Raw genomic sequence first — 1153433 nt, forward strand, 5'->3', positions numbered from 1 at the left:
GTCCAACACTAAAAGTTACACCACACTTTGTTGTACCCTGTTTCATCTATTAGTGGTTGACTTTCCCCCAGCTGTTTGGTCCTAGCTGACAAGACAATTAATGAAACCCAGGCAAGCTGTAATGTGTGACCTGGGAGAGCAAAGATTGCACAGGTGTGTCCAGTCAAATGACTGGATGTGCCTCTTTTTGCAAGTAAAACAGAAACTACTCTCTTCTACCTAAACCTGCAATATGGCTACCTTCAGAAGGGTGGATTTATCCTAAAAAGCTAAACGTTGCTTTTAGAGGGGTTAAGAAGGTATTTTTCTAACTGAAGGGTAAAGTAACATGCTGTTTTCTGAGGAACATGTTTGTTTGTTTTTTGGAAGATAACTTCTAAAGCGTAAGGTAAGTGGCTGGCCCTCATTGTTGCTGCAGTGGCTCAGGATAGCAAGCAGGATGATGCTGCTAACATCAAACATACTTTTTGCAGCTGTATCTTATTTTCCACCATGGGCTGCTGCAGCAACGAGGCTCTCACTCGTTTGGTCTCACTCCAAATGAAATACAGTGGTGCCCCGCAAGACGAATGCCTCGCAAGACGGAAAACTCGCTAGACGAAAGAGTTTTCCGTTTTGGAGGTGCTTCGCAAAACGAATCTCCTATGGGCTTGCTTTGCAAGACGATAATGTCTTGCGAGTTCCTGCTGGTTTTTTCCCCTCCCCCCTTTTTCTAAGCCACTAAGCTGCTTATCAGCTGATCCGATCAGTAGATAAGCCGCTAAAAGCCGCTAATAGAGCTAAGCCGCTTATCAGCTGATCCAATCAGCAGATAAGCCGCTAAAAGCCTCTAAAAGCCTCTAATAGCGCTAATAGCGCTAATCTGCTAATCCTTCAATGGGCTTGCTTCACAAGACGAAAAAAAACCGCTAGACGAAGAGAATCACAGGACGGATTCTTTTCGTCTTGCGAGGCACCAATAATACTAACTGGTGCTAAATCAGCACATGACTCTTAATATATAGCAAGGGTCGTGTTTTTGACTCTGCTTTTTATTACATTAGTAAATTATCAATTAGAAACAGGAGGCTGCAATGGGTAGCAGGCTGTGGTCCCTGGTTGAGGGATGTTTTGTGCCCGAACTCACCATGAACACCTCCCTTGTTCTCTTCGGATGGCAATGGCGGCCACCTGAGAGGTGCGAGAACTGACTTCTGGTGAGTTCCATATGAATTTTTTTCCCTCACAATTGTAAAAAAAACCCCAAAACTTTTATTTTAATTCCAGAAGGCGTTTGGCAGCAGAGTTTAATTTTAATTGGGAATGGCTTGCTTGCCTAGAGAAGTGGACTGTTTATTAATGACCTGAAGCTGTTTTATTGTGCTGGTTTGGGGTTCTTTCTTTTAATTGATAGCTTTTGATCGAGTTTTACTGTGGTTTCATGGCTGTTTTACGTTGTCTGGTAATCTGCCCTGAGGGCTTCGTGGAGCCCTATGGTGAATTTAAGTGTCAAGAACAAATACAGTGTGCCATCAACTGATACAACCAAGAAGTGCTGGATTTATGTATAAACTAAACAAGCTATAGCTTAGGGCCCCACTCAAATTGAAATTAAAAAAACCCTGGATATACATTTCCAAAATATAAGATAAAAAACAAATAAAATAAAACCTACATACAGTTAGAGCTTAATAATTATTTCACTACTAATATACTTCCTCTTAATTGTATTTCACTGTTAATAAACTTAGGGATGCGGGTGGCGCTGTGGTCTAAACCACAGAGCCTAGGGCTTGCTGATTGGAAGGTCAGCAGTTCAAATCCCCGCGATGGGGTGAGCTCCCGTTGTTTGGTCCCAGCTCCTGCCCACCTAAGAGTTCAAAAGCACATCAAGTGCAAGTAGAAAAACAGGTACCACTCCGGTGGGAAGGTAAACGGTGTTTCCGTGCGCTGCTCTGGTTCGTCAGAAGTAGCTTAGTCATGCTAGCCACATGAACAGGAAGCTGTCTGCGGACAAACACCAGCTCCCTTGGCCTATAGAGCGAGATGAATGCGCAACCCCAGAGTTCTCGGTGACTGGACCTAATGGTCAGGGATACCTTTACCTTTATTAATATAAGGTGAAAGCACTCTTTTAAGTGCAAGTAAAGGTACCCCTGCTCGTACGGGCCAGTCGTGTCCAACTCTAGGGTTGCGTGCTCATCTCGCTCTAGAGGCCATGAGCCGGCGCTGTCCGAAGACACTTCCGGGTCACGTGGCCAGCGTGACAAAGCTGCAGCTGGTGAGCCAGCACCAGCGCAGCACACGGAAACGCCGTTTACCTTCCCGCTATAAAGCGGTACCTATTTATCTACTTGCACTTAAGAGTGCTTTCAAACTGCTAGGTGGGCAGGAGCTGGGACCGAACGACGGGAACTGAAATATACTCAGAATCGCAAAGTAATTTCATGCTCTTTATTCAGCTCATAGTGGTGAGGAGGAATGAATGAAAGTCCCCTCAAAGTATCTGCTTTATATACATTATTTACACAATGGGCTGCACATGATTGGCTAATTCCGGAATTCTACTGTAAGCCAATCAGGTTGTGGATTCACTTCTATCTGGAGCATGATTGGGTGGTTCCTGCCAACCAATCATACTGCTGCATTGTTCTAGGACCAATCAGACTGCTGCATTCTGAATCCTATTGTTCTAGGACCAATCAGACTGCTGTATTTTGGATCCTATTGTTCTAGGACCAATCAGACTGCTGCAGTTTGGATCCTATTCAACTCAGTACATAACAGGAGCTCACCCCGCCGCGGGGATTAGAACCGCCGACCATACGATCAGCAAGTCCTAGGCACTGAGGTTTTACCCACAGCGCCACCCGCATCCCATCTTTATTAATATACTTCTTCTTAATTGTATTTCAGTTCAACAATTACTTTGATAAAACACATACAGTGGTGCCTCGCAAGACGAAATTAATTCGTTCCGCGATTTTTTTCGTCTTGCAAAGCACGGTGTCGGGAAAGTTTTGGAAAAGCTTCAAAAATCACCAAAGTCTTTAAAAACCTCAAAAAGGGCTACCACACCGCGTTCTATGAGTTCAAGTCGCAACTGTATTAGCGGTGTTAAGAAAAAGGAAACAAACTTGCAAGACGTTTCCGTCTTGTGAAGCAAGCCCATAGGGAAAATCGCCTTGCGAAGCAGCTCAAAAAACAAAAAACCCTTTCGTCTAGCGAGTTTTTTGTCTTGCGAGGCATTCGTCTTGCGAGGTACCACTGTATTTTGTTATGTGCAAATGGCTTTAGATACCTATTAGGTCCATAAATTACCATATACCGTATCATATATTCCAACACAAAAAACAGCGACAATTTGATGACAAAGGACAGCTGGACATATAAAGGGCCCCATTACCTTCAGTAGCTTAGGGCCTCATCAAACCTAAATCTGGCCCTGCAACCAAGCAATGTTTGTGGATATGTCAACCATCTTTCTCTTCATCTTTTGCTTGTTTTAGGTGCATTCTCAATGCAAAAAAAGCAGGGAGCACCTTTCAGAGTAGCAACCTGCAGCGTGATCCAATCCATGTCTACTCAGAAGTAAGTTCCAATGAGTTCAGTGGGGCTTATTCTTAGGTAAGTGGGCATACGATTGCAGTCTGAATCTGCAATTTCTTGCCTCCCCCCTGCTTTGCTCATGTTTTGGCTCTCTCTTGCATCCTCCGAGCTCTGCATCCCTTCCCCACTAGAGGCGGGGCTTCCCTCCTCCGCAGAGGAAGTGCTGCTTCTCACGATCTTTGGAGGCTCCCTGTAACCCAACTGCCCTTCCACCTCTTGCCTCTGAGCTGATGGCAGTTCCCTGACAGCTGCTTTGCACCATATTTGTGCCCAATACTTTAGCATGGTGGTGGGGAATCTCTAGCGCTCCAGATACCATTGGTCTCCCATCAGCCCCAGCCTGGGTGGCCAGTGGTCAAGGATGAGTGTGAGCAGTGGTCCAGCAACATCTGGGATGGGGGACTGCCTGTTCTCCATCCTTGCTCTCGCTTGTTATCTTGAGAGGTGGTTCTTGCATTCAGGCTCAACCATGAAGTTCACTATGTGACCTTGGGGCCAGTAACTCACCCCTCAGGCTAACCTACCTCACCAGATTGTTGTGGGGATAAAAGAGGGAGCCAAGCACACAGCTCTGAACTCATTGGAGGAAGGGCAGGATGAAATCGTAATAAAACAGCTAATGAATCAAAGCGCCCGTTTGACATCTCTCAGCCAGAAAAGTGTCTTTTGATAAGCATTATTGGCATTGACATTGAGCAATACTAAATTATGTCTGTGCTGGTCCATTCACACATGCAAGTCATTGCTTGATGCTGCAGTCAATAAGCATTTCAGCAGCAGAACAGCAGCCTTCCTGCATTTCCTTTAATATTTTTGGATTGTCATGTCCCACTTAATGTTTGTGCATGCGCCATGTGTGTAAGATTATATCGCTTTTTGCAAGATTGCAACCCTCTACAGTTTCTTGGGAGTAGGGGCGATTGAATAGTGTGTGGCTTGCTTCTGAGTAAAAATGCACAGGATTGCGCCGCGTTCCTTTTTATTTTTCAACTGCACGTCCCACACCTGTAATTGTGACGGATAACTATCATTATCGGATTGCACATTCGCTTGCAGACCTATGTGCTTCCGTTTCTTAGCTGAAGTGTTCACAAGTGACATTGGCTGAATACAAAATGCCCATTTACCATGCAATAACTTAACACACACCCTGGTGGATATGTAAGCATTTGGCATACATAAGCTGCCTGTCTGAAGTGGCCTGCCAAAGAGTGTGGAGATTTTTACTGCTCTCCTGCTCGCAGGGATTCCTGATGAGGAACAGATGTGTAGTAAGGTTTTTCTCACCACTTGGCAGGACTCTTAAATAGGCCTGGTCCACACATCCTGCGGAAATGAGGTGAAGTATGGCCTGCACCACTTCAGGCTGAAAGGTGGTGGTGGGGGTTGGCCCCTCTCCTATTGACACCAGGCAGGTGCCTTGAAGGTACACTTTACAGTGCCTCCTATATCTTTTTTTAATAAAAACACAAGAGATCAGATAAAATGCAAGTAAGAAATGACTAAATGTTGATACATAATGAAATGAAAAAATGTGAATTTACAATTATAGTCATACCTTGGGTTACAGATGGTTCAGGTTGTGTTTTTTTGGGTTGTGGACCGCCGGAACCTGGAAATACTGGAACGGGGTACTTCCGGGTTTCGGCGGGCGCGCATGCGCAGAAGCGCCGAATTGCAACCCGTGCCTGTGCAAACGCGGGTTGCGAACACTGTGGATTGCCAACGTGCATCCCGCATGGATCACATTCACAACCCGAGTGTCCGCTGTATAATGTATATGTAATATTATGTAAACATTTTGTATATGTACAGTGGTACCTTGGGTTACAGATGCTTCAGGTTACAAACTCTGCTAACCTAGAAATAGTACCTCGGGTTAAGAACTTTGCTTCAGGATGAGAACAGAAATCGCGCGGTGGCAGCAGCGGGAGGCCCCATTAGCTAAAATGGAGCTTCAGGGTAAGAACAGTTTCAGGTTAAGAATGGGCCTCCAGAACAAATTAAGTTCTTAACCAGAGGTACCACTGTATTGAGATATCAATAATAATAATAATAATAATAATAATAATAATAATAATAATAATTAATAATACAGTGCCTTCTGTAGAAGCTGTTGTGTGTTTTAATCTGGTTTTAGCTTACTGTCAATTTTGTTTTCTTTTTAATGTTTTAAATATTTGTTTTCAGCTAGGTTTTTAATCCAAGGACTTTATGGTTGCATATTATTTTTGGAAACTGCTCGGAGGTTTTATGATAACCTACAAGTTAAAAATAATACCGCACCCCACCCCCTTGGAAAGCCCATACAAGGCTCTAGACAAGGGGATCTTTTCTAGCCTGAGAGCCACATTCATGGGCAGCCATCTGGGGGCTTCTTGCAAGTGGTAAGTGGGGGCCCCAAGACCAACTGTGGGTGGGACTAGAGCCAAAGATGTACCCTTTTACAGCCACACAAAAGCCAGACCTTTCTATGCACACACACACACACACACCACCCCACACCACCCCCCGTTCATCCTGCAGCCAGGCAAGGAAAAACCACCCCCACAGTTCAGGGATGCATTCTAGCCAAGCAAAAGAGAGAACCAAGTAGGGATGATATTGGGGGGGGGTGAGACCTGGAGGGCCACATCTGGCTGAGGGTCATGTGGTTTCCAGACCCCTTCTTTAGCCCCCCTGTTCCCTACCAAATATCCTAACAGGATTTCATGGGCCTGCCCGGCCACCCTGCAATCTATTGACAAGAACTGCAGCATATGTATCTATTTTTAAAATGTTATGCTTCCCACGAAGCATCATGAAGCGATCTGCAGTACAGAAAACGTATATAAAAACAGTCCAAACAATTGCATGTATTTTTAAAAATGTTTTGTTTTTTTAATGTAAATATAAAGAGTTCAAAACAACTGCACAGGAATAAAGTCTGCTCAGATCCAGGACGGATAACCAACCAGGATAAGTATTTTATACGGTGTCTCAAAAAAAGGAATGTCTTTGCTGGGCGCCAGAAAGGCAATATGTCTAAGCCTGCCTGGCAGGTAATGGGAAGGAGTTCTAACAAGTAGATGCCACCACACTAAAGGCCTTATCCTGCCATCATGTGGAATGGACCACTGGATAGGACGATATCTGGAGGATGTCCTCTCCTGCAGAACACAAGAGATCAGCTAGGTGTGCAAAAGATGAGTTGGGGTGGATTCTTTCATTGGAGGTTTTTAAACAGAGGTTGGATGGCCATCTGTCAGGGCTTGTTTAGCTGTGATTCCTGCATTGCAGAGGATTGGCCTAGAATGAACCTCAAGATCCCTTCCAGTTCTACAATTCTATGATCCTTTAGGTAAATGTATTAGGTATATATAAGCAAAACACGCAAACAATTTTTGGCAGCCTTGGAAAACGAAAGAACCTTGTATTAAAGTGTAGCCTCTATAGGTGTTTAACTTGCTGCAACTGCAAGGCCCTTAATTATTGTATTTGCTAATTCACTTGGTATTTTATACTTCTGTTTTATGATTAGTGTATATTAAACAAAGAATAGGCCATTGATGTTGAACAGACCAATACTGGATGTGTGGGGGACGTGGAAAATTGTGGGGTTGGCACTGCAATATCACTATTTCTCCTCAGTAGGAAGCAAATCTCACTTATTTCAGGGGAGCGACTTCTGAATAAAACATAGCCAAGCCAGTGAATTGTGTTTTGTTCTGTAAAGGCAGCACACTCAGGGCATGAATGAAGTGAGTTGGGTATGAGGAAAGTACTTGAATATGCATATCCCAATATCTTCCTTCAGCCAGCATTAGCCTAGCAGCAACAAGGAGCTTGTCTTGTTTGTTTCCTGCTGTTCTGGGAGATCACGGAAAGCCTGGGCCAAAAGGGTCAGGCATGGAACAACTGGCAATAAGAAGTTTCAGGTAGTGCTCGATATATAAACCAAAACCGGTCTGAAGTCCATATTGTGATATCCGTTTCAAAATTTTCTGGGCTGGCCATATAATGCAAATCATGATGTGTGTGTGCTATGCAAAAATCTGAATGTGGGAAAAACCATGATGCCAGCCAATGCCTCTACACAGTTCCATCCTTATATCAGTATATTGTGACATTTAGCTGGTGATGTGTCACAATGTTGAAAACCAGATACAGTGGTGCCCCGCAAGACGAATGCCTCGCAAGACGGAAAACTCGCTAGATGAAAGAGTTTTCCGTTTTGGAGGTGCTTCGCAAAATGAATTTCCTATGGGCTTGCTTGCTTCGCAAGACGACAATGTCTTGCGAGTTCCTGATGGTTTTTTTTTCCCTTTCCCCCCTTTTTCTAAGCCGCTAAGCCGCTTATCAGCTGATCCGATCAGCAGATAAGCCGCTAAAAGCCGCTAATAGCGCTAATCCTTCAATGGGCTTGCTTCGCAAGACGAAAAAACCGCTAGACGAAGAGAATCACAGAACGGATTCTTTTCGTCTTGCGAGGCACCACTGTATTGCCCAATCCTCATTTCGGGTATGGCAGGAGGAACAACGTCCTTCAGTATTGGGGCAACAGCAATGGAGACAGTCTCCCTTTGGGGAACCTTTTATTTTTTTACAATCAAGCGGTATGAAAATGTAAATAAGATAGCCTTCCAGTAAAGCACATACGTTCTATACCAGCCTACAATGATAACAGACAATCCTTACACTCTAGCTTAGCTGGGCTTCCAGTGCCAAAGACAGGTCTGTGAACAACACAGTTTCTGGCCCTCGAAATGAATCTCTCACAGGGTCTCTCTTCTCTTCTTAGAGGTGCACTCCTCTTAAGAGAAGAGTCTGGATTTGATATCCCGCTTTATCACTACCTGAAGGAGTCTCAAAGCGGCTAACATTCTCCTTTCCCTTCCTCCCCCACAACAAACACTCTGTGAGGTGAGTGGGGCTGAGAGACTTCAGAGAAGTGTGACTGGCCCAAGGTTACCCAGCAGCTGCATGTGGAGGAGCGGAGATGTGAACCCGCTTCACCAGATTACGAGTCTACCGCTCTTAACCACTACACTACGCTGGCTCTCTTAAGAGGGGCAAGGAAGTGCCCTGCAACATTCAGATGTGGGGTCACGATGGCTTCCCTCTCATATCTGACCCTCCGGCAGCTAAGTGAGAAAGGCAGCCTCCATGAGGTCTAGCAACTTGTTTGAAAACAAAAGCAAAAGGGACCCTTAGAATAAGAGAGGGCGGGGCAACCAGAACTCATCCAAGGCTGCCACCTCATGATGCACACTTACCTGGTCGTAAACGCCACGGAACACAGCTGTGCTTACTTGTGAGTAAATATGCACAAGGACACACTGTAAATAGCGCACACTATTGCAGGACGGCCCTAGCCCTACCTCTAGGCCCCTCAACATCACATTTAGGTGGCTGCATTGAGATGAAAACGAGAGCAAAGCTAACGCCTGGAGAGAAAGCTAAGTGGAGATCTTGGGCAAAGATGCAAGCGAGTGATGGAGACTTTTTTCAGGGGCGGCGGCTAGATGGGCGCGCGCGGCGGCGCCTCTCCCCTTTGTCCTCCCGGCCATTGTTCATTCATCTCGCACGACGCGCGTTCACACAAACAGTCTGCGGCGAAGGAGCTGCCAGGCGCAAAGCAGGGCGCAAAGCGAGGGTGGCACAGCCCAAGCAAGCAGGCAGGCAGGCAGGCAGGCAGGCAGGAAGACACCGGCCCACTCCGGCAGGACTTCCTCTCCCCAACCCCGCTTAGCTCACGCCCCTTCCCCGATTTCCCCGCTCTCAGCGCCCCCCCGCGCGCCTTCCCGACGTGCCAGCTGACCCAGCCTCCCTGCTCCTCTATGCGCAAGCGTGGCGAGGCAGGGGCGGACCATCTTCGCCCCATCTCCACGCTCCTCTGGCTCGCTCGCACACTCTCCTTCCTTCCTTCCTCGTCTCCCACCAGCGAACTTTAAGACAGTGTGGCACAATTGGGCAAGCCTCCCCTTCTCCTTTCGTGGCCAGCGGCCGTTGCCTTTCCAGCAGCCATCTCTGCCGGAGAGGAGAGCGAGAGCCAGCGACCCTCTGTGCCAAGGGAGCTCTGCTGCTTCTCCCCTTCCTCCCCCCCCCCACCACCATCATCTTCATCATCCTCAGTACCACCACTATATGACTCCTGCCTGCCCACCTCCTCCCACCCCCCAGAGTTGCGTCCTGTGCACCAGCCCAGTTCGGATTATAAACTAACCAAACCTAACACCTTTCCTTGTCTCCGGAGGCGCCGGTGAATATATCGGCGAACCCAGCGGATGGGGGGTCGCTCCTGACACCCAGATGGCTGGCTGATGGTGAGTCCTTCGGTCTTCCCTCTCCTCTGCAGCTCGGGGTGACGCGTGTCTTGGAAGGGTTCCCGCAAAACCCCTGTCTGAAGCCAGGGGTGGCCACGGGTTTCTGCAAGCTGTGTGTGTGTGGCGGGGGGGGGGGAGAATCAGGAGGGGCATTAAGTTTTTTCTCTTCCCCCCCCCCCCGCGCATCCCTATTTTTTTGCAAATAGCTGCAGAATTGGTGTGTGTGTGTGTGTGTGTGTCCTTCACAAGAGGTGGTTGGGGTGGTTTATTTCTCGTTTGCTTATTTAATTATCTCCGCCGCCGCCGCCCACCTTTGCAGCGGAGCTAAAAATACAATTTCGAAAAAAGGGCAAGCGGATTTAGAGGCTGTAAAAAGACAGCGGCGAGCCTGGCTTTACTCCTTTGTCTTAACTCTGCCTTCTGTGTCTCCCAGAGCGCATCTGCACCCGGAGCAGCCTGTTGGGTCTCCAAATGTGTTTGAACTTGCAGCTTCCTTTGCCTCTCTCTGCTTTTCTCCCTCTCCGTCTCTCTGTCTCTCTCCCCACATCTTAAAAACCTTAATTAGAAGAAGAGTTGGAGAGGCAAACTCTCTTGCCGAGTTCTTTTGATGGTGCCTTAAGGGGGCAATTGGTTAGTTGGTTGGGTTAAAAGAAGAAGAAGAATTCTCTGGAGGCATACTAGCTCAGCAGAAAAAAAAACTTTGAGCTTGGCATAGTTTCAAATTAGAGAGAAAGTGTAATGTGGTGGCATCTTCTTAACCCCTTGGTGTGTGTGGCACAACTGGTTTTTCAGTTTAGATCTGGAGCGTGGGAAGCTGCCACATATATATACTCAGTCCCAGCTCTTGGTTATTGTCAACCCTGAATGGCAATGGTTCGCTAGGGTTACAGGCAGGGAATATGCTTGCTGGGTGACCTTGGGCCAGTTACGGTTTCTCAGCCTGTTGAGCATCTTGGACGAAAGTTAGGGGACAAATGGGATGGCTAAATAAATATCCAGCCCTAGCTGGAGATGGTGGAGATTGCACCAGAGGACCTTCTGCGGGCAAAGTGTCTGCTCTTCCACTGAGCTACAGCCCTTTCTCTGAAAGCAAAGGCCTTAAACGAGTTGTGAAGCAAGGGCCTGACGTGCCTTGTCCTGTACAGAATCCATGCACCTATGATGGCAGGAGGTGGTGGACCTCCAGATGGTGTTGGAACTACAGTTCTCCTCCAACCAGCATAGCCAATGGTCAGAGAATGATGGGAGTTACAGTCAACAATTTCTAGAGGACTGCTGGCTCCCCATACTTGCCACAGTTTTTGCATGCACTCTTTTATCATCCAAGATAATTCAAGGCCTTGCTTCATAACTAGTTTAAGGTCTTTACCTTCAGGAGAAGGGACACAGCTCAGTGGTAAAAGGTAAAGGGACCCCTGACCATTAGGTCCAGTCAGGACCGACTCTGGGGTTGCAGCGCTCATCTCGCTTTATTGGCCAAGGGAGCCGGCGTACAGCTTCAGGGTCATGTGGCCAGCATGACTAAGCCGCTTCTGGAGAACCAGAACAGCACATGGAAACGGCGTTTACCTTCCCGCCAGAGCGGTACCTATTTATCTACTTGCACTTTGACATGCTTTTGAACTGCTAGGTTGGCAGGAGCGGGGACCGAGCAACGGGAGCTCACCCCATCGTGAGGATTCGAACCACTGACCTTCTGATCGGCAAGCCCTAGGCTCTGTGGTTTAACCCACAGCGCCACCTGCGTCCCTTACCAGCTCAGTGGTAGAGGCCAGCTTTTTGGCTTTTGAGTTTGGCTCTTGCACTAGCAAGTGAGTTTTGATTTTGTGCAACAGAGCAGTCCAATGCAGCTGTTGAACTAGTGGAAACCCATTTGCAACAGATTGTGCAACACAGTTACTTTATGCATGTTTGCTTATGCATATATATTTTTTGCACAGCGGGACTTTATAATGCTTGACTTCCTAGAGCCCTCCTTCAAAGTTGGATCAGCTTCTAGTAGTGTAAGAAGACGACTCATCAGACTCATTGCAAGAATTAGCTGGGAGACAAGATGCATCACACACTTATTTGAAGTGCTGGAGAACGTGAGGTAATTGTTCAGTTTCTGTTAATTGGTTCTCGTGAGAAACTTGCAGATTCTAGCTTCACCAATCAACTCCAGCTGGTGTCAATTTACTCTTGGCAGAAAGCCCAGGTCTGCTTGACCTAGAAACTACTCACTCTGATTGGTTAACGAGCAGCACTCAACTCTGTTATCTAGGGATTGCTAGCACAGTTTGATGTGAGGTGTGTTAGGAGTTAGAAGTGCTGTGTATGGTTATGAGAGAGAAAGAGAGAAAGAGGATTTATTTTGCTTTTATTTGTATGCAGAAACTCTGCTGGTTTTATTTTTCCTTTTAATAAATCCTGTAAATAGTTATTCTGAGTCTAGCTGACTAGTCATTACTGCCGCAACTAGCTTCTTCGCTGTGCAGGAAAACTCTGCTACGTTTGGGCTAAAGCCAGTAGGGCTATGCCTGACACTCCAAAGTTCCATGAGGTTATGGGCATTGTGCTGCCAGCCTGAGTTGCGGTGGTGTCAGCATCAACGGCGTTGGTTCCAGTAGTTCCAGAGGTTGTTGTTCCTGGCTGGTTCCTGACCGTGGTGAGCTGGTGACGCAGCGGACACAAGGACAACAGCTGCAGCGTGTGAGTGCTGGGTGCTGTGGTTCCTGTTCTCTCTCTCGGTGGTCGTGAGTAGCTGGTTCCGGGTTCCAGGAACATCACTCTCAAGATGGCCTCACAACCAGTTCAGATGGCTTTTGAGCGTCTGAATGACTCCAATTACTTGCTGTGGTCGGAACGCATGCAGGCAGTGCTGCAGAGGGATCGTCTCTGGCAAGTGGTGAGTAAGTTTCCTACGAAGCCTGATGATGAAGACCTCGATAAAGACCAAAGAGCAAGGGCCACAATTGTCTTGGGGCTGGAAGATTCCCAGTTGCCGTATGTGAGGGGAATCAAGACAGCTAGAGGTGTGTGGCAAGCACTTAAAGAACTCCATGTGCGTGAGACAGCGGTTTCCAAGCTGTTCATTCGCAAGGCATTGTACAAGGCAATGTTACAGCCTGGGGTTACAATGCAGGAACACCTACACAGTTTACAGTTAAAGTTTGTTGCGCTACAGGAAAGAGACTGTGCACTAGACCAGCAGGAGAAGGTGGCTATTATTTTGAGTTCTCTCCCGGAAAGCTGGGATAATTTAGTTTTGTCTCTAGAAGGCATACAGGAGCGTGATTTATCAGTCAGTTACGTTACTGGGCGTTTGATTGAAGAATGGCAGAAGAGGCAAGAAAGGTCGTTGGCTGCAGAGGCTTCTACAGGTGGACGGTTTGGAAGGAGTTCTCATGCCGTGCCAGAGGTGAAGCAAGAGCAGCGTACTGGTGAGGAGTCAGCGTTTGCTGTTAGGCGTTGTTTCCGATGTGGGTCTTCAGCGCATCTAAAACGACAATGTCCGGAGTTGGTCAAGTCTCAGTTGCCGGTGCAGGAGCAGAGACGAGATCAGCAGCAGCAGCAGCGTAAAAAGAAATTCTTCAAACGAAAACAGTCGGCTCAGCTGGTGACCGGCGAGGTCAAGATTGCTGATGAGAAACAAGCGGTCTGGGTGGTCGATTCGGGAGCGTCTCGCCACATCGTGAATTCAGATGAATTGTTTGTTTCCAAGAACTCAGCACAGCGCAGCCAGGTGGCTCTAGCAGACGGAAGTACTTCCGAAGTGATTTCGGGGGGTGCAGTTTTTGTTCCTTGTCTTCGTGAATGCCTGCAAAATGTACTTTGTGTGCCGTCATTAAGGAGCAATCTGATGTCTGTAGATTGTTTGCTAAAAGCTGGGTTTAAAGTGTATTTTGAAGGAGACAGTTGCATTATTAAGAAGGCTGGTGAGATTTTAGGCACTGCTAAGTCAGAGGGAGGCTTGTTTTGGCTTAAAGCAGGATCTCAAGTTGCAGCAGTAGTCAGTAAATCTCAGCCTGATAACAAAGCTATACATGACAACTGTGTGCACTTATTGCATAGGAAAATGGGGCATGCTTGCTGGAAAAGTGTACTAAAAATGTCTGAATTGGCTGATGGGGGTAATTTAAAGAGTTGTAACAAGTACCTTGATTGTAATGTTTGTAAAAAGGTTAAAACCCACAGAGTCTCTTACCCCAGAAGTGACAGAGTTAGTGAGTCACCGCTACAGCTGGTTCACATGGACGTAATTGGTCCATTTGCTGTAAGCAGGGGTGGATCGCGTTTTTCATTAACAATTGTGGATGACGCCACACGTTATTCTTGGGTTTTTCCCATGAAGAATAAGGGTGACGTGTTCACTAAGTTTAAAGGCTGGGTGGCATCTGTGGAAAGATTTCTGTCCATTAAACTCAAAAGGATTCAGACGGACAGAGGTGGCGAATTTATGTCAAATGCCTTTAAAGATTGGTTACAAAAGCGTGGCATTGGGCATAGAAAAACGAACGCTTTTTCCCCAGAGGAGAATGGTGTTGCAGAGCGAAAAAATAGGTCTTTACAAGATATGATGTTTGCCATGCTTGATGATGCTGATTTGCCCATGTCTTATTGGGGGGAGAGCATGCTCACCGCGTGTTATCTCCAAAATAGGCTCTTTCATCAAACAATAGGTACAACCCCGTACTTTAAATTGTTTCAGAAAAAACCTAAAATTGACCATTTGCATGTGTTTGGATCAAAAGCCTGGGTATTAATTCCGAAACAAATGAGAAAGAAGGGAGATCCTAAGACCAAACAGTTAGTGTTTGTGGGTTACCAGGAGCTGGGAAAAGGTTTCCGCTTTGCTGAAGGGACAAATGGCATTGTGATCTCCAGGAATGCCAGTTTTTGTGAACATAGTGGCTGGGAGAGACTACATGCCAATACTGAGGTTTGGTTTGAACCTTCCCAGGAGCTTCATGACTCTGAAGGTAGACATAGAGAATCAGAGTCTGAGGGGGAGGAAAGTTCAGATAAGAGCTCTCAAGGAAGTGGAGTTAGCCAAAGACCAGTTGCTAAGCAACAAAAGAGAGGTCGAAGTTCTGAGGAGGAAAGTGGGTCAGAAGAAAAATTTTCTCCCAGAAGATCTAAAAGACAAAACAAAGGAGTGCCTCCGGTGCGTTTTTCTCCAGATACTGCAAATGTGTTTAGTGTAAGTGCAGAACCCAAGAGTTTTCAGGAGGTGTTAAAGTTACCAAAAGAGGAGGCAGAGCGCTGGAAACAGGCAATGGAGGAAGAGATGTCCTCTCTGAATGAGCACAAGGTTTTTACACCAGTGGCAGCGCCTGAGGGGGCAAAGATTGTAGGCTGCAGGTGGGTGTACAAAAGACTTAGGCCCGGTTAGGACATATCTAGGGTTGGAAGTGTGCTGGGCCCAAGATGGCAGCTGCCTAATTAGTCAGCAGAACAAAGTTAAACAACTACTGACTACATACAGGATGCAGGATTGCAAAGGGGCAGCGGTGCCTATGGATCCAGGTTTCATAAAAACACTTCACATAGATGAGAGTCCTGAATTTGAACATCCTGATGTATATCACTCTGTAATTGGAAGTTTATTGTATATAGCACAGTGGTCCAGACCTGATATTAGCTATGCAGTAGGCATATTAAGTAGATTGGTCTCAAAACCCACACTAAATGCCTGGAAAGGGGTAAAACAAGTTCTGAGGTATCTCAAACAGACAATTGGCTATATGTTACAATTAAATTCTTCAGAGGATGAAATGTTGAGTTGCTACTGTGATAGTGACTGGGGAAATTTGCCAGATAGAAAATCTGTCACAGGACTAGTTATAATGGTCGGTGGAGCTTTAATCAGCTGGCGGTCACGCAAGCAAGACGTTGTAAGTGTGTCATCAACGGAATCAGAGTATGCCGCATTGAGTGAATTGTGCAACGAGGTGATTTATTTCAAGCATTTGTTGGCAGATTTAAATGTAAATTGTGGAGAACCAGTACAAGTTTACATTGATAATCAAGCTTGTATAACATTAAGTAAAACAGAGGGTTTCAAATCGCGTTCAAAACATATCTCTGTAAAATACCAAAATGTACGTTGCTGTGTACAAGACAATGTAATCACCTGTACTTATGTGTCAAGTGAAGAAAATGTAGCAGATGTGTTAACTAAACCATTGGCAAAGATAAAGAACAAGCGAATGTGCAAGGGTTTAGGTTTGCTGGAAAAATAATCTCCTACATAGGTGTATTTGGAGTTAATTGTTCAGCAGAATCTGTGAGGGGGTGTTCAGTTTCTGTTAATTGGTTCTCGTGAGAAACTTGCAGATTCTAGCTTCACCAATCAACTCCAGCTGGTGTCAATTTACTCTTGGCAGAAAGCCCAGGTCTGCTTGACCTAGAAACTACTCACTCTGATTGGTTAACGAGCAGCACTCAACTCTGTTATCTAGGGATTGCTAGCACAGTTTGATGTGAGGTGTGTTAGGAGTTAGAAGTGCTGTGTATGGTTATGAGAGAGAAAGAGAGAAAGAGGATTTATTTTGCTTTTATTTGTATGCAGAAACTCTGCTGGTTTTATTTTTCCTTTTAATAAATCCTGTAAATAGTTATTCTGAGTCTAGCTGACTAGTCATTACTGCCGCAATTAGCTTCTTCGCTGTGCAGGAAAACTCTGCTACGTTTGGGCTAAAGCCAGTAGGGCTATGCCTGACACTCCAAAGTTCCATGAGTAATATGGTTGGGGGCTTTCCCTGCTGCTTCCTTGAACCTTGTAACAGGGAACAGCCGTAGCTTAGTGGAGGAGCACATTCTGTGCATGCAAAAGGGCCCATGTTCTCAGTCCCTGGTGTCTCCAGGTGGGGCTCTGAGACTTGTATTTCAAACCTTGAGATCTGCCAGAAGTCATCATAGAGCTGTCTTCTTCAAACCTAGTGTCTCCTAGGGGTTTCATCTCCCCATTGGTCATGCTGGCTGGGGCTGATGCAGGTGTGGTCCCAAAAAATCTGGAAGGCACCAGGTTTGGGGAGGCGGCTGTAAACAGTACTGAGCTAGAATCTGCTGCCCTCTAGGTGTTGTTGGACTTCCATCAGCCCAGCCGGTATGGTCTAGGTTTAGGATAATGGGAGTTATAGACAGCATCTAGAGCAGTGTTTCCCAACCTTTTTTGGGCAACGGCACACCTGTTTAATGAAAAAAATCTCGCGGCACACCACCATTACAGCCCCGTGACGTCAGCGCGCAGCGTCACGCCGGGAGGGACGCACGAAAGTGAAAGTTTTTAATTTTTTCCCCTCCCCCTTGCCGGGGAACCTCCAAGCTTTGGGGGGGGGGAGGAGGCAGCAGAGCGAGGGACTGAGGGACGGCGGCAGCTGAGGCGGCGGCGGCTGTTGTGGTGGTGGCGGCGATAGCGGGCGGAGGAGGGGGCGGCGGCGGGAGTTGCTGCTGCTGTTGTTGCTGCTGCTGCCCGAACATGCCGGCCTCCTCCTCCTCCGCTGTCTCGCGCTCCTCCCTTTTGCACGCGCTGCCCCGCCGCTCGGCACCACCACCGCGGAGCCGCCCCCGGCTCGACGCGGATCCTCGCCGCCGCCGCCTCTCACCACCCGACTCGCCCGCCTCCCTCCCACGGCACACCAGCCGACGTCTCACGGCACACTAGTGTGCCGCGGAACACCGGTTGGGAAACACTGATCTAGAGCCATGGTTCCTAGCGTGGGGCACACGTCCCATGGGGGGCAATTCGAGAACAAGTTATTAACAGTTAATGGCCTTTTAGGCTTCCTCCATGTGAATGGGAGTTCACTTTTTGAATAATAAGAATTATATGTCCCAAGAGGGGGAGGGCAGCAGGATTTTAGAGATGCTTAGGTGGGGCATGGCCAAAAAAAAAAGGTTGGGATCTAGAGCAATGGTTCCCCATTCCATTGCCCCCAATGAACTACAGTGGTACCTCTGGTTACATACGCTTCAGGTTACATACGCTTCAGGTTACAGACTCCGCTAACCCAGAAATAGTACCTCGGGTTAAGAACTTTGCTTCAGGATGAGAACAGAAATCACACAGTGGTAGCGGGAGGCCCCATTAGCTAAAGTGGTACTTCAGGTATTTTATCCCTATATATTGTATTTTATTGTGTTACTGTTTGAATCCCATAGAAATCAAACTGTAATGCAATAAAATACAATATTAGGGATAAACTAAGCAATTAAAAAGCAATGTGAATATTGGATGTGGATATGCCATGGATCTCCTGAACGAAGCTTGCAGACCGCTGGTTATCCATGGACCACTTTTTGGGACCTCTGGTCTAAAGGGTCGTGGCTTCCTCAGGTTTGAAGTAGAGAGACTGGTGGTCTGACTTGGCAGCTTCTTCTGTTCCTACTGTTTCAAGTGCTTCTTGTTATCTGATCTTGACTGGAAAGCACTTTCATCCTCTTGAGTTTCTCTGCTCTCCTCTCTCCCCCAGTCAGCGCTCCCAACCATCAGGATTCCGCCACACATTCTTCAAACTCTCCAGGGTCACTTCAAGCTACCATGCTTACAACTTTGTCATTTTCATGTTTGCTATACAGTGGTACCTCGGGTTAAGTACTTAATTCGTTCCGGAGGTCCGTTCTTTTTTATTTATTTATAATTTTTATTAATTTACAACACAGGTATACAATTTTATCCAATTTTTAACAAATAAATTCTCTCTTTTTGGACTTCCTTCAGCTTCTCTGACAATCATCCATCTTTACCTCTTGATTACGCATTCCTTCTCTTTAGTATTGCCATTAGTCTTCCCTCCCACTTCTATTATTTTTAATAACAATACTTCTCAAATTTCACAGTTAGCTAAAGTGGTGCTTCAGGTTAAGAACAGTTTCAGATTAAGAAATCCGGAGGTCCGTTCTTAATCTGAAACTGTTCTTAACCTGAAGCACCACTTTAGCTAATGGGGCCTCCTGCTGCTGCTGCTGCGCCGCCAGAGCACGATTTCTGTTCTCATCCTGAAGCAAAGTTCTTTACCTGAAGCACTATTTCTGGGTTAGCGGAGTCTGTAACCTGAAGCGTATGTAACCTGAGGTACCACTGTATTGGGATTTTCTTTTTATCCTTGTGAATTGTGGGAACATTCCTCCACTTTAATTCCGGGGCATATTTGTATGATCTTTGAAAGCTGTTGCTTTTTAAATTTTTTTAAAGCACTAATAAGAGTTTAAATTCTTTTTGTTCAGCAAAGGCAGGCAATCACTACAAAAACAGACTAGGGAAGGGGAGTTCAGGGGAAATTAGGAATCATTCACATGAGTGCTCATATATTTATGAAGTTTGTGGGTTGAAATCTGATAGATCGCACCCAAAAGGGATGCTTTGTTGGGCTTGAATGTACTGATTTCTCCTAGTTCTGCACTAGTTCACACCTGAGGGAATTACTGCTGTCTCCATCCCGTATGTAGAACATTTTGTCCATGTTTCTAAAGAGTGGAGCTTAATTTGCCCCAGAGGGTCTACTGCAAATCTTGTTACTTGAAGTAAAGAGGAGGACAAGGAGTTCTAAGAAACTGTAATTGGTGCACATTTGGGTATCACTGAAAGGCTTGGGGGATACATGCAGGCCTTAATCTGATCTGTAGCTCAGTATTTGAACCTGCCTTCAGGGCCAGTGCTGATCTGTGAAGGGCACCTCTGAGCATGTTATGAGTGCATTTCCCTCACCCATAAAAAAGACCACCACCTTCACATCTGGAATGCAGAAGGCCAAGCAAAGTACAGTAGTACCTCAGGTTCCATACGCTTCAGGTCACAGACGCTTCAGGTTACAGACTCCGCTAACCCAGAAATAGTACCTCGGGTTAAGAACTTTGCTTCAGGATGAGAACAGAAATCGTGCTCCGGTGGCGCGGCAGCAGCGGGAGGCTCCATTAGCTAAAGTGGTGCTTCAGGTGAAGAAAAGTTTCAGGTTAAGTACGGACCTCTGGAACGAATTAAGTACTTAACCAGAGGTCCCACTGTAAAATGCTGTGTTAAATGCATGATTGCAGTGAATGTATCTGTGCTTTAGTAGCACCTAGGGAAAGGGAAGGAGTTGGAACCATGGAATGTTGGAAGAGAGGGTTTAACCTTACATGGAAGTCCTAATGAAAATTTCCCCACCACACTTATTGAAGGTGGTACTTGCCATGGGCAAGAACCTGCTATTGGTTTCTGTTTTTCAGGGTTTTGCTATTAGAGGTTTTATTTAACTCCCCCGCCCTCCCGCCCCCAAAAATCGTTTGTGTATGTGCTAGATTAATCATATGGGGTAGGTAGCCTCACACACACTGGAACTGTTGGTTTAGGAAACGCTAAGGAGCAGATGGGCAGTGTTTTGTTTTCCTTGCACCTTGAGCAGCGTAAAGTCACCCAGATAGCAACAGATAGTTATAGCTCTCTTAAAACCTTTTAATTTGCATTGTAAACTGCTGTTAAGATGAATGAGTATCTTGAGGATCAAGGATGAGAAGTAAGTCTTGTTGCTAATGCTTTGAGAGTCTTAGCTGCACCTGAAATTTCAGACTTACTGGGAAGTTAAACTTTTGAAACCTTTTAATTTGTCTTCTGTCTTGTGGTGATTGTGTGTGTGTGTGTGTGTGTGTGAGAGAGAGAGAGAGAGAGAGAGAGAGAGAGAGAGAGAGAGAGAAAGAGAGAGAGAGAAGTTTGCTCTTCATTTATTCCAAGTAGCCTGAGAAGTGTGTGAATGAATAAGAAATGGGAGGGAATGGTACCTGGGAGGGAATTTTACTGAGGTAAAACCTCAGCGCCTAGGACTTGCCGATTGCATGGTCGGCGGTTCGAATCCCCGCGGCGGGGTGTGCTCCCGTCGTTCGGTCCCAGCGCCTGCCAACCTAGCAGTTCGAAAGCACCCTCGGGTGCAAGTAGATAAATAGGGACCGCTTACCAGCGGGAAGGTAAACGGCGTTTCCGTGTGCTGCGCTGGCTCGCCAGATGCAGCTTGTCACGCTGGCCACGTGACCCAGAAGTGTCTGCGGATAGCGCTGGCTCCCGGCCTCTAGAATGAGATGAGCGCCCAACCCTAGAGTCTGTCAAGAATGGCCCGTACGGGCAGGGGTACCTTTACCTTTACCTTTAGTGGCAGTGCAGATGTTTTGCATAGAGACAGGCCAGGGTTCATTCAATGCCTGATAAAGTGATCTTGCTTGAAACCCTGGAAACCTGCTGCCAGTACAGTGGTACCTCGGGTTAAGAACTTAATTCGTTCTGGAGGTCTTTTCTTAACCTGAAACTGTTCTTAACCTGAGGTACCATTTTAGCTAATAGGGCCTCCCGCTGCCACTGTGCCGCCCGATTTCTGTTCTCATAACCCAAGGTACTATTTCTGGGTTACTGGAGTCTGTAACATGAAGCGTCTGTAACCCGAGGTACCATTGTATTAATAGACGGCACCAGTAGACACTGTCACAACACACAACCTGCTGTGTTCCGGTCCAGTGCTGGATACCACAGAGAAGGCCTTAAGGCTGGAGGTGAAGCAAAGGAAGAGGAGGCTGGGGATTGGGGCCAGGCAAGTCAGAAATTACATGACCTTGGATAACTCAGGGTGAAGCACTTGCACCAATGAAGGTTAGGAGCAAATAGAGGCCTCTCTCACCAGGCTACCTCCTCCAGGCTCCACCCCTTCTTGGAGAAGGTTAGAGCCTTAGAGGTCCAACGCCCCTGACCTGGAGACGGGTTCTCCTCCTCTCTTCTCTAGCCTTCCTCCAGATGCACTTGAACTGGTGAAGTGTGGTTGGAGGCAACTGGTTCCTCAGATTCAGGTGCCTGTGAAGGTCCCAGTATGGCCCTGGTGGTTCCCCTGGGAGCTTCTGTCTGCCATCCTTGGTCATAGTGGTCCCTGATCTCCAGAAGCTGACTCAAAGCCCTGAGTATGATCTGATGCCTTAGCTGGTTCTTCTGTGCAGTGCCATAGCTTTGGTGGGGCTAGCCAGTTTTGTTTTGTTTTGACTCAGGTGAAGCCTTCAGAGGGTTGCCATTAAGGCTCCCAGCCTGTGTGTATGTACACAAATGCATGTTGGGTGTTTGCCAAACTGAGTCTTTGACCTGGGTGAAATAAAGCCCAGTTTCACCCTTTCTCTTTCTGTCTGGATTGCTGCTGATTCAGGAGTCATGATACAACCCTTTCCCGGTGCTCCACTGCAGTCTCCCCCATCCTGGTTCCTTTTGGACTACAACTCCCATCATCTCTGACCATTGGCCATGCTGACTGGGCCTGCTGAGACAATACCGGGCTGGGGAAGGCTGCACTATTTTGTAATCAACAACGTGAAAGTGAAATGAGCTCCTTATTTGCGCTCTGCCTCCATCTCCCTCCCCTTCCTCTGCTGTCTCCCCTGGGTTGAATTGTAGATTGGAAACTCCTTGGGGCAAGGACCTGACATCGTGTACTTTCTAATCTTCCATGCACATTGATAGCTCGCTGTAATAAAAGGATTATCTCTGGAATCAGACCCATTTGTCTAAGGTGCTTGTCATATTGGATTGGATATTGCATAGCCCTATTCAGTCCTTTTCAACTCTTCCAGTTATTGTTGTGCTAGCAGAAAGAAGAAGAGTTTGGATTTGATATCCAGCTTTATCACTACCTGAAGGAGTCTCAAAGCGGCTAGCATTCTCCTTTCCCTTCCTCCCCTACAACAAACAATCTGTGAGGTGAGTGGGGCTGAGAGGCTTCAGAGACGTGTGACTCTGAGGTCCAGCTCCGAGGGCCTTCTGGCGGTTCCCTCACTGCGAGAGGCCAAGTTACAGGGATCCAGGCAGAGGGCCTTCTCGGTAGTGGCGCCCGCCCTGTGGAACGCCCTCCCATCAGATGTCAAAGCGATAAACAACTACCTGACATTCAGAAGACATCTGAAGGCAGCCCTGTTCAGGGAAGTTTTTAATATGTGACATTTTAGTGTATTTTTCATCTTTGTTGGAAGCCGCCCAGAGTGGCTGGGGAAACCCAGCCAGATGGGCGGGGTACAAATAATAAATTATTATTATTATTATTATTATTATTATTATTATTATTATTATTATTATTATTATTGCTAGCTCAAGGTCACCCAGCAGCTGCATGTGGAGGAGCGGAGATGCGAACCCAGTTCCCCAGATTACAAGTCTAACGCTCTTAACCACTACAGCACTGGCCCCTTCCATATCCTGTCATTCCTATAGCACAACATATCTTGGGTGCTGAATGTCTGCAGTGTGCAGCCTACTCAACTTAAGTCCTGAAGTGATTAAGGGCCCCCTCCACTGGCGGAGGAACAGGGGTGCGGGAGGAGCGCACCGCCCCCGGCGCCATGATCCTGGTGGGGTGATATCGCGGCTGCTCCCCCACGCTGGGCGCTATGCCTCCGGAGGCGGCACGCCACGCCCCAGAACGCGTACCACACCCCTGCGGGCGGCGCGCTGCACCACCAGGATGCACAGCCCACCCCTGCAGGCGGCTGTCACGCCCCTGGGACGCGCGCCATCCATGCCCCCGCCTGCTCTCTGCCCCCTCCGCCGGAGCTTGAAGCTCCGCCACTGGCCCCCTCCAGACAACCTTTTTATTATGTGTTCATGACAATCTGTGGTCCTGTTTTGAACCCTGTTCGTGCTTGCAAAGGTTTTGGGGCAGGTGTACTGCTTGTTTCTAACTGGGGCATGTGTCAGACCTTCCAGATGAAGCCCTGTAACTTTCCATCCCAGAACTGTTTCATTGGTGTCCTTCCAGCTGCCAGTAATGTTATAACAGGGATGTCCAACTGGTCGACCGCGATTGACAGGTCAGTCCCCGGCTGATGGTGGCCGATCACGGTTTCCTTTCCTTCTTCTGGGGATGAATAGCTGTTTCCGGCCTTGGCCCCTTCCAGAGTCCTTCACTTGCACATGCTTGCTAAGACGGAAGACAGAGCTTTTGCTGGCGGTTTTTTTGGTGACCGGTTTTCCTCCCTAAAAATAGATCTGCAAATGTGGTGTGTCCCCAAAGTAAAGCTTTGTAATTTTGGGTTCCCCCCTAAGGAAAGCTCAACAACTTTGACTTGCCCCCCTAAAAAAAGTTCAGCAAAATGGGTAGATTACTGCCATTTTTTCCCTGGCAGTAGATCACAGTCTCTTGGGAGTTGGATGCCCCTATGTTGTAACACTGGGGAAGCATCATAGAATTACTGATTGTGTGGTTGGCCCAGTATAAATCCCCCACTAATGTGCTATCATGGTGTCGATGGCATGTTGCAGAATATACCTGCAGAAAAACCAACATCAGTAGCCTAGTGGGGCCCTAAGATTTCTGGGAGGTCAAGTTTCTGAATTCCTGGAAAATCAAGGTTTTAAATTGCACAGGGAACCTACTTGAGTAGACCCAGCTACAGTCATTCAGCCCCCAACACTTAGGGCAGGGTGCAGGAAAAGGGCCAGCTGCACTCCGTATCTGAATCAGGATAATGTGTGGTCCACACATTGATAACCTCAAGGCTGGATTACTGCAGTGCATTTTACGTGGGACTGCCCTTGGGGTATGGTCAGGAAGCTCCAGATGGTGCAGAATGCAGTGCCTAGACGTCTGATGGGGGCAGACAGCTGGCAGCATGCGACACTTCTGCTAAAACATCTACACTGGACAGGTTCAAGGTTTTTGTGTTGATATACAGAGACTGGAATACCTTAAGGACCTCTTGAGCCCTTCATCCCAGTCCAGTCAGTGAAATCATCCAGAGGAGCATTGTTAGTTGACCTCTGTGTTACAGAGGCCTCACTGCCCTCAACCAGAAGCCAGACATTTCGTGTTGCCGGTCCAGTGCTGTGGAACACTCTTTCAGCATCGTCACTTTTGACTCTTGAAGATGTTTTTATGCCAACAGTCCTGTGAACTTGTTTAACATTTCATTGGGAAGCCAGAAACTATAGTTTGTGGTGTGTTGGAGGATGAATGAGCGCTCTCTCTGAACAAGATAGCAGCTCTTGTTCCTGTGTTCACTTCCTTTGCAGCATCCGGTTATGGGTTACTTTTCACCACAGGGTGGAACGCTAGATAGAAGTTTAGCCAGATCACAAAAGTTTATTGAGGACTGGGGAAAATTTGTTGAGTATTGGGGAGGTTTAAGTGATAATGAAATAACGTTTGCGGCATTTAAAGAAGCTCTGTAAAAATTTAAAGAAATATTGTAAGAAAGGAAAACAGGTGTGGACAGGTTTGTCAAAAGGCAATACGAAATGTAGGAAATGTGTAACTAAAAAGTTTAATTCGGATGATTGTCAGAATGGCTGATGGAAGTCCAAAAAAGGAGAAAATTTGTAAAGTGGAAATGTTTATCTATTTTTCTTTTGCTGAAAATTAATAAAAAATATTACAAAATGAAAAAAAAAGTTTAGCCAGATCACAACCACTGTGCTTTTTAGAGCTTCAGGAAGTTCTGTTACCTTCGGAGGTGAGTGTATGTTTAACTTACAGTAAGCTTGGGGCCTGCTCACCTGGTCAGATATCCTAGGATGATGACAACTGATTTTGCTTCATCCTCTGAATTGTTGATATGTTCAGGAATTAATTGGAAGCTGAAGTGGGCTGAATGTTGAAAATACATGGTAAGATTTACTATATTTCCATCCTGCCTTTCCAACAAGGAGTTTTACATTCCCCCCGGCCCATTTTATTTTTACAACAACCTTGTGAGGTAGATTGACTAGTGTTTGGAAAGTTCATTTTAAAAAGGAACTGCTTTTTTCCAGTTTATTCTGTGCAAAAAGTTCCAGTCATACACTTGTAGTATAAAATGAATTCATGAAAATCTCATCCGTGACAATATCCCCCAGCACTCAGAATGTTACAAGCTGCTGTGCTGAAGTGTAGGATCTAAAAATAAATCGGGGGCAACACACAAGTAATAAAATGTCTGACAGATGAATGTCAGCAGGTGCAGCTTTCCCCATAATTGTATTTTCAGACTAAGAAAGGTTTACCCTGTTTAATTTCTGCCTGCCACACAGCTGTTAGAGGCACAAGGCACCACTTGGTTCTTGTACCTGTATTTCCTGCTACAAACTGCTCCTGTGGGAAAAGAACAAATATCCTCATAGGCGAATATACAGTCATACCTCAAGTTACAGCCGCTTCAGGTTGCGTTTTTTTGGGTTACAGACCGCCAAAACCCCAAAGTACCAGAACGGGTTACTTCTGGGTTTCGGTGGTTGTGCATGCGCAGAAGTGCTAAATCGCTCTTTGCGCATGCGCAGAAGTGCCAAATTGCAACCTGCACGTGCGCAGACGCGGGTTGCGAACGTGCATCCCGCACGGATCACGTTCGCGACCCGAGTGTCCACTGTACAGGGAATGCCTCACAGTCCTTCCTGGTCTCCCAAGTCCTAGTTCAACCACTATGTCACACGGGCCACTTCTATGGATCTCTCATTGCATGCAATTGGGCTGAAACTTCAAAAGTGTGTATTGACAACAATATTCTTGGGTGCCTGGGAGAGGAAAGGAGGGAGAGATTTCCAGAAGGCAAATAGGGGAATGTAGGAAGAGCCCTGCCGGATTGGATTAAAGGCCTCAGAAAAGCAACAGTCCCAGTACAAAATCCACATCTTACATCCCTCCGTGGTGAGAACTGTCCGTTTATTTCCACTCTGGTGGTTCATAAAAAACTGACAAGGGAAATGGTTAACCTCATGGCTTTCATGGTTGATGTTCATTCAAGAAAATGAATGCAGGAGGTGGACAGACCAGGGAGCTGCTTCCCTTGAGATGGTGTTAAAGTAGTGGTACAGGAGGAATTTATAGTTCGTTATTACTCTGAGATGTGGGCAGCTCATTACATTAAATAATTTATCTTCAGTCTTGTCCGGGCTCATCTCCCATGCAGGAGGAGTGTTCTTAATAACTGCTTTGAGTTAAGTTCTCCAGTGGCTGTGCTGTATCTTGGAGTCTGGGATGGGCCTGGAATTAGTTTTTAAGTTCATTATTTTATTTCATTTCTTTGCACATTTATCACCCACAATTTCATACAAAATTATCAACGTGGTGTACATCAGACAGTAATAAAATCAGCAAAAAGCATTAATAGAAACATCACTGAAAATCAACAAATATTGATTAGTTAAAAAGAGAAAATTCATATTGCAAATGGCCTGTCCAAAAAAATAGAGGTTTCATAAATTGTCTGAAAGTAGGGGGAAATGGTTCCCGTTGAATTTCTATTAGCAGGAAGTTGCACAGGGAAGGGCCTGCCACATTAGAAGTTCGGTTTCTTGTGGAGGCCAACAGAACCTCAGAGGTGTAGGGATCAGACAATCCTGAAAGTACTTTAGGGCTTTGTGAATTAACACAAGAACCTGCCGAATAGGTATTGCTGGGGGTCAGCAGTGGATCGAGTGAGACAACTGCAAAGAGTGCCTTTGAACATATGAAGAGTGCATTTCTTTGGTCACTGGTCTGCTGTTCACATAATGCTAAGCCATGGTTTATTAAAGCAGGGTTGATTGGATTATCCTAACCATGCCTGTGGTTTGTTTACTTCCAACAAACCGCAATCTGAAACCGTGATTTGTTGCTGGCCTATGAACCTTGGCTTGTTTTAACAATGGCTTGCCATTACAGCTCATCACTACAAAGTTATGAGGCAAGAGCAGCTGGAAAACAAGCCAAATTTTGTAGAAACAGGACATAGCTTGTTTGAGCTGTGGAACAATATTTCAATATTTGTGGTGTGGTAAAACTGTGATTTAGCATTCTGGGTGAACCAGGTCACTGTATAATACATTCACCCAGGTCCCTGGGTACATTTCCCAGGCAGGCTAGAGTCTCTTTCAGGATGTACTGACTCTCTCCCATATCACACCTTGGGGGGAGCTCCCTTTCAGTTCTGCAGGATTTTCCCCAGATAAATCTGGCCATACCATCCCTTTTCAACAGATCCATACTGTATAGTTTGTTCTAAAAACCTGTGAGTGGAAACAAAAGTGGACACTAGCATTGCTGTACAAACACCAAAGATGTCACAAGTGCTAGCAAAGGTGAATTCTGCCGGTGTCCTTGTGCTTCTGATTATGCAAGCAGAGTGAAATCTTTGGATCAGTTGTACTTTTCCCACACATTTATTATTATTAATTAATTAATTAATTAATTAATTAAATTTATATTCTGCCCATCTTGCTGGGTTTCCCCAGCCACTCTGGGCAGCTTACAACATACCGTATTTTTTGCTCTATAAGACTCACTTTTTCCCTCCTAAAAAGTAAGGGGGAAAGTGTGTGCGTCTTATGGAGCGAATGCAGGCTGCACAGCTATCACAGAGGCCAGAACAGCAAGAGGGATTGCTGCTTTCACTGCACAGCGATCCCTTTTGCTGTTCTGGCTTCTGAGATTCAGAATTTTTTTTTCTTGTTTTCCTCCTCCAAGAACTAGGTGCGTCTTGTGGTACAGTGCGTCTTATAGAGCGAAAAATACAGTATATAAAAACACAATAAAGCATCAAGCATTAAAGAACAAAATATCCTATACGAGCAACAGACAAATCAATAAATCAATAGAAACCAATAGCAACAACAATAATAAACAGTTTGCAGTTATAACCAAGTTAAAATAACCGCCAACCCCAGATAAACATTTAACTAACATTAACCTGACAAAAACAAAACAGAGGAACCAAAATTGTAACCGTTTAATTGTAACCGAATGATCTGACTTCTAGCTTTGATGATGTTGTGTCCTGATGGCACATGTCCTGATAAATACTTGGTTCCTATATCTTCCCCCTACTATCATATGTGCCTCCGATGTTATTTCCTTATTCTTTGAGAATATCACAAGTAGCGACAGAACATATCAATGCTGGTTAATGCAGGAAACAACCGTGTACTACAGCAGAGGGGGTTGGCCTTTGGATCCCTTCTCACTTTGATGCATCTATGATCCAGGGAACCTTTGGGATGTTTTGGGAAACCAGCGCTATGTAATCATCTTCCGAGAAGCCTGGCTTGCAATTGGGTCTGACTGTAAGTTCCCCATTGGGGACCTGGACCAAGCCCCCGCAGCAAAAAGAGCAAGATTCTAGCGCAGGGGTCAGCAACCTTTTTCAGCCGTGGGTCGGTCCACCGTCCCTCAGACCATGTGGTGGACAGGACTATATTTTGAAGGGGGAAAAATGAACGAATTCCTATGCCCCACAAATAACCCAGAGATGCATTTTAAATAAAAGGACACATTCTCCTCATGTGAAAACACACTGATTCCCGGACCATCTTTGGGCCGGATTGAGAAGGCAGTTGGGCCGCATCTGGCTCCCGGGCCTTAGGTTGCCTACCCCTGCTCTAGCGTAATCTTCCCCAACCTGATGCCCTCCAGATGTTACCAAACTATGTAGAAGTTGGCATGTTTTAATCTGTTTTTAGCTTAACTGTTGGTCTTAGTTGTATTTTGATTTTTTAAAAAATATCTGTTTTTAACTTGGCATTTGATTGGCCATATGAATGCTTTCTTTCTTTTATTTCTTGTAAACTGTTTAGAGGTTCTGTTTACAACCAAGCAGTGTATAGTACATTCTGTTAAAATAAAATAAAGCTGCCATCTTCCTTGACCATTGACCAGGCCGGTTGGGGTTGATGAGAGTTGGAGTCAAACATGTGGCTGGCACCATGTTGCGAAAGATTGTTCTAGTGAGGGGTGTGTCCAAGATGTTTTCAGCGAGGAGAAGATGTCCCTGGCACAGAGATGAAACGATGGAGGACAGGTACACCAATTTAATGTCTAGAAATGTAGCAAGCCGCTTTATGCAAGGTCAGATCATTGGTCCACACTGACTGACAGCTGCTCACCAGCGTTTTAGCTAGGGAGCACCTCTGGTCTTGATTGAACCTGGACGCCTTCCTCAGGTAAAACATGAGTTTTGCTACTGAGCACCCGTCTTTCCCCAAGAGTCATTTCTATCATTGCCGTTGGCTCTTGCACAAGGCGCAAAAGCAAAGCCAGCCTTATCGTTGTTGCCTTACTCTTCTTCTGAGTCAACAGCAGATAGAAAAAGTGAGATGTGAAACCACATGCTGCATGGTAGAGTCATCTGTTGAAGGTGCCAGCTAGACACACCCTTTCCTGGGTTCCTCCATTCTCTTTCCATTCCTCTTTTTCCTCCTTCTAGCAACGGTTCTCAACCTGTGAGTTCCCAGATGTTGTTGGACTACAACTCCCATCATCCCTGAGCGCTCTGGCCTTGCTAACTAGGGGTGATGGGAGTTGTAGTTCAACAACATCTGGGGACCCACAGGTTGAGAAAGGCTGCTCTAGAGACTTCTTGGGGTTCTGTGGTCACTTGAGCATGCTTAGTCCTCATTGGACCATTTTGAGTTTTCTCTCCCTCCCATAATTGTCTGCATGTTTCTGATAGATCATAATGTCCTTCCTTCTCTCTCTCTTAATTGTTTTTAAATTATTGGTTCCCCGATATAATATCTGTAAGCTGCCTTGAGTCTCTTGTCAGGGGAAAAGGCAGGGTATAAATAAATGTACCGTATTTTTGAGGCGGGAATTGCCCAAACTTGTTTAGCTTCTTTTGGGGGGAGATTGCCCAGAGTTGTTGAGCCCGCAACTGAAAATCGCATGCATCACCTTGACCACCAATCGCCTGCATGCTCACAGCCAAGAGCCCACTTGCCCACTCGACGCAACCACAGCCAATTGCACGCACGCCTCGCCGCAGACGTAAATCACCCACCCAATTGCCACAGCCTATCATCAGCAGGCCTTGCCGCAGCAAACAATCACATGCCCAATCATCGCTGACAATCTCCTGCTGGCTGCTGCCACCAATCGCCTATCCCCGCTCTGCTTTCCATGTAGAAGATGACCTGCAATTTTTGCCTATTATTTCTAAGGAAAAAACATCATCTTATTCACAGAAATATACAGCGTAATTATATGTATTTTTGGTATAAAATGAAAGTTTTTGGCAAGAAAAGATAACTTGCTTGGGGTTTTCCTAAGCCTGTAGATATCTCATTTTTTGTGCATGCATGTTGATGTTTTGGCTACATACAAATGGGCACTTGGGAGACTGAATTTATCATTAATGCATCGGATGTTGAACTAGTTGGATCATACATTCCAGCCAAGCATGGATGCCTCTTATAAAAGGGGAATACAGGAAAAACCTGTTGGGTCTGCAAATAAGCTTTTACTTGCTAATACTCATAAATGTCTGTGTTTGGGGGAAAGGTTGTAATTGCAAGGAGATGTTCAACTAAGTTTTACTCAGAGTAAGCCCATCAAAATCAATGAATCTGACTGTTAGGTCCGTTAGTTTCAGTGGGTATACTCTTGAGTAAAATTTAGTTGAATACAACCCCTGCCCTGGTATCTGAAGATACATAAATTTGTTTAGTTTAGTTTGCATTTTCTGAAGGGAAGGATTTTGTCCATTATCCAATATGACATTCAGCCTAGTGGTGTAACCTCTAGCTCTTGAGCAGCAGCTGCTGCAGATGTTGCATTATTATTATTATTATTATTATTATTATTATTATTATTATTCACCTTCCATGTATGTCCCAAGGCAATGTACAAAATATAATAAAAGAAGATTAGTTTATGAACACCCATGACAGAGACAGGAAAGACTGTTGGAGCAAAAATATCTTCCAAGTGTTTCTGATGTGTGCCATATCTCTACAGGAATGCAGTCCTACAGGTCAGGGGCTTTACAGAACAGGATCATCAATTGCTTAGGGATTTGGTTCCCCACTACCACTACATTACTGCACCATCATAAAGGGCATAGCTGTCATTAAAGCAGGCAAAACCAGACTCAACAATGGGGATAACACATCACTGAGTTCATGTAGGCCTTTAGGTGTCTTCCAAAATACTTTAATGTGCCGACTGCAAAATGAGAGAATGCTGGATAGGCCATTTTGAATGAATAGTTCCACAACGAGGGTGCCACCACTGAAGAAGGCCCTGCTTCCACTTGCCGTGGCACCAAACCAGATCTTTAAATTGTTGCCTAATCAATTTGAAGTGGTGAGGAGGGCCTCAGAGAAGATGCCCTTTCCCTCTCCCCCTCTCCATGAGCTCTGTGTTATCTATGCATTGTGGAGAGGAATGTGCCTCCACACCTTTTATTTTCATTTTCCTCACCTTATTCTTTTGTGCTTCTGTTGGTGTTTTTTTTTTAAAAAAAAACTCTTAACTGGAAACTGATCTGTAGGTGGGATGCCCACAATTCTTTACTGAGGAAACAATGAATAATTCTTCTGTTTTGTTGTTTGCAGTCATCTTCCTAGGCCCCATTTGCACTATACATTAGAGCAGTATCATACCACTTTAAACAGTCATGGCTGCTCCCCCCAAATCATGGGAACTGTAAACTGTAGCTTATTAAGGTCACTGAGAGTTGTTAGGAGACCACCTATTCCCCTCACACAGCGACAGTTCCCAAGAGTTTCCTAGGAAGAGGGATCAATTGTTAAACCAATCTGGGAATTGTAGCTGATGGGAGTTGTAGTCCACAACATATGGAGGGCATCGAGTTGGCTACTTTGGGTGTAGGGAATGTTTGAGAAGTCAGACCTTTGTCTCTGTATGACAAACCATATTAACCGTTCTCCTTTTTAGAAATGATATATCTCTTTGTATCTCCCTGGGGTTCTTTGAGTGCTGGATCAATGTTTTTTCTACTGCTCAAATGTCTGCCCATTTTCATTGAGTTCTGTTTGAAAAATGAACCAACCATAATGTTTAGTTGATTTATATATGGCTTTTCTATAACATCCTTTGTTCAAGGGGCTCAAATCGATGTACGTAGGGTTGTAGAACCTGTGGCCCTCCCGCTGTATTGGACTTCAATTCCCATCAGCCCCAGCCAACATTGCTGATGCTCAGGGATGATGGGAGTTGTGGTCGAACAGCTACTGAAGGGCACCATGATTCCCTGGCATACATGATTCCCTCTATTTTAGCCACACACACAGCCTTGTAAGGTCATTTAGGCAGAGAGATGGTAATTGGTCCAAAGTCACACAATGGATTTTGTAGCTAAATGCAGATTTCTCTAAAGTCAGTTCTATTTAAGAGACTGAGACTGGTACAGTGTAGGTCAAGAGTACAGAGTCCTATATCAGCTCAGGACTGCATTCCCTCAGTGCCCTGAAATAATTTACGTAACTAAAATCAGAGAAATGAGAATTCCAACTCAAATGAATAACCTAATATTGGAACCATGTCATATTATAGCTATGGAGACCACTTCCCTATTGAGGGTTCACATCTAAGGTTATTACTGGACAATATGGATCTAAATTTAGTTAAGAGGATCTGAGATAATGGGCAATCCCAGAGAATTCTTCTCACTTTTGAAACTAAAAAGATTTTGTCCCATCATAGGAATGAAAACTGAATTGATTGAGAAGGGGGTATTTCCTATTGGGCATTTTGAAGACACACCAGTTGGATCTCTGCTGTCGGTCAGAAAAGGAGGTCTGGGTGGGAAAGCATCCTGAAATTCAACCTTAGCAGGTCACAGATCTTATTCATGGGGATGAACCAATCATATCACCTCCCAAAAAGAACACTGATAACCTACAAAAAGTGTAAGTTGGCCACTCAGTTATTTGCAGATGAAAGCAAGTAAGTACCTAAGAATTTAGCTATGGATTTGCCAAATTGGTCAGAGCTAGCAGAAGAAGATTTGATCCAGCAAGTGAACAACAGGATATTATAAGTAGATTAACTAAGCTGCTGGAAAAGCTGGCAGAATAGTCATGCTAAAGTACAGGAAACAGTTGTAAATCAGTCTTGACAAGAAGCTGTCACACCCAAATGTACACGGAAGGGAGGGTTATATTGGTGCATTTAATCTCCTAGATGTAGAACTGCAAATTTGGCCTCCTTTGGAATATTCTGGGCAAAGCATAAACATACCATGTAATTTCAAATGACTGGCTGACCTATCAAATCCTAAACCCTCTAGAATTATGTAGTTCTTCACCACACAATGAATGGCAAATGAAATGGCAAATAGTGGCACAAATTATTCGTTAGGAAAGCTCTCCTTTTTTTGTTCTTAAAATTGTATAGTGTAGGTGAAAGTTAGGGAGCTGTTTTCAGAATCAGGGCATCATTCCTTCATGGACAACCTCTTGAGCAGGCATAGGCAAACTCCGGCCCTCCAGATGTTTGGGACTACAATTCCCATCATCCCTGACCACTGGTCCTGTTAGCTAGGGATGATGGGAACTGTAGTCCCAAACATCTGGAGGGCCGGAGTTTGCCTATGCCTGCTCCTGAGAATGAGTGGGTTTCGCATGGCTTTTGTACAGTAGGCTACAATCCAGGCACAAACATTTTTCCATCTATGCAACGTTATCATAGTTCAAGAATGCACTTCAGCCAGGCCAAAGCACCCGAGGTGGGCAGGGGGGGTTGGAACTGGTGGGCAGAGATGCAGAGATCCAAGGTTGCAGGATGAGGGGTTGAAGATCTGCTGCTGCTACTTCTGCTGCAGTGTCCACAGCATCCTAGAACCGCTCAATCAGCATACAAGGGAACCCTTTAGCCAATGAGAAGAAGTCATTTCGCCCTTTGTGCTGATTGGAGCCAATTAGAGTGAACGGAGGCAAGTTCGCAACTGTGGATTGGCTCCTAGGGTCACTCTGGAGAAGGCACATAAGAAGCACACCGAGTTGGTGTTGGTATTCCATATGCTCCAAACTAAGCCCTTAGGAACACTGCAAACACACGGCGCTTCAGTTTCAAGGGAATGGTGTGCAGGTTCTGTTATGCACAAAAGGGAAATGCAACTTAAGTCACTCTGCAGTAAGATACTGGAGCTCTCCATGTAATTTGTCCATGTGCATGTACAAAAATTACCAGATCTAGCTGAATGGCCACACTTTGAGATCTTCATTGATCATGGCAATGCATTCCTAATTATTATTATTATTGTATAATTAAAAGATTGTTGCATAATCTTAGAAGGGGGCATGGCTGTGAGGGTGTGCGTCTGTGACTGTCATGAAAGGGACCCTGAACTTCTGAATTTGACCACTGCACTAGTGCTGGTGAGTACTGATGGCATTCTGGGGTGGCAAGAGTCTCAAGAGTTAAGATATCAAGCTTTGAAGGCTGTATTCACCCAGTGGATTCTCACCTCTGGTGCAGGTACTTCTGTGCCAAGGCTCAACAACAGCATCATCAGTGCGGGATTTATGTATAAGCTAAACAAGCTATAGCTTAGGGCCTCACTCTCTTGGGGCCCCCCAAAAAAATTAAAGGAAAAAACACACCTGGATGTACATTTCCAAAATATAAGATAAAAACCAAATAAAATAAAACCTACATACAGTTTGAGCCCTAAACGGCCTCGGTCTTGTATACCCGAAGGAGCGTCTCCACCCCCATTGTTCAGCCTGGACACTGAGATCCAGCGCTGAGGGCCTTCTGGCGGTTCCCTCATTGCAAGAAGTGAGGCTACAGGGAACCAGACAGAGGGCCTTCTCGGTAGTGGCGCCCGCCCTGTGGAACGCCCTCCCATCAGATGTCAAAGAGATAAAAAAACTACCTGACATTCAGAAGACATCTTAAGGCAGCCCTGTTCAGGGAAGTTTTTAATATTTAACACTGTACTGGTTTTAACACTTGATTGGGAGCCGCCCAGAGTGGCTGGGGAAACTCAGCCAGATGGGCGGGGTATAAATAAATTGTTGTTGTTGTTGTTGTTGTTGTTGTTGTTGTTGTTGTTGTTGTTGTTGTTGTTGTTATTATGTATTTCTTATTAATATACTTCTTAGTTATATTTCAGTTCAACAATTACTTTGATAAAATACCTATTTTGTTTTGTGAAAATGGCTTTAGCTACCTATTAGGTTCATAAATTACCATATAGCATATATTTAACATAAAAAACACCGACAATTTGTTGTTGACAAAGGACAGCTGGACATATAAAGGGCCACACTACCTTCAGTAGCATAGGGCCGCATCAAACCTAAATGCAGCCCTGAGCATCATACAGATAATTTTAACTCTGGATTTTTCAAGCTGGTCTTTGACCGTAATAAATTTCATGTTTCAACCCTAGATTTCCAAAGGTTCTCAGTTTGCCCCTTTCTCCCTGTGGGCAACTTAGAGGGGCTTTTATTGTATCTTGCTGTGTGTTCTTCATAGCTCATTTTCAGAAAGCAATGACTTGTTTTGCGATTAAGCAACCCCTCTGATAAGAAAATGGTAAACGGTAAACTCTTAACAAAGGCCACCCCCACCCCAACAAAACCAGCATATGTGGTGATGGTAGGAAAATTAAGTTTATTGGCAGGACAGTTTCACCCCCACTCTTTACCTAAATGAATCATCACTTGGTGTTTTGGAACGTCCTCCTGGCTCATTGACTGTATGACAGAAAAGAATGGATGCCTTTTCTGGATTACATAAAGAAATACTATAGTATGATGAACTCGTGAGCAGGATTTGAGCTATGAACAACAAAATTAATTAGATTCTAATATCATGGTTATGATTGAATAGATAGAAGATAGGATGCCGCAGAAGGGAAGAAACAACAACATCTCCATGGAAAATGGGATAGGAAGTTGATGTCTACCCAAATGATGTCTACTCAGAAGTAAGCCCTGCTCACTTCAGTGGGGCTTCCTCCTGGGTTAAGTGGGGTTGAGGATCGCAGCCTTAAAACCGTATTTGTAAACCTATTTCCTTGTAACTGGAAATGTATCTTATTTCGTCTTTACAACATTTTATTTGCTTTTCCTCGCTGTAATGAACTGTGTTAGCCTTGGGAATTACCTGGATAACATTCTTCAGAATGGCAGACTTGACACTGGCAATTGGATTTAAAGAGAGATTCTTTTTAAACTTAAAATATGTATATATATTCATTGGGGAACGAGGTCACTGAGTGGTTCTTTCAACTTCTCATCTTAGTCCTGATTATTTGTAAGGGTGTTTTCAAAAGTCTCGTCCTGACCTGCAGCGCTTCTGGAAGTCTGTTTGGTTTGTCAGCTCATTAATTTTCAGGGCTTTAAAAAAAAACCCCAAACCACCACTCCCATCCTCTGAAGGGAGGGAAAAAGTATTACTGTACTAGTTGTCATGCATAAAAATTGAAACTCACATATGAACACCTTCCATGAGTGTTGTTATGGAACTATCCTTGCAAGTGTTGATAGTGTGGTAACATTCTCATTGTTGTAAGCTGTTTTGAGCGTGATGGTTTTGTGATAAGCTGTTATTGCAAAGGGATCATGGCCATGGTGTTCTGATAAGGAATACAATTGAATGACTTTGCCATTCCTTCAGTCTTCCTTTCCTCTTGGCAGGTTTGACTTCCCCCAAAACATTATTTTCTTCAGTAGCTGACTTTAAATGGAACATTACGCTTCCTGCTGTGTTCCTTAAGCTTTGCACAATGAAAATACGACATTACACGGATGGTCTTTGCAAAGAAGGGTTGCTTTTCCTTCCGTGAAATTCCTGTTGCCGCCCTGGACTCCTTGGGGAGGAAGAAGGCAGGGTTTAAATATAATGAATAAATAAAACAGGGAGTGTTCCAGTGAAATAAGAAAAAGGATGAGGTCAGTGGGATGTGCCCCCCGCTCCACATGCCGTACAACGCTTGGGTCTTGGGCAACCTTGGTTTTCAGAGGACAAATGGGTTCTGAAGTACTGTACTTTTTCAGTGCAGGGGCGAGGAAGACATCTTAACTGGATGTAGGGCAAGTTTTGAAACATCTTTCCATGCCCAATAGCATTTAGTTCTTGTAGGACCCTAACGAAACAGAGCAGTTGTTAAATCAGCAGACCTGGAGGTAAATTTGGAAACGACGGTAGATACAGAGTCCTTTTGGGTTACATTGCCACACGGTAACTAATATGAAGTGGAACAGGTGCGGGGAACTTGGGCCCCCAGATATTGATGAACTGCAACTCCCATCAGTCCCAGAAAGCATGGCCAATGGGCAGTTCTGATGGGACTTGTAGTTCAGTAACATCTGAAGGGCCGGTGGTTCCCTCACACTTGGTGTTGGGAGTGTGAAGCAGATCAATGGTCTGTTTAGCTCAGGCTTCCTCAACCTCGGCCCTCCAGATGTTTTTTTGGCCTACAACTCCCATGATCCCTAGCTAGCAGGACCAGTGGTCAGGGATGATGGGAATTGTAGTCTCAAAACATCTGGAGGACCAAGGTTGAGGAAGCCTGGTTTAGCTTTACACTGATTGGTCTCAACTATCCGGGGTTTTAGATAGGAGCTTTTCTCAGCCTTACTTGAATATGCCAAAGATAGAACATGGGCCTATTTGCATGCAAGGTCTGTGCTCCGCTAGTAGTTGTGTCCTCCGAGGTATTCCTCAACGTGTTGGATCTCTGTGATTCTCACACAAAGGACCTTCATCTTATGTGGAACTTACCCTCTGGGTGGAAAAATATGCTGTGCTTCAAAGAAGCTGTGCAGAACAAAGAGAATAATATCAGCTTCTAAACTATAATTTTTGCCCTCTGGAAGTACACAGAAAAGTTACTAGGAAAGTAGCACATAACAATTAATACTTTTTTGTATCAGTACATTAGCACTGTTAGTTCGTGACTTATTTTCCATAGGAACTTAACTGTGTCCTTAAATCAATGACCCTGATTGTTTTTCAAAGCCAACTTTGGAATTTGGTGACTCTACCAGCTTCTTATAAAAAGCAGCTAAAAATAAGGGAAGAAGGTCCACAGGTAACGTAGTGTACACAAGTGGTTCTCACTGAGAAAACCAGTGATGGCTCGAAAGCTTCCCTGCTTCTAAGTTTTCCTTGCAATGAGCAGGTGAAAGCTGGGTCCTCTCTAGTGCACTGATTCTCATTGTGAATTGAACATCTCTCTTAAAGCATGCCCCAGAATCCCAATCGTTGTACAGACAGCTCAGTAGCTCATTTCAGATGGAATTATCTCAGTCCAATAAACTGGTTTATTAGATCAAGATCAAATGTTGTGTCTGCACACACCTCCTTTCATTAGTGGAAAACTTTTGCAGTTCATTAACTCAGTTTCCTGTTGCATTTGAACCAGGAAACTGTGGTTTGACTTCTTACTATAAACCAGGGTATTAAACCATTTCCCCGATTCAGATGTAATGAGAAACTGGCTTAATAAATAGTCTATGTTTTACATTAAGCATGTGAGAGAAGGGAGGGTGATGGTGGAGTGTGTGGACACAATGCTTGATTTTGGTCCAGTAAACCGTGGTTTATTACGCAGAGTTCATGATGACTGAGCCAGTCTGATGCGGAAAGTGATTTGTGAAAGTGGAAAGCTGGGAAATTAGGGGCACGTCACTCACAGTTGTTTTGTCTTGCATGTAGAAAACAAGCGGGAGCTGAAGCCTTTTCAAAACAGTCACTCATTGCACTCAGATGCAGGTAAATGATAAAGAATTAGATTGTTCGACTGTCTCTCCCATCTTAGATGATGTATGTATCTGCCACCTGGGGCTTGTGAAATGTAATACATTATTGCTTGTACTGTAATGCATTTGCGATACTTAGATGGAAAGTGCTATTGAAGAGCATATTATTGCATTGCCCACGTTCCCAAGAGGCAAAGTTTAGAAATAGAAGTCGAATTTCCTGGCTTATATTGCCTCCTGCTAGGCACTCGTCATTCAAAGAGGCCATGTCCAAGATAGCTTTTAAATGACCCAGCCATCAATAGCAATCTTTTTGCTGCTTGCTAGTTTAACTTGTTTCCATCCTGGAGATGGTTTCAGAATGGGGATGCATTGATTTCCACCTTCCTTGCTTTCAGGCTTGGCGTCTGAGAACTTTTCTTTCTCCTGACACCTGTCCTATTATAATAAGGAGCAGCAGCGGCTTTTTGCTGGGGTAATTGAACAGTTCGAAAAATTACATAGCCTCACACACGACTTTCTTTTCCTTTCTTTGCTGGTGCTTGTGGCAGCAGATGTGCTTGCTTTGGGGCTGTACAAATTGTTGGCAGGAATGGGGAGCCTTTGACCCTCAGGAAGTTGCTGAACTACAACTCCCACCAGCCTTAGGAAGCATGGCCAATGGCTAGGGGTAATGAAAATTGTTGTTCATCAACATCTGGTGGACTAAAGGTTAACAAACTAGCAATTACTTCTTCCCTGAGAAGATTTTGATAATTATTTCAGAGATATATTCACATGTAGCGCTAAGCCAAAGCATGGCTTAGCAAGAACGAACAAGTGTTCGGGGAACCGAGACGGAAAATAGTGTCTGCTTTGCTCCTCCTCTTGTTCTGCTGCTTCTGTGCTTCTGCAGCTATAACTTGCCTTATCAGAGTTATAAGCCACCACAGGCCTGTGGTTTGTTTCCTGCAGAGAACAAACCTTATGCTACAGCTTTTGGGGTTTTTGTCGAGTAGGGATGGGCTAAACTGTCAGTTTCTGTTTGTCTCGTTCCCTTTCTCCCATGTTAATTTCAGTTCCCCACATTTCTACATCAGTTTGCATTAAACAACAACAACCAAAAAAAAAAAACAACCTTCAACAATTCACCAGCATTTTAGTGCAAATTTCTCCAATATTCAGCTGTTCGTATGCAATTTTTGCCTAATGAACACATTTTTTGCAATAATATTCTCTAACATAATGCATTTTTGTATGCAATTTTCACTAATATATATGCATTTTTAGGCATACTTTATACCCATTTTTGTACCTTGCAAAATTTGTGAATTTTGAAGGATGGCTGTGTTTTGGTTTGTGTCTTATTTTGGAAAGTGCACATTATGTATGTTTGCCCTCAGTGTGAACTGAATCCCATCCCTAGTTAGGAGTGAGGGAGGTGAGAGGCAGTGTGGTGCAGCAGTTAGAGGGTTGGAGTTCAAGTCACCACACAAGACCAGAGTTCAAGTCACCACACAGCCATGAAGCTCACCGGGTGACCTTGGGCCCGTCAGTGCCTCTCAGCTTAACCTACCTCACAGGGTTGTTGTGGGGAATTGAGAAAACCATGCATACCACTTTGAGCTCCCTGGAGAAAAAGTGGGATATAAATGCAATAATATTTCAGTCTGCAACCGAAATAAAGTCTGATACTGATACTGAAGTAAGCAAGTGAGTGAGCTTATTTGGCTAAGTGGTCAGAAGGCTAGGCTGCATAAGGGCTATGAAAAGGAGCAACTCCTAGCTGCAGGCTGTCTGGGGTCAGAGAGAGTCCTGGATAGAGGTTTGAGCCTTTCAAGAGAGCCAGTGTGATGTAGTGGTTAAGAGCGGTAGTCTCGTAATCTGGTGAACCAGGTTCGCGTCTCCGCTCCTCCACGTGCAGCTGCTGGGTGACCTTGGGCTAGTCACACTTCTCTGAAGTCTCTCAGCCCCACTCACCTCACAGAGTGTTTGTTGTGGGGGAGGAAGGGAAAGGAGGATGTTAGCCGCTTTGAGACTCCTTAAAGGGAGTGAAAGGCGGGATATCAAATCCAAACTCTTCTCTTCTTCTTCTTCTCCTTCAGTCAGGCCAGGAAGCAGGAGATTCAAGTGTCTTAGCTGGGCTTTCATTCTGAGACCCATTGCTGCAGCTCTCAGGGGTGGGCAGATCTCAAGTGTGCAAAGGATCAATTTTTGTTGACATGGCATACTTGGAGTCTTAAGATCCACCAAAGGGACTCAGTTTAAAACGGTGTGCTTTTGGGGAGAGAAGGGGTGATCATAGCCTAGGAACAGGGTACCTTTTTATTCTCAGTAGCAGAACTGAATTTCACAGTTCTCTCTCACAGAAAAGGCACTCCTGGCTCTCTTGATTCTAGCAGACTAATTTAATGTGGCTGTTGCTGCTTTTAAGCAAGTGTAAGGCAAGAAAAGGGGACGCCGGTGCCGCTGTGGTGTAAACCACTGAGCCTTCGGCTTGCCGATCGGAAGGTTGGCAGTTCAAATCCCCGCGACGGGGTGAGCTCCCATTGTTCAATCCCAGCTCCTGCCAACCTAGCAGTCTGAAAGCATGTCAAAATGCAAGTAGAGAAATAGGTACCACTCCGGCAGGAAGGTAAACGGCATTTCCGTGTGCTGCTCTGGTTTCTCCAGAAGCGGCTTAGTCATGCTGGCCACATGACCCGGAAAAACTGTCTGCAGACAAACGTTGGCTCCCTTAGCCAGTAAAGCGATATGAGCGCCGCAACCCCACAGTCGTTTGCGACTGGACTTAACTGTCCTTTACCTTTAGCTTTAAGTCAAGAAAAACTCCATCTGCCACAAATTCCCCAGAGATCTGGAAGCCAGTCTCGTTTCTGCCTTCCCCTGATATGGCTGTGAAGTAAGGCAATGTGGCTATCGTGGGAGATCCCCTTGGTCATCATCGCAGCTTTCTGTTTCAGAGAAAGAAACTCAGCTTCTCATCCTGACAAACGCTTTTTAGTTCTGTTCAGCTACCCTAAGGAGTGCTAGGCTGTGATCTGTCCAGCTCTAGCACTGAGTCTGACATAATGCTTGAAAGGAAGCGGTCTCTCTCCTCTTGGGAGCTGTTTTGCTCTTTTCCGTATCTGGTGAGACCTGCCAGATCCCTTGATCTGGGTCCAGCTCCAGGCAGGATAGAGGAGTACTCCCTAGCACTTTCAAACATTTGCATCCCTCAAAAGCAGGCAGAGAATGTTAGATACCCAGCTAGCGAGGGATGGCCATTGGCCATGGCAGTGTCATCACTGGGAGTGTGAAGTTTTTGCCGTATTTAACCGCCCAGCAAGCAAGTTTTGCAGGAGGAGGCTCAGCAAAAACTTAGGCATGTGTTTATGCAAAAACCTGAAGTTATGAGCAAAGATTCCAAGTAGCTTGGTTTGTGCAGGTTTCCGCTGGGAGGTATAGCCAGAAAATCTGCTTAGTTTAAGAAGTTGTGTGATGGTTGATTGCATTCCTGGATTTGCCCACCCTCCCAACACACAAACACAAACACACACCCCTTTCTCAGAAATACTGGCTCTAATGAAGGTATAAATTGACATCCTGCTCTTCCAAGAACCACTTCCTCTGGTTTCTTTTCTTTTTTAACGTTACAATATTCTTAAATTCCAGTGGCTGCAAACAAGTTTCTAACACAGTGGTTACAGTTAGTGCCACCTTCTGGCATGAAACCTGAGGTGTATAACTGGCGCAAGAGGCTAAGTGTGTGTGTGTGTGTGTGTTTAAAGACTAGATTGGAGAGGATCAATAGGTAGGAGTGTTGCAGTAGGAGTGTTGCAGCAGTAGATTCCCCCATCGGCATCAACAGTATTTGCAAGCAGTGAGGCTGAAAAGTTCTGTTGCTATTAATGAAGCTCTTTCTAGAGAGTCAGTGGTGTGGTTGTGGCTAGATTTCACCTTGAGATGTTTTTTGTTTCATTCCTTATTTGGGGCATGGTAGGTAGGGAGGAGGCAGTTGCATGTACTTTGGCAGTTTAACTTTCTTCAAGCATGCAAATAATTTTGTGGTTTAGCTGAGGAGGGCTAGGCACTGTCTCAACACCATTCAAACCCTCTTAACTCTGATTTACTTGGACTCTAAGGGAGATCTCTCAACCCTCTGCATGTCTAACTAGTCCCAAAGGAGATGAGAATCTGAGAATGGGAGGGATCCTAAACTATTGTTTCCCAACAATGGAGGGTCAGGGGAGAGGGCTGGCAGATCTGTTTTGTCTTCTCTGTTATCTAGAGACAGAAGGGGAGGACCTCTCCCCTCCATCTTGGGAGGGGGGCATCTTCAGGCCCCACATCTATTCCTTCTTCTTCCACTAACCAGGATTTATTTTGGGCCAGCCAGAAGACAGCTTTAATACCTCATTGTTTAGTGTGACTTTTCTGAAGCATTTGGCTTTGTTAGTAGTTGGGACTTTTGGGGGGAGAATCAATTGATGCAATTGTCTTGGATGATCACCTTAATGACTCACCTGCCACTATGCTTGAATGTGGTAAATGTCAGGTGCAGTGTAGCCAAGTCTCAGCACAACAGCCTTCTAACACATTATTATTTTAAATTTTTTTGGTAAATGAAGTCCTTGTGGAAAATGAGCAAGTTCCTCTTTCCAGCCAGTTCATGCACGTATGGGTCCAAATTGATTTTGCATGAAAATAAAGATGCGTTCAGGGTGGTTCTGAGCCAACAGGGGACTGATAAATGCCCTGAAATTTCCAGGACACATGGGACAATGCTCTCTTTATCTTCTTCTTCCTTGCGACAGCTGGTTTTTATCTTGCGCTTATCTTGCGCTTTTCAGTTTTGTACAAAGGGTGATGAGGGAGGGAAGTAAGCCCAGCACCTTCACCTCTCCAGAGCTGTTAAGCATAGAGTGCTCTGCAGCTGCAGTTTCTCCTCCAAAAAGAAAGCATTGTACGAGATGCTGGGGTGAGTGCTTGGTGGTGTACTGCAGCCGGTGTGGTGTAGTGGTTAGAGTGTCAAAGTAAGACCTGGGAAACCCAGGTTCAGATCATTCCTTCAACTATGAAGCTCTCTCTCTGTCTCTCTCTCTCTCTCTCTATATATATATATGGGGACGGATGATGACAATGAACTGAACACCCCCGCCCCTTTCCTCTACATAGAGGCATAGTTCAGATGCAAACAGTAAAGTTCAGACAAGCCCTGAAGTGGAAAGAGGCTGAAAGTTGCTAATATGAACATGAAGGAAAATGTTAGCAGAACCATATGGTATGGAATATGCCAGGTACAATTTGTCCTGTGGAATCATTGTTGTGTGCTGGATGAATGGCCACCTGCCATGAATGTATTTATTATTATCATTATTATTGCCCTTTAGTTGCAAAACGTTTTTGTGAACTTATCAGAAAGTGCTATTTCTCAAATGGCATGATATCACTTTTGTACATTTAATTTCCAATTTTTAAGTAGGCAATTAAATGTTTCTATAAAACAACTCTTGGCTGTCTCCACTGAATGTACTCAACAATGCCGTTCAGGGTTCTTCCTTTCTTTACAGGTTTCCCCAATATTTTTGTTCCCCAAAACATCTCATCCCAGAACTGGGCAACTTTGAGATAGTCCCACCACATTTGTGTGAAGGGACCTACAAATCCCTTCCAGCGAGCTTCAGCTTGTAAAGGATGCTGAGAGTTGTTAGGAGACACCCCCCCTGTTCCCATCCCAAAGTAGCTTAACAGTCAATCCCTCTTCCCAGGGAACTCTGGGAATTGTTGCTCTGTGAGGGGAACCGAGATCTCCTAAGAACTCCCAACACCATTCAGAAACTATAGTTCCCAAGAATCCTTGAGGGAAGCCATGTTTGTTTAAAGTGGTATGATAACTGCTTTAAATGCATAGTGCAGTTGGGGGCCTAACCTAACTTTCAGGGTTATTGTGAGGCGAAAAGAATTCCTCTGTGAATTAGGCATGGCTGAGATGAGGAAGGGGAACTTGGCACATCATTCTGAGCTCCTTAACGTACCAAATGCACTAAACGCACTAGCGTACCAAATGCACTAAATAAATACAGTTTAAATTAAATGAATATAAAAAATAAATGCCCTGCCCATCCTGCATGGGGAGGGAGAATATGCAAACTCAGATGTTCACAGGCTGCTGCTTTCCCTTAATGGTGAGAGAGATCGTGCTAAATCCATTTGGATACAGTGGTACCTTGGATTAAGTACTTAATTCGTTCCGGAGGTCCGTTCTTAACCTGAAACTGCTCTTAACCTGAGGTACCACTTAAGCTAATGGGGCCTCCCGCTGCCGTCGTGCTGCCGGAGCACGATTTCTGTTCTCATCCTGAAGCAAAGTTCTTAACCCGAGGTACTATTTCTGGGTTACTGGAGTCTGTAACCTGAAGCATATGTAACCTGAAGCGTATGTAACCCGAGGTACCACTGTATTATTTGGCTAGAGAAGCTCAATTGATTTTATTTTGTCCCTTCTTCTTTCCTGCTTCCTGATTAAAATTGACCCCAGTCCTGGAAATATTCAAGGACTTACTGGGAATATCATTCATGCAGAATTGTAGAGTTGGAAGGGACCATAGGGGTCATCTAGTCTAACCCCTGCAGTTCAGCAGTCTTTTGCCCAGTGTGGGACTTGAACCCTTGTCCCTGAGATTAAGAGTCTCATGCGTACTGACTGAGGAAGTACGTTGTCTAGTGCTGGTTTCTCTGCATGCTAATTCCTAAGGATTTGTAAATAGGGAAACAAAAATAAAAGCACATTTTAGAAAAAAAATATTTGGCTCTAAAGCAAAAAGAAACTGTATCTCCTTTGGCCCCACTTGCAATGTTTTGCAATAAGTTTTCCTTTTGCTGGAGTCTTACAAAGCCATGAAAAATTATTGAGAATTGTACTCTGAAATGGTTGTTTTTATTCAGGAAGGAGTTTTTTATTTTTTACATTGTTTTATTTTATTTTTTGGTATTTTTAAAAAAGCATTTCTTCCCTTTCCCCTCTAAAGCTGTCATTTTAACTTGAGCTCATCATATTGGTATTCTGCTCTCTCTATGGGTGAGGCTATTGCACCATAATTATTAACATCTGTAGCTTTCATTTGGACGTTGTTCTTGCACAGCCGCTCCCTTTGAAGGCATCCTCCTTACACTCAAAATATTAAGGTCCACTGGTTTTGTTGTGCGAATTGATCAGATCTCTTTGGGCTGGGCGGGTGGTTCAGATAAACCAGCGTGCTCGTCATGCTTGTTTTGAGGCGTGTGCTTGTGTGAATATTCCTTTTTTTCTCAGCACTTATCCAGACACATCCAAGACAACATTGGCTCTCAGCGGCTGCCTAATACATCATAAAACAATTTGTCCAGTCATGTATACAGACCCTTCAAGTGACCCTATTTTCCAGGGTCAGTCCTGGATTTACAGAAGCCGTCCCAGTTTCTGATTTGATCCCGAAACATCCCCTTTTTCCTTGGGACATCCCTATTTTCATTGGAGAAATGTTGGAAGGGATGGAGTTATGCAGTCCCTGAGCCAAGGAGATAAGTAACTATGCAACCTTTTAGAAGGCATCTGTATAGGGAAGTTTTTAATGTTTAATATTTTATTATGTTTTTCAATATGTTGGAAGCTGCCCAAGGTGACTGGGCCAACCCAGTCAGATGGGCAAGATAATATATACATACATACATGCATAAATGAATGGATGGAATATCACGTCCCTATTTTCATTGGAGAAATGTTGGAGGGTATGTGTATATAACCTGAAATGTCAGTGGTCTTAGCCAGATATCTTTCTTGTGACTTAATTTTTTTTGGGATTGGTTTTTAAACAAATACAGTAACCATTAAAAACTTATCCAGCAGTACAACTAATAGGGTTTGTTTCCTCCATTGCTGATAACCAGCAAAAACTGTAGTCCGTGGTGGCCAGAGCCCATTTAGACCGGTGGAGCAGAACACCGCTGTGAGCCCAAACACTAGGCAGAGCCTGAGTCGTTGATAGGCAGAGCCAAATAATTGTCATTTCTTCTCCCTGCATGGTTCTACAAAGGCAAGACTAAAGAGGAGGAAGCTAACAATTTGTGCCACCTTCTAGACTGGTTGCAAATAAGGCAGGCAGGTGGGGGCAGACTGAGGTGGGTGGGGCAAGACTTCATTTGCCCTAATGACCTAGCCTCCACTGGCTGTAGTCATCAATCACTCTGCTCAACTTTTTTTTTTTGAACGACTTTTGTATTAGTTCACAAAAATGTGTTAGATTAGTAGATTAATATCAAAGACAACATAGTTCCTAACTATCATACATGTAGTTTCTTAATCTGTTAATGAAAACAGAACAAAACGTATCGGTGACAAACATTTCAGATTCTTAGTTGCACCTTGCACCAGGACATGCGTTGTGGAGTACAGTGGACCCTCTAGTTACGTACCGCTCTGGATACATAACTTTTGGGTTATGAACGCAGCAAACCCGGAAGTGTATACTTCCAGGTTTAATTGCATGCGCAGAAGCGCTCAATCACGCTGTGTGCGTGCACAGAAGTGGCGGATCTGCCTACGGACTTTTTGGGCTGCGGACGGACCCCTGGAACGAATTAAATTCGTATCTGGAGGGTCCACTGTATAGCTCTGCTTGTTTCTCCTTGTGTTTGCTGCTGTTCTACTCTGTTGTCCTTGATGGTTCTGCAGTTTTATTTTATTATTTTAATGCAAATTGTTTCTAATCCTGACATTTTTGTAACCTGCCCTGGGAACGTTTGGTGGAAGGGTGGACTGTAAGTGCCGATATAATAAAGTGTAAGTGAAGGTTGACAGAATCTTCCGTGTACTTGGGAATTTATTAGGTGTACTCTATCGTCCTTTTTACTAGCATGCAGAGGTCTGAAGTGGCTTCCCGTAGAGTCTCTCTTGACTGACTGTCTTTCTCCTTCGTCAGCGCTCATGATGTCCTAATCTAACCCCGCTTGCAACAGGATCAGCAAGGAGGAGAATAACCCTCTCTGTGGTGTGTGTGTGTGTGTGTGTGTGTGTGTGTGTGTAAGGCATCAGGGGAAACTGTAAAAACAATGACATCAAGGCTATAGTTTTCCATAGACTCTCAACCCCTAGGCTTATAACGTCATTATAGTAGAGCTTATTGGCCCGCCGGCTAATCCCACACCTTTGAAAAGCAGCAGATAGCATTAAATATAGGCCACGGAATCATGTCAAAGACTTTGCACCAGCCGCATGAGCACACGAGTGCATTTTCTGCAGATTGCGCTTTCTAATCTTACAGGGCAGGCAGAATGGAATGGAGGGAGGGAGGCGCGGAGAGAGAGAAAAATGCCGACCTGCATTCAAAGCTACCTAAGGAAGTTCAACGGCCACTTTGCCAAATGGACTGGAGACTGTGGGAGGAGAATAGCTGCGGCATCTTTTACCGGGGTGGCAGCACAGTAATCGCTGTAGCAGCAAGCGAGGGGCTGGCAGGGTTCAGAAACTGCGGTGACGGATGCTGCGGCAAGGCCCAAGGCGGTTTCCCTTTATTTGAGCAAATAGCCAGAAACCAAAGTTGCCCCATAAATAGATGCTTCTTCCTGAATGGACAGTGCAAGGATGCATCATAGCTTTCCTTCTAGTGCTGAAGCCACAGGTGTGTGTCACCGCAGCAGGCAAAAAACTAATGTTCTGTGGTTATCACTTGGGATGTTTCCGAACAGAGCTGGTGGTGTTAGATTCAGTATGCACATCGGAAAAACTGGCTGGGTGTTTCTGTGGTTTGAGCTTTCCCAGGCTCAACTCTTGAAACATAATAATAATAATAATAATAATAATAATAATAATAATAATAATAATAATTTTGAGCTTTGTTGCCTAGTGGGCATAGCTTGCTTACCAGAGACACTTAGCCCTGATAACTCTTGTTGGAAGTAGCCATGAGGCAAGGTGAGGCGATTACCCCATGGACATAGTGGACGTTTTTTATGTGGAGGGAGGATGAGGGGCAACGACTTTAAAAGGCAGCAGAGCTAGTGTCACACAGACCTAAGTTTAGTGAAGGAATGGGGAACTTCAGACCCTCCAAGCCTTCTGCCTGGCCCTCAGGACTCCCCCCAGACTACTTTCTCCCCAGCCCTTCCTCCATGGCCTCCTTGAGTGCTTCTGCCACACCTAGATGTGTCCTTGAACTTTGATATTGCCTCTTGCTTGGCAGGATGGAGAGACAGATACAGAAGCCTTTGGCTTTTGTGTGACTGGAATATAGCCCAGTTTACAAAAGGTCAAGAGTTACATCTGTTTCTCTTCCTACTTTTGCTTCTGGCCTATGGACACTTTCACTACTAGCATGTGGTCCTCAGAAGATGGCCTGTGAAGGAATGTGATCCTTGAACAAAGAAAGATTCCTCTCCCCTTGCTGAGTGGATTGAGTGAGAGATATGACAGTGCGGTGTAGTGGTAAGAGAGCTTGACTAGGGCCTGAGAGACCAGGGTTCAAATCTCCACTTGGCCATGAAGCTCAGTGGATGAACTTTGGCCAGCCGCTGCCTCTCAGCATAACCTACCTCATAGGGGTTGTTGTTGGGAGAATTGATGAGGGGGAGAACGATATATATGCTACCTTGAGAGCCTTAGAAAAAAAAGGTGGGATATAAATGCAATCAATCAATCAATCAATCAGAAAGAACAAGCCCTGAGGAAAAGCTGCTTAAAGTTTCGATTCATCCATGAACATTACCTGGTGACCTTGAGTTAAGCATCACTTTTACCTCGCAGGCCTGCTTTGTTGTTTTATTAGGAATATTTATAAACCACTAAACAATAAAATATAAATAGAGGTGCAGAGCAGGCACACACACACACATTCTTTTTTCAAAAAAATAAAATCAGATACTGCCCATGAGTAAACTCATCTTTCTGGGAAAACCTCAGATTTTTATTTTTTTTAAAGCTTTCAATAAATTGTGTACAATGCTGGGGCCTGTGTAAGGCCCCATCTACAGCATAAATTTAAAGCAGTGTGATACAGCTTTAAAGAGGCTTTGCTTTCCCCAAAGAATCCTTGGAATTACAATTTGTTAAGGGCGCTGAGCGTTATTGGGAGACCCCTATTCCTCTCATAGAGCTACCATTCCAAGAGTTCCCTGAGCAGTGAGTTCCACAAGGCAGGTGACAGTAGTCTGAGCTGCTGTGGAATAAATCTCCAGTTCATTTTGCACCACAAGGAGATGACTCCAGTGCATGGACAGGTATACAAGGGGTGTGAAGGAAGAGAGTTTGATAATTTTGGGTTTTGATAAGATGGGGTTAATTGCTTTTTCGTATGTGTGAAAATCTAAAGGTCAGTTCGTTGGCACTGCAGTGTCTGAGGAAGGGGGAAAACATTTTAGCTTTGATGCTTTTTTCAGTTTTGCAGAAAGAGCTCGGCAGAAGGAATGCCGGACGGAAGCTGCATGTCCGGGAACCCTGAGAACTCTGACACTAAGATGTCGCTGGGAAGAACTTGAATAAGTTGCAGTCTAGGTAGGAATAGCTGTATGCCATTAACCTTCTTATTTTCTTATCCTTTTGCTCTTTCGTTTTGGGTGTGGGTGCTGCAATTTATTCAGATCTTAAAATTCTTCCCCCCTCACTGCCATGATAATACTTTTCCAGTAAACACTTTACAGTGGTGCCTCGCAAGACGAAAAGAATCCGTTCTGTGATTCTCTTTGTCTAGCGGTTTTTTTCGTCTTGTGAAGCAAGCCCATTGAAGGATTAGCGGATTAGCGCTGTTAGCGCTATTAGAGGCTTTTAGAGGCTTTTAGCAGCTTATCTGCTGATCGGATCAGCTGATAAGCGGCTTAGCGGCTTAGAAAAAGGGGGGGGAAGGGAAAAAAACAGCAGGAACTCGCAAGACATTGTCATCTTGCGAAGCAAGCCCATAGGAGATTCGTTTTGCGAAGTTCCTCCAAAACGGAAAACTCTTTTGTCTAGCGAGTTTTCCGTCTTGCGAGGCATTCGTCTTGCGGGGCACCACTGTAAATTGTTTCAGCGTTATGACCTTTTTGTGTGGTTTACGCACCACACACCTGAAAGCCAACCCTCACAGTGGCTGAAGATTCTTTTTAAGAGAGCCAGAAGGTTTGGGGCTCTTTGGTGGAGGCCGCCAGGGCCAGGTGGAGAGAGTGAGACTTCCAGGTGTCAACGGAAACATCATGGGTGTGAGGTGTGGAAAAGGGCAGTTAGGACTGGGACATTTGGTCATGGGAGGGGGAGGACCAGGCACATCACATCTCATGCTCCTGAAAAGAAAGGTAAACATATGTCAAATGAATAAATAAAACCTAAAGAATTAATTCACTTCTGAAATAAATGCGTTTGGAGAGGCCATGGGGACCCTTCCCAGCCTAGTCAAACGCACAATGCTTCTTCCCTGCAGATACACACATGTGCACACACACACACACACACACACACACACACACAAAATGGTGGGTGTGGATATGTTTGTTTAGCACTGGGGTGGGGCCATAGCTTGGTGTAGGCCACATGCATTCAAACCACCCCAGGTTCAGTAATAGACATTCATGTATCTATTTAGAAAATTAGTTAATCTCTCGGTTCAGCAAGGGCCTCTGGGTGGGTGAGACGGAACTCAAGCAGTATACAATTAGAACATTAAATAAGCCAATCAATTCAATTTCGTGCCTAAAAAACCAGCACAGACAGCATTTTAAACCCAGTAATCTTTTTGCAAAGGCAAAATGTCATTCTAAATGCCTGGGGAAATGAAAAGGTCTCTCTACCTGGTGTTGAAAGGCTCTTAATGTAAGTGCCATTTGAGCCTCGGTGCACCCCATAATCAAGTTGCCTATACTGAAAAGGCCCTCTCTGTAGCACCCGTATGACAAATTGATGGAATGTAAGAGCTATCAGTAGCTACTGGCTGTGATTACTTCCTGTTGTACGCCTCTGAATACCACAAGGTTTCCCAAACACGGGTCTCCTGCTGTTTTTGGATTACAACTCCCATCATCCCTAGCTATCGGGACCAGTGGTCAGGAATGATGGGAGTTGTAGTCCAAAAACAGCTGGAGACCCAAGTTTGGGAAACCCTGGAATACCAGTTTCTGGGAATTCAAATGGGGAGATTGCTGTTGTGCTCATGGCCTGCTTGTGGACTGCCCAGGAACATCTGGCTGGCCACTGGGAAAAGAAGATGCTGGAGTGGATGCCCCTGACCTGATCCAGCAGCATTCTTCTGCTTGTATGTACCTTATCTGTTTAGGTGGGGGACTTGGAGAAGATCCAGATAGGGCTTGGAAAGGCCTCTGCCAGTCATTGTAGACAACGCTGAGCTTGATGGGCCAGTGGGCTGACTTGACTTAAACGGAACTTGCACCTTGGATGTTGACTTTGACTGCCCACAGCCCAAGAAGAGCTGTGCATTAGCAGAGCCCAAGTCCTCTGGTGGCAAGTGACCGTGGAGGGGAGGATATTAAAGGGATATAAATAAACAGATGCAACTCAGAGCTGTCTCTCATGGCCTGGCCAGAAGTGACAAGACAAAGCAGCCCTTTCTGTGGCTTCATCAGACACCCTTCTCTCCTTGCTGTGGAAAACAGTATGTAAATAGACAGTGATTTGTCCAGGCGTAGAAAGGGAATCCCATGAATGGCGAATAAAGGGCCTTATCCAACTAACTTCTACTCAGAACAGACCCATTGAAATTAATGAACCCATCTATTACTTTTAGTAGGTCTGGCATTAGATACATCCCAGTTTCTCTCCTCCAGTGTCATCATCGCTGATTGTGGCTGGTGCAAGGTTAGGGAGCAAATGTTACTTGAGAACACCCTGCAGTTGTTTTTGGACTGCAACTCCTGTCAACTCCAACCAACTTGGCCACACTGAACAGGAACTGATGGGAGTTCCAGTCAGATATAGATTCTTTATTACACAGTCAAAAATCTTAAAAAACCCACCCCTAAAACCAGCAACTGTACAAGTGAAATATCACAACATGCAAAATACCTGAAAGTGGGTTGTAATATATAAATGATATAAAATATCAGGAATATAAAAAGCATGCCTAAAATTAGATAAACAATAGGATACCATAAAATATGAAAGTTAAGAGTGAGTTGGGGGATGAACGGACGGACACAACCAGATTAGAAATTGTAATTAATGTATGAGAACAGGATATGTTTAGTTGGGGGGAGATTTCCTTTTGTGTTTTTGCAGCCCAAAAGACAAATCTAGCAATTGCCTCTGCTAATAATTTAGCAGAAACATAGCAGTGCAAGACAGATCTTTGGTGGGAAGAGGTAATTCAAATCATAGAGCTGGCAGGGACCCTGGGGATCATCTAGTCCAACCCCCTGCAGAGCAGGACTATGCCGCTGTGGGGATCAAACCTGCAACATTGGCATTTTCAGCACCACAGTCTAACCAACTGAGCTATTTGTTCAAATCTGCGAAAAAGTAGGCAAGATACTATTCAGAAGTCCTAGCTGGAAATTTTGAAATTTCCACTCTAAAACAGGGGTGAGGAACTTGATTTGTTTGCCAGGCTGGATCCTTATTTCCCCCACTGTCCCACAGGCAAGGTTTGATGGATGGGTTGTCAGGGCTTGCATAGAAGCCCCAACCATCAGCTGATCATTGATGCCTTGCACTGCTCTCTGCAACCCTGAAGACCGCGCTGTGCATGGAAGCTCTCATGATCAGCTGAAACATCTGGAGGGCATTGAGTTGGGAAAGGCTGCCCAAGATCTTTGGTTAGTGGTCTCCTTGTGCACATTGAATATTGATACATGCAATTAAATGGGCATTTATTACATTCAGAGGTGACAGTTCCTCCTGTGTTCATAAGGGCTTGTTGTGGGTTGGTAAGACTATTTTCCATATCTCATAATAGCTTTGCTGTCCCTGGTTGGACACAGCCACTGCTTGTTTGCCTGTGAAGTGTTAGATAGAATCACATCTGGGCTGCCAGGGAAGAGAAGCTTTTGTCTTTTGGAAGAAAGCCAATGTGGCTGTTGGAGTGCTGGGCGGAGCTTTATTTTTTCCGATGTAAAATTTCTGTTTCATAATCCATTAGTAACAATGAATGGATGCCAATGGTGAAGACAACAACTGGCACACTTGGCAGTTTTCAAAGTTTTTAGCTTTGGTTATGAAATGTAAGTGAAACATGCCAAATTGGATCACTTGCCCAGGAAATTTCCCTGCACAAGTTATTCTAATTTTCTTAGGAATTGTTTTCCAGAAAACCCAGATCACTGGTGCTGGATTTGGGCCTTGGAGGCCAGGGTTCAAGTTACGATTCATGCACAAAGCTTACTGTTTGCCTGTGAGCGGATTACCATTTCTCAGCCTAACCTATTTCACAGGGTGCTGAGGAGGCAAAAAAGGTTTGTGTGTGTGTGTAGGTGTGTAAGGTTGGGTGCTCAACACCTGTCACTCTGAGCTCTTTGGAGGAATATGAGTGGATGAAAACATAAGTGTTATGCTTGTGAAAAGGAAGAACACTAACATCCTTTCCGTGAATCTGTTTCACAAGGCCAATAATAGGCACAACAGGTAAAGGTCCCCTGGACGGTTAAGTCCAGTCAAAGGCGACTATGGGGTTGCAGCGCTCATCTTGTTTTCAGGCCGAGGAAGCCGGTGTTTGTCCACAGACAGCTTTCCGGGTTGTGTGGCCAGCATGACTAAACCACTTCTGGAGCAACGGAACACTGTGACGAAAACCAGAGCGCACGGAAACGCCATACACCTTCCCACCTGTTTATCTACTTGCACTGGTGTGCTTTCAAACTGCTAGGTTGGCAGGAGCTGAGACAGAGAAACAGAAACTCACCCTGTCACAGGGATTCGAACTGCCAACCTTCTGATCGGCAAGACCAAGAACTCTGTGGCTTAGACCACAGTGCCACCCACTCTCATTAATAAGCACAACAAATGGTGTTGAAAATACACTGCCATGCTTTGGTTTTGGTTGTTGACCTTTTGGGCTGTTGAATCTATCCAAGGATCTCCCTCTGGACTCCGCTGTGAGTCTTGCCCTACTGCTCTGTTCCAAAATCTCTTTGCTTTCACTTCCTCACTGAGGAGGCACCCTGGGGCTCTTGCTGCTGTCACGCTTGGCACTAGGTTTTCCCCTCTGCTCTCATCTCAGTGGCATTTAAAGCTGCCTTTGCAATCTTGCTCTCTCTCCTCTGCTTCCCTTCCCCCCCCCCCACTCTTCAGTTAAGCTTTGCAGCCACTGATTGGCTTCCTTGGACATGAAGCTTTTCAGATAAACAGGGCTGCACACCTGCTGTTTAAACCCCAAACAGCTTGCTTGGGTTTAGTGCTATTTTGGGATCTGCAGGGGAGGGAAACACTTCCCCTTGGTGTGCTCCTTTCTTTGCTTTGATCCAAACTAGTTCCATGTTACAAGGCGGACTTGTTTTCGTTTTGTTCTGTAATTTTGGGATGAGCTGCCTAAGGAGTCTGTAAGTGGCAAATTATGAGATCAGCCTGCCAATCATTTCTGATCAAAGAGAGTAAGGTGTGTAGGACGGGCATGAAATAAGGGGACATGCAGATGTGATCAAAGCAGCATATTTTAAACTGGGTAAGTGAGGGTCCATTCATAGGAAAAGAGAGTGCTTCCTAAACAGACCCAAGTTTGTGGTGTAATTCTCAACATAGAGAGAATAGAGAAAGTGTTCAAGCTATCACATTTAAAATGGGCAGATTGGGTGCATAATCCAGCATGATCTGCATCTATAATTTTTCTAGACTTTGGTTCAGTTCTCCACAATTCTGCACCGGTTCAGATCTTTCTTCTTTTAAATTGTCATGAAAATTCACCAGCGAATTTCTCTGGATATACCATTTTTGCAAGATTCCCTCCCCCCATATATTGGATTTTCCTATGCTATTTTCACTACTATATGCACTTCTTAGACACACTTTCCTGTAATATATGGCGTTCTTATACACATTTTTGGTAGCCAAGCTGTGTTTTCTGTTTGCATATTTTTTTTCAGGTAGTGCAGATTAGGGAGCTTTGCATTGAAATGCACACAGAAAAAGCGCTTGAAACTGTGATACAGTACAATATACAGGTATATAAGTAGTACGGTTATTCTTTAATAATAATAATAATAATATTTATACGCTGCCCGTCTGGCTGGGTTTCCCCAGACACTCTGGGCGGCTTCCAGCACATATAAAAATAAAGTCAAACATTATTCTAACAAGTATAAAATTATTAAGAAGTCATTGCACTTTTTACATATGCAGCCAAATAACATTAGAATTTTCCATACACAAACTACATCTAAAAGCCATCATTCCAAGTAGGGCATGGTTTTGTCTTTTCAATGACTCAATATCAGTCTTTTAGCAGAAGTAAGGGCATGAAGAGTTTTTTTATGTTGACCCACTGTTAAACCACATATAGTTGGTATGTGATTTTTGATAATATTATCACCTGGCAATTTTAATCCCCCCCCGCCCCCCGCGTAGGATTTATACATCTTAATACTCCGAAAATTTGTAAGCATCAGACACTGCAGAAACATATGTTTCAAAGAAGCATTTTCCTTATTCCATCTCCTGCAGCTTCTTGTCATAGATAGCCCCTTTCTGTACAAGTGGGTGGTCGGGACGTGGGTGGGGCTGTGGTCTAAACCACTGAGCCTCTTGGGTTTGCTGATTGCAAGGTCGGCAGTTCTAATCCACGCAATGGGGTGAGCTTCCGTTGCTCTGTCCCAGCTCCTGCCAACCTAGCAGTTCGAAAGCATGCTGGTGCGAGTAGATAAATTGGTACCGCTGTGGCGGGAATGTAAATAGTGTTTCCGTGCACTCTGGCACTCATCCTGGTATCCCGTCATGCCAGAAGAGGTTTAGTCATGCTGGCCACATGATCTAGAAAGCTGTCTGTGGACAAATGCTGGTTCCCTTGGCCTGAAGTGAGACGAGTGCCGTACCCCATAGTCAAGTTTGACTGGACTTAATCATCTAGGGGTTCTTTACCTTTACCGTTTACCTTTATGGTCAACGTTGGATACAACCAGTGGCTTGCAAGCAGGCTTAGTGATACAGTGGTACCTTGGGTTAAGAACTTAATTCGTTCTGGAGGTCTGTTCTTAACCTGAAACTGTTCTTAACCTGAAGCACTACTTTAGCTAATGGGGCCTCCTGCTGCTGCCACGCCACCGGAGCACGATTTCTGTTCCCATCCTGAAGCAAAGTTCTTAACCCGAGGTAATATTTCTGGGTTAGCGGAGTCTGTAACCTGAAGCATATGTAACCCGAGGTACCACTGTATATAAAATGCAGTGGTACCTCAGTCTACGAACAGCCCTGTTAACGAACGCTTCAGACAACAAACTCCGCAAAACCGGAAGTAAGTGCTCCGGTTAGCGAACTTTGCCTTGGAAGATGAACGGAAGCCAAACACCGGTGGTGGGAGGCCTCATTAGGGAATGTGCACACCTTGGTTTAAGAATGCTTTGGTTTAAGAACGGACCTCTGGAACGGATTAAGTTCGTAACCCGAGGTACCACTGTATTTCAATGGCGCTTGTGGGTTGCAAGCTCCTTCCTTTATTATTATTATTACTGTCCTGGCAGGGCTCCTGTGCCTTTTAACATCTGACCAGCCTTGGTAAGTTGGGTAGGGGAAATGCAACAGCTGAAGATCCCTTTTTCAGAACTAAAAGTAATAAGCTTCTCAACAGCTGCGGGTTGAAAAGAGAACATTCTCTCTCCCAGATTGCAGACAGTGGAAATCCCTAGCTTTTAGGGACCAGGCATTCTTTCCAGACCAATTGCCCGTTCCGCTCCATCCATCCTGCACAATGGCTGCTTAGAACCATGCTGATTGTATCGCCCTTGCGCATGTCGAGCTCCCAAATGTCCCCGCGCACGTGTGTCACAATGGAGTTAATGTGGCAGTGTGCAAGAAGTGCACTGTGAAATTGACTTCATTATGAGCTCTCAGAGGCATATAATCGGCAGCAGGTGTTTACTCCCATTGTCCCTTACTTCGTATCTGTGAGGTGAAGCAGTGCAGGAACTTGAGGCAAGAAGCAGGGAGGCAGAGAAACAAGCTCCTTTTGCTTAATGCTGTTTGGCGATCCTTTGGGCTTTGGGAAAGGCCGCTGAATAGGCAGGCAGAGAAAAACACAAAAGCAATACAGTGGTACCTCGGGTTAAGCATTTAATTCGTTCTGGAGGTCCGTTCTTAACCTGAAACTGTTCTTAACCTGAAGCACCACTTTAGTTAATGGGGTCTCCTGCTGCTGCCGTGCCGCCGGAGCACGATTTCTATTCTCATCCTGAAGCAAAGTTCTTAACCCGAGTTACTATTTCTGGGTTAGCGGAGTCTGGATCCTGAAGCGTATGTAACCCGAGGTACTACTGTACCTTTGTCTCTTGTGTCCTGTTTTTCTATTCAGATAGGCAGTTGTGAGATACGTCAGACTCTAAAATCACAGGGTAGCAAAACAGCTGTGCAGCTGTGTCTGAACAGAATGGCTCTGATGTCTTGGTAGCTGTGCAAGGAGGGGTTCTGTTTGGGCATCTTTGGGGGGGTGTATTCCACAGTGCAGGGCAGCCTTCCAAGAAGGTTCTTCTCTACTCCCCTGCAAGTTTTGCTTTGCAAAGCTTTCCTGTGTTTGCTTTTGACACACAGTGCAGGGGGAGCAGGGGTGAGATCTGCAAGCGGGTGGGAGGGATTAATATATTTTATAAAACTTGCTTCACAACTCTCGAAGCAGCATGCAAAAATTATAACTCTTAAAAAACATAAACATAAGGCAGCTTATGCTACAGAATTTCGTAAAATGGCACAGTAGTTCGCTGATATTAGCAATTCAAGAAGGCATGAAAAACACACTATGGAGTCGGCACCTGTCTGTTTTTCAAGAGTTAAGAGTATTTATCTCTGTCCATTAATTTTACTCTGCAACTACTCCACCGACCTCCCTCATTTTACAGGTTCATTTTGTATCCAGGTTTCTGCTGGCTGAAGAGAAGGGAAACAGTGGGTGAGAGTGAGAAGGGGAAGGTAGTGTTGTATACTGGTTAGAGTGTTGGACAGACTGGGTAGATCTGGGTATAACCCCCGCCCCCACTTGGCCGTGAAATTAACTGGGGGGCCTTGGGCCAGTCTTTCTTTCTCATCCTAATCTACTTCCTGGGAGGAAGAGGTAGTTGGGGAAGGCCCCTATCCGCTGCTTTTGAGTTTCTTAGAGGAAAGGCTGATGTTACAAGAAATAGGCACTTGCTACCACTTTCCCCTTGCAAATACCCTCTTTTGCCCCAAACTCTGTAGAGATAATTGTTTGCTTAACAACAACAGCCTGCTTAGATGTTTAAGGATCTGTAGAGAATCTGCATTTTCACAGTTCCTGCTAGAAGAGAACAAGAGAGGCATATTCTAAATCCAGCCAAGATGGCCTTTTCCTTTTCTAATGCATTAGCAACCTCACAACCCATAAATATGAATGTGCAGCGGCAGCAGCAAGCCTGCGCCATTGTCGAATGTTATCAGAGTGAACAAGAACTCCCAGAGTGTTTCTAAGGCAGTGGAAAGGACAGCACTGGTTTCTCAAGGGTAGTCAGGGGAGGAAGTGGATTAAAGGGAAAGTAGAGAGAGCTGCCTATCAGCAGCAGGACTAGGGAAGGGAGTTTTTAAAAACAAAAACAAAAAAATCAGGTACTTGGGCAGGGTTGAGTGTGGCAGAAGAAACAGGACACACACGTTTCTGTTGGAAAGTTTGCAGTGATGACAATCCCCATACAAACATTTCGCACAAAGGACTCAGAAATCTTTGGTCATCCTTAAAGATGGAAATCCAGCCATCCATCATCATCATCATCATCACCATCATCATCATCATCATCATCATTATTATTATTATTATTATTATTATTATTATTATTTTCAGAAATCCAGCCATCCTTGATACACATTTGCTTATTTGTTTAAATCTGGTTTGCAAACTGTCCAGCAGATGAGAGGAAGAAAGGGTGCCATTCTAATGCTTGTCTCGGAATAACACTTCACAAAAAGAAGCAGCTGGGCTGCCAGTTGCACCTGTAATTTAGGTAGATATGCTTTCTTTGACTTTGCTGAGCTCAAGAGGAAAGATTCACAAAAAGGTGGGGATTTTGAGGAGGGATTTGATGGAAGTGAATGAGGTACCATAAAATCGGATGGCCTCCCCCAACCTTGGGACTCTAGCTCCCATCATGCCTGACTTTTGACCATAGCGGCTGAGGCTCATGGAACTTGTAGTCCAAAATGTCAACGTTGAGGACGGATGACGACGGAGTTATGAGAAGGCTATTTCAGTTATAAGGGGCAGTAAGAGTGGATGGGCAGAGACATTTAAATGCACCTGGCAAGGGTGATTTAAAACCAGAAAGCTAAACCAGAAGGGTCTCACTCTGTCTCCAAAGAACACTTTGAACTTTGCAGAATGCAGAGCTCATAATTGGATTATCTTGCTAATCCTTTCTGAAGGCTGGAAAACCTGAATATTGTTGCACTTGCGGAGGGGAATGAAGAGAAAAAAATTCAGGTGGCATCCCAGAGCAGGCTGGTTTTTCCTCACAGTGGACTTACTTTAGGGTGTGAAACCAGTTCACCTGCTACACTCCCACCGCTTCCCCAGACAGGTGCAAAGCAACCTTAGCTTCAGAAAAAAATATTTCTTAAGATAAGAGATGATGCTGTTCAGTGTTGCGAAACATAAATTACCTGCTCCTTCCCCATTTTCTTGAAGGTTATCGTGCGCATCTCCTCTCTTGTCTGTTCCATCACAGGTTTTCACTGGCCACTTGTAAATTAGGAAGTTAAGGATACATCATATTTGCCTTGCCCTCTGCTCTCAAGGGCCTCTAGCGTAAAAGTAACTTGATGACGTTTGCCCTAGTGGTGGGAGTTACTAGGTCAGCAATAACCTTTCTATCACCAATGTGGGTGATAATTTGTTTCCAGATGCTGGAAATTATTTGTTTTCTGCAGCTCTAATGGAGGAGGAAGGTCACATCTTTCAGTGGCTCTGCTTGGCACCCCAGACATTTTTGCCAGTCCAGAATGGGTCCTTGAACTCTGGTAACATCCCTCGTTTGTTTGTTTGTTTGGATGGATGGAAGCTAGCGAGTGTGTAAAAATTGGCCAGCTGTAGCGAGGTAAAATTTAAATTTATTGCTCCTCCTACTTTTGCCTCTGGTCTTGACCACCACTGGAATGTGGCCCTTTGAAGGCTGCCCAGAAGGGAATCTGGCCCCAGGCTGGGGGGCGGGTGGGAATCCATAATCCTGCATCCTTCTTGCACATCCTTCTACTAAGGGCATGTGGCCAGACATGACGAGACTGGTAGAGGAAGGACCTGACGCTGCTGGATTTTGGGATTTCATGGAACAAGGAAAGAAAAGTAGTTTGTTTTAAAAAGAGCAATTAAACAACATAGAGTGTTTGTTTACTGAATCTAATTTCAAAGTTTCCAGAGGTTTTAACGGCTAGGAAGAGAGCACTCGATATGCTATTATGAACTTCCTCGGATCCGGCAATTATTTGGATCTGGTGGCTATTCGTGACAGAAATCTGGGCTGTGCAGACCATTGGCCTCTTAAGAAATCAGGTGTTGTTGTTTGTTTGTTTTTTTAAAAAAAATAATGATTTCTGCAACTAGATGTTGTTTTGGAAAACTTGAGTGAAAAATTCAGCAAACATTTTTTCGGTAACGAAATGGGGCTGCTTTTGTTATGATGTTGAATGTTGAAGAGGCAGAGTGTGAAGAAAACCAGATGGCGGAGGGGAAAGGTTTGTATACCTCTCCTTTCTTTTTTAAAAAAGAAAGAAAGTAAAAGGCCTTGAGCTCTGCTTTTGATGGAGAAGCTGTCTGGAATCACTTTAAGCAAATAACAGGGAAAGATGCTTGGGTGGTAACACTGGCTAAATGAATATTCCTGTGTGGTATAGTCATTAGAGTGCTGGAGCTAAGAGATCAGGGTTCAATTGCCCACTCAGCTATGAAGCCCACTGGGTCACCTTGGCTCAGCCACCGTCTCTCAGCCTAATCTACCTCACAAGGTTGTCGTGAGGATAAAATGGAAAGAGGGGAAATTGTTGTTGTTATATAGTGCGTCAGATTTCTTATTATTGCCCACATCAACCCACAGGCATTATAGGTTCTGAAAACTGTTTATGTGGGTTCTTTCTGGAACCCTATCCAACGCTGGGACAAAGTCCTGTCCTGAATGCCCTCTTCATTGCAGAATTCACACGGAAGTAGACCTGAAACTATCAAGGAATATATTCACACAGTATATAATATGTCATGTTAAAATGGTACAGAAGCTGCCAAACGAGGGTGTTTTTATTTAACTGGAACTCACTGGAACTCTTGGCGAAGAGTTCTGGCCCCTCTTTTTCTAGCACTGGGGTGTACCCATTCCATGGCCAAAAGGATACTTGTGCAATTGTGGACTGTGACAATATACTTGCTCTTTCTCTCGCTGCCTGCTCCCTCAGATTCCATTTTTTTAAAAATAATAATATTAATTTTCAATAAACATAACAAACAAACAAAAAATAATATACAACAACGCAACAGCATAACAACAGTATAGAAAAAAAGGGGGGGAGAAGAATAACAGATTTGACATACCTAAACAGAAAAAAAGAATCAATTAATTAATTAAGATCCATTTTCATAAACATTTTAGTTGACTTCCTCTAATCTCCTTCATCTGAATTTCCTCTTAAATTGAATGTAGCAGTTTCCAATATCATTATTTCAAAAAACAATATTACAGTTATATTCCACTTTCTTTACCTTTCTTATTGTGCATTTTCTTAATTATACATATAAATCTAATTTTGTCCTAGGCCTAGTTGGTTCTTTCAAGTGGTTACATATCTTTAATGTTAGAATATTTATTCAAATAGTCTTTAAATTTCTTCCAATCTTCTTGGTAGTCCTCTTCTTTCTGGTCGTGGATTCTCCCAGTGAGGTCCGCCAGCTCCATGTATTCCATCATCTTCATCTGCCATTCTTCTACCGTTGGTAATTCTTGTGTTTTCCATTTACTGGCTAGTAAAATCCTAGCAGCTGTTGTGGTATACAAAAATACTTTCACATCTTTTTTGGGCAGTTCAGTACCAACTATCCCAAGGAGAAAGGACTCTGGTTTCTTAATAAATGTATATTTCATCATTTTTTTAAATTCATTATAAATTTTTCCCCAGAAGTCCTTTACCTTGGGACAGGTCCACTACATATGATAGAAGGTACCTTCTTTTTCTTTACATTTCCAACATACATTGTCACAGTTATGGTACATCTTTGCTAATTTGACAGGGGTTAGGTACCATCTATACATCATTTTCATAATATTTTCCTTTAGCAAACTACATGCGGTAAACTTAACCCCTTTCTTCCAAAGTCTCTCCCAATCCTCCATCATTATGTTGTGTCCCACATCTTGTGCCCGATCACTCATAACTGACTTTACTTGTTCATCTTTCGTGTGCCACTCCAATAGTAAGCTATACATCCTAGACATATTCTTAGCATTAGTATCTAACAACTCCGTTTCCAATTTGGTTTTTTCTGATGCAAAACCTTTTTTTTGGTCAATCTTAAATAGCTCATTAATTTGATAATATTGAAGCCAATTTATTTTATCTTTAACTAAATCAAATGGTTTTAATTTAAATCTCTCAGCATCCTCTATCAGTAAATCAGAGTATCTCAACCACTTATTCTCCATATTTAACTTTTTTTGTGTCTGGGCTGCTCCCTCAGATTCCTGCAGTGAAAATGCCCTCTCCGAAGCAAACTTTATTGCCGGGGTAGCTAACCTTTTGTGTGTGTGCGTCCTGAGGGCAGTGGTAGGTGTGGTCAGTGTTTGTGAAGGCACACACACACACGTATACCCTCAGCACACATGCAACATATACACACACACACAGAGCACATGAACACTCACCCGACAGACAGTCACACAGCCCTCCTTCCCACTCATGCACTTACACGCAGTCACACTTGGAAATGCGCAGGTACGTTTGCGCCCCTCTCCACAGCATTTCCAGCAGGTGGGCAGGGGGCTGGAATCTCTTCCTTTTATTGTACACCGATCATTTAATAAGGGGCGCAAGTGCATTAGGTGCTTCACACCAGTGCTCAAGATTTTGCCAGACACTGCCAGTGTTGAGGTACAAAATAAAACGAAGCATCCGCAGTGTTCTCAATAAGCAGAGGGCTCAAATGGCACCTTGCTTCGGTAGGGTGTCAGCTAACATTTCTGTATTTTTCAAGTGCTCCCTGTCTTTCTTTCTCTCCACCCTCCACCCCCGCACCCCCAGCCTGGTAACCCGCTTCACTGACTCCAGCAGAGCCTCACAGCTCATTTGGCCTCGGTTCTGAACTACAAAGGCATTGGCTGCCTTTCAGTTTTCTATATCTCTGCAGATTCCTCCCTGTTTTGTCTCTAGAGACTATATATCATCTTAATTAAAAGTTGCCTATGCGGATCTGGCAGGGCATGTCAGTCTGAGAGGCAAGCCCTCCCACTTGGCTTTTGGAGACGAACGGAGCAAATGGGAAGCCTTCCTGAGGCGGCAGGACTCCTGTTCACTTTTTAACTCAAGTGGTTGGAACAAATACAAAAGCACACAGTTATCTGTTCGGAGCCAGGAGCCGATGGTAATGGGAAGACGTTGATGCTGCCAGATACACTTTGTCTCCTTTGTAAAGCTGTATGCGGAGATGATTTGGCTTTGTCTTGTATAGATGCCGGGCTGAGGAAATTAATGTTTTTGGACAATGGAGTTGTCACTGTTCGGACCGCTGCCTGTGGAGGTCTTTTGTCAGGGTTCAAGGAATATCGCCTATGCTAGGGATCGCCAACATTTTTAGCCCGTGAACGTTTGGAAATTTGAGTGCATGCCTTTCTAATCGTTTCTGCCCCCCAGGTGAATTCCTTTACGTTTTCTGATATCCATGCAATTTTAAACTATTTCCCTGTGATATGAGGATCGACAGCAGGGCAACAAAAGTGGGTTTTGGAAACCTCTAGGGATGCCCAGAGTCTTCTGCTTTGAGTCTAGACAGACAAACACCCACCATTATGATCCGAAGACATTGCTGCCCTTGCTACACTGAAAGCATTTATTACAAATGCAATAAGTGTGGAATTTGTTTGGGTATCTTTGGGGACATTTGGGTGGCATATACAGTGGCACCTCGGGTTACATACGCTTCAGGTTACAGACTCCACTAACCCAGAAATATTGCTTCAGGTTAAGAACTTTGCTTCAGGATGAGAACAGAAATTGTGCTCCGGCGGTGCAGCAACAGCAGGAGGCCCCATTAGCTAAAGTAGTGCTTCAGGTTAAGAGCAGTTTCAGGTTAAGTATGGACCTCCGGAACGAATTAAGTACCGTATTTTTCGCACCATTGGACGCACCGGACAATAGGACGCACTTTGTTTTAGAGGGGGGAGAACAAGGGAAAAAAAATCTCCCCCTCTCTGCCCAGCGCCCCTTCAGTGAAGCGGCAGGAGGCGCTTCACAGAGAGGGGGAGAATTTTCCCCCTCTTGTTTTCCTGCTCTAAAACAAGGTGTCGTTTAAGGTGCGTTCAGGCAGCTACCTTGGAAGCCTGGAGAGCGAGAGGGGTCGGTGTGCACTGACCCCTCTCGCTCCCCAGGCTTCAGGTTCCTTTCGACCTGCTCTTTGGGGCTGGCGGGGGGAAGCAAAGAGCAGGCCAGGGAGCAGGCCAGGGAGCAGCGGAAAGGCGCAGCGGAGAGGCTCCTGCCATAGCCACGCGTCACCTCTCCAGCCAGGAGAGGGTCGCGGGGGTTGCTTTAGCCCCGCGAGCGCTTTTCCGGCTGGAGAGGTGACGCGCGGCTATGGCAGGAGCCTCTAAAGCTGCGCGTCACCTCTCCAGCCAGGACAGGGTCGCGGGGTGCTTCTTTAGCCCCGCGTGCGCTCTCCCGGCCGGAGAGGTGACGTGGGGCTGTAGAGGCTCCTGCCATAGCCGCGCTTCTCCTCTCCAGCCGGGAGAGGGTCGCGGGGCTACGGCGTCTTCGCTCCATAGGACGCACACACATTTCCCCTTCATTTTTGAAGGGGGAAAAGTGCGTCCTATAGAGCGAAAAATACGGTACTTAATCCGAGGTACCACTGTAAACTGAGGTGGTTGATGGTAATTGTCTTACTAATGTGAGCTGCTATTTTTCTCTTTTCTTTTTCTTCTTAAACTTGCTTGAATGAATGAATGAAAGTCTCCCCTCCCCTCCCCCTGCAAAGACTGACAGAGAGAATGCATTTGCATACACACTTAGGTTTTCCAAGAGTAGCAGGCAGATTCAGCAAAATTAATCTGAGCCAAGAATATTACATAGAGCTGAAAGAGGAAGTGGGAAAGAGCAGCACTCTTTCCACTTCCTCCTTTTGCTCTATGTATTTTTCAAGTGAAAGAAAGGCAACCACCATCTCCGCCTCATGGGAAAGTGGGCTGTGAGGGGGAAGGCTCAAAGGCTTTGTGGACAGCCAGGGGAAGACCTCAAGGATGCCATTGTGCCACAGATGCCACATGGGCAAACCCAGGCCTTGGCTTTTGGTCTTCTTGTAGTTCCCATCTTTCGTCTCAGCCAAATAGGCCTGATTTTCTTCAGATATTGGGACTCCTTGTTGCCTTGAGTGCTTCCACCCAGGACCACAGCATGTTTTGAGAGCAATTAGATAGGGTTGCCATATTCTGAAGAGCGAAAAAGAGGACACATTTGCCAACTTTTAACTATGGATCACTATGAGGACTCTCATTTTACATACCCATGAAAAGGAGGGTGTGTCCTGGAAAAAGAGGACATATGGCAACTCTTAAACTCTTCCTAATACTCAGTCAGACCATTACACTCCATTTAATGCAGTACTGCCTGTGCTGGCTGGCAGTAGCTCTCCAAGATTCCAGAAAGGAATCTTTCCCAGTGCTACTTGCAGGTGCTGAGGATGGAACATGGGACTTTTTGCGTGCAAAGCATGTTCTCTACTTCTGAGCTACGACTCTTTTCCTGGAAGATATGCATGGCTGGGCTTTCCGAGAATGAGCTAGCTGCTTGTTTGGATGAAAACCACCCCATTACTACTCTGAGGTTCTTAGATGGATGGTGGAATACAGCTATGACACAGATTAAATGGGCACATCCTTTCAAGAGTGCTGGGACAGCAAATGCAGTGTAAACTGTAAAGCACTTGGGAAAATGTAATGCTTCTAGAAGGATGCAATAATTTTTTTAGGAAACTCCCCCCATTGCATGTAAATAATGCCGGTTGCTGAATTGAAAGTGTCCCTGGGCTTCACTTGCTATAGCTGGGAGACAGTCGCTGTTCTGCACACAATGTGTGCAATATTCCTCTTGGCATTTGCAAAAGATTTTATCCAAAAGGAATTTCAACAGTTGCTCAGAGGTTAAGCAAAGATGCTATAATGCTGTAGAGTCTGTTATCTTTTAGAACAGGAGAGCAAAGCTTGTTTGTTTTCTCTCGGTTTTAAATTCAAGGGTTTTCAACAGCAGGAATGAGAAACAGTTGGCCCTTCAGATATTGCTGTAATTCTGATTTCCATCATCTCTCACCATTGGCTGGGTCTGATGAGAGTTGGACTCCAACAGCATTCAGAAGGCCACATGTTTCTCCTAGGTCAGGGGTCTGCAACCCGCGGCTCCGGAGCCGCATGTGGCTCTTTTACACCTTTGCCGCGGCTCCGGGGCGGATACTAGCGAGGGGAGGAGGTGATTTGTGCGCCCCGACACTCCCCACTGTGGTGGGCGCTGTACTGGCTGTGACGTCGCATGGGGGCGGTGCGTGCATCAGTCACGCACCGTCCCGATGTCACCTTCCCGCCTGCTGTCAGATTGGAGGGCAGCGGAGCGCATGCAGGTCTACGACTGCGATGAGGAAGATGACATCCCTGTTTTGGATCCCCAGTAGGCCAGCCACGGATAAAGGCATGTTATATTTGTTTTAAATGTCGCAATGATTTTGCGGCTCCCAGGTGTTTTTTTCTTCGGAAGCGGGGCCAAGTGGCTCTTTTTGTCTTAAAGGTTGCAGACCCCTGTCCTAGGTGCTGCAGACAGACTCAGCATATAGGTTCCCCGTCCTTGGCTAATGCTCCCCCTTCCCTTTTACAAAAACAACATTGAAAGCTTGAAGCTCTGCCAAGGACAGCTAGGATGATAATTGTTAATTGAGGATCATTAATCATGGCAACACTTGGGAGGTGATTTATTTACTTAGCTCTGTATTCTGGCCAAACAACTAGAAAACGCACCATTACTGTGCAATTGGACCCTTCCACTTTCACAGGACTCTGGCCTAATATCTTTGAGAGAGCTCCTGCTTGCTATACAGTTATTAAAGTTGCACCTTTTTAAGTGGCCTGTAAAATTGCACCTTTTAAAGTGTACTGTAGCTTCCAGGGCACCTTGGGGAAGCACATGATAGTTACATTAGCTTGAAACTGATTTAAATTCCTGGTACAGCTGCAGCCAAAATAGGATGGGAAATTGCAGGCCCTCTCAGCTTTCCTTTTTGCACAATGCAAACTTTTCCACATCTTTACACTTTTCTGCTGGAGAATCTCTCCTAACGTGTGCCCCTAAAATTTCATTTAGCAGAAATTATGGGGTTTTTGATCTGATCTGAGTTCACTAGGACTGTTTCCTAGGATGGCTACAAGAGTGATCATGAAACTATTTATCTTTGCAAGTTGCTCGCAGGCTATTCCATGTGCAGAAATGTGTTTCTCTAAAAAGGGAAGTTGTTATTGCTCAGTGGCAGAGTACAGAATTTGCATGCACCAATAATAGAAACATAATAAGCACATTTTAAAAGCATAATAACAGACAGAACAACAGCAGCAGCAACAATAACAATGATAACAGCCCCCTCCACCAGGCCATAGATTATTTAATGGCCAAAGGCCTGGAAAGATGAATGCTTTTGCCTGGTGCCTAAAGACATGTAATGATGGTGCTAGGCAGGCCTTTCAGAAAAGAACATTCCATAGTTGGGGAGCCACCACAGAGAAGGCCCATTCTCTTGTGTGTCCCCCCCTCCGGGGACATAGAGAAGGGCTTCAGATGATGAGCACAGGGTCCGGGTCTGTATGGGGGGAGGTGATTCTTAAGGTATTGAGGTCCTGAGCTATATAAGGCTTTATAGGTCAACACCAGCGCTCAGAAACTAATTGGCAGCCAGTGCATAGAGCTCCCATTTTTCTTCAATGTATGATATGGATGTTCTGCTGCTTCTCATGACGTACTGTCTGGCCTTTTCGGGACATAGCTACATTGCAAATATCAAGGCAGTCTCTAAAGAACCCTTCAGATTTATTATTACTATTCACATTAGTAGTAGTAGTATTAAAATCATTCCTATACTGCTTGATTTTTTAAGAAAAAAATCTCAAATGGTTTATAACCAAATTTAAAGAACATGACATAACTACAAAATATCAAAATAAAGCTTTAGAAAAGGTCAAATTCAGAGGAAAATAAAATATTCTCTTAAGCTAGATAGATAGATAGATAGATAGATAGATAGATAGACAGACAGATACAAATTCAAATTCAAAAATACAATGAAACCCCACAAAATGGCATAATTCGCAGCGAAACCAAATGCGGTAGTTGAAATGGAAGTTGCACTCAGCTCCCCACCTCATAACCTCTCCCGTGTAATGGTGATTGTAGGACTGTGGGCCAACGGTGGGGTAGCTGGCACAGCAGTAATTTCCAGTTATGCTTCTTAGCACCTGCACTAAGCTACATTTCCCAGATTTATATTTTTTTTGGGGGGGGAGAGAACTGATGCATCCTCTTTCTGTTTCCTTGGGCACTGGTTCAGCTGGAATGTTAATTTATTGGGTCTCGATTAGGTGTGAAAGAATAAACAGCTGAGCTCTTGGAAGAAGGTTTCTGGCAAGGAAAATGCTGTCTCAGTTTGGTGACTGAGTAGAATTGTGTCAGTGCTTAGCAGATCCATGATTATGATGCTAGACTTCTGCTGTTCATCACCTTTGAGCCATGCCAGGTTGCGCGCTCTCTCTCTCGCTCTCTCTCTCTCTCTCTCTCTCTCTCTCTCTCTCTCTGTGTGTGTGTGTGTGTGTGTGTAGTTTCTGGTTACTGTGAGTAACTGAGGCTGTAATCCTAATCCCACAATTTTGAGTAAGCCCCACTGAATTCAGTAGGGATTATTTCTGAGGAGACGTGGTTGTGATTGTACTGTTAGTTACAGGTCAAGGATGAGACTACTATATAAAATCTAAACTGGTCAAGAAGAGCTGCTCATGTTTTTAGACTGCAGAGAATCTAGCATCAGGTTTCAGATTCTGGGTCTTGGAAAATTGCAGCTTTCACTTCTGTTAAAACTTGTACCCCTTAAGTTTATACGGGTTGATTAGTGTGATTACTTTTATTTACATACACAAATGATAGCTTGCCTTCTGCATACTTGGCTTTTGATAGCACCAGGGAAGATTTCAGATGATTCCCGGCTCTGTGACGTATGCGTATTGAAACATTTCTACCCGGAAAGACTGGTTTTTCTTCAGGGCTTGCCTGGAAAACAAGAAGGGTTTCTTCTTCCTCTTTGCCTCCCCCCCCCCCCACTTGCTTCCTCCAGTTTTGCTCACCATGAGTTGTCAGTTTCAATCTTGCCTTGAGCACTCCTGAAACACATCTTTGGAGCCTGTGGGTTAAAGGGGACGCTCAGAAATGCAGTCAGGTGGGTCTGCCTAACATAAGTGAGTGTTGCACCAGAGTGGCAGCTTTTGGAATGCAACTAGACAAAGCACATATTGTAACAGGTACAGCAGGCATCCGAATCAGCCTTGTAACCACCAGAACCGCGCTGTTCCACCTTGTATTTCCTGGGTGTCTCCTGCCGTCGTTCTGCCTTCACCCCCTTGTTCTTTTGACATTTGAAGCCTGCAGTGGGAAAAAAGGAGAGACATGTCTACCCCTCCAATACTTCCCTCCAGCCCCAGAATGGAAAGCCCAAAAGAAGCTTTATTTAGATGCTGTGTAATGACATTGGGCGGAAGCCTCCTTTAGGAATTCAGTGGCACAGTGCTACAGTCCATTGCAGGCAGTGGTGCTATCAACATTGGGCTTTGGGGCAGGCCCCCGGGGTGCTCCCGCTGGACCACCACTGGCATTAAATGCTGCAGGGCTGGTTTACCACATTGTACTTAGTAAACACAAGTACGTAGGAGCTGCCTTATACTGAATCAGACCATTGGGCTGCAAGGATACTCCTGGCTCAAAAATGGAAACAGCAGGAACTCCCAGCACTGGAAGATTGGCAGGTTAAGATGGTGGAGTATGTAGAGATGGCCAAGTTGGCGGGGAAGATCTGGAATCAGCATGACAAACTGTTTCAAAAGGACTGGAACAAATTTATACTTTATATGAAATAAAATTATAAACATCTGAAAACGTTTGTAGGTTCGAACTGAAATGTTTTGTAATGTAAATGTAAGGAACTGATTTACTGATCAGTACTGAAATATTATAATAAGATAGAAGGTAAACATGTGATTATAGAAATGCGGAGAATCTAGAAAAGTGTGTGGAAGTCAGAAAGAGGGAGGGAAGGAGGTCGAATTATAGAATTATGTAACAAAATGTGATTATGATAAAAGTGGGAAATTTAATAAAAATCATTTTTAAAAAAAGAATCAGACCGTTGGGCCACCTGTCAATGCCTACTAACCATGATAGATGGCTATATTCTACCTCCACTGCCAGAGGTATCAACTGGTAGGAATAGCAGGTGAGCTATGTCCAGCTTACAGGCTTCCCACAGGCCAGCCACTGTAAGAACAAAGTGCTGGACTAGATGAGCCTTTGGCCTAATCCAACAGGTTTGTCTTAGGTTATTATCTCAGAGGCTGGGATAGCTCAGTCCGTAAAGCATGAGGCTCTTAATCTCAGGGTTGTGGGTTTGAGCCCCACATCAGGTAAAAGATTCTGGCATTTCAGGGGGTTGAATTAGATGACCCTTGTGCAGTGCTTTTGTTCTGGGGGGGGGGACGCAGGGGTACACATACCCCTAAACATTTTGTTTGGCCTCATTGAGTTTGGCCTCATTGAGGGGCAGTATTTCAATATGAGTAGGAAAATGAGAGTACCCCTAAACATTTTTTTTTAGAAAAAAAGAGCACTGCCCTTGTCGCTTCCAACTCTACAATGATCTGATTCTATACGGCACACTCTGAAACAGGCAGACGCCGACCATGAACTGCCTGTCAGTGGCTCTCCAGGGACTCAGCTGGAGGTATCTCTCAGCTCTACATGAAGATGCCAGGGATTGTTCTGCATGTGACACAGGTGTTCCACCTCTGAGCAGCAGCTACAGATAATGTAAAATAATATACATTCTCATTTAAATAGCCTCTCTTCCTTAAGCCCATTAAGTCCAGAGTCTTAAAATTACCTAATTGCAGCATTGATTGCAGGGAAACAAATATTAGAAAATTGGGAGTATATATAATTTGCCCTCCACCCAAAGGCTGCAGGGTGGCAATATACACACCCTAGACTAAAATGAAATAATAAAATGAACACACTTTTAGGCCACCTGCCCAAGTTTCCGGCATTTCCTACATTCTAAGGCACCTTGTATTTTCCAGAAGATTGTTCATTCAACTGAGAGCTTAAGTGACGTAAGAAGTGAACTTCTAGTATGCTTTCTTAATTAGCATAATTGTCCTTTGGGCATGACATCTTGCATATTTTGCTACGATTAAGCCTTCTAGCACATTACTAGCATTCTCTACTTAACCATGGACTACATTTTGGGATAGATGAGGATAATTTAATACATCCACAGGGCTTGATGTAATTATCTTAATACTCTTAAGTTTCATTAAAATATTTATTATCCCACCTTTTTTCTTAAAAAAAGAAAACATTTCCTGCTGGCACAATGAAATAAAATAATAATAAATACACATAAATCTGCTTCTCAGATCTGAAACAGCACGTGACATAAGAGTGTAAGGATCAGCATAGAAGGTGAAACATTTACTTAAGAGGTCTGGGAAAATAGAATTGCAGACTTGGAAGGGATCCCAAGGATCGTCTATCTAGTCGAACCCTCTGCAATTCAAGAATCTTAACACATGGTCCCCCTATCCAATTTGAAAGCTTAGCTTTGCTGGTGTGCTAGCAGTTTTACTGCTGCACCACTAGGAATCCTTCACCTGGCACTAACTTCACCAACAATCCTATCAGGGTAGGCCTGTTTTATTGCACTATTAGGATGGTTTGAACGCAGAGGCTGAAAAGAACAGTTGCTTCCCTAAGGTCACCTTGTGAATGTGTAGCAAATGGGATATCACAGTTCATATCCTTAGCAGCCTTTGCTATGCCAACTTCTAGAATCGCCTCTACACCATACACTCTTCTTAGTATAGCAGTGCTTGCCCCCAAAGAGTCCTGGGAACTGTAGTCTGCTAAGGGTGCCGAGACCCTCCACAGAGCTACGATTCCCAGGCCCTCTAAACTACAGTTCCCACAATCCTTTGTGGGGGGAGCCATGACTGTTAAAGAGTACTTGAAGTGTGTGATGGGGGCATGAACTGGAAAATGAAGGTGTTTGCACCAGTGGTATGATACTGTACTGGTCTGTGGGAACAAGGTTTGAGTATGGACAGAGCCTCACAAAACTCCCTGGGTGGAATGGAAAAATCTTGTAGCGCCCCACCTCCATCTGTCTCTGCATCCTTTCTCCAAGTCTTAAGACAGGTCAGGGAGTGGCTTGGAGAGAACACTTAAGTAAGGGCTTGGTCATTTACAGCCAGAGGGGAATTCACCTCTCCTCTTCCAAGTCTCACTCCTGCAAAGTGCAGCACCTGCAATAGGCACCAAAGTGAGTATTTAGCATTTTGCTCGGCAGTCTTTTATCTGGAGGATTAATTGGAAATGTGATTAGTTGGGTGGCCGACGGGGGGGGGGGGCGGGGGGGCGGGCGGGGGGGCAGGGTGGAGTTTATGAGCTGAAAATTCCTCTCGCAAATGGGGTCTGCTCCATTTCTGTCTCCATATTTCGGTGTGTGAGTTTGAAAGTCTTCCTCTCCCCACGTGAAACCTGTGGCCCATGCAAAGATTGTTCTACATCAGGGGTCAGCAACCTAAGGCCCATGGGCCGGAAGCAGCCTGCGGAGGTCGTTTGACTGGCCCCCGAGCCGCCCCCGAACCGAGCTGCCCACTCAGGCGCTGCACTAAACGGGTGCTGCGCGGTGCAGGGACTCACTTCCGCGGTGCCAGAAATTGTGTCTGCGCAGACGCTGAAAATTGCGGGTGTGCACGCACATGTGCAATACAGCCCACAGAAGGATCTCCGTGGGACCGATCTGACCCAGGCAAGATAAATCTTGCTGACCCCTGTTCTACATCAAGGGAGAACCCTTCATTTGGGGGGGGGGGGAATATGCCCATTTCAGTTCCCTGCAGGTTTAGCAAGTGTGATTAGCCATCTCCTTTTGAGATAGGAAAACAACAACAACAACAACAACAATATCTAGATGTGTGATCCTCAAACTACTCTTAGATGCCCTCTCAATTTCTCCTGATTTGCAGACCCTTCCTCTTTTTCCACTTGTTTAACATCTGCAGAGTGGGATATATTGCATTTGGCATCTCAGCAGGGTCATACTTCCCAGCAGCTTTTGTCCATGGTGTAGGGGTAGAGAAGCGCAGGAAGAGTATTAATGCTTCTTGTTTACTCCAGCAGCTGCCTTCCATTGCCCTCCCTGCCCATCCGTTTCCTGCCTACCTGCTTCGATTTCTTCCTCTTTGCTTTTAGTGGCTCCTTGACGAGACCTTGGTGTTCTCATGAGTGAAACCATGGTGTAAACATGCCTAAACAAGATTTCGAGTCCTTGTGTCATTGATGGTGGACGGTAGCTGTTTGTATGAACTGTTCAGTTTCTTCCATCATGCTGTTGACTCGTATTCGGGGAGTAGTTTAGATAGATTGGCTGGATTTCAATTAACCCAGATTGTCAATATGCAGAGCTAATGGGTGCTTCAGCGATGAAACTTCTGTTGATGCAGTACAAATATTAAACCGTAGTGGTGATGTAGAAATACTGGTTACCGGTGTTCAAATGTTGAAAACGTATACAGAAAATTCTACCTAGCGGTGGACGGATCTCCCACCTTCTCCATAGCCGTCTCACAGTCAGGTGTTTGTGTGGCCAGCCCCTCTACATCCTTTGGTATGACCCTATCAAGGCTTACCCTTGTTTCTGTCCACAAACTTTGGAAGCAGTTTGTAGCTTTGCAACTAATGCTTAAGCTCCTTAACATGACACTTATTTATTTTTTGTATATTCAGCACTGACAAGTGAACTATTGGATTCTCTCTCTATGTAAACTGATTTCTAAAAATGTAGTTGTCCAGCTGTCCCTGATGTTTGCAAATCACTTATTGCAGAGGCGTTCAGCGTGACAGTTAATCTCCCGCTGTTTACACAGTCTTTAATGGATGTAGGCGTCTTCTCTGTGAATTTAAGCACATTAGTAAGATTATTATTTTTCTCCCCCCCATAGAAATAGCCATGTGTTTAACCCTGGCTGAAAGCCAGTCTGGGTAATTGCTTTTAGTGCTATATAAGTGGTCCCCTGCTGTGTCAGTGGGGTTTAAGTGAGTGGGTGGGGAAGGGGAGGTTTTCTTTTTCCTCTTTCTTTCTTTCTTAACAAGTTGTGACCTCCTTTTAAAGGTGGTTGCATTTCAGAAGCTAGTTGGAGTATTGTATGTTTCTCAAACATTGAAGCAATAGCATTGTCTCTCTTATTAGGACTCTCTTGCTGGTGCAAAACTTGAGTTATTGCAGTTCAAAAATTCTAACAGCCTACCGGTAATTTAGACTTAGGAAAGCCTTTTTGTTGCTGCTGTTGCTAAACCATTGGAAGATAGAAAGCCTTTCAGAGCTACAAATAAATCATTCACTCCATACCGGTAGATCCTGATCTGCCTCATGTCTTGGTCAGGGTATAATTGGGAAATTTGCCTGGGGTAATGGCCCCTTAGGTGTTCCCGGAAAATCCAGGCCTTCTTTTCTTCTGTTTATCAGCTGCACAATCACCCCCAATGGAAAAGCAGGTCCACTTCCTTTAATTTTATGTGAGAAAACACCTCCACTTAATAAACACAAATGGGCTCTGGGTGTACAACCATATTAAGGTTTTTCTTTTTAAAATCTTATTCAGGTATTAAATATTCAGTGACTCAGAATATATAGGTTTCAAAGAAACAACTCTTGTTATATGGGAGGGGCAGCTAACCTGTAGCCCTCCAGATCATAGTACACTGGTACCTCAGGTTACATGCGCTTCAGGTTACATACGCTTCAGGTTACAGACTCCGCTAACCCAGAAGTAGTACCTCGGGTTAAGAACTTTGCTTCAGGATGAGAACAGAAATCGTGCGGCAGCCCCCATTAGCTAAAGTGGTACCTCAGGTTAAGAACGGTTTCAGGTTAAGAACAGACCTCCGGAACGAATTAAGTACTTAACCCGTGGTACCACTGTATTGTAAAGTTGGGAGGGTCATCTAGTCCAACTCCCTGCAATGCAGGAATCTTTTTGCCCAGCCTGGGGCTCAAACCCATAACCCTGAGATTAAGAGTCTCATGTTCTATGGACTGAGCTATCCCTGGCTGCTGTACATGCTGACTGAGGCTAATGGGAGTTGTGGTTCACTAACACTGGGAGGACAACGACACAGGTTTCTTGTGGAGACTGTAGTGTAAACTTCCTTGTAGTGTCATGAAAAATATTCTCCATCATGCCTTGTTATCCTTGTTTTTCACTCTCAGTTGGCTGTGCCCACCACCCACAACTTCAGTTTCGATTGCAAGTTCCTTGGCAAAGCCTGGGACTCTATTTTTTTAAAAAAAGGTTTTTGTTATGTGGGCTATAACTAAGTTATACCCAGAGTAAATTGGAATTAATAGACTGAACCTGAGTATGACTAGAATTGAAGACAACCCTGTGTACATTGATGGCATTATATTATCAATAATACAACTATAACTTTCCGTAATACTATGGCTTCAGAACTCAACATATGCCAGAAAAATATTCTGAATGCCACCAGACTAATAAGGACTGTGCGGTAGAAAGATCTGCTCCAGAATTTGGTACAGGCCTGGTGCATGTTAGAAACTGCGTTATAAAACAGGATACAGTACTTGTTAAATAGAGACAATTGTTGTGTGTGTGTCAGGGAACTTACATTGGAGCTAGAGGCGGAGGGAAGGCTCTCAAATGATGCTGGAGAAGGGCCCAGCAGGGAGAGAGGCAGCTCCGCAGATGGGGAAGCAAATCAGCGCAACACCAGGGATATAGAGGGGCTGATGGGGGAATCGGCGAGAGGGCTCCAGGACTCTTCACCGGACACCAGCGGGGAGAGCACGGGTCCTCCGCTACCCACGCCCACCCTGCGCAGAAGACTTCCGCACAGAGAGAGTAGGAGGAGACTGGGTGTCAAACAACTTTTATGTTGGAAAAGATTTAAGAAACGCCCACTGACGGATGCTGCTAGCGACTGAGGCAGCCACGAAGTGAAGGGCTGCCCAGACTGAAAGGTTTAGCAAGGCAACAAAGCCTGGAGAGGCGGCAACTTATGCACGAGCAACCCATACACATTACAGTGTGTTGGCAACCTGTTCCTTCAGTCTTAGTCTAACCGCTTTGATGGTTCTTTTTTCAAAAATTCATTTTATAATGTATATGAAGCAGAAAGAAAATGCATAACAACAGGTGGAGATAAAACCATTAAACCGTAAAACAAGTACATTTACATATGGGAAAAGTAACAAAATCCAGGTTATGAAAAAAGGGGGGAAAGTAAGAATAAAAGTTGTCTTCACATCAGGAGTGGATATTAGTGCTATTTGATTGCAAAGTATAGTCCCAGATTTGTCAGGTTTATGTCGATGGGTTTCTTGAAAATGACGGTCCTGCTGTAAAATAATAAAGGAATGCCAAATCTGTATGTTCTAGTCCAGGGGTCAGCAAACTTTTTCAGCAGGGGGCCGGTCCACTGTCCCTCAGACCTTGCGGGGGGGCAGACTATATTTTTGGGGGGAAAGAAAAAAAAGAATGAATTCCTATGCCCCACAAATAACCCAGAGATGCATTTTAAATAAAAGCACACATTCTACTCATGTAAAAACATGCTGATTCCTGGACTGTTCGAGGGCCGGATTTAGAAGGCTATTGGGCTGGATCTGGCCCCCAGGCCTTAGTTTGCCTATCCATGTTCTAGTCCTTCTTGTTGCTGAATCTATTGCAGTCAAAACCAGGGCCACTTTCCAACAAGAACATATTTATATTGATATGACAACCTGGATAGCTCAGTTGGTTAGAGCGCAGTGCTGATAACACCATGGTCACAGGTTTGATCCCCATATGGGACAGCTGCATATTCCTGCAACTCAACAGTTTTATGATTGTGTTAAATAGTTACTACACTGACCGTGCAGCAGGGTCCATAGCTGTACTACTCTCCAGATCAATCCATCCCTCATCCAGTTCAGCAACTTAACTTCTATGGAAAGTGAAAAAGAACCTTTGAAATGTGAGGCAAAGCCATTAAAAGCCTGATCGCTTTTCTCAAAAATCATTAATGCATTTGAAAAGATGCTTTATCTCCGCCTCCCTTTCCCCCCAAAAGGCTAAGGACAAAGGCTGCCTTTTGCATCAGGGGACCGGGCCGCACATCCCAGGGAGGAAATGTGACAAGCGTTCTCTGTTCAGCATTCCGAGACTTCTGCATTTTGCAGCCTGCCCTGAAAGCTCCAGAACTGCTAGTTTGGTCAGGCCTATGTGGGGCAGGGTGATTATGTGCACTGCCTAATGAGGGATGCCAGCTTCCTTTGTGCCTCATCCAAAATGGATGACCTAAATGGAGCCGGGACACAATGGAGGATTCCTTTCGCCTCTCTCCCATCCTTTTCATGGCTGGGCTACCAAGTGAACTGATGGGCAAGAATTGGTTGGTGCCAACTCCCCTTGGTGGCTATACTATGATTAGGACCCTCTCCCCTCTCTCCTTTAACAATTAATAGCAATAATAAACAAAACTGCTCCAGGAAAAAAAAATTCAGGTCATAATACTCTGCAACAAAATATGACTTAACATAAAATCACAATGTTTCTGCTTTAAAAACCCCTCAATACCTGCTTGAAGTTGCTTTTGAGGGAGATAACTTTTCTTGGGGAAAAAACATATAAAGGGTAACCAGTTTTCTCAGAATTTATTTCCATATTCACTTGCAGTTCTTGCTCTTAGGTAATATGTTATTTATGCCATTACAGCCAAACCTCAAAGTTTATTAAGCCACACATTCCAAGCTATGTAACTTCCCAGTTTTGAGCAATTAACATTCTTGCTGCTGTTAATAGACACAATGTAAGTTCTTTATGTTCTTTCCTTAGGATATGCAATTTATAGATCAGCAATATCAACACTGTATCTAAGGGAACTTTACATTTCAATATTTTTGTTACTTTTCTAATAATCCTCTTCCAGTATTTTTGTACATAACTACAGGTACATGTCTACCAAATAGGATAATTTGCTCCGTTCTTCTCTTCAATATGCTCCATTCTTCTCTTTAACAATCTTACATGGCTTCTTTTCATAAGGAACATTAAAAAACAAAACAAAAAAACCCTACAATGAATGGGAGGAACTGCTAGCCCTACTCAGAGTAGACCCATTTAAAGTAATAGGCGTGGCTAACTTAGTTTCATTAATTTCCGTGTGTCTACCATGAGAATAAGTGAGTTGGATAAAACTTGGCATCAATTTCCAGCTGTTCTTAAGGAAGGGTGCTTTAAGATGGTAAATCCTCACCATCAGTTATGAGATCCTTCTGTTTTTTTGTCCTAGTACAGTGGTACCTTGGTTCTCAAACTTAATCTGTTCCATAAGTCGGTTCGATTCCCGAAACCATTCAGAAACCAAGGCATGGCTTCTGATTGGCTGCAGGAGCTTCCTGCACTCAAGTGGAAGCCGCTTCGGACATTTGGCTTCCAAAAAATGTTCAAAAACCAGAACACTTACCGTATTTTGCGCCCCATAAGACGCTCCGGCCCATAGGACGCACCTAGTTTTTTTGGGGGGGGGAAATAAAGAAAAAAAAATTATTTCCCCCCCAGGTGCGGGGCTGGAAGAACCAGGTCGGGGAACAGTGGGAAGGCACGCTCTGCCTCCCCGCTGTCCCCCGAGCTTGTGGGGCTGGCGATGGGCAGATCTGTGCTGATCCCGGGATGGCAGGCAGCTCTGCGCCCCCATCCGGAGCGGGGTGGGACTTAGCGCCCCACTCCGGATGGCGGCGCAGAGCTGCGCTGGTCCCAGGACCGCAGGCAGCTCTGTGCGGCCACCGGGAGTGGGGCGGAGCTTAGCGCCCACTCCGGATGGCAGCGCAGAGCTGCGCTGGTCCCAGAACCGCAGTCAGCTCTGCTCGGCCACCGGGAGCGGGGCGGAGCTTAGCGCCCCGCTCCGGATGGCAGCGCAGAGCTGCGCTGGTCCCAGGACCGTAGTCAGCTCTGCGCGGCCACCGGGAGTGGGGCGGAGCTTCGCCCCCGGCTCCCGGTGGCCGGGCAGAGCTGCGCTGGTCCCAGGACCGCAGTCAGCTCTGCGCGGCCACCGGGAGCGGGACGGAGCTTAGCGCCCCGCTCCGGATGGCTGCGCAGAGCTGCGCTGGTCCCAGGACCGCAGTCAGCTCTGCGCGGCCACCGGGAGCGGGGCGGAGCTTCGCCCCCGGCTCCCGGTGGCCGGGCAGAGCTGCGCTGGTCCCAGGACCGCAGTCAGCTCTGCGCGGCCACCGGGAGCGGGGCAGAGCTTAGCGCCCCGCTCCGGATGGCTGCGCAGAGCTGCTCTGGTCCCAGGACCGCAGTCAGCTCTGCGCGGCCACCGGGAGCGGGGCGGAGCTTCTCCCCCGGCTCCCAGTGGCCGCGCAGAGCTGCACTGATCCCGGGACTGCAGGCAGCTCTGCGCAACCCTGGGAGCCGGTCTCCCGAGGGTTGCGCAGAGCTTCCTGAAACCTGGAGAGCGAGAGGGGTCGGTGCGCACCGACCCCCCTCACTCTCCAGGCTTCAGCGAAAGCCTGCATTCGCCCCATAAGACGCAGGCACATTTCCCCTTCATTTTTGGAGGGGAAAAAGTGCGTCTTATGGGGCGAAAAATACGGTACTTCCGGGGTTGTGGCGTTTGGTAGCCGATTTGTTCGTCAACTAAACCACTGGAGAAACAAGGCTCCACAGTAAACTAGCATCCTTCTAATACTCATTACTTTTGGGAAAGCGTGCCACAATTCCAAAGTATAAGATTGTGTCATTCCCCACTCTCATGGAGAAAGCCAGTGTGGTGTAGTGATTTGAGGGTTGGACTAGAACTAGAGAGATCCAGTGTCAGAGGCGGTTTTCTAGGGTAGCACAACCGATGCGGTCGCACTGGCCACTACCCTGCAAGGGGCGCTGAAACAATGCTGTAGAATGGAGTACAAGCGCTGAATTTTAGTGTCGTGCCATGCGCTGCTGAAATTTGAGAGCTCAAATTCCGCCACTGCCAGTGTCAAATACTGCTTGTCCACAAAGTTCAGTGTGGGGGCTTGAGCTAGTCCCTATCATCTAGTGTGAGGTGCCTGACGGGGGTTGTTGGGATAAAAACTGGGGTGGGGAAAAAGAGAGAGATGCCACCCTAAACTCCTTGAATGAAGAACAGGCTATAAAAGTAACAAATGGTAAAGATTGGTGTAAAACCTTGCTTTGGTAATACAGTGGTGCCTCGCAAGACGAAAAGAATCCGTTCTGTGATTCTCTTCGTCTAGCGGTTTTTTCGTCTTGCGAAGCAAGCCCATTGACGGATTAGCGGATTAGCGCTATTAGCGCTATTAGCGGCTTTCAGCGGCTTATCAGCTTATCGGATCAGCTGATAAGCGGCTTAGCGGCTTACAAAAAGGGGGGGAAAGGGGGGGAAACCGCAGGAACTCACAAGACATTTTCGTCTTGCGAAGCAAGCCCATAGGAGATTCGTTTTGCGAAGCACCTCCAAAACGGAAAACTCTTTCGTCTAGCGAGTTTTCCGTCTTGCGAGGCATTCGTCTTGCGGGGCACCACTGTACAGTCATACCTCGGGTTACGGACACTTCAGGTTGTGTTTTTTCAGGTTGCAGACTGCTGAAACCCGGAAGTACCAGAATGGATTACTTCCAGGTTTCAGTGGTCGCACATGCGCAGAAGCGCTAAACCACGCTTTGCGCATGCGCAGAAGCACAAAATCACAACTCGCGCATGCGCAAACGCGCGTTGTGAATGCTGCAGGTTGCGAATGTGAATCCCGCATGGATCACGTTCGCAACCCAAGCGTCCACTGTAGATGTGCTCCAGGCCAGGGATGGGGAACTTGCCTCCCTCCAGATGTTCTTGGGACTACAACTCGCATTAGGCCTGCCCCATTAGCTTTGCTCCTGCCACAGCCACCTGTTGGCTCTGCCATGCGCCGTAGGTTGGCCAACCACAATCTCAGCAGTCATTAGATCATGCAAGTGCCGAACATTGGCCATGCTCCCAAGAGAAGGGCACATCTGGCAGTCCAGGTGCTGTGCAAGTAGACAAGGATCAAAAGGGTCAGAGGCCGATGGTGTGTTTGCAGGTAGGCTGATGGCCAGAGTCTGGAAAAGATGAGGCAAGGGATTCTGCCTGGCTGTTGAAACAAGATAAATTGGTCAGACTTGGCAGCTGATTTGGATGCAAATGCATGTCTCTATTGGTCCGTGGGCTCAGTCAACACAGGCTAATACTGCAGCGTAGAGGGTATTTTTTGATCCGCGTATCCTAAACTGCCTAGTTTACTGAGCGACCAATGCTAGAAACTAGTTGGCAGAATGCCTGGTTCTAAAACCCCGTCAGGGCTTATTAGTAATGTCTTACATTTGGCGGTGCTGTGGGTTAAACCACAGAGCCTAGGACTTGTCGATCAGAAGGTTGGTGGTTCGAATCCCCGCAATGGGGTGAGCTCCCGTTGTTCGGTCCCTGCTCCTGCCAACCTAGCAGTTTGAAAGCACATCAAAGTGCAAGTAGATAAATAGGTACCGCTCCAGCGGGAAGGTAAACGGCGTTTCCGTGCGCTGCTCTGGTTCGCCAGAAGCGGCTTAGTCATGCTGGCCACACGACCCGGAAGCTGTACGCCGGCTCCCTTGGCCAGTAAAGCGAGATGAACGCTGCAACCCCAGAGTTGGTCACAACTGGACCTAATGGTCAGGGGTCCCCTTACCTTACCCTTACATTTGGTTGCTTCCTGCAAGGACAGATTTATTTAAACCTGTTTGTGACAACATAAGAGCCTGTTGAATCAGACTAATAGCCCATCTAGTCCAGCATGCTTATCTCACGGTGGTCAACCAGATGGCAGTGGAAACTCTTCAAGCATGACCTGAGCACTTTCTGCTCCTGCAATTTCCAGGGGATCCCTGGAATATTATGCTTCATTGGATATCCCTGAGTTCTGGTGTTAATGAGAGAAGGAGAAGAACCTTTCTCTGTCCACAGGTGACAATAATGGAATCATTTCTTGACTATGGTAAAAGGTAATGGTAAAAGACCTCTGGATGGTTAAGTCCAGTTAACCTTGACTATAGGGAGTAAAACTCGACTATAGGGTACAGCGCTCAGCTCACATCAGGCTGAGGGAGCCAGCATTTGTCCACAGACAGCTTTCCAGATCATCTGGCGCAATGGGACACCGTGACGAGTGCCAGAGCGCACGGAAACACTGTTTACCTTCCCGCCAGAGCGGTACCTATTTATCTATTCAGACTGGTATGCTTTCGAACTGCTAGGTTGGCAGGAGCTGGAACAGAGCAACAGCCTGTCGTGCAGATTTGAACTGCCGACTTTCTGATCGGCAACTCCAAGAGGCTCGATGGTTTAGACCACAGTGCCACCCGCTTCCTGCTGTTGCCTGAGTATAAACCGCAGGTAGCTGATGTGGTGCCCCCCAGGTGTCATTGCTGGACTACAGTTCCCATCATCTGACAGTTGGCCATGCTGCCTGGGACTCATGGGAACTGTAGTCCAGCAATTCCTGAGGGCACCATGTGGGCAAGCCCTGCCTAGGACGACAGTAGTGCCCTGTCCCAGCCCCCTTGCACCTGTTTATATTTTACTCCATCCTTGTGAATAATACAGAAGTCACAAGCTTATCACCTGCATCAGACAAGAGAGCCCAGAGGACAAGATTAATGGGTGTACCCAGGGGAGAACAATTGCCTTTATTATCCCAACAAAAAGCCATGGCCATCTGTTTTCAGAGGGAGGAAACAAAACTGCCAAATCACATTTGTGGGAAAATCCTTTCTGGCTTCTGTGTGGGCTAATTCTGGAGCATTATATGAAGATCCCTTCATTAGCATTTGAATCTCAGTTTTAAAAACAAACCAGAGGCAGCCTAAAAAAATCTGAAGTTTACTTGGGCTTTGAATTCCTTGCCTCAGAGATGTGGAATAGAGGTGGTCTGAGCAGAAGCAGGCTAGCTCTGAGGCTTTGGCGCAGCTTCGGACATTGGAAAGGCTTCTGGTGTTTGTTTATTTACCTAATTGGCGGAATTTTGGTAACCTCCAAGCTCTCTCTAATGCCAGGCAGAGAGGGTTAGATGCAGGCATAGTTGTGACAGACAGCTCTAGCTTCCAATCAGGGAATGACATTTATCAACAGCCTTTACTTCTAAGCACAATGTTTTGGGAAGGGGAAGTAGAAAATCTTGTGACTCTTTAGTGCAAATTGAGTAGAAAATAAAATGTATTCATAAGTGTTAAAGCTTCAGAGACTTTTAAATGCATACATTGCCCACACAACATATGGGAAGGACATTAACTGTTTTAGAAGGAAGGAAGGCTCAACATTTAACTGCACCTATTTGTCTGAGTTCTTCGTTCCCTCTGAAAGGGCTGTGATGCCTGTAAATTTCACTGAAATCTTCCACACACACAAAAGTGTAGGTGTTTGTTTTCCCATTGCAGTCAGTGGGGAAGACATTCAGTGCTTTGGAAAAGAAGGCAAAGCAACCCTCTGCTTTGAATCTGAGACCATATGCTATAAAAAGAAACTGGTGCCTGGAAGGAATTAGCATCACTTGTTGCTCCAAGCAATGCTGGATTCTCATGTTTTGAAACCCCCTTCACCTTCCCACAGATTTTAATTTCATGGGAACATTGTCCAATGTTCTCTCTCTCTCTCTCTCTCTCTCTCTCTCTCTCTCTCTCTCTCTCTCCAGTGGTACCTCAAGTTAAGTACTTAATTCGTTCCGGAGGTCTGTTCTTAACCTGAAACTGTTCTTAACCTGAAGCACCACTTTAGCTAATGGGGCCTCCTGCTGCTGCCACGCCGCCGGAGCATGATTTATGTTCTCATCCTGAAGCAAAGTTCTTAACCTGAAGCACTATTTCTGGGTTAGCGGAGTCTGTAACCTGATGCGTATGTAACCCGAGGTACCACTGTATTTTTAAAAATAACGTAATTCTTGAATGAAAATAATATTATTTCCAGGCACATCCTTCATTAAAGTTCAAGGGCTTTAATGATCATGAAGGACTGGTGATTCAGTGGGGGAGCATCTTCAAAAAGTCCTAGGTTCAATTTGCAGCACCCCTCCTCATGATCTGGAAATGTCCCCCATCTGGGTTTCAGAGAGAGCAACAGCCAGTCAGAGTAAACTGTGCTGAGCTAGACAGAACAATGGTCTGACTCAGTATAAGGTAGCTGTCTAGGATGCTGTGCTCCTAGCGTTATTTTGTTCATCGAGATTCGCACAGCTGACTTTGGGCTGCAGGCTGTTAGCTAGAAGACAGTTGTAGTTCCTGGAACAAACATGGCAAAACGGATTGTAAGAGAGGATGGAGGCTTTATATTCCCAGCTTTTACAGGCCTTGGGGTAAAGGAATCCCGCTGCTGTTTCTCACATGGGAGCTGCACAGATTTGCCATACCAGTGAAGAATAATCGTACGAAGTTTACAATCGTGCTGGTAGGCGCAGCATTGCAAGCTCTGGAGAGGATTCACAACCACTTGCTATGCCTTCTCTGTGAAACTTGTTTGATATTCCATCTCATGGCTGCGAAGAAAGAGTTTAAAATGCATGGACAGTCTCTGAAAAGGATTCAGAAACCAGTGTAAGGCAGAGCAGTGCTCTCCTCCCCAGCAACCTGAATACAGAGCTTCTGATCTCTTTGCAATTTGTAATTCTCCTAACATAGCTTCGTTTCCGTGTTGTTTGCTACCCTCCTGTCCCTTTCCATTGGCAATCCAACCTCAGTTCACCTCCCTCCCATTCAACTCTTGTCAACAATACCTTCTTAATTTTTCTTGTAAACTTCCAATCTTTTTGTAGAATAATACATGCAGAAGGGGGAAATAATACAGACAAGTGTACTTCATTTGCATGCTTTGATTCTAAGTGGGGATTGAGGGTACTTTGATCTAGAAGTGGGATTTGATTATTATTTGTCTGTTTGTTTGTTGATTGACTGGCCGTGTGCAAGTTAACTGCAATGCGTTCTGGTCTTTGTTCAGATTGCTTTTCTGAAGGCTGTTGACAAACCTAAAACTATAAAGCAGCATATCTCATGCTGTGCAGCTTGCATAACTAATAAGTAATAAAGGAATGATTGCAATAAACTGTTGCAGTTTTGTTTATGATTTTGAGATTACAGCCAGTGTCAGTGGTCATTTGAATTGCCCTCCCTTGTTCTTCTAAATAACCTCTCCTTCTGGGATTTAGCCACAAAGTCTTGTTGTGACATCCTTAAAGACTTACAGATTTATTGTGGAGGAAGTATGGACTACAGCCAACTTCATCAGATGTTTGTTGTTTATTCTCAGTTGATAGATGCATATGTGTTCATAAGGAAATATGCATATCCTTCCCTAAAACCATCTTGGGTGCTAGATCAGCAGACGATGTCCTCTTGGTTGTTCTATCGCCTTCAGAAACTTGAGGGGGGTGGCTTGGGAGAGGGAATTTTCTGTGGCAGCCCCTAAGTTGTGGAACTCTCTTCCCACAGAGGTGTGTCTGTATAGGGAAGCTTTTTAAAGTTTAGTGTTTTGCTATGTTTTTATATACAAATAATAAATTATTAGTATTAGTATTTGAGATGAAAATTTAGGACCCCCCTATTTTATAATTTTAAGTTGTTTTAAACTGTTTTTAATATTGTGTGATATTGTGTTTCAACATTTATGTTGTGTTTTAATTGTTGCAACCCATCGTGGGACCTTAGGGTGAAGGGCAGGTAACCGCCACCACCATCACCACCACAATATCATTAATAAGTTTGAGTTTGAGTGGTTCACAAAAGCTTACACTGCAATAAAATTCATCTTAAACTGCTACAAGACTGTTGGTTTTGCTGCAGGGGACTAACAAGGCTACCTCTATGGAAATAGGTATATAACAGCAATAACAAATAAATAACAATTAGTAAAACCTCATAACTACATATCATCATCATCATCATCAAAATGTTTATTCGGCTATTAAGCCCATCATAAAGCACAACACACAAAACAAATCAAATAAAACAGTGGTCTCGTACAAGCCACAAGTAATATAACACAATTCACAGCACACAAGGACAAATATTGGCATACACACAAGGACAAATATACATATCCTAGTATTCTGCTCATGAAACTCAAATGTACTGCATGAATTGGTCACATGCAGAGCCTGGTTTGTATTGCTTCCCCCTGTCTCATGTTGTTGTTATTAAGGCATTTATACACGGGTGAATTCATATATAATTTCCAAGCATTTGTAATAATTCCACACGGTCACATTTTGGGGGGAAACTCTTTCTCAAAAATTTTGGAACACTTTCTCTGGTGTGTGTAGATATTCCCCCACAGATCTAACTGGCAATAAGCTTGAGAAGTATGCAGTTCTTGTTGTTTTAAATGAAGGTAGAGTTCAAATGAGAGTTATAAAGAGAGGCAAAATACTCTGGGGAAGGAGGAAAAAACCAACCGCGAACCCACCCCTATCATGGATATCGTAATTTGGTAAGAAGAAACCATCCATTTAAGAAAGAAATCTACCGTATTTTTTGCTCTATAAGACTCACTTTTTCCCTCCTAAAAAGTAAGGGGAAATGTGTGTGCGTCTTATGGAGCAAATGCAGGCTGCGCAGCTATCCCAGAAGCCAGAACAGCAAGAGGGATTGCTGCTTTCGCTGCACAGCGGTCGCTCTTGTTGTTCTGGCTTCTGAGATTCGGAATATTTTTTTTCTTTTTTTCCTCCTCCCAAAACTAGGTGCATCTTATGGTCTGGTGCGTCTTATAGAGCGAAAAATACGGTAATCTTTAAAATGTAGCTTAAAATCTGCTTTCTAACATCTCAAGTAAAAGTACGATTAAGAAAAGGTAAAGAATTTCCAGGTCTCAATTAACACTTGCATTGTCCTTAAAATGCCAGACTGAGCTCAGTCCAGAGCATCTGTCTTGCAAGATTTTCTGCAGCCATTGACATGAATGTTGTGTGTGTCTTGGCTTGCATCCATACATCATGTTGAGCAACTATCTGAACCCATGTGTTGAGCAGTGCACCTGTTCCCCTGCTTGTGGCACGCTGTGTAATTCCATAGGTAGATCTGTGCTGGTGGATGCTCGCAATGGGCGTTGGACTGGATGACAATCTTTTACTGTGTGTAGTCAGTGGTCTGTGCAGCAGTCTTCCCCAACCTGGTGCTCCCTAGATGTTTTGGACAATAACACCCATAATCTCTTTACCATTGGCCAGGCTGGCTATGGCTGATGGGATATGTAGCCCAAGCATCTGGAGGGCACAAGCTTGGGGATGGCCGGCCTAGGAATTTAGACAGGATCCTCATGTTATGGAGTCCTTGTTTTCTTCCCTGTAAGCCTTCTTAACTGTTTCTGACACTGTGATGGCCTGGGATTCCGAGTCTGAGAGCGATCCGGAGGAATCCCAGCCGGCACAGGAGTCCCCGCCTCCAGGGCCGGCTGAACTGGGGCAAGGCCTAGATGCTGAGGAAACTCAAGAGCAGGCACCAGGTGAAGCCATTCTGGCCCCAGAGGTGCTGGAAGACTCAGTGGCCACAGGTGAGCCTCCTCCAGGGCCCAGTAACCCTTCGGCCTCTCCTGATCTGCAGAGGCTTAGGGCAGAGAGGCGAAGGGAACTGGTTGCCCCCAGGAGGAGTGCTCACCTTAAGGCCAGAGTAGGCGGGGCTCCTGGGGGTCGGGACCGCCCCTGACCTTAGAAGAGGATAAAAGCCCACTCATCCCGGCCCCAGGTTGCGGGAGCAACGTCGTTGTTGGCTTCGGACCTTCCTGTGATCCTGATCCCTGCTCGGCTTCCTGTTCCTGACTATCCAGTACTCCTGTTCCCTGCTCGGCCTCCTGTTCCCGACCATCCGGTGTACCTGTTACCTGCTCAGCCTTCTGTTCCAGCGTTCCTGTTCCCCGCCCGTCTCTCTGCATCGGACCTCGCCCCGCTTCGTGTGGACTCTGCTACACTCACGGTACCTTACCCCCGGGACCAGCACAGTTTGCTCCCGCCACACCCGCACTCCCCCTTCGTAGGGGTGCGTTCGGGAAGAGCCAGAGGCCATGGAGGACCAGGCGGCTGCATTGGTGACTTTGGCCCAGGAGAACCAGGCCTTGACCCACACCGTGCAGCAGCTCAGTGACGCGGTCGTGGCACTTCAGCAACGCTTAGAAGCCCTACCGGCTCCTGGGGCCGACGCCCCGGCTCCTGGCAAGTACCCAGTGGCTTTGCCTGAGAAATTTGATGGAGCCCCGGCCAGCTTTCCTATGTTCCTGGCCCAGGCCAAGTTGTATATCCAGGGGCGAGCCCGGAACTTTCCTGACGACCGCACCAAGGTGCACTTTTTGATTAGTTTGTTAAAGGACCAGGCGGCCAAGTGGGCGTTGCCGCTACTCAGGCAAGACTCCCCCTTGCTAGCAGACTATACGGGATTTTGCAATCGTTTGGAGGCCGCATTCGGCAACCCCCAGAAAGGGAGTCAAGCCAACCGGGCGATTCGGCGTTTGAAACAGGGCAAGTCCACGGTGGCCGCATATACCACGGAGTTTCGGCTGTTGGCACAGGACTTGACCTGGAATGATTCGGCACTGCGGGACCAGTATCTCGAAGGGCTTTCGGACGAGGTACTGGACCAGTTGGCCACAATGGAACGCCCCACCACGCTAGACACTCTCATTCAACGGAGTCTACAAATAGACGACCGGTTGGAGGATCGTCGTCAGGCCCGGGGTCGCCGACACTTCCAGTTCACGGCACCAGCTGTTTCCGGCAGCCCCACGGTCACAACTGATTTAACAGAGGAACCTATGCAGCTCGGGGCAGTGCGGCCACACCTTTCCCCCGCAGAGAAGGCGCGGCGTCGGGAGGGAAATCTCTGTCTTTACTGTGGCGGAAGTGGACACTTCGCTCGGTCTTGCCCTGAGAAACGCCAGCCGCAGGGAAACCGCCAACCCCAGTAGCTGATGGCCCTAGCTACCGGGGGTCCCAAACCGCACAGAATGGGGCCGCACCAATTGAATTACAACACCTTATGGTTCCGGTACATCTATACCCTCCAGGAGGGCCATGGATTCTTACCCATGCGCTGGTGGATTCGGGCGCAACCCGCTCTTATATGGACGCTGCTTTTGCTGCCCAGCATCGGGTGCCACTTCGGAACAAGCCAGAACCGGTGCAGGTGGAGGCAATCGACGGACGGCCCCTGCGTTCGGGTGCCGTCACTCAGGAGACCCAGCCCCTGGTCCTGTGCCTCCAGCAGCACCGTGAGATGCAAACTCTGGATATTGCCTCCATGCCCCGGTTCCCCCTGGTGCTTGGGATGGACTGGCTGGAGGCTCACAATGTGCGGATTGACTGGGTCAAACGGACTGTACACTTCCCAGACCCCAGTTCTCCTGCTGAGACTGAGATGCTAGCAGCTGCGCCCACTGAGGAGGTTGCGGCAACGCTCCCCGCTGAATACCGGGACTATCACGACGTGTTTGAGGAACGGGGGGTAGACCAGCTGCCGCCGCATCGGTCCTTTGACTGTGGCATAGACCTCCAGCCCAGAGCGCCTCTACCGGTGAGTCGCTTATACTCGTTAACAGAGCCAGAGCGCGAGGCTTTACAGGACTTCTTGCGCAAGAACCTGGAGCGTGGGTTCATTAGGCCTTCTACCTCGCCCACTGCTGCGCCAGTGCTCTTTGTTAAAAAGAAATGTGGGGAGCTCCGCCTTTGCCATGATTACCGGGCCCTGAACAAAATTACCATCCCGGACCGGTACCCTTTGCCCCTTATTTCGGAGTTACTGGAGCGGGTGCAAGGGGCGCAGGTGTTCACCAAGCTAGACCTCCGGGGTGCCTACAATTTGATTCGGATCCGCGCCGGGGACGAGTGGAAGACCGCATTTGGGACCCGGTACGGACAGTTCGAATACCTGGTTATGCCCTTTGGTTTGTGCAACGCGCCGGCTGTGTTCCAACGGTACATCAACCACGTGTTCCAGGACTTGCTAGACAAGTACGTGGTGGTGTACTTGGATGACATTCTGGTTTACTCCCGTGACCCGGCGTGCCACGAAGGCCATGTCCGGACCGTGCTGCAGCGCTTGCGCGAGCATCGTCTGTACGCAAAGCTCAGCAAGTGCGAGTTTCATCAGTGGTCAGTGGACTTCCTGGGTCACCGACTCTCACCAGGTGGGGTGCAGATGGATCCTGGGAAGGTGGCAGCGGTTCGAGAATGGGCGGCACCTCGGAACCGCAAGGACCTACCTGGGGTTCGCCAACTATTACCGGAGCTTCATTGCGGACTATGCTCACCGCACCACCCCGTTGACCCGACTACTGCGCCCCAAGACGTCGTTTTCCTGGGACAAGGAGGCGGAGGAGGCGTTTCAAGGGTTGAAGGCCTGTTTCCAGAGAGCGCCAATCTTGCAACATCCGGATCCTTCTCGACCCTTTGTGGTAGAGACTGACGCCTCCAGTACGGCTCTCGGTGCCGTCTTGTCTCAGCAGCACGGACCGGAAGCGCCACTTTTACCCTGCGCCTTCTATTCCCGCCAGCTCCTCCCAGCGGAGCGTAACTATACTGTGTGGGAGCGGGAACTACTGGCCATCAAGGTGGCCTTTGAGGTTTGGCGCCATCATCTTGAAGGAGCACGACACCCGGTGGAGGTGAGAACCGACCACCGGAACCTGGAATACATCCAGACCACCCGCAAGCTGAACCAAAGACAGATCCGGTGGGCGTTGTTCTTTTCCCGGTTCCAGTTTCGGATCCGCTACATCCCTAGCTCTCAGAATCAGAAGGCGGATGCCCTGCCCCGGAAACCTGAAGACAACGCAGACATGGTACAGCAAGCAGAACCCACCACGATCCTACCTCCGGCTGCATTCCTGGCCACCCAGGAGGCGCAGCCACTGCAGGTTCGGGTGCGGGAACAGCAGCGGGTCGACGCTTGGGCCCAGGATCGTCTCCGGGAGCTGGCTGAAGGGTCCAGTCCACAATATCCGGGGCTGGTCCTGCATCAGGGCCTGCTGCTGCACCATGGTCGTCTGTACGTCCCGCTAGGGCCTCTACGGCTGGAGGTTCTCCGGATGGCCCATGATGCCCCAGCAGCGGGGCACTTTGGATGGTATCGGACCACCCATTTGGTCAGTCGGGAGTTTTGGTGGCCCCGCCTGAAGGCTGACGTGGCTCGCTACGTTGCTGGTTGTGATGTCTGCCGTCGCGCCAAGGGTCCTACCGGGCGACCCCCCGGCCTACTTCAGCCATTGCCAGTTCCACCGCGCCCTTGGCACACGGTTTCGTTGGACTTTGTAGTGGACTTACCCTCGTCTCGTGGCTGTACCTGCCTTCTAGATTTCTCCGACCATTTCACCAAGATGGTACACTGCGCTCCCTGTCCATCTGTACCCACAGCCAAGGAAACTGCGCAGCTGTACCTTCAGCATGTCTTCCGCCTGCATGGACTACCTGAGCGCGTGGTGTCCGACCGGGGCGTTCAGTTCACATCCCGGTTCTGGCGAGCATTACACCAGACCCTCGGGACAGAGGTCTGCCTCTCGTCAGCCTACCACCCACAGACCGATGGCCAGACGGAACGGGCGAACGCGGTGCTAGAGCAGTACCTCCGGTGTTACTGCAGCTACCAGCAGGATGACTGGGTCGACCACCTGGCATTGGCGGAGTTCGCCTATAACAACGCGGTGAATGCGTCCACCCAGCAGACCCCGTTCCAGGCCAGCTATGGTTATCATCCACGGCTGTTTCCAGAGGTGCTGCCGGCATCCGCGGTCCCGGCAGTGACGGAGTGGCTTCAAGAGCTCCAGTCCCAGCAACAGCTTTTGGTGGAGCAACTGCACCAGGCCAAGGAAGCGTACAAAGCCCAGGCCGACCGCCACCGCCAGGTGGGGCCGGAACTTCGCGTCGGTGACCTGGTTTGGCTCTCCACTCGCCATCTCCACCCTTCTCGACCTTCGCGGAAGCTGGACGCCCGGTTCACCGGCCCGTTCCCTATCGTGAACCAGGTCTCACCTGTGGCATTCCGTCTCCGGTTGCCAGCACACCTGAAGGTTCACCCGGTATTCCACAGGTCCCTTCTGAGTCCAGTGGCCCCACCCGACGAGTTCCACCCGAACCGTCCCCGACCGCAGCCAGTTTTGGTGCAGGGAGAGCCTGAGTACGAGGTGGAACGCATTCTGGACTCCCGATACCGCAGGGGAAGGCTGCAGTATCTCATTGACTGGAAGGGATATGGGCCAGAGGACCGTTCCTGGGAACCAGCGGCCAACGTCCACGCGCCTGCCTGCATCCGAGAGTTTCATGCGGCGTACCCCAGCAAGCCGGGTCCGGACCCTCAAGTGAGGGGGGGCCTGGGAGGGGGGATGGTGTGATGGCCTGGGATTCCGAGTCTGAGAACGATCCGGAGGAATCCCAGCCGGCACAGGAGTCCCCGCCTCCAGGGCCGGCTGAACTGGGGCAAGGCCTAGATGCTGAGGAAACTCAAGAGCAGGCACCAGGTGAAGCCATTCTGGCCCCAGAGGTGCTGGAAGACTCAGTGGCCACAGGTGAGCCTCCTCCAGGGCCCAGTAACCCTTCAGCCTCTCCTGATCTGCAGAGGCTTAGGGCAGAGAGGCGAAGGGAACTGGTTGCCCCCAGGAGGAGTGCTCGCCTTAAGGCCAGAGTAGGCGGGGCTCCTGGGGGTCGGGACCGCCCCTGACCTTAGAAGAGGATAAAAGCCCACTCATCCCGGCCCCAGGTTGCGGGAGCAACGCCGTTGTTGGCTTCGGACCTTCCTGTGATCCTGATCCCTGCTCGGCTTCCTGTTCCTGACTATCCAGTACTCCTGTTCCCTGCTCGGCCTCCTGTTCCCGACCATCCGGTGTACCTGTTACCTGCTCAGCCTTCTGTTCCAGCGTTCCTGTTCCCCGCCCGTCTCTCTGCATCGGACCTCGCCCCGCTTCGTGTGGACTCTGCTACACTCACGGTACCTTACCCCCGGGACCAGCACAGACACTTTCCTCCCTGTATGTGCTCCTGGTTCATAAGGAAACTTGCTATCTTCCTCAAAGGGCAATCTGCCAGCCTTGCCAGCATCTGGCATCTCTCAAAAAGTTGTCAGAAAGTTGCTATAACAACCGTTGCCTGATTGGTGGAAGTATATTGTATTTTGTGTGTTTGTGTATGTGATTTATAACTGGCAATACACCAGTCTTTGCTAAACTGCAGAGTTAATAGTCATGCATTTTTAAAGGTGCTTCCTTGTGATGATGTAATGGTGTTTGGTCCTAATGCACTTGAATTGCCTTTCGACACTCAGAATCAGGAGTAAAAGGAAAGATTTCTCCATTTGTCTGATATTTATGTGAAGTGGCTCCCGTAATCTGTGGTAATGTGTACAAAAACAGAAGGCAATACTTAATGTGTGTTACAATGTCTTAAGAGGCTCTTAACTTAGTTTTCTTCCCCTATGCTGCACTTGAGAAGCAATAGCTTTTAAAAAATGTTTTTAAAAATTCATGCTGGCGTAAGCAATACCTATAAATATGTTGGCTTTCCAGCAAGCCATTCATCTAAATATTCTGGTGTGTTGCAGGGTAAACAACCAGATATTCTAATTTTACTAAAATGCAAATAGTTTGAAATGTGTATGTTGTAGATTAGGTTTGTGTTTATGGGGAAGAAACCACATACTTACTGCTTTAGTTTTATATTAAGTTTTAAAAAATATAAAATCGTAGAATTTTTTTTTTTTTTAGTGTTATTTCTGTTCCCAGACTTTGGTACTAGGGAAGTTGAGCCAAAATTAGAAAAGGCTTTACAAAGAAAACTAAGTGTTTTTCTTTGAATTGCCCATGCTGCTCTGTTTCTGTATTACTCAGAATATATTGTGTTTATTGTGGAACTCAATGGCATGTTGCAGAATATACTTGCAGAACACACACACAACCCATTCCGTAGGAGCCCTTACATAATTCACCCTCCTTTAAGAGCCTCATTTCTGAAAATAAGCGAGGGCTCTGTGCGTCATGTGAATTCTGTTGTCCTTTCCCCCCACCCTGCATAATTCTTGAGATGAAGTTGTCCTCAAAACGGACCTTCTCCTCTGAACTGCAACCCTGTCTGCAGTTTGCTCAAGCAGATGAGAGCTGGAGTCATGTGCCTGCATGGGTTTCGCTATGAATGCACACATTACCTTCATGAAATGCCTCTTGCTCTGTTGAAAGCACCAGCATCCAATTGTATCCTCACTCCAGAGAGAATTTTAGCCTCATTAAAGAATTCTATAATTCATGTTTTTTAAACAACAACAATAAAGCTTCCTTTGTTGCCAGTGACTTTGATCTAACCAATCCTTGCATTTTTAGAGGATTATCTTGGCCACATCCTGGTTCCTTTCTGCTTTAGGGAATAACCTTATGCTCTTGCCTCTTGTTTACTGGACCAGCTGATGTGTTAAGTACCAAATGGTCCCGTCTCTCCCCCACCCCCTTGGCCTTCTGCCTGGCTCAGTGCTGTGGCCTTGTCTTGAACTCATAAGTAGAAATAAAGTTTGCCGTTCTCTCTTTGGGTTTATTTTATCCTTAATTGTAGCAATGAATGTGTCAGCTCCGCAGCTATAGGCATTTTTTTCTTTTTAATGTGACTTACCGTATTTTTTGCACCATAACACTCACTTTTTTCCTCCTAGAAAGTAAGGGGAAATGTCTGTGTGTGTTATGGAGGGAATGCCTATGGGTGGCGGGGGGGGGATCTGCTGCAGTCATGAGCAGAGGATCCATGGTTCCCCTTCCCTCCTCTGTAGCTCGCTTTGAAACAGCAAAGCGGGAGAAGAGCCGCTGCCGGGGATGAGTGGGGAGGAGGGAGAAAAGCAGAGCCTGCTTGCTTTAAAGGAGCAAAGTGGGAGAGGAGAGGAGCCGTCTCCCCTTATACCCCTCTTCTTCATTATTAGCAGCATCCTTCTCCACCCACCCCACGCGTGCTCCTTCTCCCCTTAAACCCCTCTTCTGCATTATTATCAGCATCCTTCTCCACCCACCCCACGCGTGCTCCTTGTCCCTTGAGTGCTTTTCCTTCCCTCCCCACTTAAAACGTGGTTACAAAGTCCGGATCCACATGGATCCTCAGGATTTTTGCATTGGGCTACTCCAAACTCACTGTCAGATCACATGTCTGTGGCCACAACATGAACCACAAAAATCATACATCCACTGTTTCATTTAGAATATTTTTTTTCTTGTTTTCCTCCTCTAAAAACTACGTGCGTGTTATGGTCGGGTGCGTGTTATAGAGCGAAAAATACGGTATGTCATCTTGCTCTTCTGAGGCTCAGGGAAGGTTACGGTATGAAAAGCATACAGTAAAATATTAATTAAAAGTGAAGCAAAGCAAAACACACAAGCTAATCAATGTGATGGATGGTGACTTTCCTGCACTTCTGAGCTCTTGGTTTCTGCATGTGCTTCTTAACTCTCTGACCTTCTGCAAGCCTCTTTACGTCACAGTGGCTTTTTCTGATGTCACAACAGGTCTCTACAAACAGAGAGGTTGTGTCTTCCCTCGGTTTGCCATTGACTTTGCTTTTTTGTTGTGGACAGAGCAGCTTCTCTGCTTAGGACAAGGAGTAATGGGATTTGGAAAAGGTTAGAATTTTCTGAAGTCAGTGGCATAGCATGGGGGCGGACACAGGGCCAGTTGCCCTGGGCGCAAAATTGCTAGGGGGCACAAAAATTCAACAGCTGGCGATGCCTCGGTATAGCTACATGCTTCCATTGCTGGGCTCCATTGAAAGTGGCTTCTCCATGAGAACCAGGAAGTGACCTCTTCAGAAAATGGAACGACTCTTCTTTTCTTATCTCTGCAGCTGCAATCTCCTGGGTGATGTGGACACTATTACACAGTTGAATGTGCATGTGTACTCTATCAATTTCCCTCCCTCTAACTCCCCCTCCACTCGGCCCCAGGCACTGGCAACCCACGCTATGCCACTGCCTGAATTCCTTGAATGCTACGCATGTATTGCTCAGACTTTTGTATGACGTCTTTTGGGATTCTGTAGGAACATAGGACTATAATGTTTGGCAGTTTTTCTATGTTTTTGGTGTTCTTATTTTTATCTGTAAGCCTCCTTGATTCTTTATCAAGGAAAAGAGCAGGATATAAATAAATATATAAGATGACAAAAAGCTGCCTTATACTGAATCAAACCTTTGGTCCATCTAGGTCACAGTTGTCTATGCTGACTAGAAGGAGTTCTCCAGGGTTTGGGGCAGGCAGGAGTCTCTTCCAACTCTGCCTGGAGATGTTGGGCAAGATGCTCTGCAACAGAGTTACGTCCTTTCCCCATTGTAAGTAAGCAAGGTAGATAAGGAAATGTAGACAACTTGCTCGAGAGGAGCTTTGAGACATCTATGGAGCTTGAAAGTTGTATTCACTTAGTAAAAAGTTGTATTCACTGAGTATAAAGTTGTATTCACTGAGAGCCAGTGTGGTGTAGTGGTTAAGAGCGGTAGACTCGTAATCTGGTGAAGCGGGTTCACATCTCCGCTCCTCCACATGCAGCTGCTGGGTGACCTTGGGCCAGTCACACTTCTCTGAAGTCTCTCAGCCCCACTCACCTCACAGAGTGTTTGTTGTGGGGGAGGAAGGGAATGGAGAATGTTAGCCGCTTTGAGACTCCTTCGGGTAGTGATAAAGCGGGATATCAAATCCAAACTACTACTACTACTACTACTACTACTACTACTACTCTTCTTCTTCTTCTTCTTCTTCTTCTTCTTCTTCTTCTTCTTCTTCTTCTTCTTCTTCTTCTTCTTCTTCTTCTATAAGAGCTTTTCCAGATCCTTATCCCATATTTCCAGGCACATCTTGTTTTTGTTTTAAACATATTTTTTATTAAAGATTTCTTAGTTTACAAAAGTATGTGCAATGTCTCTTTTTTCAAGTTACGTTTTCTACAGATCAGTTTCATTTGTTGAGAAATTAGTGTTACATTAGGAAGAAAGGGGGGGAGAGGTGGAGGGGGCCATGGTGAGTTGGGGTGGAGTCCAGGTGACGATGTTTCTATTTTACTTAACGTATGTGTGGGGTTTTGTGTCAGCGTCGCTTGTGTGGGTTCTCTTTACTATTCGCTTGTGTTCCTTTGGTGGTGGGAGAGGTTGGGGCTGGCCTAGGGTGTGGTTGTTCGTTTGTGATTGGCTGTGGTGAACTTTGTTTTCATGTGTGAGTGGGGTGGGTGGATGTTTTTGAATCAGGTTACCCCTATTGATTCGTACGCTGTTGGTGGATTCTTGTCGTCGTCTTGTCGGGCTGTGCATGTGATAAAAGGGAGCCATACCGGGGTGAAGGTGCCTTCTTCCATTTGTCCCCGTGTCAATTTCAGTTTATTGGTTATTTTTTCTAATAAGGCTGTTTCCCATACTGTTTGGTACCATTGGTCCATGCTTACTCCACAACTTGTTAAAAAACGAATGGAAAAAAGAGCATTGCTCTTGATTCGTGAGGGGCTAGAAACTTTAAGAAAATTTGAGATCCACAGTAATACTAACGTTGTGCCCATGACATCACAAGACAAAGTGCTCTGGCAGTGGCCAGACGACCTTTTAGTATTCATACATGGACCTTTTACCTACCTAGTTATAATTTATTTCCTCTGCTGTTTATGCAAGTTGCTCCATAAAGGACAAATGGGTTACTTTGAAGTTTTTGCTTGAGTAACTGCCCAGAAAATTAAAAGGAATTATGTACAACCAACCGCAGTATCATTTCGTGGAGGTAATTTGACAGGAGAAAGTTTCACACTGTTTAATAATAAGTAGCACCTGCACTGGAGTTGGGAGTTTGTATTTAACTGACTGAAAGTAACCACTGACGTATGGGAAGTTATTTCCCAAGATACATAGCTGTAATTATATTCATGCTGGGAGTCCCATTATTTTGCATCAGCCCGTGGTTTTCAGCAGGTGGAATATACCCAAAACTTCTTCCTGGTTTTTGTAGACATCAAAGGATCAGACAAATGCCAGGTCCCAGGACAAAAGTGCTGTATATTACAGTACTCGCTGTCTTTCCATTGGTGCTGAGTGAGTCAGAGCCCTCTAATAAGGTAGTTCTTATTAGATATCTCTGGTAAGAAGGAGCAGATGGATCTTGCTCAGGGCATTTGATCTGGCAAGGGACTATTGCATGAGTGGAACTGCTGGGAAACAGCTTAATTGTTATGGTAAAACGTTTCCAATGTGCTGTACAGTGGTACCTTAGGTTAAGTACTTAATTCGTTCCGGAGGTCCGTTCTTAATATGAAACTGTTCTTAACTTGAAGCACCACTTTAGCTAATGGGGCCTCCCGCTGCTGCCGCGCTGCCACCGCATGATTTCTGTTCTCATCCTGAAGCAAAGTTCTTAACCCAAGGTACTATTTCTAGGTTAGCGGAGTCTGTAACCTGAAGCATATGTAACCCGAGGTACCACTGTATTGTTTTGTCCCTTTGGAAATCTGATAAATTCTTTCTCGGCTTGTGAAGCATGTTGGGATGTGGACATGGAGCAAAATGTGAACTACAGTGGTACCTTAGGTTAAGAACTTAATTCGTTCTGGAGGTCTGTTCTTAACCTGAAACTGTCCTTAACCTGAAGCACCACTTTAGCTAATGGGGCCTCCTGCTGTCGCGCAATTTCTGTTCTCATCCTGAGGTAAAGTTCTTAACCTGAGGTACTATTTCTGGGCTAGCAGAGTCTGTAACCTGAAGCATCTGTAACCTGAAGCGTCTGTAACCCGAGGTACCACTGTATACTGTGCACCATGAACAATGCTCTCAAGTGACATCAATTACAGGGACAGAAGCTATTTTATTCTGAAATAAATTAATATTTTATATCCTGACATTAGTGTGCTTGTGTAGACACATGTTGGATCACGGATACACACGGAGTGAATACAGCAAAAAAACAAAGGGGGGGATCTGATAATTGTGGATTAGTTTAATGCAGCAAACATCAACTCAGATAGACAGAAAGTCTGATGGCTGGAACCCAAATCCCGTGAACCGAGTTAAGTCAAAGAAATAAAGAACTGTGTGTATTGCATGGTGACCGCAGGCACACAATGTGCCTGCATAGTTTTGCACAGATACCCACAAGGTCTCCTCACCCTACTTTTTCTCATATTGAAAGAAGGCTTGACCCATTGGATGCTGGTCCATTCGGGCAAGTGGGATACTTCCCTACCAACCTGTCTGCCTCCATCTGTCTGCCTTCTTACTTACAGCCAGTCCAGGCCATGGCAGCATAAAAGCTGAGGATGGGGACAAGACTAGTTAACCCTGCCTGCTGTTGGCTTGGGCACTGCCTACTGCTTGGGCTCCCTGTGTTCTGCTCCAACAGTCTTGATGGGCACCAGCTACCACTGGCTTGAAAGAAGCACTTGCTGCGGTCAGTTGGGTGTGGGGTGGTGTCCACGACAATTTCTCTGGTTTGTGAATGTGCTGCAGCGCTTAAGATAATGTTTGTAAGTGCATTAACTGATCTAGAAGTTCTAGCCTTTAGTTCTTCCTCCACCACCACCTTGGATGTAATTCTGAAATACTCAATAAAACAGAATGCTGGAGAGCGGTGTGAGTGTACAGAAGGTTGCACTGATCCTAAATGTATCGCGGAAGTGCATTCAAGGGACTGTCAAGTTTGAAGCCACAACGAAAACCATGTGGCTGAGAGCCACAATGACTTCCCCCCACTTTTCACTCCCCACCAGCCCTTGCTGCTGTTTTGCATTCCCCCCCCCATCCTCTTTCAACAAGGATTCACCACTTCTTTCCAGTACTGGGCAGCTATCTGCCTAACTCTTATTTCACCTATCTCACCCATTATAAGACCCACAACTGCTCTTTGTCCCTGCACCTCCTCCTTAAAATGCAATGATGCTTAAGGAGTGCATAGTGCTTTATCATGTTCAAAGGAAGTTACATGCATTTTCTAACTGTAAACCTTACAAAAACCTTTATGAGATAAACCAGTATTCCTAGCCACTCTCCCCTTCATTGCAAGGTGTTGTGCTCTGTGGCGCAGCAAGGCTCAAAGAGGGTGTAGGGCAAGGCGAGATTCACAAGGAAAGGTGAAAGAAGGTTCAGGGGGGATAACAAGGCAAAGTGAAGCAAGGCAGAGTTCACGCTGAATGCAAGGCAGAGATCAGGGTGGCAGGAAGGCAAGGATCAGGCTGTGTTCCAGGGGAGACAGAGCTCTAAAGTTGCCCCAGCAAGCTGAAACTGATCCCTGCAAAGCAGATGTTCTGCCACTAAGCTTATGGCCCTTCCTTAGTTTGAGCTTGAGACTTCCAGATGTGTAGCTCAGTCTCTATGCCACTGCACTGTGCCCTGTGTCAGCTTTAGCTGGGTATAAAGCATATCTTTAAAGCAATTTGCCCCTCAAAGATTCTTGGGAACTGTAGTCCCATTGTGCAACCCAGCCTTTTCCAACCAGGTGCCCGCCAGATGTTTTGAACTGCATCATTCATCACTGATGGATGTTGACCTCCAAAACAGACCAGGAGGCAGCAGGCGGCTGTTGTAACCCATGAATTCAGAAGACTTAGGTTTGCTTTGACTGCACTGGAACTAACTGGAGGTTACAGTTTGGACTCAAGGTTGAGAAAGTCTGTAAACCAAGATATGCTTCCTTTGGTTTGCTTTGACTTGGCCTTGTAATTATATGGAATGTTTTTAAAAAGCCCGTTCCAGGTTCCAGGTCTCACAGCTGCATTCCCTCCCTTTTAACATATCTAAATGAATCAGGCCTGTCCACCTTGGAAAACATGGATTGTAAATGTCAGTGTCAGTCTTATCCTTGCACTGCTTCTCAGAAGATAGAGCTTGGCAGGATGTGTGCCTATGAGCAGATCTTGGTGTTCCAACAGTTTAGCTAATTCTATTGCAGATTGATAGGGGTGTTTATAGGTGGCCATTCATTTTGGACCATAAAGAAGGCTGATCGCCAAAGAATTGATGCTTTTGAATTATGGTGCTGGAGGAGACTCTTGAGAGACCCATGGACTGCAAGAAGATCAAACCTCTCCATTCTGAAGGGAATCAGCCCTGAGTGCTCACTGGAAGGACGGATCGTGAAGCTGTGGCTCCAATACTTTGGCCACCTCATGAGAAGAGAAGACTCCCTGGAAAAGACCCTGATGTTGGGAAAGATGGAGGGCACAAGGAGAAGGGGATGACAGAGGACGAGATGGCTGGACAGTATTTTCGAAGCTACTAACATGAGTTTGACCAAACTGCGGGAGGCAGTGGAAGACAGGAGTGCCTGTCGTGCTCTGGTCCATGGGGTCATGAAGAGTCGGACCACGACTAAACAACAACGACAACATTCATTTTGGATGGCTTCTGGAGTGGGGAAGAAGTGACAACAGTAAATACCTCTGAAAAAAAATTCTTTCCAACACCCTAAGTGCCTTGAGACTTTCTTTTGTCCCCTAAATACATTTGTGCTGCTGTTTGTGCTGACCAATGTAAAACTATGTTGAATGCAAAGCTGAATTACCGTATTTTTCGCTGTATAAGACGCACAAGACGCACCTAGTTTTTGGAGGAGGAAAACAAGAAAAAAAATATTCTGATCTCAGAAGCCAGAACAGCAAGAGAGATCACTGCACAGTGAAAGCAGCAATCCCTCTTGCTGTTCTGGCTTCTGGGATAGCTGCGCAGCCTGCATTCGCTCCATAAGACGCACACACATCTCCCCTTACTTTTTAGGAGGGAAAAAGTGAGTCTTACAGAGCAAAAAATATGGTATCTCCCTATTCCTCAATATTTATATATCTAGAAATATCATCCATGGTTTTGCTCCCTCGGTTGCTTGCAGCTGGTCTGTTGCAGATCTCTGTCCCCAGTGTTGTAAGGCTCACGACATATTCAGAACTTGAGTTAATTCAGGTTCAGAGTTTCAGTTTGCAGTCCGCTGCTCATCTCCCCATAGTTCTTTCCTCATACATTTCTGCCCAAGACCTATACTCTGAGATTTTCCTGTTCCCTCGAAGTCTCTGCCCTGCCACCATGGTCTCTGAAGCTGTCTACCTGTGTGACGCAGCCTCTTTTCCTCCTCAAAACTCAGCTCTTCTGTGGTATAAACCTCCAAGTTTCCATGTCCAGTTGTAACTTGGCCCATAGCTAAACTTAAGCAGGCACAATGGAAACAGCCACAAATTGCTTCTTTGTTCATCCCATTTCTGCCTTCCTCCTCTCCTGGTGAAATTTGGATTGTAAACTCCTTGGGGCATGGACTTTTCCTGTAGTACATACTGATGGCACTACACAAATTCTACCACTGTAGCTACTACCAATAATTGTAGTTAATAATAATAATGATTAGTTCACAAGACCATGGTGCATCTGTATGTGTGTGTGTGTAGATTTGTTAGTGTCTTCTCCAACCCTGGTGCTCACAATCCCTGACCATTAGGCATGCTGGCTGGGGATGATGGGAGTTGTAGCTGAACAACATGTGGAGGACACCAGGTTGAGGAAGGTGGCAGTGGGCAACCGTCCATTGGGTCACATTATTTAAAATGTTATTGAATGTGAGAAGAAAGATAACAGTAGCAACAGACATAAAAAATCCTGATTCCCCCTTCCGTCCACTCTTTTCCATGAGCATTATGACTATAATTTTCTTTCCTTAGCAGCAGTGCTGCGACTTATCACAGTGTTTTCAGGAAGCGTAACTGTAATCTTGTCATTTGCGCAGGCACGTTTTCCTTAATTTTTGTTATCTCTTTTCTTTCAGCTGGGCCTCAAAAGCTTGGTGTGGCCTTTCAGATATTTTCCAGGAAGGGAGGTGCATATTTCAAGAGGTCTTGAACTTCTGGGAAATGAGCCTGGAGGAAAGGGGAAGGGCCTGACGGCCACCACCCCTGGTGTAAAGCATTTCCTGAGGGATACGGCAAAACTGGTAAGTCCGGAAATAAGGATTGCATGTGAGACTGGCACGCTAAAGGTTGTCTCCACTTCTTCAGTGGAGTTTCCTGTTCAGGGGAAGGGGTGGCAGCATAGCTGTCAACGTTTTCCCTTTTTTAAGGGAAATTCCCTTATTCCGAATAGGATTCCTCGCAAGAAAAGGGAAAAGTTGACAGCTATGGGTGGCAGCCATGTCCCAGGAGCACGGCCGGATTTACGTATAAGCTAAATAAGCTATAGCTTAGGGCCCCACTCTTGCCCCACCCCTAAAAAATTAAAGGAAAAAAAGATGTACATTTCCAAAATATAAGATAAAAAACAAAAATAAAACCTACATACAGTAACAGTTTTTTGTGTTCTGTAGGCTCCTGTGATGTAAGCAATGGGCCCCGCCTGCTAGCCTGCTCCCTAAAATATCACTGGTTTGCTCATTTCTATATATAGGGTGCCTACATTCTGCATGTGCAAATGGCTTTAGATACCTATTAGGTCCATAAATTACCATATAGCATTTATTCAACACAAAAAACAGCGAGAATTTGTTGTTGACAAAGGACAGCTGGACATATAAAGGGCCCCATTACCTTCAGTAGCTTAGGAGCTCATCAAATGTAAATCCGGCCCTGGCCAGGACGCTTCCCCTCCTGTGTCCAAACCAGTGGAAGGGAGGTTATTCTGGAGGCAGGAAAATACACTCCTTTCCTTTGCCTTCCTCCTGAAACATCCCTATATAGCACAGCGAATTGAGCTGTCCCCCCCCCCCTTTTAACCTCATGACAACCCCCAAACCCTGTCCTTCTACAGGACACTTACTGCAAGCTGTTAGGGGCTTGAGCAAGACAATTTGCTAACCTGGGCTCCTTTTGAGGAATGGCAGGATATAAATTTAACATACAAAAAAAAGCAGTTCCTTTTATCCTTGTTCCCCCAACTTCACGTCTGCAGGGCTTTGTTACCTTTCTGTTTACGCTTTTTCAGAAGTGTTCACACCTTGGCAAGAGATAAATTAGAAACAGCTTAAGGAGGCCAGTTAGCGTAAAGCTGGTTTGAGAAGCAGCACCTCAAACAGTAGCATTTCATAACAAAGGGCATGATGTATTTGCATTTTTGTTATGTGATCATGGATTAAAAACCCAGTGAGTGTGCAGTACATTGGAGTGTGAGCACAGCCTAATTGTTCTTGCTGCCTTCTGTTATTTTACATTTATTTGCACTCCACACACTATGCAGTTATTCCTCCCTCCTCCATCCCTGCAGCTGAATGGACACACTCTTTTAAGTCTTTGGAAATCTTCTGGCATATATGAGAACTTTAAATCTCTATTATCCTTTTGCCTAGTACATTCTGGAGGGGGAGTAGGAGTCGAACTTGCCAACCACAACTTTAACCTTGGCAAATTCCTTTCTTTTTGCTCATCTTTTTGCTATTGTGTATATGTAAACGTTTAGCCTTGGTCAATGTGGAGTTGTGCCAATTTGTGGTGTTATATGCACAACATAAAAATAAAATAAAAAATTTGGGTGGGGAGGGGGTGTTGAGGAGAAGCAGATGACGGCAACTTTGAAGATGGTTATGAATCTTATTCCCTAGTAAAGCTTTGTTTTGAAATAGAGAGGCTTGGTAAACCTTTAGCTCCATTGAAGGAGCAGGTGTCATAGTAGCTTTGTGGCAGAGTACCTCTTTTACATGCAGAAGGTATGAGGTCCAATCCTGGCAGCCCCAGTTAAGTGGATTAGGTACTGTAGAGGTTCTGAGAAATACCCCTGCCTCTGAGATAGAGATGGGCCTCCACCGGTCAGTATTTGGGCTAAAAGACCAGTTATTTGTGTCATGGACAAAGAAGGAAGGAAGAAACTAAACATTACACATTTATTTATTTTGTCTCTCCTCTCCTCGGCTGCAGCTGCACTCAGCTGCAGGATGTATAGTGTATGCATTTGTGTGTGTGTGATAATTATATTGCCCATGACGTTCTTGAGCAGCTGAACAAACGCAAGAAATTGCCAGCAAAACTGCCTTGCTGGCTCAGCCAGGATTCTGTAATACTGCATATCATAAAGCATGAGACAGATCCCACAACCCCCCCCTTTTTTTGAATTAGCAACACAGCTGGTGCAAACCTCTTGGTAGCAAGGAGGACTTTTCACCTGCAGGACTGTTTATTTTGAATGCATGCAATCCATGTAAAATAGTCATCGCCAGCCTACTCAGACTTTGGGGCCCCTGGATAGTTCAGGAGTTGCTGCCCTATTCCTCCTTCTTTACCGTTTGTTTGTGGCCATGCTGTCAGGGCCTAATGGGAGTTGTTGTCCAAAACATCTGGAAGGCACCAGTCGTGAGTTCCACCCCAACTGGACAAAGGCCAACGATGAAGAATTAAGTTACAGTGGTACCTCTGGTTAAGAACTTAATTCGTTCCGGAGGTCCGTTCTTAACCTGAAACTGTTCTTAACCTGAGGTACCACTTTAGCTAATGGGGCCTCCCGCCGCTGCCAAAATTCTGTTCTCATCCTGAAGCAAAGTTAGGTACTACTTCCAGGTTAGCAGAGTCTGTAACCTGAAGCATTTGTAACCCAAAGCGTTTGTAACCCGAGGTACCACTGTATATCTATTGTACAATTTGTAAAGGATAGATCTGGGCTCACCCAACTTTTTGAGGCTGGGGGCACACTTGGAAATCTGAGACATGCCACACAAAACACCCCTTTCATTGAAGAAAACTGTTGATGTTCATATCCTGCCCACAACAAACAAAGCAGAGACCAAAAGAAGTCGGCACACCTCACCCTGAAAAAACAGGAAAACCCTGTTTGCAAAAAAAACAAAACAAAAAAAGAAGAAAATCCCAACAACCTGATTAAAACTAAATAAATAATGGGAGGGACTGGGGACCTTGGAAAGCACCAAGGGGATATGAGGGCACCATGTTGCAATGTCAAGAAGCTCATAGTTGGATAGGGCTTAAGAGTACTCAAAGTGGAGTTCAGAGCCAGTTCAGTCTGCCAATATCTAGTCAAACACTGAGCAATTTCTTTTGAAATAGGACTCTTTCGTTTGTGGATGTACTTGTTTACTTGATTCCTTCATGCCTGTGGGTCTGTTTGGTTTGGGCCATGCGGGGCTATTGATAAGGGACATTACTTTGTACCTTGGCCAATACCTGTACAGCGCTTCGTTTGCACAAAACTGAGCAACTGGAGGACTAGTGTCATGTTTACAGTAGGTGTGTGCCTGTGAACACTTCACATTGTTGAAAGCCAAATAAATGCAGGGCATTACCTAACTAAACTTGAGGCAGCACAATAAAGAACTGTGCCAAAGTATATTTCAAGTAGGTTTAACATAATTGCTGTATGATTCGGAGCCATGCTGCAGAATGCCCATTAGTTTCCATAGCCTAGAGCAGGGCTCCCCAAACAGTGATCTGCTGGCTGACAGTGATCTGTGAGCTTCGATCAGGTGGTCCTTCGTGCCTTGTGCTTGGAGGCGGGAGATGTCACATCCATCACGCTTAATAGTCATATTGATTTTAATTTCTTTTATATTTTGCTTACATTTCTTGATTCTGTGGAGTACAATATGTAAGAAATAAAAGATGCAATAACAATGCAATTTAAAAAAAAATAACAGTAACAGGAGGTTCTCAGGTAAAGAGAGTCCTTTCATGCAATCGGCAGCATAGCACTGGTTGCTGGTGCCTGGGGCAGGCACACGTGCACTGGGTGGGTGGGGCATCAGCCCAGCCCTTGATGCTGCCAGAGCGACCCCATCCTCTCCTCCACTGGTGCAAAGTGGGGCCATGCTGCTGGGGGAGCCCAGTCAGCTGATGTGGTCTTTGGTGGGTGGAGAGGAGCACCAGGCTGGGATGCGTTGCAGCACCTGCCAGGGGGCTCCTGGTTTGTGCCCCCTCAAAAATTGTGTGCCCGGGGCTACAGCACCCCAGCACACACACCCCACGCTACGCCCCTGTGTGCAGTACTTTTCTGTCCGTGGAATAAGGCCAGCCACTTTATATGTGCTGATTGTGATGAGACATATATGTTTGCTTTTTAGCCCAGGACTGTTTGCTCCAGGACCCAGGACACAGCGCGGCATCCAGCTAAATCATTGTGCGTGCGTGATGGCTTCTGTGAGCACAATGGAACTTCTCCTTCCCTCTCATATCCCTGTCCCCAAATCTGCTCTGGAGGGTTAGGGGGGAAAGCCTAGAGGGCATTTGGGTAGTGCAGGGGTGGGGGAGGGAGAGAGAGAGAGGGAGGGGAAGTTACGTTGTGATTGCAAAAGCATTCAGCACGTGGGATGGTTTAGCCGAAAGCAACCCATAGGCCACATTAACACCATGCATTTATAGCAGTATCATGCTTTCTCCAGAGAATTCTGGGAGCTGTAGTTAGTTAGGGGTGCTGAGAGTTGTTAGTAGACCCCTATTGTCCCTGTAATATTATTACATAGTGGCTTAGCAATCAGTCCCTCTTCACAGGGAACTCTGGTACAGTAATTATAGTTCTGGGAGGAGAATAGGGGCTGCCTAACAATTCTCAGCACCATCATCAAACTACAGCTCCCAGAACTCTTTGGAGAAAGCCATGGCTGTTTAAAGTGACATGATAGCACTTTTTATGTATGTTGTGAATGTGGTCATAGTCTGAAGGTATGCAATTATCTTGCTTCTGAATCAAAGGGCAAATAGGAATTTTGTCACTGTCCGGAAAGGGAACTCCCCTAGATCCTTATGCTGTGAGTAAAATGCCTTGCCTTCCATGGAGGAAAGGTAGGATGAAAATATAATAAGTCATATCTGGTACATTGTTTCTCCTTGTCATCATTTGTAAGGATGCGTAATCCTTAATTCTCAAACCCCTTATGTGGATTCAAGGTAAATAATCTTAACTCCTGTTCTTGTCTGAAGCTGTCTTCTAGCCTAGTACACTAGTTATTTCTCAGTTTTTTGTTTTCTAAACCAGCCATGTAACAAAATAGAACACATTTCACAGTTCAGTGAATTGACATCTGCAACAGGATGCTATTTCCCCCCCTTGTCTTAATTTGTTGTTGTTTTTTTAATTGGTTCCCCCACCCTTCGGTTTGAATTCCATTTTTAATTGGGTTGGTTCATGCAGAGTTTTCTTTTTTGAAAGCAACAACAGCGATATTGCACCATGTTTCCCATTTCTGCTCCTGGCAGATCAGCTTCCATCTCAGAGTCTTTCCTACTTAAAGCATTTGCAGAATTCTGTTGCACCTCTCCTTTGTACCAGCAGCTGGGCAGGTGGCCTGAGGATTTGTCAGTGTTGGCGACTGTGTGCAGAATTTTAAGTTTTGGAAACCAGGCTGCAGGAAGGACCAGGAAGGTCAAAATCTCTGGGTGCACTACCCATGCTGCTACTTCCCAGCCCCCCCCCAAAAAAAAGACGGGGGGAAAGGGGAGAAGAAAAGAGCAAATCAGCTTAATCTGGCTAGCCAGTTATCAGTTAGTTAGACAAAACAGACTGTGCTAAGTAGAGTCTAGGGAGACCTGTATTTTAGATGAAGATGACTCTGGTTTACACATGCTATTATATGCATTAGTGACCTCTACTGGAGAAGGACAGAGCAGAGTGTGCCTTAGCAAGTGTGTTGTGTTTAGCTTAGTGATAGCTTTTGCTAGCACATAGCTGCTGCTGCCTAATTGGACAGATTGAGCACTTCAGTGGTCTGGGCTGGAGGGGGAGGTGGGACTGCCTACAATAGCTGCACAGCGGTTGGAGCAAATGTAAGATTCCTTCTAATCCCAGCACACTCCTATGCAACAAAATTAATGTAACAAGGATATAGGAAGGAAATTCTATAGATGCAAGAAGTACAGGGCTGAACAGCTTGGAGCTTTCTGCACTGTGTTGTGGGATGCCTTAGGTTGTCTCTTAACTGTGACCTTGAATAAGATTGGTCTAGACTAGGGGTAGCCAACATGGTGGCCCCCCCCCCAGATGTTGCTGGACTCCCAACTTTATATGAGCTCCAGTCGGCATGGCCAATACAGTCGTACCTTGGTTTTTGAACAGCTTAGTTCTCAAACGTTTTGGCTCCCAAATGCCGCAAGCCCAGAAGTGATTGTTCCGGTTTGCAAACTATTTTTGGCAGCCAAACATCCGACGGGGCTTCCGCGGCTTCCGATTGGCTGCAGGAGCTTCTTACAGCCAATCAGAAGCCGCGCTTTGGTTTCCGAATGTTTTGGAAGTCAAACAGACTTCCAAAACGGATTCCGTTTGACTTCCAAGTTACGACTGTATTAAGGGAGGATGGCAGTTAATACTCTGACAACATCTGGTTGGGGAAGCCTTTTAGACCATTCTCCTCCTCTTCGTTCCTCATAAGATACACAACAAAAAACTATAATACAGCACATTAGTGAGCAGTTTCAAGCTGTTGTGATGACCCTACATAGAGAACATCATATAAAACTCTTTGAAAGCTATTCATCCCTGCAGTCTCTAACTACTGGGAAATAAATATTTAAGAATAAATATTATGTCACACCATAGCATTGCTAAGTGAACCTCTTGGGTCAGAGATTTTGTTGGATCATAACATTTATGTCTAGACATTTCAGCAATGTGCTACCCTAGACAGCCCATAGTGGGAAAGCGGAGAAACCTCGTGACATCCGTCCAGTCTTCTTCCAACATGTAGTCCACACAAATATAAACTTCAATAGTACTTTGGCACAGAATCACTTGTTAACTCTCGGGAAAACAGATGTATGTGGGGACGCCAACTCATAAAGTGCCGTCCAGAATTGGTAAACATTGTAAAAATATAAAACAGAAAATAAAAGTGGAAATCCTAGTTAAACATTACTTACAGTATGGGTGCAGGGCATGAGATAGGAGATTTTGCTTTGCTGAGCAAGTTGTTCCTATAAAGAAGGAATATATTTAGATATAAACTCCCCTATGTGGATTACGAGGGTTCATACTAGAGAAGGCTTAACGACAAAGCATAATATTTGTTTCTGTTAAGATAAGAGTATGAGTTTCCTTCGGAAACATGATAGTAATACGTTCCTTCACAATGGGGTCACCTCAGCAATTAGGGGTGCTGCATTTTGGGGGTATCTGTACTGCTTTTGATTACAGTGCAGCGGCTGTCAGTCAAGTCATAGCATGATAAATGTGAGATTTGTGGTGTGTTATGTGAGTTATAATAGAATAAAAATTTACCAGATTATCAACCTGTTATTTTAAAAAGCTGGAACAAGGCCTTTTGAAGTTACCGGTAGTTAGGGTTAGCTGTTTTAGGATACAGTGGGTTATATTTATATCTGTGTATGAAACAAAATGTGAACCAATTTTGCTTGGATATGCTGCATCAGAAAAATTTGTCATAAGCAGTTTTTATCAAGAAGCACTACACAAGTTTTGAGTTTTATTGTACTGTGTGTGGATAAATACAGGTATATAGGCTTTTGGGCTGGGGAGACGAATCGGTGTTTATTTTTATATGCCTTTGAGGCTTATCTGATTCTCTGTAGTTTATTGCAGAGTGTGTTGAATATTGCTTACAAGTTGAGCGTTTAAACCGTATATATTGTGAAAATTATGGTTTGAGACTGAAGTATTTGTTCATGACAGCTTATTAGGTGTTATACACTTCCTAGAGTGTGTAATTTTGTATGCTTTTACAACTCCCCCCCCCCCTTGATAAAGAGTTTCGTGAAATTGTGTTGGGACCACATCTACTTGCACAGTTATTTTTGTTTTGTCTTTGACTGTGTACCCATGCTTATACCCTGTAACTTGTAAGGCAAGTGTTTGCATTTTGAGACCCAGCATGGCATACCATCCAAACACTGATGAAAATAGGGCTGTCCTATTCCATAATTAACTATTTATACCCTGCCCATCTGACTGGGTTTCCCCAGACGCTCTTGGCAGCTTCCAACATATATAAAACACATAATAAAGCATTAAACATTGAAAAACTTCCCTGAACAGAGCTTCATTCAGATGGTTTAGTGGTTGGATAACTCCATACCCTTCAACATTTCTCCGATGAAAATAGGGACATCCTACCATACCCTCCAGCATTTTTTTTGAGGGAAGTAGGGATGTCCTAAGGAAAAGCGGGATATTCCAGGATCAAATCAGAAACTGGGACAACTTCTGTAAATCCGGGACTGTCCCTGGAAAATAGGGACACTTGGAGGAGCTGGTGTGGTGTTCTGCTGGGATGAGGAACCTGTGGCCTTCCAGATGTTGAAGGACTCCAGCTCCAGCTTCCATCAGCTTCAGAGTAGCATGGCCAATAGTCAGGGATAATGGCCCTTGGATTCCTGGAATGCCACAGGTTCCCCATCCCTGGTATAGTGGGTAGGGTATATGCCTGGGAGGGGGACCCCTGTCTGAAACCCAAGAGAGTGACTGCTGGTTAGTGCTGACAACAATGAGTTAGATGGTCTGACTTTATATAAGGCAGCTTCCTATGTTCTTTTGATCCCTCCTTTCCGCTTCTCTTTGATCAAGGTGGCCCAACTTTTCATACCAAGTGGGCCGCAAGAGTACTTCAACACAGAACCCGTGGGCCACAAACTGAATTAAAATTCCATATCGTAGATTAAAGTGTTTGCAATATATTTAAGATGATTTAAAATACACAGGTAATATATACCCTCAAAGACACAATTAATTATTAAACAAAGGTATGCACTTTCGATAACAATGCACTACACAATAAATACATTTTAAAGGCTTTAATATGTTTTTTCCTTGAATGTTGAAGACGGCCGCAAAAAAAAGGGCCGCAGGTTGGATTACCCTGTCTTCGATATATTTATTCTATTATTTCTACAGCCAGGGTGGAGAACCTCTGGCCTTCCAGATGTTGTTGTTCCAGATGGTCCTTGACCGTTTGGGCTGTGGCTGATGGGACTTGGAGGATGGCAGCTTCCTCATCCCCTGCTCTGCAATCTTGCAGGCATTAGCTGGGCTTCACTTCAAGAGGATCACTGTGTTTCTGTTTGCTAGCTAAAAGGACAACTATAGTGGTTACAGGTGAGAAGGCATTGCAGGCAGACAGGTGGGCAGACTCTGCGCCCAGCATAGAAATGCCACAGAATTCTGCAGGAGGGATAGTCCCATTTTGATTCTTCTTTTGCAGCCCTCAGCAGGCTAGTATTTCTTTTTCGCAGGCTACATAGGTTTTGTGGGCTTTTTTGTAACCTTAGCAGCTGCCATCGCTTTCCAACTCCATGCTGTTTCACAATCACAAAATCCGCCCATATAGCCAGAGAAGAAAGAAGAAGATGTCGGTGGTATAACCACATTTTCAATAACGTGCAGTCTCTCTCTACTCTCCCTTAATTTTTATTTTTCATTTTTGAATATGTCCACTAAATGTGGAAAATGTTGCCTTTTTATTTTTAACATCTCCAGCAGGCTTTTATTGCTGCAAAAACGCTGTAATTTAACATGAGCAGTGATCATGTACTAGACACAGATTCAAACAGATAGATGGGGTTTAGACAGATTAGAGGGCCAGTTGTTCTTAGGAATTGATAGCTAAGGCTCCCTCTGCTTCTCACCTGTATTGAAATTGTTCCTCAGAGGCAGTTGTACATTTTTGCCTATATCTATCTATCTATCTATCTATCTATCTATCTATCTATCTATCTATCTATCATCTATCTAATTTGTATTTGTTTCAAACATCTGTATTTGTTTCAAACCCTATGCCCAGGTTTCAGTGTTCGAAACCCCCATTGTTCTAGGTCAGGGGTCAGCAAACTTTTTCAGCAAGGGGCTGGTCCACTGTCCCTCAGACCTTGTTGGGGGCCGGACTATATTTTTTTTTTTGGGGGGGGATGAATGAATTCCTATTCCCCACAAATGAACCAGAGATGCCTTTTAAATAAAAGCACACATTCTACTCATATAAAAACACGCTGATTCCCAGACCGTCCGCAGGCCAGATTTAGAGGTGATTGGGCCAGATCCGGCCCCCGGGCCTTAGTTTGCCTACCCATGTTCTAGGTGCATTTTGCGACAGGGAATTTCATTAGTGTGAGCAGCTTCTGAGCTCTGGACACAATACTGTGCTTAAGATTTCAGATTAAAACTGCAGAGTGGAAGGAAAGGCTGCCTCCCCACTTCCAGCTACTCTCTGAAGACTGGAGAAGAGGCCCCCTTAAGAATATTGGAGGGGTGGACAGGGGAAGGACTACCACCCCATGTGAAAAATGAACATAATATTTTAGCTGCAGCACATTCATTTTCAGGTTTGTATTCTTGTTATAAAAAAGCGCCCCTAGACATTTCATTGTTGCACCCATAACCTTGGTTTAAGGTGCCATTTACCGTATTTTTCGCCCCATAAGACGCACCGGCCCATAAGACGCACCTAGATTTTAGGGGGGGAAATAAAGGGAAAAAAATTTATTTCCCCCCCAGGTGCGCTGCGCTAATCCAGAAGCTTGGGGCCAGCTGAGCTCAGCACGCCCCAAGCTTCTGCATGCCGGCAAGCAGTCCGCTGCCGCCCCAAGCCTCGCGCACCCAGCGGGACCTCCTGCCGGGTGCGGGAGGCTTGGGGCGGCAGCGGACTGCTTGCGCGCACCGAGAAGCTTGGGGCGGGCTGAGCTCAGCTGGCCCCAAGCTTCTAGGTGCGCGCAAGCAGTCCGCTGCCGCCCCAAGCCTCGCGCACCCAGCGGGACCTCCTGCCGGGTGCGCAAGGCTTGCAGACACTCGCCCGAAGCAGGGGGAGCCCTCCAGAGGGCTCCCCGTGCTTCGGGCGACAGGCTGCCGCCCCAAGCCTCGCGCACCCGGTCGGACCTCCTGCCGGGCGCGCGAGGCTTGCAGGCATTCGCCCCATAAGACGCACCCCGATTTCCCCTTCATTTTTGGAGGGGAAAAAGTGCGTCTTATGGGGCAAAAAATACGGTAGCTCCTGGCTTTCATATCTCAGTTTTTAACACTGCCAGGTTTTCACAGAGCGTACAAGTAGATAAAAATAAATGTAAAATATCTCCAGTAACTCAATAGACATAGAAACAGCAAGCCCAGATAGAATGAATGTAAAATGAAGGGATATATTCCCTTTGGGCCGTTACACTACCTAAACGCTTTATTTGGGCTGGAGGTCACCAGCCAGTTGCCTCTCGTTGTGACCCGGCATTATAATTCGGTGACTTATTAGGGTGTCAGGATCCACCTGAGCCTCTTTTAAACTGAGTAGGACTTAGCATGCAGTTTGCACAAAGTGAGAGTGCGGCTGGGGCAATGAGCCGTTCTGTGTCCTGCCATTCCACGCTGGAGCCGTCGAGCCCTGCTGTGCTCTTGAGATTGCTTTGGCTGACTGCCTTTGATGCAGCGAACCTTAGCAGAATCCGCCAAAGGCATTTCTGCATGAAGCCGTGTCACTTCTCTCTTCTTTGGAGAGAGCCTGCTTGTTTTCTTTGGTTGCAGCTTGGTGATTCACTGGGCAGTGAGGGAGCTACTTATCACACATCCTTGTTCTCCTGCTCTTAAGCCCGGGGACTTTCAGAATAGTTGACGTTTTTATAAACATCAACTAATAGCAACAGCAGTGTGGCATAGTGTCAGAGCAAAATTGTAAGGAGACCAAAAAGTTGATCAGGCCTGGGTGGAAGAAGGAGGACTTCGCTGGCTGGCCCTGGAACAAAACTGGGAGTGGTACCTAGCAAGGCTCCTTGGGGGAAATGTTCCACAGCTGGCGCACCGCAGCAGAAAAAGGCCCTTTCTCCTGCCACCACCCACTTCAGAAGGTGTTGGGGAGAGACTATAAAACTTCGGCAGGTTCTTGTGGGTAAACTTCAGCAGTAGACATGAGGGACAGCAGGACTCCTCTTTCATGTACAGTATCGGGAAACATTGTTGGTAGCCTTGTTGTTTTTAAATCTATCCACCTTTCTGCTTAAAAGCTTCTGAGGTAACTGACAACTTTAAAAACAAATGAAAACGATATCTCCGCCTTTAAAACAACATTTAAAACCAACAAAACCAGGCATTCCGCCTTGGTCTCCTTTGACAGAATTAAAGCAGCACGACCTTATGGTTTTAGTGTGTTTCTTATGCTTTTTCAGGTATGTTCCCTCTCTGCCATGGCTGCAAGGAGATCGGAAACTTTTCCTACCAATTTCAACTAGCCACAGTTTAGTGTTATGCCTGGATCCTAAACTGTGGTTTATCATAAACTACGGTTAGTTCAGACAAGCCAGGTTTATAACCTATGGCTTGAATCAACTAGTCATAATTAAGGCGGACCGTTGCCTGTGTGAGTTTAGAAATAATGCCGAGCTATGTTTGAAGTTGTGGTAAGGCTTTGCTGTTGTTGTTAAATAAGGTTATTTGAGGGGGGGAACTCTTGGCACTCTCGCTTTAAAATTCTTCAAATTGGCTGGCCCCCTGAAAATCTACAAATACCCCCCCAAAAGAAAATAGATAGAAGACACATGGTCCTGTGGAAGCGGACATGTTCCTTTCCATTCCTTCTCCTACCTCCCTTTTCCATTTTTCTTTTCACCAGTTCACACTTAAGATTTTGTAGTTATTGAACATGCCCCTTCCTCATTGGACTATAAAATAATAATTATTATTTAATCTTTTAAATTATTATTTTGCACCTCAGGTGTGTTTTTCTAAACACTTTTTTAATGGTTCTGCAAACCTTGGAGTTCCCTTTAGCATGTTGATATTCCTCCCCACCCCCTCGGTAGTCCTGTTTTGGCTACAATATTGCCAATATTGCCTTGCAGCATCCCTTTGAAGTACATAGCATTGTTATTGTTTCTCTTTTACAGATGGGGAACCTGAGGCACAGAGAGTCTCATAATCTTGCCCAAAGTTTCCCACTAGCCCAGCTGGAAGGAGAAATCAGGAGTCCTGCAGCTGCTCGACACCACTGCATTGCATAGTGTGCAAGGAGGGGTAAGCAGAGATTGTTGGTAGTTACTGGAATGAATGGACTTCATTCCAATGACAACTGCATTGGCGCCATCTGGATATGCTTTATTAAATGTTGTCTGCCTGCCTGCCTCATCTGGACGATGTGTACTAGGGTGTTGGCAGGAAAACCTCACAGAGAGAAAGGTTTCACCATGGCTCTTTGAGTTGGAATTGGTAGGAATAGACAGGGAGACTCAGTAGGCTACCTAGATATATGTAGACATTGACTGCTTACTTGGTTCATCTAGTAGAAGCTATTTCCACCCCTTCCCTCAGTCAACCATGCAGGCCAAAGTATAACAAAAGCTGTGATTCTCTGATTAAAACCACCATATCCCTTGTTCCAGAGGCCAGGCCAAGTGATGACTGATAGGATTGCAGCTATGTAGAGTTTTAGTGCCTTATCAGGATGTAAACGTTCCTGTTTACAATACAAATAAATCCTTTATGCAGTCTTTGCAGCTAATTGCACAGTGGCCTCAGAGGGAATGGTTGAAGAAGAGGTTGTCATCATAGCTGATACTTTAAAATGTGCTACACAGACAGTGGTTATTGGGGTGCAGTCTACAGGCTATCAAGGGCTACTAGCAAGGATGGCTATTTTCCACGTCCACTGTCAGAGGCAGGATGCCCCAGAATGCTAATGCTTAGAGAGCTGATGCTCTCAGGTACTGCTTTTGGGCTTCTCGTGAGCACCTGTTGAGCCACTGTGTGCTGGTCCCGGGGGGTAGGTTACCGTTATCGTAGTCAAAGATCTGTCCTGAGTCACTAGCCTGGAAACAGTCCACAAGAAGCGAGGCGAGGTCCGAAGCAGGAAGCCGGGCGGGGACAGGCACACTGGAAGGTCAGAAGCAGGAAGCCGGGCGGGGAACAGGAACACTGGAAAGTCAGGTCTGGGTCCGGGTAGGAGCAGGTACTCAACGACAACGTTGCTTCCGCAACCTGGGGCCGGGCTGACTGGCCTTTACCTTCTCTGAGGCCAGGGGCGATCCCGGCCCCCAGGAGACCCGCCTCTCCTGGCCTTAAGGCAAGCACTCCTCCTGGGAGAAACCAGTTCCCTTCGCCTCTCTGCCCTGAGCCTCTGCAGTTCAGGAGAGGCTGAAGGGTTACTGGGCCCAGGGGGAGACTCACCTGTAGGCACTAAGTCCTCAACCACCTCTGGAGCCAGAATGGATTCACCTGGTGCCTGCTGCTGAGGATCCGGCACAGGTGTAGGTGTCTCAGAATCAAGGCCCTGCCCCAGTTCAGCCGGCCCTGGAGGCGGGGACTCCTGTGCAGGCTGGGATTCCTCTGGTTCATCCTCTGAATCGGAATCCCAGGCCATCACACACTGTGAGAACAGGATGCTGGATAAGAGGGGTCGTTGGCCTGATCCAGTGGGTTCTTCTCATGGTCTTACAACAGTTATGGAATCTGGCAACTTGAGCTCTGCTCTGGTAAACTTATGCCGTGTGGCAGAACTTCTCAATCCAGGTCAGAATCTGGCAGGTGCAAATTCCATAAGCATCCCACTTTCCCCCTCTTCTCTCATTTTTTTTTTTGTGGCACGCTGAGACCAGTTCCCACAAGCTTTTCAGCATGGCAGGATATGAGTTATCACAAAACATGGGTTGAATTGCAACTGGCTGTTTGGGCAAGCAGTTACCTATCCTTTTGTCTTTTATCCAGATTTGTGACTTAACCCATGAGAAACTCTTCTACCTGTGGTGAGATTCATGTTCCGTCTCCATTTCTGGAGCCTCTCTGGGAATGTTTTAAACAAAAGAAGAAACAAGAAACACAGATTCCTTTGTGTTTCCTGTCCCTTCTGCCTCCTCCCCACTTGTTTAACCCCATTTCTACCAAGGGGTATTCTCCTTGTGTCCAGTTGCAACCCCCCAAAAGCCATCAAATGCCAAGACTTATTGAAAGGTTTATGTAAATTCAACCTCCGCTTGAATGTGTACTGTGCTAAGGGATGGAGCTTAGTGGTAGAACATTTTTACTTGCATGCAGAAGGTTGTAGGTTCAATCCCTGGCATCCCCCAGTAGGACTGGGAGAAAGACTCTTGCTTGAAGCCCTGGAGAGCTGCTGCCAGTCAGTGTAGGAAATGCTGAACTAGATTGACCAATGGTTCTGACTCAGTATGAGGCAGATTCCTAAAGCAACACTCAGCTGCCCATTTCATTTATTTACTGTATTTTACTGCCTGCCCAATTCATTTGCATTTTTCTTTGTTTATTTCTCCACAGACAAAAAAAAATGGGATTGTAGATTCCCAGCCCATGGAGGTGATGCTGTCTTGGTTTGGGAAGGAGAGGACTGTAAGTAAGTAAAGTTTTAAAGTTGCGTTATATGGTAGCTCGATGGTGATTAGGAAGCATGGAGACGTGTGAAATGGGACAGCAATGTGTTTCTCTCTCCCAATTTTATTTCTCTCTACGATGGGCATGTGGTGTGCTTTGGAAGCAGATCACAGTTCACCTCTGTGTCATATATTTCGCTGTACTGAGGTGATAACCAAGTGTCTCTCCATTGCAAATATAGCCAGGTTTCTTAAAGCCAGTTGGGACCCTGTTTGGAATTAACATGTACTAAGTGGGAACCGCAATAAAAGTGTCCTACATTTATAGGACATGACTCCCCACCCCCTAAAGAATTCTGGGAACTGTAGTTTGTTAAGGGTGCTGGGATTTGTAACTCTGTAAGTGGTGAACAACTTCCCAGGATTCTTTGGGGGAAGCAATGTGTTTTAAGCATGCCCTAGATGTATGGTGCATATACAGCTCCTGTTCAGGATTCCATTCAACTCCATTCTAATCCCCTCCCCAAAAACCAGCCCTCATGGGGTTGTTTTGCCCCCCCCCCTTAAGAGTCTCCCCCCCACCCTGCAAGCCTTGGGGTTTTCACCAAGAGTGCTCATACCTTCCACTTGGTTGGTGGGTGGTGCTGTTTTCACTACTTAAAGAGCACCATTCACAGCTTGAACGTTAGAAACCAGAAGACAATGAATGTTGTGTCCTTCCTTTCTTAATTTGGAGCCAGGTTGATGGCAAAAGAGTCCCTCTCCATGCTTCTTCTCCCTGCTAGAGAAATGTACATATGCAGGCTGCGTACATAGAGGCTTCCCACACTGTGGCAAATATTAGTGGGGATGGGGATTCCCTCCGCGCACTCTTGGAAGTTGCTATTTGCCAAAATTAAAAGAGACCCAGGAGATCAAATCTGACATCTCAGCTGTCTTACAGAGTTTATCCCTTACTGTGCCCATTTTACAGATTGAGGGATTGAGGCTGGAAGAGGAAAGAACAGCTTGCTTAAGGCTACGTAGTGAGTTCATAGCAGAAGTGATTTCTAAACCAGGAACTTCCTAACAGCTTGGTCTCTTCTCTTCTCTTCTCTTCTCTTCTCTTCTCTTCTCTTCTCTATTGTACCAGTTGTTGTCTTTTTAAAGTAGTCAGTGGTTATTCAGGTATCTTCACATCCCTAAGTTTAGCATTCACGTCATTGGATTTTAAAAACAGTAGCATTTTAGACTACTTTTTAAAGTATATGTCTGATACTCCTGTTAAAGATTGGATAGGCACCATCTCAGTTGTTTTTTCCAGCACCTAATAAAGACCTTCCTCTTTCAGCAAGCATTTTAAAGTAGAGATCATTCCCAGTCTGTATTGGCATTGTTTTAAAATGTTTTGATTGTTTTATCACCTGTGTATTTGCCACCCTGGGCTCATTTGGGAGGAAGGGTAGGATATAAATAAATAAAGTATTAGTAGCATGCATTGCAAGAAAAAAATGTTTGTGGAATGTCCTGGGTTTAAATGTAAGAATATTACAACTTTATTCACAACTTACACTTGCAAACAAAGGTTTTGTGCTTAGAAATAGGTAGCCTTGAAGCTCTGACCTCTTGATCCAGACATAGCCATGGTCATGAGGCTGCAAGCTTGTTGCAGACTCAGCAACGATGGTTAGGAAATAGGAAGCTTGCTGCTGGAGTTAGTATTTATGGTGATGCTGCACTATCTACAGCAATATTTAGGATTGTTGGCTTTTAAACCAGTGGTTGAAACCAGAGTTCAAAGCTGCTGGCTTGCACTAACCATGGCTAGTGCCCATTCAGGTAATGCTGCACCATAATTAACCCTAACGAGAGAAGGGAAGGTGGAATTAGCACAGGTAAGAGAATGGAGATCTGTGTGAGCCTGGTTTACGCTCCCAATATCCTAACTCTGCTTGGGAGATTATTAGTGTTTACATCAGTACTAGGGTTGTATTTGGAATCCAATAACAAGAGCTTCCAACATGTGATTGTTATCGCTTCAGAGCCTTTGCCACAGAATTAGCATTCCTGTGTTGTAGCGATGTAGATCCTTGAAACATCCGCCTATTCAATGTTGACTTGGCATATGATACCTTTTGGTTTCTTTATTGCATGGTAATGGGTACATATTGCTGTTGGAACGATGACCCTTATTAACGATCACTTAATGATTATTTTGTTACCACTTAACACCTTTTAGCTAACATGTTGGTAAAAAGTAAACACACTTTTATTCCTTCGTTTGGTGCATGTTTATGGATGCATTGAAAACACGACATTTTGTTAGTTATTGGTATTTTACCCTGCCCGTGACCCATTTTTTTTGTCATGTTGTATTATTTATGTGTGTACGATTTTGTAACAAGAAAATAAAAAACTAACTTTTTAAAAAAATAGTAATGTTATGAGTCTTGAACTAGGTGCTGCTGTATATCCCAAGTATTTTAAGATGCAGTCCAAGAATAAGCATATTTAATTTTCCTTCTGCCGAATAAGTGGCACCAATGTAGCTCGTTTCCTCCCTGTCCTCTCCTAGTGACTCTTTTGATGGCTCTGTGTGAAACATCTGAGCAAAATTGCAGCTGATTTAGGTTTGATGAGACCCTAAGCTACTGAAGGTAATGGGGCCCTTTATATGTCCAGCTGTCCTTTGTCAACAACAAATTGTCGCTTTTTTGTGTTGAATATATGCTATATGCTATTTATGGACCTAATAGGTATCTAAAGCCATTTGCACATAACAGAATAGGAGCCTATACAACACAAAACACTGTTGCTGTATGCAGGTTTTATTTTATTTGTTTTTTATCTTATATTTTGGAAATGTACATCCAGTTTTTTTTTCCTTTAATTTTTTTTGGGGCCCCCAGCAGAGTGGGGCCCTAAGCTATAGCTTGTTTAGCTTATATGTAAATCTGGCACTGGGTGTAGGGCATTATTAGTTGTGGTATTACCTAAACTTACATATATTGCATAGTTTCACAGACTTTTTTATGCTGACAGCCCTGTGCAGTTTTTTTATGCTGCTTTATTGTGTTCTTATACAGTTAAACTTGGGCTACAGATGCTTCAGGTTATGTTTTTTCAAGTTACGGATGTGCCAAAACCCGGAAGTACCAGAACGGATTACTTCCGGGTTTTGGTGGTTGCGCATGTGCAGAAGCGCCGAATCGCAACCAATACGTGTGCAGACGCGGCACTGCAGGTTGCGGACACTGCAGGTTGCGAACGTGCTCCCCACATGGATCACATTCACATCCTGAGCGCCCACTGTTGCAACTGGACTTCTCCGCGACCCACTGAGCGACCCACTGAGTGTTCTCCGTGACCCACTGAGTGCTCACCCACTGAGCGCCCACTGGTGCAACTGGACTTCTCCGCGACCCTTCCCCTCTGCAGGGAGGTGGGACCAATTCGGATGGTCCGCCCCCACCACTTAATGGATCCAAATGGTTTCCAGAGAGTGGTAGGGGATGCTTTATCCCATGTTGATGGCCTTTCAGCTGATTCCCTGGTGGCCCGCTGGAATGCGGAGTTAACCAGGGCTATCGACTGTCTGGCTCCGAAGCGCCCTCTCCGATTGCATGGAGCCCGGACAGCCCCGTGGTTTTCCCCGGAGCTGAGGGCGATGAAACAATCGCTGAGACGGCTAGAGCGTCGGTGGCAGAAAACTCACTCCGAATCTGACCGGACACAGGTTAGAGCTCAACGTCGAGCCTACCAAGTGGCGATAGCGACGGCGAAGAAGACTTTCTTCACCGCCTCTATTGCATCTGCAGAAAATAGTAGCAGGAGATTCTTTCAGGTGGTCCGCAATTTAACGGAACCACCTTTACCACCGGGGCCTTGTAAAGACCCCAAGATCTCCTGCAAAGTTTTTTGCAGATAAAATCACTCATATTCGGAAGGAGCTAGACACCACCGTGGGAGCAGGGCTGGGGCGGGAGAGTGCTGGAGCTCTGTCTGGTCAAGTTGCATGGAATCAATTTCAATCCGTTACCCCCGAGGATGTGGACAGGCTGCTTGGACGCGTGAAACCAACCACCTGTCTCCTTGATCCTTGCCCATCCTGGCTAATAAAAGCAAGCTGGGAAGGGCTGGGCGATGGGCTCTGCGGGGTGGTGAATGCTTCCCTCTGTGAGGGAACATTCCCAGATCTGCTGAAAGAGGCGGTCATTAAACCGCTTCTTAAAAAACCATCTTTAGACCCGGCCAGTATGGCCAGCTATCGCCCAGTCTCAAATCTTCCATTCTTGGGCAAGGTGATTGAGCGTGTGGTTGCTGAACAACTCCAGGCACGCCTGGAGGATGCGGACCATTTGGATCCCTTCCAATCGGGGTTCAGGCCTCATCATGGGACTGAAACTGCCTTGGTCGCACTGGTTGATGATCTCCGGCGAGCTAGGGACAAAGGTGAGAGTTGTTTCCTAGTTCTGCTGGATCTGTCAGCGGCCTTTGATACAATCGACCATAACATCCTTCTGGACCGTCTAGAGGGGTTGGGAGCTGGGGGCACTGTTATACAGTGGTTTCGCTCCTTCCTCCTGGGCCGTGTTCAGAAAGTGGTGGTGGGGGATGAGTGTTCAGACCCTTGGGCCCTCACTTGTGGGGTGCCTCAGGGTTCCGTCCTCTTCCCCATGCTTTTTAACATCTATATGAAGCCGCTGGGAGAGATCATCAGGGGGTTTGGACTGGGTGTCCATCAATATGCAGATGATACCCAGCTCTACCTCTCTTTCAAATCAGAACCAGTGAAGGCGGTGAAGGTCCTGTGTGAGTGCCTGGAGGCGGTTGGAGGATGGATGGCGGCTAATGGATTGAAGTTGAATCCTGACAAGAAAGAAGTACTGTTCTTGGGGGACAGGGGGCGGGTGGGTGTGGAGGACTCCCTGGTCCTGAATGGGGTAACTGTGCCCCTGAAGGACCAGGTGCGTAGCCTGGGAGTCATTTTGGACTCACAGCTGTCCATGGAGGCGCAGGTTAATTCTGTATCCAGGGCAGCTGTCTACCAACTCCACCTGGTATGCCTGAGACCCTGAGACCCACCTGAGACCCTACCTGCCCGTGGACTGTCTCGCCAGAGTGGTGCATGCTCTAGTTATCTCCCGCTTGGACTACTGCAATGCGCTCTACGTAGGGCTACCTTTGAAGGTGACTCGGAAACTACAGCTAATCCAGAATGCAGCAGCTAGATTGGTGACTGGGGGCAGCCGCCGAGACCACATAACACCGGTCTTGAAAGACCTACATTGGCTCCCAGTACGTTTCCGAGCACAATTCAAAGTGCTGGTGTTGACCTTTAAAGCCCTAAACGGCCTCGGCCCAGTATACCTGAAGGAGCGTCTCCACCCCCATCGTTCTGCCCGGACGCTGAGGTCCAGCGCCGAGGGCCTTCTGGCGGTTCCCTCATTGCAAGAAGCAAAGCTACAGGGAACCAGGCAGAGGGCCTTTTCGGTAGTGGCACCCGCCCTGTGGAACGCCCTCCCATCAGATGTCAAAACGATAAACAACTACCTGACATTCAGAAGATATCTTAAGGCAGCCCTGTTCAGGGAAGTTGTTAATGTATGATATTTTAGTGTTTTTTTGGTTTCTATGGAAGCCGCCAAGAGTGGCTGGGGAAACCCAGCCAGATGGGCGGGGTACAAATAATAAATTATTATTACTGTATTTCTGTACTCCACCCTAATATGAGAGGGAAGTAATTAAAAGCTTTTATAGCACTGCTAGATAAGATATTCTGGGTGTATTCAAGCTAAGCCATTTGCATATGTGAACATGCTCTTTTCTCGAGGGCGTTTGAGCCAGAGGACATTGGTATAGGTGTGGCTGTTGAATGCCAGAAGTGCATGTTAAAAAAGGCACTTGTCAGCAAGATAAGTTCTCAAAGCAAAAGTTAGCTTCACCATATGAAAAGGTGTTTACAGTGTGAATCAGAAGAATGGCTTTGCCTTGGCTCTTGAGGAGATTCAATTGCTCTGCATGTGTGCACCTTTCTTGGTAATTTGGTGGCAGAGCTTTTCTTGGTTCACATGCTCTGCAATGTTACACTGCTTGAAAATCCACCCATGAAAATAGACACAGCTGTCATCAAAAGCCGTTAACAGGTATGTGCACACCCATTTTTAATACATTGGACACAGGACAGGAAGTAAAGTGTCTGTCAGCTTAAATAATGCTTCTTGAGAGTGAATAGCAAAGGTTCATGCATGTGATGAGGAACCCTTGTTGGTTGATGTGGCTTTCATTCCCCCTTCTATGTTACCTCCAGGCAAGTGGTGCAAGTAGCAAATAAAGATTAAATTAATTTCAGGAGGGCAGTGGGACTCTAGAATTCTCTTCCTAACTCAAGCTTGCTTGCAAATCTATGAAAATATCTTCTAAATTCAGTCCTTTTTGTTAAAGTTCTTAGATAACAGATGCTGTTTACTTGAAGGTGCTGAAGACAAAGATATTGATTTGGGTTGTTGTTTTTAAAAAAGAAGCTATTATTACAATTTGTAAGTGTCTCAAAAACTCAGTGAATTTACTATTCAAAAAAACAACAAGAGCTGTTGCAAATGATAGAAGAAGCTGCACCTGTAGAATTTCTGCCTAGATGTCCCCCCCCCTCCACTTGTTGAGCTGAATAACCAAGATGTGAGGGTGCATGGAGTCTAATCTGTAAGCAAGCGTAATGTTTAAGACCGTACTAAAGTCTTGGCTGCTTATGTGGCATGGGAGTTTGTTCTTTACTTTACCATTTCCGTATTTACTGAAGCTCAGCTGGAAATTGTCAGCCTTAACCTTCATCTTGAACCCAAGCTGCTGTTGTTTGTTTTTTTAAAACACATATTTAAAATGACACAAATACTTAAATGCCAACACTGCTAATGCATGAGCTTTAACAGGGGTTGGGCACCTCAAGCCAGGAGCCAATTGTGTCATTCCAAACTCTTTTGTCTTGTCCTTGGGACTCTTCCCCAGGCCCCAGCTCTGACTGGCCCTGTTTTGCATCTTGCATAAATGGGTTTTTGTTTCTGTTTTTGCCTGGCTGGAATGTGTCCTTCCGGTCGGACAATGCCTCTTGCTTGCTTGCCTGAATGAATGAAAGGCAGAGAGCACTGTGCGAGTGTAAGCGGAAACTACCCTACTGTACGAAGATATTATTTCCATTCGTTGCTCCACTCATTTTTGCCTCTGCACCACCAGCCTACACTGATGACAAAAGGTTCCTCACCTTTGAGTTAGAAGGAGAAACTATTTTAAAGGCCATCTGATTTGGTGTACAGGGGTGAGAGCTCATGGGTTCCTGTGGCTTGCAGGGAAGGCAGTCTTTTAATGTCACAATTTTTTCCTTAAACCTTTGTGGCTTTTTGCTTATGGCCACCCCTGCTGCCAACAAATCGCAAGGGGCAGGTTTCAGAGCTTTCTTTATTTAACCACACCAGTTAATCAGTTAAAGTTTTCAGCCTTTGGCTTACTACATCCCCAGATCCCTGGTCAGATAAGTGCGTGTATTAGCATATCTTTGTAGCCATTGCAAATGTGGTGTCCAAAAGCAGCCTTTACAGTGCTGCTATGAGTGTGTTGTGTGTGTGCGCACGTGTGTGCGTCCCTCGGCTGTGAAATTTTCCCCAGTTGCTGACTCCCAGTGGAAAGGTTGCAGCTGTAAACAAGGTAACTATGATAAACACAAGGAGGGGGTATACAGCAAGCAGTCAGGCTGCAGGTGTAGCTGGACCGCTGAAAAGATCACCTGCACGCAGATTAGCACAGCTAAGACACCTCAGGTAAGGCAGAAGCCTACTTTTGTGTGAAAGTGACCTTTTGCAGTGTGTGGGAGGTGTCTTGTTAAGGTAGTGATTTGTGCAGAAAACTATGGCAGATACAAGACATTTTAGTAGCTGCTTGGGAATAGGGGAAACTTGTTTGTTTGAGATTACAGTGCTGGTAGTCACAAAGGGTGGCCAGCTTGTGGCGGGAGAACGGTCACTTTTCTTGTGATGAAGGTCTGGAATCCATGGGAGTAAGTTGTAACCCTACCCATTGGCAAGCAGTCAGGCTCTGTAATAAAACTTGGTACAACCTGACAGTTGAGGAGTCAGAGTTACAGAGCATGTGTATATAGGGGGCACTGCGTGTTAAGCAGTGTATCAGAACATGTGGGGTTTTTTGGTCTACTTGACAAAACTTTTCTACTCCTTATCCTCAGCAATTTTGTCTCAACCATGCCTAAATTACCATTGGTTACAGTTTTCAGAGATCAAGTAAAATTGCACATGGGAGGGAGCAATGCAGCCCAAGGACTAGCCTTCTGAAGAGGAAAGTGAATTTACCTGCAAGCTGTTGAGATTCTGTTATAGTTTTGTTGATTAGAAGGATCTCACTTTTGGCACTGATCTGATCTGTCATCTTGACCATACAGGATCTTTGGCTGATCCTTCCTTTCTCAAAAAAGGGGAATATCTATTTATTTAAAATATTTTAGAAGTGCCCTTCATACAAATGGATTCCCTCAGTCCAAGGGGCAATAATAAAACAGCATAACATGCTGTTTAACATGTGTTGCTGGAAAAGTGGTTGCAATCTGCTCAGCAGGAGTCTGCATGTTTGCACTAACACTGTGTGCAAACTGAGTCTGTTCTTATGGGAACATTACTTAAATACTCCCAGCCTTATTGTGGATTACATTTTAGATAAGCATAAAGTGGGGGGGATTAGTACCACTTCACCCAATTCACAGTTAACCTGCAACATGAATAGCTTAAAGAGGCTATGACAGCCAATCACTAGCATGAATTAGATATATTTGTGGAAGGTATATTTATCATTGTTTATAGCCATAATAGCTAGAAATGCAATATCCCTGTGTTCAGAGGGCAATAACCTGCATATTACCAGATTATATTATAATATTACCTTATTAATAGGACCCTGATGCATGTGTCAAAATTTGCTAACATGCTACATATCTGAAGCACATTTTAAACCAGCTCACCTCTTTCATGGATTCACCCATGTAATTATCATCGACTGTAGTTTTGTAGGAGTGCTTAGACACTTCTTGGGAGTCACAGAATAATTACCTACAGTATTTTAGTTTTGTAGAATATTTATACTTTGATTACCATACAAATTTCTTATTTTTCATGGGGCATTACAACATTTAGGGTAGAAACTAGATATGAAGCCATTTACACAATTAGCAATTTGGTTTTTTTGTTTGTTTGTTTTTAAAAGTGAATAGCAAGCACAAAGGTCTGATCCAGATCAGGACCTGGGCTTGCAGGGCAGGTTGCTGGGGAGCTTAACCCCTTTCCCCCAGTTGTAGCCTAGATCAGGCCAGTCACAACTGCGATTTACTTTTTTCTATTTAATTAGCCATTGTCTTTTGTTATATTCTGTTGGAAGCCACCCAGAGTGGCTGAGACAGCCCAGTCAGATGGGTGGGGGACAAGTCATAAATAATAATAATTACTATTATTAAATCACTATTATTATTATTATTGGGAGCTGCAATAGGGAACTGACGGGTTCTGAGGGGGTTCTGAGGAGACTGGACAGAGAACAGAGACGGGGGAGATTGCAGGACAGGGGGGAGAAGGAGCTGTCCAGAGAATATCATGGTGGGGAGGGTATCATCACCATCATTTTATTTGTATGCCGCCTTTCCATAGCTGAAACTATGCTGAAGGCGGCTTACAACACGGCAAGATTTTCATAATTACAAACATAACAGAAGTCAAACAATAAATAAAACACATCAAAAAGTGTACAACCAAATGGAAACAATTTCCACATAAATCATAAGATCCAAAGCAACAAAAATATCAATAACAGCAACATGCTCTCTCTCTCTTTTTAAAAACATTTTTATTAGATAATTTCAACAAAACAACTTATCAATCCAAATAATCAACTACTGTACATTATTTTACCCCTTTTTATCTCCCCCCCCCATCCCTCCCTCTCCTCCCCACAAAGACTTCCCTCAGATCCCCTCTCTGGTTTGTTTGCACATTCCTCTTCTCTGCATGTTAAAAATGGTACATATCATTACCTTGTCTATCGTATATTCTATTCTATTTAAAATTTTGTGGATGTTTATTAGCAACTAGCTCTCTCAACCCCCCCCCCCCGTAAACAATACTCCAGCCCAAGGATCTGTTCAACAGCCTCAGATTTTGTAGCTGGAGTCAGTCACCACTCCACTCTCCCAGGCCAGATGGGAAAAGGCCAGCAAGGCAGGGTGCAGGCCTTCCAGGGCTCACAGCCGACACAGATAAAAATTAAAAACAATACAGATAAAAATTAAAAAAACAATTTAATAGAGGAGCCCTCTCTGCTGAGCCTGTGAAGCCTGTCAGGCCCCAGCCCAAGCCAGGTGGAGAGAGGCAAGGGCAGGGCCCTTCAAGCCCTCAGCAGACAGCCCTCCATCACACAGCTGTGCCCATTCAGTACCCTGCCAGGGTGCATGGCCAAGCCAAAGCTTACACCAGCGTGTATCCCAGGACTATGTCAGGTCTGCCAGACTCTGAATGCTCTCTTGTGTCTAACTTGGCTATTAGATTGCATTTCCTGTTTGCTTGGGGTTAGTCCATATTTTTATTTGTTTGTTTTAATTTCTATACCGCTTTATATTTTTAATAAAAATCTCAAAGCGGTTTACAGCATATTAAAATCAATAAACATTAGCCGGGCTATGTTCCTCCAGCCTCATGAGGAGCCTCTTCAGTGGGGATGGGTGAGTGTGGGCCTGTCCCCCCTAAGCCAGGTGGAAAGGGCCTCCACGCCTCACAAGCATTAATTGTGCCTTTAATTCCATTGTTCTCATATTAAGTATAGTTTCACACACGCAAACACGAATGGCCAGTGGTGTGCATGTGGGGGGTCCATATTGGGACCCTAGTGCTAGGGTAGCGTGGGGCTTTATTTAAATGTCCCTCCCCATACAGTGGCTGAAACAGATTGGACCTTGTTCCCCCCCCCCCCAATGCAGATTGCAGTAATAGGCTCCTCAATATGGATTGGGACCATAGGGTTAAAGTCCCCAACCCCTCTATAGAAGGGGTCTGATATGGACTCATGCTGGCAGCTTGTAGAAACAGCACACTTTGCTCAGTGACCCAGTTAAGTTCACTGCGTAGCTTGAAAGGGACTTTAAATTATATACCTACCTGAGTTGTTCCTCTTGCTTTGCGTCCTCTATTTTCCTGACTGTTAAATGAGTCCTAGGTTTGTTCCCCCACTTCTCTGTGAAGCTGTCCATTAGTCTCTCTCCTCCCCCCCACCTCCTTTCTGGAATCATGGAGGCTGATGGGCCAGGAGGCACTGTGTATTCTTTGGGAGAAGACGTGCTGGCACTCCATCTCACTGTAGTTTGAATTCCTATCCCATGGTTCCCTCCACCCAAAAAAACCCCCCAAGCAGAGCAACAAATAAATGTCACCATGTCTCGTTTTGCCCTCGCTTGCACCCTTAAGGAAGCAAGATGGCAATATAGAAGTAAAGTGTCCGCCACTTCATTAAAAAAAAATGCAAAAATATTAATATTTTTGTTCTTTGAATTTGGCTCGTCTTGACGTTGTAGGAAGGGATGGTGACTTCATCCAAACAAAACCCCAATAGAGGTCTGGTTCTGACATGCAACTTAAATGGTGCTGTTGGTGAAGTCGTGTGTGTGTGTGTGTGTGTGTGTGTTTAATAAACAGATAAATTTTAAAAAGCCTAATTAATCAAACAGGAGCTGCCACCTTGACATTCCGCTGTTATAATTTATAATCCGAAGGATAACATTTGAAAGAATGGAAGAGACAGAAGAAAAGCAAAGTGCTCTTGAGGTAAGAAGTTGCACATTTTTCCAGGAGGTAATTTGTGTTCAAGATAGATGGTTCTGCACAATTTTGCACATGGGTGTGGCTTATATGTGTCATTAAAAACCGGCCCAGATTTCTAACCCAGGAGCTGCACACATGTAATCAAATCCTTACAGACAAGTGTATAGTGACGCTGGGCAGTTTGGTGCAGGAAGTTTGAGGCGTGTGCTTGCTCCCCATAATCAACCATTATACAACATCCTTGTGTTGTCTGTGCTTGACATATTTCTGAGAGCAAACCTTGGAGCCCTACTTTTCCCATTAAATCTATGCCAGTTTCCTGCTAAATGAACATTTCCCTTTGAAACCCATCTTTCAGTGTCATTTAGACAACAGATGAATTAGTACTTGCCAGCAAGAGGCTTGCTCTGTTTATCTTCAGAAGTTTTTTCCTCTTTACAACAGTGTTTCCTAGCACTTAAGTAACATGTCCTTTCTTCTTCTTTCAGTGCATGCAATGAATCAGTCAAACTCACTGGGCTGTAAAAATGAACTGCAGTCATGACTTGATTGATATCTCTCTAGATATTTGTTATTATTATGAAGTGAACATGTTCTCTGGAAGGGTTTCTAGATATAATTTCTGCCACTCCTAGCTACGACTCAGTCTCATGGAAAATGCTATTTGCAAAGCCTATTTGCTTGATTACACAAATCTCTTTGCCCGAAATCATGTGCTGATGTGACCACAGGTTCAAATAAAGGGAATAATGTCCAGTATATTGTAATGTGCACTGTTGAAATTACTGCACAACACTCATCCTGACATCTTGCTACTAGAGTTTTGTATTTTTGGAGTGCCCTTTAACAGCTCTCCCACACTTTGCCAGCATGAACCAGTCAGCTGTTTGTAAACATTTCGGGTAACAAAGTAGGCTGCAGGGACCATGAGATGATGTTCATAGGCACACATTTCTTATACCAGTTTCAGGACCTGCTTGGGATATTTTAAGACGTCACAGGATTTTGCTAACCGGCGCTCAAGCCACATGAAGGGTGTTTGCAACGGTGTGCAATGTTGCGAATTGTCTGACACCTCAGTCACTGTGGACAGAAGTAGAAAGTGGACTGTGCATCTTTATTGTGATTCTGGCTTTTAAAAAACCGGCTGCATATTTTGAATGCTAAGTTCCAGCTTCATGATGTTGAACACCCAGTTTACTAGGTTTCATTGGCCTTGTCCAGACATCATTCTTCTTGTACAATGGGGGGGGGGGGTTATCAGGGGTGTGCCTCATGGCCCCACTGCTGACCCTGCTGCCCTCTACTCATTAGAAGGCCAGATACATGCTGCATGGAAACTCTTTTACCTTGGAGCGCTCCCTGTGTGATTCAGAACCCATATGTTCAAGGTTCTAAACTGGGTGGGGATTCTCCAGAAGTGCTGCATTTTTCCCTGTTGCAGACATTTGCTGTCCAACCAGTGCAGGAAACCTGGGACAGTGCCAGGGACGTGACGGAGGGAACTGACTGAGCCAGCACGTCCCCTTTCTCCCCTCCTACAATTCTAGTTCAACAAGGGGAAAGGACACTTGCCATAGAGCTGAACTCTCCCATCAAAGTCAACTTCTGCAATGCTGTAGCTGAGTTTGCTAACTTGAAGTCATTAAAATACATGCTAAAATGTTTTTTTAAAAAATAATAATAATTGGGCATGTATAAGAATGAGAATATAATGGCAAAGGGCCCTTCGCCATGCATCTCTGATGGTATGGTAAGTGTTTGCTGATGTGCTCTGTAATCTGTATTCTTGCTCATGTGGCTGTGGTAAGCATGACTGTACTAGAACTGTGGGGAGCAGGGCAAGGACAGCCCCATAGGCATATTTAATTTAATAGGCAATCAGATCTGATTTCATAAGGGGGTGGAATTGAATGAGAATCAACACGTTGTAAGATTTTCACTTGCATCCACACACTGCAGTATTTATCCACTCATATGCTGAGTTTTACATTTGGGACACCTCTCTGGGCAGCCCCACAACTGGAAGCAAGGCAGGTGGCAACCAAGGAGAGAGAGCTTTGTTGGTGGTGGCACCAAAGTCTGTGCTTTATCATGTGCCTTGTTGTCTTTGTTGCTGTTTGTTAGGTATAATATTTGTATTTTTAAAGACGCTTTCAAGCTACCCTAAGAGTGCTAAGTTGTTATTGAAGGGTGGGATATAAATATAAGAAATAAATAAGGGTCCTCTTCATTAGCTGATAATACTACACTTGCGGGACTGTAACACTGAAGTATATTCAGAGGGTCAGGGGAAGAATGATGCCTTCCTACTCATTGGCAGGCTCTTGCATCTTGGTGATGGGTAGATAGCTTAAGTTAGGCTAAAAGCTGGTATCACTAAATTGTGGAGCTATCACTCAAGGTATTAGTTACTCCCTGCAAAAAAAACCTTGCTGTGAAGGTAGTGGCATTAATTTGGAGATGTAAGTGCTCAGAAGTTCAAGAAAAGTTTCCCTACTGAGTGAATTTGGCTCGTGTGTATTTCAGATGACACTGCACCCATGCTGAAGGAATGCGTAAGGATGGTGTTTGGGGCTATAGTGCCTAGCTCTGCATGTTCAGAGCACATTGGAAGGAGCTGTTCATGTTTACCTGTAATGCTGTGCGGGATGGGGGGATACGACTCTGATTGAGCCAGGATCTGCCCTCAGGTAGAGAAAATCCATGCACTTATACATAGATATGTGCATAGAGTCTTTTCTAATGCACTTGGAAGCCATGGAGTGTGGGCTGTAACCAGCCAGCATGTTCCCCTCACATAAGTGTTGTGGGGAGGTCACATAACAGCCCCCACAACATTAGTCAGTAATGGATCCCTATTGGGTAATGGATTCCAAATGTGCTGTTAAGAATGAGCTCAGGTTCAGGAGAACAGCTTACTGGTGGAGTAGCCAAACCACATTGGTAAGTATGACGTATTGTTATTTGTCATCACTCAGCGAAATTAAGTTTGCTCATTACTGGGCAGTACAGCCCTATAGATTTTTTTTTTTTAATGAAACAGGATGTCAGGATGACTTACAGTGCTATATATATATATCTGTAACAAATGTCAAGCTTTAAAATAATTTGAGTCATATAATTAATAGACCAAATGCCGTTTGTGTTAGCTGCTGCCCTGGGTAAATCCACAAATGACCTAATGACACATGTTTTATTGCAACATAGTAAAATGTCACAAGGCTTGGAACCTCTCCAAGTGCTGGTGAATAAATCAGAAATGTGAAGTTAGAATGCTCTTCGCAGAGTTCATCATAATTATTTTATCATTGTTACAGGACATAGTTCGATCCCTTAATGGAGCTGGAATTTTTTTTTTTATAGTGTGTCTATTTGCATATGTTGTACATACTCCTCACCCCACCCCGGCACATTTACAAAAACAAATCTTTCCCTAAGAGATCTGCCCAACCCTTTCATCTTTACATAGAAATATTTTTTTGGAAGGCTTCCATTCATTTTAAACCTTGAAATGCCTCCTATATCTGGCTTCATTTGATGTTACTTTTTCAGTCTTGAGGGAGCTGTCTTAGAGACACTGTGGCTTTCAAAAACTTGTGTTGGCTGAGAAAAAACAATCTGTAATCCTACACTTTTTTCGTAGACAGGTGTAGTTACATCAAACCTGTAATGTAATATGGCCAGGAAAGTAACGCACCCTTTGTAGATATCAACCTCCACAAGGTAAGGACCTTGCCAGTCAGGCCTGTGGATCAGCAGAGCTTTTCTTGCTGCCGTTACCTTGTTTCTCAGGCTGGGGTTAATCTTTCAGTTCTGGATGTCAAAGATGGAGGTGGTATTAATGTGTGGCAACTGAGGAAAATGTGAATTCAGTGCTCGGGATCGTTAGGAAAGGAACTGAAAATAAAACTACCAGTAGAATCATAGAACTGTAGAGTTGGAAAGGACCATGAGGGTCATCTAGTCCAACCCTGCAGTGCAGGGATCTTCTGCCCAGTGTGGTTCTCAAACCCATGGCCTTGAGATAAGAGTCTCATGCTTTACCAAGAGAGCTATCCCAGCTGTTACACAAATTTATGGTCTGACCAAAATTGGAATAAAGTGCACGGTTCCTATCAACCTCACCTCAAAAAAGGATATTGTAGAGCTGGAAGAAGTTCCAAAAAAGGCAACCAAAGTGATCAAGCGTGTGGAACAACTCCCCTTTGAGGACAGATGACAACATTTGGGGCTTTTCAATTTAGAGAGGCAACATGATAAAAGTGTATGGAATTATACATGGTATAGGGAAAATGGATAGAGCAAAAAAATGTTCTCACTTGCTCATAACCTGACATCCTGGACATCTAGCGAAGGTGAATGTTGTAAGGTTAAGGACAGGAAAAAGAGTGTAGTGTATTATTCAACTATGGAATTTGTTTCCGCAAGAGACAGTGATGGATGGCCACCAACTTGGATGGCCTTAAAGGAGGATTAGGTAAATTTATGGAGGATAAAGCTAAGTTCTGCCTCTACTGGTTTTGGGTGTGAGGAATTAAAATATGCTATTATTTTTGGGTTTGGGCAACATTTAGCTTGGTAAGCCTACATTTGATGAAGAAGGAAATAAACTTTTTGGAAAACCAGATAATTTTAATTTTACCTTTTGAAAATGTCAGGTAATGCTAAATAATAATAATAATAATAATAATAATAATAATAATAATAATAATAATAATAATAATAATAATAATATAATTGCAAGTACCTGACAGTCATTTTTAATTACTTCTATGAAATTGTACACATATTTTACTCACCAAGCAAAACTAAATGATATTAATATAGCCAAAATATTTTTTGAATTCCCAAGTCATGTTACAACATTTTAAGTGTCCCTCATTTTTGGAATTTGAAAGGTGAAAAATTCAATACGCCTTATTGGGTCATGAAGAAGAAGAAGAAGAAGAAGAAGAGTGAGCTCAATTGGTAGAGTAAGAGACTCAGGGTTGATGGTTTGAGCCCCATGTTGGTCAAAAGATTCTTGCATTGCAGTGGGGTTGGACCCTTGTGGTAACTTTACAGTTCTATGATTTTATGCTTGCTGGGGCTGATGGGACTTGTAGTTCAGCAGCACCTGGAGGGCCAAAGGTTCCCCATAACTGTTTTAAGTATTGAAGGAATGCCTCTGGGCAAGGGGAGCTTCCATTAACTGCCTGAGTCAAAGAAGCCTACAAAGCTGTCCCATCATTGGTCTATCTAGCCCTGTGTATTATCTATTCTGGCTATTAATGCCTTTCTAGGGCTTGAGGTAGCAAGGCACTTTTCCCATCATCTGCTGCTTTTGATTTAAGGCACCAGGGACTGAACCTGAGATCATTTGCGTTCCAGATCTATAGCACATTCCCACAGCTCCCATGTAACTTGAGAGACTGAGCATTCCATCCCAGCAAAATTTATTTACTTAGCAGTAAAACTTCTGAAAGGAAAAGGTAAGCTACCTACATACCTGACACACCCACAGTGCATTAAATTTGCATCACTGTAAAAATTTACTGAGGTGATATAACTATTTCCTTATTGGATTGAATGGTAAACCTGTTAAAGTGGAGGAAAGAACATATATTTGCATATGTCAGAGGGCAAAATATCTGCTTTTATTGTTTAACAATAACTTTTAAATATTGAACCTGGTACAAGACAATAAAAAGAAGTTTATTCAGCCCTCATTGGGTGAGATTGTATGTCTTCCTGATGCACTGTGGAAGAGCTTTCCATGGCTTTCAAAATATGTGCTACAGCAGGGCAAGGATGACAGTGTCCCTTGCACTCCTACTGTTCTGCTAAATATCTTCCCACTTTCTAAAACCACACCTGCAGAATCCTGTGTCTCTGCTGTTCTACTATAGTAATGTCCTGTTAAGGCCAGTGGCTTGAGAATAGACTTTTGAACTGTTGGAGCTAAATGCAGACAAGTTGCCTTGCCCTTTGCCTACAGAGCTAAGTAAATATAATGCAAAACTAGGGTTGAACCTGGATTCGCAGAAGCTGTGTCTTGCAAAATACACTTCCACAAACCAATGTCCCCCCTCCCTTCCTGTTTTGGTCAGGATTTATTCGTTTGTTTCACCTCTAAAATGGAAAGCGACTATTCTCTCATTCAGTAGCCAAGAGCTCATACTGATCTGGCATTGTGACATCCCACTGTCACATGTGAGTCATGATCATGAATCCATAATCCTTGATTGGCTGGATCATTCGCCAACTTGAAGAGCCTGAAAGCATCTGCCAAGAGGGATGGTGAACAGGAGAAAAATATTGAGGGGCCATCTGAATATTTGGGAAGGGTCAGATTCCCTTTTACCTATCCAAATGTTATCAGCCCTACCTCAGAACAAGCAATATAATTTACTTTCATGTGTTCTTAACTAAGTTACTCAATTTTCTATTAAAATTTTACTTGGTCAGTAGAGAGCAGCAAGGCTGAATACTCAATGGATTCAAATAGTAAGCCAACATGGCCAAAAACGGTCTGGGATTGAACCTTTTCTTTTTATGGGGACTTATTTTTATGTGGAATAGCACTGAAAACTGGAACCCACTCCTCAGCTGCAATTGGCTCTACGCTCTCATCCCCATCTGTGTGTATAGGTTTGACTTAGGGTTTGATCTGCACAGGTGGTGGTGTTTGAGGGAGCCTGTTTGAGGGAGGCATAACTTTCTGGCACAAAAATCAGCTTGGAGTGAGTGTAAAACTAGAACACAGGATGGTCTTACTATGACTAGGGTTGCCACTTGTCCTGTATAATACAGGACTGCCCCGTATGTCAATGTAAAATGCTACATCCTACATTGATTTAATACGAGATGCAGTTTGTCCTGAATCTCTGCTTCTCTTTCCCTATCTCTCTCTCTCTGCCAAATGTGTGAAAGTGATCATGTATTAAAGCTCTGGGCAGCAAAGTACAGTGGTACCTCGGGTTACATATGCTTCAGGTTACAGACTCCACTAACCCAGAAATATTACCTCAGGTTAAGAACTTTTCTTCAGGATAAGAACAGAAATCGTGCAGCAACGGCACAGTGGCAGCGGGAGGCCCCGTTAGCTAAAGTGGTGCTTCAGGTTAAGAACAGTTTCAGGTAAAGAACAGACCTCCAGAACAAATTAAGTACTTAACCCGAGGTACCACTGTACAGACAGATTTACAAATTTGTGTGTGTGTGCGCGCGTGTGACAGATTCCAGAGAGGCCGTCCTGTTAGGCTTCAAAAGATTGTGATGGATTGTTTTGAAGTCATTTCAGCACTGCACCCTGCCCTGTATTATGCCAGAACAAAGGTGACAACCCTACATGAGTCAGATTATGGGTACATCTATCACAGCGTTGCCTCCACCAGGGGCAGTGAACTTGTGGCTTTCCGGATACTGCTGCACTACCCATCTCTGACCATTGAACATGCTATGTGGGGCTGATGGGAGTGGCAGTCCAACAACTTCTGGAAATACACAGTTTCACCAACCCTGGTCTGCACTGAAGAGCAGCAACTTTCAAGGGTTTCAGACAGGAGTCTTTTCCAGTGTTACCATAGAGATGCAGGGGATACAAATCTGGGACCTTCTATATGCAATGTATTTATTATACTATTGAGCTTTGGCCCTTACCCATAAAAGGTGTTGGAAAATAGTTGCATTAATCCACCCACAGTGAAGTACAGATAGCACTAAATGCAAAGACTTGTTGATGGAGAAATTAGCAGGGAGTAAGGATAGTGATGCAATTTTACCAGAGGCCCTCTGAATGATTGAAACAGAGAGAGATGGCCAGCCCTGAATTCTAGAAAGGATGTTGTTCTGGAATGTTGGAGAACTATGGAGGCTTGAAGGGAAAAATGTCTAGGCACTGAGAAAAGTCTATCCTTTGGATATAAGATATTCAAGAGCCCATGACTCTACCATGTCACTATTCTTTTTTAATTTCCCTCTTCCAAATTCCCTTATCCTACAAAGTATTTTAACTGGGTGTCTAATTTGTGTTTGATACAGGCATTTCACCGTTTTGCTTTCAGCAGTCAGAATGCACCAGTGTGATTGGGCATCTATCTCTGTCCCTCTATCATCCCATTGATGTTTCTTGCTGTCAGGACACCTACCGTTCCTTCATTTCAGCCTAAAAATTTCCTCTACTCTTATTTCCTCTCCACGGTTCCTGAGTTCACCCTTGTGTACCGCATGGTATTTGTTCTCCAATCATTGAGAGATTAGGGAACTCAAAAAGATTGTCTCGCTCAAACTGGCTTGCCAGTGTCTCTTTGATCAGAGGAATGTAATCAAAGCAAAACATGTAGACTGGTGGACTGGTAAGAAAGGCTCATGCTGATTTTGAGGACAGGCTGTAGTTAAATCATTCAGTGGTTTGGATGAGGGAATATGAAATGAGGCAGAGAGCGAGAAGAGAGACTATTGCACCTAAATAGTTATTCATACCTGTGTTTTCTCTCTCTACACCTACTGTGTCTCAGCCTTGTGCACAGAAAACTTGTGTTGCAGTGGTTTTTGACAGCTGGAGGCTATAACTAATGCTCTGCTCTCCCTTTTATCTATCTTATTTCTAGCAACATATATTCCCCTCTGCTGTTTCTTCAAAACTCTGTTTAAAAATGAAGGCAAGACCCAGCAGTTAACAGTCCTAGATATTGTACAGATTCACAGTAAACACCGACATATACTCTCCCGTTCCCACTTGCAAATGCAGAGATCTTTGATTATCAAAATGTACCCATCAAAGACATGACAAGCTTTTCTTTCACTGTTCCCGTCAGCCGATTTTGTATGCATGTGTTAACCTCTATGCATGTTTTATTGGCCAAGTGAAGTGAGACTTTTGGTTTAATCTGCAGATTTGATATCCTTTTCATATATAAAAAATATTTTTATTGAAAATTTATTGCAACATAAAAATACAATAGAAGTCAAAGTAATCTAAAGAAAATAAATTTTACAAAAACCAAAATAAAGAAAGATCAAGAGATAGAAAGAAAAACAAAGAAGAAAGAGGAGCTTCCAATTCTCTATCCACCCATTATATATATAATAATCATTCAAATTACAGTCATACCTCAGGTTACAGACGCTTTGGGTTGCATGTTTTTGGGTTGCGCACCGCGCCAAACCTGGAAGTACCAGAACGGGTTACTTCTGGGTTTCCACGCATGCGCAGTAGCGCTAAATCGCGCTTTGCACATGCACAGAAGCGCCGGATTGCGACCCGCACGTGCACAGACGCAGCGCTACAGGTTGCAAATGCTGCAGGTTGCGAACGTGCCTCCCGCACGGATCACGTTCGCAACCCGAGCGTCCACTGTATTCAAAGCTTTCACTAGTAAGATACCATCTAGCTGTATCATATCATATATAGATGCTTATCAGTCTGCCAGACATAATTCTTCTCAGGCACCACAAATTAATATTTTTTCACTCAAAAAGTCCAAAAGTAGTTCTTGATTTTTATTTTTTTTTCATTATTTCCATTTACAGTCCAGCTCAATAAATTCTTTCCAAGGATTCCATCAGATCTTAATATTATAATCCTGTCATTTGTTTTGTAGCAATATCTATCTTGAAGACTGAGATTTCAGAATGGTGTACCCAGTCGGAACAGAATTCTGCATATTATGCATATGTATACATTGGGATGTCTGTTACGGGGCAGTGCTACTTAAAAAGAAAAACAACAACAATAAAGCAATTTTTAAAAGAAGAAATGACAATAATCTTCCAGTAAAGTGTTAGCCTTGAAGCTGCTAGTATGCCGCTTCTGTTTGTTTTTCTCATTCTCTGATTTCCTCTGTGCTAATCTGTTAGAAACATTTTTAAAGCCACATTATCAGGTTGTCGGGAGTACTCAGGCAGATAACATACCATATTTTTCGCTCTATAACACGCACCCGACCATAACACGCACGTAGTTTTTAGAGGAGGAAAATCTGTAGGCATGCCACCCGTAGGCATTCCCTCCATAACACGCACAGACATTACCCCTTACTTTTTAGGAGGAAAAAAGTGAGTGTTATGGTGCAAAAAATACGGTAATTGCTCCTGTTCTGGAAAAAGTCTGAGAGCTGTGTTCCCGTGTTCCCTGTCCACTGCATCACCCCGATGGTGTGGGTGTTCAGCATCTCAGAACTGTGATAATGCACTAAATGGCTATTTGGTTGCTTTTTAGGCCCTAACAAGACATGACAAAGGACACGTGGTTGTTGGTGGCCCATGTCACTCATTAATATATGTGTGTATCTCTATATGCATTTATGAATGATGCGATCATTCACCATTTCTCCACCTGCTCTGTGCAATGGACAGTGAATTTGAGCACAGGTAGAGAAATGGTGAAAGCCATTTTGGGTAATGTCTTTTGCTAGACATTACTCGAGAGATGCATACCCTACATGTGATCAGCCGCCGCCATGCATTTCTACAACATACACTTTGATCCTAATTGTCAAAGATTTTTCCAGATTTCTAAACTCTCATTGCCGTGCATAGAACGTGGGTTGCGGTTTGGCTTCTTTTGCTGAGTGCATTTGAAGTCACTCTAATAGTGACTCTAATAGCTAATAGTGAGAAACCTCCAGCCAAGCCGGCTTGCGTGATTTACAAATAAAATTGATTTTATTGCATTGCAGTCCATTGATCATGTGCTTCTGCACTACTGAAGAGATCATGGCAGCAGTTAGCTTTTGCAAGTGTGACTGACAGATCCTCGATCGGCAAAATTCCAAAGTAACCCTAACTAATAATATAGACTTGCCTTGTAGGGTTGCTGTAAACTCAATGCATTTGAATAAGCAGGGGGTCACATAACTGTTAAGGTGTATGAGCATATTTCAAAATTTGAGGAACTCTCATGGCCAATTTCTCTTCCCTTCCAACGTCTTCAAACAACATCCAGGCATCATTTTAATACACACATTTGCCTCTGCCCCAAAGCACAAAATTGCCCTCCCACAAAATTAAAATAACCCACAATCCCCTCCCAGGCATTCCAGCACTCCTTCTCTCCTCAGACCCTTAAGAAGCAACCATGTGACACATTTCTCCTCTTTTTATCTAATTCAGTGCATACATAAATAGATACATGCAGGCACCTTGGCTGAGCACAAGCAAAGCACTAGCTTGGTCTGTCCCGGGTGGAGTTCAGATGCATTCTGGGGATAAGAAAGCAAGATGGCTGAGTTGGATGCAAGCTAGAGCTTGTCTCCTAAAGGTGAAAAAACTAAGCAAAACCACCTCCCTCCAAACTTCCAAAAATTAGAAGGGGCCTTGGGAGGGTACCAGGGGAGACTTTGGGGCACTGGGGAGCATGCAGACAGCCACCATGTTGGCAGCTATAGCACTATTATTATCTGCAGCTAAGGTTCTCCTCTAGTTTCTCCCTACCTTTGGAAGTTAGACTCCTCTGTCAGTGCAAATTGACTTTAGGATGCTGTCCATGGGTATATCAGCTTAGGGCCAGATGAAAGCTGTGTTTACGTAAAAGCAAGCTTTGGGTAGAATTTAACTGCATGTAGTTTTATAATAATGTTGCTAATTCTGCTGATTTCTGTTGGGAGGGGGATTTTAGTTAGACTGATTTATTTTGTGTGTTGGGTTTTTAAAAGAAATCTTTTTTTTAAAAAAAGAAGGCTTGAATTTCAATCAGTAGGAAAGGAAGGTATTTTAAGCAGCTGAATGTTCCTGCAAAAAAAGCTCTAGAAGTGGTGCTCAGGGGGTGATTACCAAGCAGAACCAGTGGCTATAGCGCTCATATCTGTAGTTTGCTGTAGAGCCTTGAATGCTAATCATTGCCTTCCTTCCTTTTATTGTTATTTCAAAGACTCACAGCTCACTTTTTCTATTTTAATTTGAATGTTCCAAAGTGGTGTGGAATAACATGCAGTTAAAACATCCAATTAAAAAAAAACAGTATCCCAAAGCAAACTGTAAAAGCAATGGTGGTAGTAAAAGTTATATAAAATACCAGGTAAAACAATTGAGTTTTACAGCAGGCAACATCAAATAAAAAAGGTCTTGTCCCGGCATCTGAATCATAACAGGGCAATCCCTGGGTGGGCCTTGCTAGGAGTGAAGTTGCATAATTGGAGTGGCACCATTAAAGTCCATCTGAAAGCAGAAGGATTCTTAAAAGGGACTCTGAAGAAGATCTGGGATCTCTGAAGATTCCTAGGAGAGTGAGCAGTCGTTTGGGTTGTGTGGAAAGGAAGAGCACCTCATCATAACTCACCCTTATTACTTGGTCTCTGAGCAGGGTGCATAATTAAAGCTATAATTCATTGCATAAAGTAACACACCTAAAGCAAAATAAAAAAAATTCCTGTGGCACCTTACAGACCAACTACATTTGTTATTGGTATGAGCTTTCGTGTGCATGCACACTTCTTCAGATACCTAAATTACTAGATTACTAAAGCAGTAAGCCGGTTCGTATTGATAGCCCGTAAATTTAACAGCAGTCAAGTACCTGAGCTCATAACCAGTTCTTGACATGCAGCCTGAAACAAATTCGGAGCTGGTGCCAGGTGGGCTCAGAGGGGAGGGTGTTCCATAGCTGGGGTGCCACCATAAAGGAGGCCTTGTCTTGTGTCTCCACATAATGTTTAGCTCCCAAAGAAAGGGTGCGGAGAACTTTCCTTACTTAATATTCGTTCAGGACAATTGTGAGTGTTGGAGAGGAGGAGAGAGAGATTTCTTCAGGTCCCTAGATCCAAAGTATGCTCAAGAACACACACCAATTGCAACACTGCCTTATTGGTACCACTTAAAATATTACCGTGTGTGTTTTCTGCAGAGTATTACACTACCAACTTTCAAGAGGAGTGCAACTTGATGGCAGCCATTTTGCACCCGTCCCCATGGTCAGGCTGGTATTAAGACCCAAGGGTGTGGCATTGTTTCAGAAGTTTATACAGATATGTTCCTTAGAGGTCACCTGGCATCATTTCCCATCCACGCCCTGTACAATTGCCTAAAGAAGCAAGCAGTGCCTTAACAACCCAAGTGGAAGGATTTGTTGATTTATGCCTTAAGTTATATCACACGGGGCATGTTCAAAATCCAGCCTGCCATGGTAAAATTAATCATTTTTCTTTCTTTCTCGCAAGATGGGCTTTTTTTTTTTTTAACTAAAGGATCTGCCAAGGGTAACTAAAAATAACCACTGCACTCCTCCCTAGCTCTGATTCTCAGATCTACCTATTCCCAGCATGCACTTTTCTGGGATACATAAATGAGACTCCCATGTTCCTGTGAATTAAGAAGCATTCGGAAGTTTACTTCAAGAAGGGTCATGGATTTTCAACAGTGCTTCCGTGCAAGAACTTGCTCCCAGGTAATGACAGGGATGGTTTGCTTTTTTTAATGGAGAGGTCAAAACTGAAGGAGTCTTGAGATTGATTTAAAAATAAATAAATACAGAGAACATTTTGCAGGTGCCTGGTGACACACCAAAACCTATGCATTCTATCACTCCTGCATTTGAATACACACTGTACATTGAAACCCCGCCCCCTTGATCCTGGAAACTGTAGTTTGTTAAGGTTGCTGGGAACTGTAGCTCTGTGTTGGGTATATTACAGCTCCTATGATTTTTTGTGCTTTAAATGTATGGTGTGTACACATTCTTTAGCACTTGTGCCTAGATCTAAAAGACTGCTAAAGACAATAGTGATCCTTTCACATTTGTGGTGTTTTTTAAATGGACTTTTTAAGCAAATGGGAGATTTATTATAATGACACCGAGGGTCTTCTGAGTAAGCATGCATAGGATTCCACAGTTTAAACCCGTCCCCCGCGTATCCTTCTCTGTCTTTTGTTAGCCATCTTTTCTTGAAACTCCCAATTAAGATTTATAAGAAGACAGTATCATATAGGTTGCACATTGTCTTGGTATTTATTATTCCAAACCATAAGGAACACAGTCCATTTTCCTGTAAACATTCCCCCCCATATTTATGCATATTCTCTTAATAGTAAATTAATTTTATCATTGTTACAGTGGATCACATTTTCCCAATCCAGTCGATTAAGGATGGTGCATTACTGTTTACCCAGTTCTTTGCCATAATTATTTTTACAGCTGTTAATGAATTGATTACTACCTTCAAATAATTGTTATCTACCTTGAGTCTTTGGGGTACAGTTGGGCAGAAATGCATATCAGTCAGAAGGTGTGAACAGATCTGTATGGGTTTCTGTCTTTCCATGTCAATATATGCATTCAGCATATAGTATTTCTGAAGGAATGCCTATTATTTTATCCAGTCTCTAAGATCTGCTTCTGTTACTATCCTGTGGCTGGAATGACATCTGGCAGTGCCTTCAGGATAGATCTGTTTCCATCATGGGGCTGAGATTGTGGAACATTTTTTCCAGAGAGAGAATCTATCAGACTCTTGTCACTGCTTAGTTTTTAAAAGGTACGGGTGGTATTTTCTTTCTTTCTTTCTTTCTTTCTTTCTTTCTTTCTTTCTTTCTTTCTTTCTTTCTTCCTACAAGATTTCTCATCCCTGTGTTTTTAATAGCAACTTGATTTTTTAAAATTACTTATTGATACCCACTGTGCATTTATTATTATTACTCACAATATTTCGTATGCTGTAGTCGAGATTTTGTTTTAACACAAATAGCGTTGGGAAGTGCTGTACTCACAAAGTACATTGGCGTTGATTGTGGCTTGCTGTGGTTTCACTTCGCTGAAGTCTGGGATCGGTGTATATCAGCTTGGAAGATCAGATCCTGTTTTTAAAAAGTTCAAAGTTATTTTGAGCTTCTGTATCTCTTGCCGCACTGGTCTCTTCACCCAGTTTCTCATTCCACCTGTTGTGAGACAAAAGGCTAAAGTCTGGCAGGAGGGGAGACTGAATAAAAGCACCTTTGTGATGGGCGTTGCAGCAACTATCAATGCTCTGTCTTTGCACTATGCTGCACAAGGCTGTGATCTTTAATGTGCATTTGTTCTTTAGGTTTGCTTGGCGATGTTTCAGGTCATAGCCTTTCTGAATAGCTCTCAGAGTGAGCAGGTAAAATTGTGGGATCTACCACAATTTAGTCTACAGCTCTTGTGCAGGTATTCTTCTCTGAAAAGAAAATTCTGTCTGAAGGTGATCAGCAAAACCAGGTAAAGGCTATGCTCAGCTTCTCTCCTGAGTATGCTAGTTCACAACATGCAGGAATCTGTTTTATTTTACTGTGTTGGGGACTATTAAATAAATGCAGTGCTCCATCTGTTTTGTACAGAAGCGCATCCCAGAATTGTTATAGCTCCTCACTCCCCATTTGCCACAAAGTGTTAACTGCCCATTAATTCTCAGCTTAGTCTCCCACCTAAGTTTTTCTTCTTTTCTCTTCCCATCAGTTATTTGAGTTCAGTTCTTTGACATAAATCTGCAGGCACCTGTAAAACGTCTTCACAAAATCAGAATTGGGGAAGGCTATATTCCTCCTTCAAGGTTAGTGGCAATCCCTTTGTCTTTGGCCTTGAATCAAAACTGCCTTGGCATGTGGGAAACAAAACTTTGTTAATCCTGAATGGAGGAAAGAATCACAAAAGAAAACTGTTTACTCTGAATCAGTTTGCTCAGTTAAATACAGCTTAATTGTTTTCCTCCTGGTGACTTTGTGCTGAGTTTCCCTGTGAATTCTGCCAGATTGGTTCTGGTTTTATCCAAACCAGATGGCATAATGTTTACATAAACTCAATTTCTCTGTCTTTTTCTCCCTGCCACCCCAAAGCCATGTCTATTTTATTTGGGTCCTGCAGCTTAAGCAACCATAAGATTTTCTAGCCCCACCATTATTTATGTCTATTTGAAAATAAATTAATTACTCTCTGTTATTTACATAGTTGTTTTTTTTAAATACAGCCTGAATTCTAGCCAGTCTTAGTCTTACAGTGTTGTAAAGCAAGCCACTATTATAGCTGTTGGACAGTGGCGACTGAGTAATCATGACTTGTCTGAGGCCATATAATGTCTTGCAAACTGATTTTATTATGGTCAAGTGCCATGTACATTTTGTTAAATATTTTTTGTTAAATAACCAAGAAGGACCTTGCATATGGAAAAGAATATGAAACCTATATGTCAAACTGCAGTGAACTTCATGCATGGTTTTTCTCCATTGAAGGTGTATTAAGTAGATAGCAGTTTCCTGTTTCAGAGAAAACCTTCAATCCTGGTTTATTTTCCATTAACCCAGTGAAACGTCGCTTTCCCATTGATATTAATTTTTTACCCATAAGCATTGTTTGGTGCCCAAGTTGTAAGTGGGTCTTTCAGTGGTGTCTTAAATATATCTTACCTTTTTTTCTTTTTTGCTGGATCATACTTCAATATTTTAACTTGTTTGCGATCTTCTTGCATAGGCTGAAACCTCTACCTGTAGCATCACACAAGCTGTTAAAAAGTCAGGCCAAGGAAGTCTTATATTGCTTCTAGGAGACATCTGGGTTTGAGTTTTGATGAATATCCAAATGAAGGGACATAATCTGGCTGGGAAGCAGCCACCTTGAACCTCTCTCATCTTGCGCTTACTGGAATGGGCAGATGGATTTACCATACTGTTATCTACAGTCCCATGTAGTTCCGTAAGCTATTTTATATTTACAGGCTATGGGGCAGACTACACATGTTATTTATGCTCTCCCCCTTTCCTTTTTTAAATCTCATACCACCACATGATTGCTGGACTGGGAGTCAAGTCCCATTTTAAGCTTAATATAGCTTAAGGTTTTTTTACAGGTCTAAAGAAAAACAGTTTCCCTCTAATATTATGAGCTGTGAAGTTCCCTTGTTCAAAACTCTACTCCTCCATTGTCCTCATTTTAATAGGCAAATAAGCCACTAACTTCAAGCCACAGCGTTCCTCTTAAAAATGGGGTATAATCATGTTGACTTGACTTACAAGAATTACTGAGGTCGTGTATGCAAAGTGCTCTTAAGAACGTTAATGTTTGGATTAGCCATTTGCAACCTGGTGCCCTCCAGATGTTTTGGACTACAATTCCTATCATACCTGGCATTTGGCTGGCTGGGATTAATGGGATCTGGAGTCCAGCAACATCTGGATGGCACCAGGTTGGGAAAGACTGGCTTAGATGCTTATTATTATTATTAGGGATGGCTGAATGTGTAATACTGAGTGCCTCTGGTTTTGAATTTCCAGAAAAGTTGGCTGCATTGTATCTTACTCACCTTTCCCTCTGCCCAAGATCCACCCTGGAGTGGTAAATCTTCTTGATTAAAAGTGACAGCTGGCATTCATCCTTTCGGAAGGGGAGGGTGTGGTAGACAAAGTGATTGAGTTCAGGTGTTGAGGGTGGAGTAGTGTTTAGATTGAGACTAGAGCCTGAAAGTTTCAATTTGCTAAAGAAACCCTGATATACTTCGCCGCTGAGGAAGCTAGGCAGGTTTCCCTGTTTCATTGGTGTATAGAGAAAAAGGATACTGGTAGATTGTTTTTCATTCGTTTTTAAAATAAATAGCAAGCAACACAGGTAATCCATCTCATTTGTTTTCATTATGAAAATGAAGGGGGTTCGAATGAATAAATGCTGATTTTTTTAAAAAAATATGATTTGGCTTCTGTTTGATTTATTTTTAAATCATTTCTATTTTAGGGGGGGAGGTTATCAATGCCTCTGGAGACCACAGAAAGCCTGCAGGGCTGTATGCAAAGAGGAAGCACAAAGATATCAACCAATACCAGATGGGCTCTTTAAAATGAGAATCATTTGTTCGATCTATATTTGACAGGTGGCATGATGCCTGGTTTGTGAGGCTGGAGTTCACGTAGAATGCCTGAAACGTCATGCTATTTAGATGCAAGGCGTGGAAATTACGGGTAGCAGAAGATTAGTAGGGAGCTCCTGTTGAAATAAATGGGGGAAAGCAATGAATGCAATTCCTATTCATGGAAAACAAAATGAACGAGACTTTCCCAGTGAACATGCCCCCACTCTTAGGTTTGTATAAATGTAAAACCTGTCTCAGCTGCAGCAGTTTGTGCACGTTTACATCCAGACAGAGGTGCCAAGGTGGTGCCACACATGATGTGGTGTGGCTGTTAAGAAGTGAGGGAAGTGAACTGTTCTATCTATAGCGCCCACTCCCCAAAGCCCAAGTCTCTTCTTTGCCTAATAACAGCAATGTAAAAAACCCAGCACCGCATAATTTAAGCTGCTGTGTTATCATTGCAGTGGTACCTTGGGTTATGTACGCTTCAGGTTACATACGCTTCAGGTTACACACTTCACCAAGCCAGAAATAGTGCTTCAGGTTAAGAACTTCGCTTCAGGATAAGAATAGAAATCAGGCTCCGTCGGCGTGGTGGCAGCAGGAGGCCCCATTAGCTAAAGTGGTGCTTCAGGTTAAGAACAGTTTCAGGTTAAGTACGGACCTCCGGAACGAATGAAGTACTTAACCCGAGGTACCACTGTACTGTTATTTGCTATTCTTGTATCCATGTTCTTCTCTAAGGAATTTGGTGGTGTGTTGGCCTCAAATCTGCAATGAAGGTCAGGTGGAGAGATAGTTACACTTTTCACCAAGTGTGGGCAAAGGCTTGTTTCCAATATGTGTGTCCAATATGTGTGTCCACTTCTTTTATATCTGGGTTGACTCGTGCTTCAGTGGCAAAGAGGTCATCTGATATTTCATCACAGGTACGATAAAGCTTGCCATGGCGAGCGACCTTAAAGTGGGTTGGCTGGTGGTTTGCTGGAGCTTATGCTTGTAACAGGGCTCTCTGGCATCCCAGGTACAAATTAATGAACCACTCGAAAGATGCATGAATCAACCCTGATTTTGCTAACCTGCACGGTGGCTGTTAAACCCAGTGGTAGTTATTCTGTTTCAGGATTCTCTTTGCAGGGGACCCTTGTTAACACACATCAGGGTCATAGCAATTTCACTGTGGTTCAGTTTGTCTGTCATTGCATCACATGTTGCCTTATGTTGCTTTCCACTATTCTGCTTGGTACAGAATATTATCATGAACCAGTTTTCTTCCATTTTCATGGTATGCGGCAGATGTGGGGGGCACACACTTTCAATAGTTGTAGCACAGGTTTCTGCATACCATAGCTGTCAACGTTTCTCCTTTTTTAAGGGGAATTCCCTTATTCCAAATAGGATCCCTCGCAAGAAAGGGAAAAGTTACCGTATTTTTTGCACCATAACACTCACTTTTTTCCTCCTAAAAAGTAAGGGGAAACGTCTGTGCGTGTTATGGAGGGAATGCCTGCGGGTGGCATGCCTACGGATTTTCCTCCTCTAAAAACTACGTGCGTGTTATGGTCGGGTATGTGTTATAGAGCGAAAAATACGGTAACAGCTATGCTTCATACTCACTTCTGATGGTGTGGTAGAAGTGCATAACTAAATATATCTGAGAGGTTTTTGAAAATTAAGAACAGAGGTGGCAGAACAGTACTGGCTACGAGAATGCCGTTGGGCAAACTACGTTGATGAACCCTGAAAGGAGCCGTTTTGGCAGAGGATAACCCACATAGGATTCGCTCCTGATTTAGCAGCAGTCAAAGGAGTGGAAGGTGAGGCAGTGCTGCTTACGCATAAGCCATCAAAGTTGGCAGGCCTTTGTGCTTAAGGAATAATTGAAATGGAAGTGCTTGATGGGACCTGAGAAAAGCTTTGTCAGGTGGTTGATGGATGGGGCTTCTGGGGATCTTACGCAGTGTTTGGATTTGTTATATTTTTGAGGCTTAGGGTAATTCAGACATGCATGAATTAGTACCTTTGGGTTTATACTGGGCATAGATTAATTTTTGTTTGCTTGTTTAGTGCTTTGTATTTTTAAATTTTAACAAGCGAGTGATGCAGTGGAAAAAGGAAGTGTGGTTGCTAGCATATTTACCTGCGTCCACAGCTGCTGCTCATTAAACTGATCAACATCTTTCTGTTTGTTAATATCCATTCGGCGTGTGCAAGCTATTACTGTATGCAGAACTTGTACATTCTTTATAAATGATGCATGCTTGTAGTGTCTGTGCATGAACAATTAGTTTGCTTTTCAGGTCTTTGATCCGTGTTGACTGTTCCTGTGTTTCCAAAACCCTATTGGCTACCATCCTCTAAATCTTGAGCTGCTAAACTCTTTTTTAAAAAAATGTCAGTCCTCCTCCTGATGTTGCTCTGCATGTTTCTCAATTAGCCTGTGGGAATGGAAACTTACCATTTTGCCCTATGATGTACTTTGCTTACCTAGCTGAGTTCAGCTCAGGTTGCCTTATTCCCCTCCCCATGCCTGCTTTCACAAGAGATATTTCACCATTCCTCTTCTCCTCTTCTGATCAACCCCTCACCAGGCTGCATTTCTTTTTCAACTACCATACATTTGATGATGTTTTAAAAATGTTCTAGGGGTTGCCAACACTCTCCACTGTTTCCCATGAAGCCTGTGTGTAAATATCCCCTCAAAAACCCACAATACCCTACTGTTTCCTCTTCCTGCTCAGTACTTGGTTTGTACTGGCTTGTCCTCTCCTAACATTAGAACCATAGAATTTTAGTGCTGGAAGGCAACCAAGGGTCATTTAGTCCAACCCCCTATAAAGCAGGAATCTCAGCTAAAGCATCCATGACATATGGCCATCCAACATTGAACTTGCCCTCTTAAGCATGCCCACTGTCCATTGGATGCCAGGATTAGACACACACCCCCTTTCATTCTGAATAGAGGGTAGTTACAAGAGTGATGGTGGCGGATGTAGATGTCTTTTTTTCTCCATTGATGGGGAGGCATGCCTGCACAATTTTATGTTACAGCGCCTTTTTATGTTGTTTAGGACGTGGCAGCCATTTTGCGTTATGCCGCGTCCTCCATAGCCCACGTGGCCAGCTTTCTGGAAAGCACTGTATGGGTAAACTTGTGAGTGAGGTCAAGGAGCAACCCTGGATAAAGGAGAGCTTTCCTCTGAGAAAATACAGTGGTGCCTCTGGTTAAGAACTTAATTCGTTCTGGAGGTCTGTTCTTAACCTGAAATTGTTCTTAACCTGAAGCACCACTTTAGCTAATGGGGCCTCCCGCTGCTGCTGCGCTGCCAGAGCACGATTTCTGTTCTCATCCTGAAGCAAAGTTCTTAACCCAAGATAATATTTTTGGATTAGCGGAGTCTGTAAACTGAAGCGTATGTAACCTGACGCATATGTAACCTGAGGTACCACTGTAACCTGGTCCAGGGAGGAGGTCCAGCCTGAGTTGTCTGGCTTAATCCAGGGACGTGGAACCTGTGGCTTTTCAGATGTTGTTGGCAATGCAGGCTGATGGAGATGGAGTCCTGAAGCAACTGAAGGACCACACATTCCCCAACATTGGCTTAAGCCTTCAGCGATGCTAGGAGGGAGATGTGAAGTGACTTCCAGTAAAGTGACTGGGCTTTCATTAAAGGACCTTTCCTACGTGTACATCCATCTGCTTGTTTATTAAGATCAATATTCAAGGCTGGAATCCATGTGCCCTTGCCTTCTGAAGTGGTCCTCTGAAGAGAGGACCTTTTTGCTTGTTTTGCCCAATATCTTGGCACCAGATTTGCTGTTTTAGGAACCAAGTTTAAATTATGTATTTTTAAAATGGTTTCAAGATTGGCTTCCAGCTCCACTTGAAGCGATAGTTCCTATTAATAATAACGGTTTTCATTTCCTTCAGTGTGAGGTTTTGCCTTTTTTTTAAGGTGGACTTGTCTCAGCCAAAGATAACAGTATGAGTAGAAGAAAAGTTGTTTTCTGGATCCATGGCTTAAATCCTCAGTGGTGAAGAGCTGTTTTGTATATAAATGTTATCATTTGAAATAATACGCTTCGGTTCATTGAAATATGTCAAAGGAGGCACATACTTCCTCTAAGCTATACGCCCACTTTGGCAAAACCAGAAGCAGAATTGAAACTGAGGTTTTTGGCTCACGTGGGTGACCCAAGTAAGCCAAAATGAAACTCTTAAGCAGGAAGAGACCCAACCACAACAAAACTAATGAGGTCTGATCTCCCCTCTCCCTGTCTCAGCTTCCTTGCTTGATAGAATCCTGTGTACCTAAACTGCTTAAGTATCAAATCCATAGCCTCTAGTTCTGCCTGTAGTACACTTTCATATTGCTGTAGACTGGATCCAACACAACAGTCAGCCATATGGTGTCTCCCAACCCCCTTGAATATTCAGCTATTCACTGTTTTTGAAGTCTTTGTTAAGACATGAATGCCTTAAATAGCAGATAATGGGCATCCAGCTTCTATTGTGTTTTGCTTAGGGCAATATGGCAGTACAGCAAAATGTGATCTTATTTACCAGCAGGCATACGATTGGATCTTGCATGCCTTCTGAACCATGTTATATTCTGTATTTAGATTTTTGTATTTTTAAGCAGATACAGTTCCAAAGTACTTGCCTTCCAAACCCCTCTCACAGGACAAAAAACCCTGCCATTCTCTACTTGCCGTTTCTTTATCGATCTACTTTTGTTGCCAGCTAATTGCACATCCCATGCTTTATATGCTGCCATACTAGGACTTGTAACTTAAATAGAAGAAGGGAGAAGTTGCAGTTGAAGATTGCAGTAGCAGCCATTGGGAAGATCAGTCTTTGGATATGTGTGTGATATAATGCCATGTGTTGTGGTGGTGACAAGAGGAACAGAACCTCTTAGGTTGCTGAAAAAAATATTGTTTTACAGGATCATTGCAATTTCAAGCAAACACTATTATTCAAGGCAAAAATAATAGTTCCTAAGGTTTAGGTGTATCCCAATCCCTGATAACTCCCAAGTTCCCAGGATCATCTTTTTTTGCTAGTTTGACAGTGTTCCCCTTTTTCTTTTTCCACTGCCACTTGATGGTATGTATTTTTGAAATCACAAATACAACATTTCTCTAGTTTTTACAGGCTTGATAGTGGAAGAAGGTGTTAGATTCTGTAATTGAAATGGGCTGAGGAATCTAGAGGTCTTTCCATAATCGTATCCTCCCAATCTTGAATTGGATTATAATTCTCTTAGCCATGTGATCAGCATGACATCTGGGTTCTGCTTCTATCTGTGTGGGAAGGTTTTGAGTCTCTTCCAGACTCCCGTTAACTTCGGTCGTCTATTAGCTCCAATAGCCAATCTGTCCTTAATTAGTCCAGGTTCCAAGAATTGCGCTTCTAACGTAAAGCAGACAAGAGATGGTGATGTGGAATATTCTGAACTTGCAGGATATCAGAATTTCAGCAGATGCTGAGGAAATCAACTGTCAGGCCAGTTTTGCTATGATGGAAGACCAAGATTAGACTGAGCCTTGCTATGTTTCCTTGAGCTTCAGTTATTATGAGGGGAAATAGAAAAACAGAAGGGGAATTACAGAACATTGTGGAAGGAGGTAGGGAACGGGAGCCAAGGAGTAGAGCAATGTAGCCTAGGAGAGATCCCTTGAAGACAGAACACGGAGGACTTAGAGGAAAAACATCTATTGATTTGGTCTCCATTAGCTTGCACAGGGAGCAAGCAAACTCTGCACTGGTGGAATCAGAGAGGGGTCCCATGTTTCCCTATTGGAGCCTTCTGCCTGTTGGCCCATGCTGGCTTTGCATAGTATTCACCCATACTAGCTGACTAATTTTATCCAGTCCATGCTGCTGCTTGGATTGATTTCACTGCACCGTTGAGGCTGTTTTGGTGGATTAAGAGGAAGCCCAAATGGTTGCTGCCCAGGGCATATGGAGAAGCAAGTGGGGTCTCATGGTCAATAACACAACCACTGCACTCTTGCTCTCGCTCTTGCTCTTGCTGTGCCACATGGATTTAGTGATGGAATTTGACCTTTCATCCTCAGGTTCCTTATTTTGTGTGCACACAGCACTATAAACCTCAGGTCCCGCCGGGCACGCAAGGCTTGGGGCGGCAGCCTGTTCTGGGGTCGGGGGAAGTTCAGGCTTCCCCCGCGCTAGCCCCCGTGCCTGGGGGGGGGGATATTTTTTCCCCTTTATTCCCCCCCCCCAAATAAAACTAGGTGCGTCCTATGGGGCGGTGCGTCCTATGGTGCGAAAAATACGGTATGTGCTATCTGCATTTCCTTTTCATGCAGAACATCCCAGGTTCAATCCCCGGTATCTCCAGGTAGTGCTGCGAATATTCCCTGTCTGAAACTCTGGAAAGCCGCTGCCAGCCAGTGTAGACAATACTGACCTAGATGGACCGATGGCCTGACTTTCCCTAGAAACTTAATTTTATGACTTAAAAACTTTTGAACCTTCAGTTTCCTTTATGTCTTTTTTGTTGTTGTATATTATGTCTTTATTCTGTTCTTTTCCATTTTTACTCTGGAATAAGGTGAGTTAGATGCATTATATCTTTCAAGTCCATTGTGTCATCATATGGCATGTTAATATTGCATTCCCCAAATCAAAAGTAGTTCCCTTCACTTTCCCAATACTACCTTGGAGGGGGTAAATGACTCAAGGATTGTGGCTAGCATTTGTACTTGACTTCCAAGAAGTTCTTAATAGATTTGGTGTGAACAGCAGTTTTGGTCTGAACAGCAAAAGTTGCTTCTCTTCACCCCACTCTCAGCAAAGGTTGCAACATAAAGAGGGGCAGAAACTGTGGTGGGAAAATCCGGAACGAATTAAGTACTTAACCTGAGGTACCACTGTAGTTTTTAAAGGTTGATTGATTCACCCTTAAGAGCTTGGAAAAACTAATTCTTAAGTAAATAATGCAACACTCTGTTGAACTGTGATGTAATTCAGAAACACTATGGTTGTTGCCATATATAAATACAGTGGTACTTAATTCGTTCCGGAGGTCCGTAATTAACCTGAAATTGTTATTAACCTCAAGCACCACTTTAGCTAATGGGGCCTCCTGCTGCCACTGCGCCGCCAGAGCACGATTTCTGTTCTCACCCTGAAGCAAAGTTCTTAACCTGAAGCACTATTTCTGGGTTAGCGGAGTCTGTAACCTGAAGCGTATGTAACCTGAGGTACCACTGTAAAGCAAAAACAGGAAAATACCACGTATTATTATCCTTCTCCAACCTGATGCCTTCCAGATGTTTTGAACTACAGCATCCCATCAGTTGTAGCCAGTGTGGTTGGTGGTCAGCAGTGATGGGAGATGTTCAGAACATCTGGAGGGCACCAGGTGGGGAAGAGACTGTCTTTGGTTATAATCCTAGCCCCACTTACTTCTGAGTAGATATAGGTCAGATAGTGCTGTTAGTTTTTCACCCCCTGGCTAATCTCTTTTGATGTCATAGAGGAGCTTTGGGGGAAGAGATGTCATATATTTAGCAACTTCACTGTTACAGAAGAGCTGGGCAGCTTGTGACTGTTAGGAGACCTTGAAGCTGATGCCTTTGAGCCACTGGTTGGATTTAACCACTCCCTTCATTACTTAGATGCCATGGGCGGTTTTGGAGCCTTTTGATCAAAGACCCAGGTGGTACTTGCTGTTTATGTGTTACACACTTTTGAAAAGTTTAGGTAAGTCTATTTAAATGTTAGAATAACAGAACAGGACATAAATCTCATATTTAGAATCTCATATTTTAAGTCCACGAGATTCTTTTACATCTCTACAAATACTCGAAAATCTTTGGTGGCATTTAACATTATAAGATTTATAAAACAAGGTTTTAATCCATCTTTGGAAGGAATATTGCAGTTCACTTTGTTTCTGGAATTTTGGTTGCATTCTGAGAAGGTTATTGAAGTAAATGGGGAAGGATTTTCTTCCTGGGCAACTAGATTCGGAACCCAGCCCACATGCTCACACTTTCATTCTCAGTCATTCTTTACCAGGTTCTGCAAACCAGGCCAAATTAAGTTAATATCTTGGGTGGTGTCAGCTGATTATAGCCCAGAACATTTGGAGGGCACCATGTGGGTAAAGGCTGCTCTGCACTCAGTGGTAGCTGCTTTCCGAGTTCCGAGTTCTGGTGCGTTTCAGGCTGGAAAATGGCCTTGGTGATACCATTATGTTGTTTGTGGCTTCTTTATTTCCCTTTGCTGGAAATGCTGGACTCCCTCCTGTCAACATGTCAGATTGGCTCCATCTTAAGGCAGTTGCCAAAGGGCTAAATCAGGGGGCACCAACCTATGGTCCGGGGGCCAGATAAGGCCCAAGGGACTCGTTTATCTGGCCCACAGCAACCCACTTCCAGGTCGGAGGAGCATCGGAAATAGCTTGTGCGCACACGCACGGGCCTCCTCCAACCCGGAAGTGCGCCGGAAATAGCATGGGCGCGTGCTATCCCGCCCTCCGGCCCACCATGCAATTGTCACTGGAGACACCGGCCCGAGGCAAGGAAAGCTTGGAGACCCCTGGACTAAATCCTCCTTTCTTTCCCCTGATTTTCAATCAATTTTTCCCCAAGGTGGCTTACAACAAATACAAACATTGTAAAGCATTAAGAATAAGAATAAGAACACCCCACCTTTTCCCCTGATGATACTCAAGGCGGCTCACAGATTAGAAAAACAATAGCTAAAAACATCGGAAAAAAGCAATACAGCGGTACCGTGGGTTACATACGCTTCAGGTTACAGACTCTGCTAACCCAGAAATAGTGCTTCAGGTTAAGAACTTTGCTTCAGGATGAGAACAGAAATCGTGCTCCAGCGGTGCAGCAACAGCAGCAGGAGGCCCCATTAGCTAAAGTGGTGCTTCAGGTTAAGAACAGTTTCAGATTAAGTACGGACCTCCGGAACGAATTAAGTACTTAACCTGAGGTACCACTGTAATTAAAAACCAATTGAACATTAATGGAATTAAAAATATATGCATATATAAAAGGTACTTAAAACTACCAAACACCCTTGTTCCTCTGGTTTGAGGTAGAGATCAGTGTCCTTTTAGTCTGTCTTCTGCAGTCTTGGGACAGTTGGAATTAGAGTATGCTTTCTGACAGAGATGAGAGAAGGGATGCTTTCTATAGCTTTCCCTTCTCTTGCTGGTGGATGGGGCAAGACTGGATAAGGTGCCTTATGTGTTTGCTTAGGAGTAACAGAGAGGTTCTATCAATGAATGGAACTAAAAAGAGAAAGAAAGGGCTCTCTGTGACAGGGAAATAAAAACTTTCAGAGTTTATTGCACTCTGTCGACGGATGTTTAGTAACTGTTTAGTATTGGCTAGTGTTCTTTTGTTTGCCCAATGACTTTTGATCCTGTATTTGTCTACCCTATGTCCCTGCTGCCGTTTAAATAGACAAAATTATTATGTTGACGGGAGCTGGCTGGGGGAGCTAGCAAGATGGTGTCTGTAAGTAACCATGAACTGCAGTTTAATACAATGTAGATACCGTAGATTCTGGCATATAAAATGACTTTTTAACCCCAAAAAGGAAGTTAAAAAGTTGGGGGTCGTGTTATACGCAGGGTATGGGTGGCGCGGCACGGAGCCCGCCCACTGTTGCTTCAGAAGCAGTTGGCAGCGGGTGGCGGGCTGCGCTCCGCCCCGGGTGGCTTTCTCCTGGCATGGAGCTGCCCAGCGTATTAGGCGACTGGGCTTATAAGACGAAACCCCAAATTGCAGGGGGGTCATCTAATACGCCCAGTTGCCTAATACGCCAGAATCTTCGGTATTCATCTCCCACCCTCCTCATGTGCAGCTGGTAGGAGGACCTCTGCTCAGTTAGTTTCACCTTTAAATAATCTTGCTTTGCCTTGGTATAAACCATGGGTCCCGATTTAAATAAAATTCTAGTCAGTTTCAGGACTAGTTTTCTTGCACTTGCAAAGTTCATAAGTTAGTTGCATTTCAGGTCTCTCTTTATTATGGTATTGATTTATTACAGCTATTGTTTTTATAAATGCTTACTAAGCATGTGTACACAAGAACCACCTTGTTAAACATACATATGAAATACTTAATGAACTATATTCATTTAGATAAATATGCACACAATGCTGCTTCTTAGCAAGTGGATTAGAAGTTTACCTTCCAGCAAAAATGTTTGCAGGCATTTATCAGTTTGATTGCTTGCCCTGAATCTGAACCGAATGTCAAAGTTTATTTACTTATTTTTGTCTGGTGGAACTGACGGTGGGGTTTAGTAGGGCTCCTGGGTGACTTTCCGCCTAGGCACCAACCAAAGGCAGTCCCTGCTCAACTTCAGCCCATGCCCGGGGATTAGAATAAATTGCATGACTGTGTCTTGGCAGTTTATCTGCCAACTCTGGAATTTGTATGTCTTAGCAAAATAGCTCCCATGGAATTAGACCTTCCATTAGCATCTCATTCCATAGCGCTTTCCAATTGTTCCAAGTACTGGGGCAGTATCATTGTGACAGACTCTGGGATGTATCCAGCTTAGTTCTTTTCAGAGTAGACCCATTGGAATTAATGAACCTAAGTTAGTCAAGTCCATTAACTTCAGTGGGTAGAGTAGAATTAGTAATGGATGCAACCCTCTGTTTCTACTCTATATGCATATTCATCATATGGAGGGAGCTCTCTATGTGGACAACTGTGGGACTGTGTATTGCTATGCCCTTTCTAATGAATGTGCATAGGTTGGAAGCAGAAACCATTATCATTGCACGCACCTAGAATTAGGGATGGGGGAGAAATGCAGTTTTGTTTGCATTTTAATGAGAGACTACCTGATGCACTCTTCTCGAACCAATACGTACATGATCTGAAGCACAGCTGTCCTTTGAAATTTGCAGTTCTCTGAACTTTGCAATGCCTTTCCCCAGCCCATGTTTGCAACAATGCATATATTGGAGGACACTGCGCATAAAATGTACACAAGAGTGAAGGTAATGTTCTAAAGAGCATCAGAGTGGGGGAAATTGTTGTGTTTTTTTTTGGGGGGGGGGAATGTGACTATTTGTCGAAGCTGCATACAAAAACGTGTATATTGAGAGAAAATTGCACTAAGATGCAATTTGCTGTGGACGTGTGGGGAACTGAATATATGAGAAACTGAAATTGACATATTTGGCAATCCCTACTTAGAACAATTGAAAAGAGCAGTGGATCCTGTTGATCTAGTGAGTTCTGAAACTGGGTGAGTTTCCTATTACACTGTACACATTCTTTGTCGAAAAGATGTCAGATGACAGGTAAAGCTTTCTATTGTGTGCAGGTTTCTGAATGTCAAGCAGCTTTTAGAAATATCTAGAGGTTTCGTATAATTTGCGGTGGATGTTAAAAGCTTCTGCCAAACGAGCCCCACTCCAGCCCTCATACCAGACTCTTCAATCCTGTGGAGGTTAAAGTCAGCAAAATAAGCCTTCTAAGTCGGCACTACAGTCGGCACCCTTGTTTTGGTTCTGACTGCACTAATAAACCTGCCCTTCCAAGGGAAAGATACTTGCCTCTGCTCTGCTAGTTGGCTGAAGTAATACTCCTCAATGAGAAAGAATGACCTTCTGGATTTTATTGATGTGTTTATAGCCTGCATCAAAACTGAAGGACTATAAAAAGTCGAGAGAGAGAGAAGTAGTTGCTAAAGGGGTTATTTGAACATGCTGAAAGTCTATTGATTGCCCATGAATCTATTGACAGCTAGCCTCTATGGGAAAATGAATTCAAAGGCTGCTTTCTAGTTAAACAAGAAAAAGAATTGTGATATGTTATTTTTTTAAAGCATTTTATAGTTAATAACAGTTTGATTTATAGCTGTACTTTTAAAGTGACATATTCAGATTATGCTTGTTGGTTATTCACCCCACCTCCTCCACACACTGAAGTGATTTATTTTTGTGTATCTCACTTCATTATATGAATTTATGAGCTTGTATAAGTGCTATTTTGGTGAATGGCTATGGAATCCTTACTTACTTTGCAAAGCTATAAACGTTGATATGCTTATTAGGTACCGAGCTTGTTGTCTTTTCAATGCCGGTCAAAAAACCTTTTCTTTTTTCCAGGCCTTTTAGATTATTGTTTTTAACTTGGATTTGAACTGGTCAGATAATTATTGCTTCTTTGTCATAGGGCACCAATTTTCAAATGAAAAGCTCTGCTGAAACGGAGTCTTGTATTGAAAGAAGCTCACAGGCAACTTAATGTTCCCCTTAAGCACTTGGAAATGAAGAACAAAATTGTGGTTTTTAATTTGCAAAGACAAATGTCTTGTCCCTGCCTTCTTGGAACATTTCTCTTGAGTCTCAATGGTTGATAGCTGCTGCACAGGAACCTCTGCTTTTTCCTGTCTCCATGTTCATGCATTTCAGACGGCGTGTTTATACAAAATGGGATGTGAGTGGACCCCAACAGCACTTTAGATGTATCGTATAGATGTGACTAACTACATTAACATTTCACCAAAACAGACAATATACCACACCATTTATGAATGTATTGTATATCCAGCCATAAATAAAGCACAATTTCTGTCAACCCCAAGGGAACGCAGTAGTTCCATACATTATCATGACTAGGCCACTGGAAATATGTGGGTCCCTAAGGCTTTTCTGTAGGCCTAAAAGGATGCTAATTTTGTGATGTTCAACTGGCAGTGAGTTCCAGAGTTTTGAGGAGTTTTGATGGTGGCAGTGAAATGAAGAGAGCTGAAGAAGGGTGCATGGAGCTTTTTCCTGAGCTGCTATTTCACCCCTCGCAATCACACCCCTCCCAACCTGTTCTTCATTCTCCCCCAGTTTTAAGTCCACTTTTTCCTGCATTAAAAAATCCTAGCATATAATAAATGGCCAGCAGAGAAAGGGTTAAGCGCCCAGTTCTTACTACTTCTCTATTTCCCATGCTTTACCCCCCAAAAAACTTTAACAAGTCTTGTACTGATGGCAGGGGATAACACACAGGTAAGGAAGGAGACTATCTTTGTGGTTTGGAGTGAGCTTTGTTCAAATTTGGGCAGGCTCATTTCGTTTTGGGGAGAGCAAGTAACCTGTCTTGTTAGCAAGCCAAGCCCAGCTAAGCTAAGCATAATGAGCCCACCAGTCACTAACCAAAGCCAGTGTTTTGCTTTAATCAAAAAGACCCGTGGTCTCCTTTGGCATGCATTTGGGTGCAATGTGTGGCTGAGGCTTAAGATGTGCTGGGCATCACTCGAGTCATCATAGGTGTGTTTGAAAGTAAACATTGAATGTGGGCAGGGAAATCTCCTTGTACATTTTCTGAGCCGCATGGCAATGCAGTGTTGAAAACCCTTAGTGGGAGACTGGGCATCCAAGAGGCAAGTTCCACTTTTGCTCAGTCATGTTGGGTGCACCCACTAAGGAAGGAAAGCAGCAAACATAAACCCAGAGGCCCTTTTGAGAGACTGACTTCTTCACTCTGATTGAGATGACCGAGCTGGAGCAATTTGATTCTTTCCAAGTATGTTGAGTGTCACCTTTTATCCCTGCTTCTTTGTCTGCTTTATGAGGGATCCTGTCTGAGGTGTTCAGCGGCTACAAAGCGTACTGAGCTGTCTTGTCTGGTGTTGGATGAGGGCTTGGTGATGTTTCTGGGTATTTGGGGTTGTGTCAAAACAGAATGTTTTTGAATATGAACAGTAATGAATACGTGGATGCCTCTCCTTTAATTGCCCTTGCATGCTTTACATTTGGAAAACGAAACACTGGACTCTTTCTTTTGTAATGTGTTTGCATATCAGTTGCCAGCCAAATCCTTCCAATGAGAAGCCTCCAGCAGATGGGGGCAACAGGTCTCCAATATTTTTTGTCCCTGGCACCTCTGAAGCAAGATGTTGCCAGGGATGAACTCTTGGACTGATGTAGGGGCAGCCAACATGGTACCCTCCAGATACTGTTGAACTCCCATTCCCATCAGCCTCAGCCAGTTTAACCAGTGGCCGGGGATAATGGAGGCTCTGTATCCCAACAGCATCCAGAGGGCACACTATGTGTGTAAATACATGCATTCACATATTAACCTAAGATGAGATATGTAAACTTTATAACTTTATAAAATTGCCGAAATAGTTGCAGAAGAAAGCAAGTTACAAACTGAAATCAGAGCTGGAACAAACAGTGCTTTTAAAAATATAACTTAAATGTAGCTTTCTTAAGTATTTGATTAGGGGTTGGGTTGTTGTTGTTTATTCTGAGTTCAGTCTACATGAATTTAAATGATCTTGCATTAACATCTGTTTTGATTTTCAATGAACATTTATGATTATGCATATTTAGAAAACAAAACACAATTCAGAAACGTTTTCACATATTCAAGATTCATTGAAATCACTCAAGAGCAATCTTTTTTTATATAAAAAAACCTATGTAAACCTGTTATTTTTAATTCTGTGCCAGAGACAAGAAGAGTTTCCCCAACCTTAGAATAAATCATCATCAAACCTTTTATTGGCATCACATACAAACATCCAGAACAAATCAATACAGAATTACCACTTCCCCAGTGGCACAAAACATTTGCTAAAAGAAAGGAGGCATAGAACGAGTGCAGGCAGCTTTCCTCTTCAAGATTTTTACTGTCCCACGCTGTGTACCCTATGCAGCCTTGTGTCTAGAGGGAGGTCAACACAGGGTAGAGACTGTCGCCTGGGCGAGATTTATTCTATGCTGGTTAAACATCTGCCTTACATCAGATAAAGATCATCTCCTCAGTAAATTTTTGTTAGATCCCTTTCTTTCCCCAGGGCTACAACAGTTTAACAAGTAGGTACAGCAACTTGTGCTGTCTGTGGAACATTTGCGATTGATGTCCCTACCATCTGCCAAGGCTATAATAAAAACTAGGTTGTGGGGTATTGACAGTAGCAGCAGAGAAAAAATGTTCCCCTCTTTATTTTCAACTTTCTTGGGCACATGAAACTAACCATAATTACCTTGAATTTCCTCCTTTGGGGAAGGTTCTCAGGCAGGGTGGAAGGAGAAAGAATTTGCCCATGTGAAGACCACCTGGTGGAAACCCTTACACATATGGCTCTCAATTGTAAACCTTAGAATAAAAGACAAAAAGATGAAAACTCAGGAAACAATTGCTGGGATTAAGCTTGCATTTTTTGCCTGGTTTGGGTATGATTTTAACCAGTTTATTAAACTGTGTGTTTTATCATCTGAACCTAGCCCATCAGCTTAACTATGGTTTGTTGTTGTCTTACAAACCCTGGTTTGCTTTATTCATGGTTTGGTATTCTAAATAAAAGCAGCACTCTTATTTAACCATGGCTTGTCCCGTCCCCCCACTCATCCCACAAGACAAGAGAAGTTGAAACTAAACTTTGGAGAAAGAATCATCAGTTGTTTGATTGTTTGTGGGGCAAACCATGGCTTATTAAACAAACCATGGCTTAACATTTTTTGTGAGACAGGCCTTGGTTGGAAAAACAGCCTTTTAGGGGGCAACAACTTGTATAACAATGTATACTCCCTTGAATAAAGTACATTTTATATATTAAAGCCTTTCTCTTGTAAACAGTGCTATTTGAATAGTGAGCTGCTGCTGCTGTCTGTCTCCTTGTTTGTTCATGAAACTTCCCGTGTTGGGAGGGAAAATGCAGTCACAACATCTCACAGTTATTTGAGCTACATTCTGCAACGTGAGATTCTTAACATTCTTATCAGGAGAGTCTATGAAAGCTCTAGATACGGTGTCTGAATGGTGTGGTGGAGTGGATGAGGGCCAATAAACTGCTTAAATCCTGAAAATACAGGGACTTTTTCAGTGGGTGGTTCCCATATGCAGGAAAATGGCAAGTTATCTGTTCTGGATGGGGTTGCTCTCCCTCTGAAGGAACAGGTGTGTAGCTTTGGAGGTACTCCTGGATATATATTTGTCACTAGAGGCCCACAAATATCCTCTGTGGCTCAGAGTACCTTTTACCAGCTTCGTCTGGTTTGCCAGCTACGGCCATTCCTGGGCAGGGATATCCTCACCACTATAGTCCACATGTTGGTAGCTTCAAGGCTGGATAACTGTAATGTGCTCCATGTGGGGCTGTCCTTGGGTCTGGTTTGGAAGCTCCAATGCTCCTATATGGAATGCGACGGCCATGTGATGCCATTGTTAACACAGCTGCGCTGGCTGCCCATCTATTACTGAGCCAGGTTCAAGATCAAAGCCCTTAACAACTTAGGTCTAGGGTAGTTCAGGGATTGCCTGAACCTTAGATCTCAGCTCGATCACTGAGATCATCCGCAGAAGCATCACTGGTTGTTCCCTGAGTTGGCGAGGCTCACTTGATAACAACAAGAAATGGGAGTCTTCATTGTCATTGGTCCAGTATTGTGGAATACAGTGGTACCTCATGTTACGTACCGCCCCCCCTTACGAAAGCTTCGGGTTACGCACTCCACTAACCCAGAAATAGGTCCCCTCGTTGCGAACTTTTCCCACGGGATGCGAGCGGGATGCGAGCAGCAGTGGGAGGCGCCGTTAGCGAAAGTGCGCCTCATGTTATGAGCGGTTTCCGGTTATGAACGGACCTCCGGAACAGATTAGGTTTGTAACCGGAGGTACTACTGTACTCTGGCAGTGGAGACTCAGTGGGCACTTTCTGTTTCAATTCTTAAATGCCTGCTGGAAACTTTTCTATTCCACCAGACCTATGCAGGCAACTAAGACTTTATCTTTCTGCAATGGTTAGTTGAGGTCTGTTTTTAACTTTCATGTGTATGGTTTTATGCATTTTGTGACAAACTGCTTTGATATTTTTAATCATGTAGCTGTGTGTGCATATCTTTATTAATAAATAACTCAAATAAGCATGTCTTCTTTGTTTTCCAGGTGGCTGATAGCAGTTGCAATGAGAGCAAAAGCCACAAGACGATTCTTCATCTGCTGATAAAAATGATCAACAAGTCTCGTAAGTCCAAGTGTTGTGCCATTCCCCTTTCTTATGCTACACATATCTGGAAGCAAGTGTACTTGTGATCTGGACAAGTAAGGGTGGGGTATGTGATAGTGTAGTAGAAAATTATGTTTTAAAAAATGGTGGGTATAAGATTCGCTAAGGACTGTGGCTTGCTAGGAAACAAGAAAACATGTTCCCCGGTCAGATGTGATACAAAGCCAAGAAAGGGTTCCTAGTTTGTTTATCCCACCTGTTTCAGGGGATGAGCAAAGTGGGAACTATCAGTAATCATATCAGTGTGTTGCTCTTTCCAGATAAACCATTCTAAATCTTAGCTTATCATTATATGAGAATGCGGCTGATACAGTGACTTTTGTCTTCTGGGTTTCTGGGGGTTTTCCTGTTGTTATTCTGTCTCTCACAGCTACAGTAAACCTACTAGTAAAATTATGGACTGGTCATTTCTTCGTCAGAGGGCAAATGGGCAAATTTAGCAGGGGATCAAATACTTTCCCCCCTCACTGTAAGTAACAGATGTCACCACCAAGGTTTACAGTCATAAGAAATACCCACCATGCAGGATTGGGAATGTTAAAGAAGAAGAAAAAAGTCAACCTTGACTTTAGCAAAAGTGATTGTGGGCAATGGGCCTTGGAAGCTTCTTTCACAAATGGATGCCCAGAAAATGATTTCTCGGCATTGGATAATGGTGTGGATTCAACTGAAAAGCACCCTGTCTGAGGTCATATGGAAAGGCTTGTTGTAGGTTGAAAGAAGGAGGTGCCTTTAGAAAATGAAGATCCAGGTTCCAAAGAGGGAAAGGATGCATTTGGAGGACAAGGCCAAATGAGCGGTGGCAAGGGGGAAGGGTTCCCCAATGTACTGTTATCCATGGACCCATGAAAACCTATAGCCTCCCTGATGAATCTCAGCAAAGCAAATTATTCCACACACACACCCCCGACACCTGTAACCTAGCCTCTGCCACCGCTTGAGATCCCATCCACACTAAACATGGCTTGCCCCAAAGAATTCTGGGAATTGCAGTTTAAGGGGTGCTGGGAATTGTAGCTCTGTTGATGGTAAATGACAGTTCCTGGGATTCTTTGCGGGGAAATCATCTGCTTTAAATGTATGGTGTGGGTGGGATCAGAAAGGTTTGTAAATGCTTTTAGGTTGTTTATTACAACTTTGTGCTCTTAGGCTTCTATCTTCAAAATCCATTGATTTAGTCTGTATAGGATTGCTGTTTCACTATGCTTTGCCCTTGTACTCTTATTCAGGTCTTCACCTGAAAAACTGTTGAGGGAGAAGCAGGGTTGCACGCACTAACCCCACTCCCAACATCCCCGTTGGTTGCAACCTCAGACCTTTGTGGATTGGGTCAAAGGTCTGATTCTCTTGTTTGTTCAGCTGAATGCACACTGAATTCTCTCTGCAAGGACATTGGGAATGTGGGCTAGAACAGTACACCTGTACCCTTTTCATACATTATTATGCCCACAAGTTCTTCAAATGCCCCAGATACGACCTAAAATATGTCCCGCCTTCCTTTGTAGAAGATGGTGACATCTCCGTACTTGACCATCTTAGCCTTAGGACAGGTGGCTGGGGCTGATGGAAGCTGGAGTACAGCAACACCTGGAGAGCCATAGGTTCCCCTACCCATGATGTACAGGTGTCTGCCTTCTTGTTACATCCCAGGTCCTAAGTTTGCAGGTTGGCTTCGAAAGAGGCCCCAGAGCTGAGCCCTAGTGAATCCAGGCTCAAGTTAAACCTCTCTCTCACTCTGCACTCTGGCATTCCACCATATGTGTTTTAGGTGTTGTGTGGCTACACTTGACTGGCTCAGTGTTAACAGTATTCTGTCTTTTTTTTTTTGTTCAGGATGGAAGATACTTGGAGTATTGGCTATATTTTTGGTGATGGTGTGGTATACAAAATCCTGGGAGGAAAGGTACATGCAGCTGTGAGATGGTTTTCCTTTTTCTTTTAAATGGGGGCACATGGGGTGTTTTGGGTCGTTATCCATGCCGTCTTATTAAGGTCAGATATATTACCTGAATCGGGCCTTAACTGATTAATAGCCGTTGTTCAGAAACTTCGGCTAGTTCACAATGGACCCTCAGGGCTTTTAACTGGGAACAATAGGTGAGAACATCTCTCACTTATTCATATGGGTGACAAGTCCATTCCTAAGCGTTGTTCAACTGCTTTCCTTGCAAGTAGTGGTGAGGAGTCTGTAGACCTCCAGTTACTGCTAGACTTCCAACTCCTGTCATCCCAGTATAGCCAGTGGCCAGGGATAATGGGAGCTGGAATCCAACAGCAAGGCTACAAGTTCCTTGTCCCCGATTTAAAGCCTTGGATGGCTTGGAAGAAGTGTGTGTCAAAGCAGTGCCTTATCTTACATCTACCAAAGAAACCAAGTGGGCTGCCAGAGGAGGGAACCCCCCCCCCTTACCCAGTGTAGAAAAACAGCAGGAACCCAGAGTAAAGATTGAGGTCTCATTCCATCCTTTGCCATTCCCTAGCAGGCTAGTAAAAACTTCCACAGGCTATTTACTTTTGTGGGCGTCTTTAACCTAGCCAAGTTAAACTGACATTTTCATGGCGACTAGTTATTTACAAGTTTCCTGCTTTTGAATTGTTGCTCTTATCTTCTTAAAGTCAAAGACTCTCTGTCGCGCTGTGTGTGTGTGTGTGTGTGTGTGTGTGTGTGTGTGTGTGTAAGCCATCCATATAATATTTATTTTGGCTCTGGCGCAGACATTTTAAAAATAAATAAAGCAAAGTGAGATAAAGGTTCAGTAACTCTGTTTGGCAATGCTGCTCTTTGATTTAGGGACCCTTTCTCCTAATCTCGAATGCATGTGGACGTCATGTAGTATGAATCAGTGGCCAGAAAAGTGCACTCTGCACCTGCTCATAGGCTCGCCCATCTTTTCATAGGTTCCAGGAAGGAGTCCTGGCATTGAAAACACCTCCCATGGGTACAAATGAAGCCAGGAAACTGGGAATTAAACGTTTGCTTGAAGGGGGAAACCAGATTATAGATAGTGGTGTTCTGGACAAATGAACTGAGCATGCTTTCAAATCCATATCTCTGGAGAGAGGAATATTTGTCAAAATGTTTCTTGGACTGTTTTTATCCTGGCAACTCAACCAGAAGCCATTGTGAGCTTTGGGCCAAACCAGGGCTGGGCAGTAGCTGGTTTTCAACATTGCAATATATCACCAGCTAAACATTACGATATACTGATATATCAGAATGTCTGAAATAAGGATGGAACTATGTAGAGGCACTGGCTGGCTTCACAGATTTTCCTGCATTGCAATTTTTGCATAGCGCGAGCAAACGCGCACACCCCATGATTCGCAATATATTGCCAGGTCAAAAATATCATGATATGGATTTCAAACTGGTTTAGGATGATGCATCGATATATCGCCCAGACTGCACATTAAATTAGTCCCACTTTTAAAAAAGCTTGCTTAAACTTGCTCATTTCAAGAGGAGTCCAGATTGGGGCTAGTGCCTGTTTCTCACTCAACCCCCCCCCCTCCTTTCCTATTTCCCACCAGTGGTTTTGATACCACATTTGGGGACAAATAAGAGAAGTTGGTGGTGTTGATGTTTGGTAGTAAAGCAACATGGTGCTTCGATCCATGTAGAAAGCATGCCCCCAGCATGGTTGCTTTTCTTTCGAAATAAAAGTGGCCAGCTTAAAAATATTTTCTTTTAAAGTGTAAGTAATGTGGCATGAGGTTTGGCATTTTGAACCGAATAAACATGGATTCCCGCTTTTCCTTGCCATGTCTTGGGGAGCCACGTAATAAGCTATAGACTGTAAGCAATTAACAAAGACCAACCACAAAAAGTGGTTGTGCAGGTGACAGAGAGCTCTTTTCACCCCTTTCCACCTTGTGGCAGCTGAAAGGTCGTCATCCCTGACCATTGGCAATGCTGCCTGGGGCTGAGTTGGACCCAGAGACGGTAGATCCCCTCTCTCTGGTTTGCAACAGTAAAGAAGATTTAGCAACAAAAGCAAAGGCTATACAAAAACACACTTATCAATAAAACTTACGAGTCCTGCTCACTTCTGCCCTGCTTGCAGCCATTTGAGGAAGGGTGCTTGCCTATGTAAGCACCTCTTCTCTAATGCTTAAAACACTTTTATCTCCCATTACCTTCCAAATGCTTGGAGCATCACTTTTCATGCTCTGTTAGTGCACAGGCTGGTCCACCACGCTTGGAAGTGTAATCCTGGGCTAGGAAGGTGCCTTTTACTTAGGCACACATATAAAGCACATTACCTCCCCCGAGAATCCTGGGAACTGTAGCTTACTCCTCCCAGACTTGCATTTCCTAGGTCCCTTAACAAACTACAGTTCCCAGGGTTTTTCAGGGCAAGTTGTGCTTTCAGTGTATGGTGTGTATGAATATTGAGGCCACCTATCTCAGTAATGTCTGCACATTTGACAGGCTGTGACTCTCCAGGGATTTAGGCAGGGGTCTTTCCCATCCCTCCCTAACTGGAAATGCTAGGGATTGAACCTGCAACTGTCTGTATAAAGCGCATGTTGACTACTGCTGAGCTGCAAACCCTTTCCAATAATGTGGGTCTTAGGAGAAGCTGTCATTTCTGCACAGCCTCGCTGATCCATGCTGAGGACTTGTGCCCCACACATCAGCCAAAATGCTGCTCAGTGTGGCTTACACACAGTCAGTTAAGATGAAACAGTCCTTACAATCTAAAAAATCTAAAAAAGCATGATACACAAGGAGAAAAGGACAGAAAGGGAAGAGGAAAAAAGCAAACTCAGGCATTGGTTCTTAAATAGTAGTCCTTATCTGGCATAGAAACAGTTCACGGGCAAGACATGCCTGATGGACTCAGCCTTTGGCAAATCTGATGGAATGAGCCCTGCTTCTCGTCTGTCCCCTGGAGGCACCCTGATGGAGTGGTGGTTTGTTTCACTTGTGGCTAGCAGGTGATGTCCCAAACCAAACCTCTTTCTTGCAAGTCCCTAGAGCGTGGGTGGACTATGGACCTTCAAATTTCAGCAGTGGCCAAAATTAGGTGCACTTCCTCCTCTTGTCTTCTGTTCTGCTCAGATCACTATGTCATAGTTGCGATGCCCTGCGGCATCCCCTAGGCTCAGCGCCCAGGGCAGCGGAACCGGTCGCAGTGCCCTAAATCTGCCCCTGCCCTAGAGGCTTGGATTGCACAAGCATCCACTCTTAAATTGTGCATCACTGAGACAACTTGGGGGGGTAAGGAAACAACAGCAACAACACTTAACTCCCCCACCCCATTTCCCTTTGTTGTTTGTCTTACAGTTTTTATTTCCCAGTACAAAAGATGACTTGTCCTCTGGGAGAGGTGGAGAAGAAAGCTGCACAGCTCATTGCAAAGTAAGTGACGGGACTAGTTGTATACTGTGTGAATGGGGTCTCTCAGATCTCATCTACCTGTTTCTCCTAAGCTTGGGGGGGAAAGGAGGAATGGGGTGGGATGAGATAGAGTGAGTCTAACAGGAGAGGGAGGCTCTGAATATATAAAACGCCAGATTTGCATGATCTTCTCCTCTGCATTCATTGCAGTTACACACGGGAACATCCACTATTTTTACAGCTAAAGGATTACTTCTGGGTAAAGACCCCTTCACCCTACGAGCTGCCATATGGTACTAAAGGAAGCGGTAAGCAAACCAGCTGTCTCTTTTCTTCTAGCAAGCATCTTCTGTATTTGTCTCTATTCCATGCTTTCCCTCTCATTTTTCTTGTGGAAAGTTCGCTCTGATTTAGTAGCCATCTGTTGGACTATTTTTCTAAGATCATATGTATCGTTCTTCACTCAAAGGTAAGTCAGGTGTTTCCACTCTTTCTCCAAGGAGCTCTGAACATCTTAAGTTTCCAGGTGGTCTCCCATCGAGACAGCATATAGGGCCCATGCCGCATGGCTTCTTTCACCGAAAAAGTACACCCAATAGAATACCTTATCTTTGCAGTGTGCTCAGTTACTGAAGGCGACTTTCACCAGATCATCTAGTTTGGGTTCCTTATCCACACAGCATACTTTCTAGCCCAGGGTGGTGTCCTCCTATTACAGCTCCCATCATCCATAACTATTGGCTATGCAGCCTGGGGCTGATGGGAGTTGTAGTCGAAGAACATCTGGAAGTCACTACTATCACTGCTGTAGCCACATGTTTGTTCGGCCAGTTGTGATTGCTAAGGGCCAATATCAGCAAAGTTGTTGTTTCCTTAGCCTCTTATTCACAGTATAAACTATAAGGAAGTGGCAACTGTGGAGACACACAAGAGCCACAGGCAGTAAAATAGCAGAATTCATAGCTGTAGCCACTGATTCCCTCCTTCCTTATAGTTTATGGATGTTGTTGGGAACCTCATCAACAACATCTGTAAACCACCAGTTTGTTATCAAGGAAAAATATAAAATTAGCACATAGTTAGAAAACAGTAATAAGGAGCTCTCTTTGCGGCGGTCGTGGAGGAAGAGAGGGGAGCATGTCAACCTGAGACTCACCACATCTCAGTCTTGTCACACTAAATTTTGATTTAGCGTGGTGCTAAAACTGAGCCAGAGATAAGGAAAGACATCTGTGATAGGTCCAGCAGAATGTGTTCATCAATCATACACTTTTTAATCTATAGTTCAGCAGATAAATAGGTTGGCTCATGAGAATTTCATCTTGTCAGGTAACCTTGGCATTATTTTGAAACAGTGGACTTCATTCCAAGAGGCAAAAGTATAAATTGGCATGTATCCACTGGGCAGGTGTTCATCCTCCTTTTAATGGCGCTCTCCTAACTGTTCCTATTGGTTGAAAGTTAACTGACTTTAATAATACAAAGGACTGCATTCTACTTCTGTTGAGTGACTGGCTGTACCATTGCATTTGTTAACAATTGGCCGTCAGATTCTTTTTAATGCCTCTCATTTTCCCAAGGAGTTCAGCAAGGTGGAGGTTCCCAAAATAAGCACAGTTCAATGACTTTATGTACAAAGCTGGAACTCTTCCTTCCCCCTCCTTTCCTTGTTCCAGACAGAACCACTATTGTGTGCAAGGTGCAGTCAAAGGGTCTGTTGTTCCAAGATGTGTTGGGTTCTGCTTATGAACTGATAACATCTTGTCTGCATCTATCCGTAGAGGGATCTGACTGTTGTCTTTCCTAATCCGCTAGTACATGACAGCGAGAAAAACACACCGTGAACACGCAACGCGAGTTGAGTTGTGTTGCCTCATGTCATGGCTGAACATTTAAAAAAATTATTGGTAAAGTATAATAGGCTGAGCCCTTTTAAAAAACTTTTAAAATTTCTGCACACCCACAGCAGACATTCAGGAGGAGTTAGAGCACTTCATTCCTTGTTGGTGTGAATTAGGCCTGTGGTGCAGCAACCCAACCAAGAGCAGGACTCAGTCTGTACTCTACGGAACCAATAAGGGCAAGCTGAAATTGAGCATTTACATAGTAGCAGCAGCAGGTGCAGCCTAATTGTTAGCACCACCTGCGCTGCAAGATGCTGCTCTGTTAAAGGGCCCAGCCTTCTCCTCTTATCTCCAACCGCAAAGGAGCAGGGAGCCTCAAATCTTTTGGGGTCTTCTGCAGCTGAGTCCTCCAAGTCAGAGGATGGTAGCACTGCATCCTCAGGCCAGACGGTAGCATTAGTCCAGCAGGTCCACCTAAGAGCACTTTGGGGCCAGCCCTGCATATCCTTCCCCTTCTGCTTCAGAGTCCCCTCCCTCATCACCTGAAGATGAGAAATCCAACTCCAGGGTCGTGACATGAGTCTTGTCAAGACCCTGGTCAACAATGGACTTTGGAATTTTCAAGATACGTCTAGATTTATGTAATTTTAGCAGAGAGCCTGCTGTGGAAACACACTTATTGCACTGTGCATGCTGCTTTCTCTCCCACATTGAGTTTAGCAGGCACCATTTTATTTACTTTCCCCACAGAATTTGTATTTAGGGTTAAAGCTTTCCCAGGGCTAATCTTCGTATTTGTGGCTGTGCTGAGTGGCTTTCCCCCCTTCCTTGCCAGAATAATTTTTCTACATCAAAAAAAATTACTCCTTTTTTAATAGGGTGGGAGACTGTACCTACGGTACTTAAGAATGTAAAAAGAAAATAAAAAAGGATGGTTTGCTTGAAGCATGCTGGGTTTGCCACGGTGATTTAACTTTTAATTCGATGTTCACTCTGTCTGTCAAATGCAGTTAAAAACTTTCCTAGTTTGGGTGTTGTCAATATTCTTTGCAAGAGGGAGGGCTGGGTCACCCCAAGACATTTTGCTGCCTGAGGTGGGTAAGATGAGGTGAGCAAAATACGTAAGCTGCTTCCCTGCAGGTTTTTTTTTTTTTTTGAGAAACTCATTTGGAAACAAATATTTAAAAACAAGGTTGTTGGGTTTTTTAAAACCTTGTCTTTCCACACAGAGCTTTCCAAGGCAGTTAACAAGAATAAAGAACAAATATAAAACAGCAAAAGAATGATTGTAAAGATTACAATATAAACTAAACACTATGCGGCATAAAAAACCAAACAATCAAGCTATAAAGCAGTAAGAAAAGAAAAACCCACAAAAAACACAAACCAATAAAGTTGTAAAAGCAGAAGACAATATAATATATGAGCCCACAAATGCATTCTCCAGGTTGCAAGTGGTGACTGTAGATGGTATTCAACTAAGTTTTATTCAGAGTAGACTGACTAAAACTAATAAATATAACCAAGTTAGGCCAATTCATTTCAGTGGGTCTGCCCTGAGTAAAACTCAGTTGAATACCTCGCTGTATCTTTCCATCTGGTGACAGCTCTCTCCAGTGCTGAGTGGAATACAGAAGAAGGCTTGTCCAGTCCTAATGCCAGTTGGATGCACTTGGATGCTGTGAGAGCTCTGATAAGTCCATGCCCTTCTCCTGTGTCTGGAACACAGGAGAAAAGTGGGACCTTTAAAACCAGAGAGTCCTCTCTTCTGAGTTCCTCTGGAGTTAGCATGGCGTCAGGCAAGAGGCAGGTTATATAGTAATGCTGCCTGCACAATTCTGCTCTCCACTCACCCTAAGTAAGTTGTAAGAATTGCTTTGCTACGTCAGAACAAGATTCCATCTAGTCCATCATTCTGTTTCCAGCACTTTCGTCCTTTGGGCTGATCCATCGGGGCAGCTCTTACGTTCTTAATGTCTGAACCGAGGCAGCATGGACTAAGCCGGTTAACTGCCTACATTTTCCTTTGCAGAGGAAATTCTCTTGCGAGTTCTGGCGATCACAAGTTATGCTCTGCCTGAAAGCTTACAAAGGTAATGCCAGTTCATTCAGAAAACGGGTGGGTTCAGTTCTTTGGGCTCTTCTCTCCCATTTATGGAATTGGTAGCTGCAGAGCGTGGAGTATCTCTTTTCTCCACCATAGTTACTCAGGGCAAGTTCATACATGTGTATTACAGAATGAAAATTTTACAGGAAATATGTGCATCCATGTGTTTTGGAAAGTTGATTGTTGGCTGTATATATCAACACCTCTTAAGATACCGTATCCAGATTTTGCATGATGGGTCCCGAGATTAAGGAGCAGGTCTATGTTGTCTATGTTGGCATACAGTTGGACACTGCTTTGAATCAAGATGGCAGACAGAGCTTTACAAAACTGTTGGTGTTAACCGCTGATTTCAAAACTGCGCCGATATTTTAGTTTCTTAAGAGTTCCCAAGCAATGCTGGGAATAAGAATTTCTCTCTGTCTGTAAAGTCACAAAGAGGTCAATTCAGCGGTAAAAGAATTCAGAGATCCCAGAGTCCTGACCCTGCAATCAGAGTCAATGGTCAGCGGAGGATACTCAGAAACTTGCCATTTTTACGAAGATTTGATGGCATGAGCATGAGTGGAGCTTGTGGTTTGTGTGGGAGGTCCCTCTTTCAGTCCACAGCATCTCCAGTTAAAACAAACAAACAAAAAACTCTTAAGGTGACAGTGCTTTTGAGAGCACCACTGTTTGGAAGGTTTCATTCCCCTTGGAACAATTTTTTCACACTTCAGCCTGTGCTGCAGGTATAGTTTTTAAACTTAAATCCTGCAAAACCTGATTACCAGAGGTGAAACTGGGTGTGAGTCTGCACTGTACAGTCACATCAACACTACTATGCATCTAAAGCAGGGGCCGTCAAAGTTTTTGTGGCTTGGGCCGGTTCACAGTCCCGCAGACACCGCGGTGGGCTGGAGTGTGTGTGCACGCACGTGTGCGCAAATGCATTTCCTGCACTCCTTCTAGCGCAGAGGAGGTGTGCGCAGCTTCCCATTGGCTGCAGAAGCTTCCTGTAGCCAATGGGAAGCTGGCCAGTGTCACGGAAGGCGGTCCCCGCTCTGCTCTGCACTGATTTAGCATGGCACACAGCAGCTGACTGAGTGGGTGGCAGGGGTTCATAGGCCAGTTAAACGACTCCCATGGGCCCCTTGTGGCCCATGGGCCTTAGGTTGCTGACCCCTATATAAAGCACATAGCTTCCCCCAAAGAATCCTGGGAGCAGTAGTTGGTTATGGGTGCTGGCAATTGCAGCTGTGTGAGAGGTAAACTCAGAGTTCTTTGTGGGAAACCATGTTTGTTAAGTGTGCCTTAGATGTATGGTATAGAATGCGACCTAAGAGTGGCAATCCCTCTTTCAAATCTTAACGTGGGGAACCTAGAAAGTTGCTTTAACCCATGTCAGGCTATTAGTCCATCTAGCTCATTTACAGGCAGTGTGACTCTCCAGTATTTCAGAGTGCCAATCTTGATCAAGTCTCTGACGTGTGGTTCCATCCCTTGCTTCGGGACATGAAATCGTGGCACTGAGTCACAGCCAGAAGTCTGACGTCTGCCTGGAAATGAAGTCAGTGCTCTGGAAGTCAGTCTGGGTATTTAAAGTGAAAAGTAAGAAATCCACAGGAGAGTAAAGGAAGTGTTGGTTTTGGCAGAAGTGTGAGAAGCTGAGCTGCCAATCAACCAAAGCTAGGATGAAATAGCTAATGTAGGTGCGTGCAAATTTGTGGCTTAATCTACCAAGCCGCTGGATTAGCATGTGGGTAAACCAGGTAGGTCTGTGCCTTAAATCCCCATTCAAGATAGAAATTAATTGTATTGGCCTAGCACCTGGCTTCCCATCTGCAAAATAGTATTGAAGTTGCATATAATAACTGGATAAAAGCACCATATAAATCTCTGCCAGCAACCATTTGGGAATGTTCACTAATAATTGTGCATGGTGCACTGATGTGCCTATCGTCTATAAAGCCCAGTAGTTTCCCATTCTGTTGCAGAGGATGCCAAATTATGGGTACTTACCACCATTTGTGGTGGGAATGCCCACACATTAACCTCTGGTGTAATATAGTCTGGCAAACAGCCATAATGGAAACATCACAGAAATTGAAGGTGGCAAGGGGAGAGAGAAAAACAAGATGATTTATACACTTGAAGGTATACTTTTATTAAATATACAAGTGAAGCAACACAGAGACAAGAAATGCCTACAACATATATTGTGATATGGTGTAGATAAGTGGGTAATAATACTCTTACTATTCTGTGTTTTTCCAAGTTAATTTACTGACGTTGGTTTACTGTAACCAACTCATTATGATGTACTGTAAAATGACGTGTTGTATTTTACCCTCCTAGTGACCCATTTTTTTTTGTCAGTCGTATCATGTTTTATTATGCTTGTACAATGTAACATAAATTTAAAAAATAACAACAGGACATGCAAAAACATGGCTGTGTTACCAAAAAGCATGTATTAAAGACGCTATAGGAATAATTGAAATGGGTAACTTAACAACACTTAAAACAGGCTTCTTCAAACTCAGCCCTCCTGATGTTTTTGGCCTACAACTCCCATGACCCCTAGCTAGCAGGACCAGTGGTCAGGGATGATGGGAATTGTAGTCCAAAAACAGCTGGAGGGCTGAGTTTGAGGAAGCCTGATTTAGAAGGTATTTGTAGAAATATAGCCTAATTATGACAGCTAATTAAAGGGAGAGTGCTGTTGCATCCATGCCTTGCTTGCAGGCTTCCCATGGGCACCTGGTTGGTTTCTGTGAGAATAAGGTGCTGGGTTAGATGGGCTTTTGGCCCAACCTAGCAAGGCTTCTCTTAAATTCATAAGGGATTATTTAAATCTGGATGTTAATGGAAAAATGCAAACAAATTTAAGCAAATCAGTACTGTAAAAGACTGAGACAGAAGAATATACTTTGTGTATTTTTTGCTCTATAAGATGCACTTTTTCCCTCCTAAAAAGTAAGGGGAAGTGTGCCTGGAGCGAATGCAGGCTGCGCAGCTATCGTTGAAGCCAGAACAGCAAGAGGGATTGCTGCGCAGCGATCCCTCTTGCTGTTCTGGCTTCTGGGATTCAGAATATTTTTTTTCTTGTTTTCCTCCTCCAAAAACTAGGTGCATCTTATGGTCGGGTGCGTCTTAGAGAGCAAAAAATACGGTAGTTTCTTACAAATGGTTAGTATACTCTGCCATTGTGCTCTGGTCCCCCCCCCCTTTAGTGTACAACTAGTCTACCCCTGCAAACCCCACCCTGCTGGCACTTCATATATTGCCTGGTGGAGTGCTTAAAATAGCGTGTGTCCCCGCTTTCCAGTAAGTGGTCATAGCATTTAGGGAAGAGCTGTAGCTTGGAAGAACCTCTGTTTTGCATGTGGACATCCCTGGCATTTCCAGGTAGAGCTAGGACAGACTCCCTCCCCAAAGCCCTGAATAGCTGCTGCCAGTCAGTGTAGACAGTACTGAGCTACGTGGACCAAGGCAGCTTCCTATGTTCTTCTCTGATTAGCCAACCTTCTGAGACGTTTCTTCCCTGTCTAGGAGTATATAATGGAGTCTTCCTTTTCTCTTTCGCAGTTTGAAGTGCCGGAGATGTGCAGTAGTAGGAAATGGACACCGGCTCAGAAACAGCTCTATGGGAGAAGCTATTAACAGATACGATGTTGTGATCAGGTACTTAGATGCATCGGGGTCTGTGATCTTCTATGGCAGTGCAGCCAGTTTCTCTGAACGTAGCACGGTCCTGTTTTGCCACGTGGAACTGAATGGGGCTGTTTGCAACAGCTGCATCCTCCCAGTGGATCCTCCCTCTCTGCAAGTCCTACTTACCTCAACTACTCACATCACCACCTTCCACTTTCCCATCTTGCTACCCCCATCAGCGGCAGCAAATAATGTGAAGGAGGAGATGGGGAAATGCACAGCATGATAACATCAGAGCACTAAGCACACACACACCCTACTGTATTACAGAGCAAGAAGAATATGACTAAGTGATGTTGTTTTTACTGGCAGCCCAGTGCTTTTCCGTAACATATACGTGTTCTTGGGAAGAGACCCATAAATGTCCTCCGGGTTTGGTTGTGCATTATGGTTTCCCTCTGAATTGATGGATCAGCAGATAAAGTAAATGCTGAGTTGCACTCTAGCTGAGACGTGTTCTTGGACTCCAGCTCCCTTCCTACTTGAGCTTTGGCCACTCTCACTGGAGCTGATAGGTGTAGTTGAACAACTTGGTTGGAGGATACTCCTCTTGGCTGCTTCTGCTATAGCTTGTTCCAAGTCAAAGCAGCGGCTAAGCATAAGAGAAGAGGTTAACTGCAGCCACCCTGTAGTATATAACGTGGACATGTGGCAGATACCCATCGGTCAAACTCCTGCACATAGGTTCGTTCTCATAAAACGACGAAATGCCTGCCTATGTTCTGCCAATGGTGCAAACTCCCTTTCCTCCTCTCTGCCCCACTGCAGATTGAACAATGCACCAGTTTATGGTTATGAGAGCGACGTGGGCTCCAAGACCACTATGCGGCTCTTCTACCCGGAGTCAGCACATTTCAACCCCCAAAGAGAAAACAATCCAGACACATTGCTGGTGCTGGTGCCATTCAAACCCATGGATTTCCAGTGGATGGAAACAATATTGCACGACAAGAAAAGGGTAAGTTATTGGGAGATGAAGACTAGTGCAACTCCTGGTCCCCTTCCTCTGATCCAGAAGCCCTTTCTTTTGCCCCCAGGGACACAGGAAGCTGCCTTATATTGAGCCAGGCCATTGGTCCGTCTAGTTCTCAGCATTTTCTGGACTGAGTGGCAGCAGCTCTTTAGGGTTTCATGCAGGAGCTTTTCCTGACCCCAGCTGGGAACACCAGGGATTGAACCTAGGACCTTCTACAAGTGAGGCAGATGCTCTACCACTGAGTTTCATTCCTCCCCCTGAGTATATTCTTCAGAAGCATGGCAACTGATTTTGTTTATCCATGCGACCCTGCAGGCAGTGTATTGGACTCAGCTCTGGAAGACCTGCTTTTGCCATGGTCTTCTATGGTAGACTTGAACAAACACTAAATTCTCAGCTTATAAAAAATGGGAATACAGTGGTACCTCGCAAGACGAACGCCTCGCAAGACGGAAAACCCGCTAGACGAAAGGGTTTTCCGTTTTGGAGGCGCTTCGCAAGACGAATTTCCCTATGGGCTTGCTTCGCAAGACGACAGCCCATAGGGAAATATCCGGGACAGCGGGGAAGCGCAGCACGTCTTCCCCACTGTCCTCGGACTTCCTCCGAAGCCGGGCGGTGGGGCGGGAACGCCTCCTCCCGCCGTCGCCGGGCTTCGGAACGATGCTCCGAAGCCGGGCGGCGGGGCGGGAACACCTGCCCCCGCTGCCCGGCTTCGGAGCATCGTTCCGAAGCTGGGTGGCGGGGAGGGAACACCTTCTGAAGGCGGGCGGGGGGAGAAAGTCTTTGTTCCCCCCTGCCTGCCTTCCCGGGAGAGCGGAGAAACACAGCGCGTTTCTCCGCTGTCCCGGAGGGCTTTTGAAGGCAGGCGGGGGGGAGCAAAGACTTTCGCCCCCCGCCCGCCTTCAGAAGAGGTCCTGGACCTCTTCTGAAGGCGGGCGGGGGGTGAAAGTCTTTGCTCCCCCCTGCCTGCCTGTCCCGGAGGGCTTTTGAAGGCAGGCGGACAGCGGAGTCTTTGTCCCCCCTGCCTGCCTTCCCAGGGGCTTTTAAATCGCCCCGGAGAGCGGAGAAGTCCTCCGCTGTCCCGGGGCGATTTTAAAATGCCGCCCGCCAGCATTTTAAGATCGCCCGGACAGCGGAGAAGTCCTCCGCTGTCCCAGGGTTTTTTAAAATGCTGGGGGTGGGAAGAAAAGCCCTTGTCCCCCCCCCCCCAGCCTTCAGAAGAGGTCCGGGGACAGACTGTCCCCGGACCTGGTCTGAAGGCGGTTTCCCTAGGAACGCATTAATTGATTTTCAATGCATTCCTATGGGAAACCGTGCATCGCAAGATGAAAAACTCGCAAGACGAAGAGACTTGCGGAACGAATTAATTTCGTCTTGCGAGGCACCACTGTAGCAGCCTACCTCCCAGAGGAGTGGTGTGGGTAAACATGAGAACCAAGGCAATTGAAGTAGGTATGGAAGAGCGTGCTGGTCTTGCTCAGAGATACTGTGATCTCCAGGTGGCCTAAAGATACAGAGAGAGTGTCCCATCTGAAGCACAGAGATCAGATCCTGATCTGGGTATATAGGGTATAACACCAGAAAGCCACCAGTGGGAAAAGACTCTGCTTTTGCTTCCCCACTTTTTCCTCCTCCTTGAACCCAGTTCAGCTCTCTTGCTTTGATTCTGCTCTTGAGAGTAAAGAGCCCCGGGCTAACCTTTCTTATTCCTCTTTTCCAGGTTCGGAAGGGCTTTTGGAAACAGCCTCCCTTAATTTGGGATGCGAATCCTGAGCAAGTGCGAATCCTGAACCCGTATTTTATGGAAATAACCGCTGCCAAATTGCTTAAGCTTCCTATGAAGCAGCTGAAGAAGTTAAAACAGGTAAGAGTGGTAAGCATGAGAGAGAGGGAGAGAGAAGGGACAAGTTACAGGAGTTGAGGTTTAGTCCTAAAAGGAGCAAAGCGCTCTTTGTCTTGAAATTCTCAAGATGAGATGGTGCTTGGTCGTCTCCAAGCTGTGATCTCTCCTGTAATGTGGCACTTGGATATTTTGGGACCCAAATACACATGATGTGGGTGGTCTGTGAGTGGATCTCCAGGCGACTGTCTTTAAAGCTTAACATCAGTGGTGAGAGTAGAGTGTAAATGGCTTCGGAACAGTGGTGCCAGGTGTGTGTCTCAGTGTTAACCCTCCCCCGTGTTATATTTCCTTTAATGTATTTTCCCCTGCCCCCAAATCTGTTAGACTGGTGGGACAAGGGGGGTGGGGAAGTGATACAATATGGATGCCTATGTCTCTTTCCCCTGCCCTCTAGCAGGATTTTGATTTTGATTGGGGAAAACAGCACAGGAGGCAAAGTGTTAATTGTGGCTCTTTCCCAGCGCTGGTGTCCTGAGACATTTCACTTCTCAACTTGTATCTGCCACTTATTTTAAGCATTTAAACACACTGTGTGTGGCGCTCTCTCTCTCTCTCTCTGTGTGTGTGTGTGTTCGTGTGTGTGTCTGTCTCTCTCTCTCTGTCTGTCTCTCTCACCTTCCCCTACCTCTCCAATCACAGATCATCTGTATCCCATGCTGCTAGGAACATCCTTTAGTCTGGAAAGTAGCAGATAGGAATGTTGTCCATTCAGGGCAGAAAGCTAATTTTTGAATCAGACGTATGTTCAATTAACTGACATTTCAGGTGCAGATGTATTTATTTTTTTAGTCACAGTTTAAATGTCACTTGGGTGGGGAAAGCACCTCAGCTCAGCCTGCACTGCTTTTCCAAATCAGAGTGAGGTGACTTGTAAGATCTTTCAGCCTAGCTCTCACTGAGGTGGTAAAGTCTCAGGCTGCAGGTGGGGGCTTGCATGATGAAATGCTTCTTTGTGCTAAATTTATTTAAATACATCCCTGCACATAGAAGATGAGTGTGTTAAAGGCTAGGATAAAACCCTTCCCCCCCAGATGTGCTAGTTGTCCCTCAAATGAGCTGTTTTTGTGTGGAGGAGCATTTACTCATGGGAGTCCCAGCCTGTAGTCTGAAGTGGTACAGCCCAGGAAGATGTTTACCACTTCAAAGACACCTGGGCCTTAGTTCATGTCATCTCAGGACACACTGCTTTTTACGTTCAGTGTTGTTTGCTATCCTGTTGGCAACTTCTAGATGTACGTCTGTACGTCTGCCAGTGTTTGCAAAGGTGGGGTGTCTTGTTTTTTACCATTGCCTTGACAACTTTAGAACTACTTTTTTATGTGTGTGGCAGTTATCAGGAAGCATTTCAATGGCTGACTTTTCAAAGCTGATGAGAAACTCTTCTACCAAGGTTTCGAAGCTACACTTTATCTAAGATGCTGTCATCACACCTGTGCAAACACAGACATTGTTTTGGGACACTAAAGCTGAGCGCGCTGATATTATTTGTTTTATTGTTTTAAGAAAGTCTGCAGTCTAGGGATGGGGAAAGCCTCTGGAATGAATAGGAACTTCCCCCTCGATACCAATTACAGGCAAAAGGTGTGTGTGTGTGAAAATGTATAGATTAAGAGCATAAGGAGAGCCTGCTGGATCAGGCCAGTGGCCCATATAGTCCAGTATCCTGTTCTTACAGTGGGCTGAAGAGTTGCCTGTGAGAAACCAGCAAGCAGGATTCACGCATAAGCGCACTCTCCCCTCCTGTGGTTTCTAGCAACTGATATTCAGAAGTATTGCTTCCTCCCTGCTATGGAGGCAGAGCATAGTCACAACAGCCCTGTAAAGCAGGTTAGGGGTCAGAGGCAGGGACCGGCCAAAGGTCACCCAGTAAACTTGGTAGTTGGGAGGGGATTTGAACCTGGGTGTCCCCCCTGATCAGGGTCAAGCCTTCTGGCCCAGCCTTCCTCAATCTGGTGCCCTCCAGATGTTTTGGGCTGTAACTCCAGTCAAAGGCTGCTCCAACCACTAAACCATCCTGGCTTCTCAAGGTAAGCTTTGTGCCAAGAGAAAGTGAACCCAGCATCATGTTCCTCTGTCTTCCCCTAGAAACCAACCACAGGATTAGTGGCTATCACCCTAGCATTGCACTTCTGTGACATAGTTCATATTGCGGGCTTTGGATACCCTGACTCCAAGAAGCAGACCATTCACTACTACGAGCAAGTCACATTGAAGTCGATGACTGTGAGTAACCATTGCCTCTCTTGTCAGATGAATATAATATAAGAAGCTGCTTGTATAGGGAAAGTCCACCGACGTAATAAACTGAGATGTGAACAAGACTTCAGCCACTTTGTACAAGCCAACGAACAAATCAGAAAGTCTGCAGTTAACTGTAGTTTCACATTTTGTCTGGACTGGGAAATTATAGCCTCAGAACAAGCCAGGATGTCAAACCAGGTTTGAACCTAGTTTAATATTCTGGCTTGTAAAACAACAACTATTAACCATTCACAGATGAAAGAAAGAAAGAAACTTGTTCATTAAAAAAACCCAACATTGTGACTAACCAGTTTTCTTAGGGCATTAACCTTTCATGGACTAGCTTCAATCAGATTTATGAGTGGCATGTCCTGTGTATATATACAGATGAGCGTAAATTAGGGGCAGGGAATCTGTGGTCCTCCAGATGTTGTTGGACTCCATCAGCTCCAGCTACTATGGCCAGTAAATGATGGCGATGGGAGTTGTAGTCTGACAGTGCCTGGAGGTCCACAGGTTGCCCATCCCTGGTGCAAAAGAAAAACAGGTTGGAAGTAAATAGCAAGTATGCAAGATGACCCTTCACAGCAGGAGTAGCGAACCCTTTTTCAACCTGAGGCTAAACTAATGATTAGCCACATGCCACAAGCAGGTGTGGTTATTCTGTACTTCTGTGTGAGGGCATGCATGCATGCACACTCACTGCACATCCGGAAACACATACAGCACACAAACCACATGTACAAGGACATAGCATTGGAGTGTGATGTGCATGTGAAATGTTTGCCTTTTACACTTCACAGACAGATTTTATCTCCCCATCTCTGCTGATCACCACGGTGCTGAGATGGAAGAGTTTTTATATTCTGTTTAACAGATTGCTCTTTAAAGAGCAGGCAGAGTGCTTTATCTCCTGATCTCAGTGCTGAGCACCAGGAAGCAAGGGTTGGCAGTCTCCATCCTCTGGGCTTGGCAGACTGGCTCCATCCATCAGGGCATACATTTGAGCTCCAATTCCGAGATGTCACAGGTTGTACTTTTTTTTGCATATCCCTGACGTTTCACTCCAGCCTTTAATTCCTCTCCCCTCCCCCCGCCTCCCTTTACACCTAGGCTGGGAGTATCTTTCTCAGTTACCAGGTTTGCACCGCATGATAAGCCAGCTATGGCTTAGTGAGAAAATGTGGGCTTCCAGGAGATGATTGGACAGCTTGAAAAGAGGTTTAGAGATAAGACTGGGAAAGAGGGAGAGAAGGGAGAGGTGGTGGCATGCCTCTGAATACCAGTTGCAGGGGAACATGTGTGTGGAAGCATTCTTGTGGGCTTCCCTTAGGCATGTGGTTGGTCACTGTGAGAACAGAATGCTAGACTGGATGGGTCCTTCTTGGTCTGATCCCAGCAGCCGGGCTCTTGTTTTCATTCTGCTTGCTCCTCTCCCGAGATGGCAAAACAGCCCTAAGAAGGGAGTGGCAGATGGGTGAAGAGCAGAGATTAAAACCCGCTTTGTGCACGTTTGTGGCAGTGTGGTTTCCATTGCCTCTTAAGGATGTAAGAAGCCAGCTGGATAAAACCAAAGTTCCAGTCTGGTTCAGCCTCTTATTTCCTACCATGGCTAACCAGATGCCTCTGGGACACCCACAGGCAAGGCAGCGGCAGGAGCCCTCTGAGGCTGTCCATATGCCATTCTGAGTCGAGTCTGTAGAATTAGTACCACTATCTTGGTTCTTCCTCTTGACTCTCATGCAAGCATAGCTGCATCCTGCATTGTAGGTCCCGTATTAAGCAGGTGGTTGGACTGGATGAGCTTCTCAGTTGTTTAATTTGTCTTAGAATACAAACTTTCTCCTTCAGGGACTCTTGAAAAGCTGAAAACCAGCGAACTGCATGGTGGGGCTGGGCGAGAACCTGTTTTCAAATATCACGATATCACCAGCTAAGCATCACGATATATCAATATACCACGATATCTGAAATAAAGAAGGAACTAAGCAGAGGCAAACAGGACAGGGTCCTGGCAACTGCTACTACTTAAGGGTCTAAAACTGATAAATAATGATATTATCAATCATTTTACTTGCAGCCGCAGGCAAGCCAAAATACATCCAAATGAGACTTTTGGTTTTGGGCTTGGCTACCAAATGGTGGTATTCAGAACAATCCAAAGTATGGGGATGAGTCATAGTGAATACATATAATCTGGAACTACCAGACTGCCAGCAAGCCTTCTAGGCAGCAGCAGCTTGGTTGTGGCACAAACAGTGGTGGCCTGCAAGGCCCTGTGGCAGTGATAAGAGTGACGGAAGTAGCAGCAGCTGCCTCTGTATAGTTCCATCCTTATTTCAGACATTGTGGTAGATTGCAATGTTTAGCTTGTGAGTTGTGATATTGATAAGCTGGTATTGCCTAGCCCTTACACACATTGTGATTTGGGATGTATTGCTAGCTCAAATATTATGAAACAATTATCACGATGTGAACTTCAAACCAGTTTTGGATGATATATCAATATATTGCCCAGCCCTACTGCATGGCCTAATGTGTTTCTCATTGCCTTCTCTTACAGGGTTCGGAACACAATATCTCACATGAGGCATTAGCAATAAAAAAGATGCTTGAACTGGGTGTCATCAAGAACCTCACCTACTTCTGATGGAAAATGGACTGCCGTTTTGAGGGGTTTTTTCTGAGCCAGCTGCTGGTCCAACACAGCTGCCCATGGCTAGCTGTCCCTTGCCCCCCCCCCCCCAACATTGACTGGTGTGGAGACCCTGCAGCTTCACTTGAAACACTGGGGTGGAAGTGTGTGACCCCTAGACGTATTGGCAGCAAGGGATGGAGATGGTCTGGGAAGTGGTTGGTTGATGGCAGCAGCTGGAAGCAGGGTGGATGCTGCCTTCTACAGAGTCCTCTTTGCACGGACTGTTGCAGGATTTTCCCTGCATCAAGTTGAGACTTTTAGAAACAGAAGTTCCCGAAATCTTCACTCGTGGCAGAGAAGAGCCTTTGGGAGGCCAATGACTGAGTTGCCTGTGGGCCTCAAGGGTGGCACAAGTGACATTCCCATGGGGTGTGTGTGTCAAATTACCACCCCTGTGGCACCTTGAGATCTTAATCACTTTTGCCTTCTGACTCTGGGAAGTGCAGTGGCAGCTGCTGTTTCTGTTGAAACGATGTTAGGTGTCACCGGGCGGAGCAGGGGGGTAATTGAATGAAGGATTATTAGCTGCCTGCCATATTTAATGTTTCTGTTTGAATGAGACAAAAGTGTACTGGTTCAAGTCCTCCGTGCAGTGAAGGAGTTTGGAATACCCAGGAGAAAGCTGTTAGGGATGGTGGGAGTTGATAATGTTGATTTCTCTCTCTCTCATCCAGTTCTTATTTTTTGGAGTCTGTGACATAAGGGGAGGATACCCTACAGTATTTGATAAATGGTTTTTTTACTTAAAAAAAGGTGCCGAGCTGAACATGGGTGTTTCTGGGCACTTCGTTGGAAGTAAATCCTCCTTCTGTGAAGGGTGTGTGTTTGTGTGTGTGTGTGTGTGTGAGAGAGAATGAGAGTATGTCCGTCCAGTATACGAAGTCTGTTCTTAAATATAAGCTGTAGGCTTTTTTCCCCCTCTAGCATTTGGGAGTTACTTCCCATCAGACATAAGACTCCAGTACAAAGGAAATGGCATAACCAAAGCTGAATGTTGAAGGAAAGAAGGAGAGGGGGAGGGGGGAGATAGTTGGGAATTGTGTATCCGTTTTGTAGGGGGGGGGGAGGAAAAAATGTTTTATTATTCCTTGCTCACAAAACCTAAATTCTGCACTACGCCTTTGTCTTTTCTAGTAGCAGGATGAGTGTTCTGGTCATTTAGAACAAAGGCTCTTCTCATGCGCCTAAAAATGGGGCAAATTTTGAAGTAAGCTGCCAGTTTAAGTAGGCAGAGAATTAGGGGGAGTGGTCCAGACATTTCAGAAATGGGCCTCGGGTCAAATGTTCTGGTCTTGCCTGACAAGTGCTTGGAAGAGACTCTCCTCCAAATATTGTTTGGGGCTAGTTGTGCAAAAATCAATACTTTAACCCCCCCTTCTTTTAATTTCAGCTTTGAGATCAAAGTATATCTCTTAAATTTGCTTACTGTTGGTTAAAGGGTCTGAATTGATTGCTGCACAGTTTGGAACCTTGTATTTCATCCATGAGGGGAAGAAGAAGAAGACAAAGGGAGGAAGGTGACAATATAATTTCCCTGTCCACCACCCGCTACACCTTGTGTGCACAACCACCGTGCCTTAGCTGTGATTGCAAGTGCCCAACTTCGAAGGGCCTGCTGGGAATGTAACCTCCTTATGGCTTAGGCCATCACACCTATTGCCAAGAAGGCAACTGACTGAATTGAGTTGCTCATGATATGTCCCTTTGAGAATGCACATAGAGCTTCAACTTGGGAACTGGTTTGTTGCAGAAATCCAGACTGATCCCCGGAAGAAAAAGAGTTCTTAAATGTTGTTATTTCAAAGGAGTTTGAATCCTACAGAGAATGTTGGAAGTATCTTTCCTGGTTAAGCAATTACTGCAGTTCAGTGTTAAATAATTTAATAAATTAAATTTAAAAATACCCTTTGCAAATCATGCATCTTTTGTAGAATAAGCTTGATATTTATTACCAATGAAGTTTTCCTTGCGGTTTAGGACAATCGAGCAATTTCATGCAGTGTGGTGGTGATTTGGGACCATCTCTTAGAGGTGGAAGAGGATTTTTCACCTACAGCTGGTTTCTAGCCCCATAAAGGGTGACAACAATGATGGATTGTTCCATGTCATATCCATACAAAGCAGGAATGAAACTATGGAGCAAAGCACAATTCATTGCATTGTTGGAACTATCAATACAGTCATACTTCGGAATGTTCGACTTCCAAAACATTCGGAAACCAAAGTGTGGCTTCTGATTGACTGCAGGAAGCTCCTGCAGCCAGTCGGAAGCCCTGGAGGACATTCAGGTTCCAAAGAACGTTCGCAAACCAGAACACTAACTTTGGGTTTGCGGCATTCAGCAGCCAAAATGTCTGAGTACCAAGGCATTCACAATCCAAGGTACGGCTGTATTGTTAGGGTTTTTTTTAAATTGTAAGTTGCCTTGAGGGTCCTTTTTGGTCTGATACGGGATACGGCTTATGACTGGATGTCTTAGGATTTGACTCTTGAGGGCTCATAACTTGGAACAGTCTTACGGGCCTATTGGAATTGTCAGCACTGCAGTCTCCCCGGCTATTACATCTTGAAAGTTTTAAGTGCTTTGCTATTTATTTAAGTTATATTCTGCTCTTTCTCCTGAAAGAGCCCGGGGTGGCCAGTTCACACTTTTCTCTGCAATCATGATGTGCACTGATTGGTTTTCATCACAAAAAAGCCATAGGTTCTGAAGGGGAGACACATCTCTATACACTTGTAAAGATGAGTGGATTTATTTCCTAGTTCATGCTGCAAACACAACTTGGCCTTGGGGTTGGTGGCTTCAAGAGCCCTTTCTCGAAACACATCTGACATAAACAACTGGGGGATCAGCTTTGAGGAACTTTTTCAGTTGTGTATACCAAGCTTCCTGCCCAACCAGTCTGTCAGTTTGGAGACCTATGAAATTGGATTGGGTCTGAAATACCATAGCCTCCTCATCCTTTATGTATGTATTTATTTGAAAACATGTATGGACGTCTGATAACAAAAGGTTTCAAAACGGTATACAACATATTAAAAACAACATGAAATAACTAATATTCAGAACTCTCTACCATATAGAACTACAAAAGCAAACAAAGCAGCGTTGCTACTCCTAGAAGGTTTGAAAGCAGCCAACTGTTGACTGGGAAGTGTGTGCCATCATGCTAAATGCTTTTTCTGGCTGCCAAATGAACCTTGGATGTACATGGCACCACCAGATGACCCCCGTGACCAAGTCCTGCATGGTTTAGGGCCTTACAGCCTTTCTCTCTAGTAGGTATAAAGCCAAAAGGAAACAGGACTGGCAGGTTTCTACAGGTAGGTAATTACGAAGCAGAGAATAAACATGGGGTATTCCTCAGCCCTCCAGATGTTGCTGGTCTTCACACACCATCCCTAACGGATGGGAGTCTGAACATCTGGAAGGCACCAAATTGCTGAAGTCTGATTAAAATGTTTTCAGACTAGCCAATTGTCAAGCTCTTAAAATTCAGGGCTTTTGGAAAATTTTGATATTTGGGTGAATTTTCACTACTTTTGACTAATTGAAACAATATCGCCTGTACTAGAGATGCATATTATATATTTCTTTAGAGCAATTTTATCTCACTGTTTAGCCAAAAACACCTTACAGGCAATCAATTAAAACAAGACAGGTTGTGCCCATAGGGTTACACTGTAAAAAACCCAACACTCAATGAGAAAGGGATATGGAAGAAAGAGGGAGGGTAAAAGAATTCAAGCGCCAATCATTAAAAGTTAAACATTCTTATAATGATCAACTGCTAGGGAAAGAACAATGGAGCTGTTTTTTCAGCAGAGCGGATTGAATGGGCTTTGTTCACCATCTGTCCCACAGAGACAACCTGCTGTAATGGCTACTACCAGGTGACAGTTGAAGAAGAGAAGGCCCAGGGATGTTACTTATTGTCTCACATATATCATTCCACCCCATTTAGTCCTGTCACTGTAATGGACTTCTGTAGGAAAGTAAATATTGATGGCCATTTCCACTTGGATGACATAGAAGGCATAGTGTGGAACTAAAAGAAGGGTAGACTTCACGTGCAGGTTGGCACAAGTCTGCAGTTTCCAAAATCCTGCATGTGCAATGGGCCAAAGCTGCTTATGGGGTGTGTCCCCATTATTCATTAGTCTCATTTAAAAAAAAAAAAGGATAATAGCCTGGGCTCACATTCTTGGCAGCATCCTGTGTTCAAACAAAACATTGGGTTTGCTAAGAGTGTTGAATCTAGAGCAGGCATGTCCAAAGTCCGTTTCGGGGGCCTAATCCAGTCTCTGTGGCAGTTTATTCCTGGGGCTGTAGAGTAAAATCCTTAAGAAAGCTCAACAACTTCAGTCCTAAAAAAAAGAGGTTAACAACTTTGGTCGGCCCTCACGGCCCTTCACTTCATCAAATCTGGCCCTCTGAAAAAAGTTTGGACACCACTGCTAAGGATTAAAGCGTTCAAGAGAAGCAGAGAAGGGGTGCTGGATACTGACCCCTCCCATGCCGCTTCCGTTGGGAAAGGGGTGTGGTTTAAGCAGCCTGGTCGCCCCACCCCTTCCCATTGTGCCCTGCCCCTTTCCCTGCAAGGGTTCAGGTGAGTGCAAAACACCTTGGGGTGCAGCAAGCTTTTCGGGGTGCTGGGGGGAGGATGCAATGCCAGTGGGATAGTGGAGGAGGAGATAGGTGGGGGAGGGAGAGAGAACCTCCCCCCCAAAATGAAGGGAGGTGGGTGTGCAGCTGAGGTCCGTCCCCCCATTTAGCGTATTCTGATAAGCAATATGGATACTGTACTATAAACACATGCAGAAATACAAACGTTTCCTAAATTTCAGCTGAGTTTCCTGCATTCCAGGGGGTTGGACAACCTATTTCTTAATAGGTTTAATTGGATTTGGTGCTTTCTCTCTGCATGTCATTCCTTGAACAGCTTCCTGTGCAAAGGTAAGGCTTGCTTTCATTGCTCTGTTCATTTGTACATTTGACTAGTGTTGTGTGGAGAGAAATGCAGCCCCTGGGCTGAAAAATGTCCCCCTCCTGCCCTCCTTGTGTTTGAAATTCTAGAATAAGACACTGCCTCTTTCCCTCAGTTGCTATGTCTGCTTGTGACATCACAGGAGACCATACATAGACAGGGCAGGGGAAACTAGGCCTTGTTAATAAATGATGACTGAGGGAACCCCCCCCCCCCTTGTGACACGTGTGGCATGTGGACTCCATGGCAGCTTCAGAAACCCTGCCTGGCCCTCCCATTTTTAAAGAGTTCCCCCAAAATCTGTTAGTTTTTACAGTGCTACAAGACCACTGCTTTAGATATTTGTGGGCTAAGGCTTTATGCACTAATGTGAGGGTCTAGAAATGAACTGACAACCAGGGCAGCTGGCCATTAATCCAGTTGTCGCCTTTTGGACAAGTTGAAGTGTACGGCTGTAGGTGCTACAAGGCATATGAGGGAGGTACTGAAGGAGGATGGTTGGTGTCTATTTGGGAAAATGGCTTCCTCAGACGTACGCAAACCTGCATATATCTACTCAATCTCTCCACCCCAGGTTGAAATGAAACCAGGTTGAAGCACAACAATGCTTAAGGAGACCACCACTCCTTTACGATGATTATAGGCTGTGTAAAAATGTTGAATTTCAGTTTCTCTAGGATGTGTTTCGGTTGCTCATAAAATGTGTGATTCAACAGAGCTGCAAAGGGTGTCCTTATTGAAGCTAGGCAGATGCAGCAACTATTTTAATTATGTTCGTGATATCGCAACACTATTAAAAGAAACAAAAGAACATTCACATTAGCTCTTTTATAGGACAGTGATGAGGCTACATTCTCTAATTAAAGACCTGGCCGCCTTATGCTAGCTGATAAATAAAGCAGACAGCATAAATGAATGCCAACAACCCCACAGACAATCTAAACTTGTTTCTCAAAGGCCCTTTTTAGCATCCCCCCCCCCACCTCCCGGAGCTACAAGACCAAATAAAGTCTTAGATCTCACCTCAGCACCGATGATCTCAGACACATTCAGACACACAATGCTCCTTTTCTAGTCATTTCCCCTTCCTGTTCCTGCAGTAGAAAGATATTAATAAGTTTGTTATGATTACAGGAAGACTATATGTGCCCACAATCCTCTAAAGCACAATAAGACTGCTAAGAACTGATTAAAGAAAATGTTTTTAATATCTAAACATACATCACAATGCTTTGGATTCTGTGTTTGAAGACTGGTGTGTCCATTACAACGCAAGAGTGAGGAATCTTTCTTCAGCCCAAGGGACACATTCCCTTCTGTGCAATCTTGTGGGGGCCACATGTCAGTGGTGGGAAGGGCCAGAGGCCAAAGTGGGCCTACTTTTTTAAAAAATATACAGTAAGCTGGTTTCTACATTCATACACCCGCCATATCGTCAATCTAGTAAAGCAAGAAGCATGATCAAGTGTTCAAGGCAGGCTCATTCCAGCCCAGCAAAAAACACCCAAAGAGGCTGCGAAGTCGGGACACTGAGGGGGTGAGGCCTGGAGGGATGGGGCGTGGCTTGGGGAGAGTCCCAAGGGCCACATAGAAAGGCCTGGGGAGCCGCATTCTGCTACTGGGCCTGAGGTTCCCCACCCCTGCAAGGTAGCCATGGCAACAGTGGTGGCTGGTGCCCAGTGAGCCAGTGTGGTATAGTGGTTAAGAGCGGTGGACTTGTAATCTGGGGAACCGGGTTCGCGTCTCCGCTCCTCCACATGCAGCTGCTGGGTGACCTTGGGCCAGTCACACTTCTGTGAAGTCTCTCAGCCCCACTCACCTCACAGAGTGTTTGTAGTGGGGGAGGAAGGGAAAGGAGAATGTTAGCCGCTTTGAGACTCATTCGGGTAGTGATAAAGTGGGATATCAAATCCAAACTCCTTCGGGTAGTGATAAAGTGGGATATCAAAGCCAAGAGGAAGTGGAGCCAGAACCAAGGACAGGCAGAGCCAACTTATTTCAGTTCTGCTTCCACACTGTTCTTCTGCCCGGTTGAGTTTATAATGGCACCACTGAGATAGAGGAAGATGACTGCCATGCCCCCGCACCCACCGCCCTTGACTGACTGTAAAAAAGATGACAGGCAGATGGGGGGGGGCAAGCTGGGCCCCATTCATATTAACGGACCACTCTTCCAAGGAGTGGAAAACATGGCTGCCGTATCAGGAGTGAAGTGACCCTTCAGATGGTGGCTGCTGAAGGATGGAGAGACTGGGGAGGAAGAATGGCTGCTCCCTGGACTGGTTGTTAAGTAAGAAGGCATGCAGGTGGGGGTGGGCTAGCTGGGGTGGGCTGAGTTTTTTTGGGGGGCGGTGCCCCATTTGCCCTAACAAAGTAGCCATCAATTGATGTCAATGGCTTCAAGTTGCAAGAAAGGAGATTGTGGAGGAATAAACTGTCTTGACAGTAAGAGCTGTTTGGCAGTGGAACAGTCTCCCACGAGGGGAGGTGGGAGGTGGGTGGACTCTCCTTCCTTGGAGGCTTTTAAGCAAAAGTTGGATAGCTATCTGTCATGGATGCCTTTAACTGAGATGGCTGCATTTGCAGCGGGTTGGACTAGATGACCCTTGGTTCCCTTCAAACTCGAAGATTCTATGATTCCTGCACCCTATGAGCTCTGTGGGCTGTTTTAGCCCTCACTTTGCCTGAGGCTCCAGACACATGAAAAATAACACTCTCATATATATATATATATATATATATATATATATATATATATATAACAACTAAATGTAATTTTATGTCTGTACTTTATTATTAAAAAGACCCCACTCTTTCATGAGTCCTCCATTTAGCATAATCATAAGAAGTCTTTGAGAATGGGTTGACAGTGACTGGACCAAGATCTCCCTCTGGGAGGGGAAAGAGACGGCGGAAGAAGATTGGAAGAAATTTAAAATTTATCTTAAAAAATATTGCAAAATTAATGAATGTTAAAATGTTGTGGTTACATAAAGTAAGGGATTACAGCTATAAAAGATTAAGTAAAAGAAAAGAAAAAGGAAAAAAATTGGATAAAATTAAGGGGAAGGATTTGCTGAAACAATTTGGGAATTGGAACGCAGAAAGGGGAGGTATGGGGAAGTCGATGAAGTAAGTTTAAGAAAAAAGGAGTTGAAATTATACGTGTTTGTTCGTTACTGTACGTATATTTTTGTACTGTCTGTATTGTATGTCTTTAAAAATTTTGTGAAAATTTAATAAATATTTATTTTAAAAAAAACAAGATCTCCCTCTGGGCTGTCATTGAGTTGAGATTTAAACCTGGATTCCCCCACCCCACCCCACCTTTTTATATTCTAACTGCTAAACCTCATTGGCTTGCAAATTTTCCACAAAGTAGTACCAAAAACTACATTGTTTCTACCCAGTGTGCAAAAAATATTTTGGTATTTGTACTTGACATTGCTTTATAAGCAATACGCTTCCATTTACTTTTCATAACATGTTTTATATTTTGTGGGATTTTGGTGTCTTTTGGCGTCAAAATTCTCAATATTATCAGACCTAATAAACTACACTGATGTGTTAATAATGAAAAATTAAATTAAATTAATAAAATAAAATAAAATAAAATAAATAATAATATTTAGGAGCAAGGTTAATTTGCCCTCATTCTGTCCAAGGACAAGCTGCCTGCTTGTCTTACACTTCTCACACAGGTAGAATTGCAGTGGAAAATTTACTCAAATAGTTATGTTGATTTATTTGTTATGAGGGCAAATTTATTAATGCCTCTCTCATGTGAAGGAAATGTCTTCAATTTTAGCAAATCCTGTGCAGCGCCACCCTGTGGCTGGATAGAATATGGAATGATGGCTTCCAAAAGGAAAGTTATCAGGCAACAGCTGTCTTTTCATGCATAAATTGCGGATGACTAATTCAAACTTTTGCTCTCTGAATCCTAATAGAAAGAAATCTCCACAACTCAGTATAACTGATAGAGGTTTCTGGCTTACTTGGCTGTATGTCAAGCCCAAAGTACAAAGTCTGAGGCTCGATCCACACAAGCGAAGTCCAAAGTCCTAAATCCAAATGTCGGGAAACGAGGTTCAAGGCCAACCCAAGTAGCCAAGTCCAGCAGTCAGGAAACAGTCCAGATTCAAACCCAAAGTGCAGTCCAGGCACATCCAGTTCGAGGTCCATCAACATGGGTAGCTGAGCAGACACAGCTTCTCAGCTCTGCTGCCCTTTTATACTTTGCATGCCCCTTGTGGCATCTGGGCTTGATGAGGCAGATGACCCTCACCTGTCTACTCCAGCTGAGCAATCACACACCTCCTTCCAGAGCTAGTGAGCTCCACCTGGCCAGCTAGGGAGCTGGGCTGTGGGCCTTTGCTGCCTCAGCTTCCTGGAGCACCCTTCCTGCTGCTTCCTACACCTCAGAGCCCACCGTGTTCAGGGAGACAGGGCCCCCCGGCTCTGGTGATGGGTCCTGCTGCTCTGGTTCCTGACCTCCACCCCCTCATCATCTTCCGTCACCCCGTGAGTACTTCCTACACTAACCTTTCCTTCCACATCCGCAGCTTGCCCTGATGTGTCCCAATCCTGGCTACAACCCTCGCCGGGATTCTCTTCCCCCAAGTCCTGCCAGTTCATGACACCTTGCTTCAGAACCACACAGTTTTTGTGGTGTTTCCTGCAAGCAGGACAAACAATTGAACGGAATACAATGAATGTATGTTACACCTTTCCCCCTCCCTCTCGTGAGTGGGATGTGAGACTAGGCCCTGCTTTGGACCCTAGAACGTTGAATTTAACCCTGAACCAAACTGCACGCTAGTAGCTCAGGATTTAAGGGATTATATTGTGTTGCAAAGAAGTTTCAAGCAGTTTCAAACAGCTGAGTATAGGCAAACCAAGGCTTTGCTTCATTTACATTGGTGCCAAAGCTCTATAGAGAAAGATACCCAAATCCTTAGAGCAGCTCCATTTTGCTGAGGAAATGTCCATAATTCTCTCAGAGCTGGAGCTGGCTGTGGCTCCCCGTGGAATGCACACCCAATTCAAGAGGGACACTGACAAACTGGAACGTGTCCAGAGGAGGGCAACCAAAATGGTCAAAGGCCTGGAAACGATGCCTTATGAGAAACGGCTAAGGGAGCTGGGCATGTTTAGCCTGGAGAAGAGGAGGTTAAGGGGTGATATGATAGCCATGTTCAAATATATAAAAGGATGTCACATAGAGGAGGGAGAAAGGTTGTTTTCTGCTGCTCCAGAGAAGCGGACACGGAGCAATGGATCCAAACTACAAGAAAGAAGATTCCACCTAAACATTAGGAAGAACTTCCTGACAGTAAGAGCTGTTTGACAGTGGAATTTGCTGCCAAGGAGTGTGGTGGAGTCTCCTACTTTGGAGGTCTTTAAGCAGAGGCTTGACAACCATATGTCAGGAGTGCTCTGATGGTGTTTCCTGCTTGGCAGGGGGTTGGACTCGATGGCCCTTGTGGTCTCTTCCAACTCTATGATTCTATGACAAACCTGGCTTGCTAAGGTGCAGTGTGCCAATGATCCTCACCCAGTTGTAGCTCCCTGGCAAACATGCCTGTCTGTCATATTCATGCTTAGGGCTATACTCAAAATGTGTACGGGGGGCGGGGCAGCGGCAGAATAACTCTAGAAGAGTCTGGACGTAATAAATACATGTAGCACAATATGTTTAGTTTTGTAATTGCGTTACTACTTGGTGAACAATTGGATTGATTTACCTGCACATTTTTTTCTTAATCGCCCCCCCTCCCATGTAAAAAGGGTTATACAGTAGAGTGCAGAGGCACATGTGGCTCTCCATAACTTGTTGGACTTTGACTTCCAACGTTTCCAGGCAGCATGGCCAATTTTACCTGCTATGACACCTATGCCCTGCCTCCATGGTTTGGGGGAAATATACCTCTCAATACCAGTTGGTGGGAATCGCAGGTGGGGAGGCACTTTGTCAGCCATTGTGATAACAGGAAGCTGGACTAGACCTTGGGGTGTGTGTGTGTGTGAGAGAGAGAGAGAGAGAGAGTTTTGCAGTTCTGCCTCAAGAATCTTGTCTTGTGCTGGCTCTGCTCTCTGTCTGATAAACCTTTACAAGAAGGTAACGATCCTGTGCTTGCCTAGTTGCTGTTGAATTCCAGCTCCCACCAGTCTCTGCTAGCATGGCCCAAAGGTCAAGGACAATGAGCGCTGTGATCCACTAACATCATAGCAGTCAACTTTTCCCTTTTCTTGTGAGGAATCCTATTTGGAATAAGGGAATTTCCCTTTAAAAAAGGGAAATGTTGGCAGCTATGACTAACATCTGAAGGAGCACAGGTGCCTCCTCCTGCTTTTGAGCATTGCAATGAGGGCAAAAAGGAATAAACTCATGTCATGCCATCTCTAGCTCTGTTAAAGAACCACAGGAAATGGATATGGAATGCTCAGTGCCAAGACAGCAGAGATGGATCATGGGCATAGCTAGGATTTATGTTGGGGAGGGGCAGGCTTCATGTTGGGGGGGGCAGAACCTCAGTTAATTAAGTTTTTTTAAAAATGATTTACTTGATTTAGCCCTACCCTTGGCTACACCCCTGAGTTGGATCCTTGCTGGAGTTTGAGGGAAATGGGACAACGTGAGGATAAGCAGGGAAAAATAAGGGGTTCCGAGCACAGCTGAGCTGGGCTGGGCTGGGCAGATCCCACTTGAGGTCTCAGAGGTTGATGCCTAGCCACACTTGGTAGATTCCCCACCCCGGCACCCTGGCTGCTTTTGTGACCCGCACCCAAGGTCAGGAGGTAACAGAATTGGAGGCACCCTCCAGGCAACTGGGGGGGGGGGCAGCCTACCATGACTTTTAGGCTGGAAAGAAAGAAAGTCTCCTGTGCGGCTTACATATCTGGGCTGAATGGACATTTCTGCATTTTTGCTTACGGGAAGGGATCGTCTCCTCCCTACTTCCGAGAAAGATGCTGCAGCCTGGCTCCGAACGTGGCTCACGGCATTCCGTTCCTTTGGATTCCTGATGAATTTAAGGTTTAATGAAACAAACAAGCGCTCAAAAGGCTGCTCCCCAAGCAAATTGGTTAATTTGCAGCCAGTTTAATTGCTTAACACTGTTGCTTGTTACATATTAATGAACAGATGGTTGGAGAAGCTCCTGCCGTAGACAGTAAACTAAAGAAATATATATACTGGCAGGCAGCTGGGTCCCTGAACAAATCATTAACTGCTCGCGAGGGGTGATCGGCTGCCAAGTATTTGCATATTAATCAAGCTTCATGAATTATGTGTGAGGTAGAATAGCGAGGGCCCTACACCGTGGTTTCAGCCAGGGGATTTTGGGTGCTGTATGGATAGCAAGGATGTAAGGCAATTAGGAGTTTGCGATTCTTGCACATGACCAGTAGGTGGCAGCAACAGTATGTTTTCAGAAAAAGAGGGTGAGAGGAAGAAAAGTCACCCCTCCCTTTTCCTCCCTCCCTTTTGCAATAAATAATAGAATTAAAATTAAAAATCTCCTGTTCTGTATTGTTGAGTCCAGGCCTAATAATGTTTGGTTAGTGCAAATATACAATGTAAGCACCTGTCAAGTTTCTTTTGCCAAGGAGGGCTTGTCTTGTTTCCATGTTCAGTTTGCAAAACCAGAAGCAGCGCTGGCATGACAAATAATTAAAAATGCAACCTGTTATCCAGGGATTTTGAGTACTGTCGACCTAAATAGCTCACCCAGTGCCTGGTAAGCAACAGGAAAGCTGCTGTAAGATTGATGCACAGCCTGCTGGCTTAGTGAAGTGGAAGCATGAAGCGTTTTACGAGCTGTTTAATTGTCTGCATTGTTAGCTGCCTGTTGGCCATGTGCTGTGGAGGTTAGCTAGCTTCACCTCTGACACTGCAAATGGCCCAGGGTTCACAGAATAATAGAATTGCAGAGTTGGAAGGGACCCCGAGGGTCATCTAGTCCAACCCCCTGCAATGCAAGAATCTCAGCTAAAGCATCCATTAACAGGTGGCCATCCAGTCGCTGCTCCAATGAAGGAGAGTCCCTAGCTTCCCAAAGGAGACCGTTCCACTGTTGAATAGCTCTTACAGTCAGAAAGTTCTTCCAGATGTTTGCAAATAATTTCCTTTCTTGAAACCATTGGTTCAGTCCTACCCTCCACAGCAGGAGAAAACAAGCCTTCTCCATCTTCCATGTGACAGCCCTTTAGATATTTGAAGATGGCTATCGTATCTCCTCTCTCTCTCCTCTTTTCCAGACTAAATGTACCAAACTCCCTCAACCGTTCCTCATAAGGCTTGGTTTCCAGACCCTTAATAACCTTGGTCCCCTTCCTCTGCACACCTTCCAGCCTGTCAATATCCTTTATAGACTGTGGTGCCCAGAACTGGACACAGTACTCCAGGTTTGGTCTGACCAAGGCAGAATAGAGAGGGACTATTACTTCTCTTGATCAAGATACTGTACTTCTATTGGCAGGAACGCGGGTGGTGCTGTGGTCTAAACCACTGAGCCTCTTGGGCTTGCCAATCGGAACGTTGGCAGTTTGAGCTTCCTTTGCACTGTCCCAGCTTCTGCAAACCTAGCAGTTTCGAAAGCATACCAGTGCGAGTAGATACATAGGTACCACTGCAGCGGGAAAGTAAACAGCGTTTCCATGCGCTCTGGCTTCCGTCATGGTGTTCCATTGTGCCAGAAGCGGTTTAGTCATGCTGGCCACATAACCTGGAAAGCTCTCTGTGGACAAACGCCAGCTCCTTCGGCCAGAAGCGAGATGAGTACCACGCCCCATAGTCGCCTTTGACTGGACCTAACCATCCAGGGGTCATTTACTTCTGTTGATGCAGCCTAAAATAGCATTCGCTTTTTATTGTTGCTGCAGAACACATTTTTCATTTTCAGCTTGTGGTCTGCTAAGACGCCTAGATTCTTTTCACATGTACTTATGGCAAGCCAGGTATCCCCCATCTTATATTTGTGCAGCTGGTTATTCCTGCCTAAGTGCGGAACCTTACACTTGTCTTTATTGTGCCCTTGAATTTGATCTAGAATCCTCGTTGTACTTTTCTCATGGCAATGTGCATTAGGTAAGGGCGGGGCTGTAGTTTAATGGTAGAGCACATTTCACATGCCAAACATTTACACTTTTGCACACCTTGCATGCCAAAAGTTGCTTCCAGTGTGGACCAACAGGAATTCACATGGTGCCCTCCAGATGTTGTGAACTGTGGCTCCCATCAGCCCCAGCCAGTGTGGCCAAAGGTCAGGGATGATGTGAGTTACAGTCCACAACATCTGAAGGGCATTCTACGGGCTGCCCCTGCCATAGTCAAAGAGCAGCAAGATGTCTGTTGAGTCCTACACTGCTGGAACGGCTGTGTGGACCAAGTCTGTGGCTGGGGCCAGGCCTGGTGAGTCCCTTTGGGCTCTGTCAGAGTCCTTTCCAAAAGATAATGAAACTGAAATCTGTAGCTCAGCCCCAAAGAGTGGCGAGCAATATGGAACTTCAGGGTAGGCCTGGTACAAATAACAGCAGCCGTGGTCTACTCAACAGGGCTGTCCTTTCTGTTTACTTCCCTTCAGTTTTCGTCTCCCACTGATCCAGCAGTGCTGTCAGGGCAGGACTTTGGGGCAGAAGTCTAGGCCTGACCCTTACTCACAGAAAGAGCAAGCAGGTCTTGAAACACAGCAGATGAGGGCTGGCTTATCGCATTTTGAAGTGAAGTAAATTGCCCTTTATGTCTAACCTACCTCACAGGGTTGGTGTGAGGGTGAAATGAGGATGGGGAACCGCTTTGTGCACCACTCTCTGAGCTGCATGGTGGATGCACCTGCCCTCCGTATGACCAGTAAGTCTAAAGAGTAAAGTTGCATCACTCACTGCCCCACTGCTTTGGCCACACTGGGTCCCCAACATTTAGGGGTTGCTATGCATCAGTACAGCTTTGCCCTGGCAGGCTGTGAGGGTATGCATCTGCTGCAAAAAGCGAACATGCATCTTCTTGGTCCCTAATTTCAAAAAAATAATGAAAGGAAGAAACCCTTTGTTATTTATGCAGGCTGCATTTTTTCTTTCTTTCTTTCTTTTTGCTGAGACACCCACCCTCCCCAAAAGCTCCTCAACTGCTTCCCATGTTATCTGTGTAAGCAGTAAAAGGTGACTGTGTCCTATGTTGAAAAGGCTGTCAGAGGACAGTCCTATTTGAAGGGCTGTCCAGCTCATGTCTGGATTAAAGATAATGAAGGGGCCTCGGATTTGCCCTCAATCAAAATAGCAGGCTGAGAAGACACACAGGTCACCTGTTTAAAGTCTTGTTCCCTTCTATGGTGGGATGTACTACATTTCTATTTCTAAACTTGCGTCTATATGTATAAATTAGCACATGCAAATTTCATGCAAATCTCTGCTGTTTCTGGCAGTCCAAAAGTGGCCTCTAAAGAAAGAGCACAGCATACTGGGCAACAGGGAAGAAAATAGTATTTCATGATACACATGGTGATAATCAGCGAAATGTGATGTGCTAGGTCAGGCCACTGTCCCCATCCCTTCTCTCTATATATGCTGTTCTTCCAGACATTAACAAATATGTTATCCCATGCTCACACCCTGCACCCTTCCATCAAGAGGAAGTCAACCATCAGTCACTCCAGTTTGGATGTTTGTAGACGTCCATGTCTTGGAAGAACTTCCTGACAGTAAGAGCTGTTTGACAGTGGAATTTGCTGCCAAGGAGTGTGGTGGAGTCTCCTACTTTGGAGGTCTTTAAGCAGAGGCTTGACAACCATATGTCAGGAGTGCTCTGATGGTGTTTCCTGCTTGGCAGGGGGTTGGACTCGATGGCCCTTGTGGTCTCTTCCAACTCTATGATTCTATGATTCTATGATTCTATGACGCAGTTTGTGGACCAATCTGTTTTCCAAAGTGATGATAATGATTATTTAGCTTTCCTGTACCAGACAGGGTTCTCATAAAACCAAGACACACTTCCTTGTCTGCTGCACATTATGTGAAAATTGTACACAAATAAATTGTTAAAAGGCTAAAACCCTCAGTGAACAGCTGCTAGGAAAGAGGTCAGTATTATGCATCTGATTCCCCCATAGTCACCCACCTGGGTGAAAGAATGCAGCAGAGAGGCACAGGTGTGACTCTTTTACCCCACCTGGATCCTGCTCTGTGTTTGCTGATGCATTGCCATTGAGGAGAATCCCAGCAGGAAGACCTGCTGTTTGAGTGTTACCCGCTGGCCTGAGAAGGCCAGAACCTCCCAGAAGCCAGGTGGGTATTTTTCTGGGTTTGGGGGGTTGGGAGAGCCCCTACAAGGAGTGCCAGTACATCTTTGCTAGCATTATTAGTAATGTTGGGTTGCTGATTTTTATTTTTGGCTGCTACAGTGTAGCTAGTTAAAGCAGATTTATGGGCCTTGTTTTGCAGGTCTTTGGGTGGCCTTTTCTCATCTCCCGGTTGGTTCTGAGTGAATATTGTCACGCTTACTGCAGTTTCAGTGATAGATATTTGGGGATCATTGTTTTGCTACTATACCCGATGGTCATTTTATAACTGTGTGTGTAAGTCGTCTAGAAACATTTTGTATTAGGCAACAGTTGGTTACCGGGTGGTACTGATAATGCCAAGGTTGCAGGATCAATCCCTGTATGGGACAACTGCAATTGCAAGGGGCTGGACTAGATGATCCTCAGGGTCCCTTCTGACTCTACAATTCCATAAAATTAATTTTATAATAATAATACTTCTGGTACATTTTGATCACCTAGCCCATGGGTAGGCAAACTAAGGCCTGAGGGCTGGATCCGGCCCAATAGCCTTCTAAATCCGGCCCATGGACGGTCTGGGAATCAGCTTTTTTTTCATGAGTAGAATGTGTGCTTCTATTTAAAATGCATCTCTGGGTTATTTGTGGGGCTTAGGAATTCGTTCATTCCCCCTCCCCCTGAAAAATATAGTCTGACCCCGCACAAGGTCTGAGGGACAGTGGACCGGCCCACGGCTGAAAAAGTTTGTGACCCCTGACCTAGCCACTACTTGGCATTGAATGGAGGGCACTTCCAGACTTGCCCTTGTTGGGGTGGGATACAATCACATACTGGTAAATTCAGGTTGTACAGTTATGGTTGGTTGGGAGTCCTTGTGCAGCAAACCAACTTCCCCCAAAGATTGGACTTTTTGCATTGAGGCGAGTGATGGTGAAATGTATAGGAAAGTGTCGGACAACGCTTGCTTTGATGCAATGTCACCTTAACCCCTGTGCAAACAAATCAGAATGAATGTTCAGTGAATAGGGTATCTGGAAGAGCCCTGAGATCGTGGGGCATTCTGTAGGTACCCTTCACCCGAAAAGGTGTATGTGATTTCTCTTTCGCAATGGAGACCTTCTGTCTGACAAGCTTTCAAATGAATTCACTGCAAAGGCACTTGTAACAACTCTTGTATTAATTTTCCAGTTGTGCTATTGGGGGGGAGGGGGTAAGAGAATAGGGCGGGGGGAGGAAATACACAAGCAGCAGTAAGAAAATGCTCTATGTTCACTCGCAGTAGCCCCCACGGGAAGGGCCTTCTCTGTGATTGTCACACGTCACTCAGATTATGAGCTCAGTCCTCTGTCCACCAACAGTTCCTCTGCAGCTGATCCAGACCAGAGCGTTCCTGTTGTGCGTGTCTGTCTGTGTGTCTGTCTGTCTGTCTGTGTGTTCTGCTGAGAATCCACACTTTAAAAGTTTTCAACTCCAGGTTTTGTTTTACTTTTATAGTCCAAAGACACACTGTAATATTATGAACACTCAACACCAAACAAAAAGAAAGTAAAAAAAAAAAGACGACCAGAATTAAGCAGTCAGTGCACACTAAGTTACACTAATGACTGTTCCTCTCCCCCATCTACGGAACTTCCTTAAAAGTAAGCCAAACTCTTTGAGGTTGCTTGAAGACAATTTTTTTGTGTGATTGCAGTTTGCAAATGGGGCTAAGCGGCAGGAAGGGCAGTAGGCTGCCATACTTGACAGCTTTGAAGGTGTGCCATCTCCAAAATGTCCAGTCAGGAAGTGATGTCATGGAGGAAGCGGAGGGGAAAGACACCAGGAGCATTGGTCACCCTCTCTTTGTGAAGTAACCAAGAACAGAGGACTTGACAGGTAGCATGTATGTCTCTCCCCATCAAGTGAAAATGGGAGAGGTAATCTTCAGAGGAATCAGGAAATACAAAATTGCTGGTCAACAGGAAGACCATGTGTTGTCTCAAAACATCCTGCAGCCAGAAGAGCTCATATTTTATGGAATGAAAGAGGGTTCTCCTGTGGTTCTCCTGTGGTGTTGAGTCTAGAACCCCAACCCTTTCCCTGAAAGAGGATGCCGTTGTTACACATATGGAAAAGCAACCAACGAAGCTTATGGGTTTTGTTCCGACCTACAGATAATCAAACGAGTTGCCTGTCTTTGGGCCTTCCGTCGCTCCCATGGCCCCCTAAGCCCAGTCTGCTGCAGGAAGAAAACAGACTTTGTTGTGCTTAAAATTAGTTTGGGTTCAGCTGCCGTAGGTTCTCCCCACCTGCTCAGTAGGGTCAACAGATCCAGGAGGGGAAGATACGTGTCTCTTTGTATGGACTATTTTACCTGCAACACAGACTCCTAGTCCTAGCTCCCGTCGCCTTGTGTGTTGGGCTGCAGTTTCTCCTCTTAAGTGAGGAAGAGGGGAGAAAGTGCCTTGAGGCCTTATAAAGAAAAAGTCACTAGAATGCAAATAAAACCACAAAACAACCTCCACCCACCCAGAACCTGCCGACCTCAGGAGGCTCCTCCACCCCGGCTGGCGGCAGGGCTGGGTTTCAGGCTGGGAGGGGAGCTTGCCTTCTTCCAACGTCCCAGCCTGCTGCTCCTCTTCCTCCTCCTCCTCCTCCTCCCCACCACCGCTTCCATGTCCCAGTCCCATCCTCCTCACACATGGGTCTGCATTCTCCTCTGCAGGGGCCGGGAGGGGTCTGAGTTTTGAGAGGAGGACTGGGAGTGGTGGGAAGAGGAGGCCGAGGCCTTGCTGGCCTTGTCGAACTGTACGTAGCCGTCCTGCTTGCCGCTGCTGCTGACGCTGCTGTCGCACTGCGTGTCCAGGAAGGAGCTGCTGTCGCTCATGGAGCCCCGCTGGAATTCCCGCTCGCACAGCTCGATGGAGCTGCTGCCCATGCCCAAGACGAAGCGCTGGCTGTAGTCATAGAGGCGGTTCTGCCCGCTCAGGGTCGTGTAGATGTTGGTGAAGGACATGCCCGTGGGCACGCGCTGCTTGTTGGCTGGTCTCAGGTCCGGCTGGCAGCCTGAGAGGGAGATGGTGGGAGTGGAGTGGTGGTCCTTGAAGGTGTTCACACTGTAATAACCATTAGTGGGATCCTGGAAGAAATGGGGGGGGGGGAGAGTTATTTCTTGGCTCAGGGTGCGTGTTTTGTGTTTTAGACTTCTTGGTTTATGTTATGTACTGAAGTTCTCACCCTGGGCCAGCAGGGGATACTGTAGATAGTTATGCAAATAAGGGATCGAAAGTGACGTTCAGTGATTGGATAGTTTTAGAAAATTGTTACAGTTACGTTGTACTGGAGCTCTATATAAGCAGGCTGACTGAACCCTTCAGTTCAGTTCTGTTCTGGCCTGTGGATAAACAAGAGCTGTTTGAAGAATCGCTGTGTTGTCTGATATGTTCACCCACAACTTAACAGTTTATACTGTTGGCTGCGCCTTTTTTAAAGAGTACAGTCATACCTTGGAAGTCGAACGGAATCTATTCCGCAAGTCCGTTTGACTTCCAAAACATTCGGAAACCAAAGTGCGGCTTCTGATTGGCTGCAGGAAGCTCCTGCACTCAATCGGGAGCCCCGTCGGACGTTCAGCTTCCAAAAGAACGTTCGAAAATTGGAACACTCACTTCCGGGTTTCGATCATTCGGGAGTCAAGGCATTTGAGATCCAAGGTATGACTATTTTTTTACCCCAGCATTCAGCCAGAGTGGCTTACACACAATAAATTTAAACAAGGCAGTTCCTGGCCTGCGGACTTGCAATCTAAAAAACACAACATACAAGGGGAAAAGGACAGCAAGGGAAGTGGGAGGGGAAGGAAATTCAGGTGCAAATTCTTAAATAGTAGTACAAGTAGGAGCCATTTTAGGAGTGTCCAAATGACATGTGATCACCGACACGCAGGTACTTTTGGACCCGGAAGAGGGAAATGGTCACCGCCTGTATTTCAAATCATGCGGGCAGGGAAGAAAGGACATCAGATATCATTGTGGCATCAGGTGCAAGTGGCCCCACCCAACTGTCACACTTGGCCTGCAGGGATGGTGGTGGCAGATAATTGTTAGGATATAGTTCCATTCCACCTTAAAAGGGAACAGGCATGACTGTTGTGTCACATGCCTGTTTACTTCCAGTACAGTCTGCTGGGAACTTCTGTTTGTATATAGCTTTTGGGTTACTGCTGTTTTGCTGGAGACGAAGGGAAGCAAATATGTTTTCCTTTGTTCTTGAACTATGCTGAATAAAATGCTGTACATTATGCTTACACATTTCTCTGTGAGAAGATTTACACACTCTGCTGATAGAGCGTGCACGGGTCTCTAAACGTATCTGAGGCTCGTGTCGCTGATTGATGCTGTTCCAAGGAAGACTGGCTGCTGGCCGGTGGCTGGAGCCAGTTGGGGGCCTGCCTGATGCCCCTGTCTTCCCGGCAGTATCCCAACAACAATAATCGGTTCCCTGCCTATGTTTTAGTATATCTTATCTACAATGAGTTTTGCATTACATGGTTTTAGCAGATCTACATTGAGTTTGGCACATTGTTCCCCAAGCTGCCGCTGGAGGCATTTGAGCGTTGCAGTAACTACCGATTTGAATACTAAACTGGGGGGGCTGTTGATGTAACCACAGGATGATGCCATCACATGCTGAACTCCTCTGGGCTGCACTCTCACCCATGTTCTCAATATGATTGAGTCTGGCTGTGTGTATTGCCCCAAATTTCACTTTAATTGCTTTGTAAAAGGTGGCAGCGCTGGTGGTTACCAGCCTCTCATGGTATAATGAAGAAACATGGCTACCTGCTGTGATAATTACTTGAGCTTATTGTATTGATGTTGATTCTAGTGGTGCTTCATTGGCTTAAACCAGACTTGACTTGTTTTCCTTACCGCTTGCCAGATACAGGTGACTAAGGAATCCCTGGATCTGTTAACCCCAAGGTAGCATTGTTGCCTGCATGAGTAAAGTAGTAAGTATCCTGTTGCCCAGGAAAGGAGCCCCTGTGGCCTTACAGATGTTGTCTGGACTACAAGTCCCATCAACTCTGGGCACTGTGTCCACACTGATGGGAACTGAAGTCCAGGACCATTTCCAGGGCCACATGTTTCCCACCCCTGCTGTAGTCAATTACCTTCAAATTCTGAAACTCCTTCTCTTCCTCCTTGAGCACTTCCAGCTGCTTGAGGACCGAATCCTGCTGGAACTCGCTCCTGTCCATCTGCAAACAGGAGAGGCAGATTAGCAAATACTGTTGAAGCACCCATCCATGGAATTAATCTGGGTTTGTCTTTCAGCCTGCGGCAGCAGGAACGTTGTCAGATACCTCAATGGCACTGCTGGTTGTGAAATGCCTTCTTCCCTCTCACCCCCATATCCAGCATTTTTGGCAGTTTGGACAGGGAGCAGGGTAGAAAGGAGGATGGAATCATCCAGATGCTGTCAGCAAATCTCTTTCTCCTCCTCCTCTTAGATCTGGGTTGTAGCAGAAGCTCAGTAGCGCAACTCCTCTGCTCAAAACCACCCCTTCCTAATTGAAGTTTTATATGCACATATTTGCAGAGCAGGTATGGTTTGGCTCTGAGCTTTTGCAGGGGGTCACCAATTCTCACCTGCACCAGTTGAGGGGTCTGAAGTCTTTAGCACCCAACTATTCAGAGAGCTTTTGTCTCATTTCCCTCCTCTCCTGCCCCAAATTAAAGACTGCTTTCTATTTTACTTAGACAGACGGATCCACAAGGAAGAACCCATTCTCCCAGCCTCATTAGTTTTTCTGCAAAGGATGCTTCTGATTGGGGGCAAAGTACAAGTTAATTAGAATATGGCTTTAATTACCCTTCTTTCAGGAAGGTGGGATGCACGAGATCTGAATAGTTATCAGCCAATTTCTCTGTTGCCTTTTATCTCCTCTAGATATTGATCTCTTCTCTTCAGCATTCCCATTTTTCTCTTTGCCACTGAAGTCTGGGGCTTCTGGTGGAATTACCGCTGCTGAATGCAGAGGCTAATCACAATTCTAAATCTACAATACAGTCCTGATTGTTGCTTGGCGTCTAGCTTTTCTTTTCCTTTCTTTTCCTTTTTTTTTAAAAAAAGCTTGGCAAATGGTGGCAGAAATCCTTCCCCTGCAGCAGTTTCTCTTGATCTGTCAGAAAGTCTTTGATACAGTTATTTAATGCAATAAATTAAGGCACCTGTTTTTTTGTTTTGCTCGGAGGTGAAAAAAAATATGCTGGTAGCATCAATTGATTCAATAGAATAAATACATGCGTCAAAAGTATTAAATCTGGGGCGGGGGGAGAAAAGAGAACACACCAGCCAAAATGGGCAATGTGGCCTCTCTGTGGGCTGAATTTCCAGTTGCACTGCAGTCCTGGCCTCTCAGTTTAAAAGGATAGGGGTAAGGAAATTTGGAACCTGCATTGTGTGTGCATATGCAGAGAGAGATCTCTAGGCTGCTAATTTTGAGGGTCACGAAAGGGCTGGAAATTGTTAGTTATTTAATTCAACACTATCTTACTGCCAGGGAGTAGGGAGAGGGGCTTGTGGAATTTTCTGCACCAGCTGCGGTTGGCCCTGGATACACTATAACCTGGCCTGGGATTAGGGTTGGATGGATCTGTCAATTTTGGTTCTCTCAGTTTCCCATTTCCCTCCCATTTTAAATTGAGCTCTCCACATTTCAGCAGCAATTTGTGGATTTTTTAAAATAAAATTTGACAGTATTTTGGTGTGAATTTTCTCCAATAAACCTATTTTTGCATGCAATTTGAATCAGTGTACACATTTTTTGTTGCTATTTTCATTAATATGTGCGTTTTGATGCACACTAACCATTGTACAGTAGTACTTTGGTTCTCGAACGTAATCCGTTCCGGAAGTCTGTTCGACTTCTGAAACGTTCGAAAACCAAGGCGCAGCTTCCGATTGGTGCAGGCACCCCGGAAACAATAGCCGACAACTGCATTGGACGTTCAGCTTTCAAAAAATGTTTGAAAACCGGAACACTTACTTCTGGGTTTTCTGCATTTGGGAGCCAAAATGTTCAAGTACCAAGGCGTTCAAAAACCAAGGTATATGCATTTTTATGCACGTTACTTGCTGGGTAACTGCATTGCAAAATGTGGAGATGTGCAGAATTTGAAGGAAGCTGTTTTTTGGGGGGAGGGGATTGTTTTATAAAGTATGAATTTGATAGCTTTGTGTTTAAATGTAAACTTCACTGAATTTATCCCCCATCCCCCATCCCAGCCTGGGTGTGTGTGTATTGGCATTGGCCATTTGATGCTGTCTCAGGCAGTACCCAGGTGAGTACAATCTAAGGGGTTGTATCTGATGCTAGTCCTACTCAGAGTAGAGCCACTGAAGTTAATGAACATTATTAACTTAGGTTCCTTAATTTCAGTGGGACTATTCTGAGTAGAATTTCGTTGGATACTACACTGTGCCTTTAAATAGCTTGTGGTTTCCTTGTTAATCCTGAAAAATGTCATTTTGGTTCCTTTGTAAAAGGGCTGATGATAGTCAATCCCCTGCTGTCTTTGCAGTTCAGATCCCAAAGCAGGGAAGGGGAATGTTTTTGTGTTTTTGAGGGGACCACATTCTGGCAGTGGGCTATCTCTCCTTTCAGCCAGCCTAGTGATGCTCAGGACTGAATCTGAGATCTTCCGCATGCAAAACATGTACTATGTCTATGAGCTGTGGTCCCGTCTTAAAACTTAATTGTGTTGAAGTCAGCAGCTCTGCGTGCTCAGGTTCAAGCTTACAGTAGATCTTGGGCTGATCACTTGAGGAATGAGAAGCAGGGATTTAACCCTTGTGCCACCACCATCCAACACTAGGAGGTGCTGTAGTGTGGGTTAGGAAGTCTACTCAGTGGTGGCTGTTGCTCCATGGAACTGATGGGGTGTAAGGCAGGGAGACCAACAGTAGGTGGAGCCAGAGCCTATGAGAGACAGAACCATCTCCTGATTGGTTGTAAGGAGGCAGGCTGGTGGGGATTGGTTTAGCGTAGATTAAGGTGGCTGGGGCAGTGCCTGATTTGCCTGAATGGATCTGCCTCCATTGAGTCCACTGCTTCAGAGCTCATCCCAGCCTAGGTGGTCTTCGGCAAGGACTTATCTTTGTGGCTCCTGACAGTAGTTTTGAAAGCTTTTCTTCCTTTTGGAAGCTGAAGTGAACAAACATGTATGCAATTTTCACACAAGGCAATGTACTTGGGCACACTCCCCACTCCCTTCACGTTCAGTAAGCTTATCTCTCTGCACATCCATCTCTGGAGCAGTTCTGAGATGTAAATAGTGACATTAATCAGCAGGTGGCAGTATAACCATATCAGCTCAACACACTGTGTGTATGTTAGAGAGCTGGTTAGCTCCAGAAAAGCACAGTTGTTCACAAAGGAAAAGCCACATGAGTTAATTTATAATTCTAGAATTAAGCCATTCATTAGTGTGACCTTTAATAAAGTTTACACTGCGGTTTAGTTCAATATGATCTCACTCCAGCAACTAACAGCTGGAGGCTCATTCCCCTCTCCTTTCCTTTATACTCTCTTCCATTTCCACCTATTCCCCAGACCTGCCCCTTAAATTCGGTGGCTTGATATAGGTATATATATTTTTAAAGCCCCGCTGGGTGCAAAAGAGGGTCTTCCTCTCAGCTGATCTGCCTTAGCAACCTGATACACCTTGAGGGTTTGGGCACGGCAATTAGAAGACTTGATTTTAGTACGGACAGAGGAGACTGGATAAATCAAAGACAATGGAACTGTGATTCCCCCTTCACCTATTAACTATGGAGCACATGGCTTATGGAATAAGTGCTATGTATTATCTTGCATACTAGTAGCAAACCCATTCTCTGAGTGTCAGTACGTGACTCAGCCAAACCAGCACTATCCACAGGCTAAAGGGAGGTATCAACAGGCTCAGAAGATGGGCAGCTGGGAGTGCATCTTGCTGCAGCAAAGGAGCAACCAGGAGCCCACTTTGAGCTCCCAACCGCCCCTTGGAAGCCTTTCCCCACTCACCCCTGATGTGGTTCAGTGTGGTACCTGAATTTCAAGCCTTGTGCAAAGCTCTGTAAGTGTATACAGCCATACCTCGGGTTACAGATGCTTCAGGTTGCGCATTTCGGGATACAGACATGCCAAAACCTGGAAGTACCGGATTGGGTTACTTCCAGGTTTCGGCACTCGTGCATGCACAGAAGTACTAAATTGTGCTTTGCACATGCACAGAAACACCAAATCACAACCTGCACGTGCGCAGACGCGGCACTGTGCTGCGGGATGCGGACACTGCGGGTTGCGAACGTGCCTCCAGCACAGATCACGTTCACAACCCAAGCGTCCACTGTATTCTGAAAAGGATTGCAATGGGAAAGCTCTGAATTCAAGAAGGTGGATGCATGTGTGAATTTGGAGAGCAGGGACAAAAGCTAATGTTGTTAATAATAATAATAGGACTTCTGGATGCACAGAGGAATAAAATGTGTGTGTGCACACGATCAGGTTTAGTTACTATCTACATTAGTGCTCAAATAGTGGGGAAAGCTGGTGTGTGTGTGTATTTCCCTTAACGTTACTGATGAGCCTTACCCTGATTCTCCACAATTTTGGTCAAATTGTCACACACACACACACACACACACACACACACACACACACACCCCTCAGCACTTTGTAGTCTTTAAAAACAACAGAGCACAATATATATTTACTAAGTAAAAACAATAAATTCATAGTGAAAGGATTTGTTGTAAAACAGGGTAAGGGAAGGAACAAAATAAAAATTCGGGGACATGGATACAGTGTAGTATCTTGATGAAACCACAGAAAAGAACAGCAGTAGAGAGTTCTTCTTCCTGTTCTACACAGATGCATTATGGGAGAAATGAGGGAATCCATTCAAGTCTCTGAAACTTAGTCCACTGACAACTAAGCATGTGACTGGTTAAGCTAAGAATGTGACTGACAACTCAGATGCCTTCCAGCCACCTGGCCTGCAGCTTTGGGACGATGGATCATGTTAGAAAGGATCCACTGCAGCCTCAGATCACAGCTGGGTGTGCCATAACAAAGCACACTCTTGGGAAACTTTGCTTTGAGGAACACATGCAGAGTCCAGGGCCATACTGGTGGAGCTCTCACTTGAATCTGTTCACAGCAAGCAAACTCCAGTCTCAATTAGCAAAACCACAATGGCAACAATGCAAAATGGATTCAAAAGGTGACATGACCTGGCAGGATTAGCAAGTATCAGGGAAATGCAGCCAACCTCTTCTTACTCTCTTGCCAAAATACTTGAAATTGGCAGACTTCTTCCTTAGGCACCGAGTTTGTTGCACACAGACCCTGGCTTCTAGAATCATGGGGAGCTGTGTTCTACTGAGTCAGATCACAGATCCAATTGTCTACAATGACCGACAGTGACTTTCTATATTTCAAGCGGAGTTTCTCTTGGTCCACCTGGTGATGCTGGCGATTGGACTTGAGACCACTGGTCAATGTCCCTTCCTGGCTTAAGGGGAATATTGATTTGATCAATGCCCTTTGTTCCCTTGCTTCAGGACCTCCTAGGATCTGTCCTGTCACTCAGGGCCATGACAAGGCTATGAGTGGCCATCCTTGAATCTAAAGTGGAGCATCCATCTCAAGGCCACTGAAATCAGCAGCTTGAGCTGGAGAACTTGAAGTGCAGCAAGCATCAGCCCATTTTAGCTGGCAAAGGCAGAAATCCTGACTCACTGCTATGATCATGCTATTTATACCATGTCTGGCCAATCCAGATGCTCCATACTGCCAGCCAATTGCAGAGGGCAATGTTGGCCACCCCTATAATCCCTCCGTGCCTGAGCGTGCTGTGTGCCTGCAGCCCATAGCACCTCGCTAGGTTTCCTTCCCATCCCAGAGTTCAAGCCCAGAGATCCTGAAACTACACATGTTTATTTAGTAATAGATGTAGGTGCCTTATATCAGGCAATGACATTTGTCCATCGAGACCAAATCTGCTGTAACAGGGGCATGGCAGTTCCATACAGGGAACTCCGTCACCCACCTGATAACTTCAAATGCCTTTTCCTGGTTGTGATTGTGATGTACCTGCAAAATCCTATGAGCTGAATTGCTGCCTGTGCTGCTTTCTCATGAGGAAACTAACTAGGCGGTTTGTGGGCAAGTGGAGCAGGGAAGCAAAACCAGGAAGAGGAATCTTATTGCTACATGTCACACTGCTGACAAAAGCATCGATTTTGCTATTTAGATGTTGGTGAGATTTAATGAAAAGCATAAAATGGAAAGTGCTTGGCTAGATTATCCCCGTGAACAGAATACTCATCAGGAAGCACTCAAAGCACATGTTTGGAAGAAGGGTGTCAAAAAGAATGGGAGAGTTTTGGCCCAGCAGTCAACGTGGAACTGGTCTACTGGCCAGGATGGTAAAAGGGACTAAGAAGTAAAGCCTTTTGTAGCATCAAGGGAAGGGGAAGGTGTTGAGAGTGTTTTGCAGAATGGGATGAGGAACAGGTTAGAGAGATTTATTGACTGATATTTTCTGAAAAGGCCTTCTCTAGTGCTTTAACCTCTAAGCACCTGACAGTAACGCATCTCAATAATAAAAAAAAATTGCCACAGTCATAATAAAACACCTAAAATCAGCATTAAATAGTTTTTAGCTTTGTATAAGTTATCACTGGCGGTTCCCTCGCTGCGAGGGCCTTCTCGGTAGTGGCGCCCGCTCTGTGGAACGCCCTCCCACCAGATGTCAAAGAGAAAAACAACTACCAGACTTTTAGAAGACATCTGAAGGCAGCCCTGTTTAGGGAAGCTTTGAATGTTTGACAGACTACAGTCATACCTCGGGTTGAATACGCTTTGAGTTGAGCGTGTTCGAGTTGCGCTCTGCGGCACCCCGGAAGTAACGGAGCACGTTACTTCCAGGTTTCGCTGCTTGCGCATGCGCAGACACTCAAAATGACACCACGTGCATGCGCAGAAGCGGCGAAAAGCTCTGGAACGGATCCCGTTCATATCTAGAGGTACCACTGTATTGTATTTTAATATTTTGTTGGAAGCCACCCAGAGTGGCTGGGGAAACCCAGCCAGATGGGTGGGGTGTAACTAGCAAATTATTATTTTATTTATTTATTTATTTATTTATTTATTTATTTATTTATTTATTTATTTCTGACAGCCTTCATGGTTCTTCATGTTTCTAAAAGGAGATGATAATAAAGTCTGCATTGGCAAAGTGGAATGCCCTTAATAGAGATGGCCGTGTGTTAATGATCCAGCTGGGAGTCCTGCGTTGAGATTCTTGCATTGCAGGGAGTTGGACTGGGTGGTCCTCAGATTCCCTTCTGACTCTGCAGTTCTATGATTCTATGGAAACATGGCTCTCTTGTTGTGTATGGACCCCAAGGACAACCTTGTCCTGTTAGCTGTCAGGTAAGGGATGTGCCTCCCTCTCTGGGCACCTGCTTCTGTATATAATGCAAACTCTTCTCCTGGACTCATTGGCTCTCCCTTCCTGGCCGCCATATGGCCAAAGATTCCAATATGCTTTTGAGCTTTGGTTACGCTGCTGTCAACACAGATGGCTGGCGATAAAGCTACCCACAGACCTGTTAAAGTTGAGTAGCTGCCATTAACTTATTGCCAGGACCGTTGAATACAAGGGCATGTCCAGATTTTGTGGGGAAGTGGAGGTGGAGGGAAAACAAGACAAATGGCTCCTAATTCCTTCTGGCACCGTCGCTCGCCAGCAAACAATGTCAGACTGGGAAGCGAGTGGTGGCCGAGTTGGGGATTAAGCCAGAGAGCCACTCTGTGGCTCAAACTCAGCAACCAAGTAGGGATTGTTTTGTTTTGAAAACTGCTGCTGCCCCCCCACCCCCATTCCTGGAGCAAACAAGGTCTTTGCTAATCAATTTAGCCAGTGTCCTCGAGTTACACCATGGCACAAGCTGGTGTTGTGAAGCCTGATGATCATACAAACTTCCACCATTGGAAGGCAGCAGTTGGCTGTTTTTAGAGAGGTTGACTGCTGCTGCTGGCTGTTTTGTAGTAACAACAACACTCACTGTGTGCTCCAAGTGCCTTGCCTTGCATTTATTAGCTCAGTAAACATTAAAAATAACTCTGTAAGAGAGGGGATAATCATCCTTACAGACTCTCTCTCTCTCTCTCTCTCTCTCTCTCTCTCTCTCTCTCTCTCTCTCTTTCTCTCTCTCTCTCTCTCTCTCTCTCTCTCTCTCTCACACACACACACACACACACACACACACACACACACACATCTATGCAGGACATATGGGCAGGACACAACCCAAATATGCAGGATGTAACCAAAATGTGCAGCGAGAAAAGTGCACCACAAGCGATACCTGCAATAAAATGTTGTAGCGCCAAGTGCTCCTGTTCCCTCTACCAGCCAGCCTCCACCATACTCTGATAGATGCAAGCTCCCCACTCCCTCTTCCTTGTGTGGGTTGAAATGTTTGAGATGGGGTGGGGAAGGAGCACAATTCATCCATTCATCCTTGCGTGTGAGTACTGGGTGGGAGACAGCAACCTGGGTGTGACTGACAGGTGACAATCTGTATTATTTTATAGAGTTCTGTCAGTGGATGGTATCATTGTTGTCTTGGTGTTTTTGTCATATATTTCAGGTTGAGTAGAAAGATTGATTGGTGATGTAGTGGGAGATAATTGGAACTCCTGGGTGGGATGGTGTGTTTGTGTGTACTGATGAATGCATGTGAGGTGTGGGAGTAGAATGGGTTGAGTGATATGGAACAAGCAGTTCGTACTGTGGTTTTGTGTAACTGTAAGGCAGAATTTGGGTGGGATGTCTTTGCGTTAGTGGGATTGTATAGTGTTGTATAGTGTTGTATAGTGAGGGTCAGGATGTGCCTTGCAAGAGGCGGGGTGAAGAGGGAAAGGATCTCTGACGCTAAAAGATGTTTCAAAATGTGCTTCTATGTTTTCATTTGGGTTTTTAAAAGTTGTTTTATGCATTATGTTGTAGTTTTCTTTTATACTGCATTGTATTTTATTATACAGTAGTTTCTCTGTTGGAGATTATGCATACTGGCTGGAGAATGAACAAAATACAGTCAATATACCGTATTTTTCGCTCTATAACACACACCTGACCATAACACGCACATCGTTTTTAGAGGAGGAAAACAAGGGAAAAAATATTCTGAATGAAACAGTGGACGTATCATTTTTGTGCTTCATGCTGTGGCCACAGACATGTGATCTGATGGTGAATTTGGGGTGACCCAATGCAAAAAGTCTGAGAATCCCTGTGGATCCATGCTTTGTAACCACGTTTTTGCACCATTGCAGCCCCAGGCAACAGTGGGTGCGTGATTTTTTTTTGGGGGGGGCAGGCTGTAGCCATGGACATGCTATGTGCTCTGATGGTGAATTTTGGCTGACCCAATGCAAAGATCCTGAGGATCCATGTGGACCCATACTTTTTAACTACGTTTTTGCACCATTGCAGCCCCAGGCAACAGTGGGTGCGTGATTTTTTTTGGGGGGGACAGGCTGTAGCCATGGACATGCTATGTGCTCTGATGGTGAATTTTGGCTGACCCAATGCAAAGATCCTGAGGATCCATGTGGATCCATGCTTTGTAACCACGTTTTTGCACCATTGCAGCCCCAGGCAACAGTGGGTGCGTGATTTTTTTTTGGGGGGGGGACAGGCTGTAGCCATGGACATGCTATGTGCTCTGATGGTGAATTTTGGCTGACCCAATGCAAAGATCCTGAGGATCCATGTGGATCCATGCTTTGTAACCACGTTTTTGCACCATTGCAGCCCCAGGCAACAGTGGGTGTGTGATTTTTTTTTTTGGGGGGGACAGGCTGTAGCCATGGACATGCTATGTGCTCTGATGGTGAATTTTGGCTGACCCAATGCAAAGATCCTGAGGATCCATGTGGATCCATGCTTTGTAACCACGTTTTTGCACCATTGCAGCCCCAGGCAACAATGGGTGTGTGATTTTGGGGGGGCAGGCTGTAGCCATGGACATGCTGTGTGCTCTGATGGTGAATTTGGGGTGACCCAATGCAAAGATCCTGAGGATCCATGTGGATCCATGCTTTGTAACCACATTTTAAGTGGGGAGGGAAGGAAAAACACAGAAGGCTAAGAATGCAGGAGAGGGCTATAACGTGAGGAAAGGAAGGCAAAAGTTTCCCCCCACCCACCCACCCAAGCCAGCCAGCGTGCGCTCTCTCTCTCTCTCTCTCTCTCTCTCTCTCTCTCCCTCCCTCTCCCTCCCACCAGCATGACAGAAGAAAGCATTTTAACTGCATTAAGAACTATTTAGCAGCGAAACCTAAGCTTTGCCATCCCTTAAGAGGTACAGACACTGTAATCTTCCAGATCGCATGAATTTACAGGCAAAACACTGTTTAAGGATTTCATCCTTTTAAATGGAAGAAAGCATATTTGAATGCTGTGTGTCTCCAAAAACAAAAAGCAGGAAGTCAAATCAGAATTTTAAGCCGAACCTGTAATCTCTCTTCCCTTCACAAACATTGTTCCCTCCGGAGCAGGGAGAGGATAGAAGGAGGGACGCTCCTTTCCTTTCCTCTCTTCTTGCCTGGAGGGGAGGGGCTTTCCCTGCTCTTTGTTCCATTTGAGCAAACACAGTAACGAAACAGAGAGGGTGGGCAGTAAGACCCTGAGGCAGAATGCAGGAAAGCTGCCACTTCCTCTCTCACGGAGCTCCCTTCTCCCTGAAGCGCGGTTTGATTTTTGCCTCATTTTTCGGCTCCAGGGACCACACATTCGCTGCATAACACGCACAGACATTTCCCCTTCCTTTTTAGGAGAAAAAATCTGCGTGTTATAGAGCGAAAAATACGGTAAGCACATTACTTACGTATATTGACCGGGAGATGTGCCCAATTCCTTCTTTACAGAAGGATTCTGGACATATACTTCCTGAAGCCTGGTGAGTGTGCACAGTGGCTGGTTATTATGCACATTAACTACTCAATAAGTGAAATAAGTGATGCTCAGGACTCGGCCACTTTGAAAAAAGCCACTGTTTCTTGTTCCAACAAAACAAAACAAAACAAAACAAAACAAAACAAAACAAAACAAAACAAAACAAAACAAAACTTTATGTGAGTGTGTGTTAACTGGGCACTTGGACTTTCACTGTGGTTTCCAGTACAGCAGCAAAAGTCACACCCTAAACTTGGCAAAAATGCTGGGGTGGCCCATCCTGCAAGCATTTACAACCTGGTCTTGGTTCCACTTCTACATGCGCTACTTTAGCATCCTGTCTGGCAAATTCCCATTACAATCAGGCACATTTAAGTCAAGCGTTTAATGGGCAATTGCAGTTGTTAATGTGCCAGCAGTGCAGCTGAGATGATACCTTTTCATTCTCCACGTTGCATTTTTAGAGTTAGGTAACAAATTGAAAACTTTCTGCAATTTGCATAATCATGCCCTTTGACATTAAAAAAAACCCCAATCATTTACATCAAACACTGACTGAGTGTCCTGATGGTGGTCACTGTATAGTTGTGGCTGGATCTATGATGCTAGTTCTGACCTGCAAGGATGGAAGGCTTCCTATCAGCAAAGTGACATGTAGAGGTAGCCTGTTCAATAAAGAAGCAAGAACAGCTCATTTTTTCATAACAAAGTGAGAGGCTCAAGCATTCTTAAGCTAAAACAGGTGTGGAGCCTCAGGTCCAGAGGCCAGATGTGCCTCTAACTGGCCCTTGGGACTCCCTTCAGGGGGAAACCACACCCTTTCTATCCAGACCACACCTCTCACCAGATTTGCTTCATACTCTCTGAGGTTTTTTGTTTACCTGGAAGGTATCATTGATTTGTGATAATGACTCTTGTTGCCTAGATGGAGGATAGGCTGTGTGTGTGTGTGTGTGTGTGTGTGTGTGTGTGTGTGTGTGCGCGCGCGCATAGGAACTAGCCTACAGTACAAAGGTAAAAGTTGCACTTGTTGCTCATGGTACTACTAGGCTCACATTGATCATAGCTCCCCAAACAAATACCAACCAGCTTTCTATTGCACAGCCTGCTCCATTCTCTGCTGTTGGTTTAAACATGAAATATGTTGTGCACCAGTCACTGATCCTTCTCATCTCCTCTCCCTTCTTTTTCTCTCTCCCCACAAATTTGCAATAACTGTGGGGAAGCTTCTTAGAACACTTCCTACAGCTCCAAATGAGCAGTGTTTTGATCTAGAACACAGTTGATGGCTATCCAGGGTTGCTTTGGGTCATGTGAGATGATAAGGTTTCTGAAAAGATCCAGGCTATTAATGTGATTACTAGCATCTGCTGGGAAGATCCAGCTTTCCCAAAGAGGTAGACTTTCAGTGAGTGACAGCCTGATCCAAAGTAATTTCAGGACCTGGCACCTGAGGCTTGTAAAGGATGGCAAGATATGCAGTGTCAAAGGGAGGGGGTGAAGTTGGAGTCAATCCACTTTAACTGCACAAGATTATGAGGCAGAGAGGCAGAGAATTCATTGACAAAGGCGGAAAGGATGAAATTAATTACAGCTCTAAAATCAATAAAGACTTGATCTCTTTCTCTCTGTTTTTTTTTTTAAAGTTATTGACAATGAAAGTGAAAGAAAAATGGTGGGGTGAAAAGGACATAACACAGACTTGGGGTGTGTGTTGTGTGCAGGCATGGATGGTATTGCATGCGTGTTACGTACATGTACAGTACACACACATGTATGGCACACAGCAGAGTCTTTCAAAACGGGGGGGGGGGGGGAAATGGCAAAGATCAAGCTCTGACTTCCACAGTCAGAAGGAAAGAGAGGAGGTATATGAGAAGAGGAGACAGAAATTATCATCCCATCCTAAAGATGAGAGTAGTTCTGTTGATGTGGAACAGCTCACCCTATTGTAACAGCAGCTTAATGTATTTCATCTGGCTTTAAGGCCCACATGCTTTCAAGCACAGCTTCACAACAATAAGGGCTAGAATAAGGGCTGTTGTTTTTTTTTCATGTACAAAGGCTGAGATTTTCTGGAATCTGCTCCTCAGCAGTCAATGGCGTGGTGCTCACCTGACCTCCCAACATCTGAGCCACTGCTGCTTACCAGGAAGGAGAGGGATGAAGCAGCAGGGAGGTCAGTGCAGTACAAATACAGTGGCAGAGCCAGCTCCTGCCTCTGCCTCTGCCCCACACCAACCTCCCTACTGGCTCCCCACTTCTTCCTAGTAAGCAGCACCAATTCAGCTGCTGGGAGCACTGCTGTCCACTACTGCTGCTCCTGAAGTCACATCCTGCACTTTTACAAATTGCAAAATATGCACACAACCCAGTTACTAGAGGTCTGGTGAGTGTTCGTTTCTGATTTAGCTGGTGTTCTGTCTGCCATACTTCATTTGCAACTTATGCTACACCTAGGGATTTGAGATAAATTTGATTTCGTTTGCACTTAAAAGCAAACCTACCAAATTTGCACTTTCTGAAACAATGTGTGGAAAAACACACTCCCTGGAAAGTGTGTGTGTGTTTGTTTGTTTATGCATTTTAAACTCAGCTTTCCTCTGAGGAGCACAAGGTGGCATGCATGGTTCTTCTCCCTCTTTCCATTTTATTCTTACAATGACCCTGTGCATGGTAGGGTTAGGCTAAGAGACAGTGACTGGTCCATGGTCACCTGGCAAGCTTCAAGGTTAAGTAGGGACTTGAACCCTCATCTCCCAAGTTCAATACTGTAACCACTACACTACACTGGCTGTCTTGGTGTTACTGCATGATGCTTTTGAATTATGGTGCTGGAGGAGACTCTTGAGAGTCCCACGGACTGCAAGAAGATCAAACCTATCCATTCTGAAGGAAATCAACCCTGAGTGCTCACTGGAAGGACAGATCGTGAAGCTGAGACTCCAATACTTTGGCTACCTCATGAGAAGAGAAGACTCCCTGGAAAAGACCCTGATGTTGGGGAGGGCACAAGAAGGGGACGACAGAGGACGAGATGGTTGGACAGTGTTCTCGAAGCTACCAGCATGAGTTTTACCAAACTACAGGAGGCCGTGGAAGACAGGAGTGCCTGGCGTGCTCTGGTCCATGGAGTCACGAAGAGTTGGACACGACTAAATGGCTAAACAACAACAACAACAAACTGCATCACCAGGGTCGTCTTAAGCATATCCGGCACCATGGTGCAAAGATCCTTCCGGTGCCCCCCTCCCATTTCCCAGAGTTGTCGACCTTTTCCCAAGCCTCTGCAGGGATCACTCTCTTCCCGCGGAGGCTTGGGAGGCAAGCTGCATGCCCACCAGCCACATGGTTGATGGAGCACAGCTGGCAGGCGTGCAGGCAAAGGGGAAGCTGCCAGCAAAGCCATTCAGCTCCCCACTTGCTGGGGCACCCCTGAGAGGCTAGCGCCCTGGCACAACAAGACAGTAAGCCCAATAGGAAAGACAGCTCTGTACATCACCCTGGGACTGCTTCTTGCATTTTCAGCCCTCCCTGCAGCTCCAGTTCCTTCTCAGCATGCCACATCTGGAGTTTGCTGAGCTTATGATACCCCTGAATCTGCTTGGCCAGACCACTCAGACTCTGACCTTTGTCTGCAGATCACTGCCACTTTCCCAGCTTACTTGTCCATGGACCCTGGAAACTGGATCTCTTGACCCCAGATTTTGCTGGTCTTGCTGTCACTGACTCCTCCTAATGTAGAGATGAGGAACTGGATCCATCCAGTGAGACCTACTCCACCTCTTGCAGGCCAAGTTTGACAGGTGGGTGGGGACTCCCAACTGTCAATCACCAGATGACACAGTAATGTCACATGGCTTGATTTTGCCCACACAGATTTGGCTGATCATTTGGGCTTGCAAAGCACTGTGCAGGATGCTGTGCGAAGCTCTGATAGCCAGCTGGATCCCCACCCATAGTGGGCAGAACACTGTAAGCTGCTTTACTCCAAGGTTAGATGGCTGTCCATTGATTCCAGTATAGTCTACTCTAACTAGCAGCAGATCTCCATGGTCTCAAAGGTCTTCCCTCCTTCTTATTTGGCACTGGATCATTTGAACTGGCAATACCAGGGATCTTTTGCATGCTCCTAGCATGTCCTTTCCCACGGAGCAATGAACTGCCCCAGGAACCTATAAGTACCTCTTTATACAATTGTAGTGCAATTAAATACTTTAGGTAAAATATATATAAATATAATAAGGGAGGGAGACTGACTTGAACAAATATGACTTGCATTTCAAGCAGGCAGCCTGAGCAGTAAGACTGCATCTAGGTGTGCTAACTATTAATTAGGAAAAGGGTTTGAGAACCGTCGTGCTGATTGCAAAAGCAGTGGAGAGGAATGAGCATGTGATACTGTTTTTTTAAAAAATGAAGAAAAAGGGATCCTGGCAGTGTTTATCCAATAGGACCTCAATAGTGGAAAACATTAAGAGAAGTTTCCTAGGGGACAAAGAAAACATTAGCAACGGGCGACCCATCGTGTTGGGAAGGAGCAAATTACATAGCACAAACCTGATTGCTTTTCTGATGGAATTACAATATTAGCAATTGAAGGGAGGTGCGGTTGCTATATGTAATACCTTTAGATTTTCAGCAAAGTTTTTTGGATGGTGTCTCGCCAAGCCTCCTGTAGGTAATTCAGGCTGGTTTGGAAGCGAGCCCTGTTGCGTGGATTGAGAAACGCGTGAAGGACAAGCAGAAAGGGTAATGGTGTTCTGTAATGCATTGAGTGCCGGGGAGGTGTCATCTAATGGAGCGCTGTGTTGGCTGATGTTCTGTCTGCTCCTATTTAACATCTGCATTATATGATCTCTATGTGAGAGGACTCGGCATGCTAATCATACTCACAGCTGATATTAAATGGCGAGGTGTTGTGAACATCGGAGAGGGCAGAGAGATAATTCAAAGGGACACAGAGAGGTTAGAAATGTGACCAGGAAATACAGGGAGTAATGAGATTTGGCTTGAAGGCAGCCTGCTAAGAATGGAGGCAGAGCATTTGGGTGCGCGATTTCCCTTTCTCTCTCTCTCTTTGGGTGGAAAACAAGTGTGAGAAGCAGTAGCAGCCCATGTGGCAGGGCAGAGACACCCTGCAGAGATCATTGTCACTGCAGCTTACCTGGAGAAGGATCATTATACTGGGCTCTGCTTTGGGCAGCTGCGGAATATCTTGGTCCAGCGTAGCTTTGGGAGGAACCTTCCTAGCCATTTCAAACAAGCCGTGGTGGTTTGCCTGAACAGTTTGTGTCCAGAAAGTGTCTTGCATAGGGGAGTTGCATAGGCAACACCCATGTCTTCAGCTGCTGTAAATTTGCTATGCAAGATCATTTTTGAGATATTGCGAGCTAGTCCTGCCAGCCCGGTGTGGAAGGTGGTGGTGGGAGCTTGCTTGCAACACCTAGAGATGCTAACTATGACAGGCAGCCGATGGGTGCAGATGACAGACCTCCAAGAAAGAAGGATTGGCGTGTGGTTGTTGAGTCAGAGTCGTGATTGGAGTCACCGCCTCCCCACACTGCCATTTCCCCAGAACCCCTGGCTCAGTCTACCCCTGGCTCAGTTGTTCTGCTACCTTTGTGCCATCATTGTACAGCTTGCTCCCTTGCCAGGAATTCATCATAGCTGCTCATTAATGAGGCTGGATTCTTTAACTTGATCTGTCAGCTCATTGACAAATTTTGGAGACTATTATTAGGCTCTTATTGAGGATGCACAGGACGGACGTTTTATTGCTGAAGGCAGCAGCTTGTGCGTGGCGTAGCGAGCAATGAGAAGGAAATGCACAGAGGCTTTTTAATGATCTGGAAGGAAATCTTCATTAGCACTGAGATCCTGCTATCAAGAGGGGTAGTATCCCAAAGAGAGAAAAAGAGAGAACTTCAGGGCATCAAATCTTGCATAGAGCAAGGATGGACTCATCATCCTCTTTAAGAGCAGAGTTCCAGCCAAACTTTTGCAGTGGAAGAATGTCTATTCTTGGGGAGAGTGCCTACTATTTAGGGACGGATGGATCTGTCAATTTTGGTTCTCAGTCTTCTGATCTTAAATTTAGTACTCCACATTACTGCAGATTTTTGTGACTTAAAAAAAATAAAATCCTTCATGAACATGGTTGGTTTTTTTTTGCAAGAAAATTCCCCTAATAGAATGGCTTTTTGTCTGCCATTTTGTATGCCCATCAAATAGAAGGGGAAGAAATGGAGGCAGTGAGAGATTTTACTTTCTTGGGCTTCATGATCACTGCAAATGGTGACAGCAGTCACAAAATTAAAAGACGCCTGCTTCTTGGGAGGAAAACAATGACAAACCTAGACAGCTTCTTAAAAAGCAGAGACATCACCTTGCCAACAAAGGTCCGTATAGTTAAAGCCATGGTTTTCCCAGTAGTGATGTATGGAAGTGAGAGCCGGACCATAAAGAAGGCTGAATAATGAAGAATTGATGCTTTTGAATTATGGTGCTGGAGGAGACTCTTGAGAGTCCCATGGACTGCAAGAAGATCAAACGTATCCATTCTTAAGGAAAGCCCTGAGTGCTCACTGGAAGGACAGATTGTGAAGCTGAGGCTCCAATACTTTGGCCACCTCATGAGAAGAGAAGACTCCCTGGAAAAGACCCTGATGTTGGGAAAGATGGAGGGCACAAGGAGAAGGGGATGACAGAGGATGAGATGGTTGGACAGTGTTCTTGAAGTTACCAGCATGAGTTTGACCAAACTGCGGGAGGCAGTGGAAAACAGGAGGGCCTGGCATGCTCTGGTCCATGGGGTAATGAAGAGTCGGACACGACTAAACAACTAAACAACAACAGCTAAGTCCAGCATCCTGCTCTCACAGTGGCTGACCAAATGCCTACTGGAAACCTGCAAGCTGGACATGAGTGCAACAGCACTCTGCCCACCTGCATTTCCCAGCCTCTCCCATATCACCTGGCTCTGCTTGCCTCACTGCCACCAGCCCAACAGGGCCGTCATGGTGGGCGCTGGGAAAGGGGGTACTGCTCAGTGCTCATGGGGTTTTCCTTTCCTCCCACTCCACGGCCAAGGGGACTGGGGTATACGCCAGGCTGAGAGAGAGGCTCCTCCCGGTCCTTTGGGTGGCTTCTCTCGGGGGGGGGGGCATCCACACTGACTTGGGGTAAGGAAGCGGCAGCAGCTCAGCCTTCGAAGCTGCCTCCAGTTTCTTGCCCTCTCCAGCTCCTGGCTCAGAGCTCAGTGAGATGGGGCTGAAAGTTGGACCGTCTCCAACTTTGAATAACAAAACCAAACCCTGCATACAATTGCGTACTACCAGAAAAAAAGTACTGGGGATAAGCAAACCTGTCCATTTTGCTTTCTATCTGTTTCTCATTCTCCCCATCTCACGTTTATTTTGCCACTTCAGTTTGTGATTTCTTTTAATTGATTAATTAATTTCTCAGGCATCTACTGCTAAAATTAATCTCAGGGCGACTTGCAACATAAGTGTGTGTGTGTAAGTGTAAGTGGTTAAGAGTCCATAGCCCTTCTAAATACCTGAATATCTGAGGGTCATTCAATGGTCTTTATCAGGAAGGCTGAACATGAATAGGGGGAGGCTTGTCTCTTCTCTCCCCTGACTGGAACACAGGTAGTAGCAGGTGTCTACATACCTAGCAATTGTCTAGTTCAGCCCAAAAAACACACCATTGCAATTGGAATGATTTTATGGTTTTTTTAAATCTTGTAACTTGTAACTGCATGCTAGAAAACTATTCACTATTATTATTTTATTTGAATGTTGTCATGAAAATTCACCAGCAATTTAATGTGAATTTTGCCTAACGTGCACCTTTTTAAAAATGCAATTTTAAAAATACAAAAAAGCAATGTCCCCTAATATAGTTTACTTTTGCACATTATTTTCACTAATATTTTCATCTTTGTACACACATTACCTTAGTGCATTTCTCTGCCCAGTACTTGGCTGAAGAACTGCACTGTGAAATTCAGAAAAGTGAGAAACTTGAACGACGGCTGTGGTTTTGGTTTATGTATCATTTCAGGAATTGCGGATTAGAAAAGTTTGCCTCTAAATGCAAACTGAACCGCAGCCCTCCAGCCGTAATGCAACACTAAAATAGCTACTTTGCTTATTTATTTTTTTATCCTGGCCTTTTGCTCCAGGCTGAAACAATCTGGGTGTTTCTATTTACCAACTTCCATTTGGGTGTGGGGAAAACAACAGAGGAAGAAGGAGAAACGAGCATGTTGGTCTCTATCTTACGGGGACCTTTGAACTGAAACAAAACAGCAATTTCAGAAGCAGCACCAGCAGAATAACAAAGCAACGTGACGCCTCCGCCGTTTAGCTTCCTTTCAAACTGATTTCAAGGGCTCCACTCTGTACATGTGTACCATCTAAAATCGATTCTGCCCACCCCACAAAGCATCCCCTCTCAAACCAGGGATTTCATTGATCGTTCACAGAGCACCCTTTCCCAGCCCAAATGAATGAATGTTGACGAAAGGTGGCTGTAAGCCTGCGGTAGTAATGGTTGGAGGTGTGCTTAAAATCAGTCTGCTTGCTTCCTCTCTCCCTCCCATCCTGGTTTTTTTTTTTTTGCATCTGTTCTCTGCTTTTATGGCTGGATGGGTTTATTTTTTTACGGTTCAGTGTTCTTTCCATTTGTTTTGCTTGTATTAGTCATTTATAACGTGACATCGGCAGGCGGAAAGCAAAGCTGCCATTTGGATGCAGAACACAGCAGTCGCAGGGAGCTGGTGAAACAACAGTCTACAGCTCCATGTATTAGCAACAGTAGAGATCGGAGAAATCCTATGGGGCCAATTCTTCAGCCAGCTTTATGAGCATTTCTCCCTAACTCTTGTCAACTCTTGGAAGCTTGCATGTGTAAGTTTCATTTGCAGGCGGTAGCTCAGTGGTATAGCACCTGCCTTGCAGGACAAAGGCCCCCGGTTCATTCACCGGCATCTCAGGTAGGGCTAGGGATGTCTCCTGTCTCAAACAGTGGAGAGCTTCTGCTAGCCAGAGTTGACATAAGAGCCTTCTAGATCAGCCCAATGGCCAGTCTAGTCCAATATCCTCCTCTCACAGTAGCCAACCAAATGCCTGTGGGAAGCCCAAACGCAGGACACGGGCACAACAGCTGTCCCGCCTCTTGTGGTTACCAGCAACTGGTACCGCTGGTTGCAAACGGGATCCGTTCCAGAGGTCCGTTCACAAGCTGAAAAGAATGCATGCGCATGATGTCATTTTGAGCGTCTGTGCATGTGCGAGTGGCGAAACGCGGAAGTAACCCTTTCTGGTACTTCTGGGTTGCGCGGGATGCTACCTGAAAATGCACAACCTGAAGCTAACGTAACATGAGGTATGACTGTATTCAGAAGCAGGCTGACTCCAAAGGTGGAATACAATAATGAACTAGATGCATCAGTGGTCTGACCTCAGTATAAGATGGCTAAGAAGAATTCACAGGAATTTACCCAAACATATCCTGGGATATAGCTGTGCCTGGAACCGGGTGCCTCAACATGGGACTCCCAGCGGTCAGGCCCTGGTGTCTTGCATCACCAGCAGTCTGTTTCCATATCAAGCCTGGAATACTGAGCTCTGTGCTTTGAAGGGGCAGTACCAGACTGCCCGAGTACTCTGTCAGCTGACTTCCAGGACCAATCCTGGTCCACCAGGCCCTATAAAAAGAGAGCAGGGCTGCCCTACCCCAGGCATGGTGAAGAAGCCCACCTCAGGGAGCAGATTTTGAAGCACAGAATTGGGGTGGGGTGGGGAGCAGAATTTGCCAACTTCTTAAATTTATTATATAATTTTTAACACCATGGGATTAACATTTTCAGATTCCTTAGCACCAGGAACCAAACTGTCTTGGGTTATCTCTGAGAGAAAGGAGAGGGTGAGGTCATTGGGACTGCAGGCATCAACTGAATCTCCAAGAGGATTAGACAAACTTGTGGAGGACGAGGTTATCAGTGCATATTTTAGGATAAAATGCATTTAGAAATGCATACATTGAGAGAAAATACATATTTACATTTTGCGGGGGGTGATATTACATATTCATATATTAAAATATGCATTTGGGCCTGGATTAAAAAAATAAAATACAGATCAATGTGCATGGCAATGCAGTAAAACAGATTTATGAAGGGCCAAACAGAAAATGACACATATTGGTAGTCGGGTGATCTGCCCACTCCTAAAAAAAATCACAAATCTGCCAGAAAGGCATTAAGTTGGGGCAAACTTTGCTACTGGCTGGCTACTGTCAATGACTGATAGTCCCAATGGCTTTGATTTGACCCCATTGCTGGAGGCAACATGCATCTGAATACCAGTGGCTGGGAATAGTGAGTGGAGAGAGTGCTGTGCGACTCAGGCTCTGCTTGTTGGAGCAGAGGGCTGCACTAGATGAGCCTTTGGTACTGATCCAACAAGGTTGTTCTTAAGTTCATCAACAATACCACTTTTTCAGCTGTGGTGATTTGACAGTAACGAGGCCAGCGATATATCCCATGAAAGACTCGTCATCTATCTATCTTGTACAGGAGGCCTTTTCAGTCTAGCTAAGCTATTAGTGCCTAATTAGTTGTTAATACTACTACTACTACTACTACTACTACTACTACTACTACTACGTTGTTTAGCTTCCCCTTCTCTGTCCATTTGCAGCCACATCAATTTCCCTATTGAGGGCTTGGATAGGCCTTTCTGTTTATCAGAGACTGAAGGCTGTGGTGCTCTGTAGCAAACCTCTCCTGGCTTCTTGTCTTCATTAGCAAAGTTGCACTCTGGGAGTTTCCAACAGCAACTTTAACAGCTCTGAGCGATGTGTGAGATTTCAGAAGAGCATACTTTGCCTTTGGTGGGCTTTTGCGCATTGAACCGCACTGCGCCCGTGCTCATTACTGTCAAAGGTTAGACAGAGCAACAGATTAAGGAAAGAGAGAATAAATCCTCACCATCAGCTGCTTGATCGTCGGGTGCTCCTCTGTTTCTCTGCCTGAGGCAGACTCCTTGTGAACAATCTCAACGCGGATATCGTTCTTGGCAGAAACCACACCTTTCAGATCTAAACAAAAGAGCAAGAGAGTAAAAGTTATCCCCCCACAAAGCTGCTCCATAACATTACACGGATCCTAGCAGAATAGCAGTAGTGTCTACCTCTGCCCGCATAGGTTCACACATTAAACTTTAACAAAAATATCTTCATTCAGCTAAAATGCAACCTTGACCTTTTGATTAGAAATGCAAACCACCTTGCAGAGAAATGCTGCTGTTTAAACTATTAGCCCGATGTAGGGACCCTATAAAGAAAAAAAAAGCAAGGAAGTACCCAGCCTCTGATTATTTCCAAACATTATCCAGTTCCCTCTATGTTAGTTTATCACAAACAAAAGCCTAACTTCCACCTCATTCACTTGCCAGAGCATGGAGGCTCCCTCAGTTATCCTGGTGCTCTGGCAATGAGATTATTGCTCCTGCTTTGGGGGAAAAAACCCCGTACTGCACTCCTCCAAATTCTCCCTCTAACACATTCCTGCATGGCATGCTTTTCTCTGGAGCTTTGACTTAGTGCAACTTTCATCGTCTAGGAAACCGTTTTCTCACCTGCCATTGTACCCCAGTGTATTGGAGAGAATTCCTGGAGGAATTATAGGGCAGGGTTGGGGAAACTCAGAGTCAGGGGCCAAATGTGGCCCTCCAGGCATCTCTATCTGGTTCTCAGGACTCTCCCTGCACAACACCCCAGCCAGACCCCATGACTCCCATGCCAGCCCTTGCTTTGCCTGGCTGAAATGTGTCATTGAGCTCTGATAATGCCTCTTGCCTGTGTGGGTGGAGAGCAGAGAGGGATTGCACAGAGGTAAAATTTACATGTGTTGCGCCATACATTTTTTATTTTGGCCTGACCCATTCATGGCATGTGGCTCCCAGAACTGGGAGAGAAAAAGTTCCCCATCCCTGTTCTATGGCACAGATGTGATTTATGTAGGGACTCTAGAAAACAGCTCAGTATTGCTCCCCTTGACTGGCTGTGGCTCTCCAGGGTTTCAGACAGGATTTGAATCTCACACCTTCTGCATGCAAAGCATGACTTGCTTAAGTTATTAAACCTCTTGAACGAAGAATACAACCAAGACCACACAGTCTATGAGACCCATAAAGACAGGTGAATCCCCATTCAACAATGTGTGCATTTTTTTTTTAAAAGCCCTTTCCCTACAATATAATGAACATTGCAATAATAAGACAACAATCTTAAACAAGTTTCAATTCCCATGACTCTAATATGTTTTAATTGTTTTCATTATGAATTTTTTAGCTGTTGTAACCTGTTCTGGGACTTGCTGATGAAGGGCAGGTAATAAATACAACAACGACAACAACAACACACTAGCACATTCCAGGATTGCATAGGCATCTGATATCTAGGTAAATTATATGGGGATTTGTTAATCATTAAAATATTTCACTTTGCTACAGTTGTTAGTTTATTTCTTTATGCCTGTTTCCCCCCTTAGGTAATACAAACGTGCTGGGGTGTACGGGGTGTTAGGGGAGGGGAAAACTGTGTTCCTTCTGGGGTAGTTTGTCCACCTTTGGTCCCCAACCTGCGCTCAGCTCCTGTTAGTGGCTCCTTGAAGCTGTCAGCATGTGACAGTGGCCACACCCTGGGAAACAGCTTAGACTGGCCGGCTAACCCAGGTGAAGGTAGCTGATGGGTCTTAAATCCTTGGTGAGATACAGACTTCCCCCACATGTGAAGACAGGCTCTGGTGGACTGAGAAGATAAGGCCAATAGTGGGTCCACTGGTCAATAAGGTGTTTTCTGCATGCGCTGTAGAGGGAAATGGGACGCAGATGAGGCTCGTCAACCTGGGAAGCTAGGAGAAGGAAAACTATGCCTTGTGGGATATCTTTGGGAGAAGAAAAGGCTAAAGAGTGAACCCTACACAAATTTGGAGTTGAGCCCCTCAGATAGCTTCTTGTATGCCTCTTTCTGGCAACTCCTACAGCCAAGTTAGTGACAAACATATTGCTCTGCTTTCCTTTGGACCATATCAGCAAGGCCAAGAGAGGAATCTTGTTTTCTGGGCAGCCCAGTACCCAGGCTTGCGTCCCAGGGGGCAACTTTGTTGTTGCTAACACAGTAACCTGAAGGCACACTTGATTGTCTCTCAAGACAGATGGATGCCGCCAACAACAAGGTTGGGGCTGATCAGAACTGTAGTCCAAACATCTGGAGGCTGCTAGGTTGGAGAAAGCTGTAATAGAACCTTTCCAAAATGAGGAGGTGAGTGGCAGGGGGACAAAAGTTTAAAGGCCCTTTGCTTATTTATTTAAGTAATAAATGGATGCTTTTTATGCCCACCTTTGCAGTTCCTACACATCCTGGTTTGAGCCAGACGGCCAAACTGGAAGTACAGAGTGTCCATATGTGCAACGTGCTCTTTGTTTGCTCAGCCATTGCATCTTAGTGAATCAGAGACATTATCTAATTAGTTAGCTGCCCAGCAAAGTAGGTGTGCTGGGTATTCTCAAGGAGAGCACTGCACAGTCAGCGGCAGATGCTGAGCTGGAAGGGGATGGCCTGCTTTCATGCAGCAGCTGAGAGAAAAGAAGGGCAGTGGGATTTAGCGACTTGCGTTCCAGCCCCAACATCTCCCGCCAGTTTCCCAGGAGGAGAATGGTGCTCTTTGAAGAGACTGTTTTTGAAAAATTAAACCAAAGATACCAAACAGCAGGCCTGAAAGGAAAGAAAATGCTTCTCTCTCTGTGTGCCTAAGATTAAAGGCAGCAGAGGAGGTAAACCTAAACAGCTCCAGGCTTTGAAGAAACACATTGAGAAATGGGTCTGCAATTCATAACTGGCCTTTGTCTTTCTTAGGATCTCCCAAGCTAAGCTGCAGAGCAGGGATGGGGAACCTACAGCCCTCCAGAATATTGTTGGACCAGCTACCACCATCCCTGACTACCAGCCATACTGGCTGGGGCTGATAGGAGCTGGAGCCCAACAACATCTGGATATAAGAAGGCATCCTTTTCTATTTCTTCCTGTATTTGTCTCATGCGGCACTGTTTTCGTTCCCCTGCAGTTCACCTTCTGCCCAAACCCACCTTATTTGTCTTGCTGTCCACTGTGGTGAAATCACGTAACTTACAGACTTGAGAATTGTAGCCATGCAGGAAGAACCAGCTCTCACTTCAGGCAGAGGTTGTGGGTTGTATTAATGGGAGATAGAACTGGACACTGGTCCAAACAGAGGACTCTACCTCACCAACCTCAGTTTGCAATCAGGCAGCTCCTCACTACCTGCCTGCCTTCTTATTCATAGCCAGTCCTGGGGGTAGCACTAGCTGTCAGCTTCCCCCTCCGTAGTCTCAGTTTTGCCCTTGTAGAACTCAGCAGGAAGGAGGATGGGGCAAAAATAGAATGAGTTGGCTCTGCCTCTCATTTGTTCCATCTCTATCTGTCATTGGTTCTTTCTCCATGTACCATGTACCTTTCACCCTACAAGTCTCAGTGGGTACCAGCCACCACTGGAAAGTCTCAGCCATGACTTTCAGTAACTTCTTCTGTTCAAGCCTTGTTGAAATGAATGGGAACTGTGGGGCTGGCACAGGAGAAGGTCTCCATGGGCTGTGCTCCATGCTAATTCGTGGGAGGGGAAGCCATTTGTGTTTGTCCTCTCAGGTAGTGATATATCTTGAGCCATTTCTGAATGCTGCCAGTCTGCTTGCTTAAAGGTGCATGCAAACTGGCATCTTATTAAGCATGTATGGAATTGGGCTGAATTTAGTCATTTATGTTGGTGTCCTTGATTTCCTGTTTGATTGCAAAAAATAATAATCATCCTTAAAAAATGGGGTCAGGGGGAAAGAGAGACCTGAAAAGTCTTCAGCATTTTTCTCATCACATCCTGCAGATTGCAGCTGGGGGACTTAACAACTTGAGCGACTCGGCAAAAGGGGGCACTTTACAACCTAATCTGGAGACACATTGGAATGGGAGTTGTTTTGAAATCCCTATAAATAATGCATGCTTTCAAGTGACAGGCTATGAATCATCTCTTTGGCTGGTTTTTTGAAAGATGGAATACTTTATAGGAGGCACTAACTCAAGTGTTCATGTGTCTGCTGTTCAGTCTATCATCCAAACAAGAGGATGCTTGTGGCTTCCAAGAGGCAGAGAGATAGCAGAGATGTTGAAAGAGAGGGAAGGGTATGGAGCAGGACCCTGGTGCCAACTTGCACTTTCCATCTCATTATTGCTCCAAGGAGGCCCACACTCAAGACCTCCACAATGCTGCTTCCATTCATAAGCACCGAAACAAGCATGTAGGAAGAATTACTTGCAGTGAAAGAGGATTTAACACAGGTGGCAACAGTTGTGCACAGGGCAGCCTGCACAAAAGAATCTTCAGCAGATGGCCATACAGTATGGCTACCATCCCCAAGCTGGTGCACTCCAGATGTTTTGAACTACAACTCCCACCATTCCTGACCATTGGCCATGCTGTTTAGGGCTGATGGGAGTTGGAGTCCAACAGCATCAAGAGGCTGCCAGGTTGGGGAAGATTGATATGTGGTGTTTAGCATTTATAGTGCCTGAGGTTCCAGCACATAATGGCTGCCATGGGCAGCAGAAAAAGGGGTGCCCGTGCTCTGTACCAGTGAGTTTCATCACAATAGAAGCACTGCAGCCAGCCATTTTTGTTTTCATCCCAAAGGTGAAGAAAGGCATGCAAATGCTTGTCCAGGAAGGAAATGCAGAGGGGAAAAATATAGGTCCCTTAGTTGTCACAAGGTAAAAAAAAATATCAAGGTTACTAGTACCTGGAGTGTGTCTGAATTAGCATCCCTTCCTCCAGGGCAAAGGCTCCTTAATTGATAACCTGGTGCCACCAGCCAAATCAATACTTAATTTACTAATTTTCTTATACCTTTTTCTTGATAATGTGTTCTGAGACCACTGTTGGCCTCTCCTCCAGGCATCTACTAGTAATGGGTTTATGAACACATCAAGATGGAATTTTCCAAGCTTCATGATGCAGGGAAAGCATTTATCCCTTCTGGTTTTGTCCCCTTTTTCTTTCTCGTAGTTTATTGCTTCTTCCTGTTCTCTGTCCAAGAGTAGAAATAACGTCCTGAGCGCCAAAAGCCTCAGCATTTAATCACAATGAAAAGCCAATTACGGCCTCATAGAGTCCTCTCTTAGGGACGTTACTCCTTAAATAACTTGTGGCTTGTAATGTCATCCAGGAAACAACAACAGATGTGTATTAAGCCCGTTAAAATATGTCCCCTGAGGAATCTCTCTGCTTACTGTATACATAATTTGCTTGGGATGCCTTTTGCTTCCTCTCATTAAAGCGGGAGTGGGAATCGCCTTCTGTGATACCTGCTCCACCGCCCGTGACCCGTCATTAGCTTAGTCAGGCTTTTCCTGATTCCTAGCCAAGAAATTGGAGGCTGTGAGCAAGCAGATTTCAAGAGTGTTTTTGCTTCAGGATGGAGGAGCCCCCAACCAATGACTGCTGAGTCACCTAGTAGGGGCTTTGGTAAACCTTTATTGAGGTGGTTCCCCATGGTACCTGCTAGTGCATTTGCAGGGTCACCTAGTGGGACCCCTGGGAAATCAATGCACAATGCATTTGACCATAAAGAAGCTAGGCTGTGATTTGGAGCAGTTCCAAAAATAAAAAATAAAAATAAATAATTTCTCTGCTTCCCTTGGGAGACAAATCCACACACTCTCCATAGCAGTTAATTTATTTATTTTTCAAAAGTATATTAAGATTTCTAAAAGAATACACAATCCATAAAAGAGAGAGGAGGAGGGAAATTATATTATTCACTACCACAACACATTGTCCCAAAAGTAGTTAAACTAGAAATAAATGGTTTTCTACATTATAATTGGCTAGGTACTTCATGCAGAAAGCAGATGATCTAAATTTCCATTAGTGCCAAAATAGCTATTTCAGAAAGTTACAAGCTTTGCCTATGTTAACTGAAACGTATCTGATCCCTCTCAGTTTTCCCAGGTCCTAACAAAATTTGCTAATTTAATTAATGGTGGAGTTTCTCCTCATCTATTGATCGGATTGCTGAGGCTTTCCATGACTTCACTAACTTCCATGACTGCACAGTTTTAAAAGGTGTCAAGTCTGGATTCTAAGGCTTGTTTGTCTGTTCAAGCATACCCCAACCTGGAGACAACAGCAAAAAGGTATTATGTATGATGGAAATGGAGATCAAGAGCTCATTGGGGATAGCATTTGACTGCGTTGCTCGGGGGAAAAACAGGTTATTTATTTTTTTTAAAAAACACCTTGGAATCTACAGCAGCAATATACATTATATGAGTTGAGTGCTTGCTCTACGTATCCTTCCAATTTTGAATCAGAAATATTGTGCACCTCTTTGAGAAATGCCACCCCAAGGTGTATTTACAAGTACAGCTCTATGGAAAAACTGTTGCGTTGGAATTGGCCAATAGACAATAGACTGATGTTTTTGTTTACAAGTATATCCAGATTAGTCTACCCATCATTTTTCCTACGCAACATCTCTGGCTGCTTGAAAGCCAGAATTCTTTCATGCAGAACAAAGACTGCTGCACGGGGCGATTTCCAGCCCCAAACGCATCTTGTGTGCTCTTTGTTGAATGACAAATGCTTGTGTAGGTCTTCCCTGGAGATGGGACGGCATCTGCTGGCCAGGCAGGTGTCCCCCAGAAAGCTGCTTCTACAAACTGGACGGACTCTTTCCCTCCCTACTCTCGCCCAGAGAAGGGAACAGATAATGTTTGAGGAGGTTGCCAGGAAGAAGACGTTATGAGTGACAGATGGCCATATGGTGGCAAATGTGCCATGCTGAGCATTGGTATTCTATGTGTTTTCCTCATCTGAGCAGCATATTTTGCAAGCAGTGAGGGATGTAAGACAAAACACTTCTCTGAGGATATCCTCTGTGGGTTATGGAAGCATGGTTGCACACTCCTATTTTAGAGAAAAAGCCATTACACTGCAGAGGGGTGGTGGGTTTCTCACACAACTCAAAAAGTTGTCTCAAAAAACTGCAAAGTTCAAAAGTCTGTTGAGGCCAAGCCTAGAACCTACAGGAGGTTTGAATGGGTGATGTGAGGTATCAGGCAATGACATCAGCTGTGTTTTCCCCTGTGCTAGCCATAAGACGTTTGCCAACAAAGGTTCGTATAGTTAAAGCTATGGTTTTCCCAGTAGTGATGTATGGAAGTGAGAGCTGGACCATAAAGAAGGCTGATTGCCGAAGAATTGATGCTTTTGAATTATGGTGCTGGAGGAGACTCTTGAGAGTCCCATGGACTGCAAGAAGATCAAACCTCTCCATTCTTAAGGAAATCAGCCCTGAGTGCTCACTGGAAGGACACACCGTGAAGCTGAGGCTCCAGTACTTTGTCCACCTCATGAGAAGAGAAGACTCCCTGGAAAAGACCCTGATGTTGGGAAAGATGGAGGGCACAAGGAGAAGGGGACGACAGAGGATGAGATGGTTGGACAGTGTTCTCAAAGCTACCAGCATGAGTTTGACCAAACTGCAGGAGGCAGTGGAAGACAGGAGTGCCTGGCATGCTCTGGTCCATGGGGTCACGAAGAGTCAGACACGACTAAATGGCTAAACAACAACAGCCATAAGAGAGATTGGCTGGGAATGAGGATCACTTCCCAAGGAAGAATCTCTCCACCAATGAGGTTTGGTTCCTCTGAGCCTGGCCTGTGGATCTTTGATGACAAGTCTCTGAAAGCAATAAAGATGACACAACTCTCCTGAGACTGGGATCCGCTTTGCATCATCTCTGCTTTGACACATCCCACTGCTATTACACTAATGAGTTGGCGCTCCAGTCTCAAGTCTTAGTGGTGCTTGCTGGGTTTGTGGCACAAATCCTACTGTGGAGTCAGCTGGCCCATCAATGGATGCAGTTTTCTTCAGCAAAGTGCACACCTTCAATTTTCAGCTACTTTTAAATCGTAAACACATTTACTGGAAATGTGTGGGCTCAGTAAAACTCAGACCTTTTAAATGTAAGCGTGTTCATGTTTGTTTGTGAAATTCTTTCCCAAGGGAAAACCACCTGATTGGTTGAATTGACTCTCTTTGGGAAAGCAGCAAAAACATGGGTTTTGTGTGTGTTTTTGCTACGCTTTGGGGGCTCAGTACTCATTTTTAGGAATTATCTCTTGCTTTTAGGGTGCTCTTGTTTTTATTGGTGGCTTTTACACATCTTTTAGTCAACCTTTTATCCCCCTGCCCCAACATATTCTTAGTTGCTACAGAGAGCTGATGCTAACAATATAGTCTTATAGGAACTGATCTGTTCCTCAACTCTGCAACAAATGTGTGGCCCAGAAAAGAGTTGTCCTCTGCATTTTGCACTTCTCCTAATTTTTTTATTCTCAACTGCCTGGCGCTTTCACAAGGAACACTGCCACATAACTGCAAACCTGGACCAAAACTAACAAAATGAATTTCAATAGGGACAAATGTAAGGTTCCGCACTTAGGCAGGAACAACCAGCAGCACAAGTATAAGATGGAGGACACCTGTGAAAAGGATCTAGGGGTCTGAGTAGATTGCAAGCTTAAATTGAAAATCGTGTTATGCAACAGCAGAAAACAAAACAAAACAAGCAAACAAAAAGCTAATGCTATTCTAGGCTGTATCCACAGAAGTATAAGTGTCCAGATCAAAGGAAATAATAGTACCACTCTATTCTGCCTTGGTCAGACCACACCAGGGATACTGTGTCCCATTCTGGGCACCACAATTTAAGAAGGATATTCATAAGCTGGAACATGTGCAGAGGGTGACCAAGATTATCAAGAGTCTGGAAACCAAGCCATTTGAGGAACAGTTGAGGAAGTTGGGTATGTTTAGCCTGGAAAAGGGGAGACTGAGGGGAGATGTGATAGCCATCTTCAAATATCTAAAGATGGAAGATGGAGCAAGCTTGTTTTCTTCTGCTCCAGAGGGTGGAGCCCAAGCCAATGGATTCAAGTTACAAGAAATGAGATTCTGACTAAACAGGAAGGACTTTGACAGTAAGAGCTGTTCAACAGTGGAACAGACTCCCTTGGGAGGTGATGGGTTCTCCTTCATTTGGGTTTATAAGCAGAGGTTGGATGGATGCTTTAGTTGAGATTCCTGCATTGCAGGGGGTTATACTAGATGATTCTATCATAATGTTCATTCCACAATTGCAAGAAATTGGGATTTTAGGCCACCCCTGCACTATAAATTTAAAGCAGTATTGTATCACTTTAAGCAGTCCCCCAAAGTATCCTATAATTTGTTAAAGTGCTGGGAGTTGTTAGGAGACCCCACAGAGCTCCTTGGGAAGAAGGTTTGATAGTTAAACCAGTCTGAGAATTGAAGCCCTGTGGGGAATAGGGGTAGCCTAACAACTCTCAGAACCCTTACAGTTCCAAGGACTTATTAGGGGCAAGCCATTACTGCTCAAAGTGGAATGATATTACTGTAACTGTCTAGTGCAGATGGGGCACTAGCATGGCAGCACTTAGGCTCTGAAATTCCCTGACTACAGTGGTACCTCTAGTTATGAACTTAATTCGTTCCAGAGGTCCGTTCTTAACCTGAAACTGTTCTTAACTAGAGGCGTGCTTTCACTAATGGGGCCTCTTGCTGCTGCTGCGCCGCCGGCACACATTTCCATTCTCATCATGAGGCAAAGTTCTCAACTCGAGGTAACTCTTCTAGGTTAGTGGAGTTTGTAACCTGAAGCATTTGTAACTTGAGGTACCACTGTATTGATATTAGGCAGGCACCTTTATGGCACAGTTTTCACCACCTACTTATTTTATTTTGTTTTGTTTAAGCATGCTTACTCAGATATGTCAGTATATTACATACATTTGCTTTTAGAAACTGTTGATTATCCTGTATTTTGGCAATTTCATTATTTTTTTTACTGTTTTAACACTTGTTTTGAGTGCATTTTTAATGAACATTTTACACCACTTAGAGATTTCTTTTGATTAAGTGGTATAGATGCCTTGTTAAGTAAAGTAAAATATATATTAGGATAAAATACATTTAGAATTGTGCATTTTATATCTTAAAAGTATGTATTTAAACAAGAATTTTCATGCAAATTGATGTAGAAATTGTTTGGGATGGACTTATGAATGAACACTTGCAAAAGTGATACAGCCTAGAAATACACTGATCCCATGATACACACACACATTTAATGGAGCAGATTCTCCTTTAACAAGGGCTCCTTTGCTGCATGGGAGACCCATGGAACTTGGCACTGCAGTTGTTAATATGTCTAGAGAGAATGAGAAAATATCTGTCAGCAAGGACTAAATCCAACCTGTATTGAATTCCAATGGAAACAGAAATGGGAGTAGAAATTGCCAATTTTTGTTTATTCATGCCATGTCTGTAGCAGAAATCTACTCAGCAAATATAATCAGTATTCACTGTTGTTCTGTTCAGTCTACAAATGATACGTAATTGGCTACACCTCTCTCAAATTCATGTGTTTAATTATTTAAGTAAATTACATAATTTTGCCACAGCAGCTAGCAGGAGGAATAGCGTAATTTTTGGCAGAAGACAAACTGCAGCAGAATGGAGACAGCACTGCATGGGATTAACAAGAGGGCAGAACAGAAAGCAATGCTTTCGTACATCCATGTCAGTTAGCTCAGTTTGTTTTGAGTTCAGCATGCAGATCTGCTGAAGGAGATCAGCATGCAAATCAACACCAACACCACCTCATGCACACTGTTCATGTGAATCAAGACAGAGTAGACCCAAAGGTTTCATTTAGAGCCTTGGGAATGCCACTAGCTTGGCTCCAGCCTCCAAACATCCGGTGCTTTGAAACTTTGGCTTTGCTTCCTAATCCAAGCCTTGGCACCACTGCTGCACGCCTGATCTGTCATCATCACAAATATACCAATGTTAGATGTTGTGTGCCCTGCAAATAATCCAGAGCCATCTGGTTACATCAAATAAGGAGTAGGTAATGAGCCACATGTTCTCCCTCTGTCCCAGGATCAGAGGAATGATACAGTGTGCTCACATCTATCTTAAAAGAAAAGAAAAGAAAGATGAGGGGAATGTGCAGACGAGACTGATTATGTCTGACCGTTGACACCACAACGACGAGTTGGCCCATTTTCTATTGAGCAAGCTTGAATGGTGCCATCATCGCTGAATGATTCCACTGAAATTGAATTGGCCTCTTCTCAGGTCTTAGCCGCGCGCCTGCCCATCAAAAAATACTTACCAAAATGCAAGATTAATGACTGCCAGATATTTAATTTGCTAATACCTGAAAGAGCCGCTTAATGGGGTTTGGGAGAGTCATAAAAGGGGGGGGGAGTGGGGGGAAGCAGACACAATTATTGCTGTTAAGAACAAACTAGTATGCAGGCCCAGCCATTCATTAAGCAAGTCCAGGGAGAGCTTCTGGCTCTTTGATTTCTTTGCAAACAATCCAGAAAGAACCAACTGGTTTTTTTATATATATTGGCACTGCAACACAGGGATTTTGCATAGCGTTTGGCTTATTTGTCTTTCACTATCCCTACAGTTAGAGGCATGGTTGAGGACTGCTTGTTCTCTCTTGCTGTCTCAGAAGCTCAGAACAATCACTCTTCCTTCCCCCGATGGTTTGATCCCTGTTCGCTCAGACAACAATCATTCTTTAACTTCTATCCTTTTTTACTAATGAGCTGCTCCTGTTTACCTCCACAATCCTTTTCTTGCATTTGTGATGTTTATTTTAACATCTGCTTCGTCGACTCGGCAGCAAAGCCAACAGCATTACGGGCTCAGCAAGGGATTCGAGTATAGATTTCATTTTAAATGTATAGCCTTCCTGATCCCTGCAGGCTCAGAACGGGGAGCAATGTTCATAAAACCAAGACGTCTTTTAGTATAAGATAAAAGCAACACGTTAATACCAAGCTAATGTGTATTTCTGCTGTATTCTCCATACATTTGGTCAAATGCAAAAGAAGTCTGATGTCACCTCCAGATGGGGTTGGTGCTGCAACTAGGGAGGAGCGGGCTGCCCAACCCAGGGCAGATATTGGGGTCCCATGAGAAAAGCAGTAAATGGCACTGTCTCCAGGTCTGAGAGCCACATTTTAAGAAGGAGATTGACTTGGCTGATGAGGAGGTCTGGAGAAGCCAAGTCTGTGGAAGAATGGTTGAAAGAGCTGGGTATGTTTGGTTTGGAGAAGAGAAATTTAAGAGGAGGCATGGTCAATGTCTTCAAACATCTGAAGAGTAACAGCAATGCTTGGTGGCTGGTGCAAATATCAATCTTATCTATCTATCTGGCTGTCAAAGAGAAGGCGCAAACTGATCATTTCTCCAGATGGCAAGATTAGCACCAATTGGGTGGAAATTCTAGGAAAGCAGATGACAGCTAAGATAAGAATAAATCTCCAAATGGCAAGAGCTGCTCGATGGTGGAGATGGAAGTATGGATGTCAGAGAATTCAGACAGAAACAGGAGCAGAAACTGCCAATGTCTGCTTATTTGTCCCATGTCCAGAACAGAACTCAATCTAGCAATTCTAATCAGTGTTCACTGTTGTTGTTGTTCTTAGTCTGCAAATGATATGGAATAGTCTCTCTCTCTCTCTCCCACTCCCCTTTTTGCATTGTGGTTCCTTTGCATTGAAATGAATGGAGTGGGATAATGCAATGAAAATATAATTACATAATTTCACTACAGTGGACAGTGAGATGAATAATGCAACTTTTGGTGGAAGACAAACTGCAGCACAATGGAAACAGTGCTGCATGTGGCAAATACAGTACATGGCAGAATGGAAAGTTCCTTCGCAAGTGTATTCTGCAACATGCCATTGACACAATAATAGTGTGTGTGCGGTGGATTTATATTGGACCATGCACACATCATTCTGCTTTACTAGTTGTTCTGTGATTTCCCAATGTTGCTGTTTTATTTTCATCTGGAAGGGCACTCTTGTGCTATAGCACAACAAAAGTGGCACAAATAAACCAACAACCTAAAACATTTGCTGTATGAAAAGTTTCAGGATTTCAGCAGGGAGATACAGGACATGAACTGACTGCAAACAAAGAGTACATTTGCCTCAAAACTGCTGCAGGTGCAAATGGTGCTGAAAATGGGATCATCATAACTGTCCCAGTACCATCATGAGCACAAATAATCATGAATGTACAATGAAAAGGACACCTGGAGAGGCCCTGAAATGCAGTGCTGCAACAGCATGCTGAAGTTTACATGGGATAACTCTACAATGTACTTCCTTCACATTACTTCCCACATTTGTGGCATGGTTTAATGGTGGGTTGAAGAAGTCACAAGGACAACTTAAGCATGTGTACAAAACAAGTTGGATTTAGTCAGCCAATAATATGGTGCATCCACATCATGTTCACCCTGGAGGCGTGTGCAGCAAGAGCTCAGAGCTATTCTACACATTGCACTTAAGAGCACAGCATGTGTAAAATAGCTGACACCTGATGGTCTGCCTTAGCACTGAGTCAGACCACTGGCCTATCTATCAGCAGCAGATCTTCAGGGTTTTAGGCACGGTATTTCCAAGCACAACCTGGAGATGTCAGGAACTGAACCTGGGCCTCTCTGCATGCAACACATGTGCTCTACCATTGGGTTACATTCCCTTCTCTTAATTACAGATAGAGTCATCAACCTAATCTAATGAAAGTTCCCTTCACTATAGACTTGCCAAATGATTTTACCTAGCCAAAGTTGACTCCACCCAAGCTGTCTCCATCATGACTGGAGGGATAAAATGTTTATCATAACCAGGGAATCAAGGCCAGATGGGTCTTTGAGGACATCACAAGAAGAGGCAGCTTTGCATAAACTTACATTACCTCTCCATGTGGTTTTCCTAGGCAGAGAAGAAGGGCTTCCAGACTTCCAGCATGATATGGTCAGAGAGTCAATTGAATAAAAAGAAAGTGACTTACTTCTCTGCGAGCGAGCACAGCAGAAGGCCACAATGGTGGCCATCAACACCAAAAACGCCACACCAGCTCCAACTGCCACGCCTATGATGACTGCCATTGGCACTGACTCTGGAAAAAACAAGAGAGCAAATGAAGTGGAGATGGGCTCCGGATATCATCAACTTTTGTCCTTTCTCATTGTCCCCAATTCACTACCAGAACCCTGGTTGTCTATTATCAGATCCTCCTACAGCCAAACATTAAGGCCACACCTGCACTATACATTTAAAGCAGCACAATACCACTTTAAACAGTCACGACTGCCCCCAAAGAATTACGGAAATTGTAGTTTCTTAGGGTGCTGAGAGATATTAGGAAACCCACTATTCCCCTCACAGAGTTATAGTTCCCAAAATTGATTGGGAAGAGGGATTGAGAAACCACTCTATGAACCGCAGCTCTGTGAGGGGGTTTCCTAACAGCTCTCAGCACCCTTAAGGAACAACAGTTCCCAAGATTATTAGGTGATGAAAGTGGTAGGAAATTGCTTCAAATGTATGGTGCAGATGGGGCCTAAGATTCGTGCCGAACCAACAAAATGCAAGGGTAGCTTGGTGAATGACACATGGTATACTCAAATGAGTTGGTTGGGGACTTGTTTGTTCAGAGGGAAGACAAATGGAGATGTGTGGCTCATGTCACTGACCCCTGGATCTCTCACATTTGGCAAAACAAATGCAAACATTGCTGGTAGAGGCCAGGGTAGGGTGAATGTGGGTGATTTAGTCAGTTTAGTGCAGGTGAATTATTTGAAACATTAAGACTTTTGCAGAGGAGACAGGCCCGATGGGAAATATTATTAATAATAATAAAAAATCCAGGCAGCACACATTCTGGGCATGTGTAAATTTGCTGCACAGGTATGTAATTTTGATACTAAGCAAAGGATGTGGCACACTGGAAACCCCAGTTTTTGTTTCAAAATCATAAGGAAAGAAAGTTTATGGTTCTTACAAAAATCTGTGGCGATATAGTGTGCATGAGCCCAGGAGGTGGCTAGGGTCAAGCACACAGGACTAAACTCTGAGAACACCTTGACCCCCATCCATTCATTTTCTGGATGGACCATGTGTTGGCTTCCTATGGGCTTGGTCTTTGGTGACTAAAACAACATCATTTATACTCATTTAGCATGTCTGGTCACAAATCTGACCTACCAAACTGAAATACATTATGGTGGAAATGTGTAGTTTTCCTTTATGAATGGCTGAAGGCATCAGATGCTCCATACAGATTTAGTCACCATGTAGAGAGTTTATAAGCAGATACCATCAGCACTGGCTGAGAGATGCAAGAACAGCATCCAGTAGGAGCCGCAGTTTTTCAGTTCTTGCCCAAATCCTGTGGAACGCCTTTCCCAAGGAGAAGGCTCATTTGACTCGGGCATTTGGCTCCTCTCAGAGACAAGTAGGAACATATCTTTTTTCTGGTATCAGGCCTTTGAAAACTAGATCCCTGCTTATCGATTGACATTGTGGATTGATCCTGCTGTTGACTGTTAATTAGGTTTCATTGGTTTTGTTGCTCTTAATAGATTGTGCTTAGTTTTTTTTAAAAAATAGTGTATGTTGTGTAATCCCCTTTGTAAGTTAGATAATTGAAAAGCAGTGTAAACAGATAGGAAACAAATCGTCATCGGAATCTATCTTGAAGGAGAGGTGGGTTTGCTTTTTTTAGCACTTTCTCTGGAAGCTGGAGTAGTGCGGCAGAATTATCTAGCACTGAAGCTTTTCCCACTCCAATCAGCAATCAGTCAGTGCACAGTTTTGATGTTATGGCTTGGTTGTTCATTAGCATGTAAGTCAAAACACAATCACCATCCCAAATCAAACCGTTCATTGTGTGGTCCAGTGTGCTTATGGTGACTAGAACATTGGGTGAAAACTGACGAGACCTGGGTTCAAATCCCCATTCAGTCCCAAAGACTGGCCAAGTAGCTAATGAAAGCTTTGGTTTAGGATCCAAATATTTGAAGGTCTGTTTCCTTCTATATGGCCAAGGGTGGTGGATGTGCTTTTCATTCTCCAGCATTCTGCAGCCTCCCTGACTACCCATGCCTCCTGATCTCAAACACTTCATGGGTAGAGCTACTGCATGATGAGTTTTGATTGGGGCATGGGCACCTGGGGAGGCTGCAGTGTGCAGATCACAGGTGAGATGATTTATAGAATGGAGGGAAGGACACTCCCAAACAACAGTTGGCTACCTCAAAAGCAAGGCAAGTACATAAGAAATCCTGCACCCCACTCATAAGAATTTCAATGAAATTTTATCATGCCTTAGGCAAAATTTTGAATGCAATTTCTTATCTCATTAATTGATGGATAATAACTGGGACGGGGGGAAATGCAGGAAGTATTTTTTTGACACAGCACGTATCCCACCACTTTTAGAAGCACAATTGGTTGGAATGCAAGGCAGGGCCTTTTCCACTGTGGCACCCAGGTTGTAGAATTCCCTTCCTAGATATGTCTGGTTGCTTGGCACTCCGTTTTAAGCTTCAGGTGGAGCGGATAAGACCTTAGTGTGGCTTGAAGTTCTGTCTCCCATTTTTATGCTGAATTGTTTCACATGGCTTGTGGTTTTAATGTATGACAGATTTTAGCCATTTTTATTACAATTTGGCAGAACTGGACACTAAATCCACCCCGATGCATACAACAGAACTTGGTTCAGGCTAGAACAGCAGGAGGGATGTGAATTAACATGAAGGGATGCTGCGTTCAAGATGTAGCAGATGAAGGGAATCAGGTAGAATGCTACCATTATCACCTATATACACTGTGCGAGGTGCTGCAAAGAACACAGAAGCAACCTGAACTTCATGCTAACCTACTTTACCGCCAATGTGTTGTTGGCTTAAGTTTCTTCAATCCACCACTTCTCAGTTTGCAAAGCCAACCTGCTTTTTATGGTTTAGGGAAAACATTTTATCAATGAGTTTTATTTATTTTAATCACCATTGCAAGGATGAAGGAGTTTAAGCCCCAGCTATTCTCTTATTGAAATGACATTTTCCACTACAGCACAGTTTTGCTTGACTTTTACAGCAAACGGTGCTCTTTATTCCAATTAGTTTCTGCCTTGAACACTTTGGTGTTGTACCACACAGCCACAGAATGTGCTAACTGCCAAAAGAGGATCTTCATTGGTTTTGGCAGATCCCACTTAAATTAGGGGGGAAGAAATGGAATATTTAAGAAAGGGAGTCTGTGAAATTGCTGTTCTGTTCTGTGCGCATGTGTTTCTTGTTTCCTTTCTCAGTACCTGTTTTCTGTTGTGTACTTAGCTGTTGTTGTTTTTTTCACAAGACTGTCTGGTTCTGATTGACCTGGCAATTTTCTCCACTGGGGTTTTGTGTTTACAGTAAACGGTACCCCTGGCAAGAGCAATCTAGGCTTTATTTCACCCAGGTCAAAGACCCAGTTTGGCACACCCACGTATACACTGAGGCTGGGAGCCTCAGTGGTGCCTCTCTAAAGGCTTTCCGGCTATCTTTTATAAGCCAGGATGGGCAAGGATCAAGGAGACAGGTGGTTGGTTTCACTCGTCCAAGCAGTCTGTCCACATCTTCAGGGGTAACAGATTGGAATTGATCCCACGCAACCTGACTAAACAGGGCTCTAGCACTCTCTCGCCCCGGCCCTGCTCCCACAGTGAAGTCTACCTCTTCATTGCAGGAGATCATGTGGCCTGTACTGGGCCCTGATGGAGCAGGTGGTTCCACTAAATTGCAAACCACCTGAAAGAGTCTCATGCCACTGTTTTCCGCAGATGCAATAGAGGCGGTGAAGAAGGTCTTCTTCACCATCACTATTGCCATTTGGTAGGCTCGACATTGAGCTCTAACCCATGTCCGGTCAGATTCAGAATGAGTTATCCGCCACCGGTGCTCTAGCCGTCTCAGCGATTGTTTCATTGCCCTCAGATCCTTGAAGCCCATTTTCCATCTTGGGCCTTGGAGCGGGCCCATACTCCACCACAGATTATAAGGCTCCAAGGAGGCCTCGGGACATTGCTGCTGCTGCTCTGCCTGTGAGTACTGGGCCTGGGAACCAGGCAGAGGGCCTTCTCAGTAGTGGTACCCGCCCTGTGGAACGCCCTCCCACCAGATGTCAAAGAGAACAACAACTACCAGACTAGACAACATCTGAAGGCAGCCCTGTTTAGGGAAGCTTTTAATGTTTGAGGCATTACTGTATTTTAATATTGTGTTGGAAGCCACCCAGAGTGGCTGGGGAAACCCAGCCAGATGGGCGGGGTATAAATAAATAAATATTATTATTATTATTATTATTATTATTATTATTATTAACCCTGCTAGTGGCACTCCCTACCCCCCATAGCTACAGCACTACCTCTGGTGGCAAACAGTAGCTAGGAGGGGCACATTTTAAGTGGAAAACTGCTGTAGGTATGGAGTAAAGGTTTAAACCCCTTTCTCCGCATGCTGTAGTACTGATCCCAATCAGTACCCTGTAATTGTTGCTTTTACCTCAGGGGAAAAGTTGCCTGAACTAAACACGTTTTTTAAATAATAAAGAGGATGATGCCCTGAAATTTCATGACCGTGTGATGAATCAGCAGGTAGAGGGAAAAATTGTTTCTGCAGTCAGCTCAAATGTGTAGAATTGCTTTCTGTTTGGAAGACTCACAATCCATTATTATGTGGATTGCATATACTGAAAAGGCTGCTGTTGTATATACCAGGGAGGAAGAGAAAAACAACCTCATAGATGCTATGTACCAGATCTGGGGGACTTCTGGGCCGACAGGTGTTGCTAGATTCCAGCGGCCATAATTCCTGACCTTCGGCCGCACCTGCCAGGATTTAGTTGAAGTCCAGTAACGTCCAGAAGGCTACGGGTTCACCAACCCTGACATATACCTATCACAAAAGGGTAAGAATTCTGTCTGCTAACTGTTGTGAGGGGTAGGTCTCAAAACTGTTCACATAGAGGTAGGGGGGCAAATATTGTTAAGGAGGATACAGTGGCAAGACCGCCAACATTTGCAAGTGGTATGTAAGCTGGATGTTTTTGTTGACATAAAGGATGCAAAAGTATAGCACAAGATGATGGCTGTAAAACTCTATCTTTCATTTGAGTTGATAATGGAAAGGGACTGGCAGCTACAGGCAAAGGATAGATCCTCTTAGTTCTTGGGCAAGGATGGGTGAATCTGTCAGTTTTGGTTTCTCTCAATTTCTTATTTTTTCCAATCTTAAATTCAGTTCTCTACATCAGTTTGCATTTTCTTTTAGAACATCTCCGCATGAAAATTCACCAGCATTTTAAGGAGAATCTATGCCAATCTATACATATTACATGCTGTTTTGCCTAATATACACATTTTTTTGCAAAAAAAGCTCCCTAATATAACACATCTCTGCATGCTCTTTTCATGTCTATATGCATTTATATGGGCACTTTAGTATATGCAATTTTTGTATGTATTTCTTGGCTGGGAAACTGCATTGGCAAACCCAGAGACGTGAGACTTTCTGTAGAGGTCTATGTTTTGTTTGGTGAATTGTTTCAGAAATTGCAAATTAGGGAGGTTTGCCTTCAAATGAATCTACATTCTCTCCCATTCCTAACTTTAGGTTACTTTCTCCTGTTGTTTTGGTTAACAAGAGGCCCAACAGTATATAAGGGCTTGCCCTCTCTTGCCCAGCTCGCCATTCCCAGTTACTGGATTTGTAGTTCAAATCCATGCATGGGTTTATCATTACTGTTCATGGGGATAGACAGAATTATCCCAGCTGGAGTCCGAGGGAGACTGGTGGGGGGGAACACTCCCCAACCATTCCTTCACCCTCAGTGCAAACTGAGCCAATTTATTGTGGAATCATTAAGACAGAGTGAATATATGAAGTCCTACAATATCATTGCACACTGTCTTTTTCTCTGGGGGCTTCTTTCCAATCGGATTTTATTATTATTATTATTATTATTGAAAAAACCCCTACTGCTAGTGTCTCTGGGTGTGCTCTTGCTATTTATCCCCTATTGGCAAGGAAGGTATTGCAATGAAAGATTTCATTATCTGGGTCCAAGCTGTATGCTATATGGAGCTTGAAGTTCTGCAATGCCACAGGCCTAATTTTTGAATTTGACAACACTAAATTGAGTTTGAAACCTGCTTTCCCTTGCAATCGAAGCCGACTCCCCTCCTTCCCAATGTAAGAATGTGTGATTAGTTATTGCAGCGGCATGACAGCAGCCATTCCTATTAAAATGCCCCATGCTGTGTTAAGGCTCAACAGGGAGCAGAAGCACAAATAGTACAGCATTTGGCCCTCGCTTGTCCCTGCCTGCCCACACTGCAGCTGGGGGTGCTTGTGAGATGGCGCCTGTACAATCTACATCACACAATTCATGTTTCTGGCAGCAGGCATGGAACTTACCTGCTGTGTCAATTTCCTGTCCCCCGTGCTAAAGCTCTGAACTGACAGTGGTGTGCAGATTTGCTTACATGGAGCCACTACCCAGCCCTTAAGATTATAGAGTGCATGATTTCTTCCTCTCTCTCTCTCTCTCTCTCTCTCTCTCTCTCTCTCTCTCTCTCTCTGTGTGTGTGTGTGTGTGTGTGTGTTGGCTCCTTGGGCTGGATCCAGATGGGCTAGTCACACTTGGAGTAGACCCGTTGAAATTAAAGGGTCTTCAGTGAGTCCTGGGTCTACTCTAACCTGGATCTGAATCCTTTGTTTGCATATATTTGCTGACAAATAAATTTGACAACAGTAACTAAAGATCCTTGCCTTATAGAACCAAACCATTGGTTCATCTATTCCAGTTCCATTTATTGTGATTGTGGTGGAGGCTGGTACATTCAGGCAAACAAGGTATTGCCCCACCAACCTCAGCCTGCCCTCAGCCAGCTCCCACCCACCCGCCTTCGTACAATCAGTCCCGGGCAGAAATGCCTACCCATTTGTTCATCTCAGAGTTGCCCTTGCAGAACTCAGTGGGGAGAGGGGGACAAAATGAGAGTTGATTGGCTCTGGCTCTGCCTACTGTTTGCCTCTCTTCTTCCTGGCCTACCAGTCCCAGTGGGCTGACTGGCAGTAGATTTCTGGTCTCAGGCAGAAATTTCCCACATCTTTGTCAATTGAGATCCTTTAAGCGGAAATGCCAGGGATTGCATCTTTAGCCATTTACTGTCAAGCAAACACCCCACCAAAATTGCATCTAGATCAATACTGCTTAATAATAATGGCAGCAGCAGCAGCAGCAGCAGCAGCAGCAACAACAACAACAACAACAACAACAAGCCAGAGATTTGCTTAAAGAACCTGAGCAATAAAGATTTTGCCTTCCACACATTTATAGCATTGGCCCTCATCTTTTATTTTGGGAACAGATAGATAGACAGGAGTGCACAACAATGGGTGTTCCCAGGTGGACATGGGGCAGTTCAGTGGGTCTCAGAAGATCACTGCAATGAAGTTGCTCATCAACAATACACAGAGATCAGCGGGCTGGTCTATATTATGGAGGGATAAAGTAGGGTGCAAATGACACTGGAGGGGGTGCAGTACTCACCTGGGTGCAAATATTTAATTCAAGGCAAAGCTGAGGGTGAAAGTTCACCATGTTGAAAAGGTATTGGGTTGCATCCAATGGTAGTTCTACTCAGAGTAGACCAACAGTACAGGGATAGCTAGCTAAGGTTCATTTATCTCAGTGGATCTACTCTAAGTAGGACTTGGTTGGATACAACCCTTTGACAAACCCTTTGCAATTCCTTGTCCATTCTAAAGAAGCAAGGAAGGCCTACTGACCAGGGATGAGTTGGCATGGACAACATGCTGCTAGCTCCGAAACATCAGAGGAACACACAGAGAGATCCAGAGGCAAGTGAGAAGATGCTGATGGTGACAGGGTTGAGTCCTAGGTTGACAAATGTGAATGGAAATAAGAGCCATAAAGAAAGATGGTGCATGATAGAGACAATGGTTTGTGACCAATGCTAGGCCTACTCAGAGTAGGCCCACTGAAGTTAATAGACAAAATGAACTTTGGTTCATTCATTTCAGTGGGTCTACTCTGAGCAGAACTTAGCTGGATGCAACCCAAATGTCCAGAGTGTGCTGTGTACAGTGCGGTAGGGTCAGCCAGATGGAGATAATTGCCGCATATACTGAAATTCAGGGAAATGAGAAGCCAAAGCCAAATGAGAAGTTAGCGAAATAAACCATGCAATGGAACTGACTAAAGAACATGGCCACCTTCATTTCCCTCAGGTGTCCAATCAAGGCCTTGTGGGAGGCATTTAGAGACTGGATGGATTTGGAATGGAGTCAGCAATAAACTGCTTCTAAGATTGATGGGCTCCCAAAACCTTTCCCTGGACCACAACAATTGGTGTCTTTTTCTAAGATGACCATTGCTAATTTATTCATTGTGGGATAAGGATAGGCTATACCAGGAATTTGACTTTGCTACCGGTTGCTGAACATTGGATTGAAATCCCGTTCTAGAGTGCAACCGGCAATTTTAGGGCACCAGCATGAAACGGTTTAGGGGTCATGGGCAAATATATGACAGATTGCTACACAGCTGGATTAGCGAAGACATGGGTGTTTTCCAGCTTTAGATCTATGGCTACTTTCTCTTCCTAATGTGTTGCCATTTCCCCCTCCATCAAAGCAGCAAGAGTGTTAATTTTATCACGACCCCGTTTAGAAAAATAGGAGGACCTGAGCTTGGAAGGCACCAAAAAGCCATTTCAATGGAATTTGAAAACCAATATGGTATTTCATTCAAATCATTCTCCCTTCCTAATGAGTCGTTTTACCTCCCACAAGCCTCCTTTTCAGGGGAGGGATAACCTAGATGGATACAGCTTCATTGTTTGGTTGGGGTGGTGGTGGTTATAGAACATAGCTCCGGGGCCAGTCATATAGTCACCTTCACTCATGATTCCATACCTGCTTCCATACCAGCTCCTGATTTCATTTCCGTACCTGTTTGAAAATAAAGCAAGTGTCTACAGCCTTGCCAAATCCCAACTGTGCAGTTATTTCTATTTAAAACTTTTGCCAGTTTCTTCTTTTTAAATCATACGATGTATATGGGAGTTCCTCACCCACCAATTCCAAGGGCAGCTGCTCGGGGGGGGTATTTAGAGTTCTCCATTGCAACGTAGCCACTGGAGGCCAGGCAAGTTTCTAGCCAAGAGAGTTTCAAATATGTGCTTTGGTGGAAATCGCTGTGGGGACTTGGCGGCGTAGTCTGGCACCGAGGATTGTCCCTCTTCAGAGCCCCATGTTAAAAACAAACAAAGGACTCCCTGCACATGGAATGTTAGCATATCAGGGGGAAGTGTTTTTAACTTCTCCCTTCAGTTATGCTTTTTAAACACAGGGGCATATCTAAATATGCACTGCACATCTTGCATTCTGAAAAGGTACAGTCCTGGCTGGTCTGTACCATATGCTTTTATCTGGATGATTGGACTGACTATTAGAGAGGCAGTTGATAAGGTCTCTTGCCTACTCTCTTATTGGTTCAGTCATTAAAAATCAATGTTGATATTGTGTTAATTGTCAGTGATGCGGCACTTGCAGGTTTTCATCCCAGGATTAAATTCCCCCCTTTTCCAGCAGAGCTCCTCTGCAATGGAGAGCCCCACTCTGCTGGCGGGCACTTGGCAGTCACCCTTTTCTTTATGAGGCGCCCGGAACAATGACCCTGAGTCAAACGGTCTTTAATTGTGCTTTTCTGCATTGTGATCGGCCGAGAACCCCGTGTAGAGCTGCTTGGCGGGAGCCACTCCCTCCACAACACAGAAACATCTGCTAACCCAGACACATTTCTGTGCTTAGGCAGGAGGCAGGAAAACAAACCAGGGAGTTGATCTGCCCTGGATAGAACCCAAGGCTAATTTTAAGAAGTTCATTTAGTTCCAATTTAATTTGGATGGCAGCCTTGCCTATAAATCAGAGCTTGATGAGAGCAATCTACCAGTCTGCCCTAGAATTTAATGGAGAAGGATGTAACTGGAGAGCCTCCAGGTGCAGGTACAGCCTTCCCTCTGGGACTCTCCCAGCCTCTACGCCCTTTTGAGGAGGGGAACATAACCAGGGTTCTAGTCAAAGGGACTGTGCTTTGGGGAGATGTTGGTTACTCTCACACTAAATAGGCTTCATTTGCCCCTAGGGACATCAACCAACAGCTAAGTCTGATTGGCTATACAGGGTCGTGATGTCATCACATCCAGTACATGATCCCTGATTGCTTGGGATCACTTGAGAGGGGGATGAAATGCAGGGAGGGAATGGCCACGAAAGCAGCAGCAAAGTGGGAGAAAGTGACTGCAAATAGTAGTGAACATTCATGAAAAAGACAGGATAAGGTATGTCCCAAACAACTATTTTCAAGCCAAAAAGCAAAGCTGAAATACGTTCAGCCCTAAATCATAACCCCAATGCCCTGAAGCCCTTCTATGTGAAATTCTGCCCCTGTTAAGAGGGAGGTCCTCTCGTTTTCAGTGGTTAAAGCTTACTGTTGGGCGACTCAGCTTAACGCTTAATGCTTTAAGCGGGTACTCACTAAAGCAGCTATGCTAAGAGTGACATCCCATCGCTATGACATGCTCATGACAGCACAAAACAATGGGATGCAATGGCAGCAACTTGGAACTTCCCAGTCATTTTACTCTTCATTTGGCTTCTGCTGAACTAGTTCCTCCCACTCTCTTCCATTTTTCTGGCATGACAGCATTAAACCTTGCAGCCGTCCCTTCCCAGACACTGGTTACAGATCTGAGCTTGAACTGTAACTGTGTAATGTGCCAAAGGAAAGATGAATTAACATGGTTTGGGTTTTCTTTTTTCTTTTCATTTTTTGCAACAGGAGACATTAGGCTGGGTGAAATACTTTAAAGGCTTGTTTACTTCCAACCAAAATAACATTTCAGGGCTGGAGGGGGAATGGTTCTTTCCCTTTCTCCCAGTGTTACTGCTGAATTTGGGAGAAAGTATTAAAAAAAGCAGTAATAGACGATGAGAGGTAAAGATAGCCAACTTGTCCACAAATTGCACAAAGTGCAGTGGTTGCTGCACGCCATGCATTTCCTTCCTTCAACTGCTCCCTCATTCAGATATCGCAATCCTGATCCTCCAGATGATTGTTGTTGAGAATGAGAGACTGTAATGAGTGCTCCTTCCTCTCTTTTCTCCAAAACACTTCCTCATTTCCTCAAACCTTAGTTTGCCATGTTGTCCTTACCAGCAAACTGTGGCTTGCATGATCTGTGCAAACTTTGTTTGAATGGGATTGCACAAACCACAGTTTGGCAGGTACAGTTTGAGGAAATGCTCTACCAAGCCAAGTGAGGGAGGCAGGGAGTGCTCAGATCTGCCACTTGTTCCTTGGTTTGGAGGACTGGCAGCAGGATATCTGTAACGCAGTCTTGTGTCTGCATATATAACTAGAAGTGGAAGAGCTCTGCCTAGTTGTGATTGCTTGAGTTGCTGCCAGTCAGAACAAGCTATTGCATGGGGAGCCAACATGGTGCCTTCCAGATGTTATTGGATCCAAACTCCCATAAAGCCTCATATAGCATAGTCAAGGGTGATGGAGGTTGTAGTCCAACAACATCTGGAAGGCACCATGTTATTGACCCCTGACTATCCTCAATTGAAGGTGTACCTACTGCAGACCACAAGTTAGCAGCTTCAAAGCCCAGGTAATTTCTTTTCAATCAAAGAAAGGGTGGCTTGTCTGGAAAAAAACCCCAATGCACATACTCAGGAAGTGATTGTTTCAGTGTTGTGGAGGTGCTAACCACAAACTGCAGGGTTTAGGGACAGGCCAATGCAGCAGGGAATTCGAAATTAAGCTAATCCTGGTTAAGTTTCTAAGACTGGTACCTTTGCTTCAGAAAGGAAGCAGCAGAAATAAACTTGGATTGAGGTTAACACCACTTAGAATTGTGCAACATTTTCAAATGGTGCGAGGTTTCTCATGTTGCTGCTCTTCAACAAAGTGCCTCACTGCTTGACGTGAGCACTCATACCCTCCTTACCATTCTTTGCTGTCTCTTTCTAAGGCCTCTGCCTGATAGATCTCAGCTGCACTGGAGTTGCTTTCATACCTGCTTCCTGTGCCACTCCTGTAATGTCTGAAGGTCAAGATCGCACGAGAGGACCACATCATGTGGTTCCTTGTCCTTACCCAGCTATAAGTCCAAGCCACACTGGTCTTACATCCTATTTGACATTTACACACCTTCCAACCCCTTCTCTCCATTTCAGCAAGCGGCTCTTTCCCTTCCAAACATGAATGCCGTGATAGCAGTTCCCACCTTGTTCTTTCAGGCGTATGATCTCGGTGTCTGAACCAAAACTGTTCCAGGCAGTGCAGTTGTAAATGGTCTGGAAGTCAGCCCGCACGATGTTGCTGATGGTTAATGTGGAGATTACGCCTTCATCCGTGCTGACGGTCTCTACCGTGTAACGCCCTGAGGTACCTGACTCCAGGACATTCTCCTTCCATGACCAGGCCTGCGCATCAAAGCAAGTGGGGATTAGCCACCCTCGGTAATGTTCTCTCATGCTAGAAATTATTTATCAAGTTTTTGCCTTTTACTAACGAATAGGAACATAGAAATCTGATATGCAAAAGTGATTTAGGGGTGGTTTCTGGCATGCTCTGTGAGCAGTTTTTACTTATCCGAATCAGTATGTTCATACGCAAAGGTGAGAGATGAAGACTCTTTCCTGGTTGCCCCACTGAGGGACGTGTGCTAAGTGGTGATCTGGGGAAGGAGCCTTCTCAGTGGTGGCTCCTCAGCTATAGACCTGTCTACTGCCTACCAGGTTATTTTTCTTGTACACACAAACACACACACATTCCAAGGCTGGGGAAAAAAATAGCCCTGAATCTGCAGTGATTTTATTTATTTATTATCTGCTGGATCAGGCCAAAGGCTTATTCAGTCTGGCACTCTGCTCTTGCAGTGGCCATCCAGTTGCCCATGAGAAGGCTGCGAGCAGATCCTGAGTTCAGCAGAACTTGCCTCACTCGTGATTCCCACCAACTGGTATTTGAAGGCATACTGCCTCCAGCAGTGAAGAATATAGCCACCTTGGATAGTAACCATTGGAAAATAACAAAAATTAAAAAAATAATAATTCCCCCCTCCCTAAGATATAGCAGTACATGGTAACATATAAAGCTGAGAGTGAGAACACAGAATACTGGTAGCCTGAAGAGTATTAGAAAATCATTAAAAACACAAATGAGTAATATGAGAATTTAACAAAAACATAATTAGTAACACAGACAGTTATTAGAAATAAATTATTAGAAATTAACCTAAGTTATCTCCCCTCCCTTTTTAAAAAATAGGCAAATCAGAAGAAATCCTTACTGCAGCAAAAAGAAAAGGGAAGCATATGCTTGTAAATATGCATTGCTTTTTATGCTGGTTTTATCTGCTGTTTTATTTATTTGTTTACTTGTTTTCGTACATTTATACTCTGACTTCCACCATGGAACCTAAGGCAGCATACATAGAGTGCTCAGGTGGTCGCGCAGGCAGGCGCTGCCCAGACCCAGACCTGTGTAGCTTCAGCAAGAAGGTGGCCTCCTGTGCCTTTGGATGTTGTTGAACTACAGTTCCCATCAGCCTCACTCAGCATGGCCAATGGTCAAGGAAGATGGAACCTGCAGTCCCACGAGACCTTGGCTACCCTTGTTCTAGAGCGCCATTCATCCTCATGAAGCTGTACAAGCAAAAACCAAAAAAAGCAACATAGACGGTTTGGGTTTCAATTCCCCAAGGTGCCAAACAATCCTCCAAGAAGTGGAAGATGCCTTCCACATTATCCCTTACCTTATAATTTTCTGCTGGATGGAGCTCACAAATGCAGGAAGTCCAGTGTTGGAACCTTCCTGGCTGAAGAGCGACCTTCTGCAACATGGCACCCTCTAGGGGCTGTTGAACACCATCTCCCACCATTCCTGACCATTGGCTTTGCTGGCCGAGGCTGATGGGAATTGCGGTCCAGCACATGCCCTTTGATTTGTGCTTTGATTATGCTGTTTTAATATAATGCAACAAAAGCTGTCCTAAACAATTTTTTTTGAAGGGCGAGATATAAATGAATGATTCATTTCCCTTGGGCTCTGGCTGCTATTTACGATGCTCAGGGAGGTGCCTACTTACAATTCGGTCCGGTGGGGGCGTGCTGCGGATGAAGCATTTGATCTGGCCTTTCTCCCCGTGAAGAGCGTGCTGCGTCTGGGTGCTGGAGATTATAGGTGGTCCTGTGGAAAGGGCAGAAGCAGAGGAAAATGGGGAGTGACATAGTGTTGCATTCCTCCACCCTCCCCTCACATACACAGGATAGAGCTCACAATCCCATACAGACAGGAACATGGGGAGCTGCCTTCTTCTGAGTCAGACCATTGTTCCATTTTGCTCAGTCTTGCCTACACTGACTGGCAGCAGCTCTCCAGGGTTTTGTAGCAGGGGACTCTCCCAGTTCTACCTGGAGATGTCAGAGATTGAACATGGGACATCCTGCTTGCAAAGCAGATGCTCTACCACGGAGACATAGACCATGCAACTGAAAGCAGCACAGAACTCCTTCCTGATGAGAGCTATAGGGCTACCTGTTGTTTAGGCTCTGCTGTTTGTAGTAGTGGGTGAGATTGCAGGGCTGGCCCTTGCTGAGCTAAACTGAGCTGGCTGTCTCTTGCAAATAAATTTGGATTCTACTACAGTGGTACCTCGGGTTACATACGCTTCAGGTTACATACGCTTCAGGTTACAGACTCCGCTAATCCATAAATAGTGCTTCAGGTTAAGAACTTTGCTTCAGGATGAGAACAGAAATCGGGCTCCGGTAGCGCGGCGGCAGCAGGAGGCCCCATTAGCTAAAGTGGTGCTTCAGGTTAAGAACCGTTTCAGGTTAAGAACAGACCTCCGGAACGAATTAAGTACTTAACCTGAGGTACCACTGTACAGGACAACAAATTGATTCTTCTTCTCGTTCTTATTATTTCCCTTGGACAAGTGCCTTTGGGATTTTGCTTGCCGCGGGCTGCACAAGATCCCAGGAAGGGGTCTATAAGGCTGCATACACACCATACATTTAAAGCATAAGGCTTCTCTTAAAAAATAAATAAAAAACCATGGGAATTGTAGTTTGCCGCTCACAGAGCTACAATTCCCAGCACACTTAACAAATGAGAGTTCCATCGATTATTGGGGGAAGTCATGTGCTTTAAATGTATGGTGTGTACGCAGCCTAAGAATCTTCCCCTTCTTCCTTCAAAGCATAACTAAGGCTCAAATTGGCAGGTGATTTGCTGGGAGCCAGAAGAGGGTGCTCCTGCACAATGCAAGTGGGTCTTTCCACCCGAGCTACAGCTCAGGCTAAAAAGACTGCAAAAGATTACCGCTTCCCCAACTCAGTTCTGATCCAGCGTCTTTTGATTTTTGTGTGTGCTATTCGGCTTCTTTGCAGCGGCGGTCTATCTCTGATAAATGCCGTGTGGCTGTGTTAATATCTCTATGACTAATTAATCTCATTAAAGGATCAACACTACTCCTCAGGATATTTCTCCTTCCTCCATTCTTAACATCCAACCACAGAATTTTAGTTTAGCAATCAGTTGCATGTTTTCTGCTCCCAGGGGAGGGGAAAAAAAGATTTTCAGCCCCAGGAATGCAACTTCCACACAAGTTTTCTGATGTAAATTTCTTGAAGTTTCAAATATCACACCCACCCACCTGGCATGTTGCATTTGCAGTTGATGTGGTTTTCAAGTACAGTGGTACCTCGGGTTAAGTACTTAATTCGTTCCAGAGGTCTGTTCTTAACCTGAAACTGTTCTTAACCTGAAGCACCACTTTACTTAATGAGGCCTCCAGCTGCTGCTGCGCCGCCGAAGCACAATTTCTGTTCTCATCCTGAAGCAAAGTTCTTAACCCAAGGTACTATTTCTGGGTTAGCGGAGTTTGTAACCTGAAGCGTATGTAACCCAAGGTACCACTGTGTACTGCCAATCCAGCCCACTCACTGGAAAAGGGCTAGCCTGCCTGGGCATGTTGCAAGAAGGGATGAATGAATCTGTCCCTATTGGTTCTCCCAGTTTCTCCTTCTTCCAATAGTAAATTTGGTTCTTCACATTTGTGAGCAATTTGTGATTGTTATTATTTTTTAATCCCCATAAAATTCTTCAACATTTTAGTGCAAATTTCTTCTTATAAGTACATTTTTGTATACAATCCATTATTTGCTAGCCATTTCTCCTAATACGATGCAATTTTGTATGTCAGTTTCACTGGTATCTTCCCTTGGCATGCTCACTTTCCCCTGCTAACTTTCCCAGGTCTATGAATTTTGTTTGGTTGCAGTGAACTGCACCACAAAATTCGGACCAGTGCAAATTTTGAAGGCCGGCTGGCGATTCAGTTCTATTGTTTTGGAAAGTGGGAATTTGATGAGTTAGGCCTTAAATGTGAACTGAATCAAATTTATCTCTCATCCCAAGCTGCAAGGGACGTTACCTTGGAGACTGGGAAGCTGTTGTTGCAAGAGGAGAAGGAAGGGGTGGGGGTGGGGAGGGGAGTCATCCAAAAGTGGGAAAGAGGTGACAAGGGAAAGAACTAAGACCACCTCACCAACCCCTTTATAAAAGCATGTCCAGGGAAGGAATAGGACTACACTATTCTGCCTTGATCAGACTCCCCTGCCCTGGAGCACTCTGTCCAGTTTAAGGATACTGACAAGCTGGAATGTGTGAGGAGGAAGGTGAGCAAGATGATCAAGAGCAGGCATAGGCAAACTCGGCCCTTCATATGTTTTGGGACTACAATTCCCATCATCCCTGACGATTGGTCTTGTTAGCTATGGATCATGGGAGTTGTAGTCCGAAAACATTTCGAGGGCCGAGTTTGCCTATGCCTGATCTGGCATGGCAACCAAGCCTTATGAGAACAGTGGAGGGAGTTTAGCCTGGAGAAGAGAAGACTGAGGGATTATCCCCACTTCCTCTTGTGCCACTGCTTTCCGCTGGAGAAAACTGCTCTTTAGTGCTCAGTTGGGGCAAACAGCAATTCAAGTTATTTTGACCACCTGGACTCGTGCTTTGTAGGCATGCCACAAGGGGAAGCATGAACAATCCCTGAGAGGTCATACGATAGCCACCTTCAAATATCTGAAAGTCTGTCACAAGCTTAGAATTGCAGAGTTGGGAGGGATCTAGTCCAACCCCCTACAAAGGGGGGATGCTTGTTTTCTGCTGTTCCGGAAGGAAGGACGCAAACCACTATATTCAAATTACAGGAAATGAGATTCTGACTAAACATTAGAATTTTCTGGTAGCAAGAGCTGTTTGACAGTGGAAAGCTGGTGGGTTCTACTGAAGGCTTCTAAACAGAAGCTGCCTGGCTATTTATTCGGGATTCTTTTGTTGATGGATCTCAGCCAAAACTCTCTGCTACTGGCTGCTTAGTCTGTGTAGTTCAGGATGACGACTCAGGAACATAAGTTGCTGAACAGTAACTTGATTTGTATTTGCTTTTATTATATACAGAGTATAGCACAGCTTTTGTACAAGTTACTATATACACAGACTCGATTCAAACTCTACACTCCAACTCCAAACTACTGTGTCATGCTGCTTATAAGGGAAAACTTTTAGCCAATCACCACCTGTTGCTAGGCTTCCCTATCTCCAAGCAGACTTTCTCATGTACCCTTGCTTTACTTGGCATCTTGCCAACTCACTAATTGTCCACTTCATAGCTGCAGTTTCTCACAAACCTCAACATCTTTAGCTGTGAATTCTGCATTTCAGCAGGTTAAACTAGATGACTCTTGGTCTCCCTTCTAACTCTACAATGCTGATTCTATGTCCTTTTGTTCTGGTATAAAAATGACCACGGAGAGAGATTTCTGTGGGGATGGGGGTGGCAACAGCACAAGTTTTGCCCATGTTTTCTCATGCACCTACCACTAGGTTAAAAGGGAGAAAGTTGCAGGATTTTCATCAGGCTGATATTTTTAAAAAATAATGTTCTTGCATTATATAGCCATGATCTCTAGAGCAGTGTTTCCCAACCTTTTTTGGGCAAAGGCACACTTGTTTCATGAAAAAAATCTCGAGGCACACCACCATTACAGCCCCGTGATGTCAGCGCGCAGCGTCACGCCGGGAGGGACATGAATTGCTAGCAAATTACATAATCACCTCCTTGAGGGCTGGCTCATCTTCTCCGAAGGCAGAACCCCATTAATTAACAGCACAGACTCACACCATAGCCAAGACGAGGGGGGAAAACCTCAGTCATGCACAGTCATGCACATGTGGGGGCTAAATGAGGACGAAGACCGGGCAGAGAGCAGGGTTCAAATCACCCCACCTGGCCAGGACAATCCCTGGGTGCTCCCTTGGGCCACTCGCCTGACCCACCTCGCAGGGCTGTTGTTGCGAGGATAACACGGGGAGAACCACGCGCGCCCCCGGGAGCTCCTTGGAGGAGAAAGCGGGCGATGAATGCAATGCACGAAATATATGAGAGGCGACCAGGTTTTGCAGGTGAGGGGCCCCCGCCAGCCTCCGCTTCCAACACCCGGCGCAACGACGCCGAAGTTTCCCCCCGGGCTCGGCTCGGGGAGCAGCGCTGCTCCCCCCGGCTCCCCTTCGCCCTCCCGGCTCTCTCTGCCGCCCACTGGGGACCCCCCTCACCTGCCAAGTCCGGAGTGCCGGTGGAAGTTGCATGCATGCATGCAGGGCGCCGCGTTGCCATTGCATTGCACTGCACTCCATGCAACGCCTGCACGCATGCATTGCCTTGCACGCCCGCCAAGGGGTCTCCCCGCGGTCCGATGCGTCCCCTCCGGCGCAGATGCAGCATTGCAAAAATAAACACACACACCCCGACGCAGCCCTACCTGGGGGGCAGCCTCCGCCGCTCCGCCTCTGAGGGGATCCCCGGGCTCCATCCTGCCGCCCGATCTCCGCGGGGGCGCAGGCAGGCTGCGCGGGGTCTGCGCGGAAGAGCCCCTGCCCGCCCGGCCGCCGCCGCTGCGCTCATTCCATGGCCGGGAGAGGAGCGCTTCAAACAAAACGCCCGGCCCGCCAGGCCACGCTGGGAAACGTAGTTCGCGCATCCCGCGCGGGCGCGGAGCCCAAGGGCGAGGGGACTACAGATCCCGGCAGCCCCCGCGCCGGGGACGGAGGGGGAGAGACCGGGTGCAGGGATGGAGGGACGGGTGGGCGAGCGAGTGAGTGAGTGGCAGCCGCCAAGCCTTGGCCAAGAGCCAGGAAGGGCCTCCCCGGAGGAGGAGGAGGAGGAGGGAGGCGCAGAGTGGGAGGGAGGGAGGGAGGGAACCCCAGGGGTCATCTAGTGACGGCGCCCCAATCGAAAATTTGACTTAAAAAAAAAAATCTTTCGAATTTTTTAATTTTTCCCACGGCACACCAGGCAACATCTCGCGGCACACTAGTGTGCCGCGGAACAGTGGTTGGGAAACACTGCTCTAGAGAGTGTCTGAGAACAGAAAAGGGATTAGGAATCAAAGAAGGATGCGAATCAGACCCTTGACCCCTTGAGAAAGCATTATCCAGATTTTGGGTGGAGGACCATTTTCAACCTGAGAGCCACCTTCCCTTCTGGGCAAATTCCTGGGGACCATGTGCTGTGGGTGGGCGGGGCCAGAGGCAAAAGTGGGTGGAGCAACAAATGTGAATTTCACCTTTATGCAGTAGGCTAGGTTCTGGACACACTCACACTCCCTCCTGTGTCCTCCACCTAGGCAAGCAAGAGGTCTTCTCAGAGTTCAAGGACACATTCCAGCCAGCAGAATGATTTAAGGAGGGCTTGGAGCAGGGCAGGCGAGGGGTGTGGCCTGTGGGATGTTGGGAGGTTTGGAGAGCTGCATTTGACCCCCCTGAGCATCTCCACTCTTAATCTAGGTGAAAAGGTTCTCCAGGGTTTCAGATGGGAGTCCTTATGGCCATTTCTGGAGATGCCAGCTGTGGAACCTGGGATCTTCCTGTGTACAAACTCTGCCACTGAGATGCAGGCCCCTCCCTGTTAAGGGGAGCAAAGAGCAAACAGAGTAAGGAGAACCGGTGCCTTAAGTTTTGGTAGTTGAAAATATGTGGCTTATAGACGCAGTGGGGAAGCTGTGGATCTCCAGATTTTGTTGTACTGCATCCCTTCTATTGCCCCTGACCATTGGCTGCACAGGCTTAGTTCAGCATCACCTGGAGGGCTGCAAGGGCCGCATCCTTGGCTTAAAGGGGTAGGACAAATGAAACAAGTGTCTTCCTACTCCAGTGCAATCTTTGCATGCATACATTCTCCTCTCCCACCAGTGCTTCTGCCATACAAACCCTTCTGCTCTGTTCCTTTGCGGACAGCCAGTGTGGGGCAGAGGTTAGAGTGCTGGACTAGGACGGAGTGTGTGTGTATGTGTGTGTGTCCCAGGTTCAAATCTCTACCTGGCCGTGAAGCTCTCATGAAGCCGGTCACTACCTGCCAGCTTAGCCTACCTCACAGGGTTGTGGTGAGGATAAATAGGTGTTGGAGAACCATGTACACTGCTGAGAGCTCATTGGAAGAAAGGCGGGCTGCAAGCAAATTAAATGAATGAAAAGCAGCATGCTGAGGGGTCCGAGGAAACATAGCTGGCAGTAATTCACCTGAAGGAACTCTGTGGAACAAATGAGATGAGAAAAAAACTACCAGTCAGGCAGCCTGAGTGCAATTATGTGCCCCCAGTAACTCTTGGCGCATGTGTGAATGCACGTGGAGGGAGTATAGGTTGCCTCTGATGGAGAAACTAATTGTTGGAGCATTTGTGCATTGAAACCTCAGCTTCTCTCATCCCAGGAGTGAATCGGCTGGGAGCTATCTCTGAGGGAAGGAAGGGGGAAATCCAGGAAGGAAATCATTTCAGGGGAACAACAAAATAGCTGGAGACATAATTGCTGTCTATTAGCCCCCTTCATTAAAATAGATTTGCATTTGCATGAGTGGCTGTGAGCAAGGAATGGAAAACAATGTGCTACCAACCCAAACTGTGTGTGTGTGTGTGTGTGTGTGTGTGTGTGTGTGCTGTATTTGGGAGGGCAAAGGCGGTTTGCTTGCTGGTATGAGGAATGAAACAAGGGGGGCTGTGCACACCATATCATGTCTCTCTATCCGCCCCCACTTTCTTCAATCTAATGTTCTACACAATTGTTTCATGCTAAACTGAGTGGGAAACAGACCTGGCTGACAGCCTAACATCCCTGCATGCCTAATACACTTGAAGGACTGGTGCAGCAGGGAATTACCAAGGTAAACATTTGTGTTGTGTGCCTCATTCATAATGAGAAGCGTTGGTCACAGAGCAAGAATGGAGTGAAAAGGGAAGCTGGCATGAGTGTGTGTGGCACACTCTCCTTGCTGCTTAAATGTTTAGGTCCTGCCCCTTAATCTTAAATGTCGGGGGGCTGCTGTAGTATATGAAATGAAGTGGGGGAAAGCCTTCTGCATGCAGTTGGAGGTGTTCCCACTCTCTATTTATTATGCCACACAGCTGAGGGCTAAGAGTGCTGGCAGTAGGAAAATGGCTCAATCTGAATCCCTGCTTTCCTTCCAGAATCAGGGTGAGAACCTTCCTTGCTAAACAAAGCTGCAAACCTGAGTTGTATTCCTGACAGTGGTGACTATTGCTCACTGGGACTGCAAGGGCAGAAGGCAGGAGGACCAACAGTAGGTGGCGCCAGAGCTAATGAAAAGAAGAGCCAGCTAATTCTTGCTTTGTCCCTCTCCTCCTCCCTGCTGAATTCTACAAGAGGTGATGCTAAGGCTAAAGAGGAGGAAGCTGGTAGGCCTGGTCCTGTTGTCAGAAAGAAGGTAGACTGGTGAGGTTGGTGGGGAAATGCCCCCTTTGTCCTTCACTGATTCCATCCTGGACTGCACCCTTGTTTCTGATGTCTGTATTTTATGCAGTGATAAAACCTCATGCAATTCACCAGTCCTAAAGAATCAGACCATCTTTGGGATGTGCTGTCAGGGGCTCGATAAGAGTGAAAGAGCAGCACTCTCCATGCCAAGCCACAGCAATTTCAGAGATGTGAGGAGCATTTTCATAATCAAAAGGAAGGGATTCAATTCCACCCACACCCTGCTAACAAAGTAGATTTTAAATAGCACCAAAACAAATGGATTTGGGATGATTATATTGCCCCAGGAGTTCAGCATCTGTGAGGCTTATCACCATGATAACAGAATATGACATAAGAATGATTTCTGAGAAAATGAACAGCCCAGTGAGGTAATAGACATTTTGCAATTCAGGACTGGAGTCTGATTCCTCAGTAGGCAGTGTTGGTTAGCAAAGGATGCCATTCCCCTCACTTGCCAATTCTGTGCTGAGTATTTGGGCAGTGTTGCTATGGATATAAATGGTGGCCATATCGGCTGCAACTGTTTTTCGAGCTGCTGTGTGGATAGTGTCGTAATACAGCTCAGCCACAAGGTGGCACTGTTCTTAGTACGATTTGGGTGGGAACAAAAGTTCCCTGCTCAGTCTTGTTTAAGAGGCAGAGAGAGGAAAAGTTATTGTCTAGCTATTGTGTGTCTTTTAAGTCTTCCATGACAGCTTTGGTGCCAATTTATTTGTGCAGCCCCAGAGGCTCAAACAAAATGAAAGGCAGGTTTCTGGTTTCAGGGACTTTTTCTGGAATCAAAGGGAGGATAGAAAGTTCCAGGGAGAATGGGCATCTGACTGAAAAACATGTTTTCCTATGAAACAACTGCTAGCATCTTGAGGAAGGACATTCCTTTTCTTTAGTTGTTGTCATGCAGAAAAATATATATGCCACATCGGCACAATCTATTTAAAGCACTATGATAGCACTTGAACAGCCATGGCTTCCTTCAAAGAATCCTGGGAACTGTAGTTTGTTAAGCATGCTGAGAGTTAAGAGAATGGGGATGCCGGGATCTCGATGCTTGAGATAAAAGGGGCAGTGCCAGTAAGGGGTTGTGAAGCAAGGTTTACAAATTAACTACTTCCCCATTGCCAACTTTGGTAACACAAGGAGTCTATCATGCATCTGGGGATATGGGCTGAGTAATGAGACTGCAGCAGAAAGAGAATCTCCAAGAACCTGAGACTGAAGCATGGGTGCTCAGCTGGAGTGCTGATAACACCAAGGTTGAAGGTTCAATCCTTGTATGGGACAGCTGCATATTTCTTCATTGCATTGATAATAAAAATAAAAATTATTTATACCCCGCCCTCCCCAGCCAAGACCGGGTTCAGGGCGGCTAACATCCAATATAAAACAATTGATCAAAATACGACTTAAAAAACAAGATTAAAATGCAACATTAAAACATTAAAATGCAGCCTCCTTTCAGTGGAAACTCAAATCAAAAACTTTTTTGGGGATAAAAGCGTCACGTCTTCACCAAGGCCAGCTATCCAGACTGGTCCTACATGGGCCAGAAAAAAGCCAGGGAAGTCCCCAAATAGGAGTTCCATCACAGAAGGAGAAAGGAATAAGGAAAGAGGGGGAGGGAATCAAATTGATTCCAAGCCAAAGGCCATGCAGAACAACTCTGTCTTACAGGCCCTGCGGAAAGAAATCAGATCCTGCAGGGCCCTGGTCTCATGAGACAGAGCGTTCCACCAGGCCAGTGTTGAAAAGGCCCTGGCTCTGGTTGAGGCTAATCTGACTTCCTTAGGGCCCGGGACCTCTAGGGTGTTGCTATTTATGGACCTTACGGTCCTCCGTGGGGCATACTGGGATAGGCGGTCCTTAGGGACCCTTCCAACTCTACAGTTCTATGATTCTCAAGCTTGATGGAAATATGCAGGCTGCTGGACATAGAGGTAGCTCAAAATAAAGCTTAGGGCAGATAAATGAACATTGGTGGCAGGTGGCCATTGGAACTGGCAGGAGCGGAAGGGAGGGATACCAACAGTAGATGCAGCCAGAGTCGGAGCCCGTGATAGGCAGAGCTAACTAACTGCAGTTTTGTCCCTGCCCTCCTCCCTGCTAAATCCTACACTATAAACGAACATCATTTCTGCCTGTTGGAGTCTTCCTCCTGTGCTACCAAAGCAGCCCCCAGCCCCAGGCACTAATCTGGTTTGCTTGGTGGTACAATCACAGTTCCTTTTGTTAACACCATTGTCTGGTTCTTGGGATTAAAAACAGGGAAAGAAGGATTCTGGATAGAGGGACTGCTTGACAAGATTAGCTGCAGCAAATTGGTTTGTGCTGTATCTTCCGTTCCAGGCAATCGGTCATTTATCCTTATTATTACATTGGTGAGGGCCCGGTGCCTGATAACATCGCCTCTGCACAATTGACAGGAATCTAGGTTTCTCTCTCTCTGTCTGTCCCCTCCTCCCCTTATCAGGGCAGGTGGAAGGCAGAAGAGAATCATTTTCTTCTCATATGCCAAGATGTATTTTATTTCCATCCAGGGTGAGGATTCTCCCACAAACAGCCAGATGGGTGATCCGAACTGATGGGGACAATAGCTGCAGATTAAATGCAGAAGGGGAAAACAAACAAACAAAACCCAGGAATTATCTTGGGCATTCTTCAGATGCCCTGTTGATAGAGCCATGGTTTGCTTTCACAAAATATATGTGGAAGTTAGACTACATTCACTCTTCGTTGAACAGTCATTCTAGGTTGTTTGTGGCGAGGATACAGGATGATGGGTATTCATCTAGTTTTGCTTGCACAGGGGGTTATACGCCTTTCCAAAATATATTTGCTCATTTGCCCCCATCCTTTACAGTGCATTTCCCCTTCATGTTCCTAACAAAACAGTGTAGCGAAAAAAATAACTGGAATTTGCTGAACTAGGGCAACAGAGTGCTGCAATCCACTTTTAATTTCTGGTAGCTGCTTCAATTCTTCTCACAAAACACTGGTAGTCTGCAGCTGGCCTAATACCAGGGGGATGTACCCAGTGCTAGCCCTGCTCAGAGGAGATCTACTGAAATTAATTGACATTACTATCTTTGTTCCATTAATTTCAGTGAATCTTCTCTGAGTAAAACTTAGTAGGACACAACCCAAGGGCTTCCCCCTCAAACCAACAGTAGTGGGTGTAGCAATGGATTAGACTCTTCATATTCTTAGTGGGCTACATTCCAACTATGCCAAAGTCAGGTCTAGGGCTGGCTGAGAGACAGGAGGGTGGAGTTCCATTGCACAAGCACAGCTCTTCACATTGATGGAGCAAGCTAGTTAGACACTGCCCATGAAGCTGAAATGTACCATTCCTCACAAGTCCCTCCTCTCATTTCCTCCTTTATCACTTTCCACTACGTAGCAAGCAAAATCAAAATCTGGTGAGAAGATGGGAGGCCACCATTTCCCGTCTTGCTGGCTTTAAACAGTGCTCCAGTAATTGACTCCTTTTACTCGGAAATTCCAGGAGGAGAGAGTGTGTGTGTGCGTGTGCGCGCATAGCAAGGTTCTTTGTTTTCATCAAATGTATTGCTTTGCTTTCTGCAAGCTATTTGAATTGTAATTAAACTGCAGCAGCCAAGAGGGAAAAAGGGGACTGCAAGGGAAGGTGCCCTGAGCAGAAGGCAAGGGAGTGGTTGATTCCCGCCCCCCCCCCCCCAATGGCCCTGCTGGGTTGCCCTTGGCTTCTACATTATCTGCATTTAAAATTAAATGGTGCAAATGCCCAACGAATGAATATTAAATGGGGCTGCTTGAGGGAGAGGGTGCCTTCAAAAAGTAAAACAAAGTAAGCATAGATTCCCCCGCTTTTATTCTTTCATTCTTCGTATACTCCTGGGAAGAGCTTTACTCTTTCTTTCCCACTGTCTGGCTCAAAGTCGGGGAGACCAGACAGAGAACCAAGAGACATGACTCTGCTTTGCAGCACTCCAGAAAGGGGAGCAGGTACTGTGCCTACACCCAACAATGAAGTCAGTTTTAAAGTTGTTTAACATTGTTATGGTGCCTGGCCTAGAAAACCTGGGAAGATGTCATGACTTTGAGAATGGAGTCTCCCCATAGGACCATAATCACCACATCTCGTGGCCAAGAGCATAGAGGATTTGAACTCAGATGTGTAGGCACCAGCCTACTCTACAGAGGGAATATTAATATTCATGGCCCCACCCACTTTTGCCACTGGCCCCACCCACCATGGGCATGTGGCCCTGGGAAGGTTGCCTTCCAAAGCAGTTATGCATACAAATGCATGGTTGGAAGTACCCTTCCTCTACATCTCTACTCCAGCACTTTAAGGCAAAGCTGCACGTTATCTTGAGAAAGGCAGAGATAACAGGGAAAGAACAATGGGTTGGAGAAGTGTGCAATCATAGGTGGGATTCAGCGACAGTAGGGAAGGGCACTTAATCCTAAGAAGAGTCCTGCTGGAATAGAATCCGGCTCTCACAGTGGCCAATCAGATCCTATGGGAAGCCTGTATGAAGGACTTGAATGGAACAACACTCCCCTCACTTGTGCTTCACAGCATACAGCCTCCAACTGTGGAGGTAGAATACTACTGTTTCTTCCCTGCAAATACCCTGGGGCTCCCATTTTTAAACCCATTGAAAAGGGTGTTAGACAAATGCACAGGGATAGATCAGGACCCTCCTTATTGATCCGAAGGGGCACTATTTTAGATGTCTGCAAAACAGTTTGCTTTGGGGATTCATCTTGGGGAGGGGGATGGAAATAAAAGGAAGTGTTTTGCTTCTGAGACAATCACAGCTTTCTTAGGTAAAGGTAAAGGACCCCTGGACAGTTAAGTCCAGGCAAAGGTGACTGGAGTGTGGCGCTTATCTCGCTTCAGGCCGAAGGAGCTGGAATGCTTTTGAACTGCTAGGTTGGCCACTGATTCAAATCCGCTTGACAGTGGTGAGCTCCCGTTGCTCTGTCCCATCTTCTGCCAACCTAGCAGTTCGAAAGCATACCAGTGTGAGTAGATAAATAGGTACCACTGTGGTGGGAAGGTAAATGGCGTTTCTGTGTGCTCTGGTTTCCGTCACGGTGATCCATTGTGCCAGAAGCAGTTTAGTCATGCTGGCCGCATGACCCGAAAGCTGTCTTTGGACAATTGCCGGCTCCCTTGGCCTGAAAGCAATATGAGCACTGCAACCCCATAGTCACTTTTGACTGGACTTAACCAACCAGGGATCTTTTACCTTTACCTTTACCTTTACCTTTCTTAGCTACAGCATCTACCAATGGCTAATGTGGGACAAGGAAGAAATATGAAATCACAAGGTGATAATTCAGGGAAACTAGTTTTTTGGCCCAATACCTGCACTTCTGTAAACTTTTATTGGGAGAGAAGACCGGTGGCTAAAGTTCAAGAAGTGTAAAGATGGATTAAGTTAAGTACCATTGACAGTCAGAGATACTTCCCGTTCTCCTGCACCCACACGTGGAACTACGGCTCGGCACACGTATTTCCCTGCATCCTCTTGGCGCACGTTCTTTAGCGTTAGTGTGTTCTCGTTGCTCAGGACCTGAAAAAGAAGAGAGTCAGTTTGCTCCATGTGTCAGTGGTCAAGTGAGAATGCCACCTATCTCTCAATACACATTCTAGGAGACAGTGAAGTTACCTCCACAGCTATGAAGCTACCTTACTGTACATTGGTCCATCTAGTTCATTTTTCCAAAACCTGGTTACCTCTGGATGTTGTTGGACTCTTAATTCCCACCAGTTCCATGGTCAATTGTCAGGGATGATGTGAGCTGTAGTCCAACATCTGGAGCTTGGACCAGGTTCGGGAAGCCCCATCAGAGTCTACTATGATGACAGCACCTCTTCTGGGTTTCAGACAGTCCTACCTGGAGATGCCCATGATTGAATCTGTGATCTTTTGTATCCATGCATGTGCTTTGCTCAACCATTAAGCTATGGTCCCATCCCAACAGGTAGATCAATAAGTGCTATATTCAATCAAATGGAGTTGAAAGGTTCCTTTCCATTTAGAAGCTCATCTCAACTTTGAAATACACCAAACCACAGCTGCTAATAAATTGATTTTGGCATATGAAGGAGAACAGCAAACACTGGCAATATGTTTCAATGTTTAAACTATAGATTATATTTGGGAAGGCTTTGGGACATTTGGTGGCAAATACAGGTCTGGGAACCCTGGAAAGTGGCTGCAAAGTGGATGGATATATTCATTTGCTGGGGAGAATACAGTATGTGAGCAGGGAGTGCTACATCCATAGCCCACCTGCTGCTTTCCCCTGAAACTCACTCCAATCACCTTCTCACCACTTTACATAAGAAACATGGTTTGGAAACCCAGCTTGGGAAGAAGTAAGTTGCGGGGGGGGGGTGCAGTGGAAGGCTGCGCTCCCTGTGTTCGCTGCAAACTTTATTCCCCATGGCTTCAAGGTTGAGAATGGCATGCTGTGTTCTCACACCTATTGCATTATTGTCTGTCATTTCACCCTGAATTTTGTGAATAGCATCAGGAATGCATCTAAAAGATTCTACAGCAGTGTGGTTTTTCACATTACGTTTCCTGTGAAATATCTGAAACAGGTATTGCTTTGGAGACCACAACCACACCATTCAAATGCAACATGTAAAACAGCCCTGAGTCAGGTAGACTGATGTGGGAGATGGACACTCTGAGATTTGCTTACTCTCTGCAGTCGGCCCTGCCCTGGCAGAGATTTGCTGGCTCCCTGCCTCTTTGACCCCTCTGCAATCCACACTGCCAGGAACATGGCCCTCTTGCCCACATCGGTGCAATCAGCAGCTTTATTAAAGCTTCCTAAGTGCTGAATCAGGGAACTTTAATGCAAACCAGTCAGAAAAATCCAAGCTCCTGTGGTATTTAGAAATATGATGAGTCTAAAACAAATATGGCCTTTAAGAGTCAACTCTTTCTAATTGCCTGCAGAAACAGTTGAGGCTCGATGGCTAATTTTCCACATATACGAGAACTGTCAAGATCTATTGGCAGCTACAGCGGGCAGACATTAACTTTCAGTGTTGGGATTTACATGTCGGGTGATGCTGCCCCTTCACCTTTCTGCACAGGGCAAAGCAGAGGCATCTGTCAACCTTCCCCTGCAGGAGTCTGGATGGCGTCACGACAGGCCTGCTTCCTTTTGCCTTTCCAACATGTGCTTGCTATGTAAACACAAACCCACACGTTAGCTGTTGGCATTGCCGAGTGTCTGATCTTGCAGCCAATTCCTCTGCTCATTCTGGGAATTTACACTGATGCTTAGCAAACCACTTAATGCCCTTAGCAGTACTCAGAGATATTGCAAAGGCTGCTCATATCGGAACTACCGTGTTTGCAAAAGTATTGAAACTGAAAGAGTCTAGTTTTTTTGTTCTTTTTAGAAGTGACAAATCTAGGGCTCTGCAAATGTCCCACTGCACTTTCCAACAAAGCAGGGAGCAGGGATTCAGGAACATCTATGTTGGTGATGGGGAGAAAGTAATTTGACACCTGGCTGTGGAGAGGTTGTTCAGGTAACTCCCAGACCTACCTGAAACCTTTTGCATGCATGCTAAGTATGTGCTCTGTCACTCAGCTATGACCCTTTACAGTTGTAAAGTGATCCAAAGATTTTTTCCTCTCCATTTCACCCTGCTTTCCAAACTTCTTTAAGGGTAAAAGCCACATAAAGAGAACTGCATCACAAAATTCAGAGAACAGCCTTCAGCCGATGAATGGGGAATAAGATTGATGAGTGCAGAGGCTTTTTAAGGGGCCCCTGCCTACTACAGGGAGCAGCTAGACAGCATGAGAAGGAAATTGGGATGCTCTGCCTTGAGAGGAATTGAGCAGGCTCAGGATAAGGAATGGGGAGCAGGGCTATCTTTGGAGAACAGAGCCAGGACTGAAGCATGGACGTATAATTTCCTCAAGTGTGTTCAGGTGAGCTGATTATTCTCTCAGAACAGCATGGTTATTCTGCCTTCCCCTGGCAGAAATGGATCAGCACTAACACCTTTTATCATTTCTGTGTAGGCTGTCATCTGGTCTAGAGCTATGTGGTCCTTGGATTTCACAGTGCAGTCATTTGTCAGCTAGAGGGAGCTAAAGGAACGGCCATGAGGACTGCACAGCTGCCTTTCCAAGGCAAGTCATTTGTAACACCTCCCAACACCCGAAAAGACAGACTTCTAACTTGATTGCTCAAGGCTGAGAAGGAGATGCTGAGCAGGATGTTTCAGAACCCAAAAGAAAGAAACGAGATAAGGGTCATGAAGAGGGGTGGTGGTTCCCTTTACCCAATGAATACTGAAAAGAAAAAAGATAAATGATAAAATTAGAAGAAAACAAATGTCCAGTGCACTTTTTTGCACAGGGAAGGGACATTAGCTCTAACATTGAAAAGGGCATGAATTCTATGCTGTGGAGGTGATCTGAAGGACAGCAACAGTAGAACAGTTCTTCAAAGGCTAAGCAACACTTGGAAGGTTCTGTTCAATCCAAGATGCCTAAGACACGAAGTCTTAGGAGACCCAGCTCACTTGTCAGACCAGCTCAAGTGCTGTCCATGGTGCTAAGCGTAGAGGTGAGTTTTCAAGTCAGTTGCGGAGTGGCCCCAACATCACAGGCCCAAGGCCAGGGAGTCCTTCCTGGCTTGTTAGTTTCAAAAGGGCTCTATCCTTCCTTCTGCAGCAGCAGAACACATGTCAAGTTATTGAAGTACAGCTGGGGTGAGTGACTACTAGTGATATCCATTATATTCTGAAGCTTACTTCCAGGTAAATGTACATAGGAATGCAGCACAATTCCTCCCAAGGGTCCTAGTCAAGAGGAGGGAATGGATGAGAAATGAATGGCTTGGGGGAACTAAAAGAAAGGAACAAAAGTATGTAAAATGAAGGACTCTGTTCACTGTCCGCACCAAACTGTTTTGGTTCTGTTGGAGGCCTGATGCTCTTGTTTCTGTAAAATAAGTCTGATTTTATGGTCCACAGCCCCACAAACCATTTGTAAATCAAACTGCCCATAGCACAGGAGTGCATTTATCTCCACATTCCACTTTGGGATTCCTGCATACCCAGATGAAGGCTGCAGAATGGATATGCCTGAATGAACCATGTATCTGAAGGTAACTCAGGCATTGTAAACAAGGGCTTTAGTTTTTTGTAAAACCTGCAAAGCTGAGTTCAACCTCATGAGTCCCCAATGCCTACTATTTAATATTATCTGTATTGTTTTTATATGTGCTCATATTGTTTACCACTTCTGGCAGACAGATTTGTATGCTTGAGGAGACCCTGAATCATGGGTTCTGAATTCCTGAAACTCCATAGGAACTTCTTCTTGTGCATGCATAGTGTGTTCAAGGTGTTTGTTACACTATATCATGGGGTCAAAATAAACACAAACATAGAAGGTTTCTTGTTACCTGCTCTTTTAAGATCTGTTTGCCCACTCATTAATATTTAGGATGTAGATGGCCTTGTAGTATCATACTTTGAGCTCCCTTGCACCCCAAGAAGTACACGTGACTTCCCTCCATTAAGGTGTAATGTGACTTTCACCTGCTCTAGTTACTCACAGCACTTTCACTGAAACAGATGTACAGGTATAGATAGGATATTAATAAGTGAATGTGAAAATCCAAGTCCTGGGTTTTATCTCTAGCATGACCGGGGTTGGTTTATACTTTCATGCTAGACTCTTGATTTCTCAACACTTACTTCTACTCTACACTTGATGATTAGCCACCAGTTTGCGTGAATTAACTCCTGAAAACCACTGTATAAGGGGATATTGATGAATGCTTTCTCTGCAATATTCAGTGGAGGATGGTTAGTTCAGTGTAATGAGGCACTGCCCCACCAACCTCAACCTGTCTTCTTACTTACAACTAATCAGGGAGTGGCTCCACCTACTGTTGGTCTCTCTGCCTTCCACCATGCTAGTCTCAATGAGCACCAATGACTACTGGTGATACAGCATCTGTGATGGACCATCCACACATGCAAGTTATCACTGCATTCTGAAACTCCTAGGTGATGAATAGGCAGGCACAGTCCTAGGAAACTGGATCCAGGATTGGGTTGATGCCAGGAGGCTATTTGTCCTTAAGCTTTAGCTGTGTGGTGCTCTGTAAGCAAGGACTGTTCACAAAAAGAGCCAAACGTGGAGATGGTTTACAAAGTTCCACCTGTCACAAAGAGGCAAAGCGGTTGCCTTGGCCTTTGGTTAACCCAGATGCTGCTCATAATGGGAATCAATTCAACTTCTATTAGGGTTACTTTGCAAAGATCCCCTTTGAGCAGCGGAAATGTGGAAAGTGCTGTGACTGCCATGGAAACGTACCTTTCATTTTTTTTTATTAGTCCAGTTATATAAATCAGCCTCCTTGACCTCTGCTCGGTCTAAAACTTCCCCTCTTTGCTTTGAAAGTGCTGAGAACATTCACTGCCATCTCTGGACAGCCACCACTGCCTGCTGCCACCAGTGCAGTTTGCAACTAAGGAAGGTCGGCCTTTCCATTAGGCATGGCGAGGCAGGCACCTTGGGCGCCAGATGCTGGAGTGCAGGTTATGGTGGAGAGAGGTGGCAGTACTGTTTCTGCCAAATGGCTCCCTCACCTAGCGTGCTGCCCCTTAATGCAGTGGAGGACACCGCTCCACTGACAGTGTTGAATGCTAGCTCGATTAGCTTCTATATGTGGAATGAATGGAAGGGGCACCATCTTGACCATCTCAGGCAGTCCAGTGTAATTGGACTGTTGCTCTTATCTAGAAGTCCAAAAGTGATCAAACACGTCCATACATTTGCCAGGCCCAGAACTCCAGGCAGTGAGATAATGAGCCTCTTCACCACACAGCGGCAGAATGGAAAGGGCAGGTGATTGCACAGTTCTCAACACTGGGATAAAATCCGGGGTGGTTCATCCCATTTCACTGGGGCAGAATGAGAAAACTGTCGCCTCCCCAGCCGCTAAAGCCTTGTTGACTGGGGTTCTACGGTGGCAGTTTCTGGTGAGATCTCATGAGATTTTGCCAGAAGATGCTGCCATGCGAACCTGGTAGCAGGGTGGGGTCCCTGTGGGGGTGCTTCCCTCCAGGATTCTGTTGTCCAAGGCGGCTGCTCTAGTTTGCCTCCTGGGTGGGGCAGCCCTGGTTGTGAACACTGGGATAGAATCACACATCACATGAAAGCACAAAATGTGGAATTGACTACACAACATAAGTTTCCTCAGAATCCCAGCTCACCTCACAGGGTTGGTCCCCCCCGCCCTTAGGCTACAATAATGATGCTCTGAGTTAACTGCAGGATGCAACAGGCATGCCCAGTTTTGTATATTTCAAGGTGGGCCACAGATCGTTCACATGCTTGATCTACCAGCTCAGCAACAGCTTGTTGTCCCTTCTGAACTGCAAATAACACTGATATTTGATCCTGCTGCTGTGGGAATCGCCAGCAGAAAGCAAGAGCAGCGAGGCTGAGAGCAAAGGATTAATCCAATGAACAAATCCAAGAGTCCACTCCGTGACTTAGACTTTGCTACTACTCAATATTTACTTTCACAGGCTTTCCACAACCACTCAAAGAACCTCACATGGGATGTAGTGATCTCCTGTACTGCTCAGTCTTCTGGCATTGTTATTATTATTATTAGTATTAGTATTGAGTCTTTAATGTGCTACAAAACAGGCCCCCCCCCGACTTCCTGCTGCAGATTATCTCTCTGGAACATTACAACTACAGTGAAGAGCAGCCCATTATCCTTATCCCTGCCTTGTAGATGGGCAGGTGGGGGAAAGGCTGGTGATGAGGCAGGAGATTATCAAAGGCTAACCCAGTCTTAGGGATGAGCTCAGATTTAAATTATGATTCATGTTCATAGTTGCTACACTTTGTGAGACGAGCATGATATCTACAATGCACAGAGCACCCACCTGCCAAAATACTCTAGGCAATAAAGGCAGAAAGAGAATGATGTCATGTGAGTTGAAGCCACCATTTGCGCCTGCAAGAACCAGTATTGAGGAGAGGCTGTGCCTCAGTGGCAGAACACATGTTTTTCATACAGAAGGTCCCAGGTTCAATCCCTGACATTTCCAGGTAGGACTGGAGGAGACGCCTTCCTGAAATCCTGGATAGTCACTGCCAACCAGTGTAGCCAGAGCGGAGCTAGATGGACCAATGGTCTGACTCAGTAGAGCATCCCTTATATTTTCGATATTTACATTTATGATGATTTGCACTCTTGATGCTATTGGGGTGGTCAAACTTGATCTTGCTTTCAATGCTGTTTGCACCTCCAGTAGTTTCAGGGTATTTATATGACTCCATTGTCAGTGCATATCCTGTAACTTCCTGCTGAAATCCTGTAACCTTTCCTACCACAAATATTATGGGGGCTTTTCTGTCCCACTTTTACTGTGCCATAGCCTTTCCAGACAGCAATCCTAGGAAGTGTAGTTTATTAAGGGTGCTGGGAGTTGTTAAAAGGTAAAAGGGACCCCTGACCATTAGGTCCAGTTGTGGCCGACTCTGGGGTTGCAGCGCTCAACTCACTTTATTGGCCGAGGGAGCCGGCGTACAGCTTCCGGGTCATGTGGCCAGCATGACTAAGTCGCTTCTGGTGAACCAGAGCAGTACACGGAAACACCTTTTACCTTCCCGCCAGAGCGGTACCTATTTATCTAATTGCACTTTGACGTGCTTTCGAACTGCTAGGTTGGCAGGGACTGAGCAACAGGAGCTCACCCCGTTGCGGGGATTTGAACCACCAACCTTCTGATCGGCAAGTCCTAGGCTCTGTGGTTTAACCCACAGCGCCAGGAGACCCTATTTCCCTCCCAGAGCTACAATTCCCAGAGTTCCCTGTGAAGAGGGATTGATTATTAAACCACTCAGAATTGTAGCACTGTGAGGGGAATGGGGTCCCTTTACAACTCTCATCTCCCTCAGCAAACTACAGTTCCCAGGATACTTGGGGGGGGGCAAGATTGTTTAAATTTATATGAACCACCCTGAAACCTCTGGATATAGGGTGGTATATAAATAATAATAATAGGTGTGATACTGCTTTAAATGTATAGTGCACGTGTGGTGGCACTAGGGAATTATTGCAAAAAATTAAAATAAAAAATAAAGCAGAATGATGTGTGGACGACCCAATATAAATCCATCATAACATTGTGTCAAGAACATGTTGCAGAATATAATAGCAAAAACAACACAACACAAAACACCAGTCTGGAGGGCACTCGGCACTCAGCCCTCAAACTTCCCCTGAAATGTTGAGCTGTTTTTAAGCATCCTTACCACACCCGAGCCCCGCTTCATCCAGACGATGGTCAGCGACGGGTTTCCGATCCAAGCACAGTTAAACACAGCGTCCGATCCAAGGTCAACAAGAAGGGACTGTGGTTCCGTCATCATGCGTGGCCCAACTATAATAAGAGATATGTCACAGAATAGGTATCTGCAGAATAGGACAGCAGCGGAAAGATTCTTCATAGCAGGTAAGGGAAGGAAAAGGCGATAAGGGACCATGCAATCACCCAATGAATTAGATCTCTCCCTTGTTGTGGCTTTGAATTCTTGACTAGAGGAAGAAATGGAGGCTTGAAGCCTAATCCAGAGACATTTATTCCATCTCTTCCAAAGTAGCTTTGAACATATGAACACACGAACTTCACAAAAACAGAAAATCATTCAGATAGGGTGACTAAGGCGTCACTTTCATAGTTCTGGAACTGTGGGTCCCTAGGAGTTATGAAAGAGTCCCAGGCTGTTGGCCTGAATGGCCATGACAGTCTAGCCTGGAGCAGCCAACCTGCCACATGGGCAGGTGGTACATGCTGGACATGGTCTGTGGTACAAAGGCACTGTCAAGCTACAATTCTGCCTGCCTCTCCAGTGCTGCATTAGTTCTGTGCACCCTGGCTCAACACACTGGGTACTGGGTAGGCATAGCAGACAAAATTGGATCAAAGCAGAGAGCAGGGGCGGAAAACTTCTGGCCTATGGCTCAGCAAGGTCATTTCCCCTGCCCACCTGCCCCACACCTGACAGGATATGCCATGCAGGTGTGGGGAAAGTAGAGATGAGGCTAGATTGGCTTCCTCATGGAGAAGAAGCTTTGCAGTCCCTTGCTCAGCACTGACAAGCATAGGGCTGACCCCAAAGGCCTTGCACTGTGGCTCCCAAGCACCTGGAAACCAGTCAGCTGTTGTGAGCTTGGGATGTGCAGTGCCAAGGACTTTGACAGGTAGGCAGGACAACCTGATGTCAGATGATTGACAGGTAGGTTGTCCCATCCACTTATTGAAGCTAGATTGCAGGGGTGGGGACAGATGAGGATCTGGTGCATTGAGCCAAAAAGAGTCCCCACCCCTGTTGTAGAGGGTTGCATCTGTCCCATTCAGAGCACTTCATGGTGACTTGCTACTGTGCAGGACAAAACTTTTCCACCTTTAGCACAAAAGGCTGATGTGTGCCTGGTTTTCCAGGTGAAGGTTAACTAAAACAACAGCTGGACCATTATTATTTAGGTCCTTTCTCTGGCTTCCTTTTTTACCACGGATGGATCGATTGTCCATCTCATTCCCTTAAGAAACTGCACTGTTATCATCCACAAGGCAACTCCCAAATGACGAAGGATTAGCCCTACCACACAAACTCAGGAGTGTGGTGGAGTCTCCTTCTTTGGAGGTCTTTGGAGGCTTGACAACCATATGTCAGGAGTGCTCTGATTGTGTTTCCTGCTTGGCAGGGGGTTGGACTCGATGGCCCTTGTGGTCTATTCCAACTCTGATTCTATGATCCAGCAGCTGAGCTGTACTTACAATAGACATCGACTGTCCTGCTGATGTTGGTGCTGCCTAAAGCGTTGGTCACCTCGCAAGAGATTGGTTCAAAAAAATAGGTATGGTCAACCATTGTCTCATAAGAGTCCCCCGATGCTTCCTTTATAATGTGTCCCTTTTTGGCCCACCTGCAGAAAGACAACAAGGAGAAGAGCAGGACTGTGTTATAAAGGCATTGCCACGTAAAACAGGTTTCACTGTACAAGGACCATACAGGGAAGGAGATGTCAAAACAAAACCAAGTTAAGGACACAGGGATAAAAGTCCAATTCAGGCCACTCCCCTGATACGCAAGCACAGGTTGTGATGTTGCACTCCGTGTGAAACATCATTGTGCAGAAGCTCCTCCAGAAAATTTCTCCGTGCCACCAAACGCTGTTCATTTCTGGTGGCTTGCGGAGAGATGGATAAAAAGTGCTGGATCAGCCGTCAGTCAGTCAATCACAGATTTGTTTAAACCCATGTCAACACAGAACTGCTGGTTCAGCATGGTGAGTCACTGCGTGCAAATTGCTTGCCCTTTATTTATTTTATTTTATTTAGTACATTCACACCCCACCTTTCATCTTTTTCCAAATGGCAGATTCAGGAATCTATGACAGCCTCCCATCCAGACCTTGACTTGCTTAGCTTTCACAAAGCAGATGCACTATGCACTCGCTGACCATGCCATGGAAATTCAACATGTGAAGCAGCCTTCATGTCCGTGGCATTATGAGTATCCCTCAAAGAGCACCTTTTTTTTTGGTTTGAAATAATATTTATTAAATTTCCAACAAATTAAACACAACACTACAAGAAAGCCAAAAAAGAAAAAAACATACAACACAATATAATACAAAAAACAAACAAACATAATAAAAGAAACAAACAGGACAAAACAAAACAAAACAAAAACCATTTAAAATTTCAATTTCAACATCTTATCTTTCTTTCCCTTATTTCCTCGACCTCCTCACACCTCCCTTTTTGTATTCCACTTCTGTTAATTGTTTCAGCAATTCCTTTCCATCTTCCTCTGTTTTCTATCCTATAATTGTCTTAACACATTCTAACCATATTTTTCCCTTTAAAGCTCAATTAATCTATTTATACTTAATTCCAATTCCTATCCATCTTTGCCTGTTTTCTATCCTATAGTTATCTTAACACATTTTAACCTTATTTTCCTTTAAAACTCTATTAATCTATTTATACTTAATTCCTTATAACATTTCTACTGAAGCCATATAACTTCATTCCAACGTTCTTCTAACATTCATTGATTTTACAATATATTCTATAAATAATCTTTAAACTTTTCCCAGTCTTCTTCCACCGACTCTTCTCCCTGGTCTCGGATCTTGCCAGTCTTTTCGGCCAATTCTATCTAGTCCATCAACTTCATCTGCCATTATCCAACACTTCTGTGCTTCCAGGAGACAACCATTCTCTCAGCCAGCAAAGAGCAGATGATTCACAACAAAGTTTAGGGGTATGGCAGGGCAGGTCCACCTCCTTCTTTAGCATCCATCAATATCTTAAGTTTTACTCGAGGCTTCCTGCCCTGCCAAACAACTCCAAAAACATCCCTCTGCCACCTCCTGATACAATCCATCCCATCCAGAACTTGCACTATTTGAAACAAAAGCAACATCCCCGGCATCACAGCAACCCTCATCCCCACCACAACGACTCGGCCCAACAATAGCAACCTCAGATTTGTCCATATTTCCCAATCCCCCTTCTCTTCAATCCAACGTCCTTCACAGTTACCCTTAAATAAATTCACATTTTTGGCGGTCATACTGGCCCCCAAAAGCCTCTCTTTCTCAACCGATGTTAGTCCAGTCTCCTCCTGAAGCTCTGTCAGGCTTTCCTTTCCCAATTCAGGTAGGGCTCTGGTCCTCAAATTCTTCTGTTTTCCTTTAAGTTCCATCATAACAGATGTCACATCGAATTGCCTTTGAATGGATGGGGCTCTTTCACACTCCAGTTGTATTGTTTTACATTCAGCAGCAAGGGTTTTCTCCCTGACTTCATCTGCAGTTTGCCGTGTCAACGTAAATTCCTGTATCGATCTCTGAATGGTTTCTGTGTTGGTGTTCACCTTTTGTCCCAGATTGTCTATTTTCCTGTGAAGCTGGTCCAACGAATCATTTATTTTCACTAAAGCGACCACTAAAGCCTCTTCTGTCGACATTTCACCTGTTTTTTTCCTTTCCATTTACCATAACACTTGAGAAATTCAAGGTCAATCTCAGAGTCTCACAGTTCTTATCTTGCAGCTGGAAGTCCCCCTAGCCCAGCTCTTATAAAGTAACCAATTTCAGAGATTTCCACTAGAGGGAAACAATGTCCCCTTTAAACACAACTCATACAATCCAAAGTTAATTTCAGATTTCAGTTACTTTTTACTCCTTTTTAGAAGCAGCCGGAGACAATAGAAACAATGTATTTCTCTTCCTTTGCTAGCTGTCAAGGAACGTTCTAAGTGCTGTCAATGAACATTCCAAAACTTCAGTCCTACTGGCAGCCCGTTTCCAGGGTCAGAGCGGCGGTATTTTAACTCCCTTCACTCTCTCCTGCAGGCATACTCAGTCCACAACTCCCCCCCTTCTCCTGCCTCCAAGGGGGGTTTGTGCTCTTTACCGATGGAAATTTAGGCTTTTACAAAAGGCTTTCCAAGACTTCAGCCTACAGCCTCCTTGCCTCAGTCTGTTTACAAGTAGGGAAGGCGGACTTCCTGTTTTGAACCTCCCCGTTTCGATGCCAAATTAAACTTTTAAAATCCGATTCTCCCATCTCAGCTCTACTCACGGGTAATTACTTTGGAGTCAAATTGTCCACAGGAAAAAGTCAATGCTCTCTGGCAACAGCTATGTGGCTTCGCTCCGTGGAAGAAGCAGACGATTCGAAGCACCGCGCCGCTCACCCCACGTCGCTCCGGATCCCCAAAACCGGGTTTCCCCGCGAGTAGGGGAGGTGCAAAAGGTGCCGAATCCCACGTTCACAGGCTTCTCCCGCCTGTGATTTTTACGGGTCTCCACCTTCGCCGCGGCGGTACAGACCCAAATTCCCACGGGGCAAGTTCCTCCCGATCAGAGGAACTCCGCCATTACCGGAGGCACCAACCCAGAAGTCCCCTCAAAGAGCACCTTAAATGGCCCTCTATGAAAAATAATCTAGGGATTGCCTCCTACTCCTCACAATTGTTGAATAACAGTAGCCCCATCCAAGAGGTCCCTCTCATGTTTTCCCATCATGGGGGAGAGTGGGGGGCAGGCATAGGTAAACTTGGCCCTCCAGATGTTTGGGGACTACAACTCCCATGATCCCTAGCTAACAGGACCAGTGGTCAGGGGTGATAGGAATTGTAGTCCCAAAACATATGGAGGGCTGAGTTTGCCTATGCCTGGTGTGGGGGGTGCTTGCTGCTCTTACACCTAGCAACCCAGCCCCACCAGCCTCCATGCACTGGGGCTAAATGCCTGAAGCAGGAAGCCAGCACTGCATGTAGAGGCTCCTCAGGTGACTTAGAGCCCTGATTGGTGCAGGGTTCTAAATGGTGCAGCCAGCCTCTAAAAGACTGGATCATCAGGAATGCAATGGAGGGGACAGAGGTCAGGAAGTGTGTCCTTCCTCTCCTGACACACATGATGGAAAACACCTGAGGGAGAATGTCTGGATAGGGATAGACAGTGCAGGGGTGCCAAGCCTTTTTCAGCCACATTCCCTTAAGGGCAACATTCTGAGGGCCACATAACAGCAGTGGGCAGGACCAGAGGAAAATGGGTAGAGCAACAAATGGTCCCTTTGTATAGTAGGCTACTCCCCCCCCCCGCCATCTGAGAGGGGCATGACCTGGAGAGACCAGGTCAGACAAAGAGAGGCAGACAAAGAAACTTGGAAGGTCGTGTTGGTCCCTGGCCTAGAGTTCACTTCCCCTGGGCTCGTGAACCAGTGTGGTGCACTGGGTCAAAGTGTTGGGCATACAGCAGTCAGACTTGGGCTCCAATCCCTATTCATTCACGAAAGTCACTGAGTATCCTTAGGACACTCATTTCCCTTGCTGCTTAACTCATATTATTGGGTTGCACTGAGAATGAAATGGGATAACCCCATGTGAGCATGGAAACCACCCCACATTGAGAAGCAGCAGCAAACCAAACCAAAAGTGAAAAAGGACTAAGAAACAAAGAAATAAGTTGTTGAAAGAAATTGCAATTGCTTGTGCTGTAGGCCAGGTGATGCATGTAACGTGTAACGATTGCTCTTATATTGTATTTTTTTTAAGGGTTGGCCTACAGATAATGTAAATTAATGAACTGAACTTAATGAAACAGACCTTCTAAAAAAAGTATGTATTGCGTACTCGAGTCCAGTGTAACCCTTGGACATACGTGCTATTCTAAACCACTTGCATTCCGATCACATGTGGTCAACATCACCCAGATTCTTCTGCTGGGGATATTTTACCATGACAAACACCTTTTTCTCAGCCACAGATGGCTGAATCTGCAGACAATGTGGAATTGGAATATATCAGCAGTAGAAGATTTTGCTAAACTATCTCCTGGGGTTGAGACCATCTGTAATGCAGATTCCAACTAAGTCATCCTAGGATGTTCATCCATCTCTGCTAACTGAACAAGTTCTCTTATAATTGACTCTTTCTTGACCTACTTATATAACCTGTTGTTTCTGGCAATGTAGCAGAAAGCCACCAACTGTTATTTGTTATCCAAAAAGTGTGTGAATAGGGAAGGGGGCCGAATTGCAGGGTTTTCACATTTAAAAAGAGCAGTTCCTAAAATAAACTGGGTGAGACGTCAGCTCAGGGGTAGCACATGTGATTTACATACAGAGAGCGAAAGACCCAATCTTCAGCCTTTTGTGATAAAAAGATCTCACTGTGTAAGGCTGTGGGAGATGTGGAATAGAGGAGAAATTCATTTGGTCCACACTGTAAAACAGAGTGACCTGATTTGTTGGTCCCAGGCTTATGCAGGGGCCAGGAAGCAGCTACCCATTGGATTATGCATCTTTCCTGATTTTGCAAAACAACTCCAGTTAAAAATGTGTCCCCAAATGGATATTTTACGGGACAATTGCATTTTGTATAAACTGTGTGATTTGGGGGAAAGTGTGAACAATTTAAATGTGATTTTTTGGGGGTGTGTGTGTTTGCTGTGCATTTTTATAAACAATCCACAAAAGAAAGCATGGAACAGACCTACAATTGTGAAATTGACCCCAGATAGAAATAGGTTGGTTCATCCATTCCTAGGGGAAAAAACCTCTGCTTGGGACATTGGAAGAAAAAGTCATAGATACAACATACACATGCTCACTTCTCTCCATGTGCACAGATGTTTCATTTTCTGGAACCAACTTGCGGACATATGTTATCGCAACAAGAAATTTGTACAAAAGAAGTCAGACAGACACCGTGACAATTGTAACTCTCACCACAAGTCGGCAGGAAAGCACACCCACTGACCTTCCTAGCAGGTATGTGCCTCAGGCTGTAACCGCACCATGCATTTAAACCCGTATCATGCTACTTTAATCAGACAGGGCTTCCCTCAAAGAATCCTGGGAACTGTAGTCTGTTAAAGGTGCTGAGAATGGTTAGGAAACCTTTATTTCCCTCACAGAGCTACAGCTCTTAAGCATTCTTTCTTCCCAGAGAATCAGTCCCTCTTCCTGGAGAACTCTTCGAATGGTAGCTTTGTGAGGAGAATAGGAATCTCCTAACAACTCTCAGCACCCTTAAGAAACTACATTTCCCAGGTTTCTTTGGGGGAAGCCATGACTGTTTCAAGTGATACAATGCTGCTTTAAATGTACAGTGCAGATGGGTCCTCAATGTCAAAGTTAAGACATGGGGTAGCATGTCTCTCTACGTCAGCGATGGGGAAACACTGACCAGGGGCCAAATCAGGACTCCTGTTGGTTCTTAATTTCACCCAGGAGGCCATTTTCCTCCAGCCATGCCCCTTTTCCCCACATCTGTTGTCATATGACAGGCTGCAGAGAGTCTTAGAATGCACTTGTGATTGTTCTACTGCAAGTCAGTGCCTTTTAAATTTGGTGCCAATAGCAAGTCCCACTGGGACGGGTTCAACTCAGGAGCTCCTGAATGGAGCCAACACCAGCCCAAAACTGGGTGTGCATTTGGCACTGAACTAACCCTCATTTCTGCAGCAATCTTTGCACCTGGGGCTTGAATTCAAGAGCCTTCCTCCACAGCTGCAAAGGAAAAATAAAAGCACCAGGAGTGCACTTCATGAATTGGGCCTGGAAAGCAGTGCTATGTGTTCACGCCTTCTTGTTCCTGTGAACTATCTATGTAGCTGCTGCCTTCTGCGCTAGCTGCCATTTCTGGACTGTCTCCAAAGGCAGCCCCATATACAGCACATTACAGTAGTCTAAGCTGGAGGCTACCAGAGAATAGGCAGCTGAAGCCAGGCTATGTTCTGTATGAATCACAAATAAAGGGCCAGAGGCCAGAATAGAGATTCAGCGAGTGAATATGCACATTTATAGCAGAAAGCAGTGCTCGCTTAATCATGATGCTTGCAACAGGGACAAACTGCAGGGTAGAAATGAGCCTAGCCATGCTTACCTGGATCCTGCCCTCAAACATTCTATCAAGGGCTTTTGCTAATATGAGCACCTGGTGCTTAAATGCTCACAACACCCGTACAATGGATTCCAGCAGCTCCTGGTTGCAAACCTGGCTGATACCGACACACACATCCTCTAAATCACTGCTAAGCGTAGAACAAACAGGGGAGAATTCTGCCAGTCATGATGATTATTGGACAGGCTGAGCTTCCAGGCTTATAAAAGCAAGAAGACCCGTAGCCAGCCCCAAAGCGCCTGGGAAAATCCAGTCCAAGGTTTGCCAGTTCATGCACTCAGGTCTGTCAACATCAAAACACACAGTTCAGTTCCCCTGGGCTCCCCCCTCCTCCTTTTTTTAATCAAAGGGAACTTTATCCCTTTAAGGCAGTTGAAATAACATTATACTAGAAAGCCAAGCTGGCATTTGAAACATTGCAATGTGAAAATTGTCTTTTGAGGACAAGCTGTCAACTCAGCACTTAAATTAAACTGCTGTTTACCAAACAATAAGCAAATGTGACCTAATGGGGCACCATCTGGCATCCTGCCACACTGGGGATGTCAGAGATGGATAGATGGAGGAACTGACAGTGTACGAGAGATTAGATTAAGATGATCTGGGGGGCAGGTGGGTGCGGGGCGGAAACCTAAAAAACATGGTGGATCTACAATCAATAATAATAATAATAATAATAATAATAATAATAATAATATGGATGCCACTTTTCTACATAATGTTCCTAAACTAGCTCACAACACAAGAGGAACACCACATTACCAATACATCATTACAACACCAGATTAATGTACGATACATCAATGAATAATTCATTTCGACAATATGGGTGTCGTAAGATTTTAAATTTAGTACAAAGTAAACTATCAGTCATATAAAAATCAACTGCCAATCTAACTTCATAAGTATCTGCTGGCTGAAATTCAATCCACTCATCACTCAGTAACTTTTGTCTTATGGAAGACGACGACATGGTTCAATTAGGCCTGATACTCAAAGCAGCATGCACTAAGAGGCAGCGCTGATGGAGCACTGAAACACACACACACACACACACACACACACAAACAGTATCACTGCTATCTGTGGGTCATAATCAGAAGTGCAAATATCAAGCACAAGGCAGGATAGTGCATCACAAATAGTTTCTTCCTGTTACATAAAGATGTTACCACATGAAGAAAGAGGGGAGAGGCACCTCCTGTCCTGACTCTTTGCCCCTGCAAACCCATCAGTGTAGCTAAGCTTTGAGCAATGGAACTGGAGCACATTAAACCGACTTACTGTTGCTAAAAGCAATGTTTATTTATTAAGGACATTTTAAACCTGACTTCATCAATTGATCTCAGGGCAGGTTTACAAAACCACTTTAAAAATTTAAAACAATAAAAACCATCATCATAACAAAGTAACAGCAGTTAAAAATATAAAATTAAACTTCCAAACACACTGATTAGAGCAGTGGGCTAACATCCCAGAAATGCCCAGGGAAACAGGGAGGTTTTAACCTGGAGTTGAAACACCATACTTTCAGGGGGAGGGCACTCCATAATCAAGGGGCCACCATGGAGAAGTCCCAACTGGTGCTGGAAGGAAATGCACTGTGTTTGAGACTAGTTTCACACTTTATAGGGGTGCCAACTTGAATAAAATATTGTGGGGGCCAAGGTAAGCCCCGCCCCACAGTGTACCCCCCCTTTTGAATGGGAATGCTAATCGCGGCCCCTAGGAGTTGGCTCCTATGACGTTTGATGTATCAACTATGGCATTCTGATGTTATTTGCAGCAAACACAGTAAGGGGAATGATACATGGTTGTTCTTATAACATGTGAGTGGTCCAACAAAGGTACCCGGGCTCAACTTCTGATCGCATTGTTCCAACTGGTTAAAAAAAACCTGTTTTGATTGTCATGTTTCTTTCTTTTCTTTTCTTTCTTTTTTACAACCAACTTGTTTTATTATATATTCTAATTAAGGATATTTCAATGCCCTAATGGTGTTGTTATTGTCCATGTCGGCAGTGTCATTTTTGCCTATTTCCCTCAGAAATAGCCCAACAATTTTGGGGAAGAAGAAGCGCAACAACTTTTCTGGCCGGATTTTCACTTTTTGAACTATGGCAACCCTAGCTTAGAAGCCATTTGGGCATATAAGCGGTATACAAATAAGTAAATAAAAATTGTACAGAGGTAGTTAAGTACATACACACCTGTCATTCCTCTGTTACAAGAGGAGTAACAGTACAAGGCAAGAGTGTAACAGTACTATACATAATTATCACATGAAGTGTGGATTCCCTGTTAGAATCAGGGTGTGGGCAATGGCGGAAGAAGGGGTGTGTGGTGGGTGCGGTTTGTCCCGGGTGTCATCCCTGAGGGGGATGACATCCCCGTCCCGATCCCCCTGGATGCTCACCGTGGGCGGCACCCCCTTGGGATGTTAGCTCCGCCCCAGGGTGCACAGCATGTGCACCTGTCTGGGTGCTGGAGCAGCGAGCTCCGCCTCTGGGTGTGGGGCCAGCTTTAGGGTTTGCCAAGCTTGGCATTTATCTCGGGCACCAAGCTGGGAGGGCCACCAACCTAAGCCTAGTGGCTCAATGTTCGGTGAGTCTACTGAATGAAGTGAGCTGCAGGTGGTGGGGAGAGGAGAGGGGAGGGGAGGAAAAGCCACTTCCACCCTGCAGAGGAGGTGGGATTGTGGGCGTATTGGTATTGTATTGTAGATGGAAGAGGTGAGGAAGCGCCATCACCTGCCCCGCATATTGAAGGGTAGTCCGATAAAGGATTCTGGGGGGCGTGGCCCTGTCCGAAGCCTATGGAGGTGAGGGCCTAAGGCACGCCCCCCAGCGGTGACCCCGGGGGAGTTCCTAGTAGTTGATGTGCATCAGCAGGACTCCCCCTACTGGTGGTTAACCCTTTCCGGACTTCAAGCGGACAGGCTGAAGCCAGATAGTCTGTTAGGACCAATGCCTAAGCCAATACCGGGACTTCCGGGTTAGCGCGATCGGCTAATGGCGGATCCCCTCCGAGCTCCGGAGGGAATCGGCTTTGTGGAAGACAGGTCCTGCCGCGGTGGCGACGCGGGGACCCTCAGAAACCACAGGCGCGGAAGCCTGTGGACTTGGTGACTCGGTGGGCACCATTTGCGCCCTCCCCGACCCACGAAGAAGCCTTTTTAAAGGCTTTGGAGCGGGTGACGGAGAGCGGTGTGGTGCTGTGAGTAGACCGCTTCTTCTACGGAGTGAAGCCGCGAGCCATGGCCGGAGAGCGCTGACTTCTTCCTTTGAACATTTGGACTGCAAAAGTAACAACTCGTGAGTAGTACGGAAATTGGACTTAAAATTTTTTCTTTTATATTCGGCACGACCGGGGGAAGCGTTAAAAGGAAGTCCGCCCCCCGTCTTGTAGGCAACTTAAAGCAAGAATTGGACAACTAAGGTCGAGAGACCACTTTTCTCTTCGCGAGAAAAAAAAAGTTATTAATTCCATGATTTGGCACTATAAGTATTTTGCTGGAGGACAAGAACTGATTTTAAGGAGCTAATGCGCAACACCCCGGGATCCGGGAGCGATCCGCGAGAGAGCCTGTTGAGGAGAGATAAAGAGTTTGACAGCTGTCAAACGAGCTGTCAAAATTAGAAAAATTTGCCTTCTGCTATTTCTGCTGGTTATTTTTGATACATTTGACTTTAAGTCGTTGAAAATAAAGAAAAAATAAAAACAAAGTAACTAGACTGTTGGAGAAAGAATACTAAGTAACCAGAACCCCTCTAGAGGGGGTCCTGAGACATTACAATGGCTGCAGATGGAAAAATACAGGCTGAGCTGGATAGAATGTTCTTTCTCGTGGGAAAATTACAAGAACAGAGTGAAGCTATGGCTACAGATGTTATGACCTTGAGATCTAAAGTAAATGATCTGGTTGATGGTGCCAAGGATTTGATTCAAGAAAATTTTGCAGTTGAACAAGAAGAGATATTTGCAGACTCAGAGGAGTTGGAAGGAGGAGCTGAAATGTTGCAGGTGAAAAAGGGCAGCCAGAGGCCTGTAAAAATGGATTACAAAGATAACAAGACCTGGATGATGAAAATTTGGTTTGAACTTGAGAATGAGGATTGGAGAGATCTCTCTATGGGGAGATCGGAAGACCTATGGATTACAAACTTGATCAAGGTGAAAGTTGGAGCTTTTGGGACATTTGGGTCATTTGGACTTAAAAGGAACACGAAACATGATTTGGGCTCCACTTTTGAATACGGAGGTCTGGTTGGAAGAAAAGTAGACCCCATCAGGACAGAGCTTCTCCGAGATTCGATGTTCACGATAAAGGACTACCAACAAAACCGGCAGAGAGGGACTGAAAGAGATTTGAGGGCCTCGGACGTGAGGGATCCGGGCTGAGAGTTGATAGATTGATGGATATTTTTTGGGGATTGAAACCGGGAAAGGGGGGGGGCGAGAGTTTTGGAACCCAAAGGGTGCATAATTATATGTTGTTTTCTGTTATTTTGGTTTGTAAATAATATAAAAATTGGGAAATTTGTGGAAGGGAAATTGGGTCGACCTTAGAAAAGTATGTAAAGGATGTGTATTTTGGTTTAATTGAGGTTTACAAATCAAATTTGGTTAAATTAAGAAGAATTAAGTAAAATATTAATAAGGTAAAAGTTAGAGATAAGAACTTGCTGAGTTAACTATTGGAGTTGGGATGCAGGAGGGGGAGGTGTGGGGAAGTCAGGGAAAGTGGTTAAGAAATTAGGGATTTGAAATTACATGTGTTTGTCTTTTTGTTTGTATGTCTGTGTTGTGTATTGTCTGTGTTTGTGTAAATTGTGAAAACCCAATAATTTTTTTTTATAAAAAAACAATAAAAAATGCCTAAGCCAATACTGCTCATCACCTGTAACCAATAAAGTTGTGGCCATATTTAGCCCATTAACCTTAAATAATTGTGTCATGTGTCTTTATTTCCACCGGGGGGGGGGGGGGGCTCACCACGCAAGGGAAAGAAGGGAAAGGAAAGAACTAGCAGCAATTCTCAACACACTCCACACACACCCCGCCCCAGTTGTTTGAGTACTAACTCTGAAATAAATTTCCATCAATTAGCTTTTAAAGTACGCTTCCCTTTCAGTCTCTAGTTTGATGTCATTTGTTCCAGATAAAAATCAGCGGAATGCAGCTTCACTTTGAGGTGACATTACGAAGCCCTAAGCACTACAAATGTGAGCGCTATAAATAGGAATAATAATATTAACCTGTGAGCAGAAAGGGGTCAGTTTCAAATGTCGACAGCTTATTTATTCATTTGTTTGTAACTTTCCTTTGTGTTTGCGTCTTTTTTAAAAAGAATGAATGCCTCACCCCGAAACGGAACAGGAGAGCAGGGGTGGCAACGCAGCAAAAGAATGAAAGGAAACTCCGTCGCTGTTGCTGGGAAAGCGGAGTTGAATCTGCTAGCAAGGCAAGGGCTTTCGCAGTCCCGCAGAAGCCATGCAACATGGCAACACTGCAACCCCGTCTAACAGAAGATATGCCGGAGGGACTGATTGCACACCACTCTGCATCCGCCATCCAGGCAAGCAAGAGACTTTGCCAGAGTTCAAGGACACATTCCAGCTAGGCAAGAACTGCTGGGGTGCAAAGCAGGGCTGGTGATGAACATGGCCTGGGGTGAGTTCTGAGGGCCAGCCAGAAAGGCCTGGAGGGCCATGTGTCCCTAGGCTAGCAGGGTAGGAAGGCACATGCCTTGTAGGCAGAGGATTCCTGATCCAATCCCTGGTATCTCTGGTTAGGGCGCTCAAAGGAAACGTGCTGTGAAAGACCTCTGCCTAAGATCATAGAGAAGTGCTGTCAGTCAGATCAGAGCAGGGGTGGGAAATCTGTGGGCCTTCAGAAGTTGGTAGACATTGTTAAGACTCCAGCTCCCATCAGTTCCAGCCAGCCTGGCCACTGATCAAGGGTGAAGGGAGCTGAAGGCCACCAGTTCTCCAGAGTTGGAAGTAGACAATACTGAGCCAGATGGACAAATAGTTTGACCTGGAGGGCCCTGTAGCTTTCTCCATTATGAATAATAATTGAAGGGACAGAGGAATAAAACAGAGACACAACAGAGAAATCTTCATGTTTATTTCAGAAAGCGAGGCTCAATTGGTGGTGCTCAATAGACCAGGGATGGGGACCTCTGGCCCACCAGATGTTGCTGGACTCCAGTAGTCATAAGCCCTATTCAGCAAGACCTAGCCAGGGTTGATGAAATTGTAGCCCAGCAGTATCTGAAGGACAACAATTAGCCACCCCTGCTAGTGAGCCTTCCCCTAACCCAGATCTGCCCTTAACTGAATTCAGTTTAGACTTGTTTTTTTGGCACTTGGATGTAATTATGATCCACTGCTCTGGTCTAATGCTGCCATTCTAACTCTAACTCCAACCATGCCCACTTCTAGATGCATGATGCACCCAATTCCTACAGTCATCTTGCTTTCAGGCCGAGGGAGCCGGCGTTTGTCCACAGACAGCTTTCTGGGTCATATGGCCAGCATGACTAAATCGCTTCTGGTGCAACAGAGCACCGTGACATTTACACAGCATGGGTGGCACTGTGGTCTAGACTACTGAGCCTCTTGGGCTTGCCAATCAGAAGTTCAGCTGTTCGAATTCACACAATGGGTTGAGCTCCCATTGCTCTGACCCAGCTTCTGCCAACCTAGCAGTTCGAAAGCATGCCAGGGCAAGTAGATAAATAGGTACTGCTGTGGCAGGAAAGTAAACAGCGATAACAAAATGGTGCACTGCTGTCCCCTGCTCCTGGACCTGCACAGGCGCCACCCCCCCCCCCCAGTTTGTCAAAAAGGCTAGAGTCTGAGGCCTGTGATCTGTATGCACATATACTTGGCTTGTGCAAATGCCCTCTCTCAACAGTGTTTCTGACCATAAGGAGAGAGACTGTCCAAAAGCATGCAGAAGAACAAGTCTTGCTGAAGCAGAGCCAGAATAGCTTTTGCAAGGGTAAGTCCCTTTCACAGCAACAAGCATATAGATGGAGGTGATGCATATGACATTGCGTACTTAAGACTTTTAAAAAGCCTCTGACAGTGCTGGAGTAAGTAAGCTTAGCAGTTGTGGAACAAGGGAGGCAGAATGGGAATAAATGGAGAATTCTCCCAATGAGCAGATGTAGAAAGTGGAGCGTCCACCCACCAAAGAAAAAACAGAACTTGCACTTTTTAACTTGTTACTTCTTAAGCTGTAGCCCTATCTGATGCTGATGGGAAGCCTGCAAGCAGAACCCGACTGCAATAGCACACCTTGCCCTTGTGATTCCCAGCAACTGACATGCAAAAGTATACTGTCTCTGACGGGCAGAACATAGCCATTATTCAGCACACACAAAGCCCAAGAATGCATGCAGGTTAGCAGTGGTGGTTGGTGCCCATTAGGACTGGTGGGTCGAGAGGCAGGGAGACAGAGCCATTGACAGCAATAGCCACCTAATCCTAGCTTGGTCCCCAACTTCCTCTCTGCTCAGTTCTACCAAGGCAACACTAAAAGAAGCTGGTAGGCAATGGTATCCTCTGGACTGGTTGTGTGCAAAGAGGCAGGGTAACGGGGGCTGATAGAGTAAACTGAAGTTGGTGGGGCAGTTCCCAATTTGTCCCAATGGATCAGCCCTCACTGCAGGTCAGGAGCAGGAACAATGGGGTGTGATCCTGGTTCTCCACCTGCACAGCTTCAGCCTGTGTCTCTGACAATGTGAAAAGGGGTTGCGGAAGACCTGAGCTACCAATGGGGAAGGGAAGCGAGAGCCGCCAGATCCGGACTACTGCCGATCCTGTGGTTAAAAGTCCAAATCCGAAGGGTGGGGGGCTGGGGGGTGGGTTGAACAGCAGGGCTCTGCACTCCAACTGATGACACGAGCTTTTCAAAAGAGATATATTAACGGTACAGATGTGAGCTCAATTTGTATGCATTTATCTCCTTTCTTCACTCATTTATCTTCACGCCTCCAACAGATGCTGACTAGCCATTTCAGCTTCTCCCCCCTGCTGGGTGATTGGGGTGTGCATAGAAGTAAATCAGCTCCCTCTCCGCCTCCCCCCTCCCCCGCTTCTTCCTTTAATAATTAATCCAGTGACTTTGCTTTTATTTTTGGCCTTGCATTCAACAAGCTCATAAAAGAAGCACTTTTTTGTGCTTTGAATGCCGCTCTCCTCGTCCTTGCTGTAAACCGGAGTGTGTACCTAAGTCTGGAATACTACGCATTCCCCACTTCCCTGAGAGGTGAGGCATTGCCAAGGTTCTTTAAACAATGGCAACAGCATCAACAACCCACTCAATTAAAAAGAAATACAGTGGTACCTCGGGTTATGTACTTAATTCATTCCGGAGGTCCGTTCTTTACCTGAAACTGTTCTTAACCTGAAGCACCACTTTAGCTAATGGGGCCTCCCACTGCTGCCGCGCCGCTGGAGCACAATTTCTGTTCTCATCCTGAAGCAAAGTTCTTAACCCGAGGTACTATTTCTGGGTTAGCAGAGTCTGTAACCTGAAGCGTATGTAACCTGAAGCGTCTGTAACCCGAGGTACCACTGTAAACCAGGAAGGGGGGGGGGAGAGAGAAATGTGGCCCTTCCAGGCTTTCTATCTGGCCCTTGGGTCTCTCCCCAGCCACATACATCACCAGCCCTGCTTGGGGTTTATTGCATGGCTGGAATGTGCCCTTGAGCTCTGATAGTAACTCTTGCTCACCTAGACTGAGCATAGAGTGGTGTGTCTGAGTTTGTGTAGAAACTAGCTCACCGTAGAAACATTCTCGTTCTTCTCACTTTTGCCTCTGGCCCTGCTGACCACTGGCATGTGGCTCTTGGAATGTCCCCCAGAAGAAAACATACCCTCAGGCTGAAAATTGTCCCCCTCAGCTCCTATGTTCATAATTCTTCTCTAAAATGGATGTGGGTAGATGCCTAAAATCCAGTGGTCACCCAACTCTCCCTCATTTCGCCGTCTTTACCTCTCAGTTGAGTTTTCCCAGGTTAAAACAGAAAACAAACACCTTCCCCCTGTCCTTCTGTTTGTCTCTTCTAGGGCATTTGCAAAATGCCTCTCCTGCTGCTCTTCACCTTGCCTTAAACCCGCAAATGGGAAGAGTAAATGAGAAGCTCGAATCCATGAAATGAAAAGCCAAAGTTAATTAGTTCCTATCAGCATGATTACAGAATGCTTCGGGGACCGAGCACCTAATTGTGCAGAAAGTCCCATTTTGGGTGATTAAGTTAAAAGCAAGTCTTTTACGGGGCACAATAACTAGCCTCCCCGTGTCTCTTCCCTTCCTGGGCATGGAGCACAATCAGCAAATAGGGCTGCTACCAGTCTGCGTGGGAAAGAACATTGTGGTCATTCCAGCTAGCTTGTGATCCGATTGCAAAGCCCTCACTTTGCAAGAGGTGAAATGTGACAGGGCCTATGGGTGCCAGTGTTATGTGGTGATAAGGAACTGTGCATTTTGATGAAGCACGCTTGGTAATCCACTTTGTCTAGCCTGCTCCAAGATTGACACCAGACACCTAAATGTAAGGACCAGAAATATCCCCTTAGAAACAGCCTTTCTAGAAAAGCTAACCAACAGACTGAAACTGACACGGGGAGTAATAGAAGAGGATGCCGTCACTCCAGTATGGCTCCCCTTCATCACATACACAGCCCAACAAGACAACAACACGAACCCACTGACAGTGTATGATTCAATATGACACACGCACAAACAAATCCCACTGCAGTCAACCAAAGACAATCAACCACACCCTAGGCCACCCCAACATCTCTCATCACCAAGGAAACATAACAAGTGAATAGAAAGAGAACCTACCTAAGTGATACTGACACAAAAAACCCATGTATACACTAAGTAAAAGAACACAGGCTTTACCACGCCACCCCCTCTCTCCCACCTCCCTTTTCTTCCCAACCCTATACTGCATATATCACCAATGTCTCACAACAAATGTAACTGATCTGTAGAAAAGAGATCTGAAGAAAGAGACAATGCATGTGCCCCGCCACGCCCCCAGGTAGCCAACCAACCAGGTGGAGGCTTGGGAGCGGGGTTTAGCCACTCAAATGCAGCCGCAGCAGCACTTCCCTTCCATTCCGCTGCACGACCCCCAGTGACATCAGGGGGAGCTTTCAGTTGTATTTGCATCAACAGGCTCCTCCCACTGGTGGTTAACCCTTGTTAGACTCACCCCTCCCTGAGGGGGTGGAGTCACGCTCTGTTGTTTTATCCAATGCCTAAGCCAATACCTCTCACATGCTGTAATCAATAAAGTTGTGGCCTTTTTTAGCCCATTAACCTAATATACTGTGTCCATGTGTCTTTCCTATCCCCAAGCGGGTGGCGGGTCCTTGAATCACAACAAGTTGAGGGGCATCAAATTGGTTTGGACCACTACAAAAAGCAGATCAAGCCAATTCCTCCTCCATCCCCTGTAGTGATGGATCGGGATCCTGGTTCATTGGCCTGAACCAGCTGGCCTCTTCTAATGTTATTATCGCTTAGTTGGAATGGAGGATGCCTTGCTGAGTGCCAGCTCAAAGGTCACACAGAAGAACAGAAGCCAGACTCCTCTAAAGCCACTCCACACCTTCATTTGAATCTGTGTGGAGAATGTGTTTGGGTGCCTGTCATTTATTTATTTCCTCCATGCTGGATGATCATATGAATTAAAACCCATGGCAGGCTTTGTACCTGAACACAGCGAGATTCAATGAAGACATATCTGAGAATACAGAGCGGCCTTCCCCCTCCCCACCCCCAGCTCCAAAAGGAACACTCTGGAGAGGAAGCAAAGCCTTAAGAAGGCAGCTGCTGTGGGAGCTGCCAGCAGATGTTCTCCTTTATGGACAATGATGAACCAGTAATTAGAGCAAGGAAGAGTTTGCATCCGACAGCCGAGAAGTTAGTTATACTGACAGCTCTGTAAGGGATAATTCAAGGAAGACGCAAATGACTGCAAGGAATGCAGCCATTCCTGTTAACAGCCTTCACAAAGACCACCTGGGAGAATGGGAGTTTCTCATCTACTAGTCAAACCACAAGAGATCAGCACATGCCTTGCAAACAGGCCAAGCTGGAGTCCCATGTAGTTTTCAAGTGTGTATCTAAATATGGGTGAGTCTGAGAACCAGGGTGGACTAACCAAAGAGGAAGCAAAAATGTCAGAAGAGTAGTCAGAGCAGAAATGGTCCCGGTGGGGTTGGAGAGGGACAGAGATGGAGGAAGCAAGAGGAAGGGTTGGACAGGGCTGGAGTCTGTGGTCCAAAGCCTTAAGAGGGGAGAGTGTGGCCCATTCAAGGGAGGAGACAGTAGGGGGGGGGTAATGCAAATGTTTGCAGCAGAAGGTGGAGTTAAGGGTTTTGATTCTAGGAAAAGAACCTCAAGGAAGATCTCCTTGTAGGGGGAGAAAGTGGGCCAGTAGCTCAAAGCTTGATGGGGCAGAGAAATCCTGGAGAGCAAGCAAGGTAAGAAAGGGATCAGGCTGAAGTGACCACCGTACCTGCTCCTATGATGAGTAGTAAAGCTTGCCTTTCTGTGAGTGAAAACAGGGGACTTTATGACGTGGCATTATCTCACACAAGTCTTGAGGGGACAGGATGTTTCCAACATTCTCCTCTTCCAACTTTCTCCACAGAGTTTGGAGTTCCAAATGGTCCGATCTGGTCAGGAAAGTGGAACTAATGCAGTAGAAATCCTCCATTGTTCTTTTTTTAAACTTTTCAAAATAGGGATACTTGAAAATGTGAACACCCTTGTTCATTTCCTTGTGCGTGCCCTACCAACACTCTTGAGCCTTTTGCAATTGCCCAAACTGAGTGCATGCAAAAGCCTGACTCTTTCTGATCAAACTAAAGTGATGTTCATGCACCAACTGGACACAACTCCCCGATCCTCTGTGCTTTTCCTCCCTCGTTGTTTACTGATTGCACACTGCTACAACACCACAGAAAAACAATATCGCTGCACATGTTTCTCTGCAAATTATTTTGTGTGCGATGTTTTACCAACCCACAACTCACCTTTCCTCCAGGGAACAAAAAGTGGGATACACTGTTCTCCCACACAAACATTTTTATTTCCCAAGAACCCAGTGTGGTAGTTAGGCTAAGAAACATCCAGTGAGATTCATGGCTGGATGGAGACTTGAACCTGAGTCTCCCCAACACAACGCTCTACCCACTCTGCTGCAATGACTCTTGAGGAGGGGTGGGAAAAGCTACAAAGAGAAGAAAATGATGTGCAGCAGCTAGAGATAAGAAGTATTGCTCTATGTAATAAAATAAATACATTTGAAACAACAGCAAAATGAAAGGCTGAAGAAACAACCTCTCTCTCTATTTCTTCAAAAAACTGTATTATGCTGAGTCGGACCCTTGGCCCATCCAGTTCAGTGTTGTCCACATGTTTGCAGACAGTGAGTCTTTCCCAAATCTGCCTGTTGGGGATTGAAACTGGGACCTTCTGTATGCAAAGCGGATGTTCTAGCACTGAGCTGTGGTCCTTCCCTTCATGGCTAATGGCACCATAGACCTACCACCCCCACCTAATGCAACCAAAGTCCTCTCCATGATAGCCCTGCCTATAGACACCCCCCCTTTTCTGGCTCCTAAACCTTTATTGTGACATTTCCTCTGTCACATCCCTTGGGAGTCCCTTACTGTTGCTCTTTCTGCTATCCAGCCAGCTTCATTATCTCTCACCTTGGCTTGAGGCCATTACTCTTTGTCCTATGATTTTCAGAGATCATGGGCAATTCCTTACTTTCATTTATATTGTTGCCTTGCAGGTATTTATAGATTGCGATGGTGTTGCCCAGGGCTGTTTCTGGACTATATAAATTTCCCTCTTGCAGCAGTTCTTGAGATGACTTACCCTGTAATCCTAGTGTCATTCCTCCCCTGCCTGCTGCCCCTGCGGCTGTTGCTACTTTCCCCTCTTTCCTCCTTAAACAAAGCAATATTTCAGGTGTGGAAGCTGCACGGCTGTGCTCCACACAGATTGTACAGTTCTCTTAAATGAATCAGAACCCTTATATAAATCAGTTGCAGGGCAAACATTTCCCAATCATTTGTCTCCCCTGTTGCTCCTTTCTGTCTGTTAAAATTACCAAGGGATAGTTCTGTCAGAAGAGCATGAGATTCTTAATCTCAGGGTTGAGGAATTGAGCCCCATGTTGGCTGAAATATCCCTGTACTGTAGGCGGTTGGACTAGATAAGCCATTCTCAACCTGTGGGTCCCCAGATGTTGCTGAACTACAACTCCCATCACCCCTAGCTAGCAAGGCCAGAGCTCAGGGATGATGAGAGTTGCAGTCCAACAACATCTGGAGACCCTCAGAGAACCGCTAGACTAGACTATCCTCGTGGTCTCTTTCCAACTCTACAATTCTATGAATTGGGGAGGGGGAGGCACCCACAAGGTTACGCAGTGCCTTCATATGGAAAGTGGCTTAAAAGCCACATAGCTAGCAAAGAACACTATTTGAGAAGCCTTGCTGGATATCACATTACAATGTAGCATTTTTCTCCTTCAACTTTTTCTTCTTCTTTTTAATGCAGAGTTCAAGCTGAGGATCAGACTTGGAAGGTCAAATGATGTCCTGGACATGCCCATTACTGACTTTCATGCTGATATATCAGCCTTCAAGGCAGAATTTATCTTTTTGTTTCAAAATTTGGGGGGCACTGGAAGGGGAGGGTGAAAAGTTTACCCTTAGCTGCCCCCCACTACTTGTTCAAAGGCAATGAAGGGAAGGGCTGAAGTTCAGTGGCAGAATATATGGTCCCAGATTCAGTTCCTGCTGCCTCCTGGTAGGGCTAAGAGAGACCCCTGCCTGAAGCAACACAGTCAGTAAGTATAGACAATGCTCAGCTAGGTGGACCCATGATAGCTTCCAGTGTTCCTAACTTGTGTACAAAACTCACAACTATAACTCACAACACTATGTCCAAGCAAACTGCAGTTCTTCATTAGCACCACTACCAACAACACATCCAAGCTACTTGAGAGGCCATACCTTAGTGGTAGAGTGTTTGCTCTGCATGCAGAAAATCTCATGTTCAATCCCTGGCCTCTCCAGGTAGGGATGGGAGAGACTCCTGCCTGAAATCCTGGAGTGATGCTGCCAGTCATGTGGACTATACTGAGCTAACCAAAACCCTGATTTGGCATTGTGCAGTTTCCTATGTTCCTATGATGGCTAGAGATCTATGGGGTATAGGTAGGGCGGTATGCAAATACTACTACTACTACTACTACTACTACTACTACTACTACTAGTGATCTAGAGATACCCAGTGACTGGTAGTCTCTTCCACTTTGTTCTGTCCCCCTAGGTATCCTTAAAGCAGCCTTCCCCAACCTGTGCCCTTCCAGATATTGTTGGATTACAACTCTCATCATGGCTGATAGACATAGTAGTCCAAAATATCTGGGATGTACCAGGCTGAGAAAGACTGCCTTAGAGTGATGGTGGATTGCCCTTACTCTGTCATAAAGCCAATCTCCCTCTCTATCATCTATCTATCTATCTATCTATCTATCTATCTATCTATCTATCTATTGATTGCATTTATATTCCACTTTTTCTCCAAGGAGTTCAAGGTGGCATACATGATTCTCATTCCTCATTTATTCCCAACAACAACCCTGAGAGGTAGGTTGGGCTGGGAGGTAAAGACTGGTCCATGATCACCCCATGATTTTCGTAGCCAAGTGGGGGAATTGTTGACCACTTCACTCTCTTTCACAGTTCTCGCCGCAAATCACCAAATGACCATCCCTCACAACTTTACACCCAGAAAATGAGGTAGGGAAACTGGGGAACTGGTATTTAAGCAAGAGATGCAAAATTGCTTCCTGAACGTTTATATAAAATCTTATCTTGCTATTTTGAAGTGAATGAGCATTCTCGAGCAAGCAGAATAACAAGCAGACTAGTTAAACCACAGGCCTTTGCTTGGCCAATTAACTCAAGGAAATTCAGTACTGCAAGGCATAATGACAGATACTGGTTTAGGTGGCTTTCTAAAAGGATGAAACAATTTCATACAAGAAATTGAGTGAGTTTATAGTATTCCACAGAAAACACTATAAAAAGGTTGGAGGCTAGTTCTGTGGCCTTGGGTGTAGCTGCAGGTAGTTGTGATCCTCTAGCTGCACCTGCATGATCCTAGACTGTCAACTGGAATAAGAAGGCATGGACATATTAATTCAGTAAGTAATAATAATAAATAATAACACTGGCTCTGGCACAACTGCCCAGACTCAGAGATCATCATCTGAGGCCCTTCTCAAGGTCTGGGCAGTTGTGCCACACCATGATGGGGAAAGGCAAGGCAGTGAGAGAGATGTGTGGGAATGTTGAGGGTGGAAGGAGATGATATATTGTTTATTAATATCTTTCCTAACTTGTGCTAGCAAGTTTCTTCACTTAGCAGAGTGCATCCCCTTTCTTACGCAGCAGAAAGCTGGTTGCAAACACGTGTGAGTTTCTTAAGACAATAAGCAATTCAATCTGGCTTTTCCAGATTGAGATATGTTCTAATATTCCTGGTAAGACCCCTTTTGAATCCCTCCTAAAAGAATAAAGACACCAAGCCTTATTCATAAGTAACAAAATGTAGTCTTACTCATGATCAGGCAGAGCACAGTGTGATCACTGAAGGCAGGCTTTAGGCTTAAAGTTACAAACATGTACAAACAGGTTTACCCCATATGGGAGATAACCTGGGGGACTGCTGTGGCAGCCAGCAGTCCAGTCCAGGTGATGCAGGAAGCAGGCAGGACGAACAGGAAGGTTGAAAAAAAAAGGAAGAGGTAGCAGCATGACTTGGCCTTTTACCAGGTCTGGAAAGGTCACGCTCACCTAGTAGTCAACTGCAAGAAAGGATGCTCTAGGCCAGGAGGAACAGGAAGTTTTGACTGGCTGGACCAACATCCCCTGCATGACCACTCTAGCAAAACAGGTAATGTTGTACTTGACTGCTCCCAGTGGATTATATCCCACAAGACGGAATGCCAATCTAGTAGGAAGACCGTATGAGGCAGTTGCTCCAAATCCTGCCACCTCTGAGGGAGGTCTGGATGGTGACAATGAGAGAACAGGGCCTTTTCTGCAGTAGTTGCTTATCTATGGAATTTTCTCCCCAGGAAGGCCCTCCATCGTTTCAGCACCCGGCAAAGACCTTTTTGTTTTCCTGGGCATTTTGGGACAGCACCAATGCTGAGAAGTTTTTTTTTATTTTGACCATGTTTTTAATATGTTTGTATATTTTTATTATTGCATTTTATTATTGCTTTGGTACTTTTTGTTGTTTGATAAGGTTCAATAAACTTGGCCTATCTTGTTGTTCATACATCTTGCCGCACCACCTCTCTAATTATCCATCCATTTTTCTTTCTCTCTACATACACAAGATCAGGACAAGAAGCCACATTTCAACTGTTTTAGTTCATAGGGATCTCCTCCTGTGGTGTTAAGGAAGGCCTTGCAGATCAAGGAGCTTTTGTGAAAGTTTCCCTATCAGGAGCTGATCAGCAGGCTGCCTTCCTTAATCAGCTACCCCTCCCTTGCTGTCACACAGTTTGAGGCTTTCTCCCATCTGACATCTGGGAGTTTAGCTTAGCAGAGGAAAAACCCCAAACCATTTCACACCTTTCAGCGCCTGCCTTCTGCGATGGAAATAGGTGTTTTCACAGTCCCCGAGTCTCTCACATTCTCAGGATTGCTTCTTGGGCTCTAATTCATGTGGCCAAAGAGTTGGAGATAAATATATCCTTTCCCTAGTCATAACACCAGAAAAAAATATTCAGCTACTGTCTCTCTGCTCAAACTGTCAGCTAGACAAGTTTCTCAAGGGCTAGAAAGTAACAGAGTGTGGTTGGTTTTCCCCCCTAGAAAGGGTGGTAAAAGGAGCACAGAGAGAAAAGCAGCAAAGAGATAACTCTATCTGCCCTCCCTCCCATCATGGCGAATTCATGAATGATTGCAGAATTCCACTTTTTGCTGTTGCAGGGTATCAGTTTTGTTGGCACAGAAATTAAATCTCTCTCACACACATATGTACACTGCAGAGTGTACATAGCCCTGAATATAAAAGTATAAATCTCAGAATATCTTCTCATTATCCTTTAACTCCTCCCTTTCAATACACATCACTCACAGTGCTATTTTAAATGCACCCTGCCAATAAATACAGATCTCAAATAAATTTTGATGAAAACGGAAACTAGAGTGGAAATCGCCGGTGTTCACTTACACATCCCATGTCTCCAACAAAAATCAGTCTAGTGAATGCAATCAGTATTCACTGCTGTTTCTGTTACTGCTGCTGCTAATGTTTTCAGTCCACAAATGATATCTCTGGGCACCCTGTCCAGGATTGGGTCCTTGGCAAATGTCCAGTCATGTTGAACCTTGGCGTTGATCCTGTGGATATCCCAATCAGTTTTCTATCAGCAATCATCCCAATTTCTTCAGAGTTTTCTTCTTTTCAGGTATGTCATACTGACCATAAAGTCTCTTGCAGTGCTTTTTCTCTCTCTTCATCCAAATTTCTGATGTGTCACCCTCACTCCTTTCTTTTCTGCTGCTTTTCTTGCCCACATTTCTAACCTTTCTCAGTCCCTATATATTAGTTTATTTGTTTTCCTCCTGTTCTCCCAGGGGCATCAGAGAAGCACCTCCCAACTCCATATTTTCTGCTAATCTAATTGGCGTGCATGATGGAGGAAGAAAACACATTTCTACCAGGAAACTGGTTTCTAGTTTCAGGCTTCAAAGGAGATTTTATAAGCAATAGTGTGAAAACGGTGATTAAAAATATGGGGGGGGGGGGGCTTGGCTGAGCCTTTTTAAAGTATTCAACATTTATACATAAAGGTTGAAAAGGATTCTGATAAAAAGCCTTTCCTCCCAAGCAACAGCATTTTTGTGATTTGACGGATTACTTTCCAGAGAGTGCAAGTTGGAAAACAAACAAGAAAAAAATATGGCTTACGGCAGAGTGAGGAAACCTGTGGCCTTCCAGAGGCTGTCAGACTCCAACACCCATCAGCCTGAGCCAGCAAGGTCTAAGACCAAGGATGATGGGAGTTGTAGTTCAGTAAGAGCTGAAGGGCCACAAGTTCTCCACCCTGGCTTATGGAACCCATTGCCACAAAATGTGGCTTATAAAGGGTTAAAGAAATTCAAGGAGATTCCTGGCACATTCATATTATTTGATGTTTCAAACTGCCTTGAATAGCTGAGTGTTCCAGATCAGCCTCTTATAGAGTCAACAGGCCAAGCTCCACCAAAACTGGACTCTTGTTATTCCATCCCCAAGCAAAGTCTGTTATTCGGTCACCCAGGAGAGGGCCTTCTTGGTGGTGGTGTTGTGGCTCTGGAACACTTTCCTCTTCTAGTTCAATGACTGCCTTTTATATGTATAGCTGTGTTTTTAGATTTGCATTGGATGTTCTCAATTGCTTTTAAGTCGCTATGAGAAAAGGCACTACAGTGGTACCTCAGGTTAAGCACTTAATTCATTCCAGAGGTCCGTACTTAACCTGAAACTGTACTTAACCTGAAGCACCACTTTAGCTAATGCGGCCTCCTGCTGCTGCCGCGCTGCCGGAGCAAGATTTCTGTTCTCATCCTGAAGCAAAGTTCTTAACCTGAAGCACTATTTCTGGGTTAGCGGAGTCTGTAACCTGAAGCGTCTGTAACCTGAAGCGTCTGTAACCCGAGGTACCACTGTACTAAATATTGTAAAATTATTATTATTGTCAATAATAATGCCACCGCCACCACCATCATTAAGAACAACAACAACAATTTTAGGCACCATTGGAAGTGACATCTTTGGTAGGGAGGGGTCATGACTGAGGCGAGGTTAGCATTTTTGCAGGAACAGATTGAGTGTGAATCATTTGATGTGAATTGTAAATGGTTCTGGTTTTATTAGAAGCCGCTCCCTTAGGATCACTGTGTGCTGGTGGGTGGGGTATAGTTCAGGCAAATAAATCCCATGAAGATAAATGAGGCAGCTGCCTCCATAAAGTAGTTTTTGGTGTTATGCAACAGTGGCTAATTGTTGCTTATTTATTTGTCAGTTATTATTGCCATATGTTTATTATCAGAAATTGGGAGGGGCACTTGTGGGATTTGCTCAAAATAACCTGACTGCGGGGATGCCAGAAGACAGCAATTTCCATTCCAACCTGCCTTTGTCACAATTAGCCCTGTTTCTGTTCTGCTGCAGTTTGATTTCTGCCAAATACTATGTTATTTCTCTCACCACAAGACAGCATGATCTATGTGATCATTTCCAGAATTTATGTAAGTTGTGAAATGATACAACTATTTCCACACCATACATTTCAGCGTCAATGAAATGCAAGTGGAATTTAAATGGGGGAAAGGTAATCAATTGCATATTGTTTGCAGGCTGAAAAGAATAGCAGCAGCAAATATTGATCAGTATTCACTGGATTTCCATCTTGCACATGGGATGGAATACATGAACACTCACTGGCGGTTTCCACTAGTTTTCCATTAGAATTCTCTGACATCCCGACTTGACTGAAGCACCAAGACTAGGGGAGGCGATGTCAATGGGCCAGCCCTAAAGGTATGTGTTACTGGATGTCCTCTCTGGAAGATGGTTCATTTACAAATGCATAGGTTGAGCAGATAGGAAGCAAGCATTCACACAGACAGGAGTAATTCCAAAAGCAATACCAGACCAACCTCCTAACATTCTCTCAAGCTGCTTCTTAGCCAGGAGCCTATTAGGAACCTTCCCCACAGCAACTCCAAACTCAAATGATTTTCTTCTCTTAGTCTCCTTGCCATGAATGATCGGTCTGCAGCTCGCTTTGTTCTCCTCACCGAAATGCAACTTCTCAGTATGCAAAAAAAGGGGGGGAGGGGGGGAGCTGGTAATGTTGGTGGAGGCGATTCAACACAGCAATACAATTATTTGGCTCCCTTGCAATCTGTATGTTAATTTCTGCAACGTTTATAAATGGAGTTCATGTTAACGTACAATCACCTGGATTTCTTTGCCTCTTTGCCACTTTTATTTGGTGTGAGAGGTTTTCCATTATTATCAGCTCCTATTCTTTTGTCAATCCGCAGATTATATGTTGACAGAGCTGTTCCTGTCCAAAACCTAGCAATTACAAGTTTCCCAGCCAGAAGCAAAAATCATTGGGCATTAAATAAAATGTCAAAACCGTATTTAAAATTTCTTCGTTCTTGATTTCTCTCTCTCCAAACTAGTGGAGGAACACCAGCTGCATTATTTTTGGTACTTTAATGTATGAGATTAAGGGTGGGGGAGAAATTCTGTTTGTGTTTAAGGGTGCGTTTATGAAATTCTCACTTTTCAAAAGAATATAAGAGCTGAAACATAGCCACCCTTCAAAATTCACACTTACCCAAATTTAGTTTTTCAATCAATGTTTACAAAAAGTGAACATATTAAGGATAGTGTGCGTAAAGGCGAATCTGTTATAAATGCATTGTAATGGGGTGAATGGCTAGCAAAAATGTGTACAATACGCAAAACTGAATACAAAAAAAATGTATCTACTAGGAGAAACTCACACTAAAATGCTGAAGAATTTTCAAGAGGGATTTTTTTTACATAGCAAATTGCTGTAGAAATATGAGAAATGCATTTAAGATTAGAAAAATGATAAACTGGGAGTACTGACAACAGCTGTTGACATCCTTCCATTCCTGTTTGAGATATTCCCTGTGTGAGATATTCCAGAAAGGCTGCAGCTTCTCACACAGTCATTGCATAGGCAAGTACTTTTGAAAACACATGCCCTGTTCCCCCCCCCCCCATTCCACCCTGATCAAGTGAACTAAGTTTGGAATGTGAACCAAGATGGAGCAGGAAGTTAGATAACTCCAGACTTCAGCAGGGCTTCCAGGACCACCGCCATCCCACCTCACCACCCGTGCTGCCATGTACTCATTTCTAAAGAGCAGGGAGAGAGGTTTTATCTCCAGTCTCAGGCGGTGGGGCTAGCAGGACAATTTCCACAGCTTGCTGGGAAGGCCCACAAGTTAGCAGCCTTGATTTCCATGTAAAAAGGGGCTGGGGTGGAGGCTAGGGACGTGTGTGTGTGTGTGTGTGTGTGTGTGTGTGTGTGTGTGTGTGTAGGCAAGCAGACATACCTGGCAACAGTCACAAGTAAGGCTGTCCTATGGAAATCATTCTGCAGCTGTGGTGTGGAGAAGCTAACATGTCCATCTCTTGAATATTTATCCTTCCAGTCAGACACACCACATTTTTCAAAGGAAGGTTTTGAATGCAGAATTTGTTTCAAACTCTTTCTCATCCTGGTCAGCTAGCCCTTTCTCTTCCTCCTGGGGTGCATCTCTAAGAACCCCCGGCCTCTTTTGCTCAGAAGCATCTGCATAGATTGCCCTGTCTGTCTGTCTGGCTCTGAACCTCTTTGTTTGAATGAGCAATCTTTAAATTTTTCATCATTATATCTATTATTCAGCACCATAGATTTTCCCCTTTCTCATAGGCAGGTGATATTCTTTTATTTAGGTTGGAGGTTGCAGTCAATGAACCCAGCCGTTTTACATTCCAGATTGGGTTATTGGGAATATATTCCACATGTCCAACTGAACTCTCACTGTTCACCAAGAAGTTTAAGGTTAAATACCTGGTAAGTTGGACCCAGGAGTCATGTTCAAGTAAGAACTTAAAGAGATGTTTTGCTTGATTTAAGAGCAGCTTTGCAGATGAATTTTGCAAACCTACCTGTCTTTCTTCCTCTCTGGCCGCTACAAATTAGGAAAAGTATTGCAATCCTATCATAGCTACGTAATATCTTCCTATATTTCCAGCTATACAAGATTGAACTGCAAGGCTTCGATACTATGCCCACCTGGGAGTAAGCACTGTTGAACACAGCGAAACTTACCTGCAACCCTGCCCTTTACCTGAAAGTCCCAAAGTAGGTTACAGAATATTGTTTTGAATTTGGTGGGGTGGGTAGACAGTATGCTAAGACCCTTCTAATTCCTGGATCCAGCTAGTGTTAAAATCTTAGCAAGGATTCAAATTCCTGGAATAGTCAGGATAGCTTCCTGGTGAGGTGATGGCTTAAGTATGGGCCATTAAGTTAACAAAGGAAGTGGCTCTATGCCAGACAGCAAATGGATGGGCCCTCTTCCCTCAACTTGCTGGTAGTTAGATACACAAAGGCCAGGGGGAGAGTCAAGTTATGTGAGCAGGCTTAAGTAGCTATGTTTGATTTCTGTTGAAATTCAAGGTTGTGGCTATGGGAGAAACAAAACCCTCTCTGGGTGTTAATGCTGTGAACCCTTCCATCTAAGGCTCAGGTTGTATATACAGTGGTACCTCGGGTTAAGTACTTAATTCGTTCCGGAGGTCCGTTCTTAACTTGAAACTGTTCTTAACCTGAAGCACCCCTTTAGCTAATGGGGCCTCCTGCTGCTGCCGCGCTGCTGTCACAAGATTTCTGTTCTCCTCCTGAAGCAAAGTTCTTAACCTGAAGCATTATTTCTGGGTTAGCGGAGTGTGTAACCTGAAGCGTATGTAACCTGAAGCGTATGTAACCAGAGGTACCACTGTATATGTAAATAAACCATATATCATAAAGATAACAGTCTCCACTGTAACTCATTCCAAAGGAAACATGCACCCTAGGGAAGTACCTGGAACCCCTGGAGCTTCTGAAGCCATGAGGGTCCCTTTGGCCTACAGTGAGCAGTTCTTCTTCACACCAGTGCAAATGTCCAAAACCAGAACAGAGGTCTAAAACATATCAAAAACCACCCAATCCACATGGTATCTTGCAAATATCTTAACATTTGTTGGAGTAGGGCAGGCATAGGGAATCATTGACTCTCCAGATGTTGCTGAACTACAGCTCCCATAATCCCTGGCCATTGGCTATGCTTGCTGAGACTGAAGGGAACTGCAGCTCAGCAACCTGAACTACACTTGAAGTAAGGCCTTTTCTGTGGTGGCACTGAACCTATCAGATAACTTCCTTGATGAACTCCATCTACTGAACTTGTCTCCAGGAATTTAAATAATTTAGGACAGGCATGTCCAAAGTCTGTTTTGGGGGCCTAATCCGGCCCACTGGTCAATTTAATCTGGCCCCCGTGGCAGTATATGTCCTGGGGTAAAATCCTAAAAAAAGCTCAGTAACTTCAATCCTAAAAAAAAGCTGAACAACTTTGGTTGGCCTTCATGCACATTCACTTCATCAAATTTGGCCCTCTTTGAAAAAAGTTTGGGCACCCCTGACTTAGGATATGATTCAGCCAAATGAAGCTTAAATATGCTTAATCCACAATCTTTAATCCTTTGATCTGTGGCTTTTTGTCAAGAGTTTAGCTTTAGCTTTAATTCTCTCAGCTTCTGTCAAATTATACTGAATTCTGTTTATTGGGCTGGCGGGGATTTTGCTGCACCCCTTTCTGTACAGTTCTTATCTGGGGCTTTCCCCACCCTGCAGATGTTTTGTTCCAGTGGTGGGAAACGTTTCTGTCAAATCATGTGGTTACACTGACCAAAGTCAATGACATCAGAGAGCAGTGCACATTATTGCTGGCTCACGTTGGAGCCTCTACCTCTGTTTCCCAAAACATCCTTTCTTAAATCTCTAAACTGGCTTCCTGTTTGCTCCTGGATCCAGCATAAGCACCTTCCCCTAACCTTGAAATCATCACATGGCCTTGTGGCTCCTTATTTTTCTGCTCTCCCCACTCCAATTTATTTGATTTCTGTATATTTTACTGTGCAATCCTCTGTATCAGAAAGGAGACTCACTGAGTTCAATGAGTCTTACCCCCAGGTAAGTGTGTATAGGATTGTAGTCAAATTGTCTTATTTTATCTTGTTTCATTTTCTTATCTGTTCACATCCTTGATCGATGTGTTTGGAAAGACAATATATAAATAATAAAGTATCACAGACCCCCTAAAGAGTTGGTGACTCCATGTGGTGCCTGTAAAACTTGTACTGAGCCTAAGTCATTCACAGTGTGCTGCAGTCAAGGGAATCATTGCAAGCAACCAGTCTTTGTTCCCTGGAAAACTCAATCAAATATGCTTTGGGAATGCTTCTCGCTGGACAGTGGCCAATGAAGAGTTTGGATTTGATATCCCGCTTTATCACTACCCGAAGGAGTCTCAAAGCGGCTAACATTCTCCTTTCCCTTTCTCCCCCACAACAAACACTCTGTGAGGTGAGTGAGGCTGAGAGACTTCAAAGAAGTGTGACTAGCCCAAGGTCACCCAGCAGCTGCATGTGGAGGAGTGGGGAAGCGAACCCGGTTCACCAGATTACGAGTCTACCGCTCCTAACCACTACACCACACTGGCTCTCTCACACAATGTAAATTCTATGGCACATCATGAGTTAATAAAACAGGGTTTTCTAATATTCTATCCATGAGGAAGAAATTGCAGGCGGTGTGTGTGGGGGGGGTATCATATAAAGCAATTCCCATCAATTTTGAACAGTGAGCGTAGAATTTTGCTAAACTTTGTTACCTGCCTCCCTACACTCCTCTGACTTAAATATACAACAGGCCTCTGAGTCGCCTCATAATTGGATAATTCTATACAGAGGCAGATTTAGGGCAGTATGACTGATTCCCCCACAGAGGGCACAGAGGCCAAAAAGGTGCCTTCCCGCCTCCTTCCCAAAGCATAGTAAACACTGGGCTTTGGAAAGGAAGCATGGGGGCTCTGACAGGCTCCTAGAGCCTCGTGCCTCCTTCCCAAAGCCCAGTGCCTCCCTTACCCAACTTTGGGAAGGCTGCTTTGGGCTGATTGTGTGTGTCAACTTTTGGCCTTGCACAGGGCACCATATCGGCAAGGTCCACCCTTCTTCTATGCCAAAGCTTTAAAACATGCCCACACACATCCAAAAAACATAGCCTTTGACAGAATCTCCCTGTCCCTGTAGCTGAACCAGATATTCTTTTCTTCTGCGGCCTGAGCCGCTAGAGACTATCTTGCCCCTGACTTTGTAGCAACACGCCCCCCCCCCCCGGCTAGGTACTGATCCCTTGTGCAAATGAGGTCTAATTGGTACGTTCTTTGTAATTACTTCTTCCAGAGGTGCCCACTCCATCAACTGCTCGTTGGCAATTGCATCTATATTATTGATTTTAGTTTCTAGCCATCAATAGCGCAGCACAGATAAATGCAAATACAGTCCAGGGCCATCTTCCTGATTGCTTTGCATCACTTTGGTCGTACCTGGAGTCATTTTACTATTGTCCGTGTCCTTCCTCACAACAAAATGTTGCTTTTTAGCAGTTGATGCTAGTTAGACTAGACAATGATCAATCAATGCACAATTTATGAACCTAGACTCAGGGATAGCTTGTACAATGTGAAATGAACCTGATTCAAAAGTCTGGCTAAGGCGGGGGCAAACAAGGTAGTGCCCTCCAAATGTTGTAAACCACAACTCCTATCTGTTGGAAGTTTCAGTTCAATTCAGCTTGTTGAGAGGGGTTTTCATGGGGTTAAGAAAGGTAGAATAAGGGACCTCCAGATTCCCAGACTAAGCTGTCAGCTAACCTCCCTATCTTTTTGATAATTATCTTAGGTTGCATCCTATTAACAACTTTCTCCTCCTTTTCTTCTTCTTACTACTTCTCTCTCAGACCTCAGAATGTGAGATCACCTTGGATCTATCCTTGGAGAACAAAGGAGCAAGCATGACTGCATTTGTCTTCTTTAGATCAGTTAGTTATGTAAAGGTAAAGGGACCCCTGACCATTAAGTCCAGCCATGACCGACTCTAGGGTTGCGGCGCTCATCTCGCTTTATTGGCCGAGGGAGCCAGTGTATAGCTTCCGGGTCATGTGTCCAGCATGACTAAGCCGCTTCTGGCGAACCAGAGCAGCGCACGGAAATGCTGTTTACCTTCCTGCCGGAGGTAAAGCACTTTGACATGCTTTCAAACAGCTAGGTTGGCAGGAGCAGGGACCAAACAACAGGAGCTTGCCCCGTCGCAGGGATTCAAACCGCTGACCTTCTGATTGGCAAGTCCTAGGCTCTGTGGTTTAACCCACAGCACCACCCGCATCCCTAGTTAGTTATGTACTTCCTATAATAAACTACTTCCTTATTTTCTTACTCTACAAGAATATCTCTCTCTCTCTCTCTCTCTCTCTCTCTCTCTCTCTCTCTCTCTCTCTCTGCGATTGCAGTAGGTAAATGCACACTTTGCATACCAAAGAGCTCCAATGGGTAACTGGGCTCAGTGTCAATACTTTCTACCCTGACCATTGGCCGTCATGCTGTCTTGGGCTGATGGGAGCTGTCATTCACAACATCTGGTGGGAAACACAGTGGCTAGCCCCGTGGAAACAAGACAAGCATCATAAGAAGAGCATTTTTTTTTAAGGTTGACTGTGTTTCAGTTCATGTATTATTCTGGAAACTGTGAGTTAGGTAGGTTCTCTTATAAATGCCAACTGAACTGACTTTCTCCTCCATCCCTACTGTACACAAAGTCACATGGTTCACCACAGTCAATGGAATTAAATGAGGACAAAGGAGACCAAGGACTGTGAGGGCAAAGAGGGGGAAGGTAAATGGCAAAGGGAAGAAGCCATAACAGCCAGGGGAACACCATGGTGGCAAGCAAGTGAAATGTAACCTACGGTAGTTCAGCAGGCAGTTTTCAGCCTTGCTTTCATTTGTATTGAATGTGCTGTTTTCTAGGCAAGTATCAAAATTAGAGACTCACTGAATATTAAGATACTCTGTCATTAAAAAGTATCAAGGATACTCATTGAGTGTCAACAATCAATATTATTTTTATTTTTATTTATTAAATTTGTATATCACCCTTCATTCCTAGAGCTTGGGGTGGTTCACAACATAAAATTAGAAGTGCCTTGTTTTTTTTAATCTTATTTTCAGCAGCAATGAATTATTTCTTTCCAAGCAAGCATCTAAATTAGCAAACAATTATTAGATATTTTTTTTAATCAGCTAGGCTTGCATCTGCTCTTGTTCTAATCTCTATGCTTTCGTGTGATTGTTTTAATGCCTTTGCCTTCAGACGGAGATGAATATATAGTGTTTTTTGTGTGTAAAGAATTAATATATTCTGGGCACACACACATCCCAATGCCCAAATCTAAGCTCAATGTTTGATGAACGTCCCTATAGTCTGAAACAAGGCCTGGCACAATTTCAGGAAACAGTCCGCAACAGGGTCAAAGGGAGACAAAGAATAAGCTAAAGTTCCCAGCACCATTTAGCTCCCAGGATAGTTTGGGGGAAGCCATGCACTTTAAATGTATGATGCGTGTCAGGGAACTGACATCAGAGCGAGAGGCGACGGGGAGGCTCACAGATAATGCTGGCGAAGGACCCAGCAGCAGGGGGAGAAGCAGCTCAGTGGAGGGGGAAGCTAATCAGCGCAACACCAGGGAGAAAGGGGGGCAGATGGGGGAATCGGAGAGAGGGCTCCAGGACTCTTCACTGGATATCAGTGAGGAGAGCCCAGGTCCTCCGCTGCCCACGCCCTCCCTGTGCAGAAGACTCCCGCGCAGTGAGAGGAGGAGGAGACTGGGTGTCAAACAACTTTTATGTTGGAAGAGGTTCAAGAAACGCCCACTGACGGATTCTGCCAGCGACTGAGGCAGCCACGATGAGCAAGGGCTGTGCAGTCAGAAAGGTTTAACAAGGCAAATCAGCCTAGAGAGGCACCAGTTTACGCACGAGTAACTCATAGCCATTACAATGCGGATTTATTATTTTATCTAATTCAGTTATTCATTTTTGCTGATAAAAAGGAACAGGGTATCTGTTCGGCAGGTCTCACGCCCAGTTTGAAAGCATCCTCAAATTCAAAATCTGCCAGTGGAGGTGGAACATACCTATCAGGGCTAGCAGTCATTGATAGCCTTACCCTCCAGTAATTCCCCCAATCCTCTTTTAAAGCCATCCCCCTTGGTGGCCATCACTGCCTCCCATGGGAATGAATTCAATAGTTTAACTATGCACCGCATGAAGGAGTAGTTTCTTCAGTCTGTCCTGAACATTCACCTTAACTGGATGGCCTTGGCTTCTAATGGTATAAGAGAGTGAGAATTTTTCTCTCTGTCTACTCTCTCCATACATGCATAATTTAATACACTTCCATGCATTTTTTTTTTTGGGGGGGGGTGTCTGCAGCTCCTGAATCACTGCTCCACGAGTTTCCTCTTTGCAGACAGGCCCCCAATGCAAGGTCAGTGTAGGGGCAGGGTCGACACAGGATGTGTTGGCGGAGCGTAAGACATCCTGCTTTCTCTCCACATGATGATAATCTTGTGGAGAATGACTGGCTGGTATTTCAGCCTGGTATGCAGTGGACATAATTGTACCCAGAAGCTACGCACTAGGTGGGGTGGAGCTGATCCTTTTCCTACCGGGAGAGAGAGGGGAGGGAAGAGTGAGGAACTGGCAGGACTACCAAATTGGCTTTGCCAGTGCATTTTCATTGCTTCTAAAATCAAAGAGGAGTTTATATCTAGGCTTGAGGGAAACCAAGTCAGCAAATATTAGATGGGTATGAACTTTGATGCAAATATCTGGTTTCAGTGGGACCTGTTTATTGATATTAATGTCAGCTCCCATTCACACAATTTCACGGTCACATTGGCAACAGCAAACAGCACCAGGGACAGCTCTTTTGCAGAGAAGTGACACCAGGTGCAAAGGATCTTGGGAGAAGCAGTAGCTGGGGAGAAAGTTATATGTAGGAAGCAGCACTGACAGCAGCCGGGCAAATATCTTTGTGGCTGAAAATGAACATCACATCACGTTCTATTTCTGTCTTTGCTGGAATGGAATTTTCTGAGAAGTTAAGCTAAGAGCAAAGCAGCAAGGTGGACGACATCTCAGGGCCACCACACATGACCTATTCTCTGCACAGGAATAATGAGGAAGACAAACTGTACAGTGGTCTCCTGACCCATAAATTCATGGCAAAATATAGGCACTTGAACTGACTCCACACCACAATGTGCATGTGGTGGTGGCAGCTGTTTTTAGTCTGCCCTCCATTTTTTTCAAATACCATGCTTTCATTTTTCCACTCCTTTAGGAGTAAAAGAATGGGGGGGGGGAATACATAGCCCTCTAGATATTGTGGGACTCAAAGTCCCAACAGCCCCAGCCAGCATGGCCAATAGTAAGGGATGGTAGGAGTTAAAGTTCAGCTGTATCTGGAGGGCTACAGATTAGCCACTCCTGAACTAGAGAAACATTGACAGCACAGCTATCTACAGTATTCAAGGCTGCTTAATGCAAATTACTTAGCCCCTGCCAATTCAATGCATGTGGTTATGAGGCCAGGGTATGGTCTCATTCCTGACCAAATTATAGTCAATCTCTCACGGAGAAAAGAGATCCACAATGTAATCTCTACACAATGCTTCTTTGCATGCCCTTGGTGGTGAATTTTTTTTTGTGTCCATGTACAATTTCTAAACTATGCACTCTAAACACATTTTGGCATATTTCTCAAGCCAAGGCTGAGTTACAAAATTTGGAGCAGTGTGAAATCTTATGGATAATTATGTTCTAACCCACACATTAGTTTGGGAGGTGCAGGTCAAGTCAATTTGCATTGGAGTTCACAGAAATTGAATTCCTCAAGTATCTTAACAACAACAACAACAACAACATGTTTGGCCACTTTCCGTAGAAAGACCCTGGGAGAGACCCAATGTTAGTAATACTTAGATTAGACCTACTGAAATCAATAGATTTCACTGCGTCTGCTCTGAGTATGACTTGCTTGGATTATCACTCACTGCCAATTAAAAAGTCCTGACTTGTTAGGCCTGGTCTAGACAATTGGCAAAGTTGATCCTGGACCAAACCACTTCATGCTGTAAGGGAGATTTGTGCATTTCTTTGAATATTCTTCCATGGGATAAAAATGCTTACAAACATACAGATGGAGAAGCCCAGGTTTTAAGACCAGGCTAATTTTCTATGAGAAGAGAGGGGTGCACATGGAAGAAAAAAATCAGTTATGTAGTTCTTCACCCACTGTCTGAAATGGTACACTACAGGAACAGTTTTTGTATACTTGGCCTTAGGCAGTGAGGATTATCTTAGCCAGCCCTGTTTACTCAGAAGTAATCCCTACCAAATTCAACTGGACTAACTCCCCAGTGGTATTATAACTTGTTAATTAATTCAATCAGTTTATATCTGCACTAACTTGTTTATGACCAAAATGGTACTATTGAAAAGGGGAAAAATAACCTCCCTATTTTATCTAAGAGTAGACACTATCCTAGAAGAAACATTTCCTCCTATAATAAAATGATGGAGAGATGCCTCTTCTAGGATGGATGTGTGAATCTGAAAGTTTTTATAGTACTTCTGTTAAAAGTTATTAACTTTTCTTTTGGGGGAAAAAGGGTTGTATCAATGGTGGGCTTTGCAGTAATGCAGGAACAGAAAATGTGCAGCCCCCCAAGTTGTTGTTGTTGTTGATTAGTCATTTAGTCATGTCCAACTCTTCATGACCCCATGGACTAGAGTACGCCAGGCATTCCTGTCTTCCATTGCCTCCCGCAGTTTGGTCAAATTCATGTTAGTTGCTTCGAGAACACTATCCAACCATCTTGTCCTCTGTCATCCCCTTCTCCTTGTGCCCTCAATCTTTCCTAGCATCAGGGTCTTTCCCAGGGAGTCTTCTCTTCTCATGAGGTGGCCAAAGTATTGGAGCCTCAGCTTCAGGATCTGTCCAGGTGGTATTGAACCCCAAACCACATCAGCCCCAGCCAGAATGGCCAATGGTCAGGGATGATGGGAGTTGTAGTCCAAAATTGGTTCTCCCATCAAGGCAGCAGTGGAAAGTGGAGACACTTGCACCAAGTGAGGCCTCCAGTTTCTGCCAACTCCCCTCCACCTACTGCATTCCTTTGTGTCACCACCCTACACTGTTCTGGAGAGTCCCCCAACCCTCAGGGGTAGCTTTTCATGAGATACAAGGGGTAAGAGGTTTAAATGGGTTGCCCTAACTTGCACCAAATCAAGTATTTTCTAAAGCCACTGTTGGATACAACTCCAAAATGGGTTGCCTGATTAATCAGGGATGCCATTTCAGTCAATTAATTTTTTAATCAATTAATCTCCCTGATAGATCAATTAAAGGTTGCATTCCCAGAGCCATGTATGTCTGCTAAGGACTGCAGCTCATGTTAATGAATCCAGAAAGCAATCCCCTCCTTGGCTCTGTGTTTCAAATTTATCAAGGCTGATTAGAAGCCTCACTTCACCCAGAAGCCTTTACTGCAAGGTTGGAGGGGTGGGGGTGGGGAAGAAATAGCCCTTTTACCTCTCTCCAGCCACCTGATTGTTAAGGAATAATAAGGTGGTTAAGGAAACCAAGAGGTAACGCATCTGCATTAAGCGATATTATTTGGTATGCACCCTGAACATATTCGCACCAAGCAGAGCTGTTGCATAATACAGTGCCTATTAAGCAGCAGTCACCTCTGTTTTAGGTCTTTGTGACAAAATTGCTCCCTTGGAAATGTCCCTGCACAGCAGCCATTTTGATTAAGCATGTGCCATTTAAATGGAAAAGGGCTGTACTTTTTAATGATTGAAACACAATTAAAAAAAATCCCTCGCTGTTTACGCTGAGCTCACTCAGAATGATCTAGAAGGAATAAATATTTTCTTGGACAAGGTTTTTTTTTTTTAAAAAAAAAATATCGCTCGATGAAAGCACCAAGAACACCCACAAATACTTCAAATAGACGCATGACTCACCCTGTGAATTCATTAGCATTTCCATCCTGGGAAAGGTCTATCAATTGCTGTGCAAAGTGCCTGTGGAATGGAGCTATTTGTACTCATAGTAATAATCACAACTGGTAATGTGGTGATTTGTGATCCCCCCCCCTCCACTTTCCCCCTCATGCAAGGAAATAATCCACATGGGACTGTCAATATGTGTTCAGTTGGCGGTGGACTACTTAGAGAACTTTGGCAGGCAAAAGATGACGCATGGGTTTGCTATAAAGAAGCAAGGTTTCATACGGCTCTACAATGAAGTTCATGTTTACATTATCTCAGTACCACTTTTTACATTGAGCCTCCTTTATCTGTGATTCTACAAACTAGGGATGGACAAATCTCTCAGTTACAGTTTCTTTCCATTTTTAATTCCTCCCCCCCCCCCAGTTTTAAGTTCAATCCTCCACATTCCCACATTAGTTGGCTATTATTATTTTTTTAATCCCCATAAAAAGTCACCAGCATTTTAGTGTGCTTTTCTCATACTGTACACATTTTTTTGTATTTATAATACATTTTTGTATTTTTTCTAATACACACTTTTTTTGGCAAGCATTTTTCACAAGTGGAATGCATTTTGTGTGACATTTTCATTAATCTATGCAACTTTATGCACATTTTATCCTCGTTTATGCATTTTTGTACACATTACTTGGCTGGGAAACTTCATTGCAAAATTTGGAGAAGTACAAATTTCAGAGGATGGTTCAGTGCCAGTTTGTACATTGTTTCAAAAAGTGTAGGTTCTGAACTGCTAGCAGAATTGAATTTCTTCCCCATCCCTAGTGTAAACTGTCTTTTGAGCAAGAAATCTATGAAGGGCTGGCACAAGTCATCAACACTTTATTCTGAAACTAACAGCTTCTCTTGTTAAGCTGGTGCTCCTGATAATGCCTTTTGCCATCTTTGTAAGCGAAACTGTTCTCAGAGTTTATCAATAGGGCAGCTTTATTTTACACATTTTCTATTTTGAAAAGTGGAGAATCTGCATTTTTCATCTCAGCATTCTCAGGTGCAAGATGAAGCTTGCATAGCATTGAAAATAGTCCGACCTATTAAATCTGCCACCTCTTCATTGACTCCATCTCAAGACACAAATCAAATGCAGACTTTGACACTCAACCAACTTTTGTTCTTCCTTCCCTTTCCCCTCTGCTTTCTTTAACACCCAGCGTGGTGAAGAGCCCTGAAAAGCTTGAAAGCTTGCTCACAGTTGTGTCATTTTGGTTGGTCAAATTAAGGTATTTTCCAACTGTGGATTTTGGAATTATTCTCAGAGGAGGACGTTCAAAGGTTGAAGGGCTGTAGGTCAGTGGTAGAGCATCTGCTTTGCATGCAGAAGGTTTAACCTCCAGCATTTCTAGGTAGGACTGGGAGAGACTCCTGTCCTGCCTGAAAACTAGGACAGCTGCTGCCTGTAAGTGTAGAAGGTTCTGAGCTAAATGGAACCATTGGTCTGGTTCAATATAAGGCAGCTTCCCATTTTCCTATGTCAGTCTGACCCCAATGTAGGAAATGTACCCTTTGGAACAATTCAATGAATTCGTGAAAAGTGAAAGCAGTAATGCTTTGAGCAAGAAAGGAAACCCAGCCAGATGGGCGGAGTATAAATAATAAAATTGTTGTTGTTGTGGCAAGAGACTTCTCCAGAACAACACCAGGCCACCTGGTCCAAAGTCTAATCTTCTGCACTGAGCTGAAGAAAGAAAGTGGGGAAGGGACAGCCTTCCTCAGTTAATGGAGCTGTTCCCAAGGCTGGGGATACTTTGATACACACACACCGCTGCTGTTGGACTACAACTCCCGTCATCCCTGAGTACTGACTATGTTGGTTGAGAATGATGGGACATGGCCCAACAACATCCGGAGGGCCACAGGTTCCCTGTTCCAGGACCAGGCCATCAAGTCTCGGCTTCTTCCCTCCTTCTCTCTCTCCTGTTGGTCCCAGAGCATGAGCTGAAGTTATATGATGCAGGATCTGCACTGGAGTAGAATAGTTCTGGAATAGGGGACTACATTTATCCAGTCTTGAGTTCGTAAAAGAAAGATGGGATATAAATCTAACTAGAAGAAAAGGAAAAAATCCGGAGGGTTGCGCAGAGCTGCCTGCATTCCGAAGCCTCAGGCGCGCTGAAGAGCTTGCCCGGGCTTCGCACAGCTGTCCGCAAGCCTGGGGAGACTGGCGCGGCTCCCTAGGCTTGCGGATAGCAGGCTGTTCTGGGGGCTGGGGTCGGGGGAAGCCCGAGCTTTCCCCACGCCAGCCCCGTGCCTGGGGAGGGAAAAATATTTTTTTTCTTTATTCCCCCCCAAAAAAACTAGGTGTGTCCTATAGGGCGGTGCGTCCTATGGGGCGAAAAATACGGTATGTGAGGAGAAATCCACACCTTACATTTAAAGCACATTTGAAACATGACTTCCCCCAAAGAACCCTAGGAACTGCAGCTGACCCCTCACACAGCTACAGTTCCCGGTACCCTTAAACTAGTTCCCATAATTCTCTGGGGGTGAGCAAAATGTGCTTAAAATGTATTACGGTGTGTCCGCTACAGTCTGGCTGCTTTCTGACAACCTCTTATTTCCCCACTTCTTCCTGTTATTTTCCACTGCCCAGGCCTAGCACCAATGCTGGCAGGAAGAGGTGGGGGTGAGTAGTGGAGAGCAGGGAGTCTGGCATGGCTGACAAGCAGCCACTGGGGTGCTTGTAATGTATAACAGTTTGCTAATACGGACGAAGGCAGTCAACTGTACTCTTGCCAAAGGCCCTCTTGTGAGTGACATGCTAACAGGAGATGATTGACTGGGCACCCGGGACAGAGTGTGCAGTGGGCTTCCTCTTGCATGAGCCCAGTATGATGTATTGAACAAATTATTTCTTTATTAAGAGTAAATTTCCATAATGGTGATGTATTGTGTTATTCTTCTCACCTTCCACCCGCTTTGCCTGCCTCCCTCCCTCCTAATGAAGACGTGTGGCCTACCGGAAAGCCAGGCGCGTTCCCTGAGCCACACACTCTACTCTTTCACTTAGCATGGGTACAGCTGGGTTCATTTATCAGATGGCACAGGCCTTAATCTCCCTGCCATCTAAATTGCATGGCTGGCCCTTTAAGATTGGGATCACCAGAGCTTTAATCATGTCCAGAAGGGTAAAGACCTAAACTAAGATTGCATGCATTCTTTGCTTTGTTGAGTTGCCCCAAGTGCAACTGGGCAAATGGAGCTGGGCAAGGGGATGGCCAGGATGCCTTCGGGGTTAAAATAGGGATGGTGTATTATTGTCGTTGTCATCATCATCATCATCGTCATCATCATCATCATCATCATCAGTCTCTGCCCATCTGACTGGTTGCTCCAGCCATACTGGGTGGCTTCCAACATATATAAAACATAATAAACATTGAACATTAAAAAACTTCCTTATACAGGGCTGCCTTCAGTGTCTTTTAAAGGTTGTATAGTTACTTACCTCCTTGGCTCAGATCACAAAACTCCATACCCTCCAACATTTCTCCAATGAAAATAGGGATGCCCTAAGGAAAAGCTAGGGACGTGGGTGGCGCTGTGGGTTAAACCACAGAGCCTAGGACTTGCCGATCAGAAGGTCGGCGGTTCGAATCCCCACGAAGGGGTGAGCTCTGAACACCAGTTGTTGGGGAACACAAGAGGGAGAGTGCTGTTGTGCTTGTGGGTTTCCCACAAATTGGCCACTGTGAGAACAGGATGTTGGAACAGATGGCCCATCCAGCTCTCCAGCTCTTATTATATTCTTCCACCAAGCACTAATTAGCAGAAACCGTGGCTTGCCAATTGACATCTAACCATGGCTTCTTGCAATGGTCTTGCTTGCAGATAATGGTCTGTCTGTTCAGAAATCACAACAAACCATCATTATGCTCCCATAGTCATTGTTTGGTGTGAATACTGAACTGAGCCCTCATTACTATTGTTATGAACAATTAACCTCCTTCCTTGGAGGTTTATAAGCAGAGGCTGAACGGTCACCTGTCATGTATGATGTAGCTGAAATTCCAACACTGAAGGGAGTTGATGACCCTCAGGGCCCCTTCCAATTCTATGATTCGAAGTAGTTCAGCATCCTATTATATATGCCAATGACTCAATTCTCTTTGCTTCAGGGGAAAAAAAGATTGTGTGGGTGATTGTCATATGGTGATAATATTGCTATAGCTATTATGAGGTATGAAAAAGTAACCTCAACAAATGCTCTTTAAATTAGGGATGTTTGCAAAATTGTTTTCCCGACTTGCACTGAGTGCAAGAATCATGAATTGGAAAAGGGTTGCCATATTTTGAAAAGCAAAAAAGAGGATCCATTTGCTGGTGCCTGGGGTGGGGTGGGGGGCAAGGGTGTGGGAGTGGGTCGTGCCAGGGCAAGCCATGGGCGGAGGTGTGAGCTAGAGTGACATTTAGCTCCTATTAGCTGTTGACATGGCCATTGCCTTGGATGATGTTAAAAGAGGATTGGAGAAGATTGCTAATCATGTTGGCTGTTATACTCTCACTGTTGGAGGCAATATGTCTCTGAATACGATTTGCTGGGGAGAGCACTGTGATGCTTGTAGGTTTCCCATGAGTATGTGGTTGACGATCATGAAAACAGGACAGTGAAGTAGATGGGCATTTAATCTGATGCAGCAGTAGGGCTCTTCTCATAGTCTTCAGTGGCTGCTAGTCATGATGGCTATATACTACCTCCATTGTAAGAGGAAGTACGCCTCTGAATGCCAGTTGCTGGGGATCACAATGGATGGGAGTGTTGCTGTACTCCTGTCCTGTTTGCAGGCTTCCCATAGGCGTCTGCTTGGCCACAGGATGCTAGACAAGACAGGTCTTTGGTCTGCTCCAGCGTGGCTTTTCTTGTGCCCTTAAGTTCCAGCCCAAACTGCCAATGCACAGCTTGCTCTCTGCACAGAACAGAGTGCCAAAAGAGTTCTTTTGGGTTTGCAGGCCAATTGCATTTCTGTTGCCTGACCCCCTCCTCACCAACTGCATGGCCGAGCCAGCAGCATCCCAGGCCTGATTACCAATTAGCACCTCTGATTCACAGCTTTGCAGATCTGCTTGTGAAGTTTAATTAAGAAGCCACAGCAGAGAAGCGGAGAAACTCTCTTCTTCCACTGCTTTTGCAAGAGGAGATGGGAGAAAAGGGAGGAAGCAGCCGAGGGGTGGGGGGTAGGGGGTGGGAAGGCTGCCTTGCTTTGTTAGAGGTGTCAGTGGCAAGGATTTATTGTGCTCATTTTCCTTTGCTTCAAACTTCATAGCCCAACTTCTAAAGTAATTGGATTATTAGTGTCAGTGGCTGGAGCCAGCAGCCCAGCTGGATGGATCAGAGAAAACAAAAGCTCCGGGGGGGGGGGAGGAGCATGTGGAAACAGGAGGTCAAACCCACAGGCTGCCACCTCTGGAGAAAAAGGGGTTCAAATGCAGTTACCCCTGGCAGGGAAATGGAAACTAGGAAGGGGATCCAGGAGCGGCTTTTGTGCCTCCCAGTTGCCTTAGAGACAGCTGATAAAAAGTCCTGCTTGCAGAACACTCTTTTAACTCACCTTTCCCTTGTGACTTTGATGAAGAAAAAGGCTTCATCAAACCTTCTCTGGACCAAACGTTCAGAGGGAAAGGTTGTCAGGAGTAAAACAGCAGTGCTTATAATAAATTACCTGAACCAGTGGGGGGCAATAAGACGGAAAGGCAATACCCTCTTCCATCATGTGTTGCTTCCTGGGAAACAGAATGTTGCTTCTAAGGCTTTGACTTCCTTCTTGCTGCTTCTCTAAGCCATTCAGGGTTAGATGTGGTGCGACCCTCGTAATGCTTACATGGAAGCTTGTACTCAGAATGGCTTTGTTTGCCAGGAGTAATGAAGTTTCTTTAGTAATGAACAGATTGAGGCACAAATAAAGGCAAAAAAGGGAAAAGCCTGACAGCCTACCCATAACCAAATAGTTTGAAACTTGCATTGGATTAGATGATCAAAAGTCAGGCCAGCATAACGGTCCCAGAGGGATAATATTAGCATGCTGATTCTGTTCATGGAAGGAGAAACATTACATTAAAGATATGCTTCAATTTTATCTGGAAGGATTGCAAACAAAATACCCACCAGCCCAACTCCAAGCAACTCCTGAATTTCAAGAGCTTAGATTATCCAGCTAAAATTATAATGATATTTGACATGAACAGGCTGCTGCGTCGTACGCCAGTCCCATCCCATGCCTGATTGTTATAAAACAGACTCTGGCTTTGATGATAATCACTAATCCTTTCGATACAGAAGCGACCACTGTCCTGATTTCCCATATAATTTGAACTTCATCATTCCCTTCCTCCCTACGAACAGTCAGAAACTCGTGTGCATTTGATTGCTCATCAGTGAGGAGGTCTTAAGGGACAAGTGTTTTAATAAACAGCCCCAGAACCTCTTTTTGCTTGATGGCGGAAAGTATGTATTTGGGATGAAGTATGGCAACTGTTCTCTATGTGTCCTTGAGGCCAAGGTCCTTCAGGGGACTGTCCCCTGAGAAATTGCCTATGCTTTCCCCAACATGAATGCAGCAGTATTCAGTTCAGTTCACACACTCTCTTGCCTAAATACCTGCAGATTCAGGCAAATTGACTGATGCAGTCCTAGGCAAACTGCACCAGGCCAGCAGGATTGACTTCTGAGAACATGCACTGGATTGTGCTGTAAAACTCTCAAGTGGGTTGGAAGCTGTACCCCCCCACACTTTAATGTGTGAGGGCTTGAACCTGGAAGTGGCAGCCATAGGTGAAAACATGATGCACTTGCAGTTGCTTGATGGATCACACTTGAAATGCTTGGACTTAAGATGTCTTAAGGACATCCTTCTATTTTTTTACTGCATTTATATCCTACCTGTCCTCCACAGACCTCAAGGTGGTGTAGATAGTTCTCCCCGCTCTTCATTTAAGACCCACAACCACCCTGTGAAGCAGGTCAAGCTGAGAGGCAATGACTGGACCAAATTCACCCAGTGACCTTCAAGGCTGAGTGGGGATTTGAACCCTGGTCCCCCAGGCCTTTGTACAATGGAGTTTGGTTCCAGAGCACTAAATCAGTGGGGTGGCAGATGTCAGGGATTGGTTAGATGATGAGAAGTAGTTGGAGGCACCAGACGGGGAACCCCCAAGGGAAATCCCAGAGAAGGAATGCTCAGAGCCAGGGGATTGGTGGTGGGACACTGAGGAGAAGTAAGTGGGGAAAGATTGGGAGGAGATACTGGATACTGAAGGGGCAACAGGGTTTAGTGAGCAGGAGGAACCTGTGAGAGGGAGCAGTTCAGACTCCAAGGATGAAGCAGAGAAGATGAGTCAAGAGACTGCTGAAGAATCCTGGGACTGTACCTCTCCTGCTGCGATAAGCTCCCCTTCCTCTGGTCTCCAAGAACATGCAGGATAATGAGGAGAGCAGAACAGAGGTCAGAGTTGAGCAGACACAGTTTGAGGCTGCTTGGGAAACATCTGGGAGAGGAGGAGCCTTAGAAAGGGTGGGAGGCAGGGACCTTCAGTCCTGGCAACTGCTCTATAGGGGCAAGACCATCTGGGAAGTGTTGCTGAGTTGTATGCCATTTCCTTGAATTAACCTCACCGACAACTGATTGCTTCTTTATGTTGACTCTAGCCCTGACTCCATCTGACTCCCGCCCTGACAGCAGCTTCCTTCTCCTTCGTCTCAGTGTTTCCCATGTAGAATTCAGCAGGCCGGAAGATGGGGACAAAGCTAGAATTAGCCTGCCATTGGCTTTAGCTCTACCTAGTGTTGGGCTCTCTGCCTTCCTACCAGTCCCAATGGGAAACAGCTACTACCGCTGCGCTCCAGACAACCTGTTCATTCAGCATTTGTCTTGATTTGCTAGTACAAAGCCTATGCGGTGGTTTAGCATGAATTCTATGTTGATGAGCATTAATCTTGCATTCATCCTGATATGTTTGTGGGGTGCTTACACCTTTTCCTGTTAGTCATTTGTTCATCCCACACTTTCAGTGCATTCCCCTGTCCCTTCCCAAACCATATAATGTTCTTTTTTTTTTTAAAAAAAATGTGGTTTTATTATGCTAGGGCAGCAGAGTACTTTAATCCACTTTAAAGGTGCAATCTCAAGTTCCACAAAATAGTGACAGTCTGGAGGCACCCAGAATGCTATATTACAAGCAAAGGCGGCATCAGGTGGGGGCAGATGGCTGCTTCCCCACTTAGCAGAATGATTAGGAGGGCCCTTCGGGCAGCATGGCTGGCTTACCGCATTTTGCAGTCAGTGAAGTAATGCATGTTAACACTTGCCACCCCCCACCCCCACAAATAACACAGTTAAGTCCAGGGTCTAAAATTACTTCACTACAACACTTTTTATACAGCTCTTTAGCCTAGTAGTTAAGATGGATCACCTCGCTGCTCGTATTGTATTGACTAAGACAGAATATAATAGATTCATTTAATAGGTTTACTTTTGTGTGTGCAAAAAAAACCCCCCACAAAAAAACCAACAGACGGGATAATCCAATTTCATTCACATCATGACTCTTCTTTTAAGAAATCATTTAACAGGATTATTCTCCAGTTAAAATCCCCCCTCCCAAATCTTAACACAATTTGCCTAGTCAGATTTACAGTGATTGGCATATAAGACCACTAATTCTACTACTGTGGATTTGGGGTGCTTAGTGTCACTGAGGTGCATTTAATAATGCCAAGAACCTGATACATTTCTGCGGGTTCTTTCTCACACAGTACTGATGAATGGGAAAAGATTCCCACAGAGGAAAATATAAGAATGATAAAGGGATTATAGAAGGCAAGAGTTGAGTTGAAGGAACGTTTTAGAGGATGTCAAAAAGAACACAGAGGAGAATGGAACACCTGCAAAATAGAAAATAGGTAGCAGGAAGTCTTATAAACCACTCTGGAACAATGCACATTGCTGAATCTGGATATAGGTTCCAATTCTGGCATAGATTCCTGGGTTGCATATTCTCTTGGCCCCTCCCCACTAGGGTTTATCGTGGTTGAATTCTGCAACAGATCACTGATGCAATAATGGCACATTAGTGGTGGATTTTTGTAGGACTGTCCGCCAGTCCTTCCAGTTTCCTAGTTGTTCTCTGATGCTTCCCCAAAGTTAATGCATTATTGCCATCTGGAGGTGCACTCTTGCGCGACAGTGTGACAAAATAAGCTTGGAGCATCCGTAGCATAAAAAGTTGCAGGATTTCAGCTGGAGGTTACAGGACTATGCACTGGTTGCAAATGAAGCAGTGTGTCCGCCCCAAAACTTTGCTAGGGCAAACAGTATTGAAAGTGGAATCATGTATAAGCATCACAGTACCACCAAGAGCACAAATCTCCATGAATGAACAATAACAAGGACAACTGGAGTGTCCTTCTGTTGCCACCATTGCAGTTTGCAACAGGCAGGTCTATGCTCTGTCCTGATCTCTGATGCATTTAGGCTAATACTGCTAGGCTGCACCTTCGCCCTATTTTCACAAATATCTTTGCTTCCTATGAAAAAGTGGGGTCTTTTCCTACCACACCTGAAGGGGAATGAGAAATTTGTTGATTTTGCGTGGCTGGGGGTGATGGGGGTCCATAGGCACCCAGGGCCACTCCTCTGCTGCTCTGGGCAACCAACATCTCCTTGCCAAGGGCTTAAGTGGCGGGGGGGGGCACTAGCGTACAAAGGGGGGCCAGGGGGAAGGGTGCCAGTGTGGCCACTCCCCCGGGACGCACGCCGCATGCCACACAATCTCAGACATGCACCAAACCCCCACCAGCAGTGTGCCATGCCCCCTGGGCAATGCGCCACGCCCCTGGAACATGTGCCACGCCCCCACATTGCTTGCCACGCCCCCGGGACATGCGCCACACTCCCACGGGCGATGCACCACACCCCCGGAATGTGCGCCAGCCACGCCCCCACCTGTTCTCTGCTCTGGGGGCTGCAGCATGTTGCTTCGCCACTGAGGGGGGCACCGATACAATTCCTTGCCTAGGGTGCAAGGCAGCCTAGCTATGCCTCTGGCCTCAATGTACCAGGAAGACTAAACTCTATGGATCAAGAGTGCCCTCTAGGCTGCAGTTCCGGCAAGGGTGGTCACTTGCACATTGAGAGTGAGAGAAGCAATGCATCACCAAATAAGATGAAAGAGGACAGGGTGGCATATGCAAACTTATATATATGGATGAAAATTTAAAAATTATTGCTAGGTATTAAAGAGAAATGCAGTACATCTCACCCAAGCAGGGGAGGCTGCTACCAAGGTAGGCTGTAACTCAGTGACAGAGGTTCTGCTATTCATGCAGAAGGTCCAATGTTTAATCCTTGGCATCTCCAGGTAGACGTGGAAAAGTCCCTTGCCTGAAAGCCGAGGTATGGATAATACTGAGCTGGACCACTGGGCTGACGCAGTATAAGGCAATCTCTGTGCTTCTGTCTGGCCTCCTTGAGGTCGTGGTTCAAGACCTCTCCCCCGCCTTGGCACATCGCCACAACTTCTAAAAATCCCTTTGCCCATCTGCACTTTCTTAATCCTGCCATCACTCCTTTCCCCCCTTCCCCAAACTGCCTTGTTACTATTCCTTCTGAAGAAAGAAAGGAAGAAAGAAAAAGAGCCAAGTCAAAGCCACCCCAAATCAATGTCTCATTTCAGCTCTTGAAGTGCTAAGAGGATTAATTATTTATATTGCAGAAACAAAAAAGCTTAGCATATTTAAAGCTGTCTGAAGTGACTTCAGTCCAACCTTTGTTCACTGTTTTTTTGAACAAAACACGTGGAGACATCTTGGAATTAAGAGGGGACAGGAAATTCTTCTGAAGCAGAAACAAAAGGAAGCTGTGTTGGCACATGAGAGAGAATCCCTTTTGACTTTCTCTTTTATTCTTTCTGGAAAACAATGTTTATATGGCTCTCCCCCAGTTCCATTCCTAGCCTGATGTATTCTCTGGGCAGCCAGGGTTTCCTGCTCACAAGTGTCACTGTCACGCTTTTCCAGAGCTGCTCACCATCGTCTTAGAGCAACTTTACTTACGGAGGAGGTGAGAAGTTTGGAATGGAGTATTAACATGGGTGAATCAATAGTTTAGCTGCCAATATGCCATTATGACAGCTCTTTGCATGTTCCAGCTGTCATAATGTCTTCCCAAGGGTTTCACTGAGATCCATTCATTCATTGAGATGCAACGAGGTAACATGAAAGTGAGGAGGAGTGCTGTGTAGTGGGTACATAAGAGATACCTAGACTAATAAAAATCAATGAATTTTAGAGTTGGAGGGGATTTCAGTTCAGTTCTTAATTGGGATCCTATAGTATGAGAGAGCCAGTGTGGTGTAGTGGTTAAGAGCAGTAGTCTTGTAATCTGGTGAACTGGGTTCCCGTCTCCGCTCCTCCACATGCAGCTGCTGGGTGACCTTGGGCCAGTCACACTTCTGTGAAGTCTCTCAGCCCCACTCACCTCACAGAGTGTTTGTTGTGGGGGAGGAAGGGAAAGGAGAATGTTAGCCGCTTTGAGACTCCTGAAGGGGAGTGAAAGGCGGGATATCAAATCCAAACTACTACTACTGCTACTCTCCTCCTCCTCCTCCTCCTCCTCCTTCTTCTTCTTCTTCTTCTTCTTCTTCTTCTTCTTCTTCTTCTTCTTCTTCTTCTTCTTCTTCTTCTTCTTCTTCTTCTTCGATAATACCCTAGCCTGTACTGGAGTTCACAATTTAGTGGTGTAGGATCTGTCTTTTTAAAATAATATAGTTGACTTGCAATTTATGCACATTAAACTTGTGTGAATTCACCTTTATGTGCTTGGCTAAAAATCTGTTTCCAATAAAATTAAAGGGTGGGGGATCTCTACAAAAACAAACAAACACACATTGCCATTCCCACCCACCATTGCATTCATTTGGGAGAGCATTTGGAGGTGCAGGGAGAGTGTGCGGTGGCCTTAATAGACTCGCCATATTTCAAAAAGTGAAAATCTGGACACAAAAGTTTTTGAGCTATTTTTAAGGAAAATCACCCAAAATGACACTGCCGACATGGGTTGCCATACATCTGAATTTCCCTGGACATTTTAGTGATTCCCACCCAGATACTGCTTCCGATTGCAGTATTCCAGCTATATCCGGGAAATTCTAGTCCTATGGCAACCCTAACTTAGGACAGCATTCAGAGGTGCAGGGATTGTGTGTTTCGACAATACACAATTTTGGCTTTATGCAATATAGCCAGAATGTAACCTCAGCATAAATTGAGAGCCAACTGTATTGCAGAATGAGCACCTTTCATCAATAATGTTGTTTTATTTTTTTGATGTTTCAGGTTTCATAATCTTTATGTTTTTACAATTGCAAGCTGCTTTGAGACATTGTATAGGTGTTGAATAAAAGAAATAAACAATAATACTAATCACTTCTGCTAACGCAGAAGGTTGTCTGGTCCACTCTACTGTTATATGCAAGAAACTTGCCTCTTCAATGGCCATCAAAGCTTTTGCTTAAATGCTTCCAGTGAAGAAGATCCCAAGGTCTCCTGAGGCCATTTATTTCATTGTTAGATTATATTTGTTGAGTTTAGGTGTCACTTCACACACACAAAAAGGATGTCTCTAGATGACTTGCATTGCAAACAGCTTCTCCTTGCTGTTGTTCATCAACATCAACATTGAGTTGTTGCCATGTCCTCAACTATCTCCTACTTCTCATGCCTGACTGATGGGAGTAGCCAACATGGTGTCCACCAGTTGTTGTTGGACTCCAGTTCCCAGCAGCCCCAGTCAGTGTGGCCAATAATCAGGGACCATGGGAGAAGAAGTCCAGCAATGTCTGGAGAGCACTGTGTTGGCTACCCCTTCCATACAGAAACTAAGTTTGTAACCAAGTCTAGACATGTGTCACTGAAACATTTTCCTGTATAGTCTTGACTCCACTTCCCTGCTTCTCTGTTTTCCCTATCAACTTTCAATTGCAAATTCCATAGGGCAAGGACTTCTTTTGTCCTCAGTAAAGCATGGTGCACCCAGGTTCTGCTTGCAGGTGTCCTTGGGCATCTGGTTGGCTACTGTGAGAACAGGCCTTTGTTCTGATTCAGCAGAACTCTTATTATGTTCTAATGATGGAACTAAATGATGACGATGACAATACCAATAATTATGCAATTGCAATAAACTGAAGGAATGTTGACTTTTAGATTCATTTATTTGGTTTCATGTTCCCTCAACCCTTTTGTCGTTTATCACACAGATAATATGAACCAAATTGAAGATGATCATATCTCAGCATGACAATCTAAGAAATGAACATGGCCTTTGGACTCGCACACAGCTGCTTCCCTTCTTTCTTCATGTGAGCAAGTAAACAACCCAGGAAGTCTCCTCTTAACTACGGTTTCCCATTTCTTCTGACTAAAGGAAACAGCTTCAGAACAAATCGGACTATTAAACCACAATTAGAAGTTGGCTTAATATCCTGGCTTCTTCTAGAGCTGCTAACCTTAACTTCTTAGTATAGATGAAACAGAAAGCAATAGTTTGTTTATTGCCTTGTTCATGTCAAGGGAGAAATGAAGGGTTTGCACACATGTCCAAAGGGCTGGTTCATATCACAGTTTTTAAAGCCAAGATATATGATTGCTTGAACTCTTATCTTGACAAATGAATAAGGAATTGCAAGGCAGTGTGTTCCCCTGCTAAGAAAAGGCACCTGGTGCTCTGCCCTAAGCACATCAGATTGCTCTAGGAGGCTTGCCCTGACTAGAAGCTGTTTCTACTGGACTTGGCCAAATCTGGTTCTACCCAAATCTGCCCTGTTTGGTTTGAGCTTCTGCCAAATCTGGTGCACAGCCCTGGAAAATGACCCGTGAAAATGTCTCTTCTGCTATACCAAACAATGAGATCCTGGGTTTCTTTGTAAGGGCTACCAGGAGAGACTAGTGAAGGCTCCTTATCACAATCTACTGTATGCAAAACCTTGTGTTGTTCAGATGTAGAAGAGAAAGTTTTTCGTGAGTTTTTCAATTTAGTTACAGTAGCCTCTAATTTCCTTAGATAGGAGGCTGTCTTTTGAGACTGCTAGGAAATGACATGGGAAAAGGTAAGGGGGGAAAAAAGATGTGAAGAGAAAGAGGGGTGTGTGTGCAAAAAGTAGCACTCTTGTAAAAGTCAGTTTTGACGGGGAAAAAATCAATTTTCTTGTGTGACACGATTTGCTTAAGGCTTTTCCATCTATGAAATCAGCCCATCATCCTCTGGAAACTCATGAACGAGGTGGCAAGCATGGCTCAGAATAGCTTCTATTAAAGGCCACTAAATTAGGCTTTAGGGGCCCCCTCTTGTGAAGAGTAAGGGAAGCTCACAACAGGACCTCTAATCCTGCCCTTAAGCCAAGCCGCTACGAATATATGTAGGAGGCTGATCTGGCGTGTCCCCCCCCCCTTTTTGCCTACTATAGATGGGTCACCTGCCCAGCAGAGAAGAGGGCTGAAGAAGCAGGAAGAAAATTGTCATTCCTGCTAGGTCTCCTCTTCTCCAAAGAGAAATTGGCAGTGCTGCTTGCTCTCAGATCTTAAAGATGCCTGTTACAAGCTTCCATTTAGAGGCAGTCAAGACATCATTAAAACCCATCATGTTAATACAGCACTGATGAGAATCTTCTGCGAGTTTTAAACTGCAAGGCTATTAAGCCCGGGGGTAGGGATGTTGGAGAATTTTAACAAAAATGGAAAGGGAGCCAAAATTGTTGCAATTTGTGTGGTCAGTCAAGTGAATATGATTGGTATTCATCCACACTGTTGTGGTTGTTTTTAAGTCTGGAAATGACGTGTAATTAGTGATTTAAAAAACCACATTGTTCTGCCTTTCCTTGATATTGAAATCAACACAAGTTATGTAACTTATGTAAATGGTTATACAAATTACGTAACTTACAAGAAGCAGAAGACAGTGAGAAGGACAGGGTAGCATTTGACAGTAACTGAACTGCAGTGAAATGGAAACAGTGCTGATTGTCCTGAATACAGGTTGGAACTGAAATTGCCACCTTCTTACTCCCTTACCTAGGGGGAAATTGCATCCTCCATCTTGGGCATTGCTCATTCCAGGATTTTGTTGTTGTGGTTGGGGGAGGGTCTGTGTGTGTCCTTGGACAAGGTCAGCCCCTCTACTCAATACCAAGATACTTGCTTGCACTCTCCCTTGGGTCCAATTCATACAGCCTCCCAGAGGGAGAGCACAAAGGAGGTGGAGGTTGCTCCTGTAGTTCCTCACCCGCTGTTGATTGCATGCTTGAAAATGACAGGCGAACACAGTTAGTGAAGTATGGAGCCATGCAGTGCACACCCTCCCATTTTATATACTGCTGTGCCTCCTTCTGAACAGTTGATAACAGAGTACAGGATAATTTTGTTTCTCTGCGGAGCGTACACCACCTTGGTTTTAAAACCACTTCAAGACGGGGCTAAAGAGTAAAGGGATCCCTGACCATTAGGTCCAGTCGCGGGCAACTCTGGGGTTGTGGCGCTCATCTTGCTTTACTGGCTGAGGGAGCTGGCGTTTGTCCGCAGACAGCTTCCGGGTCATGTGACCAGCATGACTAAGGCACTTCTGGTGAAACCAGAGCAGCGCATGGAAACGCCGTTTACCTTCCCGCCGAGCGGTACCTATTTATCTACTTGCACTTTGACGTGTTTTCGAACTGCTAGGTTGGCAGGAGCAGGGACCAAGCAACGGGAGCTCACCCCGTCATGGGGATTCAAACCGCCGACCTTCTGATCAGCAAGCTCTAGGCTCTGTGGTTTAGACCACAGTGCCACCAACGTCCCTCAAGATGGGGCTAGTGAAGAGCAAATGGATGCAAATTTAGACCTGCAAAGTAATATGTAATGAGGGGGTGGACAATCTGAGAATACAGGTGTTATTTCCATCTGTGAAACAGTGGGCCAAACTACCACAACATGGTGCCCTCTAGAAGGACTACAGCTTCCATCATCTTCAACCACTGGGCATACTGTCTACGGATGATTGGAGAACACTAGGTTGAGGAAGGCTGCATTAGACAAGATGCCATCAATCTGGGGGTTCCTCTGGTCTGGAAGGGGACAGAGCAGTAACTGGCGGTAGAATGCCATACACATCTACTAAGAAGAATGTCCCATTGAGGTCAAAGAAGTTTAGTCCCAGGCAAGTGCTTGTAACAAGGGTAGCCAATGTGGTTCTCTCTAGGTAAGACTGGAGTACAGTTCCTACCACCCCTGACCATTAACCATGCTGGCCAGCGCTAGTAAAATACAACAGCATCTGGAGGGAACCAGAATGGCTTCCCCTGGTGCACAGGCATGCAGTCGCAAGCATCAGTACCTGGATAAACCTCTTCCTGTATATGCTGGGGTAGGCACACACAAGGCATCCTTAACTGATTTATTTCCGATGGCACACAGCATGGAATACTGTTCTGCAGGCTAGCAGCCACCACAGCATCATCCGACATTGATAATTCCCTTGGCCCCGAGTTAAGGTGCCATGTCCTTGCCACCCCCGCAAGCCAGCAGCCCACAATCTGCTGAGCTAGCCCAGACTGCCAGCTGCTGAGAGCTGCCTCTCTCTCTCTCTCTCTCTCTCTCTCTTTTGTATCTTTCTCCATGGCTGATCGTTGGTATTTTCTTTTCCCCGTTCCGTGCGGCTGCGCTGCGATGTAAAGCCAGCTGTTGCAGTGATTACATTTTAATGTCTCAAGCTGGGAGTTCGCATTTTGGCTATACACACTCAAAAAACTGTTAGCTGTTAATGGTTACAACTACCTTTTGAAGTCAATTCTCTCGTGTGTGTCTGTGTGGGTGGGTTAGGGAAGGGGGGTGGGGGGTGTCGTGGTGGATATATGTGTGGCCCACACTTTTCCTGGTGCCGGCAGCTCCATCTGCTTTTGCTGAAGGCACCAGCGCCTTCCAAATCCTTGACAGCAACCCCCCCCTTTAAAATATTAATATAGCTGTGATTGTGATTTTTTTTTAAAAAAGAGCTTAATATAGCAGATCCCTCTTAACTGGCACAGACTGCAAAGAGACACAAATGTGCCAGTTTTAATCAGGGTGCCAACGACACGAAGTTCTGGGAACACCATGCAAGGAGGCAGGCTGACTTTCACTTTGCAAGAGAAGGAACACAACTGTGAAATATGGAAGCATTCAAAATGTGTGTTTTTTTTTTAAAAAAAATCTGTTATTTGGAGAAACTAGACAGACTCTAAGAAATAGAGCTAGGCAGTCTGGGTGTTCTGTTGGGATGAAAGCAGATATCAGAAGGTTGAAACCCGTTTGCAAAGCACATCCTCTGGAGGCTCTGATGCCGAGTGCCAGTTATTTGTGGCTGGTTGATGCCAAAGAAGTGTTTTGTGCATGCTCAGAGAGACTCTTGTGTGTTCCAGAGCTAAGCACTGCCACTGGAAACAGGTTCTAGGATAAAGCCCTGGTAAGTTAATTTAAGGCGGGGGGAGGAGGGACCTGTGACACCAGATGGTGTTGGACTCCATCTCCCATTAGCCCCAGCCAGCATTGCCAATGGTTGGCATTCTGGCTAAGAACATGCCATTGGCATTGCTCATAAGTTGGCGGGGTTGGAATCTGTGCTACATGCTGCAACCATGCTTGCCCAGAAATAAACCTAGGCCTCTACTTGATGCTGTACTTCAAAGAAGGGTTACTTGCCTATGCTTTTCCAGCCAGAGGCACCTGTGCCTTGAAGAACAAGTTGAACAAGTGCAGCTCTCCTCTCTGGAGCTGCAGTGATGGGAAAACAAAGGAAAGATGCCTTATATCCACTGGTCCATCTTCTCAGTATTGACTACACTGATTTCAGGGTTTCAGGCAGGGCTCTCTCCTTGCCCTACCTGGAGATGCCAGGAATGGAACCTGAGATCTTCTGCATGCAGAATAGATGCTCTAACACGGAGCTACAGCCCTTCCTCAGATAGACAACACAAGTTCCTCACAATCATTGAGTCATTAGCAACACAGAAACATTTGTCAGGGACATTTAAAAAAAAAGAGAGTCTGGGGTACTGCCAGATCCCATCCTCCTCAGAGGTTGCCAGGGTGCCCAAACCTTCTTTCCTATGCTAACAGGGCTCTATCAAATGGGATGAACAGACCGGAGGGCATTGTAGGAGACAGAAGCGGCGCTGTGATTTCCATTTGTTTCTGTTCCTTAACTAACAGCTGCCTGTTGTGTCTCTTTATTTTCCCCCAAGCAGATCAGAAAAGGAAGCAGGCAGCAATTTCCTTAGCTGTCACAGAGGCATATTCAAGACCCACTGACTTTAAAGGAAACCTCTTAAGCAGCAGCTGAATTGGTGTTAATATTTGATGAGCCAACCGTTCTGTTGGTTCAGAGATAAAAACAATGCTCCGGGAAAAAAAGACCTCTGCTGAACAAAGCCCCCTAAGCAAACAAACCCATAGAAACCCTTACCTCTCAATCTCCCCCTCCCAACCGCTGTTTGTATCCCTTGAGGTTGCTAGATGCAGCTGGGAGAAGCTGCAGCAAATAATGCAAGCACACTACCAAGTATCCATGTGGTTGCATCAGAATGACCCTGAGTCAGCTGAAGAAGCCAAGAGATGCATGAGCCTTTGGCTTGCCTTCTCAGCATATACCATGATTAAACCAATGGCTATGAGTCACAATGGCTAGGGTCTACCTTGAAGGCAGTATGCCTCTGCATGATGGGAATCTCAAGGGGAGAGAGTGCTCTCGCACGCAGGTCCTGCTTTTCGGCTTTCCACAGGCACCTGGTTGACCATTGGGAGAACAGGCTGTTGGACTAGATGGGTCATTTGCCTGATTCATTGTTCAAAGGGCACCCTTGATCAATCTCAAGAGTCAATGATGACACAAAAGGATGGAGCTACAGTGTTTACTATTTATTTATTTATTGCCCGCCCTTCACCCTGAGGTCCCAGAGTGGGTTACATTAAAACACAGTATTGAAAATGGTTTCTATGTGGGCAGCCATGTTTTCCCCTTATAATTCCTCCTGAGAGTGACAGAATATCATCAAGGGGAGCTTGATGTATTCACATTCAAAGGAAGTGGCTGGCAAGGACTCCCTGTGCTGGCATCTCTAGGTTGTGGGAGACAATTTTTAAAGATGGAACCATTTTTATTTTTGGAAGGGAGAGAGGCAGCAATGAGGTTCTCAGACTGCTTCATACATACAAAAAGTAAAATAAAATCACCTTTGTGTTTCTGCACAGATTTTCAAGGATCTTCCAGTAAAAATCCCCACAGAAACAGGCTAGGATGAACTGAGGCTGTGCACATACTGCCATTTATTCTGGCTCCAGTGTGCTCCTGCAGCAAGTTTTGAAGCTGTGGACACATGACGTTAGCCACAGTCCATCAATTTCTGTAGTTTCTTGAGAAACGCTGCTGTTCGATGTATTTCCCCTCAAGCCAGCTTCTATCTCATTTGAAAACGTAAGCCACTTTCACTTTGCGGTTAAGCCAAGGTGTGTATGTTTGAGGCAGCCATTGTGCACGCACAGATGCCAACTTTATGATTAGGAGTTGTGGGGGCTGCAGGTGCGTAGAAACCAAATAGGTAATGCACATTGGCTAAAGAAACTCATGCTCCTGCTCTGTGTCAATGTGACTTGAAATGCAGTGGGGGTGGGGAATTTGTCAATGTGTACATAGCCTAAGTCCTACAGAACTTGGATGCATGGGGTTTTAATGGGTCCACCCATACCTAATTCAGTAGAACTTACTTTTCTGTAGAGAAGAAGGAGGAGGAGGAGGAGGAGGAGGAGGAGGAGGAGGAGGAGGAGGAGGGGAGTTTGGATTTGATATCCCGCTTTATCACTACCTGAAGGAGTCTCAAAGCGGCTAACATTCTCCTTTCCCTTCCTCCCCCACAACAAACACTCTGTGAGGTGAGTGGGGCTGAGAGACTTCAGAGAAGTGTGACTGGCCCAAGGTCACCCAGCAGCTGCATGTGGAGGAGTGGAGATGCGAACCCGGTTCCCCAGATTACGAGACTACCGCTCTTAACCACTACACCACACTGTCTCTCAGAGAAGCATAGGATTGTGCTGTTAGTCTTTAAGGTGGCACAAGAGTCTTGGTGCCCTATCCACCATCTGTCAATGGCCCCAGTGAACTTTGGTCTCTCCTCCCACCACTTCCTCTGCAGCTCATGGTGCCTCTTGCACCTTCGTCTCTACTGTCATGTTTCTTTGTGCTTCAGCACATGTGAGGGAAATACACTCTGTCCATGGTCAGAGGTTCTCTTCATTATATAAATGGCATAGGCTTTGTGGCTAACTCCTGCAAGATTCAGCCCCCCCCCGCCAAAGTTGTAAGCTGAGCCCTAATTCAGACTTAGTGCTTGCTTAAGGAGACTGCTGTGTGAAAACCCATGGGCATGGCAAGTGGCCAGATGATTTGGCTAACACTAGCAGTGGTGGGAGCGGGGAAAGAATCAGGAGTGGAACTTATAAAGTTTGTAGATTGTGGGGTTTGCAGATTTCATTAAATGCCCCCATTAGTTGAACCATGAATACTGACCCTAGAAGCTCCCACCCCTTGATATCCCCTCTGGCTTCACAAACCTTTTCACTTAATACCACCCCTCTCCTGTTATCATGAGGACTAGGAGCTGATTGTTGTAAACATAAGATTCTTGGTCACAGTTTGCTTCAAGGTGTGCACACGTCTCCTCTTACCCTTGCATGCAGCAGAGTCAAGAGCCCGCATCTCCAGCTGTGATAGATGATAGCCCCCCCCCCAATCCAACGCTCTTTACTCCAATGGGTACAGGCAGTTGCTGCTCTTTGTAAAGGTCTTTTTGGAGCGGGAGACACTCTATCAATGTGAGAGCTGGAGGCATTTATTACTGTCCTCTCTCTAACCAACTCCCAAACGTTTCGCAAAAATAACACTAAGCAATACCAGCACACCCTGGGAAAGAAGGCGAAGAGGCTGGAGGACTCGCACAATATTAAAACTTCCCATTTTAGCCTTCCACTTTAAAGATTCTCTTTCTTACAGCGTGCAATAAATAATAACGGGGGAGGAACCCCGCCCCTCCCGACACATGGCTGACATCAAAAAGCCACCAGACGATCGGCAAATAGAGAGATCTGAAGAGAGGCAAAGGGAGGGACTAGTTGAAAGTCAGTTCACGTCGCTCTGACTTCTGTTGCTTCACATTAATTTTACCCACCATCACAGGTGGTGGAACGATGGCAGTAACTAATTACACACACTCACTCACTTGCGCTCTCTCTCTCTATCTTTCTCTTGCTTACTCGCTTGTTTTGCATTGTTGGCTGGGAGCAACATGAAGCAGCTCCATTTCAATCCCCTAAATTTCAGCTCCATCCCATCCCTCAGGATATCCATGGATAGCCCTCCATGAATACGCCAGGGTGCAATCGTTTAGCATTCTCTGAAGCACAATAAACCACCCACCCACTCATCCAAGACAGTTCTCCAGATTTCAGGTCCTCCGATGAGGCACTTCTGGGAGTTCCCCTGGGGTTTGGTTGGCCTTCACTAGCCACTGACCCTTAAGCATTAAGGCCTACTGGTAGAGATTCAGCAAGAACCACCCCTGTCTTCTTCCAGAAGTCTTCTAAAAAATGGTATTGCTTAGAGAGACTTCACAACAGGATTTTCTGCTGCTGTTTTATTGATGTTTATAATTACATTTTATGGATATTTATAGACTGATATTCTTATTTTTTTTGTATGTTGTAAGTTGCCTTGATATATTTTATGAAAGTGAGGATTATGAATATTTAAATCTACCATATATTTTGGAAAGTGGTTTGCCTGCCTGGCCATCTGTTCTTTATAGGCTCGGTTTCCTCTCATGCCAAACTTAGCATAAAGATTCTCAAAGTGGGGGTGGTGATTTTCATCACCATTGGGCCAGCAACAACCTTTTTGAATCAAGACCTCTCCCATGTCACAATTCCGAGTTCCCTTGGGGAAAGGAATTGACTGTTAAACTACTCTATGAATTGTAGCCTGTGCACACAATAAAATACAATGTCTAGGTAGGCTTACTTTTAAAAAGGAAGATTTTAGTAGGTGGCAAAACACTACAGTGAGGGAGCCTGCCTAATATTTATTATTATGTTAAGCACCAATTAAGTGTAATTGGATATTATACACACCAGGGAAAGTGATCCAAGATGACAAACAATATAATAGAAAAAAGAGCGATTGAATCCTGTCATACATTTAACAATGAGGCAGACCAAAGAGGTCAGTGCTTAGATTGAACTAGTTCAGTTAAATGAAATTCACTGAACTAGTTCAAAAGTCTTTGAATGATGCCTGAAAGTAATTCCCATAATTGCAGGGTAACTAAAGATGAATTCAGTTCATTTTGGGGGTAGAATATTGAATGATTCACATTCACACTCATTTTCTGTCTCCCCCGCACCTGGAAGCCTAGACTATTATTTTTCAGTAAGTCAATCCGACATCTATAAAGAAAGTTACAAAGCAAAAGGTGGATGAAAAGTTCCAAGGTTTATTAGGCACTCCTGTTGCTAAGATCACTGTTGCAAAGCAGTTTGAAGGAAGGAACATGAGGCATTTCCTGTATCTTCCCTGCTGAAGAGATTCAAAGAAAGACGTTTAGGTACAGGAACAAAGCGAATGAAGCCTTGTTCCTTTAACAGATCTATGTCTGCCACAAATTAAAATGAGGCAAGCCTTTTCTAATGGGGCAATATAATTATGGGGAAAGCTTAACCTGTTGGTATTTTGTCTTTCTGACATCTTATTACTTGTGTGCACTCCAACTTACTTTTGGAACCTATACCTCAGCATAGCTGCTTGGAACATTCTGAATGCAGAATTTGTGTGTCTGTGTGCGTGCGTGCCAAGGATGAACTTAAACATTCATCTGGATGAACTTGAAATGAACTAGTTCATTTTTTGACAGGATGAACCTGAACTAGAACTAATTCCATTTTAAAATGAACATTCCAAGTAGTGAAAAAGCAATCTCAATTTCCAAAGCAACTTTCTAAAAGAAGAACATGCACACACACACACACACACACACACACACACACACACACGGTTTATGGAAGTGGAGAGAGGCATCCCATATCCACTGCCCATGTATTGCACCCCTCTTCTGCATTGGTATTCATAAAAGAATAGCTGTCTTTCTCTCTTCCTCCCTTTTTTAAGAAACCTCATTCAAAAATTGTTTTTGCGCTGCTCCTTCTCCCATCTTTTGTGTGCTGAACTTGTGGTAGGAGCCGAAACACGTAGATACAGTAGATGCTTGGGACTACAACTGCAGCCATTCACTCCAAAATCAAAAGGCTCATTAACTTGAGCTAAAAGGGACAACATGCTTGGCTGGCGCTAATAGCAAGTCACACAGCTGGCTGAGCCCAGTCATTTGCACACAAGACAAATGGACCTCCTCTCCTTTTACAGAAACTGAGACTCTCCTGGACTGCGCTATCATGTGCATGTCTACTCTTCAACTATTCCTTTAGAATGTGAGGCCATCTTATACTGAATCAGGCCTTTCATCCATCTAGTTCAGCATTGTCTACTTCGACCCGCAACAGCTCTTCAAGGTCTAGAATGGAGGAGGCCTTGAGATGCCATCTTTACCCAACCTGCTGTCCTCCATGTGTTTCCAACTACAACTCCCACCGGAATGATGGGAGTTGTAGGCCAACAACATTTGGAGGACACAATTTTGGAGGAGGCTGGGTTCAAATGTCAGACAAGGGCTACATTCACACCCTACATTTAAAACACTATGATACCACTTTAAACAATCATGGCTCCCCCCCCCCAAGAATTCTGGGAACTGTAGCTTGCTCAGGGTACTAAGAGTTGTTATAAGATCCCTTTTCCTCTCCCAGAGCTACTATTCCCAGAGTGGCCTAAGAACCAATCCCTCTTCCCAGGAAACTCTGGAAATAGTAGCTCAGTGAGGGCAGTAGGGGTCTCACAACAACCGTTAGCACCCTGAACAAGCTGCAGTTCGCAGAATTATATATCTGCTCAAAGTGGTATCACAGTGCTTTAAATATAAGGCATGAATGTGTCCTAGAACCACAGAGATCTAGAGTCAACTTCCCACTCAGCTATAAAGCTCATTACATGACTTTGGGTCATTCTCCATCCTTTGCACAGGGATTTTGTGAGGTTATACAGGGGGAAGAAGAATTATGCACACTGCTTTGGAGTAACTGTGGGATTTAAATGCTTTAAAAATGTATTTATCTGCTCACCTGCCTAATAATTTCTAACTAGAGATGTCAAGGTTGAAAGAAAATTTCAAGTTAAAAAAATCCTGTCTCTTCCACGTGCCTTTGGCTTAGCAATTATTTGGCTGAGTAGCATCTTTTGAGGATGGATTCAGCCCATGGACCACTGGGGAACTGGGTGTGGAAAATCTGAAAATTCTAGCATTTGGGAAATTCTAGTATGTGGAAATCCTGTTGGTGCGATGAACCTTTATGCAGTTATTCCTGGTGTCTGAATCACATACTGCTTGTTTGCTTTTTAAGACAGCACAGAACGGTATTTGAATTTGGTTTACATTCCCAAAACCATTTGAAGAGCATGTCAATCTCATGGAAATAAAACAGCACACACTCTTTGTTTGCTGCTATCTCACAGGAAGCAAAGCAAGGGTATGGATTTTCATCAGAAAAATGTTGAAAGATACAGCTGATGTCCTGCACAAGTCTCTGCAATTCCTGTATAGGCATAAGCCATGAACTGTGCATTCCTGCCTTCCACCATTCACGGCTAGCATCCCCCAAATGCACCACTCCAAACAAACTGCTCCCTCCTCAACTTAACAGTATAAGCAGGAGGGGATGCTACAGAAAGCCCAAACTACCTCCTTATCTAGCAGCAGCAGCTGTCTTCAGTTCCTTGGGCCTGCCTTCTGCAATAAGCAGTTTGTAATCCAAGGAGTGGAAGAGAGTGCAAAGCTAGGAGCAGAAAATGAATTTGTCCCTGGCTGATGTGAATCAACAGCACGCAGATTCCAGCTCCATTCAGATGAAAAACCATGGAGATTAGCTAGCCACCGATAGCCGGGAGGCTCCACAGGCTACTGCACTTCCCGGCTAGCTAGTAAACTAAGCTCCTGTTTCTCTCGTCACTGACCACGCATGGATTAGCTGGATTATGTTGGAGAACCTCTCTAGATGCATTTTCATTTGCTGAGTGGTTCCTTCCTGCTTTCGTACAATCTCCTTATCTTCAATTGGGTAACTTTTCCCCCTACTTGTTCCTCACACACCAGCTCTTTTGAGAGGAATTTAATACCTTAAAAATAAATTAAGCCCTAAAGTCATCAGCTCAGTATCTGGGCTTCCCCCCACATTCCTGTCTGCCTTTGTTTTTGAAAGTTGCAAAGCTAGCTTGGATGGGAAGAGGTAACTGTTTTTTTGAATAAGAGGGAGCCCCAATGAGTCAAGGGAAAATGTACGTCTCAACTGTGCGAGGAAGTGAGGGCCACACCACAAGTTTAGGGCAAAACTAGCACAGGCTGACAGAATAAACAGGAAGCTGATTGTTCAAATCTCATTTTTTTGTATGAATTCACGTAAGCAAGAATTTAGTACCACAATTGAACAGGGATTCCCTCCTAGGGGATACTTGAAGATTTCAATCTTTTTATGTTCTGATATGAATTTCCCTGATCTGACTGGCATCTCCCAACCTAATGTGATTGGAACGTTGTTAACCACCTGCTCTTGAACCTTCTGAATGTGTGTGTGTGTGTGTGTATGGTCAAAAAGAGTGGAATGGACTTATGGGTGCAAACTTTGCAGAGTGGGAACATTCTCATCCTGAATTCCACATTCATTTCTAGACAACCTTCTGGGGACTACTGGCCAGTACAGTAGCAAAGGTGGGCAGAGCAAGAAATGTGAATTTTACCCTTGTACAGTAGGCTAGATTCTTTGCACTCACACATCCCTCTCTATTTTCCTCCCAGGCAACCATAGGATCATAGGAAGCTGCCTCAAACTGCATCAAAACATTGCCCTACCTGTCTGCACTGAGTGCAAGGAACTCTCCAAGGTTTCAGACACTGGATTTTCAGCCTTAGCCGGAGATGCTGGAGATAAAGCATGGGATCTTTTGTAAGGCTCTATCACTGAGCTACACCCCTTCCCCAGAGGCATTAGAAGAGTTCAAGGACACATTCCAGCCAGGCAAGAACGCTCAAGGAGGGTGAAAGGCTCAGGAAGGTATGTAGACTAGGGAGAAGTCTGGAAGGTTACATTTGGTTCCAGAGCCTAAAGTACCCCATCCTTGCTAAAAAATAAAAAATAAAAAATTCTCCTCAGCAGCAAATTTATGCAGATGTCATTAGTCAATCAACTAACATTCATAAACATAATTGACTGGCATTTCTTTAATCAGCCCCCATAGCAACACCCCTTAGCTGTCGTAACAATTGCTGAGCTAACACACTCTAAACCACTGCAATATATGAATGTTATATGAAGCCAGCCTGTTCAGAAACTGCGTAAGAATTTGCCATCCTTTTTGAATGCAGGACCTGATCTTCCACTGATTGGTCATGTTTATTGTGCGTGTTCACTTGGCTACTCTCGCCATGCTTGTGACACGCTTCGGACTTTTCCTCCTTCCCCCCTCCTTCTTTTGTGATAAATATGAAAACAGAGCTATTTGTATCTTTGACAGTAATTGACTCTTCAAATTAACAACACTTCTTTGTAACTCAAAATGCAATTATGACTTTATTGCGCGGAGGGCTAGATTTGCAGCCGGCAGGAATTGCTGCTACCAGCAGTAGTACCAGCATCCTAATTAAGCTGTAAAATTCTAACAGGAGGTAGGTCATGATAACCTGTCCCCAAAAGGTACAGAGTGTTGTAGATTCCCTACAATGTAAAAAATAAATAAAAATGCTTTGTGTAAGTGAATGTAACATTCAGTTGGTGATGATGAAGTGCAGTTTACAGATATAAACTTAATACCAAGTATTACTGGCCACAGTACCAGGATATGGTGGAGAGGAAGGGTCTTAAGTACATGGGGTAAGTGACTTAAAGGAACTGGTAGTTTCCCCCACCTTGCCTTCTGCTTTGAGATTGGAAAACTGTTGATGCAAAAAGCATGCCACTCTGATCCTCTTCTGTGATGTGGTTTGTCTTGTGTCATTTAGAAGATCACAATAATATCTGCACTATTTGGTATGCCAGCTATGGAAGATGCTAGTGCATTAAACAAGGAAAGTCAGAAAGTCACAGCTAATCAACTAACAGAGCAATCCTATGCATCGAAGTATAGGAATCCATGCCACTTGGAATAATGCGCAGAGAGAGAATGGGTTGTATCTAAGTACATTTTACTCAGTGTACACCCACTGAAATGACTGGACCTAAGGAAGTCATGCCTATTAATGATAAAGGTCTGCTCGGAGTAGGGATAGCATTGGCCACAACCAAGATAACAACAACAACAACAACAACAGCAACAACAACAACAACAACAACAACAACTTATTATTTGTACCCTGCCCATCTGACTGGGTTGACTAAGGTGCTTTGAAATGCCTATTTTGAGATAAAATGTTGTTAGAAATGACTATTTAAATATGCGTTTACTGCAAGTTTTATTGCAGATTCTTTTTATGAAAAAGCATGGGAGATGAATGCAGGGAGAAATGTCACAGGATTTATATTGGACCTGCCTACAGAACTCCAAAAGGCAAACTATCATGGAAAATTGTGGGACTGGGACAGGGAGCAGGGGACATAATCTTAGCGGGAAGCGTTTGACTGGTGGTGATCCATGCTTAGCAAAGTTGACTTTTCACTGAGGTTGAATGAGGCTTTGTACAACAGAGGTCCAGCCTCAGCTGGATATTCCACTGCGTCAGCAATGACATTTGCAGAATTTGTGGAAGGGTCTTGACTCGAATGCAGGGTGGGCTGTTGCTACGAATGCTGCCTATTCATGTCACTTAGATGGCAGCAGATTTAAAGGCTCTGTCAACAGAACTATATCCTACCACATTGTGAAGCTGCCGGATTTCCACCGCTTGACCTACTTGAAATGTAGGCAAAAGAATGTGCAGGGAAGAACATGCTGGGGTACAATTCAGCCCCAGCAGGAGATGGAACAGAGAGCATAAGAATACTTTACCATAATGTCTCTGCAAATTCTCTGCTGAGAATTTGGTTAAGAGCTGATGCAGAAGATGCTGAATGCAAAGAACACAGAGGGCCTATGAGGAAACAGAGGTGTGTGAATTTGCCTCCCTTGGCTTTATTTTACTTGCCCATGTGATTCAGCACCATTGTTTTCAAATGGTAACCTAGGGATTTTTACTTTTTAAAAAATGTACATTATTTTTGATGCATGTTACTAGGCACAATAATTTGGTTTTTGAATTATTATTATTTTTATACACCCATATGGATGTTCCCTGTGAAGAGGGGCTGATTGTTAATCCACTCTGGCAACTGTAGCTCTAGGAGGGATATAGAGGTTTCCTGACAACAATTAGCACCCTTAACAAACTACAGCTCCCACAATTATTTGGAAGAAGCCATGACTGTTCAAAGTGGTATCACAGTGCTTTAAATGTACAATGTGAATATGATCTCAAACCTAGATTCCTTGGAAGAGCTTGCTGGCTAGTTGCAGGACCCTCACTTTATTTTTCAGTGCTTGACTTCCACAAGGCTGAAGAACCAAGGGACCCACCCTCTTGAGTCTGAATACGGCGGTGGGTCTCCCTCTTCTATCCAGGAGGCTCCTGAATAAGAAACTGACAATTCTCCACCTATGGCAGCAGTCTGAACTTCATCAGAGTCCTCTGTTCCACAATGCATGGTCCCCAGGCCAAGAAGCATGGTAACTCCTCCCTTGTGCACTGTAAAGATTGGTACAGAACTACCAAATACAATTGTTTGACAGCGGCTCCTGATCAAAGCTCCCAGATGTGCTCCCCTTGTGATCTTATTAACTGTTTTTTAAAAAACGTTTTGAATTGTTATGCTTTTTAATTGTTTTGTCTAATTGTATATTTTAATGTAAGATGGTTTAATGCCATTGTATATTTTAAGCATGGATTCATTTTATAGTTGTAAACCGCTTAGAAGCCATTTTGGCATGTAAGTGGTTAATCAATCTGGGACATTTTCTGCCCAATCTGGGACCTGCTTTGCACTTTCTGTCATCCACCTTCCATGCTGCTGCTCGCCTGTTGATTGGTCTTGTGTTTGGGCCTGAGCAGCTGTATTAAATATCAGCAGCATTATCTATGCAGCACTTAGCAAAAGTTTGTGGGAAAGTTAGCCCCTTTGGCAGAACTTCAGCAGTCAAATGACTTTTTATAACATGCTTTTTTCCTATTTTATTTTTGTCTGTGCCAACAAGATTTAAATTGTTCAGCTCATAGATTCAGCTCTTTAACAAGCCCCGACCTTTGGAGTTAATGCTCTGATACACTTGAATAAACTCAAATTAAGAACCTCAACCCTGATACAAACAGAAGCACAAACTCTCTCTGGGATGCTGCTGCATGGCAAACAGAAGGACACTGAGGGGAATGCATGACTACTGTGCTGTCAAGAGGGAAAGGCCTTGCGAGGAACTAAGTCGTCAACTGATGCAACAAGGACATGGGCAGGCCTTGCTGCTTCGCTAACTCAAATTTTCTCAACTGGGATGGGGCTGTCTTGGCCAAGCAGCATCCTTGCCATTGGAAGAGCAGATCCATAGTCCTGGGATGGGGAGCCTGTGAACCACCTATTGCAACTCCAGCCAGCATAGCTAATGGTCAGGGATGATAGGAGTTGTAATCCAACAGCATTTGGAGGGCCACGTGCTTCGTCTCCTTGCCTTATCTCTTGGTTGATGTTGCCTGATTTCATTTACTTCTGCTTCTTCAGAACGCCTTGTGCACAGAGCATGGCGTCAACCCAAGTTCCTGCCATCTTGGATTCTGCCACTAGTGCACATGCACTGCCTGATTTCGCATAACTCCTCCAACTTGGAATACAAAACCAAAGGGAAACTACAGAACCTCATTTTTGACTGCTCAAAAAAATTAGATGTTCATTTAGTAGGAATGAAGAGAAATACAAATAACTGCCTTGCTGGGTCAGACTAGGAACCATCTAGCCTGACATTCTGTTTCCAGTAGAGGCCAAACAGACACCTCTGGAAGTTGATGATATATTTAGTGGAGTTGTCGTACTCTGCTCTCCAGTTACTATGGGTTTAATTTGCCTCTTATTTTCTTATTTATTTTATACTTATTTGTTAGTTTTATGTGATATCTGTATGGCAATTGAAATAGTTTTTATTCACACTATTGTACACCGCCCTAGAGTCTTTTAGTGAAGGGCAGTTAAAAATATTTTGAATAAAAGTTGCATGGTATATTAAATACATTGTAGCCTTAATGCATCTAAACACTGAACTGTGCAAATTAGTTGGTTCAGCTTAGTTGAGGCAGCTGGCAGATTCACCAGATAGGCTCAGTCTATCTTCTATATCCATATACCGATAAGATTTAATGATCTTGTTATGCTACAACAGTATGCAGAACTCTTGAATATCTTCCCCTGCTTTCTCTTAGCTCATATGAAGACATGTGGTCAATGCAGCCTTCTGGTATTTCAAAAATCCCATTTAAGAACCTGGAGGAAATATTATTTCTACCCTCACCAATAACATAGATTATCTAGACCCTTTTGGCTTCAGCAAAACAGACTTCAGGCCTGGTTTTGGCACAAAAATAGCCTTGCTTGCCATGATTGATGACCTTTGTCAAAGAGACTGCAACCCTGTTGGTTTTCCTTGATATCTCAGTGGCTATGATATATCATAGACTATGGCATCCTTCTGCAAAAACTCAGTGGGATGGCAGTTGAAGGCACTGTATTACAGTTGTGAGTAGAACATCTGCAGGCTCATCACCAGCAAGTGGAATTAGAAGACTGTTGCTGAGCCCAGTGGGTTTTGAGTTGTGGAGTCCCAGAAGGTCCATTCTGTCTCCTATGATATTCAACATCCATATGAAACTGTTGGGAGCTGTCAACTGGGGATTTGGAGCATGGTGCCATCAGTATGCTGATGATACACAGCTCTATCACTCCATTCCACCAGCATCAGGAAAGGCTGTGAAGATGTTAGATCAGTGTCTGGAAGCAGTGAAGGGCTGGGTGTGGGCTAATAAAATGAGGCCGAATCCTGATTAGATGGAGGTGCTTTAGGTAGGTAGTTGCCTTACTCTGTGATTAAGGTGCTGGACCTGTTTGAGAAGAGGTTGCACTACCTCTGAAGTAAAAGGTTTGTAGTTGGGAGTATTCCTAGATTCCATCTTGTCAATGGAGTCTCAGGTGGCTTCTGTAGCCAGCTGTGCTTATGCCCATCTTTGCTACTGCTATTTCTGGACAGGAATAGCCTGGCCTTAGCTGTCTTCCTCCTTAGCTGACCTCCTGCTTTGACTTCAGATGCCTTAAATATACTTTATTTTATATTAAATTGTATTGTTTTAACATTTTGATGTTTGGTGTCCTGTACTCCTTTGGGAGAAAGGATGGGATGCAGAATTTACAAACAAATAAATAAAATGCATGTAGCTTTGCAATTCTTTTGTGGCAGCCAAAAAACTCTGAGGCCACCCTTATGCTGCAGCTATACCACAGCAATCTGAACCCTCTGCCTTTTCTGCCATCTCTCTACCAACACTATAGCCCATTCTCTCCATTTCATCTGTCACTGGAAGTTCTTCTGAATTGTTCTTCCATTTATTTTTAATACTGTGGCTGGTAATGAGTACCAGAAGTCAAAGCATATGCTCTGTATTCGGAGGAACTCCAAAACTGAAAACCCAAGAGAAGGCTAGGCAACTGCTGCCCAGGATGGCTCTTTCCAAGAAAAGGTACATTATCCAAAAAACAGAGCCACTAAGACTGCTTCTAAAGAAAGATCTGCAAATGTTTTTCAGGGAAACAAGACACTCTTTGAAGTTTTGATCACCCCTCTGACTTCTTACTTTATAAATGTAGATTCTCAGGCTGCATGCATGCAACATTTTATTCCAGAATCAATGGAGACAGAGTACTTGTCTTTCCTACATAGTCCAAACACAATCTACTGTAGATGTATTGCATATTTTATTGCTTCTTGAGAAACTACTTTCATTCCAAAAATAAAAGCTCATTGCAGAGTAATTCTTCATGACCCCCACAGTGTGTCCATATGAAAACAGATATAGGCGGTCCCAGTAATGAGGTATGTGTGCATCCACAGTTACCCTATTACATTGTGGGTGGGTGCAAACCAAAACACAATCACCACTTCCTTCTTCATTCGCCTGGGAAGGAGGAAAAGGCATGGAGGACCTAATCAAGGGGAAGGTTTTCAGACATGTGTTGAATAACCACGCCCACCCTTGCGGACAGCAAATTCTAGACTCAATCTAGATTGAAAGCAGCATGTTGAGGATGGGCATGAACAATTCTGGATTGAGAAAAACTACGTTTTTGTGCTACAAATGGGTTAGCGTGTATACAGACTATGAATCATAGATCTGGGCGATCGGGTGGCAAATGTTGGAGCAACAGTGTTTGGCAGCTAGGAATAGCAACTGCTGTCTGCTAGAGACAGCTTGTCTGCTTTCTAAAGCCCATGATGCTATGGCTGCTGCCAGTTAGGATGGAGAAATGTGTGAAAACCACAGCAGTTCCTCCTCATCTTAGCAGCACAGGGCCTGGCAAACAGTAAGGCAGTCTCCTCTCTACACTTCTGCTGGAGTGTGGTGGAAGGAAATATTCTCCTTTCCACAAGACTGCAAAGCATGCAGACAAACTGGATATTTCTTTGCCGATTTGGCCCAATGTTCAGAGAGGAACAAGCACATCCCTGGCTACATAGAAGGCCACCTCCACTGGCCTCCACCTGTACACTTGAAGATGGATGGTCCAAATGATATCTACACAGATACAGTTCAATAAGCATAGGTCAAAATCACATGGTTGGTCCCCTGATTGAATTAGAAAGTCAACCATGTGATTTTTTGCCAAAGGCTGCCCTTACAGGTATGGGTAGAGCCAGAGCACCAGGTGAGCACCAGGGGAAAGCTGTGTATACTTGCTGCTCTGTTCGCATTGAGGCTGGATCAGGGGAGGTGGGGTGGCCCGGGTAGAGGCTGGCACAGATAGCACATTCTCCTTGTAGCACGCAAACCAATTCTTTATACTAAGCTCTTGCAAACCTGTAAACGTGGGACTCCCAGGCTGACGATAGCACCTAACAGCCTCTGAGAAAGAGTGCCAGCCGCCATGCAATTGTTAGAAGCAAGGCTGAAAGTTGTAATCAAATGAAGCTAATGAAGTTGTCTATTTCGGAATGTAAAAGATTATGCAGGAAACATGTAATAAAGCAAACCTCTCCATAACAGAATGCTCATTCGGCGTGTGTGTTCTGCTAGTGGCGTCCCCAAGCAGATGGTTCCGCTAGCTCACTGCCAGCGCTCTCTAAACAGCCGCCACATGCTGGATTGGGAAGCAGCTCCCGCGCATGTAACAGTGGCAGCTTCAACAAAATGCACAGACGGCTGCAATGCTGAGACAATTGGAGCCCATTACCATATAACAACATTATCAGCACAAAGGGTTTTCACTACAGCTTTTGGTGGGCCTATCGCTGGCTTCATCGGCTCAGCCTGAGGATAAAACTGAGAAGTTTGTGGAGGCCTGCTGCATTCTGGGTAGAGGGAAGCAGTGCTTCCACACCCCTGAATCTGCACTGCAGTGAAGAAGAATGAAAGGGCTGTAATTTGGTTCAAAAGACCTCAGCACTGCCTTGGTAAAAACAGTAACGAAGCCAATGAATACTAACAATGGTAGTGCAAGCCAACAGAGCATCTCCATGTTGCTTCTCAGATGTTCCAGAGAAACAATGAAAGGAACTGCAAGGACTAGAACCAGGAATCCAACCACACTTCCTGCACCACTGCCTCATGTGGCTGCCGGAACCACTACTAAGATCTATAGAAGGGTTGGGCCATTTGGGCCAAGCCACACCCAAGTTCCCTGCACCTGGTGTCATATATGACAACAAGTGTGGAGCAGGTAAAGAAGCAGCTGGGTCAAAGTAGGTTTGCAGACATCACCAATCAGCTGGTGGGTGGTGCCTGCAATGCTCTGTGCACAGCTCTTTGCGGGCATCAGCAATCAACTGATTTTTGGGCTTGTAAAGTCCTCAACAGCCCCCATGATTAGCCTATTGCAGAGGCTTGCATAGCTCCATGTACAAAGGCCCCATGCCCTAATTATCAGCTTACTGTCAAACATGGCCTATAGAGGGGTGTGGGAAATAAAGCTCTGGCCCACTGGCTAGATCTAGTTCCTTAACTCTGCACTACAGGCTGCAGCATTCTCTAGGCCAGCCTTTCTCAACCATGGGTCCCCAAATGATGTTGTACTACAACTCCCATCATCCTTAGTTGGCAGCACCAGTGGCCAGGGATGATGGGAGCTGTAGTCCAATATCATCTGGGAGACCCATAATTGAGAAATACTGCTCTATGTTATAAAGGGTTCCTGGGCTTTGGCATGGCTCTCCCTATCCATTCTGGGTGTTGTCATAGGCTTCCTGTTCAGGCTGATTTGCAATGCAAATCTCTCTCTCTCTCTACAAAGAATAAAACAAGAAAAGTACATAAAGAGCACAGCAGATAAAATACACAACATTAAAATCTATTTAAAAGCAACAGGTAAAAATAACATCAGCAGGCAAAAACTTGCTGGAATAATTTTTTTTTTTGCCAACTGGCAAAAAGACAACCAGAGAATACGCCATCCATGCTTCAAGGAGTAAAGTCTTCCACAATATCAGTGTAGCTACTGAAAGGCCATGCCTCTTATCATCAGTGGTGCCTCTACCTTTGGTGAGACACAGTCAAGAGCCCAAACTTCTGATCTCAGGGAGTGACTGGTACAATATTCTTACTGCTTTTCTGGAACATTTGAAGCAGCTCACGCACCCAAATTCATCAAATTCATTTTTGGAACCAGCCATGGCCTCCTGTTTCCCCACCAACTCATCACACTCCATGCCTTACATTTGTAACGTATGAACTGCAGCACTTGCATGTCAAATCTGCCATTTAGGACAGATGTTCCAAGTATGCAATGATTGAGCTGGCTCTGATTACTAATCATTTCGGCTGTGAGCAAAAGCAGGGACTATTTATTTATTATTATTATTTATATATTAAATTTAGATACCACTGTTGACCCGAAGATCTCAGGGTCGTTCACAAGATTAAAAATACAGGATAAGAGCACAAGATAAATGGTTAAAAGCAAAACAAAGCAAAACAATAACCCCGGCTCCCAAGCAGTTCTGTGACACATTCCAGATTATCTTACCTGTACTGGATAACAGCAGGGTTGGCCTTAGCAGAGCAGTGAAACTTTACGGTGTTGTCTTCAAGGACAGGCTGAGGTTCAACTGACAGATTGACGAGAGGTGGATCTGTAAAGAGACAACAGCCAATCTATTAGCTATCACACCTTTGTGTGAGGAACTGTATCTTTCTGCAGTATTGCTTCCCCATTTTGTCCGGCTGCTGTGATGGATGATTGTGTACTAACTAACCAGCATACCTGTTTGACCTTAGAGTGCCAGAAGTCTTGTGTCCCCAAAGTGAAATCCCTTTTTGTGAGCGAATGATGGCTTTAAGAGCAGAGCAAGTCTGGGAGCAATTATTTCTTGTTCTGCAATTTCTTTTCTGAGTGACTTTGTGAAGGTCACTTTGCTGCTATGTGTGCCTGCCTCTTTATAGGCCTGCGAACACAAAAGATCTGTTGATCCAAACAGTTAACGCAGTGGACCAAAGATTGTAACACATTCTTGATACTGTGTAAGAGCTAATCTTTCACATACTGTATCTAGGATTGGGGGAGAAATTGGAGTCAGTTCACATTTAAAGGTGAACCTACTGATTTTGCATTTTCTGAAACCATACACATACCAAAAGCCAGTTATCCTTTGAGCCTGTGATTTGAAATTTGCAGTCTTCCAAATTTTGCAATGCAGTTCTCTAGTCAAGTAATGGGTGCACAAATGCACAGTAGATTGGGGTGTGTGCATAAAAATGCATATATTAGTGAAAACAACATACAATAAAGCATTATGTTGGGGAAATTGTCTTGCAAAAGGTGTAGAACTGTGTACAAAAATGGGCATATTAGGAGAGATTCACACTAAAATGTTGGTGAATTTTCATGAGGACTGTAGTCTGTGGCATAGTGGTATAGTCCAGGTACAGTTTTACCACCTCTCTTGCACCACCAGGCAGTGGTGGCTGGTGCCCACTGAGACTGGTGGGGTGGAAAGCAGAGAGACCAACAGTAGGGGGAGCCAGAGCCAAATGACTAGTGGAGCCAACTGATTGTTGTTTCATTGCCTGTTGAGTTCTACAAAGGAAACATGGAGACTAAGGAAGAGGACGAAGAACCTCCTGGACTGGTTGTAAGTTATAATGCTGGCAGGTGGGGTCTGGCTCAGGGCAGACTGAGAGTAATGGGGCAGGGCCACTGAATCTGCCTCCTCTGAGACCAGGATTTGCATCTGGCTTATGAAGTAGCAATTGACACATAGCCATAAGAATATAAGAAGAGCCCTGCTGGATCAGGCCAGTGGCCCAACTAGCCAAGTGCCCTCTTTTCCATTAAGGCCACCCAGATACACGTGGGAAGCCCACAAGGAGGACATGAATGCAACAGTGCTCTCCCACTCATGATCTCAAACAACTGGTACTCAAGAGCACACTGCCTCTGATCCTGGTGGTATTAACGGCCGTAATAATCAGCAGCCATTGATAATATTACATGCGCTGACAGTCACATTTAGTCATTTGCTATGGAGTATTCCTTGCGTCAGAAAGCAATAACTGAATTGTCAGCAGATGGGCATTGTTTAAAGGTAAGATGCCTTCAACAGCTTCCAAGGGGACTTCCTTAATTTGTAAATCAGTTAACAATTGTTTCAGTGTATGTATCGCCCTTCAGCCATTCTGGCCAGTTGTTGCAGGGGGGAAAAACCAGGCTGCTGGTGAAAAGGGAGTTAATTCCTGTGTGGCAAATTAAGTTGTCACACAGAAAATTTGAAACAGGAGGCTCTTGTCATCTCGCAGATCTGTTCCCTCTCTGCTGTCTGAGCCAGATTGGCTCAATTTCCCAATTGTGTTCTGGCTGACACAATTGCTGGAGGCGGATGATCCATTATGCTCCACTTGGCACCTCATACCAACTGAGATATAATCCATGTGCCCTGCTGGTGGGCAGGTTAGGAAGAATCTCTCTCTCTCTGTCTCTCTCCGTCTCTCTCTCTCTCTCTCTCTCTCTCTCTCTCTCTCTCTCTCTCTCTCTCTCTTACACACACACACACACACACTCCCCAAAAACCCCAACATGTTTTCCATTCCAACATAGGAGTATAAGGATTGAAGACTGGTGTCACTCTGAAGATGACAACACCGACACGACTAAGCTGGGATCAGAGGAGGCCACCCTGGCAATATTTCTCATATATCTGGAGTTCCTTTCCTCTTTATTGTACGGACTCAGATATTAGTTTTTAGAATGTCAAATCTGTGGGCTATTAATAATCTTGAACTTGAGGCCGTTGCATTAAGGCAAGGAAAATAACCTCAAGGTAAGAAGAGCATTGCCAATGGCCCATCAAGTCCAGCATTGTGCTTTCAGAGTGGTCAACTAGATAGCTATGATAAACCTGCAGTCAGGATGAGTGCAAGAAAAAGCTGTGGAACATGCAAGTGGCCAGGTAGAATCTAAAGCAGAGCTCTCCAAACTTTTCATGTTTGTGACACACTTTTTAGACATGCATCATTTCACAACAGAGTAATTCAGTTTTACTAGCAAACTTGAAGTTAAACTAACCCATTTCCAGCCCGGGGAGGAGTGCAGGGAGCATTTGTGTGACACTGCAGCCAACACACTATTGTGTCACAACACAGAGTTTGGAAAGCTCTGATCTAGAGGATTGAGAAGGGTATTGGAGGGGAAGGTTGGACCACTGAGGATCAATGAAACCCACAGTATAAGGGGTGGGAAACCTGTGGCCCTCCAGATATGGTTGGACTGCAATGGCCAGTGATGATAATAGAATCACAGAATCATAGAATTGTAGAGTTGGAAATGACCACAAGAATCATCTAGTCCAACCCCCTGCAATGCAGGGCACAGACCCACAACCCTGAGATTAAGAGTCTCATGCTCTACTGACTGAGCTATCAGGAGGACAAAACTTAGTGTAAGAAAAACCGTAATTTGGAGTGACACAGGTTCTTCACCCCTACAGTATGGACAGGAAAGCATCAGACTATAGGCACTTTATTGAGTTCTCCAATCCAGGGACTTAATATTCTCTGCCTATCAATGGTTATGATAGTATTTTTTGGGGTGTGTGTGTGTGTCTCCTACTGGGAATGAAGAAGGTTCAGTGCCATGGTTCACCAGGTTCTGAGGTCCTTTTCCCAATTCTGCATATTTATTCACTCTGATAACCCTGTCATAATCTGCACTGGTGGAATGAACCCTACTGAAGTAAAGAAAAATGCCAATATGTGCTGTGATTGCAGGATGCTGGGGTGAAAAGTAAGCAGTTCAAGGTGGCTTCACCAAGGTGATTGTGTATGGGCAGATTTCAGGTGAACATATATCCCTTGTACCAGAGGTGTAGGAAACCCAGGTGGTACCCGGTGCAAAAGATTTTTTGTCACCCCCTTCCTACGCCTCTGCACCCCCACCTCTGTGACTCCTAAGTACCCCGAGCTGTTGGGGGAAGGGGGGGAGCTATGCCGCTTTGCTGGGGCTCTGGCCAAGCTGCGCAGCTTGTCCTCTTGGGGGTCACAGCTCCTGTCCGTCCTCCTCCCTTCCTCCCTGGCTCGCTGTAAAGCGGCAATGCGGGAGCTGCTTAAGGTGAGCCAGGGAGGAGGGATCCCACTGCTTTCCGTACGGTGCTCCAGTGGCGCCAGTGGCAAACCACTATGTACAGTGCATGTGTGGTGTTGCTATGCACAGCGCATGCGTGCAACAGAGCGCATACTTTGTACATGGCGGTTTGCCACTGGCGCGGCCCGAGAGTCGTATGGATGGTGGTGGGATCCTCAGCGACAGCGGATGGAATCCTCCGCTTGTGGCTGTAGCGGCGCCAGAGGCATCCCACCGCCGTCCTTATGGCGCTCGGTAAGCGCTGGCGGCAAACTGCTATGTACAGCGCATGTGCGGCGTCACTACATACAGTGCATGTGTGCGACACCGCACATGCGTTGTGCGTAGCTGTTTGCCGCTGGTGCATAGCTGTTTGCTGCGCATGCGTTGTGCGTAGCTGTTTGCCACCCCCCTGCCCCCCTTGTGACGCCACTGCCTTGTACCTTATGATCATTCAATAACTTGTCTTTCAGTGTGAACTGCCTCTTTTGAAAAGTATTTTAGTATTTTAGGTGATGTGTAAGGAATCTTGAGGACTTTGGTTGTTCTGCATTTAAATGCAAACCAAATCGATTCACACACACTCAAACCACTGCACAGAATGGAGTGGATTCCATTGGGCATTTTGCCCAATTTTGTGATGCAAGTGTCTGTTCAATAATAAGCAACCTGCATGAAATACATGCAAATAGAGTATGGCTAAAATACATATACTTTTCTCGAACATGCAAATCATGCATTTTAAGTATATTTGAATGCAATTTTTGTCCATTTTTTTAAAAAAAGCTGTTCAATACAGGAATGGAATGGAATGAGTGAATGTGTGAAACAGAGCAAAATGGAAAAATACATACATTTTTATTTATTTACCACTTAATGCCAAAATAGATTTCTAAGTGGCTTACAAAGTGTAAGAACCAAAGTATATAGCGTACCATACACTTTATATTTTGCTACATGGCATGATATTATTTCTTATATGAATAATGAGGGACACAGTGCCACCACCATATGGCTAAAAATGTATAGAACCTTTATACTCAATATTGATGGAACTCACAGGTGGGATGTGTATGTGTGTGTGTATGTGTGTGTGTGTTTGTGTGTGTATTCTACACGGAGTATTTGCACAATCTAACACTTTAGTACCCCTTTGGAGGTGCACTGTATGTTTGTACTTTTGTCCTTCCCAGCTGTGACGCTTTACGCTTTACATTTTTTATTCTCTTTCTTTTTTGTTATTTGTAATTAAACAAACAAACAAATCAATAAAACATTTTAAAACAAGCTAAATTATACATATGAAAGTTCTGCCTCTAGCATTTGATATGTGATACCTGCCTCACACATCCAAGTAATCTCTTGAAACTGATGGCATAATGAATATGCAGATGGAGAAATTGGCCCTCCTATTAACTACTGAAATCCTTAATTCCAGGTGTGCGGTGCAATTGTATGCATGCTTACTCAGAAGTCCTATTCTGTTCAATGGTGCTTTCTCCCAGATAAGTGTGCATAGGTTTGTAGCCTGAGACTGCCTTACCCTAGCTTCAACTTCTGCAAACTGAGAATGCCAGTTAACCTTCTCTGATTCCTCTAGGTCAGGCTTCCTCAGTCACGGCCCTCCAGATGTTTTGAGACTACAATTCCCATCATCCCTGACCACTGGTTCTACTAGCTAGGGATTATGGGAGTTGTAGGCCAAAAGCATTGGAGGGTCGAGGTTGAGGAAGCCTGCTCTAGGTTTATCAAACCCATGCCCTCTAGATGTTTTGGACTATGACTTCCATCATGGCAATGCTGGTTGGGGCTGCTGGGAGGAGAAAAAGAGTCCAACAACATCTGAATGGCATCAGCATGGGGAAATGCCTAACGCACCCTGCATTTAATGTGCATGTAACATTACACAATGAGGGATGCGGGTGGCGCTGTGGTCTAAACCACAGAGCCTAGGGCTTGCCGATCAGAAGGTTGGCGGTTCGAATCCCCGCGATGGGGTGAGCTCCTGTTGTTCGGTCCCAGCTCTTGTCCAGTTCAAAAGCACATCAAAGTGCAAGCAGATAAATAGGTACCGCTCCAGCGGGAAGGTAAACAGCGTATCCGTGCGCTGCTCTGGTTCACCAGAAGCGGCTTTGTCATGCTGGCCACATGACCCGGAAGCTGTCTGCCGAGAAACGCCGGCTCCCTTGGCCAATAAAGTGAGATGAGTGCCGCAACCCCAGAGTCATCCATGACTAGACCTAATGGTCAGGGGTACCTTTACCTTTAGCATTACACATGAAAATAGAGAGTGGCTATGAATCCTATTGAAGGAAATAAAATAAAAAAATCACTGCTTCAAATTGCTCCCACTTAACACTGCAGTGCACAATGGTTTTGGGGGAGCACCTGCTAATTTGAAAAAAAGGCATTTATTCTCGCTCATCAGCCTCAAAATCCCTGCCAAGCTCTTATTGGTGTCATATTCCTTTCAGCTTTTAAGGCTCTAGCTTGCCTTTTTTCCTTAAAAACAAAACCAAACCCTAACGTAATATAATGACAAACATCTAAGTTACAAGGGGTGCAGAGAAAGGGAAGACAAAGTTAAAAGGGTAAGAAAGGGAAATAAGAAAACAAACAAACCACACCTTCTAATTTGTATGGATGGTTTGGCTTTCAGACAATGGAGCACTGCACCACATAGAACACTATGAGATCACTCCCATAAACCTGAGCCAGAATGGCCAGTGGTCAATGGTTATGAGATTGGAGTCAAAACATATTGAGGGAACCTAGGTTTGGAAGGCAGGCATAGGCTATGAGGCTGAGTCCCTGAGCTGAGATGTAGTTCCCCAGCTCCCAACCCCCCTAGATGGTCCAGTAGGATACCATGGTCAATGGTATCAAAAGCCACTGAAAGATCCAGCAGAACTAGGAAACAGCTTTCACCTCTGTCCCTAGCCCACCGAAGATCATCAACAAGCATGACCATGGCAGTTTCAGTCCCATGATGAGGCCTGAACCCTGATTGGAAGAAATCCAAATGGTCTGCATCCTCCATGTGTGCTTGGAGTTGTTCAGCGACCACCCGCTCAATTATCTTGGCCAAGAATGGAAGATTTGAGGCAGGGCGATAATTGGCTATGATGGCCGGGTCCAAAGATGGTTTTTAAAGAAGCGGTTTAATAACCACTTCTTTAAGTGGGTCTGTGGAGATTCCCTCACAGAGGGAAGCATTCATCACCCCACATAGCCTAGCCCTGCCTGGCTTGATTTTATGAACCAGGATGGGCAAGGATCAAGGAGACAGGTGGTCGGTCTCACTCGTCCAAGCGGCCTGCCCACATCTGAACCAACTTTCACTGAGGGGAACCTGTTTTTATTGCTGGGGCTCAGCCCAAGTGCATGTGAAGTGAGAAGGAAGCTGGATGCACCATTGAGCACCTGCACTGTTATCTCCTTCACCAATGAGTGATCACAATCAGCCTCTGCACATTGGTGAAAAAGAGACAGACTAGACTTCTCCAACCTGTCACTCTCCAGCTGCTTTGGACTACAATTCCCATCAGTCCCAGCCAGCATGGCATTAGGTTGGGGAAGAACTGTGATATAAGTTTTGTATCAGAGGGTACAAGTCCCAGGCAGTTTGGAGCCCCAGCACCTCTCCTTTTTAGAAATTCTGCACTAATTATGGTGCAGATTGATTTGCTAGGCTGTGCTAATGACTGCTCTTCTGTTTGCAAGAATGTCTGTAATGGTTGTTTAGCAGAGAGCAAGCACCCAATTCAACACTTCTACTGGCCAGATGGAAAAAGAACCTTTTCTGAATGGTCACCCGTCCATCTGCTTCTTATGAATATTAATCAGATGATTGGCAGAGCCGTCAGTGCAGAATGGAGTCGGTCCCTAAAGTTAGTGTGGCTCCTTGGAACGTGGCTGTTGAGGGAGAACGAGAGAGAGATGGTGGTGGGAGGAGTCTGACCGCTTAGACTTTTGGAGCCCTTCACTCAAAAGATTGCAGATTATTCACGATCCACCTGTTCTTCTGCTGACAAATTATCAGCTCTTAACCAGAGCAGAAGGGAGAAGGAGCCAGTAACTTCTGTTCATTTCTCCAGCAACTGGCCTTATTGTCACACCAGATCATTTGTGTATTGCTGAAATCAAAGCTGCCATAAGGGCAAGAAGGACTTTTGCAAAGCCTTGCTGAACAGAAGTGACAGTCAAGCTTCAAAGCCCCATTTTGTCCCCACAATATCACCTCCGTTCAGTGACTCCATTTTGTGTGGAAATGTTCACTGGCAAGAGCTAACAAAGGAGAGCAGAGTACATTTTCAGGTTCCATTGACACCCTCTACTGATGTGAAAAAGAAAATGTCCCACCAATATGTTCACTAGTTTGGGAACTCTACGAAGTGCCAAGCAGAATCTTCTCTGCTTCCTAATACAAGACAACACTGTACCACTTACCACTTATCAATTAGCAACTGAGCTATTGTGGCCAACCAATTAGTTCCAAGTCCACCCACATGCAGAAACCACCATCTAGTAAAAAACAATAATAATAATGCAGAGAACCACTCAAATTTATTGATTTTTTGCTTATGCATCTGGAAATCTTCCTTTTAGTTGCCACCCTAGTCTTTGCAACCTTCTGCCTTTGTAATAACGTAAAAGGTCTTGGATAATTGAAACCAATACAGTGGTACCTTGGGTTAAGTACTTAATTCGTTCCGGAGGTCCGTTCTTAACCTGAAACTGTTCTTAACCTGAAGCACCACTTTAGCTAATGGGGCCTCCCGCTGCCGCTGCGCTGCCAGAGCACGTTTTCTGTTCTCATCCTGAAGCAAAGTTCTTAACCCGAGGTACTATTTCTGGGTTAGTGGAGTCTGTAACCTGAAGCGTCTGTAACCTGAAGCGTATGTAACCCGAGGTACCACTGTATTACTGGGCGATAAAGTCTGGCTGATTCTTGAAGCTCAGGTTTTCAGTACCTTGATGGACTTGAGGAATGCCCGTTGATCTTGCCTTCTTTTGGATTCACCTTGATAATGAAGACCTTCAGTCTCTCTCCTTCTGATGTTTGTTCCGGCAGATCATAAGTCTAATTTCTTCTTTCTTGCTTTCCAGCACCCTCTACTTCCCTTTTATCTCTCTCACTCACTGTTGCTCTTGAATCACTGCCATGCCAGCTCTCCTTGTATCTCCCTCTCTTTCCCCTCCTTCTTGAGACAAGCCCATCAGCCCCAGCCAGCATGGCCAATGATCAGGGATAATGGGAGTTGGAGGCCCCAAAACAGCTGAAAGGCCACAGGTTCTCTACATCTCTGTAAGATGACTTTTGCATCCTCATTTTTGTCTGGTTACCATAAGAAGCTGCTTCAACTGAGTCAGACCCATAAACAAAAAAAAAAAACACACAAAAAAAACAAAACTCTGAGCAGATAACAGCAAATAAATCTCTATTTCTGTCTTTATCCACTTTTTTACACCAAAAACGTTCAAAGTTTATTCCTTGAGGGGCCCCTTGGCCTGTTGATATGTCTGCTTTGGATCTCCTGCTTGTTTGCTTTCAAGTTCTTGTCTGTTGCAAAGGATTCTAGGAAATATTCTATGGCACACACTCAACTCACAGGAGGCACTGCCTGCTGGGCTTCCCTGTTGCCATCTGTGAACTAAGAGCATTCCCTAGAAATAGTCCAACACTCCCTGCGCCTACATGTGAATCACAAGAGGCCCCATCTGTATTGGCATGCTGCTGGCTTTTGAAAATGCATGTGTTTACACAGACATACCCTTGATCTCTTAACCCAAGTGTCCTGTTTTAATTGCTTTGCTGTTTTCATGATTTTGTTTTATTGCTTATGGTTTTTTAAAATGGGTGCTTTTTAATTATGGATGCTTATATTTCAATGTTTGTGTAACTGGTTGTTATACTTTGCAAACCTCTTAGAAGCCTGTCAGTCAGTCTTTCATAGAAGCTCATCCACAATGATTGATATCCTCTTTAAAGAACCACAAGGGTCTCCAGAGCGCAGTGTGGAAACCCATGTTTTTACATGGAGGAAGGAAGCTTCAGCTGGCAATGGCGGCGGTAGCAAAGCTCCGAAAGGAAGCTAGATAGAAGGGAGAGAATAAATAACTGGACTGTGGTAGGCAGTGTGGCTTGTGATAGGCCATCCTTTGTTGGCTACAACTTCATCAAGGCTGCTGGTACTTTACCAAGATTCCTTCTTTGTTGGGAGTGCAGCCACCTGCCTTTTGGCTGGGAAATTATGATGAGAAATTATAGGTATTTTCAATTTAGCCTAATCTCATTTTAAAATGCGCAATCCAAACAACAATAAAGGCAGACACAGGTTGGAATATAAATGAGCTGTGCTCCCATAACATCCCTGAGATATATAGCACACTCCTAATTCATTTGCAGGCATCCTGACACTTCCCCATTGTTAGACAACAACAGCTAATCACCTTCCTTTGTTAAATATGAATCACATTTCTCTTTAGTAGCTTCCCCATTGTTTGATAGTTTAGTAGCTGTGGTTAGGATGTACAGGAGAATCCTCTTTGTATACTGAAGGAGAGCAAGCACCCTCTTACTCTGAAAGTTGTTCATTTTTTTTAAAAAAAGCAAATTAACAATAAGAATGAATGAAAGCCTTTGAACTTTCATTTGCAAATGGAATCATGATTTCTAATGATCTGGTAATGGCATGCCAAAGATTCCCCACCAGAAATAAAGTAACATTTACATAAGTGATCGTTCAACATAATGTAATTCCACTCGGTTGCAACTGATAATTCATGCCTGGCTTTTTGTAATTCATTTGAATTACCAAGTCTCCTTGGCTCATTTTCTTAGCTTGTGAAGAATGCACAACCTGAATGGCCGAATGTTATAAGCCACGAACAATTGTCTTCCAAAGTTCTAGTACTGAGAAACACATTTTTTCCTTGGGAACTATGATTCATTCCTCCAACCGTTTTAAGAAGGTGAAAAAGCTATTTACTCTTACAGTGCAATCCCATATATGTAAACGCAGAATTAAGTACCACTGTATCCAATAGGACTTACTCCCAGGTAACTGTGTCTAAGATTGTAGCCTTAGTGGTTCTGTGTGAGTCACAGTTCTGAACATGTCTCTTGATTGGGAGAAAACAGCCTTCTGTAAGAATGGGTGAATCCTATGGATTATCTAAGCACCTTCAGATTCAGATATGCAGAAAATAATTGCACCCAACTTCAGGGCTGATTGGAAGAATGCAAGGCTACATTCATGAATCATGCAGAGATCCAGTAGACAACCTCCTCTTTTGATGTATTTATGTTATAGACTTAAAAATAAAATAAAATCCTGCCCTTCTAATGCATATGCATTACTCAGGGGAGATTACGGTGAGTAAAATAACAATTGGTGGAATTCAACTGTGCAATAAAGTGATCTGTAAGTGCCAGTATTTCTGCTTTCCTGACAAAACGCCTTTCCTTCTCCTCCCCTATGCCCTGTTCTGTGGGTTCTCAAAACCCTCCAGAGCAGATTTGGGAAGGAGGTGAGAGTCACGTGGGGGGAAGAGTAAAGTGCCTTTGGGTTAGCAGGACTCATTGTGCTAGCTTCTGCTTCTGCAACAACTTAGTTGAATCTGGCGCAGACTCATTAAAAAGCAATGCTAACAGTACAAAGTATAACTGAGTCAGGCGCAGTGGCTAAAATGCAATTTTGAAATAAAATCATAATCTGTGTGTCATGGCCAAAGTCTGTTGAAATAATGTCTTCATTAGTTGGCAGAAGACAACCCAAGAGGAGGGAAGTTGTTCTACAGTATAGCCACTGAGAAGGCACTGTCTCTTGTCACCACCAACCATGCATGGAAACCTTAGGTGGGACACAGGGACAGGCCTTTCCCTCTGAACTGGGTGGAAGTTGGTATGGGAGAAGGTGGTCCCTATAATTTCCTGGACCCAAGTCATTTAGGGCTTTAAAGGTCATCCACACATTGGACTTTGCCTGCAAATGAAGTGGTAATCAGCCCACCCTCACTAACATCCTTACTCTTGCATTCTAGACCAGGGTTTTCCAAGCTTGGAGCTGTTTTTGGACTACAACTCCCAACATCCCTAGCTAGCAGAAACAGTGGTCAGGGATGATGAGAATTGTGGTCCAAAAACTGTTGGAGACCCAAGTTTGGGAAACCCTGTTCTAGACCACCTGAAGTTTAATTCATGCCATGGGGAAATTATTCAGGTGTAATTTGCCCCTATTCCAGACTCTGTTCAGGAGCTGGCTGAGCTAGCCTGAACCTGGCAGAGGGTCACATGACAGAACTGAATGGAGATTGGAATGCGGGCAAGTCTCCCCCACTACTCCATCACGCCCCAACCACACTCGCCACTCCCCTTTGGGAGTGTCATTTCAGCTGGCTGCTAAGTCCCAGCTGCTAAGTCCCAGCTGAGCAGGGATGAGAGACTTCAGTTTAGCCCAATATCCCTGTATTCCAAGTTTCCTCATGCTAGCAGATCTTGGATTGGACTGCACAGTAAAATACACATTACCACAGCCAATCTGTTTTCCTCCACAATGGACAGAGCTGATATATCCACCCCACACTGGATGAGTTCTTTGGGCTCATAGGACACAAGCATTTATTTTGTGACCTGCTCCTCTGATTGGGGTAGATGAAACCACGTGCTACTGCTGCCATTTTAAAACTTCTGTTCTTGACTGTTCCTTTTGCATTTTGTTCTGATTTTGGATGTATGTTAAATGGTTTTATTATGCTTGTTTCATCCTGCTACTGTTAGCCGTACAGTGGTACCTCGGATTACAGATGCTTCAGGTTACAGACGGTTCAGGTTACAGACTCTGCTAACCCAGAAATAGTACCTCGGGTTAAGAACTTTGCTTCAGGATGAGAACAGAAATCGCGCAGTGGTGGTGCGGTGGCAGCGGGAGGCCCCATCAGCTAAAGTGGTACCTCAGGTTAAGAACAGTTTCAGGATAAGAACGGACCTCCGGAACGAATTAAGTTCTTAACCTGAGGTACCACTGTATTTACAATCTCTGAACGGAAAGACTACCTCTCTTAACTGCTATCTTAGTCCCGCAAAGCCAAAAAAGTGTCCATCAAGCCTAGGGCAGAGGCTGAAAGCAGGTCTAAGGTAAAGGGACCCCTGGCCATTAGGTCCAGTCATGACCGACTCTGGTGTTGCAGCGCTCATCTCGCTCTATAGGCCGAGGGAGCCGGCGTACAGCTTCCGGGTCATGTGGGCAGCATGACTAAGCTGCTTCTGGCTAACCAGAACAGTGCACGGAAATGCCGTTTACCTTCCCGCTGGAGTGGTACCTTTTTATCTACTTGCACTTCAACGTGCTTTCGAACTGCTAGGTGGGCAGGAGCTGGGACCAAGCAACAGGAGCTCACCCTGTCGCGTGGATTCGAACAGCCGACCTTCTGATCAGCAAGCCCTAGGCTCTGTGGTTTAACCCACAGTGCCACCTGCGTCCCTCAAAAGCAGGTCTACTAGCTGCCTAATGAATCCTCTGCGAGACAGGAGTGGTCTTGCAGTGGCCCTGAGGGCTATAAATCCAGCAAATGGCAGGATTTTGAAAGTTACCTGATACATATTCTTGCAAAACCTGGCTCGCCTTCTTGAACTCCCATTTCCACCTCAAGCCTCCCCCACCACCTTCAGGCACATCTCCAACTCACCAACAGGCCTTGAGCATTTCCTCCCCTCTCTCTTGCTTTTGGAAACAAGCCAAAGTTGCTAATGCAAACTCAGGAGTGTTAGCGTAGCAGGAGAAAGCTGTGAATGCTGGCGGAAGAGTCAGGAGTAACCTCGCGCTGCTCCTTCCTGGCACGCAGGATATGAATTTCCATACAGCCACTGGGTTCTGGCAGTATAAATAGTTTATGGCATATCAAACTATTAAACATGATTTTAATCCCACTTGTGATGTTCAGCACATAACTCACAGGAGGCCTGCTTTGATGTGGTTGGTGGAACGGAAATCACTTTGAACAGATGTTCCAACTGGAGTTGCTTAGTCTCTCTTTTTTTCTTACAAACCCCAGGTCTGTTTTTAGGGGTGTGGGGTGGAGAGCTGGATTGACTCTTCAGTTTAGTGACAGCTTAGGGCTGATTCTCACTACCTTCTGCTTGAGCACCAATGGTTCATCTTAACCAGGATTTTTTTCCTTATCATAAAAACGTGAGGTTTCGCTGAATTTATCTAACTAGAGGGATCCTAAAGTGAGGGACCCTTGTTGCCAGATATTTCTGATTGGCTTTTAAGCAGCAGAAACCTTTTTTCTGCCAAGTCATTTATGGAGCAATTGATTCACAAAATGAATTCATTTCTTACACCTTTAATCTTAAAAGCAGAGACCACCAAGGTTTGATGTTGTGCGCACAGTGGAAGCTGGAACGTGCACACTGCAGCTTCCTCACTTGGCCCAAACAGCAAAGGCCAACTTCTTAAGCACCAGCCAGTTGGACCAAGCTGCTTAAGAATTAGAGAGCTTCATGGCCCTAATGTCATGGGCAGTGTTTCTGAGGAACCATTCCCTTTCATGTCAGGAGAGAGTCCCTTGCCAGATCAGAAGTGCCTGGCATCTAGTGGGCTGCTTTTGCCTTAGGAAGAGACTTTGCCCAAGTTTTTTTTAAAAAATGTGGCAGTGCTTCTCATCCAGCTGTGCCACTTAAAGATATGCAACTGCTTTAGACAAAGCCAAAATATTGAACTATGTGCTTTGGTAGCTTTCTGGCTGCTGTCTGAAACAAAATGGGTCTTCTGGGAGGTGCTCTGAGTTCACATCCACTCCATACATTGAAAGCAGGTGACTTCCTCACAACAATCCTTGGAATAGTAGTTTGCTAAAGGTGCTGGTAAGTGTGGCTCTGTGGCAGATAAATGACAGTTTCCAGGATTCTTTGGGGCAAGCCACATATGGTTTAAATGTGCTTGTGGATGTGGATGTCGCTGTGGATGTGGCGTTGTGAAGCAGGCGGTTCCCAAAGCTTTGCTTTCTCTTTGAAAAGGACAATCAGGCGAAAGTTGGTACCCTTTCTCTTACGCTCTCCATAAAATAGAAATTGCTAAGCAGGCAGAAGATGGGGTGGAGAGGATGAGAATAGTTGCCCATTTTTTGCCTGTGACAATGACCACTCTTAGCATGTGGCCCCTGGAAAGTTGCTTGTGAGGCTAGGATGAAAAATGTTTTCACTCCATTACAGATATTGCACATACAGGCACAACCACTAGCTTATGTGAAGTTTGAACTGGCCCTTCAATTCCCCTTTGGAACTCCCTCCTGCTACAGGAGCTGCCTCTCTCATCCTTTTGGCACCTGCTGAAGACTTTCCTCTTTCAAAAAGTCTTCCAAGTGGAATTGTCCCCCCGCTCCCCATTTATTATCCTACTCAGTGCTTGTACCGGCTATGCAACTTTATTTATATATGAAATTCATGTATATATAATGCATTGTGAAATCAGTTTGAGAAGGGAGACATTAACTGAACGAACGAATAAACAAATAAATACATCTCAATCAAAGTGTCATTTCCACAATATAGTCAACGGGGAAACATGATGTTTTCAGCTACTCTGAAGCAGGACTCTGCTTTGGATCTTAACCAAAGTGAGAGGACAATTTGAAGAACTGGACCAAACTGGGCTGCTGCTAAAGACCTAAAGTGAATTCTAAAGTGACTCCTTCCCCCTACCGCCACACACACCTCTAATGCTGCTTTCACTTCAAAATTGAAATTTGCTCTAGAAAGGAAACTTTCCATTCTATATTCAGGGATGCACTGCTGGCTCAGAAGCAGCACATGAGGGTTAAATTTTTATTTTTAACACGGTACTTTTGGCCTGGGCAGTTCTGCTTCTCAGCTAGTCCCACCAAAGCCAAAAGCAGTGTGTGAAATGCTACTTTTTATTCATATTCCCTCTGAGGCCTGCTCTCCTTTCACAATGGGAGGGCAGCTGCCAGGTCAGGGCTTTCAGCAGAGACTCACATGCCACTTCCAATTAGAGGTGGGGAACAGAGGGAATTGCAAGTGGGGACCTTGAAACTTAGAGGTTGCCAAAGTTGCACAAACTGCGGCGGACATAGGCGCAGCCTCCCCCATCCCAACATCGAGCCATAAGTTCTCACAAACAGCCACTCCATGCAAGTGGATCATGGTTGCAAGCCCATTAGCAGCCCTTGCCTATTTTCAAGGTGCTCTATCGTACCCACCATACATGTGAGCAGAGACCAAGAAAAAGACAATTAGTTCATCCCTGTCCATGGTGCTGAAGGAATCCACAAAGCTCCCACCTAGGGGTTGACGTCTGCTATCTCAAACCTCTTGCTGCTGCAGAGTGAAGAATTCATCCTTTTATTATTATACCCCTCTCCATCAACCAGCCACTGCTGCTAAACTGATAAGCCCATTAGAGACCATTAAAAGCAAAATTCTTTTAATAGCTGGATGGGATATTATTATTTCTTTCGCAGCGTGGTCTACCTAATGGTTTGGAGTAAAAATTGGTCTTTGATTGAATCTCCCCTTTCTGAATTGGTTTCTGCTGCCTTTGGGGATTCAGCTCACGTTGCTGGCCTTATACTGTACAGCACGCCATAATGATGCCTCAAGTTCTGTGTTGTTGTTTTCTCCCTGCGTTTGAAGCTGTTGTAACTGTTTGCTGGCTGCGAAATAACCCATACCATTATCTCATTTCATCTTGCCAGTTCTGTCAGGACATGCTAAAGAACAACCTGAGAGCCTGTTAATCTTGCAGTGAAATGGTTGGAAGTTTTAAGTGGTGAATTTTCTGCTGCACTCGAGTTTGCTCAGCCTGTTTTTAATTGGAACCAAGAAAGCAGCTGGCATGCTAATACTGAATGCCCCACAATTGCAAATTGATGGCAAATACAGATGCAGGAATTTACGAATGTGGCTGATGATGGGCTGGGGGAGGGGAGGGAGAGGAGGGGAAGGTCAGGCCCAATTTGACAGTAGCAAATACAAAAAAAAAAAGATGGATGGATGGAAGGAAGGAAGATGTATATCTTATGGAATTCCTTGTGCTGCCTCTTAAGAAAGAAAGGCTTTAACGAATGAATCAGTAGACTTTGCACAAATGTAGCTGCTATTGGAGCCAGTCTGGATTGATTAAAAATGCATTCAGCACAATGTGCTGGAAAGCGTAACAAGACCGTGGAGGACATAGCAGCAAGGGAATGGCTGCTTTCTGACAATATCTTCACCATGTGGCAAACTGAGGACCAAAATGTATATCAGCAGCGAACATCTGTTTGTTTGGAGGAGCTGTATATACCTCCTGTTAATATGGAAATACAAAAGCAGTGGTTTGCTGTTTCTTAGGATATCGAATTCTAGGGGCAGGCTGAAGAGCCCCAGCCTCTTGGTTGCAATTGTGGGATTTTAGTCCCTTCCTTAATATAACCTGTCGAGACCCTGAGATCTTCACTGGAGGCCCCTGTCCAGGTTCTCCTGCCTAATGAGGTAAAGTGGGTGGCGATTACAGAAATAGGTTTTTATTGTGGTGGTCTCCCAGTTGCAGAATGTTCTCCCCAGAGATGGTTACTTGGCATCAGTGTAATGTAATGACCTTTTTAAAAAAAATAACAAAGGTATAGTTCATTATAATTCTTGCAACTATTTTGTTCGTTTTAATGCTGTGTTAGTTTTAGTGCTGATTTATATTATTTGTGTTTATCTTATGCAGTTTTGTGATGGTTTCATTCTGGCTTTATCTTGACATTTGTGCTGCCATAGGTTTTTTTTTGTATCTTTTTTGGGTTTTTTTTAGGTTTGATTGTATTTTTTTATTTTATTTTACTAGTTTTAAATTTGTGAGACTACCCAGAGGACATACAATGGTTGAAGGCCATTGGATGATAAGAGCTGGGAGAGATCCCTGCCTGAAATCCTGGAGAGCCACTGCCTCCAGGCATTTAACCGAGTTAAATGGATTCTCCTGCATTGCAGGGGATTGGACTAGATGACCTTTGGGATACCTTCCAACTCTACAATTCTATGATTCCATGGCCAATCATCTGACTCTGTATATGAGAGCTTCCTATGTTCCAAATGTTCCTGTGTTCATTGTTTGAGCCTTATATGCCTACAACAGAGATTTAAACCAAGATCTAAGAAATAGCTTAGATATTTTCTCACAATTCAAATGCCTTCCACAGATCACCACCACTGGAAATGCCCTTGATCATCTTTTTAAAATTCCTTCCCACCTTCTGATTCACAACTTTACATTCAATAATACATCTAGGACTTCCCCACACATAATCCCCAGCTTTGCTTCTCTTGTTCCGGACTGGTTTCTTACTAACAACACTAAGAAGCTATTGTGCTTTTCTCTCTGAACAGCTGACAGGCGACATCCTGTCAGCAATTTAAGCTCATTCTAGCCAAATAACACTCTTAAACCCCCTCCCTAAGTTTTCCTCACTTCAATCACAACAGACAACAACGCCATCAAGATTTGTAAACTCAGCATCACATCTTCACCTTTGCCCTTCACGTCTCTCTCCAGACCTTCATTTTCCGGCTGCTTCTGAATCTTGTCAATTCATCTGGCAATAACTGCTACTCATTCAGAGAGCTAAATCATTGAGACTATGACTGTCTTGCATTTCGATGACTACTGTGAACATATCTCTCTGGCCTTGACCAGTGGAAGACTGCCTCATTAATAAATACATTCTAAATGTTGCCACTAAGGTAATTTCTCTACGTCATCTCTATGCATACAACACCTTCACTTCTTCAATTAAAACAAACATAAACCACTTATCCCCCCCCCCCAGGTCTTATGTGCTCCATTGATAACTCTTATAAGTCATTCACTGACACATTCCATTCTGGTGTGGCCATGGATGTCCACAGCAACATTGAGACTTTGGCTTGTGTGTTACATGATACAGTGGTATGGAAAACTTGTTCCCATGTATTTTAGTGCACACCATTCATTTTTACAAGGGAAAGATCTCACACTAGACAGAAATCCAGGGGCAACTGATTCCCATTAGCACAAGTGGGGCAGAAGACAGGAAGAGCAACAGTATGTGGAGCCAAATCTGATGGCAGACACAGCCCTTTCTCCTTCCTACTGAGTTCTTCAAGGACATCACTGGGACTTAAGAGAAGGAAGCTGACACTCAGTGCCACCACATGGACTGTATGTAAGTAAGAGGGCAGCAGGGGGCTGAATAAGAGCAGATGGAGGTCCATGGGGCACTACCCCATTTACCATAATGGACCAGCCTCCACTTCAGAAAAATGTCTTTATTTCCCATCAAGGCAATCACAAATTAGCCTATTTAGACTATCCACCTCTTAGAAATAATTTTCTAATGATAGGTATGGCAGAGGGAGAGGGCAGTGATTGTCATCAGGATTACTGTGCATGTGGATGTGAGGTTTACCCCTTCCATTCCCAGCTGTGAGCCAGATGAAAATTATTCTGCCGCACAACAAGGAGCGTCAGAAAAAAAGCTACCATTGGCACCAAGGGGAGTCTCTCTCCAACCCGCAATAAGCCTCAGAGTGCACAGGAAGGTAATGCAATTCAGTACAAGCTTAAAGGTAAAGGTACCCCTGCCCGTACGGGCCAGTCGTGTCCGACTCTGGTTGTGCGCCCATCTCACTTAAGAGGCTGGGGGCCAGCGCTGTCCGGAGACACTTCCGGGTCACGTGGCCAGCGTGACGAAGCTGTTCTGGTGAGCCAGCACCAGCACAGCACACGGAAACACCGTTTACCTTCCCGCTATAAAGCGGTACCTATTTATCTACTTGCACTTAGGGGTGCATTCGAACTGCTAGGTGGGAAGGAGCTGGGACCGAAAGACGGGAGCTCACCCCGCCGCAGGCATTCGAACCGCCGACCATACGATCGGCAAGTCCTAGGCACTGAGGTTTTACCCACAGTGCCACCCGCGTCCCTTTTTCAGTACAAGCTTAGAGTGATGTAAAATATCAGAAATGGCTACTGAGCACTAGCCCTGCGCCAGGTGACCTCTTCCTTATAGGAAGGGATTTTTTTCAACGAGTACAACAGCATACCCCAAGGCAGCAATATATTTTGTTGTTCTTAGTCTTGGCTTGTTTTTCACCCTCAAAGAAATAAATTGATTACTTCTATGTTGTTTTAAGAGTGGTAGGGCAACAGATTCTGTAAAATGAGGTTGCAGGTGCAGGTTGCAGAATGCATCCCAACAGGAAAAGGTCTTCCAGATAAAATGGCAAAGGATGACTGCAATGAGTTAACCTACCCTCAGGTGGCGCAATGGGTCAGTGCAGCTGGCTGTTCACCAGAAGGTTGGTGGTTCAAGCCCACCCAGGGATAGCTGTGGGCAGGATTCCTGCCTAGCAGGGGGTTGGAGTAGATGACTCTCTGGGTCCCTTCCAACTTACAATTCTGTGATACTCACGTTGAATGTCAATGGTGACAGAGGTCTCCTTTCCATTGGGAATGGCCTTGTTGGTAGCTCTGCAGACGATGGTCTGGCCGTTCTCAATATCGGATGGGGAGACAAACAGTGTGCTCATAATGCTCTCTCTCTTGCCGTCGCGAAGCACTGTCTGCAGAAGAAAACAGAAGTCAACAGTTACCACTTTGGGGAAGAGATGACCGATCTACAGCAACGTGTTGCAGGTTTTGGAACAGGACCAGCCTTTGGCTTTGGAACTGCACCTATTGATTGAAAGCCTATTTCCTTGCATTTTCATTAAAATAAATGCCCAAGGCAGCTAACAAACAGAACACTGTCAAACCCAACAATAAAATACACATGCACACAACTAGCTAACTATAAAAGAGACAAGAGGGAGCAGATAAAACATTTCAATTACCGAGACAAGGAGATTAAAAGTGAAAGCTCAACATGCCAAATGCGTCTTGGAATGCCATCAGATTTTTTTGGGGGGGGGATGGGGGTGGTTAGACAAACCTTCCTTGGCAGTTTCAAAGTCTACCTGTAACCTACTTAATTAGCAGTTTCTGCAACAATATACGAACCAAACCACAGGCATCCTTCAAAATCTGCACCACTCCAAATTTTGAGGCGCCCTTCTCCAACCAAGTAATGTTTACAGAAACGCATGTGCATTTAAAAAATGCATATATTTAAGAAAATAGCATACACAAAAAATTGCCATCCTCTGGAGCCAGACCTGCCCTCTTGCATTAATTTTGGATGTTTGTCACTTATTCCAATGTGCACTTTCAGTCGGCACGTTTAATCCTGTCTAGTCAGACAGGCCAGGCATATGAATAAAATAGAATATTTAAAAGCTCATTAACACACCTCACTGAAGGTGCTTCTTCACGCCTATCAAGAGGGCACCCGTGTCTGTGGTGCTCCAGAGCCAACCCTTCACACTTCCAAATACCAGAGGTTGCCCAGGTGTGCTCACTGGGGAGCTGGAATTCTAAAGCTTTGCCTTCCCTGTAATGCTTTATGAGAGGAGCAGGAACACGGCTTGGCACAGAATTAATCTGCTGTCAGATTTGATCTGAATCTTTCACTTGGCTTCCTGGTAGCTACATCGGGCTCTGGGAATTGAGATATATTCAGCCCAGACAGGTGCCCAAGTGCAGGCAGTAATGCTCACCTGCCTGGGCCTTTCATAAAGCTAATCTCATCCCATGCTAAGCAGACAGTGGCAGACTTTGGGGTCTCAAATTTCAGTGGTGCCCTGTGCAATGCCAAAATTCAGTGCCTTCTTCTGCTTCTAAATCATAGTTGCAGTGTCCTCTGTGCAGCCCAGAGGCTCAGCGCCCAGTGCAACCAAACTGGTTGCACTCCCGTAAATCCGTCTCTGACTGTGGGACCCTGCAGGGCTTGGTAAGGCCCCAGGGAGATTGCAACCATTGTGGTGCCCTCTAGAGGGTTTGGACTACAACTCCCATCATCCCCAAATGGGGGCTGGGAGCATTATAACATCTGGGGAGGCTCACACTAGCTACCCCTGCCTCTGAGAAGTTTGATTGCGACAGACATGCTTCTCTGTGGACACATGCAGTTTGGCTGGAGAAGTGAGTGTTTCTGGGCATGTGCAAAATGACAATAGCAGCAGCAGCAATTTTTATTTTTATTTTTTTTACTTGCCCTTCATCATGAGGTTCCAGGAAGGGTTGTTTCTATTGTTGTTGTTAATTTATTTATTAAAGTTGCCAGTCACTTTGTACAAAAGAAGAACTCTTAAAACAACAAATAAAATCAATTTATTGTTTTAAAACAATGGTTTAACGATTTAAAACTGCACTATTTAAAAAAAAAATCCTTTCTGTTCGTTTGTTTCTGAGCCACTGCATATGCCCCCTGCCCCACAATAAGAACATAAGAACATCCTGGATGGATTAAAGCAAAGCAGCCTCTCTCTCCCATCAGTCCCAGCCAGCATGGTTAATGGAAAGGGATGATGGGAGCTGGAGTCCCAAACATCTGGAGAGCAGCAGGTTGGAAAAGGCTGGCCTAACAGTTCATTTAAACCAGGGATGGGGAACTGGTAGTCCTCCAGATCTTGATGGACTCCAACTCCCATTATCCTTGACCACTGAGCATCTTGGCTACGGTTCATGGAACTTGGAGTCCAACAGCATCTGGAAGGCCACGTATTAACCATCTCTGATCTTGACCAAAATTCTGTTTCCAGCAGTGACCAACCAATGGTTTGGGGGGAAGCTACAAGCAAGGCACCATGGCAGCTACTGTCCTTATCTAGCTCCTGGTATTTAGAGGCATACTGCCACTAAGCATGGAAGCTCCATCTCAATATCCTATCTAATAACCATTAATTTTGTTTCAGAAGCTTGGAAATCACAGGAAATCTTGATCAACTGCCCTTGCACACATCTTAATAAATTCCCTTTCTCTACCTTACGGACATACCCAACTGTGTACTTCCTGGCTGTTTATCCTTGCCATGGATAATCAGCAAAGTCTTCAAATCAGAACGATTTGAAGGCACTGAAAAACCAACCAGTCTGAGCTTCCTTGAGAAGTTCAGGGTTAAACTATCTGGAAGTGACTGACGTTCCATGCAATGGAATTTTACCATTCCATTCAGCGCCTTTTGTTTTGACCCACCCATTGTGCATCCTTGTAAATGCAGCTACATAGATCTCAATGTACCAGGCATGGCATTATCTCAAAGGACTGGGGGAGAGCACATACAATAGGAACATAAAAACAAGCCTGAAGGAGGCCCCAACCCACTCACAGGTCCTTGTATGATCAGTGGAAACAGTTGGTCCTGGCAATTATTAACCACTCTCAATTCCACTCTGATAATTGCCACCTGCCCAGATTTTAACTTGTCTGAATTAATTTTAAGATGTATTTTAATTAATTGATGTCTGTTTTTATGCTTGTTGTGTTGTTTTTATGATGTTAGCCACTCTGAGCCTGGCCTCGGACGGGGAGGGTGGGATACAAATTAATAATAATAATAATAATAATAATAATAATAATAATAATAATAATAAAAGCAGCCTTGTATTGAGTTAGTCTATCTAGCTCAGTATTGTCTACACAGACTGGCAGCAACTGGCAAGGGTTACAGAGAGCGTCTTCCAGGACTATCCGGCGATGCAAGGGATTGAACCCAGGGCATTCTGCAAGCAAGGCAGATGCTCTACCACTGAGCTATGGCCCTTCCCCTAAACAGGCACTGGCTGGAGCTACTACACAAATCACATGCTACCCATTCCAACCTGCTGCCATTTTGACTCTGTCCTGTCCTGATTCCCCCAAACCTAGGCTGGGTTTTAGCATGGTGGAGTTCAGGCAGTGGACTAACATCATGCTTATAGCTATCTAACTGGACTTTAATTGAATTTTAATAGACTTTTAATGGGACATGCAACATTTTATAATATTTATAGAGAATATTAATCTGTTGCCAACCCTCCCCCCCAAGCCTTTGGTAATGAGGAAACGGAGCACTGAAATAGGAAGGTGGTTTTAGGAGATGACAAGTGGATGCATATTCAAGCCTACAGGAAGAAGAACTTAGTAGGGGGGCAAATACTGAGGAGTGTGTGAGCCACAGCTGCCCATACGAATATAAGAAGAGCGCTGCAGGATCAAGCCAAGGGCCCATCTAGTCCAGCGCTCCATTCAGAGGCCAACCAGATGTCTGCAAGCACAATTGGAGGGCGACAGCACACTCCTCACCCACTGCAATTTCCAGCAACTGGTACTGAAAGGCATACTGGCTCAAACAGTGTAGGTGGAGCTGTTCTTTTGGTCTTATGCTGGCTTCTTTCTCCATCCTCACTTTCATGCCTTGCTGCATTCCATTCTTCCTCCAGGAGGGAACAAGCCTACAAAAAGCGGAGGCGGGGAGCAGAGGAGCATCCAAATGCAAAGTGCTCTACTAGAACCAGGGGAAGGGAGAAAAAAAACACCCTTCTCTTGACAGACTTGCATATTAATGGGCTAGACAGGAATTAATTCCATCCAAGTCAGAGGAGGGGGGAGGTCAGCCCTTTTGCGGTTCTAATTAGCATCGGCTGCTGCCCGAGATTCCGGGAGACAAGGTCAAGCTGTGGACTTAATTGTTCTGCTGTGTCCACATGGCATTTGGGGAAGAGGAAATGTGTGCTTGTTGTGTTGATCAAGATTACACAAGAAGGGGGTGGGGAGGAAATATTCTGTGAGAAACACAGGGAAGGGATTTGAAATCGCCACTGCACAAACAGTGCCATCATGCTGCGCTTTAAAAATCAGTGGTCCCCCACTCCCACCCCCACATCATCTCACATCCACCTTCTTTCTCCTGCAGCTTTGGTACACAGCAACCCGTTGGCCATTTCCTGAGAGATTGCTGATGGCAGGAGAAATGAAATGTCTTAGGATTTGGGTGCAATAAAGCAAGAATCCTCCTATAATACTGCAGGCAAATCAGATGGCGGTGAGAGAAAGGTCACGCCGCTTATGCAAATCAGATGCTGGATTCTCCGATAGCAAGCAGAAGGCCTGGAGGATGAGGCTGGCTAATGCAGATGAAGCTGCAGGCAGGCAACAGAGGCGGCCTGGACCAGAGCATGCTGCCGCTAGCCAAGGACTGAAATCCGAGAGACGGTTTGTGCATCTTATTTTGCAAAGGAAGGATATGGGATTTTGTTTCTGCCTTCCTCTCCTGCCCCTGATCCCTGGCCAGTGTTAGTGTAAACTGATCAGCATGCAAATCAGCTTTCCGAACAACCTCCCTCCATCATGAGACTGAAAACCCACACTATGTTCACTAACAATATGATAACGTTGCTGGGCTTTAGTCATCATTCGCTCTGTGAAAATGCACTGAGTTCGTTCATGGCTGCTGCCCACATTCAAGATTCCTGTGCATTCATCAGAAGGTAAGAAGGTGTTAGGAAAGAATTGTGATTCAATAGCAGAGCATCTACTTTGCACACAAAAGGTCCCAGGTTCAGTCCCTGGCATTTCCAGGTAGGGCTGGGAGACATCACTGTCTGAAATCCTGGAGAGCCGCTGCCAGCCAGTGTACTGAGCTATGGCTTTGACTCAGTGTAAGGCAGCTTACTATGTTCCTAACAGAACATGCACATGCACAAATGTATGCATCTAGGCTGGATAGCTCAGTTGGTAGAACATGAGACTCTTGATCCCAGGGTTCCTGGGATCCTGCATTGTAGAAAGTTGGATTAGATGATCCTTGTGGCTCCTTCCAACTCTACAATTCTATGATTCTATGCATGTAGGGTCTCTGTGCAGTTGGAGACTCAATTCAGGGTCCCTAATTGCACGTAGTCATTTGAGCAAGACTCTTGTGACAGCCTAAACTGGGTTCTTAGATTATAGGTCAAAGTGCAACATGCTGCTGCAGAAGGGACCTGCACAATTAGGGATGTTTGAAGGCACTGCTTTCCTTTCCGCCCTGTATTAGCCGCATGCAGCACTGTTTCCATTTTGCTTCAGTTCGGCTTCTGACAAAAACTACTTTATGCACCTCACTGTCCTCTGTGACAAAATTACACAATTTGCATACCTTATGTAATGAATTATGCAAATTACATGAACTACATAAATTAAACTGTTGTTACATTATTCCACTCCATTTTAGTGCAAAAGAAACACGTTGCAAATGGGGAGGGATGTGATCAATTACATATCTCTCAACTGTAGACTGAAAGCAACCATGGCAAGAGGATCTCAGCAGCTGAGATGGAGAATCAGGCAGTCTGTAAGGTACTTGGGGCCCAGATTGTGGGAAGAACATGGGACAAATAAGCCGACACTGGAAATCTTAGATTCTATTTCTGTTTTCGTTGGAATTCTCCAACATTCCTACCAGCCCTTTGGCTCATTTCTGCTTTGAAATCTGATGTTCATGAAAGCTGAAACATCTGGAAATTGATGTCAGAATTAGTTATCCTTTTATCTTTCCCAGGAAGTAATCCATGTGCAGGAAGAGACAGAAACATAGTACAGGAGGATATTAGCTTATTGAAATACGTTGTCTATTCCATTCCATAGGCTCGAGGAAGGTCATCATTTTGTTAAATAAAAATACATATTAAAATGTGTGTGTGCTCCATTAAAGTATATGTAGTACAAATTAAAATCCAATTAAATAGGCATAAAAATAACATTAACTGGCCTACTCCTCTGCTGCCTTAACCTCAGAGATACCATAAATAACCCCTTTCACTTTGCCTCCTTGCAGTGCAGATGTGGCACATAGTTTCTACCAGCCCTACTTTCTTGGAAAGGCTGTACCCCAGAGCATCCACCCTGCATGTGGAAGATCTCAGCATCTCTAGGTAGGGCTGCTGAAATTCTGGAGAGCCATTGCCCATCAGTGCAGGCAGCACTGAGCTAGGTGGACCCATCTGACTTAGTTTGACTTCATCTAAGGCAGCTTCCAATGTTCCTCTGTCCTAGGAAAAGCCAGGTTAGTAGGTACCAAGGATAGGGCCTTTTCAGTTGTGATCCTACATCTTTGGAACTCCCTCCTCCAAAAGTTTCCTTTGGCCCCCTGTGGGTTTCAAACAGATCCTTTGAAGTTTTTTTTATTCCATCAAGCTTTTCAAATATTTTGCCGCTGGCTCACTACATTTTAGCCAGGTGCTTTTTAATGGATTGTTTATAATACATGTCAAATTAATGTTTCAATCCCAGTTATTATTATTGTTTTTTAAACTGCCTTGTGAGGCTTGGCCCTCAAAGGTGGGATGCAAAGAGGACAGGTAAAGGGTAAAGGGACCCTGACCATTAAGTCCAGTCGTGGATGACTCTGGGGTTGCGGCGCTCATCTCACTTTGCTGGCCAAGGGAGCAGGCATACAGCTTCCGGGTCATGTGGCCAGCATGACTAAGCTGCTTCTGGTGAACCAGAGCAGCGCACGGAAACGCCGTTTACCTTCCTGCTGGTGCGGTACCTATTTATCTACTTGCACTTTGATGTGCTTTCGAACTGCTAGGTTGGCAGGAGCAGGGACCGAGCAATGGGAGCTCACCCCATCATGGGAATTTGAACCGCCAACCTTCTGATTGGCAAGCCCTAGGCTCTGTGCTTTAACCCATCCAGCAAAGAAGATGCTCTACCACTAAACTAGGGGCTTTCTCCAAATATTTGGCAAAGGGATGTAAATATGCACTCATACTGTAGCAAAAACTTCAAGATGGCCAAAGACAAAGTTGCGCTTGAAAGGTATGAAGGTGATATGGTCATCTCAGTGATTGTTACATATAAATACAGAGAGATCACTGTGGTTTCTTTTGCTCCCTGTGCTCATGCACTTCTCGCCTGCCTGAGAGGCACCTTAGTGGCATTTCCAGCAGAAGAATTTTCTTTTCAGTGGAAACAAACTCTTAGAAACTAATATAAATGCTGCACTTGGGCACAGAACACTCTTTGAGAAATTGTAGCCTGGTGTCAAGCTCACAGCAGGGGACGTAAGGAGGCTACACAGACTGGCTAAGGCCTCCACACCTGCACTGGAGACCATTTTGCCCTGAATAATGTTTATTTTGTCAAAATGCTTGCTTTAAAAATTCTGTTCCTGTGCTCGCTCACAATCCATTTCACCAAGCTGCCTGCCATCACCTCTGCCCATATGCAGAGGCAGTTTCAGGCCATCTGAGAAAGCTTGTAATCTTATTGCTGCAATTAAAATGCACTGGCAGCCTTATAACCAACGTTGCTCGGGAATTCTAAGAAACAAACAAACAAAGACGACAACAGTTTTGAAATTAGCGGTTTAAATCCGTACAGTATTGAAAGCTTTGGTCCACCATCTTGAGTCAAAATGGTATCCATTTATGTATCTAAACAAGGGTGAAAATACGCTCCTTGATCTCAAAAATCATGTTGCTAAATTTGGACAAGCTGTCCAAATGCACTGCGAACAGAGAAAAAAAGCACTTTTCAAAATACATAGTAGAAGGGGAGTTTCTGATCATTAGGAAAATAATAATAATTTCCCTCTCTATACTGATTAGTATAGAGTTCCCTTCTCTCTATACCAATTAGTTTCTGGGCTCAATTCAATGTGTTGGTTTTGACCTATAAAGCGTTATGTGGCTCAGGACCCCAATACCTCAAGGGCCTCTTTTCAGTGGCTGGGCTTTTATATGTGTGTGTGTGTGTTTAATCATCATTTGTTATGACCTTGGAGATCTGATCTCCCTCCTCTACCTTTCCCCTCTCCTCTCCTCTCCTTTTCTTTTTCAAGAGGGGCGACCCTGCTAACTTTTACTGTTTTTGGTGCAGTAGAATCTAGAAGCACCTTAAAGAAAAATGGATTCATTATGGCCCAACCTTTGGGGGACTTCAGTCCATCAGATGCATGAAGTGTTATCCTGAGAGACAGGTATGCATACACACACTTGGTTTGTAGCAATGGGGATTGTAAACAGTGAGGTCAGAGGGAAATGAAACACAGGAAAGTACAAGCATTGATAATCATGTAATTAACTGCAGCCATTCACAGCTGATATCCTGGAAATTAACAGATACAGTGAGATGTTTAAGGGGGAAAAAATCATTGATCTCAAATCAATCAATCAATCAATCAATCAATCAATCAATCAATAGCATTGAACCTCCTGCTGTATTGTGATTTAGCAGACCTAGAATTCTAGTGTTAAGCAAATTAACAAATACAGTGTGATAAAAACTCCTTCCTCAATTCAATCCACAGCTGATAGCATCAAACTCTTGATGTGTTGTAACTCTGCAGACCTGGAATTCTATTGCTGTGAGACAGGGAGAATATATCTCTGTCCCACCACAAAAAGTCCTCCCAGTCTAGGATGTGAGGGCATTTGAGGCAACTTAGCTAAGCGGGTCTGGACTGGGTCAATGCCTGGTTGAAAGACCCTTTGGGAATGCTATGTATGGAACCTCGAGTTCCATGATGGAAGATTGTAGAAATATATTTTTTTACTAATAATGTGACTTGAGTTCTACCTGTGAAGGTCCATCTCTAGGTCAGCCAAGTCATCACCACCTGGGTGGGCCTTAGCTGTCCTCTTTGACACCCACCCTGACCCCAATTCCAAATCTCAGACCCTTACCTTGGAATAGGTTGCTCCATTTATTACTTCTCCTCTCCTCATCCAAATAATGGATGCTGCTGGTTTAGCATTGTCTGCGTGGCAGGTCAGATTCAGAGGATCTCCAGCTCGCAGACTAATGACGGGCCCTCCAATAATTATGGGATCATCCGGAGGCACTGTAGAGAAAACAGAGTGTGGTGCAATTTATGAGCTTCAGAACAAAACCCACCAGATTAGAGAGAGGGCAGGATATACCGATCCAAGAGAAGAAGCATGACACAATATGCTGAAATCCACACTTGATCTGCAGAATGAATCAGCCAAGCTGAGGAGGCATAAAAAAGAAAAAAAGATTGCTTCTGGCAGCATCAGCACCAGCCATGTCGCCAACTGTACAATAACAAGGTGTTGTACAATAGGGGTGCATTGAAATATAGTTTCATAATAAGGCACTTCATACATGGAGAACTTGCTGTAACCCAATAAAGAGATGTACACAAAGGGATTTAAAGCACATTGTATAACATGCTTTGATCACATATTTGTTCCCCCATTCAAGGCATTTGGTTAAAGGGTGATACAGAGGGTGAGTTTTCTCCCAACTCAATACTTTTTGTCTGGTGCTGCTGTTATTCTAGTGCACACAATTCCTGATTTTTGAGGTCAAAATGAAAAATGTGCATTTATTCGGGACTAAATCATCCAGAACTTGAAACGTGTGCTTTTGTGGAAGAAACTTCCATTGTGCAGGGTGTGAATACCAGTTTGGTATGCGAATATGGAAACTAATACATGGGGGAGGGATTTATTGTAGATTATGAATACAGATTTTTTATTTAGTTTAAAAATAATATGAAAAAAGTTTCTGTGGTTAGCTGGGTTACCCTTTGGAGTGCATGGGGAATGCTGAACATGGCTGCTTATTTCTCCCACTTGCTCAGCCCCACCCCCTTCCTTTATTTTTTCACATGTTACAACAAAACAAGGAGAGGGAGAGCAAATGTGATGTAGGTGTGCACCCTCTTATTTTGTTATTGCAAGAGTGATTTGGACTTACTGCATTCCCAGTATAACTTACATGGGCTGTACTAAGCTGGAAGGGTGAACATGTGAAGAAGTTGAATCTTATTCAGTTTGATTGATTCCTACCTCCTAGTATTTATTCATTTACTTACACATGCTGTGACATGTTCCTTATCGCTGCCCAAGGTCCCCAGGATCCTCACAGCCCCAGAGTGAGTCTTATCTCCAAACAGTGAGTCCCTTACTCTTAACATTTGGGTCTTCTTTTCATCACTAGATCCTGCTTCCATAACAAACTTCCTACAGCTCTCCTACCTCACCACTGGGGTTGCTAGATCCAGATCCAACTCTTTGTTGTTGCTTCTAACCACCTCCTCCTTTTTGCTAAAGCTGTCCTCATGATCTAACCTTCTTTCTGCCTTCTGCCCCCACGGCTCCAGGCTCCTACCCTCTTTGCCCAAGACTGTCTCAGCCATGTCTGAGGATCAGACCTGCATAGCCAAAAAGATTCCTCACCCCGGGTTTTTAGGAGAGGAAGGTGGATGTCATCAAAGGGACATGCTCTCCATCAAGGCTGTTGGTTGAAATCAATCATATTTAACAGCCTAAGGTATTTAGGGAACAAAGAATCTGATTTCCTTTCAATACCTTACTAAGTGTACCAGCTTATTCCACAGATGTTCTATTACTGTTTCTACACTAGACATTTATGGTATCTGCAGGTAGTCGACAGACAGTTTAGGCTTGGGATGGGTTTTCTTTGCTGAACCTTTATTGTCTGAGTGAGCTTTAGATATGAAAGCAATAACATATTTCCTCCACTTTATTTATTTACCACATCGCTGACGGGCTTCTCCTGCTGAGGTGCACACATATTACTTTATGAAGGCCGGGGGCAAAAGCTGTCATTTAGTCCAGAATGCAAAGCAAGAGATTTGGTCTAAAACAAAGAACAGTGGTGTATAACTAGATTATTTCATTCTATTTGAGACATGAATCAGAGCACTGGGCGACAGCTTTCGCAGCTGAAGCCGTGAATATGTTCATGTAGCTCCGTTTGTGTGTCTGTTCCAGGAGGATGTGGAGCATCAATTTTAGGTTGAAATGGGATGTTACAAGAGTCATCAAGAACCCACTGCCTAGAATCACTTCTCTGCTATTTCTTGTAATGTCTACTGTAACACTGTGCAAGCACTGAGAGCCCTGCATAATTCCTTCAAATCGAGAACTCGGGTGGTTGAGTGTCGACACTATTGCATGCAGAATGGCAGTACCGATAAATAAGAGGCAGGGATTAGCATGCCTGGGAGAATTCAGAGGTATGCAAAAGTACTAAATATTAGGAGGAAAAACCAAAGCAAATGCGCACCAAGCATGCTCAGTGGTTTCAAGGAGCCGCAGAATGTTGGATGTCAATTGTGCAATTCTGTTAAGAGGTAACTATGCTGACGCGGGTGGCACTGTGGGTTAAACCACAGAGCCTAGGACTTGCCGATCAGAAGGTTGACGGTTCGAATCCCCGCGACGGTTGCTCGGTCCCTGCTCCTGCCAACCTAGCAGTTTGAAAGCCTGAAGTGCAAGTAGATAAATAGGTACTGCTCCGGCGGGAAGGTAAACAGCGTTTCTGTGCGCTGCTCTGGTTCGCCAGAAGCGGCTTAGACATGCTGGCCACATGACCTGGCAGCTGTACGCCGGCTCCCTTGGCCAATAAAGTGAGATGAGTGCCGCAACCCCAGAGTCGTCTGCGACTGGACCTAATGGCCAGGGGCCCCTTTACCTTTACCTATACTGTGGCTTTTTGTTCCAGGTCCCACTTCTCCTCTGTCTCCCCTATGATACAAACTAATGGGATGTATCTAATGCTCTTGTGCTAGCAGATGGGTGGGTTTTAAAACTGTGCAGCAGAGGAAACCAAGTCACCAGCTGTGCCAGCAGAAACTAATTGCACAACAGATTGAGCAACCGAGTCACCAGCAACCTAGACATGCATTCTCTTGCTCAACAACTTTCCCCTGGTGCCAAACATTACACCAGCAGAACAAGGATAGGACTTTAACTAAGTGATTTTAACTTGGCGCTACCTTGGATACAGACCAATTTGTTTATTTTAACAGATTGTCTTAATTTGCTTTAAACCTTAGCTGCATCGTGCACAGTTCTTTATTTAAAATCCTATTCATTGCCATTCCCTGTCGCCTGAAAGATGAGCATTGGTCCTATTTTCTTCACAGACCTTGATTTTGACATTCTTCAGATTATAATATCATTGAATCACCCAAGTCTATAATTCTGGGGAAACCAGTCAGGCCAGTAAGGAAACCACTTAACAATAATAGGCCAGAGCAGGTCATATAGTATTTCCTAATTTATTTATTTTTTAAAAAGAATTCAAGAGCCACTTGCTCACTGGTCAGAGCAGAAGAGGATTCTCATAATGATTTGGAACAGGCCCACCAATAGTCAACAAACAAGTCTGAGGAAGGTTCAATAAGAAGCCCTAAACCCAACTCTTCAGCAGTGGTGGAAAGGCAGTTATTTATACTTATTAGCACAATTGCAGGGACTATTTTTGTATTGTATCACCTGCCAACCTTCGCTTAATAAACAAGAGGCACTCCTCATCTCAAGGGAGGTTCTACAGCTATCTCTCTTATCAAATAAGACTTTGCTGCGAATTTTGACTCGGATGACATCAGAGATCTTTCATCCTTCCTCTAGAAAAAAAACCTCCATCATTCAAATTACCATCTTGACAGCTTGCTAGGAGTGTGTGTGTGTGTGTGTCTCCATCCCACATTACAGGCGCAAAAAAAAAAGAAGCATTTTCAGAGAAGCTGAGGCCTGGAGAGTTTATAGCACCCATGTGCCACTAAATTCTTACACTGCCATATATCTACGTGCCTTTAGATTTATAACCCACTCTTTCCACATAGGCTCAGAGCAAGCAGCAACATTATAAAAACAAGCTAACACCATAAAATTAGTGATGGGCGAATTCCCCTTGGCTTGCCTCAAAACACATTTTTTAGAGCTTTCAGAGACATTTTTTTTTTAAAAAAATCAAACTTTAAGGTCCCCCCCCCAAGTATTCTCAAGGAAAGCTTAGAGGAAAACGAATGAACAATGGAGGGCACACCCCTTCCTTTTGAGCTGCTTGTACCCTCCTCATAAACAGCATCTCCATCTTTCAGAAGGGAGGAGGAGTAAGCAGTGCTGAGGAGAGCTTGCTAGAAAGAAGGGAAGCATTTTCAACCTCTCTTTATATGAAAGAGACACCCCCAGACATGTTCAAAAGTGTCACTTCCTGCAGGTAATGTGGGGATTGGAATTTGCTCTGCCTCCAGATTCAGACTCTGTTTTGAGCCAGAGCCACATCATATCCCTCAACTGTCCTGTTTTAAGTGGGACATCCCAGAATGAAAGAAGCCATCCTGGCTTCTGATTGGATCCTGGAATGTCCTTTATTTTGGTCCAGTGCTGTGGTGCAAGTCAGCTGGCTCACACCAGAGCACCGGACCAAAAAACCTTTGTTTGTTTGTTTTGTGTCTCGCCCTTTTGTGCGAATCAGTTAGCTCCCACGAGAGCTCAGGACCAAAAAAGGAGCAGGTTGTTGGAGGGTATGCCACATTTGAAAAGATCTGGGTGTATGCTTCTAGACAATGAAAATGATGCTAGTCCAAGTATGGTTATATGCTAGGAAGGGATGGGCAAATTTGTAAATACAGTGGTACCTCTGGTTGCGAATGGGATCCATTTTGGAGGCCTGTTCACAACATGAAAGAAGAAGAAGAGTTTGGATTTGATATGCCGCTTTATCACTACCCGAAGGAGTCTCAAAGTGGCTAACATTCTCCTTTCCCTTCCTCCCCCACAACAAACACTCTGTAAGGTGAGTGGGGCTGAGAGACTTCAGAGAAGTGTGACTGGCCCAAGGTCACCCAGCAGCTGCATGTGGAGGAGCGGAGACGCGAACCCGGTTCCCCAGATTACGAGACTACAGCTCTTAACCACTACACCACACTGCGCACATGAGGGTTGCGATTCGCTGCTTCTGTGCATGCACATGACGTCATTTTACACGTCTGTGCATGCACAAGTGGCGAAATCCGGAAGTAACCCTTTCCGGTACTTCCAGGTCACCACGGGACATATTCTGAAAGAACATAACATGGAGCAGACGTAACATGAGGTATGACTGTATCAGTTTCTCATTTTTCCAAGCTTAGGTTTCATTCTCCACATCACTTTGCAATTTTTTTAAAAAGTCCTCATGAAAATTCACCAGCATTTTAGGGCAAACTTCCCCTGATGTACACATTTTCGTGCATTTTTTCCTAATACACAGTTTTGCAAAGCAATTGTGTCTAATATAAACCTAGGAGCTTGCTGGAGCAGTCCAATGGCCCATCTACTCTAACATCTTGTTTTCACAGTGGCCACTCGAACGCCTGCTGAAATCTCACAAGCAGGACCAGAACACAAAAAGCTTTCTCCCTTACTGTGGCTTCCAGCAACTCTCTCACTGAGCTATGGTTCTTCTCTGTATTTACAGCTTTCCCCTCAGATGATGGAGAACTGGGAAGCTGGATACCTGGGTCAAGATGCTGTACCTGAGGTGAAATGGGATAAGATTCAGGTGGGCTTTTTGTGGTTATGTATTTTAAACCTCCAGAAAGGTGAATTGCTTATAGCACGGATGAGAACCAATTTAGGATATAAACACAAACTTTAAAAATTACACTATTAAAATAACATTAAGTCTCTTCATTAGAATACTGTACATGCGCACGTGCACGCACACACACTTTTATACCCAGTGAAAACATGGAGACTACACTGAGCATGAGGGACAAGTGTTCAGACCTAACTAAAATATGTGTATTAGCTGTGACTGCTCACTCTAAAGTATCAGAAATTTCACAAGAAGCTTTCCATTACTATGCTGAAATTAATCTGAAACCGCTACGTTTGCCAAAGAATGCATCATGCTTCAGAGGTGGGAATCCGGATCTCATTTGTTCTGACTAGTAATATGTAGAGATGAGCAGATTATCCTCCTTTTCTTCTTCTTGAACTTTCCTACCAGAAATTCAGCTTATCCACAAAAATTCATAAACTTAATTTTCGAAATGCGCCGAGTTCCTTCAGCTCATTTCAGACTTTTTGCCCATTGACACTGATGCATATTGCTGAAGCACACTGCAAACAAACAAATCATATTGATGGGATTGCTTATATTATGGGTGAGGAACCTTGTTTGCTCCATGGGCCAGATCCTTATTGGGCTCAGCCTCATGGGCCAAATTTAGCAGGTGGATGGGATCACCCACCTGGCAATCACATGACATCACAATAATGTCATGTGCATGACACTTTCAAGTGCCAAAGTTGGGACTTCAAAACACTTTGGAAGGCACTGTTAAAAAGAAGGCTTTCTTCCCTTGTTTTAGCAGGGGTTTCCATGGATCCCCTCCTGAAGTGATGGTAAAATACCCTCTTTTTCAGCAGGAGAGTATAATGCACACCTTCTTCCGATTCAAGGAACAGACCCAACCATTGTTTTAGCAGGGGATCCTATGCCGGTTTTCATGAAATTCATTGCTAAAACAATGATTAAGGTAGAAGTAAAGGTACTCCTGACCATTAGGTCCAGTCGTGGATGACTCTGGGGTTGTGGTGTTCATCTCGCTCTATAGGCCGAGGGAGCTGGTGTTTGTCCATAGACAGTTTTTCCGGGTCATGTGGCTCGCATGACTAAACTGTTTCTGGCAAAACCAGAGCAGCACATGGAAACACCATTTACCTTCCCACCGGAGCAATACCTATTTATCTATTTGCACTTTGATGTGCTTTCGAACTGCTAGGTTGGCAGGAGCAGGGACCGAGCAACGGGAGCTCACCCCGTCGCAGGGATTCGAGCCGCCGACCTTCTGATCGGCAAGTCCTAGGCTCAGTGGTTTAGACCACAGCGCCACCTGTGTCCATTAAAACAATAGTTAAAACCCCTCAATTTTAGCAGGAGATCCTGATGCACAACCCTCCCTAAACAAGGAAGGAGTCTTATTTAGAATCCTCTGCTAAAAAGAGGGTTCTTATGATTTTAGCAGGAGATCTCACACACACAGCTGTACATGGAAACACTACAATGGTTGAAAATCCCTCTGTTTCCACAGGCACCTCTGTTGCACACCCCTTCCTGATTCAGGGAGGCACATGCTTTAGAATTCTCCGCTATGGGGGCAGGTTCCCATCATTTTAGCAGGGGATTCCATGCAGGCTTGCATGGAAACCTCATCTAAAATGATGGAGGGAACCTTCTGTTTTAGCTGGGAATTTCAATGCAAGGGATCCTGCAGAACTGAACAGGATTTAAAGCTTACCTAGTGCCCATCTGATGATGTCATGAGCAGGTGGGTGTGGTTTGAGGAAAATGGCTTTGCAGGCCAAGTTAGACCCTCCTGGTGGGAGGAAAAGTAATATACAAATGTATTAAGTAAGTAAATAATGTAGGAGCATGTGAACTGCATGAACTGAAAGCTCCAGCAAACGCTACAAACTCTGCAAATAGTAATAATATCAATTTAGCCCTATAAATAATAGCTTCAGCCCTATAAATCAGTGAACTATATGTGCTCTCTATTGAAAAAGATCTCAAAGTCTTTTCTCTGGTGTGTTTGAATGTTTTTCCATCAGCAGTTCTTGAGTGGAGGTTCCACGAGAACCCCTATTGTCAAAGTCCCTGTGAATCTGGAGAGGTGCAATTGATAGCTCATGTTCTTATGTAATGCTCTTTTTATCATGATAAACATAATATTTTTACTTGATGATTTTTATGGAAAACCCCAGGACAATCAGATACATTTTTATCCTTTTCTACTCCTTTCAAATCAGAAGGCACCCATCTCTTTCAGGGTGTCAAACATTGTGCTGCTGCATATAAAAAACCCCAGGGGTTAATTTTTGCAAACTTACAGTTTGTTTTCTATGCCTGGCATTCTATAGTACGATACAGTTATTAGTATATCTACTGTTATGGTTTTCTATTATGTTTTGTTTGGTATTCTTTTATATATGGGTACGAAGTTTATTTTTGAATATTGATTGTGGTCCCTTCCAACGCTACAATTCTTTGAATCTATGATTCCGTGTCACTGACCATAGTAAAGAGATTGATTCACTGAAGAAGTTGAATAAGAATAAAATGGGAGGATTCCTATTTCATCATGTCCTGTATAGGAACAAAACAAGTGCTGGTTTTGACCTACAAAGCCTTTTTTATATATATATAATATTTATTAAAGTTTCACAAATTATATAATCAAACACAAAAATACAAACAAACACAAACAAGAAAAAACAAGTATAATTTCAAATCCTTATTTTCTTAAAACTTACTTCACCGACCTCCTCATACCTCCCCTTTCTGCATTCCAATTTCAAATATTCAGTTCAGCAAATCCTCACCCTTAATTTTATCTAATTGTTAACCTTTCTTTTCTTTTAACTTAATCTTTACAGCTGTAAACCACTTAATTTCTAAAGTCGCATCATTTTAACACTCATTGATTTTACAATGTTTCTTAAGATAGTTCTTAAATTTCTTCCTTGACCTACAAAGCCTTAAACAGCTCAGGACCTCAATACCTCAAGGACCACCTCTCTCCATATGAAACTACCTGGACCTTGAGCTCATCATCTGAGGCCCTTCTTCACCTGCCTCCTCCATAAGAGGTCTGGAGGGTGGCAACATGAGAACAGGCCTTTTCTGCAGTAGCTCCCCATTTGCGGAATGCTCTCCCCTGTGGGGTTCGGCTGGCGCCCTCATTATCCATCTTCAGGCACCAGGTCAAAACGTTCCTCTCCAACTAGGCCTTTTGTGTGATTAACCTTCTATACCCTTTAAAATGTGTTCGTGTGAGAGGGAGAAGAATTATTGTTTTGTTTTGTTCTTGTTCTTATTAGATGCTGTCATACCTCGGAAGTCAAATTGAATCCGTTCCGGAAGTCCATTCGACTTCCAAAATGTTCGGAAACCAAGGTGTGGATTCCGATTGGCTGCAGGAAGCTCCTGCAGCCAATCAGAACCCATGGAACCTGCATTGGACGTTCGGGTTCCAAAGAACATTTGCAAACCAGAACACTCACTTCCGGGTTTGTGGCACCCAGGAGCCAAAATGTTTGATGCACAAGGCGTTCAACTTCTGAGGTACGATTGTATTTAATATTTCTTATCTTGTCTTTTTATGTTTTGAACCACCCTGAGATAGAAGGGGGGGGTATACAAATTTAATAAAAAAAATTAAAAATTAAAAACTAAAAAAATCTAGGGGGATGTTTGCATAAAAAGAATTCCAGATGCATCCCTAGTAATGTATGGATGCAAGGCGGGCAGTTTATTCCTTACTGAAAGCATGATGTCTGGGGAGGAGGGTTGGGGACGGAGCAGGGGGTTCATTCTAAGAGTCATCTTTGTAGGACACACATTAATCCAATTGACAGGTTTTCTTCTAGGTTTTAAATACAACCACTTAGATGCTGCTAGCAATGTTAATGACAGCAATAATCTTCTTCCCTGAAAGGGACAATAATTGCTGTATGAATAATAATCAATATTTAGCTTCTTCTTAAGAGGATTTCTAAAGGCTTTGCACATTTTATTGCACTAAGTGTCGCAAAAGTATTAGACCCATTTTATGAGTCGCAGGAGAGTGGGGGAGGAGAAAAGGACTTAACCAAGGCAGAAAAGCAAGCTGAGCAAAAATCAAGAAGCAATTCCACGGCAGAGCAAGGCTCGGCAGAAACCCTTTCCTTATGTTCTCCTTCTGGATAACAGAACTGACTACTGAGGCAACAGAGAGAGCGTAATGAACACTCACACTTTACATTGTGGGTGCCCTTTGCGGGATCGCGCGTGGAGCCACAGTTTCTAGGGAGCTTACTGGCAAACAGGGACTGGCTTGCCTCTCAGTGCTAATTTTTGGAGTTTCACACCCAGCCTCACTAATCAAGTTTCTTGCTGGGAGGTGGGGCCAGTCCCAGTTTAAATAGGTAGTGGAGCCGACAACAGACAGGCAGCCAGCTCTGGAGATTCACCCTCCCTACTCTCCCTTTGTTTAATGTTTTCCAGTTTGCAGGTTAACTTTTTCGTCCTGTTTAGTGGGTGCTGCTACGGTCTTTGACTGGTTGCTGCTGAAGGACCGGGAAGAAATTTTCCTGCATTGGCAGGTTTTGTCTTCCCTGTAACAGTTCATCACAACTTGGGCAGTTATGGCCTTGGGTGGAATCCTTTAGTCTTTTCTCCCCTGTGTGGTGTGTGTGTGTGTGTGTGTGTGTGTGTGTGTGTGTGAGAGAGAGAGAGAGAGAGAGAGAGAGAGAGAGAGAGAGAGAGAGAGAGAAGTCGTGACTCACCCCCCTGTGGTGGCGATTCCAGGGTCCCCCTCTTAAAGGGGTTATATATATAGGTGTCACTGGACATACACTGAAAGGCTGTCAGTGAACTACCCTGCATGCTGGGATAAGGGCTGGGTTGCCTACAACACATACGTCTCGCATAGCACCCCCATATCCCATTTACCTTGATGTGCCCCAGTTCCTCCCCGGCTGGGGGGCTATGAGGGATACACACCCAAGGCCTAAGCCAAGATCTTCCTACATTCGGAAGTTTAATAAAGTTGTGGCCTAATTTTAATTCCATATAATGTTGTCAAGAGTCTTTATTCCTTCCTTATGATCCCTGGGGACTGGGGCTGTTGCCGCCTGGTCACGCAATGACTCCATGTGAGTGCTTGCAACCAAAAGGCAAGTCAGCAAAATGGACTGCAGGACGACACTGGAATTCACTGCCGCAAGAAATAGTGATACCAACTATCTTTAAAAGGGGATTAAACAAATCCATGGAGGATCTTGGCAGGGGCTGGGTGGTCTCCCCCCACCCCCACCGCCCTCTCTCCACAGAATGTGGCTTGGCTTATTTTCTGGAGACACCCTAATGCAGCACCATGTTCACACAAACTAAAGTTGGGCAAATATCAGGTTGATCATAGGACCATTTCATCCCATTTTAAGCATTTTGTGCAGACTTTAAAAAAAAATAAGATGTACATTTTCAATGCCTTTCAGTGCATTCACCCATAAAATAAGCAGAGATTGCAGAAATGCTTGCTGCACTAAGTTGAATATATATATATGGGATAGTAAGGGGATGTGCTGGTGTCAGATCAACATCTAAAGCTTAAGAAATTTGATTAGCTGCCTTATTTCTAGCTGTACTGAGGATTAATTACATGTATTGCCTGTTGTGCCATAAACCAGCGATTTGCACATGCATGGCAACAATCTAAACAGTAAAGCCTTTGGAACGAATCCTCCTTTGAGTTCTTGTTTTTCAGCAACTAGAAGCCAGAGCAGGGAGCCAGATTCCAATCTGTAGGCAAGTTTGGGAACATCTGATTTTGTCGTTTTTGATGTCAAAAGTGGATCAAACTAATTCCTTCTCCATCCACCACACAGACAGTGTTTACCAATCTCCGCGCTGGTTCAAACTCCACAACCCCCTCCAGCAGGTTAGTGATGGGCAGGATTTGGAAATGTGTTGGAAAACACCCCAAGCCTGATAGTCTTACTGTGAAAAGAACTTCTCTTCCCTTCAGGAACCTCTTGGGTTCAAACGAAGTAACTCTCCTCTTGGGCAACTGAATACTTCTTATGCATGCTTATGAAATGGCATGCATTTTGACTGCGGCCAACTCAGAATGGTGCTGAAGTTTTGAGAGTTCACAAGTTTAAAAAGCCCGTAGCGTGCTGTGTAAGATGGCAACAGATCCAAGTGTGGAATAATCCCATCTCCCATACACTGACGCAACCACCTTGTTTTCTAAGCTTTTGTTTGATGCCTGCACTGGTCTATTGGATTACCCGGGAGTTAGAAGAAGCTGATAAACAGATAAGAGTCTCCCTCGGAGAATGAGGCCTGATTACATCTTTCCAAATAAGTGGTTATCATCCCCCAGTTATTCATGCAGCTATGAATTATTGATTGGCTCCCAGCTCATTAAATAGGAGATCCAAGTAAGGGGGAGGGGAAAATGGGATGAATAGAAATCAGCGGCAGCTCTTAACATCTGTAAGTTGGCGAAATGATGGTAACTCATTACCTCCCTATTCAAAGTCCATCAGAGGAGAAGAAGAGAGAGATTGAGAGAGAATGAACAGAACCGTTGTCCATTATCCATTCAACGCAGACACAGGTCTGATTTTTTATTGAGAAGCTATGGCTTCTAATTTTTAATCACACACACATAAAAGTTAGCTCTTCCGCTGTTCATTCTGAGTTTCAATTTTTCATATACAGTATGTAAAAACTCAGGAGACGTTGCTTCACAAAGCAGTGATCAGGTTAACATTGTGAACATTTGCGCAGGTGGGCAATTCAAGGACCAGACGGCAAGACCCGACCATTTCCATGTACTAGAAACTGGATCATAACTTCAACACTTCTGATGGCTTACAACATCCTGCAATGTATCTGAGGAGAACAGGCAAGGTTAAGGGGCCACAGAGTTCTGTCCTGCAATGCCTTGCCATTGCTGCTTCTTGACCCCCAGGATCTATCCATCTGAGGGGGCAGCCATACTTAGCCAGAGGAATTTACCACTATACACACCGAGAATGTTTCATTCAGTTTGTGTCAAACTGGAGCTCAGTCTGGGGCTGAACTGTTGATGAGTGTATCTCCTCAAAATACAGCTTTCAAGCTGCAAACACAGCCTTTACATTTCTGAAAGCAGGACCAGATGTCTGCAGAGATTTGAATGCTCTAAGAAACTGAGAATATACAGCAGAAGTGGCTAAAATTACATCCCACATCTGTCCCCTGCCCCCAATTCAAGATATAGTGGTACCTCGGGTTACATACGCTTGGGGTTACATATGCTTCAGGTTACAGACCCTGCTAACCCAGAAATAGTGCTTCAGGTTAAGAACTTTGCTTCAGGTTGAGAACAGAAAACGTGCTCTGGCGGCACGGCGGCATTGGGAGCCCCCATTAGCTAAAGTGGTGCTTCAGGTTAAGAACAGTTTCAGATTAAGTACAGACCTCCGGAACGAATTAAGTACTTAACCCGAGATGCCACTGTACCCCAAAATATGATGTTGTTTTATTTTTTTTCATTGGGCATGCCCACTTTTGGTAATGGGCTAATGAAGCTCTCATCCCAAAAAAGGTCAGCTAGCCCTGGCATACACTGCAGACCCAGGACTGAAGACATTGATGATTGGTCATGGGGGTTCTTGCTAGCTTGAGGAATTTGAATTCCTTTTTGAAATGTCTTAATCCAGACCAATTGCTGCTGAATTTAGGGATCTATCAATTTTGCACTTCTCCCAGACTGTTTAAACTCAGTTTGTGCTGAAGTTTTTGGTCAGACTTGTTTTCTAAAAAGTGATTTCAGTGGGTGGGAATCAAGTGAAAATGCCCCCAAAGATAATTGTGGTGGTGGGATATATTATCTGAAATATCCTGGAGTGGGGCTATGCTACCTGCCAAAATAACAACATCCAAAAATTACAAGTTGGGAGAGGTAATTTATTATAGGGCAGAACTGGTCCTGTGCTTTAGAAAGATGTTTTCACTGAATATATTTCTTACTACAGCACTGAGAGTTGCCCACTCCAGATAGCAGCTGATCTGCACTGTTATATGTTTATCCCAGTATTACTAATTAGTCATTATTATTTTATTGCTTTCCGTCATGAAATAGCCAGCTGGACATCACTGATGCCTGAGACATTCTTAATTATTATCTACATTTCTTTTGAATTGCAAGTCGTTCCCTGGAGACAATCCCCTTTTTGAATGCAGAGGCGGGGGAACGAGGAAATGACACCACACAACGAAATCTCCCTCTAATTAATTCCGATTGCTGTCTTCTGCATCACATTATCTATCAATTTGTGCAACATGCATTTTCTTTTTAGGGGGGGAAAAAAGTACTAACGGAACTATCCCAGATGCTCATTAATGGAAAATGGCTACATGGCTGCTGGAGTGGAAATGTATATACCCAATCCAACTTTTTCCCTCCCTTGCTTGCTTTCAAAGAAGGTGGAGAGTTTGGGGAGTTAGTATAATAATCAAAATATGTATAGACCGCTTCAGTGAATATACTGGAGCAGGAGTGAGGAACCTGCAGTCCATGCACAGGTTTACCAAAACAGTGAGAACTAGGCCTTAGTGAGAGTCATTAAGTACAACCAGTTCATTCCTTCTTTGCCTTTGGAGCCTACGTATGTGTGTGTGTGTGAAGGGAGCCTGCACTTGGAAGCTCCAATCTGGTCACAACACCATGTTTGTGTATTCATGCATTGCCTTGTAGGCTTGTCAACTAGGCATGTTTCCTCTCCAGGAGACAAGCAGAGATGATGAGGGCACCACCATGGACTTGCTCTGTTCACAGACCCCAGCTGTCATCTGCATAAAGTCACTTGCTATCTTCAAATATTTTAGATGTATGGTTTTCTTCCTTTGGAAAGGCTAAGAGGTTTTCATTTTGCCAAACTCTACTTTGTCGGGTATGTGCAATTCCCATGCATCTTGGGCCCAGACCTGGCTTCTACGTGATGTAATCTTAATTTATATCATGTACTTCAAGTATGAGTTGATTGGATACCCGACAATCCTCTGAAGGATGATGCTGAACAGATCTGAAGGAAAGCAGCCGTTTGATCTATATTAAGGACTCTATGTAAATAGGGCTGATGGGGGGTGTGAGTTCAACAATAAGCTCAGTTTTCACAATGAGTTTAACAAAGCAAATAATTAATTAGCTCCTGCACTTCTTTCTGTGAACAGGCACTCGCCTTGACTTCGGAACATCCCATTTACAGTTTAGTAACTCTCCAGGTGTGACTTCCTTTTGAAGCTGGAGTTCAACATTCACTGTACCCAGCTAAAAGAAGGAACCATCCTTTCCAAAACAGGTGAAAAAGGAACAAATGAACAAGGCAGGGCTCCAGTCGTCCTACAGCTAGCCACAGTTCCTAGGGAAATATTTTATATATATGCCCAGGAATGGCAGGAGTTTACCTACAGGTGTGGGAGAAATTCAGTGCAGTGAGCCTACCTAATTCACACTTACTGAAATAATACAGAAACTTAAACACAGCTGCCCTTCGAAATTTGCAAATCTCTGAATTTTCTTGTGATTTTGCTGCAAAAGCTCAACAACTTTGCCAATAAAAAGCAGCTTAAATCTGTCCAGTTATTCACTTTTTGAAATATGGCAACCCTAAAAAAACATAGAAAGTGGATTATACTGGGGGAAATTGCTTGCAAATTTGTGTAGTGTAGTGAAAACTGCATAAACACATGCAATGGTATGTTTATTCGGAGAAATTCACACTAAAATGCTGATGAATTTTAGGAGGATTGAAAAAATAAATCGGCAGTTGTGGAAATCTGAAGAATGAGCACTCACACTTTACATTGTGGGTGCCCTTTGTGGGATCGTGCGTGGAGCTATAGTTCCCAGGGAACTTAATGGCAAACACGGACTGACCTGCCTCTCAGTGTTATTATTTGGAGACTCACACCCAGTCTCAGTAGTCAACTTTCATTGCTGAGAGGTGGGGCCAGTCCCATTTAAAAATAGAGGGTGGAGCTGACAGTATCCAGGCAGTCAGCTCTGGAGATTCACCCTCCCTACCCTCCCTTAGTTTAATGTTTTCTTGTTTGCAGGTTAACTTTTTCTTTCTGTTTAGCTGGCACTGCTATGGTCTTTGACTGGTTGCTGTTGAAGGACCGGGAAGAAATTTTCCTGCATTGCCAGATTTTGTCTTCCCTGTAGCAATTTGTTACAATTTTGGCGATTTATGGTGTTGAGTGGAATCCTTTAGTCTTTTCTTCCCTGTAATGGGGGGGGGGCGTGAAGTGGCGACTCACCCCCCTGTGGCGGTGATTCCAGGGTCCCCCTCTTAATGGGGTTATATATATGGGTGTCACTGGCCATACACTGAAAGGCTGTAAGTGAACTACCCTGCATGCTGGGATAAGGGCTGGGTTGCCTGCAACACTTACATCTCACAGAGCACCCCCATATCCCATTTACCCTGATGTTCCCCAGTTCCCCCGGCTGGAGAATACACACCCATGGCCTAAGCCAAGGTCTTCCTACATTCAGTAGTTTAATAGAGTTGTGGCCTAATTTAATTCCATAACACACTGTCAGAGTCTTTATTCCTTTCCTATGATCCGTGGGGGCTGGGGCTGTCGCGGCCTGGTCATGCAATGGCATTTAAGATGAGGAACAAGATGTGCAGATGTGTCTACCTGTATCTCCATGTGGGGGAAACCTCGGATAATAACCCTGCATCAAAGCCCCAGTACTACAGCAAGCTTAGCATCATAGTTAAGCCTGCTCTGTGTATCTTTCCTCTCCTAGCTGCTCTGGTGCCATTTCTCAGCCTTCCTGCAAAAGCTTCTGACTCACTCTTGCATGTGATAGAGCTCTTTCTTTGCAGTGATTCACTGAAGGTCATTTGTTTGGAAGATCTCTTGATGGCAATAAAATGTAGCATGTGAGGAACAAAATAATCCATTACTCCTCTCCCAGCTCCCAATGCAATAACCAGCCCTTGCCTTCATGCACGATCCCACTGTGCTGTGATATTATGCAAATGAAAAGCATTAGACCAGTTGCATAACATCCCTTTCTTTATGATTAAAGCTGGTGGTCTGTGGGGGTGATGGATCTCTAGCACTGTTTCCCAAACCGCTGAGAAATAAGGCTCATTATTATTTGAATTAAAAATGAAAGCACACATCACCCTTACGCTGGAAAAGATTTACTTTTTAGAGCGTGTAAGAGGGAAGCCCATTTCTCCTGCAATTCTGCTTGAATCATGTATCTGGGCATGCAGAGATGCAGTGGGCAGCCTCCTCCAAGTCCATTGTGTCTATGCATTAGGAGTGATTGATCTGAATGCACCTGAGGTATTGACACAGGTCGCTTCCAGAATGCCACAATTTTGGGGCGGCATTTAATCACATCCCGGCAAATGAAAGCTGAACAAGTCAAGCTGAATTGGGAGTGCTTGAGAAACAAATCCGCTTCCTGCCCCCCCCCAATAATGGATTTCTTGCGATAAGTAAAGTGATGGGGAGATACAGTGCAGAGTGTGGGATAGCACTTACCACGCACAACAACTTCAGCTAATCTCTCCTCAAACAAATTGAGACGAATGCTCAATAAGTAGTTAATGTGGTCTAATCTCTACACAAACATATCAGGCTGAAGGCTCATTAAACCAATTGTCTGAAAGTGACCACAGAAGAAACATTTGCCCACCACACCCCCTGGACCTTGGCTAGAAGGAGCAGACTTGTTGTTTAGGCCTTCCATGAGGGTGGAGGGGACAGCTGCACACCCCCATTCCTGATCAGCCATAACCCACAGTTGCACAGCTTTCATTTCCTGAAAAGGGCATGTTTCTCATGGTTGTGGAACCTGAGATATGAGACAAAATTTACAGCAGAATTATTCTTATGGGTGTGTGAGAAATCAGCATGCTTCCTCACTTTCAGTGTTTTACTTTGGCCTACCGACCGACCCCGAAAAAGTCCTGTGTACGTCCATGCTAGCCATTAGAAATTTTGTAGGGTGGGGTCTAAGATGCAGAACATAATTACATTTAGCCTGATATGTTTAAGCCCACAAGATGCCTGAAACAGGAGAAAGAAGGAAGTGGGATGGTTTTGTTCTCTCAAAATAGGCCAGATTCAGTGCTACATTCACTTCAATGTCCAACATGGGAAGGAGAAAATGGGGTGGTATGAGGTTTTTGCTAGAAGTGGGATGGAATCCCACTGCACCCTGTCCCACATCAGGCTCTGGTTGTGTCAACGATGAAGGAAACAAAATGTAATTTTATTGTATATAAATATAAGGGCCAGGTGCTTATCAGTGTTTGCTGCATTCATTGGCCATAATGTGGGAAGGCGGGAGGCAAGTTTATATGTCGGTGAGCATTTCAGTAGAATCCTGAATGCATTCTTTCTTTCATCTCCCCACAATTAATAGAGATCACCACCACCACCACCATGATCATACCTGTCTACATCCAGTGTCCAGCATAGAAACAACAGCAGAAGTTATATTCAGTGCTATTTTTTCTTTTAAAATGTTTAGGGGTACTCTCATTTTCCAGTCATATTGAAATACTGCCCTTCAATGAGGCCAAACCTAGATTCACAAAATGTTGACTTCCGGAGGCGGCGCGCTCAGCAATGGCGGTCCTCTTCAGTTGCTGAAGAGGGGCTCCGCGGAAAAGGGTCGTGCGCTGCGGCACAGCGACGACCCATGAAGAAAAACCACTGGTAGAGTGAGCCAGTGGCCGTGGGATTCGGCGGGCACCAGGAGCGACCTCCGAAACGCAGAAGGGACCCCGTAAGGGGTTTCGGAACGTGAAGGGGGTAGCGGTGCTGTGGATCCATCGCTCTTTCCGCGGAAGTGAAGCCGCGCGGCTGCTGCTGATCAGCGCTGACCTTTCTTCCTTCAACAATCGAACTGAAACAACTTACTCGTGAGTAGGAAATTTGAAGCTTTGTACGAACTAAATTTGGAGAAATTTGGCTGAAAGCGGGAGACGCTAAAAAGGAAGTCAGTCTCCCGGCTCTGTTTAAAGTATTGAGCAAAGCCCCTTTAAAGCTGAAGCGCTGAAAGGAATCTTAAAAGAGTTGGAATTTATCTGCAAATTCGACCTTGATTGATTAAAAGTTAAAGAAAGGACATAACAGTTTTATAAGTGACAATTTTATGTTCCTCTTTCTTTTACCTTGTGGATTACAAATTTTTGAAACCCTGTTCTCGGTCTGACTGGATACAAGTAACATCGGTCTGCAGTAACTGTAGACAAAGTTAGAAGTAACATTGGGCTACTTTGTAACCGGGAAAAGGAACTGTTGCAAGCACCTTGGTAAAGAACTTTTATTCTCTGCAGTTTAAGCTTAAGGAGAGGGGCTCCCCCCCCTTGTTTTGGATAATATTTTTCTTTTGTGTGTAAAGGGAACTTTTGGTGGAAATTTCCTATCCTTCTCCCTAATTTTTAGGGAGCTCCCCCTGCTGGATTGTGGATTTAATAGTATTTGAGAACTGCTACTAGTCCTGGAATTTTCCTGCCCGGATGTTTATTTTTTCTGGAATTAATTTTCCCATGGGATTTACAATTTGACCTTGATACTGGGACAGCTGTGGAATGAGTGGCACAGCAAAAACAAGGGCTGCAGAAAGAAAAAAAGCAAAACAAACTGAACTTTTGCAATTAACTCTGCCTGTGCAGCCACGCAGATCATCTGTCCCAATTGTGACAGGCCTGCAGGAAGGACAAGCTATACAGCCTACTCTTGGAGAGATGGCTGCTGGAGGGATAGACTCCGTATCTAAAGAAATATTGGAGCAGTTGGCAGCACTGAACAAGAAAGCGGATGAACAAGCACTTAGGTTTGATGAACAAGCTGCTAAACTTGACCAGGTAACAGCCTCAATTAACAAATTGACAGACCAAGTTTCTAAAAACTCTCAGGCCATAGATAATATTGAAAAGACTGCAACAGAAAATCGGAAACTGGCACAGGAAGCAAATACAAAAGCAGACGAAAATAAAAAGAGGATAGAGGAATTAAGAGGCGAAGTCAGACCACTGAGTAGACAGGTGACTGAACAACAAGTGTACCTGTCCCTTGCAGAGCTGAAAAATAGGGAAAATAACCTCAGAATTAGAAACATTCCAGAATCAGAAAAGGAGGATTTGATTGGATTTTTGACAACAGAATTATCCAAATTCTGGGGTGTGGCAGAGGAAAAAGACTTTAAAATTGTCACCGCTTTCAGACTAGGAAGAGTGGCTAGGAAGGATAAACCAAGAGATTGCCTGATCATTTTCAGATCTAGGCAAGAAAAAGAAACTATACTCGGCTTGCATTTTAAAAATCCATTGGTGATCCAGGGAAAAAAGGCAGAAATTTTTAGAGATATACCAAAACAACTTCTGGACTTAAGAGCCACATATAAAGACCTAGCAAGCTTACTGAGAAACAACACAATCCCATACAGGTGGGAATTCCCTCAAGGATTATCTTTTACCTTGAAAGGGGTGAGGGTAAGAATCAGAACAGCAGAGGAGCAAGAAAAGTTCCTAAACGACCACGGGGAAGACCTTCGGAAAGGAATAGCAGGTGCCTGGCCACCTCCTCCGCCTGGATTGAATCCGGTTCCACCTCCAGACAAAAACGAAAAAGGAGACACCCCAGCAGGTAAATAATTAGTCCAAGATGTCTCTACAGCTTCTCAGTTGGAACATTAATGGCGCAAATTCTCCCGAAAGAAGGAAAAAGATTTTTCATATTTTGAGAAAAGAACAATTAGACATTATTTGCCTTCAAGAAACGCATGTGACTAGGCTCCATAGGAGAGTATTAATTAACAAGAGACTAGGCCAAGAATTTATCTCATCAGATAAGGTAAAAAAAAGAGGAGTAGTGATTTATGCAAAGGAGACTCTAGCACCAAAATTGATCTTTAAAGATGAACAAGGAAGAATTTTGGCGATTGAAATTCAAGTACAAGGAGAGAAATTTTTGATTGTAGGAATTTATGCACCAAACGATGGGAAATCGGAATTTTATAAGAAGCTACATGAGACAATGTTGGACTATATTGACTATACTAACATCATCCTGATGGGTGATATGAATGGAGTTGTCTCCACACATATGGATAAGTCTCAAAATCAGAACTTGACCAAAGATGGCAGACTCCCAAAGACTTTTTTTGAACTTACAGACAATATGGACTTGATTGACATCTGGAGAACAAAGAACCCTCTAGGTAAAGAGGGAACTTTTTTCTCTGAGGCCCATCTTTCGTGGACAAGAATCGACCAGATTTGGACATCTAGAGGACTGGCACCTAAGACAAAAAAAGTCGAGATCTGCCCTAAAACTTGCTCTGACCACAACGCCTTGAAAATAGATTTAAGACTGGCACCAGCTGGATCCTTCAGATGGAGAATGAATGACTATTTGTTTAGAGATCAGGAGATTGTGAAGAAGGCCCAAAAAACGCTGAAAGATTACTTCGAAATAAATTTGAATACTTTGGTGGAAAAGAAAACAATCTGGGACGCAAGTAAAGCTGTGATGAGAGGATTTCTGATACAGCAGAACTCTATCAAGAAAAAACTCTGGAATGGTAAAAAGGATAAGATCTTGGAGAAGATAAGAGATGGCGAGAAAAAGTTGAGACTAAACCCAAAATCAAAAGAAGTTTTAAGAGAAATAAAATTCCATCAAGCACAATATGCAAAATTGATAAATCAAGAAGTTGAATGGAAAATTAAACAAATGAAACAAAGATCATTCGAATCGGCAAATAAATGTGGGAAGCTGCTGGCATGGCAGCTGAAAAAGAGACAAAAGTTGAACTTTGTTACCAATCTAGAGGTTGAGGGAGAATGTATTCAGAAACCAGAAGATATTAGAAAGTGCTTCCAGAGATATTTTAGAAAATTGTTTACTCAAGGACCCCAAGTGGAGACTGAGATAGATAATTTTCTAGGAAGTTATGGCCTCCAAAAATTAACACAAGACAAGCAAACAGCCCTGAATTACAAAATAACACAACAGGAGATTGAAAGTGCCATTCAGAACATGCAATTAGGCAAATCTCCAGGTCCAGATGGGCTTACCTCCAAATACTACAAGACATTGAAGGAATATTTGGTTCAGCCATTAATGGAGGTATGTAACCAAATTATGGAAGGAAAGGGGGCACCCGAATCGTGGAAAGAGGCATTCATCACCTTGATTCCTAAATTGGAATCTGAAAAGACTCAACTCAGGAATTATCGCCCTATCTCACTCCTAAATGTGGATTACAAAATTTTTGCTAACATTTTGGCAAACAGATTGAAAAAAGTCTTGAATGAAGTAATTCATAAAGATCAAGCAGGCTTTCTCCCTGGCAGGCATATGTCTGACAACACTAGGAATATCATTGATGTTTTGGAGTTATTACAGACAAATCTGAACACGAAGGCAGCTTTGATATTTATAGATGCCGAGAAAGCCTTTGATAACATATCTTGGAAATTTATGAAGAAGAATTTGGAAGGGATGGGAGTGGGAAGGGCGTTCCAAAATGGTATTGAAGCAATCTATTCAGAGCAAAAAGCTAAATTGATAGTAAACAACGTGGTGACTGAGGAGTTTAAAATTGAAAAAGGGACACGACAGGGGTGCCCCTTATCACCCTTGTTATTTATTTCTGTCCTGGAGGTGTTGCTGAATATGATTAGGAAGGACCAGCGGGTGGAAGGAATACAGGTCGGGGAAAAACAATACAAATTGAAGGCCTTTGCAGATGACCTGGTTTTGACATTACAGGAGCCAGAAGCTAGTACAAAAAGAGCCTTAGAACTAATTTCTGAATTTGGTCGGGTGGCGGGATTTAAGCTGAACAAACAAAAAACCAAGGTTTTGGCTAAAAACTTGACACCTTCAGAAATAGATGGGTTTCAGAAGGAAACAGAATTAAATGTTGTTCCAAAAGTGAAATACCTGGGGGTTAACCTGACTGGGAGAAATTTGAATTTGTTTAAAGATAATTATGAAAAATGTTGGTCGGAAATCAAAAAGGATTTAGAAACATGGTCGAGACTGAGACTTACCTTGTCGGGCAGAATAGCTGCAGTCAAAATGAATGTATTGCCAAGAATGTTGTTTCTGTTTCAAACCCTTCAGATCGTGGACAGAGTGGAATGTTTTGGAAAGTGGCAGAGGGACATTGCGAAGTTTGTCTGGCAGGGCAAAAAGCCCCGAATAAAATTTAAAATATTAACAGATGCAAAGGAAAGAGGGGGGTTTGCCCTGCCGGACCTAAGACTGTACTATGAAGCTGCATCCCTCTGCTGGTTGAAAGATTGGTTTTTGTTAGAAAACACTGATGTCCTAGATCTGGAAGGGCATAGCAATGCTTTTGGTTGGCATGCATATCTCTGGTACGACAAGGCAAAGTCTCATAAACTGTTTAAAAACCATATTGTCAGGAAAGCTCTACTTATTGTCTGGACTAAATACAAAGACTTATTCGAAAGTAAGACTCCGAGGTGGTTATCACCGGTAGAGGCTAAGGCCGTAAAATTTCGTAATATGGAGACTGGCTGGCTGAAATATTGTGAGATAATTGAAAGAGATGGTGACACTTGGAGGTTGCAGAGTTTCGAAAAACTGAAAGGAAAGGTGCGAGATTGGTTTCATTATGCCCAAATTTTAGAGACTTTTAAAAAAGACAAAAAAATTGGTTTCCAGGTGGAAAAATCAAAATTAGAGACAGAATTACTTGAACCTAAGACGAAAGTGCTTTCAAGAATGTATAATTTGCTGCTTAAGTGGAACACCCAAGATGAGATAGTTAAATCAGCTATGATAAAATGGGCACAAGACATCGGGTACAACATTATGTCTGAAGACTGGGAAAGGTTATGGACCACCGGTATGAAATTTACGGCATGTACTGCCTTAAAGGAAAACATCATGAAAATGGTATACAGGTGGTACATGACCCCAGTCAAACTTGCAAAGATATATCATTTGTCTGACAATAAATGTTGGAAATGTAAAGAAGCTGAGGGAACCTTTTTTCACCTCTGGTGGGCATGCCCGAGGGTGAAGGCCTTCTGGGAAATGATCTATAACGAGTTGAAAAAGGTGTTTAAATACACCTTTCACAAGAAACCAGAGGCCTTCCTCCTGGGCATTGTGGGCCAGAGAGTGTTAAAAAAAGATAGAACTTTCTTTCTATATGCAACCACAGCAGCAAGAATTCTTATAGCTAAACACTGGAAGGCACAGGAGTTACCCACGCTGGAAGAATGGCACTTGCAGCTGATGGACTATATGGAATTAGCTGAAATGACAGCCAGAATCCGAGACCTGGGAGAAGACGCTGTGGAAGAGGACTGGAAGAAATTTAAGGACTATTTACAAAAATATTATAAGCTATATGAATGTTGAGAATTTGCTAAATGTTCTGGAAAAACATGCTTCAGTATTGAATTTGGTAAATGTTGAAAATTAAGTTAAGATTTCGAAATGTATAAATTGTGGACTATATAACTAAAGGAAAACACAAAAACATATGAAATAAGGTATTAATTTGCTGTTTATTTTTATTGTAAAGAAAACAGGGGATGGGGGACGTGGGGAAGTCTGATCGATCATGAAAATGGATGTGAAAAATGTGAATCTTTTCTTTTTTTTCTCTTATAACTTCTTTTCTTTTCTGTAAAACTGCTTTTGATGTGCTATGGATGATATGCCTTTCTTTTACCCTGGAAAAAAGCAATAAAACTTTATTAAAAAAAAAAAAATAGATTCACAAAATGTTTAGGGGTATGTGTACCCCTGCGTCTCCCCAGAAAAAAAAAGCACTGGTTATATTATATTTTATGGTGGTGAACACCATGAAGAAATAAAAGTATTCAAGCAAAACTGTTTGGCTACTGACTTCTTCAGCTATCGTGAAGTGAAAGCAGGTGCAGAACATATGCTGAAAGTTTGAGAAATGGCCTAGAATGTCTCCTCATCCTAGTTATGATCCTGAGAAAGAGATAAGAGGCCTCAGGAAGCCTCTTTGGGGAGCGGATAACAGGCCTGCCAGAGCCTTTAATGATTTCATTCACACACTAGCCAAAGTACATGTTGGGCAAAAGATTCCTGCCTGCATTTCAGGGAGTTGGACTAGATGACCCTCGTGGTCCCTACCAACACAACAGTTCTATGATAATATGATTAGAGTGCCCTCTGGTCTGTAGAATTACTTGCCTAGTCGATATTTAGTACCTGGACTTTATACATTTTCTACGGAATTTTAGATGAATTTGTCAATGGTATTTTTGTGTCTGTGTGTGTGTTTGCATGTCACTTAGAGAACGTTGGATAGCAAGTGACTAAAAAGAAATAATAATAATAATAATAATAATAATAATAATAATAATAATAATAATAATAATAGTACAGTTGTATTGGGATGCGCGCGGAGCAAACCCGGAAGTATTTTACTGGGTTCGCCACGTGTGCATGCGCAGAAGTGGTCCTCAGGCTGCGGAAACTTTGGGATCCGACTGGACCTCCAGAACGGACCCAGTCTGCAACTGGAGGTACCACTGTAGTAGTAGTAGTAGTAGTAGTAGTAGTAGTAGTAGTAGTAGTAATAATAATAATAATAATAATAATAATAATAATAGGTGTTGAAATGCACAAAGGGCAGTGGGCTTATTTGCAGGACAAACGTACATACATAGCAGGACTTTATTTTTACACCGGAACCCATGGGTTAAAAATAATAATAATGTAACAGCACTGCTTCTATAGGAGCATACCAATGGCGAGCTGTCTTCCTAGGGATGAATGGAGAAGGGAGCAAAAAAAGAACAGAAAAGAAAGACGAGGGAATAGAGCGGTCTTGGGAGAGGGAGGAGCTGCTGAAAAATAAATCAAAAGGAACTCGAGGACAGCAAAGAAAAATAGCGATGAAAGTTTAAAAGGTGCATCTCTCTCTTCGGCCTATTTGTCTTGTGGTGAGTTTCTGTGTGGATGTGTCTGAGAGGCAGAAAGGGTGGGTGGGAGGGAGAGATGATGTCTCACTTCCAGCGCTAGAGGGAGTGACGAAACGTATCATGCTCCAAATATCTTAGGGCTTGGCGGAGAAACACTGACATGAGCATTTTTTATTACTCGGCTGTCCGGAAATGGGGATTGCTGCATTGATATATAAAAGGCAGAAAGGAGAAAACAGAATGAAAAAGCAAAGGAAAGGGGGGGGGGAAAGCATGCAATACTTCCCTGTTATTATGCTCATAATATGTTTTCCGCTCTCATAGCTGAGCACACGTGCTTTTTATTGCATGGTGTGGACATAAAGGCTGCAATCTTACATGTCGGGGACAGGGAAGTAGGAGTCCTCCAGGTGTTGCCGGACTCCCAGCTCCCCTCATCTCCACCCATTGGCCATGCTGGTTGGGGCTGATGGGAACTGGAGATCAGCAACTTCAGAAGGACCACAGGCTCCCTGTCCCTGAAGTACACAGTGACAACCAAGCAAGTGCCACTGAAATCAGTGAGACAGAGTCGAAATGTTTTTAATTGGGCTGAAAGTGCGATTAAAGGCTTACTGTTTTTAAAATAGCTCTCTGGAATAGCTCTCTGTTATGGGTGCTGAGAGTGGTTAGGAGACCCTTGTTCCTCTCGCAGAGCTAGAGTTCTATCACACTTCATATAGAACTCCGGGAATTGCAACCCTGTGAGGGGAATAGGTAAAAAGGTAAAGGACCCCTGGATGGTTAAGTCCAGTCAAAGGCAACTATGGGATTGTGGCACTCATCTTGCTTTCAGGCCAAGGGAGCTGGTGTTTGTCCACAGACAGCTTTCCAGGTCATGTGGCCAGCATGACTAAACCACTTCTGGCATAACGGAACACTGTGAAAGAAACCAGAGTGCACGGAAACGCGGTATACCTTCCAGCCGCAGTGGTACCTATTTATCTACTTGCACTGGCACTCTTTCAAACTGCTAGGTTGGCAGGAGCTGGGACAGAGTAGTGGGAGCTCACCCTGTTGCGGGGATTCGAGCCATCAACCTTCTGATCGGCAAACCCAAGAGGCTAAGTTTTTTAGACCACAGCACCACCTGCGTCCCCTATACAGGTCTCCTAGCCAGAGGTGTAGCATGGGGGACCCAGTGGGGAGCGGTAGCTCTGGGTGCACAGTTTTTAGGGGATGCACAGGGACCCCCGCCCTGTTCCACCTGCCACTGGGGGTCTCTGGGCCCCAGAGCCTGACCTGGCCTCACCGTTGCGTCCGCAGCCCCTTCACTGAATGGCCACTGGGGCAGTGTTGAGGAGGGGATTTGCCTGCCAAGGACCCCATTGGCTGGATGGGTTCACCCCTGCATGGGTGGGCAGGAGCACAGTGCAGCCCTGCTTGGCTCTGGAGGCTTGGGCTAAGCTGCCACATGAGTTCCATGAACCTTCCATGCCCTGTGCATGCACGTCCGGTGGTGTTGGTAGTGAGGGCTGGCCTGGCCTGGGGGGTTCTGTTGTCCCAGCTTCACCCGTCCCCACCTGGCATGCGCGCACATGTGCAAGCACCCTGGGCACTAGGGAAGAACACCACACCGCTGCTCCTAGCAACTCTGACCATCCTTAACAAACTACAGCTCCCAGCATTCTTGGGGGAAAGCTATGGCTGGCTAGCATAGTGCTTTAAATATATGATGTGAACATGGCCTAGCTCTGAATAGCACTGCACCTGGACCCATCTGTCCCAGTTTGGCTTTTTTAATGTGGCTCATGAATAAACACTCCTTTAAATTCTGTATTCAGCCCTGAGAAACTTTGGAAAGAAGTATGAGCCATCTCTCCAAGCATTGGCACAGCTCAAAGAGTTCTGCTGGGCTGCTTTCTCTGTGCCTGTGAAGAGCTGCCCGTGCCCTTGGAGTGCTTTCGTTTCAACTGCAGGGGTGTTGGAAACCATTAATGAGAGAGCTAAATGTCTGACCTTTGGTGGCTGTAACTAATGGCTGCAATTCGGGCTGTTAAAAAATGAAGGGAGGTCAGGAGGAGACTATCCATGTGTGAAAGGAATGATGAGAGGGCTGAGCGGAGTCCTGGACTCTCCAGCTGGGTACTCACATGCTTCCCATTGCCATAGAAACTAAGCACCTCTCAGCCAATAATGGATTTGTCTCCTTTTAGCAAGGGAAGTGCCATTAGCTCCATTTCACAGATGAGGGCCCTGAGGCACCGAGACAGTATGGAGTTATAGCTGCCACAATCACCTCATGTTTTCTGCAGGCATTGTAGGCACCATAGAGACCACAATATACTAAGTGGTTTTTTAAAAATCATAACACTGGTTCACTGAGTACAAACAGCAGGGGCATGTGGAGGTATTTGTGATGGCTGCTCCGGAATATAAAACTCCCTCTCACCTCGAGCATGGTTGGGGAACATGTGGCCATTCAGATGTTGTTTGATTATAGCATCCGTCATCCCTGATCTCTAGTCATGGTGGCAAGGGCGGAGGGAAGCTGAAGTCCAGCAACGGATTGTACAGATCCCTTGTACATGTGTAGCAGCTCATGTGTTGGACTTTGACAGACTTCTGCATGTGACATGTGGTTACTGACATGAGAAGGCACAATGGTGGAGCTAAAAAGAAGGACCCACTGCTTATGAGTAATGTGTAAAGATAGTGTGTGCCAATGTTCAATCAATTGGTGTGCCATTGCTACAGGCTGTGTTGTGAATTGTTGCATCCCCACCTGGCTGCTACCTACAGGTAGGACAGATATTATAATAATAGCTCAGTCGGTAGATTATGAGACTCTTAATTTCAGGGTCATGGGTTTGCGCCCCAAGTTGGGCAAAAGATTCCTGCCTTGCAGGGGGTTGGACTAGTTGACCCTCGTAGTCCCTTCCAACTCTGCAATTCTTGGATTCTAAGAATCACTGCATGTGAGATTAGACAGACCTTTCTAAGGGGCAGTAAACTAAATAACCAACAACAGCCCAGTGAGTGTTGTGTTGCTTCTGCTGTTACTTTCCCATGAGTTGCAAATGGTCCACAATCACTCTAGGGGACTTGGCCAGCAGGTTTCAATTTACCAATCCTAGCTAACTTATATAGGAGGGGGAGGAGATGAGGCTATAAGGCGGCAGCTATTTCCATACCACCCTGTTTTCATCACAATCAGCAGTGCTTCCATTCTACTACAGGCCAGCTTCTGCTGAAACCTACATTGTTTGCTTCACTATTCACTACAGCTAAAAGCTCATGGAATAAATTATGTCCTTCATTATGTAATTCATTTCAATGGAAACATAAAAAATGCAGAAAATAATGTAATTATTTGCATAGCATTTGCAAACTAAAAAGCCAACAAGAGCGAATGCCGCTTGTATTCACTTGTGTGATTTCCATTCCTGACCTCCAACAAACATGTGAATTGTGGCAATTTCCTCTCTCACATAGTTCTTCAACATCCTCTTGGCATTTGGTGATGGATGTTGGGCACTGTCACCCGTGAGACTGAAAAATTACAGGCACACAGTGTCATGACTCAATTTTAATTTGGAGATAAGTTTCTCCTATTTTGGGACTGGGAAGGATTGATTTTTAACAAAGGTGAATGGATGTTTTCTCTCCCCTCCACCCTGCCTTCTCCCCTTCTCTCTCTTCTATCTAAAGGGCAAGCATTTATTTGAAACAAAACAAAACAAAACAAGAAACAAAGCTTAAATCTAAATTCCTCGGCTTGGGAGGGGTTGTGTGTTACTTGTGCTCAATTCTTCTTTCCTGGGAATAATAGGCAAGTCTAGATTTGGTGGTTGCTGAATTTTGATAATAAAGAAATAAAGAAAAAGAAAAGAAAACTGATTAAATAAAAAAAAGAGTGAACAGCAAAACCTTGGCAAGGGTGAGTAAATCCACTCAAACTGCTTCACCTGGTTTTCCAAAGGTCATTTAACCACTGACCATCCTACCCATTTAGAGTCCTCGGTACTTAATTTGTAAAGTAATATGTGGCAGAGCTCAAAGCTGCACAAAGCAAAATGAAGCTTGAGCTTGAAAGCTTGTATGCTAAGGAACTATTCTCAGAGTTCTTAGCTATGACAGCAAAAGAGATCTCCTGTGTTCCAAGGCAGTGTACTTGGAGCAAACAATGGGGCAGGACAATTGTCTTCATACCCTTCCAGAAGCTTCAGGCTGGTCAGTATTAGAAGAGAGAGGAGTCTTTCGGGGCCTTGAAGATAGGTTCAGTTGATTCCATTCTGGAAACTCTATGCACACATTACTAATGTGCAGGACATATTCCTGTACAGACTGGAAGAGGGCTCCCTCTCTTAGTGTCCAATGTCAGTGTTTCTTTTTCAAAAAACCACCACAGGTCCAAACAGGAAAGCTGATGCAACAGTGCTTCCCTACTTCTGCACAACTGGGACAGCTGGTCGTGTGAGTGTCCCAATCATGCAGATGCCCTGCAGGTGAGGAGGTTACAGTGTCCGTCCAGGACCTTGGAGACCAGAGTTCAAATCCTCACTCAGCCATGAAGCTGACTGGGTGACCTTGGGCCAGTCACCATCTCTCAGCCTAACCTACCTCCCAGGGTTCTTGTGAGGGTAGTCTGGAGAGGGCAGGGAGAAAGCCATGTATGCCACTTCAAGCTCCTTAGAAGGAAAGGTCAGCTAGAAATGTAATACTAAAATCAACACACACAAAATAAAAGCAAGAGATGATGTAGGGGGCAGGGCTAAAAGTCTGTACTTGAACATACACTATGGTACATAGCTTTACTGATTCACTAGAAACATGTCAGGATCCTATTCACTACAGAGACATGGGAAGACCTCTTCCCAAAACCCTGTTCCAAGGACCTTGAGGAACCCGCTGCAGTACAAAGCCAGTCTGAAGAGCCTCTTCTTAGGCACTCATGACCCTATCCCAAGCCTGGCCTTGATCCTTGATTCTTTCCCATTACCACCTGGGCTTTGGAAATGAAGAGTGAACCCAGTGGAGCTTGGGGGAGCACATCTTCCCCTCTCCAAGGTACCATGGCTGTCCCAGCCAGTCTTGCGATGATGGTGAACTTTTGTTGGAGTGAACTTTCTAAATCTGTGGAGACCCCCTCTGCTCTGCCAGGGTTCTCAGTGACCCTCCACAGATACCCAAAGAGTCACGTGAGCTGATGGGGGAGGCTAAATGCACACTACCATATTCTATCCAGTCCAGTGGTAAAATGTGTGAGGGGAAAGGGGTGGTTGTCCCGGGTGCAAAATTATTAGGGGCGCAAAATTGCACATCTCTGTGGCTGTGCTCTTCTGGGTGACGCTGTTAGGCAGCTGAATGTACTCCATTCATTTCCTTTCCTTCCACCCCCCCCCCTGTGAGGCCCTGGGCACTGGCAACCCATGCTATGCTACCAAATTCATCTCTGGAAAGGGATCTAGAAATCTGTTTGTGGTTGACAATCTTTGAAATTAATATTGCCTTAAGTGTAGGCTAATGGTGTTAGGTAGATTCTTCACATCCCCATTTATTTGTCTCACACTGTCTGGTTATTAGAACCAGTGTCCTGGTTTACGATTTGTCAATTAACAGGATCTTGAGTAATCTGTCTGACTCAAGGATTAAAAATGTGAAGTAGTAGCACTTTGGGATGCTTAGGTGACATTTATGAGCCTCTGGTAGGGGTGTAAATCTCTGGAAAACCTGTGAGAGACTCCTTTCCTTTCTGACATCTTACATTGAAACTTTTGGTTTGTTTGTTTTGGCTTTTGATTGAGGAAAGCCCTTGGGCTATGAAAACAAATGGTTTTGTGCAATACTAGTCAAGGTTCCCAGGTGTTAGTTTGGATGAAGATATATAGGAATCATCCCTGATTGTCACGGTTTATTAATTCATAACAGCGAATGCCACATGGATTACTTTGCAATGGAGAAGTTTCAGACAAGGATAATCTATTGGAAGTGTAGCCAACATGTTGCCCTCCTGAAGTCATGGACTGCAAGTCCCATCATCCCTGACCATTGACTATGCTGGGTGGGGTGATGGGAATAGTAGCCCAAAATATATGCAGGGCACCAGGTTGGCTATCCTTCATCTTACTGGTTGCATGGAGAGACAGGCTGGCTATGGATAAGCTGCTCCAGCAAGATGCCATGTTAGATAATTAAAGACAGTTGGGAGAAACTCTCAAATTAAAAGACAGGGATTTCTCTAACCTGGCTTGTCTTATTGGGTTTCAGACATCCGTGCTTTTATTAATGATGTGGCAAGAAAACCTCAGAATAACATTTCCCCATGATTTTTATTAGGGCCACAATCCTGCATGCATGGAGAATAGAGTACAAAGTGTCTGAAACAGATTTGTGTTCACTCAGGAGGGTAGGTGGCTGCTATGCTTAGTGCACCCTAAATGAAGCCAGGTAAATAATCTCAACTGCAAAGTCTCCTGCACTTAAAAAAACAACCCTGGGAGCATCCGGCAGCACAATCCTTTCCCTGGCACAGAGACTATTCTCAGGAGAACCAGGATTGGTGGATCTAGATCCAAGCTGCATATGGGGTGAAAACTGAGCTATTAGGTGCTTCTAAGTAAGCAGTTTCATCTTCAGTTTACATCATATTACCTGGCTGCATTAAGGCATGTCTAGTACAACATCTTAAAAAGCAGAGATATCACCTTGCCAACAAAGGTCCGTATAGTTAAAGCTATGGTTTTCCCAGTAGTGATGTATGGATGTGAGAGCTGGACCATAAAGAAGGCTGAATGCCGAAGAATTGATGCTTTTGAATTATGGCACTGGAGGAGACTCTTGAGAGTCCCATGGACTGCAAGAAGAACAAACCGATCCATTCTGAAGGAAATCAGCCCTGAGTGCTCACTGGAAGGACAGATCCTGAGGCTGAGGCTCCAATATATTGGCTACCTCATGAGAAGAGAAGACTCCCTGGAAAAGACCCTGATGTTGGGAAAGATTGGGAGCACAAGGAGAAGGGGATGACAGAGGACGAGGTGGTTGGGCAGTGTTCTCAAAGCTACCAGCATGAGTTTGACCAAACTGCGGGAGGCAGTGGAAGACAGGAGTGCCTGGCGTGCTCTGGTCCATGGGGTCACAAAGAGTTGGACATGACTAAACGACTAAACAACAACAACAAGTACAACTGTGCATGGCAACAATGTGGAATGGGGGTGAGAAAAAGCATTGCAATGGACCTCTCTGTGGAAGTCCCTCACACCTGTGTACAAGCAGTGTGAATGCACTCCTCTGCATTTCTGGGTGCACTCCCTACCTGTGTCTGAAGAATGCTGCTTTCCAGTGGGTCTCCTGAACACAGTGGCAAGTTTTCCTATGGAACTTCACAATGGGATAAGCATGAGAACATAAGAAGAGTCTGCTGGATCTGGTCAGTGGCCTATTGAATCCAACATCCTGTTCTCACAGTGGCCAGGCCAGATGCCTAGGGGAAGCCCGCAAGCAGGACCTGAGTGCAGAAGTACTCCCCCCATCTTCATATTCCAGCAATTGGCCTTCAGAGGCATACTGCCTCTAACAGAGGAGGTAGAAGATAGCTGACATAGTAAATAGCCACTGATAGCCTTACCCTCGATGATTTTGTCTAATCCCCTTTGAAAACCATCCAAGTTGGTGGCCACCCCCGCTACTTTTGGTAGCAAATTCCTAAGTTTAACTATGTGGTGTATGTTAGCTTAATGGCACCCATGTCATTTTGAGCAACAAATGGCACTCCTCCCTGTCTTCAGTTTACATTTATTTATTAAAAAGATGACTGCTACCCATGGCCAGCTAAGCTATTCAGGCATCTGAGGTGGAAAACCCCACCTGGCAGTAAAACCATAATAACAGCAAATGAAATAATTATTTGCTGTCATTTCACGACAACCCAAGTCAGTTGTCTGAGAGGCAGCTGCTCCACTCTGTCTAATGGAATGGCCGGCCATAAAAACACATATTTTTTTTGCTGTGTTTTTTTAGATGTTTCTCTTGATAGGTGTTGCAAACACTGTGGCTGTCTGAGAAAGCGAGAAAAGGGAGTCATGTACAGACAACTGCTTGAATGAATTTGAATGACTGATGGAGAAAAAGATCAGGATAAATGGAGAGAAGGATCTAATTGCACACTTTTTGTGCGTATAGTTTCATCCCAGAAAATCTCTGCCTGCTGGACCTTGATGCTAAGGAGGAGGAAATGATCTGATGGTTTTCCATCAACTTTCTTACAAATTGATCCTGAAAGATGTTTTCCTGACAAGCAGTTTATAGCTCGACAACTGCTAATGCTGTGATATTAAGAAGCTAAAGGTGTAGCAAAGTACATACATAATTCATTAACTATATAAGTGCTTTTACTGGCTTAAGCAAAAGAAAAATGGAAATGTTGAACTATAAACCAAATGTCTTAAGATGCCAACAGGCCACAGCAACATGGTGAGGTGATGACCACTGACAATATATGCACAAATGATTCATGGGAAGCGCTGGGCCACACATTTCTCAGTGCAGGCACAGGTTAGTGGAATGTATGGAGAAAACTGCCTACATGGCAAGTGACTGCACATATGAATACTTTGAAGCACTTTGTATGCCACTGTTTAGTCAATTAAGCCTCCTGGAGTGGCTTACAAATGTCAGTGATAATACAGTCCCTGCCCACAGGCTTACAATTGAAAAAGATATGGCACAAAAGGAAAAGGGGCTGAGAGGAAGGAGAAAAAGAAGCAAACTCTGAGTTGCATATGCTGGCTGTTTGTATCAGCATCGATGTGCAAGAATTTTAAGTGGTTCCTCTTCCACAACGTGTTCGTTTACATCTAAGAGTACTTGGGGACCCATCTCACATTGCCTCATCTGCACTAGACATTTAAAGCAGTTTCATACCTCATGAAACAGTCATGGCTTCCCCCAAAGTATCCCTCTTTCCAGGGAACCCTGGGAATTGTAGCTCTGTGAAGATAGCCCAGGAAAACACATGGTGCAGAACTTTCTCCCACAAGCCTGTAGTTTTGTGAGCTTTTGACTGCCAGAGTATTGTTCTTCTATCAGGTCCCCTCTAAGCCTCACGGATTTCTCCTAGTCTTTCCCTGAAAAACCTACCACACTGTGACAAGGCACCAAAATTGTTAGGAGACTCCTATTCTCCTCCCAGTTCCCAGGGTGGTTCAACAACCAAATCCCTCTTTACAACTCTGGGAACCGTAGCTCTGGGAGGAGAATAGGGGTCTCCTAACAACTCTCAGCACCCTTAAGAAACTACAGCTCCCAGAATTCTTTGGGGGAAGGCATGACTGTTTAAAGTGGTATCAAAGTAAAGGACTTCCGGGTTAGCGCCATCGGCCAATGGCGGATTCCCTCCGAGCTCCGGAGGGAATCGGCTCCGCAGGATTTGGGTCTAGCCGCTGCGGCGATGCGGGGACCCTTAAAAATCACAGGCGGTGCAGCCTGTGAACCTGGTGACTCGGTGGGACCATTTGCGCCCCCGACCCGCGAAGGAGTCTTTTTAAAGGCTTCGGAACGGGGGACGGGGTGAGTGGCGCGGTGCTGAGAGTCGACTGCTTCTCCTGCAGAGTGAAGCCGCATGCCATGGTCGGAGAGCGCTGACTTCTTCTTGTGAACAATTGGATTTTAAAGCAGCAACCCGTGAGCAGTACGGAAATTGGATTTGTAAGAATTATTATTTTTTAATTAGGCACGATCGGGGAAGGCGCAAACAGGAAGTCCGTCTTCCCGTCTTGTATATAATCTAAAGCAAGGACCAGCTAACTAAGGTCGAGAGGATTTTTTCTTTTTTATTGGGTAAAGACATTAATTTCACGATTTGGCAGTTTAAGTAATCTTACTGGAGGATAAGAGCTAATTTTGGGAGCTGAAGTGCCACCCCCCCGGACCCGGGAGTGATCCGCGAGAGAGCCTGTTGAAGAGATATTGAAGAGTTTGACAGCTGTCAAATTAGCTGTCAAGACGGGAAAAGAGAACTTTGTTTTCTATTGTCTCTGCTGGTCATATTCGTTACAATTTGGCTATATTTTGTCGAAAACAAGGAAAAACTGATACAAACTAACTTGATTTTTGGATTTGAACTGGAAGGAATACTAGGTAACCAAAATCCCTCTAGAGGGGGTTTTGGAACATTACAAGAATGACTGAAGGAGGGAAAATTCAAGCTAAATTGGACAGAGTTTTTTTTCTCTTGGGAAAGTTACAAGGCCAAATTGATGTTTTGGCTACCAACGTTGCAACTCTGGACTTAACAGTAAACAAATTCATTGAATTTGATAAGGACTTGATCCAGGAAGTTCATGCAGCTGGACAAGAGGAGAAATTTGAGAACTTTGATAGTGTGGAGAAAGAGATACATGTTGTTTCTGAGGAAAAGGAAGGAGGAGATGCAATGTTGCAGATGACAAAGGAGAGCCAGAGGCCTGACATGATGGTTATAAAGGAAAATAAGAACTTGATGATGAAAATCTGGTCTGAGCTGGAGATTGAAGAATGGAGAGATCTCCTTATGTGGAGGTCTGAAGACCCAAGGATTACAAATTTGATTAAGGTGAAAGTTGGAGCTTTGGGGACATTTGGACTTGAAAGGAGTAAGAAACAAGATTTGGGCTCCACTTTTAAGTATGGAGGTCTGGCTGGAAGAAACATTGTCCCTATCGGGCCAGAGCGTCTCCGAGATTTGGTGTTTAATACTAAGGACTATCAAAAAAACCGGCAGAGAGGAACTGAGAGAGAATTAAGAGCCTCGGACGTGAGATCTCCAGGCTGATAGCAGATTAAGACTGATGGACATTTGTTGGGGATTGAAACCGGGAAAGGGGATGGGGTGGGGTTTGGGGATCCAAAGGGTGTATAATTATAATCCGTCTTTTTTCTTTTTATTCTGTTTTGTTATTAGTATGAAAAGTGGGGAATTCGTGGAAGGGAATTTGGGTCGACTTTAGAAAAAGGATTTAAGATTTAAGAATGAGCACTGATGTATAAATTTTGATGTTGTAGAATTGGTTTTTTAAATTGAACTAAATATAAAAAGGTTAAAAATTGGGGATAAGAACTTGTTGAATTAACAATTTGAATTGGAATATAAGAAGGGGAGGTGTGGGGAAGTCAGGGAAATATGTTATAAAAAAATGAGGATTGTAAATTGTATATGTTTTCTTTTTTCTTTTTTCTTTTTTGTTTTTTAATGTATTAAAATGGAAAATTCTTAATAAATATCTATTAAAAAAATAAATAAAGTGGTATCAAGGTAAAGGATCCCTGGACAGTTAGGTCTGGTCAAATTCGACTATGGGGTGGGGAACTCATCTCCGCTTTCAGGCCAAGGGAGCCGGCGTTTGTCTGCAGACACCTTTCCGGGTCATGTGGCCAGAATGACTAAACCGCTTCTGGTGCAACAGAACACTATGACGGAAGCCAGAGCACATGGACATGCCATTTACCTTCCCGCTGCAGCAGTACCTATTTATCTACTCATGCTGGTATGCTTTCGAATTGCTAGGTTGGCAGGAGCTGGGACAGAGCAACGGGAGCTCACCCAGTCACACAGATTCGAACTAGTGACCTGAAGAGGCTTGGTGGTTTAGGCCACTGTGCTTTAAATATATGATATGAATGTGGCCCATTTTGTTATGAGTTTGTTGTGTATTACCATGCACTGGTGGGAGAGAGGAAGTCTCGGGCACAGGGGCCACATGCAACCCCCTAGGCCTCTCTGTCAGATTCTTGGGGCTTTGTCCAGGCCACACCCCCTCAATGGCTCAGATAATCCCAACATGCTCCAGAGGAAAACCAGGATGTGTCTTTCATTTTTTTTAAAAAAATAATCTTTATTAAATTTTCAAAAGGTTACAAACAGCAAAACAGAAAAGAAAAAAGAGAAAGAGAAAAAAGAAGAAAACAAAAAAAAAACACACCACAAAAAACAACAAAGAAAATTTCCACCTTTTAACACTCATTTTCGATAACTTCTTTTCATGACTTCCCCACGTCTCCCCTTATTGTATTCCAGCTCCAATTGTTTGTTCAAATAAGTTTTCCCCTTGATGTCCTAAACATAGTTTATTAAATTCACTTAATCCTAATTTATTAAAATAATTCTTTGTAGTAGATTTGAACCTTAATTCGTTGTTGTACCTTAATTTAATTTAGTTAGCAATTTTTGAAATATATACCTTAACTCTATATAAAGAGAGAAAACAGCGATGTAGAAATAAAGTTAAAAAAGATACCTTTCCTAAGGTTGCCACTATTTCCCATCCACGGATTCCCCATTCTTATAATAATAAAGAACATATAGTTTTTACACTAGAAAAACGAAAATCAAACCCCCTTTGGACTTCTAAACCCCACCCTTCTCTCCCCGGTTTCAATCCCAAACCAAAATCCAATTTAATCCATCTTTTTAGCCTGGTGACCTTACGTCCGAGGCTCTCAAATCTCTCTCAGTCCCTTTCAGCCGGTTTCTTCGAAAGTCTCTCATACTAAACACCCAAGATCGAAGAAGTACTTTCCCAATGCTGACCATGGTTCTTCCAGCGAGGCCTACTTGTTTAAAGGTGGAGCTCCAACTCTGTTTCTTAAGTCTATATGTCCCAAATAGTCCAACTTTCACCTTGGTCAAATTAGAATTCTTCTTGGCAGGTCTCCGGCTCTCTTTTATCTTCTGTGACGTTTCAGCCATCCCTTCTTTCTGCTCCTCCTGTTTGGCAGGTGTCTTTTCCTCCTCAATCTTTGGTTCCTTTTCTTGTCCAGCTGCCTGTGTTTTGAACATCGAGTCCTTTTCCAATTCAGTAGGTATGTTTTCAATTAACTTCGGGTTTGAAGGGCTCGTAGACAAAACATGGCCTTTCTCATTCATCTCTCGCAGCTTTCCCACGAGAAAAATCAGCTCTTTCAAGCCAGCTCGTATTTCCTGTATTCCCTGTTTTAGTTCCATTCTTGTAGTGTCCAAGAATCCCCTCTAGAGGGATTCTAGTTACTTAATGTTCTTTTCCCTTCCGATCCAAAAGTCAGATTTATTTGTATCAGTCTTTCTTTACTTTCAATATTTTGTAACAATATAACCGGTTAGAGTTTAAGCTTTCAGTTTTCCAACTTTGACAGCTAATTTGACAGCTGTCAAAAGTTTTCTGTAGATCCTCAGCAGGCTCTTTCCACGGGTTACTCCCGGGCTTGAGAAAAGTGGTGCTTAATCCGAACAAAGTAAACTCTAGTCCTGCAGCACATTAACTTAGTCGTTTAAATCCGTGGAATTTATATCCTTATCCAATCACAACAATTCTTCCCGCAACCTTAGTTGACAGATCCTTGCTTTAAACTGTTTACAATAGGGGGGAGACGGACTTCCTTTTTTTCCCACCTCCCCCGCTCGTGCCAAATCCAAAACCGAAATATTTGTAATCCAATTCCAAATTACTCACGGGTTGTTGTTCTTGATTTTAAGTCCAAATTTTAATAGGAAGAAGTCAGCGCTGTCCGACAAATGGCATGCGGCTTCGCTCGGCAGGGGAAGCGGAGGACTCACAGCACCACGCCACTCCCCGGCACCCGTTCTGTAGCCTTTAAAAAGGCTCCTTCACGAGTCGGGAGGGCGCTAACGGTGCCCGCCGAGTCACCATGTCCACGGGCTCCGTGCCCGTGGTTTTTAAGGGTCCCCATGTTGCCGGCACGGCAAGACCCAGCCCCCTGTCAAGCCGATTCCCTCCGGAGCTCAGAGGGAATCCGCCATTAGCCGGTCGCGCCAACCTGGAAGTCCTCCCAGGATGTGTCTTTCAGGGCCTTGCTCCTGTATGAGTTACTTGACCCGTGCAAGAGCACAGCGCCCCAAAACATGCCTCTTTCAGGGCTGTAATGTGACAGGAGCCTGGGAAGAGAGAACGGCCCCCGAAAACAGGATGTCCCAATTATATCAGGACAGTTGAGGAGTATGGTCTCTGCTCTGTACTCTGCTCTGCTTTAGTGATTTTACCTTGAATGTATCCTCAGCTGTGATAACACCTCCTGCTAACCTAGATGGAAAGTAGTGTTTGTCTGGCCACACCCACACTGCTAAGCAGCCCCTGGAACATCGCCGAAGAGGGAATAATAGAATTGTAGGGCTGGAAGGGACCTCTGCAATGCAGTGCAGAGAATGTGGCCTCAGGCTGAAAATAGCTCTCTGTCCCTGGTATATCAATAATAAAATGAACTCTTATCAGTCCTCTGGTGACCCCCAAGTTTCTCACAGCATAAATATTAGCAGTATCTTACAAAATGCTACAACTCGCACTATCCTCAATGGGTGCTGCAGGTGGGGATACAGACTGAATAGTAAGGTTGTGAATTTGCAATGAGAAAAGCAGTTATTTTAAAAAGAACCCAACCTTTCCCACCCTCAGGTCTATTTGGCACATGTCCCAGTATGACTGGATATGGCTATTAACTGCTTGCGTTGTTCAGGCAGACCCCTTGGGTATCTGCCTCTTCAGCTGGTGAAATAGAGAATGAGCCCATGCTCATTTCCAATGAATACTAGCTGAAAACCCAAAGGTTGAAAGGGGCAACTCCCCCCCCCCCAGCCACTGCCTTGTTTTCATCTGTCTAACTTTCAGTGCAGAATCTGAGGCCTGGGGCCTGACTGTGCCCCTTTATGCCAACGGACACGGGTGGTGCTGTGGGTTAAACCACAGAGCCTAGGACTTGCTGATCAGAAGGTCGGCGGTTCGAATCCCGGTGACAGGGTGAGCTCCCATTGCTCGGTCAGTGCTCCTGCCCACCTAGCAGTTCAAAAGCACATCAAAGTGCAAGTAGATAAATAGGTACCGCTCCGGTGGGAAGGTAAATTGCGTTTCTGTGTGCTGCTCTGGCTCGCCAGAAGCGGCTTACTCATGCTGGCCACATGACCCGGAAGCTGTATGCCGGCTCCCTCGGCCAATAAAGTGAGATGAGTGCCGCAATCCCAGAGTCGGCCACAACTGGACCTAATGGTCAGGGGTCCCTTTACATTTACTATCTGCCCTCAGAACTCTCCACACCCCTCACTGGTTCTGTTTTTACACCACAAAAGCTTTTGCTTGACTGGAATGTGTCCTTGAACTCTGATAAGGCCTCTTATTTCTCAGGATGGAGGATAGGTATGTGCTTGTGTGGAGAAACTAGCGTACTGCAGGAAGGTAAAATTTACTTTTGCCTCTGGCCTCACACTGGCATATGATTCTTGGAAGCTTGCCCTCAGAAGGAGATGTGGCCTTCAGTCTGAAAAAGCTCCCTTACTCCTATTCTAACCTTTTTAAGGGGCAAAGCAACACTGGGATCTCCTGTCTCCACGCAACTGAATGTGTCACTCATGCAAGCATCATTCAGGCAGGGCAGAAGACTCTGATTAGAAGGTGTATTTCTGAAAATGTAGCTTCTATCAATCACTTTCTGTTTCCCACTGCATTGAAAGGAAGAGGTCCAAACAGGGAGGTTTGCTTACACTGGAGATGATTGAGGAATTGGGATCTTTGCGAATTCTGATGTAAACTGATCTGATTTGCACCTCTCAAATGAAGATGTGTATGGGGAAGAAAGTATGCTTCTTGTTTTGCAGTGCATTTCTTGGCTCAAAAACCATGCCAAAATGTGCTTTGAAATAAAATACTTTTAGAAATGCAGACCTTGAGATAAAACACATGCAGATACCAGAATAAAGTGAGAAACTATGTCCAAGAAACATAAAGAAATAGGAAGCTGCCTTATACTGAGTCAGCCCATTGATCCATGACACTACAGATGACATTGAATACCAGTCAATGAATACCAGACCTCGGAATACCAGTTGCTGGAGAAGAGCAATGGGAGAGGGCTATTGCCCTAATCTGCAAATGTGTGAACTTCCTAGGGCATCTGGTTCTGATTCTATGGGAATCAAGTTGCATTGGTTTGATTTAGCAGCACATCCTATGGGTTATGTGAGCTTATTTATATTAACAAAGGAGATCAGCAGCACAAGTAAACATATACTCTGACCAGTTGCCCTGTAGAAGGTTCCAGGGGCAGGCCTGGAAGAAGGCTTCTGCTAGCAATGGCCAGGAGTTTGGAGGCTACCTTCCCCACCCAGAGATTAAGTATGACATAAAACAATTATATAAGACCTACAGGAACCGCATGTCAAACAAGGGGACAACATATTACCTGGAGATCAGCAGCTAGGGATCTAGCTATCACTTTTGTTTTTCCCCTGTCTTTCTTTTTTTTCCTTTTTCAATCTTCAGCTCTCCACATTTCCACATCAAAAGCCCTCATCAACATTTTATTGTGCATTTCTCCTAATAGACACTTTTTTACACACTTTCCCCCCAATGCAATGCATTTTTGTATCTTATCTTCACTAATATTTGGATTTTATGCACGTTTTACCTTACTGTATGCATTTTTGTACACACTGCTTGGCTGGAGAACTGCCTTGCAAAATTCAGAGAAGTGTAAATTTCGAAGGACAGCTGTGTTTCAACTCACATTGTTTGAAAAAGTGTGAATGAGGTATGTTTGACTTTAAATGCAAATTGAATCAAATTTCTCTCCCTGAATCCCTATCTGCAGAGGGGACTAGGGGGTTACATCCTGAGCAGGTGGGGTAAATGGGGACTAAGCAGAGACTTCTCCTTTAACAGCAGTGGATCAGCGAAGGGAAATAGATTGCAAACAGTCTCTGAAGAGCAGCCAGATGCTCTGTAGGGATGCAGCTAGTGCTGTGGTCTAAACCACTGAGCCTCTCGGGCTTGCCAATCATAAGGTTAGTAGTTCAAATCTGTGTGATGGGGTGAGCTCCCATTACTCTGTCCCAGCTCCTGCCAACCTAGCAGTTCGAAAGCATACCAGTGCTTGTAGATAAATAGGTACTGCTGCAGCAGGAAGGTAAACGGTGTTTCCATGTGCTCTGGCTTCCGTCATGGTCCTCTGTGCACCAGTAGTGGTTTTGTCCTGCTGGCCACATGACCCAGAAAGCTGTCTATGGACAAACGTCAGCTGCCTTGGCCTGAAAGCAGAGATGAGTGCCACACCCCATAGTCGAATTCAACTGGACTTAACTGTCTGGGGTCCTTTACCGATAAGGGATTCCCTAGGTTTGGCACTCAAGTGCTTTGGGACATAGAAGTGTGGAAAGGAAGCCTTCTGAGTTTGCCTAGATTGCATATTGAGTTTCTTGGGGTTCAAAGGTGGGGGATAGCGATTTGGGAAGGCGTATCTTACCACCACAGGTATGGTGATACACTGCTTCTGGCTCAGGGCGGGGCCAGAGCCCCCTTAAGGAGGGGTGCTGGGTCCCAATGCTGCGTCTTTCTTTCTTTCATTATTTTTTTAAAAAATTATCTGCCCAGTCGCCGCCGCAGCCAGCCGCCGGGGCGAAAGGCAACCTGTGACACCAATGCTGCTTCTTTCTAAATGAATTTCCACAGTTATTAATTTAGTTGCGGACCTCCTTTGTTAATACTTTAAAAGTTGTGGCCCGAGTTAACTTAATATACACATTGTGCTTCTTTATTCTGGGTGTGGGCACAACTAAAGTGTCTTTAACCATCTTAGAGTTTCTCTGTGCATTGGGTCATCCAGAACACACAGAGATGGCAGCTGTTTTAATCTTGCAGGGGAAGTAATGAGGAGAAATGTGGCATGAGAATCCTATGGGGAACATATAAAAACCACAGGAAAAATGCAAAGGACCAAGTGTTTACTCAGACCTTCTTTCTGGATGTGTCTTAAATCTTTACCCAGAGCTTGCTTGCTTACTTTTCCATTCCTTTCTTTCCACAGCATTTATTGGACCCTGGAGTGCTTTTAAGGGTCCCCTTGACTCTTGGTGAGGCCAAGCAGATGCTGTTATTGCATTCCTCTTGCAATTTAAAACACTAGGCTTAAAAGATATGTGTGTTCAAAACCTGTTGCAAATATAAATCCATACAATTTCCATATATATATATATATATATATATATATATATATATATCAGTAGCTGGTTAAGAAAAAGGAAGCAGAGAGTGGGAATAAATTATCAATTCTTGTAATAAAGGGGGATGAAGAAAATGTGGTCCCGAAAAGATCAGTATTGGACCAACAAAAAAGGATTGTGTAAAGCCCCAAAAGGATTTATCCAGACTGTAAGTAAGTGTTAAGTGATGCAAACTGGAAAGAGTGTGTGTGTATGTGTGAGTGTGTGTAATCTCCTAAGTTCACTTAATAAACTTATTAGGTCTGGGTAAAAATATTAATGCAAGAGTTTGAAATCACACTTTCGTGCCAAAACTGTAGTGTCTATTTTGGGGTGGCAAACACCAATTTTGGACTTAAAATTTGAACATCGAAATTGACATTGATTTTTTTATATCCAGATCCTTTCTTCTTTCCTTCCATGGAAACATTTCAAGGGTCAGATGATGTAGATCATGGGTAGGCAAACTAAGGCCCGGGGCCGGGTTCCGGCCCAATCACCTTCTCAATCTGGCCCGCGGATGGTCCAAGAATCAGCATGTTTTTACATGAGTAGAATGTGTCCTTTTATTTAAAATGCATCTCTGGGTTATTTGTGGGGCATAGGAATTTGTTCATTCCCCCCCCCCCCAAATATAGTCCAGCCCCCCAAAAGGTCTGAGGGACAGTGGACCGGCCCCCTGCTGAAAAAGTTTGCTGACCCCTGATGTAGATGATGAGGATAGAATCAGAAGACAGGAAAGCAAACAGGAGCTACTAAAATGTTGGCAGCATGGCACTAGTACAAAATGATATCTACCCTCCAAACATGTGGTTCATCTAACATAGTCACCATTCTGAAATTGTTCAGAATCTTAAGAGGTGTATGTAACTTTTACTCAGCAACTGCTACTGGAGCACACTGTAGTGTGACCAAGAAACGGAACTGAAGGCAGGACTATGTAGATGAAGGGGAGACTCAATTCCCGATGGCTCTCATTAAGCAGGATGGGAAAAGTATTATGACTGCAAGGCATGGGGAGAAGAACTAGAGATGCTCAGTTCAGGAAACTGAGGTCATGGGAGGCAGGTTTGTGCCTCCAATAGTGACACATATACACACATTTTTACTCTCTTGCATGAAAGTGAACAGCTTATAAAGGGAGTTGAGTTATTCTACATTTTGGATTAAAATCCAAACCAGAGAATAACTTGTTATGCTTGTCTGAAATTAGGGCTGAGTATTGGAAATTGCTAGGTAAATGTAAAGGGACCCCTGGCCATTAGGTTCAGTCGTGACCGACTCTGGGGTTGCGGCGCTCATCTTGCTTTATTGGCCGAGGGAGCCGGCGTTTGTCCGCAGACAGCGTCATGTGGCCAGCATGACTAAGCCGCTTCTGGCGAACCAGAGCAGCACATGGAAATGCCGTTTACCTTCCCGCCAGGAAAGGCGCTTCCTTCCCGCTATTTATCTACTTGCACTTTGACGTGCTTTCGAACTGCTAGGTTGGCAGGAGATTGGAAATTGCTAAGGAGGTACATATCCCAAGCCAAGTAATGCAAATTTCAGATGATGTTCCTTATTGTTGTTTTGCTTAGCGACATGAAACCAGTCTTTCTGCCATGTGTTTTATTTACAAATAAGTGTATTTTGGAACTTGAAATGAAGGATTTTAGCAAGGAGGGATTGGGAATGTTTGTGCTGTTGGGAACTCAGGAAGCTGTGCTAATACTAAGTCAGACGGTAGGTGATCTAGCTTAGTAGCATCCATACAAACTGTCAGCAGTTTCCCAGGGTTTCAGGCAGGGGAGCTTCCAGCTCTACTCAGAAATGTTAGGAACTGAATCCTGGACCTCCTGCATGAAAACCACATGCTCTACCAGAGTCCTACCCAACGGGTGGCAGGCTCTCTTGCCAGACTTAAGGTTCCAGTTATTGCTTGATCTTGCCACCCTCTAACCAGCTATGGTAATATTGTTAAGAAAAGCACCAGTTCAAATGAAGAGAGAGAAAGAGTGAACCTCAGAAATGCAATCAGAGAGTCCCTCTTTCCTTCTTCCCAAGGACAGTAATCTGGGGCTGTCACTGTCTCAAGTTCCGAACACGGCAGAGCCTCAAAACACAGAGAAGCTCACACAGCCAAAGACTTTATTTTACGATTCTTTCACATCCCAGGCGACACCATGGCACATAAGCCTCTGAAGGGATTGACAGAAACCACCCAATTAAGAGACTGAGGAGCCCAATGTAAAAATAAAGGAATGAAATTTCATTACTTTCCCAAGTACTGCAGAAAGTGATGGTTTTTTAAAATAATAATGATAACAAACTTTCAGTTAACTCTGTGTTGTTCAGCAGAGTCAACACTCACTTTTCTTCCTCCTTGTGCTTACAACACTGAGACAAAACATTTGTCGGAGAAAAGGAGGCAAGGTGAGATTTCTGGCTTCCTGTCAGCCTCCATGACAGGTGTTAACCTTTTGGAATGGGGATCGTTGGAGGTGCTTCTGGTTACACTGCAGGAGCAACTCCATGGCAGCAAGATAGATTTCCCAACAACGTTTTACAGATAGAAAGGCTGCCTGCATTACCAGCAGTATCTATCAAAGTCCCTGTACTGTCCATGAAGGGTTTAATCAATTTTAGCCATCCATGGTCAGGCCGAACCTCCTCTATTATCATTAAGCTACCCAAGGGCAGGGAGGGAGGGAAAGAGGAGAAATAAGACAGAAGAATTAAAGACCCAAGGACAAAAGATTGCCTTACGTACCTGAGGTCCAACACGCAGAAGGACTGATGCACGAAGCTGCTCTATGTGCATGTGTGTGAGAGCAGGAATGAAGGGGAAACCCAGGTGACATTTATTTACTTATTTGAACATTATCCCTCCTTGCTAAGGAAATGCCCAAAGGGCTTACAAATTACGGCAAACAGGAATGCTCACACTCTGTATCAACCATTCCCAAGATGGTGCCCTCCAGATGTTGCTGGATTGCAACTCCCATCACCCCTGAAGATTGGCCATTTTGGGTGGTGGGGTTGATGGGAGCTGGAGGCCAACAACATCTGAAAGGCACCAGTTTTGCCTCTCTGCCCTTGTTTCTCACTAGAAGTCAACTGTGGCCTCTGTTCCTGCAACTCTGCCACCCTCAGACACTCACAGGTCTCCTCCCTTTTATCTCGTGCACCAGTTATGATAATGGTGGATAGGGACTTACGACCTGATAAAACAGATGCAAGTAATTCAGAAAGTTTAGCAAAACTGAGGTGTAGAATCTACCTCCCAGAAAGGTATACTATTCAGTTAAAAAGCACACCTTGATTCCTCTGCATTCCAAAGCACGTTAAGCAATCCCTGCATACCAACAAAAAACATCTCCCTGCAAAAAAATCTGAATGAATGCTCAAAAAAGACCGGGAATAGTCTAACCTGTGTGGAAGCAAATCAGAATCAATGTTCATTAAACAGATCACCCAGAGAGGCCCTGAAATTAGGGATGGCTTGTGAGAAATTCAGTTCACATTTAAAGGCAATCCTACCTTATCTCCATTTTCTGAAACATAGCAAAACACAGACATTCTTAAAAATGTGCACTTCTCTGAATTTTGGAGTGCAGTTTTCCACCCAAGTAATGTGTACAACAATGCATATATTGGGGTAAGTAAGGGGTGCATAAAAAATTGTGCATTAGTGAAAATGGCAAAAACAAGTCTATCAGGCAAAAATGCATACAGCAATTAGGAGAAATTTGCACTAAAATGCTGAGGAATTTTCATAAGGACTTTTTAAAGGTCACAAACTAATATGGAAATGTGGAGGACTGAAACTTAAGATTGGAAGAATGAGAAATCAAAAGAAACAGAAATTGACAGATGTAGCCATTCCTTCCATCCTAAGTTTTGTACTAGAGAGGGAGAGAGATGAGTGAACTCTGCATTGCAGCCAGAATTCTGGCTCCCTATTTCACAGCAAATGGTTCACCCCCATTTGGTGACATTCGCTGAATGCCCAGAGTACGCCTGAAGCAAGCCTATGAAATCCTGTCATGTTGGGACATACATCCACATCGTGCGGCGCCACTGAAGTTGCTCCTTGGTCTGAGAGAAGCAAAGGTGCTGAATCAATCTATCATGAAGCCTCCTGAGGTCTGCGTGGGAAGAGGAGTACAGCGTGAAGTAAGAGGGCTATTTTTTGGGTTATTACAATTGAATTGCCAAACTGCAACTCTTTAATTAGCCATTTCCAAGGCGACTGCAATCAGGAGTGTGTTGGGGCTATCAAAACATTTCATATTGCAAACTCTCATATTCGACTGCATAAAGTTCTTTCTTTCTTTCTTTCTTTCTTTCTTTCTTTCTTCTCTCCCTCTTCCCGCCCCAAAGTCTTGGAAGAAACAATAGTTTCAGCTTCTGTGCATCTGCCAATCATAGCTGAGCTGTTCTGGCTAATTATTTTTATTCTTAGTAACCTGTACGAAATGCAGACAAAAAATAGGACGTATTCTCTCTCTCTCTCTCTCTCTCTCTCTCTCTCTCTCTCTCTCTCTCACACACACACACACACACACACACACACACACTTTTTCGCCAGTGTGGACTAATGATTCTGTATAAATTAGAGCTGAATGTCAGGAGGATTTCCATCAGCTGCATGTCAGCAAGGCAGCTTTTCTGATGGGCTGCTCAGCTTGTATGCTTCTCCCATTTTCCATGAAACCCTGGGAGAATTTTTTGGCTATTTCCCCCATGGCACACCCTGCTCTGTTTCAACTGCCCATTCTCATGCTAAGTAGCACCAGCAGAACAAGGTGTGTGTGTGTGTGTGTGTGTGTAAGGGAGGGAGGGAGGGAGGGAGGGAGGGAGAGAGAGAGAGAGAGAGAGAGAGAGAGAGAGAGAGAGAGAGAGATGGGGGTAGGTATGCAGGCAGGCAGAATATGCACAGACAAGGTGCAAAGACCTGAGTTTTAAAAACCTTTCCTGCAAGCTAGAAGAATATCCAGTCAACCTCCAACACACTCTAAGGCAGCGTGGGGATCCTTTTCTCATGGGAAATCTAGTGGTGGGTGGAGCCAGAGGCAAAATTAGGTAGAGAAACCAATGCAACTCTTGCCTTTGTGCAGTAGGAGACATTCCAGCTGAGCAAAAGTCAGTCGTTTTCACATAGTCTCACGCATGCCCGGACACACACATATTTGCATTCACAGGCAAGGTGCTGGCACAGATCAAGAGCAGATTTCAGACCAGGCAAAAGCATTCAAGAAGGGGCCAGAGCAGGGCCAGTGAGGGGTGTGGTCTAAGGAAAGTCCTAAGGACCTCGTCCCCCCACCCTGTTCTAATCAATGACTTAGAAAACTAATATATACAAGGCATGAGCCAACAATGATGTGGCGAGGCGTCAAAAGGGCAAAGAGTTGATGCCACGTACCACTTGTAGGGCTCATGCTACTTTCTTTCATGCTTCCCACCCAGGACTTGGCCGGGTGAGGACAGGAAACATTGGTTCCTCCTCTTGCCCTCACTCTCACTTGATCTCATGATGAAAGTAAGGACAGCATGATCAGTGCTGCTGCCAGGACTCTATGAATAGGTGGCACTAGTGCTTTTTTTCTGGCGGTACGCAGGGGTACGCATACCCCTAAACATTTTGTGAATCTTTGTACTTTTGTCCATTAACTGTATTTATTTCCCCCGATTTGAACTATAAAGTGGTGATTTTCTTGAGTGAAAATGAGAGTACCCCTAAACATCTTTTTAGGGGGGGGAGCACTGGGTGGCAGTAGCAAAAATAAAATGCAAACAAAAATGTGCACCCCCCATAACACTTTTCACCCCCTCCTGCCACATGCAAGAGAAAGCTGTTGATTCTCGAAGTTCTCAAGAGAACTTTCTGCTCATCTCTAGTAGATGCACAAAATTCTTGGGAGAAACTACACATTGCATTTAATGTGTAGGCTACAGCAATGGGCCTGCTTTTTCTAAAGCAAAGTTAAGCACTAGGGGTTTGATGCAGATTACAACAGCAGCACCTGGGGAGGCTTAATCCTTAGTTTCACAGTTGCACCCCACCAAATTCCATCCACATGCAACAGTTAGTTACAGTAAAAAGAAAAGGCTCTCATTTGAGCCCATTTCAGCTTTCTTCTTCTCTTGTGTATGTGTATGTGTATGTTGGTAATAAGTTTCAGGGAGTTCACAGCTATGTTGGAAGCATTCAATCTCCACTCCCTGCACACTGTGGTCCCAGTCTGGATTTGGCATTACACACTCACTTTTGATTAAGAAAAATGTGCCTGTGTAGCTGCAGGCTATGTGTTAAACTAAACGTGCCGTTTGACCTTCAGTCTAAAACAATTCATTGCACAGGTGCAGACTGAGCTGGCTTTGGACTGCCTGCTTGTTTCCTGGCTTGGGCTGCTAACTTGCCTCCAGAACACCAGCACTGCTACTATCCAAGGCAATAATCATATTTCACTCAACTTGGGCAGCTATTCTGATCTGGGTGTGCGTGTGTCTAGTTGCCACAGGATGTTGTTTTCTGGAATACCCAGCTGGAGTTCAGCTTCTTGACATCTGCTGGCTGGTCCCTGGCATATAACAGGCAATGGCTTTGCACGGGGAGGACTGCTAAGGGCAGGAGAATGGAATAGTGCACCAGTTGCATTGGGCTGTGACCCCAGCTTGATGTTCTCTGTGTCGCTTTGTGGATTTTATCTCACTAGTGGCAGGTGGGGTTGATTTTGAAAGGTTGGTGGGTTCCCCCTCCCAGGATTGTTCCTCCCACTGCTGTAGTCTCTAACAGCTCATTAATGCAAGAATGGTGCATTGGAGATGGATTTATACTGGAGTGTCTACACATCACTCCACTTTATTAGTTGTTCTGTGATCTTTCCCCACTGTTATTGCATCATTGCCATTTGGAGGGGCATTCTTACACTGTAAGCTCACTAATGCACCATGAGCACAAATAATGATGAATGCTTCGTGAAAAGGTCATCTGCAGATTTCCCCAACATGATGCTCTCCAGATTGGCTTTGGCGGCTGGGTCTGATGGGCGTTGAAGTCCAAAACAACTGGAGAATACCAGATTGGTATCAGGCACTAAGTTACAGGCAGAAGTCTTTCCCAACCCTACCTGGAGACACCCAGGACTGAACTTAGACTGGAGTAGTGAGCTAGAGGGACCAATGGTATGACTTGGTATGAGACATCTTTCCATGTTTCATTAGGCCTGAATGCTACTACGAGTGCATGGCAGAGGGCTTTTAGAAATTGAGGAGTGAAAGTCATTCCCCTGTACAGGGAAGCTTTTAATGGTTGATGTTTTATTGTGTTTTTAATATGCTGTTAGCTGTCCAGGGTAGTTGGGGCAACCCAGTCAGATGGGCAGGGTATAAATTATAATAATAAAATGATTATTAGTCTGCTATTCTCTTCTTTAAATATATAACATAGCAGCATGATTTTCCTTTGGATGCAGCCCCTCCCAAGGAGTAGAAGTACAGATTTCATGATATCGTAGTGACTGGGAGTTCAAAGGGCTGGAACACTGGGATTAACATCTTGCAAAGATATAATGAACCCTCCAATTAAATATGCCTGTTGCTTGCTAAGGTCTCATTCATATGGACATGTTTAGTGGACAATGCAGCATCAGAGTCTGTTGTTTTGCTAATTGTTGCTCCCTTATTCTCCTCTTTCCTTATCTGAATGGTGGTAGAGAGAAGTATTCCTTTCTGCTTCCAAGTCACTAGAATCCATGGTCGCCCACTGGAATTCTTTGGCAATAGATTCCCAGCAGACAAATTAAGGTGGTTCTTGATTCACTGCTACAAGATGTAACAATGGCTACTTGGCTTAGATGACTTCAAAGGGAGGTTGGGCAAAGTCATTGGGGATAAATATATCAACGGGCATTAATCATGGCTGAGCCTTGAGGTTCAAAGGCAAAATGAAAATAAGTACCAGTTGCTGGGGAGGTACTGCGTTCATGCTCTGCTGGTGGTCTTCCTGATGGACCTTTGATATTCTTATGCTATGCTCACTTTAATAGAACACGGTTCTGTCCCCATTAGCAACACTGAAGGATACCCAGTGAGAGGCAATTGCAGGGGAAAAAAAACAGCAGTGTGAAATGAATCTCTTTATGGTAAATTGAACTTTCTATGATGCTGGCTTTAATATACTTCGTTTCTGATGCAAGTAATTTGCATCAATGATAAGCATGTGACACCAAGCGTGGGTGGAATGTGGGTGCGGATTGACAACTCTGGACATGAAGGCCATAGGAAATCCATTCCAGGACTCTGAGAAATCTTTTAACAGTTCGTAATGGTTGATATTTAAAGTAGTGAATGGCTTGGGAACATATGCATGCCCTGAACATAAGAACGTAAGAACACTGAACATAAGAACATAAAATAAGAAGAGCCTTGATGGATCACGATAGTGGCCTATCTAGTCCAGCATTCTGTTCTTACAGTGGCCAACCAGATGCTTATGGGAAATCCACAAGCAGGACCCGAATTCAAGAACACTCTCCCTTCCTGTAACACTGCAGAAAGAGAGAGATGGCCTTGCTTGGATATTGGCCAATGCTGGAATTTTCAAGGGGCTACTCTATCCTGTTCTGTAGAGTGGACCTGTATTTTGCCATGCTGTGCTCATAGGTGGTCAGCCTTTGTAATAAAGTTTTTCAGCATGACTGGTGAAAGTATTTATGTTATTCTATATTCAGTACTCAAAGAAAGATGTAACACTCAGAAGCTTAATCCAGATGCATTCAATTTGTGCTAGATTGGGTAGCAGTCTGCTTGAAAACATAGGTTCATAGTCTGGAGATTTCTGGAAACAGCTTTGCCCCTGAGAGTTCACGTGGCAGGTCTTGCTAGATGTGCCTTTGCAGAGTTTAAGCTGGTGCACCATCTGCACCCACTGAACTGTATCCAATATACTCTGTCCACTAATGCAAGGGCTATTGCACTAGCAGATGGATGAGTTTTAACGTTTTGCAGCAGATGCATCTAGTGCAACAGCTGCACTAGTGAAAACGTGTTGCACAACAGATTGCACAATCATTTGCCCAAAGAAGTTGCAAGCAGCCTGCTTGTCCCTTCTCTTGCATGGCAACATTCCACTGGTGCAAAACATTTCGCCAGCAGAACACATGTTCTGCTAAGTAATTTTAACTTAGTGCTTCACTGCATACAACCCATTATACTTCTCACAACTTTGGAAACCAGTAGCAATTTCTTAATGAAGTTATAAGCAAAATTTGTACTATGTCCTGATTTAAATTTGGGAGTGTTGCAAGGAGTCAAAGCAAATTGCTCACATGAACCACATTTGACTCATGGGCTTAAAAACTTAGCAGGCACACACACACACACACACACACACACACACACACACACACACAATGTAAAGTAGAGTTGCTTAACCAACCTCTGTGATTCAAAAAGCAGAAAATGAGAAGCCAAACGTTTGGAATGTGGACATAATTCAAGTTACCAAATGCAAACTTCATGATTTGGGATGCAAAAAATAATTTTTTTAAAAAATTGATAGCTTGGTATCTGAATTAAGAAACCTTTGAGTATTTTGCTTTTAAAACTTGGTAGCACGTTTAGCAGGCAATCTAGTAATAGCTGTTAACATTCCCTACAGACCTGTAAAAGCAGCATATCTACTTACTGACACTGCACACACAAACAAACAAACACACACAACTTGTACAGACTCCAATACAAATGCTAACCTCCTGTGTAAATACAAGCCTGTCATAACCAGTCCCAACCAGTGGCGGAGGAACCCTCACCAGCACCTGTGGTGGGGCGAACCGTCTGGTGATGTACACGCGACATCCGTATGGACTGCGCATGTGTGGCATCCCATATGGAGTGCACTTGCACAGCGACCGTACGGGCTGCCGCTCGTGCACGCTGTCCATACATGTGTCCGTATGGGCTGCCACACGAGCAGCATCCCATATGGAGTGCGCATGTGTGGCATCCCATACGGAGTGCGCACACGCGGATTTACACGGATGCCCGTATGGATGGTGTGCAAGGGTGGCACTCATACTGACTGCATGCGCCCTCTGCTGTTCTACAGCTGGGAGAGGCAGGGGCCATCTTGTCACCTCCCAGAGTGGCACCCGAGGTGGACCGCCCCCTCCGCCCCCCACTTCATACGCCCCTGGTCCCAACAGACAGGTAGTTAATAGCAAGGTTAAGAACGAAATGCCAATTCCCAGGCAAGTCACTGTTTCTTACATCTATAGTTTATCAGTACCTCATAGTGACAGTCACTAAAAAAACCCACAGCTCTATAAGACCAAAGTATCTCCCCTCATTAGTTATCCATGAATGGCAGCCACAGGAAACTCAGAATGGTGCAGGCTGCCTTTGACTGCAGCGCAGCATTGTGACTCTCCTTTGAAGGGGGTCACCATCGGAATAATTGCCTTATAATTATTTCTCTTGCCATTCAGCACTTGGGCTTAATCATCCCCTCCATTCAGCTCAACTTGTGAATGGAAAAGGGCTCGACCCCCTCCCAGCTCCCCTGGGGACTCAGTGTTCCTGTCCCTCTGGGTTGCCAAAGGGGCCTAGGGGGTCTGAACAGGAAGCGTCAGAACACCGCTGCATTCAATCTGGGCACCTGGCCTCAACGGCTATTGTAATGCGAGACAGATTAACACGCTGCTTCGCCGTGACCTCCTGTTCTCTCATCACGCAGCCTCGCAGAACAATATCGGGGAGGAAATATACAGGAAATAATTAAGGCTGACAATGCGCCATGGAGAGAGAGGGCCTGGCATTCTTCGTGGGGAACAAGGTGTTAAAAAGGACCGGGGGTCATGCCAGTGGCAGAGCAAACAAGAATGCATTAAGCAAGTACACAGTTCTCCCCACCTCCGCGAGAAACAAGATTGGGCTACCTCCGACTTATTTCCATTTGCTCCATTGACTCCTCTTTGCTCGGGCAACCCGAGTGACAGGCAAAAGCTGGCACTGCTGGAGAAACAAACATTCTCTAAAAGCCAAATTCCATTTGCTCGGGGGTTTCCCCATTTTGCACCAGGTATTGGAATTTTGCATTGTTTAACATCTCAAAATATGTACTGGGCATAATTTTAAGAACAGCGCTGAGTGCATGACCCCCAGCTGCCACTGAATAGACTCTGGCCCAGATCCAGGAAATCCCATTCTGCATACATAGGATTTTATTTCCAAAACCCTTTCTTGCCCACTGAACAGAAATCTACTTCGCTGACAACCTCCCCCCGAAGTTCAGAATCAGCTGCTGATGCAAGCCTGGGGAGGCTGCTGTTATGTGTTTCAAAAGGAAACTAAAATGCCCATAGCATGTCTGTTAGATCAAATAAGCCTCCAGAATAACAAATGGGACAGCTGGCAGATGTCTTGTAAATTCGAACTGAAATCAGATCCAAACCAAAGGGGTTGTGACATACTTCTCTCTACCATGTATTTTAACATCTTTTCCTGTGTATGTGTAAAGTCAGTGCATTTGGTGTTTGAATCAGAAAGGGCAGACTGTAAAAACCCTTCCACGCAGTGTTTCCCCATCCTGGTACTTTCCAGATGTTTTTGACCAGCATCCCCCAACCTGCTGCCCTCCATATGCTTTGGTCTACAGCTTTTGTGGCTTGATGCTGGGAACTTTCTGCATGAAAAAGTGAGTGCTCCACCACTCGGCTGTGGTACCTCTCCACATTTGATCCTTGGGGCCCATATTTTATTGCTGGCATACCTTACAAATAATGTGAATCAGGAAAAGTAGCCTCAGAAATAGCTTCTACTCACTAACAGGAATGGAAGGAATTGTTGATTTTGGTTCTCCCAATTGCTCAGTTTTCCAATCTTAGATTCAGGTATCCACATTACTAAACCAGTTATTTGAATCCAGCCCAGAACATTCCAATTTAATGGGTTCCCCATAAAATGCAAATTGAAGCAAATATCTCCCCCATCCTTAGTCACAACCCTGGGGTGTGCTGGGATCTCTGTGTCTTTAACAATGCTCCATCTTCTGCAGAATGAACTATTGATTGAGAACATTAACTATTACACTCTTTTAATAAATTGGCACCTCCTGTAGAGCAGAAAGGTGAGGCACTAATCAGTTATGAGTGTCTAATTCATTATTTCCCTGATGACCTCTAACCCTACATTCTGAGAAAAGCAGCTCCACTGTCACTCATTCTCCTTTCATGGATCTTGCCAAAGCCACTGTTGGAAAATTAGGCACTTGAACAAAAAACTCAAGGTATGAGGTAGGTGCTTGGTGGGCTACTCTGGGCTCTCTGTGTTCAGGTCTCAGAACCCATTGCAGATGCAGAAGCAAGTGTGCAGCTACAGTCCCAGCAACTAGCAGGTAGTAAGAAATGTCTAGCTGTGCTCAGGCCTTGCCTTCTGCCATTGTCTGGTCAAAAGAGCAGTACTTTTCTGCTTGCTACACTCTAATGTCCTTTCAGCATTTCCATATAGTTCAGGTTACTGACCAGGGGAATTCTAAGTTGGAGACCCTATAGATCAAGGGTGGGGAACCTGTGGCTCTCCAGATGTTATTGGGACTCCAACACCCATCAACCGCAGCCGGCATGGACAACGGCCAAGAGTGAGGGGAGTTGTAGTCAGAATGGAAATCACGGGATTTCTGTATTGCTGTCTGGTTACACTGGCCTTTTTGAGTTTAGGTATTTGTGATGTTTTGTTGCATATGTGCTAATTAGTGTGGTGCCGTGATTAGATTGTTCAGATTTGCTTGGGGCTGCACCAAAATCTGCTCAGTGGGCAATGTTGGACCAGGAGCACACCCTCTTTCACAGTGTTGTTTTGGGGATACAATGGGGTAACCAATATGTATACCACTGTGGGAGGATATAAAGTAAGACTTCTTCTCCAGCAAGTTATCTTGGTCTTGGCCACAGCCAGCTGGAGAACGGAGGGACCATGAAATTAAGCAAGTGGGAAGCAACTGCCTAAAGAAGCGCAGCAATATTTCAGGGAAACAAAGTGCTATAATAGCATCTGTCTTTTTACAAAAGCCTGGCACACATGCAGACAAAAAGTTGGCAAACTAGGGCTATTATTTTCACAAACCCACTTTCGAAACATCAATACAATAAATTTAAAAGTGGATTAAGTGGCTGCAGGTCACCTGGAATAAGACAATAGTCTTGCCAATGTTTGTTTGGAAGGAGGAAAGTAGGGGGAAGAAAAGAGAAAGATGTTGAATGACTGGCTCTGGTAGGTAACCTTGCTCAAGCATTGATCTTCCTGAAATGATTAATGAGCCTTGCTAATGCATGAATCATCATCAGTTTGTTTAATGGTCTTCCACGCAGCTTCCTTGTGTTGACACTGGGAGGAAAAGAAGGTACTCTTTCCATAGGGCTCCTCTGCACTCACTGCAAGAAGCTAGTTGTGTAATTTGTGCAACCCATCATACACATCCCATATCCCCAGTTGCCCCTCTCACCTACTGTGCATTTCCCATATGAACCTTCTAGTGAGGAAGAGGATGGAGCCAGTCCTAGACTCCCCTTGGCCTTAGCCAAAGTGGAGGGACCTGGAACCTCGAACCTCTCCCACCTATATCTAGCAATGTTCTGACATACACCTGTGTTTGTACACCAAAGGAGTGGTGTGTGAATGGGCACATCAACCCACTTCTTGTCCTTGCCACTTTCTTATATTTGTCCCCACAATTCTCCTCTGTATTAATCTGCCAAAAATAAAAAAGAATCCAAAAATATTGAACATTCACATTTTTTTAAAATAATAAGAATAATACAGATTTTTGAAGTCCTTTCTCTCAAAATTCCATATTTTTACACTTTATGTCAGTACATGTTTTCATCCAAGAATATCATCAGAATATTTGGGAAGTGGGAAAGCTCTGCCGACTGAGCTATCCCAGGATTAAAAAAAAGTTCAAATCTGCACATTCATCTGGGATGTGCAGACCATATCAGTTTGATCCCTGTCAGTGTGATATGGGAAGAGGCATAGCTCAGTGGTAGAGCATCTGCTTTGCATGCAGAAGGTCTCTGGTTTGATCCCTGGCATCTCCAAGTAGAGCTGGGAAAAGCCCTTATGCCTATGCAAAAACCCCAGAGAAGCACTGCCAGTTAATGTGCAGGGTAATGAGCTAGATGGACTAATGGTCTGTCTCAGTATAAGTCAGATTCCTATGTTTGCATCAGAATTTGCAAATATTGGGTCCCCCAGGCTTTGTTGTGAACCCATGCTGAGCCTTCCACATGTGAGTTGCTTTGGGGATGGGATGAACTATTCCTTCAATTCTTAATCAATGAGCTAAAGAAATAGGAAAAAAGAGCCTAGGCAAATAACCAGTCAGTTAATGAAACAGAGTTTTCTTTTGATCTCTTTTAAGGGCCTGTGCTGTTGAACATCTTCATTAGCATCCTGGAAAATATATCTATATCTAGTTGAACAGGAAAATGGCAACATTTCCAGATGATGAAGAAAAGGAATCAAAATACTTAAGCTTCAAGCAGATTGCAAAGACTTAACACTCGATAAGGCGGCATGAAAATGGCCCATGAGATGTGAAATGTCGCAAAATGATGCACATCAGGGGAAAATAATAATAATATCACACAATGCATTGTGCAATTTGGGGCTCTAAACTAGCTGTCATTACTCAGGAAGGATATTTTGGAATAATTCTAGTTAGCTTGCTGAAAACAAGAGCTTAGTCAGCTGCAGCTGTCAAAAAGGCAAATAAAATGTTAAGAATTATTACGAAGGGGGTATAAGAGCAGAAAACATAATAATAACTCTATAAATCAATTGCGCACCCACCAATGCCATCAATTCTCTGTGCATTCTCAGTCACCCCATGTAATGCATGCCAGGGAAAAACAAGGGAAAGTTGCTGTCAAAAACTTAAGAGCCTGATGGATCAAGACAATGGCCCATCTAGTCGAGCAGCCTGCTCTCCCTGTGGTCCTCTAGATGCCCATGAGAAACCAACAAGCAGGATGCCTATGGGGAACCCCAGCCATGAGAGCACTGTCCCCTTCCATGGCTTCCAGCAACTGGTATTCAAAAGCTTTATTCCCTCCAACGCTCAAGGCAAAACATAGCATCCTGCCTAGTTAGTAGCCAGTGACAGCCCTTACCTCTGTGGATTTGTCTGATCCTGATTTAAAGCCATCTACATTGATGGCCAGGGACGCGGGTGGCGCTATGGGTTAAACCACAGAGCCTAGGACTTGCCGATCAGAAAGTTGGCGGTTCGAATCCCCATGACGGAGTGAGCTCCCGTTTCTCCTGCCAACCTAGCAGTTCAAAAGCACGTCAAAGCGCAAGTAGATAAACAGGTGTTTCCATGTGCTGCTCTGGTTCGCCAGAAGTGGCTTAGTCATGCTGGCCACATGACCCAGAAGCTGTACGCTGGCTCCCTCAGCCAATAAAGCAAGATGAGCGCCGCAACCCCAGAGTCGGTCACGACTGGACCTAATGGTCAGGGGTCCCTTTACCTTTACACTGATGGCCATCACTGCCTCCTGAGGGAGTTCAATAGTTTAACTATGTGTAGTGTGAATAAGTACCTTGGGGGGGGGGGGGAAACACTCTCCTGAAGCCTCCAACACTCGGAAGCCTCCAACATGTCCATGAGTTCTAGTGTTAAGAGAGAGGGAGAAAAACTTTATCTGCTTACTCCATGTTCAACCAGTCTCCTTCCAAGGCAAATTCTATGGCTCTGTAAGGCAGGGATGGAGAAGCTTTTTTTTAGCTGGAGGGACACATTATCTTCTGGGCCACATGCCAGCGAGGAGGGCAAAACCAAAAGTGGGCAGAGACACTAATGCACTAATGCACACACACACCTCTGTCTCCAAAAGAGAAACTAATGCACTTATACACACACCCCTCTCCATCCAAAATCCAGACCAACAAGAGGAATTCTAAGAATTCAAGGGCAAATTCCCACCAGGCGGTAACAGTCAAAGAAGCAGGACCCATGGGGTGTGTGGCCTGAGGAAAGGGGGTGTGGCCTGGTGAGAGTTCCAAGGGCCTGGGTGGCTCCATTCAGCCCTTGGACGTGAGGTTCCCCACCCCTGCCTTATAAGACAGAGCTAAAATGGAGTACATTCATCAGAAGAACCTCTATGTGGAACACCTTAACCTGTGCAAGGTCCACGGGCAACCCTGAGGCAGCTTGATCTGGGAACCAGCCAGAGGTCCTCTGGGCCCCTCTGGACTAAATGTATTTTCCCTCTCAGTTTCACATTTTATACTTCTTTAGGTATGGTTGTTAAAAAACAAAACCAAACAAAACCAAAACAAAATTCAAAGACGGGCAAAGTCTTCCATACCATCGCAATCAAAGAGATGTGGCTCTGATCCTGCCACCATTTGTAAAGAACATATTCCTTGAACACTCCTAACTAAATCATCCAGTGCCCCCCATGAACAACCAATGGCTCTTTTGTACACTTCCTTTGTAGCAGTTAAAGTAGCAAAAGAGAGAGTGAGCTGACTGGATCTTTGGTTTCGTCAGAGCAGGGCTCTAATGAGTTTTCACCTCTTGTCTAATGGTGAAGCTGAGCCTGAGCTGAGCGTTCACAATAAACCCAGAGGCAAGGCTTATGAGAGAGAGAGAGAGAGAGAGAGAGAGAGAGAGAGAGAATAATGAAGATGGGAGGGAAGAACACCTTCCTACCCTTCATCTACTCTAGTTAATTTTAGCTTAATTTAATTTACAAAGTTCTTCTGTAAATATCATTCTTTCCTCAATGTCAGAAAGAACAGAGACACTGCAATTGTTAATCTAATCACCCAGTGTATCATAAAAAGACTTTCACTGTTAATTGTTAGGAAGGACCAGAGTTATTTTGTGTGTCAGGTATGGGACAGCAGAGAGAAATAATTACAATCAGATCTAATTAGTAATTATAACCAATCTCTCATAGAAATTGTTTTTAGTGCGATATTCCCATAGATGCTTTAATAGACTTTTTAGTGCTATTGTAAGGAGTTCTCTGGATTGAACACCGAGACTGTGACTTGAATACAGAAGTGCTGCCGTCCAAGTAACTCTGGCCCTTGGCTCCAGACCATGAAAACTCTCTTACGTTGAGTAGCACACAGCTGCTCTGGGGAGCCATCTACCGCTTGGCTGCTCTGAAATGTGAACAGCTGACTCTTTGAGGATGGTCAGTTGCTTTTGAGCTGGGCCAGTTCAAAAGGGAGAGCTACACGTTTTGATTCTTCTGGCAAACACCAGTTTTCGGACCTGCATTGAAACTGCCTCCCAACAAATTCTAACTTCACAGCCTGGTTTGCAAGCAATGAAAAGGAGTCTTGACTTTCATTGATCTTTTCAGCTCGGCTTGTAAACAGGGTTGAAGTTTCACCCATATTAGCAACGAGACGGAAGGGATGGGGAAACACGCCAATTTGGTTTTTTCTCCATTTCTCAGTTTTCCAGTCTTCAGTTTAGTCCTCCACATCTTTGTATCAGTTTTCAATCTTTTTCTTTAAAAAGGTTCTCATGGAAATCCATCGGCGTATTAGTGCAGATTTCTCAAAAACCCACACATTTTTGCATGCATATTTACCTAAAGCATACATTTGTGCAAACAATTCCCCCTAATACAATGCATTTTATGTATGTTATTTTCATCAATGTATGTATTTTATGCACACTTCACGCTAGTATATGAATTTTTGTACACATCACTTGGTTGGAACTGCACTGCAAAATTTGGAGAACTGCAGATTCCAAAGGATGGCATTATTTCAGTCCGTGTATTGTTTCAGAAAGTGTGAATTTGCTAAGTTAACCTTTAAATGGAGACAGGTCAAAGGCAGTTCCATTCCCCTCCCTACTGCACACAACTTGCTTTCCAGACACACAGTATTTTCTCTCTTCTTACCAGGGCCAGCCCTGCCATTAGGCAAAAGTGAGGAGGCTTCTTCTGGCAACTGATTTGGGGTGTTATGAATGGGCAGCAATATAGTTAATTAATACATTTATTTGTGCTGAATTTTCCCTGCCAGGGAGGGGAAGAGGGGCTTTTATTTCTGCTTCATTTACCAAAACAACCTGGCCAGCTTTGGATGACATGCACCTGACCTGGAGGGTTGAGGGAACAATTTGCTGTTCGGCCTTAGGCAGCAAAATATATTGGGCCTGCCTTGCCTCTGGGCCTTCAAGAGTGAGGGCAATGGAATGCAAGATGAGTTGGCTACATTTCCCTCCTCAACATTGCTGCAAATAGCCAAATCTGACCTAAATGGTTCAACACTTTCATTCTCTTGGTTTCAGACTAACACATTGACAAGAGAGACATTCTGATGCAGTACAGTATGTGAACTACAAAAGGTTACGCTACAATAAAGTTATTAGCCATCAAAATTTCCCTTTTTGCTTCAGAACAGGATAACAAGTCACTCTTCTGAACTTCAGGAAACTACTTATTGCATGATATATTGTCCCAAGAATTATGGTGGAAGAACTTTCACTGGCAATGCCAGGAACCAAACCAGGGACCAAATAAACAAAGCACGGGCTCTCCCATTGAGATAAGGGCCCTCCCTTATGCAAAGGAGAACAAAGCATCACTAGAACTATATAGAACAGCCTGAAAAGGGCATATTTCACCATTAACCTCTGAGCACTCTAGCTGCCCTCCAAAGACATCTTCAGCATCTGACTTGTAGGACTATAGCCATTTAATCAATTTAGAGCTGGAGAGGTTCCATCTGAATGCAAATTCACTGCTCCAGCTCACTTTTCTTGTTGTGTCTACAATAGGAAAAACCTGTATCATTGGTAGCTTTGGAAGCACAGGTGAGGGGGGCGATATTCACACAGCTTTCTATTCATGGAATGAGCATCGCTGGATGGAATCAATCCTTTCTGTGTGCTCTAAGCAAGCACAGGCAAAGGAACCAAGGGAGTCTGTGCAGAACTCAGACACATGAGCACAAGCTGTTGCCTCCTCACCAGATCCTCAGCGGAGTGTCCTTTCCTGACAAGGTAGGCACTGGGGCTACAGTTCCCAGCACCTTGGATGGGAAAGTAGAGCTATTCCCATTACTTTCTCACAGAATCCTGATGCCCCAATTGGAAGGAAGCCACCACAACTTCCTCCTTTTCCACTACCATCTCCCCCTTCTCCTGTCCTGGACAAGGGTCTCAGAGGTTCAGGGAAAGAAAGACACAGAGCCATGTCCTCAGAGTTCTGGCTGAGCAGACCCTACTCATCATTGCCACTCAACCTCCACCTACTTGTGAGTAAGGATGGGCAAACCTTTCAGTTTTGGTTCCTCATTTCATAGATACCCTGTAAATTGCAAATGGATTTGGGAAGGTGGAGAACTTAACTAAAGACATCTGAAGGCAGCCCTGTTTAGGGAAGCTTTTAGTGTTTGATGGATTACTGTATTTAAATATTTTGTTGGAAGCCGCCCAGAGTGGCTGGAGAAACCCGGTCAGATGGGTGGGGTATAAATAATGAATTATTATTATTATAAAGATTAGAAAAAATATCACCAGCATTTTATTATGAACGTAAACATATTTCTGTGCCATTTTACCTAAAATATACATTTTTTTGCAAAAGCAGAAGCCCCTAATATAGTTTATTTGAATATGTTGTTTTTAATAATATAAACATATAGCCTTTTGTACACGTTACTTGGCTGGAGAGCTGCATTGCAAAATTTGGAGAAGTTTGAATTTCGAAGGATGGCTATGTTTTGGTTCATGTGCTAATTTGGAAACTGTGAATTAGCTAAGTTCACCTTTAAAGGTGAACGGAATTGAATTTCCCCCATATCCCTACTAGTGAGTAATTGAAGCTTGCTTTGCACATGTTTCCTAACCTCCAACAGCAGCAACACATCCAGTTCAAGGCCCCTCTGAAGCAAAGTAATTCAATTAAGCCTAGTTCACAGAGAGTGCTAAAAAAAGAAGAAGAAAAAACAACTCTCACGAGAATAATTTTCTTCTATGGATTTTTTTAAGACCAGCGGCTGGAGAATCACTTTCTAGTGTTTGTGCTGCCTCTTCAGTCAATAAATAAGGCGGAAATAAAGGATTTGAGAGAAAACAGAATGCAGTCAAAAGGTAAATTGTGGTCTTTAATGCTCCTAAGAGACTGCCACCAACTTTGAAATGTTTCCTAGTTTGAGAGCATTTCTTCCCTGCTCCATGCATCCCAGTCCCCCAATTTACATCTCTAGGAGGTAATCTTTAAAACTGATTTCCCTCTGGTTGCATTTCATTGTCAGAGAAACTAAACAGGCAGCTGCATTACAGTAATAATGTCAATGTTTCTCAACCACTTTTGCCTTAATTATTTTTTGTTTTTGTCAATGGAACCAGTTAAATAAGATTTATTTGGGGGGAAGAAAGGAGGAGGTGTTGACAGCGTATATACGACCATCTAGCCGAAGCGCATTGTGCTGCTTTGCATTTGTGAACACACGCACACAAAAAGATGCGATAAACAGTTTGAGACACGCAAGAAATAATATTGTCAGCGGTTCCCCAGCCTCTCTGCCTTAATTATGCCTTTTTGCAGCCTCGCCACCTGAACCAGTTTAGATAAGATGTCTGGATGGATAAGAAGCAAAGGTTTCTATTCTGCCTAGCAGATAAGTGGCTTTTTCAGCCGTGAAGAGGAAGAGAGAATACAGTTCACACAGCTATTCACAGATCTTCCCTGGATTTCCAGCAGCTTCTCAGTTGTAGGCTGACAAACTTTAGAGCTCATAACAATTTGCAAACTAATAAGGAAATAATAAAATAGACCATCAATTTAAATAACAAATTTTATGCCTTTCTGATTCTGCAGATTTATTCCTCAGCCATCGCCTTTCACAGTCAGAATGCACTGGAAATGGTAAACAGGGAAATTACCCCCTTCCTCTTATCACCAGTGATGAAGTTCAGCCGCCCATCTCATACTATAAGGTTAAGTGGTGGTAGGTTATCCCATTTTAAATGACACACCCTTTTCTGAAATGAAAAACTGAAGGCACTTAACGGTTACATCTGGAAATATTTTACTTTGGGGGCCAAACTATATGCTACATTGAAAACTTTTTTAAAAAGAATATGCTTAGCAGCAGCCATATCTCTTTCATAATAATCCTCAGAGACTTTCAGTAGGGCTGGGTAAACCTTCAACCCTGGAGAGATGCTGCCAGTCAGTGTGAGCTAGATAGAGCAGGGGGCTGATTCAGTGTTGGACAGCTTCTGGTGTTTCACAGAAGTCTCCAGTTACAGTGGTACCTTGGGTTACATACGCTTCAGGTTACATACACTTCAGGTTACAGACTCCACTAATCCGGAAATATTGCCTCGGGTTAAGAACTTCGCTTCAGGATGAGAACAGAAATCGTGCAGCGGCTGCGCAGTGGCAGCAGGAGGCCCCATTAGCTAAAGTAGTGCTTCAGGTTAAGAACAGTTTCAGGTTAAGAACAGACCTCCAGAACGAATTAAGTTCTTAACCCGAGGTACCACTGTATTTTGTTTCTCATAGTATACAGTGGTACCTTGGGTTACAGACACTTTCTTGTTACAGACGACTCAGGTTACAGACTCCGCTAACCCAGAAATAGTACCTCGGGTTAAGAACTTTGCTTCAGGATAAGAACAGAAATTGTGCAGCAGCGGCTGTGGTGGTGGCGGCGTGGCAGCAGTGGGAGGCCCCATTAGCTAAAGCGGTGCTTCAGGTTAAGAACAGTTTCAGGTTAAGAACGGACCTCCAGAACGAATTAAGTTCTTAACCCAAGGTACCACTGTATTATCATGTGTAAGGGAAGGCGACAATGGACTTAAATCAAAGAAATTTGGCAGAGAAGTGCAAACTTCCTTGCTCTGTGCTATCAGGACAGCTTCCAGGAGGAGCAACAGGCAGGCCTGAACCTTGCTGCTCCACAGCACCCTCCCTGGCAGTGGTGGGAAATGGAATTGCAACCAGTCAGCCGAACAGGCATCAGGGGACCTGGAATATGCTGAGCACACATGTTCTCTCTGTGTGGAAGAAGAACGCTAGCCTTGTTCCCTTTATCTACCTGCTCCAGAAAATGGCAACCAGTCTATTTCAGACTACGTTGTCTGCTTTTGGATTCTTGTTTGCTAATTCTGAAACACTGCCCACCTGCCCACATGAATAACACTATTTGCTGCTGACCCCACTGGGCCCCTGACAATGAGCCCTGGAACAATTCCACATAGCGCATGCTCCAGCTACAGCATATATTTCTCCTTTTTTAAAATCCATGGCATGTGTAATTCCCTAACATCATCTCAGGAGTTTTATCAGAGAGGAAGGTAGGGATGCCTTAATAGTTAGTTAGACATAATATATTATGCTAAAAGCACAACTGAGGTCACAAATGGGTCTCATCTGATGTCCAAACTCCACAGCAGCTCTCAGCATCATTTCACACATCCTTAAACACTGCTGGGGGGAAAATGTGGTAAAATGGCAGTCACTATCCATCCTTTGTTCATTTCTAAAATGAGTTCTGTTTACAAGGCTGACTATAAATCACATGAAAATGATCTTCCTCCTTAATCCCACATGTGATAGTTTCATGGCGAGGGAAAGACAATCTGAACATGCTCAGAGGTGCCTTTTTCTTTACCATTCCAGGCATTGCACCATAACCATTAAAACAGATTTCTAAGCCATGGTTCAAATCTTTGAGCTTTCCCATGGCATCTGGTGGGCCACTATGAGAACGGGATGCTGGGCTAGATGGGCCATGGGTCTAATCCAGCAAACTCTTCTTTTATTCTTAATGCTGTAGTTTCCTGCTGTGCAGAGTCAGTCCCCTCCTCTGGCATCAGAGTGGTGGGGAGTGACCAGAGCTCAGTGGCTGAACGCACACTTAGCATGCAGAAAAATCCTGTTGTCAGGGAACTGCCATCGGTTCAGGAGGGAGAGAGGAAAAGCCTAATGGATTATAGAGAGCCTCCAGGGATTGTGGGAAGCAGCTCCTCTTCAACAGAGGAGAGTAAACATGCCTACAGTGGAGAGGAGCTGCAGGAGTCGGAAGAGGCGAGGCGGTCCCAGGACTCCTTGCCTGGGCAAAGCAGGGAGGAGAGGGGTCCTCCGTTACCCACGCCCTCCTTGCACAGAAAGCATCCGCGCAGAGATGGGAGGCGCAGACTGGGCGTCAAGAAGCTGCTTTGCTGGGGAAAGTTTAGGAACCGCCCACTCACGGATTCTGCCAGCGATTGAGCCAGCCACGGGAGAGTGGGGCTCTGGACAGATAAGGTTTATTTTGGCAGTAAAAGCAAAGGCTTCACAGCCAAGCAGGGAGATATTTGCCTGCTTGCTCTCAAGCAACCCCTTGGAAACCTAACAGCTGTATTAGTTTAGTTTAACATTATTGTATTAATCTACAAGAGGCTTAACAACTTGGGCGCAGGATAGTTTAAGGGCCACCTGATCCCTTAGACCCCTGTCCAAACACTGAGATCTGTGAAGTCCTTCGTGGCTCAGCTGCATGACCCATAATGACTGAAAGCCATGCATGCAATATGGAACTCCTGACTGAGATGAGCCGAGTACCCTCCTGACTAAGGGTGGGAAATATGTTAGTTTTCTTGTTTATAATGCTAGCACTTCTGTTCCATTTCCCAATGTTCCTTTCACATTGTAGTACCTGTTGCATTGTGGAGCTGTGGACTTTTGACCAATATGTGGGCATGCCATGTTAAATTTCATCCACACTTGTGGGTGTGGTGTGACACAACAAGCAATGAACATCACTCGGCAGCATCTACTCCCCCCCCCATTCTGCACATGTATGCATGTGTCTGTTCTCTCATGATCCTCCCTCAAAAATATCAGGAAATTAACACAGGAATGGGTGCAAAATGTTATGGCAGTGTTCAGTGTTACAATGACTTTTTAATTGTGTTTTGTTTTCTATGTGGGTTACTTTTATGCACACCTCTTAGAAATGCTAATGATCCAGTGGTACAAAAATGTCTCAAATAAAAACAAACAAATAAACACAACCCCAGGTTCAGTCGCTAACGCCTTGGGTTAAAAGGATAAGGGAGAAGTGGATGGGAGAAGTATTTTCTGCATGAGAGCCAGAAAGAGGTATTACAAGTGGAGTAGACAATAGCTGGAAGGTGGAATTGGCTGACCTAGCGTAAGGCAGCATCTGATGGTGCTCTGCAACTCTCTCAGAACATCGTTGCTGCAGCAACTACCGCAGAATCCCTGCCAAGCAGCGTATCTTCAGCTGCCAACACTCTTGACATCCCTGCATATGGAGGCGCCTGTGTGTGTACAAACATTTACCAACACCTTGATTGATGTGTGAAAATGTAATGGGTGTTCGGCTGGCTTCCTATGTTGGGGTGTGGCGAAGGAGGAAGGGTGCTATACGGCTGCTTATTTCTTTGCTTCTATTAAAAATTAAGCATTCAACAATGCCATCAGAATCACGTATAGGCCTGAGACAGGGGGAAATTAAGGAAAGCAAAGAGGCACAGAAGCCACAGAAAACCAGGCTTTTAAAAAATGGATCCACGTGGGAAGTGAGTGAGGGATGTTATACACCTGTGGAATTCTGTCGCGCATCAGAATACTGGGATGCAGCAATTGTACCTAATTCAGCACCAGCTTAGAATGACTTTCAGACATGAAGCTGCTGTAGTTTTTAGTCTTTACAGGCATTTGTTGCACAAAGTCTATTTTGCTGACTGCATTTTCATTCTCAGCATTGACACCCACCAGGGATTTGTTACAAGTCCTGGGTGATGCTAGAGTTCTGAAGTCCTGCCCCCTTGGTGGAAAATGGGGAAACCTTTTGGCTTGAATCCTGGCACTCTATGGCCTCTCTCTTAACTCTGGTTGGGCAACTTACCTGCAGTTCTGCACAGATTCAGTGGCATGATGGAAAGTTGGTGGGGGTGTGGCCAGGGTGCTAACCCTTCAATGGGGTCTGCCTCAGAGGTCCAGTGACTGAGGGTTCTGGTTCTGGGTACTTGGATTCAGAAGGTACCTGGCTGCTGCCCTAAGTCGTGTCAGGGTCCAGATCCAATGCCTCTGTAGGCTGTGCTACTAGCCTTCTCCCTCTGATTCAGTGCCCAAATCACTTTTGGAACTCTGGGTCATGACTAGGAAGAGACAGATTTATCCATTTCAGTCTCTCATTTTTCCCATCTTAAGTTTGCGAAGTTTGCTATATATATATATATATTTTAAAAAAGAAAAAGCTCTCGCGAATATTCGCCAGCATTTTAGTGTACATTTCTCCCAACAGAAACATTGCAAGCAATATACCCCTAATGTATAATGCATTTTGTATGGTATTTTTTGCTAATCTGTGCATTGTAATTCACATTTGCATTTCTACGTACATTTTCTGGCTGGAGACCTGCAGCACAAAATTCAGAGGCATGCAAATCTTGAAGGACATTTTCGTGTTGGTCCATGTATCCCAGGAAGTGCAAATTAGGTGGGTGAGCATTAAACTTCCTTCCCCTACTCCTAGTCATAACTCCATCATAATGTCTCCCACACCCAACTTTTCCTTTGGTGACGCACTGAAAGCAGGAGCAGCAGTTATTTCCATGACGAAGTGCCCTACACATTCTGAATGCCCCCCTCCTCCTGCCAGACATCCTTCTTCTGCAGATCCATCACACTTACTGATACTCCACTGGTCCTCCATTTTACACAGCTTCACCTCTCTGCCTTGGGAACATGTGGGATTATATCGGGGCTTCATCTGTAAGTACAGCCTCCTGCAGGCCTAATCATGTAAAGTGGCTATTTGAATAACAGTTTTCGGTGACTGTACTTTCCTGTAATTTCCAAAAGGAAACAAATCTATGCAGACTGCAATTTTGTGCCTATGAATTTTGAATGAATATCACTAAGTGCCTTTTGTGCGAGCTCAATTCCCTGCTTTTATCCTTCCTGGCTTCCCTTTCCTGAGCCTGGCAGATCACTATGAAAACTGAATGTAATTTACAGCTTCCGCCCGCAAAGCTTTGGAGAAGGCCAGGATGACCAGATCTGATAAAAGGCAAAGTATCTCTGAAGAAGATACCTTATCACAAAGGAAATCTGGGCAGGTGAAGCTTCCTTCACCCCTCCAGCACTGTTATGTTCGCCAGACCTTAATCTGGTCATTGTGTCTAAAATTTCCAGTGAGCCAAAGCAAAATGAGAGGAAAGCAACTTCACCGGCAGTAGACGAGGGTACAAGAAAGAAGGAGGACTAAAGAAGGTGGAGGACTAAAGGACCCTGAGCAGAAGCAGTTCAGTAGAGGTAGAGTAGTGAGCCACTGTGATAGCTTCATTGTAGGTGGGTCTTTCTAGGAAGGAAAGATGAGGACAGCATAGTGCTAACACATTGGTAGGAGTACTGGATTGGCCATGCCATGACTAATGCCACAACTAATGCCACACTCAGAGCCATCTTACCCATAGGTGCTAGGGGTGCGGGGCACCCGGGTGCTGGGCTCTCAGGGGTGCCAGGCTGCGAGGGGCCCGAGAGTTGAGTCTGGGGAAGAGCCCGCTCATCGGTCGGAGCGCTGTGGTGGGCTCTTCTGCTGTGGGCAGCTCTACGCCGTGAGTTCGGGGGCAACCAAGCCAGTGAGACGCTGAGGCAACCGGCCGGCTCCACCCTCCTGTGCACCTGGGACTGGGCAACTTGGGGGGGGGGCTCTGGGTGGATCTTTGTACCCTGGCGCGGCATATGCTTAAGACAGCCCTGGCCTCACTCCTCCCCTGTCAGTAAGCAACAGTGACCCGCCTGCCGGGAAGCTAGCAGAGTGGCTCCACTCTACCTGGCAAGCCACTCTTTATGCTCATTTTGGATCTGATGTGAGCCCCTGACACTTTTGGCCCAGGGATATGTGTCTTGGTGACATCTCCAGCTGAACTTGCCAGCATTGTCTCCTTCAGTTTAGAGGCCACCTTCCAGACAGACGTGAGCCTTAGAATCTATCAATTTTAAAAATTAAGCATCAAGCAGTACTCAGTACCTGAACTGAGGATGTTCATCAATGAAGGGAGGTATGCAAATTTAATAAATAATAATAATAAATAGTAACAGATAGGTAGCCGTGTTGGTCTGCCATAGTCAAAATAAAAAAATTCCTTCCAGTAGCACCTTAAAGACCAACTAAGTTAGTTATTGGTATGAGCTTTCGTGTGCATGCACACTTCTTCAGATACACTGAAACAGAAGTTGCCAGATCCTTCTATATAGTGAGAAGGTGGGGAGGGGTATTACAACAGGCTCATCTCAGCTATCTGCCAATCTCCCATTCCCACCACCCTTCTGAGTAATACCCCTCCCCACCTTCTCACTATATAGAAGGATCTGGCAACTTCTGGTTCAGTGTATCTGAAGAAGTGTGCATGCACACGAAAGCTCATACCAAGAACTAACTTAGTTGGTCTTTAAGGTGCTACTGGAAGGAATTTTTTTATTTTAATAAATAGTAACAGATTGTTGCTCTGAAGAACACTGAAAGAAGTCTTTGTGGCTTCCTTGCTTTATTTGTTGAATTCCTCCTCTGTTAGCGTGCCTTTTTTAAAAAAAGTGCTTGTTTTAAATGCATGGTTGTTTAAAAGTGTTTTTACAACTCTCTTTTATTGCTGAAGTACTGCTGGGCCTCCCTAGCGCCCTGAGCGTGCTGAAGGAGGGGGCACATTTGCGGCAATTACACTGTGCTGCCGAGTCACTTGCTGCCGTCTTCTAGAGGGGTAGCCAGAATTTAGCAGCTGATGAAATGCTTCCTATACAGCAAGGTTTCCCCTCCCCCCCAACTTTAAAATCTATAGATGTATAAAGCAGCTTTGTGATCACAGCAGATAAAAGGCACTATATAAAAGGTAAATCATTATCTTTAAAAGCCTTCTGCATCTTTTAAACCTAAGTACTGGAATATAATAAAAGCAAGAACAGTTGGGTATATTGTGTGTACATGCTGAACTGAATCAAAAATCATAGAATTGTAGAGTTGAAAAGGGACCCTGGGGGTCATCTAGTCCAACCCCTTGTAATGCAGAAATCTCAACTAAAGCATCCATGGTAGATGGCCATCCAACCTCTGCTCAAAAACCTCAAATGAAGGAGAGCCCACAACCTCCCAAGGGAGTCTGTTCCAATGTCAAACAAACTCTTACTATCAGAAAGTTCTTCCTGATGTATAGTCGAAAGAAGTGAACCTGGGTGATGTGAGATTATAATGCTTTTATTTTTCTCTTTGCAATTGGTGACCCGATATCTGATTTGGAGGCAGAAATGTGTTGAGATGTTGTTGATGCTTCCCTAATTAGCAGTAAGTTCAAAATGCAACATTACAGGGTTTAAAGTTTTCTTTGTATGAGAGATGACCCTGAAGTCCAGACTTCTGTGTTTTTGTGATATCTGCTTATTTTCAAGCATAACCTTTGGACACAGGGGAGCAGGCAAGCACTCAACAGGTAGTGCTAGAGACTATCAATCTATTTCAGATTCCCCCAGAGCAACAGCATGTCTTTCTGGGGCCCATCACTGCTGTGGATCTTACTTGCAAGCCAGCTGCAAGAATCAGGCCTCTCTCTGTCCTGTTAGTTGAAATGCCAGCAGCTTTTGCAGTCGCACACATACACACTCTGATGGAACACTAATCACATGGCTGAACTACATATTTGGTGATAGACCAAACTTGAGTGCAGGTACAGAGTGGGTGCAATTCAGAGGGGAGCAGTAGTAGGTGGGGGACATAATTATTCCTCCCACCATCAATTCTCCTCTGCACCTTCATCCTCTTCTTTCTTTCCACCATCTAGGATTCCAGGGCATGATTTTACTGTTGCTGCTGGGAGGGGAAGAGTACAAGAGACAAACACTGAGTGGGGAAAAGCAAAAACACCACACTTCCTGCCTGCTTTTTAATTAACCTACTTATTAATGATTCCTCCCAAATTGTACCTTTTGCCAATGGCGGAGCTTCATGCTCCAGCACTGGGGGCGGAGAGCAGGCAGGGGCGGGGCTGGTGCGCATCCTAGGGGTGGGGTGCGCTGCCCGCAGGGGCATGGCACGTGTCCTGGGGGTTGGGTGTGCTGCCTGCAGGGGCATGGCACCCAGCGTGGGCAGGGGGAGCAACCGTGATGGCACCCTGGGGATCACGCTGCTGGAGGCGGTGCGCTCCCCCCTCACTCCTTTTCCTCTGCTAGTGCCCTTTGCAGATGACTGCCCAACCTCACCTTGCAGTTAAAACATGCAATAAAAAATATTGGGGTTGTGGGGTACAGAAAAGCAAGGTGTGTTTCAGGGCGAGGGTTGAGCTTTGATCAACACATTAGATTTCTGGGAGGAATCCCAGTATATTTCACTTCAATGCTCCCACCCTAAATGCATTTCCTCTGAATCAAGTCCTAATGGTTTGTACCCTATCTCTGAAATTTCAAACTGCATTATGAATTCATTTATTTTTTTAAATCACGACCATTTCAATGTGAATAAACATATGCAGTTTTGACAAAAATATTTTTTCAAGCAATTTTCACCAATATAATGCATGTTGTTGTTGTTGTTTTTACTAATATATGCATTTTGTATACATTAACTGATAACCGCTTTGCAAAATTCAGAGAACTGCAAATTTCAAAGGATAGCTGTGTTCATATATTGGTTCAAATTATGTAGTTACTCCTTGAATGAAAACAAAAATTAATCCCACCCCACCCGCCCCATTCATCGTATTGATATATCATTTGATTATTACCCCCTCCAGGGAGCCAAGTCAGCAAAAAGAAACTCTGAGAAAAATATGCTTCCTCTGTGCTCATGGGACATGTGGATTTCATTTAAAGTCTTCATTTCCATATTAAGCAGTTGCTTCACCATCAAGTCCATTGTCCTCTCAGGCAGGTAACTTAAAGCAAAGCTTGCCAACAGCTTTAGCCACAAGTTGTAACAGCTATTTGACTGCTTGTCTTACAGGAAGGCATTTTCATAGTTTGCAACTTGCAATCCAGCCTGCAGCATACCAGGTGTAACAGGTTTACTTCTGGGTTCCCTTTTTCTCTTTCTAGCTCGTGGCTCGATAAGAGCCTTAAGAAATATCAATAGGCTCGCCTGCCTCCATCACTGCAGAAGAGGCCAGTATATTGACTACCTGTGGGTGGAATTAACCTAATCGAAAGCTCCATCTTCCTGGCTGACAAACCAAAATGGCTTGGCCAGCAGGAGCAGCGGAGGGGAAAGGATGGAGCAGGTAACTGGGGGAATCAGAGGCTCTAATGGAATAGCAAGGCTGGCTGGAAAGCATCATTACAGGGTAGAGTCCATGGGGAAGGGCCATAGCTTAGTGGTGGAACATCAGCTTTGCATGCAGAGGGTCGCAGGTTCAATTCCCAGCATTTCTAGGTAAGGCTGGGAGAGACAGCTGCCCGAAATCTTCATAACTACGGGAAGCTGAATATTCAGTGTTCCAACCCTATGGCGCTCCCTCCCAACCTAGATTAGGTAGGCGCCTTCTTTGCCAAACTTCAGGCACATGGAAGATGCAGCAAGTTTGTTTTGTGCTGCTTCAGAGGGTAGGACCATAACCAATGGATTCAAATTACAAGAAAGCAGATACCGACTAAATGTTAGGAATAAGTCCTGAGGGCAAGAGCTGTTTGAAAATGGAACGGACTAGCTCTGGAGGTGGTGAACTCTCCTTCACTGGAAGTTTTTAAACAGAGGCTAGATGGCCATCTATCAGGGATTCTTCAGCTGTAATTCCTGCATCGGACTAGATGACACTTGGGGTTCCTTCCAATATTGGAGGGGAAACCAATAATCAGAGTGGAAATAACCAACCTGCATCTTCTACTCCAGCCTTTAAGCCTTGCAACTTTGAAGTGAAAACCTGGACACACAAACATGGCCGTTCTCCCTGGTTTGCATTCTGCCTTGCTTCCAGCCCTAACACTACCTTTGCATAGATCACTGTTAACGTAAGACCAGTGCCCTCTCTGAACCTACCGAAGCGCAGCACTGCTTATTTAAGTAAAACAAGTGTTATCTTTCCCACCCTCCCACAGCCACCCCCCATTTAACAAGATGCTCATAAGTTGCAGCCGCCAGCTACCCAGGGGAGATCTTCCATTTAGTTCCCTTTTCCTTTTTCATTTCATGCTGTAATGAAGATTCATTGGAGTTGTTCAGTCCATAATTCACTATGAATCCCTTGCCTCTCCCATGGGGGTCAAAAGGTGAGTGTATTAAGGAAGTCTAATTCTTTAGATCTATGATTCTCAAGGCATAAGACGAGCCTCCCAAAGGAGGGTGTGCAGTTTTTCCTTAATGGGCATCCAAGAGCTCTTTACACTTTACAAAATTCCACTTTGTAATCTGCATGCAAACCGTGTGATGATGACCTCACAAACATGCATTTAACTATTTGTGTACACACTCTGAGAAGGGCAACAGTCAATCACATATTCCCAATATGTTGTTATTTATTATTATGTGTACATGGCAGCAAAATATATCTATGCAGTGGTTATACCCTGCAGTCTCGACATGAGCTGCATTCTAAGTTTTACATGGAGCAGCTTTCTGTGTACTTTGAGAGGTTTTGCATTCGAACTGGAGGAAGGGAAAGAGGAGGAATGGAATTGACCCTTTCCACACATTTCCGCCAAATGCAAAGGAGGTAGCTGTGTCCCTCCCCCCACCCAATTTGTTTTGATGGCCGGTGATCAAAATACTATTTTTCCCACACCACATTACGTTGTTGGATTTTGGCAAAGGTTTCCATGCTCAAGGACACCACACACATGTCTGGGAATAGTATTCCTTGGTTCAGTTGAAGAACTGAATGCAGTGGTGCCTTGCAAGACGAAATCAATTCGTTCCGTGAGTTTTTCCGTCTAGTGAATTTTTCGTCTTGTGAAGCACGGAAAAGTTTTGGAAAAGCTTCAAAAATCACCAAAAACCTCAAAAAAGGCTACCACACCGCGTTCTATGAGTTGCTCCTCAAAGTCAAGTCACAACTGTATTAACGGTGTTAAGAAAAAGGAAACAAACTTGCATGACGTTTTCGTCTTGCGAAGCAAGCCCATAGGGAAATTCGTCTTGCGAAGCAGCTCAAAAACCGCAAAACCCTTTCGTCTAGCAAGTTTTTCGTCTTGCGAGGCATTCGTCTTGCGGGGCACCACTGTGGATACAACTGTTTATGAAGCACACTGCTATTCTTTCCATTCCACAGATAGGAAAACTGAGAGAGAGGGAGAATTCTCAGGTTTCAGTAACCAATCTCTAGCGCTAGCCACGGTCCATCAGATGGGGCAGTGCCATGGAGCTCAACACCAGCATGACTGCAGCTTATCTGGATAAGGCTAGAGCAGGGCATGGCAGGGGTGTGATCAGGGCTGGGTTGGTGCCCCCACCTTGCCTCACAACTGAATACTAAGGCGGGTCTGTTTTTTATACAAGATGGTGGGAATCACAAGTGGAGAAGTGCTTGCAGGAGACATCTGGCTGGTCACTACAAGAAGAGGATGCTAGACTCGATTGGCTTTTGGTATGATCCAGCAGGGCTTTTTAATGTTCTCTAGCCATACAAATTTGCTTGGGAACTGTTGGCAGCTTAGCACTCTTTGGCTGCTGCAATTCAGGCTCCAGCTTCCATTTGCTCGGAGACTCTTGGCTGGAGAATGTACCCCCAGGTCTAGACTTGAGTACAAACACCCTCACCCTTAAGCCTAGTCTTGGCACCCCTCCTCCTCTGTTTTTTTTTTTTTTAAGAGTTGCTGTTGTAACCCTCCCAAGCATTACTTTCATTTTTCATTAGGCAAGATCGATAGAAAAGCGGAGGTTTGTTGCTCAGATGATGTCACGCTCCGAGGGCTTCATTCTTCTCTGCCACCTGACACGGGGAGAAGGAGTCAATACTTTTGTCAGGTCACTAACAACCCAGCAAGCTCTTAACACTGACTGATTCCTGGTTTTAGAGCCCAGGAGTTTTGGCGATCCACAACTGAGTGATGCCATTAATCCAAGCAGGAAGGGTGATGTACAACAGGAGGGCATGTTAACCGTGTGTCGGGGATTGCAGCCCTTGGATGGAAATAAAGGGCTGAATGCACCTCTGCATTCATTTGAGGGGGAAAAATCCAAGTGGAAGAGACTGCCTCAAAGGGTGGGTGTGTTTAAGCAAAGGCCCAACTAGTGGCTATGTTCTGCCTCCCCTGTCAGGAAGCAGTATGCTGGGAATTCCATTGGCGAGGGTGGCTGGAGCAGGTGCTGCACTTAGCAGGTGTTGGGTTGAACTGCGAGGTCCCTTCCAACACTATGATTCCATCCATGCCCACTCACTGCAGCCTGCCTGCATATATTGGCAGTGGTGGGAGCAGTTGCGTGGTGAGTTTCCGCCTCCCCCCAGTAGGTATAAAGACACAGGACACCATTATTTTAGGTTAATGGGCAAAAATTGGCCACAACTTTATTGGTTACAGGTGATGAGCGGTATTGGCTTAGGCATTGGTCTTATCCGACTATCCGGCTTCAGCCTGATTGCTTGAAGACCAGGAAGGGTTAACACCAGCAGGGGGAGCCCTGCTGATGCACATCAACTAGGAACTCCCCCGGGGTCACCGCTTGGGGGCGTGCCTTGGGCCCTGGCCTCCATAGGCTTCGGACAGGGCCACGCCCCCGGAATCCTTTACTGGACTACCCTTCAATATCCGGGGGAGGTGATGGCGCTCCTCTCCCCCCATACATCTACATAACAATACCCATACCAATGCCTAACCGCCAAATCAAGAAAGTTGTGACGATTTGCTACGAGGTAGGCGAAAAACCAAATGGCTGGTGCCAATTTGCCAAGTGGAAAAAATTCCTACCAGGCCCTTAACGGCGACCAACCGAGGTTCATAGCAAGATCATAAAGAAAACTTGAAGGGTGGGCAGGTGGGAAACCGAAGCAGCTGAGTGGCCAAAGAGGGAGATTCTCGGCCACGCCTGCCTTAAATGGGCTGGCCAGGGGATGACGTGGCCGAGGATTCCCCTGATCACGCGGTGGCTGAGAGCCAGCCACCGCGGGCATGTTGGGGACGTGAAGCCCGCACCACCACCTCCTCCTTAGGTCAGAAGTGGCTATCTGAGGTGTTATTTTCAGAAATTCATTATGGCAGAGGAAGTAGTGGTGGGAGCATGGTGGGGGAACAGAGAAGTTTCAGGAAGTTCTGTTGTAGAAGACGAAGGCAGGGTGAAAGGAGGACTGCGAGGCAGAAAAATGCTGTTGAGATTGCATAAAACTAGTGAGCCAGGTGGTTGGCCTGTCTAGGGCAACAGGTCCTACACTGCCTGGCTCTGGCTCCCCAATATCCCTCATGATATTGTGGGTTGTTGCCAAGCCCCATTGTGTGAGATCCTTTTCACCAGAAATGTCAGGGATTCAACATGCCATGGTACTAGGGATGAACCATTTCCCCTAGGGCAGGCATAGGCAAACTCAGCCCTCCAGATATTTTGGGACTACAATTCCCATCATCCCTGAACACTGGTCCTGTTAGCTAGGGGTCATGGGAGTTGTAGGCCAAAAACATCTGGAGGGCCAAGTTTGTCTATGTCTGCCCTAGGACAATGCATCTTTTGTATTCTATATTTCCACTAATATAGGAACACTTTACCCTACCCAGTACAGTGGTACCTCAGGTTATGAACTTAATTCGTTCTGGAGCTCCGTTCTTAACCTGAAGCCATTCGTAACCTGAGGCCCGCTTTTGCTAATGGGGTCTGTTGCCACTGCTGCACAATTTTCGTTCTCAACCTGGGGCAAAGTTCGCAACCCAGAGCAACTACTTCCGGGTTAGTGGAGTTTGTAACCCAAGGTACCGCAGTATATGCAGCCGAAGTCTATTGCAACATTCAGAGAAGAAATGTGAACATCCAAGGATGGCCGTGCTTCGAATTGTACATTGCTTTGGGAAGTGCGAATTTGGGACATTTGCCTTTAAATGAAAACTGAATCACATTTCTGCCCCATCCCTCCACCTTGCAAATGCAGAGCACGTCCCCTGCCACTAAGCTGCAGACCTTTCCCCAGGTTGAGCATGCATGAGTCTGTGTATGATTGGGTGCAGTGCTTTAACTGGGAGATAAAGTGGCAAAGTGAGCAAAAAAACTACTTAGAGAGCGAGAGATGCTGCAGGGGATTTGGCGATTTCCATAGACAGCAAGGAGTCTCCCCTACTCCCCACCCCCACCCCTCCACCCAGCTCCAACTCAGACAACACATTTCCTTGCTTCTTGCCTTTCAGCACTGGCTGCTAAATGATTATCTCTTGCTAAAGCCATATGAAATTGGAAGTGCTGCTGGAGGTCTGACTTAGGTTTGCAAATCCTTGTGCTAACTCTCCCCTCTAGCTGTGCAGCCCAGCTGGGGCCCAGCTGCTCCCAAATGGCAGCAGCGGCCACGGCTGTTTAGGAGGAAGCGGCCTCATTAAATGCGTGCCCCTTTTCGCCATTGGGGAAGCAGGGAAGAGGTGAGGGGGTCTCCCCATCACAGACTCTGCACAACTGACGGTGGGTAGTAATGTGCGCGCTGATCCTGCTCCCCTCCTGCTTGCCTCTTTAACCACACCTGGGTTTCTCCAATTAAACATATAGCTGCTTGGAGGACTGCCTCAAGAGCAGCAGAAAGCCACATGGTGACTCACAAAGGTGAAGCCAGAGAATTTTCATTGCTGCAGACTCATTTCAGGGCAGTTTCAACATTACACCTGAGAATGGCTGGGCCAAAGCTGCTATTTTGTTCATATCCCTATAGGATACTAAGTATACATGGGCTTGGTTCAGATAATAAAGGGAAACAAAGGTAACCTCTACTCTGCCCTCTACTCTCTTCCTTTTTCACAGGCCTGAGGAGAATGCAGTTGTACCTTGGTTGTCGAATGGAATCCGTTCCGGAAGTCCATTCGACTTCCGAAAATGTTCAACAACCAAGGCACAGCTTCTGATTGGCTGCAGGAGCTTCCTGCACTCAATCGGAAGCCACAGAAGCCGCATCAGACATTCAGCTTCCAAAGAACGTTTGCAAACTGGAACACTCACTTCTGGGTTTGCGGTGTTTGGGAGCCAAAACGTTTTACTCACAAGGTGTTTGGGATCCAAGGTACGACTATACTGAGCTTTCCAAAGTGTGTGTTGCATCAGCTGCAGTGTGTAGGTGTGTTGCAATGACCAAATGACCACGTAAGCTGGGTGTGGTCAGTCCAAAGCCTGGGGACACTTAACAGCCCTAGAAGATCATCCAAACTGTAGCTCAGGTGGCAACCACACACAGACCTCCTGGTGATTGTCTGGCAGGCAATGGAAAACACCTTGTGTTTCATGTTAGAATCATAGAATTGTAGAGTTTGCAGAGACCCTGAGGATTATCCAGTCCAGACCCCTGCAATGTAGAAATATGCAGCTGTCCCACACGGGGGATTGAACCTGCAACCTTGGCATTATCACCACCATGCTCTGGGCACTTAAATGTCTTGGACTGGCGCAGCCCAGCCCAAATTTCAGTAATAATGCAATGTAACTAGGGCCACTTTTGACATCTGTCAAACTCAACCAACCTCTACATTGCCAGCACCTACAAACCCAAACCTGCTATAGGTAGGAGTGAAATTGCCCACTCGTACCTGCAACCCCCCCCCCCCAATAAACCACCCTCCTTATTTTCCAGCCGAATGCTGTGGAAATCCCTGTAGGGCCCTTCACAAAGGTGCTTTCAGCATATTGTCAGCAATTGGACATGCCATGCTATTCGCTGTCTCATTGGGCTTCAAACTATGCATGCAATAAATAAGGAGTGGAAGGAATCAAGCCTGGGAATGAAGGCTCAGATGCTTAAGTGGATTTGAGTATGAGCTGCGGCAGAGGGGGAAACGGGGGCTTCCTTGTCTCGCTGTTTCATGTCACTCCCCCGCCCTGCCTGCCCACACACAACTTTCCTCTCCCTATCCAGTTTATTTGCTGCACACACATCGTGTAAAAGTGTTATTGTACAGTAATGAATTTGGCAGGCAGCAGGGCTGCCAAATAAATGAAATACGGCACTTCAAACTTGTACCATGCGCCTGGCTAAGAGAGGCTTAATAGGGATATAAGTAAATCAATTTTGCCTGTCTTCTGTGGAGGAGCAAAGGAATGAACTTGTGTGTGTGTTTTCATGCACATGCATGCATGTATGAATGTTAATCTGCTGTAACCTAAACACCTTAAAGACAAACACATTTATTGTGACACAGCCTTTTCTCACTGAGAGTCTGTTCCCTAAAATGCATGATAAATAACTGTGATAGTGGACATGTCGAGTATAATGGCTAGTTTCCAAACAAGCCTAATTTTAATCCGCAGATGTTTATCACGTTTCTTGAATAGTAGCCCCCACCCCACCCCCTACAGTATGATGGCAAATCTGTTTTGAAAGTGAGGAGAGCTTGAAGAACAGCTTGCCATATAAAACAAAGAGTCTGTTCAGAGAAATGATAGCATTCATAAAGTGCTTTCGTGTTTTCAAAGCACTTGGCAATCCTTGCAACTACCTTGTAAAGTAGGCCAGTTCGATTAACCCCCATGTTGGAGGTGATGGGAAGGGGACTAAGGCTGCAAAAAACAGCAGTTTATCCAAGGCTTCCCGATGAATCCATGACTGGATTGAGAGTAGGATGAGAGGATTTTCCTGCTCATCACTCATAATCTTAGCCACTATGGCAGAGTGGGTCTCTCAAAGATGGAGGAATGGGCAAAATCCCATCTGGTCATCTTAAATTAACAACTCATGAAATCATTGCTGGATCAAGCCAGAGACCCGTCCAGTGATAGACCTACATTTTGGGGGCCCTGAAGCTCCAACTGTTATGGGGGCCCCTTTGCAACCAGCAGCGAGGTCTGGGTAACCACTGTTATCTTCTTCTGTAGAGTTGTTCCATGACAGATCACCAAATCTTTACAACATCTCTGGGATTGTTGAAATATATGTGACAAAAATTAAGTCTGGGATTCAAATTGGGTCTACTAGACCCAAAGTTTTAAAGCAATGGGAACTAAAGTCGCTTCTGGGGCCCCTTCGGGATTAAGGACCCTGAAGCTTAAGCTTCATTAGTTCCATAGCAGATCTGCTCCTCGGCTCCATCTAATCCATTATCCTGGTTTCAGTGGCCAAACAGATGCTGATGGGAAGTCAGCAAACAGAACTCTTCCCACTTGGGATTCCTAGCAACTGGTATTCAGAGGCGTATTGTCTCTGATAGTGGAGGTAGGAGATAGTAGCCACTGGCTAGCAGCCACTGATGTATTATCCTCCATGAAATAATACAATCCTCTTTTAAAGCTATCCAAGTTGGTGGCCGCCACTACCTCTTGTGGCACTGAATGCCATAAACCACACCCTGTGTGAAGAAATCCTTTCTTTTGCTGGTCCTCAACCTTCCAACACTCAGCTTCATTGGATAGGCCTGTTGTTGTTTAGTCGTTTAGTCCTGACCGACTCTTCATGAGCACAGAGCACGCCAGGTACTCCTGTCTTTCACTGCCTCCCGCAGCTTGGCCAAACTCATGTTAGTAGCTTCAAGAACACTGTCCAACCATCTCGTCCTCTGTTGTCCCCTTCTCCTTGTGCCCTCAATCTTTCCCAGCATCAGGGTCTTTTCCAGGAAGTCTTCTCTTCTCATGAGGTGGCCAAAGTATTGGAGCCTCAGCTTAACGATCTGTCCTTCCAGTGAGCACTCAGGACTGATTTCCTTAGGAATGGATAGGTTTGATCTTCTTGCAGTCCATGGGATTCTCAAGAGTCTCCTCCAGCACCAGAATTCAAAAGCTTCAATTCTTCAGCCTTCTTTATGGTCCAGCTCTCACTTTCATACATCACTACTGGGAAAACCATAGCTTTAACTATATGGACCTTTGTCGGCAAGGTGATGTCTCTGCTTTTCAAGATGCTGTCTAGGTTTGTCATTGCTTTTCTCCCAAGAAGCAGGAATCTTTTATTTTCGTGGCTGCTGTCACCATCTGCAGTGATCATGGAGCCCAAGAAAGTAAAATCTCTCACTGCTTCAATTTCTTCCCTTTCTATTTGATAGCCCTAAGCTCCAGTATTGCAACACAATGGAGAAAACTCATGCCTATCCTATTTCTCCACACCATTGAGATATATTAGGCAAAGAGATTATGGTTTGTCGAAGGCCACATACTCAATTCATGGCAGGCAACTCCTTTTCTGTTCCTCACCATGGGGTGTGGGGGTGTGCCTGGGGAAGCGTGGAGTGGGGAAGCCTGGAACACCTTGTGTGCATCTCATGCTGTTTGAGTTTATAGTAGCGTCAGCTCTGGAGGCACCATTTTATAAGCCAACTAGTCACTCCCTTGAGCTGAAAAAGGTAAGTATTTTGGATCATGGCCTGGTAGCTGATTTTGGACTATGCATACAAGGCAGATAGCAGCCTGCCATTTTACTCAGTCAAGATGGACTCCAGAAATCTCTTCTACACCAGAGCATTCTCAGGAGTCCTGTCTCTGTTCATGCAGGAAGTGTGATCACCATACCTAGGGTAGATATCACCCTGAGCCCACCTTGAACCCCTCCAGATGGGGGCATTTTGAGGGGGTATTCTGCAACATGCCACTGATGCAATAACAGTGCATTAATAGCAGATTCATTCCACACCATCCACACAATGGCCACATTCACACCATACATCGTGACACCACTTAAAACCATCATGGCTTCCCCCAAAGAATTCTGAGATCTGTAGTTTATGGGTGCCGAAAGTTGTTAGGAGACCCCTAGTCCCCATCAACATGCTATCATCCCCAGAGTGGTATAATGATCAATCCCTCTTCACAGGGAACTCAATGAATGGTAACTCCATAAGGGGAACAGGGGTATCCTACAACTCTCATACACTTCAACAAACTACACTTCCTAGGATTCCTTGGGGGGGGGGATTTAAATGCAGAATGTAGATGGGACCCAAAAGGGAGAGAACAACTAATTAAGATTGGCAGGGGGCAGAAAGGTGTGTGCGTGCGCTTGCATGCAAACAAGAGGGGTGGGGGGAGAGGGAGATCCAGTTAGTTATGCAATGCTGTGTTTCTGGAAATGACAAGTCCTCCAATATTAAGAAGCGTACAGATGCTGGAAAGAGCAGAAGGGCCAGAAGGAGTTCCTCCTCCTTTTGGATTAAGAGGGCATGAGGTTTCCAGGGCTGTAGAGTTTCCACCTCGTGACAAGGAGCTAGGTGAGAAAGCAGAGAAAAGTAACTACTTACCTTTCACTGCAGTTGAATCTCTATAAGTACCTCATTTCACCCTTGCTTGTTTCTTTGAGTAGAACACGTGGCATGGGACCCTCAAATGTGGAGCTACCCTCTCCCAGTCAAGTTGCGGCAAACCAAGCCCTACAAATGTCTTTCTTCATCCATGCCTTTGTACTGATTGGCCTCGGAGTGCCAAGGGCAGAGCATATCCCCATCTCTGGAGACGCCTCGAACCTTCACCATGATTAATGCTATTACAATGAATGCTAAATGATTTAGCAGCGACAAGTAGCTTATTGTAGGAGAGCCTCATAAATCATCTGCCACCTCAACAGATAAAGCTGAAATGGTCCAATATGATATTGTACAAGGGACCTACATGGCACCTTTCTCTCTGCAGTTCTGAATCACTGTGTATGATCTGGGCATTGCTGTATCAGCCAATTTTAGATAGTATATTTTAGTCAGTGTGTGGCACTTCGTGAAGATTGAGCTCTGTTGTTGAGAGATATTTGCCCACTTCTACAGCTGCTGATTTTGCCCCCAGATTGAGTGACAGAGGCTCTGTGCTGAGCTGCACTGAGACGTTCCTCCTAGGCTCTCACCATACTGCTTTAGCACACATCCAACCTGGCCTTGCATTGGTCCTGATTAAGACCTGTCTCTTTCTGCTTGGCTCCACATTTTGTGACACTCCCCAGGTTGTGGGGTTGTAATAAATCATTTGCTTTAAATTGCTTTAATGCTGTGTTATATATTCCTGATTCAGGTAGGTAGCCGTGTTGGTCTGATGCAGTTGAAATAAATAAAAAATTGCCCAGTAGCACCTTAGAGACCAACAAAGTTTGTTCTGGGTGTAAGCTTCCGTGTGCATGCACACTTCATCAGATACCATATATATATTCCTGTAACCCTACCTGAAACCTTCAGTTGAATGGCGGGTAACAAATCTAGTAACAATAATATTAACAATAATAACAGGGGCTCAAGAAAGCCAATTCTTTTATCTTTTTTTCTTTTTTGACTAACACACATTCTACCATCCTGGAGGTCATTGGTCATTGTTCACTCCTCACTAAGGTGGTTTTTTTTTGGGGGGGGGTGTATGTGTGTGGAGGTTACTCTCATGTGTAGGTGTGCTTTACTATTTCGTACCACTGCATAATAATAATAATAATAATTTATTATTTATACCCCGCCCATCTGGCTGGGCCTCCCCAGCCACTCTGGGCGGCTTCCATAAAAACCAAAAATACAATAAAATATCACACGTTAAAAACTTCCCTGAACAGGGCTGCCTAAAGATGTCTCCTGAATGTCAGGTAGTTGTTTATCGCTTTGACATCTGCTGGAAGGGCGTTCCACAGGGCGGGCGCCACTACCGAGAAGGCCCTCTGCCTGGTTCCCTGTAGCTTTGCTTCTCGCAATGAGGGAACCGCCAGAAGGCCCTCGGCGCTGGACCTCAGCGTCCGGGCAGAATGATGGGGGTGGAGACGCTCCTTCAGGTATACTGGACCGAGGCCGTTTAGGGCTTTAAAGGTCAGCACCAACACTTTGAATTGTGCTCGGAAATGAAATGTACTGGGAGCCAATGCAGGTCTTTCAAGACCGGTGTTATATGGTCTCGGCGGCTGCTCCCAGTCACCAATCTAGCTGCCGCATTCTGGATTAGTTGTAGTTGGATAAGTACTGCTAAATCTCTCATTTCACAATAGTCCCTTATTCATTATTTATAGCCCCACCCATCTGACTGGGTTGCCCCAGCAACTCTGGGCAGCTTCCAATATTATTTTTTATAAACAATTTTACTATTTATTTATTTATTTATTTATTTATTTATTTATTTATTTATTTTTATATGATAAAACATTTTAAAAAAACCTTTCCTATACAGGGCTGCCTTCAGATTTCTTCTGAAGGTTGTATAGTTACTTATCTCCTTGGCTCAGGAGTCGCATAACATACCCACCAACATTTCTCTGATGGAAATAGGGATGTCCTAAAGAAAAACGGGATATTCTGGGATCAAATCAGAAACCAGGACAGCTTCTGTAAATCCAGGACTCTCCTTGGAAAATAGGGACACTTAGAGGGTCTGCACTTCCCCATCTTCCTTGTTGTGTGTGGACGCAACTGGGTGTGGAGCTCCAGCTCCAATTAAGCCCAGGATGTGGATTTGTACACAGTGGGCAGTTCTTTTAAAGAGCAAGCTTCTTAGTACGTGCTAAGAAAATCCCCCCTCCCCACGTGAGGCTGTGCGCGCACACATGCACACAAGTAAAACCCACGCAAATAAGAGGAAGAAGCCTATAGAGTCTGGATGTGGAGCACATCTCAGTAATGCTCTAATTACTATATGCATGTAACCTAGTAATACTTAATGACAGGGTGCTTTGTACATCAAGGAGTGATAACGCTCTGATGAAATGCTTCTGCTACATTATTTCCCCCCCAAAGGCATCTATTTCTTCTTCTTCTTCTTCTTGAAGTCCTCTGACCACCCAGGGAATGTTCCCATTTTCCCTCCCCTCCTGCCTTCAGTTAGATGTCAAATTAAAAGACAGAAGCTCTGTGTCTGAATCGACTTAATCTGTATCATTAAATAATTCATGTTGATTTAGGAAAGCTTTATTCCTAATGGGAGTTAGAGGAAGGCAGAGTTAATATTAAAGGGGGGGGCCTTAACAGGGGAGGAGGGGAGCGGGGAAACAGACAGCAAAAGGTGGATGTCTAAATTAATTGTGCATCAATTATTAATCGTACATTCCTAGAGCAGGCGGCTGCACCTCCCCAGATGTCCTCTTTGGCCCCTTATAAGCCTCCCCCCCCGCCTCCAAACTCTTCAGCGCCACCCAATTCCCACAGAAAATCTTCAAGCACAGCACAGGGCAAATAACAACTTGTAAGTCTGTAGCTCTGAGATTCACTGCCAAACACAAAGGGTGTTTTCCCTCCATGTCTGTTTGAAACGGTAGCGGGTGTGTTTGGATGTTTCAGAATCAAGCTTTGGGTGTGAAATTGTTGGGTTTTCGCACAGAGATAGAAATGTGAGCAATGGTTCCCTGCAAAATGTGCATCTCAAGATGGTGCACACCACTTTGAAATATGTCTTCCATTTATGGGGAGGAAGGACAGTGCTCTGGTCAGACGTTTATTCAATTGGGAGCAGGCTCCCAATAACGGAGAGGTGGGGTAGGATCAAGCCAAGTTGCAGACTTGTAACTGCTGCTGAAACTTCCCAGTTCTCCAACTCACTATTAGGCTTGGGCTAATCTGTCAATTTTGATTTTTCTCAGTTTCTCATTTTTCCAATATTCAGTTCAGTTCTCCTCATTTTCATAGCAATTTGCAATCTAGTCCTCATGCAAATCCATCAGGCTTTTAGTGTGAATTTCTCCTAATACGCATATTTTTTAATGCAATTTTACTTCATATACACTTTTCTGCAACATGGCTTCCCCAAATAAATTGCATTTTTCTGTGTTATTTTCACTAATATGTGCATTTCTGTGCATACTTCCTCCCCATTTTTGTACACATGCATTGCAAAATGTAGAGAAGTGCAAAGTTTTGAATTATAGAATTGTAGAGTTGGAAGGGACCACAAGGGTCATCTAGTCCTGCAATGCAGGAATCTTTTGCCCAGTGGAGCCCACGACCTAAAGATTAGGAGTCTCATGTTTTGAGACTGAGCTATCCTGAGTTGTCTTATTTTGCCTTGGCAATCAGTTAATTGTTAGGGCTTCAAAGTGCCACTTGGGTGAAAACTGATCACCTGATGTTTGGCAGAAGAATCCAGTTACCCACAGGACCCAGTTTCCTTGCTTTAAACAGTGAGCACCCCTATAAATGGATATAATTAGTGGATGTACACTGCTATTGCCCTCTACCTCTCCAAGAGATCTTTCCACTTCAGAGTGATCCATTAACTCCATAATTTCACACAGGCCTCTTGCATGCTGAGGCTTCTAAGCCCCAGTGCCCCTTGACTAAATAGGAAGAACCAGACACAACATAGCTTATTGGGGCAAATAAGGTCACAACGTACAAATGTAAGAGGTTTGGCATACATGTTGGGCATAACCATTGACTTCTGGCCCACCTGCCAGAAGTGAAACCTGGGTCAACCCAACAGTGGGGGAGTCCTATGACCTACATCACAAAGGAGGACCCCCACAGGAATCACCATCTTGAGAAGTGCTGTGGCCGAAGCCCCTGCCCGGGCATATGGACAGAACCAACTCCTCTCGGATCCCTTTAGCAGGATACCATTTCATCTGGAGGGGCAGGTGGACACTACAACCTCCCCTCCAGCCAAGACTAAGGTTTACTCAATGCCTAAACCACCAAAGTTGTGACGATTGCTTTGAAGTAGGAAAAACCACCAGACTTGGGCCAATTGGCCTGGCGGACAAATTCCTGCCCAGCCCCAAATACAACAACCAACAGTGCCATAGCAAGGTCAAATTATGCAAGACACAGAATTAAACAAAGGAAGGGGGTGAGTTATCTGATGAAGAACTGAATGTTGGGGCCAGGGCAGGCTGCTTAAATGTCCTGGGACCTGAGGAAAGCCTACGTGCTCCATCAGGGTCACCCCAAAAGCCAAACCTGCCTACTATTGACCAATCTGCAGGCAGGCTTGCATCCAGTTCCTGGCTGGCCAGGTGAGAGTTAAGTTTCCTTGCCAGTTGGACAGCCCCAGCATTCAGAAACTGCTCCGGATCACAGTGGGGGTAGTGGCACCACCCCACAATGCCACAGAACCATGTAAGAGTACGCAAGACTTGCCAAAGACGGGTCCTTTTTGCTCTTGGTTATTTTGGCAGATGCATGGTTACAGATCCATTGACCACTAAGAAAGTTAGTTAATGCAAGACAAAGAGCCCCCAAAAAGAAAAGAAAAATGCCCTTGAACAACTACAAAGACTGATAGGTGTGAATTTGCAGCTGAACCAATCTCAGAGGACAGCCTTTGAGAGAGAGTTTATTTTTTCCAGCTACCAGAAAATTGGAGCAAAGATTATTCTCCTTGCATACAGCCGTCACCTTGATGCAATGCAATACTTCCGTTAGCTGCAATCTGGTTGTTGTTGTATATAGTCTGAGGCTGTCAAATATAATCCACTGTCATAAGTAACAGCATAATGAATTTTCTAAGGCATTGACAGGAGGCAAGAGGCCAGAGTTTCTGGATAATGTTGTTGATGATGATTAATTATGAGCTTCACTTACATGACATTCCAATGTGCAAAGCTGTGGAACCATTAAGGTACTCTGCTCTCTCACCTAGGGAAAAGAGTGTGGCTCAGAAGCACATCACCTGTGCTGCATGCAGAAGACCCCAAATTTAATCCCTGGCAGCCCAATGCATCGCTGGGAGGGACAACCTGTCTGGAACCCTGGAGAGCGCTGCAACTCAGTGTACACAATACTGATTTAGATGGACCAATGGTCTCACTTGGTTAAAGGCAGCTTCCTATGTTCCTGCCTCCCCATAGTGCCATGGCCCAGGGCCTCCTTCTCCTCTCAGCTAGAGGAGAGCTCTAAAGACACTAAGGACAGAGATATTTGGGGTGCTGAACCTACACAGGATGCAGTCTTCTAGCCAGTGACTCTGCTTCCATGGAAGAGCAGCGCCCAGCTTTGTCCTTGGGCTCAGATGCCTCCTTTTCAGAACTATCTGCAGCCAGTGCCCAAAATTCACCAGGCACATTTTACACCTGGTTATCGGCCACTTGCAACCAAGTGATGATGCCGAGGCACCAGAATGGTGCCTGACCTTTCCACCATCTGGAGGTGCATGCTTGGGGATCCTTGGATCTTGATTGCTTTCACACACTAGCAATACATCCTGTAGAATTCTATCCGTGGCATTTTATCGGCACAATCGGGATGAATTTCAGGAACCAAAAAGTCATATTGAAAAATATGACTTAGGAGCTGCCTGGCCCCAAAATGGAAGCTAGGCATTCCATTTTGGCGACTGTAACCCTGGTTTAAGGAGCCATTTGGTACCTAGCTTATATACCTGCATTTCTAACACTGCCTGCAGCCCCAGAAGACATTTCTCCTCCACCCCACCATGTCCAGGGGCCACAGGATGCATTTCAGCACTGTTTAAGGACAGACCTATGGGGTGGAAGGTAGCCCCTTTTTACTACCAAGCAGGATCTCGCCAGCCAGCCAGGCTTCATTGGGGAAAAGATCCAGCTTCACCTACCCAGCAAGCATGGGACCCAGCTACCTATGGCTGCCATGAGTTGGTGCTTCTGGAGGATTAGGTCACACTGTCAGAGCAACAGGAGCTTCATGACCCTCTCCCTTCCTCTTCCACTCTCATCCCCTCCCACCTTTCTCTTCCTCGCGGCAAAGCAACTGCTCTGTTCAAAGTTTCTATTCGCCTGGTTGCATCTGAGATCTGGAAACTCAACACTAATTAACGTGTCTGCAACCCCCAGCTTGCCCGGCAGGGCCTGGAATTCACTCATGCTCCCTTGAGTGCAGCAAGATCTACAAGGTAGCCCTCTGGCTCCTTAAACTGCGCGGCTGGCAGATGCATATTTTAACAACATGCATCTGTTGGCTATACAATCTCTCGTCTTTGCCCTCTCGGTTTTGCGCTTTGATGGAAGACCTGGGGGAAACCTCCACTGGTTACAGCCAAAGTGTTTGCTTTGCAATTTCATACCGAAGCTGCTGGATTTTATTTTTCATTCTCTCTCTGTCTCTCTCTCCCTCTCCAAGTCCTAATCAAGCTCTTGCTTTATTTAATTAATACTCCCAACTTAGTTAAACAGATCATAAATTAGCATGCTCTCGTATGTGTGTGTGCATGTATGAGAGATATACACAGAGAGACGTGGCAGGTAGAAAGGAGGCCTCTAGTGGGTTCCAGAGGAATTCCCTGCTCTGCTTTGCTTGCTAAATATATAGATGTGTGTAGCATGAACCTAGAGGGAATGTTTTATGAAGAGTGAATGAACTGCCTTTGCCCCTAGCAAATGTCTTATGCAGCTCTACGCCTGAACTCTACAGTCTAAGTCAGATACAGGAAATAGGCTAGCTGAGAGTAGGGAGGGGAGGAAAAAAATGTTTCTAAATTCTCCAACCAGCAATATATACATCACGTATATATGTGTGTTAAGCATTATGACATTTTGGTACCTGGCGAAAACCTGTTTATTTCCCTGGGAATTTGGGAGATATTTAGTAAACTGCTAGGCTTTATGCTGGTACTTTTTGCTCTTTATTTTGAACCTTCTCTTGTTTGTTTAAGATGGCTATGCACTTGTTATATTAAAATTCTTTAATCTGTACTGTGATCTGTGGATGATGTGTGGACAAAAATGTTCTGAAACAGATAGATTAGTAAAAAATAAAGTACAAAAATATATATATGATTGTGACAGGGGAAAATTCTTGCCCAAATACGTACCTTAGGGGAAATTACAAGCAAAACTTCATTTTCAGGGGAATTGTGGGGGGAAAAATGCATATTATACAATTAAACAGTAAAACAAGTTGACCCCTGAAAGGCTTGTATAAAAATGTAAGGTTTTGGAGCTTTCCAAAACCCTGAAGCATATTAACATGACACAGTTTTGGACAGAGAGAATTATAATGCTGCCAGACAACCATGGAGAAAGCCTGTTTGTTTGTGGCCATTGCCCTCAGTAACCCAGAAAGTGGATGCTCAAAGAAGGTCTCTGATTCTGACCTCAGTGTGTGGGCAGGTTTGCACACATGCAGTCAGCCTAACATATAGTTTGTGACTAAACTGTATAACTGGGTCCCAAAATACACTGGCAGCCAGCAATGCTGGTATAATAATAATAATAATAATAATAATAATAATAATAATAATAATAATAATAATAATTTTTTATTTATACCCCGCCCTCCCCAGCCAAGGCCGGGCTCAGAGCGGCTTACAAGCAATAATAAAAACAAGATGAATGATTACAACTTAAAAACAAAAATAAAATACAACATTAAAATAATGGAACATTAAAATATTAAAATGTAGCCTCATCACAGGAGAAGGAAAAGAAAAAAGAAAGAGAGGGAGGGAGGGAATCAAATTGGCTCCAAGCCAAAGGCCAGGCGGAACAGCTCTGTCTTACAGGCCCTGCGGAAAGAAATCAGATCCTGCAGGGCCCTGGTCTCATGAGACAGAGCGTTCCACCAGGCAGGAGCCAGAGTTGAAAAGGCCCTGGCTCTGGTTGAAGCCAATCTAACTTCCTTAGGGCCTGGGACCACTAGGGTGTTGTTATTTATGGACCTTGAGGCTCTCCGTGGGGCATACCAGAAGAGGCGGTCCCGTAGGTATGAGGGTCCTAAGCTGTGAAGGGCTTTAAAGGTCAACAGCAGCACCTTAAATCTGACCCTGTACTCCACCGGGAGCCAGTGCAGCTTGAAAAGCACTGGGTGAATTTGCTCCCATGGCAGAGACCCCGTGAGGAGCCTCGCTGCAGCATTCTGTACCCTCTGGAGTTTCTGGGTCAGCTTCAAGGGCAGCCCCGCGTAGAGCGAATTACAGTAGTCAAGCCTGGAGATGACCGTCGCATGGATCACTGTGGCCAGGTTGGGGCGGGAAAGGTAAGGGACCAACTGCTTGATGCGGCGAAGGTGGAAAAATGTCGCCTTGGCTGTTGCTGTAACTTGCGCCTCCATGGAAAGGGAGGCATCAAGGATTACACCCAAACTCTTAACGGAAGGCAATGGCACTAATTGGGCTCCCACAAGAGAAGGGAGTTGGTCCCTCATCCCCATGCCATCCCGACCTAGCCATAGGACCTCTGTCTTCAAAGGATTTAGTTTCAATCGGCTCCCACGAAACCATCCAGCCACAGCTTCCAAGCATCTGGTCAGTGTGTTCGGGGCCGAGTCGGTGTGGCCATCCATCAGCAGATAGAGCTGAGTATCATCAGCATATTGGTGACAGCCCAGCCCAAAGCTCCGGATAATCTGGGCAAGGGGACGCATAAAGATGTTAAAAAGCATCGGGGAGAGAATTGCGCCCTGCGGCACTCCACACACCAAGGGGTGGCGCGACGACATTTCCCTCCCTAGTGCCACCCTCTGTCCCCGACCAGAGATAAAAGAGCACAACCAGTTACGGGCTATGCCCTGTATCCCCACGTCTGCGAGGCGGTGGTCCAGAAGATCATGATCGACCATGTCAAAGGCTGCTGACAAATCTAAAAGGATCAGCAGTCCTGACCCGCCTTGATCCAGTTGTCTACGGAGATCATCTGTTAGGGCAACCAGAGCCGTCTCTGTCCCAAAACCAGGACGGAAACAGGACTGAAATGGATCTAATGCCAATGTTTCCTCCAGAAACCCACCAAGCTGTTCAGTAACCACTCTCTCAATTACCTTACCCAGGTATGGAAGATTTGAAACTGGGCAGTAATTGGATATGTCTAAGGGATCTAATGAATTACACTGTCCCCACTGTGACTCTGGTGGCCACATTTTCGACCAGTTGAAATTTGAAAAGCATTCTCAAAGTTAGCTCTATATAACACAAATTGCAGTAGTCTAATATGGACACCACCAATGGATCAACCAAACACTGCCAGGCCTATCTATGCCAATCCTTGATATTAGCTGGTTTCTCAGGTGAACAGTGTCCATTGCCCAAACACCTGCAGATATATTTCAATGTCAGCACTTAGTGTTGAATGGAAGAAGTGATGGATTTGGTAGATCCAGGTATCTCTGGGAGGTGCCTACACAGTTTGATTTTCCGACCAGTGGAGACAGTTAACATCCATGAAGCAAATGAGAGATTGGAGGCACCCTCACAACATTACTTTAAAGGGTGAGTAGGTTCATTTGGGAGAAGACTGTTCTTTCTGTACCCTGGTCCACAGCAGATTAGAGCTGTAAAGGTTAAAACATGGGTAGGCAAACTAAGGCCCGGGGGCCGGATCCGGCACAATTGCCTTCTAAATTCAGCCCACGGATGGTTCGGGAATCAGTGTGTTTTTACATGAGTAGAATGTGTGCTTTTATCTAAAATGCATCTCTGGGTTATTTGTGGGGCATAGGAATTTGTTCATTTTTTTCTTCAAAATATAGTCTGGCCCCCTACAAGGTCTGAGGGACAGTGGACCGGCCCCCTGCTGAAAATGTTTGCTGACCCCTGGGTTAAAACCTGTACTTTGAAACCAGAAGCTGTTTGGCTGAAGAAGCTCTGGATGAAGTCAATTTGCTGCCTTAGCAAAGGACAAGTAAAGGAACCCTCTGTTCCACATATAGAAGCTGACTAGAGTTGAATGCTACTTCAACACTGGCAATAAGGTTGCATCTTCCATGGCACCTGAGGCCAGAAGGCTAGCTTAGGGGAATGTTGCCCCAGCCTCCCAGTTTCTGCCACCTGTGGCAGTTGCCTCATTCTGCCCCTCAGTATAGCCAGCCTTGAGTTGAAGAACTCTAGCACTGTGAAAAACAGAGGCATATATATTCCCATAACTTGACAGGGCAGAAATTTAGTAGAAATGAATGCTGGCATGGATTTCATGTGAAGAGGATATCTTTTCCCATTTCTCTGGGAACAAAACTCTAGTCCCCTGAAGCCAATGGAGGTAAGTGATCCTTGCAGGCTCAGTTGTTTGAACAATTGGACTTCCAAAGGCTTATGGAACGATCTATTCCACCACATCTAACTGTGTAGATCTAAACCTAATGTGACACGTTCTTAAATATTTAATTAAAACACTGTCTCTCTCTTCATTTTGGAGGGGGAAAGGAGGATGTAGCATCAGGCCCATCAAGCTGTTGTCAGACATGAGTGGCAGGAGTTCAAAAAACAATTTAGACAGCATTTGGGGATATCTCAGGAGCAGCCACACATAAAGTTAAAGGCTGAGCATGTGGAATTAGGCAGTTCACATTTTGGCAAGGAGAATATGGGAAGCTAAGCTAGAAAGGTGAAGGCATTTTGAGAAGACAGTAAAGGGAAGTAGAGGGAGAGACCAAGGGAAGGCTTTGGGAGACAAGAAGACACCAGGGGAGTCTTCAAACCTTCAGGGGGATGGAGTGCTCCTGCTCAGGGTTCCAGCCAGCCATGCCCCCTTTCAGGATACACCATTCTGTTCCACTCCCTACCATGGGATTCTCCCAGGTTTGCTGATACCTCTGTCTTTTGTGCATATGTTGCTGTATTGGCAACATAAAGACCCACAGTTAGAGAATGAATTTGCTATTAGTCCCTAGGATGAGTCAGTGCATTTCCAATGGCTGTAGGGGCTGGCAAAGCCTTTCCCAATTCAGCATCGAAGAAAAAGAGCCAATTAAAAATGGCTACCACATAAAACTCATCTGGCACCATGGGGATGAATCAAAACCCAGTGCCAAAATGAAGAGAATGAAAGAGACCTATGCTCAGATCTCCAGAATTTTTATATATCTATATCTATATCTATTGATACAGACAATGTAAACTGGGGTGGGGTGTGGGGGTAACCTGTGGTCCTGTTGGACTCCAGTTCCATCAGCCCAAGCAAGCATGGCCAACAGTCAGGGATGATGAGAGTTAAACCCCAACAACATCTGGAGAGCCATGGTTCTCCAATGTAAAACATCTCCAGGGAGCTCTGTTTTTGACTAGAGCACCAGTGCTAAGGCAGGGGGCATTTTGCACTTGCCCCCCCCCAATTTTCCCATTATAAAGCAGCAAACAGAAATCGACATTAGCCCCACAGTGTGAGGAATTCAGGAACCATGCAGTTGTTCCTGCAGCAGGTCTAACTGCAGCTCCACACCAGGGTGGGTGGATGTTTGATGCGGAGGATGTTACTGTGAGGGGACCATTAAGCACCCTCTTCCCCAGAACTGCTGCTCTGATCCAACCTGAAGCACACCTCTCTCCACCACTGTGGCAGCTTTAAAGAAGAACTTTTTTTAAGGAGACCTGATTGCTGACCTCTTGACTCATGTCTGTTTTGACCCTATCAGTGATAGGCACAGAGAGAATAATGAACTCCAGGTGCTAGAAATGTACTTTACTCCAAATGTGTTTTGGAAATTTCCTCCTTCAAGAGAACATTTTTCAGAATACAGTCCTACCTCGATTCCCGAATGCCTTGGGAGTCAAACATTCCAGCTCCTGAACGACCGAAAACCGGAAGTGAGTGTTCCAGTTTTCAAATGTTCTTTGGGAAGCTGAACATCTGATGGGGCTTCTGTGGCTTCTGATTGGCTGCAGGAGCTTTGGAAGTTGAACACTCCTGTATCTGGCTGAAGGCATCTGGGCTTGTGAGACTGGAGTAGGAATAGGTGGATAAGTCTATTTCCCGTCCTTGTCAGTTTCACATGTGTATGTTCATGAATTCATCCTAGTCTGTTTCCAAATCAATTTAGGATTGCTACCTCCGCCCGCAAAAAAACCCCCATACGAAAATCTGTATTTAAATACACAATTTCTTACAAAGAAGCATCTAAATACTGATTATTATTTTTAAACTATGGAGAAATGTAACACAAAATTCAGTGGATAAGCAAATGCAAAGCATAATTACCTTCCAAGCCATGCATTAGTCCAGGAGGTGTAAATTAGTTCAGTTTGCTTAAAAGTGTGAACTGAATGAAATTATCTTCCAGGGTTGAATGCGGTCTGGGAATGTCCCCAGCCAGTCTATTGATAAAACAGACTCCAAATCCAATGGAACAAGGCAGAGCTCAGACACATTCTGGATATTATTCTACTTCTGTCAGAAGAATAGGATTTCCGACCTCTGCAAGAATGCCAGTATCATCTTTGCAGGGAGGGAATTGTGGATTGTTGTTTTTAAAAGTGTGGGTTTTACTGCACACCTTGAGGAGCTCTTGCAATCAGTGGCCACCCTCTCTTAGGGAGAATATCAGTTCAGTTTGCATTTTAATGTGAACCTTCCTAATTCACATTTCCTGAAACAATGCACAGACAGAAATGCTTTCTTTCAAACTTCACACACCTCCGGATTTTGCGTTGCAGTTCTTCAATAAAATAATGTGTAGGGCAAGAATGCATTAGGGAAATAGGATCCAAATTCAACATTGGTAGAAAGAAAATTCAAAGCCACGGTGGATATTAAGAGACCATATAAGAGCCAAGTTTTAATGCTTTTTTTTTTTTGCATGATTCTGAAATTGGCATTGGCATCACACACAGAGACACATACTAAGAGTTCTTCCCTAAGACTTTCTTTGACTTCAATGTCGCATTTGGATCTAGTGAAAGACACTAAATATTGTTCACTAAATATTGCACCACCCTGGCACCTGGGCATGTTCACTTGGTCGCAAGTGGCCAATAGCCAGATGCATAATGTGTCTGGTGCCTAGTGAATTTTGAACGCTGCCTTCATTACATAGTTTTTGTTGCATATTGAAGACACAGTTCTTTACTCTGGGCTTTGACACTTGAGATATATGCTATAGGATCCACCCTATTCTCTTAATTGTTTTTAATATTGTATTGCAACCTGTCCTGACACCTCATGGTAAAGGGTGAGTAATAATAATAATAATAATAATAATTTATTATTTATACCCCGCCCATCTGGCTGGGTTTCCCCAGCCACTCTGGGCGGCTTCCAAAAGAATATTAAAATACTATGGTACATCAAACATTAAAAGCTTCCCTAAACAGGGCTGCCTTCAGATGTCTTCTAAAAGTCTGGTAGTTGTTGTTCTCTTTGACATCTGGTGGGAGGGCATTCCACAGGGAGGGCGCCACTACCGAGAAGGCCCTCTGCCTGGTTCCCTGTAACTTGGCTTCTCGCAATGAGGGAACCGCCAGAAGGCCCTCGGTGCTGGACCTCAGTGTCCGGGTAGAACAATGGAGGTGGAGACGCTCCTTCAGGTATACTGGACCGAGGCCGTTTAGGGCTTTAAAGGTCAGCACCAACACTTTGAATTGTGCTCGGAAACGTACTGGGAGCCAATGTAAGTCTTTCAAGACCGGTGTTATATGGTCTCGGCGGCCGCTCCCAGTCACCAGTCTGAGTAAGAAATATAAATATAAATATTACCCACAACAACAATATATGCTCACTATTTGTGCTGGACCATTTCACCAATGCAATGCCACTCCCTCATGCCCATTTATTTTGCCCCTACTGAAAACCCATTAGAAGTTTGCACTTCCACATGCAGGATGCAAGGCCTGGGAAAGACACTTTCCCCAATCAGATATTTGTGTTTTATCTAGAATCAGCCATACTTTGAATAGGTCTACTCTAAGTATGGCTAACTATGGATCCCACCCTTAGAAAACATGGAGCCTTTACAAAAAATCACGGAAAGGGTGATTTCATGACTTTAAATGTCTCTAATCTGAGAACATGAGTTTAAATTTCTCTCCTTGAAGTCAATGGGATTTAATGGTGTTCTGTTCTGGCAGGATTATTCCCACTGATTGGTCTGCTGCCTATTTAATGCCCGTCCGCCAACCTGGACCCAGGGGCGGAGGAAGGGTGCGGGTCACCCCGGGTGTCACCACTGGGGGGAGGATGACAAAATGCCAGGCAGCACTCACAGCAGGGCCTGCAGTGTTCCCGAGCCACGCGTCTCTCCTGGGAGAAACGCGGTGGCTTGGGTGTGTGCAGGCTTCAGGCTGCACAAATGGTAGGGCGGCTAAGTGGGAGGAGGCAGGCAGACTCCAGAGGCCCTGTGGTGCACCCTGCCCCTATGCGCAGTCCGCCCCACCCCTGCTGCCTGGACCTTCCAAATTTCAGCATCATGAATAATATGTGCCAATATTTTTGCTATGCATACTTTAATTGTTGGATAAACTAAATTCCTTTTGTAAGGTCTCGTGAGCCTTAAAATTCCATTAAGGTGTTGTTTGGCTTTCCTTATTGCAACAACTGAGGTCTGATTATCAGGCAAGTAGGTCTAGGAAGCAAGTTATATACCTAAGGATGAGAAAGAAGAAGAGCAGCTTAGGTGGCTTCCTATTATTTTCCAACACATTTTAGTTTGTTGATAGAGCAAATACCAAAATGTTGGCTTCGTTACGCAACAGGTGTTCACCTTCTGTTCTGACAATACACAAAATTGTCTTTCTAACCGAGGTCTCTTTTGGGATAACAATATCACATCATTTGAATGCAATACAATAACCATCATTTTAAAGGCACAACAAAGTCATCAGTCATATTTTAGCAATTGCACATAGAAAGGGGGAGGGCAGCAAACTTCCCTTGGCTGGTAATGAAAATGTGCAACCCAGAATTCCTTGCAATGTCACAGAGCTACTGGTGAAATTATGGTGAGCTTCTAGTGAAAAGGGACGCGGCTGGCGCTGTGGGTTAAACCACAGAGCCTAGGGCTTGCTGATCAGAAGGTCGGCGGCTCGAATACCCGTGACGGGGTGAGCTCCCGTTGCTCGGTCCCAGCTCCTGCCAACCTAGCAGTTCAAAAGCACGTCAAAGTGCAAGTAGATAAATAGGTACCGCTCCAGCGGGAAGGTAAACAGCGTTTCTGTGCGCTGCTCTGGTTCGCCAGAAGCGGCTTAGTCATGCTGGCCACATGACCCGGAAGCTGTACGCCAGCTCCCTCGGCCAATAAAGCGAGATGAGCACTGCAACCCCAGAGTCGGCCACGACTAGACCTAATGGTCAGGGGTCCCTTTACCTTTCCTTTACTAGTGAGAAGCAAGGGGCCCCTTAATGTTCCCAATTCCCAACCCTCAACTCCCCTCAATTTGATTCTAAACCTTAACCTTCTAAAAGCAGCACCTAAAGTCTGTCATAGAAGGTGAGCCTAGGGCTGCCCCTAGTTATTTTGTGCATTGTCACAGACGATGCTGGGTTCAACTCATTCGTCATTCATTGCCCTTACTTAAGGCTGCCTTAGCATGAAGACACCTTTTGCTTCCATCCGTTTTTGCCACTGTAGACTTGGACAGCTTTTCTCTGTCTCTCTCACTTTTGCATTAACTTTTCATTTCATGGAAAGCTCTCAAATAAACGGCATGAGCCAGCCCCACAGCTAAGCATTTTGAAGTCACATTGATTTCTACAGTAGAGGTCTAAGCACTTGCCTAGCTGTCCCATCAATGGGACTTAAAAGGGCTTATCTTTGGCTGGATCGTGCCCAGCCATAATAAATGTCAATCAATAGCCTTATTTCTAACTAAATAGAATTCATTGAGAATAGCTGTCAGAAGAAAAGACCACGCTTAGCTTTAGCTTTATTGCATCCTGTACAGATTCCATCCTCCTCTTGCCTGATGTCTCCCACCAGGTGTTCAAACACTAGCCCATTGTTATAAGCACCAGGTCCCCTTTTTATTGCACAAAAGGATGACTGCAAGGCTTGGGCAGAAAGAATGCCCCATGTTATTTGTCACCCCCAACCAAATAGTTATTATAAGTAACAGGACACTGAGCAGCTCAATTCATTTCCAATTTTTCTGTTTCTAAGTTCCTAGCTGATATATTTGTTATGAATTTTGCTATTATGAATTTTTTAATAATGCTTTCCCCACTCTTCCCAAATTTATAAAGTGGCTCTCAACACACATTGATTAAAAACCAAGCAAGAAGCAATAGCCATAATTCCAACAACATATCCATAAAGAAAATAAAGACGGAAGGCAGATATAAACCCAAATACCAAAAAGGAATCAAGACCACAAATGATCAGATAAAAGCCCTGCTGGATACATAAAGTATGTTTTGACCTGGCATTTTAAAAATATGAAATTTGGCATCTTCCTACAGGAGATGTATGGGAGAGTTCATTCCACAGTTGGGGAGCCAGCACCGAAAAGACCTTCTCCTGCATTACCACCCATTTCACCACAGGAGATGGGCTCCTTTTGCAGATTTAAATATTGGGGATATCTGTATGGGAGAAGTTGGTTCTTTAAATATCTGCCTGTGACAACTTATCTCAGTAAAGTTAGATATGAGTGGCGTAATGTGGCAGGATTCAGGTGCTTTAAAATTAGGCACTCCCTGTCAGCAACACTTGAGAGGTCTGATATTATCTGCATATGGTAGCGTGTCCCAATATACAGCAGCAAGGAGTTCTAATAATGTGAAGGGAAAACCGCTGACCACTTATCCCTCAACCAGAAGATCAAAGTAATGATGAGGCACTTTGCATTGGAATTTAATTTAAATACACTCAATGGGGGTTAATGGATACTCTGATGAGGCACAACACTTGGTTTCAGTCAAAACTTTTTACAGAGATAGTTAAGAACTAACTTTGCTTAAAGCCCCCACTGTAATGTGTTTCTGAATAAACTGATTTGTGTCAGGTTCCAATTTTCAACTCTCCACTCGCTCTTGATTGGATAACACTCCGCCCAGCCCTGATAGGCTTCTGGGCCCATAGGAGGAGGTTGCACACTCTGTCCATCAAATGCATCCCCCCCCCTTTAGAGCTTAAAAAGTTAAAATTAGCACTTGGAATTCAGATTGGAATTAAACTGGCAGCCAGCGCAGATCATTCAACATTGCTGAGCTCTTGATGACCACCAGCAAGTCCCTACACCAAGTCCCTGGGTGCCAAATTCCAAACCAGCTGGAGTTTCCAAACCATATGCAGAGGCAACCATTACAGTAATATAATTCATGTACACTATTACCTTGACTCTAAGTAGCTTTTATATACAGATGTACCTTGGTTCTGGAATGCCTTGTGACTCAAACATTTTGGCTCCCGAACGCCGTAAACCCGCAAGTGAGTGTTCCAGTTTGCAAATGTTTTTTGGAAGCCGACCATCCGATGTGGCTTCCGAGGCTTCTGACTGAGTGCAGGAAACTCCTGCAGCCAACCGGAAGCCGCGCCTTGGTTTTCGAACCTTTTCGGAAGTTGAACGGACTTCTGGAATGGATTCCGTTCAAGAACCAAGGTACGACTGTATATCCTTTACCAGAAGCAGCCTGGATAGCTCAGTTCATTAGAGTGTAGTGCTGATAATGCCAAGGTTGCAGGTTCGATCCCCCATATGGGACAGTTGCAGACTCCTGTATTGCAGGGGTTTGGACAAGATCTTTTCCAACTCTGCAATTCTATGATTCTATTTCTTCCTCATGGTTCTAAAGCAAGTGTGGGGAACCTCAGACCCAGGGGGCAAATGTGGTCCTCCAAGCTTCTATATCTGGCCATCGTTATTCTTCCCATACTATACCCCCTTCCCTAGCTCCACCATCTCTCCCCAGGCCCTGCCATTCACTGGTCCTGCTTTTGCCTTTTTAGAACGCCTTTTTAGAATGTGTCCTTGCCTTTTTAGAATGTGTCCTTGAATGCTGCCAATGCCTTCTGCTTGCTTGGATGGTGGGTGAAGAGGTATGTGTAGAAACTAGCCTCCTGTAAAATTTGCACTTACCCACTTACGCTTCTGGAAGGTTGCACAGAAGGAAAGGTGCCCCCCAGGCTGAAAAACCTCCCCACCCTTGCCCTAAAGCTGCCATCCCAGTGCTGGAGGCTATTCTGTTAGGGCAAATGGGGCACTGCCCCACCGACCACAGCTTGCCCTTGCCTGCCTGCTTCCTCACTTACAACAAGTCTACAGGGGCGGCACTGCCTGTCGGCTCCCTCCTCCTCTTCCTTAGTCTCAGTGTTACCTTTCTAGAACTGAGCAGGGAGGAGGATGGGAACAAAGCTAGAATTAGTTGGCTCTGGTTGTCATTGGACCTGGCTTCACCTACTAAGAACAGTAAGAGCTGTTCAACAGTGGAATGGTCTCCTTCAGGAGGCTGTGGACTCTCCTTCCTTGGAGGTTTCCAAGCAGAGGTTGGATGGGCCATCTGTCATAGACGCTTTAGTTGAGATTCCTGAATTGCAGGGGGTTGGACTTGATGGTCCCTTCCAACTCTACAATTCTATGATTCTATGACTGTTGGTCTCCCCGCTTTCTGCCAGTCCCAATGAGCATCAGCCACAGCTGCTCCCCAATGAAAACTCACCAGTTAGAGGACTTTTTGAAGTGAGCTGCCTGTGGGTGTGTAAGTAAGTGAATAGATAGACATAAATATCTATTGTGGACACAGAGCTGCTGGTCTGTTTGTATGGCAGACTAGTTTTACAGCAGCCCTAGGTACACTTTTATTGGGCTGTATTCCCCCAGAATCATCCACAGCAGTGTCACTGCCTTCTATAAATGCAGCTGGGACCCCTGTAAATAAAGAGAAATCACCGGCACTGGGGGAGATGGCTGGTCTCATTACCAGTCACCACACGAAAGGAAACAAGGCCTTGGTATCACCACCAACTTCATGAAGACAGACAATTCCCCTCTTGCTGACTCTGACATCTATGCTCTCTGCAACCTTCCCCGCCTCTGGCAAGTGCGTCATTTTCCCCACGACCAAAGTTCCATTATCCACTTTCATCTTCTAGCTTTATTGGCTTCCTGTGACTGTGTTAATGGCCCTTGCTTTGGACAAGCCCATGCAATAAGACCCCTTGGAGCATGTCATATGGTGACAGGCAGGACACACCGTCATTCTGAACCAAGCGGCACACAGAAAAACACTTCTAGGTAACTTCCGTTAAGACTATTAGAGACTACTTATTTGTTGTTAATAGAATGCAAAGGCTCCTGTTCCTAGGCAGGATAATCTTATTGCTATAATTCATATCCTGGCTCATTGAGAAAGAAACCTGGAGGGAACAGTAGCTAGTGGAGTGCATCTGCTGCGTCAGTAGTAGAAGGGAATGTATATTTGCATCTTGGAATATTAAAAGCGGCACCAGAAGCAAAAAAGCATAACTAGCATCGCACAGGGAAATCTGCTACACCAGCCTTCCCAACCTGGCGCTCCTTTAGATGTTTTGGGGTACAATTCTCATAATCAAGATTGGCTCTAGGGTTGGATTACACCAGGATGTAGCTCAGCTGGTAGAGCATGAAACTCTTAATCGCAGAGTTGTTGGTTCAGGCTCCACGTTGGGCAAAAGATTCCTGCGTTGCAGGAAGGTTGGATTAGATGATCCTCACGATCCCTTCCAACTCTACAATTCTATGATTCTTTGATTCTACTGCAATGCACTCTATGTGGGGCTCCCCTTACACTTGATACAGAAACTGCAGTTACTGCAGAATGCCGCAGTATACCTTGCCAGCAGGAGTGAGGATCTGTGTGCAGATACACCTCTTCTCAGAGATCTACATTGGTTGCCCATTTGCTACTGGGCCAGGTGCAAGGTGTTACTGTTATTATATAAAGCCCTTAACAGCTTGGGACCAGTTTACTTGAGAGATCACCTTGCTCCATATATGCCCAATCAGCCTGTAGAACTGCTTCTGTTACAGGTGACACATAATATCTGTTCTACACTTGTAATAAACTGATCTTTAAGTGTGGCAGCACCAACATTTTGGAAGTCCTTGCCTACTGGAATCAGACAGGCACCTTCTTTGTATTCTTTCTGCACCTTCTTAAAACATATTTGTTTAGGCAAGCCCAACCAGGTCTGCAGTGCAGCTGTGCCCTTTTTGATGGCAAGAGTGTACTTGATGTGATTGTGCAAGTTTGAAAGCACAGTAATGTACAACTACTGGCATATTCCTGCCTTTGTAAGTGTGATATCCTGTATAGCTTTTTCAAAGGACACCTAATCCTGCCCCCTACCTTAATTTTGTGCAGTGCAGTACTGAAAATATTCTACTAGATACAAAAAGCATGGCAAGTGCCAATCTTATCCATTTGTTACTCTCTGCAAAGATGCAGATCACAAGTCCAGAATTTTTAAACGGGGTGGGGTGAACTGTCATTTTCAATAGCTATTTCCTGAGGTAACACTCCTTGAAGTAATTTCATCCTCTGCTTTGTTTACACATTTGAGGGTCAACTCAAACATTGAAGGAAGCAGAAAGAGAATCAACAATCTCCAGAAGATCAAAGGTTCCTGGTTCACTATTCTTTATCTGAGGATAAGTGGTCCTGTAAACAACAGAAGGTATTGCTGTGTTGTGTGGAGTACACAATTCCAGGAGAAAGAAACCCTGTGACTTGTGAGAATCACACTGGATACTATCTGGCTGTGACAAAATAATGTCTATAGCTGTTGTGAATAGCAAAAGAACTTAGCAAACGGTTAGGGTGCTCTTGCAGCAAAAAAAGCTAATTCTATTCTAGGCTGCATCAACAGAAGTTGAGCATCCTGATCAAGTGAAATAATAGTACCACTCTGTTCTGTCTTGGGCAGACCACACCTGGAATACTGTGTCCATTTCTGGGCACCACAGTTTAAGAGTCTGGAAACCAAGCCTTATGAGGAACGGTTGAAGGAGCCTGGAAAAGAGGAGACTGAGAAGAGACATGATAGCCATCTTCAAATATCTTAAGGGCTGTCACATGAAAGATGGAGCAGGCTTATTTTTTCCTGCTCTGGCAGCTAGACCCCGAACAATCTTTTTATGTAACTGGCAGATGGAAAATTAGAAGTAGTTGTTATTATTATTATTATTATTATTATTATTATTATTATTATTATTATTATTAATGCTTCTTTCCTTTCCCCCCCCTTTCCTTTCTTTTTGCTTTGCTATGTTTGGGACCTCTGTTTGGGGCCTTTATTAAGGTCCAGGGATTGTGTACTCATGCGGGTGGTAGATGGTTGATGGTGGGTCCTGGGTGGGAGACAGGGTAATGTTGGTCTCCCAGGGTGAGAGGCTTAGAGGAGAAAGGAAGGACCCCTGGTGAGAGCTGGAAGGGGCTGCTACCTTCTATGGGTGGTGGGAGCTGAGAATTGCCTTTAGGAAAAGTCTCCGTATTTTTCTTACTCTGTTCATATTTTTTGTATCTGTTTTCTTATTGTAGTGTGAAAAGCTTACATAAAAATCTTATTTAAAAAAAAGGAATGAAAATCTGTCAAGGAAATACACCTGACATTTGTTCACATCATTTGTGGGGGTTTTTAAGCCTGAAAATTATATGTAGTAATTTTTTTCTACGTGGCTTCGGTGTTTCCTTTGCATTGAAACGAATAAGCAGTTATGTAAGGTACATGAGCTATGTTAAATGGCGGACAGTGAGACTAATAACATAGTATTTAGTGGAAAATGAACTGCAGTGGAATGGCAACAGCGCTGATCATGACAAATACAGGTGGGAATAGAAATTGCTGTCTTCTAATATCCCAGCCTCCAAGGAAGTGTTCGTGGTTGCATCCCAGTTCAAGTCTTTACAACATGTAAAACTTCTTTCAACTTCCACAATGTGGCTCCACATTCTCAGTTCCTTTATTATTTTGCCCATCTGAACATTGACGGAAACCTTAAAGGGGTGGGGGTTGGACCGGTCATTTTGTACTCTGTCCCCTTCACAATACTCTGGCTTAACTAATCAATCCCTTGCAGAATTTCAAATCTAATCCTGAATAGCAAAACGGCATGGGCTTATAGAGGAAGGGAGTGCCGAACAGCATGTATAATGAAGTGACCAAATAATGAACCTCAAAAATAATGAAGTGCACAAATCATGACCTACCAGAGGCTGAACCAGCATGTAATGAACCGTCGAATAACAAGCACATGCTTCAACTAATTCTGGCAAAGAGGCTTTTTGAATCCAAACAATGATTTTGCTTCAAAACCGTACTTTCAGACACAGGGTTTCAATCAGATTCAAGGAACTGCTGTAGTAGGGGCACCATTACACACAAAAACTCGGACACTCAAGCATTATTTCCTTCTCGGGTAGAGCAAGGCAAAATGTTCTTTGTTGCAGTGTGCGTGTCCACCTTCTCCATCTAAGTTACTTTGCTGTTCTGGATGGGAGAGGTACTGTCAGAAAGTGAATGGGAAGGAGCAATAATAGCTGATTCCGGAAAATGCAACCGTTTGCTTAGGAGAAAGCCTTAAAAAGAAGCAACCCCACATTCCATGACAGCCTTCTTTAACTCTGGGTCCCCACATGTTGCTGGACTACGATTCCCATCATTCCTGACCAGCTTGCTGGAGGTAATGGGATGATGGGATATGTAGTCCAATGATATCTGGAGAGCAGCACATTGGCTACCCTTTCACTGACCACTTCTTTTTCTTTGGTCTCTGCTTTTCTTTTCTGCTGGCCACCACAATAATCCCTTCTAGGCTTCTTCTCCAGTACCATAAGCAAGGTGGCACAGGTGATTCATGCCTAGAAATCTTCGATCTTGAAATCTCCATCTAGTACCCCTCCCATGGCAAGTGAGAAAGCAACAGCTGGAGCAAACCACCCCCTGTATTCCCACTCCCCTTCATTGGCAGGCTCCTTTCATATCTTTGTGATACAGAAGAAGAGCAACTCGTTGGAATTATAATGAATGAATTTCAGCTGCTATTCTCTTTTTCATACAGACTCCACTGATAAACACTTTTCAATCATAATAACATCTCAGCTTTTAGTAGCTGCAGGGGGCTATTTCAGTGGTATATTTTTCTTGTGTGTGTTTGTACATAAATCATGCTTCTGCAAAAGCTGAGTTACACACCCCAAATCACCAGGAGTTGTTATAAATCTAAATCAGGCTCGTCAGAAAAAAAAGAAATACTTCTTAATATACCTTCCCCCTCCCCATCTGTATACTTTTGTCAAGTGCAGGAGTGGGATGAGGGTTAGAGAAAGATAGAGAGATGGGAATCATACTTTTTATTATGACCTTTCCAGCAACATTTAGAAACTCTATTTCAATGAATTACAGATACATCTAATCCCAAATACAAAAACCAAATGGTTACTCGAGATGTCAGAATCAGGAAAATAAATGACTTGTTCCACTGCAGTTGGGTGACAAGCTTCCTTGTGCTCATGTTTGCACATTTATTTTTATTTAGAAAATATATGTTCCCTGCCTAATTACTAAACTCTTTGAGGCAATTTACAATGGCTTGGATTTGGGGCTAAAGGGTTGGGTCCAATGCTAGTTCTAATCAGAGTAAACCCATTGAAGATGATCGATACAGCTAACTTAGGCCCATTGACTTCAGTGGGTCTACTCTGAACAGAACTTATTTGGCTACAACCACAAAGTTCATCGAACTTAGTTCCCATTGAACTAAATGGGGCGTAAGTCATTAATAACTTGATCCATTGATTTCGATGGGACTGAAGTTCAACTAACTTAGACAGGATCCAAATCAATGATTTCAAATTCTAATGAGAGAGACAAGAGTGGCTACAGAAGGATGAAAAGTGTGCACAAGCACACACACAAACACACCCCGCCTTATCTTCAGATGTGCCTGCTACCACTCTGCTTCTTGCTCTCTGAGCCATGGAAGGTTTCATACAAAATGGCGGCTGAAGCAGCCCAATGGTTCTCCCTCACAGGGGCAGGACCTCCTCACCCAGACTCCTGCCACCTCTCAATGTGTTTGCAACTTAAACTACTTGCATAGTCAACACTGCACTCAGAATGGAATTACATGAAATGCTAGGCATGTGACTATAACTAGCAGCAAGCAGTCACCTCCACATTTCCCATTATGACATCTCCACAGGCTATATCCCCACACATCCCCGTTCCATAACAGTGCTTGATGTTGATAGAAAAGGGCATGCATGAGATAACCTGGGGTAACCAAACCAAAAGTGCCCTCCAGGTACTCCTGGACTCCAATTCCCATCAGCCCCACTCAGAATGGGCAATCACCAGGGATGTTGTGAGCCTAAAAACACACTTGGTTTTTCATCCGCTGAAGAAACTCTCTTTTTAAGCAGTGCACATACATTCTTTCTCAATGAGCCTTTTAACTCATTTCAAGGTCAAGGAAGAAGAAGAAGAGAGAGGGGGAATTGTGCATTTTTTCCCAGTGAGAAATCAGATCCTTACCGAGAACGGTCAGCCGGGCTGGTCTGGAACGGATGGCTGCTTGAATGGCCTGGCACTCATACAGAGCATCATCTTGGAGATCTGCTCTCAGGATCTTCAGGTGATGCTCCCCTGACAGATGGTCCCCCACAACCAAGTAGCGTGGGTAACCTTTGGGGTACAAAATGCAAAGAAGAATAGAGCTGAAAAACAGCACACTGTTTGACCGAGTCTTAGCAGGGTACTGACAGAGGTTGACCGCTATGGGCTTCATCTCCCCAGTTACCTATACTGTCATAGGGATAGAGACGCCCCCCCCAAAAAAAATCAGTCCTTCCCAAGTTTGATGATTAATGAGCTGCGAAGCCGAGGCAGCTTGGCACGCTCTCCTGTTCCCCCCCTGCTTTGTTTTTCAAGCTATCAACAGCAGGATTTGCTCTCATGAACCACAAGAAATACAAATGAAGGGTTTGTTTGTATTTAGCTAATTAGATGACTAGCTGAGCTGGTATCGCACAAGCAGGCAGAGACCCAGCTTGCTAAAGCAGACCCAGCAAAGTTAATTGCCAAAGTTGCTCAGAATGATATGTCAGCCATATTAGCTCCTGTTACTCATTTCCTGTTCTGAACTTTGCAGAGAATGGCTATCAGAAGATATCCATAAATTTATCCATAAAGATAAATTCGCAATCAGAGGAACGTAAAGTATGTGTGTGTTATACTGTATATCCAGCTGGCTGGCTGCTTCATATTCTGGAAACTGGAAGCAGAGAGAAGTACCATGGAAAAGGAAGGAAGGAAGGAAGGAGGGAAGGAGGGAGGGAGGGAGGGAGGGAGGGAGGGAGGGATAAAATGCTTCCCCTTATACCTTCTTGACGTCATTCATTGGAACAGAGCTCAACTTTTGCAATGCTCTGAAGAAGCGCCTCTCTGATACACCAATCACCCCCATGGGTACAGTAAGAGAGTGCCTCAAATCATTGCTCTGAGGCATGGAGAAGTATTCCCATTTTACAAGAGACTCCTGAGGCCTAGAGAGAGTAAGGACTGGAATTTTTATCAGTTTCAGGCATACAAGGGGCTGAAATTCTGATTCGCACAACATAGCAAAATGACGTGGTGCTTAAACCCACAGAGGTTGCTCCATGTAACAAGCCATGCATGTGTGCACATGTATGTGCAAGGGCAATTCCCTATGCTGCTCCAGTCATATGTGGATAGCTGTACAGGTAGCTGGAATAGATATCAGGAGGGGTAAGCGAGGTTAAAGCAATGCATGTTTTTGTAAACATTTTAACCAACTTACAGGTTCTATTTACAATTAAGCAGTATATAATGTTTTAAGAAATAAGGAAATTGTGGGGTGCAGAAGACTTCTTGCATTTAATGTCAGTCTTTGGTAGAGTTTGCAGACCCTCAAAGAAGCATAGTAGCCCAGCTTTCCCACTCTCCCAAAGGCCTGTTTGGATGCTCATCAGCATCACATATGAGCAATCACATCAGCGGGAAGAGGCTGAGTTGCCAAGCCCTTCAGTTGCCAAGCATGTCATATTTATATTGTGTAGAGCCCCCTCCCATTAAATTCTGAGGGCAAATGTTTGCAGTAATCAGTAGAGCGTGAGACTCTTAATCTCAGGGTTGTGGGTTTGAGCCTCATGTTGGGCGAAAGATTCTTGCATTGCATTGTAGATGACCCTCGGGGTCCCTTCCAGCTCTACGATTCTATGGGTCTATGAGCCTCCTCTGCTTGTGGAAGGTCTCTGCATAAAGCAGGGCTCTACATCACTCCTTGAGCATGCTCCCCTCCCTTGCATGATTGCTCACACTCATTCATGGTGACTGCTTGAACAGGGTTCGTGTCTCCCTATATTCCAAAGCTCTGCCACAAAAATCGCAGTGCTGGAAGAGAGGGAATCATTTCTTTGTTGGCACAATACATGGTCCCTTCCCCCAGTACATGGAGGCAAACATCGCCCAACTTAAAATAGACTAAGGGAGGCTGGGTTTGACAGCCTGTTAATAGGACTGTGACAATGTGCTTCAGTTTATCCCTTGTTGTAAACTTCTCGGAGCCTGAGCTGTCGATGAGACCGTCCCCCACATTCCAAGTTTTTACTGGAAACAATTCAGAGGCTTATGTTCTGAATGTCTTTCAGATGTTCATCAATAAAATCTAGGACCTACCATGCACCATAGTCTCCAGGAGGACTAACAGGAACTATAAAATCTCTAGTTTCCTCCATTTCCTCCATCCCTGCCATGTATGCTGGGACCCTTTTACCACTGAGTTATGGCCCCTCCCTAACTTCTCTCTCTCTCTCTCTCTCTCTCTCTCTCTCTCTCTCTCTCTTACTGCACTAGCTAACTTTTTAGTGAAGCTGAGACTCACTCAGTTCCCCCTCTCAAATACTACTTAATACATATTTCATGTTTAAGCTTCACTCATTGTTCCAACAACCCACCTCCAAAATGGGCTGTTGTTTTCTTTCGCTGCATCTAATTTTCCAGATGCCATGCAAGTCTTTTGTGATCCCTGTTAGGTTCTATAACTTGATGATTGCAGTTGAGCATCTCAGTCTGAACTGCTGCGGGTCTTGCCCTGGTAACCTATGGGGTGTCAGCCTGTGTGCCAAAACCACCTCTGGTCAAAGGAGGGAATGGCAAGGAAATAGACTACAGCAGTAAGGATGCCTATTTACACCAATAGGCCAGAACACATCAGGGACTCAGCTACAATAGTAAAGAGAAAGCGTTTTGGATGCATTATAAACATGCAACACCAGATGGCGCTGGAGAGAGGAGAAAATTCTTGGCAATTTTCCATAGCGGGTTTTTTTTCTTTTGTTATAACAAGTTAATTTCTGACTTACTTATAGTGGTTTTTTTCTGTGTGTAGATCTACCCCAGGTGACACAGTATATAAAATGTTCCATGTCAGGCGGGCTCATTTATACAGGACACTCTGTCCTTTGTATTCCCTTGCTGGCTTTGCATTTGCCATCAGTGTTCTTCCTGTTTCCCTGCACCCCACCTCACCCTGCCCTCGGCTTAACAGCAGCTGGAAGTGGTCAGCATTTGTTTCTCAAGCCCATATGTCATAACACGTAACAGGAGCTGCCGCTGATGTAAGCAAATCTAGAAGGCTTACTTGAGAGATCCCGGCCTACGCCGAGAGCGAGTCCATCTTTAATCCACAGCACAATTCCGTTGTACTCTGGGATAGCACACAGCAGGGTCACAGGCTGCCCGGCGATCACTACCTGGTCTTGAGGTTGCTGGGTGAAAGAAGATGCTGGGCCTGCAGAAAGAGGGAAAAGGGGCGTAAATTGTTGATGCTGTTATTTATGAATTTATATACCGCTTAATGCCACAATAGACATCTGATACAAAACAAAACAAACCTCAGCAACAATGATACAAGAATTAAAACACAAATATGTCCCTCAGCTTAACTTACTTCACAGGGTTGTTGTGGGGATAAAATGGGGAGAGAGACAACCATGTATGCCACCAGGATTTCCTTGGAGGAAAAGTGGGATAAATTACAATAAAATAAAGTTCACTTGCTGCATCCAACTGTAGTAATTTTTAAGCTTCTGAAGCCTGTTAAGGCTCCACCACCCCTAGATGAGAGAGGAAGAGGCCCTGTGCCCACTGGCTCCACAAATCCTGCTGTTCATTTGCTGTTGGTGGTATAATGCCCTGCAAATGTCCCGAAAAAATTGGGACATGCCATTTTTTATTGAGAGAGAATGGCAGCCATTTTGGTTGCTGTGAACTTACACAATATCACAGACACCAAAATGACTACTATACTCTCACCCCCCCAAAATGGGAAGACGGTATCTTGAATACAGTGGTACCTCAGGTTACATACGCTTCAGGTTACATATGCTTCAGGTTACAGACTCCGCTAACCCAGAAATAATACCTTGGGTTAAGAACTTTGCTTCAGGATGAGAACAGAAATTGTGCTCCGGCGGCGCGGCGGCAGCAGCAGGAGGCCCCCTTAGCTAAAGTGGTGCTTCTGGTTAAGAACAGTTTCAGGTTAAGAATGGACCTCTGGAACGAATTGAATACATAACCAGAGGTACCACTGTATTGGTTTCAAAGTGTTGGAGGGTATGGGGCATGTCTGTACAGGTGAGTGTGCCTTATATGCCCAGGCAACCCCTGCAATATCATCTCATAGGACCCCTTAGCCGACATGGAATTCTCTAAGATTCAAGGCCTATTTGGGCATTCCCCTTCACATGATTAACAACTGGATGAGAGGGAAAGTGGCGCAGGGACAACAAGCACAGCCCCCACTGTCACTTCCATGGCCTATTCTTGCCAGGAATTCCAACAACCATGTCAATGGATTTGAAACTAATATTTGCAGTTCCCATTCTTGGCCAGAGAAGGAAAGTGATGTGCCTGGCACCAGTTCAAAACACAAATCTGGACCTCTTCACAAATGTAGGAAACACGCAAAGCGGGGAATCTGGATTGTGTTCACTGTCTCCACATATTATCTCCTGCAATTCATCTGAAAGCCTGATGGAGGCTACATATGTATAAGTTGCAAATGCATAGGTGCAAAGGACAGGGCTCTCAGGTGAAACATGTAAAGAAAGGGTCCCATCTACTGAATGGTTTGCTCCGTTTTTTACCATTGTTATTTATTAATATTTATTAAATTTATATACTGCCCTTCATTTGAAGATCACAGGGTGGTTTGTGGTATAATAACACAAAACACATAACATAATTAACAAGCCCGATACTTTTGAATTATTATTTTATTAAACCCTATACCACCCTTCATTACATAGTAACGATTAAAAACAATTACAGCCCCTCCCCAGTTTAAAAGGCTATAGGCCTGCGATAAGAGGAATGTTTTTGCCTGGTGCCTAAAGGTATTTAATGAAGGTGCCAGGCAAGCCCTCCCTGTGGAGAGCATTCTACAAGTGGGGAGCCACCACAGAAAAGGCCCTGCCCTCATGTTGCCACCCTCTGGACCTCTCATGGAGGAGGCACATGATTTAGTAGTGTCTTTTGGATTAGCCCTGCTGGTAGAACAATCTGATCATTGTATTAACTCTAAAAAATTGTTAATTCTAATGGCTACTTTTATCTTCAAGCCCATCAGGGATTTTATCTTCAGGCCCATCAGGGATTTTTCTTTTTGGAGGGGAAATGGGGATGCGGTGGGGGGGGGAGTATCCTTTAAATTAGGGGTACTGCCAATACAATACTAGAAGGCTGGTGGAAATTTTGTCTATAGTGTTCAGTTTGCACAAAGTCACTCTGGGGACTCGGCTACATTAGTCAAAAAACAATGTTTTGAATGCGTTATAAACATACAACACCAGATGACGCTGGAGAGGAATAAAACTGTGATTTTAACATTGCTTTCCCCTTTTTATAACAATTTAATTTTTGACTTATTTACAGCATTTTTTTCCTGTGAGTAGATCCACCCATGCACTGTTGTCTGCTTTTATTTTTAAAGCCAAGCAAACTAAAGGCAAAAATTTATACCTCGAAATTTACATCTATTACACGCATGATACATATAAAAGATACTCCCACGCAGAACAATATTTCGGCAGCATCTTTAAAATTAATGCATGCATATTTTAATACAGTTATATGTATACTTGTATGCGCCTGTTTATGGTCTAGTTAGTTTAGGAAAGAAATGGAGGACATTTTCCAATTGGAAAAATTCATGGCAGCAGGTGCTGGAATCATACATGCTAGCAAGAGGTAACACAACTCACAGGCTTCAACTTGTTTCTGTCCATCTGGTAAGAAGCACTTCTGAGGCAGATTCACATTTCTAACCCAACATGAAAAATGGCCCAGTAGCCATTCTCCAAGGCTAGAGAAATGTCTAAACTACAAAGAGAAGGGAGGAATGAGAGGAAGAAATTTTATTATTTCTGATTGGATGATTTACCTGGCTTTACTAGGCACTAACTGCAGCACCTAAAAGCAGCCTTAGCTTTGACGTGAAAGCAGATTAGGGTTCTATTAAGGTGTTTAAAACTTTCTTTTTAAATCCCCTTAGCTAGTTTTGAATTAAGGGGAAACGTTGGGGGAAGAGAAAAGTTACAATTTTCAGCTTAAAAGTGAGGGGGGAAATTCACAGGATATAAGTCCTGTTCATAAATAACTCTCGCCATTGAATGAACAAAAGCTCAGCATGGGTCTAGTCCTCCTTGAGGAAGAGCCGTGCAGATGGAGTAGAGGGGGAGAGCCAACAATTATAAATCCCAAACTTAAAAGCAAACAGAATGTATCTTTTGAGCACGCTCAGTTGGCATCTGCTGTGATTTCAGCAGACTAATGAGGCCTCACCCCATTCGATGGCATCACCAGGGGGGAAAGTAAAACGGCACATATTTTTCCATGTGCAGGCTTATAGGCGCTGCTGCTGCTGGGATAATATGCATGAGGGATGCGGTAAGTGGCTCATTAAGCAACTTGACAGCATCCCTTTGTACCCACAGATGAATACAAAAACTGCTCAATTATCACGAAGAGAGCCACCCCTACCGTCTAATATTAGAGGCTCCTGATTGTCTCTCCACTGTGGGCAATGGCCCTCATTTTCTTCTCCTTCTCCAATGCAGAAGGCACAGTAGAGGCCTATTGTGGAATAAAGCCACTAAGAGAACTAATTTACCACCACAGTTTAAGCAATAATCTTCCCCTTTCCCTCCAGTTTCAAAATGCAACTGATCAGCATTGGACGGCGCTACACTGCAGACAAGATGGCAAGCGCGAAGCAGCGTCCTCGAGCAAACCACCGTCAAGCCATCTGCCACAACAAAAGCTGAAGAATCCACAACGCCAGAGCTGAGATGTTCCCCAGCAATGGGATCACTCCAGCAGACTTTTAGAAGCATGACCAACACCATGGGAAGCATTTGTAAACTTGAAGACAAGGGGCTGCAGGTCAGTGGTAGTGTATCTGCTCTGTGTTCAATCCCCAGCATCTCCAGGTTGGGCTGGGACAGGCTCTTGTCTCAAATCCTGGAGAGCTGCTGCCAGTCTGTGTAGACAGCATTGAGCTAGGTGGACCAGCTGAATGGCCGACCAAGTATAAGGCTGCATCCTATGCCCCCCCCAAGCTCCAAAAAATTACAGATGAAAATAGGAAGAACTTGGATGTTGAATGCCCTTCCTTACCCTTGCCATCACCACCTGAACTTCTCCACCTACAGGTATGCACACACTTCTTTATTAGCTGTATATCCCAGATTTCTTTAAGGGTGCCCCATGTAATCCATACGGGGTTCACAAGTGGTCTGTCATTCAAACATTTACCATACATGGATCTGCTTAGCTTCCAGTGAGGTTGCTGGGTCATGTGTCTTAATGTCTAAGAACCCCTTCTTCTCTTTCTGTCCCAAGTAGCCTTTCCTACAATGGACTGCACTCAACTTCCCTCTTTACAGATTCCTTAAAAAGAAAAAAGAAAATGTAGTATCACAAGAGGTCTGATTATAGCCTTATTATAGAAAAGCTGCATCTCAACTGAACTCCACATTTACTCTCTGGGTAGGGCGTTAAGGTGGTACCCACTTTGCATGATCAGTCCTCACTGGCCTCCTTGGGTATGTGTGTTATCTTTTCTTTCTCTAAAGATTTGATTTTACTTCTGCAATCTCTGCAGTTCCCCAGAGCTGGCTGATAACTCAACCCCCCCCCATGTGTGTGGTGCCATTATGACAACATAAGCATGAACATCTGAAATAGAAGGATTGGTCTTCTCACAACAATCAAAGCATGTTGTTGTTGTTTAGTTGTTTAGTCGTGTCCGACTCTTCGTGACCCCATGGACCAGAGCACGCCAGGCACTCCTGTCTTCCACTGCCTCCCGCAGTTTGGTCAAACTCATGTTTCTAGCTTTGAGAACACTGTCCAACCATCTTGTCCTCTGTTGTCCCCTTCTCCTTGTGCCCTCCATCTTTCCCAACATCAGGGTCTTTTCCAGGGAGTCTTCTCTTCTCATGAGGTGGCCAAAGCATTGGAGCCTAATCAAAGCATATTGCCACCACAAATAATTTAAAACACTTGAACTTCCCATTTGGCAGCCTTTTTCCTCCTCTGGGGCAGCAATGTTCAAAGGGGAACAGTTAAGTTCAGCCAGGTGTGCCCCTTAAACACCTTCCATAGTGATGGACAGGACCCGAGGCTTGCTGCTCAGGGCTATGGGACCCGATAGGGACCACACTGGAAGCTAACCTGAATCATTTGCCTGGAGTTATGGGGGTGGTGATACAGGAAGGCCTCCCTACTCACCCTTTGGGTGGCTAGGGAAAGCACGTGGCAATGTATCTGTACTCCATTTCCCGTAGGCAGGGTTTGTCACCCTACTGGTAGAAGGCTTGGACGGGTATATTACCGTTAAGTTCTACCACTAATAGTTTTTCCTCTGCAGGTGGCTTGTGTTTAAAAAAAGCAGGCTATAGTTCAACCCCCACGCTGTGCCTGACTCTTTTATTTCCACCTTCAGGTTGCATGCATCCCATACTAATCCCAGCACGAGGCACACTTAATATAGAGTATCAGGATTCTTCCTTCCCCACTGTCCCACTGATAACTACGTGAGTGAAACCAAGCAGTCCTTGAAAACGTGAATGAACTCAAATAGAAAGAATGATTATGGAGATGAAGAACCTTTCATCCGTGTGTGAACATTATTCCCAACGTGGCCACTCCATCTCTGACTCCTCTGTCCTTGTCCTTAAAGGAAACTTGTTTAGACATGGCTGGGAACTGAGACCTCTAAAAACCCTGGCTTCTTCAACAACCACAGGAGCATAGGAACCACTGCTGATTAAACACTTTCCCCAGATTGTTCAGTGTGCTAACATGAAATGACAGAACATCATTTTTATTATTAGAATGTAGGTGGAATAATGTAAATACCTTTCAAGTTACAGATAACATTTTCATCAGCTGCCATTATTATATTACCTGCCTAATGCATGTGGAGGGAACCCTTTTCAGCTCAAGGATCACATTTCCTTCTGGGCAATCTTCTAAGAGGTTGCATGCAATGTTGGTCATACTCAAGGTAAGGTAAAGGTAAAGGTAAAGGGACCTCTGAGCATTAGGTCTAGTCGTGGCCGAGTCTGGGGTTGCGGCGCTCATCTCACTTTATTGGCTGAGGGAGCCAGCATACAGCTCATGTGGCCAGCATGACTAAGCCGCTTCTGGTGAACCAGAGCAGTGCACGGAAATGCCGTTTACCTTCCCGCAGGAGTGGTACCTATTTATCTACTTGCACTTTGACGTGCTTTCGAACTGCTAGGTTGGCAGGAGCAGGGACTGAGCAACGGGAGCTCACCCCATTGTGGGGATTCGAACCGCTGACCTTCTGATCAGCAAGTCCTAGGCTCTGTGGTTTAACCCACAGCGCCATCCGCGTCCCCCATACTCAAGGTAGACCTGTTGAAATTAATGAGCACGACCAACATGAGTCTCACTGAGTTTCACTGAGTCTACTCTGGGAAAGGCCAATGTTGGATCCAGTCCAGGTACTACATTGCACTGATGGGTGGGGCTAGAGGCAAACCTGGGCAGACCAACAAATAAAATTTTTTACCTTTGTACAGTAGGCTACTTTCTACACACATCCCTCTCAGTCTTCCCCCCATGAATGCAAGAACATAGCCACCAAGTGTCCCAGAAAAAAGGAACATTCTGTTTTTTGCAACAGGTAGTGGCAGCCATTTTGGGTGCTGTGACCTCATGCCATAATCTAGCCTTAAAAAAGTGCTTTTTGGGGGAAGATCGTGAGGTGGGTCCTGTGACTCACCTGGGAGCACATACCGGAAGACACGCATCCCAGTTTTTGATCTGTATTCAATTCCTGCAACTTTCATGCGTGTTCACCCACAAGTCTGCTCTAGCCTGCTTCGGCATCAAATTGCACTAATTTCACACAAAAGTGAACATTAATATAGATATAAAAATATCTGTTTCTATAACCCATGTTCTCTCAAAACATGCATTTTAAACACAAGATATACGTATGCTGAGCTGAAAGCACTGTCAGTCACCGTATTTTTTGCTCTATAAGACGCACCAGACCACAAGACGCACCTAGTTTTTGGAGGAGGAAAACAAGAAAGAAAATATTCTGAATCTCAGAATCCAGAACAGCAAGAGGGATCGCTGTGCAGTGAAAGCAGCAATCCCTCTTGATGTTCTGGCTTCTGGGATAGCTGTGCAGCCTGCATTCGCTCCATAAGACATACACACATTTCCCCTTACTTTTTAGGAGGGAAAAAGTGAGTTTTATAGAGCAAAAAATACGGTATTTTGGAAAGTGTAAAAGCCGGTCAGTAACTAAATTCTGATTCACATAAGAAGAGCCCTGCTGGACGAGACCAAGGGCTTATCTGCTCCCATAGATCAAAAGCCTAGTCTGTTCACACAGAGTTCACCCAGATGCCTATGGGAAGCACAAAGGCAGTGGAAGCCCAAAGGTCCACATCTCTGTCCAGGAGACAGGGATTAAGTCAGCTCATGTTGGAATGCACAAACATCCAGTTCCAAACTCCTGAAGCATCCTTAATCTTTGGGAAGTATTGAAGGTCAGGGGATGTTCTGGAGGGATAACCAATGGACTGTGAGGTGCTGCATTTTTGAAGGGGAATGAAGAAAGTCCTCTTATCCAATCCCAAATAATGTCCTGTAGGTATATGCACAAGGCTCTTTGGATTCTGGCCCTTATATGCAAGCATTTTTTATTTTTTTAAAGAAAAACACCAAACGATTCTGCTTTCCTTTCTCTCCAAATAATTATAGGATTATTCACTAGTAAATGTGTTTAGCATTGCAGTGTTATCCTATTAAGTAAGAAGCATATTCATGCTCATACATAATCAATTGTGGCAATAAGTTGAGAAAAATCAATGGTGCAACAGAGCAGAAATATTAGGAAGTGACTGAGATGGGAAATGTTCATCAAATCACTTTAAGGGCTATTTAGTCAAATGAATGTAAAATTGACATTCTTGCCATATATCATGGTTAGCTTTGAACGTGCATTTGCTACGTCTCAACTCATGTACTTGGACATGTGGTGCTACCAAGCATGCATACAAATCCACATTGAAATCACATGTTTCTAGCATTTCTGAGTATGTGCTTGAATATAACTAGCCTCTGATAAGAATCTGATACAGTCAATACACAGCCAAAGCCAAATAAATCCGGCTTAGCCAGGTAAAGGTTAGAGAGACAGGAGAGAAACCCCATTCAGTTCAATTTTTTATTGAGAACCCATCAAATTTGCATTTTCCAAACCAATATGCAATCCTTCTAGCCTTCCAAACTTCACTTCTCTGAATTTTATGATGAAGTTCTCCAATCCAAACAATGCCCATGGAAAGCCACAAATTAGGGAAAAGGTTTGCATACCTTTGCATATATTGATGAAAATAACATATAAAACACATTTGGAAAAGTGCTTGCAAAATTCTGTATATTGGAAGAAATTTGCATTAAAATACCGATGCATTTTGAAGAGTACTATTTTTAACAGAAATGTGGAGAACTGAACTTAAGACTACAAAAATGAGCAACCGAAACGGACAGATTTCCCCATCCCTAAAAATAATCAACTTCACTAAAAGTCTTATGAAACCATCTGCAAATGGCAATCCTTAAAGCTGTGCTTCTCAAACTGTTAATCACTACCCACAGGTGGGACCTGACATGCTCCTGGGTAGATCACCTTAGGACGACTTTTTTTCCTTTGAGAAGAAAGGAGTGAAGGCAGTATGAGTAACCAAAAGACAGGGGAGAAACAGGTTGTCAATATTTTTTAAAAAGTGTTTTATCAATACGCAACACATTTCACAGTTCACAAAAAGCAAATGGAAATCAAGACATGTCAGGGAAAGGGAATTTGCACATCACTCATTGCTATCAGAAGGGCCTGCAGGCCAGGTCAAGACTAAGAATGGAAGAATTGGTCCTTTTCAGTTGCTCTCAGTTTCTCATTTCGAGCCAAATTTCTCCCCTATTCCTAGACCTCTTGCTGCAGACTATGGGCAGGGACAGACTTGTTAAGTGAATAAGGAGGATGCAGTCCACATAACTCATACACTTTGGAAAAACCCAGTTCAACATCATGTGTATTTTCTTTTCTCTCCCCTGCCCTCAGCTTTCTTCCATACTTTCAGTTGATGTTAAAATGGAAAACTGATGGTGAGATGCTTCAGTGCAGACATCCTCAAAGGCACAGCACAATGTGCAATCTTAGATTCCAGGGGTTCCAGGAGCTTACCCAGGATTCACGTTTCCTTTTGGAATGAGGCACATTGGAAACTGTGGTGTCTTTATGATATATTGCTTATTTACACATATATACAACCTGAGCCTACGATGGAGGGGTTCACACCATTAACACCCAAAATGGTTTTTGTTTCTCCTATAGCTGCAGCCTTGGTGTCAAACAGAAATCAAACATTGCTCTGTCTCTGTTTCTCCAAGCTTGCTGATTTTTCCTCGACTTACATCACTTCCTTTGTTCCTTTAATGGCCCATCACCCAGGAGATCACCTCATCAGGAAGCTAGTCTGTCTTATACTTTAACACTTACTGGATCCAGGGGTTAGAAGGGTCTCAACATACAGCCTACTTCCCACAAACTCATAACAATAGTTTGGGGACAAAACACACACTTTAGATGCAGACGGTTGCAGGTTCAATCACTGGGATCTCAAGTTAAAATATGTCAAGTAGCAAAGCTTAGAAAGACCTCGGATTGCTGCTATAAGTATTAAGTACTTGAGACAGATCAGAGAACCTCAGGGCTTCCTTTACCAACCTCTTGCTGCTATTTTGACCGCAGAAGGATCCAATCTTGGAAAACGAGTTTGCCATTTCTATAGAGCAGCAATGGGGACCACGTGGCCCTTCATAGATTGATTGACTCCAGCTCCTGTCAGCCCCAGCCAGCATGGTCAACAGTCGGGGTGATGGGAGTTGTAGAGCAGCAATATCTGGAGAGCCAAAGGTTCCCTACCACTGATGGTTCAGTAGCCTCACTCAGCACTGGGCAGTTTCACATACGCATTCGTATCTCTTTTTCCTTCATTGCTGGCAATGGGATCTGGCTGTGCTCATGCCGCTCTGGTTCACAGCCAACGTATTTATTTCAGCTGGCAACTATCCTGTGCTAATACTGATATTCCCTACAGCCTAGCATTTTAATGAGGCTGCTTTAGGAAGGCCATCATAGATAAAGTTTCTCAAGGGGGTTTGTGAGGTTGTGAGACTACTTCAGAGGGTTGGGGCGGAGGGAAACCATGGCGTCTGAAGGACAACGAAAAGATAACTTCTACCAGCAACATTAGGAGGAGCAAATTCTTTTTGTTTTGTTTTGTTTGTGAATACTGTCAACTCTGGGGGCATCAAAACATACCTCTTTGACTACTCCTAACTCCCCCGTGGTCCTGGGAGGAAGATTAGTTGCAAACAGCTCTCACATTTTTGTGACCTGATGAAATTCCAGTTCAATCTCCAAGGAGTCTCATTAAAAATCAAGCTGGCCTTGAAGGCTGCTAGTAACACTTTTTTATTATTCTGATTTAAAGCTTTCCTAATTTAATTTTAAGACAACTCTAATCAGCAGCATCCTCCCGCCAACACACATATTCTGCCCCGAGGTCTTTCGAGTTGCAGTGTTAAAAAAAGAATAAGGCAGTGGGAACCATAAATACATACAGACATGATGGTTAGGAAGTGGGGTGGTGCAAATCATTTTGTTGTTTTCTCCCTCTGTCTTCCCACTAACTAAACATTTCACAGCCTGCTCCATAATCTAAACAATTCCCAAGGCAGCTTAGCTGCAAAGGGACAATGTCATAGCACATCAACAACTGGGGTGTGGGTGTGGAAGGAACGGCAGGGGAAGAGATTGTTTTATCGGCAAGAATTATCAGGTTGTCAGCTGGGAGCAGCGTAGGCTATAATGAGAAAGCAGCCACACAAAGTGGTGTCCATGCCCTGTGAAAATGCCCATTAAGTGAGGACTTCATTTGGTAACTGCCTCTGAAAGGGAAGAACTTTTAAAGTTTTTGTTCCTCCGTTATTTGTTTTAGAGAGTGGTTGATACGACGTGGAAAACTGGAATGGGAATGTCAAATTTGTCTCCTCCACCTCCACGTTCCTTTATACATCTTCCCACCACCCCACACTTGATGAAGCTAAGAAATGGTACACAAAATGAATCTCTGCCAGAAGCTCCATCTGTGCTTCTGCCAGCACCAAGCCACACAACGTGGGCACAAACAGAGAGAAAAAAGTGAAATGCTATATAGATGTAGCATAGGCCCTCACAAATAATCTCAGATGGATGTTGACTTAATCTTGGTTTGTAACAGATGCTTCGATTTTATGCATGCAGCTTCCTGTACAACTGAAAGTTTCATAAATATCACCCTGTCATGATCTTGTGCAGAGAAGAAGAAACTGTGGCCCTCCAGATGTTATTGAACTCACTCCTGTCAGTCCCAACTATCTTGGTCAATGGCTATGGCTGGATCTACACTGATCTTAAAAAAAGGCTAATAATCAATACAATTTTCCATTTACTGCTATACAGTGCCCCCTGGTGTCACATTTTTATAATGTATTTATAACATTGTAACTCACCAGTGTAGATTAGTCCCTAGGACTGATAGAAGCTGTAGCCCAGCAACATGCATGTTCCCCATCCTTTGTACGGGGGCTATTTAGACAGGACCAATCTGAATTCTTAATGCTTGGGGTCAAAATGGGAAGGGAGTAGGTTTGCCAAGTGAGTCAGTTCACTGCGTCCTGTAAAGGGGAGTGGCCAGCACTGGTTACAAGATCTGCTTACCATCCCTTCCCTTGGGTAGTCTACTGTATACCAAAAGGGACACCACCATCTGTACATGTGCACATGTATGCGCGCGCGCACACACACACACACACACATTAACACTGCATGACAGAGAAGAGACATCATGGAGAAAAGTCAGAATCTCAAGGTTTACAGGAAGGCGGGCGAGTCTCCGAAATCCCCTTTGAGTTCCATACCGTATGTGATAATTTCCATGCCACTATTTGTAAAGCATTTCTCTGCATTAGCTGTCACAACCCCAAAAGCTGTTTCTGACCTCTCATAACCATGAAAAGCACCTCAGCTTGAGTTTCATACTCAGAAGAATTTCTTGTCAACTTTTGAAAATGTTCAATAAATTCACCTGCAAAATTTGATGTAACTGCCATTTCACAGTCACTCCAAAGTGGTTTAGAACGAGCCCAACCCTTACAGAGAACGCAAATAAGCCTCAATTTCTGTTTTCCTGAAATATGGAAGTACAGACAAATATAGATTCTCTGAATGTACATTTGCTTTTCTTTTTCGTAATAAATTAATAAATGCATAGATCAGCATGAAAATCAGGTATTAGCTAGGCAGCTCGGAATGCTTCCAGCATGAAACCCAATTTGTATCTGTAAAGGGTTGACACTAATACCCCCCCCCCAAAATGGGGGGGGGCTTTCAGGGAGATTTAAGTGCTTTACTTCACTGTTCATTTTTAATATTCCACCCACCCATTTATAGCAGTTGTTTGCCCTTTTTGGGTTCCTTTGACACCCATTCCCTCACAGCTGTCCTTTCCCCCCTGCATGATTCAAGTCAATAATAAATCACATAATAAATGTGATGGCATCGTCATAACACCTCAAACCCAGTGAGACTGAACTACATGATTATTATTATTTATTAAATTTATATACCACCCTTCACTCATAGATGAGTGGTTCACAGCATTAAAAACACAAGATAAAAACACAAAATACAGAACAAACCAATAACCCTCCACTCCCAGAAACACATTTAAAATGATATAGGATGGGATTAGTCAGCCAAAGACCTCATCGAAGAGGAACGCTTTCACCTGGCACCTAAAGGTGTAAAATGAATGTGCAAGACGAACATCCCTGGGGAAAACATTCCACAAATGAGCAGCCACTGCAGAAAAGTCACGTTCTCATGTTGCCACTCTCCAAACCCGTGTGGAAGAGGCACATGAAGAAGGGCCTCAAATGATGGTCGCAGGGTCAGTTCTCATGGGGAGAGGCAGTTCCTAAGGAATTGCTGTCCTGAGCTGCATAAGACTTTATAGGTCAGAACCATCACCTTGAATTGGGTGTGAAAACTAATTGGCAGCCAGTGCAGTTGGGCGAGGATTGGTGTAATATGCTCAGATTGTCTTGGCCCAGTTGTAGCCTTATTGGAGTTCACCGACTGGGTCTGTGTTGCTCTGGGACAGGAGGAAGAAAGTCAAATGACACCGAGGTTGGTTCAAAGTAAGAGTTTATTCTGCTCTCTGGATAACAGAAGGCACTTGCGTGGTGAGTCCACAGCAAGTTCAAAGAAAATGAGAAGTTTCATGCAGTATATATATCCTCCAGGCACCCTCTCCCTCCTTCCCTAGGAACCCAGCCACGTCAGCCTATGTATGCAGGTTGACATCACATATGTTCCTGCTCTGGTATTCTTAACCATAAAAGGATCTTCCTTCCTGTACTTCTGACCATAAAAGGATCTTCCTCTTCCTACTCTTATCTTGGAGGAAGAGGTCATCATCTCCAAGAATGCACTGTGGTGTTATTCCCGGACGTAGGTCTGTGCGTCAGGGTTGTGGTAAGATAAGACCTAGAGTGTCATCTCTGTTCCACTTTAGAGTAGACAAGGCCAGCCTTATTGTCACAGACTGATAAAGGAGAGAACCTTGTTTATGCAGCTGTGTTCTTGTTATGCATTTGCTCAACAGCTCAAGTTAAAGCATTTTTAGAAATGCTAAGAAGAAAGGGGGGGTGAGTTAGTTTTAAACTGACTGCACAGGAGAAACTCCATTCCTTCACAATGATGTCAGGAAGCTAATTCAGAGAGAGGGTGAAAACCTTGCCTTCCTTCTGTATAGTTTTTACTTCCTTTGCAATGTGGCCAAAATGTGTTTGGATGGGCATATGGGGTACTTTCATGGAGATCAAAGCGGTCATCCCTATTTCAGTTGATAGCTGTATCTATAACTGCAGCTGCTCCTGTTGCTGAAGATGTTTGACAGCTCAGACTAAATTTGCTACTGAAGATAAAGCTTTGGTGTCACAAGAAATTTGAGGGTCCTTTGATGCTACAGACAATGTATTTCTTTCTACCTATTGGGCTGCTAAAAACTGTTTAATTGTCCATTTACATAAATTGGATTGTTTTAAATTATCGTTTTTCCCAAAGGCATTAAAAGGAAAATAATGTTTATGCAAACTATCATGAGTACATTCCCAGGGTTTCTGCTGCTCTAAGTACTAGAAACAATAGGTAGCATGAAATATTTTTAGCGCAGCAACTACTTGGTCTTCTTAGATGAGAATCGCAGGTTATTACTTCCATTATTTGAGGAACAAGCAGATTTTCACACTCTGGAGGCCTGCTTCAAAAACTTCTGAGCACCAAAATACACACTATTTGTGAATTGAAATCAAATGCACACTTCACACGAACTCAAAAAGGTTTAGGCTGCAGTCCTATAAATAGTTGTCTGGGAATTCAGTGGGGCTTACCTCTGAGTAGAAATAGTAGTAGCTTGAAAACAGTAGAAAATCTGCTGAAAATAGGTTTAAAAACAACTGTGTCATAGCCAAATAACTTAACCATGTCTGTTAATTTCAGTGGGTCTACTCTGAGCAGCAGCAGCACTGGATATAACAAAATGAACAGGGGACCTTTTCACCCAGCTGGAAAAGCTTGTTGAAGCAAACGAACAAAAAACGTTTTCAATTGTTTCTGGAAAGAACTGATGGCAGACTCCTGTTTTATTTCTGAAGTCTTACTGGATTAATCTTACAGTACTGCTGAAGTCTACATGTGCAGTGAAAAAGTACTGCAGGAAACAGCAACCATGATGTGATTGTCTGCCAGAGTGCTTGAAGATTCTCACTGTACAGTGTTTTACCAACACTAACACATTCTCCTGTTAGTTTCTGTTTTTATCACTGAGCAGCTGCATGGAGTCACAGGACTCTGTTTACATTCCAGAGACCTTGCAGTCTCACGGGAAAGGGAGACGGGATGTGACGTTAGTGGTTTCCTGTTTCCTTTGTTCCTTTGTTCAGTTGCTCTCTGCTTTCATAGAGAGAGGATGTATTTTCTGTTTTGTGTAGTTTAGAAAAAAAAACTCTGTTCAGTTGCTCTCTGCTTTCATAGAGAGAGGATGCCTTTTCTGTTTTGCGTAGTTTAGAAAAAAACCTCTTTACAATGTAGCCCAACCTCTCATCTCTTCCCTGTGCTGGGAACCCTGCTGGATAGAATGTGCTTGAGGCCTTATCAAAGGCTCAGGAGATTAAACACGTTGGAGGCGATTTCAAAGGCTCAGCTCGGAGGAAGATGAGGCCTTATCGGCTTGGCCGAGCAGAGTTGCCTTTCCTTTACTGATGTGTGGGTGCGAACTTCTCCGTCCACCAGATTTCTCACTTCTCCAAAAGTTACAGCTTAGTTCTAGGCAGTTTAAATGTATCAAAATATGCATTTACGCTGCAAGTCTATACACACCTGCTTGAGGGTTTAGCCCTGTTAAGCAGACTATGGAACTTACTTCTGAACAGACGTGTGTTGGATTGTGTCATCACATACTAGCCTGGAGAAAATGCACAGTGAAATATGTATTTTGAGAGAAAATAGTCAAACATTCACAGAGGAAAGTAGAAATACAGCCCTCATCAAGCTGGGGCCCTCCAGATGCTCTGAGCTACAACAGCTGTGCTGGCTAGGACTGACTGGAGATGAAGTCCACATCCTCTGGAGGGTGTGAGGCTGGGGAAGGCTATGGAAATAGACTAAAAAGGAATTGTGGATGAACCTACAAAAGAGACATGGACCAGAAATCAACAGATTTTTCCATTCCTCCATGTAAGTAAAATACCGCACATATTGATGCACATGTATGTACAAATCACAGTAGCACTGAATTCCCTTTGTAGGCTGATTTGTGCACCAGTAGAGGCACTGAATGAAAATTAAGTGAAGGGATCAAAGACTACAGCAAACTGCATGTGCTCCAATTATGGGATTTTTTAAAAATGGAATTTTCTAGTTAAACTGGAAAGAGGAGAATGGAAGGCAGGACAAATTCATAGAACAGCAAAGAAATGGACCAGAGGAAATAGCCTTTCATCCCTATCCACTTGTTGTGCATTTGCATGAGTGAATTGGAAGGAGACATGCTCAGAACAATAACTTGTGGAGAGATCCAACAAGCTGTCTCTTCTCAGGGTAAGTCATTCCTTTGTGCTGCTGTATTGGGAGTGATCTAAACAGTCCCAATGCATATAGATGTCAGAATAACTTGTTCCCAACAGAGACTGATTGGAAAGAGATGAGGCCAGAGCCATGAATTATGCAGAGGCTCTGTGGGCAAGTATTCTGAGCTCATGGGAGCTTTTAATTACCAAGTTAATTTACATTGCATGGCAGACAATGTTTGAGTATGACTGAAATAGGTTAAATTGGGATTTTCTTGTTATGAAGTACAGCTTTCTCCAACACAGTGTCCTCCAGTTGCTTGGGGTGACAGCTCCCAACATCCTTGACCATTGGCCATTCTGGCTGGGACCCATGGGGGTTGGAGCCCCAAATATTTGGAGGGCAACAAATAGGATGGACGCACTCTTTAATCCAACTTGGGTTGCTTCCAGGTGACTTGTTTATTGAGCATTCCTTCTGATATGTTTTCAGGGAGGTTAGACGATATTGTAAGTAAATGTTATCCCACATTTCTACTGCATTCCCCCCTCATTTTCCTTATTGCAAAATATCTAGGTGTGTTTTCTGTGGCACAGGTGTGGGTTATGCAAGAATTCCTAATCAACTGCATTCCTGAATTCGCTTGCATGTGGTTGAATTCTACCATAAAACAGTGATGGTGCAGTAGGATTCCAGAATATCATTACTATGTGCAGACTAGCTTATTTCAGCGGAGGGGCAGGACAGTTCATGTTGGGAACATGGTTAGTTGATGTGGTCCCACTCACAAATTGAGATGGGCCACGAGCAAAACATCTGCAAACGGTTCTCTAGGAAAAAATGGTGGAGATAATATGGTATAGAAGGTATAGTTCAATGCATAGTTTTGCAGTCTGAAAGCCAGCCGCACAACCATGCATACCCCCCAAAATGCACTGGGAAGGGGTAAAAAAAATGAAGCGCTGGTGCTAATATCTTGATAATAGTGCCATGGGTGCTGACACAAAAAAGAAAGGGGCTAGTACACTGTACCGGTGAGTATCATTACAAATAAAAGCACAGCATTTATTTCCCCTGCAGCTCAAAGGCAAATAATTTTGCCACACATTTCCTTCAGGATTTGCTCGACTTTGTGCAAAAAAACACTTTCCTCAGTACCTTGCTTTCCTTTTCTGACATTTGACTGCGTTGTCTTTAGGGCAGGAACTGTCAGTTACTGTTCATAAGACACCCAATTTTATGAGGTGCCCAGAACAATGGGGCCTTTAGGGTTTACTATCATGACGTGGGGAGGGGGGGAAAAAGAAGAATATTAAATTATATTTGACAGAAAGCAATGATATCAACAGTGTGTCAGTTGCAGCCTGGATGAAGTAGCTCAGAGTGGTGAGAGACTTTCAACACTCTAGAAAGCACGATGGTCCAAGACATTTTGCTGCAAAGGATAAAATGGCACTTCCACCCACGCATTCCTAATACAGAACCCATGTGGAGTAGCAGCTGTTGAGTATTACAGTAGCAGTGGGACAGCATCATCCACTACACCTGAGGCCAGCAAGCTAGGTGAGATGCAGGGCAGACCAGAGAGAATGGGATGGGCTATGTAGCGCAACAGAGAGAAATGCTCAGGTGGCCTATGCCGTCTCATCCCGCCTAACAGTAGGGCTGGCTCTGCTTCTTTAAAAAGTCAACTTAATTTGCATTGACTTGAAAAGCATAATGGAGTATTTTGACATTGTCTATTCATTAAAAAAAATTCTTTATTCATGGGGACTAGAAAGTTAATACCACTTTCTACAAAACAGGAGCCCGCAGCTCTCCATATGATGTTGGGCTAAAAGCTCCTAATATCCCTGACCATTGGTCATGCTGGCTGGGCTCTGATGAGAGGTGGAATCCAACAACACCTGGAGGGCCATGGATTTTCCACCCCTGGTTTAAAAGAATTGCTTGGACCAGCAGACTCCAACCTGTCCATAGGTTTTAGGTACCACACTAATCAGCCCCAATCAGCATGGGTAATGGTGAAAAATAATGGGAGTTGTAGTCCAAAACATCTACAAGGCACCAGTTATGGTAGGGCTGACTTGCATTACAGAATTATTTTTTTAAAAAGCATTAAGGAAAGGTGCATTTAAAAATGCATATTTCAAAATAAAATAGATTTAGAGAGGCATATCTCCCTTCTTTCCTGCTGCATTGCCATTCTGTGCTGCTGTTTTGTTATTCTGATACTGGATGTTTTTAGATTTATGACTTTAATGTATGCTTTCCTTATTTCAATTGTGAACTTCTTAGGACTGTTTGATGTAGGGTGGGGCTAATGGTGCAAAGAATAAGCCAATAAAATATATTTAAATTTGAATCTGTGTGCATTTTAGCAACATCAACAACACACATTTACAGATTAAGGTGGAAACAAAAATGGAATGGGCATGTGACCAAACACACATGAAAATGCAATAGGCTACAGATAGACTGATTTGTCCATCCTTATTTGAAATGACACTTTTCCATCGTTTAGAATAGCTGCGGCTTCTCTTCGTTTTGCTTAACCTAATCAAATGGGAGGAGGAGGAATCAGATGGGCTGACATAACATATGCCGCCAGTTGTCAGGAAAAGGAACGTGTCATGTGAGACAAAATTAATTAAGGAGAAGTTGTGGAGTATATTGAACATAAAAGTTCCATTGGAAGGTTTAGGAATGTGAATGTTATTTGCAAATTGCGGGTGGCTGTGGGTGGGGGCGAGGAGTGCTGTTTGTTTCCATAATTGCAGCAATACGCACTTGGTTCTTGCCAGCTGCCTGCCTCTGTCTGCATTTTTTGGCAGTTTGTGGAAAAGCCTATAGAACCACAGCAATAAATGTTGCTATCTTTCTGCCAAGATCTGAGCCCAGCCTTTGAAATCCATTGGGCACACAGAGAGTATGTAAATGGTGTCTTAATCTTTTAGGGGATGCCGGGTGTGTGTGTGCAGGGTAGGAGTACCTGACTGATTTTTTTTTAATACCCCATAGAGAGGTGTCATTCTTCTGCCATTAAAATGTGATAAATGCAAAGATGACCAGCAGTCAAATACAGTGGTACCTCGGGTTACAGACGCTTCAGGTTACAGACTCCACTAACCCAGAAATAGTACCTCGGGTTAAGAACTTTGCTTCAGGATGAGAACAGAAATCACACGGTGGCAGCGGGAGGCCCCATTAGCTAAAGTGGTACCTCAGGTTAAGAACAGTTTCCGGTTAAGAACAGACCTCCAGAGCGAATTAAGTTCTTAACCCAAGGTACCACTGTATATGATTAAGGCTAAAGACACCCAAATATATGATTAAGGCAGTGACAATTACTTAGCATAGTCACTGCCCTCCAAATTTAGCTTTCTGTCCTGCAGAGGGTTTGGGAAGAGGGCAGGCACCCTGTTCTGATTTCAGCATGGTTTAATTTGAATGGAGAAAAAAAGTTAATGTGCTGATTGTTGCCATGACAGTATCACAAGGGGTGTATCACATTGAGTGTCTATGACTTCCCCCTGCCCCTCCAAGGGCAGATCAGCTCTGTCTGACCAATAAAACGTTATGTGTGTTGTGAGGACGTATTTGTTTCACACATTACATAGCACCAAAGTACAGTTCGCCACTGATGACATGTTTATCAATATGCCTGTTTTTAAATTATGCTGATTTTATATGCTTTTTTTATGTAGCAGGGTGGCGGTGAGTTTGGGGCTGAGTGGACATACTGGCAGAACCAATCCAGTACTCCCACTGGTATGGTTGCACAGTCCTGAATTTACTGTCACCTTGGCCCACTCTAGTCTCATCCAGCTGAGCTGCAGCAATGTTGGTGTTCGGAGACTAGTCCAAGGCTCCACCCTGCCCTACAATCCACTACTAAGTGTAATGCAAGACATATGTGTTTGTTTCAATTTGATGTATTTTGCAGCAGCTTGCAATCCAGTTACAGTCTCCAACACATTTCTGGGCCCGATTCATAGTGCTGGTCTTAACCCAGGAAGCCCCTACATGGCTTGGGATTCTGGTTCCTCATGTAGCATTGCTTTCCATATGAACCTATCAAGGCTCTCCTTTGGGTCCTCCTTCTGGCAGACGTTTGACAGTGGAGACCAGAGAGAGGGCCTTTTTGGTGGTGGCCCTTCATGCTCTCCCAAAAGTGGTTCACTTGAACCTACATTAACATCTTTTCAGCATCAAAGACCTTTCTCTTCTCTCAATGTTGTGTTAACATCTCTATTGCTGCTGATGTATAACCTTATGATTGATTAACTTTTACTGGTAATTCTGCTTGGGTTTTGGGAGAAAGCAATTTTGACTTTTGTGTGATCACTTATAGTGCTCCAGCTGATTATCTGATGTTTTATGTAACTTTTTAGAGTGTAGTGTGTATTTTTTTTTTATTGAAAATCCCCTCAAGACTGATGTAAGGCAGCGAATAAATCAAATAAATGATGGTGATTGCTAAAGATGTTTTGCAGATCCAATCATAATATTCCTCAACCTGCCACTTGTTCAGAAACACTTATCGACAATAGCAAGTGTAAAATCTTCCTTCAAAACTCAGAAACATCATGGATATGTGCGTCATCCTGGTTTATCGCAGATAAAGGTGCAAAGGCATCATATTCCAGTCTGTCTGCATCATTTCACACAATGCTAGAAGCCCATCCAAGTATTGACTTCACCTAACTTTTCTTATCTTAAAAGCTTCGATGAAATCAGCCCCCATCGAAAGCAGCTATTTCTGTAATGCGATGCATAGAAGAAACCTCAGCAACCCACTGTGTCCATTAAGGAGCTTTAAATGTAAGAGAAGGGAAATTTTTGAATAAGATATTAGACCTTTCAGAAGTCTGTTTGTCTATTAGTCACACTGGCAAGAGTTCTGAACTATTGAGTCTTCTCCAGCTTTGATACCTGCACGAAATCCCAGCTCAGCTTTCAAAGTCACTGTGAGTAGTTTGATCAGCCATGCAGAAAGGGTTTAAATGTCATCTTCCACTCTCTTATTAGTTACCAATTGGAGAAATGTGTAAGAATACATTCAGAACAGAATACTTATTGCTACCATCTTTCCAGCTCTGGCTTTGAGAATTACCTTTTGTGAGATTTAATAAATGCCTCCTTCCTTCTGTATTTCCACTGCCAGGAAACAAATCTGATGAGCCATGGCAGATGAGAGAAAGAAAAGATTCTCCCCTTGAAAGGGATATTGCAGGTGCGGGAAAGGGAAGATCCTCTCATTTAAATAAATACTTTTGTGGAGAATCAGCTTCAATCCCAAGAGGGGATTTGAACCTAGATCTCCCGAGGTCCTAGTCCAACACTCTACCCACTACACCACATGGTATGTTCCCAGACCACAGAGCTCTCTTCAGGCACATAAGGGAATAAAGGTGGGCAACATCAGGCTAGACTGTCAGATTACAGCTGGGAATACCTGGGCTCAAATCTCCTCTCACTAGATGACCCTGGCCCATTCAAGTCTCCCAGTGCAATCTTCTTCACAGGGTGGTTTTGCAGACGAAAGGAAGAATGCACAGTGCCTAGGACTTATTGGAGGAAAGGTGGGATATGAAAGAAAGAATGAAGACACCTGCAGTCTGAAATCTCTGGACTTGGCAGCACTTGTTGATATTGTTCAAAATGTTGGTATCTGGGCTGGTTGCAAGAACACTCCCAGAAGTATGGTGGGAAGCTGGGTTAAAACTATAAGTAGCTGTATTATTACCAGGCAGACCAAGGGTCTATCTATTCCCCCAATTGACAACTCCACTCCAGGGTTTTGGAAGGAGAACTTTTAATCAGAGATGTCAGCAGATGAACTTGGGACCTTTGCATGCAGAACATGTCCTGTCCCTCCAACCTGCAAGAGGCACAGTGATTCATGCCATATTGTCTGGCAAGTGGGAGCAAAGGTTAATGTTCAAGAAGCAGTTATGCAACAGGAAATGAAGTATGAGAGGGAAAGCCAAGGGTGAAGAAACCGGCTCCCTTGGCCAATAAAACGGGATGAGTGCGGCAACCCCAGAGTCAGTCACAACTGGACCTAATGGTCAGGGGTCCCTTTACCTTTACAGGAGCACATTAATAATTAGGTCATATTCAATCTTTTCTGACCCTTGTTAGAAGTCTCTCCAAGTCCTGCCCTACTCTATGCCCTCCTCAAGCGCTTTTGCCTGGCTGGAATGTGTCCTTGAACTGTGATTGCTTGCCTTGATGGAGAAATATGCAGGTATGTGTGGGGCATCTTTTGCTTGTGAGGATGTTGCCTATGGAACAAAGGTAAGAGTCACATTTATACGGGTAGGCCTACCCACTTTTGCTTCTGGCCACCCCACGCACCACTGACTTGTGGCCCCTGGAAGGTTTCCCATGAGAGAATGTGGCCCTTGGGCTAAGAAAGATTCCACCTCCCTATTCTATGACATGAGGATGTTCTCAGGATATTGGTAAAAAAGAAAAGAAAAATATTTAATAGATGGATTCTGCTTTTGGGGTGAGTGTTGTATACCTTCATTCCCTTTTATTCAATTGCATGTTAGCAGTTTCCTTTCCACTGCAGTTCACCTTCAGCAAAAAACCCTCTCTATGCTGTTCATCTCACTGTCCATTGTGGCAAAATTACATAACTTATATAATTAAATATGTAGCTTAAGTAATTTATGTAAATTATGCTGTCACTAAATTGTTCCATTTATTTCAGTGCAAAGGAAACACAACACAAATCGGGGGAAATGTAATCAATTAGGTATTGTTTGCAAAAACTGAAAGCAATAGCAACAGTGGATACTGATTGTATCTGCTGGGTTGATTTCTATTCTGAACATGGGGTGAAGAAGTGAACATCAGGCATTTTCTCTCTCCTTTTTTTAGTTTTCATCAAAATTGTCTGGCATCCCTAGATGTGAGGGGGCCCACCATTCTTTTGTAGTAAATGGGTGAGACCTTGCCACATGCCTATTGTGAAGATAATGGAAAATAATTATGCTGTGGGTACCACCAAAAAGTTTTCAATAAATCCCATAAATCCTGTTGCACAATGTTGATCAGAAACCCTTCTTCAAGGGAGGAAATGCCTTTGTATTATTAGCAGAAGGAGAGGAATTTCCCCTGCCCTTCAATCGATTCTATCAGCCGCCCTCGCTTCACTTGGAAATTGGCAATGACTTTAACAAATACTTTTGCATCAGTGCTCATAAGGAACATCTCACAGACCAATACATTACCATTTGGGCCCCTGTCAAAGTATTACCACGTTGGCTGAAAGTCAAGATGCCAAAGCCACAGGGCTCATTCAGGAGACAATGTTCTAAGCGAGAGACAGCAGTTCCAGCGCTAACAATGCTTATTGCTAAGGGATGGTTTGCTTCGCAAGGACCAACATCTGGGTGTTCAAGACTTTTTTTCTAGAAGTTGCAAGACAGGAAGTACAAGTACAAGAGATAGACAGTCCATAGCTAGCAAGGAGAAGCCAAAATATAGCCTTCTTCTTAATGAAAGGAGCAAGGATGCTTTTAGTCGCCTAAATTGTGCTGGTCTTTTTTATAATTGCTGCTTACCTGGTGTTATGGGGAAGCTGCAATTTGTAGCTCAGCTACAGCCTAGCTTAGGGGCCATCCAGAGACAAATGAGACTGTTGGGGGAAGTCAAAAGCCTCCCCCAGCAGCTGTATATTTTGGTGGGAGTGCCATTTGAATGGGCAAATTGGGAAGAGCTTGGAGGTGGCCCTGACTTCACTTGGGCTAGCCCATATTCTATAAAGTCTAGTCATGCCCAGGCCTCCCAGCTCAGACTGTCATTGGACTTTCCCTCTTACCTGCCCTGTTTCTGAGTGGTCCAGCCCAAAGGTCTGCAGGCAGGGCTGTGTAAGGACCTTACTATGGAATACTCAGTCACTGTATTCAGGGCCAGGGAGGAATTTCCCCTGCAGACAAACTGGCCAATAATGGATACCCCATTAAAGGGGTCCAGGAAGGTATGTTTCTGTCCAGGAGTCCACACAGGGGCCGACGGGCCATAGCTCCTAGAGAGGTGGCAACTCTGATGGGCCGCCCTGATTTGATGTATGTCATAGGGTGACCCTCAATCCAGGGATGGCCCAGCCTTTTATCAATCAGCAGGCAGACTGGTTAATGCCAGATACATATCCAATGCTCAAAGAGCTGCAGTTGGTTGGTTATAGGGAGCATATGACTCCCTTGTTACAACTCCACTGGCTACTGGTCTCTTTCAAGGCACAATTCAAAGTACTGGTTATGACCTATAAAACCTCATGTGCCTTAGGTCCAGACTATTTGAAAGACCGTGTTCACTCATACAAACATGCCCAGGTTCTGCAATCTTTTGGGGGAAGGCCCTTCTCTTGTTTCCACCACCCTCACAGGCATGCTTGGTGGGGACATAGGAGAAGGGCTTCTCAGTGGCTGCTCACAGACTTTGGAACTCCCTCCAAACCAAAGAAAGATTGGCTTTCTCCTTCTTGTCCTTCCACTGGCAGATGACAACTTTCTTATTCCAACAGGCTTTTGGGAACTGACTACTTTCAATGAAAGGGATGATGCTGTGCTGTTTTTATTTTAATGATTTGTGTGTTTTAATAGATGTGTGAGAGAGTGTGTGTGCATACATGTGTGTTTTAATTTTATTAATGTGTTACGTTTTTAATTCTCCCTCCCCTGTTCCTATTTTATCTGTAAGCTGCCTTGAGTCCCTCAAGGTCCAAGTCTGAGAACATGTACAGGGCTTTGTCTATAATTTTCCCTTCTAGCCATGAGTTGAACTAACTGCTCCCCCCAAACCCCGCATCAGATGTACATTACATAGAAACCTCAGCGTCATGGAGAAGTGAGAATTAATTAACAAATTAATGCTGTAGCTGTTTGTTAAAACTTGTCTATGAGAGACCTGTTGTGTTCCCTCTCCACCGCTGCTGCAATCCCTCCCTCAGCACAGAAGAGGCACTTGAGAGGCTCCAGCAGAAGTTAAGTGGGCATAGCTTTGCCTCTCTCTATAATGAATCTGCTTCCAACACCACGTCCTGGAAATGGGCCATTTGTTTGAGGCTAACACCATCTATTCCATATCTCCCTAATCTGCATTCTAGCTTTCCTGGTTGTCTGCAAATGGTTAGCCCTGAAGGACCATTTGCCTGGGCTGTGAGGACATATACTTAAAGCAGATGACCTCCTAGGAACTGTAGTTTGGGGGGGGGCTGTGAATTGTATCCCTGTGAGAAAGGAATCTACAATTTCCAGGATTATTTAGGAGAAGTTGTGTGCTTTAAATGTATGGTGTCTACCAGTCACAAGAGAGAGAAGAGACAATCATCTTGAACGGAACGTAGAAGGATACCTATGGTTGAGCACATCTCACCCTGCTATATTTACATTAGGCCCAGAATAGCTCTCTTATCTCAGAAGTCACCAATCAGGTGGAAACCTGACCATTTCCCTAGTGAGATTTAAAGACACCTGCATTTAAAAATGTTTTTAGAAGTAAAAATGCATACTTAAGACATGACTGCAATTCAGCCACAAGAAAAGGTGTATTACACTTTATTAAGGGCAAAATCTGTGCTGTGTCCTCAATGTGACCTTCCAAAAATAGATAATACTATTAACAATTTATTATTATTATTATCAGTCTAAAACGTAGTCCAGTTTAAGAATCACTTCCATCTGACTTACGCCCCTCCATTGGCTGAAGAGAGAAAGGGAATACATTGACTCCCCCCCCCCCCCTCCACTGTCCCATGAACAGTGTTTTACAACATCCTCCTGCATGGATATCTTTCTCCTGCAGATGTGCAATCTACCAGATTTTTGGAATTTCCTTATATCTCAAGGACATTCTCTTGGAGTAATCAAATAAAACTTTAAGACATGGCATGATAAAGGTCTGTAATTTTATCAGGACAAGTTACTTGTTTACTGTTGAAACAACTGTTTTCTCAAAATTTATCTTCTGTACCATGAAAATAAATAAAAGCAGTATTATTTTCTTAAAGGACATTTTAAGGACATTCATCCGTTTGTGATCAGGCTGGGGTGTGTCCACAGATGAGAGCGCAAAACTAGTTTTATATCTTAACAAAAAAAGGCCCCCAAACTGGGAAAATAGCACTCAAGTTTGATTATTTGTTAATCATCATTGATTTATCAACTGCCCTCTAAACCACTGCTTCAAAGCAATTTACTCCTAAGACAATTTAAAATTGTTAAAAACAAAAAAAGAGCAACAAAAATATTTTAAAAGAAGTCTAAAACCCTAAGTAGATACTTGTGGTAAAGACCCATTTATTCAGCTGGGAAAGCCTGGTAGAACAAAGATTTCACCAGTAGTTTCCAGCAAGTGCAGACAGGGGGTGCTTGTCGTATCTTGACAGGAAGTCTATTCCACAAAACAGGATGTGACTCTTGTATTTGCACGGTAGGCTATATTGTAGCCTTGTGAACACTAGAGGTTTCCACATACCTCTCTTCATCCAAGCAGCCAAGAGGCAATCAAGGGCATGCTCTGGCCAAGCAAAAACATCCAAGGAGGGCACAGAGCAGTGTTGTTGAGAGGTGTGGCCTGGAGCAAATGAGTGTGGTCTGAGAATTGTCCCAAGGGGCAGACAGAGAGGCCTATATTTGGCCGCCAGATCTCAGATTCAGCCCACATGATTTACCAGAAATCAATGTCAGGTGCTGTTTCTGTTCTTGTTCTGGCAAGGTGCTACCCCATACCTCTTCCAGGCCTCTGAGACAAAAAGAAGGGGATACAACAATCATACTAATTTTAAAAAAGCTGTTTGCAGCTCAACGCCTTATGCAACCCAATAAATTACCCAGCACCCAGCTGCCAGCTCCGACTAAGCCCGATATTGCCTGCAGTAATTATTTGGATCAAATGCAGTTTATCTGCTTCATATTTGTGTTGCTGTGCTCTCCGGTAACTTATAAATGTCATTGCAGTGTTTATTTGTTATAATGAAACTTAATGGCGTTTGAAACCAATGGCTACGCTTGTGGGCTGCAGGTTTGAAATAATCTCTTCATCTCAGGAGCAGGACGCCTTAAGATAACATTAAATTCACCCTATAGGAATTGAAGATGTATGCACAGACATATTCATGACTGCATATTATTCATCAGAGGGATGACTAGCAATCAGCTCCAATGCCGAAGGCTACAGGCTGAAAACATTGTCACCCACTAGAGGCAAATTTTTCCACCCAAATGGGAATATTTGACAAGCTATAAGCCTACACTGTACTCAATCTGTTTTTATTATACCTCTAGAGGAATTCTGGGAAAAGTTGCATGTGAGATGGCTGCTGACGGGAGGGAGAGAAGAGGAGAAGATGCTAGATGCTACGGTTCAGTAATCTACTGCGTCTTTTGGAAAATGGTTTGACTGTTCGTTTGATCTCAGTGCATCTGGACTGCTCTTGAGATACCATCACTCAATGGCAGGATAGTTCCCAAGGTGGAGGAGCCAGTTATCATCTAGATATGGACGCCGGACAACATTCCGAATCAAAATGGTGGACCAAAATGTAACCTTGGCATAGATATTTCCCAGTTTGATGTGACAGTTCTAAGCTGTGCCAATTTGTATGCCTATAAGGATATCATTACCCAGTTTGGTGTGCTAGTTCCTGAGAGTGAGGAGAGGGTTTGGGGGCAATGCTTGGATACCATCAGATGCCATTTTGCTGCACCAGCATGTTTCCCACAGGGAATATGCTGGCAAATCAGCACCCAGCAGGATTGAACCTTCCTGCTCTATGCGGTCTGGTCAGGAGGAAGGGGAAAGGAGACACACTGTCTCCTTCCTCTGCCCCTCTCCTTACTGTACAGGGCTTAAAAAATCCTAATTAAACATCAACCTTTTCCCCAAATTGATTCTGGGCCAGACCTGAGTCAGTTGTTTCCCATGTCAGGTTGGGGTCCTCAGTTGGGTGATGGTGGTAAACTAACAAATTGCACTATCTCAATTTTGGGGAGTTTCTTAAAATTTCCAGGCAACACAGAGTACTTTCAACTAGGTTACCGTACATCATGGGTAGGCAAACTAAGGCCCAGGGCCCAGATCTGGCCCAATTGCCTTCTAAATCCAGCCTGTGGACAGTCTGGGAATCTGCGTGTTTTTACATGAGTAGAATGTGTCCTTTTATTTAAAATGCATCTCTGGGTTATTTGTGGGGCCTGCCTGGTGTTTTTACATGAGTAGAATGTGTCCTTTTATTTTAAAAGCATCTCTAAGTTATTTGTGGGGCATAGGAATTTGTTCATTTTTTATTTTCTTTCAAAATATAGTCCAGCCCCCCACAAGGTCTGAGGGACAGTGAACCGGCCCACTGCTGAAAAAGTTTGCTGATCCCTGCTGTACATTTTAGAAAACTGTTTGTGCACCTGTTCTCTAGGTGTTTGGAAACCTCATAAGATACCATCATCAAATTTGCCATGATGGTTCCTGAGATCAAGGAGCAGGATTTCATCTATGTTTGGATACTGTCAGACCCGTCTTAGAAACGGAAACATGAAAGCTATGCACTAAATGGCACCTTAAACCTAGGTTATGGGTGCAACAATGGAATGTCTAGGTGCCCTTTTTATAGCAAGAATGCAAAGCTGAAAATAAATGAACTACAGCTAAAATATTATGTTCATTTTCTACATGGTCTAGTCCTTCCCCTGCCCACCCCCCTAATATTCTTAAGAGGATCTCTTCTCCAGTCTTCAGAGAGTAGTTGGACGTGGGGAGGCAGAAAAAGGTCCTCCTTTCCTTCCACTCTGAAGTTTTATCTGAAATCTTCGTGCATTACTGCGCCCAGAGCTCAGAAACTGCTTGTGCTAATGAAATTCCCTGTCACAAAATGCACCTAGAACAATGGGGGTTTCAAACACTGCATCAGACACCATTTCCAATCAAGATGGAGGACTGAAGCTTGGAAAAACTGCACTGTTTTGACACCTCTTAAGATGTTGTCACCAACTTTGGCATGATTCATGGTTCCTGAGATATAGGAGCAGATTATTTGTGCATGTTTGCATACCATCAGACACCATTTTGAACCAAGATGGCAGACTGGACCTTTCAAAACTGCACCGATTTTAACCACTGATTCCTGAGAAATGGCAAATATGAGCCTGCTAATGCTTCTAGAAACAAGAGTATGGATGTTTCGTATCACCTTGGATACACTATTTAGCACAAAATCCAGAATCCTAAGGAAACGCTGCTGCCCCCCAGGACATCATGGGCATGAAGAGTCACAGCAAAATCTGTTCAAAGCTAAGAAACAGATTTTGTCTGTTTCTTCAACCCCCACATACATGGAGAAACTCATTTACAAGGCATCTTCAAAGCAAACACTCCGTAACTCCTATTGGCATGTAGAAGGGCCCAGGTTCTTTCCATGGCAACTCCAGGTAGGGTTGAAAAAGGCACCTTGGAGAACCATTGCTCATCAATGAAGATAGACCAGGAGTGGCTAGCTTGTGTCTCTCCAGATATAATTGGACTTGAACTTCCATCAGTCCCAGCAAGCTTGGCCAAGGTAAGAGATGATGAGCAATGGAGTCCAACAACATCTGGAGGGTGGACACTGAGTAGCCTAATGTTGGCCAGCTGATTCCAATTCAGAGCTAGATAGCTCTAACTTGATTTAAGATGCTCTAACTTGATTTAAGGTAGCTCTCTGTATTCTTCCTATAGATGTGCATCCATGTAGTAGAAGTGGCCATGGAAACTCGCATTGCCTGGTCCCCTCCCCCTTTTGTTCTCATCCCTGTTCCCTTTAAAGGGAATGAGGCTGCATGTAGACTTCTAATACCTCTTAATATAAGCATTTTGTCACTTCAAATCCTTCTGTGTTTAACATCTGGGTTCAGGGTGGTGGTACAGAGAAGACATTTCCAGCACACATTCTTACAATCCAGGCACCCTTTACCAGTTCAAACGCAAAATTCAGCATAAAAGTTTCTTTTTTTAAAAAAACCAAAACCTTTTTCAATCATGAAGCTCACCAAAAGCAGGGGAGCAAATTCTTACCTCCTCTTTCTGCAGACCTTAGCTTGCCATCCATCCTGAGATAGAGCAACAATTTCCACTGTTCAATCACATAGCTGAAAACAAATGCAGGCAGACTCTGCTTGCATCTCCCTTTGATCCTCCTTCAGTCTACAGAACCTCTCTCATTCTAGTCTAAGACTTAGCCATGTGCCATTTCTGTTCCTATTGTTAGCCTTCTTCCATCAGCTGCATATTTCCTTCTTAAGCTGCCGTGGTGAACCATGACCCCACCCAATGCTCCCAGAGTGGATGTATCAGGCCCAGGTAAAGGAGCCATATTACTGTTGCTTCATTACCTCAGACTCTATTGGAGCGAAATGCTCACTGCAAACTAATAGAAACATCTTTCAGACTGTGCTTCCTTTGTGCCCTGTGGAATAATATTGTAGTCAGAGAACTACAAAAACAAAAAGAGCCCCATAAGCCCTTGACAGGAAGGATCTGCAGCTCGGCACACATATCCAAGATCTTCTGATGCAGACCACTTACCCTTTAACACCTTTCAGCTACCTTGTAAACTGAGCACTGTGTCCAGTTCTGGACCTTGCACTTTAAAAAGGATATAGACAAATTGAATTGGGTTCAGAGGAGGGCAATGAAGATGGTCAGTGGTATGGAAAACAAGTCCTGTGAGGAAAGGTTGAAGGAACTGGTTATGCTTTGCCAAAAGAAGAGAAGGCACTGGAGACCTTCTTGCAGAGGCTTCTAGCTTTGGATTCCCAGCATCAAGAAAGGGGTTCAACAAAATGACTTACAGGGCTCCCCCTATAACTCAATAATGACAAGTCAGCTCCAGGTGTTGTGAGTCTACGAGCATGGGGCTACCACAGCATATATGCCCAGCATAGAAACACTGCATTCGGTTACAGTGGTACCTCCAGTTACGAACTTAATTCGTTCCAGAGGTCTGTTCTTAACCTGAAACCGTTCTTATCCTGAGGCGCGCTTTCACTAAAGGGGCCTCCTGCTGCCGTCACGTCACCGGCGTGCGACTTCCACTCACATCCTGGGGCAAAGTTCACCACCAGGATCAACTACTTCCCGGTTAGTGGAGCTCCTTACCCGAAGCGTTCATAAGGAGGACAGTATGTAACCCGAGGTTCCACTGTATTGAGCCACTGAGCTCTGCACTGCTGTCTACAATCACTGTCAGTGGCTCTCTAGCCAGAGATTTCTTCCAGTCCTACTTGGAGACATTGGGGGTTAAATCTGGGACCTTCTGCATGCAAAGGAGCTGTTGTACCACTGAACCAAAATACCACAGTACTCTTGTTGTTTCTGCAACAGACTAGCATGGCTACCTCTCTGGAAATTGTTATATAGAGAGCTTCTTGCAGCTGATGCAAGCCAGTGAGTTGAGGCTGAAAACAGAGGAGCCCTTCTGATCATGATGAGCTGTCCAAGTCTATCTAAGGCCCAGGTAACCTAGTGACAAATCTCTCCCCGATCACATTACAGCTCTAATTGCATTCACAAATCCACGTCGCTGGCACATTGTGTAACTGAGAGACAATCGCTAGAGAGGGCCTGATAATCAAAACAATATCCACCAATAACTTATTCAGTGATCAAGAAAATTGTGAATAAATTATTTGATAAATCTCATCCGGACAAAAAATTGGAAACAATTTGAATGCAATTTATTTCAGGAGAAGTGGGAGGGGGTGACCGCCTTGAGCATACTATGTGAGTCTTATTCATCGAGCCTTGCTAATTTCTCAAATTGGTATTTAGTTAGGAGTACATGAAGCTTACAATTTTGGCTCTTGAGGGGTAAAGGAAGCCAAATCAGTATTATTCAAGGTGTATGGAATGGAGCAAGACTCAGAAGACTTTGGACAAGGTCAGCTAAATTGCTCAAGAGACTGGAGCATCTTCCTTCTAAGGAAAGGCTAAATTCTTGGGGGCTTTACAGACTGCAAATCTGCTTTATACACAGAAAGTCCCAGGTTCAATGCTTGGCATCACCAAGGACTCAGCTAGATTGGTAAGGAAAAAGCTTTTTTTATGCGTTGTATATGCAGTATAACACTGTGACACCAGATGGCGCTGTGGAGTCCCGTCTTTCCCTATCAGATTTCCCTGTATAAGTTTACAACGTGTTGCTTCTTTGAGGTGTCTTGATCCATTCCAGGTGGGCCTGGGAACGACTTCCTGTCTGAAATCTTGGAGAGCCACTGGCAGTTAGTTTGAACACTACTTAGCTAGATGGACCAGTAGTCTGACTTAGTGTAAGACAGCTTCCTCTGTTTCTAATCCTGTACCACTTAATTAAATAATACTTACTTCTGAGTAGACCCCTAAAGGTAGTTTAAGAAAAAGACCAATTAGGAAGGCCATGGAAGAGAGTTACAAAAACAGGAAGGATGTTGATAAAGCAGCAATATTTCCCTCTCTTCTTTCATACCACTCTAGGACATGGAACGGGACAACCTGTGGCCCTATTTATGTTGTTGAACTCCAGCTCCCATCATCCCCGAATATTGGACAAATTGGCTAGGTCTCATGGAAGCTGGAGTTCAGCAACGTCTGGTGGTCCACAGGTTCCCCACCACTGGTTTATGGACTTGGTTCTCAACTCACAGGATGTATGGTACTGTTTGGCAAGATAACACAGATAGCCAAACTATTCCAGTGTGTTCAGAAGGAAGCTTGAAAGTATTAGCAAGCCTAGATTTGGAAGCAAGTGATCCAGGCAATAGTGTGGGCTGCTGGGCCTAACAGCCGCCAGATTGTGTTGGGTGCTAATTACAGGATAATCTGCTCACATATCCTCACTACAACAAAAAGTACAGGAACTAAAGCTATCAACAATGACATGTGTAGCAAATATACCATTATTGTCTCCCCACCCCAGATTTCATCCATGGAGAAATTTACAACATCAGCGTCCAGTCAACAAATACTGTATGTGATTAGGATCAGATCTATGCAGCATGCAAATTAATCATATTATATGATAGGGCTAATGCAAATTGATAATAACCATACATGATTGTATGAAATGCATACAAATCATGCAACAAAGCCATGAAATGGGCTTCAGATGCATTTTTTAAAAATCGGGTTCTGAGTCCTTTAAACAGTCCAGTACATGTCCTGGATTGAACTGGAGGTGAGAGTTTGGAACATTTATTTCCAGGCTATCCTAAATATTTCATTTTGCATTTGCTTCCAAAAATATCAGAGGGTTTCTCTCCCTCTCCCTCTCTCTGATAAAGGCTTATATGTGATACAGTTGGTATCTCATAAATACTGATGAGAAATGTTAGTCATGCAATATTTCACTATCTTCCTACAGCAATCTCTATAAAACCACATGGTCTGCCAATCCGCCAACCCCTGGTTCAAGCTAAGAATCGAAATATAATTCACTACTTGATGCATCAGTCTATTTATAGAATGCACAAATAATCAAACATGCTTTGTAGAGGTGCTATAGCAAAAGATCTTTTCTGGTGTGATGAAACTCCCAGCTGTTCATGAAAAGGTCAGCACACAAGCAGATTAGAGGTATTCTATACACCTCCATGGATTCACTGCACTAACTTGTGCTTAGAGATGGGTGAGTCTGTCAATTTCAGTTCTTTGGTTTCTAATTTTTCCAGTCTTAAACTCAGTTCTTCACATTTCTGAAGCAATTCACATGGATTCATTTATTTTAAAGAAGAATCCTCCTGAAAATTTGTCAGCATTTTAGTGAGATTTTTCTTCTTCTTAGAATGCACATTTTTGTATGCAGCTTTGACTAATGTACACATTTCCAAGCAGTTCTCCTCAAAGCATTTTTGTAATATTGTATATGCATTTTATGTACACTTGCCCTAGTCTGTGCATTTTTGTACACATTGATTTGTGGGAGAACTGCATCGCAAAATTCAGAGAGATTTGAATTTCAAAGGATGGTTGTATTTTGGTTCTTGTATTATTTAATAATTTGTTTATTTTAGATTGTCTTTAAATGTGATCTCTCTCTCTCTCTCTTTCTCAAACACATAGTTGGAAGCAAGTTTCTACCGCTAATGGTTTGTACAATAAGATCTACAGTATACTGTCTACAGTGCATTGCATTGTCTATAGTACACTCACTACACTCTAGGGTTTCAAGGAAGAAGTCTTTTCAAGCCCTACATTGAGATGCTTGGGATCAAATCTGGAACCTTTTGTATGGAAAACACGTCCTCTATAACTGAGATATAGCACAATCCTATGGGTAAACATTGGCAAAAAGGGCATGGGCATGGAAATAAAGAGATTTGCCTATCTCTAGACTCACCATGGCAGTTTCCTAGATTTGGATCCTAGTTTAGCATGCTGAGATGTGGGTGGCACTGTGGTCTAAACCACAGAGCCTAGGGCTTGCCGACCAGAAGGTTGGCAGTTTGAATCCCTGCAATGGGTCCCAGCTCCTGCCAACCTAGCAGTTAGAAAGCACGTCAAAGTGCAAGTAGATAGATAGGTACCACTACAGCGAGAAGGTAAATGGCATTTCCGGGCACTGCTTTGGTTCGCCAGAAGCAGCTTAGTTATGCTGGCCATATGACCCGGAAGCTGACTGCAGACAAACACTGGCTCCCTCGGCCAGTAAAGCGAGATGAGCACCGCAATCCCAGAGTCATCCGCAACTGGACTTAATGGTCAGGGGTCCCTTTACCTTTACCTTAGACCATCATGGCAGTTTCCCAGAGTTGGATTCTAGTTTAGCATGCTAGTATTCATCCAGCAATGCAGAAAGTGGATGTGGTTTTGCTAACAAAATAGTGATTCAAATGCATGCTAACCATTTTCAGCTCTTGGTGAACGTCTTCAAGGCAAATGAAGAAATACTGTAAAAATACTGCAGTTTGAAGCCTGAGGATAGTTTCATTTTTAGTTTCTCAGAGAGGCTAAGACAGATCACTGGAGGATTTATAGCATCATTTTAAGTTGGCTTAATGGTATAAACAGACCTGGAATAGCAGGTTCTGGTCCAGTAGAGGCTGAGTCAATGAAGTGACCTGCATTGTTGATGAAATATTACCCACTGGGAAACAGTTTATCATGGAATCCAGAGACATGGAAGTGAATGTGAAAAGGGCCATGTACCTTAACGGATAGGACAATTATGCCTGAATAGGTGCTGTTAAGAGATGTCTGGTACCTTAGTACATTGTTTCAGAGAGACGGCTTCGGTGCAGAGAGATAGGAGGGCATAAGAAGAGCCCTGCTGGACCAAGTCAAATGACCCATCTAGTTCAGCATCTTCGCCACCAGATGCCTACAGGAAGCCCACAAGCAGGAACTGAGCACAAGAGAACTGGAAAAGAATGACAAACTGGAAGCTCGCATAGTTTCCCCTCTTGATTTTGCACCTCTCTGAATGTTGTGATGCAGTTCTTGCTAATTTTTGAAATTTGGGCTTGAGCACAGATGATGTTTCCCTACTTTTGAAGCTTATCCACACGTCCCTAAAGTGAGAGGGCATTCTTCAGCGACATTCCTGGAGTGGTGGTGATGATGCATCTTTTAAGGATATAACATGGTATCCTTCCAGTGCCACTTTGGGTGAGCATGGATGGTTGGGATGGTTGCTGACCACAGTCAGTATAAATGATACAAAAGGAAGGGTGTCAAGAAAAGAAAATAATCCAGACGCGTCTGCCTCTGCCTTTGCTGATAGGCCTATCTCTTCCTCCATAATTGTTCAACTCTCCTATGCCTCCTGATAAAAACACATTTCCCTCCTCCCACTTTTGACTTCCCCCTGAAAAGCCCCCCAATAAGCCAAAAAATGGAATCTCCAGGACAGTGGGTGGCATCTAATGTTAGTCAGATCAGGTGCATTGAAATTAATGAAGTTGAGTAGATGCAAAAGTAACATGGGCTAGAAATAATCTATTTTGCTCATCCCTATCTGTAGATTCCCTTTGCTGTTTTGGAAGTAAGGCTGAGCTACCATCACCCGACTAGGTGACATTTAAAAATTAATAGTAGGCTCAACAACTGGTCTGGCATTCAATAGATGCTGTATTCAACCACTGGCGGAGGAAGGCGAGTGAGGGGGGGGGTGCGGTGCCACCCCTCTGCTCGCTGTGCAGGCGGCACCCCTGGACACTCACTGCACAGGCGGCAGGCCACTAGGGGCGATGCTGCTGTGGGCGGCTAGCGGTGCCCCCCGATGCTCGCCATGCAGGCGGCAGGTGGCTAGGGAAGCTCACAGTGCGGGCAGCTAGCCCCGCCCCCACACCACTCCGGATGCCAGGGCAGGTAGCTCCGCCCCTGTATTCAACACCCACCTGCCAGACCTGCAGTGCCTCATTGTACTCCAATGTCACCTACACCCAATGCACAAATATTAGAGAAACACTAACCACTGCCACATACAACCTTGATCTGAATTGCAGCCATGCAGTTTCCATGACACATCTGAGCAGTTCCCATTCCTTCCACTAGATGGAATTGCCTTTTTGCAATTATTGCTGTAAGGAGTCCGAGTGCATATGTATGTGCAAAACCCAACCAGTTTTGCCCCGAAGAAAGTCCACTCGGGTGCAGCATTTTGTCTTTTTCAGAGAGGTGCCTGCTTTTGCCCCAGGAGGTTTTCGCCAGCTAGCCTAGCCGAGGCTCCTCCCAGCTTGACGCCAGGCAAAACAAAAGATTGTTTTCTGTTCAGGTTTAACTTGTGTCGACATCTCATTTGAGTAACGTGCATGTCAAGCAAAAGTGAGAGACTCACCAACGGAACACCCTGATGATAAAGATGCATTTCAAACAAATTCTTGGGTGCTCGCCACAGCCTCCCCCAGCTTCCATTAGAATTCCCTTTGGCAGGCAAAGAACAAAAGGCTCTGTTCAGTTTATACAGGAGCTGCCTTTCCTAATCACTCGCAATTGCATCTCATCGGCAAGATGAAAGTGACATGCTTGGAGTAATGTAAGCATCCCCCATCACACAACTGCCAAGCGGCAGAGCGGGCAGAACCTTCATTTCCAGTGACAGATGGGTAAAAGACAAAGTATGATTGGAGATTTTTACCTAACAAGACAACAGGAGCAAGCAATAAAACTATCGGGAAATCCAGTGCAAAGGTCCTATAAGCAGAATTGGTGGTGGTTTGGGGGAATCATGTGCAATAACGAGACAGACACACACCAAGGCTTTCATTGCTTACATATCCTTTATAAGGTATGGGAGCCCGAATGGCTTTCAAGTACTGTGTGATTTTGTAAGGGTTTCGTGTGTTAGGGCTGTGCACAGGGAATTGTATTTGTACCGCAGCGTGCAAGCATTAGCAACCCGTCTCATTTCTCTCCCGCTCCTGCTTGATTTTACTAATTACTTAGGATGTGCAAGTAGAAACCTGCTTGCTCTGAAAACGAATTGTGGTAACTGAACACTGAAACACCGTGAGAGTTTCGATGTTGATTGGGCCGCTCACTGAGTGCCAATGCCCAACCACCCATGGGGTGGATGAGTGGGGTTGTCGTCCAACAACATCTGGAGAGCCACAGGTTTCTCATCCCTGACTGAGTTTCCCTTGGGATAAGAATGAAAACTGAGCCACGTGATGCTATGAGAATCAGTGGGGAATCAGCGCACAGGCTGCGATGCTGGACTACAGGGGTTGAGAACCTCAGAACAGCACACCTGGTATTTCTGATTCACAAAATGATAGCTTTTTGAATAAGATTTGAGATGACAGAAATTGATTTAGGGCTGAACCAAAACTACTCACAATTTTATGGTAAATATTTTTGGTGCCACCTTCTCTCAAAAAAAGAGCCCCTCTTTCCCAATAACTTCCCCAACATCCTCGTTTTCTTACTCATTTACATTGGCTTTATTTGCTGTCACTGGCCATCAGTGAATTGTTATTTAGGATTGTGACACATTCCTGTTCATTGTGTGGCTTGATGATGCATGTGACTGATCAAGGAAGGTCTCCTCTCTCAGTTGTCCTCAGTGACACTGTGATGCTGCCCAGTGTCCCCAAGTCCAGTGACTGGGGTGGCTCCTCCTCGTGTAAGAGAATTAAAGTGGTGAGATGAGAATTAAACACACATGTTGAGCTGCAAATCATGTTCTGATTTCATTGATAAGTTGTGGCCCTGGTTTATTCAACATTCTTGCGTCTTATGATTTGGTTTTCAATTGATTTATCTGTTTGCATTTTGTGTATAAAGTGACTAGCAAATACTGTTGTTATTAACAGCAGCAGCAGCAACAACATTAATTATTCCAGGGTGCATTCACAAGTGTGTATTTGCAGAATTGTTTTGTTTATGTCTTTTCTTCTTCCCTGTCCTTGAAATGGCTGTTCTTGACACAAAAATCAAAATCAGAATATTTGAGCATGGCCCCAGTTCCATGGTAATAGCAATAATTTGGCCATTGCAAAAGCCAGTGCTGTTGAGGAAAATTGGTTCTCTGGCTCCAGCTTTGGAAAGGAGATCTGGAGGCAGAAGCCTGGATAATGGGCAGTGGTACCATGTTTTGAAAAGCCTCTTTTGTAGCAAGGAGACTCTGAGCACCACCGCTGACAGGACATGCACAATCAACTGCCTGAGAGGCTTCTTGCTTGAGGAAGCTAATAAGCCTTAGTCCAAAAAAGCAACCTTTCATTGACAAACCATTCAGCCTCCTAAGTGTTCTCTCAATAGTGCTGTTCCTCACTTTTGTTTTTGTTCGTGTCATTTAATAGCCTTGATTTGGTGTTCCTTAGGCTCAAGGGGAACTTTTTGCTTATAAAGCTCCTCCCCTCCTTCTCTTCTTCTTTCAAGTTTTCATTAGAAAATGGAAAGAGATACCGAATTAACAGAGAAACAAATGGGAAAGGAGAAGAAGCTCTTTCTCTGTTGACAACAGTCACCCCATTAGATCCCTTTTAGCAGGACAAATAAGCCACTCAGCTGCACAAGTGGGCTTTTATATTTATCCCAAATTAGAAACAAAATAATTGCCGCCTCGTCTTTAATGGACGCACCAGTTAATTGTTCTAATAGCTCAATGACTCCAGCAAAGGGAGGGGGTGTGTGCATGTATGCAAATGTGTGCACCTCTGTTGCCACTTCACCAGTTGTGCCGTTCAGACCAAGGCGCATTATGCAAACCCAGCTTGAACTCCCCCTTTCTATCATATGCTCCGTGGCACAGGGCTGCCGTTCCAGATCAATTATTAATATGCACGCGTTATAATTATTTGGAGGGTTGGTACAAGATAATTATAAACCATAAAGCAGCTTTCATCTGCATGTATAAGTGCCTGCACCCCCCTCACCCCCTCCAGATCTGAATCATACATAATAAGCTAGGAACAGGGTGGGGTTCAAGGAGAAACGTATTAAAAAAAAAAATCTGATCTATTCTGTGATGTTAAGAAAATATTAACTAGCCTGTTATTCATTGGTGGGACATGGTGGAGGCATGTAAAATTATGAAGAGTGTGGAGAAAGTGGAGAAAAAACAAGATTTTTCTCTGTGTCTCATAACACTAGTGTTTGAGGACATTCAGTGAAGCTGAATGGTGGAAGATTCGGGACAGATAGAGTGCACAGTCAAATTATGGAAATCACTAAAAGAAGATGTGGTGGTGTAGTGATGGCCACCAACTTACATTGGCTTTTAAAGAAAGAAAAAGTGGTGGAGGACATGATACAGATGGCGGAGGAACACCTGGTACTGGGGATAACAGCTTCATTGATTCACAGGAAATGAAGGTGGTGCTACAGAAACCTGTAAACCTGAAGCAAGAAACAGACACTGAGATCCAGCAACAAGGGCCTTCTGGCAGTTCCCTCCCTGTGAGAAGTGAATGTACAGGGGAATCAGGCAGAGGGCCTTCTTGGTAGTGGCACCCACCCTGTGGAAAGCCCTCCCATCAGATGACAAGGAGATGAGTAACTGTATAACCTTTAGAAGACATCTGAAGGCAGTCCTGTATAGGGAAGCTTTTGAATGTGTAATGTTTTATTGTTTTATATATGTTGGAAGCCACAGATTGGCTGGGACAATCCAGTCAGATGGGTGGGGTACAAATAACAGAATTTATTATTATTATTATTATTATTATTATTATTATTATTATTATTATTAATTACGAGAAGGAAGAAGCTGGAGGGAATGACTCGTGGTTTCAGTTGTCTCTATACTAATGCATAGTGTATGGGAAACAAGCAAGATAAATTTGAACTCTTAATGCAGGGTGACAAACGTGACCTAATAGGCATTACTGAAACCTGGTGAGATGAGACTCAAGAATGGAATGTAGAAATTGAGGGGTATAACCTGTTCAAAAGGAATAGATCAAACAGGAAGGTAAAAGGGGTAGCATTATATGTTAGTAATACCATACTGAAGTCCTTGAAACTGTGCTATGATTCAGGAAACTGGCCGTCAAAACCATAGGCATGCTTCATCCTGGAAGTTATCCTTTGTTATTTGGCTTGATATTTTGGTGTTTACAATGAGCTGTGCATTCATTTTTGTGTAGACATTATAGAAACAGTGTGGTGAATCATTAACACTGCCCCATGTCTGTGTTGCTTATGGAAGTCATTGTGGATGTGTTCGTTTTTGCACATTGTCCCACACTACAGCACAGCAAGGCAACCAGGGTATAAGACAAGTTGAGATTCAGGTTGGACATAAGGCAAGGCAGAACACAAGGCTGGGTGGACAACAGATCTCTGAAGCTGCTGCGTCAAAGGGCAAGCTAAAACTGAGCCCTTCCATAGTAGAAGCAGCATGTGCAAGTAAGAATGGCATGGGTAGCTCAGTTGGTAGAGCATGCAATTATTCTTAATCTCAGAAGCATGGGTTCAAGCCACATGTTGGGCAAGAGATTTCTGCGTTGCAGGGGGTTGGACTGGATGACCCCGATGGTCCCTTCCAACTCTACAGTTCTATAAGTCTAGAAATGTGCACATTGAGATAAATACTAATAAGTATGTACAGTGCATACTGTACAGTATGTATAGGGGGGGGAAAGGTGTCAGTAATGCATACCCCTGAGTACTTCCAGAAAAAAGCACTGAGTATGTCTTTTTTTTGACAAAATATGCATTTATGTACATATTTGAAAATAAAATGTGTTCCTTTTCTTTGTAATTATCACAATCATCACCATAATCAGAGATTAATTTGGGAACGGGACAGCATGGATTTATGAATGAGTGCCTGTGAAACTGATCAACCCATCCTTAGCCACACTGAGGAGCAAGCCTCAGTCTCATGTTCCTTTGAATTACTCCTTACTCATGTCTCTCATGTCTAAAATAATCCACTCACTTTTCATGGTGGACAGATTAAGCAAGTGGGGTCGGTTTGGTAGGCATTGCTTGTGTACATACCTGTTTAGATTAAAGGCTATAGAGATGGAAAGGTATGTGTGCTGAGGCTTGTTCCTGTGGATGTTCCATGTGCATAACGCATACACTCAGACAATGCAAAATAATGTGCAAAAGATAATGACAACCAGTTATGCATCCTCCACCCACATATCATCTACATGGAACTACCATGAATAAATATTCCCTCTGACTTACAAGGTCTATTTCTGATGTTTTTAAGCATAAATGCACACCTGTAGAATATATTAGCAAAGTAGGCGAATGAGAAACGAATAATAATTAAGAAGGGAATAGTGGCTCGCCTGTGCTCTTGGTCTTTTGCATATGGGAAAGAGGACCTGAGTACCAACTATCAGCCACCGGCTTGCTGAACAGGTGGCAGAGGAGTAGGCTGACACCTCCTTGTGCTTAATAGTGCTTGTTAGTCATTTTATGAGTCACTGCCAAAAAAATGCTATAATTGCTGCACTGCCGATTGCTAACCAGTCGCTACAGATCTGGCAAGAAGTCAGATGCAGGAGAGCGTGAGTAAAATAGGAAGTGAGACCTCATCTGACTGCAGTGCTTGCACAGAAGTAAAGAACATGTCAGAGTCCTAGTTCTGTGGGAGAAGGGTATGGTTGGGCTGACAGGCAGCTGCTTGATGGCTGGACTTACAGTTGACAGGTATAGTGGCATCCTAAGCCAATATGAAACAGCAACGCCCTCTCATTATTTGATGATTTCCATCGCATCACATTGCTCCATGGAGCAGCTATGTGTCTAATCTATTTCAAACTTATTTATCTAAAAGTTTTGCTAAATTAAAATTTGCTCTTAACTTTAAGCTCTGCCAAGAAACCACCAAGCTGTTCTTAAGTCAGGAAGGTCAGCACCGACTCCTAGGGATGTGTGATTTTGCCCTCCCTATGGCAGTGTTTCTAAGTGCAATCCTTCCTGGAGATTGGGGAGAAATTCGACTCTATTTGCATTTAAAGGCAAACCTACCTAATTTGCACATTATGCAAACTGAACATTATCCAAAGTTTGCAATGCAGTCTTCCAGCCAAGGAACGTGTACAAAATAAACATACTAGAGTAAAACATGCGTATAAATGCATATATTAGTGCAAACGCAAACTACCTTGTGATCTTCAGATGAAAGGTGGTATAGAAATAATAATAATAATAATAATAATAGCATGCAAAATGTGCAATGTTAACTGCTTTGCAAAAACACACAAACCGCCCTGTGATCTTCAGATGAAGGGTGGTATAGAAATACAATAATAACATACAAAATGTGTAATATTAACTGCTTTGCAAAAACATGCATAGTAGGCAAAGTTGCACACAGTGGTACCTCAGGTTACATACGCTTCAGGTTACAGACTCCGCTAACCCAGAAATAGTACCTACGGGTTAAGAACTTTGCTTTAGGATGAGAACAGAAATCGTGCTCCGGCGGTGCGGCGGCAGCTGGAGGCCCCATTAGCTAAAGTGGTGCTTCAGGTTAAGTACAGTTTCAGGTTAAGAACGGACCTCCGGAACGAATTAAGTACGAATTAAGTACTTAACCCGAGGTACCACTGTACTGAAATAGGTATATTAGGAAAAATTAGCAAGTTTGAAGTTAACATGAACTGCTTCATGCAGTTGGTTTAATGCCGATGCCTATGCCTTCTTGCGACTCACCTGCTTTAACACATCTGCCAAGCCTTTGAAAATCCCTGTTTTTATCACCAGGTAGCAAACGTAAGAGGTTGATGCAACCCCTTGTGAGCCACCATACTGTGGGCCATGGTTTGGCTTGGTAGGCCACTAAATGTGGCCTTAGACTTTATCCTCAGGTAAAGTCATATTTGCCCATGGAGAAGTTCTGACTTTATCAGGATCGTTCTCCAGCTGGAGAAATGGCACGTTCCTAGCGATTATGTATTTGTTTCTGAATGTTAACAAACAGTCTGCAGTGTCTGATTGAGTGGGTTATTAGTAGAATGAAGACAGATGGTGGAGGATTAAGTATAACGCTTCTTTACATCAAGGCTATCATTACCCAACAGCTCCATCGCACTTCTGTTCAGACTACAACTGTCACCAGTTTAATTTCCTCCTTGTATCTAGTACCCCTGAGCTACCTTGTGATCCAGACACAAAGAAATAATGTCAATCTTTAATTGGGCCACAAGGAAAATCAGAAAAGCAACTCCTTTACTGGAACAATACATCTACATTACCCAGCAATCCCCCATTAATCATAAGGCAACAACCACAACATTTTTGAAATGAAAAGAGCAATATAAATGCTATGAAAGGGGTATGAAGTCTCACTAATATTATACCACTCAGTATATTGTTATAGATCTGTGGGTGTTAAATGCTTGGGTTTAATAAATGTTGGGATTTAATCAGAACTGGTACATTAGGATCGGTAATAGCCAGATTCATGTGTATTTAAGATGTGGGGTAGCCACTGTTAATCCCCTGGAATCAGCCTATGTGGAGAGTTGATTAACCTAGGCCCATACCTGGGCTGTGTATTGGATATTGTAATCTTAGCCAAATCAACAAGTGTTAATGAGGTCACACAGACTTGTTTGTGAGGTGACTGCCCAAAGGGATCGGCAATTAGGGAGTTCAGAGCATCAAAAGATTAGGTGTTAACACAACACAGGATCAAATTACATAGGCATGAGAATGCAAATGGAAGGCCTCTCCCTGAGGTAGAGAAGGAAAGCTAAGAAGCTATGGTATGGTAGGGTTGGGAGTGATGTAACTAGGAAGAAGAGAAAGCAACCATTAAACTGGATTGTGCCCTGCAGTGCAAGTTAGGCTGCAGAGAAAGGATGATGCTTGGGCTTATTGTTGCTGCTGCATTTTTGGGCTGCTGCTGCTGTGAGCCCCTTCCTAAGCAGGCTCAGGTTGATGTGTAAATAAACCATTTATCATAAAGACACTCTAGCCTCTGTGGTGCCTAATTTTCAATAGGAAACACAAACCCTGGCTGAGCACCTGGAACCCCTGGGATCTTGTCACACCTTGGAACTTAGGAAGAGCTTGGGCAGAATATGCAGAAGATTCCCCTTCTAAGTGGTAAGAGCAAGCAGGGAAGGGTGATATTGCCCTTAGCTTGATTTGATGTTGCAATAATTTAATGAACAGTTGGGCATGTCTACTTTTTTACATGTCCGAGCTGCTCCAGGAAAGTGCTAGCAGTGAAACAGAAGTGGGTAACCTCTGAGTCAGGGACAAAAATTCTACCCATTTCACTGGGGTTTCTTGCATAGGAGGTTCTACCAAGAACGAGCTCATGCCTCCCATTTATTAAAAAGCAAATTTAGTGGTAATTTAACAAAACGAAAAGAGTTTCTTGACCCTTGTACTAAAGAAACCAACTCACGCGTGTATTTTGTCTCTTACTATTAGGGTTGCCATATTTCAATAAGTGAACATCTGGACACAAAAGTTGTTGAGTATTTGAGCTTTTATTTTCTTTTTTCTTTCGTTTGAAATTTGCCAAAATGTACACGCCTGACATGGGCTGCCATACGTCCATATTTTCCCGGACATTTCAACGATTTTTGTCGAAATGCTGTTTACGAGAGCCGAATACAGGCAATGTCCAGTAAATTCTGGGCATATGGCAACAAATCACTGGTGATTACAGAAATCGTCAGGAAGCTGATTGATTTTTTTTGAGACTTTGTCAGCAAATTTGAAAGGGAGACTGATACTAACTAATGAGAGACCTTCAGTATTACATTTTAAAGGCAATGCCATGAATTTGTGGGTCTTTGAAAACAAAGAGCAAACGCTTTAGAATAGGCACAGGAATTTAAAGTTCACCAGCTTCTTATTGTGCTATTCCTCTACAAGCAGGTGTTTTGAATGTTGACAGAGGCTTTATGTGAAGCCTGAATAACATTTGGGAAAAATACACAGTGCTAATGGAAAATCTCCTCAGGGAGAACACATTTGGCATGACTCACGATGGCCTCACAAACAAAATGGCTGCCATTCTTCTGAAGAAATGCAACCTATAATGATAGAAGAAGGCATGGGATATGTTTAATATGTGTAGGTCAGCATTTAAAAAAAATAAAAATCCTGGGAAATGCCCCAAACTGTCTGGAAGGGTTGGTGCAGTCTGCATGTGGTCTCAGGAGGTATCCATGATTAAGGCTTCACTTCCAGGTTTTGCTGTAGGAAAATAAATTCTTAATTAAATAGGCACTAGCCTCAGCATGATCTCCTCCTTGAGCTTGCTTTTTCCAAAATCCTACTGCTTTGTCTGAAGTGGGCCAGACAGAGACCACATCCATGCTACACATTCAGAGTGGTTTAATGGCCAATCCCTCTTCACAGGGAATTGAGAATTGAAGCTCTGGGAGGGGAATAGTGGCCTCCTAACTAAGTTAAACAAACTATAGACTTCTTTGGAGGAAACCAAAATGCGTTATAGAAATTATGACACCAGAGGGCGATGTAGAGCAGTGATCTGCCACCAATGGGAAATTGCATTGGGAGCTTTTTCTTTTTTTTACAGGATTTTTCAGATCAGTGTAGATCCATACCATGACTCTTTAAAGTGGTATCATAGTGTTTTAAATGTGTGGTGTGAATGTGGCTACTGAAAAAACTGTCAGTAACTGCTGAAACTTCTTTCTCTCCCCACCCCCCTTGTGTACTGATCATTGGATGAGTTTTCTGCATGCCTAATAATACACATACCTCAGATTGTTAGGGTTGAATTAGCATATATGATCATTGCTGTTGAATGTGTGAAATTGCACATCACTATTATATTTATGTTCCCAAATGTGATTATATATATATGCTATGTCTCTGGAGAGCCTTCTAGCTTGAATCCAGCATTGTCTGTAATCTAATTAGCATATTGTCTGCTCCAACTTGCTTCTTCTATTTTATTCCCCCCCTCCAAGCCCAAGTAACTCGGTTTCAAGGAACTGATTAGCCCCAATCATCCAAGGCATTTTGTCAGCTGTTCGTTGGGCCTTTCCAAGTTATTCCTTTCATGCAGCAAACACACAGTTGTTACTTGTTCATTATGAAAGAACCGGACCTCTTCCCTTAAGTAATAATTTCTCTTGTGGGAACCTCTTTGTTGTCATTCCTTCCAACACTCAAATCACAACATCATATTGCTGGTTAATGCAATCCCCACCCCCACCCCCACAACTAGTGCAGCTGCTTCTATAAGCAAAGTACAAACTGCCCCTGGTTTAATTCAAAAATGTCTTGATAATTACAAACACCTTGGACACAAAAATGAAATAAAATTATTTTATTCCACAATAAGTTCTAAATTGATTCACAAGTTTCTTTGTACTATATATTAAAACTGAGTCCTCAGCGTAAATTGCTATTCAGACAGTAATTCTGAGCAAACACCACCAAAGCAGACTTTTTAATGGCACAGGGTAGAGAACTGTAGAGAAAGCTTAGAAACCTTCAGAGTATTAGGAAGTGTGGGATGTACTATTACTAGAGCAGTCAAGTACAATACTTTCCTGTTGCCTAGAATGGACACACAGGACAATGTGGCTCCAGACAGGGAGGACTGTCATACCTGCTCTGGAGCTTCCTCCCCCTGCGTGTGACAAGGTAGATGGGGGTGACCCTAGCTGACCAGATAAAAGCTCTGGCCCCACAACCATCTCTCTCTTGGACTCTTACTCTTTACTCTTGGACTTTCAATCTCCTGGTTCTTAGCCAGCGCATGGCTCAAGCTTCACATAGGACAGAGCCCACAAGCAGAAAGTCTGAGATGTAGCCCAGACTTCTTTTCACTGTAACCGCAAGCTAAAGCCTGCCTTCAGATTGCTGCTGTGAACTGAATGTGAGTACAGTGGTACCTCGGGTTAAGTACTTAATTCGTTCCGTTCTTAACCTGAAACTGTTCTTAACCTGAAGCACCACTTTAGCTAATGGGGCCTCCTGCTGCCGCTGCACCACTGGAGCATGATTTCGGTTCTCATCCTGAAACAAAGTTCTTAACCCGAGGTACTATTTCTGGGTTAGCAGAGTCTGTAACCTGAAACGTATGTAACCTGAAGTGTATGTAACCCGAGGTACCACTGTAAAACCTTATTCTTACTTTTACAGAAGACTGTGTTGAGTTATTATTATTTTAAGAAGGAAATAAAAGGGGAAACTTATCAGGAATAATCCATACTGGACAAGTCAGACTGGATTGCTTAATTAACGGATTCTAACGAATCATCAACTTGCTTCTAATAAGTTGCAAAGGGAACATGCTCCGCTGTTTACTCACTAGCACAGGTGAGGAGAGATAATATCAAAACAATATATCCTCTCTCACCTTCCTTAACATTCCCACAGGAAGGTATAGAGAGCTTGTGTTCTCTATCCTCATCTGATTGAGCACTACGCCCAACCCAGGCAGACATTGACTTTTGTGAAAGCTTTCTTGTTCATTCCTTGTTAGCCATCTTCCTAGCCTATATTTTCTTGGCCCTTTCACTATATGATGAGGCAGAAAGTGAAATAAAAGAACTCTCCTTCCAGAATTTGCTAAATGCAAATTAAATCAAAACTCTCTCTCTTTCTCTGCATATATGCAAAGCCTCATGAACGGCTAAAGAACACAAGGAAATACAGTTATATTTGCGTTGCATTCCAATATTACAACTTTTAAGTTAGGCAAATTTGTATTCTGAACCATGTAATTACAAGGTTTCATACCTATTCCTCTTGTGATTACATTGTGAAATGTGGTTGGTTGAATATAGTATCATAAGCTCTTACTGGGTAAGGGTTGTAGAACTGTTGATAAGCTACTATTCTTCTCCCTTGCTACAGGCTCAAGGGTCAGAAAACCTTGCCAGCCCAGATGTTGTTGGGCTCCAACTTCTCTTAGTCCCTGCCAACATAGCCAAAGGCAATGACAGCTGAAGTCTAACAACATCTGGAGGACCATGGGCCCCCTACACTTGCCACAACTGCTTTGTTTTATAAACTCTAACTACATAATTTTATAAGGTTTGCAGAATACCATGCACAAGTTGCCCCTTTGCCCTACTTTCTTCCTCAGAACAACCACCCTCTTTCTTAGGTTTGGCCAGCCTTTCTTAACCTTGGGTCCCCAGATGTTCTTTAACTACAATTCCTATCATCCCTGACCAGTGGGTCATGCCGGCTAGGAATGATGGGAGTTGTAGTCCAACAAGCTCTAGGGACCCAAGGTTGAGAAAGGCTGGGCTAGGCTGTGAGACAGTGACTTGCCCAAAGTCACCCAATGAGTGTTGTGGCTTGAGCCAGGATCTGGCAGATCAAAGATAATATCATTGTTGAAGAGAAGGAAAGATGAATGCCCTTAGCTTGAAGGGACTTTTCATAAACTACCTAGAGGGAGGGGATCACATAGATGCAACCATTTTCCCTGGTTTGTTCCTGACCCTTCTGTGGAACCAGCAACTTGGAATGTAATTATAGTCAGAAAGGAAGACGTACTATGAACTTCTGTGGTCAAGGATAAGCAATTTGAAGATCATCTCTGCCTGTTTCCACTTTTGACACCAATGACATTAAATATGGCAGTGTTAGAGACGCCATCTGTTGCATCAAAACAGCAAGTGTCAAAGCTATAGGCTGCTGAGATGCTAACTGAGTTTACTTGCAAGTGTTTTTAATGGTTTAATGATTTCTGTTCACAATTACACACATCTATTGAAACAGTTAATCAATGGTTGCTTATAAGATGCTTGGCTGGTAGAGGGAATTAACAGTAATATACGTTTGCATTTTGTAGGAAAGAGCTCACGTGGGCCCCATGGAACCATCAACATCCCTGAGAGGGATGCTTGCTTGGGCAGCTTTAAAGCCATGATGTAATGTTGCTTCTCTGTTCCAGAGCTACAGCTAAGCACAGATTTTGCAAGCTGAAGCCTCCATCTGCATTTAGAAAAGGCTTTTGACAGATATTTTCTGCAATAAAGCTGAAGAACCCTCAGGTACCGAGTGAAATTACCATCCTAGCTTCCAAGTTCCAGCCAGCAGCTATAACCCAAAGGCCTTAATCTTCCAACCAAATATAAGACTTGAGATATACATAATAGGAACACCGCCAACAGTTGCTCACTAACTCTTTGACCACAGGGAGAGGTGGGTGAGCAAGGAAGCAGCAATAGCGAGGTGGAGCAGCAGCAGCAGAAGGCCACAGTTCCATCTGGGCAACCTCATGAGGACTGCATGTGGGGCCAAATGCAAAAGTAGGTGGAGAAACCAGAAGTCTAGTTTCTACACACACTCACATATCTTCCATCTAGGCAAGCCAGAGGCGTTACCAGAGTTCAATGACACATTTCAGACAGGCAAAAACACTCAGAGGGTATGAAGCAGGGTTGGTGAGAGCTGTGGTCTGGGAAGAGTCCTAAGAATAATGTAGAGAGGCCCGGAGGGTGACATTTGGTCCCAGACCTAAGGCTTTCCACTGCTGATCTAAGTGCAGTGGCTCATAAGAGCGTAAGAAAAGCCCTGCTGGATCAGGATCTACAAAGGAAGCAGGAAGTGTTGGGACAGGAAGTCTATGGGAGGGTACTCTCTCTCACAGGACCAGCCCACCCCATGAGGCAAGGTGAGGCAACAGCCTCAGGCAGCAGAATCCACAGGGGTAGCAGATCCCAATGTTGGGCTTTCTTCCCTGCTTGTTCCTTCATGGTGGGGAAGAGTGGCACTATTTTGCGGTGCGCCTCTGGTGCCAAAATGTCTTGGGTTGGCCCTGCTCCCTTACCGCAGTTTACTCAGAACAGACTTGCATGAGCACACCCAGAATTGAGTAAAGAACTTGCCTCTACTGTTCAAATGTGACCTAAGTTAACAAAACAGATGGAAGTGGGTTGAGGGCATGGGGAGGAGAGTGGGCAGCGCAAGTGAAAATAACAGAGGCAAAGACACTAACCTTCAGTCATTCGCCGGTACTTATCCTTGAACATGAACCCAAAGACCAGACAGCATCCTCTCTTTGGGAGACCAAGTTCTGCAAAAGACAGCAAAGTAGATGGTGATCAGCAAAACTGTTGACTAAAAACGGGAGGCATTTGCAAAAAACAAAACAAAAAGAAAAAAGTCTGGATCAGAGTAGAGAGCATTTTAAGAGACCCTGGTTGGAATGAAGCTATTAAAATAAAGTTTTTGTTTCTTACACTTAGGTTATAGAGTAGCCTTGCTAGATGCCAAGGTTTCCCTCTACCAACAGGGGAAGGAGATGTGCTTTTCTGCTGTGGAGGCCCCTGCACAGCTGCACCTGCCGAAAGAATGGCAAGGCACTCCCTAAAGTGTCAGCAGCTGTGGTCATAAGGCCCTGAAGCAGGAAGTTAACAGCAGTGGTGCAGGAGCAGCACCAGTAACAAATCTACTGGATCCAAAGGCATTCCATTATTATTGTTTCACCAAGAATTTTCCTATAAGATCAGACCCTATTCTTTCTGATGTCTTGCTTTTACCCGTTCCTGTTTTTATGTGCTTATTTATTTATTTATTCTGGCTTACTGATTTTATTATACTGCTTTATTGTTTGTTTTCTATATCTCTTGCAGTTTTTTTTATTAAAACAAACAAACCATTAAGTGGTTTAGAAGTGCTTCCCAATAAAACAAGCAAACAGACAATGCTTTCTGTTTCATTAGCTGCCACCTATATTGAAAACATGGGATATATATTCAATATCCATATCTGTCTTGTCTATCTATAAACACATGCATACAGGTAGCATGTAAATATATAAACAAAAATTCAATGGGCACTTTTCAATCAGATGTGACCAAAATCACTATAATTCAGGCACCAATTCATTTCAGTGCTATCATTCTATGCCTACCGTATTGCTGCTTCCCTATCCCTGGTATATTCAAAGATATATCTGGGCTGTGATGCAAACACCAATCACAGGAACTGGGTGACTGTACTAAATCCCAGCACCAACTCTTCCATTCCTCCCACCTGAATTGCGTATGGATTTTTAACGAACAAATCCAGCCCCCCCCCCAGTGCCCAGCTAACTTCCACTCCCCAGTGGAAACTCCTTCCCTGAGTGTTTGCTTCAGACACTCTGTTTATGTTCAGGAGGAGGCTCAATAAATCTCTGCTCTTCAACACATGCAAGTAATGAGAGCTCTCTAATCCCGTTCACTTAGCAGACCGTGTGATAAAATAGAACATGGGACCTTGAAGGAGAGATAAATCTGTCTTCAGGCTCCATGCCCTTTCAAAGCAAAACAGCTGGCCTGTAAAGTGGCTGAACGCCAAGGCCTGAGGAAGTACATGTCTTTGATCTCTTGCTTTCTTACAGGAGCTGCCTGGCTATCAGCAAAAAGGCAGAGAAATGGATCTAAGCATGGGTTTTTCCAAAAAAAGGGAGACGGCCGTCTCTGTGTGTTTTCCACCTTCACCATGCATCTGTATGTGTATATATATCTTGCGGTGCGTAAAAACACCTTGCAGATTCTTCAAACAAAACCACCTCATGGCACAGCAGAAAGAATTAAGGCAGCACGCTCTGCCTTGCCTGTGGCCCAGACATATACGACTGGGTCTCTCTCATTTTGTGCGGCCTTGCTGATCAAAGTTCTTTTGATGTTTGTTTAGTGTGCCTGTGGTCCTTTTTTATATCTACTACTTCATTTGCAAACAGAGAATTACTGGGTCTCAGGGCAAGCAGGAATCGATGCCAATAACAGGGCCCAAAGCAACCTTTCCACTACAAATTTCAGATGGAGAGAGAACGAGCTGTAGTTAAGAGCATGAGAAAGACATGTGCTCATGGAAGAAACTTTTCTTTCTAGCCCATGTGAGATGAATGGGAACTTCTGGCCTTACAGGTGTTGTTGGATTCATACTCCTATCAGTCCCAGTCTGAATAGCCAATAGTCAGGGATGATGAGAGTTGGAGTCCAATGACTTCTAGGGGGCCATACGTTTGCCATCGCTGCAGAATGGAGGAGCAGGGGGGGAAATTGCAGCAACTGAAATATGATGAATGTCATTTTCCACAATCTAACACAGGTAACTGATATCTCAAATGGTTCCCAAAGGCATAAGACTGGTGACCAGCCTCAGCTAAAATGAAAAAGAAAATCTGGTTGAAGGATCTTCTATCATGTGGTTGACTTCCCCCAATACTTGCTGTCATATCACCATTCCAAATCAGCGAGAAAACTGCTGATCAAGCCAATTATAAACAGTGTTTGAAACAGGTCTGTGTTTCACAAAACACTATTTTTTTAAATGGTGAGGATGCTGCCACAGCCAAGCCAACATGAAGGCAGTATTATTTGTCAATGCTGCCTCCAAAATTTGCAACATAAAAAGTGATTCACTGTGAAAGGTGGTCACTTTTAGTGATACAATTTTCTTGGAGAGATGAGCACAGGTCATAGTGGGCCATATGGGAGCCACTGAGGCTAAAACAGGAATGTGGGATATGTGGCCCTGCAGATGTTGTTTGGCTCTGACTCCAGTTGTGACTGACTAGCATTGGCACTGCTGGCTGGGGTTGATGGGAGATGGAGCTGACCAGCATCTGGGAGACGACAGGTTCCCAATCCCTGGTTTATGGCATCTAACAATCCTAGTTCCCGTATCCTGAATAGCCTCACCATTTAGATAGCAGGCTCCTATTGTAAATTTGTTTCATGAAAAGTTCATGAAACATCTTTACATAGGCCAAAAGCCATTTTCAGTCCTGTTGTGTTCAGCATAAGGAAACCGCCATAAAATGGACCTTTGGGACTGCCATTTGTACACGGCTGCCCCCAGGTTCAGAATTAATCATTTTTTCCTCCCTTTTAAACAAGTCCAAGTAGGCAGAGGCCCATCAATAAGGCTGCAGTAGCTTCCTCATTTCAGGATCACTTGTCTTATCTGTATAAAACTGGAGAAGTAAACAAGCTGTTATTCATGCCTTTGCTGATATGAAACCGAAGGTATCATTGATCCTTATCAAGCCTCTAATGAACTGCCAAGGTATCAAAATGTAATTAAAAGCACCAAATTAACTAAACTTATCAGCCACAATAAACAGTGGCTTCAACAACAGAGCCAAACAAATCAGCTTCCCTTCCCGCTTTCCACCTTTCCTGCTAATTGTGAAATGTAATTACATAATTACCCATCTCTTTTGCATGGATGGGGTCCTGTTTATTGCTGTTGATTGATGCGGCTAGTGGATGAATCTAGAACGAGGGCCCATCAATAAAGGCATATGTAAAGTGAAAACCTCTGCAAGGTCTAAGCCATAGAAACAGATTCTAGTTATTGGAGGGCCAACCCTACTGTTAAGCAGAATGGGGCAGCTGCTTCAGGTGGCAGGGAGAAAACAAAGCAGTATTCCATGCAGCCTACCTTACACCCCTAAGCTAGTCTGTTACCCTCAGATGCAGTGGGATATATTTTATTTATTGACATCAAATCATACATAATGTCTATACAGTGTACAGCGGTGGCAGTGGGAGGCCCCATTAGCTAACGTGGTACCTCAGGTTAAGAACTATTTCAGGTTAAGAACAGACCTCCAGAATGAATTAAGTTCTTAACCCGAGGTACCACTGTATGCAGAAAAAATTGTAAATAGGCTCTCAGGTTACAAGGCATCACCTCTTGAGCAACTGAGCTAGTGCCTAAAAGGCATGGCCAACCCAACTGCACTGGAGGTCTGGAGATCCTCATTAGAATCTAGGGGCCGCTAGCCCATTTGCCATTGATGAAGTAAGATGCAACAGACAGTCTAGTAATCCTCTGCACATGGAATGTGGGAAGTCGGCATCTTGCCCTTTGCCTCAGGCAGCAAAAGAATTTGGCCCAGCTCTGATGGTGATTTTTGGTGCCGTGAAAGGGCAGCAAATAGCTGGTCATTTAACTGTTGCATTTTTGCTGCCTGGGAAAACAAGAAGGGCTTGTAGCATTTTCTGCCTCAAATACAGTAATAACTTGACCAGCCCTAGGCACCTCTGTTAATTTACAAAGCTCTAAACAACTTGGACCCAAAGCAGCGATGCAGCATGGGTTGCCAGCACCCAGGGTGGGGCAGAGCTGAATGCAGACTTGTAGCTAGGAGGACCTGTATCCAGTAATATCAGGTCAGAGGGACAGACAGGAACTAGAGAACACTAGGAGTGGGCATTGTGGTCAGAATAAGCAGCTTCAGGTGAGATTCATGGGAGAAAGCATCACATGTGAGAGGGAGAACATGTAGTACAGGCATAAGCAAAGTCAGCCCTCCAGATGTTTTGGGACTACAACTCCCATCATCCCTAGCTAACAGGACCAGTGGTCAGGGATGATGGGAGTTGTAGTCCCAAAACATCTGGAGGGCCTAGTTTGCCTATGCCTGATGTGGTGTTTGGGCCTCTTTGCCAGATTCCCTACACAGGTTGGCTCAACAATTTGGGGGTCTTCCTATAAAAAGCTCAACGACTTTTGGGGTGTTTTTAATTTTAGAAATGTGGCAAAGAGCTGCGGTATTGGCTTCCCGTCCTTTATATCTGCTACTGCATTGCACCTGATCCCTCTGGAGGCTCCAGCCATAAAGGCAAAAGTCCACATTGTAACATTCAGGTTTCAATGGATCAAAGCATAATTCTGGATTTGAGGTCTTATTTCAAGTTTGCTCTCAAGGGGGCCTTCTTTTACACTTGTAAAAAATACGTTGCTACCCTCATGATGAGACGGAACAATGCAAGCACGCACAGCATTATGATAATTCATGCTGCAAATACATTAAGAGTTTGCTAAAGCTTTTATAGCTAAAGGCATATTTAAATGCTTAACTGCTCCTTCAAGGAGTCTCGGTGCTGCTGCGCTGAAGGCCTGAATCTCTGAGCCGGGTTCCACCCCCAAGCCCTTTCATATGCAAGGGGAAATCTACAGCTCAGAGAGCAAAGCACACAGCACTTAACAATGCTTTAGCTATAGGGGACCATGGAGAATAAGATGGGTCTTTTTTTAAATAGCCAGACATGTGCACGAGTTTCAAACTTGGAATCACCCCCCAGGTGTGCCAGGCGCACACTAATGTTGTCTGGAGCAGCATCCCAGCTCCCTCAGCTGCCACAAGTCTCCCAAGGCAGAGTCACAGTTACCCACAGTGGTTAGGTAAAGGGATCCCTGACCATTAGGTCCAGTCATGGCTGACTCTGGGGTTGCAGCGTTCATCTCGCTTTATTGGCCGAGGGAGCCGGCGTACAGCTTCTAGGTCATGTGGCCAGCATGACTAAGCCGCTTCTGGCAAAGCAGAGCAGCACACAGAAACACCGTCTGCCTTTTCGCTGGAGCAGTACCTATTTATCTACTTGTACTTTGACGTGCTTTCGAACTGCTAGGTTGGCAGGAGCAGGGACCAAGCAATGGGAGCTCACTCCGTCGCGGGGATTCGAACCGCCGACCTTCTGATTGGCAAGTCCTAGGCTCTGTGGTTTAACCCACAGCACCACCCACATCCCCCCACAGTGGTTACTCTTCACCTTTGACCAAAAAAAATTACAGCTGTAAGGGCTCAATCCTCCCCACCACAACATACACAACCTAGGAGGAGCTGTGGCGCTGGGCATTTAGAAATCTCCCAGAGATTGGCAGCCAAACCACTGAAGCCACTGAAGCCAATGAAGCCGTATTTTTTGCCCCATAAGATGCACCTGACCATTAGATGCACCTTCTCCTGCTGGAGCCTTGGCAACGGGACAGTGCCTGCAGCTCAGTCAGCCTGCCTCCAAAGGCGGCAGCAGTGGCGGCGGCGAAACTGAACGCATTGGCTTTCCCGGCGGCTGCACCAACAGCCGCCACTGCTCTTTTCAATGAGCCTCATTCTCCAGCCACAACATCTATCTCCCTGGGCAATGTTTGCTCAGACATTACTCAGCTCTGGAAGTAGTATCTCTCTCTCTCTCTTTCTCTCATTTGCCTCGCATTAAGCCGCAGGAAACTCCTGCTGCAACTATATCCGCTCCCCGGGAGGGAGGCAGCCGGGGGAGAGGGGTGGAGAGAGGGAGAGAGAGAGAGAGCTTGTTCAGATCAGGCGTTGTTATTGTTAATTTGTATACTGCCCTCCATCTGAAGATCACAACATAAAAATGCAAAACAAAAACAGAGCAAAAGTGAAGGTCGCCACCTCACCTTGCAAAGAAAACCCAAAAGTGTTGCCTGCCAGCCTTGCTTGCTCATCCAAGGGATAAAGAGACCCATTTCCTCTACTTCTGGGCAACGTCTCCCTCAGAGCCTTCAGACGCACATGGGCATCTGGCAGCTAAGCCTCGGGGTAAGAGGCAAATTTATTGCTTGGCGGGAGCTCCCCATCCCAATCTGACAGAGCGCACGAGGGAGAAAGATCTCCCTCCGCGCTGGCTCCTGGCTGCTCTCATGCAAGTCACAGAGCCCCTCAGATGGAGGGAACTTTAAAGAGTGTTCTAAAGCCCTCTCCCCCCGCCTCACCTCTCCCCACCCCCTCACACGGGCTGGGGACGCTCGCATGGGCGCCGCCATTAGGACGCATGCACGGGCGGCGTGCCACGTCCCCGCCACTCCGGGAACCAAAGTCCCCAGCTCCGCCACTGCCAGAGACCACACTTTCGCTCCATAAGATGTACAGACATTTCCCTTACTTTTTAGGAGGAAAAAAGTGCGTCTTATGGAGCGAAAAATACGGTATACAATGGGGGTTTTTTTGGGAAAGTTTAGTTTTAGTTTGTTTGTTTGATGAACAAATATAATGTATGGGTATGTATGCAATATGACTATGAGTAAAATCAGTGGGTGTGCACCCTAATGAAATATGCACGATTATGGCACCGCTTGTAGGCTTCCCAGAGGCACTAGGATGGGCACTACATGGGAACAGAATACAGGACTAGATAGGCTACCAGGGCTGCTCTTAGGCAGTGGCGGAACTTCATGCTCTGGGACCGGGGGGCAGAGAGCAGGTGGGGACGGGGCTGGCGTGCATCCCGGGGGCATGGCGCGCCGACCACAGGGGTGTGATGTGTGTCCTGGGGGCATGGCGTCCAGCGCGGGGGAGGGGGCAGCTGCAATAGCACTCCACTGGGATCGCACTGCCGGGGGTGGTGCACTCCCCCCCGCACTCGTCTTCCTCCGCCAGTGCTCTTAGGATCTGGTGTTCTTACTTTCCAGCAATTATCCCTCCATCCCAAAGCTAATAGGAGGAGGAGGAGGAGGAGAAGGAGAAGGAGAAGGAGAAGGAGAAGGAGAAGGAGGAGAAGCCTACACAGGTTGTCAGAGGGATGAACAGCTCTGCAGGCAGTAGAGAAGGGCAAATTTACCCATTTCATGTCCCCTTAGCATCTTTCTGGGGTGGTACACACTCCACTCAGCAACATAAGGCACTGCCTTATATAAAGTCACACTGTTAGTTCATTTAGCCCAGTAATGGCTACTCTGACTGGCAGGGAATGTCTCGAGTGAAGGGCAGAGGTCTTATCTCAACAACTGGCACCTGCTCTTTCTAACTTCGGATGCTGGGGATCTTAAGTGCTCTACTACGGAATTATGGGGCGGAAGATGACAAAGCTGGAAAGGGGCTCTGGTTCTGTTGAGTCGCTCTTCTTCCCTTCCTTCGTCAACCCCTCCCTCCTTTCCTTAGCAATTTTACAGCTCACTTTGAAGGCAATTATGTTATACAAAAGTCATGGCGAGCTTGAGGTTTCAGATGAAGCAGCACACAAAAATGCTATTGCAAAGGGGTAGTAAAGGTTTATTAACGTCATCATAATTTGTGCTTTTGTGCAGCTGAATCCCATCAGGAATGGTAATAAATGTTTAATAGCCCAATAATACCTGTTTAATAATTTTCTGAGCTCATTCCTGCCTAATTGCAAGTTTATTAAAGAACAATAAACTTTATAATCGCTGTAAAGACATAATTGCAATTCCAACACTTATTTAATATTGAGTTAATTATATTACAACGAAGTTATTTTTCCCATACATATTAAATATCAATTAGTTGTTTTAAACTATTGATTTGTATTTAATTAACTGTGCTATTATATACTAATTAAATTCTTATACAAAAAGTTAAAACAGCTGGTCCCTCAAATTAAATTTAAAAAAGCAAAAACACAAAACACTCATTGTATTGAAATAAATCACACATTTACATCAATTCATGGTTTCCTTCCACAGTGATGAATATTCAGAAACTGTGGTAATAAATGCAGGGTTCCACATGCTCTACCATAATTAAGTTACTTAAAACCAAAGAGATCTTTATTTTCTAGGACAGCTTTTGCCAACCAGATATGCAGGACTACAATTCCCACCAGCCCCAATCAGCACACCCAACAGTAAGGGATGATGGGAATAATAGTCCAACAGTGTCAAAGAGCGAGCCAGCAGTATATTGCTCCATTCAAAGTTGGAGTTCACTCTTTATTAGCAAAACCACAACCTTCACTTGGCTGAGTGTCAGGCCTAATGATACTGAGGCCCTTCTTCGCGTCCCTCCTCCTCGAGAGGTCTGGAGGGTGGCGACATGAGAACGGGGCCTTCTCTGCAGTGGCTCCCCATTTGTGGAATGCTCTCCCCAGGAAAGTTCGCTTGGCGTCTTCATTATACACCTTCCTGTTAAAAACGTTCCTTTTTAACAGTCCTCCTGTTTCAGCCCTTCTTTGAACAGGCCATTCCTGATGGGAATGCGACCCTGGATCCCCAACCCAGGTTTATGGAACAGGATAAGATCTCAGTGCTGGACTGTGTGTCATGGAAAGGTGGTGCCTGGATGTCACAAGGCTGATAAGGAAATGCCGGGTCTCCACAAGTCAGGGAAAGGCTGGAGACTTGGAGTGCAATTGACTTTTACTCGCAGAAGGTCGCACAGCTAGGTCTCCCAGGCTCGACTCCGTCAGCTTGAGACATTGCTGGAAACTGACCTCTGGCCCCGCCTTTCCCCTCTAGCTTCTCACTCCAGAGCCCTTCCCAACAGATGGTGTGATGGAGTGTGTGTGAGCTCCTCCTCTGGGCCTGTCTGGCCCTTTGCTCAGCAACATGCAGGCCTTTCCTGGAGAAGGGTATGAGAGGAGGAGAGCCAGTACGACAGAAACTGTCTTACTGCGGGATGGCAGGCGTACCCTACCATTCCCTGCCAGTCAGATGGCAGGCGTACCCTACCATTCCTCCCTGACCGCATTTGCACTCACACTGAGATGCTCAGCCTCCAACTCCATCTTTCTTCTGCCCTCCCCTCCACCCACTCTCCAACCTGCTGCTTCCAGGACCTCCCAGCTCGCCCCTTCCCCAGCCTCCTCCCCAGAGTCCCACCACCAGGACCCTAGGTCAAAGTTCTCATCTTCACTGTCCTCCCTGTGGGGCACCTGGGTTTCACCACTCCTCCCCATCCAGCCAGTTCCTGACACTGGATTCCAAAGACGCTTCCCAGGTTCAACTTTTGAATTCGTAAGTGCTCATCCAGCCTCTTTCATTCTCCTCCTGCCCAGCTGTGTGATTTGTCCGACTCCCACCCTGTTACTATATGGCTGTTAAACAGCTGCTGTTGTTTTGTACCTTGGGTGAACCTAATCTTTCGCCTATTATCATTTTGTGTTTTACTTTGCTAAGCAGGCAAAGCTGTATGAGGCCCTTTGAGATAACAGCGTGTCATATAAAGATGAGTTATTATTATTAAAATCTTTGCCAGGTTAATTCTTTAAAAATATGCTTGAAAAACAAAAAACAAAAAAAATTAATATAATATGATACAATAAAAAGACCAGCCTGATAAACAAATGAGCATATTACTGCTTGAAATATGAATGAGGTAGGGAAGAAATGCGCTTAAACACTTTAGCTCTGCAGCATTTTACTCCATACTGCACTGCTAAAAGGTTGCATTTATAAACCTATTCATTTTGTTATGTACTCGCAAACCTTGTCATCCATTTATTGCACAAATAAAATCTTAAAAGCGGAGGATTAGTTGAGTGTGTCCCTGTGGGACCACAATGGGGCTTTAACGGATCCATCATTGGTGCTAAACAGATGGAACAGAGATGGTTGCCAGCTCATCTTGTTCCACATCCTAAAAAAGTAGAGAATGTGCCATATGTGCAGGAGAAAGGAAGGAAGGAAGGAAGGAAGGAAGGAAGGAAAGAAAGAAGGAAGGAAGGAAGGTGTTGGGCTTCTTGGGCTGGATGAATGGAAACAAAACACACTTTGGTCAAATTAATAATCAAACTGTTGATTTCATCATGCCCTACTTGAAAAGCAGGTACATTGTGAGAGAAAAATGTTATCTAATTTTGTTGTGAAATTATCTAATTTTGTTGTGAAAAAAGTAAAAGTAAATTAATCTCAATACATTTTCTCTCCGTGTTTAAGTTTTTACTTGCACTGAAAAGGCTGATCCCTTCCTTGTTCTAATGAGAGTCCTCTTGTTTCAGCCCTTCTTTGAACAGGCCATTCCTCCCCCCATCCCAGTTTTCCAACTGATACTTGGGGTGGTGGTGGTAGGGAGGAGGCAGCCTCCTGAGGTTTTCCTCAAAGTATGCTGATACACTTCTCTCCTTTCTTGGTGGGCCTGGTTGGCTCCATTTCTGTCACCTATTGGGGGGCAGTGATGCTGGCACCCATCCCACTAAGTCTCCACACTTGCAAGTCAGTTACCAAGCATCCTAGTGTCTGGATCAAAAGGCATGTTTTAAAATCTGGACCAGGCTCTTCAGAAGAAAAGATTCACTGAAACATCTCCATGAATGAAAGCTAGAAAGTGGGAAGCAGCTCTCAATATGAGGATAGCTTCAGAAACCATGTAATATCCTCTCTCTCAATGAGTGCTGTTTGTCCCAGCCTGCTGAGTTTGCTTCCACCGTAAGAGGACACCTTCACTCTCATCCGAGGGAGGTAAGGCGACCAGAGGCCTCCTTCCTCCTTTCTGCAGCAGCGAGTCACATCTGCTTCGTTCACACTTCATTGGCAACACTTTCCCAGCCAATATGGACTGTGTCTTCCCTGCAAACCTCTTCAACTCTACCAAGGCAGAAATAACAAGGACAGAGCAGCCTCAGCAGAGGGGACACATGCTAGCTCCTTGCTCTGTCCATCTGCTACAAGTCTCTCTCTTTTTCTCTTAGCTTGCATCCACCCCCACATCTGCAGTCCCTGATGCCTCTGAGCTGTCTCTCTTTTGCCTCCTGATCTGCTTTGCAGCTCAGTCCTGAACTCCAGTTGCTTGGGGAGCCAACTTGACAGAGGCTCTAACAACACAGACGCCTTCCAAGCTACTCCTTCCCTTTGATTCTGCCCAGGATCTGGCATGGGAGTCTATAGGACTCAGCTAAATAATGTCAGCTGTGGTTAGAAAACTGGTGTTATCCTCCTGGGAGAGCACATGGGAAAGTAAGAAATAACGGCAACATCTGCATTATACATCTAAAGCACCATTTTGCTGAAGTGTACCACTTTAAGCAGCAATGGCTTCCCAAAGCATCCTGGAAGCACTAGTTTGTTAGGGGTGTTGAGATTTGTTATGAGATACCCATTCCTCTGGCAGGGCTACAATTCCCAGAGTGGTTTAACAACCAATCCCTCAACCCAGGGAACTCTGGGAACTGCGGTTCTGTGAGAGAAATAGGAGTCTCCTAACAACTCCCAGCATCATTTCCAGACTACAGGTCCCAGGATTCATTGGTACTGTGCAAGTGGTACGATACTGCCATACATGAAGGGAAAGAAGTGGCCTATGTCAGAGGCTATGGAGCCATACTAGCAAGCAGAGCAATTGCCAAAGGAGCTGCAAGAAATTAGACCAAGGATTCCGTCTGGCTGCAGTTTACCTACTCCTTGTTTAGACACTTAATGGCCAAGGATTGTGCTTTGAATGAGAATTGAAAACAAAGGGGCAACCAGCAAAGATGAAAGATATCTGGAGCAAATATGCTGCAGATAAATATATGTGGACTTGAGAGAGAATGACAGCTACACCGTGGCCAGTCATGATCCACCAGTCTGCAGGGCCTTGACCATTCCTCTGGTTTCTCCTCACCACACCTGTGGTCCCTCTGAACTAAAGCTCTCATTTAAGCAGCAAAAAAGAGAAAAAGAAAAAGAAAAAAATGTATTCACATATACTGTGTTTCATCATTTGGAGATGATCTGGCATTCTGAGGCAGGGAACCCCATGGACCTTCTATTACTGAGAAATCATGCTCCAGCCTCACAAATGCCATTACCGCTCTGTATCTTATAATTAAATTGTATTTGGCGGTTACCTCACAGCATGCCTGCAATTCTTACTCATCTAAGGGTTTTGTAATTCCACCTCCCCCGCCTTGGATTCCATTATTTTTGCCCTAAGATTTCCCTCTCCCCCCCCTTCCACACTTCTAAAAAAAAAAAAAAAAAAAAATCTTGGCAATTTCACAAAACACTTCAAGTTTCAAAAAAAAGGGAGAGATGAAAAGAATGAAAGAGGACTGTGCTATATTAAAAAAAAACGGTCAGATTCTTCTCTTGCCATCTCCCGCTTTCCATGCTTCAAGTGGTTAAGAAAGGGGAAATGGAAATGCTTGTGAAAAGAATTCTGGTTGTGGCTTTTTTGTAATTAAAATGAAAGCACAACTAAGAATTGGGCAGCCCATAGACAGTGCATACTCCAGGCTTTTGGGCCGGAGCAGAGGCTCTCCCTGCCCTACCTGGGAATGCTGGGGATTGAACCTTCGGCATTCAAAGCAGACACTCTACCACAGAGTGGTACCACCTTTCCCAAAATTAGTAATGCACCTGACTCTCTAGAGAGGGCTCTCCCATAAGACCACTGCCTCCAAAAGGAAGCCCCCCAAAGAGGGCTTTCCCATAGATCATCAAGTCCAAGATTTAAAATTACCACCTAAAGAGAGCGCCCCCCCCAAAAAAAACCCATTAAGTCAGAAGTCTGAGATTACTGAACTGCACAACTGTGCAAGGCACCTGGCTCTTTGGATGCATCCGCTCTTGGTGACAACTGCAACCTGGCATGGGAGCTACAAATTATAACTTGGTTACCTGCTGCTGTTTTCACTGATGTGAAAGTAACATTTCACTCTGGCCTGCTAGACCGGACAGCAAAGCCCTATCCTGGTTCTGAATGAACAAGGCCCCTCTGCGGGGAAAAGCTGAGAGAAGGGAGGTGTTCTTTGTTTGTTTCTTAATGGCAATCACTCACTGCAGAACTAGTGCTTTGATTGGAGGTATTGAAGCTTTCGAATCTGCAAGCAGGAGGGCCATTCCAGTTGCTGGGTGGCAATGGAAGAGGATGTCAAATGCACAGCGAAGGCTTAAATGCCACACCACTGGGTGTTGATTGCAGATATGAACTGCACAAGGCCCCCAAATCGGTGGCAGCAGGAGATCCTCCCACGAAAAGGAGTGGCCTGTCATTTACATTATTTGGCGATAGTACTTGAGACTGCAACACAGAGAGAAAAGTTCAGACAGGAAAACAATTAGAGAAATGGGTGATAAGTAGCACTAGCCTGGCCATAAGGATAAATGATATTATTTTATTTGCAACCCTTGTCATGGGTTCAAGGGTTGGCAATGATGGGCATCTGCCAAGGTTCATTCCTGGGCTGAGGGCCCTTCTCCTTCCTCACTGTTCCAACTGTGTCACTGCCTCTCCATTTGCCCTCTAAGAGCATACAAGTAATGAAGAAAGTGAGAGGATTAGAATATGCAAATTGCACTAAGACACATCAAGTGGTCTTCACTTTGCATAGCCTGTCTGGGATTGTGAGCAACATCTGGAAAGTCAATGGAGAGGCCGCCCTGTGATTTTCTGGTGTATGAAGTGAGCTTGGGCTAAAGGGAATTGTGGCTTTTCTCTAGAGATTGCTGATGGGCTATCATTTTTGAGCCAGGCCCAGTGTCTCACAAGAGACGACTGGACGACTGTTTGTATTTGTGTTCTCACGGCTGAAAGCACCGAAGCAAGCAAAAACAGAAATTATTGAATCAAACCCCATACAGCTTCAAGCTTGAGAGATTTCCAAGAAATCTTTTTGAAGGGAAAAAAATACAACTTGCAAAGTTTTTATCTGCAACCTCCACCCCTTAAATTCCCCCAATTATTTTGGCTTCTAAAACTAATCTAAGCAGAAATTAATGACACAGGGTTGTTTGTCCAATGCTAGTCTTAGTCAGAGCAGCATTTAAGTTATGCATGGGTCCATTTAAGTTAACAGACACAACTAAGATTCATCCATTTTAATGGGTTTGCTCCGAGTAGAACTTAGTTGGATACAAGCAAGAGAAAACAAAAATGCAACCTTCAGATTCGAGGCAGAGAAGGGTGAACTCCTTCAGTCTCTTAAACCTTGTTCCAGTCTTTAAAAACAGTGGTGATGGGAGGTTTCTCCTGGCTTTAATACAAACCATTTGCATGTATGGTTTGTTATGTCCACTGCCATTTATGGAAGGGGCAGTGTTTTCACTCTGAGCTAATAGAACTCATCCCTGCCTTTTGGTGATGTCTCTGTGGGGTTATTCTAATGGCACTGCCAGGCCTGAGGGGTCACTGGAAACTATGCCTCTCACCCCTCCCAACCATCACACTCCCCGCTTCAAACACTGCCCTATTCACTCCTGTCTAGGAAAGGGAACGAATCTTCTACATTAAATTGTGATATGCTTGTGAAGATTGAGGAGAAGGGAAAGAAAGTGCATCTATGAAATCTCACATCCCTAGCCTTAGAACTATGATGTGGGGAGAAGAGAACGGGCCCCCTTTGCTTTATTTTCCCTACAAAAGGGGGGGGAGATAGAAAGAGAGACTTGTTCTTCCACACCCTCTCGCTAGGTGGTGCAGTAAAGGTAAAGGACCTCTGACCATTAGGTGCAGTCGTGTCCGACTCTGGGGTTGTGGAGCTCATCTCGCTTTATTGGCCGAGGGAGCCGGCGTACAGCTTCCAGGTCATGTGGCCAGCATGACTAAGCCGCTTCTAGCGAACCAGAGCAGTGCACGGAAATGCCATTTACCTTCCCGCCAGAGCGGTACCTATTTATCTACTTGCACTTTGGCATGCTTTCGAACTGCTAGGTTGGCAGGAGCAGGGACCGAGCATCGGAAGCTCATCCCATCGCGGGGATTCAAACCGCCGACCTTCTGATTGGCAAGTCCTAGGCTCTGTGGTTTAACCCACAGCACCACCCGCATCCCTAGGTGGTGCAATAGAGACCCTTAATGCCCCCCTATTTTTTTATATTCAAAACATCTTAATTGTGGGCTCCTCCAGATGATACAGTGGTGCTGCTGAGACTGACAAGTTGTGCAACCTACAATGGCAATGGGGGGTGCTCAAAAGTGTCATGATGTTGGAAAGTGAATAGACATTTGGTTTGACAAGGGTCTTTAAAAAACTGCTCTTCCTCGTCACATTGTGTGTCTTGCTTGAGTTAAACCACAACTTGGAGCTGATGCTGTTCTGCCCCTTTACCTGTGGCTGGTCTGATACCAAAACTATATAACTTATGGAGGGCACTTTGCTCACCATTGCTGGGAGCCTCCCCCCCACCTGCACTGGCCATAATGTGAATGATATGTGAAAATAGCTCCCTTGCCTCTCTTGATGTCAGTACAAGGCTCCCAAGCACACGCACTCTCAGTCCCATTAAAACTAATGGACTGAGATTGTCCACCCCATTACTTCCAATGGCTGCATTTCAACCAGACAGCCAAAAGCTCCCCTATCCTCCCCAGCAGCAAGGGTGGTGGTTTTGACCCTCTCTATGCCTCATTAGCTCTTGCAGGAAGTAATTCACATAACATTTTTTTTAATAAAATAAAATAAAATATTATTGTAAAGTTGATGGTGGTCTGTGCTGAATTTTGCTAATTACACCAGGAAAATAGAAATATACTATTCTCACCCCAGACAAAATACTCATTTGTATGGCAGTTTCAGTTCTTCAAAACAAAATCTCTAGGCAACAGGATCCCCTGTCTTTTCCAAGGGGGCAATGTTTCCTTGCACAAGAATTAGGAAATTGGCTAGCTTCGCTTCAGCACTACCACTTAGAGGGTTTTGTTTGAATGCATGCAAGGGCAAATGAGAACATATGGGACGAGCCTCACCCCTTGACGACACTGAGTATACTGGACACAATCCCTGGCCAATGAGTGGTTGGTGTTAATCTGAAGGGAGCCACCATCATTGTAGAGGCAAATTTAGGGGAGCACTATTGGTTCACCTGCACTGGGTGCCAAGCCGAGAGGGCGCTGTAGGGGGCACCACAACTATGATGTAGAATGGAAGCTGTTGAAAGTCTGCCACTGATAATTTTGCTGAGGATTTCCAACATGGGCAACTGGAAGCTCAGCCAATCTGGCTTCTCACCCCTCTGTTGAACCCCCTTCATGTGATGAAGGTAGCCTCCTTCAGACTCAGCCAGTTGTGTGTAAGCTTGGAAGTGCTGCAGGTGCTCATTGCATCAGTGCAGGGGTGGAGCTAGCCTTATGCATTCCCACTGGTCCCTTTACACAAGCCAGTCCTAAAGCTGAAAGTGGCTTGTTCAAGGTTGCACCATGACCAGGTTCTGGCATTTCCCTAAGCCATGGTTTAAATGACCAGGAATGAGCTATGCCAAGCCTCAGATCCTGCCTGAGGGTTTCCCACAGGTGTCAGGTTGGCCACTTTGAGAACAGGATGCGGGGCTAGACGTGCCATTGGCCCTGATCCAACAGGATCTTATGATGTTCTTGTGAAAAGAGAGATAGGTAAAGGTAAAGGGACCCCTGACCATTAGGTCCAGTCATGACTGACTCTGGGGTTGCGGTGCTCATCTTGCCTTATTGGCCAAGGGAGCTGGCGTACAGCTTCCGGGTCATGTGGCCAGCATAACTAAGCTGCTTCTGGCGAACCAGAGCAGCGCACGGAAATGCCGTTTACCTTCCCGCCGGAGTGGTACCTATTTATCTACTTGCACTTTGATGTGCTTTCAAACTGCTAGGTTGGCAGGAGCAGGGACCGAGCAATGGGAGCTCACTCTGTCGTTGGGATTCGAACCGCCAATCTTCTGATCAACAAGTCCTAGGCTCTGTGGTTTAACCCACAGTGCCACCCGTGTCCCTGGGAAAAGAGAGATAGCTGAGGCCAAATCATGAGGGTCTTTCCTCTCAACTCAGATGTCGTCTGTGCCAGCTGTTGAAAAGTAATGGCAGATACCCAAGACACTTAAGCAGCCTCAGGAGGGCCACAGGTTCCCCATCCCTAATTTATCTTAGGATCATAGAATGGTAGAGCTGGAAGGGGCCACAAGGGTCAACCCCCCATGCAATGCAGGAATCTTTTGCCCAGTGTGGGGCTCGAACCCACGAGCCTGAGATTAAGAGTCTCATGCTCTACCGAGTTACCTGAATAAGCCAGGATAACAAACCACGGTTTAGAGATGGGTTGTTCAGGGAAAGTATAGTTGAACCACAGATTCTCCACAACAAGCTATGTTCAGTTGAATTTGGAAGCAGATGCTTTTGACCTCTTTCCAGCTATGCTGCAGGAGGAGAGGATGCAGAAGCCCAAGGCTCATTGATGTACCACTAAACTACAGTTTAGCGTGCCTTTTCCCATTCTGGTGACCTCCTGATGTTGAGAGTTCAACTCTCATCATCCTTGGCCATTGGCCATGTTGGCAGATGGCACATTAGAGGGCACTGGATAGTTGAAGGCTGTTTGCATCGAAACACAGCCAACATGGATATGATTTGTGTCTGACCTTCTCCTATGCGTTATATATGCATATATGAGATTTCAGTTCTTTGTTCTGTACAACCTTCTATGCACAGGGGAAATGCACATTTAATTTTATTTATTTATTAAATTTCTATATCGCCCTTCATCTGAGGAACACAAGGCAGTTTACAATATGTAAACACATATTTTTTTTAAAAAAATGCTTCCAATTGTCCGACTAAGGAGGGGAAATCCTCTGTCATATCAATTTCAATTTTTATAACACAAAGCAACTTGAGCCCCCCCCCTCCATAAAACTCAATTTTGAGTGCACAAATGGAGGCACAAGCTGAATCTGGCAAATATTCAGATCACATCCACTGTTTGTTTCTGCTCTATAAACAATGGTTTCCCGGAGTGCGTCTGTGTCCATGATACTGAGATGAACAGCCGCTCTCTCATTGCACAGCCAGTTAACAGGTGTGCCTGGAGGGCGGCAGGAAGAAGGTGCCTGGGGAATATAACCTCCTCAGCAACTCAAGCAGAAAAAAGAATACCACCAACCCACACAGAGCAAGTGCGGCAGAATAAACAAGCAGTGTTGTCGGTTAACACACCCAGCAGATTCATGTGGGAAAGCTTTTACCATGCCAGATGAGGGACCCATGCCCTTCCAGATGTTGGACTGCAAGTCCCATCAGCCCTAACTAGGCATGCCCAATGGCCAGTGCTAATGGGAGTTGTACTCCAGCAACATCTGGAAGGATACAGTTTATCCATCCCTGTGCCAGACTATACCACCTTTGACAGCAGGTGGGTAGATTCAGATTGTGTGTTTGATTGCTTCCCAGGGGAGAAGGGAAATGAAATTCCACTGCATGTTGACAACTAGCATGTCAGGAACAGTCTGGAGTGGTACAGTCCAGGTAAATGAGGACCTGTGGCCTTCCGGACATTGTTGGACTCCAACTCCTATCAGCTCTAGCCAGCATGGCCATAATCAAGGACAGTGTTTCCCAAACTTGGGTCTCCAGCTGTTTTTGGACTACAATTCCCATAATCCCTGAACCCTGGTCCTGCTAGCTAGGGATGATGAGAGTTGTAGTCCAAAAACAGCTGGAGACCCAAGTTTGGGAAACACTGGTCAAGGATGATGGGAGTTGTAGTCAAGCAACTGGCCCATGAGCCACCCCCGAACTAAGCCACCCACTCAGTGATTCCCCATGCTCTGCGCTTAACTGGCGCAGCACAGCGTGAGGACTCTCTTCCGTAGCTCCGGAAATCACTTCTGTGCATGCCCAGATGCCAAAAATTGTGCCTGCGCAGAAGCGATTTTCAGTGTCTGGGCATGCACAGAAGTGATTTTCGGCACCATGGACATGCACAGATGCAATTTCTAGAATTGCACTGCACCAGTCCGGCCTACGGAGGATCTCCCTGGGAGTGATCCGGCCCATGCCCAGTAAGCCTTGCCGACCCCTGCTCTAGGGTCTCAGGCAAGTGTCCTTTGCAGCCCTGCTCCCTGAGATGCTAGGCACCACACCTAGGACCTTAAGTAAGCAAAGTATTTGCTCCACGACTAAACTATGGTCCCTGCATTAGCAGTGGCGTAGCGTGGGGGGTGCAGGGGGGGGCGGCCGCACCGGGCGCAACATCTGGGGGTTAGGGTTAGGGGGCGCAAATCACGGGTTAGGGGGCGCAAATTACTTGCCTTGCCCCGGGTGCTGACAACCCACGCTACGCCACTGTGCATTAGGAATGTAGGAACTATGTCAGCCATACAGACTGGGACCATCTGCCCAACTGGTTCAGTATTGCATACTTACTGGGAGCATCTTCTTAGGCTTTTAGATAGAGGTCTTCCACACCCCATCCAAGAGATGCCGGGAACTGAACACGATAACTTCTGTATGTAAAACAGATGCTCTACTGCTTTAGTCAGCTTCTGTTCCTATGAGACCTTCAGGGCAGAAGTTCAATGGGTGCAGCTTCTCCCATTACATTGCACTTGCTGCAGGGAGGGGAAAATACACTGGCTGAATGTCACCTTACATCTGACTTTTTGCACGGTAGAAACATTTGTCCTGAGCTGTCTTGCACCACTTTAAATACTAGGGCTCTCTCGGTCCAAAGATATTGAGCTGCGCAGATTTTCTTTGCTTGTTACACTTTAAAAGACACACATACCTTGCAAAGCTCTTATGTGCTGGGATAGGTAGGTGTCCCTGGTCATTAAGGCTTATGTGAGCAGCTTTAGGCAAAAGAAGCAAAGGGGAAGCTTCCAGAAACAAATTGTGAGACCAAATAAAATAAAAGAGGCTTAGATACAGAGGAAGTAAAGCTGATAAATCTTCTCATTTTAGCTGACATTTTAAAACGCCAGACAGGTTTTCTCAGCACCCAAAGGGCAATAGAGGCACCAGAAGTCCTTATTAGCAAATTTTTCTAGCCTCGGCAACTTCATAACAAAAAAGAAAAACAGAATACCATTAGGGGGAGGGGATGCCTCAAAAAGATTTATCTCTGAAGTGTGAGTTTTTTTCTCCACCGCATCCACATTGACCAGCTGCACAGCGCCAAGGATTTAGAACATAGTCATCTGGCCTTTAGAAGGATGAACATCTTATTTATAATCAATAAGACACAAGAAGCCTGACTTGCCCTCTTTCCCTCAGCTACCTGAAGAGGAATAGCAAGGAATGGGGGGAGGAATCTCCAGTGTGATAGCTAACTTTTGCTGGAGATGATGCTGGAAATGTTAATACGTGTGTTTGTGTTTGTTGCAAGGTAGGGATGAGCGTATCTGTCAATTTTTATTTCTTTCAACGTCTCATTTTTTCCAATCAGTTTGCAATTTACCCCATCCGTTTGCAAAACATCCTCATGAAAATTCATCAGCATTTTACTGCAAATTTTCCCTAATATACATATTTCTAATGCACTTTTTCCTATTATGAGCATTTTTAAAAAACAGTTTCCCATCATATAATGCATTTTTGATGTTATTTTCACTGTGCGCATGAACACACACGCACACACACACACACACACACACACACACACACACACACACACACACAGTATACACATTTCTGTACATGTTTAAAAAGACACCGGTGTTTCAGTTTGGATATAGTTTGAGAAAGTTCAAACTAGGAATCAAAATTCTCTTCCATCTCTAGTGTCTCAGGAATGGGACTTGCTAACAAATGCCTCACAAGTAACGCCATCATTTTCCCTTTAATTGTCGCTGTTGTTGCTACTGTTTTTATTATTTATTGTAGGTTCTGTTTTCCAATTTACGATCTAAAGCAGGAACACCAGTTCCCATCGGCCCCAACCAAGGATGCTAGGAGTTGTGGTCCACGACATCTCCAAGTAATGAATATGGGGAAGGCTTTACTAGATGCTGTACTAAATTTTAAAAGCTAATTTTTGGCAGGTTACAATTCAAACCTGGGGGTGAAGAACCTGGGGTCAGTTGTTGCTGAACTCCAGCTCCCATCAGGCTCAGCCAGCATGGCCAATGGTCAGGACTGTCTCACTCTGCTTAGTGGTAGAGTTGGCCTTGAGAAGATGAGGGGGGAGAGGTTCCACTGAGCATAGACAGATATGGTAGAGAAATGTCCCATACCCTCCAACATTTCTCTGATGAAAATAGGGACATCCTAAGGGATGCGGGTGGCGCTGTGGTTCACCAGAAGCGGCTTAGTCATGCTGGCCACATGACCCAGAAGCTGTACGCCAGCTCCCTCGGCCAAGAAAGCGATATGAGCGCCACAACCCCAGAGTTGGTCACGACTGGACCTAACGGTCAGGGATCCCTTTACCTTAAGGAAAAGCAGGAGATTCCAGGATCAAATCAGAACCTGGGACAGCTTCTGTAAATCTGGGACTGTCCCTGGAAAATAGGGACAACTGGAGGGTCTGATGTCCTGCTTGACCTGCTCAACAGAAAGTAGAAGCAGGCAAGGAAGGAGCTCTTTCTTTTATGCACACTTATTTCTAAGTTGTGGCAGCTCTGATGGGCCAAGAAGAGTTGGATCTGTCATGAAGCACACCAATTGCAAACCATCATGCTTCTGAACCGTGTAATATTCCCATTCTGGGTAACATTCAAGGTTTATGAAGTTAAATAAATAAATAAAGCTCATGTCTCTCTGATGCAAAGGGAGGGAATCTTACTGAACTATGAAAATGTTGTCTCTGCTTCTGTTAAATACACCCACACCCACACATATTTTTCAGAGGCTTGTTCTTACTGTTGGAAGCTGTTGCATCAGCAAAAATTACTGCTGGGGAAGTGAATTTGCTAGCTATTTTAGCAAATCTCATTCCAGCTGGAACCCCAGATGGGCCCAAAGCAGGTGGAAATACTACAAGAAAGCGCCAGATCTGAAACGTTTGGTACACCTCTTTCTGTATAAGCAGGCAAACATAATTCTTTGGGGACTAGGTTCATGTTTTTACTTATTTGAGCTTATTTTTCTACTCCTAACTCTGCCTCAAGGATAAATGCTGCAGCGAAGGGATAGGTCTGCAGATTTTGCTATTTTCTGGCCTCTGGTCATGAGAACTGTTTGATGCCAACTGTTGTTGAATGACACCCTAGGAAGAAAGAACATTGAAGGGGCGCTGGGAGTTGTTAGGAAACCTCTATTCCCCTCAAAGGGCTACAATTCCCAGAGTTCCCTGGGAAAAGAGACTGATTGTTAAACTACTCTGAGAACTTCAGCTGTGTAAGGGGAGTAGGGGTCTCCTAACAACTCTCACTACCCTTAGCAAACTATAATTCTCAGGATCCTTTTGGGGATACCAAGACTATTTAAAGTGTTATGATGCTGCTTTAGATATACAGTCGTACCTTGGATCCTGAATGCCTTGCAAGTCGAATGTTTTGGCTCCCTAACGCCACAAACCCAAAGTGAGTGTTCCAGTTTGAGAATGTTCTTTGGAACCCGGACGTCCAACAGGGCTTCCACGGCTTTCAATTGGCTGCAGGAGCTTCCTGCAGCCAACTGGAAGCTGCACCTTGGTTTCTGAATGTTTTGAAAGTCGAAAGGACTTCCGGAATGGATTCTGTTCAACTTCTGAGGTACCACTGTACAAGTGAGACCTAAGAAGAAAAAGGAAGTCACTAAATGCAGGAAGAAAACAAATAATGCTTCCTGGTACTTCTTCAAGGTACTCTTAAGCACAGCCAACTTGGGTCTCCAACTGGGGACTGAAGCTGGGACCCAATTCATGCAAAAACATAGGCTCTGAGCTAGAACCCTCCCTCAAAAGTTACTACTCAGCTATTGCCACTCTCAAATACTTTCCTTTTCCCCTCCCTCTCAGCTTTCCAATAGTGCCTCTCCCTCTTATTCTGGCACAGTAGTTCAGGAGAGGAGGAAAGGCAGTATTTCCAAAAAAGTTTAGACATCAGCACTGTAGACTAGGAAAATGTCCATCACTTACAATGGGTGATGTATGTTTAGAGGGACACATCTTTCTTGTACACCCACAGGATCCCTGACAGTGAGGCCTGGACTTCCCAGTGTCAGGGCTGGATGGCAGCTTCCTCTCTCACTGTCACAATATTCCCAAGTACAGCACTTCATAAAAGTGTAATACTATTAACAATGTTCCCCCATAGAAGTCAACGGGAGCCACTGGGAACCAAAGTAGCCTCTAGGTGCATATAGGCTCCGACCTGAATGGCATTCCAGGGTTGCGAAGCACCCTGAGATCTGCTGGTATATTGCAGTGTACAAAACAAATAAACAAATAAATCCTCGATTACGCCAAAGTGTGATTGAATGTTGGGAGTTGGTTTTTATGTACTCCATCACGATGATTTAGCCACGGAGACTATAATTCTACAGTAGTGGATGGTGTGAGCTGATTTCAAATGAATTACACCTACTCCTTCAATAACAATAATAACTTCAAAAACAAAGACCAACTTGGCTGTGAGTGCTGGAAAACTCGCTCCCTACCTTACAGGCCTTTTCCCACTTGGCCTGGGTGGGCAGGGCCCGGACTGACTCCAGCTACAAAAGCTGAAGCTGCTGAACAGATTCTTGGGCTGGGGTACTGCTTTGAGGTTTTTGTTGGGGCCGTGGTTGTTGCTGTGGAAATTGTTCAGTTTGGTTTAAGATTTATTTATTGTTTATGATTATTTTTGTAATGTTGCAGTTATGTATTCTTTTCATATTTTAAGCTGACTTGAGCATAGTTTGAGCTGTGGAAAGGCGGCAGACAAATAAAATTATGTATGTATGTATGTATTACTAGTTAGCCCCAAATCAGCCTTTAAAAGCACTGGAGAAAATAGAAGGTTTGCTTTGCATGATTCTATTCTAAGAAGTGGGTAGAGGATGTCTTAGGAATACTGATGGATTTGTGTGGGTGATCCCTGGCTTTCAGAAGAAGATGCTCCACACCATTGTTTTAATCAATAATGCATCCTTCTCTCTCCCCCCACCATACTTTGTTTCATGCCCTCATGTTTATTATGTGTAAATAGGGATATTCTCCACCCGCCCCCCACTCCCTAATGCCAATTATCTGGATGTGTTCAGTAAATGTAGCTGACATAAAGCATGCAAAATGTGTCAGCTGTCCCTCCGGACCGCTAGGAAAATGAAATGATGCTTCATCAACAAAGCCACCCTCCTGAGTGAAAAGGGGAAAGGAAAAGAAATAAAGGAAAGCAGACACAGAAGGATGCAAAGATCAAAGACGGAAAGCTTGCAAAGAACAAGTATTTTTTTCCCTTCAAAAACAAAGGAAAGCATCTTACACTGATATTCAGTCTATCACTTATGTTATTTGTGAAGGGAATGTTAAATATTATTGTAACCTTAAATTGAAGTGCTCTGAAGGAGGAAGGAGTTCCTTAGACCTTGCTTGCAAAGGATTTCCAAGCACCTTCTAATGACAAGTCCAGTGTGGCAACCTTTCAATGGGGTGGGAATTCCCCTAGGTGCCGTTTACAAAAATAATCCATTACAAAAATAATCATAAACAAAATTTTATTTTATAATCAATGGTGACTGATTACTTAAAAATATATATCAAAAAAACATTCCAAATCTCTTGCATATTTCCCCTCCCCCCCAAAAAAGTGCTTCTAGAAAAATGGGTTTCATTCAAAAAATCAAAGCTATTTGCAGATTGATTCTGCATTACTCCACAGTGTGTTCATTTGAAAACAGCTGCAGACAGAAGTAGGTGGTCCTGGCAATGGGGTGTGTCCATACCTGCCCTTGCCTGGGATGAGGTTGGTGCGAGCATTATGCATGCCTGAGACCCATAGCATGAGGAGGCCACTGGAAGGCAAATGTAAAGTGTTGGGGATTCAAGCAGACTTAGGTGACTCAGTAGCATTTGGTCTACTATCCTCTGCACTTGGATGCCACCAATGAAGCTGGCCAGATGGAGGTGCTGCAACTATTGACTTGGTGGTTATTAGGTGCCACAAGGGGCCACTAAGTTTTCAGTAGCCCAATAAAAGCTTTAGACTCTGGACTGACCCATAGTCTGAGCAATTTCTGTTTGGTGTAACAGACAAGCTACTATTCCCCTAAGCCTGCTTGCCAGCATACCAGCGTGCCAGCTTGCCTTCATAGTGTCTGCCTCATGGTGAAAAACTGTGAGCAGTTTTAGCTCAGCTTGAGACAGAAACCTGTGCTTAAACCAGCCATCCATCTCTTCTTACTGAGCAATATGAATTTGCACTGTTGTTTCCTTTAGAAAAAGAACATGCACTGCAAAAATATCAAAATACTGCTATTTCAAAATGTCAATGACTGTATTTTAGCACGCCTGGCAGTGGTTGTATTCCATGGTAGAGAGCTGCCTTCAGAAATCAGCCGAACCTTTTGCAAAGCGGATGAAGAAATAAATTAGGCTGGCAGACACACTATAATACATTCAGAAATGTTGAGAAGCATTGCAGAGCCCTTGTTTACTAAAAGCACTATATTAATGTAAATGGTTATGATAATTGCTGAAAGCCTCCTGCATCTTTTAAACCTGCCACATGGAAAATTGGAAAACCAGGCATCTGGTTTTCAGCATCTATTTTTGGAAACAAATCAGGGAGGCATTTATTTGGGAAATAAATGCGAAATCACAGAGCCTGGCCGAATTCTAGCCTTCCTAATAGTATTCAGCCTCCTCTTAATTCTTTTTATTATTTCAAATGGATTCAAGTACTTTAATATACCTTTGTTTTTTGTTTTCTTTTTCTTTCTTTCTTTCTTTCTTTCTTTCTTTCTTTCTTTCTTTCTTTCTTTCTTTCTTTCTTTCTTTCTTTCTTTCTTTTAAAAATAATAATCCTGTGGCATGTGTGGTTTCACCCTGAATAGCAAACATTGGCTAGGGGTGACAGCTCACATTATTTTTTAACAAAATGGAGACTGGTACTTCTGCCAGGGAAAAGAAAGAGAGAGAAAGAGAAGAGAACTTAAAAAATAAATAAATTGCCATATGTGCCTTTTTTCTAAGAAGCATTTTGCTGGATCAGTCCAAGGATCTATCTATTTTGTTTTTAACAATGGCTAGCTAAAGTTCTTGTTGTTGATGATGATGATGGTGATAAATACCTGTTTCTACCTCCCCCCTTTGCACAAAGAATAACCAGAGCAACTTACATCAATGAGAAAGAACAATACATTTTAAAGTCATATCAATGCAAAATATATAAAAAACCTAATGCAATTTGAAGGATGTAATCAAATTAAAAATCCATTTGAAACAGCTGCATACAGGCTACATTGAAAGCCTGTTAAAATAAGAATACTTCTCATTTTTCCCCCTTTAAAATGGGGGAGGTATTTCAGAATCAGGGTGCACCCACTTGCCCAAGAGCCCTAGATGATGGCTGTAATCAGATAGACGGAACCAGACAGCCCTTGAGGTAATCAGGTCCTAGGCCATTTAGGGTTTTAAAGGCTATGACCTGCATTTTACATTGAGCCAGGAAGCAGAAAACCAGTTGGAACTGATATAGGACTGGAGTTCTATGCTCTACTTGTCAGGTGCCAGGCAACAGTTTGGCTGTCTCAATTTGGACCAGTTGATGTTTCCAAGCTATTGTAAAAGGAGCTCCATGAAGAGAGCAGTATAGTGGTCTAGTCTGGAAAGTCTGCCATTTCTATGGATGCTGCAACTGATGAATCAGTCAAAGCTGATATAAGAGGTTCTTGGCAAGTGTCACCACTGGATCCGATCTTTGAGCCAGGTGCAGCCTATCAAGAGAATGTTTCACATCCTCTACCAAATGCCAGAACCGCTGACCAATACTGGTTTAGTTCAGGTTTCAGTTTGTTCACCCCCAGCAACTCCTGAACTGGTGCCAAATACTGACATATCTATTCCACCATCTTCCTGGGATGGGATAACACTGGAAGCTCACAAGGTAGACATAACACTGATGACTTTTCCCTGCTCTTTGCCCCCAACACCTGATAATCAAAGATGTACTTTGAAAATTGAGGTTATGCCTGATCTTTAAGATCTGCATTGGTTGCCCAACTCTGTGTGCCATCATCTTGTACTGTTGGGCAAGTGAGTCCAACAGGCAAGGCTTTCTCCGTGGTGGCACCACAGCTCTGAAATATCATGCACAATAGCAGCTGCAGACTTAGCTTTCATTAATTCTTCTAACCCTTTAAAACATGGCATCTGCTCTTGGTTTCCTTGTCTGTTAGAATTCTGATTTTGATTCCTGTGGCATGCAAAAGCTGTTCTAATCATACACAGGGAATATGTGTTAAAGCCTATTTAAACCCACTATCCCCATTACCTTTCCACAAATGTTCAGCATTATTTCTGATTTACCTGGGATTTACCTGGGAGTAAACCCCAGTGAATTCCAGTAAGGAGTAAGCCCCAGTGAATTTGTTTCTGAGTAGACATGTTTAGGATTGCACTGTGAGTGAGTTAGCTCCAACTGATATTAATGAGGCTCAAGTTAAATCATCACAGTAAACTCATCTCATTGATTTCAGTGAGTTATCAGTTCAACTGACTTAGGATGCTTCCAACCCAATGTGTACAACTGACCCACTGACTATGATTCTGGCCTAAGAGCATTTGCATAGAAATTTGGAGAATTTGACTTCATGCCACTGGGACATAATCCTGCTCTCAAACTGGAAAGGGACATAACATACCCCACAAGTGTCTCAGAAAAACCAGGGCATCTTGTTTTTCCCCATGAGAGCATGACAGCCATTTTTGTTACAATGATCTTATTTGATTTCACACCGAGGTCTCACCCCCAAAAAGCACTTTTTTGGGGGGCCATGATCTCACACAGTTCCCCAAAATGTGCATTTTTTGTGCCGTGATAGAATTTCCCTGGGAAAAGCATGTATTTGGAGCTCTGTGACCTCATGCAGTTCACATGACTTGCACAGGATCATGGACAGTGTCCTGGTTTGGAGACTCAATATGTTGCAGGGTATGTAATTGCTCAGTGGGAGGGCATGTGCTTAGCATGCAGAATGTTCCAGGTTAAATCCCTGGCATCTACAGGTAGAACTTGTAATGTCTCTGGCCTGTAATCCTGGAGAGGTGCCACTAGTCAATGAATAGACAATACTGAGGCACAATTATTGTTAATTGAAAATCAGTGGTCTGACTCAATATAAAGCAGGTTCCTAGGTTCCTGTGAATTGGAGGGTGATTGCCTCCATTGAGGCCAAATCCCTGATCTCTCTCCCTCCCACCCCGCAGCCCCCATGTGATGGGCTGGAAAATGCAGCACAGAGGAAGGCAGACCTGCCAACACAAACCATTGCATTAAAATATTGGTGCTGCTTTATCTATCTAAAGGAGCATAATGGGGGAGATGTTCATTTAACATCTTTCTGCCTTACAAACGGCTTTTGCTTTTCACTAAATTGAAAGTGAAGTGCAATATATGTGACTGATTAGGCAGTGTAATACATTCTCGCTGCAAATTTGGATTAGGAATGATTATGGCTGAAATAAAATAGTTGAACAAGATTCTTTGTGCTATCTATCTTTCTCCAACTTCCTAATGCAAGTCAGGGAAACTAATGAAAAGAAGCGGAGAGTTGGTGAGAGGGGGAAAAAGAAGCCAATTCGAGGGCCAAATGCTGGATGCAGACAAGGTAAAGTTTACTGACCTGGTCTAGGATATATTTGAGAGCTAATTTATATTTTGGATAGGGGCACCATCAGTACCTAGCATACTTGGTTAACAGTCAGGGACAATGGGGGAGCTATAGTCTAACAAGATCTGGAGGGCTGCAGGTTTCCCATTACCTGAGTGAAGTCATATAATGCAGTTTTGCAAATCTGCCTGCAGAGCAGATCTATACCATGGAGGATTGGGTGGGGAAGGGTGTCCATATACAGTGGTACCTCGGGTTACATATGCTTCAGGTTACAGACTCCGCTAACCCAGGAATAGTACCTTGGGTTAAGACCTTTGCTTCAGGATGAGAACAGAAATCGTGCTCCGGCGGCGCAGCAGCAGCAGGAGGCCCCATTAGCTAAAGTGGTGCTTCAGGTTAAGAACAGTTTCAGGTTAAGAACGGACCTCCGGAATGAATTAAGTACTTAACCCAAGGTACCACTGTACTCCCTTTCAGTATATTTGATCATAGGCACTCCAAGTTGTTGGTGTGAGGTGCTCATTCCCATGAACTCAAAATCACATCCACAGCAAGAAATACCTTCAGTGTTGAGTCCGAAAGTATATATCTCACAATGCACAATGTTCATTGGGTTTTTAGGTGATTTCCCCTCTCCCTGCTCCAGTCTACTTACTAATTCAATTTCTTAATTCAAATTCTTGAACCATATTTGGACAGCCTGCAGCCAGAGACCCTGGACACCATGATTTTTGCCGCAGGAGGGAGCTTCTGGACTGTAGCACTTAATACTGCAGTTGTGGGTGTCTGAAGCACCGGTGGGAAACCTGTGGGTTTCCAGATGTTCATAGAAACACAGAATTGTAGAGTTGGAAGGGCTGCCAAGGGCCATCTAGGCCAACACCCTGCAATGCAGGAATCTCAGTTGCAATGCAGTAATCTCACTGGCCATTGGCTAATGGGAGTTGAAATCCAAGAATATCTGGAGGTTCCCCATTTATGGCTTTTGCTCTAAACTCACATGACATACAGCAAAATCCTCTTAACATTTGGCAGGGTAGCACAGATAACCAAGCTACCCCAATTTGTACAAACGGGAGCCCAAAAGTATCAGTAAGCTTGGATTTAGATGCAAGCAGCAGTAGACCTAGAGGTAGGCAATGTTGGCTTGTGTGTGTGTGTGTGTCCAAAAAGCACACCTCTCCACTGTTACTTGGAGTCGCTAGGAGCATGCGTAGCAGTCCACACACTCCTTGGGCCAATCGTCTGCAGCTCTGAGTGGCTGGGCAAGGCACGCAGGTCAGAATCTAGTCACCATTAAAAGTGTGAGCAGAGTGCCCAGCGGAGCTTGGAGGGAAGAAAGATGGAGAAAGTGGGTGAGAGTTGCAGGAGGGGGGAAAGGGGAGGAAGGAGGCAGACAGACAAATGGAGGAGTAGGGGAGTTGGAGCAGAGCAGACCTGACCCCAGTGGCCACAGAAGAAGTCACTGACGAAGCGCAAAAGGTAACCAAAAGCAAACTTTTTGAGTTTCTGGTCCATGGTCTCTCCCGGCTTCTGGTCCAAATGCCCCCTCCACAGTTAGAACAAAAAGCCTAAAGGGTGATACTGCTTCTTACCAACTCGGCAAAGGTGTGGTGATGCCCTGAGCCAATGGGATTCTACCTGGTCCCATAAAACTGCTGACCCTGCTCTGACTCCTCATTTTGAGCTTAGCAGATCAATTACCTGCTAGCTTTCAAACTCCAGACTGCCAGCCCTCACACACCCAAAGCGATTCATCTCCCCCTCATAAATCTCTAAGTAGAGTTGAATCGTGCTTTGTTATGCAATAACAGAAATGGGACAGGGCCTATGTAGGACAAGAATGGCACGTCAGGGAGAAATGAGTGATGAGAGAGCTGTGTTGGGTCCCAGAAATGGAAACGCATTGACTTAATGGAGTATAAATGGCTGACCTTGGAGAGACCCCGATAAGTTACTACTTACTAAATCATTAACTCCTCCTAAGCAGGAGAGTGTTTTAAAGCCAGTCGGCTGAACATGGTTACAGCTTGCACAATCAAAGAGCATTATATTCTGGATAAAGACAGCTTGGCAGTGCATGATACTTAAGAAGGCTACCAAGTAAATGTTCCTTAAGAATTATAATGAAAATTTTCAGAAAAAACTACGAGCAAAGAAATAAGACACAGAAGGCTATTCTGATACAGCCCTGCCCTAGCTTTCTCTCTGTCATGCTAATTTGAATGAACTTTTTTTAAAAAAAGGAAGTATGAAGGCATCTTGCAGCATACAACCTTCCACTTGCACTCTAAAGTGGTAGAGCCCAGCAGTGGATACATCACAGGGGGCTGCTGGTTGTGTGCTCAGTTTCTGGCTGGAGACAGATGATAGTACTTTAACTTAAGAGAATTGGAAGTGGCATCGGTGGTGCATTCATTCATTTTTTATTGCTCTCTTCCTATCATCCATGGCAGAACACATTTTACAGGCTTCTGTAGTGCTTCAGACAAGCAAGCAAACAAACAATTGTGCAAATCTTGTTTCCTCTGTGAGACCAAGGGAATGTGTGTGAAGATAAGTAGATTAGGCCCCTTACCCCAGCCCATCCAGTGTATCATCTGGGATGCGGCCAAATGCACTGGCCAATCAGTGGCCAGTCAGATGAAGCTGGGAACCCCACAAGAAGGACCTGAAAGGCAACTCCTGTATTGTTCATCCCCAGCACTTAGTATTCAGAGTGAGACCGCCTTTGAATATGGATATTCATGGGTAAGAGGCATCAATAGCCCTGCACCATGTTTATTTTTTCAATCCCTTTTTACAGCTGGTAGCCGTCACTGCATCAAGTGGTGATGAATGCTGTGGCTTTTTCATGCTCGCCACCTCTATCATTTTGTCACCTAGCAACAGCCATTCCATCAAGATACCTGTTTCCATCCCAGCTTGTTATTAATGAACACTAACTTTAAGTACTTGGACCTGAGCTTGCTCCCCACCCCCAAAGGTGGATTTAGGGAAGTATGACTAGTTTGAGCACACTGGACGCCAAGCCTTGGGGGGAGGGTGACACCACAACTTGTGCCATAACTATGACATCCAACAGAAGGCAAGAGGTGGGAGGTGCTGGATTTTGGCACAGCACAGGGTGCTACTGAGATTTGATGCTCCAAGGTCCACCACTGGCCCCCTTTACTTGTATTGCCTTTCTGATTGTAAGTTCAAAAGACAAGCAGTATCTTACTACTGATTTTTGTAAACTGCCCTGGGAGCTTTATTAGCTAAATGGTCACATTTTTTTTTTAAAAAAAGCTTTAAATAAATAATAGGCTACCTTAAACTCTCTTGAAAGCAATTGCTTCTTAAGGCTCATCATGAAAAAGCCTATTTACAATTTAGTGTCATCACTAGAGAAGGAATGGGGAACCTGTGGTCTTCCTTGATGCTAGAATCATAGTATTGCAGAATTGGAAGGGACCCAAGGGTCATCTAGTCCAACCCCCTGCAATGCAGGGATCTCAACTAAAGCATCCATGACATGGCCAGAGATGGCCACCAAACCTCTGCTTAAGAACCTCCAAGGAAAGAGAGTCCACAACCTCTCAGGGAAGACTGTTCCACTGTCAAACACCTCTTACTGTCAGAAAGATTTTTCCGTATGTTTAGTCAGAATCTCCTTTCTTGTAACTTGAAGCCATTGGTTCGAGTCCTACTCTCCAGAGCCTGAGAAAATAAGCTGGATCCATCTTCCATTTGACAGCCCTTAAGATATTTGTAAATGGCTATCATATCTCCTCTCAATCTCCTCTTTTCCAGGCTAAACATACCCAGCTCCTCCAAGCACTCCTTGTAAAGCTTAGCTTCCAGACCCTTGATCATCTTGATTGCCTTCCTCTGCACACGTTCCAGCTGTCAACATCCTTCTTAAATTGTGGTGCCCAGAACTGGAAACAGTATTCCAGGTGTGGTCTGACCAAGGCAGAATAGAATGGTACTATTACTTCCCCTGATCTGGATACTATACTTCTGTTGAAGTATAGTGTTGTGGACTCCAACTCCCATATTGGCCATGTTGGTTGAGGGTGGATGGGAACTGTAGTCCAAAGAAATCTGGAATGCACCATGTTGACTATCCTGTCTCTATATTAACAGCCATGGGTTTTCAGTAGTACAGAGATGGAAAGCTTCCTCATGGGACAATGCCTTGATGGGTAGAGACAGCTGCCACACAGAAAGTAAAAGCAGTCTCCCCATTATAGCCTGTAGCATCTGAATCACAGATCTCTCCTGCAGAGCTGACACAGAATTTGCATTCTAGTGATTCCACAGTCTCTCAGCCAGTAGAAATGATGATGTTATAACTGGCCAGAAGTAGCTGTAGCTTGTGTGCATCCACACATGGGTATTATACCACATCTCCCCCCTTTGCAAGTTCTTTTGTCTCTTTCCTATGATATCTTTAGTGCTTCTAATAGCCCTTCGTTAGTGCCACATAATGAACTTTTACTGGCTGAACAGCAATGGTGGCCCATCTTGGGGGTGGGGGAAAGAGAGAGAAATTGTGGACTTGGATTACGGTTAAGCAGACTGTGACTGTAACCTTCAGAAATGAAGGTCAGCGCTGGCATGACGGGGATGTGATTTGCTTCCATTTATGCCTTGATAGGAAAGTGATGGAGGGTGTAATTGCTGCCATGGTATTACTTGCTGCCAGTTGCTGGTGTCCTGTGTCCAGGAAACTGAACACAGGCAAAGGAACTAAGAGGAAAGGATTTTCCTTACCTGGCTCTTTTAACAGAAGCAATTGCAGAAATCATTTTAAAAAGTAGCACTAACAGGGGCTTCAGGGCTAACACAGACTAGGTCATGGCAGAAAGAGATCTGGGACATGGCCTCCAAGTACTCTGGGGGTCAAGGAGATGCAATGATCAGAGTTGGGTGTGAGTGGAGTTCCATGCATGGCTGAAGGAAACAGAGCACTGGGCACAGCCTATCTTCAAAGCAGCCAAGGGAATGCTGTTAGGTTCTAACCAAAACCACTAATATTGTTGCACATTTGCTTTCCATGGTGTCAAAAGGCATCTCCTCTTTTCAACCATTTTCAGCATTTGCTGCAAACAGGTTCGTGCTAGTTTCAATGATTTTGTGGCACCATCTCCCTCTGACCGTAGTCTGATGTGCCACATTGGCATTCAACCCTATTGACTGTGGCAACCCATGTGACCCCGTGTAAGATATTTCATAGAACCAGAGAATCATAGACTTAGAAGGGACCCAAGGGTCCAACAGATGGCTATCCAACCTCTTCTTAAAAACCTCCAAGGAAGAGAGTCCATCCTGTATGTTTAGTCAGAATCTCCTTTCTTGTCACTTGAAGCCATTGGTGCAAGTTATACACTCCAGAAAAGGTCAAAACAAGCTTGTTCCCTGTTCCATTTGCTCAGCAGCTGATGATGGTGCCTCAGTCTGGGCGGACAGTCAGGCAGAAGACTGTCCTCATTACCTCAAAGGACACAGGATGCACACCAGTGCCTTCTGGAATCCCATTGCCCCACTTGCCTTTTGGCATCTGCCTGTCTCAGGAGACAATAGAGGTGTGCACCTTTGGGGGTGAAGTCAAACCGTTGGAGAGTTACAGCGCCTGCTGTGAGACCAATATGGGAGAGGCATGTGTTGTTGCAGCTTGCCTAAGCAGTAAAGGTAAAGGGACCCCTGACCGTTAGGTCCAGTTGCGGACAACTCTGGGGTTGCGGAGCTGATCTCACTTTACTGGCCGAGGGAGCTGGTGTACAGCTCCCGGGTCATGTGGCCAGCATGACTAAGCCGCTTCTGGCGAACCAGAGCAGTGCACGGAAATGCCGTTTACCTTCCCGCTGGAGTGGTACTTATTCATCTATTTGCACTTTGATGTGCTTTCGAACTGCTAGGTTGGCAGGAGCAGGGACCGAGCAATGGGTGCTCACCCCGTCACGGGGATTCGAACTGTCGACCTTCTGATCAGCAAGTCCTAGGCTCTGTGGTTTAACCCACAGTGCCACTGGCGTCCCCTGAGGATCAGGTAGTTTCATGTAAAAATGTGAATCAAACCAAATTTCTCCCCCATTCCTAAAGACAACAAGAGGTGCTTTAACCTTAACCCCCCCCATCACATTGGAGGCTAAGGTGGCAGTGTGATAGGGGTGGGCATGGCAGACTCTCCCCACCAGAGAGTCACACTGCTCTCTGTCTGACATGGCAATGTTACAGACACAATCTGATTAAGTGGCAGTGTGAGCAAATGAGCCTGAGGACCAACAGCTTCAAAGCAATAGGAATGTTTGCTGAAGTGAGTCCTTTTTCCAGCAATTTGGCCGTGTCCAATAAGTCACTTTCAAAGCAAATATTAGAATTGCAGAATATGCAGCCAGGCTGCAAGAACAGCAGGGAAAGCTGTGGCTCCCGACCCTTAAGGTGCCAAATTCAAGATTGAGAGAGTCTACAAGCTGCAACATTTCAAAGGTCTGTTTGCAGACTAGTAAAAATAAATAAATAATAAAATAAAATGTATGTACTGACTTTGAAAAGAGACTTTTATAGTTCTGGACAGAACACAGATGGGAAAGGCCACAAATAGGAACAGCTGAATATAGTCCTCCATCTCTGAATCTGTCATTGGTTAGAGATCATGGCAGAAATAAGTTACTTCAAAGGAAAAGGGGGGGGAGTAATTTTACCAAATAATCACTGTAGAACATTCTCTCTAGATGCTGCTCTCTAGACGTTACAACTACAACCAACCACCATGACTATAGCAATGGATGGAAAAATCTCAGTTCTCCCTGTTTCTCATTTTTCAAATCTTGAATTCATTCCTTTACATTTCCACAGCAATTTGAATTACTTTTTTAAAAAAAAATCCTCACTAACATTAGCATTTTTGCTAATAGTCACAATTCTTTTGTACGCAGTTTTGATTGATGTACACTTTTTGATGTACACCTTTTCTCCTAACAGATGCATTTGATTTAACTGTAGAACTGCATTACAAAAATTGGAAAAGTGTGAATTTCATTTCACGTATCATTTCAGACCCGTGAATTGGGTAGGTTCGCCTTTAAATGTGAACTGCATCAAATTTCTCCTCTACTCCTCGCTTTGGAGGACTGCTGTAAAACTGTATCTCTATTATTCCAAAGCACTTGTTTCACTGAGGGACCCTCTTCCACAGATGCTTCCAACAAGAGCTATTGCAGATTGATTTGTATGTAACATGGCAAAACAATCTTATATTGACCTCCGTTTCCCCTCGTCACATCTCTCATCAAAGTGATGTGTCATGTCCGGTCATTTCTTCATCTTAGAAATGAAGTGACTGCCACTAGTCCCCCTTTCCCTTTTTTGTTTTCTTGTTATATCCACTCTGGTCCCTTCTCCTCCCCCGGCAACCCCTCCCCAGTACAGACAGAGAAAGGAAGGCTGCAGGCAAAATGATTTAAAAGGATGCATGCAGCAAACTGAGGGTCCAAGGAAGCTCCTTTGCTCTGGGCGGAGCCTAGGGATGTTTGAGGAATTCAGTTTCTATGAATTCCAGTGTGAAATGACCTGGTCAAAGCCAAACTGCATTGCATGCAGACAGAATACTGCACATTCTCCATATTACACAATTCTCCAAATTCTGCAACTCAAAAAAATGCTCCAAATTAATTAAAGGTGTGATGTCAGGATAAAATACATTTAGAGATGTGCCCGATGAGATAAAATAACATGTTTATATATGTGATACAACACAGCTTTCCAACAGGCTTTATTCCAACAGCCTTTGGGGAACTGACTGAATTTATTTATTTATTTTTTTAAAAAGGAAAAGGCTTTAATAGTGCTGTGCTGTTTTTAATACCTGTATTTCAATAGATTTGTTTTATACTATTTTAATTGTATGATCGTTTAATTAATTTTTAACAATTGTATTTTATATGTCTTTAGCTTTTATGTTGGTTTAATTTGTGCAAGTTGCCTTGAGGCAGGATATATAACAACAACAACAACAACAACAGCAACATTTAAATACCAATTTTCTCACAGGTTAAAAAATAATAAATGCAGGAACAGGACAGAACAGACTTATAAGTAATCGATATGGAAAAGGACTATCTGTCCATCCCTAAAAGAACCAGCATTGGGGTGGATGGGATGAATGAAAAGCGAATTGCCTTGAGGCACAGATGGAAAATGGTAAGTATACCTGTATTTGGTCTTCCCGTAAAGCTATCACACATATTGCCTGAGAGACTGTATTAGGGGACACCAAGAAATTGTTTTCATTCCACTAACTCCTGCTCCACTACGTATAACAATCTGAAACCTGCTGTTCATCACAAAGTGTGCCATGTTTTTGAGAGGTGAGGATCACTTCTGATCAGAAGGCTGTGGAAGCCTCCCTTATGGAGCTTGCCATGCCTCTTCCAACTGAGAGGAGGCTGCTAACAGAATCCTTAAAGTTGCATCTTAAATATTAGGTCTCACTGCTGTGATCCCATCTGCACTATCCCGAAAGGCCTCCAAGGAGCCTGGGTAAGCTTCAGCTGCACAGGGCTGGCAGGTACTAATCAGGCAGTGGCTAGTTGCTGTGGAAGTAAGGCCTGAATCTTTCTAACAAAACTGCCTGAGTGCATGAGAAAGGGAAAAGAACAGGCAAGCAGTGATTGAAAAAGAGGGCCACCTGGCTGTATCATAACTACTCAGCTTCTAGCAAATTCTGAGCACGTGGCTTTTTCTATAAGGCCTTTTGGGATAGTGCAAATTGATTTGTTCGCAGGACTGTCTGGCTGTCTGATGTGCCTTGGCTGCCCTGCTGCGGTTTTTCTTTTGCTACACTGGTCAGTTGTGTCTTTATTTATTCCTTCAGTGATGTATTGTATCGTCATCCAGCCATAGTCATTCCAGCAGGTTGCAGCAGCTGGATAGATGGGAAGAGGACCATTAAGCTCTGCCAAAAGACCAGCTCTGTTAGGATCTTCCTGCCTCTGAACCACATCCATTGCAGATGGTCATTATAAGAATGTCTATCTAACTTTAAGAACTGGTCCCTGAGTTTGCTTTTTTCCTCTTCCGTCTTCATTCCCTTTTCCTTTTGTGCAGTGCCATGTTCATTGTAAAGACCTGTGAGCAGGGACTGTCTCATTTTACTTGATTGCATACAAGCCACTTTTTTGGCTGAAGACTCTAAATAAATAAATAGATAAATAAATGCTAGAGGGATCTGCTAAATTCAGACAGTGTTGGGAAACAAATCCATTTATGAAATAACAGGGATAAAATGCTCTTTAGGAAGCAGAATGGTCCAAAAGGGTCTGCAGGAGGCTGTGCTCAGGAAAGCCATATTTTCAGGCTGCTTACCGAACCCCTATTGTCTCCCAGACATCTCCCCACCAGCTCAGTAGGTAATTTACTGATTCATTAGTCACCACCTGACTTACTCAGCCATTGTTAACTAGCGAGTCGGAAATTACCTTTATTTTGTTTTGTTATCAGTGGCTTGCAGGGGCCTCTTCTGGTTTCCACTCCAGTTGTTTTCATTCAAACCATTGGACACGGGTAAGTCACAACAGCCAGCAACACTGACACTCTTTTGCATGCCGAGAATGAGAGAGAGAGAAAACCCCAGAAATGTCACAAGCGTGTGCCAGATTGCACACATGGCTAGCTGAGCATGCAGACAGATGCTCACTCCAGGAACACACTCTTTTGTTGTGATTGTGTCACAACCGGCACCATGTTAGCTTCTAACCAGGGGATAATGAACCTCAGAAGCTAACTGATGATGGCAAAGGCAATGGGCCGGAAGATCTCTGTGTGTGGACCTTTGTGCAGCATTTAAGACAATGAAGAAAAATGGAAGAGCCTTGGAAATCAGTGCCCCTCACCACCAGTGACACTTCAGAGGCATCTCTCTCCCGCACAAACTGGTCATGTGAAAGCAGCTCCACTAGTAACCTTGCTATTCACTATTTGTATTTATTTCACATATACCACCCTAGCTGCACCCTCCGTCTTCCTTCATGAGTTGGCATTGAGTGTCTGTATGCAGGGGCAGGGGGATTGTTCTATTTACTGTAGGCTACCTACAATATATAGAATCATCATATTCCAGGGTTCTTATTTGTGTGGGGACCCTACATCAGTATTCTTCAACCTCAGGTCCTCAAATGTTGTTGGACTACAACTCCCATCATCCACGGATGGGCAAATATGTCAATTTCAGTTTCGTGGTTTTTTCTAATCTTAAAGTCAGTTCTCCCCATTTCCATATCAATTTGAGGATGATTATTATTAAGAATTCCTTATGAAAAGCCACCAGCATTTTAGTGTGAACTCCAACTCCAATCAGCCCCAGCTGGCATGGCCAATAGTTAGTGATGATGGGAGTTGTAGTCTAGCAACATCCAGAGGACCGTAGGTTCCCAATCTTTGTTCTAAGTGGAGGGGTGGTCCAGGACCCTGTAGATGAAATTCGGCCACTGCTATTTTACTACCAAAACACCAAGGTCTTCGCCATAGTGTTTCAATCGCATCCCAATTTGGGTTGCTTTAAACACAGGAACAAAGCCGTATCCTTGGTGATGCTACAGCAATGTGCAAAGGCCCATAGCTCCGATTCACAATTACTGATATGAAGGGAAGTGGGGCTTGGGGTAATTTTTCTAAATCTCCTTGAACAATGCAGCAGCAGTGACAGGCTGCGCTCTGTAGAGAAGCGAGGCTCGTTTGCTTCCAGAGAGGGTTCTCTTTCCTTTTTACTCGTATAAACAGAAAGGCATGAATAAATTGTGATTTATGGGGTGTCAAAAGCGCTGGGTGCCTCCTCCTGAAACCAACACACACACACACACACACACACACACACACACACGAACTCAATATATTCTCTCCCCCTCTCCCCCCCCCCCCGCCCACAAGCAACTGTTTTCAGACTGCAGATGGATTGTTAAGAGCAGTTGGGATCTCCTTTGAGAGCAGTCATAAACTGCCAGCTAGAAGGGGAGATGAGAGGGAGAGGGATAAAGGGGGAATGAAGCAGAGAGCCCTGTGCTTCTTCAGCGTGGTCATATGGTGGTAAATGGGAAAAGGAGGATGTTCACATGATCCTAATATTTCAGCCACCTGCTGAGAAGGTAGCAGTCAGTAACGGCTGTTGGGACAGGATGGCACTGTGTTCTTGACCTCCCATCACTGCCATTGCTGTGCCATATGGGGAAGGCAAGGAGGAGCAGGGAGGTGGCGGCGAGACCAGTGCAGTGCATATGCACCAGCAGGAACGCTAGATTGGCTTCACTGCTGCACCACATAATCTTTGCCATTGCCTTTCACCTACCCCTCTCATTGGGTCACAGCAGCAAAAGTGATGGAGGTCAGATAAGCAGTGCCTGCCTGCCACCAACCACTGCTGGATCCTACCTGGGAATGCCCATGATGTTCCTTTCAGCAAACTTGCTTTCTTCCCAGAGGCATGTTCTTCTAGGGTGTTGAAAGTTCCCAGTACTTGTGTAATTATGGGTAGAGCAGGGCTCTTAAGGAGGCAAGCCACATACACCCAACCTAATGAGGACTGAGCATGCTCAATAGCCATGGAATGTTGAGGGTGAGTTGGAAAAGCAAAATGAGGGGTTGGGTGGAACAGCATATCTTGCGGAAGGGAAGGATAAGTTGGCTGGAACTGTACATGGGAGCATTTCTTGTTAGAAGGTAAGCAAACAGCACAAGGGGAATTCTGGAATAGAGAATGCTGGTTTGCATGTAGTGTGCAAGGCAGCAAGGATAGCCCAAGACATGTTTCTGTCTAAGTGATCCATTTGCCCTTTAACGTGTCCCCCCCCCCTTTGCATTTCCTGAACCTAAGAGAACGGAAAGCCATCTGTCCTTCAAAATTTGCACCTCTCCCAATTTTGTGATTCATGCACAACCCACATTTGTGCATGAAAATGTATATGTTAGTGAAAATAACACATAAAGCTACATTACATTGTGGAAAATTGCTTGCATACGTTGGGAGAAATAGATTTTAAAATGCATGAACATTTTCATTTAGTCTTTTAAAAGAAAACAAATCACAAACTGATGTGGAAATGAGGCAAACTGACCTGAAGGGAAATTGATCCATTCCAATCTGAGGGTCTCAGGCTTCTGAAAACCCCACCATGACTTCACTTTTATTGATCTGAGTTATAGCTTTGCCCATACTTCCATTCCTTCTAGGCTGCATCTGCTACTCTAAGGCTCCTTGTGGCTAAGGATGACTCCTTCCCAAGCAGTTATGAAAACAATATAATATCAACTCATCTGGAGTCCTCCTGCAATTGTTACCATGAGATGACCTGCCCCTAAACTGCAGTGGGTTCAGGTCATAGTGTGGAACAAACTTAAAGAACCAATAATGTTGAGGGTGCTCCTTTATCCACCAAACAGAAAACTCGGAGAATAGCTGATGGAGAACGGCTCCTATATACAAATTCTGCCAAAGAAAGCCAGCTATACTGCCAGAGAGAAACTCCTTATGAGGTTGTATACCTCGTCCAAATAATAAGGATCTTGTCTTTCTGCCTCTCCAAACTGCTTCTCTAGTTTCTTTTCCATTTGATGGAACAAAAACTACTTTTACCGTTTCACAAAACCTTATCATTTCCCTGTTTTGTCTCTCTCACAATGCCTCCTTTCCTCTTCTTCCTCACTCTTCTCTCACCTGACCCCTGCCAACTTGTTTTTCTCCAATGGCACTCCTTACAATCAATTCTTGAAATAAATAATAAAAGCTGAATAAATCCAGACAGCAATTTTCCCCCTCACTTTATACAAACAAAGGCTTGGGGTACCACAATATACTATCTTGTCTGGGGGGGGGCATACATGTGATCTCAAGCCTTATTTTTCAGGAAAGACAGCTCTTGTTCAGCCACAACATGCTTTTTTCAAGTAGAAATGTAACTGGGAATATAGTTGAGATTACCTAAGCAGACTGATTTGCCCATGAATTACCCACTGTCATAGAGCCAGACTGGATGGCAAGTCCATACCCTCCAACATTTATCCAATGAAAATAGGGACATACTAAGGAAAAGTGGGACATTTTGGGGTCATATCAGAAACCAGGGCGGCTTCTGTAAATCCAGGACTGTCCTTGGAAAACAGGGACTCTTGGGGGGGTCTCCAAGCCTGTGCTAGCTACGTGAGATATATATCCAGCTACATGTGCTATCCTTCACAGTTCACCAACTGGGCATGGTCAAGTGTTATCATGAGAATGTATCAACATATGAAACTGCCTTATTGGTCAAACCACTGGGTCATCTAGTGCAATACTGTCCACATTGACTGGCAATAGCTCTCCAGATTTTCAGACAGGGGTCTTTACCAGCCGTGGTAGAGCTATACCAGGGGTTAGACAAATACCGTAAGCCCTTTTCGCACGTCACTTGAGTGTAGGCAACATCTGTGTTGGGTCATTTTCCTAAAGCAGTCATATGCTGCCTGCAGTTGTTTGCCGATAGACTCCAATGTATGCGCACCTACTTGGATGTAGGAGCTCTGTGCGATTGGGGCGCCCAGTAGCATAGGTGTCTCAATCATGCAGAACCTCTACACGTGACTAGATAAGCATGCAATGGAATTTCTTTGCAGATAACTGTGTGCAACACACAGTTGTTGTAGGAAGAAGACCCAGTGGTGGGCTTGAGTCTAAAAGTGTGGCCCTACTCTTCCAGTGATACGTATATGCTCTATACGCAAGTAATATGTGAATAGGACTCTGGAGGAAAGCTTATCCATGGTCTAGTTTGGGAAAACTGGTATCAAAGTGTTAATAAAGCCCTTCCCTGTGGAACAGCAGTAAACTGAGAATATGTGTCACACCAATCTCATTGCCACAGTAGATGCAGCTGAAAAATAGAAATCACTTTGCACCCACTGCGACTCTTCCTTTTGGTAGCAGAGTATCACTTTTGCAAGGTGATGGTCACACTTCAGTACAGACAGATGTGATTCACACCAGCCCAAGTGTTCAGTATAATGCAAAGGTCAGGACTGTGCCAAATCCGGAGCAAACAAAACAAAGTCATATGGCTTAAGAAAGGAAAGTTGGTCAATGCTGTCTGGTACCAAGTACTTTGTGGATGTGTGGACAATGTGGATACTTCCTCTCTTCTGTATGAATGGTATTGTTTTGACTACTTAAGGATGCCAGAAATAGAGGGAATGATCTAAAGGAGCAGGACACCACAGGGTGTCTTTGGAAGTCTAAATAATCAGAGCCAGGCTGCTTTTCTTACGGTGTGTGTGTAACACATAGTTAGGCCCCAGTCTTTTGACCAGACTATTCAGTGCAAATGCACATACATTAAGCAACATTTCCAAGATTTGTTTGTGAATTTTGAGCCTTTTAAGGGAAGTTATGCAATCCCTCTAAATCAGCTGTAATGGGGAAAACAGGAAATTCAATGAAGACTGTTGAAAGACCGACACCTTTTCTAAGATTAAGTGTCTCTTAAAATTTTGAAAATAAACTAATCTCAGAGAAAATGCATTGCACATGCAAATCTATTTTTCTTTTAAAAAATATGCATTTTCAATTTTACAGTATGCCATACACATTTTACCTTATACTATTTCACAGACTTCCCAACCTAACCTCTTAATTTGTTGCATTCCCATTGTGTTCTACACCTTATTTTCATTCTACCAGTTCCTTCATTTTATTTTACTGTTGTTCAAAGGGTTATACCTGCTTGCACATCAGTTGGAATAACCTTTCTTTTTAGGTACTCTCTGAAATATCCCCACTCAGCCCTTGTCCTCCCTTCATACCTTCATCACAATCCCTTATTTTAGCTGTCATGTTTCCTAATTCTGTGAACTTTATCAGTTTATCTAACCATTGCTCTTTTGTTGGTATAGCTTTGTCTGTCCAGATCTTTACATACATAATTCTTGCAGCAGCTGTGGCATATAAAAACAAGTTACACATCTTTTTTCATAGCTCCTCTCCTATGATGGCTAGTAGAAAGGCTTCTGGTTTTGGCAGGAAGGTGAATTTCAATATATATATATATTTAATATATATTTGCACATATGCATCAGGGATCCTTCCTTCTCTGAGCATTTCCAACAGAGTCTAGAGCCCTTTTTATACATTTTGAGTTTTGTGGGCATCAGGTACCACCTATACACCATTTTTTAATATACCTGTATTTTCCTTCATCTGGTAACAAGCTGAGAAATTAATTGTTCTGTTCCATAGTTTCTCCCAGGATGAGATTTCGATATTGTGTCCATTATCTACCACCCACTGAATCATCACAGTCTTGACTAATTCATCTCCCACTCTAATATATATATATATATATATATATATATATATATATATATATATATGCTTTCGTAGATTTTCACGGGTACAGGAATGCAGGTTTTGGTGTCTTCGGGTGTCTTCCCGTGTAAGAGTTGGGGTGTCTAGGCGACGTTTCGACGAGGTCTCACTCGTCATCTTCAGGCTGGTGCTTTCGGCTTCTTGTTACTGGAACAGAGCTCTGTTCCAGTAACAAGAAGCCGAAAGCACCAGCCTGAAGATGACGAGTGAGACCTCGTCGAAACGTCGCCTAGACACCCCAACTCTTACACGGGAAGACACCCGAAGACACCAAAACCTGCATATATATATATATATATATATATATATATATATATATATATGATTTCGTAGATATATATATATTGGATGTGAGTTGTTTGTTATTCCGTAGTACAGTTTTCCCTCTGACCCATCTTCCACAAAACACTTCTCTTCGTCTCTCCTGAAAAGCTCATTTACTTGGAAGTATTGGAACCAGTCTGTGACCATAGTTGCTATTTCTCCCCTAAGACTGACACTTTTTGTCCCTAAACCATTCCCATGCCATCTATTTAAGAACTACTGTTTAAGAATTGGTACAATCAATTGTGTTAATTGATTGTATGCAAGCCCCCCCCCCCCCCGGAATCCTTTTCAGCTGAAGGTTGGAGCAAAAAACAAAACAAAAAACAAAAAACTCTAAAGAAGCAAATGAACTGGTGCCTGCATGCATATTAGCATATGTATGTGCAAAACATGTCAGAAATGGCTGGGTGTAGGGTTCTCTATTGTCACCACACTGTGTGCTCTCACAAGTAACGGGTTCAAATATTAAAACAACAACAACACAACAGCAAAATTATTAAATAAAAATTACACTCCACCTTCCAATGTGTTTCCTGTCAAAGCTGTCTCTGTCCTTGGAATAATATAACTATGCCTCTAAACTGCTCTTTTTTTTTTTACTGTACAACTTTAACAAAAAGTCTTTACTGGAGTAGCCCAGGATCTGCAAATGGGGGGGGGGGTGTTCTTCAACTCAAATATCATTATGTGATAAGCATTACCAGCAGCAATTCCTGAGTGCTGAAAGGCCTCCATTCCCTTCAACACAGGGGAGCTGGCAGCCTCATCTGAATTAACTGCCTACTATCCCATTTTTTAATTAAGCTCCTATTGTGCTTCTGAAAGGTCACAGATTACTTGGTCCTGCCTAAAACTAGTTTGGAGACACTCCCAAAATCAGCATATTGAGGTATGGCACAGACCATTTCTAATATTATGAGACTAGATACAGGGCTGGTCCTACGTTAGGTAGAATGAACCAGCCACTTCAGATGGCAGATGCTGGGGTTGAGTGGTAATTGGTGGCAAGGTAGTGGAGGTCAGAGATGCCTACGTCACACAGCCTACTCTGCACCCTCTAAAATAATCTGCTGCTCTCAGGTGTTGTGGAGCACACTATCTCATCACCAGTGTTGAATGAAGATTAAACAGCTAGTCTGGTTAACCTCTGCATATATAATTGGAATGTGTGCATCTTGCCCTTTTTCTTGGGCAGTAAATTGAGCCAATCCGTACTGGAGAGACCAAAATTCTTGATAGCAAAGGAATGTCAGGAAGATACTTTGCTTTTGGATGATTTCGCATGCTAATTTGGCATACAGAAGAATGAATCCCATTCAACACAGTCAAGAGCCTTCCTTTACTCTGAGTGGGCCACTAATGTATCTGATTACTGCCTTGTTGGCTAAGTTATCACAAACCATTTTCCTTTACTCAGCTGGCAGCACAGTTTGAGAAGAGTTTGGATTTGATATCCCGCTTTATCACTACCCTAAGGAGTCTCAAAGCAGCTAACATTCTCCTTTCCCTTCCTCCCCCACAACAAACACTCTGTGAGGTGAGTGAGGCTGAGAGACTTCAGAGAAGTGTGACTGGCCCAAGGTCACCCAGCAGCTGCATGTGGAGGAGCAGAGACTCGAAACCCAGTTCCCCAGATTACGAGTCTATCGCTTTTAACCACTACACCACACTGGCTCTCAAAAGCTTGAGGGTTTTTGTGAGTGTGTTTTTTGCAGTTGAATACAAATCCTGAGTTTAGCAAGCTTGTGTTTAGGTTGCACTACTTCAAACTCATATGTTGTTTTCCAGGGTGGAAGCCTGCACTCTACTTATTATAATGTGGAGTTAATGAGTAGTTTGTCTGTTTTCTGGTTTACTGTAGTGGGAAAGATAAATTGTTTCTCCCCCCAAGTCAAATGCAGCAGCAATCAATATAAAGCAATTACTTATATGTAAGAGAGCAAAGTAGTCCCCATAGGGGTACCAATGGGACAAAGGCAAAACCTAATTCTACTCACATGGCCAAGCCTCTTCATATGAATAGCCATATCATGAGATTTGTTTCTTGCTCATGCTGAAGTGTGATAGAATATTTCAGACACACAAACACACACATACATTGAGGGCACAATTCACATTCTGTTTAAGTCAATTGGAAAGAGTTCATTGATTTTAGTAACTGCCGATTGCATCTTTATTTAGGAAATGAAGTGGTTAGAAATAAGAGATAGGAACATTGGATGTTGCCTTTTACTAAGCCAGACCTTTGGTCTCAGCCCTATCTAGAGATGCTGGTGACAGAACCTGGAAACTTATGCATGCAAAATAGATCTCCTACCACTGAACTACAACCTGTTTCAAGTGCACACACAGGCCAGAGCCACAAAAAAATGTACAAAGAACAGAAGTGAAATGACCCCTTTTCTGTATTTACTCCCCAAGTATTCTTAAACCTTTCTACCCCCATTTCATGTTCTCCTCCATGGGCTGACTTCTAAACTGACCTATACTTGGCATAGCCACTGCCAACCATGCCATCCAGATTGCCTCTTGGTTGCTGTAATCTTTCTGTGATCTCCAGCGTCTAATCTCACCTGACATATTTTCATTAACAGTTTATTTCTTTCCTTGTTGCATGCATGCCTCTCCTATGTTAAAAAAAATAAAATCCAGGGTGAGAAGAACATTGGAATGGAACATGGGTAAAACAATGTTAACCCACATCCCTACACAAAAGCTCTGGGGAATTGGAGGCATAAGTACTAAAAAGTTTTTGTTTTGTTTTGTTTAGGAAAGACATGAAGGGGAAATGTTGGAAAGAAATAAGTTAATATTCAGGATATCGTAGATGGGAAGATATGACTGTAGAAGTGGACAATGAAGAAAGAGAAAGAAAAGATAGATAAATGACCAATTGTAGCACTTGAATTTGAGGAATGTGATGCCCTAAAATCGTCTTCTTTACAATGAGATATAATGAGGCTAAAGCTATTCTAAAATTATGGTATTTTAATATAACATTAGAGGTTTTGTTTGCTTGATTGCTTTTCTTGCTGGATTGTCATTCTGGGGCATTTCTTGACATTAAAATGGAGGCTCACAGAACCATTTGTATGGGCTGAGGGAAGGTGTCAGCCAGTCATGGAAAGCAGTGCCAGCACTCACCTGATCAGGTTGGTTGCAAACTGCTACTTACTGGGAGGTGGAAGGGGAGGAGTTGGTGAGGCAGGTGTTGTGCAAACTCACCAGCAGTCTTTCCAGTGCTCCCGCTAGTGTGGTTGCACTGCACCAACTTTGCTGCCACCTCACCTCTCCTCCTCTACACCATCGTAAGCCTGTAGCAGCTGGAGGTCAGTTGAGTGCTGCCACCCCACCCCACTGTCCTCTACTGTTATCATTGCTCTGGATCCCTGGCAGTTGTTCCAGGCTCCCCACGTCTGATGTTAGGCCTTCTAAATTGACAGTGTTTCTTTTCTACTTCATTTTCTAGAATAATCTTAGAGTCCCACACCAGATAGAGATTTAGTTTCTGCTCCCTTTGTTTACTATTTTCCATTTATAACAGTATGTACAGAGGAAGCAGTCAACAACTTCTAAAAAATAAAATGAAATGAACTTCAGTGGGCCACCCATTGTAGCAGTTAGAACAAAGAACTGGCTCTGTGTCTCTTGATGTATCGGGCTCCCTTTTTCCTAATCTTTGGATGTATCAAAATATTCTCAAGCTTGCCTGAATGAATTCAATTTGGCTACTGGAAGAGGATCCAACTCTTTGAACTAGAACAAAAGTATCACGTACTAAAGACATGGTAGCCCCAAGGGCCTAGCACCAGAAAGAAAACTCTGAAGAAGATTTCCAGTCTGCTAATCCTGTGATAGCTCACAGAAGACAAATTTGGAATGATGAGGCCTTTTTGTAACACATGGAAACACTGGAGTTGCATTACAAATCTATTTGAAGGTGTGACAAGAGGAAAGATTCAGCAAAAATTGGGTTCAGAAGGGAACAGCAAATTCAGACGCTCCTTCTCTCCAGTATATTGTGTTGCTGCTGCTGCAATGGTTATTATTGTTAATACTTATTTGACACTTTTTGAGGTTACAGATCAACATTAAAAAACAAGTGTATAAGCAAGAATAAACCAACCTACAAACACCAATTTTTTTATTATAACTTCTGTCTATATAAAATGTTATATATAGTATAATGTCATAAATATATGAAAAGCAGATCTAACTCAACCCTACCCCAATACAAGATAAGCAGGAAATTTACATCCCAAAGCCTGGGAGAATGATCATGCTTTTGCCTGGTGCATAAAAGCAAGTAATGATGGTGCCAAGTGTGCCTATCTGAGGAGATAAGAAAGTCTGTTTTTGTTTTCCCACCCTGTGCACTTCCCTCAGAGGGGACACATTAATAAAGGCCTCAAACAGCAAGTGCAAAGCCTGGGTTGTTTCATGTGAGAAGAGGCTGCGTAGTGATTTACAGGTCAAAACTAGTGCTTTGAACTGAGTCCAGAAACAAATTGGTAGCCACTATTACATGTATTTGGAAGGTTCCACTTTACTTCTGTAGCGAAGACCTACAGTCCCCTGTCTGGAGCCCCAGAGAGCTGCTGCCAGCTCAGCGTAGACAATATTGAGCTAGATGGACCAATAGTCTGACTTAGTTTAAGGCTGAGTCCCCTATGTTCCTACCCTGAAAGTCCAAAGTTTGGTGAATGTCAATATTTACATATGAATGTTGGTAAACCTTGACAACTTTAGGGGTTGTCAAAAGAAGTCAGTTTGTCCTCCTCTGGTGGGTGGTTTTGCGGGTGGGCACCAGGTCTTCCCTGTGAATTAGCCTCTAGTAGGCTGGATTGTCCTACTGCCGCTGAAGTGGTCAATGGCGGCGGGAATGTAGGGGGCACAGTGCCAACTGACCAGTAGCAGAGCTTGACACTGTGCCCAGGGGAAGGTTAAATACCTGGCCTGCAGGGCCTTTGGGCCTCTTGCTCTCAGCAGTGACTGTCTTTGTCTCCACTTCACTGGTGTATGTCCAAAGGTTGAGGAAATAACTGTTTCCAGAAAAACTGAAAATTCATCTGGGATTGACAAAGTTCACGTATAAATGAACTTTGTCACCAAAAGATGGATAAGTTTTGAATTGAAAAGTGCATGTGTAAAGCCAATAGGCTGATTTGAAATTTACCGTTTAGTTTTTATTGCATTTTGCTTGTGTAAAGCAGAAGGGTGTGTTATAAACAAAATTAATCCGGTTTTAATGCAAATATGTTGTACTGAGTTGATCCATCTAATTTATCATTGTCTACACTTATTGGCAGCGACTCTCTGGAGTTTGATGGGGGTCTCTTCCAGGCCTACCTAGAGATGGTGGGGATTGAACCAGATGCTCTACCATTGAGCTACAGGCATTCCCTGTAGCATCATTGCTAAGGGACCCTTTGGGAGGAAAAGAGTAGCATCTGCCAGCTAGCTGATTCTGCCAGCTAGCTGATCTTGCTGCCAACATTACTTAACCTCCCAATTTCAATCACATTTCATATGTCCCCCTGAAAAACTTCCAACTCCCCCCCCCCCCCATTTCACTGCTCATGGATGGGGCAGCAAAATGGGAGGAATTTAAGCTCAGCTGTGCTAATGCAATGTGTTCACTGATGTTAATACACTGCCTTACATATAGGAATATATTAAAATATGATGCGTTATTTTTGAAATTTATCTAGTATTGGGAACAACATCATTAGAAAAATCAACTTAGCAGGATAAACATTATGTAAATGAGCTGCAAGCTTGCGATTCTTTTCTAGAACTTACTCATTTATTACATTGTGTCTTCCCCGCCTTTAAAAATGACTCAGTCTAATTGTCCTTAAATGGATGTATTATGGAATTAGTTTGTACTTTTGCAAATTAATTGCCTTGAACTTCATATATTTTGTGGGGAGGAAGTATTATTAAATAACTTTTTTTTAAAGGAGGACAAAAAAATTATGCAAATTGAGATTCACGGAGAGAGGCAGGAGTGATCCTGGGACCAAAGGGAGGCATAAAAGATAGTCAGATACTTCCATATTATGTGAGCATGTGTGCACACATGTACATACACAGAGAAAAATGCAACAACTTAATTGTGCAAATGAGACTAAAGTAAGACCGAAGGCACAGCTTGTCTCCCTACAGCTGTGCTGTTGCTGTGTGGCTAATGAGGCGTCTGCTCAGTCTGACAGTCCTCATCTGCTGCCACTTGCCTGCTGTTGCCAAACTCCCAGCAGCCCCTGCTCCACCAGGCCCAGACTATGCATGCAGCCACTCAGGTGTGCACCATGCACTGCACCCTATCTGCTTCCCAGCTGCCATAGCACATCTCGCTGGGATTCTCCAGTGCTGCAGCACACCCACTGCCATGACCACCCACTGCCATTTGAGCACTATCAGGCTGCATTTAGACAAGCATTTAGAAAATTCTGTTTCTCTGGCATTTCCTTACCTGATAATTTTTGTGTGTTATGTGATCTTTCACATTACGTAAAAGCCAGTTCTGGAAATTCAGTGGAAACTAGCAAAACTTTAGCACTGATTTCCATGTTAATTGCTTCTAGAAAAAAGGGGGTTTGCAGCCCCATTAACTCAGAATATCATAGGAGTTTTGCACTGTAATTTCCCCATGGTTTTCCAGGATCACGTCACTGCCACTCACACGTTGAAGTGTGAAGTGGTATTCCAGAATACATTTTCCTCCACTGTTTTCATGGGTGAATCATGGGGGGAAAGAAGCACACATATGTGCACGGAGGGTGGCAAGATGTCTGTTGATGTATGGTGTTGAATCGCCAAGTTTAAATGAAATTTAGTGCAACATGGTGGTAAACTGATAAAAAAAAGTCACAGTTCCACAATGCAACAGATAATGCAGTGTAAAGGGACATTATAAACTATAGCAGAAGCTCTAGCATTACACCCAGGAAAACTAAAGCGAGAATACTCATGTCTGAATGAACCTTTAGTCAAATAAAACATTCACACATGCTTAGTCAACAAGGAGAGTTGCTCTGTCTAACGGAATGACCAGTCTTGTAACACAGAGGGTTGGTTGGAATGGGGTGATCATGCAAGCTTCAAATTGCTCCCTGTGATGCTGCAGGTTCATTTTTTGTCCCCAAATGGCTCTATCTCAAAGGTTCTTATACACTGCTTAGTCTATTATTATGTGACAAGTAGATTGACATGTTGACTGTAGACCGTTGGGATTGCTCACCCCTTCTCTGGCTACATGACTAAAGGGCATCATCTTTGACCTTATCAGGGTGTCTCTAGACAAACAGGCACAACTGTCCTGTAACGTGACATTTCTTCTGCTAATGAATATTGTTTGTTAAAAGAAAGTCCTGTTTATATTCCAAATAGCCATCAAACACTGGAACTTGCCTTTCTTCTTCGGAATCTTGAAGAACCACCTCCTCCCAAATCCACTCTTCCTTCGCCCGTTCAAACGGCTCGTGATTGATTAGTAATAGTATAAAGGTAACAGAGCACAGATGAATACATGTATACTCACAAACTCTTCAAACCCTTTTTGCAAAATCATAGGTGCACGACACCATGGCAAATATTACAGGGTATAGTCTGAAGGGAACATGATGCAGCAACATTGTTGAAGCTCAGCAAGTCTGGGGGGTGGTCAGAGTTTGGATGGGGCACTGCCTGGGAACCCTCCTATACATATGCTTCCTTGAGTTCTGCTTAGGAAAGATGGGATATAGCTACCCAGTCAAAGATATCCAGCCCCCCCCCCCCGATCGACAATTTCTGCTGTGATCCACAGGGAGATAGAGGAAGCCCAGACTCCACAGATCACAGATGTGAATTTATTATGTTTAAATTCAGAGCTGCCCATAGATTAGTAAAAGGGCTGAGTGTGTGGGGGGAATACTTGAGGGGTAAAAAAGGTTAGACTGGTTAAAGATGTAGGCAGCATCCTTAGCATTCATAAAGCCTATCTAATTGCTTGAGCATTCAGTTTGGGTTGCTTTATGTGCTGAACTCTGAGGATTACAGGGGAAGGGGGGGAAAGCAGGTAAAATGTGCTCCTGAATCAATGAAAGATCAAATAGTACTTTGTACCTCTCACTCCCAACTACAACACTCTTGGCTCATTATTGCTGTGGTGTTTTTTTTTTTTAATAACAGGCACAGAGAAAGAAACCACAAACATAAGTACTATGGGGAGATATTGCCTTGTTATTATTAGTAATAAATTCCCCCCAGCCCTCAAGTTAATGTTTTAGACAAGCAGCGGGTATGAAGTCAAGATGAAAATACTACAAGTGGGGGGAATGTTCCATGGCTGAAATACAGACCATACGGGAATTAGAACTCTCCAGGTCTGTGCATTATGACACTGCTAATCTGCATGATTTTGAAAATGGAAGGAGACAGGAGCTTTATGCAGGCGCCTTACTCCTGTGTTGTCCTATCATGAGAATGTAGCTATGCTGCCATGCTATGCTGCCATACCCAGCCCCAATGTCATGCACAGTGGATAGCCCAGCACTCTAGCATCAACATGCAGCACCAACTGCTGGGAGGGAGACTTTGCATGTATGTGCAAAGGCTCATTCCCTGCAGATGCCTTTATGAATGGATGGCAGGGTGTGTGGCTACTTGGTGTGCACAGTATTGGGGGTGGGGGCTACCTGTCCTAGCCCTGTTCTCCACTCATGTATTGGACTAAGGCATGAGTAAAATGCCTGCAGAGGGCTAAGGACATGGTTGGTGGAGAGACTGACCACTAGTTCTTCTAGCACCTGGGTGTCACTGATGTATTGCAACAGTGCCACAAAGCTGCGCTTCCAATAGCTCCATTGCTGTCACGTACTTGGATGGGGCAGTGGAAAGGTTGGGGCTGTGTGGATGTATCAGAGGAGCCAATCCAGTGCTCACACCAGTGCACCCACACAGTCTTGTTACTGCCCCACCTCCGCGCTGCAAACTCGACCCTCCAGATGTTTTGGGACTACAGCTCCCATCATCCCTAGCTAACAGGACCAGTGGTCAGGGATGATGAGACTTGTAGTCTCAAAACATCTGGAGGGCTGAGTTTGCCTATGCCTGTTATAGCCGCTTGATACAAAAAGTAATAAGAAAAGAAAAAAGCTGTGGCTTTGTATGCTTCATTGACCTGGCCTTGCTTCCTTCCCATTCGTCTTCACTGTATCTCTCCATTGGGTGTGATTGGGAAAACTCAATCATTCCTAATGGAGAGATGAAGCCATAGTATCTACAATTAGAAAACCCTGCTCCCTGCATGAGTCACTACCCTGGTGTTTGAATCCATTCAGTCAGGGCATACTCAGAACAGTTTCCTGTTCCAAGCTGGGAAACTCAGTGGAGTACTGGCAAGAGTTAGAAAGAGATCATGAATAGTTGCAGGAAATCAAGAACCCCAGTCAGCTGGATGGCAACACATGGCAGGAAGGTAGTGATGCTGTTCTAGCACAGCAATAACAACCTATGGCCCCCCAGATGTTCTGGATTTCAACTCCCATCATTTCTGACCAGTGGCAATGCTGGCTAGGGTTGATGGAATTTGTAGTCTACATCTGAAGGACACCACATTAGCTCCCCCTGCTAGAGCAAGTTTATTAATAGTCCTGGTGCTAGGCAGATATCATTAGCATAAACCCCTTTGAAGAAAGCTGCTGCAACTTGAAGGAATTGTGCTCTACTCTTCAGGTGTTGGTGTCCTTGTGTTGCCCCTTGCAGGGTTTTAAGAGGAACCTTCTTCATCAGAGAAGGGGTGTCTGGCTCACTGAGTTATCCAGGTTATAGGAGCTGTTCAGCAAACTGACTATTTGGAGGGACTACCTCCAGGCATGGGCCTTCTCACTCCCAGTTTTCCCCATCATATGTGCCTTCAGGCCCACAGTCCATCACAAACATTAAGTTGCACAAAAAGACTGAGTCAGGCTTCAGTGCAAGTTTGATCCTATGCAAGTCTACTGCATGAGTTCAGTGAGATGTATCCCCAGGTAAGTGTGTATAGGATCACAGCCTTAGTATTGCACAGTCTTTTCAGGAGAAGAGTAAGACAGGGGTGGAGAACTTGTCGCCCTCCGACTCCCATGAACTCCAGCCAGCATGGTCAATGGACAGGGATGATGGAAGCTGGAATCCAGAAACATCTGGAGCACCACTGGTTCTCAATCATTGGGGGAAAGTGCACCTCCAATTTTAATTCAGACGATAGAGTGGCATATTTCAGCTCTTGGAAACCTAGGAAACAATTACAGTGGTGCCCCGCAAGACGAATGCCTCGCAAGACGGAAAACTCGCTAGACGAAAGAGTTTTCCATTTTGGAGGTGCTTCGCAAAACGAATTTCCTATGGGCTTGCTTCGCAAGATGACAATGTCTTGCGAGTTCCTGCTGGTTTTTTCCCCCTCCCCCCTTTTCTAAGCCGCTAAGCCGCTTATCAGCTGATCCGATCAGCAGATAAGCCGCTAAAAGCCGCTAAAAGCTGCTAAAAGCCGCTAAAAGCGCTAATAGCGCTAATAGCGCTAATAGCGCTAATCCATCAATGGGCTTGCTTCGCAAGACGAAAAAACCGCTAGACGTAGAGAATCACAGAACGGATTCTTTTTGTCTTGCGAGGCACCACTGTACATCGGATCAGCTGATAAGCGGCTTAGCGGCTTAGAAAAAGGGGGGGGGGGAAACCAGCAGGAACTCGCAAGACAAGCCCATAGGAAATTCGTTTTGCGAAGCACCTCCAAAACGGAAAACTCTTTTTTCGTCTTGCGGGGCACCACTGTATGTACTTTAACAGGCAGCAGCCTTCCAGACTTACATAAGCAAGGGAAACTTTCTCAGCCCTGCTACATCCTCAAGAATGATTCTTGAGATGAAGATACCAAGACTGAAGCTCCTAAATCCACACCATGTATTCTCCCTTCCCCTGTGTGTGCCTTCGTTTCTTCACTTGCACAATGAAGATGGCATCCCACACCATCAATAAGCACATCATAGGGGATTGCAGCATTAATCCACACAATGGAATTTCAGGTGCAATGCATCCTAGCCATAAACCTCCGAGTGTCTTTAAAAAGGCAGATCAGTGCCATTTCCCTCATTTTCAGCCCAAAGAAAATGAATCAGAAAATTCAAGTAATTTACAGATGTGTTAAGTGACAGCATTAGCAAGGGAAAATGAAGCCCTCTGAATTTCAGAGCATATTGCATTATTATCTTTGTGCTCCTTTTCTAGCCGCGGCCACTATCACAGAATGTACAACCTCATCTCCCTGCAGCTGAGAGATACCTGGATGGAGCCTAAATGTTGATATTGCCAATGCAAGAAGAACACTTCACATTGCACTCATCTCTTTTACCACTGATCCATGCAGTCTCTTTTCATTAACCCGAGACCCCATCTGTCTCTTCCATTTCTCTCTGACGTTCTCCCAACAATCCCCACGCCTGTTAGCTTAACGCAGTAGCATCTAAATAAATCTGAGGCTTCACCAAGCAAGTTCTTAAATCTGAGGCCCTCCCCTGACATTTCCAAATTTCCGCGCCTTAATGCACTGTGTTTAAATGTACTCATTTTGAAAGCCAGCAGGAAAGGCAATTTTCAGGTGCATGAAAGACGAGTAATGATGCTCCCGTAACCCCAAGCGTGCAAGCCACCTGAGTCCATGGAATTACATTAAATATAGGACCAAAGGGGAAAAAAAGGACCATCCAAATAAAACATACAGAGTGGAAGACTCTGGGCAGAAAAAAAAGAGTGGAGTGGAGGCAAACCCAAAACATTGAAACAAAGAATGAGCCAAGAATCAATTGGTGAAAGTATAGCACTGCTAGTCCAAAATACAGCCAGCTGAGAAAACTGATAATGCCAATATTGATTAGGAACCTGCTTTTAGAGAGCCGATGTGTTATGACAGTTAGAGTGCTGGACTAGGACCTGGGAGGGCTGAATTCGAATCTCATTCAGCCATGAAGCTCAGTGTATGGCTATGACCTTGGGCAAGTCATAGTCTCTCAGAGTAACCTACCTCAAAAGGTTGCTATGAGGAGAACCACATATGCCACCTTGAGCTCCATTGAGGTAGGCTATAAGAATTAAATAATGTGGAATCATTCATGTTGTCTGCTTACAATGATGAAAATGAGCCTTTTTAAGTCAGTGAAAAATTATATTCAAGTCATGTTTTCAAAGATGTGGGCGCTCCCTTCTATGGATATAGTGGCAAACTAATTCTTATTCTTATTCTTCTTTTTATTCTTATTCTTATTCTACACCACCTTTTTGCTGATGGGACTCAAGGCAGCTTACAGATAAAAACAAGAATTGTTAAAAACACACACAGAAATCATTAAATGTTAGTAGAATTAAAACAAAATATCATAGCATTGTAGAGTTGGAAGGGATCACAAGAGCCATATCTAGCCCAAGCCCCTGCAATGCAGGAATCTTTCGTCCAATGCGGGGTTGAAACCCATGACCCATGCTCTACCAACTGAGCTAAAATACATATATAAAATCTGTTTAAAGCATACAAATAACTACAATAAAACCACCATGGCACCACCACCCCAGTCACTAAAAGCAGTCAATTCCCCAAAGCCTGTTGGAAGAAGGTCTTCATTCGCTGGCAGAAGGACAACAAGGAGGGAGCCAGTCTAGCATCTCCCAGGGAGGGAGTTCCAGAATCTGGGAGCAGCCATCAAGAAGGCCCTTCCCCGCATCTCCATCAAGTGTGTCTGTGAGGGTGGCAGATCTGAGAGAAGGGCCTCCCCTGAATATCTCAAAACCTAGGCAGGTTTGTATAAGGGAGTACAATGTTTCAGATAGCTTGGACAAGCCATGTAGAGCTTTATAGGTCACAACTAATGCTTTGATTCGTGGCTGGAAACAGACTAGTAGTCAGTGGAGATGTTCTAATAAGTGGTTCTCTCTATATCTAGCCCCAGTAAGCAATCTGGCTGCAGTTTTTGAGCCAGCTGAAGTTTCAAACTATGAGATGTTCTGAGGAGACTCTTCTCTGTGTTCAACTGTTCGGAAAGCTTATTACGCAATGACAAGGGACAGATTCTCCTCTGTGGTTTGTGTCTCGATGGTGGCATGCCTTCTTCTCACAAGTACAACAGGCATCCCATTCATTATTATTCTAACACCAGGTTAAAACTTATTTCTTTTAATTTGATGGTTGGTTGTTTCAGCCTGCTCTGCTTTTTATTTACACCTCTTCTTCTTCTTTGAACTGTGTATCTTTTTGTTTTTGTTTTGTTTTTGCTGTGTATTTTATTATTTGACTTACATCCCATACCTTGCCCTGGTATCTGAATAGAAAAGTGAAGGGTGAGTTTAAAATGTTTTTTAATAAAGAAACAATCCATGACCTGTGATAGATGAGTCAAATGCACATGTGCAAGTAAATCACCAGGGACACTGTACAGGGGTTTGTCTGTGTGCAAGATTATGTCTTTGCTTCATTATGCCATTAATGTTTGCTATTAGAACCTTTCTTTGTTTCATTGCTCATTTGTTCAATTAGCATTTGTTTTGTAATAAATCTGTTTGCATTATTTCAGTTAATTTCATTCTTTTTTTCTTTTGTCTCCCCCTTACTTTTTGTATAATCCTTTCACTACCTCCTTTGGCAGCCAAGGAAACAGAGCTAACTTCTGATGTTATGCCTAAAAGCAGGCCAGTGCAGAGCTTGTCTAAGGCCCAGGGCAGGAGTCTTGTTAGAATAAAGTTATAAACTCAAACACAAAAACAGGCAGTCCCTGGCAGGTCTCCCTGGTCAGCTTTGCCCTCCATGCCTGAAGCAAGTGTTCCCAGCCTGCCTAAAAGTCACAATTTTTCTCTCTCTCCCCAAAAGCCTCAGACACTGCATCATTCCAAGGCATCCTGGAGTGGGGAGAAAGCCAGACATCACACTGGTGACTTCCATTTCCTCCCACAGAATTCCCAGAATAACACAGCTGGGACACCCCATAGGTTGAGAAAGCTCTTCACTTCAGACCATCACTCTCTCTGATTGTGGGGAGGATGTGTGGGGCTGGGACAGGTCTAATGCTATTGTCCTCACTCTGTTTCTTCTTGTGTAGGTTTTACCTAAGCAGGGTTTGTGAGGGGCAGTCAAAAAGTGCTCAGCCCAAGTCCAAACTAGGGATGAGGGAGACATTCTATTCCATTTTTACTTAAAGAAGAACCTATCTAAAGTCCTTCAAAATCAACAGTTCTCTGAATTTCCCAGTGCAGTTCTCTAACCAAGTAAGGTGTGTAACAGTGGATATACCAGGGTAAAGTGACAATAGTAGACTAAATGCATTATATTATGGGGAAAGTGTTTTGCTAAAATGAGTACATATTAGGCAAATTTGCCTAGAAAAATTGCGTATAGTAGGAGAAATTCACATGAAAGCTGATGAACTTCCATGAGGACTTTTTTTTTAATGTCAGAAGCTCATGTGGAAATTCGAGAAACTGAACTTAAGATTGGAAAAGTAAGAAAATGAGAGAAAACAAAAATTGCCACATTCACTCAACCCTAGTCTAACACCAACTTCATTCAGTTTAGGCTGAGAACATTTCAGGCAAGTGGGTGGCTATGCATTGGAGCAGCTCTTACAAGGGGGTATAAAATGCTGGACAAATACTGATTTGTTAGTCCCAATTTAAACCTGATGAGGCCAAGTGCAAAGCATTTTACTCTTGTAGGTGTTCCATGCAGTTGCCATCTCATTTAAAAGGCACTTAATCTATGTGCTGGGCCATTTGTATGAAGCTGTTTGCATGCCAACAGTGTGTTTACCCAGGCCACTGATCACTGGCATGCGAAAGCTGAAAGCTATCAGCCTGACAAGCAGAGCGAGGGCCTTTTTTTAAATGAGATGGCAGCTGCATGGAAAAAACCCTGACATGGGTAGGTACTTTCCATGTGGCCTCATCAAGATTAAATGGGGCCTTCATCTGATCTGTAAATCTGCTTTGGCCGAAGCACCATAAACCGTGGCTGGTCCTCTCACTATGAAAGCAGGCAGTATTTATTCTAATGCCATGGGAACTGTTCCCACTTTTGGCTACTGATCTCTGGGGCCCCTACTGATCTGGAGAATTACCCTGGGAGGTCTAGTGATGTGCAAAAGGAGCACTGGTGGGGGGGGGGACCACTGGGCAGGGTTCCTTCCCACCCAGTCCCTTGTAGACTTATGGCTGCTGAGATTCAACGTGTTGTAGCCTGTTCTGACCTCATTGCTACCACACCAGTTGCACTGGCTGCCTGGCTGTGAACAGCACAAGGCAAAAGGTAAGAACATGGGGCAGCTGCCTTTTCTCTCAGCCTGCTCATTGACCTGCACCAAGGGTGGATGGCTCTGTGGCCCTTCAAATTTTGAACTGCAGCTCCCATCAGTTGCAGCCAGCATGACCAATGGGAGTTTTATTCCAACAGCACCTGGCAGGCCACAGGTAACCCCAACCCTGGTCTCTAATATTTCAGATGTATGTTCCTCCCCAGCAGTACTTGAATGCCAGGCCTGAACACGGGACCTCTAATTGTATGTATTTGTTTAAGAAATGCATCTCCTTCTTTTCACTTTATGTCTCAGAATGGCCTATAGAAAAGAAAACATGCAACATATGGAATTTTAAAAGTTCAAAAAATAAAATAAAATAAACCATTAGAACAATGTTCAAAGTGGAAAGGCATATTGTAATAAAAACATTTTAAGCTGGTGCCTGAAATTTATCAGGAATGGTGGTTGCCAGATCTCGTGGGAGGGAGTTCATTGGGCTCACTACACTGAAAGTTGACACGAGTCGTGTTTCTGGTCCAAAGCTATGGCCCTTCTCCCAAAGATCCTCTTAATTCACTTGCTATGTGTCCTCATTATGTATCTGCTGGCATATAAGCTCCTAGGCAAAGGCTTTTCTTCCCCTGCTCCTCTCTCTCACACACAAAACCCCCCTTTGTATCTCACAATTCGGAAGCATGTTTTATCAATGGTTTGCTTTCTCCAGCTCACAAGACAGCTAATTAAAAATCAGCAAAGCCTAGCCCTGCACTAACTTCAGCTCCAGATAATGAGAAGAATCCTGCCCGCTGGATGTGTGCAGGAGAACAGGTGCTGGTGGCGCGACTCTCTGCCTCCTCAGCTTTGTTCATTACTGCGTCACTTCATGAGGCATTTTATGAGATGCCCAGTATTTATAACATTATGGCAGGATTGTGTGATGATGGTGTTGCAGCTACTGATAAAGCCCTGTTGATTAAAGTCTCGCTTTTTCATTGGTTTCATTACAATCCAGCTATTTCAAGACATACGCAAACAAGTTCTGGCTGCCCAGATGGGAGCTGACTTGAGTACGTCCTCCTCCCCTCCCCTGGTCCATTGTTGCTGTTGTTTTAATTTGGAATGATTATAAACAGGCAATTTTATTGCTCAGGGCATCACTGGTGCAATACAGGGCTTTACATAAGGAACCCAGGAACCAATGTTCTGTGCTAGAACAATCCTCCATTCAAACCAATATGCTGATTCCAAAATCAACCACCACCAGCTGCTTCAGAGGACAAATATATAAGGAATGTGTGTAAAACCTACAGGAAGAAATTGTATTTTCAATTCAGGTCTTTTTATCCTAAGCAATGAAGTTTAGTTAATTAAGTTTAGTTTTAAATTCATCTGCCAATTCAAATTTTAACCAATTCCAGTCACTCTTTAACTCCATTAATAATCAAAAGCGTGGAGGATTTCCATTTGATCACTACATTTTTTTTCAGGCCAAAATCTAGCATTCCCGAAGCAGCAATATTCATCCTGAATGCTGCTCTTTGCCAATTCAGGCAGCAAGTCCAACAGGAGGAATAGGGATTGGGAACCCATGGCCCTCCATATGTTGTTGGACTACATCCATCTGGAAGGCCAAACATCCCTTGCTCTTGCCGTGTAACAAACCCGGGATAATCCCACTGTGTTCCATGATCTTGCAATTCCAAGTCTACCCACACCACAAGTCTATCGACTAAAAGCCTGCTATGTGTCCTCCTGAGAATCTTGGTCTCATAGAATGTAATCGTATACTTTCATATGATACAAGCAGTGGACAGTAAAACACTAACAATGGGGTCCTATTGATACCCTGCAATCAGGACTCCTACAACTGGCCTGTGTTTGTACTTCTTTGTGTGTGAGAGAGAGCATCCCCCCGCATTCCACAATATGCAAGTAATGCCAGTATTGGACAAGGACCCCCCATATTCTGCTTTTATGCAGTTGATTCCATGTGGCTTTACTCAGAGTGGCTAAGAAAGGAAGATTGGGCTTACAGGCGCCGAGTTGTGCCCAACGTTGGGGGGCGCTGATGTCTTGCATGCAATTTGTGTTGTCTCGTATGATCGCTATGAAATCAATGCGTGCTGTGGCTAAATAATTCCACGGTGCATCTCCACCTGGCCTCCCAGCAGCCTTGAATGCAAAGGAAATTTGCCCGCAAAACAGATAACACTTGAGAGCAAGTCTTGTCCCACTGAGATTCAGAGGAAATGATAAGGAAAGAACCAGTCAATTGATTTGTATGGCAGCTGGAGCAAGACTATATGACATGCACGCACGCAGTTCTTATTCTGTTAAAACCCTTTTGGGCTCTGTGGAAGTTGTGTGACAAGTGGGCTGTCCAGAACTGGGCAAGAGTTAGTTCTCTGATCATCCATGCATGTACAGAGCCCTCATCAGACAACATACGTGTGTGTGTGTGTGTGTGTGTGTGACTTTGCAATCAACCAATGGCTAGATAACTATCTCTAAAACACTTTGCTGTCTAGAACTCCCTTCTTGATGCTTTTATTCTCACTCACTCCACCTTCATTTATTTGGCCAGGCTCTGCCAGATGAGTCTAGTATTTTCCCTAGTTGCTGCAGCATTATAATTTATTTGCAATCATCTCCCCCCCCTTGCCCTTTTTTTAAAAAAAGGGGGGGGATGCAACAGAACAATCAAGCAACCAAAGCAAACATTGCCTCCTTTCAATCTCTTCTTGACAAGTCCCAATATTTTAGCTGATCAAATAATCCCTGCTGCACCAGGAGACCTAATATAATTCTCTTCCAAATATGCATTTATGAAAATATAAAACAGATCAAATATATATATATAGGTTTGTCTTTTTCAAAACTCGTGATCCAAAGCCCACCACATCTCTTATTTATTTCAAATTACCTTTCCTGGAAATTTAATACAAACCTTTCCTGGTTATTTATTTATTTACCTAACCAGCAGGGAAGTAAACCTGGAGGGTTTGAATTTTGAAGCTGTGTGTTTAGGACTTTAATGTTGTTCTTCAAAATTAGTTGTGGCTCTTGATGTATGGCAATGTTCCTTTCACTGAATAATTTTCAGGAAAATATATGCAGCTTCTCCTTCTACTAGAAAAGTGTGGGGGGTGAGTGTGTTTGGTGGGATGAGGAATATTTGCTATCAGGTGTCATGCATTTTGTAATAGTGAACTTCCAGGGATTAGAAGATTCTGCCCATCAATGATTTTTTTCTAAAACCATTATTGCTATTATCTTTGTTTTTATTCTATCTGACCTCACTCTGTACTTTCTCTTTGTGCCAGAGTTGTTCTAGTAACACCAGTCCAGTTTACTAGGACAGCACCTTTCTGCATGTTCCTATGCTCATGAAATGTCTTACATCGTGCTCCCAAGGAGGAAACAGCAGGGGGAAAGAAATGGCTATAACAGGGCAGGGCTAGCCAGTATTGTCAGCACTGACTGGCAATGACTTTCCAGGTTTCAGGTAGTGTGCCTTTCCCTGCTATACCTGGAGAGGCTGGGACCCTTTCCATACAAATCAGATGCTCTACTGCTGCTGAGCTGTGGCTATTCCCCTATAATATATATTTGTATCTGACCTTCAGGGCAATTTTCTCTCCCACTTCAAATCCCCGGATTCATCCCCTGATGAAGGGGAGTCCAATCCCTAGCAGGGTCATGACAAACTGGGGTGCTGTTTGATTTTTCTCTCCTTGCCCAAAGAACTCTGAGAATTATTGTTCTTTCTTTGAGATCTTTCTCATCTCAGAAAACTACACGTATCCTAGTTAGGAGGAATCACTATTAAAATAAGTTTGAAATTTGTTTGCATTACAGCAGATAGAGAGCCAGTGTGGTGTAGTGGTTAAGAGCGGTAGTCGCGTAATCTGGGTAACCGGGTTCGCGTCTCCGCTCCTCCACATGCAGCTGCTGGGTGACCTTGGGCCAGTCACACTTCTTTGAAGTCTCTCAGCCCCACTCACCTCACAGAGTGTTTGTTGTGGGGGAGGAAGGGAAAGGAGATTGTTAGCCGCTTTGAGACTCCTGAAGGGGAGTGAAAGGCGGCTTTGAGACTCCTGAAGGGGAGTGAAAGGCGGGATATCAAATCCAAACTCTTCTTCTTCTTCTTCTTCAGATAGCCCAGGCAATATGCTTTGGAACATTGTCACTTGCTCACAATTGCCTGGAGACTGCAATCGACAATGAGGCTTGTATGTGGAAGGAAATTTTGCTTTCCTTTGCTTGCAAGAGCACTTGATCACATGAGCTCCCACCTGTGGACTGAAGTGGTACAGCCCACATCTGTTGTTTGTAGGATCTAGGTCTTAGACAAGGAATATAGAACCTCTGGCCTTCGGACTGTTGTTGGACTACACTTCCCATCATTACTGACCATTGGCCATTCTGGCTGTTGTTGACGGGAGTTGGAGTGGAACAAGATTGGGAGGTTCAAAGGTTCCCCTTCCTTGGCTTAGCGGCAATAGTGCAAAAGCATCTTCCTCTGATAAAGAGGAGGGAAGGGTCTTGCTGAAATTGCCCCTTACTAAAATCCCAGGACCAATTTCTGTGATATATATGTCTGTCTCCTGCAAGATTTGATTTTCTATTCATTTTTAGCTTCTAGGACTTCACAAGGTCATTCTGCCTGAGGTGGTGATATGGGGGCAGGCAAATGGCTGAGTGATTAATAATAAATACTTGTTCTTTCTGTGCCACAGGAATTTGAGGGGGCGAGGGTGACATTCCCGGACTGATTTATTTAAGTCAGTCCTCCCGTCTGGGACCTTCCCTACTGTAATGACCATTAATACTAATGGGCCTGTGGGCATGAATTGGAAAGGGATGCTTGTTGCCTGGTGGGGGTTAAAGAAAACACAAATCAAAAATGTGGCGGCTTGCTATGAGATGTTAAAGTGAGTTAGGGAGAATAAAATGCATGGCTGGTTTCGTGGGTGTGCGCGCTGCTTTATGGCATCCCATCTGAATCGCATGTCACGTTTTTATTGCTCTCCATCCCTTGTTAGGAAATGCCGTGTGCTGGTGTGTGGACAGAGGTGCACAGTTTGGTAACATGGGAGAATATTTACAAGACATTGATAAACAAAGCAAACAATAATGGGCCGCTTTGAGGAAGAGAACGGGTTTATTGTGCTGGGACAGTTCATGCATCACTTGGTCCTTAGATTTCCTAGTCTCCTGGGGCTTTTGGCTCCCAGGCGAAATGGGCACTGTCAGGCCAAGTCAAGCAGGTTAAAGTCCACTCAAACTCAGCCAAGCAAAGTCAATGCATGTCTATTTGCATAGAAATAAGGATCATGGACAGTTCCCAGTCTGCACTCCCGACAGGCATGGAATGATGTTGCCTCAGCAGGGAGCTAAAGCCACCTGAGGCCTGTTTTGCATTAAGTCCCATGTCCTTGAAAGAGACCTTTTGTCCTTAAAGGATCATTGCCTGATTGTGTATATTTTGACTTTTGCAAAACTTAGGCGATGGAGAGACTAATGAAGACTATTCTCTGAGTTCAAGGATAAGTCCAAGCATGTTCATAGGCCCACATCTTCCATGAGAAAGGGCATGTTAGAAGGTACTGAAGGTTCTTCCCTGGAGAAAGTGGCTTGAACCTCATTCTCATCTTTCTCAGAGCACTATGCAACCTCAGGGCTAGCGACCATGACACCACACTTGAGACTTCCCTGGGACCTTTCTTGCAGAATTGGGGAGATCCAATGTTCAAATAGGTGCACAATTTCTAACCTGTTCTAGGCTGAAGCCTGCAAGTGCATACCAGCAAAGCATAACATGAATCCAGGATTGCATCCAGGTGAACCAGATATTGGACAGCTCACTAAGGGGTAGAGTGGAACAGAGTTCTTCAACTTTGTGTTCCCAGATCTTATTGGACTAATACACCCATCATCCTCGGTCAATTTAATGATGGGAGTGTAGTCCAATAACACTTGGGACCCAAGGTTGAAGTAGGCTGAGTTAAAAAGTCAAGCTGAATACGAAGCAAACAATGAGTGTTTCTCCAGGGATAATCTGAAGTCAACCGTGGGTTTAGGTAGTCCTGTAGCAAGGTGAATGCCTCAAATTCTGCCTCCTCTGAGGAAAAGTTTGGGCTTAAAGGGCCTGTGCTTCAATGGGGTATGGTGTAATAGTGGGGGAGTGTTCTCCCAAGCTGTTGGTGGTTCTCTTAGTCCAGTGTTTCTCAAACTAGGGTCCCCAGTTGTTGTTGGACTATAGCCCTCTTCATCCCCAACCACTGGTTCTGCTAGCTAGTGATGATGGGAGTTGTAGTCCAACAACATGAGGACAGGGATAACTCCTCAGGCAAACAGGGCTGAGACACTACTGCCCTTTTAGGAGCCTCTTCTATGGAAGTATCAGTTGAAGGCTCCCTCCTGAGCTGGTTTCTGTGCTATTGGGCCACTCCAAATTGAGAGGTTGGAAGTCCTAGACCATGGCAAATTTCTGAATGAGTTACTGACATCTTCCTTCAGTGAGAGGCAAGTGACAGAGAGAAGTGCATAAACTGAAAGGTCTGGTCCCATCTTGCCTTACCACAGGCATTCAAGATTTAAACTTCACCTGTTTCAATATTCTGATCAAATCAGGAGGTGGAGTCTACTAAATTAAGGCACTTCATCTTCGCACACACTTTTGGATTGCACCCTAAGTTCCAACTCAGCTTTGAGTTCTTAAATAGGTAATGAGCATGCCTCCGTGAATATATGCAGTAGTGTGCCATATATAAGCCTCCTGCAATTAGGAGGACCCAGGCACACGGAAAATCATTATTAACATTGAGTCCCTCCAGGAATTTAGTAAGTGTTTGCTTTTTTGCTGCACTGGGGAAGATTGCCCAGAATAATATCATTTTGTGTGTTCAAAGACTCAAGAGTGTGCTGAGTATGAAAGGAAGGGTGGGGTGGAGGGAAATCATATTTCGGTAAGTGAGATCTTAAAAGCCTGTGCGAGGTTTAAAAAGTGGATCCATGTAGAAAATAATACACTATTATTTAAAAAGACTAAATTGCCAAAAATGATACTCTTTTATTACGCTGCCTTCACCTAACCCTTCCCAGCTGAATCTCTAACGTGGTGTTCTTTTATTATTTTATTTTTCAGTGGGTTTTTTTTTTGAACTTTTCTTTTATTGCCACACTAAAATTCCACAAAACTATGCTGCTTATTTACCAAGTGATTAAACCACAGTAATTTATTATCATTTTACTAGAATATTGTTTTGCTGGGTCTCCAGAGGCTTTTATTGTCTAACACTTCTCTCTTTGCACTCCCCCCCTTAATATTCCAAATTGCTTTGATTCTATTGCCTGACATTTTTTCCCTTTTCTTTTTTTTCCTGTTTTACATAAAACTCACAGCTCTAATGGGCTTTATAAAACGAGATGTATTGGCACAGATCCAAAAGCATATGAAGATAATTATCTTGTCCATTTGTGTTTTCATTACAATGAAGAACGCTTCCCTCTCCCCTTGGCCTCCCACAGTAATCTTGATTGCACAGGTCTACATATACGTAACATATACACTCGTCTTCTTCATAAGCTTGGTACTCTCCAGATGTTTTGGACTACAATTCCCATCAGCCCCAGCTTGTGCTGGCTAGGTCTTATGAGAGTTGTAGCCCAAAATGTCTGGAGGGCACCCAGCTAACGAAGGTGGATATATATGTTTTGGAAGTGCATTGCACTCTCTCTCTCTCTCTCTCTCTCTCTCTCTCTCTCACACACACACACACACACACACACACACACCACTTTTGATGGGGAAGAATGAAGCTGAGGATAGTTTCAATCTCATCTTCTTTTGTTTTAATAGACAATGGTTCATTAATCACATTGCAGGGAAAATAGCATGGGGGGTAGCACATTTTCAGCAGCATGGTGCAAAATGGAGCTGGCATGAAGATGTTGATTCTTCTGCTGGGGTAAATCAGGAAACAGGCCATTAAAGTCAATGGAGGACCACCTGAAAGGGAGAGGAGAATCGGTCTTGTGGTTGTCGCCGGGAGCCAAACCACTGGGAAGAGTCTAAAACATCATTTTCATGGAGCTCACTTTAAAAGCAAAACAAAGCACCTTTCTCGGCATGAATTTAGCACTGCTGAAAGGCACCACACAGCCATCCCCAGAGAAGGCATTTCTGAGTTTCTAATTGTTGAAGAGACAGAAACCTACAAAACAGCAGGAGCCACAGCCCCCAATACTGCCTCAAGCCTGTGAGAATGGAGCCGCAATCTTAGGTGAAATGTTTTTTGTCCCATTACACCTTTGTAGCCTATTTAGCTTGCTCAGCTGGCAAGAGGAAAGAGGGCGGTCCCCGGGCGTGCCTGGCCTTAAGTAGGCTAGGCCACGCCTCCCCAGCCTGCCGATTGGCAGGCCGGGTTGAAGGCACGCCCGGGGATTCCCTGGATCTCGCGGGGGCAAAAGGCCAGCCCCCGCGTGTGTGGGAGGGGGTCGCCCGCAACCCCCTCTCCTCCCAAGCTCGGAAATGGCTTTGTCCCATTACACCTTTGTAGCCTAACCAGGCTAACCACAATGGTAAGTATTGCTGTATTCACACTTTTGTTTACTCCACACTCATTGTATTTCCAGGGCTGGGTTCATGCAATGTTATCACAAGCACCAAATTTACCCAATGTCACCAGCAAATGAAGGAAGTCACTTGGAAAGCACAACCTTCCTTAGACCATTTTGGCTGTGAATCCTGGAAGACCTGCTCTCTGCCTTGAAGAGATAGGAGCCAAGGAATCATTGCCCCGCAATAAAATATTTGAAGGGGCTGGGGGGGGGCAAAGTTGATGGGGATTGCCATTCAAGTGTGTGTGCACACGCGCACACACACTGTGTCATGTGACCGGTTATGCAGGGCAGGGTTTACCTGCCCCCCCCATATTTTATTCAAGTTGGCACCCCTGCTTGAGGCCCATTCACATCTGTCCTGGTAGGGCAGGGTCCTGACTGACTCTAGCTAAAAAAGCTGAGGCAGCTGAACAGACTCTTGGGTTGGGGTATTGTTTAGGGGGTTTGGTTGGGAGGGGGGGTTGCTGCTGTTGTTATTGCCCTAATCATTTAAAATGTTTTACCTTGTTTTTAACTGGTTTTTAACAGGGATGTAAGATGTTCCTGTGAAGAGAGAAGCTGGGGAGAGCAGGAGTGACCCCAATTGTGGGGAGTTCAGCAGGCTGGGTAAGGGGCACACATCACAGGCAGTTAGTGACTGTGTCGTGCGCCAGCCCCTTCTCCAACCTGGGGAATTGCAGTTGTCCTATCAGCCAATCGTCAGGTCTGCAGCTGCCGTTGCTGAATGCCAGGTCAGCTTTGAGTGTGACCTCCCTCATGCATAACATGGTTATGGATGAGGGGGCCAATATGGTCAGTATCACTGAGTCTGAGTAGGATAGAATTGGTCTCAGTCAGCTGTACCCACTTGGGTATTCAATGCAGCATCAGGGCAGACTTGAGGAATGGGGATGAGGAGTTGCTATAGTCTATGCCATCTCTCTTTCCAGGCTCTCTATCCGGGTTTTTTTTTTTTTGGGGGGGGGAGATCCTAGAGTATGCTGGTTTACTGCCCGCCTCATTGCCCAGCAGTCTCCTTACTTGAGCTGACAGAGCTGGTCTCAGAGACATCACTGAGGACTTCAATATCCAAGAAAGAGTGACAGGCTCTGGGGTGGCTCTGGATTTCATGGCTGCCATGACAATCATGGGGTTGTCCCAACCATAGGTCCCAAAGGGCCACAGGTCCCCACCCCCTGCTTATTGAAACTCTCCATAATTGTGATGAAGGACCCAAATCTCAATATACTGCAGGGGAGCTGTGGCCATGTGTCCACTTACTAAACAGGGGGTGCAGTTCTCTATCTCAGGGTTGGGAAACATCTGGAGGGCTATATGCTCCCTATCTCTGCTCAGTTTAAAAGGCTGTGAGACAGCAATCCTCTATTTGAAGGCATTCTCTGTTTGAAGAGCTGTCCAAGTCTTGTTTAAAGAACCGAAGGAAGGGAGAATAGGAGTCTTGAACTTGCCCAGGAACAGATCACACATAGACAGACACACAGTGTCCTAATACGTAAGTGCTGGGAGTCACATTATGGACTGCTAAAGTCAGATTACTTTGATGCTAAATACTGCAGGCATTATTCATTATCAAATAAGGCCATATTTGATGCAGTCACTTTGAAGCATAAGCTTTTAGACTTCATTACGCAATGTCACAGCCATTCATTCTTCAGGTTTACCCCAAGACAATTGCCCCATTTTCATCACTAAATGCTGTCTGTGCTGGCAATGGAAGTGAGAATTCCACGACTATAGACTATCCCAAGAATCGTGAAATATAAATGATCAATATAACAGAGTACAATCTGACAGCTTGCACACTGAATGGCCTCACCAATTTTTAACTCCCTGTGTGTTACACTGGAGATACATACAGACACATTCAAGCTGTCTTTTATTGGTAGCCATCCAAGGCACGTTTCCAAAAGGAAGAGAGGAGAAAGCCAGGAGAGGAACAGCAGGGAAAGACAGATAGGATTGTGGTGTAGCTTGAGGGCATCCATGCATAGTGAAGGATGGCTACTGAAATAAACAGAGTCTGGAGCCAAAGACCAGGTGCTTATTTTCTCTTGTGCATAATAGAAGTGGACAAGACAGCTTGACGCGGTCTTTGATGAACAGGGTTTCTCACTTGGAGCATGTTATAACCTTGATGGATCTGAATTAGGGCCAATCTCTAGATAAGGTCAACATTGAGCTGTTTGTGGCACCCTTGGTATCTTGGCCCCAATATACAGTATTTATTTACACACACATAACTTTTACAGAACCACAAACCACAGCGCAAAACTTCAGAGAGGGCAACATGTCCACAGTAGTTGTATTTCCCAGGGCACAACTTCCAGCCTCACCAGCGATCAGGCAAGACACAACTCACCCTTATCTCACAGGTTATCTGGCATCTGCCTCTATTTCCTTTTCTGGAAGCTCAGTGGGAGAGCATCTGCTTTACATGCAGAAAGGTCCTTGGTTAGCTCTCCAGAATCTCCAGGTAGGACAGGGATGGATCCTGGTCTGAAAACTTGGAAGGCAATACTGACCTAGATGGACTGATGGTTTGAATCAGAATAACTCAGCTTGCTTTCTATACAGCCCAGTTTGAAAGTCCTTAATTGCCATGAAATAGGTTGAAACAAACTAGGCTGTTATCGATACTGTTATTGGCTATTCCATTAAACATAATCTCTAAGTGATTTTCTCAACTCTAGGATTAAATGAAAAGTTCTCAAGTGAGAACTCTGGGGGTGAATTCTGCGAGGGTGGGAGACATATGTTCCCTGAAATCTGAGGGTGATTTCTGTCTTTAACTGCAAAAAAGATGCTCAACCCCCTGCCCCCCAAAAGAGAATCAAACATTCATCCCTTTTGAAGAATTAAATGGTTCTGCACTGATGTTATCAAAACTCGATTTTCATTGAATTTCCCATGTATTTAAATACCAGGTTCACTTTGAATGGTAAACTACAGTTATTTGGGACCATCAACACCCCAATAAATTTTAATACTCTTTTGAGATTACATTTTGGCTTCTATCAAAGCTTTAACAAAGGAAGATCCCACCCTCAAAATAAAATTTAAAAGAACTGCATCTTTATTATTTATTTATTTATTTTAATTTACAAAATTTTAGCAGTGGGGTAAACTGCACAATATTTGTTTCAGTAGAACTCCTCAATACAATAAAAGCCACCACTCACTATGTGAAGATGTACTTCGATGAAAGATTTGAATGGCAAAAATACTTGTATATGAATGTCTTATTGATTGCTACTTAATACTTCCTCAGAAATCAATGAGATGAGCTCCACAGCTGATTTATTATAAATTAAAGCCTTGGTGAACCAACAACCATAAATAATGTTTCAACCAGCTAATACAAGAGTCACAACAATCTGTCTGGTTGAGTCTGAGAAAGCCACGAAGTCGATAGGCTGATTCTACAAAGGTTATAATTTAGCAACTGCTATAGAAGGAACTGCTCTTCACTGCCTGTCCTGCACAGCACCAGGTGATTGTCTTCAAATAGTTAGACTCCCTCTTTGTTTCCCCTTCACACACTCAATGGACATCAGCTGTGTAATAATCTCTTTGTGTGATGGATTTTAAAATTCCAGCGCTTTCAGGTCAGCTCTGCATTTTAAAAGCATTGATTGCCTGGCCTCCAGAAGTTTCAAAATCAACTCAGGGTCACCCAGCCATTTTGTGTCCTAATAGCTTGCCCCTTCAGTATAGGAACAACACCACAAAGGACAGCGATCACGTAGATGTGGGACAAATGACAAGCTGTTTTCATCTGAAAGCTACTCCCATTAGGTGTCATTTAATGAGCAGAAAGATAAAAGGAGAAGAGCTGTGTTATATGATATTGATGGCCCATTCTAGTCCACTGTCCCCTTCCCACAGAGATGAATCAGACACCTCAGGGAAGCCCAGAAGGAATAGGTTGGGGGCCAGACACAAGAGGGCAGGGCTCCTGCACCTTCAGTAGTTGTGCAGAAGAATGAACTTCAGCAGGTGTAGCTTTTCATGAAATCTGGCTGTTCCACTGGAGTGAATGGGGTTCTGCCCCACCAACCTCAGCCTGTGCTCAATCAGCTCACTCCACACCTGTCAAACTAGAGAGCAGTGGCACTGGCTGTCATCTTTCTGCTGTTTGCTTCCCTGCTAGCTGCTCTGCTGGTCTCAATGGGCACCAGCCACCTCTTTCTTCTACACAACAGTTCAAGGTGCAGGGCCCTTCTTCATTCTTCTCCCACATCATGAAACTGGCATTCAGCGGTATGCGGCCTCTGAGCATGGCAGATCCATGTATCCAGCATAGATACAGCTAATTGACCTCTGTCTGAATTCCACATAAAACAAAAGACACCATAAGAAGCAATGCAATAAGGAGCAGTTGTGTGATGCTGTCTGGGGAACCACCTTCCCTCTATTTACTGAGAAGAGTATTGATGGGAAAACCCACAAAGTTAACGGACTGAAATATTGCACCCCATGCAGTGTGACTTAATTCGCACCAGTTACTTTAGATTTTGGGGTAGGCTTCTCTTCCCCTCCCTCCCTCCCTTTTCCTTATAGTTCCAGAAACTACAAGTAAAACAAACTAAAGTTGGCCTCAATAGGTTTACAGAGGAGCTCCACATACACCTCTAGTATGTTTTAAATGACCCTGACAGATAGCTGTGGTCAGCTAAAGCCCCAAGCTGAGTGAGCAGGCCGGGGGTGCAAAGGTCCATAGAGTCTGGATCTGTGGACAGACAGAATTCCCTATTACAAGATATGACTATGGCAATTGGCTTAGATGAATTTCAAAGCAGCAAGTCAATGATTAGTAGCCAAATGGAAAGGAGGGTGGCCACTCATATATCATTAAAATAATAATAATAGAGGACCAAGCAGGATACAGGTTTGCATATGCAAATTTACATGATTTTAGAAATAATTGCTATTATTTAAATAGTAGTGCAGTGCATAGCTTCACAGTGAGGAAGGCTGTGACCAGGAAACCTGAGTATCTGCTGTCCTCAGCAAAATCAGGCAAATGGCACAAGGGGTTAGAGACAAAAGAAAAAGGGAAAGCTATGCTCATCATGCCCTGCTTGTGAGCTCTCCAGGGCTGTCTGACTGGCCATAGCTGGAAATAGAATTCTGGGTTGAAAGGGATTGTTGTCCAATTTAGCAGGGCTCTTCTTAGTCCATGGCATTATTTTCTCTCAGGCTGGAGAAAGCTGCTTAGATCTAGGTCAGGGACAATGTCGGAGAAGGGAGCCTTAAATAGTTAAAGCGAGTGCTCCAGGGAGCTGAACTTGGATGCTGCCCTCGACACCTGGCTGTCAAAGCATGCTTTTCTTTAATTAAAAATGTCATACGTGCCCTCTCTCCACCACTGTGACTGATGTCGCCAATTTTGCTGTACTTTAGATGTGTCATATCGCGGTGCATCATGTCCTAATTAACACGTCTTGTCAGGTCCAGCAGTTGGCTCTAGCAACATGCTTCCTGCAGCTGTCGCCGGGACTCAGCTTAGGGACTGGGTCAACAGGAATCCATGTGTGGTGTGATTGCTCTTTAAAGGAAGAGAGATGGAGTGCACAGGAAACAAAAACCGAACCAGTCCATGTCAGTTTTGCACATTTTCATGCATAGGTTCATTCCGTCCCCCAGCCACTGCATTCTCTCCTCAAAAAAATCTTCTTGGATTTTTCCAAGAACAATGCACAAAACTTTTAAAACATTTTTTTCCCCACAGAATGCACATTTCTGTACACATTTTACCCTAAAGCATGCAAAAAATAAGAATAAATGCATGCATTTTAAGCATTTGGGAACATATTTTGAGCTGAGAACTGTTTTGGAAAAAGTGGAGTAGTGTGGAAAACCAAAGGATAAGAGTGTTCCAATTTGTGTATTATTCCAGGAAGTGCAGAACAGGTCAGTTCATTTAGAAATATGAAGTGAACAGATTTCTTAAGGTTCTCTTCCTCTGAAGCAGCATTACCCGTAGAAAGAGATGGTGCAGTGACAGAGGAAAACAACACCTGCCCTGGTAAGTTAACGGCAGAATGCTGGACTAGGACTGGGAAGACCTTGGTACAAATCCCCACATAGCATAATGTTCACTTGCATCAGTCACCGTCTCTCAAGCTAACCCACCTCACAGGATTGTTATGAGGATAAAATGGGGTGGACTCAAATAAATAAATAAATAACTCTCCACACACCAACCAATCTAATTCACACATGACCATCTGCACGTTTCAACTGATCAACTAACTGCAAGCCAAATTTTGCAATATAGCACAGGTGCCCTGGCAAGCACCTGCTCTAGTTATCCGACAACAGCACCCGGCAAATGTAGAAATAGGAACACATGCTTCCTGGCTCTCCTTTTTCTTCTTCTACGCACCAAACAATATGATCTGCTAAGGAACGTGGAATATAGTTCAGGCAACCCTTCTAGACCAGTGGTGGGACTTTGGGGCAGACGCTCAGGCCCCCATTGGCAGAATGAGCAGAAGGGCGTTCAAACATAGGCAGCGGGGCTTCCCATGGTTTGAAGATAGCTGCTTTATATAGAGTCACATCACTGGCACATCTGGTTGGTGCTGTGGGTTAAACCACAGAGCCTAGGACTTGCCGATCAGAAGGTCGACGGTTCGAATCCCCGTGACGGGGTGAGCTGCCATTGCTTGGTCCCTGCTCCTGCCAACCTAGCAGTATGAAAGCATGTAAAAGTCCAAGTAGATGAATAGGTACCGCTCCAGCAGGAAGGTAAACGGCGTTTCCGTGCACTGCTCTGGTTCGCCAGAAGCGGCTTAATCAATGCTGGCCACATGACCCAGAATCAGTACGCCGGCTCCCTCGGCCAATAAAGTGAGATGAGTGCCGCAACCCCAGAGTCGGTCATGACTGGACCTAATGGTCAGGGGTCCCTTTACCTTTACCATGACTAGCAGCAATTCTCCTGTGTTTGAGACAGGAAGTCTTTCCCAACCATTTTGGGAGATTCTGGGGATTGAACCTGGGACCTTCTACATTCAAAGCAGATGCCCTGCCATGGAGCTATGTTCTTCCCAAAATAAGTAATGCCCATGACCATCTAAAGAGGGACTTCTCTCCTGTAAGACCATTAAAACAAAATTTTAAACTTACCATCTGAAGAAGTTACCTAAAATTACCTAACTGCACCACAGTTCTAGGCACCTGGGTATTTGCTGGAAACTTTTGCCTATCCCCTGATAGAAATCAGGAGCATGGTGTGGGATGTGGCTGCTGGGGCGTTGGCCCCGGGCACATTTTTTAAGGGGGCACTGCACAATTGGTTCCTCACGCCACTTCCAGCCCTGTGCAGCTTTGTGAGGCCAGGATTTGATCTGAATGATTCGCCCTCGCTTTGCAAGGCTGGGGTCGAAGGGCACATGGATGCTGCATCTGTTTCATGGTGCCCTGCCAGCCTCGAGCCAGTCCTGAGCCACTTTGTAAGGTTGGGGTGATCCAAGGGTTTCCCTCTGCACTGGCGGGTGGTGCAGGACAACCCCTCTTGGCTAGGGTGGTTGCTCCAGTGGTGTTGGTGGCAAGGGCTGGGCTGGCATGGTGGGCTCTATTCACCCTCCATGGGCCTGCAAACTAAGCTACGCCATTGATAGAAATCTTGACTTCTAGCTTCTTCTGATAGATATTCCTTCCACAGGAAGAGCTGAGCAACAGATTTAAATTTAAAAGTAGGATGTGGAGGAAATGTGAGGGTTTACTTGCATTGTCATTTTATTCTGAATTTTAAATGAAACCTCATAGGTGGCAGCAGGTGGAGGGGAAACAAGAGCTTCTTTTAAAAGGCTTCTCATTTATTGGGATTGTTAGCACTTTAATGGAAAACTGGGCCATTAGAAGTGCCAGAGTGCTCTATCCTTAAGGAAAGCATGCAGGACCCAGTGACCCCATTATATTCCATCATTGCAATATCTGTGGGTTTAACTGAGCCCCATGTGCAAAGGCAGAGTGACACATAACTTTTGATGTGGTGAGATCATTACAATTTCTTTTTTAAGCCTGATCAGTTTCCTGCAGGAGGTGAATTATTTCCTATGAATGTGCCTTGCTTCCTGCACACAGTTGGCATTCCCTGCATTGTAGAGATTCTTTTTAGGGGTCAGTGCACTCCTTACCTGGGGAGGGGGGAATCTCAGATTGCAAGGGAAGAGGTGCTTTTATTTACCTTGCTCTTCAGTGCTCCCCTCCCCCCCCACAAAAAGGGTGTCACAGAAACTTGCCATGACACAAAATGAAAAGGGATTGGGAGAAAAGAAGAAAATTATAAACCCAGGCACTAGTTTTCAGATACAGCATCCTTATTATGACCAGCTGGAATGGTCACTTGTTTTCTTGCAAACTTTAGTAAACTTGGAATCTCAGGGCTTAGTCTGATGGCAAATGCTGTGTGCGTGTGTGCGTGTGTGCGTGTGCGCACACACCCACCCACACCCTGCTGAAGCTAGGCTGTCTGGGTTTGGTCAGGACCTGGATGGGAGACTGCTTGGAAATTACAAGTCTACCACCTTGAGTTCCATGATGGAAGAAAGGTGGGATAGAAACATAGTAAATACAGTGGTGCCCCGCAAGACGAATGCCTCGCAAGACGGAAAACTCGCTAGACGAAAGAGTTTTCCGTTTTGGAGGTGCTTTGCAAAACGAATCTCCTATGGGCTCGCTTCGCAAGACGAAAATGTATTGCGAGTTCCTGCGGTTTTTTCCCCTCCCCCCTTTTCTAAGCCGCTAAGCCGCTTATCTGCTTATCCGCTAAGCCGATAAGCCGCTAAAAGCCGCTAATAGCGCTAATCCGCTAATCCGTCAATGGGCTTGCTTCGCAAGACAAAAAAACCGCTAGACAAAGAGACTCACAGAACGGATTCTTTTCGTCTTGCGAGGCACCACTGTATATAAGTAATTTAGGACTAGGCTGCTCTTCTCTGGGTCAGGAGATGGGAAAAAGTGTTCTGTGCGTCATGTGTTGGGGTTGACGTTCCCACCACGTGACCATACTGCTGTTTTTGCTAAATAGTTCCATTTGGTTCCCAGACAATAGCAATTGACAAAATTTGGCACCACACTGAAGTGAATGGTGGGAAGGGAAACACACACACACACACATTACATCCAAATCAGGGGGTAGTGAACATGGTTCTTGCTAGATGTTGTTGGATTGCAATTCCCACCATCCCTGACCATTGGCCATGCTGGGTGCAGCTGCTGGGAGCTGAAATCCAAAAGAATCTGCAGAGAAACATGTATCCAAATCTATCCTGGTTTACTTTTTGTGGCCTTCAAGCATTTTTTACATATATATTTAACCACAATCTCATACAGACCTCTCATTATTAACATTGGCATCAATACCAAAGCAAGCTTGCTAGTTGCTTTTTTTATCTTTTCATGATTAAGAGGCAGCAAAAACTGAGGACTCCCCAGCTGAGTAAATATGCCAAGCCATTGGAATTTGTAAATCATTGATAATGAGCATCTAAAAGGCATGGCCTAATGAGAAAGATCCCACAAACAAGCAGCATGCCTTTTAGTTCTAACTCCAGAGCCTTTTTCATCTCCCTCAGCTCCTTTTAATGACTGGGATTTCTCACTCTGAGGCCTGTGCAGTACAAAAAAGCCCCACTTTAATATTCTTTTTGATTAAGTGGGATTCCCCCCCCCCCTTTCTTCCAAGCCAGCATTAGGGCTATCATTGTAATCTTGATATGAAGCAGTGCACCCTGCAAGATGCAGAGATGGAGTTGTGCAGAGAAAGGGAGAAAGGTGGAGGTTATGGGGGTGGGGACACCAAAGACGGGGTAGGGTGGCCACATGCATTGCACCCTGCTGCAAAAAGGAGGATCCAGCATCACCAGAAAAAAGAGGACAGATTTGCAGAAACATTGCATCTGCAAATTTAGAGATAATGAGCCTAAATTAAATAAAAGCACAGCACATTTCATTGTGATGAAGAAGCAGGCTTTGACCATATGAGCTCAGTCTGCTGTCCAAAAGCTCACCGTCAGTGAGCAGTTTCAAGGCCTCTCTAACTCTCCCTCCTTAGGGTTCTTTAAGCTGGACTAGGCAGGACTCTGCTCTGTTAATGTATATAGGACACAATCAGGAGATAGAATAACTGTGCGAGAAACCCCCAGACTACAACCCTGCATTCACCAAGACAGGATAACCAATTGGCAGAGGTGATGGGAGTTGGGGGTCCAATGACACCTGAAAGTCCACAGCCCCCATTTACTGAGCTAGAGGGAATGGATAGGTAGTGGCATCAGCAGTATGTTGGTCTTTCCTTTGAGGCAGCCTGGCACCTCCAAACAACAACCTTATCCAGCCCCCTGTCCTTTGGTGTCAGTGTTCCATGCCCTTCTTAGAACACAAGCTGCCATTCTGCCATTCTGGATTACTACTCAGTGCCACCATACCCTTCTACCGTGTTACTAATGTCTTGGTGATAAAGGCCAGAATCTTCAAGGACCCAGGATAACGTGATCTAAGCTGAGTTTCAAACAAGTACTTAACTTGTGGTCTACCAGACTCCTACATGGCCCCCTAGTCCTCTTTTCAAGGCCCTGATCTCACTTCCTTAAACTGGATTTGGACTGAACTGGACAACCTTTCAAACAGAGGACTCCTTCAAATAGGGGATTCGATACATGACCACCCTAATCTTAGGTCTGAAATATGATATGGAACAAAAGGAAGAAGATGTAGTAAATATGTGAGTGGCTTTGGATCATGACTACAGAAATTCATGACATGTCGTTTGCCAGTAAGGGGTCTAGGTCTGGCACTGCTGGATCAGTGAAACAGCTTTTACCAGCCCAACCATCTCTTCCCCAGTTATGACCTGTGAGCTCTTTTCAGTGATACTATGTTTGAAGAAGAGATCTCAAAACATAATTAACAAGAATCAAATTTGAAGGCTACAAGACCTTGGTTAATTGAGAGGAAAGAGAACACAAATGGGAAATGCCATGTGTTTGCTTAAAAAAAATCAATCATGTTACAGTGTCTCATTGCCCCCTTTGGAACAACATGACCCTATGTTTTGTTACATCCTTTCAACTCGCTGAGATGAGTTTACAATTGCAATAAAGCACTGCCTCTGTCAACAACCCATTTAGATGATGCTATTCAGTCCTCTCATTCGGGCCAGCCACTACCTTTCCTCAAATTAAGGTCAAGCACCATTTCCCCATGTTTTAGCATTTAGCATCCAAAACTACTTAGAGAAGCCTAGAACAGGTTTATAACCCCATTTTTTAAAACATCAACAATGCAAAGTGGGGTGGGTGGGTGTGTAAATTCTGATGTGTTATATGGTGAAAGATCAGTGCCAGCCCAAAATATTTTGATGCCTGAAGCAGAATCCAGATGTTCCTCATCACTGATAGGAACAACATAAAAAAAAAAATTTGCTGTGCATTTCAGACGTGAATTCCTGTTTTCATCCATTTCAGCTGCTCATAGTTACACCTGAAGCAGATCACTTCACTCTTTCATGGCAGTGCTAGTTCTGTTTGTTATTTGAGAATGAAAGTCTTCTAGAGGAATGAGGGATTGGAGAAAGCCAGAGGCAGGTGTCAGCCAGGAGGAAAAGGATAATCTTGGCTATTCCCCACAATGGCTATAAACTTCTGCCACTGTCAGAGGCAGTATCTTTCTGGATAACATTTGCTGGCAATTACCAGCAGGTGAAGGACTGTTCCACTTGTGGGCTTTCCATAGACTTCTGGTTGGCCATTGTGTGAACAGGATGCTGCACTAAATAATCTAATCCAGCAGGGTTCTTCTGATGTTCTTCTGAGAAGGAAAACTGGTGAAGAGAATGATCAGGGAAGAAAGCTGAATGTCAGACGTTTAAGAGGTGAGGAATCTCATACCAATCTGTAATAATAATCAGCCAAATCTTTTGACTGTTGTTGTTTAGTCATTTAGTCGTGTCCGACTCTTCGTGACCCCATGGACCAGAGCACGCCAGGCACTCCTGTCTTCCACTGCCTCCCGCAGTTTGGTGAAACTCATGTTGGTAGCTTCGAGAACACTGTCCAACCATCTCGTCCTCTGTCGTCCCCTTCTCCTTGTGCCCTCAGTCTTGATCACTGCCTTGCCATGGTGAAGGGGCTTGAATAACTCAGCGAAGCTATGAGCTATGCCGTGCAGGGCCACCCAAGATGGACAGGTCATAGTGGAGAGTTTTGACCAAACGTGATCCACCTGGAGCAGGAACTGGCAAGCCACTCCAGTATCCCTGCCAAGAAAACTCCATGGACAAAGACAAATCTTTTGACTACAAACCCACAAAACATCACCCCCCCCCTGCCCCTTTTCGTCCCATTCTTTCCAATCTCTGCAGGGATCCTTGGTTCTCTCTCGTCTTTGTCTGGGAATCATTTGCGGGATCCCATGAGAAAACAGCCATTAGTCACACTCATCATACTAGAGCTAATTTTCTATTTCCACTCAAGTCAGCAGGACATTTCTTTTGCCTCTCAAAGAAAGGATGGATGTATTTGGTCTATTAGAGTGATGCTAGTAGATGGAATGGTGCCCTGATAATGAAGATTCCCTTTTACTTCCCTCCACAAAAACTCAAGCTGGTTTGGGGGCTGAGGAAGGAGGGTCCCCCATCTCCGCCAATGGCATTTGAGAATCCTTTAAGCAGAATAATTTTATGGTCCTTGACTCAGGAAGTCGGTCTGAACTTTGGTTGTGGAGATAAAAGAACCGGCAAAGCATCCCTGCGGGAAGCCAGGCCTCGTTTGCATTCATAAATGTGAAGCTGGCGCCGCAGCCCACTTCCTCGTGCTAGGAATTACCTTTGCTCAAAGGTTTTTCTATGTTCACTTATCATCTAATGAGCAGTGTAAGAAACTTCATTTCAAGAGGGAGAGAAAAAGAGCGAGCTGGCAAGTGGGATATATATATATATACCCATTTCCTGATGGCAGCCTCAAAATCATAATTCAATTTCTCTGGCTGTCTCATATCACTGGCAGCGAATGCAGGAAGGCTTAAAAAGACAAGGGTTGAATGACAAAGAAATTAAGGGGCACAGTTGTCCCTTTAAGCAGGGATGGGCCGGTTGATGAGAGCGAGCCTACTCTGAGTGACATGTTGAAGAACATGGTGGGAGCAGCACAGAGAGGAGGTTTGTGTGTGAGCCATGGAGTGTGTTGGGCTGAGGAAGGGAGGCTGATGGAAAATGCCACCTGTATCCATAATGGTAATTATCCCCTGGAAAGGTCAGCTCCTATTCTCACTGAAGTGTACAGCACATTTCAAATGGAAAGAATATGTCAGAGATAGCTGGGTAATTATCATAATAATGCTCTACATTTGGTACTTGTCAATTCCAAGCTCTTTGCAAGTTTTAAGCGGGGAGGCCTATCACCTCCCACCTGAAAATGAAGTCTGTTCTGGCTGAAGTTATATGAAGCTGTTTGAAACATCCCCCCCCCACCCCTGAACTTTAGTGCTGACTGGTATATTCAGAAACACAATACAACATTTCAAGTACTTTACTCTTTGTAAAGGCAAGTGGGGGAATCCCATGATGGAAAGTTCCCTAGCCCCCGCCCCCAAATGATTCACTGATATAGAAGATCTAATATGTCTAGGGGAGGTATTCTGGCCTAGCTTTCCGCTTGGCATGTTAGATTTCAACAAGCAAAGAAATTTTCATATCCAGTGTCTGGGGAAAGTGTTCTAGCTTAGCTTTCACGTTGACATGCTAAATTTCTTGATGCAGGGAGGTTCTCATTTGGCTAAGAATTTGTGCTGTGATCTCCCAGATGCATTCTGAAGAGGTACGGCCCTAAACAAGCTGAGACACATGGCTGGACCACAGAAATGCAGGCTATGTCATGTACCTGGGGGGCTTTGCATACTAAACATGAAGGCTTCAAGTGGGAAAAGCAGCAAAAAAAATCTCTGAAGGTACTTCAAACTGTTCCAGATGTTGTGCTACATAATGCAGATAAACTCAGAATCACTGCATTGGTGACAGTCACATGACTTGGTTATGTAGTCAGTGTGGAAGAGGCCCATAGTGCAGTGTGTATTGGCATGCTGAATCCAGTGTCTGGGGAGCGGATAATGAATTGAGAATCAAACTGTAATCTCTGTGACAGCTCAGCTAGAGAAATATTTTTACATGGCAGTATTATATATTTCATAAAATATTAAGTGTTAACTTGAGAAGTTTTGAGAGAATTCTTCTAGCAGGTAGAACTTAGGTTCCCTAGATTTAGGCCAGGGGGAGCTCTGTTTCCTTCTAGAAACTGGGTTGAGGGACAGTGAGAGTAGGAAAGCATAAGAGACTAATGAATGCGAATTTTTTACTATTGCTAAAAACAAATACTCTGGTTTGGATTATTGCAGTATTCCAATATATTAATAAAAATGTAACCTTTGCAAAGCCATGTGCTGTACCCCTAGCTGAGTTGTACTAACAGCCAAGTTTGCAGTTCAGATATTTCAGTTTGTAGGATGCCTAAAAACTGAAGGTATATTGTAAAGAAATCTCTCTACACCCCAGTTATAAGATCACATTCTCATAAGGTGCATTGTGGTATTTTCCCATAAATACCAAATTTACTGCTTGATTAAAATTTGTTTTTAAAATTACAATTGCTGGACCTTCCATTGTTAGCCACTTTGGACACCAACACATTTGTTGTTGCTGCTGTACTGCCTGATCCCATTTCCCCTTTCCCTTCTTTTCCCTCAGTGTCCTCTGGTTTATTTGCCCACACTGTGTTTAATAATATTGGCTGCAGCAACTCACACAGCTTTGTCAATGATGTCATGGTGCTATAATCCATGATGCCACAAACATCCATAAACAAAACATTCAGGAATAGACAACTCTACATGTTCTTGGTCTACAGCTCCCATCCCCATGCTGGCTGGGGTTGATGGGAGTTGTAGTCTGAGAATATCTGGAGGGAACCATGTTGGCTACCCCAATGTAGATCACCCTAACTAAGTGGATTAAAAGGGAGTTTCAGCAAGTGTGAGGAAAACAGCACCGAGATGCAGCAGCAATCTACTAGGAAATAGTATCAAGCAATTTGAATGCTTATCAAGGGAAGTATTTTGTTATTGTTGCTGATAAATTTGTTGAGTTGCTTTGAATGTGTTACTTTCAAAGTAGTATCTGAATTAGGAAATATTTCCTAAAACTCTACTAGAGTAATATATTTTTTAAAAAAGCCTTTACAACAACAGTAAATTGTAGAAGATACTTTTAGATGCTGGTGAAAGCAAAATTATCTGTAAAGTTGCTTTGATGGCACAAAAAAAGACACAGTGGGGCTGTTTTGTTTTTTTTATTAAAAAGATGGCAATGGATTCTGGTGATGAATATGAATTGTGCAGCCAATTTAGGTATCTGAATGACTGACCAAGCACACCTCAACTTTCAGACCGATTTCTGCCACTAAGGCCAATTAATAAGAGAAACTAGTCCTCCAAACAGTTCGCATCAGACTGCTTTAGGAACATTAGCCAAAAATTGCAACGAATTACAGTGAACTAAGGTGACCTTAATAAACTACCGAGCACCTCAATTGCACTCACTATCTAATCATCCAGCAGGCATAAAGGAGAAAAAGCCTCACTTGCTGCATTTATCAAGGTGGTGAATCCTAGCACTTATTCTAGTTGTGCAGTAAAGCAACTCAAACCTTATTTTATTCGAAGTACTCTCAAGGTCATGGCAAAACAAGATCTTATTTCTCTCTCCATTTGTCCACTTTCTTCTCTGTCTCCGCATCTGTACTTATGAGACTCCTAACAGCTTATGTATTCAGGCAACTCAGCCTGAAGCAACTTCTTTTAAAAGGGGCAATCTTTATCTTGGCTGCTGCCCGACAGAGCTGAACCGAGTGGTGGGACCATCATCATATCTGCTGCCTTCCTACATATGGTGGCCAGGGAAGAATGTTAGGGGGCACAGGGATATCATTGTGCCAGTTTGGAGCTGGTGGAGTTATCAATCTGAGATCAAGCCTGATTCTGTCACCTGATGTCAGTGGGGTTGGCTCAGGACCCAATTGATCACAGGCTGCCTCTGTGCCTCACTGCTCCTGGAATGCTCCCATTTGGAGCTTTCTGCTGGCTGCCAGTGATGGGGATTCAGTCATCAGAACTCCTGCTAAACCTCAAATTTGTTGGGCAAAAGGGGGCACACCAATGGCGTGAAACTGGTTTCATGCCATAGATGTTGGCCAACAGGCAGCTGGCAGAGGCCAGCTGGGCCAGGTAGAGGAATACATCCACTCTATCCAAACCCCTTCCCCAGATAAAGGAGTTTTGCTCTGATCTGGCTCCACGCTTTAATAGCCAATAATGGATGCTGCAGACTAGGAGTACAATGAGATCCATACTTTACTGATAACTGCTGGGGAAGTTTTTGTAGGTGAGGTAACTGCCTCAGGTGGAAGATGCTAGGGAGCAGTGGTAGCCCTCTTGGCTGTTCTTCCTGAGCCCCTTGATCAGAGCTGTGTGTGCTACACATCCTGTCATGTACTTCCAATATCTAGCCTGTTGCTCTCAGTGCACTGGAAGGCACTATTGTATGGCCTGTGTTAAAGTAGGGTTCAGCTGCCAGTCCTTCCAGTTTCTGTTAATATTGGGGGAAGAAACCACCCTGCCATTTGCCTCAGGCGGCAAAATGCATTGTGCTGGCCCTGATTGGAAAATTAGTCATAACACATTTCCAGAGAAGAACCTGTTACAAGCTGCACAATCTCTAGCCGCAACATCACAAAGCTCAGCCAAGGCACTCTCAGTTTACAGAGTCCACAAGGTGCCCCACTCTGTGGTACACCTTCCAGAGATGTCACTGTGGTTGTGTCCTGTTCCATAGTGTCCTCCATCACTGAGAAGAGGTGATGGTGAAAGGATGGCTCAGGGCAGCCTGAAGCAGTTTTATGCTGGGGTGAGGTCAGAAACCTAAACAGGAACAAGTGTGCTGTGTCAGAATGCAGGAGCTAGGGTTTCAGGACCATGGGCAGCAACCTTGAAACTGGGAAGTGGAGAGAAGACTTGCTTTCTTCAACTGCCTGTGCTTTATAGTCTGGCCCAGACAGAATCCTTGCCTTCTGGCTACTGCTGATGGCCTGCATTTGGGATGGGGGTGGGGGCAGGAACAGAAGGCATGTTCTTCCACCTGTTGACTTGATGTCTGGAGGTTCAGAGATGGCCAAATCTATTTCTGGTTCAAATCACTTTCACACATTTTAACCCTCCATTGCTTCACATGTTCCATTCCTACATTAACTAGTATTTTTTAAGCAGTTATTTCAAGCTATGCATTTTAATGTATACTTTTTCTAAAAATACTGATTTTAATGCATGTTTTGATACATTTAACCTGCTGAGAACTGTAATGTAGCATTCAGAGAAGTGAAAAATCTGCCGGAGAGTTAAATTATCAGTCACACATTAACTCAAGGGGGTGGATCAGAACATTTTGAATAGAAATTTGCAAATATTAAATTCCTCAACCATCTTTACTTGGGAAACAGGTTAAATTCACCCATTTATCACAGTAGATTGGACCAATGTAGCAGTCCTAAATTTACCTGTGGGTTGAGCCCCAACTCCTGATTGTATTACTGTATACGCTTTTCCAGATTTTGCAATGCAGTTTTAGTGCATTAAAAATGTAAACAAAAACATGTATTTTATGGTTAAAAGGTATATAAAATGTTGATTTTATAGGAATGTGCAGTGAAGAGCACTGAAAAAAATATGCATATGGGGAAAAGAATGCAATAATTAAAAGAATACAACTCCCAGCAGCCTTAGCCAGCATGGACAATGGTCAGTGTTGATTGGAGTTGTAGTCCAAAACATCCAGAGTGCAGCAAGTAGTTGAACTTGTCTATTTCATAGGAAGCGTTGACACATTTCTCTAGAGGAGAGATGGAAGCTTTTGGTAGTAACCAGTGTCAACCTTAATCACAGTAGACACATTCATTTCAATGGGTCTAGTTTAAGTGGTGCTTAGTTGGATACAATCCTCTGTCCAATCCTTTGTGTTTAAAGAATGTGGACAACAAATTATTATTAGATTTTTGTCTCCACCAAAACATGTATGCTAGAGGACAATATACTCAACATATTAGGTGGTTGTAACTGAGGACATTTTGGTTACTTCAAGGTTTATTTTAGTGAAAGATCAGCTGTCTGAAATTGCCTCTGCAATTACTATTCTCAATGGCATCAATTTTGTTCAAGTGTATTGCTCTCATTAATCACAGAATTCGTGTCATCGATCAGTCCATTACAAGCTCGTGGTTGGGTGTAGATTTTGGGTTTTCTTTGTTTTTGTTTTAAACTGAGAGTGTTCTGGAAACCAGTGTCAAATGAATGTACCATTTCAACTATGACTTCTCTCATTGTCAATTTAGCAGGGTGGATTCCTTCCTTTCTGTAGTCATTACATTAAATCCAACTGATGGAACTGAAATGGGGCACCAGATCATGTACCACTAGCAGTAGTTCCACCTCTGAGAAGCAGAGTCAGGTCAAACATAGGTCAGGTTACAGTAAGGCACAGTCGAATCCAATAGAATAAAGATTTATTGCTTATAGCCATAAACCATTGCCAATAATGTCAAATGCAGCAGAGGGTAATGTCAGATAAGCAAGCCAACTGGCCAATGTGACTGGCAGGGCAGAAGGCAGGGAGCCCAAAAAGAAGGTGGTCTACCTCCAAAGTCAAGGAGAGCCAACTAATTAAACTTTTGTCAACATATTCTTCCCTGCTGAGTTCTACAAGGGGTGACAGGGAGACAAAGGTAGAGGAGGAGGAAGCTAACAGACAGTTATCCCCTGGACTAGTTGTAAGAAGGCAGGTAGGTGAAGACTAGTGGATAACAGGCTGAGATTGGTGGAGCCATGCCCCATTTGCCCTAATGGACCAGACTCCACCGCATGGTGTGGAAACAGGCAGGGGTTTATTGGTGGTCACTGGTATGAAAAAAATGTTTTCTGAAAGGAAGAAGCTTGAAAACCACTCTTTGTACCATTGCATGCCAATTATTCATATTGACATCTACTCAGAACCATTGTATGGCAGGCTATCAAGTACAGCAAAATATCACTTGTCAAACACACTTGGTTGTAGCCAAATAAGTTCTACTCAGAGTAGGCTGACTGAAATTCAGTCAGTCATGCCCATCAACTTAAATGGATCTACTCTGAGTAGGACTAGCATTGGATTATACAACTCTAGATGCTTAACTTAACTGTAGATGCTAATCAGAAGGATATTCATGAAGTCTTGGCGAAAATATCTGGATAATATTTGATTCAATGCCACACTCTGCAAAGGAGAATCTTGGGGAGCAATTTATTTTTTCAGTTCAAGTGTCTGTCATGCAAATTGGACACCCAGGTAGATGATACAGGTGAAGGGCCCATTAGGACTGCTCTTTAAATCATAAGCTTGCCTCCATCCTAAGCAAGCAAACCCAGCCACTACACCTCTGAAATGAAGGGAAAAGGTCTTCCAGTTCAGAACTATGGTCCCAGGAGACTTGAGCCATAGTATTATTATTTTATACATATATAAAGGCTGTGATTGTCATCCTCATCATCTTTCTAAATGTTAAGTAACTCATTACACTGTTGGAACTGTAGCTTTATAAAATGTGTCTATTTAATGAACTCTTTTTGGGGTTGAAGTACCAAGTGAATTATCATGTGAAAAGAATATATATCTTACTAGAATTATGAGCTATAACTCCAGAAACTGATCATCCCTCTCCAATGATGTCAGCTCCTCTGAAGCCCAGGCCCACCCTAAGAAAAAGCTCTGATGTTGGTAGAACCAAAAAGGGTTTGTGCCAGGAATGCCAGGAAGCAGCTTAGATCAAAGCCCTCCAGGTCCTCTATCATGTCCACAAACTGGGATGTGTGGAAATTAAGCACATTTCTAATTATGCCTAAATCATGTTTTGAATAGGAGTGAAAATGTAATAGTAGTGGTAGCCATAATAATATGTTGTAGTCAACTAAGCTATACTCAGAGTTGAAATTAATCAACATGACTGTTCCATGAAATGCAATTGGTCTACTCTGAGTAAAACTTTGAATACCACCCATAAGTTTTAATAATTTCTTTACATTATTGTTCAACTAACGAAGTATTCCTTAAGTCATATATTTATATCATGCTAATAATAGCCATAGCTGCCGTACCATCTCTTTTCTTTATTCCAATACAAGATACTGGATTGCATCCAATACTAGTCATACTCAGAGCTGACCCATTGAAGTTAATGGACACGACTAATTTAGGTTAATTAATTTCAATGGAATAGAACTTAGCTTGATATAAGCAAACATGTTTTTGAAAACTAGGATACATACAGAGGAATGAAAGAGCTTGAGAACAGGATAAGGCAGTTCAATCACCATCAGGTTCCCCCGCTCCCCTTGTCAATAAATTAGGATTACAGTCTAATAAAATAAATGAACCCCCCCCCAAAAAAACCCTTGATTTGAAAACATATTTTATTCCTGATAAGTGTTAAGGTTTACATTATTTTAACCAACAATTAAATTAAGGCAACTGGAATCTTCTCATTTCTAGAACCTATTCAGTGATGATGAGCAAAATGGTCTAAGACACCAGCAGCCAGAAAGTGTAACATTTTCTGCAGATTTACCAAGGCTGCCTGCCATATTGCATCAACTTTGGGTAACCCCTCACATTTCACAGATGTCCCTGAAGCACCCATTAGTTATGCAGGTGCATTTTAATGGGCTTCTCTAACAATATTCACTGGCACAGCAAGCATTAACTATTTGGAATATTTGGCAGATTTACAAGCTCGACTGGCCTGCTTTGCTACCCAGGGATGGAGGATGTCAGCATGCCGGCAATTGGTATCATTAACAATAATCCTGTGTGTGATTTTCCCAATAGGCAGCAGAGCTGAAGGCCAAGGGAGTTGATGCTTAAGAAGAAAAGTTTTTCTTTTTTTGTCCTTTTAATAATTAGATTTGGGGATTTAGGAAGTTGGAGACTTGTTTTTTAAGTTACTAAAGCACAGAGTTATTCTGCGGTGGGGTTGAGGGTGAGGAATCCAGGTCGTACCTTGAACTGGAAATGTACAGTAGTAACCAGTGGCATTACTCTGATGACAGAAGACTCTCTGATCCAGCAAAGGATTTTATCAACAGAATGGGGAAGGAAAGCTTTTGCTGTTGTTGCATTTTTAGCCTGCTCCCCCCCCACCACTAGTGGTGATGGGCTTCAGGAGGGAGAGGATAACCAAGCCAAAATAGACTCCCATTCCCATTGTGCTGACTGGAACATTCCATAAGTGCAAGGACAGGTTTGGGTACCAACCCAAGCAAATATACTATTTTCCCCAAAATACAAAAAAGAAGGGAGTGATAGGAGTTGCTTTTCTTTGCTGTTCACAAAGCAGGCAACTTCATAGCAGTTGTAGACAGAGTCTGAATAAGACTGATCAAGTTCAGCCAATGTTTGGACTTTCTATGAGAAATTACCTAGAGCTGCCACCATGAAACCCTGCACCCCAAATACAGAGGTTTCTGCTCAGGCATTCCCCCCCCCCAAGAAAATTGGAAGAAAAACCATCACAATCTATTGAGAAAATATTCACGAGGATTCCAAACATGCACCACCCCAAGTTTAGGAAAGGCTCAGTGGTAGATCACATGCTTTGCATGTAGAAGGTCCCAGCTTCAAGTCCAGTCTCCCTTTTGAAACCATGTGCAGCCAGTCAGCACAGACACTTTTGTGCTAGATGGGACAATCATTTGGCATGGCATGTGACAGTTTCATATGTTCATAAGCTGCCTTCTGCCTTTCAATACCATAGGTGTCCTGTTTAGAAGCCAGAATATTATGGAATACCCTCAACACAGAAGTCCATTTGACACCAACAGTATTTTGTTGTCCTTTCAGCAACAAGTAAACACAATTAACAACAGCAACAACTTATTTCTACCCCATCTGGCTGGGTTTCACCAGCCACTCTGGGCAGCTTCCAACAGAAGGTTAAAAATACATTAAAACATTAAAAACGTCCCTAAACAGGGCTGCCTTCAGCTGCCTTCTAAATGTCATATAGTTGTTTATTACCTTGACATCTGATGGGAGGGCATTCCATAGGGTGGGTGCCACTACCAAGAAGGCCCTCTGCCTGGTTCCCTGTAACTTTGCTTTTCGCTGTGAGGGAACCGCCAGAAGGCCCTCGGCGCTTTACCTCAGTGTTCAGGTTGAACAATGTGGGTGGAGATGCTCCTTCAGATATACAGGACCGAGGCTATTTAGGGCTTTAAAGGTCAGCACCAACACTTTGAATTGTGCTCGGAAACGTACTGGGAGCCAATGTAGGTCTTTCAAGACCGGTGTTATGTGGTCTCAGCAACCGCTCCCAGTCACCAGTCTAGCTGCCACATTCTGGATTAGCTGTAGTTTCCGGGTCACCTTCAAAGGCAGCCCCACACAGAGCGTGTTGCACTAGTTCAAGTGGGAGTCCAAAACTCCCTGGGTCTTTTCTCCTCCTCTGCTGCCACTTTTTGAAACAACTATTGGTATTTGTCCCTGAGATCTGGGTTCATCCACTGCTTGATTAGGAGCTGTCCATGGTCCTTAGATTCCTGTACTGTACTTGAAAGTGAGATGTTTATGGCTTGGTACTTCCAGATGACCTCTCCTAGATTAGGGTGGCTCTCTAGATAAGGTTGCTTCAATGTGTGGCCTCAATGATTTTTTTGGCAGCCCTCTGTCAGAGCCCTCCTGTCTTTCCCCCAAAGCCTAGATAGTTTTAGGAAGGAGGTGGGAGGGCTCTGGGACCCTGCCAGAGCCTTGCACCTCCTTCCTAAAGCCTGGCACCTCGCTTATCCTGTTTTGGGAAGGCAACCGAAGGGCTGGGCAAGGAACATCAAATGTTAGCCTTGCTCCCCAGCCCCACATGACAAGGCAGTGTGCAGCCCGCGGGTTCTGCGTCAAAGTACTCTTGTGGCCCACTTTGTATGAAAAATTGGGCTACTCTGCTCTAGATGTTGCTGGATTCCAACTCCCATCAGTCCCAATCTGCCTGGCCAATGATCATGGATGGTGGGATATATAGTCCATCAACAACCAGGGGAACAAAGGGTCCCCATCCCTGCTTTAGGCCTTATTTACAAGGCCAAGATATACAGCATGCTATCTCATAGTTAAAAAAAACAACAGCACACAAGGAATTCCAGTATTTCAGTAATACTCGCTTGCTGAGCCTCACTCAGTAAAACCTCCAAAAGTCATAGAAAAAAAGGGGATTTATAGGAAACTGACAAAACTCAGAGCTGGTTAATTATCCCCCAAGCCAGCTCATAATCCTGCCTTCCCAGGGCACTGTTAAAATAATTTCACAGCAGCTAGAAATAAACAGAGATCTATCTAGGTCATCTGCTCATTTCAATGTCACAGCACAAATGTCTGTTCAATTAGTGGTGCTATCCTAGGTAAACTACTGTGAGTGGAGGGCTCAGTCCTGTCAATTTTCAATTGTCTGTTTGTTTCTAAATGCTTATTGCCATCACCCTGGGGTTTCCACATCTCCCTTCACGCAGACAGAGGAATGGGTGCCAATTAGGTGGGAAAGCAAGATGCATTTAAACTATTAATAAGGACACTTCCACTTGTGCAACAGAGCTTTCCCCACTCTCCTCCCACCACCCTGAAATTGTCTCAGGGGGGTCAGGAGAACCCCCACCTCAAACACTGTGGGGAAGCAGGGAAGAGAGGATCATTCCACCTGGAAAGCTGATATGCTTTTGCAAATGGATTGTTTGTAGTAGCACAATGCTGAATTCCATCCTTAGTCATCACACTACAGGGACATTCAGAGACATGTCCACCTTACAGCTGAAGGTAGGCAGGTGGGCCTGTTTCAAAGGCTCATTCCCTCTGGAACACAGATATAATCAGAAGTAGCCTATTGGCTACCCTTTCCCCCAAAAAGGCACCCTGTAGACACAGCTCTCCAGTGTTCACAAGATGCCAAAAGCAAAATAGCCTTGAGCAACTTAATGAAATAATTTCCTCCCTATAGAAAAAGCTTGAGGTTTCACAATGCCTGCTAAGTCAGAAGCAATTCTCGAGATTTCAAGCTGAGGCAAAGCTAGCTGGAAACTATACGCAACAGTGATGGGGAATCTGTGGCACTCCAGATGTTGCTGAACTCCAATTCCTATCACCCTGACCACTGGGCAATGCTGGCTGGGACTGATGAGAGCTGGAATCCAATAACATCTAGAGAGTCATAGGTTGTCCATCCCTGAAACAGAAGCTTGTAAACAGACACCATTATGGCAGGTGGGGTGGGGCTGCTTCTAAAAACTGTATAGAAGTTTCAGTTAATGGATTTTTAAAGAAAGTAGTAAGATATTTATCTGACTTTTTTTAACCCATCATTTACCACAAGGTCCCAGGGTGGGTCACAGCAATGGGGGGGGGAGGAGCAATATTAAAACCAGTTTAAAACAAATAAGAATAAAAAAAACATGAAAGTTTCTAAAATATACAGTGCGGGGGGGGGGGAGTATTCGATCCCCTGCTAAATTTGCCCGTTTGCCAAAGAAATAACCAATCCATAATTGTAATGGTAGGTTTATTGCAGCTGTGAGAGACAGAATAACAACAGGAAAACCCCCAGAAACCCAGAAAAGTCAGAGATTGATGTGCATTATAATGAGTGATATAAGTATTTGATCCCCTATCAACCGGCCAGATGTCAGGCTACCTGGTATCTTCACTGTATGTAATGAGCTGAGATTAGAAGTACCTGCTGTAAGGGAGAGGTCTTACCTGTAAAACCAGCTCGTTACAGTACCTATACGAAAGACACCTGTCGACAGAAGCAATCAATCCAGAAGATTCCAAACTAGCCACCATGACCAAGACCAAAGAGCTGTCCAAGGATGTCAGAAAGCTCAGAGGCAGAAAGCACAGATCAGCTGGTGCAGGCATGGCGTATAATAGGAGAGACGGAAGGGGTGGGACTTTACTCAGAGCAATGCCATTATCCAAGAGAGACGGCATCATGTCTCTCTCTCCATGAATATTTAATAAAATGCCTTGGTAAGAACTTCTTGTTTTCCCATTTCTGGCAACCAGCCGTGAGGGAAGGGGATCGGATTCCCTGACGCCTGACACCTATGATAACAAAACTAGAATTAGTTGGCTCTGCCTGTCATTGGTTCTGGCTTCTCCTACTGTTGACACCCCCCCCCCGGCCTTCCTCCCCAATAGTCTCAGTGAGCCCCAGCCACTACTGTGCACAATTACCAAGCCTGGAAATTAGGCAGTCTTCACTCAAACCACTTCCAACAATTACATTTTAATTTTGTTCAAAAATTAGTTCCTTTCCCTTTTTTTTCTTTTGCAATGCCAGTGAAGAACTAAATAATTCCATGTTACATTCCGTTCCAATATAGTGTGTTTTACTGCATGTTTTATGTGGATTTGAAGACAGTAATTTTAAAAATGTTTACTCCAGGGATTACCTTTTTAAAACCTAGATTTGCTTCCTTCCCAGAAGACACTTGTAACATGCAGAAGCAGATAATTAGTTCTGTGCAATTGCTAGATGTTAGCAGTGCAAATTTACAAAGTGAAAAATGCTTTCGCTTCCTAGAGGCCTTGAACTCCGAGCTACCTGGACTTGCTTTGACTGAACTGCAAACAATAACATTTACAGAGAACCAAGGCTGAGGATCTCGTTTAGTGCCTGGCTCTGTTTGCTGAAATTGTTCTCCTGTAATCTTACAAGAGCACTGCTGTATTGTGTAGCAGAGTATTGATTAGCCACACTTTCCAAGTTTCCGGAATGTGGATACAAGATAATTTCATTATCTACCTTTGTTTAAATGATAATTTTATTTACTTTGTGTACCGCCACATTGAATCCTGCAAGCAGATGGTAAAATTCCTGGTAGCATTTTAGCATTTCTGCTAATTTTCAGTGCTCTGTTATGGCTAAGCATGACTCATTTTTGCTACCATTTATACAAGGGGTGGGGATTCTGAAGCCCGGGGGACAAATGTAGCCCTCTTCGCCTCTCCATCTGATGCTGTAAGAAATGACTACATGTGACTTAATGCCCTTGTTATGTATATATGAAAACTGGACCTATATGCAAACCGTCTCCCAAAATTCCCCATCCTATTTGTGGGCAGAGAAATTACGGGAACCATTTAATCACCAAAGAGAAATTCTCCAGCAGTTTCTTGATACTGGGGCTCACCATTAGCAGTGGCAGTAGCTCAGTCCTCTTCTCTCCCCACCCCCCCAATAAAATATATTTAAAAATGCCAATGCAAAAGGGCAAATGAAAATGGAGAAGCAATGGGGAATATTCTTCATTCCCCACCCTGCCAGTTTCCTTCCTGCACATGCAACTTTTCCCTTTGCATGTTTTGTTTCAAATAGATTTGTGTTACTTTTATAAACAGGATACCCCCAAATTGCTTGTTTAAGCATGACTACTGGGTTATGGCTCAGATGCTGGTAACTAACAGGCTTCTTTAACAGGGCTATATCAGACTCTCTAGCTGGGCTCCAAACACATGCCTGCACAGGGTTTTGCCTAACCCAGAAAAGGGTGAGTGAGAAGGCAGGGCTGTTTTTAAGGAGACAGAGCACAAGTATGCCTGAATTCAGCACAACCCTCTGCAGACTGCTTTGAACAGTAGGCCCCTATCTCTCACAAGCAGGAGCCTGGTTCTCTAAGCAACATAGGGAGAACATTTTCCAATCAGGGTGCCACCACTGAGAAGGCATTTTTCCCAGCTGCCATCTGTCACAGAATACCTGGCATAATGCCTCCAAGCATGAAGGTGCCATTAAGCTTTAGAGCATCTTACTCTCAGGGTTGTGGGTTCAAGTCCCACATTGGGCAAAATATTCCTGCATTGCAAGGGCTTGGACCCTCATGGCCCCTTCCAGTTCTATGATCTAAAGATTCTATGGTACTAAAGCCACAGACTTCCCCTTCCCCCAGGAGTAGATCTTGAATTTATTTTATCGTATCACCCCACCTGATTCATGCCATCTACATTCTAGATCCTCCTTGGTTTCCCTACCCTTCTGTGTTCCAGTTATGGAGAAAAGCCTGAGAATAAAATGACTCTCTGTTTAAAAATCCAGTATACCTTCAAGATGTCTAGGCCTAGTCCAAGACATTTTGCTGCCTGAAGCAAAAGACAAGGGAAGGTGGTTTATACCAAATCAGACCATTCATCCATCTAGTTCAATACTGTCAACACATAATAAGAAGTAGTTCTCCTGGGTTTCAGACACAAGTTTTCCCCACTCCTACCTGGAGATGCTGGGGATTGAACCCGGGATCTTCTGCATACAAAGCAGATACTCTACAGTACCACCAAACTATGGATGTGCTGAATGATTATGCCTCTCTCTGTGTATTGAAGCTGACTGGACTGGAGCTGAATCTTACTTCAGTGCTAGCAATGGGACAGCATTCTCTACTGCACTCAAGAGCAGCAGACTAGTTTAGGAGGAACAGCGCAAATTACATGGCACACAAAGTTCCAACAGATCACTGCTGCTCATCACCTCCCAGCAAACATAGCCTGAGGTAGCCATCACATTCTGTTTAATGATAGGGTCAGCCCTGCCTAGTTTCTCCATTTCAAAGCAGCTGCTGTGTCCTGTCTCAAACATCTCTCAAATATATAGCATAGAATCCCTTCCATCCCCATTGAAGGATCCTGTCTAATAGGGGCAAAGAGGAAACATCTCCTACTTCATGTGTTTTACTACCATTACCCTGAGCCAGAAAGGCATTAACAACCCATCTCCCCAGATGCTTCTTGCCTACAAGGGGTTTATTTTGTATGACATGTGCAATCTCCTTGTCCTTTACTTAACACCATGGATGATCCATGCTCCTCACAAGGATTCCTCTTTAAGATTGCCTACTAAAGGCTATTCCTTTCTTTCTTTCTTTCTTTCTTTCTTTCTTTCTTTCTTTCTTTCTTTCTTTCTTTCTTTCTTTCTTTCTGCTACCTATCTGAGTTCTCCCTCAATTGTGATATTAACAAAGCTTCTTAATGTTGGAACTCAGTTCAGCAGATCAAGAATGACCCCTTTGAGTGCCAGATTGCTTGTTCCTGCTACACACTTTAATGAAGGGGAGATGAGAGGGAAACAGATTGAACTCAGCAATGACCAGATATTTAACTGGCACTTGCCCCCTCCCAAATGTAAAATTATCTCACAGATCGTGGAGTTCCCCTCACTCAAGATCTAGGGTGGCCACTTATTCATCAATAAAAAAGGACACAGATTTTCATAATAGTTCCACAAGTCAGCTTATATTCATAATTAGAAAAAATATTCTAATTTAAATAGAAATACCATACATCTTGGGATAGTGGGGGAGACTGACCAGATGAACCTTGTTAATGATGATGTTGTTGTTACTGATCAGTCTAATATTCAAGTGCTTAGTGTTGATGGGCAACTTCAAGACTCCAGCTGATCTCTCTTCTTAGGGTTCTGCGTCTTTAAGCCAAATCAAATGGACCAGGTGACCATTCAAATAGAAGATACCTTACATTAGAAGACTCCTTTGACAGCCCTTCAAAGAGAGAACCACTTTCCATTAAATCGAGAGACTTGGCCACCATATCAAGGCCTAGAGCAGGATTGGTGAACTTGTGCTATTCATGGACTCCAACCAACCCTAGTCAGCATAATCAATGGCTAATGAAAGCTACAATCCAACTACATCTGGGATGCCACAGGCTGTCTATCTCTGGACTAGAGGGAATTGATTGATAGTGGCGGCAGCAGCAGTATGCTGCAGTGCTGTGCCTGGCCTTACCATCTAGAAAGCCAGACAACCCCCTGTCCTCTGGTGCCAGTATTCCATTCCCTTTCCCTCTTTACAACCTGCCCTTCATGATTACTATTCTCCTGCAACTACATCCTTCTCCTGTAGCATTAATGTCTTGGTGATGACTATCAGAATTTTCAAGGGCCCATGATAATATGAAGTACAAAGAAGTACCACGTATAAGACTTGTTTTTAGTAAAAATAAATAAATAGTCCTATACATGGATGGTGAATGGTGAATGCACTAAAAGGCCAACAACTTGGGGTGATCTCCCAAAAAAGCTCAACAATTTTGTGTGATCTTGGGTGCCCAAGGCACCAGCGGGGATTGCTACACTGGTGCCGGTGCTTTGAATATTTAATAAAATATCAGAGTTGATCTGTTTGATGTTTATAATATTGATTTCTTAATTTGGAGTAAAAAAAAATAGGGGTCATCTTATATATTGGGACGTCTTATACTTATGATACTTAAACTATGATTTACCTGAATATTTCATGGCTTCCTGATCAGGCTTAGCCTGTGTAGAGAAAATTCTTGAGTCTTAAGTAAAACCTGGGTTAAGCTCCTTCTAGAATGCTAGGAGGAAAACATGGAATGGACTTCTAAGCATTATAGTCACCTGGCTTTGGACTTTTACGGCACACATATCTACTCAGAAGTGAGCCACATTAAGTTCAATGCAACTGACTCTTCAGTAAGTGCATATAAAAAAATTGAATATAGCCTGGCAACTTGAGCTTTCCCCCTGACCCTATTCTATGAAAGCATAACCATTTAGCTCCAGTCCTGACAAGACATCCTGCACTCTGGCTTACATTGTCAGTAGCACAACTGCAGACCAGGAATAACTTTGGCTCCAGCCAGTATAGCCAATGGGCAGTCATGATAGGAGTTGGAGTCCAACCATGTCTGAAGGGCCACAGGTTTCACATTCCTGACCTAACATATTTATAATTAGTCCAGGAACATTTAGCAATCCCAGATTTTAAATCTCAATAAAAACTGTTAATGAAAAAATATATAGATCTGAATCATAATGCAACAGCCTTAGATTTCATTTCATTGCATGAAGGCCCAAAGAGAGCTTGCGTGACAAGTTGTACTACTTTGGTAGCACTTTAAAAGAACTATCAGTAGTTCATGCCTAATTACTCCTGTATTAGCTAGGTGATTCATCAGATCTGATTATGGATGCATAATGAATTTACCAAATCCGTATATATTAGCAAGATTAATTCTATACAAATCCCCACAATTCAGCCATGTGCTATTTGTTTTTGTCTCGCCTCCCCTCTATTCCTTTTTTATAAGCTAATTAGCTCAAATTATTTGTGTTTGAATAAGGGCTTGAAACACACATAAGGAATGATGAGCTTCTAAGTAAGTAAATGAAAATGTATGCAGCCTACATTAATTGTGACGGAAGCTTCATAAAGAATTAATATCTTTCAGCCATCTCCGTTTTCCGTCATAATAATAGGTCTAATCGAGATGAGTGGGTAAAACAATGCAGAGCCCATCACTAATGCAGCTACACATGGATTACTAAATGAACATCTTTAGGCACAGTTCCTGCTTTTGATGTTGTGCACAGCAGAAAGTTTCCCCTTCCGCCTACAGAAAATAAGGCCACTTTTCTCCTAGGACTTTTCATTGACTTTCTCCATCTTTCCTCCTGAGCACACAAGAAGGGCAAGGAATATTTCCTTTAGCCCAAGGTTTGCATCCCCTCATAGGAAACGTGTGTGTGTGTGTGTGTGTGTGTGTGTGTGTGTGTGTGTGTATCTGTGCTTGTGCATGCCAGTGGTAGGTGAGACCAGGGCTAAAAGAGGGTGGTGCCATAGAGGGTGACTCTTACCTTTACACAGTAGTCTACATTTTGACCACTCAGAAGCATGCACCCTACCTACACATCTCTCCATCCCCCATTCAGGTAAGCAAAAGGAAGTATCTCAGTCTCAGGACATATTCCAGGCAGGCCAAAGCAAGGGAGCAAGATGCAAGGGGGTATGGTCTAGGAAGAGTCTCAGCAGAGGCGGTTTTAAGGTGGTATGACTGGTGCAACAGCGCTGGCTGCTGTGCTGCATGGGGCACCACAACAATGCTACAGAACCGTGTGAGAGAGGCAAGAGGGCACCATATTTTAGAGTTACATGGAGCACCTCTGAAATTTGAGAGTCCAAAGTCTGCCACTGGTCTCAGGAGCCAGAGAGAGAGGCCTGGAGGGCTGTGTTAGGGCCCCAGGTCTGTGGCTCCCCACCTATGCTGCACAACCAGGAAGACTGGAGATCACTAGCTGAATTACTTTATGTCAATGGCTTTCAAACTATATCACAGTGGTACCTTGGTTCTCAAACTTAATCTGTTCCAGAAGTCCATTCCAAAACCAAAGCATTCCAAAACCAAGGCATGCTTTACCATAGAAAGTAATGCAAAACAGATTAATCCGCTCCAGACTTTTAAAAACAGCAATTTAACATGAATATTACTATCCAACAAGACCATAAAATGAAAGCAATAATCAATGTACTGTATAATTGAATAAATAAGACCATATTGTAGATGATAAAAATAAAAATTAATTTTTATTGTACTGATGATTGTCATTGTTTGGATGGGGGGCTTTTATCTATTTCTAGTCACACAATCAATCAGTAGCTGAACTGGGTTCCACACAGTGACAAAAACAAATTAACTGAAAAAGCCTCAAAAACAAAAATGCAAAATAAATAGCAAAAACAAAAGTACCAAACTTAATCTGTTCAAAAACCAAGGCACAGCTTCTGATTGGTGTAGGTGCCCTGGCAACAATAGCCGACAACCACATTGGATAACCGGCTTCTAAAAAATGTTCTAAAACTGTAAAACTTACTTCCGGGTTTTCAGTGTTTGGGAACCAAGACGTTTGAGAACCAAGGTACCACTGTATATGGAAACTTGGATTCCTCAATTGGAAGACAGATAGTGACAGATGGACAACAAGAGTGTATTCTGCAAGCTCTTATTTTGGCAAAGAGACATATTGTAAGGCTGGAAGAATAAGCAGCCATCATCTACTACTCAGTGGCCCAATGCTCTCACTGAGCATATGGTTTATAAGACTGGCAATGTGGGCTGCTTATATTAATCTAGGATTGATATTGATAGAATATTTTTATTGTTAATGTTGGTGGGCAATAGAGATCAGGTGTATTTCGTTCATGTATTGTTTCAGAAAGTTTGAATTTGGTAGGTTCACCTTTAAATGCAAACTTAATTGAATTCTCTCCCATTCCTAGCTAGCTGTATTTATTTCCAAATTCTTCCTTTCCTTTTGTTATATTTGCAAATAAAAATTTTAAGAAGAGGAAGTAAAAAAAAAGTGGTGTGCTGTTGCCATATTTCTCTCCCCGCAATGGGAGAGAAAAGCAACACAGCTAGGGTGGGATGGGGTCCCCGCCAAAAATAAATAAATCACCTTCTCCAGGGTTCCTCACAACCTGGGCTTGGAATCAAATGCGGCACACCCTATATGAGTCGGGCTCAACAGATGGCTGTGTGAGTGAAGTCATCTGCTATCAGCCTCAGACGTTTGATTGCACAGGTCCGCAGGGATTTCCATTCCTTTCATTTCCTTGGACCCTTCTTGGCATCTTCTTCCTCGCAAGCTTTTGTCTATATGAAGATACTGTACTCTGGGCAGCTGGCAGGCCAGCGTTTGCTAACAACAACAAAAAGTCATTCACATATGCTGCATTGTTTAGCTCTTATCTATGTTGGCTTTCAGCAACAGAACAAATCAGCTTATGGGGAAGAGGATTCAAATGTAAAGGGATGGCCAAAGGGGGCAGTGGCATGTGCACAGGATTAAATAAAAGAAGATGGGGGAAAGACAGGACAATAAAGCGTTGAAAGCATATTTTAAGTGTGCAAAGTGTGTTTACTGGATTATAGCAAGGATGGGAAACCTCAAGCCTGGGCGTCAAATGCAGTCTACATCTGGCTCTTGTGACTCTCCCCAGGATACATCCCTCACCAGTCCTGTTTTGCACCATCCTTGATTGTCTTTGTAATTTTTCCTTGAGATCTGATAATGCTTCTTGCTTGCCTGGATGGAGAATAGAAAGATAGTGGTGTAGAAACTAGCTTACTGTACAGAGGTAAAGTTCATATTCATTGCTTTGCTTATTCTTGCCTCTGGTATCATTCTCCACTGGCATGTAACCCCCATAAAGTTGCCTGGAAGGGAATGCAGCCCTAGGGCTGAAAATGGCTGCCCATTACTAGTTTAGAAGGAATGAAAACAGGTGTGACACAAAGCAAATCTCTCTGTCTCTCAGTCTCTCCCACACACAACTTCTCACTTCCATTCATTTTCAGTCAACCCCTCCAATACAACTGAGGTTCACCAAAGTGGGTCACTGACAGCTTTGCCAAGGTGCTAAATGCTTCCCTCCTCTAGTGCCCTGACAATTTTTTTCAAGGCAACTTCCTCATTGGAAAGGGGGGGGGAATGCAGCCCCTGCTTTCAACTTGGGCCTGATGAAATGATTTGATTTAGCAATGGCTAGCCAGAAGTGCGTTGGAGAAGAGTCCCCACGCTAGCATCTACATCAATGCAAATTGTATATGTAATATAATTAAGAGATTAAGGACTTCAAAGACGGGTGTCAGGCCTGAAATGTTAAACCTCAAAATGCGGTACTGATGATAGGCCCATTAATGATTTTGATAGAGCGAATTCCATTTGATAGCATTAGTACATGTGAGTTTTGCAAAGGGATGTGCAAGGCACTGTAGCATGACAGTTTGCAAGCTGAAAGCAAAGCAAAAGCAGCATTACACTAAAACACACCCTTGCAAAGCCAGCAGATACAGCCCCAAATATGCATTGGTGAATGCTAAAGAGTACACCAGACTTTGGCTAATTAAACAATATACAGCCTTCTAAACTGTGCATTGGGGGCGGCATGTTACTGGGTTTTGTTTGTTACCATGTTGTGCATTATTATGTTTTTATACTGTAAACTGCCCTGTGATCCTCAGATGAAGGGCGGTGTAGAAATCTAATTAATTAATTAATTAATTAATTAATTAATTATAATAATACCACTTAAGAACGGAGGTGCCTTGACAGCCCACTGGTGCCTCTACCATAGTATTGTCTACCCTGACTGTCAGAGGCTTTCCAGGATTTTAGGCAGCAGTCCTTCTCAGCCCTACCAGGAGATGCCACAAAATAAACCTGGCCCTTCTGCATGGAAAGCTGTGACCCTTCTTCAAATACATTTTCGAGTGTATCGCTTGAATTTCAAACGATGGATCTTACTGCTGTGTATCTGACTGCAAAACATCAAACACTTAACCTATTGATCTAGCTTTTCCACCCTCAAAATGTGCCATAATTACTCATGATTTACATCTTATTAGGTTTGTGGATGCTTGGAAGCATATGAGAAAACAACAACAACCACACATCACTTAACTGGGCACACATCACTTTTCTCCCTCATTCTGTTAAACAGGATATTTGCTTTTCCTGTACAGGTAACATGCAACATAGTAGATGTAAGTGTAATGCCTCATATTTTTTTTCCATGTAACATTTTTACAAATCCGTTTTGTTTGTTGAGACATTAGGGGGAGAAGAAAAAAGGGGGGGAAGGGGGGAGGGAGGGAAGATGGATGGGGGTGGGGTCGGGTGGCGATGTTTCTATTATGCTTAATGTATGTAGAGTTTGGTGTCAGCGTTGCTTGTGTTGTTCACTTGTGTTCCTTTGGTGGTGAGAGAGGTTGGGGTTGGCATAGGGTGTGATTGTTTGTTTGTGATTGGCTGTGGTGATCTTTGTTTTCTGACCAGTGCTATTTTTCTAGAAAAAGAGGTGCCAGAACTCACTGTGAACATCTCCCTTGTTTTCTTATAATGGCAATGGTGCCCACATGAGAGGTGCTGGAACTGAGTTCCAGTGAGTTCCTGTTGGAAAAAATCCCTGCCTAAGACCGTTAGCAAGAAGGGGAGCTGTCAGCCCCTCCTCTTGTTTCCAGTGTTGCCACTGATACCTCATTTGCAATCTGTGTACTCATCTTTCTCCTCTTCTCTGCTGCTTTGCAATTGCTGCAGAATAAAGCATTATGAAACATAAAAATGCTTTTTTTATTAATTTATTCTATAAAACCCAAGCTTAATGCCTGAGAGGAGAAAATGAAGGGAGGGATGCAAAGAGAGAGAGAGAGAGAGCGAGAGAGAGAGAAGGAAGGAAGGAAGAAGTGATTGATTGACTGAGTTTCTAGGTTACTTTACTCTATAGCTCCCGGAGGTGAAAAGACTCACTCAACTCCAGGACTTGAAGCAATCGATCTTTTCTTCAAACTCTTTATTTATATGCATAGTGTGGGTAAGCAATACACAGCATGATGAAAGATGTACCTCATAGAGTGATCAAAAGGTGCACGTCTGCCTATGACATAGAAGACATTAACACAGAGACATGGGCTAAGTGGGGTTTTTAAATGGGAGGATATCAGAGTGCTGTATCAGAGATGTGTCTGTTAAAAAGCACCGCCCATTCCCAGTGGTGCTGTGGTGAATTCTGAGCACAGAAGCTCATCATGAGAGCCTTCGTAGTTTTGCCTACAAGCAGAGCTCAAAAATGAAGGATGCTGTGCCAGTCCATTATTTTATACACACATGCAGCCGATGCTTGTTACTTTATACTTTTAAGTCAAGATGCCAGGATTTGAACCTATGACCTTCAACATGCAAAGCAGCTGTTCTACCACTGAGCAATGGCCTTCCCTTGAATGCAGGATGGTACATTTTGCCAGATCAGGCTACCTGTTCAAGGAAGCTAGTGCTATCTATTCTGATTGCTGCTGTCATATCAGTTGCTATTTTTGTGATGACAGAGACTGAACCCAGAACCTTCTCTTTGCAAAACAGGTGGTTATTGTCCCTCTCTTTCACATACCTGTCATCCCCTGGGCATACAACATGTGCATCTCAAAGCAGTATTCTGGTTTGGATACTGTAAAAACTATTTCCCATTCTTGAAAGGCCCAAGAAGCAGGGCCAGCTCAATACATTTTTTTCTGCCCAAGGTAAAGGACAGAAGTGCACACATGTCCCATTCCATATGTAGAAGTCAACTAGCCTGACAGTTGCATGTTAGTGTCCTCCGTGGCCCTTGAGTAGCAGGCTGTTTAGTAGGTGTAGTTTAGGGAAGCACCCAAAAGCAACTGGCTAATTTAGGGAAATGCTGCAACCCCAGCATTTGCTACCTGAGGCCTTATTCTCCCTAATGATAGGGCTGGCCCTGTCAAGAAGCAAGGCTTAATAGACAATACATATCTTGTCAAGCAAACAGCTACTGTACATATGGGCAACAACCAGCAGGCTAAAAGGATGTCTGACCTGCCCACAAATAAATGGGTGGATATTCATGGAATACCAAGTGGTGATTTACAACCACTTTTGCTATGAGGCAAGCATAGTAGCTGTAAAAGCAGCTTAGGCAGAGAGGGGCTTCTGGGTAGCAAGAGGAGCGAGGAGGAGTTTCACGCCAAAGATCTCATGGCAGCACGATTTCGTTTTGTACATACATAGCATGCAAAGACAAGGTGACTGGGGAAATTAATAAGGTTGTGGCTGCTGAGGGAATTCCAAGGGCAGCACGCAGAGAAAAATCAAATCACAGCTTAGTTTTTCATTACATTTTCCATTAATATCCAAGTTGTTTGGGGGCAATTCAGATTACAGCACATCACATGAGCTTCTCTTACAAGGAGTGTTGCTACCTCTTAGCTCCACTCATTCAGAACAGCCTGTAATTGCAATGTTGATTTGCAATACAATCAGTGGACCTGTCTGATGCAGACAGGAAACAGATGTCCTGGACTTATTCATATTTCCCCCCCGAAGCAGAGGTCATATCCAAATCTAGACCTTTAGCCCAGTGTCCCTGAGGTCAGTTGCTGGAGCTTTCCGTGTGAGGCTGTTGTGAGATCAGTTGCCGGCTCAGGTTGTAAGAGGAAGAAACAATGGCTGTGTTGACCAAGCAAGGGCAGAAGGGCAGGATTCTGATATTTCCATCAGCTTCCGAAGCAAAAGCCTTTATACAACCAACATATAGGGGTTGATGCTGCACATCCTTAATTCCAATCTGCACTTGCAATGGGTTTTGAAGCCTAAGCATTGGTGGTCCAAGATAGCTCAGCCTCAAAGCCCCAGTCAGTAATTCCCTGAGGGGGCAGTGGAATTACCAAAGGGGGTGCTAAGAGGCAAGGGGGCAGCAGGGGGAGCACTGAAGATATAAACGAGTACCAGACTTTGAAAAGTTGGCATCACTGGATCAAATTCATCAGTTTTGTTGGATTATTTAAATTAAATATTTTTAATTGGATTTTGAATAAATGTGCAATCGATCATTACTATTTCGAATTTATTGTGTTATTATCACTATTCCTATCTGATACCAACAGCACCAAGGGATAAAGGCAGGCCTGTGGTTGCAGGACTATGGAGATCTTCAAGTAAGCAACTTGCTCCAACAAAGGCTGAAGGTGAACTGAGACCTTTACAGCACCCTCCAGTCCACCTTTCCCAAATTCTTTGCCCCCAGCCCAAAGGCTGTGGTTCTTAAAGGGCCAATCCACTGACCTAAATATGAGCAGGTGTCTTTCTGTGGCCTCCCACATAGAATACTCCCTGTGCTGTTGGGTAGTTAAGTTCATGGAGAACTTGATTTTGCCAACAGCTTAGTGTCCAGGGATGGAATCTGCAAGGATCCTAGTTCAGACTCTGCTGGCTCTGGACCACAAGCCTTAGGTTCTTTTGGCTCCAAACTATCTGTCTTGGGCTCTGTTTACTATACATTCAATCTATGTGCAATCTGTACATGTAACTGGTTCAGTTACTCACATGCAGTATTCAGCAAGTGTACAGTTTGTGTACCTGTACCTGGGTACACAAATAGTTGAGCCATCCAAAGCAATGAGGGTACACTCATTCACACAAACAGTTGCATGTGTGTAGAGAAATATCATACCTGTGTTCAGTTTTAACATCTGAACAAGGCTCACATCACCTCCCTTTTGTAACAAATATATTTGCTATTTTCGGCGCAAAGCAGTGGTTTTTATTTATAAAGCCCTAAATCAGATTACCTGAAGCCTTCTTCCATATCATAATCCTGCCCTTCCACAGAGGCCTTTCTCATTGCTTGGCATTTGAAGTCCCCCAGTTATTTTGGCTGCTGTGGAATTTAGCCCATCTCCCAGCTGTTGCTAATCTGCTCAGCAGCCACTTGAAATATTAGACAACTTACTTCTTGGGGGGAGAGGGGTCTGTGTGAACCAGTGCTGGATGCTATCAACACACATCATTAGATAATTGTTTATGATCCACTACTTGATTTCATGCTTCTATCTAATTTGAATATCAGGAAGTTATGCCGCTGAAGAAAGGCAAAGTTGTCTCTTCTTGGTTTAGGCACCTGTGTGACTTTTTACAATGCTGTCTCACCTTAGGGAAATAACAAAGTTCATCAGCATCATTATGTTATTTGAGTATCGAATGAATCTATTGAGCATCTACAGTAGTAGAATGTATTTATTTTGGGGGATTGTTGTATATCTAATATATAGCAATCTCCAAATTCTGACTCACCGGTTGGTGACCTGTGGGTTATTACTTTTCAATACATATTTAATGCCATGAACATTAGAGGCAGAAGGCTGAGTTCCTCTATGAACATTTGGGTCCACTCAAGATGAGATAAATAAAGGCAGTTTAATTCACACCAGTGCTCCCACATACAATTCAGCAAACCAACAAACAAGGACTAAATGATGCATTAGGACCAGGTTAAGAGGTTAAGGGGAATCCTCAGATTCTAAAGGAATAGCTAGTACTAAGTACTATTAAAGGCTGAGGAAATAAAGTGAGCAACAAGGTGGTCTGGAATGTTACAAGCACAAAAAGATAGGTCTGAAAACCGAATGGCATCTAAGCAATCAGCTAGTCTACCACTAATGAATTCAATAGCAGTAAAGCCCATTTTCTTCTGCCGGCTTTTCTATAAACAATTTACAGTGCAAATGTATTTTTGAGGGATACAAATTCTCCTGTATTAAGATTCTTTGCAAACTGTTTCTAGATAACGACAGCCATGAAAGGCTGTAAACAGTTTTTGGAGCTACTTTGAGAATACTTTTTTTCCTTTTTTTAGTAGATGAATTCTAAGTGTTGAGAGTTGGTTCAAAGTATAAGTGTGTTTAGCAGAAGGAAATGATGGCAGACTGAGAACAAATTTGAAAGAATGCATGCATTCAGTGATAGGCCTGCTGCTACAAAATAGTGTATTGCTGTGAATGGAAATCCAGGGCATAATTCCTCTAAATTGACTGTATGAGAACTCAACAATACTGCAGGAACTTTCCAAGTGACTTATCGGCAGTTGCAGGTGTGTACAGTGTAATGTAGAAGACTAACATAACTTACTTGGCAATGAGTCCCACTGTTTTAAACTGCAAATGCATTTTGGATCAGGGTGTAAGAGAGCTAAATCCAGGCATCCACTGGATTAAGTGTGTTGCACTTCTCATTTGTTTCACATTCGCATTAGATACTGGTCTTTGGGGTGAGTTCGGGTGACCATGAACACATTTCCAGTTTCAAATGAGCACTCACACTTGACATTGTGGGTGCCCTTTGCGGGATCACACGTGGTGCTACAGTTCCCAGGCAAACAGGGACTGGCCTGCCCCTCAGTGTTAATTTTTGGAGGTTCACGCCCAGCATCAGTAGTCAAGTTTCATTACTGGGAGGTGGGGCCAGTCCCATTTATAAATAGGGGATGGAGCTGACAGTAGCCAGGCAGTCGGCTCAGGAGATTCACCCTCCCTACCCTCCCTTAGTTTAATGTTTTATTGTTTGCAGGTTAACTTTTTGTTCCTGTTTAGCGGGCACTGTTGCTGTCTATGGCTGGTTGCTGTTGAAGAACCAGAAAGAAATTTTCCTACATTGGCACGTTGTGTCTTCCCTGTAGCAATTTGTCACAACTTTGGTGGTTATGGCCTTGGGTGGAATCCTATAGTCTTTTCTTCTCTATATTGGGGTGTGTGTGTGTGAAGTGGTAACTCACCCCCCTGTGGTGGCAATTCCAGGGTCCTCTCTTAAAGGCTTTTGCTTTTGGCGAACCATATCTGGTCTACTGGACCAGGAGCGTACTAATTCCATCTGTACAGTGGAACCAATGGAGTGGTTGCGCCATTTTCAATCTTTGTTCTATGACCAGGAAGCCCAACATTACAAACTATGCATTCAACTGGAGGACCTACCTCATTGGCCAGCAGTAACTGCGAAGGAAGTTGAGAATTTAATCGCACAATTAAAGAACAACAAGGCCCCAGGGAATGATTACATCCCTGCCGAACTTCTGAAGTCCAACATTGGCTGGTGGGCCCCCCTGCTGGCGTCTTTATTTTCTTGGATCGACTCAACGGGTTTACTCCCAGATGGTTGGACTGACGCAATAATTATCCCAATCTATAAAAAAGGACCCATGACAGATCCGGCGAGTTATAGACCAATCAGCCTTCTGCCTATACCCAGCAAACTATATGCCAAACATCTTTATACCAAGCTAACTAGCTGGCTGGAAACCGAAGCTATTCTAGCGGAAGAGCAAGCGGGTTTCAGGCAAGGCAGATCCACCATAGACCATTGCTTCACCCTAGCCTATTTAATTGACAAATATGCCAAAAAATCCCGTGGGGTGTTATATGCAGCCTTTATCGATCTAAAGGCTGCTTTCGATTCAATTCCACGTGTAAGACTCTGGGACAAATTGAGCACCTCTAGCATAGACAAAAGACTATTATTTCTGATCAGCTGTTTATACAAAGACACGGTGCTGCATGTAAGAACTTCGTTAAATGGCCATCTTATAGGACCAGTTCCTGTCAGTAAGGGGGTCAAGCAAGGTTGCATCCTGGCCCCAGTTCTATTCAACATCTACATCAATGATATGGTTAACTGTTTGTCATCTCCGGACTTCCACGCCCCCAAACTGGCTGACAAAGCAATATCAGTGCTTTTGTACGCTGACGATGCGATACTCCTATCTCGAACAAGAATAGGTTTAAATAGGCTCATAGGTGAATTCTCAGCATACTGTAGAAGAGAGCAACTTGCAATAAACTATCAGAAAACCAAAATCATGGTTTTTGCAAGGAAACACAGACAGTACAGCTGGAGGATGGATAACCAGACAATTGAACAAGTCAAAGCCTTCAAATATCTGGGTATCGTTTTCCAGTCGACCGGGTCCTGGGATGTCCATCAAAAATGTGCCAAAGAAAAAGCTGCTCAAAGCATCAAGATGCTGTCCCGCTTCTTCTATACGAAGGGGGGCAGATACATCCCAGCAGCCCTTGAAGTTTTTCAAGCAAAACCTCTGGCGCAGTTACTGTACGGGGCGCAAATCTGGACGGGGATCCATTGCTCCAGTCTCGAAACTGTCCAGTCCAAATTTCTAAGGCAGATACTCGGTGTCCCCTCCTGCGTTCCAAACGCAGCATTACGACTCGAGGCCTGCCTTCCATCTGTGGAAACTCGGACCTGGCAGAGAACATTTAATTATTGGCTTCGTCTTAATCTGAATCCTCCCGGTCTACTGCCGCTAGTAATGCAAGACCCTCACAAAAGCAAGTGGTTTAAAACTGTGCAGCAAAAACTCCTTACATGCGGTCTGCACTCACAGTCCCTACTATCAATGGGCCTCATTAAAGCAAAGAGTCTAATAGGCCAGCGCCTGAAAGACATTGAACGACAAAACAACCTGACTATCTTAAAGAAACTGTGCCCATGGTATACCTATTTTCCCCCTTCTCATTTTGATTCTCCAGCTTCATATTTGTCTAAACTAACCATCCCAAAATACAGACGTGCCTTTACATTGGCTAGATGGGATGTTCTTCCCTCTGCTGTACTCGAAGGTCGTTACCAAAAGACTCCATTTGAAAAACGACTCTGCCCATGTGGAGATGGTAACACGGAAACAGTGTCCCACGTCCTTCTTACTTGCCCCCTTTATAAAGACCTAAGGAATGAGATTATTACTCCACTCATTCTCTCCAACCCCGGCCGTTCACCAGACATTACACTGTATTTTCTATTATCTGATACGGATAGTCAGATAACAGAGAAGGTCGCGAGGTACATCGAGAGAGCTGCGAAATTGAGGGCCACCATCTGAGTGACAGACCTGTTCACCCGACGGACCTCCTTTTGCCTGTTCTTTTCTTCCTTTTATCCCTATTCTTACTTTTAACTCTTGTACAGCTGTGGCCTGTTGGCTTTGCTAATAAAGTTTTGAATTTAAAAAAAAAAAAAAAAAAAAAAATGAGCACTCACACTTGACATTGTGGGTGCCCTTTGCGGGATCACACGTGGTGCTACAGTTCCCAGGCAAACAGGGACTGGCCTGCCCCTCAGTGTTAATTTTTGGAGGTTCACGCCCAGCATCAGTAGTCAAGTTTCATTACTGGGAGGTGGGGCCAGTCCCATTTATAAATAGGGGATGGAGCTGACAGTAGCCAGGCAGTCGGCTCAGGAGATTCACCCTCCCTACCCTCCCTTAGTTTAATGTTTTATTGTTTGCAGGTTAACTTTTTGTTCCTGTTTAGCGGGCACTGTTGCTGTCTATGGCTGGTTGCTGTTGAAGAACCAGAAAGAAATTTTCCTACATTGGCACGTTGTGTCTTCCCTGTAGCAATTTGTCACAACTTTGGTGGTTATGGCCTTGGGTGGAATCCTATAGTCTTTTCTTCTCTATATTGGGGTGTGTGTGTGTGAAGTGGTAACTCACCCCCCTGTGGTGGCAATTCCAGGGTCCTCTCTTAAAGGGGGTTATATACTGTAATGGGTGTCACTGGGCATACACTGAAAGGTTGTCAGTGAACTACCCCGCGTGCGGGGATACAGGCTCGGCTGCCTGCTACACTTACGTCTCACAGAGCACCCTCATATCCCATTTACCCTGATGAGCCCCAGTTCCCCCCAGCTGGGGGGCTGGGAGGGATACACACCCAAGTCCTAAGCCAAGGTCTTCCTACATTCGGAAGTTTAATAAGGTTGTAGCCTAATTTTAATTCCATATAATGTTTTCAGATTCTTTATTCCTTCCTTATGATCCCTGGGGGCTGGGGCTGTCACCGCCTGGTCACGCAAATAAGAAATATGTAACCGCAATGTTTCTGTGTAGAGATATAGGAACTGTTTTAAAATCTGCAACCTGTAAAAGATAATATATATTGACATCTGTCTATAGAAAAACATTTAGATCTCTCTGTAGGTATATAATTTGAAAATAATCAACATGTTCAGAGTTGCATAAATTCATTAGACTACATCCACCCCATCCTGGACATACTTTATTTGGAATCATGAGGAAGCATAGTGATGACTTGAATGTCTTCAAAAGAAGATCCATGGAGGATAAGGCTGTCAGCAGCTACGAGGCATAATGGCTATGATCTACCTCCACTGTTGGAAGCATTATTCCCCTGAATATCTGTTGCTGCGAATCAGAAGTGTTGAGAATGCTCAACGCTCAGGCCTTTCTTGAGGGCTTTCCACAGTCATGTGGCTGTCCAATATCAGAACAGGATGCTTGACTAGTTAGACATGATCTAGCAGGACTCTTCTTATTCTCTCAGGAACAGTGCAATGTAATCGACAGGGCCATGAGAAGTCACACCCAAAGCTAGACCTGGAGGGTGTGTTTACTAGCCTGTGGTCTGTGCAGAAAGCAGGCAGAAACTAGAAAGATACCCATGCTTGATTTGTGATGGATCCAAAGCTGTGATTAATGGAGAAGCAAGACCTGTAGAGTGTTAATGCTGTGAGCCCCTCCATCTTAGGCTCAGGGTGTTTATATTCATAAATACACCATATATCCCAAAGACACCACAGTCTTTGCTGACCTTCATTCCAAGGATAGCAAACCCTAGTTAAGTGCCTGGAACCCCTGAAGTCTCTCACTCCTCCCTGATGGGCTGGTGTGTGACAATACACATGAGTTGAGGAGGCCAGGATCTATACTATTCAGAGAGGTGTGAAATCTAATGGGATAATTATGTTCCAAACTTTGTGTTAGGTTGTAATCCTAACCATGTCTACTTGTAAGTAAGTCCTGCTGAATTGATTGGGACCTACTCCTAGATAAATGGAGTTTGCAGACAAGTACAAATTAGGCTTATTTAAAAATACAGAATAAATAGAACTCTCCACCATTCCTACTTCTATGTTTAAGTATTTATTTGAGGGAGGGGGATGCATCAAACTGGCAATTACGATGAGGCAATGAAATATATTAATGTAAAAGTGCCAGCAATCAACACAGATAAACACAGAGATTGTTTTGACAGATACTTTTAAATGCATCCCATATCCTACATCGGAGATAAGCTCTTGCATTTAAAATAATAATAATCTTTCAACCTTTCAGGTCTAAATTGTTTTCTTTCCATTTATTTCAAATGTTTTGTACTGCATTAAGCTTTGGGAATGAAGCTAGTTTGATATGAGAAAATGATGGCTAAAGAGGCACAGAGGAACTGCTATTTTTTTCTGATCCAATGCGGGATGCACGTTCACAACCCACAGCGTTCGCAACCTGCAGCGGTGTGTCTGCACACGCACGGGTTGCAATTTGGCACTTCTGCGCATGCGCAAAGCGCTATTTAACGCTTCTGCAAAGCGCAATTTATCACTTCTGTGGATGCGCGCCCGCCGAAACCCGGAAGTAACCCGTTCCGGTACTTCCGGGTTTCGGCGGTCCGTCACCCAAAAAAATGCAACCTGAAGCGTCTGTAACCCGAGGTATGACTGTACTTATCACCACAAAATGTAAACCAAGAGAAAAAATAGACTCACACGAGCTGGCTTTTATGCCAAAGGTTGTGTAAGATGTCCCCAACGAATATCCCTAATAACCTCCACTTATCTTCTACCTGAGGAAATTCCTTCAAATTCATCTCACATTTCAAGCTAGGTAAAATTCTGAGGCAACTCCAGAGATGCCATACAACCCCCTCTGAGAAACATTCTCTCTGAGAAATGTCCCACTATGGGAACTTCCTCAAAAGTCCAATATGTCATCTGAGCTGCCCTCAGGCCCTTCCCCAGAATGGGCAAAGCAGTTAAGAAACAGAGCAAAACAAAGGAAGACACAAGAATAGATATGTTAAGTTCAAAGATGGCTATCAAATATGTCAGCCTTACCCTGGAATTTCTGCTCTCTTTCTGTTACCCTTTACCACCATAGGCTTGAACAATAACTTTCCCCTTTTCCAGACACCCTATCATTTCCCCCTCTTTTAACAGGGTCAGAGCTCCCCATTGAACTAGAAAAAAGGGATTCATTGGCTTCTGGTAACACCTCTTACACTTGAACTACAACACAATAAAACTTGTTCTTCTACACAATCCCTCCCACTTTATTTGACATTGACCTATTTCAAAAAACCAGATTCAACCCAAAGGTTATGCAGGTTTTTTTTTTTTAAAAAAAGGGAAGCACGACAAAGGATAAAAGAAATAAATATGATAACCTGGATTATCCTTCTCCAAATCCTCCCCTCACCTTCAGACACACATACACATACATCTCTGATAATCAGAGGAAGATCAAGTTACCCTTCAGCAGTTGCATGGATTAACTTCACACCTTTGTGAAAAAAGAGCTTTCAGACCCTTCCAGAGAGATTTGATGGGGGTGGTAGAACAAGCCTACTGTTTCAAAAATAGCTGTGGTGTCTGGCTTTCATGCTATTACTGAAGTAAGATCCTAGCCTCCCACTCCCTTGCATTGGGAAAGAAGCAGAAGATGGAAAGATCCATTTAAAGAAGATGTCCATCCCACACATTTTGTCAGAAGAACCCGGAGCTTTTGAAATGCCATGGAGAAGGAAAGGGGAGCATGCTGAAATGATAATAATAATACAGTACAGTACGGAGGGCTATCCTAGAAGCGTTGTAACCTCAAAGCAGGGATGGGGAATTTGTAGAGCTCCAGATGTTGTTGGTCACTGATAAAGCATTCCCAGTGGTTAGGGATGATAGGAGTTTGAATCCAGCAACATCTGGAGGGCAACAGGCTTCCCATTCCTTCTTCCCTAAAATAATAGGATGCTCAGTGATCACCACATGACAATTTTAAAAAGTAGTGTAATATAAAGGTTGAGAAATGGTTTAAAAAAATTCTGGAGGGTTATGTTTATCCAGGGCTTAGTGGTTGGGGGTGTGTGTAATTGGGATGAGAATTCCCTCAATGCAGAGGGAAATATCCATCTCCACAAGCAAAAGCCCATGTGCCACTGATGCAATTGATGCTCCTCTTCCCCCTTCTCCCTCCTTTCCCCCACTCAGAAGTTTTTTTAAAGTCTCTAAACCAGAATTTTCCTAGTTAAAAACATTCTAGAAGTGTCATCAGATTTTTACAATAATGCATGTGCAGAGAGAAGCGCAAAGTAAGAAATTGCTTAATGCAAGAAACACAAACTCCAAGTCAGCAAAAATTGGGGCTGCCACCATCTATTATGCGGTTTCTGACAAGCCAGTTGCCATTAAAAGGAATTGACAAGATGCAGACATGGAGCGGCAGGGGCGGGGGCTTTGGGGCACAAGGAGAGGAAGAAATGGAAGGCTAGACTTTAAGCTTTTTGTAACTTTCAAAATCCAGCAGCTCTGAAAATTAGATACAGACTGATGGCATTTTCATAAACTCCTTGAGTGCCCGTACGATGCTATGCTAATTCGTGGGGCACTCTGTGAAGAATGAGGATGGGACACCAAAGGCAAGGAGTTCATAATTGCTTTTTAATATATTTCCAGAATTCATTCTGCCACACGCTATCTATACTACAGGCTGAGCCGGCAGAGTGGGGACAATGTCGGACGGAATAAATAGGACCTCATAACTTTCATCAACCTGTATTAAATTGTACTGAGCACTACAATAAACAAGCAAGACCAAGGAAGCTCATACAATAAGGGAATAATTCAGGCACCATGGTTGCAAATCTTCTTCTGAGCACCTCATTAATCATCACCATACTCATTTATACACTTAAAGGAGCTATAAACAAAGGCAGAGATGGCTCATCTCATTATATATTTTTTATTGAGTTAACTTTCAGAATATTTTATAACACCAGCCTTATGGCTGGTGATGGAGTCTCCTTACTCTAACTTGATTGGGGGGGGGGGAAATAAAAGAAAAAAAGCTTCATTTCCTTGCATGAAACAGAAGGCAGCCAAGCTCCACATAACAATGAGTTGTTTTCAAGCATAAGTTAACTATGCACTGCCCTCTTAAGTTTGGCCCACCATCCAGATTCCCTTCTGTCGTTGTTTAGGAAAAACTCTGTTTCAGCCCTGTACTTAGTGTCACACAAGTGAGCTATGTATCACTTTGTTTAAAAAAGCTATTAAGTTACCAGTACTGTGGTGGAACATGAATCAGCAGCCAAGCCTGAACATTATTTAAGCAACAAAGGAAACAGGCTAGCATGGAAATGGCTACCTGAAATTCCCATACAGTTACTCTGCAGTTCCAGTGTTTTAAAGCTATTGGTCCTTCATATCGTAGGTTGTGACCCAACTGCTAGCTATACCCCAGTCTAACAGCAGCAAGACCATTTTCTATTGACTTTCCCTACAGATATGCAACAACTAAAAGACAAACCCAGCTTATTCACAGTGGTACAGATAAGCATCACATAGGGGAATGCATATGAACACTTGTTTCCAGGTTGGCTGAGTAGAAGCTGGCTTTCACAAACTCATGCCCTTTGCTGAAGGAAACATAATTTATTTGTAGGCAATGGAATCCCCCAGATGCTTGGAAATATGAGAGAGAGTAATGTCCAGTTTCATAGGAGATTGAATTTTACAGAAAAAGCCGACAGGATATGGTGAAGACAAGTCGAAAGCAGGACCTTGGACAGCTCTAAGGGTACCCTGCTTGCAGATGCATTTTCCGCCTAAGGTAGTTACAGAAAGAAGCTGTTTCTGCAGGGAGCTAGAGCCAACTGAAATCTTAAGAAGGCAGATAAGACTGAGAGCATGGTAGGCTCTGTCTCTCTACAGGAGCTGATTAGATAGTGAAGGGGTCTTCACCTTATTTTGCAATCTTTGGGGGGAAAGATGTGTTGCAGAAGGCTCATCCCCAATCAGAGAAATCCCCTAGCCAAGAGGCCTCTGAATTGGGTACTTCTGTTTCTCCCACCAGGTAGCACCTTATCCTCATCAGAGTCCACTGTAGTGGATTGCACAGTCCCCAGTCATGCTAGCTCTGCCCATTCCATTGCTCATCTGATCATAGTAAAGAAGCTGAATAGATCTGTAGTGGCAAGCCTTTTCTACTTCTGCAGGATATCCACATAATTTATCACACTGAACATGCATAGTTCTAAAACACAATAGGAAACCTACACAAATACAGCAGGCTCCAGTAACAAGGATGATCACAGTGATGTGACAGAGGGGCAGAGCTAGCCTGTGACTCTTCTCACCACTCTCTACTTCATTACATGGTGGGTGCAATATCTGAAGAGGGCAATACTACTTCAATTAATCATGCAGCCCTCTTGGAGAGTGTGGCATTTGACACCTCACTAGGAACATGGTGTGTGTGGGCATGTGAAAATATTCAACATGCACAATGTAGGTCACTGGGCCACATGACCCAGAAAGCTGTCTGCGGACAAACACTGGCTCCCTCAGCCTGAAAGTGAGATGAGCACTGCAATCCCATAGTCGCCTTTGACTGGACTTAACCACCCATGGGTCCTTTAGCTTTACTTTTTTTTACCATGCAGAGGCAACATGTAAAAAAATATTTCTGCACCACTTCTATATATTTTTGTAATATGCACTTGGTGTGCAGTCATGAAGTTCTCTATTGATTGGAGTGAAAGACAATTTTGCATAGGGCAGTGGGAGTTGGAAACAGTCTCTACACTACGATTTTTCCTCAGGTGGTCCCTGTGGAAACTAGATTCCTCCTTTGGAAATGTCAAAGCAAATGCTCAAATGTACAGGTAGATTTCTTTGGTTCATGCTGTTAAGCAAAAGCATTGCTTGTCTTTTCTGACACTTTGTCTAGAGGTTTTGTTTTTGTTTTAAAAAAAGATGCATGGGGTTATCCTCAGTCTTTAGAAAGAGTCATATGCTTCCCCTCTATTATTAATTGCTGCTGTCATTTGCTTCCTACTAATAAGACAAACTATGACTGTATTTACAGCACAAAAACAATGCAGAACTCTATCCACTTCATTTATCATAAAGGTTTTTGAAGTGGAGAACTTGTGGCCCTGCATTTCAGGGTAATATAACAGGGCAGGAATGGGAAGCATAGAACCTTCCAGAGGATGTCCAACTCCAAATCCCATCACCTCCAGACAGCATGGACAATGGGCAGGGATCAGGCGAGTTGGATACCAGCAGCATGTGGAGGGCCACAGTTTCCCTATCCTTCTTGTCCTTTTGGTTGTTCTTTCTCTTATGTCATAGCCCAGCACAAGTGACTCTGTACAGTTAGAATAGAGAGGAAGATCCTCTCCCCCACAGTTCATACTATTTACAGTTAACAAAGTCATGCAACAAGTGTGAATTGTTACATACCAAAACAGCAGATATGGAGAACCTTTTACATGGGACTGCTCTTGAGGATTTCACACTGAATATTCTCAAATGCATTTCAAGAGTAACTCTTGTCTTTCAGAGGCAACTTAGAAGCAAGCTCATGGGCTTGCAAGTTTCATGACAGAATGGCAAACATTTTTAAAACATATATTTAGTTGTCCAGTATAGACTGTTTATACTCATAGAATCATAGCAATAAAAGTGTCCATGGAGGTCTTCTTGTACAAGTCCCTGCTTGATGCAGGATCTGCAATAGAAGATGCACCTCCAGCAGCACTGACAGATGACCATCCTGCCACTCCAATGAAGGACAGCTCACTACTACAGAAGAAGTCTGTTTCATTGCCAAACAACTCTTCCCTAATGCTTAGCCAGAATCTGCTACTCTGGAATTTCTACCCATCATCACTGGAGCAACAGATAACAAGTTTTCTCTTTCTTCTGTTTGACGGCCTTTCAGATATCTGAAGACCTCTGTTATGTCTCCTCTGAATCTTCTTCAGTCTAAACATACTTGTTCATAGGATTTGATCCCCCCTCACTCCACTATCCTTCTTGAAACAAGTTAGGCATATCCATTGTAAGTTTGAGTGACTTTCCGAATAAACCATAACTTTTCTTCACCATCTTTGGAGGTTCGCCTTCTTGGGCTATATCAGTGTGACCAAGTGTATCTTAGGAAGTATAGGTACAATGCACTACATGAACACAATGGATCTATGATTTGAGCACAGTTCCTCCTAATATAAAGAAGAACTGGGTACCCGTTCCACCAATCTGAGTCTGAAAATAGAAGCAAAATTTTACCTGCGGAGGAAATGGCAGAACCACTGACACATTTCACGTGTCATGTGCACCTTCAATCTGGGCCAATATATATTTCACTATGCCTCATACGCAACACTGTCAAGTAAGAAGATTAAGCAATGTTAACTTAGTTCTAATATGAGACTCTGTAATAAATTTCATTAGAAACTGCTGGAAAAGTGGGGAACGCAGAGCCGCTGCTGAGTGTCAGGTGGCTGGCAGCTCTAACGTATATCTTAGGGAACTTATCATCTAATTATAAAGAATAAAGCATATTTTTTCCAATGTGGTTACATGTGGTAATGAAGCATGCAGGAAGCCTCGCAAGATAGATGGGGGCCTTCACTGCAGAAGCTGAAAACTTGCTTAACTTAATAGTCTATTTATTACATTTATTCCCTGAGCATACAGAACTCGATTAATATCTTCTATCTTGTCCCGCACTATACAATTAAAACTAGTGAAATGCATTTGCCTGGGCAGGCTTCACCGTGGATGGAAACGGAAGAAGGCAGAAGCTAAACGACTCTTCCAGGAGACAGACGAGAAGTTGTGAAAGGTCTGAATAATGAATGTCCCAGTGAGGGTCTTGGGATTGCAGGCAGGATAAAGATAAGTAAAGAAGAGAGATTATAGCGGCAAGAGGCAAGCGAGAACACATGACTTATGAATGCTGCATATGAAAAGGATCTGAGGAACTACACCAGACCACTGGTCCATTTAGTGTGGGACTGCATAAACTAAATGACTGGTAAGAGATCTCCAACAATTTCCAGCCCTTCTATCCAGAATCCTTTAACTGGAGATGTTAGGGATGGAATTTGTGGTGTTCCACATCAAAGCATGCACTGTGTGAGTATATCAAGACTGACCAACAAATAGACACTTATAAGTAATGGCTCTCAATCAGGGTGAGAAAATTTGACTCTCCAGATTTTGCTGGATGGACTACAACTCCCATCATTGCCCATGCTGGCCCTCGTACAACATCTGGGGGCTACAGGTTCCCCATCCCTGAGAGAGGGAGGGAAGGTGGGATATATTTCTCATGCACATATTTTTATTGGCCCTAAACAAAGTGAAAGAACATACAGCACTTGGTTAAGGACTCAGAAATACAGGTTAGTGGAGCACAGGGTAAGTGAAATTTCAAGTTTCAATAGTGAGCTGGTTGAAGATATTTTACAAATGGAAGGCACTAATGTGCCTTTATAAAACAACACTTTTAAGACATGTCTTGATGGCTTAGATGAGAAATGGTATTAAACCATCCTTGGATGGAAATACGGGGGGGGGGGGGATTTGCTAAAAAAGGGAAAACTGTTGACTGGTCAAAATTAGCATATGAAGCAATAATTTGAACAATACTATCATAATGCCAAGTGCATGTATATATGAATGTGTTTAGGAAGCATCCTGCAGAGGTTGTGCTCTCTTTCATGAAGGCTCGAATATTCAGGAAAGTATTTGCACATCCCTATTAAGACATTTGTTAAGCATAAAACTTAGGACTCGTGAATTGAAAGACTCATGTGTGCAAGTGTTCAGGGTTTCTCAGTGATTCCTCATTTTTACATAACACCACACAAATACAGACACATGCACCCTTCCCTTGGTAGAAATTACCTAGAGAAAGAACCTAAATATATGCAAGGATAAAATATTCCCATTAAGATTAACATCTGTGGTAATTGACTTAACTGTGGGATTTTTTTAAATGCCTTGCAAGATTCCCTCTGAAGGAAATAAAAATGTAGCACTGAGAGCTTGCAGCCATGAATTTGTTTCTGAAATAATATGTATATATCAAGAGAAGCCCATAGCTAAGACTTTAAGGCGCTGATTTCAGGGGATTTAATAAGAATGTAATTTGTATAATTAGCCATTCATCAATGTCAATTTTATTAAATGAATGCCAAAAATATTACCTTCTCCAATATGACCTAACAGGATTGGAATACATTATGTGCAAAACAAACACTTAGCAAGTTCTCTTGCCTTTCTCCTAGGTCCCAGTCTGTCATAATCCGCTTTGGAAAGCTGTGAAGTATTTATTTCTTCTGTTCCAAAAAAAGTAGTTAACAAAACTGCCTGAGGAAAATGGTAGACTTGGATAGCTATTAGCTTAGCAATTGGCATGGAAGTTTATATCAAAACCTTTCCCCCCGGAAAAAAAAGATGACGGACAGAAAATCCCATCACCCCTACGAATAATATGATTTAATTACATAATATCAAGGGGGAGGGGGAGGAGTTCTCTAAAACCCTACCCAGTCTCCATAATCATTCCCAGGATTGCACTCTGCCAGTGTTGGTTATGTCCCAATGTAAACTAGTGGAGTGAAGAGAGGTGGAAGACTGAAGGAGAAACTGGGGTGGTGGAATGACTCCTGCTCATCCTTGGTAGAGACTGGGCCTCCCTTCCCCACTCCTGCATGTCCCCCCCCCCCAACCTTCATGCAAGCTGAATGAGATAAGTTGCTCTATTAGCATCCAGTTAGAGCGGCCTTGTGTTCTAATTTACAATCTGAATGGCTGTGTGGTCCAGGTGTGGCTGAAAGATAAGTTGCTTGTTAACAGTTAGTACACTGACCCAGCAGGCACTCGCAGGTCAGCAGTTCACAGCTATCCTCACTATGATGAGTTGTATTGCATTTCTATTTAAATTATAGCAACTGATATATAAATCTGCACCAGTAAATATAAATTAGCACATGTAGATTTTATGCAAAGCTGTTTCCCTCCTTTTGGTCAGGAGAAGTTGATGAGGGGAACCACACTGCATTTTGCCTCCCAGAAGCAGAGTCACTAACAGGGTCCAGGAGGGAGAGAGAGAAGGTGAAGTGATGAGGAGGTGTATTGGTAGGGATGCCAGATTGGCAAAACCAACGTGTCTACACAATGCCAACCTTTCTGCTGTCTCTACTCTCCTTCCCAGCAAGCAGCAGTGACTATGGGCTTATTCACACTTACCTTTTCTCTGCTCTTTTCAGGCACACTCCATGTTTTAAAGCTCCATGTCCAAACACCCTTCTCTCTCTCTCAAAACTTTCCCTACTAAAACCCACTCTTTAAAGCTCAATCAGAGCAAACATCAGTCTGCAGAAAACCTGGATTGACATTTGCTCTGATTCAGCTTTGAAGAGCAAGTTTTTGTGGGGAAAGCTCAGGGCAAAAAACAAATGCAAGCTCGGACACAGAGTGATAAAATGTGAACCTCTGGTTGGAAAGAGCACAGCAAAAGGTTAGTGTGGATAAGCCCAAGGGTAATGGGAGTCCAGGTATGCAGTGCCACCCCTCCTCACAAACCACTCCTTTTTCCTCTTTTTGTGTTGATGCATACATAGGTAAAAAAGGTAATAGTCACCCTACTCACAGTGAGACATAGGAGGTGAAAAGGTACACCATGGAACTAACTTTCCCAAGTGTTCAGATTATGGAAGAAATAAAAGTTTGGGGTCAGGAGGCTTGTTTTTGATTTAGAGTTGGGTCCTATGAAGCCTCTTGGTTGAAATCTGAGCCAGGCTCGGATAAACTCCCATGCCATCCTGAGGTTTGACCTGTAAGGGCTTTTAAGCAGTTCTCATTAAATCCCTCCAGCCCAAACCAAGACTCATTCATAACAATCTGATAATAATCATTTAACAATATAATAGGGAGCACCTTAGGCAAACCTAGCCTGAACTATTCTTTCCCACTCCTGTCCTTCCATAAAAGAATAATAGCAATGCACACCTAATGCTGAATGCTCACCATTAAAATATCAAGGATTTTGCCTCTGCAAGCAGATTATCTCTGCTGCAAACTCACCCTCCTTTTTTAACAGATTAAATCAGTGCATTAATAAGGCAAGCAAAAAAAAAAAGAGACTTGATAATGTCAGAAGTTCTGGAAAAATCACAAGAGGTTGAGTAACCATGAGGCTTGCTGCAGGCAGAGGGCATACATTTTGTGTCTCTTAATGATGGCAACCCAAGCTCTCTTAATTATAGGAATCAAGCAAGAAGAGAATTGAAAGCATCTATGGAGGACTAAGAATGTCCATGATATCACCAAGAATGATATCACCTATACTATCAACTGGCATCCTGGGGAGCAATTATAGTATTATACACATGGTAACATGTCACTCCTTCTCTTTAGCTCAGGTGTGTTTATACCACAGTTTGTTATTGCCAACCTAGCAGTTCGAAAGCACGTCAAAGTGGAAGTAAATGAATAGGTACCACTCCAGTGGGAAGGTAAACGGTGTTTCCTTGCACTGCTCTGGTTCACCAGAAGTGGCTTAGTCATGCTGGCCACATGACCCGGAAGCTGTATGCCGGCTCCCTTGGCCAGTAAAGTGAGATGAGCACCATAACCCCAGAGTCGTTCATGACTGGACTTAACAGTCAGGGGTTCCTTTACCTTTACATTTATGGTCTCAAGATCATACAAACGAGAAACTGAGACACAGAGCCAGAAAGATGTTCACAACAGACATGGATTTTAATGCGCCTCCTACCACACCCCCAAATATTTTGAGCTTAGCAAAAAATAAAAATAAAATCTTGTAGGAACTTTAAAACTAATTTAATTCTGACATATGCTTGGATCAGATTAGTGTGATTGGCACAAAGGACTGCCATAACATTGGGCTTCCAAGCTGAGCGCCATAGATGTGTGGGTATGAATTCTATCCTGGGTCGTACTTTGAACTCTAACACAGAGAAACATCATTTCTGTAATGGGAACCTGAAGTGGGGTACCTGTACAGACTCAGAGCCAATGCAACTTTTTATGAACTATACCACTTCAGAGAGAAATTGAATGAGCAGTAGCTTACTTAAGACAAAAGCTAAGTAAGCTACAGTTTAGGGCTTCAGATTATGAGAGACTTCATAATCTGTAATATCCAAATATGATTCAAATAATTTTGACTTAGAGCAAACCCATTAAAAGTAATTGACTCAAGTTAGCCACATCTATTCATTCCAGTGAGTCTACTCTAAGTAGGACTATCATTGGATAAGACCCTTTGTTTTCAGTTGCATTCTGGCCTATGTACCAGTATTTATGTAAATATAAAGCTTTATTATATCTATTTCTATTTCCATTGTCATTTCCGTTAGAATAAAACTTATCTTTTGGGAATGCTTAAGGATGTCAGTGAAATGGAAACAGGACATTGCAAATGTTCGCTTATTTATCCCATGCCCAGCATGGAAATCATTCCAGTGATGGTTATATAGTTGCTGTTGTTTTCAGTCTGCAAATGTAATTGATGGCTCCCCTCCCTCATTTGCATTGTGATTCCTTTGAATGGTGTGCAATAATGTTATGATAACACAATTAATTTTGTGATTAATTATATAAAATCCCATCACAACAGAAATCAAGATGATAAACATGTGCTGAACACAAGCTGGAGCACAAATCAATGCCTTCTTACATCCCTAGTGATGCCAGTGGGCCTCTTAAACTTGGCACGGTTTTCGGCCTCAACACGTCTTAATTCAGCCTCTGTGGGAGATTTATGTGCAAATGGTGTCCCAGACAAGAAAGTTCCCATTCACAGAAAACTAGAACATCAGGAAAAAAGGGTTCTACTCCTCCAGTGTACTAGTTCTTCATGACTCTAAAATTTTATTTATTTCAAGTCCAGGCTGGGAAACGAAGCTATCCATGCAACAAAGATCCAGGTTTCTGAAACTAAGGAAAAGTTAGATGTAGATAGCGAGTACACTCCCATTGCGTTGGAATTATCTGAAAAATAATCTAAGATTCATCCATAGAATGAAGCAGGGGAGAGGCTGAGCAGCCTTGTGTTAAGGCTGGTGGATTTGCATGGGAGGAGGAAGGAAATAGAGGGAGGAAACTCCACACTTCCTAGACTGTCTTGCTAATCTAACCTATGTTGACCTTTCCTCAGGAGCTAGACTGATAATCTGGGGGTTGCTGATGTCACTTCCTCATTCTTCTTAGACCCTCTAGTCTTTGGGGAAAGACACTTTGGCTATTTCTCCTGCAGAGATGAAAACCCAAGCATGTCTCTTTGCATCTCTATCTTAGATCTAGGATCTTTCCCATCCAACATATATTTCCTATAACAAGCTTAGCTTTCTTATTTTCCATACACAAAATCTCAGTGTGACCACATCCAGAAAAAAGCCTATTTCTCTAAACAGGGATTCAGTGCACAATTCAAGCTTCTGCTGATGCATTTGAACTCCAAATGCTATCACAGGCTACAGAAGGAATCAGCAAAGACACTGCTGATAGTGGGTTCTCCATCAGTTTGCACAGGAAATATTAACTGCTTTCCCATTGCTATTCACATGAAAAATGCAGGAAGCTGCCTTATACTGAGTCAGTCTGTTGATTCATCTAGTTCTGTATAGCCTACACCAGGGATAGCTAATGTGGCACCTTCCAATTATTGTGAACTCCAACTCCCATCAGCCCCAGCCAATATGCCTAGTGGTCAAGGAGGATTCTAGTTGGAGTCCAACAGCATCTAGAGGGCACCATGTTGGCAGCTGCTGGTCCACAATGACTGGTAGCAGTTTCAGAGTGGGCTCTTTTTCCACAGTACTTGGAGATGTTGCAATTTGAACCTGTACCCTTTGCATGCATAAAATGTGCTCTGTCACTGAGCGGTAATTATATGGCACAGAGTAGGAATTCCCTCATCACTGAGGAGGAACTTAGGTTTGAGCAAGGACTCCATGGGATGAAATTGCAATGTACAGCAGAACAGAACCAAGAGCAGTTCCTTCTTGTCAGCCTGTGGCAGCTTTATCATCATCATCATCATCATCATAATTTATTATTTATACCCCGCCCATCTGGCTGGGCCTCCCCAGCCACTCTGGGCGGCTTCCATAGAAACCAAAAATACAGTAAAATATCACACGTTAAAAACTTCCCTGAATAGGGCTGCCTTAAGATGTCTTCTGAATGTCAGGTAGTTGTTTATTGGTTTGACATCTGCTGGAAGGGCGTTTCACAGGGTGGGCGCCACTACTGAGAAGGCCCTCTGCTTGGTTCCCTGTAGCTTTGCTTCTCGCAATGAGGGAACCGCCAGAAGGCCCTCGGCGCTGGACCTCAGTGTCCGGGCAGAATGATGGAGGTGGAGACGCTCCTTCAGGTATACTGGACCGAGGCCGTTTAACAGCCTGAAAATGATGGCAATTTTTTAAAAAGCATATTGCTGTTGCTTAACATAAAATAAATGTATTTATGAGGGTGGATATAGGCTCCTCAGTGTTTTTCAAAATCAGGACCCATTCGTTTATTTCTAATTCATCCCTCCTTAATTGCTGCTTATTTATCACTCCCCTATTTGCAAAGTAAGTATCCCACATTCAGGACTACTGGGTGCCATAATGGGGGGGAAATGAGGGTAGGCAGAAGGAACCCTGCCTGCTGTTGACTGAGCTACCGTGAGGCTAAGAATCTCAAGCTGCCACAAATAGAAAGGATAAGATCCTACAGGAAGAAAGAAAAACCCTGGGTAAAGAGGTGGAGATTTGGGAAAGGAAAGGCATTGGTGTATGGACAATGGATGTAGGCAAAGGGGGTTTTGAACAAGAGCGTTAGGTTCACACTAACCCATTTGTAGCACAAAAATGTAGTGTTTCCCCCCAGATCTGGAACCATTCATCCTTGTCCTCAACTTGCTGCTTTTATTCTGGACTAATACTAGATCCTGACATACACAACGGTGGGTGTGGTTAATTAATATGCATTTAACAACCCTCCCTGTGAGCAGGTTCTTGACACCTTTACCTCCCTGCACATGCCCCAGGTGAATAAAGAAGGAAGTGGTGATTGGTATATGCCCACCCACAACATCATTGGGCAGGTGTGGATGCACACACACAAACACACAGGCACAAACACACTCTACTGGAATGCATTTATCTGTTTTCAAATCCACACACAGTAGGGTAATGCCGAATCAGTCTACAATGAGCTTTTATTTTCTGAATGAAGCCAGCTTCTCAATAAGTACTTTTTCAGGTGCAAAAAGATCTTGATTGTGTGTGGACTACATAGGAAAAACAATTGTTTTACTTATTTGTTTGGAAAATGCCACGTAGGGGGTGGATATTGAGCAACTGCATATGTAACGCACTAGGGAAGCAGAAGGCAAACCAATAAATAAATATACAAGGGAAGGGAAGGATTTACTGTGTACTAAAAAGGTGGAGCACATTTAAATTTGGGAGATAAATAATTTTATTTATGGCAATGCCAAGATTAGAAGGGGGGGGGGATGAAGAAGATACATGAGTTTTTGAAGAATAGCTCCTGTCTTTCCAGAATGGCCAATGCTGAAAGGCTTGTAAGCTTTTTATTTTCTTTTTTTTTGGAAAGGAAGTTATTTATTTATTTGTTGTACCTGAAGATAGATGTGCCCTAACGGCATTGTATTGTCAGCCTCGTAAATTAGGCGTGCAGGAAAGAGATCATTTCACACCCATCTTCCTTCACTACCCGCAAGCTCCCTTGTCAAACTTCCCCTGAACTACTGCTGCAATCATACTTTCTTTTCTTTTTCTTTTTGGTCCTTTCCCCCTTCCTCTTACTGCTTGCTTGCTTTGGAAAAGCTCTCAAATAAATCCTCCAATTTCCCATTTCTAGCGTGAGCATGTTGCACATTATACATAAAGGAGTATTGATTGCTAATATGCTGCTGACTGGCAGACAAGCCTCTGTGGAAATGTTTGGGGAGAGGGGAGGGGAGGTGGAAGAGTAACTGCAGAAATACAAGGCATTTGGGATGTGCCAGCAAAGGCTGTACACCTGCTTACCTGGGAGTGAGCCCCATTAAATGCAATAGGACTCTGTTCCAAGTAGACATGGTTAGGAGTGTGCAGCAGAACTAGTAGTGGCACAGAAAACCCCCGCCACCGTTCCCTCCTATGGTGCGAAGTGTCAATATACCATTTACAGCCAAGGAAAGGGGACAAAAATCACTAACATCACAAGCCCCACTAAGGTGTGAACTCTTTCTCTTCCTTTTTAATAGGAAAGCTAAAGATTGCTACTTGCAGTGTGGCCTTCTCTGAGTAGCAGCTGTTGTCCATCTACAGATTTACTAACATTCAAGCATAATTAAACTGCTGAGATATATTGCTTTCTGTTCCCTGAAATAAATAAATAAGTGAGGAGGAGAACAGGGGACACACACACACACACACCAGTCTCTCCCTGCTGAAATGGAAGCATAAAAACAGGGTGTTTTATTGGAGCTGCCATCAGCTTCTCCATCTGGAGTGAAAAGTCGCTAAAAATATTAAGAGACAGTAGCCAGAGGAAATAACTCTGGCAAAGAAATCCAAACCAATGCTACTTAAGAAACAATTCACACAGAGACCACACTATGAAAGGGAGGCAGGAAGTGGGGAGAAAGAAAAAGCATGAGAAAGAAAAAGCAGTGGAGGTGGGGGGGGAGTCATCTGCTTTTCTTTCTTTTTTCATTTAAGACCACAAAGGGGCTAGCAGCACCTCAAAATTCAACACAGCACAAGCTCCTGCTGATCTAAGTGCCCCTTCATCAGATGCAAGAACTGCCAATTCAAGATCATGTATCCAATGAGGTGGACTGTGATCCACAAAAGCTCACTCCATATTAAATCGGCCAGCCTCCAAGGTCGTTTTCCATTTGACAAATTGGTTTGTGTGTGTGTGTTTCAACAGGCGGATGCCCAAGAACCACAAGCTTTTGTTCATGTGCACTGACAACATATTTTGTTTTCGTTCCTGTAATATGACAGTGTCTTTCTGTGCTGACATTATTAATAAAATAATCACAAATAAAACCACCTACATTTCCTATGTGCCTCTTAGAGTTGGACAGAAGAGGAAAAGAGACTGGTTGACGCCAGATCAAATCATGCCCAATGGAGCCTCACTTTAACTCACATTTGCTTTTTGAAAATTCCCTCCCGCAAGGCGTAAATCTCAGGCAACTTGGCAGCTAAGCCACAGGCAATTTGACAGATGAATGCAAGATGTCTAAAACAGTGTTCTGATGGATTTTCTTGCACGTTTCTGTATTGCGATCAGCAAGGCCAGCTCTACCATTAGATAGAAAGACATGACTAACTCAGGTGGCTGATTCTTAGTTATTTAAGGCATCATAATTATGGTTGGTCTGTTGTATTATTTACTGCCATGCAAGGAGAGATCTGCATCAGGTGACAAAATAACTTGGCCAGTTATGGGTATTAATATGCACCATGGTGGGGGATAGACCATTCACTGCTTTTTCTCAGGCAGAAAAATTACATGGAAGCATAGGAAGCTGACTTATATTGGGCCACACAAGGTTCTCTCCCAGCTCTACCTGGAGATGCCAAGATTGAACTTGGGGTGTTGTGCATGCATTTTCCCCCCGTCTCGGACCTCAGTGGAAGTTTGTTTGTGGTGTCATTGGTAAAGAATGCATGGTGGCAGTGCTGGTCTGAGAAGGAGCCGGGGGTGAAGGCAATGGGGGCCTATGGGCTTCTCCCGTGCCCTGCTGCTATCCTGCCCATCGAAGTTGGCAAACATTTTGGGTTCCACACACTGCCCTTCTGCTAATCTCTCAGTACCAGAAGGTTCATCTGGGATGATCATTGCTGATGTTTCCAGAAATCCCGACCTTCTTTTATTTCATAAGAGGAGTTCCTCTGCTCCTGATGATGCCATATTAGCCATAACGAATACAGAAAAACTGAGTGTCTATGAAAGTGCATTTGAGGAACACTTCTCTATACTGGAAAATGACCTCTTTATCAAGAATACAGTGGACATTCGAGTTTCAAATGTGATCCGTGCGGGAGGCACGTTCGCTACCCACAGAGTTCGTGACCCGCAGCCCCACGTCTGCACACATGAGGGTTCTGATTCAACGCTTCTGCTCATGCGCAAAGCGTGGTTTAGTGTTTCTGTGCATGTACAAGCACCGAAACTTGGAAATAACCTGTTCCAGTACTTCCGGGTTTGGTGCGGTGCACAACCCAAAGCATCTGTAACCCAAGGTATGACTGTACTAGCAAATGGTTTGCTGGAGAATACCAACTTGTCCATTTTATGAGTAAAATGTGTGTGCATCAAGTCTTCCTTAGCGTACCTAACTCTTGGCACTGCCCTTCTGCCAATCTCTCCATACTACAAAGTTCCTCTGGGATGATCATTCCTAATATATTGAACCATTCCAATATTATTACCGGTACTTTATACAAAAAGAACTATTCCTCCTCTGTTTGGCAATACATCTTGAGCATAGCCAAGGGACACCTGAATCACAGTGTTGGCACGTATGAAGAGCAGTTCTATATATCTGACAGTGGCCTTGCTATCAAGAATGCTTATGAAGGACTTGCTGGAGAGTACCAGCCTGTTTATCAGCAAAATGAATCCTGTGTGCTTCAATTTTTCATTAATATGCCTGTTTCAGGTTCAGGACGCATACATATCTGGATCTACATCACACCAGGAATTGCCATCATTTTGCTGCTGTGTTACATAATCTGTCAAAAACTAAAGAGAACAAAACCCCGTTAAACTTGCTGCTTAGCAAACATAAAAGAGAAGTGGAAGAGGCTCATCCAGCAGAAAAAATGGAGACTCTCTCATCCCTGGGAACAAAAACTTCACAGTGACTAAAGAGCAGAAGATGCAGGATCTCGACCTCTCTGTGCTTTAGAGGTATTTATTGTTGTTGTATTTGTATCTTTATTATAAATCTCATTGTGGTTTATGCGGAAATTGTTCAGTTTGGTTGAGTATTCGTTTAATACTTTTATGTATTGTTTATGACTACTTTTGTTACTTTCATATTGTAAATTGCCTTGAGCACGGTTTGAGCTGTGGAAAGGCAGCATACAAATAAAATTATGTATGTATATGTGCATGCAAAGTAGATACTTGGGATGTGAGTGGCGCTGTGGTCTAAACCACTGAGCCTAGGGCTTGCCGATCAGAAGGTTGGAGGTTTGAATCCCCACGACGGGGTGAGCTCCTGCTGTTCGGTCCCAGCTCCTGCCAACCTAGCAGTTCGAAAGCACGTCAAAGTGCAAGTAGACAAATAGGTACTGCTCCGGCAGGAAGGTAAACGGTGTTTCCGTGCGCTGCTCTGGTTTTGCCAGAAGTGGCTTAGTCATGCTGGGCACATGACCCAGAAAAACTGTCTGTGGACAAACGCTGGCTCCCTCGGCCTATAGATCGAGATGAGCGTGCAACCCCAGAGTCGTCCATGACTGGACTTAACTGTCAGGGGTCTTTTACCTTCACCCTTTTAGTCTACACACTTAGGTAAGTTAAGTCCTAAAGAACCAGCAGAGTCATGCATTTAACCAAAACACCAACTTAGGTCCTAGATTATGGATGCCCAATGGCACCTGCGACATAACATAATGTCATGATGTCACAATGTCATGTTACGTCAGTGCATTGCAGTGGTGTTTCTGAGGCCTCATGGGGCCTCAGACTTCACGTCGGAGGTCTCATGAGGCCTCCAATGCAACTTCTGGTAGAAACCAGAAGTCGCGTCAGAGCCCCGCTGTGTGGGTGCCCAGGCACCCAGGACCTCCTAGAGTTGGTGCCGGTGCATTTAACTATGATAGCATCACTAGTGACCTCTATGCACTTACTCATAAGTTTGAATCTCCTACAGTATCCTCCATAAAATTATCTCAGAATTTCTCAGATGTTTTCCTTATGAGTAGCTTCCAAATGTGGTTTAATTTTTGCTGAAGGCAAAATCCAGTGATAGTCTATAAATGGTGCTGATGGGGAAGCCTGCTATGGCCACTGCTCAAAACTCCTCTGATTTTTCAGGGGGAAATGGGAAAAAAAAGTTGTTTTAGTGGCAATTCTTGTGGACACACTTCACACCCATCCTAATTCCTCAGACATTTTGTCCAAGCATGAACTTTACAATACTCAACTTCTGCTTTGTACACACCTTTGTGGTAATTGTACTTATTTTTGCAGAGGAAAATGACTATTGTCACTTCTGCAATGTCAGCTGGAATGCTTAAATATGTCTTCAATTCTATATGGAAATTAAAGCACACTCTCTATGTCAAGAAGGGAAAAAAAGAACATCTGCATCCTTCAGTTCCCCAAAGCTGGAAGAGTTCAAATTTGCAATACTGTTTCCAGAATGTCAGTTTGGCATTTCGGATCTATTGAAGAGTGTGTGCCATGTGCTCAAAGTGATGTAAGCATGTCTAATCGCTCCATCAGCATCCAACACAGAGACTCAACAAGATGCCTTGTTAGGGGACTACCTTAGCTGGAAGGGTTTATTCCTTCTAGTTAAGTTGAGCTATGAATCAGTGAAACAGTCTACCTAGAAGCCTGTCACTGTTGTTTTGTTTTGTTTTGCTTTGCTTTTTCCACTCACCTGAGCTTTCAAAGGGGATATCTTGAGACTGACAGTTGAACACCAAAGGCATAATCTGGTAGTCAGATTTCACACTGATGCACTAGAAATCCGTAACCTCCATGGCAGGTTGATTGAATAAATAGGGAAAGACACTTGCTGTTAACTGCTTATGGCAAGTAGCACCTTAAGAAGCTAGTTAGCGACAGTGGCTGACAATGATAAGAGCAGAAAGGGATAAGTTCAATTCATATATTCCACAACCCTCATGGAAGCCCAATCTCCCTATTGAAAGAAATTGAGAGGAATTCAACATCACATTCTTCCATCAGCACACAGTCATTTCCAGCTTGCCTGATGAAGCAATATCTCTTCTGCCTCCACATGCTGTTATTGGGGTTCTCCAGACCACCAGAGATGATTTGGGGGGGGGTACAGGGGGAGGAGAGGAGGAAAATGCCATTGCATTAGTGGAACCTGTTGCACTGGCTCCTGCTAGCACACCTGTGCTGCTTAATCCAGCCCATTGGTCCCTGCCACATGGAACATACGCCCTAAAGCAAAAAAATGACACCTGAATTTTGCTGCCCAAGATAGTTCCTTCTTTCTTGGTAGTGTTGCCTTTTTGACAAGGAAGAGGGGCCTGTGACCCTCCAAATATTACTGGACAGTAACTCCCATCATACACATTAGTGTTGAAGTGCCTACACTTTGGAACTCCTTGCCTATTGAAATCAGGCAGGCACCTTCACTGTACTCTTTTTGGAGATGCTTAGAAAGTTGAGGTAATTTTTATCTGTTTAGTACGTTAACTTTTGTATGTTTTAAAGTAGAGCTGCAAATCTTTTTTGGTTTTACTGGTTTATCTTATTTAAGCCACTTTGAGTTTTTTGTTTTTATAATCATGTGGTATATGAATTTCGTGAAATAAATAAATACCTAAACATAGTACCGCCTGGCTGCCAGGGCTGCTGCGCAGTAGAGTCCAACAACATATGGAGAGCCATGTGTTTCCTTTTCCTTTTTTTCCTTTTTGAATAATTTTTATTAAAATATAAAGACAAATACATTGCTTATCATTCACTATATTAAAGAGAAAGATGTTGCAAAGAGCCAGAAAAATTCCAGAATATTAGAAAATATTAATTAATAAAGAGTTATATTGGGCTTTCTGGGTGATAAAATTAGAGTGGGAGGTCTGGGAGGTCATGCAGAAGATATTATTTGCAGCTAGAAATGTTCTGGAGTGAAGATGTTAATTTTTTTGACTAATTACTTTTTATATAATTGGCGATAGAGAAGTACATTCTTTTTTTCTATTTCTTTTTTTTCTATTCTCTTTTCTCCCTCTATCCTTTCTCTTTCTTTTTTCTTTCTTGTTCTTTTCTTTCTTTCTTTTCCCTTTGATAAGAAATTTAGATTAATGTTTTACCTTGGAGGAGAAAAGGGATACTGGATGAGAGCCACAGGTTTCCCAGACAGAAGAAGCATTGAAACAGAGGCAGTTTTAGGGAAACCCAACCAGTTCAGGCACACTGGGCACAGAGCCTCAGGGTACGGTTGCCATATTTTGAAGAGCAAAAAAAAGAGGACACATTTGCCGACTTCTTCTTTTTAACTATGGATCACTATGATGACTCCACCCATGGAAAAGAGGATGTGTCCTGGAAAAAGAGGACATATGGCCAACCTACCTCAGGGGCGCCACAACTGCGATGCATAATGGCAGGTGAGAGGCGCAGAGGGATGTGGAATTTTGGCATTGCACAGGGCACTGCTGAAATTTGAGACCCCAAGGTTTGTCACTGTTTGAAACCACAAACCCTACCAATCAGCAGTTTGAAGTAGTACAGCCCAGAATTCTATAGCTCCACAGTCCCTTCTGATGTTACTAAAATGGCATTGGAGCCACAGTTCTACAGCTCCTTTCAAGGCCATGAAGTTCATGTCCAAAGCTCCAGACCACAAGGGCTCCTTCCCATAAGGCAAAGGACCTCTGGGCAGTTAAGTCCAGTCAAAGGTGACTATGGGGTTGCGGCACTCATCTTGCTTTCAGGCTGAGGGAGCCGGCATTTGTTCACAGACAGCTTTCCAGGTCATGTGGACAGCATAACTAAACCAATTGTGGCACAATGGAACACCATGACGGAAGCCAGAGTGCACAGAAATGCTGTTTACCTTCCCACCATAGTGGTATCTATTTATCTACTTGCACTGGCATGCTTTCAAACTCCTAGGTTGGTGGGAGCTGGGACAAAGCAACCAGAGCTCACCCCGTTGCGGGGATTTGAATCACCAACCTTCTGATTGGCAAGCCGAAGAGGCTCAGTGGTTTAGACCATAGCGCCACCCATGTCCCATAGTGGTGCTGCTGGAAGGCTGATGCTGTTGTGGGCAGAAGCCATGTCATAGACTCGTCGCATGTCATCCAGGGATTCTGCTCTGATGTTACTCCAAAGGCCCATGAAGAAGATATCCCTCAGCACAGGGTTGGTGGGCCATTTTTCTACCCAGGGGCCACGTTCTCTCAATTTTCAGGTCCTGAATGGATAAGGTGGTGCTAAGGCCAGAGGCAAAGTGGGCAAGGACAGAGGCAAAAAGTAGGCATAGGAATGGAAGTGTGACTCTTACCCTCTGTACAATAGGCAGAATTCTAGTCATGCAAATGTCAGAGGCTTCTACACACACACACACACACACACACACACACACACACACACTTTTAACCTAACTGAATAAACAATAAATAATAACCTTCATCCTGGCAAGCAGTAGGCATTATTATAGTTCAAGAGACATTACAGACAGGTGAAAACAACAGAAGAGTGTTTGGAGCAGGACTGGTGAGAGGTGTGGCCTGAGGTGAGTGTTGAGAGACAAGTTTAGAGGGTCACATTTAGCTCCCAGGTCTGAGACTTGCCGCCTTTGTCTCAGCCGGTGTGGTGTAGAGGTTAGAATGTTGGACTATGACATGGGAGACCAGGACTCAGATCTCAACTTAGCCATGAAGCTTCCTGCATGACCTTGGGCATGCCAATGCCTCTCAGCCTATTGTACCTCATAGGGTTGTTGTGGGGATTAATTGAGGAGGGAGTGAACCATGCAGAAGCCACACTGAGCATCTGATGTAAATATAATAAAAATAAATGATTGAATAAATAAAAGCTGTTCTCATGCCATTTGTCTAAGATGAGAACAGGTTCTGTGGCACCATCTCTCCCCATCTGCTGTGGATTAACTCTTGGGCTACATTCAGGACCCAAGCGTCCTGTTTCAGAGCCTTCCCTCTCCTTGCTCCATACTTACTCATGCAATGAAATATTTAGTAGATTTCCCATCTCTGAGTGACACAGCAGGAAGCCCAGAATGGCCAAACAACTGCTGATAAACAGATTGTCAGGAGTGATAAAAATACACATGCTTTGAGGGGCCTACGGTGGAAGGTAAGAGTTCACCCTTGCCCGATGTAACTAGATTTTACCTGTAGGTGACTTTATCTGATGAGCTTCATAAAATGAACTCCCTGACCATTTCCTGGATTATTTATTGCTCCTGCATGTCTTGCTGATAAAACTTAAAAAGCAAAGCAATTTACCGATTCCATATTTAAGTTACTTTCCTCCATACACAATCCATATAACTTCCTCCCACTTCTGCTTCTGCTTCCAAGTTTGTAGGCAGAATATATGAGCCCTTGGAGATATGATTGACTTGGTGGGGTTTTGAAGGAAAAGGGTTTTACAGCTTTGGAAAGGACATAAATGAAAGGAATCTGGGCTTGTTTATTAAAGGAGGCTTCCATTCAAAAAAGAGCCCAGCATCCAAACTCGCTGTGAGTTTGATTGAAAGCCAGGGCTTGAGATAGGGAGTACAAAGAAAGCAAAGCCAGAGGGGAATCAGGAGTTGACTAAAGAGGTTATTACTGCAAGATAAACAGACTTTGCACTGGTGACCTATCTGCATGCTTACACAGTCCCCATTACAAGAGATTCTAGGGGAAATGACTTAGGAAATTAACATGCAGCTGGTTCTCTGACTTGGAAAGAGTTTGGGACAATGTCTGCTGCTCAAGGCGGAAGCACTGAGAAGGATGGGCCTCTGTCCATGGGTGGCGGTACGTACATCATTTGATTTGTATGCTGCCTTTCCATAATTAAAACCATGCTCAAGGTGGCTTACAACATAAAAGAAATTGCATAATTACAAATGTAACGAATGTAGTCATAAACTATAAAGATGTTATCGAAAAGTAAGCAACAAAATTAAACAATTTCCACATAAATCATAATAAGATTTAAATTCAAGATGCAAAAATAATAATATTGATGAAAGCAACCACCCCTCACTATCTCCCCTAAACAATATCCCAGCCCAAGACTCTGTTCAGCAGCCTCAGCTTTTGTAGCTGGAGTCAGACAGGGCCTTGCCCTTCCAGGCCCTATTCTTCCAGGACTCACAGTCAAGATGGTAGTAGGGCTTAGGAGAGCTCCTACAGTCTGGACAAAAGATGGATTCAACAATCAGCAGGCTGACAGTAGAGATGAGTATGTTGAACTTATCATGCATCTAGGATGGAAGAAGTCAGGATCCTGGGCAGAACAGCATGAGCGCCAAATGCAGTGCTAGGTGCTAAACTAAAAGTGGCTGCACCCACTTCTATGACTTTTAAAAGTAAATAAGAGACATGGTTGGGGGAGATCTATCTGGATTGGCACCTGGCAGAAGTAGTTGGGAGGATTAACCCTTTACCCTGCTATTCGTGCTGGAAGGAAAGCTTTCACTGGCACAAATGTGGTGATCCTCTTACTCTTACACATCTTGGGGGGGGGATCCCACTTTATTTAATGGAGGGGAAAGAATCTCACAGATATAAGGTGTTTGGGAAACACTGATTTATACTGTGGGTCATATCCAATTAGATCTACTGGGCTGCACCCAACTAATGCATTTGCAGAATAAACCTACTGAAATTGGTTAGCCATATCAATAGATACCCAGTAGGTCTTCTCTGAGTAGAATGGGTATTAGACACACCCTATACTTCTAAAGGCTGGGGAGGGATGGGAGAGAAGGAAAGGGTCAGGCCCACTTTCCTCTTTTCTACCAGTCCCCTGGGCAGCAAGAAAGAGAACCAGCAATTACATCTATATTCTTCTAGCCCATTTATGCTATATTGGCTTTCCTATACAAAGCAAAGAAGGGCAAAGGGAAGAACTAGGCATAGCTAAAATCGGATTGCTATGACAGAGGTTTTTAAACAATGGAGTGAAAACAGGAGGAGGAGGAGGAGGAAGAGGAAAAGGAGGAAAAGGAGGAGGGGAGCTCTGTGCAACTGGGCAAAGTTTGAGCGAACGTAAAGTCGAGCACAATAAAGATTTGGGCAAAATGGGACAGCTGAGAAGGAAATAACATTGTGAACACACAAACCTTTAAATGGAGCGCAGATGGGAGGGAGAAGGGTAATCTTCTGGAAAAGCCTCTAATTGTCTGCCCACACTAATAATTTCAGAGAAGTCTCCCCTCTCCCCCTCCTGCGTATAATTACACCATTCCATCTGTCTATCAGCAGGTTTTTTACAGCGCCTTACGGCTGCACCACGCTCATCCTCACAGCGAGATGAGGGTTTTTTCCCTGAAGATTTAAGAATCCTTCTGACACATATCCCGAAGAAAAGGCACTCAGGAGAGGTAAATCCCACTCCTAGGCCTGCTAAGACTCTATTTAAAAAAAGAAAGAAAGCCATATATTCTCTATGAGCTCCATTTTTTTGTGTCAAAACAGGAGATAGACATAAAAGGGAGGGGCTATTTCATTTCTTCCACTTTCTCCTCTTTCTGCTCAATAGGGTTGCCTCCCCCAGGCCCCCCAGTAAAATATTTCATCTTGGCAACTCAACTACAAAAGGAAAGCCTAGGCAATGGCACACATCTCACAGGCTGAAGTAAAGGCTGGGAAATGAGCCCAAGCAACACCAAGGGCACTGTTTGGCACAGGCAAATCCATTTTGGTTTTCCTCTGTTTCTCATCCCCCCCCCCAAGTCTTCAGTTCTCCACATTTTCCACATCAGTTTGAAATTCTTCTTTCTTTTCTTTTTCTAAAAAAAGGCCTCATGAAAATTCACCAGCATTTTAGTGTGGATTTCTCCTAATATTCACATTTTGCCCAGTTGTTGCAAAGCAATGTTCCTTAATAAAATGCATTTTTATATGCTATTGTCACTAACAGGTGCCTTTGTATGCAAAGTATTTGGCTGGGAAACCCACTGCAAAATTCAGAGAATTTCAAAAGATCCCTGTGCTCAAGTTCTCATAATCAGTGTGTGGGGAGGGTGCAAGTGGTAGAGAGGAACAGATGAACAAGCATTGAAAATCTGAATTGTTTGCATGTTTCCTTAATTTACACATTTTGTACACATGTATTGCTTAAAATGTGCGTTTTTGTATGCTTTTCAGTACCGTGTGTGTGTGTGTGTGTGTGAGAACCAAAAGTGCATTGCAAAATTCAGAGAGGTGCATCATCTGATTGATAGCTATGCTCTCATCCACATATACAAATTTATCCTTCACCCACAGTGCCAAGTCCTTCCACTGCAGCACAATACAAATCCTGGTTTCATCAAGACTGCGATGCAGAGGCTGTGCCCAGTGAAGGAGCTGGAGCTTAAATTTAACCCACAAAAGCCACAATTCATCCTGAAATATGCTTTTGAGAATGTCAGTTTCCCTGTGCAAAGAAGGAATGAGGGTAGGAGCAGGGGGGAGAACATGGCACCAGACATTTGAGCTAGGTAGCGGTAAGTTAAGCAATTTCAATGCATTTCAATCATTCCTCAACATCAAGGCCTATTTTTCAATATCATGGTTCTTTTGACAATAAATGAATTGCCTGATTTGGATTTTTACCCCCAACCCGTTCATGAACAATTTCTCGATGAGAAACGTCAAAAGCAATCAGTCCATCTATCGGCGTAAAATCCAAACATCAAGCTGTCATGTGCAAAAATAGTGCTTTCCTCAAATTCTCTTGCCTCTAATAACAGATTATGCTTTGGAAATGAGATCCCCCATTTTTAAAAGAAAAAGAGAGAGGTAGGCATTGAATTGTTCAAGGTAACATGAATTTAAGAAAACAACCAATACAAACGGAATTCAAATTTCACCAACAGATTTGCAAATGCAAGTATGAAGGATGGGGCACAGTTGAAATAGCCAAATGAATTCCCTTTTTGCTGGGTTGGAATTAACACTGGGAACTCACCATGAAATTCCAAGCCCATCTTGCTTCAGTAAGATTCAAATTCTGGTTTAAATACACATGTCTAAAGCAGCAGATGATGTGTTCTGTCGATAGAATCCAGTTGCTTTTAAGATTAGACTTTTCCCTACTTTTTTTCCTATTTATGTCAGCAAACGTATGTTTTCAACTCTGATTAAACCTGTGCTGGTTCCAGAAAACAGACAGAAGGATAGTTCTTTTGGGAGGTGACGTGGTGGCAATGTATAGGTTAGGCACTTCAATGAAGGAGGCAAGTATGCAAACCAGTATTATTCGCTTGCAGCTTTGGATGATCATGCCTTTATTGGGATTATTGCAGAGCTTTGCTAGATGATGCAAATGGCAGCCCTCTCTGCCCTCTAACACCAGCTATGGCTGTACCCAGTTGGTGGACTTTAATTCTATAGATTACTCTCTTTTCTTAATGATCTTTTCTTAATGATCTTAACAGATTTATTAAAAAAAAAATTATATGTTTATAGCCCACTCTTTCCAGGACAGGCTACAGAACACAAAATAAAGGCAAACAAGCAAATCCTAAGAAGACATAACAGACCAGCCTTCACCAATTTGGTGCCTCCCAGATGTTTTAGACATCAACTCCCCGGCTGGGGCTGATGGGAGATGTAGTCAAAAGCATCTGGGGAGCAACTAGTTGGCAAAGGTTTGCCAAACAACAGCATCTTGATAACGTTAGTGGGAGACCACCGTCCCTCAGTGGTGCCTCCAAAGAAACAAGCGTGAGGGGTTAGACAGCTGACACAACTCATCCTAAATGGTCTCAGACAGTCCCTCCCAGAGGCCAGTATAGCAATGCTATGGAGCTCAATCCAATCTTTTGTTCTCTGTCATTCTCTTATCCTCTCTAAGCTGAATTTAGCAGCTGGGGCATCAGCTGGTAGCTGCAAAGCTTCAGGGAATGTACCCTGCTGAGCGTGGACACTGCAAAAAGTTTCCTGTCATCGTTCTACAGAAGTTAATAAAGAGACAAGGCTCCCTTGACACACCACAGAGGGCTGTGCTAGCTGCAGTGAGATGCAATGCTGAGCATGTGAGTCTCTGGACTTAAAATGTCTCCGTACATCTCTCTCTCTCTTCCTATAGCAGATTGGAGATTTTCAAAAGGGATGCATGCATGAAAGAGACTGAGAACTTTTTTAAGTTTTGTAAGTTAACAACTAATTTTAGAGCTTTATCAAATTACACATGGTGTGGATAAACTGGTTAATAATATGTTTCTCTCCATCTCTCTCATAATGGCTAGATTCCAATAAAGCAGACTGGCAGTAAAATGAAGCTAGATAAAAGCAAATACAGTGGTACCCCGCAAGACGAACGCCTCGCGAGACGAAAAACTCGCAAAACGAAAGGTTTTTTCATTTTCGAGTTGCCTCGCAAGACGAATTTCCCTATGGGCTTGCTTCGCAAAACGAAGCTTGCCCCTGGGGACAGCGGGTCTTCTCTTTTGAAGCAAGGGGCCGCGGGGAGATAGCGATCTCCCTGCAGCCCCTTGCTGCGAAAGACGTCGGGGGGAAGCGGGGAAGAAGCGCTTCGCTTCCCGCTGCCCCCGGACCTCTTCTGAAGCAAGGGGTTGCGGGGAGATAGCGATCTCCCTGCAGCCCCTTGCTGCAAAAGACCGGGGGAAGCGGGGAAGCGAAGCGCTTCGCTTCCCGCTGCTCCCGGACCTCTTCTGAAACAAGGGGTTGCGGGGAGATAGCGATCTCCCTGCAGCCCCTTGCTGCAAAAGACCGGGGGAAGCGGGGAAGCGAAGCGCTTCGCTTCCCGCTGCTCCCGGACCTCTTCTGAAGCAAGGGGCTGGGGGGAGATAGCGATCTCCCTGCAGCCCCTTGCTGCAAAAGACGTCGGGGGGAAGTGGGGAAGAAGCGCTTCGCTTCCCGCTGCCCCCGGACCTCTTCTGAAGCAAGGGGTTGCGGGGAGATAGCGATCTCCCCGCAGCCCCTTGCTGCAAAAGACGTCCGGGGGAAGCGGGGAAGCGAAGCGCTTCGCTTCCCGCTGCCCCCAGGACCTCTTCTGAAGGCTGGCGGGGGGCAAAAGTCTTTGTCCCCCCTGCCTGCCTTCCCAGGGGCTTTTAAATCGCCCCGGACAGCGGAGAAGTCCTCCGCTGTCCGGGGGGATTTTAAAATGCCGCCCGCCAGCATTTTAAGATCGCCCGGACAGCGGAGAAGTCCTCCGCTGTCCCAGGGTTTTTTAAAATGCTGGGGGTGGGAAGAAAAGCCCTTGTCCCCCCCCCCAGCCTTCAGAAGAGGTCCGGGGACAGACTGTCCCCGGACCTGGTCTGAAGGCGGTTTCCCTAGGAACGCATTAATTGATTTTCAATGCATTCCTATGGGAAACCGTGCATCGCAAGACGAAAAAACCGCAAGACGAAGAGACTTGCGGAACGAATTAATTTCGTCTTGCGAGGCACCACTGTACTTCACCCAGTACATAGTGAGCTTAAGGAATTTGCTGTCTCAAGATGAGATATTTCCAACTAGTTCAGATGGCAATAAATTGGGATCAGGTAAGTGCATGGAGAAGTCCACCAATGGCCCTTAGTCATGATGCAGTCTCCATTTTCAGAGGCATTATGGGTTGCATCCAACACTAGCACTGCTCAGAATAGACCCACTGAAATTAATGGGAATAACCAAGGTACATTTATTTCAATGGGTCTCCTCTGAGTAGAACTTAATTTGAAACAACTCTATGCCACTGAATAGTAGTGATGCATTTGATCTCTGAAAATTCATATACAAACTGATCTGCATCTCATAGAGTTACATGTGGCTCAGAACTGATTTATCCACCGCCTTTAGCATTACTGAGCCTTACTGACTCTCAGCCAGATTCTAATCCAAGCTTCTTAGTAGCTTCACAATGCAGCTAGCTGGTCATTAATCAGGCCTGCAGGCCACAGGGTTCACATACAAAGTCTCTGCCTACATTTCAGCTGGCTTTCAGGTTGAGTCATCCCTCAGAAATAACAGAACAGACGTTCAAATGAGAGCTGTTCAAAAATATTTATATGGATGCAATGTAGACCTAACCACATACTATTTCCATGTGGCACACTGCAAAGGCAATTAAAAAACAAAACTAAAGCACCACTTCATCAGTACCTGGCCATCACAACTTTATAGCTCACCCTCATCTATAATACAGAACTAATTTTATTAACCTAACTTACAGCAAAAGGATAGTTGTACCTTCATAGTGGCGGGTTCAGTGGAATAACATTTGAAAAACCATCACAGGCCATGTAAAGTGTGCTGCACCTTTGAAATGTTCTTAGTTAATTCCCAGATTACCAATTTATGCCATGAAGTCCAGTTTGTCATAACTGACTCAGCAGTGTTTTCACTTTTGGTTTTCTATAGGCACCATTATGGTAGTAAATCAGGGGTGGGGAACCTCAGGAACACAGGACAATTGCAGGCTTTCCAGGTCTCTCTTTCGGACTCTTGGATAATCCCCAGCTACATCCCCTCCTGAGTTTGCCCTTGCTGAATTCAGGAATTTTTGAGTTTGCTCAAATTCTGATCCTTCACTGAATGTAAAGATGATTATGGGGTGTCTGACACCCCCCCCCAATTCATAACTCTGTCTCTCTCCCTCTCCCTCTCCCTCTCTCTCAATACATTTTTTAACAAACAAAAAAATTGCAGATTAATGCTGAAATGGGACTGGACAAATTTATGAATGGACACAAGCAAAATTGACACGCCCCAGAAACCAATTGCTCCATCCTTCTGTAGCTCAGTATCTCCAAGAATCCCATAGACAAATACATAAGGTCACCATGTTCCCAGTCTGTTTTCAGAACTTTGCCGAAAGTTAAGAAGCTGGTGCTAACTACAAAGCCTCAAGAGAAGCTTCTCTACTTGCTGAACTGAGCCTGGAAAATGGGGGGAAAGCCACTTTATATACAAGTTGCTAGGAAATTCTTTCCCACATGCCCAGTTACCCTTTTGAGAACTGCTCCCAGAATCCCATTTTAAAGAATATGCTGTGTGTACACCCAAAGGGTTTGGGGATGAGAGTGTTTGACTTCAGGGATATGGTATGCTTCAGTCCCCTTAGATAATGAAGGAATGATGCCTTAGGACATGACTCATGGATCTTATTCGTATTTTCTTTGGATTCTAAAATTCTCCCCAGCCTTGTTATCTCAAACCAGGTTTGCACTGAAAACAACAGTAGACCTGAAATCTGTATTTGTTCAATGTCAGTACCTTAGGAACCTTGAACCAATTAGGAAATGTACACATTTATATTAGAGGGAAACCTATATGCCCTCCCCACACCAGATCCCCATTCAACACCAACATAAATATACTTCATTTCAGGAGCAATATATTTGGCACCAGTTTGTTGCCCATCTGGACAGTGTCCATGTACCTCTTGCTTGCCTGGATGGAGGATGCAGAGGTGTGTGAGTGCATTGTCTACAGAAGGACATTCCATGCCTCTAGAGCAGCAAATGACAAGGCCTTGCTTTTCATGGAGGCCAGTCCATGGAGTAGGAAGCTTGAGTCCTTCCATTGACATTAAGCTATATGGTATTTGTGTAGGTTGCTACTTGGGGAGAATAAGGTGGCACACCTGGATTCTGTTTGCACAACAAAAAGCAAGATCCCACTGATCGAAGAAAATCTGGACATTCTACACTGGGAACAACAGATTCATTATTATTCCTTGTGCATCTGGCACATATGGAAGTGGACACAAAGTACAACCATGTTGGAACCTTCATTTGCTACCTCAGCATGTAAGTGAACTCTCTTGATTAAGAGGAAAGAAACATTGCCACATGATTTGGTTTACTCATTTCCTAAGCAATGGGATTGTGATTCTTTAGGAGTGGGACTATTGTCACTAGTGCAAAGATTTGCTTCTAAAGAGATCTGGAAGGAATGAAAAATAGCAATTCTCCCTGTGGGTAAGTGTGCCGATTTCTGTCTCCAAGTACAAAGGAATGTGGTAGAAGTTACCAAGCATATTGATACCAATAAAAGGAACCCTCCACAAATCTCCTAATGAGAAAAGAATGATTCCTTACAGCTCCAGTTAACATGAGTGCATATAGGAGCTTGGGGAAATAGATTATTAAATGGTGCTCTCCTTGAATAACCAACCGTCACCTCTCTTAGTTATGGAAATGCCTTCCTCTCTCTTTTCCTATGGCAGGCTCAAGTCTTCCTGTGGACCCAGAACTCCCAATCCATCAGCTTAGAATTAAGCGTCTCAATTAAAGGTTTGATTTCCATTTAATAAGAAAGTTAGTCAAAGTCTAACAAAACACCAGTTGTGAAGAATGTAATTATTGAAGTTTAACACCTGTCAGAACTACACACTTTTAAAAAAAAATCTGCAGAGTAGTTAAAGCTCAATAAGTGTCCTTTTAATAATTAATTAATGTTTAATTAACAGACAATAACTGTTGCCACTTGATGGATCTCCGCAGGCTTAATCCAACTCTTAGCCTCCTATTCATTAGCTGCTTGAGTGACTCCAAATGCAACTGCTCTATGGAGCAGAACACTTTTAACACCATCTCACAGTGATGCTAGGAATATGTTGCGTCTGGATCTATACAACTAATTCAGTTGATCAATCAGTTCATTTTTCTGTTCCTATCAGGAATCTTGGCCCAAAGCTAAGTGTTGGGCAGGGTTATGGTTCAGCTGGCATCTGTTTCTAGAGAAAAAGCAATGACAAAAGCTGAACAAAAGCTTGCACACAACCCTATTTAATGAGATTAACAGTGACATGAGGTCCCTCTAAGGGTCATTCAGGTCATGGGCTTTTGCTTGCATTTCTTTTTAAAATCACACTGCACATTAAAAATTGAAAAATTAAACCCAAAATTAATGAGAGAACATTCAATAGAACAAGACTATACAGCCAAGGGGAAATAGGCTTAGCCAATCTATTCTTCTTTGAGTAATGTTATAAAAGTCAATAAAAGAAAAGCCACGTTAAATTAAAGTTAACCACCCTATTCCCTACAAAATATATATATAATGTTCCTACTGGTTGTGAATAAATAAAAAAATGCATTACACCCACATCAAATTTCAGACAGATCTGTGGCATGGCAGCAATGGAGCTTTCTCCTCAATGACATCTTGCTTCTCAGACAAATGACTAGACATTTTGTTTTTAAGTTAAATGCCCAATTGTTCATTCTCTATAATCCATTGAATATTACTTAAATTACAATTCTGAGGTTTGCATCCAACCAAGTCCTAACTGAGCATCCCATCAGTAAAGGATCTCTGCACATGCAATGTGACTTTCCCCCATCCTCCCTCTGTGCACAAACATACTCCAAAGGGTTAGGGAAACCCCCAGAACAGATTTAGGGGGTGCACAAGTGGGGAGAGAGGAATCCCATTGTACAACCAGAAATCCTTGTATGCTGAAATCCTTCTCGAGCATATTGCCAGATCCATTAATTAAATTGCTTGCATGGGTATTTTTCCAACATTTGTTTTACTATAGGCTTGTTTTCTTGTTGCAATGAGCACAGATACAAGCTTTCTCTATGCATGCAGAAGCGTCTGTAAACAAGCGTGTACACTTGTTAAATTGCAGAGCTTAACTATTATGTGCACAGGGAAAAAGACTATGCACTCACTGAAGATGTAATTTATAAAAATTATAAGGGTTTATATACTGCTGAATCATCCAAACATCTAAGCAGTTTACATAAAACAACATAAACTATGCATTAAAAATACTGGTAAAAATAATGTTACAAACAAGTTGACCTATCGCCTAAAAGGCACAGAAAACAACACAGAGCACATAGTAACTGTATGAGTGTTCAGCTCAACTGTTAGTGTACACATGTATTTTACACTCCCTGACTGCAATATGTGGACATTCTTCATGTTACCCATTATGAAATATACATCAACGAGGGGCTGCATCAGACCTGGTGTTATTGGACAGCTGTCATGATACTAGTACTCCATAGGGCCCACCACTGATGTTTACCCTTCTCTACTCTTACTTTACTTTTTCTTTATATACAGCACTCCAAGCAACATCAAATAGCTGGGTCTAGCTTCCATTTTAATTTCAATGCACAAAATTAGAAAGGTGGCATAGCTGTCCAGTGCTCTCGATGAAATGTACCTTAAAAAAAAGTTCTGCAAATTTGAAACGAGTTCTGCTATAAAATTATTCTAAACTAAATTTAAGGCATACTTTAAAAATGACTGCCTACCTTAGAGGGTTAATGCCAATTTCACAGCACCAGTTTAGTTAAATCTACTTACTCTGTGAAAATCTTATTGCTTACAATTAATAAGATGTGAAATCCCTGCTTGGGCCATTCCCCTCCTCTTCCCATGAATTTGTCCAGTGGAGTGCAAAAAGGCAGCCTTTTTTGTTTCCCCCCAGTGTGAGATACAAAATCTGCAACACTCATTTCCCAGAGCATGGCAGGGCACCTGGGGAATCTCTGGGGTCAGCCTGCTGGCAGAACAGCTGTGCAACAGACTCTCCTAGGCATGCTTACGTTTAGAAATGCAAGGCCGCCACTCAGGATGGCTGACAGCTAAACGACCACATGGAACCATTGGCCTAATCGGAAAGGGAGAAATGATAACGAGAAACTGCTCCGAACAGAGATGAAAAGGCTTTTAATGGTGACAGGCAAGAGGAATCACAGCTGTGCTGGGAAGCATAGGTTGGGCATAGCAGCTGCCTTGCCAATCAGAAAGAAAATGGGGGGGGGGAAGCAGATATAGAACACCATGAAGTTAGGGTGTAGGCAGGAGAGACTCCCCATTTCAAAATATTGCTTGGGGAAGTGAATTGTATTGGATTACAATGGTCCAGGAACTTCCTGAAGATATGACCACTCTTCTAGAGTAGCCATTAAATTCTACTTAAAGTGAAAACTGGAGGGTCCCATAAATCAACAACAGGGGTCAGCAAATATTTTCAGCAGGGGGCCGGTCCACTGTCCCTCAGACCTTGTGAGGGGCTGGACTATATTTGGGGGGGGGATGCAAGAGCACCACGAGCCCCGGTGGTTGCTTACCTGTGTCTTGCGAGTGGCAGGGGCTGGCGTTGGCGTCGGGACAATGACAGGTGCCAAAAGGGCTCCGGAGAGGGGCTGCTTAAAATGGTGGCTGTTCGAGCACTGCTGCTGCTGGCACCAACAAAGCCCAGCCCCCTTTCTCCTCTAGGCAGGGTGGGGAGAAGCCAGGAGGAGGGAGGGAGGAGGTCTGGTGCCGCCATGTGAGGGAGAGGGAAAGAACACATGCGCTGGCGATCCACGCGGCGATTCCTGGACCATCCGCGGGCCAGATCCAGAAGGCAATTGGGCCTGATCCAGCCTGCAGGCCTTAGTTTGCCTACCTATGGTCAACAACATCACACAACAGAATAATAGGCTTGAGTTAGAAGGGAACTTAGAGATTGTCTAGTCCAGCCACCTACTCAGTACAGGATCTGCAACACAGGATGCAACTATGGTAGCCCTGATAGATAGCCATCTCCAGCATAAGATTGCCCACATTCTCATGAGGCAGTCTGCTGCATTGTCCAACTGCTTTCATTGTCAGCTTTCTTCTGATGCTCAGCTGACCTCTGCTTCCCTTAAATGTACACCTATTTGTTCTAGCCCCACTGTCTAGAGAAAAAGGTAACAAGCGTGCTCCATATTCTGTGTTGCACCCATTCAGATGTTTGAAAACAGCTTTCATGTCTCACCTTCATCTCTTCCCCAGGCTAAACATACTCATATGAATGAAATGAATCACTGGGGGTTCTTTCCATATCCAGAGTTGCCACCTTTTCTTAGATAGACTTGCTCCGTTATCATTAACCACATGTGGACAATCAACAGCTTCAGCTTTTCTCTATGCTGGGAAATGGTAGCCAAGCTGGTGCCCTCCTGACTTTGTGGATGACAGCTCCCATCACCACTGCTGGCTGGGGCTGGAGCTGATGGGAGTTGCTGACTCAGACTTAATATCTTACATGACCCTATAGGGGTCTCTAGGGGGGCAGCATACATGACCCTATACATGACTCTATAGGGGGCAGCATTCTATGTTAGGAGACACCTGGCAGAATCCAGCAGGCCCTGTGGCTTCTAAGCTCCAGTGTGGAGATAAAGACCTTATCATAGTGCATGGTGCCTTCTGATTGACAGAAGTTCTTCAGGGTCTCAGGTAGAGGGTCCTTCTCACCACCCACCTGAGTCTTTTAACTAGGGAAGCCAGGGATTGAACCTGGGACCTTCTGCCTACAGATCATGTGCTTAACCATCAACCACTACCACTACCACTACAAGCTGAAGTTGCACCTCTGCTTGGCACCACAGCAGCAGGGGCCTAGTGGTATAGCCTTCACCAGCCATGGCTGGCAAAAGGAAAAAGAGAGAGAGAGGCCTATATAATGAAGGGAACTTTGCTCCTCTGTTAATAAGCTCTACTAGACTTGGATGCTCACGTAACAGAGTGTGCGTAACCAATTGGGAGATGGGTAATGAGAGGGAGCAATGTAATTAGAAAGGAGCTCTCTTTTCTCTCTGGCTAAGCCTCCATTCACTGGCCTCTGGGGAACAGGGTTTCAATTTTTAAAGTTCTGTCACAACAGGTTAGAGTATTAGCGATCACGGTTCACTACCATCTGTATTTCTTCCGTTTGTGGCATTTATGATGGTTATCCACATTAATTATTTCGTTGCTAAAGTCCTTTCTAATTTCAGAACATTGTTATTTCTAAGAAAGATGGATATTAAATATGCCACACATCAGCGTAGGGTTCCATTATACCACACTATTAAGTTTCAATGCTGTAGACTTGGCACACACACAAAAATAACTTTGCTATTTGTAATCACTGCCAAGTGTTTTAGTGTTGTGGCTCAGAATAAAAAATACAGATGATGACAGGAACTGATTTCATATTAGGAAGCTGAGCAGGCGTTTGCATAAATCAGAAGGGCACCGATAACTTAATCCTTCGGTTCCTGGCATTGCCCAGGTGGATGCCTGAGGCTAGTGATGCACAGAGACGGTCTCTCAGTGCCTCCAAAGCTCCCTAATTCCAAAGCAGGAGAAAGCTCTGTGATCCCAAATTCTGCAGAAAATGTTACACACATAAATTAAAATTATGCAGATAGGTTTTATTTGCATAGCTTTGCATTTAGAAATCATGTGTGCTTGTTGTGCAGGACAGGCATGGAGAACTGGTGGCCTTCCAGGAGTTGTTAGATCTCAGCTCCATCAGCCCTTTCCAGCATGGCCAATGGTCACTGATGATGGGAGTTGTAGTCCAACAACATTTGGAGGGCCACCCTAGTTTAGACTGGTGGTGTTGGTGGCAGAATTTGAGGTGCATGGTGATGATCTGTACAGGAGACACATAAAGAGATGTGCTGTGAACTTTTTAAAAAACCCTCTCTCCTTTCCCAGGTTTTCTTGCTCATAGTTTCCCCCAAGTGGCTGATTCCCACTTCCCCAATATTTCGATCAAATAAAAGAGTGAGGCCCTCCCTGGGAAATATTTGCTAATCTTCTTATGGCATTTGTAGCTTTCCTGAGGACAGCGGCTCTTTCCCATTGACTGCTAGGTGACTGTACCAGATAGTCTTTTCCCAATGAGCACTTCCCAACGGGGACCATGATGTGGCTTCAAGACAATGGGACAAAATAATTACCTTGTGCATCCCGTCATTGCTTTTTCTTTTTTTTTAGGGGGAGGGGAATCTCCCAGTTGTACATGCAAAAAATATGGTTCAGATTTGCATAGATACACAAATATACCATACCCTCTAATATGTTGAATCCCAAAACCAGGATGCATGTATTCCCAGCAATATTCTTACATGAGATCATGGAGCCCCAAAGACACACTATTTTGTATCGCACCCAAAACCACACATTTTGGAAAGCTGGCAAGATAGTGGCCCCAAAGAAAGTGCTTTTTTTGGGGGGGGGGTGAGATCTTGGCATGAAATCACAGTGCCCCAATTGCCACTGGGCTCTTGTGCAAAAAAAAGGGGGGAAGGGGGTGTACTGGGACACTTGCATGGTATTAAATATATCCATAGAAATTGGAAGAAGATGGGAATAAATGGTCAAATAAAGGAATGAGTTTCTCACAACTTTCTTAGTATAATAATTAGGAGATCTGGAAGTAAAACAGCACATTAGAGTGTTGCAAATTTTAACAACCATTTGATTAAGCATGTACAGCCACAATCCTGGTCTGTTTCAGAAGCATTAGATCCCATAGATCCGATGCCTTTGGTGATTCAGAAGAGGAACAGCTCTCTAGGGTTTCAGACAGGGAGTCTTTCCCAGACTTAACTGGAGATGCTGGGAATTGAACTTGGGACGTTCAGTATGCAAAGCTGATGCTCTCCCACTGAGCTATGGCTGTTCTCCAAAGACAGCATTCCTAGGCTTCTATCAAACCAGGGGCAATAGGAAACAAACCTATTTACATGCCAGATTCTTGGATGAGTTTTTCAGCTTCATTTCCCTCTTGCTATTTTTGTTTGGGTGGGTATGAGCCAAAATGTGTGTGTGTGTGTGTGTGAGGGGGGTATTCCCTCTGCATTTGTAGAATTATCTTCATGCAGAAAAATTAGTACTCAAAAGAGTTTATGCACAGACTGCTTCATTCAATACACACAAGCCAAAATCAGATGTGGGGGGTTGACCCACCCACCCATACCCACTTCCACTGTAAGAAGACTTTAAAACCAAAAAATAAAAAACAGCAACAGACTGCTAACATCTCAAATCATCTCACCTATGCTTAATCCCCCATCCAGCCAGCATTTCCTCCTTGGCTCAAAGAGGCATGAGGATGAAGAATGTAACTTTGCATGTGCCCAGAAGCAAGGCAGGAGATGCAGGGGCATAGGCATGCTGGCAGTCTCCACACATTGTGTGCAGGGCAGGGTTTGGCTGAATATATAACTACAGATGGAGGAACCTGTCAACCTTAATTTCTCTCAGTTACCTACTTTCCCAACCTTAAATTCACTGTGCCCAATTTCTTTATCCGTTTGTGATTTTTATTTATTTCAAAAGTGTGCATTGAAATCTGTATGCAATTTGGGCTACATTTCTTCTTGATGGATGCATTTTTGCATGCAATTTCCCATAAGAATCATGGGGTGGTGGTGAATGAAGTGGCCTTACTTCCCCGGTGAATGAAGTAGCCCTACTTCGCCCAGGTGTGTTTCTCATTGCCTCTTTCCCCCCACATGCAAGCACAACTATCTGCCAGCTTTGTGGGGAGCAATCCAGTCATTCGCCACACCAGTGAAACAAAATTAGCAGGGAGCTAAGGAGCTTTATTGTGACCACAGTATAATCATGGATCTCTAGTAGTCACATCATTTTAATTATTTAAATACAGAGTGGGGAAACAGATCACGAATGCCTAATGATTATGAGAGCCCTTTATTATCCTACACTGCAATTTCAGCTTGAAAAACAAAGCCACACTTTGGATTATTGTTGTAGAAGATTAGAACATTGAGGGGGAGGTCCATAGCTCACTGACAAGGGCATGTCTTCTGAAGAGAGAAGTTCCCAGCTTCTGTTCCTGGCATTTCTAGGGTGTCAGGTAACAGGACTGGAAAAGACCCAGAGACTTGTTGTTAGTCAGAGCAGCCAATAAAGTGCTGGATGGCCTGGCTCATGATAATAAGCCAAATCTGGACACTGATAAATCAACTTAGCAATATTTCAATGTACTATCAAAGAGCTTTGCACAATACTGAGCATGCAAACGACATCTGGGCAACAAAACACAGTCCCCTCAGTAAGCTGTCATTCAGCAGCCAGAGTGGAGGAGGATTTAATGTTCAACTTGATATAATTTATACATTAATTCTAGCATTCTGGCTTAATGTCTTGCTCCCTTTTAAGACTGCTGATTGCTGGCTCAAGTCCTCTGAAATGGGCAGGATATAAATTGAACTAAATAAGTAAATTTCCAACCGCATTTTTTTAAAACTAAACAACAACAACCCTGAAGCCCTGTTGGTTTATGAAATCTGACATGAGCAAAGAGTAAACTTGGCATGCCTGCAAACAAGAGGGGAGTTTACAGGCAGAAGCCATTGCTGCCTTCATTTTCCAGGAGACTAGGTTAAATTTATCTCAAGCTTTCCTCTTCAAGACAGAGAGGAGGAGGAGGGGGATTCACAGCTGTGCACCAGAATTTTCTCTCTCTCTCTTTTTAAAAAATAAAATAGAATAGAATAAATCTATGATGCTGAGTGGGCTCTTTGCACTCCTGCAGCCCTGGTTGCAGTGGAGTGCCTCTACTGTAAAACGCTTCCACTGAACAGGATCAAGATCCATTTAACCTTCTCTCATGCTCATCAAGGGGGTGGAATGCATATTTTGTGATCAGTAAAGCCAAGATTGCAAACAAAATCACTGCATGCCCCTATTTCCCAAGAAAACAAACACACCTAGGCCAAAACAATAGCAACAAAGCCAAGGTGGAAAAAGTGACTTTCATCATAATTCATTCATCTAATGGATGAGATCTGAAATGAGTTAGGAGGCAGATGGGCACCCTGGAGGTACATTGGTTTGTCGTTCCCTATAAAGGCATCTCAGAGAAACTGCTGCACTGCTGCACTTGTCTTTCTTGGCAATGGAAGACTTTAAAAAAAATAATATGAAAATTTTCTTAGTTTCCATGGGTCACTTACTACGTTCATCAGGCGTCTCTTAGTTACACAGGAACAGACTCAGGGAACAGCCTTGAACTGAGTCAGGCCACTGGTCCATTTAGCTCAGTATTGTCTACACTGACTAGGAGTGGCTCTCTTGGCTTACAAAGGTGCTAGGGATTCATCCTGGAGCCTTCTGTATGCAAAACAGATGCTATACAACTGAGCTATGGACCTTTGCTAGTACAGCCCATACCTCCCCCATGGACCTTGAATCCTACATTGGGCTTCTCATGCAATCCTCATCCATTGCCTTCGCTGAACTCTTTGTGCGTAGCAAAGTGATTGGGGGCGGCAGGAGGGAGAGAATGGGGCCAGCCAAGGGTTATTTATCCTGCCAGCACAATGCCACTGAGGCAGGAGGCTTGTGCCAGGCATGACATACCGTGATGTATGAGTTAGGACAGCATGGTGCTGAGAACGCCATGAAGTATTAATCTCAAGGAGATGCTGCTGAACTCAAGAGAGCTTTAACATCCATGCGGAGAGATCAAAGATATGATATCTCTGGCATAGCGCACTATCAGAAGCGATCATAAAGCAAACAAAGGGGTCATTTTAGTGTCTAGCGTATTAAGTGGAATAGCTTGAAGCCCAAGGGTGGAGGCAGACAGCAATTTTTCATGGATGGAGCCAAACACACACAAGGGAGTTCTGGACATTTCTCTGCATCATCTCACAGGCCACCAATAAATGAAGGCATAACTATGTCAAAGCACTCTCCTTATCTAACCTATGAGCCATGCCTAGATATTTCAGAACAAAACAAATAATAAAAAAAACCTTTTCAAGGTTTTTCTGCCAGCCTAACTGAAATGTGTGCTCTTATAAGAAAAGAACATAAGAGCCTTGCTGGATCAGGCCAAAGGCCAATATTGTCTAGCATGCTGTTCTCACGGTGACCAAACAGATGCCTAGGGGAAGCCCCCAAGCAGGACCAGGGTGCAAAAGTGCTCTCCTTGCCTGCAATTCTCAGCAACTAATATTCTGAGGCATATTGCCTCTAACAGTGATGATAGTACACAGTTATCTTGGCTAGTAACCATTGATAGCCCTATCCTCAATTAATTTGTTTAATCTTCATTTAAAGCCATCTAAATTGGTGGCCATCACTACCTCCTGTAAGAGCTAATTCTAGATACATATATCTCTCCTCTTTTAATCATTGCCATGCCCAGTTTGCGTTCTCTCTCAGATGCCACCCTCTGGTCTCCTCCTCTTTCCCCTCATGACTCTGGGCCAATATTTTCAAGGGTTATTCCCCCCCCCCAGGCTCCCTGGTCTCTTCTTTTCTTAGGCAACTTATTCTTCTTCCCCTCTTTAGGTCCATTGTATTAACTGCCTCTTGGTAGGATCTAAGAAGCCCAGTCAATGGGAACAACAAACCATTAAGCTTAGGAGCAGCTCAAGTCAATGGCAGCCAGAGACACTGGGTCTGGCTCAGTCTGTGGTTTTAAGGCAAATTCAACCAATCAATCCCAGAGGCTTCATCAAGACCACCAAATCCATTAGTGCATTTAGAATAAAGGGAGCTTGAAATGAGTATGGGGAGATGTTCTAAACAACAGCTATATTCTTCCAACTCAATGCAGAGTGGCATGGTCCAGAGTCCTGGTAACCAATACAATCCTATTAGAAGCCTAATATAGGTGGATGGCTTCTGTGTAATTTACCACTATAACTGAGAAAGTGTTTGCTGGCCTATCCTTACAGCTGTAATGGCAAAAAATGAATTAACCCACTAAGACAGCAAACCTGAAAGTAGTTCTCATTTAATTCCATGGACTTCTGAATAGACATGCATAGAATTATGTGGCAAAGGGTTCATCATCTTACTGACATAGCAGTTAAAAGCACAAATAGGAAAGATCAGAAAAGAAACAGGTGAGCAGTCACAAGCTCATCTTGGATTAACTCAGAAATTATCTCAGAATGGCCAGGGATTCAGGGCAGATGACAGAAAGGACTTCTTCACACAGCCCATAGTTAAACTATGGAATTCACTCATGTTCTTAAACACTGGCATGAGGAACGCAACTGCCATGTTCTCCCACCACAATCCCCCATAAAGTCTTGATTGGTCTACTGGATTTGATTTTACGACAAAGATTAGACTAGACTATGAGACCTGCCTTGTCCTTGTTTTTTGAGATGTTGCACTTCTGTCTTAACCGTGAGCACCCAACCTCCCCTAGTACTCCAATTTGGGAAAAACTTTGAAGGTTAGAAATAACCAATCAGGTATCATACTTTTCCGTCTATAAAAATAAAGTTAAAGGGGGGCATCTTATACATGGGTAGTGTGTGGGGGGATGGGCGATTGGTTGCAGCTGCAAGCAGGATCTAGCAATTGGGTGGGTGAATGGTGTCTGTTGCAAGGGCTGCTTTGTATTGGCAGCTGCTTTGTCAATTGGGTGGGTTCTTTGCGGATGTGGCAAAGACTGCTTTGGATTGGCTAGCACTTCAGCAATTTGGCTTTCATCTCTTAAGATTGTTAGTGTTTGCCAGTTGGGTGAGTGATTTTTCACATTCCCCTCCCCCCACACCAAAAAAAATGGCTCAACAACTTTGGGCACTCTTTCCCCGTTTTCTTTAATTTTAGTCCCCCAAAATAGGGGGCATCTTATACACGGGGACATCTTATACACTGAAAAGTACAGTATTTGGCTGAACACTTCAGAAGACTTAACACTTCAGACATTTCGTTACATATCAGATGGGTCTCATTGTGTTCATTTGGCCTTACAATTGTGCACAGCAAGGGTAGCTAACTGGTAGCCCTCCAAGAGTTGCTGAACTTTAATGCCCATCAGCTCCAGCCAACAAAACCAATAGTCAGGAATGGTGGGAGATGCAGCTCAGGGACACCTGGACAGCCTTTGATTAGCCACCCCTGGAGTATAGGATTGCAGTTTTAGTCAGCTGCAGAGCAGAGGGATGGGTCTGCTTCCCTTGCCATCTCTCCACACAGTCAGATGTCATAAAGAGGAAGGCATTGATATTCAACTTTTCGGCTTCCATCATCATTAATATTCTCCAAAGGTTCTCGGTAACACCTTTTTCCCCATAAAGCTACATGAGCTGTTTCTACATTTACTTTCTATTTAAATAATGACTTTAGCCAAGACTTTGATGCGCTGTTTACTTTAATTACTGTTCTACCCCTATCTGTGTCTTGACACCATGTCACTGAATATTGGATGAGTGTTCTTGACTCCTCTAGCTTTTCCCAATGTGTGCTAACTCCTCCATGTTTTCCCCACCCCACCCCTCACAGCCTGCCTGGCTTTATCCCCACTTCACTCTCATCCCTAACTTTTCAGGTGGTTGCTGTCAACAAGATGTGGCATGTAGTTGAAATTATCCTCCCCTGATGATTGCAAGGGGATAAATAAGCTAGTAAGCAGCTGTTTACCAAGCTGGCACAGAGAGCTGGCATTTGCTAAATCAGGGGACAACTGGATAGGAAGGCAGCTCTTGCCCGCTCATAAGCTCACTCACCGTAGTCACAGGCATAAAATGACTTGGGTTTTGCTGATGCACATAGGGGCATGGCTGGAAACAGGGACAGGCATACCCATTATGATAATCATAAGCAAAATACCTCTCATTATGGTGGACCATGTCTGCGTGTGGACAAGGAAGGTTTCTGTATTGCATTAATCCCATGGTGCAACTAAGGAATTTCAGACCCTGGACTTAACAGTCTACCTTGGAGGTAGGAGGAGGCTTTAGGCAGCTGTGTGTATTACTTCAGTTATGTTTTCCCCTGGCTGGAATGTATCCTTGAACTCTGAGGGTTTTGCTTGACTGGATACAGGATAGAGAGCACTGTGTACATAGTAGTCACTAGCTTACAGTATAAAGGTAAATTTGCATTCATTTCTCCACCCACTATTGTTATGTGGTTCCCCAGAAAGTTCCCGGGTGTGTGTGTGAAAAAATGTTACTCTTGGACTTAAAAAGATTCCTCACCTTTTGATGTAATTGGTGAAAAGTTGCTCATTAGTAACCTGATAACATGGGAGACATTGAATCCAAAACCAAATCAAATTCAGCTTCATATCAACCTGGAAGTTACTGGCAGATAAGTGCTAGTGGAGGAGTAGCTAAGCTGGTGCCCTCCAGATATTTCCACTAGTGCCTGGGAGACTAAAGTTCAAATCCCCACCCAGCCATGAATCTTACTGGGTGTCCACGGCCACTCACTTTCTCTCAGGCTAACCAGAAGACAAAATGGGGAGGGAAGAGCACATCAACTTTTAGCTCCTTGCAGGAAAGGAGGGATATTATTGTAATGAGTTTATTAAATAAACTCTCACCAGACCCAGTCAGCTTGGCCAATGGCCAGGGACAATAAGAGTGGGAGTCCAAAACATCTCAAGGGCACCTTGATGGATACCCCCTGGCCTAAGTACCTAGTAAAGAAAGCAGGTTAAAACATAATGCCATTAGAAGATGCAATGTAGAATCCTGCAAGATCCCTGCTGGATTCAGTTCTATAAGCTCTGTAGCGCTAAGTTCTAGAGAACCCTGATTTCTTCTTCAAAATGCCAAGCCGTTTTGTGGCATGTTTTGACGAAACTAGCAGCAAATTTCAGAGGAAGGAGAGCTGTCCTAAAGGCCATGGAGGAGACAAAGCAAATGACAAGACAGGAAAGAGATAATAAGGAAAGGAGAAGAGAAAAGGGTGACAGGAGCATTTCATGGATAGACACTAAAAGCAACTGCCAAAATCTCTCAGGCCTGTTGCAGTTGACGTTTTGTTCAAATTTAATATAGGCACCAGGAACTTCACCGTTTCCCCCCCTTTTTTCTTTTTAAAGATCAATAAGAGAAGAAAGAAGCTGAAGACTAAAAAGTCTCATGGGATGGGCAGAATCTTGCTGAACTCCAAGTAATATGTACTAAAGGGAATTTGAGAAGCTGGCTTGGTAGAGATTGCAGGCAGCCGTCATGTGGCAAAAGAGAAAACAGCATGTGCAATGCTAAAATGACTGAGGCTTGAGACGTAAGATCTTTGGTCAGGTCTGACTCCCACTCAATGAAGATACTTTGAAGGCAGATGGAAACCTGATACGGAGGAGGTGTGCGACAGACAGGACATGAAGCAACCGACTCCACTTTCATGCAAATTGGGAGGGTGGGGGGAAAACCTTTTTGTCACAACAGGTTTTATATTGATCGAACGACTGCAACACCATCTGATCCCTTGTACATAAAAGGCGCTTGCAAAGGCAGGCTGCTGCTAACAGCCATGTATTCCCTGGGAGAACCTAGTTATAACTTCTGCAAGTTATCTTCCAATCACAGAAAGACAGCCTGGTCCAGCAGACTCCTTTTCTTTCATCTCAGCAACTGGCCATGTCATGCCATCTCCTTTCCTCCTCTTCCACTTTCTGCACACCATTATACACCTCTATCATGTTCCCGCTTATGTGCCTTTTCTACCTGACTCATGGGTGGGGTAGATGGAACAAGTTCCTCTGTATACTTTTGCCCTTTCCTCTGTATAATTGTTCCTCTGTATGCTTTTGCCCTTTCACCATTGCTTCCCAGGTGGTGGTGGGCAATGCTGAGTTGCATCCAACTCACATTTATTCAGAGTAGACCCACTGAAATTAGTGGACCTAAGTTAGGCATGCCCATTAATTTTAATGGGTCTATTCTTAGTATGGCTTAGTATGGCTAACACTGTATGCAACCATACAGTGGAAGGGGGAGAAGTAGTTGGGAAGATCTCCCCAACTCCAGCAATCCCGACTGCCTCACCCTGTCCTAATCATTCAGCATCATCATAGCACATGAATGGATGTGAAAATGTTTTCCTCAACTAGAAATGCACCCTTGGCAGGGAATTCTGTACTTGATTCTGCTTGCCCAAGTTTCACCCACACTCTGGTCTCATTATTTAGTATCATCCAGCACATCTAAAATGATTCATTCCTTGTCTCCAGTCCTTGCTATACTCATTTGGAATTACCCAAACAACTTGTAAGGCTGGTCATCCAACTGACAAGGCTTTCTGACAGCACATCATGTCTGCATGAGCTATTCCGCATGCTAGAGAACAGAGCAGTCCCTTGCTCTGATGTCAATGTACTTTTTTGCCTGCTATTCCACTCAGTAATTCTTAAGAGCATCGGGCAAATTAATTTATCACTCAATGAAATTGCACCAAGCATTAATGAAGCCATTTAGCATTCATGCAGAAGTCCTCTTGATTTCCACAAGTGCTCTATTGTAGTTCAGCATTTGTTGGGCAGTAATTAATGGTACTTAATCCTTAAAGCCTTAAATTGTTTCTAATTTGGTAAGCAGTAAAGTTGGAGGAATTAGTTTCTTAGTTGCTCTCCCTGCTTTGCCTCCACACCCAATATCCTGGCAACCCCTCTTGCTTTCTTGGGCATTTTAAAATCTGTCATTACACCCAAGTGGTTAACACATACAAGGGTAAAGGAGCAAGTGCTATGGATTCTATCCAAGTTTGCCACAGAGTTAGAGAATGGCCTTTAGCAAGACACTCCAATACCTTGTGGCTGCATCAAGGAAAATACTTACAGAAAAACATCTGTGACACGAGGTTGAGCCTATAGATGCAATGGATTTGGCACCCCTAAAACAGACCGGCTAAGTCCAATGCCACATTTCTCCCTTCATCAGAATGCAACATATTTGCGAATTTGCATGGAAATTGTGTTTTCCCAATTTGCTTTCTAAAATACATATGGCATTGGGGCTCCAAGGTAACATTGTTCATGTATATCTTTCCATGGTCATCAGCCTATAGAGCAGAACTGGTAAATCTGTGGCCCTCCAAATGTCTCTGGATTCCATCTCCCATAAACCCTGACCACTGATCTTGTTGGCTGTGGCTGATGGGATTTGGAGTCCAGCAACATCTGGAAAGCCACAGGTCCTCCAGCTGTTGTAAAAGAAGCTTTATATTGTGTAATGTTGCTGAATCTTGTAATTGCTCTGTTTAGAAACTGTGGTAAGTCCACAGATAACTTCTCTACCTGCAGGGTTCTCTCTATTCATTGGTAGCAGGGCCCCTCAAAATCCACTTTGAATGGAGGGCTAGGAAGTCTCCATGCTAGTTTCTGCTTTTTGAGAAACCTTCATGCAAGTTGATATCAGGGGGGTCCTTTCCCTGAAGGGGTCCATATCCTTGTCGCTGCTGCAATTCCCTACCACCACCCTTTCTTTCCCGGGGGCTGGGTGGAAGGCAGGTGCAGGACGCTGCTTTGTCTCCTCACTTTTGTCATAGCATGCATGCTCATAGCAGCCTCATGCACCCAATCAGTTGCAGGAAAGAGAAGCAACAGGGTCAGGGGTCTGCAAGTGACAGCAGTGGGGCTCAACAGCACAATGCTGATTCCTGATGCCAGCCATGTGAAGCCAGCTCAGACAGGACCTCGAGACAACCCATAGCGCTAGAGTGGAGGCAATAAGTCCATAGTAGAAGCGGGATTGGGGACACTAGTGTCCCAGATCCAAGACCTAATCTTTCCCCATCAAATAACAACCTCAAGCTTTCAGTGTGCCAAGCACAGGCATGTTTGGGGAATTCAGCCAAGGACAGCTGGCTCATTTCATGATTCATATTTAGCTGCACTGAGTACTAGAAATCTACAGTCCTTTTCTGGAGAGATATAAAAAAGTGTTCAGATTTGCAATCATCCTGGGGACTAGATGAGAAGAAGCACTTACAATATCTTTTGACACTGCACTTTGATCAATTTGACGGGTTTAATATTATAGAAATATTTCATTTTTGAGTGTGGAAGAGGAGGGGAAAAAATCTAATCATCTATCTATCTGAACTCTAGATTTGTTAGGATTCGCTGCAAGGAAAAAGGGAGGGGGAGCCCTGACTTAAAAAAAAAAAAGTTTTCCTTAATTTGGTCATTAGTTCAAACTGTGCTGTTTCTACTTTCCTGTTTCATAAGTCGCTGTGTTGTTTTCAAAGGTATTATTTAGGCAAAGTGGCATCTAATTATGTTTTCTCTCCACATTCTCCTTTTTTGAAAGGTAGATAATGAAGGCTATAGAGGAAAGGTGTACAACTGATTAATTCATGGGGAGACAGATGGGGTAGAATTGAAGCCATAGAGAGGGGGGAAATGTTTCTGTTTTGTTTTTTCTTTTAAAAAAAGAATGAAACCGAAGAAAAAGCCACCTAGCAAGCACAGGTTGCAAAGTTTGCATTTAAATAACACACACACACACACACACACACACACACACACACACACAACAATAACTGAATGAGTAATGGTAACTGCTGTTTGCTAGGTAGAATGCCTACTCAAGCAAAACCTAACTATTATGAAATTAACAAGACAGCCATGAGGAGACCCAGAAGACCACCAAGTTCTAACTAGAGATTAGGGAGAAATTTAAAGCTGCTTTCATTTAAAAGTGAATTTACCTAATTTTCACTTTTTAGAACAATATGACAACAGAAACACCGCTATTATTCAGAATGGACACTTCTCTGAATTTTGCAATGCTGTTCTGCAGCCAAATCATGTGTACAGAAATGCATACCCTAAGGTAACGTGTGCATATAAATGCACATATTACTAAAAAAGGGAAACAAAAATTCATTACACCAGGGGAAAATTGCTTTGCAAAAATGTGCATATTGGGCAAAATTGCCTACAAAGCTGTGTGTAGGAGGAGAAATTCACACCAAAATTATAGATTTTCAGGAGGACTTTTAATTTTTTTTTATAAAAAAAAAAGCAAACTGGTGTGGAAATAAGGAAGACTGAATTTAATATGAGAAAGTGAGAGAAACCACAACTGACATATTTGTCAATGCAGAGCCGTCCTTGAAAACAGCAAGCTCATGCCTTGTTCCCTGCCCCTGAAAATGTGTAGTGATGTGATACCATCATGTGGCAAATTTCCCTGCTGACGCAAGTAGGAGCCAGTGAACCAGAATGGTGGCTGAGAATAGTGTCCAAATGGAAGGTTTGAAGAGACTCTGGACAAAGCCCCTGGTGAACCTTCTCCTCCACCAGTGGGCCCTCCTGGGCTAATATATTAATGGAGGGTAATACTCCCCTCCCATCCACTGGGATATGACCTTGACTATCCTTAGTCATATTTATGGATCAACATCACTTACTTGTTTGAGGGAATGTAAGGCTCAGAGGACATATTTCCACATGTGGTGGGAATACCAATATGTGCAAACATTTTGGAAGAATATGTTTAAGGAATGTAGTTTTATAGTAAAGAAGGAAACACAGATGGATCCAAAATTAGTAGCCAAAATGTTGAAATCCCCTATTAGGAAATGCTTATTTTGTGAGTTTATAATGGCACATTTATTAGTTGTGAAATGCTGGAGGAATACTTAATATCTATTGACAGAAACATGGCATGACAAAGTGTGAACAATCATACTAGCAGAAAAACTGATGAAACAACAAAAGGAAATAGATTCATTTTTAAAGGAAAACTTGACCTGCTTTTCTTGATTTTATTAATAATCAAGATGAAAGGGAGGAAACCACCAGCACCAACATACAAATTATTATTGAGCTTTTGATTAATGTGTTTTGGTGATAGATTTTATTTTATTACTGTTTGTGACCATCTTTGGTGTATTTGGTTAAAGACGAATACTTATTATTATTATTATTATTATTACTACCATAATATATTATTTAAAAAGAGTGCTACAGGCATTCAGTTTAGTGACATGATCTGTTCTGTGCACACATTTGTTTAGAATCAGACTTATTTATTATTACATTTATATGACACTTGCTTCCCAACTACCTGAAGTTGTCCTCTCCCTTCCCATTTTATATTTGTGACAACCCTGTGATGTGGGATAGGCTGAGAAACAGTGACTGACCCAAAACACCCAGCTAGCTTCACGGCAGAGTGAGGATTTCAACTCTGGTATCTCAAGCCCTAGCCACTATACCACACTGGCTCCCATGCCTTCTGACTTCTTAGGTAGCAAGCCTGAGAAATGGTAATGTGAGATCTTGGAGAACTGATGCCAGTCAGAATCAAACTCATTCAAAGACAGTTTCTTAAATCACCATTTCCTAATTGCAGCCACAAATAAGCGGGGGGAGGGTAGCAAAACAGGACGGCAACACCGATCTACAGTGTAAGATGATGACTGGGGCTAGCAACGCATCACAAAACCCCTGACCGCTTGACTTAATGGAGGCGAGTAAATAATGTCACAGACAGGCAATTCCATGGACCATTTACTCTGTTCTCCTGCACCTGCCTCCTCTCTCCACACACACACACCCAACAGCACGGTGCAGCCAAGCCAATGCTAGTATGTGTTTAACACTGCTGTCCCCATTCTCCCCCAGCATCCCTGATTTAAGCTGCCATTTCATCATTCTACACCCCCCCTTTATCCTTGCTTCTTCCACCTCTTTCTCCCTCCTCCTGCTATTGCCCTGGTGAGCTATACATTACCACCGAACACTGTAATTTATTCACCGTTACAATGTCATTAATTATGCTACAGTTTTCTGTAATTAAACTGCCTACCATCTTGCATTATTAAGCTTGTGAAGCACCAGGGGGACGCAAAATACAAGCAAGTTGCTAAACCTGCTTGGAAAGTGCTGCACCAAATAGACAATTAGATAGCAGTAAATGGAGAAACAAGAGTTATTTATACTTTGTGAGACAGAATTCTTCAAAGCTTTCTTACTTAAATGCCATCGGAATCAGCATTTTGGAAGTACAAGCCATGCAAAATAACATTTTTTGGAAAGAAAAAAAAACCTTTCAGAGAATGCTAGAAAACCTGTAAACTCAGTGCGAATTCCAAGGTGTTTAACAGCTGACATGATTGGATTTTTTAGTACTGCTGTCTCAACTGGATTTGGACCCCAAGTTCAGTAAGTCAAATTTCTCTAATAGAAGCGAAGAGGAAATCACCCAAGGGATGCCACCAATTTAAACTGGTACAGAGCTTGAACCGGAAGCCACAGAGTTTGAGGCTTTGGAACATGGGAGTGGCCTTATACTGAGTAAGACTATTGATCCACACTGAATGACAGCAGCTTTCCGGAGTTTCAAGCATGGGTCTCTCCAAGCCCAAACTGGAGATTGAAACTGGAACTTTTTGCCTGCAAAGCAGATCCTCTTCCACTGAGCTACAGCCCTTTCCCAAGACTTTGCCCTACCTTAGTGTACTTCTAAAGTGTTGCAGGTATTTTGAGGACAGACTAAGAAGACCAGCACTGGGTCCTTTCAAAACAGGGATGGGCAAATCAGCATATTTCCAGTCCACATTGCTTTCATGCATGTAAAGGAATCTGTTTTGCAAACAATACGTTAATCCTTTTTGTCTTACACCTGTATGAATTTGTGAGGTTTTTCATTTTTTCAAAAAAATAAAATAAAAAATCTGCATGAACTTTTTCATTTAAATATAAATTTCTCAAGTTTATTTTCTCCCAAAACATGCACTTTAAATTGCATTTTGATACCACAGGGGTGTGGAGGCTGAGAGCTATGTCAGAAAATGTGAAAGCTGATGTATAATAAGTTCAAATTAGTCTAGGAGGCATGGATCGTGTCAGTGCAGATCAGAATTCACAAATATCAAATTTCCCAAGCATCCTTATCTCAAAAGTACTCACAAGGTTTCATGTTCCTGATCAATCACTGACAGCCTTTTGGAAATGCTTTATTAAACATTTGTTTGTCTGAGTAGCTGGATATGCAGAGTTCACCTTCACCCCCACCCCTACTCCAATTATTGGCTGATGAGACTGCAACCGTATGCCCACTGAACAATGTGGAAAATCACATCTAAGAAGACATACATTGAATTGAGTGAAGGGGTAGATGCATTCTCTGTCTCGTGGTCATATATTCATCTATATTACTGCTAAGGCACCTTGCAGAACATACACCATACCATTGCACACACAACCACTGCTGAGCTCTATCTCTATGTCACAGAGTCATTGAGTTGGAAAGTGACCTTGAAGGTCACCTTGTCCAAGCCCCTGCTGAATGCAGGATCTGCAACACAGGATCCAAAGGCAGAATCCCTGACAAATTGCCATTCAACCTTGGCTTAAATACTTCCAGTGAAAGAGAGCTCACCACCTCCCAAGGCAGTTTGCTCTGCACCATTATTAATGAATGGCTTGAACTGCTGATAACCTACTGTAGGGTGGTTATATTTTTTGAGTACATCTTTTATCTCCAGAGCAACAGCACATTCATGGACCGAGCACAGCTCAACATACATCAGGTTGAGTAGAGTCTTCAGAAAATTGTAATGGTGGCAAGTGGAGACATTGGCAGTGATCCTTCAATAAGAGTGTGGGTCTTTAAAGTGTGTCCAAATTTTCATGTTGGAAATAGTGTAAGTATACAAGAGGCATTATGTGGGTGGATTTGGTGGGAGGTCTTGGAGAGAAATACAAGCAACCTCAAAGCAACCCCTGAAACAGATGACCTTAGAAGCCGCATTTGGAGGGGCCAAGGGATGCAGACCAAATAAAAACAGCAAACAAAACATTGATTTCCTCTCATTCCTCCTTGTGAACCCTTCCGGCAGTTTTCCAGGGCAGCCGGATAAGATACGTGCCCTTCTGTGGCTTAGATGCTATCTGTTCTGTGAATGCACAAAGACCTCTTTTTCTCCAAGGCTGTCAGTCAAGTGTCTTTCACAAGCTTGGCACACACACAAAAAAGAAAGCCCCAAACAAAACAAAACAAAACAAAAATCCCTGCAATTCGCCCAGAATGCTTGTGTCTATGAAGATCCTAGCAGAAACGGAAACCGAAAGCGAAGCATAAAAAGCAACGCTCTGCGTGATGATCAAAGACCCATCTTGGCTTCTTATAAGCAAAAGTTCTTTGAAGGGGGTGGGGTCAAAGGTGCTTATTCTTGCAGGGGAGCAGATCCACACCAAAGAAAAGCTTAATGCATGAAAGGGAGCTGGTTTCAAACACACACTAGGGCTGACACACACACACTGCATAGAACCAGACAGTGAAAATGTACCAGAAGGCCTGTATGTGCCATCTTGGTAGTCAAGACAACCCTGGGATTGTTATTTACTGCAAGAATGAGCTCACATATGTTTATCTGCTTGCTTTGATATAGCTTATTGCTTTGCTTTGATGCTACACTTCTGTATCTGTTTGTTTGGGATGCTTGGCCATTGGCCTAGGGAGGAGAGCTATTGATAAAACTTGGATGCCTGCCACCCATGGAGCCAACTCCTAGGGGCCAAGGTCCCTTTGGCTCCCCAATAAAATATTTGAGGTGGCCGCCCCCCCAAGTTGAGGGGCATTGCCATTCAAATGGTGTGTGTTGTGTCTGGTCATTGATTATGCAGCAGGGGCTTATCTGCCCCTCCAATATTTTATTCACTGTTTGGGTGTTTAGCCTGGCAGCAAGTCTTTGCAGGCTTCTGCAAGTTTACACTTTTTTTCTAATAACACACTTGAACTGATCACTGGCATTTTTGGCACCCTTCTTTGGCACCCCTGCATCAAACTACTCACATCGGCCATCCTTTGGCCCTGGGGATCAGGACATTTACACAAATATGGTGAAATATATGTCCAAGCATAGAAGATGGAAATAGTCCCCTGTGCTCCAATGAATTGTATCAGCTCAAACATTTCTACTTGCCTGATGGAACAACATCCACTCTCCTACCCTCACACACTGTTCTGAGGATTCTCCTGACCCTCGAGAGTGAATCACACCTGTCAACGTTTCCCATTTTTAAAGGGAAATTCCCTTATTCTGAATAGGATTCCTCGCAAGAAAAGGGAAAAGTTGACAGCTATGGAGTGAATTTGGGCCAGGAGTGGGAGATAGAGAGGGAGGAAGCCCTGTGGTGCTAGTAGGAATACTTCTGCTGCCTTCTACTAGCGGAACAGGGTAGCTTAAAATGGCCCAGATCTCTGAAATTCCAAGTTGGCTTTAGCAACAAGTTCATAGCTGTGATCCAAACCAACCCAGGCTAAGACTATTTGGCCTTCAACTGCAGCAGATCATAGGTCTATCTGTCACGAGAGTTTTAAGCCATGTAAATAAACAAGTTCTTTAAAAATCCAATAAATATTAGCTGGGAAGCCCAGAGCAGTTTAGAGCATCATGGCAGAAGGCCGTCCTTGCTTGCCACAGGCTTGTGTACATTAACATTTTGCTTCTGTTTGCTTATTTCCCTGACTTCCCTCCTATAACTTGGCAAGCTTTTTCTCAACAGGAGATGGCTGTGGCCTGGGGAAGTTATGAAAAGCAATAAAAACTTAAATGGCATTTGGGTCACCGTAAGATTTGGTCCCCCATGGGTTATTTAAACAATAATATATCCTAGCCTCAGCCAAGCACAGGGCTCACTCCTGAAAGGTTATTCCATCAATAATTCCTAAAATGTCTAATGGGGCAGTGAAGGGTTTTTGAGTCAATTTCCAGAACAGTTTTCCTGGATCAAACAGCTTTGTTCTCATTTTCCGTGCCGAAGCAGTAAGTGGTCAGTGATATTCAATGAACAAGAACTGAACTACTATTTATGTAGATGATAAGGATGGGAAGAAATTCACAGGAGAAATGCTCTCTTTCGTCTTGGATGGGAGCAATCTCCTTCAATTTGTCATTAGCCCTTATGACACTAAACTCATCTGAAAGCATGGTAGGCCCCCATACTAATAACTGAATTATTTATTCTTTTTCTTATTAATTCCATTAACAAATCACTTCCTATAAAACATCTCAAAGTGATTGCACAATACAATAAAACAATTTCATCTATGAAAACAAAACAACTGCATGAATGAAAATCATTTCAAATCCAACACAGATACCGACAGGGATAAAATATCTACTTAGAAGGCTTGTTGAAAGAGGAAAGCCCTTAGCAGGTACTGAAAAGACTGTCTGCCTGCTATGTAATAGGAGGAAATTCCAAAGAATAGATGCCATGTTAAGTATAATGGTGTCCTTGACATTGAAATAAGAATCCCTAAATATGTATTGGTGAAAAGGTTTAACTTGGAAATTTTCCAAGAGGCTATAGTGAAAGCAAGAAGAGCTCTTTCTGAGCTGTAACTAGTTAATGATTATCTGTTGATTGTTTTTTCTACTCTGTGCTGAGAGTGAACCTTTGATCATGTGAAAAAGGTATTGAGCAAATTTGCTCTGAATGCAACAGCGAACACAGCATATGATAACGGCTCTCAAAGAGGTGCAGGCTAAGGCAGGTTGGACACAGATTAGACTTTTGGAATTATCATTTATTTCTAAGATGCTGATTCTGTGCTGGACAGCACAAGATATTGTATGGTTATTTTTGGATGTATCTTTGCTGCTTATGTTCTGTTTTTGAAGAGTTCTGCTAGTAAAGTTTGAATAATATTTTTCAGTGATTTCAATGGACGATGATTTCTTCCAAAAGGAGTCAATTCTTATGCTTCCAATCGCTTCAGACTGTGCAATGTTAATATCTGCGACATGCCACCATGCCAGGATTCATGACTCATAACAGCCAAGGGGAGATTGGCAGAGAGTCTTATTGAGAAGATCAACCATAGGCCTAATTGTTTAAGTTCAAATCCTTCTTGACACTAAGCTAGAGATGGAGAACCAAGCATGGGCGTAGCCAGAATTTTTGTTAGGGAGGGCAGGCTTTTGTTAGGGGGAGCAGAAGCATACATTTGTATTGTTCAGGGGGGAGCTGCCCCCCTGTCCCCCTTGGCTACACCCATGGAACCAAGATGGATCCTTCAGATGCTATTGGACTCTGACTCATGAGAGTCCAGGCAGCATAGTTCAATGTCAGGGTATTGGGGGTTGGAGTCCAATAACATATTGAGGGCTCTGTGCTAAGTCATTCAAAAAACAACAACAACAATGAAAATGTTAATGTTGTGGATAGTTGATTGAGGGTATCAAAAATATGTAGGTTGATTTCCTCTGCTATTCTCAATAACCCAGAAAGGATGGATATACAAAATCCTTTCTGGATGGATATACAAAATACTTCTGTAGCCCCATTTGCAAGTTACTAAAGCAGGAGTAGGGCTACTTCAGTTATTTTGGGGTGGGGGGAGGGAAGACACAATTTTTCAGATAGAACGTTCAGGTCTATGCTGGCAGCCAGCATCTTCTCCCTCAACAAATGTCCTGTTCTAAGGGATGCTTTGGGAAGAGGGGGAGATGGTGGCTACCAACCCAAGGGAGCTGCCAGGCACCTTTAGTCGTTTTCAACCCACTCCTACATGCAAAAAGAAAGGAGTTTCACCTCTGCTTTGGTTCCTCCAAAACTTGGAAGATCCCTTTCATATGCATTTCCTACTGAGGACCAGTAAGGTGAACATCAACTCCCTCCTGAAAGCATCACAGTAAATTCTCCTGCAACAGCACCTAACCTGGTGGTAAGCATCATTACACAACAGATGAAACATGTATGAACGGTTTTTCAAAATATTATTCACATCTTTATGCTTCAACCCCCAATTTTTATTCAATGCCCCCCAACTGCACCCAAGGCTACTACTGCCCCCCCGATTGTTCCAGTGCCCCCTCGGGGGCAGTATTGCCCACTCTGGGAAACACTGATCCAGCAGTTCAACATTCCTGCTATTAGACAGAAGTTTCAAAAATGGTTAGTGATGGCTGCATCTCTACATTTGATTGACCCACTGAACAAACAACACTTTTAGGACTCCTTGCTGAAAAAGGACTTTCAAATGTTTCAGAATATATAGAAAAAACTTCATTTCTCCATTCATTTCTCCATTTAACCCAGATCTCTATATCATCTGCAGCAAATGAAACAAGCTAATTGATGCTTGGAAAAAAATAGATTTACTATCAAGGATCAGAGCAGCACGTGAAATACTTAAGAAGTTGCTTTCAGCTCAAACAAAACTTCCATTTTTTATTTTTTTTATTTAAGTGAAAGTTCAGAATCAGAAGCTATGGATCTTTCAGACCCCAATTCAGCTTAGACAAATTATTGAGTTACAGTAGTATTTCAAGCATATGTTGTTTACTGGGTTGGAAATATATTTAATAATATTTCGAGCATATGTTAATTACAGGGTTTGCAAGGTTATTTACTGAGTTGGGGTATACAGAAAATGAATGAGTTTGGGGTAGCTAATTTTGTCTTCAGTTGCTATGACACTGCTACTTGCAACATTGGTTATACTATTGAAGAGTTCAGGACTATTGTAAAATTTAACAAAATATCCAAATTTATTGCTATGCTTTCCTTATACCATAGGGAAGTTTATTTTTTAGCTTTGTTTCTAAAATGTGAGTTATTCTTTTTCTGTTTACCAATGCTAAAAGCTATATACTATTGATCGGCATATTACAGAATCTTGCAGCTCTTATATTATTACAATATTTGTAAAAAAATAAAATAAAATAAACGATTATTAATAATGATAATTTCTGGTGTTTATATATTGTTTAATATTCACAATTTCAAAGTGGGGTAGTAAAATCTTTTTACTAAACAAAACAAAAACCATATGAGGAATATGAACAATTAAAATCCATCCTAAAATTGAAGGCTACTTTAAAATGTTTGTTGAAATAGGAAAGCCTTTGTCAAGTGCCTGAAGTGCAACAGTTAAAGGGCACGTCCAATTTCAGTCAGAAGGGAATTTCACAGAAATGGTCCTACAGTACTGAATGCATGGCTTCTGGTAGTCGCAAGCCGAGCTTCTGAACTATAGGGGACCACTAACACACTCCCCCCAATATCTCAGTGATAAGAGATCAGTCAGTCTTTCAGGAATCCTGGACCCAGACCTGCCTGCCCGCCCATGAGGTGGGCTGAGGTGGCCACTTCAGGTAGCACCCCCCAAAGGGTGGCATGTCTGTTGGACTACCCAGTTTCACCACTGGTCTCCCTGGTCTCAAGGGGTAGAGAGTCAAAGAGAGAGGAGGCATTCTGAAACCCAGCTTTGCCATGGGGGGAGCAGGGAGATCTTCCCATCCCGCAAGCAGTGCAGCAGGCCTTTGTGATGGCTTTTCCTGAAGGGAGGAGTCAATGCAAAGCCCTGCTCCTAGGTGGGAAGGGAGAACCAGAAAGAGATCGCCACCCCACAAGGGATTCAAAAGTCCTTGTTTTCCCCGCTCATCGCAGGGGCATTTCGCCTCAGGCCACCCTTGCCTGTTCCTAAGTTGTTAAAGGCTTTGTAAATTAATGCAAGATACTTGAACCTGGCCCATTAACATAACCAGTGCAAACTTTTAAGCCAGGGGTCAGCACACTTTTTCCGCAGGGGGCCGGTCAACTGTCCCTCAGAACTTGTGGGGGGCCGGACTATATTTTGAAGGGGAAAAAACCCCACCCACCAACTCTCCCCTTCCTTTTCCACAGGACAGGACGAGCCCCAGTAGCTGCTTACCTGTGCCTTGCGAGTGGCAGGGCCTGGCGGCAGTGGAGGGATGATGAGTGGCATGAAAGGGCTGGCTCCAGTGAGGGGCTGCTTAAAATGGTGCTCAGCCAACCGCGCTCAACAAAGCCCAGCCCCCTTCCTCCTCTAGGCAGGGCAGGGAGAAGCCAGGAAGGAGGGAGGGAGGAGGCACTGCCACGGTGTGTATGGGCGGGGGGAATGGCACAGTCCAAAAGATCAGAATTCCCACGCTGATCCACACGGTGATTCCCAGACCGTCCACGGGCTGGATCCAGAAGGCAATTGGGCCAGATCCGGCCCCTGGGCCTTAGTTTGCCGACCCATGTTTTAAGCACTGGGTAGCTTGTCCCCATCAACACACCAGCTGCAGCATCTTGCACCAGTTGCAGCTTCCAGAGCAGGCCCAAGTGTAGCCTCTCAGAATGGTGCACACAATTATACAGGGAAACAGAAACAGGAGAGCAAGGACAGTGAGGGTTTGAAAAAGGAGGAAAATGGCATGAAGCAGCAGCTGCTGCCCACAAAGCATAAAGATGCCAATAGGCAATGAAAAACCAAAATATTTTCCCCAAAACAGTACGCTTAGCTGTGTCTGATATGCTACTTTTAAAGTAAATGTGGAAATTATATAATATTTATTGCAGCACTTTCTAATCATTCTCAAATGTATATACCTATATATCTCCCAGTGTTCCTTTCCCCTTCACTCAGAGAATAAACTGCATGATTCAAGGATGAGACACCGCCCTGAGCCAAATGTTCATCTGGTCAGCTTTGCTCATCCTTGACAAATAACCACCAATAGTGGGTTGTGCACTGCTGCTGGGAGATTTATTCTGTTCACTTTGGAAATATCGGTGGAGCATTTAATTACAAGACAGTTGCCATATGTTACCAGGTAATTCCAACGTAAGCATCATTTCCATAGACAGCAAACACAGCGCATGCTTCCCTCTGCCCTCTGGACCACATTGAGAGTTCCATGGCATTTACTCTGGGATTTACGGAGACTATTTACCAAGTATAAAAAAACCCTTGCAGTTCAAGGGGGGTGGTCATGCTTAACGAAGCACTGCCAAGCTGAGACTCTGGAACCCAAATACTCCACTAGGGTAACCCCTGATTCTATAGAACTAGGGATAGAGGGAACAAACTTTTCTAGTTCATGTCAGTTCCACCTGTGCTCATTCATAAGCCTGTTCCTTCCCATCTCTGCATCAATGTACAAATTCTTTATTTCTCGACAAAACTACAAAAAAATGTATTATTTTCTATCCTTCCCTCCTCACACACAAAATATGCATTTTACTCAGAAACGGCAATCTTCTATATGCATTTTTAACTGAAAACATACATTTTTGTACATATTTTAACCTTTAAAAAGCATTGAACATTTGGGTGGCTTTTGATACCATGACATCTTTATGGTGGGTTCAGAGATGGAGGCACCATGCTATTGTGGCTCTGCTCCTATCACTGGGACTGCTACCACAAAGTTGCATTGGGAGGCTTCTGCTTGGCCTTGTGTCATTTATGCTGTGGGATCCTGCAAAGTTCTATCTTGGACCCCATGACTGGTAACCTGCAGGCTGGAGGTGGGCAAATGTTGTGCCCATCTTCAAAAGGGGGAAAAAGAAGACCCAGTTAACTAGCAACCAATGCCTGCCTAGTCAGGAGAAACGTGCTAAGAGGAAGGCATGCTTGGCAAATCCACACCGTGATCAACTCCTGCCCGGAAACCAGTGTCCCCACTGTGGAAGGACGTGTGGATCCAGAATTGGCCTCCACAGCCACTTACGGAATCATTGTTAAAACCGTGTTTATGGAAGACAATCATACTCGGCTACGAGTGATCACCAAAGAAGAAGAGTCATGCCTTAAGATCTGTGTGGGAGACCCCCATCATGGCCCCACCAATGGGCACAATCCATTTGGTACTGATGCAGGATAGGGCCTTCTCTGTGGTGGCACCTGACTCTGCAATCCTGTCCTCATACATCTGCATTTATTCCCTACATTTTCATCATTCTGATGTCAATTAAAGATGGACTTGTTTGGTTAGAATGGGGTTTGGTAGCCCAGTATTTCTTGTCTGCTACAATATGTAAATTGATTCCAGCTGATATTGTTTTGTATGGTTGTTTCTCAGCAGTCCCTGTGATGGTGGCTTGTTCAAGTGACCATAATGTTTAAGCACATCTTACCCACATGCCTCAAATGAGTGGAGCATCTCCACATTCACACTGTACATTCTGTGGCACTGGCACAGAGCCATAGCCTGGATTTGGACTGAGCTATCAGTATAGAGGCTTTTCAGCATTATGACTGCAAACTGAAGTACTAGCATTTGGGAAATGTTCTAAGTGGGCCATGATATGCAGGCTGTAATTAGTTACCCCTGTGTCAGTAAGAGTAGAGTTCAGGTCAGCTTCATGCCATTGCTCTTTCTTGCAGGGTTCCCAGAGGAATCTGACTTGACATTACTAGAACAAGATGCTGGATGATAGTAATAATAATAATAATTTATTTATACCCCGCCCATCTGGCTGTGTTAAAAACAACACAGCATCAAATATTTAAAAACTTCCCTAAACAGGCCTGCCTTCAGATGTCTTTTAAAAATAGGATAGCTGCTTATTTCCTTGACATCTAATGGGAGGGCATTCCACAGGGCGGGCACCACTACCAAGAAGGCCCTCTGCCTGGTTCCCTGTAACCTCACTTCTCACAATGAGGGAACCGCCAGAAGGCCCTCAGCACTGCATCTCAGTGTCCGGGCTGAACGATGGGGGTGGAGACGCTTCTTCAGGTATACAGGACCGAGGCCATTTAGGGCTTTAAACGTCAGCACCAACACTTTGAATTGTGCTCGGAAACATACTGGGAGCCAATGCAGATCTCTCTGGACCCGTGTTTTATGGTCCAGGCAGCCACTCCCAGTCACCAGCCTAGCTGCCGCATTCTGGATTAATTGCAGTTTCCGGGTCACCTTCAAAGGTAGCCCCACGTAGAGCGCATTGCAGTAGTCCAAGCGGGAGATAATTAAAGCATGCACCCCTCTGCATTAGATGGGCCTTTGACCTGATCCAGCAAGGCCCTTCTTATGCAGCCATCAGGAACCATGATTTTGCCTTTCTCCATTCAAAAAGTGCTTGAGTGCTGGCCCACAACACAGCCAGATTTGGAGAGCAGAAGTCTTTGAGAGCAGATGCCTGAGGGTGGCAGAGGGTCCACTGTGGAGGTCTTTGGAAACCAAACACCATGTAGTTTTCCTTCCCCCTTAGTCCAGAGATGGGGAACCTGTGACTCCAACTCCCACCTTCCCTGATTATTGATCATGCACCCTGAGCTGATGGGAATCGGAGTCCAACAGCACCTACAGGGCCATAGGTTTTCCACCCCAGATTTAGCATACTTGCACAAGTCATTGGACAGAGGGCTTCTGAGTATACTGTCATTGAAGTTGGTATGCCCACTGCTGATTAAGCAGGGCTGGGGGAGAGGAATTCCCCCAAATCCTGTTTAAGCACAACTAGGAAATACAGAAGGAAGGTATTCTTTATGAAGGCAGCAATTTTTACCTGGTGAAGAAAACCTATGGCAGAGCACTGATAAATGCCACATAAATTATACTTTAAAATTTACAGTAATTCACAAGGACTTGTTTCATTGATTACATCTAAAAATGCCCTTTAGCCTTAAGAGGATTTCTGGAACTTCTGGAAGTACACAATCAAATCCAAAGCACTGAAGCTTCAAGGTTAAAAATGGCCAGTTTCCTCCCTCATTGCTAGCAGAGCAATGAAAGGAAAATTGCTTGCACACAGAATGAGAAAAGAGATGCAACTTTCTAGACTGTTGTTATTATTTCAAGCTATTTGCCACCTAATACAAAATGTCTGCAGGCACATAATTAACCCCATCAAGTTCCATAACAAAATAGCATATTTTTAAGCGCAGAAACAGCAATATACATTACAATCATATTCCACTTGGGAGAAGAGGTATGCTTCAAGCTGATGCCAAAAGGATGTTAATGATGGCTGCAGGCAGGCCTCACTGCCGAGAGCATTCTATAGACAGGAGGCCACAACTGGAAAGGCCATATCCCTTCTTGTCAGCATCATAGAGTCATAGATTTGAATCATCATTGAATCCTTCCCACAGCTGTCCCTGTGTGGGCTCAAACCACCAACCTTTTGAAACAAAATAAAAAAATTTCCTTGCAGTAGCACCTTAGAGACCAACTAAGTTTGTTATTGGTGTGAGCTTTTGTGTGCATGCACACTTCTTCAGATATGCTAAAACAGAAGTCACCAAACCCTTATAGAGGGTGGGGAGGGATATTACTCAGAAGGGTGGTGGGCATGGGTGATTGCTGATAGGTGTGGTAAATATGTTGATGACTGTTAACGACTGCAATTGGTCTTACAGGGAAAAGCAAGGGGTGAGATGACTAAAAATAGCTTTATTGTGTATAATGAGATAAGATCCAATGTCTCTCTATTCAGACCAGGTCTCTCCATGGTTTTAAGTTAGGCAATAAGTTGCAATTCAGCAACTTCTCTTTCCAGTCTATTTCTGAAATTCTTTTGTAATATGACAGCTACTTTGAGATCTTGTATAGAATGTCCTGGGAGATTGAAGTGTTCTCCTACTGGTTTCTCCATCTTGTGAAGCTCCACCACTGGGTACATGAGATATTCTGTACCCCCTAAAGTAGCCTGCTGCCCTCAGCTATGCTGGAGGGCATTCTCCTGTTGCCAATATTGAAGCAAGACTCAACAAGGAATGGATGAGAGAGAATTTTGATTCAGTTGGCATTTAAAGGTGAACATACTTAACTTGTGCAATATGTGAGGCAAAATTTGCGCAGAATTTTGCAAGGCATTTATCCCGTTAAATGGTTATGGCTACAAAAATGAATATACTAGAGTAAGATGTGAATGGAAATGCTAAAATATTATTAGAAATGCATTATATATGGGGAAATGGCTTTGCAAAAAAAGAGAGAGTGTATGTTAGGAAAAATTCGCATGAAAACGCTAGTGGATTTTCCTGAGGATATTTTATAAAGTCATAAACTGATACAGAAATGTGGAGAACTGAACTGAAGATTGGAGGGGGGAAAGAGAAACTGAAATTGAGAGATTTACCCATCCCTAGATTCTATTTCCAGTTAACAGCTGCATGTAGAATGGGGCATGTAAGCTAGCTTGTCCTTTGCCTAAGTTAGCAAAATATCATAACATATTTTGCTGCAGTCCATTCTTCTGCTGCATTCACTGTGAACTAACTTACCGGGTATCTGTCTGCACTATCTCTTTAAATATTCTCGCTCATTCTGCTTCACTTGGATTAGGCTAAAACCTGCCACTTGCCTATGTGAGGAGTCCTGCTAAGGAGCTGTGAAGAACCTATTGAATAAAGCATTTAAATTACCAGCACCTGTGTGCAGCCTGAATAAGCAATCAAGACAACACAGTCCTAAACCAGTAAAACTGTTTATTTTGAGTCTTCCTATCATTTCCTTCATTACACACAATGCACAGGTGATAAAGAAATCACAGGCTCTGGGGTGCATTCAATAATATTTTATTTATTTCTAATTTATAATCAGTCCTTTTCACTGTACACCTATATTCCAAATTAGGCATTGAGCAGTTAGTTACAGGCTTATATGCCTAGAGCCCATTGAAGAAATTCCACCGGTAATTTCATTTTCTTGTCAACTAATTTGCACAGAGGGGGATTTTGTTTTTGCCAAAACCAAATCCAGCTAGTCCTCCATGTGGATTTTTTGCTCTTCATTTTGTTTTTGTTTTTAGGTTGTTTGCTTTAATTATTGAGTTAATTATTGGGTGAGTGCTTTGCGTGTGGTGGCAAAGAGATAAAGAGTTTCATGGAGTCTTCATTGTGTGCCACTGCACGAGCCCATCAACCACAGCTCTTCATGCACACACTCTATGGTTGATTCAGTAGCAGTTATGATCAGCATTTCATACCACTAGTAAGGGTGCAAGCCACTCATATACCGACTGCATTTCTTTCCTCAGCAATACTGATATATTTAACATGTTTGGGTAATACATACTGGAGCATACATGAACATGTATTACTGTAGCATGCTCTTTATTGGGCTGCCTTTGAAAAGTGCTCAGAAATTTCAACAGGCTCAAAGAGCTGCAGCCAGATTGTTGACTGGGGCTGGTTATAGGGAGCATTCAACGGCCTTGTTACGACAGTTCCACTGGCTACAGGTCTATTTCAGGGCACATGTCACAGTGCTGTTTATGATTTAGGTGCAGGCTATTTGGAAGACTGTATTTCCTCATATGTACCTCCCCAGGTTTTGAGATCTTCAGGGAAGGCCCTTCTCTCAGTCCTGCAACGCCTCCCAGGCACACTTGGTGGGGACGCAGGAGAGGGACTTCTTGGTGGCTGCTTCCAGACTTTGGAACTGCCTCCCTAAAGAAGCTAGACTAGTTCCCTCCTTGCTGTCCTTCCACCAGCAAGTGAAGACTTCATTGTTCCAATGGGCCTTTGGGTACTGACTGCTTTTAATGAAAGTGGTGGTGCTGTGCTGTTATTATTGGTATGTTTTTAAACAGATTTTACACATGTATATGGTTTTAATTCTATCAGTGGTTGATTGTATTTGAATGATTGTTTTTTTTCTATGTCTTTAGCAGTGGCTTTTATATGTAAGCTGCCTTGGATCCTGTTAGGGAAGAATGAGGGGTAATAATAATAATAATAATAATAATAATAATAATAATAATAATAGGTTGCATTTGAACAATCCAAGTAAGTAGGGGCAGCACAGCAAATGGGGAGGGGCACCAGTTGCATTCTTTCCTCCATAAATGGACTAGACCCAGCCTGTTTCTTAGGGAAGGACCATGGTTGAGCATCTGCCTTGCACGTAGATGGTCCCAAATCCAGTCCCCAGTATTTCAAGGTAGGGATGGGAATTCCTCCTGTCTGAAACCCTGGAGAGATGCTGCCAGTCAGAGTAGATAATACTGAGATGGCTGGACCAAAGACTGCAGCCTCGTGTCTTCTCACGTGTGCGTAGGAATAGCTTAAGACAATACAGTTCTGGGCGCTGCAATGGGAAAAAGATTAGAAGTAGTTGCTATACAAATAAACCCAACTACAGTATTAATAGTCGACTGGCAGTGCTTTGCAGCTGGTTATCACTACCCACCCAGGCTGTTTATTGTCTTCTTCATCTTTTATTCCTTAGTGGAATCTAAACCCCCTTTGTATGATATTTATATTTCCCTCGTCTACTGCCTATGATGAATGAGGCAGAGAATTCATCTTACAAAGCCCTTTACAATGAAAAAGAAAACACAAGTAAAATATCAAACACTATTTTCCTGGTTTATACAAATAAACACTGCAGCCCTCTTTAAAAAAAAATACAAAAAAAGCTAAAGCTCATGTAGAGGAAATATTGGATCATGGCTGCCTGGAAAAATGAGACTAGTTTTATGTACTCTTCCCAAACCTCTTGTGATATTGCTAATATTTCAGCCCTGCTACCAAGAGTAATGTGTTTTCTAAAAACCTGCGGATAGGAAAGTGTGAATGTTCAAAATCTCCTTTGAATAATGCTACCTTAATCAGTAGTGGGTTTGGTACAAGTTACTTTATAACTCTGGGGAGAGGGGGAGTGGGGAGGCTGCCAAAATTGCATCATGTTAAATAAAGCACTCTTTCTGAACACACATAGATGAAATTTAGGGTAGGTGTCTAGAATGTACAAAGAGCTTGACATAGGCAAAGGCTGAGACCACAAAGAAACCATATCTGGATCTCTGTACCTGGTAATCTTCCTCCTACACCATGGATAGGAAATATGAATGTTCCCCAGCTCCCATAATCCCTGACCACTGGCCATGAAGGCTCTGGCTGATGGAACTTGAAGTCCAATAATATCTAACGCTGGTGCGGGAAACCTTTGGCCCTCTAGAAATTGCTGAACTACAACTCCCATCATCCCTGGCAATTGCACATGTTTGCTGGGGAGGATGGGAGCTACATCTGGAGGGGAGTTTCCAAAGGATCTGAACTGAGATTGGGATTCGTTATATATTTGAACAACCTATTAGTGTCATACACTCCTTTGGGAAGAGCTTCAAGGGCACAAACACAGTCAAACACATACCCCACACAAAAAAATGTGGTTACTTTGTTTAAAATGTGTGTGGAAGTGCAATGACCAAATGGGCTTTTTAGCTATTTTAACTATCACACAGGGAACACAAACCATTCAAGTTGAAAAGCACATTAGTTTCAAAAAGTTCAATGCAAAAATAATTTGTAGCCTAGAGAATAAGAAATCATATTGATTGAGGGCCTGGACAACCTATAGATGAGATTTTAAAATAATGAAATATAGTGCAGCGTATTAATACAGTGCACCAACATTACAAGTTTATTTAGAATATTCAAAAAAAAAAATAAAGAATTGAGCCCACTCTCCTCTAAAATATTCATAATTCATCACTTATTTCTGAACTGAACAGAGAGGAGCTTAGGTAAAGGTAAAGGTACCCCTGACATTTAAGTCCAGTCGTGAACAACTCTGGGGTTGCGGCACTCATCTCGCTTTACAGGCCGAGGGAGCCGGCGTTTGTCCACTTCCACAGACAGTTTTTCCAGGTCATGCGGCCAGCATGACTAAGCCACTTCTGGCAAAGCCAGAGCAGCACACGGAAATGCCATTTACCTTCCCACCAGAGCGGTACCTATTTATCTACTTGCACTACGTGCTTTCAAACTGCTAGGTTGGCAGGAGCTGGAACCGAACAGCGGGAACTCACCCCGTCACAGGGCCTCGAACCGCCGACCTTCCAATCAGCAAGCCCAAGCAGCACAGTGGTTTAAACCACAGCGCCACCCGCGTCCCTTTGAGAGGAGCTTAGTCATCACTATTGCCAACTGGTGGAACACAAATGCTTTGGATGGGTGAATGTTCACCTAGTAGTTAGTGCATCTACCTCTGCATCACATGATAATTGCATCATTTTCTAATACTGAAAGGGTTCTTCTTATAGATTAGGGGTGACTTGCATCAGCCCCAGCAAGCATGTCCAGTAATCAGGAACAATGGGAGTTATAGCCCAGCAACATCGGGAACCATGGTTAGTAGCCAATGATAACCCTTATCATTCAAGAATTCGTATAATTCTCTGTTGAAACTATCCAAGTTGGTTGGGCATGTAGGGCCAGCTTAAGAAAACCTTCCACCCCATGAGGTTGTGGAGCCAGTATCCCTCTGGCCTAAGGATGTAGCAATACCATCATCAGCTTTGGCGTGTTCCACCACGGAGGCACCAAAGAGATTAGAGTCTCTCCTGCTGTGTTGGAGCAGGGACTGATAGAGCAGGCAGAAAAGGCACCTTCTTGTGAGGGTGTGGCTAGCAATGGAGATGCCACAACTGCTATATAGTTTGATGGTTTCTGAAACAGTGTCAGAGCTCTGCACTACATCCAGTCACAGTCTAGCATGGCAACAGGCCTAAAACAGTGCCCAATCATGCCACTTGCCTCACAACAATGCCGACCTCTGATACCAGTTTTATTTCTATGATACATAGATGATCAACAAGTGAATTCTTCCCACCACCGACAGAGAATCTGTGATGGTGAGAAGTTGGGCCTGATGCATTTCTGTCTGTCGCACACAGCTATTCAATCAAGACCCAGCTGCTAAAAGAAAAAGCAGCAACCTTATTTATATATGTTGAAGCAGAGCTTCCTCTGCGCCCTACCCGGGTCCAGCAGCAATCCTTTTTCTTTGAAACTGCAAGAACTGCTGGAAGGATTGCTTCGATTGACAGTCTTGTAATAAAACACTGAGGAAAGGGCTCCTCTGTAAAACCCAGAATGCTTAACATTCACAGCAGACTTTAGCCAAGCCTCACACCATTTCACACATAATCATTAAGCTCCGACACTTTCTCTGTGCATCATCACACTTATTTTGCAGAGCTGGTGAAGGCCACACTTCCAGTCAATGGTAAAACTCTCTGACAGAGCTTGGTTCTAACTGTTGAGGCTGTTGCTCTCCCCTACACATTAAAGCGCGGGGGGGGGGGGCAGACCCAAAAAAGTGAGATAACATAAACTAAAAATAACGGAAAGCTGGCTCAAACAACCTCCGTCTTCCTGGGTGTCACACACTACCTGCTGGACAAGAAACCTGAACTCCCAGCTCAGTTTCTGCCCAAGGATTTAATGTGTAAATCAAATTGGTACATAGGCAAGGCACTGGTAACATGGTGCAACAGGTATGTAAGAGGTATAGATACATGGCCAAGCGCATGCTAATAGCAACATGCCTCTTGCACCTTCCTTTAGAAGAGTGGTGTGCGCACAGCACTTTGTATGGCAGAAAGCTGGAGTCCAGGGACTGGTCAAGCAAGTGGGAACTCCTTTGAGTGGGTTGTGTCAGTGAGGTTTCTTCATGGCAATGCTGGCATCTCCATGTCACTGGAAACAGTGTTTGCACCAGCTCAGCATCTGATTTACTATCATTTGCCTCCCCCGAAGAAGGAGGCTCCTCACTGACAGGAGAAGGTGCCAATGAGTGGCTCCACAGCAGTAGGTATCTGATTAGGGGTGTTCAGTGATCCAGGGGCAGAACACTCCTCTTCCAACTGACTTGGTCACTCCCCTGGATCCAGCTCTTTGTTCCCTAGGGCATGGGTCTCTTCTCCAGGCTCAGGCACTTTGTGAGGTCCTGATCTCACCTCTCACAACCTGATAGGACCCTCCCCAGGGTTGTGCAACTTCAACTCTCTGAGCCACTCTCACTTCTCCTCAGTATCTGACCCCACCTCTTTGATACCCCCACAAGGCTCATGACAACTTGCAGGAAAGCAATCACACAAGCACAGCCTACATTCAAGAACATTTGCTAGACTGTATTATTACCTCACTTGTTTCATATAACTGAGCTATAGAGATGAGTTGTTTGATATATCCAATTGTTCCCGTGTCCTTGTGACTTGGGAGGAGATTCCAGCCTAGATCTACTTTTCTGTAATGGCAGTTGAGGAGCTGGGATAAGGAACATCATGATTGTGCGGAGATTAGTGCACATTGTGTGGTCACGTCAAACCCAAACTGACCCAATCTCTGTGCCATTTCCAGCCTAGTGTAATTATCTGACTGCCCCATCTTTAATTCCAGTTATTGAAGTAGGACTGAGGGTGTGACAGTGGGCCCCAATGTAAAGCCCCACTGGGCTGAGGATAGGGGCACCTAGGGCTGTTCCCTAAAGCCAGTAGTTTCTGCATATCTTTGCACCTTCAGTGTCCATGGTTAAGTTTATCTTAGGTGGTGCCAGTTGAAGTAGACAGTATTGGGATAGATGCCACAATGGTCTTATTCATTAAAGGCAACCACATATATGTCCAAGAATAGAAGAATTCTAGTGCAAGAATCAATGGAATCCTCACTACAGCCCTGATAAAGGGCAGGAACTATGGAACAATGGAGGGTGGGAAGAAGCCTCTCTCTTCTGTCACTATTTATCACTCCTGGTTAACAATAGAAGATATATGATAGGAGCAACACAATTTGGTGGCAGAACATCATAAATGAAGTCTGTTTTCCCTGGAAACTGCATAACCATTTGAATTAATTTAATTTGATATTTCAAATTAAATTAAACTGTAGCATAATCCCCAAGGGAAAGCATATTTCATTTGCAGTGTCTTCTGATGGAGTGTGCTCTGCCAAAAGTTTTTTGCTATGCATCTGGCTGCAAATCTAAATTTATTGCATTAGCTCTGGGAAGACTTTTTAATAGAAAGTGAGATTAAAAGGGAAGAAGAGAGATTCAAGTTGTGCGTAAGGCAATGAGAGAAAGAAGTAGCAGTGTGAAATGGAGCTGACTGTGTCAACAATAGGGGATGACTCTGATTAAATGTGCAGCAAAGAGATGGAACATTAGTTTGGATGTGCTTGTATGAGCAGTGCGAACGCACATGCAACAGGGGCAAGGGCAGGATGGGTGGGGGAGGGTGACTTCTTTTAGAGCACTGATTACCTTCCAAATCCCATCAGGCTGCTAGAGACGAAGAGAAGAGAAGCAAGGCTGCCATCAGCTGGTTCAATCAGGCTCCTCCCTCTATCAGTGGCCACCTTGCTGTAGCCACTCCACCAAGCTACAGCAGAGAATGAGAAGGGAAGCAGGACCACTCCATTGGCTCTCTTAAGAAACCAGTGACATTTGGCACCTTGTCTCCTTGAACTCCCTTCCATTCTAGCTGGTTGTTATAAGAACTAATGCCTGGATTTGCTTTCATCCTTACCCTCCTCAATTCCTTTTGCGCCATGTCCTTTAGATTGTAAACCTCTGGGAAAAGGCCATTTTAGGGTAGCGCGACTGGTGCGGTCCCATTGGGTGCTTTGCTGCAGGGGGTGCCACAACAGTGCTTTAGAATGGAATGCAATGTAAGTGGGGGGGGGGTGCCATTTTTTTGCATTGCACAGGGCGCCACTGAAATTTGACAGCCCAAAGTCTGCTACTGCTCTGCGCAAGGGATGTCTTACTGTTTTCTCTAAATGCCTCCAGTAGCCTTCTTTGACTGAGTAAAAATACTTCAGTTGTACATAAAAATGAAATTAAATTCTGTTAAAGTAGTTGATCAATAATCCAAACAATTTAGTTGATGCTAAATGCTAAAGTATGCTTTGGGGCCACCTTTTCCCAACATACCTTCAGATAACTACACTGCCACATAATCCCACAGCTTCCTTGTTTCTCCAGCGTCCCGCCAAGGGAGATTTATGAGGGTACGTTGAGTTACGGTAAAGACCATGGCAGCTAACCCATGGCCCTCCAGATATTGTTGAACAGCAGCTCCCATCACTCCTGGCCAATGTGGTCAATGATCAAGGATGATAGAAATTGTAGTCCAAAATATGTGGAGGGCCACAGGTTAGCTACCCCTACCATAGACCTGCATTGAGTCATTCTAGAGACTGGCTTGACACAAACATAACTTTTGGAAGTAGCCAAGCATGTGTCCAGTGGTTGCAAAATTTTGGACCATGAAAGAAGATACACATGAAACTAGGTCCTTGGGTGCAGCTGGAGGCAGTAAGGTTTGGGTAGATGAGCTGTCATCTTCTTATTACTAATAGACTCCCATAATAACCACCTGAATAAATGCATGCCTGTGCAGCATTTGAAGCTGGAATATAGTTCAACAGGTTGGGGAAAGTGGGAGGCAGCAACCCCATCCATTTTCAAAATAAAAGGTCAAATACAAAAAAGCAGCACTTACAAAATGAAGGGTATTGCTTTTCACGGCAAGAAATTGAAGAAAATTACAGTTAGCAGTGGTCTATAGGTTGAAGCAGTGGGAATAATCTATTTCTCCCCTCTCCCCCTCTGTCTATGAGCAAATATACAGGAGCAGCTATTGGTATTGGAGGAGGATTTTCTCTAAAACAAGTAATCTTATCTCTTTAAGAAAACAGTTCTTGTAGTGAACAAAGGCCAGATGATTCCCCAATTCATAGAAAAGGAAAGTGGGTGGGGGGGAGAGATCTCCACATACCGAGGCCCTAAGGTAAGCAGCATGTTAATCAAATCAAAAGCATTAGGATTTCAATCTCTGGCACTTTAGTACCCTTCCTGGTTTGTTTTAAATCTTGATTGGAAGAGTTATCCTGACAATAAAATTAGTCGTAAGTCAATAAAACTCTAGCTCAGAGATAGAGCCTCAAGTGACTGGCGAGAGAATTCATTTGATCGTGCACACAAAAACGCACTTGCGGTGATGAACTGACTTGGCTGGGCAAAGTTCATTATGATTTTAACCATGAAACCATGAAGAGCAGGTAATCATATTTAAAGAGATAAGAAACACAACCAGCAAAGGCCTTGCCTTTGTCAGAGAAATTTCTCATTTACAGCAGTCACGGGTGGAAAATCAATAACTCCACTTTGCCATGCAAAAGGAGTCTTCAGCTTGATGAAGCTTTTTTTTTTGGTCCCTCTTTTCATTAATCTGAACACATACATACACCCCAGGATTTGCATGCTGGCAGCGTCCTAGGCCTCTCTTCTCTCTGGCCTGATGCACAATACCTCAATATTTTCTTCAGGAACAGCTTCGTCCTATCTATCCTTGTCAGAGTAAATCTCTCTCTGAATTTCAAATAAATGATCCTCATGCCGCATTTCCAACTCTCTCTTGTACACACACAAACATAACCATATATACAGGCGCGTGCGCACACTCACTATTGGGTATATCTCACCATGGAATCCCCAGTGGGAGTTCATCTTCACCACGGGAGAGGGGAAACTTGCTGATTAAATGTGTCTGGTGAAGGAAGCAACTGATAATTCTCATATGTCTTAGGGTGGATCAGAAAGGGTTCACAATCTTCTGTTCATTCATACTCCTTATGGACTCAGTGGCTGGTTCAGAGATAATGGGAAAACATGGTTTTATGCTGCATGAATAAGCCCACATGAGCCTTGTTTACCACTTTTCCATTCAGCTCCCTTTCCATAGCCTTGAATTAAACAAATGCATTTGCTTCTGATTTTAAATAAGCTATTGTTCCCTGTAGTATACAATCTTGGAAAGCTGGGGTGTTTAGAAACTCTAGTTAGTAATATCCAACCAGGATCAAAGTATGGTTTCAGATCCTGGTTTGTTTTGGCTAATTGGTTTAAATAAACCACCATTACCCATGTTTAGATGCCAAGGGGACCTGTGTCTTCTTCCCAGGAAAGAGGATGAGAAGAGGAAGCACTAAGTCTGAACTGAGCCAATGTGTTTGAATTCAGTAAATTGTGCTGTGGCCAAGGAAGTACAGCATGAGTTCTGGGGAAGTTCTGTTGCATATGAACATAGTGCTCACCGTCATTCATTCCAATGGGCTCTTGTCTGGCCTAGGACATTCCAAGATGACGCATATCATGAGTCAGCTGACATATGTTAAATATATAGCAGACTTAAAACCATGTTTTGCCAAGAGTTTCAACATTCCTTATATGGGGTTTCCTCACATCTCAAGTAAACAGACATACACTGGAGTGCAATATTTATATGCCAAGTCACAGTTGTTGCTTCAATTAGGCAACAGTGCAAAATTTCACAGACATGCACTCACTCCCCACCCCACTCCCCATACCTGCTTTATGGAGCTCATGGTAACTTTATCTTCACAACAACTTCATGAGAATGTGCAAATGTCAAGTGTCGTGTCTGATCTGGGATTCAAACCCATGCCTCCTTTGTTCTACGTCCCCTATGATGTATTTGTTTCTTAAAGGTGGCTCTTCAGAATGGCCTTGTGAGGTGCCATTCCATGACACCAGCTCGTTATAAGGCACTTTGAAAACACATTTGATCAAATTCAGATTTGGCACTAGGGGGGTTGAATGCTGGCTGCTGCACACTGTTCCTCTTTAGTAGCAATATTATTCAATATTTCACTCTGATGCAACAGATCTCAAAGGGTAGCCAGCAGGACAAAGTTGAATCCAGGCCTCCAGCCCAGAAGAAAAGCATGCACAGCACAGCTGGCAAACTTTCCATAAATGCTGACCTTTCCATAAATGGAAAGATGAATTGAGCAAGTTCAGGAGCCGGCCTAGAACTGAACAAGAGAATCCGAAAAACAGGCAAGCTTCAGCAGCCCTGGATTCAGACTCTTTTTGGATGCTCAGTTGCAAATATCTGCCAAGATGCGGGGTGCCATCTCCTAACTACTTTGGCTGCAAACCTCTTATTCATTTCTTCATATGCCATGTTACACACATCATCTCTGAGTCTTTCAGAGCCCTCCGCATTTCAGAGGCACCAGCAATCAAGCAGAAACTTCTGGGGCAAGCTGTGAAATCTCTGAAATGAAAATCAATTCCATCTCCATTTCACAGAGACTAATGTGGCATTTACAACATAAACAATCATTTCTGTTGGGCAAGAAAATTAAAAGCCACACTACATAAAAAGGAACACTGTTTAAACTTCTGGTGGAAATGAGGGCTCGCATTGGAAATGATTACAGAGGGAGGGAAGTGTGTTTGGGAGAGCGAAGCTAGCAGATCAAAGAGATGTACATAACACAAAGCTTGCAGTTGCAACTACTTCTGCATTGGCATAGTTCATGCAATGGCTTCTATGAAGGCAAAAATAGTTCATTAGATGTGCCATGCAGTTATATCCAGAATTAAGATTCCAGCTAGTGGATATCTCTTATTCACCATTGCCTTTAAACAAGTTGTTGCACTGGCCAGGCAGGGACCACCTGGGCACTTAGATCACCCTTAAATTTACTTGCCCAAAGGCAGGGATAGGCAGCTTAGAATCAAAGAATTGTAGAAGAAGAAGAGTTTGGATTTGATATCCCGCTTTATCACTACCCTAAGGAGTCTCAAAGTGGCTAACATTCTCCTTTCCCTTCCTCCCCCACAACAAACACTCTGTGAGGTGAGTGGGGCTGAGATACTTCAAAGAAGTATGACTAGCCCAAGGTCTCCCAGCAGCTGCATGTGGAGGAGCGGAGACGCGAACATGGTTCACCAGATTACAAGACTACCGCTCTTAACCACTACACCACACTGGCTCTCTGTAGAGCTGGGAGGTACCCCTAATGGTCATATAGTCCAGCCCCCTGCAATGCAAGGATCTTTTGCACAATGTGGGGCTCAAACCGACAACCCTGAGATTAAGAGTCTTATGTTCTACCAACTGAGCTAAGCCCTCCAGTCCTGCTGGTCTACAACTCCCATTGTTCCTGACAATTGGCCATATTGACTGGAGCTGATGGGAGTTGAAATCTAGCAACAACATCTGGAGAGTCACCAGGTTCCCCATTCCTTGCCCAAAGTACAAAGCCCGAGTTGATTTTTAAAAAAATTGATTTGTTAAGAAAATTGTGTGAAAGCTATTGCCAATAAAAGTTGCAGTCTGTTTTAATTCAGTCTCTGGCCAGGATTCCACATAACACTAAGTTAAGGTTTAGTGTGAAAGTGCTGGGTCCTAGGAAGGAGTTTGCAGCCTTGCTCCTCATATTTTTAGCTCAGCACAACATGACAGCTAAATATAATAAATCTTGGATGCTGATGGTGGTTTAAGTAGGGAAGAGCTGAACCACAATTCCAGGTTAAGTCAAACCTTGGTTCAGCTGTCATGCTATACTAGGCGAAAAGGATAATAGAAGAGCAAAGCAGGTGTGAGCTCCTCTCCAGGAGTCAGTGTGTTCACGCAGTCCCAATAAGAAATAGTTTGGCTTACTGTGATGTGCAAACCAGGCGATTGCAATGTTCCTGTTCAGTCTCACTCCCATGCTGCTTCGCTCTCTGCTGTGGGTACAAGCATATTTCAGGGGAGTGGGAGCTCACCCTCCACAAAAAAAGATAAAAACTAGAAAATATTTGCCACATTTTTAGTTAGGCCAGTACACAATGTAAAGGGACGCTCTTGTCAATGGAGTAGAAAAAAAGGTGGAAATAGTTAATTTTCATATTAGTGTGAAACAAGAGCTGTATTGGGGCATTGCTAGTTCATAAATGATATCAAGTCATTATGCAAATTGCAGATTTACTTTGATCAGAATAACAATTTACAAGAATCCCCCTCCGACCCACATGACGCAAAGCATGCTGATAATTCCCACCCACCAATCACCTTCTGTGCACGCAGAATAAAAGGTAGAAATGAACAACAATTTGCTCCAAAATTGCTAATCAGCTGCAAACATCTAAATCATGGTTCAAGGAAAGCTAACATGAGAAGGCAAGCAAACAACATTCACAGATGCAAAACTATTATTTGGTGATGTCAAAAGTAACTATGGCATTTGCATAGGAGCGCCTTCTGGGAAACTGCTTTGACTACAGAAGAGAAAGAAAAAATGTGTTGAGGAGGAGGAATGAAGAATCTGTGACTTGAACTAACAGGGGAGTTTAAATGACACAATATGGACCTTTCAGAGTCTCTGCTCCATTAAATGCATTGGATCGTAGGGCAAAATAAAAGCAAGCTTAAAGAAAATCTCAAAAACAAAACACCAAGTGCCCTTCCTATCTGTTCTTCTCACAGCTCTATTATTAGTGCCAATCACTAAAGGGGTGCATTAGATAATTGTCCTGAACTCAACAGCCATGGCTTTTATGATAGACTCAGGACCGCTGGATATGTATATTATGGAAACCTTAGACATTAATCTTTGGCCCTCCTTGTCATTCCTTGCTGCTTAAGCAACATCCTTCTACCCTTTCTTTCGCCACTGTCATTTGGAAGAATGTCACATTGGAGAGGCTGGAGGTCATTTCTTACCACTCATCCCTGAGTACATTAGGGGCAGCTAACAGGTAACCCAGAGGCTAGATACAGTCCCTGGAGTAATCTGGTGTCTCTTCCAAAAATAGTTTACTCTCTGTACAAAGTAAGATTGTGGTATTCAACGAAGTGTTGCTCTGACCCACACCATATAAAATGTGCCCCTCAGAACTAGAGAATTGGATAGCTTTTTTGCAAAAAGCTGTGGTGGCAAACCCAGGAGACAGAGCATGCCTCCTGAGCAACTTTATCCAGCTCCAACTGCATGCTAACCAATATGCAGTAAAGCATAATCTCTCACAAATATGACGCCACCCCTAAAAAAAGTTGTAATATGCAGCTCAATACAAGTTTCTAACGTTACATCTCTCTTTAAATTGTATATTGAATGCCACAATAACCTGTAAGTGTTTGCAGCCAGATTCACACCAAATGTTTAAGCACATTTAATGCATATTAAAATCACATGATGTCCACCAAAGAATCATGGGAACTGTAGTTTATATCTCACTGAGCTACAATTCCCAGCACCCTTAGCAAACTACTACTCCCAGGATTCTTTCAGATGTCGAATGTGCTTTAAACATATGGTGTGGATCTTCCCCATATATCCCAGCAACTGTGAAATCCTTGTTGCTAAGTGGTGCTGAGCCATGAAATGGTTTGTATAATGGGCAATATATGCTTTTACCAACCCAGGCTACTTTCTGGAGAATCAGCTGGCCCCTGAGAATGTGAAAGTCACCCTTCTCTAGCTTAAAAATCTTGCAAAGGAATGGAGAATCACAGAGAATACAGATAATAAGGGCACAGATAGGAAAAAGTATGAGCTCTTGCTTTAATGGCAAAACTGGCATATTTCGTGTACAAGAAAAAGGCAATGGCAAGAGAAAAATACAATGGCAAGATTTTTTTTTAACTAAGTTTGAAACCATTTACTGAATATAGCATTGAAAATTATTACTTTAAAATAAGGGTGCATTTCTCTCTCTCTTCATGCACAAGAAAGAAAGAAAGAAAGAAAGAAAGAAAGAAAGAAAGAAAGAAAGAAAGAAAGAAAAGCTTGCAGAGTGTCCAGGTAATGCACATTTCTGGATTTATGAAGACTTCGGTGATGTTTATGTGACGCATACCCAACGTGTGTCAATTATTGATCACAAAAGCTTGAAAGTAGTGAATGGCCTATGGACATCTCACAGTGGCCAGCACTCAAGCTGAACTAGCTAGACTCTCTCCCCTGTTGGCACAGAGTTTAACAGCATTTTGTTTCAGGGGGCTCCTGATGGGAGAGTGATTTTGCTATGTGCCATGGTAATGGAACACAGCTCCAGCCCTTGAAGGGCAAAAATGATGGGAAGCTTCCACATGGCTGATGTGTCCTGGCTGCACCTGCTTTTAGCAGCCTGAAATCAGCAGGAGAACACAGTTTGCTCTCTCAGTCTTCTTGCTCAAGCTATCCAGGGATTGAGTTGTAAAGCGAGGTCTCCTGTTCGTGCTGCTGTGCTGTAAGGAACAAGGGGATCTCGCAAAAGTCGAAAAAAGTCAAGCAAAAATAGAATTATTATTTTTTTAGAATTCATATTGGAGGGTTCATATAGGGCTTTTTGGAGGATGAAACGTGTGAAAACAGGAATGGTGCCAGTTTTAATTGGAGCTGCCACGGCATCATCTGAAGCAACATTCCAAGACCTTTTTTAGAGGAATATTGAGGGAATAATAAAATAAGTTATGTCAAGTGAGATGCTCATGAAGGCTCCTTATACCCACACCCTGGACCCACAAAAAGCAGGCAGCTTAGGAACGTAGCTGCCTTATACAGTGGTACCTCAGGTTACATACACTTCAGGTTACATACACTTCAGGTTACAGACTCCGCTAACCCAGAAATAGTACCTCGGGTTAAGAACTTTGCTTCAGGATGAGAACAGAAATTGTGCTCCGGCGGCATGGTGGCAGCAGGAGGCCCCAATAGCTAAAGTGGTGCTTCAGGTTAAGAACAGTTTCAGGTTAAGAACGGACCTCTGGAACGAATTAAGTACTTAACCCGAGGTACCACTGTACTGAATTAGGCCACTGGTCCATGGAGCTCAGTATTGTCAGCACTGACTGGCAGAAGTTTTCCAGGATTTCAGGCAAAGGTCTGTCCCAAACAAGGCTGACCTAACCATGACACATGGTGAGGTGGTCAACTCAGGGTGGCAGGCTTTGGATTGCTGGGAGAGGCATTGAAACTGTGTGCCCGCCTGCCCATGTGTGCATTGCCATCCACCTCTCTCTCGCCTCCTTTTACACCTTGGGCAACCTTCAGGTGGCAGCAGCTGCAGAGGAGGAGACAGTGTGTGTGTGTCTTTTGCCTGGAGCAGTGAAACGTTCTGGGCTGGCCCTGCTCGCAACCCTACCTGCAGAAGCTGGGGATGGAAACCTAAGACCTTCTGAATGAAAGCAGTTGTTCCACCACTGAGCTATATAGCCTTTCTCTAAACTTGCCAGCCATGTTGCACTGTGGGTACTATTTGGCAGAGCCAGTGACAGGTTTGGGAGACCCTTGGCAAAGGTGAGCCCGCATCTAAAATGGTAAGCCCCACTGGCCTGGTGGCAGTCAACAGCAGCAAACCTGTGATGAACACTAGGTGGTTTGGAACCACTATTCTCATTTCCCACAAAGCCCCTGGCACAATATCATTCAACGACACTGTGGGCAAAAATGTTTTTAGTAAGTTTGAAACTGCAGTGGAAAATGTCTTGAAATGAAAGGTGGTTTGGGGGGCATTTTTGTATTATATGTGAAAATAATGAATTAGTTTGTGTGCTTAAGTATTAAAATAAAAGAAAGAGAGAGAGAGAAAAAAAGAGTGGCTAGGATGGTCATTCATGCATTGCAAAAGAGAGAGGATATGCATCACACAAAAGGCGGGGGAACACAAAAAGGAGCCAGGTTTGTATATTTACACATGCAAATTACACAGACTAATTTATATGCATACATCAGTGGTGGGAAACCTGCAGGCCTTAATTTGGCCCAGTATGATTCCTAACACGGCCTGTGAGGCCATTTTCCTAAAACCATACTCACCAATCTAATACCTGGTGTCATGTGTGATGTCAGGTACGAGATAGGTAAAGGCATGCAGAGGAACAACTGGAAGCCTTAAGGTGCACTCCTGTTTGTTCCTTAGCAAGTGAGGCTTGCATCTGATGCCTCTATAGCAGGGGTCAGCAACCTTTTCCAGCAGAGGGCCAGTCCACCATCCCTCAGACCATGTGGGGGGCCGGACTATATTTTGAAAAACAAACAAAGATGAACGAATTCCTATGCCTCACAAATAACCCAGAGATGCATTTTAAATAAAAGGACACATTCTACTCATGTAAAAATATGCTGATTCCCAGACCATCCATGAGCCGGATTGAGAAGGCAATTGGGCCGCATCTGGCCCCTGGGCCTTAGGTTGCCTACTCCTGCTCTATAGGTTTGGTGCCAAATGTGAGCCCTGTTCTTTCTTGGAAGACTGGCAGCCATAGAAACAGTTCTTTGAAGATTGAAAGTTTGAAAACCACTGCTGTGTGAGGACTAGGGGTTTTATTGAAAGTGGTAGCGTTTTCCTACCCTTTTTGCAACATTTGGGAGGGAGGGGGGAAAGCCATAATCACTAAGGGTTTATCAATCTGATTATCAATGTCGATCTATGGAAAACCTGAACTGATGTCTGCTCCAAATGAGTGAGTGCTAAAGAGTGGGTTTTTGCTGGGAAAGCTCCAGGACAACCCCCACCCCACTCCTCAATGCTGGGACCTAGAGCTTTAAAGTACAGACCTGTAACTGGAAAGAGTGGGTAAAAGATGAGTGTAGATAAGCCATGAGTTCATGCTATGTGAAAAACTATGGTGCTCTTTTATGGCAAACAAGCCAAAACGCACACACTTAGATGTGTTTTGATGGCAAAACTTTTTGAAATTCCACAGAAGCATTTATTTCCCTAAAGCCCTGAGTGCACATTTTTGCATTTAGATCTCCTAAATTGATGCATTTTGTATATCTGTACACCAACATCTCAGTCCCCAAATACTAATATTTCCAGCCTTTCAAAATTCATTATGCACACTAACCAAGTGATGAGATCCAGTTCCCAGGACGCAGTCAGCAGCACACCAGCCAAACATAGATACAGAATCAGAGGCAGAATCTGACCACGCATTACAGATAAATTAAGCCAGAGAATGTGTTACCCCTCAATTCTGTACTCATATTAGTGAGCAGATATTAAGATTGCAATCCTATGTCCAGTTTCCTGAGAGTAGACCCCTCTGAACTCACTGGGACATACTTTTCAGGGCACACGTATACACTTGTGGTATAAGCAAAGATGAGCAATACTGTGTCTATACTGTGTCACATACTGTTCTGACTCATGTTTCTGTTGATAAAAAAAAATCTGAAAGATTCAAATGTAAAATGTGCACATCTCGTACACATTATCTTGCTAAAATACACATCTTTGTATGTTTTTCAACACATTTTCCAATGAAATGCACATTAAAAACAAAGGAAAACTGCAAAGCACAATTCAGAAAAGTACACAATCTGTTTCATTCACAAGGACTGATAAGTTAGGTTGGCTCACTTCAGAATGCAGATGGAACAAATTGTTCCTTCATCCCTATCTTACCTGAGAGTGTGTATTCATTGAGTAAGGGAAGTCATCTTCAAATGACTTGTTTTAGCACCCAGACTTTGCATGCCAAATGGAGGCTGAAATATGCTAAGCACCCCACATTAAGCAAAGTTCATTATGTGCCAACATAATCATAGAGAATGCACTCAAGTACCTCAGATGAACTTTAAGGGCAGGGAGCATAGAGGCAATGGAGCTCAAGATGGATTTTCTATAGATCTGGGCCTCAGCTCAGCTCTTCACAGCTTTATGGCTTCTTCCTTGAGAGCCTTCCATGATCCTTAAGTCAACAAAGCTCTCTCACTCAGAGTGGACAGAGATGGCTGTCTGTGGCTTTATGACACCCTGAAGGCTGACAGCCCAAGTTAATATATAGATTGATGGTGTCCTTAGATAGCACTGCCGAGAAAGGGGAGAAAAAATCAATTTGTAGCAGCCTGAGGGAAGAGTGGCCAGGTTCATATATGGATTTATGAAGCTAAGAGTATATTAACTCAGGAACACTGGGGGGTTAGGTGAAGGAATGGGGGATGGGCAGACAGTATAGCCAGACATGTATGTACTTACGTGATCACACACACCCAGTTCAGATGTTCATTTGCACCTAAGTAGTGGGAAAGAGCTGCAGCTCAGTCTTTTATACCCAGGTGGTCACACCGGTCATGCTAACCTAAAAAAAACCTCTGCACCCACCACTGCTATGTGGGCCCCAGAAAGTTATCAATTAGCAATATTCATGCCTTGGATTACCCTGAAAGTGGATCCCCATCCCTGGCCTATAAAGTCCAGCATTCTGTTCCCACAGTAACCAACCAGATGTCTATGGGAAACTCATAAGCCCTCTTCCAGTCTCACTCAGGCAAGCAGGAAAGAGAGCCAGGGCAAAAACACTCAAGGATAGTGCAAAGCAGCATTGGTGAAGGACGAAACTCAGGAGGCTGTGTGGCTTGGATTTGGTCCCTGGGCCTGATATTCCCCATCCCTGAGACAGGTCCTTTGGTCTGATTGAGCAGGACTCTTCTTCAGTTCTTAACCTTGGATGCTGCATGGGCAAATGGTATGGAGAGCAAGGAACACCAGCACATTCAGAGTTCCTGTTAGTGGGCCCTTCTGTGACGCTGAGACTTTGGCAGCTGCCTGACAGTTCTGGCTTGCACACTGATTGTCATTATCCCAAACACGATGTACAGAACAGACCCGTTGCTTTTATCTCAAGCCTGGGGAAATGAACTCATGCATGTCCATAGCGCAGGCACATTAACAATTCACCTGCAGACTTCTGTCATGGCAACAACGGGCACAGCAGAGTATCACTGCCCTTACAAAACACCTCTGGGTCCTTGCTGAATACATTCTAGAGGTCAGCCCAAGTCAGCCAAGAGGTGGTCCTCATCTGGCTCAAGCAGGCAGCCCTCCAGGTAGTCAGCAGCCTGGCTTGCAGGATGCAACACAGCTGCTTGTCTAGACACTTGTCTTTTAAAAGCACAGAAATGGGGGAAGGGAACGCCCCCCCCTTACATTCCTGCCCACTCAGCGGCTGGCCGGAGTCCTACACCTTAGGCCTTGCAATCAGAAATTGCCATTAAACAACAATGCTTTCTTTCCAGTTGACATTCTGAATTATCAAGGGGGGTGGAGGGCTTCTTGTCTCCATTCCCAGCCCCGTCAACCCATTTGAAGTGTCTCTCTGCCTTTACCCTTTCACGAGGGCAAGGGGAGGCGGGGCAGCATTTGCTTACTGATATTTCAGAATCTCTAATTAATGGGAAAGATTATTCATGCATTTAAGCATCTAGAAAAAAGGTATTCAAGTCAGAGCAAATACAATTTCCAATTAGTGGTTTTTGATTCCCCACCCTGCTCCTAAAATACCACCTACTTTCCCCTTGGCAAGAAAGGAAATTATGGAATGGCATGGACGGCAGGGAGAGGAAATATTGCAACCGCAATGCTACTGTCCCTTTTTGCTGCCTGGTTCTCAGATCAACAAGAAGAAAAACATCGTCTTGAACATTATGTATACAACAGAACACTTCTGGTGGAAAGGGAATAGCACAATAGGGATTTCTCCCATTACTCAAGCAGCTGACTTTTAATTTTTTTAAATATATATATATCTGGATGCAACCAGAAGCCAGTAGACTCCTGCCAGAATAGCCTAATCCCTTCCTGTGGTGTAGAATTTTAGGAGATATCAAGGCTCTCTGTGTAGCTGCCCCACATGTTGAACTTCACTTCCTGCAAGGTTATGGACTGGCTCCACCCACCTTGGTTAGCCGTTGGACCATTCAGTTTGAGGCAGGAAGGGCAGAAAAAGGCTTCCCACTTTGGAAGGGGCTTGCCCAGGCTCTTCTTGGCTCTTGTGCGCTTCTCTGTGTTACCTAGCTCTGAATTCCTGGCATGCACACACACTGCAATGTCCCTTGCCCTCCAAGTTTCACAGATGATACTTGCCGTTGGTTCAAGGAAAAAATAGGTGTGTGTGTGTGTGTGTGTGTGTGTGTGTGTGTGTCTATGTATGTATGTATGTATGTATGTATGTATGTATATCTATATGCTCACATATACATATATTGTGTACACACACACACACACACACACACACACACACACACCTATACACATTAATTCCTGGATGCCAGGATCTATGTTTGGCATAACTACTCTTTGGTGAGAGATTTAAAATCACAAAATATGCAGCAAATATAGATATTCTCTTGAGATTTCCAAACCTTCCCTCTTCCCCTAGCATAGAAAAAGACCACACATTTGGTAAGTTTAAACTGGTTTACTTACAAACTCTTCAAAGGACAGATTCATGTGTTTTTCTATACACCCTTCAAAAAAAGTTGCACAGGCAGTAAAACTTGGTTTAGCTTGGTGGTGAAAGTAGCTAAATCATTGGTATGGGAACTCAAGAGTGGCTTGTAAGAGTCATGTAGTCTGAGCTACAGCAACCAGCTCAGACTTCCTCACACATTAAGGTTCTCTGGTAGACTGGAGGGTGAACAATATGCTTGATTGCTCATTTCCTCCCAAAGCAAGCTAAGCCTGGCAGAACAGCTTACTCTGTGGCCTTAACCCATTCATGTTTTAATTAAACTTAAGCATGTTGGTTATATAAGGCTAGTTATCCCACAGTTACGGCTCAATTTTTCTCACACCTAATATCAATTAATGAGTTCTCACACTCCACTACTCACTCCTGACATCACCTTCTTTGCCTTCTGTGTGTCATGTTTATATACTCCAAGGGTAGTCAACATGATGCCCTACATATGTTGCTGGACTCCAACTCTCATCAGTTACAGCCAGCATGGTCAATGGTGAGGGATGCTAGGAGTTGGCTACCCCAATATACTTTGCAACAGCTTGCCTTATACTGATTTCATCCATTTATTATTTATTTCCAGGTGACATACTTTTCTATTTAAAACAAAATGCCCTCAGCAATTTGCAACTTTAAATGGCCTGTTTGTGTTGGGAAATAATTTACATTTGTTATTTGAAAAACAAAAAATAAAAATAAAACAAACAACTTAATGTCATTGAGGTTTTATATCCAGATGTGCATGGAGCTCTTTAAACACAGCAACATGGCAAAGTGTGGTTTTAGAAACCAGGATATCATGGCCAAAGCCAGGTATGAGGGGAGTGCTGAGGCATATACTTTATTCCAGATTGATAAGCCATGCCTATTTGACTGAGACTATTATGTATAAACAGGCTGTTTTAAGGATCATCATCATCAGCAGCAGCAACAACTTTATTATTTGCATCCCACCAATCTGACTGGGTTGCCCCAACCACCCTGGGCGGCTCTGCAAGATATGGAAAGGAAACAATGTGCTGGCATGTTTTTGCTATTGGTGTACATTTATAATTAGATGCATGTGCACACTCAGTATGTATCACCTACCCTCCGCCCCAAGGGATATTTTATTTGTTTACTTGTGGAAGAGGGATGAAATCTGCAGAGATATCAAGCACACATATGTGCAAACAATGAACATGATAAGTGGATATCCCTGACAAGGGCAAAACTATGGCAATGTTTTACTAGCAGCAGATACCCCCAAACAGATACTGACTTGGTAAATATGAACAGTATGGTGATTGTGGGCTCACATAGCAGTCAGTATAGGGCATGCACAACTGAACATAAGGCAGTTGCTAGTTCTTAGCCTAGTCTTCTTTACAGAGTTGTCAGGTGAAAGGGAAGTGTCTACACTACCCTGATCTCTTTGAATGAAGGGCAAAATAAATGAAGGAGAAGCCTATCAATGGCACTATCCATGGTGGCTAGGTTCTACCTCCACTGTCAGTGGCAGTATTCCTGATGCCTGTTGCTGAGAATCACAGGTGTAGAGTTGTGCTGTTGTGCTCAGGTCCTGCTTGTGGGCTTTCCATAGGCATCTGGATGGCCATTGTGAGAACATGACACTAGACCATGGACCGACCTACACTCGTCATTTTTGACATTAAGAATGTGTTATTACAACGTGACACCAGAGGGCGCTGTAGAGCAGTGAGCCTTTGGGAATGGAAAACTGCATTGAGAATTATTTAATGTTATATTTAATAATGTTTTACAGATCAGGGTAGGTCCAGCCTAGGGCTTTGCTTACGTTTTTACAATAAAATGTCACATAGTACATGGAGGCAAATCCAGTATGGCCACTGAAAATTAATTTACACTGAGTGCTCACACTGTGTGTATGTTTAAGTGTCCATTTAAAATATCTTTGGCATGGATTTTTTTCAGCTAGGATGCACTGGAATGCACCTTCTCATGTGGGTACCATTGCCATTATAAGAGAATGAGGGAAGCATTCATGGTGAGTTCCGGCACCTATTTTTCTAGAAAAATAGCACTGATATTTGGTATATATATATATTTAAAAAGTAGTTGTGAAGTGTTGCAGGGTGTGTGTTGGTTTGTTTTTTTATAATAATGACACATAGAGAGTATTTTGGGGAACTTGGCTACCACTGGGGTGAAAAGAACAAAAAGAAAGATTTATGCAAGGCAGCAATGCGAACACCAAAAAGAGATGGATTGTACTTTTTGTTTTGCAACACATACCTAGAGGCTTTGTGAGTTCTGGCAAAAATAGCAATGAAGTATGTTAGAAAATGTGTTATTAGCTAATATGCTTTCATTAATGTGCCATTAAGCATCATTTCACTTCGAGCCTAGACAAAGACAGAGTAATTCGAGGGGGGTGGGGGAGGGGAAAAATCAATCCCCTGAAGAGGCAGTATCTCAATTTTTACATACAGGAAAAAACAAATCTTGTGGCATATTCAGATTGTTGAAATAACGTATTTACGATCTAGTTTAACTCCATCAGTGCCATACTACAGGCTTTCTTTCTGACTGATGCAGCCATGGTTACAAATGCATACATATATACATACATACATACATACATACATACATACATACATACATTTGCTCACTAACCCACAAACCCCTTTGCCAACCCTTTTCACCCACACCTGACCAACCCCTCCTCCCTTTACACCTGACCAAACCTTGTCACTTCCTCTTCCTCCTCCTTGTCACCTCCTCACAGTTCCCCCAAAGCCCATCCCCTCACAGTTCACCCCTTACTCCTTTTTAAAGAAGGGAAGTTCTTCAGAGAGCTGTTTTCTGAAGCATCTCCCCCCTCCATTAAACCTCATTGCAACCATGTTTCATGGAGGCGGTAGCTAACACTTTACAGTGTGGTATGCCAAACAGCTCTATGAAATGCTTCCCCCCTCCATCAGCCAACTCACCTGGGCTGCCTGCCACCCTGTCATCACCCCATCATCACATTGCAGGGAGGCAACAGCCACACATTTTTTTATGTATATAAGAAATAAAAATGGCTCTGGCTGCCACAATGAACAAGGCTGCTTGGTGTCCTGGTATGCAAAGTTGAGGACAATAATAGCACCAGTTTCTGCTCTGCTGACAGACCCAGCAGCCAGACAGCATCATGACAATGTGAACTGAACTGAGAATCTAGGAGTACCACCTGCCTCACTGTAGCTTGGAGGTTGTCAACAAGGTATCACGTATGTTTTCCAAACTTGGGTCTCCAGCTGTTTTTGGGCCACAACACCCATCATCCTTGACTAAGGTCATTGGGAGTTGTACTCCAAAAACAGGTAGAGATCCAAGTTTGGGAGATAATGCCCTCGATCAGCGGTTCTCAACCTGTGGGTCCTCAGATGTTGTTGGACTACAAGTCCCATCATCCCTGAGCTCTGGCCATGCTAGCTAGGGGTGATGGGAGTTGTAGTTCAACAATATCTGGGGACCCACAGGTTGAGAAAGGCTGCCCTAGATGTTCCTGGACTACAACTGCCATTATCCCTGACCAGTGGCCATGCTGCCTTGGACAAATCAGCTATGGTAGGTGTTGCAAATCAATACTAGGAGGGTTCCTTCACAGCTCACTGCAGTTTCCTCCTTTGGCCAGAGTTGAATGATTGTGCAGAGGCTGGGGTAATCAATACGGTGCTCTCCAGTTGTTGTTTGACTCCATTCCCATCAGCCTCAGATGATGTTGGGAGCTGTAGTCCAGAAACATCTGGAGAGCACCACATTGGCTATCCCTGGCATAGGCCAGAACCACCACATCTTGCAAATGTGGCTACTGTGCTCCCCTCCCCCATGCCAAAACAGTTTAGATAAATGCAGAATTTCTTAATCTGTTGCTGAGACAGCTGGAGAGCACTGTGTCTTCTCCCTCTGCTGGTGCCAGTTTGAGTCCTGGTGGGCTCATCCTTTCTAGAAGGGAAGGGGAAGCTGTTTCTGGGGCACCAGCTCCCTGCTTTTCTGGACCTCCTGTAGGGTTTATTCTCAGGAACAGCTCTATCTTTGGCTATCATGCGATATTAAAAGTAACCCACACAGATGCTCTTAAAATACTTTGCTTGATTTGCAACTTAATCATGAATATATCCCCAAAGCAGGCTCTTTGATTCTGCTGTGATGCTTACATCCATGTCAGGTTGTAATCGTTTTGCTCCCGTGGGTCTCTGACCTCCAATCCAAGGTCTTTTTCCACTCACTATAGCGTCCAGCAGGGCACACCATCATCTTGGCAATAAAGCTTTGACAGGCAACCTTTTCCGGCAAGGGTAATGTCCCAAGGACAAAACAGTGATTACCTTTCGGCTTGTTTGTTGCACTGCCAACTTAAATGGCAACAATGAGTCTTCTTCCAATGACTGGCATTTTCTCCTATGATGCAGTGGTAAGCAGAGGAGAATTATGGGAGCGAAACTAAAGGATTATGGGAGAGTTGCTTCCAGGCTGCAGCAACTTCAAGTATTGCTTGCTGCTGCAGCAATTTGTTTCACATCTTCCCATGTTCCACCTCCCTCCATCCCCAAAAGAGGATTGCTGAAATGCTTCCCTAAAACAGCCTGCAAAGTGAGTGGGCTGGACTAGCTCTAAACTAACCTATTTCTCTGCATGCACTGATTAAGTGAGGTGTGGGCCGTGTGGCAAATGGCTACCGGGAAGAGGGGTCCGTGAGTCGTGACATCCTACCTCTGGACTACCTACCCCAGTGAGGCTCACCTGGCACTTTTCTCAATGTCCTCCCTGAAAGGTAAAGGTAAAGGACCCCTGACCATTAGGTCCAGTCGTGGCCGACTCTGGGGTTGTGGCACTCATCTCACTTTACTGGCTGAGGGAGCCGACGTTTGTCCGCAGACAGTTTTTCCAGGTCATGTGGCCAGCATGACTAAGCTGCTTCTGGCAAAACCAGAGCAGCACACAGAAACTCTGTTTATCTTCCCACCGGAGTGGTACCTATTTATCTACTTGTACTCTGACGTGTTTTCGAACCGCTAGGTTGACAGGAGCTAGGACTGAGCAATGGGAGCTCACCCCATCGCGGGGATTTGAACCGCTGACCTTCTGATCAGCAAGCCCTAGGCTCAGTGGTTTAGACCACAGCGCCACCCACTCCACCTACTCCAGCACCACCTACTCCAGACAAATGAATTTATTTTCTCTCAATAAGTTTTACTGCTCACCTTAAACAGGTGTTATTTTCATGGTTTGATTTCAAGTGTTACATTTTTAGGATATACAGCAGTCCATGGCTTTTTATTATTATTTTAAATTTGTTTTGTTAGCTGTCTTGGGGGTATGTGTTGAAGGGTGGGCTATATATGGCCATAATAAATAATGTTTCACACTGAGACACATGGGATTTCCAGCCCCTGCCCAGGCATGCGAAAAATTCCTGCTGCCTGTGCCACATGCTAGAGAGTTTTCAATACCCACAGTTAAGAGACTTCCATTCCCTCTCTTGCTCTCTTCCTCCATCTTACATCCTCACTGGATCACTCCAAACAGTGGCACTCCACAGCAGGCAGCCCATCAGATGTTCCTGACAGCTCCAGTGCTTTAATATGGACCTGTCAAAGCTGCTCCGGTAATGACAGCTTTGCAGAATTAGTGTGCTCACTCCTACGTAAATGGAAGCAGGAGGGTTGAGGCGGAGGAAGAGATCTGGGACTCAGGGGGGTTCTTTGCCCCCTCCCTCTTCCACAAAGATGCAGCCATGTGTGTTCATCTTCATTTCCCTTTCATGGCGGGTGGGGCAGGGGAGAAGAGTGAGAGAGGGGGGGAAATAACTGAATAAAGGCTCCAAGGCCCACATGTACGACATTGTTCAAACACTCGGGGTTTTGTGATATGCCCATTAAAATCAGATTATGAGATTTCGTGGTGCAGCAAATAGCCTGTGCTCTCTAACAGTGTTACAGAAGCGAGGCGGTTTCCCACCCACCCTTGTTTGTGCTGGGCTCATTGCTCTAAATCAGTGTCTGTCTCCTCCCATTCAAACTTTCTACCTCTTAGGGAACACTTTCCAAGCTGAAGTGCCTGTAGTGGTTGCATTTAAACCAGAAGCCCTGCTTGGTGCAAATGATTCTTCATTTGCTCCTGGGTGACTCTGAGATCACCTCCCTTTCATTTTGATAAACTTGGGTATCCCATGAAGGAGCACAGGGCAGGGATGGCAACACTGTGCCAATCTCCACTGCAATCCTGCAGTGCACAACTGCAGTGTGCTTGCATATTAGGTCTGAGCACTGGATTTGGCCAAGTTCCAAATCAAATTGGTTTTAGGGACTATAGGCATCAGTCTAGTCAGGTTGAGACAGATCATTGAGGGTTATATTGGGCATCCCAAAGTGATCTGTGACTGTCTAGGGGCAACCTGGACATAAGAAGGAGAAGCAGGTGTGGGTAGGAAGAAGGAGAAATGGCAGAAAAGGGATCTACCAGGTGGCTGCATCTTTGCAGGAGAAGATGGGTGCTGGGTGGGTGAATTCCTTTCCCACCCAGCCTTTCCTTTTTATCACCAGGCCTCTCCAGGAAAAGAAATTTTAATATCAAAAAAATTCCTGTTTAGAAGCAGGCAGTCCACACAGGCAATAAATTAGTTAGCAGTCTCCAACACACATACTTAGACATCCTCTGTAGGGAACACAGATTTAGACTTGCCACCAACACCCTGACTCTTGTTAATGGATATATATAATTTTAGGACTTGTCTGGAGTTCACATGTATGTGCCTAGAGAGTAGGATGGGTAGGTGGTAGGCAGCGAAGGCAGCAGCAGCAGTTCTCTTCTTCAGTTTGAAAGGGACATCAGGGAGATGCATACTGAAATTTTGTTGTGCATCTTAACCCCCTCACATCAGGGGTTAAGCACTTGCCACTGGATTATTCTCACAACAACATTTCAAGTGAACGTATTGATGCAAAAGATACACAGGCTGGCCACCTTCATTTCCATGTTTACTCAAGGAAGAACAAGAAGGAGCTGACACCTTTTTCTATTGCAAGATATACTCTAAACATTTATTATCTCAAGAGTTTGCCTAGAGACACACAACAACCACCCAAATGTAACTAATCTTATCAAAATTAATACAGACTCACCTTGAAATTCCTACAGCTATTTTTGCCTAGCCGGGTTCTTCCAAATTCACATTGACTTTATTTTTAGGTGATGAGCTGCAAAGCTACCTTTGTCTCATGTTCTTTTAGCCCACTTAATCAATGGCGGCATCTATAGTCATGCAGGGCCATTTATCTTCTCCAATCCTCCAGGCAAACATGAAGATTTGGATGGCTGTGCCAAACTTGTTTCTCAGGGATGCCATGCAGTGCATGCTGAGATGTAATCTGGCTTTCCATATGTGGATGAATACTTTGCCAGCACCCATAATCCACTGATGTGGCAGCTTCATATTGCACCAGCGTAAGTCTGCCTCTGATAAGAAAAGATTTTAAGCAGCAAGTTTCAGTTAGACTTCTCATCAGATGAAAATAAATGTGCACATTCCAGGATATTACATGTATGAGTGGCTTACTCATGAGATCCACTCTGGAGTAGTGCAGTCTTCTTCAAACTTAGGTCTTCAGATGTTGCATTTCAACTCCCATCTTCCCTGACCACTGGCTACCTGGCAGGAGGTGATGTAGCTCAACAATGCACGGGGAACCAAGACTGAAGAACACTGCTTTGTACTATACATGTACACAAGTTCGAAAAACACTAGCATAGTGGTTAAAGTGGTTGGTTAGAGAGTGGGGAGATCTCCCCAGTCACAACTCTCTGTAATACAGAGACATGCTATTTGCAATAGTGGTGGCAGAACTTAGCCTTATCCATAAATTTGTCTACTCTGCTTTTAAAGCTATTCAGGTTAGCGGTTATGAGACTCACCGCCATGAGGTGACCTTGCACCCCACAGATGGCTGAAGATAACAAATATGGGCCAACAGAGGCACCTTGAGCTTACTGGAAGAAGGGTGGGATCAAAACATAATAAATAATCATGTAAGCAGAGCAGCATTAGTGAAATTAACTTTGCTGAAAACGAAGTAGCTGCTTTTGAGAGCAGAGACATCTGCATTCCCCAGGGTGCCCTTCTCATAGAAGGCACACCTTCCATGAATCAGCTTCTCCCATGTTATACTACTCATGCAAGGAGAGACTGCTTACATTAGCAGATGTTCCCTCACATTAAAGCCAATTCATATTGTATGATCCAAGTTCAGCAAGACCTGATGCATGACTCATCACTACAGGGGAATTGGAACACAGGTGTAGATTTCTAAAGCTTCAATTAAAAAAGCCCTTTTTAAAAAAGGACACAGCAATAATTATAAAAAGAGGGAACACTGTGCATCATGTTCCTTGCAGGTAACTGCTTAGCTAGTTCTTTCTAACCAGGTCTGTACAACCTGACATCTTAAATTCCCTCTAACGCAGGCCCAAATTAAGCTCTTGGCACAGCCCACGATTTGCCACCTGTGACCAACTTGTCACCATCTAAAAAGGCGTTGATTTAAAAAACAAACACATACAAAACAGATTTTTCAATGCAAGTATTTATTATGTTGTGTCAGAATATTCTCATTTGGATGAGGCATTTTCTTGATTTATTTAAAGATTTTAAAAGCTCGCTCTTGATCAACAACAAGCAAGGCAGAGCCTGCCCTCAGGCTTACAATCTGAAAGGCATGTCACGAAGGGGGAAGGAAGTCATGGTGGGGAAGAGAAGAGGGGAGCGGAATATCAAACTCAAGGGCACTAAATGGGTTGTTAAAAACTAAATCAGGCACGTGCACACCCGATTTAAGTAAACTGTAAAGTGTAAGTAAACAAGTAAACTGTCTGCATTTATAGAGCTGCTTTCCATTTACAGTGTTTTACCAATTTATCCACAGGAATTACTTTTCCCACTTGTAAAATGTGCCTCCGTGAAAAGTAGGAACACCAGATCTTTAACGGGATACATACACCGCAGCCACAAGGTGTTTTGACACTGGAACAAGTGATCAACTCTCTTTCATTAAAAGGGAATTAAGAAGAGGCTGGATGACCACCTACCAGGGATGCTGTAGCCATGGGTTTTCTAATCAACCTTCAATGCCTATTTCAACTCTAGGATTCTGTTGCTCTATTCAAAGCAAGGTTGCAGAAGAGTGAAGGACAGCACAAGACTAGAGTTAAACTAACTTTGGTGGACTAAACAGGGCCGAGTGCCAGCAGTCAACCAGATTGGGCACTGGCTAAAGGCACCATGGGTTCCCAAGGGCCCATCACTACCCTGATCTGGCCATGTTGCCATTTACTAGGGCTCTAGGTGCTTTTTAGCGGCAGGAAACAGCACGTCTTCTGAATTAAGCTCTAATCTGTGGTTATCACCTTAAATTGCAGTGCCCTGGCCCACAGCCAGCCCGCAGATCTATAATCTAGATCACTTAAGATGACAAGTGGCTATGATAGATGGGAGCTGAACGTAGGTCCAATTCTGCCACCCATTCATTGCTGAAGCATGCTTGGAGGTCCAAAGAAAAGTGGTGAGAGGTGCAACATCAGAGAAAGCATGCAGTTGGGGGGGGGACTTGTCAGATGGAAGGCACCCCCGAACCCCGCCAAAGTCTGGGTCCAGCCCTGCCCCTGACCGCAGATTGTGTGGATATTCCCCTTTTCTCAACCTAGTTTGGTGCCATTGTTTCCCATGGCTGCTGCTGCTTCCTTTCTACATTAGTCACATGGGTGATCTCAGCCTATAGAGAACCATGTCAGACGCAGGATGACATCCCAATGCTAATACCCAGTGGAGTATAGGGCCAGGTTTAAGGTGCTGGTTTTGAACTTTAAAGCCCTATGCAGCCTAGGACCCTCGTACTTATGGGAATGCCTCTCCTGGTATGTCCCACAGAGGACCCTAAGGTCCATGAATAATAATAGCTTAAAGGTCCCAGGCCCTAATGAAGCCAAACTATCCTCCACCAGGGCCAGGGCCAGGGCCAGGGCTTTTTCAGTGACAGCTCCAACCTGGTGGGATGCTCTGTCCCATGAGATTAGGGCCCTGCAGGACTTGATCTCCTTCTTCAGGGCCTGTAAAACAGAGCTATTCCGCCTGGCCTTCAATTTGAATTAGTCTGATGCTCTATTCCCCTTTCCTCTTCTATGAAGAAACCCTTTCTGGGACCCCACATTTAAATTCTTCCCTGGTCTCCTTTCTGGCCCTAGTAGGACCAACTTGGCCAGTTAGCCCTGGTGATCATTTGATGTCTACTGACTGGGGTCCCCCCCCCAAAAAAAAATGACCCCTGGATTTTTGAAAGTTTTTGATATTGATGCTGCATTTTATGTTGTGTTTTATGCTGATTTAAAGTAGTATTTTAATCAATGTTTTATATTTGCTGTTAGCCACCCTGAGCCTGATTTTTAAACCGGGAAGGGCAGGGTATAAATAAAAATTTATTATTATTTATTATTATTACATAGGTATGTGGTATATCAAAGTTGGCTAACCCCCCCCCCCAAAAAAAAAAGTTGTGGCTCAGCTTCAATTTCAAATAAAATCTGTTAATTAAACTATAAATCAATTAGCATTGCTAAAGGTAATGGCTACACTGCCCTGATTAAAAATAAAGTGAGTTTTTTTCAATAAGGTGTGCGAACAGTCATCCAAAATGCATGGTGAAGATTCAGGTAGCATCCTCACTAGGGATATCAGAGGATTCCTTTAAAAAAATGTAAAAAGAAGCAGAAATTATTGGTGTTGGCTTATGTATAGGTCTGGAATAGAATTCAACCTGTGAATACAATCCATACTTGCTGTTGTTGCTTTCAGTCCGCAACTGATACACAATTGATTATGCCCCTCCCCAATTTGTATTGCATTTCCTTTGCATTAAAATGAATGGGATGGTATATAACATAATGACAAACCAATTTATGTAATTAATTACATAGATGTCTGCAAACGTGACATGAAGGCTGACGACATCAGCCCTGCCATGTGAGAAGCCCTTGCAGACGACCGCAGTGCCTGGAGACAGGCAGTCAAGTCATGTATCAATAGCAGTGATCAGAGGAGAAATGACCACTGGCAGGAGTGCAGAGAGAAGAAACACCAAGGTGCATCTGCAGCAGCATTACTGGATGCCTTCATCTGCCCCAGCTGCAACAAAACATGTCTCTCCTGCATCGGTCTCTACAACCTCAGCAGGTGCTGCTATCTTCCAATGGCTTGACCTCACCCCCAAAGGTGCACACCTCCATTGTCTCCCAAGACAGACAGATGTCAGCAAAAATTACATAAGTTCCCCATAGTGGACAACAAGACAAATAACTGAATTTTGGTTGAAATTTAATGTGTCAAATAGAGGGTGGAACAGAAAAGGCATTTGCTTATATCCCTAACTCCTACCTTGCTTCCAAATATGGAAACAGGGTCCATGAAAGGTGGTGGACATGAGGCAAAATTATATTTCTTTTGGAAGGGGGCATAGCTCAGTGGTACAGTACATGCTTTGCATGCAAAAAAAACCCCCTGGCATCTCTATTTAAAAGAAGTGCCAGGTAACAGGTGATAGCAAAGAGGCCTGCCCAAAAGGCTGGAGAGCTGCTGTCAGTCAGAGTAGATATTACTGGGCTAGACCAGGCTTCCTCAACCTTGGCCCTCCAGATGTTGTTGGCCTACAACTCCCATGATCCCGAGCTAGCAGGACCAGTGGTCAGGGATGATGGGAATTGTAGTCTCTAAATCTCTGGAGGGCCGAGGTTGAGGAAGCCTGGGCTAGACTGACAAATAGCCTGACCTAACACAAGGCAGCTCCCTATGATCCCATTTCACTGCCTTGTGAGCAACGGCCTTTGACAAGCAATTCAAAGGGGAAAGGGCATGTGTCCAGCTTGAAAGCTCCATGTAAATGAAAGAGAACTGGGAATGACAGAGGAAAGGGAATATAGGTGAGTAATCTCCCCATTCCTGTAGCTAAGGCCTGAGGTTCCCCCTGCCCCACAACATGCTTCAGTCTCCAATATTATATTGCATATCTTTGGAAGGGAGAAAACAGACTTTATGACATGGGTATATAGTGGACATTGATTCACATGTGCAACGTAGGAAGGTGAATTTAACCCTTTTGTCCATTTAGCATGGTACTGTACTGCCTACACCGGGGTTGGAGACCTTTTTCAGTCTGAGGACCACATTCCCTTCTGGACAACTCTCCAGGGGCCACACACCAGTTGTAAGTAGACCCAGAGGCAAAAATGGGGAGTACAAGAGAAACTCCTTTTACCATTGTACACCTGTCTAGTTTCTACACACTTCCACAAATCCCTCTTTCTCTCCTTCATCCAGACAAGCAAAAGCAAAGAAGGTTGGTGAGGGGTAGGACTGGGCAGGGCCTCAGGAGAGTGTGTGTGTAGTAAGGAGTGAGTCCTGAGGACCAGATAGAGAGGATTGGAAGGATGCATTTGGCACCTGAACCTGGTGTTCCTCTGGGACCTTTTGCATACAAAACTTGTGCTGTACCACTCAGCTCTGTCCCTTTGGCATGGGACAACACACTGATGATGAGGACTCATCCCAGGAAGGCCTTCCTGTCCTAACAAAAGTCAGTGCTGGGATGAAATTCAGGTAAGATGAGTTTCAGGAACTTTATCTATTCCAAGGCAGTTTAACACTAGCAACATAATTTCCAGCCTCCTACACACCTCAGGTGTGTGTAGGTGAAACAGAGGAGGTGAAAAAGAAGTGAAGATATACAGAACCGTCTTGATAAAGCCTTCATCTTCGTTCCCAGGAGTGACAAGATGTGGCCCAATTAATGTCAATCATGATAGGGAGACTCACCCAACTGGCTCAGAAGATCAACCTGTTTGTCAGCCACCAAAGAGTTTAGCAATTCTTCATGACACAGCCCAGATTTGAAAGTGACCAAAGAGCTGAAAAGCACAGGACCACTAACCAGTTAGCGGTCTCCATTACAGCACAATTAGCCCCTAATTAAGGGTGTCTTTATTGCACAGCAAGAAAACATACCCTCCAACATTCCACATGTCCCTATTTTCAGAATGTTGGAGGGTATGAGAAAATAGCCTTATAAACTGCCCAAAATGTTGAAAAACCAACAAGACCATGAGGGGAGTACAAATCCAGAAACCTCTGAAGGGCACCATGTTGGCTAACTTTGCTGTTATAAGGTTCTGGATGGCCCTAAAATGAAGCTGAACCCCCACCCCACCAGTCCCATACATTTTGAGGGGATGCAAGTAAATATATTGCATTTCTAGTAATTACCCTCAGTAGTAATTAATTTCCAAAACTAACTTGAAAGCTACATCTCTTGTTGCTTTTTTTCCCTGTGTCTCCCACAGAGCTGCTTTAAATTAAAAATATTTTTCTCCAGGGTTGTTGTTGTTTTTGTACTTCTTGCTTAGATGTCATAGCAGTTGGGAATCTTGGAGGTTGCTTGCTTGGTTCTTTAGCTCTCTTGGAATCTTATGTCCTGCATAAAATTATCCATTCTTTAGTTTTTATTGTCAGGATTGATTGTAGCTTTGCATATAACAAAATCAGGCTCAGCTATTGTAGCAATGAAAAGTGGCTTGGTGATCTCTCAGTTGCAATAGGCTGCTTCTTAGTTCCAGAAGTTCAATGGAGTTAGATAGAGGTCACCAGCTTCCTATGGCAACCTGCAAAAGTTCTGAGTAAATATCCTATTTAAAAAACCACACTTTGCTGTTTCTACTCAATTTCTGTTTGCACTAGCCCAGCCTCTCCTACATTGAATATGTCCACTTAAACATGTCCATCTTTCATTGGACAAATGGATTGCATGCCCACCCTCTCATCTCTTCTGATTGGCACACAGGTTCTCTCTGCAACTGCAGCAGTGCCTTATGTGGTTGCCTTATCTCTCACTGAGAGAGGAGCTGAGGAGGGGGAGGGATACCCACATCATCCTATTTTAGATGTGGCAGCAGCCATTGTGACACATCTGCATTGCAGCCGTTTTGTGATTACTGCCCATAGCACTTCCTCAACATTTCAAATGTACCCCACTGGCGCAAAAGCACTGGCAATCCTCAGAGCAAAGTTTGTTCCTAATTTTAATTCAAAGTTGGGTGCCATGTTGTCCTAGAATGCCTCAGAAGTGGAATTGGAATTACTGTTTTATATCTATAAATGTGTGCTTGGAATGGATTAATGGGTAAAAACGTGAAATCCACAGACTGGAAATGGACAGATTCATCCATCCCCACTGCCCATATCTAATTCACCTAAGTGTGAGTAGCAAAGAGCAAGTGCTTAAGTTTGTGTAATATATAGCCAGATAATACAGATAATATACAGCCAATGTGGTGTAGTATTCATAGTGCTGGACTAGGACCTGAGAGACCAAGGTTTGAAACCCCACTCAGCCATAAAGCCCACTAGGTGACTTGGGGCCAGTCACTGTCTCTCTGCCTAACATACCTCAAGGAGTTGTTGTGAGGATTAAATAGAGAAGGGGGCACTGCCTTGAGCTCTCTGGAGAAAAGGTGTGATAGAAACCAAGTAAATCAATCAACCAGTCTGGACCCAAGAGGTCTGGCTAGTGTTGGGGCCCATGAAGCCCTTGCTTATGTAAGACACCATTGTCAACATACTTCATTAGGCAGCAAGTTCTCTGAGAGCAACTTGCACATGTAGTGCTTGAGCAACTTTGTGAGTGGTTCTGGACCCTCCATCAACTTCCCTGAACTTCATTGGAATTCCTTGCTATGCCACAAGCCAATTAAGAGTGCAATGTACAGGTCTTGCCCACCCTTACTGCTGTTGCACATAGGCCTGGAACTTCAAGCTCTTATTAAGCCTCCCTTAGTTCCCAAGTCCCATTTGTTGCTTTCCCTCTGCACTGATCCATCTGCCATCACTGAATTCTGGCCTCAGCCTGTCCCTTTGTTTCCCTCTCTCGATCCTTGGCAATCCCTTGGGCTCACCTTTCCCCACAAGCATGGATTCCCCAAAGCATAACTGGCAGTTGCAGGTGGTGGTTGGGTATTCCCTCCCCCCTGACACTGAACTCACTTGTGCTGTTCTTTACTCATTTAAAAGCCCTCCTTTGGCTCACTCCATTCAAGCAGCAATCTGGAAGAGAGCCTCCCTCCTTGAAACAATCCACTTATAATAAATGAGCTACAAAGCATCCAGGTGTTGGAAACGAAGAACAAAATTAGGTCAAAAACTTGCCAACGCGAGATAAAGTAAATAAGAGCAGCTATTGTTCTGGCGTTTGCTTTCTTAAAAGAAATCAGGTTTCTGTGCAGGGTGAGTTCTTCTTCTTCTTCTTTTTTAATATGTGTGTGTGCGTGTGTTTGCAAAATTGTCCTCTCTCATTTGAGACAAGATTTTGGCTCTCGGTGTATGTTTTTAAAGTTCCATGCAGTAACAAAGGCAGATGGAGGAATGGATCCATCCTAACAACAGTGGCAGTCTATGTTTATGGAAATGTGCAGCTGAGGGAACGAACGGCTGATTAATGAAACCAATCAATAAACAATAGAACTGGTTTATTGTCCCTTGCTGAAATGGCTCATTTTCCACCATCTGCAGGGGATGAACATGAAAGCATAACAGGAAGGTCTATGCTTTGGGAGAAGGTTTCTGTCCCCCTCCCTCCAATAACTGGAAACATTTTAGGTGGCACATTTTATTATTCTCTCATTACCGTTGCATGCCAAAAAATAATTAAAGAGGAACAACAGCCATCCTTGCTAACATATTGCAAAGCAATATGTGGATTTGATAAGAAAAAGATGTTGCTGAAGAAATCATGGCAAGCCATCTCAAAACGCCCATGTAAGGAATATTGCCTCCCTCCTTCCCTTCCTTGGAAAGCAAACTATTTCTATGGCCATCAACAATCCCTATAAAAGGGAAAAGGAACTAACCAACTGGCTGGCAGGTCCAGTTAGAATTCCCTTGCTGCACCTTAACTTGATTTGTGATTTCTGCTGCTTTCTTCGCCTGGGTCGCTTTGGCCCAGTCTTTCCTAAACTAGTACTGCTACAACATTGCTTCTCATTCGGTTTTAGCTTTCCAGATCTTGTGACAAGACCCTCACCCACAGCAGCAGCCTGGGATCTGACTCAGAGAAGGAGGGGAACAGGTAGATCTCACAGGTCAGTGGCAGAGGTGCTGGAAGCCAACCCAAGGTCCTAGCACCATAACCGAGGCTGAGCCCAAACACATCAGCATGGAGACTCTTGAGACAGGGACACCTGAGTGGTCAGCAGAGATGGAAGGAGGCATAATTTTCTGTGCTGCCCTCTATTTGTTGCATGCTGCACTATTTCTTGTTCTGCTGCAGTTCATATTCTGCTAAAAATTATGTTACTCATCTCACTCTTCATTGTGGTTAAGTGACATAACTTACGTAATTATAATACTGTGATTATATTATTCTACCCCATTCATTTCAAGTCAAAGGAAACATAATGCAAATGGTGGGGTTGTAATAAAGTACCGGTACATATCATTTGCAGGCATATCATTTGCAACAACAACAGTGAGCATCAATGGCATTTATCAGACTCATTTCTTTTCAGGACGTGGGACAAATAAGTGGACATTGGAAATTTTCACTTCCACTTCTGTTTTCACTGGAATTCTCCAACATCCCTTGTGGCCAGGACCTCTGAAGCCCATATCATCAGAGCCTGCACCCCTCAACCCTCTCCATCACATTCTCTTCATCCTCATGTTGCCTTATCTGCAAAGACAAAGGGCCTGGAAGGAGCTATTGACAAGGAGGAGCGTTAGGTGTCTAAGCCAGAGGCTTGCTCCTTTACGGTTTTCTGCTTCTCAAGGAACAGGTGGAGCCATGGAGGGTTGCTCTGGCCCTGGAAACATAAAAGGCTCCACAAGACTTTGTCAAAGGAAGTTGCTCACTTGGAGCTTTCCAGAGTGCTGTTCTGTTCCATTGGGCTTGTTTTCAAGGTTAGGACAGTGCATCCTGCCTGAACCATTCCCTTTGGTTCCTCAGTCAGCTTTTATTTGTTTTCAGCATTTCTACCCCAAACTTCAAGTTTCTCAAGGCAATTTGCATACATATTATTTAAAATAATGTCTCACATAATACCAATAGCAACAGATACACTAAACATAGGCTGCTTTCCAAATTCAAGAACCCGAGACATACAACACCTATATCTCATATGGATTCAGCTTCATTGTATTGGTCCGTATGCAGCCCATTACCATCTCCAAGTAATCACCACTCTCCAAACCCTCTAATGACATGCCCCAGCAACTTAATATAGGTGTTAAAAGTCATGGGGAACCTTGTCATGTGCTAGCTGTGCAACACTTTTGAGTCCAGGGCAGTTCTCTTGAGAACAGGATGTGCCAAGGTTTCCTGAAGGGCCAGAGGCATGATGAGTTGTTTCCTGGACACAACCCAACCATACCTTTCTGGCTAGCTTTTGTAAGTCATGATGGGTAAGGATTGCGAGGACACTTCAATCAGCTTGTCCACAACCTCAGACTACAACAACTGAAACTGTTCCAAATCAAGTGTGGCTTTTACTTTTGCAGTTGCTATGTTCTTCCTTTCCAAAAGGTAACTGTTTTGTGTTTAGTTAAGCACAGACCACACGTCCACAGGACTATCTCAACTGAAAACTCATATTTGTTCTGTGTTTCCACATAAGAAGAAAAATAAGTCTGAACAGCAGCAAAATCATTTTGTATGTGGATGAAATCATTCTCCCTTAGGAAGGAGCTGGGAGTGTTAATGGGCCTTTCCCCTTAGATTCGCCAAACAACTCTGGTGCTGATGTAGACAGAAATTAGTAATAGAAAACAAGAGACTGAAAAACCAAGTCCATTTCCTTTTCTTTCTTTCTTTCTTTCTTTCTTTCTTTCTCTCTCTCTCTCTCTCTCTCTCTCTCTCTCTCTCTCCACGGTTCCAGTTTCATTGGGTATCTGGATAATGAATTTCAATAAAAATAAATCTGGCACTGCGGATGAAAGAACCCGATTGCAATCTGCAAGCTATTTGCTCCATAGTAGTCCCAGTAAATTCAATCAGGCTGCTGAGGAGTAACTGGGTTGTGGGACTGCAGCCTTCAAGTCCCATCCTCTTCAGTGGCCATCTGTGAGTTGTTTCAACAGGAGTTCATCAGCTATAGAATGAGCCCGGGAAGAATCCAGTTAAAATCCAATTTAGCCTTTTACTTCAAGAATGGCTCTCTAGTAGGGAAGCAAAGTTGGCTACTTTTTTTTAAAGGAGAGGTCTGAAATCCAAAACCATTCACCGAAAAATGTACTAGCAGTTGGCAGATGTCAGCAGCAAGTTGCCTTTATAAAAGGAATGTCAGCTTTGCAGAGGGTTTATTGCTGGCGCGAATGCCATATGCTGCAACTGTCCCAAAGTACGAGGAATAGCTCATCTTTTCTGGTGTCTGTCCCTTGTAAATAACTCTCCCTGTTCTGGCTACTGAAAGATGATGCGGTGCCTCTAATAAGTCTAGGAGGGCAGGGGAGGGGGGCTTAGATGCCATTGTGTGACTAAATGCTCTATTAAGCAGAGTTAAGTTGCTTTTGAAACGTGTTAGTTGTTTCCATCCAACTCCCTCCCCCTCAAAATGTGGTCAGTTTGTTAATACAGCTTCATCTCCTCGGCAGCGGGATGGGCTGCATTGTGTGTGTGTGTGTGTGTTGTGTGCGCACGTGCAGAATTGGGTAAAGCAGCCCACTTGAGGAAGTTTGTGCTGCCCCCTAGCAGAAACTGAGCAAAGGTGTTTAGCATTGCAAATGCTCTTGCAACACACCTAGCCTGCTGAGCTCAGGAGCAGGCAACAGAACAGTGAAGGGAAGGGAAGCACTAATATAAGCCAGTTCACAGGCTTTCATGCTCTGGTTTAGACATACCACAGTTTCCTGCCACATGTACCAATTGCGGCACCCATGCCAACTTGCCATCAATGTTCTATTGCAGTCTTTCCCAACCTAGAGCTTTCCATTTCCCCTTGAACGTTGCCTATGCTGACTGAAGCTGATGGGAACTGGAGTCCAACAACATCTGGAAGGCAGCAGGTTGGGAAAGGATGTTCTACTGCCTCTATGTGGCCTCTATGCAAAGGAAAAGCAATGGCAAATATGAAGTGTTTCTTAATAGTGAGACACCCTGGAGCACAATCAGCCTTTCTCGGCTGTCAACAACTGTAATAAAGAAAACAGGTCCCAGCTACCTCTAACAGGCTTCTCCGCATAATGCAATCAAGAGCCTTCTTTGCAAGTTGATGAGGTATAATTCCAAAGCCCAGCAAAACAAGATGTCCCTATCCTTGTGAGGGGGAAAAACATACTACATCCTGCATGCAGCTGCTTTCTCTGATCCATGGCTTTTGCAACCCATGATATAGTTCACCACTGGATCTGGTGCTGCTCTACATGGGTCAAAATATCCAAGAGCGGAGCCACATTCTGCTCATGTTGCATGACTCTTTACACTTTCCATTTCTCTACTGTGTGCTGTGCACACATCCATATTTATAGATTAGTTCTGATTTGCTTATTCTGAGAGTTGATTTTCCATGCAACATTATATTTCAGATGGATTACTGAATATTACTTTAATTGATTTAAGTTGTTTATTTTCATTGTGACTCATTGGATGGGATTGTTACAGAAAGAATGACCTTTGTTGTCTGTGTTGTCATTTCTGCGGCTTGTGTATAGCAAAGTCAAACGGCGCTATACAAATTAAAAATGAAATGGGGGGGGGGGAATGAAAATGAAATTCATACCAGACTAGGATGCTACGCAAGTGAGGAGGTTATGGTTAACTGCTTATGTATATATCTTACTTCAAATCATTCGGATATGTTCCCAAGTGAACAAAACTCAACCAACTTTCCCCCAAAGCCAACAATGCATTCAGTGCTGCTCTCCCCCAAAGGGGGGAGAGTTTTGGATCCAGTTGAGGCCATTCCCACTTTCCACACTGCCCATAAGGAGAACCTGGAGCAGCCAACTGGGTGTCTTTGAGCTGTACACTGGTTGGAGGATAAGGCTGAAGGAGGAAGGGGAAATCAGCAAAAAATTATCAACAACCCTCCATTAGCAGACTCCTCCATTAGATTAAAAGCTCTTCCGCAAATAAAAGGGCATTGAATGCAACCCAGTGTTGTTTCCTCTTTAAGGACAATCCTATCCCTTTAAATCATTCATGAACCTACCCTAATCAGATGCAACATTAACATACACACCCAATCAGCACAGTGTAGAATTGTTTCCTTGTACTCATGTTAGTGGATTCCCACTCTCTGGTATACTTATTTGTTCACCTCATTATACATGCTGATGTAAGCAGGTCCTCAGTCTGTTTCTCAGCAGTAGAAAACAGGTATGTAGCAATTGCTACAAAATGCTAACAATCACCAACATATGTTGAATAGACAACTGCATATGCAGTTACCATGCTTCACAAAGCTGTACATATATACAACACATATGGATATGAAGATTTGATCACTCCAGATTTATTTGTGTTTTCTGATACCTGCACATGTGCAGTGCAGTTCCATGTAAAATCACAATCGAAACCACTTGCACCATCTGACATCTGCACAAGGTTCCTAACTCCTGTGTTAACTTTCTCTTCTGTTAATGATGGGTAGCATTTTGGAAGAATGCAGCAGACTTGTACCTTTCAAACATCTGCCTGAGGAAAAAGCCCCTCCTTTTAACATAGTCATTTAGCTGCAATTTCCCACTGCGTAGTAGATTCTATTCAAGCGTACCGTGAAACTTTACATAGTCTATTAATCTTTCTATCTGGGGAGGGAGCACAATTTACCCAAGAGACCTTGTCAGCCTATGTTCTCACTCTTGGAGGTAATATTGGCGAAGGTCCATTAGATTATTTTACTGGAACACAGCAGACCCCTGCTATGATAATGGCCAACCTGATCCATCTTCAGTGATATAATATGAGGAAGCATTTTCCCATGTCATAATTCTGTTGCTATTGTTGTTTGTGGAAACAAAATAAAAATATATAATATTTTCACTAAAATAAGCAGATTGTTGGGAGACAAATATCAAGCAGAACACAATAATTAAGACTGCTGATGTAGATCTACCGGAATTTCATTGAAATTAGTAGAGCAGGGATGTGGAACCTGTGGCTCTCCAGATGTTGAAATACAATCCCCATCATCCTTGAACATGTTGGGTGTCGTTGTTGGGAGTTGGAGTGCAACAGTCTGGAAGCTCACAGGTTCCCCTCCCTGGATTAAAGTTAAAAGAATTGAGATGGGAAACAAGGAATCTTGCTTGGTTTCTGCTTATCTTCCAAGCTTCATTTCATTAATTTGACTCCTCAGATACCAATAGCCTGTTAATTCCAGAGTAGCAAACCCTCTGCACAGATATCTAGCTAAAGCTCTAACAGTGCTCTGTAGACCCATCAACCAGGTCTCGGTTGTCATCAGCTCTGAAAAAGGCCTTTATGTTCTGTCTGGGTCTGAGCTGAAATGACTCAATGAGATTGGAAAAGATCACCCATGACACATCATTGAGAGGGGAGGAGCAGACAGGGAAAACAATGTAAAAAAATAGGATAAAAAAGAAGTTAATATTTGCACATACATTCAGAAGAAATTTCCATCATGATTCACAAAGAATACAGTAAGCCCACAACTGAAGCGGGGGCTATGTTCCAGGGACCACGCCTAAAACCAAAATCACATATAGCCAAAGCACATTGGGTTCAATGGCAGGTAGGATTGCCAAAGTCTTTTTACCTGGACTTCTGCCCTCTTTCCACCCTTTGTTTGTTTGTCTGCCAGGTGTATGAAGCTGAATGTGCAGAAGTTCAATGTACATAACTTGCATGCTTACTGTATTCACTGGTGAGCTCCCATTGCTCTGTCCCAGCTCCTGCCAACCTAGCAGTTTGAAAGCACATCAAAGTGCAAGTAGATAAATAGGTACCGCTCCAACGGGAAGGTAAACGGTATTTCCGTGTGCTGCTCTGGTTCGCCAGAAGCAGCTTAGTCATGCTGTCCACATGACCCGGAAGCTGGATGCCGGCTCCCTCGACCAGTAAAGCAAGATGAAGTTTTGCTAAAATCAGTAAGAAAAAATGAAGATATAAAAGGGGTGTCTATAGGGAAAAATGAATACAAAGTTAAAGCATTCGCGGATGACTTGGTATTGACAGTAGAAGAACCAGAGGAAAGTATTGAAAGAATCTTAGAAGAAATAGAACAATTTGGTCGAGTTGCAGGATTTTATCTCAAAAAAAAAAACAAAAAACGAAAATCATGGCTAAAAACATGAATCAAGAACTAATTGAGGAAATACAACAAAGGACAGAGATAGAAGTGGTGAACAAAGTGAAGTATTTAGGAATATGGCTAACCCCCAAGAACATTGATTTGTTTCAAAACAATTACTTACCTATGTGGAATCAGATAAAAAGGGATTTGGAGGTGTGGGGAAGACTGAAATTGTCCTTTTGGGGGAGAATATCTACAATAAAAATGAGTGTGCTACCAAAGATGTTATTCCTTTTCCAATCATTGCCGATAATTAAGGGGGCATAAATTTTTAAAGAATGGCAAAAAATAATTTCAAGATATATCTGGCAGGGTAAGCCAAGGATTCAGTTTAAGTTATTAACAGATGCAAATGAGAGAGGTGGCTTCGCCCTGCCAGATTTGAAATTATATTATGAAGCATCATGCCTCTGTTGGATAAAGGAATGGATTAAATTAGAGACTGGAGAGCTGTTAGATTTAGAAGGATTTGACAACAGATTTGGTTGGCATGCTTACCTATGGTATGAGAAGAAAAAAATTCACAAAGGTTTTGAAAACCACATCTTCCGAAGATCACTGATAGAGGTGTGGGAGAGGTATAAAAACTTGTTGGAACCTAGACTCCCCCATTGGATTTCGCCATTAGAAGTGATGAGTGTGAAAAAAATTAATATGAGGGGGAGGTGGATAACATATGGAGAATTGGTAACAAGAGAGGGGGGGAAATGGAAAATGAAAACTTATGAAGCGGTGAAAGAATTTGTTTACGACTGGTTACACTACTTTCAGATTAATGAAATGTTTAAAAAAGATTGTAAAATGTGTGGGGATGAAGGTAAAGAATCAAAATTCCAAGTGGAGGTATTGAATAATGAGTATAAAAACCTGTCTAAAATGTATAAAGTGTTGCTGGAGTGGCATACAAAAGATGAAGAGGTAAAAGTAGTAATGATACACTGGGCAAGAGACTTTGGTTACAATATACAGTATGATGATTGAATGAAATTATGGAATGAAAGGCTAAAATTTACGGCATGTACTGTGTTGAAAGAAAATGTAATGAAAATGTTTTACAGATGGTCTATAACGCCAGTTAAACTGGCCAAAATGTATAAAACATGCAATAAGTGTTGGAAATGTAAAGAAAAAGGAGGTACTTTCTATCATATGTGGTGGGAGTGTAAAAAGGTGAAAGACTTCTGGGAAATGATATACAATGAATTGAAAAAGATGTTGAAATATACGTTCGTTAAGAAACCAGAAGCCTTTCTATTAGGAATGGTAGGAAACGAAATCAATAAGAGAGACTGCAAACTGTTTCAATATGCAGTGACTGCTGCAAGGATACTTCTGGCCCAAAGATGGAAACAGGAAGAAATTCCAACAGCGGAAGAATGGAGAAGGAAATTGACCGAATATGCAGAATTGGACAAATTGACTGGGAAGATTCGATACCAGAAAGACCAAAAGTTTATCGAGGACTGGGGGAAATTTACAGAATATCTGAAAAATATATGTGATGTACAGACAACGCTTGTTGGTTTTGAAGAGACTCTGTGAAATAGTAAGAAATACTGCAAAAAAGAGAGTAAGAGGAAAAGGAGTGGGGAAAGTCAATATCATGTTTAGAAATGCGTCAATAAATATAAATTTTTCGAAAGATTGACAGAGAAACTGAGGGAAGTCAAAAATTGAAGCATGAGTGTAAAATAATTTGTTGACTGTATAAAACTTGTTTGGAAAATGAATAAAAATTATTTTTTAAAAAAGTAAAGCAAGATGAGTGCTGTAACCCCAGAGTCGGTCACGACTGGACCTAATGGTCAGGGGTCCCTTTACTTTTTACCACCAGGTGAAAGAGCTCTCCCCGCTCGAAGACTGATCCTCACCAACCTCTTTTGTGTCTCCTAGAAAACCCTCAAGGTTGCATAGAACGTGGCACTAGATATGGGATGGTATGTAAAGAAGACCACAACGGTTTTGTGAAACAAGATTAAAAGTTTTCTAAGAAGGATAAAAAAGTAGTTATTAGGAAAAAGATTTTAGCATAAGAATGGTTACGTGGAAACAGAGCATTCCTTCCAATGCAGCAAAAGTACATCAAACTAAATGTAGATTTAAACACAACCCAGCTTTCCCTATTTAGACACAGCCACTAAAACTAAGGATTTGCATCAGTATTATCATGTCTTATGCCCTCCAGCCTGGCCTGTTTCCCTCATATCATGAGTTCACACCTTGATCAACTCATCCTTTCCTCTGGCTCCCTAATATATATACCCTCTGGCTACATGACTCCCAATCCACAAACACAAGGAAGCTAGACTCCCACCCACCCACCCCCAAAACAACAGGCATTGCCTACATGTTATCTGCACAGTTGTCAATGATTTTACCAGCTTCCAATCTGATCCCTGAATCCCCAAACCATATGCAGGATGCATGGTTTCACCAAAATAGCTCAGTCAGCAGAGCATGAGGCTTTTAATCACAGGGTTGTGGGTTTGAGCACGACGTTGGGCAAAAGATTCCTGAATTGCAGGGGGTTGGACTAGATGACCCACATGGGGTCATCCAACTCTATGATTCTATGAATCCGTTTCCTTCAGGTACGGGTTTTCCAAATCATCAGTAGATGTTCAGGCAGCCAACAATGTTTGTACATTCATTAATTCCAAGTTTAGCCCAGTTTTCCTCCAAAGAGTTCAAGATGGAGTGCATGGTTCCCCCTTCCCATTTTATCCTCACAACAGCCTAGTGAGGTAGATTAGGCTGAGAGATGGTGAGTAGACACCTAATGAACCTTGTGACGGGGGGGGGGGGGTTTGATAACAGTATAATGACAGTGTCTACATCAAGAAGGCTGATTGCCGAAGAATTGATGCTTTTGAATTATGGTGCTGGAGGAGACTCTTGAGAGTCCCATGGACTGCAAGAAGATCAAACCTCTCCATTCTGAAGGAAATCAGCCCTGAGCGCTCACTGGAAGGACAGATCGTGAAGTTGAGGCTCCAATACTTTGGCCACCTCATGAGAAGAGAAGACTCCCTGGAAAAGACCCTGATGTTGGGAAAGATGGAGGGCACAAGGAGAAGGGGACGACAGAGAATGAGATGGTTGGATGGTGTTCTTGAAGCTACCAGCATGAGTTTGATCAAACTGCGGGAGGCAGTGGAGGACAGAAGTGCCTGGCGTGCTCTGGTCCATGGGGTCACGAAGAGTCGGACACGACTAAACGACTAAACAACAACAACAACAATAATGTTCCTTAATACAATTTTCCTCATTGACTTTTAAGAGAAAGTTAAAACAAACTGACTTCCCCCTGCCTAGATGAAGCTGAAAATTTTATATGAATACTCTGATACATGCTAGATCACAAATTACAATCACAATCTGCAGTTCAACCCAGGCTGCCAAGTTGTTCACAAAGATGTACTGCACTGCAGTTCAGCATGTGTTGCTGCGTTCACAAGACCCTGGAATACAAAACATGAAAATAAAGTCTAGCTGACTTCACCATGTATTAAGGAAACTTTAGTGCAAATCCTTAAGACTCTTAGAGCACACGGAGCAGAGGCTGAGAATCACTGCTAAATATATGGAGACACCAGGAGCATAAAAGATCCACTAAAAATAATTAAATTGTGAGTTTTAATTGTCCATAGGGAATGAATAATTTCATATCACGTAGCTAGCTGCAGATCAGGTGTCATCACCCATTCTGCCTGAAAAGCCAACTTCATTTCTGTCCTGTAAACAAGCAATAGAAGCATGAATAATATATATATTTATATAAAAAAGCTTCATCCCTCCCTTGCAAAACTATTATATTGGCTTATTATTTTTCTATGCACGCCGGCAATAATAAATCACATCAGCCAAGCTGTTGCCATTTATTATGCTGTTTAGAGCAATGCAGAGTTGACCGACATTTGCATTAGGTCCACGTTAGTTAAACTGGAGTTCTGCTCATAACATTGGGATTGTGCAAACATACACTCCATCGGGCAGAAACTACTATGAAGCATCATAGTGCTCCCAGAGTCATGCTAAGAGGGTCTGCTAACAACACAGTATATCTTGCTCGGCAACAAGGTGATTTTGTTAAGTGGGCATAAATGAATAAGCACCAGATAAAAGTGAACTCAGAAACACTTCAAGGCTAGCTTAGTTCAAGGTTATGGGATTTCCCTGCCTCATCTGGCTACTACATAGAAGGTGCCTTGCTGATTGGCCCAACTAGTTATAGCTCCCTACATAAAAGCAACATCCAGTGTCAGCCTTTTATTAGGCAAAGTAATACAATGGCCTCAAATGACAGATTCTGCAGTGGGGCAGTGATAGCAGTCCCTTGACTGTTCCTCTTGAGCCCCCTCCCTACTATTCTTCTCTGTTGGAGATCAAAGCTATACATGTCACACAGCCTGCACAAGTAAAAAGGTAAAGGTAAGGTAAAGGACCCCTGGACAGTTAAGTCCAGTCAAAGGCAACTATGGGGTTGTGGAGCTCATCTCACATTCAGGCCGAGGGAGCCGGTGTTCGTCCACAGACAGCTTTCCAGGTCATGTGGTCAGCATGACTAAACCGTTTCTGATGCAACGGAACACCATGATGGAAGCCTGAGCACACGGAAATGCCGTTTACCTTCCTGCCACAGCAGTACCAATTTATCTACTTGCAATGGTGTGCTTTTGAACTGCTAGGTTGGCAGAAGCTGGGACAGAGCAACAGTTCACCCCATCACTAGCCTGCTGTCCTCAGGTACAGCAGAAGATACTATTTAGTTTTTATTTATATACCACTTTTCAGACGCACCTCACAAAGTTATGTAAATAATATTATTATGCTACCCCGTTGCCAGTGTAAGAGTAACATTCAACTTAATCCAGCCAGCTTCCAAGCATGGAAGGGTGTTTGTGCCATAAAGTTTGTGTCAGGCAGCTATCAAAATCCCATTATAACGCAGCAAAATAGTTGAAAGTGACCTCATGGCTCATGAAAACTATTCCCTCTATCCCAACAGCAAAGGAAATGCTATGAAAAACATATTCTATGATGCGCGGGGAGAGAAAGCTTTCTGCACTAAATATGGGATGAGGTTATGTGAGGGTTTGATTAGCTGCTTGTGCGTGAAAACGTGCTCCCTCAGAGTTTGTGCGCCCCCACAAACCTCCGTGTGTGACGGAGCTCCTCAGACATGTCTGCTCTAGTCACTAGTAGAGTCCGACAGTGGCTGTCTGCGGAAGCGTTTCCAACAAAGAAGTTCCTTAACGGAAACGCGTCTCCTGGACTCACGGCGTGACAGTTTCCTGCGAGGTATGGGTCTCCCTATGGGAGACTCCGATACCTCCCCACTGTTCTCGCTGGAAGCCTCCCTGAGCCCTCCCTCCTGCTCGCATTCCCTCAGAGACCCACTCCTCCCCCTGCTGGTCCCTGCTTCAGCAGTTGAGTCTCTTTCATCCTGCCTGAGTCCCTCCACCACCTGATGCTCTGATGGCAGTTCCCTGACATCCACCTCCCCTCCAGGGCCCCCCTCACCCCCTCCCAATTCCTCCCCCCTGGGAGGTGAAGGGCTAAAACCCCGAAACGAATCTTCCTCATCTTCTGACGTCTCGAACAATTCTCTCCATCGATCGTCGTCCTGGCCAGCTGAATCCTCCTCCTCTTCAGAATCTGGGAACCCCTCCAACTCCTCTTCCTCGTCGGTGGTGGCAAAGTATTCCCTTCGGAACCTCGCTACAGGCTGAGGTTTACGTGGGAACCTCTGATGAAAAGTCTCTATTAAAACCTCGTCATTGACATCCTCTGCCCTAACCCAGGTGTTTTCCGACTCCGGTTCCCCTTCCCACATTACCAAATACTCTACTTGATCTCCCTTCCACCTGGAATCGAGGATCTCCGCTACATGGTAGCTGTGTTCCTTCTCCTCCATTGCTGGTCCCCTAGTGACCCTCCCCTCACTGTCTCCTCTATACGGTGACAGCAACGACCTGTGAAAAACTGGGTGCAGCTTCATGTGGTTCGGTAACCGGAGCCTGAAAGCCACTGGATTGACCTGCTGTATGACTTCAAACGGACCCAGCCTTTTGGGTCTTAATTTCTTACAACCTCCTTTGAATGGCAACCCTTGGGTTGACAGCCACACCTGGTCCCCCACCCTGATGCTTTCACCTTCCCTTCTGTTTTTGTCTGCTTGCCTCTTATATTCCTCCTTAGCCCTGTTTAAGTTGAGTTGGAGCTGGCGATGGATCGCTTCCATTTCTTCCACGAACTGTTCTGCAGCTGGAACGCTCCAGTTCTCCCCCTCCCCCCCTGGGAAGGCTCTGGGATGGCACCCGTGATTAGCCAAAAAGGGGCTCATCCCCGTGGACACGTTCTCTGCATTGTTGTAGGCAAATTCTGCCAACGCCAGCTTCTCCACCCAATCATTCTCTCTGTCATTAACATAACACCTCAAATATTGTTGGAGAACCCCATTTGCTCTTTCCGCCTGCCCGTTGGTTTCAGGATGACGGGCCGTCGAGAAATTAACCTCTACATGCAGTAAGCTCATGAGCTTCCTCCAGAACCTGGAAGTAAATTGTTTCCCTCGGTCTGAAACCACCCTCAAGGGGGCGCCATGCAACCTAAACACATTCTCTACAAACAATTTGGCGGTTTCTTCTGCTGTAACCGCATGTGAGCAGGCTATGAAGTGGGCCATTTTAGTTAACAGGTCTACTACAACCATGATGGCTGTTTTCCCTCTAGACCTTGGCAGATCAGTCATGAAATCTATTGCCACTGCTTCCCACGGTCTCTCAGGTGTGGGCAGTGGTTCTAATAAACCAGCCGGCGCCTGCCTCTCCCCCTTGGCTCTTTGGCATTGTTCACACCCTCTCACATACTCCCGCACATCTTCCCTGACCTTGGGCCACCAAAATTCCCTGGTAACCAGCCACATGGTTTTGTGTTGCCCAAAGTGCCCTGCTGTGGGGCTATCGTGCAGCTGCTTGAGTACTTTCTCCCTCAATTCCCCTTCAGGTATATATAACGCTCCCTTATAATACAATGCCCCATTTCTCTCCTCAAAACCACCGGGTTTGTCTTCCTCCCCTCTGAGATCCCTGAGTTTCCCCTGGGCGTATGCATCCTGCACCGTACCCTCTACCAATTCCCTTTGCCCCACCAAAGTCGCCCCACACACCCAGCGGTCCTCTGGAATGATATGGGTTTCTTCGGGTGCTCCCTCCCCCTCCAAATATTCAGGCTTGCGTGAGAGAGCGTCCGCCCTAACATTCTCTGGGCCTGGCACATAACAAATCTCAAAGTTAAATTTGGAGAACTCTTGGGCCCATCTCAACTGCCTTTGGTTGAGCACTCGCGCCGTTCTCCAGTACTCTAGATTTTTATGGTCCGTGCACACTTGCACTTTATGTTGTGCACCAACTAGCAGATGCCTCCATCTCCGGAACGCCTCATGAATAGCAAGCAGTTCTCGGTCGTACACCGTGTAGTTCCTCTCGGATTTGTTCAGCTTCCGCGAGAAGAAGGCACACGGACGCCACTCCGACTCCTCCTTCCCCGGCTGCAGAAGAAGCACCGCCCCTATGGCTCTGTCAGATGCGTCTGTTTCAACCCTTAGCTTCTTTCGTAAATCCACATGCAGAAGTTGTTCTTCAGAGGCGAAGGCCCTTTTCAGTTCCTCAAACGCTCGCCCCGCCTCCGCCGTCCATACAAACTTCTTCTTACTGCTGAGACAGTCAGTGATGGGCGCCGTCAGATGGGCGAAGTTGCGGATGAACTTACGATAAAAGTTTCCAAACCCTAGGAACCTCTGCACATCCTTCTTGGTTTTGGGTGTTTTCCATTCCAGCACTGCCTGTACCTTGCCGGGATCCATGGCCAATCCCTTGTCTGACAGGCGGTACCCCAGGAATTCCACCTCCTTGGTATGGAACCGACACTTCTCCAGTTTGACCCACAGCCTGTTGGCTTGCAGTCTGCTCAACACTTCTCTGACGTCTCTCACATGTTGCTCCTCATTCTCAGAATACACCAACACATCATCTAGAAAGGCAACGCAATTCTTGTAGAGCAAAGGGCCCAGCACGTGGTTCATAAAAGATTGAAAACACGCGGAGCCTGCTTGTAATCCAAATGGCATAACGAGGTATTCAAACGCCCCCAAAGGGGTAAACATGGTGGTTTTCCATTCATCCCCTTTCCTTATGCGTATCAGGTTGTACGCCCCCCTTAGATCCAGCTTTGTGAAAATCTTTCCCTTCCTCACCATGGTCAAAATATCATCAATTCTGGGCATAGGGAACGCCACCGGTTCAGTCACTGCATTCAGCCGCCTAAAATCACATACAAGTCTCGGCTTGTCCGCATTTTTTTTGTCCACAAAGAACACTGGGCTCCCCCCTGCTGCTTTGGACTCTCTGATGAAGCCTCTCTTCAGGTTCTTGTCAATGAACCCTCGCAACTCCTGCATTTCCCTGTCTGACATGGCATACAACTTGCCCACGGGAAGCTGTGCTCCAGGGAGTAAATTGATCTGACAATCAAAGGGTCTATGAGGTGGTAGTTGGTCAGCTTCCTTCTCGCTGAACACGTCGCTGAGATCTGCATACTGTGGTGGTACCTTCACCTTCCCCATTACTTCAGTCCCTGCTAGGGTGGCTTGGGCCCCTACTGAACCCTTCTCCCCTTTGCAGTGTTCTAGGCAATGTGCTGAACCAAAGGACACCACTCTTTGATGCCAGCCAACCAGCGGATCATGTAGAGCTAGCCAGCTCATTCCCAAAATAATGGGAGCGCCTCCCAGGGTGGCCACATTAAACGCTATCAGTTCTGTGTGCCTTGCCACCCTCATTATCATTGGGACAGTCTGCAAGCGGACTCCTCCTCCCAACAACTCCCTGCCATCAATCGTGGTCACCTGCAGGGGGTTGCTTAAAGGGATGGTCTGTATCTGGTGTTCAGCAACAAACTCCTTGCTCATAAAATTGCAGGAGCTGCCTGAGTCCAATAGCGCCTTTATTTTTAGGGGGTGCCCATTCTGCAGCTCTAGCGACACTTCAATCACTAGAGCAGGTCGAGGAGCTTCTGGCACGGGCACTTTCACTGCTCTTTGGCCTGGCTGCAGTGCCCCAATTGTGGCAACCAGGCGTTGGCTTTTACCTGCTCCGCTCCCCCTTCTTCTCCCCCCTCAACAGCTCCCACCATCCCTTGCCATTCCTTCCTCTGGGGGCAGACTCTGGCAAAGTGGCCTGGCTGTTGGCAGAGATAGCATTTCCGGGGGCCCTTTCCCTCCTTCTTAGCTCCCTCGCTGGTTTTTGAAAATGCGCGCGCGCGCGCTGTTCCGATTTCCATCGGCTCTGCCGGCGGGAAAGCTGGCTCAGGAATGTCTGGAATGCGGAACTCCTTCCAACGTTCCCCTCTCCCTTCCCGCCTCTCCAAGGCTCTTGCCTCCTGCCGCGCTCCTATGGTCAGCGCAGATTTGGTCAGCTGATCCATAGACTCCGCCCTGGGGCTCCGTGCCAGCTCGTCTTTCACCCCCGAAGAAAGACCTTCTTCAAATAGCATTTGAACGGGTGCCGCCGATAAATCCCAACTCAGTCTGTGAATCAGCATGGTAAACTCAGTCCAATATTCACGGACAGATCGACTCCCCTGCTTACAAGCCATTAGCTGTCTGCGCACCACCCCTTCCTCAATATCGCTGGAAAACATGATATCCATTGCACGAAAGAACTTCATTGTGTCCTTTAGTATGTCATTGTGCGTTGCCATTAGGGGTCGCACCCAGTCTCTAGCCCCTTTCTCAAGATGCCCAATTACAAAAGCAACTCGCGATTCCTCATCAGGGAACTCATCGAACTGCACATTAAGGGCATATTGCATCTCTGTCCTAAAAGCATGGTAGTCCTTGGGGTCCCCCCCAAATTTCTGCACCAATCCTGGTACCTTTCTGGGGAATTGAGTGGCTCTCCCCTTCTTGTCTGCATCCTGAGCCCTTCTCTCCTCCAGCCTCGCCGTCTGCAGGGCCAGTTGAACCTCCAACGCTCGGTATCTATCTTCCAAGCTTGGACCAGCTCCAGCCCCTGCTCCTCCGGTTCCGGTTGGTTCGCTCATGATGCCTTCTCTTGCACAGGCAGCGTACAAAGACTGTCGGACTGCTGTGAGGGTTTGATTAGCTGCTTGTGCGTGAAAACGTGCTCCCTCAGAGTTTGTGCGCCCCCACAAACCTCCGTGTGTGACGGAGCTCCTCAGACATGTCTGCTCTAGTCACTAGTAGAGTCCGACAGTGGCTGTCTGCGGAAGCGTTTCCAACAAAGAAGTTCCTTAACGGAAACGCGTCTCCTGGACTCACGGCGTGACAGTTTCCTGCGAGGTATGGGTCTCCCTATGGGAGACTCCGATACCTCCCCACTGTTCTCGCTGGAAGCCTCCCTGAGCCCTCCCTCCTGCTCGCATTCCCTCAGAGACCCACTCCTCCCCCTGCTGGTCCCTGCTTCAGCAGTTGAGTCTCTTTCATCCTGCCTGAGTCCCTCCACCACCTGATGCTCTGATGGCAGTTCCCTGACAGGTTAGATCTAGGAACAAATATATTGTCCAGACCATCATCTTTGATTCAGTAGAAATCATGTGGCTAGTTCATGCAGGCACAGTCATATCTAGAGGTTATTTATCTGTTCACTAATTTGTGTCCTATCTTTTGATCAACATTACTCTTACTTCGCCAGACCTTTATTAGGCATTACAAATATAGGCCATCATAAAACAGCAATATATAAAATTTTAAAATATATACAAACATACAGGCATGTAAAAATATGCAACAACGAGGATTTTCATTGGAGTTTCTTCCTGCAAAATATTGCCATTCACCACTCTAAAAGATACTATTGATTAAAAACTCATCCATCCTTGCAGTTACTTCTGGGTTAATATCAGACAGATAGAATCTGATATTTTCATTGTGCCGTGATGTTAGACTACCCAGAAAAGGGGATAGCACAAGTTTGTGTAGCTGGTTGTACAATGGACAGTAGGAAAGAATATGTTCTGGCACATTCAAAAAACATCCGCAATGTCTATCGTTTCTGGGGATGTTTAAATATCTGCCCTTGTCAACAGCTGAGGGGGAAATGTTCAATCGGGCTTACTGAAAGGCCTGGCGTTGGACTGGAATTATTAATTTTGGAATATAAGTGAACTTGTTATCTGTTGGATTTAAACCATAAAACTTGGGGGAGCAAATTTTATTTACAGCTGACTCAGTGTTTTGTTTTTCAATGTCCCTTGATCTAATTTAAATACGCTTCAGGTTACAGACTCCGCTAACCCAGAAATATTACCTCGGGTTAAGAACTTTGCTTCAGGATGAGAACAGAAATCGTGCTCTGGCGGTGGGGCGGCAGCATGAGGCCCCATTAGCTAAAGGTTAAGAACAGTTTCAGGTTAAGAATGGACCTCCAGAACGAATTAAGTACTTAACCCAAGGTACCACTGTATTATGATGAATATCAACATCACTCAAGGTAACTAATCATTTTTTTAAAAAAATGCAAACACAGTAAAATGTAAATACAACAGGTGATCTGATAAGCTGATGCGTCTGCATCAGACACCAGAAAGCCAGAGAACTCTCAGCTCTGTTTCACTGCCCCATGTGACAAGCCACAGAACTGCAGCTTTAAGCACCTCATTGGCAGCAAAGTATAGTGGTGCCTCGCAAGACGAAATTAATCCATTCCGCGAGTCTCTTCGTCTTGCGAAGCATGGCTATTAGCGGCTTAGTGGCTTAGCGGCTTAGCGGCTATTAACGGCTTAGCGGCTATTAACGGCTTAGCGGCTTAGGGGCTTTAAGAAAAAGGAAACAAACTTGCAAGAACTCGCAAGACATTTCGTCTTGCGAAGCTAGCCCATAGGGAAATTCGTCTTGCGGAACAACTCAAAAAACGGAAAACTCTTTCGTCTTGCGCGTTTTTCATCTTGCGAGGCATTCGTCTTGCGAGGTACCACTGTACTGTCAGTTTCAAGGCAGGACATTCAGGACAGGACATTCAGCCCTCCTGGAAAGGAATGACTTGAAAAGGCTTCCAGTTTGGGATTCTTCAAATAGACTCCCCAACCTAGTACCACCCAGATGTTGTTGCCCAGTTCTGGAATAATGGGAGTTGTAGTCCGACAACATTAGGCAAGCACCAGGCAGGAGGTGGTGGTCTGGGCTAGAGCAGAAGTGGGGAACCTGTAGCTCTCAGATGTTGTTAGACAGCAACTCCCATGAGTCCATCAGTCCCAGCCATCATGGCTGCTGTAATCCAGGAACATCAAGAGGGCACCAGCTTGCAGAAGATTGGTTATAAGCCCTGTCAGTGCCAGGTTCCATCTCTCATGAGCCTGCCAAGATGGCAGTCTCAACAGAGGCACCTAGAAGCCCAAGCTATCTAACAATTTGCCCAGCAACTCAAAAATTGAAGTTATTTCCACTGTCTATTGTACCAGGATCTCCATTATTTCAGCCATTGTCTGCTATCATCTTTTATTCAGTCATACAAGCTGATTCCCACACCACAACCCAAGTAGACATTGCAACATTCCCATTCAGAGGGCACCATCACTACTCTTTCAACTCTGCCACTTTCTCTCAACCCAGAGTTTCTACGCCGTGCAGGAAATGATGAATCCATGATTGAAAGACAAAAGAAGAGAAGAAGAAAAAATGCTCATTAAGATATCTGTACAAGGAATAGTATACCAGAGGTACAAAAGGTTCAGATACCTTGATTATTATTCAACCACCGTGAAGCATCAGAGAATATATTCCGTTTGTAGATCTGGAAAAGTTTGCACTCCACATCTGCTGTGCTAGGAATCTTGAATATCAGGAGCTGCCACCCCTGACTTTTGTCTCCTTACTTTAAAGCCTCAAAACATTATCTTATGGCATTTTGACCTGCAAATTTTACCATCAGAATAATGAACATGGGACAACATTTATGCTGGCTCTATTGTGAATTTTGATGGGGGAAGAGGTGTAGCTCTCCTGTATGAACAGCAGGATATTTAAAGGTTTTTCATTTGTCTTCTACAGGGATGGAGGAGAAATTCAATTTAGGTAGCATTTAAAGGCAAACCTACCCACTTCACGCTTTCCAAAACAATACACAAAATGAAACACAGCCATCCTTCAAAATTCACACTTCTCTGAACTCTGGAGAACAAATGTTGTTCTCCAGCCAAGTAATGTGTACAAAAATGCATATATTATGATAAAGTGTGTATCAAAAGCATATAATTGCAACAATAACATTAAACTGCATTATGTTGGCGGGAATTGCTTCGCAAAAAAAGTCTGAATATTAGTCAAATTCACAAATAAATTTGTATATTAGGAGAAATTAGCACAAAAATGCTGTTGAAGTTTCACAAGGACTTAAAAAAGCGGAAATGACAAATGGAAATTTGGAAATCCATCACTCTCTAGTCTTCTAGTGCCCAAAACACATGTTAGATAGCATGAGGACTGCAACCTCTAGCAAAGCTAATCTTAAAAGGTAACTGGTTATAAGTTTTAATAACATCATCCAAGAAAGCTCAAGTATCTTTTGGATGATCTTAGGGTAGCTTTTTGGTGTCAGGACTATTGTTTTAGCCTGCCTTAGTCCAATTTTAATTAGTGATGCTGCAGATATCTGTGAATTTCAACTTGCCAAATCAAAGGTAATACAATATTGCAGATAAGTATCTTAAAGAGGCAATTCAGATGCTTGTAAATACCTCTATGACTTCACAGCAATTAGCCAATTGCTATGAGGGGTGATAGGCTCTAGTTGTGCATGAAAATTATGAGAATTCTGTTATTGTTTGTGCAGGCATGAGCACATACCTCTCCAATCTAGCAGTTTTGGAAAATGGGAGTGCTCAATACGTCCATAGAACATCACTCAAGTAAAGATGTGCAGGTGAAGCAGTATGGATGATTCACCTATACAACAACCTTGAACTGCAGCAATTGCACACTCAACTTACCCAACATACACATTCATTACTACACTGTAGCAAAATTTATACTGCAGTCATTAGATAAATGGGTGAAAATACCGCTGTACTTGGTATATTGTAAATAAAATGTGGAATTCTACTACCTGCAACCTAGTGCTTTAGAGGCTCATAAAAACCGGATATTACAACATATAAAAGCATCACTTTGGCAAGAAAGTTATGAAAATACTGTTATTTGTGTTTGTATACATATATAGTAGACGATACAGATACAGATACAGATACATATACATACACAATCATTACTTACTCTGTAAGGAAGCAATGTTTACTGTATTTGCTTGCTATCAACCTAAAAGAAGCTGTTCATGCAGCCCCTCCCCTTCCAAGTTAGCATCTTGATCATTGCATAAGCTGGCTACAGGACCACAAATCTCTGTGGACTTTAAAAAAAAGTACTTGTTTTATTTTGTTGACCTCTTTGTATTTGTGTTCTCTCTGTTTTTGCTGCCAGCTGAATGCACTCTGAGGTAAGGACTCCTTGGGGACCACCAATAGCTACCTCCATAAATGCAACAGAGAGACAGATTTGTTGCTAAGGCAATGGTTAACAGAGGCAAAATACAGCAAGGTCCCCTTTACAGAACGGAGCACAGCTGCCTGGCAAGGCTCTAGCAAAATTGACCTGAAAGGAAGGGAAAACGAATCCTCTCAACTGAAACCATGGGGCTTCCTGGGTGCATGGGCATGGTTTTAACAAGGGACCCCAAAGGGCCTTCATACATTCCAGCCTGTCCACAGGTGGCACTGATAGCAAATAAACCAGGCGAGGGAGGAGCACAGACTGTGGAGGTCTCAAGGCAATGAGGAAATTACAGTTTGAGACTGTGTGATTTTCCCACTAGCTGTCAAGATCATTGTACGGTAAGTTCTATGGAGTGCAGAAGTTTTTGCAGTGACCTTTTGCAGGCAGGAGTGAGAGTTGAGAAACCTATTACTGCGAATAAGCCAATTTGCTAGGTAAGTGTAAGTGGCAATTTTCCTCCTTAAATACATTACAGTGAAAGGTAAATGGTGATAAACAGAAAGTTGTGCTTCCTTCTCTCGCTCTAAAACGATTTCTCAGAGTGCTGTTTATAAGGCATCGCCTTAAGAGTACCTTCCTGGGAGACAGCTTTTGAGGGGCACTGATGCAGGATATGGGTACCTCTCTGTACTGATTTAATGACACACGTGTGTGATTTGGGGTTAAAAATGGAGGCAATGCATTTGCAGGTATGAAGAGTTGAGGTGCCTTTAACAGGAACAAGAAATGAAGAAGAGTGCTCGGCTCTTCGTTAACATGACTCCTGCCTGAAATTCTGGAAAGCCACCATCAGTCACGGTAGACAAGATTGCAAAAGATGGACCAACAGTATAACCCAGTGTTTTTAAATTGCATTGTAAACTGCCTAAAACTCTTTGACAGAGATAGTAGGTGGGATACACCTTTTTCAAGGATATTGTTTCCCAACAGATTGTACTGTGCAATTGGAATGGAAATGTACAAGGAAGGCCATAGGCAGAAAGTGTTACACTTTATACCCTCCCAGCTTTATACAAGTGCACTGTGTGAATGCACCCATGCCTGTGAAGTAGTTAGTATGGAAATCAACACACATAAACACTAAAGAGCAACACATTGAGCAGCCTGCCATTTCAAATACTTCAAATGGTGTGGCTCATTTTGAACGCTGATAATTTTTGTGTCACAGTCCCCCTCTCTAAAGTATGTTTAACCAAAAGGAACAAAAAACCTAATTTGCATTTAAATCACTGCAAGACAGGCTATCCTAGGGTAAATGAATACTGGGTATGAGTAGAAAAGGGCCTTCAGCAATCTATATTCTAGTGTGTAGGTCACTTAGGAACCCTTCTTATAGGAACCTAACAGTACTAGAGCATCTGTTTTAATTTGTGAATTCTGGGAGGGTATTTTTTTAAAACATATTTATAATCTGCCCTTCCTCTCAGCTGCTCAGGTAATAGCAGCAGTACATATTCCCCTCCACAATTTTACCCTCACAGCTGCCCTGTGAGGTAGGTTAGGCTGAAAGTTAGTGACTGGTTCAAGGTCATATGCTGAGCTTCATGACAGAGCAGGGATTTGAAAATGGTTTCTCCAGTCCTAGCCCCAGTGGTGTAGCATGGGTTGCCAGTGCCCAGGGCCACATGGAGAAGTGGGTGGGAGGGAGGGAAAAGTCTGCGTCGCTCAGCTGGTAATTGCAAGGATGAGAGTTGTCCGTTGCTATGCTTAGCATTAAGGGATGCGGGTGGCGCTGTGGGTAAAACCTCAACGCCTAGGACTTGCCGATCGCATGGTCAGTGGTTCGAATCCCCACGGCGGGGTGCGCTCCCGTTGCTCGGTCCCAGCGCCTGCCAACCTAGCAGTTCGAAAGCACCCCCGGGTGCAAGTAGATAAATAGGGACCGCTTACTAGCGGGAAGGTAAACGGCGTTTCCGTGTGCTGCGCTGGCTCGCCAGAGCAGCTTCGTCACGCTGGCCACGTGACCCGGAAGTGTCTGTGGACAGCGCTGGCTCCCGGCCTCTAGAGTGAGATGAGTGCACAACCCTAGAGTCTGTCAAGACTGGCCCATACGGGCAGGGGTACCTTTACCTTTACCTTTATGCTTAGCATTGATAAGCTTAGCAAGCGGAAATGCACTGCCGCAATGGAAACTCCATTTTCTGATTAAAGCTCCTTAATTGATAGAGCACCTTTTAAAAGTGGAACCATAGGGGGGTCACTTATGGCCTGGATGCTGCTCATCATGAATCTGCTAATCTACCCCCACCTCCAGCAACTTCTATCCATGTAGCAGTATAAAAATGCACAGCAGCGAAACGTTGAATTTAATCAGCTGCCTTCCCCCATGTTGATTTTGATTGCGTTGTCATTTGCGTTCATTAAACACCACGCTGGGCACAGGACTGAACCTCTTTATTTGGCACTTGGGACTTCTCCTGGTCACAATTATTTCTCCTGGGGACCTGGGTTTCCAGGCTAAAGTTAGTAACTAAAAAGAACATGCTTTCCGTAAAGTAGCAGCCTCAGTTTCTCTCATGACAGCTATTAGCAGCTGCTTCACTCAGCCGAAATTGCAGACCTATCAACAGCCCCTGCCCTGGACAGGGCCAAAAAAAATCCACCTTGGGGACTGTCCCACTAAAATTTTTTAAAGGGTTTCAGAGAATGAGGCTGTGACATCACAAATGCAATTATGTTTGAATGCACAGGCTAGTTTGAAGATCTGCTGGCTTTGTGTTCATTAAGAGCTTTCCCAGAGATATCAAACAGACACAGGACTTGGTTAACTTGTGTTTTTTTCAGGCCCTACGATAGCCCTCTTCAGACAAACAGGGCACACTGAGCACGTGGAGGGGGCAGCAGATTGCAGTAGCAGCTCCTGCCTTGCACACTTCTCGGCCTATAGAGTGAGATGAGTGCCGCAACCCCAGAGTCGTTCGCAACTGGACCTAACGGTCAGGGGTACCTTTACCCAGATGTTTAGAAAAATGAGGTAATTTAATCTGTGTTAGTATTGTAACTTTTGCATGTTTTAAAGTGTGGTTGCGATTTTCTCTCTTGATTTTATTGTTTTATCTTTTTGTAAACCTTGGCCAATAAAGCGAGATGAGCACCGCAACCCCAGAGTTGGCCACGACTGGACCTAATGGTCAGGGGTTCCTTTACCTTTACCTTAAACCACTTTGAGGTTTTTTACAATGAAGTGGTGCATTACCAGTACGTTTTGGTTCTCGAGCAGCTTGGCTCCTGAACAAATCAGTTCCTGACTGCTGCAAACCCGGAAGTGAGTGTTCCAGTTTGTGAACGTTTTTCGGAAGCCGAACGTCCGACGCGGCTTCTGCAGCTTCCGACTGAGTGCAGGAAGCTCCTGCAACCAATCGGAAGCCACGCTTTGGTTTTCAAATGGTTCCAGAAGTCGAATGGACTCCCAGAACAGATTAAGTTCGACAACCAAGGTACCACCGTCTTATATAATACAGGTTTCCATATAATTAATTGGGCATTTTATTTTATTTTTTAAATACTGTACAACAATGAACAAGTGACTCGAACATAAGCAGATATTTGATGCAAGGTACAGTCCAATGCTGGCAAAGTTCAGTTGGGTTAGAGCCACCAAATTCCAAGTATAAATATGTTTTAAAAGCATTCTTCTGACCCAACTCTTAATTATCTTATCTTGTTTCCAAAGTGGAATCCTCCACTGACTTGTTTTTTCCCTTTTAGTTTCCAGTTTGCAAATAGGTTGTGACACAGTTTGTAGTAGCTTTCAGTTCACATTGCATGATTTTTGACTCCTCAGACTTTAGCACCCATCAGAATACATGGTCGGGGGGAGGGGAGAAGCACTCAGTACACTTTTGTCAGTATGCAGAGCACCAAAATGAATCCAGGGTGGGGGAAAAAATACCATTTGGTGAGCTGCTTATCTGCACTGGGCACATTTATAAAATACTGCAAAAAAGAAGAAGTAATGTTGATACTTTTGCCTGCCTGCTTGTATCAAGATTACTTTCTTAAAGAGAGTTTTATTGATTTACACATGTGCATTTTTAAGGCATGTTGTGGGGGAGAGCCAAATAAATGGAAGGGACTGAAAGCTGTGATAAACTGCCCGTGTTCCAATTCCTAAATGCATTATAGACATTCTCCTAGCTAAACTGGAATTCGGGAAGAACGGAATGCAATACAGGGGGTAGTCCAAATCTTGCTGTATTCCAACTCCCATCAGTCTCAGCCAGTATGGCCAATGGTGAGGGATGATGGGAGTTGTAGGTCAGCAAAATCTAGAGGGCCATGGGTTTCCATCTCTGCAATAAAAACAAACCAGAATGTGTGATCTCTTCATCCTTGCACACTCACCCTATTCCTGTTGCCTGTATTGGGAGAAGTAACCCATCCATCACCCACTGCCCTAAGATAAAGAGTTCAAAAAGAGCCTGTTCAGTCTTCAGCTAAAGTGTTCTGTGCATCAGTGGGATTTTTGTGTGAATAAGGACCCAATAGAATTGAACAAGATTGATCCTATGAGGTTGCCTTTGTGTTTGCTTTAACTTTCATGACCGCAGGCACAATGTTCTTCCCTGCCTCCACCACCACATGCAGTTTGCTGAGCAAACAGGTATTCCAAGTCTTTTCCTAGGTACAAATCAATTTTAATTACAACAAAGCCTCTCCACAATAGCACTTGCAGCCAAACGGATCCCAAATTGTGTAGCCTTCCTTTCCTCACCCTCTAACTATCTCAAATTAAATGGAGAATTGTATTGCGGCTGGGGTATTGTCATGCAAACGAAGAAAAACAACTTTCTTTCCAATTTTCTCATGCAAATAGAGACAGCATTGTTGAGACAGAGAATATATTTTGCCATCTCAGTGGTTCTGCAGGAGAGATAAGGAGTGTTGCGCAAATTCTGCAATTCGTAAGCTGGTAAATTGCTAAACATATATGTTTTTTAAATTGCGCACACACACAACTAGCATCCAAATACAAATATTTAAACAAAATTACAGGGTCAGCAAGCACAATTTAATCAGGGTTTTCTTATGGTATTTTCACTCATTATATATATATTCATATCTATTATTGCCTCTATCTGTTTCATAAATAAGGCTTAGCATTTTCAGAATGGAAGAGTAAGGCTACTCTACTGTCACAATCAAGGTTTGCAAAATAAAGATTATAATTCAATAGCACACATAAAGTCTGCCTTCCTTGGGGAGTGAGCTAATCAGGCTATGAACAAGGCTGCAATTCTATGTAAAATTGGCTGGAAGAAAGGCCCATTGAGTTCAATGGCATTTATTTCAGATTAAACATGCATAGAATCAGGTTACTTGGCCCATTTAACATCCCCCTTCCAGTTTTTTCTTTCGGTTGCCCAATGTCAGCATAAAAGTTTTCAACTCTGCTCCTGAGCACACAGTTCTAAAATTATGATTAAGTACTTAAGGGGTGGTGCACAACTTTCATAACAATATCATAGGCAGGGAATAGGAGATATGTAGAGCACTGGTGCCAATCCTTTCAGACCACTGATATTGACTGGCCCCAAATCATCCAGAGGACTTTGTGGCTTAATGGGGATTTGAACTCAGTCCTCCCCAGTCTAGATTTATCTCAGTATCATGCAGGCTCTCTTTCTGCAGACATTTCACACTTATTTTCCAAGCCCATCTCAGACCCTTCAAGTGTCCCTATCTTCCAGGGGCAGTCCTGGAAGTATAGAAGTTGTTCCAATTTCTGCTTTGATCAAAGAATGTCCCACTTTTCCTAAGGATGTCCCTATTTTCATCAGAGAAATGTTGGAGGGTATGCCATCTTGGCAGCCTTAAGGACAATATCTGGTGGCCACCTCCAGCAAATGATATTAGGCACCACAAAGGATGTTAAGTTTCTATCAATTTAAAAGAGGAGAAGAACTGGGAAGGTATTTAAGAGAAGAAGAAGAAGAAGAAGAGTTTGGATTTGATATCCCGCCTTTCACTCCCTTTAAGGAGTCTCAAAGCGGCTAACATTCTCCTTTCCCTTCCTCCCCCACAACAAACACTCTGTGAGGTGAGTGGGACTGAGAGACTTAAGAGAAGTGTGACTGGCCCAAGGTCACCCAGCAGCTGCATGTGGAGGAGCGGAGACGCGAACCCAGTTCCCCAGATTACGAGACTACCGCTCTTAACCACTATACCACACTGGCTCACAATAACAATAACACAATAACAATAACAACCAAGAGTTGTGAAAAATTGCCCACTTCTAGAGTCATCCCGCTAGAAGAGTATATCCAGTGCACATTCCTGACTCCATCTAATAAAGATCCAATTACCGTAATGGTGAATTAATTAATTAATTATTTTCAACAAGTGTACAATCTGGGTACCCAGACAGTTGAGCTGCACATCAGTATCATTCAACTTGTGTACTGTTGAGATACATATCAAAAAGTGTACACTCTTTCACACAAACATCTTAATAGTATGTATAGAAATAACTTCTACCTGTGTTCAGTGTAGTGTGTGAACAAGCCTTAAAAAAGAAATTAAAATCAAGTGTGGGAGAGGTAGGGTTAACCATTCCATGCTTGGTTTAATCAATCAATCAATCAATCAATCAATCAATCAATCATTATTTTTAAAATTATTTTACTCAATAAAGTTAAGCGTAGTTAGGCTCTAAGTGGTTCTTGCTCCCAGAGAAGGCAACTGGTCAGGTGTGAGAGTGGGACAAAGCAGGATAATGTCAATGAAGGCACTCAGCATTCCTGCCTTGGGAAACAACAAGGTTTAGGGAGGCTTAATCCATGCCACCATGCCAAATAGTTCTCTGTCTTATGGCAGATGCCACAGTTTTTACCTGGAGCATTCTGAAATCAAAGTGTGCATCTTTTGCAGAATCATCCCTATCATTAGACACTGTGGTGTGGCTACTTCAGGTGGCAGATGTGGGTGTGGGGAGGCAGTGGCAGTGAAATGTTGGAAGAGAGGGCTGTGTGCATCACATGGCCTCTCCTGACTCTCCTAAACTAGCCTGGGGTCCTTAGGTGAGGAGGAGGGAACCATTGTTGAAGTAAGACTCCATTGCTAGTCTGGTCAGATTCTATATGAAGAATTACAGGGAGTACCATCGTTTCTTTTCATCTCGAGCAGCAAAACATATTGGGCCGGCCATGACCTTTTGCTGAGTTGAAGACCATATTTTATGTGTGTAGAATAGTAGAAAATCACTCACGGAAGAATCCCCTGCAGTGTCTACCTTCCAATCACAAATTGTAGGGTCACAAAATGGGGGCCATTCAGACCAGGGCTTGAACATCTCCCTGTGAGCCAAATAGGTTTCCAAAGCAATATTCCAAAAGTGTTCCACTCCCTAGTGAAAGAGGTCCACAGGACCGATGTACAGACGTTTCCTTTGAGTACTACACTTTTCATGTTCCCAGACTATTTTTATATCCTTAGAACCTCGATCAAAACTCAGATGCCTCAAATCATAAAACCTTGGGACCCTCCTTCCATTCTTCTAAATTGTTTCATCTTCACAGCTTTAGTTTTCCACCTTCCCTTTTTATCTCACTTCCAAGAAAGAATAACTCAGTTCTGAGTTAGGTTTACCACAATGATTACATGGATGAAGCAGTAGAGCACCACTCTATTGCTTCGAGTGGAAAAGCTCCACTGATTACTCTTCTAGGCGGCACAGCCAAAAATGGCAGGTTCTCTTTAAAGGAGACATTTGTAAAAGGACAGGATCATAGGAAGCTGCCTTGTACTGAATCAGACCATTAGTTTATCTAGCTCAAAATTATTCACACTGACTGACAGCAACTATCCAGGGTCTCAGATAGGGGTGTCTCCCCACGTTACCAGGAAACGTCAAAGATTGAACCAGGGATGTTCAGCATACGAAGCTCCATCATTTGGTTATGGCCATTTCCCCACAGAATTCCATGGCTTCTAACAGAATTGCATGACTTTTACCTTAAGCTGTACTTTTGTATTTCATGGTTAGTGGGAATGTAAAATAAGGATTGAAAGGCTGGTGGACAAAACAGAGATGGGGATTAATTCTGCCTCAGCAGAATTCAAGGCAAATACCAGACTTCCATCTTGCATAGCCAGGGGCCTCTAGCACTAGTGAGAAATCAATGTGACACCATCAATACCTTGCCATGTAGAAGGCCTTTCTGCACATACCCAGATGCCACGATTCGTTCCAAGTTGTTGGAGCAATGGAACGGAACTATTTTGAGCTCCATGTTTTAGAGTGGAAGCAAATCATGTCTCTCTTTTGGGTTTTCAGATTCATATAGTGGTCTTCAAAGACCAGCTTGTATTTAGATGATAAAGTGTCATTGCTGACATCTTAGCAGGGAGGGAATGTACAAGCTGCATTGTTAGTATTTGTACTGTGTTTGTTAGAAAATGAATTTTACAGAGAATATAGTGTACTGGGGAAAAGAAAGCATATGTAACAGCTGCAAAATCTTGTGACTCCAATTAAGGCCACAGAAATCCTGAATCATTGCCTTGTTAATTTGCTAACTCCCTTTAAAAGTAAGTGTGTCTTAGTTAGGAGGGATGGGAGTTGGAGGTTAGGCGGTTTTTTCATTTTTATTTTGCTGAGTGTGGAAACTTCAAGCAGATGCTGTGTCCGGAGGAGTTTGTGAGGCTAGACAAGCTATGGACTGATAACTTATGGACTGCTTTGAGGGAGTTTTAATAATAATAATATTTTTAGAAGCAAGAAGACCCTCTCTTGGGCTCAAGGGAGGAAAAAAAAAACATTGTATTGGCCTTTATGCATAAATACTGCTACTTGTTAATAGATACCATCCTGCAAGTAAAGAGTCATCTTCAAAGTCTTGTGTGTGGAGTCTACTTCACTAGGGCTTCAAGGGTGAAACCGCTGCATCACTGCATAACTCAGAAAAATAGCTAGCATGTATAACATCCACTCAGCAGGTGTTCTTACACTAAAAAATGGAAGAATTGCATAAGAACAGAAGAGTTCTGCTGGATCAAGTATCCGGTTTTCACACTGGCTAACCAGATTCCTCTGGAAAGCTCACAAGAAGGACTTGAATACAGCAGAAGTCTCCCCACTGGTGATTTCAAGCAATTGGAACTTTGAGGCATAATGAGGCATAGAGATCTTGGGTAGATCATAGCAAGAAGATGTAGATGTATTGGGCTTTGTATGCAGTAAGTTAATTCCTATAAAGCTCATGACTACACTCTTGGGAGAATGATGGAAAGCAATTGTAGTGTCTTTTCCTGCAGCTGTATTGTGGCAGTAGATCAGCAGCACTCCATAGGCAACCAAATAACATGCTGCAGAGAGGCTGATTGAGTAGTATGAGCACTGAGATTTGGCTTCTGTCCACTGCATCATCATTTAAGTGCTACTAAGCCTGACTGTTCTTCGTGCTGTGTCCAGGCCTGGTGCAGCATCCAAAATATGGGCACATGGTGCATTATTTTACAGAGCTTTCTCACATCGCAAATACTTTCTCAACTGAAAGTACTTCTGATCCAACTATCTGCCCAAGCAAAGCTGCCTCAACACATTCCAAATTAGTGGACTGTATTACAATAAGAAAACAGTTCATGTTCACCAAACATGGCTGTGATATGCTCCAGAGGAAGCAAATTAAGTGGCATGCTTCCAAAAGAAACACAAAAATCAGAATACTCCCACCCACAAAGCAGGGCATTCATAATGGAAATGGTCTTCTGACAAAGAATTAATGCTGCAATAACCTACCAGAAATAACTGGAGTTCCACTGCTGCAGACAAATATCCCAGTTCCTCCTTATGCTTGATTCTATCCCTCTGAATTCTGTTCTGAATAGAACTGTGTGACAATGGCCTCTTAACATTCTCCACCCTATTTGTGATCATAGAAATTTGAGGGATTGGTTCACCATATTTTCTGGGGGGATAAGGAATTATTCAACATATTTTACTAGGGGTGGGCAGGCTTGCTATTATCTCCTTGCCAATAATTGAGAGTTCCCATATCTATTCTACATACAAGATATCAATTAAACAACAAATTTAAGTTAGGTATCACCTGCAATCTCTACAGCTGGAGAGATAAAAATTGCAATGGCTATGCTATCCCATGAAGTTATCCCTGGTAGTTATGTGAACGTGCAGTGGATTAGAATAGACTATCAGTTTGTGCCAGGAAAAGAAACCCAACAAAACATTCTTCTTAATTTTGAGCTAATTTTGAGCTAAACACTTACATTACAATTTTGAGCTAAACACTTACATTACAAGTATACGTTTTAAATTGAAATTCTGTGTTCAAAAACTGAGTGGCCAAATTTGATGTTTTGGAAAATACTGAATATTTGTGAACCTTCAGTTCCTCTATAGGCAGATGGATGTTTCCTTAATGTGTCTTATTTTCTCACTTGCCAGACATCAAGTGGCTAATTTATAACTTTTAATGTGCTAGATATTTCACCTGTTGTTTTGTGGCCTGGAGCAGAGCTGCCTGCCCACGAGGCAGCATGAAGCAGCCACCTCAGGTGCCACCTGAGATGGGTAGCACCTGGAGGGGAAGAAGAGGAAGAGGAAGCTGTTGCCCCACTGCTTCTTTACACTGCAGGGTTGCTGTAGCCACTGTATAAAGCAGTGGTGGGGCCATGGCTTCTTTTCCTCTGCCTTCCCCTCCAGCTGCTGCCCCTTTCCATGCAAAGTTGGTGAATAGGATTGCTGCTCTCATAGCCTATGTATGTGAGGAGCAAGCATATTCACCATGGCCACCCAGGAAGCCTATAGGCTTGCAGCTCTCCAGATGGCCTCAACAAATAGGTTTGCTGCTGCCTCCTTGCTTGCCTGCTCATTCCCTCAGTCACTCGCCTCCTCTGATTGTCTGCTCTCTCACCCACCCTGTCCGTTTCTTCACTGGGCTGGGAAAGGTTCTATGCCTGAAATGCTGGAGAGCCACTGCCAATTGGTGCAAACAATACTGAGCAAGATGGGTCAGTGTTCTGACTCAGTTATAAAGGTGTTGTGAGCTTGGAGAATCTATGCAGGGAACAAGGACTGGAGAGGCGGGGAGTTCCTGGCTGGAAAGGAAGGAGGCATCAAGAGAGAGAGAGAGAGGACTTCATATTTCAAATGTTGTTGGACTACAATTTATTCATTGCATTTATATTCTTATTTCAGGAGCTCAAAGTGGTGTACATGGGTTCCTTCCCTCATCATTTATTCCCCAGAACACCCCTGTGAGATAGGTTTAAGCAGAAAGAGGGAAGAAGGCCTAGGTCATCCAGTGACCTTCATGACCGAGTGGGGATTTGAACTTTCGTCTCCCAGGTCCTAGTCCATCATTCTAACCACTATACCACACTGGCTTCTCAGTGTCATGCCATCCCTGATGTTTGACCATGCTAGCTGGGGGCTAGTGAGTGCTTGGTGCTGTACAAATGTGAAAATATTCATCTTTATTATAATTGTTACCAGGGGCTCAGTGCTGAAAAATGCAAAAAATAAAATAAAAAATATCATTGTTGCTGGTGTGTGTTTGGTGCTGCACAAACATGGTGCTGCCCTGGTCTAGAGTGACAGAAAGCAGCCACTCCATCTTCCCACTTGGCTGGAGGGTGTGTGTTTGTGTGCACACAGCTGTACACGGATGGGGAAGAAATCCATTCAGCTCACATTTTTATGTGATACTATGAAATGTGCACTTCATGAACCAATACATGAGATCTTGGCCCCTTTGAAAATCACACTTCTCTGTGTATATTAGTATGTGCAAGGAATGCATGTATTAGTGAAAATCATTTACCAAAATGCATTCTCATAAGGAGAAATTCCTTGCAACAATACATGGGCAAAATTATGTATCTTAAAAGAAACACGTATGAAAATGTATACAAATTTTTATGCAGACTTTTGAAAGGAAAACTGCAAATGTATGTGGAAAAGGGGCAAACTGAAGATTAGAAAAACGAGAAAGACACCAAAGATCTACCTATTATTCCTTCCATGTGCGTGTTGAGGAGAAAGAGTATAATTCCTGTGTGTTCCTTATTTCACATTTATATCTCTGCTAGAAATAAGTTCCTTCCATTCTTAATGGCAGTAGTGGGAAGGGTTAGGATATGATGTTGAGTCACTGGCCATACTGGGCTAGCAAAGTGAGAGTGAGAGAGGAGTGATGAGAAAGAAAGGGAAGATTTGTGTGCTGAGCAGCTGTCAGCTCTGCTTGCTGGCATCTAAAAGCATGTAATTCACAACTTGTGTAAGCCGGGAAAGTTATCATTTGGAAGCTGTAGCTCTGCAGTGGCTTGACAGTCTAACAATACAATATAAATCTTCTATTCATGCCACTCTGGCAAGACTGAATCCCAGAAATAGGCAGCAACAGCCAAAGGTGGTGATAAGTTCTTGTTACAGTAACATTCCCTTGCAGCAGTTGCAGCCCTGTCCTCATTACCATATATTACCATATATTATCTTATTGCACATGCTGAAAGTCACACTAGTGGACTTCATTGTGGCTGCCCCTACTTTACCCCTCCCTTGTGTTGAAGCAGAAAATACTTTATTTCCCCCCTCCCCACCCTGTAAGCTCAAAGCCCAAGCAGCCTTCGCAGATAACTCTGGTTTTGAAGTGTCTACGGCTTGCAGTATTTTCGGACGTTTCTCTGGCTTGTGGATTGAAGCTAAGCAGCCATCAAAGCCTTGTAAAATGGGATTCAGGATTGTCAGAGAACAGCACTTTCCTGCCTTGGTGTACTCAGGGTCTTAGTGCAGGATTGTGTGCAGAATATTAAAGCGGTCCAGCCACCCAAAGGGATATTAGGTTTATCCCAAAAGACGGCTGTTAAGGAAAATAAGGGTTCAAGAATGTATTGAGAGAACCAGAAAGAGAAAGAGAAAGACAAATTCACAGCTTGCTGGATTTGAAAGAACAAATTAATCAGAGTAAGCAAAGACAGAAGCCCTTCCATGTATTAGGAATATCCTGGCTGTACAGTTTTGCAACCATTAAACATGGGGGGGAGGGGGGAGGAAGAAACCGAACATCTTCTTCTTTTAAAAAATATGTATGATTCCAACTTTAGTGTGTGTAGTAGAAGCAGAGGCTGAACACACATGGACAAACATGGACAGACAAAACATATGAGGCAAAAAATAAAACCAGTTATCTGCCTTTGGCGCTAAAAGAATATTCTCTTGTTTTGATTATGGATAGATGGAGTAGCTTATTTCTGTTCCGTGTCAGTTTTTCATGCACTTAAAACACAGCATCGTTCCATCCTGTTTTAAATATCACATTAAATTGCAGACACTTTCTACAAATTTTATACACATTCTTTTCCAATTTCCATTTTTTTTATATTCCCCCGCCCCCAATGCATTCTCCCTTAAAATACACATTTTTTGGAAAAACAAAACTGTACAGTACAGCAAAATTTGTAGAAATACCAGCAGATTATGTTGGTTCACTTTAAAATGCAGAGGGAACAACTTTCTTCTCAACCCCTATTTCTGATTAATGTGTAAAATCTAGCAATTTTTGCCAGACACACTTGGAAATATATTCACATTTTCCTTGACACCAGTCTTATTCAATGCTGCTGATGGTTGCTGCCATGACATCACTGCACACACACACAGTTGCACTTGCTGCTTCTGCCTTCCTGGATCAGTTACTTGGCTGGAACAATAAGGAACATCACACAGTGAAACAGGGTGCTGTCACTGCGATGGAGCCATTCAGATTTGGCTAAAGGATGATATCAACACAAATGCATTTTCGCAAAGTATGCTAAAAAAATATGAATAAACCAATAGAGAGATCATTTAGAGCACTGGAAAAAACCATTCTATTATATTTGTATTAAAATCTTCTTTTACTGGGAACTTATGAGAAAAATCATGGCCTGCTCCATCCTGACCCTGGGCTCTGATCTTGCTATCGTTTAGGATCCTGACTCCCAGCAAAATCAGATCCAAGTCTCTACGATCTGTTATCTTCACTGACATTTTGACTTGGTAATTACAGACAAAAAGCTAATTTGTTTTAATAGTGTAAAAGTTTCCCAAGGGCTGATACACATGATCAATGTGGATTTGCAATGCAGTTTTCCTGCTAATAATTAGATGAAGATGCTCATCAACTTAAAAAAAAAAACAAACCCAAATCAATATAAGATTTCAATTAAGTTAATGGGTTTGAAGCAGATAAAGGCTTTACCTGTTTGACACCCCCTTATACAGCTGATGCAGGTGGTTTAGTTTCCCAGGCTTCCCACAGGGTAGAAACAAAATTGTGAGGGGAAGAAAAATCCCCTGTCTATAAACCTTTGCTTAAACAACTTCCAGGGAGGCAAACTGTTAGATTGCTGGAGTCAGGCAGATTAAAGAGAGTTAGATATTTATTGAAAGAACATTAATTACAACCTCTGCTGAAAACAACATTCAATGTTTTAAGAAAAACAAAATACTTCAAACTTGAAAATTAAACCAGCCTTCACATTAGAAAACAAAATCACCCCAAATCAACAAGCCATAAGTAATATAACCAAACCATCAATGAAAGCTGGAAGCCATGCTTACTTTACAGGTGGGCAATAGGGATGGGGGACAAAATTGTCTCTGTTCAGATGTTAATGCACACTAACCAAAATAATATATGATCTGAAACAGGGCTATCCTTTGTAATTGTTGCATCTCTGAATTTTGTGACGTGGTTCTGCAACCAAATATATGCATACAATGTGCACATGCAGTGGTACCTTGGGTTACATACGCTTAAGGTTACATACGCTTCAGGTTACAGACTCCGCTAACCCAGAAATAGTACCTCAGGTTAAGAACTTCACTTCAGGATGAGAACAGAAATCATGCGGTGGAGGCGCTGTGGCAGCAGGAGGCCCCATTAGCTAAAGTGGTGCTTCAGGTTAAGAACAGTTTCAGGTTAAGAACGGACCTCCAGAATGAATTAAGTACTTAATCCGAGGTACCAATGTACTAGTGTAAAGTGTGTATAAGAATACATATATTAGTGAGAGCAAAATATGCCTTGCCCACACCCAAATTTAAGTACCCTCATCTGACGGCATAAGTGCAAGCAATCTGCAACTCCTTCTACATGGAGGTTGCCACTGTGCTTGCCTCTTCAAACTCCTCCAGCAAGGGTGGGGGTGGCAGGGATGCTGCTGCTCACCTCCCTTCGGGTACCATCTCTCCCTCTGCTCCTGACACCTCCTGTCCTCCCTTCACCTTCAGCTTCTCCCCCACATCCTGCACCTCCTTCCCCATCTCTGACTACTCAGACCCCTCCCAATCCTCCAGCTCTGACTCCTGCCTCGTGTGGGGCACAAACCTGAAGTGAAGGACATGAGACAGGAGTTGGTCATGCAGGTGAGCTGTGCATAAGCAAGCTGCCAGCTAGCTCTGCCGAGGCTCTTTTTATTAGCACAATATGCAAAACCGGTCAGATACATTTTGGACTGTGCCCTTTACACATTTTCCAATCACGCGATCGTGGGGTGGTACAAAGTTATTTGGGCACCTGTTTCTACCACGTCACTTTCCCCCTGAACAATGCTTAATTGAAAGAGACAAAGGTCACAGACAGGGCATGGCAGAATACTAAGAGAGCAAAGGTAAGATAGATGATGTTCAGACAGCTGTGGCTTGTCTACGGGTGGAAGTGTGCTCCACACCTGGCGGTCATTCCTTCACAAACATCCATAAATGCCCCCTTCCTCTGGATCAGCCCCTGGCCTCACTACCTCACCCACCCACTCTGCCAGTTCCTGACATCTGACCTGCCCACAGATTGCAAACCTGAACCTGCCCAAAGTTTTGATTCTAAGCCCAGCTAAAAACACCAGGAAAAATGTAGCAGAAAAGGCTGAAGCAGGAGTGTGCATGTATATGTGTGTGAAAGAGAGAGAGAGAGAGGTCACGAAGAAGTTTCCAGCTTCAGAACTGCAAGTTGCCGAAGAAAAGTTTCAGGTTGGCTGGGATTTTAATTGAAGTGACTATGCCACTTCTTAGTCAAGGGATCAGCACAAGGATCAGGCAATTGTGAATATTTTCCTACAGTCGGATGCTCTTTAAGCAGGCGTCATTTCTTGACAGGCGCTTGGAAACATAATGCACTGTGGGTTCTATTTCCTTTCTCTTAATAGAATGCAAAGCTCTGTTTTCAAAAGAATATGCTAACGTTTTAAGCTCTTTTTGTTAGTATAAATGATAATGCAGTCAACACAAGGGCCTCATCGTCCCCTTGAAGTATTCGTACATCTAATTCCTATTCACCTTAACACAAACGTGCCATGCTGGGGGATAAACCTTAATGCCTGCATGGCTAAAAAAGCAACTTATTTGGAGATATTCAAAGTGTTTGTGTACAGATAAAAGATGCAACCTTTCTATTGGCTGGAGAGAGGAGGGGAACACTGTGACTGTTGCTATAGGACTGGTGATTTAACGTCAAAGTTGTTTAGTGGCAGTGCCAAACAAGTTTTCCTTCCTGATGCAAAGCAATCAATTTTGCTCCAAGCTGACCACTCATAGGAAGCTGCCTTATACTGAGTCAGATCATTGGTCCATCTAGCTCAGTATTTTGTTGTTATTTCTATTTAAATTTCTATACCACCCTTCATTGGAGGATCACAGGGCAGTTTCCAACATAAAAACACAAAAATACATAATAGTAACAAACAAAACAATACCCCCCACAGTTTAAAAGTTTATGGGATGTTTAATTAGCAAAAGCTCTAGAACAGGGGTCAGCAAACTTTTCCAGCAGGGGGCCGGTCCACTGTCCCTCAGACCTTGTGGGGTGCTATATTTTGTAAAAAATATGAACAAATTCCTATGCCCCACAAATAACCCAGAGATGCATTTTAAAGAAAAGCACACATTCTACTCATGCAAAAACACACTGATTCCAGGACTGTCCGCGGGCCGGATTTAGAAGGCGATTGGGCCGGATCCGGCCCGCTGGCCTTAGTTTGCCTACCCATGCCCTAGGAAAAGGGGGATGTTTTTGCCTGTTGCCTAAAGATATATAAGGAAGAGCCTCCCTGGAGAGAGCATGAGGAGAGTTCTGACTTCACCACACAGACAGGCAGAAGCTCTCCAAAATTTCAGACAATGAACCTTTCCCAGCCTTGCTTGGAGTTGCTGTGGAATGCAGGTGGGACTTTCTGTATGCATAGCAGATGCTTTACCACTGAGCTGTTGGGTTCATTCATACTTCCACTTGTCCTGCTGCTCACCCCCCGCCCCCGGGAAACCCCACGTTTTACTGCAGAACAAAGTCAATCGTTTTTTTCTGCAGATTGGTGTTTGTTCCAATGTAGCCGTAAACAGTAGGTTTCCCAGGGAAAGCAGTGAGACAAACAAAAAACAACTCACACTCACGCCTAGAAAGCATAGGACAAGCAGAAGTGTGGACAAGCCCAGTGTTGTGAACATACACATTGTAGAAAAAGGTTGGGCCAGAAATAAAACAATCTCTGCATAGGTTATGCCACTACACACTCAAAGCATGGAAATAACTCTAGTAACCACACACACACACACACACACACACACAGAGAGAGAGAGAGAGAGAGAGAGAGAGAGAGAGAGAGAGACTAATGGTGACTAAACTACTCCCCTCCCCCATGTATGAGTGTACCCTGAACCACTAAAACCAGGCCAAGATAAACTATGTTACAATGCTCTCTAGAGTTGCTGTAGTCCTTTCAAACCTCATTCCATATAACCGGTTAAGTGTCTCCTTGATTCCACTAACTGCCTTTCCAGTGCTCGTGTGGTAGACTGTGAATATTATGGCAGCAACACCTACAGCAAGAACTTCTTAAGTGCTCCATCCGGCATGGGGATCAACTGCAATAGGAAGGACATTTGTTTTTTGCTGGCATTCTTGTGGCAACTGTAACACTTGCACAAGTTTGTAGCCAGCATGGACAAGTGAACATCTTGGCTCCCTTGCTCTTACAGATCACAATGGGGATATAGACAATGCTTTTTTTTCTAGTCGTACTCAAGGGTACGCTGTACTGACACCTTCCCCCTCCCTAAATGTTAGAAGTGTGGCACTTGCTGTAAGAACTTCATGATGAGTTGTTGTTTTTAAAAAAGCACTGAATATAGGATAAGGGTGTAATACAACCTGGAAAATTTAGATTTCTGTTGCCAAAGTTCAGCTGTGGACCATGTAAAGAAAAACAATGAGGAAATGAGTGTGAGTGAGAGAGATCTTTGAGTATGTACGTGTCAGCTTCTCATCACCACTGGGTATTAATAGAATGCATATTCAATAACTGTTCCATAACTGGAGTTCCCTGGGCAGCTTACAATAAAAATGTCGAAGTACAATCAAGCCATATAAATACACAAACCACATGGAATTTGTAAACCGCTTTGAGGTTTTTGCTGCAATCAAGTGGTATAGAAATTTTATGAAATAAATTGTGACATAAACGGAATGAAGTGACAGGAAAACACAGTGTGAGACCTTGACTTCTGGACACGCTTCATTGCAAGTTGTATAACCTTCCTTTCAATAGCGCATATGAAAACATCTTTGTAGTGTATCAGCTGCAGCAAACATGTATTTATTGCAATTTGCTTTAAGCAGTCTCAGTTTTTAAGCATGAACCTTTTGTCTAGAGTTCAACCCTTTTCTTTACTGCACACATCCCCATTGCTAACACAGGTGAGGATTCCTTGACATGAGTACATAGCTGAAGGCTTCCTTTCATCATTCTTGCATAGGACTAGCATCTCCTAGCAAGCATCTCCCAACCCTTGCTCATTCAGCATGGCATTGTATGCATCCTCTTAGCAGACGGTGTGCAAAAAGTAACTCCAGCACCACTTACAGCTGCACATGATTGACTGATCACAGGATTGATCCTCCTACCATCTAAAACCAACCCCTGCACCACAAATCTAAGGGATTATGGTGGCTTTGGCTATGAGCAATGCAATCTGTATCCACGAATACACATCAAATATTAGGGGGAAAGTTCCTAAGCTAATGGGTAAGATTTGAGGGTGGATGTGAGCCTGGGAATTTTACAAGCTGTGCTTGTATACAGTGGAGGCTGGTCCACCAGAACAAATGGGACCCTACTAAACCCCAGTTTGTTTTCCGCCAGCCCCCAGCTGCATACATTCTTATTTAAATCTACACCCTTGTGCAAATTAATTGAAACCAAGCATTTTTTCTATCTTACTCGTAATCTTGTACTCAAACGTGAAAAGTCAGAGTTGATCATTGGCTGCAGAAGCCTGCAGCCAATAGAAGGAATGATGAGCTCGTCACAATATACTGAGGTGCCACGAAAGAGAGTTATTCCAGAGCTGGAAAAGAGGCATCCTGACGGTACTGGGATATTGCAGCAGGACCTATTCCCCTGTCACACATCGAAAGTGGTGAAGAAATTAATGACAGAGCAGCAAATACAGATACCTGATTGGCCAGGGAATTCCCCGCACGTAAATCCCACTGAGAATTTGTGGGCTATATGCAAAAGTCGTCTCCGTACTGTAGACTGTATGACTATGGAGAAGTTCATTCAGACACTAATTCAAGTGTGGTACAGGGATCCAGAAATCAACAGTGATTGTTCAAAACCAGTAGACGCCATGCCAAACCATGTTCAAATGCTGCTTAAAAATAGTGGAGGTCATATCCGTTACTAATGAGTGTATATGTGAGATTTATACATGTATATGTGAGTTTTGTACAATAAACTACATTGTTTGTTTCAATTAATTTGTGCAAGGGTGCAGACCAGTGGGCAGCACTGACTGTCATCTTCCTCTTCCTTACTATCAGTGTTGCTCTTATAGAACCAATAGGGAGGAGGATGGGGACAAAATTCAAATCATATAAAAAATAAAAAAAATGTCCAGTAGCACCTTAAAGGTAAAGGTAAAGGGACCCCTGACCATTAGGTCCAGTCGTGGCCGACTCTGGGGTTGTGGCGCTCATCTCGCTTTATTGGCCGAGGGAGCCTGCAAACAGCTTCCGGGGCATGTGGCCAGCATGACTAAGCCGCTTCTGGTGAAACCACAGCAGCGCATGGAAACGCCGTTTACCTTCCTCACCGGAGCGGTACCTATTTATCTACTTGCACTTTGACGTGTTTTTGAACTGCTAGGTTGGCTGTGTCTGAAGAAGTGTGCATGCACACAAAAACTTATACCAAGAAGAAACTTAGTTGGTCTCTAAGGTGCTACTGAGGGACGCGGGTGGCGCTGTGGGTAAAACCTCAGTGCCTAGGACTTGCCAATCGCATGGTCGGCGGTTCGAATCCCCGCAGCGGGCTGAGCTCCCGTCTTTCAGTCCCAGCTCCTGCCCACCTAGCAGTTCTAAAGCACCCCTAAGTGAAAGTAGATAAATAGGTACCGCTTTATAACGGTAAACGGTTTCCATGTGCTGCGCTGGTGCTGGCTCACCAGAGCAGCTTCGTCACGCTGGCCACGTGACCCGGAAGTGTCTCCGGACAGTGCTGGCCCCCGGCCTCTTAAGTGAGATGGGTGCACAACCCTAGAGTCAGACATGACTGGCCCATACAGGCAGGGGTACCTTTACCTTTACCTAAAGTGCTACTGAATATTTTATATTATATATATAGACTGTGTCAGACCAACATGGCTACCTACCTGAATCTAAAATTCAAATCAGTTGGCTCTGCCTGTCATTGGCTCTGGCTTGCATACTATTGGCTTCTCTGCTTTCTGTTCTACCCTTTCTAATGGCCACCTACAACCACTGCTTGCGTAACATTCTTTGGTGGAGAAGATAAGATCAAGCTTCAGAAACAGCTGCTGAATTTAGCTGCAGCTGTTTGGAATTAATGGACCAAAGCTAGCTATGTCCATTAACTTCAATGGGTCTACTCTTGAGTAGGACTAGTATTGGACACAACCCACTACGCCCTATTGCAGTCATCCTAGATCCTTTGGAGGAGAATGAAACCCTTAGGAAGAGTAAGAAAACAAAACAAAACTATTTTAATTGGGAACAGCAGCATTCTGTACAAAACAAAAGAGAATGAATCAAGCAAAGGAAAGATGGAAAGATATCTGAATTTTAATGACTTTGTGGCATCCCTATTTGCTATGCATCTACTGCGGAAATGCCACATCCTGTTCTTGTGATAATTACTGAATCTCAACATTTATGGGGGGGGGACCCAACAAAAACAACAACATATACAGTATGGAGATAATTGCCCAGTTGGATATTTATGAAAGATGCAGTTTCTCTCCCTCCCTCCCTCTTTTCCCTATAAATACAGAAGAGATTTGGTAATTATCACTACAGCTACTTGTTAAAGTATCAGAAAGTGGGGAAACACAAACAAACACCAATGCGGTTTATTCATTAAAATTCACAAAGCACATCATCACATTGATCTCAAAATTACAAATGGTTGCACTCTGCAAAAAAGAAGAAGAGAGAACTCATGAAGTTTACAGCGCAGTTTCTTGTAGCAGCCCAAAGGTTTGCTTCCAAGGGATTATGGAATAATAATTGACACTGTGCAGCATTTATAGGTAAATCAGCGCAAAACGGAGGCTGCCAACATTCTTGAGGTTTAGCACAGATCAGATAAAAAGCCTTAAAGCTGGGACGTGCATGCAAAGAACTTGAATCAATACGATGGATCAGATCTGGAGAAAACACAACTCAAAATCAGCAAGCTCTGTGAAGCTTGCATAAGATTACCTGTGCATCTCTGCTGCTCTCACCACCCCCAAAACCCAAATCTGCCACCCCACCATTTGTGTTGCACCCCCTCTTTTGTTCTTACATCAATGGTGGGTGCAGCAGTGGAGGCAGAATAGAGGAGTGTTCCCCATCTCACTCCATCAAGCTGACCAACAGCACGCTGAGGGACAGAGGAGCATTGGTAATGTAGTTCACCCAGCAGCTCCAGCAACTGAGGCATCTCTACCCTCAAGGAAGAGAACTGGTGGTCTTATAAGTGTATTGAATGCACATTTGCCAAGCCATCTTTATCATGATCATAAGAACTTAAGAAGAGCCCTGCTAGATCACGTCAAAGGCTCATACTGTCCAACAAGCTCTCCTCACAATGACCAACCAGATGCCTACAAGCAATACATGAGTACAACAGCATTCGCCATACTTGTGAGTCCCAGCAACCGTTATTCAGAGTTGTGACTCCTCCAACAGTAGAGGCAGTATATGTTGTTGTTATTTCACTTATTTATAGTTAATTAAATAATAATCACTTACAAAGCACATAACAGTTCTAAGTATTGTACATGTATTAAAAGATAAATTCTATCCTACTCACAGGTTCACAGTCTAATAGTTATAACGCCAAAGGGGGAAAGGATTGCTGGGGGAAGAAAGAAAGCTGAGCAGCAGCTGCTCCTTCACTAACCAATGGATGGGACCAGGTTGGTCTTCCCTTTGATATGATGACTGGGCACAACCTCCCAGTGGTTCTCTTATTCTTCTGGCCATTGCCAGGAGCCTTAGTATATGTTCTTTTGGTTCAGTAGTCCTAGGGCAATGTGGTCTATTGGGTTGTTAAAGCCACTTAGCAGGATACTAGTTCTCCACAAGTGGAATGTTGTTACACAAAAGAATGCATAAGCAGGTTGCTGGTTAATTTGCTGCACAACAGATTGAACATTCTGCTGCACAATAATTTCCTCTAGTGTGACAGTTGTGTTGGATTCCTCCACTTTGCAATATTAAGATCCACAATTCACTAACACAAAAGCTTTTGAACTTGTGGACAAAGAACACTGTAAACAGCCCATACTCTTGACACCCATTGACTTCTCTTTTGTAGTAAGTTCTTGAAATGTTACATATTCACCAATAACAGCACGACAGCTATACCACTTTCATTTTAATAATAAAAGGGACTCGAATTTTTTGAAACATGGGGATATTATTGTGACGCCGGTCACTCCTACAGGTACTGTGGCATGACATGCTTGGGTTTGGTTTTTCCCCATGCATAATCAGATGCACAAAACGAAAGCACATTTATTTAATGGGAGGACTGGTTGCTTTGGTTGAATTGGTGTGAAGGCAAATTCTCTGCTGCATAATTAAAGCAGTGGCAGTAGCCACAGTTGTAGGGTACACTGTGGGTGCTTCTCAACACAGGCATGCCAAGGGGGAGCTGAGGGGTCTTTAGGTCCCCCAATTTTTCAAGGAGGGGGCTGGGCTCCCCCCAAATCCTGTGGCCCTGCTCCAACTCCCTGCCTGATGTCGCTCAGAAAAGAGGAAGCCAAGTGCAAAGGCCAGCTCCACATTCCCCATTCCCCATCTGGCATTGTGGTGGTAGAACATTCGCATGTTCCGGCCCAGCGCATGAGCACTCATGTGCTAGGTTGGGGCGGGACATGTCACATGATGTGTAATGTGACACGTCACGTGATGCACCCCTGCAATGTGGGAGGCAAGTCGGTGCCCTTATCCCAACATTTAAACTCCCTAAAGAGAGAGAGAGAGACGTGGAGCTGGTGCTGTTAGTCTACACAAGAATGACAGAGGAAAATTTGAGCCAGCAGAGAATATGGAGCAGGCACCAACACTAGCAACACTTTTGAAGCTGCCTTGGGAAATTATGAGGACATGTTAGCTGGCTGCAGAACTGCATTGCATGTGCAAATTTTGAAGGGTGAACTGTATTTCTGTTTGTATAGTGGTACCTCGGGTTAAGTACTTAATTCATTCCGGAGGTCTGTTCTTAACCTGAAATTGTTCTTAACCTGAAGCACCACTTTAGCTAATGGGGCCTCCTGCTGCTGCCGCGCCGCCGGAGCACGATTTCTGTTCTCATCCTGAAGCCAAGTTCTTAACCCGAGGTAATATTTCTGGGTTAGCGGAGTCTGTAGCCTGAAGCGTATGTAACCTGAAGCGTATATAACCCGAGGTACCACTGTATATTCTTTTGGAAAGTACAAATTAGATAACTTTGCCCTATTTGCTTGTATACTTGCTTACAATATTTATATGCTGCCCAATAAAGAAAGTTATCTAGGTGGTATAAAATAAAAAATAAAATAAAAACAGTTAATAGCAGAAGATCCACCACATTGTTCTGCTTCCCTTCTATTTGCAGTACAAATGGGAATTTCATTATGTGTAGGATGACCCAATATAAGAATTGATGGATTAACTGGGGCTGTGGGGAGTATTCCTGAATGCAAAAATCTGAGGTTCTGTTTCCTAAAGGTGAAGCTGCACAGGGGAATATCATGCAAATGCATTTTACCTCATTGCTATGGATTCTCAGCTTATGTCTCAGCATTGACTCTGCATAAGAGATATTAAGTGCCACCCCCCTTGGGAACTTGCCCCATTGTTATTCCAAAAGGCAAAGATAACTTCAAATCAAAAAGGACACTGCAGAGTCTTGATATCATTTAGCTTTCATTCATGTACAAATATCCATATTCAGAAGTTTAATATCATAATAGGCTATGCAGAGAAGGGGGTTGGGTGCCTGCCAATCAGTGGGGAAGATGCCATTTCCCATAATTTTTCATTGGTTCAATTTATAGATGGCACTTCCAGGCTCTCTTTCAATTAGGGAGTGTGCAATTAAAAGTAAGCCAAACCACCCTCCATAATTCCTTCACTGCACCTAGCTAAGGAAAGGGAGCATCTTTTGCACTCAGCTGTTTATGGGGAGACACACAGGGGCTTTAGTAACCTCCCCACTTTATATTACTGATACGCATAAGGTAAAGGTAAAGGTACCCCTGATGGTTAGGTCCAGTCGCGGACAACTCTGGGGTTGCAAGCTCATCTCGCTCTATAGGCCGATGGAGCCCAGACAGCGTCCGGGTCATGTGGCCAGCATGACTAAGCTGCTTCTGGCAAACCAGAGCAGCACATGGAAATGCTGTTTACCTTCCTGCCAGAGCGGTACCTATTTATCTACTTGCACTTGATGTACTCTTGAACTGCTAGGTTGGCAGGAGCTGGGACAGAGCAATGGGAGCTCACCCTGTCGCGGGGATTTGAACCGCTGAACTTCTGATTGGCAAGCCCTAGGCTCTGTGGTTTAGACCACAGCACCACCCACGTCCCACCACCTGATATGTAGATCTATTATTAAAACTGTAAAAAACTGATTTAATGGTTTATGATTGCCTCAAGACTCATTTGGTGTGGTGTTTCTTTCCTGGTGAGCATATGTACTCCTGCACCTACATAAGACACAACACAAATCTGGAGACAAGCCCTCTCTGGACTAGAGATGGACACAAATTGGTCAGTTTTGGTTTCCTCCAACTTCTCATTTTTTTCCAGTCTTAAGTTCAGTTTGAAATATTCCTGCATTGGTTTGCATTTAATAATAATAAAAAAATAGTTCTCACCAACATTTTAGTACACAAAGGGGCATATTCAACTAACTTCTACTCAGAATAGCCCCACGAAAATTAATGGACTGAAATAACCCATGTCTATCAATTTCAAAGGGTCTGCTTTGAGTAGGGCTCGGATGGATACATTTCTGTTTGCAATTTTGTCTAAACACATTTTCTCAAAGCAGTTCCCCGTAATCCTTTTGTATGTTATTTTCCGCAATACGGTATATGTGCTTTGATGCACACTTTACCATGTCATATGCATTTTGTACATGGGTTTGCTTGGAGTACTGCATGACAACATTTGGAAATGTAGATTTTGAAAGATAGCTGCATTTTGGTCTGCATATTGTTTTGGGAAGTGTGAATTAGGTCCACAGTAAATGCAACGTGAACAGAATTTCTTCCCCATCCTTATTTCAAGCTTTTAGAGGTGAATGCATGTAGGCTTAAAGACAGGAGGCAAGTTGCTTGCATTTCCTACTCCCAGTGGTCCTGCATGCGTCAGCTCCACTTCAGACCTTTCTGTGTTGAGAAGGAAAGACTGAAGGGGCATTCTAAGCACTCCCAAGTGATTATGCTTAGAATCTCAGAACTTCCCTCTCTAACCAGGAAGATCTAGTTTGGAGTGGAGCTGGCACAATAGCAGCATTCTACCACTCAGGGCTGGTCCTATCATTAGGCAGGGTCACGTAGCCATCTTAGACAGCAAATGATGAGGGGTGGAGAGCAAACAGTGCAGTGAGTACCTCTTGGCCTGCCCTATGCAGCCCAAGTTAAGTCTACTGCCCTTGAGTGCAATGGAGGACTCTGTTGCATCTCCAGGATTGAATGGTGATTGAATCGCCGCTAATGTCAGGGTGTTCGACTTTTGTAAATGGAATGAGGAGGCACCATCTTCCCCTATGCCCCAAGCAGTAAATTGTCTTGGATTAGCCCAGCTACTGCTTTATTTTGTGCCACACAGTGCCATGTTAGGGGAAATAATACTCTGCAGCCATGTTGCCTTCTTTGAGGCCAAACTCCAATTACATACGTAATTCCATCATTTCCCCAATTTTTGTACTTCCAGTCAATTTTTGTAGAACCAAAGCCCTGTCCAATGTGTTCTGGGATTGCATCCAGGAATTCATGGGTGGTCCTAATCAACACTGGTGGGAGCTTCCATGATATTTACCAACATAATGAACATGACTTTCCTGAAGTAGCTTTTGAAATAAATATAATACGTTGCTGGGAAACAGTGGATTGGTTTACCATTGCTCTATGTCAAATAAGCATGCAGTCTGAAGAATGGTAATTCCCCCCTCAATATAACCCCCTTTTTTATTGCAGAACCACAAAACAATATTAGGGAGGGGAAAACAAATGAACCTTCTGGCATGCAATGAAACAGTCATTTTCAACTTTTGCTGTTGGCTGGAGATCTTATTAAAATATATGTGCCCAGTATTAATGGGAAACAAATTGAGGTTTGGAGAGTGGGAACCAAGGTGGCCAAGATTTAATGGAGAAAGGGATTTCTTGGCACTCACAAGCCATTTTAGAACATGACAGGCCTGGTTCTTTTTCTTGCCCTGACAATGTTTTAATGGCAGACCCCAGCTGAGCGTCTTCAGGATGACTCTCTGCTTTGCCGAAGGGATGCCAAGTCAAGAACACAGCACTATTCAAAACAGGATATGCAATAAAGCTGAGATAGTGATGTAATATTTCTGCAACTGGACGAGGAGAACCTTTCCTACTTCTTCTGCCCCATGCAGAGGATGCAAAATGGGAAGAGCATTATTCAGTGATAGTTATGGGAGTGGGGAGTTTTGGTTTCCTCCAGCTTCTCATTTTTTTTCCAGTCTTAAATTCAGTTTGAAATATTCCTGCATTGGTTTGCATTTAATAATAATAATAAAGTAGTTCTCACCAACATTTTAGTACACAAAGGGGCATAGTCAACTAACTTCTACTCAGAATAGCCCCACCAAAATGAATGGACCGAAATAACCCATGTCTTCCCCACAGTGCATCTAGAACAGGTGTGGGAAACCTCCAGCCCTCCAGATGTTGCTCCTATCCACCCCAGCAAGCATGGCCAATGACCAGCATCTCCCCTCATACTGCTGAATACAACATCTCTGGACCACATGAAGAAGCAAGGGAATTTTCTTTAAAAGATAGATGTTAAAAATGAAGCAAACAGGCTTGGCTGATTCAGGATACTTACCCAATGCCTATGTCAAAGCCTCCTTACATCTATAATCAATAAAGGTTGTGGCCATTTCAATCCCAAACTGTTATCCTGTCATTATTGTAACCCTCATGCCTCGGCTCACTGTGTCTGGACCCACAAATTGATGCACTTAATACAGCAAGTTTGGTGGGTTTTGATGTACTTAATATCGCTTTGCATTTTTTAGTTTTCCAGCACATAAAAGCAAATAGAAAACTAGCATATCAGGATGTCAAGATACATCACACCCTCTCACTGGATTGACAGCCCTCCTTTGAGTCTAAAATGTTACAGTTTCACATTCTAGCACCTTACTATATATCCTCCTGCCTGCCTGGAGACACTCTCTTTCCGCTCTTCTCCACCAAGCCAGCAATGTGACAACATCTGCATGTCTGAGCTCCATGTTAAGTCCCCATTTTTAAACTAGACTTAAGTATGTCTTTATAACTGAATTACCATTTTAAGTCTGCCTGACCAAAGCAGCTGTATCTATTACTCTTCAATGAGCATACAGAGTGAGTAAATATTATGTTTACCTTTTACAAGACTGTGTGTGATTGTTGTTTTACGGGGGACAAAAGGGGGCAATACTAGGAGAATCCAGTCTGCCTTAAAACATTTTGGATTACTTAAACTAAATACAGTGATACCTTGGGTTATATACACTTCAGGTTACAGACGCTTCAGGTTACAGACTTCACTAACCCAGAAATATTACCTCGGGTTAAGAACTTTGCTTCAGGATGAGAACAGAAATTGTGTGGTAGCTAAAGTGGTGCTTCAGGTTAAGAACAGTTTCAGGTTAAGAACAGACCTCCAGAACGAATTAAGTACTTAACCCGAGGTACCACTGTAGCTAAAACTAGCCTATGAAAGCTTCCCTTTAAGTTGCAAAGGGCTGGCACTCTACTGAACTCACAAATGTGAGAAAGGAATCATCATGTGGTGTGTCTCTGGAAAAAATGTCAGCCAGAACAAATAGAGGCCATGTGACTAGCCAGAAGTAATCTCATTTGGAGATCCCTTAGGCATTTTGGATTTTACAATGCAAGCGTAACTGCAACCTTGGCCGCCATGCCCTTTGATCCACATCAGCAATTCACATTGGAGCAGCTGAAGATGGCATTAGCTGACATGTTTTAAGACTTTAATATCTGTTATGTTAGCCTGTGTAATAAATGCATGGTTTTAGTGGTTAACTGCATCCTTCCAGGATCCAGAACAAACTTGTCTGAAGTGCTAGACAGTGTTTTGAAAAGTGTGTGTGCACAAACACACACTTATCACACCACAGTACCAAACTTTGATGCTGATTTAATCTGAAAAGCCCCACCAGACTAGCTCTCTATGCTTCTAACTCCAGGGCCCCATCATCAAATTGTTTTCCTTTTGCACGCTGATCCTTGTGAACTCCTCTGCTCAGCTCTCTCTGCCCAGAGGGGACAGGGCTGGAAATGGAAGCACAGGTTTCCCCTGGGTGCAAAGCTGTCAAAACCCACTCGGTAAGCATCAAATCTGCCTCCTCTCTCTTCACTGCATTGAGACACAACTTTTGGAGATGGAAAACAGAAAGAGACATTTCCGCCCACTACAGGGCCAAGCTTTGGCGTTACACTTTAAATGGGAGCAGGGTGGGTGGGTGGCAGGCAAGGTGGGGGAGAGCTAATCATGAGAATGTGTCTGTTGCCAGGCTAGATTCAGAGCAAGGTTTTGAACATTGCAATAAGTCTCCTGCTGCCAAGGGCAACCTGTAAATGGGAACACAGCCAATTTCAATAAGAGGTGGCTATTTTATGGAACCATAAAAACCAGTTTGCAACATTGTGCCACAATCTAGTATAACCAAGAAGCCGAGAGAGATACTGGGACAATGTAGCTCAATATTGTCTGCACCCGCTGGCAGAAGCTTTTTAGATTTTCATACAAGAAATATTCCCTACCTGGACATGCCAAGGATTGAACCTGGGACCTCCTGCATGAAAAGCATGTGCTCTAACATTAAACTACAGCCCTTCCCCATTGTTTCAAGCATTTTAAGGGGCTTGAAAGGCATACTTGTTTTGCAACTGTTTTCTCCTCGAAGGATTTATCTTTCTACAGTTTGGCACAACATTGTTTGGACTGTTAAGTGCTGATGAGGCTGGGCTGAAGGTTGCTGCTGCTAGTGATACTGCTGATTTATTGGAATGTTATTGTTAATCCCATCACTGTTATGTGGAGACTTATGGTCACATTTGGTTTTGATTGTATAGCTTGTGCTTTTTGTACATCGGAAGCAACTCTCAAAGGGGCTGACTTTTAAAGGTGGCCTAAAATCTTTTAAATACATACACAAATAGTGTGGAAGTCAGACATCCAAGAGTAAGGTACACCTGGATCCAAAATGTACCTCTCACACCAAAAAACAACAACCTTGGAGCCTCATTTGCAGGCTCTGAAATTGCATGGTGGTGGCAGATTTTGGAATTTTACAGGAAGAACTCACCTGAACTCTCTCATAGCTCTGATTTACTAGAGGCTGCCACCAATCAAATGGCTTTGTGATTTAAAACAACAACAACAAGGCAATTGCTATTGGGGGCTATTTTAGATCTCCTGAAAATGCAAAAGAGGGGGCAGTTTCACTTGGTTTCATCCCCTCATTTTTCAAAATTTGACCCAAACTTCAGACTGCTTTAATATTTGCCTCAGCCTTAAATTCTATTTTTTTGCTGGACTACCAACAATGTTATGTAAGTCAAAATCCAAATTCATTGGAATGGAGAGCAAGTCCTTACCTTAGAAAATGCTTCCCTAATTAACTTTTTTTTAAAAAAAACAAAACCCAACAACCTAAAACTACTGGCTGCAATTCAGAGTGAAAATACAGCAAGCTCAAGGACCATAAAAAGCTTGGAAGAAGAAATGAGTTTTCATTACATGTCTAAAAACAATAGAGTTGATGAATGTCTATAGAGAAGAAAGCCTTCCCCCCACCTCATTTTTTATTTGCTGGATCTACCCCTGAAAATTCACATAATGCTTCTTGGTTGAAGACAACAGATGCCCATTCCGAGCACTCATCATCCATTACCTTTGATCTACATACACACACTCAGTATCCTGAGATACGGAACACTTGAATTAAACTTCAAAGTGATGTGCTGCTCCCCCATGGCCCACCCCCAAGCAAACAGGGCCACCCTATCATTAGACAGAGTGAGGTGAAGTTTATAAGATCTGGGACAAGATCCAAAGTGACATTTGAGACAATTATGGTGGTTTCTTCTCAAGTAAAAGAATGGAGAGGTGCCAAAGAAAGGTTTTAGCAAGGCTACTAATCTCCCTCCGCCCCCATTTCACACATATCACGCAAGAGTTAGATAAATTTGGTTTGGTTTCCATCTTAATGCAAAACCACATAATTTGCACTTCATAAAAGAACACGTGAACCAAAACACAGCTATCCTTGGTTAACACTTGCATCTCCACATTCTCTGATGCAATTCTGCAACCAAAATATTGTGCACAAAAATGTGTACCTATATATTAGAAAGAAAGTGTGCATAAAAATGCATATGTTAGTGAAAACAAAATACAAAATGCATTAGGCTACAGAAAATTGCTCTCCTATCTATGAATGAACTTTATTACAGTCACAGACCAGCATAAGAAAAACATATGAATAAAATAGCAGTTAGGATTTAAACAGATAATTGTTAGAGCAAATAAGAAGAAAGTAACAAGCACAGGATAAAACATGTGAATAGAATACGAGATTAAACACGGATAATGGGTGTATAAAAACTGATAATTAAAACAGATAAGAACTAAAGGGCATGCAGTTAAAACAACTATAAGAGGTAGAATTTAAGGGAATACAGGTCTTGCAATATGGGCCTTCAACTTAGGACTGGTTTGTAACACAAACCATCCTTCGGCGAATATCCATCATGGCAGCGCAAAATCTAGCAACTGATTATGTGGCATCTGGGCTTTCATCCTGGAGTAGTAGGAAGATGTTGAGTTGTTCTGTACATCCTGGGAATTTATGTAGGACAGGCAGGATAAACCTGGCCCGTATGTCTATATAATTATGCCAGTGGAAAAAGGCATGTTCCATTGTTTCCTGCTGCCCAGGGCCACATGGTATGGTGCTCTCATATATCAAGCAAAATTTCAAACAAAATATGTGTGTATAGGGAGAAATGGGACAAATTTTCACAAGCACTTCTTTTTAAAAAGCAAACTGGTACAGAAATGCGAAGAACTGAACTTAAGATTGGAAAAAACTGGGAGAAACTGAAATGGAAAGAATCACCTCTCATGCAGGTTCCATACAGGTACAGTCCATTTGACTCCTGGAACCATTGGGGGGGGGGGAGCGCAGCTTCCGATTGGCTGCAGGAGCATCCTGCAGCAAATCAGAAACCGTGGAAGCCGCACTGGACTTCCAAAAATTGTTCAAAACCGGAACACTCACTTCCAGGTTTCAATCATTTGGGAGCCGATTTGTTAGGGAACCAAGGTGTTCGGCTTCCAAGGTACGACTGTATATCTTTTGTAAAAAAAAAATAGATGTCTGGCATTGCATAGCAACAAGCTACTTATCAAGGTCACAAAAGAAAGCTTTATCATAATACAGATCTCTCCTTTCACGTTCTTTTTGCTTTGTGGCACGGTAACCCTTTTCCTACTTACTTATTAACGTGACACAAAATAACTGCCATCTTGCCAGACCATCGGATTTCCTCATTTCCCCCCTAAGTGTCCAAGAGGGACACATCAGCCTTCACTGTGCCCTTCATTGCTTGGGCTGCTGTACTCAAGTCTTTTGCCAAGACTTTTCCTTCCCTGTGCCTGAGCCAGCTGAGGCTCATAAAAAAGAAGAGAGTATTTGCAACAGTTGCTGCTTTACGAGCATTGGCATCCGGCTTCCTCGGTGGGGTGGGAAGAAAATAATGTAGTCTGTAGCCGCTGGAAATCAAATTACCCTCTGGCTCACGTGCAAAGCCCATTCATGAATTAACAACCTCTTGCTTAATCACTGCAAGTTGATATTTATCACAGGTACGTTTTACAAGATGAATTCTGTCACCAGAGCTGGCAGACAATTGCCAAGTCCCACCAGCAGCTGCAAATGTTCATTAGTAAGGGTTTGGTTTTGGCTCCAGCCTGCCACTTCCCATCCTCTGGCATCATAAGTAGGGAGCGAGATCTGTGTGCAAAGGGGGTGGCAGCTCAGGCATTTTAAATGAAAACAGATGTTGAGAAAATCCATTATCTCTTGCACACTATAACAGATAACATCAACGTTTCTAAGGGATGGGACATGAAAACTGGATAGCAAGACAGATGCATGGTGCAATGAAGATGCGGGAAGCAACAATTTTAGGTCCTATGTGGCCATAATACTTAACTATGTTTTGTGCATTACATTGAGAACTATGTCTAACTATTTAAACAATGTGCAGATATTTAAACAAATATTTAAGCCATGGTGTAGTACTCGCCACAAACCAGGATATCAAACTGTGCTTTAAAGCAGGTTTGTGAAGAGAGATTGCTATGGAGTGTATCCAACTACATTCTTCTCAGAGAATGCCCATTGAGATTAATGAACCTGTTAGTAGTCTTCTCTGAGTGGGAGTAGCATTGGATACAACCCATGTCTGCACTGAGCAAACTGTTGTTTACTTACACTGGGACAAGTGATTCATGAATGTCTCCCTTAAACACCCTCCACCCAGACGGGTTTAGTTGAGCAAGCTAAATCTTTGGCTTTATTTGTACACAGCACTGAACCATAGTTAAGTGCTATGCATACAAACCAGCCTCAGGCTCATGCACTTCCCCCCCTCCCCTTTCCCACTCTCTTTGGGAGGAGATCTGAAGAGTCCACTTCTATTTTCACCTTGCTACTGTTTGTTCTTTTGCCTAGACCAGGAAAACTGCCATTATGTTTCTTAACTCTGCTTTATCTGAACAAACCAAATCCAAACCACTGTTTACAAACCCAGATGAACCATAATTAAAACCGATTGCAGTTCCCAAAATGACAAACTGAAGGTGGAGAAGGATGCTTCCAGGCTCCTACTTGAGCCTGCACAAGGGAAGGAGAAGAAAGGAAGGAGAGGAGCCTCATGCATGCAGTGTGAAGCTATGATTTGCATTATTTCTGAACCCAACCCATTTCACCATGGTTAAGGGGGGGGCAACAACCATGGTTAGGGTTAACCATGGTTGAGTATGATTGCTACACCGGGCATTAGCCTACAAAGAGTAAGGAACATAAGATCCAACAATGTCTCAATAACACAGGGGGCAGAGTAGAGATGGTCTGGGGCAACATCAGAGGTAGGCATTTTGGGGCTCCTGCCAAGGCCTACTACACCCATGTAAAGAGCTCACTGACAACTCCCAGAGGGCCCTAGCTATTTCTTCCTATCTTCCTGCTTTGTTTTGAGGATGCAAGTGATGACATAGAGTAAGGAGGAGAAGCAGCAGCAGCACCCTTCACATCTTCTGCACTCACTCTCTGGGTACTTTTGAAGATTGGGATCAGAAGGCTAAGGCAGTGTTTCCCAACCTTTTTTGGGCAAAGGCACACTTGTTTCATGAAAAAAATCTCGAGGCACACCACCATTACAGCCCCGTGACGTCAGCGCGCAGCGTCACGCCGGGAGGGACGCACGAAAGTGTAAGTTTCAATTTTTCCCCCTCCCCCTTGCCTTCCTTCTGTGCCAACCGCCAAAAAGCCAAGAAAAAAGCCAAGACTTTAGGGCAGCAGGTCAACACGGAAGAAGCTCCTACCTAAGGACAGGTGTGACGGCCGTGTCCTCTTCTGCCACACTTGGCAGCCCTGCCTCACGGTCGTGACTCCCACCCTGATTTCTCCCCGCAGGTCGAGCGGCACAGGCAGCCCAATGTGTCCAGCCCAGACACAAGCCCCGCTTCCCCACTCTAGATCCTGAATGCGACCAAGTGCGCTGGACTCCCGAGCAGGGTGGGAAAGAGGACTCGCATCTGGTAGCCTCCGGGCTCCTCGCCTTCTCGAGGGATGGCATTGCAGGCAAGCTGCCGGCCGTCGCCATCGCCGCCCCCTCATGCGAGTGGACCTGCCCGGAGTGGTGGGCCGGGGGAGGCTCGCTCTCTGTGGGGATGTGGCCCGCACGCGCGGCCCCGCTTCCTCCTGCCCAGGGCTGAGCTCCTTACCCGCGATCTCGGTCTCGCGCATGCGGATCCCACTTATTCCGAAGCTCGCGCCACTAGCCGGGGCTCTCACACCGTGCCAGGGCGAGGCGGCGCGGCCCACTGATGTCATCGCGGCTCGCCGCCGCCCTCGACTTCCCTGTTCCCTCCCCTCCCTCGGGTCGCCGTGGTTACCGAGGACTGCAAGCTGCTCGGGCGAGCGTGGGGCATTAAGTGGGAGAAGGAAAATTAAAATTAAAACTCGCCTGAAGGCCGCCTCTCCGGATATGAAGCTATCTTTCGAATTTTTTAATTTTTCCTGCGGCACACCAGGCAACGTCTCGCGGCACACTAGTGTGCCGCGGAACACCGGTTGGGAAACACTGGGCTAAGGGAAAGGAAGGGGAAGGGGGAGGACACCATTGAGGAGGGAGGAGCCTCTCAGGGAGGGGAACCCAAAAAGGGCTCAAGCACTTTGCAAAACTGGGAGCTGACACTGGATAATGTATGCTCTTGCCAGCTCCATTGACAACAACAGAATGACCGCTCCACACTTAAAACGGGGGGCGCCCTTTGCGTGGACGCGCGCAGCTCCTAGATCTGGAGCGGCTCCAACAGCATAGGCTTGGTTTGCCTTCCCTCAGGTGGGATACCTGGAGGTCTCCGCCTACCTCAGTCAGTTGTCCAATCCCACCTGGGGGAAGCGTTGCCAAGGAGACCAGGCCAGGTAGGATAGGGATTACCTGCCCACACAATAGAGGGAGGATCTTACCTGGGAATCCTCACTTGGCTCCAGAGCTTCTCCCACCCTCAGTTAATGTCTTATTTGCAGGTTAACTTTTCTTCACAGGTTTTGCAGGTTAACTTTTCTTCACAGGTATGCGGGCGCTGCTACGTTAAGGTCGCTGTTAAAGGGCCGGAAAGGAATTTCCCTGCATTGGCAGGTTTCGCCTTTCCCGTAGCAAAACGTCACAACTTTGGCGGTATCAGGCCTTGGGCGGAATTCTTTAGTCCATCTTCCTCTTTGGGGTGGCGATACCAGGGTTCCCCGTTAAAGGGGTTTCTGAAGGGAGGCTTTGACCGTACGATGAAAGGTCGTCATTGCTCTCCCCTGCAGCGGCGGTGTAACGGGGGCGGCTATCTCTGCTTGAACATATGTACTCCAGAGCCGGCCCATCCCCCCCCCCACACACACACTGGATAACCCTGAAGCTCCCTAGGTCCCCGGCTGGGGACTGGGGAGGGAGAACGCCCAATGCCTGAGCCAAGGTCTACCCACATTTGAAAGTTAATAAAGTTGTGGCCAATTTAATCCCATAGCACGTTGTCATGAGTCGTTATTCCACATGACGGGGGGAGACCGCTTGGGATCTGGGGACTCCGCCTGTCCACGCAATGAATTTGACCAAAAGATTCCCTCCTCCCTGCTGGCAGTCCAAGCTTACATATCCATCATCGAGGAAACCCAACCAACTATAAAGTTATTTTTAAAAATAGAGATACTAATGGGGAGTTTTAACAGCTCTGCTTAGCAAAACACTGTATAAGCAGCAAGGTTAATAAGGTAATTTACATGGTAAATATAGTTGCTACATTATTTACATGGCTCCAATAGTAATAGTGGCAGGGTGAAATGCACTAACCAAGTCAAGCATGTGCAGGTCTAAATGACACTGGCACTTCTGGATTTTATTTAATGACTGGACAATTCAGGCCTGCAGACACTGGATATATATATTATTTTATTTTTACATCTGCATGTGTATTTTTCTTTTTGCGTCCACATATGGTAAACAGGCAGACACACACAATTTTATTTGTATGCCGCCTTTTCATAGTTAAACCCATGCTCAAGGTGCTTACGACATGAAGAAGTGCATACAGTCGTACCTTGGATCCCAAACGCCTTGCGAGTCCAACATTTTGGCTCCTGAATGCCACAAACCCGGAAGTGAGTGTTCCGGTTTGCAAACACGCTTTGGAACCTGAACGTCCAACGCAGCTTCCACGGCTTCCAGTTGGCTGCAGGAGCTTCCTGCAGCCAATCGGAAGCCGTGCCTTGGTTTCTGAATGTTTTGGAAGTCGAGCAGACTTCCAGAACAGATTCTGTTCGACTTCCAAGGTACCACTGTAATTACAAACATAACAAAAGTAGTCATAAACAATAGATACCTCAGCTCAAATGTCTGTTCAGCAGCCTCAGCTTTTGTACTTGGAGTCAGGCAGGCATGTCCAGTGGGGAAGATGATACGTACAATTTCACTCCTCCAGCTCATATTGCCTCTCCCCACATGGAAGTTAATCTGAATTGAGTATGGGTTTTCATTTATGAATCATTTGCTCATCCACATAGTGGGGAGCGAAGAATGTACCTCCCACTGTCCCCCTGAATTGATAAATGTCCATGCAAGGGCATCCGGTCTGAATAGGGCCCAAATCAAATTTGCTTAGTCTCAGCTTGCGTGGTCTATGCACAGATAATATCTGCTCTATCATCCTTATGCACCCAGACTACACATGCTGATTTTGTTTTTTTAAAGTGTAGGGTGCAGGGTATGATTTAAAAGCACATAAAGCTACCGCCATACGGATGTCAAGCAGTTCAGAGCCTGGTCAATGCCTAGATGGGAGACTGCTGGTGAACAATATTATGTTGCCTTGGGTTCCATGATAGAAAACAAGATATTGGGATGCCTGCACAACCACATGCCCTGATTGCATCAAGCCTTTACTCAAAGGCACGTGCTTACAAATTGGATTTTTACCATAGAAAACCAGATACAACATGTGGTTGCTGCTAAAACGAATAATGATGGCAGTGGCAGGACTGGCAGGACTCCTTCGTTAACATGGCAACGCCCTACATGAGAGCCAGTGTGGTGCACTGGTTAGAGTGTTAGACTAGGACCTGGGAGATCGGGGTTCCAATCCCCACTCAACCCTGAAGTTCACTGGATGACCTTGAGTGGCCAGTCACTGTCTCTTAACCTAACCTACTTCACAGGGTGGTTGCAAAGATAAAATGGAGAGGAAGAGAACAATGTATGCCACCTTGAGAAAGAAAGGTGGGTTATGAATGTAATAAATAAATACATGTAATGCCGAAGTAGGTCTAGAGACAACTTGACACTAACTCACATCAAGACAAAAAAATGGAGGAATCCAAAAATTACAGATCTTAATAATAAATATATTTGCATCTAACATACTGAAAAGATTAACTTCTCCCAGTGGTGATCTAGTTGCCCCTCACACTATTGTCATTTAGGCAACACCTTAAAACATATTTGCTTGATCAGGGCTTTGTTTTACAGCTGGTGTGGACGTTAACAGTCCAAGTAACACACTCTGCTGCAATGTATTGTATTGATACTGGTTTTTTAAAATTATTTTATGCTGATTTGCATTTTAATATTGATTGTTAGCTGTCTTGCCCCCCTCCTTCCAGGAAGAAGGGTAGGCTACATAAGCAAACAACAACTTACAGATTATCAAGGAAGGAAAGGTGGCTGCTCATTGTTACCACACATACTTGAAGCGTGAATGTGAAAGGTCCCACGTCCAATTCCCTGGCATTTACAGGTAGGACTTGCAAAGAGTTTTGTTTGAAACCCTGGAGAGCTGCTGTGACTCACTGCAGAAAATGCTAACCTAATGGATGAGCCACTAGTCTGACTCATGTCATGACAACTTCTTATTTCCCTAGCACAGGGGTAGTGAGCCTGTGGCCGTCCATGCTGGCAGGGGATGATGGGAGCTGGAATCCAACAACATTTGGAGGGCCACAGATTTTCCCACTCCTGCTCTAGAGAGAAGTGGCATTTCTTCTTTCCATGCAGTTATTTATTACTGTGGGTTATAACGTTTTCTCTCTCTGCTTTTGTGTCTTGGTCTGATCAGATGTCAAGATGTTTCTGTGGAAGTACAACTAGTATTAAGGGCCTTACATTAAAACTGAACTCAGTCAGGAATTTTGAAATATAAAGCCACTCTCCTATCTCCTAAATCAACTGAATGCTCTTTGGATGCTAGTGGGTGTTTTTTTCTCTCTCTTCTCCTGCTGCTGTTATCTTAGGATAACAGGATCACTCAAGAGCACTTCTAAAAGCCACTGTGATTCTCTGCTCATAGGTTTTCAGAACAATCAAGAAATGTGTCACACAACAAATACCCTTCCATTTTTCAAAAAAACAAACATTAAGCCATTGCCACAAACCAGGAACAACAAGGGGCATGCTCCCCCCTCCAAACCCAGTATACACTTGCCTCGGGGAACCATGTTTGTGCAGTTTGCTTGGGTGAGCACACACATTGGAGGTGCTACTTCTATTAGGTGGAAATGCATCTTGGAAAGTCCCACCAGACCCAAGAGAAAGGGGTATTCCCTCTTGGTATGAGTCACCCCAGAGTCCTCACTGTGAATCTGTCCTAGTAAAGACAAACTCAAATGCAATGACAGAATAAATAGGCACATGCATTGTTTGATAAATGAAAGGGGGATATTTCGTGGGAGTCACAAAAAGGGCAGGGTCCAGCCAACTCCCATCAGTCAGCATGGCTAATAGTGATAGATGATGGGAGTTGTAGTCAAGCTACTGAGTGATGGTGGTCCTTCTTCCCCCCATGTCTTCCTGTCCACTTTCCTCCCCCCCCCCCAAGTCATGTAGCTGCAGCATTTTTGTCGCTGGCTTGTAATAAGATGTCTACATGGGTATTTTTATTATGTCTGGGAGAGACAGGAGGGGACAGTGACTCCAGCTGCTGAAATGAAGGAAAAGATGGTTAATGAAATAGACGTTTCTACCAACATGTTTTAAATCAATTCGCAAAGGCAATTTAAACAGCTCATCCTGTCATCGCATTTAAAGCACATTGATTTTTTCATTCCCTACTCCCTGCACACCCAGTCTGGGCCATTCTTTCTTCAAAAATAAATAAATAAAATCTTTGGTTCCTATCATGAGCTAGTAAAAAAAGGAGAAAAAACCAATCATACTGCAAAGACACAATGCTAAACTAACTCCAATGACAGAGTGCCCCATTTAGAAAATTCCTAATAAATCACCAAACACAATCGCAGCAACAATGCCACATTTGACAAATTGAAAATAAATGGGACAAACCCCGAGAGCCGATTGAGTAAGTTCAATATTTTTTCCCTAAGCTATTCACAGAAGAGGCTGCATTTTTGTATATAGAAAAACCCCAAACCCACGCCTAATCAATAGTCTATGTTTCCCTAACATCTCTATTGGAATAAATTTCATCATGGCCATATACCATAAGGTACCTTTGCCCATGTACACTTACCACTTTGTATACCACACAAGTGCATCTCTATATTCTAGCCAAATCCCTTAAGGACTTGTATAATGTAAGACCATCATTAGAAAAACTCCTATACTCTGAAAATCATCAAATGCACATTTATAAATTTCTCAATTAATAAACTTATAGATGTATCATTTTCCTCTCCACGCACAATTTGTCAAACAAAATGGAACCTCTCTGCAGAGAAGTTAATTTCCTATTACAATCATGCAGGTTTGGAATTAGATTTGTAACAACAAGTGACAGTAGATGTCAATTTGTCCATACATAAGCAAACAGATGGAAATCGCAACAGTGATAATTAATAACTGAAATGTAAAGAGCAGTGCAGTGTTGAATCTCTGATGGTTTAGAGAAAGAGGGGGGGGTAGTTTGCAAACTTTCCATTGTGAATCTGGTACTTATGCTGAAGAAGAATTTTTAGACTGGTTCACAAAAGCACTTGATTTCCCTACTTGGATAAAGCCTATCCTCCTCCCAGGAGGGGAGGGGTTGTGAGCGGGAGACGATTCCTGTGTCATGCAGGGGGCGCTCCGCCCCCTGCTTCAATTCCAGGGCTGGGGCCATGCCCCTCCCTGGTTGGGCACCCAATAGGGAAGCTCGGCAGGGGCGTGGCTTGCTGCTCAAATGCAGCCATCCCCACCATTGCACACACATTTTCTTCGAGTCACCCACCCTCCACACCTTTTAGATTAGCTGTTCCTGAGACTTTGCTATGGACCTCTGGTTGGTCGCCCTGTTTAACCAGGGGGCCTGGTAGGAGTTTTTTCCAATTGGCTAAATTGGCCCGGCCTCTTGGTTTTTTTTCCGCCTACCTCGTAGCAACCGTCACAACTTTCGTGGTATTTGGCGGTTAGGCATTGGAATGTGTTGTTGGTGTTTCGGGGGGGCAAGGTGTGGCCATCGCATTCCCCGACAATTTTGGGTATTCCGCTAAAGGAATCTGGCGGTCGTGGATCCTGTCCGATGCCTGTGTGGCAGGGGGCCATGGCACAACCCTCGGTGACATCAGGAAGAGAGCCTATAGTTGGATTAGCATCAACAGGCTTCCCCTACTGGTGGTTAACCCCTCCTCAGACTCACCCCTCTACAAGTGGGTGGAGTCTAATGTTCTGTGGTCCAGTGCCTAAGCCAATACCTTCTCACACGCTGTAATCAATAAAGTTGTGGCCTTTACCTTACCCATTAACCTTACATTCTGTGTCCACGTGTCCTTATTCCCCAAGCGGGGATCGGGTCCTCGAATCACAACTCACAGCTGTCTGTGTGAACCAACTTCTTTGAAAAGCAACACAGATTTCTGAGGATGGTGGAGCAAGTGGTACTGTGTGGGTTGCCAACACCCAGGGAGGGGCAAGCATTGCACCCCCTGGTGGACTGGGCAGCTAGGGTGGAGCCACAGGGGAAGCTCAGAGCCCACACAGAGGGAAGAATGACTTGGCCCAACCTCGCTGGCTAGCTCAGGGATGGGGTGCACATGGGCATCCGTTTGCCAGCCAAGCAGAGAAGGAGTTGCTGCCCCAGGCCCAAAGGCCACTCCCAGGTGCAACTTGCCTCCCTGTGGCTCTGGAAGGTGGCAGGAGCTCAGCCACACTGAGGGAGCCTGTTGTGGGGGCGCCTGGTTGCACCCCTCTCAGAATTTTGCATCCAGGGTCAATGTCCCTCTGACACTCCCCCCATGCTACACCACTGGGTGGAACTACCAAGGCGGGGCCCCTCTGCTGATCTAAGCACCCAAATGGGTCTATAGGGAAGGAGGCAGTCTTTCAGGTATTTTGGACCCAAGTCATTTGGGGCTGTAAACACTAAAAGTTTAGTTGGAGCCAGAAACAAATTAGCAACCAGTGCAGCTGTTTTAAATAGGGTTTATATGATATCTAAATGGAACCCTAGCCAGTAATCTGGCTGCTGCATTTTGGACTAGCTGAAGTTTCCGAGTCCTCTTCAATTGCAGCCTTGCCTATGGGGAAATTGTTGTTCATTTTGGGTACCTTGTCCTTAGAATACCCAGCCCTGATGCACCAGCTTTACTGACGCAAACTCAAGCCCTTCAGAAAAGGCTAGAAGTCCTGGCTGTGCCTCCAGCTAACAAAAGGACTAGAGAATAAATATTGCTCAAGCTACATGAATCTAGGTTCCAGAGCGACCCTATTAAAAAGCCGTGCCTCTTCCATTAAAAGAAGCATAATTCTGAATTGGTGCATCCCAGGCAACAGTCCCCTGCAATTGTGTTTCTCTCTCTACTTGAGCTAAGAAATTAGTTATCTGCCTAAAACAAGCCGGCAGTTTCAAATGGTGTTTTTGTGTAATTTGCATGCCTCAATAATGTTTTATGTATTATGCTGCTTATAAGCTAAAATGTACATGCACGCTCCTGCAAATTTAGGTAAATTATGAATAAATTAAATCTTATCTAAATAAACAAGTGTCTTTTTGAACAGAAATGCAAGCTGTCATGAATATTTAAGTGGACAAGGATAAATCCTCTCCATACACTATTACTTCAAAGAGGATTTTCTAGCTTCCTGGTTTTTAGGGAGGTTTTTTTCTTAGTTAGCTTTTTTTTCCATTACAGAAGAGAGAGTAAAAAAGAGCAAGGAAGGAATGAAGGTAGGAAGAATACACAGCCCTAAAGTATAATTACTCATTAGGGAAAACCATACTGAGAAATCTGTTATGGTAAAAGCTAGGCACTGAGAAAACAGAGCAGTAATCATCATCATCATCATCACTTACATATGCTTTTGCATTCTTCAACATATGTTACAGACACTATCATCCCTTTTAGACATTTCTTTGGGGTAAAATGAAAGCACATAGGGTTGCTAGACCTACTCAGAATACACTCATTATAGTAAATGGATATCACTAAGTTAGATTCTTTGATTTCAATGATTCTACTTGTGCAGCAATAAAATTGCTAGCACATCTGCAAAGCTAAGCAGGGCCCAGTATGGTTTCAAACTGGATAGGGGACAGCATGTTAAGATTCATGCATTGCAGGGTGTTGGGCTAGATGGCTTTCAGGGTCCCTTCCAACTCAACAATTCTTTATACCCCGCCCTCCCTGGCCAAGACCGGGCTCAAGGTGGCTAATACTGAAAATAAATACAGTAAAACCCCCCCCAAAAAGTTGATTAAAATATAAGTTAGAATACAGTTTAAAATGCAGCTTGAAATGTAAACAAAGGGCACCAGCCAGTCTTGTTAAGAACCTATCCTGCTTATCCAAGACTATTGACTGTATCCAATATAGCATTAAGTTAACATAATTTAGCTGCGTATTTGTTCCACTGGTGAAATGTTTGCAGCACTGGAACAATGTTGCACAAGACAATGCATAAGCAGATTGCTGATAGTTGTTGCACAGTTATTGCACTGAATTCCTCTCTTGTGCAGGGTTAAAGCTCACCCCTTTGCTAATGCAAGAGCCATAGTGCTAGCAGACAGAGAATGTTGGGTACAGCCCTATCATGTTTTCAAAAGCATAGGTAGCTACCTTATAATGTAGCAGACCATCTAGCTGGGCAATATCTGCATTGCTAATTGGCAGCAGCTCTCAAGAGTTTCAGTTTCTTTCCCAACCATGCCTGGAGATGCCAGGGACTGAACATGAGACCTTTTGCATGCAAATAGTGTGCTTTTCCCACTGAGCTATGTCCCTTCCCCATTGAACCATAAGGACTATTGCCAATCAGGATACATTCAAATCCTGTTTTCTGCCATAACAAAGCAAGTCACTGTTATGTTGGATTTGCATGTTGGAAGACCCTGAAAAGCACTTATAGAAATTATTCATGGACAAGTTGAAGAGAACATTCACATGATGACTTTATGGAAGAGTTACTTCTCTGCAAAGTCTCTCCTATGGGATTGGCTTCCTGTTTTATATCAGTAAGTTATGGATGCTGAAAGCTCATGAATCCTTCTCACACTAGCATTCTACAGTCACAGTGGCCTATGATGCTGACAAAGGAAGCACTCAAATTATTCAGGCTACCCATGAGATACAAACAACCCTATAATTATACAGTAGGTTTGTGACACAGTCACACTGGTTTTAGTATAATGAAGAGGTATATAAATGCTGTGAAATAAATAAATAAATAAATAAGGGAATGTGTGAATCAGCCATGAGGGCTTGCCCCAAAATACAGTATTCAATTGCACCCTCACTTCACACAGGTTCTGTGCAAACTAAGAGCACTCTCTGGACTCCCATTTCATCACAAAACTGGTGGCACACATGGCTGGTCCCCAAACCAGACTTAGACCATAGCAAATACCTAATGTTTGTGGTGGTCTGGTCTTCACCACCACAATTGTATGATTCTATTACAGTGGTACCTCGGGTTACATATGCTTCAGGTTACAGACTCTGCTAACCCAGAAATAGTACTTCAGGTTAAGAACTTTGCTTCAGGATGAGAACAGAAATCGTGCTCCGGCGGTGCGGTGGCAGCAGGAGGCCCCATTAGCTAAAGTGGTGCTTCAGGTTAAGAACAGTTTCAGGTTTAGAACGGACCTCCGGAATGAATTAAGTACTTAACCTGAGGTACCGCTGTATTCTATTCATCTAATACCCTCCATTCTCCAAGATCTGGGTTCCACTTGACCACTCTAAAATATGTTTACATGTTTCAGATACATAAATAGACATTAAGCATTTATTAAACTCCTATATTGGCAATACTCAGCAATCAACTCCATGCCTCATTGTGCCCTTAAATAATATGAAGCCAATATGAAGTCCACCAATCCGGTTCGATCCAGCTCCCCATTATTCACATGAATAACTGTCGTGCATCTACCTGCTTTAGGAACACTAATTACAAGCTGCTATAGAAAGCCCTACAATATTTAATTGAATGTGTTTATGCCTTATCAAACCAAAGGGTGCTAGAGAAGGACAAAGTGTCATTATCAGCTGCAGATAAACCCATGATAATCTTCTTTCAGCAAGGAATCGGATTTCTCTTAATACCCTCTCGGCATTGCAATAGTTCCCGATTAAGACACATCTGGAACTGCAGTGATGCAGATCTGTCCTATGAAGAAGAAGGGTAAGGAGGGACAGTGTTCTGTTGTAATTATTTATTTGCTACCCTCATCTCATGCTCAGCGGGAATATGGCCTTGAGAGGTATGAGATTTCATGTCAAAACAAGGCTGCTGAAAGGGGATGGGAAACCAGACGTTGTTGGACTACAATTCCCATCATCCCTGACCTTTGGCCATACTGAATAACTGATGGGAATTGGAGTCCAACAATACCTGGAGCATCACAAGTTCCTCAGCCCTGTTGATGAAAGTTAAGGGTAAACAACACTTAGCACCTCAGCCCATGTATTAAAAATTTTGGAGGGCTAATAACTTGTGTAGCATCGGAACATCCCTGAGCCTGCCTTCTATTTGATAGGAATACTTGAGGAATTTTATTTCTGTGAATTCTGGTATAATGTGACTGCCTTTCAGACTAACATGCAGATCAGAACGCAATAATCCTTCATTTGTCACACTTCTCCGAATTTTGTAATAATGTTGCGATTAAATACTTACCTACATACAAATGGGGACTAAATACCTGAATTTTCATGTGCATTAGATACCAAGGAGTGCATACTGTATTTTTCCGTGTATAACACCCCCCCCCCCAATGTATAAGACGACCCCTATTTTTTGGGACTCCAAATCAAGGAAATGGGGGGAGATTGCCCAGAGTTGCAGAGCTTTTTGGAAGGGGGATTGCCGAGAAGCGCTCACCTGCCTGACCGCCAGTGCTAATCACACGCCTTGCTGAAGCCAGCAAACGTATGCCCACTCACTGCCAGCAGCTGCAAATCGACGGCCAAATTGCCGCAGAAGCAGCCCATAGCCAGCAGCCCTTGCTGCAGACACCAATCACTCGCCTGATCGCCACTGGAAATCTCCTGCTCATGGCTGCCAACAATCGCCTGAACCCCCTCTGCACTATCCGTAGACGACCCCACATTTTTAACATTTCTTTATAATAATAAAGCCTTGTCTTACACAGTGGTATCTCGGGTTACATACGCTTCAGGTTACATACGTTTCAGGTTACAGACTCCACTAACCCAGAAATAGTGATTCAGGTTAAGAACAGAAATCATGCTCCAGCAGCGCGGCAGCAGCAGGAGGCCCCATTAGCTAAAGTGGTGCTTCAGGTTAAGAACAGTTTCAGGTTAAGAACGGACCTCTGGAACGAATTAACTACTTAACCCGAGGTACCACTGTACAAGAAAAAATACGATAAATTGTTACAAAGTGCTAGACAAATGGCAATGTTGTTACAACTACTACTATACAAAGTGATTCAGTATTGGAAGTCACTTAGCAAAACATGTTGCATCTCCCTTACAAGAACCCTATAAAATCTGCTTGTATTGTTTTTCCCATACTACAGATGAGGCTGAAAGGCAGTGGGCCAGTGCTCTGATCCATTAGTGAAAGGATTTCTGCTTGTGCAACTGAACTCTCCCCCCCCCCCCGTCATCTCCCCATGGCACAAACCATTCCCTCTCCATATCTGCTCTGGGAGAGTGTGGGGAACCTTCAGAACAGGTTTAAGGCATGCATGGGGGGGGTGTCAGAGGGAGGGGAAGTTCCATTGCACAGCCAGAAGTCCTTGCACTGACAGAAAGGTTTGTTGAATACAGCCCAGCAACTTTCTTAAGGCTACCTGTGGGGAAATGGAAATAGCTCAGCAGTAGAGCACATGCTTTGCTTGCAGAGGTCCAAAGTTCAGTTTTAACAATCTCATGTCTAAAAGTTCCATATGGCAGGTAATATGAAAGACCTTCATTTTAGATCCAGGAGAGCCACTTCCAGTCAGAGCAGACAATGCTGGGCTAGACAGACAAATAGCCTAACCTAGTAAAGGTTAAGAGACCGTGACAAAGACAAGGTCAGAGCGGGGATTTTCTGGTTCACCGTTCTGTCTCCTAGCCATTATGCTACACTTGTAAGGCAGATCAAGATAAGCATTTGCAGTCTTAAGTTCAGTTCTACATCAGTTTGCATTGTTCTGTTTTAAAAAAGTGTTTATAAGAATTCATCGTCAATTTAGCACAGCTTTCTCACTATATACACATTTTTGCATGCAATTTTTGCCAGATCTACACCTTTTTGCAAACTGGTTTTCCCTACTACATTTTTGTGTGTTGTTTGCATTAGTATATGCACACTTTACCCTAGTATGTACATTTTTGTACATATGTTATTCAGCTGGAGAAGAGCAAATTTCGAGGGATGTCTGCATTTGTATCGTTTCAGAAAGTGTGAATTGGTTTGGTTTCACTTCTAAATGCAACCTGGATAGCAGGCAATAGTCCAAACCATGATCCACCTTCCTTCTCTTTGGTGGACTGTGCAAACATGTTCTCTGCACATATACCTAGCTAAGAAATGAAGTCTGGTGATAAAAATGCTGACACAACGGGAGCAAGGGAGTAGTACTCTAAGATGCAGCACAGCAAACCAGGTCTCTCAGAAATGCTGTTTAGATCACTCCTTCTCATCTATTTTTGTCCCTTGTGACATTTAATCAATCAAGGTAGGTTGGTAGCAGGCTCTGAACGAAAACCCTTAAAGATGCCTTCCATTTACCTTCCCTGACACTGCCAGCGAAAACAAACTTGAGAGAAGTGGGGAAAACCTCGGCAGGAGATGACAAATGAAACAGTTTGAGAGAGGAAAATGAGCAGTGTCCCCCACCTCTCCAAAAGTGATGCCTTTATTTAAGAACATACAGTTGAGGAGTCTAATCACAGAGCACTCAGCTGTGAGGCCTATCCATTATCAAAAAGACTGCTAACATAGAAACTGGTGGCCAGACCAGGAACCTGACTTAATAAATCAAAGCTGACAAGTGCTCCCAAACTGATATAAAATAGGCCCTTTAATGTCTGTGACCTGCATAAGTTCTATTCATTTTACTTTCTAAAATAATAGATGAATAGCAATCAAAAACAATCTATTTCCCTCTGGCGGGAGTCTCATGTCTTCATTTTTCAAGCAGGCAGTGAGTTTGAATGTAGGAACTGTAGGTATGCACAGCACCACACGGGCAAGGGGCATCTACAGGCGCAGATTAAGAGCACAAAAGACCTACTCATGTCCGACATTAACTTCTGAATTTACTCAGAAAGCAAATTTGCCAACAGACTTCAAAAAACCTTACTGAAACCATACCTGTCAAGTGTCCCTTATTTGAAGGGACAGTCCCTTATTCCAGCGCCATGTCCCGCTGCTGTCCCTTATTGATGGATGTCCCTTAAATGTCCCTTAAATGATGTCCCTTAAATTTCAAAGGAAGCAGCTCCTCTCCCTCCCTCCCTGCTGGCCAGGGAGGAGGGAGGCTCCAACTGTGTTGCTTGGCTGTGTTGCTCACCCAATAAGAAGTCTAAGAACGACTGGGGGGGTGGTGGAGCTTGCATGCCTTGTGTGTGGCTAGTTAATGCAAGCTGAGAAGGTTTTTGAATGCTGGACGTCATTTTGTTGCACGTGCTGCTGCAAACGTTGCAGTGCAAAGCCAGGCCGGGGAGCCATCTTAAGTTGAGGCTACATAGGCCTTGTGGTGCATGTGATTCAGATTCTATTCAGTTGAACCTCTGGTTACAAAGTTTTCTCGAAGCTACCAGCATGAGTTTGACCAGACTGCAGGAGGACAGGAAGACTGGAATGCCTGGAACAGGTGAGGCTGCAGGTCCCTTATTTTGGCTGCTGGTCCCTTATTTTCAAGGCTGCTGGTCCCTAATTTTCAAATCTGTAAGTTGACAGCTATGACTGAAACACTTCAGGGTTTCCATGAAATTCCTCAAAAATATTGCCTGGAGAGGAAACCTTAAGCTCCTTTCACATATCTTAGGGCTGGAATCTGATGACCATTTAAAGGGTGTTCATATGCTACCTTCAAGGAGTGCACACTTTTTGTACCTGTGCATGTGAATGGTTGAGCTGAACACTAGTACAGATACTCTTGTGTGACATTCAACCTGTGTACAGCCTGTGTACACAAAAAAGGGGTTTTCTCAGGAAGGTGGAGGGTGTGTGTGCTGTGTCCCATTGGTATAGTGGTGGTGGAACTTGCCCTTCTTCTGATAGGAAATGTTCTGCAGGGGTTTGGGGGGGGGCAAAAAAAGGTTGTCAAAGAATAGGGGGCAAAGTCAGTTGCAGGGGGGTGAGAAATGTCCCTATTTTCATCTGAGGAATGTTAGAGGGTATGAAAAACCAGTTTGCCACCCCCAGGTTTAGAGTATGGATTATAGGAGGAATAAGCCCCACTGAATTCATCTGAGAAGACATAGACAGTGAGTGTGGAAAGTTGAAATAATCTTACTGATTTATGGACGAAGCAGCAGCAATTCTGACTTCACTTCTTCAACATAACTGGAACCTGGTGTTGTCCAATATTTCCTACTGGCAATAGGTTCAGGACACACAAAAGGAAGCTTTCCCTTGTGCATTGCTAAGCATACTTTGTGGCATGGAGTCCCATAAATTAAAGACCAATGAATTAAATGCTTTTTACAGACAAATTATGCCCATTAATGAGTGAGTAGGCAACTGCTGACTATTAGCTGTTTCACCAATATTCCAGGTGCTTGCATGCACTAACAGAAGGCAGTTGACCCAGGCCAGCTTTTGACACATAGCAAGACTAGGTAACCCTTTGGTCTAATGGCAAGTTTTTCACAGCCATTGTATTCCTCTTGCCAACACCACTTTTAATGGATGCCTGATTCCCCATCACTGTATGCTTCAACCTCTGCAAAGTCTCATGTTTGCATGGTATGAGTGGGGAAGGGCTGTCGCTGAATGGTAGAGCACAAGCTTTGCATGCAAAAGACTCCAGATTCAGTCACCAGCATCTCTAGGTAAACCTCCTGCCTGAAAACCAGAGGGCTGCTGCCAGTTAGTGTCAAAAACACCTGGCCAGAAGGAGCTATGGTATGACTCTTGATGGTTGACCTCATAGTATATCTTCCTGGATTTCACTTTCTTTTTTTCAAAAAACAAAACCCACAGTTTACAGATATTATCAGATTATTACTTAATCTATATGATTTATGGGGTTTAACGAGGAAAAAATAATTTTCACATTGTAGATTTCTAGCAGGGGGGAGGGGGCAGGCAGGGGAGGGACAAGATTTCCAGGGAAAGGAAGACTATGTTGGCTGAATTAGATAGGATTTCTATAGCACAAGCCTATTACCACTTGCCTTCTACAAATCCTCATCAGAAATGAAAATGTTCCCTCTGGCGGGGGATAGTACTCTTCAGGGAGAATTAAGTTAGCACTCCAAAGTTAACAAAAAGCTTAAAGATTTGCTATACCAGCAGCAATGTTGTTTCTTTTCTTTTTCAAGAGAGAGTTTTGCCTGCTATCAATTTCAATCAAATTATACACAATACAGAACTGCAAAAAGAAGGCTTAAATTGCTTTGTGTGTTTCTACCCACACCCTACCTTTCAGCTTTCAGAAGGAATAAGGCTTGATCTTTTCAAATGTAAATCAAGCAATTTGCCAAAAAAAAGGAATAAAAAATATGTATTTTGGCATTTAGGCAATACAGCTTTCAAAACAAACCTGGGTTTTTTATTGATTTTGTGAACTGTCATCTAAATGAGTTATCTATGGCTTGTAATTTGCAACATTAATGAGAAAGGATTCTTTTCATTTTTAATGGCTGGTAAATATATATATATAACCCCCTGAGTTCACATGACTTCACTCCTTGGATCATCCCATCTTCCCACTTTTCTGGCAAGCAGGGGGGGGGGGAGGCTTAGGAAAGCATTTTTAAAGGTCTAAAGCAATGTGTTTCAAACTTTGCCTTATCTTCCACATAAACCCTGCATACTGTTGGAATGTCAAAAGCAGAGACGGAGGCACTATCAGCTGCTGGGATTCACAAGCAGGGAGGTTGCTATTGTGTTCATGTCCTACTTGTGGTCTTCCCATAGGCCACCATGAAGAGAAGATGCTGGAACAGATGGACATTCTATATAGTCCAGCAGGGCTCTTATTATGCTGTGGATTCTAATCTGGTGTATGTTTTATGGCACACAGTCTTTTAGACCTTCCTGTTGTATCACTTAGTGCAGGGGTGTTCAAGAGGTGTCCTCCACAGGTTTTGGATGACAATTTGGGTGGCAATTTTCAGCTATCCCACGCTGTGGGTTGGAGTACCACAACATCTACAGGGCAGCACCTGTCCTACCATGGATGTAGCCAATACCCAACACTCTAATGTAGAGAAGACTGGTAGTGGTGGGTAAACAGACTTTCCTAGAAGCTTAAATCATTACTACCAGGCTTCTCATGGAGGAATGCTGACCTGATCAGCTTTCAAAGCACTCTAGGGTTTCCTGGAATACACTTTAGATCACGAGACTCTTAATCTCAGGGTTGTGGGTTTGAGCCCCACATTGGACAAAAGATTCCTACACTGCAGGGAGTTGAACTAGATGACCCTCACAGTTCCTTCCAACTCTACAGTTCTATGATTCTATTATTTTCATATTGATTTCTACAGCCCTAAAGCTGCAGACTAATTTGGATCAGCAGATAAAGCAGGCAAAGGTTCTCACACTGACTTTGTTTGGATGATACAAATTTAAGTTTTACTGGTGTATGTCCCTTTGTGGAAGACAACAAACAAAATAGGAGGTATTCAAGAACGCGGCTAGCTAACCTGTGCCCCTACCAGACATTACTGAACTACAACTCCCATCACCCTTGACCATTGACCATGCACACTCAGACTGATGGGTATTGTAGTTCTGGAGGGTCACATTACCCCACCCGGCCTGATAAACACTTTTTTGTTTCAAGTGGAAAACTATTGTAAACAGCTTCAGGATATTAAATCAACTTCATGTTCTAGTTTTATAGCCCGGTCTTCAGCTATTGTTCCTGCACACCATTAGAGACATAAAAACAGACAAAGATATCCCAAAAACTGGTGATCACTCTTTTAAAAAGAAAAAGGAAGCACACAAGGCTGACCTAAAACTACTGACATAAGCTTTGTGCTTATTTTCATGAACTGTCAAAAACCACGTCTCATTTAGGGTTATTTGTATTGACCTGATGGTATCCAGACTCCCCCTTTTCCCCTCTGACTGGTGATACTTTTTGGCAACATTTCCCTTCTATGTCTTCACTGTTCCCAACCTCATTTCAGTTCAACTGACTCTGTTGACTCCTGTGATTATGTGAATAATGTCAAAACAGCATATCTAATTTGAAGACTGCTTTAAACCTACTTTGTTCATCATTTGTACTTAAAAAAAAAATTTAACATCTTCTGTTTATTGTTTTGCTGCATCCATTTTCAGTATTACATTTTGCTATCCTCTTCGATTAAAAAAAAATCTAAAGAAAGCTTAGAAATGTTTAAAACAAATACACAAGCAAATGTATTTGGGTTGCCACAGCTAGTCAGACTAATGACAATGAAACAAATTTACCCAGGAACAAAGGAGATGGAAAAAGCAGCACTGATAAGTATTGCACAGGGCAGTACGAAGGTGCTTATTGTTGAAGAAGAAGAAGAGTTTGGATTTGATATCCCGCTTTATCACTACCCTAAGGAGTCTCAAAGCAGCTAACATTCTCCTTTCCCTTCCTCCCCCACAACAAACACTCTGTGAGGTGAGTGAGGCTGAGAGACTTCAGAGAAGTGTGACTAGCCCAAGGTCACCCAGCAGCTGCATGTGGAGGAGCGGAGACGTGAACCCGGTTCACCAGATTACAAGGCTACCACTCTTAACCACTACACCACATCATCAACTTTTGGTGTGGTTAGTTTAGCTTTGCTGAACAGGTTGCTTTGAAATGAACACCAAAATTAGAAAAATATTCAGCACAACCCCAGTACTCTTATTTCTCATCAGACACTGCCCTTCAGTAAACCACTAGAATTCAGTCTCTTTTCCCACAGCTGGTGCCCCCTCCCACCTGAAATATTTGTGTTTTTTTTGTATTTAGAACATTTGTTGACCACCCAACCAACTAACACTTCTGCACAGTTCACACAGTGTTTGGACAGGGTTCAATGGCAGCATTAGCCATTAATTAAAACCAAAAAAAACAGCACAAGCATCCATAACAGCATTTAAAAACAAGTAGAAGCAATCTGGTTCAAGGGCAAAAACAATAACAGCATAGTTTTTAAAGGCTTGGGAGAATGAAAAGGTCCTCACCTGACAATGAAAGGATCTAAATGTAGGTGCCGGGTCAATCTCCCAGGGGGAGACATGTGGTGTTAATATGCTGGGCAACTCCCGGGATTGTTGCACAGGTTACTGAGATGAGTACTTTGAAAAACTGCAATATCAATATACTAATTACTATATCACCATTGACAAAAGGTGTGAAGTGCAAATCAGGCTAGAATTACAACAAATAATGATTGCTCTTTCCTGTGAAACTTGGCAAACACCATTCCTGTATCTTCTTTTTTTTCTTTCTAAGCAGCAGCCATTAGCACGTTGATAGACCCGTCTAGATATTGCCAATAGCTAAATGGATGGCAACAGCACATTTAATTAACATTTTCCCCCATCTTGAGGGATAACTTTAACTGGAATTAAAAACCCAACTTATTTTATACCATTGGCAACTTCTCATTTACCAGCCTTCACACATTGACAGATAACCTATAGCCCAGGCATTCTGCTTTAGCAAGATGTGTCTGAGCTAAGGGTAAGTCCCGTTTCTGCTTCCACTGGAAGTTTTGCAGCCTCCAAACTTTGCAGTATGGTCACAGGAGGAACAAGTATTACCCGTTTATTATTATTATTTTATTATTTATTACTAAATTTATTTATTAAATTTGTATACTGCCCTTCATCCACAGTTCTCAGGGCAGCCCACAACATTAAAAAAAAAGATTAAACCCACAAAATACATCATCATCATTAATTGAATTTGTTTTATTATGGTTTGCTTGTTGCCATGATTGAGGTTGGCATTCCTTCAATGCTGAGACCATGCTTGGACTACTGAATATCCCCTGGTGTAGGTAAAAAGGTAAAGGACTCATGAATGGTTAAGTCCAGTCAAACTTGACTATGGGGTACGGCACTCATCTCTCTTCAGGCTGAGGGAGCCAGCGTTTGTCCACAGGCAGCTTTCCAGGTCCTGTTTGCCTTCCTGCCACAGTGATACATATTTATCTGCTTGCACTGGTGTGCTTTCGAACTGCTGGTTGGCAGAAACTGGGACAGAGTAACGGGAGCTCATCACCATTGCATGGATTCAAACCGCCGACCTTTTGATTGGCAATTCCAAGTGGCTCAGTGGTTTAGACCACAATGCCACTCACGTTCCCAGTGTACCACTGACACACACACACACACACACACACACACACACACAGTTCCTACATCCCAAAGTTTTTAACCTGAACCCTAATGCACAACAATACTTTTATTGAGAAAGCATTACTTCCTGCCATATGAGCAGTTCTTTTTAAACTCAGTGCTAATCCATCAGCATTACACATCAAATTTCTATGGTTACTGTATCGCTTTATTGATGCAGGAAGCAGATAAGATAGACTGCAAAAATGATACTTTCTACTGTGGTACATATCCCTTCTTCACCCATGGAACTTAAAACAATGGAATGGTCCAGGAGATAACCAAGCATAACCCAAAAAAATGTATATTCTATTCTGCTTAAGGATTGGGGGAAAAAATAGTCTGGACTTACAGCAAAAGTTGCATATCCCAAATAAGCAGCACATGGAATAAGTTTTGAATAGTTCAGTAGTTATTTGTTCAAGTGCCTGGAAATTCCAAGCCTCTCTGTCCAGTTCCAAGGAGTAAATAAACTTGAAGTTCTCTGGTTTTTATTTTAAAAATAACAACACAAGCATTGGGAAGAACGATCATAGTGCTACTCATCAAATGTAGCTTGAACACACACAAACGATGCAGAATTTTGCTGGCACACACTAGGGATGGATAATTTTGTTTGGTCTACATTTTAAAGCAAAACAATCTAAATCACAGTTATTGGACTGTGTCACCTGCACTCAGAAACTCCATCAATTGGTTAGACTATGTGGTGCTGATAATGCCAAGGTTGCAGGTTCTGTCCCCATATGGGACAGCTGCATATTCCTGCACTGCAGCCGGTTGGACTTGATGATCCTCAGAGCCCCTTCCAATTCTACAGTTCTACGATCACATGTTCTATTTGGTTATAATGAAACCTGATGTGTCTATGCATGCACATATGTGTGTCTTAAGCCAATGCCAGGATTTTAGGGGGTTGTAATATCCAAGAGAGGTGTGTGTGTGTGTGTGTGTGTGTGTGTGTGTGTCACTTCCTAGTAGCTCATTGGAGACACTGCTTCATTTCTGGCTCAGGACAAGCCCTTGGGTGTGAACAAACCACCTCCTCCTGTAACCTTTCATACAAAGACTTCCTGTGCACAGGTACAGTCACAACTATTTGCTTATTTGGCTAGTCTGGAGAACAACCTGAAGCATGGGCTTGGCTTGGGGCTCTTACAGCCAACTGGGGGAATAGGAATGACTTGAGCTGTCAAGTTCTTTTCTAAGCTTACTTAATTGGGAGGATTTTCCTTTGGGAAATGGAGCCACTGGTAATGTATGGAATGCCTCCCTGACCCAAATATGTCAGCTTTGGCTGGGGAAAGAAGAGGAGTGAGTTAAATGGAACCTGGGGGAAATAAAATTAGAATGATTTCCCCCCCTTTGCCTGGCTATGGCCCCTGGACCCAAAGCTTTGCCTGTAACAAAAGTGGTCAGGGAGCGTGTTTAGTTCCCCTGCTCTGCCTATAATATCTTTGTGCTATGTGTGCTGAAAAAGCATTCTTGTTGTTCATTTTATATATCATTTACAACTTTCTGCCATGATTTCCTAGTTTTTCTCCATTATGTGCAGAAAATAAAAGCAAACCACTAAGTACATGTATGTGAATGAAAAGGAGCTACCCTTTCAAAACCCTGCCACCCAAATTTGCCAGGTAACTTGAGTTGCCAGCCAACCAGATGGAAAACTGGCTCAGCTAAGTCTTTGTGACTAGCTTCTAGAAAAAGTAAGGGACAATGCATTTTTTTCTCCCAGGTATGTCTTTTAAACTTGTGTTTTAGGTGGCTGTACCACCAAAACACTGGAATTTGATTACAGTGGTACCTCAGGTTAAGTACTTAATTTGTTCCGGAGGTCTGTTCTTAACCTGAAACTGTTCTTAACCTGAAGCACCACTTTAGCTAATGGGGCCTCCTGCTGCTGCCGCACCGCCGGAGCACAATTTCTGTTCTCATCCTGAAGCAAAGTTCTTAACCTGAAGCACTATTTCTGGGTTAGCGGAGTCTGTAACCTGAAGTGTTTGTAACCTGAAGCGTATGTAACCCGAGGTACCACTGTATAAGAGTTGGAATAATCCTGTAGACTCTTCACTGGAGTCAAATAGAAGAGCACTGAAACTGGAAATTTAGGACAAAGGGTAGTGCTTCTTCAAAAAGTAACAATACACCTGAGGAATTCACCATGGCAAGTTTTGTTGATGGCCATTGTTGAAAAGGCCTTAAAATGAGCTTAGACAAATTCCTGCAGGATAGGTATTTCATGGGCTATTATAGATAAATGGACCATTCATGTACAGAGGTAGCAGGCCACCGAATGTAGTTGCCCAGGGTGAGCAATAGCAAGTGTGGGCTATTGCCTTCATGCAGAGGTTGGATGGCCATCAGTCATGGATGCTTTAGTTGAGATTCCTGCATTACAGGGGGGTTGAACTAGGGTGTCTTCCAGCTCTACAATTCTATGTTTCTATGACCTGCTAGTAGACTTTATTATTGTGATTGACTAGTGTGAGAAGCAGGGTATAAGAAACATGGGCCCTTGGTCTGATGTTCTTAAGAGAGTTTTGGCAAGACTAGTTAAAGGCCTCAAGTTCAAGCATTAGCATCCACAGGTGAGTGGTACCAACTGAGACAGGTAGCATGGAAAGCAAAGAGGTCAATAGTAGGTGGAGCTAGAACAATGACAGGTAGAGTCAATTACTTACAGGTTTCTCTCCATCCTCCTCTTTGCTGAGTTCTACAAGAGCAAAACTGAGACTAAGGAGGAAGGTGACAGCCATGCCCCACCACCTGGACTAATTGTAAGAAAGAAGGCAAGCAGGTAGAGACTGGCTGTTCCAGATGCATCTTGTGTTCAGGGAAAGATGGCATTGTCACTAGGAACGGACACTTTCACTGTAAATGCCGATGAAAATGTGGCCTAAGAAAGCAAGAAGGCATTCTCCTCCTCTAATGAATTAACAGGATCTCATTTAGAAGGCATTGGAAATACTTTTACTTGAGGTCTGGAGAAACCACCATCAGAGGAGTCAATTCTGGATCATAGGAGCCAAATGGATTTACTCATTACACAGCACCATCTCTTACATCCTATTCCTTGTTCACAAAGACAGAAATAAGGGTTGCGATGATGACACATGAGCACTAATGTGCTTTGTTTATTGAGAGCTTTGTTCATTGTGGCTGCATACACACTTTTAAAGCACATTCGAAGCATCCCTCCCCCAAGAATCCTCGAAACTGGAGTATGCTAAGGATGCTGAGAATTGCAGCTCTGTGAGGGTAAACTACAGTTCCCAGAAGTCTTGGAGTTGGAAAACTGCTGTGAATAAGCTTTAAAGCTATGGTATGTACATAGCCTAAGTCAACATGTTATTTGTTTCCAGGAAAGATCCATTTGTAAATAATATGGAAATGAAAGCTAAACTTGCACTGCATTCCATTATAAGTGGCTTTTACATCATGTGAAAGCTCAAATGAAAATGAATTAAACTGCCACATGAATGCAGCCCAAGAGCAAATCCTGGTTCTCTGCTACGCCATTTGTTGCATTACACAGCAATTTTTTAAAAGTACACTGAAAAACTATTTTTTGTGAAGTGGCCATAATGGACAATAAAAATAGAGAAGAACTGATTCTTTCAACCTGCTTTTAAATCATCATTGGTCAGGAGGAGAGGCAAGGCAAAGCTTCAGCCCCATAGATCCTCACAACCTGAGGGAAGAAAGAAAGCTGGCTTTGATGCAGAGAAGGTAACTAGCTTCCTCCCTTTTTTTTCCTGTGCCAGTAAACTCACAGAAAAGGGGGGGGGGGGTAGACAGCTTCACCTCGTTGCCACTCCACAATTCTCTACACTCAAGACTCTTCTGGAACCAACAAAGAGAGGCACATGCCAAGGCTGGCAAGCTTACAATTGAACCGACAGATGTTTTCGTCACCTTGCTGCCAATTTAGTTAACAACCTCCCATCTACTGGAACCGATCAGCCAGGAAGCTGACGGAGATATAATGAGTCTATGAGCGGCTGCATAGCCATGCAATCACCTGCTGCTAAATGGAAATGGGGAAACCGAAGAGATACCACAGCAATCGGGCTGGCAAGACCTCCTTGGCGTCTGGAAAGTTCTAACCTTACAGCCCAGCATAATCTTGGGGAACTTTAAAAACAAAAACAAAACCTTTAGTGATAAAACCTCTCACTTCAAAGCTATTGATTCAGATCCAGCGCTATTGGGCATGGAAGGCATTTGCTAGCTGAAAGCTGTTTAGTGATACAGAGTAGATGAAGCATGCTGGCTCTGATTTGGGGTTTTAAGAAATCCAGCTCAATAATTCCAGATAAAAGGTACTGCAAATGTCTGTGACTCTCCACTGCCAAATCAACCAATCAACCAGTGCATACTTGCTATGTGAATAAGTGTCCCGAAAATTCACAAATTGTATGTTTCCCCAGTTACCACTTGGAAAATAACCAGGGAAATAACTAGGAAAAAAACAACCATTATAAGGGATCCTGACCCTGGCCTAGCTTCAGGTCATGGTCCACTATTTATATGCAAAAGTCTATACCTCTGGATGCTGTTGCTTCTCCACTGACATTAAAACATATATCCAATGAGTTCGATGGACTCTTTGAACCAACATCATTCTAGCAATGTGCACTCAGAGGAGCAGCCCATCAGGGTATTTATTGTTGTTGCTGCTATTTGTTTGTTTTTGTTATTACTTTTATTATGTGTTTTGTGTTTTTAATTCTGTAATTTTATGATGTGAGATTTATGGATGAAGGGTGTTATACTATATATATATATATATATATATATATATATATATATATATATATATATATTCATTCCATGCCTGTTTACTTGATGGCACTCCTGACGGCTTGCAACAGCAGGGCACCATTTCTTTCATTAACAGCAGTCACTTTCCAAAAGCCTGTTTGGTCTTCAAATGTCTGTCAGAAGGTCTTCAAATGTCTGCCAGAAGGATAACAAGGAGGGAGCCAGCCTAGCTTTTCCAGGGAGGGAGCTCCAGGATATGGGAGCAGCCACCAAGGTCTTAACATGGGATCTGAAAAGGATTAGCAATGAACATGGATTTCTCTTGCTGAATTGGGACTATAGTTGTTGAGTTTCCTTAGCCTGATGAGACATCAGTGTTTGATCTCCCTTTTTTTGTTTCTACCATTATAGTTAATCACAAGGCCTAGAAACTTGTTGCAAAACACTGACTCAGGATTCCAAGATTCGACAAAAAGACTACACAAGTCATTCAGTAACTCTTCTCTTCTTCACCCAAAACACCATGCAAACAAATCCTTCCTGGAAGCTCAGCATTTGTCTTCAGATGACCTGCTGGAGGCAGGCAATTCCGTGTATCAGTTGCACTATAGCACTGACAGTATAGTTCGTCAATATTTGCAGAAGGGCGTCAGCATTTCTGTTAGATTGAATTTGGAGTTAGTCACCCATCCATTGCAATGCATTCTCAACTCCTGAGCACAAAGCAGCCTCCCCAAAAGCTTTGAATATGCGCAATTATTTCCCCACTCCTCCTTATAATCACGCAGTTAGAAAATTAAGGCTCAAAAGCCACGTCAATGAGTAAGTGCATTCCAAAAAACAGTAAAATTAATAAATTCCCTCTGAATCCATAATAGATACATCTTTGTTCAGCCACAGAACTTTGATATAAATTGTAGCTTTTTAGGACTGGCTGTCAAAAGCACAACATATATCATCCAGGAATGGGTAAGGAGTTCAAAAGTACATATAATAATATAATTAAGATAGCTTGACAAGAATGTATTTTAAAAAGTATAAAATACCTGCAGGTATAATAGCTCCATAAAGTCTGTCAGATTTACTTCTGCTGTGAAGAAATTTAAAATGTTTTACTTTAATGCAATGCAAATTAAGTCAAGGATATTCACATAACACAACCGTTTTAGAGTGGGGAGGGGCGCAAGGTTGGGACTGGCAAAGTGAGTAAAAAGAATAAAGAGTCAAGTACAGGCCAAACATGACATTAAACTTTCCAGGTGAGCTGCCTACTAGATCAAACAAACAGATTTCCAGGCAAGCCGGAATTGTTTATTGAACGTGCAGATTCCAAATGTGTTTCTTTCTGGACTGCTGCAGAAAAGGTAACAACCATATACTTTTTATTGCAAATTAACGTAACCGCCTCTATTCTTTCTCACACACTCAAAAAGCTCCTGATACGAAACTTAAATGAGAGCAATTTTTTAGGTAATTACCAGTGCATCTTTTTACAAGGTACTAAAAAAGAAGTGGTTCTGGGTGGGCAGATGGATGGAAGCAAAGGGAAGCACAGAATGCAAAAATAGAAGGTTTGCGAAGACTCATTGAATCATGGTGCAGCTTGCATTTTGTATGCTGAATGGGCCTCATCCTGGGCCTGATAACCAGATGCAACTTTTATTTTTGAAACAGGGTCAAGGAAATTGTGTCCAACCAGCTGGGTACACCATTCCTTGAAGACTTGGGGCCAAATTGTGCCTATTATGTAGTTGGGCTTTAAAGTGCAGGCATTAATATTTTGTTAAGTATTTCTTGATTTCCAGTAATATATGACAATTCAAAAAAGAAAGCATATCATAGAAGGTGTGTTTTGTTTTGTTTTTAAAAAAATGTAAACTACCAGAATTGGTGTGTGTCCAAATCAGGACCATAGCACGTGTGTTAGGGTTTTGTTTTTGTTATTTTTTTTTAAAAAAAACTCTTTATCCCCCCCACCCCACCCCTGTGGTTCTGATCCTAATCAGGGGCCTCACACTTGCAATTTTCACTGAGGGGAAAAAAATCACATTCACTTCAATTGGAGCATTGGAATTGGGTTATTTGAACAGGGAACTTAGAATGTGAAGACTCCATACACCACTTGCTAGGGTCTCAATCACAACAGGGCCAGCTAAATTAGCAATTTTCTTAAAAAAAATTCTCCTACACTTGCAGGAAATGATACATAGCTAACATAACATGTAGTTTGGCTCTTAGGATAATGGTTTGGAAGAATGAGGTGAGGTGGCATTTTATCCCCTCCTCCATAATCAGGAGCACCTACATTTCTCACACACTTAGAAGTTCTATACCAAGGATAATTGTTCTAAGATTATAGGCTTATACCTATAAATAATGCCTATAAATAACACTAACCCTGTATGATTACATGGATCTCTCCTACTGAATTGAAATAATGGTTGTTAGGCGCTTTTATCCAGTCTGCTAGCACTCCAATGGTTGGCCTCAGTTGCCTCGTTTTTATTCCTTCCCCATTCTTTTCCTTTAATTCTGTTGTTTTCAATCCTGAGGTCTAGAAACATGTTTCAAAACAAACACAAAACACGAGTCCAAGTTCCCCAGAGCTGACAAACAGGTAACAGCTGTAATGTAAGCCAGTACAGTGGTACCTCGGGTTAAGAACTTAATTAGTTCCAAAGGTCCATTCTAAACATGAAACTGTTCTTAACCTGAGGTACCACTTTAGCTAATGGGGCCTCCCGCTGCCGCCGGGCCCCTGCTGTGTGATTTCTGTTCTCATCCTGAAGCAAAGTTCTTAACCCGAGGTACTATTTCTGGGTTAGGGGAGTCTGTAACCTGAAGCGTCTGTAACCCGAGGTACCACTGTATAATTATCACCATATTTCAGATGAGGTTACTGAAGGCAAAGAAAAATAAAAGGGATTGCCTGGGTCAAGTGTGGGTAACCTTTGGTCCTCCAGATGTTTCTGGACTGCAACTCGCATCTGCCCCTGCAAGTGTGGCCAATGGCCAGGAATGATGGGACTTGTAGTTCAGCAATAGCTAGAGGACTAAAGGTTCCCCACACCTGGCCCCGGATAAGACCACATCATAAATTAATGGCAGACTGAAGTTGAACTAAGGAACTTTCTAGCTCACATTAATGACCACCAGCATCAGCACTGTAGCCTGCTTGAATAGGCAACTCTTGGCAAACTGAAGGGTCTCCAAAACAACAATAGTCACCATTTCTGCTCAGTTATATTCAGAATATATGGGCCCATATGGGAGCTGCTTCAAAAAATAGTTATTTGCAAATTCCAATACAAACACACCCAATCCACAGTTCTCAGGCTAATGAGTGGATCAGAGCATAGCCATCCTTTGGAATTTAATCTCCTCTAAATTCTGGGATATAGTTATTGGTTCAAAAATGCATTTAGAAATGAGTACATTAAGAGAGGCACTCAGAAATGCATATTTTGTGAAAAAGTACATTTAAATATATATATATTTAAATACAAATTTAAATGCTGTTTCACACAGAAACAGGTGAAATGAGCTTAGGCATGTACACAAGAGAAAGTGACAAGGACTACAAATACACAGATTCATCCATTTATCTCTCTCTAATGGGCACTTAAGGTTTGCATGCAAAATCATGTTCCTTTCTTCTCAACATTTTATTTAACACAGCATGTGAGGGATTCCCATTTCCTCAGTTTTTGCCAAGTTTCAGGAGACAGGCAGGGGACGTCTGCATCCCCACAACAGGTGTTACCAAACAAAACGAGGCACTCTTTAGTCAACAGGAAACAAAGATGTTTGCAGTCCACCGGGAAGAGCAGTGGGATGAAAATAATGTTGCTTCCCAAATACGGTGCCATATGGAAACGCAACAACCAAAACCTTACTAGTCCTGCTCTAGCATATGAAACTTCCTCTGTTCACTGAGAAACAAAGCTTGGAGCAGATAAATGAACTGGCCTTTGACAGATGGACTTCTCAAGAAATACCGGTCTAGGGTGTGGCCTATGCAAAGTCAGATCCCCCAGGAACAAAAACATGTAGACTGCAGGACTACTTCTCAGCTTCTTATATTCCCAAGTCAGAACACTGGCCCATCCAGGTCAAAACTGTCTGAACCAACTTTTCCCAACCTGGTGCCCTCCAGATGTTTTGGAATTCAACTTCTATAAGCCTCAGCCAGTATAGCCAGTGGTCAAGGATGTTGGTAGTTGAAGTTTAGCAACATCTGGTGGGCTTCAGGTTGGGGAAATCCAATCCAAGGTAACTGGTGCAAGTCTTTCCCATCCCCACTTGGGGATGCCAAAGTTTGATGCTGGGATCATTTGCATGCCAAATTTGTGCTCTATCGTGAAGTGACTGCCCTTTCCTCTCATCTTTCTTGAGCCCACAGCGGTTTCCATGCAAAGCTACTCAAGGTGACCTCTCTCTCTTTTTCTTTCTCGTAATTAAGAAGCTACTGATGTCAATAATTTAGCACCACCAGCCTAGTAATATACTATTTGCATTCAGGGTGCTTTTCTTCCAAAATCTCTATCCCAAACCCTTCTTTTTCTAAAAAACCAACCCTCCCCTCCCCTGTGAGATGGCTACTGCTTAAAAAACAACAACGAACACGTTTTCCTTGTTTTCAGCTTTTATTGGCAATCCATTCTCATTAAGCTCAACACATTTGTCTTCATAATGTGTACATCACAATTACAATATCAAAGGGTTTGTATCAACATAATAAACATGATCTATAGGACAACACAAAGAGAAGGCATAATCATGGACCACCATTGTTAATTGGGAGAGTGGAAGGTGGCAGTATCATTATTTCAAAGGGGGAATGGAGCATGCAGTGCCTTATTTTGGAGGCTCTGTTGCTTTTAAGACAAACACCAAAATTAGAGAATTAGGTACAGCCCTAACTCCCCACCCCATCAGCAACTAGCTATCATGTGGTAGGTGCATTGAGGGCCCTGTTAAAAGCTATCTTTTGCCTCTGCCAAAATCAATAACTTATAGTAATCTTTTAAAAAGAAGTCAAGTGCCACAGAGGCCTGCATTTAAGATTGTTGTTGTTTTAAACAGCCAACATTTTCTCTAAACTTCTCTACATTTCAGGATTCACTCATCCATATTTGATCTTGATATCTTGATCTTCTGGGCTTTTGTCACATCTGCACCACCATACATTTGAAGCACATTCATACCACTTTACCTTTCACGATTCACCCCAAAAAATCAGGGAACCAATAGTTTACCCCAAAACTATACTTTCCAGCACCCTTAACAAACTACAGTTCCTATTATCCTTTTTTGAGGGGGAATACATGAGTACAGTATAACAGACTCCCTGCTGCAGTAGCTCCCTTCCAAACACATAGAAGGCAACAGAGGTCACAGAAATGATGGAATGGAGAAGTGTAAGTGTGTGTGTGTAGCTAGCAGGCTCATCTTTCCTCTCCCCCTATTCATGTGAAGCTTGAACATCTGAAGGCGGCTCATATGTAGTCATTTGGGGCAGCTTTAAATTCAACATAATGAAGTTCAGATTACAAGTCAAGTTTGGGAGAAAACACGGGGTGGAGGGAGAGAAATAGCTCTGAGTTTGGGTTATGTTTAAGGATCATGGAGATGAGCAAAATCAGTGCCTCCAAAATCAGTGGCACCAGTGTGAACGAAACATTGGAGGGGGCTGCTTTGCCCTGTCCCACTCTCCGCTTCTGTTCCCTTGACACACCCTGCTCCTTCTGACCTGGGGGTCAGGCGAGCATGTGCCTAGGCAGGCACAGTGAGCACAGACGGTTGGTGGTGGCAGCAACAGTGGCACCATTGCCACTTTGCCTGCCTCTCTCTCTGTCTCTCCCTCCCTTGGTCAGCTGCCTCCCCACAGAATATCACCAGCTTCTCTTAGGCCCGCTGGTCAGACATGCTCATCGGCGCTCAGGTGGCTACTGTGGTAGTTTGGCTGGTGGTCCCCGAAGGGGCTGCTGTCCCTGCCACAGGACAGCGCTGCCTCTGCTAGCTTGCCCACCTGTCTGTGCAATCCTGCTGGGCTGCTCCATGCCAAGCTGCACGGAGGGAGCAAGGGAGCAAGCAGAGGAAGGAGTGACTGGCAGCCATGTGGGGAGGGGGTAGTCAGGTACACACTGCACACATTTCCAGACCTGTGGCCACTGCTCTCTCCCTTGCCCGTCCTGGAAACAAGTCGGAAACAGAGGGTAGCAACCAGCTGGGGGTAGGGAGGCAGCAGATTGAGTGAGGGAGAGAGGGAAGCAGGAAGGTGGGTAGGTAAGGAAAAATATTGAGGGTGCTGGGCCCTCATAAGAGAATTATTGGGGGGGGCAATGGCCCCTGGCCCCATAGAGTTGGTGCCTATGAACAAAATGTATATCCCTAACCAATCTGTGGACTATAATCCCTGTCGAGATATGATAGGCACTCACTATCTCCACTTTCTGAAAAAAGGTGAAGATAATTTTGTTACTACAAGCTTTCCCTGCTTCTTAGATGGGTCTTTAATATGAATGTAATATTATCATTTTTAGGTTTTTAGTCTTTTAATTTTTTGTTGTTTTGTGTTTTCAGTTATCTTACTTGTAAATCACACTTTAATAAATTAATTGTAATAATTTCCAACACCACAACAAAAAGAAGGTTGTTCATTCATTTATTTTTAATATACTTGCATCCTCCTTTTTAGAAATGTGTCTTCAACATAGCAGCTAACAGAGAGTACACAAACTTACAAACAATACAGAAAAAAACTATTCAAACTATTACTTTGTTAAAAAAAAACAAAGCAACCAGCACATAAACAACAAACAATCCATCACAATCATATAACAACACAATAAAGCAGTGGTTTCATTATAGTTTGCATTCAGTGTACATTAATCTTGTGAAAAGCTGCAAGGACTTACTCTAGGGCAGCCTTTGCAACCCCAGTGCCCTCCCCAGACATTTTGGACAGCAACGCAGGCTAAACTAATGAAGGGGGCCAGCTCTTGCATGGGCTTTCATTCCAACTTTACTTGCACGCTTGTCATTGTAAGAGGGAGGGAGGGAAGAGCAACTATGAGAGAAGGGCAGAAGTTCAAAAAGCCTTTAAAAAAATTCTAGGTGGCATTCATCATTTTGGTCCAGTCTTAATGAAGATATTTGCAGTTAGCATAACTCCCAGTAAAGATAATCATCCTATTTAGAATTTATATACCTGTTTAAGAGCATTCAAAACACTTCATGTGCATTATCTCTCAGCAAACATTTACAACAAACCTGTAAGGCAGGACAGCATTACCAGTGCCATATAGTATAATGATGGGGTGAGACTGACAGACAGATAGATAGAGAGACAGTCAGAAAGAAGGCAACTGAAGCAAATTTATGATTCAGGTTATATTTGAACCAAGAACTTTCTGGTTCACAGCTGACTTCCTTAGGACCAAATACCTCATTTCATGTGATGGTAATAATAATAATAATAATAATAATAATAATAATAATAATAATAATAATAATAATAATAATTTATTATTTGTACCCTGCCCATCTGGCTGGGCTTCCCCAGCCACTCTGGGCAGCTTCCACAAAGACCAAAAATACACTAATATGGTAGGCCAACAGACCGCCCTTTTCCCTTAAGAAGCTGCTTGGGGCAGTGGACAATTGGAGCAGAGGAACTCGGGCAGAGGAACTGAGGAACTGGGCCATTTTCCTACCTGCCATATAGCTTGGGAATTGCCAGAACTCAGGAGGAGAGCACATGCTTTGGCTGTAGAAGGGTGTAGGTTTAGTTCATAGCATCTTAAGCCAAAAGGATGCTACTGATTTAAGAATGTATAGACCTCTCTCTCCAAGTAATGAACCAAAGATACAAAAATAGGCAACAAACACATTAAAACCACCATTAAAGACCATATTAGAACAGCATATATCTCCAGCAGGAGCGTTTCCCAGCCCTAAGAAATGACTCCATTTCCCTTAGAAAAAAAAGTATTTTAAGAAGTCTCTTTAGTGAGGGAATAGGAGAAAAACAAACCAATAGCAGGATGAAAGTATATGAAAAATGCATTTTGAACCTTTTTTAAGATACCACACTGCAATTCAGTAATACTTTGAAAGTAACACACATTTAAATGCAAATTTGCTGCCAGAAAAAAAGACTTTAGGTAAGGAGACTTTTCTTGTAACAAAAGGAAAAATCCTCTATCTGCAGCAATTTGGTAATGGCTTGCTGGGGAGATTGGGGTGTCACTGGGGAGATGGGTATAACAAACTACTAAATGTTGAGCTTAGTGATGTCAGGAGGCACATTTATACCACACTGCTAGATCTGTGAAGACTGTGGAAGGAGGCAGGATATAAATCCGGCTTGGAAACAGCACCTGGGACCGGTAGTCATTAATAGCAGGCGTCCCTTTATGATGGGAACAGCACAAAGGCTTAAAAGTGAAGTGGCACTCCAGGCTTTAGTGACTTTAGAAACGGATAGGTGTTCAACAATAATGCAACACTGAGAGATGGTGCAGTGGTTAGAGTATTAGACTAGGACCTGGGAGACGAAGGTTCAAATTCCTCCTGAGCAATGAAGCTTGATGAGTGCCTTGGGACCAACCACAGTATCTCAGCCTAAGGTGCCTCACAGGTGCTGTCATGCAGACTAAAATGGGGAAAAGGAGAACCATATATGCCACATTTTTAGCTCCTTGGATGAAAGGTGGGTTCGGACAGAAGTACCTCACCCTAGATCTTCTCTCCCTCTTTCCATCTCTGCTTAAGCAGTTTGTAATATGTCCACCAGATTAGAACTTGCACAATAATGGGGTGGGGTGGGGGCTTCATATTTGCTGTAGCATTATAGCAGGCTGATCAAATGGGAAACAATTACCTCTCTCGTAAGGAAAGAGAGGCCCATAATCCTTGTTCAAACTATGAGGAATTGCAGTCAAACTCACTAATGAATTAATTAACTGCAATAGAGATTTCTTCAAGGGGACGTCAATGCAAGAAAAAGAATAGCAACAGGAAAACTAGGAGCCTGGACGGATACTACATCTCCCCTACATCAAGTTAAACATGAAGTGCAGTGGGTGACTTTGGACTAGTCACAGACTCTCAGCCTAAGCTACTGTACAGGGTTGTTGTGAGGGTAAAATGGAGGGTGTGGGAGAACTATGTACCCCACCTTGAGCTCCATGAGCTCCTTGGAGGAAAGGTGGGATATTATTATTATTATTATTATTATTATTATTATTATTATTATTATTGTTGTTGTTGTTGTTGTTGTTGTTGTTGTTGTTGTTGTTGTTATTATTATTATTATTATTATTATTATTATTATTATTATTATTCCATATAGGTATGACTCACTGAAGCTGCTGGGCAAGGATTCACTCAAACCAGAAACAAATAAGGACAAAATCTATTGTGTGTGCTCAATAGCTCCATGACTTTCAAAAATAGGATGAGAATTGCCAGAAAGTGTTCAAGCACTACACATGATTTCACCCTATCTCCAGCTCTCTCCTTTTTATCATTGGCCACAGGGCTTAGGGATTTACTCTGTTGCAGATGTGCAAAGGTATAAATACCAGATCTAATTTCAACGGAGCTGTATATAGGGCACAAGCCTATAATCATAACAAACATACAGATGTTGAACACAGATGTTCTTGTGCCCAAGCCTGGGCACATCCTGTTAACATATTTGTTGAGGCTAGTTGTTAAAGCCGAGTTAATGCCAATCTTCTTAGAAGATTAATAATATACTAACATTGCATTACCAAACCATTAAACACACTTGAAAATGCACACCACTCGGTTCATCTTTAATACATCTTACCAAAGGCACTGGCTGAACAAGGTCAGAGTTACTTATTGTGCCCCTCCCGTTCCACTAACACTTCCATGCATGCAGTTAAATCGCAGCCAGCTCTAATCTCCACTACTACAGTCAATGTCTGAGCAGAGGGCATTGAAAGGCTCACTCTCTTCTGAACAGGGAGCCCAGTCAAGAGATGTTGCATGAAAACAAGAGTTAGCACCTAGGATAAACTGAAGAATGTGGTTATACACCAGATGTGATTTGGTTGCACCCATCATTTCAAGGAAGCAGCTGAAGTTGCTATATTAGCTGCTTTATTGCTAGCAATTCTCTCCCGGGTTGCTTGTAATTCCTTAGAACTGGGAAAAGTAAATATCTCACTTATTTTTACAGAAGCTGCAATGCACCCAGGGGCTACATTTCAAAGGTATTGTGCATGCTAGTCCTGGAAACCATTAGGCTTCAACTCGTAGGTCATAACCCACCCTACGCCCAAGTCTTTCCCCATCTAAGGTGGGGAGATGGAAAAGAGAAAGCAGGAGAGAGATGTGCAAAGAGAAGATGGCATATATGGAAAAAAGTCGGAAGGGGCTTCCAAGTTACAAGTTGAATAAATAAAACATGGAAGTGCAAGGCATTTGCCCATCTAGTACAATATTGCCAACTCTAAGAGGCAGAGCTGCCAAGCTCTGTCCAGTGTCTTGGGCAGAGACATTGTACCTTAGTTGGCTCTTCTGCATGTACTCTTTCACTGAACTATGGTTCATCCTGAATCTAAACAGGCTGGAGACCACTGATACAGGTTTCAGGTCCAATCTTCAGTTAAAAGGCTCTTTGCTAATAAGGCTGGGACAGATCTCCATCTGAGACTAGAAAGCTACTGTAACTTAGGAAAGACAACCTGACCAGTGGTCTGAATTGAGTTCTTTGTGCATTGACAGAGATCGGAGATTCCCTTCTCTTTAGTATCTCACAGTAGCAATAGGGGGTGGAGGCTCCCCCAATCAGATGGCCTCAATATGTTTTAGACTACAACTCCCATCATCCCACATAACCCAGGGTATAGATATACAGCCACAATAAAATAGAAGCAGATGCCAGTGGATAAACCTCTCTAGTTAGCATAATACAATGAGTAACTGATTGATAGAGCATTAATGGAGGGGTAGCCAATGGGATGCCCTCCAAATGTTGCTAAACTGCAGCTCTCATCATACCTGAAGAAGAAGAAGAAGAAGAAGAAGAAGAAGAAGAAGAAGAAGAAGAAGAGGAGGAGGAGGAGGAGGAGGAGGAGGAGGAGGAGGAGGAGGAGGAGTTTGGATTTGATATCCCACTTTATCACTACCTGAAGGAGTCTCAAAGCATCTAACATTCTCCTTTCCCTTCCTCCCCCACAACAAACACTCTGTGAGGTGAGTGGGGCTGAAAGACTTCAAAGAAGTGTGACTGGCCCAAGGTCACCCAGCAGCTGCATGTGGAGGAGTGGAGATGAGAACCTGGTTCCCCAGATTACGAGACTACCACTCTTAACCACTGCACCACATCATCAATTTTTGGGGTGATTGGTTTAGCTTTGCTGAACATGCTTACTTTGAAATGAACCCGGTTCCCCAGATTACGAATCTACCGCTCTTAACCACTACACCACACTGGCTCTCATGCTGCCCATGACAATTGGTCATGCTGCCCAGGACTGATGGAAGTCAGAGTTCAACAACATTTGGAGGGAGGCTTATCTAGTTCTCCAAACCTCCTGGACTGAAGCAGGAGTCTCTCTTCCCCACTACCCTACAAATCAACCTTCATAATGCTGCACAATATTTGGGCTGTGGAATCAAAGCAGACCTCTGGCTGTCTCCAGAAGCAGCCCTGTCTCTTTTCTGGAAAGGGTTTGGTCCTGGTGGCAGTATGCAGTGAAACTTGGTGACATACTTAACACAGATCCCTTCTCCAAACAAATAGTCTCCTTCAGTGATTTTCTTTGACTACACAAGTGTGTTCCCTCTCATTCCCATCTCACAATATTTCATTGCTATGGGAAGGCCTATTGAATGAACATGAATGAGATTGTCGTTGTTTTTTACTCCTTCATGCTTGGCTCTTGTAGAAAGGAAAATAAAATCCCATTTGGAATTACTTCTATTCTTCTAGACAATACCTCTCCCATCGCCACAGGAGTAGAGTCCTTTAGAAAGAGCAGAGGAGAGGAAGAGCCAATATATTGGCGAGGTGCTTCAGCAAAACTCGCTTTATTGTAAAATGTCATTGTGAAAAGCACTGAAATAAATATAAGAGCAGAGAGGGCCTCTTCTGCTAATGTAGAAAGCTAAGTAACAACAATAATGCTATTTGTCCCCGTCGTCAAAAGAAAGTTGTGCTTGATAGCTTAGCCAATATAACACACAGCATATTTACTCTAAGCATTAAATAACTATTATGCAAAGAAGTGCTCCACCGTAATGTCTACGAATATTTATGGAAAGCTAAATTATATTGCCAGGTTTATTTTAGTCCAATGTAGTCCCATGGGGGAGAGAGAGAGTGAGAGTATTTTGCATCTTTATAAGTAAACTTGGAAAGAGAGGGGAGCAAGGTAGAGAGAGCCTTTGCGGAGTGGCATGCACATTATACCTGGATAAATCACAGCACAATTACACAGTAAACTTTTCTTAGGTGAGGCAGCAATGTGATGGCATGTAATTACTTCCCCCCCCTTTCCCCTTCTTGGTTCTGCATCATGTGTTTATCAAAATGTTAATGGAAGCGTAATAACAGGCTGGATGTTTGTGCCAAAAAAATGTCAGAGCCTTCTAGCTGCCACTCACACATATGAAGGGGGGGGGAATCACAATTGAGCAAAAAGGGATTGATGGGCCCATTGACAGCAAGTGCTCAGCTAACTGACACACTTGCTATTTCCCTCTACTGCAGCACCTTCCAGCTGCAATGCATCTAATAGGAGGAGAAGCAGAGATCTTATTAATACAAATGGAGTGGACCTGCCTATGTATGGAAAAGGAGCCGGCAGCATTTATGGTATGCAGGAATTACAACTGGGAGTGTTCTAATGGGCTTTTCTGTTCTTATTTACAGCTGCAATATTACACTCTGCATGAGCTGTATGAGTGTGAGTGAAGCCTTCTCAAGCCTTCAGCCCAAACATGCAGGGGTAGAAAGTATTCAGAAGGTCAAGAGGCATGTGCATTGGTCCCCAATGTCCTTGTGCATGTTGGGATTTGGAGGGCCCTTCAACAAGACCTCCTCCAGAGATCCCTCCTCTATCAGTGATTCCACTTCCTCACTGCAGCAGGTCCAGAGGGATCTTGTCCATGGGTCCCCTCCTGTGAAGTGGGCCCTGGCAGATGTCTGACCATGATACCCCCTTGATACTGATGCTGCCCCACGTTGCCACTCTTGACCACTCAATGTGGGAAGGTCAGCGGTGGAACAGGTATTCTTGGTATTCATGGGGATGTTGTGGGCAGAGTAGGTACACATATCCACACTCCACTACCCATTCTTTGCCCTTTTATGTAAGGCTCAGTGCCTGAAGAGGGCTACTCTGATTAATGAATCAAAGCACTGGAACCACACAGGAACCACAGAGGGCTACTGCTATTAATGAACTGAAGTGTTGGATCACATAGATTGTTGGTGACTGTCCTGGGGTTCAAGGGAGTTGATGTAAGGAGCCTGCAGACATAGGTACAATCATTCAGAAGAATGAAGGTTGATTGAGTCACATTTGCATGGAAGAGTGAAAAATTCACCATGAAGTTCCAAACAGATCACATTTATAGCCTACTGCTGGGCTTTTGTTCCATTAGAGTCACAACTTTGCAGCACATTCTAGAAGAAGAGGTATGGCATTGCTTTCTGCTTTAGAGAGATGTGGCCTCTACTAGCAAGAGAAAATAGAACACTGCACAAAACAGCACATCCAAAAGGCCCATGTTGTACAGAGTGGCTCATCATTAATTGATGTTTTGAGGATTCAAAGCTGACACAGAGTTAACGGAAAAGTTCTATCCGTGAAGAAAAAGAAGAAGAAATACCACCCAGTGCAGTCTCTCTTGTGGGAGACAATTTGGCTAAATCACAGAAGCCCATTTTGCTAAACCTATAGCCTTTAGTCAGGGCAGGTTTTTTCATTTATACCACTATTGTCTAGTTACAGGTGACAAGATATAGTCCTGATCCATGCCCTATGCTTTGCAGATGCGGCCAGATGCAATCAGGCAGTTTATGTCAAGCAGAACCTCTCCCAGCCAAACATACAGTATCTCATTCTTCCCCTGGTGCATACAACATTTCTCTAAGAAGCCAGGATACAGCCACACACAGAAAGAGCAGAATGCTGGATGTTCTTAGGTGTGTTAAAAAGGACCTCCACTACTTCCTTGGCACAACTGGGGTACAACAGGACAGCTGTGGTAGTGCATTGATAGAGGAAAATAAGGTACCGCTAGCACAGTATGGGAGATGCTCCTTGTTCTGCTGCTCATATCCATATAGAGAACAAGAAAGTGTTCATGCTCTGTCAGGTAATTTGATCTAATAACACACACACACACACACACACACACACACACACACACACACTGGATGCATCTACTGCCAATTAGAAATCCAGAGAGGAAGATGCAGAGATAGCATTCTCACTAACACTTGGCAGATGTTACAGAAGCTTGGAGCAATGTTGCCGCTTAGTAGATGGCTAGGGGCAAGCAATTGCATTTGAGACAGTGGGCACATTTGGGATTTTCATAGAATCATACAACTGTAGAATTGGAAGGGATCTTGAGGGTCATCTAGTCCACCCCTGCAATGCAACTAAATCTAAACTAAAGCATCCATGACAGTTTCTTGTAACTTTAAGCCATAGGTTCAGGTCTTACCTTCTACAGCAGGAGAAAACAAGTTTGCTCCATCTTTAGATACAGGTGACAACCATTTTGCATGGGAATTATGTCTCCCCCCTCCCCTGCTCTGTTATGCCCCCATTCTTCCCTCTTCCAGGTTCAATAAGGACCCACATGTTGGCACTCATGCATCATTTGGATGTGTCTAAAATGGTTGCTGCCTGTATTGGAAGATGGCTACCATATCCTCTCTCAGTCTCCTCTTATCCAGGCTAACAATACCCAACTCCTTCAACCATTCCTCATAAGGCTTGGTTTCCAGATCCTTTACCATATTGGTTGCCCTCCTCTGCACACATTCCAGTTTGTCAATATCCTTCTTAAATAGTGGCACCTAGAAGTGGACACAGTACTCCAGGTGTGGTCTGACTAAGGCAGAATAGAGCAGTACCGTTACTTCCCTAGATTTGGACACTATACCTCTGTTGATGCAGCCTACAATGGCGTTAGCTTGTTGATTCATGTTAAGCTTGTGGTCTATTATGATTCCTAGATTCTTTTCACGTGTACTACTAGCAATCCTGGTAGTACAGCTGGTTATTCCTGCCTCAGTGTAGAACCTGTGTAAATTTGTTTTGTTAGTTTTGGCTCAGTTCTCCAATCTGTTAAGGTCATCTTGAATCCTGATTCTGTCTTCTGCAGCATTAGCTACCTCTGCTAGTTTGGTGTCAACTGCAAATTTGATGTGCATTCACTCAATTCCTTCATCCAAGTCATTTAGAAAGATGTTGAACAACAACAGGCCCAGGACAGAACCCTGTGGCACCCCACTTGTCACTCCCCCCCCCAGGATGACAAGGAAACATTAGTAAGCACACTTTGGGTTCAGTCAGTCAACCAGCTAAAAATCCACCTAATAGTTACTTTATCCAGCCCCCATTTTACCTGCTTCCCCACAAGAATATCATGGAGTACTTTGTCAAAAGCCTTACTGAAATCAAGATACACTATTTCTACAGCATTCCCATGATCTACCAAGACTGATAGAGTTATCAGTCACCAACATGACTACTCCCAAAGAGAGGCTTTTTGCACCTCTCCTTTGTTCAGAAGAAAAGAGACAGTGGGTGTCAAGTCCCGGGATCCAATGAAATGTGGGCATGTTCAAAGTAAGAGATGTCAAACCAGTGCAAATAGGATCCGAGCAGTCTGTTGTACATCTGCTGTACATCATTCATATTTTAGGGGATATTTAGTGAGACCTTTCACAGCCAACATAGAAGCTACTGAGAAGGAGACTGGTGCCTAAGGGCACCATATTTGTGATCCCTAATGCAGGAGACATATCAGTGGCAACTCAGTCCCTTCCAGTTGGGGCATGAGGTCAGACCTGACTTTGCATCACAAACTTTGCAGTTCTGGTTAAACTGTTTGGTTTCACAGAACTCGTACAGTATCAAAAAGCAAACTACACAGGGAAAGAAGGTTGTGTGATAGGAGCGAAGCTTCAAGGCTCTCTACTAAAAGAAGAGGCAAAGAGCAGCTGTGATCAGGCCTTTCATGTTTGGAAATGGGAATGTTTCATGAAAGAGACTAATCAAAAAAGTTCAAGTCCATAGAGAAGGAAGAATTGAGGTTTTGGAGGGGAGGGGTGGTAAAGAGAAGAGAGAGAAGAAGAGGATCAAACATACACACACAAAACACTGGAGACAAAAAGCAGGCACAGCATGGGCTGCAAATAAAAGATGTGTGGATTTCGGGAAGCCTTGAAGAAAGGGAAGAGCAAATACAGAGGTATGTTTAATCAGATGCCCCCAGAAGCTTTACAAACATCTAAGGAACTAGCATGTAACACTTTATGCTTATGCAGCACCCTTCATCCAACATCTCAAAGCACTTGTCAAACAAGGCGAGTGGCACCCTACGATTAAAAAAAGAGAGGGTGAAACAAACAGGCACTCAAAAGGGAAGTGGACTTCTTCAGCAAGAGGCCAGGCAACCAATGCTTATATTTAAACAGCTTCCTTGTAGTTAGAGATAAATGCAGCAACAGAGTGAAGGAAAAGGAGACGAGGACAGCAGATGCATTGCAAATTAATCCTAATTTTCTGTGCCAAGAGTCAAGGTGGGCAGTCTTTATTTCCACATTTAGAAGCACACAGAAAGTGCTTCTCAGTTTTGTAGCTCCATCAATCTCATGATTCATGGAAGTGGCTGGTACCACTTTGCAGGACCAGTTTATTGACAACACTGCATGCATGTGTGCTGATTTTGCTTGAAGACACTGGCTGCATTCATGTATAACACTAAACCATGGTTTAAGCATTACAACAAAGAGTCACAACAAGTCTGAGGCCTGTGCACTTCCTTCCTCTTCAAGCACAACCATGCATTTGAACCAAATCTTATTTATTTCATATTTGAATACCCCATCCTTCCTCCATATTGGAGCACAGAGCAACTTAACAGAAATCTAAAATAATTGTACCATACAAAACCCTAAAAACAATACATTTCATGTCCCAAATGCTTGGAGAAAGAGGAACATCCTGAACTATTAGCTATAGATGTCAGCTGCGAGGAGAGACTAAATGTCACCGGGGAGGGAGTTCCATAGACAGGGTGCCACCACCAGGAATTCCCTCTCCCGTGGCACTATCACCATTCTAGTTTCTACTGTGGATGGCACAATGAAGTACCAGGAACAATAGCAATGGTACAATGGTAGCAGGAAATACATTCCCTCAGGCACTGGAATAAAGCAGCAAAGTTCAGAAAGAAAATCCTGGTAAACATTTACTGAACAAACTGGGAAAAATCCAGTATACAACTTGAGCACAAAGAACCAGAGGATTTTTGCCTTTTTTTACAGGCTTAGATTCAGCTTATCATTCACAAGGAAAGTCCCTCAGCTGGACAATCTATGTGAGCACCTTGGTAAAGTTCATGCCACCTTCCCTAGTTGCTATGCAACATCTCTGCCTGTTCCCTCTAAGTTGGTAGACCTACCGATTTAAGGTTAAGAATTAACTCTTATGTCTCATACTGAATGATTTCCGCTGTGCACTTCTAAACATTTTTGACATGTAATATATCATAATCCTCATAATTATGGTGACGAATTGGAAGATATTCCAAAGATGCAGCTGGGAAATAAATATTGTGAAAGAGACAGCCCTTCTATTAATCTCTTGCACATCTCATGACCTTTTAAGTTGTTGTCCCACATTGAACTATTCAACAGAACAACTGCCCTGTGAAATAGTCATCATGGCCTAACCAGCATGCAAACGCTGCCACTTACGTGGTGATATTTTCCTTATATATCCTCATTTTGTTTTGCTTTTCTCAAGTATTCCCTTGGGTAAGAAGAGGATTGAAAAGCAATAAAAGCTGCCCCAGAGGTTTTCCTTGCGTTGGAACCTATTCAAATGGCCCACTGAGCTTGCTGAAAATTTTAGGGGTTTTTTCTGCTAATAAGGTGAGGGTGTAGATTAGATGGGAGAGAGAAGGAATGAAGGTGGAGGAAATCTGTACAAATATCAAGGGTGATGGAAAGAATTGAATTTGTTGACAATGGAAACTCCAATGAGCACAAAAGAACCCTATTAAGCGGAGGATAAAAAGGATTAAGCTCTCCTGCACCCTTGGATGTTTTGCTAGGGCAATGGTGACTGGTCCATTAGGATGAATGGGGCACTGCCCCACCAAGCTCAGTCTATCCTCTGCCAGCTCCCACTTGCCTACCTCCTTATTTACAACCTGTCCAGGGTGTGGCACCAGCTGTCAGCTCCTTCCTTCTTCATGCCAGTATTACCCTTGTAAAACCTGGCAGGGAGAAGGATGGGGGCAAACCTTGAATGAGATGGCTCTGCGTGTCACTGGCTCTGGCTCCACCTTATGCCCCCTCCCCCAGTCCTAATAGGCACCAGCCACCTCTGTGCTAGGAAGCTACTTGGAGGCCTCACCATTAGACAGAATGAAACAGCCTCCTCAGACAGTTCATTTTGGTTGTAATAAAAGGGCAACAAATTGTGATTTACTACACTGTTTGTTATTTTGCAGCGGTGGGCAGTAGCAGACCCACATTTTGGGGGCTCAGAAGCTTGAATGTTAAGAGGCCCCCTTTGCAACCAGCAACGAGGTCTGGGTAGCCACTGTTGTCTTCTTCAGTGGGGTTGTTCCATGACAGCCTTTACAACATCTGTGCCAAACTTTGGGTTTATTGAAATATATACAACAAAAAATTAATAGATTTGAGGTGTGTGACTCTAAACGGGTCTACTAGACCCATTTTTTTAAAGCAGTGTAGACTAAAGTTGCTTCTGGGGGGCCCTCTGGGATTAGCGGCCCTGAAACCCAAGCTTCATTAGTTTTATAGTAGATCCACCCATGATGGTCGAAAAGAATTGTGTCTTGTGTTTTCTGACTCAGATGATAAAATAACATGACAAGACTTGGCAGTGGCATAGCGTGGGGGGTGCAGGGGGGGCCGGTCGCACCGGGCGCAACATCTGGGGGTTAGGGTTAGGGGGCGCAAATCCACGGGTTAGGGGGCGCAAATTACTTGCCTTGCCCCGGGTGCTGACAACCCACGCTACGCCACTGAGACTTGGATATAATGTACCTTGACTTGAGGTAGGGGTGGGGGACATTTGTTGTTCTGCCTTGGGCAACGTAATATGTTGGTCTGGTAGAGATTTTTGAACAATCCTTAAAAGGCGCATTCCAACTTGTTTCTAGATTCAGGTAGGTAGCCGTGTTGGTCTGACGCAGTCGATAGATAGATAGATAGATAGATAGATAGATAGATAGATAGATAGATAGAATATTGTCCAGTAGCACATTAGAGACCAACTAAGTTTGTTCTTGGTATAAACTTTCGTGTGTATGCACACTTCTTCAGATACATTGAAACAGAAGTCACCAGACTTTGGGATTGTTGAATCTCAGGAGGGTAGTAGGAAAACCTCCACCCCACCCCACCCTCCCACTATATATAAGGGTCTGGAGACTTCTGTTTCAATGTATCTGAAGAAGTGTGCATGTGCATGAAAGCTTATACCAAGAACAAACTTAGTTGGTCTCTAATGTGCTACTGGACTATATCATCTATCTATCTATCTATCTATCTATCTATCTATCTATCTATCATCTATCTATCTATCTATCATCTATCTATCTATCTATCTCTATATTTCTCCAACTTGTTGCAATATATGATGGAGAAGGAGATGATGCAATACTTGCATATATGCATGAAGTGACACCTTCTAATTTTTCTGTTAGGAATAGCACACTAGGTCCATTTACAGTTGTTGATCTTCTAGGTTAGGAACATAGGCAGCTGCTTTATACAGAATCAGGCCATTGGTCCATGTCTACGTTGTTTACATTTACTGGCAGTGGTTCTCCAGGGTTTCAAGGAGGGTTCTCTCCCTGGAGATGTTGGGGATTGAACCCGGGACCTTCTGTACTTCCATTGAGCTATGGACCTTCCCTATAAATGAAGTTCTGGTCTTAGAGTGATGTTCAACTAAGTTATTCAAAATAGGCACATTGAAATAAATTAAGATATCTAAGTTAAGTTAATTAAGTCTACTTGGAGTAAAGCTAACTTGAACATCACCCTTAAGGTTAGTCTTTGTAAAGAATGCCAGCATCAGCCACAGACCATCACTGTTACCACTAGGACAGGCTTTCAGTTAAAATTAATTGGGAGTATTTATGTGTTCCTTCCTGGCCACACAGAATTCACTAACAATTTAAACAAAGTGTCCAATGATAAATGCTAATGACCACCAAGGGAAAACATGCGATACTCTGCTGCATATCAAATGCGTTCATTAGTATTAAGGCTACTGTGCCAAATAAAAAACTGACCTTGCAATCATCAGTTGCTTGAAATGTTATGACTTAAAAGTTTAGAGGGGCTTGCATTACAATGTAAAACTAATTAGCAGCACGTCTGCTAATTGCTACATAATGCCGAGGTACTGTATATAAAATAAATGCATGATTAATACCCAAAACCAGTAGGAAGTGAAATTTACCAGAGTGGTGGCAGCAGTAGACGTAATTTACGTACCGTTGTGGGCTCTTAAAAATGTATCAGCATGTATCAGAATGTTGAACACCATTGTCTTCTGCAACCTTTGTCAGTTAGCATCCCCAGAGTCCTCCATGAACACCAGCAAAAATTATCAGTGTGTTCAAATCCAATTGGAAACAGCTATCATAGAACATGGGAAACTCCTAGGCTAAAAACATTTAGCCTAACTCAGTTACAAGTAGCCTCCAACAAAGCTGAGGCTATGAACCATTCCATTCCATTGACTACAAGTTGTGTTTGTAGCACCTGAATACCAGGGGCTTATTTCAATGTCATCAGCAGAGTGCCTTGGGACATACACTTTTCACAAACATCTGTTCTTAATGCTAAAAGTGCCCCAAGAGCAAATTAGCTCCAAGAACATGCTGCAGGAATTAGCAAGGAAGAGTTTTGACAGGGCAGTGGAATATATTTTACATAAGCTTTTTAAAAAACTTAATTGGTGTGGGGGACCCTTATGCAGTAGCTGATCACTGAGAATAACCCCACAGAAAATGATATGGAGTATGTTACACTCACACACCAAATGGAAGGATTACTGGCAATATGGAATGGCAAGGTTTAAAAGTAAATCATCCTTCCACATTCTTGCAGATTGCCATAGAGCAGGGGCGAGGGCTTCTATTTAAAAACAAACAAACATCTATGTCCACATTTGTCCTACTCTGGTTACTTATTTTATTCTTTGACTTCCTCACTCTCTTCCTCTTACCTTTTCTGCTTCCTTCCATCTTTCCCCTACATTATTTTCATTCTTCCCTTTTTTTTAAAAAAGAGAGGGAGTGGTGGAAGGACAGGACAATAGTATTGACCCACCTTTTAGATCAGGGTACAACCCATGTAGAATTATTGAGTTGGAAGGGACTCCAAGGGTCATGTAGTGCAACTGTTGTGCTGGGGTAGCTCAATCGGTAGAGCTATGAGTCTCTTAATCTCAAATCTGCGGGTTCACACCCACTTTGGGGAAAAGATTCCTGCGTTGCAGGGGACTGGACTAGATAACCCTCGTGGTCCCTTCCAACTCTACAATTCTATGATTCTATGAACTCTAATGTTTAGGTCATGATTCAGCAAATGAAGACTTATGAACCTGCTGCTAGGGACTATGGGGTGATGGTCTGGTGTCTTGGAAATTATGCATGCTGCTAGACCTAAAATCCATTATTGTGATTCCTTCTCTAGCTCTCTATGTTTTTAAAGATTGAAAGATCGATAGACAGACCGACAGACCACACTTTACCCAAATATGGATTTCAGGGCAATATGCAAAGAAACACTATAGGAACACTGTGGCACAAACCAACAATACAAGAAAATTAAGAAGGAATAAATCTATTCACCCAGCTAAATGTAGAATAAACTAAATCCAATTATTTGCCTGGCCAAATAAAAATGTTTTAACCTGAAGCCAACAAGACTATAGCTTCAGCACCAAGTGGTACCACTGGGATACCACCACAAAGAAGGCCCTTTCTTTTGTATATACACAATGTAATTCTCCTAAAGATGGCACACAGAGAAGGGCATCTTCTGACAATCTTAGGGTCCAGGCAGGTGAATATGGGAAGAGGCGCATTGGGGCCCTGAGTGCTTTAGGACTTCAACAGTAAACAACAGTACACTGAATTGGGACTGGCAGTCAACAGGGAGCCACTGCAGGCAAAACTGCATTAAAAAATTGATATGTATTAGGAGAAATGTGCACTAAAATGCTGATGAGGACTTTTTAAAATAAAAACCCCCACAACTGAAGTACAAATGCAGAAAACTGAATGTAACAATGGAGAAACTGAAATTGACATATTCACTCATCCTTATTAAAATGGATATTCAAAGAAGCTTGTGTATAAAATGAAGGGAATGAAAGGAAGAGTGAAAGAGAACTGCAAACAAGTACACACAAGTATTAGCACAATCAAAGACCATAGTGCTCCATCAGAAGCAACAAATGCTCAAGTTACAAATACCAGAAGAGACAACTTTATAAATGCCTTTGCTCTTTATTTTGTGTATGTCCTTCCTCTTTCCATCTGTCGCTTTCAATAGTGGGGGGAAATTGAGCTGCTGATAATTAAAATTGAATCTTTGTTCTGTGCCATTTCTATCTGTGGGAAGCCACAATCAGAGTGGCACAGCAATATTTTTGATATTCATATAACACACACACATACACAATGCAACCAACGATGGCAAGCCAAGCTATTTTATAAGTGCTCTTTGTAATGTGTGGTATCGAGGGGAATCTTCTTAGATGTTTCCACGGTGGCTTCAAAACACGTGCGGTGTTAAATACGGAAACTAGATACTGAATTAATGAAGGTAGCTTCAAAGATTCCTCCTCTCTTCCGCAAGCCAAAGATCTGAAGGCGATCTCGAAGTGGGTGACAAGCCTTTGAAAATTATGCAGAGCAAACAATAAACCTCATTAAATAAAAGTCAGCAAAATCAGCTTGGAAATCCAATAAAGGAGGAGTTGGAGGCGAGAGAGAGAGGTATAGGAAGTGGGACCTGATTGCTACTTTTTCTAGTGTTTCATACAATCATAAAATCATAGAGAGTTAGAAGGGCCCCCAAGGGACATCTAGCCCAACCCCCTGCAATGCAGGAATCCTGCCCAAAGCTGCCCTGGGCAGGCTTGAACCATCAGTCTTCTGTTTAACAGCCAGACCTCCTAACCTACTGCACCACAGAGATCACAGAGGCCAATGAGAATGGTTGGGAAATGGTGTCCCACTCACAACTGCAATCAGCAAAAGCCCTGATTTTCTGGACCAGACAAAGGGTCTGTCAAATTTAACATCCTCTATCCAACAGTAGGCAGCAATCTGGCTGGATGCAAACAAATGGGGCATGAAGTTCATGAAAATTCCCTGCTGTTTCCCCCTGTCTCTGGCATTCAACAAGACATTTCCTCCATATGTAGACATTCAATTAAGCCATCATAGTTGACTAGAATGGAAGAATCTGCCTGTTTCGGTTCTCCAAGGTTCTTTCCAATCTTAAATTCAGTTCTCTGCATTTCTGCTGCGAATTCATCGGCATTTTCGTTCAAAGTTTTCCTAACATGTTTTCATATGCATTTTTGGCTAACATATGCAGTTCTGCAAGCAGTATATGCATTTGTGTATATATTGCTTGGTCAGAGGACTCAATCACAAAATTTGGAGAAGGGTGATGTTCAAAGGATAGCTGCATTTCTGTTTGCATATTTCTCCTCCATCCATAGATGTGAATGGAGCTATTATCAACCATCCACATCTCTATGCATAGCTGAACACAGGAAGAAGAACAGAGATGGTTACTGTTGTGGGCCTTTTGGCTTTGGCAGGATCTGGCATGATTTGGCAGGCCTAGGAACAAGATGAGAAGGAGCAGATTGGGGACTGGAAGGTGGGCATTCAGGGAAAGCAGATGTCAGAGGGGAGGCAGTGTATCTACTGGCTCTCTTCCCTGCCCCTCCTGTGGAGCACACCACCTCATCAGGTAACGTGGAGGTATTTGAGCAGCCAGAGGGAGGAACTGAACAGGAGGAAATGGCATCAGAGTTGAAGGCAGAAGGGCAAGAGTCAGCCTTGTGCCTGAGAACCAGGCACCACCTTTGTAGATGGAATCAGATGCAACTACCCTGATGGAGTATGTGTGTGCAGTCTGATGGTTTGTGCAGTAGGCACATAGGGCAAGAGAGTCCCACAAGTGAGCCTGCCCTGCCTCATCATTAAAAGCTTGGCAGCAGGGGTGTGTCAACTGTTGGGATATCTTCATAGCTTCCATTTGTTTTCAACCTGTGCGGTTCAAATCTGTGCAACGGGCTGAGCTCCTGTTGCTCTGTCCCAGCTTCTCCCAACCTAGCACTTTGAAAGCATACCAGTGCAAGTAGATAAATAGGTACCACTGTGGTAGGAAGGTAAATGGCATTTCTGTGCTCTCTGGCTTCCGTCATGGCTTCCATTGTGCCAGAAGCAGTTTAGCCGTGCTGGCCACATGACCCGGAAAGCTGTCTGTGGACAAATGCCGGCTCCCTTGGCCTGCTGGACACCCCATAGTCGCATTTGACTGGACTTAACCATCCAGGGGTCCTTTATGTTTACCTTTACCTTTGCTCATGTATCTTGGGACCTTGCCTTCTGGACCTTGTGGTTACTGCTGTGCCTGAACCACTCTTAGTCTGAATAAAAATATCTTCTTTATTTGCAAGTAAGAGTTGCTATTGTTGTGTTTTGGGATGAGAGTCTGATGGTGACAGCATTCAAGGGGGTGGTTTTATTAAAGTAGCTCCAGGGGAAGCAAAAATGTGGAGTTTGGCCTATCCAAGTATTTTATGTCTGCTGTCTGCCTAGGTTTATCCTGGGGGAAGAGTGAGCCATAAGTAGGTTCTGGGAGACAAAGGTTACAACCCTATTTGCCTCTACCTGGAGCTAAGTCCCATCAAGCACAGTAGGTCTGATTTCTGAGTGCATGTGCATAGAATTGCATTGTGTAACAGGGACTCAGGAACATTGGATGCCACTTTTGAAGATAACAATATGGAATATGGCTCATCATGTTGCACTTTGGGTTATGACTGAGTGTAGATTTGGTGCATCCCTTCTGCCCAAAATGGCCCTGCCTTTCCAGGGTACCTCCAACTACATTCAGCAATTCAAAATATAAAATTGTCTTGTTCCCTGCCTTTCTTATCTGTTTCTGAAATGAAAGCAAATGGTTCCTTCCATCTGATATTTGTTAGAGGCTTGCCGTTTGGGCTCGTTTTTTAAAACTAATTTTATTCTCCGCATTTGTTCACAATTTATGCAGCAAATGCAATTATTGAAGATGAACGCCTGCAACAGCTGAAGGCTAAAAAGTGCCACTTCCTTGGAAGCCAAAGGAAAAGAGAAAGATGGGATAGTAGAAGGAAAACGAATATTAAAAAATATAATCTCTCCACAATACTTCTCTGAGAGGATACATACACCTTCATAAAAATGTAATTTAATTTTCCCAATGTGGTGCAAAAGGGAGATCTAATTATCCTCTTCTAAATTGCTTTCTTAATTTCTTAAATCTTCGCTCTTTGTTTATTTCTTTCCCCGAGCTCTGCTTCCAGTGTGTAATAGCAGCTACTTCCATGTGTGGGTCAGTGATAAAACTACTTGAAATTGACGCCCTTTTGATGCAAGACGTCAAAGCCCTAATTCTCTGCGTGCCTCCTCTGTCACTCTTTAGCGCTTTTTCGAGGGCCTCGGCAGGGTAGAAGAGTAACTTGATTTGAATGCATTCTCAGCTAGAGGCAATGTGGGATGATGTAGAAATCAACCACCACCTTCCTGCAGCTTATGCCTAGACTAGATACTTCAACCGTACTATATTAATCTTCACCAGTTTTATTTTTCTTTATCTTCTTTTACTTATATTTCCTCAAGGCTTCACAGTCTTCTTAAAATGTGGCAACGTGGGTGAGAATCTTTCTCACTAGAATAGGGGGGGGGGACCTCAGGCGAGGGGGGATCAGGAATGCAGTCCCCTCCAGACTTCTTGATCTGGCCCTCAGGACTACCCCAGGTCTGCATTTCCTCAAGAGAGTGTTGCTGGAGAATTTGTGTTGCCTGTGGAGAGTCCCATGGGCCAGACAGAGAAGGCTAGAGGGCCACATTGGCTCCTGGGCCTCAGTTTCCCCACTCCTGCCTTAAACCCACACTTCCAGCAGCATCAATGTTAGAATATTTTTTTTTAATCTCTATAGACAGAGAGCTGGTTAGTTGAGCAAAACCAATCTCAAGCATATCTGAGTGATAATCACTTGTGATCTGAAGCACAATGTTAGGGTTGGAGTCAGGTGTGGGTCAGCATTAAAGCAATCAGTCACCAGTGCCAATGAAGTTAGCTCTATATTCAAGGAAACAAAAATAAACTCAGGCCTAGTGGTCTCAGCAACCCATCCTGGTAGGCCTTGCCCCAATGAAACAGTTCTGAGGACTCAAAGTCCCTGCCTTCCCACCCCTCTCTAAGTCTCCTCTCCAGGGTTTTCCCCACACAGTCACAGTCTCAAACAGAGCCTGCACACAACTAATCTCTGTTCTGCTTTTTTCATTTCTCTGTGCATTCTTGGAGACCAGGGGGAGGGGAGCTGGTCACAGCAGGTGGGGGAGACTCCTTGGATTCTGCAGCAGCCTCTTGACCCCCTTTCTCTCCAGCTTCTGCTTCAGCCTCAGAGTCTGCACCCCACTCTGACACAGACTCTTCATGCTCACTAACCCCTGTTGCTCCTCCAGCTTCTGACACCTCTTCCTTCCAGCCTTATCCCTCTTCTCCCTCTGACCACTCATCATTGTCCCAATCCCCTGGCTCTGAGCCTTCTTCTCCTGGGGGTTCCCCAGCTGGTGCCTCCCACCATTTCTCTGCATCCAATCAGTCCATGACATCCAGGAGCACCCCTCCCACACATATGGTATATAGAGTGACAGCCAATATTAGGGTTGCATCTAACTGAGTTCTACTCAGAGCAGACCCATGAAGATTAATGAACCTAAGTTGGTCAAGTCCATTAATTTCAATGCATTTCCTCTGGTAGGATTAAAACTGGGTGCAATCCATAGTCCTACACAGAGTGGGTCCACTGAAATTATTACACTTAAGTCTACTGACTTCAATAGGTCTTCTGTGGGCATAGCCAGTGTTGGAAATCACCTTCAATGTGTGTTGCAGATCGTGCCAAGTGAATAGGTTTTCCAGGCCCAAAGAGACCAGGTTAAGCTGCCATTTTCGCATTGCTTTTTAACATTCATGCTGCCTCGTCTTCTTAAGCATGTGATGCATCCTGCGAAGTCAAGGATGAAAGCATCCAATGGGATTGCCCTGAAAATTGCTTTCAAAAAATATACTCTTGCTCTTTCTTCATGGAAGCATTACATTTTGGGTTTATTTTGCAGGGAGAGATGTGAGTTGCTCCCTCTAGGATCTGCAATTCAAACCTGATATGCACAGGTCAAGGACTAAACTGTTTCTAAGTACACAGGACTGAGCTGTCAGTTGATTGCAAAGCTTGGCTGCAAAGCCTGGCTGTTCAATAATGCTCTAATTAACTACCGCAAACGGCAGAGGACCCAGCTAACTATAATTGAGAGATCAACAGAGGCTGTGATGGAGTTAGATGTGCATACTAATTACTGAATTATCTAACACCTGCTTTGGAGAGAGGATCTGAAAAAAAATTACTATAGCATGGCCCTTACTTTTAAGACATGTGAGTTGGTGTCACGCAAAATCGGATCCTCTTGAGATGGTTGAAGTTTGAAAAACGGAACTTCCTTTTTAGCGCCTGCAGACTCTCTGAAGTTGTTCCTAGGGTTCACACCATGAAGCTGCTTCCTTCTGTCACCCTCTTTTATTTCTTGACAATCAAGCCTGCTTAACGATGCTCAACTTGTGAAAAGCTATCAAACAGCTTTTCAAACATCAAATCAAATGCTCCCACAACAGTGGTGAAGATGATATATCTTCTGGGAATCCAAGCAAAAAAACTTTTGACTGTTAATCTCATCCCGCCCTCCCTTTCTCCTCTACCTATCACTTTCTGCCCCCAAACAATTTTCTGGTGAAATATCCAAAACATCTGCAGGTCACTAGGTTGAGGGAAGACGAGTCATAACTGATGTCTCAAATATTTCAACCAGTTTATATAGTATTTCACTTAGATGCCAAAGATTTCTACTCGTTTTTAATTGTTTTTACATTGTTTCTGAAACACACTGAGCTATAATAAATGTTAACAGTTGGCTGGAACTTTTGAGAACTAATTTCTCCTTTGGAATTATTTCAGCTTTCTGTGCCCCACCCTCCTGTTTTAATTTTGCTGTCCTTGCCCACATCACCTATCATAATATCAATTGCATTCCGTGGCTTCTCCTGTTGGGGTTGGGCAGGGGCCAGCTTTTCAGCTCTTCTGGGGAAGAGTAGGAAGGGCAACTGAAGTTGGCATATAAGGCATATGGTACAGCACTATCAGAGGCATGGGCTGTCTTTGGTTTAGGGGTGGGGAACTTCCAGCCCATGTGCCAGTCTTGGCCTACAAGGGGGCCTGCAAGGCCTTTCCCCCCAAACCATGCCTACCTGTCCATCAGCTGAGATCACTGAGTAAAGCCAACTGATGGGCTGGAAGACATTATTCAGACTTGCTGGTATCTGTTTTCCCAGTACATTTCCCCTGGGAACATGCTGGCAAAGCAGACCCCTTGCAGTCAGCAGGATTGCACTCTCTGCTTGCTAACTGGTTGAGTGGAGTACAATCCCACCTGACAAATTTGGCCCTCCAAGGGTGGGGAAATAATGATCTGTCCCATCAGTGAGAGAATGTCCCCCAACCAGCTCTGGTGTCTTAGCAGTTTTTGTACCCTTCCCTTCCTTTATGCAATGCAGTGTTAGCCAGTTGCCTTTGGAGAGGAGTAAGGTTGATTTTTTTTTAAACCTATCTGCAGATTGTCACAACTGGCTAGTCTTTCACCTACCCAGTGCTAAATAGTTGGGGATTGGTGAGCATCCTTAGTGGTAACAACCTTTCACGAGGTTTATCCAAGTCCATTTTGGCAGGTTACAGTTAAGCTGGACACCATTAGGCAATTTTTACAGTGAAAGATTTGTCACAAGATTTGGTTTCTGGGCTAGGAGGCCTGTTGGAAGGGTAAGGATTGGCACTGGGGCTAACTTTTACCACCTGCTTGGAGTTGTGGGGGCCCCAAGAGAGGATAAATCGGCAAAGCATCCCTACCCACCAGAAAGGATGGCACTATGGGAAGGAGCAAATCTTACCACTGTCCTGGGACATGGACAAGTCTGGCCGAGTTAGCAGATTTTTTTAAAAAAATAATTATATTTTATTGATTTTCCATCAAAAAACATACAATTACACCACATTACAACTTCTAATAATTTTTCCATTTTTTGACTTCCTTCAGCCTCTCTGCCAATCATCTGAATTATAACTTCTTTGATTACACATTTCCAAATTTTCCTATTGCCTTTATGCCTACACCCCATTTCTATTTTCCCTTTTTACAATATTTCTTATGTTATTACAGAGCTTCTTTAAATGCCACTAACGTTATTTCATTATCACTTATACATTCCCAATACTCAGATAACTTTCCCCAGTCCTCGATGAACTTTTGATCTCGTAAATATCTGATCTTCCCAGTCAATTTATCAAGTTCTGCATAGTCCATCAGCTTCATTCTCCACTCCTCCAACATTGGTATTTGTTCTTGTTTCCATTTCTGGGCCAGTAATATTCTTGCCGCTGTTACTGCAGGCTGAGTTAGCAGAATTTAATTACACCCACACAGATTTGTCACCCCAAAGATCTTTGTAGACAAATACAATAAATGTGGTCCATGTTCTATCTTGTTCACCCGTCTTCTCTCTGCTTATTTTCCTGGTTATGGCTGCAATCCGTTTCACAAGTTTGTTTATTTTTAAAAAGAAATGAAAGGACCCTCTTGGCGTCACACCAATGAGGAGTTCACAGGTCCATAACACTGTTATGTTACTTGAGTTTTGTAAAATACCAAAGAGAAAACGCTGCGACAGATTCGGTGAACAGGGTATTCTACCGCTCAGATAATGCAGAAATAAAGTGCATTTGTAACCGACAACAAAAAGGATTATCCCCCATTCATTTCAAAGCACCCTTCATTCCACCCAGGGATTACATTTTCCCTTTACTTATCTTGCAAATGCTTTTTCTCCCCTCCCTCTCCCAGAAGAGCACATGGCTTACAGCAAATATCAAAAATGTGACTGGGACAATGAAAGCAAGTTTGGCTGGGGGTATTTTCCCATTCTTCCCTGTACATTTTACGGCTATAATCTACCCAGAACAGAGGAGAGGAAGCGAGATCCTTTTGACAAAACAGCAGCCTTGAATTGCTCAACTTTAAAACCCAAGCACAAAAAATGGGAGGAATCGTTCTTCAGCCCTAGCAAAATCTTCACCACATTTATTTAATTATTACTAGGTGAGAATGGATTGCCAATTGCACTTGCTAAAGAATTTCAAAGAAACCAAGAGGGATTATAACCTTTGGCAGATATAACCTTCCAACCCTTAGCTAGGAAACAGCCTTTTGTCAAGTCATACCACCAGGCGGCATGGTGGTGGCATGGTGACACGGGTGGCACTGTGGAATAAACCACTGAGCCTAGGGCTTGCCGATCAGAAGGTTGGTGGTTCTAATCCCCGCGACGGGGTGAGCTCCCATTGCTCAGTCCCTGCTCCTGCCAACCTAGCAGTTCAAAAGCATGTTAAAGTGCAAGTAGATAAATAGGTACCGCTCCGGCAGGAAGGTAAACGGCGTTTCTGTGCGCTGCTCTGGTTTCACCAGAAGCGGCTTAGTCATGCTGGCCACATGACCCAGAAAAACTGTCTGCGGACAAACGCCAGCTCTCTTGGCCAGTAAAGCAAGATGAGTGCTGCAACCCCAGAGTCATTCGTGACTGGACTTAACTGTCAGGGGTCCTTTACCTTTTTACTACCAGTCCATCTAAAGGTTGCCAATGTGGTGTCTTCTGGATGTGTTGAAATCCTATAATCCCTAGTGGCGTTTAGTTTGCCCCCCACCCAAAAAATATTTTATTCAAGTTGGCACCTCTGATCCAGGGATGCCATGGACTGAACCTGGGAAATCCTGAATGCAAAGCAAATGTTCTAGCATTGAACTATGGCCCTTTGAGCAAACAATCAAACACTTAGGCACCACGCGCATAGTGAAGGCATCTCAAAACAGTCTACCCCAAGTCAAATTAGACTAAATAGCAAAAAAGGAAAGAACACATTCCCTATTCTGGACACGCGGATGGCTAGTCTATACAAATTAGTGTTGTACCGAAATATTTTTTTCTGCATTTCCCCCACTGACCATTCTCTGTCAATTAATGAGAAAATAAATTGCATTCAAAAATTATCAAAGAGGAGAGAATATTTCAGTGAAATTCTCATGGGTGAGTTGCAGGGATTTTGCCGTGCTTACCTTACTTTCCAGGTTGCTAAGGGTTGCTATCTACGTGTGTATTTTCCTGCCATTCCACAAATTATCTCACCAGTGGTCTCAGCCTTCCTGTGTGCCTCAATTTCAATCAAAGCCCAGGAGAAGGCATCACAATGCAAATCGCCCCATTGGACTTTGTTAAATCAGGAAGTGCAGGAAGCTGGGAAGGCTGCAAAGTGCCAGAAAAATATTAACTGGGAACATACACATTCACACAACATCCTTGGTCACATCACAATGATGTGGTAAGCTCAAAACACTGCAGAGACTGAAATTCAAAGGTAAGCTTTAAGTGCCCCTAGAGTGAAGAAGGACAATGGAAGCCTCTTTTGCAGGGAACATGTTTTTAAAGGACATAGCATTAATATAACAGGCAGATCTTGTGACACAACTGATCACTTCAGACAGCAGGTGTTGTGATTGGAGGACCAAACGTTACCACATGCAACCATAGCTGTCAATTTACAGATTTGAAAATTAGGGACCAGCAGCCTTGAAAATAAGGGACCAGCAGCCAAAATAAGGGACCTGCAGCCTCACCTGTTCCAGGCACTCCAGTCTTCCTGTCCTCCTGCAGTCTGGTCAAACTCATGCTGGGTAGCTTCAAGAACACTGTCCAACCAACTTTGTAACCAGAGGTTCAACTGAATAGAATCTGAATCACACGCACCACAAGGCCTATGCAGCCTCAAGATGGCTCCCCGGCCTGGCGTTGCACTGCAAAGTTTGCAGCAGCACGTGCAACAAAATGGTGTACAGCATTCAAAAAACCCCTTAGCTTGCATTAACTAGCCACACACAAGGCATGCAAGCTCCACCCCCCATCGTTCTTAGACTTCTTATTGGGTGAGCAACACAGCCAAGCAACACAGTTGGAGCCTCCCTCCTCCCTGGCCGGCAGGGAGGGAGGGAGAGGAGCTGCTTCCTTTGAAATTTAAGGGACATCATTTAAGGGACATCCATCAATAAAGGACAGCAGCGGGACATGGTGCTGGAATAAGGGACTGTCCCTTCAAATAAGGGACACTTGACAGCTATGCATGCAACACTCCTTCAAGTATAAACTACGTGCCAGGAAGAAGACTTTTAGCAAAGACTTCTCCCTGATGTGCTAGCTTTCTAGGTACTGCGGAGAAATGTTGTGCGGACAAACACGCAACAAAATTGAAGTGGTTTGAAGAGGTGCAGTTCAGAAACAGGTTTGCCAAATAATGCAAGTTTGCTTGAGGAGACCAGCCCAAAAATAGTACAGTGGGACCTCGGGTTACAGACGCTTCAGGTTACAGACGCTTCAGGTTACAGACTCCGCTAACCCAGAAATAGCACCTCGGGTTAAGAACTTTGCTTCAGGATGAGAACAGAAATCGTGCGGCGGCGCAGTGGCAGCAGGAGGCCCCATTAGCTAAAGTGGTGCTTCAGGTTAAGAACAGTTTCAGGTTAAGAACGGACTTCCGGAACGAATTAAGTTCTTAACCCAAGGTACCACTGTAATAATATCAAGCTTTGGTTATAGACTTACACAGGGAAGAACAAAAAAGGGAAAACGGGGGGGGGGGGCTAAAGCATCAGTACAGGATACAGTTTAAATACAGAACTTAAACTTTTTAAAACTTCCAGTAACCTTTATTTCTTTCTTTTAAAAAAGTAATTAAATGGCATGTTCTTCAGAAGCTCTGGACTTCAGAAGGCTGTTATTTTGTCGTCTTCGTCTCTCCCCCCCCCCAGTTTGGAGTTGGGGGCATGAGAGGAGATTTAAGATAATGCCCCCAAATTCTTTAGAATAAATTAAGCTCAAGAAGATAGTGAAACCCATTACTGGTGCCTTTCAGCAAAGACCAGGCATTCTTCTAAAGTCAAACTTTAAAGCATAATGTGCAGTGATCTTGTTGAAATCTTTCCTGTAATGATATTTAAGTGGCAGAAATATGTATCAATGGGTTCAGGCTTTGTATTGATTACATACCTTTAGGGATACTGAGCCCCATCAGAGTACTTTTGGTGGAAGAAATGCGTACAACAGGCTTTAAAAAGAAACTTTAAAGGGGGGAAAGGGGAGCAAAGAACTAATTATTCTGGGAAGCCGTGACAGTGTAAGAAAGGGGGGAAGAAGCAGGGAGGAAGTAAATCAACTCAGGGTGGGGGAAAGGATGCGCCTTAAGGAGAGAAATATGGGACACAGAGCCCTAACGGGTGATGGGGAGAGCTGCCCCCACCCCACACAGTCAGCTCATGTTCCTGCATTCCATTTAATATTCCTTTCAAACTCACTTTTCTCTTTCTGCAAGAGAAAAGCTGACAAAGGAAAAAACCATCTTTAAAAGAAAAAGGCTTTTTGCGACTTCTAAAGGCACAGCGAGGTAGCTTTTGAGAATGTTGAAAACTCGCTTCCCTTTAAAAAAAAAGACACACAGAGAGAGAGAGGGAGGGAGGGAGGGAGGGAGAGGGGTCCTCTAGTCATTGCTTGCATGATAAATGTGCCTGTCATTCATTCATTTATAACAGGGGTCAGCAAATGTTTTCGGCAGGGGGCCAGACCACTGTCCCTCAGAGCTTGTGGGGGGGGGGCGGACTATATTTTTTTTTTTGGGGGGGGGAATAAACGAATTCCTATGCAAGAGCACCAGGCAGGCCCCACAAATATCCCAGAGATGCATTTTAAATAAAAGGACACATTCTACTCATATAAAACTCTACGTGGGGCTACCTTTGAAGGTGACTCGGAAACTACAATTAATCCAGAATGCGGCAGCTAGACTGGTGACTGGGGGCGGCCGCCGAGACCATATAACACCGGTCTTGAATTGGCTCCCAGTACGTTTCCGAGCACAATTCAAAGTGTTGGTGCTGACCTTTAAAGCCCTAAACGGCCTCGGTCCAGTGTACCTGACGGAGCGTCTCCACCCCCATCGTTCTGCCTGGACGCTGAGGTCCAGTGCCGAGGGCCTTCTGGCAGTTCCCTCATTGCGAGAAGCAAAGCTACAGGGAACCAGGCAGAGGGCCTTCTCGGTAGTGGCGCCCGCCCTGTGGAACGCCCTTCCAGCAGATGTCAAAGCGATAAACAACTACCTGACATTCAGAAGACATCTTAAGGCAGCCCTGTTCAGGGAAGTTTTTAACGTGTGATATTTTACTGTATTTTTGGTTTCTATGGAAGCCACCCAGAGTGGCTGGGGAGGCCCAGCCAGATGGGCGGGGTATAAATAAATTATTATTATTATTATTATTATTATTATTATTATTATTATTATTATTATTATAAAAACACACTGATTCCCAGACCATCTGCGGACCGGATTTAGAAGGCGATTGGGCCACATCTGGCCCCCGGGCCTTAGGTTGCCTACCCATGATTTATAATATTAATTATTCTTGACATTGTGATACGTGTGTGTGTGTGTGTGTGTGTGTGTGTAGAGGGGTAATCAATGGAGTTGCCTCCCCGTTCCTAAAGCACCATTCCAAGGAATTTGGGTGGTGGCAGAGGAAAGTAAAATTTGCTAAGTGAAGATACTGCAAGCAGCCCTAAAATATATTAAAGGCCATCTCCTTCCCTAAGATCAGCAGAGGGGGCCTTCCTAGTTCTGTTGCCCTCAAAAACTTGGGAGGTGGTGGTTCAGGATAGGGTATTCTCTGTATCAGCCCCTAAACTGTGGAATCCCCTCCTCACAGAGATGTACCTTCATTGCATAGCTTTTCCTCTTCACCATGGCCTTTGACAGCTGTTATGTAGATAGAAAGTTAGGTCAGTGGATAGATTCACCTTATTATTCTAACTGTAAATTGTTTTGACTGATTTTAATATTGTTGTAACCCACCCTGGGGCTATACGACAAAGGGCAGGTCACAAATCTAATAAATAATAATATCAACTTCCATCAGTTGCTCTACTGAAAGTTCAGTTCCGTCAGGCCTCCACTTCCTCAACTATCACCTGCCTGTAGCAAACCTGCAAGCAGGACTCGAACAGGAGCACTCTCCACACACCCCTTCTTTGGTTTCCAGCAACTGGTACTTAGAAGCAGGGCTGATTCATCCATAAGGCGAGGTGAGGAGACTGTCAGGGGTGGCAGGTTCACAGGGGCAATAGCTCTGGACTCCAAGATGTGCAATCCCTGCTGCTGCTGCTGCTGTTGCTGCTACCAGCGAGGCGGCAGCAATGGCTGCAGTGCATTCCTTGGAGGTCAGATCTGCCGCCTCCTTGTCAGCCCTCCCCCTTGCTGCCTATACAGGAGCCACTTGGTGAATAGGTGAGCCAGCCCTGTGAAAGCAGGAAATAGCATGGCCATCATATCCTCCCCGAATTTGCCCAATTTTTTTTAACAAAGCCATTCAAATTGGTGGCTATCACTGCCTCCTGTGGAAGTGAAGAATTATTTTCTTTTATCAGACCTGAACCTTAGAGAATCTCCATAAGCTTTTTTTCCTGAACCTTTTCAGAGGACAGCTCAGCTCGTTTTGGCAGACACTGGCTCCTGGCCCCACAGTAAAAGATCTCCAGAAAGGATTATATAATTATGCGTATAGGAAGCTGCCTTGCACCGAGTCTGATCATTTGTCCATCTTGCTCAGTATTGTCTATACAGTGGTGCCCCGCAAGACGAATGCCTCGCAAGACAGAAAACTCGCTAGACGAAAGGGTTTTCCGTTTTTTGAGCTGCTTCGCAAGACGTATTTCCCTATGGGCTTGCTTCGCAAGACGAAAAACGAAAACGTCTTGCAAGTTTGTTTCCTTTTTTTAACACCATTAATACAGTTGCGACTTGACTTCGAGGAGCAACTCATAGAACGCGGTGTGGTAGCCTTTTTTGAGGTTTTTGAAGACTTTGGTGATTTTTGAAGCTTTTCCAAAACTTCTTTTAAACTTTTAAAACTTTTTTTGGGGGGGTTGGATTTTGGGTTGGGGTGTTTGGAATTCAAGGACTTGGTGTTGAGGAGGGGTTTGCAAGAATCTGGAAGCTTGTGTGGTTTTTCCCCTGCATTTTTATGATTTTCTGTGACCATTGGACCACTCTGCTGTTTTTTTAAACAAATTCTGGATTTGAATTTCTGTGTGGTGGGCGGCTGGGGGAACAGTTGGGGAGGGGGTTCTTCAGCAAGAAGCAAAGAGTGGAAGAGGAACCTTCTTCGAGTTGTCCCCCAGAGTCTTAGAAAATGTACTGTACACTTTGTTGATTTTTAAATGTTTTTCTGTTATGTTTAGAAACTTAATTTATTGTTCCTTCAATTTTTGAAATGCTCTTTACAGTATATGTGACTTTAAAGAGCACTTAATAAACTCTTGCTGTACCAAATTTGGCTTTGTTTGGACTTTTTTTGACCATAGGAACACATTAATTGAATTTCAATGCATTCCTATGGGATTTCATGCTTCGCAAGACGAAAAATTCGCTAGACAAAAAAACTCGCGGAACGAATTAATTTCGTCTTGCGAGGCACCACTGTACTAACAGCAGCTCTCCAGAATTCCAGGCAGGGGTGTCTCCAGCCCTGCTTGGAGATGCCGGAAATTGAACCTGAGACCTTCTGCATGGAGAGCAGAAGCTCTAGCACTGAACTATGGCCCTTCCCCAAATTGCTATTAGCTAACCCTGTGAAATATGTTAAAACTGCTCCACAAAAATTGAGGAGCTATATAAAGTCTAAAGCCCCACACAGAGCTTTTCATTCAGTAGAGTAAACTTTCTAATACTCTGTCCCCAACGTAGACTAATTAGCAAACATAGAATAAGTGTCGTTTGGATACTATAAATATGCTTCTGGTTTAAGACATTATTATCTTTAAAAAGAAAAGCCTTGCAGCCTTCTACCATGCATTTGCAAGAGTAAGAAAAAACCAACACAAAGTCTCTTTCACAATTAACACTTGCTACAAACTTTTGAAGTCTAACGTATTTTCTGTTAACAATGCAGGGGACATAGTTACGTACTTATTAAGAAGAGACCACTTCTTTTCAGCCTAGCCCAGATAGAATGTTGGTTGTGTGTTTAATTAAAGATTAAGGCCTAAGCATTGCGTAACCAAAACTGCTAATGAATTAGAAAGCTCAACAAAGATGATGAATGCTTCCACCCACCCTGCAATGTTTTGATCTCTCCCTGCCTTCCATCTGTGTTGCTGCATCTGATTTATTTCTCCCCGCAACCAGTTCATTGGTTGGTTGGAGTTGACAAAATATCACATGACTGGGGTATGTGTATGCAGGGAGTAATGTGTGGTGGAGTACATGTGTTGAGTACTCTAGATTTGAGGAGCAGATACTGACAATGTCTGTTAAGAACATGCCACCAATGATTCATCCAAACCAATAAACCTGCAGCCCTCCAGATGCTGTGAAAGTCTAAATTTCATCATCCCTCACCACTGACCACACTGGCTGGTGCTGATGCAAGTTGTAGCCTGAAATCATCTGAAGGGCACCAGGTTGGCAAAGTCTGTGTTGGATGTGGGGAGGGAGCAGATTGCAGAATCTGTTTTTGATTTTGAAAGAAAAGAAAAGTTGCTCCATTCCCCCCCCTTTTCCTGACCCATATAAATATTTTTTTGCAAACAGTAAAATACCCCAGGATGTTTATATCAAGCAATATCTGGCGGACATTGCACACTGGATGATGAATTTCAAAGCTCAGTTTGCAGAAACTGCAATGGCTTAAGACAATATTGAAAGTAAAAAAAGCTCTGCCTTTTTATGGCCATTCCATCTTGTTCCTCTCACACCCCCAGCCTGAAACTTATTATTTGATTTTGTGCTATTTGGTTAAAACGAGCTTTTGGATACTTACCGCTGTCACCCTAAGGTCTAATCAGACAAATGGCTAGCTGAGATATTTGCAGCCGGGAAATGCAGGTCTTTTGCTACAGCAATTGCAGTCTAGCAGATTTTTAGATCCAAAGCCTTTCATAAATAAGAGGTCATATCTAATAACATTTGCTTAAAAGTTCTTAGCAAAGCTTCTGTTCTCTGATACCACTGGCTTTATGGGTGTAGATTTAAATAAATACAGTATGCCTGTCACAAGGGGGGGGGGGATGTGTGAGTAATTCCTCACCACCACCACCACCCTTTAAGCTATCATCTGCTCAATGACTGAACTTATCAAACACTCCCATACAGAGATTGGTGCATATCAGAGGGATAATGAAGGCTGGACATCTGGGTGAAGGGAATTTATTCTGGGAAGCAGTAAGGGGTTGGGGGTGGGGTGGGGTGGGCTTATCATCCAGAGCTTCAAACCACTGTCAATGTCTGTCCTTAATGTGCATCCCACTGGGCAAAATATAGGCTTATTCTTTGACAAGCAATAAGCTATAAATCAGCTAGACACAGCTTTGGTAACATGTCCTGAAAAATGATGTTCCAATGGCAGATGGATACAACACTAGCTAGGAAAAGATACAGGGAAACATGTGTAGTGTTTAGATAGTACAGTGGCTATGCTGATTCTCAAATAAATAAATAAATAAATAGATAGATAGATAGATAGATAGATAGATGATAGATAGATAGATAGATGATAGATAGATAGATAGATAGATAGATAGATAGATAGATAGATAGATAGATAGATAGCAGCCTATTAAATATATTTTTGTCTGACTCCAAACAAATATTAAAAGCATCCAAAATGTCAGAGATTTATTATGTGTAAACTCTATAGTGATACAGTACAAGGTTCTACTAACAAGGGCAATACAGGATGAATATAGAAAGCTGAAAGGTGTAGATCGGGGTTGTCAACCTGGTCCCTCCTGCCCACTAGTGGCAGTTTCAGGTTTCTAGGTGGGCGGTAAAGGGTTCTGTGGCACAAGCTGAATCCTCCTTCCATCGAGCACTGGGGGCGGTAAGGAAATTTTACCATCAAGAAAGATGCATTAGTGGGTGGTAGGTATAAAAAGGTTGAATACCCCTGGTGTAGATAATAAAAAAAATGGGGGGGGGGAAGCATGCTTATTTCCACCCACCTCTCTCTGTATGCACTTAATCATACCTATTAGTCTACTGAGCTCAGTACTGTCTACTCTGACTGGCAGCAACTCTAAAGACAGAGAGAGGGAGGCTTATATCAGGCCTGCTAATGAAATTGCTTGCATCAGGACGGGGGAATCAGTGACATTACAGTTGATGTTGGACTTAGAGGTGATGGCAGATGTAAACTAACAACATTGGTGGGGGCACAGTTTCCCCAGATCTCCTTCAGACAGGGCATTCCATATGCAAAGCACATGCCCTGGCATTGAGCTACAGATTGTCCTTGGAAGTCACAGGAAGCTTCTCATGTTCTTCTGCTTCCTGATTTGGCAGTTGCAATAAAGAAAATGGGTGTGTGTGTGTCAGATTGCAATACACTACAGCCACAACTTCTGCAGGAGTTACGTTTCAGGGATCGTACCTGAAGCTAAAATGCTTATAGAGCCAGTGTAGTGTAGTAGTTAGGAGCGGTGGACTCGTAATCTGGTGAACCGGGTTCGATTCTCCGCTCCTCCACGTGCAACTGCTGGGTGACCTTGGGCTAGTCACACTTCTCTGAAGTCTCTCAGCCCCACTCACCTCACAGAGTGTATGTTGTGGGGGAGGAAGGGAAAGGAGATTGTTAGCCGCTTTGAGACTCCTTGAGGGAGTGATAACGTGGGATATCAAATCCAAACTCTTCTTCTTCTTATAGTCCAAACCCATTGGGTTCAATGGTGGGCAGGATTGCCAAAGTAATTTTTCCTGGAACCCCACACCCATTTCATTATTATTATTATTTTAATGTGATGTGCATAAACCTGTTAACTGCATGTAAGTTGCGAGCTTACTGTATTTGTTTCCCCTGTGGAAACAGCACTGAAATCTTTAACCATTATTATTTGTTTTCCACTTTACGGTAAGGTATGCATATGTATTACCTCATGTGTATTGATGTTTGTAATATAATTTCAAAAGCCACACACCAGACATTTCTTGCCAGCTTTAGAACGCAGTGTCAGAAATACCTTTTGCATTATGGCTGTCAGAAGCCAATGATTTTGCCAAAGCGGAGGCCCACCCCAAACTCCATGTTTCAGACCAAAAATGATTATTCTTCAGCAGCATTTGTATCTCTTTGCCAACACACTCATTATACCCACTGAATGACTCATGTTGTAAACAGCTAAAAGATGACGGTGAACTAACATTTCCTTTTGCTCAAAACAGGATGCCTGTTTGACGTATGTTAACAAACTGTGTAGTTTTGAGGGTTTAATGCACACTACCCCCCCCACACCACACAAAATGGATGCAGATTGAATGCATACAAGAAAATGTGTTGATGTTTTTCCATCTTACTCCAGCCTAAAATTCTGAAATGGCACCCACTGAAACTGTATATGGTTTGAGACAAAATTTATGCCCTCTTCAGAAGAACTATTGGTATCAGGGGTGGCTAATCAGTGGCCCTCCAGTTGTTGCTGAACTACTGGTCATGCTGACTACAGCCCATGGGGGTTCCAGATGTCCAACAACAACTAGAAAGCTTCAAGTTAGCCACCCACACACTACTTCATGGACAGCAGATGTGTGGCCTTCTAGATACTGTTCAGTCTACAACTTCCATCACTCCCAGCCCACCTGGCCATGTTGGCTAGGACTGATGAGAGATGGAGTCCAACAGCATCTAGGAGGCCCATGGTTCATCCCTGCGTCACATATTCAAGGAAAATATAGAGCCTGCAGGTCCTACTCCCAACACGAACATCCCTTTTCATTCCATCCCTTGGCTTCTATGCATTCAGAGGAAGGTTTGAAGAGGGAGCCTATAAACACAATTCTCTACATGTGCAGACTCCTCTATGCATAATCAGCAGTTCTGCACAATAGGAGTTTTCAGTTGCATATATGCACCCCCAAATGGGAATGTGGGAGCGCAGGGCATGATCTGTGGGCACACCAATGATGGCGCTAGGAGTAATCACCCCTCTTCATCTTGCACATATTTATTTAGGTATTTCTATGCTGCCCAATCAACTGTCTCCTCTCAGTGGCTCACAATGTGGGCCACTATGCCATGGTTCACATGGTGCAAATTTTTGAAAGGCTTGAGAGCCAGATGTACCAGTTAAAAGAGTCAGCTCCCCTTCCCAACCACACCTGGTGTTCTAGACTATATGTGGTAATTCATCCACAGCATCTATTGTTCAGTTGATTGGTTCAACACACAGAGTGATAGTTATAAGCCATTAAAATCAGATCCGCCTTTCAGAGTCAAAAGGACAAATTTTCCACTTTTTAAAAAAGAGGTGCTTGTGTTGGAAATATACATTACTTGAATTATTTGGGGCATTAAGAAAAATCCAACACAGACTAGTTTTTTGCAATTTAGTTTTTAACACATCCAAGGGCAGACCTTTGATCCTTGCTGTGAATCTTGCTTTGCCCTGCTGAGAACTTTGACTGTCCTTCTGAAATGTCCTTGAGTCCAAATGTCCACCTCCTAATTCATTTGCAGCCCATATTTTCTCCCCACTCCTCCACAGCTTCTGCCTGGCTACTTCCCATTTGTGGACAGGGAAGAACATGAGGAAACAACCCTTTCCTCCATCTCCGTACTCACTCCCTCAGCTAAGCACTTCCCATATCACACATGCCACACCTTGCCTGTGCATTACTAGCCTCCCCCATAAAAGTGCAAATATTTTATGAAACGCTAAATAATACAATTATGTAACTATCCATCTCCAGCTGTATACACATTCCAGCTGTACAAATGTTCACAGGTACATCTGCAATGTGCCGGGACACATATGTCCATATGCACAAAGGCATCCTTTAACACTAGTAACTGTGGCATAGTAGAATTAGCCCTTTTACTTATCAGAGAACAGCTTGTTAAGGAGGTGTCTGGTTTTGAATCAGTTTTATATAATCCTGAAGGTGGGGATGGCCCTACTACCTCCCTGGAAGCAGCCACTGAGGAGGAGGAGAACTGTAGTGCTGTAATAATGGTTTAAGCCTTGTGGGGGCACGTCAACAATAAGACAATGCCAAAAAAACAGAGAGAAGCGGGAACTCTCTGGCAAGTAATGCAGATTTATTGTTATTGCTTGGCTGCTATTGCTGCTATTAAGTTTTTAGGGCTTTTGCGTGCCCAGGCATGTACATATTTTTGCACGATAAAGGGAACACTATAAAGTGGATTGCTTTATTTTATCATTTCTGATTTGGGTCCAGTATAACTGCATGCCATCCACCCCACTATAGGGATGCAAACAAAACAAACAAAACCACAATGCTATCCCTTACATGGAGCACTGCATACACTTGTAGGTGGACGGCGGATGTGCCCGAGAATGCTGGTGTAGTCATGCTTCACCACAAGAGTTCAGGCGGAACCTGTCATCTCAGCAAGAGGTCGCATCCACACCATACATTGAAAGCACTCTTATACCACTTGCCTCCCCAAAAGAATCCTGGGAACTGTAGTTTGTTAAGGACGCTGGGAACTGCAGCTCTGTGAAGGAGTCTCCTAACAGTGCTCAGTACCATTAACAAACTCTTATTTATATATTTATTATGGCTATACCCCACCCTTCCGCCCAGAAGGAGTGTAGGGTGGCAAACAACAAATATTAAAACATTTTTTTAAAAAAAATAATATTTAAAACAATTGCAATACAGATGCAGACTCCGAAGGATCTCATCTTGAAAGGCTTGTTGGAAGAAAAAGGTCTTCAGAAGGACAACATAGATCACAGCTGTCCAATGAGGGCCTCACCTGCACAGTGACTGATTGGATATATAAGGAGTGAGATGATACTTCAGAAATCCTGGTTCCAAGGTACATAGGGCTTTATACACCAAAACCAGCACCTTCAATTTAGCTCAGTAGCTAATTGGCATAATCCCAGGATTATTGGGACAGGGGGCAGATGACCAATGACTATTAAAGGGGCATAAGAGTGCTTTTAATGTATGGGGTGGTTGTGGCCACAAAGGAGCACAAGGACATAAGAATTCGCTTTATGCAGAGCCAGGTCTTTGGTCCATTTAGCTCAGTACAGTAATGTCTAACACTGACTGGCATTAGCTCACCAGGAGTTTCCTACCTAGAGATGCCCGGGATTGAACTGGGGACCTTTTACATGAAAAACAGATGCTCTACTACTGAACTGTGGCCCTTTATGTATACAGCAGCAGACTTCTCCTTTGCATCCATTAAAGCAGCATGCAGCCATTTCACGAGCCCCCCACACAAGGGATGCAAGCAATACAGGAGGCAGCTTCTCTACAACCAATGGACAGCAGCTAGCCAGAAATCAAGAGATCAGAACAGGTTTCTTGCCAAGCTGCCGTACACAGCACATACAACCTCAGTGAGCCAAGAGAGTGTTGCAAAGGGGCTGGGGCACTGATGCAGAATTTCCCCCGATGCAAGCACGTAAATGTCAGTAAGCAGCACAGAGATGAAATGGGACTGACAGACAGAGCCATCCTGTTTTTTGTGTGCCTTCAAAGTTGTCAGTTCAGGTCTCCAGGTCAAAAATCATTTTATCTGCTAAACCATATGCTTTGTAGAACAAAACGCCTGGCAGACTTCAAGGCAGATGTATTTTAAGGTGCCCAATAATGCAGTGAACATCCCTTGACACTTGCTTCTTAGTTATTAGCATGTAGCTGTGAAAGGAGAGACAAAAAAAGAAGATCCTTTTACTTTTTTATGTCTGCCCTGCAGAAATTTTATTAACATTTTTCTGAGAGTTTTCTCTTCATTATGTCCCATTTTCCCCTGGAGGGTAACATAAAGCTTTCCATCCCTCCACTTCCAAGTTGAAACAAGTCACTTAAAAAAGAAAGAAAATGTTTTGATCAACTTTGTAGTAGCAAAACATTGTAGCCTTGGGCCCTCCGGATAATGCTGGACTATATAGCTCCCACCAGCCTCAACCATATACTATGTTGGTGGCAGGGGCTGTTGGAAGTTAAGAGTTCAGGAACATCTGAAGAGCCACAGTCAGCAAGGACCCAAAGAGCTCAATACCTCTTCCCAATTTTTCTGTCTGGGTCTGAATAAACATAAGTGGGTTATTATATGGCTACGGGACAATTTTGGTTGAGTGGGTCAAAAGTTCTGCTGGTGATTCCAGTAACTTGATGAGTGCTGCATTTGCCTCCTATGAGTGCATCTAAGATTTGCAGCCCATTGACTTTGTCTGGTCACTGAGAACTGAACAAGCCTCTGCAACAGGGACAGCCAACAAGGTGCCCTCTAGAGGGTGTGGACGACAACTCATGTCATTCCCACACAATATGGCCAATAGGGATGATAGGAGGTGTTGTAAAACATCTAGGGTGCACCACATTGGCTACCCCAATGTGCCTCTTTGTTGATGTGATGCACATTTTCAATAAAGCTGCTATTTACTACTAATATTAACAACAATAATATATCTTTTTAATAAAAAAATCAACAAGTTCTACAGCCTTGACTACCTATGACCTAACGGGCAATTTCTACAAGCATTTTCATATCCTGCTCAATCAATCCTTCAGTTTCAAAACGTGCAGAATCTTTCTTGTCAAGTCTGCAAGATAGGCAAGCGGAGGGGCATGTTACAAGTTTGTTCCAGATAAGCCCCCAACCCACTTTTTGGCCTGGGCTTCATTGTATTTGAGTTCATGGGACTCTCCTTATACTAGGTTTCTGTGATCTTCTGTGACATTTTGCATTTCCCCAAGTTGTGACACCTATGAGAATGTTGATATCATTTTACTCAGTGTTATTGTTTGCGTTACTTTACCATACATGCCTGATATATTTTAATAGTCTGTGCTTGCAGGTTGTCATTCAGTGTTTGTTTCTGTTACAAGGTGTGAGCTTCTGTAAACTATCCCACCCCCAGTGAGGTTCATCCCTCATTAGCTTGTTTTTTAGGTCAAATTCTAGAATACCTCAGAAATCCACTTCCCTCCAAAGTAAAAAATGGAATACTCTATCTGCCCCTAGCAACACATAGCTCTATTACATAACTGTTTCAGACTTGAATTGCAAATATGAAAAAGCAGAGATGACTGATTTCCTGTCTTTGTCTCTTTCACTTGTGTTCCCCATCCCATTTCTGAATTAATCTGCAATTCTTTTTTTAATACAACAATTTAATACTTATTTTGTGCCTCACACATTTTTTAAAAAGTATATTAGGAGGGGAAATGTTTAGAAATGTATATTTTGAGAAAAAATGTTTAAAAGCATATTCTGAAACTTTTCTTTTTTTAGCCAAGCAGCACGTTGGATCATTCTGAGAGCAGAGAAAGCTGTTGCATAACTTTGTTTGGATGTGTACATTAGTCCAGCAGATGTGGATTTTTGATGGACAAAACCATCAATTTCAGTATCCCTCAGTTTCTGATTTTTTTTTTCAATTTCTGCATACATTTGAGACTTTCTTGTTCATTTAAAATCCACACAAAACTGGTCTGCATTTCCATGCTCATTTATCTTAAAATACTTACGTTTGCCACATGTATACGATTTAGCAAGCCATTTCCCCCCAAGAGAATGTGTTTTTATATCATATTTCCACTAGTGTTTATATCCAGTTTTCACTAACATTTCGGTTTTCAAACGCCATAAACCTGGAAGCAATTGCTTCAGTTTTTGAACACGCGTCGGAAGTCGAACACGCCACGTGGCTTCCACTGAGTACAAGATCCTGAGGCCTAGCTGTCAGCTATTGAGTTTTCGGTTTTTGAATGTTTCAGAACTCGAATGGTCTTCTGGAACGGATTATGTTTGAAAACCCAGGTACCACTGTATTCCTTTTGGTATACATGCTTTGGTTGAGAATCTGCACTGCAAAACTTGAAGAAGTGCAAATTTTAAAGGACAACTGTGTCTCTGTACACATATTGGTTTGGAAAGTGAAAATTTGATAAGTTTGCACTAATATGTAATTAAACAATTCCAGGCCCCCCAAAATAAATAAATCCCTACCGTGGATCAGGCCAGTTTTTACTGGAATTCACACCTATTGAATTCCTTAACCATCCTTCCTTGTCAAAGCATACCAGAAATAATTTGGATTTTCCAGCAAAATATAACTTAACATAGACCAAGAAGATCATATCATTAAAAAACTAAAGAAGGATTTCATAGCTGGACACATGAAAAGAGATCAGCAAAAGACCCCAAACCCATCTAATAGGGAAGAGTTTTATATAGCTATCCCTGCTACAGAGGCAGTGCAACAGTAGATTGTACCTGGAAGGCATCCTTTGATTCCATGAGTGCCACTCCCTTGAACAATTGCTACAGGAATTGAAATTAGCAAAGCAAGACGTAACAGCTGTGAGAGGACACATGCTTCAAGATTTAAAGAAATCTATTGCTTTGCTGCTGGAGCTATGCTTCTAATGAACACATTTGGTCGAAAACAGTTAAAGTCCCAGATGGTTCTTGAAGTAAGGATGTTACAGCCTAAAACAGAATTTGGGACAACTTTTTGGGTTCTGTCAAAGGGAGAAAATGTGGTCTGAATTCAGAAGTAGATTTAATTAAAATCCACTTTGTGGTGGATCCGCTGCACACTAAAGCTCCCTGTGGTAGAAATGGACTTTACTGCCATGGATTGCTCGCATATATTATGGGAATTTATACCTTGCCAGAAGGTATCCCTGGGAAGGCAGCCCATCTAGGGGAAGGAAAACTCTGGCCCTAAACCTCTGCTGCCTTGTGGGACATCCTTGGACGAAGAAAAGGATAAGGAGTAAACCCTACACAAATCCAGAGTGGATTCCCTAAGACGGTTGGATGGCACCTTGTACGCCTCCTTCCGACAACTCCTGCAGCCAAGCTGGTGCTAAACGTATTGCTCTGCTTTCCTTTGGACCACATCAGCAAAGTTGGGTTTGTGTGTGTGTGTCTTGTTGTATAGGTAGCCCTGGACACTGGTCAGGCTTGAACCCTGGGGAGGTCACGTTGGTGCTGCTAACACAGCAGCTTGAATTCACGCCTGGAGGCACACTCCATTCTCTCTCAAGACAGATGGATGCCAACAACCACTTTGTTGGAACTTATTTAGGGAGCATAGGAGCAGCTTGAAGTTCTATCAGGTACCCAGAGCCTAATATAGCATCAAGGCATAAGCTGGTGAGTCTAACCACACACCTCTCTCCAAGGGTGGGAATTTAAAAACGCTAAAGTTCCTTAAGCAGGTATCCCATGATTGACAGGGGAGGTCTATAAAAACAGACAGGACATGGGCAGATTGGGGGATCTCACTTGATGTACAAAATATGTGGGAAGCCTAGGAGAAAAAATTCAAGGAACAAAGGCCTACTTGTGAGTGAGAAATCCTGTTAAAAGCCTTAAAATTTAGTGATGCTCTATGCTAGGGCAAGCGGATGTTTTTAACTAATTTTAATTTGCTTTTTGCTCCAAAGGGAAATGGGGGATATTCTGTTTCTTTCTCTTAAACTTTTACATGGCTCTTTTTTATCTTCATAAACTTATTTCTTGTTTCATAAACTTGTGCGGCCTCAGCTTATTCTAAACGCTCTCATGCCTGTTGCTGTGATGTTATGCTACCTCGGGAGGCTTCAGAGAAACCTAATGGAACTTTTGGAGGCATCTTGATAAGGGGCAGCCTGGTAAATAATCAATATCATAGCTGATGGCAAAGAGTACTTCAATTGGAGAAAGGCAGGGTATACGAGAGAAGTACTATTTGTTGTGGCCAGGGCTCCCTTCCCCAAGTGGCCTGGGATCCAGAGTGGTTGGGTTGTAGCCATCACACATTCCTTCAGTTGTTTCTCTCCATGTTACTGAAATTACACAGAAAGGGATTACAGGAGAGCCAGCTTGGCCTCTGGACCACGGGTGCCCGGGGCTGTGGGTGCCATGCAACATGCATGGCCCTGGCACCAAAATTTGTGGGTGCCCAGCCCCTTCATGAGGAATTTTGTGGGTGCTCAGGCACCCAGAGCTCAAGGGAGCCAGCAACTATAGAGGACTTAGCAGGACTTTGCCCAAAGTTTGAGAAGGAATATAGCATTTTCAAAAAAAAAAATGGTTGAGTAAAGAATGGGATTCTTCCTCGATTTGAAAGTTGGCATCAAATAGCAGCAAGTTTAACATCTCTCCCTATTAAACAAAAAAATGACAATTGCATCTTAACCAAGATCTACTCAGGAGAATGTCCCACTGAATTTACTTCCTGATTTCAGGGTTGTATCCAATGCACTACTGAAATAGGAGCTGGTCGATTTTTAAAGCTGCTCACAAAACGCTAACCTTCATTTTGTTTTCAGCCTTCAAGGTCTGACATCTCTAAAGGCTCACATTGTTTCATGCCCCTGTGGGCACCTGATAATTACTGTCAGTGTATCATAGCCTTGTCCCTCCAAAGGGGGGGGAAACACAAAACAAAAATCGCAGACAATCGGTCACCACTAGACACAGAGAAAGCAGCTTCCCAAAGTCACGTTAATGGTCATTTATTGTAATGATCAGATGTCAGGATGGATCAATGGACATGGACTTGCTGCTAAGCTTCAGGGTCACCAGTTCAAAAGCCACGCTAGGACTGTAGTTTAATCACCAGGATAAAACCAGAAAGGAGTTTAGCAGCTTGCTATTGTAAAAGCATCTTTGCTGTGCACTTAATTTCACACACATGGTAGAAAGACAGAGAGGAACCAGAATGCCGGGACTGTTGTGCTGGATTAGAGCAACATGGTGAATTCCATGCATTTTGTACCAAACTACACATGACTCTGAAATAGCAGGTAGGTGTGATTGCATGTATACATGCACAGAGGGGGTAATCACAATTGAGGTATGCAGGGAGGGGGGTTAAAGCCTTTTCTGGTGGGCTGTGGTCCTGAATGAAAATCCCGCACTCCACTATTCAGGAGCTTCCCTCCCAAGTCAAATAGTGTGTGGGTGGTGGGGTCGTTCTGTATAGCAGTACATAGCAGGCTACAGGTTGATGGGAATTGGAGTTCAATAACATCTTAAGGACCATCTGTTCCCCAAACTTGGTGTAAGAGATGAATTCAACTGAATGCACTCAGTCTTCCCACTATTGGGAACCCTGCATTATAGGGATTCCCAATTGTCAAGGAGCTTCTAAACACATTAAGCCATACATTCTTGAAAAGCCCTCTAGACCTTGCTGTGTGACATGGGAAAGGCTGGAGTTGAAGACACCAGTTCATTCGGGGATGTTGGGGGCAGGGGCAGCATAGGTAGCCCTGAATGCTCTACACAGTTCATGCTTTCATGTGTTTTGCCTTCATACCTGAAGAGTGCTTGAGTGCTTGTAATAATAGGCTATGCCAAGGACTGACTATAGCAATCTAGCAGCTACCTCTACTGAGACATAAATGTAGCATCAACAGCCTCTCCAGGTATGGCAGGAAGCCAGTCTGAAAGCTGTGAGAGCTACTGCCAGTCAGTGTAGACAACGCTGACCTAGATGGATCAACGGCCTGATTCAGTATAAGACAGTTTCCTATGCATCTACTGGAATGATGACATAATGTAAGTAAATTAGGTTGATGCTCCATGTTTTCTCTTCTTCCCTATCTCAGTTAAGCCCAGCTGTGTACTTGTGTACTTGTTGGCTCAAGAATCCTGTGCCTCTAGCAGAGAGCAGCCTAATCCTTTACTGGAGACAGAATACAGGGCACGTTGGGAATCACATTGTTTGCTTGATGCTTGGTAAATGCCCCACAGATTTTTTCAGGTTTCCCCCATGCATTGCAGCACAAATGCAGACATAGAAAACTCAAGCCTAGGCAAAATAAAAAAAATCCTTCCTGTAGCACCTTAAAGACCAACTAAGTTAGTTCTTGGTATAAGCTTTCGTGTGCATGCACACTTCTTCAGATACACACAAGCCTAGGCAGTTGCCTTCTTGCTGTGGCAAGCTTAAGATAAAGAAAAAGAGCATTAACATGGTTCCTGGCATTCTGTCACCCTAGCCCCACTCCCTGTAGACATCCTACATTTAAACACATTGTTTAAAAATCCAACTGTATGGCACCTCCATGGGAGAAGAACAAAAAGAAGCTTAGAAATGCATGTTGATGGGCAGTTATTTCCCTTCTCTCTCATTTCAGTCTTTTGGACTCCACTCCCCAAACAGCTTTAATTAGCAACCTCCCACACTGACTGCGCTCCTCAAGCACCTTTTCTTTTCAAAGCAACTGCCCACTCAGACTTGTCTGCGAGGTGGCTGACATTTCCCCTTGACAACAGAAAGGTCCCTTGAAACAATACCAAGTAGCTCTTTGGGAAGAGAACCTCCACCCTTAGCTTATAGGCCTAACAGATACACAAAGCCTCAGCTTTTTGATTAGAAAGAGAAAAGCCAGTTGGAGGAGTATAAAGGAATGACCGCTCCCCGCATAAAACGGGGGGTGCCCTTTGCGTGGATGCGCGCAGCTCCTGGTTCTGGAACAGCTCCATCAGCATAGGCTTGGCTTTGCCTTCCCTCAGGTGGGATACTGGAGGTCTCCGCCTTCCCCAGTCAGTTGTCCAATCCCACCTGGGGGTAGCGTTGCCAAGGAGACCAGGCCAGGTAGGGGAGGGATTACCTGCCCACACAATAGAGGGAGGATCTTACCTGGGAATCCTCACTTGGGTCCAGAGCTTCTCCCACCCTACCCACCCACAGTTAATGTCTTATTTTTCAGGTTAACTTTTCTTCACAGGTTTTGCAGGTTAACTTTTCTTCACAGGTATGCGGGCGCTGCTACGTTAAGGTTGCTGTTAAAGGGCCGGAAAGGAATTTCCCTGCATTGGCAGGTTTCACCTTTACCGTAGCAAAATGTCACAACTTTGGCGGTATCAGGCGTTGGGCGGAATTCTTTAGTCCATCTTCCTCTTTGCAGCGGCGATACCAGGGTTCCCTGTTAAAGGGGTTTCTGAAGGGAGGCTTTGACCGTACGCCGAAAGGTCATCATTGCTCTCCCCTGCTGCGGCGGTGTAATGGGGGCGGCTATCTCTGCTTGAACATATGTTCTCCAGAGCTGGCCCATCCCCCCCCACACTGGATAACCCTGATGCTCCCTAGGTCCCCGGCTGGGGACTGGGGAGGGAAAACGCCCAATGCCTGAGCCAAGGTCTACCCACATTTGAAAGTTAATAAAGTTGTGGCCAATTTAATCCCATAGCACGTTGTCATGAGTCGTTATTTCACATGACCGGGGGGGGACCGCGCGGGATCTGGGGACTCCGCCTGTCCACGCAAAGAATAACGAGAGAAATGCACAACTCAGATATGAGACATGGGACATCTCAACACCACAGGTTACCTCACCTCACCTGGAGCTTGCTTGGAGCATACCTACAATTTGGCAATTTGCTCTTTCCTTGCTTCTACGGATGCGTGAAACCTTTCCTATTATTTCTATGGCCATCTTTATTTGGCTGAAAAGAAATATTTCAGTAATGTGTATAGGAAATTGCCTTACAATAAATTGCTGCGTATAGCTTAGTGTGTTAGGGGTAGCCAATGTTGTGCCCTCCAGATGCTGTTGGACTCTAACTCCCATCAGCCCCAGCCAGCATGGGCAGTTATAAAGAATTACAGGCATTGCAGTCCATCATCAACTGGAGGGGATCACACTGGTGTACACATTAATTGGCAGCATCTCTTCAAGATTTCAGGCAAGGATCTTTCCCAGCCCTACATGGGGATGTGATAGATTGAACATCAAGGTTGCAACAATATACAGTGGTACCTTGGGTTACAGACGCTTCAGGTTACAGACGTTTCAGATTTCAGACTCCACTAACCCAGAAATAGTACCTTGGGGTTAAGAACTTTGCTTCAGGATGAGAACAGAAATTGTGCAGTGACAGTGGGATGCCCCATTACCTAAAGTTGTACCTCAGGTTAAGAACAGTTTCAGGTTAAGAATGGACCTCCAGAATGAATTAAGTTCTTAACCCGAGGGACCACTGTACACACTTTCCTGGGAGTAAATCCATTTAACTCAATATAATATATACATAGGCTCATTATGTAGTAGACGAATGGACAGGAAACACTGGTGACTCTCTGAACTAAAGAGCGAAGTTCTGCAGATGAAGCAGAGTTTGTAAGAAAACTTTGCCATAGTTCAAGGCAGTTCTTTATGTCAATTAAAGTACCATATGAGGTGGCTGTAGAGTCTGTTGCTCCTGTGAGCTCTCCTTGAATATTAGAGGTTAGGCATAAGAGCACTAAATCTGTGCTGCTTTGTGGTCTCCAAGCGACATCATGGCTCTAACAAATTGCCAGCTTTTCTCCTCTCTCACTGATCCTTTTAAATGAATAGTCTGTTAGGATCTAGGAAACATATTGTTTTAATTAAAGTAGTGCCACCTCATTGTGTCATGGGCTGTATATCTGAATCAAGCAGGACACCCTGTAGCACAGCTAAGAGGCATCCTAAAATGTCATCTTATCCTTGAGAATGTTGCACAAAAGGCCAATTGCAAAATAGCCAATCCATGGGCAGAATTGGACTTTGTAAGTACAGCAAGGCTAAGATGAAGAGCTGGAAGTTATCAGTAATGCAGTTTGGCCTGAAAATTGCAAGACAGGTGACATTCACATATCAAATTCCGGAGGAGGGTAGTGAAACCATTGGGGAAGTTTAACAGTTATGGAAACAATCTTTCTCCCTCTTTTTTTGTCACTGGCAATTCCAGGAACCACCACCTCCTACTCCAAATGCATGGTTTTCCGTAGACATTCTGAAAGGCAGCCATCAATGGGGATTGCTATCACCCTCCACCCCTGAAATTCCGGAAAAATGCCAGGACAATTAGAAGTCACACAATTAATCACTGTGGTTCATAGGAAATCATTTTCACGAGGGTTAGTCCCCACTACTACCATCCCTGAACAAGGCAAACAGCAATTGCCTTTGATGGAAACATGGACTCCCTTACCTTCAAAAAGAGGAAAAAAAGAAACACACTCTAAAGAGGTACATTGAATATCTAACACGCTTTCACAGCTGCCCCAGGCAGATTCCACATTAAAATGGGACAGTGATCAACACCAGGAGAAACAACTTCAGTGAATGAAGGAAACAATTATATAGTCTAATTAAAAGCAAATCTAATATAGTAGTACACACACACACACACACACATGCGCACACCCCCTATATGTAAGTGTATACACACACTGCCACAACCAATGCTTTGGCCATCAGAAGTTTGTATGAGCCAGCAGGCTATATGTGTGCTGTTCCAGGAAAGGAACAAGGCAAGCACCCAGATTACACCAATTAGATGTGAACTCTCACCACCAGTGGTTGCAGACAGTTCCCCCCTCCCCTGCCACCTTAGGCCTTTGCTGAACTTTTGAAAGTTTAGCATAAGTTTTGTTGCCTGAGAGGGGGGGGGGCAAAGAAACAGGGTTGGCAAGGTCCCTCGGACAGCAGGGTCCACCAGGGCAGCAAATCCTGACGATGATCTTTCTGTCCCCACTCCCACTTGTTCCTGATGTAGATTATTTTTACAAACCACTTTACAATCAAGTGGTATATAAATGTTGTGAGCCAATGAAAGAAAATAAACAATAAATGAAGCTGAAGATTATATGTAAGAGGAGGAACTTTTCATGTAATGTGCATACTCTGTTCCACTTTTACCTCTGGCAAACAGATTTCCCACAGGGTTTCATTCGTTTTCCAGAACCTGTTTAACCGGAGGATAAAAAATAGTGGGGAATGGTGCTTCTCTCAAAATATCTCTCTCTAAATATTATTTTCTGTCTCCAGGCAGTGTTTCCTTGGCATGGATGTTGTTGTTTTTTAGATTTACCTGTTAGCACACAGCATCAACTTTCACCTGGTGGCAAAGGGAAATGTGTCACCTTATAGCAGCAGCAATCAGTATCAGTACCATATTTTGTCAGAACATATTTTGCACATCAGAAAAGATGCTACATGCTCAATAAGAGACTAACAATTTAGCACTGGTTAAGATCAGCAACATAGTGGTACCTACCACCCCAGTCTCTGAGTGATGCGACACTCCCAGGGTCCAGGCACTTACCCAGGGTTTGTGTTTCCTCTTGGAATGAGGCACAGCAGAGATTGTGGTGTCTTTATGATATAAGGTTTATTTATACATATATCTTTGGGAGAAGAAAACCCTACACAAATCTGGAGTGGAGACATAGCTCCAAAATTAAGAAAACAAACATATTCCCTATTCTGTCTGAAGTAGCACATGCAAAGACTTCTCCTCCTAATCCTTTGCTATCTAGTCGATTATACAAAGCAGGATAGAAAGCTGGATAGAAAGCATGCGCCCTTGTAAAGCACTTCCGCTTCCCCCCGCCCCCATCCCCAACCTTACCAGCAGCCTAATTATCACACTCTCTCTTTTAGCTCCTGTTGTCACCCTGCTCTGAAGTAGAGTCCATTGGGACTTGGTGCGATAACAGATCATGGTGATAAAAGGGCTTGCTGCCACAGGCCCATTCGTTATCATAATTGCAAATCCTATTTTATCATGATAACAGGCCAGCCTCAAATGTGGGATAGCAAGATCTGGGGCAACAGTCAGCAACTCAGATTAAAAGTCTGCTGGAGAACACTTATTAGCGCTGTGCCGAAAGGGCTCCACTTTCGATATTTAGGGTTAAAGCTACAAGTCATGTCAGGATGGAAATTTCTTCTAAAAAAACAATTAAACACACGTGTTTGCACTCTTTTTAAAATACTGTTCATCAACACTCTTCCCTTGGCTGCTTCTAGGATTCATCACATGGCAGGTCAACCTCATTCAGGGATTAGGCAGGATGACATCATGATACTACAATATCCAATCAGATTTGGTTATCTTTGACGTGTCTTAAGAAAAGTGAGGGCAAAGAGAACAAGTCTACAAGGAGTGCAAAAAAAAAAAGTCAAACAAGGGAGGCTTTTTCAGCTGAAAATGCATACTGATGGTTGCAAATTTCCACACCACCCTCTTTATTATCTATACACACACTTCTAGGATCCCTCTAATCAATTACAGCCCCTGAATTTCTTTTGAGAGCACATATAAATCTTGGGTATTGAGAAGATCACACTGAAGTAACTTATAGACAGTCTGCACTGCAAATAATAATAATAATAATAATTTATTATTTATACCCCGCCCATCTGGCTGGGCCTCCCCAGCCACTCTGGGCGGCTTCCATAAAAACCAAAAATACAGTAAAATGTCATATGTTAAAAACTTCCCTGAACAGGGCTGCCTTAAGATGTCTCCTGAATGTCAGGTAGTTGTTTATCGCTTTGACATCTGCTGGAAGGGCGTTCCACAGGGCGGGCGCCACTACCGAGAAGGCCCTCTGCCTGGTTCCCTGTAGCTTTGCTTCTCGCAGTGAGGGAACCGCCAGAAGGCCCTCGGCGCTGGACCTCAGTGTCCGGGCAGACTGATGGGGGTGGAGACGCTCCTTCAGGTATACTGGACCGAGGCCGTTTAGGGCTTTAAAGGTCAGCACCAACACTTTGAATTGTGCTCGGAAACGTACTGGGAGCCAATGCAGGTCTTTCAAGACCGGTGTTATATGGTCTCGGCGGCCGCTCCCAGTCACCAGTCTAGCTGCCGCATTCTGGATTAGTTGTAGTTTCCGCGTCACCTTCAAAGGTAGCCCCACGTAGAGCGCATTGCAGTAGTCCAAGCGGGAGATAACCAGAGCATGCACCACTCTGGCGAGACAGTCCGCAGGCAGATAGGGTCTCAGCCTACGTACCAGATGGAGCTGGTAAACAGCTGCCCTGGACACAGATTTGACCTGTGCCTCCATGGACAGCTGTGAGTCCAAAATGACTCCCAGGCTGCGCACCTGGTCCTTCAGGGGCACAGTTACCCCATTCAGGACCAGGGAATCCTCCACACCTGCCCGCCTCCTGACATGGTATACCAGACCATGGTATACCTGAAATGGAATACCAGACATGGTATTGTCCTCCAGTGACTAAGGGGGCAAAGGGCAATCAATCAAGTAAGAAGCAAAGATCCATCTTAGCACACTGAACTCTAGATTGGGACACTCTGAACCACCTACTTAGCAAAGTGCATTTTATCGTTATCAGTGGGCACTGCCAGTTATATCAAAATGCTGGCAAAGCATTAGCTGCAATTTGTTGTGTTCTCTATTTTAGGAAAAAAGTAACAGGAAGGTAGCCTTGGATTTCCTCCCTCAGGCTCAGAGTGCTAACCCTGGGGGGTTTTATGCTCTCTCTAACCAAGGAGTCTCTGCCACAATGGGATCATGAACCTAATCACCACCAAACATTTATATACTGATTTTCTGCATGCTCAAAGCACTTCACATGCATTCCCACTAATCCCAACATCAGCTATGGAAAGTAGAGCTATACTGCCCTCAAATTATACACTGAGTGACTGAGGCTTCCTTCAGGCCACCCAGCAATTCACAAGGTTGGCATTTGCACCAGGGACTTTATGGCTGACTATCTTCCAGGGCCATCCTATCCCCCCTATGTCCGTTATGAAGCAAGCCCTGTTGCGTTCAATGGAGCTTACTCCTAGGTTAAGTGAGTATAGGATTGCAGTCTTAATAACCTGAGCAGGGACTTTGAGCCCCCGCTTCCTCCCTTGAATACCTGGGCACTGGAGCCAGGTTTGCAGTGGTGGTTGGTGCTGATTGGGACCAGCAGGGCAGAAGACAGGAATGTAGAGCCAGAGCCAATTGCAGGCAAAGCCAACTAATTCTAGTTGTGTCCCCATTCATCTCCCTGCAGTTTTACAAGGGGATAATGCTGAGACTAAGTAAGGGGAAGAGGAGGCTGACAGCCAACGTCTAGTCCCTGGTTGTAACACGACTGGTTGTTAGAAGGTTGTCAGGTGGAGGTTGACCGAGGCTGGTGGAGCAATGCCCCACTGGCCTGAATAGACCAGCCTGTAATGCAGGTTTTCCTTCAATGGTGAGACAGCTCTGGAGCTCTCTTTCTCTACCCCCCTTCCTTCTCATCTCCTCTCCTGCCCAAGGCTGTTACAAGTTGGAGTATTTCACTTTCATGTTGGAATGAAAATATCATGGTGTACAAATTATCACTTTATAATTAATTATGCAGAATAACTGAAGAGAACATGACTTTGGTACTAAAGAAGCTTTGAATATTACTACTTTTATGAGTTAATAAGTAATGAATCTTTCTGTCATCGTCCTCTCTCCCCCCCCCCCCCGGCCCCACACGCACTCTCTTACTTGCTGGGCTTGTACATAAGATTTGCAAAGGTTACCTTTACAAAAAGGAGGTTTAAACAATTTTGCAGTGATTACAGCTGCAAAGAATGTAGCGGCGTGGAAGAGAAGATGACTGGAACAAATTAATAAGACTTAAGATATTGCCAAGATAACCACCCTGTTAGGTTCTTATGCCCAACAAGGGGACAACATTTATTTTATTGTGACTTACATTTATCCAACATAATTAAAAAGTGCAGCAGCAGATTTTACACATAGTATTCAAGAAGTGGGGGTGGGCAACCCCAAATACCTCTTATGATGAGTTCATATCACATTTCTCCAGTTTTCAGGTGCCTTGAGCAAGGAGGCTTCCCCAGTGCTCCAGAGAGTATTTTACAATGGTATTGTTCAACCTTGGGGTCCCAGATGTTGCTGCACTAAATTTTCCATAATTCATGACAACTGCCTAAGCTGGCTAGGGATGATTGGGGTTGTAGTCCAACAATAACTAAGGACCCAAAGTTGAACAACCCTAATGTACATGTTAGCCTTAGGTTCATATTTCTTAAAATACAAAATTATGTCTTCCGGGAAAGGCAATGTGCTTTGGCGTGAAGCCCAGAGGTGAATGAGTGGAACCTAGTCCATTTCGGCCTGAAGTTTGAACAACAATTAATGAATACAAGTAGAGCAGTAGTCCCAATAGTAGTAGTAGTCCCAGTAGTCAATCTAGGCTGATCTTGGCTGTGTGGAAAGTGCGGTTTGGCTAAGTAGCCTTGAAGAAAATTGCCTGAAAACACCATATGAGCTACCTTGGCTTTCAATGTTATTTATTTTATTTTTATTTATTTAACAAAACTGATGTGCTGCTTACTGGAACAAAAGACCTCTAAGCAGTTTTCAAGACAGTCTAAAATATTCATTTAAAATGCCAATAAAAAATAAACACTGAAAACAAGTTGCATAAAAAACCCTATAAAAAGAATTTTAAAACTGTAATTTTAAAACCCTTATACCTACTAAAATCATATGCCTGGGTGGTTTTGCTGGAAGAAAATACTTCTTGCTTGCCTGGAGGGAGGATGTAGCAGGAAGTTTGAGTGTGAAAAAACTCGCATACTGTACAAAGCCGAAATGCTCACTTTTGTCTCTTGCTCCACCCACCATGGGGTGGGTGGTCCTTTGAATATTGACCAGAAGGGAATGTGACCATTGGGCTGTAAATGGTTGGGCTGATTTATCCTTACTTGAAATCTCTGGAATTCTGACAGCAGAAGTCCATAAACTTATCCAGATTTGGCTGTCATGATAGGGCAGTAGTTGAATACAAATGCTTCTTAGACCAAGACATGCCACAAAATCTTGGTTGCATATATCAGCTCAGTACTTTTATCAGAAGGTCAAGCAAGCTTGGCAAAAGAAGAGACAGCAATACATGTAATCTGCATCTTCCACTCCTGTTTTACTCTGCCTGCTGAGAACATTCTGTTCTAGCAGCCAGAGCAGTCTGTACAGAAGGTCAGCTCACAAATGTATTATTTACCTCCCAGCAACACAATCACTCATCATAATTCAAACGGTGTAATTGAATGTCTCCCCCTCCCACTGGCCCTTGCTTATTCTGATTAGCACGTGCATGCATGATCCAACCTGAATGCCATCAATATTGTCTGCTACACCACATCCCATTGGAGCAATGACACACAAAAGCAGATGTCAAAGCCTCTGAGCTGCCTGGAGTAAGCCAACAAGCCTGCCTTATATTGGGAGGTGGTGTGTGTGTGTGCACGCGCATGTGTGTGCTTGCGTGGTGACTTCAGTAGATAGGCAGATTATGTGGATATGTAGTTTAAGGGTGGCCGACTATGGCAGATTGGTGGGATTTAGGGATGAGCGAGAAAGGATTGTCAGGTTCAAGCAGAGATCAGTGCGAAGATTGAATTGGAGAGCAGATGTCGGTGATTTCCTTGCTTCCCTCCCCACACCCAACACAAGCATTATCCACTCAGAACACTGATGATCTCCCCCCAATCCTTCCCCCTTTTTCATTTGCAGTCTGAACTACACTGGCAACAGCCACATCCCAAATCCACAGCCAGAAAACACAGTTAATGTGAAAGATTAAAGGTGTCTATCTGGCTGCCTTCCCCCATTTCTTTCATGCGCCTTGCATGTCACAGACACTCTTCATCATTCCCACACAGCCCATCCTTTACCCTTCACTTTTAACCTCACATATAAGTTTCTCTTGGGTGCAATGCATGGAACCCGATGATTAAAAACTGCAGAACACCCTTCCTAGACTATTTTTGTGGGTTAGTACACTGAGCAGCACCATAAAGAAGGCCGATCACCAAAGAATTGATGCTTTTGAATTATAGTGCTGGAGGAGACTCTTGAGAGTCCCATGGACTGCAAGAAGATCAAACCTATCCATTCTTAAGGAAATTAGCCCTGAGTGCTCACTGGGAGGACAGATCCTGAAGCTGAGGCTCCTCATGAGAAGAGAAGACTCCCTGGAAAAGACCCTGATGTTGGGAAAGATGGAGGGCACAAGGAGAAGGGGGCGACAGAGAACGAGATGGTTGGACAGTGTTCTCAAAGCTACCACCATGAGTTTGACCAAACTGCGGGAGGCAGTGGGAGACAGGAGTGCCTGGCATGCTCTGGTCCATGGGGTCACGAATAATCGGACACGACTAAGCGACTAAACAACAATAACACACTGAGCAGCATCCCATAGATCTAGAAATATTCTTCCGGTTGTAAAGAGGGGAAGTGAAAAGTGTTCAGAGTGAAGGCCACATTCTCTTGTGGTGAAACTTCCAGGGGCCACATGTTAGAGACAAAAACAGAGATTTTTATGCACACACATACCTCCATGCCCCATTCAGCTTGCTTATAAACATACAAGCAAAGAATGGGAGTTGAGATTTTTTTGGCTGGACTTCTCTGCAATTGGGATACATCTTTGTTGGACATCCCAATTTCTCCCAGGGAGAGGGTGGCTTCTGCTTTGTAGGATGTCTCTGTGCTCCCAAGCCTTTTCCCTACATGACTCTCCCCCTCAGCTGGATGGGGGTAGCTTTTCCATGCTTTGATTGAGAGTGGTGTATCTCGTTCAAAAACAGTTATCTTTCCAGTTGTCATGAGATCTTCTGTTTACCCATTAACTTCCATTTATGAAACATCAGCTGCACATCCTGAGCTATTTATCGGACAGTGAACTGCTTAACAAAGCAATGGCTGGTCAATAATCATATAACAGCATCTTCTCAGCCATAAGAGATGCTTGCTTTAAAAACAAGGAAATAAACATCCACAGGACACTGAATTTCAAACTCACCTGCTTATTGTCTGCTTTTCCAGTGGCTCTGCAGAAAACATGCACATAGGCCTCCTATCTATGATTTTAGGGTCCAGAATGTAAAAATGCAATGAGCTTGCAATCCACCCGGTAGCAGTTTTGCTCTAAATACACAATGCATGAGGGGGAAGGTGGCATAAGCTGCTTATACAATAGGGAAATATTATATACAATCTGCACAACCCATTCCTGATAGTGGAATGGAAGGCCTCATAGATTAGCTTTACTTCAACCTGTAACAGCCCTCAGTGGAAATTTTTCTACAACACTGACATTGCATTGTTTGGATGCTAGGCACATCTCTCCTGCTAAGAAACAGGCTGGTACTTTAGAGGCTTTTGAATAGTGAGGAAGACAGTGTTTTGGCGGGTGGGTGACGAGGGAAAAGGGTCTGAGCCAAAAGGCATTTCAAGAGGTGCAGGTTTAATTCTGCATAAATATTTAAATAAGTGTTCATCTGAGAAAATGAAGCAAATATGCAGAGAGTAGCCAGCTGTCTCGTCATCGTAGGCTGCTCTTGAATCTCCATCTTTTACTCCCCTCTCAACATTTGCATCTTCGTGATAAGGGCTAAGAGAGTCTGCAGCCAAAGGCAGAGAATTTAGTCTAGATTAAGGGTGGTTAAAACCTTGGGAGATTGAATCAATTGAAACAGGAGCTTTAAAAAACACGCACAAGGCAAATTATCTATTGAGTTATCTCCTTACCCCCATCCCCACCCTCCCCCGCATAGCCTTCTGAGTGCCAAAAACACGCCAGAAACATTGCAAGGATGGAAGGAACAGATGTTGCTTAACATTTAAAGCTAAACCTGATCAGATCTGGGAAGGGCATGCATGACAGGAGTTTCACACACTGGTGTCTTGATCCTAAAAGCCTTTACAGCTGAGTATGATTTGCCAGCGTGATATAAGTGCAAAGCCAGCACAATGTCAGCAACATAGGAAGCTGCCTTATATCAAATCAGACCATTGGGTTCATCTAGCTCAGTACTGCCTACAGTAACCGGCAGTAGCTCTGCAGGGTTGCAAGCCCCATCTGAAGATGCTGGGGGCTGAGCCTGGAACCATCTGCAGGCAGAGCAGATGCTCCACCACTAAGGCTGGATCCAGACACATCAAAAAAGTGATTCAGTTAAAAGCATTGTAAACATCATATATGGAAATCCCATTGGTGAAAGACAGAATCCCAGAGCATCATCTGGTGTCACAGTGTTATAATGCATATAAAGCATTTTTTTTTTCTTTAACAATGTAGCTGAGTCCTAAGTGAGAGGTGGAAGTTACAGGGCAGGTTATGACTAACCACCTGGAGAAAACTCCTCACAGTAAGCACTGTTGACTGTCTCAGGAAGAAGTCACTGGAGGGATTTAAGTGGATGATGGACAGCCATCTGACAACAATGCTGGAGGTGTTCTGCTGCATTGTAAATTATGTATTGAGCAGGGGTTGGACTAGATGACAATCATGGTCCCTTCTAACTCTATACTCGAAGTCCTAAACTGTTAAAATGAAATTGCAACCAACACACAGCATAGCAAAAACAGACAAATGTGTCATACTACTTAGGCTAGATTCATGCTGCACAAACAACATCAACCTCTAGTTCTCTCTTTTTAAAAAGTGGGGGGAGCTCAATGCTTCTAATCCATTTTTAATGAAATTATTTCTCTCCCCCCCCCAATGCTACTCAAAAGTTTTGGAGCGGAAAGAGGTTCAGAGACAGATGCTAGCAGTTATCCTTTCAAAGCTTCCTCTCTTACGAAACTGGCCTTTCATAATAATTAAGAACCCAAGTAATAAATCACACTGTCCCCTATTAATTTCTTATTAATTGACTGCTAAGCAAAACTGATAGCTGAGGTGCGTGCCAGTGGCCTACCAATGTAGTATGTGTTCCTAAGCATCTATGTGTGCAAAGAGTGATGAGCAAGGAAATTAGATTCTTCTGTTTCTCAAACCCACTGTCACATTTCACTATGCTTCTGGAAGAAAAGAGTCTGCAGGATGACAGGCCTGATCCTTTTAAAAAAAAAGATGCTGAGTTCTTCCAGCTTGTATGAGTTTCAGTAGGATTGGTTTAAGGAGCTGGAACACAGGCATTCCTCTCTCTCTTTTAAATGTGTGGAGGAATTCAAAAATTCAATTTCCCCCTGAAGTTTGCAGCTTTATAGTGCAGGGTAGATGTATCATGTAGCATTGCTGATTGGCTTGTTATATATGTGGTGAGCTACACAAAGGACTTTACCAAGCACAGGGAAGGGGGAAACCAGATGTTGTAGGGCTACTATTCCCATGTTCATTAAACCATTGGTCATGCTGGCTGTAGGTGACAGGAGTTGGAGTCCAACAACATTAGGAGGGCTACAGGCTCTCCAGCTCTCAATTATCTGGTTCTACTGTAGCAAATGCCAATTTCCTTAATGTAAAGATTGGGGTGGGAAGAAGCAGGAGAACAGACAGCAGGTTATAGGAGTTTATGTTGCAGAGCTTGGAGCAAGCCGTTGACTGCACACTGATGTTAGGAAAACAAGAGAATAAAATTGCTTACATCCCAGACCAAAGAAGGAAGCATAATTCATCTCCATCAGGCACAAATAAGCTGTCCAACCATTAAGAGTTTAATTAGTTTCTTCAATGAATGGATGTGGAGAACACTTGGGGGGGGGTGACACTAAAATGAGGTCTGCATACAACAAAACCCATTAGATATTTAAGGGAGAGGGAATACTGTTAAGAACGTTCATGAAAACAATCAAATGTTCATATACAATAGAAGCCTTGTTCACTTCGGGTTTATACTGATTAAAGGAAGGCAAAATGGAGTTTGATTCCTTTTCTGAATGACTGCAAACATTTGACTAGTGGCTAAAGATCCTATTGCCTTCTAGATTTTGCTGGACTACAACTCTCATAATCCCTAAACATTGGCTATGTTGACTGGGCTGATGGAAATCGAACAACATTTGAAGGGCCATAGGTTCCCCTGAACCTATAGGTTCCACAGAAGTAAACTGTAGCTCCTAGATAGCCACGATCTACAGCCATGTTCAATCATAACATAATAGATAGTCTATCAATGAGACTCCAAAAATCTGAATAATCCTAAATGCAACAATAGGCTTGGATTACTTGGATGACTGCTCACTCCCATGCAAGTTTGTTCAGTCATTAAGATCTGTCTCTCAATTCAGAGGAACAGTGGGCAACAATGCACAGCACAGCCTTCTCCACTGTGGTGCCTCAACTTTGAAACTGAACAAGGTTACATCAAAGCACATCACAACACTCCCAAGGCATTCTGGGAAGTGTGGCTGGAGTCAAGCAGCACAAGGCTTTCTCCATAGCTTCCAACAGGCAACACTTATTGATGAGACCCAGTAAGGTAACCAAACAACTCCTCCTCAAAAATGTCAGGGAATTTTCCTCTTTTATACTTTTCAACCCACCCAGAAAACTGCCTGCTTCTTTTCACAATAAATAAATATCTTTGGGAAACCGAGGAGGGAGATTTTGAACTGGCCTTTCTCTGAATGCCATTTCTTTCCACACTTTGTGACATCAGAAAAATAATTATTTATGACATTTATATGCTACTCCATTATGCAAGTAAGTGAAATAGAACCCCACTGAACTACAAATTTTGTTTCTTTTTTTATTAAGCAATATTTCACATACCAATTAATCAACAAAAACCCCAAGCAGTTTATCTAAAATTGTTTAAAACAGTCATTAAATGTAGCAATCAAAACAGTCTTTAAAAATAGTAGACGAAAAACCAGAGAAAAATCAACAGATTTTAAAAGCCAATTCTACCTAATAAAATTACATGTCTCGGTAGGCTTGCCTAAACAAAGACATTTTTAACAAGTGTCAAAAACATCAGAATGAAAGTGTCTGCCTAATGTATCAAAAAGCAAGGCGTTCCAAAGTATAAGAACAAAGGAAGACATACAACCACTAAAAAAAGAAGAAAACCTACATCAACGTAACAAGTCAGTGAGTCCCAATCTACTCCTGCCAGGAATATAGAACAGCCTCTATGAGAAAGCACAGAAGTGGAGAACACCCAGTAGCTACCTTCTTATATGCTCACTTCAAAGCAAGTACTCAGGACAAATGCACCATCTGTTCAATGGATAATGCTGATGGCAATGCCATTGTCTTATTTTCCTTTGTACTCACTGAGATTGTATTTTTTTTAATGCAGTTGTAAAAGGGGGCGGGGCTATTAAAATAAAGCAGACTTTAAGCTTCCAGTAATAGCTCCACATATCGCCCCTGTATGCAGGCTCTGGTGGATTGAGCGGATGAGACAAATAGTGGGTACAATGGTCAAGAAGGTGGTTTCTGCATGTGCTGTAGAGGAAGGTAAGGGGCAGGTGGAGCTCAACAACCTGGGAAGGGAGCTCATCTAGGAGAATGAAAACTCTGACTCTAAACCTCTGCTACCTTGCGGGATATCTTTGGGAGAGGAAAAGGCTAAGGAATAAGCCCTACACAAATCTGGAGCAGAGTCCCTAAGGCGGTTGGATGGCACCTTGTTTGGCATTTTCCAGCAACCCCTGAAGCCAAGCTCTTGCCAAACATATTGCTCTGCCTTTCTTCAGTCCACATCAATGAGGCCAAGTGGGCAGTCTTGTCATCTCTACAGCTCAGGACCTGCTTGCACACTGCCCAGGCTTGTGCCACAGGGAGGTCACTTTGGTGCTGCTAATGCAGCAATTTCACTTCACCCCCAGAGGAGCACTCTCTTGTCTTTCAAGACGGAAGGATGCTAACAACAAATTTCCCCCATATCACATTTGTGTTTTGAAAAACACATTGGATTTGTTAAATGGAACAGTAGTTGTTAACATTATGGGGTGGTGCTTCCCACCAAGAACTAACTTCCCTACGTCTTCAGCTGGTATGAATCTGAATGCTACCAATGTATTCAGCAAAACAAGCTCCTCTTTTCCCAAAATGAAAGGTGGACATTAAGATGTCTTCACAGGGAGGTTATAGGAAGACATAAAAGCAAATTTTAAAAGCCAAACTGCAGAAGAAATTTATATAATGAATGTTCATAACTGATATTTGTAATGGAAAATGTTTTACCACAGTGCAGTGCCCCAACCTTATCGTGTGGCCATTGACATCAGCAGCAAACGTGGCACATTAAACCATCTGCGGAATGATCTACGTGGCCCCTTCCTAACACAGCATGGGAGCATTAAAGTATAAGATGGGTGAAAGTTTCTTATCTGATTCAAATTAAAATAAATTCAATAGATGAAGAAAAAAAGCCTTTTGTAAGGTCTGCTGAGTTAATGGATTCATAATGACTTTTAAAGCTTCACTTGGGTAAGAAATACTGTTCATTTCATAATTGCATATAAATATACTCTCTCATAATCTAGGACAGTGTGGCAAAAGAAAATCTACTCGCTTAATTATAAATCTTTTTATTTGAAAACCTGCTGGAGAGAGAAAGGGAGGGGTGGACCCTTGTATTGTTTTTATCCAGGCAGAAGCAAGTGTACTGAAGGGGAGAGAAAGCATCTTGGTGTTAAATTAGTCATGAGGAATTAGACTATCAAGGTTTTTATTTATTTATTTAGGTTTGAATGGTGCGCCCACATGAAAGTTCAACAAGTATGTTATGCAATAATTTCAGGGGGCTTTTAAGAAATATGTACAGCAGCGGTACGCACTCAACAGGCAGCTAAGTCAATTCTAAGTCTTTGATGGGTATTTATTTGAGTCAAACAAAAATGGCTTCCCAAAATTGTCCACAGTATTTGTGAGCAGTGAAACTGGAGAAGCCACTGAGGTGACAGAACTCTCCCAACAGAGAATTGTCTTCTGAGGAATTTCAGATCAGTTAATACGAACAACTCTGGTTGATAATGGTGGACAAAGTAAACAGTGGGCTAAGAGAGGAGGCGAACACTATTACTTTATTCAACAATAATGTGTTTTATCCATGGTTGTGCACAAAATTATGCACCCTCTACAGGGGAGAAAAGTTGGGGTAGGGCATTTTTACACAGGAACACAGGAAGCTGCCTTAGACTGAGTCAGATCACTGGCTCATCTAGCTCAATACTGACTACACTAACTGGCAGCTGCTCTTCTGGAGTTTCAGAAAGAGGTTCTCCCATTCCTACCTGAAGACACCAGGGAATGAACCTGGGACCTTCCTGCATACAGAAGAGTTGCTCTATCACCAAACTGCAGCCCTTCATGGCTATTACTAAACAGCCACACACAGAGAGCACACTACTGTGCGGTTTGCAATGCAAGAGCTGTAGGATGAATCCACGCAAGGGAAATGGACACTGTTGTGGCGCTGTTATAATATTCTGTGTGCTTTTTCCCCTCCACGCTCTCCAATTTATTGAAAATGAGCATGATGGATGCATCAAGTCTTCTCCTCCGTTGTTTCCCCCCAAAGCCAAACCAAGTTGGATCATTCCAAAGTGTGTCCAGCCTTCCCCCTGCTCCCCCGCCCTTGTCACTATCTCCTCCATCCACAGCAGCCTCTTGTAACTGAGGTTCAGTTCCAAGACAAATTAAATCACCCTGACAGACACTGTCTGCCTCTGGTTCTCCATTACTCTTTCACTTTGAGTTGATCCAGGATGTGACAAACCGACTCTGACACCTTCACAGCTTCTCAGTCTCATTTTCCATACTATCTCTCCTCCCTCCTCCCTCCAGCCTTCCTGTCTTTCGCTTTGTCAGGCCATTCCATTTTCATTCCCCCGCCCCATTTTTTGCACATCGACAAACCTATTTTGATCTACAGTGTGTTTTCTTAGGCTTAGAAATGCATTGGCTTTTTAAGATGACAGGCTGGTTTACCAGAGCAAAAATGAAGGCAATTTTTCAAAAAACAAAACAAAAATGAAGGCAATTTTTCAAAAAAACAACAACAAAAAGAGACAAGAAATATCAATAACATATCTGGATTTGTATCTGTACCTGGGGTACAGGAGAATGTAGTCAACCATATTTTTGTCATTGCATATGAACTTTTACCAGATTGATGTTAGCATTTTTAAATAAAAAAACAACAACACTTCACTTCTTGATAATGGCCCTTATGTTCACTGCTGCTTGAAGTAATCCCCTTACAAATGAATGCCTTTCCTTAACTTTTTTTTTCAGATACCAGTTTATATTGCCTTGTGATGTCTTGCTTTGCCATCATAAAGCAATCTAGTTTCAAAAGCTCCCAATGCTTGTAGGATTATGAATGCACTCCAGTTTCCAAAAACTAAGAGATACTGTATTCACAGAATGCAGGAGCTGCTACTCAAAAGCTGAGCCTAGTAGAAGGCAGAGCAAGGCCATTAGACATGCCAGCCCACCCAAATCCAATCAAATCAATTTCTCATTCAATCACTCCCAGAAACACTTTTGGGGAGTCCCATCTTTCCAAGGTTGAAAGAGCAGCTGAGGAAGCATAAATTTGTATTCTGACTAGAAGAACAGGCAGTATCAAGTAGTTTAAGAAAATATTCTCCTTCAACAAATTCTCCCATTCCAACTCAACACCTCCCCAATTTGTTTTTTGTTTTGTTTTTTAAGAAAAAAAACCCCAGACACAATCAGGAACAATACACTCATGGGTTTTGTGTTGCTTACTTGAACTTCTAGTTTGGCATTAATCTTCTTTTTCCCCAAAAGACTTTGAAACAATTGATAAGAAAACAGAACATTTTGCTGTATATCAAAGGCTGCTTTTACTTTCTGTTTCCTATCTTTTTCTGCATGTTATCCAGTGTCAGATCTTCCCTTCCCTGACATATTTGCAGTTGGGATTTGCCTACTGTTGTTTCAATAAAAGACCTATGTTTTGTTGGTATTTTGAAGCAAACTGGGGATTTTTGTTTTGCTTTTATACTGTCAGTTTGTTTATATTTGTGTTTGTGTGTTTGTGTGTGTGTGTGTGTTGTTCTAACATCACATTAAACCCCTTTTCCTGGTTTTCCACACCAAGTGTTTCTGGGGAATATGAAAAATGTGTTCTAAATTCTCGACTTTCATTTGTACAAACTGCCGTCTTCTTAAAACAGTTTTGGAAGTGCTGAAATCTCTCTCTCTCTCTCTCTCTCTCTCTCTCTCTCTCTCACACACACACACACACACACACACAAAGAGAGAGAGAGAGAGAGAGAGAGAGAGAGAGAGAGAGAGAGAGAGAGAGAGAGAGAGGCTAATAGAGAACATGGTATCTCTTGGTGTAATGATGAAGCAGGCTTCGGATTTTAATCCAAAAAGGTGCCTGTATCTCATAGATCAGAAGTCTGGGGTACACTGGTTTAAAACAGTACCCCTAAACAATAACAAATGGGAGAAAACGGGCCTAAAGAGCAAAAGAAGAAGAGTAATCAAGTGAAAAGTACAGATGATTTATGGGAAACCACACAAGAGAGTTAGCTTCAATTTAAGCACACCTCTCAAATAATGATGTGGGAGACATTTGCTCAGTTCTTTTTAATGCAATCTTGCCAGATATGAACTTCCCAAACCAATATGGGAACAAAAACCTAGATCTCTCTTTTATAATTCACAGTTCTCTGAATTTGATGATGCAGTTCTCCAACCAAATAATGTGTACGAAAATACATATATTAAGGGGAAATTACTTGAAAAAAGGAATATACTAGGCAAAATTGCATCCAAAAATATATATTAGGAGAAAATATAAAGTTTTATTTGGACATTTGATTTAAAAAAAATAAATCACAAATGTATGCAGAAATGTAGTGAACTGAATATAAGATGAGAAAAACTGAAATGGACAGATTTGTGCATCCTTTCTCTCAAACCCCTGTTGCTCTCAATGACTTGAAGATCTTTGCAATCTTTTGCCTTATTAGGCCATTAAGAACAATTTCCATCTCTATGCTGTGGTCCCTCCGCCTTGTGTTGCTCCTCTCAACTCTTCTGTCGCTTTATGTCTACCTACCCATTCATCCCCTTCCTTATCTCTGTATCTTTCTCTTTGTGTTAGTGTTTAGAATGTCAAAATCATTCCATCTGACAAAGTCTCAGCTTGCTGGCATCTCCCTTGTCTCCCCAGATTTCCATCAGTCCCTTTTCCACTCATCTAAGCATTTTAATGACATATGGTTTCAGGATGGGGGAGTGTAAGAATGAGAGAGAGAGAGAGAGAGAGAGAGAGAGAGAGAGAGAGAGAATGTGGATGTGAACATGGAGTGTGTGTGTTTACTGTAATGGAGATTCTTCATTCAATTTGGGAACAACAAAAGAAATAAAATAACACCCACTGAACTATTGTAAGGACAAATTTTGGACACCTTCCTGGAGCACCATTGTTGTAGTAATGCTTACAAGTGATGGCAGAAATCAATGTTTGTTTTTAAGAGTACAGTGGCTGTGGGCTTCTTTCACTCTTTTCCTTCAATGCATCAAATCACTAATTTGTGTATTTTTCAGCTCTTTCCAGTGTACCAGCTCAATTGCCTATTTGAAATTTTTTTTTTCTGATTTGCAGATATCTTTGATCATATATCCAGCTCCTTCATGCATCCTTAAAAAATGAGAAACTTTTTTTTTTTAAAAAAAAAAAATGTTCTTCTTGTTTCTCTCCCCAACCTTTGCTCTCCTCCTTCTGGTTGTTGCTATGAGAGCGCATGGGGTAGGAAGGGGGAGAAATCAATCCATCAGCTATCAAGGCAGAGAGAGTTTCATCACAGGAAACACTGTAATTGATTACTACATTTCATTTGTAGGATGTTATTTTACTGGCGCGAATTAGAGCCCGTAGCAATACATGCATGTCTTTCTCAAGCTGTAGCTTGACAATTAAATGTTTAATTCTGTTATGAATCAAAACCTGAGCTCCAAGTGATGTCCGAAGCAAATCAGATAGTTTACTTTTACAAAGGCAGTTCAATATTAATCCTTTGCATGTATATCAGCTATGAAAGTTCCACCATGTGGAGTCTAAAACAAACGTTCACAGTTATTAGAAATTTGGCCGAATTTCATAATTCACGTATTGAACGCGAAATTTCAAAGTCATATCTAAGTTACATATTCTTTCAGAATGTGGGTTTTTAGACAGGTTGACATATCATATGGCTTTGATCATGGCAGCCATCCCTTTGAAGTCTCAAGCTATTGTTCAAGCACGGCGAAATTCTAAGTAATATTGTATGCCAGCTATCAAATACCGAAATCAAATGTCATCAGATCTCAAAGTTGAGTATCAGATGCTCAGAAAATACTCAAGTATTCAGATATCATCTGGAGAAGATGAGATATAAGGCATATACAGAACTTTGTCATGGGGGGGGGGCAAGAATGAGTTCATCTCCATTACGAATTTTTGTTGTGTACTAGATCAGGATTGGGAAACTTGTAGCCCTCCAGACATTGCTAGACTAGAATGCCCACCATCCTCTATCATTTAGCATGCTGGCTGGGGCTGACAGGAGTCAAAAAAATATCCAAGAGCCACAGGTTATCCATTCCTCTACTAGATAAATAGGTCAGGTAGGGGCAAGGAGGTGCAGCCTTATATTTTCATCATAAGGCATCCTGTACTACCCCAAATTCCTGCACTGGGATTAGTAGCAGCTTTAAGTAGTCATAGTGGGAAATGTTTAAGCTCCTCTTCTCCCAAAACCATGGTTCTGATGAAAAAATGGAGACCCCTATACCTAATTTAACATTTATTTGTTTTGTTTTTAAAGAGATGAATTCAAATCATAGATCTCTACTTGTGTAAGAGAACATGACACTCAGCAACTTCATAGTTAAACTAAAATTGCATGGGAGGGGATGCAATTACCCAACTCAGAACTCATGCTCTTGACCTGCATGCTACATTGATGACACAATAATGTCTGTGCATAAATAGATGCACTATAATTATAATAGGTGTCTTCTTCTTTCTTCTTCTTCTTTGGTGATCACTCATAGCTGAGTAAGACTGTCTTCCATAAACACGGTTTTAACAATATGGGAAGCCTCCAATTAGCAATAGATTGACAGATCACACAAAAGCTACTGCCCACTCCCAGCATCCTTTCTGTTTTATTTCTGTAATGCATTTATATCCCAACTTTCCTCTTCCTCCCCATTTTATCCTCACAACAATCCTGAGAGGTAGGTTAGACTGAGAGTCTGTGACTAGCCAAAGGTCACTCAGTGAGTTTCACTGCTGATAGGGGGTTTGAATCTTGGTCTCCCACCAGTCCAACTCTCTAACCACTACATCATACTGACACTTACTCATACTGTTTCACAATGCAGACCGGTGAGGAACTGGTCCAGTGATGCACGTATAGTGAATATATAGTGGACATGTACTATATGAAAAGGCTACCCTAATTCAATGTCTGAAGAGGGAAAAACTGCTGCTCATGAGTATTTAATTGGAATCCTTCTAGTCTATAAATAAAATAAGCCACTGGCAGAATGTGGAATATTGGTGTACTTTGTTGAAAGCAGAATACAGGTGAAAACAGGACGACTGATATAGTTTTGTTTTTTTACTGCTGATTTATTGGCCATGGCGGGAGGGATGGCAGATGGATGTTTATCCAGCCAGCCAGAAAGTGCTTATTTCTGGAAGGCAGAAATCAGGAGAAGAGGGACAAATGATAAGAAAGATACAGATGTAAGAAGCATCTGAACTGTCAACTACAAAAGAATAAAAATACTTACATTAAGTTGGCTGTCTTCCAGCAAAGCGGCAAAAAGGGAGAGATAGCTTAATGGCTACAGAATTTTGGTTTAGCTTGTGAATCTCCATAGGAGTGGAATCCAATACTGAAGCAGAGTAGTTTCTGCCTCATTATGACAAATCATAAGCCTTCTCTGCCTGGTCTTATCTGGCATCTCAACTGAGATATATTCCATTAGGAATTAGTAGGAATTCAGCTCTCAGTTTGGATTTTAGTGCAAACCTACCTAAGTCACACTTTCCAAAAAAAACCCTATACAAACTGAAATACAGCTATCTTTTAAAATTCACACTTCTCTGAAATTTGTGATGCAGTTCAATTCTCCCACTAAATAATGCATATAAAATGCATATATTAGGGTAAAGGGTGCATAAAAATTGTGCATTTTCACAAGGCCTTTAAAAAAATGCAGAAACTGATGCAAAAATGTTGAAAACTGAATTCAAGATTGGAAAGATGAGAAACTGAGATAAAGTGAAATCGACAGATTCATCTATCCTTGTATTCTATCCATAACTTCAAGAATACATTGTGGCATTACAAAATAACTAAATTTCTAAGCAACTTCAACAAAATTGTTTTCTGCCTTTGATCTTAGCTTTTTTTACATTTACAAGGAATAGATTAGGGAGTTATAGTCCAGAAATATCTGGAGAACACCAGGTGTTCCATCCCTTCTAGGGGTCCTTCCCACATTCCTAGTCTGCCAATCTTAGAGAAACATCAAACAGGAATTATGTGATTCCTGGTCTACCAAATGGATTGAGATGAAATGTTTAGCATCAACAGCATGGCGAACAGAAACTTCTTATGTAGCATATATATTTTATACTGTTATGAGTTTGTGGGTGCCAGACCACTATAACCCCCTGACATAGCTGGTGTTAGAATTTAATCAAAGTCTTCTAATTCCAGGAAATAGGCAGGCTACCCTGGGGTGCTAAGCTATGTGCTAGACCTCTCTAATTCTTGGATCAACAAGTGACAAAAGCTAATTAAGACACATTAGTTTCATTTTGAGATGATATCCTGGGAGATGGGCCATTAAGAGAACAGAGGAACAAAGGGACTTGGTGGAAGACCAAGATGAGGTGAGGCCCTTCCCTCAACAGTTAAAGCCAGAGGTTAGAGTACATAGTTAGAAGCAATGTGAGTTAGAAGGTTAGGTTAGGAAGCAGTGATGTGATGGAGAAACAAAGCAGCAAGCAGGAGACCCAGAATAATATTTGAAAGCAATGGTTGAGGTCTGTTTGAATCCAGGGCTGTGGCTATGGGAGAAGCAATACCATTTTGGGATGTTGATGCTGTGAACTCCTCCATCATAAGCTCAAGTTGAATATGTGTAAACAAACCATATATCACAAAGACACCACAGTCTGTGCTGTGCCTCATTTCCGAAATTTAATACAAACCCTAGATAAGGCACCTGGAACCCCTGGAATCTCACACCACCCAGAAACTGGGGTGGAGTGCAACAGTATTTTCACAAGCTTTGCCTCTTTCTTTTTTTCTCAGATATTGTTTGGCTCACATGCCATGAGTGGGTGTGAGTCGTTTGCCCAATTCTGGCAGCTACTGAATAGTTAGGCTGGCTCTTTTTTCTTTTCATCCTTGCTTTTTTTCCCCTTGCAGGATATATGCCAGGGTTCCAGAATGTACAGATCAAGCAACTTCAAATCATCCAAGATGGCTAACTCCAAATGAAAAGGACATTCACGGTGCCATCTTTACCCAGAAATAAATCACACTATGTTCAATAGGGCTTACTCCTAAATGTGCATTGGATTGCTGCCACAAATACTGAGCAACTAAAGCATGTATTTCCCTTGTTCCTTTATGTCAGACTTCCAGAGCTGGTGCCACCAGGTGTTCTGAACTACAACTCCCACCATCCCTAACCACTGGCCATCTTGGGTAAGTTGATAGGAATTAGGGTCCAACAATTTCTGAATAATACAAGATTGAGAGGTGGGGCATAAATCTGCCTTCATGAGAAACTCTCTCTATATATTTAATAAAGACATGATTTTATTTTATATTTTGAATTTCATGCTATTCCCATTTCTAACAAACAAAAATACTTTTTCATCTTAGCATGGGGTAGACAAAAATCACACAGAATATTAAAAATTATTCCACTTATTTTCTACCACAACCTAATACTGCTTTGGTATTCAGCAGCAACACAGCAAAATTCATCTAATGAATTCAGTTCTGTCTGGCCCCCCAAAACTTGTGCCACTTTCTAAAGACATGACAAAACTTTATAAAAAGAAGAAGCAAAATGTAAAGTTCATAAGCTTGCCTGCTTTCATATATATGCTCAGGGATCTGAGCTGGTAATGACTGACCAGAAATGAGACCTCAGAAGATACTGGGAATACTGTGTATAGTTCTAGTTGCCTCACTTCAAAAAGGATATAGAAACTTTATCCAAGTTTCAGAAAAGGGTAACTAAAATAATCAAGGGGTTTGAGCAACTTGCCTGTGAAGAAAGGTTGCAGTATCTGGGACTTTTAAATTAAGAGAAAAGTAACTGGTGACAGGATAAAAGTTTATAAAATTATGCATGGCATGGAGAAAGTAGATAGAGAAAAGTTCTTCTCTTGCTCTCATAACACTAGAACTCTTTGATATCCAGTAAAGCTGAATGCTGGAAGATTTGGGGCTGATAAAAGAAAGTACTTCTTCATGCAGCTCATAGTTAAACTATGGAACTCATATTCACAGCGGGTAGTGATGGTCACCAACCTAGATGACTTTAAAAGAGAATTAGGCAAATTCATGGAGGAGGGAGCTATTGATGGCTACTGGTCATGATGGCTAGGTTCTGCCTCCATAGCTGGAGGAAGTAAATAGCTTGAAACCACAGGAGGAGAAAGTGCTTAAATTCTGCTTGCATCTGGTTGGCCACTGTGAGAACAGGACTATTAGTCCTGGCAGGCTGCTCCAGCAGGCTCTTATGTTCTTCCTCCTATAAGCATGCTACTTATTCCATGTTCTACAGAACAAAAATTGCACCATTATGCCAGGGACCCGTGCCTACTCTTGTCTTTCTATGTGAGTTGACCAGAGGGGTTTTTTTTTATTTTAAGAACCACAAAAAACTTTGTCAGGAAAAGCAAACATAGCCCAATAACTATCTGCCTCCCACCTCTATTGTTGAAATGCTGTTTTCCAGCCAAGCAGTATGTACAAAAATGCATATGTTAAAGGCACGTGCAAAATTGAAGCAAGCAGAGGTAATGCTTAATACTGGGAAGATTCTGCCCAACTCTCTTTTGATATTTGCCCATAGGAGGTGAGTGAATGAGCCCTTTGTTGTTTGTTTTTGATCAGGAGGGAATGACTCATAGTGCTTAACAGAGAGAACAGACAATGATGCAAAGTTGATGTTAGAAGCAAGAACCTCTGGTGAAAGAGAAGAGAAAGACTGCTACAGGAAGGCAAAAAGAAACCAAAAGGCCAGTGAAGCCCTGTTTCATTGTAGAATGTAATCATCGGATAAAGAAATATATTAATTCAACACTATAGAGTGATTTTCTCATAAGCTGTTGTATATACACCATCTTAACTGCTACTGATCCCAAGCTTCCCAGTGTCATTCCCTTGCTCATCAAAGATAAAGTAGGAAATATTTTCAAATCCAAACAATTTATCTCATGCAATTATCAAAAATTGCAAAAGGCTCCCCTGATTTCTTAAAAGATTTTCAGGGCTATGGACATATACCTATAATATGAATGACAGCTTGGAGCACCCTGGAGTTCCTGTCAATGGATGCTTTCCAAAAGAAGGTGGAGAAGAAAAATACAAACATATGCTTGAAAGAACAGATGGAGTTCTCTGTTCCAACACATAGAGTCTTGAAGAGCCACAGGTGGTCACAGAATTCTCTCTCGCTCATCCAACAGACTGCAAATTCCTCCCTGGTGCACTGAACAGACACCAACTCAGGCTTCCTTCGTCAAACTCCCTACCAGTTCAGCTGATAAATCACTTCAGTGAAAATGCCAAAGGAAGTGCATTATTTTATGCTATGCAGATTTCTCAAGTTGCAGCAAGATGACAATCAAATCATGGTGGAGAAGCAAGATGGCAGTTCTAAGGTTAAGCAGTGTTGGGGTATTTCTACTAAAAAACCTGGGGTAATGTTTCCCAAGCCACCATTTTGCCACAAGCAAGCCCATACATATAAAAGTTTGAGCACATAGGATCAGTGGCGTAGCGTGGGGGGTGCAGGGGGGGCCAGCCGCACCGGGCGCAACATCTGGGGGTTAGGGTTAGGGGGCGCAAATCCACGGGTTAGGGGGCGCAAATTACTTGCCTTGCCCCGGGTGCTGACAACCCACGCTACGCCACTGCATAGGATGAAACTGGCCTTCTCTGCCCCAGAACAGTTTATTTGAAACAGCAACAGCTTTAAAAATGTTACATCCATCTCACAGATAATAATTTGATTGGGCTGCATCCAAATTATGTATTTAGTATTTATTTATTTTATAAATTCTTCTATACCACAATTTCACCAAAAAATCAAAGCAGTTTTCTGCAGTTATATATATACACACACAATAAGAAATGCATAGGTTTGTATCCAACTAACATGCACTCAGAGTACACTCACTGAAATGACCTAATTTAGCCATGTCTGTTAATTTCAATGGATCTACTCTGAGCATAGCATTGGTTGCAAGCCGTAAAATTAAAATCACAAATCACCAGAGATACATTAACACTTCCGTAATTATCTGTGTAAGCCTGGTGGCACTATATAAAAAGAAACACATCTGAGTCATATGCAGAGTGAACCCACTGAAATCAGTCATAACTAACTTGAGTCATAGGTTTCGTTTGGTTACTTACATTATATATACAATGCAACCCACTATAACACGGCAACTGTTATCACAAGCTATGCAGCTCACTTGGTGATGGGAACTAAGGCTGCATTGAACTTTATCCCATTAGCTATTTGTTATTTTCAGTCCAATTTCCAGGGGTGGGTATGTACAGAAATATTTTCCCCAAATGCTCAAAGAGTAAGTATTTCTCCTGCCTTTTTCTGCTTCGGTACTTCCTCCTGCTCCCAATTTCTTCTTTTTTGCATTACTCACAGGGGTGATCCCAGTCAATCAGGGTCCAGGACAGTGAGACATCAGAATGTTATATAGCTAGATTTCATAGAATCATAGAATTGTAGAGTTTGAAGGGACCATGAGGGTCATGAGTCTAACCCCCTGAAATGCAGGAATCATTGCCCATGTGATGTCATTGCTGGCAAATCTCTTACCTGCCTAAATGGGAAACTGTCCTGGAGCTGTAGAAAGGTTGGTGGAAGAACCTTTGGAATAGCACAGAGTATAAGTGTGAATATAGAACTGTCCCTATGTTGGCTGCATCCAAAAAGGGGATTGCTTAATTTATTTGGAAAGAAATATTGCTGGTGTTTGTATGTAGAGCTATATTTATGCTTGGCTTTTGCACATTTTCTTCAAATAAAACAGTTCGCTAAAAGAAAAGAAAAAGAAAATTAGGCATACCAGCTTATTCACTAGGAAAGTTCTGGAGCCATGGGTTTAAATTCTAGCAGGCAAAGATTTATAGCCTAAACAGTGATGGACCCATAAGGGATCTGTCACAGTTTGAGACTCTGGGGTTCTAAGGAGCTATTGATTTTTGCCAAGGACAACATCATGATTTATTGTCCAGAGCGAGGAATATTGAGTGACGTGAAGGCTTGCTCAATATCATCCTAAGGGATAATAAATCTTAATGGTGAACAGAAAGAGTCAATCTAGATTTGATATTACATATCTGGCCAATGCTTTAAACAATAATGGTATGCTATCCGTAACATGCTAGCGGTCAAATTGCATCATGGTCACCATACCTTGGTAATCAGATCCTTCCTGTAGAATGTTGCCTCTTTCTTGAATCTGATAGTTGATTCTATGAATTTTACTGGTCATGGCAGCTATGTTGTGGCTGGCCTGACATTTGGGCTTTCCATTCTAAGAAAACATGAACTCTATTGCGGGACATCAGCAAACCCAACACTCCATTGAGACATTAATCCTGAACATGGAATCCAAACATGAGTAGGAGCTACACATGAGCTCTGCCCACTCTAGTCTAGCCTTCTTACATTGATTAAGAGGGTCTGAAGGGTATTTCTGAGTAAACATGCTTACAAATCCCCTTCAGACATTACCATTCAAATGCAGAAAGGTTGGTGGAAACAGCACACGAGGGAAAAACTGAGGCTAATGCATTCCATCCCAGTCACACAGTACAGGTTGAAAACGGCAATGCCTTAATAACGCTTATGGTTTTTATGGGTATTTTGTTAATTGCCACACATAGTAAGAGGCCTGTTGGACCCATGTGCCTGATCTATGCACATATGGAAAGCATTATCCTTCAGCCCACCTTTGCTTTTTCTCCATGTACAAAAGAATATATTTGTCACAGGCACAAAAGCAGATTCCCTGTTTAATCTTAAGGGATGGTGACTTCTTATCATGAGCATGCTGATTGACTTTTAGCCATCTCTTGCTTTTGCCATCTTAAAAATGATTGTGAGGCACCAGATGATCAATAGTGGTGGGGTGAGCATTTTTTCCACTGAAATGTTTAGGCTGCTTTAGAAAAGAACTAGGTACTCCATCCCATCCCCTTTCTCTCTCTCTCCATCCTCCTTTTTTTAAGCATAAATTTTATTATTGGAAGAAGGAATGCAAAGATTCTTATCTGTTTATTTGTTTTCATCCCATTTTATCCCATCCCATTTTCTGGGCTAGATGGGCTGTAGGTCTGATTCAGTACAGTGGTACCTTGGCTTACAGATGCTTCAGGTTACAGACACTTCAGGTTACAGACTCCAATAACCCAGAAGTAGTACCTCGGGTTAAGAACTTTGCTTCAGGATGAGAACAGAAATTGGGCGGCGGTGGCGTGGTGGCAGTGGGAGGCCCCATTAGCTAAAGTGGTACCTCAGGTTAAGAACAGTTTCAGGTTAAGAACAGACCTCCAGAATGAATTAAGTTCTTAACCCAAGGTACCACTGTATAAGGTAGCTTTAAAAGTTCCTAAGTAGTGGTTAAACTGTAGGGTTTTTATGTTTTTTAATTTTTACTATACAAAATCCAGGGGTTTCTGTATAAGCAGGATGTTAGTTGAATCAATCAATCAATCAATCAATCAATCAATCCATGCACTAAGAGGAAAGCACAGCCCTGATTCACATGCAGTTGAAAACCCTGATACAAATCTACTTGACATACACATATGTCAGTGCAAGACATTAGTTTGATTGACAATGCCATGTTGGGGGGGGGGATAGTTTTTGAAAGTTTAAATATCTAAATTGTGCAAAGTAAAATTTACAAAAAATAAAAAGTGTGTTGAAAAACTAGTGAGTAGATACTAGCTTGACATCCTGTCAGCTGCTCTGTGGTGCCACACACAGCATCTCACAGCTCTCAGAGATCTTAATAAGCCAGGGTTACTACTTGGGGGGAGGGGAATTGTCAGATTGAAAATATTGATTTGTGTGCAACACTGTCAGGTTCTCCCAACCTCAGCATATTGCCTGCCTCTAATTTTCATCTTACAGGTAAAATATGAGCACTCATAGTCCCCCAATAGAACTGATGTGCAGGATAGCTATAATTCACATAGTATGAGCTCTCAAATAGATATAAAGCACAGTGAGTTGAGCGTAGAGACCCTGCTGTATTCTACAGTGGGAATAACACAAAATGCAAAATAAAATAATAAATAATAATAATTTAGGCATCCAGTAGGAACAAATTCATGTTAAAGATTTGGAGGGGGTGGGAAACTTTGTAGAAACTCAGGAATCCACTCAGATGGTACTTAAAGGTGTATCTACATGCAATCTTCTACATGCATTGAGAAGATGCACATGTACAGGAAGAGTTACAAAACCCACATGCCAAAACCAACATACCAGGAGCAACTGGTAGTCAGTCAACATGCCCAATAATGTGCAATCAGTGGCAAATGACAAAGACTGATTAACATGCAGGTGGCTGCTGAAATAATGGCCTGATTATACAATGTTTCAGCCAGATTGCCAACTTTGCAGTTAAAGCTAATGGGTGGTTACAGCTAATGGTCTAATGGTTTGTTAATGGGTAGTTAAAACTAGTGGGCTAATGGTTTGCTCCTTCTTTTTTAAGTACTCATAAACATTCTTCAGCATTTGCGCACATTTTCCTTATCCTATACAATTTTGTTCACATTGTTTGGCTGGAGAACCAAATCCAGATAAGTGCAAAGGTCAAAGGATAGCTACCTTTTTATTTATATGGTGTTTCAGGAATTAGGAATGGATGAATATGCCAGATGCCTGTGGGAAGCCTGCAAGGAAGGCATGAGAACAGCAGTACTTTCCTGTTTATGTCTCCACCAACCAGAGTTATCATGTTCTTCTGACAGAGGAGGTAATATAGTCATCATGGCAGCCATGGAGCATTAGGCTCTATTAGAATCCATAAGTTTGTCTGCTCCCCTTGTAAAGCTGTCCACTTTCATATTTGTTATTTCTGATGTCTAAAATATTATTTCACATATTCGCAGTGCCAATTTGCATTTGGTTCAGCTGTGCAAATAATTTAGTAGTCTGAACTATTTCTGAACCTGGATGAGGGGGATCCATTATCTCTAAGCAGGAACTGAGGATATCAGATTTCACTCTAAGATGTGCCTTAAGTAGGAGCATAGGCACTTCACTTTGAAAGTCTATTTTTTATTAGAAAAACTACTTGCAAAAATCACCTTTTCTTACATCATTCCATCTGTGCAGAATTAACTGCATTACCATGCTGCTTAGTATAGAAAACATTGCAGATGTATGAGCTGTCTCCTACAGTATTATTCAGATGGTCTGCTTTGAACTTCTCCTTTTACTGTACAACAGGGGCAGTTAACCTTTAGCCTGCTATATGTTGCTGGATTCAAACTCCCAGCAGCTGCAGCCAGTCTGCCCAATCAATATGAATGGCAAGGCTTGGTCCTCCAGATGTTGCTGTACTACTAATGGTTAGCCACCTCTGCTAAGCAATTAAACCAACAACAGATCACGATTTCAACCAGATGAATTTCTCCTATATCCAGGCCAGAGTTGTTTCTCATTGTGCAAGCTTTGGAACAAATGGATGTTCCGGAGCTAAAGGGATATCCAATTGCATAGTCATATGATGATAAACAGTCATACAGGTAAAATAATACTGGCTAATAGGACAATAGAAATCAAGGAATCAGCTCAACAAGGGATTTCAATGTTGGCACAAACACTTAAAACTTAATAAGAGAATCCTGTTAACTGAGCAAATCCCATTAGTTTCAAGGCCTATTCAGGCAACTGAGGGCAGGGGATGCAGGAAGTTGTTCACAATTCAACTCCCTGCATTCCCCACTGTGAACTCCAGCAAACTTTCATTGACTAAGTGGGAAAGTTTGAAGGGTGGGAAGTTCTAAGTGCACTCAGTCAAACACACTTAAGAAATCCCCACATGATTCAGTGCCCTCTGTTATCAGGGATCCTAAATGCATGAAGGCTTGTAAGCATGTTCACCCAAACATTAACACAAGCTTCCTTCAGACCATACACATGCAACCTGCATCGAGTGTTGTTACATGCTTAGGATTTATACATCCATGGTTTTCAAGTTGTGGATTGAGGCTCCTCAATGAAGAGATCATAAATGGTGGCCAAGCTTCACTGAAAAAATGAGACAGCTTGTCCTCCACAACCAGTTTCCCCTTGAAACTGCTGGGATAATTCCATGTATACTGCAGGTTCACAGGTTCAAAAGGCTTTGTTGATGCACCAAAGAAACTGTTGTCACAGAATATGTAACACACTTGGGGTGTCCACAGACATGCAGGGTTCCCTCAGTACACAAGACAATGGGAGAAAGATTCCCAGTGCATGGGGGAGGTTTAAAAATACTTCAGTGCCTCCTACCATAATAAGCTGCTAATGTATTAGGATCTGCAGAGGAAGTCCTTCATTGTGAGGTGACATGGTGTCCCCTGTGGTGACACCCAATTTATGGAGCCTCCTTTCCTTGGAGGTGCAGTTGGCCCCATCACAGTTTATGCGTGAACACTGGTTGACGACACACCTGTTCAGCCAGGCCTTTGCTGGGAGTTAACTCAGAATGATGGGTGTCTCTTTGTTGCTTAGTTAAGATTGTATATTTTTTATTCTTATGTTTTAATTGTAATACTGTTTCATTCTGGTTGCTTTAATGAAATTGGTATTGTACGTTTATGTTGTAACCCATCCTTGGGATCAAGAATTGGTGAAGGGTGAATCTAGAAATTAAACAAAAAGATAAATCAGAAGGGTCTATATTCCACTCAGCACATGGTACCATCATTTTAAACCTTGCTGAAATCCGGAAGCAGAAATATTATACAGTTGCAGAAACTAAGCTAAGTGAAATTCACACAGAAACTTATTGCGTGGTTCTCCATATTGCATCATAATATTGCCCACTTTATCTTAATCGTTTGTGGGGTTTTTTTACACAGTACGCTGCCCATTCCTTATTGCAATGTGTTCTCTTTAAGTACCTGCCTTTGGAGTGAACCCAAGGGAGCAGGAAGACTGCCAAAAGACAAACTCAAGCCCTTTATGCCCACTTCTGAAAGAATATCCAATTGCTAGCAAAGCCTGAAAACAAGCCACCAAAAAGCACTAGTTTTCAGCAAGGGAATGCAACAGGATATTGTTCAACTAAAGCAGCAATTTGTATTACATCCTTGCATATGGCCAAAGTGAAGATGGGAATTTTAAAAGGGAAAAAAACAAACAGAGAATGGCTCCATAAATATCACATCATGGAACAATACAGCTGTCTTTCCTGGACTAGCAAAGCTAAAGAATTGTTAAATACCCAGTGAAGATAAAAGGAAAGCTGTTAAGGGAATGGTGGTAACAAATTTCCCTGTTACGTGTTTTTTTCCCTATATTCATTTTGAGTATTGCTGGCAAATGAGCTGATGGAAATAAAAATGATTATGTTCCAGATACTGGGACATTACAGTATAGGTAGTATAAAGTTAAACTGAACAACCCTATAGAGAGTTCTTCGGGAAAGCTTTGAATAGCAACCATACTAATGAGAGCTAAAAGACTGGCTTCCCATTCTTAAGTTTCAGTTTGTAGGGTCATGGAGAGACTGCAGGCAGAACTTGACACATGCAGAGAAAGGAAAATGGCTGTATTCTTGTGGTTTCCATACGAAGACCCCAGACTCAATTCTGGGTATCTCCAGCTATGGCTGGGAAAGAATACCTAGAGAACTTGCTGGTAAGTCAGTGTGTAGACCAGTGTTTCCCAAACGTTTTTGGGCAACGGCACACCTGTGTACTAAAAAAAAATCTCGCGGCACACCACCATTAAAGCCCCGCCCCGTGACGTCAGCGCGCAGCGTCACGCCGGGAGGGACGCACAAAAGTGAACGTTTTTTCCCTCGGCAGCTCCTCTCAGCTGCGCTCAATCCGCCTCGGAGCGCAGGAGCGATGCCTCTCTCTGGCTCTCCCTCCGCGCAGGCTGAGGGAGGGAGGGAGGGGCCCGTGTGACCCGTCTCTGCTGGGAGACCAAACCCAGCGAGACAGAGTCGCACGGAGGCGCCCAGGCAGCGCTGCCGGCTGCGAGGAGGAGCGCCAGGCAGCAGCAGGAGGCGCGGCCTCTCCTCGCCGCCCCCGCCCCGCCTCTCGCCGCCCGACTCGCCCGCCTCCCTCCAGGCATCTCGCGGCACACCAGCCGGTGTCTCACGGCACACTCGTGTGCCGGGGAACACCGGTTGGGAAACACTGGTGTAGACAATACTGAGCTCGATGAATCAATGGTCTGACTTTGAATAAAGCAGCTTCTGTACTGGATGGACCCCCCCCCCCCACAAACACATATGACCAATTAAAGAAGCCCTGCACTCACTCCAAATTAGTTTAGGTTTCCCTCAGCAACTTAATGTTGCCAAACCTGATGACTTACATAGCCCTTTAGAGCCTTCATGCTCCTTGATTGGCTGGGAGCATTTTGGGATGGACTAACCTGTAAGGACTTGAAAGTCCTAACCAGAGGGGGGGGGGGAATGGCACTGAAGCAGAAGAGAAGGAAACAAATTGCAGGAAACTGACTGTAAAATGACAATAATTAAGGGGCCTTTTAGGATATGATTATTCCCTCCATTTTAGCCCAGATTTCAAAATGGGGAAACATTGGGAATGGCTCACCCTTATGACATCGGTTTGGCAGCCAAAAGTAGTGGATCATTTAGCATTGCAGTACCTATACTTGGGGAAATTCCCCCCTCTGTATTAGGCAAGCATCTTTGCTTTGTTTAGTTTTAGATGCCAGTTTAAAATGCTTTTATTTACACAAGTTACCCTGCCATGAGACCCAGCTTCTATGTTCTTTGGAGCTTTGCCTTTTTATGTTTTTACTTTTGATTTCATGTCGGTTTTATGTGCAACACTCAGAAAACATCATTTTCTTTGTTTAGCAGCATAGTAAAAGGTAAAGGGACCCCTGACCATTAGGTCCAGTCATGACCGACTCTGGGGTTGCAGTGCTCATCTCACTTTATTGGCAGAGGGAGCCGGCGTACAACTTCGGGGTCATGTGGCCAGCATGACTAAGCCACTTCTGACAAACCAGAGCAGCGCACGGGAACACCGTTTACCTTGCCGCTGGAGCGATACCTATTTATCTACTTGCACTTTGACGTGCTTTCGAACTGCTAGGTTGGCAGGAGCAGGGACCAAGCAACGGGAGCTCACCCCATCGAACCGCCGACCTTCTGATCAGCAAACCCTAGGCTCTGTGGTTTAACCCACGTCCCTTTTAGCAGCATAGAGATGTATGTAAAAACAGGCATACAGTACATGATGCTCCATCCAGGACTACTGGCTAAAACAACATCCAAGAGAAGGTTCAGGTGTGATGTTATGGCCAGATGGGAACACACTAAGGACCAGATGTCTACTCCTAAGTAACTCAGAACCTAAGAAGAGCCCTGCTGGATCAGGCCAAAGACCCATCTAGTTCAGCATTCTGTTGTCACAGTGGCCAGCCACATGGCCAAATACTGGATTAGAGGTACCAATGACCCAGGTATGCTTAAGATAGGGTTCATGGGTTCAGCAATCTTCGCCTGTATCTGAATGAGATAACAGAGGTTGCTAATTGCATTTCTAAGCACATTTGTCCCCATGCAGACATTTTTTATGGTTTTAGGGCAGCTGAGCCAATCCGCCAACACAACATTAGTTACTGCATTACAATATTGATTTGCTAATGTATTATTGACCTGGGCGACTTCATGCTCAAGTTCCCCTCTGACTTTAAACTATGGTGAGTTTAAGTCCAGCCACAGTTCAAGAAGACTGAGAGGCTCCCCATCTCATTTCTGAAGGTTGCCATTTCTAATGTCCACTATGTAACCCAGGGAAAGTAATGGAACACAGCAACATTTACTCCTCCATGATAGCACAGCATGTTGACTGGGTGCTGTGGCCCATCTGTGCTAATCAGCAGTAATAGGGAGCACTTGTCCATGCAGTATTACCCAATCACAGCATTTTAAAGACCTGGCAATAGATGTCACATTCTCTTCTCTTGTTATTGTGAATGGTGTCAACTGCTGCAGGAGTGCTCATACTTTATTTAGACACAAGCCAGCAATCTCTGTTACGTATGACAACTGTCTTGCGATTTCTGTCTCATTAAGTTGCAAAATGTAAAACAAATGAGCTTATCTGGCTTGCTGTGCAGCATTCTCTCTTGAAATGCCAAGACCTGTGACTTTTTTTTTTAATGGCCCTTCAATCTCAGTGGAGGGCTGTCATTTTTTTGGACTGTGATTGAGGTCAGTGGCATTTCCAGATCTGGATTAATTCACAGAAGGAAAGTGGGTCCTAATGGTAGTTAAGCAAAAGGGGAAAGAAGGGTAGATGCAGATATGTCATTGCCATACCTATCACCATGCTTAATTCCTTCACCTGGTCAATAGGCTGCTAAAATCTTCCATGTGGAAGAGTCCTCCAATCATAAATGACATATGTTATGCTCATGTACAGCTTGCAGGCTTCCCATGGGCATCTGGATGGCTACTGTGAGAACAGGTAGACTAGATGGGCCTTTTGGCCAATTCAACATGGCTTTTCTTGTGTTCCAATGGTAAGGTTGGTCCATATGCTTTAGGGCATACCTATGGGATTGCTCCATGGAATGACATTTAAATATGGGTGAATCAGACCTATGAGTATAAGAATAACTTCTGCTTCTGTAATGAATGAAATGGCTTTCTCCATCTTAGGTTGATGTGTCACCTGTAGCCCATTTTATGCAGAGATAGCCACACCACAGCCATCCATGCCCTGATAACATCCAGACTTCCTTACTAAACTGCATTGTGCATAGGGACTGCCCTTAGAGGATATGTAAAACATCAGTGATTTTGCATTATTTTTTATGCACTGCTTTCTTTAAAGGTAAGAATACAGTCATACCTTATGTTGCATCCACTTCATGTTGCATCTTTTTCGGTTACAGACGTGGCAAACCATGTGCAGAAGAGATCTGCGTGCTTCGCACATGCACAGAAGCACTCTACCACGCCACGCACATGCGCAGGAGCGGCCTCTAGTTGCAAACTTTTCGGGGTACAAATGGCACCCTGGAATGGATCGAGTCCACAACTAGAGGTACCACTGTACATTGCTTAAAAACAATTAACAGGTCTTAGGTGCACATTAGGCAGCTTCTGTGTTTCCTGAACTTTGGAAAGTCCAGCCAATATATCAATAGCTGGGAATCATAGGTGGGCAAAGTGCTGTTGTGCTCATGTCCAGCTTGCAAGCTTCACACAGGCATCTCATTGGCCACTGTGAGAGCAGGATGTTGGACAAGATGGACCATTGGCCTGATCCACCAGGCTTGTCTTGTTTTTATGAATGCAACAAAAATTCTCAAAAATGGGAATTTCACCCATGCACCAGAATTTCACCATTTCCTCTTCCCTTTTGAATTCCATGCTATTTCTTTTCTCACTGATGACAAAAAGACACTTTGGCTCAAGGCTTCCAACAGTGAGACATTTGGTTTTCTTGTTCAGCATGGCTTTTTATCCTTGCCTCAAAAGTTGGCAGAAGTAAGATCCATGGTACTTTGTCAGCATCAAGTTGCAAAATGCACTTTGTCCTTGGTATGCCTATTGTGTGCAAAAGGGAGAAGACAAGCAGCAAGAATGCTGCAGAGCAGACTATAAATGCAGCCGCAGATGGTTTCTGCAGCTACATTAGGGGAAAATGTGATGAACAATGAGAAGAAAAATCAACCCAGAAAATGTAATTTTCTGTCAGTGGGATAAAACCTAAAGCTGGCAGACAAGCTAGAGAGTCATGAACAAAGACCCCAACTCCTATAGGTATTCTTAACAAAGCCTGCAAAGAAGAACATCCTCTAGAATAAAATGAAGAATTTAAACAAACTTTCTTTTCCAGTATGCAACATTTCCCTTGACTTTTAGGTGTTTGTACCCAAGTTCAGATCATGTGCATCTCTGGGCACAAAAGAAATGGGAGAGAGAGAGAGAGAGAGATCAAGCAAGACTAAGAGTGATTTATTGATCCATAGATAAAAGCCAAGAAGTTAGTTTTTTTAATTGCATACTAAAAAAGGAAAGGCAGCTTTTACCATTTCAAAAAGAAAGCAATGCATGCAATTTTTGCATTAGCAATAAGCACTACATAATGGTGTATCAGCTTACAACATCCAGGTAAATAGTTGTTCTCAAAAAACAGTTCCCAGGAAGAGCCAAATAAGAATTAAGCTCCTTTCTTAATTCATGTGATTGTTATTAGGTAAGGTAAAGGTAAATGACCCCTAGACGGTTAAGTCCAGTCAATGGCAACTATGGGGTGCAGAGCTCATCTTGCTTCAGGCTGAGGGAGCCGACATTTGTCTGCAGACAGCTTTTCAGGGCATGTGGCCAGCATGACTAAACTGCTTCTGGTGCAACAGGACACCATGATGGAAGCCAGAGTGCACGGAAACACTATTTACCTTCCCACCACAGTGATACCTATTTATCTACTCATGCTGGTATGCTTTTGAACTGCTAGGCTGGCAGGAGCTGGGACAGAGCAACAGGAGTTCATCCCATCGTGCGGATTCAATCCGCCGACCTTCCAATCGGCAATTCCAAGAGGCCACAGCACCATTCGCTCCCTTGATTGCTATTAGCAACACCCAGGTCACCAGAGGTATCCTAACCCCAATGGCATCCAAATACATTTCACCACTTTCTTATACAAGTGAATGATTGCCATTTATTCCTACATAGAATGTAAGAGTGCTGCCCTTGGGAGAGGGGAGGACGCGAAGAGAGAACAGTGAAATAGCAGGGACCTCTGGAGGAAGAGGTCACTGCTATCTATAAACTCTCTCTTACCCACACAAATGTGTCACCTATCACACCAAGGGGCTTACTGCAAGTTTCTTATGACACAAATAGGTGCATTCTTCAGTGCTTACTGAAAGGAGAGCTCCCAAGACAAGGACACCTCATATTAGTCCCAATGGATCTTTGAAACAGCTGAAGAACAAGTGATGGAAAACTGCCTAATAATGAGCTCAGCTGCAGTCCTACAGCTGAGAGAGGCTGAAGGCCATCAGGATATGGTAGACAAACTCTTCAACATGCTTTGAGAATGTCTGCACTGGACAGGCTTAGGAAGGACACAGGCAGCTAAATATTGCTTCTACTGATGCAGCTCCCCAGATGTACTATACAATTGGGACTTGATTCATCATTATTTCTCTCTCTCTCTCTCTCTCTCTCTCTCTCTCTCTCTCACACACACACACACACACACACACACACAGAAAGAGAGAGAGAGAGAGAGAGAGAGAGAGAGAGAGAGAGAGAGAGAGAGAGTAATTGCAGAGAAGACTCCCAGAAGGCAGGAGCCATTGGGACCAAGTCTCCAAACACTTGAACACATTTACCAATGTGTTTCATTAGGAAGAGTGCCAGCATAAGAAGTTGTTATGATGAACTCAAAGCAGACATAGTAGGAGACACAATACTAGTGTTAGCATAACACATGCACAAACCAGCAGTAGATTGAGAGACCAACCTTCGTTCGACTATAGCTGGCACACAAAATTGTCTCAAAGCTGTTCATCTTGTTTATGAGCAGAAAACTTATGAAGATCTTTTATTTGCAAAAATTGAGGAGAAGAAATTATCCCAACCGTTTCCTACTGAGTAATGTGTTACTGCTACAGGTTTGCTTCCACTATTATCTATCTTGAATAGAATTTTTTTGCTTGTTCATTCATCTGTCCCAGGGAGTGTTGATGTGGCCCCCATGGGCACCCACAGAGCTGAAATAAGGCTGGAAAGAAGTATTTTATAGTTGCCAATTTCTCTGATTTGCAAACGTAGGGCCCAAATAGACTGCCATCCCTTAATCTACTCCATGGAGAACCACTGCTTAATATTGACACCTGCTCTGTGTGGGTTGTTTTCCAACCATATCCCAGGGCAGGAACCTGCAGTATCTCTAGTAGGACAGAAGGACACTTCTGCTGGCAGAAACTTGACTTCTTTCCGGCATAATTCTGCCTGCTATTTCAAACTCCAAATGGAAACGGAGAAAGAAGAAGAAAAAGAAATGCTTTGTTAATATTCAAATCTATTCAACCCTATTTCAATTTGAATTCTGTGCATATGATCAGACAGAATCAATGCAAATGTATACTAATGCATCCCTAAGAAGAAAACAAACAAGGGAGTTATGCATAATGGGATTAGAATCAGCTCAGTTTCAATCCAGGGTGGGTGCAATGGAAGACACTCTGTAGGGTGGGACCTTTTGCTTCGGAGCATTGACAGATTAACCTTTATTGGAAGCTGGTCACAAATCAGACAGCTTTGGTTGCAGACTGGCTTGAAAAGGCTGCTGCTATCGCCTCTAGGAGTCTGATTGACAGGTGGGAAGGACAGAGGCAAAGCTGTTCCATGTGCATTGATAGTGCAAATGAGGATACACATACGTACACCCCCCCTCTCTCTCACACACACACACACTATAGTGGCAAAATATAAACTAGGATAATAGTCCTGGTCAGGAGGAAGGATGCTCATCAGCATGAACATAGCTTTATTCTATTGCTAATTACAGCAGAGAGGGGTGTGTGCGCTTGCATCACACCTGGGAAGGGTTAAAATCTCCCCTTCCCATATGCTGTAGTCCAAATAGAAATATCCCTCCTTTCCCCTATGCTAAGGGTTTTTGTTTTCTTTTTAAATTCCCTGATGTACCTTCAGACCACACAATTAATGCAACAGGTAGTAGGCTCCTTGTCAAGACTGGTTGCATTTTCTTTCACTCTCTCTCCCTCTCTGTGCCCTTAAGAAACTTGACTGTAGCTCCCCTGTGCCACCTTTTCTTCAAAGCACTGTTGTTGTTGTTTTATATATTTATTTATACCCTGCCTTTCCCCCTGGTGGGACTCAAAGCGGCTTACAGATAAAAACAAGCATGACTAAATACAGAAAAATACAACCAAACATTAATAGAATTAAAATGATATACATATAAAAAATCCGTTTAAAATGCAGTGGGTTTTTTTCCCTTAAAAATGTTTAGGGGTACTCTCATTTCCCTACTCATATCGAAACACTGCCCCTCAATGAGGCCAAACTTAGATTCACAAAATGTTTAGGGGTATGTGTCCCCCTGCATCCCCCCAGAAAAAAGCACTGCTAAAATGTAATACTTATGTTTGGCCAGTGTCTAACCACAGCTAGATCGGCTGTTTAATAGCCCTTCAGCCCTCCCTCAAGTACTGTGGAAACTGGTCTTCAAGCAGTAACTCCAAAGAAATGGAGGATAACATATGAAATTGGCTTATGAGGAGTTAAGCAATCTGCCTATCTGCTCCAGTTGGTCTCCCAAGGCTTCAGGCAGTCCTGTTACCACAGGTCTTCAACCTGAGATACCAGGGACTGAACTTGAGATTTAGCATGCAAACCATGTTCTCCACAACAGAGTTCCTACCCTTCCCCCATAAGAACTTTGATGTAGGTAGACACGCAGGTGCCTGATCCTCCACACATGAACTGAAAACATTTACAGTTCAGATGAAGAGGTTTCAGAAATGCTTGCTGCTTCATGCGTGGAGTTCCCAAACCCATCCTTTTATTGTATTACATTTTCATTTGAAGTAAATATCTATTTTCAATTAGCACACATTTCAAGAGCGACATGCATCATTTAGAGTGCTAGTTTCTCTTCCCCTCATTATTAGAATAGGAGTCATTGAAGTTTAACTAACAGCATTTTAAAAGACTCTGCTTTAGGATGACTGTGCTAATCCACCACACACACACACCCCTTCTCCATGCATCTGAAATTCTCTTACCTATCATCAAGGGAATGAAATATGACAAGGGATTGTTGCCTGGGCAATTGTCATGATACTATCTGAACACTGGTTTTATGAGGGAATCAACACCTCTCAGGCACTCAGTCTTGGGACATACTGTAGGTGCAATCCACATCTTTTCTAATGGAATTAACTAGTTCCCCTATATCAGTAAGAAAACCAGAGCTTTGTACAATATCTTAGTCTAGAAATACTAAATGAAATTCCTCACACTCCATAGAGGCTAACTTGCGATTGCCCCTGATGCTCAGTTCAAACTCATGTCAAACTATAGTTTGGATTAGCCATAGCTCAGAACTAAGATCATGGTTTCATCTTTTGCTTTCTTATCTGCTCAGCCCTTTTTTCCTCAAGTGCATCAGCCTTTAGAGCTGCGACAAGGAACCTTTGACCCTCCAGAGGTTGCTGACCTACAATTCCCATCAGTCCTAGCAAACATGTTCTACAGCCTAGGATTGTGGGGGTTGTAGTATCGTAACACGTGGAGGACCATTGGTTTTCCCCTCATCTGCTCTAGAGAAGCAACGGCACAGCTATGCACCCCCTTTTTGCCCTTACAACCCCTTGACTGCTCCAGCAATGCAGAGCTTTCCACCATTGCACTAGAGAGGCCTTATAGCAAATTAGGCCATTGGGACATCACCTTGCCAGCAAAGGTCTGTATAGTAAAAGCTATGGTTTTCCCAGTAGTGATGTATGGAAGTGAGAGCTGGACCATAAAGAAGGCTGATCGCCGAAGAATTGACGCTTTTGAATTATGGTGCAGGAGGAGACTCGAGAGTCCCATGGACTGCAAGATGATCAAACCTCTCCATTCTGAAGGAAATCAGCCCTGAGTGCTCACTGGAAGGACAGATCCTGAAGCTGAGGCTCCAATACTTTGGCCACCTCATGAGAAGAGAAGACTCCCTGGTAAAGACCCTGATGTTGGGAAAGATGGAGGGCACAAGGAGAAGGGGACGACAGAGGACGAGATGGTTGGATAGTGTTCTCGAAGCTACCAGCATGAGTTTGTCCAAACTGCGGGAGGCAGTGGAAGACAGGAGTGCCTGGCGTGCTCTGGTCCAGGGGGTCACGAAGAGTTGGACACGACTAAACAACAACAACTATCCACATTGACAGGCACTGGCTCTCCAGGATTTCAAATGGGGTTCTCTCCCAGCCCTACTTGGATATGCTGGAGTATACATGATGCAGGACATCCAAAGTTAAGTTTCCCACTTCAGCACCCATCCACCCCTCTGCCACCACCAAAGGTCACATTGGAAGGGGTAGTCTGTGAACTGTGTAGTTATGTGGCTTAGCTCTCTTCTGAAAGGAGGGAACTATTTGGGATTTGGATGAACTGGGAGAAGTACTTGCAAATAATAAATGCTAATGACAGAAGCCAGCCCCTTTCCCATTGTTTTCAAGTACAGAAGAGAGTTAATGGTGGCGACGACTTCCGGGTTGACGCGATCTGGAAATGGCGGATTCCCTCCGAGCTGCGGAGGGAATCGGCTCTACCGAGGACGGGTCTTTGCCGCGCCGGCGACGCGGGGACCCTTAAAAACCGCAGGCGCGAATGCCTGCGGACTGAAGACTCGGCGGGTGCCTTAAGCGCCCCCCCTGATCCACGAAGAGCCTTTTTAAAGGCTGCGGAGAGGATACGGGGGTGGTGTGGCACTGAGAGTCGATCGCTACCTCGGTGGAGCGAAGCCGCGAGCCATGACCAGAGAGCGCTGACTTCCTTCCTTGAAAATTTGGACTGAAAGAATCACCCGTGAGTAAGACGGATTGGGACTTTAAAAATTTACCCTGAATTGGAGACGACCGGGGGGTGTGCTAAAAGGAAGTCCGCACCCCCCCTTGCAGACGATCTACGCAACGACATAAGAGCTAAGCTGGAGAGCCTACCCTTGGTGGGGTGAGTTAAAAAGGACATTAACTTTCAAGATTTGGCTAAAGGAAATTTTGGGCTGGAGAGTGGAGTTTTGGAAACCTTCTTTTTGTTTTAAACAACCCCCCCTCCCGGGCTCGGGAAAGTCCTGCCTTTGTGCCTGTGTAAGAGCAGCGGGGTTTGACAGCTGTCAAAGCTGTCAAACGGGCGGTTTAAAGTGGAAAAATCGCTATCTAAGATCCCTCTGGACTAAGACGAGTTATAAGTGAGTCAAAATTGTTGGAAACAAAGTAATAATAATTTGTTAAAGGACTGTTGGAGAAAAGACTAATAAGTAACCAGATTCCCTCTAGGGGGAATTCTGTGTAACTACAATGGATACAATGGCTGTGGAAGGAAAGTTACTAGTGGAAATCGAAAGGATGTTTCAACTGGTGGGAACCTTACAAGAGCAGAGCTTGGCCATGAATAAACAACTTGTGACTATGACCTTGGGAACAGGCAACTCTGCTCTCTGTATTGAGGACCTGAATGAGAAAGAATCCACAGCTGAATGGGAAACAATATCTACAGAGGTGGAAGAGACTAAACAACAAGAAAAAGAAGAAGTAACCTTGGGAAGTAACAACCAAAAGTTGACATCTGTGGAACACAAGCAAGGAGATGCTGGGAACTTATCTACCACAAGTCTGCGAAAGTCACAGAAGAAGAAGGAGGAGGTCCCGGGACAATATGGAATACAGGAACTTAAAATAAAGAAATATGACTGGGGCCTCAGTTTGGACTTTGATTCTGAAGATACAGGCTTTGTGGAAACTTTTCAGCAGTTACTTTCAAATCTCCTTGTGGGAAGAGAATACACTTTGATGGTGAAAGAACTCTTTCCAGACTCGACGACTGACATAAAGGACTACCAACAAGACAGGCGGAGAGGGACTGAAATGGACTTGAAAGCCTCGGACGTGAGGAACCCAGGCTGAGAATCTCGAATTTGGATTTCTATTGGGAAGGGACAAAAACCGGGGATGGGAGGGAGGGAAGAGGAGATTCTTAAAAACTCTTAAGACTTTTAGGTTTGGTTAATATGACTCTTAATTAAGACAAAATGAAAATCGATGGAAGAGAACTTAAGTCCAACTTAGGAAAATCAATTTTTATTATAAAAGAGGTAATAAGATGAATAAGATGGTTAAGAGGAGAAACACCAACTTGCTGATATAATCTTGGGAACTGGGATGCACGAGGGGGGGTGGGGGGAAGTCAGGGAACAAGGTTATGAAATGGGGATTTGCTGATTTTATACATGTTTTTGTTTTGTGTTTGTGTGTTTTGTTTTTATAAAAGCAGAAAACCAAATAAAAATTTTTAAAAAAAGAGAGTTAATGGTGGCAGTTTCCGCATGCCCTTTTAAAAAGCAAACTATTAGTGGAACCTGCAGCCCAACAACATCATAAGACCTTCCCCAATAGAAGGTTCACAGAGAATGTGCTCTCAGTTTCCATACCAAGGCAAGGGGCACTTCAGGATGCATTGCAAAATGTAAGGAGGCTTGTAACTGCTCTATGTGCTTCCAAAACTCCAAAATAACATTATAACAGCAACACGAAGTTAACAATATGTTACAGTATACTGATCCAAAAACGCACTTGAAGAAGGCAGCAAATGCACTTCATGCACACACCCTAAGGGTGGGAAAACAAAAAAGAGAAACTGACACAATTACCTATCCCTAGTTGTGACCAATACTTTCCCCCATCAACTCCCACCTTTATTTATTGATTTCCATTTATGAATTGTTTCCCATAAAATATATCAAACTGATTCACAGCAAGAAACGGTTGTACCATTTCATTTATAAAAACAATCTGAACAATAAAAACAAAGACATCACATCTAAAATAAACTTCAGATCCAAAACACACAAAACAGAGAGAGAATGGGAAAAGATCCCCACTTAAAAGGTTTGCTGAAAAAGGGGGATTTTGCAATGGGAGCCGAAAAGTCAACAGAGATGGTGTCTGACTAATATATACTAGGAAGGAGCTGTGAAAGGCTAGGTGCCACCATGCTGAAGGCCTAATTCTTACATCATAGGAAATAGACCTCCCAATGAGATGATATCTGTAGGAAGCCCTCACTGGCAGAGCACAATGATTGGTTGTTATACCCTCTTTGCCACTGCAATTGAATCAAGATTTATAGGATTTGGCCATCCACAGAGGTTGCACCCAACAGAAATCCTTCCTCTATATCCACAGAGTCAGCTCTCTGCCAATGAAGCGGAGTTATAAACATAACAGCACTATTATACTTCACTCATTATGCCTCATTTTTATTGCAGGGCCTCATTAAGTTAAGCAGCTTCGGTGCTTAACTGCCTCTCCTGGCCTCTTAGCCAGGGGGGCCCTGGCCCATATTTTGTCATCAATCACCACTTTATTAAACACACAAGACAAAAAAAAATTGCTATTCTGTACACTCCTGCCCATCAATCAGGTCTATTGCCTCTCAGGACCTCTGCTTGCTTCCTCAATGCACGGGGGCCAAATGAATGTCAGCAGCACCTTTTTAATCATTGGGAATTTCTAATGTAATTATGAGCAGATTAAGGGTTCATTCCAAAGAGAGAGAAACGCAAGTCACACCTCCCTTTTGCATTGTCTGACAGAAATGAATCTATCAAAGCAGAATGGAAGGAAACAAAAGCAGGTGGCAAAACACAAACATCCCTAAGCCAAGGGTAGGAATACTTAATTTCTACCCCTCCTTCTGTTTGAGAAGGCTCTCCAAGATAGCTTAGGTGGGGAAGGGGAGAGAGAATCAAACCATTTAATTAAAGAAATGCAATTAAATCTACAAGTTTGCTCTCCATTTTAGAAATGGCCCTTATTTTAATACACTTCTCTTACAGGAACATAGGAAGCTGTGAGTCAGAGCGTTGGGTCCACCTATCTCAGTACTGCTTTCACTACACTTGAGTAGCAGCAGCTCTCTAGGTTTTCAGATGGGTACATCTCCCAAGCCTACTTGGACGGTGCCAGGGATTGAATCTGGGACCTTCTGCATGAAAAGCAAGCACTCTTAGCACCGAGCCACAGTCTAGGTCAATGTCCCCATTTACAATTTGGACTCTGTTGTCATCCACCCATGCAGACATCCACTCCCCCCACATACATATTGAATTATCTCACCACCTTTAAAGCAACACCTGCCCCACATTCATTTTAAACATACTCTCTGCACCAACTCCACCATACAGAATACAGCTTGGCTAATGGTGGAATAAATATGCTTTTAAACACACAAAAATCCAAAGGCAACAAAAAAAAATTGACAGGATGCTAGACAAAATATTTATTTAAGATTGTATCTTGGCTTCAGCTGTCTGCAATCTACCACAGCAATCTACCACCCATCTACTATGAATTTAAAGTTTGAGTGCCATAGAGCCTAGTGATAAATACTTTCAGCAACTCATCTTGCAGTTTGTGCTGGTCTGACATTATTGCCAGCTTGTTCACAATATAGTTCCAGAAACATGAAGTGCACTGGGCTGGTTGAAATGGCTTAATTTTCTTATAGGCAAGAACAGGGCTTCAACATTTGTCTCTATCAGCCTGGAAGGATTCAAAGGAAAGTTTGGTGTAAAGGCCTGGACTAAGTGCATTCTCTTAAAACCACAGTGGTTTTGAGGTAAGAGAAAAGCATATAATGCTGATCTGGAATGGACATGTAAAGGTAAGGAGTTGGGACCGAGTAACGGGAGCTCACCCCATCGCGGGGATTTGAACCATCGAGAGCGGACATGTAGGACTTAACAAACCACAATCCTGCAGTCAGGGTTGTTTTTTCAGCTGGAACTCAGTTCTGGCACCTCTCAGGTGGGTTCTGACACTGCTAAAATGGGTGCCATTGCCATTCTAAGAGAATGAGGGAAGTTTAATGGTGAGTTCTGGTACCTCTTTTTCTAGAAAAATAGCACTGCCTGCAGTGTATCTTCACCTAAAAGGAGAGCTCCAACTAGGATTCCAACCAGCTATATTATTTTCCAGGATTCTGCCTCGACCCCATTTTCCAACCGATGTTCAATGGCTACTGAGCACGCTCAATCTTCAGTGGTACAGTGGTACCTCGGGTTACAGATGCTTCAGGTTGCAGACGCTTCAGGTTACAGACTCCACTAACCCGGAAATAGTACCTCAGGTTAAGAACTTTGCTTCAGGATGAGAACAGAAATCGTGCTCCGGTGGTGCAGCAGCACCGGGAGGCCCCATTAGCTAAAGTGGTACCTCAAGTTAAGAACAGTTTCATGTTAAGAGAAGACCTCCAGAACGAATTAACTTCTTAACCCAAGGTACCGCTGTATTTTTAAATTTTGGAGGTGGTGGTAATATGAATTTGCTCCTATAGGCTTTAAATTATTCTCCTGAGCATGTTGATACCTTCCCTCTTGGGTCTCAGTGGCTCCAATTATGTTGACCCTCGCCAACTGAGTTCACTATTATTAGAAGAGGGAAGATATCCCCCTGGAGTAGCTTGCAGCAGCAGGGGAGGTAATTGACAGTACTTCAGTTCTGCCACTTTTGTGTCCCCCCCTCCCTCAAAGTATGATCCCAGTGCTATGCTTAGGCCACTGTCTAAATACACATATTTAAACATGTGCAAGTGGACACCTTTGCCAAACTACAATATGCTTACAGCTGCTAAAATAAAGCGTGTTGAAAGATTGCTTCATGTAGATCAATGGAAGGATTTGCTTAGTAATTCAGCCTGGTTGTTGTTGTTTAGTCATTTAGTCGTGTCCGACTCTTCGTGACCCCATGGACCAGAGCACGCCAGGCACTTCTGTCCTCCACTGCCTCCCGCAGTTTGATCAAACTCATGCTAGTAGCTTCAAGAACACCATCCAACCATCTCATTCTCTGTCGTCCCCTTCTCCTTGTGCCCTCCATCTTTCCCAACATCAGGGTCTTTTCCAGGGAGTCTTCTCTTCTCATGAGGTGGCCAAAGTATTGGAGCCTCAGCTTCACGATCTGTCCTTCCAGTGAGCGCTCAGGGCTGATTTCCTTCAGAATGGAGAGGTTTGATCTTCTTGCAGTCCATGGGACTCTCAAGAGTCTCCTCCAGCACCATAATTCAAAAGCATCAATTCTTCGGCGATCAGCCTTCTTTATGGTCCAGCTCTCACTTCCATACATCACTACTGGGAAAACCATGGCTTTTACTATACGGACCTTTGTTGGCAAGGTGATGTCTCTGCTTTTTAAGATGTTGTCTAGGTTTGCCATCGCCTTTCTCCCAAGGAGCAGGCGTCTTTTAATTTCGTGACTGCTGTCACCATCTGCACTGATCATGGAGCCCAAGAAAGTAAAATCTCTCACTGCCTCCATTTCTTCCCCATCTATTTGCCAGGAGGTGATGGGCCCAGTGGCCATGATCTTCGTTTTTTTGATGTTGAGCTTCAGACCATATTTTGCGCTCTCCTCTTTCACCCTCATTAAAAGGTTCTTTAATTCCTCTTCACTTTCTGCCATCAAGGTTGTGTCATCTGCATATCTGAGGTTGTTGATATTTCTTCCGGCAATCTTAATTCCGGCTTGGGATTCATCCAGCCCAGCCTTTCGCATGATGAATTCTGCATATAAGTTAAATAAGCAGGGAGACAATATACAGCCTTGCCGTACTCCTTTCCCAATTTGGAACCAATCAGTTGTTCCATATCCAGTTCTAACTGTAGCTTCTTGTCCCACATAGAGATTTCGCAGGAGACAGATGAGGTGATCAGGCACTCCCATTTCTTTAAGAACTTGCCATAGTTTGCTGTGGTCAACAATTCAGCCTGGTAGGTTGCACAATAAATACATAACCAGGGCTGCAGTGGGAAAACGACGATATCCATAACCAGCAGCTCATCATTTCCATCTCTATGCCAAACTAAGCATCCAAGAATAGCACCCACACACAAATCCTTGGTTTTCTGTAGGCAAGATGTTTTGGACGGCAAGTGGAAATCAGTGGGCAGTACAAATGGGGCAGCGGAAAGCAAAGTAAGAAGAATCCAGGTCAAGGTCACTTTGTATTATGATTTGACTTTCCATTTTAAGATGTTTCCAGAATACCCACAGAAGAGTAAAGTGACAATATATATATAAAGGCTGCAGCGTTCTGTCTCAGGATGAAAGGAGGCTGTAGGCACCATTGCAAAAGGCAACAAAAGGGCATTGAGCCAGTTTGCAGAATCACACAGCCTTTTATTCTCCCCACGCATGGTGTACATTGACTGCTGCTTCCCCCCACCACACACACACACAATACTTTTCATTTTGTTTGGGTGGCCTATTCCCCTCTGGTATGATCCCACTGTATTAAAAAGATAAGCATTTTAGAGATCAAAAAGGTACAATGGAGGCAGAGTGGAAATACAGAACCCATATATAGCAAGTGATACAGCACTGATAGAGTGTGAGGCTTTGTCGGAGGGAGGAGAGAGGAAAAGGATGAAGGGGATGTTAGAAATGAAGACAATTTAGAAGGGTCTTTTGTACCTCAAATGCAGAAATCCAAGTGACCAGCAATTTTCCTTTAAGACAACTGATTTGATCAAAGAGGGCTTTGAAGACTTGAAAGAACTCCACATTACCTAGTTTTATCTTAAATGTACATCTTAAACCAATATTTGGAGCATGACCAGAGAGAGAGAGAGAGAACATTTTCAGAAATTGTTCCTAGCACAGGAGATGGATGCTGCCTACATGCAAAAAATATTGAAGACATGGAGAGGAATAGAGTGTGTGTTATACAGCATGCAGACACTTACCCAACTGAACAGTGCTACAGCTATTAAAGCAGCATTGGATGACATTTCAGCTATCATGGGGCCCGAGAGCAAAAGCATTTCTGATCTCCTGGAAAGCCTCATCTGACTACTCTTCTAAATGTAAACGAGTTGCACTTCTGACACTGAGCTGCCAACAACACTTCAGCCCTTTCACAAGCAGTAGGAAGCTTTAACTTTGAGCACCAGCCTGGACTGGTTAAAAAAAGAAAAGGTTATAAAATATCCAGCATTTTACTGCATGAACTATGGAGGAACAATTTAAACAGCAGATATGGCAAAGCTCAAGCCTTGGTCAACACTTATCTTCAGAAATACCCCAAAGCATCAACCTGGGTTTTAAAAAGCAAACAAAAACAAAAACAAAGAAGCAGACCTGTCGCAGCAAACAACTTGCTGCTCTTTATTTATGTAGTAGGTGCTGTATGGAAGTGATGCAACAAGGCAAGGATAAGAGTAGAAAGGAAATGGACTGTCAATGAGCAATGGGGAGTTATATAACAATGAAGAAATCAGTAAGGCAGCAAGGATGTGGCAGATGAAGAACAGATTAAGGGGCCATCCATACTTTCACTTGCCCCGTATTTTGATTGGCTTGTGCACCAATTAATTCACCCATGAGAGCTTTTTATGCTGTTCTGTGGCTGTGCCATAGGAGTCTTGCAAAAATCTGATCAGAGGAAGATTTAGGGCAGCCCAACTGGTTTCCCCACACTGGGCATCAAGATGAGAAAGGCACCACAGGATCAAAGGCGGCACAAGCTGATCGGGTGCCTGGGGCGGTGCACATGCCCTGCACCCAGGGGTGGGGCCAGCCAGAACAGAATGCTCCACAGGGCCTCCAAGGAGTCTGCCTGCCTTCTCCCATTCAGCCACCCTACAGTTGAGGGGGAGGCAGTGGGCGGACCATTTGGAGCAGCGCAGAGCCTGCAGGCGTCCAAACCACTGCATCAATCCCAGGAGAGATGCGTGGCTTGGGTGTGCTGCAGCCCTGCAGTGAGTGCTGCCCAGCATTTTGTTACACACACCCAGTTGGTGACACCCAGGGCGGCCTGTACCCACTGCACCCCCTTCCTCCACCCCTGGACAGGATGTTACAACTATGACGTGGTGCACACGCAGAATGGAAGAAGAGACATGGGGGGTGTCACATTTTGGCCTTGTGCAGTGTGCCACTGAAATCTGAAAGACCAAAGTCCTCCCCTTGTTTGATCTTGGCAGATGTGTGGAAAATCTGAAGAGAGATTTGGCCTGCTTGCTGAACCAATGGATCAGGTTTCTTCAAAGCTCAGAGTATTGGACTAGGACTTGGGCGACCAAAGTTAAAAATCCCTTCTCAGCCATGAATCTCACTGGTGACCTTCAGCCAGTCGCTGTCTCAGCCTAAGCTACCTCACAGGATTGTTATGTGAATAAAACAGAGGGGGAGAACCATCTTCTTGGAGGAAAGGTGGGTTATGTGTGTAATAAATAAATTAAATAAATCAGGCACAGCCCTAATGAAAGATAGGAGGGTCAGAGCAGTAGCTGAAAATGGAATGGCCAAAAAGAAACAGTTTGGATGTAAACTGCAAGCCTGATCAGTCTTATTCTCCTTTTTGCCTCAGCACTTTGGATGGTGAATCTGTTGCTTTTTATCTCTCACTTTTCCTGTCTTAAGTTCAGTTTTTCACATTTTTGCATCACATTGCAGTTTCTTTTCTTAAAGTCCTCATGAAAATTCACTAGCATTTTAAAGGTAATTTATCCTATTATGAACATTTTTGTATGCAATGTGGTCTAATTATACACATTTTTCCAAAGCAATTTCCCCTAATATAATGTATTTCTGGATGTTATTTTTCACTGATGCATACATTCTTATGCTCACATTACCCTGGTAGAAACACACAGCTAAGTGCTAATTTTCATGGATTGCTATGTTTTAGTTTACACATTGTGTCATGAAGTGTGAATTAGGTAGGTTCACCTGCAAATGTGAGCTGAATCCAATTTATCCCTGTCCCTACTCAACACCGGGACATGGGTGGCACTGTAGGTTAAACCACAGAGCCTAGGACTTGCCGATCAGAAGGTCGGCGGTTCGAATTCCCACGATGGGGTGAGCTCCCATTGCTCAGTCCCAGCTCCTGCCAACCTAGCAGTTTGAAAGCACGTCAAAGTGCAAGTAGATAAATAGGTACTGCTCTGGTGGGAAGGTAAACAGCATTTCCATGCGCTGCTCTGGTTTGCCAGAAGCGGCTTAGTCATGCTGGCCACATAACCTGGAAGCTGTACGCCGGCTCCCTTGGCCAATAAAGCGAGATGAGCGCCACAACCCCAGAGTCGGTCATGACTGGACCTAATGGTCAGGGGTCCCTTTACCTTTACCTTTTTACTCAACACCAACAATCACTGCATTGTTGAGATAAGGCTGTCAGCCTGAGTCAAGCAACAAGAAGGAATTCCAACCTCCAACATTCAGTGGTTCCCAATAAACAGTGAACCCACCCACTAAAACATACTGGGGCACTCCACATTAATCTCTCTCATGATCACTTTCCAGAACTTTGGTCACAGGTCTGAGGCAATGCTCCTTCCTGCCAAGAGCTCAAATCACTGCCTCCTTTTTGCAGGAGTCAGAAAACAAGCCTCATCTGATCGCCCGCCTTCTCCACACAGAGCAACTTGTTCAATCCCATAGAAGCGCTGCTGCTGCCACCACAAGGCCAACATTAAAAGAGCAGTGCTACCACTTTGCAAGCTGAATTAATATTCCAAAGGCATGTGTTTTATTTAGAGGATGGTGGGGAGAGAGCAATCTCCCTCCTTTCAATATGCCTGCATTATTAAGGCACCCCACATTTGTATCTGGGCTCCTTTCTAGCGCCAGCAAGTACACAGCTGGGGGGAAAAGCCGCCGATCATTTCGAGTTCAGTTTTGGGGAATGGCTATTTGAGTCGCCTGCAAATCCCTTAATGGTGGGCAGTGACCAATCAGACCCCAATCAGGAAACATTCTTTGAGTCACTAAGGGCTGCAGCAGACAGAGCACAGCAGTAAAGGACATGCTGGAAGGAAACAGGCTTAATGCAACTGGGAGTCAGGAACGATTTATTAGGAAGCCCAAAATGGTCTTTCCACTTCTAATCTCTACAGTGCTGGCAGCAGCTATTCTGGCCCAGCTGAGCAGATGTCAAGACTGCAATCAGCTGGAACAGAAGCAGTTCTGTATCTACAAGAATGAAACGTAAGATCATTTTGATAGGTTTCATTCTCTCCCTCCTTCCCTCCCTCTACGTGTGTGTGTGTCTTTCTCCCCCACCCCCAACCCTTGCATTATTTTTCTCAGCTCATGAATGACAAGCTCCAGCCGAGACATAGCAACCAGTGATACCACAGGGCAGCTGATGGAGATGCAAAGTGATGGGCAGCTATGAAATTCTTACAGGCTCTTATGCAGGAGACTGGAAGCTAGGGGCTTTGTCTGTTAAATAGCATCTTGGCTTAATGGCCTAACATTAATGCTGCCAAACCAGGGGCCGTTTTCCCACATCTTTTTTGTCTCAGGGCTGGCTAATCTATGGCTCTGTGCATAATGTTGTAGTACAATTCCCATAATCTCTGGCCATTAGTCATGCTGTCTGGGCTGATGGGAGTTGTAGTTCAACAACATTCAGAGGGCTGCACATTCTCCACCCATTGGAAATCATCCTGCCCTTCTTCCATGGAACTTTGGACAGCAATACATGAGGTCCTTATCATCAACAACAGACATGTGAGTTACATACTGAGACATACTGAGTGACCTTGAGCTAATCACTGAACTTCAGGGGTGATGCAGGATTTGAACCCAAGTCTCCCCAGTTCAAATCCAACACTTCATCTGCAACACATTTGCCCTGCAATTGAAAACTAGATCCAATGTGCAGCCAGTGCAACTCAAGACACCTGCAATCTACAGTGGAAATTGCACAGACTTCATAATGTGGAATGTGAAATCTCTGCATAGGGAATTCATGCAACACGCCTTTTACCCAGAGGCCCTTCACAGTGCCCCATCTCTGAACCAAGAAGTTGCTGTGAAGCTGGAAGCCATTGGATCATCTGCCAATACTGTTGGAAGAAAGCAGATATTCAGTACCCACTAAGCAGACGCCTCCAGCAGTTTCCCGCAGACACGTTTGGTTTCTGCAAGAGTCACATTGCTTATGCCTTGTGCACCATGAAACAGATGAATCAAAAGCAGAGAACATCTGACAATCCAGCACCTGACTTGGGGACACAGTTTCCAACTCACATTATGAAAAAACGAAACAAAAAACAGAAGGACTACAGATAATTCTCTATCCGCTGAGCAACAAGAAGCTCAAACACTCATTCTGACCAACGCTTTCTGTGTGCCTCACATAAGGACGCCCTTTATAAAAACCAAGTCTACCACACATGACTAAACACAGCACAGTCTACCAGCCATGAAGGAGAGCCCAACAAAGGTGTAATGAACCTTTGGCTTTAGCTACCAGTCTGAGGAGTTGTCACACTATATTACTGGCTGGATTCAAGTTATGCAGGACTTCTTTTAAAGGTGCTCGCAAGCTAGAAACAAAAAAGCCCAATGAGAAGTTCTCATCTGTTTTGGCAAAGCCACAAGACTTTTATGATGTTCACTCAAAGAGCACTAGTTACTAAAGCTTCAATAATGACATAGAGCTATCAGCATTTATCCTTTAAAGCACAAGGATCTCTGTCTGTCAAGGGCTTAGTGAAAAACTGTACAGAGGACATCAGAAATTGCCACAATTAGAGGGAGACAGGATGTATGGTAGAAGCCCACAAATGTGCTCAGAAATAGTTCCTTGGGATGATTGATCACTCCATTTGAGAAAGATTCTCCTCCCGCCTTCCAGGTCAAAATGGATATTGAACTCATTCCCTTTTGGCCCTCCCCTGCAAAGGGGACACTCCCCTATTTATATGACTCATCTGAAGTTATTGTAATACAGACTCCTCTCCCAGTCCACCTGCTCTTTACCATTGTCACATCATGACCCAGAATTGAAAAGAAATGGGATGAGGGGATGTTTATATGCTGGGGAGTGGGTAGCTGTTTTTTTCGTAGAAGCCTTTTGAATAGGTGTTGTTGTGGTGGTGGTGGTGGTTGTCGTTTGAATTTATATACCACCCTATACCCAGAAGTCTCAGAATTTTTGATTCCTGATGTAGAGATTATTTGCCACTACAAGTAAATGCTTCTAGTAAAGATAACACTTTGCAGTGTACTTTCTGAAGAAAGGATAGGGGCAAGAAACCATGTTTTGTTGCACAATTAACCGCACAGGGTGAAAAGTTGTAGCTGAGCACCCAAATGCAATAGCCGGACTGACAGCACTTGGATGGAGAATTATACCCACTTCTGCTAGGATGTTAGCTAGCCATTTGGAAAATCCTACAATTGCAGAAAATTGAAAAACTACTTTTGCAGATAAATGTCTGGAACATGCAATGCCACTTTTTGGCAAGGCAGAAACATGGACACTTTCACACATCTCAAATCTATTATTCACATCTGAACAGCTGCTTCCCAGGGCATTTGTGAAAAGAAATTCCCCAGCAACCAACACCCCTCCCAACAACGTGTCTGAATTAACTGTGCCAGAAAGATTGTTTTCTCAACTACTGCAGAATTAGGACACTTGTCTTCATGGCCCAGTGGCTTCCCGTAGACATGCGCTGAGTCCTCTTCCCTCCCACCCAGACTGAGCTGTAAATATAGACATAGGCCAGATGCTGAAATTGCTATAGAAGAGGATATCAAATACACCTCCAGCTCAGCTTGATGAGGTTTTGATGCAAATAGGCATCTTCTGAAACACACCACCTGTGCACTCATGCAAGAACATTAAGGCCTGTTGGCTTCTGTCCAAAAACAATCATGAATGACTTAGGCAATCTTCTCTATCATCCCTTTCACCTGGGATACAAGTATTTTCTATGCTCATACAGAACATTCCACATTGGCCCACCCAGCAGTACAATTCCTTTATGTTGTGTGTGTTTCAAAACAGCTCAACATATGCTGAGCCATCCACTGTTTAATGGCAGCAGCATTCAACTTCTTACCCCACACTTTTCATGCTATCCAAAAAATGAATCATCAAACACTACAACACCAATTAAAATATTTTTCTCACCCCACAGCATGATTTAGTAACTTCCTTCCCAAATTTTCAGGAGTCTGAGGCGGTCCCACCCATATAACCTACTATTGTCCTGTCAGTCCAAGTGCTTAAACTACAAATGAATGCACACTTATCTTGCTCAAGTACCATCATCTGCTAAGAGCAGCAACCCACTCTTCTAAATGAACATCTGACAGCTTAAATACTACCGCTTCACAATTGCTGTTCTAGAGCAGACATCCCCAACCCTGTGCACTGCAGATGCTGTTGGACTACAACTCCCATCAGTCCTAGCCAGCATCCTCCATGGATAGGGATGGTGGGAGCTGTAAGAAAAAATAATAATAATAATAATAATAATAATAATAATAATAATAATAATAATAATAATAAAAAAGGCACCAGGTTGGGAAAGGCTGTTCTAGAGTTATCTCCTATTATATAGATCCAAACATGATGGTGATAATCCATACAAATTAACCTGGAGATGATTGCATGAAATGAACTGCTTTTCCTTGTTCTCTTTCCCATTCCCCCCGCTCCCCTCCGAAAGGAGATCTGCTTCAGCCAAACTGGTCATTATGCAAGTTCAGTCAATCTAGCTTGTTACTGAGCACCCAAGTAGCACTGACATTTATTTAATCTTCATAGCACTGTTGACTATGTACTTAAATATTGCACAGTTATGGAAGACATTTGTTTCCAAGAAGCTTATGCTAAATCGCTGTGATATAAAGGAAACACTTAGCCATTATTGACATTTACTGACTCCTGGCAGTATATAGTCTATGTTCTCATTTGTGCCATAGAATATATTTGGAAAGAGTCTGTGGTAGAAAAAATAATCAAGGCTCTTCATTTTTATTTCTTTTTAGAGAGCAACAGCAAAAGACAATCAGTGAGAAGTAGCCAGCTCTCCATAATAGGGCAGGGTGGCAGAGCTCAATAGATTTTATGTAATGTAACATGCTTTCTATTTCCTTGGAGTATGTGGGGAGGGAATGGGCTTGGAGAACCATCTGTACATGGAAGAAGGATTAGCATGAATTTCTTGAACTTGGACAAAATCGTGTGCACAAATAAGGTTCCCAGCAAGAAGTGGCAGCCAAAGCTATATATGCACAGCCTGGCAAATACTTGCAATAGTACTGACTGGCAATTTGGAATGGGATGCAGATGACTGGGTTTGGCCACCACATCAAGACAAATAACTGATTGCATCCAACTGGTCCATATATCACAGCCCCAACTGCTGAGTGTGCGTGGAGCTGGATTGGATCTTCTGTTCAAGGAGATAGGACCCCAGCAATTTTTATGGCTTTCTGTAAGGCAGCAGGGTAAGTTTGTAGATCAACCCCATTGTTTACCCAATGCCAAGTAAGCAAACGGTCACTAGTTTTCCTTCAGCACAAGCGTTCAATCACACATGGCTGTGAGTTAATCATTGTTCACATCACAGTGAAGTTTAAGGAAAGTGATGCAGTTAGGGCTGATAATAACACAAGAGGGAAATGCTAGTTTTGGTACTTAGATATATCTACTCTTTTTCCTTTTCTTCAAGAATGGAGAGAGAAAGTCCAATTTCCTTGCTTGGAATCAAAGTTAATCAGTACCTCAAAAAGCTAACATGGGAGGAGGGGGTGTGCTAAACAAAGGTGGCAAAAATGGCTGTATCTAGACTACAAAATTATAACCAGTTAAACTATAATTGATTCCATTTAAAGAATCAAATATTTTATCAAGATACAGAGAATGTAACTCACTTCTTATAGATTGCACTCAATTTTCACTAGGATGGAGGTACTATAATTAAGTCAGTGTGGCTGGGCCTAAAAATGTTTTTGGGGAATACAACAATGCAAATCTGAGTAGACTGCATGATCGTTTTAACCATGCCTCCAATAACAGCAGTATCAAGATCATGATGTGTACATAACTACACTGAATGTACTCATGTTTAATTTTACCAGAGATTTGCAACACACCCTTCCACTATTAATTTCTTCCTCCATTCTCTTATTCAGTGCATATTAATGTGCCCCACCAAGCATAGAATAGCCACAGGGGATGGGATTGGGGACACTGGGAAAGCCTGTGCATGTTGGCTACCAGCCCACAATGAGCAGATTGTGTTCATCTACCATCATGTGCAGCACATGCAACAACTGCTTGCTGAGTATTCATGTTGGCTTTTTAGAAGATGAATCCTGTGCATGGCACAGAACTTACTAGTCAAAACTTAGAACCAACTTGCAAAATATTTTGCCTTTCACTGCTACACACTTCGATAATCATGTGAATAGGGTAACATATAGAAAACGTGGAACTTCAGCATATGTTTATTCTAGTACATTGTACAACAATCTTCTCTATTTGGGTACCCTCTAGATGTTGTTGGACTTCCTTTCTTATCAACCTTGGCTAACATAACTGGCCACCAGGGATGATGGGAACTATCTTTCAAAACATCTGCAGGGTACCAGTTGGGGAAAGGCCGAACTACAAGATTAAAGTCTGTACACACTACAGTGTTTCAATGAGTAGTTATGAGTTTCACTTCTAGAACAAAACAAGGGGGGGGGGTCTTTTGGTGTTAGAAATGGGTAGAGACTTTGTCCTATGCAAAAAACTCAAACCACACACATGTATAGTGTATTTGTTGGAAGGTAATGAACTCTACTAAAGCAATTAAGTAAGGGGAAACCATATTAATACTTATTTCTGAAATCATTAACATAGATTAATGCAAGCTATTCAGCAACTCAGGAACAATAATGCCTTAAAAGCAGTGCATTTTTTAAGGAAAGAAAGGTGCCGGTACTCACCATGAAGTTGTTACAGTAAGTGACACACTTTTAACATCTGAAGAAGAAGAAAGGTGCAGGTACCCCTGCAGTATCTCTGGAAAAAAGCACTGCTAAAAGTATTTAACTGGAAGATTGTACTTAATGGGGAAAATACCTTCTCACATGAGAACCTAGCAAGTGTGATCTCACAGCAGACATTTAACACATGTCAGAAAGTTTTAGACAGGGAACTGGCATAATAGTTGCTTCTGAAAAACTAACAGCTGCATCAAATGTTTAAAACTTCTAAGGCACAGCAAAGGTAAGGGCAAATGTGGCAAACATGTTGTTCAGCACAAAGAGGTGCAGGAAACTCCTTGGTAAGTGTACGTGCATGGCAAACCTGTGGTTGCTTCCATGAGAAATGTGATAAACCCTTAGAACACTCAGGAGACAAGCCTCAGTACATACAGAGTTAATTGCTGGAATTGGCTGCCAACATCAATCCAAAGAGTTGGTTAGTACAATTGTAGTCAATTGGTCCACCTCCATAGCCCCAGCTGCTGAATGTGCACGGACACCATGCATCTAGGTGGGAATCTAAAGACCTGTGTGACATGTTCTGACACATTACAACAGCCTCTCAAGGAGTCATTGACCAAGCAGAAGGGATGTTAACATTTTCAGGTATATATATAAGGAGGACCTGGGAGGTCTCTGCTCTCCAGGGGCACAACCATACTGGATCGACATTTGCTTCCTCTTTGGTTTTTAGAGAACTGAAAATGTTAGCATTATGTTGCAGAAGAAGGTAATGGCAAGGAGGGGAATCATGTTGAAGAATGCACCTCACAATAAGAGGCAGTAGGGGGAAGGTTGCACTGTCGCCAAATGCACAAACACAAGGAAAAGCCCACCTATGGGTTCAAAGGAGGAAATTAACAGTTTTGTGGAGATCTTCCAACATTCTATTTAAGATTTCTTAAGAGAGCTCAAGAGCAAGATGGATTTCAGCCTTGGGGTGGAGGTGAGAAAATAGCTGGTGCCACCCCTCTCCTTGTAAGTGATCCCTAGCTTCATATTTCCTGCAGTACTGTTCTATAGGGCAAGGGTTGGGAGCCACAGGCCCCTGGGCCAAAAGCAGCCCTCCAAACCTCTCTGTCTGGTCCTCAGGACTCTCCCTGGGCCACTACCCTCAACCACAACCCCTACTACCTCTGCTTCACAACCTTCTTGAGTGTTTTTGCCTGTCTGGGATGCGTCCTTGAAATCCAACAATGCCTCTTTGCTTCATGGATGGAGGATAGACGGGGTGCCTGAGTATGTGTAGAAACTAGCCTAGTGTACAAAAGCTTCCCCTTCCCATTCATTGCTCCACCCAATTTTGCCTCAGGCTCCACCTATGTCTGATGTTTGGATCTTGGAAGGTTGGCCAGAAAGGAATGCAACCCTCTTCTGAGGGAGTAAGTTTCCCACCCTTGTTGAAAAGTTTTAGTGAGTTGCTGTTGAATTCTGCAGTTGTATTTTATGGCCTGTAGTTGTTATGGGTTGTTGATTTTTCAATGAAAAGAAGTATATAAATGTAAAGAATAAGGACAGTAGTAGGCTTACAGGGCAGCAGTGGACAGAGATGTTAGAAATCTGCCAGGCAACTAGATCTACCCACCAGCTTATTTCCTCACAATACCAGGGACACTGTGAACATTAAGTTGGTGACTAGGTCAGAAAAATAAGTCCCCTGCTGCAAAGTGAAGTATCAAGTGTTGGGCCCAAAGGCAGGGAACCAAAGCACTGGCAGGTGCCCAAGGATGTCAAATGCTGATGCCAACCATGCTCAAAGGAATATTGCGAAGTTTACATTTAAGGCTATCAGCAAATGTTCCAGGAATAAGCTGGTGTATTGCTACAAGTGTCCTCAGAGTTTGATCAGTTATTGGATTGTTTTAAAAGCTCAAAAGTTAACTTTGTTTCACCTCATTGCACCAGTGGACAAGTCTCTCCCCTTTATTTGCACTGTGTGTTATCAAGTTGTCTCCAGTACCAGACAAGGCAGAAAACCTAGAAGAGTCTGAATTAAAGGCATAGCCCAGTTTGCAAAGAATCAGATGCACAAAAGCAGCAGATATGATTCCATGAAGATTCTTCCTTTAATTAATGAATTCTTCCAAGAAGAAATTAAAGGGGAAGTAAGTTCCACCAAAATAAATGGCATTTACTTCCATGGGTTTAAGAATGAAGCAGCAGTAGCTCAATGTAAGCATGTCAAGAAGGATTGCACTTCAGAAGTTCTTCTCTTCTGAAGTGCATCTCACGAAATGGGAAAGAAAAGTCGACTTCTGCATATTGTATACCCTGTTAACAGAGTACTTTAAAGCTAAACAGGGCAAAGCAATACACTGTCTTATGCAAAATACCTTTTCCTAACTCTGTCATCTGCCTGCCCCTGCAAGAGCATTAGTTTCCTAGGAGCAATCTGGAATTTTGCATGGTAACTACAGCTTGCTGCAAGTGTACCTGACCTGTGCACACGAAGTACTTAGTATGGCAATGTATCTCAATCAGGGCTGCAATTCACTCTTTCATGTATTTGCTGTAGGGAATTCCATTTTAGTAACACAATACACGCAGCAAAAATTGATTGCCATGAAGTTATGGGGGTGGGGAGAAGCATTAGCATCACTTCTCTTTTTGAACTTTTTTATGCTCGGTACATACATGCAACCCCTATCCTGCAATTCTTAGAACTTTCCCCTACATATATACACACAGGAGACTGGAGTTTTCCCATATGAAAACTTGGAAAAGGGTCAAAACATTGTCTCTTTGATTTAGTTACACTTATTGCGACTTGATGTAAGTATGCAGATACTGCAAAAATGAATCGCCTCTTTTGCGCTGGGGATTTGATTCCTTCTGGAAGCACGTCTTCCATTAAGGACTAAAAGAAAATACTTTATAAGACCTGCAACACCCTTCTCACCAAGTATCAAACACAAAGACAGCTAAGGAATAAGAACTCTGTAACGCTGACGGTCCTAGCTCCACTTCAGCATTATCAAGGAAGTCCTAAGAAAAATCGGGCTCTTAATGTAGGCTTTAAGTCCTGCATAATCAGAGCTTAATTGAAGGGTCATGCTCCACTCCAACTTATAGAGAAACAAAAGGGCATGTATCACAGTTCTTGTGAGAAGTGGCTCTTTCTTCCATCCTGATCCCTGATCAGTTGCTTAGTAGACCATTCCTTTGTCCTTTGGGGATTCTTAAATCTTCAAAGGTGAATGGTGGCAGGAGCAAGCAACAGGAAACTTTGCTCCACTGCCCTCTCTCCCTGTGGAGATTGGCCCCAAGAGATATGGCAAATGAATAAGCTGGGAATAGTGCAGCTATTGTTAGACTGTAATTCCCATCATCCCTGACCATTGACCATGCTCTCTGGGGATGATGGGAGTTAGGAGCGTATCATCATCTGGAGGGCATGACAATGACTATCTCTGGAATAGGCAGAAACAACAACAGTGAGGAGGTGGTAGGCTTCCAAACCCACCCAGGGTGGTAGGCTTCCAATAATGAGGTCCTTATGGTAAACCACAGCCCATAATATCTGACATGAACGTGATGTACCTACGCCTATACGAATTCCTTTGTTTTGCAACCTGGTGTGATTTAGACCTCCGTGCCACCAATTCTCAATATATGGTTGTTGTTTTCTCTGGTGTTCAAGTGGAACTGGAAAAATGCCAACCCATGCCCCCCCCCAAGTATGCTCGTTTTATCAGAGTTAGAGTCATGAGTCACAGAAGAAAACCCCCCAAAGGATCAACCACAGCAGTGCCAGGGGCTCCCTGTGTGTGTGACAGCAAAGTTCTACTCAAGGGCACAAGGAGGATGTAGTTCAGCTGTGACCGGACGTCACCACACTCCAGATCTGACAGACGGCAGGGGGCCTCTCTGTTTTTGTTGTTCCCATCCTAAAAATACTTTCATACCAAGGAATGAGAATGAGATAAATAAGAGGGCAATGGGGGGGGACCCTACAGCAAACACACACATACACAAACAAGAACTTCACGCTTTTTTCTATGACAGGGTCACTTCTCTTTCCACCAAGGCACACGGTTGATGCCTCTTGCTAGCAGGAGGTAAATTGCCTTGTGACATTATACCAGTTTTTGTGAAGCACTATAGCCCTGACAGCTTAGGGAAAGCAGCAGCACAAGGAAAAACAACCAGCAGGAAAGGAGGGAGGAACACACAGAGACCAAATATATGCAACACTGGCAGCTGTCAAATTTCTGAGCCAGGACCTGGTTTTCTCATTGCCAACTATAGAGACAAGAACCCCACCTCCCAACACACCACACAAAGTCACAGAGAAGAGGTTTCTTTCCCTGTGCCATCTTAAGAGAAGCCAGAGCCCGACTGTTCACAACAGTACATTTTAAATCTGAGTATTTAAAGATCATATCCTTAATTATTTCATAACCTCTCTTAAGACCATAGGTGCAGGGGGGAAAGGCAGTGAGACCAGGAAGTTGGCACAGTGGATTTGCCACTGGACATTTACATGTTGTAGATACGATTGAAATCTGGCTTTGAAGAGCATGTCTGAAAATTATTCTGCTAAGAGGCTTTAAAAAGGCTCGGCGGGGAAGCAGAAATGTATTAGCAGGCTCTTCTCCAAAAAGGTAGCTGCACTTTACATAGTGAAACGCCAGCTGAGACAGGTCAAACCGATACCTGTTTTGCCAGAGCTGAGAACGCACAAAAGTATAACATGCTTAGGAAGCAATTATAATAATAAAGGACTAGAGACTCCCACAATATGGGTCGGGGCTATGTGCCAAGTTTCTCCCCCCCCCCCCACACACACACCAGACATACTCTCTCCTAGCGTAACATCCCACAAATGCAAAGAAATGAACAGGTGCACTTGTTTGGCCAAGTGTAAGATGCTGCAGGATAGCCATCATGCAGACCTCTCAAACACCTACATAAAGAACCTCCACTACATTTTGCATGTTGTACTTCTATCCACATCTCTTGTGTGCACACAATAGTTCCTTGCAGATCGGAAGGGAAACCTATTTGGCTTCAGGCCAGACTCCCAAGCATTGAATTGCATACTCTTGAAGCAAGCTGCTGTGTGTATGTGTATGTGTATGTGTATGTGTATGTGTATGTGTGTGTTTGTGTTTGCCAGCAAGATACTGGATGATCTTCACATGGGACAAGACCTTAGGAGCTTGTCATGTAGCTACAAGGACTAGAAACGTACTTGTTTCCAAGCAATTTGTTAATCGAGACCTCTGAAATTCTAACAAGATCCCATAGGACTCACAAAAAGCCACATATAGTTTGAGTAGGACACCAAACAACTGAAGTGCCATTGTTGTGACATTGTGGCAGTCGCTTCATAATGCGAGGCAAGTAAGAGGAGAAAATTACATCCATATTTTCATCACCACCTAAGTGTTGAAACATAGTGCCCTTACGGATACACATCTACTTATGGACAGAAGTCAATATGAACATCAATCGGGACTGTATGCAGCAGCTGAAAGGAGAAAGCTTTCTGAACACATCTCATCCCACTAACTCCTTTAAAGTAGGCTTCAAGTGTCGGCTTGGTATTAGCCACCAAGCTGATCTAAGCAGTGATGTAATAATTGTATCGAAGCCAGCTACACTCCAGTGGGCTAGTAACCCAGTTTCATGCCATCAAACCTAGCTGCACACCAATGAAATTAGGTTCTTCTACAGGAAGGAGCAGTAGCAGCTCTGAGAAAAAGAGACTTTGCCATCACCTCGCCAGACACTAAGGAGCTATTAGAGGCACACTGGACAGGAGAATCGTATCCAACCATGCTGAACAAAGCAGCTGCTTTTAAATACCATCATCTTTATTTTAACAGAGCACCAACTTTTTTAAAAAAAGAAGAAATAAGGTGAAAAAAGAAACTCAAACTTCCAGTCTCCCCTACATATCCATTTCCAATGGTACCTAAGGGTATGAAGGGAAACTGCTAGTTCTTTTAAAGGAGGGGGGAAGAGTTCTATATTGCAAAAGGACCTGAATCTCCACTACATAGAAAGTATCAGCTTTGGTGTGGGCTTATCAATTTAGTAATTCTTTGTTTTAAGTGCAAGAGAAGCAGCATGGAGAAAAGGCACTATGATACAACACAGGCAGCAAAACTAGAGCAGTTGTAAACAAACTGATAGCTGCACAGTCTCATGCTTTCAGAAAAAGAGAATGTGATGGGGTACAAAAGCAATTTCTCGATTAAGCACCAAAGCACTAACTTTTCTTCTTAATTTAATCAACAGATGGACCTGTTGTGTTCATTTTGAAAAACAAAGCACACACACTGGTCCCCAAGAGCTATGCTGGGATGGTGGGTGAGCAAAACACAGATGGCACTCAGCTTTGGCACAAGGTGATGGTGGGTGTTTCCAGGGCACATGGAAAGCTGAGTTATCCTCACTCCCCTTATTCCACAGGTGAGTGCTTTTGCCCGCAGCCATGAACAACATTATAATAACCCAGAATAATTTATGGGTCTATTCTCCAGACATCTATAAAAATGCAGGAACAGTTGCTGTGGAAAGATGCAATGCATGTAGGTGACCCTAAAGGAAAAAAGCACCTGCCCATCAGTTGTCTGCACAGTGTTTCAACGTAGGACATAATGGACTTCAAACCCAAATCATGGTAGGTACTGGGTGTACCTACTGCTCCCTCTCCTGTAGAAGCAGACAAGTCAAATTCAAGTCAACGTGACACCCCAGGAAAAAACGCACGGCTGTTCTCTGTGCAGCCTTTATGTATCCAATGGACACAGATACCTGAGCAGAAACAATCAGGAGACTATAATTACTGATGCCTAAGAGAGAATGGTAACGCGCCGCTATGCACGCTTGCTGGGAGGGTCTAAGCGGCACTTACTTCCGAGTAAACGCGCACAGGCTCGGAATGCCTATCATCCTCTCATCATCATCATTTTAAAAACTCATCATCACCTCCTCTTCAGTCCTACTCCTCAGAAGCCAAAAAAAAAGCACCCCCTCCTGGTTTGGCTATATATGGAGGAACAGAAACATTTGAAAGCTTTTTTTAATAATAATAATAATATTTTTTTAAAAAAATACACGCCAAGATCTCCCCTCCCGAACAGTAGCTGAAGCATAACAATAGCAAACTCATTCCGCCCGTCCATCCCCCCGTTTTTCTTTTTGGTGGGGGCAGATTTACAAAAAACACACACCAGCTGCTTAAACCCTTCACTTCCAACTGAAACAGCGATACGCCAAGAAGAAGCGGCGGTTGGGGGCTGGAGAGGAATAGCAGGGGGATGAGGAAACCAGCTCCAAAAACAAAAGTCATCGGAGTTCCTTCCTCCTCCTCCTTTTGCCCAGCTGCGAGAGAGACATTGGCCGCAAATGCCTTCATCACCACCATCATCATCCCCAACCCACCTGGAAAGTTAAAAAGAAAGAGAGAGCGAGAGCGAGAGAGAGAGATACATATATAGATGGGTCCTACCTTGACTGAAGAGGAAGAAGCAGAGGAGGACGAGATCTGTCTGAAAAGCTTTCATTCCTTAAGAGTTCGGCGGGGAAATAAGAGAGACGAACTTAGGCGCTTAAGCAGTTTCGGGGGCTAGCTTTATCTGCCTCCCGATGCTCTCGCCTGCCTTCTTCTCTTGCCGAAGCCCTCTTCCTACACACCGGCGAAGCGTTCGCTGGGTTGGCAGCAATAGCAGCGGCGGCGGCGGCGGCGGCGGCTCCTGCTTCTGCTGCTAAGGCGGAGATGGAGTTTAGTTGCTCAGCCTCGCTCGCTCTCCCGGCGCCTACCTCCTCTTCGCTCATGTACGCGCTCTTCTCCTCTCCATTCCCTGGCTCTCTCAGCCTCGCCAGCCTCCTCCCGAGGAGCTCCTCCCACAGCCGCTGCCTGGACTGACTGACACGCCGACTGGAGTAGTCTTTAAAGAGGAACGACTTGCGAGCAACCTGAGAGAAGGAGGGCGGTGGGGTTATTCTCTCCCCCTTCCTCTTTCGCCTCGTCCTTCTTTACAAAATCTGTGCTGCTATTATTACAAGTTCAAGTAATATTTTTGTCGTTGTTGGTAGTCCAGCCTAAGACAGCCCCGATCCCTGGGCATGTTTTGCTCCCCTACTGGATTCAATGAATCGCCAAGCTCAGGGAAGCCTGCCTGTGCCACCCGCACACCTGCCGGAGAGAACCTCGCGCGGAAAACGCTGGAGTTTACTTCTGAAGAAACGGCCCTTACGCGACTACTCCAGGCGTGCTTTCTCAGAAGTAAACCCACTGCGGTCAATGGGATTACTCTCTAGTAAGTGGGCATAGAATTGCAGCTGTAAAGGGTTGGTAGGAAGGCTTCTCTTCTACAGGAATGAAATTAATATCTCCCCCCGTCCTCCCCTCCCCCTCTGCCCGCTTTTGAAAGGGAATCTTGCAGCCCGATCCGATGCATGTATTTATTTGCTCTGGAAAGTAAGTCCCATAGATTCCGATGAGACTTCCTGCCAGGTATATATGCTTCGGATGGCAGCCTTGCCGTGCCGATCTAATACACGGTTTACGCTGAAGCAAGTTCCACAGAGAGCCCAATTAGAACTTACTCTCAAGTAAGCGCATAGACACGCAGCTTCCGGCACAAAAGAAAAAAGACCCGATCCTGAGCACACATACCGGAAAGTAATTTCTACGGAAAACTCGAAGCATGCATGTACGTATAAGGTTGGACAGGGAACGTGGCTCAAATGCCGGGGGCTCCTATGCCTTTTAGAACCGCGCAACAGAGGGAGGATGTTTGGATGTTTTAGCAGGTGCAACTTCGCTCCCTCCATATAGAATGCAAGATGGTTCTAAGAAGCAGAAGAGCACGCGCCAGTAAAGAAGCTGGCAATCCTCCTGAGCTACAGTTTGGATCCCAGGCAGGAAACAGAGGGAAAGGATGGTTGATAGTTGCGACTGAGTAAAATAAGCCTGCATTGTAAAGAAGCCTCCTTACTTGCTTTTAAGCGAAGTTCTCTTTCTCCGGTTGTAAAGGGAAAGACTTCAAAATGAAACAGCTATCAAGAGCGCAAAGCGCTACAGTCCCTTAATGCCGCAAGTTCTTGGAAAGGGTGGCAGGTGAATAACCTGCTTGATTACTCTTGAGACTAACACCTGAGCTCTTGAAGATTACCTTTCCTGGAAAGCAGTGCTGCTGACGAGGAGGGGGAAAAAGCTGTCTGAAAAGTTATTGTGAGGTATTTAAAGGGCTTAAGGCACAGGCCCCTAGCAGACGTTTGCATATACTTTATAAAAATTCCTCCTGAAAATGTAACAGCATTTTAACTAAAAAAACAACAAGAGAAAGAGGTCCTGGAGCTCAAGCTCCCTGGGCAATTTCTGTGTCTCTCGTTTTTTCCAATCTTAGGGTTCAATTCTTCACAATTCCACACTAGTTAAGATTATTTTTTAAAGTCCTCATGAAAAATCATTTAGCATTCTAACATGAATTTCTCCTAATGAACACATTTTTGTATGCAATTCTGCCTAATATACGCATTTTTGCAAAGCAGTTCCCCCACCACTAAATATAATGCCTTGTGGGTGTTGTTTTCAATAAACTATAAAATACACAGAATAATGTTTATAATGGTATTTTAACACACATTTTACCCTAGTACGTTCATTTTTGCACACATTACTTAGCTGGATAACTGCGGTGTAAAATTCAGAGAAGCGAGAATTCCAAATGATGGCTGTATTGGTTTGTGTGTAGTTTCAGAAACTGCAAATTAGGTAGATTCACTTTTAAATGTGAACTGAATCAGATTTTACCCTTGTCCCAGCCTTCAAAGCCCTACTAGCTTCTCCCTGTCTTTCTTTTTCCTTTTTAACTAGATCTCAGCTGCTCTACTAGATGAAAAAAAAACCCCAGATAATGTTAATCCCTATCCCTGCATTTCAATGCCATAAAAAGATTTACCTGTTGAATTTCTGACCTGCCATGGAGCAAGCCAGCACACCTAGGAGTACTTGGTGGAAGAGTGAGGGGAGAGTAGATGGTAGGTACACACCCTGTATTTTTCCTATTTTATTGGTTATTGTTTTTATACCATCAGAACTTAAATCCTAAACTTATTAATTTTGTTTAGCAAAATAATAATTTGTTTACTTATTAAGGGAGTTCTCTGTTATTATGCAGGGTATATGGATGGTTATATAAGTACTGCTTGTTCTGATTTCTTAAGCGAGTCTTGACACCTGAGTTGCAATCTTATTGTTAAATGAAGAGTGTTCTTCAAAACAAAATAATTATTATTTGATTTTTTCACATAAGGGTTTATATAATCCTTGTCTTCGTTTATCCCTTTCTCTTTATTGTTTCTACTGGCAGTCGTAAGAGAAAAGTGAAATAATGTCCTTAAAAAACACAAAAAAAATTATTTCTGAAATATGCTCAGATGAGCTTCCACAGGAAAGCAATTTCTGAGTTGTAGGAAAGCTGCTGGGAATATATATATATCTTCACTAGATGCAATTTCTTATAATTCAGTATGTGTGTGGTTGTTATTAGGAGAGATCCTGTGGAGTAGAGTTGTTCAGTCTAGACCCAACTGAGCTCCTCTTTCATGTACTGCAGCCTTTGCCCTCCAGATGTTTTAGACTACAACTCACATCAACTCTAACCAGCATGGGGCTGATGGCAGTTGCAGTCCGAAATGTCAGGTGGTGGGGGGAGGCACCGGATTGGTGAAGGCTAATATAATGTTAATAGATATTTCACCAGCCACTGCAGGTTTTCTTACTACAATGTTGCCGTAACAAAACAAAATCCATCAGGGAAAGGGGAAAGGCCTTGTGGTAGATCCCATGTTTTGCATGCAGGTGGTCCCAGGTTCAATCCCCAGCATCTCCAGGTAAGGTTCAGGAGGACTCACATCTGAAACCCTAGAAACCCACTGCTAGCCAGTAGCCAATACTGAGCTGGATGGACTTGGCATAAGATTACTTCTGATGTTCATAGTTCTCATGTAATCTTAAAGCAGACCTTCACAATTTGTGACGTGTCAGAATGAATGCCATCTGCCATCTAGGCCAGTCCATAAAATCTACCTAGCAACCTCCTGAATTTTATGCCTGCCAAGGACTGGGGGGAAATGGATTTCAAAAGTATATGAGAGGTCACAGTATATGGCTGGTGGTGCAATGCTTAATCAATTAACTGGTTAGATTAACCAATTATGAAATCTATTGATCAGCTGAAAAAGGACTTCAATTAACTGGGCTGATTTTTTTTTTAAAAAAGAATAATTTGTATACTAGAAGCAACTTTTACAAACAACCAAACACCTAATGAGTATGAACTTAAAATATGTATTCCTCTTTCTACCCCATGCAGAACGGGATGAGTCTCCTAAGGATACTTGCTGAATGTGCATCAGCACAAAGGATGGTGTGTGTGTGTGTGTGTGTGTGTGTGTGTGTGTGTGAGAGAGAGAGAGAGAGAGAGAGAGAGAGAGAGAGAGAGAGAAGACAGACAGTGCTTTAGATCAGTGATAGTCAACCTAGTGCCTTGGACACCAACTTCCTGACTATTGGCCATGGTGACTGGCAGGGCCAGATTTAGGTTTGATGAGGCCCTAAGCTACTGAAGGTAATGGGGCCCTTTATATGTCCAGCTGTCCTTTGTCAACAACAAATTGTCACTGTTTTTTGTGTTGAATATATGCTATATGGTAATTTATGGACCTAATAGGTATCTAAAGCCATTTTATTTGTTTTTTATCTTATATTTTGGAATTGTACATCCAGGTTTTTTTCCTTTAATTTTTTTGGGGGCCCCCAAGAGAGTGGGGCCCTAAGTTATAGCTTGTTTAGCTTATACGTAAATCCAGCACTGGTGACCGGATATGTTGAGAGTTGGAATCCAGCATCTGGATGGCCACTCCTGCTTTAGATCAGTTGTTTTCCTTGCATGCAAATTTTAATTAAATAGTTAATTGACTAAAAGCCATGCAATAAATCGGTTAAGATTTCCACTGTTAGATGACTGCCAATGTCCTAGTCACAAATTGTGCAGGGGCAAAATGTTTAAGCCAGAGAGTAACCACTTTGGGTTAAGGCAGGGATGGGAAACCTCCTGAGGTTGTCTGAATCCAGCTCCTGTCCTCTTTAGCTAGTACGAGCAATGGTCAAGATCAAGGATGTTGTGTGCTAGAGTCCAACACCATCTGCAGGGCCACAAGATCCCTTGATTTAAGGGTTCCTGGTTTGACATATGGAAAGAAGCAGTTATCTATTTTATTTTATTTTATTTTATTTTATTTTATTTGGTTTTTCTTTGAGGGGGTAGGGTTTTGTCAAACAGTAAAGGTCACATTTATGTCTGATGTGTGTGCTAATCCCTACACCTCGGCATCTTGTAGATTATAAATCAGCCTGTTCTTTTCTTGCAGACACTTAAATCTCCTCAGACAAAAAATCAATTTGGAAAATGACTTTTTATAATCAACATAAATGTATACGGTTAATATAGCGCGGCTTTATATATATAAAAGAACACAGAGAGAAGTTATTAACTTTATGTTCTTAATCAGGGAGTGCTTGGTTGGGAATTGTTTTTGTGGGTCAGCCCTAATTCTAGAGGGCTTTGCCAACCTGGTGCCCCCAGATGTTTAAGACTACAGCTGTGCTGGCCAGTACTGATAGGAGTTGTAGTCCAAATTATATGGAAGGCTGGTGATGGTTGCTGCAGGTTAAGAAAGGGGAGGGTCAGTGATTTTTTTTTAAAAATGCACTACATTGTATTTGTGACAAGGAAAAAGCTGATGGGTATGTTTTTTCCCATATAATAGTGCAGAGCTGAGAAGGGGAATTTATGACTCTCTAGAGGTTGTCTGACTCCAATTCTCACCAGCCCCAGGCAGCATGGCCAATGGTCAGCGATGATGGGAGTGGTGGTCCGGCAGAGCCGCAGGTTCCCCATCCCCGTAATGGGGCTGAGTACACGCATTACATTTAAAGCACATGACTTCCCAAAGAATCATGGAAACTGTAGTTTACCTCTCACAGAGATGTAAGTCCCAGTACCCTTAGCAAACTACAGTAGTCAAGATTCTGCAGTGAAGTCATGTGCTTTAAATGTACCTTACATTTATGGTATGCAGCAGCCAGGGAGTTGGAACAGATTTTTGAAAAAAATGCACTTCCTGGCTTTTTCTTTGTGGGATCCACAGACACAAAGATGGCCCAATGATACATCCAGAAAGTGAAACAATTTTTCCTTCCACTTACTTGTTTTCCTATAGCTGGACAACCTTCTTGTCCTCCCATCATTTCCATGTATTTGTTGTTGTTGTTTAGTCGTTTAGTCGTGTCCGACTCTTTGTGACCCCATGGACCAGAGCACGCCAGGCACTTCTGTCTTCCACTGCCTCCCGCAGGTTGGTCAAACTCATGCTGGTAGCTTTGAGAACACTGTCCAACCATCTCATCCTCTGTCGTCCCCTTCTCCTTGTGCCCTCCATCTTTCCCAACACCAGGGTCTTTTCCAGGGAGTCTTCTCTTCTCATGAGGTGGCCAAAGTATTGGAGCCTCAGCTTATCTCAGCTCATCTGTCCTTCCAGTGAGCACTCAGGGTTGATTTCCTTAAGAATTGATAGGTTTGTTCTTCTTGCAGTCCATGGGACTCTCAAGAGTCTCCTCCAGCACCATAATTCAAAAGCATCAATTCTTCGGCGATCAGCCTTCTTTATGGTCCAGCTCTCACTTCCATACATCGCTACTGGGATGTATTTCCATGTATTTACAATGTAGCAAAATTGAAGTTCCTCTGTTTAATGCCTAGACCGGTGACGTTGGGGAAAACAACCACCCAAAGCTGTTCCTTTTTTGGTTTTAGTACAGCAGTTCAGGACATAGGAGCATTGTCACAAAGATGCAGGTGGCAACCTTAATTTCCTTGCTCCTCCCTCTGAGCGGCAGACAATTTGGCAGACAGGGCTTGTGAGAGAATGGGGGAATCCTGCTGGGTGTGTGATGGACTGACTGCCTTTGTGAAAGATTCCCTTCTATAATCTTAAAGTTTATAGTGTAGTCCTATATAGTGCAGTCCTAGGCATTTCTTAAAATCTCACTGACTGGGCTCATTCCCAGGCAGATAAGTATATGATTCCATCCTAAGGGGAGGCCAAAAAATTGTGTGGCTCAGGGAATAAAAGTATGTTTCACAAATTTGGTTCAACTAACCAGCAGCTTCAGCATGTGGCATTGAAATGGCAGTTATTTGGGGCAGAGAACCAAAAGGGGCATGTGCTGCGAAAAGCATCCATTTCAACATGCCTGGCCACTGTTAAAAGACATAGGGGCATGGAACCGATTAAAAGGTGCCAAGCGTCCACTGAGACAGAGCAGGGAGAGGAATGGAAAGTTAGAAATTGTCAAGTTTCAAGACTAGCCCTTCCCTCTTCTTCCATGACCTAGTGCAGAGTATCTGCTCTTTGTGTGTAGAAGGCCTCTGGTTCAATCCCCAGCAACTACAGCTAGGACTGGAAATGTTCCCTTTCTGAAACCCTGGAAAGTCGCTACCTAGTTGGTGTAGAGAATAGTGAGCTAGATGGACCAGTGGTGTGAGTTGCTGTGAGGTAACTGCCTCCATCTTGTCTGCTGCTGCCCACTGCAGTCACAAGTGAAACGCCTCAGAATGTTCCCTCAGAATTTTCCCGCCAAAAACCCAAGCTGGAAAGAAGGCCCAAAGTGCAATTAACTCAGGCTTCTGCTGCCTCAGATTTCATTCTGTGCACGTTGTAAAGGGTGTGGGCAGGAGCTTCTGTGTGGGTTGCGGTGGTGGGGTTAGGGGGCAAGCAAAGAAAACCACTGAAAAGGAAGGGAAGCAGGCTAATTTCTCACCGAAAAATGAGAATAACCCCTGTACATTTTGTCTCATGTTTCAAGTTCTACAAATGCTACAAACTTACCCTTTTAAAAAGAAAAGAAAAAATACAGTGGTACCTCGGGTTACAGATGCTTCAGGTTACAGACACTTCAGTTTACAGACTCTGCTAACCCAGAAATAGTACCTCGGGTTAAGAACTTTGCTTCAGGATGAGAACAGAAATTGTGCAGCAGCGGCGTGGTGGCAGCAGGAGGCCCCATTAGCTAAAGTGGTACCTCAGGTTAAGAGCAGTTTCAGGTTAAGAAGAACAGACCTCCAGAAAAAATTAAGTTCTTTTTTTATAATATTTTATTAGGTTTTAACAATAGAAAAGTTTAGAAAAATACAAAAAAGAAAAAATTAAGTTCTTAACCCGAGGTACCACTGTAATGGGAATAATGGTTTACTGGAGGGTGAGTGAGGACTGTCTCTTTTACCCCCACCAGAGGCCCTTGGGTATGAAAAATACTCTAATTTTGGAGGCTTTTTCACTGTACAGCTTGCAATGAATGAAGACCCACCTGTTTACCCTGACCTTCGATGCCTGAGACACATGTTTTCAGAGCCCCCCTGTGATTGTGATCTGTTCTAACCGTTTTTAATGTTGAGTTTTGAAATTGTTGTAACCCACCCTGAGACCTGCTGGTGAGGGGAGGGTAATAAATCTAATGACATGGACAACAATCATAGGCGCCGACTCCATGGGGCTTGAGGGGGCCCGAGCCCCCTCAAAAATTCGTTTGGGGGGGCTCCGCCCCCCCAATAATCTCGGGCGCCCCTCCAGCAGAGCGCCATCGCTGCCCCTCCCCCAGCCCAAAATGCACAGGGTCGGGCTGCATGCCTCCTGCCCTCCCTCCCGAGCAAAAGCTCCACCCAATTTCCTTCGGAGCTGATTAATAGGCGCAGCACGCTCTCCCCTATTCGCTCACGAGGAGGCGGTGCCACTTTATTTGCATATTCATGAGCTTATTTATTATTCATGAGCTTTCCCGGGCCCCCCCAATATTTTTTATAAGTCTGCGTCCCTGACAACAATAGTACAGTTGCTTCCCAGTCACAGAGGAATAACTAGTAAAAAAAAAAGAGGGAAAAGTTCTCAACACTTATCTCCATGCCTCTTTTACCTGCTGTTTTATTTGTTTGTTAATATTTTTTATTGAAAGTTTTCAACATGCAATACAACAAAAACCAAGCTAATCTAAAAGAAAAAGCAACAATAAAGAAGAGAAATAGATATAAAAACCCTCTGTCTCAATTGTTTAGGGAAGTTTTTAATGTCTAATTGAGGCATCAGGCATAAGCCTGCATTTTATTAATGTTTGATCAGGACTTGTATATTAAAGAGGGCTTAATTTTCAAACGTTTCATGCCAGGCAGAGAAAACCTTGGCCATTCTCCTAAGACAAGGGGCCCCTTTTGATTGATAGCAGAAAACAATTCTCAAAGTCGTAAAAGCTGAAAATACAGACTAAGAGCAGGACATTGACCCTACATGTTACAGAAGATAACAAAGGCAGAGATAAATATAATTAGGAATGGGCAAATAGTAAAATGATACCATGGGCCTCTCTTAAAACCTTGAGCTGTATTTTCTAAGGCCAGAGGCAAATGGGAGAAAAAACATCTAGCTGGCAGAAAGAGAGGCTTTTTGGGAAGTCTTTTTAAAGCATCTAGCTGGGAAGTCTTTTTAAAGCTGTTTCTTCCTTAAACAGATAATGGGAAAAGCAGCTTGCTGAAGGGGGGGAGATGTAAACTGAAGAGCCTTCTTCTGAAACTGTTTTAAACTGAGTTCTTTTTTTTTCTTTCTCTCTCTACTTTAAAAAGGCCTTATTCCTTTTAAAAGGTTACCTATGATAATGTATGAAATATATTAGCTTAAATATATTGGCTTAAATGTAACTATGCAAAGGATTTAGAAAGTAACAAATTTAGATGTTAGATTCTTATTTCATAGAATCATAGAGTCCTAGAGTTGGAATAGACTACAGGGGCCATTGAGCTCAGCCTCTTGCCAGACAAGAAGACGCCATCAAATGCTGTCCAGATATATTAGCTGTCAGACATTTGTTTAGAAACCTTCAAATGAAGGATATCTTTCAATGTTGATGTGAAACTCAAGATCCTTGACATATGTTTAAGATAAAAATTTAAGATTAACCATTTGTTTTAAAAGGCAATAGGGCAGGGAGGGCAAGAGGTGAGCTGGTAATTAAGATTCCTTGTTGAGACACATGTAAGATATATTACTACTTATTTGTCATTTATAGATGTAACAATATATAGCTCTTTGTGTTCCTTATAAGGACAGGAGGATATGGGTGTATCTTTTAGGATTGGATATAGCAATCAGCCAATAGGAAATCCAACTAGGCTGATTGGACAGAGGCAGCCACAGGAGGAGCAAAGGGGGCTGGATTAAGGGGATATAAGGGCTGGCCATAATGGCAGGAGCCAGGCCAGAGCTTGGTAACCATATACCACTGTGCCTCTCATTTATTTGTCTGACAAATAAATAATTATTTTAATTTCTCTATTGCTGCGTTGAATATTTCATTCCAGCTAAGCGTTAACCACAAGCAGGGTGCTACATTTTATGGTGCCTGCGACTCGGATAAGTGGTCTGCTGGAACGCAGCGCCTTCGCCTCACTGGACGGGGTACAAGAGAGAGGACAACTGTGCCTACCCAGCGCGCACTGGAAAAAATTTTTTCCAGGGGAACGCAGCAGTCTCGTCTGTCTGATACCCTGCTCACTGGCGGCGACGGACCGGGGGGGACCAGAGAAATAAACAGGGAACCAACCAGGGGTAAGTGCACAAAGGGATTTTTGGCCCTCCAATTAACTGGGAGGAAGAGAAGTCTTGATCAAACTTCTGCGTCTCAGTAAGTGGGAACTGAGTACGCTAGGTGGTTGGATACATCAGATGGTGATCTGGTGGGGGAAAAGGGAAGAATGGGAGGTAGTGTGTGGTGAAGTATCTAACGCATTGTATGTGTGAGAAAGTACAGAGCAATCTGTAGCTGACCTGAGTGTGGAGTGGGCAGTACTTCGGTTCCCAGTGAGGCGACTCCATCTGGGCAAGGAAACCCACGAAGCGTGTGTGTGAGTGACTGAGTGGATACTTCACAGGGCCATACAATGGGAGTTGGGGGTTCAAAAGGGGAAAATACACCTCTTGAATGTATGTTAAATAATTTTAAGAAAGCCTTCTCAGGGGCGTATGGAGTCAAAATGACGCCGGAGCGCCTGAGAACGTTATGTGAATTAGAGTGGCCGAAGCAAAATACTGAATGGCCATCTCAAGGAACCTTTGATATAAATTTAGTAAGCAAACTTTGGTCTAACATCGCCAAAGAAATTGGAGGGTGCCCAGAACAATTTTCATATATAGATTCCTGGCTGAGCACATTAAATAAAAATCCTCCATGGATAAGGGAATGCAAAGTCCAACGATGCAAATTATTGGCTGTAAAAGCCGAAGCTAGGAAAGGAATCTTGCCAAATAAACTCAAACCCATTTTTGAGGGACCACAGGAAGAGCTGCTTCCACCTCCACCCTATGCTCCACATCGAAGGGAGCCTAATCCAAACACTCCACCAGTTGTAACCCCAAGGCAAGAAAGTGGAATGAATAATGGGGCTGGAGTCACAGAACTTGATTCCTTGATAGATTATGATAAATATCTTCAGGAGGCATTGGAGGCCTATAATAAAGCCCAAGCAGAAGTGGTTATTCCATCTGTGAGTCCCAGTAGAACTCCATCTACAGTCTCTTTTAGTGAAACAACTGATTGCCTACCCCAAACCCCTGTACATCCAAGTCCTAGAGAATTATTACAGAAGTTACAGGGAGACCTTAATCGGTCAGCAAGCAATACAGCCAGGCGTATAAAGCTGCTAAAAGAACGCCTTGGGACAAATACCATCCCCTATGATTTGAGGCCCCTAGAGCAAGGCGAAGAGAAAGATCACGTAGTAGCCCCTCTCAGAAGAGTATTTGATGCACTTGAGGAGCCTGTGCTGGTTAACGGGCAACCCGGACCACGGCCACCTCGAACTTCGACCCTCCAGTACATTCCATTCACAACTACGGATCTGATGAATTGGAAAACACACACCCCATCTTTTGCAGAAAAACCTCAGGCTATGATGGACTTGGTGACTTCAATAATAAATACTCATAGTCCTACTTGGACAGATTGCCGCCAGCTCCTGAATACTCTGTTCACCACTGAGGAAAGGAGAGACATAATTGAAAAGGCACAGATATATTTGCGTGAGCAGGCCAGAGTGGGAAATATTTATAATATTGACCGTCATCTCCAAGACAACTTTCCCTTGGAAGATCCTAATTGGGATCCAAACAATGTAATTCACCTGGCCAGACTTACCACCTACCGCCAGACGCTTGTGCAAGGTATCCGCAGGGCATGCCAGAAGCCCACTAATATGTCTAAAGTCTCAGAAGTAGAACAGAAACCAAATGAGAGTCCAGGAGACTTTTTAGAGAGGCTGCAAGAAGCCTATCGTATATGGACTCCTTTTGACCCTGAAGCCCCTGAAAACAGCAGAATGATTACTGCTACATTTGTGGCCCAGTGCGCTTCTGACATTCGTAAGAAAATTCAGAAATCAGAAGGATGGGAAGGGATGCTGATGAGCCAAATTATGGCCATTGCACGCCGAGTTTATCGGAATAGGGATGAGGCTGAGAAACAAGAGAAGAAGAAGTGGCAGAAGGAAAAGATGGTGATGCTAGCCACAGCAGTGATGTGTTACCCATAACACTGTTTCGTGTTCGGTGTGCACCCACAAAAAGACTTAAGTTGTCACCTTTTGAGCTCCTGTATGGGAGACCACCCTCCTTTGTTCAGGATATTTCAGCTGATCTTAAACAAATAGGAGACCATGTGACACAGGGACAAGTGCAATCTCTCTCCCGTGTTTTTGTTTCTCTTAACAGGTGGGCCCTCGAGCGCACGCCGTGCAGCATTGCCGAGCCGATTCATCAGTTCCAGGCTGGCGATAACGTATGGGTGAAAGAGTGGAAACGTGATCCACTTGCACCTAAGTGGCGTGGACCTTACACCGTCTTGCTCTCTACTCCAACAGCGGTGAAGGTAGCTGAGGTGACCCCCTGGATTCATCACTCCCGTTTGAAGAAGTCCGAAGGCAGTTGGACGTGCAAAGGTGACCCCTCTAATCCTCTTAAACTGACTCTCTCCAAAACCCCCTGTATCTAGCCCTACCGGGAACGGGCTAGGTCACGGGCAACATTTGACGACCGGCCTGCTGCAGCCACAACCTGGAAGCTGGCTGACCTGCGCACGCCTGAAGCTTGAGGAGCATCTGAACCAGCGATTGTGAAAGGACAGATTCTCTTATACAATTAATTGACTGCCCCACAATTGATTGACTGCCCCCCCCTTGTGGAACAATTATCAGAGATATTACTCATTGGGGATCCTCGGGATATATGTTTTGGTCTTGGTGGTTCCCCATTCCTGTCACTGGGGGAATTATATTGGGACTAATATTTATTTGCTATCACAATAAGGTAATCTTTTGTGGGAGGAATGCATATGCTAGACATCAACATGATTCTATTAATCCTGATCCCTTGGGAAGGGGAAGGGTCCTTGAATCTGGCCAAGTTGACTAAATATGGATTCCACCATGACCACAATATGTGGGTAGGTTTAGCTGAAATGGTAGCCAATGTTGCAAATAGGACCAATTGCCTTGTTTGCTCTCTCGGGCCAGATGATTCAGAGGGAGGTATGCCCTTATTACCGATACCATTAGATGCCATTGGTATGGTAAGCGAAATACCACACCAAACAGAAGTACAGAATTTCCCCGGATGGAACTCAACTAAACCATTACGAGTTATACCTGTACAAGGGGAATTCTGTGTACATAGATCATCAGATGCAGCTGATTCTACCATGATAGGCTCTTCTCATTGTCACTATACTTGGGATAATATTAAGAATACCTGGGCACACGATACTACCTATCGAACTCGGGATGCCTTGCCCTGTGCACCTCCTTTTATTCATGCATGGAAAGTGGTATGGAACATAACTGTGACAGAAAAAGGCAATCTAACATACTGCACTGTGAACTCTCTACCTCTTTTGCTATTTCGCCTTCTGTACTCCACGTACCAAAGACCTCAGACACGATGGTTGTGGTGGATATGTGGAGAATGGGCATACAAGAAACTCCCCTCCAAATGGAGTGGGACTTGTTTCCTGGGATGGGTATTACCACCAATGTGGATTATGCCCACTAATTTGCCCAAGCGTACACGAAGAAACGCTGATATTTCTCATATAGCAGGAGGAAGTACCCAAAGTTGGAGCGGTACTGATGATTGGCCACCAGAGCGCATTATAGCCTATTATGATCCTGCCTCCTGGAATCCTGGTGAGCTCATACAAGGGGCACGGGATCCTATTTATAATCTAAACAGAATAATTCGATTGCAAGCAGTAGTGGAACTTGTAACCAATGCAACGGCCAAGAGTTTGAGACTTATTGCACAACAGTTGGATGAAAGTAGAGCCGCCATTTTGCAGCTGAAAATGGGAATGGATTATGTACTTGCCAAGCAGGGAGGCCTATGTGGAGTCTTGAACTTGACAGGGAATGCCTGTTGCTTTAACATTTCAGATAATGGTGAGGCAATCCGTGTGTTGGCCACAAAGATGGAGAATATAGCACATGTCCCAGTACAAACATGGGAAGGATGGGATATGGGATGGCTCACCAATTGGTTACCTAATGTCACAGGACTCAAAGGGATACTATTGTCTTGCTTGTTTTTCTTGACAGTAGTGGTAATGGTTTTATGTATGATGCCATGTATCATTTCATGTTTTAGAAGTACAATTAGCAAGATGGTTTCAAATGAAACTCTACCTCATATCATGGCCCTATACAGAGCTTTACCTCAGGAATATGATGAAGGTCAAGCTATCAAGGACACTTGGGATGAAGGTCCTTGAGCTTGAAAGGGGGGAATGAGGCATCAGGCATAAGCCTGCATTTTATTAATGTTTGATCAGGACTTGTATATTAAAGAGGGCTTAATTTTCAAACGTTTCATGCCAGGCAGAGAAAACCTTGGCCATTCTCCTAAGACAAGGGGCCCCTTTTGATTGATAGCAGAAAACAATTCTCAAAGTCGTAAAAGCTGAAAATACAGACTAAGAGCAGGACATTGACCCTACATGTTACAGAAGATAACAAAGGCAGAGATAAATATAATTAGGAATGGGCAAATAGTAAAATGATACCATGGGCCTCTCTTAAAACCTTGAGCTGTATTTTCTAAGGCCAGAGGCAAATGGGAGAAAAAACATCTAGCTGGCAGAAAGAGAGGCTTTTTGGGAAGTCTTTTTAAAGCATCTAGCTGGGAAGTCTTTTTAAAGCTGTTTCTTCCTTAAACAGATAATGGGAAAAGCAGCTTGCTGAAGGGGGGGAGATGTAAACTGAAGAGCCTTCTTCTGAAACTGTTTTAAACTGAGTTCTTTTTTTTTCTTTCTCTCTCTACTTTAAAAAGGCCTTATTCCTTTTAAAAGGTTACCTATGATAATGTATGAAATATATTAGCTTAAATATATTGGCTTAAATGTAACTATGCAAAGGATTTAGAAAGTAACAAATTTAGATGTTAGATTCTTATTTCATAGAATCATAGAGTCCTAGAGTTGGAATAGACTACAGGGGCCATTGAGCTCAGCCTCTTGCCAGACAAGAAGACGCCATCAAATGCTGTCCAGATATATTAGCTGTCAGACATTTGTTTAGAAACCTTCAAATGAAGGATATCTTTCAATGTTGATGTGAAACTCAAGATCCTTGACATATGTTTAAGATAAAAATTTAAGATTAACCATTTGTTTTAAAAGGCAATAGGGCAGGGAGGGCAAGAGGTGAGCTGGTAATTAAGATTCCTTGTTGAGACACATGTAAGATATATTACTACTTATTTGTCATTTATAGATGTAACAATATATAGCTCTTTGTGTTCCTTATAAGGACAGGAGGATATGGGTGTATCTTTTAGGATTGGATATAGCAATCAGCCAATAGGAAATCCAACTAGGCTGATTGGACAGAGGCAGCCACAGGAGGAGCAAAGGGGGCTGGATTAAGGGGATATAAGGGCTGGCCATAATGGCAGGAGCCAGGCCAGAGCTTGGTAACCATATACCACTGTGCCTCTCATTTATTTGTCTGACAAATAAATAATTATTTTAATTTCTCTATTGCTGCGTTGAATATTTCATTCCAGCTAAGCGTTAACCACAAGCAGGGTGCTACATAATGTTTTATTGTATTTTTAATATTTTGTTGGAAGCTGCCCAGAGTGGCTGGGGAAACCCAGTCAGATGGGCGGGGTATAAATAACAACAACAACAACAACAACAACAACAACAACAACAACAATTTAATAATAATAAATTATTAAATATATTATTTAATAATATATTATTATTATTATTATTATTATTATTATTATTATTGCATATCCTTTATTCCTCTACAGAAAAGTGGGCCTTCCCAGCTCTCACCTGGGTGTTTCTGTTTCTTCCCCTAGACTCCTACCCTGGGAGATCCTTTTTCCTCTATCTCCCACACAGAGCCCCTCTCACCCTCCTGTGTATATCCCCATCAATCTATTCCCTACTGTTTGCACAGGCAAGTACATTCTGCATGTTGCCGTCAAACTCTCAGCCAGCCTCTCCAGCATTTCTGTCTGCCCCTCTTTCTCCAGAGGCTCCGCAGTTTTCTCATGCTTGCCTACCATTTCTCCTCTGCTTCTCCTCTCCTTTGTAACCAACCCTTCCCCCAGGCTCCTGCTTTTTCCCCGGGCATTGTCTTCTTTGGCCTTTCCTGGCAAGCACCCCACCTCTGGCTTCCCAACTTCCTGGTACTTCCTCTTTGTAAGCTTTCATCCAGTATTCCTATTTTGTATACCGGCACAAACTGCTCCTGCTGTCCAAAAACCTGTGTGAGGATTCTTTCACAGCAAGCGATTGGTTCTGCATTCGGTCATGGAAGTGACAAGCTTTCTAATAGTGAAACTAGGCAAAGTGTTGGAGATTATGCAAGCATACTTTAGTTTTGTTAGAAGCTGTGTGTGTGTGTGTGTGTGTGTGTGTGTGTGTGTGTGTGTGTGTGTGTGTCTGTGTGTCTGTGTGTGTCTGTGTCTGACTTGTAAGAGAGCCACCATTCTTGGAGGGGTGGTCCTCCCTTCTCCCTTCTCCCTCATCCCATTTTCTTAATTTAAATCCCCCATGTTGCTAGTAGATTTGGGGGTACAATTACAGGTACACAGTTGGCAGCAGCTTTCAGGCAGGGGGGAGATTTCAATCCAGGAAATGGGAATGGTGGGAGAGGAAGAAAGATAAAGCTACCTCTTTTTCTGGATCCCACCCCTAATGGCTGCCCAGAAACTCAGTTTGAATTGCATGTGTTCTTGTTACTACACAGATCTCAGTCCCTAGATTGCAGTCACCATTGCCTACCGTTCTCTTGGGGCCTGGATGTACACTGTGGACCAGTTTGCGGCATGTGCACTATCTTATACAAACAACAAAAGAGGTGGTAAAATTGTTCATGCATTGTGCAACTTTAGAGTGCAGGTGGGGAGTTGCATGGTGGTCACCTTTCCCATGGAAGATAGATATACAAAACTAGCTTATGTAGGGAAGGGAAGGCTAGAACTCTTCTTCCTGTCATCTTTTTTCTGGTGTTGTAGGGAGTTTTCTTTCCAAAGAGGATGATTCTTGACTCCTTCAGGTGGCCTGTTTATTGAACATTCATCTTGATTTGCTTGCACAAAGCTTACACAGAGGCTAGACTATGTCTCGTCTTTGTTGAGCATTTGGTCTGACTTGTTTGCAGGAAGGTTATATGCCCATGAGCATCCATCCTGATTTGCTCGCACAGTGGCTATGCAATGGCTAATCATTTGTTCATCCCACACTTATCAGTGCATTTCCCCATCACTTTCCTAATTGCAAAAAAGTGTGTGTGTGTGTGTGTGTGTGTGTGTGTGTGTGTGTTGCACCAGGGCAAGAGAGCATTTTGATGCACTTTAATTGTGCAAATCTAAATTTCCAATATGTACTTGACTCTCTCCTGCAAAATACTGAGGACAGATTCACCTGTCAGTGGAAACCGCATTCACAGACTTTCACTGTACAATGCAGCTTTCCCCCTCCCCCCCCCCAATACTCCCTGAAATTGGCTTTGTGCAGGGTTGGGAGAATCCTCAGAACATCACATGTGGGGAGGAGAGCTGGAGTCATTCTGTTTGTGAAGCTGAAAAGCTTGTGCTGATGGAACATTCAACATAACGTGATGGTAATTTCCTCCCTGACAGTCTGGAGGCAACCTCAGCCAAGGAAACTGTCATTTGCAGTCTGGAATGGTACAGGCCAGGAATAGTTTTGCTGCCTCATCTGCCATTTGTGTGAACTAGTCCAGGGTCCATTGCCACTCCCAGGGAGCAAAGTAACACAAGGCTGCTTCTCATTTCCCACTTGGACTGCTGTTGCCATTCCCATCTTCCCTTGTTGCCATCTCTGCATTCTTGAACATCTGGAAGCAAACTCTGCCAAGTTTGTCCCTGCTTCCTCTTTGGTGCATTAACAACTGAGATCAACAGTGCATGTTATGGAGGCATCCAGTGCTGTTCAAGAACAGTAGGGGGTGGTGGTGATGGGGGTTCAGTTTATTATTATGCAGTCTATTTTTAGGATGATTGTCCATCACAATCTCAAAGCAGTGTGCAAAAACAGCATAAAGCACCATAAATATCAAAATCAATAAAGTGCCAATAAAAACAGACATCTAGCAATCCATGAAAACCATAAAAGTCCCTTCAAGAGGAGCAGCATAAAGCCAGAGCCTATGAGAACAATTCTGAACTCCTTAAATCTTTTATTTTTAGTGAATGGGGTGGGGGGGGGAGCCCACTTTGACTTAGACAGTGAGCTCCTTGCATTCCTTGTTACCAGGCCAAAGATGATGTACAGCTGAAAATGTCCCCTCTTTCATTAAAAAAAAAAGTGGTAATGGGCATTTATCATTCTGCAGCCTGATAAGGAGGTTATTCAGGTGCCCTACACATGTCAGTGGTGAGAGCGTCCAAACACAGGTGAAAAAAGTTGATGCATTGCAGCCTTCTTGTTCCTCTGCAAGTTTTTCCTATTAGCATTCAGTATCTAGACAGCTGCTACCTCCTGCTGCTGCAGGAGGACGATGGCATGGCCCTTTTCACAGAGTTTGGAAAATCTGTTGGAACTGCAATATGTGTTCCAAGGCTGTGCTCAGCACTCATACTGGTCTCCTCACAGCAGCTAGAGGGCAGAAAGGTTTTTAGCAGTATATTCCAAGTGGAGAGTGTAGAAAGCTGTGGTTGGTGGAGGTGCCCATTCAACAAGGCAAACTCTTGTTATTTTTTGCCTCTTATCAGGTTGACATGTGTTGATTTGACACAGATTTTTGGGCAGTGTCTCCTCTGCAGGGTAATTTTATTGAAATACAAGCAGTGGAAAGCCTAACACACACCTCTGGACTAGACACTCAGCATGAAAAAGTTGACACAGGGTCTTGCTACCAGAAAACTTCACCATAATTTCTCAAAGTAGGTACCTTCCTTTCTGGAATGTGGAGATTGGTTGCTGATCCTCAAAAGCTTCTCTACTAATAATAAGTTGGGTGGAACCCATCATGGAAAGGCGGGGATGAGGGACTTGTGTTAGACTCCAGCTCCTGTTAGCCTCTGATCAAATACCACATTTATGGTGTGTTCATATTGCATTGACAGTGTTTGAACTACCCATGAAAAATTTCAGGATCCTAATCAAAGTTTTCCCTTGAAATCCCTCAAATATTTTGCCTGATAGTCCTCAAGGTTGGTCCTTGAGGATGGTCCTCAAGGTTCACTTATTGAATTGTTTTTAGGCAACCTTGGATGTTAACTCTTGTAAAATAAGCAACTTTCCCCAACATAAAGCTTTTCATTGCAGATTAGCTAAATATTCAACTGTGAGGCTTCATGTGATAGAGGAAAAAAATATGTAAAGAACTTATGTATATGCATATATCAGCAAGCTGCTAGACTGGGGTCTCTCCATCCCATCTTTTTTTGGGAAAGTGGCAGTTCTGCTTTCCAGGATAAATTGTTTTGTTGTGAATTGAGATCAAATTCAACAACTGCAAGTGAAACCAATGTTCAGTGTGGTTCTACTCCAAAAGGTTTGGGCCTGTTGCATGACTTCATCCTGGTACAAGCCAGGAAGTCAATGGCTGAATGGCTTTAGCCAGCTGAGCACAGTAATAATCACCTAGTAATGAGCTGCCTGAAGTCTTACTGCTTTTATGAAATGGAACAAAACGCACACAAGAATAAGGAATCCAAGGAACCCATTAGAGACATGGAGACAAATTATGCGTTCAACTCATATAGAAAGTAGTAAGGGTTCAGCAGAGCTATTGTGGATTTACATGGGTAAATTGGAGCTGAAATTATCAAGAGCCACAGAACCAGCAATGCGTCCAAAATGCAAAATCTATTTATGGTGCAACCTTTAGCTCAAAGGAACAGGGACTAGGTTAAGCGAGTATCTGGGCAATGGTGCATAGCAAATACAGTTCATCTTGGGGAGGTAATGATGAGACCAGCAAACAATGTTGCAGTCAAATTTATGTTGGAACAGCAGATAATTTCAACATGGTTTTTAGATGGCTTTTTAAATGCATGTGACTCCAATTGGGTTTTTGCATTTCCTGAGTTTATGCATGAAGATACTTTTATGCTAAATCAGGCTACTGACCCATGCTGCCAGTGGTGTCTGTGCTGAGTAGGGGTGACTCTCTGGGGCAGGCATGGGGAACCTCAGGTCTGGGGGCCACATTCCATCCTCCAAACTCCCTGGGGATCCCTCCTCAGGCTACACACCCTGCCCAGGCCTTTCTGGCCCTGCTTTAGAGCATCCTAAGTGGAATGTGAGCTGAAAGCCTAATAATGCATCTTGCTTGCCTGGATGAACTCATGTGTGGGTATGTACAGAAACTAGCACACTGTGCAAAGATAAAATCTACATTTACTACTCTGGCCTCTCTTCCCAGCCATCACTGGAATTTGATCCTTGGAAGATTGCTGAGAGTGTGGCCCTCAAGTAAGTGTGTGTGTGTGTGTGTGTGTGTGTGTGTGTGTGTGTGTGTGTGTACTATCCCAGTCTTTCCTCAGATCCTTTTATAGTTACTAGGCACTGAACATGGGGTTGAATGTATGCAAAGCATGTACTCCATTACTGGGCTATGGTCTTCCCTTAACAATTCGATACGTGTGTGTGTGTGTGTGTGCGCGCGCGCATGCATGATACAATGTACATTCAAGGCTGAACCCACAGATTTGGGGGGCACCCAGCCTTCATCTTCCTAACCTAAATTGGAGTGGAGGAGAAGACAGTTGACACTATCAAAGTTGGCAGTGCTGGGCTAGATTAAACTATCACCTGACTCTGTAAGACAATGTTCAGTTTCCATCAATTTAGAAGAATGTCGAGCCCTCTCAGATCTACCTGAAAAGAAGGATCTGTGAATTTTGGTTCTCTCGGTTTCTCTTTTACATTCTTAATTTCACTTATCCATATTTCTGCAGCAATCTGTGATTTTTATTTTAAAAATTCCTCAGCATTTTAGTGCAATTTTCTTCCAATAAGTTACATGGTTGTATGCAGTTTTTACTAATGTACACATTTTTGCAAGCAATTTACTTTAACATACTGCATTTTATGTTATGTTCAGCAATACTTTATTACTGAACTTTGGTAAATATTAGAGTGCTGTATTGCAAAATTCAGCTAAATGCGAATTTTGAAGTGTTGTTGAGTTTGCATTCTTATATTGTTTCAGAACATATGAATTTCATAAATTTGACTTTAAATGTGAACTAAATAGACTTTCTCCCCATCCCTATTTGTAGGGAAATCTCTCTGGTGTCACATTTCTATAACACATTTTTGATGTTTTAATTGACCAGTGTAGATTAGTCCAGTGTTAGTTATAGTCAGAGTAGACACACTGAAATTAATGCACATCACTAACTTAGGTCCATTAATTCCAATATATCTACTCTGAGTATAATCCAAAGTATTTATATTGATAACCTATTTATTGATCATCCTGATTTGTCTGTAGAACATTCGTGGGGAGGTTAGACAACGTTGCCTATTCAGTATGAATTTGTTTTTGTTTGTTTGCAGGGAGATTAGATGACACTTTATTTATTTATTTATTTATTTATTTATTTATTTATTTATTTATTTATTTATTTAACAAAATGTATATACTTCTTGATTCCAGTAAAACTTCTAAGTGGTTTACAGGAGTTTCTTACTGTGCATTTCTATTGGCTTGTAGCGCGCGCGCACACACACACACACACACACACACACACACACACACAGTATACTGATACCCTTGGAGATTATTTAATTAGCCTGGGCTGGGTCTTTAAGTAGGCTGATTTTGGGTTTTGATTCCTTTCCAGAGATGGGGGGGGGAGCAGCAGATGAGCACCTTGGGCCATGTTTACAGGTGAATGCTGGTTCCTGCAGCTTGCAGATGAGGTCAGGGCGAGGCTCACTTTGGACACTACCCAACAACTGTTTACCCCAAAAGCTTTTGACTAGTCTTTTTATTTCATGTCTCTGCTTACAACTCCTGTATAGCATGTGTCCTGTATTTTCATGTATTATGGCCCTAAAATATGCAAATACAGTGGTACCTTGGGTTACATATGCTTTAGGTTACAGACGCTTCAGGTTACAGACTCCACTAACTCAGAAATAGTACCTCAGGTTAAGAACTTCAGGATGAGAACAGAAATCGGATGGCGGCAGTGCGGCAGCAGCGGGAGGCCCCATTAGCTAAAGTGGTACCTCAGGTTAAGAACAGTTTCAGGTTAAGAATGGACCTCCAGAACGAATTGAGTTCTTAACCCGAGGTACTACTGTAACCTGGACAGAGCACCTTTCCTTTTGTTTATGCCAGGAGTCTTCAAACTTTTTCAGCAGGGGGCGGTCCACTGTCCCTCAGACCTTGGGGGGGGGGGCTGGACTATATTTTGAAAATAAGAAGAAGAACAAATTCCTATGCACACTGAGAAGCATTTTAAAAGGACACATTCCATGTAAGAGCACCAGGCAGGCCCCACAAATAACCCAGAGATGCATTTTAAATAAAAGGACACATTCTACTCAGGGAAGCCACACACACCCCCACGACTCTCCACTCCCTTCTCCACAGCACTGAACGAGCCTTGGTGGCTGCTTACCTGTGTCTTGTGAGCGGCAGGGGCTGGCAGCAGCGGGATGATGAGCGGCACGTGAAAGGGCTCCGGAGAGGGGCTGGCAGCAACAAAGCCCTAATTGAGCCTGCTTAAAATGGCGGCCGCTCAAGCACTCACACTGTGCTGCTGCTGGCACCAACAAAGCCCAGCCCCCTTCCTCCTCTAGGCAGGGCAGGGAGAAGCCAGGAGGAGGGAGGGAGAAGGTGCCTCCGCTGCCGTCGTATGAGGGAGAGGGAAAGAACGAGCATGCTGGCGCAGCCCGAACAATCAGATCCATGCCGATCCACGTGGTGATTCCCGGACCATCCATGGGCCTGATTTAGAAGGCAATTGGGCCAGATCCGGCCCGCAGCCCCTAGTTTTCCAACCCTTGGTTTATGTTCTCCTCTTCCATTGCCTTCCCAGAATTCATGTTGCCTCCTTTTTCTCAGTGCCTTGTTTGGCAGGTCGACTTTCAGGCCCACATGTGCCAGCCATCTAACAGATGAGCTGGATTTGAATGACAGGGGGTAAACTTTTATTTTATAGCTTATTGCACAAGCTAGCTGCGGCCTCCCATGTTTTCTACCTGCTAACTAATGTGTGGTTCTGTTCTTAGAAGCCAGAGGTAATGGCTATATATAAAACAAGAAAATCCAATTTATAATTGCAAGAAGCAAACGAGTTACAAACGTGAAAGACATGTTTAAAAGCCCACACATTTCCATCCATCATGTGCTAGAAATAATAGTTCACAAGGCTAAAATGCTGGATTGAAAACAAAATATATCCCATTTCTTTGGTTTTATCACAATAAAGCAAACTTACCACCTGCAATGATTCCAAACATTTAAGACTGCAATGCTGATGTAGGAAGAAATTATTTGAAGGAAGGCAGTTTTCTCCTGCCAGCAGGGCAAAATTGACAACAGCGGAGCGCTCTTCTGTCCTGGCCACATTACCCCCTCCACAATTTCCCCCCTTCCATTACTATAAGAGAGACTGATTTATTCCATCAACAGAGCTGGGGGGGGGGAATTCTCCAAAATCCGAGAGGCATTTTGGGCTGCTGTGAAAGGACAAGGTCCTTTGTATCCAATCTTCCTCCCAACATTCTCTTTCCCTGACATTCCCCACCCCCTTTGGCCCTATCAACATTTATTTATTATCATGATTTATTCTCTGCATTCATATCCCACCTTATTCTCCAACGAGGCATACATGGTTCTCCTCCTCATTTAATCCCTATAACAACCCCGTGAGATAGGTTGAAAGGCAATGAGTGGTCCAAGGTCACCCAATGAGCTTCATGGCCAAGTAGGGATCTGAGCCCTGGGCTATCCAGGTCTTAGTCCAGCACTCTAGCCACTACACCACATTGGTGTGCGCTCTCTCTCTCTCTCTCTCTCTCTCTCTCTCTCTCTCTTGCTCTCTCTCTCTCTCATTGGCACTCAAGAAGTCATAGTGGTGAGGAGAGAGGGGCTCAGACATGGGTTCTCCCACTCTTTCCCTACAAGCTCAAATATATCTTCCTGACCTTAGACAACAAGAACAGACAAGAACATACGAAGAGCCCTGCTGGATCAGGGCAAAGGCCAGCCTAGTATGGCATTCTGTTCCAAAAGCAGTAGTCTCTCCACCTGTGAATCCTAGCAACTGGTGTAAAGAGGCATATTGCTTCTGACAGTGGAGGTAGAACATGGCCACTGTGGCTAGTATCCTGTGAGCCCTGGACGCCATACAGTCTTTGCTAAATGCTTTGGCATTAAGCATAAAGCGCCCAAATCATAAGATTCCTCTTAAAATGGGTGTGAGTGGGTGGGTGTGTCTTACCGATGATCCAATTTAAATATTACATTATGAATCTATGTATTTGTCAAGAAAATGTATAGTACAATGAACCACACACACCTAGCAAAACAGCTGTTAAAGTGAGGACCATTTTGATATCTTCTGCCTGTGAAAATAAACTTGTGAATTTGGTTGAGCTTTCTCAGTTTTGTTTTATTTTTTATATAAAATCTAATTTCTGTATGCACTACAAGTACTTCAGGTAATAAGAATTGCAAATTATAACCTACAATTATACGCCAGATTCTTAAAATAACCCATCCGAAAAATATGTTGTCTTTATGCAGAACCCACAGAATTCATATTACCCAAGCAGTGTCTCTGACGTGGCTACACTAAGTTGTGTCCAACTAAGTTCTACTCAGAGTAGACCCATTGAAACTAATGAATATAAGTATTTTCATTAGGTCTACTTGGGGTAGGACTAACATCAGCTATAACCTATTATGGCTGAAGTTTCATGAGTGTACAGGATTGAGGATTTGCACACCATTGCAAATGGAAACAGTATTTACCCCATTGACACGGAATTATATAAGAAGGTAAGAGAAACCCTGCTGAAAAGGTTATTTTATTCAGTATCCTCCTTCTCACAGTGGCCAGCTAGATGGCTTCACCAGCTAGGCATGAAGGCAACAAGCTTTCTCTATTGTTTGCTTCACCACAGCTAGTATTTAGTAATATACTGCCTCTGAATCTGGAGGTTCCATTTAGCTATCATGACTAGTAGCAATTGTCAGACCTGTGCTCCATGAATTTGTATTGTATCATTTGGACCCAGAGTATGTAGCCTAAAGGCACGTGACACAGCAACAGTGGCATAGTTAAGGAAGTTTAGGCTCTGGACTTAATGGGCAATAGCCTGCTAACACATTCTGTCCACAAAAAGCTTTCTACAGGTACTTGCACAACAGAACTTCTTCCTTCTCTACTTACCCAGCAGACCACCTGAATCTGTTCTATGGGTTTCCCCAACCCTCTGGGGCAGATTTAGGTTGCAGGGTGCATGCAGAGAAGGAAAGAGAATGTAATTCCATTTTACAAGTGGAAAACCTGGAACTGATGGGCACTGTCCATTGGTCTTAAAGGGACCTATTCAGATAATGTTTACTGCTTCACGCACAGGCATGAACTTACACTGGGGTGGTGTGGTCAAAACGGAAGATCATCAGAGATGCTGATGGAAGTCCAAAAAAGATTATGTAAGTGATGAAGTTCTGTGGTATGTATTATAATGTATATGTTACAATTAATAAAAATTATTATTATTAAAAAAGAACTTACACAGGGGTGACATTCCAGGGACAGTACCTGAAGTCAAAATTGTATATAGACAAAACACATTGGCAATCCCACCCGCCACTGAACCCAAAATCTTTTTTTCCATACTCCTGCCCCCTTTTTTGTCAAGTGCAGAAAGCTAAATGTGCACAAGTTAAATGCACGTACTGTAAGCTGTGAGTTATCGGTACTTCAAAACACAGCCAGCCAGCCTTGTTGCATTTGAGGATGACCCTTCTGCTCAGTCTGCGGAGTGAGTGCCCTAGACTGTTGCCCCCAAAGTCCCGCCTTGATGAAATCCCTGTTTAGCCATTTGTGTCTCTTACAAAGTGGGAGCTTTCCCATTTCTGTTGTATTCTCAGTAGGTGGACACAATCTGTTTTGATGGTTAATATTTGCCAGTGGCTGAGTCATGTCTGAGTCAGGCTTCTAAACCTTGAGAAATAAGACAACAGAGTATTCTGACTTCTGTGTGCAACATGGCTGAGAGAGAGAGAGTTCATTCAAGCAGATTTTTATGTGTGCCTAAACTGTTGCAGGGCAGAGCACAGCTGTGCAGGATTCCAGCAACTGCCTTCCATCCCTCATCCCATTTCACTTTCTACATACACACCATACAGCCTCTGAGCATTCTGTGACCACTGGGCATGCTTAGTTGCAATGGTGCTCTTTTGGGGAAATCCCCTCTCAACCTGTTGATACACATACCAGAATTCATGGTTTCCATACTATATACAAAAGCGTAAAAACAACAGGTACTAAAAACCCCATAGATTTATTCTAAAAGCAACAGACAGAAGACTTAGGTTAGTCATGCCCATTAAATTCACTGGGTCTCCTCTGCATGCAACTAACTTTAGATACAACCCAAGGTCTGGAAAGGCATATATCCAAAGAGGCATTATGCACCAGGATAGGGAATCTGTGGCCCTCCAGATGTTACTGAGTTCAAGTCCTATCAGCCCTAGCTAGCATAGCCAATGGTCAGGGATAATGGAAGTTGCAGTTCAACAACAGCAGATGGGAATAGTACTCCCTAGCAAGTTGTTTGGAGGGCAGAGCTGTGTGTGCTGCACAACCTGCCTTGCACCCCGACATGAAGATTGCCTGCTGTCCTCAGGTTCAGTGGAGACGGCTTTCCCATCACCAGTCTTGTTGGTTTCAATGCCAATGTGAATACAGGTAGCTTCTGAATCTGCAGAGGATGAAGGAGACCATTTTGTCTTTTACCTTAGGCAGCAAAATATCTTTGGCTTGCTCTGGCTAGCCCTGCACCCTGAGCCTCACTTGCATCCTAAGCCTCACTGGGGCAGAAGTAAGTCGTATTTTTTAACACCAATGAAGCCTGCACAAATGTGTTTCCCAGTTAGTAGGAACAGCTGGACCTCTGCACAGGTCTTCCAAGAAGCGAGTGTGCAGAACAACCTTTTGGGTTTGCTAGAACAAAGCACCAGTTCTGCAAATGTTGCCTCTAGTGATAATATTCTCAGCATAAAGAATATCTGAAACTGAGCCAGTTCCTTGTGGCACCTCCAGAAAACATAGATAACGGGGTGCAAACGAGATCTCCCTTGTGCATGGATGGCTGCCAAAAATTCTTCTCTTGCAGCATGTGATAAGCTATTAGACAGTGTGTTAGGGGACAGTGCTGACTTGGAGAGACAAGCAGGCAGTCCCTGGGAGCAATGCAAGTATGAGAAGGCAACAAGAGATATTTGATGACAGTTTGTTTTATGCAAACATGGCAAGGAAGCTTGACCCTTCTACCCACTCAGGGTTCTGCTCTTGCTGCATTCTACAGGATAAATAAATAATGCTGATAAGGGCCAGATACTTATATAGCTTACTTATAGAAAGACTAATTGCTTATATTAAGAGGATACTGAAAATGTTGATAACAAGGAAAAGTGTTTGAAGCTGCAACCTTAAGGTCACTTAACAGGAATGAAATCTCACTGAACTCAGTGAGACTTTAAAAGTAAATATGCTTCCTAGGATCTTGCTGCGGAACAAGAGTATGAAGGAATGATTGATGACCCAATCGTATTGAATGCCATGGAGCTGCTAAGTTTAATAGGGCACTGACTATAGCTCTATTCAAGCATTATATTAATGAGGACATGTAACACATGGAGATGGGTGTGCAAGCTCTGCTAGCACCATTGCCATTCCCCACTGCCAAATTGCAGAGTGACCATTTGCAGCAGGGAGCTTGCCTCTACTCATGTAGACACCCAGTGTGACTTGGAACTTCCTGATCCATACTGTGTTAAGGCAGGACAACAGGTCCTTTGAATATATGACAGTGTCACAAAAAAATACCTACTTCAGTAAGGGGATAAAAGGGAGCAGGAGAACAAACAGACCACCATCACCACAGGAGGACTGCATTGAGCAGGGATGAGGATCTCTGTGTTGGAGATTCATTCCCCATGTCTGCAGTCATGGGATTGTTGTCTATCACATGACAGTGTATGTATTTATGCCGTCATTGTTTCATCTGTTGAATAGCTAGTAGAGTAGAAAGCTCATGGTATCTCCCCTGCTCCCCATCAAAGTCTAGTGCCTCAGGTGGTTGCCTGTGTCTAGTTCCATCTCTGAGAGAAGGCAAGTATGAAGTAACATAAGAAGCTAGAATGCGGGCTTGGGGGTGAAATTCCCTTTCACTACTATCTGCACTGCCTCCAGAATAGTGATGGGAGGCACTATATATGCCATAATCCCATACACTGCTCAGTGTGGTCATTTTATAACCACATAGAATATCTCTATGGAGACTTTTTACCACAATGACTCTCCATCAGCCAAATCTTAGCATGAACTCCCTGCTCCAGCCTGTCACCAGGAGTTCCTACATGACGTCTAATAAAATGCTCTGATTCCACTCAAGAAATGGTTGCAGTCCACAGAGGATCAAACTAATTAGCTTTCCAAGTGTCCTTTTGCCCTCTGAGAGACAAAATGAAGATACACAGTCCCTTGTGAGTGAGAAGTTGTAAGGAACGAAGGAAACTGTGACCTAATTGGCATTGCTAAGACCTGGGGGATAACACATGAGTGGAATATCAAAACGGAGAGTTTTAGTTTATTCTGGAAGGACAGGAAAAGGAAAGGCTGTATAGCAGAACCTGCATATCTCAGTCGATGGAATGAAAATTCCTGCAGGTGTACATCAGGGATGGGGGACTTGTGCCCCCCCAGATGTTTGATGGATAACTCCCAATATCCCATACCATTGGTCAAACTGCCTGAGGCTCAAGGGAGCTGGAGTTCCCCCAAAGAGAAAAGAATGAAGGGTCGCAGGCTCCCTGTGCTTTATTTAAAACATAGGTCTGTTAAAGCAATTTAAAACACCAATATAAATTACAATCCAGTGGTACCTTGGTTGTCGAATGGCTTGGTTCCTGAACAAATCGGCTCCCAAACGCCGCAAACCCAGAAGTGAGTGTTCCGGTTTGCGAACGTTTTTTGGAAGCCGAACGTCTGACGCGGCTTCTGCAGCTTAGGATTGAGTGCAGGAAGCTCCTGCAGCCAATCGGAAGCCGCGCCTTGGTTTTCGAACAGTTCTGGGACTCCTGGAATGGATTAAGTTTGACAACCAAGGTACCACAGTATAGGTAACAGGCCTAAGTTTCCTTAATTTGCTTTTGAAGAATAGGCTTCCTTAAGAGAAAGAAGTTTGAAAAATATGGGTTTTTCAGGCCCACTGAAAAACCTGTGGTGCTAAGCTATATGCACCTTGTGGGGAGGGAGTTCCACATACTAGGGACCAGTACAGAAAAGGTCCCGTTTGTTTCTCTCTCAGGTTTGCCATCCCAAGTTTGCCAACACGTAAGCATAAAAGCAGAGCATCTGAGGCAGCCCTTAATACCTTGGCAAGCTTATATGGCTGTAGGCAGTCCATAGAATAACACATCTAAAGCCATTTGGAGTTTGGAAGATGAAATCTAACACTTTGAATTGGGCCCAGAAATGCCCTGGCAACCAGTGAATTTGGGGTCGTGTACTCCAAAAACCTTGACCCCAACAATGGCTTGAACTAGCCATGGTTCCCTGTGGCCTTGGAGAGGGAATTTTATTCAACTTGTGACCTGATTTTCTGTAACTGGAGACTTTGAGGACTGAACCCATGACCTTATGAATGCAAAGAATTTGCTCTGCCTCTGCACTATGGCCTCTTTCTTTGGCAAAGTCTTATACTTCGATAAATTTCTCATAGCACCACAAACTGAAAACTAGTAGTAAGTTTGCAATCCCACGCACATTTACTAGCGAGCAAGTCCCACCGAACCCAGAGGGAATGGCTTGGAAATTCAGAGCACGTATGCTTAGGAGCACTTACGCTTTTTCACTTGAACTATAAAATACCATTGTAACTTACCAATAAAGCTACACGCTTATGCATAAAATATACTATACACTATACAAATACACTACACTATACTATACACTATATACTATACAAAGTTACTGTCTGCATTTGCTATGGGCAAAACTCAAGCATAGCCCAAGCATGTAAACAACATATTTGCCAATTTATACAAATTTCATTTTACTACCAAATGAAGTTGCATCAGGCTAGAGTGTGAACTTTAAACATTATCCCTGATTTCATGAATTGGATTTGCAGCTTCAGATGTTACAAACAAGCACCAACAGCTGCCAAGGGCAATCTCTGCCCCCTTTGGCTGGCAGGGCTTGCTTGTGATGTTTGAAAGGAGAGATTGTACCAGAACATTGTGGAACCTACACAATGTTTTGACAAAATTTCCTCTTTGGACATTGCAAACCAACTCCACAAGCCAAAAGGAGAATGTGCAGGTAGCCAGTACATCTTGTTTATAACACTTGAACCTTCCTGACCTGAATTCCAGGAAGAGCCAGGCACCTGTATGAAGGACCCATTGGTAATTGAAACTGCAAGGTTGCCCAACTTCCTGATTCAGAAGTGGGGAACTTCAGGTCCAGCTGCCAAATGCAGCTCTCCAGTTCTCTCTATCTGGCCCCCATAACTCTCCAGATTCCCCTCCTCATTGCCCCTGAATGCACATGTGCCTAAACCAGGAGCAGCCAATGTGGTGCCCTGCAGATGCTGTCAAACTCCAACTGGAGCTAGAGCTGATTGGAGCTTGGAATCCAGCAACATTTAGAGGCCTTCCCCATCCCTGATCTCAAGAGTTCCCTTGCTTGGTCCTTTTTCTGGTAAAAAGAATACCTATTTCCCCCTTGGGAACTCTGCACTGAGAACCATGATGCATGATACCAGTTTGCCAAGTTTATGTCTATTCGGATATGTGGTTCCAAGAAGTGCAGGAAAGATCTAAATATAACAGTGATGATGATTGGTGATACGCAACAGCTGCCACCTGTTTACTAAGTGCATCAAACTGGAAAGGGGGGAAAGTACCAGCATTAAGGGAATGGCAGAACAAATTATTAGATTACACAGAAATGGCTCTATTGACAAATAAACTAAGGGGTAGTACAAAACAACCATTTATTAAAAAATGGGATATGTTCAAGAGATATTTACAAAAATGTAACAGTGATATAACATCTATGGCAGTGTTCAAATGACTCTTGTGTAAAGTAAATATTAAGAAATAAGGGGAAATGGTACGGCATGTTGTAAGACAGTACTAGAAAATATATTAAGAGTAAGGTAGTAAATCTTAGTACATTCAATATTACAAATGTCAATTTAATTGGGAAATGATGGGAAGTCTACTTTATTTTATTTTACTTTACTTTATCTTATTTTATCTTAGTTTAGTTAGAAAATAAGTGGAAAGAGTAATTTAATATTTAACTGTAAATTTATGTAAGGTTTTATTTCTTTGCATGTGTGGATTTAAGATACTGTATGCTATCTATGAATTCCAATAAAGTTGTTTTTTTAAAAAAAAAAATGATTGGTGATAATACCATTGATCTAATATCAAGGAAAATCTGATTTGAGAAACTGGTTTTCTAAGTTGAAGCTATTGCTTCTTCATGAGAGGAAGTTATGAGAAATATTGTATTAGTTTCCATGTGCTAATTGTGATTTTAAGAGCTGAAATGTATACATATATCCCCCCCAAATATTCAAAGTTTTATGTTACTCCCAAGTTTCCCTCTCTGATTGTGCTTGTATAACTTTCAATTTGATGGATTACAAATGTGAGTATTTTAGTGCCTAACTACACATTATGTTACATACAACATTTTCAGCCACATCAGGGAATGTTTCCTTTAATTCTAGGCATGGGGACCACTGTTTCCATGGGCACCATTGCACATGGGGTGAAGGCCTTTAACCCTTCACTCTCCCACCATGTTCCTTAAAAAAACCACCCCCGCACTGCAATTAGAACTACGGAAAGAAAGCTTCCATTGGCACCAATGGAATCATGATGGGGGAGGGAAGTTAAACATCCCCTCCCCATGCCCTGTCATGCTGACAGAAACTACCCCCTGCTTTTTAAAAAACACCTCTTGGCATCATTGCAAGCTATGTTTTCAATGGAATATGTAGTTAGACCCTTAAACAGTTTGGCATGTATTGATGTTACAACAGGTGTGCATCGCATAAGCAGTCAACAGTCAAATGCTACGTACCATTGCATGCCATTTGAAAAACTTTATCACACTCTATACTATAGAGTGTCAACCATCCAATGCTAACACAATTGCACACCAGCTGTAAATACTATCAAATTTGTTCATCACCAAAACATGTCTAATATTAGCTGTCAAATATGAAAAATGAGCATTGGAAGATATGAAGTTCAAATAGCAAATAAACCACTGAGCTCCAAAAACCCCCAAAATAATTGAAAAATATTCAAAATCAGCAGTGGACAATATTGAAGAAGCAAATCCCTCTTAACTCTATTTAAGATGCTATTAAAACAAATGTTTGCAAGAATAAGAGCATGTTACAAAAGTAAGAAGCATTAGATATTCAATTGTACCCCTGCAATTCATTTCCATTAAAATGAAGTGGACCTCTGGATATTCATTGTATCATTGGGGACAGGGGTTCCTTGGATTACTCTAATTGGTAAGAAATGATACACTGTTAGCAAGTTGTACATCCTCATAATCAGGGGTGCCAACTTGAATAGAATATTGTGGGGGCCCAGGTAAGCCCTGTTCCACATTATCGATCACATGACGCAGTGTACACACAGCATTTGAATGGGAATGCCCATCAACTTTGCGGGGGCCTGGCCCCCTCAACTATTTTATTGTGGTGGCTGAAGCCCCCATGGCCCTTAGGAATTGGCTTCTATGCTCATAACTGCATTTCTTGAAATTTTGGTAGTCAAAGATAGAACTGCAGGTTGTCTTCCACCAGTTGAACAAGAATAAAATTGCAGAAACTACAAATGTTTGTATTTTAAAACACCAAGGAATCCCATTTCTCCTTGATTGGCATTTTAATTAGCTCCTGTCCTTTGACTGCCATTGTAATCAGATTGAGGAGAATTGGGAAGCTTGCAGACAGTTACACTTATCTTTAGATTACAACATCTTAAAAAAAATAAATCTTACAAACGTGAATACTTGATGGAAGCAATACAGTCAAATCACCACTTTCTGACTGGTACACAGGTTTAATCTTATCATGTTAACAAGGAATTACTGAGCCAAGGGTTTTTTGGGGGGAGGAGAATGAAACTCGCTTGTAAAACCTTTAGTCTCCCAGCCTCATCAGTAATGCAGCAAAGTCTCTGAAGCAACAAAGGCAGCCTTGAATTCACGATTTCTTGCAAAGGAACAAAACTCCTGAATGCTTTTAAAAGCTGATTCTCTGCCATCCTTCCATTTGTTTAACAGAAAGTATGCTTCTTTCCAGGCTGCACAAAATGGTAACTCTGTATGAGGAGCAAAGTACTTTGGTCACACTAAGGCCTTGGGAGCCTCAAGTTTGGGAAGCTGTCAGGCCATTGCTCTTTTCTCACTCAGAATTGGAAATGTGGGGCCCTCCAGATGTTACTGGACTATAGCTCCCATAATTCCTGGCCACTGACCATGCTGACTGGGGTGATTGCAAAGTGTGTTCTCCTTCATGGACTTTTCTCGCTCAGAATTGGAAATGTGGGGCCCTCCAGATGTTACTGGACTATAGCTCCCATAATTCCTGGCCACTGACCATGCTGACTGGGGTGATTGCAAAGTGTGTTCTCCTTCATGGAGAGCATGTGTTGGGGTGGGGGCCGCTAGGACACTCCAAAGTTGGGGGCGGGCTAATTGATCGTTGGCCACTAATGCAATTGGGCTTTCCTTGTTGTTGGGAAGAGGTTAATGTTTCCATTTGTTGATTGACAGCCAGAAATGCTAAAACTCTTTGCACGAGGCTAGGGCTTCCTCTTTTCGCCCGTGCATCGGATTGCCTGTTTCCCCTCCCTATATTTAGGGTTGTTCGCTTTGACCTTGCTATGCCTGTCATGGGGTCGCCTGTTCTTGGGGCAGGGGCCCGGTAGGAATTTTGTCCATCTGGCTGATTGGCTGGGGCCATTTGGTTTTTGCCTACTGTGTAGCAAATTGTCACAACTTGTAAGGTTGTGGTTAGGCATTGGTTTATGGTTTGGTTGGTTGAGGGGCATGGATTGGCTGTGCCTGCCCCTCTAATGCTGCTGCTGCAAGGGATTCCATTAAAGGAATCAGGGGCTAACTATTGCTTGTCCACCCTGTCAAGGGGGCTCGGGCCATTGCAAGAGCTCCTGGTTGCATTTGGGGAGGGCTGAGGGCAGGTTCCCTGCTCCATCGCTACCCCCAAGTGTATTCCCCTTTTCTGACTTTCGCAGGTATGGGGAATGTCAGTCTGTCCCCCATGGGGGGGGCAGATAGTCGCAACCAATGCCTAAGCAACCACTCACATTTTTGTATTTTAATAAAGTTGTGGCCAAAATTATGCCAAAAACCTTAAACAAAAATTTCTGTGTGATGTGTGAGTTATTGGGGTGGCCCTGGGTACCTCGACACGCAACTGTCGTCCAATAACATCTGCAGGACACAACTGGGGTTGCAAGAAGGAATTGTTTTCCATTTGCCCTGTATTGGTTGCATACAGCATTGTTTATGTTCTGCTGCAGTTTGCCTTCTGCCAAAAATGGCATGACTGCTGTGGTGAAATTACACCATTTAAGTAATATATGTAATTAATTACATAGACTACATAAGTCATGTTGCCATTATCGTATTCCACCCCATTTGTTTCAATGGAAAGGAAACACAATGCAAATTGTGGTGTGTGTGTGTGTGGCATAATCTGTTGTCTATCATTTAAGGACAAAAACCAAACAGAACAGTGAAAAGCGATCGCTGGATTGATTTCTGTTCCAGACATGGGAAGAATAAGCAAACACCAGCAATTTCTGTTCCCATTGCTGTTTTTGATGGACTATTCCAACATCTCTAGAACCACACTGGCAGTGTCTCTCCATGGTTAGAGTTGGTTTTAGGGTAACTCAACCAGTTCAGCCTCACTGGGCATTGCCCTGCCAGAGGCTCCATAACAATGCTGTAGAACATAGCAGGAGAGGCAGGGGGCACAACAAATTTTAGTGTTGCACAGGGCACCGCTGAAATTTGTGATCCCAGAGTCTCCCATTGCCATGGTTTCAAGCAGGGACCTTTCCCAACTCTGCCTGGAAATTTCAGAATTCTGCCTGGCACCTTCTGCATACAAAGTGGTTGCTCTCCCTCAAAGTCACTGTCTAGTGATTGGGTGAGGGCTATGGGGACTATCCAGAATTTTCAGCGCCCTTCAAACCAAACAAACAGATTTAATTTGAACTTTTTTTTGGGGGGGGGAATATATGCATGTCATAATGGCACAAAATTTGCATTGTTTTGGAACATGACTATAACTCCCCCCCCCCCCTCTTGCACAGGACATGTAGCTCTGCCTATATTTTTCTTTTTAAATAAATATGCAGGAAGTGAAACACCCCCTCCCCCGGGAAATGTTACATTGTCATGTAGCATTACTCCCAGATCATGTCTGGGCTGGGAAATGTTGGCTGTCAGCCAACAGCTGCTGGGAAGAGCTCTCATTGTCACTGTGCTACTGCCATTGGTTGTGCCACTGTCGCTGGGAAATGGGTGAAATGGACAGGATACAGTGTGAAATGTATCACCTCCTCCTCCTGTTATGAGTAGGGATAGGCAATCTACCGTATTTTTCCATGTGTAAGACAATGCTTTTTGCTAAAAAAAAGGGGGTGCAAAAAATGGGTGTTGCCTTCTACACGGATAGTGAATGCAGAGCGGGGACGTACAATTAATGGCAGCAGCAAGCAGGAGATTGACAGCGGCGATTGGGCGGGTGATTGGTGGCTGCGGCTGCGGCAATTGGGCAGGTGATTGGCGGCTGTGGTGAAGCAGGCTGGCAATTGGCGGCTGCAGCAAGTGGGCGGGTGGGCTGTTGGTGGAGGCGAGTGGGCAGACAATTGGCGGCTGCACTGAGGTGTGAGATCAGCAGTGCGATTGGCAGCAGCAGGCAGGCGGGTGAGTGATTGGCGGAAGTGGCCTTCCCCACCCCACCCAAAAAGTTAAACAACTTAATTTCTTAATTTGGGGTTAAAAAAACCAGGGGTCGTTTTATACATAGGGGCGTCTTATACATGGAAAAATACAGTAATCTATTTCTAGTCTGTATATCTTTTGCATGGAAAGTAAAGGTAAAGGGACCCCTGACCATTAGGTCCAGTCATGGCCGACTCTGGGGTTGTGGTGCTCATCTCGCTTTACTGGCCGAGGGAGCCGGCGTACAGCTTCCGGGTCATGTGGCCAGCATGACTAAGCTGCTTCTGGAGAACCAGAGCAGCGCACGGAAACGCTGTTTACCTCCCCCCCAGAGCAGTACCTATTTATCTACTTGCACTTTGATGTGCTTTCGAACTGCTAGGTAGGCAGGAGCAGGGACCGAGCAACGGGAGCTCACCCTGTCGTGGGGATTCAAACCGCCGACTGGCAAGTCCTAGGCTCTGTGGTTTAACCCACAGCACCACCCGCATCCCATCTTTTGCATTTGTTAACCCATAAATCATTTCTGCCTTCTTTTTGGCAATGATCTGTAATTCCTTAAATCAATAAACAATACATCGTTGTTGTTGTTATTCCTTTTCTCTCAAAATCCACATTTCTAATAATACTTCTTCCCCCAATGCATGTTTTAAATGTATTCTGATATAGGTTTTGAGCAACTGGGTTTCTATGGATTGCCATTTGTTCCATTTTAGAGTTAAAGAGCAAGTTTCCCTGGGAAAGGAGCAGGGCAAGGGGAAAACCACTCAGACCTATGCTTTCTAGGTACAGGACAAGAAGATATGAGGGAAAGCCCTAATTATCAAGTGACATATTCAGGTACGTGTTGGTCTGACACAGTTATTATTATATATATAATTGTCCAGTAGCACCTTAAAAGGTAAAGGGACCCCTGACCATTAGGTCCAGTCATGACTGACTCTGGGGTTGCGGCGCTCAGCTCGCTTTATTGGCTGAGGGAGCCGGCATACAGCTTCTGGGTCATGTGGCCAGCATGACTAAGCCACTTCTGGCAAACCAGAGCAGCACACGGAAACGCCGTTTACCTTCCCGCTGGAGTGGTACCTATTTATCTACTTGCACTTTGATGTGTTTTTGAACTGCTAGGTTGGCAGGAGCAGGGACAGAGCAACGGGAGCTCACCCCGTCATGGGGATGTGAACCACCGACCTTCTGATCAGCAAGTCCTAGGCTCTGTGGTTTAACCCACATCGCCACCTGCATCCCTAAGGACGTGGTCTAAGGTAGCACCTTAGAGACCAACTAAGTTTGTTCTTGGTATAAGCTTTCGTGTGCATGCACACTTCTTCAGATACATTTATCAATACATTGGGTTTTCCACTATGTGAGGCAGGACTCTCAAGTGGGTTTCAGCCTGACACATGCCACTACCAACTTTGCTGTTTAAAACTTTGCTCTTTAGATAGATAGAAAACTCTATGCTATGACTGCATTTGGTACTGTATGTATTTACTTAGAGAAGTGCTTCCTGTAAAACAAGTGCAGTACAGATATGCCCCAAGAAAGCCAAAAGAGATACAATGAGAGAATAGAAAGAGAGACAAATTAAACTGGGTTCAATGCTGCAAGTTGCAGTTAATGGTGGGATCCAGCTCTGAATAAGTGGAAGACTCCTGTTGTTGAAAATAGACTGACTGGATGAATTTTATGGGGGGAAATTCCACGTTACCTTGTGTCTGGGATTGGACTGAAGAGGAATGGTGGAGGATGCCTCCCCCCCAACCTTTCTGAGAAGAGGAGGGCAGTATAGATTTACAACGGTGGTTTGCAGAAGGTCATGACTCTGAGACAGAAGAAGGGCAGAGCTGGGAGATAATGGAAAGGGAGGAGGGGGAAGCAGCAGAGCCAGAACAGCTGGCTGACACTCCTTCTCCTAGAACCAGGAGGGCTGTGAAAGTGGGAGAGCAGAAAGCAAACAGACAAAGGGTCTTACGGAGCCACCATATAAGGGGTGGAGCTTCTGGTGACTGAGAGTAAAAGTGGAGAGTAGATTACTCAGAGCAATGCCGTTACTGCAATGTAGAGGCACTTTTCAAAGACTGTCTCTGTGAATATTGAATAAAGGACTTGGTAAGAACTCTTCTTATATAATAATATAGTGGTACTTCGAGTTACAAACGCCTCAGGTTACAAACGCTTCAGGTTACAAACTCCGCTAACCTGGAATAGTTACCTTGAGTTGAGAACTTTCCCCCAGGATGAGAATGGAAATCATCTACACAGCGGCACCAGGAGGCCCCGTTAGCAAAAGCACGCCTCTAGTTAAGAACAGTTTCAGGTTAATAATGGACCTCTGAAGCGAATTAAGTTTGTAGCTAGAGGTACCACTGTAATAATAATTTATTATTTATACCCCACCCACCTGGCTGGGTTTCCCCAGCCACTCTTGTTATCTACTCCTTGGCTGCCCACCATGGGAGGGATCAGATTTCCTGAAGCCTGATACCTTGAATGGAATAGTTACCACCACATCTGTTGCTCTCTCTTTACACCAGAAAACCCACCGACAACATTAGGCTAGCAAAATGTTATCAGTCATTAGGGGTGAAACCGAGCAACCCAATTCCACCCTGCTTCAGTCTTTCTGCCACTCAATCATAGTGCCATTCCAACTTGTTTTGTGCAGATTCTTTTAAAGAACACACAAAACTTCTGCATTTAGATAGTATGCATTTTGTGGGCAGCTTTCAGAGTACAGTGGTACCTCAGGTTACATATGCTTCAGGTTACATACGCTTCAGGTTACAGACTCCGCTAACCCAGAAATAGTGCTTCAGGTTAAGAACTTTGCTTTAGGATCAGAACAGAAATCATGCTCCAGCGGCGTGGTGGCAGCAGGAGGCCCCATTAGCTAAAGTGGTGCTTCAGGTTAAGAACAGACCCCTGGAATGAATTAGGTACTTAACCTGAGGTACCACTGTATCCCCAGTCCAACCTGAGAAGGTCTAGGGCCAACTTGGGCCAACTCAGATCCAGGTCCCAAACCAAACTGGAGACCTTGTGCAGTGTTTAATTAGGGCATTAAACCATAATTGCCACACACATTACTTGGAGTGGCATGGAGTAAACCCCAGCGGTGGCAAGAACAGCACCACTGAAGTTAACATATAAACCAGGTCCAAGGATGTGATTTTCAAGGGCAAATTACCTTGAATTTCTGCAGTCATGTAGGCTTCTGCCTTCCTAGTTGAGCCAGGCAGACTTTTCATCCATCTACTCCGAGCAGGAGGACCTGTCTAGGACTTCAGAAATAGATCTTTTGCATTGTCTTCTTTCTGATCCTTTTAATTGGACCTGTCAGGGATTGAACCTGGGATGCGCTACATGCAACGGTTGCACTCTGCTGTTGAGCTGTGGTCCCTTCACCTTCTTTAGAGGAGAGCACAGCTTGTCTTCCTCCGCCTTCCAAAACACAAATCACTATCCAGTGTGGAAGGTTAGGTGTCAACTCTTCACACCTCTCTTACCCTCCTACATTAAGAAGAATGCATACAATAAAACAGATCTCCCATGATCTGCTCCTTTTTCCTCCTGGGATATTTTCCCTTTCATAAGAGTTTGGTAATGAGCCAATGCGGGACTGTACAGTCTCAGGTAAGGCTTGGATGAACTGTTAAGAATAACATCAAACCACCACCATGAGCATGAAAGCAAGCAGCTCGCTAGTTCCCAGGAGCCTGGATGAGACATACTCTTCCTTGGTTTTATTTTACAGATGTCTCTGCGCTCACCAGGCTGATCTCTAAAATGTTAAAGCACCACGAGAAATGATGTTCTGGCAAGATTTCGATATCTGGGTGTTTTTTCCCCTCCAGTCCCAAGTGGTTTGAAATAACTTTCTATGTTTCTTCTTCTTTGGGTGTACTGCCAAATACTCCCAATCCCCCATGGGGCTCACCAGACAGTTGTTCAGAGTTTTACTGGAATGCATTTCAACTTCTATAGGTCAGCTATTGCACCAAGCAAGCAGACATTCAAAAGAAATTTATGACACTCCCTGGCCCCAATTGGACTGGGCACACAACGGAAATAGGAATGAACTGGTTCTTCATCTTTAGAATCGTGCAGGTGAACCTGTTGTTCAGGTTGTGAACAAGTCATTTCATGAGTAGTGGAACTCTTGAAACTCTTATTTTGTCTTAAGAACATAAGAAGAGCCTACTGGATCGAGCCAAAGGACAATCAGGGCAGCATCCTGTTCACATATTGGCCAACTAGATGTCTATGGATAGATCTTCTTTTCCCCACTTTGTGGCTCCACATCAGTCTATCACTGTAAACAAAGTATATGCGATAATGACCAACCAGAGAAGGATGAGACATGACATTGTTATGCACAGGGTGGATAAAGAATGTCTGATTATGCATGACACATTCTGGAGGTGCACTATGGTAACATTCATGGATAAAAATTCAAAAATGCTTTGAAAGGTCATCATGCAGGAGAACTGTCATCCAAGTTTATTAATATTAGGCTTGCGAACCAGCTGCCAGATTCTGAACCAGAGCCCTGAAATTTGGTACATGTAAACTCCAAGATACCTTGATAACCAAAAGCATCAGAACGGGGAACATGTATGTCATGAACAGACAATGAAAAATGTGATCGGGATTGGGAAACCTCCTCCCCATTTGCCACCACCACAAGAAGCTACCATAAAAATCTTTTTTTAAAAAAAATGATTAAAAAAATCAGTAGTAAAGGTAAAGGGACCCCTGACCATTAGGTCCAGTCATGACCGACTCTGGGGTTGCGGTGCTCATCTCGCTTTATTGTGTTTTTTAAAAAATGATATTTATTAAATTTTACAGACAATAAAAAGTTACAAAATTAAAAATAGGAAATAGAAAAAGAGTAACAATAATAAAAGAAAAAGAAATAGAAAAATACAAAGACAAAATACATAAAAAGTAAAGAAAAAGTTAAAAAGAAATCAATATTTTCTTGGCTTATATTTCATTTACTTGTTTCCTGACCTCCTCACACACCCCTTTTTTGTATTCCAGTTCACATGGTTAATTCAGCAAATCCTTACCCTCTATCAATTATCTTCACTTAATATCTTAACCTATTATAACTATATATTTCCAATCATTGTCAATCTGTATTTACATATTCTTTTTACCAATACCGCTTATTTTCAATCCAACATCCCTTTAACATTCATTAATTTTACAGCATTTCTGCAAGTAGTCTTTAAATTTCTTCCAGTCTTCTTCCACCACCTCTTCTCCCTGATCTCAGATTCTGCTGGTCATTTCTGCCAGTTCCATGTAGTCCATCACCTTCATCTGCCACTCTTCCAGTGTGGGCAAATCTTGTGTCTTCCAATACTTTGCGATCAATATTCTTGCTGGTGTTGTTGCATACATAAAAAAAGTTCTGTCCTTCTTTGGCACCAATTGGCCGACTATGCCCAAGAGGAAGGCCTCTGGTTTCTTCAGGAAGGTATATTTAAATACCTTTTTCATTTCATTATAGATCATCTCCCAGAAAGCCTTGATCTTTGGGCACGTCCACCAAAGGTGAAAGAATGTACCCTCAGTTTCTTTACATTTCCAACATTTATTATCGGGCAAATGGTAGATTTTTGCAAGCTTGACTGGGGTCATGTACCACCTATAAATCATTTTCATAATATTCTCTCTTAGGGCATTACATGCCGTAAATTTTATACCTGTGGTCCACAACTGTTCCCAGTCAGCAAACATAATGTTATGTCCAACGTCTTGTGCCCATTTAATCATAGCAGATTTAACCGTCTCATCCTGAGTGTTCCATTTTAACAGCAAGTTATATATTCTTGAAAGTATCTTTGTTTTAGGATCTAACAGTTCTGTTTCCAACTTTGAGAATCATCTCGCTTTTTTGGCCAAGGGAGCCAGCGTACAGCTTCCGGGTCATGTGGCCAGCATGACTAAGCTGCTTCTGGCGAACCAGAGCAGCTCACGGAAACACCGTTTACCTTCCCACGGGAGCGATACCTACTTATCTACTTGCACTTTGACGTGCTTTCGAACTGCTAGGTTGTCAGGAGCAGGGACCGAGCAATGGGAGCTCACCCCGTCGCGGGGATTCGAACCGCCGACCTTCTGCTTCTGATCAGCAAGTCCTAGGCTCTGTGGTTTAACCCACAGCTAAAAAAATCAGTACAATAATACAAAAACAACATACAAAACAACATGTGTACTACATAAACATGCTTATATAGATAACACACACACAAAAGAAAATGAAAGAACCTTTGTGGGACACAGTAAGAAATTACATTGTCCCACTTATGTTATCACACCTCACTAAAAGGAAACATGAGAGAGAGATGGCTAAGGTCCTCCCAAATTGGAATTAATATACGAGAGAAAAAGGGTGTGGGCTTCATGAAACTGGTCACTTTTTATTTCACCTTTGGGTAGTTTATATTGCTGGTTAAGTTTGACAAAGTTTCCAGCCATACCGGGTCATACCATCATTGAAGGGTAGGTTGTCATTCATGTTCCCAGGAAATGCAGTCTTCATTTGTGCAGTTGTGAAGAGATGGATAGTTAGCAATTTACAGAGAATACCTTTATTTGCTCCTCACACAAATAAAGATGATGGAACCTGTCCCAAAATCAACTTCAAAGTGTAAAATATCAGAAATAGGTCTGAGAACCTCATCCCAAAACTTACTCTCCTACATTCCCACCAAACGTGTATGTGTATACCTTGCAGCCCCTCCAGCAGAAGCTCACTTTTGAACTGAAAGGATTGTCTAGAAAAGGTTTGACTCAGCCTGAATTAGAAGTGGAGCCATGTTGCTGTCAAGGGTTAAAGGTTATCCTGGAACTACTCCTTTAAAGCTTTGCAAGGGATCCTGCAGTGTATTTCAGATAACGCACTACTACTTCAGATAACCTACTGTATAAAATCACCCATTGGCTTATTTTTTAGCTAGTTTCCCTGACCTGCAGAGCAACCTGTTTATACTGGGAATGCAAACCATGGTTCAATGTGGATTGAAAGTAGATTCAAGTAGACTAGATTCTTTGAATGACTCTGAATGCATTAAAGGGCATTAAAGGGCTGTAGCTTTGCATGCAGAATGGCCTAGGTTCAATCCCCAGCATCTCCAAATAGGGATGGGAGAGACTTGTCTAAAATCCTGGAGAGTTTCTACCCGCCAGTGAAGACAATACTGAGCTAGATGAACCCCTTGTCTGATTCAGTATAAGGCAGTTTCCTGTGAACCTTTGGACCTGGGGTCCTAGGTTAATAAACAAGGTTGGCCACCTTGTTTATTAAAAAAAACCAAAGCAAAACCCAAGCGCATATCAAAACCTGGCTCATAGCATTCTGCTGTCCTTATTGGAATTCATTATGCATGGTGCTAGAGGATTATTGGCACCAAAGGGAATGAGCACGTAGTTGATACATTACTGTGGCTCCCTGTGGGATACAGCTGCTACCTTCAGCTCATCGGGGATGGTTTAAAAGCCAGCAAAGGACTATGTCGTAGTGTAACATAACTCCTGCAGCAGAAGCCTGCAGGGTTGATTACCACCTCCTCCTTCCCCACAAGGTTGCTCGTCGATGCTGACTCAGCACTTTTGAACTTAATGATGATGTCCCTGGGGAAATCAGCACAGTGATTGATGGGGATCTTGGGTGGGAAAGGGAAGAAAGAGATGCCTGCCCCATTCATCGCCCCCCCTTCCCCCTCCCGCCTACTTCTTCACTGCATCACATTCCTGACTAAAGGTTGCGGCTAATGATTCAGACTCTGAATTCATTGGCCTGGTTGTACAGTGCCAAGGGAATCAATGAAAGTGTTCTGAGAGCCTTGGCTCAAGGCAACAGCAGGAGGGATAGCCAGAGGAAGGAACTGCATAGCCCTTCAAGATATATCAGGCAGAGCTCTCTCTGGGCAAGACCTTTCTTAGGCAAAGCCAGGTGCTCAGGAAGAATCCGTCTCTCCCCTGTTCCTTGCCTGAAAACTCCTGGGCCTGCTGCTGTTGCTCTTAGGTGTGAGCCATACAGCAAGGGTAGTCAACATGCTGCCCTCCAGACAGTGCAGACTAAAAACCCCTCAGCCACAGCCAGCTAGCTTAATGGTCAGGTGATGGGAAGCAGCACATGAGCTACCACTGTCCTGTCATATAGGGTAGCCAAGTGGCTGTCTCTCAGTGACAACTGAACAGTTCACCTGGCTCACCTTCAGTCAGTCTTCAGTGCCTTATGCATCCTTTCTCCTGATGGGCTGTCCAAGAGAGTTCTGTCCTTTGAATGCACCATTTTGGCTACCATCAGACTGCCTGAGCACTGACTGTGGGACTTCAATTTGCTCAATCACCTGATGCCATTGTGTCCCAGTCAGGTAGGCAACCCTGCTCATCCCTCAAATTTGGCTTGTAAAGTTAGATCCTGATAACGATCTGGCATGTGGAGCCCAAAAGGTTCCGCACCCCTGATCTAAAGAGAAGTCATGCACACACCTCGCAGATAAAGAGGAAAAGCTCTGAGAAACCCTGTAATGGAGAATCTTCACTTACCCGGTTGCACTGCTATGCCCCCTTTCCCAATAGCTGTTCTGGAACTCCTGAGAATTGATTGCTGCCTTGGAACGTGACTTCCATCAGTTTAGAGCTTTGCTTATGGCCTGCTTGGATTGACTGGCAGATCCTGCCGGGTCCTGTTCTGGAGCCCCACTGTGCAAAGTCTCAGCCTTGCCTGACAGCCTGCTACACATACCTGCTCACTTGATTACTATTTGTGGCCTCCTCTACCTCTTCTTTGCTAGTCTGCTTCTCCTACGGGACTCAACTTAGACTGTGGGACGTAGGATGCTGGTTCTGTTTCAAAGCTGCAGACAGAAGAATGGAGAGCACTGGCAGGATGGATGCAGTGGGTGTGGTGCTGAAGCACTGACACATTCCATTCTGCTCCCTCTATCCCAGGGATGGGGAACTGAGGCCCAGGGCTGAGTGAAGCTCTCCAGGCTTCTCTATCTGGCTCTGAGGACTCTTTCCAGAACACACATCTTTCCAGGACATGCCCCCATCCTCAAACTGCACCCCTCAATGGCCCAGCTCTGCACTCTCCTCAGTGTGTTGAACATGTCCTTCATCTGTGATATCATACTCTCCAAAATTTCCCCAATGAAAATGTCCCATTCCATAATGATAATTTTACTATTTATACCCCACACATCTTACTTAAGCACATCAAAGTGCAAGTAGATAAATAGGTACCACTCCAGTGGGAAGGTAAACGGCGTTTCTGTGTGCTGCTCTGTTTCACTAGAAGCGGCTTAGTCATGCTGGCCACATGACCTGGAAGCTGTACGCCGGCTCCCTCGGCCAATAAAGCAAGATGAGCGCCACTACCCCAGAGTTGGTCATGACTGGACCTAATGTTAAGGGGTCCCTTTACCTTTAACATTTACCCCACACATCCTACTGGGTTGCCCAGCCACTCTGGGCAGCTTCCAACATACATAAAAACATAATAAAACATTTAAAAACCCTTCCCTGTGCAGGATTGCCTTCAGAGAGCTTGGGGGTTGGATAATGCCATACATTTCTCCAATGAAAATCCTATCATACCCTCCAACATTTCTCCAATGAAAATAGGGACATCTAAGGAAAAGTGGGACATTCTGGGGTCAAATCAGAAACCGGTATGGCTTCTCTAAATCAGGGATGTCCCTGGGAAATAGGGACACTTGGAGAGTCTGTGATATTGCCTCTTGCTTGCTGGATGGAGGCTAGAAAAGTGGTGGTTCGGGGTGTATGTAGAAACCTCTGAATTTTACTATTCAAAGGTGACAGGTGCACCTCTTGCTCTGGCCCAGCTCACCACTGGCATGTGGCCCCCAGTAGGCTGCCTATGAAACAATGTAGCCCACAAGCTGCAAAAGATTCCCCAGCTGTTTTACTGCATTAGAACCAGAACATTAGAGCCATTCTACCCATTAACTAAGGGATGCGGGTGGCGCTGTGGTTTAAACCACTGTGCCTCTTGGACTTGCCGATCGGAAGGTTGGCGGTTCGAGGCTCTGCAACGGGATGAGCTCCTGTTGCTCAGTCCCTGCTCCTGCCAACCTAGCAGTTTGAAAGCACACAGTACAAGTAGATAGATAGGTACCGCTCTGACGGGAAGGTAAATGGCATTTCCGTGCACTGCTCTGGCTTTGCCAGAAGCGGCTTAGTCATGCTGGCCACATGACCAGAAAAGCTGTCTGCAGAAGCAGACAAACACCAGCTCCCTCAGCCTATAAAGTGAGATGAGTGCCACAACCCCAGAGTCGTTCGTGACTGGACTTAACTGTCAGGGGTCCCTTTACCTGTACCTTTACCCATTAACTAGAAAGAGGAGGCAGCAGACTGAGGCTGTAGAATACTGCAGTGTACTATTTCAGCTCCAAATAAAGGAAGGCCATATTTTTAATGGCCGGAAGATGGAATGCTTCGTGCATGCCTTAAAAAGTATGTCAAGAAGCAAGGCCTTGGGACATATACTCCCTCCCAGAACTTTACTCCAGTCTTCTACCACATTTCGCCAAAGTGCTAAGAAATCACTCTTATCAGGGGAAAGGGGAGGGAAATGAAATGCAGATGTGCCCCTTCATAAAAAAAAACACACACAAAAATACCAAAACCCAACCTAACCCCTCTACTTATTGTTGTAAATAGGACTTAGGGAAGCGAGGAGAGCAACATATATCCTCCAACCTGTCCAGCCCAAAACTCAGGATGTGTGTCTTCCAGGCTACACTCCTGGGCAAGTCATTTGACCTGTACAAGATCACGACCTTGGAAAAAAGAGGCTTTTCTTCCAGGATGAGATTGTGGCACCCAAAATGGCTGTTGTGCTCTCATGTGAATAAACAGGATGTCCCAGTTTTCCTGGGACAGTTGTGGGGTATGACAATGGTGTGTTATGTCCTTTCCATTAAAAAATAGACTGTTTTACATGGCCGCTTTCTTCTGCTGTTCAGTTGCCCCTGCCACTTTGGCGTGCCTCAGTTTACCAGATGGCATCATGGATTTAACTCGGCTGACCCCAGAGGAGTAGTTGCTGCATAGCCTGATTAGTTAATGTTTTATAAAGTGCCTCAAAACCCTCTGTCGGAAAGCAGTCTTCATAATTAGACCATATTAATCCTTTCAACGACCCACTGTGCCGTGCATTCAGCTTCTTTTCCGAGATAATGAAATGGGTGTGTTTTTTTGCTCTGCCTTTCTGAAGTGCCTGGAAATTGCCACAGCCTGTTAGGAATACATTTGCCTCCTTCCTCCTCCCTGCTCCCCAATCTGCCTGCTCCCTTGCCCTTCAGAACGAAGCCCTGAAGCATATGCCTGTCCTCCATGTTTATGTGTACATTTTTTTGAACAGTCAAAACTGTTTCTCAAGGAGCATTCCCTGTGGCTTGGAAAGCAAGATTAATCAGCCCTTCCTGGAGAGGTTCCCTCATCTGTGCATTCGCTACAAAACACCCCTCTCTCTCGTGAGAGCCAGTGTTTTGTTACATGCAATTAGGCCACACACGCAATGCTGCATGGGAGCTCTTAAACTCACATCGGGGGATTGTGGCCTGTTCTCCAGGAGGGAAAGACGTAGCGGTTGAGAAGACAGCTGGGGATGCAGATGTAGGCTGAGCGAACTTCTCTGAAGACCCACTTATAGCCCCAAAGAGTCTCATCCCAGTGGGAGATTTGAGAGCTGCAGCTGCAAGGCTAAACAACCAGGGAGGACTGCTTATGCAAGAGCAGCTGAAGTGAGCTAGCATGCTATCTCTGTTCTGAGATGGGTGTTCTGAAATCCAAGTAAGCTCTACTGATTAACATCAGGTGCCTAGTACCACAGCTCTCCCTGTGTAATAACAATAAAAATTAGTAATAGCAGCCTTTTGCACTATGTAAATACAGTGGTGCCTCGGGTTAAGAATTCGTTCTGGAGGTCTGTTCTTAACCTGAAACTGTTCTTAACCTGAGGTACCACTTTAGCTAATGGGGCCTCCCTAGTCATTCTTGCAAAAGTGAAAGCGTGTCTGTATTTTGGAATGGTTAAATTTTGCAAATAGGGTGCCAAAGTGTCAAAATGACTAGATGGAAAATAATCATACCATGGGCAAAATTTCCTTATTGTGGTCAAATTATTCTGTCACTCAGTATCATGTCTAATTAAATTATTAGCTTTACTGAAACCCAGTGTTCGTAACTGTTGTGGTGATAAACCAGAAAAGTTAAGTTTTTGGTTGACAATTTTAGTCCAAGTGCTCTCATGACAATCTTGCGATACTAAGGGTAGTAGACCAGTGGGGTTTAAATTTAGGTGAAGCCAATAATTAAACGTCCTGCACCAAATCTGTAATTCAACAGAGGGGAGATTAGCCTCTAAGTGTAATGAAGCATTTGGAACACAGGATGGAACAGGGGAAAAAATTGCCTTAGGAACTTAGATTGAACAGCTTCTGTAGATCCAAGCTGAGTGCCTGTCCAGATCTGAGCCCCATATAATAACTGTGCTAGGGGTTTAGCTTTAAACACTTCAAGTGCTGATGGTATGTGATTGCCACCTTTTGTATGGAAAAAGCATGTCAGAATTTTTGGATGTGAGGATGATCTGGCTGCGACATCTGTCACCTCATTGATCGCCAGGGTTGATTCGGCTGATCTGGCTGGCTAGGCTGGTGTGCCATTCCTTCCTCACCACTCCATGTGCGTCCCTTCCAAAGGTGTGCGCTTGGTGGAAGATGACGACCACCACAGATGGAAGGAGTATACAGTGGTGCCCCGCAAGACAAATGCCTCGCAAGACGGAAAACTCGCTAGACGAAAGAGTTTTCCGTTTTGGAGGTGCTTCGCAAAACGAATTTCCTATGGGCTTGCTTCGCAAGACGACAATGTCTTGCGAGTTCCTGCTGGTTTTCTTTCCTCCCCCCCCCCTTTTCTAAGCCGCTAAGCCGCTTATCAGCTGATCCAATCAGCAGATAAGCCACTAAAAGCCGCTAATAGTGCTAATAGCGCTAATCCGCCAATGGGCTTGCTTCGCAAGACGAAAAAACCGCTAGACGAAGAGAATCACAGAACGGATTCTTTTTGTCTTGCGAGGCACCACTGTACCGTTCTGTGGTCAAGGCTATATGATAGCTGTGCTCCCCTGCTAGAACCTCCAAACTCCAGGGTCAATCCATGGCAATTAAAAAGAAAATGATGTAGAGTGATTATGGGAAAGACTTGTTCCTGATACCCTAGAAGTGTTGGTGGAAATGGTGGCTAGTGGAGTAGAAGGCTGGAAGCCCAAACAGTAGGTGAGGTCAGAACCCATGACTGACCAAATAATTCTAGTTTTGTTTCCATCTTCTCTGTGGAGTTCTACAAAGGCAACACTGAAGGGAGGAGGAGGAGGAAGAAACTGAAGGCAGTGCCACCCCCTGGACTGGTTGTAAGGAAGAAGGCAGCCAGGTGGGAATTGGCCGAGGGCAGTCTGTGGTTTTTGGAGCACTGCTCCTTTTGCCTTAATAGAGCAACCTCCACTGGGATGGTCAGAGTAGACAACACCTAGAGAGATGGGCAAGTAGCCAGGCTTAAGTATCCGGCAGCTTCCTCAGATATCGAACAGACATTGCTCTTTAGGCTTAGGGCCAGGGAAGGGGAAAAGGAAATACAAATACATTAAACACTAGGGACAGCCATGGGATGGAGGGAATAAATTTAGCTCACATTTAAAGGTGAACCTACCCAATCAGCACTTTCCAAAACAATACACAAACTGAAACAAACAAATCCTTCAAAATTTGCCCTTCTTCCAATTTTGCTGTGTAGTTTTCCATCCAGGTAAGCAAAGTAATGTATACAAAAAAATGCATATACAGTGGTGCCTCGCAAGACGAAATTAATTCGTTCCGCAAGTTTTTTCTTCTTGCGAGTTTTTTGTCTTGCGAAGCACGGTTTCCCATAGGAATGCATTGAAAATCAATCAATGCGTTCCTATGGAGACGGTCCGGGGACAGAGGGGAAGCGCCGCTCTGTCGCCTCTTTTGAAGCAAGGGGCTGCGGGGAGAAGATAGCTTCTCCCCGCCGCCCCTTGCTTCAAAAGATGTCTGGGGACAGCGGGAAGCGCTTCCCGCTGTCCCCGGACCTGGGGCTGCGGGGAGAAGATCGCTTCTCCCCGCCGCCCTTTGCTTCAAAAGTGGTCCGGGGACAGCGGGGAAGACCCGCTGTCCCTGGAGCTTGCGGGGCAAGCTTCGTTTTGCGAAGCAAGCCCATAGGGAAATTCGTCTTGCGAGGCAACTCGAAAATGAAAAAACCTTTCGTTTTGCGAGTTTTTCGTCTCGCGAGGCGTTCGTCTTGCGGGGCACCACTGTACTAAGGTAAAGCTTCTTGCACAAAGCCCCCTGTCCTTTGTTCTCTTAATGGTCCATCACCCAGGCAATCACCTCAACACACAAGCTAGCCTGGATTACCATATTTTAACACTTGCTGGATCCAGGGATTAGATGGATCTCACTTACAGCCTACTTCTCCCTTCTCAGATTGATAACAATAAGATCCGAGAACTCAGTGCGTGTGTCTGATCCACTGAGCATGCTCACATGCTCTGAATGTAATATTACTGCTTACATTTCTATCCCATCCTCTCTTCAAGAAGATAATAGAATATAGAATAATAGAAATGTAGGTTTGGAAGAGACCCTGAGGGTCATCTAGTTTAACCTCCTGCAATGCAGGAATCTCAATTAAAGGGGCAGGGCAGCATAAAAGATTTTCTCTCTTACACCCTCCATTATATCGTCACAACAACTCTGTGAGGTGGGTTAGAGCGAGGGACTTACTGAGGCATTCCTGCGCCTAGCCTCAAACTCTTAACTACTTCACTACAGTGACTTCCACATCCAAATACGGCAGTATGATAATGCTCCAGGCTGGATCCTTCTTGGTGTCTCAGGACTTTCCTATTCCATTACAAGAACTTTGCAGGAGATGTGCATACCTGCAGCTGTTGTTCTCGAGTGTTGTCACAGAGTTCATTTTAATGTTTTCAGTGCTATTTTTGGTCCTTTCACTGTTGTGGTAGATCTATGAGAATGCCTGAAACGTCCTTGACAGTGGAAAGGTGTTGTATGCGTTGAATATACAGTTAAACAAAGATCCTGTTTATACAAACAGCAAAAATGGAGTGGCAAAGTTTTCATCCACTGTATTAGCTCAGTTGTAGGGGAAGTGTGGGTGGTTGAATGCAGTGAAGGCTCTGAGTTTTGGAATGGCTGGCTTGGATGAGAAACCATCAAAGGGTCCCCTTCCCTCAGTGAGCCAAGCCCCCTCACTGCCATCGTCACTGGCTGCTTTTGCTGCTCTTCTTCATCATCATTGATAGCACCTGCTAACTTACCATGCAGAGAACCAGTGAACAAGCAAGAACTGGGAAGTTTCTCCTCTTTGTCCACCTCACCACCTCTGCTTGCTCCCTCTTTGCAAGAGTGAGGGGTTGGTTCAAGAAGCAGCCTGCTAGGGTCCAGAGGGCTCTCAACAAATACCTGATCATGCTGACTTGTGACGCCATGTGAAAACCCCATCAGCATTTGAAAAATAAAGCATTTGGATGCAGTGTATGGTGGAGCAAAGGTCTCTGGTTCAACCTCCAGCATCTGCAGCTAAGGATGGGGGAGACCTATACAGTGGTACCTCTGTTTACGAACTTAATCCATTCTAGAAGTCCGTTCTTAAACCGAAACCGTTCTTAAACCAAGGCGTGCTTTTCCCTAATGAGGCCTCCCACCACTGGTGCCCTTCCACCATTTGGATTCTGTTCTTAGACTGAGGTAAAGTTCACAAACCGGGACACTACTTTCGGTTTTGCGGAGTTCGTAAACTGAATTGTTCGTAAACAGGACTGTTCTTAAACCGAGGTACCGCTGTATCTGAAACCCTGGAGAGCGGCTACTGGAAAACATACTTAATATTGAGCTAAATACACCAGTGGTCTAACTTCATGTAAATAAGCTTGCTATGTGCCCTTAACTTCGACATGGCATATTTGTGGGAATGTTAAAGATAGTAGGAAAGGATATATTGAATAAGTATTATCCTTCCTTCACTCACACTAGTAAGCGATGTAGCAGAGCAGATTCCCTCAATATAGCTGGAAGCTAGTTTGCAGATTTGTTTGAATCTCTTAATTAAGTTTATTCCCTGGTGTCCACTTTATTCCCTCTTAAAAGAATAAAGACACGAGAGTAAAGTAACAAAAAGTTTACTCACATTTCAGCTCACGATATGATCTCTGAAAGGCAGGCTGTGCTGGTCCCGGGGGTAAGGTACCGTGAGTGTAGCAGAGTCCACACGAAGCGGGGCGAGGTCCGATGCAGAGAGACGGGCGGGGAACAGGAACGCTGGAACAGAAGGCTGAGCAGGTAACAGGAACACCGGATGGTCGGGAACAGGAGGCCGAGCAGGGAACAGGAGTACTGGATAGTCAGGAACAGGAAGTCGAGCAGGGAACAGGAGTACCGGTTAGTCAGGAACAGGAGGCCGAGCAAGGATCAGGATCACAGGAAGGTCCGAAGCCAACAACGACGTTGCTCCCGCAACCTGGGGCCGGGATGAGTGGGCTTTTATCCTCTTCTAAGGTCAGGGGCGGTCCCGACCCCCAGGAGCCCCGCCTACTCTGGCCTTAAGGCGAGCACTCCTCCTGGGGGCAACTAGTTCCCTTCGCCTCTCTGCCCTAAGCCTCTGCAGATCAGGAGAGGCCGAAGGGTTACTGGGCCCTGGAGGAGGCTCACCTGTGGCCACTGAGTCATCAGGTCCCTCTGGGGCCAGGAGGACTTCACCTGGGGCCAGCTCCTGCTGCACTGCCACAGGTGCAGGCTCTTCAGCCTCTAGGCCTTGCCCCAGTTCAGCCGGCCCTGGAGGCGGGGACTCCTGTGCAGGCTGGGATTCCTCTGTTTCATCCTCCGAATCGGAATCCCAGGCCATCACACAGGCTTTACTTGGTAGTTGCACAAAGAAACTGTGAGTTAATCTCATAGGGAGACTGAACTCATGTGCTGCTGGCTGAGAACCAGCAGATAGCAAAAATTACATTAATAGAACACAAAATGGCTGCAGGAGAGTAGCATGGCAGCAAAAGATAGAACAAGACAACAGCAGTATCAAGTCGAACTGGAGACAGAAATTGGCTGCATGACTCGGCTCTTTTAAGGAGTCAGCCAGGGCCACGCTCATCTCCCAGATCACATGCAGGAAGAAGAAACTCCAGACCAGTGGAACAGGAAGTTACACTGACTGGATGTCCCCCTGCCTGTGCCCACTCTAGGGAAATAAGGAATGTTGCATTTGACTGCACCAATGGATTACATCTCACAGAATTTGTACATGCAGAGATCTTTGGTCAAATGAAAGATTTTCTAAAAAGTTTTTTTTTTAATGCAGCCACTGACTTGCAGTCCAAAGTGGCCATCCCACATCACTTGATTTGGCTAAATTTCTGAAGTTGCCCTAAGCCACAACCAATCAAGCCACATGCAGGCAAAGAGCATTCTGTTCACAGCATCCTTCCTGATACAGCCTGAGAGACATCATATTTCCCCCCAGTGCGTGATAGATTTTTGTCCTAGCGTGGGTCACCGGAAGCCTAACATTGACGGGTTTCATTTAATTTCAATTACTGGCCATTGAAACATTTGCACTTATTCACCAAGCCTTTTCCAAAAAGCCATCAATGACAACCCATTACAGTGTCATTATTTATTGCAGAGCACGTTAATTTTACAAGACCACAGGCCAATGACTCTCGGCTTGGCTTTAGTGAAAGGAATAATTCATTGGCGCTTTTATGTTCGCCGACATAACAAGCACCTGTGTTCAGCAACCTCTGGCAGGGAGGACTCTTGAGTGAGGTTTGAGTGCAGGGAAGAAATGGACAGATATGTGTAGACAGTGATTGGTGCAGCGGGTGATAATCACAATGATGAGATGTTTACTGGAAGACAAGGTGTCACCTCTGATGCTCAGATTCTGATGGCAAGGGGCATCAGAGAAAACTTTCAAATCTCACACTCTTAGGAAAAAGAAAACCCTGAGATTTCCTAACAGGTATGGTCCTTCCCGTTTTGCTACCTGAGGTGAAACAGGAATTGTCATCTCCTACCCCCGCCCCTATTCTGCTGCCGTACCTCCTTTTGCTGCTCCACCTTTCTCTTGCCAAATTTGGTGGGAGCTGGGATGTTCCTTAAATCACTACCACTTGCTTAGCTTCTCTGTCTGAGGGGAGGAAGATGAGTGGCAGTGATGTGTGCCGGGAATACCATGCACTGGAATGCCTCCCTCTCGGCACTGGAAGTGGGATGGGCAGAGCGCTGACTCTTTCGCTTCTACCACCTGAGGCACGCACTTCATCCTGCCTCATGGGAATGCTGCAGCGAGGCTCCTCACGGGGTCTCTGCCATGGGAACATATTCACCCAGTGCTTTTCCAGCTGCACTGGCTCCCGGTGGAGTACAGGGTCAGATTTAAGGTGCTGGTTTTGACCTTTAAAGCCCTTCACGGCCTAGGACCCTTGTACCTACGGGACTGCCTCATCCAGTATGCCCCACGGAGAGCCTCAAGGTCCATAAATAGCAACACCCTAGTGGTCCCGGGCCCTAAGGAAGTTAGATTGGCTTCAACCAGAGTCAGGGCCTTTTCAACTCTGGTTCCAGCTTGGTGGAACGCTCTGCCTCATGAGACCAGGCCCTGCAGGATCTGATTTCTTTCCGCAGGGCCTGTAAGACAGAGTTGTTCCGCCTGGCCTTTGGCTTGGAGCCAATTTGATTCCCTCCCTCTCTTTCTTTTTTCTTTTCCTTTCTCCTCCTGTGATGAGGCTACATTTTAATACTTTAATGTTTCAATATTTTAATGTTGTATTTTAATTTTGTTTTTAAGTTGTAATCATTCAACTTGTTTTTATTATTGCTTGTTAGCAGCCCTGAGCCTTGGCTGGGGAGGGTGGGGTATAAATAATAATAATAATAATAATAATAATAATAATAATAATAATAATAGTAGTAGTAGTAGTAGTAGGCTGCTCTGTCTCCCAAGAACATAAGAGCCCTATTGAATCAGGCCAAAGGCGCATCTAGTCCAGAACTCTGTTTTCATAGCAGCCAACTAGATGCCTATGGGAAGTCCACATGCAGGACCTGAATGTAACAACACTCTCCCCATTTCCCAGCAACTGGGATTCAGAATAGGGCTGGGGGGAAAATGCATTTTAAGGGAGCCAACTTAAAGTGATAAAGGAATTCTGGGAAATGATATACATTGAATTGGAAAAAAAACATGTTTAAAATAACGTTTGTTTAAAAACCAGAAGCTTTTTTGTTAGGAATTGTAGGTGCAGAGATACCGAAGGAACTGAAAAGACTGTTTATGGATGCTACAACAACTGCAAGGATGCTCCTTGCCCAGAGATGGAAAGATGACAAGATTCCTACTAGGGCAGACTGGCAGATGAAATTATTGGACAATGCAGAGATGGCAAGATTAACCAGGAAAATCAGAAATCAGGAGGATCAAAACTTCAACAAGGAATGGAATAAATATATAATGTACTTGAAAGACCACTGTAAACACTTGAATTCTCTGGCAGGCTTCAAATAACTCTTGCAATGATGCATAGACTTTGGATACAATGGAGGATGATAAACTGGACAGATCCATGATATGCAGTGTAAAAAGTTAGTTAAAGAACCCACAAAGAGGAGGAGGGAAGTCTTGAGATTCGGAAGAATCTTGCATAGAGTTTAATATTTTTTATAATACTACTTGTGTGAATGAATTTGAAAAAAATCAAATAAAAATTATTTCAAAAAATAATAATTAAGGGAGCCAACTTAATTCACCCTTTCTGAAACAATACACAAAAGGAAACACAGCCATACTTTTCTCAGTTTTGTAACACAGTTACACACACCCAGAAGACCATAGAATTGCCCATGCTTCCAATGAACCGACTGTTCTTGCAGAACTTCCCAGCCTTGATGTATTAATCATAGTACTGGGGGCCTCCACACCAACTGCATGGCTCCCAGCCAGAACTTGCCCCTGAGTCTGGGCAGCACATCTGAAGTCTTGGGCATTTGCTAAGCTTTGTTCTCCTCCCCTGAATGCTGCTTTGGATCTTGACTATTATCTCATTTGACTAGACCATTTCTTTTGGCCCACATGGACTGACAGACAGTTCCTCACAGATTCCAGAATCTGCCTGCCTGGAGCTTGACCCTTATCAAGGTTTGACATTTCCCCCAGAGCCCATCTGGCTTCATAACAAGCAAAAGGGAAGATTGTGCTGTGGATATAAAGCCACTGCTGGACTGCACTCCCTGACGACCATCCATAGTGCTGAGCATTGATTGGCACCTGGCAGGCCTAACTGAGTACTAATGTCCTGTCTATCTAATGGAGAGCATTGGGAATAGCCAGCCATTTTACTTTGTTAGTTCCGCTTTCCACTATGTAATGCTTTGTTTATGGGATAATATAAGTTCAATTAAATCAGCCCAAATGGAGTACAAAATGTACAAAATTGGATTTTGGGAAGTGTGCCAAAGGTGGGAATAAATGGAGATGATGCACAGACTGAAACAAGGTCAGAGATAAGGCATAAGTTAAAGTCAGAGGAAACACCTGTTAATTTGTTTAATATTTTTTTTCATATTTATACATCTTGGGGGATCTGGTCCTTGACTTGCCAGCCTCTTCCTCTTGGTCTAGGAGGGCGAGCTCTGACTGACCAGCTATGAAAGCTGAGGTAGCTGAACAGTTTAGCTGGGGTATTGTTTAGCTCCCAATGAAAAAAGTTAGAATCGTAGAATTGTAGAGTTGGATGGGGCTGCAAGGATCATCTAGTCCAACCACCTGCAGTGCAGGAATCTTTTGCCCAACATGCGGCTCAAACCCACAACCCTGAGAATAAGAGTCTCATGCTTTATTTAGAGATGCCTCAAAATACTCTGATGATATCCCATTTACTACATGATTCCTGTCTGGTTGGCATTACCCATCCAGAAAGGAGGGTGTCCTGTCTTTCCCTGGCTGAGTTCAGAGGTCAGAGGGAAATGGGTTACTTTTGTGGTATCTTTTAGCATGGCGGCATAACAACAGATGTGGCAGACTCATGTTCAGGTGAGGCAATGTCACATTGAGGTGAGGCAAAGTCAGAACTCTGAGCAGAGCACTGGTTGTTTTCTTCAGCAAGCTGCAATATGAACTGCGGCCATTGCTGCTTTGCCATGGGGGTAATGTGGGCTGCCCTGGAAGTGAGGCTTCTGAATCTGAAGAGAAATCTGAAGTCTTTTGGTCTGGAAAGATCTGGTAGCAGAGATGGAGACTCCTCATCTATGTCATCCTCTGAGCAAGTTATGACCTCACATTGAAACTGGCATCTATTCAGTGCAACCCTAATTCTGTTATTCAGTCAAATCTGTTTTTTAAAATGTTGTTTTCTAATCCCTAGGGACATCAACTAGAACTTTAAAAAGTGAAGTCTCCCATCCTGGTTGAGGTTTTTGACATATAACATCCATCCTACATTGATGCCTTTGAATTATGGTGCTGGAGGAGACTCTTGAGAGTCCCATGGACTGCAAGAAGTTCAAGCCTATCTATTCTTAAGGAAATCAGCCCTGAGTGCTCACTGGAAGGACAGATCCTGAAGCTGAGGCTCCAATACTTTGGCCACCTCATGAGAAGAGAAGACTCCCTGGAAAAGACGCTGATGTTGGGAAAGATTGAGGGCACAAGGAGAAGGGGACGACAGAGGACGAGATGGTTGGATAGCATTCTCGAAGCTACCAGCATGAGTTTGACTAAACTGTGGGAGGCAGTGGGAGACAGAAGTGCCTGGCGTGCTCTGGTCCATGGGGTCACGAAGAGTCGGACACGACTAAACGACTAAACAACAATCCATCCTACAAAGGGAGAACTCAGAAGCTCTTGGCCGAAACATCACGATGGAAAATAACAACACTAGTTCTCAAGTGAGATATGTCTTCTTTTTTTTCCAGGCGCAGGTGGTAGTTGCTAAGGAAGGCATGAATAGGGGTTGAAAATACAGGTTGGGAAGAATATAGGTCTTGAAGAAGGAAGAGGGAAAGAGAGGGAAAATAACAGTCTGAGAAAATGAGATAATGTTCCTGAGAGCGTATGAAAGTCACTTCTCAGAGTATATTTGGTACTGAATTCAGCCTATTGCAGTATCAAGCTACCTGCCTAGTGATCTTTCCTCCACTAAATCAGGTTGCATTCATATGGAAAATTGTCAGAGAAGCTTTGAATGACCAGAAAGGTGGGGATAACAGGAAGCTCAATGGGCCTCTCTCATCCTCTCTGGACCTTGTTTTCTCAACTGGGCAGGAAGAGGGTGATCTGGGCAGGCAGTAGGGGTATCTTTTTATAATCAGATCACTTCCTGTTGAGTTTTAGGCTTTCAGCACCTTTTTCTCTCTGTAGAGGTGGGGGATCTATTAGTATGGTCTGGCCTTCGAGGCTGATGAATCCAATGAATTTCTAGGTGTCTCTGGGGATATTCTGGTTGATATGAATGGTGCTCCTGTTGAAGCCCTGGCGGACCTCTGGAACATTCAAATGGCTTGACCCATTGACAAAATTGCCTCTGAGAGCAGTCTCCCACTTTGTGGATCCTGTTTGGCTCCCTGGTATACTCCAGAGCTTAGGTGAGAAAAGAAGCTGGGAGACAGCTTGAACATGAGTGGACCAAAAATCCAGTTGAATGCAATCAAACACTGGTGCGGGCACATCATCAAGTATACCCAGTGGCAGTGAAGGTAGCAAAGAAGGCATATTTGCTGCTTCCGTTGCATCCTCATTCTGCTGCCCAGCAGAGCTTTTCTGGGTTGTGTGGGCATTTTATACTCTGGTCCCAAGGAGATGACTGATTTGCAAAGCATTTTGAGGATAAATTGCTTGCATCCACCAGGACCTTGACTTCACTGTTATAGCAGTTGAATCTCAAGAGGTGTCCAGAGCACTGTCTAGTCCTGTTTTATTGGATGAGTTTCAGTTAGTAAGTCTTGAGGATATGGACAAGGTGCATAGATCAGTCAGGGCAACCACTTACATTCTGGACCTTTGCACCCCGATATAAATTAGCAGGGAGGGGACAGCTGGCTGGGCCAAAGAGGTGATTAATGCCTTCTTGCGAGAGGGAGTGGTCTCTGCCTGCTTGAATGTGGCAGTGGTAAAACCACTCAAGAAACCCTCCCTGGATTCAGAACATCTAAGTAACTATCGGTCAGTTGCCAGTCTCACCTACTTGGGCAAGGTTTTTGTGCAGGCGGTCACAGACTAGATCCAGGCACTTATGAAGGAAACCAATTTTCTAGATTCATTTCAATTAGGATTTAGGTCTGGTTTTGGTCACTACTTTGGTCACCTTGTATGATGACCTCTGTTGGGAGAGAGACAAGGGAAATGTGCCCCTGTTAATTCTTCTCAACCTCTCTTTTGTCCTACACCTCTTTCCCACCATGCAGCCATACTGTCCTCTTGAAAGACTCTTTGCTGGATGATGTCTTCTTGAAAGTAAGAAGAGAGGGGCATTTGAGCTGGAAAAGGACAAGGCTAATGGAAAAGGGCATTCTATTAATAACTCAGGGGGATGAGAACTCATTTAACGTAAAGGTGAGCTACCGTAAATTGCCGATTTGCACTGGGAAATGTCTCGTAATATAATGAAACTCACTTAAATGGCATTCCCCCTAATGGGAGATGGTCTGTGGCTCTGAGCTTGGAGCATCTCAGGCGGAAAAGAGATGAAAAGTTTCTAAAAGGAGGAAAACATTCCAAAAAATTCAAATGGGCCCAGGCCTTTGTGTAGCATATCGTAAGAAATGCAAGACTTCCTCCAACCACTGAATGAAATAAAATGGTCACTCCCTAGTTTAGAGATGCAGGATCCAGGAAGACTGGGAAATAAAAATGGGAACAGAAAATGAAAACCAGACCAAGGGGATCCCCTCACTATGTGGGCAACTAGAATGTAAGATGAGCCTTCCTGGAGAAGACCAAAGTCTTAGCTAATCAAGATGCTTCAAAGAAGGTAACACACAGTTACCTTCACACACAGGTTGTAGACTTTCTCCACCATTGATTTTTAATAATTAGGTTTTCATTCAGCATGGACAAATTTAGGCATCTCTCTATTTTTCATGTTTTTTCACTGTGAAGTAGACCTCATCACATTTCCACAGGTTTGAATTTTTAAAAAACAGTCCTCATGAAAATTTGCCAACATTTTAGTGTATATTTTTTTCAGTATATGCATATGCATATACACATTTCTGCTAGAAATTCCCCCAAATACACACACACACACACACACACACACACACACACACACTTTCCCCTGATGTGCAAATTCTTTGGTTGATGAACTGGATCACAAAAATAAGAGAAGTGCAAATTTTCAAGGAATGCTGCATTTTGGTTTGCATTTTTTTTGGGGGGGGGAGAAGTGCAGATTAGGTAGGTTAATGTTTGAATGTGAACTGAACAAAATTTCTCCCCTCTACTGCCTCTGAACATGTATGTTTAATACAGCCATCCATGACCAATAGCCATCAATGACCTGCCCTCTTCACCTCGAGTTTGTGGGACCTTGGACCAACTATGGCATTCCAAGCCTCTTTATCTGGCCTTTAAGGTTCTCCACAGCCCTCCTAGCAACCCTTTTTGTACCTTCCTTGAGTATTTTTAACAGGTTGGAATGTGTCTTGAACACTGATAATGCCTCTTGCAGTGCCTAGATGGAGGATAGAGAGGTGCGAGTTTGTATAGAAACTACCCTACTGTACAAAGGCAGAATTTGGATCTGTTGCTTTGTCAGTTTCTGCCTCTGGCCCCAACCTTATTGGTTTGTTGCCTCTGGAAGGTTGCCCAGAAGGGAATGCAGCTCTTGGATTGAAAATATTCCCCACACTTGATCTACTTCTCTCTTAAAGCTGTGGCCTTCACTACACCTTCTGGCAGTGCCTTTCAAACAGGAATGACCTATTGTGTGAAGAATAATTTCCTTTGTCCTGTCTTAACAGATGACTGCAGTGCGTGCTCCTGCATGTGCAAAGGCACCCAAAACAACAAACAAAGTGTGTCTCATTTGCTGTTAACCAAACTTTCCTCAACCCCTTTACTTCCCAATCCAGGCAAATGGAGGCTCCAACCCCAGGAAGCCCCATTGCACTAAAGGCCAACCAGGGGCAATTTGCTTTACCCTGTGTTCAACTCCTTTCCTTTACCCATTAATGCCTATTTAAGGGTAATTTCCCACCTCTGATTTCTTTAAAGTTGTTTTATTCCCTCTGCTTTGACATTCAAGGTTAATTCAGTGCTATTTTCTCTACTCTGGGTCTCTGGAAAGGCTATTGGAAGCGGCAATTAACTGAACCCTGTTGCAGATAAAGCAAGGTCTCCTTTTGTGGGATGGGGAGGGGAGAATATTGCCTTACAAAGGGAGAATGCAAGTTGTTAGAGTTAAATAAAACTGAAGTAAGAGCTGGAGCATTCTGCAGAAGCCAGATACTGCCATTACATATATAGTCACCAGGCCTCAGAAATACTACAGGGAAGCTGTGGGTGCATGTTTAGGGGGAGTTTATTTTTTACCATCTCTCTCTCTCTCTCTCTCTCTCTCTCTCTCTCTCTCTCTCTCTGTGTGTGTGTGTGTGTGTGACTTTTTGCATTGTACGTGAAAGCCAGACATTTGGAGTGATACTATGGGATTTCATCTCAACTTCTATACAGTGGTACCTCGGGTTAAGTACTTAATTCGTTCCAGAGGTCCGTTCTTAACCTGAAACTGTTCATAACCTGAAGCACCACTTTAGCTAATGGGGCCTCCTGCTGCCGCCGCACCGCCAAAGCACGATTTCTGTTCTCATCCTGAAGCAAAGTTCTTAACCCGAGGTACTATTTCTGGGTTAGCAGAGTCTGTAACCCGAAGCGTATGTAACCTGAGGTACCACTGTATGTCCAGCTTTTCAAGCTGATAAGAACACAAGAGCATAAAAAGAACCTGCTGGATCAGGTCAATGGTCAATGCAGTCCATTATTCTATTCTCATGATGGCCAACCAGAAGCCTGTGAGAAGCCTGCAAACAGGATCTGAGCCCTAGAGCATTCCTCACCCCAGTGGTTAACATCAGCTAGTATTCAGAAGCACCATGTCAGGGAACTGCCATCGGAGCATCAGGCGGTGGAGGGTCTCAGGGAGGAAGAAAGAGACTCAACAGCTGAGGCAGGAACCAGCAGGGGGAGGAGTGGAGCTCTGAGGGAATGCGAGCAGGAGGGAGGGCTCAGAGACGCTTCCAGCGAGAACAGTGGGGAGGTATCGGAGTCTCCCATAGGGAGACCCACACCTCGCCGGAAACTGTCACGCCGTGAGTCCAGGAGACGCGTTTCCGTTAAGGAGCTTCTTTGCTGGAAACGCTTCCGCAGACAGCCACTGTCAGACTCTACGAGTGACTAAGAGCAGACATGTTTGTGGAGCTCTGTCACACACAGAGGTTTGTGGAGTCGTACAAACTCTGAGGGAGCACGATTTTACGCACAAGCAGCTAATCATCCCATTACACACCACTGCCTCCAGCTGTAGAGGAAGAGCTAGTAGTTATCAATAACCTTCTCCTCCATGAATTTGTCCAATTCTTTTTATAAGCTACCCAGGTTGATGGCCATTACTGTCTGCCATGGGAGTGATTTGCATCGTTTCACTATGTTCTGTGTGAAGAAGTACTTTCTTTTATCTTTCAGCGTCATTGAATATCCATGAGTTCTCGTGTTATGAGATGGGGAGAAAAAAACTTTTCCCTATCCACCTTCTTCGTGCCATGCTAAATATTATACACTTGAATGTTACGTGTGAATAACATTTTATGAGTGCGCAGCTCAAGTAGGGCTCATTTCACCAACTTTGCTAAAAGCGCACTGTGCCAAATGGTCGTTATAGGAACAACTGTTTATAAATTGGTGTCTGAGGTTTGATATTTCCTCTTACCTCCCTGTCCCTTTTTCCTTGTGTGTAGTTTTTTTAAAGATTGTAAGCCTGCGGGTAAAGACTGTTTTGTTTTTATTGTGTGTGAGCCACTCTGAGAGCCTTTTGGGCTGAAGAGCGGGGTACAAAGCCTCTAAAACAAAACCAGCCAACCAACAAGCAAACACTTCTCTTATGTTACCTCTTACTTGCCTTTTCTCTAAACTAAAAAGCCCCCAATAGTGCAAACTTTCCAATTCCTTTTGATCATTTTGGTTGCCCTTTTCTGAACCTTTTCTCAGCTCTACAGTACAATTTTTGAGGTGAGGCAACCATAGCTGTGCACAGTATTCTAAACGTGGTCACACCACAAATTTGTATAACAGTATTATCATATTGGCAGTTTTATTTGCAATTCCTCTCCTAATGAACCCTAGCATGGAATTCACCCTTTTCACAGCTGCTGCACACTGGGCTGAAGTCCTTACTGAAATTTGTCCTCTTCTACCTCTTGTTTGTTTCATTTCATTTAGTATGCTTCAGGTGGGGAGTCATGTCTGGTCCTGGGTGATTCTACGGAAACAGAATATGGTCTAAATCATGGAAGACACAAGATTTACCCACTCTGGAAGAATGGCAGATGAAGGTGATCGACTATATGGAATTGGCAGAAATGACTGGCAGAATCCGAGACCAGGGAGAAGAGTTGGTGAAAGAAGACTGGAAGAAATTTAAAGACTATTTACAGAAATATTGTAAAATTAATGAATGTTAGAAGGATGTTGGATAGAAACTAAGGGGTTTCCAGCTGTAATGCTTTAGGAGATATGAAAAATGGTTTACAAATGGGTAAAAGTTTAATGGTAAGGATTTGCTGAACTAACAAATTGAAGTGGAATACAAAGAAGGGAGGTATGAGGAGGTCTGGGGAAATAAGCGTAAGGAAGATATGTTATGGAAAATTATTTGTTTTTTAACTGTTTTTATGTTGTATTTTGTATTTTTTTTATTTTTCATTTTCATTGTTATATCTTAAAAACTTTAATAAATATATTTTGGGGGGAAAAACAGAATATGGTCTAAATCAGAGATAGGGAACCCTTACTTCCCAAGGGCAGCATGCCTTGCCTAGCCCTGAACTTGTACCAGACATGTAGTGTGGAGTTTGGTGGTTATAGAGTTAACCTCCTTGTGTTCTGCCCTGGGGTCGTGCTTCTCAGAGTGTGTGCAAGAGAAGCATGGCTGGACGGAGAAAGCAATAAATCTGCAAATGTAGTCCTCAGAAGATGAACTAAACACCCATAGATTGAGGACCTTGAGGAGCAGGCATGGCCACCTGGATCCAGTGCTGAGGGTACCCTTGAAGGGTCCTTCAAGTTGGTTCCCTGAAACTGTCAGAGGAGGTGGTGGAGCCACTGCTACTTCAGTACTTGAGAGAGCCAGCACCAAAAGGTTTGGGTCCAAGGTGAAGAGCTTCAACAACATGGTATACATCTATGGATCGAGAGTCTGCAGTCTTCTTATGAGTAAGGGGTCTGCTTGTGAGTAAGCAATCTCTGAAACTCATTCACTTCCAGTAGCTATGGTTAGCAAGTAGTTTTGGAAGCCAGCGTGTAGAAGGTCTACTGGGCCGTGACACAGCATTGTCTTAGGGGCCATTTCCCAATGGTGCATAGGGTCAGAGGCAAAAATGGCTGGAGCAACCAATGTAACATGTTAGTGTAGCAGGTGATGTTCTAGCCATGCAATACCCAGAGTTTCTTCACTGTTCAATGACACATACTAGCCAGGCAAAAGAACTCAAGGAGGGCAAGATGCCTGCCTTTGACCTAGCCTAATACAGTATGTAGATTTTAGGTGCTAGGCTAAGTCTTCTTTAAAAACATACACATGTATAATGCTGTTATCAATGCTTATTTGCAGTTTTAAATCTGTTTTATTATCATTCGATTCCTTGCTAACAGCTTTGAAACACTAGATTGAAAGGCAGGATTCAATTTTTAAATAAATAAATATGCAAAGAGGTTATAAGCACAACTTGTTTCTCTTCCCAGTCTATGAGCAAAAGGTCTGCAGATCCACTTCTGGCACAGCTTGCTGAACTTTTGAGCATCCGAAAATCTATTGAATATTGACTTTCAGAAGTGACTGTTGATAATCCCCAATAAAATTCTATGTACGTTCAAATACAGCTGTAGTCATCCCCATGTTACAGACATTCATCAGTGGATGCTGGCAACTGTGACTGATGTATCTATGATTTTTTTTGGAAATTCAGAAAATTGATTTGAGGATTTTCAACATTCACACTTCAGCAGTGACATTCTGCAAATTTTGAACATTCTTTGCAGCACATTACTATTATTCACACATCATTTTTTTAATGTGAGCCCTGACCATGGTTAAGGTGTAATGTGTGAATTAGTTTCTGGCAGTGACAAAGGCCTTCTACAGTTCTGGTGAAAGACAGGAATAATATGAGCTGGTCTCAGTAATAATCTTTGGTTTTCTTGCATGTGTCATGCTTAGGGTTTCCATGATGGATTAGCATCATCAAGCAGGACTGGGGAACCTTTTTCAACCCAAGAGTTGCATATCCTTCTGGGCAACCTTCCAAGGGCCATGTGGTCAGTGGTGACTGGATCCAGAGGCAAAAGCAGACAGAGTAATAAATGCAAATTTCACCTTTGCATAGTAGACTACACCTCCCTCTCACTATCCTCTATCCAAGGAAGTGAGAGGCATTATCACACCTTAGGGTGTCATGGAAGGCCAGTAAATGGTGTCACCTGGGGATAGGTCTGAGGATCAGATGGAGAGTCCAGGAGGGCCACTTTTGCCTCCAGCTCCAAGGTTTCCCATCCTTCATCTACTAAGATCCTTGTCCTAGTAGGAGACTACTGACCCTGCTCCACCTCCCCTTGGTTAGCAGCTCCTGTTTTTGCAAACTGAGGCTGTGCACAATCCCCTAACTCCCAACCATTCCCCTGGTCTGTTTCGATACAATTTGGTTTGGGATTTGGCCAGAGCTGGTGCATGGCCCTAGTGCAAGCTGTGGGAAGAGCAAGGAGAGGGAGCAACAGCATCTACATGCCTTGCCCTCTGCTTCTGGGCAAATTGGGCTCGGAGGGATTGGGCAATGGTGACAATGGAAAGGAACGGGACAGTACAGGAATGGCGTCCCACTGAGAGCCTCTTGCCAAAGGGGGCCTTCCCCTCCCCATCTGTAGCTAATGCTGGACACAGTGCATGTTCTTTGGAGATCGGAATGACCAATCTCCTTGTCTACCAAGGGCTCCCTATCTGAATCTGGGTTCATTTTCCACATTAGGCAGTTTGTGATGCTGTGAATCAAATGCTTTAACTCCTGTAAGAATTTGGCTCATCTCTTCTCAAAACTGAGGACACTTTCAAGAGCAGTAAAATGTAGCTAGCTGCGAATTGGTACTACAGATGATCTTGGAACCAATGTCATATTGTGTAAATTTTTGCAGCTAATTCACTCCCTGCTTTCTGACTCGGCACATCGCAAAATCAAGCCACTAAGCATAAGAAACTGTGCTGCCGGATTACACCAAGGTCCATCTCATTCAGCTTTCTGTTTCCAACAGCAGTGAATACCAGCAAGTACTTACAAGCAAGGCATGAGTATAATGATTCACCTCTGTTTTCCCTGGCATTGAGTATTCACAGTAGAGGTAGAAGATAATTTCATTCTGTCCACATTTTTAAGTAAACTGAACTAATTCACACCTCCAGGACGATGCACAGATTGAAACTTAATTATCCTCTGAACTTCTTGCAGTATACTTATTGGCTCAAAAAATGTTCAAGAATGCATAAAAATTACATATTATGGGGCAAAATACATTACAAATATGTACACTGAGGTAAAATACATATTTAAATGCACATTTTGTAATAAAATATACATTTAAATATGTACGTATACATTTAAATATACATTTGCACATGTATTTAGATACAGTATATATTTGATTATAAATTTTGTACAGTTTTTGAAAAAGAAATCACAGGTGAATATGGAAAAGGTGTAGATTGGACTTATGAATAAACACATGCATTTTACAAAACATTGAATAGATCACCTCCATCTGTATGCTTGTTGCCTCTAATAGCTGCCTTGACCTTGCTCATCAACCATGCTGGCATCCTCTTGGCTATGGTGGTACATTTTCTGATCTGTGATGTACATTCTAGCAGGGCTTCTGTTACTGCAGTTTTGAACAATGCCCAAGCCTTCTGGAAATATTTGACCCATTTGGCTATCATGAAAGGGGAAAACATTTTTTTAAAAAAAATAAAAATAAATATCCAGTTTTTAGAATTAACAATATAGTGGTCACTCATACTTGTAGATCATTCTCCTGTTCTCCCACCCACGCCAGTACTTTTGCATGCAATAATGGCATGGCAAAATAGCAGAGTAGCACTATGGGCACAGCTTGTTTTTCCGTTCCCCCCTCCATACCTGCTACTAAAATCATCTCTTGTGATTTCTTCTGAAAGCTTTTCCATTGCTGCAGAGAAGAAACGCTCATATCAGCAAACAGATGGCAGCTGAGGCATGTAGCATAAAATATATTTATCAAGGCAAACAGCTGTAGCCCATTCCGTTCTGAAGATTTCTATTAAAAGTTCTTTGGAGCCACAGGCAGAATCAAGCCAAAGGGGCAAACGGCTCTTACAGAGACTTCTTTCTTTCCAAAAGCCTCTGCTTTCCTGTTCACAGGCTCAGTGAGAAAGGGAACAACTTGACTGTGTTTGTGATGTTTAAACCTGATACAAGAATGAGGGGAGAACCTGGTGGCAACAGAGATACAACCCTGATACCCCTGGCAAGTTGGCAGAGACCAAAGATCAGACTTGCCCATCAGCAAAGTCATTCCTATGCCCTGTTGCAATGCATTATCACAATTCCAGGTTCCGTGATCAAACATTTCCCAAAAGAAAAATGAACATTCACTGAGAGGGCATGAGCAAGATTTCAAATTCCTTGCCTCCCACAACACATTTGCTCAGGCAGGCGCATTATGTGTCCCATGAGAGCAGCAATATATTAAGACTGTGCAATGGTGATGGGATAAAATTGGGCCAAATCTTTATTTACAGCAGCAGGCAGGGAAAGGGTTGACATGGCATTGGGTCCCGGGATCAGTTCATTATTCCACAAGCCCTATGTTGATGGAATGGATCTGCTGGGTTTGGACTGCTCCAAACCTGTTCCATATGAGTTGAACAGTGTTTACCCTTGCTATGGTGAAAGTCAAATAAGCAAGTTCTAACCAAAAACTAACCAAGTGCCAGTCAGGTGTGGGGTGGGAATCATGTCTGGCCCAGTGAGCCAAAATTGCTCAGTGAACGCTCTAACCTGAGGGTGGGAAGCTCTCAAGACAGAATGGCCCTGAGCTCCAGGGAAAGCAGCCTTATATAGTCCTTCCCCTCTGCTTTGCAAAGGCTCATGGGACAGCTTTGCCCAGTATTTTGCTGCAGTAGGGATGCGGGTAGCGCTGTGGGTTAAACCACAAAGCCTAGGGCTTGTCGATCAGAAGGTCGACGGTTCGAATCCCTGCAACGGGGTGAGCTCCCATTGCTCAGTCCCAGCTCCTGCCAAGCTAGCCATTCGAAAGCATGTCAAAGTGCAAGTAGATAAATAGATACTGCTCTGGCGGGAAGGTAAACGGCATTTCTGTGCACTGTTCTGGATCGCCAGAAGTGGCTAAGTCATGCTGGCCACATGACCTGGAAGCTGTATGCCGGCTCCCTTGGCCAATAAAGTGAGATGAGCGCTGCAACCCCAGAGTCAGCTACAACTGGTCCTAACAGTCAGGGGTCCCTTTACCTTTATAGGCCACAGCACTGCTGGACAATGGGGTCCCATGCTTATTGGGCATGGAACAGGGCTTAAAAGGGGATTGGTTAAAGAAGAATCTTCCATTAAGGCATGGAAGCTTCAGTCTGAAAAGCTCCATTCAAGGAAGGACTGTACCAAATGAGGAAGCTGCCTTGTTAGTTGTCCCCTGTGTTACAGAGGCTCAACTTGCCTGTAGCAAAAGTTAGGCATTCAGTGTCATGGAATACTCTTTCAGCAGGAATCTTTGCTGTTGACTTTCAGGCATCTGCTGAAGACATTTTCATGTTGACAGGTCTTTGGGGTTTTTTATAGGACTAGCCAGTTGTTTCAATGGTCATTTTGTATTGAGTTTATGATATATTATGTTCAATAGTGTTTATGTATATTGCTGTACGCAGCCTTCGTATTTGACCTAAGATGGTGGCATTTGGGAAGTGCAAATGATATTTGTATTAAGTATGTCAATGCTCTTTAATACGTATTTGTAATTTTATTATTGTATTTTTACGGTAACTTTCTTCTAAATCATTTTAGGACTTGTTAATAGGAAGCAGTATGCAAAAATAATAGCCTAACCTAACCCTAAGATCACCGAACGTTCAGGAAAAGTGTTTCAATGCAGGACCAGAAAGCCTGTGACTCTTCAAATGTTGTTGGACTCCAATTCCCATAATCCCGGGTCACTGGACTTTCAGGCTGAGCTTGATGGGAGTTGTTGTTGTTATTGGAGTCCAGCAACATCTGGGAGGACCATAGATCTTCCATCCTTGTTTTAAGGTGACCCAGGAATCTCCTTCATGGTTATCTCTATGGCTTCATGCTGCTGTCTCCACTGTCAGGGGCACCATGCTTTTGAATACCAGTACCTGGAAACAGCAGGAGGGGATAATGCTGTTGTGCTCAGGTCCTGCTAATGGGCTTCCCAAAGGCATCTGGTTGGCCAGTCTGAGAAAAGGATACTGGCTTAGATGGGCCAATGGTCTGATCTAGCAAGGCTCTTCTTATGTTCTTATGAGATACAGGTTTTATGTCTACAGCTGTGGCTATGAGAGCTTACAGGAAAGTTAGAAGCTTCAGCAATGCAGTTTCTGAACATAGTCTAAAGACCTAAGCTTTATTTGTTTGAGGCTTCATTCCAGATCAATGGGTAACAGCTCTTGACTTCTGGTTTGCTTCCAAAGGACTGGCAACACTGCTTTTCAACTGTGTTTTACAAATCCCAGCTTTCTGCATCATCTTTGCCTACCACTACCCTTCTACCAATAACTTTCTTTCTAATGAGCTGTAGACCTCAGTGCAACATTCACCTCTTGGTTTAGAGTCTGAGGCTACAGAATTTTAATCTGGGTTGTTTGAAGTACCCATAAAAGTTTAAAGTATGCGCAAATTTAAAATGCAAGCCTCTCCTGCTCTCTCAAACAAGTCCATTTTTTATATATATAAAAAATAAGGAGGGGAGGAAAAGCATGGGATCACAGGCAGCATATGCACCAAATAATATATTCCTGGCAGCTGAAGTTTCTAATTGAATACATTTTCCCTAGCCAACTCTTGTACATTTCATCCCAAAAATTCAGACTTCTATTTTCAGTCTAGAGAGCAGAAGTGGGATGAGAAGTTTGCCCTAAAAATGCGCTCAGCGGAATGAGGAGACCATATGTGTTCAGAGATATTAAGAGTCTGTCGCCAACCTTTCTGAAAAGTGAAAGTTGTATGGAACTTCAACATCCCCCTCCCCTCTTTTCGCCCTCTCTCTCTTGCAATGGGTGTTAGCACTAATTGGAAGTCGGCAATTGATTTTTATAACCTGAAACATGAGAAATTGTGGGCTGTGTAAAACAGAGCAATGTGTCGGCAGAGATTGCCACTTGCCTGGGGTGAGATTGTCAATCATAAATGACTGTGGAGGGCATCATTTTTGTGACTGTGCCGCATGATGCAAAGCAATATCCAAAGAGCACTCCAGGATGGTCAATGGCTGGAGGAACTTTATGAACCTCACAGGCAGAATGAGTATTCACAGCAGGTCCAAAGAAGAAGAAGCATAGCTCATTCTCCGCTTCTCCCTAGTAAAGTCTACTGTTGCAGAGCACATGGTGTGACACCATTGCACTCTTGAGTTTCCACAAGCCTGCAAGTAACAGCCAATGAAGCTGAGCATGGGAGGGAAACTTTAGAGCAGTGTTTCCCAAACTTGGGTCTCCAGCTGTTTTTGGACTACAACTCCCATCATCCCTAGCTATCCCCTCCCTCTCCCCTTCCCACAAACACATTTAAAAGGTTATAGGATGCAGGGTCTGTGTTGGCTGAATTTTCATCTGATTTAAAAATAAATAAACCACTAACTGAATTTTAGACTGCAAAAATGAGAAACTGAGATAAACAGAAACTGACAGATTCATCCATCCCCACTGGAAACTTCATAGTAGAAACTGCAGGAATTAAAACACAGATTCCAAGGTACATGCGTTTGCTTTCAGCAAGGCAACCACAAAAACATTCAGCCATTCACCCTGGCCAATCTGGGAATGAGATGCAAAATAGAAAACAAGAAGATGCAAACCCTCCCAGTTCCCAGAAAATGGGCAGTCAGCCATGCCTACAGTGGTTCCCATGGACAGAATACTGCTGTCTCTAATTGCCCTCCAAAACAGGGAGAGGAGGGTGAATATGTCTTTTTTTTAGTAACAAAAGGGGGAGTTCTGCCCCTGGCTATATGGGCAACAGCCCAAATCTCATCAGATACACAAGGGAGTGGTCTTCAACCATGACATTTACATGCAATGAGTTTAAAAGGGATATTAACAATGACTAGTCCACGTAAGACACAATTGAACTGTGCTGTTCTCTGTCAGTAAGTAATAATGGCCAGAGGTATTATTTTACCACACACAGAAATAGGATTACACAAATATATGGAACAATTGAAACACCAGTAACAGTTAACTACGGTACTAGGAATCTTGTGTGAGCCACTGAGATATTTAAGGAGGTACTCCTTCCTAACACCTGGGAGCAAATGGCAGGGAATAGCGAGCATGGGTTGTATTGCTACACTGCAAATGTATACTGATATTATAGCAGTTGTGGCTTCCCTCAGAGAACACTGTAGCTGAGCAAAAGTCAGAGCATTCTGTTAAGAGATTCCTCCCTCCACAATATCAGGAGGGATGGAAACAGGAACTTCTCACCTGTGTGATAAAGTTCTGCAGCTTGACATATCTTCCAGGGAAGAGATGTGATCGTGGGCTCTTGACTGGCCCCACCCACCAAGACTGGCCATTGGTTCCTCCTGGATAGGAGGGGTCATAAAGGGCTTCCTGTTTGGACTTGGACTTTGCCCAGACAGTAGCATTCTTCCTGCTCCTGGTTTGTTTTGGTGTGCAATTTGATTCTAACTCCAGGTTGGAGCCCCTCAATATCTGGAGGGCAAAACAATGGCTAGCCCTGCAGTAGAATTTCTTCCTGCTGGTTGCCAGAATTATACTGTAAGTCACCACTGCCTACCCAGTGAATTTATCTGTGGACCCCTGCGTATACCAACCTTTTGGTGTCAGGCTGGTTTGTTGGCTTGTGGAACAAGCAATGTATTTCTATGTGTCTACTCAGCAATAGGTCCCACTGAGGTCAATGGTTCCCAGGTCAGTGTGTATAGGATTTCAGTCTAAGATTATCTTAGGCTGCTCTGACCAGCCTTCATTTTGTCTCACTCTATACTAAACAAAAGTGGGTCTCACAGCAACACATATCTAGTAGAGTGAATAATAGGATCTAATCTTCTTTCTCAAAATCCATAATGGTTCCAAAAGTTGAATATGATATATTTAGTAGTACTAGGGTCTGAGATAGAAATCATAACACATTTATCTTAATTATTGCAGTTTGACCTATTCAAGCAAACTTCCACCCACACTATGTTTTAGGGCCTGTGAGATTGTCTTAACAACCTTTGATTGTGATAATTGTTTAACATTTTCACATCTTGAAATAGAACTCTAAATATTTAATGCCCTAATGCCTATACACTTCCAAAATGTGTTACACAATTTGGAAATGCCATGTTCAGTTATGCAGGTTCAAGCCCATTATTTCATATTTGGGTTCATTTATTTTATGGCCTGAAAATGGACTGCATTGTTAGGCTAATTCTACAGGAACTTGAAGGAGACGTCAAAGAACTGTAACTAACAACGTCAAGAGTAGTAATAATAATAATAATAATAATAATAATAATAATAATAATAATAATAATAATTATTATTATTATTTATTATTTATTATTTATACCCCGCCCATCTGGCTGGGTTTCCCCAGCCACTCTGGGTGGCTTCCAAAAGAATATTAAAATACTGTGATACATCAAACATTAAAAGCTTCCCTAAACAAAAATAGCATAATTTTAATTTTTACCTTTGATGCCATGGTCCCAGGAGACATCATTAAAATAACAAACCAATAACCCTGTATGGGACAGCAGCATATCATTGCATTGCAGGGGGTTGCGCTTGGTGATCCTCAAGGTCTCATCAAACTCTACAATTCTATGATTCTATAAAACAATAGCTAGCTAGCTATATTTTCTTATACACGCAAGTCCCTCTGTCCACATGCCCACTACCCAAAAATTCACTTATCCACACATAAAGAATTATGTCCAAATTTCACTATATGCTCTTCAGATTCACATACGTGCACAGTCAACTTCCTTACCAGTTTTTGTTTATGGCTAGTGTTAGGATATTTCCGTTCCACCTTAAAAGGGAGCAGGCTTTGTGAGTCAGAGTCTGCGCATGTCCTGTTCACAGGATGTTTATGTTTGCTATTGCTTTCGTTTCTCTCTCTGTCGGAGACACTGACGCAGACAGTCATGTCTTCCTTTGTTCTGATCAACGCTGAATACAACCTTGTAAATAATGCTCTCCTGAGTGCAACTTTTGGCTGTGCATTATCTGCTGGTAAAGAGTGTGCATGAGCTCTGGAATGAGACAAAATATTTCAGGAAACTCATGTCACTAATCGCTCATACTGCGTGACTACGGGAGATCGAGGGATCGTCCGGCAGCCGGCTTGGGGGCCATGATGGACTTTATCTCCCTGGCACTATCCCAACAGCTAGATACCATTGAACACCATTTCAAATCAAGATGGCACACGGATCTGTTCCAAACTGTGATGATTTGGACACATCTGAATATATCATTGCCCATTTCGGCATGACAGAAGGAGCAGCTTTCTGCCTTTGTTAGGATGCCATTGGATGCTATTTTGAATCAAGATGGTGGATCGAAGCTTTTGAAACTGCTCAACTTTTAACCAAATTTGACAGGAGAATAACGGGGCTGTGCATCTAATTCGGCTGAAGCCCAAACCTAATTGGGCTGATTCAGGCGGATCCAGACTTGACTTAGTCAAGTGGAGACGGTCCTGGCTCAGACCACCTGGAGTGATGCAGACCTATCAGGGTATGGGGTGTTGGGCAAGAAGATAGAGAAGCATGTAGTCCCTGCAATGAATAGAACACAGATTTCAAACATCCCCACACTGGGCATTGACTGTACATGTGTCTTCCCATCAGGTGAATACATGTGCACAGTCAAACTGAGCAGGATTGAACCTCCTGCTCATCAATTGGTGAGTAGAGAGTACAATCTTACTGACTGCAGGGGTTGGCTTTGCCAGTGTGTTACCCACACATATTACACTGCTACTCCACAAAGCTCCGCCGAGCTCAGAGGGAGAGTTGGGATTACTCTGTAATGAAATAAATCAGTTAATACATAATTTGGCTGAGTTTTCATATTACTGTATTCATTATTCTGTGTTCTTGCTGCTGCTTTGGGCTTCCTTTTTAAAGAAAAAGTAGAATAATGATGATTAATCAAATAAATGGCTACAGTCTGACGCCATCATCCAAAAGTGGGTCCACACTTTATAATAATAGTATTGAGAGTGGATGAGAGATTCGTGACTGATTTGGTTTTTGTGAAACATGAGGTGCCTTGACCTGATCCCCACATCCCAGACTAAAGTGTGGTTTGGAATTATTTATCCTTTTGATTTTGCACTTGTCAAATTTCCTGATACAATTCTTGGCTCAAAAATATACAAAAATGCATTAGCATTTATTCATTCATTCAAAGGGTAAGAGGGGGATAGCGACCAGAGAACTTATTTATTGAAAAATGGAGCAATTCCATCGTGTTCTGGTGCACTAAGACACAGGATAATGCACAAGAACACAGTCTGTAGGAAACAATATAGTAATGGTTTCACCTCATTTATGCTTGCCAAACTGAAATATGAACGTCCTTCTTTCTCCTTGTGTGCATGTATGTGTACACATACATATGCATGTGTTTTTATATTAGTGTTTAAATTTATCTAGAAAATCTATCTAGTATCAATTCTTACTATAATTAACTATTATCATCTGCTTCAGAAAACAAAACTCAGTTACAAATAAAACCATCAATAACAGAAATTCAGATTGCCTCCTCCTTCCTCAAACACCTGAGCAGAGAGGCAAAACATGTTCGTTTCAGGATAAAACACATATGTAAATACATATATTGTGATGAAATACATATTAAATTCATATTCAAATGCAAATTGTTGTGCGGATTATTATTATTTTTAGTTTTTAAGTTTGAGAGATTTGTTGCACAGGCACAGGCAGAAATGCTCTCTCAGATGAAAAGTTCTGATGAGCAGCCTGAACAGCCCAACCTTACACAGGAGTCATCTGAACTCTCTCCTTTAAGTGTTTTGGGAACCACATCTTGAAACGTTCCTTTTAAGTGAGATAAGTGGTTGACAAGGCACGGCAGTAAGGGGAATTTACTCAAGGTATTTATCCTTCCCTGGAGGAGTCTGAATCTCTCCCAGGTAACCTATTATCTCATTACACCTCTAGTAAACAGCTCTGCTTCTTGAAGAACAAGAAGAAGAAAGCACCCCGCTGGTACCTGTGTGTATCTCAGGCTGCTGGGAGCATTAGGTCATCTGAGATGTTCGACAAAAACAAGGCAGGTGTTGGCTTTTTTTGTCTTTGGAGCACTAGTTTTTCTGTCCTTTCTTTCTAGGTATGTAATGATGGCAATAAGCAAATACCTCCCAGGACTCAGCTAAGTTGCTTTGCTATGATCTGTAAAGATGAGGATGTCTGTGAGTTTACAGGTTGCTCTTGAAGCCATATCTACATCTGGTTATGGTGTGTGTGTGTGTGTGTGTGTGTGTGTAAGAATATAGGGGCAAAAGCCAAGTTCTCCTTGTGGAATGTCAGCTGGGGCAGAACTGAAATTGCTCGGAAGATGTTTATCTGAGAAAATGTATGAGATTCTTCTTTTCCTACCTCTCCCAACCCCTAGGCCACTTTGCGGAATTTCCTCTGAATATTTCCCAACATTTTGGGGGTGGAGGTGGGGGTGGTGATGGCTGCAATTCCACCCCACCCATGGAACTCTGTGTGGTCTGGGGCATTGTGCAGGTTGCAAAATTGTGGTCAGCCTTTTCATACACTTGTTGTTGCTGCTGCTTGCATTGGTCATAGGTGGGGGACTTAGTGGAAAATAATCTGTGCTACTACCATAATGAATGCCCCCCCCTAAAAAACTGCTGCAGATTTTTTCCTGTCCCTGAAGAAAGCTGGTGAAATGACCTTGACACAATTTCTCTGCCTGCGAATATGGTAGTGAATTTCGATAAGCCGTTTCAAACAGCAGCAGTAAGCAGTACAGTATATGAATTATTAGAATAAATACAATTTGCACCCAGCTCTAATTTCCACCAGTTGATTTCCAGCATGAAATTATTTCATCGTGATAATTACTTATCCCTAGTAATGAATGCATTGGTGCTGGTGAAGAGGTATTCAGATATAAATATGAAATGCAAATACATGCATATTCTAATTACAGACCTTTCTCCTGCATCACATGCAAATGAAGTGACTGTTATTTGTTATGTGCTATCTGGCGTGAGGGTGAAAGCTCAGGAAAGTAATACCTATTTAGTTTAGCAAGATTGATAGCACCCCCAAGTGCTCATTAGTGCAAATAAATTTACATTGGAAACTTTAGTCTGGCATGGTACAACAATTTGTGCTATGAAAATGGAAGTCCTGTAGCAAGAACTAGAGGCCAAATCCCCAGGTGTGTGGATTATTTATTATTATTTATTTTATTTATTAAATTTGTATACCGCCCTTCATCCAAAGATCACAGGGCAGTTCACAACATAAATTACTGCTTCTGCTACCACCATTACTATTAATATATATTGTGCTATCACCATATATGACATTTCACAGCATAATAATATAGAAGAATGAGTCCCATGTTTTTCATAAGCTCAGGCCCATAAATGTTTGAGCTGTAAATACAGAGGGTCAAAGTAGAAGTTATCACAGAGAGGTAAAAACTTTGAACGAACATGCTTTACCTCCTTGTGTGGCTGAGTTCGCAAAAGGGCTACTAGCTAGAGTCAGACAACATCGCATACAATTTTACAAATTGCCAAACATTCCAGAACTTGAATTTGATTTCAAATGTTGAATTCGCTGATTTTTCAACATTAGATCCTAATGCTTTTGGATTATCTTAAGCAGTAACAGACACGGTGCTTGAGGAATTTTATATTTTGCAAATTCTGACCTGATCTGCATTTCCTCAACGAATGTGTGGACTGGAACTTTGTTATCCACTGAATTTTGATTTCTGAATATTCTGATACAGTTTAGGACTCAAAACATGTTTCAGGATACATATGTGTATTCTGGAGGAGAAAAACACCATTAAAATGTGTTAAAATGCATTTATGAATTAGTCTATGTATTTTAAATAATGGTAATAATAATCTGCATATAACATTTAAATAGGTCAATATATTTTATGCATATTATTATGATGATTTAAATTATATAGATTATTATTTAAACTACATAGACTAATTTGGGGTGTATGGGGTGTTAGGTGAAGGGTGGTACATCTGGTAGGGGAATACATCATGCTGTTTCTGGGGTAGTTTGTCCAGCCTTGGTTTCCTAACCTGCACTCAACTTTGACTTGTGGCTCGTAGGAGCTATCAGTACACGACAGAAAGCATACCCCGGGAAACAGCTTCAACTGCCATTTCAAACCAGGTGAGAGTAACTTATAGATCTCAAACAGTTTCCAGCAGATTGAGTGGACAAGGCCAATAGTGGGTCTAATGGTCAAGGAAGCAGTCTCTGCACATTCTGTAGACAGAAGTGAGGGGAAGACGGGGCTCATCAACCTGGGAAATTAGCCTGTCTAGCAGGAAAACTCTGATCCCAAACCTCAGCTGCTTTGTGGGATATCTTCAGGAGAAGAGAAGGCTAAGGAGTAAACCCTACGCTGATCTGGAGTGGAGTCCCTAAGATGATTGGATGGTGCCTTGCACACCTCCTTTCAGCAATTCCTGCAGCCAGGCTGGTGCCAAACATTTTGCTCTGTTTTCCTTTGGTCCACATCAATGAAGCTGAGAGGGCATCCCAGGACCTGCATACATACTGCCCAGGTTTGTGTCCCTTGGAGGTCACTTTGGTGCTGTTAACCAGCGGTATGAATCCACCCCCAATGGTGCACTCCATTGTCTCAAGTCAATGGATGGACAGATGAATGCCAACAAAAACAATAGGCTAATTCAGAACCAGAGGGAAATGGTTTATGAATGCACACATGAGAAAGTGAAATAGACTAGAAAAAGACAGATTCTTCCATGCCAAGTCAAGCATTAGCTTGTTAAATACAGTGACTTGAATCCAAACATGGAGGTTGTTACAGGCATCTTTAGCAGCAAGAATGGAATAAAATGGGCCTGAAAGTTGCTGGTCTTTCAGCAGAGCTGATGGAAGAGGCCCTGCTGTCCCATCTCTGTCCTCTCTCACAGCCTGATGGAATAGCTGCTGTAGGTGACAAATGAATGAGGAGCTTGATGCAAATGCCTGTGAGAATTAAAATAAATACTTCCTAATTAAAGAGTGGCTTCCTCCCTCTCCCTTTGTGATAGATGTTTGCCATCATCCTAATTTTGTTTCCGCTAAACAATTTATTTCAATTTTTCGAAAATAAAATAAAAGGATTTGAAGTCATTTTGTCCATATTGTGAAGTTTGCAAAGCCTATGTGGTGTTTGGTAGTGCAAGTTGCCTGGATTTTTTAAAGGCTATTTTAATTAACATGCAGAATAGCTGAGCCTGTGAAAGATTTCTGTTCTGGAGTAGCAGCTCACACTGTTAGCTCACACATTATTTTGCTTAGCTTAATAGCCACTAATGTTGCTCAGGAAAATTAAATGAAGACATTAACACTTCATAATACTTTAGGTGAAACTGATTACAGAAAAAGCAAACGGGGCGGCTGCCTGAGAGAGAAAGTTGCAGAGAGGAAGATGAGAGAAAGTTGCAGAGAGGAAGACAAAACAAAGAAGCAAAATTAGCAGGCTTTTGTTTCAAGTTGCCTTTTTATGTCTGTCTATGAAGTTGCCCCTTGCCACTCTTAGCAAGGATGGAAGCAAGCAAAGGTACAGTAAGAAGGATGTGGTCTGTCAATGGCCAACATCTACTGTGGGACTTGAAGGAAGAATCTGAGCTAGCGAATGGAAGCTGAACAATAAGGACCTCCAGTGGGGAACTGTTGACTCACCAAGGGTTAATAATAATAATAATAATAATAATAATAATTATTGTACCCTGCCCTCCCTGGCCAGAGCTGGGCTCAGGGCAGCTAACATTATAAAACTAACACAGTATAAAAGAACATAAAAACATAAAACAGGCAATCAATTAATTAAAATACATCTTAAAATTAGTTCAGAACAAATTAAAATCTGAACAGATGCAGTCCACAGGTAAAATTGAGAGTGGTTAATATTCTCCAGGGCCAAATGTTACCACTGGTCTTATAAAAGTCCTGTGAGTGGGCTAGGAGGCCTCTTTAATGCTTGTTCTTATACAGAAAGAAAAGAATCAGACTGAACCCCGACCAAAGGCCTGGCAGAACAGCTCCATCTTGCAGGCCCTACAGAAAGATGTCAAATCCCACAGGGACCTGGTCTCTTGTGAGAGAGCATTCCACCAGGCCAGGGCTACGGCCGAAAAGACCCTGGTTCTGGTCGAGGCCAGTCTAATCTCCCTGGGGCCTGGGATCTTCAGAGTGTTATTATTTGCAGACCTTAAGGTCCTCTGTGGGGCATATCAGGAGAGGCGGTCCTGTAGGTATGAGGGTCCTAGGCCACATAGCGCTTTAAAGATTAAAACCAGTACATTAAACCTTAAACTGACACACTTCTGTCAGTATGTCCCTGAATCAGTTATGTAGTATGGAGGGGGAGGGCTGCTAGGGCGACTGACCCAGGCACATTTTGTGGGGGATGCACACTGCTCATGCAATCCTCCCTGGGCCAATACTCCGCTGCTTTGTGAGGCTGGCTTGGGGAGGGTGGTGTGAGGACATGCACCCTTCATTTCCAGCCTCACCCTCGAGGGGTTGGGATCAAAGGGCACAGGGATCTGTTAGAATTCCTGCTCCATAATTGCAGTCATAGGATTGTTGTCTATCACATGACAGTACGTGTTTTGACTCCACAGAGTGGGAAGTGACGGAGACAGGAGGTTTGTGTTACTGTGTTCCGTGAAGTGGGACTATTGTCCTTTGTTCTTTTTCTCTTTTAGAGAGAGAGGGAGCCATGTTGCAGTACTCTGTGTTTATACAGTATGTAAATAAAGTAGATTAGCCAAAATACTGAGTTGCTGAGGTCTGTCACGCATGATGTGCAAACTCTGCAGATCCCTAAGTGTCCCGGTGTCGGTTGGCATCGGTCACTGTTATGTTCAGACTGAAGAAAGCTCATGAAGCTCCCGAACGATCGACCAGGAGGGAGGGAACATGCCAGTTGGGCATGTGTCTCTGCCAGGGTCCTACTCGAGTGTAGGCTGAACTCCTGACAGGATCTTCTTCCTCCTTCTGAGTAAATCCATCCTTCTGAGAATGCTGGCAATAGCCTCTTTTTGCTATTCAGTTATTGCTTATTCAGCCGATTAGCTTCCACTATTAAAAAACAACACAAAACGACACAAAACACAACAACAACTGCCTTCTATGCCACTCACTGTGGGCTTTGTTACTTACTAACCGGGCAGCAGCTGATTATATACAGGGAGTAGGAATACTTTTTACATCATTCTCCAGGAGTTTGCTTTCTTCAAGACTTGCAATGTTAAATAACCTTCAAAAAAAAAAAAAAAAAGGTGGCAGCTGAATCAAGCTTGTTAAAAATAGAGTCATAGCATGCCATTCCACACTTCTTTTTTGCACTTGAAGTACTTAAAAAAAGGACATCTTGCAAAAAAAACACAAAACCCCAACAACTTAGTTTAAAGCAGAAACAAAGTTTAAAAATGTGCCCTGTTGTTTCCTGGACAGTTTCATTAGATTTATTTTCATTATGTGCCAGATGGCAAGAGTCTAAGGGGAGGGAGGGGTCAGCCTTTCTTTAATTATTAAATGTTTATTTTATTTCTCACAGACACTTCTATCAGGCTCTTCCCTCAATTGTCCCCTATAGCAGCTATTCCATCAGGCTGTGAGAGAGGATAGAGATGGGACAGCAGGATCTCTTCCATTGGCTCTGCTGAAAGATCAGCAACATTCAGCCTCATTTTATTCCATTCTTGCTGTTAAGTACAAAATCCCTGTAACAAACCCCTGTAACGATGCCTTATGAGGAACGGCTAAGGGAGCTGGGCATGTTTAGCCTGGAGAAGAGGAGGTTAAGGGGTGATATGATAGCCATGTTCAAATATATAAAAGGATGTCACATAGAGGAGGGAGAAAGGTTGTTTTCTGCTGCTCCAGAGAAGCGGACACGGAGCAATGGATCCAAACTACAAGAAAGAAGATTCCACCTAAACATTAGGAAGAACTTCCTGACAGTAAGAGCTGTTTGACAGTGGAATTTGCTGCCAAGGAGTGTGGTGGAGTCTCCTTCTTTGGAGGTCTTTAAGCAGAGGCTTGACAACCATATGTCAGGAGTGCTCTGATGGTGTTTCCTGCTTGGCAGGGGGTTGGACTCGATGGCCCTTGTGGTCTCTTCCAACTCTATGATTCTATGATTCTATTAAACCCCATGGTTCTTTGGATTCAAGTCGCTGTGTTTCACAAGCTAACCCTGGGCTTCAAATGCATTTTGAAGACTTGTCTATTTACCCAGTCATCTACTTAATTGTTGAGAATAAACTTCCTCCCTCAGTGGACTGTATATGATTTTGATGTCTTCTTGCTGTTGTTAGACTTAGATACTTTTATATTATGTTTATATTGTTGCGCTGCACTCTGGGCTTTTGTGTGTGAAAAGCAGGCTAGAAATCTCCTAAACCACAAAGTAAAATAAATAAATAAATAAATAAATAAATAAATAAATAAAACAATTTCTCCTCAAATAGCTGGGTTTATTTATTTAAGGCATTTTTATAACAATCAATCATTACCATTTCTAAGTAGTTTTGTGAATTTGAGGTTGAGCAACCTTTTCTCACCTGCTCTAAATTCATTTAAAACAACAACAACAAACATATCATAGTGTAGACAAGTTCTGGAGATTTTCTGTCATTGGAAGATCTGTCGAACATAGGCAGCCCACACAAAGGTATCTTGACCCCATGAAAATGCAATTAATTTTCAAAGCCTTGGAGGGGGAGGTATTTCAAGATCCCTCATATTCATAATATGGTGACTGTGTCCTTGTGTCTGTATTGACTTTTCTACAGTTAACATCTTCATTCACCCTTCAGTATGTTGTACCTGGCAGGCAGTGAAGAGGTTTCCTTTATAGTACTCTAGATGATTCCCCCAGTCACTTTACCATGCTGCACATGTACTCAAAAGGCTCTTCTCTGAAACCCTGAAAAATGGCTGCCAGCCAGTGTTAACTTGTTCTGAGCTACTAGGGCCAATAGCTTGACTTGGTATAGCATCCATTCCACCATCCTACTGTCACAGTGGCCAATCAGCTACCTGTAGAAAGCCCTCAAGGAGGACTTGAGTTGAACACCACTCTCCTCACTTGTGATCCCCAGCAATTGGCGTTCAGAGGCATATGGCGGTAGAACAATAGCTTGTAGCTATTGCTAGCTTTGTTGTTGTTGTTTAGTTGTTTAGTCATGTCCGACTCTTCGTAACCCCATGGACCAGAGCATGCCAGGCACTCCTGTCTTCCACTGTTTCCTGCAGTTTGGTCCAACTCATGTTAGTAGTTTCGAGAACACTGTCCAACCATCTCGTCCTCTGTCGTCCCCTTCTCCTTGTGCCCTCAATCTTTCCCAACATCAGGGTCTTTTCCAGGAGTCTTCTCTTCTCATGATGTGGCCAAAGTACTGGAGCCTCAGCTTCAGGATCTGTCCTTCCAGTGAGCACTCAGGGCTGATTTCCTTCAGAATGGATAGGTTTGATTTTCTTGCAGTCCGTGGGACTCTCAAGAGTCTCCTCCAGCACCATAATTCAAAAGCATCAATTCTTCGGCAATCAGCCTTCTTTATGGTCCAGTTCTCATTGCTAGCCTTATTCTCCACAAATCTGCCTATCAGACAGAGATGTACTATTTCTCTGTTGCTTTGTCACCATTTCCCTAATAATGCCCTTGGCATGTTCTGCCTGGAACCCCTTCCTTTGGCTCCCTGACATCTAAGCAAAGGTGGAGCCAGCAATTCAGCACCTGTGACTTATCTCATCCTCCTACACCATCATGACCCCGAAGGCAGAAATGTCACATGTATAAGACTAGCAGTTTGCAGACTGTTTTAACCGGAAGTCATTCCTTGGCAAAAGAGCCAGCTCCTGACCCCACCCCCACCCCCTTTTGCTAGCACAAAAAGAGCAGATTCTCACCACCGTGAACTTGCTGTCAAATCCTCCAGCAGAAATAAAGAGGTGGTAATACAGCACAGCCTGGAAGGAGGGAATGAGATTAAAGGCAAGCACTGGGGAACTCAGAGCTTGTGGGGAAAGAGGGGGGGGGGGTAGAGAATTGAACAAGGTTTCAGTTGCCTGTAAGAAAAGCTGACAGACACAAGCCTTTGAGGTTGTTAAAATAAGAACCCTCATTACATCATTCTGTTATAATGAAAGCGAGCTTGGCGGGTTCTTTAATTTGGACTAGGATATTAATTTTTCTTTTGCTCTTAGAGGCCAAGCTAGGCAAGTTGGCAGGTACCTGATGTGTGCTTTGTGGCTCAGAGGTCTTAATTTACTGAGGGGAGATAGGTTGTTAGTGGGTGTTTTTCCACTCTAGAGTCTAGGAGGGCAGTGAGCAATATATTTCATATAGACTGGCAGCTTGGTTAAGCTCCTTAATGAGCTTCATCATTATATAAAGCTAAAGACAGCTGCATCATTTTTGAGCACATTTTTTGTGTGTGGTCTATCAGCTTACCTTTGATAGAGATGGGGAAGAAAAGTGGTTCTGTTTACATTTAAAGATGAGCCTACCTGAACTCAGAAGGGCTAAAGGTACTTTCCTCTCCTCCAGTGAAGCACTAATCACTTCCTTGACTCACCCGGTCAACCCCGTATGGCTAGCTCTAAGAAGCCAAGGTGGGCAGGGGTCAAGGGAGCAAATGGTTGAATGCACTTTTTCCAGCACTTTGTCCACATCCTCAGGCCACAATAATCAAGTACAGATGAATCAGATAGTGCTCTGGAGCCCTGCATTTGACTTGCTGTAACTGTGGCATCCAACTCTTTCTGAAACTGAGCTGTTGTGTCCTGTAAAGTGCCTCACAAAATTGTTTACAATAAGCTGCCAAGGGTGTAAGTTCAATGTTGTCTTGGCCACACGAGAAAAGTCCATTCACCACTCAGAAGAGCTCTGCCAGACAACTACTTGCTGATGTAATGGCGGCAGAGAGGTAAGCTTTCTCCATCACTGCTGTTAGGTAAAGGTAAAGGGACCCCTGACCATTAGGTCCAATTGTGGCCGACTCTGCGATTGCGGCTCTCATCTCGCTTTATTGGCCGAGGGAGCCGGCGTACAACTTTCGGGTCATGTGGCCAGCACGACTAAGCCGCTTATGGTGAACCAGAGCAGCACACGGAAACACCGTTTACCTTCCCGCCAGAGCGGTACCTATTTATCTACTTGCACTTTGACATGCTTTCGAACTGCTAGGTTGGCAGGAGCAGGGACTAAGCAATGGGAGCTCACCCCGTTGCGGGGATTCGAACCACTGACCTTCTGATCTGCAAGTCCTAGGCTTTGTGGTTTAACCCACAGCTCTACCCGCATCCCATCACTGCTGTTACCAGTGATGTAACCTCACCCTTGTTCGGCCAGGTTCTGACCAAGATTTTCACCACCTGCGTTCTTAGCTGCCAATCCTCCTATTGCATTGCATGCAGCTTACTAGAGTACCAACATGGTCTATGTGCTCCACAGTGACATATTGTGTCAATGGTTCTACAAATCTCAACATTCCACAGTCAGACAAAAGGGTTGTCATGTGTGCCAGCCATGTCAGTCAGACCCCCTCCCTGAGCATTTTAGGGATCCATCAGATTCCACAAGTCTTTGAGGGCAGAGCATCTTAATGCCCCACCCCAACCCAGAGAGTAGAGTAGCCACATATTCAGCCCAAATCTCACCAGGGATTCAGTCGTCCATGGCAACAGACTCACAAGGAACCCACCACCCCACCCCAATCAATGGAACATTACTAAAATGTCCAGTGGAAGCCGCCCAGAATGGCTGGGGCAATCCTGCCAGATGGGCGGGGTACAAATAATATACTATTATTTTTTGTTATTGTTATTGTTAAGTTGGTGTTTTGTCCGGCCATATGTATTAGGCCAGTGACAGACTGAGATAGCCCATGGCTGTCATGAGATCCTGAAGTCCCAAGCCAACCTCTTTGAGGCAGCCTTGGCATGGATATTGAAGTCCCCTAACTTTTGAATTATGGTGCTGGAGGAGACTCTTGAGAGTCCCATGGATTGCAAGAAGATCAAACCTATCCATTTTTAAGGAAATCAGCCCTGAGTGCTCACTGGATCGACAGATCCTGAAGCTGAGTCTCCAATACTTTGGGCACCTCATGTGAAGAGAAGACTCCCTGGAAAAGACCCTGATGTTGGGAAAGATTGAGGGCACAAGAAGAACAGAGGACGAGATGGTGGGCAGTGTTCTTGAAGCTACCAGCATGAGTTTGACCAAACTGCGGGAGGCAGTGGAAGACAGGAGTGCCTGGAGTGCTCTGGTCATGAAGAGTTGGACATGACTAAATGACTAAACAACAACAAAACACCACTGTGAAATGGTTCTCTAACACCACAAATGATGCAAAAAGTGTGTATATTGGGGGGAGGGGAAATCACCCTAAATTTTGGTGAAGGTCTTTTTAAAAATTGCTAACTGTGGAAATGTGGAGAATTGAACTTTAGATGGGAAAACTGAGACAAACCAAATGTGACAGATTTATCCACCCCAACTTTTGAAAGCTGTGAATACCCTTATACCTCTTGTACTATGCAAATGTCCTAACACATTTCTCAGATTACTCTGTTCTTCCCTTACACAATAACTTTCAATAATAAAAAAAATGGAAGGGATTCAGCCAGCCACTGACTTTTTAACAGAAGAACCCTCCTTCCTTTCATTTTACAGCTTCTTCAGCTCTCTCTTGTTCAAAAGCTAGTTTATTTGGGGAGACTTCTACAAAGCTGCATATTTCTTTTGCTTTGGGAACTAAGACATGCAATATTCATTGTTTCACTAATTTTATGTTGTATTCTTCTCTCTGGTTGATTTTCATGACATACATTTCTGTACATCTCTATGCATGTCAGCTGCCTATGAGACTTTCTCCTGTGTAAGGATTGCATATATATTATTGGTACCCTAAGAAGTTTACCAGATCTAACATTTCTATCTACTTGCAGGAGCTGTACTAAAGCTGACATTCAGCAATAGGAAAACAAACAAGACTTGGTTCCCCTATGTGTGGGAGGGGATGTAACAAAAGAGGAACCAAGTCCCAATGAAATATGGCTTTATTTGGTATTAATAACATTTGTTTTGTATTCTTTCTGTATTAGGTTGTTTTTTGCTGTAACATCTAATTCATGGTGTGGTCTTTTGAGAATGTACTTTATTTTATGAAGTGATGGCTGTGAACCCTGGGTGGTTTTTTTGGTACTATCCCCCCACCCAACACACTTTTTAATTTACTGTATTTCATATTGCCTACTGGATTGTTATTTTAACTTCATAATAAAGTATTGGAAATCAAAAGAAGAACAAGAAAACATACTAACATTAAGCTGCTTTCTGGGGGTGTAAATTAGCACTGGCCCAAAGCTTTTGGCAGATTTTGTGTTGGTACTTTCAGAGTGCATGTGTGCCCCCCCACACCATCCTTAAGCTCCAGTAGCTTTATGGCTGCTTCAAGACACAGCAAGGCTCTTTTTAGATTTTAAAAGGAGCAAAAACTTGCAGAAGTCTCTGCTGCCTTCTATGATATGGTAAGTCCTTTGGCACAGAAAAATATATAAATTTATACAAACTACTCTCCAACCCCACAAAAAAGTGGCAGAAAGTGTGGATGTTCCACAGCTGAGGCAGCATCCTTGGAAAATGAAATTTGCCCTTACCCCGTCCAAATTACTCTTTTACTTTAGATTTGCCCTTAACTACAAATATTTGCAACAAAAATCGCTCTTCATAGGGTAGAAGCGCACTGGAAGCTATTTTCCAATCCCTTGCACTGTAACATGACTCACTAGACATCAACGATTCCTGAACATGTTTTATTCAGCTTTGCCAATGAAATATTCCACGACTTCTGAAGGCAAACTTTATTTCCATTGCTCTGACCGTATTGAGAAAACTTTCTGGCATCTCAGTCTCAGTTTGGCACTGTACAGTTTAGAGCATACTTTACTTCTGAGGAATTTTTTAACAGGAAAAATTCTGGACTGTTTGATTAAGGAACAACAACAACAAAAAAAATACAAAACACTCCGTGGGACCAGGCAGCTGTGATCCTGCAAGAGGAAGGGAAAGGAAGTACAGTGGTGCCTAGCAAGACGAAATTAATTCGTTCCGCGAGTCTCTTCGTTTTGCGGTTTTTTCCTTGCGAAGCACGGCTATTAGCGGCTTAGCGGTTTTAAGAAAAAGGAAACAAACTTGCAAGAACTCGCAAGACGTTTCGTCTTGCAAAGCAAGCCCATAGGGAAATTCGTCTTGCGGAACGACTCACAAAATGGAAAACTCTTTCGTCTTGCGCGTTTTTTGTATTGCGAGGCATTCGTCTTGCGAGGTACCACTGTATTAAAATATCAGGCTTTGAAACAGGGTTTTCTGATTCCACCATCTACACAATTTAAAATAGTTTCTGCAAGCAGCAATTTCTACCACTGACCACCCCAAAGCAGTGTGTCTGTGTGTGTGTGTTCAGTGGCGGAGCTTCATGCTCTGGCACTGGGGGGTGGAGAGCAGGCAGGGGCAGGGTGCCCCGCCCCCAGGGGCGTGGTGGGCGTCCTGGGGTCATGGCGCCCAGCACGGGAGCAGCCACAATGGCACCCCACTGGGATCGCGCTGCCAGGTGCAGTGCGCTCCCCCCGCACTCCTCTTCCTCCGCCACTGTGTGTGTTTGTGTAAATTCACCTTCTACTTGGCAACAACTGGGAGGCTGATAATGATTTAGTGCTGACAAGCTTTGCTGACAAGATAAACCAATAGTCTTCCATAACAAAAGCAGCACTATGGTGCTAATCTGTGTGAATTTTCCTCCAATATCATCTCAGCATCATTCCACTGATATGTGGCTGCACTTGGAGCACTTAGCCAAAGACAGATTTAGAGGACTGTGACTGGTTCAGTCCTGCTGGGGGCTGAGTCTTGGGGGCACTGCAGAGGGCTCTTCAGCTATGATGTAGAATGGAAGGTGAGAGATGAGGGCACCGAATTTTGGTGCTGCACAAGGCGCTGCTGAAATTTGAGACCCCAAAATCTGCCACTGACATAGCCTTGGTGGCCAAGTATGATTACCTGCCTTATACTACTTGATGACTTGGAGCTAGGATAGCTCAGCTGGCAGAGCACAAAACCCTTAATCTAAGGATCATGGGGTCAAGCCCCACACTGGGCAAAAAGATTCATGCAGTGCAGGGGGTTGGACTAGATGACCCTTGTGGTCATTTCCAGCTCTACAATTCTATGAGCCAGTTCATTGGCTCCCAGTACGCTTCCGAGCACAATTCAAAGTGTTGGTGCTGACCTTTAAAGCCCTAAACAGCCTCGGTCCTGTATACCTAAAGGAGAGTCTCCACCCCCATCGTTCAGCCCGGACACTGAGGTCCTAGGGCCCTCTGGTGGTTTCCTCGCTGCGAGAAGTGAGGTTACAGGGAACCAGGCAGAGGGCCTTCTCAGTAGTGGCGCCTGCCCCGTGGAACGCCCTCCCAGCAGATGTCAAGGCAATAAGCAACTATTTACCTTTAAAAGACAACTGAAGGTGGCCCTGTTTAGGGAAGTTTTTAATGTTTGATGCTGTATTGTTTTTAATATTCAGTTGGAAGCTGCCCAGAGTGGCTGGGGAAACCCAGCCAGATGGGTGGGGTATAAATAATAAAATTATTATTATTATTATTATTATTATTATTATTATTATTATTATTATTATTATTATTATTATTGACTTCAGTGCTATGAACAGAAGAAGAGGCTGCTGGATCAGTCCCATGGTCCACCAAGCTCAGCATCCCATTCACACAGTGGCCTGCTGGATTCCCATGCGAAACCTAAAAGCAGGATCTGAGCACACAAGCAGAATCTGTGGTTTCCAGCAACTGGTATTCAGAAGCTTTGCTGTCTCTGACTGGAGGCAGAGCATAGTCACTGTGTCTAGTAGCTACAGAGAATGTAGCATAAACACACCAGGAGTCAAACATCCCAGCAAAGATCTTGCAGCAAAACAGCATCTCTTCCATCACCAGTCTTGAAGCACATATTAAGGACCATTTCCCTGCTTTGCACATCTTCTAAACTGCATGCACTGGAGATGTTTTCACTCAAGTGATTTGAAGTCTTTACAGTCACGGCATTGCCTACCCTGGTTTTTGCCATGGTGATGGGACCTCGGACATGAAGAGATTAACACTCCACTCAGCCACTCTCCTTTCCCACGACGAACAGCGCTTTCTGTTTATCTCCTGAAAGCAGACACTTTGGATTTGGTCCCTAGGGGGATTTAGCAGGGCATCCTGAATCTAACTCTTCCTCTTTCTCCCTCCCTCCCTTCTTCACACTTGCTTGGCCTTAGACACAACACCATGGCTATGTGCATACTGAAAAGATTCTGCAGGGGGCATTTCCTCTCCCCTATGCCAAACCAGAGTTGCCTAGAGGGGGGTGGGGAGCCTCTGTGTTTGCCAGGTTGGCACAAGCTTGTCAAACTACAGCAGCTTCCATGGCTAGAAATGTTTTTGCCCTCTCCCTAAGTTACTCCAAAATATAGCTTGCTAAGCTGGTTTCTGGGGAGCGATGGGAGAGGCATTTGATTCAGTTTGCAATTAAAGTGAACTTGCCTTATTTGACTTTCAGGAAGGAAAAGTGAACCAAAACAAAGTCATACTTTGAACTTTTCTGAATTTTGCACCAAAGTTCTCTGGGCAAGGAACATGTACTGTTTAAAGACATATAAATGCATATATTAGTGATAACAACATAGCAAAATGCAAATGAAATTTGTTTTTTGGGGGAAAGTCCCTATTAGAAAATTGCATTTAAATAAATGTATATTAGAAGAGGTTTGGATAAAAATGTTGGGGAATTTTCACAAGAACATAAAAAAGTGGAAACTTAGAGGACTGATATGAGAAACAGAGATTAACCAAGATAGACATATTCACCCATTACTCTTTGTGGGTTGGAGTTCTGCTGTATTTTTTGATGTATTACAGCATTTTAATATTTTTTTGGAAGCCACCCAGAGTGGCTGGGGAAGCCCAGCCAGATGGGCGGGGTATAAATAATATATTATTATTATTATTATTATTATTATTATTATTATTATTATTATTATTATTATTATTATTATCTCATCCAAAGCTACCTGCTTTCCAAACTGCCACAGAACTTAAAGGAAAGCCTTCCTAAAGGTTTGCCCACCATCTCTGTCAACTATCAGCCATGAGGGCTATGTTCCCCATCTACTTCCAGATGCAGCATGGTTCTGAAAACCAGTTGTTGGAAATCACAACTAAGGGAGAGTGCTGTTGCACTCAGTGCTTCTTGCAGACTTCCCATAAGTATCTGGTTGGCCACCAGTAAACCTCAACTCATTAGCCCATATTCAATTAATCATTGTGCTCAGACTTTGGTAGTCACTTTGACATCAGCTGAAAAGGAATGGTAGGGCTGGGGTCTCATCAGCCAGTGGCGTAGCGTGGGGGTGCAGGGGGGGCCGGCCGCACTGGGCGCAACATCTGGGGGTTAGGGTTAGGGGGCGCAAATCCACGGGTTAGGGGGCGCAAATCCACGGGTTAGGGGGTGCAAATCCACGGGTTAGGGGGCGCAAATTACTTGCCTTGCCCCGGGTGCTGACAACCCACGCTACGCCACTGTCATCAGCATAGCACTGAAAAGGCGGGCCCCAAACTCCAGATATCCTTCTGCAGCAGATTCAGGCAGATATCTCGTTTGAATTTTTTAGGGCATCATTTTTCATGCATCCCTCTGCGCTCCCTTCCTTTCTTCCTTCCTTCCTTCCTTCCTTCCAGACAACCCTTCTAAACCTTTTCAGGAAATCTCCTTCCTTTTGCTAGAAGCATCTCTGGCCACCTCTTGCCTTTGTATTCTTCCTGGCAGATCATGTTCAGGTATGGCATTTCACAGCTAGCTGATCTGTAATAGAATTCCTCCCCCCCCCCCTTAACTGAAAGTTACTTTTCCTGGCTTTTGGTTCTGATTATCAGAGGCAAATCCTGCCCTGCATGTTAATGTGCCTGCATGGCACACGTCATCCCCATGTGTCAGCCAAGATCAGTTGCTGCTCACACAGCCCTCAGAAGCAGCTGGAGGCTGGAAGCAGGACACAGTCAGCTGAAGAGAGCTCTTAGCTCATGGAGCTCCTGAAATTGATCAGGCATGATGTAAAGCACATTTTTATCCTCTAAGGCTGGGATTTTAAAAGTGTCTGCTGCTGCTTGCTATAGGGATTTTCTTTAGGTCACTTTGTGTCCTTTCCTTTTTCTGTTTGACCTCCATTTTTTCCCCCTCTTCCCCATTGCCAAGGTCTCCCTCCATCCAGTCAAACGGTTTCAATTTCTTGCTTCTCTGAATCCCTTATTTCTATCTGTACCAAATAGCTCTACTATAAAACTATTGCAAAGGTGGGGGCCCCGTGGTCCTCCAAATACTGTCAAACACCAACTCCCATCAACCACAACCAGCATGACAAATGGTCCAGGATGATGAGAGCAGAAGTCCAAGCACATTTGGCGAGACGCAGGTACCTCCCTGGGCTAATGGATCAAAACTCCCCCAGCAGTTTATGTGTAATAATAATAATAATAATAATAATAATAATAATTTTATTTATACGCCGCCCTCCCCAGCCAAGGACGGGCTCAGGGCGGCTAACAAGCAATAATAAAAACAAGATGAATGAATACAACTTAAAAAGAAGATTAAATACAACAATTAAATTATTGAAACATTAAAATATTAAAATGCAGCCTCATCACAGGAGGAGAAAGGAAAAAGAAAAAAGAAAGAAGGGAGAGGGAATCAAATTGGCTCCAAGCCAAAGGCCAGGTGGAACAACTCTGTGTTACAGGCCCTGCGGAAAGAAATCAGATCCTGCAGGGCCCTGGTCTCACGAGGCAGAGCGTTCCACCAGGCCAGAGCCAGTGTTGAAAAGGCCCTGGCTCTGGTTGAAGCTAATCTAACTTCCTTAGGGCCTGGGACCACTAGGGTGTTGCTATTTATGGACCTTGAGGCTCTCCGTGGGGCATACCGGGAGAGGCGGTCCCGTAGGTACGAAGGTCCTAGGCCGTGAAGGGTTCAGTCCATAGATTTGAGTGCATTTGTGTGTATTTTTACAGATCTGAGGTAACAAGAGTTTCGGGGTGTAAGGTCATCCATAACTGCTAGAATTAGGGAATATTAGAAATTAATAAATGGTAGAATTTAGATAATATATGCAGTATTGAAGGGAAGATGCCAGATGCCAGATTTAAACCGCAGGCTAAACTAGGAAATCGCCTGGGGAGAAGGGCCATCAAGGTATAATTACAGCACAGTGGCTGTTCATTGCCTCTCTGAGATCTGGGTAAATAGCAAAGTTAAGAGGAGGAGGTTACAGGAGGCATGATGTCATCCAGGAAAAATATGTCCTTTTGAAATCTAGAGGGTGGGGAAGAAGGGGAAGAACTGTTATGAGCTGCTGCGAAGGCCAGAACCATCTTGGCTGGCTGAATGGCTGGGCGGCTCTCCCTGGCAGGCTGGGACGGAGGCACAGAGATGTTTGGGAATCCAATGCTGGACTTTTGTGAAGGATGGGCTTCTCCTGAGATGTGAATGCTGTGAACTCTCCCCAAAGTAGACCCAGGTATAAATATGTGTACAATAAACCATATGTCTTAAAGGCAAAAGTCTCTGCTATGCCTTGATTTCCCAACAGAAACACAACCTTGGGTGAGCACCTGGAACCCCTTGGAATCTTGCTACAGCTTGGCAGTGATGGGGGGCTGTGCCCAACCTTTGTAATGCTATATATATGCCAAGTGTGGTTTAAGGCAGGGATGCTTACCTGGTGGGTGGTTTTCAGTGCCTGCCGAGTGATAATGCTTCAGGACTGAAATGGGTGAAAGGCATTTGAAAGAGCAGGTGGGTAGTGATGGGTTTCTGTTCTCTTCCAGTTCCAAACTAAAGCAGTCTTCAGGCTGGGCTAAGTTTCACTCATTCTCATACTCCCATGTAGACCAATATCGATGCAAAACAGAAATAGGGAGACATTGCTTGCCTTCTGCCATGGTTGGGTCTAGCAGAATTCAGATGTGTCGTAAGCATTCTGGCTTATGTACAGAATGGTTTGCATTCTGTATTTTGTTCAGGCTTCTACTGAGATTCACAAATCTACCCCATAAAATATCCTATGGTCTTCCATACCTGAGTAACTTCTGGAGTTTGTGAGACTCATGGGTGTCTCTCTGTGCTTAATTTAGATGTTCTATTTCCCATGATACACTTGCCCCATCCAAGCATTCAGAAGAATGCCTGGGGATTTGAAATGGGAAAAGAAGTGGGTAGCTGTATGCCAGCCTATCCCCCCAATGTTTCAGTGCATGGGTACTCCACCTCAATCCTTCCTGAAAGGTCTGAAAGAAGTTTGTACATGCATTTGGCATAACACACCTACAAGCATTGGGCTCAATTCACTTGCATTATGGTCAGGAATCCTAAAACAGGATTCCCAGTTGCAGGGAGGCCTCTAAGTACATTCAACAAACATGCTTCCAAGTTACCTTTCGATCTTCAGTATGCAAAGGTCAGGTGCAGAGCAAACACCTCTGCTCCCCATTAATAGGGAAAATAAGCATATTGGGTAACCAGGGTTAAAGGTAGGCAGGATTAGGGATGGGGGCGGATTTCAATTCAGTTTGCATTTAAAGCTGAATTTATTGAATTTGTACTTTCCAGTACAATTTAAGAACCAAAACACAGGCAGCCTTTGCATTTCACTCTTATGCAAATCTTCCAAGGGAGCTGTCCAACCAAACAATGTTTAAATCAATACAAATATTAGGAAGAAATGTGCATAGTAATGAAAGTACTCATGGCTATAGCATACAAAAGAGTGCATATTTTTGCAAGCAGTTTCCCTAAAACAATACGTCAGTCAAAATTGCATGCAAAAATATGTTTATTAGGAGAAATTCATCCTAAAATGCTGAAGTATTTTCATGAGGGTCTCTTTCTTAATGCAAATTATTGCAGAAATATGGAGAACTTGTTATTAAATATACCAAGAAGAAAACACACCAAGAACTCAGGCCAATTTCAGTAGTGGGAGTGGTCCCTACTCGCAAATCAATAGTCAATTTAACAAAAACTAATCCATTCAAAAGTATGTATTCTGACAAGGATTACAAACTCAAATAGAGATTACAATCTCAAACTCCAAAAATGGAGAACAGCATTCAATATTAAGAACTCTTGTATTTTTAATAGCTGGATACAAGAAAATTATAGTAGGTGCAATTTATCATGCAGGGGCAAGAATCGGCTGAACCCTAAGAGGAAAAGTTACACCATTTGTGGCTTTTTAGTTGAGAAAGGTGCATAAAGGAGGTGTCTAAGATTATGTGTGGTGTGGAGAAAGTTGATTAAAAGCAGTTGACAGAAAGACAGTTTCCCTCCCATTCCCATCTTACTGAAATGCTTGCAAGAGGAAGGTCTTAGCCATATAAATTTATTAAACAGATAACAGTACAGAAATATTTTGGGCACATGAGTTTTGATGACATGAAGTAACCATAGATGTTCAGTAAATTTAAGAAATATCCAATACCAAGGCAAGGAAAAACTTTTGTATATATAGAAAACAAAAATATTTTCAGTGATCAGACAGGAAGTGAGTGGTCTTAGCAGAAGTTAATTTGACACATCAGCATATGGAGAAGTTAGCTCAGTTTATGGCCATCTGCAGAACTGGGGAGCACGGGCTAAGGTGAGATCATGTAGGAATTTTTACATGACATCATAGATGATGCTTTGAGGCTGGACCTAAGTCAGTTTTGAATGAAAAGTATGTCTGAAACACAGGAAGGTGTCTTTTCTTCAGAATGAGAAGTCCCACCTCCAGATGTGTCAAAATCCTTCTTATATTTTTGCAAGAATGTAACCTCTGGCTGTATGAGAAGAGTGTTTGTCAGTATTCCTAGCTAAATAATAAAAAAGTATGAGTCTACATTTGTCTGTCTGCTTGTTAGCTTTGTATAAACTCTGGCTCCATTTGATGTGCCTATTGATCTTTCTACCTACAGGTTTGGGGAGCTGCTGGTTGCTTCTGAGCTGTAGCCCTTTTTGCAGCTCTTGAATAATCAATCATTTTAGTCCTTAACACTAGATATAGCTGTTTTCTGATACAGGATACTTGCCTGCTTGGTATGTATCCATTACATCCCCCCCCCCTTATGATGACATTTCCCTAGGTGAGGGACAGACAACTTGTGCATTCTTGGGATGTTCTCCAGACAGTGTCCTGGGGCTGAGAGTGCTCAGTTCCATCATATATTTGGCACCCATCAAGCCGTAGCTTGGGGCAATGTTCAGCTATGTAGCATTGGCACAGAAGACCAAACTAGATGTGACGTTAACTGTGTGAATGCAATTTACAAAGCATAAATAGCAGCTACAGGAGATCCCAAACGACAATCGAACTCAATGGGTTGGGGAAGGAATTTTACCCCTGTTCTCCTGCCTGTGTTGTAGTCAAAAATCATGCCCCTTTTTCCCAAGTGCCAATTAATGCTGCTATTTCTATTAAGAGGGAATCCTCTATTGATGCCAGTGGAGGCTCCTCTCCCCAATGTAGACTACAGATTAAATGAAACAATTTTCATTGGCAGGGACAAGTTGCTTCTTTTTTTTGCTGATTAATTTTTATTGCTTTTCAATTTTTTAAAACAGATGAACATCAAATTAATGCAAATTTAATGCAAATTTAAAAGTTGACTTCCCATCCCTCTGCCTTGATGTTTCACTTCCCGCTCTCAGTTGCTGCTCAGTATCATACATTTCCAAATTACATTTCAAGAAAATTAACCTATTTTAGCATTTTATCCCTTTTTTCTATTGTCCACTTCTTCATTTCCCATCAGCTGCTCTTTTTCGATTCCTGCTAGACGTTTACTTAACTATTCCCAAATATCAAGAAGAAGAGTTACTCTTCACTTTGTCAGCCCACATAAATCCTTAGTTATAAATCAATAATCCATACGTACAACCCATCTCTCCCACTATTTTTCCATCCATAAACATCTGACTGGTTCTAATAAGCACAAACTCCTCTGCATTCCCAGCATTCCATTCTTACAGCACACAGATATCCCCAAGGTCTCTCATTTCTCATTGTTATGCAGCTCAGTGATATCAAATTCCCAGGCTTCAAAATAATCTCTGGACCATCCATTTTAACTCCGTCCCTGGCAGGGACAAGTGATTTGCCAACTCAAAATAATGCATTTGGTTCTCATTTACATATGATTGACTAAAGCAGGGCTGACCGTCCTGTGATCTTCCAGATGTCGTTGGGCTCCAACTCCCATCATCCCTGACCATTAGTCATGCTGGGGGGGGGGGGGAGATGGGAGTTGGAGTCCAGCAGGTTCAACCCTTGACATGGGTGAATCTGTTAATTTTCGCCAGACAAATTCAGTTTCCCCCCTTTCTACATCAGCTTGTCATTTTTATATTTAAAAAATAGTCCTCCTGAAAATTCATCAACATTTTGGTGTGAATTTCTCCCAATATACACATTCTGGAAAAGCGTGTTCTCCCTCATGGAGAGCATGTGTTGTGGTGGGGTCTGCTGAGTCACCCCTCTGTTGCCAGGCAGGGTTTCTAAAGAGGGCCTAGGGCAACGATTGGATGGCTGGGTTGCTGGGGTAAATGTTACGTTGCAATTTGGGTGGGAGGGGTCAAATGTTTTAAATACTCTGCATGCAGCCTGGAGCTTTCTCTTTGCTGCGTGCAAATGATCACCTGCCCACCCGCCCTAAATTAAGGGGTTTTTTTGCGTTGACCTTGCTATGCTTGTCATGGGGTCGTCTGCCAGGGGCCTGGTAGGAATTTTGTTCATCTGGCTGATTGGCTGGGCCATTTGGTTTTTGCCTACTGTGTAGCAAATCCTCACAACTTGTAAGGTTGCGGTTAGGCATTGGTCATAAATTGGTTGGAGGAAGGGTTAGGATAGGCTGGGCCTGCCCCTCCATGGTTGCTGCGGAAAGGGAATTGAATTCCGTTAAAGGAATCCAAGGGCTTTCCATCTTTTTGTCCGAATCCCTGGAATGGGGCTAGGGCCGGCAAGCCTCGGGGAGCATGCGGGGAGAGGTGAGGGCCTGTGTCTCAGCTCCATTTTCTCCCCGATATTGTTTTCCCTTACTGGCTTTCGGTGGTGCCCAGAAGTCAGTTCTGTCCCCAGGCGGGGGGACAGATAGTCTTAACCAATGCCTAAACAACCACTCACGTTTATGTATTTCAATAAAGTTGTGGCCAAAATTATGCCAAAAACCTTAAACAAAAATTATGTGTGTGTTGTGAGTTATTTGGGGGGTGGCTTGGGGACCTTGACACGCAACCATATTTTGCACAATATAACCCATTTTATATGTTATATTCATTAATATTTGTTTCAGCTATTTGTATACTGGTTATTGAAGTTTCTAAGTTTCTAGTATACATATATGAACAAATTACTTGGCTGGAGAATTGCCTTGGAATTTTGGAAACCTGTGAATTTTGAAGGATTGCTGTGCTTCAGTTTGTGCATTGTTTTGTAAAATGCAAATAAGGAAATAATGATAGGTTTGTTTTCAAATGAAAATGGAATTCTCCCTCATCCCTAGCCAACTCTAGATTTTTATTTTGGGGGGGAAAGAATACTTAAATGAGTTTCTTTAAACTACTTAGTGCATTTTTTTCATTAGCAAACTGAGAGAGGGAAAAGGGTTTAGAAGCAAGAGCAGTCTCTATAAATAAAAGCAATACACTGAGGTGCTAATGAAGAAATCGGTATTGGGCCTAATTGCTTGAAGCTGCGATCAAATTAGTAAATTATTATCAAATTAGTACAGATTATTGACAAAACGGTGCTAGGGCTCTGTTGAGTAAAGTTCCAGCTTAAATGTTTTTATTCAAATATTTGAGATCCAACATACTATACTAACACGAAAATAAACATGTTAGTATAGTATATATAAAACACGAGAATGAAAAGGCGATTGAGATTAATTTAACAAATGCTTAACCTGTTGGATATTAGATCAGTATAAGACCTGATTTTACATTTACGGTTAACTGAGTGTTTTTTCCTTCTTAAAAATCCTTCACTTGCTACTTGTGAAGTGCTGTTAAGAATTGCCACTGGAAGTGAAGTGTGTATGTTGAATCTGTCAATTTCAGTTTCTATCATTTTTCTCCCTCTTCAAGTCTAAATTCCTTTCTCCCAGTTTCCATATCAGTTTTCTCTTTTCTTTTCTTTTCTTTTCTTTTCTTTTCTTTTCTTTTCTTTTCTTTTCTTTTCTTGCATCATGGTAACCACTGTCCTTTATTTTCAAGTTATGGATGCACAGCATCTCCCCAGACCCCTTCTGGATTCCCTTGAAATATCTCAAATGTTTTACACAAGGGGTAGGGAAGCTCAGCTCTAGGGATTAACTATGGTCCTCCAGACTTCTCTATCCAGCTCTCAGAACCCTTCGAGACCATACTTCCTCTCTAGGTGGCCACATCCTTCATCAGCACTGCTCTTTGGCCTCAAACAGTGCTTCCTTAGTACAGTTTCCTTAATACATCAGATTGTTTCCTTAATACAGTGACAATGTCTCATGCTTGTCTAGATGGATGGATGGTAGAGAGATGAGTGCACCTCTGTATTTTATATGTCCCTGTTGTGCGAAGATAAGAGTAACATTTGCCTCTCTTCACACCCACTTTTACTTCTGGCCGTAGCCACAACTGGCAAGCAGCACCCATAATGTTGTCTACAAGGGAATCACACAATCATAGAATTGTGGAGTTGGTAGGGCCATCTAGCCCAATCCCTTGCAATGCAGGAATCCTGCCCACAGCTGTCCCTGGGTGGGCTCAAACCAGCAACCTTCTGGTTAACAGCCAGCTGCACTAACCCACTGCACCACTGGGAAAGAATGTGACCCTTGGACTATAAAAGGTTCTCTACCTCTGTTTTATACATATGAGGATCCATAAGTTGGGGTAGCACCAGCTTTTCCAGGTGTGTAGGGAACTCCCTTCTACAAGGCCAGATTATTTGTCCATGTAGCTCAGTAATGTCTGTTCTGCCTCATGGCTGCTCTCCAGGGTCTCCGACAGAGAAGCACCTTACCCATCACTTGTTACCCAGACCTTTAAACTGGGGACACCAAGGATTGAACAAGTGGTGGCTGGTGCCCATTTTGAGTGGTAGGGTGGAAGGTAAGGAGGTCAACTGTGGGTGGAGCCAGACCCATCCTCCTCCCTGTTGAGTCCTACAAGGGCAGCACTGCGACTGAGGAGGAGAAAGTTGTAGGTTCATCCTTCTAGGTTGGTTCTAAGTAAGAAGGCAAGCAGTTGGGGGTTTCCTGAGGGCAGAGTGAGTCTGGCGGGGCAATGCACTATATCTACTACTGAGCTGCAGTCCTTCCTCAGAACAGATGTGGGGTTGTCACTCAGAATAACCACTCATAACTGTTACCAACTTAGCACTTGACATGCACCCAGTGGATCATTCCATATATATGACCTGTTTTCTATTGTGTTTTTCTAAAAATAATAATATTTAAAGATGTATTTTTACTCTAATCAACTTTTTTTAACTGTCTTAGATCTGTCCCCCCCGACCTGCTGATACTATTTTTAGCTGCTTCTGCCATTATATTTGTTGATGAGTTGTGTTTAGAATTATGATTTTATTATTTTAGAGACAAAGTCTTGTGTTTTAATGTGTTGTGAGCTACTTGGGAAGGGTAGCCTATAAATGAATGAATGAATGAATGAATGAATGAATGAATGAATGCCAGGTTCCTGCCTGGTACCTATGCCCTCTTAATAACACAACAATAATGCCATCCTATATAAATGTCAGCAGTAAACACATGAAGTGCTCCATCTCCCTGAAATACCAGTGATGATTTCTCAGAAGGTTAGAGTTTCTTTGTCAATAACTTCCAACTGGTAACACATTTTTGCTCGCAGACACCACATTGGCTACATCTACATACTGGCCTCATTGCTCATGAAGTAACAATCCCAGACAATTACTCTGAAGCCCAAGGGAGCCCCCTGCAGGCTTGACAACTGCCTTGCAATGTGGGGGAAGCTCTTCTGTTTGCATTTCTTGCAGAGTGATGGAAGCCTTTGTCTTTCTAAGCGCTGCCAGAAGCCCTATTCACTTGCCATTTGTCATTTCAATGTGCAGTTCCCTGTGGCAGAATTATATATATATATTTTAAAAAACCCACTGCTTGATCTCGGAACAAATCCTCCTAAACATCTGCCCTGTTTTAAGTTCAAATGATAGGCAGCATGCCTTCTTAGCAGGAGCATAGATTACAGTACTTCAAACTCTCAATCCCTTTTCTAGAATACAAAACAACTGAGGTCTGCTTTACACATTACAGGAGACTAAGGACCAGACTATCCTCAAAACCAGCAGTTCTCAAAGTCACCCCCCCCCACACACACACACCTCATGGGCCACTTGGAAGCTGTTATGGATCTTAGCATCCTTTAATAAAAACTTCTGTTGTTGTTGTACTAATCAAAGCAAATGCCAAACTCACATTTCTCAAGTACTAAATGCTTCAAGCGCTAAAATCCTGAAACTAATCTGGCCAAGCCCCAAATGTATTTTATGGAATTATTTGATATGTCTTTTGTTAACCTAGGCAACAAATAAATGTAAATAACAAGCAAACAAAAAACAAACAAACGAAAGGCCATAAGAACATCGTAGGGCAAAAACACATAAGCTGGGATAAGAGCAGAGCTGAAAATCATCAGTATCAATTAAAAAAGATATAAAAATAGACTAATTCATGTCAAAACAATATTCAAAAACCCAGTAGAATAAAAATATCTTCACCAGGTGTTGGAAAGACATGTATACACTCTTTCTATACATACATATAATCAGAATGTTTAAAATATCTTTCAAAACACTCCATATACATTCAGTTATCTCTACAACCTTGAATAGAAGGGCAGTGGTCCCCCCTCTTTCAAAATCATATTACAGATGTGAAGCTGTGACTGGTAGAACAATGGGCTTGGCTAAGGCTGAGGAAGGTGTAGATGGTTAGCTCACTTTGTCTTTTAGTGTGTGCCTGCCTGCCTAATTCACACTTGCATGCCAAGGCCCCCATGACCTACAGTTCCCTAATGCACAATAAACACACAGACATAAGTATTTTGGTTTATGGCTTCAAATAGGCCATAACTTTACTGGTTACAGATGTGAGCAGTTTCGGTTAGGCATTTGGGTGAAGCCAGGCTATATCTTGGCTCCCACCCATCTGCAAGGAGTCCAACTAAGGGTAAAGCACCAATAGGGGGAACCCTGTGGCTTAATAGGGCCTCCCAGGGGTCCCTATAGGAGCTGTGATATGGCCCTAGGCCAAGTCCGGGCATCAAACAGAATCTACAGCCCTGGATCCCTTTAACAGGATACCTTACTGAGGAGGGGCAGGCAAAGGCTACAACCCCCCTTCATCCAAACAAAGGCTTGCCCAATGCCTAAGTACCACTCGAGTGAGAGATAGGATCCTGGCCGGTCATGTCACACTAAAGTCTCCCATGGCCACACCCCCTCCCAGCACTGATTGGTCCAGCATGGCCATAGTGGGCGTGCCCTGCCCAGCGCTGGCGATGCAGCCAGGACGATGCAGAAAAGGGGTGTTAACACTCTGACCCCCCACTCTCGGCCGGATTACTATTGGGTGCTGGCTGCCCAGCTGCAACACCACCCACTGGGAAAGGTGAGCGGACTTCTTGAAACATATATGTTCTTGGAAAGTCACCCCTCTCTGAATTTTGCAATGCAGTTTTTGTAAACAGAGAAGAAATAAAAGGCATATTTTAATGAAAATACCGTAGCATCCCAAACTCCTCACAATGTGTTATATTGGGGAAAATTGCATGCGAAACTGTATTTATTAGGCAAAATTGCATATGAAACGATGTATATTAGGGGTAAAGCCATACTAAAATGCTAATGGAGTTTTGTGGGGACTTAAAAAAGAAACCCACAAAAGGATATGCAAATATCACAAACTGAAGATTGGAAAAATGAGAAACTGAAGCTGACAGATTTCCCTTGTCTATAGCATCCTTGTGAGTTTTGCAGCTGAGGCGAGAATACCATGGAGGGAATTGGTTTACACTTTTATCTACTATTTGTAGCCAAGTCTCAGGGTTCATACCAGCTCCAATTTTTGATATATGTAAACACTAAAGTTGCAAGATGAGGGGCAGTTCTGAAGAACCATATACAAAGGTAATCTATCTTTCTATGACAGAAAAGTGGGTCCCTAACAGCTCAGTTATTTTACAACTGCATAATCACATGGATAAAGTTATCAGCCTGAAATCACTGCAACTTTCCCCTATTTCTCCCCAAAAGAAGCTTTATAGAAGGCATCTCAATGCTGCATATAAGCTTATTTCCACCACATATCCCATTAGATTTAGTCTGGGGTCTCTTTATTTGACAGTTTTCTTCAAATTGCCAAGATGAGTTTACAATATACAGAAACACAGGGGGTTGCTGTCTGAAGGTAAAGGAAAAGATGGCGCCTTCTGCAATTCTCTGTATAGAAGTCAACAGGACAGTTGGATCTCACTGACTCCATCCACCGCAGCGGGGCAACAGATTAGCTGAGAGGGCACAGGGCTGAATGTGTGGCACACATAACTCTGTCAATGCCACCACATCCATTACTGAGGTGGCTCCCTTACTCTGCCTAATGGTGGGACCAGCGCAATAAACATGTGTCCGTGCCAAACCCATGCTAATGTAATAGCATGGGGAGTGGGGGCAGGGCTGGTCTTTCCATGCATCAGGTTGAAGCCACCTGCTTTGAGTGGCACCGTGAATGGGTAGTGTTGAAAGCAGAAACTGATGTCTGAATGCTATAGCAAAACTGAGTTTTGACTGAGTCAGATGAGGGAGTGTTGACGTTCACTTGAAGCAGCTGAATGTCTTGGGGCATCATGATAGAGAGGCGAAGGAAGAAGTCACAATGGAAGAATTCAGGAGGAGAAATTCAGTTTGGTTTTGCCTTCTGAAAAACAGGATGGGAATCAAAATAAGGAATCCTTCAAATTCCAAACTTTTTCAGATTTTGAAGTTCAGTTCTCTAGCCGACAAATGTGTACCCCACAACATATAAGGGAAAGTACATAAAAAGGCATATATTATGTTAGGGGGAAATTGCTTTCAAAAATGCAAATACTAGGGGAAATGGGCACTCAAAAAAACTGATGCTGAAATGTGGAAAACTGACACATTCTCTCTCTCTCTCTCTCTCGCTTGAAGGAGAAGCAGAAGCAAGCGGGCACGAGGTGGGCAGAGGCGTATGCAGACAGAGAGGCTGGACGAGAGACAGAAGCCCTGCGCACTGGCTCCCTGAGAGCAAGGGCTGGTTTGGGTCCAGAGAGAGAAGGAGAGAAAGAGATGGTCTGGGCATTCCAGGTTTCTTTTTTTTTTTTAAAGTAATTTTTATTGGTTTTTCACCCTTTATGAATACATAACAGACACAGAAAAGACAAAAAACAAAAACATGTATAATTTCAGAAAATCCAACTTTCTTAACCTTGTTCCTTAACTTCCCCCCACCCCCCTTCATGCATCCCCATTCCCATAATTATGTCAGCAAATTGGTATTTCTCCTCTTAACCATCTTAATATTACCTCTTTTATTAAAGAAAAAAAGTTTTTCTAAGTTGGACTCAAATTCCTTTCCGTCGATTTCCCATTTTGTCTTAAGTAAAAGTCAAATTAACTAAACCCAAAAGTCCTGAGTGTTTTTAACGTTCTCTTCTTCCCTCCCTCCCATCCCCGGTTTTCGTCCCTTCCCCAGTACATGTCCAAAATAACAGTTCTTAGCCTGGATTCCTCACGTCCGAGGCTTTCAAGTCTCTTTCAGTCCCTCTCCGCCGGTCTTGTTGGTAGTCCTTTATATTGGTCGTCGAATCTCGAAGGAGTTCTGTCCCCATCAAACCAGGTTCTCTTCCCACAAGGACATTTGAAAACAACTGCTGCAAAAGTTCCTCAAACCATGCATCTTCAGAGTCAGTGTGGAGGCCCCAAACATATTTATTCTTTATTTTGAGTTCTTGTATTCCATATACTCCCGGGGCCTCCTCCTTCGTCTTTTGCATCTTTCGCAGATTTGTAGTGAACGTAATCCAAAAGTCTCCTTGCTTATATTCCACAGGTGTAAGCTTCTGGTTGGTACTTTCCATCTTTACTTTCAGTTCTCCTTGTTTAGTCTCCTCCACTTCTTGAGTTATCATTTCCGATTCAGCTGCAGATTCTTTCTCATTCAGGTCCTCAATACATTCAGCAGAGCTGCTTGTTCCAGAAGTCAAGGTCATGAGTTGTTTATTCATAGCCAGACTCTGCTCTTGTAAGATTCCCACCAAATGAAACATTCTTTCGATTTCCACTAGTAACTTTTCATCCACAGCCATTGTAATGTCACAGAGTTCCCCCTAGAGGGAATCTGGTTACTTAATAATCTTTCTCAATAATCCTCTGACTTGTTGTTATTACTTTGTTTCCAACAATTTTAGTTTGATTTTAACTGGTTTTAATCCAGAGGGATCTTAGATAACAATTTTTCAACTTTAAACTGTCCGTTTGACAGCTTTGACAGCTGTCAAACTCCGCATTCCTCTTCCACAAGCTCCAATACAGGACGCTCCCGGGCCCGGGAGGGGGGGTTGCATACAACAGAAAAAAGGCTTCTAAAATTCCACTCTTTCACTCCAGCTCAAAATTTCTTTTTGCCAAATCTTGGAAGTTAAAGTCTTTTTAACTCACCCCACAAAGGGTAGGCTCTCCAGCTTAGTTCTTCTATTGTTGCTTTAGATCGTCTGCAAGGGGGGGGGTGCGGACTTCCTTTTAGCACACCCCCCGATCGTCTCAAATTCACAGGAAAATATTCTTAAAGTCCAATTTCATCTTACTCACGGGTTATTCTTTTCAGTCCGAATTTCAAGGAAGGAAGTCAGCGCTCTCCAGTCATGGCTCGCGGCTCCGCTCAACCGAGGTAGCGATCGACTCTCAGCGCCACGCCACCCTCCGTACCCCCTCCGCAGCCTTTAAAAAGGCTCTTCGTGGGTTGGGGGGGGCGCTTAAGGCACCCACCGAGTCTTCTAGTCCGCAGGCTTCAGCGCCTGCGGTTTCTAAGGGTCCCCGCGTCACCGGCGCGGCAAGACCCATCCTCAGTTGAGCCGATTCCCTCCGCAGCTCGGAGGGAATCCGCCATTTCCAGATCGCGCCAACCCAGAAGTCTGGGCATTCCAGGTTTCAGCCCTCAAGGAGAGGACTGCCTTGCCCCGCCTCCCTGCTGTAAACCTATGAGCTCTCTCACTGAGTGCGGAGAGGCTTACTCCCGAGTAAACATGTGCAAGGGAGTGGGGGACCCTTCCTGGCTGCTGCCATCCCGCCCACGCGGGGAGGCACACACACACTGCCCTGCGCGCTGGCTCCTCAGAGAGAGAAAGGGCTGGTTTAGGTTTACTTGAAAGGAAGGAGTGGGTTGGATCCAGGGGAAAGGGCTTCTACAGGTTTCATCCAGTTCTTAAGGTGGTGCTTGAAGGCTGTCAACTCTGCAGTTCAGTTTACCCAATTTCTGTTTGGAACTATGGGGGAAACCACTGTGGCTGACATGTGTCCCTGCCTCATTTGGAAACCAGCAAGAGTCCTGGGGTCCTTTAGAGACTTAACATATTTATTATGGCACGATCTTTTGTGAACAACAATCCATGCATCATGTTCTGATTATGTAGGACCCTGTCCTCAGTGTTATTTTCATATATTATTAGAAGAATTCAAAGTATGTATTTTTAAATATATATTATGATGAACTTTTCAGGTTTTATGGAAGCGACTATCATTGGTTATTATTTTTATCCTAGCCTCAGTCAAATATAATATGTTTAAGTTGAAGAATGGCAATAGGAGACTGTGGTAGATCACTGCCAGTTTTTGATATCGGATGGTAGATCTCAGGCTACTTGTGGCTGGACATGCCTGTGATAGAACACTGCTGGACCAGGTCAAAGGCCCATCTACTCCAGCATTTTGTGAATGCCACAAGAAGGAAATGAGTGAAATAGGTTTCTTCAAGGTTTATCCACCTCTATCGTCAGCATAGCAATGAAAGCTGAGGCATCGTGGGAGGATGACAGACACCTTTATGAGGAAGTAGTGGAGGCAGGAACTCATGGATGTATCTAACCTTTTATCATGTGAAAATCCCATCATGGCAGCTGTGAGAAAGTGCCAGTCACAGAGTTACTCTCTTAGATGAAACTGTGCAAAGAAAAACACATGCCCTTCAGCCAATTAGCAATTTATATGTCAAGCTAATGAACTTAGATCTTTCAGAAAGGTTACGAGCACAGGTGTTTTTAAGCTCAAATTGGCACTGTAGCCCTTAATCACACTCAAGGTGTATTAGCGTATTTATCTGTGAGAGGAATCAGACAACTAAGCTCTCCTCCCTCTCCCTCCCCCTCCCCTCTTAGTACCCTTTGATAGGGATCCAGTGGAAGGTTGCAACATGTAGTAGATAGTTTTATAGCAGCCTGAGTGTCCTCTACCAAGCTTCTCCAACAATGCTGGTCTTGCTGCCCATTCAGACAACCTGCTTCCTCTGGAATCCCACTATCTTGGTAACCATGTTGACCATCACATTGGTCATTGAGCAATAGGTGGGGTGAGGGACTTCTAAATCCACCCTGTTTACCAGATATTTACTAAATTTCTTTTGTACGTGCAATATTTTTTCACCACAGCCATCTTAATGTTATCCTTACTTGTATATTATGTACAACAACCTTAAATAGTAAATACTAGAGGTGTGTACAGGACCCAAGATTTTGCCTTGTATCTATATCGGTGTGTTGTTCTGATCTGCTTCTGAATCACTCTGGGCTTCCTGTGTTTCAACATGTGTTCCAAGTTCTCAGCCACTATGTGTATAACAAAGCTCTGTGTTCCCCTCCAGCATAATGGGAAATCTGAAAACAGTTATAACTTTCCTCTCTTTTGACCAAAGTGGATGACATTACAGGTACAGGAACCCCTCCAGAGTGGATGAAGCCTATCAAACTGTAGATGTGTGCAGATCTGTGCATTTTCAAAACAATGGAAAAGTCGTCACCCCTTGTGAAATTTTCAAATGATAGTTGCAGTCAGTTCCTCTGAAGGCAGACTTTAGTGTTTTGGGGTGGGTACTTTAAGAATCATGGGGGCACTGAAGAAATTACTCTCCCAAACAAATATTTGGGAACTCTTCTCTCAGGAAAAGAGATACCTTTCTATTGACTTACATGGGAGAAGAGGGAGGTGGAAAATCCTCAAGAAAGATTGGAGTGGGGTCATCCCTACTAACAAGGACCCTGTAAGCCCAAGTTTGTTGAAGATGAGTAGGCTTCTGCCCCTCCCCTATTCTTTTAGGATTTGTTGTTGTTGTTGTTTAGTCATGTCTGACTCTTCGTGACCCCATGGACCAGAGTACGCCAGGCACTCCTTTCTTCCACTGCCTCCCACAGTTTGGTCAAGCTCATGCTGGTAGCTTTGATAACACTGTCCAACCATCTCATTCTCTGTTGTCCCCTTCTCCTTGTGATCTTTCCCAACATCAGGGTCTTTTCCAGGGAGTCTTCTCTTCTCATGAGGTGGCCAAAGTATTGGAGCCTCAGCTTCAGGATCTGTCCTTCCAGTGAACACTCAGGGCTGATTTCCTTATGAATAGATAGGTTTGATCTTCTTGCAGTCCATGGGACTCTCAAGAGTCTCCTCCAGCACCATAATTCAAAAGCATCAATTCTTCAGCTCCCTAAAGCCTCTCAATTGACTTGCGTAGGAGAACGAGTGGCAGAGGAAAGATTCCCTGGAGAAACAGGGGGGAAATGTCACCTACCACGTCTAGGACACAGTTGCCTGAAAGGTTATTGGTGGAAGTGGAGAGGCATCAGAAGGGTACAGTGGAGATCTCTCTATTGACTTGCAGAGGGTAAGGAATAGACCCACGTGAAAAACCAAAGCAGTCTTTAATTCCTCACCCAAATCCATGTAATTGGAGAACCCTGAGGAAATAATTCACCATGACTGAAAGCTAGGCTTGTCTGTCAAAGCAAAATTTCCCTACTTCTCCAACCCTGGCCTCTCCAGCTCAGCTTGGTTTTGTTTCTCAGGATGGGGCAGGGGAGAACTACTTGTTTTTCTGAGAGCTGAAGCACTCAGAAGGTTAGGGAGTCCCTGATCCACCTGAAGACACCTTGTTGATGGAACAATGTGACTTGGAAAGCTGAGAACCCTCCATGAATCATTCTGATTCACCCAATTTGGCATATGCACAGAGCCAACGTGCATCTGATAGCACCGACATTCTGGCATGGTGCACAAATTTCACCCTATTCAGTTTTGAATACCTGTAATAGATTTGGCACATCAATATTCTTAATGTTCCCCCCCAAATGTATAAATTGTAATTAATATTACACAAAGGAGCTTGCCTACTCTCTCCCTTCCTTCACTTTGACATTGTTAGATGGTTTAGCTATTGCCGAGGGGAAAAACCTCATTCCCTTTTGCAAGGAACTCTGTCAGTTCTCCAATATTTTCATGGCAAATCTATGCTGCAACAATCAAATATGACACATTTCTCTAATTTCTGTTGTTATATCCCTAAGAAAATGCATAGCGCTTCGAGACTCTGATTTAACCTAGTTATTAGAATACTATTTCAGATAATATTTGCCCACAATGTTTTGCTGATGAACATGCCCACAATTTATGGGAAGATGTGCCTATGTCTTTCACATAATTCTAACTTACAGGACTATACTTTCCAATAATGGTTTGAAGTTTATTTGGGAGGTGGTATACCTACTTGTCATTATTTTAATACAGTTTTCTCTTAACATGGAAAAGAAAGGTAGGAACATTATTCTCCTTCCATATACATTCCTAGTGATCATAATGCATCTTTTTACCACAGTCTTGGGCCTATTTACCGGTAACCAGATATAGCCTTGCTTGTTCTGTTTCACACTCTTTTCAGACATCCCTTATTTTAAGTGGTGTCCCTTATTTTAAAGGGGTTTATTTTATGTCGAAATATAAAACTTGATGGGCACCCTCAATTTTAGATTACTTTCCCCTAAAACACCATAGACTGCTCCTTATTCCTGAAATGATGATAAAGTAAGTACTATAATACTGAACCTGGAATAGGCTGGAGGGATGCAGTAAGATGCAGAGCTGTTTTATTTTATTTATTTAACCGGCTTATATGTCACTTAATCACTGAAATCCTCTAAACAGTACAAAATAGCCATTAAAAATACAAATGGAATCAATCCTAGGGTGAAAGCTATGATTATATGAAACCTATGGACTACGTCCAATGATCTTTGTCCACTAGGGCCTTTTGCACCAGTGGATGGGTGAGTTTTCATTTTGCACAACAGAAGAATCCAACATAGCACTTGAGTTAGTAGAACTTCATTGTGTGTGGGGGGGGGAGCAAATTAGTGTAGTATGATGATGATGATGATAATAATAATAATAATAATAATAATAATAATAATAATAATAATATAATATTTATTTATACCTTGCCCATCTGGTTCGGTTTCCCTAGCCACTCTGGGCGGCTCCCAACAGATTAAAAACAGAATTAAACATCAAACATTAAAAACTTCCCTAACAGGACTGCCTTCAGATGTCAGATAGTTGTTTATTTCCTTGACATCTGGTGAGAGGGCGTTCCACAGGGTGGGCCCCACCACCGAGAAGGCCCTCTCCCTGGTTCCCTCACTTCTTGCAGGGAGGGAACCGCCAGAAGGCTCTTGGAGCTGGACCATCAACCTGCTTATGTGTTTTCTTGCACACCAATGTTCCACTGGTGCAAAACATTTTGCCTGTGGAACATGTATACTACTATGAAACTTAAATTTTATCCTGCATTGGATATAACTCTATACTGATTCAGATATTACCTGAGATTGAAGGGAAGCTTGCCTCTGCCTTGAGTTATGTGGGGCATAACTTCTTTCCCCATAGAATAACTTGCTCCCTTCTCTTCCCACCTTTCTCCTTTGTTTTTTTTCTTTTAAAAACTGAAAATTGTTTCACAGCACTAGCACAACATTGTAGACCTTTAATTATGCAAATATGCCAAGACAGCCATGTCATAATAATCTTTTAAATGGAAATAACATGAGGCCCTTCAGCCAAAAGGAGGGGAAAAAAGTGATCTGCTTTTCTGCATCTCTCTGTCTCACAGCCGGAATTGGGATCAAGCGTGATGAACCCAAACCCAGGATGAAAGGACGCGGCAAGAAGAAATTAGCAGAAAGAACCAAAACATCACAGGCACTGAGGCATCTGGAAGCACGTGGGAGAAATGCAAAGGGCCAACATCAAACAAAAGAGCTTAAGAAAATGCAGGCACTATCTCAGTGTGTTCAATGGTTATCTTATTTACTTAGTAAAAGGGTTTTGTCCTGCCTTTCTGCAAATTCAAGGCAATGAACGACCAATAAAATCAGACAACATTAACAAAAAGAGTCAAGGCAAAGTGGGACAGAGTGGGATAAAGATAGTCCTAAAACATATACCTCGGCCTTATTGATATATGAATTGCCTTTCTGAGCCTGTTTAAGGTCTGCACTAGGTCAACATTTTGTTTACAAGAGCAGGTGCTAAGACTCGCCTTCCCCAACCTGGTGTCCCTTTGGATATTTTAGGCTCCATCCATCATCCCTGACTTTTGGTAATGATGGATGGAGAAGATTTGCATAAGATGTTGGTTGTTCTTGTTGCCAGTGTGGTGTCAGACTAGGACATGGGAGGTAAAGGTTAAGGGACCCCTGACCATTGGGTCCAGTCGTGGCCGACTCTGGGGTTGCAGTGCTCATCTCACTTTTTTGGCCGAGGGAGCCGGCGTACAGATTCCGGGTCATGTGGCCAGCATGACTAAGCCACTTCTGGTGAACCAGAGCAGCACACAGAAACTCCGTTTACCTTCCCGCCGGAGCGGTGCCTATTTATCTACTTGTACTTTGACGTGCTTTCAAACTGCTAGGTTGGCAGGAGCAGGGACCGAGCAACGGGAGCTCACCCCATCGTGGGGATTCGAACCGCCAACCTTCTGATCGGCAAGTCCTAGGCTCTGTGGTTTAACCCACAGCGCCACCCGCGTCCCATAGGACATGGGAGACTAGAGCTCAAATACCAAACACTGCCATGAAACTCACCTTGGGCCAGTCACTGTTGCTCAGCCTAACATACTTTCACACAGGGTTGTGGGGATTAATTGCGGAGGGGGATGAACCATGTATACCACCTCGAGCTTCTTGGAGAAAATGTAGGGTATAAATGTAATAAATCAGTAAATTATTATTGATTGATTCACAAACATCCTTCAGCATACAACTAAAATACTGTATTACATAAAAGAAAATGCTTTATAACAATGGGTGGCTTCTGTTCAGCAAGGAGGGAGCCAGGCTAGCCAGTTCACCTTATTCAGTTTTCCCTTCTCATACTGGCAGAGCTGTCAAACCAAGGGTTCCTGTGATGGCTGCTACCTGATATCCTCTTTCCACTGGAGATGTCATTGCAGAACCAACAATCTTAAAGGCACCCATATTCCATTTTTGGCGATATGTGAATTTATTCACATTTGACAGGTAATATACTGGATTTATTTAAATGGAGATAATTAGCCAATTAAAATCTCTTTCATTGACTGACAGCCCTTAGCTTCACGTTTTAAATAGAATCAATAGCAGGGTTGGCAGCAGTTGTAACAACAGTAGTTTGCTCTCCCCACCATCTGCAGAGTGGTTCCATTTTGTAAAACAAAATTGGTAACTTGAACAAGGCTTAATGCCTACCCTCTCCATAACAGTAACACAAGTAGGTGTGGATCTTGAGACCAAAATCCAGGTGTCCCTCCCCCCCTTACTTTCAGAGGAGGGAGACAAATATCCTGACTCTCTCATTCCCTCTCTGGCCCTGAATTAAGACAACTACTTTAAAAGCACAAGAAAAAGGGAACAAAATGACATATGCTAATTTGCATTCATAGATGCACATTTAGAAATAATTATGATACCTTATGCAAAAATGCAAGTCCCATTCTGCCACGCCGATCTGTTCAGTATTGGGCAGCAGGGCATATTTGTGGTCTTCCAGGCTGATGGGAGTTAACCTTCCAGATGCCACACATTCCTATTTAAGGGCTGGTTGGCTGATACTGCTCTCTCTCTCTCTCCATTGTACCACCCTCACTCCTTGACGATCAATGTGATTCTTTGGTCACTTTGGGGCAAGTAGGAACATTGGACCCACCCACTGGGGGTTGGATTTTCACCTATTCCATGCTGAATAGCCAGTAGGTGGCATTAGTGGGCTGCTGTTTGTGAATAGGTTGACTTGGCTACTTTTGGTGGTTAAGTATGGGGAGTGGAGTTAAGGAGATCTCAGCATGGTAAGAGGCAATTCCCCCATGGTTGGCTTGTGGGACTATAGGGCCTGGGGACCACCTCTGAGGCCAGCTGCTCCTGGAGCCCAGAGAAGAGTGACTAGTGGGGTGCCACAGGGTTCTGTCTTAGGCCCGGTCTTATTCAACATCTTTATCAACGACTTGGATGATGGACTCAAGGGCATCCTGATCAAATTTGTAGATGACACCAAACTGGAAGGGGTGGCTAACACCCTAGAGGACAGGATCACACTTCAAAACGACCTTGACAGATTAGAGAACTGGGCCAAAACAAACAAGATGAATTTTAACAGGGAGAAATGTAAAGTATTGCACTTGGGCAAAAAAAATGAGAGGCACAAATACAAGATGGGTGACACCTGGCTTGAGAGCAGTACATGTGAAAAGGATCTAGGAGTCTTGGTTGACCACAAACTTGACATGAGCCAACAGTGTGACGCGGCAGCTAAAAAAGCCAATGCAATTCTGGGCTGCATCAATAGGAGTATAGCATCTAGATCAAGGGAAGTAATAGTGCCACTGTATTCTGCTCTGGTCAGACCACACCTGGAGTACTGTGTCCAGTTCTGGGCACCACAATTCAAGAAGGACACTGACAAACTGGAACGTGTCCAGAGGAGGGCAACCAAAATGGTCAAAGGCCTGGAAACGATGCCTTATGAGGAATGGCTAAGGGAGCTGGGCATGTTTAGCCTGGAGAAGAGGAGGTTAAGGGGTGATATGATAGCCATGTTCAAATATATAAAAGGATGTCACATAGAGGAGGAAGAAAGGTTGTTTTCTGCTGCTCCAGAGAAGCAGACACGGAGCAATGGATCCAAACTACAAGAAAGAAGATTCCACCTAAACATTAGGAAGAATTTCCTGACAGTAAGAGCTGTTCGACAGTGGAATTTGCTGCCAAGGAGTGTGGTGGAGTCTCCTTCTTTGGAGGTCTTTAAGCAGAGGCTTGACAACCATATGTCAGGAGTGCTCTGATGGTGTTTCCTGCTTGGCAGGGGGTTAGACTCGATGGCCCTTGTAGTCTCTTCCAACTCTATGATTCTATGACCCTGGAGGGTTGGTGATGCTGGAAAAGCTTACTTAACTCACCTGGAGACTGAGAAAGGGGGGGTGGACAGTACTGCCATACCTCCATTTTCACAGGCAGGGGTTAGTCACCCTGTTGGGTGCAGGCTTTGCCTGGTGTTTTCGACACATTCTTGCACCTATAGGTCCCCCGCCCAAATGTATTTATTTCAAATTTTGTAACCTACTGTGTCCAACTCTTCATTTGTCCATCAGGTTACAATTTGTATCATCATAGTGTGGGAGAGCGTGATCTGCATGTCTTTTAAAAAATAATAATAATTTTTATTTGATTTTACAAATCCATTCACACAAATAGTATTATCACAAATATTAAACTTTACCCAAGATTCTTCTGAATCTCAAGATTTCCCTCCTCCCCTCCGTGGGTTCTTTAAGCAACTTTTTAAATTGCATATTATAAATCTATCTAGTTTATCGTTCTCCATTGTATCCAAAGTCTATGCATCATTGCAAGAGTTATTTGAAGCCTGCCAAAGAGTTCAAGTGTTTGCAGTAGTCTTTGTCCCATTTGTCCCATTCTTTGTTGAATTGAATTGAATTTATTACGGTCCCAGACCAGACTCACATACCATACTAAACAGATCAGAAACACAATAAAATTAAGTTTAAATTAACAATCAATATAATGATAAATAATACAATTATGGCAGCAGTTAAAATATGGTTTAAGTCTTAATCGTTACAATATTATCAATAATTTGATTCTAAGACCTTTGTCTTTATAATAGCACAGCTTGGCATTGTCGGCCAATTGGTGCCAAAGAAAGACAGAACTTTTTTTATGTATGCTACGACAGCAGCAAGAATACTCATCGCAAAGTATTGGAAGACACAAGATCTACCCACCCTGGAAGAATGGCAGATGAAGGTGATGGACTATATGACATTGGCCGAAATGACTGGCAGAATCCGGGATCAGGGGAAAGAGACAGCGGAAGAAGATTGGAAGAAATTCAAAATTTATCTTAAGAACTATTATAAAATTGATGAATGCTAAAATGTCGAGGTTTTGAGAAAGAAAAGGAGATTACAGCGACAAAAGATTAAGTTAAAGAAAAGAATAAGAAGAAATATATTTGATAAAATTATTTAGGATTTGCTGAAATAATTTTGGAAATTGGGATGTAGAAAGGGGAGGTTTGGGGGAGTCCACGAAGTGAGGGATATGAAAAAAAGGTTATGAAATTATACATGTTTGTTTGTCTTTTTATTTGTTTGTACTGTTTATAAAAACTTTGTAAAATCAATAAAAAATTTATATATATAAAAAAATATAATAGCACAGCTTGTTCCCTAAGTTTTATGGCAACCACACAAATTTTGGCCACGTTTAACATGATCTCTGGATCCTTGTCCTCTATCAGAGATTTTAAACACTGAGGTTCGGGCCCACTTGGAATTTTCTGTATAACAGGGGTGATAAAAGACGAGTATATATCCCTGTAAAAATGGCATCATAGCAGGACGTGAGAGATGGTTTCCACCTCTATTGTGCTGCAGGGGCAAACTTGTTCCGCATATGGTTTACCCGTGTATCTGCCCTGCAACAAGGTGGACGGCAGTACATTGAATCTAGTGAGGGTAAACGGCAGTCTATATTTAGGTATCATTCTTTGTTGAAGTTTTGATCCTCCTGGTTTCTGATTTTCCTGGTTAATCTTGCCATCTCTGAATAGTCCAATAGATTCATCTGCCAGTGCACCCTATCTTGTCATCTTTCCATCTCTGGGCAAGAAGCATCCTTGCAGCTGTTGTAGCATCCATAAACAGTCTTTTCAGTTCCTTTGGTATCTCTGCACCTACAATTCCTAACCAAAAGGCTTCTTGTTATTTAACAAACGTTATTTTAAACATTTTTTTTCCAATTCATTGTATCTCGTTTGCCAGAATTCCTTTATCACTTTACAGTTCCACCACATGTGATAAAAAGTGCCTTCCTAATCTGCATGTCTAGAAAGTCTGCTGTCCAAGTGCTGATGGGCAGCTTCAACACCCTCTTCTGCTCTCCCTTCTTGAAGTTCTTTGAGCTGAACTTGAACCAGACACAGAGCATGATTTCATATAGAGAAATGTTCTTTGTTTACTAAAACATATGACCACCCAAAGGTGGGTCGCTCAGGCTATTGGTGCTGCTACTAGCTCACTTGCATTTTTAAAACATGGGGGGTGTGCAGTTTAAAATCCAGGTGCATGTCCTTGAGTGGCAGTTTTACTGAGATCCTGGAGGTTGTCACAGCAGCAGCCCGGGTGACAATTTGCTCCCATCTTGCAAACAGAGGTGTGATGAAGTGGGAAAAGGCCTACATAAAGGAATAAAGGACCATTTTCAAACTGGCTGTGGGCTGTCTGGGCTGCTGCTGATCCTGACACTGGAGAAAAGTGTGGTTGGGTAATGCCAAGGAGGCAAGCAAGTGGTAGTTGTGATGACGTTGGGAAGAAGCAGTGGTAGTGGGAAGAGTGGTCAAGGTAACAGCCCTCCCCCAAAGAGAGCAATTTACCTAGGACTTCCTCAAATCCAGGGGCAAATCCAGGGAAAGAAACACATGGGATCATAGAATTGTAAAGTTGGAAGGGACCACAAGAGTCATCTATGCAAGAACCTTTTGCCCAATGTGGGATTTGAACCCACAATCCTGAGGTTAAGAGTTCTATGCTCTACCAATTGAGCAATCCCAGTTTACGAAACATTTCCCTCAATCTCAGTATCGGTTCCGAGCACACACACACCCCTCACCAATATTTGGATCCCTGTCCCTCCCTAGCCCAGGAGCCTTGCTCAAGCTACCTTGTTGAGAAGCAAGGCTATTTTTGTAGAAAAAGAGGTGTCTGAACTCACAATGAACGCTTCCGTCATATCCTTAGAATGGCAATGGAAACCAGCTGAAAGATGTCGGAACTGAGTTCCGGTGAGTTCTGGCTGACAAAAAAAAACCTGTTGAGAAGTAGTCCCTTTGTACAACATACAGATTGCATCTCTCATTCAGTTTCCAGGACCTGAAAGCTCCTATGAGATAAGGAAGCTTGAAGTGTAAACGGATCACTGAACCAGGGCAAAAAGCAAGCAACATGACTCAACACGATGAGCCAGCAGAAAGCTTTCCTTCCTTCCTTCCTTCCTTCCTTCCTTCCTTCCTTCCTTCCTTCTTTCCTTCCTTCCTTTTCAATAACCCATTTACATTTCACAGCAGTTTCTGCTGTGCTCTGCTCTCTTACCAATATTATTTCACTTTTATTAACCCAGGGATTCTACTTCTTGCTTGCAGAGAGAATAGATTTTCTTTTTTTCCCCTTTCATGTTTTACTCACTTTTCATTGCAGTCATCAGCAGATTCACATGCTTCAGAACTGGCGGATTGCAAGAAAATACCTTATTTAATTGTTTTCAGTTACTCTAAATGTGGTCTTTAAAATTCGTGTTTTATTTGTACTTGTGATATGTTCAGGATGTTGTAAACTGCTGAGAGATTTATTTGAAATATGAAAGCAGTATATAACTTACATTCTTATTAATATCTTATTGTACTACTCTATGATTATAGTACTAGTAATGCATTTATATATTTAACATTGTCAGCATGGTTAATAATACAATAAATTAATAATAATTATTATTATAGTTATAATTGGGTTCTATGTTATAACATTGTACACCAACCTGATAGTCAATAATATGACAGTATAGGAATACTTTTATAAATAAATATAAAATAAATAACTAATATTTATTTTTCTTTCTTTCATAAAATTTATGTACCACTTGATTGTTAAAAAACACCCTAGCCCTCAGAATAATTTACAAAAAGAATAAATCAATGGAATTTTCTGTAAAAACAGTTTAAAAAGCAACGGATTAAAATCTTAACAAGCAATTAAAATAATTCATGCATGTGTATATACATACATAATTTTATTTCTTTGCTGCCTTTCCATAGTTCAACGATCTTCAGGGTGCCTTACAAAATGAAAACAACAACAACAACATAGCAAAAGTTCTTAGCATCTGTCTGTCTCAAGAGACAATGGAGTGTGCCTCTGGGGTTGAAGTCAAACAACCTTGTTAGCAACACCGAAGAAACCTTCCTGAAGTGCAAGCCTGGACAAAGTGTATGGAGGTCCTGGGCTGCCCAGATGACAAGAACCCACTCACAACCTCACTGATGTGGTCCAAAGGAAGGCAGATCAATACTTTTGGCAAGAGCTTGGCTGCATGAGTTGCCAGAAGAGGGCATACAAGGTGCCATCTAAATATCTTAGGGACTCCATTATGGATTTGTGAAGGGTTTACTCCTTAGCTTTTTATTCTCTGCAAGGCAGCAGAGGTTTAGGGTCAGAGTTTTCCTTCTCCTAGATGGGCTACATTCCTGGGTTGATGAGCCCCATCTGCCCCTCACTTCTGTCTACAGAATGTGCAGAAACTACCTTCTTGACCGTTTGACGCACAATTGGTCTCACCCACTCAATCCACCAGAGCCTGTCTTTGCATGCAAGGGAAATCCCTAACTCGCTGAGTTACCCTCCCCTGGTTTAGCCGGCCAGTCAAAGTTGTTTCCCAGGCCAGTGTGGTGTAGTGGTTAAGAGGGGTAAACTTGTAATATGGTGAACCAGGTTCGCTTCCCCGCTCCTCCACATGCAGCTGCTGGGTGACCTTGGGCTAGTCACACTTCTCTGAAGTCTCTCAGCCTCACTCACCTTGCAGAGTGTTTGTTGTGGGGGAGGAAGGGAAAGGAGATTGTGAGCCGCTTTGAGATTCCTTAGGGTAGTGATAAAACGTGATATCAAGTCCAAACTCTTCTTTTTCTTCTAGTTGCATGCTGACAGCTTCTAGGAGCTACATGTGAGAACTGAGTGCAGAGTAGGGGGCAAAGGTGGACAAACTACCCAGAAGGAGTATGGCATGTCCCCCACCAGAGGTACTACCCCTCCCCTAGCACATCATACACCGCATAAGAAAAGTAGTCATAGACGATAAATAAAACATCAAAACTGCAAACAATTTGAACAATTTGTGCATAATGACCGCTCCACGCTTAAAACGGGGGGCACCCTTTGCGTGGACGCGCGCAGCCCCTGAATCTGGAGCGGCTCCAACAGCATAGGCTTGGTTTGCCTTCCCTCAGGTGGGATACCTGGAGGTCTCCGCCTACCTCAGTCAGTTGTCCAATCCTACCTGGGGGAAGCGTTGCCAAGGAGACCAGGCCAGGTAGGGGAGGGATTACCTGCCCACACAATAGAGGGAGGATCTTACCTGGGAATCCTCACTTGGCTCCAGAGCTTCTCCCACCCTACCCACCCTCAGTTAATGTCTTATTTGCAGGTTAACTTTTCTTCACAGGTTTTGCAGGTTAGCTTTTCTTCACAGGTATGTGGGCGCTGCTACATTAAGGTCGCTGTTAAAGGGTCGGAAAGGAATTTCCCTGCATTGGCAGGTTTCGCCTTTCCCGTAGCAAAACGTCACAACTTTGGCGGTATCAGGCCTTGGGTGGAATCCTTTAGTCCATCTTTCTCTTTGCGGTGGCGATACCAGGGTTCCCCGTTAAAGGGGTTTCTGAAGGGAGACTTTGACAGTACGCCGAAAGGTCGTTATTGCTCTCCCCTGCGGCAGCGGCGTAACGGGGGCGGCTATCTCTGCTTGAACATATGTTCTCCAGAGCCGGCCCATCCCCCCCCACACACACTGGATAACCCTGATGCTCCCTAGGTCCCCGGCTGGGGACTGTGGAGGGAGAACGCCCAATGCCTGAGCCAAGGTCTACCCACATTTGAAATTTAATAAAGTTGTGGCCAATTTAATCCCATAGCACGTTGTCATGAGTCGTTATTTCACATGACGGGGGGGACCGCGCGAGATCTGGGGACTCCGCCTGTCCACGCAAATCATAATCTAAAACAAAGATATCCCAAAATAACAACAATAGCAGCAACAGATCCCTAGACACAAAGCCCCCTAAACAATACCCCAGCCCAATGGTCTGTTCAGAAGCCTTAGCTTTGTAGCTGGAGCCAGTCAGTTTATAAAGTAGCTACCTCTGTCAGCCTCAAGGAAGATGTAGTCTTAATCTATCATCTAAAATCAGAAAGTGTGGGGAAACAGCCATTTCTTCAGAAGGAGGAAAATCTACATCAGGGTGCCATAAGGCCTTGCTCCATGCAATAGAAGTAGATTTACTGGTTGACTGCTCTAGAGTTCCAGTTCAACCAGATCTTGAGATCTTTGGAGAAGGTTTTCTCCTTAGTCCAACTGCTGCAGAGAAGTTTGCTATGTGGTGATATGAGATAGAGCCTCCTCTGTGGTGGTCCCTCATCTGTGTAATGCTCACTCCTTCCAGGTACAAGAGGCTCCATCAATGCTATTATTTCAGCGCATTGTTAAGATTCATTTATTTGCCCGGACATTTTAAGGTTATTTTGGGCGAGGCTTTCACCTGGTCTGACAATTCTTACATGCCCTCTTTGTCAGATGCTGTATTCTAGTATGTATTGTTGCTTATTTTATTATGTGGACGGCTATCTTTATTTTTATTATCTGTGCCGTGCCCTGGTATCTGTATAGAGGAAAGGTGGATTAGAAATATTTCATAGAAATAAACAAAATAAAGTAAGAATAAGCCATATGGGACCTAGTGGGATTACTCTCTGAATAAATGTGCATTCTAGCACTGTGGGTGCTCTTAGGAGATAGATAGCTCAGGGTTGGGGAACATCAGGCTTAGATGCTGTATGTGCCCCATTTTTCCCTACCTGGCCCTCAAAACTTTCTATAGTCCACACCCCTTCTGAGGTTGCACCCACCCTTCTTATCACAGGCCACATTCATCACCACTGCTGTTCTGCTTCTACCCCAAGTGCTTTTGCCTAGCTGTGTTCATGCATTTTAGTTGCTTGTATGGAGAAGTGTGTGTTTGTTTGTTCACAAAAATCTCTTGTTAATTTTCTCTTAATGGCTGCCAGAATGCTTTTAACCCATCACACTGGAAGTACTTACAGTGGAAGCCTCTCCGGAGCGCTGGTATGCTAAAGTCTAGTTTCTGGCAATCTCAGGGAAAAATTAACTCCAAAAGTGTGCCTACTTAAGGGACAGATTAAAAGAGACACATTTTATTCCACATGGACAGCTTTTTATTGAGTACACAGCAAAACAAGACTTTATTCATAAAGTCTCAGCAAGATATGCTATTCAATAGAACCAGTAACTAGATGACACTTTCAGTTTTTATGAGCTGGGTGGTCTCCAGGGGAACTTTGAGGCTGAATAATACAGCGACCCTGTGCAACAGTAAGAGAAGTTTATGAGTATCATTTAGATTTTTCCTTTCCTTTCCTTTCTAGCTTTGTGCATTTTTGCATTTTTCTTACACTGATTTCACATTGTATTGCACAGAATGTATGTAAATACTTACTTCTTTATTTATTAAACCCTCTGAATGCTGTCTATTGCACAAAGGCAAGAATCACTTCTGGGCCTGCTCTCCACCGGTTTGAGGCTCCTAAAAGCTTCCTTGTCCATTAATTTATTACCATATTGAGCTGATTATAAGCCACACTTCCCCTCAAATCTAGCTTGTATAAAACCTGATTGTGGCATACAATAATGTTTTTTTTTTTTTCAGGTAGAGAAGCCACAATTTCAGAGATCTTGTTTTAGGGTGTGCAGCCTATATTAGGTATTGGCTGATATCTGGACCAATACAGAAATCAATTGACTAGACGTAGACCCTGCCTTTCTATTTCAATATCCAAGGCTTATGTCGAAGCGAAATAAAAACATGGCAACTAGCAGCAAACACAACTAGGGAAAGCACAGGAAAATGAGACCATTTGTTAACCTGATACCTAGAATCATAGAACCATAGATTTGTAAAGTTGGAAGGGACCACAAGAGCCCTGTGCAATGCAGGAATCTCAATTAAAGCATCCATGACAGATGGCCATCCAACCTGAAGGTGAACTCCTTTTGAAGCTGGTGTTTCACAACTAACCGAGAAAAGTTCTGGCTCCTTGTAGCCCCTTACTTAACCTCCGATGACAACCTTAGTGAATCAGCATGTTTGAACTCAACAGCAGTTACTTCTGAGTAGTTGGGCATAGGATTGTGCCATGAATGATGCAGTTTCTCTACTGATTTTCTTTAACATCATAATTTTTGTTTCTTAAGGGTTTTTATTAAATAGTTCTCGTTCCATGCCCTCTATGAATTAGTATTCTTTCTACAGAGACATCGTGCTGCCAGAGAGAAATTGTTAATGATACTGTTACTTCTGCTTTTAGGACGTAATGGCTTTTATAGCCATCATTATTATTGTATTTTTTGATAGACACATAAAAGACGCTGGATGGTGCCTTTCTGCCCTCCAAGTCCTTCCATGCCCCCCAACCCTCCCTTTGTGGTAGAAAAACGTGACTTTCTTGGGGCACCTAGCCGCCTCAGCTTTTAGGGCCAATCTGGTTTCTCGTAAACATCTCTTTTAGCATACGAGATGGTTTATGCGAATCATAGGTCCTGATGGAGTGACACCAAAATCCTGACCGCAAAGCTTTCAGTGGTGCTCTTTGTGCCGCTGTTATATAGTTTTTTTTTAAAAAAAAGGGCTCAGAAAGAATAATGTTATTTGTCCCGTGCCTGGAATGAAGATTTGACAAGACAGGAATTGGTAAGAAGGTTATGTTAATTAAAATACCACAAGGAAGAACTTGCACAAAACATATCTAACAAGTGGGAACAGGTATAACCTTCATGGGCAAGCACAAAGTATCCTGCCTATGGCTAAGGGCCAAACCACCCTAGATCAACTCCATTACCCACACCGGTGTGAAGGGAGGCAAATAGCATTTTACTATAAATGGAAGTCATGGGAGTCTGCCCTGCCAGGTGCCAGCCACTACTGTTCAGTGTTCAGCAAGTGGCACATGCCACACCCTGGGAGCACCAGATCCAATACTTCCCCAAGCTGGCTAATGACAGGAGGTGGTCAGTGAAGTGCCCTCAACCTAACCTGCATCAGGGATGGATGCAACAAAGGAGGAAGACGTTGAAGAGGAGGCAGCTTTCTTCAGGCAACCCATCCCTTGATCCTATTGGCTAATGAAGACCATGCGAAATGAGTCCTTCATCCCCATCCTTTGGGATGTGGTCTTGAGAGGCTTCCTTCTTCATTAGGGTTGGACAAACATGCTCCCCAGCTAGAGGCTGGGGGAATGATAATTGCTGAAGGTTCAGTTATTGCATGCCTGTCAAGAGGCAGGTTCTCTGCTGATGTTAACACCTGCTGGTTTTGATGACACTTCTGGAAGAAAGAACCCACAGCACTTTTAATGGAATTTAATTGCTAATGAACAATTAATTGCTGGGAACAATCTGCCAAAAAATGCTGTTCTCTTGTGTCCAACGAATTCAGCAGAATTGGCCTAAAGCAGGAGTCACCAACTTTTGTGGGAGGAGGAGTGGGCTCATTTGGAATATGGAGAAAATACTGTGTGTGCCAGTCACAAATTAACTACAGTACTGGGAAGATGTGACTAACACATGATGGCTGCCACATCTAAAAAAAACAAAAAACAGGAAAAGTGACAGGGACACAAATGGGAAGCCCTCACTCTCCCTTCATTGGACAGATGGTGAAGATGGACATCCAATCCTGGTGTCCAATGAAATGTGGGTATGTTTAAGAAGCCGTGATCAGTGTAGAAAAGTCTGAGGGAGTGCAGATAGAAACTGAGGAAAAAGAGCCAACGTTATCTCATGTATATGAATTTTTTAGGGGATATTTACTGAGACGTTTTGTGGGTGCTGTCAGAGGTACTAGCAGGCACACTTGTGCCTTTGCATACCATGCTGGTGAAAACTGACCTAAACCAATGATGATGGGGGCTGCACCTTGAATTCTATACACATTACTGCTGAAAACAAGTTTGGAGGCAGTGTAGAAAAATCCCTGTCTCTAATGATGTACTGGCACTCCTCATGAATATGTCCTCTCTTAACTGACCTAATTTGGCCTCTGTGATGACATCACATAGTTAAATTTGACTGGCCATATAGCATAGTGACATCATATTATTCACTGCGTGATTTGTGACAAGCTGCACTCACTCATGTGACTAATCCAAGAAGCATGACCTCATTCCTATTGACTCCATTTGCTGATGGCTGCACCATCATGTAGCAAAATACTACTGGCATCATCATATCAACCCTGACTGGCTAGAACAGCCCATTATTATTTTTAATCACATAACTTTGTAGTTGTCCTCTGTGTTGGAGGTGGCATAAGATAGGCTTTGCTCAGCATGATATATGTACACATATCCAACTTCTGACTCTGGTGGTAAACAACATGCAAATCCTCTTTGACCAATGGGACAAACCGATGTGTTTTATGTACCAAGGACAAGGAAGCATCTTTCTTGTCTTACCACTTTAATCTCCCTTAAACACTGTCATCGCTTCCAACCTTTATTAGCTCTAAAGACATCTGCTCCAATCCAAATACACTTTGAAAAGGGCTTTGTTTATCTGAATGCCCATAATCATTCTTTGTTCTACCTCTTCCCTCCAGGACATCTAAAGAGACCCATTACCAGCCTGATGGGGCCCATTCCAGCTTCTCCAGCCCCTTTTGAAACCTAGTCTAAGGAAACATTATTCCATATATGTGATGGTTGAGCTTGAATATCAAACAAATTCAAACTTTTGAAGAGTTATTGAGATTGAGGGAAATCCCATTTGTCTGTGAGAGTGAAGGGAAAAATCCATTTACTTCATTCCAAGGTCATTGAGGCACTAAGATTCTCTGCTGCATATGAAGATCGCAATCCTGGAGATCAATAAAGTAATATCATCTGCAATTATGAATATGCAATTTAGAGAGTATTAGAAATAGGGCCCAGTGCAATGCACTTTTGCTCAAAAGTACATCTTGCTGAATCCACTGGGGATTACTGCCAAGTCATGCAGAGGAGAACTATCCTCTAGATGAAGGTTGCCAAATTTTGAAGGAAATGACTCCTATAATTGCATTGATTTGATTGCCATGTGTTGGTGACAACTGGAAAGCTCAGGGCACATTGTAGGAGGCAAGTGTAGTCAGACCAGTGAGCATCCTCAGGTAGCTTGACTGAAAGGTAGCTTTCAGTGGATCTACTATGAACCTAATAAAGCTTAAGCTTCAAGGCTCCTAATCCCTGAGTGGCCCAGTCATGACTTTAGTCCACATTGCTTAAAAACTTTGTGTCTAGTAGACCCAATTAATTTTTTGCTGTGTATATTTCAACAACCCAAAAGTTTAAGAGTCAGTAGATGCTGTAAAGGTCTGGTGATCTGTCATGGAACAACCCAATTGAAAAAAGATAACAGTGCTTCCTCAGACCGTGTTGCTATGAAGGGGCAATCATAACAGTTCAAGCTTCAGGCTCCAAAAATGTAGGTCTGCCCACTGCCCATTTCACCAGTTTTCACAGCCGTCCAGCAAAAATGGATATGGGGATGGCTCTAGCCTGTTCCTAGCTATGGTGAAAGGAAGTCATTTGGTGCCTCCCCAGGTTCCCCTCAGCACTTTTGTCATAGATGCATGGGATCTATGCATTTTGGCATTGCATTTGGGGTGAATTAAAATGGCAGGTGACCAGCGCAGCTGATCTGGGCTTCTATTCACAATACTTAAATGGCCACTAAGGGGCCTGACAAGATGGGTGGCAATGCTTTGCAGGGATGGCACAGGACACTTTGCCACTTGAGGTAAAGTGGGGGCAATTCCCCACAGGCTCCTCTTCCACAGCAGCAGCACTCCCCTTCACAGTCTCTTCAATAGCTGCCTGAGGTGACTGGATGCAGCCCAGGGAATCCCTGGAATACTAAGGGTGCAGAAGGCTAGAGAAGAGTGGAAGGTGGAGGCAGTGGAGGAGGCAGCAGTGGGGAGCTGTGGGGGAGGAGGCTGACAAGCACAAGAGGTGGCAAGTGGCCAGATCTCCCAGCCCTACCAGCTGCTACCTGAGGTTATTGCCTCACCCAGCCTCATGGGCAGGCCAACCTTGATGCTTAGCCAGGCTGGTAAGGGGCCCTTTGAGTTGCCGGGGCCCTTGGCCAACCAGGTAGACTGCGGGTGCCAGGCCTGCTCTTCAAAACTTGGGATGAGCAGGTAAAGAAAAGCATGGATCTGATGACTGACTGATCTGGTGAAGCCCATACTGTTGGAATGGAGGTCTATATCTATATCTATATCTATATCTATCTAATCTATATCTATATCTATATCTATATCATCTACCATCTATCTGTCTATCTATCTATCTATCTATCTATCTATCTATCTATCTATCTACCTACCTTGGAAAGTTTTTACTTGCTGCAGATCTCCATAAATGTCAATAATACCATTTAAAGAAAATCACAAGTGGGAAGAATGCTGTTGTGTTCAGGTCCTGCTTGCACGCTTTGCACAGCCACCTGGTTGGCCACTCTGAGAAGATGACGCTAAACTAGATGGGCCCCTGGTCTGATCCAGCAATGTTCTTCATACATTCTTAAGGGGCCACAAATGCCCCTGCATTATGGTGGGGGTGATTTGTACAGCCATTGTACAGAGAAGATAAGGTTGTCGCCGAGCATCTACTGTAACAACAACATCTTTTTCATAGAATGCAACATACGTTAACATCTCTGTCATGACACAGGGCATATGTGAGCCAACTTTTCAACATGGGCAGAAACAGTCATGTTTGCTAGCTGCTCTTCCAGCAGATGTTAACTTTTTAAGTAGGGAAAACAGATTTAAAAATATGAAAGGCAGCTCTCAGATAGACTGGTTGTAGGGCAGATTACTCAGGTGAACTGTTTCCAATCTCCATCCACATCAGGCCAGTGGGTGCAGAACAGGTAAGTTTGCGTAAGAAACCAGGCCCAGCAAATCCCTCCCCACTCCCTAATTTTTAAACTCCTGAATAAGCCTAGGGTGTCTGGAATTAGATAAGTACATCACAAATCTTACCTTTCTCTCAGCCAGTGTGGTGTAGTGGTTAAGAGCGGTAGTCATGTAATCTGGGGAACCGGGTTCGCGTCTCCGCTCCTCCACATGCAGCTGCTGGGTGACCTTGGGCCAGTCACACTTCTTTGAAGTCTCTCAGCCCCACTCACCTCACAGAGTGTTTGTTGTGGGGGAGGAAGGGAAAGGAGAATGTTAGCCGCTTTGAGACTCCTTAAAGGGAGTGAAAGGCGGGGTATCAAATCCAAACTCTTCTTCTTCTTCTTCTATTGTGAAAGTTTTTGAATGGCTTTGACATTCTTGTTCGAAAGGGAGAGAGAAAGTCTGAAACAGAGCCTCGTGCTTCCTTACAGGTCTTATTTTCTCTTTCTTTAAAACTACATCTGATCTCGCCGGTGCCACTGGAATAGGAGGGAAGAAATGTAAACTGAAACACAACCAGCCTATTTTTCTAGCAAATATTTTAACTGGAGGATATAATGACAAATGAGGAATAAAATTGGAGCTTGATTAAACTGCTTTCAGGTGTGCCTTGCTTCAGCTCTTTGGAGTCGTGAGAATTTTTCATGATGCAGCAATTGGTGGTACAAAACACTCCTCAGCAACAAATAATGTGACCTTAAGATTAAGATGCTGAACTTGCCGTGTTTGCTCATAGTCCTCCCCTTTCTTGTTTCAGTAAACCTGCCTTAGCCATGCTTGCTGTGCTTTTATTTCCTGTCTCCAGAGTTCATGGTGGATATTTAATTAGGAGTGACTGTAACTTTTCAGTGGCCTTTCTCACTTCATAGTGGAACAAAAAGATAACACAAGACAGCAATGGGTGCCTTTCGCTATGTTTAGGCCCCAGTCTACTACATGGATGGATCTGTCATTCTGAGTTTCTCATTTTTTCTACCCTTAAGTTCAGTTCACCCCAGTTCCACATCAGTTTGCAATTTTTTAAAAAAAGAAAATCTGCATGAAAATCCACCTGCATTTTTGGGTATGTTTCTCTTAATGTATACATTTTTCTATGCAATTTTGCCTAACATACTTTTTTTTTTTTGCAAGCAGTTCCCCTTAATGCAAAACAGTTTTGTACGTTTTCTTTAAACTCGTTGCTTTTCTTCTTAAAGGATAAGCAACAACACATATACAACAACACACACATCCATTAAAAACTCCGATACAGCACAAAATCTAGGCATTTTATGTAACATATAAAAGAAGAATCCAGGTTATCCAATACAATGAAAGAAAGAAAAAGAGCACAATATCAGAAATCAAACCAGCTCTCCCTACCAAATATATATATATATATGCTGTATTGATGAAGCTGCTTTGTTGTCCATCTTGTTCATATGTGCAATAACTGTTTTATTACAGTTTTATATGCCACTTTTACTAATATATTAATTTCTAGGCACACATTTGGGTTAGGGAGATGCATCACAAAATTTGGAGAAGTGCACATTTCAAATTTGCTTCAGGAAATGCAAATTAGGTGGGTTTGCTTTAACGTATGAACTGAGCATATTTCCCCATTCCCCTGTATAGCTAAACTTAACTGGGGCAGGAGAAAGGGAAGGCTCTAAAAGCTCCATTTAGCATTTCTATGTAAATCGTTTGGGGCAACCAGGCTGCTTCCTGATAAGGTTCCATTGCCCTTTGTGGCAAGCCTCTCAATGATCCAGAGAAAAATATGAAAGAGTTACATTATGCTTCCAGGAGCCACCATAGACCCACCCATCCAGCAAGCCCATTGATTCTCCCTGACCTGACCTGACTATAAATGCTTTTGGATCAAACCTGGACTTCCTATGTTCTTTCTGAATACATATAATATTCATCCCTCCCACCTTTCCTGCCTCCCCCAAGTCTTTATACTTCTCTGTCCTGCAGACTTTGGATTGCAAGATCAGCCACAGCATTTCTCTCTGTGCTCTGGTCCCTTTTTGCTAGGATTCAGACACCCTTTGTGTTCCTTCCTGCTGGCATCCCAGCGTGGATATTGGGGGTGAGGTAGAAATCCCATTTAAGACCAGCACAAAAACTTCATTGTGCCTCCGTTGCTCTATCCTGGTGCAAAGAACAGTTCCTTAGGGATGCCTGTGTCAAGCTGGGTGGTAGCTCAGAAGCTCCAGGAGAAAAGATGACAGGGAAGAGCGACCCCCCAAAATATAGGCATTAAAGGCCTAATAGCTGAGTAGTAGTAATGATAACACATTATGTCAACATCTGTGACAAAGGAAACAACACTTGGTGTATTTATAGAGCTCACTAAAACGACAGATCCAGGTGCCACATTTTGACTTTGTACCACCTTCTCTGCTGGGTTTTTCTTCTGCCTGAGGATTATTTTGGAAAGAGCTATTATTATCCGTGATTTATCACTCTGCACTAGGGGGAACTCTTACTTTCCACAGAGACAATTACGGAATCCTTGCTGAGAGCCACTTAAAGGAACAGTTGCCTATTTTCAGTCTCCAATTGGAGAGAGGCAATTTAACCTCCCCTGTTTGTCTCTTTCGGCAAGTTGCGCATTCTTACCAAATAAAATTGCCAAGTGGCTGGGGAAGGAAGCAAAACAAAACTTTTTGTTTCATCTGCTCTGGTCTTCCTAACAGGGGTTCAAGCTGCAAAAATATGTGGGAGCGTTCATAGTATGGAGGTGTAACTTGATTCCCTTAATTATAGCTGTAGATCAAATGGCTGCTGCAAGTCCAGCTGCAAGAGCCAGTTCAAAAATTGGCAACCTTGTTATTGAGCATTAATCTTGCATCTTCTGCAGATTGTTAAATGAATTTTATAGTTCTCTGAACATTGTGCAGGCTGTGTTTTTATTATTATTTAATGTTTTTCACATTGCAATATTATTAACGGCTTTTGCGTACATTCAGTCGCATCCTTGAACAATTTAGTCATGGTCTGGTAATGCAAGAAGAATCAGCAGGGCAAGGATAAGTGGCAAACTGCCCAGAAGGGCAGAAGTCTTCTCTGCCACTTGTAGTGTTGCTTACACAGGTTCATATTCCTCACCATCTATTTACTTATTTAGAGACTTATTTGGAGTTGAAATATGTCTGCATACACCTTTCTTTTCCAGAGGCAAATGTATTCCTACTTCCAGTTAATGAGAACAGGGAGCACAAATTCCTTCGACCATGCTTGTCCTCTTCATGTGAGTAATGACTCAGGGGGCCTTACGCTGCAGCAAACAGGAATATATGGTGGCAGGGGTGGCTAACCTGTGGCCATCCAGATGTTAGCCTACAACTTCCACCTTCCCTACTATTGATCATGCTGGCTGGAGTCCAACAGCTTCTGCAGGACAACAAGTGATCCATCCATGCCCCGTGGAAATATAATAGTATAGAATTCATGCAAAACTCAGGAATATGTAATGGAACTAGATGATGTTGAGCTTTACTGAAACTAGTAAAGTAATATGTTCTCCATATTCTTATTAACTGACAGCAGGAATACATTTACCTCTGGAAAAGACATGTACACAAGTATGCAGACATAGTTCATCACTAAATAAGCAAGTAGATGATTACTGCATTAATTTGTTGGTCTTATTAACACAGGTAGAAAAAAGTGGGGAACTATATTTCTGAAGCATGTCAGTGGCCTTTCTGGAACCATCAAATGGCAATTGCAAAGGGAGTGTGCCTCTAGGGCAGGGGCAGCCCTTGTGATGCCATACAGAAGTTGTTGGACTATAACTCCCATTACCTCTGATCATTGGTCATGCTGGCTGGGGCTAGTGGGAATTAGAGCCCAAAAAACATCTGGAGAGCATTGCACGGTACTCCTTCTGTAGATCTTGAGCTTGAGATGCTGGCAAGCATCTTAGAGACGGTTTGGAATTCAAATGTTGTATTTTTTTATTTTTTTATTTTTCTCTTTTTTATTTTTTTAAAATTTAAATTCATCATTAATACACATATACAAGCATACAAACATACATTTCATACAATCCTTAAAAATGTTCAAACATACTTACACTCAATCCCACAAATAGTTCCTTTCCCCATCACCATCCACCAACCCTTCACCCCACCTTTGTGTTTGACTTCCAATCTACTCAATTACAATTTCTTTCCACTTCTATTACTTTCTTTCACACACCTTTACCCTAATTTCATACTTCTTTTTCTATTACACATTGTTTTCCATCTTATTTGATATTTCAGTATTTGAAACGGAACTTGTTTATTCTAATAGGAGTTCTGATTTTTCGATATGATTTTGCAAGTATCTTTTAAACACCTTCCAGTCCCTATCTATCTTTTCTTTTGAAATCCTTCCAATTTCTTCCATTGTTTTGGATATGGAAAATGTTGAAGTCATGCCTTGAATAGATGCCACAAATATAGGGATGATGATAATGTACTTGCAACTCCAGGAGCCTGAATTGTGCGCAATTCCTTTTTTAAAAAAAGTGTCAGGCATGTCGCACATCAGTGCTTTCTCCTGGAAAGCATTTGTCAGCACAAGTTTGAAACCATGAAATGCCTGCAGGTTCTGAGTTAAGTATGACAAAGAAGGTGTCAACATTAGATCTTCCAAAACATGAATTGTTTGCAGTCTTGTTTTTAAAATTATTCAACAGACTTACCCCACCTCACCTGTAATTAGGTTCCCAGCACAATTCATCTTTTGGTAGAGATAAACAGTAGAGAAAGATTTTTGTTGGGGAGAGGGAATCAACCAGAATATAATACTAATAGCAGAATGTCATAGCAGTATGGATTGTTGCAATGCACTCTACATGGAGATGCTACTGAAGATGTATTGGAAACTTCAAATGGTCCAAAATGCAGTGGCCATGTCTCCATTTCTGGGCCCAATTCAAAGTGCTCAAATTGGTATTTAAAGCCTTTCAACTACTTAGCCCCAAATATCTGAAGGTATGCCTCCTTTCCAACAGTCCCCACCAGGTGTGGTCAATATATCACCATCATTTTATAGCATCCACCATATGCTGAAGATGTGCCTCTTTACCCTGTCCTTTGACACCTGATACATATACTTTTTAAAGAATCTAACCTATTCTTCTGATAGTAAATTGTTTCAAGTGATCTCAGTATTGTTGTTCTCTGCCCCAATAACTTATAGTGAGAGGAGGGTAAGAAATCTAATTAATCAATGTCATTGTCACTATCAATAGAATTAATGACTGCAACCGCTGCAGCTCTTGGTGAAAGTTGCAAAAAACAGGTAGGGCTTGGATGTGAAGATGTGGACTTCATTGTGTCATGCAGGAGAATGAGCTGGCATCCTTGGTTTTCAGATCTTTCCCTGTTGTGCTGAAAAGGGTAAGAAAAACACCTCCAGCATTCACTTCAAAACTTCTTGAAGTCTAAATTCACCCAGCCTTCCCTCCCTTTGCTGGGGAAGACAAGCCCCACCCTCTTCCTTTCCACCAGTCAAAAGCACACTGGCTGCTTAACCTCTCAAGGGAAAGATTCACCCTCTCATGGACCTTTGGAGAGAAGTGGTACAGTTATCCAATTTCCTTCTAATTACACTAACAAGGATGAATTAGGACTTTCATCAACGGGCGCAAGTGATCAGTTTGGAGTCAGCCATGGGCGACGGAGCTGCAGATTAAACAAAACTACCATGTTAACGTCTAATAATACAACAGCGAGTGGAAATTAACTGCAAGACAAATATGCCGTGCCGGCGACATTGGAGAGTTTGTTCTTTAAACACCACATTCTTTTAAAAGCCGAAGCTATTATTAGGGCCATATAACTTAATTTCAAAGGCATAATAGAAAAGAAAATGTGCTCCAGTTGTGCTTCACCCCCTCCCTTCAAGAGGTCTACAAGATTTTTAAAGTAACTATCCTGGCTGAATAATTCTTTGATATACGCTAATTACCCCCCAAATGTAACAGAGTAATTTATTCTAAACTGTAGAGTGCTTCTTAGCACAAAAAAAGACCTTATAAATTTGTCTGGTGGAATTTAAGTCTGCCTCTGTTCATTCTACGGCTCTGACTTGGGGGCAGACTTTGTACCAACCTCTGCAATTTACAGAATGCAGCATGATGCAGCCTACACTCTTCTGGCACACTTAGGCCAAATGCTGGTCTGTTAGAGCATATATACATATATCTAGGTATGTCACACAGATACACACATGGATTTTGAGGAAGTCAGAACTAAATAAAAGGATGAAAAGTCCTCCCCTCTTCTACATTTGGCTAGTGGGTGTTATGAGCCACAAGTCGGTGGCCCAATGGAACACAGAAGAGGTCTCTTAGAATGAAGTTCAGGATGCTTTCACAAGGGGAGAAGCACCAGTACGTTTTGGGGCAGGAAGACACAATCGACCACCATCCTATGACACAAAGAGACATCTTCCTGAATCTGTTTTAGGCAGGGAATACTTCAACCAGCAAGGTCCACTTGGAGCTGTCCAAGGTCCTGTTTTTGTCTGCCCTCAGCTTTCATTTGGCTATGACTTTCAGAAGTGCTTTTCTGTTAGCCTCAAGATCCCATGGAACTGGAAAGTGCAAGGCTGAATCTGACGCTCCTCCCAGATTTCCAAAGTTTGTAGCTACCAATTTGTTTCCCCAGTATGTCTCTTGTGTAACAACTCTGCATCATTCTGGGCCATTTCTGGAAAGGGAAAATGACAGCTGCCAGCTAAGAGGAAAATGAAGGAATGACTGCAAGTTTTATACCACCTTTTCTTGTGCTATATATCATCACACTGTAGCTTGCATGATCATGGAACAAACTCGGTGTTTTACAGATGAAAGGGTGCAGTGTTGCATGTAGCAACAAGCTTGATTCTCATGTATAGGAGTTTCCTAGGTAGCAGGCAGATTTAGCTCTAGCCAATAATGTGCACCCCTTTGCTCTGATTAATTCCTAAAAACTGGACCCTCAATACAACCAACAATCAGATAAAGTAGTTAATAATAATAATAATATAAGAAATCTCAAATATAAATGTGCTGAATCAAATGTTTTCTGTCTGCTAGCAGAAGGGCTCTTGCTCTAGCAGATGGGTGATTTTGATTGTTGTGCAACAGAGGAATCCAATGCAGCACATGCACTAATGGAAATTCACTGCACAACAGATTGCATGATCTATTGTGCAACAAAGTTACTGGCAACCTGCTTATGCATTCTTTCATGCAACTATGTTCTACCGGCACAAAACATTTTGCCGGTGGAACAAGGATACTGCTAAGTGACTTTAACTTAGAGCCATGTTAGATACAACCCTATGTCAGACACAATTAAAAAACAAAACAAAACTGGAGGCAATCAAATTAGACCATGCTGAACAAATATGCATTGAAATAACAAGGTCTTTAGTTGACTATAAAAGATGCTGAGACAGGGGCTTTGGCATGGAGTCTGAGAGCTCAGAAGCCACCCTAAAAAAGGCCACCGTCCATGTAGTGATCATCCATAGTGGAATATGAGGCACAACTGTTGGACTCTGATAAAATATTTTCCATCATCAGCGACATCTTTGGTAGTCACTTAACAGCCAGATTGGCAACATGCAAAACTTTCCCCTTTCTTTTTACAAGTATTTCTGTCATCCTCAACATGAACTTTGCATCTTCAGAACATTTATCCACAAAGGCAAATATGCAGTCCTTGCAGTGATATGACGTGGACAGTTCTTGAATTGTAACTGCACATTGTTGTTGTGTATTGTGGGTGCAGTTGGCTTAATTATGCATTGTTCCTCATGTGAAAGCAAAGTCCTGGCTTAATTGTGCGTTGTTCAATTCAGAAATGCAGAGCAGGCTTTACTGCACATTCTTCCCCAAATAAGCACGGCCTGACTTCCCTGCATATTGCTCTCCATTTTAAAGTAATGATCAAATGCCAATCTGAATAATCGTTCCTCAGTTGTCTTGAGCTGCCGCCGTATTTTTATCCACAATAGTCCACAATAATTATGCACATACCTGTTGCTTCTTTGGTGAACATCTACAAAGCTATTACATGACTTTCATATCAGGGGTAGAAAATCAAGTTTATTCACAACATCCCTAGCTGGGATCTCATAAACTGGGTTTCTCCGAAACGTCAAATCTATGTGCTGGAACTTTGTTGGTCAACAACAGCTAGTTGTCAAAAGCTTGTTGACCATGGAATTGATGGCTTTTACCCCTTCAGAAAAATATAGTCCAATGTGAGTGGCACCACTCAGTAATCATAAGACTTGCTGGGGCAGTGGAATAAGGGAGGGCTCTGATTGTCTGTATCTACCCGGTTTCACAGTGAAGATCTGTTTCTGAGCTTATTGGCATGTACAGTGGGAGTCTTTTCTGATAAAGCTAATGTTTTGACTGCAATCATGAAATTCAATCTGGAGATCAATACTCTGAGTGTTAGGATCAAATTTCATTGTGCACAGAATTATTCTTTGCAATAGTAATTTTTCCATTTATTAAGCTGCACCAGAGGTTGTCTTTTGTATGCTAGCCTCTCCACAAGCCCTCAAGGGAGCCTCTTAAATGAGCTGAAGAAATGCAAACCTATTTCTTTATCAATACTTTCCATCTCCAGACCACATCTCCTCCACTCACCCTCTGCAGGACGTCCAAGTGTTGTGGACTGACTGTAGATTCTATCAACCATTTTAGGTGTTAAGGAGAGCATGGAAATGGACTGACCTTTTCTCCCGCTATTGATCTTCCAGTTCTCTACATTTTCTTGGGCCTGATGTGAAGGACAGAAGAACTGAAGTCGGTACACTTAGTGAATAAGTGATCCTGTATCCAGCATATTTTTAGGCGTATCTTGGATCACATCCACACCATACATTTAAGGTAAAATTAATGTCCATTTAAAACACATGACTTTCTCCAAGGAAACCTGAGAACTGTAGTTTACCTTGCTTGGTGTTGTTGTTGTTTAGTCATTTAGTCGTGTCTGACTCTTCGTGACCCCATGGACCAGAGCACGCCAGGCACTTCTGTCTTCCACTGCCTCCCACAGTTTAGTCAAACTCATGCTGGTAGCTTCAAGAACACTATCCAACCATCTCGTCCTCTGTCGTCCCCTTCTCCTTGTGCTCTCCATCTTTCCCAACATCAGGGTCTTTTCCAGGGAGTCTTCTCTTCTCATGAGGTGGCCAAAGTATTGGAGCCTCAGCTTCAGGATCTGTCCTCCCAGTGAGCACTCAGGGCTGATTTCCCTCAGAATGAATAGGTTTGATCTTCTTGCAGTCCATGGGACTCTCAAGAGTCTCCTCCAGCACCATAATTCAAAAGCATCAATTCTTCGGAGATCAGCCTTTTTTATGGTCCAGCTTTCACATCCATACATCACTACTGGGAAAACCATAGTTTTTACTATACGGACCTTTGTTGGCATGGTGATGTCTCTACTTTTTAAGATGCTGTCTAGGTTTGTCATTGCTTTTCTGCCATCAAGGTTGTGTCATCTGCATATCTGAGGTTGCTGATATTTCTTCCGGCAATCTTAATTCTGGCTAGGGATTCATCCAGCCCAGCCAAACATGATCCATCTGGAGGAGGAACCAGCAAGCCACTCCAGTATCACTGCCAAGAAAACTCCACGGACAAAGACAACAGAGCTATAATTCCCAGCACCTTTAAAAACTACAGCTCCCAGGGTTCTGTGCTAGAGGCCATGTGTTTTAAATGTGTTGGGAGGCTGTGACTAAGCGTCGTGTGTTGAATCAGCTTGAGAAATTTTGCTCTGCATTTTACCAGTCATTGATATTAGACAATGATGATGATGACGACTACTGCTACTGCTTCTTCTTCTTCTTCTTCTTCTTATTATTATTATTATTATTATTATTATTATTATTATTATATTTATTTGCCACCTTTCCTCCAAAGAGCTCAAGGTGGCATACATTGCTCTTCTCCCAGCTTCATGACAACTCTGATGAGTAGGTCAGACTGAGAGACTGCCCAAGGTCAACCAGTGTCCTTCATGGTCAAGTGGTGATTTGAACCCCGGTATCCCAGTATTCTAACAACTACATCACACTGACTCTACCTATTACACCTCACAGATAAGGAGATGTTCCTTATCAGTCCCTTTTCTATTGTGACACTTACCCTTTGGACTTATTTCTTTGTAAAATATCCACTGTTGTGGAGTGAATTTCCCCTAGCGTTACTGCTGCATTGGATTCCTTTATTGTGCAATGTTAAAACACACCCATCTGCTAGTGCAGAAGACACAAGCTTATGTACTGAAAGCATGGGTGCAAGTTTCTGGTCTTGTGTTCTAGGGTTGGGCCTGCAGGGACATTCTGACCAGCTGCACAAATGGTCAGCATCGCAGAAGTCCACTGAGATAATTATGTGGTGATTGATGATAACCAATAATAACTCTTGGAGAGAAATTCCTTATACATATTGGAGAAGGATTATTTTGGACATTTAATGATAATAATCATTGAAGAGATTCTTTTGGACTTTTTGGGTAGAAAAAGGTGAATGATTAAGAAAACAATGCCTAGCAGATTAAGAAACAACTGGACATAAATACAACTCAATGTTATGCTAGAATGCATACTTTGAATATTTTGAATAATTGTCATACACATAATTGGCAGACAGAGAATCAGAATCCCTTCTTATTTATTATTTTCTTTTTAATTTTATTTCTCTTCTTGTCTTTCTATGATCTCCGATTCTTGTTTCCTTTCTGTTGATTCTATCTATATTTATGCTTTGTTTTTTGAAGTTCTGCATCTTTGATTAATGAAGATACGTACAGGAGGGTGATGGAAGGAAGACAAAGGGCAGGTAGAAGGGATCTCCCAGAGTGTGGGAGGCTGGAGGAAGAGGGGGGAGCTCCCAGGTGAGAGCTGGGAGGAGGGGTTCACTCTTTTGCATTTGAATAAATGTTAAGATATAATTGTGATAGAGGACATTGTATTCACTTTCTCTTCTTTTATCTCTTCTTTATTTTCTTCCTTTTCTTATTCTTCCTTTTTTATTATTTCTCTTCTCTAGCTTAGTTTGGCTTTTATTGTATTTTATGTCGAAAACTTTTAATAAAAATTGATTTTTTTAAAAAAATATGTCAGAAAATTGCTTTCTGGGAAGCTTCAGCTCAGTCCAGCTCTGCTTCCCAGGAGTGACCCTATTTAAGAGCTAGAGCACACAATTAAAAGAGGCTCATTAGCCAGTATTTGGAGAAAAGAGGTTCTGATCCAATCTTCTGCAGAGTGGGTGCCATCGAGCTTCTGGGATTCCAAGTTCTTCTAAGCTGGTTATATTACACCTACAAATCTTGCACATTGTGCATGCAGATTCTGCTCAAGGCAAACACCTTGCAATCTGCATCACCAGCCAGTGAACAAATTTGCAAACCAGCTTCTGCTATATATAAAAAAAAACAACACAAAGAAAGAGACAGTTTCAGCTTGAGATACAACCTGTGGGAAGAACCTGGTTTCTGGTCTATTTGCTGCAATCCATTGGAGGTAGCATGGTTGTTAATAGCCCCACCGTTAGCTTTTCATTTCAGGCAAATGAACAGAAAGCTCCTAAAGGAAGCTGATTCTAAATTTGCTATTGCAAACATACAGTAAACCATGGATATGACAACCTTCCCATGAAAGCAAATTTGGAGAAACATTTTTTTAAAAAAAACAAAAACAAAGCTTCTCATGACTTTAAGTGTGGGTTTTGATGATAGAATGTGAACTTCAGATCTGGAACTTGCTGTAAGTCTCAGACTTCAAAACTTTACAACAGGTGGTATCTTCCAGGAGAAGCTTGTTGCTGACTAAGTACCAAAGGGAAGTATAAGAAGATGATACTTTCTTAACTGATCAATCATTGGCTGCACATATGTTGTCCAAGATTTAGCATAGGGGTAGGGAATCTATGGCTCCTGGGTATTCTTCAACTTCAACTCTCATGGTCAAAGATAAGAACATCTGGAACATCAAAGTTTCTCCACCCTTGTTTTAGTGCTTATCTGCATTCCTGGGGGTGGATTTCTCATGTCTGTTAACTTGATGACCCTCAGCCAAAAAATATATACCAGGCATGGTGAACCTATGGTCCTCCAGAAATCACTGGACTCCCGTTCACATCAGCCTCAGACCATGTCAGGGATGCTGGGCATTATAGTCTAACACCATTTGGAACGCCACAGGTCCTCCATCTCTAGTGTAGACTGCTTCCATTGAAATTATTATTGTTTTTGAGTTGACTCTGAGTGATTCAGAAGTTGTCTCTGTGGTTGTTGATTCATCCCACACAATTGATTATTTGGGGTGATACACTGTAGCCAGTGCATGTTTAGTGACAGAGGTAGAACTATATTGAGCACCTTCATACCAGTCTTCGGGCATATAACACACTGGGTGTGTGCTGTGGGAAGCGGGACAGTAAACTGAGCAGGTGAATGAAATGGCTAACAGAGATCAGTGAGTCCTTGGGGATTAGATAATATGTTAGGCAGGTTGCATGACGGAATGCAGGTGGAATTCAAACTTATGAGAAAGTTGTTCCTAAGGTCTTAGGAGCTGAAACTGCACTGCTAGCTTGTACCAGGTTGGGGGCAGCCATGTCCATCTTAGAACTGAACAGAGTAGAATTGGAAGGGATCCCAAGAGTCATCTTGTCCAACCCTCTGAAATGGAGGAATCTCAGCTAAAGCATCCATGACAGATGGTTATCCAACCTCTGCTTAAAAACCTCCAAGGAAGGAGAGTCCACAATCTCCTGAGGGAGTCTGTTCCACTATGAAATAGCTCTTACTGTCAGAAAGTTCTTCCTGATGTTTAGTCTGGCGCCCTCCAATTGATTGGGGCTACAATTCCCATCAGCCCCAGACAGTATAGCCAGTAGTCAGGACTCTATGCTGCTCATGTCCTTTCTGACCCTCTCCCTTTGAACTTTCCAGATGCATACTGGTTGAAACAAGCTAGTGCTGCATTTTTCATGGATTCTCCTATGTGGGTGTGCCACAAACTCCTTCCAGAACTAACTAGCTGAACCAGCTGAACTAGGTAAACAGAGACCCATCATGGTCCATACTATAAGGTAATATTTCTGCATGTGCATGTGTGCATAGAGGTTTTGCATCTAGTTGATTAAAATTAAGATTAGGTTGCATGTATCTTGCTCAACTGACATAAATGGAAGTAAGTTCTGTAAAACTCAGAGACAAAGATGCTCATCAATAGATTTGACACTTTGATTATTACTAATATGTGATCATCCTCATCTGATACCCCTCACCTGAAACCACAAAGGTCATGATTATCAAGGAAACTCAGAATACTGCAGAGCTCTACTCAGACTCACTCAAAAGTAACCCACCGCCACCCAAGAGTTTCCCCACTCTAAGCTCAGGCTTCACTTGAGTCATCTGGTTCCTCTCATGTACACGAGAGTAAGAAGAGCCCTGTTGGATCAGGCCAAAGGCCCCTCTAGTTCAGCATCCTTTCATCACAGCCAACCAGATGCCCGTGGGAAACCCACAATCAAGACCTGAATGCAACAGTGTTCTCCCCACTTGCAATTCACAGCAACTGGTAGGCAGAAATATATAGTGTTCAACAGTTGCAGTTTGGCTGCATAATGGCAGGCAGATTTCCTCTGAAGTTCAGAAATGGAATAGAATACGATATATACAGTACATACATGTGCACAAATGTGCACGTGCAAAGCATCTTTCTCGGAAAATTTCAGATTGCATTTGAAAAGAAAGAACCAGATGAATTTCAAAGCAATTCCCGAACCCCATCCCTTTCTGCCTCATTGACAGTAAAATGCATTCTTCCCTCTTCGCTACATATAAGAGTGCATATTAAATGGAATATAAAATTCCATTCTGAAAACCCCAGAGAGGACTCTATTGACTGTCCTTTAAATAGAATTAAAATTGACTCAAGACACATCTGCAAATCTATTGAATTATACAGTCTTTGGTGTAGCTACTCTTGGCGTTTCAGGACAAAGAGAAGCTTGGAGAAGAAATGGATCAGACATAGTGGTCCTGTAGATTTAAAATATCACCTAATGAATCCAGTTGGTGCTCAGTTTCTGAAACCTGGAGGTGCTGCCTGGAGTTCACAGCATTTGCCCTGGGGATTCTCCTTAATTCGAGGTGAAGGTGCTAATAGAATCTGAACATGCTCAGAGGAACTCTCATAATTGTTACTTCATAAGTTCCAGTTTGGGGAAGTGCCATTTGAAAAAGACGATGGGGTTGATTCCTCAGCCAAATCAAGCTGCATTGTTTCATAAGAATTATAAGAGAATTGGTTCTTGTCTTATTCCATGAGTATCCAATGTGGTGCCCTCCAGATGTTGTTGGACTGTTGGCTGCACGGCTGAGCCTGATGGGATTTGGAATCCACAAGCATCTGGAGGACATCCACACTAGCTATCCCAATAGAGTAGCCATTGTGCTTGGCCCATACATTTAATTATTTTTTTATTGTCCATCTGTCACTTCTCCATTGCAATATGGAACCAGAAGTGCACGGACTTCCAATTTGGAAGTGACAAGCAAAATACACCTGCACTTACTATTTTTCTCCATCAAAGTCACCCCTCCAGCATGGTGTAGTGCTTAAGAGCAGTGGACTTGTAATCTGATGAACTGGTGTCAGGAGTGCGTTCAGGAGTTGGGCCCTGTGACTGGTAGGGCCTTGCAGGACTGGGGCCTTCCTGAGTTTGACCTGGAAGGGCAAGGCATGGCCGCACAGGTGAGGCCTGACAGAAGACTCATAGCACCTAGTGGCAAGGGCTGGGAGGGGTATATAAGACCAGCATTTCCCCCTGGCTCTTTGCCACAGCAACACACTACCCACCTAGCTGTGCTTTGGCTTCCTGACTCCTGGTATCCTGACTCTTGGACCCTTGGCTTCCTGACTCCTGGCTCCCTGACATTTGGACTCTTGGGTTCCTGACTCTTGGTTTCCTGATTCGTGGACTCTTGGCTTCCTGACCCCTGGACTGCTGACCCTGGACTGCTGATTCCTGCTTCCTGACCTCTACCTGGGTCCTGATGTACCAAGCCAGGACTCCGACTGCCTGTAACCCAGGCCGTGACAACCAGGTTCACTTCCCGGCTTCTCCACATTCAACTGCTGGGTGACCTTGGGCTAGTCACACTTCTCTGAAGTCTCTCAGCCTCACTCACTTCACAGTGTTTGTTGTGGGGAGGAAGGGAAAGGAGGAATGGAAAGGAGATTGTTAGCTGCTTCGAAACTCCTTAAGGGGAGTGAAAGGCAGGATATCAAGTCCAAACTCTCCTCCTCCTCCTCCTCCTCCTCCTCCTCCTCCTCCTCCAAGGTGCTTTTCACTCAACAGGTGATCCATACTCATGTTTTAGAGGTGACTTTTATGGGGAATGGGAATGTGCTTCTAAAACTGTGACCCTCCAGACCTTATTGGTCTATCCCAGCCAGTATAGACAATGTTCGGGGATTAGGGGAGTTGGAGTCCAGCATAATCTGGAGGACCACAGGTCCCCACTCCCTTCTAGAAAGATGAAATTGACCAATCCTTATGTCCACGTAGCACATGCCAATCAGACTTCTGCATTCCACCTTCTCTTTCAGAAAGCCCTTTATTTGATTTGCTGATATGTTTGTTCTCAATGAGCTCAGTGTAACTATGATGAAATCTGTGCATGGAATTTATCTGGCACTTCCTTTTAACAGATGCTGTTGAACTCTGACTCCTGCCACACATCAGCCAGTGTGGCCAATGGTGAAATATAATGGGAGTTGTGGTCCAACAGTACTTGGAGAGTCACAGATCCCCCCAGTACTTCTTTACAAGCTACAAAACATTCCCCAGCCAGTTCTCTGCTGCTTTTCAAAAAGACTACTTTTATCTACCACAATGTGCTGAAAATAGCCCCTCTATTAACCTTGTTGTTGCAGATGTGGAAGGAGGGATGTATGCAATTGCTAGGTAATTCTTTTAAACTTTTGAATGGCATATATGCATATTGTGCCTGAGTGCATGGCTGTCTATCTATAGGCCTCCTAATAAGCTCCGGTGGGATATCATACCATATTCCACAAATCAGGAAGTCTGAAAACTCATCAGTGCTTGGGGCATGAGTGGCATTTTTAAAAAAACTACCTTTTTTAAAAAAAGGAAACCTTTATCATGAGTGGAGTTAACCATAGATGTCCCTTTGGAACCTGTTAGCTATTCTATTCAGAACCCCATGGACAAGAAAATAAAATATGCATCCCCATTTTAACTTTTTTAAAAAAACAATGTCTAGAGGGCATTTTGTACTAGTCAAGGTTCTAGGATGCCAAGAGACAAAATGCAGCATTATACTGCCAACTCGCTTTGCTAGCAGAGGGCAAAGACACTGAGGCTGGTACTGCCACTTTGAAAAATGAACAATGATAACCCCTGATATTCTGTCTTAACTGGAGTATAGCAGCCTACTTTGTTATCTTCCAGGATGTGCCACTGTAAAACACAAAATCCTCCAAGCATTTCCCTCCCTTTGGTAATGTTTCTTTGGGGCATCTACCTCATCCCATTCCCATCCAGAAGAGGGTTAGAATTTAAGTACACATATAACACTGACGGGAAGCGGCTGGCGCTGTGGGTTAAACCACAGAGCCTAGGACTTGCCGATCAGAAGGTCGGCAGTTCGAATCTCCACAATGGGGTGAGCTCCCATTGCTCGGTCCCAGCTCCTGCCCACCTAGCAGTTCAAAAGCACATCAAAGTGCAAGTAGATAAATAGGTACCACTCCGGCGGGAAGGTAAACGGCGTTTCTGTGTGCTGCTCTGGTTCGCCAGAAGCGGCTTAGTCATGCTGGCCACATGACCCAGAAGCTCCCTCGGCTAATAAAGCCAGATGAGCACCGCAACCCCAGAGTTGGCCATGACTGGACCTAATGGTCAGGGGTCCCTTTACCTTTTTTATAACACTGACAAAAGGAAGGCTGTCTCTTGGCCTGCATGGGTCCTTGGCATAGTGGCCTCAAGTGGCTCACCCTCCTACGTTAATGATGCCTACCATGGGCCTAGCAAACTCAACTGCAGTCTGCCTTTTACATTTCTCATGATGCACTAGTGCAGAGGTGGAGAACCACTTTTGCTCAGTGGGCAGAGAAAAAAGTGGCCTGCTCTCTGCAGGCCACATTTGACTGATAGGCATAACTGCTCACCAGTCAGTCATATGATGCCAGGTCCATCTGATATCGCCTATTAAACAATGCCAATTGGAAGCCTATTGTAAAGGAACAGTCAGTAGCTCACTCTCAGCCACACACTCCTGGTTGTTCCTTAGCAGCTACAGCTTTGCCCACAATGCACCTGATACCATATGACATCATGTGAGTGACAGGTGGGTATGGCCAGCCAAAAGCAGCCTCACAGGCCAAATTGGGTGGCATGGTGGGCATAATTTGGCTCACATATGCAATCTGACCCATGGGCCAGAGCTTTCTCCATCCATGTGATGTGTTGCTTTTGGAAGCAAGTTTTATTTTATTTTTTTAATGAAATTCATATCCCACCCCTCCTCTGAAAAGGAGCCCAGGGCAGAAAACAAGAAGTGATAAAACAATTTAAAACCAATTCATATGCAGGCTGGGAAAGACCTCAATTGGAAAGCTTTGTTGAAAGAGGAAAGTCTTTGGCAGGGGACAAAAAGACAACAGAGACAGTGCCTGTCTGATATTCAAGGGGAGAGGAGGCTGGGATTTTATAAGCAGGTTTTCCAGTGACACAAATTCCCTATCAGATACTCCACACACAAACACAAAACAAAATGAACACAAAGTGTGCCTTGCACATTGCTTACACATCAGTGGCAGTTTCTCCATACAAGATGCTGTGATGGTTACCGGTTTAGATAGTATTGAAATATCATTGGAAAAGGTCCGGGAAGAGGATTCATCCATGGGAAAGCTGTGGTTCACCAGATGTTGCTGGACCACAACACCCATCACCGCTGACTATTAGACATGCTAGATGGGACTGATGGGAGTTGTAGTCAAACAACGTCTGCAAAATACTAGGTTAGGTTCACCCGGACATATAATACATTTTGCTATACTTTACAGAGGATCAGAATACAACTTGAAGAAACTACTTTTAACGGCTCTCTTCTGTTTCACAAAATGTACTATTCTGCCTACATGTTTCTAAGAACTGACTGGCTGCTATTCATTGTTGTTTTCTAAAGGCAGGCTCTGCCCACAGATTTCACATCTAAATTGGCATTTAGCACTATATTAAACTTCAGATTAGCCAAATATTATCTATCTATGTGCGATTTATTTTGATACATGGCACCATCACATAATGATGCTACATTTAAAAGTTCTGGGCTTCTGAGGCCCTGCACATTTTCCACTTCCATTTTTATACACAATCGAGCTATTTCCATTTTGAACAGAATCTCGCCTTGAGGGTTTCTTTCTTTTTTTCCTTTTTCCTTTGGCATCTGATTAGTAAGCACTCATATGAAACACCATTTTCCTTTCCTGTTACTATTCTATCATTGCATTGGCAGCTTCATACCAAAAAGAGGAGAGGGAGCCTCTGGTTTACTCTACATATGATATTGGTTCTTACAGAGGGGATAGTGGTGGAAGCATTTTTACATTTTCTTCTTCTTTTAAAGCTTAGCAAGATGCTTTCAAATCCTCTTTCAATTTCCCTTCTATATTTCTTTTCCCTTTTTCTTTTTTTAGTATTCAGTGAAGAGCATTAATCTTTGTAGTACAAAACAGTTCTCCTTAAGATTCAGAACTTGCCAAGTGTTGGATAAGCTGTAATAAAGTCTCTTGTTGTAACTGTACCCTGCTGACACAGACGCTGATCTGAAAAGAGGGGGGAAAGAATTAAATTCTATTCACCGAAGGTTGCAGAGCCTTCCCGGGCATTGGATTACAGAAGCTAGGAATGCCAGATCGTAAGTACTCGCTGCAGAAAAGTTTGAAGGTATCATGTTTGCTTGGCAGATAGAAAGGTGAAGGTGTGGGTGGGGGGAATCATGGGATCAAGCTGTGCAGATTAAGTCTGAATCTTATTCTTTACATATTGTGATATGGCAGTTTGAGGACCTTCCAAAAACTGTCTATTGCCTATGGAGACAATACCTCTCTCATTTAATAGCTACAGACCAGGAGTGGGGAACTTCTACTCTCCAGAAACATCTGGGGGACCACAGGTTCCCCATCTGTACTCCAGCTCAACCTTCCCCAAACTGGTACCCTCCTGATGTTTTGGACCACAACTCCAATCATTCATGAGCATTGGCCATGCTGGCTGGGACGGATGAGAGCTGTAGGCTGAAATATGGAGGGATGCAGGCCCCTCATTGCTGCTCTCATCCAAGAGGATGTAGCTCCTTCTCTCATGTAATAGAAAAGTAGGGCAAATACAGTTCTAAAGTATGGTCTTGATAGACTTTTCTTAATGTAGCATGAATGTTCTTGCTTGAGTGCTAAAGAGGATGAGTGCATAGGAGAAGGAAATAAGGCAGAATCTGAGTGGAAGAATTAAAATTATGGAATAAAGGAAGGAAATCAGATGCCTAGTAGGGCTTGAATGATTCACCCACTAGCCTGTGGTTGACCCTTCTAGCTATACTAGGAGCAGCTCCTCCTCTTGATCTAAACGGTGATGTCGGGGAAGGGCTCTGATGCTGGAGATGTTTGTGTCACCTTACCAGAGCCCAGGCACAGACAGACTTCTGGCTCTGTAGTAGATAGGGCTGTACCTCTGGCCCTATAATTAGACAGAGTGAGGAGGCTGCCTCTGGCTGCAGCTGTTGGGAAGCAGCAGTGACAGCTAGGCTGCCGTCCATCCTAAGCCACACAGTTATTGCCTTCCATTAGTTGTTTGTAGCACATGCTTGCTCTGCTTCTGTTGTGTGGAATGGCAAGGGGGCATCATTGCCATTTTCCCAAGGCACCAACAAGTCTTGTGCTGTTCCTGGTGCTAGAACCCCAAGGTTTGCCAACTGGAGTCAGGTGGGGAAAAAAGACAAATGCTGAGGGCAGAGTCAGATGCAAGATGGTGTCTCTGAGAGTCCTGTTATGTAGGTTAAAATATGGACTTCATGGTCAAAGGGGAAGTATCTGACTCCCATCAATCCCAGCCAGCATGGCCAATGGCCTATGATGATGGGAGGATGTAGCATCCTGCTCTCACAGTGGCCAGCCAGTTGCTATGTGAAGTCCATGTGCAAGACCTAACCACAGTAGCAGTCTACCCCTTTATGATTCCTATCAACTGGTATTCAGAGACATACTGCCTCTGACAGTCATCATGCCTAGTAGCCATTGATAGCTGCAAAATGTTGTGTGGCTAGAAATGCTACGTGATTGCCTTCATCAGGGCATTTTTTTGCTCACCTGTTTACAAAATTCCTCCCAGTTTTTAGTTCCTGCAAACTTGTTTTTCATTGAAATGCACCATTTCACTGATGAATATCCCTTAATTCAATGTGACTTCAGTTTGTATAATTTGTATAATTACTTTAATCTAATTTGTGTTAGTTAGAATGAAATTGACACAAACTTTTGAAGGAACTATGGTTCTAATTAAAAGAGAGACATTTTCCTGCAATCTTTTTTCTTTCTTTTTTTAAAAATTGTAATCCAGTAAACCCTTCATTCTTGGCATGTGAATTAAGCAAATAAAATTTGAAAGTATGAGGAGGACTTGATCTTCTGGGTTACACCATTCTAATTTAATAAGCTGATACAAGCTGCATACAGGCGTGAATGGCTCCCTGGTTGATCCTGCTGGCATGAGGAGGGTGGGCAGTCCTCCCTTCTGTACCCAGACATCTGGCACCAGAGGGACAGGGACATTTCCTGATAGACTATTTGGCCCCTTCCCTGCATCAAGCTCAGTGCTCTCATCTAATTCTTCCTCTGCCTCTGAACAGTCCTGCCAAGAAGTCTGCATGTCATGGGTTCCATCTTCCGAGGCCAGGGTAGGGCACAATCCCTTTATCCGCTGCTGTGTTTCAGCTTCAGGCAGTTTTTCCTCAGCAACAACTGCATCTCTATTTATCATATGAGCTATGGAAAAAATAACCACAGCAAATACTCATAAAATGTATTCAGGTCTTCCTTCCTTCCTTCCTTCCTTCCTTCCTTCCTTCTTTCTTTCTTTCTTTCTTTCTTTCTTTCTTTCTTTCTTTCTTTCTTTCTTTCTTTCTTTCTTTCTTTCTGCAATCTAATATTTAATTAATCCAAGTGTAGTCTTTCAAATCATGATGTGAATTCCCCCATCCCTTGCCCTAGACTCAAACCTGTGTGTAATCTTTCTTCATAGCGGTGCTTTGTAAGTGTATGAAAATTGAGCATGTTAGCTCTCCGACACAGCGAGAGAACATTGTCTGTGGTCAAAGGCACTTTGGAAAAGGTTGAAGGGAGCGTCTTTGCTAATGCATGATATGGAAGGCTCATATATTGTGTACCTTTTTGCTGCATTGTGGACTGGATGCTCTACCATAGCAGGGGCGGGGGGGGGGCTCCAACCCGTAAGCCTAATTAGTCCCACGAGGCTTCCCCATGGGAGGCCATTTCATCTAGGGCATTCCCACCTATCCTATGCTGGCCATCACATATGACATCATGTGTGGGGCAGGTAAAGGCTGAAATGGGTTTTGCATGCACTGCTGATTCATCCTCTGACTTTGAAAGGTCTGTGCCAGGGGCTGACTCTAACACAGGTACTCAAAAAAGTGGAAATTGAGCTCACATTAAAATTGGCACTTAAAAAAAAAAGAATTTTTTCTCCCTTGTCTGTACAAGCTTGAAGAACCCTCCACCTCATGTTCCATCAAACCCCTTGTTTCCATCTTACCACCTAAGAGTGAGTAAACAGCCATTTACCAGACTTTATTTCCTGCCACACCCCTTCCTGTTCCACCATTAATTCAGTCTTACTTGGTGGATGGTTGTGGATGAAAGATGAAGAACCACTGATCTAGATAGACAATTGGTCTGGCTTTGCACAAGGCAGCCGCCTCTGTTCCTGTCCCACCTTTCTGTCAAGGCAGCTTACAAAGCCCTTTCCTCATTTTTAACCTCATTCTCAACAACTCTGTGCAGCAAATTAGGCTGAGAGGCAATTACTCACCCACAGTTGCTCAGTGAGATCTGTGCCTGTGTGGAGCTGATTTTACTTGGTTCATTCTGGGTTCCCCACCCCAAATGTAAAAAGTGTCCCTCATTTTTGAGCACTTGTTGCCAACACATTCATGTTATTTTGATGCTGTACTTCCTAGGGCCATTTTTAATCACCATCATCATTATCGTGGCATCATCATTGTGACATTATCATCACGACCTCCTCCCTGCCACCTTCCACTTCTCGCAGTGTCCATTCGTCCACACAAATAATTACCTCTTATTGGCTGTAGAAATCCACATTTTTTATGTTTGCTGTTGACATCCATGATAATACTAGATATTTTAGAAACCTTTTAAAAAAATCACTTGGACCATCACAGCCAATCAGATTAAATGGCAGAGTGAGCAAATGATGTTGTGGAAGAGGAGGTCATGCAGTAACTGCTCAAAGGGAAAGAAAAAGGTCTAAAGCAGCATTGGAACTAAATAAATGTCCAGAGAAGGTGATGCTGGCAATCTGCCCATCTGTGTGGTGTGTACTAATTTTGAAGCTCTAGACCTTGGAGGCTTTATTGGAGAACAACTCAACTTTGGGCCCTTACCTGCTGGCATGGTTTCATTTTCCCCATCTCCTATCCCTTTCTCGGCTGGCCATCCATCAAGACCACAACAATCTCCTGCTTCAGCTGCTTCACAGATAAGAGAGGAGCAAGCAGTCCAGAAGGGATAAATTCTCAAGTGCTTTTGATTTTTGATTCCCTGGAGGGCTCCAAACTGTCAGTGCTGGTAGGAAAGATGGCAGACAGTTTTGACAAGGGCCTCCGTGTGTGAGAGAGAATAAAGAGCATTCAGAACTAAGCATCAAGATTATGCTTGAGGTTATAGATCATTCCTGGCTCCAGGAGACTTTCTCTCACACCCACCCTCCCACTTTCTCTCTCTCCTATCTTGGCATGGGTGAATCTGTCCATTTAAGTTTCTTTCAGTTTTTCATCTTCTTCTTTTTCCAGTTCACCACATTTCTGCATCCATTTGTGATTCCCGCCCCCCCATTTTTTAAATAAAATAATCACATCATTTTAGTATGTACATTTTTGTTGTGTAGTAAACACATTTTTCTAAGTCATTTCTCCAATATAATGCATCATTGTGTATTGTTTTCACTAGCATACACATTTTAATGCACACTTTCCCCCAAAGTATACATTTTTAATGCACTTTTTTAGCTGGAGAACTGCAATGCAAAATTTAGAGACTGCTGCTCCCCTTCTAGAGGGGAGGGGAATTTTCTACATCCTTCCTCCCCCAAAAGAAGAGGAGAGTGGTATGATGGGTAGGAATGGGTTATGGGCTATCTAGCCCAATGAGGTAAGATGTGGAGACCAGGATATTTAAACTGACTCCACCCCACTCTCTTCCTTCTTTTGGCACCTGCCTTTTTGCCCTTTATAGTGTGGGCATTGCTAATATCTGGGTAGGATCTTTTTTGCAGGAACCCCTGATTAGCCTCTGCGAGTCCTATTTTTGCCTATTTCACACTGTTAGGTGTTGCCAGTGTGATGGGAGGGGCATTTCTTCTCAGTGGTATAGCATGAGGAGTGCCAGGGGGGCCCGTAGCCCCAGGCATGTGATTTTGAGGGGGTATGAGCCAGGTGCCCCCATGCAAAGATACCCACCCTACCTGCCAGTGGGTGTCTCTGGGCCTTGGAGGCCACCCTGGCCTTGCTGCCACACCTCTGATCCCTTCATTCAATGGCCACCTGGCTAGTGTTGGGGGGATGCACCTGTCCAGGACCATGTGGGCTAGCCGGGCTCCCCCTTGCGTGAGTGGGCAGGTGGTGCAGCACAGCACCCATCCACCCGGCAGTGGTATTGAGGGATGGGCTGGTGCAGTGGGTTTTGTCACGCCCACTCCCTGGTCCTGCCTGGTGCATGCGTGTACACATGTTTGTGCGCCCCGGGTGCCAGTAAATGATGCAACACCACTGTTTCTTCTGAATACGGCTCAATTTGCATTTTGCCATCACTGCCTTTGAACCGGTGCATGGCCCATTCATTGCTTCATTGGCTACGGCTACAGTGCAAAAGTAAAGGACTTGCTTATAACTGGTGCTGCTCAGCTGAAACTTGAGTGATTCTTTTAAGGGCAAGTTACATTTCATCTGATGAAAATAAATAAAATAAAATCTGCATTTTGCCCAGGCAGGTAAGAATATTTAAGAAATGGGCACTGCAACACCCGAGGCATTTTTTGTTTCAGTACCTTCCATGGGCTCTGAGTTGGGAGTGTGGGGTTACTTTTCAGCTTGGTATGCACACCAGGTTGAACACTGACTGGTGGGACTATGGTGTGCATGTCGGGTTCACACACCCAAGCTACACAGAGCAGGGAAAGAGAGTAATTTCCAAACCTTGCTGCATGGCCACAGTGTGCGACCGTAAACATGGTAGGGATTGTATGCCCCACCCCCTTAATGCATAATTCAGCTGCCCAGATGAATTTGATTTTGCTAATCTGGGTAATTAAGTTTGTTTGCAGATTCTCTAATTTTGTTATATTTAATAAACATAATATGCTTAGCCATAATGTTGTATCTCAAGTCTTGTTTCGGGTGTGATGGCAAGTGTGAATTTGGAAGGATAGCTGCGTTTTTGCCTTCTTGTTGTTTCAGGAAGTGTGAACTGGGTAGGTTCGCATTAAAATGCAGAAGAAACTGAATTCTCCAGACATCCCTACTCCAATCACAAATCCATGCGTACTTCTTCCCTTAATTCTCCCCTGGATTGGGTAGTTGTGACCAAGACATTTTTAAAGGAAACAGTAGGGCATGGATGGGAAACCATAGGCCTGGGGGCAAAATGTGGCTCTCTAAGCCTTTCTGTCTACTCCATGGCTCTTCTCTGGCCTCACCCTCTCCCAAATCACATCCCACTCCAAACCTGTTTTCTATCCTTCTAGGGTGTTTTTGCATCGTTAGAATGTGTTCATGAACTCAAATAATGTTTCTTGCTTGCCTGCAGGGGCAGGGGAATAGAGAAAGAGGTGTGGAGGAACTAGCCTATTGTAGAGGGGTTAATAATAATAATAATAATAATAATAATAATAATAATAATAATAATGTTATTTTAGGCTGCATAGAAGTATAGTGTCCCGATCAAGGGAAGTAATAGCACCACTCAATTCTGCCTTGGTCACACCACACCTGGATTACTGTGTCCAGTTCTGGACACCACAATTTAAGAAAGATATTGACAAGCTGAAACGTGTGCAGAGGAGGGCAACTAGGATGATCAAGGGTCTAGAAGCCAAGCCTTATGAGGAAAGGTTGAAGGAGCTGGGTATGGAAAAGAGGAGGCTGAGAGGAGATATGATAGCCATCTTCAGATAGATCCAGGGCTGTCACGTGGAAGATGGGGCAAGCTTGTTTTTTCCTGTTCTGGAGGGTAGGACTCAAACCAGTGGCTTCAAGTTACAAGAAAAGAGATTCCGACTAAACATCAGGAAAAGCTTTCTGATGGTAAGAGCTGTTCAACAGTGGAAGAGTCTCCTCTGGGAGGCTGTGGACTCTGCCTCCTTGGGGTTTTTTAAGCAGAGGTTGGATGGTCATCTGTCATGGATGCTTTAGATGAGATTCCTGTATTGCAGGGGGTTGGACCAGATGTTTCTTGGGATTCCTTCCAACTCTACATCTCTATGATTCTATGTTTCTGTGAATAATTGCTCCACTCACTTTTGCTTTTGATCCCTAGAAGGCTGCCCAAATGGCAATGCGGCCCTCAGGTTGAAAATGCTTCCCCATCCCTGCTGCAGAGTCTCAAAAAGAAGGGATCACTGAGAATACCTACTGTGAGTTTGGAAGGCGTGGCAAAGAATCAAGTGATTCGAATTCCTAATGTGAAGTTCTTTTATTTGCTCTTCTGGCTCGAGGCTCTAAAGGCAGGCAGCTATGATGGTGGCTTTCAGCAAGGCACAGATATAGAGACACTTCATAGCCTTCCTCTAACATCAGGATTTTCTGTAATATCCTTTTTGTTCAAAGAAACCCTTGACGTTTTCTGTGCAGAAAGTGTCATGAAGCAAAGGCCACACAGAGGATGCATAAAAAAGAACAACTTTAATGCACGCTGCCCTTGGAGGAAAAAATGTGCAGCAGTCTGACGTTTGCAGTAGAGAACTAAACGTGAAAGCACTAATGCCCAAGAGATGGCTCAGGCACATCCTGGTAATGGCAGGCCACAATGAGAAGTGCCAAGCTAGTCCATGCTCCTTGGTTGTTCTGGACAACAACTCTCATGAGCCCCAGCCAGCTTAGTGAAGGTTTCACTGTACTGTGCATGATAAGTGAGGTGGGGTGTATCCTGCGGTATAAGGTAAAGGTCAAGGACCCCTGGGTGGTTAAGTCCAATCAAGGGCAACTAAGCGTGTGGTGCTAATCCTGCTTTTCAGGCTGAGGAAGCTAGCGTTTGTCCACAGACAGCTTTCCGGGTCATGTGGCCAGCATGACTAAACCACTAAACCAGAGCACACGGAAATGCTGTTTACCTTCCCATCGCAGCAGTAACTATTTATCTACTTGCACTGGTATGCTTTCGAACTGCTAGCTTGACAGAAGAATAACAGGAGCTCTCCCCAACAGACGGATTCGAACTGCCAACCTTCCGATCAGCAAGCCCAAGAGGTTCAATGGTTTAGACCACAGCGCCACCTGTGTGACCTCAGTTCTGAGGTGTAGAGAAAGATGTGAGAGGAACATTCTGTGAGAAGGCCAAACTTTGTCCAATATTCTGTCTACTCTCAAAAGCAATTTTAAAGTCAAAGGTGGCACCTTCATGTCCCAGACAGTGGCGGAGGAACGGGAGTGCGGAGGAGGTGGACCACCATCGGCACCACTATTCCAGTAGGGTACCATTGCAGTGGCCCCCCCGGACACGCACCGCACCCCACCCACCCACATGCCAGGCACCATGCCCCCACAGGCAGCATGTCATGCCCCCAGAATGTGCACCACACCCTCACAGGCGGCGTACCATGCCCCTGGGATGCGCGGCATGGTCTTGGGGGTGCCAGCCATGCCCCCGCCTGCTCTCTGCCCCCAGTAGCGGAGCATGCAGCTTCGCCACTGGTCCCAGATCCAGGTGCAGTCACAGACAACTGGACGTGTCTAACAGCTAGTGCTCCTGGATGCTTTTGAAATCGAATTTGTTCATTGGATGTGGGGACGTGCATCTCAGATCTGCATTCACAACAGACATGGTTGGTTACCATTTTCAGCAGGGTTGAAATTTGCCGAAAATCTCAATGTTGAGCATATCTGCCCAGTTTTTAAATTTTATCAAATTATTTGATCTCAACAAGAAGTGAGGCTTTTTATTACAGGTTCTGCTAAATATACAAACAACTATTGCACAGTATATGCATTATTATACACTATTTTTTGTGTCTGCATTATATACATATAGACATAGATATATGTTTCTGTGTGATAAATATATAAACTCTAGGTTTCCTAAGGTAACCAACATACCACAATGCATATACAGTCGTACCTTGGGTTACAGACGCTTTAGGTTACAGACGCTTTAGGTTACAGACTCCGCTAACCCAGAAATAGTACCTCGGGTTAAGAACTTTGCTTCAGGATGAGAACAGAAATCATGCAGCAGCGGTGCAGCGGCAGCAGGAGGCCCTATTCGCTAAAGTGATACCTCAGGTTAAGAACAGTTTCAGGTTAAGAACAGACCTCCAGAACGAATTAAGTTCTTAACCCGAGGTACCACTGTAACTGTATAAACAGGTGTTAATATTTATAAAATGAAGTTGTAGAAATATACCACCACTTGGGACTTGAATTTGAAATGCATATGATGCATGTGAATTCATATATATATATATATATATATATATATATATATATATATATCACAAGCAGGTGGAGCAAGTGGTGATCCAGTAGGGACAAAGCTTGATCCATTAAAAACATCAAATTCCTTGCCAAAAAAAAAAAAAAAAAAGATCAGTTTAAAACAGATTCCTTTTCCACCTCTATTTACGTACACATATTTATATTGTTGTATCTCCCAGAGTTTGTCGTCACTGCAGTTGTGTAAAGGGAGCAGCACTGAAGAGCCCTAATGTGATAAGAGATAGCCAAGGATCTGGGCACATAAAAGGGAAGTGACAGCAGGAAAGGATGAAGTTTGGTTGGTTCAAAGGTTATATGGAATGCTCCTCTTGATTCTCTCTTTTTCCAAGCGAAATGGGCGTGAAGAGGAGTAGACAGCAACAATATTTTTTTTTATTTTTTAAATAGTGAATAAGAGCTTCCCATTTGTTTCTAGAATTTGTGCTCATCATTAGTGCCCCAAATAGGCTCTGAAAGAAACTTACGAAGAAACCATAAGCAAACCAATAAAACCACAATAGAAATTAACAGCATCAATTAAAATAATAAAACAGCAAGCTACATCCATAACATACTCAAAATGCAGAAGGAAATGGCGGGTGCCCCCACTTATGCATAACCAAAAATGAAGACCAAATGATATACATATTTGCATAAAAATTGCTTGTGTCAATTTATATAGATTCACATTTAGAAATACTTGTGGTGCTTTAAATAGAGCTACAGATGCATTTCACCACAGTGGAAATGAGGCTGCAGCCAGATGCCCCATGTGCCTTTTCAGTCTGCTATCCTGGTGTTAAGTGTTGGTGGGTAACCAAAGCCCTTCCCGCTCCCTCTGTCTAGTGGCCTTTACCATGAACCAGATCTAAACAGTAGCCTTTCGAACAGAGGGCTCCTTCAAACAGAGCACTGTGCTTTGTAAAGAAGGCCACATGGATGGCTGCCCTGGAAACGAGCCTCCAATTACCCTAAAAAGCTTTCCTGATCAAGAAAGTCTTTGTGCAATTTTCCAGGTTTCTTACAGGCAACAAGCTGGAGGCAATAAGATTTTGAAATGTGCACATACAACATGAGATATTACTTGACGTGGCTGCTCTTCTTCTAGGAAATAAGCTCCTTTGCAAAGAAAGAAGAGTCTGAAGCAGTGACTGGGAAACTTTTGAATCTCCAAATGTTGTTGGATTCCAACACCAATCAGCCTCAGGAAGCATGTTGATGGTCAGGGATGATGGGAACTGTAGTCCATCAACATCTGGAGGGCCACAGGTCCACCAGCCCTGGCCTGCAGTCTTGTTCACTTCAGCATTAACATTTCAAGGCTGCAGACTACCTCCATATTCCCCACCCCACAATAGTAGGCCTTGCTTTGATGCCCAGAGGAAAGAGGAAAGATCCAGGCAACTGGGGAGCTAGGGCCAAGGCATTTTGTAACCTTTAACAAAGGAGAACCATGGAACACTGAGGGTGATATTCAGCTAAGCTTTACTCGGCCTTGGTCCTGTATACCTGAAGGAGCGTCTCCACCCCCATCGTTCTGCCCGGACACTGAGGTCCAATGCCGAGGGCCTTCTGGTGGTTCTCTTGCTGCAAGAAGCCAAGTTACAGGGAATCAGGCAGAGGGCCTTCTCGGTAGTGGCACCCGCCCTGTGGAATGCCCTCTCACCATAGCTGTCAATGTTTTCCTTTTTTAAAGGGAAATTCCCTTATTACAAATAGGATTCCTCACAAGAAAAGGGAAAAGTTGATAGCTATGCCTCCCACCAGATGTCAAAGAGGAAAACAACTACCAGACTTTTAGAAGACATCTGAAGGCAGCCCTGTTTAGGGAAGCTTTTAATGTTTAATAGATGATTGTATTTTAATATTCTGTTGGAAGCCGCCCAGAGTGGCTGGGGGAACCCAGCCAGATGGGCAGGGTATAAATAATAAATTTTATTATTATTATTATTATTATTATTATTATTATTATTATTATTACTCAGAGCAGTTCCAATGAAAGTTATGATTAAGGCCTCATCTGCACCATACATTTAAAGCAGTATCATAGCACTTTAAACAGTTATGGCTTCCCCCAAAGGATATTGGGTGCTGCAGTTTGTTAAGGGTGCTGAGAGTTGTTAGGAATCCCATATTCCACTCACAGAGCCAAAATTCCCATAGCTCTCTTCCAGAGCAATTGATTGTGTGATTGCTGGCAACTCTGTTGCATGATAGATTGTGCAAACTGTTGCACAATGAGTTTTCTTACTAGTGCAACTGGTTACATTGGATTCCTCTGTTGAGCAATATTTAAAAATTCACCTGTCTTCTAGTGAAAGAGCCCTTGTGCAAGTGGGCACAGAACACTGGATGACACAGCCCATGCTCATCCATTAGGACTGGAATGGCCTACCTCTCTTTTGGATTTTGAATGTTGTTTGTCATTGAAGGAGAACCCATTGTCCTCCAGAAGGTGTTGTATCCCAGCTCCCATCAACCCAGACAACATAGTCAAAGGTGAGGGATGATGGGACAAAGATCTGGTGAGCAATATATTCCCCACCTTTGTTTTATGCCAACATGGTTGATATGCAGCTGATCACTCCTAGCTCTCAGACCACAGTTTAGAAAAGACAGTGATCACAAAGACAACAGAAGCTGCACATCACTGCACTAAGTGAATTACATTCAGGGTTCTCATGGCATGCCTTGTGCATATCATGTCCCCCCTCTCTGCTGCTGCTGCTGCTGCTGCTGCTGCTGCTGCTGCTGCTGTTGCTGTTGTTGTTGTTGTTGTTGTTGTTGTTGTTGTTGTTGTTGTTATTATTATTATTATTATTATTATTATTATTATTATTACTATTATACCACCCTATACCCACAGGTCTCAGTGTGGTTCACAGGATAAAATCAGAATATAAAACCACAAAGTACATAATCAAAATAAAAACAACAATCCAATAACCTCCACAGCGCATTTTAATAGAGCATAGGATGTCAATCAAATCAACCAACTTACCTTTGTTTGTTTAGACAGGCCTTTGGCCACTAACAGTGCTGTTTTAATAGGGTAACTTATTTAGTCGTTCTTTAATATTTATATTTATCGGTTTGTTTTTAAAAAGTTGCATCTGTTCTTATTCATAGAATCATACAATTGCAAAGTTGGAAGGGACCACATAGGTCATCTAGTCCAACCCCCTGCAATGCAGAATTATTATTTTTTTGCCCAAGTGTTACTCGAACCCCAAACCCTGAGATTAAGCATCTCATGCTCTACCGACTGAGCTATCCCAGAGCTGCGACAATGTTGTGAACTTCCTTGGGTTCCATTGTGGGTGAAAGGCAGAATATTGGACTTTTTGGGAGAACATCACAAATCCTGTCCTTGATGTAAAGTTCCTTTTGGAGAGGGAAAAAAAATACTACATACAATAGCAATTGATTATTATTTGTTTAAAAAATGTGTGCACACAGCTTTGATTACAGGGTTATTTATGGTGACTGCTGGAGGAGATAGCCGTTATTCATGGACACCTATAAATTAGAACTTACTATTAGCATATGATTATTATCTAGTTCACTTGAGCACAAAACACTTTGCAATATTTTTCCTGCCACAATTTCAGGTGAAAGCTACTTAATAAACTTCAGTGCTTAATGTCGACTGTTCTCTTACAGCAGGGGCTTGCTGCCTGGCCAAGTATTGCTACAGAGGGGAGACTGCTGGAACCAGCAAAGAACAAGTATATCCCCCTGCCTTCCCTCCTTCCCTGGCCTGGGACCCTTATAAAGCAAATTTGGTGCCCGGTTGGTATTGCTACAGGGGAGATGTTGCTGGAATCATTGTCAGCAGGCTGCAGAATGGTGGATGAGAAACTAATGGGGTTTGAGAAGGAATAGTGGAGCTTGCAATCAATACACCGTGTCTCTGGGAAGCAACAATGACTCGTGTACAGTCATACCTCAGGTTACAGATGCTACATGTTGCGCATTTTCGGGTTGCACACCGCGCCAAACCCAGAAGTACCAGAATTGGTTACTTCTGGGTTTTGGCACTCATGCATGTGCAGAAGCGCTAAATTGTGCTTTGCGCATGCGCAGACATGGCACTGTGGGTTGCGAACGCTGCAGGTTGGGAACATGCCTCCCACATGGATCATGTTCACAACCCGAGCGTCCACTGTATAAGAAAGAGACCGACTCCAATCTACTCAGATCAGTGGCGTAGCATGGGTTGTCAGCACCCGGGGCAAGGCAAGTAATTTGTGCCCCCTAACCCATGGATTTGCGCCCCCTAACCCGTGGATTTGTGCCCCCTAACCCCCAGATGTTGTGCCCGGTGCGGTCGGCCCCCCCTGCACCCCCCACGCTACGCCACTGACTCAGATCACTTGTGGTTGCTGAACTGTGAGGGTACATGGAGCTTGAAGAAGGACTGGCAATCTGTACTTCCCCAGGTGCCTGATTGGGAGGTGATTGAGGGTAGAGACCCAAGTGAAAGTCAGGAGTTAAGGCTATGTAAGATAATTGTGTTGAATTTCTGTGGAACCTTATGGCATGGAATTGAAGCAAGCTTTAGTAAAAGATCAGTGTCAGTGTGCATGCATTTTATGCAGAAGGTCCCAGGTTCAATCCATGGGATCTTCAGTTAAAACCATCAGGTAGCAGGTGATGGGTACGACATTCTGTCTGTGGTCCTGCAGAGCTGCTACCAGTCGGAGTGGGCAATCCTGGACTAGAGGTCTAGTTTAGCTTCTGAGAAGATCAAACTGGGCTAGGTGGTCAACTGATCTGGTAGAGGGCAATTTCCTACATACCTCGTTGTGTGGGACTAGAATAGGTGTATGGAAGCAGCCTGTGTAATTGGCAGACCATGCTAAGTCTCTGGATTGATGAAACTTGGTATCATATTGCACAAAGATGGCCCAAGGAATTTTGCTGCCTGAGGCAAAAAGTCAAGCTGGTGCCTGCTCCCATTCCATGTACAAAAGCTGAGCAGACTGGCAACTGGATCATGCTTCAATGCTGCTGCTGGGCTTTCCACTACACCTGGTGACATTACACTTTGCTCCTGCATCTGCCACCTGAAGGGGTCAGTTCACTCTGTCTAATGATAGGGTTTGCCCTGATGTTGGAAGACTTTCTTTCTATGGACAACATGCCACTATGTTCTGCTTCTTCCCTTCTAGCTCCAGTAAGTGAGCATGGTGAACTCAAGCCGGAGAATACCAACTCCAGATCTAGATATAAGTACAACTACCTGCAGCATGGATCCAGATGTGACAGGTTTTGACTCCCTCTCTCCCCGCCTCCCCCTGCCCCTCTGAAAAGAGTCATAGTTAGGTTGGGGAATGCTCCACCCTCTCTCTCTTGCTTTGATCTACATGCAACACACCTTCTAGCCCATCCAACGAGCAGCTTCAGCAATGTTGGATAACATAAACCTGCTCAAAAGACATCTCATAATCTTTTGAGCAAGTGGGAGGTATGAAAATACTTTTTAAAATAATTGCCAGGGAGCTGAGATAGGATCGGAACTGAAGCTTTGCACTTGGTAACAAAAATGAGTATAGCTTTGAGGATGTTTTCTCCTCTGCTTTCAAAAGGGTGGGAAATCTATAGGCCTATATTATATTTTATTTTGTACAATGGGTAATGATGACAGTAATTGTAGATTTGTCCTTGGTATCAGGGGTAGTTATCAGAACTAAAAATGGGTAGGCACAGCTAGGTAGGGAGTACCACTTGTCCTGTATAAATACCAATGCTTTTGGAAAGAACTAGGGATGCAAGGGAAATTAGATTCTGTTTGCATTTAAAAGTGAATCCACTTAATTCACACTTTCCAAAACAATATGTGAAAGGAAACACAGTCATCTTTGGAAATTCACACTTCTTGAAATTCTTTGCAAAGCAGTTCTTCAGCCAAGGAATGCATACAAAACTGCATAAACTGGAATAAAGTATGTATATGAGTACTTATACTAATGAAAATAGCATGCAGAAATACATTAGATATGGGGAAATTGTTCTGCAAAAATGTGTAAAAATTCTGATGAATTTTGATGAGCACTTAATTTTTTGTTTTTGTTTTAGTCTGCAAATTCTTGCAGAAATATTGAGAACTGGATTTAAGATGGGGAAAATGAGAACCTGAAATTCACTGATTTGCCCAAAAGCAATGACAAACCTAGACAGCATTTTAAAAAGCAGAAACATCACCTTTATGACAAAGGTCCGTATAGTTAAAGCTATGGTTTTCCCAGTAGTGATGTATGGAAGTGAGAGCTGGACCATAAAGAAGGCTGATCACCGAAGAATTGATGTTTTTGAATTATGGTGCTGGAGGAGACTCTTGAGAGTCCCATGGACTGCAAGAAAAACAAACCGATCCATTCTGAAGGAAATCAGCCCTGAGTGCTCACTGGAAGGACAGATCATGAAGCTGAGGCTCCAGTACTTTGGCCACCTCATGAGAAGAGAAGACTCCCTGGAAAAGACCCTGATGTTGGGAAAGATTGAGAGCACAAGGAGAAGGGGATGACAGAGGACGAGATGGTTGGGCAGTGTTCTCGAAGCTACCAGTATGAATTTGACCAAGCTGCGGGAGGCAGTGGAAGACAGGAGTGCCTGGCGTTCTCTGGTCCATGGGGTCATGAAGAGTCAGACACGACTAAACGACTAAACAACAAAGTGATCAGTACATAACCTTATCTGGATAATAACCTGTATCTGAAGAAGTGTGCATGCACACGAAAGCTCATTCCAAGAACTAACTTAGTTGGTCTTTAAGGTGCTACTGGAAGGAATTTTTTTATTTTGACTATGGCAGACCAACACGGCTACCTATCTACTACTAGTACATAACCTTGGCACCGAAAACCCAGATTGTCTATTTGGAGGGACTGTGTTCATACCAGCCTGGCAGGTGTCAGGTTATGGTCTCTTTGGGAGTACCAGAGACTTGACATATTTGCCATTTCCTTTCAATTTATATCAGGAATGGGGAACCCAAGGCTCTACAGATGATGCCAGACCACATCAGCCCCACCTAACATGACCAATGGTCAGGGGTTATGGGAGTTGTAATCCACCAACATCAGGGGGAATCCTCATCCTCATCCCTGGTTAACATGTTCAGCTTTACCTTTGGGGCTCAGATTTGTGTTAGGCAATTTTTAACATTAGGAACCAATATGAAAGAACCACAACAGACAATACAAACATTGGCTATTACAATAAAAGCAAGAAATTAGCTGAATGTTGTCTGTTACTCCAAAACATCATGTTCTACAAATGTGTTTGGCTGTTGATATTTATACATACCTATACAGTGGTACCTTGGGTTAAATACGCTTCAGGTTACATACGCTTCAGGTTACACACTCCGCTAACCTAGAAATAGTACTTCAGGTTAAGAACTTTGCTTCAGGATAAGAACAGAAATCGGGCTCCGGCGGCGCGGCGGCAGCAGGAGGCCCCATTAGCTAAAGTGGTGCTTCAGGTTAAGAACAGTTTCAGGTTAAGTACAGACCTCCGGAACGAATTAAGTACTTAACCCGAGGTACCACTGTATGTTGAGTCAGTTTAGATAAAATGGCTATATTCCATATTTTATTAGGCAACTCAAATAAATGACAAATGTGTTCTTTTTCCAGTTGGCTGCTATACAAATCCTAGTTGTGCTGATAAGGTGGGTAACAATTTTCCAGTCATCATCAAGGATTATACCAGGGCTTTGGCTGAGTTCCATGCCACGTTGGGCATATTCAGGGGCACTCGGACATCAGATGTGTTTTGCACACAACTTTGTACATTGGCAGCACCTATAAAATGCTGGTACCCTTTGGTGGTACCCTTACCATCCTTGCACCTGACAAGTGTGCAGGTCAGTGTGCCTTGCCCCAAATGTCCATATGGAGCAAAACTGGAGCTCTAACAGGCCTGATGATGTCCATGGATGAGAGTTTCTCTGCCATGGATTTCGTCTGGCTAGCGCTCCAGGCAGAGAGACTGTTCTCATCACCTGGTTCAGAATAGGAAAAATATATATTTAAAAACACATATTTAAATTTTGTATTTATGCTGTAGGTCCCGCCCCCGGCAAAGATTAATGTGGAAAAAAGAATGAAGAGACTTATGAACAAACAAATGAAAACGTTTGTATGTGCATGTGTGCATGCGCAAAACTGGGCCAATGAGCTGTGTGTCCTGGTAAGAGTTCCAAGGGACTAAAGCTTGGGGGCTAATATTGTCCCCTCCCACCAGGCCTGAGATCCTCTACCCCTGATCCTATAGGTTAAAGAAGAAAAGGCATTTGAAAGGAGGAAAAAACCTAGCGGGAAAATGAGGGGCAGAAAGGAAAGGTACAGGCAATATGAAGGTAAAGAAGGCAGAAGTTTGCCTACTGGTTTCAAAAGATCGTATTTTTGGCTGTTGGCGTCCTATTTCTTTTTATATAGCCCAACTCTTTTTAAAGAGAGAATGAAGCGCAAGTCTTTGAATTGCTTTGCGGGGTCTATGCAAAATTAAAAACTGTTTGATTTCTTGCATCTTCAGGCTGATTGTACTCAGTTACTCAGAGAACAAAGGAGGTTTTACTCTGTGGTTGAATGTTTAGAAGCACTACATTTCCATCAGATCTTTCCAGAGAAGTGATGACTCATGGTCCAGCACGTTAGGGAAAACACTGCAAGGAAATGATATGTATGTATGCATTATCGGTTTTAAAGAAAATAGACTGCTTAATATAATAATAATAACAAATTCTAAGCGGTTTACATAGAATTGTAGAATTGGAAGGGACCCCGGGGTCATCTATCCCAACCCCCTGCAATGCAGGAATCTCAGCTAAAGCATCCATGACAGATGGCCACCCAACTCATACTGGATCCCACCGCTCTCCAGGAAACACACCTTTTAAATCTAAATTTAGCAGTCAGTTTTAATTAATTATCTTCCTTCCTACCAAAAGAGATTCACCTTAAAACAAATCAGCTGAGAAAAAAATATTTGCCTGATCTGACATATGCATGGCTCATAGAAAGTAACCTTAGAGAACAGCAATCACTGTTTTGCACTCTCCTATACTACAGTTTCGGAAAGGGAGAAAATGATTGAGCTAGAGACACTTTTGCCCCAACAGCATTCAAAATATCTGCACTGGTTCCCCATTTGCTACTGGGTCAAGTTCAAGGTGTTGCTATTAGTATGCAGGCATGCATGCATGTATGTATATGTTTGTGGGGGGGGGAGAGAGAGAGCGCTTGGGACCCTGGCTACCCCTTCCCTCTAAGGAAAGGGTCATAAATAAGTGGAAAGGCATCTGCTGTGCATGGGGAAAGGTCCCTGCTTTGATCCCTGGCTTCTCCAAGATAGGGCTGGGAGGGACTCTCTGCCTGAAGCCTTGGAGAGCCACTGCCAGTTTGTGTAGGCAGTATGGAAGAATATGGACCAAAGGTCTGACTCACTATAAGGCTGCTTCCTATTATGTATGTATAACATTGAAATTTCTTCTATTGTGTTTTAGTTAGTCACGATGTTAGCAATCATTTGGCTGTTTTAAGCACCTGTCTTAACTGTTTTTATTGATAATTGTAATGTTTTATATTTGTGTAAACAGAGGTTTCTTTGATTATTTTATAGTCAGGAGTATACATTTTGTTAAAGTCAGAAAACATTTAAAGAGAGAGAGAGAGAGAGAGATAGAAACCTTCAACACAACTGTACATCACAAATAAAATTAAGGAACAGTGTGCAAAACAAAACAAAACAAAACAAAACGTAAAAATCAAGAGACCATTAAATTTTAGATAGACACAAAATTTTTAAAGAGGCATTGTTGTCTTTACATTATGAATTCCCCAAGGGAAAGCATTCCAGAGATGGGGTGGCACAAAAAAAATGTTTGCATTTTTATTTTTATTACAATGCAATTATAATAATTGAAGTGCTCCTTCTTGCATGTATGCTCTGGCTGCACTTGCAATGTGAAAGGATTTGGTTGGGTTAGGTACACTGGATTTTACACAGCATCACTTACCGTATGTGGAAGGACCATGGCAAGACTCAATGGGGCGCTCAGGGTTTTTGCATCAGTCCTTTCACTTGGGCATCAAAGCAAGAGGAGAAGGGTCAATAGTTTCAAGAAAGTATTCATTTTCCTCTCCATGTGTCAGCATCCATCCTATCTGTGGGTAGAAAAACTGAGGTGGGGGTATTATTACATACCATACGCAATGCACACTAATTATATGGATGCTTCCAGTTAATTATTGTATACAGTTCTGGTTTAATTATGGCGCACTGTATATTTAAAAATGTTGTGTTGTCTGCAAGCCATTCAGGGAATATTGATTTATGGGCAGTGATGTGCATTTAATAAAGAAATAACACTGGCAACACCCACAGCAGGAAACTCTAGTTTATGTTTTTGGTGATTATTCAATAAAAAGGAAATGTGTTCATTACCACAGATTGTTTTCATTTATTACTTGAGATATGAGATACCCCTCCTGCTCGTATCAAAAGTGAACCATGGCTTTCAACTGTTCAAGTAAAATGCTGAAGAAACATCAACACAAAAACAAACGCCTTGAGGTTTTTTTCTTTCTTTCAAGTATTCCATTTCAGCAATTGAAAACCCAGTAATTCTCCAAGTTTCTCTACTTCTGCCACTACCCTCTCCTCCCTTGCCAGTTACCCCTGAAACGAGTTACTCTTGAGTATTGCCTTCATGGTGACTTTGTGCTTTCTACAGTTTATATCACACACCAAAGGCCAGTCAGTATTCCCACAGCAATATACAGTGGTACCTCGGGTTAAGTACTTAATTCCTTCCGGAGGTCTGTTCTTAACCTGAAACTGTTCTTAACCTGAAGACCACTTTAGCTAATGGGGCCTCTTGCTGCCGCCGCGCCGCCGGAGCAGGATTTCTGTTCTCATCCTGAAGCAAAGTTCTTAACCTGAAGCACTATTTCTGGGTTAGTGGAGTCTGTAACCTGAAGCGTATGTAACGCGAGGTTGTTGTTGTTTAGTCATGTCTGACTCTTCGTGACCCCATGGACCAGAGCACGCCTGTCTTCTATTGCCTCCTGCAGTTTGGTCAAATTCATGCTGGTAGCTTCGAGAACACTATCCAACCATCTCATCTTCTGTCGTCCTTGTGCCCTCCATCTTTCCCAACATCAGGATCTTTTCCCGGGAGTCTTCTCTTCTCATGAGGTGGCCAAAGTATTGGAGCCTCAGCTACACGATCTGTCCTTCCAGTGAGCACTCAGGGCTGATTTCCTTCAGAATGGATAGGTTTGATCTTCTTGCAGTCCATGGGACTCTCAAGAGTCTCCTCCAGCACCATAATTCAAAAGCATCAATTCTTTGGCGATCAGCCTTCTTTATGGTCCAGCTCTCACTTCCATACATCACTATTGGGAAACCATAGCTTTTACTATACGGACCTTTGTTGGCAAGGTGATGTCTCTGCTTTTTAAGATGCTGTCTAGGTTTGTCATTGCTATTCTCCAAAGAAGCAGGTGTCTTTTAATTTCGTGGCTGCTGTCACCATCTGCAGTGATCATGGAGCCCAAGAAAGTAAAATCTCTCACAAAAGCCGCGATGGCTGGTGCTCACTGGAAATGGTAGGGCAGAAGGTGGGGAGATGAACAGTAGATGGCACCAGAGCCAGTGACAGGCAATTCTAGTTTGGTCTGTATCCTCTTCCCTACTGAGGTCTACAAGTGGCAATACTTAGACAATGGCTTCATTCACATGGCAGTTTATTGCATTTCCTTGACAGTTGATTTCCACATTATGTTTGAGCTTTCACACGATGTAAAAGCCACTTCCAGAAATATGCAGCAGAATATCCAGAAACGTGCACTCATCTTCTGTTATGTTCCACTATATTTCTGAAAGATCAAACATAAATACTTCCTTCTCTGATTTTTGCCCATGCCAAGACCTTTTACAGAACTCAGTCTGGCATCTCGCACTGCTTACTGGAATTTTTTTCTTGCTCTCAATCCGGCAGATTTGTTATTTGCATCCTTAAAAAAAAGAAAGAACCTGCCGAGTTTGATTGCCGCAGGATCTGTAGCATCATTTGGTGCATCTATCGCCTGGCACTTTGATACACATGAAAAGTGCTTTGCAAAAAAATCAATAGGAACAACAGAACTCTGCACCAATGCCCATTCATGTTATGTTCTCTTTGATCTTGCAGTCACTGTTGGGATAGCAATGAGGATAGTAATGATAATAGGAAGGCGGCTTTGTTCTTACAGAGCACCCCTCATCTGAACCACTCAAAGAACTTGACTAATTATTTAATTAAGGCCAGACTACATTCCTGCTGGAATGGTAGCTGTGTATTGCAGGTTGTGGTCTCCAACCTTTTTATTCAGTATTAAATTCCACAGATTCCACAGACTGGTCAACCTAATAGACAAAGTCCTAGGATGTTGCTAGTAGCAGAGACTTTTATCTGCTTATGATGCTAATGAAGAGAAAAGGAGCATCATTTGCAGGCTTATTTTGCTTCTGCCATTAAACTTCAGAGCTGCTGCAACTGATATTTTTACCCTCCCTAAAGCAAAGTTCAAAGTAAATTTGTGACTTTCTCCTGAGGCAAAACACCTGGTGGATCTTGAGGGGCAGCCGAATAAAGTTTCACTAAGACTGTGTTTCTCAGTGAGCTTCCACGTATCTCTAGATGATCACCAGATATATTTTTTTATCAAAAGAGCATTTTCAAGGCTGATTAGGAGGTTGCTCCTCATGTAAAACTTCTAAGAAATGTTAAGGAAAGCAATGCAACACACACACACACACACACACACACACACACACACACACACACACAACCTTCAAGCTGGACTACTATGATGTGTTCTAAGAGGGCTGCCTTTGGAGATAGTCCAAAAATTGCACCTAGTGCAAAATATTTTGACTAGTAAGCTGGTAGTGGGAGATATTGCTCATTTATTAAAACAGCTATATACTGGTTGCCAATAGTTCTCCAAGCCCAATTCTAGTTGGTTACTTTGGCATTTAAGGTCATTGGGTCATATGAGGAATATGGTATAAGGATCCAAGCCTTAGATCATGGGTAGGCAAACTAAGGCCCAAGGGCCGGATCAGGCCCAATTGCCTTCTGGATCTGGCCCGCGGATGGTCCTGGAATCACCGTGTGGATCGCCAGCATGCGTTCTTTCCCTCTCTCTCCCTCACACAGCGGCGGTGGCGCTGCCTCCCCCTCCCTCCTCCTGGCTTCTCCCCGCCCTGCCTAGAGGAGGAAGGGGGCTGGGCTTTGTTGGTGCCAGCAGCAGCAGTGCTCGAGTGGCCACCATTTTAAGCAGTCCCTCTCTGGAGCCCTTTTTCACGCCGCTCATCGTCCCGCCACCACCAGCCCCTGCTACTTGCAAGACACAGGTAAGCAGCCACTGGGGCTCGTGGGGCTCTTGCATCATTCCCCCCCCCTTCAAAATATAGTTCAGCCCCCCACAAGGTCTGAGGAACAGTGGACCCTGCTGAAAAGGTTTGCTGACCCCTGCCTTAGATGCATGCTGTGGTCCCTCTGTATTGATGTTTGGCTTGACCTCTTTATCGTTTTACCTTTTTCTGGCGGGTTTCAACAACAATCTAGTTGCATGCAATTGCCATATTAGGACTGTTGAGCTGGAATGCGCTGGTAGCTTTAAATAGCTATAAATTAATATCTGAAATGAATGAAGTCCTTTCTTTTCTTTTTTAAATATTTGTTTCCTGCCTCTACAGAACTCAGAATGTGCTGCAATTAACGTTAAAAACAAAACAAAACAAAGCATTAAAACCTCAAAATAACAAAAGCACAGCCTAATGTAACTCTCAACTCAAATTAAAACAACTTTTCTTGTTGTTACAGGCTGACATAAAAAACAGATTCTCAGGTGTTGCTTTCCCCCCCTTTGCAATGTCAGATTTGGCGGGTGTTATTACCGCTTAACTCTCTCTCTCTATATATATATAATATATAAAATCACATGTGTGTTTGGATACATTAAATCTTGTGGAAAGGCTGTGTAACATTTTGATTTTTGACAACCACAGTCTTTTTAAAGTTCCACAGATCCCTATGGAAGAGTCTTCAATATGTGTCCCGAAAAACAACAGACATGGCAATTGCCCGATGTGCTAGGGAAGGGAGTTCCAGATTGCAGATGACACCAGACTAAAGGTCCAGCTCCTTCATCAAGCAGAACAGACCTCCTGACAAGATGGTATCTGCAGAAGGGCAGTGATTGGATGTGCATATAAGGGGTGCAGTGACATAGTGGGGGGGGAGGCTGACCACGGCCCTCAGTGCAAAATTCAGATGGGGTGCAACCAGGTGCCACATCGGCCAGTTATTCTCCCCCCTGCGGGGGCAAGCAAAGTAGTGTGGACCCACTTGGCTCTGGTGGAGGAGGGTGCTCTGAAGCCTTGCCCGCCCCAGGCGCCAGCAACCCATGTTACGCTGCTGAAGGGGTGAGATGATCTTTAAGGTTCTGTTATGGTCTACCCCAGGTAAGGAATGTCCTAGGAATGTCTCTGTTGCTGCCCATGAAAGGGGTCGTAAAATGGAGGGTCCATTTCAGCCCCATTTTGGAAAGGATTGGTAAAAAAAAAAAATCATGATGGAAGGGAATGCATTTCTGCAGTCACCACTGATTTTGCATAAAGCAAAAGTCAGCATGAATTGGGATACTACTGCATGAGAGAAACCTAGTAAGAAGATATGAAGAAAGTTCAGGATTGGAAAATAAAATGTTGAAAGGGATTCCGCCCCTCCCCTGACTTTCGAGTTTAACCTGAGCCTTAGTGTGGTTTACACTTTTCCTCAACAAGCACCCATTTTAATGTGATTGCCTCCTAGGCCAGAGGATCCATGGGATGTGACGAACCATAACACATTACAAAGGAAGTTCAAAATTATCTATTGGTAGCATTTGCTTAATCCATCTTGAGGGAAAAGGAGAAATTCTCCTTGCTTTCCGAAAGCCCAGCCAAGCCAGTGCTTCTCATTTCCCTGCCTATGTGCCTGCTTGTCACTTTGATTTCTCAGTGTTTTATTTTTCTGGGTCCAGATACAGCATCAGGTCTCACACACATTATCACCAGGTCCACACATTTCACATTGCTTCCCTTCCCTTCTCATGTAATATTGAACCAATAAAAATAATAAGAAAGGACAGGGAAGCTTTCAATTTGTTATCCTCTGAAGCCTGGATTATATCCAGACCTCTTGGCTAGATATAAGGAAAGAGTAGACACAAATTCAGCCAGCACTACATGATAAAGTTGTGTGTGTGCTTGCACTAAGAAGCTGGGACTCAGGGAAACTATCAAATTTATTTGAATGTTGGTGTGTGCACAGAAGAAGAAAAAGAAGAGTTTGGATTTGATATCCCACTTTATCACTACCCTAAGGAGTCTCAAAGTGGCTAACAATCTCCTTTCCCTTCCTCCCTCACAACAAACACTCTGTGAGGTGAGTGAGGCTGAGAGACTTCAGAGAAGTGTGACTAGCCCAAGGTCACCCAACAGCTGCATGTTGGGGAGTGGGGAAGCGAACCCAGTTCACCAGATTACGAGTCCACCGCTCTTAACCACTACACCATGCTGGCTCCCAGGAACAGGTGACTCTGTCAATTTTGCAACCATAAATTCAGTTCTCCATATTCCCACATCAGCTTGCCTTTCAAAATTATTATTAAAGTCTGGAGAGTTCCTCATTAGGTAGAAGGTTAAGTACATGCACACATTTAAACAAACAGACATCTACGTCTACACTCAAGATTTTATTCCTCTCAGAGGAAGTGCATGTTAGAGTCATGTATGCACTGAACACATGGGTTCAGATATACACATGTAACAAAGTTGATCAACAAGTTACATTGTGGGTATAGAATCAAAGCAATATAGAGCTGGAAGGGAACTCGGAGGTCATCCTGGCAACCTTCCGCAGTGCAGAAATCTCAACTCAAGCATCCGTGGCAAATCCATTAAACAAATAACCTTTTTCACTGGTTTCTTTAAAAGTAAAAAGGCTCCACCAAAAAGAAAACAAAAAGCTGAACAACTGTTAGGAGCATGGGAGACAGCATCTCCAGCTTCTCACACTTACCAGAAAGTCCGGTCAAGTGGTGGAGCTTCATGCTCCAGCAATGGGGGGCAGAGAGCAGGCGGGGGCGGGACTGGCGCACATCCTGGGGGCATGATGCACCATCAGTGGGGGTGGGGCACCCAGCACGGGAAGGGGGGCAGCCGCAATGGCACCCCACTGGGATCGCGCTGCCAGGGGCAGTGCGCTCCCCCTGCACTCCTCTTCCTCCTCCAGTGCGGTCAAAGACACCATGGGGTTTTCAGAAAGAGCAGGCATTCAGGAATACTGCACATTGCAGGCCACCAGAGATATGATTTGGCTAGCTCAAAAGTGAGTCCAGCCCATGAGAATTCAAAGAAATTTTATTTGACTGAACACAGTTTCTTTTATTAGTAATTGATGGGGATCGTGTGTGTGTTGGAAGGTGTTGGGGGGAGGCACGTGAAATTTTGGCACAAGACTGATGAAACTCTCCAAGCAGGAGGCAAAGCTGTTTTTAACCTAAAACAAACTGTCTGGGTGACTCTGGTTGTTCTTGATTGGAAACTTATGTGAAATTTCAAGGAAAGCCCCAGAAAGCTTCCAAGATTTCTCTGGAGAGACCAGCACAACTCCAAGGTTTAATGTATTGCAAATATCATCACAGCTTTTCTTTAATCAATACATAGACCCACCCATCCAGACACATGCGAGCAAATATATTTGCTGGAAATGGATTTTTCCCCCAACACTGTTCGTGAAAGGTACAAGATCGGAGCTAATGAACAGAGGAAGTCTGTAGGTTTGATATTGAGTCGTGTACATGATTAGAGTTAATGGTGATGTTCAATTAAGAGCCATCTATATCGAAATGGCAGAGGTAATGCAAAGCAGCAGAGAAAAGCTTTCAGTTGTCTTGGGCATTTCCCCAAAAATTAAGGAGTGATTTATTTTATTTTATTTTTTAAAATGCAGTTGAAGAGTGTAATGTAATACATGGTCTGCCAATTCTTTCCCTTCAACTCATGGAGCTTGCAGTAGTGCCTCTGTGCTACCCAGAGAATCAGCAGGCTGAGAACCAATGTAGCATGGTGAGTAGAGTATTTGAGTACGATGGTTTGAGATCCAGGTTCAAATGAACCTCTTGGGCCAGTCACTATCTTTCATCCTAACCAACATCACAGAGTTGTTGTGAGGGTTAAATAGATGGGGCAGACCATGCATGCTGCCTTGAGATCACAGGAGGAAAAGCAAGACATAAATGCAATAACTAAATAAGAGGCAGAATGCCTCTTATTCCGCAGTTGCTGGGGAATAGCAGATATGAGCAGGATGGTCTAACTCAGGAATGGATAAGCTTCTTTCCTCATGCTGGTGGATTGCAACTCTCGTCATCCCTGATCATCAACCGTGCTGGCTGGGATTGATGGCAGATAGAGTCCAACAATGTCTAGAAGGGTGCAGGTGTCGGGCTTTGGGGAATCAGATCCCTCCCACGGTGGCAGCAAAAAAGCAGAGAAAAAACAAAGAAGAGTTCTTACCAATTAGTTGATTCAATAACCATAGCGAGAGACAAAAGAATTTGCTCCAATTAAAGTCCCACCCACTTCTGTCTCCACTATGTCACTCCTGCGTTGGCTAATCTAAGCTTTCTGCCGCTGAGCTCTCTGTTCTACTGCCCTCAATGGCTGCCTGGTCCTGGGAGAGGAGGGCGGGTCAGGAATGCTTTCCAAGGACACCGAGTCTGCCAGCTGTCTCTCCCCTGGTGCTGCTGCTTCCCCCTGCTGTTCTTCTTCCAATATTTCCCAGCTTCTGCCCTCTGCAGCCTTTGAACTATGCCCTTCGGCAAACCACTGTTCTAAACCTATACTGTCCTCCTGTTCTCGGGAAGGTTCAGGAGTAGGGGGGATGGTCCCCACCATTCCTCCTCAGTCCGGCCCCTGACAGCAGGTAGTTGATGATGATTATTCAACCACTCACAAGGCTTCTTGATGCAAGGAGCAGCTCTGATTGGCTGATTAGTGCACACGGGCTCCATTCACGCAGCTGTTGAATGTGTCGCTCTTGAGAAGTGGGACTGCCCAGTGTGACTCCTGCTACTCTTTCATATGTTTTCAAAACATGAGTTGGGGGAGGGGAGAGATAATCCTCCCTTTGTGTACTGTGTACATTGAAAAAAAATCTGTGAGCATGGGTGGTGATCATAGTGAAATGCATTTTATAGATGAGCAATCAAATGAAACGTTGGAATTCAATTCAGCACCAGCCAATTAATGCCCTGTAATCCAATTGTGTGTGATGCAAGGGGACTCCTCCAGATTTCCTTATCTTCCCTTTCCCCCCTTTCTCTACAATACAAATACAGCTGCCAAGAATGGCAAACACCATGCCCTACCTGTCTGTTTTACCAAGAAATCCTCTATAAAGGCAAGCCATTCCTGCCACTAAGATCCCCAGTGCCGATTTTATTACAGGAATGGAAACAGAAGCATAGCTCTGTTGTTCCTGTTCATCTGTCTGCCGGACTGAGTGGTATGATGCAAGGGAACGTACGTGTATTTATACAGCAAATGGGAAAATACATTTCTTAAGATGGATGAGGTTGCTTTCAAGCTTGATGCACCCAATAAAATAACCCGGTATCAAGAGAGAGGTTTATTTTGAAGCTTGGACGTGTCATAATATCAGCTCCCAGCCAGGGCCAACAAATACATAAATCAGAAAGTAGATTTAATGGAATAGTTGGGACAGCAGCAAATGGTGAATGAGGCTAACTAAAGGAAGCCATTATGTTTATAACGTAAATGATGCAACATTGCAAACACCTATCAGCCATTCCTACTGAAACACCTATTTTCTCATCATCTATAAACCAGCCTAGAAAATTGTTTCTTTGCAGACCTCATCCAGCCCCTTAGGTAATTTTGCTTGCTTCATTTAGATCCTGCCGCTTTTCCTCTGCAGAATTCAAGGGAGTGTATATAGAGCATTCTTAGTGGGTCTCCTGTTCAGGTACTGAGTGGACCCAGACCTTAATAATGTTGCTGTATCAGGCTCTGCCATGAGACTATCTTATGTGAGTCACCACCCAGTTTCAATCAAGGTATATTAAAATTTTGGTCTGCAGTTTGACTCAAAAGGAAAAGGATTTAAGTTGCAAGAAGCAACTTCAAGCTGAAGTACAGTTCAATGTTCCAGTTCTCTTTGGCATTTAATATCTTTTTTATTGCATTTCTATCCAGCCTTTTCCTCCAAGGCATGGTTCTCCCCCTCCTCATTTAGTTCCCACAACAACCATGTGAGGTAGGTGAGGCTAAGAGTTAGTGACTGGCCCCAGGTCACCCAGTAAGCTTCAAGGCCAAGGGGGAATCTGAACCCTGGTCTCCCAGCTCCTAGTCTGACACTCTAACCACTGCAGCATTATTATTATTATTATTATTATTATTATTATTATTATTATTATTTCATTATTTATTAAATTTGTATACTGCCCTATAACGGCAGGTCTCAGGGCAGTTCACAGGATAAAATCACAATATAAAATCACAGAATACATAATCAAAATAACAACAAGAACAACAACCCAATAATCCTCCCCCAACACATTTTAAAAGGGCATTGAATGTCAATCAACCAAAGGCCTGGCTAAAGAGGAACATTTTTGCCTGTTGCCTAAAGGTGTATAATGAAGCACCAGGTGGACCTCCCTGGGGAGAGCATTCATCAAACAGGGAGCCACTGCAGAAAAGGCTATCCTTGTGTGAACACCCTCCAGACCTCTTCTGGAGGAGGCTCATGAAGAAGGGCATCAGAAGATGATCTCAAGGTTCGGGTAGGTTCATATGGAAAGAGGCAGTCCTTGAAGTATTGTGGTCCTGAGCCATTTAAGGCTTTATAGGTCAAAACCAGCACTTTGAATTGGGCCTGGAAACTAATTGGTAGCCAATGCAGTCAGACCAGGATCGGTGTAATACGCTCAAACCACCAGGTGAGCAACCTAGCCATTGAATTCTGCACTAGCTGAAGTTTCCAAACCGTCTTCAGAGGCAGCCCTACATATAACACATTGCAGTAATCTAACTGTGAGGTTACCAGCATATACATGATAGAAGTTAGGCTATTCCTGTCCAGATAAGGACGTAGTTAAGCCACCTGAAGCTGATGGAAGGCACTCCAGGCCACTGCCTTTCGTGGAATATGTATACAGATGAATAAGACTAATGTACAGGGATGCGGGTGGCGCTGTGGGTTAAACCACAGAGCCTAGGACTTGCTGATCAGAAGGTTGCGGTTCGAATCCCCATGACAGGGTGAGCTCCCATTGTCTGCTCCCTGCTCCTGCCAACCTAGCAGTTCAAAAGCACTTCAAAGTGCAAGTAGATAAATAGGTACCGCTCTGGCGGAAAGGTAAACGGAGTTTCCGTGCGCTGCTCTGGTTCGCCAGAAGGGGCTTAGTCATGCTGGCTACATGACCCGGAAGCTGTACGCCGGCTCCCTCAGCCAATAAAGCGAGATGAGCGCCACAACCTCAGAGTCGGTCACGACTGGACCTAATGGTCAGGGGTCCCTTTACATTTACATGGGAATCATTAAGTATTAGTCAGCAGCAATATTATTATCAAGCATGACTGTTTAGGTGGGGTTTATTACTTCCCACAAAGGCATCTTGTTGGCAGCTGTGAGAGCAGCATGTTACTCTAGAAGGGCTCTTTTTATGTTGTTTATTTCACCTTTGTCCAGCTCTCCAATACCCTTCTTGAAGTACAGTGTCGAGAATCATACATAGTATTCAAAATGTGGCTGCACCATAGATTGGTATGAAGGCATTATCATTTTGGCAGCTTTACTTTCAATCCCCTTCCCAGTCATCCTTAACATTGGGTTGTAACCAATGTAGCACTGAGCAACACATTCCCATACCTTTCAAGGTTCCCGATTTCCCTGGGACATTCCTGGAATTACAGAAGCCATCCTGTCTTCTGATTTGATCCTAGAATGCCCCCCTTTCTGCTCCAACATCACCATTCCACTCGGAGAAGAGGGTGAGCTGGTGCTTGCAGTGGAACTGTGCTGGTCCCGGGGGGGGGGTACCGTGAGGCGTGGTCAGAGTCCGATCCTGGGTCGAGAGTCTGGAGACTATCCACCAATGGTGAAGCAGGGTCCAAAGCAAGAAGCCGGGTGTGGACGGGAACTCCGGAAGAACAGGTCTGGGTGCTGGCAGAAACAGGTTTCCAACGACGTTGCTCCCGCAACCTGGGACTGGGCTGACTGGCCTTTATCTCCTCTGAGGCCATGGGCAGTCCCAGCCCACAGGTGACCCACCTCTCCTGGCCTTAAGGCGAGCACTCCTCCTGAGAGAACCCAGTTCCCTCCGCCTCTCTGCTCTGAGCCTCTGCAGCTCAGGAGAGGCTGGAGGGTTACTGGACCCAGGGGCAGCTTCACCTTCCCCTGACAGGGCTGGGAGAGGCGCACCTGCAGGCAATGGGTCCTCAACCACCTCTGGAGCCAGAGTAGATTCACCTGGTGCCTGCTCCTGAGGATCCGGCACACGTGCAGCCCCTTCAGATTCAAGGCCCTGCCCCGGCTCAGCCGGCCCTGGAGGCGGGGACTCCTGTGCAGGCTGGGATTCCTCCGGTTTAGCCTCTGAATCAGATTCCCAGGCCATCACATGTGCTTTCATGCAAGTCCACTAGCTCCCCCAAGAGTGTGGAACCCTGTGCTCTAATGTGAGCCAGTTAACTTGTGTGGCAGCACACAGAGCCGTCTTTCCCATAGGGCTTAGTGATGCATTATGCCAGGGCACTGGCCTCTCAGGGGCGCCCCAGTAAGTGGGGGAGCTGCGTGGCTTTACAGGTAGTCTCCCCTTGACCTGCATGCCCACCAGCTGCGCCCCACCAACTATAAGGCTGGTGGGCATGCAGCTTGCCTTCCCAATGCTATCTGTGGTAATTTGGGGGCGCTGGGCCAATATTTGCACCCCGGCGCTGCATCTGCTAAAGACAGCCCTGGCAGCACAGCACCAAAAGACATGCATCCCAATTTTCATCAGAAGAATGTTGGAGGGCATGCCCTCCGTCAGAGCAAGGATTTCTGCCCATGCAACCAAGCTGCCTCCCTTCCCCACTCCCTAAATCTGTTCTAGGGGTTCCCTCAATTTTCTGGAATGGATTAGGGAGGGCCTAAAGTGGGCAAACTACCCCAGAACGAGCACAACCAGTCCCCCACCAGAGGTACTACCCCTCCTTTAAAACCCCATACATCCCACCAGTCCAAGAATGCTTACAAGAATTGGGGGGAGTGTGGATACAAATGAATATATTAGAGAAAATAACATACAATGATGCATTATATTGTGGGAAAGTAGTTTGCAGATGTGTATATTAGAACTGCATGCAAGAATGTGTTTATTGGGAGGAATTTGCACTGAAATTCTAACATTTTCATGAGGGTTGTTTTTTAAAAAATAAATAAAAATTCTCAGATTTCTTCAGAAATACGAATTTAAGATTACAAAAATGAGAAATTGGGATAATTGAAAATTACAGATCTACACATTTATAAGTGATCAGGCTGTATGACAAAAATTGGTTTACCTTGTAATAAGGGCTTCACAGATAAGGAGCACTTGAACTCAGGCACAACCATGAAATAATATACACAAAATCCAAGGATATTCTACACTTAATGTCAGCACCATCTGGGCCAGTTTCAACCAATTTATTCATCCTCTTGGATCACCAGATATCCATGTTTGCATAGGACCTAAACATGTGAAACCAGAAGCTTGATTATTAGCAATAAAGCAGTTCAGTATGATAGCTTATATGAGGCCTATGCTGGTTCTCTCTGGACCAGGTTCTCTGATCTTTGCTGGTTCTCTGGATCAGGTCCTGATCCAAGAACATGCTTCCAAGTAGCCCCACATGTACCCAAGTAGTACCATGTGCACATAACCAGGGACCTTGACAGTGGTTGTGAAGCTCTTGCCTGGCTTGCTGTTGCTTCTGCTGCTGCAGCCCAGTGGAACAGGAGTAGTCAATACAGTGCCCTCCAGATGTTTGTGATGCAAGCTCCCATCAGCTCTGGCAACTGTGAATGGCAGGGGATGCTGGGAGTTTTAATCTACATTATCTGGACAGCACTCCCCCTGTGAGAGATGAAGTGGACCCAAACACATAGGGTGTCATATTATGGATCATATAAAGTCTGGGCAAAAAGAGATGCATCTGAAGCACTTGATGGTTGCTGCTCCACATACAGCAGATGGAAGGGTATTAAAAAAAAAAACAGCAGGGACAATAGCAGAAAATGTCCACTTTCAGGTCATTGTCCTTTAATGATCTACTGGGTACGGTGCCACAAATGGAATTTTCAGAGTTCTAGGAAATGGCAGAGCTGAACCCTGGCAGCTTTATGCCTTGATACTTAACTAACTGTACTATTTTCTCTTACAGCTTCTGAAAATGAATCTATTTTCCTTACGATTTTGCTGTACAATAGCATTTTAGCACACCTTGATTCAGAAAGGGCTTCCAGAAACCAAATCAGGACTTGCATCTAACCATAGATGCCAAATGAACCAGCCTTCTCCTACCTGGTGTCCGTTATAAGTTTTGGATTACCTACTCCCCTCACCCCCTCACCACTGGCTATGCTGACTGGACCAGTTTCAGCATGTTAAGGGTGGATGGGTGGAATGTTGTTGTTTAGTCGTTTAGTCGTGTCCGACTCTTCGTGACCCCATGGACCAGAGCACGCCAGGCACTTCTGTCTTCCACTGCCTCCCGCAGTTTGGTCAAACTCATGCTGGTAGCTTCGAGAACACTATCCAACCATCTTGTCCTCTGTCATCCCCTTCTCCTTGTGCCCTCCATCTTTCCCAACATCAGGGTCTTTTCCAGGGAGTCTTCTCTTCTCATGAGGTGGCCAAAGTATTGGAGCCTCAGCTTCAGGATCTGTCCTTCCAGTGAGCACTCAGGGCTGATTTCCTTCAGAATGGAGAGGTTTGATCTTCTTGCAAGAATTCTTGGGTGGAATAGTGGGTACCAAATTGTGGAAGACCATAACGATACTGTAAACCATGCTGAACACACACAGAGAAAAATTAGCGTGGTTTTTCTTGCTATAAGTTTCTGTGTGGTCTCATTCTCTATAAACTGGGTTTGAAGCTATGGTAAAATTTTAAATTTTAAAAATCTAAATATAATGAGTACAAAGAAATCACCTAAGGCTGGAATGCCCTCAGGTATTATTAACTTGTCCTTTAGGTAGCCATTGTGGAGAATAAGACTGAGAGGTAAAGAGATGTTGAGAGAAAGAGAAACCCAGGAGCTGGGCTGGCAGTATGCATCGTAGAAAGCAAGGCGCATCATGGCATAAATCACACATGCCATAAAAATCTGGAGGCACTGGGATTTATCTCCTGTCAATAAGGGGTGAGAGGCAAGTCATCGCTCACTCATTCCCTGCCTCTTGAGTGAGCGATGGTACCAGCTTGGACATTTCTGTCCCCAAGGATGCTGAGTTCCACATCATCTGTTTCGTCAGGGCCAGTGGGCTGGTCATACGCTGCTCTCCACACACAAACACACACACATCCCTTGCTGTGATAGGTTATATACCATATCCTGGCATTTACAGTGTTGCAATAAGCAGAACGGATTCTTTCTAACCCTGGACATCCACATACCCCTTTGTGAACTGAATGTGAATGGGGAAGGGTTGTAGCTCAGCCGCAGAGTCTCTGTTCTGAATGAAGAAGTTCCCAAGTAGCCTTCACAGCCTCATCCTACATGGACTTGGCTAAAACATTTTGAAAGTAATCCATGTTGATGGCCAGCACTCCAGCTTGAGAAAGTAAGTTCTGTAGTTTAAAATCAAGGTTTCCCAAACTTGGGTCTCCAGCTGTTTTTGGACTACAACTCCCATCATCCCTAGGTAGCAGGGATGATGGGAATTGTAGTCCAAAAGCAGCTGGAAATACAAGTCTGGAGAACCCTGATTCAAACACATGCTGGGTGAAGAAGTACTTCCTTTTTGTCTCTGTCCTTAATCTCCTAACATTCACCTTTTTCTTTCTTGTCAACTACAGTACTTGTGACATAAGGATGGCCTGCTGGTTCAGGCCAATGGTTCATCTAATTCAGCATTCAGTTGCTTTGAGATGCCCTGGGTGAGATAAAGAGACTGACAAATTTAATAACTAACTAAATAAGTAATAAATCCTGCTCTCACAGTGGCCGGCCAGATGCCTACAAGCTGGACATGAGTTCAGCAGCACTCTGCCCACCTGTGGATTAGATACGCTTTGTGACTTTCCTGCTCAGCTGATCGTTTACATACATGGCCCGTGGTATTTGTGACTCTGCTGTTGTTTTGATTGATTGTGATTTGTTGCAATTCCTGGGAGAGATTTTCTGATCACTTGCTGATTTTGAGAGTTGATTTTACCATGCAGCATTATATTTCAGATGAATTGTTAAAAATCACTTAAACTAATTTAAGTTGTTTATTTTTCTATTCACCCTTTTCATTACTGCTTATTTGCACTCAGTTGGGTTGCCACAGAGATGTGTGATCTTTGTTGCACATTTTGTCATTTCTGTGGCTCGTAAACTGCCATGTGCACAACAATGCATAAAGGTGATATAGAAGAAGAAGAAGAAGAAGAAGAAGAAGAAGAAGAAGAAGAAGAAGAAGAAGAAGAAGAAGAAGAAACGAAACGAAAATTCTGCAAGTAAAAAATGTGGGTGCAAAGTTTCCACTACAGTGGTACCTCGGGATGCAAATGGGATGTGTTCCGGAGCCCCGTTCGCATCCTGAACACAACGTAAGATGCGATGGCGCGTCTGCGCGTGCGCGGGTCGCGTTTTGCCACTTCTGTGCATGCGTGTGACGTCATTTTTAGCGTCTGCGCATGCGCAAGCGGCGAAACCTGGAAGTGACGTGCTCCATTACTTTCGGGTTGCCACAGAGCTCAACTCGAATGCACTCAACCCGAAGCACATTCAACCCGAGGTATGACTGTATACAGAAAACAAGAGGAAGGTCAAAGTTTCTTCTATGACATATACCTTCTGTATGTCAAGAATAACTAATGCTCTGACCTCCAGATATTGGGCTGCAATCCCCAGTTACACCTGACCACTGACCTTGCTGGGTGGGGCCAAGGAAAGGGATTGGAATCCAACAACACCTGGAAGGAATCAAATGGTCTTCTGATGCCTTATGCCATGCCTCCAAAGCCTCCTGGCAGGATACAATAACTGTAAAGGAGACATAAATGTCAGAACATTTGTATATGTGATGTGCCACCCCATCCACCATCTGCCAAAGATGCTTGACCGGTCACTTGTGCTCTAAATCTATTTCTTCTTAGTATTTGTTTGCATTGTTATCATCACATCTGTATTCGCTAGTCACAACCGATTTGTCTTACTCCACATATCTCCTTTGGAGATGGGAAGTTTTATTTCCCACACATTTTTCCCCCTTTGGATGCACCATTCTTTTGATTTATTCCCCATTTGGTATTTATCTTATTTCTCCCCATTTTCCCCTTTCCTCCAATAGATGTGCTATATATTGTTACTGCTACTTTCCCTCACCCCAAAACCCAAATCTATCTTTTTTCTAACACTTATTTTACTTTTTTCTATCTTCTCCCTATGTAGTTTTTATTCTTAGGATTTATCTTCTTTATCCCCACAGTCCACCACAGAATTCACTGCCTTCATATTTTTTCCTCTTGCATTGTTTTATTAATAACATATTTGGTGATGGTGGGTGTTTGTGTGGATCCTTTGCTTAAGTGTCCTCAGTCTAGAGGGAGATCCAGGGCCTGCAGCCTTGCAGATGTTAATGGACTACAACACTCACAATCCCTGGCTATTGGCCACACAGGATGTGGCTGATGGGATCTAGAGTCTAACAGCATCTGGAAGGACACAGGTCTGCAGTCAGACATCGTTGACTAGGGCTTGTTATAGAGAGCATGTGACTCACAGGTTATAGCTGCTGGTCTGTTTCATGACATAATGCAAAGTGCTGGTTGTGACCTATAAAGCCCTCAATGGTGTCCTGAACCCCTGGCCTACCTGGCAGCAAGTCAGTATGTCAAGTCCCCAGTCCAGGGTCAGTCCACATGTACAGTCCAAAGTAAGCACAGCCCCCCCAGAGATTCTGAAGCATCCAACCTGAGGTCCATCAACACGGGCAGTTGAGCAGACACAGCACCTCAGCTCTGCTGCCCTTTTATACCCTGCATGCTGATTGTAGAATCCGGGCTTGATGTGGATAGCTAAGGCTGCAATCTTATAACCACTTGTTACACACTTACCTGGCATAAACCCCCCATAATGCAGTGGGATGTATTTCTCAGTAGACACATACAGTATGTTCCACAGAGATCATGGAAACATGAAGTTGTAGAGTTGGAAGGGAACTGAGGGCCATCTAGTCCAAATTCCTGCAACGGAGAAATCTCAACTGAGACACCTACTGCTTGTAAAGAAGCAGCTATGGTACTTTCTGATTTATACATGAGTTCAGGAGGTACAGAACTGACCACTTCACATCTGAACTTTGAAATCTTCAATTCCACATCCATATCTCCTTGCAACACACCCCTCTTCCCCAACTGCAAGTGCATGCCATACATACAATCCTGTCTCAAGGAAGGAAGGAAGGAAGGAAGGAAGGAAGGAAGGAAGGAAGGAAGGAATTTTATCTGAAATGACTTAACTATTTCCTATCATTTTCCAGCCACTTTTTCCTGACTCTTTTTTATTACAAAACCATGACTGATCAAACTTCCCTTGCAAGTCAACAGACAAAATTACAAGCTGACTTAAAGCACTTTAATGACAACAGAAAGCTTTCATGTTTTGATGAGTGCTAGCTTGTGCAAGCGTCTTTCAGCTTCTGCCACAGTCATGCAGTTTTGATGCAATCTATAGGGCTAGAAAAATGATTCTGATGGTGTGTGTGTGTGTGTGTGTGTGTGTGTGTGTGTGTGTGTGTGTGTGAAATCAAGGCTACTAGCCATAATTGCTGTGTTCTACCTCCACTGTTGGAGGCAGCAGGCCTCTGAATATTAGTTGCTGTGGAATGGAAGTAGGACAAGTGTTATTGCATCCATGTCAGGCTTGAAGGCATCTGGGTAACCCCTGTGAGAGCAGGATCCTGGCCTAGACGGGCCTTTGGCCTGACCCAGCAGGAATTTTCTTATGCTCTCATGTTCTTAAAATAGATTTGGGCAATTTTCCAAATGCAGAGTTGAAGATTTTATATTTCAGTTCAAACATCTCACAATGAAACTTTTCAGAATGATCTGTGGGGTAATTTGTGAAGGAGACATTTAAAAGTGTCTTCCAGTTCCTGAGGCTCATGAGTGACATAACATATTTTCGGATTCAATGGACTGTACAGCAAATGTTCCTGGTTGCTTTAATTGATCATCTGATTTCCAAATAACATTATCCAAAGTTTCATTCCTGGGTGCATGCCTGATGTAGCTAATGATAAATATAACTCTGAGTAGGAGTACTGAATAACTGCTGGATAAATGAGGTGGTGGATCACAACTTGAAGGGTGGAAATGAATCTTGCATGTTTCCTCCTGGGAAACCAACAAACTCCAAAGGCAAAACAAATTATCTTTTTATATTTGCTGTTTTCTTTTTCATTCATTTTGTCTTTGTAGATGTGCACCCAGCTTTGAACTGCAGTGTGTAATTAAGAATCCCAAAGGGGATTAGCAGATCCTAATAAGGCATCTATTTTGGTAACCACCATCTCAATATATTTCTCATGGATTAGGTATGAATTCTTAACCCTTTACCAACAAGTCTACGCATTCTGAGAACTATTTTCAGACCTTTTCTTCTATTTTAATAAACTTTTCACCCTCATTAAATTGGATTCTTCCCTTCTCCAACTGTTGAAGGTTTTTACCCTTTTTTTAGGTCTGTGATTTTACTTTCAGGAAATAAAACCATCTCCTGGTTTTTGATGGCTAGAACTTTCTGAACTCCCTATTAATAAATGCATTTCTTTTCAAAGATTATATATAAAAAGCAGCAAATCCTTCTGATATGTTAAACAGCCTTTCCACTCTCATCATCCAACATCTATCTCTAGTTGAAGTTTAGGCCTCTTTCTCTATTAATTACACAGCCTTAAAGGCACCCCAGTTAAAGACATAGCAATTCTCAGTAACAACACTCGCCCGCCCTCTCTAACAACCTATTCCCTGAAACACACCAAAACGGTATCAAAAATAGAAGTTCCCAAAGATTGCAATTAGTCATACACTTCAAGAGTGTCTAGGGTAATTCCTATTTTATATGACCTATCCCGGGGGTGGGAGAAATCACTGGATTGTATCCAACTAAGTCCTACTCTCAGTAGACACATTGAAAATTGTGGGCCTGTTCAGGGCAGTGAAACACGAGACCTGAGGGCCATATGTGGCCCTCAAGTCCTTTTTGGGTGGTCACTGGCAATGAGGGCTGCAGAGGAGATCAAATTTTTGGTCTTGCTCAACAAGGCAGTGTGTGGCCTGCAGGTTCCGTGCCAAAGTACTCTTGCGGCCCATTTGGTGTGGAAAGTTGGCCTAAGTTATGGAGCAGGTGTGCCAAATCTTTGGTGTGGTGAATATCCTCCAGATATTGCTGAACTAGAACTCCCATTATCCCATGCTCGCTGAGGTGGACAGGAATTATAGTTCAGTTACATTTCTAGGGTCATCCTTGTTAAAAAGCATAGACTTAAAGAATCATAGAATTGTAGAGTTGGAAGTGACCCCAAAGGTCATTTAATCCAATGTCCTGTCGTACAGGAATCACAGTCCAAATCCATCACCCGCAAGGTTCTACAGAGTGATAGAGCTACCACTATCAGGTCAGGCAGATTGGGCCTGATCCCTGGGCCTACTGCATGCTGGTGCAGTGATTGGGCATCATACCAACCAAGAACTCTCCTTCGTTGGAGGTTTTTAAGCAGAGGTTGGATGGCCATCTGCTATGGATGCTTTAGCTGATATTCCTGCATTGCAGGGGGTCAGGCAAGATGGCCCTTGGGTCTCTTCCAACTCTACGATTCTTTGAACAAGCCAGTGGGAGCCAGGTGGATCCTGGGCCTGCTCAGCTCTGCCCGCCCCTCAGAATGTGAAACCTTCCACTGAGTTCTGTTGGCAAGAATTCCACTGGCAAGTTTTCTGCCCATCCAATGAGTGAAAATGGGAGATTGCATTGATAAGGGATAATAATAATAATAATAATAATAATAATAATAATAATAATAATAATAATAATAATTACATCCTTGGAGATGTAATGGGTCTACACAGAGTAGAGCTTCATTGTCCACTACTCTTTTTTTGTATATACTAAGGTCTGTCATGTCTTCTTGAGTTACTCGCCAACTCAGCCTATACATGACCCCTACCAACCCCAAATCCTCCCTTTATACCCCACCCAAACCCCCATCCCCTCACAGCTCCTTCAAGTCTCCCATCCTCCAGTTTCTTCCCTGCTCCTTCAGCCCTCCACAGCTCCTTCAACCTGCCACTGGCGGAGGAAGAGGAGTGCAGGGGGAGCGCACGGCCCACGGCAGCGCGATCCCAGTGGGGTGCCATCACGGTTGCCCCTGTGGGAGTTGGAACTTAACTGGTTAAGTTGTTCCCATGATGCCTCACCATTCTGACGTCAGCTGTAGAAGCTGGGAGGAGTTTTGGGAGGAGTTTGTCAGTCCCACTGTGTACTTTGTGGGGAAAAGACGTGGTCTTGGTATGGCTGCTAATAGTCCTGGAAATTCCTGAGAAATGTTGGAATAAATGCTGTATATAGACAAACGGGACTCTGTGTGTTTGTCTGGAAGCTGAACCAGGCCGGTGACAGTTTTACACCGCTGTGCGAAGCTCTGCTGAGTCGTGACGGAGAGAAGCTGGAGTGGAAGCATGCCGGGCAGCAATAAACCGCTAATCGAGGTTTGTAAATCAATTAGCGGGGGTCACGGCCAATAAAATAGCACAGGTTATGGATCATCATCGCTTGTAAAACTGTCACGGAAGATACTGCCGGGAGCTTTGATCTGCGGTGTCGAGCAGGGGGCCGGCAGGAGGCGGAAGGACTTTTTGCCTGGTGTTAAGAGGCAAAGGAGCAGCTGCGGAGTTTGAAAGCAGCTGGCTGCAAAACGCAGAGAGTGCCTGTGTTGCGAGAAAAGCCAGAGGAGCTGAGAGCAGCAGGGAATCGTTTCTCCGGACGGGTGCTGGATGAGCTGGTGATCTTGTGAGTACAGCTTGGGGCCCCTTGGGAGAACGGAAAAGGATGGCAGGCTGCCAGGTCTTGGAGGACTGTGGGAGGCTCACTTTAAGAAGTTGGGCAACCTGGCTGCTGATCTAAAGTCTACTGTTCTGGGTGCCAGGAAGCCAGAGGCCGTTCAGCGCTTCAGGGTGTTTGTGAGGCTGGAGGCGGAAAGCAAGGGCCGGGAGATGGCTGCTTCAGAACAGAAAGACAAGATGGCGCTGATCACCTATGTGAGAGCCGGTGCACAGCTGGGAAAGGCTGTGGGCCCCAGAGGGGGGGCAAAGGGACTATTGGCACTTGGAAATGTACTGCTGTGTTTGCTGTGAAGCTTCAGCAGGAGGCCAGAGCCCTGGAGAAGGAATACAAAAGCCTAAAGATGGCTGGAGCCCCTGTTCCTGGTGATTTAGCCTCAAGGAGTGCTAGTGAGCATGTCGGGGGGGGCGGAAAGTTCCAAAGGCAAGTTTGAAAAGTTTTCCACTGAACCTGCTGGAGCGAAGAGCAGCTTCAGGGGGGGCGAGGCTGGTGGGAGGCGCCGTTCCAGAAGGAGGAAGGCCAAGCCAGCTGGGAGCCCCGAGCAGTGTTTTTCCACTGGAGTTCAACGTCTGCGTGGCAGATTGCCCCCACCGGAGCAGAGAGACAAGACAGGATGTTGCCAAGGTCAACAAACTGCTGAATTCTCATGGGAACCAGTCGGGTTTCCATGGCAACTGGTCTGGAAAAACAACCAGGCGTGAGACTGAGGCTGGTGGACGTGCCAGGTGCCAGCAAGAGACTCGTGGGACAAGGCCAGAGCAGAGTGTTGTTATTGGCTCTGCTGCTAATTGCAATTTGATCCCAGAGACATCTGCTGGGAAGCTGCGGAAATGCAGGGCTGTTTTGACAGGGATGACTGTTAGGTTCACAGACGGAACACAAAAATCAGTCTGTGGTGTGGTGGCTAACGTGTTCTTTTCTTTCCAGGAGGAGCAAAAGTTCAACGTTGTGCCGGGACTGAAGCGTTGTCTTTTATCTGTATCAGCTCTAAAGAAGCAGGGATACAATGCTCGTTTTGAAAATGACACCTGTTCCATTTTCAGAGGAGGGAGACAACGGGTCAACGTGCAGAGGGAGAACAACGTCTTTGTTCTGGAGACACCTCTGGAGGGTTGTGGGAATGCTGGAAAAGCACGGGTGCAGTGTGCTAAGGTTCCCAGTCATGTGCAAAAGTTGCACAGGTGCACAAAAAGGTGTAAAATCACACAATGTGGGAGGTCCCAAGGGTACAGGGCATGCAAGGGTGCAAAGGTGCTTGGTTTTCCCGGGTTTGGGAGGGTAACCAAAGAGCCCTTTGAGTTTGTTCTCACAGATCCGTCAGGACCCAAGAGGTCTGAGAGTCTGGGTGAGGCCAGGTATGTGCTGTCGCTGACAGGTGACCACAGCCAGGTTGGCTGGTGTTTCTCTCTCAAATCACAGGGGGAGGTGACGCAACTGATCCAGGAATGGGTTGCGGGGGTGGAACGAAGGTTCTCCACCAGGGTGCAAAGGTTCAAGAGCGACCGAGGGTCACAGTTTACTGGGTCTGCTCTGGAGAAGTTTTTCAAGGAAAAGGGAATACGTCACCAGGTGACGGGTGCAAAGTCTCCTCAAGGGGAGGAGAGGGAGGCAGAGACTGATCCCGATGACGGGGACCAGGTCCAGAATCAGGGTTCAGATCCCGGTGATGGGGACCAGGTCCAGGGTCAGGGGTCAGGGCAGGTTTGGGCATCTCCAAGGGTTATGAAAGGAGTGTCCAGGTGTGAGGCTTCATCTCCGGTAATGGAGAAAGCTCACGGATGGGTTGTCAAGTCAGAGGGGGAAAGGTCTGACGGAGAAGACACAACTGCTGACCCTAATGGGTCAGTAGGGTATCAGGTCACAGGTGCGTGGAAAAGTGTCGCACAGTGTGATTCTGGGAGTGTTGAAGGGGTTCAACAGGTGCCTGGGAAAGATGCCGGGAAGGGGCACAAGGCAAAGGGGAAGGTGTTGAACTCAGAGGGTCTTGTCAGAATGTGATGCAAGAGGGGGTGTGGGAGTTGGAACTTAACTGGTTAAGTTGTTCCCATGATGCCTCACCATTCTGACGTCAGCTGTAGAAGCTGGGAGGAGTTTTGGGAGGAGTTTGTCAGTCCCACTTTGAACTTTGTGGGGAAAAGACGTGGTCTTGGTATGGCTGCTAATAGTCCTGGAAATTCCTGAGAAATGTTGGAATAAATGCTGTATATAGACAAACGGGACTCTGTGTGTTTGTCTGGAAGCTGAACCAGGCCGGTGACAGTTTTACACCGCTGTGCGAAGCTCTGCTGAGTCGTGACGGAGAGAAGCTGGAGTGGAAGCGTGCCGGGCAGCAATAAACCGCTAATCGAGGTTTGTAAATCAATTAGCGGGGGTCACGGCTCCTTCAGCCCTCCACAGCTCCTTCAACCTGCCACTGGCGGAGGAAGAGGAGTGCAGGGGGAGCGCACGGCCCACGGCAGCGCGATCCCAGTGGGGTGCCATCACGGTTGCCCCCTGCCCACGCTGGGCACCACGTCCCCAGGACGCGTGCCACATCCCTGTGGGTGGAGCACCATGCCCCCGGGACTGCTCTCCACCCCCCAGTGTCGGAGCATGAAGCTCCGCCATTGCACCCTGCTTCTTCAGCACCCTGCATATCCTTACCGCTCCTTCATCTTCCCCATATTTTTACAGTGCCTCCAAGCCTCCCCATATCTTCACAGTTCCTATGTGTCCCTCCACCTTGACTTTATTCAAACCTTTGTAGTTGTTTAAAACCATCATCTCTAAAACCTGCCTCCTCCTTTGCTCCCCTCCACTGCCGGACCTCATCCAAACCCAAGATTGTGATGAGGTGCTACAAATCCTCCAATGGATGCCGCACAATGACAGATTACATGTGAATATTTCTAACCTGCTCTTCACCAGACGGTCCCAGGATGGGGTACATACAAAATCAAAATAACAAATCAGAACAGCATCTAACATAAAATTAACACCATACTTTTAAAGCATCGTGTTTAAAAGTGGAGGAACAATAATTTCATCTGTTGTCCCTATTTTTACTGTCAAGAGATGCTTTGTTTAAAAAAGAATAGTGTGGGGTGACTAGAACTGAGCTGAAATTTCTCAAATAACATTTCCCACCCCCTAAGATTTTCCCTATTTTTCCACCCCTCCCTAGAGTAAGACTGCGTTGCAGAATTTCCTCAGAATATTGTGTGTGTGTGTGTGTGTGTGTGAGAGAGAGAGAGAGAGAGAGAGAGAGAGAGAGAGAGAGAGAGAGAGAGAGAGATGACTATCACCCTCACTACAAAAAAAGAAAAAACACACAAACAAGATTTGCAGCAACGATCAGGGCAATTTTGAACATGCAAAATTATGGCCTTGCTCCCAATACAGCTGCTGCTGCTGCCGCCACTTGCAAAACATGAAAGGAAGGAAGGAAGGAAGGAAGGAAGGAAGGAAGGAAGGAAGGAAGGAAGGAAGGAAGGAAGGGAAGGGAAGGGAAGGGAAGGAAAGGAAAGGAAAGGAAAGGAAAGGAAAGGAAAGGAAAGGAAAGGAAAGGAAAGGAAAGGAAAGGAAAGGAAAGGAAAGGAAAGGAGATTCTCTTTACCCAGAGAAACACAGTAAAATGGTCTCCTCAATTTCAATATACCAGTTGGCATTATCTGGGGCAGATGTCACCACTGGGGTGTGTGTGACAAAATGCTGGGCAACACTCACCGTGGGGCCTGCAGCGCACCAAGCCATGCGTGTCTCATGGGAGAGACACAGCGGCTTGGGTGCATGCAGGCTCCACGCTGCCCAAACGGTCTGTTCACTGCCTCCCCCCCAGCTGTTGGGTGGCTGAGTGGGAGGAGGCAGGCAGACTCCGGAGGCCCCGAGGTGCACCCTGCTTCCTCCGCCCCTGGGCATCATATTGTTTCACTATAGCAAACAAGTTGAAGACTTCTGGGAGATCATTTGAACACAGCTTTAGAACTGGTGGTGTTGTCATTCACCAGAGTTGAGCTTCCTTCCTTGCGGTCTCTAGAACTTGATTCTTGGTATTTGAATGAGGAATGGATGCATCTGATCCCCAATGCGTGGTTATTTCTATATTTACATGCAAGAGTTCTGTACCATCCATTAAAAAAAAAAATCATCTGGCAGTACACAAATAAACATTTAAACCTTGAAGAAGAAGAATCATAAAAAAGAACATAGGCACAAAATCTTAAAACAGTTAAAAGAGTATCAGAATTAAAAGAAAGAAAGAAAAGAACAGCCACAGAAAAGGTCCTCGGAAGGGCCATAGCTCAGAGGCAGAGCATCTGCTTTGCATGTGGATTTTAATTATATTTGGATTTATATATATATAAAAAACAAACCTGTTTTTTTTAACTTTGTCTTTTTATTAAAAATCTGAAAGTTTGTTTTATTTTCAATCTGTTAAATAGAACTTAGAGGTTCTATTTAAAGACCAAGCAATACACAACTTGTGTTAAATTAATAAATGTAGAAGGTTAAATAATAAATGCATAAGGGTTCGATCCCTGGCAACTCCAATCAGCACTGGGAGAGATCCTGCCTCGAGAGTTGCTTACAATCGGTGTTCATAATATATGAGGTGGTTTGGTACAAGGCAGCAACAGTACTTAAAGAGCACTAAAACTATTGAACCTAAAAGGGTTTTCAGCTGATACCAAACAGTCCAGAGTGCAAATCTCTCTGGGAAGAATATTCCACAACTGGTCACCACCAGTGAATAGGCCTTGCCCCTAACAGACACCTCCCTCACCACCTTTGGCAGGTGAACCCCAAGAAGGACCTTCAGAAATGACCTTAGAGCTCAGGCAGGTATATATATACCAGATGGTATCTTAGTGCTTTAAATGTATAGTGTGGATGTGGCCTCAATGGTAGAGCACATGTTTTGCAGACAGACAGTCTTGAGTTCAGTTTCTGGATATTCCAGGTACGACTGGGAGAGACTCTTCTCTGAAACCCCAGAAAGTCATGGCCAGACAGTGTTGAGCACACCATGTGCTGGCTGGGTTTGATGGAAATCATAGTCCAAAGCACCTTAGGGCATCAGGTTGATGAAGGATGGTACAGGCAGTACTCAGCTTAGATAGACTGATGGTCACACTCACTATAAGGCAGCTTTCTTTCAACATTATAGAGTACACAACTTGCCATTTCACCTTCTGCAGCTGCTGAGCTAATCTTCAAATGTTGTTGCTGGCATCCGTCTGTTCCCCATCCATCCAGCCATCCATAAAGCTTCCATTGCCACTGTGGTCATCATTGTCAGACCACACAGCATACAAACCTTGTATATCAAAGCCAGGACTCAATGTTCAATCACACATTGATGTGATCCAGATACAAAATTCAGAGCAGGATTGGGCTTCTGAAGCATGGCATTGCTCTACCTATGGCAATGGGCTTTCCCTCTCCCCTTCACCACTTGCCTGTCAGTCTTGATGGACCTTTTCACTGCTGCGTAATAATGAGGATGAATTTCTTTTCAAATCCTTTTGATGTCTCCTTTAAAGCTGGGGAGGCAGTTACATTTTGAGCAGCAGGTGTTGGCTTTGTAACCTAAGGACCAGATTCATTCCATGAAAAATAATTTTAAACTTGTAATTAAAACTATATAGGAACGAGTGTGTGTGTGTGTGTGTGTGTGTGTGTGTGTGTGTGTGTGTGTGTGTGTGTAGCTGAGTAAGGGAAATGGCTTAGTAGTAGAGCATCTGCCTTGGCTGCAGAAGTTCCCTTGAAGTCACTGGCATCTCTAGGTAGGGCAGTGAGAGACCCACACCTGTATAAACCCCTGGAGAATGATTGCCAGTCAATATGGACAGTTCTGAGCTATATGGACTAATACTCTGACTTGGCAACCTGCCATGTCCCCATGTCCCTAACCTGCTGTGCCATCCATCCCTTGATTAAAGCATATCACACGTGGGCAAAATAAGCAGAGAAACCCCATCCCCTCCCTCCCTCCCCCCTGGGACTGGTCAAAAGGGAAATTAATCAGGAGGAGGAGAAATGATATTAGATATTTCCTTAATCAAGACATTTGAAAGAACCTGGTATGCAGACACTGCACTCCCAATTTATTATGATAACAGAAGCCTGGCACTACTAATGAAATGGCAATCTGATCAAACACAATGGTCTATTTCTGGAAGGACTGCTGGCTCAGGTTGTGGGCAGCATAATAGAAACTGAAATGTAGAAGAAGGGCCATTGTGTTCCTAATCTTGCTATTGTCCCTCCCTAATTACTAGATCTGATGAGGACAGCAAAGTAGGTGGAGTGACTCTCTGCTACCTCATGTTTCAAAGGTGCAAACACAGAGAAAGGACTTCGCAGGATCCACAAAGGTGAAGACTCAGGAGGAATGCACTCGGAGGTGAATGAAATAACCCTTCAGAGCTTCACCCTTTAGATCAGGGGCAGCCAACACAGTGGCCTCCAGATGTTGCCGACTAGAGTACCAATCAGCTCCAGCCAGAACAGCCCACACCATCTGGAAGGCACAACATTGTCTACCCCTGCCTTTGATACTGAGGCTGAAAATGATGCTGGCCAAGAAAATAATCATTCAAGTTTGAGAAAGGCCTCCTTATGGAAGGTATGGATAGCTGTTGTGAGTGGTAGGTAAAAAAGGAAAAAGTAGGTAAAGAACCCCTGGACGGTTAAGTCCAGTCAATGGTGACTATGGGGTGCAGTGCTCATCTTGCTTCAGGCTGAAGGAGCCAGTGTTTGTCCACAGATAGTTTTCTGGGTCATGTGGCTAGCATGACTAAACTGCTACATGAGTGGTACCATGTCTCAGGGCATGGTATGGGAAGATGATGCAGCCTTGAAGAAACTAATCATGTAAATGTCACAATGGAAGAAAGTCTTGATACAAATGTTCTAAATACTGTCATCGTCCCCTTAAAGCCTCTGAATCTGTATCCTGATTAGTTGAAGACACAGAATAGTCACCACCTTCCTCTCTCTTTGCTGAACAAAGAGTGTGGTTTCTCCAACAATTTGCTTTCTTTTTTTAAGGGCAGGTGGATGAATGGACTTGATGTAAACAAATACCTAACAGTTCTTATGTCTCATGGAAGGGGCAGGGAAGCATTCTGAGGGTGGTTAGCTGCAGATTTCTTCATTTTGTACTGTAATGTTAACAGAAACATTTCAAAAAATAACCTTAGGTAAATCTCACCGAACAATCCCAATTCCTTGCAGAGAGCTTGTTCAGAATGCTATTCTTTCTGGAGGGGAAGTTAAACATTTTCAGTGAGACCAGACAAGTTTTGACCTGTCATTATCTGTCAGACTTTTGCACAAGGTCAAGCCAATATTTAAAATTCAAGACATGTATTATGCAGGGGAAAGGCTCCAGGATAACCTAAGGCTTCCAGCTTCTCCAGCCACCCACACAATCATCCCTATCCATCCATGCTTCTGCCTACTTATAAGTAAACCCCACGGGTTCAATGGCATTTCCTCCCAGGTACAGCCAGATAAGATTGCAGCCTAGGTGTTTTCTTACTTCATCAGCCCTTTCCAATGAAGTATCCCTCCTGGTTT

The 1153433-nt window shown here is 43.9% G+C and overlaps 2 protein-coding genes and 3 long non-coding RNA genes across 25 annotated transcripts; 3 read left to right on the forward strand and 2 right to left on the reverse strand.

Moving 5' to 3' along the window:
* The first annotated feature begins 9431 nt into the window (after nucleotides 1-9431).
* Nucleotides 9432-189390, forward strand: ST3GAL4 (ST3 beta-galactoside alpha-2,3-sialyltransferase 4). 19 transcript variants are annotated; one of them, XM_081171795.1, is made up of 16 exons: nucleotides 9432-9893; nucleotides 50644-50758; nucleotides 104645-104809; nucleotides 117606-117732; nucleotides 119983-120067; nucleotides 131824-131875; nucleotides 166555-166633; nucleotides 168509-168578; nucleotides 171966-172040; nucleotides 172230-172327; nucleotides 175896-175956; nucleotides 179541-179636; nucleotides 180435-180624; nucleotides 182366-182509; nucleotides 184634-184771; nucleotides 187353-189390. In XM_081171795.1, exons 6-16 carry the CDS (start codon nucleotides 131840-131842, stop codon nucleotides 187437-187439), a joined length of 1074 nt encoding a protein of 357 aa, XP_081027921.1. In that variant the 5' UTR covers nucleotides 9432-9893; nucleotides 50644-50758; nucleotides 104645-104809; nucleotides 117606-117732; nucleotides 119983-120067; nucleotides 131824-131839; the 3' UTR covers nucleotides 187440-189390. The 19 variants fall into 19 exon arrangements, with proteins under 19 accessions (XP_081027921.1, XP_081027909.1, XP_081027919.1 ...); XM_081171783.1 differs by lacking the exon at nucleotides 131824-131875 and having other exon boundaries at nucleotides 119983-120058; nucleotides 172261-172327; XM_081171793.1 differs by lacking the exon at nucleotides 131824-131875 and having other exon boundaries at nucleotides 119983-120054.
* Nucleotides 126518-131772, reverse strand: LOC308574271. The gene is made up of 2 exons (XR_014002423.1): nucleotides 131213-131772; nucleotides 126518-128479 (listed from the first exon to the last, which is right to left on the reverse strand). It is a non-coding gene; the product is annotated as an uncharacterized lncRNA (long non-coding RNA).
* A 15520-nt stretch (nucleotides 189391-204910) lies between the features above and the next one.
* Nucleotides 204911-966463, reverse strand: KIRREL3 (kirre like nephrin family adhesion molecule 3). Of its 3 annotated transcripts, none has more exons than XM_081171663.1 (18): nucleotides 966447-966463; nucleotides 958518-958984; nucleotides 547028-547105; nucleotides 496549-496698; nucleotides 493422-493571; nucleotides 384783-384940; nucleotides 375667-375817; nucleotides 355636-355741; nucleotides 281642-281790; nucleotides 280116-280243; nucleotides 272225-272351; nucleotides 259037-259137; nucleotides 257171-257369; nucleotides 253791-253826; nucleotides 244817-244924; nucleotides 230755-230864; nucleotides 208907-208993; nucleotides 204911-206872 (listed from the first exon to the last, which is right to left on the reverse strand). In XM_081171663.1, the coding sequence occupies exons 2-18, from the start codon at nucleotides 958570-958572 to the stop codon at nucleotides 206429-206431; spliced, it is 2337 nt and encodes a 778-aa protein (XP_081027789.1). In that variant the 5' UTR covers nucleotides 958573-958984; nucleotides 966447-966463; the 3' UTR covers nucleotides 204911-206428. The 3 variants fall into 3 exon arrangements, with proteins under 3 accessions (XP_081027789.1, XP_081027788.1, XP_081027790.1); XM_081171662.1 differs by lacking the exon at nucleotides 966447-966463 and adding an exon at nucleotides 964287-964498; XM_081171664.1 differs by lacking the exons at nucleotides 253791-253826; nucleotides 966447-966463 and adding an exon at nucleotides 964287-964497.
* Nucleotides 229530-235514, forward strand: LOC308574300. The gene is made up of 3 exons (XR_014002462.1): nucleotides 229530-229693; nucleotides 232119-232228; nucleotides 233685-235514. It is a non-coding gene; the product is annotated as an uncharacterized lncRNA (long non-coding RNA).
* Nucleotides 543803-546079, forward strand: LOC308574256. The gene is made up of 2 exons (XR_014002392.1): nucleotides 543803-543946; nucleotides 545879-546079. It is a non-coding gene; the product is annotated as an uncharacterized lncRNA (long non-coding RNA).
* Nucleotides 966464-1153433: the final 186970 nt, after the last annotated feature.

The sequence above is a fragment of the Podarcis bocagei genome, assembly GCF_964188305.1.
Source record: "Podarcis bocagei genome assembly, chromosome: 15".
Lineage (NCBI taxonomy): Eukaryota > Metazoa > Chordata > Lepidosauria > Squamata > Lacertidae > Podarcis > Podarcis bocagei.

Bases quoted from the DNA above. Each gene is read 5' to 3' on its own strand.
- ST3GAL4 (XM_081171790.1), top strand. From the start codon at position 145,137: ATGAGACTCCCATGTTCCTGTGAATTAAGAAGCATTCGGAAGTTTACT. The intron at 166,634-168,508 runs GTAAGTCCAAGT...TTTTTTGTTCAG, and splicing joins AAAAATGATCAACAAGTCTC to GATGGAAGATACTTGGAGTA. The intron at 184,772-187,352 runs GTGAGTAACCAT...CTTCTCTTACAG, and splicing joins TCACATTGAAGTCGATGACT to GGTTCGGAACACAATATCTC.
- KIRREL3 (XM_081171663.1), bottom strand. From the start codon at position 958,572: ATGAAAGCTTTTCAGACAGATCTCGTCCTCCTCTGCTTCTTCCTCTTC. The intron at 253,827-257,170 runs GTGGGAACTGCT...ATTTTCAAACAG, and splicing joins CATACGCCTGAAAGAACAAG to GTACGGAAATGAAATCAGGA. The intron at 208,994-230,754 runs GTGAGGATTTAT...TCCTGTTTGCAG, and splicing joins CGACGATCAAGCAGCTGATG to ATGGACAGGAGCGAGTTCCA.